The following is a 1,153,433-nucleotide window of genomic DNA, read 5'->3' on the forward strand; positions in this document are numbered from 1 at the left end:
GGATACAAGAGGAAGCTTTTTTTTTTGTCTTTTCAAACTCTATGGGTATTGAGATGTCCACTAACAATTTTTTTTTTTTTTAAATTTCCTTTAATTTAATTTAAGGCTTCTGGACCATGACATAGGACTTGAGCAAAAACCTTATTCGGTGTCATCAAACTTCAGCTAACATTACACTTTCTCTCCATGATACTACAGATAAACACAAGGGTATTGTATCAGGCATAAGAAACACTAAACATTACAAAAATGCATAATAGTGAACAGAAAATAACAAAGAATATTCCTTCCCTCTAGTACTGAAACTAAATACATGCAATGGCAATGGGCTATGTGATTTGATATTACTTCTGAAAAAGGTCAATCGTATCTTCACATTTCAGACAGGTTTTTCAGCATGACAAGACCCTGGATTTTGTATGCAAGTTTTCCACTTACATATTTTTAGTCTTCACCAAAGATTTTCACCGCTTCCATTTCCATTGAAATTCAACATGATTTTCCCAAAGAAATATGGTCCTCTTTTTTTTGACTGACACTTTTTTTTTTAATTAGTCTCTTTCCTGACTGAATGTTCTTGCTCTCTACGTTACTTAGACATTACATTGCAAAAGGTTGCATTCAAAACTACTTGTGAACTCTATGAGTTCTCTCTTTCCAGGATCTAGGCTATTGAAACATCTCATGACTGCATAACTCTGATTGTTCATTCAAATCCTTCTTTGGTTTTGGCCTAACACACAGCTCATGCTAAGACCTGATGTGTGTCGGGTACAGCGCCATTAGGTCAAAGTCAGAGCAACACACTGGCCACATGCAATGGACAGGAGAGGGTAGAGGTGACTATGCAGCTGTTATCACTAGCAGCTTCCTGTCTCCTGCAGATATCACCTCCTGCATTCTTGCATAGTAATTGTCTCAAAGTTTCTTCAGAATCCACTAACTAATGTATATGGTATAGACCAAACTTCCAAGCTGGAAGCTATAAATACATCAGCTTACCCAAAAAAACTTTTGAAGCAGATCCAACAGCAGCCACACTAGTGAGGCTTTCATGCTTCCTGGAACAATGCAGGGGAGGAGGAGGAAGGATGAGCACTCTCACCATCAGCTAGGGAGCCATTTTGCTCATTGACGTGTGAGTTAGGAATTAGAGAACTTGTAAGAGAATTAATGAATTAAAGAAATAATGAATTAGTGAAATCATGTGTACAAAGCCTATACAAAGAGAATTGAGACACTGCTTGTCTAATTTGGTTTTATTTTTGCTAATGAGTTAATAAAATAAAGCTTAATTTACAGAGTACACTGTCCTGTAAATTTGAGATATTCAAACAGACCATGACAATAATGATCTGTAAAATTGAACCTCACATTCCTCTAGTGCATAGATGGTATTGTGTTTAGAACAAATAATAATACTATGAATGTTCATATTAACTTTATTATTAGTTATCATTAGTAGCAAGAGCCATGGGGTCAGTAAGGTTGTTAATGATTGCTGCATTCATAGACCAGGTGGAAAGGCAAGATAAGGAGCCCTTGGAACAGCTGCATCCAGGCTGGTATTGCACAAATTTGAGCAAAGGTTGGCATATCATGTCTGAGATGGTTCCCAAGCAGCCTGTTAAACATGCTTATAATGCACCATGCTCTCTACCGCCTGTAAATAAATCTGTCCTTGGCCTAGCGGGCAATTTATTTTTTACTTTTCCTGTTCATTTACTCAGCCTTAATCCCTGCAAACAGAGATGACAATCCCTTGCAGCCTTAGACCTTCCCCCAGCAGTCCCTGCCCTTACTTCAGAAACTGGTTAATCGTCAATAGGCTCATCTCCCCTGTCAGGTTTGGGAAGGTCAGTTTTGAAGATTAACTCTCAAATGAGACCTTCCAAAAGTCATCAGCATTTCTGTTCCATAATGCTGTGAGCTGTCCTGAAAAAGGAGTGAGCAAATCACACCTCCTCCACCTTTCACAATCTGTTTTCAGTCAAGACTAGCAGCTCAGAGTGAATTTGATGTTTTTAGTCTGGACCTGAGATATGTATTATTTATAGATATCTTAGCCAAGAATTTCTAAAGTGGTTAAGCTTAAAAATAATGCTAGAGCCCCCCCCCCACCACCACCACCTCCCCAGTACACAGGTTACTAATGGAATTTCAGAAAAGATCATGACCTCTCATCATACCAATATTTGATCAGGCAATAAATGCGGCTTGCTCAGACACTCAAGGTTGGCAGAATTCTCAGTGGTTATGTTCTGTATGTTAAAATGACAGCAGACCATTTTAGTGTGTACTGGTGATACAACAGAAGCTACACTGTTCTCTTAGCCCTTAAACATTCTTCATATAGAACATAATACTGAATATCTCAGGGCACCTTTGATTTAAATCTTGTACCTCTGAACAGTTATATTTATCTCTTTCTAGCCTTCCCTGTGATTCTGGAAGAGGTACCTATTACTGGGAGTGCTTATTAGTGTTAACCGTCACCTATATTACTGTAGTTTTTTGCATCTTTAATTATGGGCCAAGATCCCATTTGTAGTAAATATTGTGCAAATACAGAAAGAGCTCCTAAGCTACGCAAAGCTTCAGGCTAAGTATAAGACTGTCAATAATGACTGACATAGGAAAATGAAGAGAAATGAGACATTTTGGTCTGTTTAATACATGTTGATGGCAACACACTAAGATCTTAATACTTCTAAACAAACGGATTTGTTTGCAGATTTGGGCATCAAAGAGTAAGTCTGCAGAAGGTGTAGAAACAGATATTAGGAGTTGATAGTCTAGTGAGTAAGCATCACAGAGATTTTTCAAGGAAAAAAAAAAGCTGAAAAATATCTGAAGCCCAGAAAAATACATAAAACTGTTCAGGCATTTTTTTTAACAGTCCAGGATTATTCTCCATTTTCAGCAGTGAACTTAATAGAGATTAATAGCATAAACAAAGAACTCCCATGATACCAGAACTTACTCTCTGTGAGAAATGAATCAGGGAGAATAACCCTTGAAGTGATGCATTATTTAAGCACTGACCTGTGCAGTGGTAACCAGCAGTTTGACAAATAAAGAAATAACATAGATTTCTGGGTCACACTTTGCAGGGAGGATATTCTGAAATACTGTGCTGCACAGTAAGATTATGGGACCAATAGTGAATTTTTCTGCATTCTTTCCTGAGTCATCTTTGTCTAACAAATGAATCTGAAATTACCATTCCTGCAGATTCAGCTAGGAATCAGACTGTCTGGACAGCATATTCTTGGATCAGTCCCAATAACTATATTTCTACATGTATGTGCAATTGCACTTAAGCAATCCCATCCGATTCAACTTTACTTTCAGCTAGGGGCACAGAAGGTTAATTAATCATGGAAGGTTAATTCTGCAAGATATACTGGGCAGCTGAAATGCTTATTGGTCTTCGGCTTCCCTGTCTTAGCTTTTGCAAAAATATTCTAATCAAATTTATACCACTCCCTTCTCAAAATAAAATGATATCTGGATCAAAATCACTTCCGCTTTGGAACCTTTTGGAACATATTTTGTAGACTGGAAACAAAATTTGATGGGCTTGACCTAACTAAAAAAAAGCGTACAGTATGGGAAAAATTCAGACAGTAGGAAGGTAATTACACTTATTGTGTTAGGAATTGTACTAAGATAAAGGACATTCAAGGTCAAAGAAATGAACAGATTCAGAAAGTACTGACTTGAGGTCATTCATCAGTTTTTCATAACTACTTCTTCAGAGCAGAACATAACCTTGTGGTAAGTAGGAACAGAAAAGGTAGTAAAACAGACAAATATGCACAGTGGGGAGGAAAGAAAGCATGTTTAGAGTGACTTGGCAAAACATAATAAGCATAGAAAACAGGAATGGAAGAAAGAGAATAGGGAAAGGAAGACAAGGAAAACTTTTTCTGATAATAAGGAGGCCTTGAGGAGTTGTCCATCTCTTGTTTCATTGCAACTAATAGCAGAAGGCTCACAAAAATTTCAGGCCAGCAATTCCAGAACAGTGGTACAAATACCACTGATGGTACAAGACCCCTCAAAATAATTTATGACTCCCCACCAGAGCCTGATTTTGTCACTGTGGGTACTAACACTGACCAAAAATATCATGAAGCTGAACTGCAATTGTTTCTCAAGTTGAAAAAATCATAGTTTTAATTAATTTCTGTATGTGGACTCACACTATGAAAATATTCAAAGTAATACTCAGGTATTTTGAAAGATGTGAAGGAGGATTTACAAGAGTTTCTGCACAGTTACCTTTTAAAAAGCATATTCCATTCTACTTGCAGATTTCCCTCTACTTGAGAGGAAAATTTTTCCTCTTAAATTTTACAAAATCCTCATCCTTTCTTTTATTCTCATTGTAGTTTATTAAGACAGTATTAGACTCAATAACAGAACATACACAAAGAAATTACAGCTTTCTTATTTAAGCAGTTTCCTCAGAGAATACCACCTTAGTTTGGGAAATTGGCTTCTATACACCATTATTTTAGCTAGATAACCCAGACCTTCAGAAGTTCATGGTTTTAAAATCCAGTGAACTATCCTTGGGCAAAGGAATATTTCCTCTAGTGATTTCAACAAATACAGAAGCAGTATGTTCTCTATTAATATCATAGGACAGTGTGCTGGTTTTGTCTGGGATAGAGTTAAGTTTCATCATAGTAGCTGGTATGGGGCTATGATTTGGATTTGTGCTGAGAACAGTGTTGATAACACAGGGATGTTTTAGCTATTGCCGAGCAGTGTTTACAGAGTCGAGGCCTTTTCTGCTTCTCACACCACCCCACCAGTGAGTGCACTGGGAGAGGACATGGCCGGGACAGCTGACCCCAACTGACCAAAGGGATATCCCATACCATATGGCGTCATGCTCAGCATATAAAGCTGGGGGAAGGAGAAGGAAGGGGGGGATGTTAAGAGTGATGGTATTTGTCTTCCCAAGTCACCGTTAATGTGTGATGGAGCCCTGCTCTCCTGGAGATGGCTGAACACCTGCCTGCCCATGGGAAGGGGTGAATGAATTCCTTGTTTTACTTTGCTTGCGCATGTGGCTTTTGCTTTACCTATTAAACTGTCTTTATCTCAAACCACGAGTTTTTTCACTTTTATCCTTCTGATTCTCTCCTCCATCCCACTGTTGGGGAGTAAACGAGCATCTGGGTGGTGCTTAGTTGCTGGCTGGGGTTAAACCACAACAGACAGTCTTTGAAATAAAATATATCACAGCTAAGTTATTTTAGTGGGAGAACAAACTCTAGTATATTTGTACCATTAACTTTCCATAATCTGTTAAAAATCGATTATCAACTGCTTAAAGATCTAAATCATAAATTTATCTGTCAGTCAATTCCAGCAGAAAGGGGAAGATTAGCTGAGAGAAAGGTTCCTCTATTTGCTTGCAATGTAAATGATTAAGTGATATCAAAAGTAAATTGCTGAATTTAATTTAATTTTTTTTAACTATTTTTTTCCAACAGTATCAAAGAAATTAAATGGCACAAAAATATTAATTTCATCCTGTGGATGGCACTCCTGGACTGTCAGAGAACTAGTGGCTTCTGAGAACTATGCCTTTGATGAAATTTTAAAGGAAAATTCAGATTTGTTTGTTGCATACCCACAATATATTCAGAAGGCAAGACTTGAATAGCCAAGATACTCTTAAAATGACTGCGAATGCCCTTTATTAAGTGCAGGTAAGGAGTTTTTATAACCTCAGCACCCAGTCAAACAGTCACAGGTAAGTTCAACAAATTCAGTATTTCATCTGATGAATGAGAAACTAAATCTGCTAGGGAGGAAGCAGAGAGATATTATAATTCCAGAATGGTTTATGTTGTATATGATTAAAGCAAGAGTCCGGCTCCTGTTCGAGCAGACAAAGTGAATGCATTTTCCTATTGGAAGGTGAAGGTTTGACCATGTCTCTTGTTTTCTCTCCCTGGACATCCTGAGACAATTCTCTCAGTCTCTGGGGTGGGGAGGATGATGATGAAATAAAGCCTTGGGGTTAATGTGCAGTGATGCATCTTTAATGATGGAGAAGGGAAAGACAAGGAATACAAGAAAGAATACATGTGGATAGACCTATACTTGCCCTTTTGCCTAGTCTAGAATTAAATGCCCTCTTCCTTGTGGGTGGCCAGAGTCCCTAGCCTCTCCTTGGATGCTGGAGAAGGAGCACTTAAGGCCAAACAAAATGAAAAGAAGAAAGAGACATTTCCACACACTAAAATAAGCAATGAATTTGTGGAAGAGTAAATATAGAGGTTACAGAGAGAAAACTGTTTGAACAGAACTGTTTGATATTGACCAGCAGGCAAGAAGTAGTGACTTCATCCCTGCCTATATTGCTCAGGAGGATTCATAGAGTAAGGAGTGCAGAAAATACTGGCCACCGAGGAAAACTCAACATATACTTCATGTGACCATAACTTTCAAGCCTCCTGTGCTTGTAAACTCCTGGCAAAACACAGCTAGAGTTAAAAGAAATCACATTTGAAGACTGGACTTCATGTCTTTCTTCACATATACTCACAATTCCTCTTTCTCATTTTTCTATCACAAGCAACATCATATTAAACAGCTACTGGATATTACTGCTGTTTCCACAACTGTTCAGGGCAGGCAAAAATAGGTAGTTGTGTTCTGTTAAAAACTTTTGCTATGGAAAGCAGGCAGCATTCAGAAGTTGCATCCCCCCAGCTCAATCTAACTGCTGTGACAAATGGGATCATTTACAGGACAGTAAACGACCACACACTTGTAGCTATTTGCTGTATCTAAGTGATAAATTTTAATGCCCTAAATAGAGACAGTCTATAATCTATATAAGTAACCTGTAAATCAAGATAATAAGTAGCCAAATAAAATTGCTAATCCTTCGGTGAAAAATATCTTGGGAATAAGGAATGCAGAGAAATTAATGAGTAAGTGTCATCTCTGCAAGGAATAGTATAAAACAATTTAATAATTAAGACTTCAAGGTCATGCTGGCAGTAATTGATCAAGAGTTATATTTTTGTGAGAGCACTGTGAAGGAGTATGCTAAACTTCCTTGCTGCACAAGTCAAATGGAGCTCTTGCTAAAAGAGTACAAGCTCAAAATGGTATGCATCCTAGATGTTACTCCAGGGAAATCCACGTTCAGATTCATGGTAAGTACTAGCTAAATGTACAGAGCAGTGACTGTTTACTCGCTTTAGATAAGTATCAGTTCATAAGGATTACCAGGTTCATTGTAGGTATAACTCTATTTCCTCCGAATAAGGAGATGCGGTCGAGTTAAAATACCTTTGCCATACTGCATATTCATACTCCAAATATAACTAAACTTTAAATGTTTATTAAGTCTCACATCTTCAGCAAAACATATTTCTTACTTTTAGAAACTCAATTAAGTCAAGTATGCTGAGGGAGATCTCAACAAGCAAGAGCTTCATGAAGAATAAAAACTAACATTTTCTTCAAGGAGATATTTTTTCTTCACAGCTAGCCTAGCAACCAATTTAAATATATATAGCTCAGCAGGAACTGCTTTACTTAAACACCAAACTCCATTGCACAAGACATTAATGACATCATATATGACAGTTTCTATCAATACCTCTGACAGAAATTTTCAACATATTTCCATATTTGTGCCTGTTTCAAACAGATCTTTACTAAAACATTTAAGGTACCCTCACAGGTGTACCAGAAGTATGAGTTCCTTGCAAGAAATTTTTACTAAAGCCCTATTCTCTTCAATGTCTCAGCCTACTGTCAGTCATTTCAGATCAGAAGATTCATCACTTGTCCTTTGAATGTACGATACCGAATATCTTTTTGAGTGCCAGACTCCCATTCTGAGCATAGCACTAGTAAAAGGGCCAAAGCCAAACTGGCTTAAATAATTTTTTCTAGGACAGTTCTTCAGAGAATTACAGTGGGTATTTGGTTGTCACTCTGTAGAAGCCACAAGGCACTCTGGCACAAATGGTAGACATATCCATTTGGCAGTATCTGTTCAACAAATATTATCTATTAATTTGCATTTGAAGTACAGTGCTTGCAAGATATCAGACTCTGGGTGAGACTCAGATGCTTCAAGATAATAACGCATCTAGAGACACTGTATAAAACACTGTACGCCTTTTTCTTCATCAGGCAGGGGTCTGTCTATTGTTAAACATCAGCACCCTCAGGGGTAATGCAAACTCTCTTGTAACTATTTCTTACACAGCACGAAAACAGCACATAGCAGTCCACACAATATACTTTTTTTTTCTTTGAAAGGTCTTCCTCCACACTGAGCTCATCGGATGAGGTGGTCCCTCTGTCCGTGCTGAGGGAAGGGCAGTCCAGCACTTTTGTGCTTTCTCAGGACTGACAGAAGCAGCTGCCTTTGCCAGGGTTATTGTCCATAGCCCACGGTTATCATAGCCAACTCACACCAAGAAAAAGGTGGATCCTGTTAATGCCTTAAGAAAGCGTGTGAGTTATGAGGAGATCTCTTAGGAAAAGAAGACTGTTTGAGGTAGAGAATATCACTGCCATTACTGTGAATATGGAGCTCATATTTGCCAGCCTTCAGTTAGAAAACCCCTGCTCTCACTTCGAAAGTGACTTAACAGATATGTTCTTTACAGCTTGTGCAGTCCAGTGCCAGTAAAAAGAAAATAGATCCACAGAAACTGGAGATTATCTCTTACTGAGAAAGAAAGGAAAAAAACAGTACATCCAGCTAACAGTGCAGGGGACATGGCAAGTGAAAGCAGCCAGGTGTATGATACCCAGCAGCAAGTTCTGAGCTTCAACAGAGACAGGGAATTTACTTCTGTGTGATGAACTGTAAGTATCTTAATCCATTAAAGGTTTAAGGCTGTTTGAGAGGGAGTACCAAATAGGTCTGTGATACATTACAGCAGTAATGGGAGTTACTGAGACTTTTATGGAATTGTATGAAAAGCAAGTGCTTACTCTTTTTCCAGGAAGATAAATATGATTTTCCCAGAACAGTACAGGCAACACAAATTTGGAGGAGAAAGCTAATGACCTTCAAAAATGAATGTGTTTCCTCAGCGAACAATGTTACTACTTTTATTCAGACCAAGCTGTGCTGACTGTCAGTCGGATGACAAACTGGTATTTTGTGATACCCATATGGCTAGGGCATTTTTATTGATGCTATCTGAGAACACCGAGCTGTTAAGGGAGAATGGTGGTGCTATGCTGTTGAGCTTAATTTCTCTTAAACTGACTAATATTACCGGCTGCCCACAGTATGCTATGTCATGACCAATCAGATGCAACAGTGAATTGCCATGCTTAATCTTCCTAAAATCAAGATTTTTCCTCCTTCATTGTTTCATCCATTTGAAGTGGATTCCTTTCTTTGCTCACTTTTCTATATTTTGAGCAACTGTTTCTACTTCTATTTCTAGTGTAAGCCTTCCCTCAACTGATTAAATTGAGATTAGTGAGGAATTCAGAAAGTGTGGCCTAAATCTGGTCGCTTTACAATTTATTCTGACGTTGCTTTTGTAACTACTACTGGATGGAAACCTACTTTTGCACCAGATATCTTCTGAATTTTGAATGGAATAAACCATTCAAACAAAAAGGCAGATAAAGAAATTCCACACTCAGATGGGTCAAAGTTAATTTTGGGATTAGAGAATGGAGTTCATCCTATTCCATACACTATTTTAGTCCTACAATTGCAGAGTGGAAATTCTGCATTCTGAATCAAACCTGGTGGCTGGATCCTAAGTGAAAGACACAGGAGATTTTCAGAGAGCATAGGAGACCAAAAGAGTGCTCTGTGCATATGTGACAGAGAGAAAAGAAAATAAATGAAAGTGACTAACAACATGTGACCTTTTCAAACATATGCTATTTTGTTGTGTTTGGCAGTTACTGAAAACGAGTCCATAGCTAACCAGAGGAAAGTCTGGAGCTGTAAGAAAATATAAAAATACAGGCCAACTCACAACTCTATTTCTAAGGTAAATTCTCACTTTAAGCAGCAATTCTGTAGTGTTGTGGATGCAAAATTATGGGCTATGGAAAAAGAAAAATGGAGTATTTTACTTAAGAGTTTCTAGTAAAGCAGTCGAAGCTGGATAAGTGATGTTGTATTTAGGCTGTGTCAAGCCTCAGTGATGTTTATATTGTAAGAGCTGAATTAACAGAAATTATTAGTAAAACTGCATAGTCGGAACAGGCCACTGAGCAAGCAGCGATTAGGCAAAGGGCAACAAGGAACAACTGGCAGAGTAGGGAATGGCTAACCAAACATGACAGAAGTGTGAGAAGTAAGGAATAGGTGACAGAAGAGAAACAGCTCACAGTGTAGGATCAACTGCAGCTTAGATAAGGGCTTGCTACCAGGCAAAACCTTGAGAAGAGCAAACTATGAATGAGATGAATGCTCCATGTTAGAAAGAAGCAACTATCTGATTTAAGAGTTTCCACATAATCTCATTAGAGAAGTGACGTGTGGAATAGTTATAGCTTTAGTGTATAAGATAGTTATCTCATTTGTCTACTTTGGGATGTTTTTTCCTTTTCTGTTTGATAAAATAGAGAAAGTTAAATCAACTGATTGCTATTAGTAAGCAGAGAAAATCAGTTTAGTGGACCCAAAAAGTGTAATTAAGTTTTCCTGAAGTTTCAAGATGAGGCCTGAGCTGTCATTTTATTAACTATGACTTAAACCAGCATCCTTGTCTGATTTTCTGCATATGAGCCTTGACAGGCTGGGCTTGCTTACAGTTGACAAGTGACTGAGTGATTGGGATGATAGAAATGTGATATTTTTTAGGGAAAGTTTAAACTGCAATAAATGTTCTCTAGCACTGTAGGAATAGAAACAGCAAGAGAACTAGAACAAAACAGAGCAATTGCATCCAGTCTTTCTAGCTATGCAGTATACACAGCCTTCAGGATCAGAAGTATATATGTTATGGGCCTGGTTCACCTGTACAAATTAAACTATACTGTACAAGCACAGCAATAAATACCATGTTCTCCCAGAAACAAACTGTCTTAGTGCATATATGCTACAAAAATCCCTGTGGAAAGAAGGCAGCTAGGAGTAGGCTCTGACTAACAGAACAACTACTTTAGCCCACTCTTGGTCACCTTTTTTCCTTTAGACATCTCAGGAAATGATGAGAGGAATGAAAGATGAATGAACAGTTTTAGTGATTACAGCTGGTGTTTAGTTGTCATCCTTCCAAATGGTCCAGTAGCCTCTCAGTTATATGACCAGGTGTTCTCAGCGTGACAGAAGAGGGACTGCCAAGCATCTAGAAAGGATAGCAGCTGTGAGCAACTATCATCTTTGGGAAAAAAATAGCTGTTAGCAGAGCATAAGGTATCTTTGAATAGTCAGAAAGCGAGATCAATTGTCCTGATGACATGACAGTCAGCCTATGGAGACCACAGGCTAGGCACCCAAAAGTAAAGTAGGCAGGCTGAAAGCAAGCTTTTTTCCACTTCACTTTTCAGTAACTTTACAGCCATTCACAGCCCTGGTTTGAAATATGTTACTGGAAAAAGAGGGTGAATCCAGTCGTTTCCTGAAAATTCTCTGTTGCAGAAATGAAGTCAGAAGTGTATCTTGAAGGTTGTTTCCATACTTGGTTAATGACCATTTGTGCTTTCTTAAGTATCATAGTCCAAGTTTCAAGAGTCAGTATGAACACTGCTGGTATTCTGATACGTAAGTCTACAGCTATGAAACTCTTCCCCCACCCACCATATGGTGTTCCACTTGTCAGTGTTCTTCAGTCTTTCACATGGAGAAACACTTGACATGGCATTCCTTACTATGTTGTTCTTGTTCTGCTTGAATTAAGGAGGGTTTGAATCACTTGCTTTGGAAATGCAATGCTGTTTATCTCTCCTCTCATGAGGAGAGTTTAGCTTTGTATTTGAGAATTTTATAATGAAAGGTTGCAATCTGAGGACACACTTATGCCTGAAATATGTGAAATTTTAAGTTCATCCATGAACATGTCCATAACAATTCCACCTACTTGTTCATATAATTCTAGTGATTTAGGACTTTAGTTCACATTATGTCAAACATGGCAAAGCTAAGTTCTTCGGGTTTATTAAGGCTTACAGGGCCAAATGCCACCTTTTATACACAAATCACTTTAGTGGATCACTAAACCCAAGTAGAACCTCTACAACTGCTGAGTAATCTGCTATGGCTTTCACAGTGGATCCATGATGGCGCTCTGACATGGCTCATCCAGAGAGGCTGCAAAAAATGAACTCTCTTTTCTTGGCTGTCTTAATCCCTTGTAGTCCATGTGCCAACTTTTTCCAAAGTTAAAGATCAACCATGCAGAATCAACTTAAGATGACATTTGTTTCAGAGTGTAGAAGGATGCCATGAGAAATCAGAAAGAGGATATCTCAGAGAGGAAAACATGATATATCTCTTCTGTGTGTGTGTCTCTGTTACCATCATGGGTGTAATTTCATGGGTCACTGTCACAGACAGACATGAGGGAGATATTCCCACAATTGCATTGTTGGTTCATGGTGGAAGAGAAATGTAAATGAAAGCTCTCTCTTTAAAGCATGGCAAATCTACTGCTCTGACTGTTCTCAAAATTGCTAGAGCCCTGGGGGTTCCTCATGGCAGCATATATTATGCAGTTATATATGCAAAGACAAACAAGAAGAGCAAAACACAAACCTAGAGCATTCAAAATAATTTCATTGCCATTAGTTCCAAATGCATGATCAATCTGGTTGATTCTGAACTTACTACTCTTTAATAAAGATTGTATTGAAATATATTTAGACATTTACTTTTTTTTATCCAAGTAAAAATAATTTTGAAATTGTATAGTATTCACTCTCATGCCCAAACTATTGTCCTTTTTTTATAGCATGAAAACTTCTAATTTACTAGACCTTGACTCAGAAGTGTCATTCATTTCTACCAAGGAACATCACTACTGCAGTGCTTTGGAACCACAGTGAGAAGTTGTTGTTCATGCTTTGGCCTCCTAAATCTCTAGGAAACACCTAGAAATACCCATTAGGCAGACTGCATTTAAGCACCACTATGTCTGTTTTCAGACAACTGTTTGGCCAAATAGGATAACACTCTCATGATGAAACCACTGAGCTATCAAAATTATTTTTACATTTAGTTTAATTGCTTGACTAGCCTCAGATTCTCATCAGCAAATGAAAATAACTGAGTGTGGATAGCTAAAGTAATGGCATTTCAGCCATGACCTTTCATGCCTAGCAACAGCCACTGCACTATAATACAATGTGAAACAGAAGAGGAGTCTAGAGTCTGATCTGAAGCATTTAAACCTAGGACACCTCTGTTAACAATGACTGTTAGTAGATGAAAGTCAGTTATGGGCATAGGAAAAGAGTTAAGTGGCAGGCCGTAAAAACGGGACAGTCTATTGTTTGTATTATCTATGTAAAGATATATGTTTGGCACTGGTTTCCAAACAAACTGCAGTTAGTCAGGCCCTCCTTTACCTGACTCTTGCACTTAGTTTACTTCTGAATCCTTCATACTCATTGAAGAAAGAGGACACAAAAGGGAAACTCCTTTCGGAAAAGGAAAAAAAAAAAGAAAAAAAAAAGATTGCCTGTTCTTTACAAGAAAAAGTTGTCCCCATTCACAAGTTCAGACAATATAGACATTGTTAATTATGCTTTAGCATCATGTTTTCTACTTTTATTCTTTGTTACTTAACTTAAACCTCAACAGTGTTGTAAGGAAAAATATCTTTTGTGAATGATTTGAAAGACACTGCCAATGTAACCTTAAAATGAGAGAAAAAAAAAAAATCAGTTACCAAACCAGGAGATTATTCAGAAATCTGGTAACACTGATGTATTTTCATTATGAGAAATGAAAAGAGGGCAGGACAACAATCATATCAAAATGGTCTCAACGAGCTCAGGAAGCTTTACATTCAGATGGGAGCCAGAAAAATAAACCAGCTGCTCATTTCTTCTTCCTTTGCTAATCTGAGGAAGAGGATGGATTTTTTTCTCAGGAGTACTCCATATGCAATTGGAGGCACTAACAGTGACAGAAAGTAAACATAAAATTTGGGTCTGAAGCTATTACTTCTCCCAGTGGTTTTGTGTTTTGTTGTTATTTTGTTTGTTTTGTTTGGTTTTAGGAGAAAATGGTAATTTGTCCTGTTTTCTAATGAAACTCAGCCTTATCCAGTTGAAATGGGAATAGCATTTTAATGAAAAATCAGGTTAAATGGCAAGAATCCAGTCCAATGAAAATCCCAATTTTATACCATTGTACTGAGCATGCAACTGTCCAAGGACTATGCCTATTACTACAATGGTCAAAGTATGGGGAAGAACTAGAGGGTATAAGCCAATTGAACAACAGAGAGAAAAGTTGCTATTCTTCAATTACAAGAGAGTTATTCTGACAGAATAATGTACTGAAAACTCATAGATGGCAGAGTCAGAGATAACTTTGCAGAATTTAGCCTATAATTTGCAAATACCTTGATAATTTCAGTCTAAAACTGTCTCTGGACTGAAGTCTGCTCAAAGTATCCCATGAAGACACTGTGCAATGCAAAAGAGCCATTGAAGTTTTGTGGGTTTTTTTAAACACCTGAAAGTGTGATTTATTCCCACTACAAAAACAAAAATGAAAACACAGGACTTGCAAATAAACAAATATTTTAAATTAAGACAGATATTCCCACAGCATTACAAACTAAATTAAGAAATAAATAAATTCTCACTCCATGAATACCTTCATTTCATCTCTGTGTCTATAAAGACAGGTCTATTTATTTCCATGGATACTCAGCACTCCTTGGAAGTCATCACTTAATTACCACTACAAATCTTCAGCAAAATAAACAGTGAGGTGGTAGTCACAAACAACTCATAATCCACCCTGTTTTCACCTAAATTGAAAACTGCATTCTTCTGAATTTAAACCTTGTCTCTCTCTTGGGTTTCACTTCTCTTTGAGCTGTTAAGATATTTACTCTTCTAATAGCTATATGACTGCAGTGGATAGACATGCCTTCTTTTTATTAATCTATATTTAAACATTGTAAAGTAATGACAGAGACCTGACAAGAAAAGAAGATTAAGATTTAAGGCTGATACTCAGATATAGCTTTTATTTCAAGCTTTACGCTGATTAAGGGAAATATCTGGGAAAAAGTACATTACCTTTTGTTTGGCATATGAATCAGACAACAGTGACAGTGGGGCAGCATTGTTTTTATTGCATTTGAGAGAAGTAACTGTCACTTTGCTTCTTTTTGATACTTCAAAATGTTTACTAGAGCATAGTCTAGTTTTTGCATAAAAGAATAAGAGATAATACAGAAGTTCAAACTTTCTTAGCAGAAACTGTTTCCTCCAGACACATTACAGTCTGTGAGTTAAACAGATGCCATGTCTTTACATCTATTTACCTGTAAAAACTTTGAGTCGTACATTTAAAAAATTGCTGTGATGATCTGCATGTTGTAAAATACATATGTGCAAACAAAAGCTGAGGGGACGTTTAAACCAGCCCTCTCAGCCTCTTCTGAACCTCAAAAATATCTCATAAAGCTTGGAGGACAGGAAAGATCCTCCCCGTCTTCTAACAGTTCCTCCAACAGATAGGAGCCTCTTTATTTAACATCTTTTGGCTCTTTCTCCTGTTAACTTCACTCTCCCCTTTCTGGAGAAGCCCTCCTCTACACCCTCATAGGGTAACATTTTTGCAGTTTGTAACATCAGCTAGAGGAGGTATGATTGCTTTCAACAAAAATATGTCAGTCAAAGATTTTCCTGAAATAGGAATAATTTATTCTGTAAGAAATTGCCTATAAAAATATATGATTACAGAAATCTTAAGAAAAGTAAACATTTCTTATCTAATCAACTATAGCGAACATCAGGGTCTGCTTACAGTTTCAGCCTATGAGTAGCCGGCCTAGTACACCATCATGGTTTAAAGCCTGAAAGTCCTTCAGCCACTCTCAGTTGTTGCAGGATCAGGTCCTTTACACACAATGTGCAGTGTGTGTTGAAAGCCCTCAATGAGTTGTTCTTTAATACAGATCTCTGTGAATATGATCTGTTCTGGACACTTCAAACGTGGCTCAGAAAAAAAAAAAAAACCAAAAAAAAAGTGAGTATTTTTGGTTCCATTTAGGGATAATCTAGTTTTTCCCTTAATTTCCCTAACCATGCAGGGACTTTCCTTTATATTCTGCATTTCACATTTCAGACAGACATTCAGGCTGCTTACAATCTCAATTTAAAAAGTTTTATTTTGGTGGTTGAAAGCATTTAATCTGCCTGATGTTCAAGCTTGCTGTCTATTCAAAATGAGTGGTAGATGACTGTGGTAATCAATACAGATTTCCTTGTGCAGGCAGATGCCCGCGAGAATGAAATGAGAGCCATCCGAGACATAAATCTCTTAAGCTCTCTTTTTAACAAATTGTTAATTTTTGGGGTGGGAGACAGGCAGAGGCTCACATTATTCATAAGGGAAATTAATCTGTTACTGTCTTTAATGCTGTACAAGGTATTGTTAAGAAATTATTTGTAAGTTTCTTTATGCTTCCTTTAAGTCATATGCCATATGCCTAGCGAAGAAAGAAAAACATCTTCCTTTTTGTCAGCAGATTTCTTGATGGCCTGGGAGGAAGCAAAATCAAAAAGAAACAGTAAAGCATAAACTTGTTATTTAGCTAACAAAAAAAAGATCTAATGGGCCAGCATAGCTCATTCATTATTTTTATTGGCCTTGGAGTTGCTTAGATTTTTTTCCTTTATGTATTTTCATAGAAATAGCTCCACTTGCCTTTTAGAGCACTAGCTGCTAATGTACTTCTACTCCCTTCAGCCTTGAGATAAAATACCCAACAACACAAATAACATTTGTATCAGCAAGACAAAGGCTGCACTGTTCCCCAAATCTGCAGTATCTGACTCAGACTGCAAAACTGAAAGTGAAGGAATTCACTAGCACTAGTGGACAAACGGATATATTTCTTAGGAGAATGTATAATTTGCTTGCCTGTGGCATTTCTCTAGACTCTGTTCCTGCATAAGGGTTTTCCTACTGAAAGCATACTCCATTTTTATTTCTTTCCCCCAAGAGATGCTATGACTGTTTTACTACTTTCATTTACAATGCTAGAGCTGTCACTGTAGTGCCACGTGAACCTCAGTATATTTGATCATAGGAGGCATTTATACTTAAGCTTTTGTATCACATTGCTCTAGGCTCTCTTCTTTTTGTTTCCTCAGTTCTTGAGCTTTCATGAAGTCTCGACACCATTTGAACAAAATGATTGTACATATATGAATGAGAATCTTCACTAACGCAGACTATGCTAGGCAGCATCCTATGTCATATTATCCCTACATCACATGATCCTCACCCATGCATATGGAGATGAGTTAAGTCATATGAACACTGTAACTCAGATTCAAAAAAACTACAAGAAGACAGGAAAAATCTATTCAACTGACAGATGCTGTGATGTTTTTCTTAGATTTCAGACAGAAAATGCATGCACACACTGTGGAGCTCATCTATAATAAATCCAGTGCTTCTAGACATGCTCCACATGTCTTGGACAGTAGATCTGCATGCACATTACAAAGATACCCAAAAATATCATAGTGATGTCAAGATGAACTGCACAGTAACTATCATATGGTTGGACCTCCCATATGCATTTTTCTTTCAGAAAGTAATTTGAGGGCTATTGTGGTGGTTTGACCTTGGCTAAATGCCAGGTACCCACCAAGTCGCTCTATCACTTCCCCCCCCTTCCCTTTTTCTCAACAGGGCAAAGAGGAGAAAGAAAACAAGATAGGAAAAAAAACCCAACAACCCTTGTGGGTAAAACAAAAGCAGTTTTAAAATAAGCAAAGCAAAGCAAAGGTCCGCACGCAGAAACAAAAAAAAAAGAAAACAGATTTATTCTCTACTTCCCATTAACAGGCGATGTCGGGCCTTCTCAGGAAGCAGGGCTCCGATATGCGTAGTGGTTGCCTCGGAGAACTAAGGGTGACCCCACCCACTTCCTCCTTTCTTCCAGCTTTATACTGAGCAGACATCATATGGTATGGAATATCCCTTTGGTCAGTTCGGGGCAGCTGTCCTGATTGTGTCCCCTCCCAAGATCTTGCCCATCCCGTCCCACTGTGTGTGGGGGGAAATGTCAGAAAGAGCCTTGGTGCTGTGTAAGCACTACTCAGCAGTAGCCACAACACCAGTGTGCTATCAACACCCTGCCAGCTCCCAACATAAAACACAGCACCATGAGGGCTGCTACAGGGGAAAACCAATTCTGGCTCAGCCAGACCCAGTACAGTCTCCACCCCTTATTCCATACCATTTACGTCATGCCCAGGTCCCACATAATACTCATTTATCCATTCCATAAGCTTTCTTCACTCCTCCAGATGTTCAGTGACTTGGCTCCCATCTGTCAAGATGGATGTTCAGGACAGAGCAGTATGTTTGACTGTTGGACTCCAGCACCGGCTAGGTTTGGGTCATCATTGCACGTATCTGGTTCACTCTTCGTCGTTCCTACTTCCTCCATCACTTCCTGCAACATACAACTCACCCCACAGATTATTTTCCCCCCAAGGATAAATGTCCTTGAGGCACACACTGAGTAGCCCCATCCTCCCACATTACCCACCAAGTACATCCAGGTCCCTGAGCAAAAACAATCCCACGAGTGGGCTTGCCTTTTCCCAAGGGAGGAGCAATCCATACTGCCTTCCCCAGCCATTTCCCTGTGTGTACTACAGGGACCTTATCTCCTCCCACAGTATGAAGGGGAAGGGGTTTGGTTTGGGCAGGACCAGGACGGTTAACAGATCCTCTGGTGTTAATTAGCCAAGTGGCTTCTGCTAAATTTATATCCCAGTGCTTCCATCCCCCATTGTCCAATGCTCTCAACATAGTCTTCAACAGTCCATTTATCCTTCAATCTTTCCAGACGCTTGTGGGTAATAAGGGATGTGATACACCCACTCAATGCCATGTTTCTTTGCCCAGGAGTTTATAAGATTATTTCGAAAATGGGTCCCATTGTCTGATTCAATTCTTTCAGGAGTACCATGTCACCATAAAATTTGCCTTTCAAGACCTAAGATGGTATTTCGGGCAGTGGCATGATTTACAAGGTACGTTTTGAGCCAACCAGTAGTTGCTTCCACCATGGTGAGTATGTAGCGCTTGCCTTGGCGTGTTCGTGGCAATGGTCCAATATAGTCAATTTGCCAGGCCTCACCATATCGAAAACTCAGCCATCGCCCTCTGTTCCAGGGAGACTTTACTCGTGTGGCTTGCTTGATTGCAGCACATGTTTCACATTCATGAATCACCTGTGAGATGGCCTCCATGGTCAGGTCCACCTCCTGATCACAAGCCCATTTGTACGTTGTATCTCTCCCGAGATGCCTGGATGTTTCATGGGCCCATTGAGCTACAAATAGCTCACCCTTGCACTCCCAGTCCAGGTCCAGCCGAGCTGCTTCAATTTTAGCAGCCTTGTCTACTTGCTCATTGTTTTGATGTTCTTCGGTGGCACGGCTTTTGGGCACATGAGCATCTACATGACGTACCTTTAGAGCCATGTTTTCCACTCGGGCAGCGATGTCCTGCCACAGTGCAGCAGCCCAGATGGGTTTACCTCTGCGCTGCCAATTGGTCTTCTTCCACTCCTGTAGCCACCCCCACAGGGCGTTAGCCACCATCCAGGAGTCAGTGTAGAGATACAGTACTGGCCACTTTTCTCGTTCAGCAATCTTTAGGACTAGTTGGATTGCTTTTACTTCTGCAAACTGACTTGACTTGCTCTCTCCTTCAGTGGCCTCAATGACTTGTCTTGTGGGACTCCACACAGCAGCTTTCCACTTCCGATGGTTTCCTACCACACGACAGGATCCATCAGTAAACAGAGCATAACACCTTTCATCTTCTGGTAACTCGTTATATGGCGGTGCCTCTTGGGCATGAGCCACCTCCTCAGGCAATGCTCCAAAATCTCTACCTTCTGGCCAGTCCATGATCTCTTCCAGGATCCCTGGACAGTTGGGTTTTCCCAGTCGAGCTTGTTGTGTGATTAACGCTACCCATTTACTCCAGGTAGCACTGGTTGCATGGTGCGTAGAAGGGATGTTTCCTTTGAACATCCAATGTAATACAGGCAATTGCGGTGCCAAGAGGAGCTGTGCTTCTGTACCAACAACTTATGAAGCAGCTCAAATCCCCTCATATGCTGCTAGTATCTCCTTTTCAGTCGGAGGGTAGTGGGCTTCTGATCCTCAATATTGCCGGCTCCAAAATCCTAATGGTCGGCCTCGAGATTCACCTGGTATCTTCTGCCAGAGGCTCCATGTGAGGCCATGCTCCCCAGTTGATGTGTAAAGTACATTTTGCACATCTGGTCCTGTCCGAACAGGCCCAAGAGCTACCGCTTGAGCTATCTCCTGTTTGATGTGCTCAAAGGCTTGTTGTGGCTCAAAACCCCACTCAAAATGGTTCTTCTTTCGGGTTACTTGATAGAGAGGGCTCACAAGCTGACTGTAACCTGGAATATGCATTCTCCAAAATCCCACAAGTCCTAAGAAAGCTTGTGTTTCCTTCCTGTTGGTTGGTGGAGACATAGTGGTGACAACATCCATAGGCACATGATGGCATCCATCTTGCCATTTTATTCCCAAGAACTGAATCTCTTGTGCTGGTCCCTTGACCTTGCTTTTCTTTATGGCAAACCCAGCTCTCAGAAGAATCTCTATTACTCTTTGTCCTTTCTTGAACACTTCTTCTGCCTCATCGCCCCACACAATGATGTCATCGATGTATTGTAAATGTTCAGGGGCATCACCCTTTTCCAGTGCAGTTTGAATTAGTCCATGACAAATAGTGGGGCTGTGCTTCCACCCCTGGGGCAGTCGATTCCAGGTATACTGGACACCCCTCCACGTGAAAGCAAACTGTGGCCTGCACTCTTCTGCCAAAGGAATTGAAAAGAATGCATTGGCAATGTCGATTGTGGCGTACCAGTTGGCTGCCTTTGACTCCAGTTCATATTGGAGCTCTAACATATCTGGTACAGCAACACTCAGTGGTGGCGTCACTTCGTTCAGGCCACGATAGTCTACTGTTAACTTCCACCCTCTGTCAGACTTTCGCACTGGCCATATTGGGCTATTAAAATGCGAATGTGTCTTACTGGTGACACCTTGGCTCTCCAGCCGATGAATCAGTTCTTGGATGGGAGCCAGAGAGCCTCGGTTTGTGTCATCGGTGCACAGTCCTCATAGCAATTGGCACCTGTTGTTCTTCAACTCACAACAGTACCACAACAAAAGGATCTTCTGAGAGGCCAGGCAGATTAGACAACTGTTTGACCTTCTCTGTGTTCACACTGGCCACACCAAAAGCCCATCAGTATCCTTTCGGGTCTTTGAAGTACCCCCTCTTGAGGTAGTCAATGACCAAGATACAAGGGGCTTCTGGGCCAGTTACAATGGGATGTTTTTCCCACTTGTCCCCAGTCAAGCTAACCTCAGCCTCCAGTACTGACAGTTCTTGACATCCGCCTGCCACTCCTGAGATCCAGATAGGTTCTGCCCCTCTATAACTTGATGGCATTAATGTACACTGTGCCCCGGTGTTGATTAAAGCCTGGTACTTCTGTGGATTTGATGTGCCAGGCCATCGAATCCACACTGTCCAATACACCCGATCATCCCTTTCCTCCTCCTGGCTGGAGACAGGGGCCCTCTATTCCTGTTCTTGGTCAGAGTATTCACTGTCTGACCCTTGCGGTGCCAGGCCGGAAACTCCTTCATCAGGGCCAAGGGAGGTGGTCTCAGTCTTCCTGTATCTGGGAGATCATTGATTACTTTCTTGTGGTTTCACACCAGCTACATTAACAACCTTCTTGGATGTCTTCTTCTTGGTAGGGGTCTTTCCTCGCATTTCATGTACATGAGCTTCCAACCTGAAGGTGGATTGACCATCCCACTTCCTCATGTCCTCCCCCTGGTCATGCAGGAAGAACCAAAGTTCACCACGTGTCACGTGCCTGGGGTTTCCTTTCCCTCTGACTGGGGTGGAAGAGAACTGATTTCTTGCGGTGCTCCTGACATCCAGGGCACTCGCCTATAGAGATGAGGAGGTACCAAGACTCTCTTCAAAGTTCTGAAGCCAGGAAGAGACTGCCTCCACAGTTGGTGTACATCTTAGTCCTCCCACATCCATTTCTGGATAGTACATTGCGGCCAAGCTGGCAGAATACGAGGATGGTGCACCTTTAATCACCTTCCTCCACATGGGCCGTGTGCACAGGACATCCTCTGGATTTTTAGGGGCTTCATCATTATCTGGATCACCACAGATGACTTCCAGCACTGCTAATTCTCTCAGGTACTGGACCTTCATCTGCAGTAGTTCACTTCCAGGGGAGTTGTCCATAAGATCTTCCTTGAAAGGATATCTTGCTTTAACACTTCAAAGGAGCCATCTCTACAGACTGCAAATTGCTGTCTCTTTTCCAATTCCCCTTTCAATTCCTTGATCTCTAGCAAGGGAACCCAGCTGTTGGGCTTCCTTACCTTCCAGCTGTTGAGCATCAGCCCCATTATCCCAGCATCGAAGCAGCCAGGCTGCAATCCGCTCACCTGGCTGGTGGCTATAGTCTTTCCACAGATCTCGCTGTTCTGATGACGTCAGGGACTGGGTAGTTTCTGCCTCCTGTTTGAGTTCTGTTATTCCCTCTTCCAATCACTTTGCTGAAGGACCAGCTTCTTGATCAAGGTTTTCCTCTTCTTTCTCCTCCCTTATTAATTGAGGGCATGGGCCTGTTTTTCTTCTTGTCCGCTGTTTCTTTTTTACTACTGGGGCAATCTCTGCTGTTGTTGTTATTGTTTGAGTTCCCATCTCAACAACAGTCCCTTGAGAGCACTGAACTGCAGCTCGATAAGCATAGGCCAGGCCCCAGTACAGCTCTAGGAGTTGCTGATTTTCATCAGGATAGACAAGGCACCCTTCTATCAGGTGTTGCGTCAATTTTGTGGGGTTGCTTGCCTGTTCAGGGGTAAGATCCCAGGCTACGGGAGGTGATAACCGTCCTAGGAATCTGCCCAAATCCTTCCACTCCCCCTGCCACCCAGGGACAGGCCGCCTCAGGGCACATTTTGGTATTGATTCACCGAAAATTTGCCTTCTCTTACACCAAAAACATACCGAGCTCCACACAGCCCACATTAGGCGAACAGCATTAATGAACAGTATCAAAGAGCTAACATATGGATGAATAAGTACCTTGGGAGCCTGCAGAATAAAACTACTCATGATGTTCCAAATTTCTTCCAGCATGTTCCCGAGCTTAGAAAAATACAGATAAGCAGCGCAATCAACAAACCCGTGACCAGCACAAGAGCTTGTCGCTTAATAACTGCTATAGCTATAGCACACAATATAAAACTGCTGTTGTCTTGCTCCATGTTGGGCGCCAAAAAAGACTGTGGTGGTTTGACCTTGGCTAAATGCCAGGTACCCACCAAGTCGCTCTATCCCTTCCCCCCCCACTTCCCCTTCTTTCTCAACAGGGCAAAGAGGAGAAAGAAAACAAGATAGGAAAAAAAACCACTCAACCCTTGTGGGTAAAACAAAAGCAGTTTTAAAATAAGCAAAGTGAAGCAAAGGTCCGCATGCGGAAGCAAAAAAAAAAGAAAAGAGATTTATTCTCTACTTCCCATGAACAGGTGATGTCGGGCCTTCTCAGGAAGCAGGGCTCTGATACGCGTAGTGGTTGCCTCGGAGGACCAAGGGTGACCCCACCCACTTCCTCCTTTCTCCCAGCTTTATACTTGAGCAGACGTCATATGGTATGGAATATCCCTTTGGTCAGTTCGGGGCAGCTGTCCTGATTGTGTCCCCTCCCAAGATCTTGCCCATCCCGTCCCACTGTGTGTGGGGGGAAATGTCAGAAAGAGCCTTGGTGCTGTGTAAGCACTACTCAGCAGTAGCCACAACACCAGTGTGCTATCAACACCCTGCCAGCTCCCAACATAAAACACAGCACCATGAGGGCTGCTACAGGGGAAAACCAATTCCGGCTCAGCCAGGTCCAGTACAGCTATAAACAAATTGGAAGCCTGTGACACCTATAAATTATAAATAGGGTTGTAATTAATATTACTTTGCACTGAATTAAAATATAAACATACTAAAACAGTGTAAGAGGTAACAGCATCTAAGTTTTGTGTAAGCATTTTACCTATGTGAGCAATGTGACCACTAAAGAACCAAAAAGACAGTCATAGTTACATGTCAGACATCTAAGTTAAAAAAAAAAAAAAAAAATTGTCAGAAGAAGGACAAGTTAAGCATAAAGGACTATAAACAGGCAGAACTTAGCCCCAAATACACCAGAAGAATGACTAGCAAAGCCAAAACCAAGGTAAACAGTACAGGGAGGAAAGGAGACAGCACCTTTTTGGAAGTGGAATAATAGAATAAAAACATGAGGCAAAAGTAAGGAAAATCAGAGAATAAAAGAGAGGAACTCGCTTTGGTTTCAACTTCGTTTAGCCAAATCTTACAACAAAAGCAAATTTGAAAGGCCTTTCATGTTATCATAAAAACGTACTTAATGTAAAGATTTTAACATGCACCAAAATAAGTCTGCAGCTTCAACTTGAGCTAAATGTTCTGCTCGATGCTGAGACATTTTGAAATTTCTTTTTATTTTGATTAATTATATTTTTCAAAAATTTCTCATCATTTTAATTGGGCTTTATATTCATTCTCTGACATAACAGGTAGCATCGTCCTGTATTATTCAAAATTTACTTAATGTTATAAATTACAAACAGCTGTATTTTGAAATAGGAAATGCAGAGAATTTCTGAGTAGCTGATAATATCTACAAGGAAATGCAAAATGTCCCATTTAGAGATGCTATCATCATTACTGTTTGTTACATTCACTGCATTGGTGAACAGGCTGCTCCAGTCACTGCTGAATCACATGGGTGCAATTCTATTTCATGACAGACTATATTTAAACACTTTGCTTAGTGATATGGCCTCACCTTAACATAAATTCAGTGCTTGCTATACCAAACTAGACACAGGGTCTGCCTGTGGGGAAAATGTAAAATTGGACTCTAAATCCATTGAACAGAAAATCAAGGAAATATAAACTCGGAGTGTGCCAAAATATTTTGTCCCTTGAAGGTAGTGAATGATTTATGCAAACCAATTTACTCTTTGTGTTGTAGGCATTAAGCAAAGCCAGGGCTCACTAATGAGTTATCAGAAGAATGGGAGAACAAGCTAAATGGGGAATCCTTTTAGTGCTGTCAGTGGTAAATTAGGTCTATCAGAATCACAATAAGAATACACAGAGTAGTCAGTATTAGGTTAATTACCTTTGTTGACTTGAAAGGTTGGAATTTAGCTGGAAACAAAATAAGGAAAGCTTTTGAGTCTCATTCATTTCTGTATTTCGAGGCAGCTATCACATATTTAAAGTACAGGATGTCTTTTCATTCCACTGGAAGAAAGAGGAGCCAAAAGGAAGAGTAATATTACTGCCTATATTATCATGGCATTTGATAATTATTCTCATGTTGAATATAAGGATGAGCATGGAAGGGGGAAGTTCCATCTACAATCTTTCCTCAGTTTAATTTAGGTTATATTAGTTAAAGTAAATTCTTCTTAATACTTGGAAATATTTTCATTATCCTATCCCTCAAACTGAAGACTTACAAGTAGGCTGGTTCAAAAGTCACCTTTTGTGGCTGATTGTGGTGTTTTTGGAAAGTAAAACCATTAGTAATCTTCCAGCCAAAAAAAAGAGTCAAGGACCAATTTTCCTATATTAACCTTCCTAATAAATCCATGATTCACATATGACAAAGACCCAAAGACCTAAGAAAAGATTTAGAAATATCCAGTATATGATAATTTTTTTTTGGCTTGGAAGTTTGGTCAGTGGTAGTGTCTTTATTTTATTCGAGTTTATTATGCATCTCTTACAGCACTAGCATAACCAAACAATCTTATGGTAGGAGTTTTAGTAAACTGCTAATGTAAATATACAGGAGCCAATCCTCAGCTTTGAAATTTTATAATATAGTTTTACTCACTCCTGAGACCTTTAATTACATTGCACAGCTGAGTCAGATCTGGCAGCCATCTTTTTGTTGAGCAGGGAATGTCTCAATCTGTTATGTAAAAGCCAGATGGCTACTTTTTGCAACTGCTTTCCAGCTTGAAAAGGGAAAAGTCAGGAGTCTATGACAATGATTCAGTGCTTCAAGTCCATGGGTTAGGGTTAGAGTTGTGCAAATGCACTAACAGGGGCCTGGGGAACAGGATATGTTTCCCATAGCTTATTTGTTGCCTATAATTTAAAATACTCAGAGAAGATAATGGCTGGGGGATCATTAGGGTAAAAAAAATGATACTAATCTAACAAACAACAGATGACTGCCTGAAAATATATGAAGGCATGTTTTTGTGTACTGTGTGGGAAATAATCTTGTTTACAATCACACCACCACAAATTTAGTATGTGTCAATGCAATGTTATATAAAATAATAATTTAAAATTTTATCTTGCTTTCAGTGGTTGCTACCACATCAATTGCTAAAAATGATGTGCATGCTTCAAGGTAATTTTTTTTAAAACATCTGTGCATGTGTGATATCAGCAGTGACTTTGCTGCTAGTTCCAATCACCCTTGAATAAACTCCTGTAAAATATTTTCTCCACCCCCACAGAACCAAGAGTGAATTTTGCTGAAGCATTTAGTTGTCAGGAGTGAACAGAAAATACATTTGGCAAGCCACAGAAAAGGCTCAAACTCTGTAGAGCTTTCTGGAAATTTATCTTAAGTGGTGCCCAAAATAGAATTCAAAAAAGCTGTTTAGTATGTCCAATTCTTCATTTAATCTACATATGTTTGCACAATTAATGCTATAATAAATAAAAAAAAAGATACAATGAAATACTGTTGGTGGTCACCACTGACAGCTGGAGGTCAGAGAGTAAAAAGGTTTTAGAAGTTCTATTAAGAAGCAAAACCAATGAATGTATAAATACTGTCAGGAAATAACTTATCACTGAGCTGCTACACTGTGCTGACATCTTTGCAATGCAATTTCAGTTCAGGTCACTTCCTATTCATGCTTTTTTTACTGTTTACTTTTCTAAAATGTAATCATTTATCAGATGTGATTTCAAGTGTAACTTTACAGACACAGTGAAGAAAATATTATATTGAACTATTTTACCTGCAGCCCACATCCTACACACTGTGACAGAATCATAGTTGCAGCTATTGTGTGTTATCTGCCATGCAGGGCAGTATCAGCTCTCATGCTTTTGGCATAACCCAGGAGACTGGAGGAATGTGAGCTTTCAATTAAAACCAACACTTTCTAATGTGAACTCAGCTGAGAAGGATTAAAGATTTAGAAATGAGAGGTTATGGAAAGAAATGTTGCCCTTGTCATTCCAAATTAACTGATATAAAATGTAAAGGTATTAAAGAATTTTTTTTCTTTTTTGATGATGAACTCATTATTTTTTGATCTGTTAAACCATATCACAAGCTATACCACATCAGGTTCAATCCTGTACGCTGTGCTAGCAGAGAAACCTTGTTAAAGGAAGTCACTTCAAGAGCTGTTCTTTGCGAGGGAAGACATCTTTTGGAGAGCTCAAAAATGATCAAACAGCAGACAGTGAAGTTGTTCACATTAACCAATAAAACATTCTCCTTACCTGCAAGAAAGATGCAAAATATACTATGTCTTCAATCATTCCTTGTTTGCCCTCATTTACTGTTATAATACTGATCACAGTCCAAACCAAAGAGAAATTTTAATGAGGCTGGAGCTGGATCCTCATTAATTAACTCCTGCAAGAGAGAATTGAATCTGCAGAGAATGAACTGCACTTTCTCAAGTGAAAGCCTTATCCAAACAGTTTTTCTTTTCAGAATGACAGACTTTCATGCTCTCGGAGTAATACAGTAGTCCTCCTCAGTAATGGACTCAGACTTGTTCTGATTTTCATCAACACTGCAATACAAGTCTGTGTGGTACAGGGAGGAGGAAAGTTTAAGATACTGGCCTTGGGTCAAAGACTCGTGTTCAGGGGAGAAGGAAACAGTTTTGATTGTCAGGTTTCTGGTGTCATGGATAGCTATCATGATTTCTCAACCAAAGTTTAAACATCAGAATAGCTTTATCCTTCACAGGATATTAAGTTAATATACAGCCCTCTAAGAGCAACACTTTTACAACCATGACAATGGATATTAATGCAGTCTAATGTAAGGAGGCACTGTTCTGAGCATCCTAATAGAATATCTTTATTTTTTTATTCAGCTATACAAGAGGTGAAGTGTGCTACAGAGCCCATCCAGCTACTAAAATCAAGACAGATATTCATCTCAATGGTCCTACACAACTGAAGGACATGATAACTCTATAAACAAAACATTTAAAGAAACAAAGTTCCAAGTACAGTGTAGAAGATTTCTTATTCACAAATCCATTCTCCTTTATTCTATTAGAATGGAACTGTATTGCAAATACCCCTCAGCATCTTGACAAATAAGTTTTAAATCAGAAAAATGTCCTTGGATTATTCATTAATAATGATTAATACTTGTCCTCAGATTATATCATTAATAGTCATCCTCAGATTATTCATTAAAACATGTTAAATAATATTGACCAACAAAGAAAAGCTAAGCAAACCTCCAGAAATTTTGCCTCCTAGTGTACATCCTCCAGTACAGGTGAAAAAAAAATTTACAGTAGTCAGTTTATCAGATTCGGTATGCTCAGATTTCATCTTTTTCTTATTCCTTTGGCTTTATATACATAGGTCACTACAGAAGATCCCATGGATCTTTTGAAGCTAAACATCTTTTACATTGTTGCTTGTAGTTTGTAGTTGTGACACTTTCCTAGAATACCTGCACAGATCCATCCAAATTTGTATCTGTTTCGATTAAATCACCAATTCAGAAAATTAAAGAAATGTAACAAACTGAAGTATGAAAGTCAGTAAAAGTATGAAAGGAAATAAATAAAAAATTCTTCAGGATTTGAATCTTTCAGAAATGAGAAGCCAGCATCCTTAGTCTTTCTCCTATTGCAGATTACACAGATGTACCTCAGATTAGCTGCAATTTGATAACAGGAGGCACAGAATTTATCTTCAGATATGTTAAACTTATTATAAATACTGAAAATATCCAACTGAACATAAACAATTATTTAAAATGTGCTTTGAATAAGACCGGTCTGGTTTATAGGATAACTTAAGTTCAGAACAATGAGATTTGACCTTGGTATCACTCATTTTATACTTTCATAAAGCATGGTAGCCCTTATCAGCTACAGTTTCAAGGTCCAATTCTAACAACAATTAATTTATGCTAGTCTACAAAAACTTATTCAAGTTTTCCAATTCTTACATCACTGTTGTATAAATTTATTCCCACAGAATGACTTTGCACTTGCCAGTGCAGGGCCAAGTTTGGCCTGCACATATTAAGTTATCTAGCTCAATATTCACAACAAAACAAAAGCAATTTCCTTTTCCAAGATAAAAATATTGGCATGGCCCTTACCATCTATATGCTCCAAATATCTACTAGAACAGTTTAAGAAGGAGGCTTCTATCTTCATGTTCCTCTGATATGCTGAAGAAAGAAGGCATCTAAATTTCAAAGTTCCACCTTAAAATGTTAAACTTAACCAAGGAAGTCTAGTGTGAATGGCACCAGAGTGACAGCTTGGTGGCCTGAATTATACTCACAGCTTTATCAGTGATACACTTGGTGAATTAAGACACCATCTCATTTTGCTACTTTTTTTTAGTTGCCAACTCTCACGCACTGTTGCCATGAATCTGATTTGCAGATATTTATGGGCTGAGACAGCTGGGGTTCAGCCTGGAGAAGAGAAGGCTCCAGGGAGACCTTACAGTGGCCTTCCAGTACTTAAAGGGGGCCTTGAGGAAAGATGGGGAGGGACTCTTTATCAGGGAGTGTAGTGATAGGATGAAGGGTAACAGTTTTAAACTGAGAGTAGATTTGGATTAGAGGTACAGAAGACATTCTTTACTGTGAGGGTGGCGAGGCACTGGAACAGGTTGCCCAGAGAAGCTGTGGCTGCCCCCTCCCTGGCAGTGTTCAAGGCCAGGTTGGATGGGGCTTTGAGCAACCTGGTCTAGTGGAAGGTGTCCCTGCCCATGGCAGGGGGGTTGGAGCTAGATGATCTTTAAGGTCCCTTCCAACCCAAACCATTTTATGATTCTATGATATAAACTTCACATGATTCAAATTCCAGCTTTGTTATTTCAAAGATTCTTATCAACGTTACAAAAAGAGTCTGAAAGTGTGATTTCTAAGATAATCAAAAGCAGATAATAAAAGATCTTCAAATGTATTTAAAATATTTCATAATTTGTCAATGATCCATTTATTTTTCTAGTATATTTTAAGTATTTAAATTTACAAACAGGGACTTTTTAAGCTCTTCAAACCATGCCACCTAACTTGTTCTATTTGAATAGCACTTTTCACAGTGGTGCTCTAACTTTAGTCAAGGCTTCCAGACATTTAATTTAGTAATTGAAAAAAGTGATGTCTAAAATCAGAGCTACTCTTTCTTACAAAAACAATGTAAATGGCCTTTCAATCTAGCACATCCTCAAAGTGTGTTTATCTGTAGCTGACTCAAGGCTAGGTGTATTCAAAAAGATAAAAAGCATATTTTGTTGTCATTGATCTACTTTAAAGTAAGCAGATGTTTTTTCAGTATCCTTACAATGTTTATACAAGCTTTGAAATGTTCATAAGCAATTGCTCAATTCATGTTCACCAACCGAGTTTTCTATATTTTCCTTTTTTTTTTTTTTTTTTTAAATCAAGGCTCTCTAAAATTATTTATTCATATTAAAAATGAAAAATAACTACAACTATACCATGGATGTGATTGGCTTCTATTCAAAGATATTTAGCAATAATTAGGGCACCAAGACAGCTGTTAACATTGGAAAAAGATAGTTGCAGTTATTATTAATTCAATAAAACTCGATTGATAGAAATAAGCTCTTGGTCTCAAATGTATTTGGGAAAAAGAATCTCAGATTAACATAGAAACTAATACTATAGTAACTATAACTGACTATAAGTGTGACTCAAGTATGATTTTTTCCCTCTAATTCTTAATAGTTCACGTGTTTCCACTGTTACACCTAAGCAGATAAAGAATAATGCTTCTGATTGACAACAAAACCACAGCAAAACTGTGATAATTGAAAAACCAAGCTTTTTGTTTACAAGAGTGCTATTGCACTCACAGATAATGATTTCTGTTGATTCTATAATGAATATTACTTGAAAATTACAAGCTGAAGGAACTAAGAAGTACTTAAGGCTTTCACGCTTATCTGCATAACAGTATGTCAGATAAGTGCCCTCAATTTTCCGTATTCCACTTGTCTCACTTTCCAGCCTGGTCTTCCTGGAAAATTAAAAAAAACCAAGAGCCTTAGCTATCCAACTTCTACAGCTGGCTGCCTGGAGTTTCAGAGTTGCTAATATGGGTCAAAACCTAATACTCTGAAAGTAGCAAACTCAATGAGAAATTTATCTAGTGTGTACTGTATATCTTATTTACACTCAAACGCACATTTTTTATAGCAGTAAAATCAAAAAAATTCAAGCAATCCCTATGAACATACATGATCCCAGATGTTGATTGGTAAAGATTGTTATCTAAACCTCTTTATATTAAAAACATAACATTAAGAAATTAACATTGATTTTTTTTTTACTTACCAAAGACTGCATCAAGTCCATCTTCTGAGCAAGAGTGAAGAAAAGAAACTCTTTAATCTTTTTTGTATCAACACTGTTGACTGTTAAATAGGCAAGTTATGTTTAGTCCATATTTTTCCTTTTATTTGTATTAACGTTTCCTATGTATCACTATCATAAAATAAATTTGATGTAGTGGTGAGAGCTTACCTCCCCCTTCTTCTCCCTCACAAAAAGTTACTTTCTCCCCCATTCCCTCACTCAGATTCATATTCCCTAGGCTACTCCTCAGGCACTATTGGCTCCTGTGCAAACCATATGGTGAGTCAGGTCAGGGAACTAGTCTGCCCCAGACTAACAGCAACTGCAATTTGCCCTGGCTCATCTCCCTGAACAGACCTACTGCTAATGCCACAAACATCAGTACTAGAGCATGTGTGCTCCTGAGACCTGCACTTCCCATGTTCATACACAGAGTTACATAGTGCAGGTGTATTCGTGCAGACAAAATAAAATGGCCTTGAACACACTGAAAGTTATCTTATGGCTACAATTTCAGCAATTATTCAGAAGAGGTGTTTTGAAACGATTACAGTCAAAGCACAGGAACCGTCAAGGAAAACGGTTGGTCAAAACAACACTAAAAAGACAAAGATTGATAGTGGTGAATGTTATCGTTGTATTGATTATTGTATTTTGAACAGGTGTTTAACATCCAAAGAGCTTTGCAACCTTGGAAGCCTGATGAAATACAGGATATAAACATTGAGTGGTGCTTTTATCAAAGTTATCTGGTAATGGAAAGAGATTTTATATAGTTACTGATGAAATGTCTCACTTTTATACCATCGGTGTGGAACTGTTGGCAGATAGGTAGTATTAGGGGAGTTTTTTCTGGAGAAGCAGGAGTCTTTCCTATCTCTTTTTATTCTACACAAGAGATTGCTAACCCATCTTTAAACAGCTTCATACTTTTCTTTATTCCTTTTGAGGAGAATCAAGTACACTGCTTTCCACTGACACTGAAAAGTAGGCAACGAGAAGGACAGTAAAAGTCTATTTTACCTTCATCAAAAAGGAGTACTTCAGTTACACTACTATTAAAAAACTTTGTAAAGTCCCTTTACAGTCTCAGGGAAGTCCCAGATTGAATTAATGTCACAAGGGGGGAGCAAAGAACGAACATAGCAGTAGTTTAGTATCTGCTATGTCCTCTGCTGGGCGAATGTATGCTGCCCTGGCAAGAGAATGGAATTTTATGATCTAGTAATGGTCCTTTTCTACCTCTAATTACTACCTCACAGGGGCACAGTGAAGATTATTTAGTTAATGTTTGCACAGCTCTCTGACCATGTAAAGTACTGTTAAAGTGCTAAGCATTAGTATTATCATCCAATTATATAATCAATCCAAATTTGAGTAGCACTAAAGTAAGTTCCAGTTCCAATTATGCTAATGAAACTGCAAAGGGACTGTACATCCAGAAGCTCCTACAATAGCCAGTGCTGTTGCAGTACCTTTGAGAATCCTCATTACAGCGACTTTCCCCAGCATCCATTAAACACATATTTACTTGGGGCCTGACTGTGAACTTCAGTTATGCACCTGTACAGGAACAATGCTGACCTGTATAGCCCTGAAAGATGGTGAATACTGAGATGCTAGACATATATTTACGCTACGATCTGCAATACCAAGGCATATATTCAAAATGAACACAAAGTCCACGTTAATTAATCTCCTGTTTAGACAGGTAAAGCCCTCATCCAAGACTCAGGAGAGCCCTGGGACAGAGTTTGGGTGGTGGGAAAGCCTTGCCCCTATTTGGAATTTAAAAAGTATTTAGGTGACAGAAAGGGGTCATCAAGCTTTCCCATCTGCCTTTCACTGTTAGCTGTGGAAGTTCAGCAGCAAAAAAAATGGAAGGAGAAGTTAAATCTCTTCTCTGAGGTACTGGGTTCCAGCATCACCTTGAATGGCAAAAGTCTGAAAGCAGATAAGTAAAGAGGAGTAATGTTTCTAACCCTTCATTTCTGGGCTCCAGTTTTACTCTAGGATCACCTGTGTAACTGATAACTCTAATAGCAACTGATAACTCTAATAGCAACAGGAGCAATTAATAGCTCCTGTGCCAATTAGTAGAAAAGACTAAGATGATCCTGCAGATACTACTTGTGAAGCTAGACCCCATAGTCTGTAACAGCAACAGTGTCTGAGATCAAAGATTGGGCTCACAAGCTGTGTGGACTAAAGAAATCCAGAGCCCCTACCCAAAGCAACTATTCCCACTACAGCTAAGTATAAAACCAAACCAAAACCAAAACCAAACCAAACCCACCCTCCCCCAGCAATATCAGCAGAAGCTTCTCTCTTCAACATGGGAGCAAAAGCTCTGGAAGGAAGGAAGGAAGGAAGGAAGGAAGGAAGGAAGGAAGGAAGGAAGGAAGGAAGGAAGGAAGGAAGGAAGGAAGGAAGGAAGGAAGGAAGGAAGGAAGGAAGGAAGGAAGGAAGGAAGGAAGGAAGGAAGGAAGGAAGGAAGGAAGGAAGGAAGGAGCTTTCCCCTCTCTAACATCATTCATAGATCATGGAAAGATGAACTCTTTCAACCTGCCCCTTTACTATCTTAGCTGGTGATTAAAGATCAGGATAGGATTTCTCTCCATGTTAGTTTGGAAAAGACTGTTGGTGTTTTATTTTTGGGTTCCCCTCCACCCCTTTCTTTGAGGCATAGTTGGTGGCCCGCTTCCTAAGATTATTATCACTACCCAATAAATCTCCTGACTCAGCAGGCATCTGGTACACTGGATACTGGTCTTGGTTTTTCCTGGTGCTTTCCTTTGTTTAGTGTAGTAGTAGATTATATCCTTGACTAAGGAGTTTTCATGTATTAGAGGGTCCTGGAAGATAAATGCAGTACATATTCCAGGAACTCTTCAGAGATAAGAGCCTGATACATGATTGTGGGCAGTGTGGCAATTCAGGTGAAGTTTTCAGTCCCGTGTTTGCAGTATCACTGTTAATAAGCAAGCAAACGAGGTACCGAGCTGTCTGTGTCTTCCCTCTAGCTGTTATTTACTACATTCCTTCAACAATCTCTTTCCACTTACAAACACTCTTTTTCATATCTCTTTAAACCTCCCATGAAAGATTTAAAAAGAAAAGAAGATGGGGGAAATGATGTATTCAAACCATTGTCTCACTGCTCAACTTGTATGTTGCACAGTCTTCTCTTTCACACACAAAGAGTATCTCCTGGTCTATGGAGATTTTAAACACAGCCTCAAAGTCAATAGCAAACTCAAATACACAATTCCACCTACACTCTTACACTCTCCCTTACAGACACGAGAGAAGGAAGATGTGACTGGGGTTATGATCAGCTGTTAACAGCCTCAGAACGAACCAACATTTTGACACATATCCCTCAGTTATCCATCCGAAAATGCATGTATCACTTTAAGACTCTTAGTATATCTGTACCATAAAAGCAAATCTTTTTTATTTTATTATTACCAATATTTTTATCTGACTCTTTCAGAAACTTCAAAGCCTTATCCATACCTAAGAAATCTTAGGCTACTTAGTTCTGTATCTATATTTTTAATACATAAAAATCTCAATTTATTAAACTCATACAAGTCAAAACTGCTTCCCTTATACATAGTCCTAGCAATCATGTGAAGGCGGTGCAAGTACAATGGGAAAAATAAATGAAGGGATTATTTTTTCCTCATAAAAACATGATTCTCCAAAACATAAGTATTCAAGACTACAAAATACCACAACTTATTACAAAACAACTTCAAAAAGTGATACCATATAATGCTGTGTCTAACAGAGAAAACTGAATCTGAACAGAATCTTTGGACACCTGGGTAGAGATGTGAAGATACATATATCCTGAAAATGTAATAGCATATAATGAGAGCATTATCTTTACAAATTGGGTCCCAATCATGAGTCTGTATAAACAAAAGGAGTTTGTCAGTGAAATGAAATAGAGAGAAACCTCTTGGAACTGATCCAAGTATTATGTTTTGATAGATATGAGTGTGATTTTGTTTTATTTCTGGATGCTTACAGGTAAGGCAGGTAATGATTTTGTTTATGTACAAATGGCAGTAACTGACCAAAAAAAACCCAACCCCAAACCAGACATTCTGTTTCTAGGATACAAAAATTCTTACACCCTGAAAACTGTGGCAGTGCCTTCCACGACCAGACAAAATATAAGAAATAATATGGCCACTATTTCATGAAACTACATGTGCTTGTTGAGAAACTGATATTGCAGAGCATTATTATGAAAATCTTCCAGCATTATCACTCAAAATCTTCCATAAATTTATAGCAAGTGCTCTGAAACATGGATTGTCAGAGGTTTTCTTGTACAGTATGGAAGTTTTTGAGCACATTGTAAAATACTGTGCAAGCACAGCAAAAAGTACTGTGCACATGTATTGGTCTTCATTATAATTTTGTTTAAATTTATTTAACAACAAAGCTAGCTTTATTTTTATTATCAAAACACCTCTTTCAAAATTCCTTTGTCCTTAACTTGACAACAACTTTAACCTTATAATTTAATGCATGGAACATGTGGGTTTCAAATTACTGGTTGGTATCACTGTTTGTAGCCATCTCCAAAAAGAGCAGGCTAGTGCTCTGTGCAATTGGAGAAACTAGTAGAAACTTGGCAATTAATAAGAAACAAAAAGAACAAATCCTAAAATATTCACTGTAGTATATTATAAATAGATTGTGTACCCGCATATGAAATTAAAACTGAACTGGTAAAAAACAACAGGCAGTTATATAGCCCTCAAATTCTCTCTCTCAAAAGGCATGATAAAACTAGAAAAGGCCCAGAAAAGGATAGTGAGATTCAGGAGAAGCTTCCGTACAATGAAGACCAAAATACACTGAGATTCTCGAGCTTAGGAAAGACATGAAAGAGGGTATGAGGAAAATAAACAATAAAAGGTGGAAAAGTAGCAATTATTCACTATTTCTCATAACACAGAGGCTAGCGGAAATTCCAGCAAGTTTAAAATGCCAAGTTACAGTCGTGCAAATGTGATTAGACTGATATTGCTACTACTATTATTGTCTACTTATGTTAAATTATCCTAAAGGTTTCAAGGTCCTGATGTGATTTTCTATCAGTACTGTGAAACATTGTTTTCAGGAGAATTTAATATTCAACTGCTTTTTAAATCAGTCTTATTTTTTCTCATATCTTAGGGAATATGGAAATGCAAATGTTTTTGTATTTATTTGTAAAGTAATCAAATTATTTATTTCAATACGTAAACTTCACAATAAATGAAGTATATTTGGTTTTAGATGTTATTTGAAACAACAAATGAGCATTTTTAGAAAAAAATCAGCATACAACATTTTAACAATTTCAAGCACAATTCCAATTAGGAAAGTCATTTAAGCAAGCATTTTTCTGCCATAATTTTAATTGAGCTGAACTAACATTCTCCAGTAAGACATATTTATCAGAAAATGTCTGGTAATGACAGCTTGCCACTAGTGTCACTGCCTGCTAGAATAATATCTATATCCTTAACTAGAAAGTTTACTAAACACATACCTTTTGCATACAGAAAAAAAAAATAACATTTTGATAGCCTTAATATTTTGTAAATCTCAAAAAGTTAATCTTTGAGATAACTAAAGTTAGGAAGTGCAACTATTCTTCAACTTTCATTTTTATTGAAACAAAATTATATGCATTAATTTAATTTAAATATGTAATAATATGATTAGCCAATCAAACATAGTTACTCTTGTGGTGGCACTGTGTTGACCCAAGAGCATATTACCTTCCTTGAAGAAAAACACAGGATATATTAAATCTGTACTTCACTGCTTATATTTCTGCAATATTTTGATGTTCAAAATATTTTTATTTCTGTTTATGTGTTCATGTGCTTATCTATATGTATCTATTGTGGTTTGGTTTTGGGAAGAGATTAACTGGGGTTTTTTTGGTTTTTTTTTTTTTTTTTACTTTTAAAAGAAAAACACATGTCTATGCTGTTTTCTTGTACAGCCTGATAAAATGTAATGCAAATTTCAATATGAAAAAGTGTGATGCAAAGTTCTTAATGATTTCTATCAGAAATATGTACTATTAATATTAATAATAACAGCAACTACTATTACAGAATCTGCATCTATGTCTCGACTGGAAAGGTTATATGCCCCTCTGCAGAGCATAGTAACTGAGTTCATCCCAGATCAAGTCAGAATTATACACTTTATCTTGTGGTAGGTTGACCTTGGTTGGCTGCCAGGAGCCCACCCAGCTGCTCTCTCACTCCCCTGCCTCGACAGGGCAGGAAATAAGATGAAAAGCTCCTGGGTGAGCCTCACCCCAAGCACCTCTCCTCCTCACCTTGTTATTGCCACAGGTTACACTCAGTCCCTCCAGTGCAGGAAGGGGGTTGCGGTCAGTACACAGCCGTTTCTCTCTGCTGTTCCTTTCTTCTCACTTGTTTATTCTGCTCCACCATGGGGCATTCTCCTCCTCCAGGGGCTGCAGGGGATCCCTGCTGGGGTGCCTGGATCACCTCCTCCCCTCTTCCCCTCGGGACTCACTGGGCTGTTTCTCACACTTTTCCCCTCACCCCTGGCTGCGGGGCAGCGTTTTGCCCTTCCTTACCCAGGCTTTCCCTGAGGCACCATCATTGTGGCTGTGGGGCTCAGCCATGCCCTGTGGTGGGTCTGTCTTGGTTTCCAGCACAAGAAAGCCTGCAACATGGGGTTGCATCTTATTACAAATCAGAGACCCCCTCTCAGGACATGTTGCAAATGCCTTAGCTGTGGGAAAAGCTTGATCACAGTTCCTACCTTATTAGGCACTTGAAAATTCAAAGTATTTTCTGCTCTGTCAGCTGATCTCTTCATCTCCAGATAACTCAGTTCCTCCCTGTGTCACTGTAGGAACTGTAAGAGAGTTCCTAGGACATAAAGTCCCAGGACACCCCTTCTCCACCACAGACATCTTAGATACTCTGGGTATCTCCTTGACCTCTGACAAGGCAAACCAGCTGTCAAAAATAGCTGTTACAAAGGATCATTGCATTTGCACTGTCTCTGGCCACTGAAGATGAATTTGTAGAGGTGAAGCCTTCCTGCTGAGCCAGCTCAATGGGGGTTAGCCAAATGAGAGGCACCACAGAGAAGATATGCGAGTTGAGGCTATGCTATTGCATCTGCATGTTTGACTAGCGGGGAATCTTATGTTCTCTCACACATAACAAATCCAATCTCCAGCTGGGATGGTTGCAATTTCAATTCACTCCTGCTCTTACAGACCCAAACCCTCAAGATAAACATTCAGAAAAGTGGAGAATTATACCAAACAAGCTTCTAAATCTCCTTCTGTACTGTCATGAAACATGCATAAGAGAATCTCTCCATACACAGATGGTGCATGTGTGTGAGGAGAAGAACATAGTTCAGGTCAAAGTTTCTGATCAATCTGCCCTTTCTTTGTTTCACTTCTCAATTTTCTTTTCCTATCTCCTGACATATCCTCACATTAGAACTATAGCTCATGGCAGGAAGCGTCAGCCAACAGTATTGGCAAGCAGAGAGCTCTGAGGCAATGTAAATCAACAGAAACACAGCTTTGTCCCAGGGCAGATGTTAGGAATAAACCGGAAAGTCTGGAGATGCAACAGAAAAGAGAAAAGAACATTGTTGGGCCTGGAAAAATTCATCATCTCCAATATGTTAGGTTCAGTGCCACATTTTCTGCTGTCTCTCATTTATTGCCCGCAGCTCTGCCAAATTCTTATGAGAAATACTGATTTAAGAAGTTACATTTTCTCAGTTGTTTATTTTCTTTCTGGTTTTAACAGGACTTTGCCTTCTGGTTCAGGAACCTCTGTGGTGTTTTTAAAAAATCCACTAGAAAAAAAAGATTTCTGACAATTTTTCATAGACTCTCCAGCTAAAAAATGGGACTGATTCCAGATTACACATTTGACTTCTTTCAAATTAAGAAGAACGCTGCTTCTCTTATTAATTAAAAAGATTTCTCCACACTCAAATCTCAATCATTTCATACAATTTTGTCAAGACTTCCTGTTAACATCTTGTTTTAATGTTCACAAACCTATCTTATTCTTAGACAATTTATCTTTTAACAAATTGAGAGATGGCAGCCATCCCCAATGAGACATTGTCAGAGCTTATTGATTAGTGCAAAGTCACAATGGATTGATGAATCAATAAAAAATTTTTGTAAACAAAATGACATATTTTCTACTTTTGTGCATTTTATGTTTAAGCAATTATAGTCAGTGAAAGAAAGAAATCTGAAAGTATTATTCTAACATCTTATTTAAAGAAAGTTTTTCAAGCACTTTGCAAATTTATCAAAGTATTTTTTTCTTTTATTTTTCTGAGATCCTTCATATGTGTTTGTATGTTATAGTTACTACATGGGTTGGTAAGACACCATGTAATTAATCTGACTGGTCTAGTGATTTAAACACGTGCAAAATAGACTTCAAGCTCTCTATGTATACTCAGGTTTGGAAGATAATTTGAGGCAGAAGAAATGAATCCTTGCATTTATATATATGTTAAAGGATTTCTAATAAAATTGGCATTTGTCAACTATTGTTTTAAACCATCTATGACCACCTCTATATGGCTTATATATATATATAACACTATATATAAAAAATTTCAATGTGAATTAAGGATATGAATGATTGAGCCAACTTTATGGACAGGAACAGCTACATGTACAAATATATGACTTCATGAAGTACTAAGAAGTCCTCTCTCCCCCAAAATAAACCAAGCTATGCTGTGCAGAAACAGCTAAAAATCAAGTTGCATTTTGTCTGTTCCAAAGTTTTTCCTGCACTATCAATAAATTTACCTTATTTGTTGCCTCTCTGGTAAAATTGCTTTGAAACCTTTGCTTATATCTCAAAAATCAAGAGCTCATCTTTCAATTTTCAGGCTACTGACTGAAGTTAAAACCCCTTTGAAACTTCATTTCTAGGCATACCTAAGAAAAACACACACTCAGAATCATTTCTTGGACTTTGTATTAAGTCAATGGATAGAACAAAATAACACTACCCACACTTTCAGAGAAAGCAAAGCAGAGGTCCTTGAAAGTTGTGGGATTTTTTTGATCCACCAAATTATTTAGCTATTGCTTATAGTTTTTTTCCTGAAATTTCAGAGATCTTTTGCTAAAAAAAACCATCCCAAAAGCAAAACAAGTCTCCTCCCTAAGTGTTCAGCAGTTTGTGTCAAATGGTGCCAAACTCTGACTTTTCTCTATTGATATTGTTCTGGGTTTAAGAAACTACAACAAACGTAATAGTTTCCCATTCATGTAAATAACTACAAAGATACAGAAACATATAGAATTTCTCAACTTAACAGTAAAATAAAAGTAATAAAAAACATTAAGCGTAAGAAATTATATTGAAGTTAATAAATCCTGCCTATTCATAGGGAAAAAAGCCACCAAAAGAAAACAAAAATATAATAATAAGTTCTGCTAGATTTAGAAAAGTCATGGCTGCCATTCTTGCTAGAGGAATCTCCTAAGGTTTCTTTCTTCAGATACGCTGAAGCAAAACATATATGCATGCAGTGGGGTTCATTAAACTCACAAAAATATCAGTATATCATTGTCTTTAGATGAATGAGTTTCAATTAAATACAAATGATGGATTAAATTGAATATGTATTTATTTAAAGAAAGTGATTTCAAAAGGTATCAGAAATACTACTGAATTATCACCACCACCTGAAAATTTTCCCTACAACTAACCAAAATTTGTTTAGGAGATTTCAGTGCTAAATGCTATCTGTATTCTTTTGCTAGTTCCATAGCCCCAGTTTTAAGGTGCAGATGGTGAAACTGACTATAACAGTGGTTTACTACTCATGGTCTCTCTAGAGTTTTAAGTTCAAATTGCACCAATAAAAAGGGGTAATTAGTCCTTTCTGGTTTATTGCTGTTAGGGGAAAGGAAGCAGTTTGAGTTAACTACCAACTAGACACCACTCCAGATTAAATATCCTAGATTCAGTACCTTATACTGGCTTTCAAATACCAAACTGAGAGTTCAAAGAAAGTAGGAAATGTCACCTTCCCAAACATTATGGACTATTAATTATGTCTTTCCAGTGAACTTTCTCAGTGCAATTAGTCTACAGACATGAAGATCATTCTTTATAAAAGACTATGGGCTGGAACAAGGTTAATTCCAATTTAAATTGTGTTAATAACAAGAGTGACTGCATTCAGACAGCTGAACAATTACCTGATAAGCAAAATATGTGTAATGAAGCAGATAAAATTGATTAATTTTAAAACAAGCATGGGTATGCAACAATGTATATGGCTTTCTTTTCTAACGTACACACTTGTTTTCCTATACCACCCTTTAACTATCTAGCTCTCTATGTAGAAGGGATTCATAAACAGTCAATCACATTTAGATATAAGTAAATATGTAGCTGCATTTGACATAAATTTGACAGCAGCTTTGAAATGTGTATCTTCTGGAGTCACTTAATAAAAAACTGCACAGAAGATTCCTGTACCTTTGCTTTGACACCACTCTACTCATCAATAAAGCTGAGCGCCAATTGCCCTCATGGTGGATGGTAACTGAAGGTGAGCAGGAGCTCCCAGGGTGGAATTTCATGTCACAGATTCTTTGGGGGCAAATCTCGTTTAAAAGATTTCTGACCACTTTTTTTCTAGACCTTGCCTTTTCCCAGTAAGTTTATCACACACTAGATAATACTCTGTAAAATGAATAAGTGTCAAGTTTCTGTGCAGAAGGTGCCACAGAGAGAGCTACACTGATTCAGCTGAAGGGGATATATATTTCTGCAAGAAGGGGAAAGCTAGAAAGTGAAAAACCTCTTAAACTGCTCTTGGTAGTGATGAAAGCATACCTTAGAACAGTATCTTCAAGTATAATCAACAACTAGAGAGACCCACCCCAGTATTTTAGAAACATAGGGCTGGTCATTTACATTTAAGCATCTTTTAAGAGAAATAAAAAAATAAGTAAATAAAAATAAATATAAATAAATATATAATAAACACATATATTTATATAAAATATATAAATATATATTTATTATATATAAATATATAATAAATAAATAAACATAATTCTTATTAATGGTGTGATAGGGACCCTGGAGTAAGGTCATGATGTGTTCCCAAATTTTGTAATTCTATACTTGGGATACAAATAAATACTAAAAAGACTGTTCAGTTTCACAGCACTGTATTTACTTTCCTAATGGTATGCATTTGATCCTGCATGGACACAAGGTTGTATTTCTATTGTATTGGTCAAAATCTGACAGAGTTCTTAGGTTGACAATGTATGACGGACAATGATCATTTGACCTGAGTTAAGATTCAGGACATAGTGGTGATGGTTGTGTCTCTACTAACAGTCGTTTGCATGAACACAGTTCAGAGGCAGGACAAAAAAGATTGGCAAAATTCACTAAATTATCATCTTAAAAAACCACATAAAGAGTATGACTTAAGGCTTATCATTCCCCCTGTCTTTTTGCTCCTTTTTCACCAAATTTTAAAACTTTCTCCCAGGATTTTCAAACTTGCCTTCCTTCCCTTTGAAAGTTTCTCCTACATGCTAGCCTTTTGTTTATAAACTTTAATTCCTTTTCAAGTTCTGTACTCTATAGGGTAAGTCAGAATGCTCCTTCTCTGACCATCACTATTGCATTTGCATACAAATGACTTCCCTGATCAAAGACAGTCAGAGGCCATAGTTACCTCTCAGTTTAAATATTTCTTCCAAGTTCACTACTTCCTTTCTTTCAAAAAAATAGGCAGCTATTATAGTGCTAGTTAATAATAATAATGATGATAATAATAATAATAAAATACTATTTATATAGCCAGTAGAAATGCACTTTTAAAGTATTGTCCACATTGACCTCTTCTAAATACTTACTTTAGAGTGAACTACATTGAAGAGTAGCTTCAGAGGGAGTTCATACAGGAAGCTCAAGGTGGATATTCGGTCTGGCAAATTTCATCCTAGGTTTAATCTCATAAACCTAACTACTCCAGGTTTGATTTATTTAGGATTTTATTCAAATAATCTATTAGTTCTTCTGTCTTCAGCCATTTCATTTCTATAGATAGCATGACAATTATGGGCATGTTTCTAGTAAATCTGTGAATTACTGTGCAATGTAATAATGATTAATTTGTATCATGCACATGAATTGAGAAATGCGCTAAGCTTTAAACTGACTGAATGACCCAGGACACAGATATTAGTAGAGTAGTATCTGTTGACATGCAAAAAGAATATTATTTGCACGCCAGAATCAAAAGTATTTCCTTTTTTTCAAAGTGGAGGAAAAAAAAAGGAAATGCATAGCCGTCTTCACAAAAAATGCTGCACTTGGCCTCTTTCATTCCATTTCACACATCTCAGTAAGCAGGAGCCATGTCAATTGGTTTTTCTACGTTTTTATATTGTTTCCTTAGTTTTTATATGGTGTGAGTCCTGACTTCTAGTGAAGCCCATCGGTGACTACTTGCAGGCATCAGTGACTACTTGCACATGGGACTTGTAATGCTGCCCCTGTTGGCCCAGATGTTCCCCCAGTCATTGTGGATGGGGTTGGTTTTCCTCCTGTGTGATAGTTCTGTCTATCTATCTAGATGTTTACTCTGCAGTTTAGAAGTCTCACACATACATTGTTCTCACGTTTTAACTCTCTCAAAAAAATACCGGATTTGTGAATCATAGTAATGGATCTGCAATTTTCTAATTCCTAATTAAATAACATGTTCCTAATCCTTAATTTTAATTCAGTATTTTGTACAGAAGAGGAATGCTGATGTGTATGGTGAAATTTGTAAGGCAGTCTTGGTTGGAGTCTTTTCTCATCCAAGTGAAAGGGAATTCAATGGCACATCACAGTGGATTCCTTTCCTTGCCTAACTGTTTCAGACTGCTAGGCAGTAGTTTTCTTATCTGTCAGCTAATTATTTACTAGTGCAATGTGTTATTTTCATCGTGACTGACCTCCTCATTCTTTAGTACTGAGGTGAGTTAGAGATCGGTGGCATTTTTATCTGCAGTAGAAATAAAGAAATGCAACCAAAGAAATTATGCAAACAAAACTCTGCATTAAAGTTGAACAGCCAAACACTCCATAACAATGAAGTCAGATTGTTCTGTTCTTACCAACCTTAACTGCACTCCCTCGTGCATAGGCAATATGATGTTTTGGTTAACTACACAGTCCCTGCACTGCCCTGCCTTTGCTTCGTATAGTGAAGATCATCCACTTTGGGCCTGTAACTGAAATTATTTTTTTTCCCTGTCATTTTGTCTTAAGCCCCAGGACATGTGTGCCCTGGTCAGATCTGATTTTGCTTGCTTCCCTCATGACAACAGATAAGCCCATGCACGTATAGCAAGTGGCTTCTTCCCCTACACCCAGGGAGGCCGCAGCAGAGCAATGAATTGTGCTTCTGGGGACCTAGGTGTGTACTTTTGCCACCACGGCTCACAGCAGGATCTCCCTGCAGAATGTACATTTGGTATTTCTTGGTATCGCCCTGATCGTGCAAGTGGTGAACTGCCACTCCTGACTGCTCTGTCTGTACAACATGACAACAGGTAAGCCCTCCTTTTGGGAAGCTGATCTCTGTGGTGTGCAGAGTGCTTCATCAGCCACCTAAAAAAAATTTCATCTTTTTCCCCCCTGAAGTATTTCTACTCCAGCTGAGCAGGCCAAATTGCTTTGTGTGGTCTGATTTCTATCTTCTGCACTCATGGTTGGCTTGTTTCCTCTGCTATAGTTCCAGTGCTTAATGACATTGTGTTTGATATGAGTTTTGAATCCCTTTGATATAAATGGACCCTCATTATCACTCAATAATTACTTCTAGAAGTTTCTGTGTTGTAAATATATGTTTAGGGCACCCGTGACCACTGTATCCCTAGCAGCTGGCAGTATGTCTGCAGTTTTTTGTTGTGGTATTTACAGCACAATATGAATTCTGTCCTGACCTTGTTAAAATTTATTTTTCTGCTGCATGTCTCTAAGCAGTTATTTAGTTTTCCTTGTTTCCTGTCAGATTCTAGGAAGGTTTCGTTCTCTATGCCATAATGAAAACGTCTTGTCCCTGTAAAGACAGATTTACTTGTTATTCACAACATTAAGAGGTGGTATTTCTGTCATTTTCAAAAAGCTTGTTAATAAATCTAACAGTGCTCCTGTAAATGCTGACTCCAACTGATAGACTCTGCTGCTTTTTCAAGTTAGCTTGCCCTCTCACATTTCCCTTCTTTGTCAGATGACACTTGCCCCGAGTCTTGGATGTTACTACTCATGTCACAGCTGATGCTCTAGAATTATGCTATCTGTAGTTAGTATTTGAGATTTACACAGCTCTCTTTGTAATATTTTATATTTTGTAAATACATTTCAGTAAAATTATCCTAAATCACAAAAATGCTGATTTTGTTTTTAACCCTGCACAAAATGTTGTGCTAAAATGCAGTAAAATAGGATGGAAATTACACAAGTAAAATGCATCACACTATAGCTGTCTTTCTAATATTTACAAAACACATAGAATACAGATGCTTATTAAAAAAAAATTGAAAATGGAATGTATTTTTCTCCACAAAAGGCACAAGCTTTCTGTTAAATCCATTGCAGAAACACCCCTGTGTATCACATTTACATTGCTGCTGCTGCATCAGTGACAGATATTCAGAAAGCAGATGGCTCACCTTCAGAATGACATTATTCATGTTTCCATAATAACATTCTAAAGACCATAATGCTGCACCTGTTCTAAATTCTTCCTTTTTAAGGACAGAGTACTGTCAGCTTTCAAATGTTCAGCTCTAGATGCAGGACTAACTGTGATTTTAATGGAAGAAAAGTGATCATGTAATAACACTTTTTTTTTTTTTAATGCGATTGTCAGGTCTGGAAATAGTCATTTATTACAGTTAAAGAATAAATTTTCTTTTTCTTCTTCTCCCAGTCACTTCTGTGTTTGCAGAACAGCCTCTGTCCAGCCTAATGATTGGAGTTACTTTTCCTTAGAGCAGGTCCCTCAAGCTATTCTGCCATGGTTCTGTAATCTGAACATGCAGAAAAGATGCTTAATTGTTACCCTGCAGTAATCTCATTAATTATATAGCATGCTTTCAGACCAGGCTATAATCTGCCAGTGAGTCTGACTCATTGTAAGGGTCACAGTGAGCCACCTTGATTCCTTAGGGAAGAGTTAGGAATATGTAATTACTGTACTGCATCAAAGTCAGGGTTCACTGAACCCTGTATCCTGTGTATGATGCTGAGAGTAGTTTAAGTGCTTCAGAAGTCTGTATATGACCCCCATGGGAAACATGGATTCATCTTCCATCTTAAATCTTGAAGTGAAACGATAGCCTGAATACCCATATAAATTTCTAGTTTCTTTCAGATCCTCATTAAAATCTTGGCTTCAAAATGAAGCCTGTGACATGAGGACTAGTGTGTTCTACCCCTTCCGGTGTCAGGTCTCGTACCACCAAACCAGAGGTCAAACCACAGCTGTAGCTCTCTTCCTGCAGGGAAAGAAGGATGAATGGGACCCAGTGGGAGTGATCTGCTCCCAGCTGTCTGTACAAACTGCAGCCACAGGACGCCCAGCAGAGCTATCCTCTTCAGCACAAAGTCTGTGACTCCCTCAGCTGTAGGGTAGTTCAAACATTTTTCTTTAAGAAAAAGCCTGATGACTTCTTAAATTTTTATTAAATGCTATTTTACTCTGCAAAGTTTATTTTCACATGGAAGTATTTTATTTAGCATTTTTCCTGGCTAAGCAGCCACCACCACTGTAGCCCCATGGACCTAAACCATATGGAGCAATGTGGAAGGTTTCACCACCTGCAATCTGCTTTTGGTAACCCTTGGAATGTCTTTTCTCTCATTCTTTGCCTGTGTGGATTCAGTGGCTCAGTTCTCCTGAGTCGACCCTGTGACAGTGGCAAAATAGTGTGTCCAAAGCTGAACTTAATTTTCTTACCTAAGTTGTCAGATGTGGGCTGAGAGTTTTGATAGACTTACCTGGATGGCATTAAAGTTTCTGGGGAATTTAATAATTTGCTTGTGTAGCTAAAATAAAGACTAACCAAGGAGGATTGCAGGGAAAATAGACAAAATCAGATGTTCATTAGCTACTCCTATATTTATTATAAAATTATCTAATTTTTATAGGTTGTTTAAACTTTCATGTGAACCTCTGTAGGCAAAGATACAGTTGTGTATTTCATAAACATAAAAAACATAACTGTGTATAGAAAACATAACTTAAAGAACATAGTACCTTGTAAGGATAAAAATAAATAGGGCAGAACACATCCTTGAGTCTTCATAAACTGTCTCATGAGATGTTTTCCTGTGACTTTATGTGCTGTTAATAATTACTGTGGTAAGTACTAGATTGAAAATTCAGTCTCCTAACTAGACCATGTTTAGTAAATTCAGACCAAATCAGAACCATATGTTAGCTAAAATTTATACAATTATGAGCTAAAACCCACACATTGTAGGTATGGGTTGTGAATCTGCTTAACATATATATGGGTTTGAGTGTAATCAGTCAGACAAGACTGAATTCAAATTCTATTTCTGTAAGGAGGGAGATATTTTTAATTTGATTTTTTTAAACTTTCTGCTCCCTTGGATGCTTATATGTCTACTGGAAAATAAGTACCACATCAAAGACAGCATGAATTGTCGTATCTTGGCCCTCCAGACAAAGAGGAATGGAACAAAGGCTGCCAATTATTTCCACTGCCACAGCATCATTTGGAGGTTCAACTGTGGTCTGAGTCTTGAGAAAACTTACCAATTTTTGCTAGTAGGTAGGAAGGATTTTGATATAGTATGTTTTTTGAATAAAGCTGGGAAGCCTAAAGGAAGTCAGATGATGACAACTGCATAATTATTTGAGAGAAATATTGCTTTTAAATTAAATATATATAAATATATATAAAACCCATATATTTAAAACACATTGTTCAACTGTCTTGAACATTCAAAAAACCACTTTTTTATGTAAAAGTAAATGGAAAACTGTCATCAGTCAATAATACAGAGTTAAAATAAAAGAAGTGTAACCTGAAGTAAAGTCTCCTAGTTATTCTGTGGGTGATGTGACATCATCTGACATCCAAAATAATTCAGGTACATTTATGAGACTATGCATGACATTAGAGTGAAAAATACAGTTTTGTAAGGTATGAAGAAGTAGCATCACACAGTATGATATCCTTCTAATTTTTTTCTTAACAATTTTGCTCTGTTGCTTATATAACAGGTGCCTTTACTACCATGACACCTTCATCAAGTGTTGGATTTTTTTGTTTGCTTTACTTTTTTCTCTTTTTAAATGAAAACACAATGGTCGGCTCAGAAGTATATTTATGATCAAGGAATATGAACAAATAAGTAATCTAGATTCACAAAATATTGGTCACTTTGAAAAATAAGTGGTGTGCATGCTTCTGCTTTGTAAAGGCTTTATCTTCATATGTTAAACAGTATGACTAGAAGTTCACTCCCCAGTTTGAACCAAGTTATGTTTTTGATTTTACTTTGTCTATACATCTAATTCTATTTTTTCTTTTATTCTCCTCTAGACAATGGCTTTTCTCCTTGACAATGCTTTCAGTGATACTGAGAACATATGTTTAAATAGGAGTATATTTTGCTCAAAAATACTGCTCTTACTAGTAATTTTAGTAAATACTGATAGTGTTCAGACTATCATAGAGGAAGTACAAATTGATGGAAATCATGAACACTCTCAAGGGAAATGGGCAAACTCTCACTTCTTTCGTCATGAAAATTTTTTATTTCTCACAACATTAACTCATCAATTTATGAACATTTCTAATTTTCCAAATCAGCAAAATGAATACAGTTAGGTGTCTAACTGCTTGGTGACATATATTTGCCAACAGAATATGATATTTGGAGTTCCTATCTGGCAAGTACTGCATTGCAAGGTTAGTTTAGATTCGGTGATGGGAAACTCATTTACACACAAAGCACAGAGGAACAATGGCAGGAGGAGTAACTTGATTAATAACCTGCCTCAGCTGCTCCCAGGCCCATCACAGGAGCAACACCAGCTCATCAAAGGCCCATTGCCACAAACCCAGACAAGCACAGAGGCACAATGGCAGGTGGTAACCCAAAGTGTAGATTCTGGAGGAACAAACACCGTGTCTGGGCCCCTCCCAGGGCTGTCCCAGCAGAAACTCATCATCCCCATGGGATGCAGGGGAAGAGCATTTTGGGATTGCATATAATTTCTGGAATATTTCAGGTAGGAACCAAAGTGGGGAAAGGGATGGACTCAGGTAATTTGAGGAGGTACAAGTGCTGGGAAACAAAGGGGTAAGGGGATAAAAAGGGTGGTCATGTGTAAGTAGTTTGCTGGTCATGTCCTGCACCTGATCAACACAGTCTGTCCTGTTTTCTTATGAAACTACACCTTCAGCTGTTTTCCAGAGAGAGGATCTTTGCTTCTGTGTGTATGGGGGTCTGTGGTGCTAGTAACTGGAGTGAGTGTGGGTGTGCAAGTGAGTGTGTGATGACTAGCAAAGATCAAGTCAGAGGAGCTGGCAAGCAGGTGTAGTGGTCTGGAAGCCCAGGGGATATAGGGTTCTCCATTGACAGCTGTGAGTTGTGAGAGTGCCTGTGTATCGCTACAGACAAGAGTACAGGCAGTCAGATATTGGGACTAGTGGAGGCCTGGTACATGTGTGTGAGAGGGAGGAGGCAGGTGGGGGTGTCTGTACCAGCAACTGCAGTGGGGCTGTGGCTGCAGCTGTTTGTATGTCCAGGTGCAAGCAACTGGAGAGACTGGGGTCCAGGGGCCAGTGACAGGGCAGACTAGTGTCTGAGCCCCGCTGCTGGAAGGATCCCCCTTCTACATATATATGCATATATATATATATATATATTTACTTGTAGAAATCCATCCTGACCAGTCAGAGAGGGAAGCATGAGGAGACAGTTGGTGCTGTCTCTGTTCCTGTGAGTGCTCTGTGTGTCTTATCTGTGTGGCTGTCTGTGTATGTACGTGTATGTATATTGTATATACCCTACATTTCCTGTCTGTACTCAGCCTTGCTATTGGAGAGACCTGGGACTGAGCTGGACCAGGAGGAACCCAGGCCCTAGAAACCACCATGGGACGTCCAGGAGACAAGGAGAGATCTTCTAGGTTCCCAAACCTATCTGATAGGGTAATCTCAACAGTCAAAATGAAAGGGATGATAAGAATGATGAAAAAAACCACACAAGCGATTCACTACAGACATCTTCTCTAGACTGTAATTGCTCTTACAGCATCATAACCATATGAGATGCAAGAGAGGATGTGACTAGGTCACAGTGCCTATAAACAAAGTTTTCATCAGTAATCTTTAGAGATTCCAGAGGCTGCTCTAAATTGTGTCATCAATCAAAACCGGATGCCCACAGATATCCCTGAGGATTAATTGATAAAGGAAATGTTTCTCTCAAGATTAGAAGATAATGGAAGTAGGTCAGGTTAAAGCAGCAACCTAGTTAATCATTATCTCTAGTACAGATTTATCCCAATTAAGTTAAAGCGTTAAGTTAGAAGCTAGTTGTTCTGGTTTCACTCTCTATGGAGAAAAAAAATCTCCAGGGAGTGATTCAGCTGATCAGAAAATAAAGAGATTTTGTATTTTTTTCTTACTTTGAGGGTGGAATGGTACAAGTTATACAAGTTAAGTCTGGGTCAGAGCTTTAATTTCTAGGCCTAGTCTATTCAAACAGTTAAAACACTAAATTACTTTCAAAATAGATGAGGGGGTGTGGGGAATGCACTTGCAAATTTAGCATAGTTGAAAACAATTGAAGTTTGAGTTTCTTACTATTTTCCTGCTTCTCTCAACACCAGGAATGTATTTTTACATTTCCATCCAGTCTGATGGACAATTGGATGTGCATCTCAGTCACCAAGACATACAGAATTGTAGAGTCATACTTTCCATTTCAAGGGTAGATTTGGAATAAGATAGCCTCTGTCTGTCTCTAAAATCTGATCTGTTCAGGCGGTAGTATGAAGCACTCCTCTCAAAGGTTAGGGTATGACTTAGGAATCCCTGCCAGCGTTCATCTTAATAAAAGAAATTCTGAAGTGCATAGCTGAGCATAAGACACAGCTGAGTGCAGAACTGCTGATACATTTACTTACACATTTAGTGTACTATCAGTATTTAATTTAGAGCTTTATGAAGTGCTCTGTAATACTTTCAAGATAAAAAGTGAGGTATCAAGGTAAAATATTCCATATTCAATTCAAGCAATCAGCCACATCTAAAGTAGAAAGGTCAGGAAAACGAATTTCAAAAGCATAACATGAATCTTCTAGGGCTTTTGGTATCCCTTTAGGAGCTCAGAAAATTTTTACCCTGTACAGAGATCTCCAAAAACAGCTTGTTTGTTGAGTTTTCTCTGTAGGCATCTCTGCAATTCATCACCACGGTTCCATACATCTCAAGGGTCACTGACAAAGAGCATAAGATAACTCCCTTGATTTTTGTGGTTCTAAATCACAACAAAGTCGGATTCCCTTGTAAAAAAAAAAAAAAAAAAACAAAAAAAACCCCAAACTAAAGCAAAACAAAAAAACTCACTTTGCTGCTTCTGAACCACTGCCCATAAAGGCAGAATCTTTAAGATTCTCTAAAGATTTTTAAGAGAAGTAGATCAATATCTGCAATATCAGAAGAACACGATGAACAGAGATGACAAAATAGAATACTGAAAATGTCATTCTAGATAGTTAGTTGTGTGTTTTTAGAAAGTCAGTCAATAAAGAACCAACAACCCCCTGGTACTATATTCATGTGATTGAGTGAGAAGTAAGGCAGAAGGAAAAATATGTTAATACAACAATCAACTTGTTACAGGTAACTATTGTAGGAGTTTGTACGTGACTTCTGTTTTCAAACAACATACATACAGAGACATTTAGGTTGGAAGGGATCTTTGTTAGGCCTCTATTCCATCCTTCTGTTCAAGGCAGGGCCACCTTTGAATTCAGACCAGGTTGCTCAGTGCCTTGTCAAGCTGAGTCTTGAAAGTCTCCATTGAGGGAGATCCACTTTGGTGCAGCCTGCTCCAAGTGTTTGTCATTATGGGGCAAAGTTTTGTCCTTATATTCACTCTGAATCTTCCCTGTTTCAGTTTATGCCCTTCATTCTCCCACCATGCACTGCTGTGAGGAGCGTGGGTCCATCTTCTCCATGACCATGATATTGCCAGGCAACTGTTATGTTACACTCATGCACCACCCCCCTCCATACACATCCAGAGCAGCAAGTTCTGGTTCCTCAGCCTGTCTTCACAGGGCAAGTGCTCCAGCCCTGACCTTGATCCAGTTTGTTTGGTGTCTGTCTTGTACTAGGGAGGGGGGCGACAGGGAGGCAAAACTGTACTCAGTAATACCAATACAGTTTAACAAGAACTGAATAAGGGAAATAATCACTTCCCTCAATCTGGCAGCCATGCTCCTGTTGATATTGCCCAGGATGCTCTCAGAGTGCACTGATTCCTGCTCAGTTGACCATCCACCATGACCTTCAGGTTTCAGCTTGTAGCTAGAGCAGCTTCCCAGCCAGTCACACTCCCATCTTATCCTGCTGGAGGGGTTAGTCCACCCTGGGTGCAGAACTCTGCCTTTGAAGCACATAGAACATACCAAGCTGGAAATACCCTATTTTTTGTATAGCTTTTAAAGTTGAAGAAGGATAGCTTTAAACAATAAATGGAAGAGTTGAGGGTCCTATACACAATTTCCAAATGTTGAGCAAAATTAAAATATTTTTTTGCTTCATCAGTTCCAGACTTCTGTAATTTTGGTATTATGTAGCAATGAAAGGAAAAATCTTTTTCTGATACATGCATTGGTCACTGCAGACTGCAGGTGACTTTTGGTCTACAACAAAAATAAAAAAGAAATCTCAAGAAAAATTGTTTTCCAAAATTGAGTAGAATTAAGTGGTATAATGTAAATAATAACAGATTGGTGAGGTACTGTATGTGTGTAAAAACAAATGTCTAACAAGTTACCTCATTAATAACAAAGTAAAACTCATACTAGATGGGTTAAAAACATGCTTCTACTTTCATTACAGGACTTTCCAAAAAGATTTAAATAGGTATGCTCAGCTAGAGACTTAAGGGTAAAATACAAAAGCCTAAGCATTTATTTACTTCGCATAGTTCACATAATTCAGGCAAAGGATCAACTGGCTTTTTGTTACATCTGACTTCCTTAGTATCATATTTTAAAAGAAAATGCACATTTCAGAATTTAGACATGTTATGCTTTCATACAAAAGGAAAAGGAAATACAGTACCATGTGCAACACAAAGATTCCTGACTACAATGTCAGGATGTACTGATATTAAAGCATTGGTTTTAGCCGGGCTTAGCCAACACATCTCATTCAAGGCCTGCTGTTAAGACATCTGGTACTTATTATTCTATTGCTAAACAGTCGCTTGGGAGAAAAAGTTGAAGAAACCCAGAAGAACCAGATTAGTCATTCAATTACAGATTAAGCGTAATTTACAATAGTAGCATTGCAATAGTTTATGCTTTAGAACCAAGATAATTTGATTTGAATACACTGTTTCTGAGGAGAAAACCAAACAAAACAACAATGACAGTACCTAAAATTAACTTCGTTCATTATAACTTGTAGTAATTACCATTTTGTCAGCTTACACAAATGACATGCCATCAAGTTTAATCAAATTGTCCCTAGATTTATACTGTGCTGAGATCTGAATCAGGTCTATCAAAACCATATACGTCTTCCTTGGCCAGTTGCTAAACAGTGTATAGAAAACATTCAGTGCAGAAATATTCAGTAAAAATATTTACGAAGTAACTCAGGCTTCCAGTAGTAGCCTATTGAATGGAAAAAAAAAAACCACCACAACCTTTTTTTTTTTCATTCACTGATTTTATTTTAAGTTGTGGTGTACTTCTAATTTGCATTAATTTTGTTGGAGAAAGTAAAGAATATGATAGTAGAGACCCTAAAAAATTAACTCTTTTGCACAAAGTAGCTCAGAGTGGTTTGCTTGTATCTGCAAAGAAGTCAGACTGATAAAACAAGTTGACAATTAGTTTAGAGAGAGCAAAAACTTTTCAGTGATGATTGATTTGTCTGATCGGCTTTCAGTTGTAGGAGATATTCTGAAAATGGTTTCAGTTCTGTAAGCTATAGACACTCTTGGGCCAAACTATTTTCCAATGTGTGAGTTTTGAGTCAACTGAAATTGATAGAGTGATATACAGAAATAAAAGCTAAATAGATGCCTTCAGTTTAACTAGAGCTCAGTGTAACATTCTGAAATATTTGATGCTGAAAAATCAAAAAGCAAAGTTGCCATGGGGCTCTAAGAAGTTCTTTTTAAATATTCAATGTATACAGTGAAAGGATTTAAGCTTTCCTGGATCCAGTCTATGCCATGCTTTGAACAGGTGAATTATCCATTCTACCCAGTATTTGACATGACTGATTGTTAGGTGGATGTGATTAGTGTTTACTACATTTGAGTTAATATGCTAATAAACTCATATAAATGCTAGGTATATTTACTTCAGCTTCATGTCATGCCTTTTCATCAGCTTGGATCATGAAAAGAGTAGTCCTGTGTACAGCTAACAGAAGTTTATGCAAATATTTTCTAGAAAGTTCTTAATCAATGGTAGTCTTAGCCCAGAAAGGAAATTTAAAAACATACTAGGTACATGCAGTTTTTTTTAAAATAGGAATTGTATGAATAAATAGATTAGTCATTAAAATGTATCACACACCTGACTAAAGTAAATTCCCTATTTGTTAAAATTAGAGAGTAATCTCAGCTTCACTGTTGTAAATCTAGAGCAAACCAACATTTAAATTTCTGTTAATCTCAGGCAATTCCATCATCTCAGTAGGATTGTTCCAGATTTGTATAACTATGTGAAATACCGCAATCTCTCCTAAATTTTATTGTTGCTATGATATCATAACAATTCATTATCAACAATTCTTATTGATTCCACAAATGCAAAAAAGAGGCAGGAGTCTCTATCAGAACACATATAAGCAACTCGTCAAGGAAACCACATGCTTAGAAAAGGCTTGCTAGCAAACTGAAACACTATCCAAGAAAATGCATGTAAAAAAATGAAGTGACTGATACCACAAACTCAGCCAATGTGAGAATCAGCATCCCCACAATACACATCAAATAGCTCAGCTGTGAGTCAGTCCACTATTTGGAAAATTTAAAAGGTTTCAGGTCCAGTCACCTGTCTTGGCAGAAAACTTTGCAGCTGGGAACAACTGAGGTCAGGCTTTCCTGAGCTGTTTTGATTGTACTCCAGCCCTCTCTCCTTTCCAGTAGCAGCTTAGCTCAGAGCACCATGGGGTTTCCGCAGCCCAGCATCATGCTGCCAGCTCTGGGGAGGATGGAGATGCACCTAGGAGAAAGCAGTGTCCTGATGAGTGCAGGCCTGCTCCCGGGCTGCTGGGCAGGACACCACAGCAGCAACAGGAGGTGCTGCCCGGGTCAGGGTGAGAGTTTCCTGTAGCAAAAAGGCCCCACACTTCAGGGGGTCTTCAAAGGGTGGCTGCGAGGGGATGGGCATGCAGGGAGAAACCTTCCTGGGGCCATTTGCCAGCCCAGGCCTTGGGCCTGGCCCCACCGCAGCCCTGCCCAGCCCTGGGCACCACCCTGACCCTGACTCCATCCCATCCCGCACTGCCCTGGTGGCCCTGGGCTTTGTTCCCACAGCCCCCAGGAGATACCAGGGGGATGTTTTGAATGGGATCCTCCCTACTTTACAGCCTTCACCCTGTAAGCCAGACCCCATGTCCTTACCCCGGTATGCTAGGGAACCGCTAGGCTTTTCCTCTGAATCTGGGTTAGTAATTTTGAAAGGAGAGAATTCATTTAGCCTGAGCCCCATCACCTGAGATTAGATGTACACTAGTAGAGCGCTGCGATGGCAGCAGAGATTTGTCATGCCTACAGCATTAAAGATTCCCTGGCTTCAAACTGGGCATGAGGCGTTTCAACAAAGTATTTGAATCCTTTCATTTCTTTACACTTGTTTTCTCAGCTGAAGTTGCTGGTCCCCGAGGTAAATAGAAAGGTCTTATTCTGTGTACTCCATGGTGTCAAAAGAATACATCTACACAGGATGAGATGTAATTTGTAAGCAGGTCGTGTTTCCTACATGGCCCTGGTACCTGCTGATAGCTTATCTAAGACAACTTTGAATAAAAGTGATGTGAGATGATAGCAAGCAGAAGGGAAAATAAGTAAAGAAATCTGCAAACCAAGGCAAACTGCATCTGCTGTTGCCAAGAATATAGAGCTTCAGACTCCACTAGTGAATACTTATGAAAAGGGTAAGACTAAATCATCTTGAATACATATCAAAAAACACCTGAACATTATTTCTGAAGAAAAACTGCTTTCCAAACTTGAATGAAATATCCCTTTACAGAAAAGTATTAGGTGACCCAGTATCCAAAAGTCCCTCTTTGCATTTCTGTATTATTATTCAGTCTTTGCAAAAGGACATACATGGACAAATCTGATGGTCAGGGACTTAGAATGACACCTAACTGCTTCCAGCAGACTATTAAGCCTGTCAAGTGACCAAGCTTCAGCAGCACAAGAACCATTAATACCCTTTTAGTAATAGATCTTGGAAAATGAATCTTGCTGTGACTCAAAAGAGCTGAAATACTTGGCTGGCTTTAATACTCCTCAAATTATTCTAATTAGATCCCCAGGTATATGATTTCTGATGGTACTTTCTTACAGGGAATTTGTACCAGTAACTCCAAATTTAATCTAGTCTAGAATACCAAGAGGGAAGAGGGGGGTTCTGAGGACAAAACAAACCAAGTCACATAGACTTGAAAAAGAAAAGGAAAGAATGAAAAGAAACAGAACTGTGATTTGATAAAATGAATGCTCCTAGGAGCTGTATCTCTGGATTTAAATGAGCCATCTCAGCCCTTTCGAACAATGTAAGAGAGTATCAATGTTGACTCTATCAGCATTTTACAGAAATCCACTAACAGCTAAAGTATGTAAAGCATAATACATTAAATGTGAACAGTGCTAGTTTCTGAGCTGGTGTTACAATATCAGTCAACTCAGATGGTGATGCACGTGCAATACAATGACGGCATATCAGTGCCAGACAAGCTAGAGAGTTTTAAACTGAAATGGATTTTCATGATCATAGGCTTCGTCTCTTGTGTAGCGCTGAACCTGAAGTTTCAGTCAGCAACTTTAACAGTAGAGGAAATCATCCCTGAATCATGTACAAGTGAACATTTTTAGAAAATTTGCTTGTGAGTTTTGAGGGGAACATATGCACATGTACATAGTCATATACCGTTAGTTGCTGTTGCTGCACAGTTGAATAAAAAAGAAATTATACTCCTGTTGTGTTTGCTTTAATTTGTAATATAAAAGAAAATGTTAGAAGGTTATCTTTTTTCTTTTTTCATGCAATTTCACTCTACTGAGACTACCTTAGCTATGGATAGTTTGCTATTAGTTCAGGTGGGAGAAACAAGATTTCAAGCACTGACTCTAATATCAGATCTATGCTATTGGGAATATTCTGCAGTAGACTAGAATTACAAGATAAGAGATAGTTCAGCAAACAGATTTATTTTATCACCTTGTTCATAAAACTTTCCTGCTGCCTTATAAATGTTCCAGGACTCTGACTTACATTGCAAACTTTTTTATAGACTATTTAACATGAATAATCCCTGACCAGTTGGAATTCATCTGATAAGGTACAGAGTGCTACAGACCATGACACGGGCAGAAAGGCTACTATGTGCTGAATGTAACTTAGAATTGCATATAAGCATATATTCAAAATATCTACTTTCAAGATATAATTCAGAACCAGAAAATGCTGGATGTGTCTGAGCACCTCTGAAGCCTAATCAGACGCTGCATCTACATGTAAATAAATTCAGTGAACAGCTAAAGCAACTAAGTTTGCATGGTTTTGTGTCATTTGCATAGAGTTGTTAGTCTCATTTTATGATGCTGAAGCTATAAAAGATTTATGAAATATAAAGAGTGAGAGTTTTGTCCTTGTTTGATAGTATATCTATATTGTGAAAAATTCTAGACCTGCAAAACATGCATGCTTTGCACTGTCAGTCATACTGGGTTTCTTATACAACCTTTCTGAAAAACATGTGACTAGCCAGAGTCCCTTATTCTGAGCTTCATATAAAACCAAACAAAACCTTTGAACATCTGGAGAAAGTCACAAAAAGAAGGCTCCAAACTCCCAGGTGAGGAAGAAGTTCCCCAAGTGGGAACTCCAGGCCAGTAGACAACAAAGGCTCCAGCATCCAGACAAAGCAAGATGGGGCTGAGCTTGGTCTCAAGACAACCTAGTAAAGTCATCTGTATGGTAGTACAGATGTAATTCTTTGATCAATAACTGGTAATTGAGATTGCCCAGAAAACCTTCCACTGCAGTCCCATTGCTGGTGATATGCATGAACCTCAGTTTAAGATTGCATTTGAATATCCTTGGAGCCACAATCTGGTGGCTGTAGAATCAAACATTATACTATGTTAATTAGTTTATCAGCAGCTCAAATATGAGAAAGTGCTGGTTTTAATGTGACTTGTACTGCCAATGATGTGTGTTCTGATCATTATTCTGGTAAGATTGTAATGGAAACTGAGGCCTTAATTATAAATATAGTTTGTCAGAAAAGTAAAAAGAGATGAGGCTATACATCATTGACACCATTAACGGCAACTAATATGCACACATTAACACAGCCAGCTGTTAGTGACCTTCTCTAGAACAATGGCTTCCAAAGCAATAAATAATAGATCTATGTAATGCAACTTGTTAGAAGATTTTATCAGCAGGATGCATACTTGATACTGTAGTACATAGTTTATTGAAAAATTCCTCTTGCAATGTTTATTAGTATTCTGCAGCTGAGTTTCAAACCAATAAATAGGAGAAAAATCACAGCTACAGGATTTCAATTTTCATCTTTTTGTTTAAAGGAGTTCTAGAACAGGCTTTTCCAAAGCTGATTCTGGTCAACGGCTGGCTAAAAGGGGAATGTTCTTCAGGTATGCATATTTATTTCCTGCTAAACATCAAGTTTACTTAATTCATATTGAGAATCCTAATAGAGGAGTGATCTGTTAGGAAAATCCTGGCAGTAATGTTTTAAAGAACCACTGTGCTTGTACAGCTTGGATTGGGAATCACATTCTCTGTGAATGCCTCCTGTTCTCAGGTTTGCTTCAGCCATGAATCAAAGCAGAAACTGAAGCAGCAAGTTTCACATAATGAAAACCCACAATATTTCTTATCAAAAGCAAGTGTTTCTGCATTCTTTGATTAAAGTACTAGCTTCATGTCAATCTTTGTTCATCTAAACTGCCACTGTCTCCCACACGTGTGACTGTCCATATACGTCAGACATTGCAGCCTGTGCTGATATACTTGAGCTCAGCTATCTCTGATGGATGTCCATCAAGACCTGCTTACGAGACTGATGAGCCCAAATCAGGGAAGACTGCAGATGAGAGAAAGTATTTGAGTTCCAGTGTAATCTTATTGTATGTGACACTGGGATATGCCATAGTTACATATAATTCTCATAATGTACCACACAGATTCAAATGGCTGGAAAAGAGACAGGAGTCATGAGGTACTCCATCCAGCAATCATGAAAATAAAAATGTGATACATTCGCCATTCCTCTTTGGACCACAGAAACAGCTTCAGAAGAACTGAAATATTGAAACAAGCCATGGTACATATTTTCATTCAGTTTACTCAGACTTCTATTTTTTGAGTTACACAGAAGTTCATAATGGTTCAGAGAAGATGTTTGCATCTACAGTGTCTTTCTTTCTTCTCTCTCCTATGTTTCTTGCTCCAGGCTGTTTTTTAATCCATGAAACATTTTGGTAATTTTTTTTTTTTTTAAATAGATCTGATAAGCCGTTACTGTCTGTTTACCTGTGCTTCTCTGAAGTTAATAGGTTTACCCCAGAAATATCTGAATCAAAGCTTTAATCTGAAGCTTGTAATTCTTAGTTTTACAATACCGCAGTATTGATTGCATCATTGTGAACTTTTGTTTTTTTCCAATTAAAGTGTCTCTGTGGCTGACCAGTGCATTTGTAATGTATCAGCTAAACAAAGTAAAACAAATATCAGAAGAAACTATGGAAGATACTGACTCAGCAAATATCAAAGAGTATGCATAACAGAAGTTTAACATGTGACCAAGAAAGGAAAAAAAAAAGTGTATTACACAAGTTTACAGCCATAATGCTAGATTATGTTTGCAACTTTCTTAGTAATTAGAAATTGTTTGCTGTCTGGTCCATCATTAATGAAAACAATTTGATTAATATTTTAAAGCCTAGCTATTGCAGAAAACATGACCCAGAGACTGTTCTTAGCATTTTGGATGACTATTTATTCCCTAAGGAAAAAGAATGACATAAAGAGCAGGTGCAATGCATCTCTGACAATTTCATTGATTAGCATAACAAGCATTAACTGTTTATTTTAGAGAAGCCACGTACTTCTAGAATATTATAATCTACTTCTGAAGAAAAAAACAAACCAACCAACAAAACCAAACAACCCCTCTATAATCACGATAGATGTCTTGGAGCAGTGTTCTACTGAGTAATTAGTCATTTTCTGAATATTTTTATATTGAGCATAATTCTCTTCTGCTATAGGGATTTTCCCCATTCCTTTGTTCTAGTGCATCACTAGTATCTATTTTCTGCAGTTCTATTCACAAAGTTCTCAATCTAGATTGGCGTGTTCTATTAACAATTTAAAGTAAAGTAAAGATTTTAGGGTTTGGATTCTGAATATTTAAAAGTAATTAAGGTATTTCTAAGAATGGATATGAAAAATTTAAAAAAAAATTCTTCCTTAATATTTTCATATACCTCAATAACATTCTGCTGGTTGCAAAATTTCCACACTTTTCTGTAAAAATGTGTTTATTTTGAATACTCGGTGTTTTCAAACTGGACAGAGATCTACCTGAAATTTTCAGCCATCTTTGCTTCTTCTACTGAAAAATAACAAGCCTATGACTGAAGACTATGATTTCTTGAAATAAAAGCACAATTACATAAATGTAAATGAGTCAACAGTAAAGCATACAGTTTAAGATAAAGGTTCACAAAAATACTTCCTCTGCATTAGCACAGCAGTAACTATTTTTATGTGTTACAAGTGGGTCTCTCATCTTCTTTTTGCTTAACACACTCTTCACTGTGGACAAGGTGGAGAATAACCAAGTTCCTTATTCACTGGGTTACAGGTTCAGAAATGGGAAAAGAGCTATCTGCTATTCAAGCTCCAAGTCTCACCACTAAAAAGACTTCTAGTGAAGCAGAATTTAAAGCACAAGTTTAAGTTACTTTTTTTTTTTTTTCTTCACAGAGGAAACAGAACTGTGGAGCAGATGGCAATGCAAAATCAGCTTTAAATAGTCCTGGCCTTGTAACAGGAGTAGCCTTCTCCTGCCTTTATATATGCATTTTCATAACATTTCTGAAGTTAGTAGGGCTCATAATCTGTGTCCTTCCCAAAAGTGTTGCAAAACACTTTGAAAATGTCATGACCGAAACAAAGGAGGGTTTCTATTTCAAAGCCACTAGAAAGGTACTAGATTTACATCAGTATGCTGGTCAGCTCTTCTCTCACACTGTGTAAAGTGTAGATCATCTTGACAGATACTTTGACTGAGCGGAAAAGTCCCTACCTGACCTCAAATCACAGAGAGGTAATGGCCAATGGGTACCATGGGAAAAACTTACTTCTTTGTCTTCATTCCAGCCCCACTGCCAGCTACCTTCAAAGTCACTCCTGCATCTGCAGCCGCACAATAAAGGAGCCTCTGACTATCAAAACAGGTGGCTAAGTCTCTAGGTACTTACTTTACAATAGCTAGGGTTTTTAATGTTTTTAAATGAGATTTTTTTTTAAAGGATGTGGATTTTGAAAACATACATGAAAATTTCACTGTAAAAACAAATAACAACAACTTTAAAATTAAAGACGGTTTAAGATATGAAGATCTACAAAAGTAATTATTGTGTTCTGTGTAACTGTTGTTACAGTAAAAATTAATGAGCAGTCATAGAATAGCCCTATGTCATGATTTCTGCTTTATTACTGTAATGTATTTCTCTGTCTCTGGAGTCAGAATACACAGCAGCACAGCCTTTCTCTCAGAGGTATTCCTCCTCATTTTTTTCTGTATTTAGTTAACTTGCTCATATTTTTTATTCCACCCTATCCTTTATGAATATTATTAAACACCTAAACTCACCATTTGAGATCCAGAAGCAAGGCTGCTACCAGGACATTTGCTGCTTGGTATTGCTTCTCTGCTCACCTCATCAGAAGCCTTGGTGGTACTGCCTCTTCTCATGGATAGAGTAAAACAAAGGTTTAACCTAAAGTTAAACCCAGACTCCGTGTACTGAGTACAGGTGCCCAGAGGCTGGCAGGGGCCTGTGGGACGGCTGCTGTGAGGGGATGCCAGGGCTGCCCCGTGCCGGACACAATTTTGCATATCAATTCAATCAATTCAGCGGCACGGCTGAGCCCCGCAGACACGATGGCGGCGCCTCAGGGAAAGCCTGGGTAAGGAAGGGCAAAACGCTGCCCAGCAGCCAGGGGTGAGGGGAAAAGAAACAGCCCAGTGAGCCCTGAGGGGAGAGGGGGAGGAGGTGATCCAGGCACCCCAGCAGGGATCCCCTGCAGCCCCTGGACACACCATGCTAGAGCAGGTTTATCCTGAAGGACTGAAGCCCATGGAGAGGACCCCACACAGGAGAAAGGGAAAAGCAAGAAGGAAGGAGCGGCAGAGAGGATCGGTGAGATGGCTGACCATAACCTTCAATTCCCCATTTGCCCTTGGTACAGAGTAGGTAGAGGAGTTGGGAATGAAGGAGAGAAATTGAGCCTGGAAGAAAGTGTTTGGGGGGAAGTATTGTTTTCTTTGTTTGGTTTTTTTTTTTTTTTTTTTCTTTTCTTTGTCTCTCACAACCCAAATCTATTTAGTTGGCAATAAATTTAATTTTCCACAAGGTGAGTCTGTTTTGCCCATAACAGTAACTGGTATGAAAAGGAAGAAAAGGATCTGGGGATTCTAATTGACGAGCAGCTGAACATGAGCTGACAGTGTGCCCAGGTGGCCAAGAAAGCCAACAGCATCCTGGCTTGTATTAGAAATAGTGTGACCAGCAGAAGTAGGGAGGTGATAGTCCCCCTGTACTCTGCACTGGTGAGGCCACATCTGGAGTATTGTGTCCAGTTTTGGGCACCTCAATACGAGAGGGATATCGAGGTGCTGGAGTGAGTGCAGAGGAGGGCAACGAAGCTGGTGAAGGGCCTGGAGAACAAATCCTATGAGGAGATATTGAAGGAGCTGGGACTGTTCAGTTTGAGGAAGAGAAGGCTGAGGGGAGACCTCATCACTCTCTACAGCTAACTGAAAGGACATTGTAGAGAGGTTGGTGCTGGTCTCTTCTCACAGGTGATTAGTGACAAAACAAGAGGGAATGGCTTTAAACTGCAACAGGGGAGGTTTAGACTGGACATTAGGAAAAAAATTTTCACAGAAAGAGTGGTCAGACAGTGGAATAGGCTGCCCAGGGAGGTGGTGGAGTCACCATCCCTGGATGTGTTTAAGGGTCGTTTAGATGAGATGTTGGGGGATATGGTGTGGGGGAGAACTTTGTAGAGCAGGGCTGATGGTTGGACTCGATGATCCCAAGGGTCTTTTCCAACCTGAATGATTCTGTGATTCTGTGGTAAGTGGTCTCCCTGTCTTTAACTCATGAGCTTTTCCATCCTATTTTCTCCCCCTGTCCTGTTTGAGTGAGCAGCTGGTTGGGCTTCTGGCTGCTGGCCAAGGCTAACCCACCACACCTCTGTGTCTTACTAGTCTCCTCTCCACTTCATCTCCTAATGTATTTGTTTTTGCCAGATTCAGAAGCAGTGAGACTCACAGGCATCCCTCGACACATCCATGTGCCTTTATTGGGGATGTTGACAGAAAGTAATCCCTGAACGTTTACAAAGCTCTGTTTCTAATAAGCACACGTAATCTCTATGCAAGGCACCTTAACTAATATATGTTCCCACACAGCTATGCATCCCACTCCTTAAACTAGGAATAATTACCTGGAGATAACAGTCAAATACATTCTTCAGTTGGATAAGAGAGTTCTTTTCTCGCAGTGTTTTTTATGATTTATAAATTAAGATGTTTCATCAAAAAGGGACACCAAAATATGAATTTTAACAGTTTGAACCTCTCCATGCACATTTACCCAGATTTCATTTCATCAGTATTTCTAATGTGTAATCCTACCTGTTGTCTATCTGTTGACCAAGTTTTCAGGTACGTTTCAGGTGCCTCCATTTCCTGATCTCACTTATTCTCTTCTTTCTATTAAATTGACCTCTATGTTCTGCTCTCCAAACATTCTTTATACATCATGAGAAAAAAGAAGCATGTGCTCTATATTCTCTCTTTGCTGATCTTTACAGCTATATAGCACTTTCCTATGCTGCTTTGAATGTCAGAAGACATTCAAAGTTAAGAAGAATAAAAAAAAATCACATCAGAGTTAAGGAGAATAAAAAAAAAAGAAGCAGCTGAAAAAACATATTCGATTTAACAGAATGAAACAGCCAATAAACATTCAAAATAGATAGTCAAATAATTAGATTCTAGCAGAAAATCACAGAATTGCCATTGCTAGAAATATTCAGAGGCTATGCAGACTGGTTATGAACATCCATCACAGATGATTTAGAAATAATGAAATGAAACAGCTATGGACAGAAGATAGCCTAGGTAACAGAGCAGTGTATTCTCTAGTTCAATAGTAATTTTTGTGACATTCTCTGGAAAATAAGCAACCCATTGTAGCTGGCAAAAAGTCTGACCTACGAAGTTTTCCTACAAACACTAAATTTAATTCTCTGTCACAACTAGCTTGGATATTATCCCTATTAGTTTTGTCAGCAACTCCCTTTAAGACTGAATGTATTAACCCAGATTCGCTCTTCCCTCTTCTGTTAGACCGGGAACAGATGAGCCTGTGTCAACTACTACCATCATGAACAATGCCTCTAAAGTCCATATGCAATTTTAGAGCCACATGAAAACTACACTTACAGTAGATGCACAATTTTCAGATTAACCTTTTTTCTTAATTCTTATTCCACAATATACTGTTTTCAGCTGAGGAGAATTTGAAAATTATGTAAAATTTAACAGCATACACATTCCATCATCGCTGATTAATGCTAGGATTTTAACAAGGAAGAAATATAATCTTTTGCAAAACAAGATATCAGGACACTTCTGCAAACATAATTTAATTTTAAATTTGATCATCATTCATTCCTGATTGCAATTACAGTTTAACTTATTAAATACCGTCTGTTTTCTAAACATCAAAGAGTAGACTGAAAAGATCTCTCTAAAGGAAGAAAAACCTCACAAAAAACCCAAAAAAACCTTGTGCCAGCTTGTTTATCATTGCTTTGTATATGGGATTTTTAACCTTGTAACAAAGAAAAAAAAAGTTGACCAATAAAATAATAAATGAATATGTTAAAGAGATGAGAATGCAACTAATAATAAACTTTTCCAGAAACACCTGAGCTTACACATACTTCCCCTTTACTTACATTTACCTCTAAGTAGACTAGGGAAATCTAGAGAAGAATACAGTTTAAAACAATCTTTTTGAATTTAATTTCCTTTTTTTTTTTTTTTTTTTTTTTAAATAAATCTATTAATTGTACTATAAAATTCTTCTTAAAAGAATACAATCTGTGGACAAAAGCCTTATGGTGCCATCAAGTCCCAGAACAGTCAGTGGAACTCCAGCAGTCACGGGTGTTACTCAAGCTGAACTGATTGCATTACAGGAGCCTGGGGGGAGTACAGCAGTTCATGGAAGAAGGAGATGGAGAAGATCCCATTGCAGAAACACATACCAATTCCGTATAAAATCACAGAGTTTAAGGTCAGATGAGACCAGTAGATCATACAGTCTGATATCCTGTTTATTATTGCTACATTTTATGGAATCATCTCTGTAGTGAACCAATTAACTTCAGTTTAATTAATTTACACATTGCATTTGATGAAACTAAGTCTTCTGGAAAGGCGTACTGTTGTGAAATGAAAACACTGAAGAGGTGGAAGACCCACTATTTGTCTTGGAAATTTGTTTGCAAAGTAATTCTTTCCATTAATTTGTGTCTAGGAAACTGATAACATTCCATTTCTTATGCTCAAAGTCTTGTTATAGGCAAAAATGAGACAACTTAAACATAAAGCCAAGGATTTGTTGTTAGTATAATTGTGACCTTAACAATATAATCACAGAATTAGTTCAGATTTTCTGTGTAATTACTATTACACAGAAAAAGAAGTAAGAAACAAAATATCACAATAATATAGTTAAAATTACTGTACAAAAACTTCCTGTCATCTGCCCCTTCCTCAGATTTTACACTTACTCTTCCACTGCACCCCTGGGTCCCAAAGACAATGACTTCGGTCTATGGATGGGTGTGGTGAGATGTCAGCATCTTGAGTCTTCCCCTGGGAGGAATATGATGTTTAAGTTAATGCTTTCATATCCCAGAGTGAGGAAGAAGCTTTGGGTCATTTTAATGTTTGATAACATGCTTTTCACCATGATCTTTTTTCTGTGTTCTGCAACTCCATGTAACATAAATTTACCACATATAGGGTGTTTTCACTCATGCTAAACACTTCATTTTTGTTCTTTTTGTTCCCTGAAACTAGCTTTTCCCAGCTCCAGGTCTGTGTTTCTTTAACTGGTCATTGGAGGGCCATTTATAGCCACATGTCCTTCAGTGCCAGTCTCTGCCCCATCTCTTACAATCCCATGCCTCTACTCCTTTACACTGCATCCTGTGCCTCCACTTTTGAGAACTGTCATACCAAACCTGTACTCCTCTATCCTATATCATTAAGGTAGAGATTTGCATAACTTTGTTAAATGCTTAATTCTTCAAAGAATAACTATATTCACTTGTCTTCTTGGACCAGAGGGGTTTTTTTGTGGTAAACATGCATCAATTGATTAATTCTACTGCAGTTGTAAAGATTCACACAGCCTGTGGGTCTGTTTTGGGAGAAAGAAAAGTCTTTGAATTCATGTTAGAAATTCTTATTTCCTACAGTTCTTTTCTATTTTTTCCTCTTCCTTTCCCTATATTTGCTTTTCTTTATATGCACAAAAAGATTTAATATCAATTTTGCATCTAAAATAGTAAATTATCCTTTCTCCTTTACTTTGCAACAGCTGATCTAGCTGATAATATTTTTAGCTTGCTGTGGGAGCAGTTAGAATAATCTGAAGCAGTACCTTTCAACACTGTTCTACAACTTACTGGAAAAAAGCAATTTGGTTCTTCTCAAATGCCTATCCAGTCAGAACTTGATAAGTTAGTTTTTACAAGTGTTTGAGTTATAGCAGAGATTTGATCAAGAAAAAAAAAAGCAATCCTGTGTATGTGTGAAACTAGGAAAATCCAAGTTTCAGAGATGATTGATTGCATTTACTAGGCAGTAAACTTGAATCCCTAATATTTCTGACCATTGCATTCTAATCCTCCTATCCTCACCTGTAGTTTTCCCAGAGACTCAGTATTACACTATGGCATATATAACCAGGTTGTGTTCACCACCCTATCAGTTGGGCAAAGGATGTGATATCTCTGCTGATGCACAAAGAATATGCAAGTATTATTTGCAATTCAGAGAAATTGTTTTGCCATTAACAATGCCGATGTTTCCACATCAATCTGGCCCTAGCTTCATGAAATATATTTATCAAAACTTGATGGATAGGTACATATAGTAAAATAATAACAGAAAAGAAGTAATCATGTTAGTATTTTAATTAATTTGATATTTCAATCATGTAAGTGTTTAAGTATTTCAATTATCTAGTACATTAATTGCTTCAAAAATTCAACTAGACTGGAGCTTTCTGAAACTGTAATCCAAGGGGGAAGACACAAGGACAAATTAAAGGGAGAATGAGGGCAGCATCTATAGAAAAAGATGATGAAGGATGGTCAGGATCGACTGATTGGGAGGCTCAGGTAGGATTTGGAAAAGAGAAAGACAGTAAGGTGAAAGCAGAGAGTTATTTAAAACAGTAGTCACTTAATGAAACATGAAGAAAAATCATGGGTAGGTGATTTTTACAGAATGGAGAAAGCCACATATTGAGTTACCTTAAGAGACAAAATCATCTTTTTTCTTTGTACAGTACCTGACACAATGATGTCCTGTCATCGGACTCAGTGACACAGGGGTAACAAATAAAAAATATGGGACATGAAACCATGAACTACCTTGCTTGTCTCTCTAGTTTGATAGACATAGAAGTGTTAGACTGCAGTTTGACAACAGATCTGGCTCTAAGGCTTCTTTAAAAACCTGGCAGAATGCTTCCTTCTTATACAATCATCTTGCATCTTAAAGATGTCAGTGGTACTTTGATGCCATTCTTTTACCATCAAGCACCATAAAAAAAACCCCAAACCAGTCACCTGGTCTTCTGCAAGAGGTGTAGAACTAGAAAAAAACACCAGAAATCTAGCATAAACTCTGAAGTGCACTCTGAATTATTAGGGTTAACCGATAAAAATGGATTTGCATGTCTGTGTCTGATTCCAATCAGATGCTTGTTAGTGGGAGATCCTATGGCACACAGACCTGGTACTGCTGACATGGAGGCCATAGCCTGATTATGGGACAGAAGCTGAATTCTGTTTTGGATTAAGTCTCTACCTTTACATTTCAAAGAACAACTCAACCTTTGGAAATTTGGAAAAAAAAAAATCAAAAGCAACCACATTAACAAAACACCTCAACACCTGAGGCCAGAAAATAAAGAGCATTAAGAGGTTTATTAACATTCTTCAATCATTTCAAAGTGAGAATGGTTTGACCATTCCACTTGTATTTCAGGTAAAGAACATTTTCAAAGAATATTTGCTCTTTGATTGTAAAGTAGTATAGCGTATATGTGAGTGTGCATGAGTGTGTAAGCAGGTGAGTGTGAGAGCAGGTGTGCAGGAGAGGAACCAAAAGAGATTATGAAACTCAAATTCTGATACAAGGTCTCAGAATATTGGGCTACTCTGTGACTTTTTCAGATTCTGTGGCTTGACACAAGATATTTGCAAAGTTATTATGCAGGATAATTATATCTGCAGTTAGAAGGGCTTTTCTGACAATAAAAGATTATTTTATTTGAAGTTTATTTCTAAAAGGTCTTATGGTAGTACTTTTTCACAACATTACTAATGACACTCCTTGCTTGAATCCTGATGACTAGACATTGAGAACTGACTGAGGAAGAAAAGAAACTGCAGAAAGTGTTCCGATAAAAGTATATTGTATCATTTTTATCCTAAATGCAAATGCTAAAAGTAGCTAAGATACCTCTGTGAAATCAGTACCTAATGCCAAACTCTGCTCTTAGTTTCACCAATAAGTCTTCTTTTGTGCTGAATGACAAAATACATTGAAAATATGTAAGAGACATGTATTTCAAAAGTGAGAGCAAAAAGAGATAACAGGAGGTTTCTATGCTTGCACACTATTTTTACAATGCAACCTGCTTATTAGATAGGTATGGTCATGCTAAATCAGGGAAGTTAAATCAGGAACATATGAGGACTCATTTTTGTGGGAATTAAACATATTAATAATAATTTAGAATAATCTAGGACACTTTTCTTAGTAGTCAACTGTTTTTCTTTCAAGTTCTGAATATTTACTTCCAAGATGAAGTTTTACTGAAGCATAACCTCGTGTCCTGAAATATACAACAGCATTTCAGTCTCCAGAATTTCACCAGAAGTAGCCTTTTGATCCCATGAACAATATCCAAGGCACCAGAAAGGACTTGTGCTTTTCACTGGTCACCTGTGAGTAAGGGTGAGGAACTGGGTTTAGATTTTTTCTTAGGAGTTGTCAAAAATATTCCCACTGGACTGACTCTGAGGGATAAATATTCCTATCAATTGCTGAGTGTTTCCAGTAGAATAAGAATCAGCTGTCTTCTTCAACCTGGCCAAAAGGAAGAAAATCCTTTTAGATACTGTGTTTTTTATTATAAACTAGTGGTTAACAATTTAGTTAACACAGCTCTAAATTTGAGCAAAGGTATTACACAAGCACTTGGTCTACAAAATGCACTTCAGTCCTTATTACATTCAGCTTTGTAAAATGCATTTTTAGCAAATTTTTGTACCATACTGAAACAGACATCTGTGAACTAGCTAATGAATTAAAATGTGTATAAAACATCATGGAAAAAAGGGTACTCTGGGCTTTGTATATAGCCTGTCTGTTAACTAAGCTTAATTCTTAGATGTCATGACTTAGGTTACAGCCTGCCTTGCTAAAACTACTGAAGTTGTGTGCTGACATTAGGTGAAACTTCTAAACTGTAACACCGATATATTTTCAAAGCTAATTTAACTGGAGTGTAAAAGGAACAAGCTTTAGAAAACTCTTTTCTCTTAGGATATTATTAATAGCAGGAATAATTAATAAATAGATATTGTTTTATAGAGCACAGGTGCTCTAGGAACAATACTAACAGTTCAATGCAGTGTGCACAGGTGCTCTAGGAACAATACTGAAGATAAGTAACCATGATGACTGAAGACTGCATCAGTGAACAGTGGTGTCCGAAGAGGAGTTAGAACGGAACGATAAGAACTAGCCGAAACTGTGGAATACAACGGGCTTTTGAAATGGATGATGAATTAAGAGCTGAAAGTTCCTGGAAAATCACCAAAGACTCTTTGTATTGTATGTTATATCTTATATATAGAGGGCGCTTTTTGTTAGCTGTTGCCACTCACTCAGGTGATGGCCCAACTCTGAGTTGTTAATAAAGCAAGTCTAGAGATACCCACAGTCTGGTAAAATCCTTTAACGGGAGTGTCACATTTTCTCCACCTACCTTAAAAATCTTAGAAGTGATATCTGAACATCTGTTTTCTCTGCTGTCCTTCTTTTGTATACAACAGCAAGGCACTCTGGGACCAATCTGGCTTACACCTGGATTCACTACTTCTTTGTTTTCATGTTACAGTTTCCCCCTGACACCCCCCCCCCCCCCCCCCCCATTTTCACAATGCATCAGATGGGGAATGTTCTGTTTCGTTTTAGTGGTTTAGCAGAGAAGGGAAAAAAAAAAAAAGAACGGTGTCTTAAGGCCATCTGATATCAAGTAAGGAATGATAAAAGAAAACCCATAGGAATTGGAAACACTTGGTTTCATTCATATCAAATGTAGGTTTTTACAATGACACTGATCAAATAATAGGTACAAGAAAATCCTGTGAAAACCAGCAGTAATTCAATTATACAACAAAATTTTCAAACAGGTAAACAATTATAATTTCTTGAAATATTTGATGTAATTTACATAATATTAAAGTTATAAGCAATGCTGACTTTAAAGAGTTGAGTCTGAATCATTAAATGCACAGGTTTTTAAATAAAACAACAGCCATATCATTTATTTAACTTGTCCTATTCCCTCTTCCCTCATTAGCTGTTTTTGGCATGGATTTCATCTATTCTCCTGAAAAAAGTTTTGTAAATATTTTCTATTGATGTGCTAGTGTATACTAGCCAAGAAACAAAGCTGTCAACCTGTTCTGCGCCTCCAGCATTAAAACCAGCTTTAAATTACTTACGATAAGAGGCAAATTTCCTAATTTTACAACTATTTCGGAATAGTACTCATCTTATTAACAGAAAAATAATTGGTGTTATATAAAATGCAGTTAAATTGTCCTGTATTTATTTTCAAACATAATTATTTGGGCATTAATCCAACACACCCAGTAAAAAGCTACTATATATCTTTTAGTCACACAAACAATGTATATATTATACATGGAAACTCAGCATCCATATTTTGTTCATTTTCTACAGCTCTCTCCAGGTGATATTTTATTGTCTTACTTCATAATTTCATTTGAAGGGCAGTTAATAATGACTGTGCCTGACAGATACTGATTAGGTACTGGAGTCTTACCATCAACAATGCAAAAGCTTAGCAGAAAATCATCATGTAACCCCAGATCATCCATGTGAAATAGATCATCAATGAAAATGAATGATCTGTTTTTATCGTATGAGAGTGGCTGATGTTAGCTGTATATGATGTATAATACAGCTATATGTATATCACATTTTATTTTTATTTATAGTATTTAGGTATATCTTTCTATTAATATGCAATTTGGAAATCTTGTATGGGTTTAGTTATTTTTTCAGGCAAAGTCATTCTTTTCTAGAGCCTTCTCAAATTTCTTTCATGAAAGCGAAAGCTAAGAAATCGAAGAGTTATATCATTTTGTGCTGAAAAATATATGGATACTGTAGGGAACTTTTTTTGTTCCCTTCACTTTTTGAGGCTTTTTTTTTCCCCTGGTTGCTTCTAACAGGGTACAAAGAGTGAAATAGCTTTTACCATTTCTTTGAGTACCTTCAGCTAGCCCTCAGGACACATGGAACCACCCCATCAGATACTTCTGACATATGCTGCAAAGTTGACCAAAAGATGAACCATAGGAAAAAATACAAAGGACATGAAAAAATGTAATTTTTAGAGTATCATCTACATTATTTCATGGCTTAGAAACATTCAAGTATTTTGATAGATATTCATTTTGTTGATATTTATTAAATTAGTAGCACAAATATGAACTACTTTCTGAGATGAAGGAAAAAAGCTAACAAATTTCAATGTCCTATGGTAGTTTGTGGATAAATTCTATTCCAATTTTTCTTTATGGCTTTCAGTTACAGATGACTTGCAACACATTAGCAAGCAGATTTTGCTGAGTTTGTAAGAAATTATTCAGTGACTAACACAACTGTACCTTTCTTTGTGGTGATGTACATAAAGTTAACATAGGCCTTAGAACAGATGAGTCCTGAATAGATAGGTTTTATTACCTATTCCATAGTGAGGCTATTACTGAAATTTAGCATCTTTTTCTGATGGACACAATACAAAACACTTCAGTAAGGTACTCAGACTTTAAAAGTGATTGTATAACAGTGACTTGAATTTTTAAAACCTGCCTATAGTTACAAACCTTAGCTCAATCTATATTTAAAATATGCAAGGAAAAGTAATCTGAGTTGATCTTAGCCTACAAGTATTTATACATGAAAAAAGATTAATAGGTGGATTTTTACTCCAGCAGGTAAAGGCAAGCTAATACTCAAAACTAGATACACTAATAACAAGGACAATTCAACTATTCCACTAGCTGCCAAGGAATAGGTTCTTTCCCTGTTAAGTGTCAAAAGCAAGATTACATGACTTCCAGAAGGTTCTGTAGCACAGGTTCCTGAAGGAGAGCAGAAGTTCAGTATGGCAGATCACATCTGTGCCACACAGGACAGCCCAGTCCCATCCCTAAGCTCCATCTGATGTAAAAATAAAAGGTGAATGCTACAGAGAGAGAGAGAAAATTACTTGACCGCAATAATTTTCCCCCAAGCGTGGTGTCTGTCTGTCTGTCAGCCACCCCTGCCCCACAGGCCAGTGGGGGTGAATGACTACCCCTGCAAAACCTTGTGGACCAGTGGTGCCTTCCTCACCTTGTGCCTATCCTTCCCCGCTCTTCCTCACACACTCTGCCAGTGTTGGTGCTTCCCTGCGGCAGCCTTTCCCCTTGGAGGTCGGCATCCCTGAAGCACTGCCAGCTGCTATCCCCTGCCACTGGCAAGGGATATGGAAAGGCATCTGAGAGACTCCAGGGGTCCATTAGCAGTGGCAGCCACTAGCAGGACCGTGACTGATGTAGGAAAGGCAGGCTGATGCCTCCAGCCAGAGCTGCAAAACAGGACAGGTAAGGGGGTCTGGTCGGGTATCCAGCCCCTTCTCCAGGCACCAGCAGGAGAGGCAGCTGCCTGAGAGCAGGATGTCAGACGTGTTCTGAGGACTTGGTGTAGCAGGAAGCCATGGAGGAAATAGGAAAGAATGGCTCTGAGGAACATGCAGACTCAAGGGCCAACTCCTTCAACCTTTTCGCTATGTTACCTTCTTACACTTCTCTGAAAAAGAGTAAAGGAGTGACAGAACCTTTATGCAAGTGAGGCAGACCTAATTCAACATCCACAATATAATTTCAACCTTGATTAACTCTATTTAATCTTTGCTTCTTCTTCGTAGTATTTTTTCTTTTCATCTTACTTAGTTCCAAAAAGCTGCCTATTTCCCTTATTCTCACATAAGATAAACAATAAAATGGACAAAAGATAAACAATGAAAAAGAACAAATTACCCAGTGCTGTCAAAATGTTCTCCTTAGGAAAAATTCCCACTGATTGCAAGAGACAAGAGATTTCAATTGGAGCTTTGCCTGAAGAAATAACAGAGAATTAAACCCAAATAAGATAATCATATAATACAAGTTCTCACAAGTGGAGAAATTAAATTCTATTTCTGTTCTCACATGGACAGTGAAGTATTTGTCCCACTGATGGGCAATAGGAGTTTTACCATTGATTTTCAATGAAGCCAAGATATCACTTCACGGTATTTTTGCTCATATCCTATTTATTATCCCTTTACTTTAACACATCACATAGGTATCAGCTAATACTTACAGCCTAATGAATAATCATGTACTCCAAAACCAGATATTACCTTCCATTGTAGGCTTGTATATATAATGCAGTTATTATTTCTAGAGGAATTATGACATTTGGAAGAGGGAAAAAATACCCCAAAACAGCTGAATTCTGGCATTGAAATTAAAGGGAACAAATACTGACTGTCAAGTGCTCTCCAAGAAAAGAAACCACTGTATATGGTCAGCTGCTGACTCTTGTCGTTTCCCAAGTTTTCCACTGTACTGCCTTTTGAGAGAGAATAAATATGCATCTAGTTGACAAATTACGAGCTAAATTAATCCAAATAGTTTATTGCAGTATGGTATTCATCTAATGCATGTAAAAATTATGGAGCTTTAGAAACATGTCACAACTGATGAATTGCAGTTTTAAAGAAAGTGTCATAGACTTCAGGGTTTATTATAGTAGTAACAAGTCAGTACTTCCTTGCTGCATTTAAGAATACTTGTCAAAAAGCTATGCTTCTATTCACCAACAATGTCTTGAAGAAGGTAGTAAAACTGAACATTTTTGGGAAATACTGCCTGATTCTCAGAAGAAAGCAATTTCTGAATAGTTTTGCAGTGTATTTTTCTGTACCACAGATGGCTGAAAAGCTGTTAGTAAGTTCTTATACTGTAAGAAGAGAGCAGCTGCAAACTTCTAGCTACAAGCTAAGATGAAATATTTTAAGATCTGCAGATGTGTCCTGGGAAACTCAGTTTCCATAACAACAATTTTTGGTGCCATGATTATGAGGCTGTCTGCACCTATTGATTTCTGTAGCCATTTACTTGTGGTTGCCAGTATAATACTGTTATTTTGTCTGGCAGTTAATGATTTGCTTGTACTTATACATTTGCACTTCCAGAGTATTACTGGTGATTTTAGAAGACAAAAAACTTAGTCACTAATGTACCGTAAAGTTTTGGTATAGTTATACAAGAAGGAGGATTCTGCTTTAATATTTCATTGGATAATAAAGTTGGAACACTCCTGTGCCACTGAGATATTATAATAGAATAAATATTTATGTGCTTAAAATATCAAGCAACCAGGAACTAAACATGGAATTCAGAAAACAAAAGCTTTTCTTCTAGGGTTATTATTCAAATCAGGCCTAAGAACTCAGCTATTGGAGGAACAGACTTGAAATACAGAAGTGAGATGTATAAGATAATACAAAGTTCTAAACTGTTCAGACCACAAAGGTAAAGGCAACTTAGACTCAAAGCTTTCTCTTAGCAAGACAGACCCCAGGCAATGCCTGTGAGCATTTCCCTTTTGCATGCCAACTCCCGCAGGCACAGACCTTGTAATGTTTTAAGTAGAAAAATTAAAGTCTTTATAGCTGTTTTTTAATAGCAATACATGACCCATGTGAGAGAATAACACTAGTATCTCTACTAGAACACAGTGATTCCCTTGCGCTGCTTCTCAGGGCAAAAGTATGCCCTGCCCAAAGTACAACTGTTAACTGATGATGTTATTTCAATTTGGAGGATTTAATCTAGTCTGGCCACTTTCTTTGCCAGTCTTCCTGTTAAATGTGTTCCAGTGAAGCTACCTGACTAAATCTGCAATGGGTTTCTCCAGCTGCTGTTTGTCTTTTTTTTCTGTGGACTTCATGTATTACTCCTTTTTTTCTTTCCTATTTTCTCCTTGTTGGTCCATCTTCTGTTTTTATCTTCCATTTCTCCAAGTATCACATCATTTTGCATATATTTATTTCTCCACTATTCTTTTCTACTTTCATCTTTAGTCATTATCCAGTTTGCCATCTTGTCTTCTTATATGTCACTCTTTTTCTAGTTCCTTATACTGTTTAATGTCTCTCATTACCAGGATAAATAAAACCAATAAACAGCAAAATTTTTGGCAAAGTAGGTACTGGAGACTACATCAGGAGAATATTATTTGGGACTTACTTCCTGCAACAGGTTTGTGTGTCTGTGACTGTGCTAAAAGAGGGAACTGACCCTTGACAGCAAAAACTGGGGAACTACATGGTCAGGGCTCACATTTAAAGAACCTCAGCTTAGAGTTGAAGGAAATACAGTCAGTTTGCAACAGAGTAGTTGAATTTCTTGACAAACTTAATTGTTAGTATCAAAGACTAAGTTTTTTAAAAAAGAAGGATCTCCCTGTGGTTTCCCCCACCTATGCAATATTAGATGAACTTCAGACTAGAAAAGCATACAGTTATCCGAGTATAATGCTTGTATACTCTTTAAAATTGCTAGCAAGTAGATGTATTTGTGGGAAAGACCTATTAAAATCAACCAATCAGAATTATGAAAGAAAACAAGAACTGGATTTTAATAGAAAATGGCCTTCGGAAATGTTATCTGAATCATTTAATTCACTCTTGGGGGCCCAGAGGCACTAACATAGTATATTTGATGCAAGATTTCAAAACAAAGCATAACAAAACTGAACAGAGAAAATGTAATTTTGCCAGCCTTGAGCTAAGGGTAATGGAAAGGAAATGGATGCAATGGAACAGGGAGCAGTGATGGGTGTGAGATGAAGGTTAACCATTTCTGCTATTTTTCCATTTCTAACATTCTGCTACTCAAATGCAAATACTTTACTTCAGCCTTGAGCCCACAATCTGATAATCTGATCTATCATTAATCTAATGTATCATTAAGGTCAAAGTTATGTTTCTGAAAAGAATGAGACGTTAATGGGCTTTGTACATATTTCCTTGGCTGTGGAAGGCCTGTTTTGTGTTTACATCGAAGTAAAGATAATTTTTTGGCCATTTAGGTCCAAGATAATTTTTTTTAAAATAAAGATTTTAAGTGAAAAATATCTTTTTATTCAAAGATAAAAGAACATTTTATATTCTGAGTTTCAGCTGTTACAAAACTGAGGTCTGACAGCTGAATTAAGAATGGAACAGAATGGACTTGGACAATGTCGGTGTCCTCAAGAACACCATTTCCACACTGGAGGATATCTGGGAGCTGAACACACTTCATGTTCTACATGATTAAAAGAAAAAGTTACTTAACATCTCCAGCGATACTGAATACAATAGAGCCAATGACAAGTAAATTTTTATGATTTGGGCAGCTACGTAAGAGGTAGATTTAGGACAAAAGAACTAAATTTGGGCAAAATTATTATTATTGTCTGTTTTCAGCTAATCATCCAGAGGTAAAATTACTCTTCATCCCCTTGTCAATACTTTGGACCAAACAGTTCCCATTCAGATTCAATTTTAACAGTTAACAAACAAAAAATAATCTTATAATTATTTTCTCAATTATTAGAAATAAGTTTTAAGGAAATATTCTTATATTAGATGCCTTCTTATTTCTGTCCCATATCATTAATTATAGAATAGTAGGATATTACAAATGTTAATAAAACCTTTCAGAAATAAAACCTGCAGAAAGTGCAAACTCTTTTCAACAGTGGCTAGGATGAAAGGAGAGCTGTTTTCAGAAGTCCTAGCTATCAGTTTGCAAATGTGCAATTAAAATTCTGGCTCCTCTCTAATTATGGAACACTTAAGTTAAATGGTCTTAATAGACATATAATGATGGCTTTATAAACCTACAGTTACTTATAATCTAAAGTAATTTCTACTTCACTTTAAAAAGCATCCATTAAATGCCTATTATGATCTTTATGTAATTTAGCAAGACATTTAATGAATGCTTTATAAAACTAAACAGCAATTATTACCAAAGACAAGTGTTAACCATATAGATTAACATGCTATTAATGTGAACTAGCTTTTTCAGATTAAATAGTGAAACTTGTACTTAAAGCCTAGTGGGATGAATGTAGATTAAAATGTTATACATGTTTGTAATGGAAATTTTAGGGATGCCTAAAAGGAGAAAAAGGTGCTTAATGAAATTTTTCATTAGGGTATCTATTTATTGAAACCCTGATCAAGCTGCAGTCAAGTTAGAAAGCTAACTCTATAATAAAACTCCTTATTTTTCTAAAAATAATTCTGTCATGGTTATGAACTGTGGTCCTCAACTCTATGAATATACTGGATGTTCCCAGATAATTATAGAATTCTGGGCTACTGAGATTTCATTGCGTTATATTACAATTTGTAATGTTTTCAAGACTATGTAACTATTTTAAAGTTAGTGTAAATGTCCACGTAAAGGGAACTTACAGCTCTTCATCTGAATCAGTATTAGCTATGTCAATGATAAAAGATTACAGAAATTAAAAAGCAGAATGTAGTGTCCAGAATACTGTCTTGAGAGTTTCTGTCATGTGTGTCATCATCCCTGCCTGCTCCCCCCCCCCCCCCCCCAACAAAAAATCATGTTTAAATAACTGTGTTTCCTTTTAAAAATGTCTGGGAAGAACTAGGCTATTTTATTCCAGATATCCCTAGAACCAGGATGTTTTTATTTAAGATGTGTCAGTAAAATTTGAACTGCTGGAAATACATGAACAAGAAATTTTCCCTTGGAAACCACATTTTCCAGTGAAATAAACTAAGAATAATATCAGCATATCTAGTACATTATCCATGGAACACATGTTGAAACAGAATATTTTGACAACAATTTTGGTTAGGTCATTTTGTAATAATCTAGGTATCATAGGGAAATGAAATTTGGTTATTTTGATATTTGCATTGTTATTATACATAAGTTGTTTTCCTTCTGAAAGTTCTGAAAGGGCAACTATCTTCATTTATAGGAAATTTGAAAGTGTTTAAATTTGCCATGAGATAGAAATTTTGTTTAAAAAGTCCTGCCTATACCACTCTGATTCATTTTTAATAATACAGCATGAGAAAAGCCTGAAGTCAAATAATCTCTGCTTATTATCACCAAGCTTACCTGGTTAACTTCTGCTTTAGTAAAAAAGAATATCTAAAACTCTGAATTCTATTTCAGCCTTTATCTTACGTTTTGGAGAAAGTCCTTTCTATATCCATCCTGAGTTGTGAGCATCTGATTTATCACAAGGAAAGAAAGAGCTCATACTTTATAAATTTTAAGAATGTTTGACATATGTATTTTAAAATAATTTGGCCACAAACCAGTGATAGGTGATGATGTCTGACCTATTGTAAGATCAAATACCATGGATCAAGATTCATGTTTGCTTTATGTCATAACCAAATTTATGATAGGACTGGATCTGATGACCTGACTTGGAAACTTTTACTGCCATCTATTTTGGAGAAACTGTGAAAAACAAGATGAAAACCAAATTACATGGAGAATAGAGTATTTGTGTGTTTGAGGGGAGAAAACAGAGATGGAGAAACTGGGAGTGACAGATAAAAGGTAATGAACATTTAAGATAAATAATACCTTCTATAGGAGGTACTTTCTACCTATTGAAGCTTCTACCTTACAAAACATTCTGACCATGATTTTTGATAGAAAAAAGTAACACTTAGCACTAAAACACTACATCATACTACAAAAACCAACTCTAATTAAACCGTATTACACTATTCAATAGCATACATAACATCATTAAACAAATGAGCCTACAGAAAAATCAATTTCTCTTATTATTCCTTTTTATAAGGGAAGAAGGAAAGAAGACCAGATCATATCCTTACAACACTTTTTTTTTCCTTGGTTACAAGTATATTTTTATTACTTTTTCTTTTCTTTTTCTATTGAACATTGAGAAAGGAATAATTGTTTCCTTTAAGAGGTAAAAACATTGATGACCTCAAAACAGCTGACAAAATATATGTTGTGAGCCTTCTAATGCCAGTAAATTAGCTTAGCCATAACTTAACATGGAGCCACATTCTATCTGACTGCTCTATTCCAACAGGTAATTTGATTGTTGTAATTTTTTTAGCTAACAAAACCTAAATTGCCATGGGGAACTATATTAACAAGATGCCATTGCACACTTAAGGACATCACAAACAACAAAGCACTTAAGTATGAGGATGTCCACAGTTCCTAATAAACTTGTGCCGAGTCAGAATTAGGATTGTGGTCTATAAGAAATGAAGATGACCAGGCTTCCAGGACAGACTATCAATGTGCTCTTAACATAGTTGACAGTTCTGGTATCCTGAAGGAAGTTCAGGGCAATATGTTATCACTGAGTTTTATTTGTAGCATTAGATTTTCCCTTCCTCCACATATTCTCAGTGTTGGTAGGAGAAAGGAAGGCAAAGACTGACCCAGTTCTGAACTATCTTCTGGGTACCATAACATCCTTGCCACCCATTGACTAAATGTCATTCTGACATTGACTCTTGAGTGAAGATGATTTTTTGTTGCTTTATTTGAACTATTTTTTTATCTTGTTCCAGAAAGGTGTATACTATGGTTCTTGGCTAACAATTTCTCTGACAAGGAGATTACATTTGGACATTCAAAGACTTTCTCCAATTTCATCTACTTGGCACTAATGAAAAAGTGTTTGCAGGGTCCTCTTGCATGAGGTAATTAGAATTTTTTGAATGAGGTAATTAGACATGATGACTGCAGGGCAATTGTTCTTGCTCTCTAGACAAATAAATAAATAAATGCATAGAGGGATGCCTTTTTTTAGATAAGTGGTTTTTCTCATTTATACTATATATATATAAATGTCATGGAACGCTGAAACTGATCAGTTGCAGTATTTAAGCAAAAAGAAATGTATATCATTTTTTGTGATGAAGTAGGCCCACAAACCCCAGTAAGAAAATGTATTCTATTTGGAGGAAGAGGAAAGAATGAACACTCCCACTTATCAGATTGGGAAAACCTTATAATCACCAGTTAGGTTTTCAAAATTGTTCAGTAATGAAACATAAAGTTATATGTTACTTTTAAGCGAAATTGAATAGTCCTGCCACAAATATAACCTGAATAATTATTTCTCATTTACAAACCAGCATTTCTGAAGATGCTGGCTACACCCATTAAGCATTTTGATTATCAAAATCTCCTGATTGAGCTTCATTTAATTTCATTATGTATTTTGATTTTATCAGTGCTTTTTCAGTACTAACGGCTCTATTTTACAATGCTTCCCTGTAAAAACTATATTTCATTGTAATCTCATGTATGCTAAGAATGGCTACTGCATTATTGAACTGAAATAAACTCTTAACTATAGCTAATAATTTTTTGTGACCACTAAAAATTAGGGAATCATTATTCATTTATTAAGAGAAACTTAGTTTTGCATAATAATTACATTTTGATGGTAATGTTTTTTAAGACTTTTTTATAAGCCAATTTTATCTTGTAATGAAATATAATGAAATGTGAAAGCATAACCAACATTATTATTGAGTTATATGCTAAGTACAATCTGATTCATAAAATTTACATAGCTGGGCTTCATGGGTTTTTAGCTGCATTGAGAACCTGGTTTGGTTAAAATGCTTTTACTGGAATTCCTAAAACATTATGCAGTTTTGACATAAAGAAATTAGTGAAATATTCAGAACAGATATTGGTGCCTTTTTTTAAAAAATTTTTTTTATTTTTCCAGCAAGATCATTTTTCCTTAAACCTGTGAAGGAACTAATAGTCCACTTATCGACACATAAAATTTTGAAACAAACACCCGATCTAAGGATAGAAAAGCAGAGAGACAGAGTATAAGCACACTACTATGCAGAAGTCCAATAGGCACTAAATATACTCTGTGGTTTCAGTATTTTAAAACAGTGTATATTAGCAATACATGTGGATATTTTGGATGTAGAACTTCCATTTATTAATTTCATTAATTTTATATTATTATTATTTCACTATTTAATTTTTATGTCACTTTATTTTTCTAAAAATATTTGACTAGTTTGGGTGCCTAACTATTGATGCTTCAAGTAAGAAGTAAATTTTTTAATGTAGGAGATAAGAATCTATTTTAAATACCTTTAAATACCTTTTAAAATATTTTTTAAAGCCCCCTTTCCTACTAGACAGCTTTTTTTTTGGCCCCCTTTAAGAGACATGTTTATATGAAATACAAAAAAAAAGTGAAACTTGGTGAGTTCAGACATAATGATATCTTGGATCATTTTGGATCATCACACATTTGAATCTGCCTCATGGCTTACAGTGCAAAAGATGATCTCTGTGGAACTATAGAGTAATTACCTTTTAAAATTTGATGGACATACATGACAAACTGGTAGAAGTCAATCCTTATTTAAGAGCCAACAGTGTACCCTTCTGACAGCTTATGTAAGGAATTTAAACCTGTTCTAGAATATTGAAGTACAAAAAAATACAGGACTTCTTGTTCATCCCATGTACTTCTTAGCAAAATACTCAGCTGTCTGTTAATCTTAAGTTTACTCCAAAAGAATTTAAGAACATGAGAAGACCTCTATATCAACAATTTTAGTTGACCTCATCTGCTAATGGCCAAATAGATGCTACAAAAACAGCTGTCACATGGACAATTTTGCTGTCCTTGCATTTGAAAACGTGTTAGTACCTCTGGTAAGAAGAGAAAGAACAAAAGTAGTAAGACCAATCAAGAACGTACCAAGCTGTTAACTAGGTTTTGTAACCAGGTGTAAAGGGGTTGAATATCATTCAACAAAATCTACTGATTCTTTTGATTTTTTACTGCAAGTCCTTAGATTACCATAAAAAATTTTGAATATGTCCACAGACAAATTAAAATCCCTCCTCCACTTATTTCCAAAGCAAGCTAATTTTAAGTTAGACAGTCTCTGCAACACATGTAAAATTAAAAAAATAACAGTTTTGAACTTTGGCAGTAGTGAAAAACAAACATATTCACCAGAAAAGTCTTCAATATGTTGTGTTATCATATACTAAATTTTTTGGGGGCTGCCTGCATTGCAGTGGAGCACAGACATCACTGTGTAGCAAGGAGACACACCTACATGGCCTGAATCGCCATCTTCCTTAGAAATTGTCTGAGGAATCTTAAACTCCCCTATTCTGGCAAGGAAGCCATTTCTAACAATGCATTTGCATTTAAAAGTGTATTTATATATGTATTGCAAGAATGAATAAATGAATCCTTATGACACTGGAAGAGATGTTGACCTCAGTGAAAGAATAAACATATTCTCTGCATTAAGGAGAGAAAAGCAACAAGGATCTGCTTCATATCCAGAGGTTCTGGGGGGATAATTCATAACTAAGTGTGCCCTGCATATATTAGGTACCAACCTTTTTGTTTTATGCAACTAAGATGTTAAAAATATTTAGATATTTTGACAGTATAATGAGTGATAACGTTGAAGATGCATTCCCACTTACTTTCTCTACTAAGCTTGAGAAAAGATACAACTTTTGTTTTATGTCTCAAATACATATGTTTTGGCTTCTTCATTTGGAAAAGTATCACCTCTTTAAGGACATCCTACCTAAACTATATTTTTTTAAAAAATGTAATATAGGAAGGAAAAATTACTGTAAAGCTTCTGATTTTTTTGATGTGATATACTGGCATGAACAAATGCTTGCAACAGGTAAAATCTTAGACACTGATAGGAGAAAAATGATGACCGGTCAGTGCAATAGAAAGTGCAGTCAACAATAAAGTAAATAACCTTATATATGAATAAATAAATTCTGCACTTCTATCATTTGCATGATGGTATAGAAACAATCAGCTTTTAAACTCTCCTTGACAGCAGGTTGAATTTACACTACTTTTAATATCAATATTAATTAAATTATATATTTAGGATTTTTAACCACAGCAATTTGAAACAACGCACACACAGTATGTTTCTGGGTCAAGAATGACAAGATTAATTAGCAAAGTATTCAAATAGCTTCTTTCATGTCAAAAGATATAATTAAGGTGGCACAGAACAATATAATTTATTACTTGAGATATACCAAATTACTCTGATCTGCATAATTTAAATATAACATTAGGCAATATCTTGTGCTGCTAATATGAGATTGTAGCTGGTATTACCTATTAATGTATTTTCATTAAACGCTTATTCATAATTTATAGTTCTGTTGGCTTGGGAAAACGTTTACTAAATGAAAAATGCGTTGTGGCCCCATAGTTAATGGTTAGGTTGATAGCATTAGGACCCTTCAATAATGGCTGAAAAAAAAGTGTCTTAATCAATAGACTTACTGAAATAAAAAGTTTTGTTTTTTGTTTGTTTGTTTTTTTTTTTTTTTGTGTGGTTTTAGAACACTATTACTCTTTCTCAGCAAAGTTAGCAACAATAACAGAGCTCTTGTTCTATTCAGCATTAGTCAGAAGGACCCATCAAATTAAATTCTGGGAATTCATGCTTTGAAAGCAGAGCCTGAAAAACACATGGCTTCCCAAAGGAAGGGAATGAAGCACCCAAATAGATACAGTTCCTCTCTTCCACATTCTGCTATTCCTACCCTTATAAAACACAGGAAACATACTGATGACAGAAATCAACACTACATGACTTTTTCACAATACAGATTCTCCAAGAGGAAATGTAAGCATCTTTAAAGAACATTTGGCCACATGGAAATTTAATTAAGAATAGAGTTTGCATGTGTTTTCCATGAGTAGCACATGTGCCAGGGTAAGAGGAGTTGGCTTTCAATTATGCTGATTCCAAGACTAATGCTCACTTCTTTTCCAGCAGTGATTAGGCTTTATGCAAAAAACGCAGGGCTTCCAAGCTGACATGGCTATGGAGCAGAGATTATACATTTTGCAATTCAATTTCTCAGCACTTTCTTAAATTTACCCACTATTTTAGGAGTAATGACTGTGTTTAAGAACTGTGAAGTTAGCAAGCCTGTCTTTCTCAGGATCACTAAACTGCTAATGTGTCATGTAGAGTGGATTTAGAGGTACATTTTCTCCCTTTGAAATTGTAGGGTTTTGTCACTTTAACTATGGCAAGACTGCTGTGGAATCTTTTCTTTTAAAAATGCATTAAGTTACTAAATAAGCTACTTATTGCTTCTTTAGCAATAAGAAACACTTATTAAGCATGTTGACTATAACTGTACATGAGGAATACAGAAAAAATTATTTTCTTTAAAGATACTTAAAGGTAGTCAAGAAATCATTTAATCTAACTTATTTTGTAAAATAATGTTTAAGTAACATAGGGATACATTGGCAAGTCATAAACCTTCTCATTAAACATACATCATTGTATTGCAAATGTCACTGCCTCAAGCATTTCTTCAAATCAATATCTTTTACTCCCTGCTAGCCTGTCTGATAAGATACAGTTTGCATATGCAGTATTGGCTCCAATTCTATTAGAAGATAATAATGCCACTGAAATCCTTTAGATATCTCTTGTATAATGAAAACTCTCAATGTGAATGAGCCACAAGGTTATTCCGACAGGTCAAAGAATCATACAGAAAATGTGTAGATACTGTTTTGTGTGATTTCTCATTACTGTAATGAAGTGAGATTTCTTCCTAGATATCCATTCTCACACGTACAAAAGGTTATATTTGCATATATGTAAAGTACAAAAAAGTTCTTTTCTCAAGATCTTCTCAACTGACATTTTTAAAACACATTTTTACTAGAGGCTATATAGAGGAAATAAAGACGCAATAGTGTTTCTTATTAAACTTAGCAAAGTACTACCTTGAGCAAGCCATTAAAAATAAACTATCAACTAGATGCTTTGTTTTCTTCTTTAAGCTTTCTAATAACTATCTAATTGTTTTCAGGAAAAGGTTTCCAGAATGAATTACATACTCTACTGAGGAAATATTAAATATTCAATATTTGAAACATATCGTAATACATAAGTGATCTGCATGAATAAAACATTTTCCTTTAAGCATAGTTTAGTACAATAAATAAAAAGAGCCAACTGTTTAAAAACCTAGAGAGATCTAACTTCTTATATAGGTTTTTACTTTCATTTAGAAGTTTTAATAGCTTTAAAAGTGAATGCACTGAAGTGAGAAGATAGAATTCAGTTTAGAATCAGAGTTTCTTTGAAAACAGGTAGTTCTGTGGAGATGTAATGCATGTGACAAATGCAGACGTGGTTTTGATTCACATTTGTTGCTTACATTAGTTTTCTTGGGCCTCCAGCAAAAGCCCTCTTCAAATCTATGTTCCAGCTGTCTGGTGGGTGGATTCAGGCAAGTGATTAAAGATCAAATCTCCAAACACATAGCCACAGCGCTGGCTACTGCAGGTAATCTCACAGAAGCAACTCAATGGGAATACACAGTAAGGCAGGTATGTATTATTTTCATTCCAGTAGCACTGAGAGCCCCCGGCTAAGAACAAGCTGAGCAGGTACTGAGCTGAGAGACAATAAAGATCTTCAAGACAGTGACTATCACAAGAAAAGCATAGAAACAGAAGATACTTTCACTTCAGTATGGCATGAGCCATTCTGATGTCTATATTGCCCCATCCCAGTCTCATTTCCTATCCATCTTGGGGAACAGCTTGGAAGTGTCATTAGATCTCCACTGGTAAATAAATAGAGTCTTAGATCCATGTGTTCTTTGGAATTGGTCAGGGTTGTGGAAAAAAGTTCAAACACAGAATGCTAGGATTTTTGAAGCCGTTTTTTGCACCCTTTGATTACATGGCTCCCAGTTCTGGAGAGGTATCAAGGAAAAAGTGGAGGAGTTTGGCTGTACAGCTTTTTGAAGCTCTCTTGCCTGAATCATAACTTGTTTCTGATTGTGAGGAAGAGCATAAAAAGGACTAAGATCTGGCTACTGAACTACCACTATCAATTCCATGCCAAGAGTCTAGACATTCACTATCATTCTGACATCTCTTGGTTTTTAAAATCTGGCATTTTCCTGCAGCTTCCTCAAACCATTATTTTTTAAACATTCAACAGCTGGCCCTTCCCAACTCCTCTCCAGCTTCCTTGCAACACACACTGGCAGCACAAAAATGGAAGGATGAGAAATGCTACCAAGTTTACAGCTGCTGAAAGCAAACAAAATGCTTCAGACAAGAGAAGCACTTTATCTAGCTGTTCAGCTGTAAGAACTTCATATGAGGTCTCCTTGGACTTGTTTTATCAGTACAAACAGAAAAAAAAGTGTAAAGGGAAGAGTCAAAAGGTGTCAAAACATGTACATAGTCAGGAGTTATTAGCACAAAATTAAGCTGTAGATAGGCTATGTAGTAGAGACCAGGCACTCTCAAAGACTGTGCCTAGTGGGTACCATAACCAAAAGAAGTCAGAGGTCAGCACAGCAGCAGAACTGGTCCAAAAGTCTGCAGTGTCAAAGTGTGCACTAAAAAACAAGGAGAATGGGGGGGAGGGGGAGGAGTGTTCTTCTGTAAGTGTTGTGTCAATATTCTCTAGCTATGCTAGAGAGAGTACCTTTGCTAGGAGAAAAAAATGAGCCAAAGGTCTGTATATGCTTATCACACTGAGAGCAAACTGCACAGTGAGGGGGCAGGGGGAAGGAACAACAGGAAACCCTCAAAAAAATGTAAGAATTTTTCTGAGCATATTAAGAAACAGAAGACTGAGGTATAGTTATTTAAAAAGACAACTCTACTACCTCAAAAAAACCCATACATCCCTTTTCACCTCAATATGTTTTTCAGTCTCAAGGCTCTTATAGAGACAATTACCTGTATTAGCTTGCTCGTTTCTTACACAGATATTGAGACTGAAGTTTGGTCAAATTAGTATTTTGCTTGTTATTCTTACACCACAAATACAGAAAAAGTAAATTAGTTATGGAACAAGCATGTGCATAATTTTGGCACCTCTGTAATTTCTTCTATGTTAGCACCACTATGTACTGAGATCCTCATGAGAGCCCTGTGAGATACCGTGATGTGACTTTCTGTTACCCAGGTGGAAACAGAGGAATGAAGGATATTCCTGTAGTACTTTTGGTAGCTATAGCCAGGTCAGTCAGCAGCACCAGGATACTGCCTCAGGAGCCACCTGCAGCTTTTATACCATGAAGCAGCAGCAGCTGGAAGTTGACTGATCCTTAATGGTCTCAAGATGTTGCTTAGCAGCCTGTCCCCATGTTCCTAGTAATTTCTGTGCCCCCCACTACTGTTACACACAGAGTAGCATGGGAGCTGCCTGGGGAATAATTACCCTGCAGGCTGGTGGCCACAGGGTGTTTGGTTTTGTTTCTTTGTTTTTATTTTCGTTTCAGGAGATGAGAGAACATGCGTCAAGTGATGCCACTTACACCTACCATCAACTGAAACAACACATCTGGCCACGTACCAATTTTTATATGACCTTTCAAGTAATTCATTACAGAGACAGATGATTTGTAAGTACGCATTAGAAAATAAATATTGTTTGTTGGTCTGTTTTATACAAATGATGGTAAGTGATAGTTATTCACATATTTATTCTAACAAAATAAAATGGAACCTCCTTACATTTTACTCTAAAAATATTAGTTGACTTTCTAGTTTTGGAAGTAAATGAAAAGTAGAAATCTAAAATAAATATAAATTTTAGCCTCTGATAGCTAATATCTATTGTGCAGATAGTATCTATGTATATATTTCTGTTAAGCAGAAATCCATGAACATGCATGTTCCAGCTGAAACTCATTTGCAGCTCACTGTTGTAATTTTTATTGAAATTGCCCAATGTCTTTCACAAGTCACACACAGACACCTCCCATTGTGGACTGGTATTTCTGCTACTACTGATGCATCCTCCTTCCTTCCAGTAGTTAAATATTCTGCAGAGATCCTGTCTAAAGGTGATTGTCCTCAAGGTTTACAGCTGATTAGCTTTGAATCTTGTGCTCCCATGATATTTAAAACCCAATCTTGTCAACATGGAATGAAAGTAAACTGCCTATAAGCTAAAAACATTACTGCCCTGAGACCCAATTAGGTGTTAATAAGTACAAAATAGATCCAGTCAATAGGACATAGAAAAGAGCTGGTTTGCATCACTAGTTAATCAATATACATGGGTCTACAATGTTCACTGGCAGGAAAAGCAACAACACCATTTATGTTAGATGTTCTGTGGGGTTAGTCAAGTACATTATCTTACCATTTACAGGTAAAGACTTCACCTCTCCCCTTTCCTCTAGCACTCAAAGCATGAATAGTTTTTTAAAAGTAGAGAGAAAAATGCATGATAAGATTAATGGGCAATCACTACATATCATGTTTAAGAGAACAGCAAATTTCCAAAGACTAAACAGTGTTCCCTTCTGAATAAATATCTCTGATCCTTATTTGCTGTGGTAGAGCAGCTATAAAAAAACATGATTAGGTCTAAGGCTCTGTTGATGTATTGCAGACTGAAGGAAAGTTAATGGTATAGTTAGCCTGAGCCTGGCTGCCTTTCTTTTCTCATTTTCTAAGCTGCAGTGTGGCATAGCCTTTAGCCAATATAGCAACTCCCGACTGAGAATGCATTAAACTGAACAGATGAATGGCAGCATTTTAAAGTGAACCTGATAACCTAGACATGCTTGTGGGTTTTAAAGACTCCACGTCAGATAAAAAGAACTGCTGGACACTTGAGAGCTGACATATTCTTCTAAAGAGAGAGGATGCTAAGAATTCAATTGGGCCATAGAGAATATTCTAAAAAAAAAGATCAAAAAGGGCAAATGCAGGTTTTAGATCACCAAAAAGAAAAGAACAGAGATATACAAAATCATGCCACTCAAGAAATACATTCAACTGAAAAGACCCTTGCAAATATTTGTATGGTGCTACTTAACACAGAAATAAATAATTCATTACAGCTTTTCCATAATTAATAACTAATGACTTTTACATACATCTTAGAGATGCAAAGGGAAATTAAGTTTCAGTCCTTTATGAGTAAAATTAGTGCATTGCAGATTTTTACTAAATTGAGGAAAACTAACTCAAATTTCATCTTCATATTGAATGCACACACTTTTACCCCAGACGGAGTAAAAGGAAGGCTTTTTATGAATTTATTGTAAAGTAGCAAATACAGTTAATGTTGTATATTCATGTTGTGATTTCTAAGCTAAAAAAGTAGTGTTGTCCTTTAGCCAGGCATTTTATCAAAGACCTCTGTTCCTTGGATCCAGTGCATCTAAACATTCTTCTTATATACAATTACCTGAAACCCAATGTTTAATGAAAATTTTGCAGACTGCACAATTTTGTTTTCTACAGTTAAACACACCATAGCTATTTAACTGTTCCTACACTAGAGAAAAAAATCAAGGCATTCAGAAAAATGATGTGGCCTGAGTTTAGCGTTTGAGTCAGCTACTACAGGCACACACACACATTTTTGTTGAAAGATATCAAGTTGACATGAATGGCATTATTCTACATTTGATTTGGAGGCATGAGCGTTAGTCTGGATAATCCAGTTGTAAATTTAAAACACATCAACACATGTTACTGTAATACAAAAGGTACCAGAATCAACAACAATGTCTTCCTATTGCAAGATGCATTCTCAAGAGTGAAAGTGCTTCTAGCCAAAGTCTGGTAGAAAAAAGAAACACAAATTGAAGTGCTTTCTGTATCCATAGGAATACCGAAGCTCCACATGCCTCAGGTCAAAAACCCAGACCTCTCATGACTAAAATCAGTGAAGAGCTACTAGCAGCTCTGACTACTGTAACTTATGGATGGATTTGTATCTCTTTTCCACATTTCTTAGTTTACAGTTAATTACCTCTGGGTTCAGAGGACAAATGAGGCTGAGAACATGCTATGCCCAAGGATGCTGCCTTTCAGTTGCAGCCTTAGGAAGATGGAGAACTTCCTGTGAGACATGGGGGATCCCTGACCTAAAGCTCATTCACACCACTTTAGAGAAGGGAATCTCTCATGCAGAAGTTTCTAGTGTTTTTCTTGTATAGCAAAAGGTTTCTAAATTTCACACACACCCTTTTGTTTTCCACATTCCACAGCACTGATGTAGTGTCCGTTTCTAGGGCTGGGATCCTGTTATCCAACTACATCAATATTAATAAAACTTAAACACAACTGCTTCATAGCATATGTACTTTCATAACTGTTAATATCTCAATGAACTGATGATGGGAAAGGGAGAGAAAAAATTATGGAAAAGCCCCTTACAATCAAGTGATAGTAATTTTTCTTGATTCTATCTTATCAATTTAAAAAAAATGTTTGTTAAGCCGGTTGTTGACATTAGAAAGCACCAACATAGCAGAACCAGACAATGCAAGTCTCAAGAAATTGAATAGAATCTTTTCCTATTTACTTTGATTATTGTAAATAATTTTATTAGCTGCTCCATAGTTAAATATTCATAGAACCTTGTATCTATAAAGTCTGATGGTCATGACAAGTCATATTCTCAAACTGAATATTGAGATGATTGCGCGAACAAAAGAATATTTTATTTGTAACTGATTTCCATAGCAGCAGCAGTCCAACATAAAACTCTTCTCATCTTTCCCCAATTTAAAATATTGCTATCTAGAATTTCAGGAATTTAAATGATCTCTCTCTTAAAACATCTCTTTCACAGAATCACAGAATGGTTTGGGTTGGAAGGGACCTTAAAGATCATCTAGTTCCAACTCCCCTGCCATGGGCAGGGACACCTTCCACTAGATCAGGTTGCACAAATCCCCATCCAACCTTGAACAGCATCCACAGCTTCTCTGAGTAATCTGTTCCACTGTCTCACCATCTTCACAGTAAAGAATTTCTTCCTTATGTCTAGTCTAAATCTACCCTCTTTCAGTTTAAAACCATTACCCCTCATCCTATCACTACCTGATAAAGAGTCCCTCCCCACCTTTCCTGTAGGCCCCCTTTAAGTACTGGAAGGCCGCTGTAAGGTCTCCCTGGAACCTTCTCTTCTCCAAGCTGAACAACCCCAACTCTCTCAGCCTGTCCTCATAGGGGAGGTGCTCCAGCCCCTGATCATCTTCATGTCTCTCCTCTGGACCCACTCAAGCAGGTCCATGTCTTTCTTATGTTGGGGACACCAGAGCTGAGCACAGGACTCCAGATGGGGTCTCAGAGGAGCAGAGTAGAGGGGGAGGATCATGTCCCTCGACATGTTGGCCACACTTCTCTTGATGCAGTCCAGGATACTGTTGGCTTTCCGGGCTGCAAGTGCACATTGCTGGCTCATAGTCAGTTATTCACCAATATTCCCAAGTTCTTCTCCACAGGGCTGTTCTGAATCCACTCTTCTCCCAGCCTGTATTTGTGCATGGGTTTGCATCTACCCATGTGCAGCACCTTGCACTTGGTCTTGTTCAGCTTCATGAGATCTGCACGGGCACACCTTTAAAGCCTGTCAAGATCCCTCTGGAGGGCATCTCTTCCCTCCAGTATGTTGACCACACCACACAGCTTGGTGTTGTTGGCAAACTTGCTGAGGGTGCATTTAATCCCACTGTTCATGTCACCAACGAAGATGTTAAACAACGCTGGTCCCAGTACAGACCTGTGAGGAACACCACTCATCACTGCTTTTCACTTGGATATTGAGCTGTTGACCACAACTCTTTGAGTGCAACGATCCAGCCAAATCCTTATCCACCAAGTGGTCCATCCATTAAATCCATGTCTCTCCAATTTAGAGTCAAGAATGTCATGTGGGACAGTGTCAAATGCTTTGCACAAGTCCAGGTAGATGACATCAGTTGCTCTTCCCTTATCTACCAAACATGTAAGCCCATCACAGAAGGCTACAAAATTTGTCAAGCATGATTTGCCCTTAGTGAAGCCTTGTTGGCTGTCACCAATCATCTCCTTGTTTTCCATAGCTTCCTTGTTTTGCATAGCTTCCAGGAGGATCCGCTCCATGATCTTGCCATGCACAGAGGTGAGACTGACTGGCCTGTAGTTCCCCAAGTCTTCTCTTTTTTCCCTTTTTAAAAATGGGGGACATGTTTTCCCTTTTCCTGTCAGTAGAAACTTCACTGGACTGCCATGACTTCTCCAATATGATGGACAGTGGTTTAGTCACTTCATTCACCAGTTCCCTCAGGACCCAAAAATGCATCTCATCAGGCCCCATGGACTTGTGCACCTTCAAGTTCCTTAGGTGGCCTCAAACCTGATCTTCTCCTACCGTGGATGCTTATTCATTCTCCCAGTCCCTGCCTTTGCTTTCTGGTGTTTGGGTGATGTGGCTGGAGCACTTGTCAGTGAAGACTGAGGCAAAAAAGTCATTGAGTACCTCAGTCTACTTCATATCCAGGGTAACCAGGTCTCCTGTTTCCTTCTAGAGAGGGCTGACATTTTTCTAGTCTTCCTTTTATCATCGATATACCTATAGAAGTTTTTCTTATTGCCTTTGACATCCTTGGCCAGATTTAATTCTCTCAGGGTTTTAGCTTTCCTAACATGATCCCTGGCTGCTCGAACAGTTTCTCTGTATTCCTCCCAGGATACTTGTCCTTGCTTCCACCCTCTGTAGGCTTCCTTTTTGTGTTTGAGTTTGTCCAGGACCAACTTGTTTATCCATGAAGGTCTCCTTGCGTTCTTACCTGACTTCCTCTTTGTCAGGATGCATTGCTCCTGAGCTTGAAGGAGGTGACCTTTGACTACCAACCAGCTTTCTGGGGCCCCTGTTCCCTTCAGGGCTTTATCCCATGCTACTCTGTCAAGAAGATCCCTGAAGAGGCCAAAGTCTGCTCTCCTGAAGTCCAGGGTAGTGAAAGTGCTGCACAGCCTCCTCACTGCCCTAAAGATCTTGAACTCCACAATTTCATGGTCACTGAAGCCAAGGCTGCTCTTGAATTTCACGCTCCTTGCCAACCCCTCCTTGTTGGTGAGAATAAGGTCCAGCATAGCACCTCTTCTCATTGTCTCCTCTATCACTTGGAGAAGGGATTTATCATCAATGAATTCCAGGAAACTCCTGGATTGCTCATGCCCTACTGTGTTGTCCCTCCAACAGATATCAGGGTGGTTGAAGTCCCCCATGAGGACCAGGGCTTGTGAATGTGAGGCTGCTCCTATCTGTCTACAGAGGGCCTCATCGTCTTGGTCTTCCTGGTTGTGTGGCCTGTAGCAGACCCCAGTATAATGACTCCTGTCCCTGCTCTCCCTTTAATCCTCACCCATAAGCTCTCAGCTGTTTCCTCATCCATCCCCAGACAGGGCTCCATGCACTCCAGCTGGTCATTGACACAGGAGGTGACACCCTCTCCTCGTCTCCCCTGCCTGTCCTTTCTAAAGAGCCTGTATCCTTCTATTCCAGCACTCTAGTCATAGGAGACATCCCATGTCTCCGTGATGCCAATACGATCATAGCCCTGCAGAAGTGTGCACATCTCTAACCCCTCTTGTTCATTCCCCATGCTATGTGTGTTTGCATAGAGACATTTAAGTTGGTCCCCTGATGAAACTGACTTACTGGCTGGAGTGGCTGGAATTCCTTTGTGCTGCTCTTCAGGTGCTCTCCTGCTGACCTGTGATCCCTCTCCAAGTTCTGGTCATCAAACTGGTAGGAGTGGGATGGACTGAGTTTCCCCTCCCCTGGCAACTTTAGTTTAAAGTCCTCTTCAATGTTTCAATGTTCTTAAACATATTTCCATCAAATACGAACAAAAATTTAAATACTGGATGAGCTGCATACTAACACCTGACCTTAAGCAACCATCCTAGAAAATATTTGAGAGCTCATATGCAGAAGCAGAACTAAAGCAATCACTCTTTTGCAAAGACTGATAGTTTAACAGCTGTTTTAAATGCTTGTAAGAGTGATGTTAGAATGCAATAAAGCTGAGCATCATCAACTTGGAAATGCTGGGATATTTTTGAACGGTTATTACCTGGGTAACACTAGCAAATACTGACAAGTCGTAGCCCTCAAATACCCATCAATAAGTACTTTCAAGGACTTTCGCCTCTGTAGAGAAATGCATAATTTTTAATGCTATTCAACAATTCTTAAAAACATTATGAGATATGACATACAAGCTGGATCATGTGGGAATTATTTTCAATGGAATTTTATCTTTTTTGTTCTTCTTTCCTGTCCCTGTTTTCTTTAACTCTCTATCTGCATTCATTCTTCTGTTCCATTATCCCAATAGTCTATTCAAAATGCTTTCAATAGATTTGCCTAATTAGTGAATTTTGTCTGGAAGTCTTTGAACTTTCCATTAAAACAAAAGGAAAATAAGGCCTTCCATGCTGTGATAAAAATACATTCTAGTCTGTCTGTTTACTGTACTGAAGTCTTAAGTCTTAAAGGGATATGCTGTTTCTGAAGATGAGAAAGAAGAAGCATGGCTCATTTTAATTCAATTTTAATGGTTGTAGAATCAGAGTTTGGTTATTCGTGATATCTAATCACCACATCTTTATATACATTTCATTTATATATATTTCATTTTAGGAGAAAGAGTATATAGTCGATGTCAAGGTATTCTGACACTGGATGTTTAATCATCTCTTTCACAGAATGAAAAGAAACAAAAATTCTTTGGGGTTAAAGAACATTGATCTTTTGAAACAGAAAAAAAAATGTAATTTGCAGAACAAGAAATGTATTTCAACACTTCTGTAAAACTACTCTGTCGTATACCTTACTTGGCTGAAGACATGGTTAAGAGATCTAATAGCAGACTTCCAAGATCTAGAAACCAAGCATCAGAAAATACCAGTTTAGCTTCTATTAGTAGCCCACCTATATATTATTCTTGTAGAGACAAGCATAGTTACATACAAGATTCAGTGGCTGTATGAGTTAAAAAATAAATGGGGAAGTTGAAAAGCCAAAAGAAAACAAAAAAACCCCACAGCTGCGCAAAGGTTCAGGCATAACTGTGTGCAACACTAGAAAGGAAATTAACTCTAAAAAAAAAGTCAGTGAGGTAATGTGACAGGTGCACCCATTCCAACGAAGATGGGGCTTCCTGGCTGTTGAGACATAGTGGCTGCTGATTCTTTTTTCACACCCTTGCTCTCAGGTCTTTACAGTAATTGGGACCCTCAGCCAGTAAGAGCTGACATTGACCACAGGTCAGATTCAGCTCGGGTATAAGCAGAGTCCCGTTGGGAGCCATTTTAAACCAGTCCTCTCTGGAGCAGGATGGGTGTGGTTGAGGACTCTCCCCTTGGGTTGAGACACTGCCCAAGGAAATTCCTCATGGTTGAGAGCCCTAACTTTTAGGTGTGTGATTGTGTATTTTCGATTGACATTAAATCCTAGGAATTCCTTGAACTGACTGTGTGGTAATAGTTTTCCTCTAATGGATATTTGAATCTGTAGTTTATTAATGACTACTGGAGTGCCAATTGATTGTACTGAAAATAAATTTTATTTTTAAGGCTTTGTCCGGTTTATTTTGAGAGCCTCTGCAACAGGTAAGACAATCACTAGTGGCAACCCTAAATATAAAAGACACTTTTCTAAAAATCCTAAACTAATTGCAATAACTTTTCCATTTAGTGTTGGGATTTGTTTAGTTTTGGTGGGTTTTTTTAATCTTTATGGAATTTAAGATTTTTGTGCTTATGTCTATATTTTTGTAATATGCCATAAATACTATGATTCATGTATATACCACATATACATTTCAGTTTTTCATTCCTGAACTATAAGAAACTACACTTGCCCCTTTTTCAGAGTCCTGATTTTGTCCAAGGTATTAAGAAATCATGCTATCATTCACATATGTTCTTTAAGAGAATTTTGCAATGTAATTCAACCATGAAAAAACTTAATCATATTAAGGTGAACAACAGTTTTCAAATAAATCTAATGCAGCCAGAAGTTTACCAAGCAAGTTTTTGGAGTTCTACACACCCTTCTTTAAGTATAACTTCAAAACCAAGAAAAAGGTGGAAATATGTTCAGTTATTTTCAGTGCAGTTTCTCCGGTAAAATGATATAAGTGGAAACAAAAGGGAAAATTTGTATTTGCATAGGAAACATCTTAATTTATAAAAAAAACTTCTCATTGTAAGTATCAGTTTTACCCAAATACATATATTCAAACTAAAATTCAATCTAACTATGAAAAGAAATACTTAGTCATCTTCATGAAAAGTATAAAACATTTCTTCTGAAAGGAATTGCAACTTCAGGATTAATTTCAGATCTGCACGTTTCCAAAGGGACTACGTCAACCTTTCAACCAATCTTTCTCCATGGTACAATTCTTTGTATACTTGATACTAGAAAGTGAAGGAAAAAACAAACCCACAAAAACCCAAACCAACCAAAAACTTTGTTTCATTAATTTAAGACGTTCTCAATGGAAATAATGAGGATACTGTACATTTTTTTAACTTGTTAATAACACCTAAATGATCATGAAATTATCAGCTTGGTCTGCAAACAAAATATTCAGAACAAAAATGGACCAAATTATACTTCTAATGTACATATACATTCAAAAAGGCAGAAGCATTTTTAGTAATGTCACTGAATAGCAAAGGGAGACATACTTACAGTATTAAAAAAAAGTAATCATCATAGTTTTAGTAGTTAAACAAGATGATAATTATTTTCAATTTCATGCAGATTAGTTCTTTCTACCAACAAGAATTAACCTTGCAATCTAATCAATCATCTCACTGTGTTCCCACATAGCAAATATTACGTTTGATGCTGACAAAGGGAAGTTTTATTTTACCTATCCACACTTTCCAAAAGTGCATGTTCTTTCAGATATATTAATATTAAACCCTGGCTCCTGAGTGGAAATTTTGCCTTTGAAATAAAATCCTCTCAAAAACCCAAGTCAGAACAAACCTTTGTGACTCATACAGCTATAAACTTGCTCAGCTCCAAAATGGCTCCATAAAACCAGTTCTTCACCTAAGCACTTGTGCAATCTACTATTCCTCAAAACTGTTTTTCTACATGATCTCAGATAGGCAAACAAATCCATTCATGTCATTAGATCCTGCATTCTGCCCAGGTTTACCAGCCTGGACACAGCCATGAGCTCACCCATGCAGTTCCCAGACTAGATCTGGATTTTACATCACCAGTTCTACATATATTCTAGTACTTATATTTTACTGTAGGAACTGACTGCTCACATACCCTGTTGACTGTACTTAGTGTGCTGCAGCTAGAGCAAAGATGAAGCTGTCTCATCCCAATTATTCGGGTAAGTTCTGCTTAGCAACAGCTCCTGGAGCTATCAATCAACTATCATTATATACGAGCTCATGTAACACATAAATTAAGAATTCTATTTCCTATATCCTTTAACAAAATTCTCCCTCTTAATGCAAAACTTAGAAAAAAAAGGCCATTATTTTGGAGACTGCACTAAGTCATATGAAGACTTAAGGCAAAGAGTTTATCAGTCACCCAAAATTCTTATTGAAATGTTGTGGAGTTCCTGAACGCAAGAAAGAGAAGTTCTGTGTTATGGATTGTTGAGGTCAAAGTGAATATGATTCCTATAGACATTTTCTTTTAGATGTATTCATAGATATGTTTAGACCAAACCTTGGGCTATGTTTAAATAGAAAACACATTTTAAGATCTTCAGGAGCTGTTATGGTTAGATAGTTTTTCTGATCTATTGCTGCATTTAGACCAGGATAGTTTATTACTCTTCATTTTTCACTGAGAGCTGACATATTGCAAATTTTTTTTTCATCTTCCTTATTACAAGCATCAGCTTAAATGGTGCAAGTGTTGACATGAAGAGATTTTTCAGATAATATCACTTCTTGAGACTGCACAATATTGATACTAATAATAGTACAATGAAATGATACAATACACTGTTCTTCATTGTATAGCGTAATGACTGTGTTCTTGTCAAATTTCTTTACTTGGAAAGGTATAGATGCTACAAGCTCATCACTTAACTGTTCTACACAGAGGAAAAATCTGGTCTAGCAGAATATGACCCAATATAAGTGTTACAGTTTATTTTGAAAGAACATAGTAAAGTTGAAACTAAAAATATATGTTCTCTTACATATTCAAGGTCCCTCAGCAACTTATATCAGTCAAAACTGACAAGTATAGGAAGCTGACACTTTAAAAATATGATGTATGCATACACTCCGTGCAACTTAGACAATTAAGTTTTTCTATGATTCCAGACAGTTTTATTTTCAAGTTCTCTTCATTCCATAGTGTTAATTCTCAAAGTATGTTAATTTTAAAGTAACTTCTCTCCAGTGGAAGTTATATTGACCTTTTTGAGCTGCTGTGCCTTGTAACTGTACTAAAAAACCCTCAACCACTTACCTTATTTCAACCACAAGGGTAACATGCTGATTCCTGTCTTTCTGGATTTGGATTTTAAATACAGAAGAATCAAGGAGGAAAGGGGCTTAAAATAAATATTTGTTAGAAGAAAGTGCCACTGCAGAGGAGATGACATGTAAATGATTGTAAGTCCTTAGCTAGTGCTCTATCTGCATTGCCATTACAAGGACACAGCCACTTGAAACTGGAACAATTACCCAAGCGTTTGCAGCCATGCATACACAGTAGAAGTAAAGTTAGTCACAAAACCATACTTTTTGACTTAAATTTTTGTCATAGTTCCCAACAGCACTTTTAGTACAGTTTTATTTGAATACTTCATTCCACTGATTCAGCAATATTTTCTTTTATTCTCTCCTTCTTAAGAAGCTTTTAATTAACAATATTGACCATTTGTCTCAAATTCACTCAAAAAACCACACAAGTAGTTCATGAAAGAGAAAGTACATCTAAGCATCAAAATCATGACTATAGGACCATTTCATATTTTCTTTATTCACATTAATTCTTCCATAAATAAGAAAATTTGCTGATAATTCTTGAAAATGGTTAATAAAATAGACCATTTTTGATTGAGAAATATGGAAACTGTTAACTTTAAGACTGAGGGAAACATTAGAAGAATGAACACAGGGACAGATAAGAGAAAGGAAATTATTTTTATTTATATATCAAAATATTTTATATAATAAGTTTGTATAATTGATGAGGCTTTTCTGTATTAATTAATTCCAACTTTAGATTGCTAAAGCATTCATTGAACTAACAATGACTTTGTAGCTCCAAACATATGCACAATATTTTCTCTTTTGCCCAGAACAAGATTATGATTGTGGATCATGTTTTCTGGGAACCTCAACCAAATACTAGCCTGAGAGCTTTAGAACTGACAAGAAATTTTAACCTCAGGTACCTGAGAACAAAACAGTGCTCTCTGTAGAAATGCTATAAAAAGAGGTTGAATTTTTCCCTTTTGAACTTTGCACGCCTTCATTGCCTTGTAATTTGTCAACCTACAGTTAGAAAAGTAGTAACAGAAAAAAATGAGGTAGCTTGGCTTTGTCTGAGCAAAATAATGATCAGTGATGATGAATAAAGTCAGTCACCAGAAGTCATCTCCATACTACCTGGGGTAGCTGAGCCAATTTTTTGAAGTTGCTTACAATAAGATGGAAGCTAGTGCAACAGCACAGAAAATGTGAATGGGCAGGTTTTTTTTTAAAAAAAAAGATGAAACTAATATCACACAATAATGCATACATTGATGTTAGCATAAAGCACAGACCAATTGGGCCAGATCTATTATAGCAACACACGTGTTGCTGGGGATCCTAAACTCAAACAGTTGGTGTCTAGGGGCAACTTCAGATGAATTAAGAGTCTGGTCTCATGGTCTTAATGCCCCTTGGCAGCTGAAGTGCTTTAGGTGCATTTTTATGTCCAGTTTAATCTGAAAGGGGTCCTGATCATGCACCTTGAGCATGCTATGCAAGGCAAGCCAAAGCACTTGCAAGGAGGGGGCAACTGGGATTTATAGACTCACCACAGGAGAACAGCATCTACAGGCTATGCAGAACAGTTATATAAGCCTCAGATTTGGAGAGAAGGCTAACGGAGTTTAAAATGGTAGTAATAAGGATCTAAATGAGAGCAGGTGGGGAAGAAATGGAGGTAGAACTAAAAAAACCCAAAACCAACCAACCAAGCAAGCAACCAACCAAACCCCCAAAAAATAAACACCCAGAAAAACCAAGCAGCCTTGGATAAGTGTTTGAGTGTTTGGAACAAGGGAGAAAGGATTAAACCAGTTGCAGTGATTGATGCAGCTTGTGTTAAGATTGTTAGACAACATTGACATGGCGATTGCTGATAAATGTAAGAGAATTTGAAGTATTAATCCACACCATAGCTGCCAACTTTACTAAATTGTAAGCCTATATGAATAGGTGCAGCCATACAAAAGAATTTCTTCATTCTTTGTCTGTTAACTTTACTAACTAATATCAGTACTTCTACCTTGAAACAGAACTGAATGTTTCTAATTCTTTCTAAAACCAAAGTAGTCTGCCTTTTGTCGGACTACTAAGAGCAAAATGCTGCAGAGAAAACAGAGGATCTTAAAAAGACACATTAGGTTTTTATCATAGAATCTCCAGTATTATCCAAGAGATGCCCGCCAACAACATTGCTGGAGAGAATTTTCCTCTGTACCCCATAAGCAGTCATTTCAGTTCCTTTTGCTTTCCGAGTTCAGCCCGCAGTTGAAGGGCGACTAGGAAATGTAGGTATCATCTATTGCTTAACTGCCTCAACATTAATAGGTAGTTGAGTTGCCAAACAATAGAAATAATAAAAAAAATAATCCCTGTAAGAAACACGCTGCCATCAGTAACATTAATATGGGCCAGTGCTAGACCTGTTCTTGTTTGCAGGCAGAAGAATTACTGGTGTAGTCTAAAATAAAATGGAGATACAGACAGATTGCTGGAGATTGTCATCTTGTCTTCTGTCTCTGAAGCAATCATCACCCTACCCAAGCTGCTTGCTGAGAGCTGGTCTAACAGAAACTTTCTTTTGGATTTAAGGATAGCATAGGAAGGATGAAATTATCCAAAGACAAGGCTGCTGTGAAATCCAAAGTATTTTGATGAGCTACTCAGAAGACCCTCTCTGTGGTTGTATTTGTTTGTAGCTATATGCCTCTGTTTTGGTGTGTTTGAAGTGCTTTTCTTATACAGATATATGCACCATATTTTGTAACTATTACCAGAAATGAAAAAGACATCACAGCTGAACTAATTAGGTTTCAAGAAGAATTTAATTATACTTTTCGGCTTAGCTTTGCCACAGTTTAAGTGGAATTGGTACAGCAATAGAAAGAAGAGGAAAAAAACACTGAGGTAGCTTACTCAGTACAATATATTAATGCACTTTTTATTACAGACATAACTCCTTATGAGAATAATCCTACATTAGCAGATCCATGAGTAAAGCGTGATGGAATGCAGCTAATATAAATCTAAAATAAAAAATTAAAATCTGTTTATAAATAGCTATTAAATTTGCTTTCCAGACTGTTTAATCCTTATTCATCAAATAACTCATTGATTTCAAATGAAATTATAATAGAGAATAATTACAGGATTTCACCTAAATCCTTAAAAATACTGTTGTTTTCTAGGAAGGTTTTTTAATTTTTTTAAAGGGAAGATTTGCATACATCCTTCTACTTTCTAGCTGCTCCTGATTGAGAGATTTCTGATTATAGGACAAGGGAGAAATTGAAGCAAGAAGGATACACCTCAGAGGCCTTGAACAGGACTGGCTAAGCCTTAGCAGGAGGAATATAAGGAGGAAGTATTTAATAAGTGAAATGATTCTTTGCTTAAAGGTAGGAGAGCTGTAGCTCTGAAACCTGATGGTTTCCTGGCAGTTCATCCTTGGATAGTTGCAAGTATCTCTATACAAGATGGAATATGCATTCAGTATTCAAACTCACTTGTCATTTACATACCACCCAAAATACATATGTATACAAATATACACAAAAAAACTATTTTAATATATCAATGTACTGGTATCAAGACCTCCTTATCCTTTAGCCACTTCTTCAAAACAGCATATGAAATCCAGTAAATAGAATTTCACTGTTGTTGATAAGAGGTTACAGACTTTGAATTGGTCTGATCTTGGCCTGAGCAGGGCTGAGCTGGGTTTACCAGGCACCCCATGGCCAGGTGCCCATTACCCAGCCTGTCTGATCTCCAGCTCAGTGACTGTCACTGGGGAGGGGACTCACAGCCCCAGGCAGTTCATGCTGGACAAATGGCCCTGGAGAGTATTAGGGGGCTGCAGGGCAGCTTTCAGTCCTTCCCTGGGAGCAGGGGGAAGGGAGCAGGCAGGGATGGGAAGAAATCATAATAGCTCTAAGGAGACATAAAATTCAGGAGAAAGAAAGCATCCACATCGTTTTTCTCCTGCCACTCTCACCTTGAGAGCATTCTCCTTGTCCTCATAGTGAAAGCCTCAGGATGCCAAAGAGCTTATTTTAACTTTCTCCCTGCTTTTGCCCAGGGAAGACTGTGGTATGTATGACCTTTAGAGCCCAGGGGAACATTAAAAGATTAATTAGAACATCAGAATAAAAGGGTATGTACTAGGTATATTTTTTAATACAATGATTTTAAACATAATTCATGAGGTTTTTCTGTACTTATTCAGTTTGGACTATTAGACTTGTTAAAGTTCATTGGACTAACAGTAAATTTTTAAACTCTACCTGTGTTCCCTGTTATCGCTATCCCAGTTCAGTGTAACAAGAGTTCTAAAAAATAAAATAGTAGTTTTATAATTATAAATCCAAGTTTTTCTTTCTTACAGAGTGCAAACTGCAGCAAGTGTTATCAGATTTAATGATGCCAAGGTTCTTACATGAAATGAGGCTCTATATGCAGAGCTCCAATGAAAGCTCTGAGGACTGCTTACAGCACTGAAACTTTTGGAAGGATAGATGCTGTTTCTCTGTGTACAAGTTCTTTTTGGCCCATTAAAATAGGTGTGAAAATTATAGTCAGAAAAAATAAAATAAAAAAATCAAAGCAGCCTTCCAGCTACGGTTATGAGCCCAGCGCTTTGGTGCTGAAGAAAAAAGGTTAGTGTTACCACAAATCAAAGGTACTTCATTAGTTGCTACTTTTTATGAGGTTGCTGAGGCAAATTTTACAATACAGTTTTAAACATCATTAACTTCGTGACCTTACCATTAATGTGTTGATATACAATTCAGATTGCATTAGTGAGCTGAGTAGCTCCTACTGTGGAAATATATCTTCTCTCACCCTTCCCCCCAAGTCATTATAATAAGAACACACAAAGGCGAATAGGGTTCATGCAAAAATAAGTTTACCTCATTTTTAATGTTTCCTTTATGCCATAAAAAAACATTTGATACAAATTGGTTCAGGCTTGTGTTTCTGAAACGTAACAGTACATCTAAAGAGGAGATAATGCAGCCATGGGGAATTCCCTTTCATTTATGAGCATAAACTCTCAAGCATACAGGTACTATATTCAAAGTGCTTCAAAGGAAAGCATTAGGTAGCAGCGTGCACTTTGATTGCAATATTCTGGCAGAAGTACTAGTTTTACAATCTAAATGACCTACCAACAGCACTGCAAGGAAAAAATAATGATAAGAAAGAATTATTGTAATAATGATAGACCTGCACCTGTTATTTTACACTGCCAGCCAACTGTGGTTTCATTAAAACAAAACAAAAGTAGCACCAGTGGAGAATGAGATGCAAGTAAAGGTGGTGTGTTGATGACTTGAGGCTTGGTGATCCATTTATAGATTTTTAGTTTATCATGGAAGGGAATGAGTAATTTGTCTAATGCATGGAGGATTTCATCATGTCATTTACAACTGCTCATGTGCTTTGAATAACTATGTGTCAAACAAATGTTGTTTCTTAGTAATTTTTGGCCAAGGCTTATAGTTTGCATGATTGTTTTCCAATATTTTGAAAAATTTATTCCAGCTTCCATACAGGACCTTTCTCTTGAGAAATGAATAGTACAAAGTTGGCAAGTCAAAACCTTCTGTATACCTTGACATGTGATTGGGAAAGGTTAAGAAAAAAAAATAAATCAAAAGAACAGAAACATATAAAGACACAATTTGAAGTCTGCCTTTATTACTTCAATATGTAAATTGAGAAGGAAGACATAGGTCATGTTCCTGAAAATTGGCTTAATTGTTAATCAGTTAGGTTTGTTTTTGCAAGACAGAGGACATTAAAATCTGTATTAAGGGGGAAAAAAACTCATACAAGTAGAAGCTGTTTCCATTTTGTAAAAATATGACAAAAAGGACACATTTGTTTTTGTCTTCACCTTACCAGTATACTATTTTTTGCCTAATCCATTTTAGTGTATCATTAATCTTTAAAGGTATTTGAAAAGTTGTTGTAGTATAAGATTTTTGTACTTAAAACATAAATATTTAAATACTACTGTGGTAAAAGTACTAAAACCAGCATAGATGCAAATGTAAACAAGTCAAAGCAAAGCCCAAGTAATACAACAGAATGCACTAAGATGAGACTTTCAGCTACTCGATAGCAGCTGTGATGCACTTTGGTGGGCTGTGATTTTTCCTCTCGTATATGACTACACTCTCATTAGGAACCATTCCCTGAATTAATAATTTCTCTAGTTAAAAGGAAGGGGTTGTCATGTATATCACCAGAGATTAAATGCAATCACAGTGTTCAGATCAAAGCCTATTAGAGTGCTCTCTAACTGTTTTTTAAAAACTCTTTTCAATGCACATTGGCTAAAGCTTAATGATATGATCTCTAATATGATGGAAACAGCTAAAAATCATAACAGTATAATTTTAATGTTATGTAATAGAGGAGAAAAAAGGATGACGATCATTATAGAATAAAACAGTCTTCTCCATAATCCACTGTTAAATGTCCATAAGCATACCAGTTCTCATAGATCACTTGATGGAAATCTGTGTTCAAAGAAAACCAGACAAATTCTGAGAAATGGTTAGATTAACAGGTGTGACTTGCTCCCTACTGAAGGAACAGTGTTATACAGAACCCATATATCAGCCTGAAATGGTTTTCAAACACAAATTGACAACTTTGCAGCCGTAGACTCAGGATACTAATAAGATTTCATGTCTTCAGTTATCATACCTACTACTTGATTTGCTAATCTGAAACCAATCACTTAAGGTTTATAAACAAGCATTCAGCTCTTCTGAGCACTCACCACCTGAGCCTGGGATTTTACTTCTGGCTGAGCCAAGCGATTTTCTCCACCCTGCTTCTCTGCCATCTGACATTTTATCATAGGAAAGTTTCCATGGCAGCCAGCATAAGGTACAATTGAGCCTTGGCATTAAACTTGAGCCTTTTTTTTTTTTTCTTTAGAGCTTCAATCCAGACTGCAATGTCATTTGTCAGGAAACTAACCAAGAGATCAAAAACTGTTTTGGGAATTTGGAATAGGTTTTGTGCTTTAGCTGTCCTCCTCAAGCAAAAGGAGAAAACTTAAAAAAACGCAAACAAACAAAACAGAGCACAAAAACAAAAAACAAAACCAAAAAACCCCAAGCAAGCACTGAACTAGGTGTTAGTTATATGTGGCTATAAAATCCTTATTTGAAAATAAAACACCAGTATATTATATTTTTCTGAGCTTTGAGTGTTTCAGAAAAATTTTATTATGTCATTCCAAGGCTTGGAAGTGATAAACTTAAGATGCTTAACAATCTTTACAAGCCCATAGTTGCCTAAGTGAAGAAGAATAAAAAAATTAAAAAAAAAAAAAAAGTAACACATCTAAAATATAACCCCTCTGGAAAGTATTGAGAGGAGGTAGCGTGATGGTCCAGTGAAACCATAGTTAATGTCTCAACCATCTGATAAAAAACTTTGGCAAAGGAAAAGTTTTCTATGGAAATGCCAGGGTTGTGCAGGTAATGGCAGGGAGGTGCAGCAAGAGAAGGGGGTCCTGTGGAGGTGGAATCACACTTTTCAGAGGTTGAACCTCTCTGTCTTGAATGACTCTGTGGAGAGTCAATAGAGAAGCCATTTTCACGATGCATGTGCCAAAAGGAAAGGTCAGATAATGGTCACACCTGCAGGGAGGGGGAAGTAACTCCCTAACAACCCCTAACCCCACCAACTCATTTCTAGAAGAATCTGAAGGTACAAATTGCATGTGTACCAAAAGCAGGGAGAATTCCAGAAGCACAAACTGCGTATGATGCCTAAATAGCCTAATGAGTCCAAGTGCCCACCTAGAAGAGGTGGGAAGGAATTATAAAAGGACAAGAGTCAGAGCCCCAGGTGGCTGCACCCCTAGCGCTGGACCCCTAGGCTGGCTGGACCAATGCTGGAACCAGGACTGGTGAAATATTCCTTTTTGTCTTTCTCTCTCATTCTCTTTTTCTCTCTTTCTCCCCTTTTCTCTCCCATTCTTATGCTGTATCCCTGCATATAAGGCAAGGCTTGTTTGGGCATGCTTAAGGCTTATCAGGGTATGTTAAAAGATCTGCCATTAGTCCGTGTAAGTTTAATGTCTGTTGCAGAGGTTGCAAAGATTACTGACAAAGTTTCATGCCAATTATCTGCTGTGAGCAAATAAAAATTGAGTTCTGTGAACTGAAGAATCCTTGGTGTCATTTCACCTTAATCCTGACCTGGGAATCGTCAAATCTGAGTCATCATCCCAAGAAATTGGGACGTGACAGGTAGCTCCTGCCGTGTTAAGCCCCGCCTCCCAAAAAAGCAAAACACTGCCCCCCTCACCCAAACAAACCCCACACAAACCAATCTGCCACTCACTAAAACCCAGCCCTAGCTAGTCAACATCTCCTTGTGCATGGAGATAGAGATTTGCTTAGAATAATGAGGTCCTTAACAAGTAATTAATTCTGTAAAAGTTTTGATATCTGGCTGGTTTTGTCATTCTGTTAATTTGCAGAATGTTCTTTGTATCACTGGATATATATATCAGAACAGCCATAAGCTGCTTTCCCCTCTCCCACATAGCAGCCGAACAACAGACTTTTCTTTAAAGCACACAAGAACAGCTGAAAAATCCAGCAGCCCACAGCTTGATCTGAAAAGTTGGCAAAGCAGAGAAGATGGACGTGAAAAACTGGACTCCATGAAAATAGCACTGCTATAAAGATGAGACTTCCATCCTCATCTGCATGTATTTTTTCCACCTAGTCTCATGAGAGCATTTTGTCTGTCCACAGATCACCCTCAACATTATTACCCATATAAAGAGTTTTCTTATTGATCATCTCAGCAATTCATTTGCTGGGATGAACATACCAAATTAAAATATAACAAGTGATGAGTTTTATGCTACAGGAATTGAATTTACTCAAGAATTATATTGCCCTGAAGCAATATACAGATCTCCTATGGAATTAATCTGTGCACATTCTCTGCAAGCTACAAAGACTACACCAGTATTTGAGGTTTAGGCCAGAGAAGAAAATTAAGCTGACACCATTGCCTTCAGCATTTTCTCTTGTTTGAATACCAATGAGTACACTCCTAGAGTCTCATTATTCCCTTGGCAGGGCTTCCACTACCATTTACACATGAGTAATTTCTTTTTATGGACCTAATATCGTTTTGTTCAAAACACATTTATCATTACAAAGTGTGATACAGTAGGAGCAAACAGCAAGTGCTTCTCATCAGCATTGTCTTTGCGAAACAACTGCACATGAAAAACAGCTAGTATATGAACCTGAAAATGCTTGTTTTACAATATCCTGCAGTTGCCAGCAGCTTGTCCATAATGAACTTAGTTGCTCACACAGTTGATTATTGCATGCAGTCTTATACAGCACATACTGAAGGTTCAGGGTGAACTAAAATCTGTAACTGAGATAATTTTATCACCAATATCTCTTTACTATGTGTAGTACAACACTCATCACTTAAAAGATCTTATTAACTCAGAGACAAAGTATTCTCTTTCATAAATCAGACTTTTGGGGTGATTTGTAAACTATTCCCTAATTGCATGTGCACACTTTTGCAGACACATGCATATTTATAGTTTAGCACAAATTTTGACAAGGCACAGTTGAAGGACACAACCCTTCAATTGGAACTAAGTCAGTCTGTCTTGAGCCTCACTTACACTGGTGCAATTCCCCCAAGTGGATAAAAGCAAAATAAATAAAAGTGGTAGGAAGGTCACAAAGGAACAGACACAGATATTTCACCCCCACACACCCCTGCATGCAACAGTTTGTTCACTGTTTTCTGATGAAAAAAAACCATATTAAAACCCTGTAGAAAGTTAGGTGAACAAGGTAACCACAACCCCACTGCACACTGTGTCCTATAAGCACCCTTAGAAATGCTTTATCAGCCAGAAGAGCCACTGTCAGTCCTCAGTTGGCCTGTGGCATGTGAAAGCTCAGTGGTTCTTTGGACTTGGCCCCACTGTGAGCTCAGGAACAGGGTCAGTGCCGTCTCACCTGCCAAGAGCGGAAGGCGTCATTCTGCAGAAATGCTCTTCTGTGGCTTGGGCTAGGAGAACGTGCTGCACCTGGCACTGCCACCTGGAGACCTACAGGCTTCTCAGCCCCCCCAGCCCCAGCTGGCTGTTGTTCAAATCTTGAACAAGAAATGATGATTAAGTTATTCTTATATCAAAGTCCTTACATGCCAGCAAGACCTGTTTTCACTCTGCTCTTCTTTATCAATTATCAACCAAGGTGGAGTAATCAAAGATACTTAGGAAGCACAGAAACAGCAGACAGGAGGAAAAAAAAGAAGGGAAGTGACAAAGAAGCTACATGCACAAAGGACCTACAAAGCACTTGTTCTCAGGGTGCAATTGTCCCAGAACTCTGATTTCCTAGAAGACAACTGCTTATTGCTTAAATTTACTTGGTTATCAGGAATCATTAGTGGTCAAAAGGTTTCAAAATTTTCCAGTTCTTGGCATCAGGTGTCAGCAGTCATACGCAGAGCTGCCATTATGCTTCCTACATTGAACTATCTTTTCTCCAAAGGTGACAAAAGCTTCCAACAGTGAGGCACTAATCATTGTAGAGTAACCATAGCACTTAGAAACCATCACATCCAAAACCTATTAAGCCTAAGTGATGTTCTAGCAATGCCCAGAATAAGTAGTCTGTGTCTGAGAGAAAGAACTTGAGTGACTGTGATCTAGCCCAATACTTAAAGAAACATGGGTTTTTAGGTTAGGCCCCTAACATAAGCCAAAGGAACGGGTTGCCCAAGACCACTGTGGTTTGTAAATTGTGACAGTTACATACTTTTATGGGAATAGCATCTATATAAAGAAACTGGCAGTTTGGAGGGGAGAGAATAGGACAACATTGCCAGTTTGCATTAAGAGTGTTTTCCAAAAACTTATTTCTCATTTTTTCTGTTTGTATTTCGCCCAGATATGTTCATCCTGACTTGCACTTCATGAACTTTAGTTCATGCAGTCAAAAGCTTGTCTTCTTAAACACTTGTTTCTGCAGCATTCATACATACCAATGGATCTTTGCAAACAGCTTTAGGCAGTTCAAGTCTACTGAAATGTTAACACACAGGCTCTCTGTGCCAGAGAGGCCTTTATGTCAGGAGTCATACAGAAGTGAACACCCAGGTTGTGAATCATGTAAGAGTCAGATTTACTTAAACTGGAGTGGAGTTGGGGGAACAGTATATCCCTGGGGTTCTTTGAATACAGCTATTCAAGTTCTAGATAATTAAAGTATCTCATTTCAAAGTTCAATAATGTATTCTCAATACCAATGTAATTTAATACACTACATAAAACCAAAATCCAATTACAATGTTGCAAAACAAGGTGGAAAACAGTTTATAGAAATTCCATCCAGAAATCAGTTTGGAATTGCTGTCACAGTAACTCCTCCCTTCCCAGTAAGGTTAAAGCTGGGAATCCCCTATGCCTTAATTGCTGAGAAAAAATAAGTTATAGTCTCTCCTCACTAATAGATGTTTACACCTAGGACTTGAACATCTAAGCAGTTACTTCAGCACATGCTCAACTATCCAGTTTCAACATAGCAAACAGCATTTCTTGTTTAAGCTCAGTATAGTCTCAATCGCTTGCTGTAGCACACTGTTGTCAGTAAATTGTCTGTAGAGAACATGCATAAATGCTCTTCCAATAATAGGCCTGCTTACTGGGGAAAGAGTGAAATTTTGAGAGCCCCAAACATTTGTTCCTTCATCCAGTGACAAGTATTTTCAGATCAAAAACTTCCAATGTAATTTTTTTTTTAAGGGTAACATTTTGTTTTGAAAAATAAGTACTATAAAAAGGGAACCAACATTAAGAAAATTAGAACTACAATCTCCAAATAAAAACCATCTTCTTATACTGATTGAATATTTTTGTTTCTCATTTTGTTGAGAAAACCAGATTTCATTTGTAGTTCAGCCCACAGAAGTTACAGTATGTATGTATTTTCATAACTATTGTGCCAGACTGGAAATGGGTCATTTGATATGATCTAGAATCAACCTTGTCTTTCTGGGAGGTCTGCTAATAGATGTTAAATGTAGAATTTTAGGAAAATAAGTATGAGAATTCAGTAACAACAGCTATATTTACTGATGCAAATTTGTGTTCACTGTATTAATTAACTACGGTTATTATTATTAACTGGGGTTGAAGTGCTGTGCAACATATCCCTATTTGTCTGCCCTTTATCAGCCTGCTGTTTGACAAAACCATTTTTGCTGTAAGGTTCTAAATCCATTCATCATCTCAACTACCTTACAAAGTGGTGAACTGATTGTTTACAATCTAATATTTGGTTAGTCCTTTAAGAATGGATAACAATATTTGCATAGAAACATGGTTTTGAAGCCCAGACTAGTGAGAGAAACAACAGCTTGGTGACTTCTGGAATTAGGTGGGATGCAATATCTGCACACAAATTCAATACACCATCTCTGCATCAACAAAGACTTATCTGGACAGTCCATGCTGCAGATTTTTACCTGAACTTTATGTGGGTTATCCAATTTCCCCCAGACTTTTCAGCTAGCCATGGCTTTTTATCACTTGCCAAACCACTGATGTCCCAAACTGGAAGGACTGACAGAATAATCTTCTTGTAGCCTGCAGTTCTTCAGCATTACCAAGCAATACAGAGTACTCTTGATTCAATAGGTATATTTTCCTATTAGCTGTGCACGTTGACTTAAGATTCACAGGTAGTGCATACAGGAGACAAGATGAGTATTTTAATTAAGTTAATCCTTTCTGTTAAATTGATGGTACAATGATAACTCAAAGAGGAATTGGAACCTCTGGAATATCCATAAAATATTCACTGATGCACTAATGAACAATAGCGTATTGAAAAAAAATTATGGATTATCTGACACATTTAACTATTTGTGGTGGTTTAGCACCCGCCGGGGTCTGAGACCACGCGGCCGCTACCCCTCCCCCACAAAGGGAGTGAAATACAAAGGCCCAAGACTGAAATAAGGAAAGGTTTAATACAACAATGCAATAGCAACACAACCAACAACAACAATAACAATAACAGTAATAGTGATAGCAATGAACAGAGCAAAATAGCTACCAAATACAGCAGTTTGAAGCACGATGTACAAAACCACGAGTGCACCGCGCTCCCGCGCCAGGAAAATGTGACCTGCCAGGATGTGACGTCCACATGGTATCTGAATAACCCGGCTAGAGCTCCCCCCCACTGCTGGGGAAACTTAACCCTATCCTGGTTAAACCAGGATACTATTCTAAGATGATTTAATGAAAAAAAGCCTACGTTGCATAGTATTTCCTCATGCTGAACAAAGATCTTAATGCAAATAATTTAGAAGGTCAACAGAAATAGCATGCACTTAAAAAAAATTGAGTTCTTCTTAGAAGGGTAATAAGTGAGGGGAAAAAACCCATCACTATCAATGTTTAGTCATGAAATGAAATATTCTTTTTTATTATTTTTGAAAGTTTCTATTGAAGATAGGTATCTCTAATAGACACCTCTTTCTGTTGAGAATATTTACTGTAAGTCACCTTTTCTTTTACTCCTAGAAGTACAAGGTTACTTAAAGACTAAAGTGTTCAAAAATATTTAAGCTATCTGATGGAATGAACAAGTGTTACATTTTACTTTAATTACCTAGAAATCAAAATTCTGAACTGCAATAATATTATATGGTCAGCTAAATTAAATTACTTAATCTAATAAACATATATACTGAGCTGTTTATTAGATTAGGTTTTAAAGGTTTCTTTAACAATCTAGCATTTATGATGACATTTTTATTAGCTAGTAATACAAAAATTAATGACATTCTGCAAGGAATATGTTAGGTTGTTTTAACTGAATTTACCACATTTTTGTTGTTCTGATTAAGTAATTGCTCTTACCTTAATTTTAAATACGTACCAATGTGATTACGCATTGTAGTAACAGGTAAACTTTTTGTTGTATTTGTTGTTAACTTCAACCAAGAAGGAATAAACTTTAGCAAAAGCAAGATTAAAATTAGAAAGGCAATATATCACTAAGATTTATTTCCTAGCTTTTTTATTATTATTACTTTTTTGAAAAAAAGCTTCAGGTAGGCAACTGAATGAAGCAACTAAACACACCACTGAATTAAGCAGTTCTTTCCTTACTCCCCCTTGTAGTTCTCTGTACTGACAGTGCACCTTTCTGGGAAAAATGCTATGTAACCAGAAGAATGTTATAAAAACCAAAACAAACTCATAAAGGATTAGTTACAAAGCACATTTTATTTCTGAATTAAAAAAAAAAAAAAAGCATCTGTAGAATCAGTCATGCATTTAGTCTTCCTGAAATTAAATATTTCATATTACAGTGGAGTTAAAACAACAGCATATTAAACCTATTCCTGTGCTGAATTTGTATTCAATTCTTCAGTACTCAGACACAGCCATAGAACACACACAATAATGTTTTTATAGTTCTGGAAATCACCGAGTGGAAATCAGAAGCAAAATAAATTACATTATTTCTTCTGTGATCTTTTCAGTATGACATTTAGAAAATGTGATGCATATATGCAAGATAAATCAGAAACAGCAAAGCCATGTGAATAGTGTCAAGTCATCTTTTTGTTCATCTATGCTTCAGGAACCATTTGTTTCTCATTTCAGTCTTTGCTGAATAGGTATTACCACCAGATATTGTTAATATCAAATTAACAACAACATGAATGGTAAAAATGCATATTGCTTTTTAATAAGGAAAACATATTCTGACCATATAGGAACAATGATCACCCGTGACTGATGGCACTAGTATTTGGTTCTCCTCTTTCTATGACAAAAGCTGAAAAATCTCAGAGTAATTCAGATGGAAGGTGCTACAGATTCAGTGCAAGTAAATACTAGTCACTCCAGATATACTGCTACCTAGTTTCTCTATTATTTCTCATGTTTTATCATGGGGAACTCAGTCCTTGAAAAACTGCTTTCGATGAGCCTAGTACACACTTAAGCAGCAGTGAATAAAGGTCACTGAAAGCTAGTTCCACTGATGTCGCAGCTATAAATACTGATGAAATCAGCTATAACATTTCCAAAGTCTTGCCACAGGCCTATTTGGGCTAACATAGGCTTGCACCTAGTATGAGCTCATACATAGACTTTATCATCACCAGGTATTGTGTTGATAGCTGCAGCTGTGGAGAATCTTTTGCTTATAAATAATTTCTATAATACAGAAACTCTCTGTAAGTATACTATTAGGTTGTTGAAATAAAACTACTATTTATATGAAAAACACAGAACTAGGATGAACCAGGAATTATATAGGTAGCAGAGCACTAACACTAAAAGTCACTAGCCAGCTGAAACAGCTAGAGAGAGACACAGACACACAGAGAGCTGAATCACCCATGTTAGTATCCTGTGGTGCTTCTCCCTTGTTAATGAGGAACGTGAACATCTGCAGAGGAGCACAGTGGAAGGAAGACAATTGGGGCTTCCAGCTGAACTTGCACTTCACACTGAGTGAACATGATCTGAATCAGAAAAACAAACACTCACACAGTCAATTAGAAATGGGAAGCTTACTGAGAAACAGCTGCCTCTTACTGCTAACCAGCTCTCAGCAGAGTTCGATGTAGCACATACCAGAAGACCAGACACAGATACAAATTTGACATGTTTGAGGTAAGCCAGGATTGAGCTCTAGATCAAAGAAGAAAAAAAACACCTCCTAACCACATATATAAGAACTACAGCCTCAGCAACCTGGGAAGAAAAGGAGGCATGGGGTTTGGGATGGGGAAAGTTTTCCATCAGTAAAGGAACGGGAATTATCGTGGTCAAGTGCAATTATACCCTCAAAGAAGAGTGTGATTTTTCTTCTAAGTAGCAGCCCAAATAGTTGAAATACTTTTCCTTAGCTAGAGGCATCTCCTTTCTCTACTACTTTGTAACATTAACTACCATTTTACATGAACTATACATCGCTAAATTAAACACAAGCGAAGAAGTAGCTGGCAGCCACAAACAAATTCAAGGCACTGGAATAAACTCTGGAGAAAAATAATGGCTTTGAAATGTTTGAAAGAAAATCCACACAGTGGGAAATCTTATCATCATATGACTAACATCACCATCCTCAGAAACAGCTCCTGAAGAATCATACAGAAAGACATGGATATATTTAAGAGTGGGTACAATTTCGGTCGATTGGGGCAACAATTCTTTTATACTCCTGAGGAAAGTGGCAAGTCAGATCCCACCCCTTTCACTTGCTGGAATCTCAACTGAGTGTTTCTTGACAGATTAATCACAGTCCTGCTGGGTACTGGAAAAGAGACAGATTTGTGGGAGAGGAGAAATCTGAGTGTGAATGAAGGATTATCTTGAAGAGGATAGTGCGAAGGACTCAAGCAAAAATTAAATACCTTTTCCAAGAATGTCAACAACTGCAACTCTGGAACAACAGACATGGGGCAAAGGAGAGGGGAGAAGAAAAAAAAAAAAAAAAGAAAAAAAAGAGGCAGTACACTATGTGACATACCACAAAAAAATATTTTCTTCTATTGGAAGGATTGTTTCAACCACCACAGGATGACCTGAGTGGTCAGTCTCCATCAGTACTCCCAAAACAAGAAAGCCATGGCATTATTGTTCTACTGAGTTACTAAACCCATCTTTAGTATTAAAAAAAAAAAAAAATAGAAAAAGTGATAAGGCAGTTGGGAAAAATATAAGTTGAGTCTGTGCATTAAAGCACATTTTAGTGAATGATACAATACTACTCCTGGCATTCAGTCATTCACTGATCAATATCAAATAGTTGTCAGAGTCTTTCAATAAAACATTTAAAGAGCTTGAGAAAAAAAAGTGTCAGCTTTTAGAGACAAATGCTGCTGATATCACTATGGCAACCAAAGTAATCTTTCATGCATGATGCTGAGGAACATTACTGACTATTACATGAAGGCTGTTGTCATTGCATTAGATCACAGTTTTGGTCTTTATTTGTCAAAGAATAGTCAGATGCACCAGAAGGATGCACCTAAGTAGTACAATAAAGCTAAGAATGACAACAGTGAACAATAACTACTTACATCAGCACAGTGGCAGGTCATTTCTTAGTTGGAAGTGTTAACAAGAAGTCAGTAATTCTACAGTAAATAATGCTGCCTAGTAACATTAACTAAATGAATGACAATGCAGCATACCTGACAGCAGCAAATCTTTAAATGCAAAGGGTAGGAATGTAGAGGGAGCAAGGGGTGGGGGGGGGAAGTTATTTCCAGCTTCACTGTTTACTGTGACGGTATTTGTCACAGGCATTATGAAGACTGCATTTTACTTCCTGTAAATTTTTCCAATAAAATTGTGACAAGAGACAAATACTCCTTGAAGTACACTGCCTGTCACCGCACACTTTTAAACAGCAAGGACAATTTCTCCTCCTCTAAAAGTATTTTTTACCTGCAGTGTAACAAAATGGCTTATAGACAAAAAACAGTACCTGGGCAGGTCACAAATGGAAGTGGTTAAGGACTATCTACTTGTAACAGAGTCTATTTGGCTGCAGTTTTAAATATTAGAAGTTATCATTACCTTAAGGGAAATTATACTGGAAGTATAAGTTAAGGGAGAGAAACATGTTGACTGTGGCAACATGTTTCCTGATATACTGAAGCGTCTGACTAAATTTCTTGCCCAGTTTAAATTAAACAAGTCAGTCACACCGCAGAGAGACATGAAGAATTTTTTTTTTTTTAAAGTTATTTGGGTGGACATACTTGATCCATCTAAAATACGTATCTAAGACACTGGAAGCTATCAGTTTTGAGGCAGCAGTTATCACATTGCCTAGATGCTCAAAGAGAGCTGAACAGCTAATTTTCAAGAACTCTACATTTTTAGTCCAAGCTGTGATATCACTAATATTATATAAACTGCTAGTAATTTTGAGCCATAAAAACTACATACATATATTTATTAAGAGACAAACAACATGTTTGGTGAAATAAGCCGTCACATATAACTCCAACCTTGGATAGCTCAAATCTGTTTAAGTATTCAGTGCTTCCCTGAGCCATTCCCCCACTCCCTCCTAAACAGCAAAAGCAAATCCGCTTGGTTCATTTGTAAGTTTTGTTTTTTTGTTTTTTTTTTTTTTTTTAAAAAAAGTTTAAAACCCAGGCTTCTCAGAGGCTAAACTATCACATGCTGTTGCATTAATTAAGGGACACACTTCAAACGCTTCTCCAATTCTGGGTGACTTGGAAGCACAAAAGGCCCTTCAGGCAGCTTTTCCAACAGTTATCTCACTTTCTCACCATGCCAGTATCTTCTCTATCACACAAATGCTCCTTTTCCTCTCTGTAGTGGATTAAAAATTTATCTCTGTTGAACAATGGTACAAGATCACTTAAACAGCCTAGTATCTGTTCCCACTCCCCTCCACCAGCCACAAAGACAGAAAAACATTTGTTGCTATGGATTTAGAGGGAATGGATAGAGATTTATCTGATCATGATTTACTAACCCAGAAAACGATTGTAAAGTTTGGGACCTAAAGCAAGCAGAAAAAACCCCAAGTGCATAAGGTAGCTGACACCGTGGACACTTTCAGAGCTGGAGAGAGAAAAGGCAGTGCAAGATCAGTATGCAGCGCCAACAACTGAGGTGGAAAAGTGAACACTTTGCTTTAGACTTCTGAAGTGCTAAGGCTTGGACAACAGGCCCAAGCCAGAGTTGACCTATAGATGAATCCTGAATATTTTATAACTGATAACCATTGTGCTAGCAGGTATTGTATTAAGTTATAGCAACCTATTTATGCTGGTGTAAAAAGTGCTAAAGCATTGAAATACTGCAGCCTGAACAACAGGCCCCAAGCTGAAGCTGCTAACTTAGTATGTAGTCATTAGTAAAATATGTAAACTCGCTAGTGAAAGACAAAATATAATCAGTAGAAGGGAGAGGAGGTATCCAACTTTCCTTTCGCAGCCTTGTTCAAGGCTGAGAACCCAAGTATTTGGCCTTGTTAGAAACTCCCTTGGTTCCCCCCCTGAGCCCTAGCCAGGCTTCGGGTGGAATCCAACAGGAGAATGAAACCGGAAACTTTCCGCTCAAAACAAAGGTGCCAGCTATTCTGGCCTGTCGATCTCTGGTATATAAGGCTGGGCCCATTTGCAGCGCTTTGGATGCCTCACCTATGGGTGGACACACCACGTAGGATTTCCCACTTGCCGGGACAGGTTCTCCAAATCCTCGCTGTAACCGGGGCTCCCCAGCGTCTGCGGATCTGGATGATGATGATAATATATGCAAGTGGTGATGTATTTTCTTAATCACTATTCTCTCTCTCGTGTAGTAATGATTTGATGCATTACCCTGTATTTTCCTGTTTGTTGCTTTAAGTGCACTACTCTGCTTCTTACGCTGTTACATTACTTGGTTATCACTAGTAAAGTACGCCTACTCTTTTCACTCTGGTGTCCGAGTTTAATTGGTATCCTTAATCAGCAAAACAACTTCCATTGTTATTGGGGTTCCAGTCGGAATCTCAAAGTTGTGCCTATTTTCCCTGACATTTGTATAAGGTGAAAAAACCCAGGTTTTCTCCATATTTGTCTTCAAAAGTAATCAACCAACCTGCTTTCTCACTATTTTAAGATTTTAAATTTAAACTATGGATTTTGAGGTATTTAAGAATAACATTTCTTTTTCACAGTAATTTCATAATATTCACTAGCTGTATCTTCACTACCCAAGAGGACTCTCATTTGTGAATGTTTTCACTCAGGGGAATAGTCCTACCTATTTTTAGGCTGCTTTTTCCTTTAGATCTAAACACAGAGAGTTCCTTTTTGCATCTTGGGGAAATATTTGTTTAAAAATTTAGAAATTGTACAATACACCTTTAAAGAAAAAAATCTTCTCAGCTTCATGAGAGGACTGTTTTATAAAACAAAATACAGAACTGCAAGACCTGAATGTTTTTTCTTCAGTCATTTTAATAGAAAAGAGTTTCAAATCACATTCGGTCTAAGATAAAACAAGCCTTTGCATACCAGAGACATTTTAAGACTGGCATGAAAAAAGAAACCTACTGTTATTTGCACTTTCCTATAGAGGCACAGAAAAGATCTATTTATCTTCTTTACTTTCATATCAAGAAAAAAATACAGTATAATTTCCTAATTTAGATCCCATCACAAAGGCAATCCTATTCTTTTCAGTGACAACCAAGGCAGTTGTCATATAGGATGAAATTCTTTGCCTCTTTTTCCACTATTTAGTGTATCATGATACTGTCTATGGAAAAGCAATAGGCAGAGACTTAATTCTATCAAACTGGAAATAAACACCTATTATGAAACTCTTCACTGCAACTCCTAAAGGACAGAGTCAGTATTAATCACTACATCAAACAGTAAAGCATAGCTCTAATTCAAAACACTTTCACTCTAAGAAATAAACCAAAACTGAGATTAGCAAGCAAAGCTAAAAATGTAGTTGCTTGTATGTGGAAGGATAATCTCAAAGTCATCTAGGGTTTAACATCCTCCATACCTGCATACTCCTCATACTTTCTCCAGTTACACTATAAGCCAAAATTGCAAACAGGCAGCAGGTACAAACTTATCTGCCTCCTAAGGCAGAGCTTTATTAGCACACCAGGACTACTTAACCCTCAGTTCCTCTGCACAGGGAGATACTCTCCACTGCAGTTACATTCAGGGTAGGCTAACGAGCCGAACCTGCCAAAGCCGTCAGTGTGAATCAATTAACATCTGCCTCTAGATTTGCAGCACCTGCTAACAGGCTGGATTACTGGAGGAAGCCAGCTATGCTCTCCCAGGGTTCTCAGAAGTGTCAGAGTACATTAGAGTTTTAAAGCTAGTTTCAGCAGTAGGTGCAGGTGGGAAAGTGGGTTGTGTAGCTCTCCTGGCAAGTGTGTGGGAATGTACATTATTTTCTGTAATAAAATATCATGACAGAAAAAAAGGAGCTAATTAATGTGCTGCTTTTTTTCATCAAACAGCAGGATAACTGGCACTATTTCTCTCACCTCTCTGTCTATAAGCTTTTAGATGCTCTGTGCAAGCTGAATTACCTTCTGAGGTTTTACAAAGCCAGTCAGAGGCAGTGGACTTCCTCTGTTTTTGCAAATGTATGTGTGTTAGGGCAGGTGCTAAAAATACGGGAGTTTCTGTTCGTCTCTTGATCAACCTGCTAGTCGGTATCATAAAGCAGACTGTTTTGCCAGACATGTTATCATTAGGAACAGGAGGAAATGGGCACGTACACAATGGAATAGGCATATCAGACATGCTGCAGATTATCATGAAGATCAAGTGATCTACAAGCTGACCCTGTGTAAGTGGAGGACACAACATTATTTCTGTTGCATTTCCTTTCTGGTAAATGCAGTCCCAGATAATTAGACAGATACATAAAAAATCAAAAATATTATGTCATTTCCTTCCTTACTAATTCATTCTTAAAAATTATTGTGCTTGTACGGTCTTCCCTTCTTCAAAGTTTGCCCTTTATTTTTAACTTTCATTTTATTTCTTCCGCTCTCCTATGTCCACGTTTCATGTGGCTGGTGTACTGATGTGAGACTCCTTATCAGTCTAGGGGTAATTCTATCAGACTTTTCTTCTAGCTAGCACTGAAGTCTGGTCACCTGCTGCTCTGGGGAAGTTTTGTAGTTCCCCATACCCCCAAACTCAGACACATGCTGAAATGACACCTATTAGTTGTAAATTCTGGGGCTTGACTCTAGGCAATACTTTTGATAAGATTGCTACTGATACATAGTGAAACTGAAAATGGCTTAAAATTGCTGGGTATGTTATACAGGGTCAAATTCTCATGTTGAAGTAAATTAATTGGAAATATAAAAGTTTTTTTCTGATTTCCTGTGATCTTTCTTTGCAATATCATCAGGAGTCATAAATCCTCTGTACTGATGCCCTAGGACAGGTATATTCCCTCAGACAAATAGTAAACATCATCTTGATATTTTTTAATATATATTTGTGTGTGTGTAATGTGAGACCTATGAGAACAAATAAAATTAATTCTATTTGTTTAAAAGATTCATTCCTAGTCTCATGCTCAGTTGGTGCTGCTTCTAAATTAGATGGTCATGCCTACAGTTTTCCTATCTCTGAAATATATCTCTTCAAAGAAGGCACACAGAATTCAGAGGAAGAAAAATGGCTTAAAGTCATTCAATCAGTCATGGAATGTGTTTCTGTAACATTAAATTTATGAATTTTTTAGGAAAGAGAAAAATAAAAATCTAAGTTAGTTGTGCTTCTTTGTCTGGATGTTGCTTTTTTAAAAGTTTATATGGAATATCACATCCTCAAAGGAAAGACTTGTGTCCATGGCTATAAGTCACAGGGTTTTTCAACTCTAAGGTGCAAATACCAGCTCTCACCTTTACTGACTCCATATCAATAGGAAAGCCTTGATTCAGTTTCCTCAGCGGTGAGAGTTATAATTTTCCTGCCATGTGTACTGATGACATATTGCCTTTTACTGCAAATCATGAAGTGTCCTATCAACTACACGGAAAATAAATGGGGTACTTGTGCTTGACATTGCAGTATAGGGCCAGCTGCTGCTTAGCCCTTACCTGGAAGCCCAGCAGGAAAAGAAATGGAAGTCCTGTACCTGTGTCTGTGAGAGTGAAGAGAATACCCTGCCTCTACACACACTTGATTTTCCCCTGTAGTTGTTTGTAGGGTTTGTCTCTCATCAACTGGAGCCAGCAAGCTACACTGCATGAAGGGATGCACCAGTATGCATACTTACTCTGCCTTCTGAGACACAGTTTTAAATTATTTTTTTAATGATTGTGGCTTTCTGTAATCCTAAAGGAAATGAATGAGTTGAATACATAATATAGTTGCATTTCGTCTAACAAATCTAGGTGTTTCATTCAGAAGAAATGAACCATTTTAATTATTCTGGGTGTCAAACCTATCAGCAATGAATCATTTATAGGAATCCCAAACAAATGGAAGTACTATACTGAAATTAACTTCAGAAAATACATCCATTAAACACCTTGCTTAAAGAAAAGAATAATCATATTTTGAAAAATAGGTTTATTGTCAATGTTTAAAAGTAACTTTTATTTTAATTAACATTGAAACCATGCATTCTAAATTCTATTACTGTTTATTTAAGACAGAAATCCAGCTATCATGTAAGTGTATACCTACAGGCACACAAAATAGGTGAGCTCTTGACAATGGGGTTTTTTATTTATATTTTTAAATTATCCATATGGAAAGGATAACATGGCTGCAAAAATAGTTGCTAGATATATATGTACAAGGAAACAAAGGTTGGGAGAAAGAAGTGCTGACAACAATAAACAAAACATGAAAATATGAGACTACCATGATTTTTTGTGTGGCAGCTTGCCAGATTCTCTCAAATTCTTGCACCATCTTTTAATTAATTCCCTTCTTTCATTCAAGTCTTCACCAAATCCTCTATTTTTTTATACCAGTATTGGCTACCTTTGAGACTGTCTTCACATGTTCCGGATAATGCTGGTCATGTGCCTTGAACTGCCCACCCTTGGTCAGCTACTGACACACATGTTTTTCTTCACATTAGTACTGCTATTATGCCACCAGATAGCATATACAACTTTTGAGTAAATTGCACTAGGAGTCACGCTAGGTTTTGCATGCTGGAGAAAAGGTTTGGCAGGCATGAAAGGTTTCATCCAAAGCTTGCTGAAGTCAAAGGGAGCTTTGCACTGACTAATGGGCATTGGATATAGGGAGGTTGAAATGTGTAAGTCTCTCATGTCAGCCATATTTGCTACTTTTTTACAGAAAAGATTAATTCCAGACCTACACTGCTTAATGTCACTAACATTTGGTTATATCTCTTTGTTCTCTAAATGCAATTTCTCTTTTCAAACCTATTCTGGTATTTTTTTATTCTAAGTGTATTCTAAACTCTCAGATTTGGCATTTCATCACTGAATTCTTTCCAAACCTTTGTAAACATACAGTTGCTTCTCCATTCTGTGCTATTTCTGATGTCTCAGTGACATATGAAAGTCATAAGTTTTAATTTCATTTCAGAAGACCTGTTTATGTTCAAGAGTTTTGTTTTTATGTCAGATGTACATGCTCTAGGCTATGCATTTCTTCCAGACTTTCTCTCCTTAGAGAGAAATGAACTTAGAATAATAATGTCTACCTGTATTTTACATTAACCTTTGCAGGAGTGCCTTAGCACAGAAGAGGATCCTTGATGTCTCATCAGCCAGGTTTGGGATATATTAGAGCTACTGTCCCTTCCTATTCAGCCTACACACCTGTTTTCCTCTTCTGAAAATTAGGTTTTGGGAACAAATGTCAGAACTGAGCATTACTCAGATCTTGTCCCTTATGGAAACATATCTTTGGATACAAAAATTTGACATAATTAATGGATCTGATAGCAGAAACATGATTTTTGTTCATTTATAAAATTTATGCTTCAGTGCTGATCATAAGTGCTAGCAATTGCAGAGCTTGGTGTATCAGTATTAGGGACAAAGTTCTACAATGTCTACTGCTCTTTCACCACACAACAGAAAGGTTTTACTACAGGGGAACAAACAGCATCCCCTTTGTGCAGAAGGTGGCTGTTAGGTTGCAAGGCTGTATTAGGGTAATCTTCCTTCATATCAAAATCAGCTGACATCAAGGGGGAGAAAAAGACCTATTAACAAGATCATTGCAGCTTCTAGGTTTTGTGTCATGTAGAAGCAATTTTTCTGTGTCTAAGTTTTGTTTGTTACTAGTGGGTTTGCTTCCCTCCCTCCTTGCAGTCACTGCAGTCCCCTATACAACCCTTGATTGCTCAGACAAAGAATCCACTCTTTGGCTGAAAATGCTTAAAGTCTTTGATATCAAGCCAGCCAAGAAAACTAATGCCTAACTGAATCAATCGCTCAGCTGCAAAATGGAAAGCATACTAGATTAGAATGGAAAATAAGAGTAGAGGTGACTTTAGAGCCATGATTTTTTTTTCCCTGCTTGTGCCAGTGGAAAAACCATAATTTCCCTTTATGTTTTCCAATGACAAAACATGATTTATGGCCAATTTTTTTAAAGTGTATTTATAGTTGTGCTCATGAACAGTGCCATAGTGACAGCTTGCTAGCCTCCACTATTCTATTAAAATACATTTAGAGCAGAGGCAATGGTGAGAGCCCTTTTTTTTCTTTTCTTTTTGCCTGCTTCCCCACTCTCTGCTCTAATACCTGTTCAGTGTTGCACAATGCCCCCTCATTCTAGGCTAAATAGTTACTTAATAAGAGTCAAAGGACTTACAGGAAGAGACTATAATCATAATCCTGATGTCATTGCAAGTTTTCTCTGCATGCATGTTCATGCTTTATTGTATAAGGTAGAGGCAATGGTGTCTCATGGAAGAAAACGGCAAGATTATCTGTGGTGCAGGGAGAAATGGTTAAACTCTGCAGCATTTACTGCTGTTACTGGAATAACAATTTCTGTGTTCTGAATGTTCCTAACAGTCAATATATTCAACTATTAATGCTTAAAGAAAGGAATCTGAATGCATATATTGACTACAAAAGCGTGTCAAAGCCTGTAGATGTACACATTTGGCCCTCATTCTTAAGACGAAACAGAACTTCTTTCCCTCGTTTTGTTACTTAGGGACTAAATTTTCTCATGTTACATAGGCATTTAGAAGAAACAAAGCAAATGACTGTAAATTACCTAAGTGATTACAACAAGTATGTGTCCTTAAACAAATGCTTTCCACGCTATCTCTTGTAGTTGTGTGATTGCACAACTCTATAATGTCTCTATTTGCATACTTGGTAGTGTTGAACAAACTACACTCAAAGAAATTCCTTCCATAATTTTGAAGCTGTGGGCACCAAAATATTTCTGCTATTCCAACCACAGGAAATTCTAGTATTTTCCTTTCTTTAAGCTAACTTTTGAAATTGTAGAAATAAACTAGACAGCCCAATTTAGTATTGCTATACCACTGGCAAAAAATATAAAAGCTTTTGAAAATCTGTAATGCTAAAACCAGATGGGTTTAGAGAAAAGAGGAAGAAGTCTCACAGCTTTAGAGCTTATTTGAATGCGTTTCAAGCTAAAATCCTACAAGTTTCAGATGCTACACTTGCCTCTCAAAGTAGGGACAATAGGATGCTATTTATAGTTACCTGACTTCAGCCATGTGAAATGCATAGTAAAGTGGCGCCGTTTTCAGAAGAATGAATTCATGTTAGGAATTTTATAAATAATGAACATTAATATGACTCATGAATGCCAATTTCTGTGTGAGAAGATTGCAGGTGTGAAAACCAGAAATATCTTACATTGTCGGTTAGAAAGTGTCCTTCTAATCCAGTTTTCCCCAACAAGACTCTTTACCCAGTTTTCTTTTCTCTGAAAAAAAGAACAGAAGACTGTGGTAGAATTTATATGATATAGGAAAAAGTAATCTACAAATTGATATTTAGAAGAAATTTTTTTAAAAAACAAACCTACAGAGATTATAATAACTAAGATGGCATTTTTTCTGTGCTGTATAAAAATACAGATAATACTCTGTGAATAACAGACTGCCCCCCAAAACCTGCATTTATAAACATGAAGAGACATGATTTCTGATACCCACAGTGCAAGTTCTTGCAAAGGTCTGAGGAGTTCTACCTCTGGCAAAGTACACAGTGAAATGCACAGATACTTTTACCTTCTGCTTCTGTAAGAGCAGAAGGGATAGTTAAGCTGTGCCTGAAGGAACTTGGCTCAGGTTAAACAACATGTGGGTATAATAGCTGTTAAATGTAAAAAAAGTTTTTGCATAATATACTATGCTGTAAACATTTATGATATGTTCTATATCAAAAGTGGTATACTTAATGAAAGTACTGGAGTGATTTAAAGTCACAGGTAATTAATCTAGAAAGACACAGAGAGAAAATTTATAAAATTTTAATTATCACAGATGGATTAAAGTGTAAGATATTTATGTATCTAGCTGACTATAACATTAATGATGATAGTTAACAAGAAGGGTATCTTTGCGGCATTTCCGAGGAATGAGAAAAAATTATTTTAGTTACCAGTTTCTTCACTAGAGACGACAGCCATTTTGCCTATAAGGAATAAAGTGGCAGCAACACATGAAGGTAATAATGTAGCAATTATTTGGAAAATAATTCTAATCGATATATTTGCTACTTTCTTGAAAAGAAGCTTAAAAAGCACAACAAAGCAGGAATAAGTATAATGATATAAAGATCATATATATATCACTGAAGTTCCCATACAGAGAAGGAACAACTTCACTGAAACATTATTCTGTTGAACACTGATTCTGGTCTTATATTGCTAAGTGTTAATTTGGCAGAATTCAGCTCAGTGTCACTTCCATAATGAAGGTTAAGAAGTCAGAACCGTTTCCCCTTTTGGTGCTAGCACATGATCTGAACTGAGGTCTGTCTAATTAACTGTAAGCGAAAATAAGATTTGCAGTAAGATTAGTGGCAGGGGTCCCAATATATCAGAAATGTATAGGTTGGCATATAAAGGGTGATATGTTTTGCATGGTACTAGCCACTCAGCCATATGCATGCTCTCTCAGGGCATATCTCTGTAGATGTCAGTTTGATGGAAAGCTGTAGAGTCTTGGGGTCTGACTGGCTTTTGATTGTCACTTAAAAGACCATGGAAAATCAGGAAAGAGTTAACATACATGCAGATGCCAAAACCAATTATTTTTAAAACTATGAGTTACAGCTGACTCCTAGTTACAGCTTATCCTACAAAAGATAAAAGGCTTACAGTGCATTAGATGCAGGGAAAGAATCAGATGGATTCCTCTGTGTTTCTCTGGGTTTAACAGAAAAATTCAACATCAGATGTGACGTGCTGCAGCTTGCAGATGAAATAACGTTCTACCTACATTTTAGTGGATTTGGTCACTGTAGTTAATCCTTTGGCTCCTCTGCAGTATGTTGTAAAAATACGGAGAGCAAAGTCACCCAACAAACAAATCTATTACTGTACAATCAATTTGTCCCTACAATACCACCTGAAATTAAAAGTCTCATATGAAGCCATAAAGGCAAAAGAAACGTTAGCAAAAAATGATAGAAGCAGCATGCAGTTTGATAGCTATCATACCTTCACTAAAGCTATCTTTTCTGATTATGGATTCAGATCCATAGTGGCCAATTCATAAATACTTCCTGCTTTTGTTAAGATTTATTCATTGTCAACATAAAAAATAAGTACATCTTGCTTTAATAGCACCACATGATACTAAAAGATTCAAAAATATTTAGCCTATGTTTTGTCAGAGCTTAGTTATTAAAAATTCAACAGGACTTATTATTTTCTAAGCACCATAGCAAATATTGAGATAACATTTCAGTATCTGAAACAAAATAATTAAATTCAATCTCTATGGCAATAATATTGTTACGATCTTTCAAAAACTTTCTCTTTTATTTTGCACTCAGGAGGGAAGACTTTCGCTGCAAACTGAGGGCCTGACTCACATCATGTAATTAATTACTGATTTTCAACCATCAGTATGTACCACACTGTCACATGGTCAAAACACTGCAGCTATCCAATCAATGACACTGCTGATGAACACTGCAGTCAAATTCTGTCTGTTATTTTAGCTTTCCAGAAGATTTTGTGTAATTAAACTAGCTGAATAACTAAAAATATTTCTCAGGACCCTCATGATTACCTTTTAACCATCTTCGTTACGTCTTTTATCATGATGCACCTGTGTACAAACTTACAAGTAATGGCAAAATTAAAAGGATCACAAACACAGGCAAAGAAAAGGGATGTTAAAAAAATAACCTGGATGTGGGTAGGCCATGGTCAATAAAAATAAAGATAGTGCCAGTAACTATTGCTGTTTTATTCAAAAAGGGAACATAACTGGTCTACAATCAAGTATACTCAGCTTCAGCATGAAGCTGAATTTATATTAAATCAGTTCTCACTTCAAGATACAATGCCACTGTTAGTAGAATAACCAAGCACCATATTTACTTAAAATACAGTCTGGAAGAAGGATGCTGTGGGACTCCACACAGCAGCTTTCCACTTCCGATGGTTTCCTACCACACGACAGGATCCATCAGTAAACAGAGCATAACACCTTTCATCTTCTGGTAACTCGTTATATGGCGGTGCCTCTTGGGCACGAGCCACCTCCTCAGGCAATGCTCCAAAATCTCTACCTTCTGGCCAGTCCATGATCTCTTCCAGTATCCCTGGACAGTTGTGTTTTCCCAGTCGAGCTTGTTGTGTGATTAACGCTACCCATTTACTCCAGGTAGCACTGGTTGCATGGTGCATTGTTTCAAAGGAAACATCCAATGTAATGCAGGCAATTGCGGTGCCAAGGGGAGCTGTGCTTCTGTACCAACAACTTCTGAAGTGGCTCGAATCCCCTCATATGCTGCTAGTATCTCCTTTTCAGTTGGAGTGTAGTGGGCTTCTGATCCTTGATATCCCCAGCTTCAAAATCCTAATGGTCGACCTCAAGTTTCACCTGGTATCTTCTGCCAGAGGCTCCATGTGAGAGGAATGATAAATTGTCTGCAGTATGAAGGAATCTGAGAATGACTTCCATGAATGATTTCTTAGAACAGTTTAGTAACAACAAAATGTTAGTTTGTTAAGGCTTTTTGTGTGGCTGTTCATTGTGTTAGGAGGATATACTAATCTCTGGCATACTTTACAAGGAACCGATCAGAGTTCCCAGAGATCCAAAGATTAAAAAGACCAGAAGGCAATACCAGCATCATCCTAGTCCAATCTTCTGTGTGATAGAGTAGGTAGAACTGCTCTGATTTTGTATGTTCCAAACCACATTTCTTTCTTACAAATTATACCCCTAAATGTAAAGAGAGTATGACCAGAGTCCATGAGAGCTAGTGAAATAGAAGACATTCAAGAAGATTGTGCCAGGGTAGCAAAAGATTCCTTAGTCTTTTCTGCAGTGGAAGATGAAAGCATCATGTTGTTTCAGCTCGTAAAGATCAGTCTCTTAACAAGTAAGATATGGTCTTCACACAACAATGTGAACTCTACTCTGGCAACTGAATTCTTATTTGTAGGTTGTTCAGGAATTTCTATTGGTCACTGTAGAAGATTGATCAGCTATCAAAAAAATTGAAGTGATTTTACTTCTTTTGACTATTCCTAGTACCTCACTCTATAACTCCAAGTGAAAGACTTGAGGATCCTATGGAAAAATTGCTGCAGTCCTTGCCAAGAACACTTAAGACGTTGCAGTCTGTGACAAACTGATTGGTTCTGTTAAGGGAATAGCTCTCTCTTTGTCCCATGTTAACAAGTACTTTGGTATTTTATTAATTGTTTTTCACTCTCATCTATTCATTTTCCATGTTTGAACATTTACATATTACTGATAAAGCTTTTTGCCCTAATTTGTATATATAAAATACAAAGACAATAGTATTTTTTCTCTTTTCAAGTGAAGAGCACTTGATAAGCCTGATTTGATTTGTATGGTTTTATCAGTTGGAGTAATCAGTATGAGTAGTCTCTTATCTATTAGACCACATGTTCTTTTTTTGTTGTGGAGTACAATTTCTCTGTTAGGACTGCAGGCTTGGGAAGGCATTTGTGCTTTTTGTCAAAGACAATTATGTTCATTGATTTCTTTATTTGGTGTTGTCTGCACTACAGAAAACATTGTGTTATTTTATATTTCAGGGAAACATCTTATGTACATGAAAACTTAAACCAGTCTGAAGGTGGCACTTTCAGAAATGTTTTGGTATTGCCAAGAGATTTAGCAATTAAGTTTTTGACCTTTTTTTAGTCCTGCTGGAAACTTGGGCTAATTTTGTCAGAAAACCAAGGTTGTTAGTAGCTCCTACCATCACATATACTCATTTTGGTTTATTTATTAATAAAAATTAGATTAATGAATCCATTTATTAATGCATAACAGCTATTCCTGAATAACATTTTATGTTGATTCTTGTTCTGAAATAAGTCCTGTGCACGGATTTAATGTAATCCAGCTGTATTAAATTGAGCTGTAGGATGATGTTCCCATTCTAACAAGAGTAGTTCATTAAGAATTACTAATCTTGTTTTACTTGAAAATTTAAAAAAAAATTTCAAATGATCATAAATTCGCTAAGGAAACCTGGTAAAATGGATTAGGTAGAATTTTTTGGTTTTCTGGCTGGAAATGTATACTTTAAATGAGGTCACCAATATAAATATATATGGCAATAATGTTAGATTTATATTTACCAATAGTTTCACATTGTACTTTCTTATGTCATACCTGTCAAAAAACTAATTCAAAACAATGTTCATAAAAATGCATACAACATAAGTGTTGCTCACAGTAAATGCAACACTTTAAAACAAATTTGTAAATTATTTTGTTAAATGCTCAGGTAAGAGCACTAATATAGGCTCCAATTACCCTTAAAGTAAGAAGAAACATAAACACTTAACATGACTAATGTACGATTAATATTTTAAAGTGAATATCTTATTAAGATTTTTTTTTTTTAACTTCTAGAGACATAATTATGGACTAAACTATTCTAGATGTTCAACAATGTGATGCATCATATATTTAAAAGTTCTGCTTAAATTTCTAGTAAAATATGTGGGTTCAAAAAGGTAATTTTTATAAAGAAGAAAACAAAAATTGTGGTAGTTCAGCTACCTATTGTAGAGCAACTGGGAAATTAGAGATAGTTTAGCAAAACTACTAAATCTAAAAATGCTTGCTGACATTCAAGCAAAAGCTAATGATCAAAGGTTCTTTTCTTCAGGCTAATATGAACATATACAAGAAGGACAAAGGTACAGTGATGTTTTATATTACATATGGATAAGAGTATAGAAAGTGTTCTGAGTTTGACTGATATCTCATGACCATTGAGAATACTATACAGTTCCTACATTTTTCCCTAATAGGAAAAAATTTAAAATCTGTAATATCTACAGCACCTCTTTCATCTGAAAAAAAAAAAAAAATCATCCAGTTATTCACAACAGAAGCAAAATCACTAAATTATCTTCCTCAATAAGAATAAATGATATCTTGCAGTCCTCAGTGGTAAAATGTCCTCTATTAATGATAATCCTTATGGCTATTTAGCTTATCTAAGGTAAAAAAAACATACAGAGGAGCTGTTGTCAAATTAGTTATCATCACAGCAAAGGCCCTGTGGCACAATGGCAGTAGTTTATTTTGCAAAATAAAGAACTAAAATAAGGACTGTAATGCAAATTTAAATTGCTAAAGACATTCTAAGGGTGCAGTGCACTTTGGGATTCCAATTTTGATACTTTACTTTCAAGGATAAATCAAATATTGATAAACTTGGAAAAGAGAGAAGGGCTTGTATACAAGACACATGATATATGGACTTAATAGGCTGATTACAGAGCTAATAAACAGGCTTTTTTGCCTTTTTCTTTTTTTGTTTTTTTTTTTTTTTTTTTTTTGAAGTTCCACAGCTCTGCAATGATAAAAGAAATAAGGACATAAACAACTCCCTAGGGCAGACCAACTACCCATCATCATGCACATGCTCTCTCCGACAGTGGAAAGAGAAGAAGAGGTTAATTCAGGAGATGACAGGAGCCTGGCCAATACGGAGTTAGGGATCAGCAGTTAGTTTCCACAGTTGTTAGTGTGAAGATGCTGTCTATGAATTTATCTAAGCGCTTTCTGACCCTGCTGCTACAGCTCCCTCCACAGCCTCCTGTATCAGCAAGTCCTAAGAGTTGCAATCATCTGCTGCATAAGGTACTTTCTTTTATGAAAGGCAACAGCTTTAATATTGGTGGAGTTTCTCTACAACACAGGAGTCTAGTGTATTAGTAAAATCCTTTTCTTTAGAGACATTAGCCAAACCCAGCATTAAAAGGGAAAAGATCTTAATGTCCCCCAGAGAAAAAAAGTGCTGGGAAATTTCCAAGGAGCATCAGAGGAATACGTGCTCAAATATATGGCACTGGACTGCAGCTCCTGCTTTCACGGGACACTTTTTTCTCAGAATCTGCTCTTTGATCTCTGCAATAAGGGGACGTTGCCGATAATGATAAAGCCTTAGCAAACACCAGCAAATCTAAGGTCATAAGCAGTAGAGGAAACACCTATGCTAATTCTCACCTCAGCTGGTACATCTCTCTATTTGTGGGGAGCCATACAGAAATGTTACCTTGTGTCCTAGGGCAGAATAGCTACATTAACACAGTGATATGCCTGTACTAAATAGGTTTGCCTCTCAACAGGATTTATTTCAAGCACAGCACTACTATGCTTAACACAGTTATCCTGGTTTTTGTTCCAGAGCTAGCCTGGCTGCTGCTAGAGCTCAGCCAACCTCTTGCTAATTCATATACAGTGCTACCAATTTTGGAGGGGTCAAGGTTCCGCCCAAGTTGACAGTGAAGCACAGGTCATCTCACTGAGTATTTACATTGGTACTCTATCAGCAAATAAGTACATATAGAGGATTTGAATCAAATTTCTATGAAGCATCAAATAGTGAAGTATTCATAACAAAAAATGATTATGCAACATATGCTCAGATGTCACAAAGTCATCTAAGTGATAATGACACCCATAACAGCTTACATGTATAAAATGCTTACATAAATAAAATAATTGAGTTGTTATTGATCTGATAGTATCAAAGTATGAATACTGCTCTGAAATAATTTATTGTAATAGAGATAGGATTTGCAAATTTGCTGACATAGAAATTACATTTATTTCCAGCTATTTCATAGAGTTCTTTTATTCTGCCTCTCCTACTGCTTCATTTTTTTTTCCCAAAAATTTGCTAATTTTCCCTCTTTTTCCATTTCTCTTTCCTTCTCTGGTCTGTTTTGTTTGGTTGGTTGGTTGGTTTGGTTTGGTTTTTTTTTCCCCCACTATATATTTATCCAAGGCAATTTTCCTTTTATCACTCTCTGCCATTTCACTATCTATTGATAAGACAGATAATAAACAATCAGAGAGATGGGTTGGAAAGGTAAAGAAGCAGCAGGGAACAGGGCATGTCATGAACACACAGACAGAGAGAGGGACACCAAAGTTTATGTTTCTGGGAGTTTATAAGTTTATTAATTTATGTTTCTGGGAGTGCTCAGAGTGATTAATGGGAAGGTTATTAATGGGAAATTTCCATCACCTCCTTGGTCACGTGCTGTTCTGAAATCTCTCTGTCTGCCTCTCTCTCATTTAAATCAGAAATTTACACATTTAGGATAACAGTGAGGATCAAAATTTAGTTGAACCTCTCAGTGAAAGTGTCAAGTTTTGTTGAACTTTCCACAATGAAAGCTGTTAGTCAAAAATTCCTCAGCACCTTGACTGCAAATGTTCAAGTTGTTGCACTTCATATTTGATAAAGAATGTAGCAAATTATTTAGGAGAAGAGATGGAGGACAAAAAGGTTAATGACAGACTTGCTTTTGAAGATGAACTAGGAATTAATGGATTCAGTTCAGATATTGTTGGTCACGGTCCAATTGTAATTCATTTATAAAGACAGTTATCTCATCATCAGCTTTAAACATGAGAAGATCAGGAGATGGCTTCTTTAAATTAAAACTTGGAAGCATTGCATTAAGATTAAATTATTGTTTAAAAGGCATCATAACCTTAATAAAAGTATTGCAGGAGACATTATGCAAATGCAGACTATCACAAGCAAAGACTACAGCACACTTTCTGATGCTTTCATTTTTTGCATTCTGCGTTAGTCGCAAAAGCCATTTTTACATCATGTTGTTCAAGAAGCCTAATCACAGAGGGGAAAAAGGACATCTTATCAGCAGTAGATAAAAATCCTAAACAAACCCCAAAGAGCAGCTATGTGCTATATTTAACTTTACTAAGTTAGCATGTTGAATCCGGATGTCTGTATCCAGATTACTACTCACAGTAGGTTTCCCATCCATGTCTCTATTTTATTGTATCATGGTAAAATAAAAATAGAGATAAAATGGGAAAAAAATAAGATGGGGGGGGGGGGGGAGAAAAAAAGACAGAATCCATAAAAGAGACTGTCTGTTAAAGGCAAATATGACAATTTTCTGAAATGCATGGTGATGAACTCAAATGTACACAGCAAAGGAAAAAAAAATAATGAAAAATCAGTTCGCACATTCTGTAACATTTTAATCTCCTTTTCTGTGTTTTATTTGCCCTGTCAACCATAAGAATTACTTCTGTTCCCAATAACTGACTCCTGCTGGAGGGTTTCTCATGACGAGATATCTCTCCAGTGCTGCATGCCACCACCCTGCCCTCACTCCCAGCAATATTTTTTGGCAGAGTAGTCCTTGGGAAGAAGGACATGTATTGTCTTGAGTGTGGTTCCTGATGAGAGCTTATTTCCACTGTCAGGCCCTCCTCCTCATGGCGAAAGGGAAACCATTTACTATGGGAGAACTACATGTGAGGAGTGGGCTCCTCACCGTCAGCTGCTGCTTTTGAGCCTCTACACAAACTCCAGCTGTTGCACATCTGACATGTTCACTGAGTAAGACATAAATTTGGCAGAAATACTCATATTTCTCTGATTCTGTAATTAAAGTGCACGTGCTAACGATTACACAGGAAATTCAGCTTTTTAAAAATTCTGCATACTAGGCTTTGTAAATGAAATAACAGTCTTTCACTCAGAGTTCTGTAATTTGATTTAGAGGTCTGACTGCAAGAACATATTAGGCTTGTTGTCTTGGGGAACAAGGGAAAGGCTGTTGTTGTGCCACAAAGGCCAGCAGCTCCCCATGGGCTGTGGCCTCCCCATGGGGGTGGCAGGACAGGGCCTGGCAGCCAGGGCCTGTCCCAGCACCCCATCCAGGAGCAGGGCAGCAGGGGGGCACTGGGGAAGCCAGTGGTTCCTGATGCCTGGGGATGATGGCCCTGGGGGGAATGAAATGGGGTCCTGTGCCATGGGCAGAGCGGGAGAGCTCTGGTGTGGATGGAGAGCACCACGCAGGGCTGACAGTACCCTCAGGGCCCTGACAAAGGGGGCAAGAAGGTTCCAAAAATGTATTTGGAGGTAGTAAGTGATACTCTGGTAAAAGTGCTGTCCTCTTCCACCCTCCAAGTCTTGTCCTATGCCATTATGCATCATTATAAAGAGGCAAAAGTTTTCTGGTCTTCCCTGAGCACTCAGCAGAGCCACATTTTTCCTGGTGGTGGCAGCCTGGTCCTCATGTCTTAGTTATTGTTTAGGCAGGATGCCACAGTTTCCTTAGAGAAGAAAAGTGTGTAAAAGGAGTAGCAGCATTTAAGGGAGCATGTGTCAGCAGCAGAGTTCAGCAAGGCAGGGGGACAAGGCAGCACTTCTGCAGCGAGAGGCTGAGCAACCCACGAATGTCAGCTGAGGCTGCAAATAAAGAAGATGTCACCGAAAGAATGATTTTGCCCAAGAGAAAGTTAGAGGAATCTTTCATAATACAAGCTCATAGGTAATTTGCTAATGATATCTTTCAGCTACACACTGACGGGCCACAAGTTTTACTTCATTCTTTTCCCGACAGTGTCAGTGACAAGCCTTTGGTAACTGCAGGACCATATTCCGTATTTTACTTTGGAGTTATGATTACATAATTTATTTTCTTAAATGCTAGTAAACTGTGCTGCCCCTCTCTGACAACAGTTTTTCAGTATGGGATCCATGTAACATTATCAGCAGGAAACATATTTGGACTGGCAAAACCCCTGAAAAACACATGAGTTTAACATTTATTTTTTTTTTACAAAGTTTTGCTAAGCAATTTCCAGTAACTCATGCCAGAGACATTTCTTTAAAATATTAGAAGCATAGCTAATCTGTTACAACATGTCAAGTACCATATTAATCTTGAAACGCATGTATTACCTAATACTTAAACACTGTAAATTAAGGTTCAATTCAGTTGATATAAAACTACGACTCTACCAAAAAAATGTAAGTATATTGATATTTATTATTTTTTGGAGACTAAAACTTTCTTAATTATCTGACAAGATTTATACAGAATTCTACAATCAACAGAATTGAATTAAATAAGAAACTCATCTATTGACAGAGCGACTAAACCTACCCACAGCCTGTGATAAACACTTAGAGTTGCCTCTGATTTGCCTCTTGGGGAAAATGCACAAGCAATAAAACTAGATTCAAATGTAAGTTGTTATAACAACCTAATGCAGTGGCCAAATTCTGTATGTGCTAAAAGAAATGCATGCATTTGATGGCACATTTACTAAAGTTGCAACAATTTATACTGCTCTCTGTAACTAGGAACTGCAGTCAAAACATAAATTAATAAAAACAACACTGTTTAGACCTTCTTAAAGCAGAACTGTAAACACGTGTATATGTATGTCATTTAGAGCTTTCCAAGGAGGTTGCTAAACAGGAAGGGATATATCACTGTAGATCTGGGCCATATATGAAAGGGTGATAACCTTGTGTGTAAAAGACCCCAGGAATTCTTCACATATGGTGATAGTCTACTTCAGCACAGAAAATAGTGGCAACACTCTGCCTACCTAGATGTAGCACTAACTGTGTGTTACTAAACTTTAAAGGGCCAAGGAAAAACAAAGGAATGCGCCAATCATGATTTTTCACTTTAGTTTTAGAAATGGAACTGAACCAATGACATCAGCCATCTACAAACAAATTAGGAAACGTATCTCAGCTGCTGAAACATAGGTGTTTAAGAACTTTTTGGACATTGTGGGGAATCTGCTTTGGCATTCATCCCACATCGTGTTTTATATGGATGTTTTTCCTTTTATAAGGAAATGCACCTTTGAAAACAAATCCAGTGTTATATCTCTCTGGTTCTTATGGAAGGAATAACATTTCAAGGTGTACTAAGCACTTATATTTAAACACCCGAACAGTGCCCCAGTTGCCACCTCCTGAGTGAATCAATCAAAACCAATAAGCATTTATCTTATCCAAGAGCAAATACCAAAATAACCCTATACCTTAGAAATGCTTGTTTTTCTGCATGGACTATAAAGATATGAAAGCAAATTCCCTGCAGAGCTAAAGAACTAAATCCCATCCCAGGTAATGATATAAATTGCACCCCAAACCGACAGAAATTTTTTTTTGAAATTTTAATTTTAAAATTTAAATTAATCTAACAGCTGAGCAAACAGATTAAATGACTCCAGCTCTCCTCCCCTTTTACCATCCATTTTTAATAAACCAGAAACAATTACCTAAATAGAAATCCCCTTGAAGGATGTGGTAGAGTCTGAGTATGAATGCAACACACTGAGAGACCTATCTGTGTTTAGTCATTCTGACCAAGCTGTGGTTTGGAGTCATGTCCCATATCAGGAGAACAGGCTTTTCGAGCATGGGGTCTCCGACAGGGAGGAAGCCACAACATGTGACATCCATGACTGTCAGCATTTATACCCTCTTCCAGCTCCTGCACAGTGCCAGAGCCACCACACAGTGCTCCAGCGTCATCAGACGCCACACATCAGGGTCAGTGGGTTTGAGGCACGTTGCCTGTGCCCGGGTTGAGGGCCCTGAGGTGCTATTCAGACAAGGCATGACATTTAGCGCTAGGCATGTATCTTATAGCTAAAGTGGCAATGAAATCACAGAAAACTCCAGCTAATATCATATGCACTGAACAGAGCTTTTTGGAGTCAGACACACATTCATAATAGCAATAATAAGAAAATGGCTTTTTAACATCTTAATGTTTTCAGACTTCAGTCTTTTAAAATGTATTTTATATTCCAAATAATAATTGAGATACTGAAAAGGAAGTAGTAAAACATGCAAGTATTCAGATTTTCTCTCTTTTTTTTTTTCTTTTAATATAAATGGCAGATCAAATTTTTAGGATGAATGGTAACAAATCCATTTTTTGACAACAGCTCTCTAGTTCAAATTTCATTTTTTACAGCATTTGCTGAGACACTTGGTTCCCTTACCACCATATCTTAACTGTATCACCAAACAAATTAACATCATGGCAGGATAGCATGTCATGTAATGATTTTAATAACATTTATTCATTAGATTGTTACTCCTCCTAGCTTCTGCCTTAGGGTCTGCTAGAACACTGTGTAGTTCATTAGCAGACAGACTCAGAAGTCAATGAGGCAGATACAATGTGTAGATTAAAAAAATCAACATTAAGTTTAACTCTTCTGTAACCTTTTAAAAACATTTAAAGGCTTATTTAATATTAAAGTTCAATAATGGTGCATACTGTTTCAGATCATATTTAATTAGAAACAATGAAATATAAACAAATTCTGTATGATATGAGGTAATTCTGGGACTGGGACATTTAGCAAAGAAGAAAAACCAACAACAACCAAAGCCAAAGAAGGAGAAAAAAAAGAAAAATATGAGGTTAACTTCCACAGAAAATTTCTTAAAATGTTTCATCAAGTATTGTGTAAATATTAATATAAAAATGTACAGATAAATATTTATCCAGAACAATTATATCATATTTTGTAAGAAGTTGTGTTAACATATTTCCAACTATCTTTATATATTGATGTGTATATTTTGTTAAAAGGTAACACGGGTAGCAAAAGAGAAAAGAAAAGAAAAGAAAAGAAAAGAAAAGAAAAGAAAAGAAAAGAAAAGAAAAGAAAAGAAAAGAAAAGAAAAGAAAAGAAAAGAAAAGAAAAGAAAAGAAAAGAAAAGAAAAGAAAAGAAAAGAAAAGAAAAGAAAAGAAAAGAAAAGAAAAGAAAAGAAAAGAAAAGAAAAGAAAAAGAAAAGAAAAGAAAAAGAAAAGAAAAGAAAAGAAAAGAAAAGAAAAGAAAAGAAAAGAAAAGAAAAGAAAAGAAAAGAAAAGAAAAGAAAAGAAAAGAAAAGAAAAGAAAAGAAAAGAAAAGAAAAGAAAAGAAAAGAAAAGGGGAAAAAAAAAGTGGAATTGTATTCTCTTGTATTCTTTACTTCAGCCATAGAGAGATATGTATTTATCTGTAAGAATGTCCTTCTTCTGTGTAAGGAAGATAAAATTACAGTTTACAGGCATAACGGACCTGTCCCATACATACCTATATGTGGTAAGTGTATATATTTATATACACCTTATGCATATATTACCATAAATACTATTTTACTGATTAATGTATTTTCCAAACTAGAGCAAGGAACTATGTCTAAGAAAAGGGCCAAAATTATATGAACATTTGACTACATCTTCATGACAAAACTCTCAGAGGGTAAAGCTATGGTTCTATATCAGTACGTCTGATATGGTCAAAGGATTTTTTTTGACAAGAAGGTATGCAAGGGAACCTTCATACATTTACAAACATACCGTTCAGTTTTCACCTCTTGGAAGAATTGATCTGCCTAATCAATTTTTCAAGTTTTTTGGGAAGTAGATCAGAAACAAAACCAAACCAAACTCCACACTTCTCTGTCAACACAGTTCCTTCATCAAGCTTGAGACAGATTAATTGCCCAGGTTTTAAATGATTATTTAACCATGTTTTCTGTTTCAGAAGGTTATGCACCTCCTTCTGTAGCAGGTTAGACAATTGTTCATAGAACTCTAATTTTTTTTCAGCTTTTATCAAAATCATTTTTTCCATGCATGTTTTTTCCCTTATACTTGGCTTAGATTAGGTTAAACTTGTCAGAACTTCATTTTCAGAAATTGGAAACAAAGGATTCCTATGTTTCTGTTCATGAGAAAAGCAAAGGGATCTGCTTTTGGCATTCCCTAATGAAAAAAAGATCTGATCCACCACCTCAGGGAATGGTCCATGGAAGGTTATTTCTGAACAGGCTAGATGCTACAGGCTAGATGCTAGAGGAACATTCAGATTCTCCCACTCTGAAGGCTGAAAAGTCTGTTAGGCAATGCTTGGATGTGGGAGATGCAAGCTGATGCCACCTGTTGTTATATAATTTTATGGTGACCTAATCTATTTAAATGAAGAGCATCATGTTGCTGTACGAGCCGTTCTATGAACAAGGCTGATGTCAAATACAAAACACATATAGCAGTTGGTACCCTCAGCCATATTAGAATTATTTAAGTAAAGACAACAAAATCTAAAATGAGAATAAACCAAGCCACCAGAAAGGGGCTCCAGCATTGGATGAAGCTTTAGTTTCAAAGCTTTCAAGTGCCAAAAGCTGAATTAGTCAAATCTATGAACAACAATGTAAACGAAATCACCTAACATTTGGCAAATACAATTTAGGCTTTGAGTTGGCCTAGAAAGCAGAGGCAAAATACAAACACAGAGAACAAAGAGTGAAGTAGAGCCAGTGTGGCATCTGCCAAAGTACCACTTTAACTCTTATGGTTAACATACACTGTTACTGTGCTTTAGTGGAAACTAGCTGGAACACTTTGGACTGCAATGTAGTGGTAGAAATGGGTAACCAAACACATGTTAAGATATTTGTGAGATACTTTGCAATGAGCTGTGTATAACATGATACGCATCCACTTGAGGAAACTGTGTTCTGTCTTGCCTTTGGCTAAAAAGAACCAACAATCCTGCTGATGGTATCTCACAAACATTCTTCAGAAAAAACGTAGATTTACAGATCAAAGAAATTAGGCATTTTGAATTAATAATTAAGAAAAACATTCTATTTGTCCTAAACTCATCCACATGAGCTAGATGGAAGATCTGAATTTGTTAAATCAAATTTATTTTGTTGATTCTGACTATAACGTTACATTTTCCTACAGGTCAATAGTAGATAAAAAAAAAAAATAATCAAACCTTTCCCCCAATATTTTCAAATTAATACAATACTTAAGTATTTCAAAGCCACTGGCTCACATAAACACTCCTATGTGTCAGTGTCATATCTGTGCTTCATTTGGTTTGGATTTGTACTGAACAAATTCAAACCCCCTGTATTTCTTCATATAGTTGTCATACTCTAGAATGCACAATGAGAGGAAGAAAAAAGTATTAGTATCATGTGTTATCCTAAGAAGGTTAGATGCAGTCATCGATAACATCAAGAGCTCCTCTTCCTGAGCACAGCAATAAATATATAAATAAAAGTTGCCAGTGTTTTCTTCTATTACCCAGAATTCAAGAAAAACAGTGAAGAGCCAAAGTATCCAGGATTCATCCAAATCTTGAAGCTTTTCATCCCAGGAAACTTCAGAACTAACATCAAGTGTTTTTCTGAGAAACCACAAACTTTCCCTTCCACTTTCTACAAAGCCAGATGATTACTCTAAAAATTGCCTCCTACCCATCTGTTCATTCAGCTGGTATGTGGCATCCTTCTCCCCATTTTTTTGTCTTTTTATATAAGATGCAAATTTTCAAGTCAGGAACCTGCAATATTTAGAATAAAAAACCCTTAAGCTTGACAAAAGTATTGACTCTCACCAAAGAAGTGTTCTTCATTTAGGTGCCCAAAGATATAAGCAGAGTAAGTTAATATGCCATCCATGATGGATTACTGAAAACATCAGCAAAGAGCAATTACTGTATGTCTGATCTTAATTTGGCTTCAAGTTAGAAATATGATACCTTATGTAAGCTACCTCAGGGAACATATGCCATCAAAGAGCAATGAAAAATGTTAAATATTCTGTGGATAGAATTCACTGCTGTAGCAGCTTCCCAAGAGAGCAGATGCAAGTTTTCAGGCATTTTCTGAACATTAAGAACTTGGCAGTATTTTCAAATCCCACCATGAGAATGCTTATCTTACCCATCATTAGTTTAACATCATGTTAGATTGCAGTGCCCATCTCCACAGAATGGAGAAGTCTGGCTGCTTCCTTGGACTAAAATAACTGTTGTTTTACTGTGCATCCTACATATTGTATGGAAGGGATATTTCTTCGACTGAGCCATTAAAAACATACTTAAAAGATTCATAACTGCAGCAAAACAGGCAGCAGAGAATGTGATAAAAATATGCAGTTTTCTTGAGTTGTGAAGGTGACTGTTTTGGAAAATGTTTGGCTATGAGTGTACTACTGGACAAAGTGAAAACATTTCTTCAAGTCAGTAGACCTTCTGAGCTCTATAATTTTCCCTTCACTTTATTTTTTCTTGCATATATGTTGGGTTTGTGTGTGGTGAGGTTTTGGTAGCAGAGGAGGGGTTACAGGGCAGGTTCCTGTGAGAAGCTGCTAGAAGTTCCCCCGCCTCCAAGTCAGACCCACCTCTGGCCAAGGCTGAGCCAATTAGCTATGGGAGCTGTGCTTCTGTGATAACACATTTAAGAAGGGGAACCTGAGAGGGGGAGGACTTGTGCAGGAAATACCGCTGCAAACAGTGAGGTCAGTGGAAGAAAGGAGGAGGCAGGGGAAGGTGCACTGGAGCACTGAAACACTGACAGGGAGGAGGTAGAGAAATGAAGAGCAAAGTTGAACCTAGGAGGAAGGGAGGGATGGGGGGAAGGTGTTTTTAAGATGTGGTTGTATTTCTCACTGTCCTACTCTGATTTGATTGGTAAATTAAATGGTGGTAGTGTTCAAATTAAATTGATATTCTTTTTCTTCCCCAATCGAGTCTGTCTTTTGCCCATGGCCATAATTGGTGAATCATCCCTCCCTATCCTTTTCTCGATCACAGAGCCTTTTGTTATATTTTCTCTTCTCCATTTCTCCGGTGGAGAGGAGTGGGTGAACAGTTGTGTGGTGCTCAGTTGCCCTCTGGGCTTAAAGCACAGCAGTAAGGTACATTTTTAACACTGGTGACCACCCTTCACTTGTGTGATTTGGACAGATAATAAGAAAGAAGGTAGAAGGACCCTCAAGTTAGTCTTGTCAGTCTGAGTCTTGATAATTTTTTAAAAGCTTCAGTTTTTCAGAAAAAAAGACTAGATTTATCTCGCAGTAACAGACGTTTGGCCAAAGGCTGCAATGGTTTTGAAAGAGTGAGCATTCAGTGCTTTCCAATGTATCGTAAACTGTATTTACAAATTAAAAGGAAATAAATTCTATATTCTCTATCGTATTGCTACTTCCTTTTCTTCTGTCAAGAACATAATTAGAAAAACATCCCACTTTTGTCTTCATGAAACAATTCATCTTTCTAGATCTTCCCTACACTAAAACAGATCAAACAAAATATGAACATAACAAAGTACGTAGTGTTGTGAGGGCTGGCATTGGGTTCTGATGTTGGCAAATTACAGCGGATACATTTGGTGTTCCGCTTCAAAGGCATGTTTGGTCATGGTCTGTGTGCTGGGTAATTGTATGCTGTGTTGCACATAATAATGTTTTTTAATTGGGCTTGCTCTGCATAACATAGATTCAATTATTATATAATTCCTACCTCTTCAAGTTAGTATATTTCTATTTTATGGTTGATTTAGGAGAAAAACTTCATACAAGTTGCACAGGAAATTTGGGATAGCTGGAGTATCAATTCCTGTCTCATGTATTACTCAGGCATCTGGAATATCTGCTTTCCCTACACCTACAGATGCAGAAACCAAGTTCCTGAAGTTTGCTATACAACTTCTCCCAGAGACCTCCCTGTAAGTAAGAACTGGAAGTAGATATTGGATTGGTCACCCTTTCTAATGAAGAGGTTGATTGTTTGACTGTTGTCTAAAATTCCCATTTCTTTTTGTTTTTTGGTTTCTCCCTTGCCTCCCACCTCACTGCAGTTGGATCAAAACTGGAAAAATTTAAGTAGGTTAGTAGTATTGTTTCTAAGACCTTTTAAAATAAATTTTGTAAACTAGAGATATTTAGAGAAGCTTTCTACTAATATACTGCAAAACTAACAGTCTGCCCCCCTCCAACATACACATGCAGTCAACTACAAAACTCCTGTACATTTATCATGCCATTAAGGAACCATTTTGTACTATTGCCAGTCTCTTTCATTTTAATGCTGTATTTCTGGTAGAATACAGTTCAGCGGAAGAACAGTGAGAGCTTACCAGAATATCTCTCTCTTACATTGCAAACTCCAAATATGTTTTCCTCTTATTTTAAAAATCTCATTCAGACAAAAAAGCCCCTTTTAGTTCTCAAAAGATATAATCTAGACCTAATATTTCCTCAGAAATTTCAACTGAACAATCTGATAATAGACTGTACTAACTGTGCATCATTCAAGAGTTACCTGATTTCCTTGGAAAAAAAGGATGTTCATGTGAAAAATTATGGAGAAAAAGGAGTTCAACCCAATTAGTAAATGATGGTTGAATAAAATGTCTGTAGCTACACATCTTCTGTTATTAGGGTTTTCTGGATTAACACAATGCATTTTCCCTACAAAGTATTTATTAATCTGTTAAGTCTTTATTTCACAGAAAGCAGATAAACATTTTTATATAGCTTAGAAAATGGAAAGACAAACCTATTGTTCATAAAAGCTGAAAAGAATGAGATGTGCAAGAAAGAAGCATTTATCATTATAGGGTGAGGATATAATTTAATAATAAATGCTTTGACCCTTTTAATGGTATTGGAGATAAATACGGTTGCTATAGAACAGATTTTGGCAATCAAGATGAATATTTCACTTAGTACAATCATGCTCCACTAGACAAATGTATCAAGATGAAATTAAATAGATCCACTTGTCTGCTTAAAATGAGTCACTGAAAATCATCATGGCTAAACATATTAGATAGGAAGCATTAAAAAAAATAAAATTTACAAGATTACATGAATTTATTTAAATAAGCAGAACATATGCCACATACAAGTCTTGTTGCTGCCATTTATATTTGAAAGTTCAGCATTTTAAGCTGTGCACGTGGGAAATAACAGAAAGGTTAAAACAACAGTCCTGGAAGGGAAGAAAAGTCAGACAAATCATTTAACAACAAATGCTATTTCTAAAAGAATCTGTCAAGAAATAAAATGCCATGCCTGACAGTTTAATTGATATATTAAGTGCTCAGGGCTTGTGTTAAGAGTCCAAATTCAAGATCAAATACCTCAGGAGGAAAAACTTACTTTCACCATGAAAATAAAATATAATCAATTCAGATATCTCGTATGTGCTTTTAACTTTAAAAAAAAAAAAAAGGTTGACTTAATGGAATTTGGCAAATGGAACTAATTTTAACAAGGTCGAGTTCTCTATGATTAGGTTATGGTGGTTAATTAGAATATACTGAACTGGGAAATCCACTTGTAGATGAAATGTTCCCCAAAGATCTGATTATACGCAGCAATTTTTAAGAGCAGTGGCTGGTGCTCAGAGAAGCTGGGAGCTGGCAGAGCTAAAATCTGCTAGAAGATCAAATGGAGATCCTCAAAGATGCAGAGTTACATTAGGAACAAAATAGAACTGAATCAGTGGAAGACTCCACCACAAAGTTCATAAAGTGGAGTTTTAGTTTCAAGAAACTCTTCTAATATCCCTACATACTTATAAGAGTATAAAGATGTACAGAGTTCTTTCATTATTTCCTGTTGATTTACTTTCTAGGCTAGCTTCATGTACCACATACTATGATGGTATGTTGCAGCCTTCCATTGGGCAAATAACTAATAGAAGACAGTATCTCCTCCTCTGAACTGGGCTGGGCGTGTCAAGCACAACTTTAGAGAGAAGATGTTAATATTCAATTAACAGCATAATTAATATTAAAAAGTTCTGAGCAGGAATTTTGGGTAATTAAAATGAAAAACAAAGAAAACTCTACAGTATTTAAAAGAAAATAAGCCATTTAAGAAAAAATATAGCCTAGGAAATCAATACCGATGTAGGATATCAGCTGACCTTTTCAGTATTCCTGCTGTCCAAAACCCAGGCTCACTTAAAAGATTCAAACAAGAGTAATGCCTCTAAAAGTTGTGACTTTTTAAGCTGTAGTGTTGACAGGAGATGGAAAATGTTTCTTAATTTTATTATTTCGTTGTTGGAATGTTGCAATTATATTCATGTCAGAGACTTGCATACGTGAATTTGGCTTTATGAAACAAGTGAGGTAGATTTTCTGATTTCTGCAAGGTAGAGCTTTGACAAAAATAGATGATGGGTTACATGTTAAAGATGTACATTGTGTTTTAAAATTGGGGGAGTTACACATGCATATGTGTAAAACGTTAAAAGTTATTAATATATAGACATATAATTTACATAATGGAAAAGTAATTAAAATATGAAATAGATTATTAAATACTCATTTTATACTTCCTGTAAGTTTATGGTACTTTCTGTAGTGGCTTTGCCAGTTGAAATGCCAGTAATGAAACCTTTCCTTCTTTATAACCCAAACTGAGATGGAGATGAATAAATTACATAACATGGGCATAGACAGAGCAAAAGTGACATCTCTTCCTTCTCTCGCATATTATGGATTTCCAGCCATGGCTTGCAAGATGATCTATTATTTGCATGAAGGCAGAAAGAATTCAAATGAAGCAATTATTAGACAGGAATACTTGATAAATGGTAGCAATATGCTCAGCAAACTGGCATTTTTACTCAGAGTTATTTCTAGACAACTACCACAATAGTCTTGAAAATTTATTGCTATGAGAGTTTAAGACACAGCAATGCCTTCATTTTAAGCAAAGAAGAGTAAAGTGGCAGCAATTATTTTTTTAAATACTCAGTAGTAGATATTTAATCAGAGACAAAGATATGGTGTAGGTACTCATCTGAGTATCCCTGTTCCCCTTGAAATCATTTACGTCACCTGAAGATAGGGCTCTGCGTTTGCATTCATACCCTTATAAATGTAATAGCTAAAAGACATGTATATGCCTTGACATATTGTGTTACCATTTAATTTAAAAAAATAATATGGATATTTTAGTGCCTATGACCTGCTTTTCTACAATTTGTGAGTCAAGCCAGCTCTTTACAGGATGGGCAATTCTGCTGCTCTCAGAGCAGTACTGACAGTGAAAAATAAATAAATAAATAATAAAAAAGTCAGCTATTCAAACACCAGCTAGGGAAATCCAACTAATTAGTTTTCATTGATTTCCCAGTGGCACATCTGTGGTTTAGGTGGGTGTGTATGCACACCTCCTGCTGTTTTGGGAAGCCCACCCTTGCTTCCACCCCAGCCAAAAGAACAGACTCCATTATCACTAGTGATGAAGACCATCTGCCCTAGACAAGTTGCTGTAAATTCTCATCCTTTCTTGTCAAGGCAGTGGAGGTAATAATCACAGAAGTTTCTTGATTTCCTAGAACTTTCCTTAATCTCACCAGCTGAAAAAAACTGCAACTACTTAAATCTGTTAACCTTGTTGGTGGTTCCTCATAGATGCTAAGGAGTTATTGTGTTATGAGTCTAAGTAAAAAAGGGAAGAACATTGGGAGGAGAGACAAAAATCACAAGGTAATATACGTCTTTTGTCAACCAGCTAAATGTTACAACATAAGTTCTTCCTTAGGTCCCTGCTTGATGAAATCAACCTACACTTTCCACTTCCTAAGGAAGGGATGCACAAGTGTACATGTTAATAACACAAAACATAGTATCATTATAAAGAAAAAGAGGGAATTGCATAGTTTATCTAGCAAAACCGTTCCAATTTTTAATTGGTTTGATCCCAAACAGTTTTTTTCCAGTTCAACAGCCAAACAAATAAATGGAAAGATTAATACAGATCTAATTATCACAACACTTTTCAGAAGAGGGTGCAGAATATTTAACTTCTCTATTAAAAAACTATCCATTACTGCCATAGATGGCAGAATATTTTCCATCCTTTTTTTTTTTCTTTTTTTAAAAAAAGTAAAATCTGTGATATCATGCCAGTAATTCTTGCTTCTGTCCAAAGTAGGAGCTAATTCTTCAGTTTTCAGATTCAGCTGGCACAGTGCCTCAGCCCCAACAATGCAGATTTCTTTTTATCCTCAAGTATTGGAAAGGAATGTGGCAAGCCACCTCTTCCAGAGACAGAATTAATAAATTTATCAAGCCAATGAGCATTGTGCCATCTGCCCCTTATACAGGGGCAGCATTAATCACAGCAGACTTTCCAGCTGGGTCCATCTCCTATCTGTAACCAGATCCATGAATCAATTGGGGGAAAAAAAAGATTGGACTGGACCAGTGGTACAAGTTCGCTAGTGTTTACCGGGGGAGTACATCAGAGAAGAAGGTAAACTCTTCCTGCTTGTTTCATTAGTGCAATTTATACTATGAGTTTAAATGCTCCATTTTGAACAGACTTGCAGCAGGAGGCAATGCTACTCAGTAACACAAATTGACCCTAACAGAGAATGAGGACCATCTACATACTCATGATAAAGCTTGGGCAATAAACTGCAGTTTCTTTTAGTCATTTTCACTATATCATTCAGTTTCCAGACAGGAATTCATGAGTAAACCCATCCACAAATAGACATAAAATGGATATGAGGGACTTATGAAAATGTTCCATAGCATGTGCTATTTTTTTTTTTCAACAGATTAAGAAACAGGTCTGGTTTTATTGTTTTGTCACTTCATCATCATCCTATCTCTTACCTCAAGCTAGTCACTCACATAATGCTTCTAGCTCTCCCTCTCCCCTTAAAAATCTGTGTGAGACTAAAAAAGTCTAATGAAAGACAATAATCTCAGTCCTCTAAGGCAAATAAGAGGTATATTTCAACTGAAATATCACTAAAACCCTCTTTCTTCAGTTCCTTCTCTGTGAAAACACATGACTCTATCCCTTGGTAGTTTAAGTGCCACAGGATAAGACAGAGAAAAAATCATGGGATAATGGTAGGGCTTATCAGATAATTAGTATGCAAAAGCAGGAAATTCATAAAGAATATTGTTGACAAAATCAAAGTAATTTAATGTTTCACGCTGATAAAGTTTGCTTTGAGAAATAAAAATACTTCATTTTAACTTTATCACTTTGTTGGTCTTTAGATTACATCAAAATGATTTATAGACTGGACTTCAAACCTCTGTTCTTGAACCTCAGTAAAATTGTTTTGGAAGGCTCCTGTGGATCATACGGCTTGATACCTTTTCCTGTTTCCCTTTTTTTTTTTTTTTAAGCATCTGGCAATCTGATATAAACATCGCGGTACTTGCATGTCTCTACTTTTCTCTGGTTTCTGGGCTATTTCTGTCCAACTGATCACACTTAGTCTACTGCTAGGGAAATATTTTAATATGAATGTTTAGAGTTTTCAGAGTAACATTGCAGCATTTTAGCATTTCAAATTTTCAAATGAGAGTTTTAAATTTTGCTGAGTTACAACATGAGAATTTCAAGGGTATTATAAATCAAAACGTATTAGCTAAAAGTATGCAGCAAGGCAGAGAAAATAGATGCTCAATGAAACATAAATTCTGCCTGATGTTCAGTGACAATGGAAAACAGAGATACAGAGAATTTCATTTCCCTTTCTTCTTGACCACAGCTGGTGATCATTGCATTCTCTCATGCACTATGGCAACCAATAACACCTAATATTTTTCTGCATATTCTTTGTTTATTGTCTATGCAGTTCTCATTCATATGCAGTCGATAAAACTTCTCATATTCTTGCTCAGCTATTTGCGTCAATAATGTCATTTAACAGTAAATTTCACAGTCTAATTATTTCTTACATTAAAAAACATTTCCTTTTATTAATTTTAAACTGTTTGCCTGATAATTTTAACAAATGCCATTGTGCTCATTTTATGAGCCAGCCTGATTTGCATTCTCTAGAACAGTAATTTTAATTATTTTCCCTTTTCCCCCTAAGACGAAACAGAACAATCTGAAGTTCCTGATCTACTCTCCTACTAGCTTAGGATAAGCAGATGCTTGACTTCAATGGGAACTAGCCACATGGCTGCATTTGTAAGATTAGAGTCTTAATGAATGATAGCTGTCATTTTTACAGTGAAGGTTCTGTACATGTAACATGCAAAGTCTGCACAGAATTAACTGATAGAAGGAGGCTTCTGCTTTTGAAACTTTTGCCCTTAGGTGTCAGATGATAAAGGTCACCAATATTTTGTTCACATTGTTATATATTATTAATTTTCACATGGTCCATCAGTGATTTTTGCTTATTTCATTAACAAGTAATTTTTATTGGAAAACTAATTAGGTCATAACCCAGCTTTTCCCTTCTGTATTACAATCCAAACTGAAAGAAACTTCTGCTTTTTGAAGACACTTGGTAATAGACTATTCCTTTTCATGCTCTGCAAAAATTTTACTGCTGCTGCTCAATACCTATTTTGCTCATGTCAGGTGTGGAGCTCTGTGGCTGGGACTTGAGGAAGGCAAGGGGCTGATGTCCTCCCAGCATCTCAGGGGCTGGCACCTACAGCCTCAACCGGGCTGGAAGGGGCTGTGGGAAGCTTGGCCCTGTCAGCTGGTGTCCAGTAATATACCCAATGACACCAGCATTCAGACTTTCTCTCTGTCTTTATTTTGGGAGCGTTTTCTTGGTATAAAGGTGAGATAAGTTAAGATCCCTCTACTTTCTTTCATGCAATTTCAGTCTGGATTGGAGCAATACAGAAGTTATAACTCTTTAGGGAACAAGGCAGGTACATCTTGTATAAAGCTAGGGCAGCAGTCTACTTCCCAAATACCTCTCAATGTCTCTTCTCTCCCTCTTTCTTTTTTTAAAAAATGTGGCATACATTTGTGTTTTGCTGTCTCTAAGCAGTGACAAGAGCTGACAACTGATCTGAATAGTTGAGATCAATTGGTTATTTCAGGCCACTAATTTAGTGGCTAGATCAATTACATTTGTTAAGTAAATATTATTTTCTTCTCCTTATAGTACTGCAAAAGAGAAAGGTTGTTAAACGGAAGACAAGTAAGAAGAACCTTCAAATAGTTCACAAGGATGCCGGTACATCAATCCCAGAGAGCTTTCAAGCATAGATCAAATATAATGAAATACCTGCATGCTAACACAAGAAGCATGAAGGACAAACAAGGAGAAATTTGAAGCTGTGGCTAACACAGAAAAATGATATAGGAGTGTTTACAGAAACATGGTGGAAGTACGACCTCACTAGATCGTAAACATGGTGAGTTAAAGTTCAGCAATAATAGCTGAGGATGAAATACAAATGTATAAATTTGCACAATCAGGAAAATTAGAGTTGTGACATGATAAAAAAAGGAGAATTTCAAAGGATTTGTAGGAATCCACTCTAAAAATCTTTACATTTATTATGAGTAGATCTAGCTGTGATGGATCCCAGTGCTGCTGTTGAAAAGTAGTATTCAATTTTAAGACCAATTTTTAAAAACCTAAATGAGAAGGGATGAAATTATAAGTAAACAAGAATGGATAGATGTGCAACCAAAATTGATCATCAACCTGAAACAATCACTGTGGTTCAAAGAGGAGGAGAAAAAAAAAATAAATCTGCATATAAAGTTACATATTTACATTAACTCCTCTGTAATATTTACAGATAAAGTATTCTAGAAGAATTTTAATCACTGGCACAGCTTGCCTATGGAAAATTACCACACAACTATCCTGTTAAGTACCTCTGTCACTTGCATTCTTATTTAGCGTTGGGTGAGAAACCACTTAACAGTTAAACCAGGGTAAAAACATGCCCAAACCCCCAACTGAATTTGGGCAGTATATATAGCAAATAGTAGTAGATATACTCATTGCTATGAGTTTATCTTGTTTTTCTTCAGTAAAATTAACAAAGATGAGTCAAAAAGTAATTTTCCAAAGACAGTAGTAGTGAATAATGTAGGTAATATATATATAAAATTCATTGTCAGATAATGATGCAACAATTTTAACAGAAAATTCTGATTTTTAATGGAAAACCATTATCATGAGCTCAAAGTTTTGGCAAAAAACTTTAAAATCAGATGCCTACGGAGAAAATCTATTAACAAAAACACAACTTGCATAACTTCTTTAACTCTGTAACTACAGTAATATATTTTTGCAGTTGTAATATTTCCTGGTTTAATTTTTATTTCAGATATTTAGCAGGATTTTATCATTTTTTTTCCTTCAGTTTTGTTTAGCTGCCACTTAATGTGCTATGAGCAAATTTTGAAACGGTAGAGCAGGAAAAGGAAAAAAATAAGAAAAAAAATATTCCCAATTTAAAATATTTAGGAACTTGAAAAAGATAAATAAAATGCTTTTTTACTCAAGTGACAGAAAGTAAAATGATGAAAACTCAAAATCTGAAAATTAAAAAAGAACAAATCAAAATTAATATCTATCTTCAAAAAAATGCCCAGAGAAAAAAAATATAAATATATTTGAAACTGTTTCTCAAGGAGGTACATGTTTTCACCAGATCTGAGAATATTTCATAACCTTTTTCTAAAGGAAAAATTTTAAAATAAGATAATTTTGAAATGAACCTATCATTGATACATCATTCAGGGGACTGAGAAACTCCACATTATGCTACTACTAGAACAGAAGAGCATTTTTAATGTGTTATTGAACTACGTGTCGCACTATATCTAGGCCAGATTGAGGTAATAATCAGCACAAATGATGATTATATATCTGTTAAAAATCTAGAGCCAAGAATATTCTACATCTATATGTTCCTTTTAGATGTGTCATGTATATTAACATGCAGATTAGAAGAAAATAGTCCAGTGGGGAAAATGGAGTTTTGGGACAATGAATTGTGAGTTAGCCAGGCAAACACAAGTGATGGTATCTTGTAAAGAAATATTTGCACATCAGTAAGTGAAAAATTAAAATGTTGCTTCAGTTAAGAAAAATAGCTACACACTATCTTCTGGATAAGGATATAATACAGTAAACTTCCAGGGGAAATATTAAATCTGCCTGATTGCTTGAAAGTCTTGAAAAGAGAACTGTCTATTAAATCTAACATACTCCACTGAAGGGAAAAGAAGGTACAGCCTCAAATGTAGGCTCAGTGTGTGTGATCTCTCCCTGCTAGGGGGAGAAAGCAGCAATGAGTGATGAAGGGACAGCAAATCACTGAGACAAGAGACACTTTTCTAATTTAACTAGTGAAGTCATACACAAAACTAACCTCTCCTAGCTCACCACAGGGATCCTGCTCTCCCTTCCTTCCTTCCCTCCCTCCCTCACTGGTGCTCACATGGGAAGGGGATGCAGGCAGTTGAGTCACTTCACCTGTGCCGTCAGGCACGAAGTTGATCTCAAGAACAAGGCAAGTAAAAGCAGCAGGAACTGCTCTTTAGATGTAATGCAGCCTTGGACTATGGATGATCCTATGGAGCATGTCTTAACCTTTTGGCTTTGCCACACAGCACCTGGGACTCAAAATTGTTGTGGAGTGGTAACTGCACTTTATCGCATCCTTTTGCCTGATAAATCTACCTACTGTTACACAGTTTACACTCCTCTATCATTAAAAGCATGACACATCATGCAATCAGACTGCAAATTCAAGTACATCTTCATTAGCGGCAATAAGTTTTGTTTTGACTGAACTGACTCACAAAAAAAAAGTGAAAAATAAAAAACCCCACACCATTAGGGATTTTTCAGGAAAACTAATAGGCATAGACCTGTCTGGTTTAAATTATCACGTGAATTAATCCTAGCTAATTCACAACAATAAGAAAGAACATTAAACAATTACTGAAGCAGTAGCATAAGTAGTAGCAAGCTATTACTAAGATTACAAACCAAATGAGCAAGGGGATAACATCCACAGAAAAGACAGACAATATAAGATAATAAAAAGCTTAATAGCACCTGCTTAATAGCACCTTTCAACCCATTGTATCTAAGCAAATCTACTCACAATCTGGCCCTGGTGAGGTGTGAGGCATGGAATGAAATCAAAATATGCTATGAAAACTTAAGTTTTTAATCCATTATTTTGAGATATTACATACAGCATTTTCATAAGTGTTTTTTGGAATGGAACAGAGCTCATTTCCTCAAGATTTTGCATGTGTAAACAGGTCTAAAATTGTAAGCATTGTACTATATTGTTCCAAAAAAAGGTTTCATGAAGGACTGCAATAGTACAAAACTTTCTTTTTTTTGGTTCATTAGGAAAACTAATCATAAGAAGATTTTAAAATAAGTGAATGGAGATCTGAATCCAAGACAGATTGCCTTCTGACCTATTCTTTATTAAATACCTATAGTTCTCATGTAGACATCATCTGGATCTGGAAAGTGGTAAGTACTAGCCCAATTGGTAGTAGACTAGAACAATGATTTAACAGGAAATCAAGAACATTTTGTGCTATGATACGATCTTCACAAAAAAAATAATTAGAAATTTATGCTACCCTCACAAAAATGTTTTTCTTGACCAAATTCTTTTGCAGAAAGCAGAATATTTTAATGGTTTGGGTGGTTGTCTTTTTTTTTTTTAATTATGTTTTTAATTAGGAAAAAAAAAATTTCTGATATGTCAGCTTAGGTGGACATCACCCCACCCCCCAAATACAACGCAAACAACATCTGACTTGAATTACCAAGTAAGATTATATATTGCCTGTAACTAAACCTTCCTTATGTTTTTGAGAAATAACCTTTATCTCACTTTTCACAGCTACATTCTGCTTTTAATGCATATAATTACATATCCTAGTTATTTGTCAAATGCCACATTAAAATGGATGCTGATTTCCATACTGAGAGACAAAATACTTTCCTACATTTTACTAATAATTGGTCTTTAAAAAATAAAAAAAAGTTTTATGAAATCTTTCTGTTCTTTAATATACTTTTTTTTTTTTTTTTTCTAAATGATAATAGGAAGAAAATCAACAGTTGTAAATCTGATACCAGAAAATACATCTATTTGGATATCAGGTTGTAGAATTCAGTGTACTTGATGTCTTGTGGCAAGAAGATTCCTGAAACCAAGAGAAGGTGAAGAGTTATACTAAAATAAAGGATATATTGAACTCAGTCATCAATAGACCGGAATTATGGGATCAATTCCCCTAAAATATCCTGTAAGCCTTTTCAGTAGTCATCTTCTCAATCACCTGTTTCTGTTCAAACACTGCAGGAAGATATTGGACTATGGGAATTAGTAGTCTGATAAAGTATAAGACTTTTCTGTTCATTAAAATAAAACTAAGTGGACTTTCTGTTTCAATATATTACAATGCATACTTAGAGAGAGGATAGAGTGTGGATATATACTTTATGTTAATTGTCTGCTTGTTTTCTTTTTTGCCAGTAGGAGCACTGTTCCTTAAATGAAACCTGCTTTTTCTCTTCCTTGAGAAAATTGCACTGGCTATATTAAAATTATTCTTTGCTATTGTTCCCTTGTCAACAAAAAACAATAAAAATACACAAAGCAACCATACACAATAACTTCAGCTGAGAGAGCTGTGATGTTTAATGATATTTTTTCTCATCTAGATGAAGAATCAGGTTTTTTACAGCAGTTACAATGGCATATATCATAATCCCACTGACTAACACCAAAATATGCCATATAATCTCTTTTCCGATCTAACCATGAAGTAAATTACAGATGCGGCTGGAATCAGTCCAGCTGGAGAATGTAATTGGAAGGAAAAAAAAAAAGGTAATCAGCTTACTGAAGTACAGCATGGACCAATATGCCACCAGAGGGAAACACCATTTATGGGTGATTTGAGCCATGGCAGAACAATTTAAATACAGTGAAATGTCTGTATTCACAAATTCATATTCATGTTATTTGGGTTAAAAGTTCTGAAGCAAACCATTTCACCAGTTCTGAAACAAAGTGCTGTAGATCTCTCAATGTAAAGTACTAGATACTTAAATTTTAAACAAAAGCAAGTCTAGGAAGTGCAGGAAATTCAGATTTCAATTTGCTGTAAGTACAACCTAACTTCTGCAGGGAAAAAAAAGGTATGTCTTGATCCTTATTTTTTAGTTGAAAGACATCTTAGGCTATTTCTCTATGGAAGTGTGGTGCATGTCATAAATTTTATGTATATACATATAAATGCTTCTGTCTTTCATTCCTTTTTAATTTCTGAAGTTACCACTAATCTACATCACACAGATTCAACAGAGAATATCATTCCTATAAATTTCATGGAAATAAGCTACTGAAGAGAGCAGAAAATGTCTTCTTTATTTCATGACTAAACAAAAGACAATACTATGAGACTGTTCCTTTTTTAGCATCACAGAACTTTCTGCAAAATATGAATTTCTCAGCTGGGTAGGAGTTTATTGAGACCAGTCATAACATTTCCTTCCAACATGAATTTTCAGAAGACTTGGTATAATTCTATCAAAAAGGTAGTTAAGCACAAGATACTGAAAGAAATATTAAGAGACAGTAAGGCATGTGATGTGAAGTTGTGTGATGATAAGCAGACTCTATCCATTAAAAATATATGCTCTCAACATCCTGTGGCGTACAGACAAAATCCGTACTGGTCCTTTATGTTCCTTTGGCACTTCACATAATCTCTACCCGCAAGCAATGCTAAATACAAAATATATTAACATAATTATTTTGAAAATAAAATGTAAAAGTGGTAACCATGACCGACCATCTAATGATCTTCTGTTCATAGTCTTTATCATTCTCAATCACCTGTTCTTCCTGTTAATCAGCTCTTTTCTCCATTCTGCTTTATAAAATCTTGCATCCCCTCCTTCACCTAATTTCTGATCACCCAGCACAGCTAATTATATGACTACCATTCACATGTAGCACAATTTTTCTACATTAGATTGAAACGAAGTCAGAAGAAGACTGAGTATTTATTTTCTTTTTGACAGCTCAAATAATTTCACCTCTTCTAGAGAAATACCCACCACTTTCACATTCACACAGTTTGGAGTTCTAAAAGAAATTTTGTAACTTACTAAAAAAAAGAGGAAAACAGGTTCTGGACATTAGTCTTCCACTCCAAAGTCCTTAAACCAGGTTTTCTTCAGAGCATTCACATCCACCTGCGGACAGCACATCTTTGTCTTGTGAAATCTCAGTGGGGATGCAGCTGCAGACAATCATTTCTAAAAGTTAGTGTTTGACTCTGCTTCTTCCATGACTATTAACCTTCTGCCTAAGACTTCTTCTAATGAGCTAGCAAAGTCTAATAACACAAACAAAGGAAGCCAAGGGTATTGTACAAAAACAAAAGGGCAAAACCATTTATGATATATAACATGTAGGATGTTTTTGTGGGATGGGTCTTTTCTTAATAAGCAGCTCGCTCAGTCAGGGTCCACGTGGCCTACCTGGCCTTCATCTACTCCTACCTAGCAATATCTACAGCTATCTTTCTCAATGCATTACTGGTCAGCGTGCATTTTAAAACTGTTTTCCAAAGATTAAATCACATCTAAAGCTTAATGGTAAAATTTATTCTTAAGGTGCTTTATTCCAGAAAAACTTTTTTATTCTTTCACTTAAAGTGCTCCCCTAGAAAAAAAGTATTCTCTAATTTTTCACCAGACCATATAAGCAGCTTTAGTATGTTGGTCACTATTATCTCAAAGATCAGTAATCACAGGATTTGATGCAATTATTTACACCTTTTGTTTCAATACATCCAAAATAAATTGTATAATGCTTAATACCAACACTATTACAAGCACATGAAACAAGTAGTGACCTGGTTATGTTCTTTTTTGGCAGCAGTGGATAGTATAGCAATTCCCTAACAGTTGTACAACGTGTAAAACACACAGAAATAGCCCTTTTGCTTGCTGTCAAAGAGCTTGACAGACTAAAACTTTATTTCTGAGGAAAATAGTTGAAGTTCTACAGGAAAATAGCACTCTAGCACTTCTGTTTTCCACTGGTCTTTGATGGGTAGGTAACCTTCTTTAGCCTTAAGAGATACTGAAGTCCCTTATTATATATTACCTTATAATGAAACATACATGTAGAAAATAAAGCTTTAAAAATTACTATAAGTAAAGAGAAATTGTATCTAGCTGTAATCCATGGTAAACCCAAATGAAGTCAGATAACATAAAATAAACTGAAGATTAAAATATGAACTACTTTAAATAACCTCAGAAGTTTGCAATACCATATAAGAATCCCACTTAAATATATTTTCAAATATATTTCAGTCTGTTTCCAAATAGAGTTTCCTAAATGACTGAATTTGTTTAGAAATACTGAGGTATTAACTGTTAGACTGGTGGTGGTCATCTGACTTTAACAATTGCCTGACTGAGGTGACATCGTGTATGTGAGGTCAGTCAGTACTTCCTGATACAATATGGATTTGTTCTTGAATCTGTAGTTTCAAAAAAAAAAAAAGATTTAATTTTTGTCTTATTTTTGGAGAACTGGAAAAGTTTTTTCTTTTGTTATTTCATTTAAATAAATCTAGTTTATATTAGTCAGAAGCAAGAAGATTATTATATGAATTTGTTTTACTTTCTAATTTTTTCCTTGTGTTTTGCTGTTATGACTTTAGGTTTCTGTTTGGTTTTGTCTATGTATCTTTGTTGAATCACCACCATCTTATGTTTCTGCTGATTATCATAACCTTTATACTTTCTGCAATATATTTTTTAATACTTCCTTTCTCAAAGGGATTTCTATTCTGACCATGTGTTTTGATCTTCTGCTCTACTGATGTGTATCTTTTCAGTTTGGCAAGCCTTTATTTGTGAAATAATGAGTTAGTCTTGTTAAATTTTCCATGGTAGAATAAAGCTATATAATATATTATTGATAACATTCATAAGCCTACTTATATAAAAAGAGAAAAGAAATGTTGTGAGAGAAGAATGAGCACTTGAAATTGAAAGATGAGTCCAAAAGGAAAGCAAATGAAAGGAAGGATAATAGAAATAAGTAGCCTGAGGATAAAGATGAACATATTTGAATTCTGGTGGGGTTTCATGCTCACATACAATCCACTTGTCAAGATAGTAGTTGATTTGCATTGCATTTTACTGTTGTGTAAGAGATTTCTAGACCTATATTCTCCATCTCTTTATTTTTAACATTTTTTTCTCATTTTCTGCGCTCAGGTATGTTGTTAAAGATGCTTTTTATGTAATTATTTTAAACTCCCTGTAAATATTCTCAATTATTTCTTTGCATTAGTACATAGCTAATTAGTTTTTACTGCTGCACCACAGATGAGCTTTGCACTTTTCAGATATACAATAGTTATGAATAATAATGAGGGCAATGAAAATTTTAAGAGGTAGACATTGCATATGAAAGAATAGCTTTTGTTTAATAGTACAAAATGAGGAGAAAGGACTTTAAATGTATATAAAATCAAACTACAGTATACACAAAAAGTTATTAATCAATTTTTCTGCTTAGAATTTGATATTTATGTGGAAAGTTCCTGCAGATTTGTACATACAAGAAGTCTTTAATTTTGATTTGTTCTCACATGCAATATTGAAAAGATATCCTGCTGAAATATGTCATTCAGTGAAAGAAAAATGTCAAGCCTTGATTTTCCTTCTGAGAGAACTGTGAGAGGTTGACTGCATACTCAGTGGTAACTCGTCTGTACATGGCTGTTAATTTATTTGTTGACAAGTGAAGGTAAGAAATTGACAGTCTAAATCATCATATATTGTTCATAAATCATCATATATTGTTCATTGGTTTGTTTTGTTTCTGTTTTCAAGTTACTTGACTCATCAAAAAAAAATCCTAAAATTACTCATACTTAAGTAGGGAAATACTGCATTTTAAACATCTGGGGTTTGTAATCAGATTCATTCTCCCTTCTCCCCCATAATACCACAACCCTATGCAAACTGAAACCAGTGCAAAAGTTGAGACACCCCAAAATAAAAAAAAATCCCAGAAAATGACACCAATGTACTAAGCTCAAATGGCTAAGAATCTCAAAGATCCTAACTTATAAGCAGAATGATTGCTTTTGAGAGCTAAAAAATGCTCTTTGAATGCTCTTGCATAGAGTTTCTTTGGGCCTCACTAAAATAAGAAAAAGAAAAGAAAAAAACCCCAGCCTTTAAAATGCTTGTTTGAGAGGAGGTTCTTATTTTCCTTTAGACAGCAATCATAACTTAAGGATCCTAGAAACATGTAAACAATACAGTGTCCTGGATCCCATTCAACTCAATGAGTGTATGAATAATAGGGAACAGTGTTAAATACTTTGAAAAAAACCTGCTTAGTAATGTTGTGTAGTAATGCCAGCAAGTACAGAACAAAACCAGTAAAAAATGCAATCCAATAACTTTAAAACTAGACCTGATATTTATAATTTAAAAGATCAGCTATTTACACAATGACTTATTCAAATAGATATGCACATATAAAGTTTTACACATAGAGGTTCTCATGCCACTCTCTAAATCTACACAGGTAGAAGAAACAGGACTAGCTTTGAAAATACATGTGAAATACTTCAATAAGACCCAGCATAAATACCCAGTTATGTATTCCCCTATACCAATTGTAGCATCTGCTTTGCTTTTAATATTCCTATGACATAGGAGGGTGCTTTGTCATGGAAAGGTCAAGGATGTAATTTATCAAGCAGTATCTATTTGGGAGACAACAGAGTTGTAAAAGCCAAATGGAGCAAACTGACTGTACCTTTCAGATGATGATTGTTCTACAAAGTGTGAGAGGACGTCCAATGTATTTGTTCTTACAAGAGCTTGTAAGGGAAGACTTCTATACTGCATCCATTTTCCAAGACAGCTATAGCAGGTATAGCCCTTACAAACCTGAAGTCAAATCTCATATTTAATTCAAGACCACAGTCACTCGAACATTACAGCTGTGTTTTTGTGACATTATCTATTATTTGTGACAAGAATAACAATAGGAAGTCCTGGATCCCTGTTACGGAGGCTTCCAAATGAGCAACCCACCACCAATTTTAAAAGAATAAATACATTTATTTTTTAATAAAACAACCAACCAGCTCTCCATAAGTTACAGATTCGGATGTCCGCAAGAGGAGAACAGAATAACTTTCTGGGGTTTAACAACAACACAAAACACTTTACAAAGCCCCACTCCCCAGGGATTTAACAGTAACCCCAAATGCAAACTTCACTTCCTGGGGTTTAACGGGAACCCGAAACGTTAAACAAAGCCTCACACCCCAGGGGTTTAACGGCAACCCCAAACACAAACAAAACTTCACTACCTAGGGTTTAACGACAACCCAAAATGCTCTACACTCACCTGATAAGTGAGGGCTCTCAACCTCGAGAACCTGCTCAGGGCAGCATCCCAGCCCCAGGCACCTCGAGGAGTTTCCTTGGACGGTGTCCCGAACCCAAGGGGAGAGTCCTGACCGCAGCGTGCAGCTCCAGGGGGACCAGCTCAAAATGGCTCCCCCAGGGGACTCCATTTATACCCAGGCCGAATCTGACCTGTAGTCAATAGCGGCTCCCATTGGTCAAAGGTCTCAACTACCACGAGACCCTGAAAACAAAGACAGACAGAAGGTGCCACGCTTCAGCAGCCAAGAAGCTGTGCTTTCACTGGGCAGATGCACCTGCCACAATCCCTCCTCCTCAAATGCAGCTCTTATATAGAAAAGTAATCAGAACTCTACCTTCAGTTGGCCTGTTGGCTTTTCCCATAAACAATCGAGAGTCATTGCAATAACAATTATAATATTTGTGATTATATTTGAGTATACTACAATCATCACAAAGTAAATACAGGTGCAACTAAGTCTAATAGATTCATTTGACCAGACAGTCGTGAATACAAGTCAGCCAAGTACCGATTTGCCTTTTGAGACAAAAAGAAGTGGCATATGATTGCCTGATTTTGTATTTCATCACACTTCCCTTGTGTATTTCCTCACCTTCAAAGGCAAACTTTGTTTTTATTGTAAGAATCTCCAAACTTTGTAAGAAATGAGATGAAGGCAATAGGAGGAATTACCATTTATGAAGAATGGAAAGCATTATCTTGCTACTGTTACCATAACTCTTTTCCTGTGTGCTTTGCCATCACTCTCATCACCATCTCGGCAAGCTTGGCACTGATTTTTCCTTTTTGCCTTAGTTTCCAGTCACTAATCTTATGATTAAATGCTTTATGTATTCAAATGACTCCTTGCCTATTCACCATTACTTGCCACTTCCCAATTTAAAGTCTGTCTCAACTGCTTCTTTTTTTCTTTTCTTCTTTTTCCTATATTGAAATTTCTTCTTTAATCTTTTTTCAAGAGAAAGTTTTTCATGATTGTCAGCTTTTCTTTCACAACAAAAAAGTCTGAGAAGACTAATTATGGCAATGCCAGATGATGGTTCAACTTATCTATAAGAAGAATTAGGTCCTCAGATACATACGATCTCAATGCTAAAACTGGTGTAGTTCTTAAACCTTATGCAACTCTGCATCTCCCAGGAGCAGTATTTGTTCTTCCTTCTCTGTGAAGCATGTACAAAGAATTAGTGTGCCATGAGAAGAAGGGAAATGTGACTGTGGAAAGCACTTCTGACAATTTCTTTACTAACAGTTACTTTGTAGCCTTACCTTCTCAGGGCTCAGGTTTTTTCAAAGCCCTTTTCACATGGTCTGACATACAGGTCTGGTTTTGTTTCTCAGGTACAAAGTGATGCCTGGAGTACTGCCTGAAGAGATCCTCTCATATTAAACTCAAATTTTGACTCTACCTTAGAATATCTAGGGGAGAGGATTTGTCTACCATTGCTCCAAAGTTATTAAAATTCATTACTCCTCTCCATTAAATTAATGAAGATTTCTTTCAAAGTTCCTCAGGAGACAGTGCTGCACAAGAAATACTAATGTAATAATACTGCTTTACTGTTTTTGACTGCATTTTTCTCTCCTTTTTGAAGGGGGTGTCCTGACTCCTACACTGACTGAGGAGGAAATTGTGCTGGGTGAGAACCCCAGGGAGGAAGGACATCATACTCAGGGCTTGATCACTACGTTGACTGATAGACACCATCAGGAGAAATCTAGCACCTACTCTGTCACAGAGCTGTAGCAAATACCTCCCCATTAAAAGAATACTCACACGTTACTATAATAGTAAATATTAAAAATATATTTGGAAAGACACAATCTACATGACATTAGAAGTACAAACATTTCATTGCATGACAATTTTTAAATTTGTTTTTACCTCTGTAGTTTCTAAAAATGATGAAATAAGGAGAATTTATACTAGTAATTGATTTGCTGATATGAAGACTATTCAGAAGATAATGCAGTCATTTTACTGATGACAGATTTGTGTCTGTATTGTTATTTATGAGTCACTGGCAAGAGCTGAAATCCAGCAGCTGTTTCAGGTTTTTTTCTTGGATACTAGTCAGTTTTATTGATGTGTCTGAACTTGATATATTACCTCACAGAGACGACAGAAAATGGAGCTCTTTTAAATATGCAATTTGTTATAAAAGAATACTGTTTACACAAGTATCTGCTGTGTAGTAGAAAAGTCATTATTAACCATGTTTACATCTTCTAAAATTTTAAAAAAATTACCTGTAAATTTGTATTACCTCTGTGATATTTCAGAGCTTCTTCTCTAATTAACCTGGAGTAGCTTCTGATTGGACATCGGTTTGATGTCTAGTCTTACTAATACATGGAAACTGAAATTTTCTTTTTTCTGGTTGTCTGAAAACCATTGATGTACCATTGATTTATGGTAATGGTTGTATAATTGCAACGTATTTTATGACCATGTTGGGAAGGGTTCTTTTTTTCTGCAGATATCTGCACACATTGAGACCACAGACATTCTCAAGTGTTTAACACTTTGCTTTCATTAATATTTTCAAGACTATCCACTGCTGACAGAGATCTTTTTGTGGCCTTGAGCAAATTATTGTACATTTTATCACACATTTTAATATCATTTCCATTCTGTGAAGTGTTGAAAATTGTTATTTTTTTTAAACAGATTAGATCTACTAAATCTTCTAAATTTTGTAAGTGGGAAGAAGTTATAAACAGAAGATGCATAATAATTTTTTTCTCTTTTGTAGAAATAATTTTCTTTTGTTTCTTAAAATTTCAAACAATGGAAATACTAGATAAGCCAACATAAGAAATTAATTTTTCAAATGTAGAAGCCTAAACTCATTAAAAAGCTGAACCATTTTCTTTTGTCCAAAGAAACAACAAAAATAGAACTTATGCTCCTTATTTTTTCACCACTGCTGAGAACAGATATTTGGCAGAGTTTGGTGAAAACACAGGAGAGAAAAACCTTTGCCTATGCCAGAGGAGGTGGTGATAGACTAGTCCAACTCCTACTAATTTCCTACATAACCTTCTGTTCCTGCTAAAGAGGCTGCAGGAGTTTCTCTTCAGCAGCTGTTCAGTCCCTGCAGTGAAGTTCTTCTCTTTCCACCCTAGTCCTCTTCTTGCTGCTTAAGAACCAGGACCTGGCCTGTTCCTCATCATCCTTGTCTTTCCCAGTAGCCAGAAACAAGGATAAAATAGGATTAATAAGGAAAATGTGAGTAGGGGGAAAGGGGAGCATCGTTTACTTCAGTATGAAGTAATAGGACTGTGAGAGACTGAAATGACAAATGACTGTCTCAAACCTTGCTTGTGTCTGTGCAAACCTCGAGGACAAGCTGCTGTGGCCTTTGGATTACAAGAATGTCACCCAAGGAAGCAGGAGTGTATTGAAGGATGCACCCCCCACTCCCTTGGAGTTGCATTGTCAGACTCAGATAAGCCTCAAAGGGGGAGACATGGACTGAGTAAAACCAAATGTTTATCAGTGGCTCCATCTTGTAGCCATTTGTGGCTCTATTGTGTACGCCAGACACCATGCAAGCATTGCTAATGAACTGATAAGAGGGGAGCATTTCTGCCCCAGAAGCAGGATGATTGCTCAAGAAGCATGAAGTCAGCAAAAACCTATGGGAACAGAGGAAAAACTAAAGGTGGGCAGATATGTTAATCAGCTGAAACTATGAACTTAAAGGCAACAGAAGACTTTGCTCCGTGTGCACCCACCACCAAAGAATTGAAGACTGAGGACCAATGGGACGCAGCTGGATCCATGGTGGTGAGTATTCTTGTGACTTTATTCCACATGCTTGCTTGATTTCTGTCTTTTCCTTCCATTCTGTCCTATCGCTACCCCTCTTCACTTTTAATAATAAAAACTGTTTTGGGTGTATGGCCTTTGACCTCATTTGTGTCTCAATCTCACTCTTGGGATCATATTGAAACCTCCCCCAACACTGGATCAGGACAAGGAATGAGCTGCATCAGAAAAGGAAGGTTGTTCAGCTCCTGGGCCTCTGGGAATGGAAAAGAAGGGAAAGCAAGACACCAAGCTTCACTGCTACTCACTTCCTTCAGGCAGAGTGCCCAAAAGAATCATATTCCCTCAGTCTCACTCACCCATGCAGCTTTTCCCCAATTCCCCAGGACTTTTCTGTGACTCCTGGAAGCCAGTGGGTTGCTTCTCCCAAACTCATGCAGAAAGGAGTTCTCCTCTTCCTCATCCCAGGCTGGCACAGCATCTGTCTTTTGGCCATCACAGATTTAATTCTTTTTACACAATAAAGCTGGCTGTATTACTACTTGATTAAGAAAATAAATGGATTGATTATTTTGGAAAAAACAAATTTGGATCTGTACCTAGCTATATTATTTTTTATCAGAACAGTACTTTTTTAAACAAAATTCAAAAAGTCAGAATGACAAAGAAACCAGGACAGCAGTTAACTGCTTTTAATGTTTATACATGATTTTACTATAACTTTTTTCTGTATACATTTGTAAAAGAGCTATTGAAAAGAAATTCTAAGCCAACATATGCTGATTACTACAATCTTTATCTCTGTAAAGGTGAAAAAAGCTGTGACCCCAAGAAAGAACCCCACTTTTGGAACCACCTGGAAAAATAATGCAACCGACATGTATATTTGCATCCCCCATTACCTACTCTTGACGTGATCATCCCTTAGAAGATTATTCCTGTTCTTGAAGATATCTGTCCAACTCCACGCGTAGAACATTCACAATTCTATTGAAGCCATCAGGGCTGTACCTACTGCTTTGAGCAAAGAGTTTGGTCCAATATAAACAGATTAATAGCTATTGTAATTAGTCCATCACATTTTATACACACATGTGTTTATACCTCATTACATCATTTTCTGTCCTTGAATAGAAGCAACGAGCTTTCTTCTTTTAAAGTAACAGCAACATAAACTAAACTATGTTATTGCTGATGTTTCTAGAGATGCCTAAGACTTTTCTTTTTCTTTAAAATTGAGTATTTTATAAATGAGACTTTCTTTTTTTAATAATAGTGATTTAAGATCATTCATCAGCTAGGGCTTGGTTGCAAAGAACTGAGTCAATATGTAAGAAGGTATTTAGCTTCTGTTTGTCTTCCTTGTCATTGTAGTTTCATATTTACCTTTTTCTCTGATATTACTCATATGTGTTTAGACAAGGCGTTTATGTTCTAATCTCAGAAAGAAGGAATGAATCCCTTACAGTTTTCTAACCTGTTCTGGTGCTATAAAGCTGAACCATTTAATATTTTCTGCTAAAGGAAAAAGTATTAAAGACATCTAGACTGAACACCCAAAAGTGTAAGTAAGCTTATAAAGTCTGAATATATTCTGCTTGCTGTAAACCCATTATCATGAACTGATTTTTACATAGTGCAAATTTTGTCCTCCATAATTGACACGAACACATTTTAATTGGGTAAATATATTTATATATACTTAAATATATACATACCTCAGCTAAAAGGTTGCTGTATGTATTTCAACATATTTAACTTAAAAAAAGAAGTAACAGCTAGCTGTATAATTTTAGCTCTTATTAATAACCAAAATGATACTTTTATAAATGCACATAAAAGTAACACTAACTCTCTTGCCGTGGCCCCCAAAATATTGGGACATCACTGTTCCTCTGTAAAATTAAACTCAGCCTCCATGTTAACACATTCCAGAAGCTCTTCAGAGCACTTAGACTGCTAATTGTGTCAAAGTACATGCAGTAAATGGTTATGATATGCTATTTTGTTTTTATTGAAGACTAAGTGGAGTTTAAATTACCCCTCAGACAGATAGCTTCAGGTCCTTTGTTATGCTTTATTATCTTGTTACATAAATCTTAGTAATTTTGTTTCTAAGGTGAAGATACAGCAACTCTTATCTGTTTAGAAAGGTACAAAGAAACTAATTGCTGTATATATATAAATGACAGTAGATGAGGCATTACAAAATCTCAGCAAAAACCCAAGAGATTGGAGATCTTGAGTAAAACTGAGCTGGAAATTATATTCGTACCCTTTGGTTTTTGAAAGATGAAGATGGACAAGAAAGATGGACACTTCCAAAACTGTGGTTGGGACAGTCACCTGAAAAACATAACACCTGTGTGAAAGCCCATTTCTCTTCCTGTTTCAGCTCAGCACTTGAACCCTCACTAGTGCTTACGTCGGGTGACTGCCCAGCCTATAGTTCTTCTGAGATGGGTCCCTTCCAGTCTCTTGTCTTGAAGTTATTTGCCTATATTACCAGCATTAAAGAGTTGTCCTCCAGTCTTCTGTTGCTCAGGAGAATCCCTGAAATATTGAGCTTAAGAGCAAAGAAACTGTTTATCCTTTCTTCCTTACCTAGCTGCTCAGAAGGGAACAGCTTTAAGGATGATATGGAAAGAAAGGTGTCTATGCTGTAACCAAATAGGCACCTGAAGTGGAGCACTGTACTTGGTCTCTTACAAGCTGCTGACCTTCACAGGGCCTCTCTGTGTTCATGTGACTGTGCTCCAGGGCTCATGTGCTGTGCTGAAAACAATCAATAACTGAAAATAATCGACAACATGTTTCCATCTGCATGACGAGAGATGGCTCAGGGACCTTCTCCTGGTACTGCCCCATAGTGACATCCTTCAGCTGTGAACACAGTCACAGGATGCCGCTTTACCACCTCTGGCATCATGCCGGTGGAGCTGGGCTCAGCTGGTACAGCAGCTTGCTGCTATTGAAAGGGAGAGGTCTCCCCTTTACCTCTCTCTGTGTTTTCTGACAGTTCTTTTGTGCTGACCCTAGCACTCAAATGATCAGATGGAAAATTCCTTTCAATTACTAAATGGCAAGAATACTGAGTTGGACAGAAAACTAAAAAAAGTATTTGTTGCCATGTTAGCAAACTGAATTAGACAAACAAATAATCATCAAACCTGGAACATGGGAAGGGAAGGGATAGCATGGCTTCTCCAGTCATGGAGAAAAAAGGAGAAAGGAAATGAGTCTTTCCCCTTTTCCTCAGTAGTAGGTTATTAGTTTGCTTTGAGTTGTAGCTTGATTTAGCCATAACATGAAATAACACAGTTTACTTTTACCTTCTCTAACATTGTTGGGTTGCTCTCCACAAAGGAAATTTAGAAGGATCCAAGCTTCCAATATTCACTTGCATTTTAGGCAAAGACTGATTCATTATAGATTCCTTTTGCAGAGATTTTACAAATCTATTAAAGAACCTAAAGTTTCAGTCAAAGGCTGCATCCTACAATGAACTGCTTTATATTTAAAGAGCTTTTAAATATATTTCTGACTAAATCCTGCATCATTTAGTCAATGGTGTCCAAAATCAACAGTCCTTAACAGAAGCTAACTCATCAGTTTATTTCTGATAGCTTTATGTCTAAACACAAAATTGAGGTTTTTTTTCTCCTTTCATGCTCTTTTCTTTTGACTCTGAAACTTTCTAAGGTCTGCCTTGCAGCTATCTTAAAATGAGATGCTTTGCAAAAAAAAAAAAAAAAATCTGAAAAAATAATATATTTCAGGCAAGATAAAAAGAAAGTGAAAAGTTGCTTCAAAATCAGAGACTGAATCTTCTGTACTATCCACAAGTGCAATCAAACACCATCATTTAAGATCTGCAGGAACAGACTACTAAAAGAATTTCATCCTTCATTCTTTGAAGAGTAGATTAAAAACTGTTTTTCATTTTACTTATATCATTGTCAGCACCAGATAGGAGGTAAATCAACCATAGATGAAATAATAAACAATGCTGATAGGTAATATATTGTGAATTTCTGGTTAATTTCTTTTGTTGTGTTTTATGAATTAATTTTATGGAAAAGGTAATTGATCTCAGAAATGTCTACACTGTTTTGTTTTGTTTTCTAATCATAACAATTTTTCATTTTTTATGAACATGGAGACAAGTACATTAGGTTATGAAGTTGTCTACCTCCTCAGTTGGTACCATAGCTATAACCTAGAAAATAGATATGAAGCAGCTTAAACATCTCAAACCATTTTTACAGAGGTAAGTGACATCACAAGAAAATTCCTTTACTGTATAGACCTGAAAAAACAATCATGTATCTATACAAGTTCTTTATGGATTATGCATATGTATGAAGTGTGTAGTTCAAAATAAGGAATTTGTAGATTAAAACATTTTATTGTCAGAAATACACAAACTCTTCTTAACTTAAAAAAATTACTAAATTTAATATGTTTGTTTTAAAAAAATCACTCCTTCCAAAGACAAATGGGTATTATGCACCCCATAGAATGCCAGTTGAAAAATCATCCTTAAATTGCATAGAGGTTTTCAGGGACTGAGAAATCATCTTCTTGACTCTCCTCTGGTACCCTAGTTTGTTGTAGACATAGCAAAAACCATCATGAGATAACTGAGCTCCTCTGGGTCTCAGGGGATAAAATGTGTGTGTAATTAACGTAGTTACCTTCTGTCACAGTTTAACACCAGACAGCAACTAAACACCACCCAGCTGCTCGCTCACTCCCCTCCGGTTGAATGGGGAGAAAATCAGAAGGGTAATAGCAAGAAAACTCATGGGTTTAATAGGTAAAGCAAAAGCTGCGTGCGCAAGCAAAACAAAACAAGAAATTCATTCACCCCTTCCTATTGGCAGACAGATGTTCAGCCATCTCCAGGAAAGCAGGGCTCCATCACACATAATGGGTACTTAGGAATACAAATGCCATCACTCCAAACATCCCTCCCTTCCTCCTTGCTCTGTCCCCAGCTTTATATGCTGAGCATGACACCATATGATATGGGATATCCCTTTGGTCAGTTGGGGTCAGTTGTCCCGGCTGTGTCCACTCCCAGCTTCTTGTGCACCCTCAGCCTCCTGGCTGGTGGGGTGTGGTGATAAGCAGAAAAGGCCTTGACTGTGTGTAAGCACTGCTCAGCAGTAATGAAAATCTCCCTGTGTTATCAACACTGTTGCCAGTACAAATCCAAAACATAGCCCCATAGTAGCTACTATAAAGAAAATTAATTCTATCCCAGCCAAAACCAGCACACCTTCTCTGAAAGGTAAGTTAAGGGTTGGAATCAGGAAAACCCATCATATAGCTGGATTGTATAGATGGTCAATTAACATATTTCTTGTCTCTTCAGTCAACTAAAAAAAGGTGGAAGTGGACAGTTGCCATCCCAGAAGAGGGTGAGTGTGTGTGTGTGTACATGTACACATGTGGTTGTGTGTTTCTGGAGAAAGTAAGCTGAGAAGGCATGATCCTCCTGAGAAGGCATGATCCTCAAGAAGAATCACCCCCATAGATTTTCTGTAGCTATGTGGTCAATTACACAGGGACACTGTTTCCCCCTGTCTGATCAGTAGTCTGGGAACAATGTTTGGAAAGGCATATTGATGCTGAAAGCATTTGCACTGGCCTACAAATAATACCTCCTTACAAGCTTTTCCCACATGCATTTCAACAACCAATATCTCATGAACACTGGAGTGAAAGGTTATTGTTTTATGTTACCTGAAAGGTGAAATTCCAAGCTTACTTGTGCCATTAAAATGGACTTGTCTAGCTCTAGGACTTCTTAATGTAATGCACCTCCAGTCTGTGTTGGTTTTCTAAGTCTATCTGGTTTCTACTGTTGGTTTTTGAATCAGCTTATTCCCAAATCATATCCAAAAAATAAGAGAAAAGTTAATAAATGTGATAGCAATCATAATACAATTATCTTAAGGTCTAATCTCAAGCCCTCTGACATTAAAAAATATGTTTAAAGTTGAGAATTTCATCCTCACAGGGTAAAAAAAAAAAAAAGCATTTCTTGTAGTTTGCAGGATATTAGATCAGTACAAATAATAACTTTGTGGTTTATCAGTACTTAATTGCCCTTGTAACAGAAGTAAATACAGCATGAACTGGTCTTTGACACCTATGTATTTGTCCCATTCCAGCAACAAAGAAATAAAAGAGAAATAAAAGTACTTTCTATTGTAAACTATCACTCAGCTTCTGTCTGAAATGCTATGCCTCCTGCAGACTGGCTGGCAGTGACTAGGGCAGGTGTGCAGGTCCGTAACCCTTAGTAAGCGTGCAGAGGAGCTTGTGCACAAGCAGCCCCCAACCCCACCTCTCACAGGGGCAAATGGGGACATCAGGGATGGGGTGGGCACGATGACTTGCTTGCTGGCAAGTGGTGAGATCCCATCCTGGCTCAGTACAAGAGGCTAATAAGGCAATTTATAAGTTGTCATTTTTCATTGCTTTTGGTAGTATCTTCCAAAAACAAAGTGACACTTCTTGTTTATCTGTGTATTAGACAGGTAAATGCAGCAATATTGGATTCTTCCAGCAAGAGGGGATGTGCTGCTTTGCAAACATTAATGGCACGACAGATGTCTCGAAATGAGGACTGAAAAATGTTATATAGACATGGAATTCTTCTTCATCTATTTTTTTCCTCACCATTAGGGTAACCAGACTGGCTCAAACAACTTCCAAATTTTTGTCAAATTCACTGACTAATTTCATTGAAGGATGAGGAGAACATTAAAATAAAAGTCATTAAAATAAAAGTTTCAGATCTTTCATGTTGAAATATTCTACTTCAGGTTTTACTGACATTTGAAGTAAAAGAAATAATAATAGTAAAAAAAGAAAATGTCATAGAGGATGAAACAGATCATTTTCTTTGGCATGAAATATTTTTATGTAGGCTCTTAAGTGATCATTTTGACAAGATAAAGAAATCATTCAATATTAATACCAAGCTTTCTTTTTTTCCTCCCCCTCCTCTTCCAAAATATTCTTTTGAGGCTTTAAAACAGAAGGAACAGGGTAGAGACAGAAACCAATGATGTAAGTCATTCACATAGCCCTCATCCTGGCTCACTTCCACCTCAGAGGGCCATGACAACCTGTACAGTTTGGGATGTGTAGGCACTTCAGGTTTCCTGTCTGCTGCTTCTTCCCCAACATAGTTGTAAAATTTAATGGTGCAGGTGTATTTGCCGGTAGGGCTTTCATACATAACTAAATTTTACCTGTAATGAATGCTTTCTGTGTGAGGGGTCAGGAGGGAAAAGCATATGCCTTGGAGAAACCAGTTCATGTAGATAACCTCCCTAGGATCCCTGGGGGAAGATAGGCACCTCGAGCAGCATGGCACTATAGGAACATCATTGTACATTCTCCCTAGAGGGTCCATCTCTTTGTGCAACCTATAAAAGAAAGCCAGGGAGGATATTCTGCTTATGCTGCATCTACCACTTATAACTTCCCAAAGTTTTCACTTTCCCACCTGGAAAGTATATTTATGCATCATAAATGTTTAAATACTTTTCATATTTTCCAATTCAAAAGATTTTTTTAAAAAGGCAAAACTCAAGAAACAAAAATTGTATCCACTGTGGAGACTTACACTAAGAGCAGAAGTGTCCTTTACCAAGGAACATATTCATGAGAAGAGATAGGCTGTGCATGTGAAATGACATTGTACATAATTCTTTCCTTCACCTTCTAGCTTGCATCCTGTCCCCCTTTTTATTGTCAATCCTATGGTTGGTTCCATCTGGAAGTGTGGCTATGTGTCAAGTCGGTGTGAGCATGAAAGGATTTTATTCGAGTCCTTCACTGACTCACAGTCCTTCATAACCTTGGCAAGAAATGGACACAGGAACATTTAATAAATCTCAAGGCAGAGATTTGGAACTGATGATCCAGGCACCCAGTGAGTTGCAGTAGTCGCTGAAGGTCCAAATTCTCTTAAATACCAGTTGTCCCACCATAGTTTGTTCGAACCAGGATGAAGGAGTGGCACTGTAGGATTACTTTCAAGTTCCTGCTTGGCTGTCTGCACACTGCTAGCTCTGGTGCGAACAGTCTTCACACAGCAGAGGCCCTCCTGAAGCAGTTTCCTCCCTCCCTTTAGTTGCAGGAGACCTGGCAGCAGCACTTGCTGATATCACCTGCTGCCCTTTCAGGGCCAGGCCAATGTCATATGAATTCCCTCAACTTCACAAATGGATCTGATGAAAACTCCAAGCTCAAGAAAACTCTGTTGATAATTTTTCTGCCCTTGCCTAGGTTTTAAGACTCTCAGTTTCCTCGAGACACCAATATCAGTAACAATGATGCACTTAAGAAAGGCACAAGCAGGACAGTGCTCTGCATGCATTAACCCAAAGAGTGCTTGATTAATGTCAATGAGACTTACTTGAGTCTGTTCCAGCTCACATTGAGCAAGGTGGAATATTGCTTAATCCAAGGTTAAACTTAAGGACACTTGTGCCTTCAACAATGATTATGGGTGATTTGTATTTGTCATTTAATGCACAGAAATAATGAAAAATAACACCTGTGTCTGCCTCTACATTAGATGACTTGCAAAGGTCAGTTTCTTCTCAGTGGTCATTAGCTAACTTGAAACAAAATGGACAAATTTTGCCGGGTAATGAGTCTCTTAAATCTGTATTTTCTTATTCTTTAATAGCTCAGTGAAGCCTTAGTTATAGACAAGGCTATGCAAATTTCTCATCTTTATTTTCTCATGTGACTTAGAGCTATGTTCTTGAAATGAATGTTTGTGTTGGATTCATTGCTGCAGCTCTCAGCACTTCTTACTGCTATCTCCTGGTGACAATGTGGCATTCAATCAGTTCCATGACCCTCGGCCGATCTAACTACATGAGCGTCCCTTATGTGCTGCAGATGTCCCATTGATTCCATTAATTCACTGAACCAGTTCCATCTGCCTCACAAGGCAACCTACAAAAATATCAAAACAAGCCCCACAAAGGCCCCAAGTGCTTTCATATCCCCAGACATTTTTCTCCTTCTGAAACTTTCACACAGAAAAGGACCATCACAAAGCCATGAGCATGGTTGCATTTCTAAATTTGGTAAGATCATGTATGTAGTGCCATAGGCATTAAAACAGAATTTTCCTAAGTTTCTTTCTTAAAACACATTAATAACACTAAACTTCATAAAGGGCTCTATACAGCAAACAATAAAAGAATCATGTTTTTTAAAATTTTTTAGGTTATAGCTTTCCACACTAACTAATCAATTAGGGTGATGGGAAACATCCTGTCACTGATCTGGCAGAGAGATAGCAATAAAATCATATATTGTAATGAAAATATCTTCCTGGAATATGTGAAACAGTTATTTATTATCCTTAATGATTGTGTTTAGGAAGATGTAAGTGGAAAAATAAGGAAAGTGTGATGAAATATGCTGCTACAGATATCTCTATGACAAATCACCCAACAGTCCAAAGTTTCAGAGGTCAGAGCCTCAGCTGAGGAAAACAGTCATAACTCATAACAGATGAATACATTCATCTCATCAGGCAAAGTTTCCTGCTAATTGCAGCTTTGCTTCTCTTCTTAATATTATACCTCTGTATTTTTCTTCAGTAGTGTGTAGTACACAGCTTTTGAAAAAAAAGGTGACTAGATAAAGATTTCTGGTTTTGTTGTTTTACATCATGTCTTATGTAAATGTTAGGGTAATTTTTCTCTCCTTGAATAGTTTTGCTGAACTTTACTATGAAACGAGTAAAGCAACAGTGCATAGAACATGATAATTATTTTCTTATAAAGTGTCAGAAGAAAGGAATAGCATTCTTCCTGGGTTTGTAATTTAATATCTTTCATTAATATTAATTGTAAATATATTAAATTATTACCTTTTCTGATCTTAGTTTTGTTCAGTATGGTAATTGATAGTTTGCTACCTGCAGTGCAGAAGTTTCTATTTCTATTGAAGACGAGCTGTCAAGGCATCTTACTTCAGCATACTATTTAAAAATTGTTTACTGAAAAGACAAAGATAATATATATCCATATGCTTTCCCCATTGCATATCAAAATATGCTTTTTGCATAGTGACAAGTGCTCTTAGGTGAAAATATACCACGCGTCCAAGGCTCTTTTTCTCCCTTATGCTAGTAACACAATGACTTTTTTTACAATTTTTGTTTAAAGGAAGTGCCTAAGTAGGCACTCAATGATGGTAACAATCATAAACCACAAAAAGTTAATCTTCTTCTTTATCTGCTTCATCTCCTGTGATCTGAACTCTTCCCCCTGTGGTTGTTCTGCATTTCAAAAGGGTCATTGAAGACTGTGGGTTTGCCTGTCTTACTGTAACTGTGGGACACACACCTACCTTATGTCTTCTGATAGACCTGAATGTTTCTTATTTGAAATATGCTATTGCTCTCTCTCTATCAAGTAGATTGGCCCCTTCTCCCCATGCCAACCCTCATCTAACAACCGTTGAAGAGAAATAAATAATGCTTACTGTAGTTCTAGTGGCTAAAAAGTCTGTACCTTCATGCCATAAATCCAGGATCAGATCCTGATGATAAGTATTGGAAGAGCCCCTTTTAATCGTGATTCTATAGGTTTGTTTTTTTTTTTTTTTTTAAGATTTCATTGAACATACCTAGTGAGAAAGTTTATTTTGAAAAGTGATACTGTGATTATAAAGCATTAAAACCCATCAGCTATAGCAAAAAATTACATCAGTAGCAGCTGTTCCACATTTTGGTTATGTGTCACTCATCCTGCTTCCTTCAGTCACATTCTGTCAGATGAAAACACTGAGAGTTATGCTCAGGCCATGAGGACTGAGTATATTAAAGCACAGAAGAAGAGAGAAAACATTCAGGAATATGACTACTTTAAATGTTATTCCAGGCATGAGAATAAGGAAGACCACACATTTTCTTGCAAAACTCATAGAAAACTGCACTACTGCACAGAGCATGAGAAGATAAATTCTCCACTAAACTAGTTAGAAAAAAATTAGTGGAACTATAAGAGTTTTTCAGGAAATGGTATTTCTATTCAAACATAACAAAAATAGGGGAAACTTTATTTATATTATTTAATTTAAAGGGTTTTTTAATAAACGATTCAAGTCCTTGAATGTATTTATGATTTTAAAAAAGAAAATTTTCATTTTTAAAAATAATGGAAAATATCTTACAAATACTAAGTTGCATGTAGATTTAATTTATATATAAACAATGGCCAGGGAATGCACAGAAAAGTTTTCAGCAGGCATATATAAAGGGTAAGAGGTAGCTACAGCAAAAAAATGCTTGTAATACTTCCCTTTGTTCTTTGTAGTTTTTGCTGGTTGATAAAAGAGGGTGTCTTTTGCCAGCTGCATGGCAGCAAGAGGGACAGAGGCCTTTCAGTGTGCAGTGCTGTAAGAGTTTACTCAGGGAGTGTTTTTGCTGCCTATATTTTGCAAGTAGCTGTCTTGTGTTACAGTAAAGACCAGCGGGGAAATGATTCATTCCATATATGCTTTAATACCTGCTTACATCTGAAATGGGGCCTTTACTAACAAACACTCCTAGCTCCTCTTACATTCCTTTATCAGTCACCAGCCATGCCCCACCTTTCCTGGGAGCTCTGACAAATACTCATTGTCAGGACAAACTTACATGACCACACTGCTGTGTTGCACTCAGCTCTTCAGACCTGCAGCAGTAGTGCTATAATGCCCTCTTGAACTGAGCCTTCTTTCTCCTCCCGTTAGATAATACCCGAAAGCTGAAGGCAGACATGAGGGTTCATGTCTGCACTCAGGTCTCCTGGCTTGATACATGGAGTAGGAAATCCCTAAGTCTTACTTGTAAAAGAGGTTGAAATGGCAGTACAGAGAGCATATACTATCATTAAGATGCGAAACATGTTTTCACAGTAGTGCACCAAACATGATTTGCATTGGCAAGTTAAACATGTTGAAGCCTGTGTTAGGAAACAAATTGAAAACAGCTTTCAAGCACGGTTCTTGCTCTCTTTGCCAACAGATTCTGGCAGCTGTGGTCAGCAAATTACACACATGGTGACTAGTGATTCTGGGACGACTCACAACCCTGGGCTTTTGAGGTTATAATCCGTCATCCTGGGCTTTTGGTACTTTGTTTTTAAATTGTTCTCTAAGACTAACCCTTGGTTATGAAGATAGAGTAATTATTTTATTACACTGTAGTATTGGATATACAAAGGGTTGACATAATCATTTAACAGATGAATTGATGGCAACCATTTAGTTAAAACTCATTAATAGTTTAAAGCAATACTAGATATCCATTTAATGTTATGAAGGAACAAAAGTGATTTTCTGTTCTGAAAAGGGCCTGATTTTGTTTCTTTTCTTGCTAACAGCTTAGTTTTTATGCAATTTCAAAGTATTTCACATCTTTGCAGTATATTCCATCCCAGGTACTTTATGAAAAAAATAAAAACCACACAAAACCCTACAGGTTCATATTCCTGAAAAGTAGGGTGTAATCTTAAGGGAAAAAAAAAAAAAAATCAGATAGTTTTATATGTTTCAAATGTTGGGGTCAAATGAGGGGAATAAAAGAAAAAGGAAAAGTGAAGGACTTTTTAGTAGAGCCAACATTCACTGAAAAGTTTTGTCTATATAATGAAAGACACCACAAGATCCTGTCAAAAAAAGCCACAAAAGATAATTAAATTTCTCCCATGCCATAAAGAAAATATTATTAAAAGTTTGACAAGGAATTGGTCAGCTGCTAGCTAATATAGAATTCAAATAAATATAATTTTCTTCAGTTTTATTATGGGTGGTTGGGAGCTTCTAATTATAATGGAAAGAATTGACCTAAAATATTTTTCTGATTTTGATAACATAAGGAAATACGTCAGGGGATATCGCTGAAGAAACCTAGGAAAAAAATGTCCATTCTGAAAATTGTTGTCATCTATACAAACTCATTTTTCTCATGGTATTTAGTGATGTTTTCTTCTAGAGATCAGATATCATGCTATGTTATCTATTGAAAAATGACAATTACTATGCATTTCCTTGACAGAATATTGTGTAGAGCTAGTTGTTTACTCTTTTCTATTGTTACGTTATTGACTGATGTTTATCTTCACTTTTATCTTCCTTTTCTGAAGATATAGGACATGACACATTCAACTTGGTAAGATGTAAAGAATTAATGTTCACACTACAGAATTATATATAGCGTTAGATTGTTTATAGGGTCCTAGTAAAAGGCGTAACATACATGTCAGTTGCTATCATCTGCTGTCTGAAACAAAAACCTTTTGGCTGCTTATGCTAGAAATAAGAAGCATGCTTCCCGTTTTCCCTCGGTCTTTGTAGTTTAGTTATAATATTCCAGTTAAACTGTGCAGCATATCGTTTAGATGTTTCACCAGAAAATAAGGTTAAATATCTGCCACCGCAGCATCACCAGTCATAAAGGTTTGGTCACAGCCTAGTCTGAGGAAGATCAAAAAACATTTCAACCACCAAAAGGAAGTTCAGAACTCTTTCAGGAAGTGTATTTCCCTGAGAACAAAGAAAGACAACTACCATTTAAAGAGGTATTTTTTTTATGCAATTCATAGAATCATAGAATGGTTTGTGTTGGAAGCAACCTTAAAGATCATCTAGTTCCAACTCCCTTGCCATGGGCAGGGACACCTTCCACTAGACCAGGTTGCTCAATGCCCTGTCCAACCTGGCCTTGAACACTTTCAGGGAGGGGACATCCACAGCTTCTCTGGAAGTTCCATTATCTCACCACCCTCACAGTGAAGAATTTCTTCCTTATAGCTAATCTAAATCTACCCTCTTTCAGTTTAAAGCCATTACCCTTTGTCCTATCACTATATGCCCTTGTAAAAAGTCCCTCTCCAGCTTTCTTGTAGTCCCCCTTTTGATACTGGAAGGCCACTATAAGGTCTTCCCGGAGCCTTCTCTTCTCCAGGCTAAACAACCTTAACTCTCTCAGCCTGTTCTCATAAGGGAGGTTCTCCAGTCCCCTGACCATCTTCATGGCCTCCTCTGGACCCACTCAAGCAGATCCATGTCCTTCTTATGCTGGGGGCCCCAGAGCTGGACATGGCACTCCAGGTGGGGTCTCAGAAGAGTGTAGAGGAGGAGGATCACCTTCCTTGATCTCTGGTCACACTTCTCTTGATGCAGACAGGATATGGTTGGCTTTCTGGGCTGCAAGTGCACATTGCTAGCTCATGTTGAGCTTCTTGTCAACCTACACCCCTAAGTCCTCCTCTGCAGGGCTGCTCTCAATCCACTCATTGCCCAGCCTGTAATTTTGCTTGGGATTGCCCTGTCCCATGTGCAGGACCATGCACTTGGCCTTGTTCAACTTCACGAGGATTGCACAGGCCCACCTCTCAAGCCTGTCAAGGTCCCTCTGGATGGCATCCCTCCCCTCCAGCATCTCAACTGCACCACACAGTTAGGTGTTGTCATAAAACTTGCTGAGGGTGCACTTTAATTAAGGTAAAGGCTCAAATAGCACTGTGATGTTAATTTGGCTTTTGGAAGTGCTATGTGCAAGACCAATGAGACACTGTGGGGTAAGATTTGACTATTCATTTCCAATCTGAGAGCACATATGCACTCGATGGCTGTGGTCCACTTGACATAGACCACACATCCGTGACTTATCTGGCGTGCAATGCGAAGTGGAGACAAATGGAGGGGTAAATTGTGAGTCTGCTGAGAATCTGAAAGGGTAGCATTTGCTGACAATAAAGCAGAGACAGACATTGTAAGATCCAGGGGCCAAAAAATTCGTTCTGACTTTTCAGAGAAGTTTTTTAGCATGGTAGAAGAGAGAAGTTTTACCAGATGAGAGAGTTTCTGTTATCCACCTGAGAAAATCTTTAATGCGAATTATAACAACAGATATTTTAGATTACAAAAAGGAGCAAAGAGCTACCGAAAAGAGAAAAAATTGCACGGTTGCACAAAGGCAGATATGATTTATGAAAACAGATGCCAATTGAATGGTCACTAATAACAAGCAGTTTTTCTTCTCTAACTTGTCCTTCAGCTTGAGCAATACATAACATTGCTATTGTCTTCAGCTAGATCACTTGAGAAATAAAGATAAATTCGTGTGATTTATCTTTTATTGACATAGATTGTGTAATCAACAGACCTATATTAAGGAATTGTTTTCAACATTACATTTATATATAAATAAAATTAGAGCAATTAAAACAAAACCAAGCAAATAAAATATTAATTCTGTCACTGGAATGCCAAAATAGACCAACCTTCTTTGTAAAATTGCAGCTGTAGGTGATATTTGAATAGAATTAAAGGAACAATTTGACAAAATAATTTTGCTTTGTCTCAAGAAACAAAAACATCTTACATATTCTTACTTCCATTTTCCACTGCATATCTGGAGGCTGTCTTTAAAAAAAAAAAAAGAAAAAATACTCCATTGTTTAACTGTTTTTATTGCAGAGTTGGAAGGGGAGAGTGTGTTGCAAATTAAAGATGTATATATTAATGTGTTTTTTTTTGTCTAAAGCCACAAACATCACAAATTTCTGGTTTTTTTCCTCAAAATAAAATGCAATCTGATGCAATGAAATTTATGTTTATTATAATTAATATCAAAGTTTTTAAAATCCAGAGCAATTTTTTTCTCCTAGGTTGAAAAATAAGTTTTGCACAAATGGGCTTTCTGACTCCGAAATATAAGTGTGTGAGAATAAGGGATAGTATTGGGAAATAGAAGAAAAGTAACACTGTCTGCAATATTATTTGCAAGCACAAAAATAAGCAGTGCCTTGTACTATGTTTGAGTGTTTGGAAAACATTTTATTGTGACTAATCTAAGCAAAAAGGAAACATTAAAAAATTTCTGCAGTCTTTTAATCTCTTTAAATCTACTTTGTACATTAATGGGTATAAAACTGTACCATTTTCTAACGTGCATACTGGTTTTGGATGCACTTATTTGTTCAATATAATTAAACACAACTTCATATTAGTTTTAATTGCTGAATACAAATATTATGGCTAAATATCTGTGCTTCTGGAAGCAGGGCTGTGAGACCAATCGTTGCAGTTCCTATGTCTGGCATATTTCAGCTCTCATATGTCAACTCTGTAAATCTTAGAACAGTTTCTTTTTCCTTCTTTTTCCTCTATAAAGCAAGAATATAATTGCCATTTTTATTCCCTGCTCCATAATAGCTGTCATTGGATAATGGAAGAATCAATCAAACATCTTTACTTCATGTCCCTGCAGCAACAGAACTTTATTATTTTTTACTCCACTGACACTGAGAAGCCTGAATCAATATTGACAAATCATCAAATCTTTTTGAAAAGTATAGCTACGATGTTTCTCAAAACGTAACCATTTCACATCTGTCATAAATACAAAGGGTGAGGTACCAATCTTGCTTTCAGGCATACGAGTCAATGTAATTCACATCCTGGAAAGTTATCTACAGTGACAACGTGGTGATGAGACAATACTAAGATTTCAGTGTATTGCACTCATTAATAATTGAGTTATTAAGTGTGCTTATGGTCTCTCTTTCCCCTGTCCTCTTCTCACCCCACCCCCAGCTGTGTCACTACTGTAACAATGCCCATACCTACACGTATCATACTGGGGAGACTGAAAGAAGGAATGCTTGTTTACATTCAGAATTTTCAAGATTAAGTGCTTTTTTAACACCTTCTTGTAGAATTCCTCTAGTATCCATCTACTGTGAAGTTGCTTTCAAAAGTATATTTCACACTCCTTAGGAAGAAGTGGCATGAAAATATCCACACACAAATCTGCCAGTGTGTTGGATATGAATAGCCCTTAAAAGGGGTCTTATGCCTCTGCAGTATTCTTACAAACTTGGAGCTCGTTCTACAAGTCAGGAGTAATGACAAGGGAGATCCACTGCACCTGAGCCCCTGAAACATCATCTCTTTGTAACAATAAGGTGACTATGCTCTGCCCTGTGGGCTGCAGGTGACCTTCAGTACAACCCATCCTGTCTATGCTGCATTACCTGGTGCTCTTCATAAGAAACATTGTTATTTTTAGGGAAGTAGTAGTAAGTCAGATTATTTTTTCTGGTGATTGACTTGACCAATCTTTACCTGAAAAGCCCCCCACAAGCGCCTCCTGTTTAACTTGACAAAGTCTAAAACAACCAGGCAGGCAAGTGCAGTCTTCCATGACATGGGAAAAGCACATATATGATCACAGGACAGGAACACTCATGCATGTGCACAAACATATATATCCAAATATTTAATTGGTTGTGCGTTCATCACACAATGAAAGAAGAACATATGTGTGGTAGATGCAGATACAGACATTAAAATGTGTATATATGACCACCAGGCATAGTGAAAACATATGTGCTCCTACTGTATAACAAGGAGCTGACCCACCTTGTGGTAGCAGTGTATACAGATGGTCAAAAAACATATACATATAATTAATGACATTTTCCACCCTCATTGTTTTTTCCTGAATGGAAGGAATAGCAGGAACTGAAGTCTCCTTGTATGACTCCTGGAATGATGGACCTTTTGTTCATATCTTTATTGGGACTGGTACAAAATATCACTTGTCAAAGCTCCCAGGCACGTCTGGTTTGTATGAAATAAGTGACAAAGCCAGCAGAGAATTACACGTTCAGGATGCTTGCAAACTGCAATGCCTTAGCTCACACATGTACATTTGCAAAGTTTACCCAATATATTTTCAGTCAACATTTATAGATAGAAGACTCCAGATATTTTAAAAATCACTGATGATCTGCATTATTGTACATATTTTTGCAAGTGTATAACATTTCAATATCTACTACTGTATCCTTAAAGTTTTTTCATACCCACTGACTGGTAACATCAGTCAGTAAAAAGCTACTGTCTTTCCCTAGATTAGGACTATCTAAACAACGGATGTCCTCAAAACAGAATGGCATACTATTTCAGGTATGTGTAAATGTACATGTTGTAAATTAGCATTCAAGGGAAAATAGTGATCTTTCCATGGAAGATTATCCTGTCTCCTTTTGCTAGGCACAGTGTGCTGACAGTTCCCTCTTTTACTTGCAATATAGAACAAAAGCTGGCCTTACTTCACTGATGCCACCAAAGTTTTATCTAGTATCCAGTTCTCTAGAACAACTCCCAAGTGTTTTGAAGGACTGTGTCCTGAACCTGTCAAACCCCTGCACTTCTGGCAAATATGTTCTGAATCTGTCCTGTTTCAGTCTCAAAGGGTAAATAGTATCTATAAGGCTGGAATTCACTTATTAAAGTGAACGTTACAAAGGCAGCTTAGTAACCTGTGAATAATGTTTACTTTTTTAGACTGCGCAGCACACAAATGTGCTTTTAACTATTCTTTAAATTGCTTTCTCAGGTAGTATTGACTGCTGTGTATCATAGCTGTTCTTGGTTGAGGTGATTTCATCCATTGCTGGTCAATTTTCTCTTCTGATTGCTATCAAACTTATATTTACTGTGTTAATATAAAGGTACTGACATAATTACACTTGCTTAAAATGCAGCATCATACATTATGAGTTAGTAAGCGGTACCTTCTCCTTTTCCCCTTTACCTTAGTGTGTGACCAAAACCAGTATGAAAATTCACAAATGACTAGCTCTGCCCCAACACCACCAATTTGAGAAATTATTTTAAATCCGCACAAAACACATCTGTTCTTAGTCATGTTGATGATTTTAAATAAATATGTAAACCTTTCCTCTGTGAAGGAAGGTATAGAAATTTTTAAAATAACACTGAGAGTAACTGAAATTGTTGTAGTGATATTTATCATACATTTACAAATCATGAAAGAGCACTGACAAGTATGACTTTATTCAGAAATAGAAAAATTTACCTTGTACTCTATAAGCTACAACAAAATTTATGAACCTCCTTATCATTGAGATAATGGAGCTCATGTAGTTGTTTGTGTTGCCTACACATATATAGTATATATGTATATACACAGTAAACTTGCAAAATCTTATTAGTTAATATGTTTCTAAACATTGTTCGATAGGTGACATGGATTAAGACATATGGCTTAAAACATTTGATTTGACAAGACTGTTTGATTCTACATAGGCATGCTGAGCACCAGCATACAAAGAAATGGACAAGAGAGTTAGACAGCACTCTGCTTGAAAGTCTTATTCTAGAGTCACACAACACATTTCATGCATTTGATGAGGCCACAAGTTTTTTCATGGTAAAGTCAACAAGTCACATATTACAGGTAAGGCATTCAAAACCAAAGGGTGATCCAGATAAATCAGTGAAGTGGCACTCAGGAGAGCCAATACTGTCACACCCTTAATACATGACCTTGGGGAAGTCACTTGGTAGGTTTCTGCTCTAGTTTTCCATCTTCAGAATGAAGGAGGAAAAGAAATCGACTTTATTTCTTCCATCCTTGTCTGCATTCTTGGGTAGAGATTGTATTTAATTAATATTTGCAGAAGAACAAACAAGAAGATTGTGTCCCTGGCTGTATCCCACCAATGCTACAATAATCTAATTACCACTCAAGAAAAGAAGTATAAAGCCACCTATTTTTTAAAGTAACAGGTTAAAGCTGCTGTTACAAGCACCAGTTAAAGATATGCTACAATTTGCACTAATGTTTCTGCCTGAAAGGTCAGTCATTAGAAAGGAAGCTCTTAAAAGGCATAGCAAATCATGCAATTCACAAGTAATTAACAATAATGGTGATGTAGATAAGACTCCCTACAATAAATGCAACTATAACATGAAAAGGAGTTTTGAAAAACAATAAAAAAGATTAAACCAAGCAGAGATATAAATAAAGAGCATGTAAAAAGAGATACCACAATTAACAGATTTTGATGCCATTATGCTTGTGTGTCTGAAAACATAAATTGTTTCATAAATGGAGAAAGTAGCATGATTTAAGCACTTTTGAAGCAGAAAACTCATTTAGCTATTTTATGAGGTAAAGACACTTACTGTAAATCATTTCTACACTTGTAGGAGGGCAATATAAATTGCCTTGATAAGATACGACTGATTTAAAATACACTTCTTTAATGGCACTGGCTGAATATAAAGCACCTTATAACTGGATGTGGTCTGAATTCTGAAACTGGGGGTTCATCAGCATGTACAAGCATTTGAAATTTTTTTATTAGTGAGAGCAAGAGGGAGAAATAGTGAAACACATTTCTACAATGTTTACCTCGTTTATGTTACTGTAATTATTGGACAAAATTACAGAAAGTAATTTCAAATAAGTCTAAAAGCATCAAAAAGGATTCTTCAGTATGGTGTTTAAATGTAGTGTACCTCTTTACAGCATATATGTATCCAAAAAAGAGGCCTTTGACACCTATAAATTAAAAATATACTCATCAGGAAAGCTTGCTTTGAAACCAAATATAAATGTACTGAGGAAATATAACAAACCACAGTATATATGTATTTTGTACCACTGTGATGGCATAGCCAAATATAGCATGGCAATGTTTATGAGTATGTGTTACATAAGCATGTGAGAAGCATCACCACCAAAGGGGCAAAGAAAAATGGGTGCAGTGACACGTATGAGGTATCCAAGTAACTGGAAGTTGCAAGATAAAGAAGAACATAAGCACAAGGGACTGTAAATAGGCAAGGCCATGCTAATGAAAGTAAAGGATGACTGGCAACATAAAAGAATAGATGGACAATGAGGGGAGCAGATGACATCCCCTCTTTTGATAGTATAAAAAAATCAGATATCAGCAAGGAAAATCAGAGAGAAAAAACCCACCAGGTTCACTGAGGAGCTCTTGAGCCCAAAAAACTCAGCCTTGTCAACTAAGAACCACCAAGGACTCCAGCCATCCGTGCTAACCATATGGAATCATGGTGGTGTGTCCTCACAGCGAATTTAAGATGTGTTAAAGGCAAACAATTTTGTATAGATCTTGGTGATGACTAATAACATGAAGAATTGACAACTAGCAAGAAAAGTGCTGTTAACAAATGAATTTAATGAAGTTTTACAGTTTAAAATTTTCCAGTTTTGGTGGTCTTCAAAACATTCCAATCACAGCATTTTCAAATTCCCTGATATATATGTATATGTACATTCAGATGCAACACATGCAAAAGAATGTGTCTCCCTGCTAGGAACAATTTAATTTTTAACACTTTTTTTTTTTTTTTTTTTTTTTTTTAATCCATGAGATCCACATCTTTGATAAAGGCTGTAGGAATAAAATATTTGTTTCTCTTTTCACATGAAGTATAACAATAAGAAGTGGGGGGCAAGTGAGGTCTGATAGTGTTAATGTTTGGTTGTACTTCACAGTAGATTTATCCTTCAACCACCCTCTTGTGTGACTCCAGTGTTTTGTTTCATATTCTGATGCCTTGAGTCTTACCCTTATCACAGAATCACAGAATTGTCTAGGTTGGAAAAGACCTTGAAGATCATCCAGTCCAACCATTGACCTAACATTGACAGTTCCCAACTATACCATATCCCTCAGCGTTATGTCAATCCTACTCTTAAACACCTCCAGGGATGGGGACTCTACCTGTCCCTGCTGGCCACGCTATTTCGATACAAGTCAGCATGCCACTGACCTTCTTGGCCACCTGGGCACATTGCTGGCTCATGTTCAGCCGGCTGCCAATCAACACCCCCAGGTCCCTCTCTGACTGGCAGCTCTCCAGCCACTCCTCCCCAAGCCTGTAGCGCTGCTGGGGGTTGTTGTGGCCGAAGTGCAGCACCCGGCATTTGGCCTTATTGAAACTCCTACAGTTGGCCTTAGCCCATCGCTCCAGCCTGTCTCTGGACAGGCTGACCCTAGTCACAGTTACTATAAACTCATGTACTTTAACTGACTTTGGTAGAACTACACTCATTTATCTCATCTAAAAAACTGGGTTATTTTTTCTGATAAGAACAATAAGCTATTCAGTTAAACTTCTGAACATTCATTATCAGTCTTCACTATAGAAATCATTTAAGATATAGTCCCTTCAGCATTAACACAAGTTTGAAGTTCGAAGAGCTCTTCAAAAATCAGGTTTATTAGTGTGCTGGTTTTGTCTGGGATAGAGTTAATTTTCTTTATAGTAGCTACTATGGGGCTATATTTTGGATTTGTGCTGAAAACAGTGTTGAGAATGTAGAGATGTTTTCGTTATTGCTGAGCAGTGCTTACACAGAGTCAAGACCTTTTCTACTTATCACCCCACCCCACCAGTGAGGAGGCTGGGGGTGCACAAAAAATTTGGAGGAGACACGGCCAGGACAGCTGATCCCAATTGACCAAAGGGATATCCCATAACATACAGCGTCATGCTCAGCATATGAATCTGAGGGAAGAAGAAGGAAGGGGGGACATTTGGAGTGATGGCATTTGTCTTCCCAGGTTACAAGTGATGGAGCCCTGCTTTCCTGGAGATGGCTGAAACACCTGCCCGCCGGTGGGAAGGGACGAATTAATTTCTTGTTTTGCTTTGCTTGCATGCGCAGCTTTTGCTTTACCTATTAAACTGTCTTTATCTCAACCCATGAGTTTTCTTGCTATCACCCTTCTGATTCTCTCCCCATCCCACCTGAGGTGAGTGAGCAAGTGGCTGGGTGGTGCTTAGTTTCCAGCTGGGGTTAAACCATGTCAATTAGTTAAAATGTCATATGAATATGGGGATTACATTCCAGGTCATTGTATAGTATTGAACACAATAAAATAAAACTTCTGAAGAACAGTAAGGCTAGGTTCAATAAGATGGGTAACAGCAGAAAGAGAAAAAATAGATCATAAGGACTTTTTAAAACAAACAAATAAATATTATGTAAAAGGTCTATTTCAACCCTTTCATATGTACTTTGTTAGCTGGAAGGACATTGGCTTCATTAAATAGTTGATATTTATAGTATGCCTCCCCAGATACATACAAATATGATTGTTATCATTTTGGAGAATGGAAGGTACCCAAAGAAAAAGTTATGCTTAAAGAGAAAATTAAGTGCCCTTAAGTGAGAAAGTTGACATGCCCTTAAGTGATAAAGAGCACAGCCCAATTTTTAAGAACTCTTAGCAAATTTTATCCCCTTTTACAAGCTATTTGTCTACTTGTCCATTCATAACTACCCTCTTCACAGAGGAATTGCTCTTTGTAATTAGGTGAGATTTTCAGGCCTGTTTCTATCTGTTTCTGCAGGTTTTGTAAAAAGCCAGACTTTGCCACACACAGAATCGGCAGCTGTTTGAATGGAATGAGAACATACTATATGTGTCATGTCTTCCTTCTGATCAAATATGATGTGACAATACAAAACTTTTCCTATATTCGCTTGTCAGTTCTGGTTTGGGATACTGCTGGAAATGAGAAAATAAGACCTGAATAAAAATGAGGTAGTAGCGAAGAAATATTCAAACCATTTGTTGAAAAAGTATAGTTTGGATTGGGTTTGAAATTTTGTAATGAGAAACAGACTTTTATTCTATTGTATGTGTAATTAGTGATGAGCACTGAGAAACAAAGTGATGAGAGCATTACACTTTTTACACTGTAAAACAGGTATAATCTGTGGTCTGCTGTGTAGTTCTCCATCACATGTGCATACCCTTGTTTTGTCATTTTCATCTATGTAGGTAGGCAGAGAGCTGTGCTGTGCTCAAAAATGTATCCCCTGGTCTGGAACAACCAGGGGCTACACCTACTGTGAGCACTGGGGTTCATTTGCTTGGCGGCATTGACTTCGTCTAAAAGGATCTGGATAGGTTAGGCTGAAATATTATGGTTATTGGTTTAAGGTTTCATATGACATAGTACACAAATAACAGTAAGAAGACTTTTGAAGAAAGTACAATACTCCAAAGCAATCAGGTTATTACTGTACTTGTAATGAAAAAAAAGGATGGGATAAGTGTAGGTTCTGTTTTGGTGTAAACTCACTGTGAAAAATTGCTTGTATTTGACACTTTTGTGAGTTAATCAATGCATTCCAACTAAACTTTTTAAGGAAAAGCATGTGCTGTTGAAAACATGCGATATTTCTCCTACCTAAGAAATCAAAATCACAGTATTTTCATTAGAAACAACTATAAACAATAATAATTTAAAAAATATCAAAGGTGAATATATTCGTCAAGGACCAGCTACCAAAAACTAGACAAACACTTCTTATCTAGGGAGTCCTGAACCACTTATTTTGTTTTGGGTATTATACAAGAGATAGTCTCAGAGTTTTGGGATATTTTATTTACAGTAACAGACCCTCAACTTTAAAATGGATATTTATTTAATTTTAGAAACATAACATTCCTATGTACAAACCACGTACAAACCCCCAAAGGTATTATATGTTTCATCTTCACACCTTCATTTCTCAAAGTTATTTTTAAAAATCCTTGCTGGATCATCTGGTTCTGATAATTTTGCTCAATGTCCCATGAGAAAGTCTACTATGTAAGGCTTCTACTCACCTTCCTGAACCTACCTACTTCTGTCATACTGACTTACTTTGAACTGTGAAACCCCAATTGTATTTGATGTCCTATGCAAAATAAATTTATATACTTGACTGCACTCTATATAAAAATCTCGTAGAAAACTTATCAAATATAGAGTGACCTATCCATTAAATTAAAAAGAGAAAGAATAAAAGTATATGCCTCTTTATAGAGGTCTATAGTGCATTTAGTGCAGCTTGTATCTGATTTGTGCCATTGATTTTGACTGCTTTTGTCAAGATCACATTTTCCATTGTATGGTGTAGAGCACTGAGCACTTTACAAACACAGAGATTGTTTTAAAGTCAATGCTTTGGGAGAAGCTAGGGAATGCTTCCATAAATATAAAACAATTCTTACGTTATATTTAGATTAGCAGGTATTATTTGAGACAGAAGATAAAACAAAAGAATAATTTGAATATCATTCTTATCATGTCTTGCCTAAATTTTACTTGTGGCCTAAAAAGACCCTTGCACTTCTGGATGTGGTGACAAGGAATTAAGGAAACCTTTCAATTTCTTCAGACATGAACATGAAATAATGAAAATACTGCTAAAGATATTAAGATATATATTTATGTATGCATATATGTGTGCATATATATATATACACACAGAGCAAAAAGGATACAAGCTTTATATATACCCAAATCCATACACAAACAGAAGACTAAAGCATACATTTGGAGTGCTTTATACAATCGTATAATCAATCTCCCTGGGAATCCTCTGACAGAAGACAAATCAATTATTTTTTTCTTTCTTTTAATGTAGAAAGTATAAAATTTAGAGCAACAGATATTCTGGTCAACTATTTAATAGATAGGATACAACACTCTACTTTCTGTCTCTGCATGATAAGACCATTTTGGATACACTAATCCATACTCTATCCACAGAATTATTAAGGCAAAATTTGAATCCCAGCTTTATTTCCCAGACAACTCCATGACAGAAAACTAATGTTCTTCTGTAGCTGTTTTTGGTGTTACTATAATATACACAATGCTGTAAGGGGGACAAAACATAGCTGCATTTATTTGTGGGTAGAAGATTATGGAATGTGATAAAGCATCAATATAACACAAATATTACCCTGATGTACTAACAGGCCTTATTATATTGCAGTTCTAATTTAAAGAAGATCACACACCTTATAAATAACTAACTTACTTTACTAGGTTTGTTTCATTTTGTTTTGTTTTGGTCTTTTCTGAATTTGATGGAAGTACAGCATATCCAAGATTTTTTTTTTATTTATTTATATAAAGAAATTAGCTTTATATCGTATCTGAAACCTAAAATTCTGTAAAAAGTAAGTAGTGCAGCAGGGTGTATTTAGTTGGAAAAATTACCCATCTAGAAATCAAAGGGACTATTAAACTAAGTCAAAAAGCTGTCATCACTCATTTTCTTTATGGAACTGGCAGATTAAATGAATCAGCATAGCTGCATCTTCTTATGTATAACCTGGGTTTAGTCCATAGGCTGACATAAATTATTCTATTTTCTTTTAGGCCTCTGTTAAAGTCTGTGGAGTCCTCTCTAGAAAAAGAAATAAAAGAGATGGTGAAATTAGATGAAAATGAGAAAGATGAATCCTTGCTCAGTGGTCTTGAAAACCAGAAGATAGGATTCAGATAACTATTGCAAAGATTTTTCAGATTATTGTATCATAAGTGTACATTAATCAGAATATTATAAAAGCAGTCAAAGATAAACTTTTTCTTATTTATTTCATGGCAGATAAGGTTATTTTATCTGTACAGTCTATTTTTTTATTACATGGGGGTAAAGATTTTCAAGCTTACATATTTCCATAACATTCTCTCTAAGTCATGTCATATTTTAACTTCTCTTTTGAATTATGTTTTTGATCATACAGTGTGTACTGAGTGTAATTTAAATGAATTCTCTTTATCTGGGCCTGTTCTAGTTCAATTAGTATTTTTCAAAACCTACTGCCTAGTTTTGAATCTTGATTTATTTAATGACTGTTCAAAGATTTTATAAACAGAAACACTATGTGACAGCTGATTTTTTTTTTAGAATCTGTATTTAATGGATTCTTAGTTCAACTATCTTTAAGACATTTTAGTATATGATAAATAAACCTCTTTTTTAAAAAAAGTGTATCTGCCATATTAAAATAAAGAAAGCAAATGAGAAGAGAGAATGTGCCTGCTTTTTTTCTAATCCATATTTTATAATGCCTTGAGGGCAGTGCATGCTGGGGCACCTCTGAACTGGGGAAGTGCCAGAGCAAGGAAGAAGTTAATAGAACAACTTGCAAGAGACACTGCTAATATATCATTGGTGAGAGCAGGCCATTGGGAATGAGGAAGAGCAGATCCAGGTTCATGAGACAAAAGGACAACATAAAGGAAAAGCATCAGAACCTGCAAAGAGGAAAAATGGAGAACTAAATAACAAGACATCAGATCACAAACTTCCTGGATAAGAATCTTAAGTTTCAAAACTGTGACTGAATTTAATTTAACTGTTAAAGACATTAAAAAGAGCTAAATATGTCATTCTAAAGAAATACCATACTGTTGAGATTTTTTATTACCTGTCTTGATTCAGCAATTGATGCTTTATGTTTTATTGATGTTGTATTCTATTTTCTGTTTTCACATGAGAAAATACTGAAGGGCCTTTAAAATAAATGATAAGTAAACATCACACAACATTTGTCACCATTTCAGAAGAAAAGCATGAAAGGCCGTAAGATGACAAAGTCCTGACTTTTATAAGTGGGATCTTTCAACTTAATTCAGTTTAATTTTTCAAGTCATTTTATGAGGGCAACACTTGTGCTTCTATTGTGTTTTGTTTGGAAACTACCTCAAGGGAATGTTAAACAGATTTTCATTCACTAGAAAATTAAAAAACACAGTGTAAAAACAGTTGACTTTTTATGAAAAGAAGCACAAAATGGCTGAAGTGTATTGAGAAACCAAATAAGAGTATTTTAAGTTTCCTTATTTGAAGGATACTGGGGTTTTTTTGGTAATTAAATAACCATATTTTACTTATACATATTTTATACGTATGTGTCCATGGCATCAGCATTTGTCTTCTTGTCCCACGAACATCACCTGACTTATAATATCTGTCTTCTATAAACTACACTGGGGTTGATAAGAGAAGTCACAGACCAATGCTTCTTTCATACCTGAATGGGTCACAAGTAGTGTGGCTTCTCCCTGTTGAGGATGTATATCTATTGCAAACCAAAAAATATCAGGAGAAGGTTCTTTAAGAAGTATTTCAAAATAAAATGCACACCAGCTTGTTACTGCATTCAGACTTGTCTTCTTTTTGACTACATCTCATTTCCACCAGGAGGTTAGGGAGGAATTGTGAGAGACCCTTCTGGAGCGTTCTTTCCCCAGAACCTGTTCTCTAGGTTTTACCATGAGTAAGTCTGATCCTATAGTACATTTTTTTATGTTAATGATACAGCACTCCCTCTTTCGTGGGCTTCAGCATAAATATTTTAAAATAATATTGATATGAAGGTGCATTTTCATCACTAGCAGAAGTACAGAACTCTAATCACAGTGGCTTAAACTCTTAATGTTTAGTGGGCAAGATCTGAACTCTTCACCCTCTTAAAACGATCTCTCTCATAGTTTAATATAGAAAGGGTATGAAGAGAGACTGAGTGTTCATAACCCTTGCTCAGTATTAACACTCATGGAACATCCCTTTCTCCCTCTTCACAACCCAAATTTTACAGACTGTAATTAAGAATATTCTCACCCAAATCTGTAAGAATTCAATTTAACTGAAACCCACAAAATTTAGAATTTGAAGTGTTCATTCCTTTTTTCATGTGCTTGAGCCAAATCTTGATGTGCAGTTTAAAGAATGTCATTGATATATATTTACAACAGACTTGCTACAATGACTTAGTGGAATGGAAAGGTGCAAATAAATTGGAGAACTATATTTTCAACTATATTTCTTGGCAAAATAATAAAAAAAGGAAATTCCTCATACTGAACATTTTGCTTTTCTTTAGTTATTTTGGCAGTTAAATAAATATTCCAGTATTAAATTTTAATTGTAACGTATTATAACTGCTGATGTACTTTCAGCATCCAGACTCTTGGTGTACTTTTTTCTTTTTTTCAAATAAAAAGAAAGAAATCAAGAAAAAAACTACTCTGTAACATTTCATGGAACTCTTCAAAACAGAGCACACTAGCAAAGATATGCATTTATCATTGTCAATTGATATATGCATATGCATTGATCACAATTCCTCACATTTATCCCACTCTCACTTCCATGTGCTATAATCTGAACAGTTTTAGAAGTCTTAGCTGTGGCATCAGACTAAAGTTTTAACAGCTGAAATGCAGTGTGTCACTGAAACAGGGCTGAAGCCACTGAAAAATTGTCTACAGGTGTCTGCTAGCACAGTGAACAACTGGAAAAAAATGATAGGGAAGTAGAAAAATTGCTAACAGGAGGGGGAAAGACATACACTTCAGCACAGTTTCATGACTACTGTTAGACTGATAGCATGGCCCTGGGTCAGAGACCGCTAGTCTCATGAACCATGCCAAGGCAGGTGTGGGAGACAGCATTGGCCAGGCTCGTTCCTGATGGACAGTTCATATGTCACAAACCTGTTTTGCAGAGCGACAGAATTTACCCTTGTAAATAGAGGCCATGTAATAGCAGTGAGTTTTGGGACTGAAAGCAAACCCTGTACTATTTTGTTACTAGTATATTAAGGTCACAGTAGTATAGTGTAGTGTAACATAGCACAGCACAGTACAGGACAGTATAGAAGGGTTTCCTTCCCTTTCTAGCCTCTCCTCGTATAAGAAAACTTTAAAATTGTTATTTGCCAACTAAATAATTTCAAACTGCAAATAAAATATCTATCAGTGTGAATTGGTCATAAATCTTCACTTTTTGCACACACACACAAAATTCTAACTCACCCTCAAAGCTCAGCTCGGAAACTTTCACCTTTCTGCCTGATCCCTTCTGCCCAGCAACTTCTGTTTCTTTTAAGGCTGTGAAAAAGGTGAAGCAGAAGCACAGGGGAGGGATGCAGCAATTAGGGGGGCAGCAGAACATGTCAGTGAACATTGCACCCCCTGTTGACAAGCTAAACATAATTGAATGGCAGCTAGGTTTGGATTAAGGGTAAGAACAATTTGCCAAAAGGTAATTCTAGATATTTGATTATACCAGTAGAATTTGGTGCTCAGATTTAAAAGAGGGTATTTCAGTCCTTCAGAATTATTGACATCTACTGAGGAAGCAGAAGGGTAACTAGGGCCTTGATGTCATCTTTGCTGACATGCTAACTACCTCTTAAGACAGAGTCCCCCTTTTAGGAACAGCAGAACTCCATGTTTCTGTCAGATCTGGAGAGGTTCTCATGCCAGTGATGCTGCAAAACAAGCAGGCTTGGAGACCATTTTGTGGTATGCACCAGTTCGTAGCTTGCATTCCTCCTAGACAAATAGCAAATATCCCTTGATCTTCCTCTACATTCTCAACCATCAGTTATTAATTAATATGAACAGGATATCCTAGTGGCTCTAGAGATTAGAAGGAAAGAAGGACTTTACAGAACAGCCAGAATATCATCCTGTCTGTCAATTTATGCCAGACACTGATTCAAAATCTCTTGAAGACCTCTTCAATACACTGTTGGTAATGCACGTATAAATGCACGTCTGCTTCTCACTTGATTTTTCACTACATAGCCTAAGCTAACCAGCTAGGTTCTTTCTGCAATTAAAAAGGAGACAGATCTGGGAAAGAGATAGTTTTCAAGATCTTGAACTTGGAGTAATTAAAAAGTTTTGAATATAAACTGAATTAATCCTTCCATGCAATTCTTTAATGTAGACATATTTTACGATATATCTAAGCAAATTAATCCAACAAGTTAATGGGGAACATGGAAAGTAGAGTGAGAAAAGGGAAAGGGTCTGGAAGGCTGAAATTGTAGATATAATTGAGGAAATTGCTGACATATTTGAAATCATCCATTCACTTACAGTTACTCTATTTTTGAGAAAAACAAAACTTTCTACCTAAAAGTCTGCATCTCTATATAGATACATATTACTGTCAGGTGAATTAAAGTTTTTATTTTGCATCTGTTACCCTTTGTGGGAAAATAACTTGATTTTGGAAGGAAGCAGTAGATGCTGATTTTTTAAATAATCTGAGCTATCATCTTTAAAAAATATTAAACACCTGGTGTGAGATTTATTATTAGAAAATTAATGTTGAAAGCTTTTAATTTAAAATGTGATTTCACTCCAGAGGGAATATAGGTATACTTCAAAGAAGGTCTACTTTTGTTATCAATGAGCTAGACTAAAAAGTTTAGATTATATATGGTATATATTAATACAACACTACCATGTTACGGTTGAAGTATTAAGAACAGGAAAAACTCCAGAAGAGGAGGACGAAAATGAATTTTTACATCATCATTAATGACTAATGTAAGGCCATAAGAAGAAAGAGACATATTTTATAAGGGAAAAAGGGAAAAAATATATACTAAAATATTCAAGATCAAATAGGCATTATTACAATTATTTAATTTTTATACTTAAGTTTCTCATTCCGTTCAGCTTTTATAATGAAGACAAGCATGTATGTAAAGTGAAAGGAATTAATGACAGGGTGAGATCTAGGCATTGAATTGAAGTAAATTTGCAGAGCTAATAGCAGATGAAAGAGAAACTAAAAACTCTAATTTTTTTCCTGGAGATCTTCTCCACATGCTGGATCATGCCCATAGGTCAGAAGATGAGGACAATGAGAAAGAAACAAAGTCTTTACTGACCTTGTTCTGAAATGGAGAAATGGTATGGTGAGCCTAGGAAGGTAGTTTTACCAAGTATTGAAATGAATTGCCACAGAACTGACAATTCAGCCAATATTTATGTGCTATCTATGTCCTATCTTTCTGATGATCATCCTGTTATTTTTCCTCTTGATCCAGCCTCCTCAAGCACCCCTCAGTAGTACTGAACTTTTTTCTAAGATCCACTTGTTCTTTGTAGCCCATACTCTTCAGTCAGGGCTGACTTCAGAAATAGATGCTCATTTGTCTCAGAAATTAGCAAGAACCCTGTAGGCAAGCATCAAAGATTCATCCACTTACTCAGTTTTCAAAGGCTCATTTCATTCCTTTAAAGCTCCCCTCAGGAAAGTCTTTACAATCAGAATGGGTTCTGTGTTCTTTTCAGTCACCAGTGTTATCATACAGGATCTTATTCTTGTTAAGAAAGGTAGTATTGAAAGCCCATCAAATAGCATACCTAGGGGGATTTTGTGGTATATGTCATGATTTAGTCTGGACTGGTATCTTAATCTTCCTAAAACTTCTCACCAGAAAACTACTTTAAAATATGTTAAAGAGCTAGTTTCAAGGAGTTGGAATTAAATTAGTATATAAATAGTAATTACTGAGATTCATTCAGAGAGTGATAATTCCTATTTTGCAGGAAGCTGTTTAAAAATTTGACTTTAAAGTTGAATAATAACATTGACACAGAATATATAGCTGAAAACTAGAACAGATTAAAGAAAGACTTTTTTCCTGAGGCAAGTTTTGTATGGAGGCTGTTTTCTGCTGTGATCTCTAAGCATTAGTTATGAAGAAAACCCTACTATATTTTAATATATTGTTATTTCCAAGGTTATCTTATGCTTTCAGTAGGTTGGAAAACTTGGTTGTTTGTGGGGTTTTTTTAGGTTTATATTACTGTGAATGAACTATGTCTTTCCTTTGCTTCTGGACTTTACAAACAGAATAGCATGGGGAATTTCATCCTCTCATTTTGTTTTCATTGCATTTCAATTTAAAAACCTCCTGTGTTTTTCTGTTAGCCTCTTATTCAAAGTGAATTCAGATCAATCCACTGGTTTTACCAATGTTTATTTTTATTTTATAGACTTCCAAAACTCTTTTTCATGGTTATGAGATTTTAAAAATGTTCCTGAAGTCTAGGGCAAATGAACATTACATCATGTTATGTTGTTATCTATCTTCTATGTCATTTTTTTGATTACATCTCACTTTGGTACAAATAACAAGAAATGTGGAGTGGGCAATTCTGAAAAATTAGAAAATTCTGATTTTTGTGTCATTGGAAGTATAATTCATTATTAAGAGACTGAAAATGTATTACCACAACAGTACTTCTAAGATCATCACAGAAAAAATTCAAAATACTGGCAGATAATTGAAGTTAATTATTTTAGACATTGATTATTCTATAGTGAATTTTAAAAAAATTAATTCTTAAGCCTGAGGAAAATAAATATGAATAAATGATTGCATTGAGATAGAATTATAACTATTTTAGGGGAGCATTTTATTTACTTTCTGCTAAAATAGTGAGGTACGTGTTTTTTTCAAATCTGATGGAAAAGCTTAGCTATATTTCTTGAGGATGCTGTAGATTTTGTAGATTTTGTGCTAGAAACCTTATATCATGATAAATGGTTTGTTTATCTACTTCCATATTTGACATCATACACAGTCATTGTTTAAATAGATGTTGGTACTTACAACCTCTCTCCAGACTTCAAATGTTAGCACTTTACCAAAACAGACTGAATCATCTTTTACTAACTTGCCATAAGAAATACAGGAAATCTGATGAGATTTGATTAAGAAAAAAGGAAGAAACACACCTTTCCAGAGCATCTCAGTAGTTTTTGCTCTGACAGCGACAGAGCTTGGAAGCACGTACCCTGTCTGGTGAAACCACTTGTGCAGATACTAATAGCAACTAGATGCCTGATGGTGATCAACTTCTGTTTCTTCCAAAGAAAAACACATTCAATGAAAACATTTCACAAGAAATTGAATGTTGTCAAGCTGTAATGAGTTCCCTGACATTTGAGGAATTTGCCAAATTGCATGTGATCTTATTATAGTAGTCCCAGTGGGTGGTAATACAGCTATTAGATCATAAAAACCACATCTTGCATAAGTCAGGTTTGAAAACCCAAACCTTTACTGCCCCAGAAGTCAAAACTGCTTAGCTAGTGTACTGAGGTTTTCCTTAGTTTTCCTATAAATTTAGTTTCTGATATAATAAAGCTCTTCTGTTTGGCTCTTACTGCTAGTGTTTAAACACTGTCAAGTTCTGTTGTCATAGTATTCATGTGTTTTATTCCCTGTCTATAAATCAGACAAGAGAAAAACTTTATGTGCAAACTGAATAACATCTCCCCCTCCGCCCCCAATAATCTTCCCCACTCTTACCCCACCCCCCAAAATACATTCAGTATTTGGGAAACAAGTGAAAAAGGAGAGAGAGAAGGATACTAGGAAGTATTAGGAAGTATTTCTTTACAGAACAGGTTGTTAGGTGTTGGAATGGGCTGCTCAGGGAAGCCGTGGAGTCCCCATCCCTGGAGGTTTTTAAGAGTTGGGTTGACATAGAGCTTAGGGATATGGTGTGGTTGAGAACGGTCAGTGTTAGGTTAATGGTTGCAATAGGTGATCTTCAAGGTCTTTTCCAACCTAGATGATTCTTTGATTTGGTGATTCTGTGAAAAAAAATAAAAAACCTGAGTGGATAATGTGTGAAAGTCATACAGTTCTATATAGACTGTGAGTCCTTGGGACAGGAGATATTTTTTTGCTCTGGTTTTATACTACACCTAATACAAAATTAATGATTAGAGCACCAAAATACTACTATCATCAAAGAGTAAATCAATAAATTAATAAGCTTTCAAGAAGAGCAGCAGATAGGGATGAATGACAGAAAATGACATAAAATCATAAAATGGTAAATTTATTCAAGCCACCTGTCACTAATATGAAATCTTATATAAATAGTAGGAACATATACACAGTATAAAGTGATTTTGCAAATTTATCTTTTATTAGAGAAAAACAACTATTCAAACAAAAGACATGTAGAAATATACAAGCATTTATTTTCTTGAGTTGCCAAAAACCAAAACCAAAGATCACCAAAGAGTCATAATGGTTCCTCAAATACCAATAGAAGTTCCAGTAGTTAATCTAACACTTTCAAACCTAAACATATGTGGTATAGGAACATATATTTTAGCTAGTTTTTTTATACAAAATACTTCTGGCTTAATAAAGAAAAAGCTGCTCTTTTTCATCCTATAAAAGACTCTTTCATTTAGGTTAAAATGATTTTTTTTTTCCTAGACTTAAAATAATTTTTATTTTTACTTTAGAGATTCTTATTTATATTACCTTGTGCAACTATTATACTGTTATAAATGATCCCTAAGTCTTCATATATTTAGAATAAATTACACCATTTTTCAGAAACTTTATGGATGTCTCAGTCCAGAAGGAGTGCTATTAGAGTGTTTTTTCAGTTTGGGGTTTTTGTTTGTTTGTTTCTTTTTTTTGTTTCTTTTTTTGTTGTTGTTGTTTCTTTTTCCTATAGAATTTAGCCTATTTGGGGGGAGCATGGGATAACTGATGTGAGTCTACTGTAACGTCCTTATTTTTATTAACTATTAATCTGTCATTCCCATCATTTATTATTTCTACCCAAATGAGGAAATATAAATATGCTTTACATCCCATTTTTCCACAGAATTACTTTCCATTTGCCTGGAAGATTTTCAGTTTGAATTCTGTCCTCTGATGGGTTTACATCTTATCCTGTCTTGACATTATGAAAACATAAATATTCAGATTAAAAATAAATACATTAAATTGTAATCATAGACAGGCTAGAATGCAGAATAAAATCACACAATAGTTCTTCTAGCTTCACTGCAAGCAATGGAGAATAAACTACACTCCAAAACCACACCGCTAATCAGTTGAACAGCTGCTTACTAGTCTATACAAAAACAAAAATACCATTTCCTTTTTTTAATTTTATCTAATTTGAAATTATTTACTAAAATTGGTCCAAACTCATAAATAGTTATCCTTTTAATACTGGATCTTCCATGAATAAATAAATATTTCAAAGACAAATAAGTATGTTTACAATGGCAATTCAGTCTACTGAATGAAACATTAGTTGTCACTTATTCATCTGTTATAAACATGAAAATTCAATATTTCTTCCTTGCCTCTTTTGTTAGTGTGAAAAATTATTTTTATTTATCTGGGTGCTTTAATATAAAATGCCTGTGAAAACTGCCTTTTGTAAACACAAATGTGTGTCATTTATGCATAAAACATTAGCTATTAAAATATAGGAATTTACAGAGTTACATGTTATCATAATAGAGACCAAAATATACCTTAAGTAAATATTTTAAGTATCTGATCCTGTTAAAATGACCAAATTAGCCTTTCATCTTCTTTCTCCAAAAATATTACTTCAGATCTGATACCAAATAAATATTTTATTATATCAAATTGCAGTGAACCATCATTACTACATATTAGGAAATCAATCCAGAAATATTTATCACAAGGAGAAACATTGTTACAAATAAATTAAAACCTGTGTTAATAAAAATATGTAAATACAAATTATAAGAACAAAGCATTGTAGATATATGAATAATAATGATTGAAGCATTAAGTGATTAAACTATCTTTTGAGGTAAATTAACTTTTCCATGATAGTCAGAAACAATAAAAAGTCAGATTACAGAGCAACTGAGATTAGAGAACTCTAGTTCTAGGTGCAAAGGAGGAGATCTAAAGAAGTTTTAGGGGGAAAATAGACCAGTTTATGTGTGAAAGGCTCTTTCCTAATGAGAGACAGAAGCTCATAAAGAAATGAAATAAAACTCCAGTAGGAGGAAAAAACAAATTTAGTACTCCTGGAAGATAAAGTAATTTACTGAGTTTATTATAGTGATGGAAATGCTAAAAACAGTTGAAAACATAATTTGAGCCAAACAGGATATTCACAATTTCTGAGTTCCTATTTCTTGGAAAAAAATCTTTCCTAGAATTTCATTTATTGTTGTTTTTTTAGTTCACAAGTAAAGGCTTCCAAATGTTTTATTTGCTCTTCAAGGTTTATTTTCTGAGGATATCAGATTCGATTTTTTATGAAATTTGGGCAAAGCCACTTCGATCTTAGCTCCAGAGTAATGTATTATTTCAATTTGAGATACCTTTATTTTGAAGATTTTTCTAAAATCTATTGGTTATGATTATTCCTTCTCTCCAATGACTGAGTAGTTTTATTAAGAAACCATGTTTCAACAGTGAATAGATTTCAGGGTCCCAGGAAAACAGTTTAAAATTCTCTACATGACACCTGATTAAGTTTGGTTATAAAAATATGAGGTAGCCACTTCATTGGCTCTTATTTTGTATGACCTGAATAAGTCAGTCACCATGTAATCACATGAGAAGGGAGATTAAAATATGCTGTTAAAATGTAATGTCTTCCAATGCCAGCACACTCTCTTGATACATTTAATCTTCAGTTTTTGTGATTTTTGACTAGAGAGGCTCTGATGAATTCCATCTGAGCATTTTGGTTAGATTTTGGAAACCAGTTGTAATATTTGTGTCTGAGTTAAGAACTCAAGAAAAAACTTCACACTCTTTCTATTTTACTCTTTTTTGGAACAGGTTAGGAGGACTTAAATGCCCTCTTACAACCAAGAAGCTGCTACCACTGGAGCTATTATTTAATTTTGATTCCTAGATACAGTAGCTGAAATTAATTAGGAGGCCTTATGTATTATTGCCTCCTGGAGCAATGAATGATTTGGACACTAAGTTTCATATTGGATTAGCATGAAGCAAATGCTCTGATCCGGTCCTATTCTACTTCTGCTCATCTTCTATCAATCAGAGCCACAAATTGCACTGCCAAAACTTGGGTGGAAGGCACCTAGGGGAACCCTGGAAGTTGTAAAGCTTTGGTAGACTTTGGTGACAGCTCTGATTCTTCAGAGCAGGCTGTGAGGGAAGGTTTTAGGTGAAGGAACTAAACCTGGTTGTACATGAAATCAAAACATTGCTCCTGCAGATCAAGGTGTAGGAAATGAATGTGTTTTAAATTATCATGAAATCAAAACCAAATCTGCATTGTGCACTAAAAATGGATTTTTCTTGTGTTGTTGCTTCTTCATTGATTTATAATAAAAGGTCTAGTATTGGGGAAAGAAAATACCTTGCATTTAATGTACCTATTTTATTGTTATACTGTTTTATTGTTTTACCCCATTTCAGGGAGTAGACTGCTAGAATGGTAATTTCCTATACTAATCAAACGTCAATTTACTTTGAACCATCTCTAGTATGTTGTTATATATTTCTTCTTCTAATATTATTATAACCCTCTCACCGGTTAATTTTGTAAAACCAAAAACATAATTCAGAATGTTTTTTGTTTACTTATACTTTCTTACATGAACAACAGCTTCTGTTTGAAATCGGTACCAGCTGGTAGAAAATCACAATTTGTTTTGTTAAAGGAACAGAGTAATTTGTGCGTGTCTATGTACTTTGGTAAATATCATGAAGAAGCATAATTACATTTGGTCTTGAATATTTTCATAATGGCCATACAGATCCTGTCAGATTAACTAAATCCTAAATTTTGATGACTCCCTAAAGTGAAGATTAAAAATGTCATATTCTTAATATATTATGAAGCATTGAACAGATTTACATTGCTACAGGGCTTTGAAATAACCTGAGAAAAATTAATCTGAAAATTGGCTCATCACTCTTATCAACATAAGACTATAAATCACAGAATGCTTTGTCAAATTCATTAATACACTTATTGCACATATTTATTTAGACTAAGTTCCTGTGTTTCCTAACACATGGAGCCATGGTACTGAAGTTTTGCAGTTTAACACTAGTTGAAGAATACTATGCTGACCTTCTAATATCTCTCAACTGCAGATATCCCAAATTTATTTTTAAGATCATGCATAAATTAACTAATTTGTTTAGAAGTCAGATATCAATAGAGAATAATTCTTTGGCTACACAAATTTGTAAAATATCTGGTTAAAAGCTTCATGTTAATAAATGATGTGCTGAGGTCCATGGCATTAGAAAGTAAAGCATCTGTACATTATTTAAATTACCTCTATGGAAAGCATCTATATGAATATCATAGGAAAAATTCTATAAGGATGACCAGCAGTAAGGCAGTCATAGTTTAAACCAAAAAAAAGGAACTTGAAATGTTGCCAAGATTAAATTAAGGGCTTTGGTGACCAAGTATTTCAATAACTTTATCTATAAGTAATTTAGAAAAAAAAAAAAAATCCCAGGTTTGATTCAGATATTTCAGTGATTTCTATTGCGTTAGATGAATTTAAGCTTCTAAACTACTCTAAAAAACTTAATAATATTTTTTTCAAAACAAATAAGTTGGTCAGATAACAGTCAGTTTGAGGACTTATATTTTCTACCAGTTGTAGGTCTGACTTACTAAGCAACTACTCTTTATGAAATTATTTATTGACTCTGCAAATCTTTCCATTAGTATCAAATTAGTGATTGAATAATTTGAATAATGATGGGCTGATTCAGGTGAATATGTGTCTATTTAACTATGATTTGACTGTCAAGACTTTCTGATTTAGGCTACAGTGGAAGTATTACAAGAACCTTTTGTCTTACATAGGTCTCAGGATGAGTCTTGGTGCTATAATATTTTAAGGTAAATTGCATGACTAAAACCTAGCTGATTGATTTTGGGTTCAATGGCAATACTATGCCTGAAAGCTCCCTTCTCACATCATTGATCTGACTTCAGCCAAAACTTTCAAAATTCTTAATTTCTCATTTTTTTTAGCAATACATAAAAACTCATTTCATAGCCAGAAGAGGTTAGAAGCATCATGACTGCAGTGACTTTAAAGTCACAGCTAAATTTGAATATTCAAAATTGCCTGTTACAGATGTTTTCCAGAACAGTGCATATTTGCTTGAGATTGTCCAAATAGAAAAGAATTCTATTAAAGCTCCCAGATCATACATGAACATACAGATATTTTGACAAACAAGTGCAAATTATGCACATTTCTGTAAGAACTTGTACATGTTTTTAGTATTGTTCACACTGTAAGGTCTACAATACTTGCAGCATTCATAAGGTATGAAAGACATGTTATCCTTACACATACATCTGAAAATACCAATAAAGAATTACATCTAAAACTTGTCTGTGGTTTCTTCATAACAGGCAACAACATTTTGCTGCAATATATTATTCCTATGACTGCTTCTCTCTGGGTGGTCTGTAAAGTGAAATACAGTAAACGTAAAAAAAAAAAAACACCTGAAAGTTTCACTTTCGATATTTCAGTCACAAGGCATAATCCAGAAAGATGGAGTTTTGGTGCCTGAAAAAAAGAAGAATAAAAAGACAGACAGCTAACTTAGAGGGAATGACAGGGTCACAGCTCTGGCAGAGGATAACTACCCCAAAGCTGAATTGATGAACAATCCCTAATCAGAACATGGCTTAAGTGCGTTCTTTATTTTAAACATATGCTTTGAGACCATTGCCATCAAACTCATATGGCTCTGAACAGAAACTTGATGGCCTAATATAATTGCAGGTCAGGAAAGGACATGGTAAAAGCTTAGGCTTTACATCAGCAGCAGATTAAAACATGGCAAAACAGAATTTATCAGTAACACAAGAACAGAAGCATAATAAATTTAGAAAAAAAACAAATTCTAACTAACTTTCCAAAAGATTGTATTTAAAGAAGGTAGAATTATACTTCAAATTCTGTTCTAAAAGCTAACAGGAATTTACTCAGAGCCCTGGTGACATGAAAATGTTGAGTACTATGGCAGAAACTCTATCTTTGGTAATCCAACATGGTTCCCTAAGCAAGCAATTTTTATGGCTATTTTTGTTTGCTTTTGTTTGCTTCATTATAGGCTTGACAGTTGCAGAAGTTACTCCAGACAACTCAGATCTGGGATATGCTCATTCTACTTTTGTTGTCAGTGTTATGAAAACTCTAGTGTTTAATTTAGATTTTCCAATACTAAATTTATAGGTATATGAAATTGCATTTCTGGGAAAAAAAAAAAAGAAAACCAAAGAAAATTGTCTATTTCCTTTCAAAGAACAACGTATTTTAACTTCACATTCTATTTTTATTGTATCCATGAAATTAAAAGTTATTTTTTTCAGACACAAAACTGACATAACACAGAAAATATATCATTTTATGCTCATTCTGGGAATATGTTTTTTAAATTGTACCCAAAACGGCTAGTGTTATAGTCTCACAAACACTATCATCATCATCATCACCATCAATCACTTCTATTCTTATACACCAATTATTTGAATTTAGAGTTTTATTTTTGTTATTCAGTTTTTAATTTACTTATCACTTTTATATGAAAGATACAATACATTTAAATAACCGTTACTATAAACGAAAAAACCCCACATTCGTTATGAGAAACAATTTACTTTTCAAGTCACCAGAGGAAAGATTGCATCAAGCTAACAATTAGATTTAGGAAATTTAGTTAAACACTGTTACTGGAAAGCTCAAGAAACATGATAACGTAACAGGTGATAGCAGGGATATTACCATTGTAAATAAGTCTTCTGTTAACACCTAATATAAAGGCCTATTTTGACAAAATATATAAGAGCTTATAAGTCTGCAAAGAGAACTTTAATAACTTCTCAGTTTCCCACATGAAGTTTGTTGGTGTGATATTATCAAAAGTACGCTTTTGCTCAGTGCATGTGGTTGGTGTCAGCAACAGTTTCCACATCATGTTCAGAATCAGGAGTTGCTGTTCAAGTCCTTTCTGTTATCCTCTGTTGGTCATCTAAATTGTGTCTTAATCATGCTTCTTTTTTTCCTTCAATGTTTGTGAGATATTCCTTTCCCTAACTCTCCCAAGTTATTATCAGCGCTTGTATCAAACATGTTTCCTAGTTATTTTGTAACTGCATCCTTCTTCTTGCTTCTTATTTTGTAACTGAATCCTTCTTCTGTCCATTCACATCAGAGTTTCTTTCCATCAAAGTTTCCATCAAAGTTAACTTTCTATCCATGCCATTGTGAACCCATTCTACTTCATTAGCTTTCCTGTTTAGATGTGTCTTTCTTGTTTATTGTCTTCACATCCAAATCCCTTCCAGTGCTATCACTCGCATGCATCTGCCCATCTCTCATTGTATTGTCCTCATAGGAAATGGTGTCTGCTCCGTTCCTCTCCTTAGTGTAATAGAGGGGGAACAGGAGAGTTAAACAGGTTGCTTTACACCATTGTTGCAGAAAAGCAAGAAACATTTGCACAAAAAGTCATCTGTTGCAGAGCAGAGTCAGTGATGTTAGATATATTTCCGTTGGTATGAGGCCCTTTGAGAAAGTGCTCCTCTGTCAGGAGGTGTAAAGTCCAACAGATAGGTTTAAACTACATGTAGTAAGAGCTGAGGCATTGGTTTTTACACCAGAATGAACTAGAATAGATAGTGGGAAGCAGTAGCTGACAGTAATACATGATATATTGCTGTCCCATTTTACAAAGACATCAACTGTATTCAACATGGAGTCAGCTTTTCAGGCTAGATATTTCTGCCTTGAAATCATTTGCTTGGTGTACCAGCACCAGGGCACAGAAAGCTTAGTTCATGAAAAAACAGTGCATTGTGATGCAAACCCTGATAAAATAAATGAATAACCAAAAATAGTGCTAGAGGACATTACAACTGTGAAAAGGGATTCCATCCAGACCTTATCCAGAACAATACCAAAATACATATTTTTACAGAGAGAGATGATAAATTTCCTATTCCATGAACTATGAGCCTGTTTTTAATGTAGCTGTCAATTATATTTAAATGCACTGAATATTTACATGGGTCATGCTGTACTGGATCGATGCAAAAAAACCCACCCAAAACCCTCACTTTAACAATAGTTCAATTAAAATGAGATTAAACAAAATGAATCTTTTACTTAATGAAACACAGTACACTAATGATCATTCTAATCAACACCAAAAAGCCCATTTCTTTTACAGAAAGGAGAGGGATTAGTTATATTAGAGACTTGCAAAATATTTTTGTACTAATTAATGGTATTTCTATGTGCTTCCATACAGGGTGATCATCTTGTTAGATGGAATGAAAAAATGTGCTGATTACATCCTGGATGTATACAGTTGATCTAATATCTGTAGAATTTGTACCTTCTGTAGACTTACCAGTCCAAAACAATTAATATATACATATACATGTTTATATATGGCACAGAGATTAAACATGTCTTAAAAGAATCTGTTGTGAATGATTCTTTACACAGAATGAGAGAGAACATTTCCTGGAGAGCTAAAATATGAAAGAAGCATGATAGAACAATAGACAATGGAGAAGAGAGATTTAACAGCAGATGAGAAGAGGCTAGTAGAGAAGGAAGTGTTTACAGGTGAAATGTTAAGAAGATGTAAGTTTTGGAGAAAGAACTGATGCACAGCTCGAGAAGATAGAGCAAAATATTCCATATTTCTAGAAATGTTAACATGGAGGCTAAGAGAGGCAAATTTGAAGCTAGCATGAGGTATGAACAACTTGGTTGAGAAAGCAGTAAGTGAAGAGTGCTTAGATATAAGCTGGTCTGACAACATGAACAACATGGCTATAGTCAAAATAGCATAACCATGATTATAAAAGCAATACACACCTGAAAATGTATTGGGAGACAATAATAATTAATGCTAGAAAAGAGATCCTAGCTTTATTAGCACACAAGAAGAGAGGAGAGTAGAGGTTACGGAGCAGGTAATAAGTGAAGGCACTAAGTGTCCAAAAAAAGATATGAGTCTAAATGAGAAGGGAACATGAGAAGAACTAATGCCAGCTGCACAGAGTGTTGGCATGGAAATTACCTGGAAAATGCTCCATGAATTAAATGAGTCAGTGAGCTAATCAGCAACTTCAGCATTGACTGAAGTGGTGAGAGAATCATATAGAATCATAGAAGGGTTTGGGTTGGAAAGAACCTTAAAGATCACACGCTTTGCTGGGTAAAAAACTGGCTGGATGGCCAGGCCCAGAGAGTTGTGGTGAATGGAGTTAAATCCAGTTGGTGGCCAGTCATGAGTGGTGTCCCCCAGGGCTTGGTTTTGGGGCCACTCCTGTTTAACATCTTTATTGATGATCTAGATGAGGGGATTGAGTGCACCCTCAGTAAGTTTTCAGAGTACACCAAGTTGGGTGGGAGTGTTGATCTGCTCGAGAGTAGGGAGGCTCTGCAGAGAGATCTGGACAGGCTGGAGCGATGGGCTAAGGCCAACTGTAGGAGTTTCAGTAAGGCCAAATGCCGGGTTCTGCACTTGGGCCACAACAACCCCCAGCAGCGCTACAGGCTTGGGGAGGAGTGGCTGGAGAGCTGCCAGTCAGAGAGGGACCTGGGGGTGTTGATTGACAGCCAGCTGAACATGAGCCAGCAGTGTGCCCAGGTGGCCAAGAAGGCCAATGGCATCCTGGCTTGTATCAGAAATAGCGTGGCCAGCAGGGACAGGGAAGTGACCTTACCCCTGTACTCGGCACTGGTGAGGCCGCACCTCGATGACTGTGTTCTGTTTTGGGCCCCTCACTACAAAAAGGACATTGAATTACTCGAGCGTGTCCAGAGAAGGGCAACGAAGCTGGTGAAGGGTCTGGAGCACATGTCGTATGAAGAGCGGCTGAGGGAACTGCGGTTGTTTAGTCTGGAGAAGAGGAGGCTGAGGGTAGAACTCGTTGCCCTCTACAACTACCTGAAAGAAGGTTGCAGAGAGCTGGGGATGAGTCTTTTTAACCAAGTAATAAGCGATAGAACAAGAGAGAATGGCCTCAAGTTGCACCAGGGAACGTTTAGACTGGATATGAAGAAGCATTTCTTTACAGAACGGCTTGTTAGGCGTTGGAATGGGCTGCCCAGGGAGGTGGTGGAGTCCCCATCCCTGGAGGTGTTTAAGAGTAGGGTCGACACAGAGCTGAGGGATATGGTGTAGTTGCCAATGCTAGGTTAAAGGTTGGACTAGATGATCTTCAAGGTCCTTTCCACCCTAGATGATCCTGTGATTCTGTGATTCTGTGATCATCTAGTTCCAACTCCACTGCCATGGGCAGGGACACCTTCCACTAAATCAGGTTGCTCAAAGCCCCGTCCAAGCTGCACTTGAACACTTCCAGGGAGGGGGTAACCACAGCTTCTCTGGGCAACCTGTTCCAGTGTCTCACCACTCTCACAGTAAAGAATTTCTTCCTTATATCTTTTCTAAATCTACCATTTTTCAGTTTACAACCATTACCTGTCATCCTATCACTAGAGTCCCTGATAAAGAATCTCTTCCCATCTTTTCTGTAGGCCCCCTTTAAGTACTGGAAGGCCACTATAAGGTCTCCCTGGAGCCTGCTCTTCTCCAGGCTGAACAACCCCAACTCTCTCGACCTGTCCTCATAAGGGAAGTGCTCCAGCGCCCTGATCATCCTTGTGGCCTCCTCTGGACCCACTCGAGCAGGCCCATGTCCTTCTTATGTTGGGGCCCCAGAGCTGGACGCAGCACTCCAGGTGGGTTCTCGTGAGAATAGAGTAGAGGGGGAGAATCACCTCCCTCAACCTGCTGCTCACACTGCTCTTGATTCAGCCATGGTTGGCTTTCTGGGCTGTGAGAGCACATTGCTGGCTCATAGTCAGTTATCCATTTACTAATGCACCCAAGTCCTTCTCCGCATGGCTGCTCTCAATCCACTCATTGCCCAGCATGTATTTGTGCATGGGATTGCCTCATCCCATGTGCAGGACCTTGTCACATCCCACTCAGACAAGGGAGACAAGTGACAGATTCATAAATCCCCAGTGGAGTGGACAACAGTGAGACAAGCCTCAAAGTCCAGACATTTATTAACTTCCCACAATGTACTAATTGGATACACGATAATTGGCTAAGTATGTAACAAGTTATGGCAAGCGATATATTATGCCTTGCATTAGTTAATGGTAGTGAAGGAAAAGGGGAAAAAGGAAAGGAGGGAGATAGAGAGAATAGCGAGACAGAGATCACCAGTCCGTGTTCCTGCGTCAGTCCCATTCAAGTTAGTCAGGGATGCATCTGTCTTCTTCACTTCTTCTTGTCTTTTTTCTTTTCTCACCCCCAATCCTCTCCCCGCCTTCAATTTATTTTCCTTGGGTCCATCCCCTAGGTCGACCCACATACCTACATATCCCATGTATGGGGAGATGTAAGGTGCTTCATGGGATGATGTATTTAGGATGATCTTATTAATCTTTATTAGCATATTCAGGGGTGTCATCTTTAATATGCATTTTGTGGATAATGAAGCAAAGGTCATTCACTGGACAGATGGTCCTTGAATCTTTACAAGATGCACCAGAACAGAACCGTCCTGCCTTCACAGGGCTCCCTCCTCCAGCTGCATCCTCTGCTGTCCAGGCAGCCTTATCAGCTCCAAACTCCACACTGTCCACTCCATGACTATACTTTTGCTACTTGCAAGTGTTTGAGACATTCTTCGGCTTGGAGGGCCTTCACTCCCCCCCATCCCTTATCTCTCTCAGGCTGTTTTTTCTCACAGGCCTGTTTCTCTCAGGCCCTGTTTTTGGGGAGTTACAAGTTGTCTCTCACAGATCTTGCACTTGATCTTGCTGAACTTTATGAGGTTTGCATGGGCCCAACTTTCCAGCCTGTCAAGATCCCTCTGAATGACATCCCTTCCCTCCAGCGTGTCAACTGAGTCACACAGCTTGGTGTTGATAAGCTTGCTGAGGGTGCACTCAATCCCACTGTCCATGTCATCAACAAAGATGTTAAATGGCATCAGTCCTAATACCGACCCTTGAGGAGCGCCCCTCATCACTGCTCTCCACTTGCACTTTGAGCTGTTGAGTGCAGGTCTTTGAGTGTGACCATCCAACAATTCCTTATCCACCGAGTGACCCATCCATCAAATCCATGTCTCTTCAATTTAGAGACAAGGATGTCACGAGGCACAGTGTCAAATGCTTTGCACAAGACCAGGTAGATGACATCAGCTGCTCTTCCCTTCTCCACCATCACTGTAACCCTGTCATAGAAGGCCATCAAATTTGTCAAACACAATTTGTCCTTAGTGAAGCCATGTTGATTGTCACCAATCACCTCCTCATTTTCCATGTGCCCTAGCACAGTTTCCAAGAGGATCTGCTCCATGATCTTGCCAGGCACGGAGGTAAGACTGACTGACCTGTAGTTCCCCAGGTCTTCCTTTTTTCCCTTTTTAAAAAGGGAATGAATCAAGGTGGCAAACAAAACACAGAACTGCCTGCTGAGTGGGAATGAACACTCTGGGGTAGATACCATTGGGGCTGCAGCCCCTGGCTGTGCAGCAGAGCAGATAAGAAAAGAAAAGAACAAGAGGGGGTTTTTTTGTTTGTTTTGTGGGTTTGCAAATTTTTTATTGGAAAGAACTAATTTGTAAAAAACAAAATTAAAAATTTCTTGAAAAAGTTCTAGTTTAGCTGGAAGTTTTTTCAAAGCTAGCACAGCTTTACCAGGAAAGGAGGGAGCTTACCTCAGAGTAGCTAGTAGCCTTGAGGTGAGGCCAGTAAGAAAACATTAGGATATGAGTCTATCCAAAACACCAGTCTATTCTGCTCATCTGAAAAGGAAGATATAGGTGGAAAAAAGGAGCAAGTTTCTTCCTGAAGCAAACTTTTGTCTTCACTTCTTTCACCCTGTGAGCAGTAGGAGCCAATGGTGAGCAATTTAGCTAAGCTTACTTGTTAAAAATGAGTAAAGACTGAGAAAATTTACTTAGAGTACTAACCATGTTCTAGTAGAATCTCACATAATCTATTTGGTTCTAGTTTGCTTCTTCTAACTCTGTACACACATAAAGAAATGAGTTTTGCTTAAAAATATTTGTACAATTTGAATATTTGGTCTGTCACTAAGATTTAGATAACCACAAGAAAACAGCAATTCTTATCAAGCTACAAAGTGCATTTTTGATAATCAAGGAGAGAAAGTAATATCATATCATCAAGGCAGTATCCAAGAATAAAGTCCTATATTCCACTGAGACCCTCAAATCAAGACCTATCGGGCACAATAAAAGAACTAATCAATGATGTTTTGTTGTCTGTAGTATACAGATGATCAGAGTAGACCACTCTGGTTTTTCTCACCTACATCAGTGGAATAATGTCATGTTATTTCATTAGGTAGTAAGAGAGCTTAAGCCTGGGAATAAATAAAAAAGATTTTACTTTTTTTTTTTTTCATTAAATATTGGAACCATTTTAAATAGAGAATAAACTAGACATTATTGTACATTTTTCAGTGTTTATTTGAACATTGAAGGGTTAAGCAATAAAAATCCACTGGTTATATTTTTTCTCTTGCAACACATTCTCTAACCATTTGCTTTATTCAGCATAGAAAATTTAGTACATAATGATGGTGAGATTTTAATTTAAAATGTCCTCTGCATATTAAAGACAAGCTTTAGCAGGAAAGGCATTACAGCTACATATGCTACAAGTGGGTAAATAGAATTACTGGAAAACTGTGAGCTTAATTCAGTTTATACAGAGTATATCAGATATAATGCTATTTATTCAACAGAACTGGTGATGGTAGAACAGATGTGTAAATAGAAGTTAACTTATTGTTTACAACTAAGATGTGTTTTGTCACTTGTTAGCCAGTAAGCAGGCAACAATAATAAAATTACCTTGAAATCATTAATTCAAAGTCAGAATTATGCTGTGATTTTTACACCAATTTTGCAATTCACAGCTGGCATAACCTATGTAGTTGAGCTATGAAAGAGCTCAAAATAGACATATCAATGAATTAAATTCATCATACCTAGTCTGATAATTTACAACTGTTATTATTTATTTGCACAGCAGTTCCATTCTGTTGATGTTAAGGTCTATAAATATTCTCCTGTAGCATTCTATACTACTTTTTTTATTCAGTATATTACTGTTTTCCTGCCTTAAAGGTCTGATCAAGAATTAAGTCTTTTAAATGGGTGACAACATTTTAAAGTTGATTCCTGAAAGCTATGCTGGTACATTCAGCTATTGCTGCCAAAGGGATGCTAGAGTACAAACACAGCAGCACTAATGGCTGGTTATGTATTCAACAACAACAAAAGACAGATTAGCAGTTGCATACCAACTGTAAAAATAAATTCTAAGAAAAATCAAGTGTTTTATCCTCTCCTCTTCATTCCTTCTCTCCTTTCTTCCTTGCCTGCCTAGGAAGAAAAAGACAAGAAAAAGGAAAAGAAAAAAAAAAAATAAGGGTAGATCGCCCGGTATGAGTTTCAACAAATGGAGACTATTTAGCTGGCTCTATCCATTTCGCTGGCTCTATCCATTTCGCAACAGTTTAAGGCAATGTGCACTCAGAAAGGGACTTCTTCACCAGCACTAAATAAATGAAAAAGGGGCAGTCAATCTCCAGAGCCAGAGTGAAAGTGTATCAGAGAATAGCCTACTAGAAAGAAGTGGGGGTGAAAATTCAGTTTAGTGGGTCAAAAGGTAGGAAGAAACAACTCTTAGGTCTACTGAGCTTTCAAACAAAACTGAAGAAGTATCAGTAGCAAAGTTTTTAAACAAAAAACAAGTATCCAAAACAAAGAGAAAACATGAAAGGCCAGAAAGTAGCCAGAACATGAGAATGAAAGTTCAAAGTAGTAGAAAAACAAAACTAGCTTAAGACTTTAGCATCTGCAAACCCAGTGGGCCCAGACTGCAAGTCTGTTTACACATAACACCTCTATTGTAAATCTCATGCCTGAATAAAAATTTTTACAAGATTTAAATTCTTCTTTACCTTGCAAAAACCTCTTAAAAGTCTCCAATCACCATTAACTTTTATTATGCGACGTCAGTGGGACATAGCCTTTATATTAAATTCTTTGCTATCTTATCCAGATGACATAATTAAAACAAGAAATTAAACCACACACACAGTCCCAGTAAAAACATACTATCACTGGGAAACTGCTGCAGGAACAGAATTGTTATTAGAGGGCCAAAAAGGCAATATCTTTCAACATTTGTTCAGTCATTAAGCATTCATCAATGGCAAGTTGTAATATCTACTATATGCTTTTATCTTACATGAAATTATGACAACTCAATACATTCTTTCTATAGCTGTAGCACATACTATTTGTCCTTTATCTTTATTTTTTCTTCCAGTTACATTAAGTATGCACTCTCTGAATCAGTCCACAGAACAAGTTACACTTACTAGTATGCTACAAGATACACCTCAAGCAAAGTTTTGACCTCAACCATATTCTTTGCCTCGCTGATAATACATGCTGTTCTATTCAATAATAGAAATTAAAGAAATAACAGAAAAGTTAAAGCCAAATACCTGTATTGCTGGGCACAGCTAGCGTACCTGTCTGCATTACTCGAAATGGTACATTCCAAATAAAGATATTCTTTGGGTCTTAATTTTATTAAACAGGAAAGGTCCTAATCCTTTTTGGCTATGATCACTTTGACAGTTTGGGAAATGGTAGTGCCTACCTGCTGAAATCAAGGTCCTTCTCTTCATAACAACTTTATATATAAAAGTTTTCCTTCATGGTTTATTAAATATGAATTGACTTTGAAAGCCTGTGAAATTTTTGGAATCCAAGAAAAGCAGAAATAACCTGAGCAGAGAAAAAAAGTGATTCTCAACCAAAATGAATTAAGGTCATTTGTTCCATGGGGAAATACTCAGTGTCATTTTTCATTATCTCACCCAAAAAGTAGCTAATCTGAGTCACCACTGGGAACAAGTGTAAGCTATAAAATCTAAAAAGCTGCTTTCATTTTTATTATTATTTGTTATTTTATTACAGTGCTTTGCACAAGACAATATTAAGCAATTCTGTTTGATAACATTGCCCTGACTCTTCCACAATAGTGCTAAACTGAATCTACTGGGACCTTTGAAAAGATGATCTTAGTAGGTCAGCAGAACTCCGGCTCACATCAATAATACTGCTGCATGGCAATTCACAATTAACATCTAAACCTTACTATATCCACTCACAAAGTAGGACGATTTAACAGAACCAAGATGAATACTTTTCATGTTCTTAGTCATGTTTTTAATAAAGAAAACATTATCACGGAATTACATATTATATACTAATTTGCCTATCTGCCAAGCAATCAATAATGCACCTTCTTCATATTTTCTGTACATTAAAAAGGTCAGTTGTGCACTTATTGGACCTCTAGTAAAAATAAGTATATATATAATCATAATATATATATATAATCATAAAAGGAGAATAGCCTATTTTTTCCAACATACAATGAAGATGAAGGCCATTATTGTCTTTGTGTTTTCTCAGACACATATGTGCCTGAGTTGCTATAAATGGCAAGATAGGTGAGTACTGCATTAGATCTCAAAGGAATCAAACTTATTTAAGTATTTTATGTTTTCAAAAAACACAATTAAAGAATATTCTGTGTTAGAATAAAACTGAAGATGATTTACAATCTGTGGGAAAAAAATTATTTAGCTAGGTACTATAGAAGGCTTAGCAGCTGGCCTATCAAAAGACCTTTGAGTTGCATGAGGGACAATATGACTTATAGCAAGGCAGTGAAGAGAATATGGAATGTAGAAATCAATATACAAAGTTGAAGACCTGTTGCTTATCTTAACTGATTACAGTATGGGAGACAGAAGTTGAGGAACACATAGATCTGTTTCTCAGCTCAGCAGACAGTAAGTCTGTGTCAGAATTTCTCTTGTACCCTTGCTCAGCAGCTGTAATAGGAGAAAATATATCCTCTTGTAACAGACTGTAATGCTAGAACGCATTCAGTTTTATAAAGTGCTGATGAAATGTGGTATATCTAGACTTTTTATGTGTTCTGATACAAATATCACGTGCTTTGTAATGTTAGACTTGAAGCCATAATTTAGTTCTTCAAGTATTTCATGCTGTAAAATATAGCATTACTTAAAAATGAAAGTAATATTTGTTCAATAGACAAGAGAATGAACATTGTGTGGCTCCTCATCTATAGTTCTCACTTTCTATAGAATCTCACTGGGTGAAAAAGTACAAGAAAATAACTTAATGACATTTGTATATAATTAACATGTATAATGTTAATTTGATTTTCCTTATACATTTAGTATGTACATGTGACTTATCAAACAGTGTTTGTTTTGATCAGAGAGTAGCAGTGGCTTTTATGCTGGCTCAGTGGGATCCATTCAGAACTTTATGTCCTTCAATAAAGTTCCTCTGAGTGTTATATTCTTCTTGTACTAAATGTATACAGTGCACAAGCCTACCACCACAGCATAAGGGAACAAGTAGTACAGTAGTACAGCAGTACAGCAGTACAGAAGAAGTACATAGGAATACAATTCTTGCACACTAGCCCTCAGTGGGGATATTGCTTTTTATTCCTAATCCTGCAGAGATGGGCATGGAGTAACTAGGGCTGACTGCACATAGGAGAATATTCTGCATACATATGTAGCCAAACATATATCTCTGTATGCTATTGTGTATGTTTTCATTAGCCTCCCATAGTGCTCTAATTTGGCAAAAGTTGAGTCATAATTTGCCATAATTTAAGCCAACTCTGTTAATTATCTGAGGTTGAATATTTTATGTTGCAAAGCTTGAGTACTACTACTTTCCTGACTGGCATAGCAAAACCACTCTGCTATAATCAAAGTATGCTTTACTGACAATACCTGAGGTGATAGCCCACACTGCACTGGAATAATTATGCTGCACTGTTATTTGAGAATACAGTCTCAAACTGCCACATCAAATACTACAATACAAATCAGTGTTATACACCAATTAATTTCATAGTGAATTGTTATATAGCAATTAGTCTCCCACTCAGTTCCTGTGCAAGCATTAAGTCTCCCTCCACAATCTTCTACTGATTGCAGATGGGAAGAGGAGGGTGTTTTCATTTTCCCTATTTATAATTATTTTTCTTCCTCCCAGACCCTCACACCTCTCACTGCACAGATCACCTTGATTCACGTGGACTATTCCCATCATTGGATCTTTTTCTGTTGTGCTACTGGAGTGAAGAGGGCAGTAAACAAACCTGAAAGACCAATTCGTGCCTACCTTGCCTCTAGTCATTTGTGCTGAAATGAAAAATACTTCCAAATAAGAACATCTTGTGCTGCAGTATAAGGACAAAACAATCTTTTGTGGGCCCTGTATGTGCAATTTGTGATGGTGTCTCTAGAAACTGCGTAGGACCATTGCTGCACAAGTGAAAATAATTTTATCTTGTGCAGCATAAAACTTGCATATTTTTGTTAAAAAAACACAATTTTAACTTGCAAACAGTAATATTCTTCATTTTTTCTTTAGAACAGTACCTGTTTGAAAAAAAAATTCATATCAGAGAATGTCTGGAGTTATGTCTAGAGAATATCTATTCCCAACTTTAGACAATGTCCACCCACCTTGTCCCTTCTAGCTTGCTCACTAAACAGTTAAATATAAACTAAAAAAAAAAGGAAATCTATAACAGTAGAACATTTATTATTTAGGACCTTTGTTGGCAATAACTGTTATTGTCAACAACTTTTCAGAAGCTAAGATTCAAGAAATATCCTATGTTTTTTATGCTAAAGAACAGTATGCCTGTTTTTTCTAACATAATTCCTTTAGGACAAAACATTTGGAATATAAATAGACTGGAGGACTTCTCAAAACTTGTTAACCTTCTTTGTCCCCTTTCACCACCAAAAACTAATTAAATAGGAATATAATAATGATTTAAGTTTTAACAAGATTGCTTAAAGAACACAATATCACATAGTTATATGTAACAAAACTTGGACCACAATGGTATTGATTTCATGAGGAAATTGTTAGACGTGATGTCATGGATGCCAATCTAAGAAATTCCAATTGCTGGTTAAGCAATGACATTTCTCTAGGGTTCCTTTCATTGCCTTTATGATGAACCAACATAAACACAGCTGCATAGAGTAGACATGTGTTGCTGTGTGCATAATAGTTTGGTGGTGCAGAATGGCAGAAAAAGTGCTGAAATGCCTGAAAATAATCCAGGAGGCCTATATATCATAAACAACTTCCCAGTATGTCTTGAAAGCCAAACGTCATGACTTGCATATATCCAGTTTCTGATTTTGCACTGTGCTGTATTTAGAAATGAAAACAGCAATCTTATATTTTTTATTATTTCAGGATTTAACTATTTAGCAGTATAGATGTATAAGAATCTATCAGCAAGACACATATGCTGAAGAGAGAGAAATTTAAAGGAGTAAAACATAATGAGAAACAAATATCCCACCACAAGAAGGGTGAAGAGAAGAAGAAAGATGAGAAAAAACAGATGTATATTAGTGTTTTTGCACTCTGTAAAAAGTTGAAAACAACACCTAATTCTCCACAATTTCCTATTATTCTATTTTCCTGTCTGAACTAAAATATTATCTCCAGTGAAATCCTCCACGGCAGATTATTCTTAATTCATTTTGAAAATATTAAATTCCATAGCTCCAATATAATCTTTAAATTATTGTAAATCCATTTGAACAAGTGTATAGTATCTCCTAACATACTCCTTTTTTACTGGAAGTTTGCTGATACTCAGTTCTCACAAGGACGTAATAAAATAAAAAGCTAAGAGAACACATAGACACGAAGTCAAAACTTCAGAAAACACTATCCAAAAATTGCAAGCACTGAACTATTAGACTTGCAGTTTTTTAATAGTGATTACTGGTTGATGTCCAAGCACATTAGCTTTAAACTGACAATTTCTGTCAAGTGAATGAAGAAAGAGGAAAGCAAGGTACAGAAGATGGTATTTCCATTTTTTCTTACGATTCTACAGGCAGGTTCAGGAGCGAATAATTCTGGATGATCTTGCATGCTCTAAATCTACACGGTACCAAGCGATAACAGAAAAATAGATATTTTAAGTAATTTACTTATAAAACTGCAGGAAACTGTTTAGAAAATTCATTGCAACTACATGTCTTCACCTATTCTTTAAATTAATATGCCCGATGTGTTGTCACTTTAATACATCCTGGTAATCATTTTTCAAAAACACATTCAGTGTTCCTTATGGAGAGTTCAGAGGCTTTTGAGGGGAAAGGTCCACAAAACTAAATAGTTCCCCCCCGACCCCAACACTTAAAATGTGATATGCAGGATCAAATCATTCTCTGTTCACTGCCTGTAGGATTTGTCCAGTAAAGTGGCAGCAGTGTCTCTCTCCCACTAGGATAGTCAGATTTTCTGTTCCAGTTGTGAATGTGTCCTATAAAGGTGGAAGGAACAGACTAATATGTCTGGAATTCAGACCCTTACAGAGCTCTTTTGGGCCGTATTTTCTCCCTATCAACACTGTACAGTGTAAATGATAAGGAATTTGCCCCTTTTTTCAGTTCTTTGCTCCCTCTACATGTTTTGGCAGAACAAGGGACTACATAGATCTTTGTCTCTTAATCTCCTGGTTTCAAAAATGAGGGTAAGTGATAGTCTACAAAACAGTGACCTAATACTCATGTAAATTCCATAAAAAGTACTTACTAAATATTAATATATATTAAGACTGTTATACCAAATGGAGAGCAGAGGGAAACAATTCATAGGACAATTACTTCAGCTTCAGCCCTCTTAACCTGAAAGTTAATAAACTCACCATCAGAAGTAGAGCTGAAAGAATGATTCTGAGAGCACACATATACCTCCTGCTGTTATATGATTTTGAATGTATTATTTTTCCACGGTTTTTGTCAGGATCTGGAGTAAATTTATTTACCACCTCCAATTCAAAATCTAAAATACCCAAACTTTTGTTCTATATACAAAGATCATATTATATTTTCTTCATAAACTAAGTAATTATTTTTAGCTTGGTGCAAATTAAGATAATTTGTGAACATATATAAAAAACATACATGCTGTATAGAATTTTATTGAGGAAAAATATCTATTCATCAAGGTGTCAAAAGATATATTTTAAGTTAAGCATATGTTCAAGAGTTTTAACTAAATGATTTAAGATCACTGTTACATGCCTTGTTGTATTAAAAGAGTCTGTGGAAGCTATTAAGAGAGATTAACAATCTCTTTTTACTGCATATGCCTAACAATATATAGTGCACATTTTCTTTAATCCAGTTCATACATATCAGCAGAAGATCCATAAATAGTTTCTGAGGATTCTGGAGAAATCATTATATGTTTTGATTTGTTATACAAATATTATATTGCTAGGAGGACTTTTTTTATATAACACATTTGTCTCGATGTTTACTAATTACTACTAAGAAATCAATTTTTTCTCATTACATACTGTAGCATAAACTGTTAATTGATAATGATTTATGATTTACTATTTTTGGCTTTAAGCAGATTCCAGATGAGGATATTTATATGTTGTAAGTCAAGACAAAACAACCTTAATTAGAACTGTCCACTAGAGTAAGTGATATAATTAAAAGGAAAGTACAAGGAAATCCTGGGAAAACAAAGAAAATTCTGGAATAAATTAACAGCCCTACAGGTTTGATGCATTCACTAAAAACAATATCAGTCCTACTTTCAAAACTCTGTCATTGATTCACCTCATGGATTTAGTTCAGTCACAAAACATCTTAGCTGACTATCACCTGAGTAACAAGAATAATAATAACTGCCTTAAAAGTTCCTCAAAAGAATAAAGAATACTAATAATGTTAAACATTTATTTTAACAGAGATGTTTTGTAGAATTGTTATTTCTGCAAATGAGCAGGATCTTGAAGTATGAATTGTTAATTAACAAAATGAAAAAAAGAGGTAATATTGAAGTAAAGCAATTATTAAGCTAAGTAATACTAGACTGGAAAAAAAAAATCAAACCAAAGATAACCTCCTAGGTAGAAATATAATGTAAAAATATTTAAAAAGCAAAAATGTGAAGTTTTCCTGTCCTTAATGTTTCTAAATCTTATCAGATAAACAGATTGATGCAGATGTAGTAGTCACAAAAGCAATGACTCTTAAAAATACCAAGTTACTCTTTGTACTGGAGCCTGATTTTCAGTCAATATTGCACAGACCAGCTATTATTTATCTCCTGTTTACATACCAACACGGCAAAAGTTCAAATACAGTTACCGTGTCAGCTAAGAAAACCTCAACCAACCAGAGAGATTCCTAAAGATACAATGTTTGTATATGTCAACATTGGATCTGTAGTGGTTTATCTTTAGTTTGGTTAAGAACTGCATGGTGCTGAACCATACCCTGATCTATTTTTTTTAGGGTTCATGTCCTCATAAATCACTTCCTTAAGTTACTCCCCCTATCCAAAATTTTATCTTTTGGGACTATCAGAGAAATAAAATTGAAACATAATTTTCAAACTGATAATCTGTTTGGCTTCACTAATAAACTTGTATTTAAGAATTTCACAGGGGCTATCAAGACTTGTCCCTAGTGGATAGCCATCTTCCCTTTTACATTCTTGCTAGTAACGAAGGCCTAAAGTTCCTGAGATATGCAAGACAATGTAAACTAAGAGATTTTTGGAAATTACAGAGTGAAGGAGAGATATTTATGTATTGTTTTTCTAAACTGAATAATAATTTTTTAGCTTAATTCAATCATTTTTGCTTCTTCAGCTGCCTCATACATCTAAAATTTTGAGACACCAGTACAGGCTGAGATTTTAAAAAGGAAAAATATTATAGGAAATCATAAAGAGTGAATATATAAAGTTCATAGCATCCCACAAAGATACTGAAAAGAAATTATTCTACAACTGTATTTACTGTGAATTGCACAATCGTGACTAAAAAAATTTAAAAAGTCATTAGATTTTACAAGATCAATATTTTACAGGACAGGATAAGGCAATATTCTGATTAGGTTTTTCATTCCTCGGTAATTTTTCACTTTCTGCCTACATCCTAAAGTGTTCCCAGCCCATTTTACATATTGTTCTCAAGCATTTCAGATAATTTCCTTAGGATAGTCTGTTTATAGAAATAAATATAACCACCAAGTTACAAAACCAATATTATATATTCAGAGGAACACCAATACCGTTTAAACAGAAAATCTCTGGAGATTTTAAAAAAAGTAAAATTAATAAGGTTTTCCTTAAAATCTTATGAAATGTAAGAAAAAAAAAAATCCATTTTATCCAATTTAATCATCACTTTGTAAACACATTGTGGCCAGAAGAAAGGACAAGTCTTGCATAAATTGTTCTTAATTAAGAGATCAACCATTATGACGGAAGTTTCCAGGTGTGGTATTGAAAAAGAACTAGCAAAAATCTTCAGATTTAAAATATTTTCATTTTAGTTTTGATTTTTAAATTAAATCTGCCAAACAGGGCTATTAATAAAAATCAGCCCCTAGCTTTCCTCTGACACATGCGTCTATTCGCTCTTCTTCCTGGCCCTGTTGTTTCAATAGCAGCCTTTTGATTTATTTACAATTTATTAAATACATCTGTATAATGAGGGTAGGGAAAGAACAGCAACACCTGAATTTTGTCAACATAATATATTTTAGGAAACTGGTAAAATATATTAAACAGAAAAAGATCTGTGGCTTATGTTCAGTTGTCTAGATTCTTTAAAAATTGCAGGTTAGACAGTTTACCATCCTACTCATTTGGTTATTCCCAGTCATACTTTTCAGGATTAGCCTGAAGTGTTAGCTTAAACATCTTAATTTGTGACAAAATGTTATTTAGCAATCTTTTAGTAAAGGACATCAGGGAAATTCATTGCAGTACAGATGCATGTTCACTGTCAACAGGGAAGATACCTGTGATATTGCTTCTCCGATGCTTCAGTCCATTCACCATATCAATATATATTTGGTGTATTCAACACCAAGATGTTTAAGAAAACACATGGAAGCTGTAGGAAATATCAGTCTAAGTTGTTTGACCTGCATCCCAAGTTTATGTCTTAAAATTCCCCAAATTTTTACAAGCTTGCATGTGCAATTGTCTCTTTTAAAACATTCTATTGTTCTCATACTCTCTTCACTCTCCAAAGCCATCTCAGTCATGCTAGGGTTGCAGACTAATTATGTCCGAAAGCATACCCATACACCCAGTTTCATACATTTCTTCAGTGGACAGTTTCAAACTGAATCTGTTTGGTTACCTATGGCAGGATTCTTTTAATCTCTTTTTGAATTGGACCCACCATGTAAACCTTTATGTCTAAACTGGTCACTTTTTTCTTTAGTGGGAAGAAATCGCCATTTTAAAGGCATGAGTCTTCAGACCTTTTTTCATGAGGAAATACTGGATATAATGAGTTATGCTCTAAACTTGCTTAGTTTCCTCCAGTGAAATAAAGGATATCCCAACAACTAGCCCAGATGCAAAGGTACTCTATAGATGAGCACAATGATCAGGTGAATTGCACTCCCAATGGCTGTATCACTTGTTGAAAATTAATTAATTTCAAGAGGTTCTAAGTAGTAAGGTCTGATATACCACTATGTTCACTTTAAAAAGTGACCTAAATTCTTTGTGATCTAGTGAAAATGAATTAGTATTTGTAATCAATTTTGTGATATATACAGATATTACTTTAGGGACAGTATTGATATTATAGCTGTTTAAGGTATGGTAGAAAAGACAAGTAGAAAAGAATTACTATGACATGAGATCCACTGCCAGACCAGTGTAAGTTACATCTTCTCATTCATAATCCTTTTAATATTTGAATACATTTTCATTATTTCCCTTGGGAGAAAAACACAGCTGAGAAAACCAGGAAGCAATATTGACAGAGAGATGGAATGGTACCATGAGGGTAAAACTACTCAGTATAGAAAAAAATTCTTAGATTAAGAGTTTAGGCACTAATTTTATAGAAAATTAGGAGTTAGGTGAGATGTATAGTAGAAACAGAGTTAAACTAGAATAAATCTCTGAATTTTGAGACATCAACAAAACAGATACTGATTTAAACCAGAATTAAGTATGACAAACTGACGTGAAACCTTCAAAGCAACGTGGCATGTTGACATACATACCTCTTGGTATCCATTAACACAATATGAATAGCAGATGTTTTTTCCAGAGAAACATCTTGGAAAAGAACGAGATGACTCATAACAGGGCTTGAGGCACTCTTTATAGTGACATCTCCACATACTGTCATTCATAACTGTTTCTGATATAGTAAACTGGTGCCACTGGGAGACTTTTCATACTGCTTGTGTTAATCTATATCTCCTGTATAATGAAGCAAAACCACAACTGAGATATGAAACATGTGTTCATGTACTCCTTCTCCTCTCCCTCTTCCCATGTTTTTTTACTCCTTAGGCAATGGAACTTCTGGTAGTAGTCATAAGTTTTTAAGAGCTTTTGTTAGCCAGAAAGATTAATGGACAGCAGAATAATAATAAGATTTCATTTATATTTTCTCTTTAGATATGCAAATGTGAGTTTATTATCATAAGGTCATAATATCACAGTATCAGAGAATGGTTGAGGTTGGAAGTGAGTTCTGGAGGTCGCCTGGTTCATGCCCTCTGCTCAAGCAGGGCCACCTGCCAGTTGTCCAGGACCATGTCCAGATGGCTTTTGGATATCTCCAAGGAGGGAGAGTCCACATCCTCTCCGGGCAATCTATGCCAGTGCTCAGTCACCTTCACGGTTAGGAAGTTTCTCCTTATGTTCAGACTGAGCTTCCTGTGTTTCAGTTTGTGCCCATTTATTCTTGTCCTGTCACTGGACACTGCTGAAAAGATCCTGTCTGAGTCTTTTTTGAACTCTCCTTTTAGATATTTATACACACTGATAAGATCGCCCCTGGGCCTTCTCTTTAGTCTAAACAGTCCCAGCTCTCTTAGCCGTTCCTCATAAATGAGCTGCTCCAGTCCCTTAACCATCTTAGTGGCCCTTCACTGGACTCTCTCCAGTATGTCCATGTCTCTCTTGCACTGAAGCACCTGGAACTGGACATAGCACTCCAAGTGTGTCCTCACCAGGGTTGAACAGAGGGGAAGGATCACCTCCCTTGACCTGATGGCAACACTCCTCTTCTTAAGCAGTCCAAGAAGGACACTATTATTCTTCTTTGCCACAACGACATGTTGCTGGCTTGTGTCCACCAGGACCACCAAGACTTTTTCTACAAAGATGATAAAAGAATAAATTAGATTTTTGATAAATTAACATGTATAATGATGGGGAAGTATTGACAAATGGTGACAACATGTTTTAGAAATGAATTACCTTATACCTTCTTTTCTTGGTGGGCCTAATCCACAATGTATTTATGTGCCTAAATGTGGGATGTTACTCTGACTCATGCCATAAAAGATCTTTTCCTTCTTCATGGATTTTGGTGAGTTTTTTTGCAGATTATCTTCTCAAGGCCTACGGGTCTGGTTTTAGGGATTAATTCAATTGCACCTCGGTATGTTTCTGATGTGCTGTTGGTCCCTACTGGACTACATATAGGGCTACTGAAAAATTGAGAATAGAGAAAAGGCTTTCAATAATTTTTTTTATTTTCTCCTTTGGTTCTAACTGGCTTTTTGATTCTACTGCTTTTAGCAAAACAATAAAAGCCTCTATTAGTCCTAAAGAATAGCCTCCACTAGATTTAATTAAGATGTGAGTCTGTATTTCAGAAACATTTCCAGATGTTTAGAGAATTACATTTTACTGACTTAGACTAGAAGGTAACTTCCAAGTCTTTGTTTGCACAGTACTTGTTCAGAAGAAACACAAATTGTTTAAAGCAAATGATTCCACACAATATGCAAGGTGAACATGCCAATATATATCAGAGCTCAACTTTTAGTAAAAATGTTTTTCCTAATCTTATCTTAGACTGTTTAGTCTTTTAAGACTGCAGGCAGTCCCTAAAGTATTATGCTACTTAGGACCCTGCAAAGTAATGCTGTTAACCATTAGTTTTTTCAATAATTTACTGCTTTCATTGGTGCAAAAAATCAGCAGTCATCTTCAGAGTTTTGGTGGTGACCACCTGCTGAAGAAACAGGAAGAAACCAACCAGGACTATGATACCATTATGTTTTTGCAGTAGGAAAAGATAAATAACAGACCCAAATTAAAACCAAAATGGGTATGCAGGGTGGTTGGGTGTGATTGACAGTCATATGAAACAAAAAGAAAGAATGAAGCTGTAAAAAGGAAAAAAGGAAGAACCATGTTTGGTGAGGTAGTAAATCTGTAAGGTTGTCTATGCGGTATAATGCATGCCAGTGTAGAGAGAAATATGCAAAAATTTGTATGTCAAAACAGTCACACCATATATATAATTGAATGCCAGGTCTCAGAAGTAGTAATACTGAGTTATTCCATGTGGACTAATTAGCACTGCTTCCCTACAAGGCTAATTAGCATACATGCGCTCAGGAGTTCATGTGTTGCTGTGGTACCTCAAAGCCTATATAGTTATTTTGTTTCCAAACCTACAGCTAATCCATTCAGAGACAGATAGAGTATCACTGCAGAGCCCTGTAACTATTTCCAAAGCCTTTTTAGCTGGTTGTGTACCAGAGAAAAAGATTGCTGGACAAGTCTGTGGTTTCAAAAGTCACATTAGAGTAGTAAGGGCCAAGATGCACAAAGATGAGCAGATGGAAAGAGCAGAAGCTGGTGATGTCTCTTGAGAAGTACATCAGAATTTTCTCCACAACAAATGATCATCTTATGTTTCTTGGTCTTGTAACGCAATTTAATGGCCTTTGAAGTTTTTAACAGATTTGTCTTCTAACCCTTCACAGAACTTTACTTATAAGTATTTATAATTTTTTTCACAGGTTAAAAGCAAAGAAAATGGTGTGGAAGGATATGTTGTTTACTTTTTCAGAGATACATTTTATAACTATAATTTCATAATCATGAACCATGAATAGCAACTAAATGCATTTATATTTAATTACAATATATTGCAAAGTCTTCCCCACTGAGAAAAATCCCCCTTCAAAGCAAGTAAGTGGCATAATCTGCAAAATTTGTAAAAATATTTTATACACAAAGAGAAATCTTGCAGGAATGTTATTAGCATCTCAGTATGATGCCCATTATACTAATATGTGCATCATTCAGAAAGCCTAAATAAAGGAAAAAATTACTTTCCATAGATTGGACAGCCTAAGTACACATGGAGCATGCAATTAATTCAAAGATGAGAGGGTATACTTATTAAGTGCTTTGGTTTTTTGTTTGTTTGGGTTTGTTGGGGTTTTTTTCACTCTAATAATCAAGATTATGCTTAATTAGGGTTATTGGATGAATAATTACTTTTTAGATATACTGTGTTATACATTTAGAGCCAATAACATTCAGAAACTGTTCTAAATGTATTATATTAGGTAAATAAGTAAGTTGACAGTGGAACAAAATCTTCAGTTAATAGAAAGAATAACCAGTTTTAAAAAGTCAAAATGTAGTGAAATATGCTTGAAGCAGGAGGCATCTAATACAATATATCTCTTTCACTCTTCCACATTTTTTCTACAAACGAAAAAATATTTTTTCCAAGTGCATCTCTTGAGCAAAATAAATTAAATGGTTTTGGCTATGTGATGAAAGCAGAAAATTAATTCCTATCTAAAACGTCTGAATATGTGCATGCAGGTCAATAGCCTGTATAGCTCTTAAATAAAAATCCAGTAGAATATCTATCAATCCCAAGCATGCAGAGAGATGATCATCTGTAGATTTAACACTAATATGTGGTACAAGATCTTCAAGATAAATGTGATCCCATCCCTCTGTAATCCCCAGAGATATAAGTTTTAAGTAGACAAATCTAGTAAAAAATTCACTGCTGAAATTAGTAATGATTCTTAGATGAGAAAATTTTGAAAGTTATAAACACAAAATGGTTCAAACAAGTTAACTGTGTAGACAAACGGCAGTCTAAAGGAGTGCTGAAAAATCAAACCTACAGTGAGGTAACAAGAAGTGAAGAGAAACAATCACTGATGTATGTATACCTGTCTTTCTACCTACTTCTACACTACCTACCAATATGAAGAATGCTGTCTCTTAAAGCAGCCTAAGACATGCCCACAAAATGAACAGTAGAGAGAGGATTAATCTAGAATTCCTCTTAAACCAAATAAACCCATTCATGTTCAGACTGCAAATTCATACAGTTTACTAAAATCTCACTGCAGAGATTACACTAATACAAAAAGGCAAGGACTGGATCACTAGGGAGCTTCTTACCCTTTAGCCAACCTGCTAGTTGAATGTTACATCTTAAAGAGTTTAAAGCTCAGTATGAAAAACTTGCTTATGCTGAGCAGCAAGAGAAGTACCTAGGTAGTCATGAGGGAAAGGGAATTACTGTGATCCACATAATTAATAATCCCAATTCTTTTTACCTCAATCTTAAAACCCATATGTAATTGGTATCCTCAAGGAACATCTGTTCTTTCTCTCTTCCACAGCATTGATTAAATAAAGGCTGAAATCAATACACAGTAAACAACATTCTTAATCAGAAGGCATTATCCATCAGGTAAATATCATCATACCATCATCAGGCTTTGTTCAGAGACTATTTCTCTGTTTGAGATCCATGTAGTGATAATGCAGAGTCAATTTTGTCTATATTTAGCTTTACTCCTCAAAGTCTTTTGTGATAGTCTCTACTTGCACTTTTTTTTTCCTGTTTTGCCTCTATATTGACAGACAGTATTCTTATTGTTTTAATGATTAGGAACAAAGCTTTGGGGGTTTTGGGTGTTGGGTATTTTTTCCTCTTCAAAATTTTATATTTAGGAGGACAGCACACAAAACTTTAAAAAAACAAAAACAAAAACAAAAACAAAAAAACACCCAAGACAAACAATAGGCAAGATAAAAACCAGACATTTTGACGAAGTGGTGTGTGTATTTCTGACTAAGACTGCAGGAGAGATACCAAAAAACCTCTCTCTTATCAGTTATACAACTTCCTATTTTCTTTATCAGACACTATAAATGACACACTAGATACTTCCCACAGTAGATGAAGTTACCAAACACAAACCAAAGCTGTAATCATCTCCAGGATGTCAAGCGGCTGAGGCGTACTTATATACACATTTTCTGTAAAGTACTACTAAAATCTTAAGTTCCTCTATCTTCAGAGTATTGGTTCCTGCTTCACTAAAAATGATGCATTAAAGCTGATTGAATGTCTCAATAATTGGGACTAGCTCAGGCATATCCAAAGCTGCTAAAGGAGCTGGCTGATGCCAGCAAGGAAAATTCCAATTAGATGCAAGGAAGAAAAATGTCACCATGTGAATATTATAAACCAGGAGCAGGTTTCCCAGAGAAGCTGTGAAATCTCCATCTTTGGAGATACACAGCACTTGACTGGACATGACCGTGACGAACCTGCTCTAATGTCAAAGCTGACCCTGCTCTCAGATGGGAGTTGTACCAGACAACATCCTGAGGTTCCTTCCAACTCAAATGTTTCTGTGATTCTAAAATGTTTCCACCACATCTATTAGCCTTGTCACCTGCCTGTGTACAAAACTGTGGAGTTTTGCAGACAATTAGATGGTTCAAGAGACCAGATCTGGTTACAGGACAGGACCATGTGGCAGGGATGTTTGGTTCTTTCTATGTGAATTCCACCCATGGGGCCCTGTAGTCTTCCATCCTTCTCCTCTTCCTCCTCTCTGTCTTCAGAGCATATACGGATTAATCAAACCAAACCAGAAAGTCATTACAATTCCTGTAAACTCACATTGGAATGCCTTGCTCATTCTATTCTCTGCATCAAGATTTGTCTCACTTGTGCTGCAAGGCATAATAGAGCAGAATAAAAACTTCTGCTAAATTTAGGTTTAATGTAAATAATTTGAAAATTTAGTCTTCCAAATAACTAGTGTGTAAGTTCTATGACAAAGTAACCTTCTCAGCTGATTTGGGGTGAGTGGTTGTGGCAGGTGCATCTGCCCAATGAAAGCAGAGCTTCTTGGCTGCTGAAGTGCAGTAGCTCCTGACTGCCTTTGTTCCCAGGGCTTCGCGGTAGTTGGGGCCTTTGGCCAATAGAAGCCGCTATTGACTACAGGTCAGATTCGGCCTGGGTATAAATGGAGTCCCCTGGGGGAGCCATTTTGAGCTCGTCCCCTGGAGCTGCATGCTGCAGTCAAGGACTCTCCCCTTGGGTCAGGACGCTGCCCAAGGAAACTCCTCGAGGTGCCTTGGGTCGGAACGCTGCCCTGAGCAGGTCCTCGAGGTTGAGAGCCCTCACTTGTCAGGTGAGTGATAGAGTGTTTTGGGTTGTCGTTAATCCCTAGGGAGTGGGGCTTTGTTCTGCGTTTTGGGTTGCCATTAAACCCCATAGAGTTCTTTGTTATGCGTTTTGGGTTGCCGTTAAACCCTAGAAAGTTGTTCTGTTCTCCTCTCACAGACATTCGAACCTGTAATTTACGGAGATCTAGTTAACTGTGTTAATAATTAATTTTTTATTTTTGGTGGTTGGTTGCTCATTTGGGAGCCTCCGTAACAGTGGTGGACATTGTCTACTTGGATTTCTCCAAGGTTTTTGATTTTTTCCACAGCCTCCTCCTAGAGAAACTGATGTGTTACAGTCTAGACAAGTGGTCTGTGTGGTGTGTGTGGAACAGGCTGCACCCAGAGGGTGGTGGTAAATAGCTCCTTTTCAAACTGACAACCTGTCACAAGTGGGGTCCCCCAGGGATCGATACTGGCCCAACACTGTTTAATATCTTCATCAGTGATCTAGATGATGGGATCAAGTGTACCCTGATGAAGTTTGATGATGATACCAAACTGAGTAGGGATGTGGACACTTCAGAAGAGAGAGCCACCCTGCAGGAAGACCTGGATAGGCTGAAAGAGTGGGCTAACAAGAACCTCATGAAGTTCAACAAGGACAAATGTAGGGTTTTGCACCTGAGAAAACATAATCCAGTTCAGCACAGGTTGGGATCTACCTGGCTGGGGAGCAGCTGTGTGGAAAGAGACCAGGGGCTCCTGGTGAACAGCAAGCTCAATATGAGTGAACAGTGTGCTGCTGCGGCAAAGAAAGCCAACAGGGTGCTGTGTTGCATCAACAAGGGCATCACCAGCAGAGAGAAAGTCATTATCCCCGCTCTACTCAGTGCTTGTCAGGCCACACCTGGAATACTGTGTTTGGTTTTGGTCCCTGCTATACAAAAAAGATATGGACAGGGTGGAGTCAGTCCAGAGAAGGGCCACAAATATGGTTAGGGGACTGGGAAGCCTGGCACATGAAGAAAGGCTGAGAATTGGATTTGTTCAGCCTTGAGAAAAGAAGGCTTAGGGGAGACCTTATCACCATGTTCCACTCTTCAAAGGGTAGCTACAAAGAAGATGGAGACTCCCTTTTTACAAGGAGTCACATGGAGAAGACAAGGGGTAAAGGGTACAAGTTACTCCTGGGAAGATTCTGATAGGACACAAGAGGAAAATTTTGCACAGTGAGAACAATCAGCCATTGAAATAATCTCCCCAGGGAAGTGGTGGATTTCCCAACACTGGGCACTTTTAAGATTCAGCTGGACAGGGTGCTGGGCCATCTTGTCTAGACTGTTCTTTTGCCAAGAAAGGTTGGACCAGGTGATCCTTGAGGTCCATTCCAACCTGAGATTCTATGATGATTCTATGATGATTCCATAATAATTGCTTTAAGCTATTTCATTTTTTAAATTTTAAATTTTTATATAGAAATTAAAACAAAAAAACAATTTATATGAAAAACTTCAGCATACACTTAACTAACAGCCTGTATCATCACTTATAATTTTGACATCCCTATCAGTGATCTCTGAACTATGAAATGTTAATTTTAGACTTTTGTATCATTATAGAAAATAACACTGAAATTATAAAATAATTTGCTGAATTACAAACAAATGTTACTCTGAGAACTTTATCCTGTCTTCCATAATAAATTGATCTCAAGAAAATGGGAAACCATTTCCTAAGATAATGTTTAGTGTGTCACTTAGGCAAATAATTGTCTAATATCATTTGGTTTTCGTTAACTTATAAATCAGTGTGAAATTATAACATACAATTATAAGAGAACTTTATATGCAAATAAATTTACTGTGCTCAGTTTTTATCCTGTCTCTGCACAACAAAAGCTGCCATTTTTGACATAGTCGAGAAATCATGTTAGCTCTGGGAGTTCATATTTAAATATGCTCTTCACATCTACTGATGGAAAAATGCTCACATTTCAAATACTTTTGATAGAATACTTCATAAGTGAAGCACGTACTCCCCGAGGGATTATGCCATTATTTCCATTTAATTAAATTGATTAAATTAAAGTAAATGGTGGTCTAACCTCAAAAGAAAAATGCATTTCATTTATGAAAAATGTTGTCATTCATTCTGCTATATTGCATGTACAGCACATAATGTCTTAAATATGGATTCCAGTTTTTCTAACAAGTTATTTGTTATACAAGATTTAAGGTGATCTTGAACATTTGAAAAACTTCAGTATGTCTGAATGTATTACTGTAAAATACCAGAGTCGCATGCTCCTACCCTCTGGTTGCAGTCATAGATAAAAGTTGAAGATGGGATAGTGGGCATGTAAAGATATCTTTCAAAAATGCTATAATTCGGTATAGTTGCTATGTATGTGTTTAGCCAAGGAAAAAACAGTTGTCAGAATTCCTCTGTTACTCTTATGACCAACAAGAATATTATCTGGGGAAGCACTACAGCATCCCTCAAGGGATATAATGTAAACAAATTAAATATGATACATCTAGGTCACACACTAAGATAAAAGAAAAATATTTGAATACATCCGGTCTAGATATTATAGCCCGTGTATCCTTTCCTCTGTTCTGGAAAGGCTTGGTTTGCCTGTATTTCATGCAATAGTCGCTTTGAAATAGCTACAAGTACAGGAAGTTGTTTGTTTGGTTGTTTTTTTTTAATGTCACTGTGACTTTTACCCGGAGAAAAATATACAAAGTTAATACCAGAGTATGAGCTAATGAATCAAAGAATACAGAATCATTGAGGCTGGAAGGTATCTCTTGATATCATCTAGTCTGATCTCCTGTTCAAGCAGGGTCAGCCAAAGCAGATTACTTAGGACAGTGTCCAGTCAGGTTTTGAATATCTCCATAGATGGAAACTCCATAGGCTCTCTGAGCAACCTGTTCTGGGGTTTGATCACCCTTGCAAGAAAAAAAGTATTTTCTTGCATTCACATGGAATTTCATGTGTTTGTATTTGTAGCTATTGCCTTTTTACCTGTTACTGTATATTGCTGAGAAGAGTATGGCTCCTTCTTCTTCATTGCTTCCCATCAGGTATTTATATACATAGGAAAGATCACCATGAACCTTCACTGCTTCAGGCTGTAATCCTATCTATCTCAATCTCTCCTCATATGAAAGGTGTTACGATCCCTTAATAACTCTAATGACACTGTGCTGAACTCATTCTAGTTGCCCAGAGAAGTTGTTGATGCCCCATCCCTGGAAGTGTTCAAGGCCAGGTTGGATGAGGCTTTGAGCAACCTGATCTAGTGGAAGGTGTCCCTGTCCATGACAGCAAGGTTGGAACTAGATGATTTTTAAGGTCCCTTCCAACCCAAATCATTCTATGATTCTATGGTTCTATGATTCTAGTAAGTTCATGTCTCTCTTGTACTGGGGAGCCCAGAACTAGACACAATGTTCCAGATGTGACCTTACCAGTACTGAGCAGAGAAGGTTCACCTCCCTCTATGTTCTGTCAACACTCTGCCTAATGCAGCCCAGGAGGTTTTTGGCCTTCTTTGCTGCAAGGACACGTTGCTGGCTCATGGTCCACTTTGATCCCAAGGTCCTTCTCTGCAGAGCTGTTTTCCAGCCAATCAGCCCTCAGAGTGTATTAGGGCCTGAGGTTATTTGGCCACTAGTACAGGACATTTACCCTGGTTGAACATAATGAGATTCCTCTCTGACAGTTCTCCAGTTTGTCCAGGTCTGTCTGAAAGGCAACACAACCCTCTGGCATATCAGCCACACCTCCCAATTTTGTAACATCTGCAAACTTGCTGAGGCTTCACTCTGTTTCAGCATCCAAGTCATTAATGAAGACATTAGATAGTATTGTTTCTAGTATTGACCCCAGAATACACCACTAGAGACTTCCCTCCAAGTGGACTTTGTGCCACTGATCACAGACCTTTGGACCTGACCACTCAGCTGATTCTCAGTCCATATTATTTTCCACTTATTAAACAGTTTGTGAACTTATCTATGAGGTTTTTATGGGAAAAGGTGGCAAATGTATTACTAAAGTTGAGGTGAACAACATCCATTGCTCTCCTTTAATCCATCAAGCTACTCACCTCATTGCAAGCTGATGTCCAGCAGCTCTCCTGGAGGAAGGAAGAGGTACTCTGAGTCTCAGCATACATGGATGTCCAATCTCAAAAGAAGAAAGGATTTAAAGCTCTCCTAGCAGACAGTATTAGTGGCAAAGGCTTTTAGTGCAAAGGCATTCAAAATTTGCTTCCATTCTGAGGAAGTCATGGGGTAGAAATGGCTGAAAACAAGCTATACAAGATGTTCTAGCAGTGACAACAGCAGCAATGTGGATGGAGCTAATATAAGCAGCCAGGATCTGTATGTATAGGTATGTGTATCTATTTAAGAGATTCAATTGTATTGAGTAAAGGGATTAAGGAGTATTACCTTGCACGAAAACAAGTTCTGTGATGCATTCTGGATCATGTGGAAAAGCTGGAGACTCCTGCTTTCAGGTTTCCTAGCTACATATAGTTGTACTTTTGCTCCTCTCCCTTTGGTTCCGGGGCAGAAGTTCAGGAACTTCATGACTGAGGTAAATCTATGTGTTGAAATTTAAGCATTATGCAGAAGAACCTTTGCTATTAGGATTTTTTTTCAAAGTCTATTCAATGTACTTGCACTCCCCAGAGGTAATAAGTTTCTGTGTCTTATAAAACTTGTTATTAAACATGACTAGTAAATACCTTATTACACTTGAAAGGGAGTTGGAAATATATAGTTTAAGAACTGTTCACTGAACTTTAGTATATTTCATCTCTATGAGACATAATCCTTACATATGATAAGCATCTTGAAAATGCTAGCTAGTAAATATAATATTGTAATCGAATCTTTGTGATTATGAGCCTTTTAAATAGGGTTCCTATTTATTATACAGCTTGTTGTCTCACAGATAGCTTGTATTTGCTTTCCTCTCCATCCTGGGATCCTAACATAGAATGTGCAGTGCAGCAAAATACGTATCTCACTGTCCTCAAGAGCTATTGGCTAATGAGATTTGACTCTTTTGGGAAAGCCTATCTCCAACAGTCTTTGAATGGAATTTTGGGTACTTTTGACATCAGAGGAATATATTTGTGTATGTGGAGATTTAAGTTAACATGTTAATCTAATATAACTGGTTGATTATTTTTCTTAAAAGCCTTTGAGCAGAGAATATTTTCTCTTGGTATCAGTGAATGATTTCTTGTTATTAATATGAAGACAAAGTTAGAAATGATAATAAATTTTAATTCCCAAATAACTATTTCACTATGTTCCATTTTCTTTAGGAATGACATATCCATTTTCTATGTACGCATATGAAATCTAGTCAGAATATGTCTGGAAGATTTTTTGCTTTGATTAACTGGAAAAATTAAGTCTAAAGTAAACTAAAACTATATGGGAATTTTGGTCAAATATGTTAATCATTCAGTCCAATTTTTTTTCCTTTTCAAAAAAGTTATAATTAATGGACTAAGGTTGTACCAAGTGAAATGTTTAGGAAGAAATAAGATTTTCCTAAGACTTGGGATGACATATGGCAGAAGAACCTATACGTAGGAGAACAGTTGCAAGGGAAAGTGAGAGCTCCTATAGCAAAGGTATAAAGGTGAGGACAAAGAATTGTGGAATTTCCTTTCTTTTTTTGTGTTTGGTTCTTCCCTGCTTTCTAGTAGCGAGGAGCCTCAGAAGTTCTGTATATAATATATTATTGAATACATTTCCCCACTTTCCTATGGCACTTCAAAAACACCAAGTACGTCTGATCCATGTTGAAATTCTGGGAATGCTATATCACAAAGAAAAGCTGCATCAGGATTTTGCTCCAGAGATTTTTGTCTAATTGGTCCCTGAGATGGCCATGCATATAAAATGGTTGCTAATATAATGTAATACCAGTAGTTTATTTCAAAATACTAAAAATGATCCTCTCCCCTCTCCTTCCCATCAGCAATGGTGAACTTGTTAAAGAATCACAGAGCTTCTGAAAGACTGAGGTGAGAGTGCAAGAGGTCCTTCCTCACTCTTGCACTCTTTCTCCTAGCCCATGTAATTTAATAACTACCTTAATCAAATCCTGTTTCAGTGATTTAACCTCATGGTGCAAAACTGCAACAAAAAGTATTGGGAGGCCATCCATACTCCAGTACCAGTGGTTGTAGAGACCCATCCTGTCCCCAGTAGCTCTCAGGAACAGCAGCACTGGTTCAGACCAAGGGCCCATGTAGCACAGCAACCTCCCTCCTGCAGCAGCCACAAGCAGGTATGTAAGGAAGAGAGAAAATAGATTAAGCGATACTTTCAAATGATACTTCCCCCCACAAGTTCTGCTTGCCTCCAACTGTTTTCAGCTTTGGAGGTTTGCTGAACCTGCTGTGCTTTTTCTACTTAAGCCCTCAATGACTTATTATTGAGTGCTTGTCCAGTCTTTCATCAAATCCATGTGAACTGTCAGTATGCACACTACTCTCACTCAGCAGGGATTTACACAGATCTCTTGCTGTGTGAAAAGCTGTCTTATCTTACTGTTTTCAGCCTTGCTTTTCCCACTTTTATTTTCTCACTAGTAGGTTTAGAGTGCTTGTGACAGAGGATGTGATAAATGATTGGGACTTCTCTGTGCTTTGGAATATTGCAGCTCTCTCATATACCAGACCAAAATATCTGTTTTCTAATTAGTCATTATTAAAAAATTAATACTTCTTTTTTCTAATTTTTTTAATACATTCCAAGTCAGGATAGTCAGTGCTTCAAAGAAAAGTGAACCATGAACTTGCATGGTGGTGTAATGTTTTTTTCAGAGGTGTTTTTCTTGTTTCTTAGTACCTTCTAACAATAGATTTATTTTGTTAACTAAAGAGTTTTGCGGTCATGTTTTCATAAAACTGTCACAGCCTCTAGATATCACTTATGTTTGGTGATGGTCCACAAAAAGCATGATATTGCATGAATAAACCTAGGTTTCCTCCTTTATGAATTATAAAGATTGAGAAGTATTACTTATACATTTTTCAGTTATGTCTATAAAAAAATTTGTTAGTTGTTTTGCTGTCACTTAGGATCAAAACTTCCTTTTGGAGTTTAATACTTTCTGTTGTCCTCATTGTCATCAGTAATTTGCTATGATTAAAAACTTTCCTTCTTACAAAATGTTCTATACAATTTTTTATTTTGATAACTGAGTATATACTACCACCAGTTTCCCAGTCTTTTTTAAGGAACTATTTATATGTATCATAACATTTTTCTCATCCTGTGATTGCTTGGTTTCTTTAAAGCTTATAATAAACCCTTTTGGTGAAAGCCATCTAAAAGGCTTTAACCTTGCAAAAAACTTCAAAAGGTTTGTAAGGAGGGTTTTTTCAACAACGCAATATGTATAGACTTCAAGATTGTCAGAACTTGAGATTCATTATTTATTATGTTTTTCTTTTTTATACATATTTGATTTATGAGCCTCCAGTAACCCTGGCCTTCAGGAGAACAGAATTTGGCCTCTTCAGGGATGTACTTGGCAGAGTAGCATGGGATAGAGCCCTGGAGGGAAGAGGGGCCTCAGAAACCTGTTTGATAGTCAAGGGTCACTTCCTCCAGGCTCAGGCGTGACGCATCCTGACAAAGAAGAAGTCAGGTAAGAATGCCGGGAAGCCTGCATGGGTAGACAAGTTGCTTCTGGACAAACTCAAACACAAACAGGAAGCCCACAGAGGGTGGAAACAAGGACAGGTAGCCTGGGAGGAATACAGAGAAACTGTCTGAGCAGCCAGGTATTGGGTTAGGAAGGCCAAAGCCCTGAGAGAATTAAATCTGGCCAGGGACATCAGGGGGAAAAAGAGAAGCTTCTATAGGCACATCAGTGGTAAAAGGAAGACGAGGGAAAATGTCAGTCCTCTCTGGAAGGAAAGAGGAGGCCTGGTTACCCAGGATATGGAGAAGGCTGAGGTACTCAATGACTTTTTTGCCTCAGTCTTCACTGGCAAGTGCTCCAGCCACACCGCCCAAGTTGCAGAAGACAAAGGCAGGGACTGGAAGAATGAATAACCACCCACTGTAGAAGAAGATCAGGTTTGAGACCACCTAAGAAACCTGATGGTGCACAAGTCCATGGGACCTGATGAGATGCATCTGTGGGTCCTGAGGGAACTGGCAGATGAAGTGGCTAAGCCACTGTCCATCACATTGGAGAAGCTGCGGCAGTCCAGTAAAGTTCCTGCTGACTAGAAAAGGGAAAACATTTTTAAAAAGGGTAAAAAAGAAGACCCAGGGAACAACAGGCCAGTCAGTCTCACCTCTGCGCCCAGCAAGATCATGGAACGGATCCTCCTGGAAGCTATGCTAGGGCACATGGAAAACAAGGAGGTGATTGGTGACAGCCAACATGGCTTCACAAAGGGCAAATTGTGCCTGACAAATTTGGTGGCCTTCTATGAGGGCGTTGCAGCACTGCTGGATAAGGGAAGGGGAACTGATGTCATCTACCTGGGCTTGTGCTGGACAGTGTCAAGTGCTTGGCATGACATCCTTGTCTCTAAATTGGAGAGACATCGATTTGATAGGTGCACCATTCGGTGGATTAGGAATTGCCTGGATGGTCACCTCAAAGACTTGCGGTCAACAGCTCGATGTCCAAGTGGAGAGCAGTGATGAGTGGTGTTCCTCAAAGGTCAGTGTTGGGACGGCGCTGTTTAACATCTTTGTTGGCGACATGAACAGCGGAATTGAGTGCACCCTCAGCAAGTTTGTCAACAACACCAAGCTGTGTGGTTCAGCTGACACGTTGGAGGGAAGGGAAGACATTCAGAGAGACCTTGACAGGCTTGAGAGGTGGGCCCGTGCAAACCTCATGAAGTTGAACAAGGTCAAGTGCAAGGTCCTGCACATGGGTTGGGGCAATCCAAGCACAAACACAGGCTGGGCAAAGAGTGGATTGAGAGCAACTCTACAGAGAAGAACTTGGGGGTTTTGGTGGATGGAAAACTGATCATGTGCCAGCAATGTGTGCTCACAGCCCAGAAAGCCAACCATATCCTGGGCTGCAACAAGAGGAGTGTGGCCAGCAGGTCGAGGGAGGTGATTCTCCCTCTCTACTCCACTCTCGTGAGACCCCACCTGAAGTACTGTGTCCAGCTCTGGGGCCCCCGACATGAGAAACGCATGGACCTGTTGGAATGACTCCAGATGAAGGCCACAAGGATGATCTGGGAGGTGGCTACAGCACCTCCCTTATGAGGACAGGCTGAGAGAGTTGGGGTTGTTCAGCCTAGAGAAGAGAAAGACAGACGGGGAGAGACTCTTTATCAGGGAGTGTAGTGATAGGGCGAGAGGTAACAGTTTTAAACTGAAAGGGGGTAGATTTAGATTAGGTGTGAGGAAGAAATTCTTTACTGTGAGGGTGGTGAGGCACTGGAACAGGTTGCCCGGAGAAGTGGCTGCCCCCTCCCTGGAAGTGTTCAAGTCCAGGCTGGACGGGGCTTTGAGCGACCTGTTCTAGTGGAAGGTGTCCCTGCCCATGGCAGGAGGGTTGGAACTAGAGGATCTTTAATGTCCATTCCAACCGAAATCTTTCTGATAAAAAGGAAGTTGTTTTAATGAATTCTGGCCTTTTACTTCTTACTAAAAACAACTAATATTAAAATGCACATAAAGTGTGGCTTATGAGGTACCATCAACATCAATAATAAGATGCATGCTGATCATTTAGCATTTCTAAAGGACTGTAAGTATTTGCTTTTGACAAGTCCAACTGCATATCTGCAATTTTGTAATTCTTACTTCTAGTAATGATGTTCAAAATTCTATTGTTATGCACTGGAAATTCAAGTAAAATTCACAATGCTTTTTAAAGAAGTTGATCCAGTTGTATTACTACACATCTCATTGCCAAGGTATTATAAATAACAATTTAGGTATTATTGTAAGACCATACTCAAAAATAACTTCTCCCCATTTTGTTTCAGGCAAGAGCAAGAATTAGTGTTCACACAGTCAGAGGCAATCTTTTATATTTAAAACATTTGAATTAAGCTGTAAATAGTATTAGATTACAAAATAAAGATTGTAAAAAATAGAACTTCTGTGGCATCATTTTTCCAGGCAACATAATACCTGTAACAAAAGTGACTTCTTTCGTTATACTTGATATTTGTGTCTTCTTCTGAACCTTTGTGTTTCACAAAGTCAGTCAGGCAGTAGATTACAGTAACAATTTAAGAATCTGACATAAGCTTGTTAAGAGCATGAGTATAAATTAACAAGGTTAATAATCTATTCATTAGGCAGTAACCGAAAAAAAAATAAAACAGAAGACATTAATTTACCAGTTAGACTTGCTTTGAAAAAAATTTATTTGCATCAGAAACATTGCTAGTTCAGTCATTTTTTCTACAAGAAAGAGTAGTTCATTTGGATGCAGTTTGCACTCAGAATTATGAAAATGAATGATTTTGTTCTCTTTGTTTTAGAAAACTGAATTTGCAAGGAACAAATGGTGAAATTATTTATGAACACAAGTCTGTTATAACTATATGCTCATTAAGGAATCGTTAAGAGACAAATAATGTAGGGAAAGTTAATTAACTCGTCTGTTATTTGTGTAATTCAAAAAAACAATTTCTACAGGACCAGGTGTATTTCATCAAAATATTACCTAGTAACTTTTGAATGGTTGAACTGTCTTTCTTTTGTGTAACTCTTTTTTTTTTCTTTTGTAATGTGAATACAACAAAGAAAGCAATAGGATCTTTGTATGTTAAGATAATGAGAGGATACCATAAAATTAGACCCAGATTTTCTGCAGAATCATGCAACTGGAGTTTCTACTGAGATGAATTTAATTTGATACAGAATAGATTTTTTTATTATTATTTAATTTAAGTCATTATTGCAGGTTGGGTTTTTTTTGAGTTCTCCTATCTATATTTTGCCATTAAGCAAGGAAACTTGAACTGAACTCCCTTTGAGGCTAGCTATGAAATTCACTCACCAGCAACTAAATGAGTTTCCTAAGATCTTTTGCTTCTTCATTAGAAAATGAAGTTATATTATATATTAATTTTCTGTCACATTCTTACAGTATCTTAGTGACTCTAGTGTGTCTAAAAACCATAGATAGCATTTGGGGAACTGCTCACCATACAGTCCTAGGTTACAAAAAGAAAAGTGATCCTGCCAAGTGCATGCTACTTTGTTGCAACAGCATGCAGGTTGCCCTTAGGACATTACCTTCACACCCAGCTATAAACCTGGCGGATTCTTCAGACCTGCCTGTGCTCATTGCAAACATGATTCTTTTTTAATTGCAGTATTACATCTTCTCACATATCCATATTTCATTATGAAACCTCTTGTTCTCCCAAATAATGCTTTGCAACTACACCTATCTATATTCTACACAGCTCATGGACGGTTTCTGTGGCCACATTGTAAGTGCCCAATCCCTCCCATCTTAGATTTTCATTGCTTTTAAAGTTCCTCAAGTGCTGAGCTACCTTTGAGCCAGAAAACGTTCAATACATCGTTTCATTCATGAGAGATGCATGCTTGGTTTTTTAGTTTTGTACCTATCTGTGAGGTGTTTGCAGAGGATTTGTACATAAAATCCCCTGACATAATTGTAGGATGACCTGTACGTTCAATCCAGGAGTTTGGAGGTTGCGTATGTGCATACCAGCTCTTGATCAGGGAAGTGTAACACAAACTGTGCCTACATTTAATTGCTGCACAGACTCCTGGAACTGTGAGCAGCCAAAAAACCAAACCAACAACCCAAACCCACAAAACCACAGATGTAATAAGAAAGCACGTGGCAAATGCAAACTTAGAGTAAAGGAGATTTTGATCTGTTTTACACCTTCACATAAATTTATTAGTTGATAAAAGAATTTCCAACACTTAGCATCCCTTCTGATATAGTTTAATACAGTCTAAAGCATCATGTTGAATAAATACTTTGCTATGGAAAGTATAGTTAGTGAAAGTAACATATGATGGTTTAATTAATAGATATCTTAAAACTAAGTCTTTGCTGCTTCTGTGTTATGGATGTAGAAAGCACAATTTGTAATTGTACCATAAAAAGCAAGATACAAGTTTTAAATTTGTGATCTTTTTAAAAAATTTTGGTTTATATTTTTTTCTCATTACAAGAAATAAACAGCTTCAGTGATAGCCTTATGGTAAACATGAATGCTTTTAATAAGGAAAAAACAAAACAAAACAAAACTAAACAAAAACCCCCAAAACTCCTACTTGTGAAGTTTCATCAGTGTGGAGAGTGCTGTTGTCAGGAGAAGGGAAAGTCAAAGATTCCAGTTATTGAAAACACAGTAAACTCAGAAGTCATGTTCTGTGGGGTGGTTTGTGGGGTTTTGGTCTTTGGTTGTTTGGGGTTTATTACTTTTTTTTGGTTGAGGATTTTTTCCTCCCCCACTCACCTCCCCCCCATTTGAATGTTGAGAGAGACTTTCTATAATATTGGCTATGACTATACAATGTTATCTGATAGCTTTAGAGGAAACTGGACTCTTGTCCAACTAACCCCCTCCTCTGGATTTGCAGAGCTATGACGGAACAAGTCTTATACTGAGACAACAAAAATGGTTCTAGTTTTCATCTTTATTTGCTCTTCTTCCTCTTTGTTTAAGAAAATGAAAAACATAAAGTTCTGTGTGTTCTGGATATGGAAAAAAAAATAAAAGAGACAAAATACAAATTCTGGTAAGTATTATAGAGGTATAAGCATAGACAACTTCATCAGAACTCAGACAATCACAACATCTCTGTTCCCAGAGAGATGTCAATCCTGGGATGTTTTGGCATCCTTAAGCACATACTGAGGAAGATGGCCAGATGCTCAGATGTTGTGAATCAAAACTGAGTTTCTCTAAAGTAGCTACACAAATTTCCTCAGCTGACATTGCCCACCCATAGTGTCAAGTAATTAAAGTTCTTAGTCCCCAGGGTATTTCCCCCCACCCCTGGATTTTTTTCTTGATGAAAGAAGCCACGCTGAATATGGATTAACACCATGAGAACAGTAAATGCCACAAAACAAATAATCTGTAAGATCATCAGGAATGTTATTTGCAGTGAGATATTTTAATTACAACAGGTTCAACTTGTCACAGAGTTCAAAAAAACCCTCTTAGGAAAACAAAGAGAGTAGTCATCATACATGATGTTACTGGAGGATCTTGGCATGTTTCAGCTAATAAAGCAGAGACTGAAGGAATATGTGATTCATTCTCTAAATACAAAACAAAACCCCAAAGATACAGGTGAAAATAGAAAGGTAAAAAGACTGCTGGCACAGGACAAATGTCAGACCAGAAATAAGAGTAAGAATGTCCACTGTGTGAACAAGATTCAAACTCATATTCATCAAGATGTGTTTTAACATTAATCATGGATTACATGACACAGCTGCTTTGATAACAAAGACTCCAAACTGGTGACTCAGTCCTTCTAAACCTATATTTTTTATCGATCAAGAAAAAGCAATGGCAAGGAAAAACAGAAAAACAAGTATTACAAAAAGCATTACTACCTTGAAGAACAAATCTTTGACTAATATAGTATCTTATTGGGGATCAAAGAAATCCACTTAGAATCTTCATGCAAACTCATAATGATCTAAACACACTCCCTCTTGGTATACTAACTGTCCTACTCTAATCTAAAAACTTTATTTCCCTTTGGACTTTAAAGAGCCACTTGTGTGAAACTGCAATTTACATGTTAATAGAGGTCTGCTTCAAGCAACGTGTGACCTAGAACAACCAGTCATAAATATAGCAAGTTCATGACTATATTTCAAAATATTCCAACAAAAATGTAATGAAAAAAATATTAATGCTTCAGAGGTAAAGAAAAGGTGCCATGCAAGTGGAAGCAGAATACAAAACATCTTTATACAATGTTCTTATATATTCTTTGTTTTGAGCTAGGCAAAACCAGATAGGGAACAGTGGGAAAGTAACATTTATAAAAGAAAACAGCAACTGAATATCCATCTGTGTAAGCAGTTTATCAGAGAAAATGGTAATCACAGTTTTCTACTGATTGCCTGTTTAGATAATACAATTTTAATACATACAATAGATAGAATATTTTCAAGTGACTAGAATAAAGGCATTCATAAGGGTACTTTTCTTGAAGCTGATGATTATTTAAGGCTGATGGTCCAGCTCTGATTATACGCCCATCTCTAGAGGGCTGAGTGACCAATCTGATTGTTACAGTTAAATAAATGCATGACTTTAAAGTTTTCTTAAAAACCTCTCTCTTCTTCAAATGTTATTGCTACATCCAAATTGCATCAAAATAAAAATACTGATTGTTCTATCAAACTGAAAATTGGTTGCCATTTCAAAATTGAGCCTGTATCATTTTAGTTGTCACCCACCTGTAACTAGTCAAATATATATTCCACTTAAGTTGATTGGATATAGACAATGTTGTGGCAAAAACTATATAACAGCAATCTTACAAGAAGTAATTTGACAAGAAATCCCATCAGAGAAACCTCAAGTCCATAGTTATCTTCTCTCAGACATGTGACAGTAAGGTCAGGAAACCAACAGTGATGGCTCACACAGCCTGGGAAACTGGGCAGTGTGCTGACTGTCAATACACCCTCACTTTTTAGATGGCTGTACCTACTGGTGTAGGTATCAAGGTGTTGACAGTGGGGGCTACAAGGTGGCCTCCATCAGGAAAGAGGATCAGAAACCACTTGTTATGGACTGAACAAAACCATTCTCCATCCCCATCTGTGTCACAAGGTGAGGAGTGTGCAGGTGGCAAGAGGCAAGAGGGGAAGGTAGAAAAGTTGGTGATGAAGGAGTGAAGTTGATCCTGGGAAAGATGCAGGGGAAGGAGTAGTTGTTTTTATTTTTCTTTGTTTCTCACTATCCAAACCTATTTCTAGTTAAATTAGTTCTCCTTAAGTTTAGTCAGTTTTACCAGTGATGGTATTTCGTAAGCTATCGCCATGCATTTATCTCATCCTGTGAGGTTTTCCATCTTATTTTCTCTTCCTGTCCATTTGAGGTAGAAGAGTGAGAGCAGCTGGGCAGGCATCTGGCAGTCAGCCATCAACCCACCACAGTGATTAACTCTGCCTTGAACCACAGCTCTGCATCATTGTGAGCTTGCTCAATTGTCAATTTGTGCTAGATTTGTGGTTCTTTTACTAATCACCTTTGTTTTTCATGTAAGTCTTTACATAACTCAGTACCAAAATGCAGAACAATTGCATGTGATCTCATAAATGCTGGTCTAGTGATAAGAAAATCAGGAATAAAGTTTTGTTCACTATGCAAATCTGGCATAAACTACATTGCCAAAATTGTATAACAATGGTTTAATCAGTTTTATTCGCATCAGAACTAATGGAAGACAGTTTTAAATACCTTTCTTTCCCTATCTCTTGATAGTACTTCCAAGAAACTTTATGAACATTTCAAACGTGATAAATATGACGTATACACACAGAGTGGTAGACATCAAACTTGCATCTGATCAGAGAGACTAAAAGTGTCAAGAGAGAACAGCAATGGCTTTACAGGCCTAGGTCTCTAGCTTCTGGCAAGCTCAGACAGACAAGGGTCAAAAATAATCAGCATCTAGTGGCAGCTCAAAGACTTGAATAAATACGTTGGTAGATTGGAAGCACTTCTAAGCAGACCAGCTACCTGGTAAATTATTTCACATGCTTTGATTTCCTGAGACAAGGTAGTGTAGTCTGTGTGGTGGAACAAGAGGAGGCTGGAGAGCAGAGGCAAGGTTGCTTCTTTCTCACTCACCACATCAACATTCATAGAGCAAAACTGCAGAAGAGGCTTTAGGAACTCTCTACTGTCATCAGCTGCTATGGATCTGCTCAGCAGATCCAATACAGGACTTTCTGCAAAGTTTTGAATCTACATTTTACATTTAAAAATCCTTAAATACAAAACATTGCATTTTATTTATCAGTGGAAGCATTGCTTAGCTGATGAAAAACAACTTTTTATGTTCTGTGATTTATCTTGCAGCTGTCCCAGGAGACACATTAGGTCTTACTTTTCACTGACAATCAACAAGCACTATCATCTTCAGCAAGATATGGTAGGTGCTTGGTAGTTTTCAAGTCATAAAAGTTATGCTTCATATGATATCACCTGATAAATTATTAATGTACTCATAGTATGTATAAATACACTATTTCAAATTATCTTAATTTGTCTAGTAACAATCTAAATGCATAAAAGAACTAAGTAAACTTAAGAATCATATATGTGCACAGATTTTTTTAGCTACTCGGTAAAAAAAACCCCAAAAAATCTAGAGTTGAGTGTTTTCACTTTCAACCAAGAAGTACTCTTATGATCGGCTATGCATTTCCATACGATGTTAACTTTATTTGTAGTCTGAATAAAGTTAACAATAATAAATAATTTAATTATGTGTACTGTTATGTTTAGAGCTAAATATATTTGCTTTGGAGATACATCAGGAACACTAAGATACCAAGATATTACCTCCCAGACTTCACAGAAAAACTTGCCAAACATACAAAACAAAAAAGATCACTATTAAGAGAGAGTTTCATGCAGATAATGAGAAATGATACATGGAAATCTGTTGCCCTTTATTAGAGCTTTAATACTCTCATCCTCTTTCAGACATGTTTTTTACTCTCAATGTATTTATGGGTTACCTTCTACCCTTTACAATCAGACACAAATGGGTATATTGATCCACTGACATGAAAGTATTTTAAAATAGTCTTTAGGAATAATACTAATCATCTCTTAGCTCACATTTTCTATGACAGAGAAAATGATGTTAAAATTGAATGGGTCAAAGATGTAATGAGTAATAAATATAGGTGAAGGTCCATATCCAGACAAACAATATATAGAAATATTTACCACTATATTTTGTTTTAAAATACTCAATACTGAAGGCCCAACATTTCCGAGCATATTACTTGTAAAAGTTTCCACGGTTCCCTCTGTGAATCAAGTGCACATCTTTGGTGTTTTAATATACATATTATACATTTCAAATACACATATCTCGTAGAATGAGGTTTTATGCTTTTCCTTTCTTTTAGAGAAATATTTGAGATACTAAAATTGCTCATAGCTAAATTAGATTTAACTGTTTCTGTTAGGATTACTGTTTTAGATCAAAATAATATTCAGAAACTCACCCACAGCACTACCACTACTGGACAGTGCAATTTACTTGACTTCCAAACAGGCTAATGTCTGAACTAAGTGAGGACACACATATACAAAAACACCCATTCAGATATCTTTCATTTATGAAACCAGAGATACTAGAATTTGCGGAATCAGGGTTTTTTCTTTGTCTCTTTCCTATGGATCAAAAATAAAGGGCCTGTTTTAGATTTCTGAACCTCTGACTTCCTCTTTATCATAGAATGGTTTGGTTTTGAAGACACCTAAACGTCATCTAGTTCCAACTCCACTGCCATGGGCAGGGACACCTTCCATTAGACCAGGTTGCTCAAAGCCCCGTCCAGCCTGGACTTGAACACTTCCAGGGAGGGGGCAGCCACAACTTCTCCGGGCAACCTGTTCCAGTGCCTCACCACCCTCACAGTAAAGAATTTCTTCCTCACACCTAATCTAAATCTACCCCCTTTCAGTTTAAAACTGTTACCTCTCGCCCTATCACTACACTCCCTGATAAAGAGTCTCTCCCCGTCTGTCTTTCTCTTCTCTAGGCTGAACAACCCCAACTCTCTCAGCCTGTCCTCATAAGGGAGGTGCTGTAGCCACCTCCCAGATCATCCTTGTGGCCTTCATCTGGATTCATTCCAACAGGTCCATGTGTTTCTCATGTCGGGGGCCCCAGAGCTGGACACAGTACTTCAGGTGGGGTCTCACGAGAGTGGAGTAGAGAGGGAGAATCACCTCCCTCGACCTGCTGGCCACACTCCTCTTGTTGCAGCCCAGGATATGGTTGGCTTTCTGGGCTGTGAGCACACATTGCTGGCTCATAATCAGTTTTCCATCCACCAAAACCCCCAAGTTCTTCTCTGTAGAGTTGCTCTCAATCCACTCTTTGCCCAGCCTGTGTTTGTGCTTGGATTGCCCCAACCCATGTGCAGGACCTTGCACTTGACCTTGTTCAACTTCATGAGGTTTGCACAGGCCCACCTCTCAAGCCTGTCAAGGTCTCTCTGAATGTCTTCCCTTCCCTCCAACGTGTCAGCTGAACCACACAGCTTGGTGTTGTTGACAAACTTACTGAGGGTGCACTCAATTCCGCTGTTCATGTCGCCAACAAAGATGTTAAACAGCGCCGTCCCAACACTGACCTTTGAGGAACACCACTCATCACTGCTCTCCACTTGGACATCGAGCTGTTGACCGCAAGTCTTTGAGGTGACCATCCAGGCAATTCCTAATCCACCGAATGGTGCACCTATCAAATCGATGTCTCTCCAATTTAGAGACAAGGATGTCATGCCAAGCACTTGACACTGTCCAGCACAAGCCCAGGTAGATGACATCAGTTCCCCTTCCCTTATCCAGCAGTGCTGCAACGCCCTCATAGAAGGCCACCAAATTTGTCAGGCACAATTTGCCCTTTGTGAAGCCATGTTGGCTGTCACCAATCACCTCCTTGTTTTCCATGTGCCCTAGCATAGCTTCCAGGAGGATCCGTTCCATGATCTTGCTGGGCGCAGAGGTGAGACTGACTGGCCTGTTGTTCCCTGGGTCTTCTTTTTTACCCTTTTTAAAAATGGGGGACATGTTTTCCCTTTTCTAGTCAGCAGGAACTTCACTGGACTGCTGCAGCTTCTCCAATGTGATGGACAGTGGCTTAGCCACTTCATCTGCCAGTTCCCTCAGGACCCACAGATGCATCTCATCAGGTCCCATGGACTTGTGCACCATCAGGTTTCTTAGGTGGTCTCAAACCTGATCTTCTTCTACAGTGGGTGGTTATTCATTCTTCCAGTCCCTGCCTTTGTCTTCTGCAACTTGGGCGGTGTGGCTGGAGCACTTGCCAGTGAAGACTGAGGCAAAAAAGTCATTGAGTACCTCAGCCTTCTCCATATCCTGGGTAACCAGGCCTCCTCTTTCCTTCCAGAGAGGACTGACATTTTCCCTTGTCTTCCTTTTACCACTGATGTGCCTATAGAAGCTTCTCTTTTTCCCCTGATGTCCCTGGCCAGATTTAATTCTCTCAGGGCTTTGGCCTTCCTAACCCAATACCTGGCTGCTCAGACAGTTTCTCTGTATTCCTCCCAGGCTACCTGTCCTTGTTTCCACCCTCTGTGGGCTTCCTGTTTGTGTTTGAGTTTGTCCAGAAGCAACTTGTCTACCCATGCAGGCCTCCCAGCATTCTTACCTGACTTCTTTTTTGTCGGGATGCGTCACGCCTGAGCCTGGAGGAAGTGACCCTTGACTATCAAACAGGTTTCTGAGGCCCCTCTTCCCTCCAGGGCTCTATCCCATGCTACTCTGCCAAGTACATCCCTGAAGAGACCAAAGTCTGCTCTCCTGAAGTCCAAGGTAGTGATCTTGCTGCACACCCTCCTTGCTGCCCTAAGGATCTTGAACTCCATAATTTTGTTGTCACTGCAGCCAAGGCTGCCCTTGAGCTTCACATTTCCCACCAGCCCCTCCTTGTCAGTGACAAGAAGGTGCATCAAAGCACCTCACTTTTTTAGCTCTCCTCATTATCCTGATGTCACAAGCAGTTTCAAGCTCCTTCACTGAAAGAATATTTCTCTGACTGTGTGTGCCAACAGATGAATTCCATAAACTTCTGGGTAGTGTCCATGGCTGCTTCTAGCTGAGGTCTTCCCACAGGCAACAGTGCATCTCTGTGGTTCAGATGACAAAAACCTATAAATACAGAACTGTCATGAACTCCTGTCAAATAAAGCAGTCTTGTTGTGTCAACTTTAATTTTCTTTCTTTCTGTCTTTGTTTAGTGCAGTAGTGAAACAGGATACACCTTTTCAAAAGCGAGATTTTAATATCAAATTCACTGTCTTGGTACTCAAATCACCTTGTTATTATTACTTGCAGAGGGTGGTTTAAAATATATTTATACCTTGTATCTACAGTTTTAAAGGAGGCAGAATCATTTCCATATTTGAAGATCAGTACTGAATTAGATATATCCTCTGATTTAATTTTTTTCTTTTCTTGCAAATAGTGCCAGATTTTTATTTACAGTAAGATGATCACCACAAACTATATTACTGAGCCACTGGCTAAAAGCAAATTATTTCTATGTGTAAAAAAATTACCTTGTTCTTGGGTATGGTGTATTGAACTCCAGATAAGATCATCACAAAGATCAATACTTAATTGCTATTAAAAAAATGTCATCTTACCCCAAATTCTTTATTTCCAGAATAAACTTACCCCTATCAATAAAGAGCTCAGCTCTAACAAGGAGATAGGATGTTTCAAAAAGCAAATAGAAGTTTTCATTTCAAGTATGGATTTTTTCATTTCTCAGAATAAGATTTTGGTTTATAAACGCTAGTAAAAACCTTGTGGTATGACTACATTCATTTCACTTTCTTTTTTCCATATCCAAAAGCAGCAGTTATGTTAGAATCAGAAAATTCTCAGCTATACACATAAATCTATTTGCCTGTTAAACCACTTTAAATAACAAGTGTTATAAAGGTACCACTACGCATTGATCAGTTTTAACTCTTAAATACTCTTAAATACTTGGAAGCTTATCAGTAAATGAAGAAGTAGGGAAAAAATGCTTATTATTTTGGAGACAATAAATGTACTTATGAAGTAATACTGTTCTTGCTCTTCTTTTTCACTCTGAGTAATTATGCTATGTTTTTGGATTTCAGATCCATAAAACTAGATGTTTGGTTTATTTTCTGTTATTTCAAGCACTAATTTAAAATGCCTTTTAACTATTCTTCCTTAGTGAAGCATAAATTCTTTGGATAGCTCAATTTGAGAAAATTTGACCTATAGCAGTTTAATTCTTTGATATGAGATTTTTGACAGTTTTTATCCCCTAAGAAATGGATGGGAACAGCTATTCAGAAAACAGTGGATTTTTTGCTATCAGAAATATTGACACTTCTTCATGAAATACTACTCAAGAATTTTGTGCCTACAGAGGAATACGTGTGGACCTATTCTAGATCTGAAACATGCCATAAATTCAGTTCAGATACAAATCTAAACACTATTTCCTTGGCTACATTTTTCATTATGTTGTCTTAAGATTCTCTTGAATATATGTAATTGAGATTGTCACCTCTGATTTTCTTATGACCTGAAAGGAAAACAAAATTGAAGCCAGTGTATGGAAAACAGTATGATATGTGCCTGCCTTATTTGCAGTTAGATGTATTCACTCAGCCTTTTGCTATTTCAGAAAACTCTCAAGCATCTTGGTCAAGCAGAAACCCCTTGCATCAGCTATTGTGAGAAGTTATCTTCCTTAGCCAGACAGTCTACTCATCCAGACTGCACTGACAGCATTTTTTACTCTTGATGTAGTGGCTACTACAAGGACATTGTCCTGCACTTTAATGTCACTTTTACCATTTTAAGTACCGTGTTATCATATAGACAGATTGTAATGAGTCCTTCATGGAAACTCTGACTCCTAAACGCATGCCATGTTGTTATATTTTGAGGATAATTATAAGACCTGGGAGTTAATCTTGGAACTGACAAGATTTAAATGTTCTTCCTTCTAAAGTTCTAGAAGAGCTTTGCTGGTAGACCTGCAGAAATGTAGATAGTGCCAAATAGATAATTCGTCTCAGTAGTTCGGTAAGTAGCTGCAAAAAGTCAAAATGAACCCCTAGTTTGAGTTACAGATTAAGTTCTAAAATCAGTACGTAGAAAGCAAATATTAACATCAGTGAGCCTCCGTGCATAAAATGATTAAATTTGCCAATGAGTGCTGTAATTTTATGTTGCCTAATAACCAAAGCTGAATATAGCTACTTTATATGTTGGTTTGGATTAGACATGAAACTGGAGCTTGAATTAGAGTTGTTTCTGAATGCATAAAACTGAAAAATACAGCTTGTTTATAAGTTTTCTGCAATTTTATCTCTAAATAATATATATGCCAGTTCTACTGCACACAAATATCATGGTGTCAGACCTAAACATATATACATATTTAATATTAGACTTCTAAAAATTAATATATTCTAAGAGAAAGAGCCAAGGACATTGTATAAATATTTTGAAAATAGCAATTCCTTCTATTTTTAAGCTTAAACTTTTTAATATTAATTGTTTACATTATTTATAATTGAAGAAAAGTGAAAAACACCAACAACCAAGTATGATCATTCCTCACGCTTCTTCAATGCTTTTGTTTTCTTTTTTCCTTCCAATGCCTTTTCTTGGAAGGTCACGTTTGTATATTTTTCTAGAAATGGAAGACAAATTTATTCTAAACTGATCCTTTTCTGTCAGATGCTTTAGCTAATCAGTATCACTCATTACTGCTCTTGTCTTCTGATGCTGAACTACTCAAGGGCTCAGATATTGCAGTTTGGCAACTCAGGTGTGTAATAATAAGACTATTTGCTCCATTTCTAAAAATGACTTTGAATCTCCAGCCTATGGCATGAATCAGTCTCAGTAATTTAAAACGTTTTTACCTTTTTTTTCCCACACTGAGATTGTATATTTAGGCTTATCAGTATTCACTTCTGTTTTATGGGGCAAACTCTTGTTAGGCCAAGCAAGACTAACTGATAAATTGCTATTATAAATGAAATTTCTTCAGAGGGTTTGTGAGAATTCAGTGTTTATTTAATAATTCAATCTGCAGTTGCCTTTCTTTAAGCCATTAAGAGAGTTAGGGCGTGTACTAGTATTTTGGGGAAAAAAATTAAAGAACGTGTTAGAAAAATCATCTTTGTTTGAAATTAGGAATCTTTCCAAAGCTACAAGTTCTGGCCAGCCCACAGTGCTATCACCAGCAGTAATGGAGTTCCACAAAGAGTACTGTTGTAAAAGACAAAACTACAGTGATTTTATAAAGGTAGATTTCTGCTTGTTCTGTATAAAAAAAAAAATATCGTTTTACTCCTAATAAGAAAGATCAGCTGTATGTCAAGTATCTTTCCTTCTATGCTCATCAAATTCATATTAAATTGTAACACAGACTCACTTTATTACACAAATAGAAATATATAGCTTTATCCTAAATCCTGTTGCATGTAAATAGCTGAATTCTAAATAACCAGTATATTTTAGTTAATATATAGGTTTAGGAACCAACATTAATTGATAACATATTGTGCTGATTAAATTAGATGTATACTGTTTAAAATTTGGTAGATTGACTGTAAAGGTTATCCTCATCTGAATACAGTGAAGTTGTCTCAGCTGATTTAATGATGAATGACTATGGCTTAGACTCAGGAATGCATATTCTTGGCTTTACTCACTCTTTCATTATAAATTAATACATACAGGCCTTTTAGAAAATCACCTTTTTCTTAGTAGGTAGCATATCAATTTCAACACATCTTAAGATATATTGATTAACATCTGGAACTGTATTCCATGTGATCTTTTCTATTCAGTATAGTATTTGGGATCTGAATACATAAAAATATGTATTCCAAAGTGTGGATAAGGTCAACTAACCAAGTGTATTCATATTGATATACCTCATTCTTTCAAAGTATGGAGAGATTAATCTTGGATATGTTATCATTATGGAAATTCATGAGCAATCACTTAAACCTATTCTGAAGCAGCTTGTTCCAGTTGTTCTTCACTGTATGATTTATGTTTTTCAGCTGTTAAAATATCTATATCTGATTTTCTTCTATGAAGTATACATCTTGTCCTTGAGATGCTGCGATCTTATAGTACAACATTTACTGTGCATTATTAAGGTTGTTTCCTATGGTGCATGTATCATTAGCTGTGGCTTAGTCATCCTGAAAGACTGATTATTTCAGATGAAACCAGGACAGAAAAAACTAAACAGGTCCAGTATTGGTTTTCTATGATAATGATGCTAATGATATTTGAAATATATCTCAGCATTTGATTTTCACATTATGAAGAATGGATGCTTTTATATAATTTTATATATAATTTATAGTATAATTTATATATTATTAAATTAAAAATACTTTTTTAGTTTGCATTTGTACTTCATACTTTTATATTAACTTGGGTCTGATTTTCAATTCAGAATGTAAAAGTGGTTAAGCTTGACTTCAGGAAGCATTTAATATATCTACGCTTAAAAAAATCTTATGTAATAAAACTAGTTAGGTTTAGCGCTGGCATGTATGTTTTTTCAGTCAAGGTAGATAGTATTTTTTGAAGTTAAACCTTTTTACTGAAATTGGATATAAAAGATTATTTTTAGAGAAGTCTTAATACAGAATTTTGCCAGAACATTCCATGTCAGTTGTGTATCAAGTCTCTTCTGTTCCTGTTCTCATCTATGGAAGAAGCTCTGTGTGTGAACTCTTTCCTATCAGGTTTCACTTTCTTTTCTTTTAGAAACAAAATATGAAGAGATGTCTTGAATTTACTCTCATAATCCAGAGGTTTATGCCACTTTCCTGTAAGGTATTTTTCCAATCAGACATTACTAAGGATACACGACAATGCTCTTTTATTTTATCATATTTTTACTTTCAGGGGAAACTTCTTATTTTTAATACATTTATTGTTGCATAAATAATTTATTGTAGAAAACAAAGTTTTTTCATTCAGAAAATTTTTTAATTGAAAATGTTATTTTCTTTCACTGGAAACAGTTGACTTCAAGAAGCAATAATTTCAAATACAATATAATTATACTGTAGGTGTTTTTAATGTGTGGTCTTTATAGAATATTTCAGTACACCTCAAATTTTTACTAGCATTGTATTTCTGATCTTGTAAACAAGAAGCTCAATAATCCCCGAGAACTGCACTTCTGTTAGTAGTAGTAGTGGAACTTGTAAGAGCTCTTTGGTTTGCAGTCCTGCATCAAGAATTTTACTTTTAAGAGTGTGAAACTACTGTGACTCGAACTAACGACACTTTCTGAAAGTGAAGGGATAATTTTGACACTACGCATTTTTTAACACTATAATAAATGATTAATGAATAGATGTTTTAATAATGATAGCTTTTTAAAAAATATATCAAGACATGTATTAAGATTGTTATAACTTAGTGTCATCTGACACTACAAAGATTCATGCATCCTTATCACCAGTCACTTAGCCTATGTGTGTCCTTCAGAGTTCTAAAATATTTTCCTTATTTTTATAAATGTCTTTTTACAGCGCATCATTTGTCTTTGATTCCAAATTCCTGGTGTTTCTTCAAGCAATTTTTCTTTCACAACAGCCTTCTCTCTAGTTATTTGAAAGTAAATTCTTGTCTGTGGTTTCATGGCTCCTTCTCATTCTCTTCAAGGCTTACAGTCTTGTATAGTCTTTTTTTTGTTGTTGTTATTTTTTTTTACCACAGTATTGTTTATACTTTGTCTAACTTCTGGCAAATCTGTCTGACATTGGTTCCATGTCATTCATGTGTCATGAGGTTATGACTATTATTAGGGAAAAATGTCAGAAAGCCCATGGTAGGAAAATATCTGTACTGTCTCTGAGATAGAAAGAGTGACTGGTCCTGCCACAACCTCAGTGAACATGACCTCAGTGAATCACTATTCATCAGAAAAGCTAGCATGCAGAGAGGCAATATTTAATCTTCCTGTTATCATATAATAAAATATATGCCATATTCCACTTAATTAGACTAGGTGCTTTATTGGGATGTCTCCCAGGGATATCTGCTGACTTAGTCCAGTGAGTGATAGCAAATAGCAGTAGCTGAGGCTTAATTGGAACACTATTACCATAAATCTCTCACTCCCATTTTATTTTTAGCAGGGACCACTATGACTAATACCACCTGATTAAACAATGTTTAATTAAGTGTTAAAAATTATGATGATTTTATATCTGATACCGTAGGTGCCAAATAGTAATGATAAGAAGAACCTTTATCAAGCAAAGAGCTTGCAACTGGTGGGAACAACTTGTGTTCATGATATTTTAATTACAGCAATCTTCTCCTTGGAATTAAAAGTTCTGAGTAGGTGTTGGATGTGACAATATTAAAGATTAGTAGGTGAAGCTTCAGGTTCATGTTTTGAGCTAACAGAATCAGTGTACAGAAAGTACCTGTTATTCTTTTTCTTCCTCTGTGTGGTGCAGAAGACAGGATAACTAAGAAGTTTCAGTGTATTTCAGATTGACCAGAATATATTTATTGGGTTAAATCTTGTAAACTAATTTTTGTGAAAACTGGACGTTGTATACCAGACCTGAGAGTAATGTTTACAACTGATCATTGCTATGATTGGACCTAGAAAGCAACAGAGGTGAAATAATTTTGAGTATTGAAAAAAAAGAAAGATTATTTTCCTCATGTCCTCTTAAGTATTTGTATGAAAAGCTGGCTGTGGTTTTCTGGTTTTGTTTTTTTTTTTTTTAAACTGTTAACAAAATACTTCATATCGTTTTGTCAAAATGAAAAGTACACTAGAAAATTGAGATTAGGACTGGTACTGAAATGAATGCAAAGACTCAAAATAACAGCACCTATAGTTCCTGAAATCTTTGTATCATTCCTCATATTCATAGTTTACTGTAAACAGTCATAAATGGTTTACTTGCTCATAATTTATTTTTGATAGCTTTCTTATTTTTAAGTGTAATATTGTAAAAATACCAGAAAACAATAATACAGTTTTACTTTAGATGTTGCTACAAAGCAGGGGAAATTATTTTTGCTTCTTAATAGATGAATGATTGTTAGCAGTAATTTAGGAGGTAAATATTGCAAAGATTACTCCAGGTGTAATTTCTTCGCTTGCTGTGGCAGATTTATAATCCCTCGTTAGGACCACTGGTACTTCTGAAGTGATGAAGTTCACTTTTAACCCTAAAAAAAAGTCAGAAATTCACTACAGAAGAAGAAATCACAGGTTTGGATCAAGATTTTCATGCATTGGAAAGTAATACAGTATCATGTTGTAACTCCTTACAGTAACGGAAGAAAAGAAAGGCTTTACACCTTGAGCTTTCTTAAAGCAACAGAGCCATAACAAAGCAAATGAAAGACTTAAAAATACATGTATTTTCAGTGTTATTCATTATGATATTATGGAGCTGCAGTTTTACTATGTCAAGCCACGGTTTAACACTGCTGCTAAATTAGTTTTTGAGAATTTATGTCAATTAGTTTGTAATAAAGTAAAACCTAACTGCAGTGAAGTAGACTGAATTCTGCTATATGCTGATTACATCAGCTGTGGGTTATAATGCATGGCATGAACATACTGTCCCACCACCGGGTACTGAGTTAACCATCATCCAGTCAACACAAACTTCTGTATCTCTCAGTGTAATCAGAGAAGGGAACTAAAGAAATTATGAGACATAGGACACAAGATGCCTCTTACCAGAAAAGTGCTTGGTGACAATGTGATAAACAGAGGCACTCTGCCACAGTGGATTTGTGAAGAAAGTTTGTATGAGGAGACTGGTAGTAGACAGATTTAAAGGAGGGCAGTTTGGGTGAGATATTTATGTCACTGCTAAGGAAAGTTATTATTTATTGCATGAAACCAAGACAGTATATACCCTGTTGTCCTACTGTGGTCCTTATCTGGTTCCTGGGGGCTGAAACTGTGGATAACCTTTGGGTTGTAATTCAGCAATGGCATCGATAGCTTTTCTGGCTTAAAAGAAAGTAAATTCTAAGCTAAATAAGAAAACACATGTTGATTATCAATGTGTAAATCCTCTCTTACAACATCATTTTGGAAGTTGATAGGAGTAAAAATAAAAAAAAATCTTTCAGATGTTTTTGCTATGTTGCTTGTCACAGAAAATCTCAGTATAAATGCTGTTAAGAGACTGGTTAGACTGGCATTGTGCTAAGCTAGAGCTGTCTCAATGAAGTGGGGGCATGTGACTCCAAAAGTTGTAAGAGTCTCATTAATTTATGTATGCATGCATATGTATGCTAGTCATACTTTTGCACACATGATCATTTTAAAGAGTCAGTGTATGCAACAGATTATGAAGCATTCAAACAACATTTTGTGGTAAAGTCCAAAAATGTTTGATGTTAGCTTGAAATGGATCTCTTTGTCCATCATTGTCTTTGGTGCACCTAGATATGTTATAGAATGCAGTTTTAGCTCTGTGGACTGTGTGATTTTTAAATACACATCATATTTTAGATGACATTAATAAAGAGAGCATTTCCTGTTAAATTTGTAAATGGATATAAACTATAACATTTGTAAATTACTATAAACTCTTCAAAAGGGATAGTCAAGGAAGGACAGGTAATGAGGTAGCCTGTATGTTAGGGAGTGTTTTGACTGTCTAGAGGTTGGGGATGATGATGACAATAGGGTTAGAGTCTTTATGAGTAAGAATCAGGGGGAAGGCCAACAAGGCAAATATCATGGTGGGAATCTGTTATAGACCACCCAATCAGGATGAAGAGGCAGACGAAATATTCTAAAAGCTGCTGAGAGAAGTCTCATAATCATTAACCCTTGTTCTCATGGGGGACTTTAACTTACCAGATGTCTGCTGGAAATACAGTACAGCAAAGAGGAAACAGTCCAGGATGTTCCTGGAGTGTGTGTAAGATAATTTCCTGACACAGCTGGTGAGTAAGCCAACTAGGAAAGGCACCTTGCTGGACCTGTCATTTGCCAACAGAGAAGGACTTCTGGGTGATGTGATGGTTGGAGGCCATCTTGGGCACAGTGATCATGAAATGATAGAGTTTTTGATTGTCAGAGAAGTAAGGGGGGGTGTCAGCAGAACTGCTACCTTGGACTTCTGAAGGGCAGACTTTGGCCTGTTTAGGGGCCTGATTGACAGAGTCCCTTGGGAGACAGTCCTGAAGGGCAAAGGAGTCCAGAAATCTCGACATCTCCAAGAAGGAAATCTTAAAGGCACAGGAGCAGGCCTTCCCCATGTGCCAAAAAATGAGCCAGTGGAGAAGAAGACAAGTCTGGCTGAACAGAGAGCTTTGACTGGAACTCAAGGAAGAAAAGAGAGTTTCTGGCCTTTCGAGGAAGGGGCAGGCAACTCAGGAGGACTACAAAGATGTCGTTAGGTTATAAAGGGAGAAAATTAGAAGGACCAAAGCCCACCTAGAACTTAATATGGTTACTGCCATAAGAGACAGTAAAAAATATTTCTATATTAGCAACAAAAGGAGGGCTAAGGAGAATCTCCACCCTTTATTGGATGCAGGGGAAAACATAGTGACAAAGGATGAAGAAAAGTCTGAGGCACTTAATGCTTTCTTTGTCTCAGTCTTTAATAGTAAGACCAGTTGTTCTCCAGTACCCAGTCCCCTGACCTGGAAGACAGGGATGGGGAGCAGATTGAAGCCCCCATAATCTAACAGGAAAGTGTTAGTGACCTGCTACACCACTTAGACAAAGACAAGTTTATGGGGCTGGCCAGGATCCAACCAAGGGAGCTGGTGGAAGTGCTCTCCAAGCCACTTTCAACCATTTCTCACCAGTCTTGGCTAACTGGGGAGGTGCCAGTTGACTGGAGGTTAGAAAATGTGACACCCATCTACAAGGGCTGGAAGGAGGATCTGGAGAACTACAGGCCTGTCAGTCTGACCTTGGTGCCAGGGAACGTTATGGAACATATTATCTTGAGTGCCACCACATTACATGTACAGGACAACCGAGTGCTCAGGTCCAGTCAGCATGGGTTTATGAAAGGCAGGTCCTTCTTGACTAACCTGATGTCCTTCTATGACAAGGTGACCTTAGTGGATGAGGGAAAGGCTGTGGATGTTGTCTACGTGACTTTAGTAAAGCCATTGACACCATTTCCCACAACATTCTCCTGGAGAAACTGGCTGCTCATGGCTTGGATGAGCATGCTCTTCACTGGGTAAAAAAAATGTCTGAATGCTCAGGCTCAAAGAGTTGTGGTGTATGGAGTAAAATCCAGTTGGCAGCTGGTGACAAGTGGTGTTCCCCAGGTCTCAGTATTGGGGCCAGTTCTGTTTAATATCTTTATCAATGATTTGGACAAGGGGATCGAGTGTACCTTCAGTAAGTTTGCAGACAACACCAAGCTGGGCAGGAGTGTTGATGTGCTTGAGGGCAGGAAGGGTCTACAGAAGGCTCTGGATAGGCTGGATTGATGGGCTGAGGCCAGTTGCATGAGATTCACCAAGGCCAAGTGCTGGGTCCTCCACTTGGACCACAACAACCCCACACAATGCTACAGGCTTGGGGAAGAGTGGCTGGAAAGCTGTCTGGCAGAAAAGGACCTGGGGGTTATGGTCAACAGACAGCTGAATATGAGCTGGCAGTGTGCCCAGTTGGCCAAGAAGGCCAATAGCATCCTGGCTTGTATCAGAAATAGCGTGGCCAGCAGGACTAAGGAAGTGATCGTCCCCCTGTAATCGGCACTGGTGAGGCCGCACCTTGAACACTGTGTTCAGTTTTGGGCCCCTCACTACAAGAAAGACATTGAGGTGCTGGAGCGTGTCCAAACAAGAGCAACAAAGCTGATGAAGGGTCTGGAGCACAAGTCTTATGAGGATTGGCTGAGGGAACTGCGGTTGTTTAACGTGGAGAAAAGGAGGCTGAGGGGAGACCTTATTGCTTTCTACAACTACCTGAAAGAAAGTTGTAGGGATGTGGGTGTCAGTCTCTTCTCCCAAGTAACAACCACTGGGACAAGAGGAAATGACCTCAAGTTGCACCAGGGGAGGTTTAAATATGATATTAGGAAAAATTTCTTCATTGAAAGGGTTGTCAAACATTGGAACAGGCTGCCCATGGAAGTGGTTGAGTCACCACCCCTGGCAGTATTTAAAAGATATGTAGATGTGGCACTTAGGGACATGGTTTAGTGGTGGAGTTGGCAGTTCTAGGTTAACGGTTGGACTCAATCTTAAAGGTCTTTTCCAACCTAAATGATTCTATAATTATATGATTCTATAAATTTGTATTCAGTTTTTCTAACTTACTGTGTTCTATAAGTAAAAGATAACCTCTGAACTTTTTGGAATTAATCTGAAAATGTGTTATATAATAAGTTAGGTAATGCCTTTTTTCTTTTCCATTTTTGAAAGTTGCAAATTTAGGTTGCATTGAGAGAAATCCTGAAAGCTCTTGATAAATTTGGCAAATAGGTATCTGTATACTCCTAACTTTATTTTTTCTTTGACTAGTAAGTAGATGAGAAAAATGATTCCTAGACCTGTTTCATTTTTTTTTAAAACAAAACCCAAATGTAGTTTAATACGAGGATAATTACACATTATTTCTGTGTAATATAACACATCTTGGAGATATAAATTTTAATCCTTCAGCAGAACCCTAAGAAGGAAGCAATTTAAAATTATTTTGAAGGAGGGGAGAAAAATGCAATATTTTGAAACCAGTATTTTAAAGGGATGGTGGAAGAACCCCTAAAAATCTCCCTGATTTAAGGTAGAAAAAAACTTTTTATTTTGGTTGTGAATTTTGCTTCTTCTCCAATAAATCTATTTTTCCCTACTTTTCACCACAAAAGATGAAAATAATTCATTTTAAAAATAAAAATCAGAAGGAGAACAGAATTTTGAAGAAACAGCTTACTGTTTTTCAATGAGGGAAAAGAAGGTGGTTGTTATAATCTCTAGTTATTTCAGAGTTGGACTAGAGGATCTTGTAAAAACAAACAAACCCCGGTATTGTTTTTTGACTTTGTAAAGAGCTCATGGAGTAGCAGGACTCTAGCTTTTTTCTAGTTAATACCCTTTACCAAAATTAGAATTCTACAACCAACAGGTTTCCTTCCTATGTCTGTATTTATATACTTTGTGCATTTACAGTGGTGTGGTAATAACATGCATTAAGCTATTAAGACTTAAGATATGCAGCACTTTGGTATAAGGATAGTGCTATGTACTCATGTATTTTAAGAAGGCTTTATCTGAATGGAAGAGGAAAATAAGTGGAGGGATTGCACTGGATTCTCTTTTCATTAAATGGAGGTTCCATCCTGTAATCTGAAATAAAAAGCAGTGACTCTATAAAATACTGGGCTCTTTATTTTCTTAGAGTTGTTGATGTAACTGGAGATCTGGTCTTCCATCTCTCTGAACCACCATCTCTGTCCCATTGTGAGCTTAAATTGAGAATTTTAATTAATAATTTAGTAAAAATGATAATCTTGTACAGCTATATAAAAGGCATATATGTGTACCTTTTTCTAAGTGAGCTTTAAAATGTGAGAGGCATTTACTCAGGAAACACAGGTCTGGAAAAAAAATGGAAATTAAATTAAATTAATAGATGAAATATAATGCTACCGGCTGTATCAAAGATTAGCCTTAGATTGCAAAGTATGGAATTAAGGTTTATTGTCAAAGTAGAATATTTAGTATTTTAATTTGCTAGGTAAAGGGTAAGCAAAACATCTTTGTTGAGGTACAAAGTAAAGTAGAGGTGCATAGCTAAACTTTGATGCTTTCATTCTATATATTCTTCACTGTTACTCTGAAGGATTTCTGGCAATCACATGCAAACTTTTGCATGACTGTTAAGAGAGTGTTCTTGTGAAATTTTCATCTTTCAATTTAAAGATATTCAACTGTCTACATACAAAAAACATAGCTACCCCTTTATGAGAAAAATGCATTAATTTCTGAAATCTGGGACCTCTTTGTGATTTAGTTGGGTATTACCATGCACAGCATAAAAAACTGTAATGAGGTCTTTTAGACTGTCCATTTAGTTTTATTTTACCTTTAGATTACTCTGTTGGCATGATCTTGAAGTTATCTCCAGAAGCGGTGCTAACAGATCTAGAAAGGCATTTGGGAATGTGGGAACAGGAACAAGTGGCTGTAGAACTGAAAAAGTGTCAGAAATTCTGGCTGCCAGCATGACAACCACCCCCCTGTTGTGAAACTCTGCCCTGAGGATTAGTGGCAGTTGCTGTTACATTGAATTAATGGTTCTGTTAGAAGTGTAGGGTTCATGATATTCTGGGCTTAGATGACTCCAGTTGCTTTTAATATTGCTGTTTTTTCAGAGACTGAAGGATGAAAGCAAATTGGGAAAGGAGAAGCACAACTCTCCCACACTTTTTGATGAGAACTGTAATGAGGAGGAGTATTGTCCCAATCCAAAATCGGGGGAGGTTTCAATATGATCCCAAGAGGAAGATTAAGACACAAATGAGGTCAAATGCTGTACACCCAAAAGAGTTTTTATTATTAAAATTGAAGAGTGGTAGTGGTAGGACAGAATGGAAGGAAAAGACAGAAATCAAACAAGCATGCGGAATAGAGTCGCAAGAATAGTCACCACCATGGATCCAGCAGCGTTCCGTTAGTCCTCAGTCTTCAGTTCTTCGGTGGTGGGTTCACACACAGCAAAATTTTCTGTTGCCTTTTAAGTTCATTGTATCAGCTGATTAGCATACTAGATGAGAAGGGGCAAGTATTCCACAAACTCATTTCCATGAGAGATGAGGAAAAAGGTGGAGCATGGGTTCTTGGTGGTCGTACTCACCCTGCCCACCTTTAGTTTTTTCTCTGTTCCCACAGGTTTTTGCTGACTTCAAGCTTCTTGAGCAATCATCTGGTGTCTGGGGCAGAAATGCTCACCTCTTATCAGTTCAATGGCAAAGGCTCAAAGTCATTAGCAAGGCATCCATGGTGTCCAGTGTACACAATAGAGCCACAAAGTATCAGGCTTACACAATGGAGCCAGTGATAAACATTTGGTTTCACTCAGTCAATGTCTCCCCCTTTCAGGCTTGTCCGTGAGATTTGCACAGACACAAGCAAGCTTTGAGACAATCATTTGACATTTCAGTCTCTCACAAGTATAAAGTATCTCTGTTAACTATTATTACATGGGTTTAAAATTTTTATTGTTAAGTTAATGATATTTCAATTTAAGTGTAGTAAACCCTGTGACTTCTGTTATTTTAAGGCTGGAAAACTATTATGTTTAACTACCTATAGTTGCCCCATTAAAAAAACAATTGGCCAGATCCTCAGAGGTGAGATTAACAGTAATGTTCTGCTCATGAGGCTCTGTCACAGTGACTTTACTGAGCAAAAGTATGAATCTTAACAATTACTGATGTGGAAATATAGCAACCCGGTGAACCACCTAATTTCTAGTTTGACTTGAGCTCTTTACTTTTTTGTTTAGAAGTACAGACATTCATAAAGACTTCAGTTCAACCTGGAGATTGCTATTTCATGTTTAATAAGGAGAGAGTCTTATTGCATGAGACACAACTGAGCCCACACCATCTCTTCCTTTCTGTGTACTGGGTGACATTTTGAATACCACACAGTGATGACTAATTTCCCTGTGACTGGGCACTTTTACTGCTCTAGCCAGGTTTTTGGCTGCTGCCATTGCTGCACAACGACCTCTTCATTATCTCTGGCAGTATGGGGAGAAGCATATGCCATGTAATGGAAAAACTGATAAGAGAGCTACTGAGGAATGTGGTACATTTAACTGTGCTCAGTTTTGTTCCACTGAGACTTTTAGTTTTGTCACCATGGTAGTCATTTTAGCATCTGTATGCTACAGTCCCAATTCAACACCTTTTCAGGAAGACGTTATCTCAGGCAGGTGGGAAGTAAATCACAATGACTGCTGTCTTCCTCAGTAAAAATGGGTCTTATAATGGGCCATTGGAGATAGAAAAAAAAGTGCAGGGATGCTAGATATTGTTCTAGGAATGCTGTGGTGGAGCTCAAGATGGAGCTTTGTCAAATGTATTAGATCATTTGAAACATAACAAGAACTCAAATTTATGATTTTGGGGGTACCCCAGGTTCAGAAGTTTATCTGTTTAGTCATTATGAAGAGTTTTTGCATATTTCCAAGAACCAAGAAGTCTGTGAACAGTAGTCTCAGACATTTGGGACTAGCACAGCTTCCTGGGTTCAACATGGTTTCAGCCACATCAGACCCAGGCTAATTGCTAGAAACAACTGAGTGTATATCCATCATACTTTTCCATCCTTGAGTTCCTGGGACAGGGTAAGTTATAGCACTGGACTATAACTAAGTTTACACATAGAGACCAAAATCTAATGCCTTTTCTCATGAAGAAACACCCTTAAGGCAATTTTAACTTGATTCTATACTGGTCTCATATCCCCAGTTGGATTGATAAATGCTCAAACTCAATTTGTAGTTGTTTGGTGAATAGATATTTCAATAGAAATCATGAAATGAAGCACCATGTTCTAAGAAGCTGCAGGGACATCTAATTTCCAGTACTGGAAGTTGGCCACTCTACTTCATGAACAATATGCTCTGCACTTTGTAAAAATTTGCTGAACTGGTCCACCTCAAAGTTTTGGTCTCTGACTTGGCTTTTTTTACTGAAAAAATTCTTACCAGATCTACTCAAAGCTAGTTCAACAATGTCTCTAGTATGCCTGGTATCTAAACTTTTGTATACTCATCCAAATACTCCTCAAACACCTCTGCATTAAGAATATAGACACACTTAAATAATGATAAATCTCAACCTCACAAAAATTGCTTTCTTAATATGATTTCTTTCTCTAATATGATTTTAATATAATTACTGAAAATACTAGAACTTGAAAACTACTTAAAAACATGTTAACATAAGATTAATAGTTTGTACTGTGCAAAGGTATTTGCACTTATTTAAATGAACGCTTATTCTTAAGGATTATTTACTTTTCTACTAAGCCTACAGCCTTTTTTCTTTTTTAAAGAAAATAAGATCAGACAAATACAGGTCCAATTTTCATCATTGGAAAAATAATACAGATTTCAGAAAGTGCATGTCAGATTAGTGCATAACAAAAAAATTAAACCTTATATTATCATTGTAATACATAGGAAATGCCACAGCAAATGTGGGGTTTAAAAGGTAATACCATATAATTTATTCATCCTTGGCTGTTCATTAGCTATTGTTTTGATCCTTCTACCTTCTCTACTTTTTGCTGTTGCAAAAATTCTCCCAACAAAGCTTTTTTTTTTTTTTTTTTCTGTTTTAATATTAGTGTGTCATGGTTTGAGCTCAGAGAGCAACTGAGCACCACACAGCCACTCAGTCCCCCCTTCCCCCCCAGCACTGGAAAGAAGAAAATAAAGCAAAAGGCTTAGGAATCAAGAACAGGACAGGAAGGGGTGACACACCCATTACAGTCAAAAGCAAAAGACACACTTGTTAGGGGAAGAAAAAAGAACATATATTTAATCCAGACACTAACAACAACAACACTTAACAGAGAGAGTAGGACCGTGAGAAGCATCACCACATCTTGAAAACACCTTCCCCCACCCCTCCCTTCTTCCTGGGCTCAGCTTCGCTCTCAATATCTCTACCTCATCTCCCCCAGAGGTACAGGGGGCAGGGAATGGGGGGTGTGGTCAGTCTTGTTGCTTCTTCCACCTTGGGGAGGGAACTTCTGGCATTTTTCCCCTGATCCAGTGTGGTTCCCCTCTCATGGGACACAGCCCTCCACAAACTTTCTCCAACATGAGTTCCTCCCGCACGCTGCAGCATTTCCCTAGCTGCTTTGGCGTGGGTCACTCTCGCCTGCTGCAGTCTTCCCAGTGCCTAACTACAACAGCAGGGGGTTCTTCTCCCCATAGAATCCCAACCTCCCTTAGGAGCAGTCACCTGCTCCGGTATGGGGTCCTTCACAGGCTGCAGGTGGGCATCTGCTCCACCGTAGACATCCATGGACTGCAGGGAAGGAGGCCTTGCCATCTTACCACGGGCTGCAGGGGATCTCTGCACCTCCTCCACTCCTTTCTTCCACTGACACTGGTGTTCTCACAGATGTCACAACTCCTTGTCACAACTCCAACCCCTCCTCTCAGGTTCCCGTTCTTAAATGCATTGTCACAGAGATGCAGCTAGTTGGCCCAGCCTTGCTGCAAAGGCGGGTCTACTTGGAGCTGGGGGAGCTTCGAGAAGCTTCTCACAAGGGGCCACCACTGTAGCACCCTCCCTCACTACCAAAAAGCCACACCACACACACAAACCCAAGACATAGTGTTTCTGCACTGATAGATTCTTTTTGAAGGAAAGTCATTTTATCAAGAGATTTGACTGAAAATAAGGAAAGATAGTTTGGATAGGAAAACATACACAATGTTGAGCTTGAGAAAAGGTTTTAAAAATAAGTTGGTGAACTAAGGAAAGGAGAAAGCATGCAGCTGGAAAATAACTATACATCTCAGCACCAAGATGAGTGGTGCAGTTGATATGGTACAGGGAAGAGATACCATCCAGATGGACTTTGACAGGCTTGAGGAGTGGGCCCATGCAAACTTCAAAAAGTTCAACAAGGTCAAGTGCAAGGTTCTGCACTTGCATTGGGGCAATTACCTGTGTCAGTACACATTGGACGATGAATGGATTGAGAGCAGCCCTGAAGAGAAGGACTTGGGAATACTGGTGGTCAAAAATCTGGACATGAGCCAGAAATGTGTGCTTGCAACCTAGAAAGCCAATTGTATCCTGGGCTGAATAAAAAAAAGTGGCCAGCTGGTCAAGGGAAATGACTCTCTCCCTCTACTCCACTCTCACGAGACCCCACCTGCGGTACTGATTCCAACTCTGGGGTCTCCAGCACAAGAAAGGAATGGACCTGTTACAGCAGGTCCAGAGGAGGGCCACAAAAATGATCAGAGGGATGGAACACATCTCATATGACAAAAGTTTGAGAGAGCTTAGGTTGTTTAGCCTAGAGAAGAGAAGGCTCTGGGGAGACCTCACTGTGGCTTTTCAATATATAAAGGGAACTTATAAGAAAGATGGAGAGAGACTTTTTATGAAGGGCTGTGCTGGTAGGACAAAGGGTAACAGTTTTAAGTGAAAAGAAGTTGGATTTGCATTAGACATAAGGAAGAAATTTTTTTTTTTTTCTATGATGAGGGTGGTGAGACACTGGAAGAATTTGCCCAGAGAAACTGTGGATGCCCTATCACTGGAAGTGTTCAAAGCCAGGTTAGACAGGTCTCTGAGCAACCTGGTCTAGTGGAAGATCAGGCATGGCAGGGGACTGGATTGGATGATCTTTAAAGATCACTTCAAACCCAAAGTATTCTGTGATCTCCATTAGGATTTGAATCTGAAGTTAAAAAATCTTTCTGAAAATCTTTATCTAATTCCTAAGAGAATGAAGTATGAGGATAGAAAAAAGTGAAGGAGAATTCAGGGGGAAGCAAGGTTTTTGAATAATGCTTACCACTTAATTAATAATAATGACTTTCATATCAATTTTTTAAAAGCCAGTCCCACCACTGTCACTTTAGCTCAGAACTTTTAAAGGGTGCCTTAACACACTTCAACAATGTGAGTACAGCCCTAGGCAAGCAGGCTATTCATGTCAGTCCCAAGCCCCAGAAGGACAATGCAGAGACAAAGTCCTGATTTGTTAGCTCCCATATAATGTTCATGTAGCAGTAATGAATAATAGTAGTGTGAACATGTAGTTGCAAGTCTGCTTAGATCAGATGGACTTACTGCCCATTATCATCAGCCTGGAGCTCTCTGTCCTGTGTTCAGTGCATAGAATGGAGATGCTCTTGGTGTCTTTTTCAAGGAAAGCATTAGTAGGAAGTCCTAAATCAATGAAAAGAGATTTCAGGAACTTGGGAAAACTGGTTAAGGGGTCAGGGGCACAAATAGTCCTTTCAATTTCAGGGATGGATGAGGAAGCTTACAGGAGAGCTCAACAGATGAACTTGTGGCTCTGAGACTGGTGTTACCATCAGGGCTTTGGATTTTTCAGTCACGGGTTAGTATACATGATGCCAGACCTTTTGGCATCAGATGGGATCCACCTGTCCCAGTAGGGGGAAAAGGATCTTGGGGCAGGAGTTAACTGGGCTCATTGAGAGAGCTTTAAACTACATTTGAAGGGGGAACGGGACAAAAATGGCACTCCCAGACATAAGCCCCAGGGTCCATTAGCAAAGTTTGTGGGCTGTTGTGCCAGTGATGACCCTCACCCTGTCATCTCAGTGGAGGCAAGGGATGGATACATGCAGCACAACAAAGATGCAGGGATATTGATGGATCAGTAACCATGGTAACACCTGTGAAGGCTCAGGCTGGACTTAAAACCTCTAAATGCAAAAAGGTGCTGGGGACATCAACCCTTCTGAAGTGCATGTACACCAATGCACACAGCATGGGTAACAGAGAGAAGGAGCTTGAAGCCATGATGCAAAAGGAAAATTATGATGTAGTGGCTATCACAGAAACATGGTGGGATGTCTCCCATGACTGGAGTGCATTAGTTGATGGCTACAAGCTCTTTAGAAGGGATAGAAAAGGAAGGAGAGGCAGTGGGGTGGCGCTGTATGTTAGGGACTGTTCTGATTGCTTCAAGCACGAGTATAGTGAAGACAGGGTGGAGTGTCTTTGCGTTAGAGTCAGGGGGAAGGCCAACAGGGCAGATGTTGTAGTGGGAGTCTACTTTAGGCCACCCACCCAGGACAGAGAGGTGGATGAAATATTCTATAGGCATTCAGGAGAAATCTCACGATCACTTGCCCTTGTTCTTGTGGGAGACTTTAACTTCACAGACATCTGCGGGAAATACAACACAGCAGAGCAGGACCAGTCCCAGAGATTCCTGGAATGTGTGGGAGATAACTTCTTGACACAGCTGGTGAGTGAACCGACCAGAGAAGGTGCCCTGCTGGATCTCCTCTTTGTGAACAGAGAAGGACTGGTGGATGATGTGGCGGTTGGAGGCCGACTAGGGCACAGCAATCATGAAATAATAGAGTTCTCTATTCTTAGAGAGGCCAGGAGAGGGGGAAGCAGAACTGACATCCTGGACTTCCAAAGAGCTGACTGTCTTGTTTGGGCACCTGCTTGAAAGGATCCCTTGGGAGATGGTCCTGAAGGGTATAGGGGTCCAGGAAGGCTGGGCACTCTTTAAGAAGGAAGTCTTAATGGCTCAGGAGCAGGCTGTCCCCAGGTGCTGTAAGAGAAGCTGGTGACAGAGAAGACCACCCTGGCTGAACAGGGAGCTTTGGCTGCAACTCAGGGAGAAAAGGAGAGTTTATGGCCTTTGGAAGAAGGGGCCAGCAACTCACAATGATTACAAAAATGCTGTGAGGCTATGCAAGGTAGAAATCAGGAAGTCTAAAGCCCAGCTAGAAATTAATCTGGCTTCAGCAATCAAGGACAACAAGAAATGTTTCTATAAGTATGTCAGCAACAAAAGAAAGAAAAGAAAGGGAGAGCTTCCATCCCCTGTTAGACTCAGGAGGAAACATGGCAATGAGTGATGAGGAAAAGGCTGAGGTGCTTAATGCCTTCTTTGCCACAACAAGACTAGTTGTGTTGAGTGAATCCAGCCTCCTCAGCCAGAAGAAAGAGACTGGGAGAACGACCCCCCTGCAATCCAGGAGGAGTTAGTCAGTGACCTACTGTATCACATAGACACACACAAGTCTATGGGACTGGATGGGATACACCCAAGGGTGCTGAAGGAGCTGGCTGGGGTGCTCGCCAAGCTGCTTTCCATCATTTACCAGCAGTTCTGGCTGACCGGGAAGGTCGCAACAGATTGGAAATCAAAATGACTTCCATATATAAGAAGGGTTGGAAGGATGATCTGGGAAATTACAGGCTTGTCAGCTTGACTTCGGTGCCCAGGAAGCTGATGAAGCAGCTCATCCTGAGTACCATCACACAACACGTGTGGGACAATCAGATGATCAGGCCCAGTCAGCATGGGTTTATGAAAGGCAGGTCCTGCTTGACAAACCAGATCTCCTTCTACAACAGGGCGACCTGTTTATTGGATGAGGGAGAGGCTGTGGATGTTGTCTACCTTGACTTTAGCAAGGCCTTTGACACCATTTCTCACAACATTCTCCCGGCGAAGCTGACTGCTTGTGCCTTGGACGGGCACACGCTTAGCTGGGTAAAAAACTGGCTGGATGGCCGGGCCCAAAGAGTTGTGGTGAATGGAGTTAAATCCAGTTGGCAGCCGGTCAGGAGTGGTGTCCCCCAGGGCTCGGTTTTGGGGCCACTCCTGTTTAACATCTTTATTGATGATCTAGACGAGGGGATCGAGCACCTTCAGGAAGTTTGCAGATGACACCAAGCTGGGTGGCAGTGTTGATCTGCTCAAGGGTAGGGAGGCTCTGCAGAGGGATCTGGACAGGCTGGAGCAATGGGCTAAGGCCAACTGTAGGAGTTTCAATAAGGCCAAATGCCGGGTTCTGCACTTGGGCCACAACAACCCCCAGCAGCGCTACAGGCTTGGGGAGGAGTGGCTGGAGAGCTGCCAGTCAGAGAGGGACCTGGGGGTGTTGATTGACAGCCGGCTGAACATGAGCCAGCAGTGTGCCCAGGTGGCCAAGAAGGCCAATGGCATCCTGGCTTGTATCAGCAATAGCGTGGCCAGCAGGGACAGGGAAGTGATCTTACCCCTGTACTTGGCACTGGTGAGGCTGCACCTCTATTACTGTGTTCGGTTTTGGGCCCCTCACTACAAAAACGACATTGAATTACTCGAGTGCATCCAAAGAAGAGCAACAAAGCTGGTGAAAGGTCTGAAGCACATGTCATACGAGGAGCAGCTGAGGGAACTGGGGTTGTTTAATCTGGAGAAGTCTGAGCGTAGACCTCGTTGCCCTCTACAACTACCTGAAAGGAGCTTGCAGGGAGATGAGGCTGAGTCTCTTTAACCAAGTAACAAGCGATAGAACAAGAGGGAATGGCCTCAAGTTGCATCATGGAAGGTTTAGACTGAATATTAGGAAGTATTTCTTCCCAGAATGGGTTGTTAGGCATTGGAATGTGCTGCCCAGTGCAGTGGTGGAGTCCCTATCCGTGGAGGTGTTTAAGAGTTGCGTTGACATAGCGCTTAGGGATATGGTGTAGTTGAGAACTGTCAGTTTTTGGTTAATGGTTGGACTAGATGATCTTCAAGGTCTTTTAAAGCCTAGATGATTCTGTGATTCTGTGAATTCTTCTTTTTTTTATGGATGCAGATACTTAAGCTTCCATAGGAGCCAAACTGTGTAATCATGCTTGTCCATTTAGGAGTTCCTATTTTCTCCCATAAGTCACTTCTCTTCTTACTGTATTGACTGTTGCAAACCTGACTTTGAAGCACTTAATTGCATCTATCTGTTGTGCCACATGGGCAGGGTTTTTATTCAAGGACCAAGGCATTTAGAAGTCCAGTTTTGAATTGCTCAAATGCTGTTCTGGATCCTGCTTTCAATCCCTTTTACAAAATAAGGCTTTTAGCTCCAGGAGCTTTAAACATTTCTGTGTTGTGAGTGTCCTAGAAAAGCCCAATATCACAATAATTCTATATTCAGCAAAGCTGTACAGAATCTTGGAAGGTCAAATATACTAGGATGAGATGTCTTCCACACTGAAGTAGGATCTTTAAACTTCATGACTGAATAGGTGTAGACCAGAATATTCACCAAAGAAACCTTTAATTTTCAGTGTCTTTCAACATTCTCCTTCACTTCTGGAAGATTCATTATCCCCAAGATCTTATGGAGATGTTTGGCAACATTGATCTTTCAGTCAAAAACACTGTGATCTTATATTGCTTGAAATGAATTCAAATTATATTTATGCAACTGTAATAAAAATAATTAAAACCTTAATGTATAATAAAAAAGACATATTAAAAGTTAAAAACTAGTTTTGGTGTAACCTGAAGATATACAGCATAGGAATATGTACTATTGTAATATGAATTTTAAAAAAATATATTTGATACAGTTGTATATTGCATTTGGTAGGATCTAATGAATACATACAGTTGAATAAATAGCATGTTATAGATCTATTCTGCTTTCTAATTTAATGAGAATTCCATTTTAAAGTGCAATAACCCAAAGGTCAGCCACAGAGAATAACTGTGTTAGTAGCAATTGCACCAAATTATTAACTCAAATTTACTATGGCTTTTAAAGTTTGTCTTAATGTCAGGCATAGAGCTGGAGAACTAATAATACTAATTGAATTATGGTTCTAAAGTAATTAGAATTTCAGGATAAACAACATTATTTTGTGTATGTATGACTGTGTTGCTGGAGATGGTAAGCTCTACTTCATTAATTAATAAAGAACCCATATGTTCTGTTTTTGCTGGTGCTGGAAGCTGCAGTATTTTGTTTATCAAGGGATAAATCTTTTATAATGGTTTAACTCTGAAACAGATGAAGGATATGCATCACTTTTGTGACTTCCTTCATCCACAAGACATTTTTAATTATAATTTCATATCAGCATTTGTATGTAATGTCTAATACAAAACGTGAATGGAAAGTAGATTAAGCTATTTTACCAAACCGAGTCATTCAGTAATATTTGGGGTGATTCTTGAATGAAATTAAAACGTTGAGGTCAAATTGTCAGTCAACAATTTAAATTGATTTTCCATCACTATAAGATTGTATACTGTGTGATTCAGATTAACTGTACTTGGAGAGGGAAGAGACAGAACTAATAACTATAAACTCCCCCTCTTCATACTATTTTTGTTGTCACTTAAATATGTGTCTGAATCTGTCTGAAAGTTTTGATGAAGATCCTTTCAGATACCTATCAGCTCCTGATAAATGACATCATAAGCATGTATTATCTCCCGATTAGTTGCTTTTTTTTTAATCTTCAGATAAATCTTACACTCTAATACACACACACAGAGGTCTACTTGTCCTTACTACTACAAAAGTTGAGAATGATGATAAACAGGTTTTCTAACACTAGAAATAGACTGCTGTGATCCTCTTTCCCAGCTGTGTCAGAACATGCAATTCTCTCTCTCCCAGTGCAGTAAGAGTCATAAAGAGGAATAACAATAATTTTGAAAAATATAACTTCAGAACAAAAATCATAAAAATGCAGCTACCCTCAGTGTACAGAAGACATCTTCCTTCTGATTGCTCCTTCTTTTGGCTAAGTGTCTCTGCACATCTCCTCAGACATCATGCTTACCAGCTCTCCTTTGGAAGCTTCTGGCAACTCACCTTCTTCTCAGTACCCTCGTTTTTACTTTGTACTATAGTCCCAGATTATCTGTAAACACCTGATACTAGCTAAAGAATTGAAGCATAGTAGATCCATGTAGATCTCTGTATCCAACAGCTTGAGCTGTTGTGTTTTATATAGGAAACACATAGTGTTTATCTGGAAAGTGATTGTGAAATTTCCATGTTCCACTTTTATCTGCTATTGAATTCATATATTATGGAGTATGGCAATACTCTGTGATCTCATTTTTGGTTGCATTGTCTAATTCCACACAGAAAGAGACTGTATATCACTAATTTGGTATACGTACCTACTCACTTCTGATCTAATCCTAATCTAATAACAGTTATTAATACAGATCACCTTAACTTTCGTCATACCCTTGTTTCCTGAAACTGCATCATTTTTGTTAGTGGAAGGATTGTCTAGTAATAAAAGTGCTTTAAATAGCAATGATATAAACATTTTCATACTTTTTTAGAGCATTTTGTAGGTCTTTTTTTCCTGGATTTACTAAAATTAGAAGCATTGGGCATAAACAGTGAGTTTTCTTTGCAATGACAACTAAACTTGTATCTCTTCACACTAAACTTACTAAGATATGTTAAAAATAACACGAATCTCCCTTTTCTTTGCATGTGTAGACTCATCCATCCATTTCTTATCACTAGCTAATCTTTTCTTATAATTTTTGAAAGAATGATACATGTAAATCATTACACTACAGATCACCATAAAAATATCCTGAGATCCTTGCTTGTTTCAAGTCAAATGCTTGTCTGGTATCATCAGACTTTTGCATATGTGTTCCCAAGTACTACAGTCATTCCATTTATGAAAAGCTATGTACTAATACGTGTGGTTTGGATTCATCAATTACAGATTAAAATGGAGGTCTCAAGAATGGCCTCTGACACAGACATATACTGGCAGAGGATGAACAGAACGGTAGACAGTATTATGCACTGGGAGTTCTTTAACAAAACGTATATAAGTGAAGCAGTTGGAAAACTACTGCAATAACTCATATTAAGATTTAGAATTTAAGTAGGATTTCAGTAATAAGATAAATATTCCAGCCGCAAGATACATATAGACTTTTACCATTCCTTTATTTAGTGAAATTGAATAAACAGAAGGTAGGCACTGCCATTTTTGTAATTATTAGATTATTTTTAGGCAATGCACTGTTCACTGAGTGTGGAAACAATGCTGAATGCTAACATAAATCTCAGCTGAATCATTGCAAGCTCCAGATATAGTGAAAATGACTTTGATCTGTATAACTACTATGTATGTTTGGACAGATTATGTTGCTCATATTCTACTATCTGTACACTCTCTTTGTTCATATGGAATGATTGCATTATTAGCAGTGATATTTATGTATTATTTATTTCTTCACATGAAGAGAAATTTCATGTTCATAAAATGTTGCAGGTGTACTTTTTCATTTGGAATTAATGAATAGCTCTTGGAACTGTGGGGAAAGCAAAACAGCGAAAAAACTGCAAAACACACAATTCCTTAACACATGGTGCCCAGAACAAACACAGGACAGGATGGAGATCCAGTGATTTGTGTTGCCATGGCACCAAGGAGGAATGCGCAGCGAGGTGGAGGCCACACATTCCCATTCTTCCACTTTTCTCAAGGAACATTTGACACGACTATGCAGATTTATCTCCCGCTCTTCCTCTTCTCTCAAGGACTGTTTTGCAGTACTCTGCAGACCTTATCTCTCTTCTTTCCTCTTTTCCCACAAAACCAGTGTACACCTTGCACCAAGGAGTGTGCTGTGTCATCATTCAAGAAACAAAGACTTGACCACAGTCCCACCCACTCAAACATATGTACTTAGATAAATACTACCCCGAGTTTGTACCTAACTCGGAGGGACAATAATCCAATACCGAATCAGAGGACAGATTGGCAGGTTTGTGCTCCTAGTCCCCCCCAAGAAGGGACACCTGTTGGTAACATTTGGGCCCTTGGCTACGCTGAGTGATTACCCAGGAATTAAGTGTGTGTGATCGCAATCATTTTTTGTGTGTAGTGCTGTATAGCCAAGCTGCAGTTTGTGCATTTATCATAGGCAATCTCAAAGAATCTGTAGATGTTGCATAAGAATAAATGGTACTATTCGTGAACCTGACTGCTTCTCTTGAATGCAATTAGACCTACAGCATATGGGCTGTTCGTGCATCTGGTGTCAGGCCTATAGTTATGGCCATAGTTGGCATACATATTAAGAGATAAGTCCAGCTGCCCCTAGCCCCGCTAATCTCTGAGGACCGGCTAGAACGCAAGGGGATTCATCTCTTACCAAATTAATTCATTACCTTAAATACAACAATACCCACGCTGGAATGTAGGTGACACTCATTTTTAAACCCAATTCAGTCTTAACGTGGTTTGAGAGTCTTAACAAACAACTTTACACAGCTGTGTTTCTACATTTAGATAATGGGTTATCCTTCAGAAGTGCTGTCTGTTGTAGCCTAGGACATATGTAGGAGGTTATTGCCACAGCAGTTCAAGCACTTAAAGTTTTGGTGAATCAGATGTTATCAGTTTTTTCTTGTCTTCTGTTTGGTTCCAGTCTGTCTATTTCTTCTAATATAGCAAAATGTCTTTTGGGCAAGATTTTTTTTGTTTTGCTTTCCCCTTAATTCCTCAAGTTTTTCTAGAAAAAAAATCACACTGCCTTAAATGTATGTGGTGTTTTCTTCCTAATTCTATAATTTTCTTCTTGTTGCTAATCTTATTTAACAATATAGTATTCAAGGTAATTGCATGCCAGCTATTTCCTGTAACACCTGGTCAATTTTTTTATTGCCAGATGGTTGTGACGATGCAGAACAGAACACTGGGATGTTGCACTAAATATATTTGGGCGATATTATTAGCAAAGTGTTTTGTTCGCTCTTTCTTGACTTGAAGCTACAAAGAACCACCTCTGAGACATATTAGCCAGTTGTGGTCACACTATATCTTCCTGAAAGATGATAATCTTGGATTATCATTGATACTTTGTCACCTTTTTCAAGGTTTTTATAGCAGTCACTGGAAATAAGAGTCATCTCAAATTTCTCTGAAGTCAAATTTCACAGTTTATGCATTAAAAAATGACAGCAATAAAATGTTTCCCTCTACCCTTTGCCCACTGCTGCATGCAGCCTATTAATGTAGAAGAAACTTATCTCACTCTAAGAGACTTTTGTGAATAATTACCTTTCAGGCCAAGCTTGCCCTTTATAATCTTGGGGTTTTTTTGTTGTGGGTTTTTTTTGTTTGTTTGTTTTTTTACTTTGTTTGGAAAATTATTCTGAAATTACTTTTGAAGCTGATTTTGTTACTTCTGGGCACTTCTGTAAATAGGAGTTGCATGGATCAAAGAGGCTTGACATCAAACTAGTTGAGCTCACTATCAAATAACTAATCTTGGCACAGCAAATAACATATTCCCTGATGTGATGGAAAAGGCTTGTACGCACTGCTGTTGTAAAATGTATTTTTATTACAAGTATATATTTAAAGTATAGCAATCTGCTGCATTTTATAGAGTTTTAAAATTGTCATAATAAAGCGAGGCATCAGGGATTCTCTGTCATTTATCACCTGTTCTTTGAGCATTTTTTTTCAAATATAGACATGACATGGGGGACTTAGGCTGAGCTAGACACAAGGACAGAGCTGTATCACTCAGAGACATAATGTTTTTAACGTAGTTATGAAGAGGGATGCGTACACCGGGTAGACTGGGATTTCTATTTTGCAGCATGCTCGCATGTCCTGTATTGAGTATACACTCACACTAGTGTGGTCCAGCTGTGACTTATGCTGTGGAGTCAATGAAAGGGGGCACTTGCTGATGCCTCTTGGTGTGCCAGTCCCTGCCTGGTGGCCCAGTCCCTACACACTGAGATCCCTCCAAAGGCTCAGGCTCCTGTACCATGTCAGGCTCCTGGGCATGGATGTTCCCCCCACAGTGCTGTCATCATTATATTACTTTCTAACTTAGATGGTTGATATTACTGGTCACATCACCCTAGACTAATCTGTTTGACTTGCTCCATATCTAAAGCCAATTAGTAGTTATCACCTGGGGTACTATTACCTCCTGGTCCCCCCCCTTGTCCCCCAAATGTGTCACAAGGATGAGAAACCTGTTAAGAGTTCAGCTGTGCTTCTCTGTTTCTTTTCTGTGTGCACCTAATGTCTTAGAGCAGGGTAGATGTCGGCCAGAGCTTTTGTGTACGCTTTCCCCAAAACAATAATTCGTGCTTGGTTTGTTTTCTCAGCACATACCACCATCCTCTACTAAATCAGAGCTGAGCAGACATAGTCAAAGTCTCACCTGCACAGTACTTCACCACAGGATGAGATGAACCCTGTTTTCTTCATGATGCTGTTCATATCACAAGGTCAGCCTTAAAGTAATGTGAGTAATTTCAGGTACAAAAACATGGAGTTTCAGGCTTTGAATTTTATACAGAGATGATTTATGTTTTGTCCGACATCCACTTGAAAAGGTGCTGGAGCAGAGAAGCACATACAAAAGAAGAAATTTTCTGTTATACACCATCTGTTCTGAGCTACCTGTCTGCTAGAGAAGTTGTATACCTGACTGCTTAACACAGGTTTACAGCTTTACATTCCTGCATCATTTGTAAAGTGTCTGGGATAGTGTGGTTAATAAAGTCGATGTATTTGTTTTATAGAAATAAACCTCTTAGAATTGGCCTATGTAGCAGGCTATTATTTTCCTGAAAATACATGTCAAAGACAATACAAATAAACCATAAACTTTGCATCAAGGCCCCTTCTGCTCTGTCACATTGTAGCTCTCAAGGTTGCAGGTAGGCTGCATGCCTACTTCATGACAGCAAGGGCTCCTGTCTGAATCTGGAAGACAGCAGGCCTTTCTCTCATATTTTCTTAGCAACAATAATCTCAGAGATAATGCTAGTCAGTTCTATTTGTAGTAGCATACATTCAGTTCAGTAAGGTTTGGGCATAAAAATGAATGCATGTAGTTTGTGTCTTACTCATTTTTTACTTGCTTGTTGTTTTTACTACAATATTCTTCTGCCTTTGCAATGCAAATCTGTGATCCCCTCTTATTTTTCTGTCCCCCCACCCCATTCATCATATCTTCCCTTTGATGATAGTTTTGATCCTACACAGTTCTCTCTGCCTCATGTTTGCTGTTCTGCTGTTTAAACAAAACATCGTCTTTCTTCTCATTCAAATAGATTTTATCTTCTGCCCAACTCAGTAATCTTCATTTCAGTTATGCCTCCCTTCTCCTTCCCACCTTCTTCTCTTTCATAAACACCATTTTGTTGTTCCACTCATGTCATGATTCTATCTTTATCACCATATTCAATTTCTCCCCTTCATCCCTCTCCCCTGAATCTGGTTCCCAATGCTTTCTACTTCTTCCAGAATGCTCAATGTCATCTTTTAAAAGATCAATAAATCTTAATCACATTCTTTTCAGCTCCTGTCTTTTGAAGTGCAAAGAAAGAGAAAAAAATATTAGCAGCAGAAGGTGAAGCTTAAGTATGAAGAACAGAAACATTTGCATGAGAGGAGGTTTCCAATGGTGTAAACTGAAATGTCACGCACACTGAAAATGTCACTTAGATATCCTTATTTCAGAAGGTGTTCTAACATCTATATTCTTCTCTGTTGATTATCCAGACTGTTAAATCCAGATTAATGAATAATTCCATAATTAGAATTAACCCATAATATATCCCTTCTCTTAGGTCAGTGCAAGTTTTCTACCATCTCTCTATATAAATATAATATTTTGTTGCATTTTCTGTTCTTTGTGCTGCAATGAAAAAGGAAAAAAAAAATAAGCTCTGTTTTGTGAGTATAGTATTCCTAAGAGGGTCTAGGTTGACTTCTGCTCTCTTTTTGCTCATTTTGACTCAGAAATAGAGTTTTCTTTTTACCATTTAAACTGCAGGACACAAAGATATGCAGCAAATTTACATTTTCAGTGTCTTCTTAAATTGCCCCTTTCAAAAGTGTGAGAGAGAAAATACTTTTCCACTTCTATGGATACTTTGTTGGTCGAAATGTCTGTATGTTGAGATCAAAAAGGCAAGTTTATTCTGACCCGCAGATATACTAAAAAGTACCAGTATTCTGTCAGTTTCCTCCTGTTGAAATAAAGTGAATCTTGGGTTACATATTTCAGTATATCGTTGCTACTACAGAAGAGATTTAGTTTTTGATTTAGGAATAGTCCACAGAAAAAGAGGTATTTGGAATATAAAATGAGTATTTTGAACTGTTCCTAGAAAGATGGTAGAAGCTAGTGAAGACCCTGGAGACCAGGGATGATATGGTCACTGTGAAAGCATGGATGGAAGTAGGGGAGAGGTTGCTGAAGTTCTTAACCAGCAGGTATTATACAATTCTTTAGTGGAGGTTTCTATGTAATAAAAGGCATTTTAAAACATAGGTGGTAAGCTGAAGCCTGTATAATACCTTTTATTCACTGCGCACTCTGTCAAAGATTTGAAAAATAGATATCGAAACTGTGGCAGTCAAATGAGGTGAAGTAATTTTAAGAACTTTCTTTTTCAATGAAACCCTGAAAATCTGAAACCTTTTACATTTTTTGTGTTTTCCATTTTAATTATATCAGGTAATGAAGATAAAAATGACAGGCTTGACATTTGAGTCTGAAGTAAGCTAGAATCTCATTTGGAAAGCCATCAAAATTATAAGGTAAAGCTTATCAATGAAGTGATGCTTTCTATGAATTTAAAGATATTCTGCACAACTTCTCAAACTACTTACAACCACTGACAATGTTTTGTTAGCAGGATCTTGAATAACGTTTCTGGCACTGCTGTTGTCTAATGTAATACATTCAAAATGGGCATTAACATTAAATTCCTTGTAACCATGTATAGAAAATACCAAAAGAAAGAGAAAGAATATAAAATAATGAAATGCAAATTGTAGTTTTGAGCCGATGTGAGGACTTAATTAGTGTCAGTGTTTGAGACCAATAAACATACCCCCTGCACACCCTGCCTCTCCCATATTTTTTGGCTATTTTGAGCAATGCTTTGCTGGTAAAGGATTGAGCTGGCATCAAAAGTTGGCAATACTATTTTCTTTCTGTAGTGGCAAGTCCAACAGTCTTTTTGTGTACCTGTGGCAGTCATCATCATCTTTCTGCAGCCTTAACCTACCACTTCCAGTACCCTTTGCTCACAGATGAAGTTGTATCAGTTGCCACCTACCTTTCATCTTTCTGGTAGCTTGTCCTCTGCATCGGACAAAGCAAAAACTTTGATGAGACATTTTAAATACCTCAGAACCCAAAATCATCCAAAATTTCTTACTAAGACACTTCAATATTTTTTTGACTGACTGGCAGAAGGCAGGGTGAGGGCAGATTTAACATATCTATACAAATTTCAGTATAATGCTCTATTATATCTTTGTTATACTTTGGTTTTCTTCATGGACATTTTAATTAATTCTTTTGACAGTTGTTTATCTGGTATTTTCTTCCTACATAGTGATTACTACTGATTCTACACTATTAATTATGGTAGGGGTTTATTGAGAATAATTTTTTTTTTTTGATCAAACAAGACTAGAGATTAGGTAACCCAGATAAAATACATACAATTTCCTGTGAAAAGTCTTGTGCTTTTGAAATGTAATCTTTTCTCATATTTACATTTTTTTTTCTCCTGCAAATGTCTTTTCAGTTATTTAAGAAAAAAAATTAGAACAATTCACCTTTAAAATGCCAAAATTAAATGTTTCACCTCTCATTTGTCTTTCTGAAAATCCCTTGTTGCCATGTTTGCCCCAAATTTTTGGATATGAAGTTTGTATTTTTCTGCAAATAAATTGCTATTTAAAAATATCCCACAGTTATCTCAATATATACAGGGGGTTTTGGCACATTTTACAAAGCTCAGGTGGGCTGTGGATTGAGCATGGAAAACATCTGTTTACAGATTTGTGGCAGTCTGCATTCTTTACTTGATGATTTTTAGACTTTTTTTTTTTGTGAAATGTAGAACTTCTTGTAATGAAAGCACCCTTTACTTGCTCTGTCAATTACATGTAACCTCTTTTAATCTTAGCTGTTTGTTTAGCAGAAATGTTAGGGTTTGTTTTTTCTCTGTAAAAGCTTTCTTGGGAAGAACAATCTGCTCTGGCAGACCTTCAAAGACGGTTATCTTCCTCATTCGCATCTTATTTAAGCCCTGGAATGCCATTTCCCCTCCATATGTTTTGCACCGTGAAAACTTCACACTATGTAGACAGCTTATAAAATGCAAACTTAGTTACTGTAAGAAACAGAGAAATGGGGGAAAGGTGTTTTTAAGATGTGGTTGTATTTCTCACTGTCTACTCTGATTTGATTGGTAAATTAATGGTGGCAGTGGTGGTGTTCAAGTTAAATTGATGTTTTTTCTTTCCAAGTTCAGTCTGTCTTATGCCTGTGACCATAACTGGGAAATCATCCCTCCCTGTCCTTGTCTTGATCTTCGAGACTATTTTCTCTCCCTCTATCCCTCTGGTGGGGAAGAGTGAGCAAGCTGCTGCGTGGTGCTCAGTTGCCCTCTGGGCTTAAACCACAACTGTGTGCTTATGTTCTAAGGGTGTCTGAATTGATTCATTGAAGGTACAACATTCTCATAAACCATGGTTATGAAACAAGCTCGGAGTAAAAAAAAATAATTTTCAGAATCTAACATATTCCCAAGTGGTTTCTATCCAGAAGAATAAGAGCTAATACACCTAATATTTTTTCTTTGTTATAACCTTGAATATTCCTATAATCCTTTTATTAGTTATTTGTATTTAATGTGCCCTCTTGGATTTTAAATTTTATTGACCATCAATTTTTAATATAATTTTGTTAAATACTGTTTTTGCTAGATTCTGCTCACATGTATAGACAATTTTTCAGAAAATTATTTATAGCCCATTTATTCAAAACAAATATTAGTCCACACTTAAATAGCTTTGAAGCACCAGTATTGTAGTCTGTGTACCTGCTTGATTTGAAAATTTCACTTTATTTCTGGACTGATTTAATAATTATTATTACCAAAATTAGCCAGAAGAAATGTTTCTATTCACATACTGAACTGATGTGGCAGTAATGATATGCCTGTCTGATTTGGTTATAATGTTTGAATGTTCACATCTCTCTGAAAAGACAAAAGAGCAAAGATAGGTAAGTTGAAAGAACTGACTGTGTAGCTTCCCTAAGAGAAGGTCATGAAAAGTTGCAACACATTTTGTAGTCCATGCATTACTTACTTAATTCTTTCTAATTTTCTGAATATAGTTGCTTAGTACTTTTAACAGTAAGAAGCTGCTGCTATTTCCAAATTTTGTTCTGTTCTGTTGTGAGAATTTCTGTATTGTCACATCTGACCAGATGGGTGGGAGCTTGTGAGTTGACAACGTTACTAGTGGCTGCCTTTTTAAGCAATTACCTAACAGACAGGAAGTAGGCTGAAGCTGACTGAGGCAAAAGAGAATTTTTAAGTCAAGCGAATAGCGAAATTTTGTATTGTTATGTATTTCCTATAAACATACAAAAGATTACTTGTGATACCAGATAATTGACATTTTATTTCATATATTCAATAGTTTGCCAGTAAATTAGGCAAAAGCCCACATCTTTCTATTCTATTTGTCAACCATCAGAGGATTTGATCCTTCTTTTTCAGACTTCATATCACTTGGTGTAATACACAGGCAACCACTGCTGGAAGGCTTTCTCTGTCTACCTACAAGCAGGGTCTTCCTCTTAGGAGTTAACAGCTATTTCAGGATTTTCATTATTATCTTCATTAGACTACCCTTTGTCAATCACATTTAATAACCGTTCAACTACATACTGAAATGTGGGCAAAAAGAATTGAGACAGCTTGATAGCTCTCTGTCAATGTAATCTTAGACTTGGGAGTGGTTACGTGAAGTCAAAACCTGGAAAGTGAGCAACTACTTAGGATGTAGGAAATATTAGTTAAGGGTGCGTGCCTGTGTCTCTGTATGTCTCTATAGATGTAATATCTATAAATCACAAAAAGTTTCAATTTCTCTTTTGACAGACTGTCACTTTGGTTTACAGCCAAAAAGTGACAGATACGTTGTGGTTAGACAGTGATGTTTCCTGCTATTTCAGAAATCTAGGACTTCAGGATGAGCTTCACCTCCTTTGAAAATGATGGAGATGTGGCTTTTATTGTGGATTTTAAGGTCAGTTTAAATCGTGTTACAGGGTGCTGGGAAGTAATTGTGACGTGGTGAGTTTAGGTGTGGAGTAGATGTTCCTTGAAAAATACTTGCTATCTATCTGTGAAGTTCTTCCCTTCATAGTTTGCTCTCAGGCTAAAATGAGCCATGTGTTGGTCATCTCTAAGCTTTGACTATTTCAATTCATATTTCAGAGTGAATTTCCTGAAAATGGTCTAGACAAAAAAAGATATCTCTTCTGTGCCCAAGGTCAGTTCTTCTATACAGAAACCTCTAGGATGCCTCATTAATTGAACAAAAGGAGGCGCATTTCACCAGGCATATGGCTGGAACAAAAATTCCAGAGGTAACAAGAAATTTTTTGTATTCCAAGTATTTAGTATTTATCCTCTCCTTTTCTAATTTTTCTTTTTCTGTGCCATTTAGGAAAACAAAAGGTATTTAAGAGATGATTCATATAAAATATATCCTTATTAATGCATCTTGAAGATTTACTCAACAAGAAATCAAGCATTGCAGACTCATTAATTTTTTCTCACTTCCACTTGTTTTAAGGTTGCCATTAAATTTTCCTGTTCAAGCTGTGTATTTGTTAGCCAGTGGTCCTCTGTTATGCTGGTTGCATACGCCCCTAACTTATCTCTGTATTTGAAATTCACCCAGCAAGAATTGCTTTCCATTGCTTTCTATTTTTAGCCCAATTTTCCATCTGCCCTGTCAAGCTGAGTGCTTGTATAAACAATGATATGTTTTCCCAGCTTGGCTTTGATTCTCAATTAAAACACAAATACAAGGCAAAAAGCATACTAACTCATTTTTATGTATCCTGAATGTTCATACACTCAAAGTATAAATTTTCTATACAGTTTCCTACAAGTAGGCAAATATAAAATATCAGTTCCTGTAGTTTCTGAAGTAGCATAACTTCATAAATCTGAAATTTGTTTGTAGAGTGAAGATGTGGATAATGGTTGGCAGAACTAGCCAAGCAATATAGATATGCTTTTTTTCCCCCCATCCAAATCTTTCTACAGGAAGGAAGAACCACGGGAGTGGTGGATTTGCTAAAACCTGCAATAGATTGGCTTCTTCATACATTTCAGTTTTTTGTTTTACCCAGTGCGTTCTACTAAAAGGGAAAGATTTTTAAGAGAAGTATACATATTAACTATCTTTTTGCCACTTTTCCTACTGTCCTTGGCTGTTTGAAAATATGAAGCAAAATCCAAATGAAAGAAGAAGAATTCAAGCATGAAGGTGTGACTCCTATTTCTGTTTGGCAAGTTAAGGCAAAACATCATTATCTCCTTGGTTGTTTTTGAATATTGCACTTATTCTTGATAGTTCATGAGTCACAAAATTTCCAGCTTTTGATCTGCTATTCACTTTGGGAGTCTTAGCTGGAAATCACTTGAGAACACCCAGCTTCAGAGTCAGTAGGAAATGTGGTGCTGTCAGGACCACACACAGTAATTGAAATGGCTGGTTGAAAGAGGTGCTCTTTGGGCAATAAGCAGTCTACCTGTCACTCAGCATGACCATGGCTGCCAGGAGGGCCAGAGAACTCATTATAAATGGACTTGCTGTCAATCAGAGATGTGCTGGAGCTCTTCAAAGCAGGCTGGTTGCGTGCAGAGCCTGTTACAGGTAGTGTAACAGCCCAGTTGGGGCAGATAGTAAGGATAATTACTGAAAAAATGGTAGGGTACTGAGGCTAGTATGGAGACCAGTGGTGATTAGATACTGCTGGATCCCACAATACAGGAGGAAGCTAATCCTTCAAACCTCTGTAAGTGTATTAGCCCATGCTGGTTGGGGGTCAAATCAGTAATATATTTACTCTTTACATTGTTGCTTTAACAGAGATAAGACATTTTCCTAAAAATACAGGAAGAAAAAAAAAAGCTCTTGTCCGCCATATGCTGATCTGAGTAATCATTCCACTACGAAGAAATGCAACTGCAGTCACTATCTGAAGAAAGTGTCTGCAAAATACATTTTTCAACTAATTCAGTGCAGAAGGAGAATTAGGGATGTTTAGTTTGTACAATTTTTTCTCTGCAGTTTAATCTCACAAGTAGATTACACCATGTTCCAAAAGAACTGAGATCAATCAGGAACTTTTCCTTGAACAGAAAAATTAGTAATGAACTTTGTTCACACAAAGCTGATAGAGTTAATTTGATTTGGTATGGATGAGATTTGTACTACAGGCATGGCACAAACATCTAGTTGCTAAGTGAGCAATTTGTGGTGTAAGTACCTAAATAAGCTTCTTGTAAAGATCAGTTGAGTGAATAACCACTGTTTCTGTTGAATAAAACACTGAATGATGTTTGACTTTCAGTCACTGAGAGTTTAGATTTTTTGCTTTTCTTAGAATCAGCTTGCTTAATGCATTTAGTAGTTTTTGTGTTGAAATGGTAGAAAAAAGTTCATAATTTCTTTCATTCCAATTTCCTGCAAGGTCTCTGTGACAACCTCAGAAAGAGAGGTGCCAAAAGTATTTCAGGAAACTTCACCAAAGGCTAAAGTTTTTGGGATTTTTGTTGAAGTTAGGAAACAATTCTTTCAAGCCAAAGTTACTATTACACATTACTGTGTCTGTAACATCTTATATTGTTTTCAGATACTGACTTTTAATTTTTCACATTTTCTATCACTGGTATAGCATCAGCAATGAGTACAGTGGTGAGAACATGTAGAGGTAAGGAATCAACTTCAGAAAGAAGCAAATTACCAAGAAGAAGAAGAACTTTTTTGTTGTTGTTTAAGGTCTTTTGGGGTGGTGGATGTTATATAATTGTCTTTTCCACGTACTTCACCAATAAATTAAGCAATGTCAGAGTTTATTTTATTATTTTTAAACCACCATTATTCTAAAGAGATTTGTAAACATTCTGATGAAGATTTAGATAGCTTGAGGAAAGAAAATATTTTATGGAGAAATCCAACAAAAAGCACAAGTCCCTCTGAATAAGAACTCATTTCCTTCCAGGAAAAAATTAGTTCTGATTTTGCATCTAAGTAATAATTCTAAGAAACAATTATTCTAAGAAATAATTGGTATTTTCATTTTATCTGCTTTCTTTTCTCTACATTTTTTCTTTTACTAAATTTTTCCTTTCTGAATTCCATCAGATCGACTAATACATGTGTGTTCACAGAGAATGTAATGTTTCACATATGCCAATACTATTTGCATCTGAAGTCACTAGAATGTCATCTGTGTAATACTTCATAGTTTTATTGTTTAAAAACCCCAAAATCTAAAAATACTAAAATCCTCTACAAAACAAAATTTTCCTTTTCCTGTCTAGCTTCAGGCATTATGCCAGACTCCTGCTACTACTAAAAGTGGTAGTCACAGTAAAAACTTCAGAGAAAATTAAAACTGGCAGATATTTCCTGCATGACAACTTAGATGTTAGAGGGAAAAAGGGGCAGATGGCAGCAACTGAACAGATAAATCTTCATTCTGCAGTGATCAGTTTTTCCGTAAAGAAAAAATGTTCATTGAAGGTGGGAGATTAGTGCCAATCTTTCCCCTTTCCTCTTAGACCTTTTGCAATGCCACCCATGGATCTCAGAGGAAAATGGGGAATCTGGTCAGGAGCACTTAGTACTCCAAAGTAATTTAGTGAAAATGATACATATATTATAGTCAGTTTTCAGTTCCTATGCGAGGTGTAAGAAGAGCAGATTTATTGAGTTCCTACCTTTTTTTTTTATTATTAACTGAGGTAATATACTATTTTCACTTGATTTATAACCTCTGAAGATATGGAAGTTCAAAATACATCCCAGGATTAAAAAGTTGAATCTAAAATTTGAATGTTGAAAACAGAAAAATCAACCAAGACAACTATTTAGAGTACATAGCTGTAGTAGTAAGAGTAGCTGGATTTTGCACATATCAGACATATTTATTCCATGCTGAAGTTCCAACAGTGAATATTCAGGTTGGCCCAGCTGATTTCCATGGAGCTGAAGATACACTGCCATTTGCTAACAAACTCATTAGATAAGATCTACCTTCAGATAACTACACAATCAAAGTCACACCTTTGACTGCTACATAGTGGCACTTTGATTTTTAGATTACTAGAAATGTTATTTTGAGCAAGTAATTAATAGTTTTATTCAGATCACCTTTAAAAAGTTCTCTTTGGCAAATTGAAGGAGTTGCTAGAACATGTTCAGGTTATATTTTCTTCTTTCTGAGAATTTGTATTACTAATTATATAGGAGCAGAAAAAGAGACAAAATAAAAATAAGTTTGAATGAAACAGTATTAACTAACATTTTCATTTGTTCTGGTTTTATTTCTTGCATTTTTTATTTTATTATATCTATCGTGAATTTCATTTAATCTACTATTATACGTATCTGTTCTGAAGGAGTGTAGTAAGTTTCATGCATGTGTTATTTGTATCTGAAGTCATAACATTTCTATTGTTTAAAAAAATCTCCTGTGTCATAAAAGCATAGTATGGATCACATCAACCAGTAGAGAAGAAGTCTTTAAAAGCTTGCATATTTATAAAGAAAAGGGGTAAAATGCAATAGAAAATAAATAAAGTTATTTTTTATGCTGTTCAATGAAAAACAATCAGTATTTGGATTACAGATATGAAAGACAACAAAATCAATAACAATTAGAACCCCTGAGATCTTGAAAGTGAAAATGACATCCCTTGTATTGTTTTCATTTGGTATAGGTAAATAATGCATTACAAAAAATTGAATATATGTAAGATTCTCCATAATGGGCTTAAAAAACAGTGTTTAAAATAAATTTAAAATCTTGTTAGATGAGGACTTGCTTGTGGATTAGTTAAAAAGATATGTAAAATTCAAAAGCTTAATTTCAAACAAACTTTGTCAGCTCAACCTTCATTTTAGGCTTCAGAACTAATGGGATGTCAATAAAGGATTCCTACAATGTTTAATGTAGAAGAAATTTATGGTTTTCCCAAACCATGTCATGTAAAACAATGGCCTACTGCCTTAAAAAGAAAGTAAATGAACCTTACAGGTCAATATTTATACCAAACTGTTGATTTATGTTACAGGGACATGTAGTAAAGCAGAAAGATGTAAATATATGAACATTCACTTATTTCCTGTATTTGCTTAATATACACCACCAGAAAAATCTAATTTTTCATTTCCTTTTTGAAAACAGCCTTTCAAGTACTGTGTGTACATCCCATGTTGCAATTTACTGTTTCTTCATCTCTGATACATTATAGGGAATTTATCTCCACTTGTCACAGAAGAAACTATTTTAAAACTCCGTTAGAGAATTATATTATACCATTTGTGAAGACTTTTCAGAGTATTTTATATACAAAAGAATGTAACTTGAACAGTCTGCTTGATCATCACTTCACTGAAGAGATTTTTGATAACCAGAGAGTAACAAAAAAATTTTTAAGAGCTATGGAGCAGAAATAGACATAATTCTTGGCCATGTGGTTTTCTCTTTGATCTTCATGTCTGTCACAAGCAAATGTAAGTTTTTCTTTGATTTCAATATCCTACTTGGTTTTTCAGAAATTTGTGGGGTCTCTTAATAACAGTATGCTGCAACAAAGTGAGTTTTTAAAGGCAAAATAGATGGGTATCATTCTACTGTTGAAACACTAGACAGTGTCTTTCATGCAGCTCTGAATAATCTTGAATCATTACTAAGATTATTAATAAAATCATAGTTCTAATTATGATTAACCTCCTTGCTCTGTTGAGGACCTCAATTTATTGAGTTGACTTCTTTTACCTTGTACAAGAAACTAAGATTTATATATCCTACTTCCAGAGAACCACTTAATCTTAAGGTGGGCTTGTGTTAGCTCCCTGGTGGCAAAGGTCTCATGATGATGCTCTGTCAGAAACTGTTATAGTTGTCCCACTCATGTTGCAGGTAAAAGCAAAAATCTTCTGAAAAGAGACAGGATTTAAGATTTTTTAAGTACCTGTACTTAAAATATATAATACGATACAATAATATACATATAATACCATAAATATATAATACCATACAATAATGTACAGTTTTACCCAAACTGTCATATCTCTTAATTCCACTATTTGCAACTTCCATATGTACTAAAATTTTTAGTAATTTATTTTTAAAAATTGCTGGCTTTACTGGCGTCAAACTCTTCAAAGGATACAGAAAAGGTGTAAAGTAAACAGGCTGAATTGAAGCTGTTTGAAAAAGTTGTTTTCTATTTTCTATCTCTCTGGTTTATTAAACTAAAATACATGCAGTAATTCTTAAAAAAATAAAATAAACAAGACTTTTTGATAACAATTGTTGCATTTTTTGGAATTTGATCATTCACTTGCTCAATTTTCACATTTAAATCTGAACTAAATCTGCCAACTATTCTCCAGTTTCTTGTAACTGATGACAAATTTCTATGTTGGTAAAATGCAGACTAGAACTGATTTTTACTAAAATGCAGACTAAAAATGATGATTACTAAGTGCATTTATTTAAAGAAGAAGATCTAATTGTTAACATATCAGAAAACATTTTTTAACGCATTCCCTTCCTTTGGTACATCAGCTTTCATTCTACTAGAACAAGAAATTAATTTTATTTCATAGAATAGCCATGATCTAGTAGACAAATAGGTGTATCCAGTCTGACTAGATGTGCAGAATAAAAATTAATCCATCTGAGGCCTTGAAATAAATTATTTTAGGCTCTGTATAGACTGGTATCATTGTGGTGTTTCTCAAACTAGTCAGGCAAAACTTAAAACTTTCCACAGTGAACTCTGTCACACTGGAAGAAATTGAGGAAGTAAGCGATCACCAACAATAAACAGGTGGTTCTGATTGTCCATAGCTAGGGTCCTCCTGTGTGCTCTCATAAAAGAATGTTACCTAGGTAGAGGGAGAAAGGAAAAGTTTCAGTGTCTTTCAGTGACAGAAAAAATTTTGATTTGTCAGATAATTCTGGGGTTTAATGCTGTTCAGGTTTTCTGTTTCCTCACATGCTATCTTCCTCACAACTCCATTTTACTTCTCATATGTGGATAATAGTATACTGAAAGCAACATTTAGACTTGTAACTGCTCTATAGGTCTTTGTGCCTTGGTTTTTGTTTCAAATTCTTATTTTATTATTATAAAAGTCCATTTCATAATAGATTTAAGTGAATGACTGCAATTTTCTTGTGCCAAAATTTGAAGGAAATAAAATGGTATCGTAAGTTACAACTGTAATGGAAAGTCTTTGTCACCTGCAAATATGGGCATTAGAGTGATATTATAATTAATGAAATTATCCTTGAAAGAATAAGATAAGCAAAAACTGGATGATAAAATTGACTTAATATCAAATCCTCTGTCACTGGTCTACTTATAGAAGTAGGAATCTTTATTGATTATGCATACAAAGGCACAGTGATCTTGATTTTGAATAAGCTATATTTGATGAAAAATCTGAAGACGTTCTCTCCTAGAAAGTGACATTACTTTGAAAGTACCTTTCTTCTCTCATTTATTATAGATTATTTTTTTTAATTTATTGGTGATTTATAAAAAATAATCCAACAAATACTCTCATTCTGACTCTGATAAAACTGACCATGCACTGAGATCTATTTCAAGATTCTGAGATTTCCTATAACTACTGAGACTTATCATCTTGCTAAAGTGAAACAGCAGAATAAGATCAACAGTGCAATCAATAATATGGTTGTTACTGGGAAGTTACTATAATAATTTTTTAAATGTGTTCGACAACTTCAGTATTACACCTTCCAGTAAAGTCCATACCACTGTCAACCGTCTTGTGGGCCATCAGCAGAGTTTTTAATGTTCCCAGTAGACTGGGATCCAAACCAGCATGTCTCCATGGGCTGCGAAAGTCACCACTGAAGAACATTATTTGCCATAGCAGAATTACTTGCTATGATATGCTCACTAAATGGGCAGTTCTTAAATTCTCCAGAACTGAAAGATAAGCAACAGTGAGCACATATGCAAGAAAGTTGTAGTGCCCAGTGTAAAATGCAAACCTAGATATGAATTTTTAAAGAATAAAATGTCACTCAGTGAAATAATATATAATTTTCTTGTGGAACAGAATTGAGGAATTATTTTCAAATTTAGATTTTATGTTACTCTGTCCAAGTCCATAAAAGGTGGCTCTTTGCAGCCTACTGTGGTTACAGTATTAGCTATTTGGTAGAAATTTCCCCTGGCAGGATGTAGAAATAAAGAAGAAATAAAAAGCATCTGTGCTTTCTCTCCACTTTCAGTATGAAGAGCATGCCGGTAGCTGCAAAGATGGAAAAATAATAAAATTAATCCTTTAATGGTAGATATGAATTTCTTGTGCCAACAACATGATGCAGAGAATCTGTGAGAGCGGGGTTGGTGCAGACTGGCTCACAAGAGGGAGGTCTGTTACACACCCAGGTGACAGACAGTTTGACCAAACCTTAATGATATGTTTTGCTTATCAGATTTTAAGTAAAAATGTGGTTTTACAGCAGTAAAAAAGAAGTTTTATGCCATGAACTCTCCAATTAAATGCTTATTTTAGATAAATATTTGCCACGGGACTAATATTTTGTGTTGCTGATGTTTTTTATTATGTTAGTCTAAAATATGCCTTGCTTTATCAGACAAATTAATCAGATAATGAGTTATAAGAGCTTGTATAGCAATTTTGAGAATGTGTGCCAAAGGAGTATACTGATAAAACGTGTTTCTAACTTTTTATTGTGAAGTCATATTACCAATAAAATATGTATTCCAAGATCTAGGACAGATTCAGAGTATTTGTGCTGACATACAACAGCTAAGGTCCTGAAGGCATTTGAGGCCAGGTGAGTACACATAATCCTCAGTAAGCACTCATAGATTAAGTTTTTAAATAGAGCTAGTTCATTTTTTAAAATTAGTTTATTTGTTAAGAAATTTTTCTCTGATGAATCATCTGACCTTGGAGAAAAACAGCTGTTGATTTTCCCAAACAAAATTATTTTACTGCAACAGCTAAATCGCTGACCCAGTTTTGAGGGTGGACAATTCTGAGTAAGAGCATGTCTGTAAATGGAATATGAAAGAGCGTATTTTCTTGTCTCTCATGAATTTATTTCTTCAAGCTAAATAACCTTCCTCCCACAAGCATATACATACAAACATGCACCTGATTTTTCTCAGTATCTGATCATAGGTAAAAGACATTGCTGGTTCCCATGGCAACTGCAGTTCAATATATTCATTGACCTTTTTCTCATCAGTATTTGCCTTATTATTCAGCACAAAAAAACTTCTTGTCATATCAATAAGAACTCTAATATTTATAGAACTTAATGCTTTTCCTCTGTCCAATCTAAGAAATATTACTTTTCAGAAGTCTAGTCTATCACTAGAAAACTTAATTTAAATGTAAGAATTCTTAGGGCTGTTCTTGAATGTTATTTATGTATCCTGCATCTATTATTTGAACACACAGCGAAAGATGTTTTTCTATCTATTTTGACAGGCTCAGCTCTTCAGAGAATTTATTTTATCTCTAATGTAAGAAGCTGATTCCACTGGCACTTCTGGCACAAACTTAAAACTCAAAACACAAAAGAGCCAGCATGTCTATTCTTGTCTCAGAGAGATAAAATTTATTGTAGAGAGAGGAAAGAGCTACAGATATTCTACTTTAATTTTTTTAAACTTTTCTAATGGAAAAGGGACCAATAACACAAGCGGCAATCCTTCCCCGTATCACTGTGTAAGGTCTGAACTTGAACTTCAAAATATATTGGCCTTTCATATGTCTTTATTCTGCTATTTATAGAGCAAAGGTAGGCCTTTTTGTTTTCCTGGCTTAATCCAATTTAAGTTTTAAAGCCTTAGGTGTCTATGATTTCATTACCATAGCAAGAGACTATTACAGGCTTTGAATGCTTTTTTTCCATAGTATTTATCTGTATACATATATTCTCTGTGTGTGTGTATAAATATATATATAGGGAAGTAATTTTATATAGCTTTTTGTGCCTATCCATAAACTACTGATAACTCAAGCATATGAAGTCAGAAGTGATCAGGAGTAAAACGAAAAAATACGTCTGCATTTGTATTTAAAAATGTTGTAAATGGAAGAACACATTTTATGAAACAGTTCTAGCATTTGATATGACAGGTAATTCTGTTTAAAATGTAGTCCAGACCACCAGGGCACACAATAAAAAGTGACGCTACTGTTTAAAATACAGGCAATGAAGGATTTTTCTGGCTTTTTCTGTAACTTTGCACTTCAGTGGTCTTTTTCATAGATCTGACAGACAATTGATCTATGTTTTTTGTCTCTGTCTATATTATTTACACAAATGACTAAGAAGTTGTTCACAAAATCATGCGCTTTTAAAAAAAATGTCAGGGCAGCTCAGAGGTTTATAGATTGGGGAGTTTTTGAGAGATTCAAATCATATTAAACTTTCATCTTGTAAAGAGAAAAGTGAAAATCTTGTTTGAGATTTTAATTACTGTAATTATAGTTTTAAAAGAAGGATAACTGATGTTCATGTCATTCAGAAATTTCATGGATATGAATTAGACAATAGACATGCAGACAACCATAAGCACATTGTGAATGATTGTGTTTTCTGTTTGCTGAAGTTTAAAGCTTTCGAACACTTTCAGGCACTTTTCTCAAAAGATCTTCCAACCACTCTATGAAATCACTACTATGGGGCTGGAAATGTCTATGCTACAACTCCCTATAAATTGAATATACTTACTCTACCCAATGAATAAATTTTCCTCTCAAACTTTTCCCTTTCTCAGTACACAATATTCTACTAAATGATTAAACCTAATTCCTTTATGTGTTCATATTAGCCTGTGCTGTCATTACATATAAAGCAAAGTGTCTTGAGAAACGTGCATTTGTTGTTATCCTAGTTGAAAAGGCAACTTATACTTAGTAAATTCCTGAGCAACTTTCCATTCTTTCATAAATTCTTGTAGCTTCTATCCTCTTTTTTTTTTTTCTTCCCCCTGTTATGATAAGTGGAATACTAATACCTTACTGAGGAAACATTTCCTTCCAAATATTACTGAAGTTTCAAAAAACTAACTCCAATATAGCCTTTGTCACCTTTGGGACTAAAAAGTTAAAATCAAAATAAACCTGAACACATTTATGAATTTAAGTAATCAACAGTCTCACGGGAGGAGGAGAAGGAAAATGAATAGGAGACTAACTTTTAAATTCAGAATATGTGCTATATATTTACACAACACTCTCTTTAGTGGTCATCCACTAGAGAAAATAGTAATTGCACTCTTTGGGTAGTTTACAGATTTACTGGTATTCTAGGGAGGCTGAGGTACTGTTTACTCTGATTGTGTCCTGAGCAGGATAACCTTTCAGGATCTCTGACCCAGTAAATCTGTTCTCCTCTGTACTCAGTAGCTGCCTGCTTTTGGTTGCCAGTCCTCTCTCCTCCATCCTGCAATGCATTACTGACCTCAGTCTTATCACTGCAAACCTCTGCATGTGCTGTTCCGATAGGTTTGATTACCAGCTCTCTCCTATCTCAGCCTGCTTGGTAGAAGTTATTATGTGAATAAATACCTTCTACATTTCCACATTTTTTTATAATGTGCATCAGTTGTCAGGAGTGTAAAAGACATGTTAAGTGAATTTGAAATCAGTATAGTCACTCTTATGCACAGTAGTAGATTAAAAAAAAATTACACTTTGTTATGAAAATGTAAAGCATGTAAAAATTTTCTATTTAAATGAAAAACACTATTTAGTTATTTTAAAGCTCTCATCCCGCATAGTTTTTCTTGAAGGAAATACTTTTCTATGAATGTTTTTACCTCATGATAGAAGAAGTTTATTCCTTATATCTAATCATAATTTCCCATACTCCAGCTCGGTTTTGTTGCCTCTCATCCACTGTGCACCTCTGAAGAGGCTCTGGCTCTATCTTCTCTATATCCTCTGATTAGGCAGTTGTAGACAGTGATAAGGTTTCCCTGAGCTTTCTCCTCTCAAGGCTGAAGAGCCCCAGCTTCCTCAGCCTGGGATGATCCAGGTCAAACAAATTATTCAAAAAATACTTCTGAGATGTGGACTTGGAGATCTTTCAACCATACGCTGTTGTATCACATATCTCTTAGATCATATCCTTTATGCTATTCTGAATAATTCAATGGAGAAAAAACCGAACATGTTCAAGAGGGCCAAATGAGGAACAAAACAATGACAGTTATTGAGCTCAGTTTACTGAATACTAGGGATCCTAGAGGAAACACTGAGTGGACAATATACCTCATGTATCTCTAGTTTAGCAAAGTTTATTCTTCTAGGTGTCAGTGTAGGATCAAAATTTACAGCTCTGGACCTATTTCAAGTAAAATTGAAATTGTTAACTTGGTTTCAAAATGCAGATTGCCATTCAAAAATACAGTCAAATAACTGTTGGGCTCCAGATGTCCACATCTTGAAATATGTGCCTGTCATGGTTTAACCCCAGCCAGCAACTAAGCACCTGGCCACTTGCTCACCACAGTGGGATGGGGGAGGGAGTTGGAAGGGTAAATGTGAGAAAACTCATGGGTTGAGATAAAGACAGTTTAATGGGTAAAGCAAAAGCTGCACACACAAGCAAAACAAAACAAGGAATTAATTCACCACTTCCCACTTGCAGGCAGGTATTCAGCCATCTCCAGGAAAGCAGGGCTCTGTCATGCTGACTTGGGAAGACAAACACCATCATTCCAAATGTCCCTCCCTTCCTTCTTCTTCCCCCAACTTTATATGCTGATCATGACATCATATGTTATGGAATATCCCTTTGGTCAGTTGGGGTCAACTGTGCCAGCTGTGTCCCCTTCCAGCTTCTTGTGCACCCGCAGCCTCCTCACTGGTGGGGTGGGGTGAGAAGCAGAAAAGGCCTTGGCTCTGTGTAAGGACAGTTCAGCAATAGCTAAAACATCCTTGCACTATCAACACTGTTTTCAACACAAATCCAAAACATAGCCCCATACTAGTCTCTGTGAAGAAAATTAACTCTTTCCCAGTCAAAACCAGCACAGTGACAGAAATCAAGCTTGTCACTTGAATGGTTATGCATATGGGAAATAATTTGTCAAATAGCTGCTTTGTGTGATTTTTACCTTTACTGATCAATAGCTATTTCTTTATGATCTTGTTTCGTTTCCTTTTAAATTGTTCAAAATCAGTGATCTTTGGAATCACTCCCGGAGGTAAATTAATATAAGGAGAATTGTTTGTCTTCTAAGTATGACAACCAAAGGTCATTTCAGATCAACAGAAATAGCTTAAAATACATGTTCATAGAGGGTTGCTATCCTCTGTAGCACAGGTGAAACACATAGAAACAAAGGTTTTTTCCATTCTTTCTTTCTTCATCTTTTTCTTTTCTTCTTATGCATGTCATAACTTGGTAATTGGAGCAGCTTTTCTTTGTTTGCCCCTGCCCTAAAGATTTGTATATCCAGGAAAAGAAGTGTTATGGAAGCAAACTCCTAACTCTAGTCAATGATCATCTTACTGTTTAATGTCTTTTGTGTCTGAATTTCCTTAGATTTCTTTGTGACATAATTTTTTCATGAAGTTTTAAGTCTTATGTTCAACTACATCAAAGTTTGTTTCATGGGGGAAGTTTGCTTTATAAGTATTATTTTCTTTACTGCTTCTCACACTTCTAGCTTTTCTTTGAATATTTTGCTTGCTATATGTATATATATTCAGCATATAGAGCAGAATAGAATAGAATAGAATAGAATAGAATAGAATAGAATAGAATAGAATAGAATAGAATAGAATAGAATAGAATAGAATAGAATAATTCTAGAATAGAAGTTTAGAATAGAATTTAGAATAGAATTTAGAATTTTAGAATAGAATTTTCAGTTGGAAAGGACCTACAAGAATCACCAGTCCGCCTGCCTGACCATTTCAGGTCTGACAAAAAGTTAAATCATGTCATTTAGGACATTGTCCAAATGCCTTTTAAACACTGCCAGGTTTGTGGCATCAATCACCTCTTGAGGAAGCCTATTCCAGGGTTTGACCACCCTCTTGGTAAACAAAAGTTTTCTCATATCAAGTCTGAATCTCCCCTGATGCATCTTTAAACCATTCCCACATGTCCTATTGCTGGATACCTGGGAGAAGAGCTCAACACCTCCCTCTCCACTTCCCCTCCTGAGGAAGCTGTATAGAGCAATTAAGTTGCGCCTCAAACTTCTTCTCTCCCAACTAGACAAACCTGGAGTTCTCAGCAGCTCCTCACAGGACATGTTCCATCCCTTTCACCAGCTTTGTTGCCCTCCTCTGGACATCTTCAAGGACCTTCACATCCGTCTTAGATTTTGGGGTCCAGAACTGCACATGGTACTCAAGGTGAGGTCATACCAATGCTCAATATAATATTTTATTTTGGCATAAAATTTTGGACAGGAGAAGAACCCCAAAGTCCCAGCTTAAGCAAATATAGAAAAACTGATTTTTAACAAACATTTATATTATTTGATTTGCCTTCAATTTAATAATATTATAAATCATCATTTTCTGATGTATTGCTTGAAAGAATGTATAAAGACTGGTCTATTAACTAAGAATTATTTTTTAAGGGAAACTTCATACTGATTTTCAGATGCTCTTTAAAATATATTCTAACTGTAATCTCATTTTAAAGCTGTTTTTAAAGAAAACTTTTCCTGTTAAGATAACTCTTCATTTTTTTTCTTTACAAATGTGCACATTTGTTTTAAATGTAAGATACGCTTTTTATTATTATTCATGGTTTTGATGTTGCGAAGGCAAACCAATAAAAAAGTCACCTTGATTTTTTTTTTTTTTTTTTTTTTTATATACAGCTGAAGCCTGAAACTGAAGAATTAAGGTTATATTCTTCCTCACTGTGAAGTCTGCTAACTATCTTTACAGTGATAGGGTGCTGAAGGGACTCGCAGTGTTACATACAGACTGTGAGAGCACAGAAATTCATCAATAATATTTTCCTTTCAAAATTTCTTGAGTATGTCTTTGGGTGGTTTTTTTGTGTTTTTTTTTGTTTTTTGTTTTTTTTGTGTTTGTTTTTTTTTTTTTAGTTTAGTAATCCTTGAAGACAAGAAAAGAAACTTAGGGAGGGTTATTCTTGATGGACAAAAGGAAAGAGGGAATAATAATAAAAAAAAGAATCTTTTCACCTTCCTGACTGCTGAGTATTGGAGTGAAAGATGTTTCTGTGTTGGAGGTAATCTGTGTGACAAAGGGTTCTGTTTTTCAAAAAACAATTTTAAGATAAGGAAAATTTTAAAGAAATATCAAAATTCTACTGCAGTTATGCTGATTCTCTTGTTAATAGATGAATGCTGCAATAAAACAACAACAAAAATGCTGTAAAGTTATAAAATGTAAACCTATCCAGAACTTTGTCCTCTGACAAGATAGTGAAATCCACATAGCAGAAACACTAAACAGGGACACATGTAGAACCACAGCCCCAGGTTTCATGAGAGCAGATTCAACCTTTTGAGAGATCTACTTGGAAGAATCCCAAGGTATATGACCCTGGAGAGACGAGGGGTCCAGGAAAACAGGCTGATATTCAAAGATCACTTCTTCCAGGTTCAAGAAAGTTCCATCCCAATGAGCAGAAAATCAAACAAAGGTAGGAGGTGGCCTGCATGGATGAGGAAGGAGCTCCTAACTCAAATCAGACATAAAATTAAGTGTACAAAGGGAGGAAGCAGGGGCAGGTCAGCCAGGAGGGATATAAAAATGTTTTTCAGTCTTTCAGGGATCAGGTTAGGAAAGCCAAGGCAAGCTTGGAGTTGAATCTGTCAATGGTTGTGAAAGGCAAGGGAAAATGTGGGTCTGCTGCTGAATGGGGCAGGGGACTGCTGACAAATGAAATGGAAGCCAATGTACTCAGTGCCTTCTTTGACTCAATCTTCATGAACAAAACCATTCTTCAGGAATGCCAGGTCTCTGAGACCGAAAGGAAAGTCTGAAGCAAGGAGGACTTACCCTGATGGAAAAGAATCAAGTCAGAAAACATTTAAACAAGTTGGATGTACTCAAGTCCAAGGGAACTGGCTGTTGTCACTTCAAGGCCATCCTCAATTATCTTTGGAAGGTCATGGCAACTGGGGGAGATTCCTGAAGACTGGAAGAGAGAAAATGTCACTCCTATCCTCAAGATGAGCAAGAGGAAGATTCAGGGAACTACAGGTTGGTCAGCCTCCCCTCAATCCCTAGGAAGGTGATGGAGGAAATCCTCCAGAAAAGCATTTCCAAACATAGGAAGCATAGGAAGGTGATTGGGAGTAGTCAGCAGGGATTTATAAAAGGGAAATCCTGCCTGACCAACCTGATAGTCACTGTTGAAAGCAAAACTTACAGGTGTTTATAAAATGTTACCCATAATAGACTCACAAAATAAAATATTTGTTGTGAAACATAAATTATTTCTGTGTATATTAAACATTCATGCTTGTTTGTCTTATGTGCTAATACTTCTGACGATTAATTTAACATATTTTTCACAAGATTTCAAAACAGCCTACAATACAATCTATTTTATTTTTCTCTACTTTTTCATTAGTGGAGTTATTGATATATATATAGTTACTGAATATATCCTTATTTCTTGCCTTCTTAAAAAGAATGTCTGTCAGTATCAACACGGTTTGGACTTTGTCATCTGTATGTTGCTAAAATGTTAATCATTATGAATTTTTAAAAGACATGCACAGAGCATTTTCTCACTTCTCTCTATCCCACTCTTTCTCTCATCATGTTAATAGAAACTGTTGGGTAGCAAACATTGGGACAAACAAGACCATAACAGGTAATAAAACAAACTCACTCACCATGCATGTTCTAGTTCCCCAGACCTCAGTTAATGAAGGGCATCTAAATCTCATAGGTTTCAGACAATATTTAGCTCTTTTTTCCCTTTTTTTTTTTTTTTTTTTTTAATTAGGTTTACTAGTGGCAGTGCATATCTTGAAGAAAGAGAAAACAATATTTCATAAACATGGAACACCTAAAGAAATCTTAAATATTGTGAGTGTTGTACTCATATTAAACAATATGACTTTGAAGAGTTGACTCAACTTTCTATGGTGGCAATCCACCCTTTGTAGCAGGTCACAGTCCTGAAATTATATACAAGACTTTAAATTGCCTTGTGTCACCAAGTTCTCTCTGATTCCCTGCTCTACTTTTTGAATAACTTTACCTAGTAAGCTACTGTGAGCTAATAATGGTTAACTTGTTTACTAAAGTATACTTTATAAAAAAAATGCAACAGTACTAAAATCTGACAGTAAAATGTGATTCATAAAGAGTGTCCAGAGAGAACTATGGGTCACAGACTGCAGTGCCTGGGCAGGAGATGGAGTGCAGAAGCTGTCTGATCACCAGCTCTTCCAGGTTAAATCTTGAAGAGTCCAGACAAGCAGAAGAAGAAATATTTATTTCATAAGAGGAATAAGCCAAGTACTCCATACAGTAATCCTAAAAAGGAGTGTATGGGCCTCAGACTACTAGGGGTCTATAACCTCCATGTAAAACTGAGATTAAAGCTAGGGATTAAATCCAGGAGCTACAAAAAGAACCTTACTCAAAAGGTGTGACCAAACTAAATGTAGAGTAGGAACAGAAATTTCCAGTGAGGTATAATTACCTTCAAGATTCACAGGAGTTACTAGCCTTAGTGTCAGGTCAGGGACAGAGTTTAGTGTGTGAAAAAGATAGGACTAGCAACAACATTGCGGTGGGTACATAGTGAGGAGTCAAAGGAAATAAGTGCTGCAAACTGTCCTCTCCCAGGAGTTACAAGTGGGTTGAGCATGGCAGAGGTCTCTGGCAACTATGTCAAGTTCAGGTTAGATTGAAGTTTGGTTTAAGATAAAAAAAATTGGACAAGGAAGAAGCACAGTAAAATTGGAGCCCATAAGAAGCAACAAAGTATATTGAGGTTTGGTGCCAGGTATCAGATATGTCTTATGCTTAGACAGGGGTCTGCAGTTCTTGTGCCAAATTAGGTTTAAATACAGGCTTAGAGTTTGAGTTCACAGAAAAATAAAATTTATGAGGAGCAGCCAAAGGAACTGAGAGTGGGCAAATGAAATCTTTAATGAATTATACTCTAGCCTCAAATCTTTAGATCTTCTCTCAGGCTAGAGTCAAGGTTAGAAGAGATATTGGGTTACAGTGAGAATAGGATCCCTAAGAAACACCAAAAAAAAAGAACCAAACCCAAAGTTATTAACAAACATCTTCAATGAATTATACATGAAACTTTAAAGGTCAAGGTTAGGGTAAGGTTTGGGAGAATGAGAAACAGAAGAGGTTTTATAAGGAGTATCCAAAGTGAAATGATGATGAGTTATGAATTCTTCAATGAATGTTATTACAGTTTGGATACAGCAGGTTTCTGGTTGCCAAATCCTTATAAATCAAAGGCCAGTGACAAGCATCTCTGGCGATTCACAGACAACATTAAGACATATAGAGCTTTTACACCTTTGTGTACAACTGAAGTTAGGGCTAGGATATAGATTAGAAGAAGACAAAGTAGTAGTACATTCTAATGGACTGTATATGAAATGGTTTGATGTGAATGTCAACAAGAAGTTGTACAGGAGTCTATATTGCATGTGGGTTTCTGACATCCAGTCTCTGCCACTACCAGTGAATAAAAAAGGCTGTGAAAGACAGGCTCTCATCTCTCCTGCACAATAAATGAGAAGGATGATGCTTATTATCTCAGCCTGACAGATTCTTCCCAGCAGCAACTGTTGAGTAGTAAGTCAGGGAGCAGGTGTATGTAGGAGATGAGACCAGATCAACTCCAGAGGACACATGCAGCAACGTCTATGTGAGGCAGTGCTCCCTTCTCCAGAGCATGCAGTGCTTTATTCCACTGGAAGAAGGATCCTGTGTGAGTGGACAAAAAATGTTATGAATGTGAACTTGAGGGTTTGCTTCATCAGCAGAGTCCTAAACCTACATTCCTCAGTACCTGAGGCAATGCGCAATCTCATGATGATTTCATCGTGAACCATCATGAGGTTGTAGTCAACAGGTCAGGCCTATGCTCAGCTGCCTCTGCCCCACCCAGGCAGCCTATCCCATTCACAGGTCATCGCCCAGCAGTACAATCCCCTCCAGAAACCCTCTCGTCTCCTTTCCCAGAGCACAGAACAACCCACTTTCTGTGAGGGTGAACCAGAGCATCTGAGCTGATTATATCTCTTGTTAAAGTACCTTCCAAAACTGGAAAGTACAGTCCCAAATTTACTAGTACTAAGACCTTGCAACTTGACAGAGTAGTGTAAGGAAGTCCACAATTCCTCTTTCTTTCTTCTTAGTGTCATTGAAAATATTTTGAAATAAGAAATAGATATCTACACAGTTTTTTACAAATCTCTTCATTTGTGTTTGTGCATAATTTTTACTCGCATAGTCAGCACCTGAACAATGGAAATAAATAAATAGTTTGAATAGCCGGTTGCATTCAAAACATTATATCAGAGGGGTTTTATATTTCTGATTTTACAAATGTGACTGGAACATTTAAATTTTGATGTTTAGTCAAAAACCACAAACAGAAAATAATAATAAGTATTAAGAGTTTTTTCTGTCCTCGAGCTTACCCAAAAGAAGATACGAATTTTGTGCTACTTATATATTCAGCTTCAAGAAGTCAGGTATGTTCAGAGATAGTCACAGGTTTTGAAGTTTAGCAGTATTTTGTGTAGCTAAGGCTGAATTTCAAGTCTATATTTAAAATTGAAAAAAGGCAAAAAAAGTAATTCGATGTGTTATCGAACACATTTTGTAGAATCCAATTTATATTAGCTCGATTGGTACTGAGAAAATGGGAATTTCCACAGAAACATTAAAGGAATAAATGAACCATAAACAAGACCCCCTAGAAGAGGATGTGTAGCAAGGATGTGTCTGCTGTGAATCTTGATACACACAGTGTTGACCCTTTTTGTCGCCTGCTTTTTTGCAGAAGGTTTCTAAACTGCAGAAGTAACGACTGTTACTTTTGTATATTAAAATTGCTATATCTGATGAGAGATTAAAGAGGGGGTTAAAGAGAGAACAGTGCATAGACTTTCTCTATTAATCTTTCAAAGAGAAGTATATCATAGGAAAGATCCATAACTGAAGTCAAAAGGTCAGTACCTTCGCTAAGTGTAAATGCAAGAAAGTGCTCCTGGCTGCTATTTCAGTTCGGGTATTTTAAATCAGTTGAACACCCAAATTGCTTTTTCTTTTCACTACATTCTCTTTCCTTTCCATTTTTACTACCGCTATTACAGCAGCTCCCCTTGGCACCACTCTAGTTTATGTGCAGAGAGTGGTACTATTATACACCACTCTTCCTAGCACTTTAAAACTGGTCCAAGAATATTTTTCTTTCATGTGAATTGTGTCACATGAAACTTTTTTCTCTATTAAATTAAAAAATAATATAGCTTATAATAAAAAGAAGTCTAGTTTTAGCTTTGGAACAACTTTGAGTAGACACTGATTCTCTAAAGACAAACAGTTATGTTGAATTATAACAAGAAATCAAAATTTTATTATGTTATTTTAACAAAATAAAAAATCCCCTTTCTTTTTACTAGTAATATAGAAACAAAACCCCCAAACATTTCAAGTTACATATTGCATTGCAACAGCTTTCAGTTTAGTTGTTCTAACTATTAATATTTTATTGTCAATAGGTCCAAACTAGGGATACAAAAGTCTTTTCCCTTTTTCCAAAAAAATTTTTGCAGATTGCCATTTTTCCTAATTCTTGATATTGCTTTCTACAGTTTGAGAGTTATATATCCTCTTAGATACATGAAAGTAAGATTACTGGCAAAAGAGATTCTGGACCCTTTCTGGATTGACAGGATAGGTATTTACCACAACTTTTTCCATTACTTCTTTGTGCTTTGTTTTTCATCTTATTCAGAATTTGAAGCAACTTGGGATATGATTTTTGCATTCATTGTGTTTTATATAATTTGTGGTTAGGCAGCAGCTCATGAGGGGCCCTGTGAAAACTGCTTCAATATGAAGTTACCTTCCGTGGTAAATGATGTTAACATTTGTCGTAAATTACATCTATAAGTGTTCTTAGTCATTTTATTTATTTATCTGAAATATACACTCACGAAGTTTAAAACTTTTGAACAGGTTGTGAGAAATTGTTGACTGAATACCAAGCTGTCCCATGGCAATAACTGGTGAAGTAAATCAGCTATTGCCCTAGTAATGTATTTAATCTGCATGATGTGGTAGAATTTGGTTACCAACAAAAGCCAGTCCATTTCCCCTTGCAGATACACTGGGAATCTCTCTCATGTACAACCTCTCAATAAGCCTGTTACTTATGTTTCTTCTCTGTACAATGATGATACATCACTTTCTGAAGGATAATTTACCATGAAAAAAAGAAAGAGACTGATGCCCAGAACAGACAGTTCCTCTGTTTACTACTTCTAATAAACTTGATGATACATCTTGCACAGCAAGCTTCATTTTTTTTAATGATGGCAACATAAAATGATCTATTGAAGAAAAACCTCTGGCCATTACTTATTTAGATTTAAATATTGAAGCACCTGTATTGTTAATAATTTTTATGTGACTGTTATGTGAACAGAATCTCATGATAAGACCTTGGCTGAGTGACTAAACATGGGGATCAAAGCAAAATGACCATTGGCAGGTAAGTCTTTAATGGCTGCAAATGTAAATCTTCTAGGTCTTATCATGTCTTCATTAAATGACACTATGCAAAAAGAGATGCAACATGACAAAAATTTTTTTCAGGTACATTGGTTTCAAGAAACAAAATAATATAGTGAAAAACTAAGAAATATAACAAAAACCAAAAAATGCATGTAGTCTCCTAAACAGAATATAATATTAGATTTTCAAATAAGAAGTAGGGAGAGAAACTAAGAATTGTTGGCGTAAGGCCAATTAAATTAATTGTCTGTATTTTATATATATATAAAATGTTTTTAAAACCTGATATCACCATGTTTTGTTACATGGAGAAGAGAGCTAAGAACCAACTATATATATTAAACCAAGTCCAATTAAATAAACAAGAAACTTCCTTTTGTTCATTGGGAGATGGATGAACTAGTAAATGGCTAGTGACCACATCTGTGTTTAGTTCAGAAGATTTCATTGTCTAATAGTTACAGAAACATATGAAAGGCACAGCAATCTTGAAATAATAGAGTTCTCTATTCTTAGAGAGGTCAGGAGAGGGGGAAGCAGAACCGACATCCTGGACTTCCAAAGGACTGACTTTGTCTTGTTTGGGCACCTGCTTGACAGGATCCCTTGGGAGATGGTCCTGAAGGGTATAGGGGTCCAGGAAGGCTGGGCACTCTTTAAAAGGAAGTCTTAATGGCTCAGGAGCAGGCGGTCCCCAGGTGCTATAAGAGAAGCCGGCGACAGAGAAGACCACCCTGGCTGAACAGGGAGCTTTGGCTGCAACTCAGGGAGAAAAGGAGTTTACAGCCTTTGGAAGAAGGGGCTAGCCACTCACAATGATTACAAAGATGTTGTGAGGCTATGGAGGGCGGAAATCAGGAAGTCTAAAGCCCAGCTGGAAATTAATCTGGCTTCAGCAATCAAGGACAACAAGAAATGTTTCTATAAGTATGTCAGCAACAAAAGAAAGACCTTTTGGTGGGAGGGAGAGCCTCCATCTCCTGTTAGACACAGGAGAAAACATGGTAACAAGTGATGAGGAAAAGGCTGAGGTGCTGAATGCCTTCTTTGCCTCCATCTTTAATAACGAGACTAGTTGTATTGAGGGAATCCAGCCTCCTCAGCCAGAAGACAGAGACTGGGAGAACGACCCCCCCTGTAATCCAGGAGGAGATCGTCAGTGACCTACTGCATCACATAGACACACACAAGTCTATGGGACTGGATGGGATACACCCGAGAGTGCTGAAGGAGCTGGCTGGGGTGCTCGCCAAGCTGCTTTCAATCATTTACCAGCAGTCCTAGCTGACCGGGGAGGTCGCAACAGATTAGAAATCAGCCAATGTGACACCCATATATAAGAAGGGTGTGAAGGATGATATGGGAAATTACAGGCCTGTCAGCTTGACTTCAGTGCCCAGGAAGCTGATGGAGCCGCTCATCCTGAGTACCATCATACAACACGTGTGGGACAACCAGATGATCAGGCCCAGTCAGCATGGGTTTATGAAAGGCAGGCCCTGCTTGACAAACCTGATCTTCTTCTACAACAGGGCAACCTGTTTATTGGATGAGGGAGAGGCTGTGGATGTTGTCTACCTTGACTTCAGTAAGGCCTTTGACACCGTTTCCCACAACATTCTCCTGGCAAAACTGGCTGGTCATGGCTTGGATGGGCACACGCTTTGTTGTGTAAAAAACTGGTTGAATGGCCGGGTCCAAATAGTTGTGTGAATGAAATTAAATCTGGTTGGTGGCTGATCACAAGTGGTGACCGCCAGGGCTCGGTTTTGGGGCCACTCCTGTTTAACATCTTTATTGATGATCTAGATGAGGGGATCGAGCACCTTCAGTAAGTTTGCAGATGACACCAAGTTGTGTGGGAGTGTTGATCTGCTCGAGGGTAGGGAGGCTCTGCAGAGGGATCTGGACAGGCTGGAGCAATGGGCTAAGGCCAACTGTAGGAGTTTCAATAAGGCCAGATGCTGGATTCTGCACTTGGGCCACAACAACCCCCAGCAGCGCTACAGGCTTGGGGAGCAGTGGCTGGAGAGCTGCCAGTCAGAGAGGGACCTGGGGGTGTTGATTGACAGCTGGCTGAACATGAGCCAGCAGTGTGCCCAGGTGGACAAGAAGGCCAATGGCATCCTGGCTTGTATCAGCAATAGCATGGCCAGCAGGGACAGGGAAGTGATCTTACCCCTGTACTCGGCACTGGTGAGGCCGCACCTCAATTACTGTGTTCAGTTTTGGGCCCCTCACTACAAAAAGGACACTGAATTACTCGAGCGTGTCCAGAGAAGGGCAATGAAGCTGGTGAAGGGTCTGGAGCACATGTCGTACAAGGAGCAGCTGAGGGAACTGGGGTTGTTTAGTCTGGAGAAGAGGATGCTGAGGGGAGACCTCGTTGCCCTCTACAACTACCTGAAAGGAGGTTGCAGAGAGCTGGGGATGAGTCTCTTTAACCAAGTAACAAGTGATAGGACAAGAGGGAATGGCCTCAAGTTGCGCCAGGGAAGGTTTAGACTGGATATTAGGAAGCATTTCTTTACAGAACGGGTTGTTAGGCATTGGAATGGGCTGTTCAGGGAGGTGGTGGAGTCCCCATCCCTGGAGGTGTTTAAGAGTAGGGTTGACTTAGCACTTGGGCATATGGTGTAATTGGGAACTGTCAATGTTAGGTCAATGGTTGGACTAGATGATCTTCAGGTCTTTTCCAACCTAGATGATTCTGTGATTCTGTGAAAGCGAGAACAGTACAAAACATTATTTAGGAGGTTGGAGGGCCTGACTCACAGAGAAAGATCAAGAGAACTATCTAAGCACACAGGTACCTGGTTAAATGTCCAAGGACACATTCAGCAAGAAGTCTAAGAGGAAACACTGAGAAGGAAGGAAGTTATAAAAGAAGTATACAAGAATTACCTGAAATAATGAAAAAAAACCAAACCAAACCAAAACAACAACCTCAAAACCTTTACAATGGATATTCAACAAATATTAAAGTTGCCCAACAGTAACTGTTATGAAACCACAGAATGATTTTTCTCGAAAAACTCACAGAAAAGCCATTCAGTTGCCATTAGAGAAAAAATGTTATTCACAGTTTATGACAGAGAAAAATCTGGCACTGAAAAAAAGCAGACTAGCTTCACTAGGGTAAGTTTTCATTTTTATCACTGATATAGAAGTGGTTCTATCTATAATTCTGTTCCACTCAAAACATCCTTTTCAAAAGCAGGAAGAATACAGAAGGTTTAATTAAATGAGACCTGTGTGTGGAGATTCAGTAAACATACCCAAGTAGTTTCACCCTTCATTATAGTTTTGCCTTTCCTTCACTTGTTGTTAAGTTGTAGATGGCAAAGCACTGTAAAATTTCACCTCTGAGATTTTTTATTGTTTTATTAGATATATTCTTTTACCTTTCTCTGAAGCATTATATGTTACAGCAGCTAGAAATCAACTGCTTTTGTGCACTAGTGCTATTGAAGTCTTTCAGTTATTGGTTTAGTGGGCTTTGCTCACCTTCTGGAGATAAATTAATTTACTAGTAGGACAGGGCCAGGAGGGAATTTTCCTTCCATTGAGGATGGATGTAATTGCTGGTTTGTTCTGCTTCTTTGTTTTGGCTGTCTTACTTGGACCCCATTGCATAAAGTGTACATTTCTTAGCTAACAAATAGGAATTTAAGTTTCCTTTTGGTTCCTAGCAAAGAATGGCTCTTCCTTGGTCCTTCCTGATTTCAGCTAGTGGCACACTGAAGTTGTGTTGTTCAATTTTGTGTTTTTTTTTCTAAAATCTTCAAAAATACATCTTAAGTTTTTTCTAGGATACTGAGTGGTTTTCTGTAGCACACAGAGGACAGCATAGAGGACTCTTCTGAGTTCATATTTCAACTTCCTTCAGGTCTCTGGGAAAAGCAGAGGACTAGAGCCATGATTCTCTCTCATTTTCTTTTCATGTCTCCTTAAAATAGAGCCAATGAACTACAGCAGCAGTGTAGACTATCTGGATTTAGCAAAGCTTCCCAAGCAGATTGTTCTGGATTTCTGCTTATTCTGACAACTCATTTCTCCCAGAAGAATGAAATGCTTTGGAAGTGAAAAGTTATGTACACAAGGGAACTGACATATGTATACATAGCACCCTGGATTGTTTTAGAGTTCAGCATACTTGGAGATAGCATTAATTTGGTGTATAGCTCTTGTATTGATGATACATTTGCATCTTAATTTTGACTGGGGTAAGCATGCAGATGTATTCCCTAACATGATATTTTGTTTCCCATGGCAATGCCCAGACACAGAAGATCTGATAGAGAACTGCAAGATTTAAAAGACTAAAGCAGCATATCTAGTGATGTGGCAGAATGCAGAAATTAATCACGTCAAAACAGTGTCCCACATTAAGGAACAGTCTAAAGAAGAGAATTGTACTGTAAAGTGTATACCATTCCCATGTTCACTGTACAATATCTACATATATGTACAACTGTACCATTAGCTATGCTGCAGCTATACCATTAATTTCTCATCAGTAGATTTAATCTAAAAAAGAAAAAGTTGTAAATCATAAGTCAACAGTAACAAAATAGTATTAATGTTAAAAGTTACCAAATCTGATAATGCAAACATTTCTGCTTTAGAAAGGGTCAACAGACATCATAGCTTTTTGAGAGGATTCCAGTTCTGTTCCCATCTTGCATTTCTGAATCACAGTAACTTTGATTTTCAAAAAGGTTAACTAAAACCACTGAGGATTAGAGATTATTTTCCACGTCTGCTAAACTGTATTTGGCAGAATATATCTGCTTAACATGAATCAGAAACTCCCCAACTGTCTTTCAAACTGGTCACAACAGACAAAGAAAATAACATTTTTATTTTATTAGAGTCATGTTATATTTCAAAGTTACGGGGGCTCTTAGAATTCCTATGGATAGACCTAGAAATCTCAGTTATGTAGAGCTTGACGTAAAACCCACTGAGGTTACTGGACACTTTCCACCAGTTCAAGTTTATTTAAAATGTCCATTTCAATTAATTTTTGCAGGTCACCAGGGGAATGAAATGTAGCTTCTCAAAGAACGCCTTGGAACTTGCAATATTTTTTTTATCTTCTCTCTATACTACAGTTTGGTTTGCCTGTTATTCTACCTACACATGACTAAAGGGATGTTTCAATAAGATGCAGCCTTCAGTAGGGGAACTCAACCTACTACTTGCACCAGTGAAGGTTTAGACCGGATATTAGGAAGTATTTCTTTACAGAACGCGTTGTTAGGCGTTGGAATGGGCTGCCCAGAGAAGTGGTGGAGTCCCCATCCCTGGAGGTGTTTAAGAGTTGGGTTGACATAGAGCTTAGGGATATGGTGTAGTTGAGAACTGTCAGTTTTTGGTTAATGGTTGGACTAGGTGATCTTCAAGGTCTTTTTCAATCTAGATGATTCTGTGATTCTATTAAGGATACTGTAAGACTGCTCAAAAATATTCTCTAACTGAAATGTTTGGGTCTTATTCACATTAATGAAAATAGAAATATCTTGGCAAGTGAGTGCTTACTAAAACATCACAAGCTCTTAAAAAAGTACTTGCATAAACAACTCACATAAAAGCAACAAAGGACAAAACATTAAGTAAAAGCCACTGTGATGAGAGTTTAGGAGATCAGAATTAGGAATACTGGCTTTTACTGATTTTTTGTTCTTCCAAGAGTTATTAGTTTTAATCCTGATTAGTATACATCTTTAACTAACAAATTTTTAATACTGGAAATATGCAAAATTTAGCATTTAAACTACTCTGTGGGAGATCTCCGAGTACAACACCAGAATCTGCTCCATTAGTCAGAAACTTAAATTTTGAATGGAGGAAAGGAGGTCTTATATCCCAGAAGGGCTAAAGAATCTAGTGTCTGATCAAATAGTTTTATTATTAATATATCAGTATATAGGCTAGAATCAAGACAAAAGCATCAAACTTTTAGCATCGTGGAAACTGCTAGTGCTCATTTGTAAATAGTTTAGTTTTAACACTTCGTGAATGTACTACTGGAGAGACAATTTTACTTCACTTTTGATTTATTTTTTCATGTATCACAGCTCCTTCCTCCACTCATACTTTAGGTTACATTTTTAATGTATTTATAAGAAAATAGCTTGATGTACCATTCTTTGTCATATCATATGAGTTATGCACATTAAAAACCTCTGCAGCTTAGAGAGTAAAAATGAAAATAACAGAGTAAGTCACATAACTAAGGCCTTTGCTCATATATTGAAATAAAACGAATTTGAGTTATATGTAATTCTTGAGCATATCTCATTCATTTATTTGGCTGTGGATCTCCTTTGTGCATTGCTGTTTTTCATAAAGAACATTTTGTCCATTTATATATTTATTATTTGAGAAAGAGTTCTTTGTATTTGAAAAGTCTTATGAACATATATTTTCTTCTCCTCCTCACATCTGTTATGGAAACAAACAAAACAAAACCTCAGCTTTTTGGATTAGTTTACCATATAAAAATAAGTGTGAAGCATAGAAAAAAAATTCCCATCAATAAAATACAAATAAGACATTATGAAATGCTGTGAATGACCTGTCAGATATTATGCTCAATGACACTGTCATGGTTTAAGCCCAGAGGGCAACTGAGCACCACACAGACACTTGCTCACTCTTTCTCCCTCAGGGATGGGGAGGAGAAAATATAACAAAAGGCTCAGAGATCAAGACAAAAACAAGGAAGGGTGACTTACCATTATGGTCGTGGGCAAAAGACAGACTTGATTGGGGAAGACAAAAACCCATCAATTTACTTTGAACACCACCACCACCACTTAACTTACCAATCCTATCAGAGTAGGACAGCAAGAAATACAACCACATCTTAAAAACACCTTCCTCCCACCCCTCTTTTCTTCCCAGGCTCAGCTTTGCTCCCAGTTTCTCTACCTCGTCCCCACTAGTGGCACAGAGGGGCAAGAGATGGGGGTTGCCATCAGTTCATCACCTCTTGTTTCTGCTGCTCCTTCCTCCTCAGGGGGAGGACTCCTCACACTCTTCTCCTGCTCCAGTGTGGGGTCCCTCCCACAGGAGACAGTCATCCACATATTTCTCTGACATGGGTCCTTCCCACAGGCTGCAGCTCTTCATGAACTGCTCCAGCACGGATCCCTCCCATGGGCTGCAGTCCTCCCAGCAACAGACTGCTCCAGCACAGGCTTCCCTCAGAGTCCTGGCCTTCTTTGGGAGCAGCCACCTGCTCTGGCATGAGGTCCTCCACGGGCTGCAGGTGGGCATCTGCTCCACCGGTGACCTCCATGGGCTGCAGGGGCACAGCCTGCCCTCTCACCACGGGCTGCAGGGGGTCTCTGCTCTGGTGCACCTCTCCTCTTTTCTTCAACTGACCTCAGTGTTTGCGTAAGTATTTCCCTCACTCCTTCCCCTCTTCCTCTGCTTGTTCCCCTTCTTAAATATGTTATCACAGAGGTACAGACACCATCGCTAACTGTCTCGTCCTTGGCCAGAGGCGAGTCCAACTTGGAGCAGGGGGAGCTTCAAGCAGATTCTGACAGGAGTCGCCTCTATAGCCCCCTTCCCCGCTACCAAAACCCAGTGACACACAAACCATACACAGATATTTAGGTTACCAGAGTCATCCGTTTCAGCAAAGGACTTGGGATCAGTGTTATGCTGGGAACTGGGATCTGTGGAAGGCTAGTGTATGTTTGTGGAAGGCTTGTGTATAAAGGCAGGAAGGGCTGAGGCACAAGCTTGGGAAATGAAGTCATGTAAGGAGAGGAAGAAGACTCATCTCCTTTCCTGCATGCATGTGCAAGTATTTGTACACAGAGCTTGTCTTGAAGCAAAGAAGTTCTGGCATATTACCCATGGGCTCACCCAAGTTGGTGCTGGTGCCCAAATGAACGCAGCGGCTCTTGCCTGTAGCTGAAATGGGTACTGGATATTGAAGGCAAGGTCTTACAGATGTACAAGGAGGAGCAGAAGATGTTTTGTTCCATCTTCAGCTCTGCTGCACACCAAGCCCATGTACTAAAGCTCCAGGGCTGTCATTTTAGCAGTGCACTTTAGCCTATGGAGGATTTGTATGCAATTTTCACAGGGGCAGTGAAGTGTTCTTATTCCTTGTTCCTAGGGCTCATGTAGGAAAAAATGATCTGACAGTGGTTTTTTTTTCCCTGCTCATCATTGTCACATTTGTGATACATCACTTAGACCTGTGATAAAATGGCACATTATTTCCTTCTTCTAGCAACCCCTTTGTGTAACTGACTGTTATTGCACTCTGCTTAAATAGAACAGAGCTAAATGACTGTCATTTAGCATAAACATTATTTTATCTTAGATTTTGCTTCTGATTTGATGTACAGCAACAAACTCAAAACAGTTAATAGAAATCAGTGTTCAATGAACAGCTGAATCAAAATATTTGAAGAAAAACTTCACTATCGTGTTGGTTTTTGATATTTTGTTTTATAGATTTTTATCCATTGTTCTTCCAACATTTATATCTTACCTGGTAATACACCAGTTTAGTTAAGTACTTTTGCTTTGGTTTTAATTCCATCATTATTATCAGTAACCTTTTCTTTTAACTTTAGCTCTTTCACATCTGAAAGAAAGATGACACATCAGTAATATACATAACAGAATTATGACATTTTTATTATGTAGAGATATGAAAAGAGATTTTTAACATTGCTTTTACTGTTCAAATACTTGAGTCAAAATTTCAGAGGTAACTAGCCACTTTGGAAGCTACAGAGTCTCTGAAGAAATTAGGCCATTTAAAATTGCTTTACACAACAAATCTGGAAAGAAGTCAAATTCTTTACATTTACAGAAAGAGGATTACATCTTGGATTTTAAAAAAGGTGGTTAGTGATAAAGTATTTCTCTCTGTGATTCACAGCTGTGAAGACATGTGTCCATCGCACAGAAGTAGTAATCTTGTATTCCAAGTCAATTAAAAAGATCTTGCATTTCAATCTCCAGGTCAGCTGATTGCTCTAGTCTGACATAAGTACAAACCAATACAGAGATGAGATTTTTATTGGTCTGAGGACTGTAAGTTTTCTATTAGCACTGCCCAGTGCGACAAACATGCTCCATGTGTCAGCCATGGCTGCAGCAGCCTTCCACTGTGCCCTTCACCTGCCCACAGCTGTGTCCAGTTTTGAGACTTGGAGGGGTCTCTCTGCAAGGTGTGTGCTGGACAGGTCTGAGTTGAGCACCTCATCCTTTCTTGACTGTTCTCCTCTACTTCCATTACTGCAGGCTTTGCAAGAGGGGCTCAGAATCGCCTTGGCCACGACATCTCACTTGCAATGAAGAAAGACCCAGCTACCTTCAAAACTTGGATCACTACACTTTGATTACATACAGATACTGCACTTCTTCAGCTTTCTTCTTTGATTTCTACTGGATTATCAAATTTCTACTAGAGTATCCATTTTCCTTGGTCTTGTCCCCATACGCCAACAGAGTATTGCTTTATTAAAGATTTTCTTTTTGCACTTATTCTCAAATCTTAAACCTACCTTGAAAAACATATATCTCCTCTCTAAACACTTTCCCTTCTATTAATTTCTTCGTGTGTATAATTCTGAGTTTATTAATTTTCTCAGATCCTCTTGCACTGTTGACTAAAAACCAGCGTTTTCAGCAAGTTAGGTTGTTGAGTTATTATGACTGTTTTCTGGCAAACAGTGCATCAGGTCACACAAAAATAGAGAGACTTTTTGATTTATACAACAGCATGCCAAGAAGTCTGTAGACATTATCAAAAGATAAATTGAAGTATATCTTGAGATGAAAAGAAAAGAAGCAACACAAAACCCAATTAATTTCCAAAATAGTTAAGGAATTAAACCAGTTGAAAAACATCAATAATGAAGAACGGTAATTTTATTTGGTAGAAAACTTTAATAAGAACTTGGCCATTTGGTCTACTACTGCCATAGAATTACCTATTAAAATTGTTTATTTAAGTGCAAAAATCAAAATAATTTTTGTTCTTGGACATTTGTTAAACTGATTGTTCTGTCCAAATCAATTTCAGGTTGTGTTTTTAAATTTATGATATTCTTTACACATATAAGAGATGATAGTCTCTGTTCTACTTCTCTGTTGGTATATTTATTTTTCAGGAAAAATTTCACATTTGGTTTTCATATATCTATATATTTCAGCCAGTAGTTAAGGGGCTTTTTGTCTGTGTGATTTTTTTTAAAAAAAGCTTTATTTGAAAATTTGCTGCTGTCCCCCAGCTCTGATTAGTTCTCTGATTAGTTAACTGTTTCATCATTTCCTCACTGATCTTTTCTATTCTATTTCTAAAACATTTCTTAGCACCTCCTCTGTAATTCCCATTTGCCCTTTCATTTTTCCATTCTGCTACATCCTCAGTTCACTGGAGAATGTTTACAGTTCCCCTGAATCATAGCTCTCAAGAACAGATGGATAGGGATAAACCATTGAATAATTAAACTAGGCTTGTTTACACTGATTACTTTGTACTCTCTATGACCTTAGTTTTTTAAAATAGAGAATTCCCTCAATGTCTTATTCTGAAAAACAAACTCAATATAAAAGGCCATCCTGAACAGATTGTGTGATCAAGGGTCCTGGAAGATGTGGGCTAAGAAAAATATCTAGCTGATTTCCATCTCCATAACTTCAGTCTTTAAAAGAGAATATAAAATTATTTATTGTTACATTCTTAAAGTTTCAGAGCTACCCTCTTTCAGCTACTGAAGCTTCCATATAAATGTAAAAAAAATCTGAGAAATCAGAATACTCACTATAGGTTGCCATGAAATATTACTAAAACAAGTAATTTTCTGACCTACTATTAAAATAATGTAACAAAAAGTGAGTTAAAGAAGAGAGGCCACAATTTCTGTGTAGCCATTCTGTTGTATAGATCTTGTTATGCTATTCTAGTGAAACTCAAGCTGTAATAAATCATGGCATCTCACAATGACAGTTTCAAATGAACATGTTTATTGGGACAGACAAGTACATCACTAAGAGTGTTATTTACCTCAGGTGCTGACATACAGTACCAGCTGTTGGATTTAAACACTGACTCAGTCATTGAAGCTGAAAACTATGGGAATTTTTCAAATAATACATGAATATGAGCAAAAACATTGGCACCATAGCATAACATAAATAATACAGATTTTTTTTTCCAACAGCACAGAAACCACAAAGTTTGTGAGAAAAAAACTCAACAAAATCAGGCAAAAATTCCACTCTAATCTGTGATAACACACCCCTCCCCACACACACCCACCCATTTAAATTAAGTGTTAATATTGTGACTATAGTTTTTAAAGAAGTTTAAAAAACTTTTTCATTGGGAAACCAGTGGCTGACCTTTAGCTACTTGTTGAATTTCATGACTTTCTGCAGGTATATACCCAAACCTCTGCAGGTATATACTCAAACCACCTCTAACCACCATTTTTCACAAGCAGGTGTTTGCCAGCAGGCCAAATGTGAATGCAAGATGGGTTTTCTTGTGTTAAGCAGTCTAGAAAGAAAGCACACCCAGCACTGCTGAGAGTTTCTGCTGTACCACCAAACATGGGGACCTAGCTCATGAAGAGATCTAGGGAATCAGACTGAAAGAAACAAAGTTTGTGTTGCCAGTAGGATAAAAAAAACCAACCCTGACCCCTCCAACCCATAATAAAACAAGCAACCAACTAAAAAAACCACCAAACAGAAACCCAAACCAAAACACACACAGGTGATTGGCACACAGTATGAAATGTACTTTGAGGTGGAATACTTGAGGAACATGGTATACCTGTTCAGGTTGTGGTAGCTCCAATGTCTAGAATTGTGAGGATTTAACCAAATAGGTTTATGCAGCATGGAAAAATAGAGCTGCTTCAAGAAGGTATTAGTAGCATTGTGAGAGGAAAACACTTGTTCTACAGGAAGGAAAGCAGGTGACAGCTACCTCATACATAAGAGAACTGTTCGGGAGCATCATCCAAGTCACCTGTCTTTCAAGGTTAAGGACTGTTGTGTGCTGCTGAGACCAAAAGAAAAAAAATGACCATAATAACCAGATGAGAGAGACTATATGTCTCAATACTAAGAGGATTTTTGCAGTTATTCCAACACTGATAAATGAAGAGTGAGATAGCTAAAGGTCCCCTTCTGAGGAAGTGAAACCTATCTGACAACCAGTCCAGGAAGTATTAAGCCCAACTGGAACCAAGTCAAAGATATTAAAGATATATTGCCAATACTAATGTTGCCTTTTGGCCATATCTTATTTAATCTTCAGTATAGGCTACTTTACTAATTACTCTGGACAGTCATGTATCTTCCTTATAGAAGACTGATGTGCTGACAGTCCTCTACTAGTGTAAGTCAAGGAGATGAGCATACAGCTGGTATTATTAGTCCTTCAGCTTAAGCATACAAGCTTTGGCAGTGATTTAGAAATACTGCAAGATTAATGTGTAAGTCCATAAATGGTTGATATAAAACCCAAAGTTAAAACTTTGATTTCTTTTCATAGATGACATTCCATGAAACAACACCACTGACAAGACATGAAGTTCCAACAAAAAAAAAAAATCCCAAACCAAAAATCCCTACAGTCTCGTTCTGTTGTGGTGAGTTAACCTGACCTGGCTGCCAGGTGCCCACTAAGACACTCTCTGACTCCCCTACTCAGCAGGACAGGGAGAGAAAATATGATGAAAAGCTCATGGGCTGAGATAAAGACAGGGTGATCTCTCACTAATTACAATGACTCTCATGGGCAAAACAGATTTGACTTGGGGAAATTAATTTAATGTATTGCAAATTAATAAAACAGTAGGATAGTAATAAATAAAACAAAAGTAAAAGCACCATTCCTCCACCCTTCTCTTCTTCTCAGGCTCAACTTCACTCCCAAAGCTTCTGCCTCATTCCCCCCCAGGGTGTCACAGGGGGGTTGGGCAATGGGGGTTGCATCCAGTCCATAACACTTTCTCCTGCTCCAGCATGGGGTGTCTCCCACAGGATACAGTCCTTCATGATCTTCTCCACCATGAGTCCTTCCCACTAGCTGCAGTTCAAGAACTGTTCCAGCATGGTTTCTTTCCATGGAGTACAGTCCTTCAGGAACAGACTGCTTGAGCATGGGTCCCCCATGGGGGTCACAGGTCCTGCCAGCAAACCTGCTCCTGCATGGGCCCCTCTCTGTAGGCCACAGATCCTCCCAGGAGCTTGCTATAGCATGGGCTCTTCATGAGCTGCAGCTGCCTTCAGGGCACATCCACCTGCTCTTGCATAGGGTCCTCCACAGTCTACAGTGTGGATATCTGCTCCACTATGGTTCTCTATGGGCTACAGGGGGACAATCTGTGTCACCATGGTCTTCACCATGGGCTGCTGGGGAATCTCTGCTCCGGTGACTGGAGCACCTCCTTCCCCTCCTTCTCTCAACTTGGTGTCCACATAGTTGTTTATCTCACATTTTATCACTCCTCTCTCTGCAGCTGCACAGCGTTTTCACCCTTACTTAAATATGTTATCACAGAGGTGCCACCAGTGTCACTAACTGGCTCAGCTTTGGCCAGCAGTGGGTCCATTAGAGCTGCCTGAAAGTGTCTCTGTTGGACATGGAGTAGCTCCTGGTGTCTTCTCACAGAAGCCACCCCTGCAGCCCCCTGCTACCAAAACCTTGCCATGTAAACCAAATGCATCTATCCTGGAATTAGAGAAGAGGGATTTAACAAATTTTGCATAAATCCACCTGAAAGTAATTATTATTTACCTGAAAGTAAATATTATTTATCTTATGAAATGCTGAAAATATAAAGAGAGTGGAAAGAATACTAGAGGAGAAAATTACAATAGAGTCTGGAAAAGCAAGACCTTAAAGAGAAGTGAAGCCTTTTATGCTGAGAAACAGAAGCATGCAAAGGTTATTAACAGTTACTAAAAACAAACATTTCAGTTAACCCAGTACCAAGCTATAGAAATTACTGGAATATACTGGGGTACACTTTATCTTTCAAACTATCTCCCACATTTAAAATCTCATGTAGTGCTTCATGGTACTCAAATGTAGAATAATAGCTCTGTGGTAATAACTTCTGTGGTTTCTAAAATAAAACAGGTGAAAATTGTACGGAAGCAGCTGTACAACTATATTATTTATTATTCTAGGGCAAAGGACAGCAGAGTAAGGACCGCAACTTTCACAAAAGCAGACCATAATTTGAAGGGGGTGGGTGAGAGAGCAATCTATAAGTGTGTTTTATATATCTGAAAGTATATTTTATATCTATTAAGTTGTTCTACAGGAGAACTGGCAGATATTGAAAGTGACAGTATTAAAAGGACAGCAATCAGACTACTAATTCAAATGAAAGATAGTTAATTCAATAAACTAGCAATCTAATCAGAAATGCATTAATTTTAAGGCAAAAAAATGGGAAAAAATTACAAGCTGACAAAAATAACGCTACCAAAGGGTAAGTATGAAGGAATGACAGAAAAATAAAGGCATGAAAATAACCAGAAAGGCTAGCTATAAAATAAGATACAGGTTTTATAAACATAATAGAAAATTAAATCAAAAGGAAGAAGGATCTTATTCAACAAGAAAGGAGAACAAAAAAAAGATTATGCACAACAGACTAAATTCAATAGCTTCTTTGATTTTTTCATTAAAAAAAGAAAGAAAGAAAAAGGTAATTTTGACCAGATACTTCACACAGTGAGTTTTATTACAAGAATAAGTATGTCAGGGAGAATTTGAAAAGAGCAGGGTAAAGAAAATTTAGATAAATGAGCTGAATTTAAGTCATAATATCCTGATAAATTTATCTTTAACTGCTTAAAAAAAAAATCTAACCAAAGAGACTGATAAAACATTAGTGGTTTTCTTCAAGGGATCATAGAAGACAAGTGGTTAGAAAAGAGAAGAATGTGAATTTCTGTATCAACTATTAAGAAGTGAGAGGTGGAGCAGTGGGAAGCAATGTAAAAGATCATGGCACCTACCTTAAGAAACTAGGACAGAATTATCAATCTATTTATATTGAGAGAGAATAAAATGAAAAAGACAGTGTAGTTTTGTCAAAGTTCAGATAGTGCTAAAGCAGTCTTATTTTCTCAAAGATGGAACCTATACCAGGGTACAGCAGAATATGTAACTGGCTTCAATAAGGCTTCTCCTATTGCCCTATGGGACATTCTCAAAAGCAAACTAAAGAACCACAATCTATATTAGAAAAAAGAGTGAGTACTCTCTGCTTTATAAACTGCACTCCAAATAGTTATCAGTTGTTCCTTCACAGTGAGAGGACATTTCATGAATACAGCACCTAGAGTAAAAGCAGAACATGATAATAGGTGTCAATGATATAAAATTTAATGTTTCTGGGAAAGAGCTCATGGTGGAATAGCAAAAAGGTTCCATGGGAAAAAGCAAGCCTGAATGGTTAAAATGAAAGGCATATGGAAATACAGACTAGAAAAGAAGAAAGGAAAAATTACTCTAGATATATGGATAATGCACAGTCTCTACACAGGTAATGGAAGAGGTCATAGACACAAATATTGTGCTTTGAACTTGACTAAATATGTCAGTTTGATACCTTATCCAATAAATTGTGGAGACTGTGATTTTCAGATGTTTATTGTCTGTATATCTAATTGCCTAAATTTGGTGAGGGAACACTGCACCACAAGCTTCATATGTAGCCTGTTAACAGTGCTGCTGCTAATATTACATATTCTGTTCTTCATCTCTGCAATCATTTTCTTACATCTCTTTCAGCTTCATCTGGAAGTGGACTGCTTAAATGTAAAGTGATATAAAGTGTTTCCCAGCAACTACTGCATCACTTCCAGTGACCTTCAAATTACATTTAACATTTGTCTTGGACAAAACCATAAGGCTGCTCAGTGTTGTGGACAGGAAGATTCATCTGGTAATATTAACCTGATCAGTAGTGAAATAAAAAGTCAGCTGAGCTTACATTTTTACAATCCCAGGAGAAAGCTAAAAAACATGTTAGTTGGTTTAACAAAATGATAGCAGACAGAGAATCTGTATCCAAATTTGTAAATGTTAGTAGCTTAGTAAGCCCTGTACATCATATACAGTCATAAATAACTCACACTGTATTAGTTTAAGGACAATCTCACTTTTGTTTTCTTTTTTCTCAAGAGTTCCTTTGTTTTTTCTCCCAGAAAGAAAACAAACAAATGAGGTTGCAGGGGTCAAAAGCATACAAATTATTATGGATTTCAGAAAAAGAAAAGGTATCATGTGTGGGGAAATTAATTCTATAAGCTTTAATTATCTAAGACTATTGTCCATTAGAAAGCTGTTTGGTGCAACAGGACTAGATCAGTAGACTGAAACAGATGGTGTTAAAGCTCCTAAGCCTTCTTTCTGTTCCTCCCTATGCTCTTTTCAGGAAAAAATGATGCCTGATATTTAACCTTGCTTTTTAATCCATGTTTGGATAACATCCACTGTATGACATCACCCCCAGTGATGATGTAGTAAAGTCAGTCCAGTGGATAAACAGCTTTTCTGGCAAAAAGTGTTGAAGTTAGAGGACTTCAAACAGTTTTGTTATGTTTTGAAGAGCTTTTCAAGTGAGAGATTAAAGGAGCAGTCAGAGGATCCAAAGTTTTCTCCAAAGATTGGGAAGAAACTTGATGGAGATGGTGCTACATTTTTTTCTGAAAAAGAGGATGGAGAGCAATTGGTTCTCTTCCAAGACAGTCCAACAAGCAGGAGAGATGACAATTGGTATTATTCATACGCAAGCAGATAATTACTGTCAGTGTCAACCAAGACCACTTTTCTGATACAAAACTGAAGATACGATAGTATAGCTAAAGCTGCTTAGATTAGTGTAAATCAGTCTGAAAGGAAGAGGAGGTATGACCCATAGCATGGAATTTTTCATACCTGTAAGATGGTATAAAGATGGTTTTCTCTGAGATCCTTGTCTCCATCCTCTAGCCTGGTGTCATGGTGTGCCTTTGGGGAGATGTAAAAGAGATTTTTCTCTAGATATTTATCTGTGAAGCCTTCTTCATGTCATTAATCTGGAATGCTTTTAGGGAGGATTTCTGAGTTTATTTAGAACAATTTGGTAGCCTTCAAGTGTTATTTAACCACAAGCAAACGGGATGTAAAAAGCCTGACTAGTAATTTGAAGTTTTCTATCCTGATTATCATGTCTAATTCAAGGCATTATTAGCAGTTTCAACAACACTAAGATAGCATTAAAGCTCTGAGTGGCTGTTACAACTCTATTTTTTTATGTAGAAAACAGTATGAGTAACAGCAACAGAACTATTTTAGCATCACGCACAGTGATAGTACACAATTTAAATGTGGCATTCTTAGAGGAGAGCAGAAATGACACTGTCCTGGTACATAGCTACCAACATACACAATGTGAAGCTGCAAATAATCAAAGGAAAAATCAGATAGTCACCATTAGTAGCTGCTAAACTGGAAAGGATGCTGTTAAAACAGATAATCTAATTACACAAAAAAAGATGTAGTGAAGATTCAGTAACAATCCTGATGACACTACCTAAATGTTTCCTAAATTTTCTTAATCATAAATTATGTTGACTGGTTCCACAATCATTGTGAAAGGCAGACTGTCTTTCTGGGAACCCTTTAATAACACAGTTTATTATATTTAGATATCTGTGAATTAGTCAAATATTTTTTAGGTACAGGAAAGATGTTTTGCCTTGTTTTCTCTCCAGAAAATGTTTCTCATAAATAAAAATATTTATCACAAATGCATTTTCTCTTATACAGTGGTGAAATGGAAAAAACTCCTTAAAACTCCTGAGACATTTTTTTCCTCAACATTTGGATGAATAAGGCAAGGAGTGCAGGAATCTGCATATGTCCTTGGATTTGAATACTTCACTAAAAGTGTGCCATTAAAGCTAGGACTATAACTTTTGGATCTGCTTCAGAGTTTTATTGCCTTCATTAGCTAAGAGAGATGATCAAGTTTCAGAATAAGTGGAACTGGTAAAAAGATACTGGATAGTATTGTGCAATGTAAACATTTTCTGGTAAAGAAACTGATCTTTAGCTGCCAGCATAGAATACTTTTTCCTTCTCTTCCATGTGTGCTTAACTGGATAGCTGAGTTGAATTCTGTAAAGCTTTTGGCTCTTGGCCTCATGTTGAACAGCACAGCTAGCAGTGAAATTCAAATTCACTTAGGAGCACTTTTTGTTCTAGTCTGAATGATTGGCTCCATTCTGTTTTGAGTATAGTTTTGGTACTCATGGGAAGAAACCTTCTTTCCTACACTCTTTTAACAAATATGCTAATTAGCTAAGCCAGGATGTTTCTGACTGATCAGAACAAAGCTGAATATTGTGCATATTCTCCTCTCTTTGGCTGTGCAACAAGATATTGTAATTCTTTATTGTAAATTTTCTGATCACAAAGCAGTTCTTTCTGAAACTCTGCCAAAGTATCCAGAAGTGATTTAGTGATTTTTATGAGTTATCAGTTATATGCCCAACAAATGATTCTTCAGCAGAATTTAGTTAACTGTTTCTTTAACATCAGTTCTACCTAGTTAAAAATAAGCTTTGGATAAGTGCAACCACTTCTTTATGAGCTCACCATCAAATCAAATACCTAAACAAAAATATATTTATTATTATGATCTTAGATATCTATTAACTTTATGCTTTATGTATATGTCACAAAAACATATACTTAAAATTTTATCACCATAAAAATGTATTTAAAAAAGTCCAAGTGAGAGTTTCTTGGTCATCAGTGCTTACAACTTCAGCTACTTACATGCGGTTCTAAATATGCTCTAGGCAATGTAATTTCAGTTTTGGCTTAAAAACAACGTTGTATTTTCACATTTAATTATATTGCTGGATATTAATTCCTGATACAGCTTTTAAATTTTGTTTAATTTACATATTTGAATGTCCCGCTATGATTTAATATAATGTTTTTGGAAACTGATATATTTGAAAAGAGAGTTTAAAATTACATACCTTCATTTGTCACACTCTTGGTGCATTTCCCACACTGACATAAGTAGGGAATTGTCTATATTTTCTCGTTCGTAATAAAACTAGCATGATTTATTTGTAATGAGTTTTTCTCCACCTTTTTTTTTCTTTTTTTCTTTTTTTCTTTTTTTCTTTTTTTCTTTTTCCACTCCACTATTTCATTGCAGGGTATTCCTCAAGAGATCTGTAGCAATAGTGGAAGTTTTTAGAAGACATGAAAGGTCATCACATTTAGTTTTTTCTCTTTTATTTTCTCTCAAAAGAAAAGTATTTCCTTCCTTGTAATCCACACTGCACCTCCCCAAAATTATAATAAGCAGCCTATTGTGAGGAATATTCTATCACATACATTCTTTGTCAAGGGTCATTTACACAGCTGAGGTAATGTATCAAAGGCAATCTATGCTTCAGAGAATATATATTTGGATTACAATTCTGGGTTTACTGCATGCTAGATGATATCCGAGTGTTTAAAATTCACAGAATTATTATATCTTATCTATCCCTTTCCTCACAGAAATAAATAGAAGCTTAGAACAAAATAAAAAAATTGTTGTTTTTATTTTTTTTAATACTGTGAGAGATGGAAATTGCTTTTAGTTTGCCTTGAATGTGGAAAAAATTGCTCAGCATCTTTATCTGTTCATAAATAATGAAGTAATAATTAATTTAGTCAGAATTTAATACAACTTTCCTTCAAATAATTGGAGGTACAAACTTCTGTAGATTCTTACCATTACAACATTTCACTTTCACAGATGAATACAGTTTTAAACATCCAGGTTTTAAAAGCTGATGAGAAGTTATGACCTATCTGCTGAGCTGCCATGAATGACAGCATAGTTGCTGTTAGACCTGTTCAGCTGTTAGGTAGAATTCATTAAAATGCTTTTATGGCTATTTAAACTGAAATGTTCTGCCTCAGTTATGGTGACCTAACAGTATATACATAGTTATGGTAGCTCTGTCACCAGGAAATAACTTAAGTCTGCTGCAACTTGATTGTTTTACATTATGTTTCCATATTCTTATATTACCACTACTGTAAAAAATTTTTGGCTGTTCTTTTCTTCATATCCAATAAAAGTATTGCTTTCAAATAATTTCTAGTACTAAGACATGATATGTCACCAAAACAATAAGGCATGCATCTTGATGCTTGTTACATGTGTCATGAATTATTTTAATCAGTAAAAGTCACATTAAGCAACTAAAGTATGTGTCATGGTCAAATCTGTGTGATAAATAAAGTAGGTTCACTTCTAATTAATATAGTAATAAATTGACTGGTCTAAATAGACATGCATCTAAAAAAAAAGTATAAACACAGTGCATTAAAATAACAGTGTTAAGCTGTTGAAACAGACATTTCATCTGACTTCTGTGCAGCATCATAATTTCCCATCACATTTAGTGGGATTAAAGCAAATGTGGTGATTCTGGCCTCTCTCTGCACATAACTACAAGTTCCTGGTCTCCCTCTGTGGTAGCTGTGGTATTTGAAGATTTTTTTTTTTGTTCTTGGTATTCCTTTGGGTTTTTTGTTTTGTTTTGTTTTGGTTTTTTTCCAGGTAGATTAAGAAATTAATCCACCTGAAAAATAATTTAACTTCCCATATGGCACCATAAATATTAGTGCTAGCATAAATTAATAAACGAGAGCAATAGAAATATAGAGATTATGTATGGGGGACTGAAATATTCTCTTGATGACCTTTAGGTTTGCTTAAAGAGGTTGCAAAATCAGAGTCTTTCAATAATCCTACAATTACTGTAGACACACCCACTTAAATTCTACATACATTTTTCAGCAATACGAATAATATAATTTATTCAATTTTCTGTCAGAAACCTTGGGATAAACCTCAAGGTTTCGCATAATGTTACTCTATTGCTCCTCATCTGCTTTTCTTGTTTAGCAAAAGCAGTTTTCAGAGCCCATCAGTCCACTGCTGTGATATCCAAAACGGCTCCATAATCAGGTGTGGCCTCTTAATTTCAGAGTCTGTTAACTTCTCTTCAGTAAAGGGATGCAAAAGAGGAATGGAAATCTATTTTGCCTTTTAAATATTTACATGAAGCTAGCAGCAGTTAACAGATGTAAAATATTCTACCTTCTTCACTGCAGTAAATGATTACCTCGAATAAAAAACAAGTTGTCACTGTGTCCAAATCAGTGCCATTTTTATTTTTGAGCAAGCAAAGACCATAAGACAAGTAAATGAATGAATCAGCTTTCCCTGGGACTTGCCTCATTTCAACTCCTGTCAGTCAAAACACATAGTTATTTTCAAAGAGAGGAAGAGTGGAAGTATAAACAGGCCCAGAGGTAAACAGGGCCTTAGCAGGAATAAAAGCAACTGTCCAATGCCATTCAGAAAGTTAGGCTTAAAGAAGTGTGATCATGCTGAATGAATTATATTTTTATTGTATATGAAGAGATTGTGGAAAGAGTCATTGTCCTCACTGTAAGAAAGGAAAAGTTGTAAATTTTGCATCCATCTAACTGAATAACACAATTGAAAAATGAGGGAATGCCTGAATCTGCCATTTTCTATCATGTGCAGCATTCCCTATATCTGGTATATTCCAGTTAAAAAGTGAAAGCATTCTCGCATTTGAGAACAGGGACAGAAAGACTGGTAGAGTTTAAATTGCAACAGTATAAGTGGACGCCATGTGCAAGCTTTCCCAGCACCTGCCCGTCTAGTGAAACACTTAGCCCACTGAAATTATTGCAGATCAGCTAAATATCTGTAAGTGAAACCTCTAGGAAACTAACACTTGGGAAAGTCAAACCTCCAAGAAATTAGATTCAATTAATTAATTTGCAAGCTTTGTCCCCACTTTGCAATACATTATACTTGAATATACATCTTATTTGATCATTCTTAGGGGATGCAGAAATATCATTATCTCTATTGTAAAAATAAGAGAGATATTTACAGATAAAAGAAGACCCATTTAAGAAGTTTGTGGTAAAGTTTAGGTGAGAAGTAAGATCTGAAACTTACTATATGCTACCATACAGTCTTAGGAGATGTCTCTTTTCAACCTTCCTTTTTATTTTTTTTGCCTTTTTTATTTAAAAAAAACCCAAACAAAACAACAACAAAACAAAAACCCCGGATTGTTTTGTCTACATGATGTCATCTGCAGTGAGACTGCTGTTGTTTACTCAATTCTGCAAAGGCACACATGAAATTTAATCAGTTCATATAGTGGAAATATTTTAGAGAAACTGAATCTAACAGAGTCAAAATGAGGTTTGGATTGTTTTTTGACAATACATGAAAAATAAATTAGAAATGTAATAAAATCACATGAAAGAATGAAACCTCACTTCTCTCACAAATATTTAAAACATATAATGATGCAACATATGATTTCAAGAAGAAGGAATACAAAATGCCTCTAAATATGAATAATTTGTACTCAGATCTTTTATTCTTTCTTACATCCATTCAACTTTTTATGTTTTTTTAAGCACCCCTCTAAACATCCCACTGTTTGTTGCTATCTTTCCAGTGCTCAGGTGTCTGGAACTTTACTTAATATTCCATTTGTGCTTACACTAAAGCCAGAGAGAAAGATTAGTTTTTTTCTGCATGACAAGACCTGCACATATCAGAATTGTTCTGGAGTTTTATAAGCTATACTACCTTGTAAATGAGTCCAAATTGTGCACCACTATCTTTCTCCAATCCGATTTAACATTATTGTTTTTTGGTAGCTTGCATCTTTTCATATTAAAACTCTGTTGCCTCTTTTCCGTCTCTATTCCCAGACTGTCTTTCTGCACTTTTTTTGAACTGTCTACAACTTATTCACCATACAGTCCATCAAGTTTAGAATTGTTTGAAAGCATTAGTAACATTAGCATTATTTTCTCTGGCAGATTACTGAAAGAAATAAAAATAAAATCAGCCAAGAAGACACCACTTCTGCAGTACTGCCTGGGTTCTTTTCTTCATCTTTGTATAATGTTATTTATCATCATCTTTCTTTGGCAGATGAGCACTTCCCCTTCACAGCAGGCAAGGCTTTGTATATATCTGATCCTTTCTGTGATGCCTCCCATCTCTACTTAATGCTAAACACTTATTCTTCTGCCAAAGGGCTTTTCTCCTTTATTGAAGCTCTATTTGCCATGAGTATCCTGTTTCTGTGATATACACTTTCTGCCTAAAAGAATCCTGAATCAGTAGTAATCTCCATACATAATTTTGAAGGATTGCTGGCTGGCACCCTTGCCTAGACTAGTTCATTGCCTAACTACATCAAGATAATCTTCCTGTATTTGCCTACTAGTAGCACATCTCTTATTCGGCTTCACCGAAGGCTTTATATGTTATCTCAACTTGCAGAAGAAAGATTAACATTCTGCCCAAATGGGAATAAAATGATGTCTTGGAAGAGAGCCGAAGGTGTAGCATAAACAGGCAGAAAAATCTCAGGAGCTTCTGGGAAATACTGACTTTAAGAAGTGGTATTGCAGTTGGAATCAGTGGTCAAAGGTGTACCACAAACATGCAGAGTGGAAACTGCTGTCATATAGAGGAGCACAAAGTCCCCACCAGCTGTCAGTGTCAGCATGTGGCAATGAAGGGCAACATCCCAAGCAAAAGTCTGAAGACCAGCAATAGAGAACTGTTTTATGACTGCTGATGGCAGTCCTCAGTCCGATTAAATCCTTCAAGAGAGGAATTTTAGATCATACTTTGCAAAATAGTGATGAATATGTCTCAGAGTTAATTGCTGTGTTACAGATGAGTAAAGCCAGATATGTTGCCTTTTGGGTGTCTTTCTGCTCATGTCAGTCAAGCTAAGAGCTACTAAACCACATTCTCAAGAATGAAAGGTGTATTAATATATTTGATCTTCCACTGGATGGTTTACCATTCATAATGTCTTAGTGACTACAGAGAACTACTTTTTTGTGAGTTGGGAATTCAAGAATGACGTGTTTTCTGCAGCATTCTGTGTAAGGTGCTCAATTTCTGTAATTGTCTTATTCAAAGATGAGTAGCTGCCCTAAGTATAACCTAAATAACCTACTAGATATTTTATATATATTTTCTTAAGGATGACACAACATTTAAAATCTAAAGGAACTGTTACCAACCCTTTTTATGAAGAGCACTGGACTTGTGAGACAAAAACCTAATTTTAGAGTGAAAATTAACATAGCAAACACTACCTCTGACTTTTAATAATGTGTTTATTTGCTTGGAAGTTCACGCTTATAGAATTAAAAAAGAAAATAAAAAGGTTGATTTTTTAATCTATTTCAGGAGAAATGACAGATCATTTCAGATATATATTATTTGGTGTAACCTGCATTTATAAACAAAGAAAAAAGAATCGTTCAGTGCTTACTCCACTGAAATGCAACACATCAGCTATTTGGGTGCTGTTTTATAACTCCAGAGGAGTTATTAAAAAGGCATAAAGAAATATCTAATACTAAGCTTTAAGGACTGATACTTTCTTCCTAGTCCAGCCAAGTCAGGGACTTTAGCGGGATCTGGACTTTTTGATATGACAAAAAGACTCCCTGCCTAGGTCAGGTCCAAGTTGCTACTCTTCCTAGTACGCAGCAATTCCTCACTGAATTACATGAGTGGAGTGAAAGTATAGAGGTGCACCACTTCGTTCCCACAGAACGCCGAGGGGACCAGCTCCAGTGTAGGTAAGCCCACACTGGGGGGGAATCGCGGCAAAACGGACCGGCAAGGAGCTTTTTGGGGGTGTTTTGACTCTTTTGGAGCCAAGAAGGCGGCTAGCCGGCTCTAAGGAGGCTGGCAGGCCGCTGGGCGGGCAGCTGAGGCGGCGGGGCGGAGGGCGGAGCCAAGGGCCGGTGGCGCCTGTTCTGAACGAGCTGTAACCGCCCCGGCGGTCACTGCCGAGGAGCCCAGCTCACACCCGCCCTCGGTAACGAGCGGGGTGGGCTCTGCCGGGATGGCAGGGGCGGAACCAGCACCACCCACCCTTGGTCAGGGGATAGGAACCCTGTGGGAGGGCAGCGACTGCCCGCAGAGCTCAGGGTGGGCGGATAGTGCTGGACTGTGAGTGCCCCGAGGCAGCTTGTAGGGCAGGGCTGAGTCTCTGCCACTGCACAAGGGACGTTCGGTCCCTGCAAGCCATTGTCCAGTGCCGGAGAGAGGGGAGGGAAGGAGCAGCACTGCAGGGACGTGAGAGCACAGCGTGTGGGAAACAGCACCCAGGGACTGGTTCCCTCCCGGCCAGAGAGAAGACCGTGGTCACAACACGGCCAAGAGGCAGAGTGATGAGGAATGTGGGAACCCAGACAGAGGTCCAGCACAATCAGGCGGCTGTGCAGGTCTCTGTCTGCCGAGAGTGCCTGAGCCTGGCACTTGAACTGGAGGGATCAGAGACACCGTTTGTGTGCGGGGTGATCAAGTAAACCATCTGCTCAGGCAGGTGGTTGAACTGAGGGAGGAGGTAGAAAGGTTGAGAAAGATCAGAGAAAATGAGATTGACTGGTGGAGCCCCACTCTGAGACAAAGGCAGCAGGTAGAGGCTGCACAAGAAATACATGACTCCCTCCACTCCTCTCACCAGGCAGAAGGAGGGCATGTGGGGGACAGGGGGGAATGGAGTCACGTCCTTCCTCGGAAAGGCAAGTGAAAACCTTCTCAGCCCCTCTCACCTTCCCAGTTGTCATTATACAATAGGTATGAGGCTTTGGAACTAGACGGCCAGCCGAATGAAGATGGAAATGAGGACCCATCTGGTGAGCCATCCACAGCTCGTCCCTCAGCCCCACAACTTGCGACTTCTTCAATTAAGAAGAAAAGGAGGGTGACTCTGTTCTGAGGGGTATGGAGGGGCCCATATGTCAACCAGACCCATACCATAGAGAGGTCTGCTGCCTCCCTGGGTCTCGGGTTAGAGATATTAAAAGGAAGGTCACTGCTCTGGTGCAGCCCTCTGATTACTACCCCTTGATGGTTATCCAGGTAGGTAACGATGAGGTGGTAGAGAGAAGTCTTAAGTCACTCAAAAAGGATTTCAAGGCACTGGGGTGGCTAATTGAAAGCTCAGGAGCTCAGGTCATGTTTTCATCAATCCCTCAAGTGGAAGGGAAAAGCACTGAGAGAGGGTAGAAAATATATCTGATTAACACGTGGCTCAGAGAATGGTGCCACTGTCAGAATTTTGGGTTCTTTGATCATGGCGAGGTTTATAAGGCACCTGGTCTGCTGGTGACAAATGAGACAGGTGGGATGCAGCTGTCCCAGAGGGGAAAAGGATTCTGGGGCGGGTGTTAGCAGGGCTTATTGACAGGGCTTTAAACTAGATATGAGGGGGGAGGGGGAGATAACTGGGCCTGTTAGGAGCAAGCTCAAGGGAAGCATGCCAAAGCTTGAAGGATGGTGGACTGGTGAGGGCTCTCCCTCTGCCATTTCATTTGAGAGAAAGGATAGATGTTTAGAAATCATGGAAGCACCTGAGAAGGGTCTGATAGGAAATGGGGCCCACACTCACAAAAAGGTATTGGATTCAATAGCTCATCTCAAGTGTATCTATACCAATGCACACAGTAGGAGCAAGAAACGGGGAGCTTGAAGCCATGATGCAGCACGAGAACTATGACATAGTAGCTATAACAGAAACGTGGTGGGATGCCTCATACGACTGGAGTGCTGCAGTCGATGGCTACAAGCTCTTCAGGAGGGACAGACAGGGAAGGAGAGGTGGTGGAGTGGCCCTGTATGTTAGAGAATGATATGACAGCTCAGAAATCCAGTATAGTGATAACGGGGTTGAGAGTGTTTGGATTAGGTTAAGAGCCAATAAAGCAGATCTTGCTGTGGGAGTCTGCTATAGACCTCCCAACCAAAGCAGTGAGGTGGATGAAGCTTTCTATAAACAGTTGGGAGAAATCTTGCCGTCTCTTGCCATTGTTCTTGTGGGGCACTTTAACATCCTGGGTATCTGCTGGGATCACAGCACAGCAGAGAGGGAACAATCCAGGAGGTTCCTGGAATGTGTGGAGGATAACTTCCTCACACAGCTGGTGAGTGAGCTGACCAGGGAAGGTGCCCTCCTGGACATGCTTCTTGTGAACAGGGAAGAGCTTGTGGGGGAAGTAAAGGTTGGAGGCCGTCTAGGGTGCAGTGATCATGAGATGATTGAGTTTTCAATCCTTGGAGTAACAAAGAGAGGGGTTAGTAAAACTGTCATCTTAGACTTCCAGAGGGCAAACTTTGACCTGTTCAAAGACTGATTAACAAAATCCCTTGGGAGGCTGCCTTGAAGGATATGGGAGTCCAGGAAAGCTGGACATACTTCAAAAGACAAGTCTTAAAGGCACAAGAGCAGGCTGTTCCCGTGTGCCGAAAAACAAGCAGGCGGGGAAGGAGACCGGCCTGGCTAAACAGGGACCTTTGGCTGGATCTCAAGAACAAAAGGAGAATCTATTGCCTTTGGAAGAGGGGCCAGGTCTCTCATGAAGACTATAAAGATGTAGTGAAATTATGCAGGGAGAACATTAGGAGAGCCAAAGCACAGCTAGAGCTTAACTTGGCTACAGCTGTTAAGGATAATAAAAAATGTTTCTGTAAATTCGTGAACAGCAAAAGGAGGATTAGGGAAAGTCTCCCTCCCCTACTGGATGCAGAGGGAAACATGGTAACTAAGGATGAGGAAAAGGCTGAGGTGCTCAACGCCTACTTTGCCTCAGTCTTTAGCAGTGGAACTGGCTGTTCCCTGGACACCCAGCCTCATGAGCTGGGAGATGGGGAGGGGAAGCAGATTGAGGTCAGCACAGTTGAAGAGGAGGTGGTCAGAGACCTGCTACACCACTTGGATGTACACAAGTGTGTGGAACCAGATGGGTGACACCCGAGGGTGCTGAAAGAGTTGGCAGATGCGCTGGCCAAGCCACTTTCCGTTATTTACCTGAAATCATGGCTGACTGGGGAGGTCCCATTGGACTGGAGGGTGGCAAATGTGACACCCATCTACAAGAAAGGCAGAAAGGATGATCCAGGAAACTATAGACCTGTCAGTCTGACCTCGGTGCCAGGGAAGGTCATGGAGCAGGTCATCAAGAGTGCCATTAAAAGTCATATAATGGACAACCAGGGGATCAGGCCTAGTCAGCATGGGTTTATGAAAGGCAGGTCCTGCTTGACAAACCTGATCTCCTTCTACAACAGGTCAACCTGCTTATTGGATGAGGGAGAGGCTGTGGATGTTGTCTACCTTGACTTCAGTAAGGCCTTTGACACCATTTCCCACAGCATTCTCCTGGCGAAACTGGCTGCTTGCGGCTTGGATGGGCACACGTTTTGCTGGGTAAAAAAATGGCTGGATGGCTGGGCCCAAAGAGTTGTGAAGAGAGTTAAATCCAGTTGGCGGCCGGTCACAAGTGGTGTCCCCCAGGGCTCGGTTTTGGGGCCGCTCCTGTTTAACATCTTTATTGATGACCTAGACAAGGGGATCGAGTGCACCCTCAGTAAGTTTGCAGATGACACCAAGCTGGGTGGGAGTGTTGATCTGCTTGAGGGTAGGGAGGCTCTGCAGAGAGATCTGGACAGGCTGGAGCAATGGGCTAAGGCCAGCTGTAGGAGTTTCAATAAGGCCAAATGCCGGGTGCTGCACTTCGGCCACAACAACCCCCAGCAGCGCTACAGGCTTGGGGAGGAGTGGCTGGAGAGCTGCCAGTCAGAGAGGGACCTGGGGGTGTTGATTGACAGCCGGCTGAACATGAGCCAGCAGTGTGCCCAGGTGGACAAGAAGGCCAGTGGTATCCTGGCTTGCATCAGAAATAGGGTGGCCAGCAGGGACAAGGAAGTGATCTTACCCCTGTACTCAGCACTGGTGAGGCTGCACCTCAATTACTGTGTTCAGTTTTGGGCCCCTCACTTCAAAAAGGACATTGAATTACTCGAGCGTGTCCAGAGAAGGGCAATGAAGCTGGTGAAGGGTCTGGAGAACATGTTGTATGAGGAGCAGCTGAGGGAACTGGGGTTGTTTAGTCTGGAGAAAAGGAGGCTGAGGGGAGACCTCGTTGCCCTCTACAACTACATTAAAGGAGGTTGCAGAGAGCTGGGGATGGGTCTCTTTAACCAAGTAATAAGCGATAGAACAAGAGGGGATGGCCTCAAGTTGCACCAGGGAAGGTTTAGACTGGATATGAGGAAGCATTTCTTTACAGAACGGGTAGTTAGGCTTTGGAATGGGCTGCCCAGGGAGGTGGTGGAGTCCCCATCCCTGGAGGTGTTTCAGTAGAGTCGACTTAGTGCTGAGGGATATGGTGTAGTTGGGAACTGTTAATGTTAGGTTAATGGTTGGACTAGATGATCTTCAAGGTCTTTTCCAACCCTGTGAAACTGAGAGATGCAATAGTATAATGCCACGAACATTAAAGACAAATAAGCTGGCTGAATAAGCCCAAGAGGCAATGAAATAGGCCTAGTCTATAGTAAATGTCAGTTTCATTATTGAAACATAAAACAGGACTCTTCAAAAATCACGATCAGGAAAAATAACAATAAGCATCTGCCTAAATTGTGGCAACATCAAGGAAGAGAGACATAAATGTATGTCAACAGCTACAGGAATCAGATACAGAAACAAGTGAAAAGCTTTGACATAGCTGCTAAGAATTTCTCCAAAGACAGAATCTCTAAAAGACTTTTTTGAGTCATAAACCATGACATCATAACGAAGTCATCTGCATCCCTATTGTGCTTTGAGCACAACTGTGCCAACTTTCATGTACAGATAGGCAAGAGGAATTAGGAAAGGCATGGGAATTACAAAAACATATCCTGGAGGTCTGGCTCTTGCTTAAATTGTTATCCATGCATTTGGAAGATGTTCATTTCAGTGGCTGCTGGTAGTCTATAAAGAAATCATCACAGTCCTGGACTTTGACCCTTGAAACACAGAATGATTTGGCACCAAATGAAGACCAAAACAGCTCTCTCAATACTTAAAGGGGGCTTATAAGAAAGATGAGGACAGACTTTTTAGAAGGGCCTGTTGTGATAGAACAATGTGTAATGGTTTTAAAATAAAAGGGGGTAGATTTAGACTAAGGTGAATCTACCCAAGAAAAAGAAATCTACCCTAGAAAAGAGGGTGGTGAAACACTGGAAGAGGTTGTCCAGAGGGGTTGTAGATGCCCCATCCTTGGAAACATTCAGGGGTTGAACAGAGCTCTGAGCTACCTGACCTAGTCGAAGATGTTCCTGGTCATTGCAGAGGGTTGGACTAGATTAACTTTAAGTTCCCTTCCAACCCAAAGTATTCTGTGATTCTCTCAGGTATCAAAAGGGCTTTAGGTCACTGTAGCAAATAAAAATACGTATCCAAGTAATATGCACACATGAGATTTGTAGACACTTTGTTTTCTACTCTTTATAGTTTCGTTCTTTTTCATCCTTGTACTGCTTTTTTTCCTATGCAAAGTACCTCTTTCTCTCCATCCAAGCTGCTTTCTGTACTCCCTGCTTCAGAAAACTCTTCTCCTTCTAGGAATTAAAAGAGTTTTCAATGTTCTTAGCATAATGGTGCTGGGGCTTAAACTAATGAAAACATAGAAGCCATGAAGAAGGTAGCTAGTGTCATCAAATGCAATAAATGTAGGATTGCTACTCAGAGTGGAGCAGTCAAAGACATGAGTTTAAACCAGAAAGAACCTTTCTTAGAGTGAAGTTTGAAAACAGAGAGAGTTAGGTCTGTGGGTAGGCAACAGCAGGCTTCAGTAAATACTGAGGACATACTGTAGAGAGTACTTGGTAGGGCTGGAGATGTGCTAAATTTGCATTAATCTGTGATTCTTTTTCTCTCTAGGCTAGCTTTTAACTTCATGACACAGTCAGACTAGCTTCCCCAGTTAAACACTTTCCTCTATTATTTGGATCTGAATCTCAGATTCCTACATCATAACTATTGTAAATAAGTATCAAACTCATCAGCATCAATGAGTATTGTCTTATCCAAGAGTTTGTTAACAAAGAAGATAAAAAGCTACTATGAGCAATTTCAGTTGATCAAGAAATAGGTACAAGGATCTACCAGCTCTGATGTCCTTTTTGATGCAAATGAACAAATATGATGCTATGCTGCTTGATTGAATTTGTTAAAACAAGTACACACACACACCCCTTTCTATGAACATTTTTTTCCAGTTTTCTAAATGTAATTCTTCAAAGGCAAACACAAATCTTACTTTAAGCAAGTTGTGGTTTAAGCCTAGAGGGCAACTGAGCACCATGCAGAGACTCATTCCCACTTAGGGATGAGGAGGAGAGAATATAACAAAAGGATCAGGGATTGAGACAAGGACAAGGAGGGATCACTCACCCATTATGGTTATGGACAAGAGACAGACTTCTTTGGGGAAGACAAAAACCCATCAATTTACTTTGAACACCGCCACCACTTAATTTACAAATCAAATCAGAGTAGGACAGTGAGAAATACAACCACATCTTAAAAACACCTTGCTCCCACCCCTCCCTTCTTCCTGGACTTAGCTTTTCTCCCGATTTCTCTACCTTCTCCCTCCCAGAGGTGCAGGGAGAGAGGAGATGGGGGTTGCCATCAGTTCATCACCCATTGTCACACTCTTCCCCTGCTCCAGCGTGGGGTCCCCCCACAGGAGACAGTGCTTCATGAACTTCCTCCAATGTGAGTCCTTCCAATGGACTGCAGCTCTTCACAAACTGCTCCAGCATGTATCCCTCCCATGGGCTGCAGTTCTCCCAGCAACAGACTGCTCCAGTATGGGCTTCCCTCGGAGTCCCGGCCTTCTTTGGGCACAGGCACCTGCTCTGGTGTGGGGTCCTCCACGGGCTGCAGGTGGGCATCTGCTCCACCGGAGACCTCCATGGGCTGCAGGGGCACAGCCTGCCCTCTCACCACGGGCTGCAGGGGACTCTCTGTGCCAGCACACCTCCCCCCCCTCCTCCTCCTTTCCTCAGCTGACTTTAGTGTTTGCATAGGTATTTCCCTCACTCCTTCCCCTCCTCCTCTGCTGGTTCCCCTTCTTAAATATGTTATCACAGAGGAACAGACACCATCACTAACTGTCTCGGCCTTGGCCAGCAGTGGGTCTGACTTGGAGCCAGGGGAGCTTCTAGCAGCTTCTCACAGGAGCCACTCCTGTAGCCCCTTCTACGCTACCAAAACCCCGCCACGCACAAACCTGCCACGAAGCACCTTGGATAAATGTCCAATAGCATTTCTATATGGCAAGCTTTATGCATAGATAGCATTAATATTCCCTAATTATTACAATCTAGTCTTTGCTAATTTTATTTAGTGTTCTCTATAAATATGTATCCCACCTACTGTAACACACATTTCTACTATTTTTAATCCTCTCGTTTTTCTTAGTTACTTAAAGAATATAAGACCACTATAAACCACTTCATGGTAAAAAAAAAAAAAAAAAAGAAGTATTCTGAGCACTTTTTATGCAAATGCAATAATTTTGTGGGCTTATTAAATGATGTAACTTGTAAAAGTCTCTGTGAAATCATCCTATCTGAGGCAAACCAGGTTTAAAACAGCTGAGAACTGAGCTCTGCAAATGTCAACTTATTTCTGAAGAAATTAACCTGGTTTAAACAATAGGATTAAATCTCAAGCTACACAAATAATGACACCAAATCTGACATTCTTATATTAAGTAGATCAAACCCAGAGAAAAATTTTGTCCTATTTAATCTAATCTAGTTTATTGTTTTAGTGTTACAGGAGCTCCACATCTCTTTAAACATATTTAAAAGAGATTATGAGAAAAGGAGATTTAACACATTAATAGGATTGAAGCAGATGGGAAAAAACCCTATTTGTTCTCATGAACTGATGCAGGGTGGGGAATAAAAGAATGTACTACCAAGAAATATATTTTTAAGTCTATTTCTAACCTTCCAGAACTCAAAGTTTAAAACTGCAGATTGATAAACATACAGCCAGGTTTCTTTGGTAAGTGGCTCAGAATACCATAGAAAAGACTGCAACATTTGAAGAAATTAACACAGTCTCTCTTTCTTCCCTCCAGTCAATCTTGTTTTTCTGACAGCATATGAGAAATTGAGGCCACTTTAAATGCCTTTTACAATGATTATTCTAAAGCAAAAATGATACACCTTTTATTAGCAAACCTACTTTAAACTAGTCTAGAAAATTACATGGAAGCTACTTTCCACCAAAGTTCTGATTTTGTGGGCTTTGATGGAGTGCAAAGGAAGAATGAGGATAAGCTGTGGGACTCTGCAAGAGTGAAGGAGACTGTAGCTTCTCACTTTGGAAGGAGAGTGCAAAGGTGAGAGCAAAGCACAGGTTCTGCATCGCTACCTGAATCCAGAGACAGAAGACATACCCCAGAGTACACTGTCTTTTTTTCCAGGCTGCTTCCATCTATGTACTCCTGTTCAATTCACCACTACAAACCTCCTCCTGAAAAATAGCATCATCAAAGGCACATTCGTCTCCTGTTTGGGGAGTCACATTAGTCTGCTCTCTCTCACAAGACCTGCCTATATCTGATTTTCTTGTTTGTTTGTTTCAGTTTTGCTAGATCACATGACAAGGTTGGAATGAACCTCAGGAGATCACCTACTCCATTATCTTGCCTAAAACAGGGTCACCTATAACATCATACCAGCTTTTCCAGGGCTTTATCCAGACAGGTCTAGAAAACATCCAAGGGTGAAGACTGCATCCATGCAAGTTTTTCATTATAACCTCTCTCTCTTTTGTTTCTGTCCATTGTCTCTCATTCTCCCACTATGCAACTCTGACGCTGGCCCTATCATCTCAGTGACCCATCCTGTCAGTACAGACAGGCAGCCCCCCTCTGAAGCTGTCTGTTCTCCAGACTGAACAACCCTCAGGTCCTTCATTTTCAACCACCTCTGTCCCCTGACCTCACTCCAGTTGATCAACATCTTTCATGTATTGGGGTACCCAAGCTGTCCCCAGTATTTAGATGTGGTCTAACAAGCATCAGGCAGTGATGGATAATCCCATCCCTTAATCTATTGTCTGTGCTCTTGTTGGTACAGCACTGAATGTTGCTGGCTGTCTCTGCTGCCAGGGCAGGCTGCTGGCTCACGCTTAGTTCACTCTCAGCCCAAAACCCCAGTCCTGTTGACAGAGCTGCTGCCCAGTCTATCTTGTCAGATGCACTTCCTGCCTGCAGACAGCACTGTAGAAACATTTTGCTGTTCCTCACAAATAAGGCAATTTGGTCTCCGTTGCACCTGACCTGCAATCTGAATGCTCTGGGTGCAACTTATATATTTATGGTTTTAATTTTGAATAGGAGGGTGCATTTGGAATAAGTTTCTTGACCTTCAATACCTACTGAATTTTGGCTCACATTGCAGAGCAGCCTCCTAGTGTGCCAACAGGATTCTTTTTGGATGAAAACCAGTGGATAGGTGAACTTCAGGAGCTTGCTAAGTGCACTCTAGCTGCTTATGGATATTTACACCACAAGACCACACTAGAGTTTGCCTGAAGTCCAAATTCCAAAATGCAGCATCAATTTTCTCCTTGAGAAAACTGTTCCTAGAAAGCCTGAGCACTGACTAATATATACATATTGTTTCCTTTAATGCTTGGTATTTACCATAACAAATGGGAAAGAATCTAAAAATCAAGAGACTGGGGTATATTTGGAGCATGAAAATTCTTTGGTATCACAGTGACAGAAATTCATGGTCTGATGAATATGACCTTTTATTTCTGTAGTCAAAAAAAGTAATTGAAAAATAGTTATTTCTCTACAATTTTTTCCCCTTCTGTAGGCAGAAACAATCAAATGTAGTAAAGCAGTATTATTGCTCTATTGGTGCAAATCCTAGAAAACTGAGTTATCTATGTGAAATATAACACTGTTAATACATGTTGAAAGGAATAATGCAGAATGAAATGTAAAGCCCAGCAATGATGTTTTACAGCTACTGTTTTAAGCTGCTCCATTTTCCCCAAAAACCATCACAACTCAAGGAGGTGCAGATTTGACCTGTTATGAACTTTTTCCTATTGCCATCCCTCTGCTCTGGGGGAAGAAAGATGTTTTCCTTAAGTCAACTATAGAACTTCAGAGAAGAGTAAATTATTTTAACTATGTTAGTGTTTGGAAAAAGACACAAATCTGGCATAACTCTGTCTACATAAAACATATCTTATAAGTGAAGATTAAAGGAGTTACATTTATTTAGCTTAAAAAGGTGACAGGGAGGAATATGATAACTCTACATAAATAGTTAAAGGGCAATAATATGAGAGAAAGGAAGAGCTAGTCACACTGAACATTAGTCATAAAACAAGGAGTAATGGGCTGAGCTAGAAGAATAAATTTACCTTTGTTATTACAAGAACTTCCTTAGAAAAAGGACAATCAGAGTATAGAAAGACTTCTCTTGTGAAATAGTTATTGCGCAATCTTTGGAGACATTAAAGGTAAGATTAAAAAGCTATCTGTAAATTGTGAATTTTCAGAGACTGAACTGGATGACCAATATCATCCTTTCAAATGTACCTATAGGTGGTTGACCTTAGCTGGATGACAGATGCCCACCCAGGCACTCTATTACTTCTCCTCAACAGGATGGGAGGAGAAAATACAACAAAAAGCTCGTGGGTGGAGACAAGGACTCAGAGACCCCTCACCAATTACCACTACAGGCGAAACAGATTCAACCTGGGGAAATTAGTTTAGTTTATTGAAATTCATAACAGAACAAATCTGAAAACACCTTCCCCCCACCCCTCCCTTCTTCCCAGGCTCAGCTTCGCTCCTGACTCTTCTACCTTGAGCAGCACAGGGGGACCGCAATGGGGGTTGCGGTGAGTTCATAATGTTTTATCTCTGCCAATCCTTCCTCCTCATGCTCTTCCCCTGCCCCACCATGGGATACCACCCATGGCAGACAGTCCTTTATGACCTTCTTCAATGTGGGCCCTTCCCACAAGCTGTAGTTCTTCAAGAATTACTCTGGTGTGGGTTCTTTCCACAGGTTACAGTCCTTCAGGAATGGACTACTCCAGTGTGGATCCTTCATGGGGTCACAGGTCCTGCCAGAAAACCTACTCCAGCATGGGCTCCTCTCCACAGGACACAGACCCCTCCAGGAGCCTGCTCCTGAATGGCTTCTCCATGGGCTGCAGCTGCCTTCAGGAGATATCCACCTGCTCCAGCGTGGGGTCCTTCATCACTGCAGGGGGACAACCCGCATCACCATGGTCTTCTCCACTGTAATCAAGCTGTTCTAATAAGGGGAAGGGGAAATGCTACTCAAAATGCAATATGCCCTCTGACGATTTAATTTGTAGTCTGCTCTAGGTATGTTTAAAACTGTATTGACCGAATTCTAAGATACTTGAATCTAAATCTACTGCACTAAGCAAATTTTTCTACTAAAGAAAAGTGAAGTCAGACAAGCCACAGGTTCAGAATCCCCACTGACCCTCTGCTCACCCCTTGTGTTTGAGGGAGAAAAAAGTTGAATAAGGCACATTAAGACAGTTCTGTATTCAGCAGAAAGACAGAAGATTTACCCATACCTTCTTTCCTCACTTTTAGATTTTCTCTGGCAGATAGTCAAGACATTCCTGGACATTTCTGGTAGTAGGGATGCATACAAGCCTCTGTGAACCTACAAGCTGGAACTACATCTTAACAAATAACACAGAAATAAGTGGAATTTCCTAGGAGTAAACATGTAAATACAGCACCTACCATTTTCTTCAGCCTACAGCTTTGGTCTATGAAAGAAAAATAAAGTTCTAGTCATGAAGTGAATAAAGTGAGGATATAATTTCACGTATTAACAGATGGTTGACCCCCCAGTCAAATATATGTACAAGGTCCTAGTCTCTGAGACAATAAGCAACTGTCTGGCCACATAATATGAAGGTGCCAAAAAAAAAAGTCTGCCTTTGAGTTTGGCTTTGTTGAGATTACAGGTGCTAAAGATTAAGCTTCATGGTTGTAACGGATTAGCAAATTTTCTTCTCCAGTTCACAATCTCTCACAGCTGCCCAGGGAACTATATATTAGCTTGACAAGCTGTGATTGACACAGGGTCATGCAGCCAGAGTGACCATAATGATATAGATCCTTCAGGCGCAAGAAGATTCATAAGAAAGGAACAAGGCAAAATTCAAATGGTTTTAGTTTCACAATCAGAGTGAGAGGTTTACATGCACTTCAGCTACTTTGGCCATCAGTAATAGTGATATAACACTTAGACTGGGAATGGCTGAGGACCCAGCTTTGCAAGTTCAGAATTAGAGTTCTTGTTATTTGTTCATTACAGTTTGTATTGGGTTTACGTGGCAATATTCTGGCAGCAGGGGTCTGCAGGGGTGGTCCCTATGAGAAGAGGCCAGGGCCTGTCCCATGCTTAACACAGACAGTTCCAGCCACCTCTAGCGAACCCACCCCTGGCCAAGGCTGAACTCATCATGCAAGCTGGACAGAGATGAGGGGGAAAGTGTGAGAAACAACCCTCTGACACCAAGGTAAGAGAAGGAGGGGCAGGAGGAGGGGAAGGAGGAGCAGAGATTCCCCTGCAGCCCCTGAAGGAGACCGAAGTGAATCATGCATTTCCCTGCAATGACAGTAGAGAGCAGGGTGGAGCAGATGGATATTTCCTGAAGGAACCACAGAGAGCCTACACTGGAGCAGGTTTTCCTGAAAGACTGCAGCCCATAGAAAGGACCCATGCTGAAGCAGGGGAAAAGTGTGAGGAGGAAGCAGCAGAGAGGAGCTGTTATAGACTGATCACAACCCCTCATTCCCCATCTCCCTGTGTCACTTTGGGGGGCAGGAAGTAGAGGAATTGGAGATGAAGGAGTGAAGGTGAACCTGAAAAAAAGGGAGGTTGGGAAAGGTGTTTTGGCTTTTGTCTTTGTTTCTCACTGCCCAAATCTGTTTTAATTGACAATAAACTAAATTAACTTTCCCCAAGTTTAGTCTGTTTTGCCCATTATGGTAATCAGTAAGTGATCTCCCCGTCTTTATCTTGACTCATGAGATATTTGATCTTATTTTCTCTCCTCATCCTGTTGCGGAGAGGGAATGAGAGAGTGGGAGGCTCGGTATCTGGCAGGCAGGCAAGGTAAACCACAATTAAACTTATGATAAGCATAATTAACTAATACTATGGTATATAATAGAGCTAAAATGTATTATCCGCATTCAGATGAATTCATTACATTAATTTTTTTTACTGTTGCCAGTAATCCAGTAGCAAAACTTTAATCTGTCATACTTTCTCTTCTGGTTTTGAAGACTTTTAATTTTCCTATACTTCCTTTCTGTATACCTGTTTCATTGTAGTGTCAACTGTTCTCTCTGCCTTGTCCTCAGAGCATAGGGTACATCCAAAAGTGCTATACAGTTTACTCAGCAGAAGCAAGATGAGTGCAAACAATATTTCTCCTCAATTACTGTTTCATTGCATTAACCAAAGCTCCAGATTATATAATTCAGTAAGATCATCAGTTTTCCACCATCAACAATGACTGCCAGGATGACCACTAGGTAATAAATTATGTAAGTCTTATTAAAATTCCACATATTTTTTGTTACATTTATATTGCTTTTTTGTATTCTGGTGTGAGGATCAGAAAGCTACTCTTTGTTCTGCTTTACATAACCTTCTCAAGTGAACTAATAAAGTCCAAAAACAAACATGCTGTGCAAATAAAAAAATTGAGTCAGTTAAACTCAAGATTCAGTTTTTTAAACTGATTGTTAAATCAATCATAGGCTGTATAGATGTCCCAGATCCAAATTAGGCCTTAAGTACATTTAATGAAGATAAAAAGAAAAAAAAATCAGGAACATACTACACAATGATTTTACATATTTTAACTGATATATCTACTAGACTACACTAAAGTCCAAAGAAGTAGAAATAACGTTACTATCATTTGCTAATTTTTCAGGATTTGCTTGAATTATTGTGCTTGAATATTGTATTAATATTGTATTTCTACTGAGCATAGTTTTTCAGATCCATTTTATATGCTGAAGCACAACGCTTATCTAGTGTAATTCACAGTTGTCTTGTTTTCCTTCACGTGACTGGATCAGGTAGACCCTCTTCAAGGAAAAGGGAGATCATTCTTGCCCGGGGAAACGACAGAGCCTGCCTAGGCAAAACATTTCAGAGACTGTAGAGAGCAGGGAGACTGAAGTAAAGAGCAGACTACAGACTGTCAGACTTCATACATGAAGAAGGAGCTTCCTATGACCAGAGGGGACTACTAGTCCGGGACTGTTGTAATTCAAACTCTGCAATTTGGATAAAAGTAAGTTTGGAAAGTAAAATGATTGCTCTTAGGCTGTGAAATAAGAGGTTTATGAATCTCTTCCACAACCATTCTTCTTGTACTTTAAGTTTTCTTTTTGCAAATATTGGTTATCTATTTATTTTTCTGTAAATCATGGCTTTTCTGAGCTGAAAATCTATTCAGTTCTCTGTGAGGAGCATTGATCACATAACCACCACCTCAAAGTTGTGAAGAGTTGGGTTCTTTGTTTGACAAAGCAATGGAAAAGACCCTACATATTTTGAAAGAATTTATACTCTTAACTTTTATAAAAATTAATTGAAAACTTTGGCATATTAGCATAAACTATGCTGATACTAACTTATGCTTTTGGAGTCTTCCTGGGACACTTCATGACTTCATTATTTTCACAAAACAAGCACTATTTTACTTACACACACTCCCCTGTTCACAACTTTCTTATGGTTTTTGTTCCAGGAAACTGGCCTATGTGACATTATCAACAAAGGTGATCATATCTCAAGCAAGGGAGATATTAAGTGTTTGGAGAGAAAAAAAACCAAGAAGTTTGTCAAGTCATTGAAGCCATGAAATAAGAAGGTGAATCAAGACAGTTTTCAGAAGGGAAGATCATCCAAGTAGCCTTAGAGATTGCTGAACAAGAAAAGTGACCAGTACTCTATCTCTATACTGACTCCCGGATGGTGGCTAATGACCTATGGGGATGGCTACAGCAGTGGAAGAAGACCAATTGGCAGCACAGGGGTAAACCCATCTGGGCTGCTGCATTGTGGCAGGACATCACTTCCTGGGTAGAAAACATTGCTCTAAAGGTACATTGTGTAGTTGCATCTGTCCCTACATGTCCTGATATTTTGTGGGCCCATCGAGCTACAAGTAGCTCACCCTTATGTTCCCAGACCAGGTCCACCTGAGCTACCTGAATTTCAACAGCCTTCTCTACCTGTTCATTGTTTTGATATTCTTCAGTGGCATGACTTTTTGGCATGTGAGCATCTACATGATGGGTTTACCCCTGTTCCTCCCATGGGAAAAGGCAAACTCATTCATGGGATTATCTTTGCTCAAGGACCTGGGTGTACTTGGTGGGCAATGCAGAAGGATGGGGAGAACCAGTGTGTGCATCAAGGATATTTAATATTGGGAGAAAAATAATCTGTGATGTGAGTTGTATGTTGTAGGAAGTAATGTAGCAGGAACAACCCTAACTGATGAAGAGTGAGTTTCACAATAACTGAGTGAAGGTAACAATGACCCAAACCAAGCCAGTCCTGGCACCCAACAACTGAACACACTGCTTCTCCTGTCCTAAACACCCATCTTCACAGATGAGGCCCAAGTCATAGCCTGTTCTTATAAACATTTGAAGGAGTGGAGGAGGCCCATGGAATGGGAGAATAATATATGTCTGTTAAAGTACAAGAGACAGTACTTATTGAGAATGTATTAACCTGTATGCTGGGTATAAAGATGTCATAAATTGTTAAGTGTTGGTAAGAACCGATTTCAGTAATGAAAATTAAATACAATGGGATAGTGAGACAAAATAGAAATGTATTAAATTATGTGGGACCTGAACATGATGTGAATCATAGGGAGTAAGGGGTGGAGGTTGTTTTGGGTGTGGCTGGGATAGAGTTCACTTACCCCATAGCAGCCCTCATAGTGCTGTGCTTTGTAGTTGTAGCTAGAAAGGTGTTGATAACACACCAGTGTTTTGGCTGCTGCTGAGCAGTGCTCCCACAGCATCAAGGTCATCTCTTCAAACTGCCCCCCTACTCCCTGCCCCAAAAGGACAGTAGGCCAGGGGTGGGCAAGAGCTTGGGAGGAGACATAGGACAGCTGACCCAGGCTGACCAAAGGGATATTGCATGCAATATGATGTTTTCTCAGCAATAGAAACTAAGAGAAAGGAAGAGGGGAGGGGACATTCATCATTAAGGTGTTTGTCTTCCAGAGCAACCACTATGTGTACTGAGGCCCTATTTCCCAGGACATTGTCTGCTGATGTGAAGTAGAGAATAAATCTTTTTGGTTTCCTTTGCTTCTGCACATGGCCTTTGATTTTTCTTTATTAAGCTGCCTTTATCTTGTCCCATGAGTTCTTTTTCATCTTATTTTCTTCACCTCTGTCCCACTGAGGAGGGGGAGTGATAGAGCAGCACCTGGCAGCCAGTCAAAGTCAACCCACCGCAATGGCCATACTGCCCCACCCTTCCATTTGTGCGGGAGGGCCAGAACATCTCATATAAGGCTGCACTCACTCACCCCTGGCCTGCAGCAGACACTATCTCTGCTCCTGCATGGAGAAGGCAGTCAGCAGCTGACATGGGGTGACTGTTGGCAGCAGCGTTTGGTGGCCGACGGCCCACTCCCCATGCCTTCAGCCATGAGGCGGGATGGTGTGGGCTGGGGGCCTGCAGCATGAAGCTGCCTCTCGCCCCACTGGGCCTAGCGCAGGTCCCCGGATGCCCTGTGCAGGATAAGGAGCACCGGAGGGAGCTGGAGAAGCTGCGGGCTGAGCTCCCACAATCTGGGCTGCTGGGCCCGGCCTGAAGGCCCTCCCTGGGCACCAGGGCCATCAGGAGATGCAGAGCTCTTACTCCCGCGATGGAAACAGGCCCTGGGCCCTGGCAGTGGCCAGCTGTCAGATCGAGCCTCCGTCTTTCTGACTGGCACTACAGGAGAGACGCCCAAAAAGCCACAGTGCTGGGCAGCGGACAACATGCCAAGCTGTGGTGGATGCTCTGCTCCAGGTGCCAGAGCCTGCAGGGAAGACTTGGTGCTTCCTGACAGCACATGCAGCTGGCTGCTGGAGCAGAAGGCCTCCCTGCAGTGTGCCCTGGAAGGCCTGGAGAGGCAACATGGTGCCCTGGAGATGGAGAACCACCTCCTGAGAAAGGGAAGCTCTCCGGAAGGGTGCAAGGAGGCAGAGAGGCTCCAGCAGAAAAGTGCTAAGCCATCTGTCCTCACCAAGCAGCTGAAAGAAAGTTGCAGGCATCTGTGGGAGACCATCGAGCACCTGACAAATCCTACAGTGCCACTGCTCATGCAAAGCACCACTAAGGAACTGGGCATGAAATCCTTGCCTCAGCAGAGGTCTGGAGAAACAAGAGAGCCTGCCAGAGCTCTGGACAAGCAGAATGAAGCCTCACAGAAGGTGACTGAGGAGCTTCAGGCCCAACTGGCTGCAGACAAAGAGGGCTCATATTATGCAAGCACCCTCAGACAAAGGTGTGAGGAGTTAGAGCTGCAACTTACGGAGATGATGGGTGAAAACACCAGGCTGGTGGGCAGATGCACTGGGCAGAAGAGGTTCAAGCTGAAAATGCTGACCTGAAGGGGCAAATAATGCGAGTGGCAGGGAGCAAAATTCTGCCATCTAAGCCATTAGCTGTCTTCAAACCTGACTGGAAAAAGCTAAATGCAAACTGAAAGCCATGAGAGAAGTGGCAGAAAGAAAGCAACAGCTGGAGAAAGCAGGCAAGGAGACAAAGTCAGTGCTGCAAAAGAAAGAAAAGGAAGACAAGGTTTTGCAATGTACTCAGAAGGAAAAAGGGAATACTCAGAATCCATTCAATTGTTTCGAGCCCATGTGAGTGAGCTGGAGAATTGGTTTCAGAGCCCCTCAGAGTCAGCTTGAACAAAAACAGTCCTGGGTCCTGCCTTCCTACAGAGGAGGACCCCACAAGTGAGACAGGGGAACTGGTAGCAGACAAACTGTCATCCTGCAGGCTCTGGGATCACAACCAGGAAAGCTGTGAACATTCACAGCTTGGTACAACTATGATCCTTTTGATGGCCCCAGTCAGCCTGAACTAGAGCTTCCTCTAACTGCTGGACATTGTGTTTAAACCTTTGGACAGATGGACAAAGATGGCTGGTATGTGGGAGAGATGTCAGACAGCAGAAGAGGATTCATTCCCTCCAACTCTGTCAAAGAAGTTTCAGATGACGACCTGGAAAACAAGAACTGGAATGATCTTCATTCTTTTCAGTCTCTCACCTATTTTGGAGGACGATGAAGATCTAGATGTGGGTGTTGGGGGTTAAAAAGAACAGAAACAATGTATTGTATAAATGTAGCCTATACAACCCTCCAGAATATCTGCAGAAGTGAATTTAGACTTAAAAAGGATTTGGTTTAGATTTTTAGATTTTTTATAATGTGAAGGGCAGCAGGGGCCTCCAATGGGCCCCAGCAAAGACCAGATATGGCTTCGGGACACTCTAGAGGGAATTAGGGCCCTGCAATGGTCCCTGCAAAGCCCAGCTATGGTTCCAGGGCACTCTAGAGGGTAATTAGGGCCCTGCATGGACCCCTGCAGAGCCCAGCAAGGCCCCTGGGGCTTTCCAGAGGGCAACTCTGCCATGTCAGAGTACCACTGCTGTTGGCAGCAATGGAGACCCTCATGTCAGGGTCAGTTTCTGTGCCTGTCCTTGCTGTGGGGAGCAGAGAGTGTAGAGAAGCGAAAAAACGAGTGGCTCTGCCCAAGGGACTGTCCGCACTTGCATCAGAGGCCAGGAAAGGATGTTTGCAGGGCACCTTGAGCCCACTGCTGCCTCTGCATTTGCAGCCTGGAAGTATACTGAATGATTGGGCTGGGCTTGGCCGGGGCTTTCCAGAGTGTTCCCATGACCTTTCCCCAGCCCGAACCAGCCCTGCAGGTCTTTTGTCTCCTGAGATGCTTCTGCTGGCTTCCCACAAGTGTTGCTCATTAAAGCATTTCTTAGCATGCTGCCTGATGCCTGGGCGCATGACTGCTAATGGAGCACACATCATGATGTGATAGTAGCCCAGGTAAAAATCACTAGTTGGCTTTATATGTGGAGCAACATATTGAGAGATTGGCCTGGGTTCATGTGACCAGTGAGGTCACTGGTGACTTATACAAACCACCTTATTTAGAAAGCAGGTAATAGTGAACACAAAAGCCTCTTGGGGTGAGCATCCTTATCCAGAGCCTTGGTGTAGGAGTCTGAGCTCATGGTGAAACTGTGACGTGTAGGTGCTACACTGTCAGCTAGATCCACACATGACAAAGTATTGGAAGTGAGTGTACTTTGGCCCTGTCTCACAACTGGGCTGTGGGGGCCTGTTTGTGTTCTGTACACTGTGTGAGAGTGTGTCATATATTAGAAGCCTTGCAATAGAAACTGCAACCTCCTTGCTGTACACACCTTGCTTAATTAATTTTCAAATTTTATGTCACTGAGTGGTGTAGTTCTGCTCTTGAGACTCTCCACCTCTGAATTCCCCTGTGACAGCTATAAACTCCAGATATGGTAGTATTTTTCCAGTACTTTGCTGGTAATGATATTTTGCCAATCTTTTTTCTAAAAAATGTCTCATAGTTCATATAATCCTCTTCAGCCTTCAATAATCTTAGTGGCATATTTTAGCACCCCAGTATGATGTTCTTTACAAGTATTCTCAGAAGCCATGTATTTGCTCACACACTCCATCTGCTCTGTATGCATTTCTATGGTGCTTCTTTACACTTCAGCTGATTTCATTAGTATTCTCTGCTATAATAGTCAGTTTTGGCACAAAGTGTTTTAATTCTTTCATTGGATTTACTCATCTTCTGTTTTTTCCTAGTTGCTCACTGGTATCAATCCCTTTGAGTTTTAGCTTCACAGTTTAATTCCTGGAGTACATTATGACTTCTGATGTAGAGGCAAGAAAGGGGTTTTCCATTTACATTTGTTTTGGTGGGGTTTTTTTGATAAAGATATATACTTATTATTTTATTAGAAGTTGAAGATTAGTTGAGAACTAACCTCAAATTTGAAAATGAAATAAGTTTGTATACATGGAGGCAAATATACAGTTTTATAGCATGCTAATTTCTGGTACATACTCTTGCTAAAGACTTTATAATTCAACATCATTGAGCATTTTGTACTAGAACTTTGTTAAAATAACCCAACTTTACATCTGTTCATACAGTTTCACATTAGATCCGTACTAGAACTTTGATAAAAATGAACCTTTGTATTACATGATATAGCTGCAAGCAGTTTGTTGGGAGAGAAAATTCACTTTTTAATGATAGATAAAACTAAGGTCAATTTCACACTTAGTTTGTGAATAAACTTTGAATTGATACATGGGTCACCTCAGTTGCTTATATGTGGACTCATACGGATCATTCCTCATTGTCTGCCTGAGCTGAAGCCCATATGGAATCCCTTAATGTATTAGTTTGACCTTTAATCATATAATTTCCCAAGCATTTTTGCATAATTGTCCCATCTGAGTTTATAAATTGGATGATTGGTGTCTTGCCATGTTACCAACCATCTGATAAGTAGCTGACCAATTCACAGCTGAACTTGTAATACTGCAGCCTCTCAAGCTAAGAGGTTGAAATTGCTTTTTTTTTTTTTTTTTTTTTTAACTAACACTGATGATGCTTTGCTTTTGAAATATGAGAGAGATTAAAAATGTGAAAGTGGATGAAACTGTGATCTGTACAACGTGTTTATTCCCATTTCTTTCTTCAGCACTGCTGTTTTCATAGATAATACACTGTTTTCTGGATGTTCAATGATTTCCTTTTCTCTCTATATCTCTTTTGTGAATGAGAAGTCACAAATTCAGTGCATTTGATGTAAGTAGTTGCTATTTGTGCACACTTCTTAAAAAGTCATAGATCCATGTGTTTCAGGTTAACCTGTGACAGGACCCCAGGTTGAGTCTTCCGGCCAAATGTGAATCTCTCAGCACTTTTTCCTTAAAGGCCACACCTCAAAGCATTTTGAATCTAGAAATCTATCTGATCAGAAACCATGTATGTACTTATTAAAATAAAGAATATTATTAATGAAAATGAATAGAAATAAAAGAGATTATAAACAAATATTCGCTACAACTGTTTCTTTTCCACCAGCCTTCCACTGTTAGCAATGCAATGATTTTCTGTGTTGAAGAAACTTTCAAAGACTGTCTGTCGTGGTTTAACCCCAGATGGCAACTAAGCACTCCCCCCTGGTGTGGTGGGGGAGAGAATCAGAAGGATAAAAGTGAGAAAACTTGTGGGTTGAGATAAAGACTATTTAATAAGTAAAGCAAAAGCCAAGCACGCAAGCAAAGCAAAACAAGGAATTCGTTCACCACTTCCCACTGGCAGGCAGGTGTTCAGCCATCTCCAGGAAAACAGGGCTCCATCACATGTAACGGTTACTTGGGAAGACAAACATAATTACTCCAAAATGACCCCTTCCTTCTTCTTCTTCCCCCAGCTTTATGTGCTGAACATGATGTTATATGGTATGGAATATCCCTTTGGTCAGTTGGGGTCAGCTGTCCCAGCTCTGTCCCCTCCCAACTTCTTGTGCACCCGCAGCTTCCTCAGTGGTGGGTGGGGTGAGAAGCAAAAAAAAAGGCCTTGACTCTATGTATGTACTGCTCAGCAATAGCTAAAACATCCCTGTGTTATCAACACTGTTTTCAGCAGAAATCCAAAACATATCCCCATACTAGCTTCTATTAAGAAAATTAACTATCTCAGTCAAAACGAGCACAATAGTGAACTTCTTTATATTTTTCTGCCTAAACCCTAGTTGTGTGTCTGCTCCCTGCTATCATACCCGTTGTCAGGCCAGTGTTCTGTCCCTTCTATTTAATTTTGTACAGAGACCATAGTTTGGCACATTTTTCAGAATAACTCTGTTTTACCCACCCTTTCATTATACCTGCTACCTGCTGGAGGTTTTTCTATAAATTTTACAGAACACTGCAGTTTATTTTTTTAAATTAAGATCAATGTTTGATAGTACAAGCCAATTGTGGTCTGAAAAAAATTAATGAATTTCCCATAACTAGCTCCATGACCAGAAAAAAATCATGCCATGATTTGGAATAATTCCAGATTTATGGTAAAGAAAGAATCAATCATGTAAGGAGAATTCTGCTTTTTATGTTGAGAACTGGTATTTGAATTCCAGCATAACAACTCTGATAATATTTTCTTTAAAAAAATATTTAATAGCAAATTTTAATTTATTTCATCAAATAATTTTTTTTTTTTTTTTTAATTGTATTCTACACCTCTTCGGCTCTTGCATCCGCAATCTACTGAGAAAGACTCAGAGCTGTTCCTATCATTGTTTACATATAGCACAGCCTGGGGTTTAGGAAAAATCCATTCGTATGTCACACTGTCCTGTTTAAGACTTTAATGGGTCATGTAACAGTATATCTTAACGGATCAAGTTAGGGCTGTTCAGTGGCTGATGAACTTTAAAGTCTTTTTTTCTTGGGAGTTTAACATAAGTCACTTTCAGGATTTTAATTTGATACATTTTGTTGTTTGTTTATGTGCAACAATTTTATTTAGCCCCATGTTGTACTTTGAGGATATTTCTGGTTTAGGAATGCTTACCATAGAGTACATGAAAGTAATGCATGTGGTTCTACTATCTCTTTTAATTGGGCTATAGTTTTGGTTGTACTCTGTGTGTTTAGGCATTCCCCACCTTTCTTTCAAGTCAAGGCACCAGAACACTAGGATGTATGCATCTCTCAATTACCTAAACACTGCCCTTTCTGAACTGTAATCAATAGTGTCATAGTAGCAATGGATTTAGCCTAGTGTGCTTTCCATCTAGTCATGCAATGTGGACTTTTTTTATTGACTATTTACAAAGTGATATACCATGCAGCTCACAAATTACAGCGCTACAACTGATATCATATAGTTTATTAACTGGCTTATTATCTAGTTTAACACATTTCAGAAAAGAAACAACTATTGGATCTTTTAACACTTTAAGGTCCTTTGCTTAAATACTTTTACTGCACAAGGTGGCTGTGTCACAGTTATGAACAGATCCCATTCAATACAAATGTTATAATGATTGTCATAGTGTAGATAATTGTACCAGGGACCTGAGCACATCCCACCTCCTGAAGGTTTAGCTGCCTGGGATCATGTCATCTTAGAGAGAGCACAATTGGTGACCTTGAAAGAAAGAGCTAGAAAAAGCCTGAGCAAAGGAAGCCCTTCCTTCCCCTATTAGGTCCCATTAGGTTAATGCTCTTGCACTCTATCCGTATCACTACCCTTTCCTTGCAGAGGAGACTGCTCTTGTTGCTCCCCGGCAAACTGTGAGGCTTATCGATATAGCAGCAGCATCTTAGAGCAGATGCTATCTTGGACAGGAGACAGCGAACTAAGAATGTGGCTGTTGCTTCTGCATGTTAGGAGAAGGGACTGAAGTCTGTGAAACTTAAGAGTATCTCAGCACCTTCTACCATGCTGCTGTGGCCCAAGATGGCCTGACGGATTTCAATTCAGACTCGGTCAGATTCAGTGTGGTCTAAATACATTGGCACAGATGTTAGCTTATCTTCTTCCTCAATTCTCTATCAAGTAGCACAGGATGGACTGCAAAATCACCTTTGTTTATTTAAAACAGTCAATGGCCTTTATTCTAGCCACCTTACTGTTACCTTACTAAGTCTACTGCTTTACTTCCACCTCCTCTTGAGACATGTTGCTGTTGCTGCCTTACAATTTAGATATGAAAACATGGGACAGAACATTTAGAATTTTAGTATGTGGACTGCGGTCTGTGTGAAATATAATAGATCTTGCCATTATTTGAAAATAAATCCTGTTTTCATAGATGTATAGTTAATATTTACCTGTGATTGTCTTTTTAATATGCTAAAAAAGTAAACTAAAACAGTACCAACAAATATTCTGTGACTAGAACAAAGACAATTAATAAAAATGCTGGATTAGAGGACATTGTTTTAAGAACAGCATTATCCTTAATCTCCTATATACTTTAAATAAAAAATGTGGAATAGAGCTAGCAGGTTGGTGAAGGATAAAATTATTCCTAAAAATTCAGAGTGCTTTATGAACCCTTCTCTAGAATGTACTGAAACCCTAAAAAAGATATATTGTTTACTGGAAGTTCAGGATTACTAAATCGTCAAGATAGGTGAGTAATTACAGAAAATTTATAACAGACAACATATTGCTGTAGAGACACTGGCATTTCTTTTCCTTTAAAATTAACTCACGTAGAGTAACTTCGATTGCTCTGTTAGTAAGACATCAGTTTCAAAATACAAACGTGATTTTAGCCATTCACTCATTTTTACGGGTGAGCTTTAACGCCTGGTGCTGTATAACCACGTGGTGGCACTGTTGATTAAATTTGGATTCTGACAACGTTGTGTCAGAACTCTGCATTAAAGCTGCTGCACTCCTGTTATCTCTATGTGAATCTGCCTGCTACCATTTATTTGGGGATAATGAGGGGGCCTGAGTGCAGAGGCAGATGTTGACAGTTACTTCAGAAACAGGTTCAGAGACAGAGAAACTCATGATAAATGTAGTCCAGACCAATTTAACAATCCAGAATACAGCTATCAAGTGTACACAGTATGATGTTGTCATTGATGATTTTACTTGGTTTTTTTTTCCCCCTACAACTCGTTCTTATAGCAAGTAATATTGCCTCTCTCTTCAAAGTACATTAATTAAGTTTTGAATGGAGATCAACAAAATAACACCCTTGACAGAGAAGTATGTTCATTATCTAGCATGACAAGAATGGAATGTAGCTCAGTAGGAGAAATATTTTTGATACTCTATTCATTTAGGATGGCTCAAATATTTTTCCTATTACTATTTCACCATTTAAATTACTACTTAGATTTGTCATGTGCCTGGTTTATGTTTAAAGCTAGCTACTTCTGGGGGACTGCAAGGAAACCTGAAGCGCCCACAAGACATTCACAACTTGCTGAATAATGATTGAATCTTTGAGCCTCTGAGATCGCATGTACTTTAGGAGAGATGAGTGAGTAATAGCAATGCAGCCATCTGGCTGATGGTGGAAGCTTCAAGAGTCTCTATGGATTTGCACGACTTGTGTCTATTCTTCGTAGTAATAAAAGGTAATATCAGAATCAGTTTGCATAGTCTGTCTCTTTTCAGTGTATTGGTTTGATGTATATTTGTGAGATAGAACATGCAAGAATTCTCATAAAACAGTCAAAGGAGGCAAAGCTTGAAATTTATGTGTAAACACAGCGTGGTGTGAAATTACCAATGGACTGCTATGCCTGCAGACAGAAATCTTTGTCTTGGATCAGTAAAAACTAAAATCCTCATGTCCATTTGTCTTCTGCCAGAGCAAATGCCTCTGGATGAGACATTTGGTATACTGCTGCAGACAAAGACTTTTTTCTTAATTTCAAAATCATAGTAATATATTTTCAATGCATTTATATTAAACCAATAATATTTCTATTAATTTTACTTGTTTTCTGCTTTTATATTTACAGAATCACAGAATCACAGAATTGTCTAGGTTGGAAAAGACCTTGAAGATCATCCAGTCCAACCATCAACCCAACATTAACAGTCCCCAACTACACCATATCCCTCAGCACTAAGTCGACTCTACTCTTAAACACCTCCAGGGATGGGGACTCCACCACCTCCCTGAACAGCCCATTCCAACGCCTAACAACCCGTTCTGTAAAGAAATGCTTCCTCATATCCAGTCTAAATGTTCCCTGGCGCAACTTGAGGCCATTCTCTCTTGTTCTATCGCTTATTACTTGGTTAAATAGACTCATCCCCAGCTCTCTGCAACCTCCTTTCAGGTAGTTGTAGAGGGCAATGAGGTCTCCCCTCAGCCTCCTTTTCTCCAGACTAAACAACCCCAGTTCCCTCAGCCACTCCTCATACGACATGTGCTCCAGACCCTTCACCAGCTTTGTTGCCCTTCTCTGGACACGCTCGAGTAATTCAATGTCCTTTTTGTAGTGAGGGGCCCAAAACAGAACACAGTAATCAAGGTGTGGCCTCACCAGTGCTGAGTACAGGGGTAAGATCACTTCCCTGTCCCTGCTGGCCACCCTATTTCTGATGCAAGCCAGGATACCACTGGCCTTCTTGTCCACCTGGGCACACTGCTGGCTCATGTTCAACCGGCTGTCAATCAACACCCCCAGGTCCCTCTCTGACTGGCAGCTCTCCAGCCACTCCTCCCCAAGCCTGTAGCGCTGCTGGGGGTTGTTGTGGCTGAAGTGCAGCACCCGGCATTTGGCCTTATTGAAACTCCTACAGTTGGCCTTAGCCCATTGCTCCAGCCTATCCAGATCCCTCTGCAGAGCCTCCCTACCCTTGAACAGACCAACACTCCCACCCAACTTGGTGTCATCTGCAAACATACAGAGGGTGCACTTGATCCCCTCATCTAGATCATCAATAAAGATGTTAAACAGGTGTGGCGCCAAAACTGAGCCCTGGGGGACACCATTCCTGACTGGCCGCTGGATTTAACTCCATTCACCACAACTCTTTGGCCACAACCATCCAGCCAGTTTTTTACCCAGCAAAGCATGCGATCATCCAAGCCACGAGCAGCCAGTTTCGCCAGGAGAATGCTGTGGGAAACGGTGTCAAAGGCCTTACTAAAGTCAAGGTAGACAACATCCACAGCCTTTCCCTCACCCAATAAGCATGTTGCCCTGTCATAGAAGGAGATCAGGTTTGTCAAGCAGGACCTGCCTTTCATAAACCCATGCTGACTGGGCCTGATCATCTGGTTGTCCCACACGTGTTGTATGATGGTACTCAGGATGAGCTGCTCCATCAGCTTCCTGGGCACCGAAGTCAAGCTGACAGGCCTGTAATTTCACATATCAGAGTTTAGATTTTGCACAAATTTGCAAATTCAAAGATTAGCTATGCTTATGTTAGAGAGTTCTGACAGTACAATTAATAACGGATGAAGTTACCACTTCACATGATAACTAAGTTAGTATCAGATACTATGCACATACAAAAACACAATTACTGACCCTTTAAACTTTATATTCACTGTTAGTAGCAGAGCTAAACTCTTTTAACTGATCTTGCTGGTATACTTTGGCCCTCATCCTGATATCAAATCAGTGTGACTCCATTTGTTTCTCTGGTATTGTATCGGGTTTATGTTAACATAACATGAGCTGATTTACCCTATTTATCGTTGTACAACAATGGACAGCTAATTTATTAGGAGTTCAAGACAAAATGCCCAAAACAAACTCATTTCTAGGAACTGGAATGCCCTTGCATTCTTTTACATGTCATTTCATTCCCCTAAAGAAACCTAATTTATTTTCCTATCAATAGTTTTACTACTGTGAAAGGATTTAAAGTCTTTTAAGGGAATAAAGCCACATACAGGTAAGCAATGCAAATACATATTACATGCAGAATGAACTTTGATACATGCTAGTTGAAAGGTGGTATACAAAGGAATTTACGTCCCAAACCAGTTTATAGCCTAAAACCAGTGCAGTTCATAGCCCAGTAAATATTGTTTTGCCACTGCTGGGGACAGGCATCAGTCTGTGGCAGGTCCCAGGGGATGCCTGGGCTGCCCTTGGCCTGAGCGGGGCTGAGCTGGGTTTACCAGGTGCCCCATGGCCAAGTGCCCATTGCCCAGCCTGTCTGAGCTCCAGCTCGGTGAATGCCACTGGGAAAGGGGCTGACAGCCCCAGGGAGTCAGACAAACAGTCCCTGGGGGTAGTGGGGGCCTGCAGAGAAGCTTTCACCCCCTTCCTGGGAGCTGAGGGAAGGGAGCAGGTGATAATGGGAAAATGTATGGAAAGAAATCCAATGAGACCCCTGTCCCGATCCAATATCGGTGAGGGTTCTTAAATGATCCCAAGAGAGAGATTAAGACACGAACAAGGTCAGATGCCATATAACCTTGTAAGCTTTATTTCCCATAACAACTGATAAAAACGATAGGACAGAGAGAAGAAGAAAGAAAATTCAGAACACCTAAGCAAGCAAATGGTAGAGATGCAGCAAGATTACTTACCACCACCATGAATCCAGCAACATCCCATTGGCTCATTCTCAGGGCAGGTGATGGGGTCTTTGCTCCAAGCTCTGCCAAGAAATGATGTCAAAATCCCAGCTCTGAGGGCCAAGAGAGGATCATGCAGTCCTTTTAGTGTCCCAGTCCCCACAAATTCTCCGAAGAGTCCGCCCATTTCCATGGAGCTCATTGTCATATGTGCCGCCCCATGTTTCTCCATGCGCGCATGCCCAGGTGTTCACGGTGGTCGTTCCGGGGCGGGTTGACCTGTGGCGTCTTCAGCCTCCACATGTCTTCCTCACCCTGATTTCCTCTCCACCTGGCTTGTGTGGAAGCGCAGCTCGGTAGGCATTGAAAGGATGTTGTTCTAGCTTCGGGAAGATATGGTGGTTTCTTCAGGGACATTTCATCTCCTTCAGAGTGTACTCCTCCATGGCGACAGAATGTTGAGTCCAGGAAGTGGTAGTGGTGCAGCAGCAATGTCGAGAGAAACACAGTCCAACACAGTCTCTTACAACCCCCAGGACTGAGGAGGAAGGGAGACAACCACCAGCATTAGCTCCTTCTGATGAAGACCTCAGGGTGCTGGTGACTTGTTTTCTCCAAACTCTCCTGCTCCCATTCTTCTTGAGGAGGGTTTCGGTGTTGACTACAAGATCCAGAGGGGTGCTGAAAGAGTGACCGTAACATCAGAGGTAGATACTAGAATGGGAGTTGGGTTTTTTGGTGTAACAATTTAAGCTATATTATTAATTAGACTTTTCTCTATTCAGATAATTTGGATTATTAAAGTAGTAACACATTAGTTGTGTTAGCAATATATTCTTGATTCTATATACATGGTCTGTTACCTTTTGGCTGTAACAGAACTTTATTATAACAAGTTGAACCAAAATTGAAATTTACCGCAGTTATAAAGAATCATAAATTTTTCCTCTCATGACAGAGTGCTTCAAAATTTTGATATGCAACCATCTCCCTGAGACTGTGGTACCTCCCTGGTGAAGTTTCAAGATGAACTACTTTCAGGCCAGACTGAAGAACTTAATTTCCCATACAGTTATAATCCAAACAGGTCCTTAAAAGTAACACCAGAAATATGCAAATAATTTTTTTTCAATAATTTTTCATTCAGTTACTATTTCTGTAGAAGTGTACAGGTGCTACCTAATGACCAGATCCTGTAAAACACAGAGCGTGGTCATGAGAGTCAAAATGCAGGTCTTTCACATGAGTGTTTAACAAGTAGGCTACATATCTGTGTACTCACTTGTGATGTCTTTCAGACCTTACACAAAAAAATAATTTCCTTCATGGTGGCATATCTGCAACAGCAAGGAACTGGAGTGAGCGTCCTTCTTAGCCTTCTAGACTATTGAGCAACGTATCTTCACTGGTGATATTTGAATATGGATTGTTTGGGACGAGACAATTTCACTTAGAGGGTTTCTCATTGGTGCACACATAAAGCACACATATACAGATGGCTGGCCACACAAATCACCACAGACAGAAAACACAACACTCAGCACAAGCACAAACTGCACCGATGGTCTCATCTTGTTTCTCTCTCTGTCTGATCAAGATGAAGTTCTATTTGTGGGAACTATATCTGTATGTAGAATGCAGATCCCTCCTGTAGCTCAACTTAGACATGTGTTTCATCCAGTAGCTGACTCCTGGATCCTTGCTCTCCCCAGTAGGTGCCACCAGAACGTACAAGCCCCAGGGTCTGCAGCCCTACTCCAGCAGCTGGTGCAGACATTTTTTACACACCAACAGACACAGACACTGTGAATTCCTCCAGTGCTTCAGCTTAGACACTCAGTCTACCCAGTGACTGGCCCTTGAATCCTTTTGTGTCCAGTTGCTTCCTGCACAGAGAGGCACATGCATAGAATTGGTCTCCCAGTCAACCCCCAGACTCGGTAGTCTCTCTTGCAGAGAGCGTGGACCATCTGGTCCCTCTAGTAGCTCATTCCTTCAGCCACCTCACTCCCAAAGAGACACATATATCTGTGTTCCAAACCACTTCACTTTTGCCCCAACTAGCCTGGCCTGATCCTGGATGGTAAAGACATGAATACCTTCACTCGTACCAGTTGCTGGCACCACACACATATGGGACCCTCTGACCCACAGTCCAGTTACTGGTACCCAGACTGCTGTGCACACACAGAATAGAAAGCTCCTCACTCAGTGAAATAATTAGAAATGGAGTTTAATGCCAAGATAGGAGAGACTGAACTGGTCAGGAACAGGGTATAGCCAGAAATGTGAATCAACCAAGAACCCGTTTACTCACATCCAGTTCCTTTTATCACCTAATCTATCTTTTTTCCTATGCTCGTTCCTCCCTGAATTAACTTGATCCATCCCTTGGTCTGCTTTTGGTTTCTCTACCAAACACAGAATCATAGAGTGGTTTGGGTTGGAATGGACCTTTAAAGATCATCTGTCCCAACCATCCTGCTGTGGGTTTTTCCAGCACAACTGAAACAAAAGGGTTTATTCTAAGTGACATTGTTATCCATTCTTATTCAGAATGGCATTGTCTTCTGCAGTGTAAGGTAAGGCTGATTCCCTAGGATATTCCTGAGCAATAGAAGAAAAGCGAAGAACCTACTTTAAGCATTGATGAGGCTGTTGTGAATTTCTGTCTTCAGGTATAAATTTCTTTTTCCAAATATATACTACTCCTTACACTTTGTGTAAACCAAGAAAACCGAAAAAATTTGTTAGGCTCAGAGCTTTATTACTTTATCTGTTGGTTTGGTTTTTGGTTTTTTTTAAGGCTTGAAAAGTCAATGTCAAAACTGCAAATTAATTTCTCATTTAATTAGATATGTAATTAAACATCAGTATTATTACTTTGATTTGTTCATTTTTGAATTGTCTTGCCAGTATTCCATGAAAAACACAACTCTTAAAGGAGCAAAAATGAAGTTGGTAACAACACATAACATCTGCAAAGCAATATAGCAAATGGGGGTGAAAGAGAGAGGCTGGAGATGAGACCAGCTGTTCTGTGATTTGCATTTTTAGATAAATTGCACACTGAAATGGGAGACTTGTCTCTTTAAATGACCATGATAAAACTCAGCACCCGTGTGTCTCTCTGTGATCATTGCTGAGACGCAAAATATGAACAGGTTAAATGAAATTCTGAGAGCCATAATAGAAGGCTGGAGAGGCATGGTTCATGAAGAAAAATAAAAAAATAAAATGTGGCTGTTTAACTTGGAATGAGGTGGAAAGAAAGAGAAAAGTTAAATTGTGTCAGCTAGCCATTTAGTTGTGAACTTAATGGAGAGTTTCAGTAAGTAATTGATAAGTAAGAACATCTGAAGACAATACTAGATGCAGGAAAATAAAATCACTTATGACAGATCACAACCCTTTAAAATGATGATCATACCTCCTGTCATCCTGACTGATATATCAGTATCATAGGAAATGTGGTGCTTGACAACCACCACATAGTTTGAGAAAGATCAGCAAAGGTTTTTCATTAATTTCTATTCATAGGTTAACATTTAGCAAGAAACAAATTGATGACAGAAACAGACTGAGCCATTTCAGCCTACTATCAAAAGATCCTCCAAATTTCCTGTGTCTGTCAAGCTTTCCAGATACTTTCCTTTTCTCACAAATATCTTCCTCAAATACTTCCTGGACATGTCTTTCTATGTCCTGTCACTCGCACAAATCCAAATATTCATGGTCCTTTTCTCAACTAGCAGGTGCAGCCATTTATGAGGTCTACATTTGGTTCAGAGGAGTCATATGCTCTACCCAGTTGCATGTGTAGTTTCTATTGCCTACTGTCTATACTGGACAGCATGTACTTGTGTTAGAACAACATACAGTCACAATGAATAGATGAATGGATGAAGTGAATTTGATCCAGACCATGTTATTTTCACCAAGTTTAACATTTCTTACTTAGTCTATCTTCTCAGAAGTTGTACTAATTTTTTCCTACTTGATTTCCTCTTCTTTTAAATGAAATATATTTTTTTGTCTCAATAGTCATGTATCGAACAATATCCAGTGAAGATACCTATGGCAGCACCAGTTTTCTCCTGTAGTTTAAATTAATTTTGATCATTTTTCATGGTGTTTTTATGATTTTTTTTTGTTGTTGTCTATGATTAACAAAAATGTACTGTTTTTTGTTAGATTTCATATAATAGCTTAGTTTTATTATGAACGCTTATTTTGAAGACCTTTCTCTTTCCATGTTTTTTCCTTATAGTATACAAGTCTGATTTAAGTGGGTCTCACCTTTACTTTTCTATCTTTTATTTAAATTCTCAGTCCACAATGGGAGTCTTTCCATTAGTTTCAGTTGTCTTTAGACTGAATAGTAATAGTAATGCTAACAGGTAGGGAAGGGAGGGTTTGGGTTGGTGTTCTTTTTGTTGTTGTTAATAGAAATTTAGTAACCTTTTCTATTTAAGATTATCCATTTTGCATTGCAGGCATTCTGTAAGATCTAAAAAGAAATTGATGGTAAAGGAAAAGTAAACATGGAAGTGTTTAGAACAGGAGCAGTGAGTTCACATGTGGCATCTCTCTCTTGTCTTCCACAGTCAGACATCAAAACCAGTTCCAGTTCAACATTTACACAGCAATTTTAAGTATTCTCTGAGGACATAGGTGCCTTCTGCACTTCTCCCTTCATGACAGGGATTGGCCAAGAATAACATATATTCTAGATTAAAAGAGCTGAATTCACCAATGACCATTTCCCTCTCAGAGGAAATTGACCATATCAGGTACACTCAGCTAAACATAACAAATTAATTTTCCGATGTTATAGAAGAATGCAATATATTTTATAGCAATATAAAAAGATATTTTATGTAGAATATGTTTTTTCTAACTTTATTTTTTCCTGTCTTCATATGTCTGCAAGCTAGTCTCCATGTTGTTGTTCTGTATGTCAGGGTACATGACCAAGGGTTCTAAATCCTTCTCATACTGGGTAACACCTTTAATTTTCCTTAGGGGCAAAGAAGATTTTAAATCAGAATTTATTTTTATGTTGTTGCTGCCTGTTGATAAAAATTACAATTAGTAATAAAACAATTTTTATGTCAGTTTTAATAAGAATCTGATTTCTATGCCTTTTACAAATGTGGGGCACAACACACAAAGTAATTTTAAAGAAGTCCAGGCAAGCACGCTTCTTGTTATAAAGCAGATCAAAACAAAAATTGTCAGAACAATGTAACAGATAGTAGTCTAAAAAATCAAGGATGAAAGAAAACTGGCAGCTGATCAATTTGAGATAGTTATGATATATAAATAATATGAAATTTATTGTAGGAATTTTTAGAACTGTTTAGAATCATCTTTCTGAGTTCAAGAGGACAAAATTTGTTTGACAGTGAATAACTTCTAAATGACAACTATGAGGAACAGTATAAAACAGTTTATTTTTTTAATGCTAGTTTTGTAAAGACTGCACACACATAATTTTGCAAAACACAGCAACACATTTACATTATTAGGGATTAACTCTGAAGAGATTCTGTACACCCTTTGCTCCCACAAAGTTGCAAGTCATAATAAATATTTGACATCAGATAAATCTGTGTCCTCAAAATATAAGTAGGCTACATATTGACATCTGCACTTCTAAATAGCATTTCATTCCAAAACATAGGTCATAGTGAGTATGAATAAGGTCAGCAGATCTAGTTCATATTAATCAACCTATTCCAACTGTAAAGACTTTTCCATGTAATGCTCTACAAGTATGCAGAAAAAGAAATGAACAGAACTGACAGGGTGATTATGCTGAAATATAGGCTCGACCAAGTAAGTCATAATCGAATGCATGACAGTTTCTGTAAAATTCTCTGACATGTCAAATCAATAAAAAAATGGCATAGGGTGGAAATTAGCAACCAGAAACTGGAAGTATTTTTACTACCCAAGACATGAAGCTTTACACAAACCTAGGGGAAGCTGCTGGAAGGTTCTTTCACAAATCAGCAGTTTATTCCAGCAGTTTTATCTCTGCTGGAGTTTGCTTATTTGATCAAGACAAGGTATTCTGTGGATGTAATCATTATCATAAGATTATGTGAGTCTATTTCCACTTCAATAGTGAAGATACCCTAATTCTCTTACATACTTTGAAAATTCCTGCAGCTGAACCCTAGCCTGTATTGATCTGTATATATATACACACTCACACACACACACACAAACCTACTAGTTTCCATCTTTCTTTTAAATATGCAGAAAGCAATATTATAAGTATTTATAATACTTACAGCTCCTGGAAATATGATGGAAGGATAAAATAGCTGTAGAAAACAGTGGTAAATTTTTCTGGGTAAATAATACTGTGAGTGATCCTCAGTCATTCAATGGAGATTTACAGTACAGTTATCTTTCTCTCCTTGCTCATTAGCTAACTTGCCATTGGACTCATTTCTATTGTTGTGTTTTCCACTGTAAATATGTCAGAACAGACAGTTCATTTTCTTCTTTTTGAGTATCTTTTTAAGTTTTATCATATTATATCATTTGTTGATAGCAATTTGTATAACCTAAGACTCTTTTACTTATTTTCCCCTTTTCTGTATACATACAAGAAAAAGGAAACTTTTTGTCTTCATATTCTAATATCACTGGATTTCCTGTCAGTTTTTACTATACTGTTTATGCTCCTCATCAAAACCAAATCTCTTGAATTTTCAGTAAAATAAAACTTTTATTTATTTTCACCTTGGCCTTTTTTCTATCTTCTAGATAATTTTTTTTTTTTTTTTTTCCTTCAGATTTCACGTGGATGTCTCCCTTCTATTTCACAAGTCTGAGTTTCTATGTTGATCTTTTGGTATATCATAAATAACATTCATTATACCAAACATCTTGTTCAAAGATCCAAAAAGGCATTAGTGGAACCTTGAAGACACCATGCATCTCATCAATGAACTAGGTCAGGCAGAAGTGACTATGCACCAACAAGGGCAAATGAACAAAGATTATCAAGATTGGTGTTAGCACTAACTCTTAATGACTGTCTTTTTACCAATAGTTCTAGTATCACTATTCATTACAGTAATTTCTTTGAATCTATGTTTGCCTAAAACTGGTTATTTCCAATATATTCCTCAAGGTGCCCTTTAATGGCAGGGGTTTTATTTTGCATCTAAAATAGCTGGCAGCAGGCTCATCTCCTAGGAAACTTTATTTTTCCCAATATGTAGACAAACTTTTCTGGTTTTAATGGAAGGACAATAGATTCAAAACCTGCTCCTCTGAGAATGATTACTCTAAGATCACTTTTCAGTATCTTCTGTGAAACAACAGGAAAATAAGTAACAATAATCACAATCTTTCTTTAGTTTGTAAAGGTTAATAGGTGTTTATGTATCCAATTTTCCATTCCAGAGGACAACTAATAGAAAGTATGCAAAAACTTAAATAAACCTGTCAAAAGAAGGATCCACTTGCTCAGAAATTATAGTTTATGGGCAAGAACAAAAGCCTGAGTATGTCCTTACAAGAAACTCTTACTCACTGTAAACACATGTCATTTTTTTTGCTAGACACAAAATACCAGTCTCCAAATACAGTTAGTATTATGAAGGCTACAAAGAAAGGTCTTCCTGCAATAGGAGAATAGCTGTGAAACAATAGCACTGAAATTATGTATTGAGCCTAAACAGTGGACATTTTCCTTTCTTTGTACACAAAATATTTTTCTTTGCATTGTCGTGCTCTGACCTCTAGCTGATATATATAGTATTTCACTAAATAACCAATTATGCTGATAAGATAAATGTTAAACTGAAGTTTTTAAGGAAATCACTGGGATAGGCTTGTAGTACAAAGTCACATACCCACCAAAACTCCTTTCTCTCCTTCAGTTAAATGAAGCCTTCATTTTATATTAGTTCTCTCACATCTTTTCTGTAAACTCTTAAAATAATTAATCTTGTAATCCCTTATTTTTGAGATTCAGTATACAGTGATGATCTTTATGCATATTGAATTATGAAGAATATCTAATTTTTATCATTAACAAACTAATTCTTTTCTAAACAGTCCAATTCTGATTAATACATCTATACAAAAATCTAATCAACACTCAAGTGATTATATAGACAAAACAAGCAAATTATCTTTGTTATATAGTAAGCTCATTTATTACTCTATTTGTTTTTCAGATGTTCTTATTTTTCAGAAATCAGAAGGATAACTGCTGCTGTGACATTACTATGCTTATTGTCTATGTGACTATCAGGTGCTCACTAAATTCATGTAGGCCTACAAAGCTTTCAGTAATTTTGTCTATTTGCCTCTACATCTAAAGTCTGCTATTCAAAGGTTATGTGCCTGTACAAGTCTCATAAGAGTTACATGTTCAAGACCTTTGAATATCAGTGTATTGGTGTCTCATACTGCAAATAAAGGAAATAGGGTCTAGACAAATTTCTATTACTCTCCCTATTCAACTTATGGTTAGTAAGTTCCAAACTGCAGCAAAGACCTGCAAAAATCTCTCATGTTTTTCAACTGGTAGTATGACTGTTCTTAATAAATCATTAATGTTCCTGGGTACTTCCGGTCTGGAGTGCCCAAGCATCAAAACAATGATGTACAGTAGGTAGAACATGCTCTTGGTCTTTAAAATATAAGAGGCACTAGAAATTGAAAATCTCTTAATCACTGATTGATCTGGAAAGTTAAGAAAATTTTAGTTCTCCATCTCAGTACAGAATAATACAATCGCACAACATTAGAGTTATTTAAGTCCTCTTAGAGGTAAAAAATACTTATCCTGACAATTGCTAGATCTAATTAAGCCATCAGATGCTGCAATAATGAATTTTCTGTGGAATGTAGCTAACAAATTCAATAGATTTGCATTTATGAATATATGAATTGTGACTTATTCCATGTGTTTTGAATTGGATTACATTTCTATTAAGTCTTTTATATTAAAGCACTGCATACAAAAATGTTTGAAAAATATGAGGCACTGACAGAAAAAGGATATAAATCCCAGACACTATATGTAAGCAAACACTCTAATAAAGGCTTTTAAGAAAGAAAAATAAATTATTTATTTAGTAAAATTTAAAGAAATATAGCAGCACACTTTTCTATGAGTTCCATCCATCACATCATCATGGGGGATTTATGGTTGGACAGCAGAAATATAATACAGTTTATTCTTTGCATATCAGAGCTTTAGAGAAGCATAAAAGTATCATCTGCACCATGCTCATAAAAGTAATTGCATTGACTGCATAAAAATCTCCACATGAGTAAAGTAGGCATAAAGGATGTTCCCTATTGTAGAGAAGTTTGGTGGTGGACAGGTGGGATGATCAAGAACAAAGACCTTGTAGAGAGAAATTTGGTTTTAAAATTGATTGATTGAGACTATACATGTGTGTGTGTTTGTGTGAGTGTGTGAATATGTGTGTATAGATATACATCCATAAACAATATTTAATAAAGGTGTGTTAGTTTCAACTTACATCATCTGGAAACAGATCACAAAATAAGTGAAGATGACAGAGATATATTCCCAAGACAAGAATTCTTTTGTCTTGTTGCAATGAAGTTCAAGAGGAATTGAAATAAGTATCCCTCCATCCTGAGCATATTTTTAGTCATTTTTTGTTGACTACACATCCATCTATGTAATGAGTGATATTGTAAGCTTGATAGGATATTACAGTTCACTTTTACTTACATTCTTGGGCTAAATTTAGTAATGATTGCACTAGTGTAATTAAAGGAAATTAGGTCTGATATTTTGAAAAGTCCCTGATTGGTTTTAAATAATTTTACATTGCATTAAGAGAGAACAGGCATGAAAAAATAAGACTTAAAAATCTCTGAAAGTGCTTTAAAAACTATTCAGTGTTAAGACACTTACAGATAGTCTTTTTGGGTGACCTACTGAATTCACAGAAGAGCACAGCATCAGTAGAAAATCAACCAATAACATAAAAGTTGATTTCAATTTCCATTTTATGGTCTCATTGGTTAAAACATTGAGTGATATAAAAGTTATTTGGATTTATCTCCCACTTTAGAAAGCCATATGCTACATGAATCTCATACTGTGAATTACTTTTTTAAGACCTCATAATCTGAAACATGCTGGTTCTTCAGCATGTTCTCATTGAAGTGAAATCAAGTCATATGTTGGATCTATGCAAGTATCTACATAACACAAAGCTATATCCAAGAATATTCAAATAATTGGTTAAGGATTGTAAAATTAAGAAATGAAGTGATAAAGGAAGAAAATAATTGTCAGGCCCTTAAGTGCTCTACTAAGCCTTAATGACCCTGACCAGCCTCAACTGGGGCCTCCACACTCCTCTATGGACAAGGAGGGCTATTTAGGTTAGGTTCAGGGGTATTTGGTTTTGTCTGAGCTGTTAGAGGACAGCTGATGTCCATCTCAGCTACAGATGTGATTATGTCATCATGGAGCCCCTTGATCTGCAGCCTGGCTTTACCTCAGCCCTTCTTCATCACTGTGGATGTACCCAGCAATGACTGGATTGACTTTTAACCTCTCATCATCATGATATCACCTTTTGATCCAGACTCTTGGTTGGTTCTGGCTATCATCTGTGGGTATGTCCTGCTGGCCTCTCTCCAGTTCTCCAGGATATGGTATGGCCCCTGCTCTGCTGACTGTGTGCTCTCCTTAGCCCCTGGGCTGCTCTATGACAGTAACAGTAAAGATGAGTAAGAGAATTGTTGCTTAGGTATTTAATTACCCAAGACCTTTTAAAGAACACTCACAGATAGTTCAGAAACAACTTTTGTAGTCACAGGAAATGGATAAAAAAGCCTGATAGTATTGTTTTCGCATCTATATTAGACACAAAATAAACTTCTAAATTATTTTAAGGGCGCTGAGTTTCATGCCTCCTGGGGAGTCTGGCTGTTTGGAAGTTTGATCAGGGTCTGTTTAGAGATAGGACAGCTGAGAGCAGTCCCCTTCCTCTAGTGACTGTGGGGTAGCCTCTGTACTTTCTATTGAGAGAAATATCTAGTACCTAAACTAGGGACTTTGGAACTAGTAACACAGCAAATATACTTTAGAAAGGAGAATTTATTCAGACAATTCAGTCTCCTCAGAACTTGAGTATGTTTTTTATGGTAGGACCATTGGATTTTTTAGTTTATAAAATTATAATGTCTGATCTATATGATGGTTATAGTGATAATAAGCTTAGCTCTGTAAAGGTTTACATAATTTCTCTGTAGTTACTGATCTTATAGTGTTTTTTCAAGTTTAGTTAGTTTGTGAAGAATACTTTTAACCATATTTAGCTGGGTATGTGTTCTCTTTTTTACATTCTTTCTGAAACAGAATTTTTTTTGTGAAGCTAACCCTCTGACTTTGACAGTCCCTATTGCCTTTTTTACAGACCTTTGGTATTGGATTTTAGGGCCTTTACGGACAGGAAAAGAGGACTTTTATGAAAATCACAATGGGGTACATCTTACAGCCTTTCCGAATGGTGATAGATGTCTATAAAATTATGAGCATTAGGGGTTTTTGACAAAGTCCATCAAAAAATTTTCCTGACAATATGATAAAATTTTTTGGAAGTCTTTCATGTCAGGCAGAGGTTATTCTATTAATATTCTTTATCTATGAATTTATCAATTAATTATCAGATCCATCATCATAGTTCACCCAGTTTGAAATCTTATTTTTCTTTAAGTCATAATTCTGTGAAAATGCAGGTTCTTAGCAGTTCATTCTCTGAACTAATACATGTCTGTTCTGTAGTTAAAAAGTTACTTCGTCAATATCCAAAGTGGTCCTCTCAGAATTTCCACCATTTCTCTGGAAATTCAAATTTCAGTATAGACTCAATTCCAAGCTAAGTCTTTAATGAGCAACAGCATTTTCTTTCTTTTCTAACCAGTTTAGGCACCCAACCTCAATAACCTATCTCTGCCATCTGCAGTCATCTCAGAAAATAAGTACCATTGGCAGGTGCATATAAGTAATACTCCTTCTTTGTATTGATCATTACAGATATAATATCTCACATTAGAGGAGGATTGGTAAGGCCATTTTAATAAAATAAAGCAATGCCAACTTGTTTTGGCCCCTGAAGTTGGAAGAAACAATATAACCCATTTAAAGTGTGAACTGAGTCCTATCTTTCCTATCACCGACTTCCACCCTTGATTAAACTGTAATTCATTATTATTGAGACAGTAACATTATTTGAAAATCATTTCAAGGAGACTTTTTAAAAGTCAAAGAAAATCAAACCCTTTCTAGCAGCACTGTTTCTGTTTTCAATTCAGCAGAATTGTTTAAAGAAAAGGATTTATCTCATTTGTGCTTAGCTTAGATAAAAATATGCTCTTCAAAGATAGATATTTAGTCAATATTTGAGACTGAGCAAGAGCGTATTATGAACTTAATTTTGCTTTAATGTAACTGAGAAACCTTAGAAATATAGCCTGTAAAGGCTAATTGTTCTATATTTAGAAAAAAATAGTATGAGCAGACTTAGGAAATACTTGTGTTGGAAATTTTGTTGAAAAAGACTAATTTCTGATGGAAAAACTAGCAATCTCAGCAAAGTTGGACTTGGGGTAATTTATGAACATGCAATCTGGAGGAGAACGTAAAGGCTTCATTTAGTATATTTCAATAGAGACAATTAGAGCTATACAGTAGTAGTTCAAAATAATGGTTTTGATTTATACTAGGATTTGTGCCAAATTCTCTCATTACAGACCTACTGGCAGAAGGAGTTCATATGGTCAGTGAGCTTGTGCTTCTTACCATGCCAGATGCCAGCTGTGGCTGCTGAAAAAGAAGTGGCAGTAGTTCAGACATGTCCCAGGAAAGAGAATATTTCTTGCAGGCAAATTTGACTAGCAGATATTATCAATACTTTATAGTTATTAAGGAGTTCTGCAAACAACATTTGCCCTCCTCCAAAGCTGCATATCTTCTAGTGTTGGAGCTAGTGCTGGGATCAGAGAAGGAGACTCCAGCAGAGGAGCTGTTATGTAGATAAGCAGGCAGCCTTAACTGTGCTACTCTCACATTATTATGCTTGGGCTCTGAATAAAACCTGCCAGAGTCTGACAGAAACTTCTGAGACGTACTTTGCTATGGGAGAGACAGGAAAATATATTTGAAAACGTTTTATAAAAGTGTCAGGATCAAACTAACACAACTTACTTTTGAATCAGTTTATTATTATTAATAATGAAGCATCATCAATTAATTTAAAATTCTACTCTGATTGAGGAAACAACTTAGATTACTTCTCAGGAGGATTTTTGCCATTTGCTGTATCAAGTAAAGCTATTAGAATGATAAATCTCCAAACTGTTGCTTTAGAATTACCATTATCTGATACTTAATCCGTAGCGCAGATGTGCAGCCAAAGTATAAAGACCTATCCTGTTGAGATAGAATCAATAATATTTTGAAATACTTTTAAATGTATTTGACTCATGTGTTTCCTGAGGATTCTAATCCTTTGAATACCAAAAATTAGATTTTTTTTTTTCCCTGCTTCTAGTTTAAAGTTCCTACCAAGCTTTCATGACTTTCCTACCAGGGATCATGGCTAACCTAATTATGAGTTGCACTTATCAAATGTTTTGATAAAATATCCACAACAAAGCATATGAAAATAATCAGACAGCTAAACAACTTTTTAAAAGTTTCTTCAGGTTTATACAACCACACTAGTGGTCTTTTTCCATTCAGAAAAAAAGGTAATGTTTTCTCCTATACATCCTACTGAGTGAGACTTGCTTACATCTAAAACTTGTAAAAAACTTACCCAAGCAGATAAACAAAAAGCAGAATTTTGTTTAGGAATAATAAACAAGTCCCTTAAAACAAACAAACTGAAATGCCAAATTGACATACTATGTTGCTCTTCTGAAAAAAAAGAATGTACATAGAAGTGTGTCTTATAGAAAAAAAAGTTAAGTCCTAAAGAACACAGTAAAAATCTGGAGCTGATAGAGGACACAAACAAATTTGATTTAAGAATTCCACCACATAGAGAGCAGAGAATTATGAAAAAGTTTAACGTAAACTCAGTCTCTTCCAAAAGCCTAATCATTTTATGGCTGATATATTTTTGAAAAATGCAGGTTGTATCTTCTTTTTTTAAAGAAAATGTATTTCATGCAACTCAGGTTTAATGACCTATGTATGGTTTTACTCTTTGAATCCAACAAGAACTCAATATCTTACAAAGCAAGTTTCATATGTTTATTATGAATAATTTTAAAAAGAAAAAAAGCAAACTTTTTGTTATTTAAAATAATTGTTACTCTCTGACTCAACTTGTTTAATCAGGAAAACAGGTTAGAAGGTGTCTGTTTCACTAAACCCAAACTTTTTGCAAGTCACTTTATTGTTTTACATGAAATGTCGTTTTTAATTTGGCTTAGTGAGGAAGAAACTGAAAGTACATTTGTACATCTTTATTTTTAAAAATTAATTCTCTGTGCTACTTGAACTGACTTAGAGGAACATATAAAAAGAGAATCGAAACCCCACAGTGCAAACAGAACTTTCCTTTTGAATATGTGCTTTCAGAGTCTTCATGCCAAATGCATCCCTGGGGTAAATCAATTTCAGTTGCATTACACCAGGAAAGAATTCAGATTTTCCTCTCCATGCCAGTGACCCACTGGTAATATCAATCTATCTGCCATGCTACTTTCAATTTTGTTTCGCTCACATTTACAGAATTAGTTATAATTTATGGCCAAAAGTAGTAAGACAGCTTTTTTTTTTTCCCCAGTAACTTCAGGAGTGAATGTAGTGTGAGTGAATTGCACCTTTTATTTATTATTTTTCTCAAGATAGATGGAACAGATATAAAGGAATTAATGAAGCAACTATCAAATTGCAAGGGTCATTGATGTTCAGAAAGCTATAAATTAACTTGTTCTTATGGGAAATTACCTCCTACCTTTAAGGTGTTGCCATTTATAAATTGTTAAACTCCTGGGAAATCGCAGTTTGAAAGTTCAGAAAAGAAAATGTTGGAATCCTTTTTTATTTGTAGATTTTTCAGAAAAAAATGTCTGAAAGAGCTTGCAATATAATACAAACATTCAATAGAAGCTACATAACCCTAAATTTCTTTTCGCATTTAGAAAAGTTGCCTGAAGTATGCATACTAAAATCCATTTTGTATAAACAGACTAAATCTATGATCATTGGAGACCAGTTTGCTATCTGAAGTATGTAAATCTGCCAAATCATAATAGTTTTTGTGAGAAACTTTCTTACTCCCTTTAAACAGGTAGCTACAAAGATTTTTTATATAGGTAGAATAGAGGACCATGAAAATTTTAACTATATATCTGTTACATAATTCTTCAGGATTTTGTTAAGGAACAATGATGGCATGTATACATTTACAAGAAAAACTGTAGCTCTGCTACTTTATTATATGGCAAACCCAGAATGCTAAGAATAAGCTCCTAAAAAGCAATAAAATGTGTTAACAGTAGTGTACTGGTATCTTTTGGTAACTGACCTGAGAACCATCACAGTATTCTTGGAGCTGAAAGAGTAGTTTCAGCTTGTATGATCTGATATGTCAAAAGGAGTCTCATAAATATGAAAGTTTGAAACAGAATCCTCAAGAACTCTCTTTATTCTATTACTATCCTTAAGCAGATCTTCAGTTGATGGGTAGTTGATTAAAAAAATCTTTTCCATAAATAATTTTAAAATGCATAATTTTAAGCATTTACCTTAGTCTTTTTTTTTCTGAAATAGACACTTGACATAACACTATTACAATAGAAAAACATGAAATTATAAAGAGGAGGAAAATGGACATTCTGTATTTCAACAGTCAAAAGGAGGTTTGAGATGATTTTTCCTATCCTTTATTATCAAATTCAATCAAGCCAGAGAATGTATTTAATATATTTTGCAAAATTCAATTATTGGGGGGGGGAGCAGTTTGTAAATTCTTGCCCCATTTCTACTTTCAAAGAATCTGCCAGAGCCTTCTTCCTTGGTAGCTGGAAGCTTCTTTCGAATTTCGAATTAATTCAAGCCAGTTTTTAGCCATTCTTTCTTGCCCTTTGGTTTAACAAGCTTTTTCTTCTCTAGTGTTATCTCTTCATTGCTTCCAAAATTGTATTTGCATTCCTTCTCTGGCACTGTATGGCTGTGTTCAAGAACTCAAATTCTTCTACTGTGTAGTAAGGTAGAATGCCCTTTCTTCTCATCATATAATTTTTGCAGTTAGCTGCAAAAGCTCAGGTCTGGGGCAATTCATCCTGAATGTGGATGATCAGAAATACATATATCCTATCATTTTGTAGAGGTCTTGTTTAACTATGAACACCCTTCCCTTTCTTAGAAGTGTCTTACTATAAAATATATATATACAAAAATTCCAGTGCTGCATTTACAAGTAGTTCATGATTGCACCATACTGATAATGCAATGTCAAACTGTGTTCAGTACGCAAGCCTTACTCCTCTTCCTATAATTTCTGTTGAGATTTTTAGCATGAATTCAGAGATCTTATTAAAGTCTGTAATATGGTACTTTGTACTACTAAATTTAATCAAATCTATTTTATTCCCATCCTTGAAGTCTTCAGGTTCGTCTAGCATGACATTCTAATCTTCTTTTGCATTGATGCTCCTGACTTTTTACCTTCAACAGATTTCATTAACAAGCTGTTTCTTTTTCCCTTGTCAATAAAATCAATTATGTTCCCTAAGCCTGATTTTTAGTTAACTGATTTATCAAATGTAGATCTATGGTTCTATCCCCTTTTATCCCATTTTCTGTTTATCTCCTTGCCTAATTTATGAGACATCTAAGAAATACTCATTTAGAATATCATCTAAAGCCATGGGCATTATCATGGCATTTCAGTGTAGGCTGCAATAGATAGTATCTTATCTGTAGTCACCAGTACTCCTAAATGGATATTCCTTTGATTGCTGTGCTGTCACTTTAACAATTCTGAAAGAACAGTATGGCAGGCAATATATTTTGTAATCACACCAAATACAATATTCTTTAAAGAGAGTAAGTTGCACAGAAATATCTTCCATCAGCTCAAGAAAGAAAGGGGATATGGATGTTGATTGTCATTAGATGTTCATATTTCTGCATCGAGCAGGGTCCCCGTAAGTGTATCCTGAGGGATTAGGCAATGAAGAACATGCTGTTAAGCAGTCTGATTTTCATCAAATATGTGGAACATACATCATGCAATATTATTAAATTAACTAGCTTGCAGATGAATATAAATATATACATGTTCATATACCTTTTTAAGTGGACTGAATATAGCTTTGCATTTTCTCTTTTGCAGTTCTCTGATTAGTGGATTTCTCATCCAATTTCTCTTGTCACCTCCATTCTCATATGTTCTGTTCAAAATGCCAAATATGTCATAGATAGTCATACCATGCATCATATAACTTTGCAAATAAAGATGATAGATGCCAGCATTATGTTGTTACATCTATTCTTAATAATTTACTGAGATTTTTCACTGTGACATAGCAATAAGTATAGGAAAAGTGGATAACATGGTCTTCTGTTAATGTTATTTACTATGTTAATTATGATCTTGGTATGTTAAATTCAGTGAAAAATTATCATTCCTACATAGGGTTTGATGCATAATCTAACAAAGTGTATGAGGTACCTCAGTGAGACCTTCTTCTAGATCAGGCCTGTATCATGCTTTATTCTTGATAACTATTAAGAAAGTTTTTTAGTGGAATGGGTCAGATGAATAAGATTTGGAATTCTTACAAAGAGTTTCACTTCCCTAGCATACTAAAAATCTTCCTTATGCATGGGGGGCTCTGAGTTGGATATTTATTCAACTGTTATGTATCTTCAGCTATCATTTCTTTGTCTTGAGATATTGCAGTGAGAATGTTACTTTTTTTCCAAAAATAAGTCCTCCACAAATCAATGCCCTCCAACATAGTAGCAATATTTTGCCCAAGAACTCAAATGCATGTCATGATACATACATTATTTTAGCAAACTCATTAGAGCAATGTAATGCCTAAAGACAGACATAGCAACATAGGTTGCTAGAATATGACTTCAGGCACTGGCCTGAGCAGGAGGTGATACATAATTGCATTGCTCCAGAAGTTCTTCACTCACTGTCGCTATTCCCTTCACTGTTCTTTCCACAATTTGTTCATTCCCCATGGAAACAGTAAATTACTGATGGGATAACAAAATAAATCTTCCAAAGTGATTATTAATAAAGTCAAGAAATTGACTATTTTCCACTTACAATGGGGAGAAAGTAAGCAAGCAATCAGGTTCAGTAATCTGTGAGCATCCAGATGCAAGGGTCAAAGTAGGCCAGGTGAATTTAAAAAGGTTTCTTCCCTTATTGTGCTGGTATACACTGAAAGTCACAAAGTAAATTCAGTTTACAATTTACAGGTCTGTGTGTGTATGAAGGTAGCCACTCAGATATCCTACCTTTCTCTGATTTGAAACAAAATTACTGTAAATCTTGGACACGTTTCTAATATTTGAGACAAATTATGAAATGGATAATTCATCAGAAGCTGGTCATCTTCTGGCACTCACCGTAACTCTTGTTATGCAGTAGGCCACCTCTAGAGAAACAGCCTGGTAAATTGTTAATGAACTGTCTTTGTCTGGAATTAAAATGGCTCCTTTTTAGTGTATTACTCTCACAATCCCAGTAAGTCAATGTGAACTGAGCTTCTGTCAAAACGAAGAATACGTTCCAAGGAGAATCTTTGTAAATTTTAAAATGGGCTCCACAAATTAAAATTTTATTTCACACTGGTCTTTTTTTATCTGAATTTATATGCATTCATTTCCACATCAAACTTATTTCTGGTGTTTGGCATTCACAGAGCTAAATTCTTCATAACCCACTAGCTGATACGTAGCTGGAGGGCAATTAGACTTTTCAGGGTTATTACTAGAGTATGTCATCTTTGACTGTAGCAGTCCAAGCCATATTTTGTGGTAGCAGATATGGTTTTCATGTTTTTATCTAGTCTCAAATTAAATCCATTACTAATACAATAAAACTTGAAAAATTACTCAAAATTTAAATTGATGAAGGCCAATAATCCTTATGTGCTGTTCAAATGTATCTTAAAAAAAGAGCATCAAGAAAACATACTGAAAATGAAAACATTAACTACAAGCAAACATTTAAGTAATATCTAACTATACATTTTTATGTGGTTTTACCACTCTGTGATGTGGTAGGAGTTTTGAAAATACTGAACTTATTCTGACACTTTGATAACTGTAAAAGTGGCATTAACTGAATGGGTAGTAGAACATGAATACACTTCAAAACTTAGGATATTAATGAGCATCTACAGTGATTAAGAGTTTTTGTCCATATTTGGAAATACCTCACTGCCTCTGCTTTTGTGGAAAGAAATACACGTAAGTATTGAAGATGTTTGATCTTTTTCAAACATCTTAAAAACATCTACCCACAAAAAAGTAGCATTTCTAAGAATATAAATTATCGTTAAGGAAAACAATGGTTTTCACCTGGTGTATCACACAGATTATCCCTTTCACTTCCTAGAGTCAGGATTTGGAGATTTTGAACACTGAGAATCTGCAAGCAAAGCAACTGCCTGTTCCCTAAGGAAACTCTTTAACTTGCACTGTGAAAAATTTACATATCATGAACCTCCAAAATGCATTTCTAATCTATAACAAATAGAAAGAGTTGTATGCTCATGACTGGTCTGCAGGTAGTGTTGATTCTCTTCAAGATCCTTCTCCAGCTTCTCAAGAAGCACCTAGTACAGAAAGTACTTGTTGAACATTTCCTCTTTGCTTCCTGTGCTTACCTTCAAGAATTTAAAAGTGTAATGTCTGGATTTAGATTGTTCCCAGAGTTAAAATGTGACCCTAACAAGCTGTTCAAATATTACTGCAAAACTTTGTAAGTCTTCAAAGAACAATTTCTTTTTTTCTTTTGACAGGTGACTTTCAAAATGATTGCATATGGACCCAATCTCACAGGCGTGCATACACATATGTAGCAAGATTTTATAGTTTGATGTAAAAAAAATGATAACAGAAGGAATATATTTATCTTCTGTTTTATTGGGATTTAGTGCATTCTTGATTCAGCTTCTATTCCATTTCTTCAATGACAGAAGTCTCATGATGCAGAATCTTTTTTTCAGATATCTAGACATTCAGTATGTTTAGAAATTGCTTCTTATCAGGACAAACAAGACTGAAAGATGCATAGACGGTGAGTTAAAAGGCTCTTGAGTTAAAAAATATTAGAGATTTTTCACAGTTCTTGATAAGAGTTTTGGATCTTGTTTAGGGTTATAGTTTCACCAAATTTGTTTTAATGCTAAATCACATTGTACTTGCAATGAAAGGAAACTGAAAATATAATACTAGTATAAACTGTTGTGTAGGGATGTTTTGCTAAGAAGCTATTGTTTACACTGAGTCCATTCCTTTGTTCAGCAAGTAAAAACTGCCAAATAAAATTCACTTACTGTGCTGGTCTTTGAATGTTAAAAATAACATTGGTTAATAAGGAGTGATTAATCCTTGAACTATGCTTATTGCTTCTGGATTCACTCATAATAGATACTTGATTGTAAAAGTAGAATATATTCTGTTCAGTACTGCCCTGTTTAGTTGAGGTTATTTTCTAAGAAAGAGAGTTTGATTGGCACCATTTTTTATGGTTCTGTTAACAAAACACAGAGAAATAGATATTGTCAAGTGTCATTATGACAATCAAACTTTTCCATTGAAGAAAGTAGTTTTTGAGTTGCATGACTTTGTAAATCTAGTTGTTTCTGAAGCTGTTTTGGGAACAGTGACTAACAGGGCAGAAAATGAAATGCAGAGCAGGAACAATATGAGCTTCATATGTTACTTATCTTTGAGAGAGATACACAGCACATCAGTGATGCCAGAGAAGCTCAGCAGTTGTGCATGTTCTAGGGTTAAATTCTGTTCTCAGTAAAAAAGAATATAATCAAAAAAGTACAATCAGCAATCAGAATGTGGGAGGTGTATTTGGCCTATGCAAGTAGGGCACAAATGTCAGTTAACAGTTATTTTTCCTTTTTGTTTCCTAGTAACTAAATATGCATCTAAAATGTACAATACATACCTGCCTCCTTATATTGCACTGCTGCCTTTTGCTGCATGTAAGTGTAACTGCATGCAAGGACTGTCACTTATTAGGTTTTTAGAACTTACTGAATGTACAAAACTTTTATTTATAGAAATTCTTGACATAACTTTAACTAGATTTTTTTTTTTATTTTACAGCAAGGAAAGCAGACAACTTCAAATAATAAATGGCCTAGGATAAAGAGGGTATTTAGAGTGTGGTTACATCTAAAGAGGGTATTTAGAGTGTGGTTACATCTACATTAGTACTGTAGTTCAGATGAAGAATAAGGTTTTGAACTGAATGTCCCAATCATCCATTAACTGCACTTTGGCTGAGGCAGCATAACGATCTTAGATTAGGTAAAGTGAATTCCTTTCAAACAGAAGTAAACTGAAATGATGCTCCTGATGTCCTCCTGGACATTCAGATTACAGGTCAAGAAGACAGTCCAAATCCTGCCAAGACTTGTAACATGTACATTGTGAATGTAAGTTCATCAGATTCAATTACTTTGTCTACAGATTCAAACCTATTGCACTTCATTGCCTGCTATTCATAATGTAGGACATTGCCTATTTGTTGGTATTGACACAGCCTTTTAAAACCATAGGAAAGATAATAGGGTTCTACAATATTACAGAAAAGCATACTTAGGTCATACCTTAAAAAAAGTGGGAGAACAGGTACCTATTGTTCAGTAATGTAGCTCTTTCAAAAACATAGAAACAACCACATTTTCTGTGAGCGTCTAGGAGATAAGAAGATGAATAACAGATGCTTTGGATTTGTCAAGTTATGTCAAATCAGCTGAACTACCTTCTATGACTGAACAGATATGTGAGCAGCGAGGAACATTGGATCTTTAAGGTTTTTGTCTCATGACATGTTCTAATAAGGAAGCTGAAAAAAGCAACATTAAAATATTGTTAGGTGGCTTCATAACTGCTTAGAAAGCTGAATCCATAGATAATGTTATCTATGAATCTTTTGTTACCTTAAGTAAAGTAGAAAACTCAGAGTGGAAAGATGGAGACAGACCCTATCTAGAGGCAACAAGTATTGACCGGTCACATGAAACTGGTTCAAGCTAATGTTCTGAAACTGGTGAGTAACAATTGAAAATTATATATTCTGCATCGTGGTTAAGGAATCTAAAAACCAGTCAAATTTCATTTTGATTTCTTGACATATACTACACCTCCTAAGGAAAATGTTATACCAACATATTAAGGTTAGATCAACATTAAACATTATGTTTTAGATTTATTGTAAGTTGATTGGGAGTGTTTTCCTTTTGCTCACCCTTCAAATTCAACCTTAAAATCTGAAAATCAAGCCAAGATTTTCCTTAAACAAATCACTGCCAAGATAATAAGATTCAGCAGGACTTCTTCTGGCTTCATTTATACCCATATGATAAGATTGCTTTCAGATTATCTACTCTGACTTTTGTATGATCCTTTTGCGTTGGTAAGATTTCATAGATGCATCTAATTAGGAGTTTGTAAAAAAACCTCTTGAGATTCCACAAGATACAATACAATCTAGAGACAACTTTGTTCTATTAGTAAAACAAGTAGATAACATAGTGAGTATATTTAAAGAGCAGTGAAAGCTGAGTAAGTGTTCATTTTTCACTTAGTCACTGTTAAGAATATATTGTCTCTCTAGGACCCTGTCAGAACTTGTTCAAATCCTGCTCTTTCAGAATTAAGAGCCATCTGTCCCACTGTAATAGCTGTTCCTCTCAGCTTTGTGCATACCATATTTTTATCATGTGCGATCTGTCTTTTAAGTAGGTGACTCTGAATGCCTGAATAAAGCTGCCGAGTCACAAATAATAACATGAATCCTATCAAGGGTATTGTAATCAGACCAGATTGTTTTATAGTTATGCATTTGCTGGTTTGAATACCTTCTTGAATACCAAAGTGCAAACTTGTGCATTTAAAATATTGCTGCAATGTAACACTAGGTTTCAAAGGATATAGAATATGTAAGAATACAACAAGTCCAAACAATGAATACTTTTGTCATATTAAATCATTATCTTAAGATGATTTTCAAGGTAGAAATACTATTACAGATTTGCATGTAGATATTATTATGTGTGAACTGAATATGAGAATCAGAATAAGTAAATACCTCAAGTGTACTTTAAGAAACATTGTAATGTGTAAAATGAATCTATCAATGAACTCAGAATTAAGGAACTGAACTTTACATCATGGTCTTTGAAGTTGTAACAAATATTTTTATCCTAAATTCACATCTCAAATGTACATATTTTATTATTATTTATATGTTGTATTTTCTTCCCCAATACAAAATTTTCAGTGTTATTTACAAAAAAATCTTTGAAATGCCAGAACAGTAGCATACTGTTTAAAGAATGGTACCCTGGCTGTTTCTCAGCTGTGGTAGGAGATCTTCACAACAGTGGCTGAGCATTTTTCCATTCTTCCCTTAAATGAAAATGAAGTGTTATCAAGAAAGTGGTATTGCCTAGTTTACAGACTCAAGATATGTCCTGCAAAAGAGAATTTTAAGAGTCTTCTTAATGTTTTTACAGATATTAACTATGAAAATGTGGCATTTTCTTAATAGAAATTCTAATCAAATCAATCAAAAAATCAAATTCTAATGCTCAGGTTATAATGAGATTTGAGTTTAAACAGTAGATAATGAAATTTTATGAAACAGATTCAATAAAAAATTTTTAAAATTAAAAATAATATTTGAAGAATGTCATATGCTAATGAAATGTGATTTTAATTTTTTCATTATAGGACTATTACATTTTTTATTAGTGGCTATTTATGTAAGAATTTACTACCATTTTTCATTCTTTATATTTTTTTTCTTTTCAAAAATTCAGTGTTATCTGATTTAATTTAAAGGATGTTTTTTCCCCTCTCTCTCTTTCTCTCTTTTCTTTTTCTTTAGGGCCACTGTATGTGAGACTTTACAGAAAAGGACCAAATGGAGCAGAGAGACCTGTTCAATGTCCCTGGGAATAATGCAAATCTTCCCCTGGCTGTGATGCTGGAGGACAAGTCATGATCAGAGAAGGGCTGCGGACTACCCATTCATGGCCTGGCTCCTGGGTCTAGGAAAGGTGCAAGAGGGATTGCCTGAACGTGAGCAGCACTGACTTCCCTTCAACCTTGAACCAAGTTCTGAGGGGACGTTCAGTTCTGAATAACATAGGCAAAACAGAAGTCTTCAAGTTAAATCAAACATCTTTGATCTAATGTTAGCAATTCTGAAACTTCTAAGTTTATATCCTGAGCAAAAGAAGTGTGGGAAGTCCATAGAATGATCAAAAACATGTCTAGTCCCAAAATCTTTCAGGATATGCCATTCATGTTATTTTATAGGTAAAAAAAACCCCAAAAACCAAAAAATCCAGCCAAACCTCTGCCTCTTAAATTCACTGAAGAGCTCTTTGCAAAACAATATGATTCATCTTTTTCTTTTTCTCAAGACACTCATCTGTTAGAACTTGCAATCTAGATTATTTGTGGTTTGAGCAGAATCAAACTTGGTGATCACTGGCAATAATCAATGTTTTATCTGACTGCATGGTACTTTTCTTTTTTTTCCTGAAGGTTATTTCTATTTTTTCTAACATCTAAACATTTGGTTGAGTAATGTGCTTGTCCCATTTCTCATAGTAGAAATTGTCCCTTCTTTCCCTTCTGAGCAATTTGCAGCAGCTAGTGCCTCTATAGACTTGCAGGTAAGAGCCCCAAAAGCAGTAACTGCTAAAAGAAAAGACTATGTTTGCCTCTCTACTCTTTTAGCAAATACCTATGAGGGAAAAACAGTGGGTCTGGAATAGAGTACCTCAATATCAAATGATCTAGAATTTAACTCTTCTCCTTCCGGTAGACAGACAATATTATTTCTCTGGAACCATGATGCTTTACAAACCCCATCACAATGGATTTCTGGTCTTTGTACAAAAGATGACAGGAACATTTATTTGTATATACCTGAAAGGTTCTTTTGTTTGAGAACGAGGTTCAAACAAATGAGAAACAAAGGATCATCCATGGTGAAAATGATGATTCACATCTGCAGTTGTTCTGCTAAAGAAAATAGTCTACTTTTATTTATATCATTGTTATCAAAGATTTTATTAAAAAGAAGTAAATATGACTGACTCTGAAAGTTCTGCTTATTAGATGTAACTTCAATTTGAAGTATGCTCCCAAATGTGTTCTTAGGAGAATCTTTATAGGAAGCTTTGTCTCACAGAAGCATGTGAATAGACATGCATTTATGGGCATCTGGAGGTGCAAGGCACAGACCAAAACTGAAATCCCAACATCCACCATCTTGTGGTCAAAGTGAACAGCAATTCAGTCAGATAAGGAGGAGAGACACTTTCCAGGTTTTACCTTAGAATAAATAAATAGTGTGCTTCATTTCACATTTATCTTCTGTCATTTTGTTCATTATCAACATTATAATTATTTTTTATCTGCATATTTCTTTGATCCAGCTTAAGTGTGATTTCAAGGTACCAGGATAATAACAAAGCATTTCTTACTGAAATACACAGCAAGGTTTACAAGGTATATTAACAAATACCCAGGTTTCATAGCATATTTCTCATACAGCCAAAGGCTAAGAGTGGGGGTATCTGTTTCAGATGCCTGAGACAGAGGGAAATATTGCACTGCAGAGGTCAGCAGAAACAAAGTGCCAGATTATAAACAAGGTTGCTGTCTGGAGTGCTGGATGTGTCCTTCTGTTAAGGTTAATATGGAGGATATCTCAGCATCTTTTCTGGATTCTGTGATCCTAAAGCATCTAGATTTGGAGGATCATATATTCCAAGCATATCCTCACTAGAGATTGAAAGATGTCTTTTTGAATTTATGACATATTTGCTTAATCATGCAGTTTGGGATGGGCCAAAAGTATTTGCGCATTCACGGTGGATTCTACTTTCAGCAATAAAATGTGATATACTCTGTAATTTTTAATAATTTTAACTTTTTATTTTGAAATAAAATTAAAATATTTATCAAAGAGATAAAAATTACGTAAATAAAAATTAAAGAAACCCTAAGTGTTTCATATTAAACATACAGCTCTTGTTTAGGTTGTTTGAGTTTTTTTCTATTCATTGCCAACAGTTTCAAATTCAAGCAGAGAGTCAGACATTTCAGATAAAATAGTTTTTATCCTGAAGAAAAACTAGTAAATGAAGACAATCAGCATAGCATACTTACTTCATTCTATTCAAATACAAAAGGCCAAATATTTCTGCAGCCTAAAGACTAAGGTAGTCCCTGAGGCTGTAGCAGAGCGTTTAAATAGAGTTCAGGAAACTAATCTCTGCAGACGAATATTTGGTGAAATTGAAGACCTTCATATACATAAATACACATTTGTGAATCTCAGTCCCTTGAAGCAACTCAAGATATCCTCTGTCAGCTTTTGAATCACAATTTCAGGATGAGCTGTCCTCAGATAAGCTATTTATATCCTCCTGATGTTAACACAAATTGGGCTGAGGACTTATCCCTTGCTACAAAAAAAGCTTGATACTCCAGGATGGCAAGATACAATCATTGCTACTTCACTGTTAAAGTCCTAACTTCCATGACAAACAATAAACTGTGCAGCTGGTGATAACAGCAGTACAACACATCTTCAGTTTCTTTTTTTTTCCCATTTTGTTAATTTTCAAGGGAACAAAACTCGTATTCAGGCTTGTACAAAAGCAGTTTTGTACCATTCATAATTTACAATTTTTGCTCTTCAGCTTTAACTGTGATTAAAAGTTTCCTATGCCCTTTATGTTGTCTCTTCACTTCATGGATATTTTCTTAAATCAGCACTCTTATACAGATGAAATTTTCTAGAAGTTAACATTTCAAAAAACACACACAACCCTGTGAGATAGAATCACAGTGGTAAATAGGCCTTCATTTTTTCAAGGATCTCTGTGCTTTTTTCTTATGCTTGTATGTATCTTTGCAAAACATAGTTTGGAACAACTGTAGCTCCAATCCGCTGTTTAATATTATTATTCAGTAGTATTTAGTATAAAATAAAACTTTGTTCATTCACTGTAATTTTAGTTATTTCTGAGTATGGCCTTTATATCTTTACTCTTTTTTGGTATTGGATTTTGCTATTCACACATACTGATATTGTTTAATACCATATCCTGCAAGTACTATTGGTAATGGAATTATTTCAGAATAGGGCACAATTTCCTGTTTTAAGATATAAATGGAATTAAAAATCTCGGGTTACCTTAAGTTTTCTAAGCCCTTGAGCAGCATGTGATTTATGAGACACACATTGATATTCTATAATGTATTGATAATTATGTGGTCGTATAGCTGTAATTTCCCCTGTAGTGGGCTGAAAGAGAAACTATAGAAATATTAAATATGTTATATGACAAAATAGGGCTTTGTAGGAGAAATACATTATTGTGCTTGACTGCAAAGGACTTTTTTTCTGCATTTACTTGAGACAAGTTATTTTTTTTCAGATCATGATGCCTCTGACACAAACATGGAAAAAGATTGGATACTATTTCAAAGATGTATTTTTCTTTTTAGAAAAAAATATCATATTGGCATGGAGGATTTTTTCTAACAAATCTTTTCATTAGGTGATAAGAATCTCTTAATTTAATGTGAAATATTACTTAATTATTGCGGCTCTCCCTCTCTGAAATTTTTTGCATCCAAATCCTGGTATTTTTATACAAAATTACTTAATTAAAGCATCTAAAGGTGTTTTGGACTGTGGTGTAGCAATGGGGCCTTTCACATACCAAAGTAACATAGCTGCACTATTTTACAGAGAATTATACGCTGCATCACAGAGCAAGTAATTGTTAGCCTGTTTCTCTCTTGATTTATGAAAAAGGAGAGGAGCATTTTGTGGATGGTTCAAGGTACTATTTTCTTTAAAAGAGGCACTGAAATAAGAAAAAATAATATTTTTAATTGATGAGCAGAATGTGTAATAAAGTCATACTGAGATTTCCTTTTCATTAACAGAAATGTAAGAAAACTTTAAATAGTAAGAGAGTATTTCTTTGTGAATAAGATAGCATTTGGGGTTTTTGTTTGTTTTCTAGTAGCTCAGGAAAACATGTGCAGCTTTGTGACACCTTCAGTGTTTATGGCACAAAGTATGTGCTAAACATGACCATTCTCCTGACTAATACGTTGATCTAGCTATTTCATACCCAAATTCTGAGCACATGTTTATGTTTCTGCCTTATATAAAATGATGGACTCACAAATAAATAAAAAGAGGATTGTTTAATATGATCAACAAAATCAAAAGCAGAATACAATTAAGAGTGAAGTTTGAGAATGGACTTGAAATGAGAAAAATCAGAATATGATTCAAACCAGGGTTTTTGGGGGGGGAAATCAAGTACCTATTTACCACATTAGTCTACAATCTAGAAGTTCCTATACATATTATGTATGCACAAATTTTCTAAAAAGTTCATCAAAATTATATGTAGAAAATATTCTCTCAGATTTGTCATGGGAACTACCCTGCCAGGAAAGCACAGGTTTTCTTACCACAGTCCTGTTGTCACAGCCTACAGCATGCTTTATTTGCTGAACAGCTTTGGCTCCTGAAAGGTCAAGTTTATCATGACTTCCTGTTGCAGGGATCCTTAATGATCCTTAATGAATCTTAGATTATTCTATGCTTTAAATTTAAAGTCTCTACAGTTAGTATGCTACTTATTGCCAATGTCTATATCTTTTTAATCTTCCTTCTGTTGGGTGAAATTAAAAGAGAAAGAAGAGGCAGTTAAAGATGTTTTCAGCTTTTGGCAATATGCGTCTATACTGTTTAGGAAGTGACATCCTTACTGCCTGCAGAGAAGTTTTTTATTAACTCTACACTTATTTGGATCTGTGGAATACCAATTACGTGTTTTTTAGGAAAAAAAAAAAAAAAAAAAGCCAAAACCACAGTTCCAATACCAGGTGAAGAATATCCATTCCTTCACTTTAGACTAACAAGAAAGTACCTAAATTCCTGAACACTATTTGTTTTTCAGTACAGATATTTAAAGAACCTTTCCCACTTTAAGCTCAGCTTTCCATAAAATACATGTGTTCAAATTTTCTGGCTAATTTTGTTCAATGGTATGTGTTGTGTTTTGTCAGTCAAGGCAAGGTGACTGAAGCAAAGTGATGTGACTCATTAACTACTAGAGATTTCAGCAGCTAACATCAAAACCCAAATCTTGCTGGCTTCTTAAAAGTTATTGCTTTTTATTCTTGGAAATAGTGTTTTCCAACCTGTTTTTATAAAAGCAGATTGTTTTTGAATGATCTTGGCACAGGATATGGGATGGCTCTGGCTTGTTTTTGTTTTGAAATTCTCAGCACATCTCTAATTGCACAAAAAACATTATTTAAATGTTTGGCTCTGCAACTTTATTTTATTTTGGCATAAAGTACAGTAGACGCTTTAGTAGCTTGTGATGGTGGAAAAGAAATTTAAAAGTAAATGTTTCTATGTTAATAAGGAAGAACAGCTTCTCATCTCAAACTGTGACTGCAAAAGTATTTTTTAACTAGAAGCATGATCAGAAGAAAGAGAAGAGAAAGCAGCAGAAATAATGAACCTCGATCATAACATCTTTTTTACTTAGCACTAAACTGGGGAATAAATTCCAGAAGAACAAATTGCTTTAAAATTATTCATTGTTCAGAAAGATGTCAGTGTTATTAAAACCTAGATATAATTAATATAGTGTACATATAGTGTTTTAATATAGCATACAAAATTAAGTAGTTTGGCTTTTTGGTTAATACTCTAATCTAGGACTCAGGAAATCTTAGTTCATCAGATTTCTTCTTTTATTACAGATGCAGTCATGTTTTTTTCTAGGTGCAACTGAGCCTGTAGAAGAGGTTGTTCTTAGGTACTCAGCACTGAAGGCTGAAAGTTACCTTCCCGGTTCTCAGCCTTCAAGTGTAGACATTCCTATTTCATTTCTGTTAAAATAATTTGATGCAACTTTTAGTGATAGCATGTTCAAATGACTCTTTCTGATGAACCTGGGTTAGCATTGCCCATATTTATATATAAACTCTTACAGTTGAGAAGGTAGCAAATTCTGGTGTGGTAAGATTAGTTGAAAGTGCTCTTTCCCACCTCAACTGTGTTTTCTGAGGTATCCTATTGACTTTGGTTTGTCAGTTTAGAGTACAAGCTCTTGACACAGAGTACAATTCTCTTGGGAGAATTTAGTCTATTCTGTGACCGTGAAGCACCTAGTAGGACCTTGCTATTGTTTGGAGATCATCTTCATTTTTGTGATATGTATAATAAATTCACAGCAAATTAACATAAATTGAACAAAACCCTGCTCTGTGATATCTTACCACTTAAAATTAAATTATTACTTGTTTTTGCTCTATCAGAGCAGTTATATCACACCTTTCCTGTCAGAAGCTTGATTCCTTTTTCTTTGTTCCAACAGCCTTAACACTGGTCATTATATCATTTATGCAATTTTTTTGTGCTCCAAATAAGGTAGATTGAACAAGAGCACTTGCAATAGTAAGTACTCTCAATCTGTTATTGTAATTGAAAGCTGTGCAGATATACTTGAACTCTGCTATTTTTCATTGAAATTGTGATTTTAAAAAAGGAGGACTAAATTAACTAACTCCTTGAGTAGACACTGAAGACAAGATCTAAAGAATTTTACTTTTTTTTAAGTCTCAAAATAAAGACAAGAATTATTTTTGTTCCAGAATATATTTTTCTATAACAGCAAAAAGAAGACAACTTGAAAGAGCAGAAAGTAGGAACAGTTATGTATATTGTAAAATACCAGGCTTTGAAGAAAAAACTCAGACCTGGGAAGAACATGAGAAGGCCTAATGTTGGATTGCCAACATATTCAGGGCAAAAGAAAACATCATTTTTATTTTCTTGTATAACACATATGTTTCTTACATTGAAAGTGAGAAAAATTAAGCCTATCTTGAACACCTAAATATTATTTCATAAAACTAGATTTAAAGTTTCGTTCTGCTTTCTACTAATTAAGTGGGAGGTGAAGTTGACTGGAGATGTATTGTAGTATGCCTGTTTCAGTACTTATATTAGCTCTTCTAGCTTACTTCAAATATTTAAAAAAAAAAAAAAAAAGTGGTTTTTTTGTCTGAAGCTTTTATTTTTACACTCATTCTTGGCTGCTTGGCAACTAAGAGAATATCACAGTGTAACAGACTGCATGAGATCACTGCATAATTGTACCTAAGGGAAATTTCTTTGCTATAGTTGTTTTAAATTAAAAAATGCTATGGACTCGACTTATCAAGACATTGAAGACATTCTAGTCTTCTGAGTAGTCTTGCTGACCTCAGCTGACACCTTTATCTCACTGCCATCATTTCCCACAGCGGAACGCTCTTCTGTGTAAAGAACTTTAAGTTATAATGGCATGTAACACTCGAAATCTTCTTAGATATGTCTCTGGAACATTATGTAGTGATTTTTCCTTCCCATTGAAAACAGACAAGTCTATTGTGTAAATATGGAGTCTCAGTCTTGCACTTTTATATGTGCATTTAAGGAAGACACATATGAAAATGAAATATTGCAAAGCTGAGTTAAAGGATAAAATCTTAGCACTGTTGCAAAAACCTAAGGCTCATTATGCAGAGCATTATAAATTCATTGGTGATTCAGTAAGCTTAGCTTTTTCAGTAATGCATATTTTTCTCATCAGGGAATGATCATGATTTGGACTGTGTCCCTTCTATTTTAAAATTTATGTTATTAAGTTGTTCTCTAAACCACATCCACCTCATTAACTTAAGCAGGTCTTCACTGTGATGTCAAAATAAGAAGGATATTGATAAAATAGTCTTATAAATGTTGAAATAGAAATTTTCTGTGGAGGGGTTACTATATGAAAGATAGCAAATATCCAAAAGCACATGTTTTCTATGATACATAATTATACCTACTCATATCCTATATAAATATTTTAAAGAACAAAATGAAGAATCTTGTGTAACACCAAAAAAGTCAGAAACTGTTCAAGACTTCAAAGCATATTCTGCTGCACAAAATAAATGGTGAAAAGAGCAGATTTAGGATCTAATATTGTTTTTCCATCTACTGTCTTGACTTCAGTTTTGCATGCTTTTATGTTTAAGGTAACCCCTAAACTTAAAATAAGCTTGTGCTGTTTCATGATAACCACCTAGAAATTTCTCCGTGGTGGGACTACGTCTAGATATGGCTGCCATCCTGGTTTTAAGTTTGTGGAATACAATACTGTGTGTATCTAAATAGGTCTACAAAATTAGTATGATCCCTGCCTCCCCCACTGCACCATCACAAGATGCATATGTGGTGAGACTTTATTATGGCCTGATGGCTTGATGAGTCAGAAACTCTTTCCTAGGGCTTCACAGCCAATCTCCAACACTCATGCATTCATGTTGAACATTTCTATAGATGTTTGTGTGAAGTTCTGCATTGCATGGGTGGACTGCAATTTCTAAAGTATTTCTTCATCCCAAACCTTTCGGGCTCAGAAATACTGCCACATGTGTCCATGTGCCCAAGAAATCAAGTGCAGAAAGATAATGTCGAATTAATCATGGTATATCTGAGGTGTAATTCTGAGATGGGGTAAAACACAGTGCAGGATTTGTATTCAGATTGATACCTCCTATTGTAAAGAGAGAGCAAGTAATTTCAAAATTACTTACACCTGAAAACTGTAAGGGTGGCTATGCCAGAAGCTGGCCACTAGGAGACCCATGAGCATGGATATCACAGATGCCAGCACCTCTGGACATAGGTGTTTCTAGAAATGAGACCTGGGGAAAGTCCCATTGTTCCTTCTTCATGCAGAGTGCCTGCATGCTGAAAAGTGAGATATGTGATGACCTACAGAAGGTATCATGTGAAAAACATTCCAGGAGAAAAAAAAGTAAGTTTCAATATAGTTGATAAAGGCACATTAATATCTTCAGATCATACATTCACACATCCCATCCCAGTCCCTCAAGGAGAGTTTTTAAAAGACATTCTCTTCCACCTTCCTGAGTACCTCTCAGCCAAACTTGATAACTGCAGAAGGTCACTACCATCCCATCACTGATCTAAGGAAAAAAAAAAAAAAAAAAGCAGCAGCAGCAGCTTTATTTTTTATTGCAGAATATTAGACAGACACAAACCTGCCTACTGCTGTAATAGGAATGAAATTCCTCTATGCCTTAATTGGCAAAAGATTTCTTAAAAAAAAAAAAAAAAAAGCAGTACACAAGATGGATCACTTTGCTAGGTTGAAATGTGATTTTTCATTACTAGTGACAGGAAGACACAAGGACATAAGTAAGAAACCAGAACAGCAAGAACTGCTTAAGTTAGCAATGTCAGTGGCAGAAATGTATGTAGGCTTGCAAGCTTCAGTGTCAATAGCACTTATAAAATTCTAGAGACTTGCCCCTTGCTGTGTTTCTCTGTTGGGCTAAATCATTCTGGGCCCTCATGGAAGAGTAGCGCACATAGCCATCATAGATCTAAGACCTCAGGTAGACTACCCAAAACTTTCTTGTAGGCACTGTGTATGTTTGTGGAGAGTAGGGTCAAGGACGTTTTTTCCAATCTTTAGACATACCTTTTTCAGATGCTCTGTAGGCAGGAGGATGGGCTACCTCTGGCACAGGTTACACAGTCAGTTTGATAGATAACTGTTTTTTGAAAAATAAGCATTAAGTGTATCCTTGATGTCTTGGAGGTTCTGTAAATTGCTAATAGTTACAGACTTTCTTTCCTTTTTTAGTCATTTAGATTCAGATGTAAAAAAAATGAAAGTATTCAAGGTTTTAAACCAGAAAATAACATAGTATTTTACCTGTCTTTAAAGGTCTTAAAAATGAAGTGTTCCTAAACTGTGTTGAGCTTAAATAATTCAAGAGTCATTTATACACAATTCTTGTAACGTCCAGCCGTATGAACATAGGAATAGTCTCTGCAGTGACAAATAAAAAACCTTGATCTGAGGAAGAAGAGCATATTTTCTAAAACAATCTAATAGCTGAAGGAAACATAAAGTTTTTAAGCCTGGATATGCCATGAGATGCCAAAGGTAAAAAAGAACTTTCATCTGCCTCTTAAAAGAGAAAATGATTACAGGCAAGTAGTGAGCAAACACAGGTACTACAGTGGTGTCAGTTGTTTAATGGATTATACTAAACAGGACTGTAGGACACAGAATAGAAAAATTCCTGTCATGATTCCTCACTTCTTTTCCCCTGTACAATGTAGCTCTAATGAAGCGCAGTAAACAGTTCTGACTGAAGGACTATGATTCCAATTTGTCATTCTATTGTTGTGAAGGTAACAGAAATTTGAATCTGAATATGTTCTTGATGATAATAATGATTAAAATGGATAATAATTGAAATAGATAACAAAAAAATAGACATGGAATCCATTTAATCAGTTCTCATAAAAGCAGAGATTTTAATCACATACTACTTTAATGACTTTATAGATTGTCTGAAACACAGTGACATCTACAGCTCTTAAAAACTTTATACATCTAAACACCCTTCTTATCTTTTTTGTTGTAAGCAATGTGCAACACATTTAAGCATAAAATGTTTGTTAACAATATGTTTAAGGCCAAATTATTGAGATTTAAGTTATGAGGTACATCCACCTCATTGTCACACATATCTTATGTGCGCAAGGGGCAGCTACTTCTTAAATGATGATCCTTAAATAGACAAACTCATCTATTTTAAATGGTTTAAAATAAAGCCGCAAACAAAGCCAAAAAAATTTACCAGTTAAAAAAAGTAATTTGATCAGAGTAACACTTCCACTATCTTAAATATTTATGAAAGAAGTATGCTGCTGGCATGACTTTCCTGTTCTGTTTAATATCTTTATCCAGTTCTGTTTAATATCTTTATCAATTTTCTGGATGAGGGGATCAAGTGCTCCTTCAGTAAGTTGGCAGCTGACACCATGCTGGGTAGGGTGTTGATCTGCCTAAGGGTACGAAGGCTCTACAGAGGAATCTAGACAGGCTGGAACAGTGGCTAAAGTCAATTGTATGAGGTTCAACAAGAACAAAAGCAGGGTCCTGCACTTGGGTCACAACAACCCCAAGCAACTCTACAGGCTTGGGAACGAGTGGCTGGAAAGCTGCCTGGTGGAAAAGAATCTGGGGGTGTTTTTCGACAACCAACTGGATATAAGCCAGCAGTGTACCCAGGTGGTCAAGAAGGCCAATGGCATCCTGGCTTGTATCAGAAATAATGTGGCCAGCAGGACTAGGGGAGTGATCATCCCCCTGTACTCGGCACTGGTGATGCTGCACCTTGAACACTGTGTTCAGTTTTTGACTCCTCACTACGAGAAAGACATTGAGGTGCTGGAGCGTGTCCAATACAAGAGCAATGAAGCTGGTGAAGGGACTGGAGAACAAGTCTTATGAGGAGCAGCTGAGGGAACTGGGGTTGTTTAGCCTGGAGAAAAGGAGCCTAAGGGGACACCAACTTGCCATAACATATTGGTTAGAAGACACTACAAAGAGCTTCATATTTCTCAGGAAAGGTCTCTTTTCCCCCATTTCCTTTAAGACTTGTCTTTAAAAACACTCCTTGTGTTTCTTAGGACTTTCCCCCTTTTACACTCTGCCTGCAGTTTTCCTGGAAGTTGTCTTTCTCTCATCCCCTCTGCCTCACATGTCTAGAAGCTTTTATACACTGAGTAATCCCTAAAGAAGGAAAAATCTTCCCTCTGTTTAGAGGGTTCCAAGATAAATAAGAGGTTTTTCTCTGCTGTTTAACCTCACTGTTTTGAATAGGTTACTATGTACCATATACATACAGTGTTCTATGAGTTTCACAATGGTGAAACAAATGTTTTTACCATCTCTTAGAGTCCATAGCAGGAAAACTGTAAGGGACTGAAATTGTAAGGGACCATTTGTACCAGTTGAATGCTCATAAGTACATCATGCCTGATGAATTTCACCCCAGATTACTGAAGGAGATAGCAGATGTTACAGCAGGACCCCTCTCAATCATCTACCAAAAGTCTTGGGAGTCTGGGAAGGTCCCTGCTGACTGGAAGCTTGTCAATGTTGTTCCAATTTACAAGAAGGGTGTGAGAGAAGTCACAGAAAGCTAAAGAGCTGTTAGTCTAATCTCGGTACCTGGAAAAAATATGGATAAAATCATACTGGGTGCTGTTGCAAGACATTTAAACAACAATACAATCATCAGGCACAGTCAACATGGGGTTACCCACCTAGTGTATGATGGGAAGGTGGCAGATGTAGTTTATCTGAACTTTAGTAAGGCTTTTGATACTGTCCATCACAGCATCCTTCTGAACAAGTCGTCCAACTGGGAGATGAACAGGTACATGGTGCACTGGCTGAAGAACTGGCTGAACAACAGGGCTGAAAGGGCTGTAATGAATGAGGCTACATCTGGCTGGTGACTGGTCACCAGCAGTGTTCCTCAGGGCTCAATTCTAGGGCAAATATTTTTATCAATTATTTCAATGCAGGAGTTGAATGCACCATTAGCAACCAAACTAGGAGGTGCTGTTGACTCTCTTGAGGGATGAGAGGCCTTGCAGAGGGATCTGGATAGATAGAAGCACTGGGCAATGATTAATGGGATGAAATTTAACATGGATTCTGGATTCTGGATTCTGAAATTTAAGATGGATTCTGCACCTGGGATGGAGTAACACTGCACACAAACATAAATTGGAGGAGGAATGGCTGAAGAGAAGCTCTGCAAAAAGGGATCTGGGGATGCTGGTCGACAGCAGACTCAGTATGAGTCAGCAGTGTGTGCCCTGACAGTCAAGAGAGCAAACCACATCCTGAGGTGTGCCAAACACAGCAAAACCAGCCAGTCAAAAGAGGTGATTATCCCACTGTATTGGTGCGGCCTCACCTTGAGTATTGTGTGCAGTTTTGGGCCCCATAATTTAAGAAGGATGTTAAGGTACTTGAATGCATCCAGAGGAGGGCAACAAAGCTGATCAAAGGGTTGGAAAGAATGTCCTATAAGGAGCTGCTAAGGACTCTGGGTTTGTCTGGTTTGGAGAAAAGGAGGCTGAGGGGTGACCTCATTGCTCTCTACAGCTTCCTGAGGACAGGAAGTAGAGAGGGAGGAGCTGACCTCTTCTCCCTGGGATCCAGTGATAGGACACGTGGGAATGGCTCAAAGCTGTGCCAAGGGAGGTTCAGATTAGATATTAAGGAACATTTCTTTACTGAGAGAGTGATCGAACACTGGAACAGGCTTCCTAGTTACGTGGTCGATGCCCCATGACTGTTAGTGTTTAAGAGGATGCCCCATGACTGTTAGTGTTTAAGAGGCATTTGAACAATGCCCTTAACATGCTTGAACTTCTGGTCAGCCCTGAAGTGGTCTTCCCTTGCCTTGCCTTGCCTTGCCTTGCCTTGCCTTGCCTTGCCTTGCCTTGCCTTGCCTTGCCTTGCCTTGCCTTGCCTTGCCTTGCCTTGCCTTGCCTTGCCTTGCCTTGCCTTCCCTTGCCTTGCCTTGCCTTGCCTTGCCTTGCCTTGCCTTGCCTTGCCTTGCCTTGCCTTGCCTTGCCTTGCCTTGCCTTGCCTTGCCTTGCCTTGCCTTGCCTTGCCTTGCCTTGCCTTGCCTTGCCTTGCCTTCCCTTCCCTTCCCTTCCCTTCCCTTCCCTTCCCTTCCCTTCCCTTCCCTTCCCTTCCCTTCCCTTCCCTTCCCTTCCCTTCCCTTCCCTTCCCTTCCCTTCCCCTCCCCTCCCCTCCCCTCCCCTCCCCTCCCCTCCCCTCCCCTCCCCTCTCCTCTCCTCTCCTCTCCTCTCCTCTCCTCTCCTCTCCTCTCCTCTCCTCTCCTCTCCTCTCCTCTCCTCTCCTCTCCTCTCCTCTCCTCTCCTCTCCTCTCCTCTCCTCTCCTCTCCTCTCCTCTCTCTGCTATTCTAAAATTGTTTATGAGTCATAGGAGAGGCAGAGAAGATCAATGAATCTATTTTGAAACCATAGCCCAGAGGAGAGTGTATCCAGGCTTCAGACAGTGGTCAGATGGAAGCTGTAGAACAAAAAATGCTTAAACACCACTGTCTTCATTGCCCAATTACTCAGTAAGCCAACTTTCGAAACAGATTTCAAAAAATCTAGAAGAAACACCCTCCAGAGATTTGTCATTACAACAGGAAGGAAATGAAAAGCATTTCTAAACTGTGAAAGAATTTGTGATGCTGCATAAGGCTTTGTAATCCATTTTAATAGCCTGATATGGAACATCTAAAGTAAAGGTCTTAATTTTTACTGCTTTCAACAACAACATAGTGTTTACTGCTTTCAGTAACAGTGTAATGATGTCTTCTGTGACTGTACTTACCTGGGTGGTCCTCATTAAAGTCACAGCTGACTCCTGTGATTGCTGTCTTTCCCAAGGTGATAGTCATCCTTTTGTCCAATGGGAATAGATTATTTTCTGACATCCCTCAGTGATGTGGTACAAAAAAAGAACCTTTGTTTACACAGAATTTTTACACCTCTGAGAAGTCATCCCATGTATATGAACTAGTCACTGCTTGCAAGCAACCTCTGAAAATGATTGCTTGAACATGGTTCCAGGAGTTCAATTAAAGGACAGGATCTTGTCATTGGATTTCATGTCCATAAAAATCTAATTACACTGGAAGATCGCTGTGTGATAGAAAACTTGCAAATACTCCTCTTCCAACTTGTCAGCTATGTGATTTCCGTTCAGAAGTGTCAGTGCATTTAGGGGTCTCTAGTAAGGGAAAGTAAAAGTACATTTTAATTGATAACTAGAAATGAGGTTTGTTCCCTCTTGTGTTTTTGGAAAGTCTCCTGACTCAAAGCACATTTATATTAATATATATGTCTACACACAGGTGTACACAATAAGTAACATATGGTAAAGTCTGCAGAGACACAGCTGCAAATTCACAGTGTTAGAACTACATTTCACTTACACCATAGTTGTTACATGTAAGACACTAATTTTCATCTGTTTGCAAGAGAAAAAGCTTATCTGTTTATTAATCAAAAAAAAAATATTTCTTAAACTGGAGAGTAAAGAGGAATACCTATTACCTTTGATTAACTTTTTGAAACCCTTGTATGTTTATCCAAGTACCAACTGAAATATAGGATTCAGTTCATAATATTTTCCCAGCTCTTTCTACTCTCCTTAATTCTTTCACCCATTCTAATTCATGTCTATAATCTAAAGTTCAACTTAGAGTCATTTGCAGTTTTCAACCAATTTTGAGTTCTACCAATTCGTCTCAGATAATGTCTGGACTTCTGTGTATGAGTGTTAACAAGAGTCAGAATCAAGGCTTTCCTCCTTACTTCTTTAAATACTGTTTAACATATTCTTAAAGAAATGTCAGATAAAATAATTTCTAGTATGTCTTCTTGCCAAATTAAATCTGGTTGGGCATCAGTGTAACCCTTCAGTTGTTAGCTTTGAAATTACATCTACATGACAAAACTACATTGATTTTGCCATTCATTCATGAGTTAACAGGGTTGTATAGAAAATGTGATTAAAATGGTTGCTCATATTCATGACAAATGATGACAAGATTTCCTAAGGTTTTTGACAATGTTGATTTCCCTTGAAATAGGTTTTGTTATGGACATAATTTTAATACACCTTTACTCACAGTGTCTCAGCAGCGCTTGTTAGCTCAGACACAGTACTTCACCGGTATGGTTATAAAAATCTGGTCTACATCCCATCCTACATCAGATACAGACAGAATTCACCTATATCAGGGGCTGCATTACTAGTTTTAAGATGTCTTGGAGTGAAATTCTAAACTGAATGAGGAGATTAGTGGTCTCATTCAGTTCCCAAGGAAAATTAAGGATCTCAGAATAAAGATACTAGAACTCTGCACAGTGAGATGAAAAATGCTGGAGTCATGATGGAAATCTTCTAAAAAATGTATGCCTAGCTCTTCATCTTGAAAGATTTTCCCCTTCTTTTATCATTTTTGTCATTTGTCAGTACCTTAATCATGCAAGGTCAGAGTGACTTGCAGGAGTGGTTTTAAGCAACAACAGCAAAAAACCCAAGTTCCTAACTGTCTTCAATTTGGGAAGGTCACTACTTTATGCAACTTTTTCGACTGATTCTGTAGGTAGACATTCTACAAACTTGGAGAATTATTATCTAATAAAGAACTACTTTTTCCCTCTTTCTAAGGGGATAAGTGTAAAAATCTCCTACAGTACTGAATTTCCTCACCTATCTGGTTGTTTCATCAGCAGCATTTTAAAAAGTTTTTTGGGTATTAAGGAAAAACAGAGTCTATACTACTTTATTTTTAATTTTGAACTTTCTTTGCATGTGAAGGAAATACATGGTACAAAACATTAAGTCCTACTGAGTTAGCTTTAGGTCTAATTGCAAGACTGACTACAACTTCAGCAGTGACATCTCTATACTGTATTTAATACCTCTCTTCTGTGCTCACTTGATCAAGATGCCCTCTTCATCCCCTGCCTCTGCTCTAGTTTCACTTAGGAACTGAAACCATCCTTTGGAATTAAACTCTCAAATTTTTTTAAAGCTGTTTTCCTTTGGAACCATTTAAGTTGATACTTACATGTCAGACATGGTTAGCCCTTGCACTTTTAATAATGGGATTTTAGTTGAGGAGGTCAGATGTGCATACCACACCATTCAGTTACATTCAGCCACAGGCTGTTGCATCAACAGCAGTGCCATTAACTGGATGGAATAGGCCAGTCTGCTAAACAAGAGGGAATCCAGTGTACTGACAGTGTTAAGACATTCAATAAAATGCATTCTAAAACAAAACAAACTTGGTGTTTAGGTTAAGCAAAAACAGAAAAGCACCAAAGCGATTTTAAAGAACTGCTAAATGAGACACATTATATTCATTGTAATCATTCAGTTCCTAGAGTGTATCATAGATCAAAAGTTAAAAAAAAAGATAAATAAAATATTTTTATAAAAAGAAAGTATATATTTACTATTTTCACATAATTTATCATATATTTAGGTTACTTGTTATGAGTGTTAGATTTGTTCAAAATACTTAACCATCGGTACTGTACGCGTTGAATAGAATAATATAGATAAATTTCAAAATATGACTTAAGTAGAGATTAGTTGGTTAATTGGTTAATGGCATTTTTTCAAGTGGGATCCTGCAGTTATATCCAATAGGTTTAAGTTTGAAGGTGCGAGGTGTGATATACAACAGAAGTACTTTGTTTCTTTTAAAAAGATAAGACCATCACTCTTTTATTATTGAGGAATAATTTTTATCTTAATATCAAGCATTAGAATAGCAAATACCAGTTATTGTGATTTATTACACAAAATAAGCTGCATCACTTAGGAATTTGCACATAGTCAAACATTCAGTTTTTTAAGAACACTATTACAAGGGGAAAAAAAAGGGTCTGTACCTTAAGGATGCAGAGAAATCATATTACATGTTTGGCTGCTAACTTCACAGCACAGATTAATTTTCTCTCTCATTTAGTACATATTGTCAAAACAGTAGCATTGAATGGACTCTCTGTAGGTTTATTTACAAGTATATATTAATTACATAGGGGGAAGTGAGATGAGCTATGAGGCTATGATATGCATGTGTTCCACTTTTTTAAACAGGGAAGAAAGAAAAACTAAAATATCCAGACAACAAAATGGTGTAAAATTTAGAAAACTCTCTTCATGTAGTGAGACTTCAAGGGCTGACTCATTTTAACCCTTTCAAAATTAAACAGTGCTTGATCATGGTCTAAAACTGCCTGCAGCAGTAAAGAAATACCTTATACTAGGGAGCTCTTTAATGTCTCAGACAAAAGCATAAAAAAATGCTGGAAGCTAAAGCCTCTGAAAATCCAGACTCTTACAAGTTATTTTACTATTAACCATTAAAGCTACTTATTAAGGGCTGTGCAATTTAATTGAGAGATTTCTTGGCTACAGCCAAGAACACCCCTAACACTTACCCACTCACATAACCCGCTCTCATACTAGCCCATGCATTCAGGCAGGAAAAATCCTGTGCTTTCCAGATATTCTGGAAAAGTCTTTCAGTGGAGGAAGCGTGCCCCACAACTTGACTTATAAAGATTTGGTCATAGGCAGCAGACACAACTGTCAGAAAAGGAAAATATATGATAAAGTGCCTCTCTTAAAAACTTCCTTTATATATTCATCTCAGGGTGTAGGTGACTCTTATCCTGGGTGATAGCAGACTTGGTCTCCTTTTGAATGTCTTAGTTGTCTGGCTTGCAATTAAAGGAAATGCATCCTTTAGGGGATGTTAGGATAACTTCTGTACTCTGGTTCCATTCTCGGTGTCCTCAGTTTTTATTCATTTTTCTCTCCCAGGCCTTCCCTCCAACCTGCAGTAATGCAGGAATTGCAGTGATTTATTAACTTACTCAGTAAGCATTTTCAATATTCTTCCCCTGTATTATTGACTTCTTTTTTACTTCTTTGGAACTGCTGCTCCTCTGGCATATAATCTCTTTTACTTTGATTAAAATCTTAGTGAAATATTAACCTACTGGAGAAAAATGTTGTTCTCCCTTTCCTGGGAAGCAATGTGTATATCTAAGGATAGAACTTTTTAATACATTGAACTTGTATTTTATATCCTATGGCTATGTAAAATAGCAGCTTGATGTAAACAGTTTGCTAAACAATCTGTTCTATCGCATTGCACTAATAGGTCTCTACTGACACCAGGGATGTGGTAATGAACCAAGAGTTCTAAGAGTCGTTCCTATACTATTTGGAAGTCTTAAGTTTAGGACCTTAATTTACCTTAAAATCCCTTCTAATTTTTCTCTATTTTAAATTGAATGAAGTTATTTAACTGTGTTTCAGGTTGCCAGTACAGCTAACTTCATAGAAGGAAATCAGCCTGATAAAATAGCCCTGTCTGGCTTAATTGAATAGTTCCTTTAACATCAGTGAGAGGGTTGGCTTATTATCTCTATGTTCTACTTCTCTTAGTTGAAGAACAAAGCCAGTTAATTACTATAGATTTGATTGAGATAAAAGTAACATTTGATAATAATCGTATTTGTTATTGCTTTAAGGGGAAGTAAAGAACCGTTTTATAAGTATGTTTGATCAAAGTCAGTCATGGGTTTTGCACCAGTCACTTTTTTTTTTTTTTTTTTTTTCAATATATTTCATAAGGAGAACAATAGGTTCACTTAGAGGAAAGAGAAGAAAGAAAATTACTTAGACTTACAATGTAATACAGCTGCAACAGAAAGACAAGAACATGAGAAATATATCCTTATAATAATACACACAGAGGTCATTTTCAGAATAATTTTTCATTACTTATGTATCGTAAACAAATATGGTATAAATCCAACAATCACTGAGCAATTATGCAATTATAATATTAGCTTGCATGATTAGTGTTTATAATAATATAAGTTAATAGCCTTTCAAAGCTCTTGCAAGATCTTAGTGAAATAGTACAAATGGCCTGGTAATAAAAACAAATTTTATGTTTTAAACTAAAACAAAACTAATCAAACTCATAAATGTGAAAAATGTAATAAACTGGAATATAACAATATATTTTTAGTATACCATGAGATAATAAATATGTTATATCCTGACAACCTCAACTCAGATATTTAGGAGACACAATATCTAATTAAGAATTCTGAGTAAATAGCTACTTTTCAACAAGAAATGGTAACATTTCAACAAAACTGAATTAATTTATTGTGAGAATGTAGCTTTCTAGTTGGACTTGAATAGATTTACGTAGAGTTGGCCACTGTAAGCCTATACAGGTCAAGATTTTAGCATTAATCCTCGACTGCTGTCAATTGGAGCCCAGGAATATTTGGAACATCTTATTCGAGCCATACTTTTTTTGACCATTACCTTGATCCAACTGCTTTTTTTTGTCATGTTTTGTTCTTTTTCTTTCTTTTTTTTTTTTTAAATAAGATAATAATATCTCTTACCTTTACATTTTTACATTCTTTCTTTCAAATTCTAAAACATCCTCGTGTGCTTAAACTGATAAAATTATAATCTATGATTACTTTTAATTGAGGCCTTACAATGTTCCTGTTGTTCTGTTAAATATCTATTTAATAAAGGACAAAGAGGTATTGGAAAAATTGCATCTAAACTAAAAAATTGGTAATAAAATCTCGTTAGCCACATGCTGTATCAAGGGAGAATAATTAAACATAGAGATCAATTCACAAATTAAATATTGTAACAGATCCATGAATATTGACGAACTACATGGTTGTCACTGTTTTCCACAGGGCAGCCTTTCATAAATTTATCTCAAAAACTTTTGTCTTCATTACTCATTACTTTTTTCTGAGCAAAATTGTGTTCCTGAATGTGTTTTTTCAATCAGACCTTTTTCAGCGAATGTGGCAAGCAATAAAATTTGATCTAAAGAGTTAAAAACTGTTTTCCTTCTGTACATTCAGCTCATTATTTTCACTGTAATAATTCAATTATTCAGTAATCACTCAGAGTGTGGGAGTTGACAGAGGTCTACTTCACTCATTTTGTGATTGCTCATATCATACTTCACTATGCAAAAGAGCCCATTTCAGGTTATTCTTATGAGATACTGCTAAAAGTGTAGCTTCTCCAACCAAATGTAACACAAATAATACCTAAGCAATCGATTTTGATGTAATAAAGAGTTGTAAATACTTATAACACAATTACTGAAAATCTTCCTTTTTGACTGAGACACTGTCTCCTGTTATGTGGTCTTGCAGTTATCCTTCCAACTCATAATATGCAGGTGTCAGTAATTCTATCAGTTCTGATAGCAACAAATGCTAGGGCTCAGACTTAGATTGCTGTGATTTTTGAATGTCTGTGAGCTTTTCTGGCAAAAAAAGTTTTATTAGTGCCTTTCTTAACTCACTTCCTCCTAGGGTTTAAAGGAAATGCTATGATTCTCTTCAGGATATACATTTAGTTGATCTGAAAAAATGATGTTATTCCAAATTAGCCATTTGTGGTGATGGAACTGGATGTGATCATGATTTCCCATTAAGACACAGAGTGTCATTTTCTGTTTGCTGCTAATGTCCAGTATTCAGGTTTATAATGAGAATTTTCTGTTTCTTATAAAACCCACAATAGCTGGTGTGAATAAAACCAATACAATTGCATCTGTAATATTGTTTAACAAAATGTTAAAAGTTGACAAGGTAGAGGTTATTGGTATTGTTCTTGCATTTAAAAGAAGTACATATGGAAGAAATTCTGATATCAATGTCCTGTTTTCAGGACATAATAATTTCTCTATCACCAATTTATTGCTTAGGATAATGTTCAGAGAGTAAAGACTACAGAAGGGATTCAGCTTGCTTAGTATTAGGCACTACATTTGAGTTACTTACCTTAGACTCAAAGCACAGATAAGAAAGCAAATAGCCACTTCTAGGGAACAATTCATCTGAAAATTTAGGGAGTACATTATGATGTTATCTTGTATTAGGAACTTCTCTAAATTTCTATTTCTTTCCATTGACAGTATCTTATTTTATAAATGTCTCTTACTCCCCATTTCTGCCTTACTTCAGTCTGGGCCAAGCGAATTTACTCTCAGATTTTCTTCTGGAGATAGTCAAATAATTCCCTTAGGAAGAGAGCCAGGAAATTTTTCATCTAGCTTCAGGCAGACACTATGGATGTATAACAAACATGGATGTCTTCATCTAACATAATTCTACAGCACTGTCTAGGGAGGTCACTGGCTCTCAAATACCCGCAGCTTCATGCATCCTCACAGTATGAGGTCACAAAGTTATTTTTGGTGGGCTGCGAAATTTCCTTCTGTAATTTCAGGCTCTTTCAACTGAAAACAACATTACAAATAAGTATTTGTGTGTCATGCTTACAAGGATACCTCTTGGATCTAGCAGAAGACTGTTATGCTACAAAACAATGGCTGAGGAGAAGGCTAGCCTGCTCCTGAGGATAATTTTGCACAAATTACCTCACCATCCAGTAATATATCCCAGGTGTAATTCACGAAAAAAAGTATAAATGAAACATATAGTAACTTACTCAGATGAAAATACCTATTATGTAGACCATTACATTTGACAAGATGAATCCCAGACTGTATTTCTGAATTGTACAGAAACTATTTTACAATGCCACCTACTCAGCTGTGGTCTATTGCCATCTTGGATGTAGCATGTAACAAAAATTGAGTTGTTATGCATAAATGACAATCTTTTTCCACCAGTACCTTTTGGGATTATTTTAGAAGATTGTACTCTCCTTAGAGCTGTCTTTAGACAACCTAATTCTTTTCTTGCTTTGAAATAAAGGAGCCTTTACTATTAGTGATGTTAACATCAAAAAGTTTGAAACCTATGTCTGTTGGACTCGATTGTTTTTTGGCTGCTGATAGGAGCTGCTAGATCAGGCTATGATTATGTGAAAATTATGGAGTTTAACTCTATTGTACTTCTTTAGTTCTTACCATGATTTCCAAAACCTTTTAACATTTATTATTCTATTGTTGTTCACTAGTTCACTATCTATAAAGATAACTGATGTTATCTTCATTATGGATAGAATTTTAGGGAAGGAAAAGAGAATAAAAATGAGAATAAAAATATATAAAATCAAGCTGTATCTCTGTCTTGAATGTCGAGTGTAACTTTGGTTCTCTCATCTCAAAAGACAAAGCCTGGAAATCACTCATGAGAGAGTGACAAGGATGATCAAAGGTTGGAAAGGTTTCTGTATGAGACATGACAAAATAGGCTACTAAACTAAGCTTGAAAAAGAAATAGCCAAAATAAGATTAGATAGAGATCTCAAAAATTATCACTGGTAAATAGAAAGAAAAGGAGGATCAACTAATTACATTCTCTTCTAGCAGAAGATTCAGCTAGTAGTTGAAAAATGCAAAATGCCCCACCAAAGACTGTACTTATATAATATAACAAAATGTGGAGTTCCCTAGGATGCTGTGGACATTACATTTCTCTTGGATTCAAAAGGAGACAAGTTGATACAGAAAATCCACTGAGGCTCATTATAAAAATGCCATTTCTGACTCAGAAAGCCTCAAGCTGTTGAAGGCTGGGAGAGCACTGTGTGTGAGCATTACCATACGGTTTCTGTGTTCCTGTACTCTTCCACAGTCATCTGCTTTTGCCCACTGCTGGAAATATTATACTGAGCAAAGTGCACTTTCCAGCCTAACTCATTATGATTGTTGCTGTGTAAAAATGTATCAGACCGTTTGACAGCAGGCAGCTTGTCAAGAACTAAACTGCTTCTTACACTCCTTTCCCAATTTATATTTTGTTTGCAGGTTTATTTTTGTTTTGGTTCTTTTTCCCCAATAAACTAAGCTGTAATTAGTTCTTAAATCAGCGATTTCTATCATTCCAGAATTTGTACAACATATTTTTCAGCCTTAGTTCCATTAGTTCCATAGTTTTCACTTCTTTCTGCTATCTCTTGTTTAAAAGTATAAAAATTATATACTTTATATTTACATGGCATGCGGTGTTCTTCAGTGCAGCTTCATTCTTGAGATTCCTTCGGTTGGAATAACTGAAACCTATTGAAGCAAGTTTCATGAGGTATTTCAGAATTAGTTACTGTCAAAATAAGGATTAAGTTCTTGTCTGTTGTTTGGTAAGGCAAAATCATCTATGGTTTATATTTCCCCTATGGGAACTTTAATCGCTTTTACAGGAATTTATCTGCTCTACTGTCCCATTCAAGATATTTTTTTAATTTACTTAATCTCACAATCAAGCACTGTTTAAAATCAGTTTGAAATATGAAGCCCAAACAGGTCTGTTTTGGAGCACAGCCTTTGCATAACACAAGGGGTTCCAGCACCTGCAGAGCACTGCTCCCCGTAAGCACATGGGACAGTCTGCTATCAATTGACTGATTATGCTAACATTAATAAAGAAGTATGTGGCATTACTGAATATTTACTTATCTGAGGAGAGAGATGATATCACAGGTATAATAAAACATACATACAATTTAGGACAAGAGGAACAGGATAATTTAATATTATGATATTCTACGTTTCTTTTTGCAAAGTCTGCTCAAAATCTCATTGTTTAAGCACCATTACAAGAACAACTAAGCACTTGTGAACATTATACAATAGTCAGAGATTAGTTTAATCTTTTCATACGTGTATGTTTATACACCCACAGGCATACTCATCTTCCATTCCTTCCCGATCATTCTTCTCTTCTTTACAGTTCTTCATACTCTGTAGATTATTTTAGACTTCATTACAACACTGACGATAAGAAATGCTTGTTCTTTGGTAGGAACTGTTATTCTTTTTATGTGAAACTAATAATAATGTGACACTCCTCTCCTGCTATTACATGATCACCCAAGAACTGAGAACTCACTGATAAGACATACATATATACATATATTAACCAAGGTAACACATCAGAAAACAACGATAAGAAAGCAATTCAAGCGAATCTGTACACATACAGACAACTGTGGGAAATTAAATCTGGATTAACAGAAGTAGAATATTCTCATAAAGATTCCCTTTGAAAAGGCACAGTAGCATAGTATCACATAAAGATGTTACTTCTTACAAGGGACAGCATTTCAACAGCAAAGTTCATGGATTTCTTTAGACATTTTAGGTGGAAAAAAATGAAGTGAGAAAAACTCAGGAGTGAGTGATCTTTTTGTCAAAGAAACAAACAAAAAAATCAATGCTCTTTACTCTTACTAGGTCTGCTTGTTCATTCTTTTTAAAATTAGAAATATAATTTTTTCTAATGACATCAAATGACAAACAAGAAGTTCCCATTCATAGATTTGGTTGAATAAACTGACTTGCTGAAAGCAGTCTACTTTGCTGCAATTTCAAAGCTTTGTTTTATGTTTCAAGGTTTAATGAAGACCAATAACTCTTCTGAAGTTTAGAGAGCTGGTGATATATGGCAGTTTACTCTTTTCATGCCTTCCCTCATGCTGGTTGTTGCTTAAGTATTTTTTTTTTTTATCATGACTGCCACTAAATCTAACTATCTTTAACAAAAAAAAGTTTTTTCCCCTTCTCACAGTTATTCTTGCATCTCTTTCAGAATATGTTCTTGTATCTCAATAAAGTAAGCTTTCCTGAAGGAGATTTAATCTTGTAATTTGTATGTACTGTGTTATATCCTGGGGTTATAGGAGGATTTAGAGATTCAGAAGCTTGGAAAATATGATTTCACTATAATTTTATTCTTTGAAGTAGACTTTCTCAGAAAATTCTGACTTTAAAAGACCATACCGTTAAAAAAAGAAGAATGTTTATTTCTAATAATATATTGTCTAAAACCATATTTATGCTATTTCAATTATAGCTTTTTCTACAGATACATTGCCTTAAAAATTATCGTCTCCATTGGATTGAAGACTTTATAGTTCTGGAGTGTAGGAAAATACTGACACCTTGATGTATATTTTCAGAACTGGGTTATATTTTGCGATGTGTCTATATCTGATATTTTTTTCAGATATGGTATAAGTCTATATTTTTCAATTAAAGAATATTTTATTTTCAAGTGGAATGTTGAGGACATTAGAATTCTCAGCATTTTATACTTGTATTTGTCAAATAAAGATCTCAAAACTTTTTGAACATTGAAAATGCAGAAAAACTCTTTTACACTCAAATGAATATATAAGACTTCTTAAGACAGTAAGAGCATGTAGGAAGAATGGCAGTGGGTCACTGATTGACTAGAAGCAATACAACATGTCAGAGAAAGTCTAAGATACAGAGTCACACAGAAGCTAGAACTAGAGTTTCTTTAATTCACTCTACAGTGATTTCAATAGAGTGGAATTTTTGTTAAATAAGCAAGGACATTTTTTTCTTAAATTAATACTTTTCTTCCAAAAAGGTCAATACTGAATGTTTCACTTGTATTTTCTTTTAGTCCATCACAGTTATGAAGCACTGGATCATATTAGTGACTGGTGCTGAGAAAGTTGGGGGTTTTTTGTGTGTGTGTGTGTGTGTGTAATGCTAAGAACACAAAAAGAATTAGGCCCCCAAAAAGCTCACTGCTAGGGAAAAGTCAGTAGTAAGCCTGGCACAGAGTCAGTGAGACATGGTAAATTATGCTATGCTGGATATCAGACTGATTGCCCTGTGTGACAGGCAGAGAAGGGTATTCTCAGGCCAAGCTACAGTTTACAGAAAAAGTCCATGACTCTATCCCACTTGTGTAGGATATCATCTACAGAATTAAGTATTTCTGCCCCTACAATACATGATGACAATAGCTGCAGAAGAGATCTTTCCCTTAATTCTAGGGATTTTTATCATTTAGGAGACAGAAAAAGCCTCAAATGTTCCTATGTAGACCCCAAATCCTGAGAGCCTAATATTCCTGAAGAATATGTTTTCTTTGGTTATTTTTATAGCTCACAGGTCTTAGTTTACATTTTCAACTTAGTAGGTCTGTGTTTAAGTGACTGACAATCAATTACATGGGGTTTATTTTATAATTTTAGAAGGCAGCACTTTATTATTTTTAAAATTATGCATTTTTAAACTATGTTGCTTGAGATGTTTTAGATGTTTTGTGGTTTTGGTTTTTTTTTTTTTTTTTTTTTTTTTTAATGCAGAAGAGTGCATATTTTGAAGGGAACTTTGCTAATGAGAAAGGATGTAAATTACATGCTTCTATTTTATTTCCCATAAACAATGATACTGTAACTTTTGCCACCATCAGTATACTAAGTTATGTCTACTTTTTGTGAGTTATGGTTTGTATAGACTTTGAGGTTTGATACATGGTAGGAATGTTAGCATTTTCTTTCAGAACAGTCAAGATAGGCAGTTGAATAAGGAACTCTTTCTTTTTTATACATAATTGATATATTCTTCTCCAACTATTGAACACACTTCATAGACATTAAAAGAAATAAGTAATTGTTATTAACATCTCATTTCAATCCCCCAGCTGATATTAAGAAAATAATTCCCAACAAATAATTAATCATGTGCATTTTGTTTGTTTACCAAACAGTCACAGAGGTGGAACACAGAAATTTGAAATGTATTTGTCATTCAGAATTGTCCTTAATATTTTTGAGTAGTTCTTCACCCATAAGTTGTTGCTTTTGACCTTCAAGATGTAATGTAAATATAAGCCACCACTTATTATTCATTGATGGTTTAAAATATATAACTGCTTACTGTATCTGTCTTATCAGTGACAGCCTTGATTGTTTTCATAAATAAGAGAATCAAAACAATTTCAAAACTTTCAGTTTAATTTTCCATAACTGTAATCTCAAACTGAAATTTTAGGCACTGAAGGAGTCATGGAGCACTATTATTGTTTTCATATAGGATAAGATTTGTAACTGTATACCTGATAAAAATTTATATTCAACAGCATGAACAGTGTGTTTCAATGACTGTATGTATAATTGACATATATTTTTGAAATATCAATAATAATAATAACAAAAATATTAGAATTATTGATTATTCATTGGAGGGATACAGGAAAAATCAGTGTAGCCTGCCTTTAAAGTCTGAATGAATATTTAGTATCAGTATTTAACATCAATAACATTCCTCACTGAGTTTCACACAGAATACTAAACATAGTTATCTAGGGGGTTTTTAGGTATTAAATGACTTGACAGTGTTACTTTTCAGATAACTCGTTACTAAGAATCTGTGGCGATTTTGAATCTCTAGTGTGCCAGAAACCTATTAACCACAGATTTAGATATACATCTACATACAGTTTCACTAAAATTAAAATTGCAAATAAAAGGATATGAGTAATCTCCACTTTTCTATATAAGATTTTGTTCCCTGTATAAATGTAACCTTCATATGGCACATGGATTATCTATATAACAGTCCTATCCTCTTATCTACTAACCTCTCAGATTGTCAGTGATGATGAAATAATAACTGCAATAGGAAAAAACCCACAACAGTTAAATAGATACTTGCTAGCTTGATTTATTTAGTCTCCAAGTACATATAATTTTAGTATTGCCTGACTTTGGGGATCACCAAGAAAATAGGTAAGGGCAGCTTTGATCGAAATTAAGAGCTTTGACATCAGTAGTGTTTTTTCCATAATTTGATACCTGGTATCAAACCTTTAAGATACCTGTCTATGAGTAGAGCTTACTGTGCTCTGTTTTAGAGCCTTAGTGTATATAATTCCCACTGCTAAACTGCATAATGTGTCTGTATTCTTTGAAGATTTTTTACTGTATATACACTTGAATACACTTGTTCTAAGAGAAAAAGACAGTTTATAAGTGTGCTTTTCTGTACTTCAGCCTTATATCTCAGTTGTTTAAGCTCAATTTAGCTTTCACTTCCTGTATGAATTCATCAATTTTTTCCATTCCTCTTGAAGTGAGCCACTTCTTCCTTTTCTAAATAGGGATAGAATACTATCTCTTACCTTTTATATTCATCACATAGACAAAATATAACCTTTTGGATATGGAATGTTATCAGAGTGTTGACGTTTAAAAGTAAAAACCTGATCATAGATGGGACATTTGTCAATAATAAAGTAATATAATTGGTATGGTTGATGCTGTAGTATTATTATTATTATTGTAGTTGATATTTGCTTTTATAACCATCATTTTTACTGCATTTATTTATAATAATATTAGTAAGTATTGTTAAATTTAGAAAAGTGAACTCTTGACTGTTAAAACTGATTTGGGGGATTCACTAGGAAGACATTAATATAATGATATGTAACAGAGTTAAATATATTTTTTGTTCAGAAAACTTTTATCTCATACAGAACAGCTAGTCCAAACCAAAACAACCTATTCCATAGCTTCCAGGCCAACTTATCTTTGTTAATTAATTAATCAATTGTAAATAAAGTATAAATATTTTAGTAGTTGTAATACTTCATATTAATTCTGAAGAGAACAAAACATATCAGCAAGCAAAATAATTGAGGAGAAGGTATGATGAATGATAAGTTGTCTTTCAAGGTATTGAATGCATTCTTCCTTTGCTTCAGTCATTAAATTCAGGTATCTACATGGAAAATGACTTGTTTTCATTTTAAATCTAAAAATAGGACTATTTTGTCAGGGCCCATAATTACAAGTTCTTTCCCATCTATTAAACAGCAGAACTCGGCAGATTTATGAATAGAAGCTTATATTGCAAAACCAGAGTTATTATGAACTCTGGTTATGTTCAATGCATGTGATCATATAACTCAGATCAGTTCTGTGAAGCCACATAAATATGTACAACTGAAAGTTTACAAATGCATAACCTACTGTTCAAGATGTAATGAGCTCCTTTTTATCAGTAACAGAGTGGCAATTTTCTTTGTTTTGGATATGATTTTAATACACTTAAATATAATCTTATTTCTTATTCTCCTCAAAGTCTCAAAAGATATCAAAAAAGATCCTGGATAATTAAATTCTTGTCTTTCTCTTCCTTTCTGAAAAAAAGATCTAAGTCGAATCATTAGCTTGATTTTTTTACTTATGATTCCAGAGTTTTTGGAGTATCTGGAAGTTGATTTTTTTTCTTTTTTGAGTAAAACTTGGTGGATTATTCTCACACTCTGAAATCTGGAAAACATTTGAAGAGCAGTTTTGAAGGTTTAGCATACATTTCCAGAGAGAAAGACCCTCTTCTGTTATCTTGCTGCTTTCTCAAGTCCTTCCCAGAACAGTGAGAAATCTAGTTTGTGTCATCCACATTTTTTATCTGGGCAAATTTAGTGTAGCATCTTTTCATTCAGTAGAAAAATCAATATAATCTTCCATTCCTTGTTCCTTTAGTTAGATTTTATATCTGCTATGCACAGTAACATCACACAACCACCCCAACATTCCCCCAAACTGTAACACTGTGTTTGAAATCTCTGAATTTTCTAAATTTCTGAGTGCCCTCATTTGCCTCTTGGCTTTACAATAGCAAAGTTTTAGGATGTTATAAGATTCACATTAAACCATGAGGTCAGACTGATTTTATCTCATGAACAATTGCACCAGCATCCTCAGATGGATTATGTACACTACTACAATATAAATAAATTTAAATTTAAACATATCTTCATTTTAGCTATTTCCTATCTTAAACCAACATTTAGGTGTTTATAAAAAGCACAGGAAGAAATGAAGCTCCATCTGTCTGAACATTTCACAGAATGTCTTGTAGCTTACTAGTTTCTTACATAGCTGACTTTGTTAGGTGATTTTTGTTTGTTTTCTCAGGTATGGTGATCTATCAGAGTAATATAATTCACCATTCTTCTCTAGTAAAAGGATTGTCCATCTTGTTCTCATCCTATTTTTTTATCACTTTTATTTTGTTTTATTTTTTGTGTCCAGGATATTTATGAAACCAGGAAGGAGTGGGATAAAGGATGGAATATGCTTGGTTTTTAACATATCTCTTAAAGCAATAGTAATATAGTGTATATTCTGAAATATATCTTCTTGATATCAAAAGAATCTTATGTAGCGATAAAAGTCCAAGAAGTATTTTGTACTGAAAGGCAGGTACTGACATCTTAGTACAAAATTAGGATGTAACTAGCTTTCTTTCCCAATCAAAATTTCCTGAGCTGCTGTTTTTTGAATTTGAATTGAACACCTCCATTATATGGCCATTTTATCACCTCTACCCATTTCATATCTGGGTAGCTGAGCAACCCCTTCATTGAAAAGGGATCCAGAAGCTCATTTTCACTAGCAATACTTTTCCAAAATCTGTACAGTAAGATGGAAAATTAAATTAGTACTGTAGCTCTAGGTATTAGCAATAAGACTATTAAAATAACAGTCCAATATTTCACATTTACAGCTACAGGCTAAAGCTCCTTTACAAGTACTTTATCATTGTGAGAACTATTAAAAAGATACAATTCATGTACCTCCTAAACTTGTATTCAGCTCACTGATATGAATGAAAGTATCATACCAGTACATAAGTTCTGACAACTACAAGAGCACCAGAAAATTTAAAATTTAAGTTATTCATAAAAATATTTACCTCTGAATGAAGTGCCAATCAGTGAGGCAATCTTTCCCTATAACAGTCATATAATTTCACAATAAAAGAACACCCTGAAGGACTTGTCTTCTAGACAGCCTCACATAACAAAAAGTCCTGCTTTACTGTTATTTTTTTTCCACTTCAAATTTAGAGAAATGAGTCATATCTAGTCTCACATAACTGCAGTGGAAAAAGCCTTTATCTTCTGAAAGTTCTTCCTCTGTGTGAAGAACCTTGAATTCAGGTGTTATTGATGTCATTTTGTTAGATAAGATCTTGCTATTTTATCCCCAAGAAATGAACTCACAATATGTTTTTCCACAGAATGTATCAGAGTATCTATCACCCATTGGTGGAGTTTGCTGATTTAGGCAGTTATCACATTTCATGGTATAATATGTCTAATGCCTTCATATTAAACCACTGAGAGATGTCATTGCCTTTGGATGTCCTTTGGTTCACTTAGTTTTCTCTTGAAACAAAACAAAAGACCTCAGACAGGCTTACTTTTTTCAACAATCCGTGTTTTGCAGCAAAGTGAAGTTGAAGCAGTAAAGTTTCTACAGAGTGACTTGATAAGATTTAGGGTTAAATGATGCATACAGCACTGGTTTACTTTTAACCACTTCATATAAAACCAGATGATAAACAACTGGGATCATACTTTCACATAATCTTTCCTTGTTTTACGACCTATTCTGTTTCAACAATGTTCAGAATATTACCACTTTTTTTTCACTCAAGTCTTCAGGCTGCCTGAGGATTTTGTTCTGTTTTAGTTTTGTTTCCTAGGCTAAAACTTACCCTAGTAATATGTGTCAGCTTCACTAACCTCCCCTTGTTCCAGTCTTCCTTTTATAACATCCTGCTTTTCACAGGTTACAAGTCCTCAACCCCAAATCAATCCACTCTAAAATGTTATGTCTTCACATACAGAAGGTGTTACATATACCTCATTTTTGCATGAGTGCTTTCTGACTTTATGATGCAGTATCAGTCACCCTTTTTGTGGGAAGTTTGGAGCAGGAAACAGACACAAACACACATTTCTCTCTAAATCTCTAATTTATTTAAATCAGTTACAAGGTAAAAAATGTACTTTATATACTGCCAATTCTGTAATAATTAAAAATTATGAGTAGGAAAGGAAAAATTAGTGTTCTTTCTCAACCACAGAGGTGCTGCTGGTTTTATTTAGTAACAGAGTTGATCAGGAATGACATCCATAGCTGTGATACATATATATAAAGTGCTAAGTCTTGGACAATAGGCCCAAGCCAGAGTTGATCTATAGATGAATCCCGTATATTATATAACTGATAACCATTGTGCTAATAGGTATTATACTAAGTTATAACAAACCACCTATTCTGATGTAAAAAGTGGAAGTGTTGAAGCCTGAAAAACAGGCCCTGAGCCGAAGCTGCTAACTCAGTGTGTAATCATTAGTGAAATATGTATGGAAGATGTAGCAATCTTGAATGTATATTTATCTTTCTTTGTGTGTGGGCAAGATAAGAGGGTCATGGAGACCGTTGTCTGTCACTGTGGCCTATGTGAGACCTTGCTCATAATCCAATTAGATAAGCAGGGAAACTCCCTCAGCTTCTCCCTTGAGCCCTGGCCAGGCTCTGGGGGAATCTAATGTGAGATTGAAAACAGGTATTTCCGCTTAAAACAAAGGTGCCAGCTATTCTGGCTTGCTGATTTTTGGGTATATAAGGCTGGACCCACTCACAGCAACTTTGGAAGCCTCACCTATGGGTGGATGCACCGTGTAGGATTTCCCACTTGCCGGGACAGGCTCTCCAAATCCTTGCTGTAACCGGGGCTCCCCAGCATCTGCGGGTCAGGATGATGGTAAAGTATGCAAGTGGTGATGTATCTTTCTTAATCACTATTGTCTCTCTCAGGTAGTAATGATTTGATCCATTACCCTGTATTTTCCTTTTGTTTGCTTTAAGTGCACTAATCTGTCTTTTCTTACTGCATGTTTTCTGTATTACTCTGTTACATTATTCAGTTATGCCCAGTAAAATATGCCTACTCTTTTCACTCTGGTGTCTGAGTTTAATTGGTATCCTTAATCAGCAAAACAACATATATTCCTGTTATCTCCTTTGTCACATATGGCATATTTTACTTATGTTATATACTATACTTTGCTCTCTTCACTGTGCCCAGAGTCAGTTTCTTCCTAGTGTTCAAGGTTTTTTCTGTGTATTGACCCATAGCTGACCTTTTATAGCTTCCACTACTAGTCTTTGGGGCTTTTGCTATCACCCTGTGGAACCTCTGCTATATCACCAGATTCATGTTTCCCACCCAAAATTAAGAGTCAGGAGTGCATAGGCATAGATGTGTGTTGGCCTCAGTTTAATACATCTACATGATGTCTCTGCCTATGAAAACATGAACATACATGGCAGCACATTTGAGCTTCAACTCTGTGAGTACTGTCAGGAGGAAGGGGCTGACAGCCTCAGGCCATCCCTGTGGGATAAAGAGACACCTGGGGTCATGGGTGCTGTGGGAAGATTTCACCCCTTCCTTGAGAGCAGGGGGAAAAGAGCAGGTTGTGATTGGAAAATGTGTAAGAATAGCCTCAAGATGAGCCAATGCAGAGAAGGAAAAGAACCCACCTACTGAAAATCTGAGGGACACTGATGGTCGACTAAAACATTCCCCTAACCCTCTGTTCCTGGGGAAAACTGAAACTGCAATGGATTATTTTTTAAATGATTTTTTCTTAAACAACATGTGCTGTGATTGTTAATCCTCTTTAATTTAGCCTGGTTCCCTTGTGTTTGCTGCTACTTTCTGCCTAACCTCAGCAGTAGTCCAAGGAACTGAAATCATACTGATGGCTCAGCCTGTCCACCCATGTTTACACCCACACTTGGTTTGGACATGGTCTTTGTTTTGTCCACAAGTGTAACATTCCTGGCATGATTCCATTTTTTGGTTTTTCCTTCACAAGGGTCAAGAATAGTTGTTTAGATTTGCTATATTTCCTACATAAATCACTTTAAAAGTACTGGATCTTTCTTGGGTACATGGAATAAACTGGTTGAAAAGCTTTCTTGTGACATTGGAGGTCAAATTCTGCCTTCTTAGAGAAAAAATTCCGAGAAAATAATTTCATGCTACTTTAATACAGATCCATATGTGTAATAATAAAGAAATCTCTCTGTAACTTTTCATATGTCTTTAAAAAGGATATTCTTTTTAAGTAAGATTAATTTGGCAAAGGTAAATTTAATCAAGAAAACAAATAAAAAATCACCAAAGAAGATTGCCTCTATTTGCCTTTTACACACCATTCAAATGCTAAAGTTTCATCTATATGTACTATATTGTTGAAATTGTAGGGTGCATCTGGTTTATATATTAAATAATGTACAAATACACATTCATTATCATTGACCTGATACATATGACTTTGAATGAGATGCTACGAACTAAGATTAAATACTTTAAGTGACCACCAAACAAAAGACAAAAATGCCAAATAAAAAAACAGCATCATAATTTAAATCACACTGATATGATTGTTCTGTACTTTCCAGATAAGAAAGGTGGCTTTGTGTTTGGGTTTTTTGTGGCTTTGTTTTTTTTATACAGTTCATACCTCTTATATTCAAAATATGAAGACATTCTTTGGAAGTTATTCTTAAAAGAATAGTACTGGAATTTATAGCATATGTTCTGCACAGCTCATTCCATCTTAATGCTAGAAAATAAATACATGTGTAGATGAGGTTTTCAGACACCATAGCATAGCTCATTCTGACAGTGGCATAGTATGGTTCTTTTTTAAGCTAATGAACATACATACAGTTATAGAAAAATCATTGGAGCTTTAAAATTCCACCTGCCTGAAAGCAAATGTTACTTTGTTGTGAGAAAACAGTGTTATTCAATAGAATTTGTTTTCTCCATCAGGAAATTTTAACACTTCATTATAACATATATTAAAATCAGTGGTGTATTTACATATTCATGTGTATCTACACACAGAGAACGTGTTAGACAATTTAAATGTCTTCTAGCTTGCTACAACTTTCTTAAAGAAACATTTTTGCTTTGACATCTGGGATTATTCAAGAGAGTTTTAGACATGGCAGAAGGAAGATCATATTAGGCAATGAACCCCTTTTTAGAAAGAGAAATAATAGGAATAAGTGAGACTGTTGGAGGTAGTTGCAAAGGAAAAAAACCAAAAAAGTATTTGAAGTAACTAAATATCCATCTCAATTATTCAACATTCAAAACACTTGGGTTTTTTTGCATTTGACTCTTGTTTCTATATCTCTAGGGTTTGGGATATGATTAAAATTAACAATGCTTTCTTTATGGTTTGGTAAGAACCTGGAAATAGCAACTTGGAAAGGACCACAAGCTAAATCCCAAAGCATGGAAGAAACATTCTGATATATTAGGACAGAGCAACAATTTTGGGGAAGTGGCTTGTTTAAAGGAATATAAATAGAAAGTAAAGGGAATATATTGTTAAATTGTACACCCACAATAATGGATGTGGAGTTTCAGAAAAAAACAATTAGGAGAAAATTATAAAAAATAATTCAATAGAGTTGTGAAGGTTTTATCATATGACTTAGACACAACAAAGGGGTAGTATTAGTCACTGCTCCCAAACCTGGCCTTGAAGTAGGGGGTGGAAAGCACCATAAAACCTTGAATCAGTGTCTGCTTGAGGAATTGAAGCTAGAAGTGTGAGGAGTATGCCAGAGTTATTGCTGAAGAACAGGGTGAAAAAGTATTGTTTTTTCATGAGCTACTTTCTTTGCCATAAAATAGATAACAAATTTTTTCAGTCACTGTAAATCCAGTAAGCATATATAGACACTAAAGGGAATCTCCTTTTATAAACCTACATTTACAATTAACCAGCTTACATACCTATGGATAGCTAATAGATTGCTACAGATAAGTAATTAATTTAGACAGTAGTTTAGGCTTGTAATTGTTTTTGTCCGTGTTCTAACTGTCTCCTGTATGATGACATAACATTCAGCTGCAAAAGAAGTTGCACTGACCACAGAGTTTGTGGCTCTTGCACTTGGATATCACTTGAATGCCCATGTGTGCACTGCACTTGGTGAGAAACCTGCAATTACTCCAGTAAGTAAGAGAAAGTAAATACAAATTCTCACAAGTTCAGAAAGAGAGGAGGATACTAGCAGCCATGATTCAGAGCATTGAGTGGATTTAAGTGGTGGTGGAAAGGAAAGTCCATACACTGTACATGTCAGGGAGCAACAAGGGCTGGCTTGCCCCTTAAGTATGGTGAGCCAGGAACCTGAGGGTGCTCCCCATGGCAAGGTGACAGGGTAGGGTCTGGCATTCAGGGCCTGTCTGGCACTGCAGCCAGGACTGGGCAGCCAGGAGGCACCAAGGCAGCCCCAGGCATTGGGCACCTCCATGGGGACAGACCAAGGCGGGGCTGGGATGTGGGCCTGTGGGTGGGCCTGGTTCAGCTAGGTCCATGGCCAGGCAGGGCTGTGGAGAGCTGGAGACTGCCCTTGCTGTGACATAGCTAGAGCAGGGTCTGATGGCCCTAGGGGGCTGACATGAGGTCCTGGGCTGTGGACAGGGTGGGGGGAGTTCTGGGGGGTGGAAATGAGGTGCTTGGCCATGGGCAAGTGGGGGATGTCTCAGGGGGATGGGCAGAGACAGTCAGGGTTAGTGGTGTCTTCAAGGCCTGACAATGAGACTGCAAATACTGATGCATTTCGTTCATTCTAATCAAATCTCTCTTCAAAGATGATAGCAATATTTTTTGTAAGTAAACTTGGAAGTGTGCAATTGGGCACTTAGGATTTAAGCTAAGATTTAAGTGCTGATATATTTTGCAATACAATGTTAGGTCTTGAAGGAGTTCTGTGTGTTTTTTTTCTACCAAATCACTCATTAACAAGCAATCTGGAATTACTCAAGTCTCCTATTGATGATTCCTAGCATAAAGCAGGAGCAATGACGCATGTCAGATCCAAATAATTTTGTTACTTCTCTAAAGAGCTGTTTATACAGTAGTTTACCTTTCCAGTATGTCTGCTTGTATACATGATGCTTTTTATACATGCTGTTATTAATCACTTAATCAAGAACACTATTTGCACCTGCCAGATTTCATATAACTTTTTAGTGAGGTGGGGAGGAATATACATAACTTCAACTGAAAGATTCTTCTTGTTACTGTCCTCAAGGAGAAAGAGCATACCAGACAATACAAGGAAGCAAGTATTCTGGGCCAGGGCTTCACCTGGAACAAACTGGCAGAGATTAATTCTATGCCCAGCTGTCTCTAATCCCTCCGGGCCACCTTGGCAGCTAGTCACTGGTATAGCACAGAGATGTTTCTGTCATTAATTGCTAAGCACAGAAGATGAAGAAAGAAGTGTTTGGATCATGGAAGCAACACATTTTTTGAAAATGTAGCATCAGATTTTCATGACTCATTTGCTATAAGTGGTTTTTTGGTTGGAGGTTTTTTGCGTTTTTTTGGTTATTGAGGTTTTTTGCCTGGCACAAGAGCTAAAATGTGTAGCCCCATACATATTCATGGCATGTATCTCTAGCTTTTGTTGCCTTGATTTCTAAATATGCACACACTGATGTACGGAACAAAAAAACCTGCTATGGTGTTTGGGATTTTTTTAGTGAAAACTTGCCTATACATTGCTTTGCATGTAACTGGTTAAGTCAGTCATAACTTCAGAAAAGGACAAGATCACAGCAAAGGAAGTGACAAACTGGGAACCAGGTGTTACTACTACAAATTTAATTTTAAAGCTGGGTGGACAACATCATTTTCAAAAATAAAGCTGGTGCTGTAAGGAAGTGTAATTTAGAAGTAGGAGGAGAGCTAACAAAATAGGATTATACTCTGCAACTACTGAAATCTCATTCACTATAAATGAACTGATTTGCTCCCCATCGTCTTTCAGGGTGACTTTGCCTAGATAGCAAAAATGTGTTTGGGGACTGGTGAGCATTAATTTACTGCTTTGGGTTTTGTTATTGTACAAAATTAAATATATGCTCTAACCCAAATTGATTCTCTGAGGGTTTTGTTCCAAAATATTTTCATAATCATTGTTGTGGGATTTTTGAAATCTTCACTATAGTTTATTCCCTATATAACGCTTCTCAAGCAATGAGTCCTTCATTAGCCCTATTTAACAAATCCCAAAGTGTCAAACCATTTTAACCGTATCAGCAACACTAATTCTTATAATAGGTGCAGCTCCTAGGATTCTAATAGAATTAAATCCATTAGGTATTCTGTCATCCTGGAAGTTTTTTCAATTATTTACATGTAACTGTTTCTTGGTACTTGTGTTGCTGTCAGTAAATTTTTAAAGTCAATAAAGTTTTAGAAAATCAGAGCAAAATACTGATTTACTTTATAATCTGAATAAAAAAAGCTAAAAAAGCTGTGATGTCATATGCTAAAGGTTATTTTTCAAAGTTATTTTTTCAAAACATTTTATTTCAATTTATGTATTGTCTCATTTTTGTGAGGGGAAAATGTTTACACTGAGATTTGACTTCTTTTAATCCTATTATTCTTTTTATTATATACCTTCCTTCTCAAAATTTTTTTCAAAGTTTGTATTTTGTTTTCTTTAAAACTTAGAAAAATTTAGCAAAACAAAGTTTTATCTGCTTTTTTCTTTTTCTTTTTTTTTTTTTTTCTCATTCATCCAGATGTTTATGTCTATTCTCTCACATGCATTTCTTACAGAGGTAGCCCATCTTTCTTCCTCCATCATTAATGCCTCCTCACCTCAAGCCACTTTTGTTCAAGCAGTTTTTAAACACAGTCCTTCTTTAGTAGGAAAAAAATGCAGACAGCAGAACAAAGCTGTGAAAATGTCAGTGGGATTTTTTAGTTAATCAGAAATATATATGTTGCTTCATCTATAACATATTTACTATTTTTAAATTTTAAAACCACTATACTGATTGAAGAAAAGGGGGCTATAATAAAGTCCGACATGAAATGAAAGAATGATCCAAAGGGATGACATAACCAAATTGCCCAGTACAGGCTAAGACCTGTGTGGCTAGGGACCAGACTTGCTGAAAGCGACCTGGCGATCTTGGTAGACGGCAAGCTGAAGATAAGTCAGCAGTACATCGCTGAAGCAACAAAGGCAAATTGGATCCTGGGCTGAATCTGCAGAGGCACTAACAACAGAGATAGAGATGTGATCAACCCACTCTACTCAGCACTCGTCAGGCTGTGCCTGAAACACTGTGTTCAGTTCTGGTCGCCACAGTTCAAAAAAGACAAGGACAGACTGGAGATGGTCCAAAGGAGGGCCACGAAGATGATCAAAGGGCTGAAGAACCTGCTGTATGAGGTAAGACTGAAGGCACTATGTCTTTTCTCGCTGGAGAAGAGAGGACTCAGGGGGGACCTCATCACAGTATTCCAGTACTTCAAGGGTGGCTGCAAAGAGCATGAAGGCTCTCTTTTCACAAGGCGCCACATGGAGAAGACAAGGGGCAATGGGTACAAGTGGTACTGGGAGAGGTTTCATCTTGGTATAAGAAAGAAATTCTTTACAGTGAGAACAGTTGCTGAAACAATCTCTTCGGGGATGTGGTAGAATCCCCATCACTGGAGGCTTTCAAGATGCAACAGGACAAGGTGCTAGATAATCTCATTTAGGCTCCATTTCCCATGAAAGGTTGGACCAGAGGATCTTTCAAGTTCTATTCCAACCAGGGCTATTCTATGATTCTATGAAATAAATGGTTTAGTTGTTTTTCTTACTTATTGTCTCCCAGTTCTTCCTTTCTGCTCTTTTTCTCAACTTCCCAATGAGTGAAAAATAAATCTTGATTTAAAGAAGCTTCCTTTTTGTAAACCTTCTTGTCTTTACAAAAATTATTTCAGGTTCTACAACAGGAGGTTTTTAAGAAATATAACTTTATTTAAAATTTCATTTGACCTGGTGAATAATGCATAAGAGCAAATACTTATCCAGCTGAAGACTAAGTTGACCAGTCCACTGTGTTATATAAACGATGATCATCTAACCATGCAGGTAATGCTCAACCCCCTGTAGACAGTGTGATGCAGGCTACTTGCACACCTACGTGCTATCTCCCATATTAAGAGGCAATAGGATCATTATTTGAAGGACACGTTTCCTGCTCAAATCACTTGCTTTTCATAATTTTATAGGTAGGGACATAATAATTTTTAAATCTAATTTCTTTTGCAAACATAATATTTTCAAATATGTGCTTTCAAAGAAAATAAAAGCTTTTGAAACCCTTCATTAAATGAATCAGTTATAGGCAAAAATGAAGCCTCAGTTATATTAACAAAGTGAAATTTGGAGAGTATCCTTAATATCCACATTGGCAAGTTAACTGTGAGTTATCTATGATAATTACCTATATGGTAACATAATTGCATGGAACTAAAACTTTAAAAACTTATTGTAAAGGCTAAAATAAAGAACTTTGAATGAAGGAGGAAAAGTTTTATTATTGTCCATATAACCTACATTTCCCTCCCTCCTTGTACGTAAGCTATAAGCTATTGACAGGGTACTGGCAGCACCCTTGTCTCATTCGTTGCAGAAGACATGAGAAAACAAATGGAAAGAACTTTATTATACATGCAAATAGGGATAGGATAGCAAAAAGGATGCTTGTTACAAAGAATTCAAGAACAAAGAACAAGCAAGGTCTTCATTCATCAGAAAAAAATCTATCTTGAAAAACTTAGGTGTCTTCCCTTACCTTAGTTTCTGAGTATTTATCTTCATGCTAATCCTCTGAGGCAGAGAAATGCTATTATCCCCACTTCTGTACATGCAAATCTTGAGGCTTATATTATCAAAGCAAATAAGGTTCCTAAACCAAAATTAGGCCTTAGGGAAAGACAGTGCCTTAGGTCTTCAGACATTCATTGTCTGTGTTATTCATAACTGAGCTAGAGCAGGGTGTTGTGGCTTCTTACCAAGATTTTAACCCTTGAATCCTACCTCTTTTTCCCTGTCAGTCAGGACATTTGCGTTACATCTCTGACTTAGCTGAATATAGAGTAGACATTGTTGATTTTCCTAATGAGGCATAAAGACTCAACTCTCACTTAGTAATTCTTTAGTACATTCTCAATTATATTGGTTGTGCTTTATTGATTGCACTAATGTTCTTCATCTATGACTTCATAGTGGCCTTCCAGTACCTGAAGGGTGCCTACAAGAAGGCTGGGGAGGGACTTTTTACAAGGGACTGTAATGATAGGATGAGGGGTAATGGGTGGAAGCTGAGGGAGGGGAGGTTTAGATTAAATATAAGGAAGAAGTTTTTTACTGTGAGGGTGGTGAGGCACTGGAACAGGTTGCCCAAGGAGGTTGTGGATGCTCAATCTCTGGAAGTGTTCAGAGCCAGGTTGGATGGAGCCTTGAGCAACCTGATCTAGTGGGAGATGTCCCTGCCATAGCAGGGGGGTTGGAACTAGACGATCTTTAAGGTCCCTTCCAACCCAAACCATTCTATGATTCTATGATCTATATACACCAAAATATCAAGGAGGAAGAGTTAAAAGTATTTAAAGATACCTAAACAGGGACATACAACTAGACGTTCTGTGTGATTTTCAGATATATCTTAGCAACTAATTAAAGTCAACAATGATTTTGAGCTTTTGATAAAGAATGGTGGTTAGTGGGGGATCCTGGCCGAGCCTTGCAATTTTCATGTAAGAAAATGTTGGGGCTGTCTTCTACTAAGGAATTGCATTTCTCACAGTAGCAGGAGATGTGGAGCACAAGAAGAAGATGCTGTTTATTCAATTAGTCATCCCCTGAAGCATTCCTTCATCCAACCTCAAAAGTTTCTTTTCCCTATCATTAAAAATGTACTGACAACAGGGCAGATCTCAAAACAAGCAAAAATAATACTGTTCCCAAAACAAGCAGGTTATATTACTTTTCTTCTGAGGTGTTAATAGTGGCAGACTAGAGTCAATTATTTTTTAAAAGCAGCACGGCTTTCATTAAACTTCATAGAGGTTGGAAAATGTAGTTTCTCAGTGGAAAAAAGATTATGGAGGGCCTTGAACATCAGTCAAACTTTTGAAAGGTGGATAATCAAAATGGTTACTCTTTAATGTCACTTTTGCTGTCAGAAAGTCCAAATTTCAAAACAGTAGGAAATTTTTCTTTGACTTCAAAATAGTCAACATTTCAAAAAGTTCTGAATCTGTCCTGTCAGACAACTCTAACTGTGAGAAATTTAATAATTTGTTTCTCCACTGAAGGAAAAAAAATAAAATCCCAAGCTGAGTTCCAGCTGGGCTTTCTAACAAAAGCTGTTCCTCCTAATTAAGAAAGATGGATAATAGAATGCCATTAACATTGGCAGTGTTATCCAGACATCATTGTTCCACTGAGGTTTTAACAGACTGCAATTTATTTATAGTATTCCAAGATATTGGTCAGTTTTGAAAAAATCATCTTAAATCTTCAAAAGTTTTCATTCAAATTTAAAAGTATAATAGCTAGGGAAGTTATTTTAATCATATACACATGAACAATTTGTTGAGAAAATCTTGCTGGTTAATGATCTTATTCAGTGAGTATCTGCTGATTACTATGAAAAAAACAGATGACCACAGACCTCTATCTTGAGTCTTGTGACAGAAAATAAAATTAAGTTCAGATCAGAAATCTCAAGAAAGTCTGTTTAAATTATGTTGGAAGATGATTCTAATATGAGAAAAAGGCAAAATGTAGCATCTACTAAGAAGTAAGAGGATTTTGTTATTTTCTGGATATGCCATAAGCATATAGAAGCAATACACCCTTCATGGCCAGAGATTGCACTTTGTAAGAGATGTTTTTCACTTTTGCACCTTCAGTGCAAAAACTCAGGTGTGAACTATATATGTGATACCAGTTTTAAATAAAACATGAAAAATGGAGGAAGGATACTGGTATGTGAGCATTTGAAACTTACATTTAAAACGTAAAATTTAACTTACTAAATTTGGAACTTGCATTTAAAGTGAATGAAGTACCAAAAAGATTAGAACATGTACGTAGCTCATATTAAATAATTCATAGATCTAAGGGCACTACTGACCATGCTTGCAACTTTATTTTGAAAGAAAAAAGTAAACATTATTATTTTTTTTCAGTCAGAATAATGATTAAAAAGAGACAACTGTGAGATCAACAAAAATCACAGCTATGAAAATACCCGACATTACCTGACTGAACCTCTTTGTTTGAAGTAGAGAAGCTAGCTGGGCTTAAATATTGCTTCATGGATATCTTTTCAATTAGAAAGCTCCATTTATCATAAAATAGTTTTATTCTAACCCTGGTTCTTCTCTATTTTCATGTCCAGATTCTGTTTAGTTCAGATTGCTTAAGTAATTTCTAATAAAATTGTAATTGGTCTCTTTCAGAATCCTAAGCATTCTTTAAATAGCAGTCTTGCAGAGTTACATGTGTAAATATGTTCTGTTGTAATTGAAATTACAATTTTCCAAATGTTGGAAATGTGCTCTGAACAGTAAACAGTTTTAAAAGATCTTCTTTGTAATTTAGATGTTAGCTCTAAGGTTACTGGACCTGTGCTGACTAAGCAATTTTGCAACTGAAAAGGGAGCTCTAAGGAATGCTAAAACTAAAAGAGGCTTGAAAAATCATTTTTCCTTCCCATGGAATTTTCTAGGACCTCAACTTGTCTTGTTCATCAGAGTGAAATGATGAAAATGTTCACCAAAAAAAGTGTGTGAATGAAAGACTGAGAAACACCCCCAGACAATCCCTCCTCAGAGCAGGCAGTCAGGTAGGCAGAACACATAGCGGGAAAGTGATTTGAACTCTGGCATTGAACACTTTGATTTCTCCTTTTTGAAATTGTATATGCTAGTATGATAGTTCTGTAGTTAGTTCACTTATCTTGGCTGAAGAGAAATTCCCTTTCATATTCCAAATTAGGCAGTCTTTTGTACCAAATTGTGTGGGATAAAAATTTCTTTCTTACCTAACGTTGTATCTATGTTTATGAAAGTTTTCCTGATTACAAGTTTAATTAAAATATGTATTTCTCAACAAAAAAGAAAGGAAAGTGGAAGTTCTGAGGAAAAGAAGTAAAAGACAAAATTGAATTATGATCAGTAACTATAATTAGATTCAAATTTCTAAACTGCTGTTGTAGAAGTACCCCTTCGTAAAGGTTCATCATGATTAATATTTTGAATAACCATTTGCTTTCCTGTGCCTTGAATATTCTTCAGAATTTTCCTGAAAAAAGTAATTGGACTGGTTTTGGTTTTTGGTGGTTTTTTTTTGTTTTTTTTTGTTTTTTTTTTTTTTTTTAAGCTACAGATTTACTTTCAGAAATGAAAGGAGATTCATTATCAATATTCTTCAAGAAGAAAAAAATTCCACAAGGTTGTCCTGGTTTAACCAGGATAGGGTTAAGTTTCCCCAGCAGTGGGGGGGAGCTCTAGCTGGGTTATTCAGATACCATGGGGACGTCACATCCTGGCAGGTCACATTTTCCTGGCGCGGGAGCGCGGTGCACTCGTGGTTTTGTACATCGTGCTTCAAACTGCTGTATTTGGTGGCTATTTTGCTCTGTTCATTGCTATCACTATTACTGTTATTGTTATTGTTATTGTTTGTTGTGTTGCTGTTGCTCTGTTGTATTAAACCTTTCCTTATTTCAGTCTTGAGGCTTTGTATTTCACTCCCTTTGTGGGGGAGGGGTAGCGGCCGCGTGGTCTCAGACCCCGGCAGGGGCTAAACCACCACAAAGGTAAAGAAAAGAATATTGGTAGTTCTTTGACTTATTACCTTTCAATTTTCCTTCTGGGGTTTTTTGTTTTTTTGTTTTTGTTTGTTTGTTTGTTTTTTTTAAATTTCTTTTTATTTTTCCCCCTCCCCTTTTGTGTATATGGAGAATGCTTTAAACGGTGTCTGTAGTTTTTAAGGCATGGCTCAGATACAGCCTTCAAGAATAAAATTAATAAATTATTCTAACATTCAAATACATGAAATACATTTGTTTTTAACACACATGCTAATCAAATCTTCAATGTCCATTCATATTCCATGCATATGTGATCATTAATCTCTGTTCTCATATCTGGTAATATAAACAGTGGTGAAATAAAATAGAAATGCTATTTCTGCTGACTTTGTGTAATCCATCTTTCATTTTAGGACTTTGTTCCTTCATTAAGTTCCATCAATACATAGAGCATTCTTCAAGGCTGGGTTTTGCATTTAGAGGTCTGGTTTAGCAGAAAGTTGTACAGTTTTTTTGCACGGTTGGCAGGCTGTATTGGGTTCGCATGGCAAGGTTTTGGCAGTGGGCTACAGGGGTGGCTTCTGTGAGAAGCTACTAGAAGCTTCCCCTGTGTCCAACAGAGCCAAGGACAGCTGGGTCCAAGATGGACCCTCCGCTGGTCAAGGTCGAGCCCATCAGCAATGGTGGTACTGCTTCTGGGATAACTTATTTAAGAAGGGGGAAAAACAACTGCACAACAGCAATTACAGAAGGAGATGGGAGTGATAATATGTGAGAGAAACCACTCTGAAGGCACGAAGGTCAGTGAATATGGTGGGGGAGGAGGCGCTCCAGGCATCAGAGCAGAGATTCCCCTGCAGCCCGTGGTGCAGCCCATGGTGAGGCAGCTGTGCCCTGCACCCATGGAGGGGAACGGTGGAGCAGATCTCCACCTGCAGCCCAGGGAGGACCCCACACCAGAGCAGGTGGATGCCCAAAGGAAGTTGTGACCCCGTGGGAAGCACACGCTAGAGCAGGCTCCTGGCAGGACCTGTGGCCCTGTGGAGAGAGGAGCTCACTCTGGATCAGGTTTGCCGGCAGGACTTGTGACCCTCTGGAGGATCCATGCTGGAGCAGTCTGTTCCTGAAAGATGGCACCCCATGAAGGGACCCATACTGGAGCAGTTTGTGAAGAACTGTACCCTGTGGTAAGAACTCGTGTTGGAGAAGTTCGTGGAGGACTGCCACAGGCATTTCAAAAGAGATAAATGACTTAAGTTTTGCACATTCTGTTGGCTTCATTCCTTCCTTTTCCATTCAAACTAATTTCCCCTCTAAACTGCCACATACACACATGATGCAGATCCTGAAGATCTTTGCACAGAATGTTATTAGTTATTTTAATTTTTTTTATTCGCCTCTCCAGCAGGAAGATATGCTGGCTGACTGACAGGTGGGACCTATCAGCCTAGCTATAGTGCCATGCTAACCCTTCTAGAGACAAGCTAGTGCCAGCTGAGGGATGCTTCAAATGCACTTAATTTTGCCTAGAGAATGGAATTTAGTAGAAACTTTTTAAAAGATGAATCTTGTTATACTCAGCTTAAAATTATTTTATTCTTATTGATACGGGTTCTGGATATATATAAAGCTTATATTGCTGCAATGTTATAGTGCAAGAATGTGTAATTTACATAGTTAGAATAAAGAAGCCTTGCTATCATAATATGAATAAACAGTCTATATGCTTCTCCACCAAGACATATAAATTCTGTCCTAAGACAAGCTATTAAAAAAAAAAAAAAAAAAAAAAAATCAGTTAAGGTGGAGTACCTGTGTTTTTTCTTCACTTCTCTAAATATTTGATGAAAATTCATTGAAACTTAGAGTCTTTTAAAGAAAACATTTTCTGGGGGGAAGAATCAATATATCTGAAAAAGAAACAAAAGATGTTTTTATTTGTTTTAAAATGTAAGTATTTCTTACCTTCTAAGTCCTACCTCTACTTTCCTTCCAGACAGTTGTAGTTGTGGTCAGGAACTTACCAATTTTCAGTGATGAAATTGAATGCTTGGAGTGGAAGCAGTTTGCCAAGTCAGGCAAACAGGATTCTCACTGTTTCAAGTTGTTTGTTAAATTACGACTCTCAAAAAATGTGCTTCTATCCTCCTGTCTCTTTCTTTTTTGTATCATTCCTTCCCTGTCCCTCATTATTGCATATACACTATAAGCACAATATGCTTACTTAACTAGGATATTGTTGTTGTTGTTGTTATTTCTGTGTGACTTGATATCTTTAACCCAGTCAGATGATTGCTCCATTTAGGTGGAATTTGTGTCTAATTCCTAATTGTCACCTCAGACATGTGCATTGTAACAACTATGACTAAATCTTTGAACCAGTACTCCCTTAACTTCCATCTCTGCCACTTAACAGTGTTCATATATTTCTGTTCTACTTAAGGATTATTAGATATCCTTATTAGATTAGGATAATTTTATCAAGATCTTTGTCTTGCAATATTCTGTCACTCCTTTATGTCCTACTATCTTGTTCATTTTTCTAACTTGTTCATGGCACTCTTCTTAGGAAGTGCCTCTACTCTTTTTTGCATGAAGTCTCCCAAAAGAATCTGATCTAATTCTTTTGCACACAAGGCCTTAAAATAACCTAGTTTAGAGGTTTAAGCATTCAAAGTAGACAATCTTTAAATTTAGAAAATTGAAAGCATTGTCAGACTGAAAGGAGTCCATGATAACCTTTGTCTCACATGTTTTTGAATTACTTGGTTTGTTCTGCCAGCAAATGTGTGGTTTAGTGGTAGGAAAAGAAGCAATAGTTACCATAGTAACTGTCATACAATCCAGTGTGATGCTTATGTTACTGTACCTCTGAGACAATACAAAGCTGCCTTCTTAATCCCTTTAGTGTTCCTGGTTGAATGGTGTATGCCTAGTAAAGTGGCACTTGTAGGTCCCTTGGCTGTACATTCTATTTCCATCTCCTCCTCAGTAAAGTAATAGGCCTTCTATAAGTAGTATGAGATAAAAATACAAACCCAACATTGAAAGACAGAAAGGTAGTGCTCTGCTTGAAGAACACACAACTTTCCCCCAGACTATAATGATTGTGATTTTATGAGCTTTTTTCACATCCTCCTAAAATCTTTAAACACTAACTGGTGTCAATAGAAATACAATGAACCTTGTTCAAAACACAGAAGATGCCTCAGTACAGTTTAATTTTTCCTAAGATAATTTTGTTTGTTGCTTGGTAGAGCCAGTGAATGTTGGGGACAAAATAAGACAAACTTCATAAAATTAAGGTGTAGCTGATTGTTTAGTAGTAGATTTTGACACATTTAACATCTGCTAGATTTCATCTAACACCATGGAATGAAAGTTGCGGTCCCAGTGGGGTGGACAGCTTCAGATGAATACAATATTTTGTAAGAAACAGCTTTGTCATCATTTTTTTTATGTCAATGCTATTTCATGAGTGCTTTCTATATTATCATTTGAATTTTCACTAGAGTGGAGACTGGGATCTGTACTGTAGGGCATACTCCAAGAATTCAGGTGTATGGAATTCTGTGAAAGAGTTTACTGTCTTTTCTTATTGCATATTGGATAACACATTTAAATATTTATTCAGAAAGAAGATAGATTAAAAATTTAATTAAGCCTTGAAATTATGACACTTGCCTGAAGTGTGGGGCAAGGGAATATTTGCTGTACTGAAAATTCAGTTGATCTCTAGGAAGTGAAACAATATTAACTGTAAATGCTTCCATGTTTTAAATGTTCTCGTGAGATGTATTGGTTCAAAACAGTTACATCTTTTGACTACATTTTTTTTAAGGCTTCTGGGAAAAAAAAATATTATTTCAGGAATCTTCATTTTACTCCTGTGTCTGAATCATGATGTGTATGTTACTTTCTCAACTGCCTTGTCTCTCAGGCTTTCTTTTCTTTTTAGTTTGCTTGCATCTTAATTTAGGAAGGTACTGTAGCATAAACACAAATTCTCTTGAATGACTTAAATTGCAACTTGATCCTGAAAAGTTTCAGTTTCCAGCAGTCTAAACTGCGAATTTTCTCCTCTTGCCCAAACGCCTCTGTAGTGCTAAACAGTTGTAGATCATATCTGACTTGTATGAAAATGCTTCTGCAAAACCTAGATTGATGCATCTCTAAGCAGTAGTACAAGTGAAGTCATACTGGTAGTATTTCAATTTTACGAGTGTAAGTTATAAATAATACCTTAACAATTCTAGATCCTACAAACTATAATGATTTAAAATTTTGAACTTCCATATTTGCATACACAACATGAGTTTTAAAGGTAAAATGTAGTATTTGTGCCTCATCAACAACGCCTCAAAAACAGGTCCAACAAATACTTGCTTTGTTCTTGTACAGCTTTCAGCATCTCCTTTTGTTTATGAGTGTGTGATCATTGCTTTGACTTACATAGAAAACAAAACATTTGAATGAATTCATGGAAGTGTATTAGAAACTATACATAACTTCCAAAGTTAATAGGGAAAAAAGTATGAGAGATATATATTACACTTTTATACATTTTTAGTTCAGTACTATAGTTTCCATGACTGTTCTTTATGAAATTTATTGTGAGAATGAAGGGAGGGAAGCGCCTTCCCCCAGGCCAGGGCTGCTGTGCTCCTCTCAGCCAGCGAGCAGGGCAGGCCTCAGGGCAACAGCTGCTGTGGCTGGGCTGAAATGGGGTCCTGGGTCAAAGGCAGGGGTGGGGAGAAGCCCTGGGAGCTGGGCAGGTACAGTCAAGCCCATTATTGCCCTCAGGGACATGATATTTATGTCAATTTAATGTGCAGATATGAAGAACATTGCTCACTAAACACATCTATTTTCATTGGTATTGTTAGTATGATTAGTTAATGATGCAAAGCTGACATTTTAAATAAGCAATTTTAATAGCATTAATTCTGAATTTGAAATATTATTTTATTCACATGGAATTCATGGACACCAAAACATAAGTTTGTATATTTCTCAAAAGACGTAATTATTTTTCTTTTTTTCCTTTTAATAAATCATAAAGTAAATACATGTAATACCTTAATTATTAGTTTGTCAATATGAAATTGTAAGCATAACATTTTATCAGAATACCTTAAGTGAATTTACTTTGAGATCATCTGTGATGTTCAAGCACAAACTAGTAACTGTTTTAAATATACAATGATATAACAGTTTTTATTCATGAGCATAGCCTATTTGTATGTGTATTTTTACAATGGAAAAAGCCAATTAAATGCATAATGTACATCCCACAATAGTTATAAACTTTTGTTATCAAAGGTCTTCTGTTCATCTACCTAAGTTAATAAAAGTCAAGAAGGAATCTGAGCTGTTGATTTATTTCTTTCTTCCTCAAAGCTGGCTGACCAGAGAAGTGATGGATTTGTTGGTATAGAGACACTAGCATATGGCTATTATTGTACTATATCATCGTAAAAGCTCTATGTGCCACTCTACTATGAAAGGATTGTAGCTTCTTCAGCTATGGCAAAGATTTTGACATACCCAGGATTTTTAAAAGTAATATAAGAGAAGAAATGTGTGTGAGCACAAATAGTGAGAATTCTCCACTACTGTAACACAGCACTTCTGAGAGGATAAACACAAGTATTAACAGCACACAGAACACCATAAAGGTCTTTCAGCCAGGAAGATTATCTTGTTTTATAACCTGGAGACTTTTAATGAATAATATGAAAGCAGAATGGATTTGAATTTGAAAGAAGATAACTTTTTTATCATTCTTTAAAAACCTCCCTAACATTAGCATTAGCAGTGGGATTTAAATTTTAGGTCTCATCGGAAAGAGTGTATCTGCAAGAGAGTAATGCCACTACCATGATGTTGGTTTTCATGAGCACTAGCCCAATGGAAAAAATTCCAACTTTTCCTTAACTATACACCTTACTGCAACATCTGGTGTTTCTCTGAAAGTATTTTATATTGGTGGGACCTGACCTCCTATTTTCATCATTTTAAAAGGCTTATTAATATATTGTTAGTCAAAATATAATGATTCACTTTAATTTTCTGCATTATTACTGAAATTTTATAACCCTGAAATAAAATAAATTTAATTTATATAGGGCTAATCATAGAAACTGGGAAAAACTTCATAGATGAATGATCTTGAAGATTTATATTTTATCCAAGAAAATGAATTTATTTGAACAACTGCTGATAGAATTCTCTTTATCCCTACTTTGGCTTACTTAGAAAGCAGAATATTTGAAATGATGCCATGGAAGTCTAATTAATCTTTTGTAAAAATAGGTTTTGATATATCACCAAATAATATGATATATATTGTTATTTTATACCTCCTGTATCATAGCTTGCATGAGTATGGGGTTTTTTTAACTCTCTGTAGAGTTTTTATGCTTCTTCTTTCTGGGGGAGTACTTGTGCACAATTAGTAGCATTTCAAATTTTGATAAACTGTTTAAAATTCCCCAAACATATTTTTCTGCATAATAAAGCAAAAATGAATGACATCTAACAGCAAAAAGAGTTAAATGAGCTGTTTGAAAATTTATGTTTCGTAGAATTTTAGGTACTCACAGATTTTCTTGAAACCATTCACTTAAATAGAGAAGAAAAAGTTGGAAGAAGCAGAAAATCTTTAAATGTTACAAATATATAAAAGAAATAAAGGCTTGTGATTCTCAACAGGATATGAAACTTCCTAACAATGTTCCCTTCCTTTCTCTTAAAGAATGATTTCCATGGTATAATGCCTTTCTAAAGTTTTTTACATATTAGTTTGCATTGCCATGTTCATTTTCTGCTTAGACTGTAATTTTTAATAGCTTCTTATTAATAATAAATTTTGTTGATAAGGCTCTAAATTAGTAATAGCATTATGCTAGCAGAATCTATAAGATACAAATAGCAAGTGAGTCAATAGTAAAATTACTGAAATTAATGTAATTACATTAAATAAAAGTTGTGTGAGACTATAATAAGCTATTTCTCTGTTATGGGCTTAGTTGTTTCAGTTAGTAATATTTCATGAAGTTGTTTTGATTGTGTTTCATTCTGCCTTCAAATTGATGTAATTTTTAGAAAATGTCATCTCTTTATATCTCCTTAGATGAAAATTTCAATTATAATATACTAAAATTATAACCATAATTGCTGTTGCAATAAAGGAGACATAATGCAAGACACAGATATTTTGAGTTCGTCCTTTAAGAAGGATGCCTTTTTAAATATTTAATATAATTATAAAACCAATAAAAATGGGAAAAAATATTATTTTATTAAAAAATTAAAATACAAAAATGCCTTCACTGCAGTTTTAATTAATTTCATGTTTTTTCACAATGAAATAAGCTAGTATTTTTACTTTTTGCCAATCATATTCAATATTAAGATTCCATGTAAATTAGAAAAATTATTCGGTCCTTCAGCACTTAATAGTCACAGATGTAACTAGAAGCAGCCATTTTCCCCTATTCCTCTTTGTTAATAACCTTAAATAAAAAGTTAATGTAGATTTGGAACTTGAAAGATACCTGTGCTTATTTCTTAAGTTCTTCTGGGTAGAATGCTCTCAAGCATTTAAGTAATGAGCTAACAAGTGGTGTGGAAGTATATCAAATGACAAGACTATTAACTTCTCAAAGAAACATTCAGACAATTTGACAGTGTTAGCACAAGTTTATAGTTGAGTGCAGTTTGCAACCAATCTCAAAGATGTCTGAAGACAATAGTGACTTTAATAGAAGTTGTAAACAGTGCAGCATTTAACCTTAATACGCCTTGTTAGAAGAAGAAATCAAACCCTGGGGCTAATTGCCGTGGGCAGTAGGTTCCCAAAAACCAAGCACCAGTGACAGATACTCTAACAGCTCAAATATCTACTCTCTTGGGAAGTTCTTTGTGCATTTAGCTAGGTCAATTTGGGACATACTTGCCTTACTCTTTAGTCTTTCACAAATAATTAACCCACAAGAGAACAAAATAGTTTTCCCTCAGACAAGTCTGTACAAGATTGCAAACAAATAAAATATTAGTTTAATTCCCAGTAAAATATGAAATGTATTGTATTATTAAGGAGAAGAAATGGGAAAATAATTCACAAAATAAAGATAAAATTATAGATAAGCCATGTGGCCATGAGGAATTAGGGAAAAATAAAGTTTGTGAACCACTGTCATGGAAAATTGCAAGAATGGAACTAGTATAAATCAGACCAGTTCATCTGCAGAGCCATATTTTATCTGGAAAATTAACTGTTTAAGGGTCCAGATGGCACTTTTTCTTTTGATTTTGAAACTTAAATAACTCAGATTAGAAAATGTTAAAAATATGTTCTTTCAAATACTTTAATTATCACATATTTATATATGTTATGCATTTCTACCCATATAATAATTATTTGCAATAAAATGCAAAGTTAACATGTTCATTTCAGCTTTGGTTACCCGGGTTCAAGGTCAGCTCTAACACTGTGCAACCATAAAACCTTGTATCAGACTTCTGTGTAAACAATGAAGTTATGAAAGTAAGCTGTGTGAGGACCCAGCTGGGTGCCCATCCCGCACGCTTCAGCCAGTGGAATCTCGGAATAAAACTTATCAACACCAATTTGATGCAGATAAGCAGACACTTCTTTATTGACGGCCGGGTGTGCGGGTGAATGCTTTCACCAACAACGCACACCATGCACCAAAATCATGCATCTTATATAGAACTTATTCATACATATTTATTAAGTATTCATGCATAAACATAACAATTCCTGGAAATCATTATCATACTCTCCTCTTATTTTCGATTCTGCACAGTAGAGTCCAGAATGGGTCTGGGGTGTAATGTGAGTTGGTGGTTAATGAGTCGGTGGTTGTGATCTCCCCCTGTCGGAATTACCTGTTGCTTGAGGACATTGTTTCTTGGCTTAAACTTACATGTTACTTCAGCCAATTTCCCCATTTTCCCATTAATCTGGATTCTGACATTTCTCTGCATCCTTTCAGGTTATTAAATACCTTAGAAGTAAATGCTATATCCAAATTATCTTGAATCTTAAGCCTGTTATCTATAGTTCTAAATGTTCCTACTAGGTGATTCTGACCAATTCTTTCGACCTTGGTACAGGGCTATACAGGGGAGTTCGTAGTAGCCTCGGTTCCTATATAGAGTGCAAATGCAGCACATGATTTCTACTAAATATCTCTTATAATTCTATATTCTTATTAAAATTAAACAAATTAATACTAATCTATATTAAATCAATAACATATCATATCAGTAACAAAGGTATTTCTTTAAAGACTTTTTTTTTTTTTTCAGTACCTTGATATAGCTGCCTGTTTTGGAAGGTCTCTCATAATTCTGTGAACACAATCACGGAATCACAGAATCATCTATGTTGGAAAAGACCTTGAAGATCATCTAGTCCAACCATTAACCTAACACCGACCGTTCTCAACTACACCATATCCCTCTTCTTTCAGGAGAGTACATTCATGTGTTTAATTTAGGGAATTAAATTATGTATATAATCATATTACTTTACATGTCAGTCATTAGATCATGGACATTACTAGTGATGAGGGATGGTTTTTTTATTTGCAAGTAATGAGCTATATGTTCTTAATCAAAGTGTTATTTTAAACAGGTCCTAAATCCAATAATTTGAATAGATTAATTTATTTAATGCCACTTGCCTTGTTTTTATTTTGTTTAATAGCTTTTAGTTTTCCAGTAAGTAGTAACAATAACTTTTATAGCCTTTCTCAGTAGAGTAACAGGCACCCCGTATGTTTTCTTTTTCTTTTTTTTTTTTTCCTTTATTGAATAGAGGACAGCATTGCATACATGCTTTTATCATTCACAGAAATCCTGTGACTGAGTACAAGAAATTTAGTACTATCGTCTCCCAGATAACTTAGAGAAGTCAGCATTTAGTTGTTAAGAAAATGAGAATAGCCATATTGATTTTGTATGGCTAAAAACTTACTCCATTATCCTGTCTCCCATGATGAATCTAGATGGATGCACACTGATGGATACTTGTATTAGAGCAAGAACATGACAAGCATATGTAATATTCCTTCCTAACCTTCTCTCAGTCTACATCTATTTTGAATTATTTTCTGGGCCTGTTGAGGTTTGTATATTTGTAAAGTCCTTGAATCTCTCTGCCAATTATTCATCAAAGTGGCCCATTAAAGCACATAAGATTCTTGCATCAAAAATGTCCTTTAGCAATGATGGCTGTAGGAGTACTTCCTGTTGAAAGAACAACCATCTTTTTTTTATTTATTTATCTTCCCTCTGAATGTGGCTCCTGTAAGTACAGTCAAATACTTAGGTGCTTTGTTTGAGCATTTTCTCAAAATGTCCACCTCCACTTTAGCAAATGTTTAATTGCTTCTGGCCTTTTAGTTTTAGGATTCAATTTTCTGTCACTGAAAAAGTAGGGACTTTATAGTAAATTGAGCAATAGTAGTGTAGTAAATTGAGTAGATAAGGGTCTGAGATAATCTTATACAACAAAAAGAAAAGCTAAGTGTGAGCTGAAATATATTCCCTCCAGTAAAATAAGTGTTCTTATTGAATCATAGAATCATTTAGGTTGGCAAAGACCTCTAAGATCATTGAGTCCAACCGTAAACCTAATACTGCCAAGTCCACCACTAAATCATGTCTTTAAGGACCACATCTACAAGTCTTTTAAATACCTCCAGGGACTGTGACTCAACCACTTCACTGGGCAGCCTGTTCCAATGCCTGATAGCACTTTCACTGAAGAAATTTTTCTTAATATCCAATCTAAACGTCCCCTGATGCAACTTGAGGTATCGAGGCACTTTCTTAATGTAAAATAACATCTCACAGTTAATAATACTTATTTAAGATGGTCCATGCCCAGAACAACTTCATTTTTAATATTTAGAGCTAACATGACCTTGACAGGAACTGTGTTTTTAGTACATGTGAAAGGTGTAAGTACTACCTTGCCCTATGCACACAGTGAGGATTAATGTCCTACTGGTCCCTTAGCTCAGAGGGCCAATGTTGTGCCACCAGTGTCAGACAGAAACTAGGATTTGGAGCTGAATTTCCAGTCTGGGACAAATTTTACCTATCGAGCAAAATACAGTGTGTGGCAAAGACATGCATCCTCATGAATTTTAGGGATGATGATGTATGGGGTGGTGGTTGAAGTATTCACTCTGCTGAGTGAGGCAGATGCAAACCATCCCCACTCCAAACCTTTCCAGGTGTCTGAGTGTGGCAACATGGCTGGTCAAATGAGTTACTTTCCTCACTGACAAAGATTTCAGACATTGAGTTTCAATATTAATATAACTATCACTCATTAAACCATGTCTATTATGTCCTGTCATTCATTAAGAAGGAATATGCTGTCCATCAGAGATATGGAGGAAATTCTAGGAAGTGGTGTGATATATACACTACATCATACTGTACAAAGGTTGCAATTTCTATGATCATGATGTCCCAGTTGGCCATCCTACCAAAATTTACAGATTCACTTTTACAAATTCAAACAAACACTATGTTCTTAGAGGAACCAGGGTAAGAGATGTCAGGGGTAGGATTAGCCAAGTACAGAAAGATTGTTCTGATTTCTACAGTTGCAAAAACATACATTGGGTCACTCTGAAGGCCAAAACTCCCTGTGGGCTGGCGCACTGTGGGGGTCCCTATGGGGGTGGCAGGACAGGCTTTGGAAGCCAGAGCCCATCACAGTGCCCCAGCCAGGAACAGGGCAGCCAGAGGGCACTGAGGCAGCCCTAGTCATTGGGCACCTCCTTGGCAGTGGGGATCACCAGACCAGGATGTAGACCTGTGGGTGGGCCTGGTTCAGCAGGATCCATGGTGTGGCTGGGCAAGGCTGTAGGGAGCTGGAGACCATCCCTGCTGCAGCATCGTTGAGGCTGGGTTGGATAGCTCTGGAGGGCTGACATGGTGTCCTGGGCTGTGGGCAGGTGGGGGGAGCCCCAGGAGGGGCTGTGGACAGAGACAATCAGGGCTAACAGTGTGCTAATAGGCCTGACAACATACACATCTATATATTTGACATGTAACTCTGAGGCCTTCTGTAGATGTTTTTTATCCATACCAATCTTTGTTTCCTACCTGCTGTCTGGAATAAAGCAGGGCCTGCAAAGTGCTGACATGGCTGAGTTAGAGGGACAGCTCTCTGCTTTTTAGCTTTTCACACTTGAGTAAGTAATCTAGACCTTAATTTTTTGTTTCCTTTTAGAAATTTAGATGGTTGGGGTTTGTTTGGGTTTTTTTGGTTTTTTGTTTGTTTGTTTGTTTTATGAGCTTGAAGTAACCAAAAGGAAGAAATGATCTCTGTAACATGAAAACAAAATGATGTCTCAGTGTTTTACTGCTGGCAAGTTTCAGTATCATCATTGTTTAGCACAACCTACTGCAACAGGAGATTTTTACTGTTTAAAAAATTTGCCAGTTATTAGATTAGTGTCAGATCTGTGGCATTCCCAATGATTGGCTCAAAATAGAGCTGTTCAAAAAAGCTGGTATCTAATAAATATTTATAGGGGTTTTCTTCTTCATTCTTTTCTTCCTCAGTGAACAAATGACTGAGAAGAGAATATTATTTGCCTGTTGCCCTTGAGTTAAGCTATAGTAGTACGACTTAATTAAAGAAGACTTTTGGCAGTAGGACTGATTTACATAAGGGTTAGATAGGTTGGAAAGCCAGAAATAACAGCTAATAAAGAGTAGAAAATGAGCTGGCTTATAAAGAAAATGTACACCATTACAGAATATGCCAGTATTACATTACGTAATATATATTATTAAAATAAAAGTACTGGTCTATACACTGCAATAAAAGAGGGTCTTTGTTAAATAAGTAGGAAGGATCCTCACACTTTCTTAGCAACAGGGTGGTTACTATTGTTAAATAATCTGAAAGTGATAACAATATTGCTATTCACAACCTTTAAAAACAACTAAAAATTTTAGAATAAAGTTTCCAAGCTATTTTCCCTGCTCATTCCATAATACTACAATGTATTTATACTTAGAAGATATCTCATTGATGTGCATTTATTTTTAATCCCACTCCCCCTGAAACCTTCTTGGATAACATATCTCCTTTCTAATGCAACCAGAAGTCTTGCATCAAGCTCAGAATCAACAAAAATAGGAACTAAGTGATACTATTTACATTCTGTCTGTAGGCATAGGTTTGACAGTGTGTTCTCAACACTTGGAGAGCCTCTGTGTAACTTGTATTGTTCAAAGGAAGAAATGTGGCCTGTATCACTCTATTGTTGAATGTCCTTGAGTTGCTTATGGAGGAGATAAAAATCTTATAGGTATTTAGAGATTACTCTCTTAGGCTTAAATGTGCAGTTTTGGAATAAGGAAAAAATCCTAACATAAATAAGTAAGGAGCATTTTAAATATCAGCTTCTAAACTTGCCGGTCAAAACTCAAAGGGAACTGGATAGGTTCATTAATTCAAAAGATTCTAGCACAGAAGTGATGATAAAAGCTTTTCATTTTTTACAAAATATACCCAAAACATAGAAAGTTTATCAAAGACAAAAAAAATCCCAATAAAAATCCAAATGCTCAAGTTTAAAGTGAATAAAAAAACCCCAAAGCCCATTTCTGTAGCTAGGCATCATACAAGGCGGAGTGTTAGAATGACTGTTTGTCTGGAAGCAAATTGGCCCTACAGTGAGACAGAAAAGACTGAAATAGCAAAATGTGCTTGTGGTGTTATGATTGGAAATTGTAATAAAGTCTGCAGAAATAGTACTATAGCCCATCATCGTTAAAAATGAGAGGACACCGCAATGCTATAAAGCTTTTAAGGCTGTATTGACAATGTTTGCAAGCTTAAATCTCAAAGTCAGTCTTAGTCTGATATTTGGAACTTCTTCCTGTCAAGGAAGACATTGATAAACTCTAAACATAATCTGAAAGAGAGACAGTTTAAAAAGTTTATTTTAATACAGTGATGAAAACCACAGAAGTGTTGTAAATAGGAAGCACAAAGAAAACCTTCCATTCTTTTCAGCTACAGGGATTTCCAAGGGGACTTACCAGCCAAAGATGAATACTGTGCTGAAGTGACAGAGATTCCAAAGTGAGTCTGGGAAGAGCAAGCTCTGGTATGTCTGTAATTGTCTGCACAGATATAGCTACAATAGAGACCTATGACATTACTTCTAGAAGGCTCACTATATCATACACAAAAGACTGTACAACTAGATTGCTGTACTGATGTATATGGATAGCACTAGACTAAGAAAAAACAACTATAAATGTAATAAGCCACACTTTCTAAAAGTAGATATGATTAAGGATCACACTTAAATCCCTTGCTTTTTTATAATTCTGATCAGCACTATAATTCAGGGTTCTAATGAAAAGAATCCTTGATTTTCCTGAAAACATTATATTGTGCTGCAAAGACAATCTGCAGAGAATTACATAGCCAGAACTCAAATACTGAGGAGCACTGTCTCCTCATTATGCCATTCACATAAAAGCCACCTTGGAAGATTAACTTGCCCAGCCTAATTAGTGACCTAAATTTCTCCTTGCTTTTCCATCTTCCCTGGTTTATATCTATTTCTGACCCTTCTTCCCTTGGCAACAATTTCTTCTTGAGCAGCTCACAGAAAGTAGAAATTAAAATGTAGTAGTTATGTCATATACACAAACCATTTTTTTTACCATGGCTAGATATGTAACACTTGAGATGGTAAATAGCAGCTTATAGTTTTCTGTCACTGAGGTGATGGATAAATCTACTTATAATGCCCACAGAAACTAGACATATACAACCCTGTGTTGTACTTGTTGTTTGTCTACTGTGCTCTCTGATATCATTGTATCACTAGTGATTACTGCCCACAAAAAAGAAATCTAATCCACATAGCAGCAAAATACAGCTTATGAAAATTTAATCAGAAAGTACTCAGAATTAATTGAACAGATAGGAAATCAAGCAGCATATAGTAATCATGAAGACCTTTTCTCTGCTACCCAGCAGAGATAGCACTGATTGGTTATATGTAGCATAACATAGGAAATGTCAATGAGATAGAGAATTACTACCAGCATTAGAAAATTTTCTAATCTGCAGACAGCTTCAGTAAAATAAATTGTAAGGTATAGACGTAAATTTTCGCATTGTCTATATAGAAATACATATGTTTGATTACACTTGAATTGTGAGCTCAAGTACTGCACATTAGCATAAAGGATCTTCAGATGACAGGTGACAGTCTAGTTTATCTCTCTGTTTCCTGTTTTTTTTCTATTGGTATGGTAAATTCTTGACAAGTAGTTGGGATGGCCTAGGACCTGGTTGATATATAAAATTTGTTTTAAAAAATAACAAGCTCTCAAGCTTCATAGTAATTTTGCAAGCATAATTGTTATGAAAGTGTGGTATTTAACAGTTCCACGTTGAGGATGATGAAGGGTGAAGATGAAATATTACAGAGGAAAATCAAAGAAATGTGGGAACTGCAAAAGCTAATAAATAGCATACCACTGTCAGTCCACTTCTAGTTGATTTTTTGATGAACATGTCTCCTCTGCTTAATCAGTGTATTGTCAATACTTTAAAATTCTTGCAGTTTGTGTCTACCTCATGACTTCTTGTCTGTGACAGACATAATTAATAGTAGGAGAAATAAAAGGGCTCAAACCAATGAATTTATGATTAAGACTAAACTGTGATGCATGAAAGTTTTGCTTGTGTTTATTTTCCAAGGACTCCTCAACTGTTTTCCCTAGGTCTCTTTGTCTAGACAAAAGTAAAAGCTTCCTATATAACTCACTGATAGCAGCCTCAAAGCCTTCAATGGGCTCTTGGGCAAACTAAAGGGGAACTTTAACAAAAGGACACAGAGATACAATTGAGGGAGGATGATCTCGCCTCAGGAAGAAGACACCTGGACTTTACCTCACAGCACATGCTCTGGAAAGAGCGGACACCATGAAGAAGACATATTCTCAGACATACTTCTTCCCTCGACCACCGAAGACCCTCACTCTACTTTTACTACACATGCTCAGACTATGTAAATGAATTCTGGGAACTCATTATCATAAGACACCCCTTTCTAGGAAATCTAATGAATATGTATGATTTGTGTGTATGTCAACTGATGTCCCATGCTAGTTCTTGGGAGGTCTTATGGTGGAGAATCCCCAGGGCGACCCCAGCGCTGCTAATAAATAATACTTGCTTAACAGTTATATTGGATTCTGACTGTTGAGTTAATTTCTTTGTTTCAGAAAAGAGGGTGTAAAAATGAGAGGAAAGGACAAAGCAGATGACTTAAAGACAAGCTGTTCTTTAGAAGCAGATCTTTAGAAGTTTTGATGAAAATTTAGACTATGAAAAGAGTTGCAACATGCTTGTATCACTATGTGTAAAAAGACAACCTCAGTGCAATGATATGGATTAGTACAATTTATCAAGAGGCCTTCATGATTTCCTGCAGAACTGAATTTAAACTATTTCAGGACATGGCTACAAATTTGTAAATATTCTTTTCTGTTTCAATCAGTCATATATGAAAGACAGAATTGCAGCACCAGGGTTGGATAACCAAAACACTGATATAAATAAGAGGGGGAAAAGGTTAGACAGACCTGTGGAAGTCTTAAAATGGGGAAATAAGTGAAAAGTTTTGAGGTGCAAAAAAGCATAGGTATCAATTTTTGAAAAAAAAATGCAGTTTAAAAAAATATTCAGTCATGATTAAGCAGCTTAACCATACACCTAACACTGTTCCAAACTCTAATTTTTTTTTGTTTGGGAGACTGATGTTTGGAAACGGTTTTTTTTGACAATTACTTTTTTCTTAAGTGTTACATATAGCTTGTTCACCGCTTTTGTAAATAATATGAATACTGATAACCTGACAAACCAGACTTTTCAAAATGTGTTTTCCCAGTCATACTTTGTCTGAGAAATGTCACTGAATTTTCCTATTCCTGTAAAATATTGAAAGAAAAAAAGTTGAAAAGTTCTGCCTGTATCTAGATATAGTTATTTTCATATTAAAGTTTTTCAGGTTATGTTTTCTTTGCATCAAACTTAAATAAAGCTAGACATTGAATTTTGGAGGTGTGAATCTGCTGCATTAAAGTATCTACTCTCACAGTTTGAATCTTGAGATTCATTGCCTTCATTTACTGTTTTTCCATACCATACATACTATTTTGCTTGTCACATTTAAAAAAGAAGTTCTGTTTGCTGAATAAATCTTCTAACTAGTCTTCTAACTATTCTAAGACCAAATGTCACAAAATTTTTAAGTCATACGGAAGCTTTACAGACTAGTTAGGACATATAACTCTCCTTTACATCATTCTTCAGCGCTTACCACTCCATATAGACAAATACAGCCAGCAAAAAACTCACCAAGAAAATTATATTGCATTTTGAAGCTCACTTTCTTTTAATTTTTTTTTTTTTTTTATATTTTTTGTGATGACATTGTTTCACTGTCTGAAAGAACAATGTTTGAATGGTCAGTAGGTTATATGAGTGTATAAGTAAACAGAATTTCCTTTGAAAAGGGAAAATGTGCTAGACTTTTTAGTAAAGCATTCACATTTAAAGATTTAGCAATGGAGTGCTTGTGTTGTCTGACTTTGTGTTCAATTCACTAACCTAGTGATTTCTTGCATGCATTGTTTAGTGAGGATAAAAGCGACACATACTGGACCTGAAATTAAAGACATGTATTTTGATTTATCCCTGAAGTTATATTCCACTTGGTGACGTAAATTCCTTTCCTCTACACTGAGATATAAAACCAGAATGTCCATATGATTTCATACTAGAAAGCTGGGAATCTCACAATATTTCAATTCTTTGGTTATGCATCTCTTCTACATAACAAAACCACACTAATGTTACTATGCCGTTTTACACTTAATGATCAGTTTATCATGTTTAGCTCAAGGAAAAGAGATAGTTTGAAGGGAATCATCCCTCACAATGCTTCCCATTTAAATAGCTGTTAGAGGAAAACTATGTTTAAAACATCTGTTCTTCCAGTGTGTAACAATTCTAAGGTTGTCACATGACTGATCCTTCATTGTCTTCAACAGGAAAGGATTAGGAGGACACAAGTATGGTTTGACAGTAAGAATTGAGCTTCTGGAAATACCTTGTCTTTCTTCACCATTGCCTATAGAAATCATAGTAAAGCATTGCTTTTTCTGAATATTCCTGAAAACAAACTGGTTATATGTTTACCTGTAATTGATAATCCTCCCTCCAATTAATGTCAGTTGAATACAAGCCAAGGAACCAGCTATGCTGTCCCAAAGTTTCAATCAAAAACATTGTTCCAGAGATCTCTGGGAGTCCCTCTCACAGGTGAAGAGCAGAGGACAAAGTTTGGACACAGTATCACAGGGCATTCCTGTATCACGAATTCTGCTGAAGTTTAATTCTTTTTCAAGCTTGCTGCACAAAATTGCCAAAAAGACAGAAGACACCTTTGTGAAATGATTGCTTATGCTTTGTAGATATCATTACTAGCTTTCCTGAAGATTTTATTTGAAACTGTAGACTCCTTAGGACTTTGCAGATGTACAACCAACTTTTTATATGTGAATAAAGGAGTTTGAATTAAATTTTATTTTTAATATTAATTACCATACTAAGTAAGGATCATCTTCTGTTATCCAACCTGAAATTTCCTTCAGTTTGTAGCATTTAATTGGCTCTTCTTCCAGAGATTAATAGAATATGAAATAAAGTGTTGGAGGAGTCATGATATTGCAACTGAATTTATTTTTCTGTCTGTCTATTTATCCATCTGTCAGAGATTACTGTGATAGGACTGTGTCATGGTTTGAGCTCAAAGGGCAACTGGGCACCATGCAGCTGCTCACACACTCCTTTCCCCCCAGTGCTGGGAAGAAGAAAATAAAGCAAAAGGCTCAGGGATCAAGACAAAGATAGCCACTATGGCTATAGACAAAAGACAAACTCGTTAGGGGATGAAAAATACCCCATAAATTTAATACAGACAGTAACAACAACAACATTTAACAGAGTAGTCTGTGAGAAGCATTACCACATCTTAAAAACACCTTCCCCCACCCGTCCCTTCTTCCCAGGCTCAGCTTTTCTCCTGGTATCTCTACCTCCTCCCAGTCAGCAGTGCAAGGGGCAGGGAATGGGGGGTGTGGTCAGTTTTGCTGCTTCTTCCACCTTGGGGAGGGGGAACTCCTGGCATTCTTCTGCTTCAGTGTGGTTCCCCTCTCACAAGAGACAGTCCTCTACAAACCACTCCAACTTGGGCTCCCTCCCACAGGCTGCAGTGTTTCCCTAGCTGCTCCAGTGTGGGTCACCCCTGTGTGTTGCAATCCTCCTAGTGTTGAACTACAACAGCGGGATTTCTGCCCCCCACCCAGTCCTGACCCCCTTCGGGTACAGTCACCTGCTCCAGCGTGGTGTCCTCCATGGCCTGCAGGTGGACATGTGCTGCACCATAGACCTCCACAGACTGCAGGGGGGCTTTGCACCAGCACACCTCCCTCCTGCTTCTCCTCCTTTCTTCCACTGATCTCAGTGTTTGCACAGATGTTGCAACTCCTCCTCACAACTCCAACTTCTCCTCCCAGATTCCCCTTCTTAAATACGTTATCACAGAGGTGCAGCTAGTTGACCCAGCCTTGGTGAAGATGTGGGTCCAACTTGGAGCCAGAGGAGCTTCAAGAAGATTCTCACAGTGGCCACCACTTGTAGCACCCTCCCCTGCTAACAAAAAACCCTGCCTCTCACACAAAGCTGGCACAGACTATTTAAAAGACTGACTAAACAGAACAGTTTTAAACTTTAAAATTCAACTTCCTAAATTAATTTAATAAAATAATTTCTTCTTGCTAGGGTTTAATGCCATCATCACTACTTATACAAAACTGTTAATATTTGACAATCATTTTCTAAATTAGCCATGAGTATCATGGGGATGATTCTGTACAGTCAACACTGATGGCTGGGGTCCTTAATTGTTCTTAGTCACCAAGATCATGGTGATTAGGCTTAAGCGCTCCTCAATGAGATGTCAAGCAAAATGGGCTTGTCTTCCAATTTTCTGCACTGATGCCTGATGTTTTTATGTTATTGCCCTGCTCCTCCCAAAAAAGACGGATCTCCTCTGCTTCCCTTACTCCTTATCTTGTTACGTTAGTGCCTTGGAGGTGTAACTGTACTTCTCCCCTCTGGGGTGATGGCATTGCTCAGATACTAATGTAAAATTTTGTCTGTCTATGCCATCACAGTATTGTAAAATGTTAACATACTGTTGTTAGCTACACTAGTTAGCACACTTACTTTCAGGTTCAAGACAAGTTGATATATTAAGTATATCTTAATTAGTACATTTATAATTGATGTGTCACTGACCTCTGCATTGGCTACAATGACAAGGTCCATCAATTGTTATAGATTAAAAGCACAGTTTGCATTTAGAGTGTCAATGTAAATAACTTTTGGCAAGGAGACAATTCAGTTTTGAGAAGTTTATGGAGTCCTCCTATGTTAATATCCAGCACAGAATGCGAAATAGAATTCTTTCATGGCTTTGAGTGCTGCTTGTCCTTCTTTCTTTCCTGACTGATGTGCTAGATCTTGATATCTTGTATTGGGCTAAACATTTCTCTTAAGAAAAACTGCTTCCTTTAGTGAAGGAATTCTGTCTGCCTTGGTGAGGTAACTTACATGTGTTTCTCTGCTCTTTTGTCTGGATACTGTTTTCTTTTTCTTCTGAATGCCAGCATTTTTTTTACTCTATGCATAACCCTTATAATATTTCCAAGAGGTTGTTCGGAAGTGGTTTGCTAAATTCATTCTTGTCATTGATTTTCTAAGTCTTCTGGTTCACTAGTCTTCCCTTTCCCTACTCAGCAGCTTCTGTTGCAGAAGATTTCTCAAGGGAAGGACTTTTACAGTTTTTTAACAACCTTTCACCCAAAGTTCTTTACAAGTAAATTTTAAAGGACCCCCTACCATATTCCTCTATTTTTCAAAGTCCTCAAGAAAGTAACACAAATAAAATAGAGAAGTACTGATTTTTAAAGATAACCATAGTATAACTTTTCTTTATACTACCATAACCCTTAGAGAATTCATTAAGAAACTTTCAGTTTCTGAGAAACTATGCTGTCTGGTTTAATGTTGTGCTCCTATATATCTGAGTAAGAAATTGTTAATGGAATACAATGGTGTCTCCTAATGCTTAACTGTTAATGGAAAGCAAAGAATAAAAATCTATATTTTCAGATTGCTAAAAAAAAGAAGCTAAAACATAAATTATTAAAATGCTTTCAAAAAATTGTTTTATGCCTGCATGGGAAGAAATATTTTGCATGCATAAAGTGGTCTGCAAATAAGCATAGGCAATGGTGTTGATAACTAAAATAGATTCTTGTATAGTACTCTGAAGATCAAAGGGTATTTTCATAGTATAATGATAGAGTCTGTCAGCTGACAGCTGCAGTGGTGTGTGTAGCAACCAGTGTGCAGCCAGAAGAACCCAGGAGTTAAAGTTACTTTTCCCAGATGAACTATTTGATTTTGATTTGCTCTGTCATTAATACCTCTACTATTATCATTAAAGATAACCTTCAAATGTTTTATAAAATTATGAACTTCACTCAAAAATCATCCAATCATTTTACATTTCAAGATATAAAATTTAAATTGTTGCTTAGCTTCCCAAGATTTGCATCCTCTACCTGTCCAGGTAGTCCCTCCTTATAGAGGCTTTGTTTTGTTTTCTGTGTGTCTTTGCACTCAGGTGCAGGAAGTTTCTAAAGAAGCAATAGCAAAGAGAAACAAAATTAAAAAAAACCTAGCCTTGAGACATAACAGGTAAAAGAATTGGTACTGCCTTTGGGACTGAAGTTAATCAAAATGTTATAAAAAATTTTGCAAAATCTTCCAAGTTTCAGATATTTCAGCAGTACTCTACTTGTGAAATGTCACCTATCTTATCCAATCAGATTAATTCACTTTTGTCCTGGTTTTGTCTGGGATAGAGTTAATTTTCTTCCTACTAGCTGGTACAGTGCCGTGTTTTGGATTTAGTATGAAAATAATGTTGATAACACACTGATGCTTTAGTTGTTGCTAAGTAGCACTTAACCCAAGTCAATGATATTTCAGTTTCCCATGATTTTGCTCTGCCAGCAAGTAGGTGCACAAGAAGCTGGGAGCATGTCCAGGACAGCTGACCCGAACTACTGAAAGGGATATTCCATACCATAGAATGTCATGCTCAGTATATAAACTAGGGGGAGTTGGCTGGGCGGTGGGTTACTGCTCAGACATCAGTCAGCGGTGGTGAGTAATTGCACTGTGCATAATTTGGCTTTGTGTCGGGGTCACCATTAGCCGGGGTCCTTATTTCTCCATGCGGGAACAGAAACGACGCAACACCAATGTGATGATCAGGTCGTCCATCTTTTTTATTATTATATTATTATCGTATTCTATTCCTTTTCTGGTTACATTTATACTCTACTAAGTTCCGTACACGCACTCATCTATCTTCTAATAGGCTACAGGTCATCTACACGCGCTGTTCAAGTGCCTCTACAAGCATTTGCATTGGTTAGTTGCAATTAGCACGTAAAGCCCAAAACTTGCCAAAACTCCCTTATCTCATACCCTGTTTTGCTCAGACTTGTGTGCTCTTGCTGACCACAGGTGTTTCTCACTTATCTGCTATCTTGTGTGTTTTTGCCAGCCTTATTTTGCTGGCCTTGTCTTCGTCCTTGCATTCTTCTGTCTGCACTAACTTTCTCCCAGCGCGGCCCAGACTCCTACAGCTTTGACTGAGTTTTCTTTCTCTCTCTCTCTTTTTTATTATATTCCTTTTCATTATAATTATTATTATATTTTTGTAATTATTTTTGTAATTATTGTTATTATTATTTTATTTTATTTATTGAACTGTTCTTATCTCAACCCATGAGTTTTACTTTTTTTTTTTGATTCTCCTTTCCATCCCACTGGGAGCGGGGAGGAATGATCTGTGTGGTGCTTAGTTGCTACCTGAGGTTAAACCATGACAACTTTGTGAGTAAATCTACCAGAAAAGTTTGAAGTTGGAGATATTTTTCAATCCTGGAGTATTAAAAGAAAACTACAAATTAGTCAGGGAACTAGTCTTCTGAAATCAGTAAACAGATTTTAAAAGTACATTTAATTGAGAGCAATTTTTATACAATGTCCAGTATTTAATCAAGATTTGAAATGAAAGACCAAAAAAAAGCTATTAAAAATCTTGAAATTCTTTTCAGAACCTCACAGAATGCCAGATTCAAGAGATGCTTTATTCTGATTCTGGACATGGCTGACTCTTGCTATCCAGCTCTTAGTTTACAGACAGACTGTTGAAATCAGCTCAGGAATATCTTTGCTTAGTCAAAGAGAATTTTAGTTGTTTTGTGAGGTTATGAAGTAGCTGAAAATTATATTAGTGGTGCTGGGAACAGATTTGCAAAATGAGTGTATTTTTGGTATTTTATACTATATTAAAACGTGGTTTCAAACCACAGTGAAACAGTCACAGTCACAGTCACAGAATGTGAGTTCATACTCAGGAACAGAAATAATGACTTAAAATTAGAGATGATGCAGCAGAACAAGTTACAATAAGTCCATAATAAAGTCAGTTATTTCTGGATCAGTTCCAGTTTTCAGAGGCATTTTTTTCACGTCTAAAAAGGATAATGCTCAAATTGATTAGGTGGGTTAATATTTTGTGTTCCGGGAAGATATGTGGCATGGCTAGATGAAGGATAATATGACAAAAGGAAGTTAAAGCATTTTTATGTTCTCCTTATTCTTTGTTCATTTGAAGACCAACGCAGTCCTTGGTATAAAAGAGTCTGTCTGCAGTCTGCATTCCCTATAACCCTAGTCTAGCACAGAAACAGCAGGTCTGACACTCTTGAGTTTTTCAGTCTCCCATAATTCACACCCAGCTCTATTCCTACATTTATTTCACCTACCTATATCTGACCCACACAGCCAACTCTGGGAAGAGACTGATGTGAGACTATACTTGGAGAAATGCTGAAGCCTCACCCAGACTGCTATAGTAAGACATAATTCATAAAACATATATAAATCTTTCTAAAAATAAATGCTTTTCTTGCCCAGAAAAAGGAAGAGAGATTTCTGACAGAAAAAAGGAAAAGAGGAATAGTTCCTTCTGAGGAACTAGTTGCAAATGGTTTGACATTTTCTGAATGCAAGTGTAGGTCATCCACTGTATTCTGTTACTATAACAGAAGTGCCATTTTGCTGCTGAAGCAATGACAAGGTTTGTGTTGCATTCCTCAGTACTGTTATAGTAAGAATAATTTATTTTATTTCTTATGTTTTGTATCTTCAAAAAATTATATTCACTCATTCACTAGAAATTCAAGTCCTGGACTATTTCAGATTCCAAGTAATTTACTTTCTTGTAAGTAAAATAAATAAAATAGTCTAACCTCATGTTCTTTAAATTAGTTAAGGGTTATTAAGGTTGTTTAAAGGTAGTACACTACCTAACAATTCATTACTTGGGAACAATGCTCCTGACAGTATGTCTCATTATGAGCAGGACAAGATATGCAACCAGTATCCGAAAGAAATCTGTATTTCAGTGTATATAACTTGTTTAATCATATTTATACTTTCTGGTTTTGTTCTTGTATCTGTGATTCATATTTAGCCATACTCAGAGACCAAATTTATTTCAGTCCCATCAGTATTTTATTTCTTTAGAATGAGGAAAACTCTCTCAGCAAATGAATCCTCATCCTGTGAAATTAAGGTTTGCATGTAGAGCATGGTTTCTTTTGCTAGAGCATCTGAGTTCAACATACTATGTTACTGTTTGTATTAAATAATAGTACATGAATAAATGTTCATAATTTTTTATAAATTTTCATATATTATCTCCATAGACTTCAGACAGCATAAAAGTAGCAAAAGTAAAGGAAAAATACTTAAAACACAAGCAAAAATACTTAAAACACAAGCAAAATCTCAGTAAGACATATTGGACGAAGACTGTTTGTCCTCAGCATCCCTCTGGAATCCGGATTAATCCCAAAATACTCCTCTGAGAGTTGAGGAACCACATTACAAGTAATTTACCAGCCAAACTTACTTATTAGTCAGGTGAGTACTAAGGGGTATTTTATATGTGAAAATGGATGCTTAATAACTGATGTTTTTCTTCTTCCTCTCTTTTGTCAAAAAGTGTCTGACTTTTGGTTTAGAGCAGCAGTGCTACAAATGTTTTATTATCTCTGTGGGATCTTCAGATTCAATGTTACAGACAAGTGAATTTTTTCGCTTTTCACATATTTCTCCTTTTCAAAAGTTATGTATATAAAAGTGTTGCAAGATATAAGTTATCTTAGAAAAGTTACTTAAGTATGTAAAAGCATTTTTAATGCTCAAAGTACTTGGGCAATGTATGGTGCCAACATATGGTTAAAATCCTTTAGACCTACAGACACAAGGTGGTAGTATCAGCCTTTAGTAATAATTGTTTGGGGTGGCATTGCTTTTAGTTAATAGCATTTATTCCTTTTCTCTCCAAACAGAGCTAGAGAAAAATCTCATCATTTGATTTTGGTCCTGCTAACATATAGTGTACATCTAGAAGTACTCAAGTATCAGTCAAGTAGTAAACTGCTAAATTACAGAAATGTAAATGAAATCAAAGTAAGGACCTTCATCTCTCAGCAAACTAGAGAAATTTTATATTTTTCTGGTTTATCACATTTCTTCATAAATTCTGAGACTATTAAAGAGTGAAGAAATAAAAAAGAAAAAAAAAAGGGTAAGGTAGAGTTTCAGACAAACAGAATGTCTTAAAGATATTATGTTTACCATAAAATATGAATCCCATATCTCTAGAATTCTGACACATTATCAAGTCCTGGATAACTTGTTAGGAATCTGCATGCATTTTACTCTATAGAAATCTCACAAAGAACAGTGATCTTGACTGTTAACCCCCCCTCTTTTGCTAACCATCCTCTTAAGCAGAAAAAAATATTTTTTATGCATTCAGTAGTCATAGCAGCATTAAGAAAAATAAAGTTTTAAATCTAGCATTTGTCCTTTTCTTCAGGAAGCAAATTAGCATGCTTCTAAAATAATTCTCAAATACTTTATGCCTTTATACTCTATTTCTGAGTAAGATTTTATGTCAAGGCATAGTCTTGACATTTAACTTGTTGCTCTGGGAGATTGTAGTATGGTATCCATCATCGTATTCATATAGTCACACCAAATTGTGGCAACTCATCCCAGTGATCACTTCATACTCTTGTACTACCTCTAAGAAACTCCAGAACTACAGAATACTGATATTTTATTTACCAGTTTGTTGTGGTCATTGTTCTTTCATCTCCAGTCATCACCTTCTGCTATTACAGAAAGTTCAATTCATTCCTTTTAAGCTGCAACCTGTAGAAGAGGAAATGGTCATGTCTGTGTTATAATAGTATGATGGTGAAATGGTCAGCTGCAGCAGGTTTCCTAGGGCTATGTCAAGTCAGGTTTTGTTTGTCTCTAAAGAAGGAGACTCCACAACCTCTGTGGGCAGACCTGTTCCAGTATTTGACCATGTTCTCAGAAAAAAAAAAAAAACAAAATTCTTCCTTACTTATTAAATTATATTTCCTGTATTTTGATTTGTGCTTAATGCTTCTTAACCTGTCATTTGGCACCACTGAGAGGGAAGAGTCTGTCTCCCTTGTCTTTATTCCCACCATCAGTCATTTATACACATGGATAAAATTACAAAAAGGCTTCTCTGGTCTGAGCTGAACAGTTCCAGCTCTCCTAGCCTCTTCATCAGACAGATGCTCCAAGCCCTTAATCTTCTCTGTGACACTTCATGGGACTTGCTGCAATGCACACACTTGTCTGTCTTTTCCTGCTGCTGACACTGGACCCAGCATCCAGGTGTGTTTCTCCATGGCTAAACAGAGAACAGTCACCTTCCTTGACCAGCCCAAGATGATGTTGGCTCTTTGCCACAAGGGCACATTACTGGCTCATGATCAACCTGCTGGGACTTGCCCTGAGTCCTTTCCTGCAAACCTGCTTTCCAGTCAGTCAACCCTCAGCCTGGAAGTTTTGTGCCTCGGGTTATTTACCCCAGGTGTAAGACTTTGCATTTTGAACTTCTTGAGGTTCTTATTTCTCTAGCCTGTCAATGACCGTCTAAAGGTCAGCACAACCATCATGGTCTATCAAACACTGCTTGTTTATCCATGCAGTGCTCCTGCTGCCTTTGCTTGATATCCTGAGATGAACCATCCTTGAACTCAAAGCAGGTGATCTTTGAAAATCAACCAGATCTTCTTGTTCTCTCTTCTCCCCAGGGCCATATCCTGTGGGGTTCTTCCAAGCAGGTCCCTGAACAGGCCTGCTCTCCTGAAGTCCAGGACTGAAATGCTCCTACTTGCCTTATTTAATCCTCTCAGATGCTGTTTTATATCATCACTGCAGCCAAGGCTGCTCTTAGCCTTCACATCCTCAGCCAGTTCTTCCTTGTTGATAAGGATCGGGTCCAACAAAGCCCTTGCTCTTGTTGGCTCCCTGATCACTTGTGTTAGGAAGTTGTTGTCAATGCACTCCAGAAACCTCCTTCTCACTTTTTTTAAGGCTCCATCTCTTTTAGATGTCTATGTATCTAGCCCATCTGTGCTATACTATTGTGTAGCATTCCTGATATTGAACCTCACACATAAGGAAAGAATATCTGGTTTTCAGTGGACAGTATTAGCTTTTTGCTTTGAAATACTAGGACTGCAAGATACAACTTGAGAGCAAATGATGTATATGAAAATTAATCTTTGGTTATAGAGAAAGTCTTTCATCATAAGCTTATCTTTCAGTATTGAACTCACCCTTCTAACAATCTGACTCTATATGAAGACACATAATCTACTAAATACAATACAAAATAAAGGTTATCTTGTTTGTATTTAAATTATCTTAAAAAATCTTGTTTGTCCATAAATTGATGATACAGGTAATGCTTAGCCAGCCATTCACTGTGTGTGTATGTGTAGCATATGATACTATGGTCTAATTACTTTACTGGCATGAGTTTAGAATTCCGTCATTACTCATATAACAAGGTTACAAATCAGAAGTGCCAGGTTCTCCCAAATGAATGCCAATAAAAACCTGTTATGAGTCTCAAGGATGGATTATTTATGACAGGATGATTGAGCAATAGCCAGAGAATGGCTGAATAAGAATAGCTCCTGGAAAATCAGCCCATCAGTTTGATGACTGAATTTTAATTAGGAAGTCTGCGTGTTTTCTCAAGGACTTTGTTTGAACTATGTATAACTTGTATGACTTTATTCAATTACATGAGAATTATGAATTTTTTTTATTTTTCTCTGGGTTAATTTTAGTTTGATAGAGATGAATTATGAGTATTATAATGGTAAATATTATCAAATGTAGGCTCTCTATTGATACAGAGTCTGAAGAAGGACTTGGATTTTAAGATTATAATATTTCAGTAGTTTTCATGAAAGTTTATTTCTTAAGCAGGAAAAATTCTGCTATCAGACTTTTTCCTGCATTCCCACCATGTGGGTCAAAACTGAATTTTAAGATGCTTCCAAAATAAATTTCTGTTCATTGTGAAACACAGCAAGAACAAGAAATTCCAGAAAGCTGTGCAGATGTGGAGATGAAGGTCTGAAGCCAAGCTTCTTGAAATCCAGATCCAAGTCTTTCGATTTAAACGATCTCTGAGCAAAGCAAAGTAACAACAGCTTTAACTCACAGCACTAGTAATGTGAGATGAAAGAAATGCTAAAATTATAGACAGGCATTATTCCTCACCATTCAGGCTTCACTGGATCAATACTGCTTTCTTAAATTACATTTTCACTATAAGAGAGAGACTGCCACTTCTCATCAGTTGCATTAATACTAAGTGCACCCAAATTTCAGAATGAAATAATTGTATTAAACTAATGTGTGATCAAAAATAGTTACAGTTATATTGATTTACGCTGTAGCTCTGAGAACAGAATTTGCAAGTTTGGCAGGTTTGTAGAATAGAACCTTTTAATAAATCTAGAAATATTAGTTACTCTATAAAGCAGAGCATTTAACTATTCCATACTGCATTTAGTTATTAGAGAAACAGAAGCACTGGCAGTTTAAAAATGCTCTGAATTCATAAAGATATATTTTTTTCTTTTGCAGTTTATATCCTCTATATGCAGGAATATATTTCTAGGATAAAATTAGAAACAGTTAAGCAATTTAAGTTAGATCTGTATGTAGCAACTAGATTAAATGTAAGAAAAATTAAATAATGAATCCTGGAAAATGTGTGCCAGTCTGAGTAGATTGCATGTGGACATAGAAGGGTGGGACCACATCTGGATTTTACTTTCCAAAACCAATTTAAGTTCTCATGTAAGAGATGCTTTTGAAATATAAAATTTAACTGAAAGAGCTTTTTTTTCTTCACCTTCCCTCATCTTCTTCCTTTCTTACAACATGGTCTCAAAAGTCTTAAGGTCTAGGGTTTCAGTTTTTTTCTGGTTGTGTTTTTGTTTTATTTTCCATTAAAATTTACTGTGGATCTCAGAGTACAGTTGCTCAACTTCTGTTTCATAATTTGGTTATCCCACAGTGTAAGATGTAGAATAAATCTGGGATCAAGACTTTCCAGTACTGACATTTCAACTGATTAGGGAGATAATAAGTCTCCAGTCTCAGATTCATATAAATCTGAGAGACATCTCTTGTATCATTGAATTATATAAATTTATTATGCTCCCCTATAAAAACAATTGTTCAGTGTGGTTCTTGTTTCTCATAACTGTTATTTATTCTTTAGCTTCACATATAACCACAGCTTCATGTATAAAATCCTTTGTGCTGTCCACAAAAGGGAGATTTGTTTGTGGAAGGTTTTCATATCATGATAATCCTAGGGGCCTGGTCTGATGGTTTCAAACTCAATAAAGAGAAAGACTTCTAATATTAAAATTCAGAGATCAGAGAAGTAAATTTATGCATTGTAAAATAAAGTGTATAGCTGTTCAACATCACACTTAGGGTTTTAAGGACAAAAAAGCAGTATTTATTTGTTCAAAATAAATACCTCCAAATCAGATATACCATTTTTATAGAGGAATAGTCAAAGTATTTATATCTTTGCTTTTTCCTATAGCTTTACCTCTCAATTTTCCAGCTCATACTTAATAAGTGAGGGAAGCAGTAGAATACTTTTTTTTTTACTGAATTACATTGACTAGAGACAGATTATTTCTCTTTCATTGTTAAGGCAAGAAAGGATCCTAACCTTAGGTAATAAAAGGTTAGGTTTTTTTAAAGAGACAAAATCATGATTTTTTGTAACCTCTCCAAAACTCCAAGCAATTCTTCCCTACTAATTGTGTTAAGTCATGGAAATGTGGCATGAAGTTATCTTGTCTTATGGTTTTATTCAGAGATAAAATTTGTATTTCTTCTTTATTAAAAGTGCAGCTGGATGGAAATTTAAATGGAGGAATAGTTCTCCATTTGACTTGCATTTTTTCTCCCCATTTAAAATACTTCTAATAGTTATAATAAATACTGAACAATTTAAATTATATTAAATGTACAAATAATGACACACCTGTTTTTCATAAGAACAAACAAGTAGTTTTAAACAAATGCCAGTCATACTCCTGGTTGTCAATAATGCCAAGCCATAGCAGAGAACATCCCTGGAACAGGTAAGAGAGAATAAGAAATTAACAGCACATTCCTTTATTTGCTGTCTTGTAGCATTGGACCGATGCAAAACTATTCGGAAATCACAGGAAAAAATATTATTCTAGATGGCTTTTCCATTTGATGTTTTCTATTTGTCTCCATTGTCTTACACCTAAGGAAAAAGTCAGGTCCTCTGCATATAGACAGAGATTCTGTGCTTGGTACTGTTTTGTCCAACATGTATGAACAGGAGGTAAATATGATCCATTATACTTACTTACACGGTCCAGTACTGTACAATTTAACAACCTAACCTGAATATTGAAAAAGTCCTATCTGGATATATCAAGTAGTACATGAAGTATTAGAAAGATAAATGTGCAGACCTTGGAATAGATCAGAACAGAACAAATACATGACATCAACAGAGTATTGGAAAAAAACCTGTGCTGACAAAGTGAGATTTGAATGGAGATTTCCATGATACCCATGACCATCTAAGCTTAATTCCCATGTATCTTTTATAATAATGGCATCTAGAAACCACATCCAGAGCTCTTACATGTATTTATTTCCCTAGAGAGGCAGCCTAAATATTACTCCTCTGTCAAAAGATTGGCAGAACAACAGTCTCTATTGCATGTTATTTTTTATCCAACCAAGAAATCCTGTGTTCTAAAAAAACCCCAACCTTGTCAGCCCTGTTTAACCTCCATTAGAGATTTCAGCAATTTGCAATCTTCTCTGAAGCCTAAAAACTGTTACTTGGTTGTTATAAACGGGATTGGCCGATGGCTGTAGCTATTGCAGTGGATAAAGGCTGGAACTGAGAGGTAAGGAGAATTTAAAAAAACCTTGCTGCTTGCTTTGTGTGTGCTGTATCTAAGACTATACTGTAGATGAAGTCTATGCTTTTGCATACAGAGTCATCATTCTGTCAATTTTCACATATATGCCTTTAAACCATTTAAGAAAGGAAGGCTGATTAAAAAAAATCAGTTGCCGTTATTCAAAACATCAAGTACATTACTATTAAAAATATATAATTAAAATTTCCCTCTATTTTACAGAAGAAAGTGTTTAAATTATCCATTTTTTTAAGGAAAAGAATGTTATGAAAAACACACAGTAACTTGCTGAAAAGTGCTACAACAATAAAGAATTTAAGTGATTTCAGTGAACTCAAGTGAACTGGTTCTAATTACATGCATTCAGTTTGAATTTCAAATGTGGAAAACTACAGGAAATCAGGAGTATATTTTGGAATGTATTTGGTACATTAGAGAACAGTGAGAACAAAAACCTCTCTGAGGTAAATGTAGGCTACTAAATATTAACCAGAGTGAGAAGTATAAAACTGTCAGGCAAAGAAATTCTCTCTCTCCCACCATTCTGCTAGAGGTCTGTTTTAAAAAATCATTATACCAGAAATTATATGCTTAAAAGAAATAATTCTAAACATTTTAAATTTGGTTTAATCTGATGCTAACATAAAGGTAGAAGGAAGGAAAAAGAAAATTTTACTTGAACATTTGATTTTAGGAATGTAATAGCAAAACTTGCTAAAAATTGTTTTGAAATATGATAGGAAAATGCTCAGCCTCATCTTGGTACCCAAAGAAGGAATTTATTGTTTCATTTCCCCATTTTGTATCAGGAAAAGTGTGGTCAGCAAGACTAGGAAAGTGATTGTTCCCCTGTACGCGGCACTGGTGAGGCTGCACCTCTAATACTGTGTTCAGTTTTGGGCCCCTCACTACAAGAGAGACATTGAGGTGCTGGAGAATGTCAAAAGAAGAGCAACGAAGTTGGTGAAGGGTCTTACGAGCAGTGGCTGAGGAAACTGAGGTTGTTTATCTTGGAGAAAAGGAGGCTCAGGGGAGACCTTATCGCTCTCTATAAGTACCTGAAAGGAGGTTGTAGCAAGGTGGTGTCGGTCTCTTCTGCAAAGTAGTGAGTGATAGATTGAAAGGAAATGGGCTCAAGTTGCACCAAGGGAGGTTTAGATTGGATATTAGGAAAAATTTCTCACTGAAAGGGCTGTCAAGCATTGGAACAGGCTGCCCAGGGAAGTGGTTGAGTCACCATCCCTGGAGGTATTTAAAAGGCATGTAGATGTGGCACTTAGGGAGGTGGTTTACTGGTTTTCCTGGTTTAAGTGAGTAGCAGGGATTTTTTGGTAGCAGGTGAGGGGGCTACAGTGGTGGCCCCTGTGAGAAGCTTCTCAGAGCTCCCCCGGCTCCTAGTCAGACCTGCTTTGCACTAAGGCCAGGCCAATTAACTGTGCCTCTGTGATAATGTATTTAAGAAGGGGAACCTGGGAGGAGTTGGAGGAGTTGTGAGGAGGAGTTGCAAGGAGAACATCTGTGCGAACAGCGAGGTCAGTGGAAAAAAAGAGGAGAAGGGTGGGGGAGGTGTGCCGAAGCAGAGACAACATTGTATCCTGTGGTGAGACAGCAGGGCTGCCACTGATGGAGGTCTACGGTGGAGCAGATACTGATTTGCGGCCTGTGGGGGGCTACAAGCCATGCCAGGTGACTGCGCCCCAAGAAGGCTGGGACCCTACGGGAAGAGGGCCCCTGCTGTTGTATTTTGGCACTGGGAGGACTGCAACATGCAGGGGAGACCCACGCACCCATGGGAATGACTCATGTCAGGGAAAGTTTGTGGAGGACTGTCTCCCATGAGAGGGGACCGCGCTGGAACAGGGGAAGAATGTCAGAAGTTCTTGCCCCTGAGGTGGAAGAAGCAACAGGACTGATGGCACTGCCCATTCCCTGTCCCCTCTGCCTCTGGGGGAAAGGAGGTAAAGATATCGGGAGCAAAGCTGAGCCTGGGAAAAAGGGAGGGATGGAGGAAGGGGTTTTCAAGATGTGGTAATGCTTCTCATGGTCCTACTCTGTCTGTTGTTGTTAGTGTCTGTATTAAACTTATGTTGTTTTTAATTCCCCTTGTGAGTCTGGTTTTTGCCTGCCTTAAAGGATGAGGTCATCCCTCCCTGTCCTTCTCTCAATTTTCTGGGTCCTTTGTTTTCCTCCTTCTCAGCGCTGGCAGGGGAAGGAGAGAGTGAGCGGCATTTTTGCTTATTTTCCCCTTCTCAGCCCTGGGAGGGAAGTGGGGAATCAGCAGCTGTGTGGTGCTCAGTTGCCCTCTGAGCTCAAACCATGACACTGGTGGACATGGCAGTGATAGGTTAACGGTTAGACTCAATAAGATTAAAAGTTTTTTCCAACCTAACCAATTCTATGTTTCTATGATTTCAAAGGGAAATCTTTTTCACTCCTAGCTGCTGTGCCCTTCAAGGTATTTAATGTTCTTCTTTTATGTCTCCATCCAGGAGAGAAAGGGAACATTGTACTTATTTTATTCACTAGTTGGAAGGCCCCAGCTCTCACTTTCTCAACAGCAAATGAGGTGCAAAGCTCTACCCTGCCGTGCAGAGCAAACTCTTTTTCTATTTAAGCCAAGCACCCTGGTCTAATTAGTTTCCTGTCTATCTGGAATCAAGAACAGAGTGAAACAACAGTCATTCCTCTTGTGTGCACTCTTGTTTTCTCTTTTAATGGCATACACACATACACAGACAGTTATCTTGCAGTGCCATGGAAAAATGTGGTGCTCTAAAACCCTTTAAATTGAATGCTGTTCTTTCCAATATGTTCTCCATGCCATGCACCACCGCAAAGTGAGGTACATCACTGTGTACAATTCCAGGGCTGTAGCAGTACATACTCGCAGAACAGAAGTATTCACTAGATGCCCCACAATCTTTAACTTTCAAAATAGGTTATGGGACCAGATGATAAAAGATAAATCAGGACTGTCAGTGGTCCAAACTGTTTTGAAACAACCATTTTTCAAGGATTTCTTAGTTTTCACATTCACAGATCTTTCTAATACTGGGAAAAGAGATAGAAGAAGGAAAGGTTTACGCCTGTTTTGACACTATTGTAGTCTCATGTAACTACTGAAAAATGTCTGTATTCCAATACGGGATTAAAGCAATTTTGGTATCTCAAAATTCCATTATCCAGATAGTTCTGATCCGGTCCCCTCAGGAATAGATAGAAGGAAGAATAATATCTGGTTTTGTTTTTAAAACACATCTTATTTTGAAACAAATAAATGAATTCTCATAGCCATTTCAGGTTTAGGAACTGGAGAGAGTTATAGTCTAAGTAAAATCTAAATTAACAGCTCAGCAGTAGCACTCATGCTCCCATTTCAGATGTGGTTGTTTTCTTTTGCTATTATTTACATTCTCTGCAGCTACTTTAAAAGTGGGTAGTTGATGAGAGCAGTATTAATCACTTTTACTTCTTTGAAGCTGCTCACTGGGGAGTAGGAAATAAGAAAACCTTACTGGGAGTTTTTAAAGGAAATATATCCTCTGTAGTAAATGGCTATCTTGCTTTTGTTGTTCCCTCTTCTCCCAGTACATTAAAGTTGAGCTCTAAAAAACTTAGTAAAGCAAGTGTTTATGCTTTAACAAAGAAGCACTAAATTTATTGAATAACAGAACAATGGCAGTTTGTCCTTGATACATCTTTATATAGGATCTTTGTTAACTTATAAACTGGAAAAAAAATTATCTTTTATTTCCAATAATATAGCATTTTACTGTCTCAATAGAAAAATTTCAGACCTTTTATGAAAGAGAATATATGCCAGATTATATATATAAATGTTATTATGTCACTATTAAGTGTTCAAGAGTTTTCCTTTCATTTTTTTAATCAAAATAATGTGACTTAAACCCAAAATAATGTACAGAAGCCATTCTTCTGCTAACATATAGATATTATGTGCAATTAACTAATTGCTAACTCATAACCATGCTGAGAATTTCCTTTCACTGCCAGTTTAAAGGATCTTTTGTGGGGCATCTTGTCTTTCAACTTACGTGTACTACGATTATAAAAATGTTCATTTTGATATAGCCTTTCTTCTTGGTGGGTCTCAAGAATTCCAATTATGAGATGTTACATTAAGATACAGAATTCCAATTCCGCATATGGTGTTAATCCAAATTAATAAAATGCAGCTGAGTGAAACCACTGGCTAAATATAGGAATCTATATAATTGGAGATACGTTAATAAAGATAATTTTTAAATGTAGCTATGGGAATTTGGAAATGAAATGAATGTACCTCAAGTACAGTAAATGGAAAACTTCTGGAAGGTTATGCATCAAAGCCGGTCCTGATTAAAGGGTTTTTTTCAAATGCACTTAGCTGCCTCAAATGTTAGCATAAGTAGTGCTAGTAAATTTTCCCTTTTGGACTTCTCATGATGTTGTAGCAATGTAAGTTTTGCATATAACCACAGGTTAAAAAACCAAACTAAAACTAACCAACCAACCAAAAAACAAACTGCAGCCTGTACTAATATAAGCCAGTCTGTTTGTTTTAATTGTGTTAGTATGGATTTACTCTCCATTCAGAGATGCTGTGCTGGGGGTCCATATAAACCAGGTATGCTGGTTATGCACGGAAACGTTGTTCACATGCAGAGGAAACAATTCTCTCCTTGGACTAGAGTAATAAACTGTAACAGTGACAAAATAGAAAATACCAAATGAAAAAACATGAACTTGTGACTGTCCAGAGTCATAGTAGAGATGGAGTTCATTCAAAGCATGGAAGACCAAGCCAGAAGACTAACACTGATTTCAGTGAAGTTTAGGAAAAGGCTTCTACTGTGAGGATGTTGTCTTGGATCATTTGGAGGGAAGAAAATTATTGTCATAGAAGACTGCTGCACCTTACAGTCATAGAGACAAAATGCATTTACTTTACTCACTGGAGACTCTATTCAAGATATTGACACATTCAGAGAATATTTGATGAAAGTATCATTAAAGATAAAATTTGATAAAATATACATTATTAGTAATGAAGACAAATGTGTGAGAGTATGAAGATTAGAAAACTCAAGTGAGTTGTCAGCTAGTGTAATATGTGCTTGGCAGCTGTTTTAACTGATGTAAGCTACAATTTTAACCACAGTACGCGTTTGAAGACAGCTAAAGACATAATTCAAAATGACAGCACTAAACAAACTTTTTTGATTTATGAAGTTTCTTGAATACAGCAAAAATATAATGTGAGGTCTACTTCTAGACCAGTTTTTGGGTAATAAGATTCCATCACTATTAATTAAATTAATGAAATTACATTGATTTTTCTTTTTATTTTCCTAGTCATAAGAAAATATTTTTAAGATTTTGAGTTACAACATGATTTACATCACCAACACTTACAATTAGTATGAAATCACTGATTGCTCTTCATTGTTTTCAGGAAAAACTCCATAAATTGATATTATGACATTATTTCTTAGTTCTTATGACACTTAATGCACAGTGTAAATACATCTCTTTGCAGATCATTATTTACCAGTTGCAAAATGATGGTTGCTATCCCTGATCCTGAGTCAATCATGTTATACACAAGTTTCTTGAAAAATGCAAAACTAAGTATTGATCTTCTTACAACTACAGATCTAAGCACTACATATAAGCAGTCTGTGGCAAATAAGGAATTAAGAATGTCACGTTAATATATATAATGTATATATATATGTATAAATGTATAAATGCTAATTTTAACAGCCATAGTTTGATTAGGAGAGAATGATGATGATCAATACCTTGCATTAGAAATTTTATTATTGCTTCTTGTTTTTATTTATTTATTAGTCAATAAGCTATCACAGCTTCACATTTGGTATAAGGGACAGACTCAATGAACTCGGGCTGAAATGCTGACTCAAATGGTGGTTGAAAAATGTAAAAATTCAAGTTTTCCAAAAATCTTGACTTTTTACCACAAATTTTCTATACTGCGCACACATGGCCCATGGGAGCATACAGCTGGCAAGAAGGTTGAAACTTACAGCTGGGGGAAGCGTTTAACCTCAGACATCAGCTTACAACATGCTGATCTTGTTAAGAATAATACACACATTATTTATTAGAAAAAAATACAAGAAACAAACACTTTTCTATATCTGACAGATATGAGAGAATTTGCTGAATACCATGTTTCATAGTTACTACCAGTTACAATGCAACTTGTAAAACAGGAAAATGCATTCATGACTCATCTATGGAAATTTCATTTGGTATCTGAGATCAGTGGTGTACTTAATGCATCTAGAACCATAGATAATATCATTTTAATCAAAAATGTTAGCAGAATAATTACTTTTTAATCATATGGCAACAGATAAGAAAATTGAATTACACTTGAATTGGGTTTGTAAGAAAATGAATTTGCATTAAAAAGTAGCTATTAGCCATTTCAGTGGCAATGTGGGAGATCAAGGCTATGGACCTTTGCTCCTTAGATTGGGAAACCTGTTTTATGAGAGGTGATATATTTGGGCTTTAAGGCACATGGGGTCTCAGTGATTTTTCTCATCTTAGTTTCAGTTTAATTAGTGTCATCACACAGCATTTTCTTCTTTTTTGGAGTAGCAGACAAAGGCCCCTTCTAAAATGACAAGAAGATTGACGTGGTTCTGTAACAAAAGCAAGTGGACAGTCAAGATTGGAGGTGGACTGTTTAATTTGTTTTCTGCAATTTTTTAAAAAATTGCAATATTAATTCAGTTAAAGTTTCAGTATAGCAAGGTGTGAAGGAGTATAAAATGACCAAGAAAGCACAGGCAACTCTTCCTGATGTCACATTACAACCTTTCTGATTTAAGACATCTTTTTTTCTAAGTGAGAGCTAGCCTGTTAATATCCTTTAAAAGTGCTTTGATTAATTTTTGCTATGTTCAAAAATAAATTATTCAATTTATTTTATTAATTCTTTGCTTATGTATAAATTTTCAAAGCAAGTGTATAAAGATAAATTCTTATGAGGACATGTATTGGGTTTGTTTGTGCTGGAGTTCTGGTAGTGGGGAAGAGGGCTACAGTGCTGGCTCCTGTGGGAATCTGCTAGAAGCTTCCCTGGCTCCAAGTCGGATCCGCCTCTGGGCAAGGCTGAGCCACTTAGCTATGGTGGTTGCACCTCTGTGATAACATATTTAAGAAGGGGAACCTGAGAGGAGGAGGAGAAGTGAGGGAAATACCTATGCAAATACTGAGGTCAGTGGAAGGAAAAAGGAGGAAGAGCGGGAGGTGTGCCAGAGCAGAGACTCCCCTGCAGCCCGTGGTGAGAGGGCAGGCTGTGCCCCTGCAGCCCATGGAGGTCTTCAGTGGAGCAGATGCCCACCTGCAGCCTGTGGAGGACCCCACACCAGAGCAGGTGGCTGTGCCCGAAGAAGGCCAGGACTCTGAGGGAAGCCCGTGCTGGAGCAGTCTGTTGCTGGGAGGACTGCAGCCTGCAGAAGGGACCCACGTTGGAGCAGTTTGTGAAGAGCTGCAGCATGTGGGAAGGACCCACAATGGAGGAGTTTGTGGAGGACTGTCTCCCATGGGAAGGACCCTATGCTGCAGCAGGGGAAGAGTGTGAGGAGCCCTCCCCCTGAGGATGAAGGAGTGGCAGAATCAACGGGTAAAGAATGGACCGCAACCCCCATCCCCTGCTCCCATGCACCACTGAGGGGAAGGAGGTAGAGAAATCGTGAGCAAAGCTGATCCCAGGAAGAAGGGAGAGGTAGGGGGAAGGTGTTTTGAAAATGTGGTTGCATTTTCTCACTATCTTACTCTTATTTGATTGGTAAATTAGTGGTAGTAGTGGTGTTCAAATTAAATTGATGTGTTTTGTCCAAGTCGAGTCTGTCTTTTTCCCATGACCATAGTCCCTGTCCTTGTCTCGATCCCTGAGCCTTTTGTTATATTTTCTTTTCGCCATCCCACCAGGCGGTGGTGGTGGGGAAGGAGTGAGTGAGCAGCCTCTGGCCTTAAACCATGACAGGGCACCAGCGTGAAAATGGGATGTTACTTTTCAAAAAATAGAAATTTCTATTTATTTCTACTTTCAGGAATTACTTTTTAATATAAAATCTGCTAACAATAGTAAGTGAGTGGAGACTGGAAGTGTTTATTGTCTGCCAAAATTTTTTTTTCTTGGTAGCTTTTCTCTGCAGTAAATTATTTAAAAGTCTGAATTATTCCGAAGAATGTTTTCCAGCATGATTTCTGGGCTCACTTTAGTTCATATGTACATATTGCATGCTAAGTCCTTGTACCCTTTGGCAATGAGAAATAATGCTGTCACTGTCCATTTCAAAAAAAAAAAAAAAAAAAAAAAAAAAGCCAGCTTTTAAAAATTAGCAAAATATCCAAGTTCTATGTATGGATGAAGAGTACTTACCTAAAAGATGAATTTTGGACATTATCAAGCCTTTGACATGCTCATTTCACTGGACTTTGATTTACTGGAAAGTATTCCCATGTGCAAGATTATTCAAAGCTTGTATGACAGCTGAACATCCCAGTTGGAAGACTAAGTTGTCAGGTGACATAAATATGAATGTTTCAATATTTTTTTTTTGTGGTAATTGGGCCACTGACATGTTAAGCTCCAAGATTTTTAGCTACAAGACTGTTCTTGGAGGAATAGTGAAAGCTATGTCAAAATTAGAACTGAGTAATACAGAACAAAACAAGATACATTGCAGGAAAAGAGGCAAGAGAATTAAGACACTGGAAGAAAACAAGCAATATTCTGGTATAAAATTACAGATCTAGTGACAACTGGATGTATCTAGAATGTTCCTGTAAACCTGTAGAGCCCAAAAGATGCTCCTAAAGTGCTGGCAGATTTGACTTGTGTTATGAATGTAGCTGAGGGGACAATAACCATTTTACTGGCAAATTTAAATGCCTGTATATGTTTCACTATCTTCTTACTACCAGATAGGAAAAAAACCCCAACAAATAAAACAACCAAACAAAAACTTATTGCATATGCTTAATTGCATATTGCTTCTTTGAATTGTTAGTAACCAGTTACAAGAATCTATGAATAAGATTACATGAGGGTTTTTTTCTTTTTTTTTAACTTTTTTTTTTTTTCCCTAAGCAACTTGTGTCAATTACCACAAGTACTTTAAGCTTCTTGTAAACTTCTTCTCTCTCTTTTTATCTTTTTAGCTTCTTACTTTTTGCTCAAATTTGCTTTGCAAATTTCACCATGAATATCCATAGATGTTTATTATTGTTGAGATTGCTTTCACTAATGAGTAATGACACCCCTAGTGTCATCCCAATAGGCCTAGGCATTATTCTGTTGCTTACCAGCAAATTTGCATTTTGTTTCCTACCAAATTGAAAGTTAATTATGTGGAGCATCAGTCAATAAAACATACAATAGATCTAATGGCTGCTGGCCCATGAGGGATCTGCATGTCTTCTTGTCTATGTTCTTGTATTTTTAGCTGCAGATTCCCAGGCAAATTTGTTTGGTTTAGCTTCACTGAAATCCTGAAACTGCACTGTGCACAGTTTGCTTCCTGGAAGTGTTGATTTGCTCTTTTAACACAGAATCAGTGTCATAAAAGTTGAAAGAGACCTCTTTTCCAGAGGTCCTCCTGTCCAGCCTCCTGCTGAGAGAAGGTTAATTAGCACAGGTTGCTCAGGACCATGTCTAGGAAAGTTCTGAATATTGCCAAGGATGGAAACTCAATAACTTCTATAAACAACACGAAGGTCTCTCCAGACCCATCTCGTCTTAAGGCTGAAAAACTGAAATTCTCTGAAACGCTCCCCTTTCATCATGTGATCCAGTCCCTGACCACTGGACTTGTTCCAGTAAGTACCTGTCTATCATGAACTGAAGAGATCAGAAGTGGACAAAGTACTTTAGACACTTTAGTCCTTTAGTATTTTAACCCCTCACAAGGACTGAATAGGGTGGAAGAATAATTTCGCTGGACCTGCTGGCTATATTTGTGCTAGTATTAGCAGAAGTAGTCCAGTATGCCCTTGGCCTTCCTTCCACAAAAGCATGCTGCTGACTTAGGTTCAACTTGTCCACTAGGACCCTGGGCCTTCTGCAAAACTTCCTTCTATACAGCTGACATCCAGCCTGTATGGTTGCATTGGGATAGCCCATTACAGATGCAGGATTTAACATTGCCCTACCTCACTGAACTTCACAGGGTTCCTGTCAACCCATTTCTTCAGTCTGTCAAGGTCCCAAAGTGTAACAGCCCTGCCCTTAAAACCCCAGTTTGATACTGTCATCTAGAGAACATGCTCTGGACATCTCTAACAACTGTCTGCCAGTTGGGTTTTTTTTTACTACTGATTGCAACTTTTTGAGGCTGGAAGTCCAGGTAAATTCATATATTGTCTAGCTACCCAGTTAATATCTGTCCATTTGGATTATAATGGTACTACAGGAGCCAGTGTTAATGTCTTGCTTCTGTAAACAACATTCACAGAATTATAGAATTTTTTTAGGTTGGAAAAGGCCTTTAAGATCATCGTTCACTGTTCTCTGTCTTCATCATAGAAAACCATCACACTGGTAAAGCATGCTTTGCATCTTAAACTAGATGTTTTGTGTCTTAAACTGGATGCCTTGTTTTTCCTTAGATCAAGGATTTGGAATTTCTTTTACCTAGTTGATATAACTGTAATGAGTAACTACAGATAAATATCCAAACATGTTCTGAGACTTCTCAGCAGGGGATCCTCCTTGAAATGTTCCTCTATGGAAAAAAGGGTTTCCTTTGCAACGCTGAAGTGCTAAGGCTTGGACAATAGGCCCAAGCCAGAGTTGATCTATAGATGAATCCTGTATATTTTATAACTGATAACCATTGTGCTAATAGGTATTATACTAAGTTATAACAAACCACCTATTCTGATGTAAAAAGTGGAAGTGTTGAAGCCTGAACAACAGGCCCTGAGCCGAAGCTGCTAACTCAGTGTGTAATCATTAGTGAAATATGTATGGAAGATGTAGCAAACTTGAATGTATATTTATCTTTCTTTGTGTGTGGGCAAGATAAGAGGGTCCTGGAGACCGTTGTCTGTCACTGTGGCCTGATGTGAGACCTTGCGCATAATCCAATTAGATAAGCAGGGAAACTCCCTCAGCTTCTCCCTTGAGCCCTGGCCAGGCTCTGGGGGAATCTAATGTGAGATTGAAAACACGTATTTCCACTCAAAACAAAGGTGCCAGCTATTCTGGCTTGCTGATTTTTGGGTATATAAGGCTGGACCCACTCACAGCAACTTTGGAAGCCTCACCTATGGGTGGACGCACCGCGTAGGATTTCCCACTTGCCGGGACAGGCTCTCCAAATCCTCGCTGTAACCGGGGCTCCCCAGCGACTGCGGATCTGGATGATCTTGATTTTCTTAATCACTATTGTCTCTCTCATGTAGCAATGATTTGATCCATTACCCTGTATTTTCCTTTTGTCTGCTTTAAGTGCAGTATTCTGTCTTTTCTTACTGTATCTTTTCTGTATTATTCTGTTATATTATTTAGTTATTTCTAGTAAAATACACCTGCTCTTTTCACTCTGGTGTCTGAGTTTAATTGATATCCCTAATCAGCAAAACAAACACACACATAAGACCTTATCTCAGGTTAATGCAAGCACTTCAGGTATTATTTCAGACTCAGCTTCTGTACTTAGGTGAAAAATCTCAACTGAGCATAGATGTATTTAAAACAAGTTTAAAAACATGGTCATCATGCCTCATATACCATGACATGAATGTTCAGAGCTGCTACTGTAATTGCTCCACATGGCTCAAGCATCCTCCCTTCCCAATTGACAAATTCAAAAGGAACCCAGCATTGCACAAAATACAGGTTTAGTCACTTAGGGTAAAACTGATGATAGGTCTAGCAGCTTACAAAAAAACCAAGCAATAAGCATGCCTTTTTGCCTATACAAAACAGCAAATCATGACAAGTGGAAGGTATTAAATTGCCCTTTGGGGAAGATTTCACTTCTCTTTTGAGTGAATTATTCACTCACATTTCACAGAATACCAGCTCAGCACTCTTCTGTGCAATCATGCTGCATAATGGTTTTTACTTTAATGGGAGAAATAATAGATGGTCTAATCCCTAAGTATTGTTTTTTTGTTAGCGTTGCCCTCTTTTCATGTATTTTTATCACAGATAGAAGAATGCAGCTGTAGTAGGAAGCTCTATTCAAGGATCCCTTTCTTCTTATATTTCTTCATCCCCTTTCTTTTTTCTCCTTTTTAGTTGCAAATGTAAAATATTCTACCCTTCAGATAGCTGAGTCTCATGTTATACCATGAAATTATGACTGAATGCTATTAAACATCCCAAAATAGCCATCTCTTGATTGAATTAGTCAATGGTGCAGATTATTTCTATAAAAGAAAAGACAAGACGGTTTTAGTATATATGTGTGGATTGTTTTGTTTGTTTTTGGAGGAAGGTGTTATATCTGTAATAAATTTGTTGTTCTAGTAGTGTTCCTTCTTTTCTAATCTCCTTCCTGTAGAAAGTTCCATCTATGTTCATCTTTCTTAGCTGAAAGTACACCTATCTCATTAAAAGTATGTATTTTAAATCACATCATTATAGAAAATGCTGTAAGGCATTAGGGGTATGTCATAAACGGTACTGTTGAAAAATGTGAAACTTTGGAAGGAGCATTATTGAATAAGCAATTTTTTTGTTTAAATTTTTATACTTAGATTTAAATTTAACACAGTAAATTAGAAGTTTTGATATTGGCTGTTGCATCTGCTTGTAATATTTTTGAGCCTAAAATAAAGTAAGAGATTAGGGCATAAAAGAGTTTTAAAAAATGAATATACAAAGATCTGTCATTTCATTTCCATATCAAGTGCAGTGAGAATTATATACAGAATATTTTAGACAAAAGACAAAACTCTAAATTACGATGTAGCTTTTTTTAAAATTAATTCCGTAGCTCAAGCATAAGGCTAGATAGATCTGCTACCGGTTTTGGAAATTCAGAACTATTCTTTTGCTGACAGCTGTAAATTTGGCTTTATTGTTTGAAGCACAGTTTTCTAAGCCTGAAATAGACAAGGACATAGATATTTACATGTGTTGGAAATCAACTTTTTATTTTTTTGCTAAAGTATTTCACAGTAATTACAACTATAGAGAGCTTTTAATAACAGTCTAGAAAAGATATAAGTTGTTAGTAGGTAAAGTATGACTGGATATCAAAGAGCAATTAATATCAAATATCAGTGATTAAAGACTTTCTAAAGACTAAAATAAGGCTTTCTAAGTGGCACTTGTAGGTGATTTATTGACTAGAAACTAAATAAGCTTTCTAGACCATGATTCCTGAAGGTTGATCTCTTGCTGAAGGAAACCATTAAGTTGAAGTTCAAAACATCTTCTTCCAAGAAGGATGCCAAACCTGTTGGTTTAAACATTAAACTTCCAAGATAGAGTGCAGGTCAGGTATAGAGTAAGCATAAGATCTGAAGCAGTCTTGCATGTTATGCTCTGAAGGGTTTAGTTTGTTTTCTTTCCAGATAAAAAATCAAAATTTTTTCAGCAGGAGCTACATTGACTAGAGTATGTTTGTTATCAAGAGACACTACAAAACAATACATTTAAGATCTTATTTTTTTGTAAACTAAATTTATTTGCAGGGACTAGGGAATTAACCAATAAAATTTCCAAGAATAAAGATAATCTATCATTATATTCTCCTTCCCCAAAGTGATGTTAACCCATTGATTGCTCTGTTCTCCCTAACAGTCTGGTCTCTTATCAGTGATTCTTACCACTACAGGAAAGGTGGATCTTTTTAGCCTGGAAAAATAATTTTGTGTATGTTTCAGTGATTAGTAATGCTGCACTTGTTTTCCTATAGGACCCTATCCAGAGTTTTGCTCAGAGATGGAGCCTCTGAGAGAGATGCTTGCAGACAGGATTTTAAGGCAGGGGCAAGAAAAAAGACAGGTCCTTTTCATCAGATATCTTTCAAGCTTATCTCAAATCTCAGGAGTTAAGTGGAGTAATTCTAGAATTATTGAGTGAGGGGGAAAAACTGCACTCTTTTATGTGAAAGAAGGTATGCTGGGTATAGTTCCCTATTTTCTCTTAGAAGCTGCTAGTAAATTTTTGTGGGAGAAGACACGACTTGCCCCTCTGTTATTGTGCCAACTTTTTTCTGCAGTCAATTGGCATAATTTTCACCTCATGTCTTCTCTAATTTTCTGCAGATTATGTTTCTTTGTTCAGTAGAAAGAGAAAATCCCTTAACTGTAAAAATCACTTTAGCTTTATTGACTTCCATGGATTTGTTTTAATATTTAGCAGCTGTATTTTTGGTCAATAATATACATACATTGACATATATTCCTGGACTTTTAAAAAATAAATTTAACTGAACATTAAATTAATAGGATTTTAAATTATGCTTTCTGAATATTTTGCAAAACACTATCAAAATAATTCTTCCCATTCTTCTCTTTAGCATTTTCTGTCTTTCAAACAGTAACTACAGTTAACTAAACTTGTTACAAATTCTCTCTGAAAAGTTTCACACAATTTATTTGGTGATTTTAATAAAAAAAATAGAGCAAGGCAGTACTTGGAATTTCTCTAATGTGCAATCACATTCACTGCCCAGAGCAATCATTTTGTAGTTTTTACACTAGGGAAAATATCTAATCATTAGTTTCTTTAGCTAATTCAGAGACATTTAGCATTTCCTAAAATATAATTATTAAGTAGGTTAAGATTTCTCTCATTAAAATATCTACTTTTTCTTTTATATGCTATATTTTTAAAAGTAGGATGCTTGCTTTAAACATTTTTTTTCAGCCACTGTCACCTCATTCTTTTTATCAGTTATTATTTGACCAGTATCCTTGGTGATTTAGTTGAGTTTTGAGTCAGAGGTTATAGTTGCTGAGGAGAGGGGCTCCGAAGAGGAGGATAGCAGCGGGGGACCCTTCTGATAGCATCAAAAAACCGCAACAAAACCGCAACCCAAGAAGTCAGAAGCCCAGGGAAGAGGGATTGCGTCAAACCGCCTCCCCTCTGAGCGAGAAGACTGAGCCGGGAACGAGGGCAGCGGTGACTCAGAGTGGGTGGAGACTGGAGCGATGACACCCAACGCCCCTCACATACAAGAGCAGCCCCGAGGGAGCCCGGCGAACACGGCGGGCAAACAGGGCATGGTGCATCAGAAGGATGTGGCGCGTTGGAAGGGTGTGGCATGGCAGTTCACGCAGTAGTTCTTGCAGGCAAGGCCAAATGGACAGGGCATAGTCCGTCTCCTGGGTCTAGAGCTTATCTGAGCTAATTGTCATCTTATCGTCCTCCATGAGCAGACTGAACTATGGTCTCCACTTGGGTCAAAACCACCACCAGAAAGAACATGGTGACCCAGACGGAGCTGCCACGCAAACATGCAGCAGTGCAGGTCCCTGGGTGCAGGGAGTGCCTGAGCCCTTCAATCCTGTCTGAGGGCAGCAGTGACAGCACCTGTGTGCGCTGTGATCAGCTGGATGACCTGCTCAGCTGAAGTGCTAAGGCTTGGACAATAGGCCCAAGCCAGAGTTGATCTATAGATGAATCCTGTATATTTTATAACTGATAACCATTGTGCTAATAGGTATTATACTAAGTTATAACAAACCACCTATTCTGATGTAAAAAGTGGAAGTATTGAAGCCTGAAAAACAGGCCCTGAGCCGAAGCTGCTAACTCAGTGTGTAATCATTAGTGAAATATGTATGGAAGATGTAGCTATCTTGAATGTATATTTATCTTTCTTTGTGTGTGGGCAAGATAAGAGGGTCCTGGAGACCGTTGTCTGTCACTGTGGCCTGATGTGAGACCTTGCGCATAATCCAATTAGATAAGCAGGGAAACTCCCTCAGCTTCTCCCTTGAGCCCTGGCCAGGCTCTGGGGGAATCTAATGTGAGATTGAAAACAGGTATTTCCGCTTAAAACAAAGGTGCCAGCTATTCTGGTTTGCTGATTTTTGGGTATATAAGGCTGGACCCACTCACAGCAACTTTGGAAGCCTCACCTGTGGGTGGATGCACCGCGTAGGATTTCCCACTTGCCAGGACAGGCTCTCCAAATCCTCGCTGTAACCGGGGCTCCCCAGCAACTGCGGATCTGGATGATGGTAAAGTATGCAAGTGGTGATGTATCTTTCTTAATCACTATTGTCTCTCTCATGTAGTAATGATTTGATCCATTACCCTGTATTTTCCTATTTGTTTGAGTGCAGTATTCTGTCTTTTCTTACTATATGTTTTCTGTATTATTCTATTATTTAGTTATTTCTAGTAAAATACGCCTGCTCTTTTCACTCTGCTGTCTGAGTTTAATTGGTATCGCTGATCAGCAAAACATCAGCCTGGTGGCGGAACTCAAAGAAGAGGTTGAAATATTAAGAAGAATTAGGGAGTGTGAAAGGGAATTTGATTGATGGAGTAACACTTTAGCACCTCTGAAGCAAAAGGAGCAAATAGAGGCTCCAAAAGAGGCAAGCGATCCCTCACCCTCTTGCTACTGAGCAGAAGGAGAGGACCTAAGAGATGGGGAAGATTGGAAACAGGTCCCTGCTCAAAGAGGCAGGAAAAGCCTCTCCTGACCACCCTCACCCTCCATGGTGTCCCTTCACAATAGATACAGGGCCCTGGAACTTTTGAATGAAGTAGAGAAAGATGAAGAAAATGAGTCAAACAAGGAGGAAGATCAAGGTCCACCAAGGCCGGGTCGCTCTACACCAGGTATTAAAAAGAACCCTAGAAGGGTCATTGTACTGGGTAACTCCATTCTGAGGGATGTCGAAGGCCCAATATGCAGACCGGACCTGCTTCATAGGGAAGTCTGCTGCCTCCCTGGGGCCCGGGTGAAGGACCTCACAGCAAAACTCCCCACTCTAGAGAGAACCAAGGACTACTACCCTCTCATGGTTTTTCAGGTAGGTAGTGACAATATTACCAGGAGAACCTAAATCAATGAAGAGAGATTTCAGGGTCTCGGGGAAACAGATTAAGGGGTTGGGGGCACAAGTTGTGTTCTCCTCCATCCCTTCAGTTGGGGGGATGGATGAAGAAGATTACAGGAGAACTCAAAAGATGAACTTGTGGCTCTGAGACTGGTGTTACCAGAAGGGTTCTGGATTTTCCTATCATGGGTTAGTATACAGGATGCCAGACCTTTTGGCATCAGATGGGATGCACCTGTCCCAGTAGGGGGAAAAGGATCTTGGGGCAGGAGTTAACTGGGCTCATTGAGAGAGCTTTAAACTAGATTTGAAGGGGGAACGGGACAAAAATGGCACTCCCAGACATAAGCCCCAGGGTCCATTAGCAAAGTTTGTGGGCTGTTGTGCCAGCGATGACCCTCACCCTGTCATCTCAGTGGAGGCAAGGGATGGATACATGCAGCACAACAAAGATGTAGGGACATTGATGGATCAGTAACCATGGTAACACCTGTGAAAGCTCAGGCTGGAGTTAGGACCTCTAAATGCGAAAAGGTGCTGGAGACATCAGCTCAACTGAAGTGTATGTATACCAATGCACACAGCATGGGTAACAAAGAGGAGGAGCTTGAAACCGTGATGCAAAAGGAAAATTCTGATGTAGTGGCTATCACAGAAACATGGTGGGATGTCTCCCATGACTGGAGTGCATTAGTTGATGGCTACAAGCCCTTTAGAAGGGATAGACAAGGAAGGAGAGGTCATGGGGTGGAGTTGTATGTTAGGGACTGTTATGACTGCTTCGAGCACGAGTATAGTGAAGACAGGTGGAGTGTCTTTGCATTAGAATCAGGGGGAAGGCCAACAGGGCAGATGTTGTAGTGGTAGTCCTCTATAGGCCACTCAACCAGGACAGAGAGGTGGAGGAAATATTCTATAGGCATTTAGGAGAAATCTCACAATCACTTGCCCGTGTGCTTGTGGGAGACTTTAACTTCCCAGACATCTGCTGGAAATACAACACAGCAGAGCGGGACCAGTCCTGGAGATTCCTGGAATGTGTGGGAGATAACTTCCTGACGCAGCTGCTGAGTGAACCAACCAGAGAAGGTGCCCTGCTGGACATCCTCTTTGTGAACAGAGAAGGACTGGTGGATGATGTGGCAATTTGACGCTGACTAGGGCACAGTGATCATGAAATAATAGAATTCTTTATTCTTAGAGAGGCCAGGAGAGGGGGAAGCAGAACTGACATCCTGGACTTCCAAAGGGCTAACTATCTTGTTTAGACACTTGCTTGACAGGATCTCTTGGGAGATGGTCCTGAAGGGTATAGGGGTCCAGGAAGGCTGGGCACTCTTTTAAGAAGAAAGTCTTAGTACACAGGAAGAGGTGGTCCCCAAGTGCTGTAAGAGAAGCCGGCGTCAGAGAAGACCACCCTGGCTAAACAGGGAGCTTTGGCTGCAACTCAGGGAGAAAAGGAGAGTTTACAGCCGTTGGAAGAAGGAGCTAACCACTCACAATGATTACAAAAATGCTGTGAGGCTATGCAGGGTGGAAATCAGGAGGTCTAAAGCCCAGCTAGAAATTAATCTGGCTTCAGCAATCAAGGACAACAAGAAATGTTTCTATAAGTACGTCAACAGCAAAAGAAAGATCAGGGAGAGCCTCCATTCCCTGCTAGACACAGGAGGAAACATGGTAACAAGTGATGAGGAAAAGGTTGAAGTGCTTAATGCCTTCTCTGCCTCAGTCTTTAATATCAAGTCTAATTGTATTGAGGGAATCCAGTCTCCTCAGCTAGAAGACAGAGACTGGGAGAACGACCTCCCTGCAATCTAGGAGGAGATAGTCAGTGACCTACTGCATTACATAGACACACACAAGTCTATGGGACTGGATGGGATACACCCGAGGGTGCTGAAGGAGCTGGCTGGGGTGCTCGCCAAGCCGCTTTCCATCATTTACCAGCAGTCCTGGCTGACCGGGGAGGTCCCCACAGATTGGAAATTGGCCAATGTGACGCCCATATATAGGAAGAGTTGGAAGAATGATCCGGGAAATTACTGGCTTGTCAACTTGACTTCAGTGCCCAGGAAGCTGATGGAGCAGCTCATCCTGAGTACCATCATACAACACGTGTGGGACAATCAGATGATCAGGCCCAGGCAGCATGGGTTTATGAAAGGCAGGTCCTGCTTGACAAACCTGATCTCCTTCTATGACAGGGCGACCAGCTTATTCGATGAGGGAGAGGCTGTGGATGTTGTCTACCTTGACTTCAGTAAGACCTTTGACACCGTTTCCCACAGCATTCTCCTGGCAAAACTGGCTTATCATGGCTTGGATAGGAACACGCTTTGCTGGGTAAAAAACTGGCTGGGTGGCCGGGCCCAAAGAGTTGTGGTGAATGGAGTTAAATCCAGTTGGTGGCTGGTCATGAGTGGTGTCCCCAGGGCTCGGTTTTGGGGCCACTCCTGTTTAACATCTTTATTGATGATCCAGACAAGGGGATTAAGTGCACCCTTAGCAAATTTGCAGACGACACCAAGTTGGGTGGGAGTGTTGATCTGCTCGAGGGTAGGGAGGCTCTGCAGAGGGATCTGGACAGGCTGGGGCGATGGGCTAAGGCCAACTGTAGGAGTTTCAATAAGGCCAAATGCCGGGTGCTGCACTTGGGCCACAACAACCCCCAGCAGCGCTACAGGCTTGGGGAGGAGTGGCTGGAGAGCTGCCAGTCAGAGAGGGACCTGGGGGTGTTGATTAACAGCTGGCTGAACATGAGCCAGCAGTGTGCCCAGGTGACCAAGAAGGCCAATGGCATCCTGGCTTGCATCAGAAACAGCGTGGCCAGCAGGAACAGGGAAGTGATCTTACCCCTGTACTCGGCACTGGTGAGGCTGCACCTCGATTACTGTGCTCAGTTTTGGGCCCCTCACTACAAAAAGGACATTGAATTACTCGAGCGTGTCCAGAGAAGGGCAACAAAGCTGGTGAAGGGTCTGGAGCACATGTCGTATGAGGAGCAGCTGAGGGAACTGGGTTTGTTTAGTCTGCAGAAGAGGAGGCTGAGGGGAGACCTCATCGCCCTCTACAGCTACCTGAAAGGAGGTTGCAGAGAGCTGGGGATGAGTCTCTTTAACCAAGTAACAAGTGATAGGACAAGAGGGAATGGCCTCAAGTTGCGCTAGGGAAGGTTTAGACTAGATGTCAGGAAGTATTTCTTTACAGAACGGGTTATTAGGCAGTGGAATGGATTGCCCAGGAAGGTGGTGGAGTCCCCATCCCTGGAGGTGTTTAAGAGTAGGGTCGACACAGCGCTGAGAGATATGGTGTAGATGGGAACTGGCAGTGTTAGGTTAATGGTTGGACTGGATGATCTTCAAGGTCTTTTCCAACCTTGATGATTCTGTGATAGCTGAATTTAATGACCTTGGTCTTAAATTTCATATTTTAATATTCAGGTGTTCAACTTATTTTTTTAATAAGGTAAGCCTTGGTAGATATTCTCCTTTCTCCATGTTCCATCAGAACTTTCCTCAAGTGTTACCATAAGTAAGTGTAAGGTTTAACAGTTCCAAAAGAACTTGGTCTGGAAAGCTGTGAACTCCAGAGAATTTATCAGTAGACATAAGCATAATGTGGTTGTTTTCTCTATAATGTTTTCTTGCAGAAAGTTGTGGGAAGTTATTAGTTTATTGATTTGAGTTTTGTAATTAAGTTGGTAGACCATGTTAAAGACAAGCCTTTAATTACTTTTTTTTTTTTTTTTTTTTTTTACTTCTGTTTTGCTCTGCTAGAATTTTCCTCAATCTTTCTTTTTGTCAGTGTAGAATTTCTGTCTGGTCTTGAAAATGTCAAAAGGTGTTATATTTAATAGCAGGGTTTGTTGGTTTATAGAAGTGTTTTTATTACAATTTTGTTAATGAGATAGTTAATACTTTCAATTTCTAGGAATTTTGTTTCTTTGTTAGTCATTGCACAAATTAGCCTCTTTTGCTGACGGAATGTGACTTTATATGTCTTGTCTGTAGTCTATGTATTTGCAGTTTTTCTTTCTTGACTTGCAGTCAAACATTACTAATGTTTTAATGTCTCTTACTGTGTGCCACAGTGCACTTGGACAATATAAATCACAGGCAATAGTCAGCCTTTTGGCTTTGTTTTGTGTCTAACAGACACACTGATTAACTAAGATTTTCAGTGATTATATGAATCTCTAAAAAGTAAATTTTACTGTGTTATCTATCATATCAATTAGATATAGTTGTTCTTATCTTTCAGCTTCATCTGACCACTATTTGACACTTTTACTAGAATCATAGAATCATAGAATAGTTTGTGTTAGAAGGGACCTTTAAAAGTTGTCTTGTCCAACCCCCCCTGCAATGAGCAGGGACATCTTCAACTAGATCAGGTTGCTCAGAGACCCATCCAACCTGACCTTGAATGTTTCCAGGGATGGGACATCATCACCTCTCTGGGCAACGTGTTCCAGTGTTTCACCACCCTTCTAAAAAAAAATTTACCTTATCTCTAGTCTAAATGTAACTTCTTTTAGGTTAAAACCATTACCCTTTGTCCTATTGCAACAGGCACTACTAAAAAGTCTGTACCCACCTTTCTTAGAAGCCCCCTCTAAGTACTGAAAGGCCTCCATAAGGTCTCCCTGGAGCCTTCTCTTCTCAGGCTGAACAACTCCAACTCTCTCAGTCTTTTCTCATAGGAGAGGTATTCCATCCCTCTGATCATTTTTGTGGCCTTCCTCTGGAGCTGCTCCACCAGGTTCATATATTTCCTATGCTGAGGACTCCAGAACTGAACACAGGATTACAGGTGGGGTCTCACCAGAGAGGAACAGAATGACCTCCCTTGACCTGCTAGCCATGCTTCTTTTTATGCTGTTCAGGATACAGTTGGTTTTCTGGGCTGCGAGCACACGATGTCAGCTCACGTCAAGCTTTCCATCCACAGGTACCCCGAAGTCCCTCTCTGCAAGGCAGCTCTCAATCCCTTCATCTCCCAGCCTGTATTGATACCAGGGGTTGCCCCAACCCATGTTCAAAACCTTGCACTTGGCCTGGTTGAACCTCATGATGTTCACATGGTCCTACTTCTTGAACTTGTCCAGGTCCCTCTGGATGACATCAGGCATGTCAACAACACCACTCAGCATAGTGCCATCTATAAACTTGCTGAGGTTGCCCTTGATCATCACTGCCTATGTCAGTGATGATGATATTAAATAGTACTGGTCCCAGTATGGAACCCTGAGGGCTACCACTTGTCACTGATCCCCATCTGGACATTGAGTCGTTGACCTCTATCCTCTAGATGTGACTATCCAACCAAGTTTAATTGATTTAATTACTAACCTGATATCCTATTACAAGGTGACCCTCTTAGTGGATGATGGAAAGGCAGTGGATGTTGTCTAACTAGATTTCAGTAAAGCCTTTGACATTATTTTCCACAGTATTCTCCTAGAGAAACTGACTGCTCATGGCTTGGATGAGAATATTCTTCGCTTGGTAAAAATCTGGTTAGATGGCTGGGACCAAAGAGATGTGGTGAATGGAGTTAATCCAGTTGGCAGCCGATCACAAGTGGTGTTCCCCAGGGCTCTGTACTGGGGCCAGTTCTGTTTAATATCTTTATCAATGAATTGGATGGGGGGATTGAGTACACTGTCAGGAATTTTGCAGATGACACCAAGTTGCGGGGGAGTGTTGATCTGCCTAAGGGTAGGAAGGCTCTACAGAGGGATTCAGACAGCCTGGATCGATGGACCAAGGCCAATTGTATGAGGTTCAACAAGGCGAAGTGCTGGGTCCTGCACTTGGGTCACAACAACCCCATGCAACACTACAGGCTTGGGGAAGAGTGGATGGAAAGCTGCCCAGTGGAAAAGGACCTGGAGGTGTTGGTTGACAGCTGGCTGAACATGAGCCAGCAGTGTGCCCAGGTGGACAAGAAGGCCAATGGTATCCTGGCTTGTATAAGAAATGGTGTGGGCAGCAGGACAAAGGAAGTGATTGTCCCCCTGTACTCAGCACTGGTGAGGCTGGCACCCTGAATGTGTTCAGTTTTGGGACCCTCTGTCACATCCCAATTTCTCAGGATGATAACTCAGATTCACCGATTCCCAGGTCAGGAATAAGGTGAAATAACATCAGTTCACAAAACTCAATTTTTGTTTACTCACAACAGATAATTGACATGAAACTTTGTCAGTAATCTTGCAACAGGCATTGAATTTACACCAACTAGTGGCAGATCTTATACCATACACCGATAAGCCTTAAACATGCTCCGACAAGCCTTGCCTTATATGTGGGCATACAGAATAAGAATGGGAGATAAAAGGGGAGAAAGAGAGTGAGAGAGAAAGACAAAAAAGGAATATTTCACCAGTCCTGGTTCCATCGTTGGTCCAGGCAGCCTAGGGGTCCATTTCCGGAGGGGTGCAGCCACCCGGGGCTTTGACACATATCCTTTTGTAATTCCTTGCCCCTCCACCGTGTGGGCACTTGGACTCATTAGGTTAACTAGGCATCATGCGCAGTTTATGCCTCTAGAATTCTCCTTACTTTTGTTACATGCACAGTTTGTACCTTCAGATTCTTCTGGAAATGAGTTGGTAGACTTGGGGCTCATTGGGCAGTTACTCCCCCCTCCCTGGAGGTGTGACCATTGTTTGACCTTTCCTTTTGGCACTTGCATCGTGAAAACAGCTTCTCTATTGGCTCTTCACAGTCACTCAAGAAAGGGAGGTTCAGCCTCCAAAAAGTGTTGTCCCAGCTCTGCAGGACCACCTCCTCTTGCTGCGCCTGCCTGCCATTACTTGCACAGCCCCGGCATTTCCATAGAAACAATTTCCTTTGCCAAAGTTCTTTACCAAATGTTTGAGACATTAGCTATGGTTTCATTGGACCGTCACACCCTCACTACAAGAAAGACATTCAGGTGCTGGAGCATACCCAAAGAAGAGTAACGAAACTGGTGAAAGGTCTAAAACACAAGTCTTATGAGGAGCAGCTGAGGGAACTGGGGTTGTTTAGCCTGACGAAAAGGAGACTGAGGGGAAACCTTATTGCTCTCTAAAACTACCTGAAAAGTAGTTAGATGTGTGTCTGTCTCTTTTCCCAAGAAACAAGCAATAGGACAAGCGGAGTCAGCCTCAAGTTACACCAAGGGAGACTTAAATTGGATATTAGGAAAAATTTCTTCACTGAAAGGGTCTTCAAGTATTGGAACAGGCTGCTCAGGGAAGTGGTTAAGTCACCATCCCTGGAGGTATTTAAAAGATGTGTAGTTGTGGCATTTAGGAACTTGCTTTAGTGGTGGACTTGGCAGTATTACATTTATGGTTGGCTCAATGGTTTTAAAGGTCTTTTCCAAACTAAATGACTCTACGATTCTATGATTCTATTATTCTAATTTCTTATCCACTGAACAGTCCATCCATTGAATCCATATCTCTCCAATTTAGAGAGAAGGATGTTGTCAAAGGCCTTACAGAAATCCAGATAGATGACATCCATAGCTCTTCCCTTGTCCACTGATGTAGTCACTCCATCATAGAAGACTGCTGTGTTGGTCAGGCAAGACTTGCCCTTCATGAAGTCATGCTGGCTGTCTTGAATCACCTCCGTGTGCCTTAGCATAACTTCTAGGATGATCTGTTCCATGATCTTCCCAGGCACAGAGGGGAGGCTGGCAGATTGGTAGTTCCTAGGGTCTTCAGTTCTATCCTTTTTAAGAATTGGTGCAATTTTTCCCTTTTTCCAGTCACCAGGGACTTCACTTAACTGCCATGAGTTTTCAAATGTCATAGAGAGTGGCTTGGCACCTACATAAGCCAGTTCCCTCAGGACTCTGGGATGCATCTCCTCAGATCCCATAGACTTATGTATGTTCAGGTTCCTCAGGTGGTCATGAACCTGATTGTCTCTTACAGTGGGAGGGACTTTGCTCCCCCAGTCCTTACCTCGAGGTCCATCAACTCGAGAGGTTCAGGAAGAGGGTTTACCAGTGAAGATGGAGGCAAAAATTTTTTTGAGTGCCTCAGCCTTCTCCTTATCTGTTGTTACCAGTTTGCCAGTCTTGTTCATCAAGGGGTTACACTTTCTTTGTGCTTCCTTTTCCAGCTGTCATACCTGTAGAAACCCTTCTCATTATTCTTTCCATCCCTTGTCAAGTTCAGCTTTAGCTGTACCTTGGCTTTCCTGACCCCATCCCTACACAACCGAGCAGAGTCCCTATACTCTTCCCAGGATACCTGTCCCTGCTTCCACAGCCTGTGCATTTCCTTCTTGCCCTTTAGTCTGACCACCAGGTCTCGACTCATCCATGCCAGTCTCTTGCCTTCCTTTCCTGATTTCTTGCACCTGGAGATCGAGAGCTCTTGGACTCTATGAAAAACATCCATAAAGATCTGCCTGCTCTTTTCTGCTCCCTTGTCCCTGAGGGCAGTTTCCCAGGAGGTCCTATTGACTAACTTCTTGAGCAGCTGGAATTTTGTTTTCCTAAAATTCAGGGTCCTGATTTTACTCTTTGCCTGACTGAGTTCTCTCAGGACTGCAAACTCCACCAGTCATGATCATTGCAGCTCAGGCTGCTTCCAGTCTTGACGTCACTAATTAGCTCACTTGTGTTGGTGATCATCAGGTCCAGTATTGCAACCTCTCTGGTAGGGCTGTCTATTACCTGACTTAAGAAGTTATCCTTGATGCACTTCAGGAGTCTTCTGGATTGCCTACAGCTCACCATATTGCTGCTATTCCAGCAGATGTCAGGGTGGTTGAAGTCCCCCAGAATTATGAGAGCCTGCAAACAGGATGCTTCCTGTAGTGGACTAAGAAGGCTTTGTCAATAGGCTCCCCTTGATTGGGCTGCCTGTAGTAAACACCAACCACAAGGTTCCCACACCAACCACAGGGTTACTACATGGCTCCTAAAAGAATGTTTTAAAATGAAAAGGACATTGTGGTTTGTTGTTGGTTTGTTTTTTGGTGGTTTTTTTTTGTTTGTTGGTTTGTTTTTTGTTTTGGGTTTTTTTTTTTTTTTTTTTAATTTAATTAAATTAAATTTAATTTAAATTACTTTTATTTTATTTTACTCTATTTCTCCAGAGTGTCTGAGAGCTGAAGAAATAATGTGAGACCCAGTTACTGGGTAACTACTGAAACAAACCGTAACTTAACTGTTTTGGCAAAAGAGAGAAGCTGTGAGGGTGTGGCTGATCATATATCTTGGTTGTTCCCGTATCTATCATAAACAGATAGGAGACCCTTTGGTACAAACATATATTTTAAAAAGGTGTATATCAGTGGGGAATAGTGAATATACCATTCACTTAACAAGACTGCTTGTCGTGCCCTTTTAAGGATCTTGGAGTGTTGCCTGGAGACTTTGGATCTTGCCAGTGTGCTAAAAGGGCCCAGTACAAAACCCATTAATGTCAGTGGAACAATCCCCATAGACTTAAATGAACTTTAAATCAGGATAAGCAAGTGCTCATGCCAGTATTTTATCTGAGTCATATACAGGCCCACAAAGTGGGGGGAGAGGTTTGAAAGCTAGAATAAAACACTTTCAGGTCCCAGAAGTAAAACTCACTACATATGATTTCACAGTCCTAAAATGGCATTGGGCATTGTTTTATACTGGCATTAATGAACAATATGAACTGATAACTTGCAGCAGACATGCAGGAGAAGTTCGTGTGGACAGAAAGAACCCTGTCTATCAAAATAAAGTAACTTTCAGGAGTTGCAAAAACTGTGTTTCCTTTCTAGCAGCTTTATTGTTTTCCTACTTTTAGAAACCCTCCTATATCAGAATTTTGTCCTGTTCTGTATTTGAGGCATATTTTACTAATTCCTTTTCACAGATGCAAATTCTAATGGTGAGAAACATGGATGAATCCATATTTTCAGATGGTAACAAACATTACTTTTCAGATACAATTACAAACATTTTAAGTCTCTGGCTAGATCTCGAATTTTTATTTTAGCATAATTCAGTGGTGTGGTGATAAATAAATAGGATAACCTATCATTTTGAAGAGGGGAAGTTACATCATTGAGAACAGATGTGTTAGACTTAATTTACTTGTGTTTACCCTTGCCCACATTGTAGATATGGCTGAAACAGCAGTAGTGGTGTGTGGTTTCTTTTTAAACCAAGCAAATATGAACATTTTATTTTGGGAAATACCACTGTAAATGTAGACATAAAAATTCCTGGGGACTAAAGAAGCTTAGTGGGCACTCAGAAAACATTCACCATGGGTCAGTAACAAGAACAGTTTGTGTTCAAGCGGTAGCAACCTCTTGCCTGCTAGCAAAATTCACATATTTCTGAGAAGGAGATAAATATACAACTGAACAGACAATGCAAGCTGCAGCTCATTTTGACAGATTGCTCTTAGTGATTCAGAAAGGATACGTATCTACGTTGACTTGATACTATCTTTTCCTCTGGTCTTCTTATTATCCAGCCCTCATTTGTATAGATTTTGAAACCTTTGAAGGTAGGCCTTAGATATAGCTGGGAATTTAGCTTTCAGAGCAGCTGTCCTGCAGCAGAAGCTGCTGACATATAAGAAGTCCCATCAAATGTGCAGTTTTTCAGTGTAGGGTGAAGGGGAGGAAGAAGGAGAGAGGTCATGGGAAACAGTGTATGTCTTTGATTTACTGATTGATTTAGTATTGAAACTATTTTTTTGTATTGAAGACTGGAAGTTTATTGACAGTTTAGCCTATAATCCCTTGTTTTTTCCAAACATTTTCTGAAAAATTAAATTCGGAACAGATAAATATCCTTAACAAAATCACAGTGAGTGTGTGAAATGGAATTTTAAGATGCTCACAAACCAGAATATTATTGTTTTACAGAAGATCTCCAAAACTGAATTGATACTTATGGTCTAATCTGATACATGATTAGCTCAGTTTTAAGACTAATTGCACATCACATTGCATTGCCAGATCTGCTAGTGTCCATCATGTTTGTGCATTATTACAGACAAAAGAGGTGCCAAAGAATGAATAATGTCCCTTACATTGGCATAAGTAATTAGGTTTGCTTACAGGAGATCAGAACACTTTTCAACATCAAAAAGATTAATTCAAGAGCTAAAACATGCAGTGAGATCAAGAACAACTGTGGAATAAATTTATACCTCTTCTACCTATTTAGAGTGAGATGTGAAATTTAACAGTGGGTGCCATGTAATAGGAGCTGATGTCTTCCATGTCCCAGATGAACTTTGCTGTCACCATCTGAGGTGAAGATTCATTCTCTTTTATTGCAAATGTTCCATTTTGGAGTGCTCCTTCATTATACAGTGAGCTGGAGGAAAAGTGCATTTACATTGGAAACAAGTACCAAAAAGACCGGGTTATGACTGGTCAGTTTGCTCCCAGCAAACTTACCCAACCTTAAGATATTAAAAAAACCTAACTAACCAGACAAAAAAACGCACAAAAAGCAACAACAGAAAAAAAAAAAAAAAAAAAAAAAAAAAAGGAATAGGAAGGGTTTTCCTTGACCATCAAATTCAATTATCTGCTAGTGCAGGTTACTTATGACATAATCTTGTTCATATGCTCACATCTCCCTTTATTAGGGTTAGTTCATGTCTGCAAGGTTTTTTTTTTTTTATTCTTCCTTTTAGGTGCTGCTTCACAGCTTCATTTTCTCACGGTTAGAAATCATCTTCTAATTTACAGTGTAATTTTCAGGCCAAATTAAATACCTTTGTTCTAGCACTGATATTGTCTTTTAGCTTTAATAGCCCTTCCCTCTCCCTTGTGTTTGTTCCCAGATGTATTTACAGAGAGCAATCGTCTACCCTCTTGTCTTATGTTTTGCTATGCTAAACAAGCTAAGCTCTTTCAGTCAGTTCCTGTAAGATCAGCTTTGTTTGCTATGCACTAATTCTCTTTCAAAAAATAATCAGAAAACACACTTATTGGAAAATAAAGTTTCAGTGTATGCTGCAGAGCATTCAGAAATCCTTCCAAACTTGTTTCAGACATAAGCCTAAAAGTTTGCACAAGAAACTGTTTTTAAGCTACAGATAATTAAATCTGTGAGTCAAATTTGCAGGTAATCTAAGTTCAGTAATAATAATGCTGCTCTGTCTACAGAAATTTCTGGAAGATTAGACCAGTCCAACTAACTGTGCAGTACAAGCTAAGCCAGGAAGACTTCATTTTCATTGTAGAACAGGAAAGGAACTGAAGTTAGAAAAACTAAACCCAAGAATATATCATTACCTCAATAAAAAAACCAAGTGTCTACTTTTCTTTTCCTACAAAAAGCCCTATTGAAATGAAATCTAACATATACACTTGTGTCTAAGGTTTTACACTGGGACCATGTATTGGGCATATCTGGCAATGTTTGGGTGGCGGGGGGCTGTACGTGAGCTGTCAATGACTAACCAAAGGGATCAGGAGAGACTGCGTGTAACCCTCGGCAAAAACAAGGGAAGATTAGCCTAGAAAGGAGGAAGGAGAAATACTGAACTGGAGTGGAGCCTGGGAAAGGGGAAGTGTTTGTTTAATTATTTGTTGTCTTTTTTTTTTTCCTGTCAATAGCCACATCAGTAATTAAAAGTTTAATTTGATTGGTCATTAAGAAAATAGTTTTAAATTTCCTGTGTTGAGACTGCTTTGTCTATGACAGTCCAACAAATTCCTGAGGCTGGTATTTGGGAATAAATTCCCAATTTAAATAAGAAAGTATTATATTCAGATCCTGAGATTCTAAGCTTAGCTGTCATCCTGCAGTGACCTAAAATCAGCTGCCATCTAAGTTTCTTACAGTATATAAACCTCCTGGCTTCTGAAGGGCACATCCATGAAGACCTTGATTCAGACAGGCCCACCTTGTATGTGAGTCTCAGTGACTGCAGCAGTTACAAAGAATATAAAACCATAATTCAGTTCTCTTTTCTGAACGTAATTCGAAGAAAATTTGAGCTAGTTTCATTCATCTGTTAATTCATCTCCTTATCTTTAAAGCTCTGCTTCTGTGTGTCTTATCTTAGTTCAGCCAATGAAGAGAACTATGTGTTTCTGGATAACAGACCGTTCACAGCCTATTTAGGCTTTTGTTGTAAGAAGGCGCTTTGTTCTTATTTGTTAATATTAATAGTGATGAGGTGAGCAGAGCCAGAGGTAGAAATTTATATCTTAAATTTTACTTCTGAAGTATGCTAAGGATAAAACCCAGTGTATTCAGCCACATGTTATAATGCTTATACAGAACTTTGTGATAACTACTAGTAGTAGTTCCTACATTTTAAAAGTGTTTTTCATGACTGCAAGACACCATACTCTTACGTATGTTCTTTGTGACAGTTCTTAATCCATCTGTGTATGTATATACTTACTAGTACTGTTTTACCTCAAAATTTTATCATGTCTTACAATATTTGATGATACTTTTTTATTTAGCACAAAAAGACCTGAGCTGAAACCAGTGAAGTCATGATAACTTATTGTAACCGAGGATCCTAAAATCCAAATCACTGAGACACATAGTTATATGAGAGTCTCTTTTTTTAGTGTTATTGTACATTACTAGCTATCAGTGATTTTGATTATGAGGACAAACTTTTCTCTTTTTTTTTTCTTTAAATTCTAATGAAATCAACTTGCTAACAAAATGTAGCCAAGAGTCTAAATTATGTATTTGATTTCACAAAGTGATTATACCATTATCAAAGTCAGAAAAGAGTTTTAGTCACATCTCGGCTAAATCATAAATTTTCTGCAACATGCATCATTTTTATATATGTATATTTACACACATATATATATACACACAGCTTTTACTCCAAACACATAAGTTGAAAATAGAACTGTCTTCTAATAGTCTCCCTTTTATGTTGGATTAAGCCACTCATTTTGTGTAGCTAAATGGGAGAAATTCTGGACTAATGACAAAATTTTCATTACTAAAATGAGATACCTGCAGGTGCCTCTGTAAAGTTTTTTATAGATTTCATATCCCTTAATGTATCTTATTAAAGATCCTGAGATGTTATGCTTTTTTTATATCATATTTATCTCAAATAATGGATTCATAGTTTACCTCTGTACTAATATTTAGTTCAATTTCAAATACCTAACAGTTCTGAGTAGGTTAGGCCCCTTAATTGTCTAAAGTCTTGTATTTCTTTTTATCATCAAATCTCAAGTGAGGAACAGAATAAAGCAAAAAATGAAAGAAGAATCAGTAAATGAAGATAAAAGGAAAATATATATTAAAAGTTTTAAAACCACTTAAAATTTAAACAACTATGATTCTAAAATAAATTTAATCAAATATACACAACTGCCATCTGAATGGTATCTTTAAAAGCCAAACAACAACAATAAAACCAACCAAAAAACTATTAATATAATGTTATAAACAAAACTTTTAACTAAACATTGATAACAACCCTCTATGTAAGCTATTGAAACCTACCTAGTGTTCACTGTTGTCAGTATTTGTCCAGTCAGAGGGCAAACTCTGTACTACAGAGGTGATGCCTCACTCAGTATACCCTGATATTGAACTAGAAAACAAGCTATCCAGGGAAAGGTGCAGGGTTAAGAGCTAAACTTTTTTTTTTTTTTTTTTTAATAGTCTAGCAAGAAGATATACAGTACTGAAGGTTCAATCCAGCATTGCCAGCCAAAACTGCCAGCAACCAGTCTCACTTGATTTTTTCCTTTTTTTGTTTCTAGCCCAGTACCTAGTTGAAGTCAGGTCACCTGAAGCCACAAATCAGTTGACTACTTCAATAGTAAATGTAATACAGGGATTGTCTTGATCCTATAGAAACAAAGCATAGCACTACATAATTTTGCCTCTCCTTTCTTCTTTGGTGCTCTCAACACACAGGGCAGTTGGTACATGAGGCAATTAGGTTATCCCCCTCACCACCACAGCCTTCATTCTCAATGGTAAGACAAAGAGGGGGAGCCAGTATTGACCTTGCAAACAGTTTGGCATCTTCCTTCTTCACTGAACAAGAGAACTTTTCAGTCTACAGTCAGTGTATTACTTTGTATGATGTTAAACGTATATAACTTTGTATGCCTTAATTTCTTTTACTTTATGCTTTCGCCAGAGGAAGTCCAGCAAGAATCAGAATGTAAAAAGAGGCTAAATCTGAATGAAGAGTTGAAAGATCACAGAATCACAGAATCATTCACGTTGGAAAAGACCCTTGGGATCATCGAGTCCAGCCATCAGCCCTACTCTACAAAGTTCTCCCCTACACCATATCCCCCAGCATCTCATCTAAACAACCCTTAAACACATCCAGGGATGGTGACTCCACCACCTCCCTGGGCAGCCTATTCCACTGTCTGACCACTTTCTGTAAAAAATTTTTTCCTAATGTCCAGTCTAAACCTGCCCTGTTGGAGTTTAAAGCCATTCCCTCTTGTTCTGTCAATAATCACCTGTGAGAAGAGACCAGCACCAACCTCTCTACAATGTCCTTTCAGGTAGTTGTAGAGAGTGATGAGGTCTCCCCTCAGCCTTCTCTTCCTCAAGCTAAACAGTCTCAGCTCCTTCAATCGCTCCTCATAGGATTTGTTCTCCAGGCCCTTCACCAGCTTCGTTGCCCTCCTCTGCACTCGCTCCAGCACCTCAATATCTCTCCTGTATTGATGTGCCCAAAACTGGACACAATACTCCAGGTGTGGCCTCACCAGTGCAGAGTACAGGGGGACTATCACCTCCCTACTTCTGCTGGTCACACTATTCCTAATACAAGCCAGGATGCCGTTGGCTTTCTTGGCCACCTGGGCACACTGCTGGCTCATGTTCAGTTGCTTGTCAATTAGAACCCCCAGATCCTTTTCTTCCACACAGCTCTCCAGCCACACCTCCCCAAGCCTGTAGCGATGCATGGGGTTGTTGTGGCCCAAGTGCAGGACCTGGCACTTGGCCTTGTTGAAGCTCATCCCGTTGACGTTGGCCCACCAATCCAACCTATCCAAGTCCCTCTGTAGTGCCTCCCTATCTTCATGCAGATTGACACTCCCGCTTAACTTGGTGTCATCTGCGAATTTACTGATGATACACTCTATGTCCTTATCAAGATCATCAATAAACATGTTGAACAGAAATGGTCCCAACACCGACCCCTGAGGAACACCACTTGTGACCAGCCGCCAGCTGGATTTAGCTCCATTGACCACCACTCTCTGGGACCGTCCATCCAGCCAGTCCTTGACCCAGCAGACCGTTTGCTCATCGAGGCCATGGGCAGCCAGTTTTTCTCTGAGAATTCTATGGGGAACTGTGTCGAATGCTTTTCAAAAATCCAGCTAGATAATATCCACAGCTTTTCCCTCGTCCAATAGTCAGGTCATTTTGTCATAGAAGGAGATCAGGTTTTTCATGCAGGACCTGCCTTTCATAAACCCATGCTGACTAGGCCTGATCCCCTGGTTGTCCATTATATGACTTTTAATGGCGCTTGAGATGATCTGCTCCATGACCTTCACTGGCACCAAGGTCAGACTGACAGGTCTATGAGATCAATGAGGCTAGATTGCAACTGATTCATCCTCCCTTTCCTACTGCAGCCAAGCTGATATCCCCTACCTTGACAAAATTAAATTTAAGATCAACTTGACTTACCAGAATTACTTGCATTTTATCACCTACTGGTGATGAGTGACTGGTAATAAAGCTTCAGACTTTGTATCTCAGTAGAATGCATGCTCCTGGGGTTGCTACTGCTTGATTAAACCAGGTCTAGGCATTCAGACATCAATCTATGTAACTGGATTTTACTTCTAGGTAAAAAAATTAAGGAGGGTGACCCAGATACTATGTTAATATTGAATAAACTCTTGAGTTGGATTGTATTGATAAAATACACTGGAAAATATCAACAGAAAATGTATATAGAGAATATTGATTTTTTAAAAAAAAACAAAATATATTTACAAATTGTTTCCAATCTGCTCAAATAGTTAGTCAATCTTCATAAAAACAATAATGAGTGAGTCTGGAAATTATGTACTATCTTACATTTTGCATGTGGTAGGATCATTGGTGGGCACTTTGTGTGATAAAGAAGGTGCAGTAGACATCTAAACTGATCTGCTTGTTACTTTCTTCACGAATAGAAAAAATATCAGCTTAAAACACTTCTGAACGGTATTTTCAAAATATCTGAAAATTCTCCTACAGGTTATGTATATAAAAGTAATATGAAGACTCCTGAAAATTCCTGCTAAAGCAAAGAATAAAATTGTTTAGGATTCCCAGTTAAAATGTTTACTCCCTTACTAAAAATGTCACATTTTGACAAAAAGAGTTTTTTTAAAGTTGTTTAAGAACTTTAATGATTTTCAAACTAAAAATGTAAGACACTGAAGAAAATGGAGGGGGTTTTTTGTTTCTTTCTTTCTGGGTCTTATTTTAGGAAAGCATACTCAAATTGCAATCTAAAGATACTTTAAAAAAATGTTATAGCCAAAGAAAGATATTTTAGGGACAGAAAGGGGTTTTTTATTTTTATAACTGGTAGTTGTACATAGTGAAATTCAATTAAATTCTTAAAGTTAAACGTATGATAAACTTTGCTGAAACTTACAGGGTGGCCATAAAGGGAAAGGCAGATGCAGGAATTGAAATCACTCACTGAGGTAGGAAGTGGAAAAATAAGTGATATTAAATCTTAGATGATGTCATAAAAATTATATAGTAACACAAATTTAAAGAGAAATTGTAGTAAGAGGTGCACAATGGAATTCTTTATACACAGAATTTGACAAATCATGTTGGCTTAATTTGGTAAGCAAAACATTCATGAGATTGAGGACAAGTTCGAAAATGTCTAAATTAATATCAGAAGTAACTTTGCCGATGTAAAGAACACTGTGAAAGGCTTGTTAGAGAAAAATGCTACAAGAGAAACATTTAATTATGAGCAAGGACAAATAGGAGAAACAAATATGACTGGCTAAGTATATATTTCTTTTAAGGGACCTAAATTTATACAGCAGAAAAGAAAAACAAGAAAAAGAATGTAATGCAAAATCAAAACAAAACAAGACAAAAACAACAAAAAGATCCACAAGAAATCCTGAGATATAACAAGACATTAGCTATTTCTGTAGGTTTAAATCTATTCAGGGAATCTGTAAAAGCAAACTGTGAGGAATTTTGATCAGTGTCAATAAACAGGAACTGAAGAAGCTTCTGCTGAAGTCTTTCATCACCTCTGAAGTGGAACTATCTTTAAAGCAATGAACAGGTCTTTTTCTAATGAAGCAGTTATTGATGATATAAAGGTTAGCTGTATGAAGCAAATAGACAAATTTTGCACTGTAAAATGTACCTATACTTCTGTAGACTGATAGATAATTGAAAGTGACATGAGTTAGATTAGATGTGAAGATCCATTTAATAAAAACATCATGCTCATCAGGGTAAGAATTTGCGCCCAATTACAGGACAGCTTAATGCTCTCATTATCTTCTAACAAACAGAGATAATAGGAACCAACTTTTGTCACCTTGTGCAAAGGAATATTTTAGTCAATGTATTAAGGACAAAAAAAATAAATGTTAATATTAATGTGCTCAAATATATGTCTGACACATTCATGTAGTCTCCCTTTGTCGGGTGGGAAGGGAAGAGGGTAGAGGGAAAGGTATTTTAGGGGCATGGTACCTTACATCTTAAGGTAATTTAAGTAGGGCAGATTAATGACATTTGTGAGTGGGTGCTGGATCACTGACTGAAGTGTTCATGGGGTCTTCTCTTACAAACAACATTAGGTGCAATCAGCAGTGACTCTAGTGCCCTGTCACTTGCTGAGATAACACCCCTTCCTGAAGGCTGCAGTACAGGTACTATTTAATCCTGGTTCTGGTCTGGACCGTTCTGGTGTGCTGCAGGGCCAGGATTAGCACGTATATGCCGCTGCACTTAGCACAGGGGGGATGCAAGACTCAGAGTCAGAATGCTATAAAGTTCTGACAGAGATAGACTTCATTGTCCTCAGTGTAAAAGTTGCCATGGATGAGATTAAACTCATCCCAGTGATATGACAGCTGGTTGTCCAGAATGAGGACTAGGGCTGAACATAAGGCTATTTTAAGGAACTTCTTCTTAACATTTAGGGGTTATACTTCTGGAAGCTTGAAAATGGCAGCAGTTAGTGAAGTCAGAGTAAACAAAGATTACAACTTTGTGCATATGAGAAGAACGTAACTGCAGTATTTACTTCAGCTCTTTTTTCTTTCTAAATAAAAATATCAATATCATGCATATCTTATTCTTTGAAGAAAATTAAATGTCCTAAAAAAAGCGCTTCAGGATTAAAGAGAATTATTTTAAAAATCAGACTAATTGAGAAATTAAATACAAACAAGCATGTACAACAGTCGTTTGGGATTTTTATTTTTTTTTTAATATTGTTCTTGTTGCATAAGATGCAAGTTCAGAGCTTGCCTTGATACAGAAAATGTAGGAGGTGTTGCATTTAGTCCAAGAGTGAGTCAGCATGTACTCTAGCAGATTTTCCAAAAATAGTTCCACCAACAGCTTCTGCACAATGCTGCAGGAAAAAAAAAAAAAAAAAAAAAAAAAAGTCTGATGATTCACCATTGTCAAATAAATGGGAAGTAGCTTAACAGACAACAGATTGATGGAGAGTAGGCAATATTAGAAAAAGAAAAAAATGCTCCTATCTCAGAGTTGCATTTCATCATTTCCCCAAGTGTGTGTTAGGTGTCTATTAAACACATTGGATCTTCTGTACTATACATTGCACATGTCTGTGAGTGTATGTATAAATATAGAAATAAGAAAAGTTTCTAAAACTTCTAATTGCTCTATCTTTTCAATTAAGTACCAAATGCAGTTGGCTAGAGGGAATTTTTTTCTTGGTTTTGTCCTGTTAATGTGTTAACTTCACTGTTACAAAAAAGTTGACAACTGAGAAACAGGAGAGGCTGAAGGGCAAGGGAGAGAAAAACACTGATTTTGTGGAAAAACCCTGCTTTTTTTCCTTCTTCTTGCTTGCCTCCCAGTCACATGTGTGTTTACTCCATCTCCTTTTATCTAGGTGTGGCACTTGGGCAGTTACAGTGTGTCAATTGACATATATTTTTCCAGCATGTTTGGGATCTGGAATTAATGACTGCATAGCCAGTGTGACAGCTAACAAGCTTGCTACACAGATGTGTTCAAGTCTGAGGGAATAGGAAATTACGGCAAATGAAATTAATCTTCAAAGTCCCCCGTTTTGAAAAGAAATCAATATTGATTGCACACTGAAAGTTAAGAGATGTGTTTTGTGTGGTACCAGTGAACTGCTACTATTCAAAAAGCACATTAGAAGAAATGTAATCCTGTTTGGCTAAAATTTTTTTTTATATAGTCAAATATAAAGTCAAATTATATTAAGAGCATTCAGACACAATTGAAGTTATCCCTTTATTTGAACAATGTGATAATGCCTGTGTTTTTTTATTTACACAGTCAGAAATTATATAGTTTAAATTCCAATTAAAAACAAAATAATTAACCCCAAGGTTTAGAAAAATCAGTCAGTTGAAATCAAAAAAGATAATTCATACTTATTTGATTGTTTATATAATACTTTGTGTCTGAAGCATAATGCATTAAGGAAATTTGATCTTAATAAAAACATCTACATGAAAGCAGTTAAATGAACAGACCTTAATGCAATTTCAGAGCCACTCAGAATTTTTTGCCATATATAGTCTTGAAGGTGGACTCCCTACACTTTTATGTATTAAACTTACTTTCTTAAATAAAGACTAGATGCACAAGTAGGGCCTGTGATAATTTGGGATAAATAATATGTCTGACAGATAGCTAAAATACTATTAGATTTTATAGATGGACTTGGGCTTTGATTTTGCAGATTTTGTTTTACTGTATATACTGTATCAGTAAGGACTTCTCACTAGTGAAATTTTGGAATATGCATAGTATTAGGACTGCATAGGAAAAATAAAAAACTTTTTGTCTCTGTATATTCTGTACCCACTTGAGTCAGACTCTGTACAACATCCTAATTGCTTCCATGCAGCAACTACTTTAGATGGGACCAAAAGACTTTCTTTTCCTTACATTGTGCTTTCTTTGCATCTGTCCTCTCTCAACATGTAGAAAGGCTGGCACAAACTTAGAGTGCATACAGAAAAGGGGAATATATTAACTATTCCCTTACACACTCACACCAGATGATAGCTCAATTATTGTAACTTTTGATCATTTTCCATAACCACTTAACCACGTGCAAATATTTTTTGTCAGATGGTATTGCCAGTTAATGGGAGCAAAAATAGATTAACTTATTTGTGGTAGACTTGCCATTCACACAAACATAAAGTTTCCAGCAGATTGTTTGGTACTTTATCATTAAAAATGGATATAAAAATAAGTTTGGGTTGGTTAAAAGACATGTTCTGTTACTTTGCTTAACATAAAAGTTGTGAAAATTCCTAACAGTAGCATGAAATATAGTTGCAAAGTAGATTTACAAAAGAGCAAGTGTTCTGAATGAGGTCCTTTCGATAAACAGTGTAATAGAGAAGTTTGATAGAAAATGGATAAACTGGCTTAAAGGGATTGCAGATTTTTTCTTTTTGAATTGGAATGTATGGTCTTCAAACTATGCCAGGCCTTCCTGGGATTCAATCTGTAATCGCTTCCAAGTGAACACAAAATTTCTTATCATTTTTTCACATCTTACTAATTTTGCAAGCAAGCTACTTATGCAATGTTACATCATGCCTGCTTTCAAAGCCTGGATTGTACATTCAAGTTTCTGTGTAGGATGTTATAAAATGAGAGAAGGCAAGACTGAAAGGGATTACAAGAATGCATATAGCCACCTGCGTTGTCCAAAAACATGACCAGCTGTGTTCATTCTTAGCTGGTGTTTCTCTAATCTGTTCTTAAAAGTCCTCCAGTGACAAAGGCCCTATCCAGTCTCCAACCAATCTACTCCACAGTTTCGCTTGCTCTCTAATGCCTAGCTTGACTCTTCCTTGCTGAAATTGAAAACTCTTACTAGTCAGGACAAGAAAACAGAGACAATGTTTTTTCAATTTACAGATGACATCAAGGTGAGAAGGGTTGAAAATACACTGAAGCAGGGGATTCGAATTCAAAACAGCTGGTGAAATGGCTTGGAAAAAAAAATGGAATGAAATATTGTAAGGAGAAAAGTATAGTAGCACAATGAACTACAAGCAATAATATTGTGGCACTATTCAATACTTTACAGTCATGCCACAGTATTTTCATCATAAGTGTGTTCCCTACGTTGTTCCTGACAATATTATGCAAGTCTTCCTCTTCTAGGAATTTTCAAAACCTGCAGTCACCTTCTGGGAAAGGCAGGTACCTATACATAGAATCACAGGTAATGGTGTTGACTACGAGGAGTCTGAGATGCCCCAAAGGAAGTAGGAATTCTGCTGTAGGTTCTAAAGACTGACTACACCATCATTTCTGATAGTAGGAATAATGAAACATTACATAAATATCCATTGAATCTCAGTACATTGTTCACTGTAAGAAAAATTGAATTCGTGAAAAGAAAATTGTCAATAACAACACAACTTTATGTGCAGTTATGGGAATTATGCTCATGAGGTAAAAATCAAACTTATTTTTTATTAGGACAAATGAGAAACTCACTCATTCTGTGGATCTATGGTTCTATTGTAACACAGAAGGCTAACAAATTTACCACCTTTGTGAGCGCCTGTAGTGCAAGGCTGCTGTGTAGGAGAATGCAATCTCCAGTGTTTACACTCTTTTCTACTTGTTTTTAAGTGTTCTGTTAAAATAGTTCACTTAATTTCTGTGAATTGATATTATATACATACAAACGTTGCACTATGGCAAGGTCTGAGGTTTGATGTTTTTATCTGAAACCAGTGAGCCTGAGACCACTGTCATACTTAAAAGTAGTCTGTGATTATACACGCATCATATTTATCATATAACTGCCACAGGCTTAATCATTTGACATCATATTCTAATCATGTCATTAGTAAATGTGCATAACTTTTATTTTTATATTTTATATGTGTAGAAAGAACAGAGATCAGTTGTCACTGTCAAACTTCTTATTTTCTTAGATCTGTGTACTTCAGGTTTCATTTGTTACAGCTTCTAAGATAATATCCAAAGTACTGTCCTAGAAAGTGTTTGTTCTCAGAGATAATGCTTTCTTGAATATGATAAAAGAGAAGATGCAAATGCATTTTTCAGTACTGTTATTAATTTTTAAAAGGAAAACCTCTGGCTTACATTAAGATAATGATTCATGAAATTAATGATATATGTTAATATATCAGTTAATGAAATGTGAAATTTTGCATTATCTTACAGACCTTTTAGCTCCCACTCATCTTTACCCTAAATTTTTCAGGGTCTCACTGGAAAATTGTGGATGAAATTATCTTTCTGTCAAGAGAAGTGAATAGAATTTTTCCCCTGGTAGAACCTGTAAGGTTAATTAATAGGATAATGAAAGGAATATCTTCATATTGACAAGACATTGAACATCACTTTTTATTAGTTTTAGACACCAACATATTACAAAAGAATCTTCTTTTAGCTACAAATAGATAAAAGGTTGAAAAAAAGATTGAAAATAGATAAGTAGGATAAAATATGTCTGAATGCATATTAAAATAAAATGTACAATTTAACTAAATTTACAGTAAATAAATATATAAAGAAATTAGTGTCTGCCTTACATATCATGCAGTGAAAAAGCCCAGCAATTGATGTGCAGTTCTCATTGGTTTTCTGAGAGAGTTTTTATTATTATTAGGTCAAAAGTTGTTACAGAGTACAGTATGACATCTAAAGGCTTATTTATGAAAACAGTTAGAAAGTCAAAAAGTAGGGGACTAGATATAATTAAAATGACAAATTTTTTACTCTATTTATGTAATTGTAATAAAGAAAGATTAAGTTCAACAGTTCACCGCTTGCCACTTGGAATCTAATGGAAAACCATTATATTAAAATCTATAAATTCCTTGGCTTTTTTCACAAAAGATACTTCATATATGAAATATCTATTGAATGAAAGCAGCCACAATAATAGTAGCCTTTTGAAAAAAACTTGTTTAATATGTTTGCAAATCTTCTGGTTTGATAGCCTTTTGTTAATAGCCTTAGACTTCTCTGAAGTCACTGAAGGAAATGTCAGTCAAAATAGGAGTCTATCAGTGCTTAATTCTCTCTAAGCTTGTATTTTATTTTTACCCCACAAAACAAAAAAGAATTTCCTTTTCAAAATACAAGATGAAAATGAGAAATTCTAGCATCAAAGAAAGAATTGTGTGTGTGAAGTGCAGGGAATTGCCAACTAGAATGCACAACATGGTTAAGTAGAAGGCATTCACACTGTAATCTGTAATGGTTGTTTTAAATGTCGTAGTAGATGGGAACACACTGATAATCTCCAAGTCATTCTGGAATCATTAGGGAGTTTGTGTTGAAAAATACAGTTAAATAATGGTTCATCTGTTATAAGAAATTGTTGAAATGGTTCATTTTTTTTTTTTTCCTCCATCTAAACAAGTCTCATGAAAAGTTTTGTAGTTTTTAACCACAGATATGAACTGTATAGAGGAATGAATTTAAATATTAAATCCTATTGCAAAAGCCAAACTGGAGTTACATTGGTACTAGATACTTGACAAATTGCTGGGGAAAAACTGGTTGAACATTTACAATGGACTAAAACTGCTGAACATTTACAACGAAAGAGAATACATATAGACAAAAAGGGGGAATAAGTGAGCTGGACATGGACTCAGTTTGGAACAATAGTATTCATGATACTCATCTGTGGAAAAGGGGTTTTGTCATGAATCACCGATTTAATTTGATAAAGTATATTTCAAAATCAGCTGAATTATGTTTTTAGGTTTAGATTTCAAGTACTGATTATTTTCTTTAAAAGAATAATTTTGACCTATTTTGTTGACTTCTATAAAGAGATTTTTAGACTAGTGTACTTTATATAAACTACATGGACAAAAGCAATTGATTTCTTATTGTGTGAAGGGATGAAAAGGATGCTTTAATATTTCAGTGAAATCACATTATAGAGAAAACCACAAACTAAGCCATGTGCTTATCTTTACTGATGTGGGTGGTGTCTGTGGCACTCACTCAAATGCTTAAGTTTAATCATAATATTACAAGGGAAGATACTTTCATTGAAAAATGTGATATAAGTTTTTCTACATGATATAGACTAAATTCTTATTGTATCCAGATCAAACACATAAAATACTCCAATATAAACTCATTCTGGTGTGATATGTGCATACTGATTTATGCAGCATGTCTGGATCTGGGTGTCACACAACCAGAGCATGAGCTGCTTACAAATACAAGTGTGTCTTTCCAGAAACTGTTAGTGGAACACATTTGTTTGCCTGATATTATGATATTTGGGCTACAAAGGCCACATTTCCTCAGTGACTCTTGAGTCATGATTCACACAATTTTGAAGCCAAAAGTGTAGTGGTTTATTTTTCCAGGGAAATTTCAATCTGTGTACTGTAATGAAGTCTTAAGACATTCCCTAGAAGACTTTACTTTGAAGCCCACATATCTCTAATGTTTTCTTAATGATTGTGACTTGACTACTCTAAGTTGTGTTTTATTGTTTTTTAGCTTTGAGCTACAAAATCATTCAGCTGGATATTATTTGGTTTTCATCAATATATTAAAACAGTATTGCATGATTGTCCCCTGAAATTGATATGAATCTGATCGCCAAAAAATATGTTTTTCTAATTCGCTAACTGTTATGTATAAAAACAGTACAATGGACTCGATGCTGCCAGGATGGATGTGTTAGCTTGACAGTCCTTAGCAGAAATTTTTCCGCTGGCTCAAATTACACTTCAACTCTTGAATAACACAGATTATTTCTCTCAGATCTTATTAAACCCACCAACAGCTAACATATTCAGTGTAGGTTCAATCTGAAGCTAATTTTCTACCATCTCAAGCATGAATTTTTCACTGAAACATTAATGGGGGAAAGTAGCTTCATAAATATAAATCCATAACAATATAATTCATGCAAGTAACCCTACCTATGTTTTATTATGGTGTCTGTCATTGTTACAGTCTCTTAAAAGAACTGTAAGAAAGGTTAAAAAACTCAAGAAAACATTCATCCATTATATGTAATTTTTCAGCACACTACTATGAAATTAAAGGTTGTCTCTTCCTTTCTAAACTTTACAACGATATTTTCACTTATCTGGCTGAAAATCTTATCAGGGAACAATTTTTAATCTCTTCTATATTTTATAATATTATTAGAAATTAAAAAATATAATTTATTATAATTGTTATTATAATAAATTTATTGTAATATTTATTTAAATTAAATATTTGTTCATATGCTCTAGATCCAGATGGAAATTAAATTGCACGTTACATCTCTTTTTCTGAACAATACACAATCCAGACTAGCAGTTATGCATATATGCAAGATTACAGGCATCGAAAGAACTGTTGAAATATGTATAGTACTGCTTCTTTACACTGAGATCCAAGAAGTCCCACTCTACTTAGAACAAGGTTTCCCTTTTGTTTCATACCAGTTATTTGCATCACACACCTGGAAAAGCCTTTATACTACTTCTTAGGAACTTGAGAGTAGGATATTGATGTATGCCTTCAGTATGTGAGATTTTGATCTGGAAGACTTCATTGTTGAGAGAGAAACAGGAAGAAGATTTTGATTCCATGCATTTTATTTCCTGTCAGTATATTGCTGTTTACAGTATTGATATAATTGACAGTGAATAGAAAGGAAGTTTTAAACTTAGTAAAGCTTTTGGGAAAAGTAAATTTTATGCAGAATCTTTTTTAAATTTTGGAGAGAATATCTGTGTGATCTCCTGAGCTCTATCTTATGATGACATTTTCTCAGGTTGTTAAAGTCACATTGCACTATCTTCTCTAATACTGCTTGGCAGAGTACAAAGAACACAACTTGATTTGAGTTGTCACAGTGCAATGTGTTCTCAAGACAACTTTGAAAACAAAAGAACAAAGTACCATAAAACAGACTTGCTTTCCAGTGGGAAATAGGAGTTTAGGTTGGGGTTTTTTTCTTAATAAGCAATGGAAAGCATAATTTGGAACAAGTTCTCCTCACTGTCTTCCTATTTTTTTTTTTTTTACAGTAAACAGTGGCAGATCCCTTCAACTTCAATGAAATAGAAACAACACAGCCTAAAGGAGTATATGTAGTTCACAAAATATCCTTGGGCAACCTCTTAAAATGGAGGAAAAAAAGAAACTTCAGCATGTGAATTTTTTTCTGTTTTTCATTAGCTACAGAGTAGTGAGTACATGGAGGTTTTGAAAGAGCTTAGGTGCTGCTGACAGTCAATGGCAGTTGGGTGCCATATTCCCTACATGCCTTTTGAAATTTTAATTTATAATGATTATGGAAGCTATGAAACTAAGAAACTGAGAAAATGTCAAATGCTAGTCAGTAGCACTGCAGAAAATTAACTTCCATCCATAGTTTAAAATTAAAATTGGAAAATGGATAAATGTCAGGTGCAGACAATGAAATGTCACTGCTTTTTTAAACCTTAATATTTGAATTTACAACTTATTGGTGAAGAAAATCACTATCTTTCAGGATCAAGGAGGATAGATCATTAAACAGTAGAGACATTTTCATCACTAGTGCTTTTACTATGGGTCTATGAAGGTACTTAATGTTGTAGACTCACTGGTCTAATACTTTCTGTTTCCATTGAATTTGCTATAATTTTTATAAAAAATAAAGTTTGTTCCAAACCCAACATTTTAGTCACTGTTCATAATAGAAATTGTATTTTCTACTTTTAAAGATCCTTTTCCCTTCCAAGTGACATTTTTTTAAATTCCTTGTCACATGACATATGTTATACTTACTTCCTCTTCTCAAATCACTTTGCCTCCTAAAGAATCACAATTAGGCTTAGTGCTAGGAAAAAAGCCTTTCAGTCTAAAGGATGACTACATGACTCTCAGGTAATAAAAAATCAACATCCTTCTGTCTTTTCTCAGTCAATGTTCATATTCTGCAGATGCTTTAGTTTCTTTAAGTTACTCACTAAGGGGTCAGTCTCTGACGGTTGATGGTTCTGATGAGTAGTTATTAAATTATGCAGTAATTTTATTTCAGTACTGAAACTGTTTAGTTCCATATTCCAGAAATAAACACATTCCAAGAAGAAAGTTATTTTGCATGATCAGGCATTTTTCATGCTTGATAAACTTCAATACATAATATTATTAGGAAAAGAAAAAAATATCATAAATATTTTTCCCATTTCTTTGGTTTATTTTTCCTTTCTGCAAATTATGGTATAAGTTAACTAAATGGAATTTAACAAGAAACTTGGTTGGAAATAGATTCTGTTCAGCAAATTGCATTTTAAGAAAATGCCAACTCTATCATATATATAAGGACAGAGTTGCTGATCAGAAAAAAATGTGTACTGAATTTGATGTCTTTTCTTTCAATACAAGATTTTATGTACTAATCTTTCTACTCTTGACAGTCAGGAAAAAAAAAAAGTCAGCTTGTTTTGTGTGGAGCTAGTAATATTTTTTTTTTACTGTCAGTTTTATATTTCTCTTGTTATTTGTTTCTAAGGAGACATATCCCTAACGAGATGTCCAAATGCTTCAAGAGACAATAGACTAAAGCTTATCTGTCAAAGAAGAGTCTTATTTAACAGAAGTAATGAATTATATTTATTCAGCAATACTTCAAATATCCTAAGCAGTTACCCTATTGATCAGCAGTTGTCTAGGTCTCACTGGTATGTCCATCTTTGGGAACATATTTCCTGCCTGACAGTTTTTTTCTGCCCTTCTGGCAAAACCAACCTCATTGTATGATTTCACTGTGTGCTTACTGATCATTAAATTTGCTAACTTGGACATAAATAATGATTAGGCATAAAATGTCATTACTATTTCAAGAAGTTAAAATACTTTCAAAAGTTTCAAATAACTGGCCCCATCTTATAACACAGACTCTTCCATGTTCAAGGCCAGACCCTCAGTTACCTTTGTGGGGCATTGAGAAAAGGTCAGGAGTGAATGATCCCCTTCTGCTACTCCATGGTTAGGGGTATGTGTTGCTCTTTAGTAAAGGTAAGAGGCAAGAGTCTTGGTTTTGTTAATTTAGAAATAGTTATTTGTCATGAAGATCCGCCCTACTGAAATGAGTATAAAAATGAGGGTAAGATTGCTATTAGACCGCTTTTTGGTGGCCTGGTATTGTAAAACTGCCAACACAGTCATGGAGCACAAACTCTATCAGTCTATTGCAGCTTACCTGAAGAAAATATTTCACTGCAATGGAACGATGTCTCTTACAAGTCTGGGCTTGAAACTATAACAATATCAACAAGAATGAAATCTGTTTAGGCACACTCACATTTTATGAAAGGAAGGGGTCACTTTCATATAGGGTAGCCTTGTGTTTTTTTTTTTTTTTTTTCCTTAGGGCAAACTGCTTTAAAAGCATGTGTTGAAGGGTATACAACTTTGGATATGATGAGATATCTACAAGACAGAAATGATTTAGATGAGAAAACAGGAAATATCATAAAAGCTAAAATTAACCTTTCTAATTGTTAGGTTGGAACTGCCACTAGAAGTTTTTCTTACAGACAAAAGTAAAATTTGATTTTAAGATGAAAAATAAATGTTTTAAGTCACCATCCTGAAATCTTTCCAAAACAGTTTGAACAAATAACTTATCTTTTTAATTGCTTCATCTACAAGGGCTCTATTTTATTCTTATCATGGAAATACAGGCCAAATTATCTCACAGTTTGATTGAGCGTTTCCCAATTGCATTTTGGATGAGATAACAAGAGCATGCACATGAGGTGATAAAATATGGTGGATAAGGGAAACAAATACTTCTTTCCTAAAAGTGGAGGAAGTGCCTCCTATGTCTGTCTGACTTAAACAAAACAACAAAAACCAAAAAGCCCCAAACAGAATAGACTTTCCATAGCTCCTTCTCTTTGGCTGACATAATGGGATTTCTTCTATTTCAACATATTCTGACCACTGCAGTCAATCCTTTGGAAATTCTTTCTAACCTGAAAGGAAATCCCACAGTGCTGAAAACAATGGTCAAGTGAGGAACTTCTGCTGTTCTTGTTGAAGTTCTTGGAGATGTTTAAAAAATGATGTATGACTATATTTTGTTTCCCATGGAACAAAACAAAAACCTGGTGAAATATAAAAATAAATATATATAAACATACGTGTGTGTGTGTGTGTGTGTGTGTGTGTATAACAATATCTGGGACAATGATGGAAGCTGGGAAACTTTACAGCCTTGACATTTTTACTAGAAGGAGAAACAAGTCTTTAAAATTGCATAACTAGAACTGTGACAGCCTGTCTTTGCTCATTTGTATAAAACTAGTGGAGCACAATTAACTACCATTTTAATCTGATAATCAGGTAGGAATCACATGATTTGTCAGAACTACTCTACAAGCAACATTCTTTTTCCTTCATCAGTGTTAACTTCATTGAAAAAATAATTTAAGCAATCATACTTTTATTTTTTAATATTTTCACTAAACCTGAAAATTTTAGAGGACAAAAATATTGCAGGAATTTTCATAGGATTTATTCAGTATCTCTTTTAGGAAAAAGAATTACCTTGAATTTTTTAAAAGTTCTTTTAGAGAAGAACTGCATTTTTTTTTTGTCTTGAAACCATCCCATGTTTATCCATTTCTTTTATCACTAAACAAAATTATTTGTTTATGCACAGTCTGTTTTTCTGTTAGTGTCATGTTTTTATTTATATCTAGATAATGGATTTAGATTTTTAAAAAATTTATAGTTTTATAATTTTTATTTTTTTCTTTGGGCAATTAAAAGTTGATGTCAATTATTCTGATTAACTCATCAAAAAATTGGATTAAAAATAAAATATATAGACATGGGACAATATAAAACATAAATTAACTGGGAGAGTCCAAAACTTTGCAGAGATACCATTTATAAATCAACTGAAAATACAGAGTTTTTATCTCAGATGTAACATATTTCTGTTCTTCAGGTATATACAGTAATATTTAAATAGTTATTTAAAATTTACAAGTAAATGAGTTAATTTGTGAAATTAATTTTCCTTTAGTTGTTTTCAATTAATTGTTGGAATCTTACTTTGGTGGCAATGGGTAATCCTCAAACTAGGTAAGATTTTAATCTTGTGAAATTCATTATTTCCCCTCTCAAATAATAACTCACACTCAAAAAGAAGTATCAATTGTATAAAATAATTTTTAAAGGTTTTCTTCTCCTTTCCAACCTCATTGCTCTGTTTTGAAAACTGGCAGTTATTATCATACTGTTTCTGAAAGAATGAACAAGGATCTTACTTATTACCAATATTATTAAGAGTACTTTCTCTTTTACTAACAGCATTCACCAAATAGAGTTTAATCCTAGTTAAAATCGACAAGAAAAAAGGGAGAAAAAGGCAGTCTCTAAATGACTGAAGTTGACAACTCCATTTCAGGAATGCACCCCTGTTCAGGGATTGTGCTGAAGCCTTTGTAATTTAAATATTTGCTAAGAGTTAAGCAATTGCCAAAGTGTTTTTCCCTACTCGGGAATAGATCCACATCCAAAAAAATTAATAGAAAGAGTGCTGATATCAAGCTGAGTCTTTCACAGATTTCAAATGCTTGTCTCACAAGCCTGCAGTCAGAGGTTTCAAGCTGCTTTCTTAAAGCTTTGCTACTCAGGTGCCTACATGTTACGTTTTATAATTTAGAGGCCTAATGATCTAAAATAATTGTAGCTATATTATTGTTTCACATAGACTGAAACGTTCAACAAGCCTTATCCATTCAAAAAATCAGACCCCTAACAGTATTTCACTTACAGATTAATTGCCCCTTAAAATATGTCTTGTGTCAAAACTTGACGCATTAGAATTACTTCAGAGACTTTTTCCCAGAAAAATAATCTTCATCTGTTTTCTCTCAAATTTCCTCAGAATTTTAATTCACAACCAGTGAATCTCTACATGGATAATCAGGCAAAACCTCTTTTCCCACTGTTTTTTTAGGAAAGATTTAAAACTGTGAAATGAGACCCTTCCATTTCCTCATGGATTGTTGATATCAGAGCTGTTAATTACCAGACTGATGTCAGTTATGTATATTTATACTATTTTTTTTCAATTTTAATCATAAGTTCATTACTGCCAATTCTAAATTCACAGAACGTGTTAAGAACACAAAGAAAAATAATTCTAAAGTGCATAAAAACAATAGTTACAGATTTACATTACTATTAATGAGATTATAACTGTAGCTTCCATCATTTTTGAGCAAAACACGTTTAGAAAACTAAATGGTTTTCAGGCTGTGACTCAAGAATGGAAATAGGTGAAAAGCGCAATTCTGAGATGCTTGACTCAAAACTAAAATCAGTAGGATTGGATCAGCAACACAATTTATGCCACTAGCTTCTGTGGTTTTAAGCCCTGTGGGAGAACAGTTTTTGAATTGTGGTGAGGAGTAATGAGGGGATGTAAATGCCAGAGATTAATTAAGACCCTTTTTATTCTTTGATTACAGAACAAAACCAACAACAACTTCTGGACTGTTGTGATTCTTTTTCAGAGTCTATTTGCCTATAGTAGTTACTATGCTATAAATAAAACCTGTATAGTCCTTTTACACCATTGAAAATATTTACATAAATTTTTTGAAAGAACTGCATTGACTTCACTTTGTTTCCATTGCAAATCTATAGAAGGTTTTTCTTCTTTTTTTTCCCATTGAATTCAAAGGGAGCAGGTAGTGAATATATCTAGGAGTTGCATCCCTTAAATTATAACTAAAGGACATTTTGGAGTAATGTATCTAATCCTTTGAATAGTCCTTATTTATATATAAACACAACCAAAAAGAAAAAATTATCTCTGTTTTAAACACCTTCGGCTACTTCAAACTTTGCCCCAGGCAATCCATTCAGAATAATTTTCTTTCCTGTTTTTTCAGTTTGTGAGTTGCTTTCTTTTTTTAATTTCCCGTATCATAAATGATTTAGCAGGTGGTGTATGTTCTGTTTTGTTTCTCAAAAAGAATAAATTTAATAGAACCAGGTCCCATATTTTCTAAGAGGTTTCATGAACAGCAGCATTTTTCAGAGTCAGACTTTTTCAATAACAGTTGGATTTCTTTCTTAAAATTTCTCTTGAAATAGTCTGAGAATTTATGAATTAAGTGAAAAAACACAGTCCTAATAATGAGCACGATTTTACAAGGTTTTATATTGCTTTTCAAAAATCTTATGAGGAACTGCAAACTCATATTGAAAAAATCTCTGGAGGAGTGTTCAGAGAACATTACAGAGAAGCAATGTACCCTTTGTAAGTTTTTGGTTTTGTAGATGCCTGAGATACAAACACAAATAAAAAATAATGGTTTCACTCTCTGTAAGTTAGGAAACAATCTTTCTAAGGCATAACTAGAAGGTGGGAAATAACTTATAATTTTGTTAATTAATAGTAACTCCATTGCAATTAGTAGGAGAAGAAAATTGAGATCTTAGTGTCTCTGACCTTTATCTTTACCTACAAGGCTGAGAAGCATTGGCAATGTGAGTTAAACTGTTCACTTTCTTTAACTGTAATGTCTGGAGGAGAGTTGAAGTGCACTTGCAAGACATAATAATACATTCAAACTTTTCTTCTTTCTCTTGACATTTGAAATATCAAGAGTACTACATAATCATTTCAGTCTCCTTTTCCTAGAGGTTCTTGACATATCTCCGAAGTATGAAAGGTGATAGTGTATGCAGTTGAAGACTGAAACTGAAACAACCCTATTCCACTCCATGACAGCTGAGTAAAAGATGGTTGCAGTTTGAACTATAGTCCTTTGCAATATCATATTTTATTTTCTCTGGAGTTTTTATGATTTTGCAGTAAAATGAAGGAGTTGAAAATGTATTTTGTTTGAATTATTAAATATAGAAGAATACAATAAAAATTTCAGAGTCTTTGTCATGATACTAGCTGTTACTGCAAAAAATCTACATACAGGACTAAATGTTTACTCAAATGACTTCCATGTTAATGTTCATGATTTCAATAATGGACAGCATCCTGGCTTGCCTAAGCTCTAAGTTAATTTTCAGTGTGCTTAAAGATAATAGAATTCTCAAATGCTGTCTTGAAAGAAACCTATGAAAGCACACACTTTTTTGAATTCTCTTCTGGGTTGAATTAAATGCTCTGGAGAAGTGATTGCTTCTTGCTTTTCAATTTCTACTACTTTTAACTTTCTCTCTGCCCATGTTGGTGATTAAAACTCACAAAACTTTAATGATTGGTACATAGGGTGAAGTGTGCCAGATGGCAACATCAACTTGATTCAGGGATAAAAACAACTTTTGGGGTGTGTCAGGAGAAGGGTGAAAGAGTGTTCTGAAATAATTGCAAAGTATTTTCTGGGGTAGACCATAAATATTCCTTCTGTTCAGAAACATACATAGATAGGGAACAAACAGGACTGAGGATTCCCAGGGCACACACCTTGAAAATAAAATGGGTTTATCTCAAGAGAATTGTGCAATTTGTTTCAAAATGTTAAAGCACTGAATATGAAACAATCCTGATCATTACAATGTTTCTTTTGAACTATTTTCTCTGCTTTCTCTTTTTGAACTACTAAGCATATGGAATTTTCAGCTGAAATGTTTTGATCATATTCAGTGTTTGAGATGGTTGTCTCAACTTGTTAGATATGTGCTGTAGACATATGATCATTTCTCTTAGTTTTTATTGAGCCATCACCAAAATTTTAAAAATCACCCTACAGCTCTGCAGAGCTGTGTGAAATTGTGAAGTCACTCTCACACTGCTTTAAATGAATAGCGAGTGGTGTGAGTGACAAGAAATCCAAAATCTCCTCCAAAAACAACTGTTCTTTTCTTACTCTGATCTAGATATCCACAAATATTGAGACTTAATACTTACAAACTATTTAAAGAAACAAAACAAAAAACTATGGTCTATGTAATGGCTTTCATAACAGTAGCCACAGTTCTGATGGGTGTAAAGGTCAGTTCCCTTTGTGTATAACAAAAGGGAAAACACCTGGAAAAAAAAAAAATCATAAAATTAATAACCTGGAGTAGAAGGATTGAAATGAAGGTGGATTTGTAAAATAGTTTTGAGATTGTAATTTGTGATGGGATATCGTGTGAGCAGCTTCCATTTTGATTGTTCAAAATTCAGATAGATGAAAAGACTATTAAGTAATTATTAATATCATGTACATAAATTAAAAGATTAAAATCTCAAGTCATTTGTTTCAGAAGGCAATAATGTTTTTTGTGACTTTGGACTAGATGTAAAAATGGCTTTGGAAGTGTCTGGATGCAGTATCTCAAAAAATATCTTTCAGAAGATGCATGATTCAGAGTGAAATTAGTGTCCAGTTCTGGGCAAGAGAGAGACATGGACATACTGGAGACAGTACAATGAAGGGCCAAAAAGATGATTAAGGTATTGGAAGGGCTGAGACAGCTGGGACTGTTTAGCTTAGAGAAGAGAAGGCTCAGGGAGATCTTAGTAATGTGTATAAATACCTGAAAGGACAGTGCAAAGAGAATGGAGCCAGGTTCTTTTCAGTGGTGCCCAGTGACAGGACAAGAGGCAATGGGCACAAAATGAAACACAGGAGACTCCATCTGAACATCAGGAAACACTTTTTTACTGTGAGGGTGACTGTGCTGGAACAGGTTGCCCAGAGAGTTTGTGCTCTCCATCCTTGGTGATATTCCAAATCTGTCTGAACACAATCTTGAGCAACTGGCTATAAGTGGCCCTGCTTGAGCAGGGAGGTTGGACCAGATGACCTTCAAAAGCCCCTTCCAACAACCATTCTCTGATTCTGCAACTCTCTGAATCGAGTTCAGATGCAGTATAGTATTTACACAATAAATCACTATAATAAAAAAAAGTTTCATTTTGAAGCAAAAATTTTTGTATTTAAAAATATACAACAGAAAACCATGGAAATATACATTGTTTATATACATTTACTTTGTGTCCTCTAAACCAGGCACCTACTCAGAACTTGCCACTCTAACACCAGTTTTCTATTGGACACACTTCTGTGCTCAAGAGTTAGAGACTGAAGTCCATTCATGATGCAAATTAATACCCAGCCTGTATAATTTAATCTGCAATATATCGCAATGAAGGCTGCCAACTGGCAGAATGGTTAAATAAAATAAAGCTGACAATATATTATTTATATGCATAGAAATGATTGAGATAAAGACAACAATATATTTGTCTTCTGATAACACACAATAATGAAGATGGGTTCGTAACTGTTGATAATACATTTTCTTAACTGTGCTCAAAAGGCAGATTGCTATGCACATTCTTACAATATTCTGAAATTCCAATGAGTGTTACTGTAACTTCATAAAAAACATGAAAACTACTTTCAATTAAATTAGTTTTTCAAATATGATGACTAAAAGAAACTTTCAAAAGTATAACTTCAAGAAATTCAAGCTCACCTTCATCACCACTCCTAAAATTTACAAGAGTCTTTTGTCAGCTGTAAGAAAACATCAGATCACATCTATAAACATTAGATATCTAAACAAATAGAAAAGACATGAGAGACAATATATCATGAATAAGATACCACTGTTCAATATTTTATATCAGCACCAACGAACACAATTACCTGCCTTACCCATACTTCCTCCTTGTTTTTTTACATAAAGAGAAAACAATACAACTATGTGAAATTATATTGTTACAATGTATTGAGACTGCCTACGATTTCAGTCTACTTTTATCATTCTTATGGTACTACTGGTTTGAATGTGCTTGCTTGATTTTCTTCTTTTTGTGAGGAGTATCAATTGAATTAAGACAGAAACTGGTGAGTTTAAAAGTTTTCCCAAAATCTGGAGAGAAACCTTTTTGAAGACAGATATTAATATTAATAATATCTTTTTCTTACTTCTCCTGTAGATCATTTTATTGTGAAATATAAGTAGTGAATAACTTCATTAAATTAGTAGATTTCTATTGTTGTAGCTTATCCATCCTCTTGTTCAGGAACCTCAGGAAGCTTTGCCTTTCTGGTTTCTCTAGAGGTAACATTTTAGTATTAAATGTAAGTACAGTGAATGCAAGTTATACTGATTTGTAACTATTGATTATATGTAGCAAAGAGGAGCTAAACGAAATTATTAGTTTAATATAACAACAAACTATATTGAGGACTTAATGTAGCATGAGAGAAAAGACAGACATGAGTAAAGAGGATACTTTGCTTTCTTTTGAAACTGGGTTTCTGGAACTGGCTTTCAAAATCTAATGATTCTTCCGGGCTTTTGGTTGTTGTTCTTTGGCTGGATTTGCTGCACACTCTCAGTACATTTTAGCTAACATTAAAAAAAAAATCATAAGATGACTACTTGTATAATTTAAGTTGCATTCATTTTATGATTTTTATTTCTTGTAAGTGATTATCTACATGTGGCAAATATATTTGATGTTGTGTTTGATTTTCTTCCTATTTTAACAATGAAATTACTGTTTATAGATACTGATTCACTATGAATTCATTATGAAACACCTGGAAAAAACTAAGAAGAATTTAATAAAAAGGCAAATTGAACCTTTTTATCTTAATTTTTGTGGTAACATTAATATTTGCTGCTGAAGTCATATATCTGAATCTGAGTATTGGTTGTGTTTTAGTTATGTAGCATTCATGGCAGTATTCATGGCATATACTGTGGTATCCTTAGTGGAAAAGCCTACCTAAAAGGCAAGTCTTTAGGTCATAATTCCTCACTGGAAGAAAGCAACACCTCCTCCTGAAGAGGACCTGATTTCTGCTTCAACTATCTTCTCATTCAGTCTAATTTGAATTTTTCTATCAGAGTACTGCAAATATTTGTTATAAAGTCTAAAAATCTATAGAATTTGCTACAAATTCTATGTTCTATATAGATGTCTCAAAACTGATTCTGCAGTTCCAACAGTACAGAATTTAAGGGAAATTATCTTCCCCACTCTGTGCAGCACTGGTGAGACTGCACTGGGGATGCTGCATACAGCTGGACACATCTTGTTCGGGAGAGTCCAACTAACGGCTACAAGATGGTCAGGTACTTAGAACGCACCAGGCTTGAGAAGAGGTGAAGGGATCTGGACTTGTTTCCTCTGACAAACAGCCTTACAATCCTTTGAGGGAGAATTTAAAGATGATGGAGCCAAACTCTTCTCAGTAACAAAAGACTTAGACGTAACAAGGAGGGTAGGGGGCATGAACTATGGCTTGGAAACTTCAAGACAGAAAAAATCTTGTCACCAGAAGAGCAGTGCAGAGCTGATTAGGTTGCCCACAGAAGTCATGGCTCCTCCACCTTTGGAGATTTTCAGGACTTGGCTAGAAAAACACCAAGATGACCTATCTAATACAGGTCACAGTCCCACTTTGCCTGCAAAGTTGAGCTAGATGACCACAGTGATCACCCTTCCAAACAACATTTTATGATGTTACGATTCACTGATAAATAATATTGACTAATGGAAACAAAACTGAACACGTCTGTGACTGAAATAAATTTTAAACAGGTATCAAAAGGGCTTTCACTTCCCAAATTTTTTATGATATACATGTGCAGCTTTTAGCTGCTGTTGTTTTCTTTGTATGTTCTGGGGTGGTTTTATAAGTCAAACTGAAAGCAGTTTAAAACAGTTGTGAATAACTGTGAAATTATATTAAAAAAAAAAAAAATCCCCCAAATCATGAAAACATACATACAAAGGTTTTTTAGAAATATGCTTACTGAGACTTAAAATTCCTGGTGTAGTTCCCAGGACAACATGTCCTATTACCCTATGTTCTGTGACTTGTAACAGTATTGTTAAGCACTAGAAGGGCCAGGAGAGAGAAGAAAGATAACTCTCCCCTGGGGTGAATGCAGTTGTACACAATGTATTGGCAGATGTAAAATCAAGGAAGACTAATTAAGCCCTGTGTTCTCAGAAGTAGTGAGTGACTAATGCAAAGCAGAATTTTGGAAAATGGGATATCTGCCTTCTTATTGTGTGGGATTTCTATGAGGTCTGTCTGTTAGCATGTGAATACGAGGTGTGAAATAATCTAAAGTTTATCACAGAGACATGCTATCTGTTCATCAATTTAACTCTGCTCTAAAGAGCTGTAAAGAGCTCTAAAGAACCTTTCCCTAATGGAAGCAAATAAGAGAATATGTTACCATTCCTTGCCAACTTTCTGAGGATGCATTTTTCATTATTTCATTATCTCTTTGATGCAAATGTTGATCCAATTATAACTTTTAATAAGAAAAAGAGAGAAAGTATAATATTAAAAACATCAACATAGTCTGAAAATCATAGGGGGAAAAAGGAAAAAGAACAGATGAGAGTCTTGTTTTGGGAGAGAAGGTTAAAGAAATGTGAAGAACAAAAAGTTAAACAACAAGGGCATAAGTGTGACATGGAAAGTGAAAAATTTAACAACTATTTAGCTAAAACAAAATTTAGTTGTTGGCTTCTAACTAATTAAATTTTAATCACTGCTTATTTTCTGAGTTTATTTGCTGTAACAGAATCAGAAATGGAAGTTATTGACATTATGTGCTATTACAGACTCATGGAGATAAACGCTATGAATTTGTCTTTGTAGAGCTGTTCATTCAGATTATCATATGGTTTGAAATAGAAGTGCAGTTAGATGTGCAATACTTTATTAGCTTCAGCTATGGTCACTTTCTTTCTTAAATGAAACACTCATTACTTTATCTGATATTCTGTGAACTCAGACTCCCCCCGAATCTGTAAATAGTTTGTATACCTATGTCTCTGATTCAAAGTAAATCACTCTCATTTCAAAGTGGAATAAAATAACTGAAAAGAAACCATCTCAGCTCAGAGTCAGGCTTTGTATGAAGAACTGATCCAGGTTAGCCTCTTCTAGCCCTAAGTCAACTATTGCATAAACTATTGTCATTTGATCTGGCTTATATCACACAAATATTGGCTGCATAGGCTAATACCCAGAGAAGAAAAACCACATTTCTTGAATATCTATATTTTCATTCAAGGCTCACCTTTCATCTGTTTGTGTGGTTTGTTCGTTTGTTTGTTTGCTTTTTTGAGGAAAGGAGACCTTGCTTACAAAAATTCTGTCCCTGCTTAATGTTCACACATATTATAAACTTGATTGAAAATTGGCACAAATTATCAAGTAAAGGTAAAAAAGTATTTATTAAAAAAGTTATGATCCATTATAGTTCTTTAAAAATGCACTTGTATCTTGACATAGAAAATGTAGACAGCTGCTTTCCTATACCTGGAAAGAAAATGTGAGCAAGTAAAGACAAGTGTTTACTGGTTTTCAAAGAAGATTCTCAGCAAATATGTGACATTGGCTAGCTGGAAACTTTCACAGAAGTAATATGGAAGCTTGGTTCATTAATATTGTGAAGGCTGTATGATGCTAAACCTCATAAGTGTATTTCAAAATATTATTTACATTTCTTTCTTTCTGTTTTAATCATTATTTCAGACTAAATTATGTAATTGGCTATTGATATAATTTACACTATTAAAATTTCTCATTCTCTAGTCACTTTCAAGTATCTGTCTACATTTTCTAGTAGAAGCCCATCATGTGACTTCTTTTAATAAAAATTAAGCACTTTATCTCATCACTTGTATTCAATAATGACTTAAAATATATGAAAAAGACAAAGGTTATAATTGTGGGGAAAACTTGACGCTTTTTTCCTCTCATTAAAGCTCTAACTCTCTGTCACCAACTAGAGATGATGCATTATGATGTAATAGTTGGGAATCTTGCTTTTAATAGGATTCTCTGTGCTATAAAAACAAAAGAAAGGACAGATACTTATCTTTAGTGCAATATGCTTAAGAAGATATCTTCTTCTTTCCTTTGATCTGCCAGTACTGATAATGTCCCTGGGAGCAAAATGGCTAAGAGGTACTACCCCTTGCTCTGCAGACATGAGCCTTCATTTTTTACACAACACTCTCAGAGGGTGATGGCTAAGATTTCCATTTACTTTCAATAGAATAAAGACTTTTAGACAGGTTTTAGGAGGAGGAAATAATTATGTTATCAGAATTGATTCTGGTTGCCTCCTCATGCAGGAAGAGCTAAAGTTTTAGAATACTCTGAGAAGGTTTCATTCTGGCCATCTGCTTAACACATCTGATATATTTAAATATTTTCTGAGAGAAAGAGAGAGTGACAATTTAGCCTTGTGGTTAGGACATACTCAGCTAGTCTGAATGTGCAATCACAGATGCAAAGTGAACAGAGTTAAGATGAGAATCTAAGGTGGAATCAAATTTGCCCTTGAAAGTAAGCTGAGACTATACCATTCTACATTTAATTAGCACTCCCTTGGCAAGATTATAACTGATTTTTTCCTGTGCAAGGTAAACTGAAGTTTACTTAATGTAAAAGGTTTTATTTTTCCCTGATTTGGATCAAATCTATTCATGTCTTAACTGAGGAATGTTTACTTTTGGCGAACTCTCACACAAGGGCATAGCCATGTGAACCCTGAAAATACTTTCCCAGAATATTCTGTACTGAGCTAATTAGGTAAGAAATGGTATTTCATATCCTCTTAATCTGAGAAATATTTTAAAGCAAGTTTTAAATTGTTGATTAAATAAAAATAACTGTGACACCATCTTCAACAGAAAGTGTTATTTGCTTGGGGGAGGGTGTTTTTGTATCCAGGTGCTCTTTCTCTACAAACTTTACTTATTGTAGCTACTTTTGTACTAGTTTTGTAACTGAGCTGAGCTTTTGGATACTACATTCTTAACCAGAAAAATTCTTCCACTTCTGATGAACCTGTCACTAGTAGAGAAGCTGTGCATGGAAGAATTACATTGTTATCCAGCATATGTGTTATACAATGAAATGGTTAGCATTCACTCAGTGTTTTCTCTTTTCCAGGATCTTCAGATGTCAATTAAATAATCTTCCCAAATTTCCTAAGAAGAGAGTAAATGTTTTTATGCCACTTTATATATTGAAAGAGTAAAGAAGATTGTATGGCAAACCACAAAGCCTGTGCAATCATAGCTAAGACGTATATTCAGGAAAAAAAAAAAAAAAAAAGAGCAATTACAAATCTGTATTTTTTATTTGCTAAAATGTGTTACTTTATAAGAATTACTTCCTTTATTATCTTAGCTCTATGTGTCTTTTTAAAATTTTGCTTGAACCTGAACTGGTTTGGAATTTCACATTATAAACATTTGACAGTTTGATTTTAAGATTTTACCAATTTTACGGCAGATGAGATACTGTAAAAGTATACCTCAATATAATATTATTTAAATGTAGAAGACTGGATATTAGGAAGCATTTCTTTACAGAACGGGTTGTTAGGCGTTGGAATGGGCTGCCCAGGGAGGTGGTGGAGTCCCCATTCCTGGAGGTGTTTAAGAGTAGAGTCAACATAGTGCTGAGGGATATGGTGTAGTTGGGAACTGTCAGTGTTAGGTTAATGGTTGGACTAGATGATCTTCAAGGTCTTTTCCAACCTAGATGATTCTGTCATTCTGTGTCTGTGAACACTTCCTATACTTATATAGTAGGTCCATCTTTCTCTTCAGTGGCTATAAATAGGCTTGGAAAAAGAGCATATGATCTCCAGTATCGTTGTATGCCACTGAAGCAATATTTCCTGTCACAATGTGAAACTTTGCCTGCAGGTATTGAGCAACATGTTTGAATGAATTACTCTCCCTATTCAAATTTCTATTTATTAACTAGTAAGACCTACTGATTAAGATTACCTTGTGAACATGTCCCACGCAGAAACCTTTTAATAGTTTGATAGTTTGGTACACAGTGATTGAGTATTTTTTCAAGTAGTGCACTTATTCTCCCTTCACCTTGTTCACTAGGTCGGTATTTGAGATATTTGAGGAAATCGTACCTGGTGTCTAAAAAAAGCATCACATTTGTGCCCTTGCCTTGTTAAGTCATGTCTGGTGCCATGCCATGGAGAAAGAAACAGCATGAAGCTGTTTTCTAATAATATAGAATTCTCTTTGTGATAAATAGCTATTTCATGTACAAAGGTTTGTTCTAAGCCTAGAAACAAAATATTAGCAAGCCATTATAGAGAATACACTATGTTTAGGAATGAAAGGAGGAGCAAACACAAATGTGACCTAATATACACAGAACCAGGGGGTTAAAAAGTACACAACCCTGCTTTGCTGGGAACTATTTAGCTTTGTAGTGTCAGTTTAAGCCTGAGATAGGGCAATTATGGATAGATTTCATAACAAAGTCAGGTTTTACTATTCAGAAAGTTATTTATATATTGCTCCTTTTAGTTATCCTTAAGTGTTCTCATTTGAATTATGATTAAAACAGATGCTTTTATGTCTATTTAAGATGAACATTATTTATTGAGAATAATTATAAGAAATTACATTGAAAATTTATATGATTGTAATACAGAATGCTGCAATCAAAAATAGATGTAACTAAAAAGCCTAGAGGATCAGCTTTTACACTGGAGTAAAAATAATGCATAAGTGTCCAGCTTCGTAATAATAAGCAGCAATAAAAAAAAATAACAAACTTTATCATAACTTGAGAAAAGATATTGGACTTCTTATCAATGCCATGAAATGAACTCCCCGTTATTGACATCTGATAACCTGTCCATATGCAATGAACCAGTTTTCTCGTTAACTCTAAGACAGCATCTCTCAAAATAATCCAACAGAGTGAATGGGAACTAATAGGCACACAAACAGAACTACTTCATAACTCCACATATCCTGAAAACAAACCCTCTGAATGTGAAAACAAAATATCATATCAGCATGTATTTTGAATTATTATGTTCAATATTAAATATCAGAGTAGTCAGGCAGTCAGTTCATCCATATTTTAAGTCCTTGTTCTCAAAGAACAGAAGTGATAAAATCCTATTATTTATGTATTTAAATATATATGTATTAATAGCTTTCAATTACTTGTCTGAGATGACACAAAAGTAAGTAATCAGGCATATCTGAACCCCTTAATTTTTTAGAGCTTCTTTCAATTTTGTTAATTTTGAGATGTATTTGACTATTATAGTTTCTATTATGTCTGATACTTACCAAACCATAGTTGAATCTGATGCTTAAGAGCTAGAGAATATGTATATAAAATCAAGGATCTACAGACACCTTGGAAAAGAATGAATATCAGGTTATCTGACAAACTGTTTTTAACAATAGTACTCTTGAAGTTTTAGCAATATACTCACAAATTTGGTAGATTTTTGTAAACTATTATGAAGTTGCTAAACCATCTTCTTTAGTCAATATATTTCTTCTGACTGAATATACAGTTAGCACTTTGAATACTAAGAGTCTACTAAATGGACCCTTAAACTGTTATATGGTGATTTTTTTTCATCTCTTGTCTTTCCTCTCTGTACTGTCTTTTTTCTCATTTTTGTACCAATATTTATGCACTACAGTCTACCTAGTCTTCACAAATGTATATGCCTAAGTTTCTCAGAAGCAGGCTGTGATTTGAGTGCTTGTTTTTTTCAGTGCCTTGCCTTAGAGTTTATGTATCTGCACAGAAATGGATCTTCCTAAAAAAATTAAGAAAAGGAGTTGAGGAACTGCTTAACTTTTTGCCAAAGTTCCTAAGCAAGCATTGTTTAACAATGGATTCTTGAACAGATTGTTTAATACTAAGGTTGTCTTTATGAGATTAAGAACTTTTTCTTTATAAGGTCTAAAACTAATGATAGCTCATTCACTCAGGAAAAGAATAATTAAAATCTTTTCTTGTCTTTCTCGGTATTTAAGTTACATGGTTAATCTTTCATATCAGTTTTTATCATAATTTTTTAATATTTTCCAATTTTTCAGTATATTATTTGGCAATATGGAACAACAACAAATAAGACCATTATAAACAGTGGAAGTGTTCTGTGAGAATTCAGTGATACAGTAAATATTAGATCTTTTATTGTTCTTTTCCCAGTTCATTTTCTACAGCTCTTAATTTAGCCTTTTCATTAACTGATCTACTTATCATGAAATTCATTTTTAGCAGCTGTAGAATTCCCTAGAAGGGAATCACAATAATCACTAGATTACCTGAAAATACATAAGATGGCCTAATTAATATAATGTAGAGTACTGATGTTGTTTTTCCTACTTTAATTCAATCAAATATGTTAAAAAATGTTTTCTCTTTTTAAAGTATCCAACTTTATATTCTCTATAACATTAGTAATTAGAATATCGAGCATTAAAACCTAATCTGTAACTATTCAAGTGAAAATGGGTTGAGTTAGAAGAGCAATAGACTATATGACTTCATATCTCGGTAAGTGTCTGACAGAAAAATTAATTAGAAAGATATCTGTAAATGAAGGTTAGAATTTATAGAATGCAGAAAAATGCTTTAAAAAAAAATTAAAGAGTTCACTGGTTTTGTTTTTAAATAACCAGGTGATACTATGCTGAAAACAGCTCTGCTGCTGAGATTACCTTACAATACGAAAACGATATTTGTAGGATACAGTATTGGATTGGTTTTCATTACATTCAAGAGCCTTTTGAAAGCAAATGGGTATTTACAGAAGTTTTCAAAACTCAGTGTAAGGTTTTTATGAATCTGAATAAAGGTTTTATTTTTCTGAGAGATTGGATGGTCTTGTTTGCAAGAAAATTATTTTTTTAAACAATGGAAATGGTTGCTCTTCACTGATGTTCACCTACATCACCTGCATTAGCTGGGATCTCCTCATCACAAGCTATCATGAATATACTGAAGTGCCTCTATATGTAGGGTAAATAATGCCAAACAATCCAGTTAAGAACATTTCATACTGAAAGAATTCTTTTGCTTTCTATACTGATCAGAACAACCTGGGAATTCCATTTTCTTATTATTATTTTTATATCTGCTGACTTAAAAAAAAAAAAAAAAAGCAGATATAATGTTCTGATTGGGTTCAATTGGGTTGTTAAAGGAGTTGGGAGACTGAACATAAATGGAAAGGTGTTTAAAGGGATTTAAACATCAGCTGTCAGAGTTTTTCTCTTTTTCTTTATAAAATATATATAAGGTTATGATATATAGCAGTGCATTATTATAAAAAACTCAGCTTTAGTCACTTTATAATCCAACCATCTAAAAATCTTAATCATTTTGTCATGCCAACATAAAGACTAACTTTGTTATCTATTATATAAAAAAAATATGGAAATTTAATTCTTCTGCAGCTGGCTTGATTTTCATGCAGTAATATTAAATATTAAGGTAAATGTGGATTTCACTGGTAATTGTACTATAGACATCACACAGAATTTTTAAAGCTGGAGTCCCACACCTGTGGGAATATTTGCTTGGGATTTCTGTAAATCTGAATTTTAAGAAATAGTTTGCTAAAGTCAGTAACACTAAAGTTTCAGTCCTACACCTCATCTTACTCAAGAAACAAATCATAATAAATGTTACTTTCCTTCTTCTAGGGACTATTTCAACCTATATATCATTAAAAAATTACAATTGCACATATCTTTTTTAAAAAAGCTGTTATATTCTGAATAGCAACTGTTTTAAATATCTCACAAATTTTATGCAAATAAAAACCAACAAAACCAAGTAATATTCTTCAAGGCTAAAACTAAAAATAGATAAATAAAGTTTTTATCTGGCCTTTGTAGTGTTTTAAAGTAGAAAAAAAAAAAAAGCACAAAAATTAGTATTTTAACTAGTAATACTGATAATATTATTAACTCTTCTCTTTTAAAATGTTGTTACAGTTACCACCACCACAGTGTCTTGTACACATTTCATTAAGGACTGTTTCTGTACTTGATATTATTCACTAAAGTTTTATAAAGGTCTTTGAAATTGAAACTGGAACCAAGGTCTCCTTCCTTCTAAGTGATTGGTATGATCTCTTTTGTAGTCTGTTTGTCCTTTCTGGTTCAATGAACCATTAACTCCTTTATGCAAAGGGAATTAGGACAGGAGTAATGATACCTTGTTATAAGATTTTATAATCTGTTGGCTGGGACATCTGTACTGGATAGGCAGTTTTCAATAATCTCCTCAGGTAGCAGTGGTGAAGAGGGAGGAATAAAAATCCTTCGTGTGTATTCAGCAATTGATTTGTCAAATAAGATGGGACTGAGGGGATGATAAAGAGTAAAAGGGAAGGTAGTACAACTTCTTTTCCTAGTGCTGTACTTTAAGGCAAGGGGTTACTCCCTGCTCCTTTTTTTTTTTTTTTTTTTTTTTTTTTTTTTTTGTGGTGGGGTTAGAAATGCAAATGTGTGTGTGCATATACATATGTTTTTGGTTACTAAAAGAAATTTGAGAAGTTTGTAAATGTTCAATATTTGTATTTTCAACACTGAGTTGCAATTACAGAGGGAAGAATTTGTTAGAAGGGAAGAAAAAGGAGAAAGACTGTAGGGAAGGAGAATGGTCTATAATCTGGTTCATTCAGATTGTTCATGACACAATTCCATTAAAACCTGTTGTATCCTAGGGATTTCAGGGGTGCTGTATTTTGGACAAGACCCTAGCAAAAATTGGAAATGTTTAGTTCAGAAGAGGATTCTGGGATCTTTATATGGAGGAAAGAAGGGATGCCCTGTGTGAACACGGCTTGTAGAAAAATAAATCTTTTCCTGTTCCTCTAATTTAAGGTACATAATTCCCTTTATTGAGTAGTGTAGGCTTGTTCACTCAGAATGCTGGCTTTTGTGACTTGTTTACCAAGACACTTAATCCTCAACAGTTGTCCTACACATAGTCCAGTGTTTATCTCAGGACTGTTGATTCTTCTAGAGATCAAGTTTTTAGCAATATAGGAGTTGTCATGCATCCACTGTTGCAGTCAGTAGTTTCTTGTGCAGATATGAGACTTAATCATCCTTACCGAAAGTTATGCAAGACTGACAATCTGGCACCTATCCCAACTGTTGTTTGTATTTTACAACTGTAGTTGTACATTTACAACAACCTACTGAATGCAGTTCTGTGTTTTCCATCTCACTAAGAAGGCCCATATCATGACAATGCAGTTAGACAATAACTGATTATTATAGTGGCAATATGGTTTTTAGTTAACGGTGTTATTATTGCATATTACATTGTTACACCATTGCCTTTTTAAAAACAGGATTTTAAAGTATTAATAAAAAAGGCAATTGTCTCAGCCTGTGACGAAGTAGTCTTAATTACTTGTATTGGGCAGGAGCCACAGGGATGACTCCTGTGAGAAGCTTCTCAAAGCTCCCCCGGCTCCAAGTCAGACCCACCTCTGGTCAAGGCTGAGCCAATTAGCAATGGTGGCTGCACCTCTGTGATAATATATTTAAGAAGGTGAATCTGAGAGGAGGAGGAGGAGTTGTGAAAGAAATACCTGTGCAAACACTGAGGTGAGTGGAAGAAAAGAAGGGGGGAGGTGCACTCTTCCACTCACCTCTTAAGAGTGCACTTGTTGAGAGGGCAGGTTGTGCCCCTGCAGCCCATGGAGGTCACCGGTGGAGCAGATGCCCACCTGCAGCCCGTGAAGGACCTCACGCTGGAGCAGGTGGCTGCACCCAAAGAAGGCCGGGACTCTGAGGCAAGAAGCCCCCACTGGAGCAGTCTGTTCATGGGTAGAGCTGCAGCCTGTGGGAGGGTTCCACACTGGAGCAGTTTGGGAAGAGCTGCAGCCTGTGGGAAGGACTCACACTGGAGGAAGTTCATGGAGGACTGTCTCCCATGTGAGGGACCCCGTGCCAGAGCAGAGGAAGAGTGTGAGGAGTCCTCCCCTGAGGATGAGGAGAGGCAGAAACAATGGGTGATGAACTGACCGCAATCCCCACTGCCTGCTCCCCTGCACCACTAGGCAGGAGAAGGTAGAGAAATCAGGAGCAAAGCTCAGCCCAGGTAAAAGGGAGGGGTGGGGGGAAGGTGTTTTTAAGATGTGGTTGTATTTCTCACTGTTCTGCTCTGTTTGATCAGTAAATTAAGTGGTAGCGGTGGTGGTGCTCAAATTAAATCAATAATTTTTTTCTTCCCCAATCAAGTCTGCCTTTCGTTCAAATTAAATTGTTGAGTTTTTTTGTCTGAGTCTGTCTTTTGCTTGTGACCATAATTGATGGTCATCTCTCTCTGTCCTTGTCTTGATTCCTGAGGCTTTTGTTTTATTTTTTCCTCCCCATCCCTGAGGGGGGAGGAGTGTGTGAGCAGCTGCATGGTGCTCAGTTGCCCTCTGAGCTTAAGCCACGACATTACTAAAGTAATTTAAATTTTAAACTTGCAGAAGTATTGATAGCATGTGTCTGGTAACATATCTCCTTTTTTTCCCCTTCTTTCTGATAGCCCCAGTACTTGAGTTGAGGTTCGCAGATGTTTTAAACCAGTGCTGCTTCAGAAAGACTCCATGTTTGTCCCATCACTATGCCAGCCTAGGCTGCTGCTCGGTGAAGTTTCATAAAGAAATGGATGAGGAAGATGATCCATCTTAAAATAAGTTTATTCTTTTTCATGCTCTAGTTTGACTTATGCAAGTCTTCAGAAACCTATAATGGCAAAAAGGGGAAGGACAGAGAAGAGAAAAAGTATCTAGGAATGGGAAGAGAGCAGAGGATTTTTTTGTTTCTTTCTTTTTAATAACAGTATTGGTTTGTGCCATTACAAATTGTTTGTTAATCTATGGTTCATGATACCAACACTTAGGAATTAAACAAAACAGATATTTACAATATAAGTAAGTGTTTGATTTCCTCCAATATATTATTTGCTTTTACTTCACCTATTTCTTATGTAAGAAAGATAATTTTATCTGCTGAAATTCAGAAGTAATGCTAAACCTCCTTCATAGCTCATAAACTCAGAAAAACCTATGCAATTTAAACATACCCAGCGCTAGCACCATCCAGGCAAGAGGATAGCCATGTAAAAGTAAAAACTATGACACTGCTTTTGAACAATAGCTTTGGATTTATAGCTGATATTCCAAAAGTGGGAAACTTGAATATTAGACCTACTTAAGCCTCTGTGAAGCACTGCCTGGGACCGCCTTCTTCCCCTGGGATTGACCATAGTTTAGACAAAAGTGGGAGACTCATGGGGCTTGAAAAAGAAAATAAACAAAGGAAACCTGACTCTGAAAGTGGAGGCAAAACAGTGAAAGAATACCAGCTTCTGATTCCTTCTTCAGGGTATGTTATTTATTGTGCTTTTAAGAATTACTGAATAGAATAGCAAGGGAATTAAGACAATCATATTTTACACCATTCTTAGAGCTATATTTTTCCCCTTAAGCAAAATATTATTTTTTTAATAAAGGGAAATTATTTTTATTAACCATGGAAGAAACGTGTTTAAACAAAATGTTCAAATTTTTGATTCAGACTTGTACTTTGGAATTTTCAGATAACATTTATTATCTAATACACAAATAACTAATGAGTCTACTTTCAAAATATAGAATGAATTACTTATTGTTCTTCCAAAGCTTATTTAGTTTTATTATTGATATGATCTTTAAGACAATCCTCAAAACAGTTAACAAGGAATAGCTTTGTTGTGAAGATCTTAAACATGTTTCTTAGCCCTGAACTTCTAACACATTTTCTTAGTTGGTTTGTTTTTTTTTTTTTTCTTAAGTTCAGAAAGTTTGGTACAAAATGACAATGAAATGAAAATAAAATCATGGTTCCAGCATCCAGTCAGCTGACAGTTAAGAAATTCTAAAATTGGACATTGATGAAAATAAATCAAACTTTTATTTTATATTCTGCATTTCATTCCCTTTCTGCTTATTTCCTCCTGAAATGTGTTTTGTCATAAGGACCAGATATAAAATTTTTTAAACTCAAAATAATGACAACTTTTTTTCCTTTTTCCTTTTCTACCACCCCTTTTAATTTTTTTTCTCCCTGTAGAAATGCATAATCCCAAAGAAAATAAAATCTCTTGTAGATGCAATCCACTGAAATTATTTGAAAAGGTCATCTCTGGAAAGTGGTGAATATATTATTGAAAAACCCAAAGCTTAAATATGTTAACATGTATTTTTTTGTGTGTGTATGCAATTCTACTGCATCAGAGACTTTGTCAGTATATATTAGACGAAGAAAACAAAAATTAATTAGAACTATTTTTCCCTAGAGTCAATGTTATCATCTCATATTTTTCTCTGTAAGTATTGTTTTTTCATGACCATTATCTTCCTCTCTGTCTAACAAAAAATAAAATACAGTTAAGATATTGATGTAGAAACTTTTTTTTATTATCCTACACGCTGAAGAATTTCCAGCATCTTAGGGTTTTTATTGTGTCTCCAATCTATATGCATGTATGGCAAGCTTTTTATTATACTTTTCCTTCTACTGCATCTGCTCTGGGTGTCATCAGACATATTTTTCAATCAGACTGATCAAAGTCTGTTCAGAATATAAGTGTATTTCTTTACAAATTGAAGGTGACTCTTTCTGTTTATATAAAATATGGAACAATATATACATTTTTCTTTCAATACATCTGCTTCCTGCCTAACTTCATTTTCATCCTGCTGACTAAAAGAAAGCAGTAATTTTTTTTTTCTTCAGACTTTTTTTTTTTCCTACTTCGAAGTTATAGAATGTGCATAGGTACAGGTTACTAGAAAACTGGATCTTTACTACATATGCAAAACCTCTAGAAGTCTGATATAGTAAATGGAGCTTTATCAAGGATGACATGGAAAACAGACCAAGACTTAAACTGCAGCCAGCCCAGCTACTGTAGGTCAGTACTTGAAACTTTGTAAGTCATAAAAAACTTCTGATATATATTTTGAAATTAATTACAGGTAATTTCACAAATTATCAGTCTAGTAAAAAACATTAAAGATCCCCCTTTCTTCACTTATTTATTTGCTAAAGTGTAAAAGCATATCAGAATAGGTAGATGCATCTAAAAAAGCAGTAATATTTTTAAACCAGTAATGGTGTTTCCAATTTACAGATGAAGGAGCTATGCCAAGTTATTTCCTGCCCAAATGGAAGGTTTTCATATATTGGAATGGTTTTCAACTTTCAAATGGATACTCCACATAAGCTAATTTTTCTTCATAGCTAATATGTATAGCAAAGTCTCTGTTATAAACATCAGTGACTTATTGGCAGTATAAAATAACTGAAATTATCAACAGACAGAATTAACAGAAAGGGATTACATGACAGAATTATGTGCCAGCAGTTTTGCAAAGTAAATTACTGAGGCATAATAGCATAGCTCTGTATTCTAAAGTTCAAGAAACTTAAATGTTATTGAATTATGCATGCATTCACAGAATTGTGCGTGTCAAAGACAAATTTGCAGAAAACACAAAAACAGCATAAAGAAGGTGAAGGAGGAGAAAAAGTAAAGCAGAGGTAGAAATTAACCTGAACTCAAAGGAACTCCTTCAAATCATCCCTCCATGCAAGAACAGACATATGAAAAAATAAAAGCAGTATAGAATCATATAGAAGCGTATAATGGTGCTTTAAGTTTTTGAAATATAAATTGTCACAATCTCTCCCAGATACTCTGTATATTCTAATAAATTCACTCAACAAATGATGAGTAGTGTATTTCTAGCTCTGGTGGTCTTTTTTTTTTTTTTTTTTCCTTTCTTTCTTTCCTTGATTGCTTATCTGCTGGGAACTGGACTTCCCACTTAACTCATTTCTGAAAGGTCACAGCTCATTCTGACATGAAAATTAGTTTGTTCTATTTAAGTGGCATAATTTTGGTAGTAATTTCTCTGTGAAATTTAATGTTATTTTGACGAATTTAAGCTTCAATGTTAAAATTTGATCTTAACTATAAAACATTTACATCCTTCTGAAGTCTGTTGGTGTTGAGGTCATTTTTTAAAGGTAGAAATTCTGTTTGATTTCATTGTCGTCTTCTTGCTTCCACAGATTCTTCTTATTGTAAAGGTTATTCTTAGAGAGACTTGATGAAATTATACGTGCTCTGACTTATTTTATTTCAAAAAGTTTATTGTGAATTTTGTTGGATTGATTTTAAGTGAGACCTATGGATTAAGGCATAAAGCTTCTAAAAGCATTACTTGCAGTTTGAATATTTGCAGTATGTGGATTTGGAGGTGGAAAGACAGAAGTAAAAGTATAGTTACATTTTCAAAAAAATCTTAGCTTTTGAGCCTTCTCTGCACTTCCATGGACTGCAAATAATGATTTTAAATAATAAAATTTAAAAAGCCCATTTGTAACATTGCTATTTTTCTGAATTTCATAACAATTTCATTATCTTTTGTATTTGTTCATCCAGTTTTTTCAATCCATACTTTGGTTTACAACTGGGTAAATTTATGAAGTAAACTAATAATTTAGAATCTAAGAGCTCAAATCCCTAAAAGTCCTTTAGGAGACCAGGAGTGGACCAGCTACAAATAGATGCTTCAGTCAACCAGTTTGATGGCTACTATTGAACACAGTATAAAATACTGTGAAGGTCTAAGGGCAATAAGGTCAAAATGAGTTGATAAGTGAAAGAATGTTCAATTAATATTTCTGTGTTTTGCTCTGTACTCAGTTATCCTTGGGAAAAAAAAAAAAAAAAGAAAAAAATTAGCACATAAATGGAAAAGAGGTTTATAGGTTTGTTGTTAAAATGGAAGGAGTAATGTAAAAAACTGACTTGTACAGGATTATTTATTGTACATTAAAATGCTAATTATACTAAGTCTGTGTTAATGATGATGCCAGAAGGGCATGAGTTGGAATTAAACTAATTAAATATAACCTAAAGGAAGGAAGGAAAAAGAAATTGAGCTTCTCTAAAGCTGTATACATATAATTACAATGAGAAGTAATGATAGAATGTAAATACAATATTATACAGATCTATAATGGGGAGATTGTTCTGTAAGACATTTAAGGTTTTAGATTTATATTTTAGAAGGTATAATAATCCATTATATAATGCTCAGAGCACATAAATTTACATAATTTCATAACTAAGTACAAAACCATCAGTGAACATTGCTAATATAGAAAGTAAATATAACTACATTGCACAAAATTTTATAAAAGTGGTCCTTTTCCTTCTCTTCTACCCTGTTGTGATACCCCCAGCAATAATCCTTTGGATCCTCATTGTGGACAAAGCAAAGCTGATCTCAGCTTAGACAAAACTCTCTATAATATCCAATAAACTGTACTCTTGCAAAAGGAACTTGGACTAATTCCTTACAATAAATGTGTGTAGATGATAAGACAGAGGGAAGAAATAGTATGGCTGTCACAAAGTTACAATACAGAATATATTAAAATAAAGATTTATTTTACCTTCTAGCATTGTATATGGTATATAATATTTGTGGAAGTAAGCTTATTAACTGAGTCAATAGTTGTGATCAAAAAATTCATGACTTCTAATTAATGCAAGTCAGATATCATTAATGGTCTTGTTTTCAGCTAGTTTGTTAATTTGCAGAACTTTGCAATGGAGCCAAAGTTTGCTTCTTCTCAAAATACATGAAATGAAACACCAAACAAACTGAGTAAAAATTTAACTGGGAGATGTTGAAAGAAACCCACCTGACAACAGCGTGAGGAAAATAAAATTCATGACTAACAAAGGAAGAAAACAGAGCTCACTTTGAGTTTTGACAGCATTTGTGCTTCATTATTTCACAAATGAAGATCTAGATACTTCTGCTAACTGGGATTTGCTAATGTGCTCTAACTGGGGAAGAAATAATCCGAAAGCAAAAACTCTCTTTGGGGACCTATGGATTTAACATGAATTTAGTATTTGATGCTGTCTGTGCTTGCAAGTTACTATATACCACAAGGGGCCTGAAGTGGCTGTGTTATGATGTGGACAAGTTAAACTCAAGGATCAGACAGAAATGTTTAAGGGAGATTTATCCTCTTTTTTTTAAATATTGCAGATCCAGGTGTTGTATCAACTGTGTGCAGCTAAGTCAAATTTACTTGTGTTCTCCATGGCACTCTTAAAAGAATGTTACATTGTTATGCATTGTTCTGTGACTGCATTTGTATGCTTGCTTCAGTGTTTTGAAGTTGAGTTTGACAGTTTCCTTTGGAAGAAACTACAGTTTGGTTCTTAAAAGTTTTATATAGTATTTGTGGGGCACTATGTGAAGTGAAGTAGCAAGGCAGAGAAGAGGAAAACATAATCGTACCACCGGAGAATGCAAAATTTTATTTTTCAGTTTCACAGACAGTTTTTGTATTCAAGGAAAAAACAAAAAATATATCTATTTTATACAGTTTCCAGCAACTCAGAATGACTAAAATTTGAATGTAAGACATTAGTTGGAAGAGAACATGAGACGGAGTTTAGATTCAGTTTGAAAAATAGATATGAGGAATTTTGCAAAGAACATGTGTTATTTTTATTCCAAGCAAATTTGCAGCTAGACTTCTGGACCCCTCAAGTGATTATAAATCTGCGAATTCACCATGAAGCAATATTCTGTTGTAATAATTTTTTACATTTAGGGTGAAAAATTAATGGATAGCCTAATTTCTTAAAAAAATAAAGGAAAACACACCAGGACATGTAGAAAGGATAGAATAACTTTTTAAATAATCTTTCAAAAATTTGCATAATAATGTATGCAACTTGTTTATAAATGCCATACTAAGTTTTAAAGTTTTGGAATCAGGGTAGACTATCAGAATTTGCTGTCCTTTCTATGCATATTTTATTGTCCTTGGCTGGCTTGTGATAGTCACGATGATACATTATCTGCAAAGAGGAACATTTGTCTTATTACTGAAGATTTAAGTGTTTCCACTTGCTTAACATCTGTGAAACATTTTCTGTAGAGGAATCAACAGCAGGGTGGAGGCCATAAAAAGGGTTCCTAGGTTTTTGTACATGTACCCTCAGGATATCTTATCTTTAATATTTACTTAAAAGATTTCTTCTACTTCTAGACCCTATTTATAGAATGTGACACTATTCTGAAAAAAAAAAAAAAAAAAAAGGCTATTATAAACTATGCTTGAAATTAAACACTCCAACAAGAGTAAAGAACTCCACTAATATTTCTAAAGGTTACATATTCACTGTTTCTGCACATGTCCCTGCCATTTTAAGCAAAATAAGTGCAGTGCCCTGTCAGATATATGAGATACAGCCCATTTACACTTCTTTAGGAAAAGGGTTTAGACCAGAAGATTAGGAGCAGAGACTAGGGGAGAGAGAGAGAACTGAAACTGAAGCAGTAGAAAATAAATATCAAGCGAGTCTGCCTGGAGGAAACTGTAATGATGTAATAAAAAATCCTTACAGGATTATAAGGTTCCTTAAGAAGTCTCACAGCAGTAGGAAAGATAATTTTGGGGTAGAGTGGAGAAGTGATTCTTGAAGATGGGTTGCAGGAAGCTGAATTTTTTTATATAATATTAACTTAGTGACCATCTCCTCCTGGAGAGCCTGAACTTGAAGGGACAGCAGAGTGACATCATCATTTGGCAACAGACAGATGAGAAATGGGAAGAAATGATCCAAAGCAGCATTTGGTTACAGAGAAGAAATGAAAAGGGACAGTGGGAGGACTGAAGAGTCTGTCCTGGATTAGTCAGCAGGGGAAGGACTAGTGCATGGGGCAGCCCATTAGTTAAATCCTTCCTTTCGCTCTCCCTCCATGGATTATTCTAAATTTTAAAAGGATGCGTAAGTGGCAGAGACTGTTCAAACAAATTTTTCTGCTTAAAACTGAAAGAGGTAAATGGGTTCCACAGTTATTAAGAAGTTGACTGTCTGCCACTGGCAGAAACAAAAATCACACATCTGTGCATGAATCCACTGATCATAGCTACTATGGAAAAGCTAAGAATATCTCCTTGTTGCATATCCCCAGTTCTGAGTGCCATGCAAGCCTAGGTGCATGTTGGTGTATGGTACTGAAGAGAGGAAGACATGACAATCTGACGGTCTTACTCCACAAACAGTTGCAACAGGGTACCTTTCAGGAAAAATACTTTCTCAGAATGTTAATATATAGTCCTAGAAATGTTGAATCTTGGATGACCTTGACCAGTGTATGTCAGTTTCTGCCAACTGAAGTGCATATTTGTATACCTTACAGCTGTTTTCAGCCTTAGAACATTGCAAATCTAGGCAGAAGGACTTACTAAACACTGCCTCCATACCCAATTCCACCAAGTAGCGAAGCCCAGCCCAGGCAGTAATGTCAATTTCAGAGGTTGTTTGCAGCAAGAGTATGAGGCTGTTGTACTCAAATCTTGTTGTGGGCAAGGGGGAGCACACTATCTATATGAAGCTAGGAATTTTATTTTTAACCAAATTAATGTTTTAGCAGTCCCATAGGCCAAATTATTAGTCCAATTAAAGTAATACTAGCACTCACAATTGACATTAACACAGGAAAACCTCATTAATACCTTTGAAAGTGTTATACAAAATAATTTATTAATCCCCGTTCCCTTTTCTCTGGTGTTATATTCACTCTTCTGGTGAATATAACAGTTCATCAAAATCCCAAAGCTGGCAGATTCAGGCTTCCTCAACAAGAAAGAGGGAGTGGTGAAATAAGATGTGTTGGTAGCATCCTGAGGTCTTTGCCAACAGGATCCAGGGGTTCATGGTGGGAATTGCTTTCTATTCTTACTTGCATTCTTTTATATACATTTTCCTGTTCTTACCCACGCCTTTTCCTCTGTCCCCAGGGAAGGGGTGAAAGCTGCTTCACCACCCCCATGTGCCCAGCAGCAGACATGGAGCTCAGGCAGGCTGGGCAATGGGCACTTGGCCACGGGGTGCCTCGTAAACCCAGCTCAGCCCTTCTCGGGCCAAGGATGGCTCGGTCACCCCCTGGGACCTGACACAGCCTGCCACCTGTTCTCAGTAATGGAGATTATACTGAAATTTACTGGTCTGCAAGATAATGAGGTATGTACAGTTGTGTGTGGGGATGATAATGTCAGTTGTCTGGTGGATCCTGCCATGGATCCTCTTATTTTTCCTCTTCAGGAAGAAAAGTGTGGGTTTTTTCAAGGTTGTCATGGCATAAGTAGTCATCTGTACCACACAGTTAATGTGATGCAGGGATCACAAGAACTTGCTTGGCCTCTAGCAAGGTGTATGGGATAACACATTCCTGTCGTGCCTACACTGCAACTTCAGAGAGGCACTCCAAGATTATTGCCCAAGGATCTGCAGTGTGGATACCAATGGGGTTGTCAAGGTTTGAATAATAGTATGGGGTTTTTCCAACAAGGGGATAAGTGCTCAGTAATTGTGAATGTAACTATATCCTTGTTCTTATAAATTTTCAGGATAAAGATATTGGATAAAATAAGACCCCAAGGGCATTTGTGGGGAACAGTGCTGGACATTATTTCTTCATCTAGATGGAGGTACTATTTATAATTACCCTCTCCTGAGTTAGACAGACATCTTTTGATTCATTTAATTGTATTTCTCTCCAAACCAATTTGATTTAATTTCCCCATAGGATATGCTGAGACATAGCATCAAATACATTTTGAGAAATCCAGATAGATCTCCTGCATGCCTTTCTCATAGTTCTGCAATTGTATCAGTACCAGAAAAATCGAGATGGCTTGGCACATTTAGTCTCTATGATTTATGATTCTATTTTGTTACTGATTCCACTCTTTTCCAAATGTCAGCTCAATTCATTAATACATGATGTTGTTAGGTGTTAACATCATTTTCTCTTTCACATTTTTAAATTTTAAGATTGCAATTTATTAGCGCTAAAGGCTCAGAAAGATATTCCTGTGGTTCCTTCCCTGTTCACATTCATCAGGTATAACATAAACAAGTCTTGATCATAGTTAACCTTTGTGGAAAGTTTTTGGTTGCTTGTTTTTAATCTAAATTGTGCTTTGTTCACTTCTGATTTAGTTTTATACCTAATAATTTAGCCTCAGATTTTAGAATACTCAAGTGACCTCCTTGTAGTCTGGTTTTACCACTTAAGATTTTCCTTAACTGCAAGATGTACTCCCCAATTATCTTGCCCTTGGATATCTTGATATATGGGGTTGTTAGTTTTTTGGCTTCTGACATGTAACCCAGTTACAATAATCTTTTTTTTTCCTTTATTGTTTTTCCTGTATTCTTCCTCCAGCCTTTAACACCATCTAACAGCGACACTGAGAACATAAAAAATAATTCTTACATTAGCTCAAACTAGAGATTCATCTTGACTAGTCAACTCTCTCTGACAGAGGCCAATATCGAAAACTTCAAAGAAAAAATGCAAAATCATGGACCAAATTCTGTTTCCAGGAAAGCAAAATTTGAAGGATTATAAAACCAGCAGAAACAAATAATCCTTCATAATATGTTTCAACTATTTGTCTCTCTTCATGAAAAAAGATGACACCATCTTATGATTTAGAACAATTAATTTTTAAGTGCTAGTTCTTTTTAATAATTCACCATACCAGGCAGACGCACCCTTGGATTCTTAAATGACCTTTCCAAGACATTCAGCTGTTAATTTCTGAAGAGACAAAGGTTTAAAAAGGCACATAATTTATCTCCTGAAAAAGGTATGGGCCTAGATGTATCCAACATATCACAGAATCTTCAGGTTTAAGCTTAAAAATATTTAAGCTTATTAAAAAAAATGTATATTTTATCTAAGGTTTCCAGTAGTTTGTCAGATTTTGAAACTTTTAAACATTTTTTTCTAACGTTTATATGCAGGTTTAAACTGCTCTTTTTGTACAGAAGATGCCTAGTTTCTAATATCTTCTTTTTAAAAATAATGAAAACACTAACAGCATTTAAAATTTTTGCTGTTTAGCAAAATTTTAGAGAATCATAGATGGTTATGTATGTAAGATTAACTTTTCATGCAACAGACATCAAATGTTTGTTTATTGCCTATTATTTCGATAAAAAACTAAAATATTTCGTATAGCTTATATCATTGCTATCTATTACAGAGATACAAGTTCCTTTTTTGTTAAATTTAAACAATGTAAGATTTGTAATTACTTATTCAATAAGATAATGAAATGATGGCTTTTCTATTTTCTCAACAACAAGCTGTACCCACCAAGGAGCATGAATAATACTAATGTATCTTTTTTCAGCTCTTCATCTAGAACTTAGAAACAAAATAATTTTGTTTTACAAAACACTGTTTATAGCAACCAGTAATGACCATTGTGCTGGGAGCAGCATATGTGTTCCTGTAAACAATATCTTGTGTTGCAGGGTTAAGGAATAGCTAGTAAAACATCAGAGTTTTAATCTTTATTTTATGATTTTTCTGTTCTGTAGCATAAACATAGAAATCTAGTATTGGTCAAGGCTCTATTCTAGGATTAAGGCTTTTCATCAATGTATGTAATTGTTCAAATGCGTTCTTGTTAATTGTTCAAAGTTTTTTCTTTAGATCAATCAGGAACACACACAAAAAATTCTTAAAAAAAAAAAAAAAAACAAAAAAACAAACCCCCAAAATTGTTCTGAGGTAAATAAAATATTTCGCTTGATACACACTTCTGCTTTCAGACACTTGCAGTAGAAAGCAACAAAGTATTTCAGCAGAGGCATAGATTCTAACTTTCATGAGTTTAGTCATAGACTAGTGGTATTATGTTTAGCCTTTTGAGTGTTCAGCATCTGGTATATCTAGAAATTATATCGGCTGCATGTGACTGAATTAATTAGATCGTAAAACTAATCATTCACAGAGGTCTATTTGCTAGATTATGTTCCTGTCCTGGTTTGATCCCAGAGGGTAATTGAGCACCACGCAGCCATTCACTCACCCCTTCCCCCCGCAGTGCTGGGAAGGTGAAAATGAATCAAAAGGCTCATAAATCGAGATAAGGACAGGGAGAAGTATCTCACCCATTATGGTCACAGGCAAAAGACAGCCTCGTTAGGGGAAGAAACAGGTCATCACTTTAATTCAAACACTAACAACGACACTTAACAGGTAGAATGGGACAGTGAGAAGAGTTACCATATCCTAAAAAAACCCCACCTCCCCCTATGTCTCCTTTCTTCCTAGGCTCAGTTTTGTTCCCAATATCTCTACCTCCTTCTCCAGTGGTGCAGGGTCAGGGAACGGGGGGTACAGTCAACCCACCATTTCTTCCTGCAAGGTGGGATGGAACCAGTCTTCTGCATTCTTCCCCCTGCTTCACATGGCTCCCTTCTCATGGGAGACAGTCCTCCACAAACTTTCTTCATAGTGAGTTCTCTTCTCGTGTTGCATTATTCTTGAGATGCTCTGGCATGGGTCACTTCCACATGTTGCAGTCCTCTGTCACAGATTAAAATATTACATGATTACATATTTAGCAGCAAATCAAGATTTATTAATGACTAGCAGCACTTAATCATTAGCCAGTTCAAAGATTTTAAAAATAACTCAGTCCCAACACCGAGCCCTGAGGAACACCACTTGTGACTGGCTGCCAGCTGGATTTAGCTCCATTAACCACCACTCTCTGGGACCATCCATCCAGCCAGTGCTTGACCCCGTTCGCTCATCCAGGCCATGGGCAGCCAGTTTTTCTATGAGAATTCTATGGGGAACTGTGTCGAATGCTTTTCGAAAATCCAGGTAGACAATATCCACAGCTTTTCCCGCGTCCAGCAATCGGGTCATCTTGTCGTAGAAGGAGATCAGGTTTGTCAGGCAGGACGTGCCTTTCATAAACCCATGCTGGCTAGGTCTGATCCCCTGGTTGTCCATTATATGACTTTTAATGGCACCCGAGATGACCTGCTCCATGACCTTGTCTGGCACCGAGGTCAGACTGACAGGTCTATAGTTTCCTGGATCATCCTTTCTGCCTCTCTTGTAGATGGGTGTTGCATTTTCTACCCTCCATTCCAATGGGACCTCCCCAGTCAGCCATGATTTCAGGTAAATCATGGAAAGTGGCTTGGCAAGCACATCTGCCAACTCTTTCAGCACCCTTGGGTGTAACCCATCCAGTCCCACAGACTTGTGTGCATCCAAGTGGTGTAGCAGGTCTCTGACCACCTCCTCTTCAACTGTGCTGACCTCAATCTGCTTCCCCTCCCCATCTCCCAGCTCATGAGGCTGGGTGTCCAGGGAACAGCCAGTTCCACTGCTAAAGACTGAGGCAAAGTAGACGTTGAGCACCTCAGCCTTTTCCTCATCCTTAGTTACCGTGTTTCCCTCTGCATCCAGTAAAGGAGGGAGATTTTCCCTAATCCTCCTTTTGCTGTTAACAAATTTATAGAAACATTTTTTATTATCCTTAACAGCTGTAGCCAAGTTGAGCTCTAGCTGTGCTTTGGCTCTCCTAATGTTCTCCCTGCATAACTTCACTACATCTTTACAGTCTTCATGAGAGACCTGGCCCCTCTTTCAAAGGCAATAGATTCTCTTTTTGTTCTTGAGATCCAACCAAAGGTCCCTGTTTAGCCAGGCCGGTCTCCTTCCCCGCCTGCTTGTTTTTCGGCACACGGAACAGCCTGCTCCTGTGCCTTTAAGACTTCTCTCTTGAAGTATGTCCAGCCTTCCTGGACTCCCATATCCTTCAAGACAGCCTCCCAAGGGATTTTGTTAATCAGTATTTTGAACAGATCAACGTTTGCCCTCCAGAAGTCTAAGATGGCAGTTTTACTAACCCCTCTCTTTGTTTCTCCAAGGACCGAAAACTCAATCATCTCATGATCACTGCACCCTAGACGGCCTCCAACCTTTACTTCCCCCACAAGCTCTTCCCTGTTCACAAGAAGCAGGTCCAGGAGGGCACCTTCCCTGGTCGGCTCACTCACCAGCTGTGTGAGGAAGTTATCCTCCACACATTCCAGGAACCTCCTGGATTGTTCCCTCTCTGCTGTGCTGTGATCCCAGCAGATACCCGGGAGGTTAAAGTCCCCCACAAGAACAATGGCAAGTGACCACGAGATTTCTCCCAACTGTTTATAGAAAGCTTCATCCACCTCACTGCTTTGGTTGGGAGGTCTATAGCAGACTCCCACAGCAAGATCTGCTTTATTGGCTCTTAACCTAATCCAAACACTCTCAACCCCGTTATCACTATACTGGATTTCTGAGCTGTCATATCATTCTCTAACATACAGGGCCACTCCACCACCTCTCCTTCCCTGTCTGTCCCTCCTGAAGAGCTTGTAGCCATCAATTGCAGCACTCCAGTCGTATGAGGCGTCCCACCGCGTTTCTGTTATAGCTACTATGTCATAGTTCTCGTGCTGCATCATGGCTTCAAGCTCTCCCTCTTTGTTGCTCCTACTGCATGCATTGGTATAGATGCACTTGAGATGAGCTATTGAATCCAACACCTTTTTGTGAGTGTGGGCCCCATTTCCTATCAGACCCTTCTCAGGTGCTTCCATGATTTCTAAACATCTATCCTTTCTCTCAAATGAAATGGCAGAGGGAGAGCCCTCACCAGTCCACCATCCTTCAAACTTTGGCATGCTTCCCTTGAGCTTGCTCCTAACAGGCCCAGTTATCTCCCCCTCCCCTCTCATATCTAGTTTTAAGCCCTGCTAACTCCTGCCCCAGAATCCTTTTCCCCCCTATGTCTTCCACCAGTTGCACAAGAACTTGACTGGTGTGCAACTGTGCTGCTGTTCTCAATTGATAAGAAGAGCAGAAGCCAGGCTCATCAAAGGAGAGCCTTAAGGCTTGGGTTTACTGCCATTAGCATTTCTTATGTCCCCAGGTTGGTATGTGGCCCAGGAGAGGGTTAGAATCACACCAAGCACTGAGCAGCCCAGCAAGAAGAGAGGAGGGGGAGAGGAGCTGCACCACCACATCCTCCCAGCGCTGAACTTCAACAGTGGAGGCTGCTTTTTCCCACAGAGTCCCCGGGGGCCCTCCACAGGCTGCAGGCGAATCTCTGCTCCTTTGGTGACTTCCATGGGTTGCAGGGGGGTGGCCCTGCCATCTCACCACAGGATACCGGGGGCTTTCTGCTCTGGTGCACCTCCTCCTCTATCTTCTTCTTCCTTCCACTGACCTCAGTGTTCACATAGGTGTCCTTCTTGTAACTCCTCCTCAAAGTCCCAACCCCATCTCAGGTTCCCCTTCTTAAATACGTTATCGCAAAAGTGCAGCCACCATTGATAATTGGCTCGGCCTTGGCCAGAGGTGGGTTTGACTTGGCTTCTCACAGGGGGCCACTGCTGTAGCTCCCTCCCCCACTCCCAAATACCCCACCACACAAACCCAACACAGCTCCTAGTTAGATTAGTTTAACCACAGGTGTTTTAAAAAGTTTAATTTTGAATTATATTAATGTAGTCAGTGGCAAGCCCTACAAATGCTACGTGAAGTTTGAAAAAAAATTTTGCTTGCCCCGCAATCTGTATCCAGTAAGTCTTCATATTTAAGATTTTCTGTATAAAAAAATCTTCAAAAATTTTTTGATGACCAGAATAGGAAAAAGACTTTACATGATGGAATATTTACACATTCAATTAAACAATTAAGGTCATTTTATCCCGTTTCCCTAGGAATTTAAATTATGTTTGATTATGTATATATAAGGTGATAATCAATAATTCCACTATTTAATAATGACATTCTAAAGCGTTTAATATTAATAATTTACATTTCACATATTTTTAATATTAAATGTTGGGGAGGTTGTTGTGTGTTTACATCCAAATAGTATTATCTGGTCAACGTCTTACAGGTGTATGAAAAGTAAGACAAGTCTAATGGAAGTTCATTTCAGTACTGAAGGGCAGTTCTGAGTGGCTAATAATAGTTGTAATCATTTCAGTACAAAAGATAAGGACAACTTTACAACTATTTTGCCATTTTTTTTCAATTCTGAAATTATGTGTTCAGTTTCTTAGTGCAAGATGCAGAAAGATGACCTCTTCTCCTCCACAAAGAGAACAGTATTTTCCAGAAGCACTTTAAATGAATTTGTACCATATCATTATCATTCCTGTACGAAAAGTACCTTAAGAGGAAAAAAAAAAACGAGGGCATGTATGCATGGTAAAGCTTTCTTTTGAGGGGGGTAAGACTTTGTGAAGAATAGAGGAGATAATAAATCCTAAACTAAACAAAAAAACCCAAAAATATATGTAGTCGTTTATGTATGAGGAAGATGTGAGAGTTGGAAAAGAATGACTATTTTCACATTTTTAGTTTGAAGAATGGAAATGCAATTGTGGGGATACTTGTAATGAAAGCTAAGACAAGAGAATTAGATTAAAAAATATATGAAGTATTAGATCTAAATATAATAAGTCTTGGGGTTCAATTATAAGGAAAAAAATACTAATGACATATTAAAAATAGCTTCATAACCATAACATTATTTTGGCCATAAATTGAGTGACTGTTGACATGCATACTGATAGTGGCCAGTACTTATTGTCATTCATACTTAGGTGCAAATATCCTTTTTACATAGTTTAGGGAGTTAGTGGCATTGTTTGTTTGTTTGCTCATTTGTTTTTGGTGTGGCTTTTTTTGCTGCTTTTGCACTTTTTCATTTGTTTTTATGACATCTTCCCATTGCTTTAGGCTGTTACATAAACTGGTACTAAACTGGTAAAACAGAAAACTTTCACCTTACAAAGCTACTGTTCCCAAGATCGAACCTAGTGTAAACTGAAACAAACAAATAAACAAACAAAAAAGCAGAACCGAAGGCTTCTGGAGAAGGCTTAGAAATTGGCAGAGAGAACTGACTTGCTGAAGGGGCTGCTGAATACAAAAAAAAAAAAAAAAAAACAAAACAAAAAAACCCCCCAAAAATCTAGGTGAGGCCAGAAGAAGCGAGAACCAACTACATGAGAGAGCTTGTGTGAACCAGTTTTGTAATCTTCTTAAATAATAAAGTATAACTCAGTATCAGGGTAAAGTACAAACTCTTTTGTAAGGACACTAGAAAGTTTTGACTTTGGGACTAACAATGTGATTTTATGCTAATGGATTTGGAAGCAGAAGTTAATAGGTGGGAATTGCAATTATTTTTCTGAAACAATCTGAGTTAGTTAAATATAGTTGGTGACAGCAGGGAGATAATGTTTAAATCCCAAGACTAGAATACAATAATTCTTGTATATCCAAAGCATTACCTGGTGAAAAGCAAGAACAATAAATATTTACCATTTGTTTAATGGAATAAGGATATAAACAAATAACTATTTCAAATGACCCATGTGTAACTTGTTACTTAGGAAATGAATAAAGGAAACTAATCAGTAAAGAAATTAAAAGGAGAAAAATAAATAAATATGAAGCTCTTTTTCAAAATAAGACAATTTATAATCTCCCGTGTGAGTAGGTGATTAATCCACACTTGTCAAGTCCCTCACTGTGTTGCAATCTTGCTAAGTTTGATAATGATACTGTGAAATGACTTAAAGCTCTAGCTGACAAACAAGTGTTATTGTTGTAAGTGACTTTGTGATTTTTTTTAGACAGTTTGCAAAATAGCTGCAAAATAGAGAATTTGGATATATTATTGCTTCTCACCATCACTCTTCAGAAAAAATTTTTATAGCTATGATTGACTTCAGCTGGACAGTGGCTTCAACGAATTCATTGATTTCAGCTGAGCTGTTCACTTTTTAGTTATGTCCTGGGACAACATGGCATACTAAACATACTGCCTTTTCTCAGGGGAAGAATATTAACATTTTTTAATTCTGCTGAAGCCCTCTCGTCTTTTAATTTTAACCTTTCCTTGCAAGTAAAATATATGTGGAATTGTATGCACATCTGTTTTAAGACTAGAGATTTCTCCTTGACTTTTGTCTGTTTTCTGTTATGTCAAAATTCAGTGTCTTACATCTTCTTGGGCATTTTTTCTGTTAAACCATGATATAAGAAGAGACAGAACAGAGCATATGTTCAGAATTAACTCCTTCTGAGGACGAAATCTCTCATTTCTGACAAACTATGTTTCTTAATCTATATATTTTTCTAGTTAGACTTACAAGCAACTGTTTCTTCCAAGCCTGAACTCTATTATCTTGAATATCAGAGCTGCAGATGTTAAAAAATATAAAAAGGTTGTATTGCTTGTAATAACTGAAGTAATTAATTTTTCTGAGTGATCATATTTTGACATACCTCCATAAAATTATCCAAACACCTTTTCTACAATGGAAAAATGAATGTTTGATTATTTATTTATTTGTTTATTTTTCCATGTAAAATGCCTTCAGGAGGGGTTTTGGCCTTGCTGGGAAAAAATATTCTGGAAATTACAGATGGAAAAGTTTTTCCAGTTTGACTTTCACTTAAATTTATAAACAAGAAGAACTTGTTGAGTTATTGCATTTGACTTTATTCTAATATTTTAAACAAATTAAATTTAAATGTTCTTGGGTAAATTTAGTTGCTTTGAATGACCCAGAAAAATCACTTTTGCATCACACCTCCTGCAAAATCAATAACACTTATGAATACCTTGAGAAACATTCATCAAAACAATTACATTTTTACACAGTACATGAAAAATATGGATAGGACTGCTCCCATTAAATTATGATGGACTACTCTATAAGAGCACAGTAAATTAGAGGTTTCCATTTTATTTAGTTATGACATTAATAAGTTTGACCTTATTCCAGTCAGTCACCACTAGAAATATTTTTAGGATCATAGTAGTGTTTTTAAGATAACATTGTATATTTTAGTATTTTAGATACAGGAACATAGTTTTCATTTACTTTAACAGCTGCATGAAGACATCTAACACTTTTACTGCACAAGATTAATGTCTTTAACAAGGAATCTTATTAAAGAACAAAACTGTTCTGTTAGTAAAATATGGATTTTCCCTTGTGCCAGTTATAAACTCAACAAAATAATTCCCAATTCTGAAAACTGTTCAGATTGTATGGAGTAACTTTATTACAAAATAAAAATTTCACTAACACAGGTTCATTAATGAACCCTATAATAGTTCAAAACACAATAGTAATTTTGAAACTGTTCCATGACTGAGGTTTCTGCAACAAATTTATGTTCATTAATCTCATAGTTCAGGTAGCCTGCTGTCTGTTTTCAGGGACCAGAAAAGAATAATTCCAGTCAAGTGGAAAAATAACTTGTATGATATCCTTTTATATGCTTCTGAATAGAAATTAACCATACCTGGACATAAGAGGTAGAGCAAATTGCACTCCTATTTTTATTGTTAAGAAAAGAAAAATGAAGTTGGTGATTCTTGTTCTACTGCTGGTAGGATTTGAAGGTGAGACTTAAATAAGGTGTAAATTGCCTCTGTCTTGAGAGTATCTTGGATTGATTTATTTTTCTTCCTCTGTCATGTGCAGAGATATCTGTTCTGTCTGCTATTTGGACATGAGGACGTAACAAAGCAGAGGAAAAATGTGGTGCAGGAAGAGAGAAAATTCAATCTTATGTTCTAATTTTTCATAGGTTACACCTATTTATAGGGTTTTGATCTTTCCTATAGTACTATATTTTTTTCCATAAGGTATTCAAAAATTAGTTTTGCTTTATATGGTGAATGAAATAGGCATTGAAGTAGGTGTCCTAGAAACCTTTCAAGATGACATATTTTGAGTTGTTGGAGATGCTGTGTGTCTATATTTAATTGCTCAAGGTTACTAAATCTGGACCTGGGCTTTTTGTCAGCCTGGAGAAGGCTTGGAGGGACTTAGTTTGCGGCCTTTCACTAACAGATGAATAGAGGAGATGGTGTCAGACCTTTCTTAGAAGTGAACAGTGAGAGGGTATAATGCAACAGTCACAAGTGGTTGCAAGGGAAACACAAAGACAACAAAATCCTATATCAAGGGTCATTAAGCACTGGAACAGACTGTTTGGAGATGTTGGGGAATATCTGTTCTTGGAGTTTTCAGAACTTAAATGGACATAGCCCTGAGCAAGACAACCTAACTTCTGGTTAGCCTAACTTCCAGATACTTTAAGAAGGAGGATGGATGGGGTGACTTCCAGAAATCCCCTCCAAAAAAAATTATTCTTTGAAACTATGTAAAGAAATACTTAGTGAGATATACAGACTCTGCTGGAGGTTTGTTCAAGTATTTTTTTCTTTTCTACAAAAAATGTACTACTGTGAAATACATTGCCTGCATGTACTGTTCAAACTGATTTTTTTCTTATTATGGTCACACAAAAGTGCATTATAGTTCCAATCACATTGGATTCACTCAGAAATGTCTGGCTCAGTTAATTACCTCTTTATTAGGGCTCTGATGAATAGTTACAGTCACAGTGTGTTAGTAAGTAAGTGCAAAAAAATTGTCACATATCTTGTACTTCTTTTGTTGTGACCACTGCAGCTAACATGTGTTGACTAGTATTCATGTTTGCATCCCAGCAGCAGGGTGAGCAATTTGATCTGCGTTCAGATCACAAAATCCATTTTGTTCCAAGCCATGCGGAAGGCATCCATTGATGCTGAATCTGTTTCTTACATAGGTGCTTGTTCCATTACAGACAAGTGCGCAATTTCAAATGCAAATATTGTTGTATTTGTGTTTAATGCTTATTTTCTGCATGTATTCGTGTAAAACAAGCTTCCAACGGCAGCAGCAAGTGTGAACTCAGTCAGTTGAGCACTATACATTTTGCAATTTTTTTGACACCTTTTATTTGTACCTTTGTCTAGAATCTTTTAACTGCTGCTGATAGCAAATGAAAAGAAGACCTCTCTAATCATATTTTCTGTGTGGTTTTCTTTTCATTTGCCATCAGCAGTAGTGGTCTGGTGTATGAGCATTCTGACACTTAAAAGCATAGTCTGGAACTGTGGTGCTGAGGGAGATAAAAAAGGGATTCAGCAGAAATGAGCTATAAATTGGCTCACTTAAAGTGTAGTCATTATCTCACAAGTCTTATGGAACTGGTTTATTGAAATTCCCAGCTATTGCCACCGTTAGCAGAGAAAACTTTTCCAATGCAAGTATTGTACCAACTCTCCAGTTTTCACCAAGGTTGTATTTTGACAACTGGATTTAATTCTAGCAACTGATTAAACCAAAAGAAGATGCAAGGAATCCTTATTTTGGTATGATTTTCTAGCTTTAAGATGCCACCACTATTCTCTGTTTTCAAAGTAGGGAATAAACTAAAAGCTCTGTTTTAAGATGTAATTCATCTACAAATAAAATGAAGGATTAAAACAACTGACAAATTTTAAACCTCCTTTTCATACCCTCTCATAAATGTATTTTGAACGTTGTCCTACAGGTGGATTATAAATTCAATTATCTCGGGACCATTTTGCATAGTATTTTTAGTAATAAGCTGCAAGCTTACATGTTTGGTATTTTTTTATTTTGGCGTCGGCTGGGGAGGGTTGTTGGGTTTGGGGTTGGTTTTTTGTTCGTTTTTTTTTTAATGTGAATTGCACATGGCAAGCAAAGAAACTATTAAATGTTAGTATTTTATATGCCATGTTCCAGTTATCTAACATCAGCCTGTCAGGAGTAATCTTAACTCTGGGCTTTTGTCTGAACATTGTGCTCCATAGTCTGCCAGTTAAGTTTGATTCAGATTTATTCTCCTCCTGTTCTCAGTATTAACTGAATTACTGACAGAAATCTTTGATGGTTGTTTTCTAACATCATATTTCTGTTAACGCTCTCTTGTCTTCTTGCAAGCAGACTGATAATACATAGATCAGAAAGCCTTCAAATATAACCTCCTAGTTCTCAAATCCCATATTCCTTTATGTACTTCCCAATTACAGTGAAATAAATCCCACTGTATTAATTTATTCAATTTTTAAATTGGTCTTAGAATAGGTAGCAGCCTACTGTTTAAATATTTTATGCTTATGCACTTTCCAGAACCACTGAAGAGAAATGAATGTCATGTATGGCACCAGACAAAACAGAAAACAAGAAGAGGTGTTATAAGCACTTTTCCTTTGTAGAATGTGACTGGTCAGAATTGTTTAAATTTATGCCTTTTGTAAGCTTTTAAATGTCAATTGTTTGTGAATTTTGCATGACATATTTTGATGGGAATATTCTTTCCCTTTACCTTCAAAATTTGCAAGCTGACAATATCAGACAGTTAACATTATCAGATGAATGGCACACTTACTCCAGTCACTCATTTCCAGTGGTGCTTGATGCCAACCAGAGCAGACTCAAAGCTTCACAACAGAGTAAGTAAAACTCAGTTTTATGTTCACTGGATTTTGGGAAGATAAGAGGAAAAAAGCTAAGGAGATGTGAGCTTTACTTTTGAAAGGCCAGAAGATTGGGGTAGGTGTAACTTCAGCTCTGAGCAGGAGAGGGAGGTTGTGAGCCTCAGTGGGACATATGCCATTCTCTTCTTTAACTGAAATGATTGTAGGTATTGTATCTTAATTTTGTTGAAGCACTGCTCTATTTTTAGTCTCTGCTGCCTTTGGGTTTGTTGTTGGACTGGACAGGGAGGTGAGGTAGTAGAAGAGAACAGTGACAGCAACTGATCCTGGGAAGGACAACCTCCTTTCTGCAGCAGGAATGAGGCTGTCACTCTAAAAGGAGTCCAGGCAAGACTGAGATTAACTGTTTTGGTAACAGCATGGGGTTTTTTCTTCTTCTTTTTTTTTTTTTTTTTTTTCCCCCTTTTTTCTCCTCTTTTTATTTTAAATTTTTCCTTTATAAAATTGATTTTATTTTTTTTCCCCTGGGGTGAGTTGAGGTCAGAAAATGTTTGCTTTCCCTTTTAAACTCCCATGGATTTTAATAATCTATGGAACCTGACATTTATTAATCTATTTCTTTGCTGGGGATATCCACAGAATAGGGACATGGAAAAAGGAGTTTAATTAGTCTGCAGGTTTCCAAATGTCTATACAGTATCTACTTCCCCATTCCAGCATTATTGAGAGTTAAAATCCCAAAGATCAGCTTTTTGTACAGTTTCCTTAACTGTGTTAGAACTATAATATTTTACCTATTTTCTGAACCCATATTTGCTCTTCTGTTATCTGAACACATTTTTTCCAAATCCTTTATTTCCTATTTTGCCCACCTGTGAGGAACTGAAAGAGTTAATGCCTCAAACATTCATCCACAGGGAAAGCCTCAAGGACAAGTAGTGGCCTTTGTGGTTAGACTAAGGAATGAATTATCTGCCTAGGGAAGTTCAGGGTGTATCAAGCTGTGCGCAGCTCCACTCCCTTGCAGTTAGGTAGCCAAATTCCCTTGATAAGCCTCGAAGGGAAGAGAGTAGATTGAGTAAAACCGAAGGGTTAATGCCTACACTTTAGTTTATTACTGTAGTCTTGAAGAGCTAAAAGATTGATAAGAGAGAAAAAACACCTGGCACCAGATGGAGCTAGAGGCTAGATAATTGACCAAAAAACAAAAACTGAGGAAAAGGTAAAGGTGGTAGGGGGGGATGACGACACTGACTCAATTGGACAAAAGCGTTAATGCACCCCATTCCCCCTCAACTCACAGTGCCCATCCTCCACCTTTTCCTTGTCTCTCATGCAAATGAGTTCATGGAATACCTGCCTCTCTTCGTCTAGTATGCAAATCAGCTGATAGATAAACTTAAAAAGGCAAGAGAAATCTTTGCTCTGGGTGCATCCACCACCCAAGACTGCCAGACCTGAGACAATGGAACCTGGGTGGTGATTCAGATTCTTTGACTCTCTTTTTTCTCTTCCTCTTCTTTTCTTACCTTTGTTTTCTTTCTTATAGATTTATCAATAAGACACCATATAGCTTACTATCCTTTTCCAAGTTTAAGTTGCTTCTACCACAAGTAAAACATTTTAACTGGTTGTTTGGTGTCATTTCACCTTAATTTAAACTGAGGGGATCACAAAACTATGACTCCCTGGACTCCCAGTCCAGGTTGTAAAACCATCCTCCTAACGTGTGTCTTACACATATATGTATCACTGATGACAGAAACAAGCTCTGTACAGAGCAAGGTCCTGGAAATAGTTGAATTTCTGGAGAAATGACTAAATGAAACACTGTGGAACAGACATAGACATGCGTCAGCTGACAAGTGGTAGCTTGCTCCCGTGCAAGGCAAACATTTTTGTACTTATTTGCTTTTATGTGCATGTACCTCGAAGTTGAACTCAGAACAGGATTTTTGTGGGCCTAAATCTCTATAGCTGGTAAGTCATCTGAACTGTCTGTGAGTTACGACTTGGCTACCTGTGCACACGTTTTTTTGGGGAAATCGTCCAACATTTTCATGATCATCTGAAACAAACCCTTTTGTTTCTTCACCATCATTTGTGCAGCTCTTCCCACCAGCTGAGCAACCCTCCCTAAATTAAACTGGGCTAATAGTCTTTTTTCTCCTTTTCCTTTTCCTTTTCCTTTTCCTTTTCCTTTTCCTTTTCCTTTTCCTTTTCCTTTTCCTTTTCCTTTTCCTTTTCCTTTTCCTTTTCTTTTCTTTTTCCCTTTTGAAATCAGTATTAGAAATCAAAGCATTCACTTTGTCATTAAACACAGCAAAGTTTTTTGCAAGACCTCTTCAGGCTGTTCTCTGAGAGACTCACTGGCCAGCTGAGATAGTATTAAGTCTATGAACCCACACAACATGGACAATGAAAGTGGAACTGATGCTAATCATTGATGTACTTATTTTAAATTTATGAATTTCATTAAAGGAGTTTCATTAGGTGACTGTCAGTGTGCATGTTTGTGTACAAAATAAATTCTTATTTGTATATGAGAATTTTGAATTAATCATTCAAAACAATAGAATAGGAAAAGAAATACATTGTGGAAACTTTTATTACTTCATAGCAGCAGCTTCGTTGCACACATGCACATGCAAACAAGGCTGCTACTTTTATGACCTTTTCAACAGACTGGGGGCTAATTTATTCTTAAGGAATAGTTACCTGACCATAGTTAAGGCAAACTGTCTTTTCTTGTACCTCAGACTGACTTGTGATATTATGAAGCACTGCATCTGGTTCTCAATAGTCATGTCATACTGTATTAAGTCATACAGTAGTATCCTGAAAAGACTGATGCAATGATTTTATGGCATGTCATATCTTGATGTGTCAGCCAAGGAAGCAGAGCATATACAGATAGATCTCATCTGTAAATGGCTAGTATATGTGGAATTTTAAGAAAAATAAAAATACATTTAATGTATTTTTCAAAAAGCACAGAGCATGAGAGCATGAGAAAAGCTACTTTTATACTAAGCTATAATGTTTAGAATTATTTGTTAGACTGCCATATCTTAGACACTTCAGAACTGTGAACACTCGTAAACTTGTGTAAAAAAGGGTAGTGGGTTACATATGACAAATAAAGAATTCTTGCTGTAGAAAGAACTATTAGGGATCCATTTTGAGCTATGTACAACAGCAGATCTTCTTCATAGTAATGTTTGAGGTCCTAATGAAGTTTAACATCTTAAAATTAAAAAAATAAATATAGTTAATGGTGTGGAAAATTCAAACTAAAACTGCATTTTGGTATATTTCTTCTTCTGTAGTATTCCTGGTGTCAATGTCAAAAAATATTCACTGATACAGATAGAAAATGAGATCAAAATGTGAAAGTATTCTTCTAAAATATCATCTGTAAGATTATCATCAGGCAAAGTTATCCAGGCACAAATCAATTATATCCCACCTGTTAGGTACTAGCTACATTAAATGTACAAAAACTCATTTCTGTTAATAGATCATAAATTTTTAAGCCCATTTATATGGTTAAGGAACTGTTTCTTCAATATGCCTAAGTATGTAAGTAACAAACACTGAGGGCATTGTAGGTAAGGCTATTTGGCATTTGATTGATTTGTCTTTTGCTCCTGAGCTGAAACATTTTATAGAAAGTAATTATTCAGTCATACAGGTTGTGTATAGTGTTTGATGGTGTCCATCACCTCCAGCTCCCTCAAGAGCTTTTGAGGCCAGAAGAAACATTAACTGCTTAATGCAAATATCTAAAATTGTATTTTTAAAAAGAATGGCTATAAGATGGTAAAGCTACAATTAAGTACTAACTTTAACACTATGTCCTAGATTTTTGAAGGACATTGTTCAGAATAAATACTTATTTCCATGTTCTAGTACAATTTACTCTAGTTATACTTTAGGTTTTCTGTCATATTACAGTACTTCTTAGAGAATTAAAATATCTGGTTGTGTTCAAGCTAAAAATGTTCTCAATTGTATGTTTTCTTAGAAGATACTCTGAAGAGACTAATGGCTGAAGGTAGTGAGGTTGACGGATCTCCTGGTTAATGTGTCATTCTTCTAATTAATTTAACTAAAACACAGTAATTTACAAGGACCTGGTTATAAAAATCTTACACTACAGATAAAATTCCTGGAATTAAGAAGAGGAGACTCTAAGGAGGATTTTAGTTCTTTCTAAGAAAGCAAACTGTCCTTGATGATTAGAGGGAAATTTGCACGTAGTAGTGTTAATTTTTATGTACCTCTATAGAAGTAATATGGTAATACTACATTTTTAATATTTTCTGTCCTATCTATTATCCTGCCTTGGATATTATGGTATCACACAATTTGAAGATTATCCTTGTTTCCACATTCTAGTTTTACATCAAATGGTGATCCATTTTTTTTACTGAAAGAAACATTAGAAACAATGTTTTAGAACATCTTGGCTATAGTAAGGAATGTGCTTTTGAAATACCTCGACCTTTTTTGATTCATTCATAATAAGTAAAAGTCACTGCAGTTGATTTCTTGAAGAAAAAGCACATCCTTTTCCTGTCCTTTACATCTATAGGTTTTAAATTTTCTCAGTCTACTAAGGTCAGAAAATACTGAACAGATAAACATAATGTTTAATTTAAAAATCAGCAATTGTTATGATTAATTGAACTGATATCTTCCTGTGGCAATTACAGAGTTAGATGTACATTTGCCCTATATTAAGATGTCCTTTTCAGGATGACCATTGCATAGAGGTTTTTTGAATGCCCTAAAGTCAAGATGCCTTCAAGAAAGACAGTGGTCAGTAGATAATAATGAGACCAAAGACCTAACAAATTAATAAATACTAAATTAAACTAACACTAACCCAAATAAGTGAAAGTATTGTCCATATTTACTCAGTTTTTCAGAAAAAAATAGCAGGGAGGCCCCAATGTAGGAAGAAAATAGCCTTCCCTGTATCTTTCTTCTCCCTCCATCTCCCCCTCTCAAAAAAAAAGAGCTTTTCCTCTGACAACTGTTGAAGAACAAAACCCTTTGTGCTGTTGTATTTGTTCACCTGTTCATAAACTTATGAAGTTTCACATCAGTTTTCATTAGTGAGATGATTTGCAGTTATAATTCTACACTGTCTAGAGGGTCTGGTTTTTAATTATGTTTTTACCGCTGAAATATTTGATATATTTATATGTACTTTTCCCCAATTTTATGGAAGTATTGTTTAATTTTTCTCGAACAGCATGTTTCATACATTCTTCCAAATTTAAATCACCTAGGAAATGCAAGACCTGATCTTGAAAATGTATCTCGGACCAACTATCCTTGTACTTGTAAGTCACACGGACTTCAATTTTCCTTTGGAAAGGACCTACAGAATGTGTACAAGCTGATGTGCAGGCTTAAAGAAATGGTTTTATTTGTAGTAAATACTCTCATTGTCATTTGGACACTGCAATATCAAAGGTGATGATGGTACTTGAATGCATACCAGTCTAAAACTGGTGATAATATCACAACCCCATAGTAGGTCACTTTTCATATTTCCCCATGTCACGCTGGCAGTGTTATTCAGATCACTTCCAGAAACTAAGATCGCTACAATATGTAGGCTTTACAGGCTAACACAGAGAGTACCTGTTTACAGTAATTTTATCCTATGAAATATTCATTATGGCATTAACTTTTCTTTTCCCAGAATATGCTTGTATGGCATGGTTACACATGGCTAGCGCATGTCACAGTGGAGATAGTGAAGGGATTTCCTTGAGAATATAAACTGGATTCTGTTCGAAATCTCTCCCTTTTTTTGTTTGTTTGTTTGGGTTTTTTTGTTCTTCCTAAGTCTTCTTCTTCAAAAAAGGCAGTACTCACTAAGAATGTAATGATGTACTTTCTTTCTATGAGAGATCATACTTACCAAAGAATATTTTTCTCTACATTAATACAATTTTTGATGGTATATTAAAGTTCATTACTAAGAAAAAATACAGGTAACAGAACAGCTTGAAAAATTTAGATAACAATTGGGATTTTAAAACTAAGATGAGTGGAAACTATAGAATTACACTAAAAAGGCCTTTTGAAATATTTATTTTTAAAATTTTTCAAATGGTTAACTCATTGGACTGAATATCTCTGGCTTGTTACACTACTCCATGTGAGGTTAAATTTCAGGTGTTACTATTAGAACAGATTTCTTATTAAGTGGCTCTGTACATGTTTCTTTTTTATTTCAAGACATGCAGGCTTGAAAATTATGAATTTTAGGCTAAAATTAATTTGGGATCTTACAAAATATAGGTCTCACCCATTCCATGAAAACAGATTTAGTGGTCAAGTCTGTTGAAAAATCCTGGAGACTCTGGGATCTACCTGCACAAATATGAACATAATAAACTTTCATTGATTTGTTAATCTTGTTCAGCGTCAGAATGAGTATATTAAAAATTAAGTAACTTCTCAAATTTGCCTAAAAGCCTTACTTCTCTGTTCTGGCTTTCTTGATAATGGGCTTTTATGTTTTCACAGAGTAAGCTTGTAAATCTCAACAATTTTTTTACCACATACTGTTGCACATCAAGTTTGTAATAAAATCCTAAAGCAGGTTATCTTTATGTGATTTAATGTTTCCCTTTGTCTATTTGATATGGTTTTGATAATGGAGTTTATGAACTTCATTGTCTCTTGAGATTCCTAGGAGGATAAGTCTTACTGTTATTTAGATAAAATTTATGTTCTACCTACCTTACAAACTATTACATGATCTAGTATATTTTTTTAAAGGAAGATCTCCAAAAAACTTGACTTTGTAATTTCATTAACACTGAGTTATACTTTCCTGCCTTTACCTCAAAATATGTAATGTTTCATAGCTGCCTCTGTTAACCTTATCTGGCTTTGTACTGAAATAAGAATGTATCACAGAAGCAGACAGCAACTAATAATCATCTGTGAATTTTAGACCTGGTTTGGGTTGGGTTGAGTTGGGCTGGGGTTTTTTTCCTGTAGCAGATTTAATTCCATTTCAGTCCCCCTTTTGATGACAGAGAAGCCAATACTGTCATGTGTGGAAAGCTGATGTTTCATAGCTTGTGGAAAATTGCTATACTTCATTTGTTACTTCTCTGAAGACCTTCAGTCTCTTTGGAGATTCTGCAATTTGAAACTACAAGAGAAAAACTAGAAGACAACAAACACTTCAGTGACTTCCACTGCTGTTCTGGGAAAACATAGGTGCTTACTCCTGGTTATCTCAGTGAAGCTAAAAGAGTCCACATACTTGCAGAATTGCACTTTGGGTACAAAACTGAACCTTCAGCAGCTGTGTGTCTCCCAGCAACTTATGTCATCATCTAGATATTCATAATTGATTAAAATAAACCAAAACACCCAAACCAGGAAGCTACAATGAATAAGGTTTTTAAGAGGAGAGCCCTGTGACAGGATTCTCTCAAGAAGAGAGTCAGCATGGATGGTGGAGAACTGAAAAAATGTTAGCTATAGTGTGAAAACAACAGCTCAACTTAAACTCAGATTTAGTGTGAAAACCAAACAAGGTTGTACTGAGATGTTTATGTTTGTTGTTGTCATAACAAAGTTTAGCAATTAATACTATCAAGAGAAAGGAAAGTTATTTTCTTCATTTCTTTTATTAAGTAGATCAGATTCAAGAACAGTGATATGATATCTAACTTTATGTGTGGAAAGAGGAATAGTATACAAAGGCAAGGGATGTAGCAAGTTGGTCATAAAGACCTTAGAAGCTTGTTGCCTCCAATCAAATTAGCTGAACTCAGAACAATATTGCCCAACTAACAAAAAATGTGTAAACATTAGAAAATTGCGTGCACTGTAGGTGAGCTTCACAATTTAAGTTGTATGGTTATGGGTGCAAATGTAATATACTTGGAAAATAAGTACAGGCTTAACCTTTACAGAATGTCCAGACACTGTAGCTCATTAATGCAAAGTAGTCTTAAGTTTAACGTTTGATGATTATGTGGAAGGTACTACCTTGAGGTTTGCTTGATTACAATGGAAATATTTTGGAAAGAAGGGAGTATCATGATATATTAGGCCAATTAAAGTCTTACATAACTACTTTCAGTGAGTAGATAGTTGAAGTTAAGAGCAGAATTTGACCCTGTAACTGGCACTTAAATATGCTTTCATTCTGTACAGTTCAGAGTCTCTAATCCCTGAAAATACCTGCTGTGCAGAGAGTTGCAATCCTTTTATTAAGCCTAGCAGATTAATTTATCCTATTCAAAGACAAATACATCACAATATTAAGCTTCCTCACCTCTCTGTCATCAGCAGTTGAATCAGCTGGTTATTGTGTTTTTGCCTGAAGCTGCTGTTGGTGCCTTTGCAAAAAAAGTGCAGCACACTATCTGCTGCTTACAAGTTCAAAGTATTTGCCATTGTAATATCTGGAATATTAGCGCTTTTTTTTTTTTTTTTTCCCAAGTTTGCAAAGCAGAATTAAATTAAGATAAATACAAATCTCTAACAATTATAATTCTGTTGTGAAATTGTTTTGAATAGCCTATGAATTCAGAAGAACAATTGTTGGTCTCTGACTCTCTAAAGTAGAAAAATCTACCTAATAGTCATATATATGTGACCACACTTACATATGATACGTAGGCTTATATTCTACCTCTGAACATTTTTAACTCCAGAAGTAACTAGACTGTCATTGTAAAGCATGAGGTTTTAGTCCTTTTTTTTTTTTAAATTTCATTACAGAAATAAACCCTGTCTCTACCTTAAGTAACCTATTCATAGATCAATTTATCAGATATTTCATTGTAAATTTGCAACATGCTTGTACTTTGAAAGTCAATGATTTGCTGTGTCACTTATTAAAAGTTTGTATAGTATTTGAAGTAGGAAAATCACAGAATTACAGAATCATCTAGGTTGGAAAAGACCTTGAAGATCATCCAGTCCAACCATCAACCCAACATTAACAGTTCCCAACTACACCATATCCCTCAGCGCTATGTCGACTCTACTCTTAAACACCTCCAGGGATGGGGATTCCACCACCTCCCTGGGCAGCCCATTCCAACGCCTAACAACCTGTTCTGTAAAGAAATGCTTCCTCATACCCAGTCTAAACCTTCCCTGGCGCAACTTGAGGCCATTACCTCTTGTCCTATCGCTTATTACTTGGTTAAAGAGACTCATCCCCAGCTCTCTGCAACCTCCTTTCAGGTAACTGTAGAGGGTGATGAGGTCTCCCCTCAGCCTCCTCTTCTCCAGACTAAACAACCCCAGTTCCCTCAGCCGATCCTCGTACGACATGTGCTCCAGACCCTTCACCAGCTTCGTTGCCCTTCTCTGGACATGCTCGAGTAATTCAATGTCCTTTTTGTAGTGAGGGGCCCAAAACTGAACACAGTAATCGAGGTGCGGCCTCACCAGTGCCAAGTACAGGGGTAAGATCACTTCCCTGTCCCTGCTGGCCACGCTATTTCTGATACAAGCCAGGATGCCATTGGCCTTCTTGTCCACCTGGGCACACTGCTGGCTCATGTTCAGTCGGCTGTCAATCAACACCCCCAGGTCCCTCTCTGACTGGCAGCTCTCCAGCTACTCCTCCCTAAGCCTGTAGCGCTGCTGGGGGTTGTTGTGGTCGAAGTGCGGCACCCAGCATTTGGCCTTATTGAAACTCCTACAGTTGGCCTTAGACCATTGCTCCAGCCTGTCCAGGTCTCTCTGTAGAACCTCCCTACCCTCGAACAGATCAACACTCCCACCCAACTTGGTGTCATCTGCAAACTTACTGAGGGTGCACTCGATCCCCTCGTCTAGATCATCAATAAAGATGTTAAACAGGAGTGGCCCCAAAACCGAGCTCTGGGGGACACCACTCATGACCGGCCGCCAACTGGATTTAACTCTGTTCACCACAACTCTTTGGGCCTGGCCATCCAGCCAGTTTTTTACCCAGCGAAACGTGTGCCCATCCAACCCACGACCAGACAGTTTTTCCAGGAGAATGCTGTGGGAAACGGTGTCAAAGGTGTTACTGAAGTCAAGGTAGACAACATCCACAGCCTCTGCCTCATCCAGTAAGCTGATCGCCCTGTCGTAGAAGGAGATCTGGTTTGTCAAGCAGGACCTGTCTTTCATAAACCCATACATGACTTCTTGAAAATTTTCTACATTATATCTATTTAAAAAACCCTAAACTTCCAAAACTTTTATAACATATTTTTCTTTTGTTTCCAAAGGGAGCAAGTAGCCAAAATTGCCAGCAATACTGCTTCTTTTTTAAAGACAGGAAGGGTCACCCAGTTACATTTTGAATGTTCTTCTGAAAGATCAAGCAGAATAGGTTTGTGAAGCATTTGTAATGAAATGAAGGAATTCCGAATACTCTCATTTTTTTCTATTAATCTTACCATCTAATTAACTCTTAGCCATAGAAGCCCAAATCCATCTTGATTTTTATGTAATATGAATGTCAGATTAAGGAAATAAGCAATTGCATGTTAGCTCCTAATTCTCACAACATTTTTTTTTAGGAAACATACTCAAGGAATGAAAGAAAGGGCAACAAGTAGGTGAAGATACACAAGAATTGCCTGCAGGCTTCCAATATGCTTATATTCTTACATTTTTAATGTGATCTGACTAAAATACTAACCAGCTTGTCTCCTGTGTTGTGTTAAATTTAGCCTGAAACCTTTCTGGTAAGATCTTGAAGCCATATGGTCTTCCTAGTATTTAAATAAGAGACTTCCCAAGAAAACTCAGATGCTACTGAGTAAGGCTGTTTCAGCTTCCTTCCCTTCTGTTTTTCTCAAATTAATCCTTCTTTTGAACAAAGGTACTGGCAGTACTTCAATAATATTCCAATGGACTTTCAAACCATTTGAGATTTAGACCTGCAGTAGAGTAGTTTGTAACCTTAATGTTATTCCTTTCTCTTCCTGAAATCGGACTGGTTTTAATAGAATGGTGTCATTTTCTTAATTCTGTGAGTTTTCCTTTGTTTGCTAGAGACCTTAAATCCATATTGATAATTGCTATATATAGGTGTTGATGAAGGGTTTAACTTTTCTGAGATACTTAAAGTTCTTCAGCAAAATGTTTGTCTGAACATGGAGCAGAGGAGACAATAGATGGAGGAAAAACTTGTATGAATTGTGTAGAAATTATTGAAATAATTTTCTATATAATTAGGTAAAATTTTGTGGTCCATCTTTGGTAAAAGATTAATAATTTCCTATTAATCTTTAAAAGATAGAAGCTGGCCTTAACAAAATCCTGATTCTCAACAAATGCTATATTTAGTAACATAGATTTTAGTACTTTTTAGAACTCTGTGATAAAATGAACAAGCCATATAAAAGCAGACCATAAAGTATTGGGGAGGGAGTTGGAAAAGGAGGCAGTTGTACATGTAAAATCTTTATCCATTTCACTCTTATTAATGTTTACTGATGAAAGACTGGTTTGGATGACACTTGGCTTTGAGGATTTGAGATATGGCTTCAGCTGTGGCACTTTTTGGCCTGATCATCACTGGTGATACCCCAAAAGAAACTGAACACCTGCTCAGAGTAAAGCTGCCAAGCCCCTTAGCTTCTGTAGGTTTAAGATTCCTTTGAAATGTAGCTGAGGATCTTGCTTTTTCTATATATATACAGGTATTCAAAGAACTGAGTTGGTTTGTTTGTTTTTAAGTCTGGCAAAAATGATCTAACTATTAGTGGAAAAATTATAAATGCTCAAAGAAATACTAGGCTTACATAAGGGTTTAATCTTTTGCATTTTAGATACCATTAACGATTTCAATCAAACAGTAATGATTTCAGAGCATAGAAAGAAAGTTGAAGGAGGTGTTTTGAGCCTCCAGTTTAAAGATTTCAGATTCTTGTGTGCTGATGATATTAAATATCTTAATCCTGTCTTAAAATAGAAATGTATTTTTTAATCACATTATAATTAGATTAACTGAGACTGCTTTGTTTTCTCTGCCAATTTCTAATGAAAAAAACATGGTATTAACTGTGATCTCTAAGATTTATACTGAATATTTAACAAACTGAAAAATCACTGGACTTCTAAGAGATCCATTTAAACAAGTAAGTGATTCAACTTCTGGACTAGGTAAAAAGTTTAATATTTTTTCCAAAAGTCGAACTTTCAAACAATCAGTCTCACTTTTATTGCCTATATGGGGTCAGACTATTCTATACTGAATGCATTGAACAGAAGTTACAAATGAATAAAAACATTCTATATGTTTGTTGGTTTTGTTTGTTTGTTTGTTTATTACAGATACTATTTGCTACCTATTTACTAATAGCCACAATTATTTAATTTATTGAAGGTATTTTTAAAAAGGCTTGAAAGGGAAGAGGGTAGTGTCCTTTTGATTCCTTAGAAGGAATAAATGACAGAAAGAAAGGACAGTAGCTGGAGGCAGTACCAACACAGGTAGCAGAGGTGAGAAATGACAGAAGTAGGAACTGTGTTCTGACTACAGAGTGTGGTGGGTTGACCTTGGCCAGCTGCCAGATGTACACCCACCTGCTCTCTCGTTCTCCACCCTCAGCAGAACAGGAGCAGAAAATAAGATGGAAAAGCCTGTGGGATGAGATAAAAGAGAGGATCACTTACCAATTACCACCATGGGCAAACCAGGCTCAACTTGGGGAAAATTAGTTTAATTTATTGCCAGTTAAAACGGATTTGGATGGTGAAAAACAAAGGCAACACCTAAATACCTTTCCCTTACTCCCTCTTTTTTCCCAGGCTCCACTTCAGTCCCTCATTCCCAACTTCTCTTCCTCCTTCCCTTGAGCAGTGCAGGGGGATGGGGAATGGAGGTTGTGGCCAGGCCATAACAGTTCTTCTCTGCCATGCCTTCCTCTTCACACTTTTGCCCTGCTCTAGCATGGGTCCTTCCAATGGGGTGCAGTTTTCCTCAGGAAATATCCACCTGCTACGGTGTTGTGTCCTCCATAGTGTGAGAGACTGAGATGTCAAATGACTGTCTCAAAGCTTGTTTGTGTCTGTGCAAACCTCAAGGACAAGCTGCTGCCTCTGGATTACAAGAATGTCACCCAAGGAAGCAGGAGCGTATTGAAGGATACACCCCCCCCACTCCCTTGTAGTTGCATTGTCAAACTCCTTAGATAAGCCTCAAAGAGGCAGACAGAGACTGAACGAAACCAAATGTTTACTACTGACTCCATCCTGTAGCCATTTGTGGCTCTGGTGTGTACACCAGACACCATGCAAGCATTGCTAATGAACTGATAAGAGGTGAGTGTTTCTGCCCCAGAAGCTGGATGATTGCTCAAGAAGCATGAAGTCAGCAAAAACCTGTAGGACCAGAGGGAAAACTAAAGGTGGGCAGATACTCTAATCAGCTGATGCGATGAACTTAAAAAAAGGCAACAGAAAACTTTGCTCCTTGTGCACCCACCACCACTGCTAGATCCAGGTGCACCCACCACCGAAGAACTGAAGACTGAGGACTGACGGGACACTGCTGGATCCATAGTGGTGACTATTCTTGTGACTCTTCTGGGTGCTTGCTTTATTTCTGTCTTTTCTTTCCATTCTGTCCTATCGCTACCCCTCTTCACTTTTAATAATAAAAACTGCTTTGAGTGTATGACATTTGACCTTGTTTGTGTCTTAATCCCACCCTTGGGATCATATCGAAACCTCCCACGACATTTGATTGGGATACATGGGCTGCAGTGTAGATATCCGCTCCAGCATTTTCCTCTCCATGGGCTGCAAGGCAATATCTGCTCCTCCTTGGTTTCTCCATGGGCTGTAGAGGGATCTCTGCTTGGGCAACTGGAGCACCTCCTTCCCCTCCTCCTCCTCTCACCTTATTTTTTACAATGAGCAAATAATTTCATTAGTTTCTTTCACTGATTTCATGATAAGTTAGGGGAAACAGGCATATCATGAAATTTATTTCCTTATCAGGAAATCAGAAATTCTGGAATCTTTCCAACGATATAGATGTATGGTCTTGTATATGGAAGGGTATAATGCATAAAATCATAAAAATAATAATAACAACATCAAATGTAAAATAAATTATTAATTTACAATTTCTTTATAGTGGTCATTTACTTAGGGATCCAGATATTTTTGGCACCAGTGTTTGCTATCTAAACAGATTTCCAGAAATTATTTTGCTGACAGAGCTCTGGCAGGTGAAAAAGTGAAGCCCTGTCTATCAAATATGACATTTCATGTGATTACCCTTTTAAATGCCATCTTTCCATAAAAAGCATTTCCCAATTTCTATTTGTGCTGTGTCTACATTGTTGGTGAAAGGCATCCTCTGATCTTGTCTACTTTTTGCAAGGGTGATTGGCAGGGAGACCAGGATATGCCTTCAGTGGTCACTGACCTCCATGTGACTGATAAGGATTGGCAAGTCAGCATGCTGCCAGCAGACAGTTGGCTTGGAAGAAATGTGAACAAGTTATGAAGCATACTTTGAACTTTCTAGTCTTAATTTCTTCTTTTTGGAACACAAGCACCAATTTAGTGGCAGTGTTTTGGTTTATTAGGGTCTCTTCTGTCCTCCCTTGGCCCCTCCCAAGGGAAAGATGTTGGCACTATCTCTCCAGTTGACTCATGGAGTCTGCCAAATGCAGTGCAAATTTCCTGAAGCTTTTACAATTTTCTGAGGTGTTTACTCTTTCTACTCTTTCTCAAAACTGCCATGTAAGTAAGAAATCTAACCCAGTGTTTATTTCCCTCAGTCATGTGCATGAGGTACATTTTCTATTTGATTAGCATTTTTCCAGTTCTGAGGAGTTTGAATTGTAAGTCTGTTTAAGCAACAAGGTTTGTCAAATTCTTTTACCTTCTCACCAATCATTATTAAAAACAAAACAAATACCCCTTAAAAGTCAGGGTGACTAAATTGCTATATCACAGTTTCTGATGTTTACTCAAGTACTGCCTCTAATATTGACAGTCTCTTAAAACTAGTTTATATATCTAAAATGGTAGAAAATGCTAGTGTGTCTGCCATTAATTTATATCTTTCTAAATAAATGAGTACTCTAAAGAAATTTTAAATTAATAATATATTTTTCATTTGGTGGTGTTATTATTTTTATGAATGTAATCTTGAAACACTTTAATTATGTTTCTCTTTAAATATTAAAGTGAATAAGAATAAACAAAAATAATAAACAGTGAAAAATCACTATAGGATCATGGAAAAATGAAACAATAAGTATAATAATCTCTGATTCTCTATCTGAAAAATAAAAAGCACAGTATACCTTAAAAAAATATGCACAAAGAACTTGAGATGATTTTAAGCTTCAAATTGAGCTTTTTAGCAGCCATAGATCCTTTACCCATTTCCTAATGTCAGCCTCTGTCTGCCGCTGGATCTCTGAATGATATTCTACAATTCATCCCTTTTTCAGCTATGTCTGCAAGTGACAATAGTACTCGTTAGCAAACTGTATCATATCTTCACATCCAAAGCTGTTTGGCTACCTTTATAGGTTTCCCATTCGTAGTATATGAGGTGTTAAAATTGTGGTGACTTGTGAGATCCTCTTCCAAACAAAATACTTACCTGTCAAAACATAAATACAGAGGAAAACTGATAAAACAAGATACCATCAATCAAAAAAGTGTGTGTGTTTTTCTTACTTTGCTCTTCCTAGTCTTCCACAACAGTGAACTTACTTATATCTAAACTTACTGTTTTTTTTCCTCTTCCTAACTATATCTGTTTTAAGTCTCTTCACACTTGGTTTATTCTACAGGACATGTTATATTACCCTCTCTTGAGTAGCACAGGCCTGGACCCAATTATTTAATTTACTTTTGGCACTTTTTCTGAGTTGTCAGAGTTAAGTTCCTCTGCCTCTCTATCAGGTACACACGAGAGGCTTAAATGGCTCTGTTGTCAGCTAATAATTCTGAGACATGAGGCTTGTTATTTTAAATAATACATTTGTTCTCCAATTTTGAAATAATAAAGAAAAAGAACAGTACAATTAGTGTCAAAAACATATGTAGGAGAACATTTTGGAAATGTGAGGCAAGCCAGATTTTGATTTTCTGTTGAAACATAAAGTATGGTTCAGGTTGTCCTTTTCTGTCAAACAGGCTAAGTGCTAAATTTCCACAAAGACACCAGCTTCAACATTGTCAGAGCGCTGCCCGTTACACTGCAGTTACAGTCATTTTGAGTAGTGTGGCTTTATGCTTGTTTATTTTGCATTTCAGTGTAGGACCCATCCTGGCCTTCACTAAAAGATGGCTTATTGACTTTGATATCAGGGCTACTGAAGCTACTTACTGTGTTGCAATCCTGCTGCCATGCTCTCAGTGTATGCTGGAATACCTGGCATGAGAATAGGAAAAAGTTCCCCAAAATGTGTTTTCCATTAAAACTGTGGAACAAATCACATGCTTGGCTACAGGTGCCCAAGGTGATTCAAATCACTGAGATGCTAAAATGACATGCATGATAATGGGTGAAATTACCATAACGTGTTTGTTGGAAACTAGTAGGAAGGAATCAAATCAAAGAAATATCTGGTCACACTGACACTTTATTCCTAAAATAGTTTTGTATATTACATGGCAAAAGGACAGAGCAAATTATATTCTTATCATTAACCAAATATATTCATTATATATATATAAAAGTTTTTCAATCCTAAACATAAGGTTTGGGGTTTTTTTAATACTGATGACTAATTCTGGTAAAGTTTATTAAGTAACATTGAAGGGTAGGGGCATTTTCTGTTTGTAGTAGAAAATGGGACAAGATTCATATCCTAAACAGAAACAAGCCATAATTTTTTTGGAAAAAACATGCACTGTATGTCAACATTCAAAATAAATGTGCACAGCTTCCAATTCTGTGGCAAATACTTTTAGAATATTAGCTTCCAACTTCCCACAGCCTGATTCATTGCCTTAATTTTAGCTTTAAACTGAATGCTGAAAATGTTCAGATCCTTTTCTCACAGGAGTTTTCAAAAGAATTAATTAAAATATAATTAAATAAAGTGAGCGGTTGAATGGGTTTCTGAACTAGTTTCATTTTTACTATGGAGAGAAGCCTGGCAGGGTGTGCACGGTGCATTCCAGGGGACCAGCCACAATGTAGGAGAGCTCTGCGGATGGTGCTAATTCATTTAGCTCCAGGAAGCTGTACATCAGAGGTTATACTGCTGAAGAAATTTGCTGAAATGCTGATTGCTTCTTTTGAGACAAGAGAATCAAAACAACTTCACAGACTTCTCACAAGAAATTTAGTACTATGGTGTTTAAAACCAGGAGCCCCCATTCTGGGCTGTGATATCTTGTCCCCTGTGGTGCAGAGGGAGAGCCCCACCACTTGGGGCCTCTTATCCTGTTCCAAAGCAACCCTCCCTCTGCCTCCAGTTCGAGATCCCAAAGGATCACATGTGTTACAGAATGCAGAATGTGTTATTGGATATATACTCTAACTATAGCTGAGTGACCTGAAAAATTAGGTTTAAGGAAGTTGAATAACAATTTTCCAACCTACTACAGGTTCAGAACTGCTAGTTCAGCATGGCAGTATGTCTTGGTTTCACATGAAATAGTGGAAATTTTAGATATTTAATGTCAGGGTCATGAAGGCACTGAGACCTGCATCATTGAACTGAGCAGCTCCACCTGGGACACGGCCCTGCACCGCTCCTCCCTGACCAGGAGACAAATTTCAGTTCTGGTCTCATCAGCAACCCTGCTCTTGCTGCTCCCTGGCATTTAAAGCTTTGAAAAAATATCAGTTTTCTTCTCCTGAATCATGATTTTAGGACGCCCAAAGCTATCAGGAGTTTTACTTCTCCAAGAGACTATGTATTCTCTGTTTTATATTGGCATATTTCTATGGAAAACAGGAGAATTATGCTTTATTTAACCCAAGCAAGGGTCTGGTCTGCTATTGTAGGCCGTGTTCAATTAACTTCTTTTTTCAGAAGTTATATTAACAAAAAGTTACGTTCCTCAGATCAGAAGTTTAAAATATCTTAGATAACTGGTTGAAATATAACATATGGAAAGCTATACCACATTAATGTTAAGATCAAGGTACCTCATTATCCTGTTTCTGGGTATGCATTGTAGTGGATACTTAAGAAAAGGAGCCAGCATATATTGGTTTGTTTCTGGGTTATTTTCTTTGCAAATCATTCCAATTCCTGACAAGACTCAGTGTCAAGACTCTATCATCAACATACATCTCAGAAAAATCAAAATAAAAATAATAGAAGTCCATATTTTCTGGTTTTAATGAAAGAGTATAGAAAAGGGCAAAGCTGACAGGGTTTACAGAAACTTATGGAACAGTCCTTAATAGATTTGTCTTGTCCTTTTTGAACCTATTTATGCTTCTAGCTTTCACATCCTATAATAAGCTCCCCAGTTTACCGATGTGGTGACTGGGGAAAAGTGTTCTTGCTGTTACTTTTGAATTACTGCCTGACTATTTAACTGAGTGTTCTCCCTCTTTGCATTGGGAGCCAATTCATTAGGAGCAATTCCTCATAGTTCTTCAAGGCTTTTGTGATTCTCTCTGCAGAGAAGATATTTTGGACATGTACTGAAATACATTTTGTATGTTTTTGTTTTTTTCTTTGATGTTCTACCTAGTTTTCAGTTCCTTCTGTGTTACTAAGTTTTAAACTGCTGTTTTGAGAACTGTCCCTAAACTGTTTTTTCAAAAGAACCTCGTAAAATGTGACTTTTCTCTGAGAAGTCTAAGTATCTACCTCTTTTTCGAATTGGTTTAAATTTTGCTGTTGTTCCTTTCAGGCTGAGAAGATGTGCCTGTCTCCATTCTTGTTTGGAAAACTCACTGATGGTATACCTTGGAATATTCAGATATCTTGAAAAAAAAATACATGAGTATATGATACATTAAGGTGGATTCTTTTATGGTATCTCTTAATTTTCCTCCTTTTATATTTTATGCCCTGGCATTAGTGGAATATCCTAGTGATTTCTGCCTCTAACTGTTCTAAAACATGAGAATGTTGTTATAGTTCTGGTATATTTTGGATTAAGCTCTGAAGAAAAACTAGAGGTCTTTCAGGAAGGTTGTCTCTTTGTTCAGGTAACAAAAAAGTGCTCAAAAAACATTCCCTATATATACAGATGTATTTAAACTACCAAATTGTCTGTTTGGTAAGTTTTTGTTGTTGTGTTTTGTTTTATTTTTTACTTTGAAGATACCAAGTTTCACCTCAACTCAGGATTAGATTCTGAATACAAGAATAGCACTTTTCAACTAAGAAGTAAGGTGTCTATACAAGTTCACACAGCCAGAGGATAATCTTAGATCTTCTTTTCAGTACCTTTTATTTTTTTTCTTATTTGCTACATAGAAAACTTACTGTGATCTGAGCTATTCTTTTGTCTTTGAGTTGTTTTTAAAAATCCTTAACAAAGGAATATCATTGTGTTCCAATTGTTTTTCAACTGTACCACTTACAGTACATTTTCTTTAAAAAATAAATTTAATCCATATAATTTATTAATTCACTCTGCTTTCTCTCTTAAAACTTCTATTAGTTTCTTTCTGAAGCTTAGATTTACTTAAGATAAACAGTCTTCTAACATTCTAGAGCAATAGAGACCAACTTATAAAAATATTCAACATTTTGTCTTGATTTTCTTCTAACAGTTTCAAAAGGAAACAATATATAACCTGGAGTAGTTATCCACGTGCTGAATTACTTCATGAGATTGTCTTTTATCACTTAAAATACTCAATGAATTTTACTTCATGTTGCAGTTAAAAACTATAGCACAGAATCCTGAGTCACCTTTGAAGATAATTTCTTGTTTCCTATCTCATGAGAAGAGGAATGGCTGTTTCTTTTTCTTCTACCCTTAGTTTATGTTTTAAAGTGTGATCATAGTAGAGTTTTCAGAGAGTATTATTTATTTATTTGTTTTCAAATGGACAAGTAACAATGTCAGTAGGGATATCCAAAATAACAGGTGCTTTCATAATATACATTTTATTGCAGTAAGGCAAATGTAAATTACCAAAATGGAAATACCTTATTTCAGGGAAAGCACAGTGTGGAAGAAATCACACTTACAACAATGGAATGATTTTTCTTCCTGTCTTACCTATCTTTAACCTGACAGCATTGATAGATACCTTTGTCATCTAACTTCTTTGATGGTTTGTTTTAATTCACACAAGACTTTTATTTTTAGTGAACTGAGATTAGTCATTCACTCTTTCATCTTCTTGTCTTTGTTTTTACACTTTCCCCTCCCCCACCATATCTTTTTATTTTCAGAAAAAAAAAATCCATCAGCAATAGAGTACACTTCTACCTCTCCAGTAGAAATTGCTTGTCTGAAACACACCTTTGGTAGACAATGCCATCTTTAACTGATTTGTACATTACTATTTGCTCCCACATGGCTTCCTGCAACTATTTGTACATCCCAAAAAGCTTTTCTTTGTTTTCTTATTGTTGTGGGTGAAAACAGCCTATGTGTGACATAAGAAAAGTACAGCAGGAGGAAATCAATTCAGGCCTTTCTGATTACTGGAGAAAAATCAGAGAAGCTGTGCTGGTTTTGGCTGGGGTAGAGTTAATTTTCTTCATAGTAGCTAGTACAGGGCTATGTTTTATATTTGTGCTGAAAGCTGTGCTGATAACACAGGGGTGTTTTAGTTATTGCTGAGCGGTGTTTACACAGAGCCAAGGCCTTTTCTGCTTCACACACCTCCCCACTGGTGAGTGGGCTGGGGGTGCACAAGAAGTTAGGAGGGGACACAGCCAGGACAGCTGATCCAACTGACCAAAGAGATATTCCTTATCATATGACATCATGCTTAGCAATAAAACTAAGGGGAAGGTTGGCAGGGGGACTGCTACTCAGGGACTGGCTGGGCATCAGTTGATTGGTTTTGTGTGCATCACTTGTCTTTCTTGGTTTCTCTCTTTGTTATTTTTCTTTTCATTACATTATTATTATTATTGTTATTGTTATTGTTATTATTAAATTACTAAACTCTTCTTATCTCAACCCACAAGTTTTCTCACATTTACCCTTACAATTGTCTTCCCCCCCATCCCTCTGTGGGGGGGAGTGAGCAGGCAGCTGTGGTTACTTGCCAGCTGGGGTTAAACCATGACAGAAGCCATAGATCATGACCAGCTTTTCCTTGGAAAGGGAAGATTCAGTTTCAAGAATGGAAATAAATTCTGGGTAGAAGATGAGAATGCAAGCGATGCATGAGGTGATAAAGTAGGGTACAGCAGAGATTAGCAGGTTTAGTTTTCTTCTACAGACATCAAATTCTTAAAATATCTGCTTTTCTGGCCAAAAAACTGCCAAACTCCTAGCAGTCTTTTTCAGTTGGTACCATTAATTATTCTCATCAATGTGTTTAAAAAATTTTAAATAGGAAAGGAAATAAAGAAGAAGTTTAGAAAGAAAGATTCATTCTGCCAAAAACCTTCTGTAGTATGTGTCTTCACAATTTAATGATTATTTCTTCTGTTTATTCCTTCCTCTCACACTCACAAAAATGTAGCTGTTTTGACAGTTATTAGTTACCGTTGATGTAAGGTCACAACACATTTCCAATATTTTTTCTCATTTTGATCATCAAAAGTGGGCATTTGTAAAAACAGCTGTAACAGATACAGCTGCTCTAAGACTTCACCAGAGTATTCTGAAGCAAAAGCTAACAGTGCCATACTCAGGAACAGGTTATAGAATGTGTAATGTTATAATGTTAACATAGAAAATATAATGCTTAACACTTACCTGTGATTCCATCATACTCAGTAAACAGAAATATTCTCATGGAAAATATCAGGTAAATTTGATAATGTTGCCGTGTCAAGACTGATGATTCAGCAGAGATGGGAGGAAGGGCTGAGGGAGGCGTGGGTTACCCTCAGAAGACAGATGTTCAGTGTGCTGGAAGCAGGATGGTCCAGAGTTCTCAGTCTGTGCTGGAACAGCTAGCAAAGAACAAGAGTTTCCCGGTTATATGCAGAGTGATAATTTAAATATTTTTAAAGTAGCTTTAGGCTGCTGATTTGTAAATCCTCAAATAAAGATAATGAAGCCCAGAAAGAAAAGCAGCACCTGCAAAGCAACCCTCAGAATACTGCAGTGTTTTCTTTCAAAGCATTCTATGTGGTGACCAAGTCAAGCTCTCTTTAGTTCACAATTTGAAAGGATTCAGTGTAAAACAGTATAGCTGTGGACAGCACACCACACAAGAAGACTATTCTAGACAGAATCTGATTTTCTAATAATATAGACCATGCTTGTTTATGTGTTTTAGGAAGCCTATGTTTTTCTGTAATAAAGTTGACTATTGCACTCAAAATACACTTTAATTGTTTGAGAAATAGTCTGATTAATGTAATAGCTAAGGCTTAATGATATGTATAAGATGCACAGTTGTTTCCATGATGCCTGCAAAATCTTTGCAGCCAAAATATTATCATATGCTTTTCTTTCCTTTCCTATTTTTATGAATAAGCTTGTGCTGTTGCAATACATCTGTGCCTCTTGGATGTTATCCAAAGGCTGTCCATGCTCCATTGCCAGTACCTATATGTTCTATCATAGGATAAAATAAGTGGACACATACAGATACTGATTATATGTGGCATGTTTCCATTAAAAATTATGTATTAGAGAGATTATTCATCAAAAACTTACAAGGCATGGTTTCTAAAAAAAACCCGAAACAACACACTAAACGAATTTATGCTTCTTTAAGGTATGAAAAAGAAACAGTGCAGCACTTTCTAGAAAGATATTAAAAAGGCTGATTTTGTTACAATTTGTCAAATTTGTATTGTCAAAAATAGATGAGGACTTGTGACCAAATCCTAATTAAGAGTGATTAATTAATTAGCATTTAATTGTAGATTGAGAATTTAGTTGCTGATTGGATTATTTGACTTTCTGAACCTCAATATCCATCATGAATTCTGCATGCTGAATGTTAAATATGTGATAAATCATTTGCTCCTCTCTACCGCAAAAAGGTGAAAATTATTATTTTTAATTTGTATGTCACCATTAGTGTGAAAGAAATGTGTGTCTTTGATCATAATTGCTACTAGTTAACATCTCTTAACTGGCTACATTTTTTTTCAGCGTTATCTTCAGGCACAGGAAGGACAAGAAGGTGACTGAGTACAGACAGCTGGATTTATCAAAGGCAAATTGTGTCTGGCCAATCCAGTTGCCTGTTTTAGTGAGATGACTAGTTCTGTGGACAGGGACAGAGCAGTGGGTGTTAAATGTCTTGATTTTAACAAGACCATCAACAAGGTCTCCTATGATATTCTTATATGCAAACTAGAGGTACTGGATAAGTGAACAATAAGGTGGGTGGAAACGTGTCTGAACCATCAGATTTAAAGGGTTAGATCAGTGGTACAAAGTCCAACTGGCAGTTTGTGACAAGCAGTGTCCTTCAGGTATTAATATAGGAGGCAATCCTGTTTAATACCCTTATTAATGACCTAGATGATGGGACATAGTATCCACTCAGCAAGTGTGTGAACTATGCCAAATAAAGGAGGAGGACTTCTGTTCAGAGCGTGTTCAAGAAGCTGGAGAAATGGGCTGATGAAAACCACAGGGAGCTGCACAAAGCAAAGGTGAAGTCTTGCAGCTGAGATGGACAAAACTCATGTAACAGTGCAAGCAGGGTGCCAACACAGCACTGTGTCCTGTGTCCAGAAAGACAGGGACATATGGAACAAATCATTTGGAAGACTCTTAAGATTGTCAGAGGGCTGGAGCATATGACATATGTCGAGAGGTTAAAATAGTTGAGTTTGTTCATTCTCAAGTGAAGATGAAGGGTAGGGAGGCCCTAATTGCTCTGTTCAGGTTACCTAATGGGAAGATAGAAGATTAATTCAGACTTTTACTAGAAATTTAAATTAAAAATAAGTAAAAACCTGGTCACCATGAGGATGTCTGGAATGAGTTGTCTAGAGAGATTATGAAATCCCTGGTTTTCAAGATTTTCAAAATCTGACTGGTGACTGGACCAGATAACTCCTGGAACACCCCTTTAGGCCCATTTAGGCCTATTATTTAGGCCTCTTTAGCCCATTTAGGCCCATTATTCTGTGATTGTACCATTCTAGAAGACAGAATCCAGAAAAATATGAAAACTTTTTTCCTCTATTTTAAATTCATTAACAATATAAAATAGATTAGACACCAAAAATTCTTAATGTCAAACAATGTCTGGGTTCGTCACTCTGCTGACCTCAAAAAGTCTTACTACCTGGTACAGATTTAAGAGGCATGGCTCATTTACTCTATTGCAATACTTGTTACTGCAACACTAAAAGATAAGAAACTGTGCTTTACTTCACAAATGCTAAAATACCTTCTGTTTTCTATTTTTTTTGGTAAAGTTTATATCTCAACATCTCATAATTTCTGTAGATGTCATTCAAATTTGGTATTCATACATTCCATCTCTTACATGCAATAGTCCTCAAATCTTTATTCTTTAATCCTTTGTTATATCCAGTCTGACTTTTTTTTGGTATTAAGAATCCCTGTTTTGGAGGCCACACTAATTAACACTTAGCAGTTTAGCAAGAGCAGTTTGTGGTATGTACTGCTGTTAAGTGGCCAATGATAATTCAAAATCAGGATTTAAGTTGTGCTATAAAGCCTAAACATTTGCAATGTGTACATATTTAATCTTGTATTTTTCTTACAACTAACTGACAATATTATACTTTCTAGTCTATAAATTCAATTTATTTAAAGACAAATTTGTTCCAACTGTGAAGAAAGGGACACTGCAAAATAAACAAAGTGATCTTGTATTGTTTGAAAATGTCTGCATTCTAACAAATAACTGGAAAAGTTGTCAAAGATCTATTAAAATGAACAGGATTTTTCTAATGACCTTTTGTTCATTTAAAATCCAGATTAGACTTGATTCTGGAGATATTATAAAAGAAAGGAAAATATCATAATGTCATTTTTCTGTAATGGTTGAAATGAATTTATTACATGGCTTTTACTTTGATTAAACTTTTTATAGGATTTATTTTATTTCTTATAATAACAGTTAAATTATAAGCAAAAATAAACACAGAAAAGCAAATGAACAACTTCTAAAGATGAGACCATTAGAATAAAAACAAGTAGTTTTAACTACAGTAGTTAATATCAATTTGAAAGAAAACAAAGCTGAAAGAAAATTGTCTAAGTGAAAAGGTCTTACCCAATTACTTAATAAGAGTTTCAGGATAATTTGGTCTTTGGCTCCTGTACTACCTCCAGGATTTAGACAATGAATTCTTTATTTACTGTTGACTTTTACAAGCCAGAGATAATCTCCTACTTTACATTAAAATGAGAAAACTCTGTTCAGCAAAACTAATGACAAATTCATCATTATGTATTGAAATATTTTCCTCATGTCACAGCAGATTTTAAAATTATGAAGGAACTTAAAGACATACTCTGTAAAAGAAGTTATTTTTCCCAACATGGGAAAAACAGAAGCAGAAATTAAACAGAACAGCAAACTTAAGACCCCAAAATAGTAGAGAGAAGAAACGTGGTTATGTAGTACATTTATGAATTGGTATCAGAAGTTTCCGTCCTTTTCAGTCCTGAGAGGGTATGAGTTATTATACACTCCAGTGTTATAAAGGCAGAATAAGTACATCTGAACATACTACTAAATTTAAGGGACCTCAGTTTTTATCCCTCTGGATTCAAATATTCAATTTTATTTCAGCGGCTGGAAGGAGGAGTCACACAACTGGCCAGCTGATCTGAGAGTCCTCATTTAGAATAATTAAAAAATGTTTTCATTTAAATTAATGACCTCTACTTATTCAAGTTTACCTATTCTTGAACGCTTGTTGATCCTAAGGTTCTGTCTTGGTTTGGGTCAGTGACGGGGTCTTTTGGTGGTAGGGGAGGGGGCTACAGCAGTGGCATCCAGTGAGAAGCTTCTTGAAGCTTCCCTGGCTCCAAGTCGGACCTGCTTTTGCGTCAAGGCTGGGCCAATTAGCTGCGCCTCTGTGATAATGTATTTAAGAAGGCAACCTGGGAGGAGTTGGGAGAGTTGCAAGAAGTTGTGAGGGGAAGTTGCGAGGAGAACATCTGTGCCAACACCGAGGTTAGTGGAAGAAAGAAGAAGGGGGGAGGTGCGCTGGAGCAGAGACTCCTGTGGTAAGCCATAGAGGTCACTGGTGGAGTAGATACCAATTTGCGGCCTGTGGGGGGCCGCATGCCATGCCAGGTGACTGCATCCAAAGAAGGCTGGGACCCTATGGGAAGAAGCCCCCACTGTTGTAGTTCGGTGCTGGGTAGATTGTAACACACAGGGGTGACCCACACGCCTGTGGGAGTGACTCATGTTGGAGCTCGTTTGTAGAAGACAGTTTCCTGTGAGAGGGGTACTGTGCTGGAACAGGCGAAGAATGCCAGAATTCCTCCCCACCCTGAGGTGGAAGAAGCAGCAGGACTAACTGCACGCCCCATTCCCTGCCCTCTGCGTCACTGTGGGGGAGTAGGTAGAGATGTCAGGAAGAAAGCTGAGCCCAGGAAGAAGGGAGGGATGGGGGAGGGTGTTTTCAAGATGTGGTAATGCTTCTCACGGTCCTACTCTGTTAAGTGTTGTTGTTATTAGTGTCTGTATTAAATTTATGTTATTTATTTTCTTCCCCTCATGAGTCTGTCTTTTGCTTGTGACTTAAAGGAATAGATCATCCTTCCTTATCTTAAGTTCCTGGGTCTTTTGCTTCCCTCCTTCTCAGTGCTGGGGGGGAAGGGTGGGCTAAGCAGCTACATGGTGCTCAGTTGCTCTCTGAGCCAAACCATGACAGCTTATAAGAATTTCCTGTAGGAATGCTTTCTCTGTTGGTTGGCTTTAACAAATGAAAAATACCTTTGTAACTACAAGGAGAACCACGTCATGGGCTAAGTAGGAACAACTTACAAAGAACTGATATTTTTAAAGCAAAAGAAAGGTTCTTTAAGACAGATCTTTCTTTTTATTTTGTTAATGTTAAAAAAACCCCTAATTCCATTTTCTTACCATATCCATATCAATGTCTTCTTCTCCCTTATGAAGGTTTCATAATAAAACTGAGAGTTTGGAGCCTTTCTGTCAAATAGTTTAGTTGAAAAGTTCCTAGGGTTATAGTTTTGAATTGCCTCACAAAAAACTCTGAATTAAATCAATTTCTTGAATAGGTTTAACTGGTGTGTATATACATATGTATATCCATATATAGGCACACAGGCATTTATAGCTGCATGTTACTCTGATGCTGAGATGGACTTCTGTATGTATAGTAGGATGGTGAACAGTACATGACCTCGGTTCCCCTTCCATGCAGATGATGTTGCTTGTTCTTAATTCTGTTGTGGAAATGGTCAGACACTTCAATTTATATAGGCATACAATGGAAGACTTAACCTCAACAATTTATTTTTTGCCTAATTAGATATTAATTAAGTCAAGAGAGCCTTTCCCATTAACTTAAATGGGTGCTGGACTTCGAGCCCTGAAGAAAGCTTTATATTTGATATAGGATTTATGCCACTATAAATTTGGAAAAAGAAAGTGAATGTATACCATATGCATTCAAATAATACCTTCAAATAAAGCTTGAAGCATTACTTTATTTATTGCTGCTGATAAAGTATTTGAGCAAGAAACTGGCATTTATTTGCATGTTTCTTAGCAACATGAACAAATTCCAAAATTATGGATTAAAATTCAAGTCAACCTGTATTCATGCATTTCAAAAGGTTGAGGGGAAAACATATTCAAATTTGACTAGACTAGGTCAAGTACTGAACTAAGTGTGTATAATGTCATTTGCAATGCGCAGTGATAAATAGTTGTTGGAAGTTGAAAAAACTCTTGAGTTCGTTATGTCTGCAAAATTTGTATTAGCATTTCTGATTAAAAATTGTCCATATTTACCAGGGTTTAAAATGGGAAAAAATTAACATTATGCCAGAAAGGATCTTGTAATCACCTAGTTTGAATCTTCATTAATTTAATCTGAAGGACTATTTGATTTCTGTAATAAAATGTCTTACAAGAGCACTAACTTCTTAATAATTATGATGAGAGACAGTAGGTGACTTCTGTAACAATAATGTAAATGCATGTGGGATCATTTACTGAAGCTGAGGGCTACTGAACTCTCTCTAGTCTGGGTTACTATAGTTGCTGTTGCCCAGAATAAGTTGAGTGTCCCAGCTGCAAGTCCTGGCCTTATCAAAGAAAACTTCCTACAAGCCTTTTCATCTTCTCAGCTATGTACCTCAGGCACTGTAGACACATCATGATCCTCTCATCTGTCCTATGAAGGGCATATATTTGTGGCTGTAGTTGCTTTATAAAGGGCTTCAGCTCCACACAACTTCAGACTGTAGTACTGGTCACTTTCCAGTCACCATGTCTATCACATTTGTCCTCCTGCACTGCATCTTAGGATGCTCAGGCTTGTGGGGGTCTTACCATTTCTGCTCATGTCCACGCTGTGACACTTCTCAGGCAACGTGAGGTTCATTCCATTTCCCCAGCTTGACGCTACCAGACTGATGCTCAGCACCATGATTGAAACTGTATTTTTCTGATGGGAAGACATCGCACTATAAATGTGTCATCCCATGGGAGCTGGTGCTGAACATCAAGTACAAGAAAGCCCTCTCCCTGGGCACTGCTTCTATGAACTCTTACTTATGAAGATGGGAGTTGCCATTGTTCTCTTGAGCTTTGCTATCTCTGACTCTCAGTAGTCAGTGGGTAACTGGTTTTGGGTCTTCAGATCTATGATAGGAGGACAATGGTGGCAGACGGAAGTGATAAGATCATTGACCCATGATTAGTGACAGCAATATTTCTTAGACCTTTAGTCTTCTTTGCCTATTGTAACCCCCCTAATGGAGTAAGGACATTTGCTGTAATTTGAATTACTTGTGCAAAGACACTGGTGAGCAATTTCAAAGTGATGAATCACAGCACAATTGGTTCTTGTATTCCTTTTTGCCAGGCTGTCCTTGCAGCTATGAGGATGCAAACATGGGGATGTCCGTTCTTATCTGGATTGGGGTTAGTTGCAGCTCAGTCCTTATGGATATGGTAGCAGAAACCTAAAAAGGCTTTTCAGAGTTCCAGTAATGATTTTTTAAAAAGCCACAAACAAACAAACAAAATCCCAAACTGACTTCTCTCCCTCTAAACTTCTCAGAGACAGAGTCTTTGCCAATTCCCTAGATACCTCTTGCTCTGTCTGGGCTCTCTTAAGAGCTTCACACAGACAGCCTGTTTCTAGACATGGATTATAACCTTTTGTCTTTTAGTAACAGGTCTCTCAGTTGAAACTTTCAAAGTGCTTATAGGTCTCTGTTCCTTCTCCTGATTCTCTGCCATCTCCTTTCTTCATCTCTGTAATTTAAACAGATAGGAAATGTCACAAAATGCCTAATGTCTTGTGTAACGCTTTGTTTAACATTCCCCCCTAGTCAAATCAATTCTTCCTGAAAGACCTTGCTCATTCTGACCTCCTTCCCTGCTACCCACCACCACCTCTGTAGCAGAAATATTCCTAGGGTATACACACACATGTAAGTCCTCTGCCTGACTAAACAACAACTTTTAAATTTTCCCTGACAAAGGCCAATAAAAAAATGTGAAACACTGTGGTCCTGGGTGAGTTGCTGCTGCTTCTGTTTTGTTATAAAATTAGTCTTGGAGAAAAAAACAATGCCTGGGAGTTCACAGGTATCATTCATATCTTCTCTGTGTTCTTCTTCAACTTTCCAGTGAAATGCTTGAGTACTGCTTAATTTAACAATACAGATACAGTTTGCAATACCTCCTGAATTTGAATGTGAATTGCTTTGTCATCAAGAGAGCCTACAGAGATAGTTGGGACCAAGTTGTTCTCATTTCTAAGTAGAGCTCTTGTTGATTGAAACTCATAATTCAGGTATTTCAAGCATGTCTCAAAAATAATGTAAGAATATCCTCTCTAACTTACAAACCTCAAAATTTTAATTTTTATTGATTTAAAAAAAACATCACAGGGATACACTGAGAGGGAAAGCTGCATGTCCATTTCCAGTAGAATTCTATTCTAGTACATTTCTAAAATTATCAAATAGGTAGGATCAAACCTTTATTTTTTTTTTTACGTGACTACTGAATCAGGCAATGATTCTAGCAATGATGTATCTTAAAGCATATGAGGAATTTATCTCCATTTCTATTCGATATTGTCTTTCATATTCTTGCAAAGATTGAGTTATTCCTCTTTAGTAGTGTTAGTAAAAGAAATGTTCTTTATTATGAGTCACTCATATCAGCATTCAGAGTTTGCATTCAGCTTGGTCTCTAGGTCCTTTTCAGGATCATTTCATTTGAGAGTACTGACTTTTATCTCCTAAGTGGTTTGTACATTCTTTGTTCCTATATATGATCTGCATTTAACTGTATTAAAGTGTATATTGAAGCCTTTTATTTGAAACAATGTATTTTCAAAAATGCTTCACTTGGAACAATTGTTATAGGCTTGATGAAGAAACCGGATTAGGTTATTGGACATTAAATTAGATTTTTCACATGGTACTTTTTGGCAAAGTATACTCATTGTCATAACTGCACTTTTTCCCCCTAAGAAATGTAGTATTTCAACGATTTTTTAAAATCTTTTAACACAAAATTCACAAACAAATTAATTTCTTAGTTATTTTAGCTATAAAATATATTCACAATTTAAAAATTGTAACAGTCTGTCCTGGTTTCAGCTGGAATAAAGTTAATTTTCTTCCTAGCAGCTGGTATAGTGCTGTGTTTTGGATTTAGGATAATAACGTTGATAATCCACAGATGTTTTAGTTGTTTCTAAGCAGTGTTTATACTACGTCAAGGACTTTTCAACTTCATGTTGTCCTGCCAGCAGAGGCTGGGAGTGCACAAAAAGCTGGGAGGGGACACAGCAAGGACATCTGACCCAAATGAGCTGAAGGGGTTTTCCATACCATACGACATCATGCCCAGTATATATAGCTGAGGTCAGTTATCTGGGGGGCACCATGGCTCGGGGTTGGTCATCAATAGATGGTGAAGAATTGTATTGTTCATCACTTGGTTTGTATATTCTATTAGTTTATTACTTTACCACCCTTTTCTGTACTATTTAACTGTCTTTATCTCAACCCATGAGTTTTCGGGTTTTTTTCTGATTCTTTCTCCCACCGTACTGGCAGGGGGGGAGTGAGCAAGCGGCAGTGTGGTGCTTAATTGCAGGTTGGGGTTAAACCATGACACAGTCATTAGACCAGACTGTTCCTTCTATCATTACTTTTATTTTAATTTAAAATACTTGGGTTTGGAGTAGGGAATTCTATATATTTATATCTCCACAACAGTCCTTTTAAAAATTATTTTCCTCTAGACATTAATCATCATAAATTTTCACTTTCATGAAATAGAAATGGAAATACACATTTTCCATTTTTTACCATGAACCCGTTTTTTTTTTAGTATCCTAACTTCTCCAAATCTGTGAGAAAATATCCCAAACTGGTATGTTTAAAGAAGACTGAAACATGGACAGGAGCTTATTAACTGTGCCTTATTCTTTTGGTTTGGGTAGAGGAAAAAGAATGAAAAAACATAGCATGAAATTCTCATATTTTTTAATTACAGTGGAAAAGTATTTAACATATATATTCCATAAAATCATTACATTACTGGAGTAATATATTTTAAAAATGCAGTATGAATTGTGAAGTTAGAAAAAATATTTTTCCTATTCATTTGTCATTTTATTTCTTGTGAGATCTTCAAACAAAAAATAGTAAAATTCTGACTTTGAAACCTAATTTTCAGTTACTTATTGCTGTCATACAGGAGAAACAGAAAAAAAAAGTTACTGAAGGTCTTTTATCAATGCAATATTCTATATTTTCTTATAAAAATATTCTGAAACAAACCAAAATCTTTTATCAATGCAATATGATGGAAAATTAAATAGACTGACATTGATGTTCACTGTAGCCTGGCAGAACCTTTTTTTTTCACTGAATTAGACTTTCCAGCTTTCTTTATATTTGTCAGAATTAATTCATTTCTGAGCAATCTTTTATTTAAAATAAATGGTCCTAATATTTTCCTATTATGTGAGACATTTTCAGTGTTTTCTAAGGTTAAATCTTACAAAAGCAGCTATTTGGTCCTTGTCTATGTATTTAAATACATAAAACACTTTACGATACTTGAGAAGTTAAATGGCCAGTCCTGTTCTGGCTAAGCTATGTGACCAGAAAAGCAGAGGAGTACCTCATCCTAGCCTTTGTCATCACTTTACATATTATAATCACTTTTAGGAAATTATCACCTTAAATCACTGTACTTTTAGCAAGTTGCATTTCCTTATGTGTTTATAATGTGTACAATTTTTAAAAGGCCTCAGTGCCAACTGCAATTTAAAATTAATATTAGAAACCTATAGGAAAGTGTTAACAATGAGCAGGAATAGAGAAGAATTTGGAAGGTTTAAAAAGAAAAATAATCCAATTTTACTGTGGGACACTTCATAAAAAGCTACTCTTGGCAGCAAAACTATTCAATTAAACTAAAAAAAGACCTAATCGATTTTTCTTCTCAGATCTAAAAGAAAATTTATATCTCTGTGTTCTACAAATTTCCATTGAAATGGCTGGGAAAAGAAAATATCAAACTTTTGTTTAAAATAGCTGTTAATAATAACAGATATAGAATTGTAAAGGAACCATAAAGAAAATAGACATCTGACAGTGATCCAATTGTTAATAGTTTTTGGTCTGTGTGAATCTATTCTTCATGGAGGGTGAATTTTATAGCAAAATCATGCATCTTTCACTCCTGATCACAGAAAATAGTGTTTTGAAATGAAGTTGACAATTTCAATAGGCAGCTGCTAAATTCATAACATAAAGTATCAAGTAGCTTTTTTCTTTTTCTTAAACGATATTTCTTATGTGTATTTACAAGTCATTAAACTAATAAAATATGCCAAATAAATCAAAGCAGATATTTATGTTTAACTGTAAGATGAAAAACTACACAGCCAGTCTTTATGGGAGGATTTCAACTTCTGAAGCTGTAGTAAGGAGTATTTTAAAATGCATTCTTGATTAATTTTTAAAATTTGGACAATTAAAAGTAGATAAATATTGACTTCCCAGAAATTCACATATTCTGAAAAAAAAGAAGATAGGAAATCACTTCAAAAGTAATCAGCAAAGAGACAGGCCAAATTTGGCCAGTTTACATGACAGAGACAGAATGAAGCCCTGGATTAATAAAATATGTATATACTGGTATTAGCTTATATTCAAGAAATATGTAGCTGGCTGAAAATTTTCCAGTGGCATATGGAAATTTTTAAGCATTGTTTTTCAAAAAATGTAAACTTACCCTGTGAACATGTACCTTCTGAAAGATCTGAATATGAAAAATGTTTCAAAATTATTAAATTTTTGGCTTGTTCAGTACTAATATGTTCAGAATTCCACTTCTCCCACAATCGCCCCAAGAACTCCGTTCATTACTTTTTTATTTATTGACAGTTAAAAATATAAAAGTTTGTTAGCATTATTTTGGTTTTTTGTTGGATTTTTGTTTTAGATAAAACAAATCCAAAAGTGTTTACATATTTTGATTCTATAGAAGTATTCATGTAAATTTTATGTTCTGAAAAAAAGGTTTGGTTTGAGAAAAATGTGTATATATATCTATATGAGCAATATATATCTATAATTCTATGTGTGTGTTTTGAAAAAGAACACATACATTTCTATGCAGATTAAGATGGGGGAAAGTTTCCCTCAACAGATGAGGTTTCTTCCTGAAGCTTTAAGAATTTGTGATTTTCATTTATCTCTTCATCTGAGAAGATACATATGCCCTGCTGTAAGTCCCATGTGAGAGATCAGGGGTGCACTGTTCTCAGCTTTTCACCATTTTATTTTGTACTGTGCTGAACTATTCACAAAAGTAGGGGTAGGGACACTGTTTTTTCCTAGCCATCAGCCTAAACTGACCACAGATGCAGCTTCCCACCCAGAGCTCTGGTGGGAACACGCTGCCACACAGGTGCCAGGCTGCAGTGTAGGCCCTACTCTACACCAGGACCAGACCGCAGAGGTGAGCACATCTGTGGGAGGTGAGCCCAGGAAGGGGAGCTCCTTCACTCAGCAACAGATCTCTGGGAGGTGAGGGGATTGAGGAGTACCAAGGCAGTCCAAAGAGAGATAGACTACTGAAATCGCACCCTACCTTCCCTGGGATGGGCCTGACAGGCAGATGGGAGTCATGATATGGAGGATTCCCTATCCTCTCTCCACCTGGCTGAACATGGTGACTTCAGGGATAGAAGGAAATGCTGACAAGTTCCTGCCCGGCTCAGCATGCATGTCTCCTCTGTGACTATCCTGCCCTCCCAGGTACCCTTGCATAATAGGTACAAGGCTCCACAAGTGGAACCAAATAATAATGAGGTTGATGGTTCATCTAGTTTGAAGGTATCGCTGAAGTTAAGTCAGACTACACGCTGTGTCAAAATGCTTCCATAAAGAAAAAAAAGATGAGTCATTGTCATAGGAGACTCTCTCCTGGGGGGAACAGAAGGACTAATATGCAGACTGGACCCACTCCTTAGGGAAGTCCGCTGCCTCCCTGGAGCCTGGGTTAAAGATGTGAAGAAAAAGCTTCTTACCCTCATACAGCCCTCAGATTATTGCCTGTTATTGATTTTTCAGGTAGGCAGTGATGAAGTTGCAAGAAGTATGAGGGCAATCAAGAGAGACTTCAAGGTCTTGGAACAACTGGTTAAGGGATCAGGAGCACAAGTAGTGTTCTTCTCTATCCTTCTAGTTGCAGGGAATGGTGAGGAAAGAGCCAGCAGATCAATACCTGGCTCCGAGCCTGGCGTCACTGGCAGAATTTGGGGTTTTTTGATCATGGGTCAGTCTACACAACACCAGGCCTGCTGGTAACAGATGAGGTACACCTGTTTCAAAGGGGGAAAAGGATCTTTGCACAGGAGTTAGCAGGGCTCATTGAAAGAGCTTTAAACTAGATTTGAAGGGGCAAAGGAATAAAATCAGGCTCTCCAGAGAGAAGCCTGGAGCAGCACACTGAAGTTTGAGGGACAGTGTACTAGTGAGATCCTTGATCTGCTGTCTCAGAGGAAGTAAGCAATGGAGATCCATGTGGCAGCAAAGACGCAAGGATTATTGATCTGTTAGAAACCACAGAAGCACATGAGAATGGTCGTGTAAAAATTAAGGCTTCTCCCTGCAAAGAGGTGGTGGGACCAATAGACCAACTGATGTGCATGTACACCAATGCCCAGAGCATGGGCAACAAACAGGAGAAGCTGGAAGCCATTGTGCAGCAGGAAAACTGTGATGTAGTTGCCATGGTAGAAACATGGTAGGATTAATCGCACAACTGGAGTGCTGCAATGTATGGTTATAAACTCTTCAGAAGGGATAGGCAAGGAAGGAGAGGCAGTGGGGTAACCCTGTATGCTAGGGAGTGTTTTGACTGTCTAAAGCTTGATGATGGTGACAATAGGGTTGAGTGTTTATGGGTAAGAATCAGGGGGAAGGCCCACAAGGCAGATATCATGGTGGGAGTCTGTTATAGACCACCCAACCAGGATGAGGAGGCAGTCAAAATATTCTATAAGTAGCTGGGAGAAGTCTCACAATCACTAACCCCTGTTCTCACGGGGGACTTGAACTTACCAGATGTCTGCTGGAAATACAATACAACAAAGAGGAAACAGTCTAGGAGGTTCTTGGAGTGTGTGGAAGATAAATTCCTGACACAGCTGCTGAGTGAGCCAACTAGGGAAGGCACCTCGCTGGACCTGTCATTTGCGAACAGAGGACTCATGGGTGATGTGATGGTTGCAGACCATCTTGGGCACAGCGATCATGACATGATAGTTTTCCATTGTCAGAGAAGTAAGGAGGGGGGTCAGCAGAACTGCTACCTTGGACTTCTGGAGGGCAGACTTTGACCTGTTTAGGGGCCTGATTGACAGTGTTCCTTGAGAGGCAGTCCTGAAAGGCAAAGGAGTCCAGAAAATCTGGACATCCTTCAAGAATGAAATCTTCAAGGTGCAGAAGCAGGCCATCCCCGTGTGCCAAAAGGCGAGCCAGTGGGGAAGACCAGCCTGGCTGAACAGAGAGAAAATCAGGGGGAAAAAAAGGAGAATTTATGACCTTTGAAAGAAGGGGCAGGCAACTTGAGAGGATTGCAAGGATGTCATGAGGTTACACAGGGAGAAAATTAGAAGGGCAAAGCCCACCTAGAACTTAATCTGACTACTGCCATAAAAGACAATAAAAAATGCTTCTATAAATCTCTTAGCAACAAAAGAAGGGCTATGGAGAATCTCCATCCTTTATTGGATGCAGGTGGAAGCATAGTGACAAAGGATGTGGAAAAGGCTGAGGTACTTAATGCCTTCTTTACCTCAGTCTTTAATAGTAAGACCAGTTTTTCTCCAGTACCCAGCCCCCTGAGCTGGAAGGCAGGGATGGGGAGCAGAATGAAGCCCGCATAATCCCAAAGGGAAATGTTTAGTGACAGTGCTGCACACACAAGTCTATGGGGCTGGATGGGATCCACTCAAGGGTACTGAGGGACTCGGTGGAAGTGCTCACCAAGACACTTTCAACCATTTTTCAGCCGTCTTGGCTAACTGGGGAGGTGCCAGTTGACTGGAGGTTAGCAAATGTGACACCCATCTACAAGAAGGGCTGGAAGGAGTATCTGGAGAACTACATGCCTGTCAGTCTGACCTTGGTGCCAGGGAACGTTATGGGGCAGATAATCCTCAGCATCTTCACACAGCATGTATAGGACAACTAGGTGATGAGGCCCAGTCAGCATGGGTTTATGAAAGGCAGGTCCTGCTTGACTAACCTGATGTCCTTCTATGACAAGGTGACTCACAAGTGTATGAGGGAAAGGCTGTGGATGTTGTCTACCTAGACTTTAGTAAAACCTTTGATGCTGTTTCTCACAACATTCTCCTGGAGAAACTGGCTGCTCATGGATTGAATTGGCGTACTCTTTGCTGGGTAAAAAACTGGCTGGATGGCTGGGACCAAAGAGTTGTGGTGAATGGAGATAAATCCACCTGGCAGTCGGTCACAAGTGGTGTTCCCCAGGGCTCACTACTGGGACCAGTTCTGTTTAGCATCTTTGTCAATGATCTGGATGAGGGGACCAAGGACACCCTCAGGAATTTTGCAGATGACACCAAGCTGGATGAGAGTGTTGATGTGCTTGAGGGTAGGAAGGTTCTATAGAGGGACTGGGACAGGCTGGATCAATGGGCCGAGGCCAATTGTATGAGGTTCAACAAGGCCAACTGCTGCGTCCTGTACTTGGGTCACAACAAACCCACGCAATGCTACAGGCTTGGGGAAGAGTGGCTGGAAAACTTCCGGGTGGAAAAGGACCTTGGGGTGTTTGTCGACAGCCAGCTGAATATGAGCCAGCAGTGTGCCCAGGTGGACAAGAAGACCAATAGCATCCTGGCTTGTATCAGAAATAGCGTGGCCAGCAGGACTAGGGAAGTGATTGTTCCCCTGTACTCAGAAGTGGTGAGGCTGCACCTCTAACACTGTGTTCAGTTTTGGGTCCCTTACTACAGGAAAGATATTGAGGTGCTGGAGCGTGTCCAAGGAAGGGCAACAAAGCTGGTGAAGGGTCTAGAGCACAAGTCTTATGAGGAGCAGCTGACGGAACTGGGGTTGTTTAGCCTGAAGAAAAGGAGGCTGAGAGGAGACCTTATCATTCTCTATAACTACCTGAAAGGACATTGAAACGAGGTGCATGTTTGTCTCTTCCCCAAGTAACAAGTCATAGGACAAGAGGAAATGGCCTCAAGTTTCACCAGGGGAAGTACAGGCTTCTCAGGGAAGTGGTTGAGTCACCAACCCTGTATGCATTTAAAAGACATGTAGATGTGGCATTTATAGACATGGTTTAGTGGCGAACTTAGCAGCGCTAGTTTAACAGTTGGACTTGATGATTTTAAAGGTCTTTTCCAACCTAAATTATTCTATGATTCTGTGATTTCAAATTATCTGCTCTGAGATCAGTCTGTGAATGCCAAAGTTCGTAAAGTAATTTGTTTTCCTGTTCTGCTTTCCCACAGACCCCATTCTCCAATCACTATTTGCATTTTTTAAAAGAAGTGCATCTATAATTGTATATTGTTTATGTAATACTTGTGTGAAGTATTTGTCACTGCAGTCTTTCACTTCAGTGCTTGTCATGCCAAATCAGTGTTGCATCTTGTGACATTTGGTCTAGCAATAGTAAATGCTTTATGTTGTTTAGATTATTTGGTTTTCAGGAGCTCCATAAAATGCTTCCAAAGATGGATTATGTTGTTGTTAATAATAATAATAAATAATAATAATAATAATAAATTCCAAATGTTATTTTTCTTCCAAGCATTTTTTTAGTGGTTTGTTACTAGAAAGAGATTTTCCTTTTCTGTTACGTGATCTCTTTGTCACACATTCAACTAAACCATAATTCTATATAGCTTTATTTCCTTCATTTTGTTATCCAACTCCATTGCATCCCTTATTAGGCCAGTAAAAAATTCCCATCAAAAGTGGAAATAGAATTCCAACAGAAAATGTTGGTTTTAATGTAATGAAAAGTTTTAATGAGTAATACTTTTTGTCTTCAGAGAACAACTTCTTGTTGGTGTTGCAAAGAAGAGTCATCTTCAAAGTAAAATATTTTGTCAGAATAAATGCATTTTGAATTACACAGACTTTCATCAGAATTGGAATTCAATTGCCTTTATGTACTTGTTTTTCTTGGGCTAGCTTCCCAATGTGGACAACTCTTCCTATAGTGTACTATCCTGATAATTCACCATAACCTTTCCAGGAGAAAATACGAGAGCACCCTTTAGGAAATAGAATAAAATCTGAGAATATGGCCTGAAAAGGAGTGTGAGAGCAAAGCTAATCAAACTGCAATCCTAATAAAGTATAGCAGGATCTTTTTGTTCTTTTTTAATAATTAATAATTAATTCTGTAATTTGCATTTAGCCAAAAATAATAGGGCTTTCTGGGGAGAAAATAGACAAAAACATAATTTAGTTTTAATAAAAAATATTTCTATTTGTCTGCTGACACTAACTTTTTTCAAGGAAACAAGGTATAGTAGTTACAATGGCACAGTGAATCCTAATCCAGTTGCTTTGTAAAGCTCAGAGAAAGGGCTGAAAAGTACCTTTTTGTTCCAGATCTGTGAAAAAAAAAAAAACCAAAAAAAACCAAAAACAAACAAACAAACAAACAGAAAAAGTGAAACATTCCTGTTATCTACCTAAGCTTCCCTTGGTGAATGATGCAAGGAGGACTTATGTCAATTAGAAGCATTCCCAGAGGGTTATGTGAGGCAGCAAAAAATCTGCTCGGCTAACTCGTGGGAGTTTCTGGGCCGCAAGAGTACTTGATGCCTTCCAGGTTTTCCAATACACTAGGCTATCAGATATTTAAATAAATAAATTTAGATTAAACTTCTTTAAATAATTATTTCATTGGTTTTAGTGACTTATTTGCTGTCTTTGAAGAACAAAAAGCAGTTAAAAATACTTTTTTTTTCTTTTTCTTTTTTTCCTAGTTAACAGTTTTCTTTCAAATCGAATGAAGATGTATTTTTGTGTCAGTTGGTATTAAAATATCAGAAAAGAAAAAAAAAATATTTTGATGATTATATTTACCAGAATGGTTTGAATTTGAGATGTAATCTTTCTGTGAAATACAGAGTACCCTGTTGTAAGAATCCTACTAGTATATGGGGATTAGGTTTAGTCAGTCACAAATGCCAACTTCAGTGTCAAAAAATGTTATCACCATTTTTTCCATAGGAAAGGAAAGCTATCACAGATTATTTTAATGAGGTGGATTCCACTGTGTTCTGTTGTGCAACTTTTTGCTCTGTGTTACAGTTTAGTTAGCTGCTCCTGAGCCAAAGGACCAAAGGTAGCACATTGGTCCAGATGTAAGTTCAGCCTTACACCTGGGCTGCTAGTGGTGACAAATGAGAAGGAAAGACCACAGCTGGACACAGACTGACTTGTATTTAAACTTCCTGATTTTTTTTCTGTTCTTGATATTTAAGACAGGGAAAAACGTTAGTATTCAACTCTACCACGGCATTAAAAAAAAAAAAATGTTTTTTCAAACCAGAAACATAATATGTTTGTAAACTTAGGTAATTTTTTATTAGACTGCAAATGGTATTCCATTTTAAATAGGGATAAAAGTGCTACCTCTCTGTTTGAGATAACCTACCTTACCAATTCTATCTCATACCTTACTGATTTCTCTAAAGAAATACAAATGTGAGGTAAGAGCAGTGATGAGTGGCATTCCTCGGGGGTCAGTATTGGGACCAGCGCTGTTTAACATCTTTGTCGGCAACACGGACAGTGGGACTCAGTGTACCCTCGGCAAGTTTGCTGACAACACGAAGCTGTGTCATGTGGTCAACACACTGGAGGGAAGGGATGCCATCCAGAGGGACCTTGACAGGCTTGGGAGGTGGGCCCATGCAAACCTCATGGAGTTCAACAAGGCCAAGTGCAAGGTCCTGCACATGGGTCAAGGCAATCTCAAACACAAATACAGGCTGGGCGATGAGTGGATTGAGAGCAGCCCTGTGGACAAGGACTTGGGGGTGTTGATTGATGAGAAGCATAACATCACCCAGCAATGTGCACTTGCAGCCCAGAAAGCCAACTGTATCCTGGACTGCATCAAGAGAAGCATGACCAGCAGGTCAATGGAGGTGACTTCCCCCTTCTACTCTGCCCTCATGAGACCCCCAGCCAGAGTACTGTGTCCAGCTCTGGGCCCCTGTGAGATGCTGAAGGAAGGCTTATTCTGTCTCAACATCATTGCTACACCACTTCCTGGACTTTGCTAAAGGCTTATTCTGTCTCAACATGGTTACTATACCATTTCCTGGACTTTGCTTATCTGAAATGGCTGCAGTGGAGACAGTACCAAGTTTAAACAAAAACGTCCCTGATGAAAACCACAGTATCCACCCGAAGCTGGAAGGGAAACTTGTCTCATCTACCTATCTGTGCTTGCATGTGAAGCCAGGTCAAGAGGAGGTTAGGGTGAGGAAGGTGTGTGGTGGCTGAAGGTGTCATAGGTTGACCCCCCGGCACGACCACCGTAAAGGCCTGGACATGGGCATATGGAGGAACACGGGGTGGCAATTATGACAATGAGGTCCGTGGAAGTGGGTGGACCTTTCCAAGAAAAGGTGGGGACTAGGATGATAAAAGGACTGTGGTCTTCTCTCAGTGAATTCCCCATCACCACCACCTGACCAAGCCAATAGGATGCCACTGGATTCGTGGTGGTGGTAACTGATCTTGCTGATCTATTTAGTCTGCTTTTTTATTTATTCTGACCTTTTCTTCTTCCCCCTGTCCTATCACTATCACCTCATATTATAGGAATAAATGCTGAAAACATTTGTATGGCATCTGACCTCATTTGTGTCTTAATTTCACTCCTGGGATCATATAAGAACCCACCCTGATGTTGGATCAGGACAGGTCCCCAACATAAGAAGGACATGGACCTGTTGGAGGGAGTCCATAGGAAGAGCACGAAGATGAGCAGGGGTCTAGAGCACCTCTGCTATGAGGACAGGCTGAGATAGTTGGGGTTGTTCAGCCTGGAGAAGAGAAGGCTCCGGGGAGACCTTATAGTGGCCTTCCAGTACCTAAAAAGGGCCTACAGGAAAGGTGGGGAGGGCATGTAGTGATAGGACAAGGCATAATGGCTTTAAACTGAAAAAGAGTAGGTTTAGATTAGATATAAGGAAGAAATTCTTTAATGTGAGGGTGGTGAGACACTGGAACAGGTTGCCCATGGAAGTTGTGGCTGCCCCCTCCCTGGAAGTGTTCAGGCCAGGTTAGATGGGGCTTTGAGCAACCTGATCCATTGGAAGTTGTCCCTGCCCATGGCAGGGGGGCTGGAACTAGATGATCTTTAAGGTCCCTTCCAATTCAAACCATTCTATGATTCTATGACTTAATGAGTCACTGTCTGTGTTACTATACTTCTTCCATGAGCTTACATTTAATAGAAGCAAATGAGGAAAGAAGGTAAACATGGTAACTGACATCTCAGTAAAAATTAAATCTATCTATGCAATTTTTCAGCTAGTTTTCAGAAACGAGGTGCTATTCTGTATAAATGTGTGTGTTCTCAAGTACCTGTGAATTATTTAAGTATATATCTCAATATTTTGCTTAAACACATTTCAATGAACCTTTATCAGTGGTTCACAGATTTTTTTACAGGATTGCTTTTGAGCAATGGTACTTTCACCACTCTGTGTCATACCAGTTTCTTTTCCTTCCTTAGTTTTACAATGCAAGTTGTATAAATTGGAGGATATGCACATAGAAATGTTTTCATTTAGAAAGCGTTAGGATTAATAACGAGCTGTGGTATATTGGGACTTTCTTGAGGAGGAAACATTTTGCGTCACCAGAGTGGATGATGCTGCTCCATTGTCCTCTGTGCTCTGTTTGGACTGGTAAAGCAGGCTCTTAAAATGATCCAAGTGAGTGCAGAAGATATCACCTAAATAAATGTTTTGACACAGGATTACCTAGAATCCCAGAAAGCATTTGATTTTATTAAGTGTGTTCTGTTATCTAAAAGTAATGTTTGGGGGGTTTTAGGAAACTGAGAAACTTCCAATTATCCTATTTTTTAGAGAAAAACAGGATTGAGATCTTTCACAGGGAGATATCATCTACAGAGAAAATAATCAGGACATCACAAGAAAACTCTTCTTATGCACTTACAAAGTATGCATTATGTACAGTTTTAGTCAAGGGGCTCCTAATCTTTACTAAAACATGTACATATAATAAAAAATGCAGAGTTCATTTACTAAATTTATAGTAATAATGCAAAATTCGAACAAAGTAATAAGCTTTAGAGAACACACTTTGTCTCCAAAATTATTTTTTATTGTGTGATTTCCACAGAGCAGGCCTCAATAATAAATCTTTTTGAATTTCTCATTTAAAAAGTGGGGGATTGTTTGGATTTTGCTTTTGGTTTTGTGTCATTTTAACTTTGTTCTTTGTACAATTCCATATCTGCATCCATGCATTTAAACTCTGTAGAATTATAACAGCCATACTACCAATTTGTTTGTTTTCCCTTAATGTCACTTACTTGAGCTGTTGTGCTTGCAAGCAAAAGATCAGATATCTTTGAAGCTATACTGGTATTGGTTTAGGAGATATTATTGTTTCTACCATATGATAGAATTTTAATACAAAAACAACAACAATAATAACGACAACAACAACTTTGTGTGATTTGTTATAAAACATGGTTCTTAAAAATAAAACGTATCATGAAGATATACTAATATAATAATTTGGAATCAAATGTTCCTTAGGGGGAGAATTTTTTTTTTTTCCTTTTTTGCCTTTAAGATCATTAGGATGCTAATAGTAAGTCTCCTATTCTTTCTCTTATTTACATATTTATCAATATTGACCAAAATCATTATGCGAGGAAGTGTGACCTAGAAATAAGAACTTTTCCTGGAGCTGGTTTAGAAATATCAACATCTGTTTTCTTTCAGTACCGAAAAAAATTAGTAAGTGTTATTTAGTGATTTTGGGGGAGGGGTGTTCAGAAAAATACCCTAGTTCTTATAACATTTCATTGACAAAAATAAAAAATTGTTTGATAATGAAATGGTCAGCATTGGACTTTTCAAGATAAAAACAGTATTTCCATATTGAAGTGTTTGCTTTATGTAGTTGATACTTCAATATAAAAAGTATTTCTGAACTGGTACAAGGTAAATTTCATTTTTAAAAGTGTTGAGGCTTTTAATAAAAATATGTTTGGTTTAAGATCTGTTTTAAGAACATTTTACTTTGGTTTTCTCCATATTTCTTAAAAAATATTCAGAATTTACTGAAAATTATTTCTTAGTCAGGTTTTACACAGCAATAGAAGAGGGCTGATAATAGCTACTTTTCCTTTTAAAATCTTACCACCTTTTAATGAATCTGTCCAGAAATCGTTCTGAGTTTTAAAAGCAGTAATTCTGAACTGAAATGAAAAGACAATAATGCAGAAAACTTATCCAACAAAAAATGTTTTGAAACTCAGGTCGTGAGTCAAATGTTGATACTTTTATTCTTTAGATACCATTTCAAATTGAAAAAGCTATGCAAGGGGAAAAATAGATTGTTTACTAATCTTTTTCTAAATTAAAATATGTTGGAATTGTTATTTCTGAATTTCATAAGTTTTAGACAAAAGGGTATTTCCATATGGAAAATTTTCTTGATCATTTTTCAACCGCTTATAGCCAGTTGCACACTCTACCCTCTAAGTTCTTCTTAACCTATGTTAGGTTGAAATGCTTTTGCTATTACTACAATTAAAAAAAAATTAATCCTTGCTTCTTTTTTACAGCTTTGATTGTTTCTTTGACTTCTCAGTCCCCACACTTTAAGTCATTTCTGTCCAAAGATATGCTACTTGCTTTTTAGGTTAAAAAGATTACCTAACTGTTTGTTTCCGTGAGTGAGCAGAGAACTTTAAACCACTTCCCACCCTGATAAATTCAATAGGGAATACATGAATAACAAACTCATGATAAATTGAGGTATATTTGCTGAGCTATCTTGACTCTGCAAGACAGCCAAATGTTTGCTGAGACCAAGATTTTTCACATTATTTCGATAGATTATGCCTTTCTTATACTGTCTCCATTCACAGTGCTAGAAGACAAATAAGCAGGTGATAAAAATATGGTAATGCTGGTAGATGACTGTTACCTGATCTTGTGAGCTGACCTAATACCTGACATCCTCAACTGAATTCAAACACAGATTAAAAAACATAAAGAACTTTTACTCGGTCACTTTTCATGGAGAGAAAGAATGGGCCAATAATTAGAGCACTAGTCATGAATTTAAGAAAATGGGATTCAATTAAATATGTTACCATTCGTATATGACCTTAGATAAATTACTTAGGTTAAATTTTCAACAGTATTTGGTAGCCAATGTGGAATTCATCTCACTTAAATTTAACTGTCAAAAATGAAAGCATTTAACCTAAGTAGTTGTATCAGATCTCTTTATAGGCAATGAAGTAGAAAGATATGTCCCTCTAGAGCAAATGTCATCCCACTTATCTCTTTCTGCCTTAGAGAGAACCTATATAATTAGCTTAAACTAAATGCTTTGGTCTTATAACTTTATCCAAAATGAACTGATGATTTCTGTGACTAAGTTCTCTAGTGAGTGGTACTTTTCCTATGCCAGCGATAACCTGAGGATAACTGTATTATGTGAGATAAGCCAATAACTTGGTAACAGATGACATGGTTGTCTAAAATAAAACTGCATTCTTAACATTCAAGTATGTGAGACACCTACTGCATTTTGAAACTGGGTGAGAGGTCACTTAAAATACACAAAGTCTCCTTTGAGAACAGATCGTTATGTATGTAAAGTGTGTATGGAAACATGTGTGTCCACATACACACTTACACACAAGAATGCAGACTAATACAACTAATACATATGCATTGATTTTCCTCTTGAACACCTGCTGCATTTGACTTCATCTTTGCCACTGCAAGAGAAAGACATCACAGGACGTTTTTCCTTAAGGATATAGCAAGACAGTCTGAATGTTGAGTCTAAACATGTGCTTCAACACAAATATTTTAGATATTCAACATGGACACAATAGAACTAATAACTAAGTCAGGGGAAGAGGAAGAATGGGGTTTACAGAACCTTATATAACATAATGTGGCACTTGATAAATCATATGCCAAGTACTTAATTATGCAAATAGAAACTCTGCAAGAATATGATCACAAGATTCCCCAGAGTGTACATTAGAAAATGAATAAAAGGGCAATTACAAATGCAATATATATACCGCTTACTATCAGAAATGGATCTCTTTTCTCAGACATTTGATCATATTTTGTGTTTTACAGTCAGTAAAATTATTTTTATTAACATATTTCAAGTTAGTATTATGCAATTATTGATCTGCAAGTCCTACTTCTGTATTGACATGCCAATTCCCCCTTTGTATTCCGCTTCTTTCTTCTGTTTGTTTGTTTGCTTCATAACTAATTTTGGTTCAGTCTTTCCGGCCTAATTAAACAGTGGAAAATTTAAATCTAACAGAAAAAAAAAAAATTGTTTGGGTTTTTTTACAAAACCTTTTAGATTATTTTTATTATTTTGAACTCCATTTTATTTTGGCAAGTAGACTTTTTCATCTTTTATTTGAGCATGAACATATGCTCAAATGCATATGTGCAAAACGTGTCTTTCTAAAAAGATCACCAATACCTTATATGAATAGGTGTTTACAATGCAGTTCAGCTTTCAGTTTACAATGTAGCTCAGCTTTTTTTGAGATTCTCACCTCTGAAAGTCCCTTAGTGAAAGTCTGAAAACATGCCTATGAGACGCAATTTCTTTATTTCCTTCATTTCTTCATCTATTCAGTGGGGAAAATATCAATCAAATAGTGGCAAGGATCTCTGATTCTTTTTAGTCATTTTGAGATTTTTGAGGTCTATAGAGCTGCATATATATATGATCTGAAACTTAGTTAAATCTGTTGCAGCAATGAAACAGCATGTCTTTACCCTTTTCCCTTAAAGTGCAAGGAGGATGAAGAGGCAGAGAGTGTTTGAACTAATCAAACAGCAGGATGAGATACAAATTATAGAATTCCCAAATGTTAATGCTCAGTTCTTCATTTCAGCAGGTGAAAGTGGATAAAAAGAGGAAGTCAAGATGAGCCTTAAGCAACTTCCAGATGTGTAGTAACTGAGTAAATATGATTCTCCAATTGCTCTTGGTAGGCTGTGTCGGGTCCCAGGGGGTGTCTGGGCTGCCCTGGGCCTGTGTGGCTGAGCTGGGTCTACCAGGTGCCCCGTGGCCAAGTGCCCATTGCCCAGCCTGTCTGAGCTCCAATTCAGTGAGTGCCTCTGGGAAGGGATTGACAGCACCAGGCAGTCCCTGCTGGGGAGCTGCAGGGAAGATTTTACCCCTTCCCTGAGAGCAGGGGGAAGGGAGCAAGCTGTGGTGTGAAGATGTGTAAAAATATCCCCAAACAGACCCATGACTGAGGATCATTCATTCTCCCTCCATGAATATCATGCTCATCCTGGCAAAGACGGAGGGGTACTGAACACCAGTGCCTTGCTCTTCTTGAGGAAGACTGAAACTGTCAACGGAAAGCATCCAAGAGGTGTGCTGGAAGGTTAAGCATAAAAATAGTGAAAATAGGAAGATAATAGGAATGCTTTTTCTGTAAAAATTTTTTAGCTATCGATAAGTCCACTGTCAATGAGGTTTTTTCTGATTTAATTAGGTGATTTTGACTATAAGTCTATTAAAACGTTAGTTGGACTGACAGTAAATTCATGGCTCTGTGGCATACTCTCACTTTTCCATAATAAGACCTCAAGTAAAATAATATTCAAATACAAGTTCCAAAGCAAGTGATTTTGCTATATAGTACAACATTGGTTGCACTTATTATTATTTCTCTTTCTGCTTTTACTCAGCACTTCACTGTTGGTAGAAAATGCACATTCTTGTAGTAAAATCCAAATTAAACAGCATCCCAGTGTCACAGATTCAAGATATAGCTCTAAAAATTATTCATGCAATAGCTGGGTTTTCCTGTGTTGGTGCTCACTTTGCAACAAAAATTAAAACAAGGTAAACACATATCATATGTTAAAATGTACCATTGTGCACATGCTCCAAATGCTGCATTCAGACAACAGTGCAATGAAGCTGATTATTACCCATGTGTTGATAACATGTTTTTAATATCAAGTAAGTACTTTGGGTATAAATAAGACATTAAGATTTCCTCTACCATAAAATTTTACTCAATTTCCAAGTTCAAAATTTCACCAGAAAAAATTTATTTTCAATGGTGAGTCCTGCAGGTCCTGAATTAAAATACATTTGGGTTTTAGTATCTTTGAATTCAACACATATTGACATATTTATAAAATAAATGCTACCTGTAATTAGTGTATTGGGTGAGTTTCACTGTAAATGATTCAGTTACAGTTTGCTGAAATACAGAAGACAAATTTGGATCTTCCCTCTTCTTAATAACCTCTGCAGACATAAGAAAAGTTCAAATGTTTTGGTGTTAGTTAGGTGATATGCTAGATGTGAAGGATCTAGAGCACAAGACTTATGAGGAGTGGCTGAGGGAACTGGGGTTGTTTAGCCTGAAGAAAAGGAGGCTCAAGGGAGACATCGCTCTCTACAACTAGCTGAAAGGAGGTTGTAGCGAGGTGCATGTTGGTCTCTTCTCCCAAGTAACAAGTGACAGGATGAGAGGAAATGGCCTCAAGTTATGCTAGGGAAGGTTTAGATTGGATATTAGGAAAAATTTCTTCACCAAAAGGTGATTGGCATTGGAACAGACTGCCCATAGAAGTGTCTGAGTCACTACCCCTGGAGGTATGTAAAAGACATGTAGATGTGGTTCTTATGGACATGGTTCAGTGGTGGACTTGGCAGTGTTAGGTTAACAGTTGGACTTGATCTTAAAGGTCTTTTCCAACCTAAATGATTCTATGTGTAGGGTTTGGGTTTTTTTTCCCTTCAATATTTAAAATACTGAATATTTTGAAGTGTAAGAAAAGAGCATCCAAAGACTGCAATACTTCAGGTAATACTTTCAAAGAAATAGGATTTCAAGAAGTATAGTACAATGCTTGTTGGCCTAAGTGCTTTTCAAAGTTCACCTGTAATTCTTATGGCTGTTATTTATTATTCCTATCTTTAAGGATCTAAGTACTCATTAACTTTGTGATTGAAGCAGCAAAGTTTTAAGATATATCATTAAAAATTAAAAAGAAATATCTGTATTTTTGACACATGCTGTTTCATTTGATAGAACTGCAAGATTTTTTTATCATTATTAGCTAAAATTCAGTTATTAAACAACAGGCTTCAGTTCAGTGACTAAAATAGTATATTTTTATCTTTTATTTATTAGTGTGCCTATTATTATAACTCACACTGGGTTAATGAGTGTCACAGCAATAGGCACAAGATGATGTACTGAAAAATCTTTGAGATTGCTTTGAATTTAACTCCATAGGAAAAATACAAAAGATTTATAGTTGCAGCTTTTTACAGAGATTGCAGCAAGTCTTTTATTGTGTGATTTATGTAGGAGTGTATGTATATAGACACTATCTTTCCAGTGACTGACAACACACCCCCACAATAGAAGAAAGCTCAGAGAAGAGCGCAAGTGATCTGTCCATGAAGTTCAGGGAACAACACATGGAGTGGCCACAGCTGTTGTAAAGGAAGCTGAATTTATCTCAACCCAAAAGGGACAAGGGAGTGGCTCTATCAGTTGAGTGGATCAACTGGTTGTGTAAACAGCCTTCCCTGAGTTAATCAGAAAGGTGCGAATAGCTTCTTGATCTAGAGAAACCAGCTGATCATTCTTCTTCATTCTATGACAGAGTTAAAGTGTAATCTTTCAAGATCACTATGTTAACATGCATTAAACTACAGAGGGTGGGCAAATTATCAAGAATGCTAAAGGGAACAGAAATAGATAATGTTTAGTCCCAAGTATTCCACTATCTTGACATGTGTCTATGAGCAAATTTGTTTTTATCTCAGTTTTCACTAGACAAAATTTCCCATTTTGGAAAGTTCTTTGAATTCCTGAGTCAGCTGATGCAACTTTATTTTGTCTCTGTTATTTCATTTAGCTGTCTATATCTTGAGGTGAAAAGTAGATGCAATCTGGGGCAGAGAGTGCTGCCATACCCAACCATGTGAGTAGTGCTGAGTGGGTCTGTAAAGAGACAGAGAGGATACAATGCAGTTCTCCCTCAAAGAAATTTCTGTGTTCTCCTACTTCTCCCACTTGAATCATATATGCTTCACACTGGACAGGATATTGTCACTTAGTTTATTTATTCATTTTTAAAATTCAGTAGGAAAGTGTCCTGGTCTCTAAGAGTCTTTGGGCAATGCTGTAATCATAATAAGAGCTATTTTATGTGGTCAAATTCTTATTAGTTAATTTCAACATGCACAGTTCTTTGTGACTATTGACTTGCAGAAAACAGACTCTACAACTCGAATAGAGTTATAAAGCAGGTATGTTTACTCCAGCACCGGGGTGCAAGGGGATTTCTCCACAAAGCTTGCACACCCACAGCACATTTTACCAAAAACTTATAGAGTGTGAACATACATATTCATTGGATTACATAATACAAATATCCATATGCATGAGTAAGGCTGGGTTAGTTTGAAAGGCTGGTGTCAGCAGTTTATGTTCTCTTTTCACCTGCGCATTGCCTCCTGGTGGGTGTCTTCGGGGGTCTTTGGGAGGAAGGCTCGTAGTCTTTCTCACTAGTATCACTATCAAAGGGATTAAAGTGGCAGCTTTACACATATATATGACTAAATTGACAGTTATACATTAATGTCTCTAATTTGTCCCTTTTTTGCTTTCCTTTCACCTAATTTACGTGCGTGACTGCCTTCAGTCATGCAATCTCTGTTATGCTGTTGTTTTTAAACACCCCGTTTCTTGCAAGAACTAGAGAAAATATTTTTTTTAAAATTTAATTAATTTTATCTTCCTTCAATTAGGATAATCAAATATTGTTTAATATTGTTACTGATTTGTTATTAATTTGAGCTGATTTTAATGATTTTTGAAGATTTGGATTTAAATAAGGAATGTTTTAGAGTAACTATACTGATACAGAGAAATGATTACTTGTTTTGAGACTTATTTACTTATAGCAAACTGCTTAGCAACTTATTTACTTACTTATAGCAACTTATAGTATTACTTATAGTATTTTTGAATATTGCGAAGAATCCTGCTTGACCAGACTGTTCTGTGGAATTTTACCAAGGACTACTGTGTTCATCAAAACAAAGCAGTTTACTGTGAAAATCTACCAAGAACTGCAGGGTTCAGCAAAATATCATGTTTTTGTCCTTGAGGAACAGGTGTGCTCTAACTAGTTGGGTCTTGGTAATGAGTAAAGATACCCATATACGGATGGTAGAAGTTCCATTGTTTCTCTTAGATAAGTTAGAATGAATAAACCAGCTGAAAAACACTCTTGTTATTCCAGAAATTGGCCAAGAGAATCTGCGCATGCTCCAGGGAAAAGAACAAGGTGAGAAAGACTACGAGCCTTCCTCCCAAAGACCCCCGAAGACCACCACCAGGAGGCAATGCGCAGGTGCAAAGAGAACATAAACTGGACTGACACCAGCCTTTTGAACTAACCCAGCCTTACTCATGCATATGTATGTTTGTGTTATGTAATCCAATGAATATGTATATCCACACTCTATAAGTTTTTGGTAAAATGTGCTGTGGGTGTGCAAGCTTTGTGGAGAAATCCCCTTGAACCCTGGTGCTGGAGTAAACATACCTGCTTTATAACTCTATTCGAGTTGTAGAGTCTGTTTTCTGCAAGTCAATACAACCAGTTATGCTGCTACAAAGTTCTTTTTAAAGTCCTAGGCTAAGGTCATGTAGACTAGTGATAATCATTAACTAGATTTCTATACGAAGAATAAGACTCATGATGAGGTACCAATGTTAGACTGTTTGGTAAGGATGATTTATTGCCATGCAGACCAGGTTTTCTAAAAGTTACATTGTGAAAGGGCATCAAAGCATGTTAAAATCACAATGTGAGCCAAAAATCTTTGGGTCAAGGGCATTGGAGGGTCTTTCTCTTAGGTCAGTAGTCCATGGTGGTTGCAAAAGCAGCCCCCCCCCAACTCATTTCAGGACTCAAGTACACATGACCAGAAAGAGGTGGGAATAAGAAAATGAGTTATGGGAATTAACATGTTTATGTATGAGAACTTGATTAATATGTGTTCCTGTATCCAATATAATCAGCATGCTACACGAGTTAGGGGTGCACTGTTGGTGAGACGACTCTCCTACACACCCGGCTGTTAATAAAGGAGTGTCTGCTTATCTACATCACATTGGTGTCGATAACTTTTTTTATCTCGTTTTGGTGACAATATGATCCTGCAACTAGCAAATCAACTATATGATATATAGATAACTTGTTCTCCTATCCTTTATGTAAGATTATGAATTGATTTTCTGTTTATAACTGTCTTAATCAGATTAAGATCAGTGCTTTTATTATTGCAAGGATGCACTGATGGAAACACTAAAGAAAACTTAGCACAGATCTCTTTGAGTCTGATTGCCTGGTAAAACTATTCATAATTCACATTGGTATGTGTCATGAAAAGTTAGTGACTAGAGTATGACTAAAGTATCTATTCTTTAAATGTTATTAAATAATGTTCTTGCGTAAAAAGTTTTAGAATAACCCTCTGATATTTTGTTTTTCATGAATGGTTTGCCAGATTGCATTTGGTGATGTTCCTAATAAATAATATGCTCTTGCAGTTTTATTGGTGCATTCTGCTGAAATCGCTGAAATTGTACTAAAATAATGACAATGGCAAACTGTGTCCATAACTGTAATGTGATAAACTTACAGTCAAATAGTGTGTTTATTATCTTTCTGATTACATTTATAATACATCAGTACTGAAGACTAGGATTACTCAAAATGGTTTAGGGATTCTTGCTGCTTTCTTCGGATATCAGAATCTTAGAAAATAATGCTTATTTTCTTCAAAAATTCTGAGATTTTTGATAAATACATTAGAATAGTGGAAAGATCCTGAAGAGGAAGATAACTTGATGAATAACTATACAAGTACAAAAATACAAGACATTGAAATCTGTGTTGTTTGTAAAATATGCCTCATGTCCTAGGAAAAGAGCTGTTTATGTTTTTAACAACTAAACTATTCAGGTGTATACACTTTGGAGAAGACATGTAGATTTCATGGGAGGAAACAGGAGAGAAAAATTATCCAGGTGTTTTCAATACAATTTATCATTCTGTCTTTTCCGGTTTTGCTCACAGCTGGCAGCCCACGGGATTTTAAAGTGTAAAGGTAATTAGGAACAAATTTAACAAGTTTGTTGTAAAATTGACTTTTAGTATTTGGAATCCTTAAATATTTTTCAAATCATTGATGACTGGCATGGTTTAACACAAGTCAGCAACTAAGCACCACACTGTCACTTGCTCAGTCCCCTCCACTGGGATGGGAGAGAGAATCAGAGGGGCAAAAGTAAGAAAACACGTGCATTGAGATAAAGACAGTTTAATAGGTAAAGCAAAAGCTGTGCATGCAAGCAAAGCAAAACAAGGAATTCATTCACCCCTTCCCATTGGCAGGCAGGTGTTTAACCATCTCCAGGAAGCAGGGCTTCATCACACATAATGGTTTCTTGGGAAGACAAACGCCATCACTCTGAATATCCCCCCTTCCTTCTTCTTCCCCCAGCTTTTATTGCTGACTATGATGCCGTATGGTATGGGATATCCCTTAGGTCAGTTGTGTTCATCTGTCCTGGCTGTGTCCCCTCCCAACTTCTTGTGTGTCCCCAAGCACAAAAGGCCTTGACTCTGTGTAAGCACTGCTCAGCAATAACTGAAACATCCCTGCATTGTCAAGACTGTTTTCAACACAAATCCAAAACATAGCCCCATAGTAGCTACTATGAAGGAAATTAACTGCCCGAGCCAAAACTAGCACATTCTTCACCCCTTATTCCATACTATTAACATCATGCTCAGGTCAGACTAAAAGAAGAAATGACAGAACATATAATGTAATTTAGAGTATTTAAGTCACCTGATGCTAAGAAGCACATAAATATAAAATTAGCTGAAATAAAATTAAAGTACTATTTAAAAAATTGTTTTGAATTATGTTGAAATGTTTCTTTCTGCAAAAAATCCTAATGTAAATGTTTTCTGTAGAATGAAACATTGCTCAGAACAGTGAATTTTTCAATTTTATGGGTTTTTGTTGTTTTCTTTTTAATGAAAATCCAATTTTTCCAAGAGAGGAAGATCATTCTTACTCCTGGCCAGTTATGCCATCTGTGTACAAAACTAAACATTGTGACAGTTATTGGTAGTGCAAGTTAGTCATATATTATAAGAAGTCACACAAAGGAGAATATGTTTTATTCTATTGCTTGGTTTGGTATTGTGGGTTTTTTCTAGTTTAATTAAGTGTCACTGATGTCTTTGAAAGAAAATCCTTTGCTAGTTGAGATTAACTCAGGGAAAACAAAACAAGATTCTTTACAAAACAAAAATTGAAATCCAATTATATACATATACAAACTTGTATTTCCTTGTATTATGTGGCAATTGTTTTTAATGCCTCTCTGTGAACAGTTTTGAAAGTTGATGTTTTCAGCATCTCTTGAAAGTACCAAAGAACAGCAGCCTCCTTGCTCCTTCCCCTTCAACATTCATTTACTCTCTGTCTCTGAACATGGGATTCAGCTCATCTGTTATCCTCAGCAATAGCTAAAGTTATTTTAGGCTCTACCTGTCAGCTGGGGACTCACAAGGCAAGCAGACTAGTCCAGGCTTTCTTTATAAAGGGATTCCTAATTTATATGTGGACCTCATGCTTCCTGACCTATTTTTGCAAATACTTCCTTCTGAGTTAATGCTCAAATGATAATTTTTATATCCTGTGAATTTACATTATGTATAATACTTCTATGCAATAAATGCTTTAGCTAATAGAATTTCTCTGTGAAATTCTATGTCAATATGACCATCTAACAATGGTAATAGTAGTAGATGGGTCAATCATAAATATAAATTAGTTTGCAGGATCAGTTTTTACATGATTATTTTAAATGCTTAACTTTGATATTGGCATTGTTCTCTGTTTAACTTACTTCCACATGTGTGTTGTAATGCTTATAAAATGAATATTCATAAAGTTTAGTGGTTTTACAAAGGTATTGAAATAGTTGCAGCAATAGCTATATGTTTAGGGTTAAATTAGTTGAAAAAAAAATAAGTGGCAAGCACTAATTAAAAACAAAAGTAGAAATAAATACTTTTAGATGAAATCATGATTAGTTCATTGGCAAAGATTAATAATAGTGCTATAATTATATATCTAATAGAGTTTTATTGTGTTACAAGTTACCTTGTGATTCAAAATATCTGTAGTTAGATCCTGGAAAAAACTTTCACAGCTAGGCCAGATCTTGAGTTTAACTTTTATCTGAGGCCTGTGCTGATCATCATCTTATTCAAATAGATCTGTTTGTTCTCACAACCAACAGGAAGCTAGACAACCATTTTGTCTCCATTTTTGTCATGAAGTTTAGGGAAGCAGGCTTCTCAAAAAAAATGCCCAAACAAAAAATAAACAACCCAAAATGCAACCTCAACCCCAAACAAACATAAAAACCCATTCTAAAAACACCTGTGGGAAAAAAGGACAAGGGCTTTGAAGAAATGATGGGAACACCACCACTGTTTATCTGTTGCTGTCTTAATCCCTGGGTGACTTTTTCTGACTTACCCAACGTAATAGGTTTTTGAACGACTACCGTGAAGTTTAATCAAGATGACCTCCTATAATTTTCTGATGCTTAGAAGATTGATTCACTTCTTACTCGCAGTGCTATGTATAATAATGGAGAGTACATCTTCAGCAAAACACACACACACACAAAAAGCATAGCTCTCATTGCAAGTATCACAGGGATTTCTAGTCAACATGGGTGGAGAGCTCCAATTCAAGATTTTTATTTCTGATTTCCACATTTATAGAGGATAGTGATCAGCTATCTTGGGAAATGTTCCATTTTTTTCACATCTCAGCAGGAAGGGATACTTATTTGGGGAGTATTTTTGTTAGTGGAAACTCTCGTGGTGACTCATGTAGAGATCTTACCATTGGGATGATTCAGAGTCTTGACAACTGTGAAGCAACATACAAAAGCTATCCCCAATATTTTTGCAACCATGGAAGCCGCAGACTCTGACTAAAGGAAAACAAGTTCCGACTGAGTAGTCCCTTGCTCAGGTAAAAGAAAGCAGAAAAAGGTTATGTTTTTCCTGTTGCTTAGTAGTACAATGTACAGATATTTTGTGTATTGACACCTTTTAAATACTTGAATGAATGACTGTTTCTTGAAAAAAAAGCCTGCATGTGTCAATAAATAATTTATTTAATTATTTGATAAAATAGAAGGTATTTTGCTACCAGTTCTTCTGTGTGGGAGTGGGAACAACAACTGTAGGAGAAGATGAGCATGAAGTAATACGATGGTTCTTCTCTGCACAATATCTTCTGCAGTTCAAGTTGAAAAATGCTACTGCCACTGCCAACAGTGATAACAGATTCAATACACTGCAAAACTAAATTAAAATAAATGTTACATTTTTCCAATCAGTATAGTGAGGTAATGAGACTGAGATGTAGAGTCATGACTTACTCTACCCCTTTTATTATTGCAGTTCACCTTCCCTCTATCCTTCAGAAATAAGAAAAAAAAAGTATTCTTTGAATAGGATATTTGCTTAGTTATAACTCTACACAGATAAAAATCCCAGCAGTTTGAAATGCAGAAAATCATTGCTAATTTATCATGTAAAATAAGTTTATTTTCCTAAGAGATGTAACAAGGTTTAAAAGATAAAAGTTGGGTAGCCATCTTGGTTTCCCTGCCTGTTTTTGTAGCCTATATTCCAAGACTGTTAAAATTTCATTATCAATTTGAAATTATTTAAAATTAAATTAGAAACAACATGAATAATTATATTGTGCACACTGTTCTAATTACTAAATTTCTGATAGGGGGTAAATTAATTGACTATTTCAATATTATTCAAAGTTACATTTTTCACTAAATTAGCACCAGAAGGGCATTATGCCTATAATAATTGGTGTCATTGCAGCTAGCAGGAAAATGGCTGGTTTGAGACTTAGGTGGAAGGTTGTGAACTTCTTGGCTAATTTCCTCCCTGCTGTTCATTTTATAAAAGAGTGGGAGGAAAGAGGATGGAAAATATTCTCTTCACTCTAATGTCCGTTGGTGTCAAAGTCTTGAGCCCATAATAAAGAGGTAATATAATCCACTAGGTTCCCAGGCAGGATGCAATAGTTACTCCCTGGAATTATCATCAAAACTGCTTCATTAGTATTAGTATTGCTATTGAATGATATCCAAAAATTCAAACAAAAAAATCACAGAGACAACACACAAAAAAGGCAAGGAAAAAGAGAATAAAATGTTTGTTAGCTTTCTCCTCTTCTTGCTGCATTTTCATGTTTATCGTAACCTGACAGTATAGACAAACATGCCTTTCTGCTGTCTATCAGTCCATCACATAGGTGTCACCAGTTCAGCAAAAGATAGATATAAAAAGTCCTGTAGATATACAAAGCGTGTCATATATGTATGACACATAGCCCATAATCATGCATCTTCATTGCTCAGTAATGGATTTTGACAAATTATTGCCTTGAAGGAAGATATGTGAGGAGGATGAGGATTGAGGGCAGATTAGATACCACTGTTTTCATATTTGATCATGAGTGCATGCTAACACTAAACATCTACTGTATTTTCTTCCCCAATAAAAGATAGTTTAATTACAACAAAACATTATTTTCAAGTAACAGATGTTGCAATGTAAACAGCCATCTAAACAACTGATAACAGTATCTGTAAAGGGTTGGTCAGAACTTCCAGTTTAGATAAGGCATGCTGAACTGTTTTCTTTTGTTTTGTTGGGATTTTTCCCCCCATCATTTTCAGGGCAGTGAGCAAGTCTTCTCTTTTCAAATTATTATAGATTGGAAAAAAATGCCAAAGACTTCATTTTTAGAACATGAATGTTTTCATTAAGAGTTTAAAAAAAGCCCTCCAATTTTTTTTGAGGAATTTCTTTTATTCTGTAAGTAAATTTTTGTGTGACACACACTAGTATGTTTGTCAGTTGTAAAAGAAGAGAGTGATGCATAAATTTCATGCACTGAATTTAAGATGTTTTGGATCTTTTCACAACCATCATAAGCTCAAATCCATTTTAGAAACACTGTCAAGGACAAACACCTGACTCTATCTAGCAAGTGGGTTTCCTGTCACTACTGATTAGGATTGTTGTACTTCTCCTCAAACCCGTAACAGTGTGTGAAGAGAACATTTCTCCTTAGTGGAAGGCAAATGGGCATAAACCAAGTCTTAAAAGTTGCCTGTTTGTTTTCCTGATTGTTACTGTTTCTAATTTATTGTTCTGAAATAGGTTCAAAAATAAATAGAAAGACTGCTTCTATTTGTATTTTCAACAAAGTCTCTAGATTTTGGATAACAGTGGGAATGATAACTGTATCAAGGCAGACACCAGTGGAAACCTTATGTTTGAAGGCACACTTTTCTGCTCTTTTGTTTCACTGCTTATTCATTTACTTTATTGACCTTTTTGCTTGAGAAAACGGATTTATTGCAGCTGTTACTTATGTCCACGTGGGGTCAGAGTTCTACATCTGTCATGATTAGTTAATGTTGTATAATTTAAAAGGTAGCCACCTGCTCTTCTAAGTTGTCATGCATTGCACATAGCTCTAAGTGGGTCAAGTTGAATTTTGCCAGAAATCAGAAAAATAGTAACACTGTTGTAATAACACAATTAGTGAAGCAGTCTTGATTTACTTCTCTGTGTCAAAAAATTCAAACCCCAGTCAGGAATATATTCAGCTCTATTTAGAAGTAGAATAAGGAAAATAATCAAAACAGGGATGTATATATGCAGATCAGCAGTTGTCTTCATTATTACAAAATTAAGAAAAGCTCACATCTAGTTCTGTATCTTTTTTTTCTGATGGTGGCCTATAGTAGATGTTCAGGTAACGAATAAAAGAATAAATAATTACATCCCTGCCCTGGCAGTCTTCTGGTTGTAATAATTTTCAGCATATCATTACTTGAGATGGAAGTTTTATTCACACGTGTCTTCTGTGAATTTTTATTATTTTTAACCAATTTGTAGGTTCCCTGTCCAAAGTATCCTGTTACAAGAAGCTCAAACTTGTACATTGTGTACAATAAAACAAACTCCCCTTGACTGTCTCTTAATTATTAATAGCCTCTAGTTTTTCTATTATAAATAATAATAAAGACTGATTTTCTATTAATAGTTTTCTGCAACTTAATTTCTGTTATGGACCTTTCCAGTTACCAGGTCTTTAAACTAAAAAATCCTGGTTTCTTTACATAACACCATAAGGAATCTAATGATTTTTACATGCTCTTCTTTGCACTTTTTCATTTCCACAATATGCTTTAGAGATGAGGACGATAGATACACTGTGCAGTTTTCAAGAAAACAGGCTATAATTTCTAGGATGATTATGCTTTTAGTGTTGTTCTTATTCCTCAGTTCCCAGCATTTCTAGTTATCTTTTTCATCATTTGTACAAATTGAGAAAGAATCATCCTCAGTCACTTTCTTTTTTTTTTTTTGTTAAATTGTGTTATTTAACGAAGTGGTGTAGAGTGCATCTTTTTTTTTTTTTTTTTTTTTTTTTTCCCCCAAGATTATGCCTTTTTTATTGCTGCTGTATTGTTTTGTTTTTCCTTCAGGAGATGGAAAACAGTTTCATATTCAACATCATTATTTTATTTGTATCCCATTTATCTTTAATGTAATATATGAAATATGAATGACTTTTAGTTTAGTAATTTTTTCATGAAAAATAAGTTCTTTTTCCTTGATTTTGAACTCTGAATTCTTGTTTGTATAAAAGATTTATTTTATTATTTTTAATTAGTATTTCTGTTGGTGGTTGAACTTTTGGATTGGCAATGAATCCAGGCAGAAGAATGATCATTGTTTGCACATTTCAGAGTTTACCTGCTTCCAGGAAAATGGTAGAGAAAAATCAAGCTGGCTTTATGCAAAACTCACTAAAGTTCATCATAGCTTGATGCATTTTTCATCCGTTGTTTTTGTCTTTTAGGAAATAAGCCAATATAAGCATGACATGTAATCATATAAAAACAGCAGAGGAAAAAAAAATCTGGTATTTTACCTTGCCACAAAGAAGGACTAATTCAGTATATGCCCTGTATTTCAGATATTCATTTAGCCTGTTCTTAATCCATTTACACTGATGTAACTCCAAAACCTCCAAAGTTGTCTTCTCCACTCCAGTCTTCTCTTCTTCTAACCTCAAAAATTTTAACCTATAGCTCATGGCTTCTTTTATGCAGACCTCAGATCATTCTTGTTCATCTGTAGACTTTCACTGCCAAAATTGATTGTTGTTCAGCTTATCTCTGTGCCAAGCAGAACAAAATTATATTCCTTCCATGTCATATTCCTTTACTTGCTCATTGATAGGACTGTTCACCCAATACCACATACAATGGTATGGTGATTTCCAAGAAGCCTGGAAAATTTCTGAAGGAATTTATCCCATCTAGTATTTAAGCATCTGATTACTGTTACCTAAGTCCTAATGGAACTCCATACTATTTTCTGGCCTATTTCTTTTACAGTTTATAAAGGTAAATACTAATTTCAGTCCCGTTCTCCATAATATTTGCATCTCCTTATTTTGTGTCGATGTCCTGATCCAATGTCAGGGGAGGTTTTGATATAATCCTAAGAGCGAGATTAAGACACAAACGAGACCAAATGCCGTACACCCAAAACAGGTTTTTATTATTAAAAAGTGAAGAGGGGTAGCAATAGGACAGAATGGAAGGCAAAGACAGAAATCAAGCAAGCATGCAGGATAGAGTCGCAAGAATAGTCACCACCATGGATCCAGCGACATCCCGTTGGTCCTCAGTCTTCAGTTCTTCGGTGGTGGGAGCACACGGAGCAAAGTTTTCTGTTGCCTTTAAGTTCATGGTATCAGCTGATTAGCATATCTGCCCACTTTTAGGTTTTTTTCCTCTGGTCCCACAGGTTTTTGCTGCATCTGGCTTCTGGGGCAGAAATGCTCACCTCTTATCAGTTCATTAGCAATGCATGCATGGTGTCTGGCGTACACAATAGAGTCACAAATGGCTACAGGAGGGAGTCAGTGATAAACATTTGGTTTCACTCAGTCCATGTCTCCCCCTTTGAGGCTTATCTAAGGAGTTTGACAATGCAACTGCAAAGGAGTGGGGGGTGCATCCTTTAATACACTCCTGCTTCCTTGGGTGACATTCCTTAGAGTAATCCAAAGGCTGCAGCAGCTTGTCCTTGAGGTTTGCACAGACACAAGAAAACTTTGAGACAGTCATTTGACATTTCAGTCTCTCACAGCCGACCAAACTCAAATCCACATTTTCCACAAAATGCTACTTTCTGTTGTCCAGATTGCTAAGAAAAAAACTATATAGTACTAGAGCCAGGATAGATCTTTGGAGAACCTCACTCAATATGTTTTGCTACTGATTCATTGATAGCTGTTTTCTGGCTACAGTTCTCTCATTAGGTTTTTGGCTACCTACCAGATGGGTAATCTTGAGTATATTTCTCTTACCACTTATGAGAATGTCATGCAAGACACTACAGGAAGTAAACCAAAGGCAAGAGAGACTATGTCTATTACTTACTTTCTACCCCCAAAGTTGTTATTCTGTTGTGGAAGTAAATTATGACTGATTTGACACAAATTTTTCATGACAAGCCCACCTTGATTAGTACTGTACTTCTTGTTTTCTCCTAAATATTAATTTCATTGATTACTTATTTCACAGATTTTCTGGTGAGGGGTGTTAAACCAGGTGCATCTCTTACTGTTGTTCTCTATTCTCCTCTGAAAGATGCATATATGCCTTACAGTGCTGTTATATTCCACCTATCACTTACGATTCCTCAAAATTTACTGAGAACTATTCTGAGAATAAACATTGGACCTAGGAAAAAGGGGCTTTATAAGTTCTTAAACAGTTGTATTTTTCTAGCTTTTATTTTTTTAAGGGAAAAACTTGAAAATCTGATCTAAGTGTATCTCAAAAACTTAAAAGGAAAAAGGAGCAACAAAAAGGAAAAGACAAAGCTTGTCAAAGCCTGTTTACAAGATGAAATCTCATAAATTATTTGGCTGTTCTTAGGACTATTTTTGGTTTGGTGTTGACAGTCTTAATTTTCTCTTTCCCTTTTCTTTTTGCATCACACGTTGTCAACTCCCTATCTTACCTAATTTGTGTCGATTGAGTTTTAAAGTCTCTTTGTTAGAAACTTTATTTTTAAATAAAGTTCTATCATTCTTTAATGGAAAATTTTAAGTGATAGGCCTGCTATTATATTTTAATTAAATATTATTTATTTATATTTATAAATATAATGAAATAAATTTAATTAAATAAAACTATAGGTAAAAAAGGATTTATTGAAATGTTGTATTGTAAATGTTCTATTATTGAAATAATAGAAGAGACTAAAATATCCTTTGGTTTTTTGGAAAATGTTAATTTTCAGTGTTTGATGCTTAATATTCACTGCTAAACACTGTCACTTCTAGAGTCCAGTTAAACAGACTTATTTTAAATTAATGAGTAAAGCAGGGGAAAAGGGTAGAGACTGTAGATGACTTTGTAAAGAACTGAAAGTATGAAAATATTTCTATATCTAGTTTTGGAAAGTTGTTTTTACTAAAACTGGAATCCATCACAAAATCAATCTCTTCTTTGTCCGTCCGTCCGTCCCCCCCCAATTTTAAATCTACTACAAATCAAAAGTGGATTTTTTTTTTTTCCAAATCGGTTCCTCAATACTTAGATTATTTTCTTAACTTACAGTGGCTGGTTTTCCAGTCTTTCAGTACAGAATATGTTAATCTGTTTTTACTATAAAGAGATTTCAAAATTTTTGTACTTTGCAGAATCAAACTTAATATCAGATAGCTTGCTTTCTTTTTAAAGATTTTGCTTTATGTTTTAATTGGTTAAATCTTGACAATGAATAACTACAGCTTTCAAAGTAACAAGATAAACAATCAAGTCTCATTGGAGATACAGCATAAACATTCTTCAAGTAGGATGTTTGACAAATGCAGAATTTCATCATTCCTACCTTGTATGAATTAAATACAATGACATTTATATTTAGCCTTTCCTTTTCCTTAAAATTTACTTTTTTTCTATCTCTAGACTGTCTGATTAAAGAAATTTCAGGAGTAAAATATTTCCTCACTAAAAAAATTCTCAGCAGTAAATTAAGATAATTTTGATAGAACCAAGTGTGTAGCTGCTCATCATTTATCTATTGACTGCCATTAAAAACACTAAAGGAAGGTTTTCTATATATCCAGTACTGATTTCTTTTCAAAAGGTTTTATACAGTGTGCACTCACATAGAATAACAAAACCCCTTCATGAAAAAACTTTATTTTTAAACTTCACATATTTCAGCTACCTGTATAGGTTGTGTAAATAACGCTTCCCCACGTATTTATACAAATAGTCTATGGCTTAAAAATTGTTACTAATGAAGATATAGAGATATAGTCTAAATGAGCGATGGTTAGTCATGAAAATAATGGTTTATAGGATGACAACTGTAAAGGTGTAGATGTCCAACTACAATTGACTTTATGAGTCACCATTTACTTTGTAGGACATTCAGATAAAGACTAATGAAATATTTGTTATAGTCACTTTTTTTTGTGTATTAGCTGGAAAATGTAAGGCCAACTATCTTTTTTATGAATCTCTTAATTTGTTGCATACTTTTATTTCCATTGTCTTTTTGTCACTGTGGACATAATTCTGTCTTTCACTGAATCCCAGTCAGGTCTTAATGTGAATTATATTTTTCTTCCTAGGTGTATAACTGAAATAATAACTGTGTAATGACTAGAAATTACTAGTCTTCATTGAAGAAATATCTGGTTTATGAATCCTAAAGATCTGATTTTTTGAGAAGTATGATATACATTAGGATGACTTACTGCTCACTGAATATGAAAGATTGAGGTAGACCAGAATAGAGTATTTATTCTGAGGTATTTTTCCAGTGTTTTGGTGCTGGCAGTATAAGAAATTGGAACTATTTAGGCATCTGATTTAAGTAGCATTTTGCATTTGTGGATTTTTTTTTTTTTTCTAGAAGAAAGACTCTCATCGTTGTGTGGAAGATTATGAGCAATATGAGTATGAGATAGCTAGCTGTTTCATATTCTGCTTTTCTGGTTTGTTTTCTTTCCTACTTTTATCAGGTGTCTATGGTGTACAAAGAGAAGAAAAATGAAAGGAAGCCTTTCATGTGGTGGGAAATGAAGCTTTTGGATTCCACTGTAATGGAGAATTGTCAACCAAGATAATGTAGGCAAAGATCATTTATAGAAGAGAACTGAAACTTGACTGCTGAAAAAGTGTCTGTTGGAATTGTAATACACATATGGCATCAGGCAGCAGGAGGCTGAAGAACAAAGTCATAATACATTTCTTCAAAATCAAAATATGTACATGTTAACAGTAGAAGAAATTTCCATTGATAAAATGGCGCTTTATATTCCCAGTATGAAGCACTAAGGAACCTGCTAAAGAACTGTGAACAGTATTTTCCTGTCTGCATTATTCACAAATAGAGTAGTATAAATGTGGGTAACTGTTCATGTCAATCAGCAGAGGTTTTTTTAATAGCTTTAAATTATGAAGCAATATTCTTCAAAAGTCTTGTGAAATGTTTAATCCATTGTCTTTTTAAACATAGATCAGATAATGTTTGTTGAAAGATTTCAGAAAAAAAAAAGACATGATATTTTTCTCTGGCCAAAATTATTATTAAGAAAAATACCTTTACAAATTAAAAGAGGTTAAGATAAAATACTAGTTACCAACTACCAAAATCCTTAATTCTATTGATACATATAACCAGAAAATCCCACCTAATTCTTTAGATGTAGAAGATGATGACAGCTCAGTAAATTTAACTTCAGCAGATATTTTTTAAGGTCCAGAAAACAGTTAATTATTAGTACTTCACTCAGTTATAGTGGCAGAAAATTGTGAGATTTACCTCTAGATACAGGTATCAATTAAGTTAATGATACAGTGGTAGACTTGGCAGGGTTAGGTTTATGGTTGGACTCAATGATCTTAAGAGTTTTTTCCAATGTAAATGATTCTATGGTGGTTTAGTGATATTGTTGTTGTGGTTTTTGTTTGTTTGGTTGGTTGGTTTTTTAATTAAGAAAGGAGGGTGAGAGCTGAGGGTGGGAATAAGTAAAGGTATTGTAGAAAATACATAATGAGTTACAGAAATACCCACTCACTATTAAGCAGTTTCTGAAGAACAAGTCCTAAAGTATGAAGTTTATGAAGACACTTAAAAATTGAAAAAATGTTTTTATTTATGTAGGGAATCCATGTTGTTACCTAATACATTTGAATTAAAAAGAAACCCAAAAAATAGCTATTACAAAATCATGCAAGTAAAATGATTGTGCAAAGTTGCAAACATGAGACTAAGAGGAGTTACTCATATGTTAGCCTGTAAATGTGTCTATAAATACACCTTTGTATCCGCAATATTGTATTTACAAATCTCAAGATAAAGCAAGTTAAAAAGATTGTGAAGTAATCTATAATACTAATTCCAGCATGAAGTAATTATGTTTAAACAAAATCCTTTTAGGTTACTAATAAATCCTATTTTTCTTCTTGAAATTCTTCATGTCAGGCCTGCAGACACACATTTATAGATATTATTAAACTGAATTTTTCACTTATTGCAGAAGATAAATTCCTATGAATAATAGAGTTTATTCACTCCAACCATATAAGTTGTTGTTATTTTTTATATATTTAGTATTTCTAAGCATCTATGTGTTGGGTTTGCATGGCAAGATTTTGGTAGTGGGGGAGCTACAGGGGTGGCTTCTGTGAGAAGCTGCTAGAAGCTTCCCCTATGTCTGATAGAGCCAATGCCAGCAGGATCCAAGATGGACCCGCTGCTGGCCAAGGCCAAGCCCATCAGCGATGGTGGTAGCACCTCTGGGATAATGTATTTAAGAAGGGGGGGAAAAAAAGCTGTACAAAAGCAACGGCAGTTGGAGATAAGAGTGGGAATATGTGAGAGAAAGAACTCTGCAGACACCAAGATCAGTGAAGAAGGAAGGGGAGGAGGTGCTTCAGGAGCAGATATTCCCCTGCAACCTGTGGTGAAGACCACAGTGAGGCAGCTGTGCCCCTGCAGCCCATGGAGGTTAACAGTGGAGCAGATATCCATCTGCAGCCCATGGAGGACCCCACACCAGAGCAGGTGGATGTTCAAAGGAGGCTGTGATCCCGTGGGAAGCCCACACTGGAGCAGGCTCCTGGCAGGACCTGTGGACCCATGGAGAGAGGAACCCACACTGAGGCAGGTTTGCTGTCAGGACTTGTGACCCCATGGGGGACCCACACTGGAGCAGTCTGTTCCTGAAGGACTGTCTCCCATGGGAGAGACCCCACACTGGTGTTGGGAAAGAGTGTGAGGAGTCCTCCCCTTGAGGAGAAAGGAGGAGCAGAAACAAGGGTGAACTGACCACAACCCCCATCCCCTGCCCCCCTGTGCCACTCAGGAGGAGCAGGTAAAGAAAATTGGGAGTGAAGATAAGCCCAGGAAGAAGGGAGGGGTGGGTGGAAGTTGTTTTATGATTTCTTTTTTATTTCTCATTATATTACTCTAATTTTATTGGTAATAAATAAAACTAATTTCCCCAAATTGAGACTGTTTTTCCTGTGACAGTAATTACTGAGTGATCGCCCTGTTCTTATCTTGACCCATGACCTTTTTGTTATATTTTCTCTCTGCCATCCAGCTGAGGAGGGGGAATGATAGAGTGGCTATGGTGGACACCCGGCATCCAGTCAGGGTCAACCCACCACAATCTACAAGTAAATCTTCTGCTGACTTTGAAGTAAAATCAATTTATAAAATGGTTCCTATACTGGATTTTGTGTTGGTTGGGTTTTTTTCCTTTCTTTTTACCCACATGCTACTTAATGTAAACTGAGAATCTTTTTAATGGTACCCATAGTAGTATAGATTTGAAAAAAAAAAAATCAGCTACTTAAAGTATTTATTATAAATTAACAGATGTTAAAGTAGAGCCTCTACAGCACTAAACACTAACATCAGAGGTATCTGATTGTGCTTCGTTTCTATCTAGCTACCTCACTTTCTACAATTTTTGGTTGAAATGAATCCACTGAATAAGGAAAGCACTATATATATAGCAAGAGTGTTCTTCCTTGTAAGCCTACAAAATTTGGGTCATCTAGATTTTGTAAGTTTTACCAGACATATAGAAGGGCAGCTACTGGAACTTGACTGAAATTTATAAATAGTTTAGATATCCTCAGTTATCATTGACTGTCCTTCCAAACAGTATGTATTTGAAAGTTTTAATTTTTTTCTTTTCCGTATACTAAATCTCTTCCTCCACTCACTATTGCTCACAGGTTTACGTGTACTCACAAATGGAAGACATATAATTTCTTTCCCACATCTCTCTTCTTGTACCTCTGTTCAATAAGCAAATATAATTTTCCACAGAAAATACTTTCCTTCCACTCCAGATACATTGTTGTCCTTGTTCTTCTCAATACTTTCATTAATGATACCTGTCATTCCCAGACTGGTTCATTATTCCACTGATCCTTACTGGTCTTAAAGAATCTAAAGGCTGAATCACAAAAAGTGAAAACAGTTTAGTCAATTTGAACTTTACTTACAGTAAAGCAGTATTTGTCTTGTTATTGGAAAAGATATTTTAGCTCACATAACAAGGATAATAAATTTCATGGGACTATTTAAAAAAAAAAAAAGTAATACTAAAACTTCGTCCATTACAATTAGGTCCTCATTTGGGGGAGTGGAATTCAAAATATAATTCACTTTAACATCTGCTGAACAGTAAATACTGTAAGTTGGGTCCTGAAGAATATGGTTCACATCTGATAGACACATTGACTGAGGTGATATTTAAATTAACCAGCAGGAGACCCTGAAAAGAAATGTGCATTTGAAATGCTGCTCTCTCTCTTTTTCTTTTTAATTCCCTCTCTAAATCACATCCTTAGCCTTTCAGTCAGTTATACAAGTTAGTCACAGATATTGCAAACGCCCTTGTAGTTATTTCAGTAGCAAATTTCAAGTATGCTGTTATTTAGATTCCTTTGTCCTGTTCCAGATATGCATGCACCATCAATCTTATTTCCCTCCCCTCAAGTTTTAGGGTTACAGTTGATAAGAAAGTTGTTAAAGAATTGCTAAAGAGTTGATAAAGATGCTATTTAGGACCTGAAGTAGTCTTTAGCTCTTTTGAGTATCTGTTCCAGAGCGTGTCTTTTTATCCTGTAAGAGACGTTTATTGTGCTAGAGAAGGCAGCTCTTGATTATGGTCTTCAATCCAGTGATTTAGGCCTAAGAATACCTTAATTTTCATAGTTCTTACTTGCTGCTTAGATGGTCAGGCTGACTTTATGGCTTTCTTTTCCTACCGTAGTCATTGTAACAAGAACATGATTGTTAAAGATGGCCAAGTGAAGGGTTTGATAACCTTTCCCCATACTCTATGATCTCAGTGAGAAAATTTTGTCCATTATGACCAGAGAATGCTGTAGGAATAGAAGGCAGTTAATGAAAACTGAGGCTATGGCAGTAATATAAAATAACTATTTAATGTCAGAGAAATGCTTCACTAGAAGTTTCTACAGGTTGCTGATGTTTCGTTTCTAATGAGATAATGAGATACGGCAAATCATTATTTTTATAAGAAAGTTATGACAGATGAAGAACTGAATTTTATCCTCCTTGAGGCTTACATCAAGAGCAATTTTACTGAGGATCTGGGGAGAGGATGTACCCAATGGCATTTATGCCCATGTCATAGAACTAAAGAGCAGAGAATTTAAAAGCTTAATAAATAGAGGACATGGGTGCTATTCTATTCAGTAATTAGGGAGCGAAGGGTGAGAATGAACATGAAAATGATGATGTGGCTGCACTTCATGCTTATTAGAATGTCCTTCCAATGATCTCTGCCTTGATAAGGTGTGGAAGTAACTCCATCAAATATGATGATACTGCAGAGAACATCTTCCACACTGAAGGCATGAGGAAGTACTGTACAATGATAAAAGAATGTCATGCAAACAAGGCAAAAACTATGTTCTTTGCATGTGTTTTATTTTCTGTAAAGTTTATGAATATATGTCTTAAAATACTGAGTAATTTCTGAACTCTTTTGTCGAGGATTTCCTCAAAGTTTAGTGTGCTGAAGAAAGGACTAGGAAGCCACTAGGAAGTGTCTTTGAATGCATAAAGTACTTTTTCACTGTGTTCAAAATACTGAAATCTATTGAAGTCAATAGCAAGCCTCTAACAGATCGAGATGTGCTTTCGATAAAATGTGAATAAATTTTCTTTCACTCATCACCCTGTTGTTCTGAATTTATCTGGTTCAGGTGGATTAGTCTGGATAGAACTGTGGATGGAAAGGGGGTGGCTTGTCCTGTGGCCACTGATCAACTTCCTCTCCAGCAACCTAGACCTTACTGACATACAAACTCTCAGGTTCTATTTTTAACACTGTAAAGCAGCTTGGAGCTTGGCAAAAGTAGCATAAAACATGGGAAAATACACATTATCCTTCAGATTTTCAACAGCTATCAGCTTAAGAACCCTCTAGGTCATTACATTTACTCTCTGTTTCTTTTTCTAAACATATTTTGAACTCATGTATTCTTGTTAGTTCGGAAAGTTGGCTGAAAGGTTTTAATTGTGTATGCAAAAAAGGACTTTTCTGTTTCTAGACTCTAACCCCAAGTGTTTGGGGTGTTATGAAAAACGAACAATAATCCCCTACTTATATTCTGTCTTCTTTCTGTGATTTAGGATACCTCCTCTCTCCTCAGTGTGTCTTAAACAAATTACTCTTTATAGATGTAAAAGTGCTAGTGAAGGTGAATGACACAACAGAACTGTTTAAAGAAACACTTTAGATCAACAGTCATGGCAGCAGTTTTCAGGGAGGTTTTTATTTTATACCCATTATTATCATCAAGTGTCCAAGAACTGTGTCAAACTAAAATGTGCTAATTACTGGAATTAGTAAGTTAACTTTCCTATAGCACTTTGTCCGTGACAGGTCTGAGACTTGTCCCTCTCTGTTTTCACACCTGCCTCTCCAAGAGGAGCCGTGAGTTTTCCTGTCTGTGACCCCTATTATCAGGAGTCCTCAATGCACAGACCAGTGGATACCTCATGGTGCTGTGTAAAGCACCTGTTCAAAAATTTGTGAGTCTTGTCCATCTTTGCATATGCCATGGCCAGTCATGACTGGTCTTCCTGACCAATTGTTTGGGCTCCAAATAGAAAGTTTCCTTACTCAGACTATAAAAACTCTTCTATTATCTACATCTTGAAGCAGCTTTATACTGTTTTGTAAAGAGGTCATCATGTATTGGGAAGGTAGAAACATTCCCTCACCACCAGACTGACTCTCACTAGATGAAAACTTTTCTGCTTTCATCACAATTTCTGATACAGTTCTGGTAAACTATTTTTGACTCAGATTTTGAAAATTTAGCATATTTCTTTCATCAATTTTCAACCTGAACATTGTAATTAAAAAAAACCCAACTTTGTCCTCAAATTTCCAGCCAGCTGATTTTGTGATTGATGAAGGGAATAGAGGAAGAAGAAATATTCATTTCTAGCTCATCTAAATTGTCAGTAGTTTGACTGGACCTTAATGAATTGCATTGGTAACAGAGTATATTTATGGTATTTGTCAAAATTTCCCAGAGTACTGCATAAGGTTTTTTAGTATCAGAATAAAACTGTAATGTTCAGGTGCTATATCAATATATTGGAAACATTTCCTTGCCTCACAGATCTAATCAATACTGTAATTTTAGTCAAGTGAATGTGACAAACAATGAGAATGAACGGAAGTGATTGATTAAAAAATACAATACTGGCAAATAGGAACAATAAATAAAAGTCTCATCAAAAACATGAAAGATGATCAACCTATATTTTCGATCATTGAAACAGAAGTACATGTGAGGAATAATGATAGTATCATGCAGAACACTGGGTATAATTCCCTTTCAGAATATCTCTAAGGCTTCCAATGGAAAAAAGGAAGCACTTAAAACCTGGGTTTAATTACTAGTCTTGTCTCCCCGTTCATCTTCTTATCATTGCAGAATAATTTCCTGAGCTTTCCAAGACACAACATTGCTCCAAATTAGAATCATCACAGGGCCAAGGACCTTTCCATGCCTGTAAGGACACAGGTTTTTCAGAGGCAGAAATTCACCCTTTCCTCATTCTACAATAACTCCACTGAAGTCCATGGAAGCCAATGATAAACCAGCTTGATACATTGGAGTGTTTTAAGCTGAATGGCCTACATGCTCATTATTCCATAGCCTAATGTAATACAATCCAATATTCATAGACAGTGAGCAATTCTGCTTAAAGACCCCCAAGTTCATAACAGATACTAAGCAGTTTTTTCTACCGGCCAAATTATTTGTAAATCTAGGGAAGTTGCTAAATTACACGCTTGTGCCACTTTGGTGTCATGTCCATAATATATACAACAGTATGTAATTTCTTGTTGTGTCACCAAGGACTCTATTTCATCTATGATATTATTCTGCTTTCATAACCCCAGTACCATTTAAATTATTTTGGCTTGCTTTATCTGAACTGCACTGGTACTTTGAAATGGAAAACCTCATAAATTAATCCAATTCCTACTTTACCCAGTTATTTTGATTTCTCTGTAGTAGGTATATTACAATATAGGTGGTTGGATTTTTAAGTAAAATAAGTAATCTCCAAAGCATTTACATGCAAAGATATTTTACTGCATCTGTGACATAGTACAGAAAGTTGTAATATATCTGATTTGGGTCCTATTTCTTCAACTTCCATGTATATCTGCATCTAGACAAGCACTAAACCTCTTTCCCTATTAAAACCATTTTACAATGACGAGCTGCAAAGATGCCCTGCCTATTAAGATCTTATTGCAGCAGTACAGGCTGTATTATTGCTCACAGCAATTTCCACTTCTTATCATTTCAGTGTTAAGGTGCTTTGCCTCTCCAAATGCTTTCCTTGCAGAGAAAAGTCCCCAAGGCATTCAGCCTCAGCTTTCTTACTGTAGCTAAGTGACAATGGAAAGTATTTAGTCTGAGAATTGAAGGGGAAAAATTTAACAGAAAATTCTTGTGATTTCCGTTTCTGGAAGAGGTCAGATGGCAGAATGATGGAGAGGGGAAGGGAAGGGGAGGGGAGGGGAGGGGAGGGGAGGGGAGGGGAGGGGAGGGGAGGGGAGGGGAGGGGAGGGGAGGGGAGGGAAGGGAAGGGAAGGGAAGGGAAGGGAAGGGAAGGGAAGGGAAGGGAAGGGAAGGGAAGGGAAGGGAAGGGAAGGGAAGGGAAGGGAAGGGAAGGGAAGGGAAGGGAAGGGAAGGGAAGGGAAGGGAAGGGAAGGGAAGGGAAGGGAAGGGAAGGGAAGGGAAGGGAAGGGAAGGGAAGGGAAGGGAAGGGAAGGGAAGGGAAGGGAAGGGAAGGGAAGGGAAGGGAAGGGAAGGGAAGGGAAGGGAAGGGAAGGGAAGGAATTTCAAAGTATCTGGTAATTTTTATCAATCAACATTAATGTAATATGCAGGCCACTTTTATAGTCAGCCACATTTCTTTGCACAATAAAGGACAGGTTTTGTCATGTATTGCACGCCTGGGAAGAGAATAGGGAAAGGCATTCTTTTGTATTCTTCAGATGTTAGAAACTATACTTCTGAATCCACATTGATAATTGTATGTTCAGCTCCAAGGGAGCGGTTGCCTATTTGTGAAAAATATTGGACGTCTTTTTGACATTATTTCACAACTAGTGTACTAGCCACACAAAGCAGAATTGAATGAACACAAGAAATATGTAGCAGTAATAAAATGCAGCCACAAAGAATATCAACATTTTTTTTTCACACAGTGAGGATATAGATGAAGAAATACCGCTGTTCATTGGTGCTTCTTGTAGTTACACCCACAATCAGAGTTAAGTGTCCTTTTTTCAGAGAAATTAGATTACATGGTAAGTTCACACTTCACACCAGGGATCATCATACAGGCAATATCATCTTTGCATTTGTGATTTAAAGGAGACATAAGCAGCAAATGAACTCAAGGATACTTAGTTCATGGTATAGATTGCCTCATCTTGCTCTCATCAGGTGTCAACATGATCACATGTGTCATTTCATACCTAGTGTATGAAGGTCACTGCAGGGAAAGATACCATGGCCTGGTCAAGTCTTCAAGCCTATTTTCCTCAGTACAGTTTCACTAAAAAATAGATAAAATGAAGATATGCAATGATGTTATTAGAAGCCTTGTTTTTTTCTTTGATTTAATTAATTTTTATGCAGACTCATACATTACAGCTTTGCATAATACATTTAGCTCAGTAATAGCTCATATTATTGTACTTCATTACATATACTAATATGTGTATTTATGTGAAATGAACAAGCAGCCTTTGTATGACAATCAAATAAAAGTATGTATGAGTAAGGAGTTATTATTACCTGTAGAAAAATATATGTGACCTGGTGGTAGGGAAGATCATAGTGTTTAACTATTCATTATAATTTTAATGGTCATTTATTAAACTAAGCTGGATGGGTTTCTCATGCTTTTCTGAATTTCCTTCCAATTTATCTTTCAATAGGAAAATGCATTTAACCTGAAATCTCATCTTTTAACTCCAGTATCAGCAGAATGACCAACTGAAATTTCAACCATCTATTTTTTATATCCAAATAATAGCCAAAAAATAGTGACTAAATAAAATCTTTTAAGAAGAAAAGCATACTTGTTTTATATATGGATGTTGTAAAAATTGTGATGTGAATTTGAAGAAATCTGTCAGATTTCATATTTCTACCTGGTTTTCATAGTTAATAGTACAGTAACTATATATTTTTTATTTTTCCATCTGAGAACCAAATCTAATGGTATAAGTTGAGCCCAAGTAACCTATATCAGAAAAATTTCTATGTGTTTTGTTATACATTTGTCCTGGTTTAACCAGGATAGGGTTAAGTTTCCCCAGCAGTGGGGGGGCAGCTCTAGCCAGGTTATTCAGATACCATGCGGACGTCACATCCTGGCGCGTCACATTTCCTGGCACGGGAGCGCGGTGCACGCGTGGTTTTGTACGTCTGCTCCTCTCACTGCTGTATTTGGTAGATATTTTGCTCTGTTCATTGCTATCACTATTACTGTTATTGTTGTTGTTGGTTGTGTTGCTATTGCACTGTTGTATTAAACCTTTCCTTATTTCAGTCTTGGGGCTTTGTATTTCACTCCCTTTGTGGGGGAGGGGCAGCGGCCGCGTGGTCTCAGACCCCGGCAGGGGCTAAACCATTACAACATTAAAAACATTAGCTTAAAAAGGAAAAGGAGAAAATAAATAAATAAAAAAAAACAAAACACCAATTGTCTAAAAAGACATGATTGGCCTCTTCAAATATGAAGAAACATCACATAGAAAATCATCAGAAATATAGCTAAACTAAAATAAATACAATAAATACAATATGCATAATGTTTTCAAGGGGATTAAGACAAAACACAAAAGGTAATTTTTACATCCCAGAACTATGTTGGTAATCAAACTGCTTACTAATCAACTGTTGACAGATATACAGTGAACTGACAGATATATAATAGACTCCTTCATGATCTTATGCTGTATTATCTATTGAAATAAATGGAGTACATGATGTTTTTATGCTGAAAGGTATTTGACAAATTCCTGTGCAACATTAAGACCCAGGATACACATCAATATCACAATTTAATAAGAATGAAATATGCTTTTCAGTTATCCAGAAACATGTGTAGAATAAAGAAAAAAACTAAAGAATACCTTATATCCTATCATACTGTTATCAAGGCAGTGAGTATTGTTTCAGTTTACATTAATTCAGAGAAAAACCCCATCATGTATCACACTCAGAAGGGGCAATTATAATATGTAGTAGTTGAGAAGAAAGACATATATGGCACATGTACTGAAAAGGTGGAATAATATTTTTGACCAGTTATCTTAAAATACTAGTTTTTTCTTGCTCTTACAAATATTGTACCAAGACCAGGATTGTTTGGTATCGAGATTAGAAACTAAATAGGAGAACAAGAGGTAATATTATTTGGTTGTGTAATTCTAAGTGAAATGATGTTATCAAAGTAATTAGATCAAGTAGTCATTTGACAGATATTAATTCTATTGTACAGTTTTAGAAATTTGAAAATATATTTGCAATAGAGCCACATCAATCAGCTCACCAGAGATTAAGACTTGGTCAAATAAATTTTTATGGGCTTGTCCTAAAAATCTGAACTTAATTACAATTTGATTCAAAATTTAGTTTTTGGCCTGGGTAGACTAGATTAGATAGACTAAGACTAGGCTGGATTTTCTGTCTTCTGTGTTTCTTCAGATGTAAAAGCATATAATAGATAAAAAAAATGCATATGCAGCTGTGTTAAACTAAGAAAAATATTCTGGAAATACATAAGACTAGAAAAATGTGAACACAACTTAGATGACAACTGCATCACCAGATGCTTCAGAAGATAAATACAATGGAATGGTAATTAACTCTGTTTTTCTTTTTCAGAACCATAAACCAAAATAACATCTTCCAATCTAATCATGCTTAGTTAATATAGGGTAGAATAAAGGAATGGAGGAATAGATGGGTGGGAGGTGGAGGGGAGATGTAGACATTGAGAAGAACTATTGCTTGAATGTCATAAAGAATCTCTATGAAAGTTGTACACCTTGGGGAAATAAACAAGATAAGCTAAAGAATACAAGAAATGCAATGAACTTGAGGTACCTATTTCAATGCCAAATCATCTACAGTTCACAGAGTTTGAATATAGAGGCTGATGAAAGATATTTTGAACAAACAGAAATATAAATATCTACTGCATATGAGTAAATTACAAAATTTTAGTGAAAATGTCCTAATCTGTTTCCTACAGGGATCCACCAAGATGCATAGAACAGATAATATGCTTTGTGCTCAGAATTTCAACTGGTTCCAGCAAATGTGTTTAAATGAGTCTGAACTAAAGTTATTAAGTCTCAAGTTAAAACTCCACACAGTGGTACCAAGGTTATTTTCCTATCCTGATAGAAATATCCATGTCACCCATGATCAGAGTGCAATTAGGAAAGCCAGCAATATTATAAAGTAGAAAGAAATGAAATTTCGAATACCTAGTACCACCTAGTAGTGAAGACACAACCTACTAGTGTCTTCATATGGAATACTGTCAGATCCTATCACCTTATTTCTGAAAAGTCAACACACTGCATTAGGATAGAAGCCAAGATGGATCCAAAAAGGGTTGGAAATCAATTTATTAAAGTGATAAATGGCATAAAAAATTAAACTGTGTATATCTTCTTTCTTCTATATACATATATTCTTTCTTCTATGACAAGGAAAGTAATGGAGACAACAGTGAAATTAAAAAATAATAAATCAACAGTTTAGAAATGAACAGGTAGATTCAGGGACAGAATATACTCCTGAGGTCAAAGAACAGCAGCTTTTAAAATATAATTCAAAGTCTCTGTGACCAGTAACAGAGTTCATAGCTAAATATGATGATGACTTAGCTTGAAGTAAACATTTGTACATTTTCTTAACAGGAATTAATCCTTGACAAATTTTAAGAGGAAACTTCTGATATGGAAGCCATCTAAGTTCTTTTTGTTGTCTTCTGAAGCAGCTGGTTCTTGTCATTACGGAAGTCTGAACACCTGACAAATTGTTGGCAGCTCTGATCAAGTCTAACAATTCCTATTACTTTGTATTACTGTCAAAGATGTTTTCAAGAACCCACAGCTGAGTTATCACAAGAGGGTACTGTAGGAATGCCTGCTAAAGAGTACTGAAACATTCATCTGAGCATATTGGCTACTTTTTCCTTTTTCATTTTCTTCTTCCATAGAAGTGGAATAAACAGTAAAAATTCCAAGAGGATTACTTAAGCGGGAGTGTCGAACTGCATAAATATAGGGAGGCTCTACAGAGAGACTTGGATAGATTGGATCAGTGGGCCAATGTTAACGGGACGAGCTTCAACAAGGCCACAGATGACACCAAGTGGGGTGGGAGTGTTGATCTGCTCTAGCGTAGGGAGGCTCTGCAGAGAGATCTGGACAGGCTGGAGCGATGGGCTAAGGCCAACTGTAGGAGTTTCAATAAGGCCAAATGCCGGGTGCTGCACTTGGGCCACAACAACCACCAGCAGCACTACAGGCTTGGGGAGGAGTGGCTGGAGAGCTGCCAGTCAGAGAGGGACCTGGGGGTGTTGATTGACAGCCGACTGAACATGAGCCAGCAGTGTGCCCAGGTGGCCAAGAAGGCCAATGGCATCCTGGCTTGTATCAGAAATAGCGTGGCCAGCAGGGACAGGGAAGTGATCTTACCCCTGCACTTGGCACTGGTGAGGCCGCATCTCGATTACTGTGTTCAGTTTTGGGCCCCTCACTACAAAAAGGACATTGAATTACTCGAGCGTGTCCAGAGAAGGGCAACAAAGCTGGTGAAGGGTCTTGAGAACATGTCATACGAGGAACGGCTGAGGGAACTGGCGTTGTTTAGTCTGGAGAAGAGGAGGCTGAGGGGAGACCTCATCGGCCTCTACAATTACCTGAAAGGAGATTGCAGAGAGCTGGGGATGAGTCTCTTTAACCAAGTAATAAGCGATAGGACAAGAGGTAATGGCCTCAAGTTGTGCCAGGGCAGGTTTAGACTAGATATGAGGAAACATTTCTTTACAGAACAGGTTGTTAGGTATTGGAATGGGCTGCCCAGGGAAGTGGTGGAGCTCCCATCCCTGGAGGTGTTTAAGAGTAGGGTCAACATAGCGCTGAGGGATATGGTGTAGTTGGGAACTGTCAATGTTAGGTTAACGGTTGGACTAGATGATCTTCAAGGTCCTTTCCAACCTAGATGATTCTGTGATTCTGTGATTCTGTGAAGGCCAAGTGCCAGGTCCTGCACTTGGGCCACAACAACCCCATGCATCGTTACAGGCTTGGGGAGGTGTGGCTGGAGAGCTGTCTGGAAGAAAAGGATCTGGGGGTTCTCACTGACAAGCAACTGAACATGAGCCAGCAGTGTGCCCAGGTGGCCAAGAAAGCCAACGGCATCCTGGCTTGTATTAGAAATAGTGTGACCAGCAGAAGTAGGGAGGTGATAGTCCCCCTGTACTCTGCACTGGTGAGGCCACACCTGCAGTATTATGTCTAGTTTTGGGCACCTCAATACAGAAGAGATATTGAGGTGCTGGAACGAGCAGAGGAGGGCAATGAGGCTGGTGAAGGGCCTGGAGAACAAATCCTATGAGGAGCGATTGAAGGAGCTGGGACTGTTTAGTTTGAGGAGGAGAAGGCTGAGTGGAGACCTCATCACTCTCTACAGCTACATGAAAGGACATTGTAGAGAGGTTGGTGCTGGTCTCTTCTCACAGGTGATTAGTGACAGAACAAGAGGGAATGGCTTTAAACTGCAACAGGGGAGGTTTAGATTGGACATTAAGAAAAAATTTTTCACAGAGAAAGTGGTCAGACAGTGGAATAGGCTGCCCAGGGAGGTGGTGGAGTCACCATCCCTGGATATGTTTAAGGGTCGTTTAGATGAGATGTTGGGGGATATGGTGTAGGGGAGAACTTTGTAGAGTAGGGCTGATGGCTGGACTCCATGACCCCAAGGGTCTTTTCCAACCTGAATGATTCTGTGATTCTGTGATTACCAATATCTCACAGCTTGTTAATGAAATCTAATATTCCTCTGGTGAAGATGTTCAAGAATTTCTACAATAGTCAAAACATTGTTATCAAATTATTAATAGTGACCATCCCTTACAGGTCCAGTTCTCTGTTCTAAAACATTTCTTCCACCCCTATCTTGACCATACTATCTTTTTCACGACCAAGTGTTCTTTTCATATGTTTAATAGTACAATCAGTAGCCCAGCTGCAATGCCTATATACCAATACACGCAGCAATAAGTAAAAAGCTGAAGGAGGTGAAAGCCACTGTGCAGATAGAAATCTATGATCTAATCACTATTGCTGAAACGTGGTGGGATGAATCACTCAATTGGAGTGCTGCAATTGATAGCAATAAACTGTTCAGAAGGGCATGCAGTATGGAGAGGTAGAGCATGGGGGTTGCCCTCTATGTAAAAGAATGGGTTAACTTCACAGAGCTGTCTTTGAAAAACTGATGAAGAGGTTGAGAGTTTATGGGTTAAAATTAGGCACAAAGCCAACAAAGGAAAACTCATGGGTGGTGTTTAGTACAGGCAGCCCAACCAAGAGGAGTCTGTTGATGAAGCGTTCTTACTTCAACTACAGGAAGCATAATGCTCACAGGCTCTGATCCTGCTGGGTGACTTCAATCACCCTGACATCTGCTGGAAAAGCAGCACAGCAAGCTGTAAGCAGTCCAGGAGACTCTTGGACTGCATTGAGGATAATTTTTTAATCCAGGTAATAAACAGCCCAACCAGAGGAGAAGTGTTACTAGACCTGTTGCTTACCAACATGGATGAACTAATTAGAGATGTAAAGATTGGTGACAGCCTGGGCTGGAGTGATCATGCCTTGGTAGAATTCACAATATTGAGGGATATGCGCCAGCTGAGTAGTGTCAGGACACTGAACAAACTTTCAGTTACTTAAGGAAATAGTGGATGGGACCCCTCTGGGAAACTGCCCTCAGGAACAAAGAAGCCGAACAGAGCTGACAACTTTTCTTAGAACACAAGTGCTCTTGATTCCTACATGTAAGGAACCAGACAAGGATGGCAGGAGACCAGCACGGCCCAGTAAGGAGCTCCTGATCAAACTAAAGTGTAAGAGGGAAATGCATAGGCAGTGGAACCAGGAATATGTGTTCTGGGAAGAATAGAAGTATGCTGCCCAGGTGTGTAGGGATGGAATAAGGAAAGCTAAGACAGATTTGGAGCTGCATTTGGCAAGGGATGCAAAGAATAACAAGAACTTCTACATTTACATTGGTCAGAAAAGGAAGACTAAAGAAAATGTACCCAGCCTGACAGGAGAACTGGTGACAACCAACATGGAGAAGGTTGAGGTGCTCAACAAAATTTTTGCCTCATTTTTCTGTGGTAATCTCTCTTTTCATATCTCTCAAGCTCCTGAACCTCAAGGCAAGAACTGGTGAACAAAGTTCCTCCCATTGTAGGAGAATATCATGAGGAACCTGAACATACACAAGTCCATGGAACACAACAAGATGCATCTGTAAGGAACTGTGTTATCTGTCTCAAACATTGCTGTCGCACCACCACCATTTCCTGGCCTCAGCATCCTGTCAACGTGGAGGAATATGCTCTGAGACAAATTGTTCCCAATGGGACCACGACATCCGCCCGAAGTTAAATCGGGGTGAGGAAGACGTGCAGGCTGGCACGGGACCACAGGGCGGCACGTATTACAATGAGCTCTGTGGAAATGGGTGGACTCTTCAGAGAGATTGTGGGAACTGGGACAATAAAAGGACTGTGTACTCCTCTTTCGTGAGCGCTATTCACTCTTGTCATCTCATCCTTCCTCGGAGCTGAGACTTTGGCGGAGCTTGGAGCACCATCACCTGCACCAAGACCGAGCCAACGGTACATCGCTGGATTCATGGTGGTGGTAATTAGTCTCGTTTGCTTGCTTAGGGATTCTGACTTTTTCCTTTCCTTTCTCTCTGTCCTATTGCTATTACCAGTTATGTGTACAATAAAGTTTACAAGGTTGTACGGCATCTGACCTTGTTTGTGTCTTAATCTTGCTCTTGGGATCGTTTAAGAACCCTCCCCCATATCAGATCGGGACAGCATCCCAGGGTCCTGAAGGAATTGATTGGTGTAGTTGCCAAGCTGCCACTCTCTATCATGTTTGAAAAGTCATGGCAGTCAAGTGAAGTCCTCAGTGACTGGAAAAACAGAAACTTTGCATCCATTTTTAAAAAGAGTAAAAAGGAGGACACTGGGAACTACTGACCAGTCAACCTCATCTCTGTTATTGGTAAAATCATGGAGCAGATACTCCTGGAAGGTATGTTGAGACTATGGAAGACAGGGAGATGATTAGAGGCAGTCAACAGGGCTTCACCAAGGGAAAATAGTGCCTGACTAACCTAGTGTTTTTCTACGACGGAGTGACTGAATCAGTGGAAAAGGGAAGAGCTATGGATGTCATCTACCCAGACTTCTGTAAGGCCATCGATACAGTCCCCCACAACATTCTTACCTCTAATTTGGCGAAATATGTGTTTGATGGTTGATCTGTTAAATGTATAAGAAATTGGGTGGATAACTGAGTACAAAGTTTTATAATCAATGGCTCAATGTCCAGTGGAAACCAGTAATGAGTGATGTCCCTCAAAGGTCTGTACTGGAACCAATACTATTTAATAATGTCATCAATAACTTTGTGGGATTGAGTGCACCCTCAGCAAGTTTGTAGATGACACCAAGCTGTTCAGTGCATTGACACGCTGGAGGGAAGGGATGCCATCCAGAGGGACCTTGACAGTCTTGAGGAGTGGGCCCATGTAAACTCATGAAGTTCAACAAGACTAAGTGCAAGCTCCTGCTCATGGGTTGGGGCAATTCCCAATATCAGTACAGACTGGAGGATGAATGAATTGAGAGCAGCCCTGTGGAGAAGGAGTTGGAGATACGGGTGGATGAAAAATTGGACATGTACCAGCATTGTGTGTTTTCAGCTCAGAAAACCAGTCATATCCTGGGCTGAAATAAAAAAAGTGTGGCAGCAGATCAAGGAAAATGATTCTCCCCCTCTATTCTGTACTCGTGAGACCACACCTGGAGTACTGTGTCCTGATCTGGGGTCCCCAAAAAGACATGGACCTGTCAGAGTAGGTCCGAAGAGGGCCACAAAAATGATCAGGGGGATGGAGCACCTCTCCTATGAAGAAAGGCTGAGAGAATTAGGGCTGTTCAGCCTGGAGAAGAGAAGGCTCCAGGGAGACTTCATTGCGGCCTTTCAATATATAAAGGGTGCTTATAAGAAAGACAGAGAGAAACTTTTTACCCAGGCATGTAGTGACAGGACAAGGGGCAATGGTTTTAAACTGAGAGTAGATTTAGACTGAACATAAGAAAGAAATATTTTTTGTGATCATGGTGGTGAGACACTGGAAGAGGTTACCTAGAGAAGTTGTGGATGTCCATCATTGGCAACGTTCAAGGTCAGATTGGGTGGGACTTTGAGCAACCACAGCAGGGGGATTGGACTATATGAACTTTAAAGGTCCCTTCCAACTCAAGACATTCTATGAATAACAGTATCTCTGAAGCTTCATATTTTGGTTATTAACAAGTGTTTCGAAGTGATGAATTCAAGGTGGAGTTCAAGTCTCGGCGGTGATGTGTTCCTGGCACAAACAAGAAAAAGGTTTCTATTTTATCACATTGTTAGAAAAAATTAAATTTTTTTTTACTTTTAATTGCAGCTAAATCACAATTTTTATTAGATGTCTCTGATCCAGGACAGGAGAAAAATTCATTATTGCCTTTTAAAAGAAAACAGACAACTACAGAACTGACACCACAAATTATGGTAATTGGAAGATTTGTTGGAAGGTCAGCCTACATACATTTTTTCATTTCCTGTAAAGAGTTTTTCTTCAACCCCAACTTTTTGAGTAAAGAAGTGGAGACAGTAATAATAATCTTAGTATCCACAAAGCTAACTGATGAAAGCTTTGTAATCTTCAGAAAAAAATTCCTAACAATCTTATCCCTCTATCAGGTTCCGCTCATGGGGATTCCTGTTGGCGAAGACCTCACTTTTCCAGGGAAAAGACCGTGCCTTTGAAGGTACGCTTTGCAATAAGTAATGTAATTCTGTGAGTAATCACACTATGTGGAAACCCTTTTTTTAAAGGGTTATCTTCATAAAACAGACTAGAGAAGGTATAGGACCTGCTTTAGTGAATGAGCAAAGTTATGTTTTTGTTCTAAATTTTGGTTGGCTGACTGATTTTTAGTAACAGCATATAGGCATCATCTTTTTTTCCAGTTATATATACTCTATCTTTCTCAAAATAAACTGTAAATTGCATCTTGAAAATAAACTATATACATACATGTATGTTTTTATGTCAGTACTCAGACACAAGAAACCTTGGTAAAGGGGACAGCCAAAATTTAGATTACTTTTTTTTCCAAAATGTAGATTAAATCTCCTGATCAACAATCTTCTCATGAAATCATGTATTTTGAAACTGTAATTCTTCACTTTTTTTACTTCATTTCACAGCTCCAATATCTTTGCTATAATAATATCATTAGTGTTACAAACACAATAAAGTCAAAATGAAAAATTCTGGTTTCATAAATATATATTTTTTTGAATTTTATCATGTATTTTGATTCCAACAAATTGACATTTTTAAAGAGGAAATATTTTGCATCAGATATATGTTAACTGGTGTTGATTACTAACATAACCCCACTAAAATAATCCTGTGAAATACAAGTTTTTTGGGGGGATTTGCTTTTGCCTTTATGTCACCTTACAGACTATCTGCATGACAGCTTTTATTTTCTGTGGATGAGCTGATGGCTTCTGGCTACTTTTTGTTGTACAAGAAACACAGTCTATATCCCTGTGTTCTAGATATCACAAGAATTCAGGCATTTTACCAATATGAACTAGCTAAAAAAGACAGAATTGCCATTTTGTGAGCATAAACTAAAATTTAATCTGGCTTCAGACTTACAAGTCCTTTTCTGTATATCTTCAGTTTGTACCTTCAGGGCTTCTTCACAGTTAAGGGAAACCGAGACTTTGTAACTGATTAATATTATTCTCTTAAAAAACTAGATGTAAAACAGATCTGTATGTCGCTTTGATACCATACAAAATTACAAAGAACTATGGTTCAGATTAGGCGTATCAATACGTTATTTTAAGACGACTTCACAATTTTTCAAAATGAGCTAATTGAAGATAGGTTTTAAAATGCAGCACAGTTCTGGTAAGCTTCTTAAGAATAGTAAAGTAAAGCTAGATTTAAGAAACTGCTGGAAATTCACATCATAAAAATAATCTTTTGAAGGCAAGGAAACAGCAAGCCTGTGATTTCAAAATAGAATAAAAGTCAAATTTCCCAGTAGTACATATTCATGAACTATCTTTTTGTTTTTCTGTCAGCTGCAACAGATGCGTAATATACATTGTCTATGCACATATTATCTTGCTAGATCAGTGGTTAAAAAATGGCTTGTATTGTACTAAAATTCATCATATTTCAAATGTGCATTTGTCTTCTAACTATGAAGAGCCATATTATAAATCCTTCGATCAAATTGTGGCTCCAGCAAGTTTTGTTTCTTACATGGGTCCTTTGATTGCAAAAGGTCTTCTGCCAAACTTTGTTTGCTGTGTCAGGATTTTGGAATGTGTGTTCCTCTCAAGCCATAGGCAATTTTGCAAGTGGGCACATGCAATAATTAAAAAGTTTGTGTTACTACCGGGGAAATCTTGATCAGAGTAATGGATAAAACTCTAGATTTGCAAATACTCTGAGTCATTTACCAAAGTGGAATTGACACGAAAACTGGGCACTATCCTTTCAATTCTTTACAAATGTTCACACACAAATATTTGATATCCTGGGAGTTCAAATTGATTTCTTCCTTTTCAATCCATTTAAGAGGACTTGCCATCTAAGCATTAACTGAATGTTAGACTAGTGGTTGCTATAGTATCTTTCTAGCTGTCTCCATTCTCGTATTGAACTACTGTTTCAGCCACTGAGGTCTTTTCACTTCCAGTTCAGCTCTCAATGGTCTCCTCACATCACTCTGACATGGAAATTCCTTCTTGGTAAGAACTTTTCTTTCACAAACATGGTATCTTTTCTGAAGTTAAAGATGGAAAAAAAGCAGCACAAAGTCTGATAGATTACTGTAAAATATACTTGATAATCTTGTACACTGAAAGCCAACTCTTTTTCCCACTATCAGAGACAGAAATATGCTGTAGTTCCTGAGACATGTAAAATGTGTTACAGGTGAGAAAATTCAAGTTGAAAATTCCTCTCAAGTACTAACAGAAATTCTCTAATGAAGAAAAACAAAACGGACTGTTTAGAAGACCATGGAGGAAAATTCTGGTTATTACGTTGAATGTCCTAGTGTGGACTATTTTAATAGTAACAGTGTTTTTACAGTAAATTTTTCAAAGGATAAGACATGCAGAAAAGGTTGATACTACACACATATTGAGGTAAGCAAAATATATCCTCTAAACATGCTGCAGCTTTTCCTTGTAAATATTTTACTCACTGAACTATGATAATGTTTGAAATGCTACTACATCTTTCAGAAATACTACAACAGTCTAGTAACCCCACAAAATTTTAAAAGTGGGAGTTGAGTAACAAAGACAGTGTTTTTACACATTGGGTTTATGAATTTTAATGTATGTGCAGAAAAAAAATATGTAAGGGATATTAACCAGAATTTAATTCCTAGCCTCTGGATTTCCTGCTCTGGCAGTAAAGAAGATAACAAATAAGAACATAAGTTTTATAAAACTTATGGTTGATAGCTTTATGTACTGGAATGTACTAGAATATATATACATATATTATTAGACACGTTCAAAAATAATTTAATGACCTTGAAAACATCATTGAAGTTTGGAATAACCATGGGCATATAATATTACTTACTTGAAGAAACTGTTAGACTCTCTTGGCAAGGCTGTCTGCAAGCTTGAAGGCAGTATGAAACCTGGCAATACTGGTACAACACTGCACTAATAAATAGCATGGGAAATTTGTATAAATCAACCAGTTGGCACAGTGCTTACTTTTCTTTCTGCAAGGAATTTGAACATTTTTTTCCTCTGCTGCAAAAAAAATAATGCTCTGCTATATTTTATTGTAACAGATATTTGAGGTTAAAGAGGTGTACAACATATTACTGAGATTATGTTTCTCAATATATACTGCTACCTGCTGATTTTACACTAGTTCCTAACTTTCTTAAACTTTAACCTTCTGGGCTTAATTTTTCTGTCAGATGTTTTAGTAAAGACTACTACTATTATCTAAAGTTTATTTTCAAGAAGTCAGTCTCCACCCTCCAACTCCCCAGTCCCAAATCTTGAAATCATTTGAAATAACCTTGCATCCTTATAATTGGGAGTAGAGCCTTAACATTTGATTTTAAATAGCTTGCAGATGCTCAGTACCAAGTTTTTAGAGCTTTGTTACTTAATTCCTCAAAGATTTCTTTTGCACTGGCCATACTCTAAGAATATTTTCCTTCCAGTTACTGATCTTTTGTGTTGAAGCAGTGTTAGCCTGAGCTCCAGAGCTGGCTGGTAGAAAAAAGTCTGTGTGACTTGTCCACTCTGTGCTCCCCATTCTCTCTTTTCCACACTTTCCAATGAAGGAAGAATGAAGAGACAGAATAAATTTTTTGTCCTGAATAAAATTTTTGTCCACCAAGTTATGGATGACATAATGGGGCATTAAAAGGAGATATTTGGGCCAGAGTGCAGGAAAATGGGTAAAAAAAGGGGAACTGGAAAATGGGCTTACAGTGGCTTTGAAGGCTGATGTTGGCTGGGAAAATAAATTAGTTTGGTGAAAGGAGACTTTGACAGACCTGGCAAGGCAAAAGAACTAACAATATGTGGTGAGTGTGGATGGCATGATTACAGCATCATATGGTGTTGCCAGCAAAATAGTCTCAAGTAGGGTAATTTTCTTTGACTTAATTCCTTGCCAGTGGACACAAACTTTTGATCCCTGAATCAGTGAAAAAAAGAATAACAAACAATTAAAGAAGTACTTATCTAACATCTATCCTCCTCCCTCCATAGCCTTTATTTTCCATATGTTCACTGTTACATTCTCTCCACCAAAATTCTTTCAAGGAGGCATTGGATGGCATAGGAGGGCGAGGTGATCTGCATAACCACATTTTGATTTTTTTTGCATGAGATGGTGCTTGGCTACTCTGGGTGTAATGGTTCCTTTCTTCCACCCTACACTTAATAGTTTCCTGCCACCTTGTTCTTTTGTAGCTCTGCTCTGGTCTAGATTTCCCATAGGCTGTGGTGCCTCAGGTCTGTTCTCTCCCTGGGATGGGTTGCTCAGAGGCTGAAGTTCTTCAGGGGTTTCCCTGCTCAGGCAGGGCTCATCCACAAGTACATCATGGGCATCCATGCTCTGGTGTGGGTCACCCATGGACTGCAGTCCTTCACTGTTCACTGCCACAGCTTTGGCGTAGGTGACCCACAGAGATGTCCCTGCTCTAGCATGTGTCACCCTTTGTGACCAGCTGTGGTGGTTTAGGCCCTGCCGGGACCCGAGACCACGTTGCCGCTGGCACTCCCCCACCCTCCGACCGGATGGGGCACAGAGTGAAATACAAACCCCGGGGTTGAGATAAGGAGAGTTTTAATACAACAGCGTAACAACAACAAACCAAACAACAACAATAACAATAACAATAACAGTAATAACAACAAACAGAACAAGGCATATACCAATACAGCAGTGAGGAGAGAGACCACACACTATGCGTTTACCGATCTTCCCGCGCTTGGGCTCCCGGACATGACATCAGCATGGTATTGAATAACCTGGCTAGAGCTCCCTCCCCACTGCTGGGGAAACTTAACCCTATCCTAGCTGAACCAGGACACCAGCACATTGCGGTTCATGGCCTTTTCCCACACAGAGTACCACTGTAACCCCCTCCTACTTACACCTTGTCACTTCTGGCCATTACAAAGAGGTGCTGCAAATGGGAAGACTGTCCGAGTGACAGGGAGTTGTCTGGCCACCAGACTGAAACCACAGAAATGAACACTGAGATGGGATTAGGATCAGAAAGGTAAGACTGAAGCCTGGGACTGTGTCAGTCAAGATGCCAGAATAAGAGGAGAAGGACATCAGAAAAATTTCAGTGTTTTACCAGTGGGGACAACTGCAAGAGGCTGGGTGAACAGTTTGCTAAGGACAGGATGAAGGAGGCTGAGGCTGTGGTGGTGACTCCAAAGGTGTTAAATTAAAAACTGCCAGGAAAGAAGGCACTGTTTTTCACCAACACATAGCATGTGTTCCAGAAAAGCTATTCAGTCATTCAAAATTCCGTGTGTGCTTGGATCCTCCTTTGCCAGCCTCAGAAAATCTCTGTATCACCCATATTTTCCTTCATATGTTATAAAGAACATCTGCTTTTTACCAGCCTGGTGCACAAGTGCATTGAGGTGTCTGTGTAAATGTAAAAGTATGTGCAAAGATGTTTCCCCAGCCTTACAGGTGAATGAGGCACACTATCCCTGGAATATCCCTAGAGCAAACAGGGACACTTTCATAGCGTGACTTCCTATTGTGAGCTGGACACAGAGAATAACGTCTACTCAAGCTACTGAGAGAGATTCAGGTGGCATAGGATACTTCAGGATGGATATTTCTTCCTCTGTTGGGTTTCTACTTCCTTTCATCCTTTCTCAGCAGCAGCAGCAGCAGCAGCAGGAGGAATAAGAAGATGAAGAAGAAGAATAAGAAGAAAAAGAAGAAATAGCAACTGTCTGGAGATATTTGTCCATATGTGGTACTCTTTTTTGTTTTCACTTTAGTATATTCCATGTTGTTAAAAACAATGGTAAAGCTTGGTCTGTTCCTGTGTTCCTCTGAACCTTTGGGAAAAGTTCTCATTCAGATACAAATTCTACCGGTTCAATCTTACAGATCAAGGTGCATTCTGCTGTAATTAAATCAGACAAAAAAACCCCAGCCAAACAAGAACCAACAGATGGTATGTATCATACTACAATCTGTAGGAGTCACTTTGAAGTAATGTTCTTTGTAATAAGCCCTGTCACAATACAGCATAGTAACACTTCCTGATTTTTACTTTTCAAAAGCGTTTTGTATAACGCATTGAAGCAACACATAAATATTTGTCCGCATTTTTCATCTAATCATTTATATTTAATATTGATCAGGGAACCACCATTCACATCAAGAACTGAATGCACAGAGCAAGCTGAAAATCTGGATAAAAGTATTGTTGAGGCTAGACCACATGGAAATATTCTGAAATCTATTTTCAGGTGTTTTCTAGACTACAGGATCTAAGCTCAGAAAGAATCAGATAGTAGATTTTTTTTTCATTAAAAAGGAAGTTATTAATCTATGTCCTGGTTTCATACAGGATAGGGTTAACTTTCCTTGGGCTGAGAGGGAGCACAGCTAAAGGGCTGGACCTCGATCGATCATTGAATCATTCCATATCATGTGACATCATGCTCAGCATATAGGTGAATGCATGCTCTCTCACATCCCGTTTCGGTTTCCAGGTCGGCACAGTGGGATTTCTGGTACAGTCGCGATCGCTGCTGGGGGGCAGCGGGCTGCATACCAATTACTGCTCGGTAAGCCGCTGCTGCATTTTACCCGTTTTGGACTTACTATTGTTACTGTTGTTTTGTTACCATTGCTAACTTTTTTTTATTCAGTCTACAAATTTCTTCTTTTGTCCCGCCCCTCTTCCACTGGGGAGAGGAGGAAGGCAGGGGCGGGGGGGTGGGGTGGGGGGGTGGGTAGTAAACAACTGGCCACGTGGTGATTGGCTACCGGCTAAGTTCAAACCACGACAGTTTTTTGGCACCCAACGTGGGGCCTGAGGTTTGAGATAACGACAGAACAGGTAATAATGTTGACTCCTTGGCTCCTTTAGATTTTATCACCTTATTTGCAATATGTATTTCCCATACTGTTGCTCACCGTCTGTGAGAGCTGGGTTAAGATTTTGTTTTTGCTGTACTATGTGGTGGTCATCTGTGATGGGATGCAGTCATCGGCCCTGGGGCTATTTACAATTGTGTTTGAGAAATTCAGGAATTTCAAATATCTTTGGAATGTTGACATTAACATGGTCATCTTACTACTAGGAGCTAGTGTGTTCCTGCATGTGGTTCAGGTTTTGTTCAGGGTTAAGCAACTATTTAAGAGTACCACCTGGAAACCTATCCCAAGACTGGAGAATTATGAGTGGCTGGAGGTGTGGAGTAGCATGGGCAAGTACCTAGATTAGTGGGCACCTCCGGTGTATTGGAACTTCACTCCTGCACAGGTGCAGAATCCTGAAGAACTAGTAAAATATTTGGAAAAATTATGTTGTCACCCGGGTAATTCCAGAGAGGCACAGCTCACTGCTGGGGCCTAGCCCATGCTTATCAAATGCTATTAAACACTGTTCAGCACCCTCAAGAGGAAGAGAAGGGCTCTGCACCTGGTAACCAAGTAACAGAAACTTCAGCCACTAGAACCCCGAGGACAGGCACTGCAGCTGAACCAGAGAACCAACCCATGACGGTGTCAGTTGCTCCCATACATAAGAAGAAATGCACAAGAAAATCCCCTCGCAGCGTACAGGGTGATGATGAACCAGGCCCATCACAAGAACAGGAGGAGGAGGCAGAGTCAGTGGTAGTCACCCAATCTTTATCCCTGAGTGAGTTGTGAGACATGCAAAAAGATTTCAGATGCCATACAGGTGAGCAACTCATTACCTGGCTGCTCGGATGCTGGGATAGCGGGGCCAGCAGCGTGGAATTAGAGGGTAGGGAGGCCAGGCAGCTAGGATCCCTGTCTAGGGAAGGGGGCATTGACAAAGCCATTGGAAAGAAGACACAAAATCTCAGTCTCTGGAGGGCGACTCCTGTCAAGTGTGAGGGAGAGGTATCCCTTCAATGAAGATTTTGTATGTCATCCAAGTAAGTGGACAACTATAGAGAGAGGTATTCAATACTTGAGGGAGCTAGCCATGTGGAAGATGGTTTACTATGACCCAGATAATGCACAGGTACCCACAGATCCAGATGAGGCCCAATGCACCCGGCCCATGTGGCGGAAGTTTGTACGGAGCACACCATCATCATATGCCAATGCATTAGCAGTAATGAACTGGAGAGACGAAGAGGGACCAACAGTGGATGAATTGGCTCACTGACTACGACAATATGAAGAAAGTCTCTCTTCCTCCCTCATTGCAGCTGTGGAGAAATTACTTCAAGCATTCCAGCAATTTAAAGAGGACATGTCCTACTCCCCACCTTCACAGACTAGAATCTCAGCTATTAGGAGCAATTGTTTCTCTACTCGAGAGAACCGGTATACACCATGGGGGAAGCTGTGGCATCGCCTGCGTGACTATGGAGAAGACATGAAGAAATGGGATGGAAAACCTTCTAGAAGAGCGGGTATGTGAGTTGGAAGGAAGAACAAGTACAAAATGGGGTTCTTTTAGGAGAAATGCCACTCCGGTTTCCAGTAATCAAGTGCCCAAACAGAGCAGAAAGGTTGACTTTGCTCACTATTCTATGAGAAGAACTTCTGATTTGTGTTCACAAGAAGTAAGAGATCAAGATGAGACTAAAACCCGTGCACACCACACTAACCCATTTGTTGTTAGCGGGTATTATGACCAACATTAGAGGGGCCCTGCCTCCAGCCGGGTGGAGGACAGGGACAGTCGAGTTTATGGGCCCATGTGGGTTCGATGGCCTGGCACATCTGACCCCCATCAGTATAAGGCTTTAGTGGACACTGCTGCTCAATGCACCCTAATGCTGTCAAATTTTAAAGGAGCAGAACCCGATTGTATTTCAGGAGTGTCAGGGGGGTCTCAACAGCTGACTGTATTGGAGCCCAAGGTGAGCCTAAGTGGAAAAGAGTGGGAAAACCACCTCATTGTGACTGGCCCAGAAGCTCCATGTATTCGTGGCATAGATTATCTCAGGAGAGGGTATTTTAAGGACCCAAAAGGGTATCGGTGGGCTTTTGGTATAGCTGCCTTGGAAACAGAAGAAATTAAACAGCTGTCTGTGTTACCTGGTCTCTCAGAGGATCCTTCTGTTGTGGGATTGCTGAGGGTCAAAGAACAATGGGTGCCAACTGCCATTACCACAGGGCACGGATGTCAATATCTCACCAATCGAGACTCTGTAATCCCTATCCATAAACTGATCCATCAACTAGAGAGTCAAGGAGTCATCAGCAAGACACGCTCCCCCTTTAACAGCCTCATATGGGCAGTGAGAAAGTCTAATGGAGAGTGGAGATTGACAGTAGACTATCGTGGCCTGAATGAAGCCATGCCACCGCTGAGTGCTGCCATGCCAGACATGCTAGAACTTCAGTATGAACTGGAGTCCAAGGCAGCCAAGCGGTACACCACAATTGATACTGCCAACGCATTTTTCTCCATCCCTCTGGCAGCAGAGTGCAGGCCACAGTTTGCTTTTACCTGGAGTGGTGTCCAATACACCTGGAATCGACTGCCCCAGGGGTGGAAACACAGCCCCACTATTTGCCATGGACTGATCCAGACTGCACTGGAACAGGGTGAAGCCCCAGAACATTTACAGTACATTGATGATATCATTATATGGGGTAATACAGCAGAAGAAGTTTTTGAGAAAGAGGAGAAAATAATCCAAATCCTTCTGTGAGCCGGGCTTGCCGTAAAGCGTGGTAAGGTCAAGGGACCTGCACAAGAGATCCAGTTTTTAGGAGTAAAATGGCAAGATGGATGTCGTCAGATTCCGATGGAGGTGATTAATAAAATAACAGCTATGTCCCCACCGACTAACAGAAAGGAAACGCAAGCTTTCTTAGGTGTTGTGGGTTTCTGGAGACTGAACATTTGAAGTTACAGATTGTCAGCCTTCTCTATCAAGTGACCTGGAAAAAGAATGATTTTATATGGGGCCCGGAGCAATGACAAGCTTTTGAGCAAATTAATCGGGAAATAATTATTCAGCCTACAAATTTCTTCTTTTGTCCCTCCCTTATTTCACTGGGGGGGGGGGGGGGGGGGGGGGGGGGAAGTAGGCGAGTGGCCACGTGGTGATTGGCTACCGACTGAGTTCAAACCACAACAATCCATTTAACTACTCTATGATGAATAACACATCAAAATAAAAGTTTTTTCAGAGAAATATTATGGCTTTTGTGTTAGTAAACAGTAAGTGAGAGTGCAGGAGATTCCCTTCTAGGCTTGTATATGTCTTGACATCCCCATTACTTATTTCTGACAACTAACACCCACTTCTCATGCAAAACTTGCCTTGAACTTTTTGCTCCAAGGAAAATCTTACATTTCTAATACCATATTGTAATTCTATTTGTCATTCTTGTCATATTGCTTAAATGTCACTCTAGAGAAAATAATATAGTAATTAGCAGTGATTTGTTCAGAATGTTTGCTCCAGGTCTCGTCCTTCAGAACAGCATTCCTCTAACTTTTGTACTGGGGGATTACACTTCTTGCTTCCTATAATAGTCTATGCTCTCTTTTGGCTCTTCACCACAGAGATAGGTACATGCAGATTTGTCTGTGTGTGCACAGTCTTAGACACATATATATGCATGCACAATCGCTTTTCTGGTCTGCTGCAAGCTCTCACCTGTCCATTTCCAGTACCCCATTGAGTGTAACAAAATACCACCTCAGTGAAAAAATTCTAGCTCTCAGGAGTCCGTTTGCTTTGTCTAGTCTACTCAGGGTAATACAGGGATTTTCTGCACTGTCTCAAATTTAAATAATCCTAGTCCTGTTTTCTTTTCAAAATCCTCACATTCTAGAGGTTACTGTGAACCACTCCCTTCCTTTTTGATTAAGAATGCCTTCTCTAGGAGTTAAATTTATTCTGTACAATATTTTAAAATGTCTTACTCTGAACAGGAACTACCTACTGTGGTGGTTGCTTTTAACAAAGTTAAAGATTCTGATTTAAGGAATGAATTTTAAGCAGTGATGTGTCCTCAGTAGAGCTGTTCGACCTTTAAGAACAGAGACAATGAAATAGAATAAAATCAGGTATAGTTGCATTTTGTTACAAGACAATAGTTGCAGTTGATAGCTTATTCATTGAAGATAATTAAAATAATTATCCTGAAATTCTAGATATGACTGAATGAAATCCAGATGATTTAAAACCAACAAAATACTGCAATCACTGAGATTAAAAAAAAAAAAAAATTAAATATCTCCATCCAAGGTTTTACAGGCCATTTTTTTATTGTTATATGAATTAGATGTGAAATAAGACTACTACAACCTATAATACAAGGTGTTCCCAATGAAGTTTAGCTTCTATATTTTTTCAGATAAGACTAGTAAATACATGGTTTTTTATTCCGACTTCAGAAAAGGTTTCGAGGCTGTAAAGCTGTAGATATAATGGTTGGTGACAGAATCAATCACATTTTTGTAATTTTGAATTTGTGTACCACAAATGCATTAGCAAAGTATTTCAGTGAAGGAAAGTCTTTTGGTGGATTTTTGTATTTCAGAGTTTCAAAAGGCAACCAGAATGTAAGCTTCCTAGTATTTTAAGGATTAAAATCATATTTTATAGAATATGAAAAAATAAACAGAAAGCAACATAATATAATTCAAGATGATAGCTATGTCAAATGAAAGATTCCTTTCATCAATATGAGTGAATATATTTTGCTGTATTTTCAAATGACATGTTTCTTCATTTTCTGTGGTATGGCATCATATATAATAATTCTATTACTAATTTTTATTTTCCTATTTCATGGACCTAGTTATGAAGTGAAATAGTTGATATTAATAGCTGACTGCAGTTTCTTTTTTTTTTTCCCCATCAAAATACAGTGCTCTTGTCCTTCATTTCTCTAATCTGTTTTTGCAGCTCAGTTCTTTCCTCACATTTTTTCAAGAATGTACATGGAAAATTTAATGAAAACCCTGTAATATCGTATTATACGCAATACTTTCTGCATTGTAAATGTCTGACTCAGGATGAAAATTAAGCAAATGTCTATTTCAGTGTGTCTTTTTGCTACTATGCTTAGTTACACTTTCCTTTATAATCCCTCAACACTGTTCTATTTATAATAATTTTTCTTATACACTAGGATCTCTTTTTAAGGTTTAATGGTTCCCATGATTTGGAAAAAGGGACTTGATTTCTGTCAGGTACTAACAGCTTTAGATTCCTGCACTGTTTCTTAAGACCATTTTAGATATTTTACTTCATTTTTATGCTGCAAGGGCAATTTCTATAGGGATTTCTTCACCGCATATTATTTCTGTTCTTCATTGAGCCATTGTAATTTGATAACATGCTCTGCCTTTTCAGTTTCTTGCCTTGTTCTGTCTAATAAACTTCTGCTTTAAGAAACTGATTTGACTCAAATAGGCTGAGAGCTCACAATGTCCTGAGTTTTCTTTCTAAACTACTCCAGAAGTTGGAGCTTGTTGGATTTTGAGTTTTTTACATATTTTCCACTGAACTCACAAGATACCAAAGCCATGGATGTTGGTGCATTAGCTCTTACCACCTTTCTGTAGAACCAAGATGAGCTGGCACTGCTGCAGTGACTGTAATCCTTGGGTGTAGAACTGACTGAGGCTGTAACACAGAAAGGACTTCACTATCACCCTGCAACATCTACTTGCAGCAGATTTTATGCAGAAATGTTGATGCAGCACTGAATAAATTCAAATACAACCATATCTATGTAAAGAAAAGCAGTCTGCTAAGGAATCATAAGAAAAAGCTAAAGCATTAGTATTCCACAACAGTCTTAAAGCTTTTAAATGTAAAGTGTTTGTCTTTACTACATCCATAAAGTTCACCAGAAAACCATCAGTGTGCCCTTCAAATTTTGTTTTGAAAAAGTATTGTTTGAATGTCAGAAAATTTTAATTTTTTGGCTGAGGTATTATGGAGCACACTTCGACCATAAAATGGGGTATGATCTTATACTTTCAGCTGTACAGGAATATCATAGGAATGAAAGAATCTCAATCTTTTGGCTGCTATCTATACAGATATCCCTAGCTCTAAAAGTGGAAAAGCAATGCATTTTTTCAGTTTAATAGTAGAGACAAAAACTCTGGAGAGAGGAAAGAGAATGACAATTTGTTTGAGATGAAATTAAACAGAGTGCTTTTGATGAAACCAGAAAATATTATCTTCTCAAAGTTTGTCCTTCTTTCTCCTTTTTTGGATGAAAACTCTTTGTCAAATTCAACCTTATTTTGCAGATAGTTTTGCTTCCTCTTCATCTAAGTTAATTTCTCATATGTAAAACAAAAGAAAGAAAAAAAAGAAGAAAAAAGTATACAAGCCAAGAGATGAAATACAACTGACGGCAGGATCTTAGGCTTTTTTACTGCCTGAGGTCAAAACTCAAGGCATACAGTCTTCAGCATTCTTCTGTGCAGTAGATTATTGTGCAGAGCCATCAGTGCATTGGAGCAGAGCTTCAAGTCAGTTTTTTGTGAGGACAGCTGAGAGGGTGACAAACAGGTTACTCTACTGTCTCAGAGAGTCCGAGTCAAAATATGGTTGATTTTTGGAAAATGAATTTTCTTTAAATAAGATTGCTGCCACTCCCAGAGCTTCAAGGCAAATAATACATCCTTCCATTCTACTAATCCAAATATTATATTTTGGCTGAAGGAATGTAATTAACAGTGGCTTACAATCAGTTGTTGACATTAGTAAGCTTTAAAAACATTTCTTATTCAAATAATTTTTCATGCTGTTAATATAAAGCATCTCAATGTGATATCAGCATAAAAATTTTCATACAGAGGGAAGGGGATGTTAATGGATAAGCTTTTGATTCTGTATGCCTTTACTGCACCTGATGACCACAGTTTTTACATACAAACAACAGCTAACACCATTTTTGTAATAACTCTTGAAATGACTTAGGCTTCAGTACATTCAAAGATGATCTTGGTAATTCCTTTGTCCTATCAAAGTATCTCAACATCCGGGTTTGGTTTCTAGGTCCAACGATAACTGTACATTTTCTTTAAAATATCACACAGTTCAGAAGCCAAAACCAGTTATCTAAGGCATTAAATAATTTGCATATGAATCAAAATCATTGCACATACATACACAAATATGCATGCTTTTATGGCAAAGCTGGTGTAAATTCATGGAGTTCCACTGACATGTATGTACTCATTGTAACACTAGTACATACTGCGATGAACATACATTCTCTCTCTCTCCCCACATATGCATATATGCATATATGTTTAAATATGCTTATTTATTATAAGTTCACAAACTGAATATGGATGTTTTTCTCCCTTCTCTCCTCCTCCTCACGCAATATTGGAAGATAGAAGTGGAAACCCAGAATTTCTGTTTACTCTCAGGGTGCAGTTACTTATATTCTAGCAAGGAGGAGGCTGCATGTTGTGGTATCTTCTGGTTCCTGGGGTGAGCTCAGACTGATTTTGGTAAACCATTTCTGTTGGATGATGTTATGGTACTAGTCATTATGACAATACTTTGTCTTAATCAATACAGTTAAATACCGCTTTATCCAAACACAGCATGTGTTCCCTCCATTGAATAACTAGGATGTTTATATCATATCATAATTGATAAATCAAGGACAGGTTTTTTTAAATGGGGGAAATAGAAGATGAAAAAGTAATATTATTTTTCTAAGAGTTAGACACAGTCGAAAGAAGATGAAATTTTGACCTGTGGAAATTTCATAGGTTGTAAGTATGCATAGATGTATGTTCAAAGTCTAGATGTTCTCAGATGGGCCTTTATTCCTTAATTTCTAAAATTCTTTAGATGGACAAAAAGTGATATTTCATAATCATAAAAAGTCATTGGAAATATTAAAGAATTGAGAAAAAGGATCTGGCATTGATCTGTATAGAAGAATCTCCTGGTCAAAAAGGCAAATAAGAAAACAAAAAGTAAGAACTAAAAAATCCTTGAGTCTCACTAAGAGCTTATGCTAATTACTAAAATAACTTCTTTGAATTCAACCATATAAGACAACATATAATTAATGGTATATTTTATTAGGAGCCAAACCTTTTTTTTTTTTTTTTATTTTTTATTAACTTTTTCCTTAAACTCTAGCAGTCAAAATATATATTTTGATGGAGTTACATCAGGCTGGTGACCAGTCACTAGTGGAGTTGCCCAGGGATCAATTTTAGGGCCAGTGAGTGAAGCCTGTCAGAGTCCAAGTTCAAGGAGAGGCTGGACAATGCTCTTAATCATATGGTTTAGTTTTAGGTAAACCTATGAGGAACAGGGATTTGAACTCGATGATCCTTATGTGTCCCTTCTAATTCAAGATATTCTATGACTAAAAATAGGACAGACAGTACCTGAATTCACCTACAGTTCTGAGGAATTTGATCTGTAGATGCATTTGAAATGCCAGTTAAAATCCTTTACTTAAAGAATTTTGTCACAAAACACAAAACTCCTGCAACCGGGGAAAGATTCAAACTGAATAATAGACACAATTTAGATGAGGTGTAAGTAAGAGCTTACCATTCAGATACTTATAATCAAACAGTCAAAAAATTCAACATCTGCACACTTCAGTTAAGTATGCCAAATTTTCATTTGTTTGCATTAGATCAAGATTATACTTTATGCATAATAGATTATATAATGTAATTGCACTGGCATTTTTTACTAGAAGTTATTGTGCAACAATAATCAAATATTCATTGTTTATAGAAAAATGTCAATAATACTGTGTTATTTTCCAAATATATTTAATTAATTTATTTGTATAGGAGATATGTCACAGAGTGAAAATAGAAAGGCAAGCAAGGTGCAAATATTTCATTCTTTCCTTAGCCATCAGTATTAATTCTAAGTTCATTTCTCTTGGTTCAATTTTATACATTTAAATTAATCTGCACAAAATTATTATTTAATTTCAGAATTTTGAGTTCCCTTCCTCCTTCTGTGAATCTATTGATTGAAGATGTAGATATTCTCCTTCTTTATAGTATAATTAGCAAAGGTATTGCTGCTTCCGTTTAAGATTTCTAACTGTTTTCTCCAGATTAAGAACATTTTAGGAGTTGTTTGTATAATGTAATTGTTGTTGTGTAAAGTTTCCAAGTTAAATCTGGCTTTTTTCTAAAAAAAAAAAAAGATTTAATTTGCTTTAATATGGTTACTGATAATTCTGCTGTTTGTGAGAAATAGCCTGGCATAAACAGCTTTTTAGTTATATTAAAGTAGTCTCATTTTGTGGTTTTATAACAGACAATTGAATATGATGGAGGATGAAAGAGGTGAGGCTTTACCTCAAGGCAAGGAGGTGTGTTTGCTTCAAACTTTTAAAATATCCCTACTAATGTATATTTTCAGAATCTTGTTGTTTAACAGGTAAACTTCTGCCTGTGCACATCTGTTCCACCCTGTCCACCCATCTGTCAGAAATGCTCCATATCATGAAGGCAGGGATGCTTCTGTATCATCCTCAAAGTGTAACAGCTCTAACTCTTACCAGCAACTGAAGAGATTAGAGTTTGCATGTGATTACACCTCCTAACTGCTGATGCAGCAGCACTAGAACGAAAGACCAAAGAACTTCTGCAGCCCATGTTTTCCATAAACAGTCATAGTTTTGTCACACTTTATCTTTTGACTAGTAGTTCCTTGTGTGTTTCCCACCTTCCTTTTGTAGAAAACATTTTTAAAAGAAATTACTATCTTACTCCTTTTCTTTAGGATTCTGGCAGTATTCTGTTTAAATTTAGCTAATGAATAAATCACTAACTTCTATATCATAGAATCATAGTTTGGGTTGGAAGGGACCTCCAAAGAACATCTAGTCCAACCCCACCCTGCAATGAGCAGGGACTTATTCAACTAGATCAGGTTGCTCAGAGCCTCATCCAGCCCGACCTTGAACATTTCCAGGGATGGGGCATCTACCTGCCCTCTGGGCAACAAGTTCCAGTGTTTCACCACCCTCCTTGTAAAAAATTTCTTCCTTATATCTAGTCTAAATCTACCCTTTTTTAGTTTAAAACTATTACCGCTTCCACTATTGCTACAGGCCCCACTAAAAAGTCTGTCCCCATATTTCTTACAAGCCCCCTTTAAGTACTGGAAGGCTGATATAAGGTCTCCCTGGAGCCTTCTCTTCTCCAGGCTGAACAACTCCAACATTCTCAGCCTGTCCTCATAGGAAAGGTGCTCCATCCCTCTGATCATTTTTGTGGTCCTCCTCTGGACATGCTCTGAGAGGTTCATGTCCTTCTTGTGCTAAGGACTCCAGAGCTGGACACAGTACTCAACACATAGGACAGATCTAGCTAATTGATATGCATTTTCATTCAGTTCTCTGTAAAGCTAAAAATCTGATAAAGTGTCAAGGAAAGAAGAGTCTGCAATGCTAATGTCCCTTTGCTCATGTGTACAGAAGAGATTTAGTATAAAAGCCTAATAATACACTTGTACTTTCAGTACCAAATTAATATTCTTGTTATAAATTAATACTTTCCTGTAGTGTTTGTATATACACACAACATTCATGCATATATATAGCAATCCTGTTTGTATTTGTTTAGAATTCTAGTACACCAATTAATAATTTATTAAAATTGAATTAGTGTGTATAGGGATAATCTTTGCAGGAAAAAATAATATCCCCTTAACCAATTTAACTTCATTCTGCCTTTGGGGAAGGAACAGCAGATGATGCCAACACCTACATGTCAGTGCAAAGATGCATGAAGGCTGTAAGGGTTGAATTCTGTTATTAAGGAAAAGGTATCTTGTTCAAACTGCATTAAACTGATTATGGAAGGAATATCCTGAGTACAAAATGCTGTCCCAGTAAATGCAGCCCTTTTATGGGGCAGCTGCTTTCCTAGATCTTATGTGATCACATAGGTTAAATCACAAGTAATCCCTGAAGGTACTGAAGAAGCTCACAAAATCTGTCATCAGCTTTTCATCTCCTATCTCCTAATTCATCTTACATATTGACATGAATAAAAAGAAAGAAGTGTGAGTTTTGTTTTGCAGTTAAATGTCTGGACTCTTCACCTATTGCATAATCTCCATGCAATCACTTAGAGCCATATCTGTTCACCTGTGGTTTTTGTATCTTCAGTACAAAAAATATCCTCCAGTTTGAAAGGCTTTAATTCTCTTGTTCTCTGGAAGGATAAAGATACAGTCTTGATTCTTCTTCTCAGCCAGTGACTAAATAACTGTACTTAATGTATTTGATCACACCTCTGCCCCCAAACACCTCCACTGACCATATCAGGGTTTTATGATTTCAAATTTCTCAGCTTTGTAAGGCATTTCTGCCTTCAGTGCTAAAGAGACTGTCCTTCTTAAACTGCTAAGAGGTCTGACATGAGAGGGGAAAATCCTATCTATCGTTTATATTGAGTAACAACTTTAAATCTTTTAAATAATTTTAATTTGTTTCCTCGGTAAGTGCTTGTTCCTTTTAAAAATTAGATGTTCTAGAAATGTAATTAAGATAGTATTTTTTCCATTCCATAAGAAGTACTACTATAAAAGAGAAACATCAGTTTTCAAGCAATGCAGTAATCTGGAATCTGCATCTTAATTGAACACAAGCTTTTCTATTGTTCTTGCTTAGTCAGTTTTATAACTCCAGCTTTGATGTACATCTTTCATAATAAGACGAAAGGAACAATTTGAAAGAAAATCTGCATATGGCATAGTACAGTGGAATCTTAAAAAAAGGGTAGTTTACATAACAGGAAGAGCACCCAAGGTGACAGAAAACACTACATAAAATATATTGATTCTTGTGGGGTGAGAATGCCTCATCTGAGCATATACAAAGTATATGGGTTTTTTTTCCCAGGATAAGAAGGAATCCAACTATACTGTAGCTTCACCTGCTATATGCCCAAATATGCAGTGAGAACACAAACCTGTCGTAAGTTTATACTGCTGAAAATTAGACTGGAAAGCCCAATCTAATGCTTGACATCTGTCTTACAATAGTTCAGTGAAGTCTTATCAAAATACAGTATATCATTGCAAAGCTGTAACTACTGTCTTGGGTTTTTCTTCCCCTTCTCTGTCTTTTCCATGCTACATCAATATTTTAATTTATTTTGCAGCAATACCTTCACTTCTCCTTGAAAAGTTTCATTATTACCTTTTGCTCATTCCTTGCTATAGAAAAATAGAGAACACTCATTTCCTTATGTGGAACTAAATGAAAATCAGAGAGAGAGCTTACTCCTTCTTTTCTTCTTTCTAAAAATGAATGTGATTTTTTTCATTTCCCTGTGCCTCTGTCATGGTTTAACCTCAGCCAGCAACTAAGCACTACCCAACCACTTGCTTACTCCCCCCACCTGTGGGATGAGGGAGAGAATCGGGAAGGCAAAAGTGAGAAAACTCGTGGGTTGAGATAAAGACAGTTTAATGATTAAAACAAAAGCCATAGGCGCAAGCAAAACAAAACAAGGAATTCATTCACCGCTTCCCATCAGCAGGCAGGTGTTCAGCCATCTCCAGGAAGGCAGGCCTCCATCATGCATAATGGTTACTTGGGTAGACAAACACCATCACTCTGAACGTTCCCCCTTTCCTTCTTTTTCTTCCCCCAGCTTTATATGCTGAGCATGACACCATATGATATGGGATAGCCCTTTGGTCAGTTGGGGTCAGCTGTCCTGGCTGTGCCCCTCCCAGCTTCTTGTGCACCCCTAGCCTCTGTGCTGGTTAGGTGGTGTGAGAAGCAGAAAAGGCCTTTGCACTGTGTAAACACTGGTCGGCAATAGCGAAAACCTCCCTGTATTATCAACACTGTTTCTAGCAGAAATACAAAACATAGCCCCATGCTAGCTTCTATGAAGAAAACTAACTGTACCCCAGTGAAAACCAGCACAGCCTCCTAGATCCCAGAAGCCTCTGCTGCTTCTCACCAAACTCTTGTGTCTCCTGAGAGCTACACTCTCCACTCATGACCTGCCATCAAGTTATGTCTTGCAGGCTCAAAGCAAGAAATACCCTCTCCCAACACCAAATTGATATTAGTTTGGCAATATTTCCCTGGCTGCATATTATTTTCAAAGTTGTCTAGTCCCAGGAAAAATGTTCCCTTTGATAGTGCCTTGTTTCTTGAAATCTCATATATGCACCTTCTCTGCAAAACAGTTTGTGACTATCATATCCTCTTGCTTCAAGTTGCTTCCAAAGATGCTTTTCTGAGAAGTCTACTTATTCTAATCCTGATTAATTTATCACCGTTTTGGGGAGAATATTTAGAATAATGACTGAAGGCATCTCCATTTGAATGTCTGTAAGCATATGAATAGAAAAAGGATTTCTCTCTACTATTTATAGCATAAAAACTTCTTTGCAGTAAAATATTTCTGTTATGTCCAGTTAAATAAACCTATTGAAAAGAGAAGTGTAAAGTTTTAAAGAAAATCAAAGCAAATAGTTTCATTACTAGTTACTAAATGTAAAGGTATAGATATGAATCTGTCTTACTTGGTTGATAGATAACCAATTGTGGAAAGGAGTAGAGTATCCCAGGGGAATAATACTCAGAGATCCTGAGAGAGAGAGTCCAGCACCATCTCCCTGAATATAACTGTTCAACCGCACAGGAAATAACTATACCTGTTAACAGGTACAAAAGGTAAACATCTTTTTTACTTTGGCTTTAAGCAACCATATCCCGCTGAAGTTAAGCGGGTACCATTGTAGACACAATTGTCTTTGAATGGATATGAAAGATGAATGAATGAATATAAAAATGTATATGGATAGACAACATGCAAAGTTAGCTGCTACATCAAGACACAAAGGAAAAAGAAAGGGAAATTAAAAATGTTATCAATGGTTGCTGGGATGCTTTTATAATGTATTTCCAATGACTGTCTAACTTTCTGTTCATTCTTTGAATTGTTTATTTTCATAAAATAATAAAAATATTCAAATATCTGTGCAAAATCTTAGATCTTCTATTCCCAAAACATCCTTTGATGTTTTCTCCAGTTCCAATGAACTGTTTTACCCCAAGCTTTGACTTTACAAATTTTTGCCCAGAGAGTTTGAATTAGAATTTGCCTAATTCCTACCAATGATCTAGATACATGTTTATTACTTCAAGCCAGTCTCTGCTCAAGCAGTGACAAACCACCTGTGGGAATATATCAGGCAAACATAAATCCCAGCCAGCTGTAACTACAGTTGGTTCATTGGAATAGTTTACCTTTATTTATTTATTCCTGTCCTGGTTTCAGCTGGGATAGAGTTAATTTTCTTCCTAGTAGCTTGTACAGTGGTGTCTTTTGGATTTATTGTGAGAATAATGCTGATAACACACTGATGTTTTAATTGTTGCTAAGTAGCGCTTATTCTAAATTAAGGATTTTTCAGTTTTCCATGTTCTGCCAGTCAGCAGGTGTACAAGAAGCTGAGAGAGAGCATAGCCAGGACAGCTGACCTGAACTTGCCAAAGGGATATTCCATACCATAGAACGTCATGCTCAGTGTATAAACTGGGGGGAGTTGGCTGGGAGGGTCAGATTGCTGCTTAGGCATTGGTCAGCAAGTAGTGAGCAATTCCTTTGTACATCACTTGGGTTTTATTTCTCTCTCTCTTTTTGTTATCTTCCTTTTCATTATTATTATATTTTATTATTTTTATTTTAGTTATTAAACTGTTCTTATTTCAACCCACAATTTTACTTTTTTTAAATTCTCTTCCTCATGCCACTGGGAAGGGGGAGAAGTGAGTGAGCAGTTGCATGGGGCTTAGTTTCTGGCTGGGGTTAAACCATGACAATTCCTAATTATAATACAAGGATTTTAGAAAATGAAATTATAGATGTTATCTGCAAGGCCAACCTTTTCATCAGAATGTGTTCAAACTGTATAGAAATTATTTTTTTAAAAAAAACCGGTATGTCTCAAAATTAACCTTAATCTGTGCAGATTGGCAATAAAATTTTATTTAGAATTGTAATCCAAGAAGTATAAAAGGGCAAAAAAATCCCTGGAGAAGGGAATGTTCAGACTTCTACCTTTTAAAATAAATGATCCAGACAGGAGAGAGACTTTTGAATGCAAGCTTAATGTACATTATATTAAATGAAGTCTTGCTATATACAATCTCGTGGATGAAAGGTTTATTTGAATAGTTTTATTCAATATGAAATAGGCCATTGTAACATTTTAACATTGTAAAAATGGGCTTTTAAAGTGTTTAATAAGTGTAAAATCAATTGGGTCTTCAACATCTGTTCTGAAATATTTACAAAATTCCCCTATTAAATTTTAACATTGTGCTCTGAAGTATTCTACACAGTGTAATCAAAAATCCTGGTATATTTTGTTTCATTCAAATCTTAGATCTCTATAGAGAGCTTTCAGATGAAAACCCCTTTTAGGTCATTTTGCTGAAGATAAAAAATACTGTATTCAGCTTTATATAAAACAATTGTACTGAAAATCTCTAGTTGCATATAAATAAAGGTTACTTCATCTGCTGTGACAGATATTCAAGTTACAGGAACAAAAGAAAAGAAAAAATATGAAAGAACTACCAATACCTTATAGAACAATTTGAAAACTTTATGAATCAAAATTTTTTACCCAGTTTTTCTTTCCCAAAATACATACATGTTTTGTTCTTGGTTCTGGTTTGGTTTTGTTTTGGTTTTTTTAATAAAAAGGCTAACTAGGAAAGGCTCAATCCTGCAATCAGAACAGTATTTTTTTGGTTATTATGCATGACTGCATAATAAATTATACTCTCAGTTCCATCATATTTTATTAAGATTTTAAGTCAGAACCACTAAGCAGTCTCCACCTCATTGTTTCAACCTCTGAAACTGGGATGATAATGAGATCGAGATCCAACTTTTTTGTCTCCCTGTTTGATAACATAATTTTGTACTGGTAGAGTGTATTAACTGAAACTGCAGTACCTCATGACAACATTATAGTTTAGCCAAGAAAATCTTGATTACAGGTAAAAAAATGCTATTACAGCATAAGAAAGAACAACAGAACAGTTAGCAAGTTGATGTGTAGAGCCCTATCTGATCTGTTAGAGGCCTGAGTTGCCTAGAGTAATTAACACATCTGCTGCCCTTTCTATACATAGATACTGAAAGAAATTCACAAACAAGAAGAATCTACAGTCAGTCTAATTAGAGAGAAGAGTTAGAGAAGACCTAAATTCCTTGTACAGACCTTAAAGTTACTTGTGGAAATAGAAAATAAGTTTGAAGAGCAGAATTCTATTATTTTTCTTAATTGTTAATGTTTTTCCTATCAGAGTTCTGCAAGTTCCTTTCAGTTATTACCAAAAATCACATTTCATTAAACAGGGTTTGTTTAGCTGGTATTGTTTTAACTCTACTTCAGTACAAATTAAATCAAGACCATGAACCACTTACTGGATTTCTTTTTATATTTGGGTTTTATTTTAATTTACAACACTGTTAAGAAAAAATTGGAGAAGGAGGAATAAATTATTACTTTAAGACTGTGAAGCACATTGAATTCTTAAATGATTGTCCCTAAATGTTCTGTAAATCTGTAGCAGTTCCACTGTCATGAACATTGGCTTAATATCCAATCAGTTCTTATCAGTGCTAGTGACTAGATGCTAAAGAAATTATATTTCTGCACTGTTGTGATGATTACAGACTGTTTTAGCAATGAACAAACAAAAGGAATTTCAATCTCTACAGATAGGAAGCTGTTATTTAACTATCTTATTTTAAATAGTAAGACTTCTGACATACTCAGTGATTTGTTTTATTGGTTTGATTAGCTGTTTCTGCAATGAATTCATTCTTTTCATTAACAACAAAAATAAACCAACGTTGACATGTAGGCTGAAGAAAATTTCTGATGCAAATTCAGTTTAACTTATTTTTCAGTTTAAAGATAATATTTCTGCAAATTGTTCATTTGTTGCCTTGGGCATTACATCAACACATATGCTAACAAAAAATGTTAGAGTTATTAATTGAAGAATATAGAAACTGAACTTTGAAAAAAAATTAGACTTTTCAACAACAATAGAAAAAGAATGCTAGAAGTAATATATTAATAGACATGGTCAGCAATGACTATGTGTGTTTTGGTAATGAATTCAAAATATTCCAGAATTTACCACAGAGAATTAACTCGTCTAGGACAGCAGATATCTTAAAAAATATATGATCAGTTCTTACAGTCAGCTGGTGCTGGAAATCTTTGCTTCATTCTTCCTGGTATAAAGTAAGTAATAAAGAAATACTGTACTTTGTGCTTTTGGTTTAAAAAAACCCTGGTGTACTGAATATTGGGAGGGTATTCAAAGTGTAAGTATATGCTTTCCCTCTTCATGACCAGAAATCTCTGATTTGCTTATTACATCTTGAATGTTATTTGCAGTTTAATTTCCTGGATATACTACAACTGAGAAGTATTTGCACTAATACACACTTACCTTGACAACTGCTGTTGTCACTAGCCTCTGTGGAGTTTCAACAGTCATTCAAATCTGTAATAGGTACTTTTCCTTGACATATGTTAACTTTAAAAAATAAATAAATTAAGTATTACTGAATGCAGCAGCAGATTTTGGCCAGCCTCACTTGGGACACACACCCACATGCTCTGATGCCCCAGAAAGCCCATCTCAGCTCAGACTCATGTACCCAGTCTTGCTCTGAGCTGTGTTGTAGATAGCCTGTGTTCAGCATTGCTCCTTGCTTGCTCTGTCCTCTTTGCTGGCTTCCCAGATTGTTCTTGTGCCTGATGTGAGGCCTTGTATTTGGCTAATGGTCAATAGACAGTTGACAGAACCTGTTGCTGCTATAGGACCTGCTCTGCCCACCCTGCTCAGGTGCTGTGGGACTGTGCCTGGGTCAGGGGGCACTCTCCTGTCTGTGCTAGGGTTGTCTTGAGCTCCCAGGCTGTCTTTGCTTATGGAGCAGCCCTGCTGTTCCTGCTCCTGGGACATGTACTCCTTCTAGCTTTGATTGGCAATTCATAGTTTTAGAAACCCTCTTCTCCCTGTTTTCTTTCCTGCTCTTCAAAGGGTGAGAGGGGTTTGGTTTGTTTTATTTTTCAGATCTTTAGATATTTTAACAGGATCTTCACAGAAAGGGAAACACTGGATATAAGTAGAACCCTTATGATTTTTCAGGTACAACCAGTAAGCAATGAAAATCAAGAAAAATAATTTCTCTTTTATTTCCACTCTTTCTTCTCTTGCCCTTTTCTAATTAAGCATTGGTTTTTAGGAAGACTACCATTGTAGGTGGCAACCAGAATGAAATGGGAATTCTTTTGATTTTGATGCTGATGCTGAAGAGTAAGTAATATGTAAAACCTAAATAGTTTGTTGACTACACTAGAGAGGGCATGGACTTTTCCTACTCTGGAAAACTATGGTAAATGTCATATCAAAAAAATAGTTTATTTTAAGTTCTGGGCCAAGAAAAATAGAAAAAAAAAAAAAAAAAAAAAAGGAGGTAAAAATGGACCACAGCATCACTGGATTTAAGCCTGTATGAAGCAAAGAATTTGTATACAAGACCTGTGGAAATTAATAGTCTACACTACACAGTATTGATACTGACAGCGAGGGTCCAGTTGGGAGTTATTTGCAGAATCAAGTTGAATAAGGTAGTCTGATCTCAAGTGAAGTATTAAGTCCTGATTTAAGATGACACTGTAGTTATTTTCCCAGGAGAGGGTAAATGTGTAAGAGGAAACTAGTAACTGCAATAGCAAGTGCACAGAAAAGTGACAAACATTATCACCTCCTTATTGATCTCTTTGTAGATATATACTAATTTAGTTGACACCCCAGTAAGTCTTTCCAAATTATTTTGGTCCCAATCAGCCCACCTGTCATATAGAGTAACAGTTGATCTTTGGGAAAAGATATTGAGGAACACAATGGTGGGCACTTGCCTCAGAGTTAAAACCAGTGTTTCTACATAGAAAACCCCTGAGGAGGCTCACAGCCTAGAGAAACTGATACGTTATGGTCTACACAAATGGTCTGTGTGGTAGGAGGGGAACGCATGGACAGGCCACACCCAGGGGGTGGTGGTAAATACCTCTTTTTCAAACTGGCAACCTGTCACAAGTGGGGTCCTCCAGGGATTGATACTGGGCCCAACACTGTTTAATATTTTCATCAGTGATCTGGATGATGGGATCAAGTGTACTCTGGTGGGTTTGCTGATGATACGAAATTGAGTGGGGAAGTGGACACTTCAGAAGAGAAAGCCACCCTGCAGAAAGACCTGGATAGGCTAGAAGAGCAGGCCAACAACAGTGTGATGAAGTTCAGCAAGGACAAGTGTAAGGTCTTGCACCTGGGAAAACATAATCCAGGAGTGCAGCACAGGCTGGGACCTACCTGGCTGGGAAGCAGCTCTGTGGAAAGGGACCTGGGGGTCCTGGTGGACAACAAGCTCAATATGAGTGAACAGAGTGCTGCTGCGGCAAAGAAAGCCAACAGGGTGCTGGGTTGCATCAACAAGGGCATCACCAGCAGAGAGAAAGAAGTCATTATCCCCACGCTACTCAGTGCTTGTCAGACCACACCTGGAATACTGTGTTCAGTTTTAGTCCCCGCCATAAAAAAAAGATGTGGACAGGCTGGAGAGGGTCCAGAGAAGGGCCACAAATATGATCAGGGGACTGGGAAGCCTGGCACATGAGGGAAGGCTGAGAATTGGGTTTGTTCAGCCTTGAGAAGAGAATGCTTAGGGAAGACCTTATCACCACATTCCAGTGTTTAAAGGGTGGCTACAAAGAAGATGGAGACTCTCTTTTTACAAGGAGTCACATGGAAAAGATAAGGGGTAAAGGGTACAAGCTACTCCTGGGGAGATTCCGACTGGACACAAGAGGAAAAATTATCACAGTGAGAGCAATCACCCATTGGAATAAGCTCCCCAGGGAAGTGGTGGATTCCCCAACATTGGGCACTTTTAAGATTCAGCTGGACAGGGTGCTGGGCCATCTTGTCTAGACCATGCTTTTGCCAAGAAAGGTTGGACCAGGTGATCCTTGAGGTCCCTTCCAACCTGGGATTCTATGATTGTATGAACACAGTAAAATATGCAATGGCTTGTGAAGACATGAGTATAACTCTGTCTTCTAGCACTGAAGGAACTAGCTCTGCATTACAAATATCAAACTGGAACTAAACAAAACTCAATTATTATTTTAAGCAAATTTTGGGTATATTCTTCTATGTTCAAGAAGCCCTACAGAATGTTGTATCTAAAATCAAGAGAAAATCTATCTTAACATTTGCATTTGATGGCTGAATTATAATCATATCCACAAGTTAAAATAACAGAGGTTGTACCGGGTCTGGCTGAGCCAGAATTGGTTTTCCCCTGTAGCAGCCCTCATGGTGCTGTGTTTTATGTTGGGAGCTGGCAGGGTGTTGATAGCACACTGGTGTTGTGGCTACTGCTGAGTAGTGCTTACACACCACCAAGGCTCTTTCTGACATTTCCCCCCCCACAGTGGGACGGGGTGGGCAAGATCTTGGGAGGGGACACAACCAGGACAGCTGACCCGAACTGACCAAAGGGATATTCCAGACCATATGACGTCTGCTCAGTATAAAGCTGGGAGAAAGGAGGAAGGGGGTGTGGTCACCCTTGGTCCTCCGAGGCAACCACTACGCGTATCAGAGCCCTGCTTCCTGAGAAGGCCCGACATCGCCTGTTCATGGGAAGTAGAGAATAAATCTGTTTTCTTTTTTTTGCTTCCGCACGCGGACCTTTGCTTCGCTTTGCTTATATTAAAACTGCTGTTGTTTTACCCACAAGGGTTGTTTTGTTTTCCTATCTTATTTTCTTTCCCTTCTTTGCCCTATTGAGAAAAAAAGGGGAAAGGGGGGGAAGTGATAGGGTGACTTGGTGGGTACCTGGCATTTAGCCAAGGTCAAACCACCACAGAGGTGATTAATAATTCTGCAGATAAATTATATGAATTTTTTTCTTGGTATGTTAAAAAATCTATTGAGAGTGTTTATTCTTGGTCATTTCATAGCTTGGATTTGACCAAAGACAGTATTCTTTTATATATATATTTATTTATTTTGCAGTTGAGATTTGTATGTTTTATTTTGATTTCACTGGGAACTAACTACTTTATTATTTTTAGTTACCTTATTTAGAGACATCTACTGTACTCTTCTAAATGCTTTGAAAATGTACTGTAGCTTTTTAATGGGTTATTCCTTTATATGGATTTAATTCACTTTGTTGCTTCTAAGTCTCTGTCACTGGGTGTTTAATTTCTACTCTCCCGTTAAGTCTGACATTGTGCAATCTGATGTTCTTTTGTTTTCATTGTTATAATTGGAAATGTGCTAAATAACAGGTGCATAATTCTGCATGGGAGCTCTTACACAAAGTAGGAATCTGAAGAATATCTAAAGAAAGGAAAAGCTGATATGAAAATTTTTAAGAGTGTGTATCCAGTAACTAATGCTATTGATTTTCAGTTTTATGTTGTATTTGTGCATATTTTAGTCATACCTGCATCAGATTTTGCTTCTTAAATAATTTAGGTCCTCTAGTGTTGACTGGAAAAAAAGACAAAGAATGTTTTCTAATTACATGAAGAAACCCAAAATCAATTTTTCAGGAGCTAATTAAACCACAATATAAAACTTAGAACAACAGAACAAACTTCTGTGGCTTCAGCTTATGTTTAACTAAATAAACAATACTAGCATCAAGTAATACATGATTTTGTGTCTGCAAATTTAAGGTTCATTGTGATTATAGAATTTGTGTTGAGGACCATTTCTTTATGGGAAAATTAATTTGAACCAATTCATTCCAATATGTGCTATAAAAAGAATGTTTATAGATATATTTGATATTTATATGACCAATAAATCTATCCAGAGTTGTCATGGTAAAATTTCATTGTGAGAAACCTACGGATTCACACTGTAACAGTGATTCTACTTATATAGCTTTACTTTTACTGGGACAAAATACCCAACTATTTTAAGGTATCATTATGAAATAACAATTGAGTTCGCAGTCCACGTATCAACACAAGCTGTAGCAAAAGTCTTATTTTGAATGATTCCTTGTGTTCTGTTTGTTCATTTATATATTTGAGACTTCTTACAATCTAATCCCCTTGACTTGAAAAATTACCTTTTCCAATTTTATTATTATTTTATTGAGAGCAATATTTTCCTTTTTCCTTGTATATTAAACAGTATATTCTTCCTGTTTTCTTTTTTTTTTTTTTTTTCACATTCATACTTATTATTTCTTGCCATTTTCTGAAAGTCATGATAAATTTGATATTGAACTGATATTTCCCTGAAGTAAGTTTCTAATTGTTTTGGTTTTTTTTCCTAAACTTCACTACAAACTAGACTGTTTCATATCATCATTCTTCCACAGACCTTCTCTTTCAGTTTTTCCTTTTAGAAGATAAAGATTTCAGTCTTAAATCTAATTCCATCCATACAGTGAACTACCCTACAGTTGTTTTATTATCCATAATGACAAGTGTTTGTATGCTAAATTTTTTTTTTTTTTTTTTCAGAAATAGTTGTATTGGACATGTTTCAAAGGTTATAGAATAAATGGAAAGTAAACAGTAGAATTAATAGTGTTTAATTAATAAAATTAAGAATCACACTATTATATTATGAAAGGTCCTTGTTAATAAATTATGATACACAAAAAGTCCTAGACAAAACATGGAACAAAACCCAATTATGTGTACTTTCCAATCTGTTTCAGGCTATGATAGCACAAGAAAGATACTACTTCATTCCTTCATGAAAACAACTACAGAAACAGTTATCCTATTTAGGTAGGGGAGGAGAGAGTTTTTTTCCTTCTACCCAGAACTCATCAAGTCATAAATGTTGACGTGTACCTAGAAATCTATTTTTTCTATACCTACATGAAAGGTGAAATGAGCCTCAGACATACTGCTTTGACTAAACACACACAAAAAAAAGGGGGATGGTTGAGAAAGAGTGCCCAAAACCCTTGTTCCACTATAAAAAAAGTAAGGTTTAATGAGTGGTAAACACTTTATGTAGTAAATGTTTTCTGCTTAACACAGTCTTATTTAAGAAGTTTTGCAGCTATAAAATTTTATCAAAGTCTTCTATACTGCAGTACATTGACTTAAGGAGTGTGAATATAGCCTAAAGTGATTTAGGTATTAGGTTATGTTGAAGTATCAATAAAAAGACAAAGAAAACTTTTCCTTTAGGCCTTTGTGTCTGTATGTGTACAGGAGTGTATGTGTATTTCAGACATATTTTTATTATTATTATTTATTAGCTGGAATTACTTTATGCAGCTTTCAATTAAAGTGGCCTTTGACATCTATAGTTTGAGGCTTTAATTTAATATCAATAAATTCCAGGGTGTCATTAGTATTGTTAACTACTTTCATAGTGTCATTGTGCTTGTAATCAGGTTTGCTGCTGTGGTGGAAGTTGTAGCTGCACTGAACCATAAACCTGTCTTACTCTTATGTCTGATCAGGACTGAGAGCATAACAAAAAGGCTCCTGTTAAGTTAGATATGGTCAACAGGAGACCTAAAAGTTGAATGATACCCTGTCACATCCCAATTTCTTGGGACAACGACTCAGATTCACCAATTCCCAGGTCAAGATTAAGGTGAAACGACACCAAGGATTCTTCAATTCACAAAACTCAATTTTTATTTGCTCAAAGAGATAATTGGCATGAAACTTTGTCAGTAATCTTTGCAACCCCCGCAACAGGCATTAAATTTACACCAACTAGTGGCAGATCTTATAAAATGCCCCAATAAGCCTTAAACATGTCTTAATAAGCCTTGCCTTATATGCAGGCATACAGAATAAGAATGGGAGATAAAAGGGGAGAAAGAGAGTGAGAAAGACAAAAAAGGAATATTTCACCAGTCCTGGTTCCATCGTTGGTCCAGGCAGCCTAGGGGTCCAGTTCCAGTGGGGTGCAGCCACCCGGGGCTTTGACACTTGTCCTTTTATAATTCCTTGCCCCTCCTCTGGGTGGGCACTTGGACTCATTAGGCTAATTAGGCATCATACACAGTTTATGTCTCTAGAATTCTCCCTGCTTTTGGTACACATGCAGTTTATACCTTCAGATTCTTCTGGAAATGGGTTGGTGGGTTTGAGGGTCGTTGGGGAGTTACTCCCCCCTCCCTGGAGGTGTGGTCATTGTTTGACCTTTCCTTTTGGCACATGCGATGTGAAAACAGCTTCCCTATTAGCTCTTCACAGTCACTCAAGAGAGGGAGGTTCAGCCTCCGAAAAGTGTGGTCTCACCTCTGCAGGACTCCCTCCTCTTGCCATGCCTTCCTGCCATTACTTGCACAGCCCTGGCATTTCCATAGAAACCATTTCCTTTGCCAAACTTCTTTATTGGATGGTTTCATCGGATTGTCACATACCCTGCAGGGTGATGTACACAGCCTGATAACCTCTTGTAGCTTTTTTCCTTTTCCAAGGCCTTTGAGGAATAAATGGTAGGTCAGATAAATTGTTCTGATGTTTACAGTATTCTCACATCCACTACCTTCCTTCAGGGCCTGGTAACTCTCCCTTGTCACCCCATGGTAATAACCTTAGTAACATCACTGAATATCCCATATGCAATAACCCTTCAGCTTCCTCCAGGTGTCCAAGATAATGCTCATAGTTAATATAATTGACATTTGTATGTGAAGCAAATCTAGTGCTTCAAGAATGCGGGAAAATATACATGAGCATAGCACATGACATGAGACTCTGACATGTGACTTAGGACCCAGATTCTTTTTATATCTTTGACAGAAATGAAAAGATTGGTGTTCTTGATTTAGCCTATGAATAAAAGGACCTTTTGAATAAGCTGCTGTATCCTACCTGGCTCTTCATCAGAAGATTCTTCTTCTGAATGACATATTTCAAGATGTAGACTATTCCTTTAGTTTAATGAACAATATGCAGTACTTATTATTGACACTATTTTTTAAAAAAAAGGTAATATTTTATACCTTTAAACTTAACTAACACCATTAAATTTTCCATAAAAAAACTGTATGATAATACCGTTTTATAAAGCTCTTAAAATGTACTCAATGGGAAAATTCTCTGAAATCTGGTTAATAGTTCCCCAGTTAAATCTGGAGGAAAAAAAAAAAAAAAAGACAATGTGTCTAGGTACTTAAATCTCATACGTCTTTATGAAATGGTAGCTAATTTATCCTCATAAACAGTTTTCTGACTTCAGCAAGGCACCTCTACTTTTCTTCAGATATATAAAATGTTATCTTAAATCTGTCAGTAATTGAATGAGGGTACGTTTAACACTGGTTTAATAATTGAGAAAAAAAAAATGACATGGGAAATTTAGTGTATTGTGACATTTGGAAAAAGAACACCAAATACTAAAAGACTACAAAAACACTGTTTGAATTACAGAACACATATCATACCTTCCATTAAAATCAGTTACAGATTCATAGCATTCCTACAAATTAAGTGAATGATTTCTTCTGCATCATTAAAATGTTTCCTGTTGCTTACAGGTAAGTATTCTGGAAGAAAAAACATACATGCATATAGAAATAAATAAAAGACCAGGCAATTGTCAAAGCTCTAACTTCTTATTGAAGCAGTGAGACGTGGACTAAATATCCTGAGTCTGAGAGAACACCTGTTGGAACTATTGAGCTAGTAAAAAAGTTCCCTGAAAAATATCAGCAGGAGAAATAAAGGTTTTCAAATATGACTGAATTGAAATGATTAAAGTATGTATTTTGCTGAGAAAATCATCATAATAGGAAGAAATAGTTTGCTTTTCAAAAGAAAGATTAGCTATTAAGAAAGCCCATATACTTTCCAGAAAATATCTCTTATTTAGTGTAAGATATGACTTACATAAAAACCTGTAAAAGAATCCCAAAAACTGTTGTAGTAAATAAATAAAATATTGCGGAAAGCTTATAATGAGAGAAGAGATTTTTTTCTTTAAAAAATGCAAACAAGTCAAAAGGATGAAAGAATGTAATTTTTATTAGGTATTGTTACCATAGAATTTTCTGCAACATCAGAAGCTGCCTTTAATCATTCGGTATCTTGGAGGCCATGTATCTTTCTTAGTTCAACTATTTAAAAATTATTTTAATTCAGATTTGTATAGCTTGTCTTCATAAAAATATATAGAATTATATTGTTATTTTCCATTAAACTAACAAGGAGTTTAAATCTTCTGTCTATATATTTACTCTAATACTTTACTTTGTTTCTTTCGCATCTTGGTAGCGCTCTCAGCTGCTGTGCAAGTGAACTTGAGAATATACAGATGTCTGACTGTGGTTGAAAATGCCTCAGTTTACCTCAAACTTTATTCCTGTAATGATCAAACCAACATTCACCTTCACATGACTACTTTGAGAAAAGATATGAACAGGACTTCCCTGCTATGTTCTGGTCCCCCAAGGTTTAAAATAATCCACTGAAGACTTCTCTCTTGCACAGAGTCTTTGACTTTGCACCATTCTCAGAGATGACATGGTTCTGTGGCAATAGGTCACATGGGTTCCATACTTCCACGTTTCCATGAGAAAGCAGTGAAAAAACGTACTGCCACAATGCTTTTGTTTATCCTTAGGAATATTTTTTTTTCCTCCCTGTGCAAAATATCTTGTAGGAGTCAGATCTGCTACCCTGCTAAGCATGGAAAAGAAAGACTTTATGAGGGCTGTTCCCAAGACCTCTGAAACCAGTCAGAAGGTGGAATTCTGTATACCAGCTTTATATCATCTGCTACAGGTGCTATAGGTCTAAAGTTTTTGGACTCTTCTGTAGAGAGTCACAGCCATATCCTGTATAAATACTTCATTAGTGATGCATGTCTAAATTTTACTGATTGTTGTTGTTGTTATTATTACTATTGTGCATTTAATATGGTTACCAGACCAACTGTATAAGCATTTTTTTAAAATTTTAACTTTTACAGTTTTAATAAAAATTATATTGCTATGTCTTTTTTAAAGATGAGCACTGAGCATAACTGAAATTTGCACTTTTTTCTCCCTGGCAGCTGTCAGACCACTAATCCAGCATTTTTTCAAGTTGCACTTGTCTTTATGTGCATCTTCTTCACCCTTAAATTTTAAGTATTGAATATTGTATTTAAATGCACAGAACCCATTAGGAATATTTACTTTAAATCTAAGATAACCCCAAGGAACTCTGAAGATAGGAAACTCAGTTGTGCTGAGTGATAAGCTATAGAGTATATTTAAGAATATTCACTGTTCCATGTTGGCTGCAATCTTTATATAAAAAATTCATAAACAATAGAATCCTATATACATTCACTGTGTGTATGTGGGATAGTGAAAGACAAGTCTGGTAACATATAAATTATTACATATAGGAAAGGATACGTTTTACTCCTGTAAGTCTGCATCCTTCAATATTACAGAAATATTCCAAAATGTTATGATACAGCTGTCTCACAATAGCTGCAAGAGCCCCGGACTGCAAAATTAATTTGTATTGTTGTCTTCAGCTTACCAATATTATATAGATAACATCTGTTCCTTTAATGAATAATTGCATGCTTCCTTGTAAAGAAGTACATGATATTGTGTGCCATAACTTTTTGTCATATATTTGAATATGTTGTACATGCTGTACTCTGTGAATGCAAAAATCTCTTCCAAGCAAATCCCATGTATTTCCCCTACTATTCATCAGACTGCTTGTAATGTTCTTAAGAAGAAGCAAGACTAGGAACACAGGAAATCAGAATATAAGATTTACTATCTTTCTTCACTTATTATGTAGACTTTTGATCTTAAAATCAGTTAGAACATCTGTCTGTCCTACCTTACTCATGAGGTAGTCAGGATGATCATGTAGCAGAAAAAGAAGTACTTCGATATATATTCCCAAAGACAGATTTTTCAATGAACCTTCAAAAGACATTGCCTGTCCTTCCCCTTTCATAAAGAATATTTTCAGGCTGAGGAGTTAGCTTAGGTGTCGGGAAGCTCCCTTTGCAGAGTTGTTAGTCCCTACCCTAATGGAAAATCAGGCCTTTAGAAGGGAGGAGGCTTCAAAAGTTAATGTGAGTTGGTATCTGTATGGACCAAAGTTGTAAAAAAGGTGGAATTGGCATGGGAGAGGAGGGCATTAAAAAATTTAACTTACTAACGTTGGGTGGCACCTCATTTCTTTCTAGCTTCAATATCATCAGCTCTTCATCCTTATGTAACCACCTTTATTCTTATTTTTCCTCATTGTCCTATCATACATGACAGTGCCTGAAAAACAGCACTTGCTGCAACTCAGCTGCCAAAGTTCATCACTTATATTATGAATCTATCTGAACAAGCAAAAAAATTATTTTGCTTATTCTGCCAATTTGCTGAATACGCAGATATCGGTTTTTTACCAAAAAGTAACTGTTGCCCATTCTATTTGAGAAAAAACAGTCTGGAATCAATTTATAGGAAATTGTAGAGTTGAATTCATAGAGGCAAAATTGTTGAGGTGAGTTTTGGTAATGGAGAACAAGGTTTTTTAGGTGTTTCTAACTTCATCATCTCATTAATTCATACAAATTATTTTTATACAAGTATAAATGCACACTGTTATTTGTTTCATTCCTAATTAACCATTGAACTGCTCACTCTTTTTGTCTTCCTGCTTACCCCCCCAATTATCTGTCTAACTGGTATATATCACAGTCTATCCTTAATAAAATGAGGTAGTAGTTCACAATTTTCTTCTGATGATCATAAAGCAACAGAAGTGTTTTTTAAATCAGTAGGAGCCCTTGAAACACATTTACAACACCATCACACAAATAAAGCTATCAAGTTAGAAAGTGACAAGTAACCTTAAAAATCAAAGATAATAGTATATCTAACTTACACTGGTCTGGATATTTCTTTAATCATTTATATCCTTAAAATCATCATGAGGCAGGCACTACCTCTACCTGTTGATTGATTAATTTATGGTTGATTCACATTCTGGGCAGAGAATCTGGCCATGCAAGGGACTCATTGAGCTAAGTTATGCTGTAGATGAAGAAAGTGATCAAACTGAACATAGGTAATTTTAAGTAGTTTGTGTAAACTGTTCCCACAACTGCAGAAATGGTGGTGGAGGATAATCTTTTGCACATAGTTAAGATAGCTAAAAGGGTTTCAGTACGTGGTTTAAGACAATCCATAGCAATGGCCATGCATGTGCTAGAGTGATCATGTGGGACCATACAGAAGCTGGACTATAAAAATATAGCAGGACAGTTTGGGTAATCTCACCTGATGTGGCCATTTGTACGCAGTTGCAAAGACTCTTTCAACAGAGATTCATGTCAGAATCTGGACAGCAGCTGACAATTCTGTTTGAGAGACTAAATTTCCTATGTATTACCTTTTGCAAAAGATTCTACAATTTATTTTTTTTAAACACTCTAAAGACAAACATCTATGCAACACCCCCTATGTTAAAACCACCAACATAAAGACAACAGTAATTCTTGTTCCTGTGAAACCCTGATCACTGTTCAGAGTCATTCTACTTTTTTGCCTCTGCTCTTCAGAGTCCCAGTTCGTACTGGTGATATGTTAATACTATAAAAGATCTTTTATCTTGTTAAAAGTCAGAACACACTACATAGAACACAGAGATTTAATTCAATTCACCTCAGACACAGCACCTTTTCCTATGTTCTTTTACAAAAATTTCCCTGGGATGTACTTGTTAACTCCTTAAATCTTAAGACTGGGTTAGAGAAGACTCAAAAGACTCAAAATTTTCTTTTGCTGTTGTTCTGCAATATGAATCAAAATTTTATCTTTTTGGAAGCTTGAAGCTACAGGCTCTCCTTTTTCTTTTTCTTTTTCTTTTTTTTTTTTTTTTTGAGATTTCATCACCTAATTGGTTAGTCATTCATTTATAAGGCTTAGATAGCATTGTGTGCCCAGAAGTTACAGGGGACAGAGGAACACAGCCTATCCAAGGAGATGGATAAGATGTTTGTGAAGTTACCCAACAATGGTCTCCACATAGAATGTTCTTCTTTATCTGCATATGATTCTATTTTTTTATTACATATTTTTACAGATTTGCTGAAATATTTTTTGAAACTTTCAGATGTTCACACTAATATAGCAAATATTGTCATCTTTGTATTTCATAATACATAATAAATGTGATTTCTAGCACTACAACTAGACTAGTTATAACTAGCACTTAGTTTTTAAATAGCTTTTTGGTTTATTCCTTGGCAAGTAATTTCCTTAGAGAATAAAAAGACAGTAGTATAGAAAGTCAGCTAAGCAACATTGTATGTAGGTGTTCCAATGTATTGGTATCTAGTTATTCAAAATAATTGATTGAAAACACCTCTTACTATATTTTGTTCAATTTTTGTTGTAAAGAGTAATAATAGAAGTCAAATACAGTGAGTAGAGCTGATACTTTATTTTAGTAATAGTATTCACAATCATCTAAATCTGTGCTATGTCTTATTTCTTAAACTAACCTGAGTTTGGAAAAAGAAAAAAAGAAGAAACAAATGGAAATGTAGGGTTAAAAAGTTTTGGAGAATCTGGAACAGCACTGAATTTTGCTTCAAATTCATATTCTAATATGGAACGTTTTAAGAATATTAGCAAGTTTGGTATGTCAGATACATAGTAGTTAAGTCAATAATACAATTCATTACTAATGTGTATTTTATTTAAAAATTATGTGACCTTTGACTTGGAAGGATTATAAAAAAATTCTATGTGATCTCAGATTGAGAGAAAGAGAGAAAGAGAGAAAGAATGAGACAAAGTAACCAATTACTTGCTAGCCTGGGTTTTGTTTGGCATTGTTTTAAGTTACTATTTTCCTTATGAAGTCATTTGCAAAAAAAAAAAAAAATTAAGTCTTCTGAGACACTCTGACCTGTATATTTATCCTATTTTTTAACAAAAAGCTGTCAGGGAAAATATACATCACTCCTGACTACATTAGACTTCACTGAGAAATAATAGAAGATAATCTTCTCAAGCAGAAACTGTCAATACTGGGAATGAGAAAGCAGAGTATATGTAAAAGGGGGACATTTTCTTTCACAAATGTAGAAATTCAAATTTATACTTGTCTATATTTGTATGACAGATCCACTCATTGTAGCTCAAAAGGCTAATATAGGTGGTGGCATTTGTGACATCTTTTCCCATGAAAACCATGAATTTTACAGAAAACCATGATAACATTTTTCCCCCTGTATTGGGAAAACTGACTCAGTCACAGCACTCTGCATGTGTGTTCAACAGTCTATTATTTCTCTTGTAAACCATTGTTCTGTTAAGAATTTTGTATAACTACAATACTAATATAAATATGTTCAAAATAGTTTCGATTTCCATAGTACTTGACTAAAAGAGGTTGTTGAAATCTCCTGAGGGAGAGGAGAACTGGTCAAATGGATCTGGGCTCAGACTGAAAGACATTTGAAAGTTCTCAGCATTCCAGTTCCCAAAAGAGTTAATGAAAACATCTTCAGTATTTGGTATCCCAAGCACAGTTAGTTGTGTCAGCATTTCTATTAGAACATGTTTCTGTAGAATAAGGTTTCTTTCTTTTTTTTTCCTTTTTTTGGAACAGTAGGGAATAATTTCTAACAAAGTCTTACTGACTCAGGAGAAAATAATTTTATAGAACTAAAGATAAAAATCAGTCCTGTTTTATTTAATCTACCTGAATTTGTGTGTGTGTGTGTGTGTGTGTGTGTGTGTGTGTGTGTGTGTGTAATTTGAGAATATTCTACATCTAAGATAAACATTAAAAAGCAGTTAAGGCTTTTAAATGTAAAAGCAGCTGCCACATCTAAGTATGGATAGTTTTCAGGAGAAAGATTTTCTGAGCATGAGCACAGAGGTAATTCAAAGAAATTTTTAATTCTTAAAGAGAGGCAGCCAAACAAAACTTTTGTTTACTTTTACAATTTATAAATTGATTATATACTTCGGTGGAATTTCATATGAAGGTTTTCAGAACTGAACTAAGGATCAAATCTTCTGCTGAGAAAAAAAAGAGGTTGGAGTCCTCTGAGGAAGCAGCAGCTCATACTGTGCCCTATCCATTGTCACTTCTGTTGCCTAGAGAGTTTAGGACAGTCTTTTGCTCTCCTAGGTAAAGACAACTAGAATTTATTATAATTTGTTGCTATTTCATTTTGTGAACTCCTAGTGAGCTCAGCTGCTCACATGCTAGGCCAGTAGTTGCTTCTGCTGCTCTGTGCATTTTGAAATTAGCCTTCTGTCCTCAGGTACATTAAGAGCTTTCTCAGCTCATACCTCGTAAGGTGCCACACAGCAGTAAGCCAAATTCAAAGACAAAGAGCAGCACCGGATTCCCTTGCTAGCACCAACCGTCACACCAAAATGCAACCACTTTTTACTACTGCCTTTACCACTCTTCAACATCACCTCTTAAACAGATCTGAAGATGTAAATTTTGCATGTTTTCCAGCTAGATCTGTGTGTCAGTGGGATATTCCTACGTGCCTAAGGGTTTTAGCAAAGATATATTTTAAATCCTGTTTTTTTCTGAACATTTCTATGTAGGTCAGTTGCATCTTTTGTGTTTTATAAAACCATGAATTCTAATACAATTTATAACATCTGATAAGGTACAATATAGTTACAGTAAAACATACAAATGATTTATAAACAAACATGGTTTTACTCAGGGCATGATGATAATGTTTTACTACTTTAAATACCCATGAAAGCAAAACAAAACAAAAGGGCACCTCATGACACCAGCATGAATTCAGCTTCGTAAAACAATTAATTTAAACCATGAGCAGTTGATGGTGTGCCTTTTTGGATTTGTTTTTACTTTTCATGAAGCACATTTTGATCATTTTACTTTGAAAACTGCATCCTTGAAGAATTTAAAAATCTTTCTCAGTGATAAATTTGTCTGCTAATAGTCTCACTAAGGACGTCTGCTCATAACCTTACTAGTTTTTTGGAAGATCTTAACAATACATACACACAGCAAAGTAACTTTTGGCTGTCCTAACATTTTTTGTATGAAAAAACCCACATTCATTTGGAATAAGATTTAACCTGAATAATTGACATTTGACAGGGCTGGTGATGTTTTTGAATAAGAACAAAGTTCCCTAATGATAAATAGCTTTGATGCATATTCAGATTCTTGGATTTTCTGCATTTGTTAATTGTCCCTTAGGGGGAAAATTTTTCTGGAAAGCCAGGTATTACCATCTGTATTTGTGAGATAGTCCACTTGGACATCTTCAACACATTTTGTTGGTATATGAATTACATCTGTAGCAGTGCATTTATAATTGTATGTTCTGTTATCAGCAAAATACAAGTCCACCTGTCTAGTATATGCTGAGCTCAAAGCTTTTTTTAGACGCACATAAGTCAGGCATAGAAGCATCTTGTAGCAAGCCACCACACAATTGCAAAGTAATCAGCCAACAGTGCTCAGCTCTAACATATAAATTACTTCTATTTTGCAGGGGAAAAAAAAAAAAAAAAAAAAAGCATGTCCATGCACAATGCATACATGCAGGGTTTGCAGGTTCTGCATCAATCCTTTATTATGTCAGTTGTCTGCTATAGAATTGACTTCCCTACAGAAAATTAAAATCTTTTTTGTTTTGTTTATTTTTTATTAATAGCACATATATGATCTACATTTAATGCCATAGTAACATATGGAATAAAAAAAAATTTGCAATAATTTCTTGCAGAAGGTCTTAGATAAGCTAATAATTGAACCATGAGGAAAAGGGTCAGTGGGTTAGTAGAAATCTGTCATGAATGGAAATATAAGGAATGTATGTTTTATATAACACAGCTTGCTATTAAGGACACAAAAAAGTTTATATTGTCTTTTATAGTACAGTACTATGTCATTTTGTCCATTTTTCAGGCTAGGCTTTTAGTACATACCTATGAAATTTGACGCAATAAAAACATAAGTAATTATGATATCAGAATTATTATTTTATGGCCTCTGAAAATTCAGAGAGAACAGCTAGCTATAATAGACTACTAGTTATGTACCATCTTATTTTACAACAAATACTTGTTACTGTTAGTTACTATTTTGTTATTGTAGAATTTACAGGTAACAATCAAGACAGGTTTTGCTGAATAGGTGTTGATGAAATAAAAACCATGTGAGAAGAAGTATTTTTATTTTAAAAGATAGCAGAGTTGAGCATTGGAAAAGCTTGTAGAGGGCCTGCAAACCATATCTCTGAACATCAGTTTATAAGTTATAAATTTACAATGAAAATCTTATTTCGAAGGAAGGAGATTTTATAGGGTTTACCTATTGTGTCCTGAGTCCTGTGGGCTCATTGGTTATTCATAGATGATTGTATCAATAATGTTATTAGTATTTTTATATCCCTGAATCATTCAATATATTTTCTGGGGAATCATTATATACAACAGGTAAATAATTCTCATTCCCAATCCTCTCTTTCAGATTTTATCCCTGAGGAAATAGAATTGATTTTTATTTGTTTGGAGGACATGGTGAAGTAAACACCTTGCATATCACAGTATGGCAAAGCCCCTTAAACGCAATAAGAGAATTTCTGATAAGGGACATGCTTGCATCCATTTGGATCCTATTCTCAAACAGAGGTTGGAAAACAAAGTAGGAAGGTGAAGGAAAGCGAAGGAAGCTAAAGCTCTTCTACTAGCTTTCACAACTATTTTCACTTTATCCTCGCATCTCGTCCTATATTGTCCCCTTTCTCCTTCCATTCCTTGATTATGATTGAACATATATAAATATAATTAATTGGTTTGAGAGAGGTTTTCCCCTGGAATATTTTTGCCATTCATTTGTATTGTAATTTATGAAGACGAACAGTGGTTAACTATGTTATTGAATCTGTTAATTTTATAAGTATTATGCCCTGTTAATATTATATTTTATTTATATTTATAGCTCTGCTATTATCTCCATTTAGAAAGGGCTGAACTTTATACAGCAGGGATGGTTTTGCTGAACTGCAAAGGGTCTGAAACCCCAAAAAATGGTGCTGATGAAGACCTGTGTAAGCTTCAATCCCAAGGAGAATGCCTGTTAAAAGATTCAAATGTGGTGCCATAAGGGAAAACATGACACAACTGAGCTACCAAGCACACATTACCAGAAGTAGTACTAGGCACCTTTCTTCCTAAGTGGACTGAATATTGACCAGGGGCTGCTGACTGTTTCTTTCTTTCCATTTAATATCTGATTGCCATGGTGACAGATGCTGCTCTGTGAAGATTGTCATGATCTGTCATGGTTTGAGCCCAGAGGGCAACTGAGCACCACACACCCACTCTCTCACTCCTTCCCCCTCAGGTGGGATGGGGAGGAGAAAATAAAACAACAGGCTCAGGGATCGAGACAAGGACAGGGAGGGATGACTCACTGATTATGGTCATGGGCAAAAGACAGACTTGTTAGGGGAAGAAAAATAACTTTAATTTAATTTGAACACCACCACCACTTAATTTTCCAATCGAGTAGGACAGTGAGAAATACAACCACATCTTAAAGACACCTTCCCCCCATCCCTCCCTTCTTCCTGGGCTCAGCTTTGCTCCCAATTTCTCTACTTCCTCGCCTTGCAGCAGCACAGTGGTGCAAGGAATGGGGTTTGCAGTCACTTTATCACGTGTTATTTCTGACACTCTTTCCTCCTGAGGGGGAGGACTCCTCACACTCTTCCCCTGCTTCAGCATGGGATTTCTCCCATGAGAGACAGTCCTCCACGATCTTTCTCAAATGGGAGTCCTTCCCATGGGCTGCAGCTTTTCCCAAACTGCTCCAGCGTGGGTCCCTTCTGAGGGCTGCAGTCCTCCCAGCAACAGACTGCTCCACCATGGGCCTCCCTCAGCATCCTGGCTTTCTTTGGGCACAGTCACCTGCTCTGGTGTGGGGTCCTCCACAAGATGCAGGTGGGCATCTGCTCCAGCAGTGACCTCCATGGGCTGTAGGGGCACAGCCTGCCCTCTCACCACGGGCTGCAGGAGGGTTTCTGCTTCAGTGCACCTCTTCCCCTCCTCCTTTCTTCAACTGACCTTGGTGTTTGCATAGGTATCTCCCTCACTACTTCCCTTCCTCTCAGGTTCCCTTTCTTAAATATGTTATCACAGAGGCACAGCCACCATTGTTAATTGCCTCGGCTGTGGCCAGAGGTGGGTCTGACTTGGAGCCAGGGGAGGTTCTAGCAGCTTCTCACATGGGCCACTGCTGTAGCCCCCTGCCCTGCCACCAAAACCCCACCACACACACAAATGCGACATGTGTTAATATTCTAATTACCCAGGAAGCCAGCAGGTTTTCTCTTCCCCACCAAAATATTAATCTTCTCTATTCTTCCCAAGGAACTCTGCCAAATTAATGTATGTACAGATATTTCAATTTAGCAATAAATTCTTCCAAGTTTTTATCTCATGTTGTGAAGTAGGCATACTGGAGGCTTTTGATAGTGTTTTCTTACTCTAATATATACTTCTAATGGAAATGTGGGAAAGCCGTACTGTTTTGTGTGCTCCTAGCATTTAATGTGATTGTTTAAAAAAGCTAAATAATAAATGTTTTCTTCCCCAGCTTGGGTACCATAGAAAAGTACTTGTAATTGTATAATAGATGCTTTTATCTTCTACAGATAGGGAAGAAAAATAGCTGTATTTTATTTAAAGTTGAGTCTGCTAAATGTAAATGTTAAATACAAAGTATGTGTATGCATGTGTATATATGTATGTATGTATATGTATAAATATATATTCAGTCAAGACTTTGTTAGTGTAATACTGTAATAGTCTAATCAAATAAGGGGTTTTATAGACAGTTATAACAACACCAATATTTGAATTACAGATCTATACACACAGATGTCAATGATAATGGCCTTCAATCTTTTATACAAGAAAACTTATTAATATCTGTCCTCTTTTTTTCTGGTGCTACACTCATGCTTCTGAAGCCCCTCTGTGTCCAGTGCTGGACAGTTTCAGCCCTCCCCAAGCAAAGAGACTGGGGATGTTGCAGTGAGCCACCAATGTCCTCAGATCTCTCTGGGAGGAGTGTGATGCTGGTGTTGGTGTACCTCCTCAGTCCTGGGGCTTTCTTCTAATACATTTTCTCATTCATTCTTTCTCCCTTCTCCTGTTTCCAAGGAAGGGGTGAAAGATGAACTGAGGATCCCAGGGGCTGGTTGCCCAGCAGGGACTGGCTAGGGCTGCCAGTCTTTTCCCAGCAGCAGCACTCATAGAGCCGAAGTTGAGACAGGTTGGTAAACAGGGACTTGACCATGGAGTGCCTAATACACTATGTTATCTGTCCTACATTTTTTTTTTAAAGCTTATCAGTTAGTTGTCATGATCATTTGAAAAAAAAAAAAAAATACTTTTTCAGAATTGAAGAATATTGATTTTTTTTTTTTTTTTCCAAGGAAAACAACATTCCCAGGAAATCTCTATGCAGTCGGGTATGAGCTCTCATGTCACCAAAAAGAGAAACAGAGGGAGAAAGGGAGAAGGAGAGGGACAAAAGTAAGGAGATGACAATTTGATCTTTCAGACCAATTGTTTTACAGAGTCTTGTAAAGTAAAAATACCTTCAAAGCACTACAATAGTTTAATGAGACATATCAGTCCCACCTGAAATCAAAATAAGTATTATTTAATCAACCAGACTTCTCATTTCCAGAATATGCTCCTCTTCTTTAAAATTATTCAGAAGATGTCTTGTGTGACAAGTGACATGTCCTTGTGATTGAATATAAACATCGATTGACTATTGCTCAAAACTGACATTTGGTTTCTAAACCATTGTTGCATCCCTCCAGATGACTCGTTCCCCAAAAGAAATCCTTCTGCTTTTAAAAGCAATTCCTACAGAAACCAAGACTTGCCTACATAAGAAAGGGGACACTTGAATTTTTTAGAGAGGCATCCATCTTTCTTCACAGCTTTGGCACAGACCAATCCACATGGCCTTAGGCTTTCTGTTTTTTTCTGATTTGTTCAAGGTAGAGGAGCACCAATGAAGAGCTATAAGAGGTAGAAATTTTTGAATGCATTACACAGGAGCTGGATGATTACAAATTACCTTATAACAATATATGATTAGAAAGATGAAATTTCAGCTGAAATCTTAGAAACTGGTTGATAATCACTAATATTCCAGATTGGAGTGTCACCCTCCAAATTTCTAAAAAAAAAAAGTTAATTGTAATTTGACATTTAGAACTGAAATAGAACAGTAGGTATATTCTTAGCTATGCAATGCCTAGTTAACTCTGGGTTTGGCACCCTAACTAACTTGTCAGTTTTATTAAGATTTTAATTATATAACTGTATATATATATAATTTTGACCTCCATCAAGAATTTTTAGAAATATTGCAAATATAAACCTTGGCATATAGTTCTAGTATGTAGTGTTAACTGCCAATACCCAGTTAGCTTGCAACCTTAAATAGTGATTATAACTTTTTTTCTAAATATTGTTGCCTAAGTACTACATAAATGTGCACGTCTTGAAAGACAAATTTTGTAAACAGACTAAAATATAATTAGTGGAGCAGTTAGTATGTTGGAAAAAGCAAAATGGCTAATCTAATTAGTTACAACCTCTACCCACAAACTGCATCCTTAAGAGTACCACCACTGCAATAACAATGCCACTATGGTAAAACTAATGTTGTAGACAACAGAAACTAATACTGTACTGAATGTTGAATTAATTAAATATAAAACAAACAAACAAAACAAAAACTCTTACACAAGCAAATCTGTAAGCTTTTGTGTTCACAGGCTAGTAAAATGAATGCTGTCAAAGAAGGTAGTTCTCACTTCTGTAACTGTGACAGCAAGTGAACATATAACTTAAACAAAAAAGCATATTAAAGAACCAGAGGACTTCTATTTCGAAATATCATGCTAAGTATCATAATAACTAATAATAGCTTGGTTTATTCTTTCTGCATAGACATTTTGGAGCTAGATTTTTCAGCTCAAGTTGCTGCCACTGTTTGTTTTATACATCAGTTGTTAGTGGATTCCCCTTTGGCCCACTTTGCATGACTCTGTTATCTGGCTGTTAGCCAACCGTTGGAAGTGTGGGAAAAGCAAAACAGCAAAAAAATCTGCAAAACACACATTTCCTTAACACATGGTACCCAGAACAAACACAGGACGGGATGGAGATCCAGTGATTTGTGTTGCCGTGGCACCAAGGAAGAATGCGAAGCAAGGTGGAGGCCGCGCAGTCCCGTTCTTCCACTTTTCTCAAGGAACATTTGACCTGACTATGCAGATTTATCTCCTGCTCTTCCCCTTCTCTCAAGGACTGTTTTGCAGTAGTCTGCAAACCTTATCTCTCACTCTTCCTCTTTTCCCACAAAAAACAGTGCACACCTTGCACCAAGGAATGTGCTGTGTCGTTACTCAGGAAACAATGGCTTGACCACAGTCCCACCCACTCACACATACGTACTTAGATAAATACTACCCCGAGTTTGTATTTAACTCGGAGGGACGAAAATTTGATACCAAATCAGAAGGATAGATCAACGGGTTTGTGCTCCTCGCCAATCCCCAGAAGAGATGCCTTTTGGTAAGATTTGGGTCCTCGGCTACATCAAGTGATTACCTGGGAATTAAGTGTGTGTGATTGCAATTGTTCTTTTATGTGTAGTGCTATATAGCCAACCTACAGTTTGTGCATTTATTGCAGGCAATCTTCAAGAATCTGTAGATATTGCATAAGAATAAATTATTCATGAACCTGAGTGGTTCTCTTGAATGCAACCAGACCTACAGCACACGGGCTGTTCGTGCACCTGGTGTCAGGTCTATAGTTACAGCCATAATTGGCATATCTATTAAGAGATAAGTCCAGCTGCCCCTAGCCCCTCTGATCTCTGAAGATCGGCTAGAACGCAAGGTGATTCATCTCTTACCAAATTATTTCATTACCTTAAATGCAACACCAACTTTCCCCCCCTTCCCTCCCTTCCCTTCCCTTCCCTTCCCTTCCCTTCCCTTCCCTTCCCTTCCCTTCCCTTCCCTTCCCTTCCCTTCCCTTCCCTTCCCTTCCCTTCCCTTCCCTTCCCTTCCCTTCCCTTCCCTTCCCTTCCCTTCCCTTCCCTTCCCTTCCCTTCCCTTCCCTTCCCTTCCCTTCCCTTCCCTTCCCTTCCCTTCCCTTCCCTTCCCTTCCCTTCCCTTCCCTTCCCTTCCCTTCCCTTCCCTTCCCTTCCCTTCCCTTCCCTTCCCTTCCCTTCCCTTCCCTTCCCTTCCCTTCCCTTCCCTTCCCTTCCCTTCCCTTCCCTTCCCTCACCTCCACCTCCACCTCCACCTCCCCCTTCCCCTTCCCCTTCCCCTTCCCCTTCCCCTTCCCCTTCCCCTTCCCCCTTTAGATCCCTTTCTTTCTATATGGTTTCAAACTTCTGTAGCATTTCAAACTCTGTATACCTAAATGTTTCCTTCAGTACTTTAAGACAGACTTTTTTTTCTCCTGTAAACAGCGAGTAGTACTAGCTACTATATATCATTCTATCTTGGTCTTTCTCATCGATACGACATTGCTAAGAAAGGACTATGTGGCCCTAGGTTATTTTACTTACCAAGTACAAAACAACTTGTTAAACAGTATACTAATAATATTTCTCCTTCCTCCAGCTATTCTCAAATTCTTCCAAAAGTCCATGCAGAATCTAGTTTTATTGAATTGTCAGGTTTTTACAAGCCTCTAATCTTTTCACAATCATTTTCAAAGTTACCTTCTGGCTTCCTAATTCATCATTTTTGTCTCTTGGTATTTGATTCCTGAATTATGCAGATATCATTCTTTTCATCTGAATAAATATCTGAACAGGACAGCTTAATACGATTGTTATTTCCTTATTTCTGTAAATTCTGGTAGATTTCCTAGGAGGGATGCTCTTTCTCTTCCCTTTAACATTTGTCTATTCTGTTCATGCTTACATGCTTTTTCTTTTTTCTTTTATACTTCATATTTTTTGATGATTTTCATTTTCACTCAAGATTTTCTCAAGAGGACAGCCATGTGTTGAGGCACATGCTGTAGCTATAGAACTTGTTAAAACTGAGGTTCACAAAAGCAAATAAAATTGAAAATAAAATTAGATGGCAAAAGTCAGAAGCCATTCAGTGCTATCTGAATCAGCAACCACTTTAGAGTGGGAAACTAAGAGAGGAACTTCTGGCAGCAAATGGTTACATGAACAGACTACCATTAATTGTTGGCAGCAATGTAGTTTCACCAGTAAAGTGGAGTGAGAATAAACATCTGCATTTAGTAATTACAGTGTATTCTCACTTCAGGGCCTTAGAAGGAAATACATAGTATTCCTACAGAAAATGTGAGTTGCTGCCAGCTTAGTGTCACGTGGTGGATGAGGATGAGAGTGTCAATATTTTAAAAAACTATGATTTACATGTACCTTTGCAATTAATGTCAAGCTCATCAGACTACTATGGTGTTAGAAAAAAATGTTCTAGAAATCTCTTGGATTTAATAAGCATCCAAGGACAGAAGTGTATTTATCCCATACTTCCTGCAGGAAATGTGTTTTCTGTAGATGAAGATGGCATTTGTACAGAATTCGGATGAAGACTGAAAGTGATCTTGCCCAAGGACATCGTGATCTGCCTCAAGATGGCAATAAGATATTTTATTGCCCCTAGTCTTTGTGAGTTAAGAGGTTTGGCTGGAACTGGGTTTGGAAGAAAGAGACAGAATCCACTGATGCTATTCACAGCACACACACATGTCAACTAGACTTCACTTACAGTTTAGATCAAGATATGACTTCCTTAGAACAGACCTTCAGGTAGCCACTCTTCTGTATTCTTGACCTGCAAGCCCAGCTGAACCACCAAAGGGGTGTGATAATGGCTGCTGTTAAATTAATTTCACCTGAGTCAGTCTTTGATTTTTTACTTCAGCCTTCTGAAGCTTAATCTGTCCATTTTTTCCTATTATTTATCAAACATTTTTTCCTTTCATGAAATAATGGATATGCTACTGAGGGAAACACAGGAATCAGGGATAAGATGGAAGTTTACATACAGTCAGTAAGCTAACATGACTTTCTATTGCTGCTGGAGTGGATTTCCAATAGAACAGTTTAATTAAAATGAAACATAATAATTCATGAGAAGATATTTTATTTTAAGGAATACTGAATTCCTAGAATATGAAAGAACTGTCAGGAAATCAAAGAATAGGACACGTAACAGAGAAAAATAAGTTATAGAGATTGCCATCTACAGTTTTTCCTTTCTTTCCAATTCAAAGAAAGAAACAATGAGTGATTCTCTTAGGACACTGTCTTTAGATACACAGACTATAGGGATAGACAGATGAAGCTGTTCCATGCTCTCAGAGGAAGAAGAATGCAGGTCAGCTACAGCAGAAGGAAAGAGAATCATTTCAATAGCGGTAAACGAAAGCAAATCTGCAAATTAAATACAAAAACAATCTTTTAATGTATGCTCACAGATGAATTCGTTCTCCTTTCCACATTTGCCAACAAGACTTTAAAAGAGGATGAACTGACATTTCTCCCTTTGTAAATATTCAATTACTCTGTTTCATTGGCTTATATTTTAATTAATCTATTGGGAAGATGATATTCTAATTAAGTAGCCTATATGTAGGCCTTCTTATTCCTTTATGGACATAAAAATTTCCTAAGCAAATTTCCTAGCCTTAGTTTTGTCATCAATATTGCTTCGCAGTCCAGCAAAAAATTAAAAATAGATATTATAAACAAAATGGTCCAAGCAGCCTTTATTCCTTCAGTATATTGAAAGATGTGTCATCTTTCCTATCATTGTTATAAAGTGTGCCCATGAGACATAGAATCATAGACTCATAGAATCATTTAGGATGGTAAAGACCTTGAAGATCATCGAGCCCAACTGTTAACTGCCAAGTCCAATACCAAGTCCCTGAGTGCCACATCTACATGTCCTTCAAATGCCTCCAGAGATGGTGACTCAACCACTTCCCTGGGTAGCCTGGACTAATGTTTGAAAACCCTTTTTGTGAAGAGATTTTTCCTAATATCCAACCTAAACTTCCCCTAGCACAACTTGATGCTATTTCTTCTTGTCCTATCTCTTGTTATGTGGGAGAAGAGACTGACAGCCACCTAGCTGCAAACTCCTTTCAGGTCGTTGTAGACAGCAATAAGGTCTCCCCTCAGCCTCCTTTTCTACAAGCTAAACAACCTCAGTTTACTCAGCTGCTCCTCATAAGACTTGTGCTCTAGACCCTTCACCAGCTTTGTTGCCCTTCCTTGGACACGCTCCAGCACCTCAATATCTTTCCTGTAGTAAGGGACCCAAAACTGAACACAGTGTTAGAGGTGCAGCCTCACCACTTCTGAGTACAGGGGGACAATCGCTTCCCTAGTCCTGCTGGCCACGCTATTTCTGATACAAGCCAGGATGCTATTGGTCTTCTTGTCCACCTGGGCACACTGCTGGCTCATATTCAGCTGGCTGTCAATAAACACCCCAAGGTCCTTTTCCACCCGGTAGCTTTTGAGCCACTCTTCCCCAAGCCTGTAGCATTGTGTGGGGTTATTGTGACCCAAGTACAGGACCCAGCAGTTGGCCTTGTTGAACCTCATACAATTGGCCTCGGCCCATTGATCCAGCCTGTCCCAGTCCCTCTATAGAACCTTCCTACCCTCAAGCACATCAACACTCTCATCCAGCTTGGTGTCATCTGCAAAATTCCTGAGGGTGTCCTTGGTCCCTCATCCAGATCATTGACAAAGATGCTAAACAGAACTGGTCCCAGTAGTGAGCCCTGGGGAACACCACTTGTGACCGACTGCCAAGTGGATTTATCTCCATTCACCACAACTCTTTGGTCCCAGCCATCCAGTTTTTTACCCAGCAAAGAGTATGCCAGTTCAATCCATGAGCAGCCAGTTTCTCCAGGAGAATGCTGTGAGAAACAGCATCAAAGGCTTTACTAAAGTCTAGGTAGACAACATCCACAGCCTTTCCCTCATACACTTGTGAGTCACCTTGTCATAGAAGGACATCAGGTTAGTCAAGCAGGACCTGCCTTTCATAAACCCATGCTGACTGGGCCTCATCACCTGGTTGTCCTTATACATGCTGTGTGACAGTGCTGAGGATGATCTGCCCCATAACGTTCCCTGGCACCAAGGTCAGACTGACAGGCCTGTATTTCTCCGGATCCTCCTTCCAGCCCTTCTTGTAGATGGGTGTCACATTTGCTAACCTCCAGTCAACTGGCACCTCCCCAGCTAGCCAAGACTGCTGAGAAATGGTTGAAAGTGTCTTGGTGAGCACTTCCACTGAGTCCCTCAGTACCCTTGAGTGGATCCCATCCAGCCCCATAGACTTGTGTGTGTAGCACTGTCACTAAACATTTCCCTTTGGGATTATGCGGGCTTCATTCTGCTCCCCATCCCTGCCTTCCAGCTCAGGGGGCTGGGTACTGGAGAAAAACTGGTCTTATTATTAAAGACTGAGGTAAAGAAGGCATTAAGTACCTCAGCCTTTTCCACATCCTTTGTCACTATGCTTCCACCTGCATCCAATAAAGGATGGAGATTCTCCTTAGCCCTCCTTTTGTTGCTAAGAGATTTATAGAAACATTTTTTATTGTCTTTTATGGCAGTAGTCAGATTAAGTTCTAGGTGGGCTTTGGCCCTTCTAATTTTCTCCCTGTGTAACCTCACGACATCCTTGCGATCCTCTCAAGTTGCCTGCCCCTTCTTTCAAAGGTCATAAATTCTCCTTTTTTTTCCCCCTGATTTCCTCTCTGTTCAGCCAGGCTGGTCTTCCCCACTGGCTCGCCTTTTGGCACACGGGGATGGCCTGCTTCTGCACCTTGAAGATTTCATTCTCGAAGGATGTCCAGATTTTCTGGACTCCTTTGCCTTTCAGGACTGCCTCTCAAGGAACACTGTCGATCAGGCCCCTAAACAGGTCAAAGTCTGCCCTCCAGAAGTCCAAGGTAGCAGTTCTGCTGACCCCCCTCCTTACTTCTCTGACAATGGAAAACTCTGTCATTTCATGATCACTGTGCCCAAGATGGTCTGCAACCATCACATCACCCATGAGTCCTCTGTTCGCAAATGACAGGTCCAGCGAGGTGCCTTCCCTAGTTGGCTCACTCAGCAGCTGTGTCAGGAATTTATCTTCCACACACTCCAAGAACCTCCTAGACTGTTTCCTCTTTGTTGTATTGTATTTCCAGCAGACATCTGGTAAGTTCAAGTCCCCCATGAGAACAGGGGCTAGTGATTGTGAGACTTCTCCCAGCTACTTATAGAATATTTTGACTGCCTCCTCATCCTGGTTGGGTGGTCTATAACAGACTCCCACCATGATACCTGCCTTGTGGGCCTTCCCCCTGATTCTTACCCGTAAACACTCAACCCTATTGTCACCATCATCAAGCTTTAGACAGTCAAAACACTCCCTAGCATACAGGGTTACCCCACTGCCTCTTCTTCCTTGCCTATCCCTTCTGAAGAGTTTATAGCCATACATTGCAGCACTCCAGTTGTGCGATTAATCCTACCATGTTTCTACCATGGCAACTACATCACAGTTTTCCTGCTGCACAATGGCTTCCAGCTTCTCCTGTTTGTTGCCCATGCTCTGGGCATTGGTGTACATGCACATCAGTTGGTCTATTGGTCCCACCACCTCTTTGCAGGGAGAAGACTTAATTTTTACGCGACCATTCTCATGTGCTTCCGTGGTTTCTAACACATCAATAACCCTTGCGTCTTTGCTGCCACATGGATCTCCATTGCTTACTTCCTCTGAGACAGCAGATCAAGGATCTCACTAGTACACTGTCCCTCAAACTTCAGTGTGCTGCTCCAGGCTTCTCTCTGGAGAGCCTGATTTTATTCCTTTGCCCCTTCAAATCTAGTTTAAAGCTCTTTCAATGAGCCCTGCTAACTCCTGTGCAAAGATCCTTTTCCCCCTTTGAAACAGGTGTACCTCATCTGTCACCAGCAGGCCTGGTGTTGTGTAGACTGACCCATGATCAAAAAACCCCAAATTCTGCCAGTGACGCCAGGCTCGGAGCCAGGTATCGATCTGCTGGCTCTTTCCTCACCATTCCCTGCAACTAGAAGGATAGAGAAGAACACTACTTGTGCTCCTGATCCCTTAACCAGTTGTTCCAAGACCTTGAAGTCTCTCTTGATTGCCCTCGTACTTCTTTCAACTTCATCACTGCCTACCTGAAAAATCAATAACAGGTAATAATCTGAGGGCTGTATGAGGGTAGGAAGCTTTTTCTTCACATCTTTAACCCAGGCTCCAGGGAGGCAGCAGACTTCCCTAAGAAGTGGGTCCAGTCTGCATATTAGTCCTTCTGTTCCCCTCAGGAGAGAGTCTCCTATGACAATGACTCATCTTTTTTCCTTATGGAAGCAGTTTTGACACAGCGTGTAGTCTGACTTAACCTCAGCCCTACCTCCAAACTAGATGAACCATCAACCTTGTTATTATTTGATTCCGCTTGCGGAGCCTTGTACCTATTATGCAAGGGTACCTGGGAGGGCGGGATAGTCACAGAGGAGACGCATCTGTGTGAGAGACTGAAATGTCAAATTATTGTCTCAAAGCTTGCTTCTGTGTGTGCATTGAGTTACTGGGTGGTGTCACTAACGCCTCGACCATTCATCAAGGACCAGCAGTGGGCTTTGTAATTAATGTAAGAAATGTCACCCAAGGAAGCAGGAGTGTATCAAAGGATGCACCCCCCACTCTCTTGCAAAAGTCCTTAGATAAGCCTCAAAGAGGTGGACTGAGTGAAACCAGGTGTTTCTCATCAAGCACAAGGACCACTGATCACCGGTCATTGTATAAGCTGGATACTTTGTGGCTCTATTGTGTACGCCAGACACCATATATGCATTGCTAATTAATTTGTACCTTTGCCATTGAACTGATAAGAGGTGAGTGTTTCTGCCCCAGAAGCAGGATGATTGCTCAAGAAGCATGAAGTCAAGAAAAACCTGTGGGACCAGAGGAAAAACTAATGGTGGGCAGATATGCTAAGTAGCTGATACGATGAACTTAAAAAGGCAATAGAAACCTTTGCTGTGTGTGCACCCACCATCGAAGGTAGATCCCTGTGAACCCACCATTGAAGAACTGAAGACTGAGGATTGACAGGATGCTGCTGGATCCATGGTGGTGACTATTCATGCAACTCTGTTCTAGATGCTTGTTTGATTTCTGTCTTTTCCTTCCATTCTGTTCTATCACTACCACTCTTCACTTTTATAATAAAAACTGTTTGGGTGTACAGCATTTGACATCGTTTCTGTCTTAATCTCACTCTTGCGACCATATCAAAACCTCCCCTCACATTGGATCAGGACACATGTGCTGCACCAGGCAGGAACTTGTCGCCATTCCCCGCTATCCCTTAAGTCACCGTGTTCAGCCAGGTGGAGAGAGGATAGGGAATCCTCCATATCATGACTCCCATCTGCCTGTCGGGCCCATCCCAGGGAAGGTAGGGTGCGATTTCAGTAGTCTATCTCTCTTTGGACTGCCTTGGTACTCCTCAATCCCCTCACCTCCCGAAGCTCTGTTACTGAGCGAAGGAGCTCCTCTTCCTGGGCGCACCTCCCACAGATGTGCTCACCTGTGCCGTCTGGTCCTGGTGTAGAGCAGGGCCTACCCTGCAGCCTGGCACCTGGGTGGCAGCGTGTTCTCATCAGAGATCTGTCTGGGAAGCTGTGTCAGTCATGGTGGGTGCAGAGCTTGAAGAGGCCATGGCTTTCTGCTGGGTGGATACCAATTGTCACCAGTAGCGCTGGCAGAGCTTCAGCGCCCCTCCTGCACACCCTTCCATGTGAACTGCCATGCAAACACCCTTGCTGATGGACCACGGGCTGTTTGTGCACCCTGTTTGGAGCACTCCTGGTTGCTAGCACTTCCTTGGGGCTTCTTTTATACATGTGGGGGGGGGCTTGGCTGCCATTGCTCCGGGACCTCCCCAGGTCCCATCAACCACTGTCGCACGAGCTGCGGGCTCCTGGCATGTCTCTCACCTCCCCTTGAGGTTTCCCCAGTTCAGGAAACTCCTCTGTGCACCGTGCTAGAATGCTCCACTGCGGATCATGCCGGCACCAGAGCTGCTCGCCTCTGCGACTGAGTACTAGCTTCGGTTACACATAAATTATGTACATAAATTGCATTTTCTTTAAGATTTTTTTTTCTATATCTCCTTATTTCCAGAACTATAATCTGAATAGGTGCTTGGGTGTGGTTCAGTTATGCTTTTCAATACTTCAGAATCACAATAGATCAGCATCATCTGTAACCATTGTCTCTGTTCAGATTATATGTATTGCACACTTATGATACCCTCAAGAAAACTTTCCAAATCTCATTTTTTTCTAGCCTTGTTGTAAGGTGTGAATGATTATGCTACTTACTGAACATTTTATGTGAAGGAAAAAAATTCTAATTAGTCTCTTTTTTTATTAATCACATGGATAGCTTATTATATTGGTTTATAGTTTTGTTTTGTTGCTTTTCCTACTGAGATTTTTAGAGGGTTTCCTTTAAAGATACTTTCATATTTCTAAAACAATCATAAAGATCATGAGGAACTAGATATCTGTTTTTACATCAGGGACTCCAAGTCTATCAATAGCTTCCTGAATAGGTTCACAGTCCTGTTAATATTGTATCACTACATTTCATGTTAGGATTTTTTTTTTTATTTTCTGGTCAAGGTCATAAACACCACAAAGACAGACATACAACACACTGGGGAATAATAAAATGAAATCTTTCCTCATAGAATCGATGATAAAAACTAGCAAATTACACTACAAGTAGACTATTCCAATCACACTCCTCCTTGATCATTGTGGTGGTGTTCCCTCGCCCCTCTCCCCACCCCTTTCTGCTTAAGCAATAGCCACCAGTGGTAGTTGTGATGGCTGCATCTGGCTTAAGTTGCACTCTGGGAAGACAGATAACAACAATATGGCTAAGGGCCATAAATCTTGCTCAACAGCTGAGGGCTAGTTGAGTGTGTGCCAACTGAAATATGGTTGGTATGCAAATATGATTATAAGTCAATCATCTTACTCCATAAATAATGGACAGCCCAGGGCCCATCAAGTTCTCCTGCATGCAATGGGCTTCATGCCAGGATCTCCCCTTGAGTAGGGACACCTCTCAAGGTTACTCCTCAAGGTTGAGAGAATCTATTGCATCAAGATACTCAGTAAGTGAATTGGGAACAAGAGTGCTGATACTTTGAAATCTTAGTTAAGTGATATAAAGGATTGATTGTGCATATATAATCCTTTGGAAATAAACCATTCACCAAGTCTGGGACTAAGTCTGGATCTGGCCACACCTAGTCTGCTCTCTGGGAAAGAGTTTAGAAACTCCTAACTCAATGGGAGGGTCCCTCTGACAGTTTTGTCTGACTCTGTCCTCTATGCAGTAAATGATCGTGTACCTTGCCAAACAGTCTTGTTAAACCACTATCCCATTTACTATCAAACTTTGTTAAATTGTTGTTTTATATCAATAGACATACTTTGGCTTCTCTCTTATGAATGAAGTGCATGACTGCATCCATGACAATCATACAAAGATAGACACATCAAAATAGAGATGATTTTTCATATTAAGATCTATAACTTCTGTTAAAAACTCACACTATGTTCAGAATTTTAGAATATAGGAATAAATGGCCACTCATATGATCTATACTGTGTTGACTTGTCAGACTTTATTGTCAGGTTATAGCTGTATTTGTTGTTAAAAAGCATTTAATAAGGATATAGGCTATGGTTTACAGTTTTAAGTACTAATATTTCATTAAAATCTTGGGTTTGCTTATCCTGTGAATCCTGGTTCTAAGTATCACATATTTGAAAGCCAATACTGAAATGTATTCATGAATGGAGTTAATAAAAATTAAAGACAAAATGTGAAATTCTGGACCTTGTTAAAATCCATGTCAGCTTCATCAGTGACTTTAACAGGAGTTTACCCTAGATATAAAACATGTATGGATCTCTGCCTTTTGACACCTACTTGTATATAGGAGTCTATCCTGGAGAATATGTATGTTATATAGGGCTTTTTTCCCATGAAATTTTGTGTTCAGAGTCAGTAACTGAATTTTTCATTGTTTTGCTGTTGCTTTTACTCTAACTTTTCTTTTAAGTCATGTGATAGCATTACAAAACTTCCAGTTCACATTCCTGTGTTTTTCTCTCCTTTGTAGTAGCAAGTAGCATCAGTAAAATCTGAACCATGACACATTTATGTCAAAATAAACCCCAAACCAGAGTACAATTTAATAAGATGGCTAAATGTGTCTGTAGATCAGAGACCACTGGAAAACCTCAGCAGTTGTCAAGGAAGTTCTACACACCATGGAAATTCATCAGCAATACCTCAGCTGAAAACACTACACAAGATGTACAATTGCAACACACATCGCTCTAACTGTGCAGAGACAACAGTCAGGATAGGCATATTAATCAAATTACCTTGCCTTTGTTGAATTAAGTTGGATTCTTAACATTATTTAAAGTAATTTATAGTAGTTTAATAGCTGTAACTCAATCTATTCAAGGCACATTTTCTGGTTTCTTATGAAAAAAACATTTGGATTAATTCTGGTCATTTCATTTTACATTATAGTTCAACCATGGCTAACTTTAATTAGAAATGTCATACATACGATATACAAGACCAGATACATTTTAATTCTCAGAATAAAAATTGTGAACTGGCTCTACCTTTTGTTACTTTTACTAGAGTGGAAAATAGGAAAGGTTTGTCTTAAAAATATAATTTCCTCTCACTGTGTTTCCCTTAGCTTTGCTGAAAACTAGCAAGACATCACTATAGTTGTAATACAAACACCAAACACTTCTAAAACAAAAAAGGGATGAATTCTGCTGTAAATTCCATGACATTTCAGTAGGGTTACAAATGATGGAAGTCTGAGAAAAATCAGTTGTATTTCACATACTTAAAATGAGAGTTTAAGGTGGAAAATTGCTCTTATCTGCTTTTGTGTGCCTAGTTATTTTAGTTCTTCTCACACCAAACTTCTGTTTCTAAACAGACCAAGCTCACTGAAGACTCTAGGAGTTTTGAATAGCATGAATACCTAAAGGTCATGCCCCTGTGGTGTGCTGTATGAGATTTTGCACTGCTGGGACAACACTTCTAAAAAGCTATGAAAACATAAATCAATAATTTAAAAGCCACCTAGGACTTTACTCCCTAAAAAATAAAATAAATAAATAAGAAATCCCATATTTACTACTTCAGATTCATTAGGTTAATCCATGTGGAACTTCTTTAAACTCATGTTATTTGCTCCTCTGGAGCTTTTACAGTTTTAAAAATCAATATTAAGGTATGCTTGACCCACCAGACAGTAAAAGCTCCTTTGAACCTATTGCAATCTATTCCACCAATGAGTATCAAGAGGCTTTTAAAGCTCTTGGTTATATGTCTTCTGAGAATACTCACAATGATGGAGAGTTTGGAATTTCAATGAAATATTTACTGAAAAACAGTGCGGGGTTTTTTGCAATATTTTTCTAAATTAAATAAGTTAACTTTATGATTCTTCCCTCTCACAAACATATATAAACATTTACCCACAGTGCAAACCACAGATTGCAGTTCAGCTCCATCCAGCTATGCCAACAGTTTCCAGTAGAAAACTTCTGTTACAAGAATGGAATCGGGTGGCAGTACAGAGCTCATGTTCTATAGTGTTCTGTTTTCCAGCTATTTCTCTGTGGAATAAATTTCTGTTTTCTAACTTGATGGATCCTTCCTCGTCTAATTTCAAGATTTCACACTCAACCCAGAAAAAAGAATCAGGAGAAGCAAAAGATAATCTCCACTGTGTCTTACTGCAATTTGCTGCAGTTGTTCTGGTATATTTATGTAATGTCTTTTTTATCATGGAAATTTGCAAAAATACCTATTTCTTGTTCACTGTAGAAACATACAGTTGTGCAGAAGTACAATGTGTGTTTGGAGTAACTGGATCCAACCCTTGTTGACCAATCTTTGCAGAAAATTAATTTCATTATGACTACTAGGATTCATGTATTTTTGGCATCCTTAACAATATAATTTCATCTGGTCCTCCACAAGAAGAAAAATATATTGTCAATTATAGTTTAATTTTTATTTGTAAGTTTAAACATTAATACATATTTTCCTAAGAAGATACCACTGAATCCTCTAGATATCAAATCAATGTTCAAGAAGCACCATTTTCACTATTAATCTGTTGCTACTATCCTGCTACAATGCCATTTTTGTTCATCCAATTTGAGATACAATATCAGAATGAAAAACAGTCTCTACGTACATCTTAAGAGATCCATTTCTGAAATCAGAAAATTGATTCCAAACTTGCTTTCCCCTATGAGACTGTCTCTGCTTCTGATTCATAATATTTAAAGATGAAAAGAGAGGATAGTTAATGCAATGCATCAAAATTATTTTCAATATTGCATAACAACCAAACACAATGGATAATGGTCAATTGTATTTCATGATTTTTCTGCTGTAAAGACTATTCAAAGTCCTTCTATTTTAACATGTGATCTGGTTGTGCTTGTTAAGTTACCTAAAAATTTTTTCATTTTCTAGATTTTGATTCACAAGCCCTGGAAATTTTTTGTAGTTTCACTTCAACAAAATAAGGTAAATATCACATAAGCCCATTATTTCTTTGACAAAGTCTAGTTTTTTCTACCAGGTATCATATTTGTAACTCTAGATATAGAAACAAATTTTATGCAGTAGGTGGGTGATGACAGTAAATTATTTCAATTTGTATGACCAATGAAGAGCTTCAAATACAACAATTTCCCTATAAAAGTAGCTGCATTAGTGAAACATTGGATTGGGGTTTAGTGGACAGAAGAATACTGTTTGTTGTGTTACTAGATTGTTAAGAAATCAAGTCTTCCTTTCTTTCTACTTATTTGTCATTGTTCTTTCTTACTCTTCCTCTCATTCTTGTAATTTATATCTATGGACGGAAAATGCCATTTAAACATAAGGGACTATTATTCTCAGTGGCACTACTATAACCTGCCATAATTGCCATAAAACATGTTGTTCTTTTTCATTTCACAAACTTTTTTCATATAAAACAATAATGTGTTCCAAAAGTAGATAGAAGTTATGTGTACTACTCAGTCAATACTACTATAAGGATTTAATTGCCTTGATTCATATATCCTCTGTGAAAAGGTTAAAAAAAAAAAATTCTTCATGAAAATATGTACTTTGACATTTTATTCTCTTTAACGGCCTCCTTTCCTTAAAATTTCATCTGAAAAAAAATAGACCAGCAGTGATTCTTATGTAGTTGTCCCAGTCCAATGTTGGGGGAGGTTTTGATATGATCCCAAGAGCAAGATTAAGACACAAACGAGGTCAAATAACGAGGTCAAATGCTGTACAACCTCTCAAACTTTATTCCCGTGGAAAGAGGTAATAGTGATAGGACAGAGGGAAGAAGAAAAGGTCAGAACAACTAAGCAAGCAAACACAAGAGATGCAGCAAGCTCAGTTACCATCACCACGAATCCAGTGGCATCCTGTTGGTTCAGTTTTGGTGCAGGTGATGGGGGATCCACCGAGAGAAGTGTACGCAGTCCTTTTAACATACCAGTCCCCATGATTAGTCTGCCCATTTCCACAGAGCTCATTATCATATTCGCCGCCCCGTGTTCCTCCATGCGTGTATGCCCAGGTGTTCACGGTGGTTGTACCGGGGGCGGGGGGGGGTGGGGGTTGGGGGGGGTGGGTGTTGTCAACTGGTGATGCCTTTAGCCTCTGCACGTTCTCCTCGTCCTGACTTCTTCCCCCGGCCCTGTGCACAAGTGCAGCTTGGTAGGTGTTATGAAAGATGCAGTTGTTCCAGCTGCAGGCAGACACTGTTCTTTTTTCAGGGATATTTTTGTCCTCTTCAGGGCATACTTCTTCACAGCAATGGGATGTTGAGGCCCAGTTTAGGCAGTGGTGCAGCGTCGGAACAGGCAGCTGACACAGTCCAACAGTCTTACACCACCCCGTAGCTCAGGAGATGGTAATGATGCAACAGCAACGCTGAGACAAAACAGCTGACACAGTCCCTTACAGTAGCAAATACCTTTGCTGCCTCTTCATGACTGGCCAATAAAAGTTAAAGAACAATTATCCAATTTTGATTGTGAATAGACACTAGTTGTTATAATAACTTTCTCCTCCAGATTAAAAATACTTCACCATTTTCAGTTTATTTTACATCAAAGTTCTTAAGCCTGTAATCAAGTCAATAGTCAATATTCTTTTCGATAAATACACTGAAAATATTTAACATACTCAATATATTTAAATCTGCTGCTCTAAAACACCTTTAGAAGACAATTATGTGCATTTGTTTTATATTATCTCCAATTTTTAGAATGTTCCTCTTTTCAATAAGAAAACTAGAATTGTATTCAGTGACCAGTTCTAATCTTATGACCTTTGCATATAGAGGTAAACTCATCTCCTTACTTTGTTTATTCTGTTAAAAGTATTAAAAGAGTCAAAGAACTACGATGCACTAAAATGAAGTAGCTATGCAAGGAGATAAATGATAGCTATATATTAAATTATAATTCTTCAGGGATAACTTACAGCGATTTGATTAAGTTAATGGAGCCTGTGAGAAAAAAGTGAAAGAACCTCGATTCACAGAATTGATGTTTTGCCAGTGTTAGGAATAGAGTAAACTTTCTGACTGCCATCTTTAATCCATGGCAGTTCTATAGTATCTATTGGACTCAACTCTTTTCAGAGAATGAACTGTCTTATTCAAGGTCTACATAAAGCTATTTGTATATTTGTAGTACTGTGTGAAGACTTAAAATCACACAGGTGCAGCTTCTCTTTAATGACAGTCTGTTAAAATTAGATTTCTTATTAAGAATATGAGAACTAAATTACTTTGAATTTCATACATACATGATTCTGAAGAGGGAAGATGAAATTTTCAATCACAATTTTAATGGCACTATTAATAAAGTGGTTTCATTCTAAAGGACTATAGGTCTTAAAATGTGGATGGAACTTATTAGGATATGTGTCATAAACACTCAGTGAGGAGGGCACAGCAACTGAGTTTATGAATGTAGGCATAAGCTACATAATTTAGTCAAGGTGTTTATATGGAATTCCCAGAATCTCTAAAACACTACAAGTGCTTTTCTCTGATGTGTCTATGTTACACCTCATATCTTTGATTACAGTTTTAATATTCTGAGTTTTGTCTGTGAGCCAGGAAATATAAAGAAACTCCATTTGAAAGAGTGTTTACCATGTAGAATTGAAAGCATATTGGATATTTTGTGGGCAGACCATGTTATATAATTGGCATAAATGTAAGGTTTTTTCTCAAGATTATAGTTTTCCTTCCACTATATTATGTCTGAATGCAAAACCATTAATGTGGTATTGAACGTAGGCATGAAAGCAGATTTAAAAATATGGTAAACAGACCTTAGTGTCTCCATGCACTCTTATACCAAAAGAATGAAAAGATTTTATTTTCATTCCTCATAATTTTTTTGAAGTTTATTTTTTGCATCCACAACATAAACCAACATGTTTAGTTTTATACTTTCATTCCAGTGTTATTATTAGCTAAGAGAGGACATAAAAATAGCAGGACCAGCTTCATCTAGAGTATAATAATACAAAATATACATTTTAAAAAGCATGTCCTTTAGATTTAAAAAGTACTCAGCAAATAAACAATGGCCATTAAAATGAAGGAATTATGGCTGTCACTCATGCAGTGTTGTATTTGGCAATTACTTCATATGGTACTTCTTTTCCTCATAAACGTTTCTTATCAAACTCATTGCAGTAGACAGGGATTGCTGTAGTAAAACTGTATGATAGTGCACACGAGCAGGGACATATTGCATCTGTGAAAAAGGCAGACGTGATGACAGAGTATATAGGTGTTAGTTCTTTATATATACAAAACCACACCTTTTTTCAAGGAACTACTGAGTCTTTGTGTAGAATATTGGTTTAAATTTAGTCTACCTATTTTCAAGATAGATAAGTTTGAGACAGAAGAGGCACAGAGAATGATTAGGGGAATGTGGAATCTTTTTATGAGAAATGATTGAAAATGATTGACTTGTTTAGGCTAGCACACTGCAATCTCGTGAAGGATATGATTTTGCTCTATAAATATATGGGAGAAAAGTTGAATATAGAACAAAGGAAAATTGTTCTGGGTTGATAGGTGTTTTAGGTACAAAACCAAAACAGTGTAAAATCATGCTTAATACAGGATTCAGAAGTGTTACACTTCATGGTTTTCTCTTATAGAGACAATGCTTAATAAATTAAATTGTCTCTCCAACCTTATGGCTTTCAAGTTTTTATTAAAAAAAAAAAAAAGTATAGGCATAAATTTTCCTTAGTTTTTGACCTCTATTACCCTAATTCACATCCACTGTCTTCTCTTCTAAACAATCTTTTGCCCCAGTTCCTGTCATCTTGAGGTACATGCCCTTCCCCTTCGATTTTTTTCCTTCTCTACTCTGCATGTATCAAATGCCCATTTTAGGGTCTGGTCCCTCTCTGTATCAGTCCACCCATCAGTGCTTCCTACTGATTCTCCAGTCTCCTTCTCCCTTCTCCTCCCCATTTCCTATTTCCTGCTTCTCTCTCTCCTGTTTCCTTGCACTATCTGGCTTGTTTCATAGGTCTCTTCACGTTCCCACTGTTCAACTTCCAGCTTTCTATATTGCAGAGTTTCTGTTTAGTCCTTTTTGTTCCTTAATTCCCTTGCAACTCGTCACCAAACATAGGTGAAGGATCACTGCTGAGAACAAAAGAGAGAATGTCTTTTTGATTTTCCATGTGCTCAGTGCCATAACCAGCAAGAACAAATCTCATCTATGTGTTTCAGCTCTGAAAGGCCTAGTTCAGAAGAATTCTCTAGATGATTTAGCTTCTAAACTTTAAATTATGATGAACATGTATGAAGTTCTCTCTTTTTTTTCTGGATTTTTTTGATGCTTATATTTTGGATAGCGCTAACGAAAAGTTTCACTGTTATGAACAAAATGACATCCCTGATCCCAAGGATCCTTTCCCAAATTCACACCATTGCCTAAAGAATACAAGTCAGCATTTCTTCAGAGAAACTTCCTCCCCTCCCTGCCCCAACCTTTTTTAAATATCACAAAGGCATTTTTTTCACCTCATCTTGTTCCAGACATAGCCAAATAATTTTAAAGAAACTTTTGTAAAATTACCCTTGAGCCAGACAACCTAACTGGTAAACAGCTGAACAGCTGCAATCTGGTAAACATGTTGGTGTTTTTAGTGTAGAACACAAGGTCATGAAGGACCAGGAAGTTTCAGACAATCTGAAGTACAAGCACTGTTACAGCAACTTACATAGCAACAACAACAATTATAACAGTATATCAAATGTAGACTGCTTAAAGTGATTAATACATTTTAAATGGCTCTCAAAATTATAAAGCTATATGAAGTGTCAGCAGTGCTGGTTTTTGTTTTGTTTTTCGTTTTTTCTAGTGGATGTTGCTAACATAGGTCAACAGTTTAGACTGAAAGGTTTCCTTTCAGAACCTGTAGGAGGGGAAAATGTGTTAAAGTATATTAAGCATTACCAAAAGTCAGTGTCTTGAATGAACACAATGTAGATGAATACAAAAGATACGTACTGTATGGCACTAAAATGTAAGTCACAGTACATAAGAGTACTTCCATTTATGAATTTTTATAGTCAAAGAAACTCTTAATTTACACAACATTTCAGTGGAAGAAAAGAAGGTAAATCAATAATCAATTTATCTTTGAAAGAATTCTAATGTTAATTATATATAAATTCACTCCAATAATTGTGCAAAGTCACAAGTACTTTGATAGTTACAGTATATGAGCTATAAGAAAATATCCGCAGTTCTTCAAGTGAAAGATACTTTAATCATTCTAACAGGCACAAAACTCTGCCTTAAAATGAAAATTCTAGTCTTGACCTCAGCAGGAAGATACAACTCACATTGATTATGTGGAAACCTATAGGAAGCAACAGTAATTACACTGATTTGCATACTTAAATTAACATAATTGTTTTTAAATACTAACGGTTTAAAATCCCAAGCGAGTTTTGGACTGTAATTGTAATGAGTGTGGGTTACAGGAAAAGGCAACAGTTCAGCTTCCCCAGTGATCCATCTTACTAAGGATATAATTTTAATTTTGCACTTAATTACTGTTTAAAGGATATGCCACACACATGTCATTGTACATCTCTATTTCTCTGAGGAGTAAGGATATTTTATATCATTGGAAAGACTATCTAAATCTTTGCTTACCAGCTTTTTGAAACACAACAGTTTATGTTTACAAGGAGTACATGATGCATCTCAATGTTATAGCACTTAGCGCTTAGGGATATGGTGTAGTTGGGAACTGTCAGTGCTAGGTTAATGGTTAGACTAGATGATCTTCAAGGTCCTTTCCAACCTAGATGATTCTGTGATTCTGTATCCTTTGAGCGGTTGAGAGATTGTGGCAAGAGTGTTTGAAATATGTGTGATGCTATTGATTGGAGTCACCTCACCTAATTTCAAACATCTGCATCCAATCTAGCTCCCCTCAGCTAGAGGGCTGCAAATTTCATAACATTTGCCAGAAAATGCCTGTCAAATACTTCAGGTGTGTCTATATTTCTCCATTAAGGGAGCCTCAAGACTGAATCCTACCCTATATTCCCAAACGCTGTCCATCATATTTGAATGCTATGTATTCTGTGCTTCCTTTCTAAGCAAATCTTGTCTGGCATCCAAAGCTGAGTGAATGCGGAGAAAGTACTTACAAAATACTTACAAACCGGATGTGTGTATACATGCATATTAGCAGGCAGTATAGAAGCAGATGGTACTCAAGTACTATGCATGTTAAATGTCACTTTTTCTACACACTGCTACAGAGATTCAGTCTAGATACTACAGGTTGTCTACAGTCATTAGTGCCTAATGTTAGTGGTCTGTTCATGGGTGTTGTGGTTAGTTGACCTTGGGTGAACGCCAGGTACCCACCAAGCCACTCTATCACTCTCCTCCTCAGCAAGACAGGGGGAGAAAATAAGATGGAAAAAAACTTAACGGGTCAAGAAAAAGTCTATTTAATAAAGCAAAAGCAAAGGCCATATGCAAATGCAAAGGAAAATAAAAGATTTATTCTGTACTTCCCACCAGCAGGAGAATTCCAGACACTTCCTGGGAAGCAGGACCTCAGTGCGTGTAGCAGTTGCTCCGGAAGACAAATGTGGTAATAACAAATGACTCCCTGTTCCTCCTTTCTCTTAGCTTTTATTGCTGAATATCCCCACCACCACCCCTACTGGTGAAGAGGGGATATTGGAGAGACAGCCTTGATACTGTGCGAGCGCTGCTCAGCAGTAGACAAGAGACTGGTGTGTTACCAGCACCTGTCTAGCTGCCAGTACAAAGCTCAGCACTATGAAGGCTGCTATGGGCAAAATTAACTCCATCTCAGCCAGACTCAATGCAGCTGTTGATGACTGCATTTCACTGTGGATACTTGTTCTTAGCCAAGAAAATATGAGAAATTATTTGAAGTTGCTACATCTTTTTAACTGAAAAAAACAAATAATTTTAGTTCTATAAAATAATACACACATCTTTGATGTTTTTTAGGGGAATTTTTCAAGATATTTTTACTAAGGTGTTGGGTACGACGGTGGGTCCAATGAAAAATCTCCCGAATCATTGTCAAAAAGACACTTTCAGTTCTCTGCAATTATGACAATAAGATACAAGTCATTATTACAATAGTAGTATAAAATGTCAGGAGATGACTTACAAAAATATCCTCATCATGGTACCAGTTTGTACAAACTAGAAGCATTATATTTTGATATCTAAAATCATGATTAAGTAGACTAAGCATATCAGAAAACTGCAGATAAAAAAACCTCTGGATTCTGGTCTCTAAACCTGTTTACTCAGTCCCTCATTAAATTTGCACAGAACAGATTATTTTTTTCTTCAGTCACCCTCATCTTTATTCATCAATGCAGATATATTTTTTATTATTAAAAATTCTGTGACTTATTAAAAGGCACTTACAGTTTAATGAATATTTACAGCTATCTACAAACAGCTTTATTCCTTCGATCTTATTTTCTCATTAAGTACAGATGTATAGGTTTTTACATATCCACAGAGGAATCCACTGCAGTTTGTCACCACTCCATGCATATTGTGCTCAGCACTGCAGTATTTTTCTGCCTTCTCCAAGTTTGTAAAACATCTTAGATTAGAAGTTAATTATATTAAAATACTTTAATAAAATAGTGTATCTGCTCTCACAGTTAGAAAAGAGGAATTATTTTCCTTGTCTGTTAAGAGTCTGGGGGGAATATATGTTTAAAGGAGTCTATACAACCATTAAGAAAATGGGACATAATCTGTCCTAGGAAATGTATGTTTAGTAGAAATCAGTAATGACGTTTTATTTTGGTTTTGTTTTACTTAAATTCACTACTATTTCATGTTAATTCAAAACACCTTTTATACTTATATAATGTACTAAAAATCCCTGAATGCTGAATCCCTTTCCTGCTTTTGGTGAAGTCCAAGCTTCTCAGAGCACAGTATTACAGTGCAGTGTAATGAAAGTCAGTGCTTATTGGTTAGTAAGTCTTGCTGCCAGCAAGGGCTTATTTAAGGAAACAAAAGGCAAAATCTTCATATGTCAATGGCTAAATAGTATTAATAGTTAAATAGTAACTGAATATAGTCACAGAATCATAGAATCATTCAGGGTGGAAAAGACCCTTGGGATCATCGAGTCCAATCATCAGCCCAACTCTACAAAGTTCTCCCCTACACCATATCCCCCAACATCTCATCTAAATGACCCTTAAACACATCCAGGGATGGTGACTCCACCACCTCCCTGGGCAGCCTATTCCACTGTCTGACCACTCTTGCTGTGAATTTTTTTTTCCTAATGTCCAGTCTAAACCTCCCCTGTTGCAGTTTAAAGCCATTCCCTCTTGTTCTGTCACTAATCACCTGTGAGAAGAGACCAGCACCAACCTCTCTACAATGTCCTTTCATGTAGCTGTAGGGAGTGATGAGGTCTCCCCTCAGCCTTCTCTTCCTCAAACTGAACAGTCCCAGCTCCTCCAATCTCTCCTCACAGGATTTGTTCTCCAGGCCCTTCACCAGCTTCGTTGCCCTCCTCTGCACTCGTTCCAACACCTCGATATCCCTCTCTTATTGAGGTGCCCAAAACTGGACACAATACTCAAGGTGTGGCTTCACCAGTGCAGAGTACAGGGGGACTATCACCTCCCTACTTCTGCTGGTCACACTATTTCTAATACAAGCCAGGATGCCGTTGGCAATACTCAAACCCACCAAAAACCTCAAAAGTTCTTTCATTTATAGTGTTTGTTTATTTTACATTTTGAAACCATTTGTGACACAAAAAAGATCTCAGAGATATTCAAATGAAAAGTATTAGAAAGTATAGTTTCCCCATATTAACACTCACAGATCCTTATCCAAGGCTATATTCAAGGTAGAAATTATACGGACAGAAAGAGGCCAAGGACTATAACTCTTTTTCACTGTGTTGTACTGGGCATGTCTGAAGGAAGAAGATCCACTGAGATGTGTGATTTCTGACTGCTTACATAAGATTCTGTTCATGAGGAGTCAGAGAAAATCATCTGAGGCCCATCTACATCCGAGTCATATGAAGTATAGAGACGGGCAGCAAGAGCCTCTTGACCAGTGCAGCTCCACTGAACATGATAGCAATGTTCAGTTAAGTACAGGTACACTCAAGTCTTTAGTGTATCAGTAGTCTGCAAGGTAGTTTATCACTCTTCCAAAAAGAAGACATCGCCACATTAAATATGTCTTTATGTTTTCATCTTTATCTGGAAAGTGAGCATGAGAGTAGCTTACATCCAGAAGATATAACAGACTTTTTCTTGATGTGTGCTAATAGAATTATGCTAAGTTGTCTTTAGAGTGAAGAATTTGTGTGACAAAGTGACTTTACATGAAAAAGACTGTGCCATATATCTGTCTTTCTTTCATCTTCTTGCTTTAGTTAGTTCATGATAGAGTTTGACCTTTACTGACTAGAGTATTTCTAAATAGTTGTTAGCTGTCACCATTAGTTTGCTTTGTCTGCAGAACCTTTCGTGTTAAGGTATGCATCCATATTTAAAATATTCACTGTAAATACCATGCATAGAGAATTTAAGATAACAGTTTGATTCTCAATTATTAGAAGATTTTAACTGTAATAAGACATTTTATCTTTATACCATGAAAGGTGGCTTTGACAAGCTTGAAAACCTTTTTGCAGTTTAGTATCAAAAGTCTATCACAAAGAAAATCAGAGCTCAATTCTGTACTTGATGCAGTAGACAGGAATTTTGCCATAGGCTTTAGTAATATAGAAAAAGTCCCCAGTTCTTAGATTTAAATAATATTAAAACTATTGTATAGATGTTAAATATTTCTGGAAGCTGTTTTTAAATACTTTAAAAATATTTCATTGCCAAATGCATGCTATTTTAATAGAAAGTGTTTCAGCAAATAAAAATTTCCCTTTCCTCTCCATAAAATTTCCTAGGTTGACTTCATCTTTTGAACTTCCAGCTGACAAAACTGCTGATGATTTTGTAAATGAGAAAAAATCAAATTGATGGATTAAAAAGTCCTTTAAGATTAAAAGCAAAGATTGCACATAACTCTCTCCTTTGATGAAGACATCACATGAAGATAAAACACACGGGCAGTCCAAAGACAGGAAGCTTTTCAGCCATAAAATGTTTAGAGTACTCCAGAGGAAAAGTTTGTTGAATCTACAGAGAAATATCTCAGCAAATTGGAATACCCATAATATTTTACAGATAGCTTCTCTTCCTGAACTGACTTCCAGACTTCTAAAATTGCCATGAACAGAGTAAATGTGTGAGTGGGATATGTTAGGAACTAGAAGTTGAACTTGAAAAATGGAAAAGTTATCTATTTATAAGAACTGTTTGATCCTCTCCAGATATTTTTCCCTGCTTTCTCTATTCCATTGTAGGAAGCTAAGTCTTTATGTTTTGAAGAGCTGCTTGATTTCTTAGTTATGATTAAAAAATTTCTATAATCTTCCTGGTAATAGGAATTGTAAGAGAACTGCAAAATGCTTCAAACATATAATAATAAAGAAAAAGCTTATTCCTGGTTTTACTTAACTATTTTTTCAAGGTTCTGTGACATGCATTTAATGCTTCAGTGAAATTTCCTGAAAAAAAATCTAATTTAAAGGATGAGCAAAAGGAGTAAGTTGCTGTGTGCTTTCCCTGACCTCTATGATAATTCTGAAAGAACGAAGGAAAAAAACAATTCACTACACCTGACTAATTAACCTCTAACAGAATGATTTTAGGTAATTTTTAAAAAAATTCTGTTACTCTTAGATTTCTGCAACATAATAGGATAGTAGATAAATTACAAGACTGCAATATATTTTCTTCAGTTCTAAACCCCACTTTAGGCCAAGTAAACATTGCTGTAATTTGCATATTTCAAACACTGACTTAATTTGAAAGATGTTACAATTCAGCAGAAGAATGAACTACTAATTACGGCTTGTTCTCCTTTATCCCTTTTGTCTTTTGTTCAATCATCTAACCTCTTTCTATGGACTGCAGTATATTGTATCAAATTGCATCCTGCTAGTGACAACAGACTAATCATTTTAATTCCTCTCTTTGGTTAATAACTGTTTGATTCATAAACATCTGTTATACTTTATTCTCTATTTCTTCTTTCTCAAAAAGATTTTTCTTATTTTCTTCGATAGCTGGAGAGCTTTATCTATCCAATTTGTTCTGAGCTTGAATTTCATGTCATGTCTGTCTCAGAGTAAATGTCTTCTATGTTGCTGATGACAGCTGGGAAAAAACTTTATGGATTCTTTTAATGTATCTTTTTTCTTCTATTCCTTGTTGTCTCACAAATTTTTTGCTTTTAAAAATAATCTTGTAGATTTTCAGTCAACATCCAACTGCTGCAGCCAATGTAAAAGAAAGGATTTTTATTGCTGACATTGAAGTTTTTCACTTATGTAGCAAAAGAAAATGAGAATGATTCAGACCAGTCTTATATCCTGAATGAATATGAATTTCCCAAAGAAATCAGGAAATGCACAACTGACTAATGCTTTCATATACTAATATCTTAATGGAAGAATAGTTGCAAAGTTCAGTGAAAAACATAAAGTTTTCATGCTCACTTGAAGAAAAGAAGATAATTTTCTGTAAGAATGAGCCAATGCAGTAGAATGAACTGTAACATCTAGAAAAAATGTGTACAATGTCTATTTTATTACATAGCATCCACTGGAAGCCAGTTGAGTTAAATTCATGAGAGGTTTTCTTTACAAATCCTGATCACAATAATCTGATAAATTACAGAAGCATTCACAACCTGTTCCCTGCAAAAATGTATTTTTGAGAAGAAGAATCCTTTAGTATTTTGAAAAAGTGTATGCGATGCTAGGAATTTTGTTCTCAAGCATTTTAAATATTTATCTTTTTATTAATTAGACTAAAAGGAAAATAAGTCTCTGGGTTCAGGCAGTTTTAGGTTGCCAGCATGTTTTTCTAATTTTGGCAATTGAAAATGAGTAAGTCACAGATTTTTGGTGGGGCAGTATGCTTGAGGAAAAAAAAAGTAAATGTGTGATTGAAATTTACTGGCAATGTTCTCTAGCATTTGCACCAAGGAGAGGGCAAAACATAAAAAATAACTTCAAGGCCTCTTTAGATTGTTATCGTAGTCCAAAGTGTTCTCCTAAATCTTTAACTTAGAAAAATGGATATGACTATTTGTTCAGTTGTGAAAGTACCATCATTACAACCTAAAGAGATACATGCGTTGATGCTCTCAGTGGGAATCCTTCTCCTCCTAACTTTTCACTTAATCTGAAAAAGGGATGCCAAAGTCTAAGAGTAAAAGCAGGTACCACTCATTTGCACTAAGAAAAATGACTTTCCCCACCACTAGTCAGTAATAGAAGGTCTGCAAGGCAAAGCCGTCTCAAAGTTACTTTCTCTCCAGAGTCTTAATTTATAAGGCAGATATGCACTGCTCCTTCAGACCACCAGGTAGAGAAATCAGCTTGATCTTTTAATGAAAGTGTAACCTTTCTATACAGTGGGTCTCTTTCTGTCAAAGTCACTGTCAGCAAGCTAAATGTTCACAGAAGTATTGCTAATGTGACAAAACTGTAAAATCCATCAATATACAGACCACACTAGCATTACCTATGACAGTTATCCACTGGAACTCCAAAGTGATATAAATTTTATTTTTAACATAATGTTCATAAGCCAGAAAGTATTCAGTGATAGAAATCGTATCTATTAATTTGAATTCAGAGCCCTATGACTCGGATGGCCAACTCTCAGGTTGCAATATATCCCCTCCTTTTGCTTATAAATCTTAACAGGCTCTGATCAAGGGAAAATAATTCCAAGTAAATTGGAGGTTTTCTCTACTTTTTGGCCAGATGTTGAAGTATTTTCAGTGGACCATCATTGGTTTACAACATCTGAGTAGCAGAGCCATTGAGAGGGTCATATATAGATTATCTGAATTCCTTCTCTGTTATGAATAATTCTTACAGGGTGTGTGGATATTTTTCTTTTCTTTTTTTTCTTGCATTTAGAAGCATATATCTTTGTTATGTGTACTATTTAAAGTGTTCTAATAATACCATAAGATTAGATATAATAAAACAATAAATTTATTATGGGGAGCAATGCAAACCACAGAATTTCATAACTGGTACAGTATATATCTTCAGTGACATTTAAAAGAGGTCTTAAATCTGGGAGATATTAAAAAGTGTCATAAAAAGCAGAACAAAATAAACATGAACTAAACAAGGTAATACATATTTAAGTACTGTTAATGTCTTCTTATTAGACTGCTGGTAAAGACTGATTATAGGAGGAAACAGTTATAATAATGTAACAGGTAGGCCTTCATCTTTTTATGACTTTTTTCACAAGAATCTAACAATCTTTTCTCTACTGCTATAAGCAGTTTAAGTTCTCAGTTTGGTCATGAAGGAAATATAGTCAACTATCAAAACCAATAGACTACATTTAGCTCTTGGAAGGGAAAGCCACCCTTCAGGAAGACCTGGATAGGCTGGAAGGGTGGGCTAACAAGAACCTTACGAAGTTCAGCAAGGGCAAATGTAAGGTCTTGCACCTGGGAAAACATAATCCAGGAGTGCAGCACAGGCTGGGATCTACCTGGCTGGGAAGCAGCTCTGTGGAAAGGGACCTGGGGGTCCTGGTGGACAACAAGCTCAATATGAGTGAACAGAGTGCTGCTGCGGCAAAGAAAGCCAACAGGGTGCTGGGTTGCATCAACAAGGGCATCACCAGCAGAGAGAAAGAAGTCATTATCCCCACTCCACTCAGTGCTTGTCAGACCACACCTGGAATACTGTGTTCAGTTTTAGTCCCCGCCATACAAAAAAGATGTGGACAGGCTGGAGAGGGTCCAGAGAAGGGCCACAAATATGATCAGGGGACTGGGAAGCCTGGCACATGAGGGAAGGCTGAGAATTGGGTTTGTTCAGCCTTGAGAAGAGAATGCTTAGGGAAGACCTTATCACCACATTCCAGTGTTTAAAGGGTGGCTACAAAGAAGATGGAGACTCTCTTTTTACAAGGAGTCACATGGAAAAGATGAGGGGTAAAGGGTACAAGCTACTCCTGGGGAGATTCCGACTGGACACAAGAGGAAAATTTTGCACAGTGAGAACAATCAGCCATTGAAATAATCTCCCCAGGGAAGTGGTGGATTCCCCAACACTGGGCACTTTTAAGATTCAGCTGGACAGGGTGCCGGGCCATCTTGTCTAGACCATGCTTTTGCCAAGACAGGTTGGACCAGGTGATCCTTGAGGTCCCTTCCAACCTGGGATTCTATGATTGTATGATCATTATGATCATACATTTACATTATCTGGCACAAAATGCTATTGTTGAATGTGTGATATTTCCTCCTTCCCAATTACAACAGCCTCAGGAGAAAGTAATTACGTATGATGCTAACTATTTTTTCCCTGCTTGGATAAAATTAACCATTTAAAAATATGTTTGATTATTATTTCTGATCGACAGAAAAATAATCAAATAATAATGTTGCTAACACATAAAATCTGGGCTGAAATTTCTAATGCCAAATATTCTTTGAGATTCATGAGTAACCTGGAATAGAGAAATATCAGCATAATAAAAACTATTTCAAAATGTTTTAAAAAAATATTATGGCTATGGTTTAGGGCCAGTTTCAGTTAGGGCAGTTAAAATGTCAATAACAATACAGAAAATTGGAGTTAATCAAATATATATGTTTCTTTTAATGTAGAGAAGTTTCACTATTTTTATTTCCTTTCTACTGTTTTTTTCCCTAATTGACCTACGAAGAGTGAGATTTTGCACCTACTCAGTACAGTTCTGTGTCGTTACACAGAATATTTCTCTAAAAGCAATAGAAACAAATGGTAACAGGCTGTAGTCTGCTCAGAAATTTCATTTGATTTCCAGTAACTTCCCCTACATTTTCCAAAATTCCTGTCTTTCATACAGACAGACAGCTGCTGAAGAATGACACAACTGTCATTGTGCTTGTAATCAGTCAGAAAGAAAACCTTTCAGGAGATTTATTTCACGATCAACTTTAACATTATCACTCTCCTCCTGAGCTACGTCTTTACAGTCTGTTTCCAACTACTGCAAAATATAATGCAACTAAACACTCATTTTCTCCAATTAGCCTCAAACAAAAGCCTGTTTAATGACAGCTCTTAGTGTTTTATTGTGAAAACAAATTAATTTGTACCTATCTATAAACATATTAAACAGTAACTTAATGATCAAATTTAAGAACTCCTCGCATCTTGGCCTGAATCAATTTTTAAAACTGGCGTAGAAGCACTCTGTGACACAGATTGCATCTCTAGATATGTTTAAAAACCATTGGAAAGACTCCAACAGTGTAGAATTTAATCCTCATATTTCAAAGTAAATGTGAGATGACTTAGGTAACATTTGAGCTAGTTAGCATGACAGAAATCGTGGACAAAGTTGGTAAGGGACATAATTGGTAAAGTATTAAAAGATTGTAACTTAATTAATGGTAATGAAAATAGCCTTATGGAAATTAGTTCTTTTAAGACAAAACTCATATATTATTTTAGGAGATTATAACTTGGTTACCATGGAACCCTAGTAAACTTAAGACTTTTGAAAGACAATTTATTTCATACTGTATGCTGTGATTAGAAGTTAGACTACAAAAAACAAAGTACTTTGTGTTCAGAGGTGGTCAACTAGTCAGAGAAAGAAAATTAAAATAACAATTCCTTCACTAATAAAGTGTGTACTGTTTTACTCCATTTTGATATAAAAATATGATTACCTGCTTTATTACAATGTATTAAGTGAAATGATGTAAGTGGACCATCATATTTACTTTGACTAACAGGACATTAAGATTAACTATGATCTTCAGGTTCCCACTCATATCAATTAAAGTTGAAAACACTTAGTTCTAGCACAGAAAATGCATCAGAGAAGATCCAAATGACTAGAAGATAGGAAAAGATGAATTCAAAACCCACTTTCTCAGCTAGACAAGTAATCATCTGTTCTAGCAACTTAGTTGGGGACATAATGCCATTTTAGTCTATTCTAAAATCTTTCAAAGCAGCTATTTCATTCAAGAATTGCTGGTGAGGATTATATTGTTTCAGCTACTTAACACAAAACATAAAAAATGGCCAATATGGGGTACCATATGTTTAAAACATTATAGAATAATAAAGATTGTTTCTTTTCTTGTTAAAAAAGAAAAAAGAAGCTTTTTGTTTTTCTTGTCTCATGTTCTCTTTCATCTCACTCTGTTGCTTCCTCTTCATTTTTCACACCTTAGAAAGTTAAAGAATAAAAACCTCTGGCTTTTTACCTCTTTTTCCAATTATGACCACAAATAAGTAACTCTTCAATGATCTTGTGGTCATTAAAAACTCCATCAAACTATTCAAAGGAATAGCAACGTTAGCATTCCAGTGTGCTGCTTAGATACGAATTCAAGCAATTATATTTTGCCTACTTAAATCTCCCCTGGAGTTTCATTTGGAATACTATGTTCTTCATTTCCTATGCTAAACAGGATCCTGATTATGAAAACACTGGTTCATGTCAGCAACGCAATTGATCTCAGGGGAACCGCCTGTATGTTTGCAGCAGTGTGTTCCTGACTTGTTCTCTGTCTCTTTCCCAGGTTCAGTGGTACTTTGGGTTGAGATGCGGGGCTGGTAACAGTAGCTACACCTGACAGCTCATAGCAAGGTGTTTCTCCTGTTTCTGTGGAAAGTGACTGGAATATCAGGTCACGTGGAAACGTTAGAGGATATCTTTTGCAATGAGCCACAGAAAGGAAGAAGCTCCGCCACAGGACTGAAGTTGTTAGATGTCCAAGAATGGCATCATTAAAGGTGGCAACTGTAGCAGTGGCTTTCTAAGCATAGAACCTGCCTAAAATTGCCCTAGTAATTAAAAGATGCAGATGTAAGATGATTTCTATTCAACCCCCATTTTCTTGGTAGCTACCTTGAGGCATATTCTTTAAATCTTGGGTTCCATCTGCTAGAAAAACACAGCAAAAGTACAGACTAGTATTAAAAAATAATTTTAAAGAACTGCATTTATCAAGCATTTATTTATTTGTACACATTTATTTATCTGTATTTATTTTCTCTTACAAAAGAATTAAGTACAAAGTGAACCATTTGTTTCTTGTTTTTGTAACAGAAAGCTAAGAATCTCATTATTTAGGGAATCAGATATTCACAGAGACAAGAAACGTAGGTCATTTGTTGAAAATTATGTAAAAGTCATCTATATATAATATTTTAAAAAGCACCTCCTTTCCTTTATATTCTTTCCCTACACTGGGTACAAAATAAATATTTTTAATTAAACAAGAGATACTGAGAAAGCATTACAATTTAGAAATAGAACACCTGTCATCTATATTTTTAATAGTGAATTTGCTGACTACCTTGTTTCTCTATTATATTGAGTCTGTTCTTCCATTGTTAAAATTGGACTTGTCATAATGACAGATTTGAACTCTTATTAGACACTAGGCCCATAAGAATGGTTCCCAGCTAAAAAGAGTAAGATTCTTGAGGGCAGTTCTGTGATATATACCACGACCCTCAAAATGCTTCTGAGTTTTATAATTCTCTTTAACATTTTCACTGCTAAAGACAAGTTAAGTATCATTTGTTGGTATTCGAGTCAGCAGTAAGGACTCTAAAAATTGCCAGTATCTACAGAGATAAGAGCCTACAAGCTCAATCTAGAAAAAAATCATGTAACTTTTCCATTAATTATAAACTCTTCTGCATCCAGACCTTAGAGAGATATTTAAAAAACATGTGGCCATGTTTATGACTGTAATCTAGAAAAATTCTTCCCAGTTGTTATCAGGAGGCACTTCACTTTTTTTAAAAAAATGTATCCATAGATTAAAGTTTTCCCCCTAGAAACACATCAAAACAACTGAGTCTTGCTAAGACTGATCATACAAAGTATTTGCTGCCTAAATCTGACTATCAAAGATGCAGAACTGAGCTGAAAAGAGATGGAAGTTACAGCTGCTGTTTTCTTTTTAGAAGAATTAGTGGTGATTCTGCAGCTTTCCACCTTGCTGTTACTGACCCCAACATGAAACATCTAGGCAGGTGTCTTTCAAAGGATTAAAAGCAGTTGGGTTTAATCCTCCCTCTGCCTATGGAAGAATATTATTTCCCTTTCAGAAGAGAGCTCTCACCACCTTTCTCACAGATTTGAGAGAGTACAGATCATAGGATTTGGTGTCATATCACCACAAACAGAAAGCATACATCGCAGATCACAGAATTCTGTTATAACTCAAAGTACATCAGTTTAGATTATGATTTCTTCTTGTTGCTTTGAGTGGTGCCTGGAGCTTGGAACATCCTCTGCTGCATGAGGGGGGACATGGTCGATCATTTCCCTTCCACAGGGGCTCATGGCTTTAAGGCTGTGTTGTGTATTGCGTTTAACATTTCAAGGTGTTGGCAGCAGGGGCTGCAGTTGGCCGGCTCCATCCGACCCCACCGCAGGTCACGGCTGAGCCCCGCAGACACGATGGCGGCGCCTCGGGGAAAGCCTGGGTAAGGAAGGGCAAAACGCTGCCCCACAGCCAGGGGTGAGGGGGAAGGTGTGAGAAACAGCCCTGAGAGCCCCGAGGAGAGAGGGGAGGAGGTGATCCAGGCGCCCCAGCAGGGATTCCCATGCAACCTGTGGAGAGACCATGCTGGAGCAGCCCATGGAGGACCACAGTGGAGCAGAGATCCACACCGCAACCTGTGGAGAACCCCACACAGGAGCAGGTGATACAGAGAAATGATTACTTGTTTTGAGACTTATTTACTTATAGCAAACTGCTTAGCAACTTATTTACTTAACTTCTAGCAAGTTATAGTATTACTTATAATATTTTTGAATATTGCTAAGAATCTTGCTTGACCAGACTGTTCTGTGGAATTTTACCAAGGACTACTGTGTTCATCAAAGCAAAGCAGTTTACTGTGAAATTCTACCAAGAACTGCAGTGTTCAGCAAAATATCATGTTTTTGTCCTTGAGGAACAGGTGTGCTCTAACTAGTTGGATCTTGGTAATGAGTAAAGATACCCATATACGGATGGTAGAAGTTCCATTGTTTCTCTTAGATAAGATAGAATGAGTAAACCAGCTGAAAACACTCTGGTTATTCAAGAAATTGGCCAAGAGAATCTGCGCATGCTCCAGGGAAAAGAACAAGGTGAGAAAGACTACGAGCCTTCCTCCCAAAGACCCCCGAAGACAACCACCAGGAGGCAATGCGCAGGTGCAAAGAGAACATAAACTGCTGACACCAGCCTTTCAAACTAACCCAGCCTTACTCATGCATATGTATGTTTGTGTTATGTAATCCAATGAATATGTATATCCACACTCTATATGTTTTTGGTAAAATGTGCTGTGGGGGTGCAAGCTTTGTGGAGAAATCCCCTTGCACCCCGGCGCTGGAGTAAACATACCTGCTTTATAACTCTCTCTGAGTTGTAGAGTCTGTTCTCCACAAGTCACAGGCTCCTGGCAGGAACTATGACCACTGGATAGGTGCCTAGGCAGGAGCAGGGTTTCTGGCAGGATATGTGGCCCATGGAGTACCCACACTGAAGTAGTCCATTCCTGAAGGACTGCACCCCGTGGAAAGGTCCCATGCTGGAGCAGTTTGTGAAGAACTGTGGCCTGGTGGAAGGACTACATTGGAGCAGGTTGTGAAGGACTGTTTCCTGTGAGAAGGACACCAAGTTGGGGCAGGGGAAGAGCATGAGGAAGAAGGAGTGACAGACGAAGTATTATGAATTAAGCACAGCCCCCACTCCCCATCCCCCTGTGCTGCTGAGGGGTGAGAATGTAGAAGAGTTAGGGGTGGAATTTAGCCTGGGAAGAAGGAGGGATAAGGGGAAGGTGGTTTTAGTTTTGTTTTTATTTCTCACTATTCTACTCTGTTATTAACCAGAAATAAGTGAAATTATTTTCCCCAACTGGAGTCTGTTTTGCCTCTGAGGGTAATTGTTAAGTCATCTCCTGTCCTTATCTCAACCCCTGAGCTTTTCCATCATATTTTCTCCCCTTGTCCCGCTGAGAAGGGGGTGAGAGAGTGTCTGGGTGGGCATCCAGCAGCCAGCTAAATTCAACCCACCAGAACTGAGAAACATCATGATCTGATTACAATGAATGACATTTCTGGAGACATCCAATCTTTTAGTTATTTGAAAAATTACACCGATGAGTACAAAGTGTCTGAAAACTGAGTGAGACATCTTAGATGAATTTGAGAATTGCTACTCAAAGTTGCAAATCAGAAGATGTCATGGAAAAGGATTTTAAAAAATGGGTTGTGAGCTTAGACTTTCTTCCTGTTTGCAAAGGGGGAAAACTAAATAAACATTTCAAATTCACTGATTACTACTTTAGAATAAGTTTCAATTTGAAGAGTGTTTAACTGTGGGAACTTTGCATGTCTGCTACACTGGCTAGGTGACTTTTAATTGGAAAGGAAATCCTATAGAATATCTGTCATTCAGTTCAGGGAGTGTAAGTACAGCAGGTGTAAATATACCACACCTCTGAATGAAGGAGTATGTGACTGTAGATTTTGATGGTCGAAATTCCTCAGCTTTCCATGTGTGTCATTACTCTTTAAAATACAAGTTTTACGTGTTTATATTTAATGGTAAGATTTTCTATATTCTGGGTTTGCAAAGAATTTCTTTACGCTATTAAGTCAAGAGTAATTTACAATTAATTCAGCAAGAAATGTGCAAGCATCCTCAGGGTTTCAAGGTTCTTTCCCCCAGCATGGAGAAGGATACTGTCCCAAACAAAAGCCGTATGACTGGAGTCAAGGCTAAGCAATGAGGGACAGCAGAGCTGTGTCTGTTTTGACAGGAGATTACTGTTTAATGCTGCTGGAGCTGCCCGCTGAAGCCCCGTGTGGTGCCACTGACCGGGGCAATGTGCCGCCGGGGCTCTCCGGACAAGCACCAGCGGTGGGGAGCTGCCATGGGCCTGGTGCACACCAGCAGCCAGGATGATGCAGCTGTGCTGTATTCTTTGCACACTGTGTTCTTTTTATAACAACCTATTTAATCTCCCTTTTGGTTGTTCATGATGCTCTTAGTGCTGACTGGAGTATGGTGATCAGGTGCAAATAGTGTACATTGGTTGTTAAGCTCCAATAATGTGCACTATTGAAAAATAATGATTAAATAATTATAATTATTATAATTTTAAAAACAAATTGAAAATGTTTTATAATTAATAAAATTATAATGAATTACATTTTAATTCAGTTAATAAAATAATGGATTAAAAATCATAATGACATAATCACAAATTAGTATAAAATAATTATAAAATAAATAATTACTAAATAACTACCCTGTTGTACAATGCGGTTGATTTTTGCCAACATAAATTAAGATGTACAAAACAACGTAATGAGGTGGAGAAAAGAAGGTTTTGTCTCTCTTGTTCCCCTCAGCCCACACCCCCATACAGTTGTTACTTCCCATGAAAACTTCCTGTAACAGCACTGTTGGGGTTTAGAGGCACAAGGCCATGAGAACAACAGTATGAAAGCTTTGGGAATCACTGCCTCAGCAGCTTCAGAGAAGGGTTATAACTATGCTAAGTGCTTGCTATTTTGCAGCTGTAAGGTACCCAAATAACTGTGCAGCACAAGTACTAGAGGCATCAAATCAGTTGATAAAATTATGGAAGAGCTGGTCAGGGATCTTAACAGAGACCATGACATAGTGGGAGCTCAGGACCCTTAGGGACATGGAGTAGGCAACAGCAGAACTGTTTGTCCCCTGGCTGGCCAGAGAAAAAGGGCTCTGGCTGGCTGGCCAGGGAGAGAGGGCACTGCCTGGCTGGCTGGTGAAATGGTCTCTGGCTGGCCACCCAAGAGAGAGGGTTCTGGCTGGCCATCATGGGGAGAGAGGTCTCTGGCTGGCTGGCCAGTGGAGGGTACTCTGTCTGGTCAGCTGGGGGATTTGGGCCCTGGTTGGCTGGCAAGGGAATTGGGTCCCAGCTTGCCAGCCAGGGAAAAAGAGGTCTGGCTGACCAGCTGGGGAAATGTGCTCTGCCTGGCTGGCCAGGGGACAGAGTACCCTGGCTGGCCGGCCTAAGAGAGAGGGCTCTGGCTGGCTGGCCAAGTAAATTGGGCCCTTGCTGTCTGGCCAGGGATTTGGGCCCTGGCAGGCCTGTCAGAGGAAAAAAAGCTGTGGCTGGGTGACCAGAGGAAAATGGGCTCTGGCTGACCAGCCAGGGAGAGAGAGCTCTGACTGGTCAGTTGGGGAAAGAGGACTCTGGCTGGCTAGCCAGTACAAAGAGTGTCCTGGCTTGCTGACTGGGGGAATTCAGCTCTGACTGGCCAGTCAGGGAACTGGGCCCTGGCTAGCCGGCCAAGGAAAAAAAGTGCTGGGTGGCTGGCCAGGGGAAAAAAGGTTCTGGCTGGCCAGCTGGAGGAATTAGGCCCTGGCTGCCTGGCAGGGGAATTGGGCCATGGCTAGCTGGCCAGGTAAAGAGGGCTCAGGCTGGCCAGCCAGTGTAAAGAGGGCTGTGGCTGGCTGACCAGGGGAAATGGGCTATGGCTGACCAGGCAGGGAAAAGAGCTCTGACTGGCTGGCCATCTTGATGGGTGAAAAGAGGGCTCTGGCTGGCCAGCTGCAGAAAGAGGGCTTTGGCTGGCTGGCTGGGGAATTGGTCCCTGGCTGGCCAGCTGGAAAAAGAGGCTCTGGCTGGTCATCATGGTTAGAGACTGTGGCTGAACAGCTGGGGAGAGAGGGTCTGTCTCACCATCCCGGCAGAGTGACTCTGGCTCATCAGCTGTGGGAAAGAGGCTCCAGCTGGCCAGCTGGGGTATAGGCTTGGGTGTCAGGTTGATCAGTTCTGTCTGGCCAGCTGGAGATATGTGCTCTGTCTAGACAGCTGTGGGAATGGCTGGCTGGCAAAATGCAGTGTGGCTGGCCAGCCAGGAGAATGAGGTTCTGTCTCTCTGGCCATGGAAACAGGTTCTGGCTGGCTGGCTGGCTGTGGGGAGCGGCTCTGGATTTCCATAACCAAGTGTTTGCTGTTGGGTGGCTGCAGGGTTGCCTCTGTGAGAAGATGCTAGGGCTGCCCCATGTCAGAAACAACCAGTCACAACTTGCTCCAGAAGACTCACCACAGGACACAGCTGAGCCTCTCAGCCAAGGTGGTAGTGCGTCAGGGAAAATGTGTGTAAGAAAAGGTGAAAAGCTGCAGAGGAGTGAGGGAAGAAGTGCAAGAAACAACCCTGCAAGCATTGAGGTGAGAGGAGGAAGAGGAGGAGGTGCTCCAGGCACCAGAGCAGATTTCTTCACAGCCCCTGGGAGAGACTGTGGTGGAGCAGGTATTTCCCTGCAGCCTCTGGAGAGACTATGGTGGAGCAGATATCCACACTGCATGTGTGGAGTACTCCATGCCAGAACAGGATATGCTCTGATGGAACTGCAGCCTGTGGGAAGGACCCACACTGGAGCAAGTTCATCTTGAAGGACTGCAGCCTTTGAAGACCCTATGCTGGAGCAGGAGGAATGTGTGAGGAGGAAGAAGCAGAGAGCAGCAGTTATTGGACCAACCACAACCCCCTATTCCTCATCCCCTTGCACTGCTTGGACAGTGAAGGAGTGAAGTGTAGCCTGTGAACAATCAGGGGTAGGAGGAAAGAGGTTTAGCTTTATCTTTGTTTATCACCATTCAAATCTGTTATAATTGGCAATAGATTAAGTTAACGTATCCCAAGTACAGTCTGTTTTGCCCCTGATGGTAAGTGATCTCCCCGTCTTTATCCTGACCCGTGAGCTTTTTCTTTCTATTTTCTCCCTGTGTACTGTTTTGAGGGAAAATGAAAAAGCAGCTGAGTGAGCATCTGGCAGCCAGCCAAGGTCAACTCACCACATGGCTTCAGGGTGAGGAAAACCTGAGCTGAAGTCCTAGAGACAGAAAATAAATGTAATACAGTTCTCTCACCAGATGAATTCTCTCTAGTCAGTCCTCTAAGATCTCACTGCTGCCTAGAGATTGAAACAGAAATTGTCCAGTTCCTCTTCCAACTAGATCTTTAAAGAAAAAACATCCCTTTTCAGTTTTTGAGAGAAAAGCTGCATTTTTGGGAGAGGCCTACAACAAAATGAAGAAGATCTAGATCTCTGTTGATTAGTCCTCTCTATAGAAAGAAAGCGGCTTTCTTATATCCCATGCTATTTATTCTATTTAACTGTCCCCACATTCAGGGTCCTAATTCTGTTTTAGAAGCCGCATTGATGGGAGTAAATAACAGTATCAAATTCCCCAGGTGAATGGAAGACACAGTGTAAATACTTGGTAATTAATAAATCCAGAATTAGTGTTTACAATGGGCATCAAGAGGTGTGCTAGCTAATGAAAATTTTATAACACACCCTGATTTTTCCTTTTAGTTAAAAAGCAGTATTTTCCTTTCTAAAAAAATATTATTTATCTGCCTGTGTTTTTGTACTGTAACATAGACTTAGAATTCCATATATTTCGACAAAACTCTCCAATTCGCAATCTGAAGATTTAAACAGAACACAAAATTATTTTCAGATGCATTATAAGATTAAATTCACCTATATCTTCAGTAATACACTGGTACTTTATAATCACCTTGGGATGAAGCAGTATATTAAATCTTCTTCATCTGTCGTTTCTACATGATGAGTACTCATCATAGATCAGAAATTCTTATTAGTTCCAGTGCATAAATACATGCCCTTGTACTTTACACGTTATTCCATTGCTGTTACTCCAGGATTCAAGGTTGTCTTACCTTCTTGTACTTTGATGCTGCTGTGTATTGATGATGCTTCCTGCTGGCACATTTTACCACTCTGTGTGCAGCGGGTGGGGTGAGGGTTGGAGAAAGCAAGCAGACACGCAACACAGGCACACACCCCCTGCATATACTTATATTTTAGGTCAAGGACACTAATGAAAATATCAGATAAGTCAGGGTAGCTTCCTGGGAAATTGTACTAACAATCTCCATCTTCTGTGATAGTTCTTTCAACTTGCTGGAACTTTTTGCTAGCAGCTTCTCTAACTTCCTCTCAGTTTTTGTTTTCTCCAGTTTGCCTAATAATATACTATGTAGCGTAATATTATATGAATTCCTGACTTTTAGATTGGTTAGATAAACAGAATTTTCTATTTCTAGAAAAAGGTAGTTGTTTAAAAAAGGTTTTACAATGGTCTGGCATGCTAAATTTTGTTTAACTTTTCTAAAAATTTGTTGCATTTTTTTATAATTTCCTACGCTTTTGCTTAATTTTTCTGGGTTTTATTTTCCTTGTCTGAACTTGTTCAAAATCTCATGCATGCCTAAGGTTAAGCTAATGTGGCTTTAATTTCTTCCCCATCTTCAGTTCTACACTCCTTTCATTTCCAAAAAATGAGAAATTAATTTTGCAATATTATGTCTCAGTTCTTCTTTTGCTGCATTACACATTTCTTCAGCATGCCAAAATTTAGTTGTCTTGAGTTTTGTTTCCAATGCAAACGTGTTAATTCTGGGCATTCATTTAGTATCTATGCCAAGTCTTGTTATCTTTAATGTTTTCCAACCTCACATGTAGAAGGTCTGTAGCATTTTTTTTACATTATTTTTATTTGAAAAAAACTAAACTTGTACTGGTTTGTTTACAATATTTTCACATTTCATGACATAGTTTTGTGTTGTTTTCTTCTTGTTTTATTTTTTTAATTTCTACATAAGATTTTTAAACGAATCAGGGGCCCAGAGTAAGAAAAACAACCACTATCATTTCTGATTTTTTTTATTAAAGAATATAAACTATCTATAGTTCTATAGTTATTATAGTATCTATAGTAACAAGAATGAATACTTAACAAGTAACAAGAATGAATACTTAAACACATTTTCTTTCCGAAGTAGCTTTCTATACTGCATATGCTAAGTGATGTTTTGCAAAGCTGGACATCTAGCACACTGTTCATAAGAAGTCATTCTGCTGGTGGTTTATCTGAAGATATTTACCCAACACAGGATCTCCAAAAGTTATTTAAAAACTAAACTGTTTTCAGAATCTGTTTGGTGTTAATACATGCAACAAGCAAATCTGTCACGCTGAGAGAGAACATAGCTGCAGAATGCCAAAGCTGGCACAATGTGCCATTTGCCACCTGAATTCAAATTCCAGCTGCAGATTAGCAGGAATGAGTAAAATAGTTATATATAAACCTAAATTTATGAATGGCTTAATTATGAATTATCTCACTTCTGTAGTGAGTAGTACAAAGTCTATGTACCGATTAAGTCCTATTCAGTAGCATAACTACAGTTTGCTAAAAAAAGACATCTTTGAAGGTCTTGTTGGGGTTTTTTGTTTGTTTGTTTCTTTGTGGCAGATGTTCTTGTGATTTCAATCATGACAGAGCTCATTCCTCTGATCACTTGCACAATTGCATTGAAGTCATGCACGCAATTATAACTCGCCTGTCAAATACTGTTTGTGTTCAACTTGTCTGTTTTCCATAGCTTATAATTTATCCCTCTTCTTTAATTTTGGTAAGTGTTGTGACCTATTGTTCAACATCTTTGGCTTTTGCCAATTAAATTGTTTTGTCCTTATAACCACTAGCTCAGTTAACACAAAGTGGGTGGGAGCCCAGCACAGGCAGAAGGTTGATGTGACCACTAAATCCCAGAAAGCTTTTCTTTACTTTTAAATGTATTTTTTCTTCTAATGTTTGAGAACATTGCTAATAGAAGTGATATTAATTCAGACTAAAAGTTGACATGAAACTGGTTTATGCCTGCAGCCTGCTCTGCTTTACCTGCCATGTAAAGCTGTTTCAAAATATATTGAAGGTCAAGCATGAATGTAACCATCAAACAAAACAGCGAACAATTCTGCTAAAAATGGTAACATTTGGTTTGCCGAGTTAGACAAGATTTGGATTTGTCTCAGTGATGATAAAGTTGCTTTTTTCTACACTAAAAATCTACCTGTAATCACTGGGAAAAAAGTATTTAGATGGATGGAATTACACAGACCAAAATTAGAAACAGTATCTGTGGTTTTTTTCAATCCTGTGGTATAGATGTGAGCTAATCAAATGTCCACTAAACAGATGTCCTTTTTTTGAAGTGGTGCTTTGGCAGGATTTCCCAAATGCCTTACTCAAATACAGTGGAATCCATCTCCATCTGTGAAAGAGAGAATGCTGGGAATGTCAGTAACAACTGGGATCATCAGCATCCTGAAGCATTGAGAGGGTGCATAGTGGAAATATGCATAAATATGGGCATGTAGGCTCTTCAGTTTTTGTGTGGTTTTTTTTTTTTTTTGCCAAACGGGTTAAAAATGGAAATCCATTAATTCTTTGTATGACCCACAATAAAACATGATGCCCACAAGTAATTATCTTCCTCTCTCTCTCTCCTTCTCCTGCTCTCTCTTTTGCTTTTTCACTCCGCAACTCACTATCATAGAGCTATCATTCACAATGTCTGGTAGGGGCCATGGGTTATGTAGTGAAAAAAAGGTACTTTAGCTTTCCTTAAACTAAATATAGGGCTTCCATTAACACTTCTGTCAGGCTGTAGTAATAGAATAAGGGGATATTGCTGGTTAAATTTCTAAGTCTACTACCACCCAAATTGTTTTAAGAGTTGGTAACATTTTTGTTTATGTCACCAATAAATAACACTTGCACTGGAATTGAAAGCACCTAGTCTAAAAAGTGACATACTGTGTTCAAAAAAATCCAAACAAAATTACACATTTTAGAAAGCACATCTATTTGTTTGTGTAATTATTTGGTTCCTGACAATCATGTACATGAGAAAACAATAGTTTCCACTTCTGGTCAATGACAATTTATTCTAGAAATTTCAACCTTGGGGGTTTTGACACTGTATAAACAGGCTGCTACTGCATTATCATGGAATGGAAGAGATAAAGCAGTCATTGAAATGGAGACCAGTTAGAAAGGATGGAAACTGTTTTAATGTGTTCTCGACAAGCAATAGAAGGTTTTAATTTTTATCTTCCCAAAATATGAATATAGACTATAATATGGATCCTATTTATTCTTTTCATTTGCAAGGGGTTATAATCATTATATAATTATATATTTCTCTTGGCTCTATTTGCCAAGAGAAATAGTATCATTTCAGTTAATTGTTTTAAAAAGTATTTGAAATAGTGTTATTAGAAATATTGACAAGTGGTTGAGGGGATTTTAAAACTCCTGTTTTTTGATATAAACAGTGAAATCTATCCAAGGACATTTTTATTAAACTATTTATTAGGACAGTCCATAAGTAATTTCCATACAAATACCTGACCTATGTCAACTGTCGGTATGTATACTTTGGTTATTACTTTATAATATAAATAGTTGGCGACTTCCTACCACCTATGGCAAGAGATGTACTTCTATATTACAGTCTTTGGCTGGAAATGAAGAATCAGATTTAAATCAACAAAATGAGGTTTCAGTCTGTTCCAAAAATTAAATTGCAACATTAAAAAATTTTAAGCAAGAGGCTTGCAGAACAGCTAATTTTTAAGCTAATATTTACATTGAAAATCAATATGTAATAAACTATTAACATTTAGTAACTAACATCTGGCTCTCAGGGAGTAGCAAATGCACATCCTTTCAAAATTACATTGGTTTGACTGCTATTGCACTGGATTACTGTCTGTATTTATTTGGGTCTATCAGATTCTGAATTCAGTTCGTGGTTTGGAGAAACATATGGCTGAATTTAATAATTATTGAAAGAAAAAAACCCCAACACGCTGTTCTGCTGAGTTAGTAAGTTTATGGTAAATACAATGTAGAATATCTGATTAATTCCTATAATTTGCTTTGGGTAAAAAGGAAGAGAGTTTTGTACCATTTTTAATTTTTTTGGCTATATAAAATATCATGTAACTGTGATATTAATTACAGTCCCTGGTTCAGGAAAGACTAAAGCAGGAAAGCCCTCCACTCAGGAAAGTACTTAGGTTGATGCTCTTGATTGATGCTCTTGAGACCTAAAGGCCTTGATGCCTTCATGAGAAGTCACTTTCTGTTGGTGAGGTTTTTTTGCTTCCCAAATAAAATAAAAAGAAAGATGAGGAGGAACAACATGTGACACTGTATTCTCTATTTCTCATTGTTTCCTTCAGTAGTGGAGAGATATAACACCCATGGAGAGCATGATCTGGCCACCATGAGTGACAAGAGAGGTGCAGGGGATGAGAGCAGGGAGGAGTTATGATCAGTCAATAGAGATTAAAGACAGAACCTGTCCATGAAGGAAGCCGATAATGTAAGTTCTGAAAGACATACAGGGAGTAATACTTGGAGGAAAAAAAGTAAATCTTAAAGTTCCAGAGAAGTTTCTTTGTCACACTACAGTTTAACTACAGCAGTCTTAAACATCTGGTCATGAAATGATATGCTCTTGATCAGGAGCACGCTTCACTTAAAAAGATTGCTACAAGTATGTGTAACTTGATCATATCTGATGAAGTGTTAACATAACTTATGTTAACATATTATATTGACATAAAGTGTTTGTTGATATAAACATATATGTATTGATTTAAAATACTAATTTAAAGTACTTATTGATATACATTTTATTTATTGATTTAAAGTCTTCAAACAAGCTCAAACCCCGAATCCTCATCATAAAAGCATGTGCAACTCCAGCATATAGAATATGGGGATAATATACTGAAGGGTTTTCCCAAATATGGTCCCAAGGAGCTCTCAACTGCAATAGTAAAAATAACCTTTCCAGAGGTCCAAGTCCTTTTCACAACCAGAAATGAATCTGAAGAGGAACTGAAAATTCTTAGGATATTGCCTCCTGCAGGACTTCTGTCTTCAGACTTGTTCTGTGTAATCAAGTTTGGAAGACAAGTATTAAAACCCAATCAAATAACCCCACAGTTCTCTCCCACTAAAATTTACAAAACAGAAAGAAAAGACTGCAAATATTCTTCTCCATACTATAACATAATATGTGCTGCATGTGTTTTCATCTATCAGATGTTAACAAGCAAGCTTCTTACTGAAGATATCAGCATTCTCCACAGTGGTATTTTTGTGAGTGATATGTATGCTGAGGCTTTCTTACTGCTAACATTACAGTGTTAGCAATGCAAGTGCTACTCTTAGTTTTGAGTGAAAGCAAGCAAGCCATGGTAAATTAAATAGCATATAGATAGTTAGATTGCCATGAAATGTCCTTGAAGAACTGTATAGAGCTATCTTTCTGAAAAGTACTACAGGGATGGCAGCACTGAGACATTAACTTATAATGACCAGTAACCACAGAGGTGAGAAGAGTTTGGATTTTTTGTAGTACAGAAATCAAACAATCTCCTGAGGTTTACTGTATGTTGGTCCTGTTATTCTTGCTGTTATAAACTGTGTCTTATGATATTGATCAAATAAGTATAATAACTCTGAATGCTGTAAACTAGTTCTGGATTAGTTTACTAACCCAACTAATAACTGGATTGCTTGGCTGGAAATTTTTAAGATGGGCTTCTAGATTCTCTTAATTTCATTCCTCTCCTTTAAAATGAAGTCTCTCTCTGTATGGAGTCAAGTTACTCTAGATTCACTTCTGGAATGGAAGAGAAAATTATGTTGACATCCAAAGTCCCTGTCTTGGAAATAAAAATGCCACCAAATTTGCCTGTATAAAAATGTTAAGGTTAATTTAGAAGTATATTCAATGACATCGAATTGAGGCTGACTCTTTAGCAAAGCCTATGACAATGAAACTATTTTTAATCTAGGATCTATATATGACATACTGCCAGGGAATGACAGCACAAGCTCAAGGAATGATTTCCAAGACATGTAGTGACCTGTAGCAATGAATAGTCACAGTATCCACACTTTATTTTTTGACTGTGCTTTTTTCTGTAGCATTATTATAGCTTAAGGAGAGAAGCCAAACAAAGGAAAAGCTTTCTAATAAAATCTGTCTTTAATTAGAGGTTGGATGAAACTGTGATAAAAAAATTGAGAATATTTTCAATTGCTTTACGTAAGAAAATAAAATTTCCTAGGTGTCCATATTTTAAATTTATTATATGTGGTTTTCCTTTTTTTTCTTAAATTATTCAGTCTTTCATTATATTTGAAGATGAAACCATAAATCATATGTGTAAAACATTAGCAGCAACCTTTATGTATAAATAGTCTGTATAAGTAGAAATAAATCTTTTCTACATTCTTTATAAAATGTTGATCAATAATTTATATGTCCTTTAAGCACAGTATAGATATGCATATTACACAAGATAGAATATAAGCATATGTACAGAAGGTGATGCAGGAAGTTATAGAGCTAAAATTTAACCTCTACATTGATCTAAAGTATGAATAATTACTATATGACAGAAAATGGTAAGTAATCTATATAATCTTTATAATCTATAAACAAGACATTGCTAGAAGTACAGTTCCTCTAAATCAAAAGCTGGATGGACTACATTATCTTAATCTATTGGTTAGTTATTTCAAATAAATTATCATAACCAAGGCAAATTAAAAACTAAGGGCAAGAAGCAAGGGAAACTGAAACACAAATGTTGATCACGCTAGACTTGATTTGACCTTTTTCAAAATTAAAATGCATTTAGCATATACAATCTCAATCTGATCACTCTTTTTATGAATGACTCAAGTGGAGTTAATGATGTTGTGCCAGTACATGTGAAGCCATATGCCATGTTGTTCCATAAAAACACTTGCTGCTTTTTGCATTGAAAACCGCAATATCTGTTGTTGACCAGCTGGTTAGTTGGTTGGTTATTTCACTAATTTTCTAATAATCTTTCTTGCTTACACAAGAGGAGAGCACACAAACATCTTCACTGTATCTAAACAATTGTGGGTTATATTTTACCATCAGTTGCTTATGTCAGAACTCTTCTAAGCCTTCAGTTACAGGTTTTCACTGGGGCATAGTGTGGCTTTTATTTCGATAGCATTTAACTGTCCCAGTCACAGGTAAGGCACGCTATACCTAGAGTGTGCACAAATTAAGGGATTTTTTTTTTTCTTTCATTGTGGAATTCACAGTACAAGTAATGAAATATTAGGTATTCATGCTAAAATGGTAACTCCATTTGAAATCAATATAGGTTCTGTAGTGCAAAGGGTAGAATTTAACATCTGAAGTTTGTGTCCAGGATTTTCATGAAACCTTGCCAGTTATAAACAGAACTTTCTCCAAAATATTAAACTCATGAGGTTGTAGCTTCAAATTTAAAGTCTTTAAATGATGCTTTAAAGCTTTTTAACTCCACCACTTGTATATAATTGCAATGCTACAGCAAGACACAAAGAATATATTCTTCAGGGTTTTCATATTATTATTTATACTTTGGGGTGATATTTATTTTTAGTGTAATTTTACTTTAGTTGGTCATTAGTCATAATAGTAAACCAACAAATAATTATATTTAATGTCTAACTCCTACGTACAGGCTTAAATCTCTTGAAATCTATACAATGGGGACACATAAATACTTTCTTTCAGACATCCCCAACACACACTTGTGACACAGGACAAGATTCCTGAAGCTTTTTTAATAAGTGTCATTAAATTTTATGTGAGTTTGGAAACAGCAGACAGTTTCTTGGGGAAAAAAAAAAAAAAAAAAAAAAGACTCTCAAGCTACTGAGAAAGAAATGATGTATGCCTGAGGAAAAAGGAGACCAATAGCTGATAAATTTACCAGTCATGAAATCCACACAATTACTGAATTTGGCAAGAAATGCAGATGTTAACATGCTTAACCAAAGAAACACAGAAGTAAGATTTTTTTTCTTCGTGTTCAACAGAAAATATTTTACTTTAAAGGATTTTTTTTTGTTTGTTTTTTACCTAGAGATACCTGGTTTTCAAATTATTATTACCTAGAAATATCTGGCTTTCAAATTATGTAGTTCATGAACCTCTGAAATTCTCACTACAACTTTTACATCTAAGCTGTTAACAAGTTACCACATGGAAAAATCAATTCCAAATATAGAAAACTTTTTTTTTTTTTTTCCTTTTCTGGGTTTTTTTGAAGTGGGGACAGATGAATACTTATTAGTGGTTAACAGATAATATTCTCCGTTCTGTTTAGCTAAATACTGAAATTACTCCCATTGGTGTAGTACCTCAAAAGCTCTCCACTTTTATCAAAATAGAAATAACAATATATTTTTTTCCCCAGTTTTCAAAAGAGCCAAACTGACATTTTTATAACACATTTGTTAGTCTAAGAAAAACACTGATGGCAAGGTAAACTGTGGAAACTAGTTTTGGTTTTAGTTACTACTGCTTGGAGCTGTGACCTGAGGTCCATAGTTTCTGTTTACAACAGTAATAAAATTTACCAATCTAAAATTTCCAGAGGAATATTATTATCACAGGTTGCACATCGAGAAACCCTGTCTTCTCGTTGTTCTTTTTTGGGTCAAACAAATACAGGTATTGTTAAGGATGTTGGTTTTAAGGTAACCTTTATATTCAGGAATTCTGGCTAGTACAACTGTAGGTGCAATTAATTCATGAAAAATTGAATGCTGTGTTTATTTATGGATTTATGAAAATATTAGTCTTGGTGCCAGCTGCATAGGACTATTGCCTCTACATGGGAATCATCAGTATTATCAGTAGTTTAATGAAATAAAGAAAAAAAATGCATCTTGATGAAATCCACAAGTATCAACCTATGAGAAACGCTCCCAATACTGATTTCAGTGGTTCCGTTTCAAAAGAATCCCCCTGAATTTCAGAGTACTTCTACTCACATTTTTGGCTTCTTGGAGTTAGAAGTATTTGTTTATACTGTCAAATGCTTGTTTCTAACAGACTGACTAATGCTGAATTTATTTTGTTACATTGAGAAAAAAGGCACATTTTACAATAAGTTAACAAACCATTTTCATTTCTATATCTTATCACTCTTCAGTTACTTCTTAAATATTTTTTTTTAATGGCAGTTTTCCTAGGAGTGAAAACTTCTTCAGCAATACTGAAAATGTTAACTGGGAAGAGATGAAGAAAGTATATTCACAAGCTGCTGACTGTAGTTTAATCTGCTAGTTTTGACTCAAATGTCATAAGTTCATCATCACTGCATTATACTGTTAATAGTTATATCTGTCTAAAACATTAAATTTCAGTAGATAATTATCGAGGCTTCCCTGTTTACCAAAGAGTTTTGATGGAGAAATTAAATGTGTTTAAAAAAGCCCACAACACCTGATTGAAAAGATTTATTACTGTGTCACACATGCCTTTATCGTGCTCCAGTGAAGATTCAATGAATATTGCCAGTAATAGCTTCTTCCTTTCTGATATTCATAACACCAGAAAAAACATTGACAATGTTAGAGTGAATTTAGAAAAGAACAACAAAAATGATTAATGACTTATGAGACTGACAGAGAAAAATTAAAGAAGTTCATTATGAAAAGCTTGGGTAAACAGTTACTGTGTACAGGAAACAGTTCTTCAGATGTTTTGGGGGTATGAACACTGAGTCAACTGTAAATTCTCCTTTTACTACCAGGAATCTTACTATTTTATTGATGTAGCATATGGTTGAAGGAAAAGTAGTGTCCCACTGCTTCTTTCATTTTCAAGTAGATGTAATGAAGATATATAAATGCAAACTGGGCAACTTTAGATTATTACCTTTTGTCTGTATAATATTTAAGGATTGTTTTATCTATTTTAGTATTGCTTATGGCCTGGAAAAAAAGCCCGAAAACAGACATGATCATCCTGTAGGGGATGTAGGCAATGATTTTATGTTTATATCTTATTTTGCCCAGATAATCAGCATAATCGCAACCAGTTAATCAGGGGTAGGAGGGTGGGAAGGGCGTTATTTGTTTGTTGTTTCTGCTAAATTTATCATTACAGATGTAGCAACAGGCAATCTAGAATAAATAAGGATTCTAAACATCCAAAATAAAGTACTCTAAAGAGCAACACTTCATGCATTAGATGATTTTATTAATTGAAAATATAATTTTCATTTGAACTCAGACTACTCAGGTGTGGAACCTTGTGGAAGTTCTCAGAAATAGAAATTATAGACTCTGAAATATTTTGCCGTTTGATAAATCCTATGATTCTATGCTAACTTTGGAATATAAGAGATTATATAAATAAGCTTGTTTACTTTTTCATTAGATCTGACAGTTTTATTTGTGAATGACTATTCAGGAGAAAAAAAGATCAAAACTGGCACCTCAAATGCAGATCAATCAATTAGTATACTCGGAGAAAAAAAATCCAACCTTTTTAGTTATCACTATGTTTTCTTACTAACTTGTTTTGTTTTGTAGCAGGGAATAGGGTCATACACTAAAAATTTGTTCTGAGTTCTGCAACGATCCTGTTTTTGTAATGCTATCTGAAAATAAAAATTTTATGACTCTTAGATGTATTTATTGTCGTAAATTCTGTTAAATTATATTTCTCTAGTTTAATTCTCTCTGGTTCACATACTGCGAGTTTCATTTTGACTTCAATATTCTATCTTCCTCAGTTCCTAAGTAAGCATGTTGAAGACAATGGGACATCCCCAAAATTTGATTTTTTTCCCAGCTTTTCTTTGTTATGCTCTGCAGTGAGTTTAAGTAGCTACCTACTGGCAGCTGACCAAAAATATACTGACTGTAGGTTAGTGATAGTTTTTTCAGATCTGCTTTTAGAAAATTGCCTCATGATGTTATGTGTCCTTCCTTCATTTGCAGACTAACATGATTTTCCTGTCTTGCCCCAATGGATATGTAAAATGCCCTTTCTCATGTTCTAATTTAGCAAAGTAGAGTTTACTTACTCTTAAAAATGCAACAAAAGTAGAGTTTTTAAACTAATGATGTGCAAAGATCTTCAGTACCTGTAATGTTGTTCTTTGCACTGGTGTCACTTTGGCTCCTTTGAAACACAGTTGTTCAATACCTTTAACAACCCCATAGGTACTATGCCTCCACAAATACCTGAGATGATAGCAAAACCCTCCTTCTGGGTTGAAGGAAATAGCAATTGGTCTTTATTCAATCTATCAAATTTATCAAAGCATATTTTTTTCATCTTACTCTCAATATTGCAGAATGAGAAATTAAAGGAGACTTATTCAATGAAAAGTTCAGGAGTTCCAATAATAAATTTTCTTTCATTGAATATACTTATTTTGAATTGTGATGTCTTCTTTTTTTTCTGGCCATTTCAGACTGATATAATAGAGTTCTCAAAGGCTTTAATATAAAATCTAATTTCTTTTTCTCAAAATGTACACTATATTTCTATGACCCTAAAATAAAAATATTTATGAAATTTATTTTCTGTTCAAATAGGAACACAAAACTGCACACAGAAAGACATATAATATAAGGATCTCAACTCACTTAACTCCCTTTATATTCATCTGTAACTATAGTATCATCACAATCCTGGTGACAGAATTAAAAAAACCCACATATTTTAAAAAAAGGGTGAAAGTTTTGATAGCGTTTTCATTTGCTTTTAGTCTTGCAAAGCTCCATATCTGTGAGGTAAAGTGCTGGCTGTAATATTTATAAAATTGACGTTACAGCAAAATGCAATACAAAGAGCATTACTGTTGGAACACAGTTTTGTAGATGATAGGACTTCAGCTGCCTGAGTCTTCCAATGAACACTCCAGTGTGCTCTAAGTGGTACGATCATCTTCATTTTTTTGTAGGCCAACAACAGCACAATAAAAAGCCACTCCAAAGTTGTGTATCAATATTACCCATGAGATCTGATGGAAATCATATGGACAATCATGCTGATAATAGTCAGTCATTCAGTGACACTTGACACTACTATTGATTTTCATTTCATTAACATGTAGCTGGAGAGTCTCAATATTGCTCACCTTTCTAACTTAGCACACAAAATGCTGGTGGGTCATTTTCTGTTTACAGAGCATCCCACTTTACTGGATGGCAATAAAAAAAAAAAAAAAAAAAAAAGAGGACAGACTTGGATGTGAGTTGTTTTGGATTTTTTTGCTTGGTTTTACTGTTATGAGTAGTCAAGGAATAGTCCAAGTAAATATGAACAGACAAGATGACTAGAAAATGTGGATGACTGAGTGCTAAGATGTTAGGAGGGCAGAAAACACGATGATTTTTTTCATTATCTACAAATCAAGAAGTAATCACTGGTGATTGTGCCACTTGACATTAGTGACCACAACTGTTCATGCCTTTTGAGTGAATTTCACAACATAAAATTAATTTTTATTTAAAGGCTACAAGGAATGACGAGCCTATGCAATGCCAAGGTAAAATATTTCAAATGATTTATCATGATAGTAATCAGGATCCAGCTATTAGAATATTAGAGCTTCCTTTCTTTTCTCTCTCTCCCCCCCCTCCCCTCTCCCCCTCCCCTCCCCTCCCCCCCTCCCCCCCTCCCCCCTTCCCCCCTCCCCCCTTCCCCTCCCCTTCCCCTTCCCCTTCCCCTTCCCCTTCCCCTTCCCCTTCCCCTTCCCCTCCCCTCCCCTCCCCTCCCCTCCCCTCCCCTCCCCTCCCCTCCCCTCCCCTTCCCTCCCCTTCCCTTCCCTTCCCTTCCCTTCCCTTCCCTTCCCTTCCCTTCCCTTCCCTTCCCTTCCCTTCCCTTCCCTTCCCTTCCCTTCCCTTCCCTTCCCTTCCCTTCCCTTCCCTTCCCTTCCCTTCCCTTCCCTTCCCTTCCCTTCCCTTCCCTTCCCTTCCCTTCCCTTCCCTTCCCTTCCCTTCCCTTCCCTTCCCTTCCCTTCCCTTTCTTTCTCTTTCCCCCTTATGTTGAAGTGACTTTAAATATTTTATAAAAGCCATTTCCTTTTTTAGGTGACTTTCTTCAAATATTTTGGAGTGTGTTTGCTGAACAAAGAAACGTGTAAAATAATGTTTCAGCTCAAGCATTGTACCCAATATGAAAAAAACACATTTGGTAACTTTAAAGCTTTTGCAAATAATATTATTTTAAATTATATATTCATGTTGTTATTTTTCAAGTAAAGTAATTGATTATGTATTTATTTATTTTATTTTGCTACACTTGTAAATATCTTTCTTTGTTCCCAGAAATCTGCATCATTCTAAATGTAACTAGTTTCAGAGTACCATAACAGTTGCTTCATAAAGTACTCTTGAAGAAATAAGACTGATCTACTCTATTTTTTCACAGCAGGTAGATTTTCTAGACCTCAGATCTCTCTTTCAGTCATATATCTGAATCATTTTAATATTTGAATATCTTTTAAGGTGTGTGAATACCATTCTGCTATTTCAATGATTTCTTTATGATCTTACACAAGCATAAGGACCAGGGGGAATAACTTTATGAGGAGATATAAAAGAATACATATTATATACATACTCTTTTGTTATCAAAATAATTTTTATGTTGTTTTCCCTTATGACATGGCTTTTTCAATCTTTTTTTTTGTGTGGTATCAATACAACTGACAAATGAAACTGATAGTTTTATGGCCATGCTCCCTCAAAAATCTAAAGCTTTGCAGACCATTTTGAAATTTCCAACATTTGACTCTGTTTCAGTATGAAAATGAAGTAGAAACATGCAAAACCTTGGAAAATGAACATTTTGATTCAGTAGCTATTCTCTGTATCTGATGTTGCAAGCCCAAAGAGCACACAGATTATGATGGCAGAGGTCCTGTTGGGGGATGCAGGCAGCCCTGCCTTGTCCTCATGACCCTTCTGGTTCTCCCTGCCCAGGCTTCAGTTACCCCACCTCAGATCTGGACTCATCAGCAGCCTGTGCCCAGATCTGTCCCTGACCTCAGCCCCAGTCCAGCCCCTCATTGCTCCTGGGGCCAACTGAGGGGCCTGCTGGCTGCCCTTGGCCTTGCCCACCATGTCCAGGGGCTGGAGGGAGAGGGCAGGGCCTTGCCTGTGCCCAGTTTGCCCTGGCTCCTGGTCCTATTCACATCCGCAGGGCAGCCCCCATCTTTTCATGCTCAAAATGCTCGTAACACCATGCCCTAAAGCTCCAAACAAGGAAAGGAGACTCACTGGGTTCCCACCACTGCTGCTGTACTGCCCTGGTACATCAGTACTCCCTTTTCTCCTCCTTCTTCTTCCTCTGTGAGTCATCATCATCCACCTCACAGAGCTCCTGGATGTGAAGGTATGCAGGTGGATGACCAAGTCCTGGGCCAAGGTCTCAGCTCCTGTAACACACAGGGATCACTCTGTTACAAAGAGTGAGAGGCTGACATGTTACAGCAGTGCCATGAGGAGTGGCTGGATTTACAGGAGTTTAAGCTGTAGCTATGCAACAACAAGCAGAACTTCAGGGGCAATTGCAGGGGAGTCTTGGAGACCTTCTGGAGAACACCACCATGCAAGGCCAGCAGTGCCCTAGTAACTTTATCAGTTTCACCATGGGCCAAGATTGCCCAGGTGATGGTATCAAAAGTAACAAAGTGGAGTCCAGCTGGAGCAGAATGGGGTCCAGTGGGGCAAGTTGTTTATTTGGAAGAAGGCAAGGCCTGAGAAAACAAGGTATCAAGTTGGGTAGGGGAAGAATAAGGACACAACAGTAGAGAGAATGAGGTATAGACATGGACAGTTGCAATTAAACAAGCTGCTGGGTAGTATGCCTCTCTGACTGAGCCCTGTGCCTGATCACCACTGTTTATCCCATCTTCTTATTAAACTGCATTATTAAATATTTTAGTGGGATCTCGCTCTGTATTCAGGACATGTCGGGAGACTTACACATGAATCCATTAGCTAATGGACTTTGAAGTAGACAAGCTGGTGAGTAGGAGGACACCTGCACCTCAAAAGAGTAGAGATCTGGCCTGGTGACTGGGTAAGGGTCATGCAATCTAGGCAGAGGTATTACATAGACATAAAGCCAATGATAATATTTAAGGGATCCATGGATGTGGGTTTTTTTGTGAATCAAGAGAGTGAAGGTGTATGCATATGTCACCAGTGAATTTCCAGTCTGATCAGTTGGAAAAGATGTACAGGGCTGGGCTGTGTCTTGTTATTCCATGTTCATGTGAGTGAGGCTTGTGTTTATTTGGATGTCAGTAAAGGCACTGGACTCTCTCTGTGTTGATCTGTGTGGCTGGCTGTGTCTTCACTGTTCCCTGAAAATGGGAAAAAAAGCAGCTGCATTTATTGGACTGGGATTGGAGGAGTCACTTGGGACTCTAAGGCCATCAAATTTGGCTTTCTTCAAGTATCATCATTCCTTTCTGGCAAGTCACATGGTGTTTTGCACCTGTGTTATCTTCTCCTCTTCCCAGACTGTATATTGCATAAGGAGAGACACAGGCACCATGATGCTGCTCAGTGAAAGAGAAAACAGGAATAATGTACCTGCAGCCTAAACTATGGGGTTTGTTTTTCTCCCTCTCCCATTCAGCCCGGCAGAAGGGGCTCCAGACAGAAGAGGCAATGGTCAATGAGAAGGGATACTCCTTCAGCTGGCAATAAAATCGTGTACCACTCTGACCTAGCTTGCCTTTAGAAGTTTTATTTTCAGCATCTGGACTGAAACATTTTAAGTAATAAGTTCTAGATAAAGATTTGAGAACTTAATTGCTCTGAAGTACTATTTCCCTATTGAAAATCATGGAAGTGAGAAATTACTTTGTTTCCTAGGTTTTTTAAGATCATATTAAGGTTTATAGCTTTTGTTCCTGAAATTAGTTTTCAAGTTTTGCTGGCTCTGCTGGACGTTATGTAATTATGTTAAGAGTTCCTGTGGTTCTCATTATTCTTTCTTGCTTGCTGTTGGTGCATATAAATAAATTTCACTCTTCCCTTGTGGCCTGCACTGTTTACAGCCAATACAGTCTTGGCACGACTATATTAGGAAGGATACAATGAGTCCTGTTCTAGTGAGGCCATGCAGAAGGCAGCTGTATTCTACTGGATGTTCTCAAGGGATGGCAAAAGGTATGCTGGGCACAGCCGTTAATTTCTGTGACTTCAGTGAGGCTGCAGGTGGGCATGGCATAACTACAATCTTGGCTTTCTGTAGTTGGGATCCCAGAGTGGTATTTCACCAAGACAATAACAAAAAAACATTGTAAAAGTTATATATTAAAATTACTTTTGTTGGCACAATGTGCTTCTCATGGTCTTAGTGACATTAAGAATACTAATCATTGTGTCTCTGCTCGTACAGTTCAAAACAAGGTTTGTCTCTTCACAAAACACTCCACAGTACATAACTTAACCATTTGCTGTTATGAACAGCAAGAAGGAAATATGATGCCTAGCTGGAAATCCCCCTTGAAATCCTAATACAACTAACCATATGGAATAGAGGGTTTGAACTTGTGTCTCAAACTAAGAAGAGGGATCAGGGTTTTTTTATTATTGTTTTTCTTTCTCATGCACCTGGAAATCTAAGACAAAAAAAAGAGCACACTGAAGGGGCTTAACTTCTTTCAATGAATAGAGAAAGCTGCATCTAGCAGTAAATGGATTTCTTTAGGAGACATCTCTAGCCAAGCATTTTAATCTTTTTTTTGGAATGACTGCATAACCAAGTGAGAAATGTAAAGGACAGCAGAAACAGCCTCAAACATGCAAGTGAATGGAAGAAAAAGAGACAAATGCCCTTTAAGCAACCTGAAATAACCATGACCTTACCTAGAAATCTGACAAGTCACTGGCAAGATTTTGGTGAAGTATATAAAAAGATTATGTCACTTATCTCTACCATGTTAACGTTACTTATAAAATAGATAGAAGAGGAAATGAAGGGCAGAAAGATCTGTGCTAAAAACTAATGCACTGACTCAGTAGAATGTTGTGCTGGATTGTATTACGTATTAAACCTGACAACATTTTTATGGTATGAGAGTGTTAGAGGATTTTTGGAATATATTGCTGCTCATATATGGCTCAGTATGCAAACAATTGTAAGTAGCTTAGTACAAGTTGTACTCATTATATGTGTGATTATTCATGTTTGTAGCGATAACAACAAGGTTATAATCATAAAAATAATGAAAGAAGTAACATTTTAAATAATATTTTTAGTATGGAATCTTGCACTGGTTTTGGCTGGAATAGAGTTAACTTTTTTCATAGTAGCTTGTATGGGGTTATATTTTGGATTTGTGCTGAAAACAGTGTTGATAACACAGGGATGTTTTAGCCATCACTGAACAGTGCTTACACAGTATCAAGGCCTTCTCTGTTTCTCACACTGTCCCACCAGTGATTGCACAAGAACTTGGGAGGGGACACAGTCGGGACAGCTGACCCCAACTGACCAAAGGGATATTGAAGTGCTAAGGCTTGGACAACAGGCCCAAGCCAGAGTTGACCTATAGATGAATCCTGTATATTTTATAACTGATAACCATTGTGCTAGTAGGTATTGTACTAACAAACCACTTATGCTGATGTAGAAAGTGCTAAAGCATTGAAATACTGAAGCCTGAACAACAGGCCCCAAGCTGAAGCTGCTAACTTAGTATGTAATCATTAACAAAGTATGTAAGCTCACCAGTGAAAGATGCAACTTAGATTATAATCAGTAGTGAGAACGAAATGCTGGAGCAAAAGTTGTTTAGCCTTGTTCAAGGCTGAGAACCCAAGTATTTGGCCTTCTTAGAAACTCCCTTGGTTTCCTCCCCGGAGCCCTGGCCAGGCTTTGGGTGGAATCCAACAGGAGAATGAAACCAGAAATTTTCCACTCAAAACAAAGGTGTCAGCTGTTCTGGCTTGTCGATCTCTGGTATATAAGGCTGGACCTGCTCACAACGACTTTGGATGCCTCACCTATGGGTGAACGCACCGCGTAGGATTTCCCACTTGCCGGGACAGGCTCTCCAAATCCTCGCTGTAACCGGGGCTCCCCAGCGTCTGCGGGTCTGGATGATGGTAAAGTATGCAAGTGGTGATGTATTTTTCGTAATCACTATTCTCTCTCATGTAGTAATGATTTGATGCATTACCCTGAATTTTCCTATTTGTTGCGTTAGGTGCATTATTCTGCCTTTTCTTACTGCATGTTTTCTGTATTGCTCTCTTACATTATTTGGTTATCACCAGTAAAATACGCCTTCTCTTTTCACTCTGGTGTCCGAGTTTAATTGGTATCCTTAATCAGCAAAACAGATATTCCATACCGTATGGTGTCATGCTCAGCAATAAAAGCTGGGGAAAGAAGGAGGAAGGGAAGGACACTGGGAGTGATGGATTTTGTCTTCCTAATTGTTATGTATGATGGAGCCCTGCTTTCCTGGAGATGGCTGAACATCTGCCTGCTTATGAGAAGTGGTGAATAAATTCCTTGTTTTGCTTTGTTTGCACATGCAGCTTTTGCTTTACCTATGAAGCTGTCTTTGTCTCAACTCACGAGTTTTCACACTTTTACTCTTCCGATTCTTCCTCCAGTCCCATAAGTGTGTGGCTGGGTGGGGCTCAGCTGCCTACAGGGCTTAAACCACAACAAATCTAAAGAGCAACATAGTTTACAATATCTTCAACATTTTTTTTTTTTAGCAAGAGACATTCTGCTAGAACTCTAGTACTTTGGAATAAATTTGACTTATGAGCATAAATTCACCATTTATTTTTCCAAATTATATTAATTTTCACCTTTAGAGATTAGTAGGGAAGGTACATTACTATATACTCCTAAATAATTAAAAATTGACAGCATATGTTCTTTAATTAAAATGTTACCATTTTTTTAATGTGAAACTGAAGTTGCTGATAAAGATAATGCAGGCAAGAATGCCTATCAATAAAGCAGCAGAGTTGATTTTATTGTCACTGAACTTGCTTACTCTTCTTCCTCTTCCAAAATTGCTCATTCTTGTCAAGTTACTTTGCAAAAACTTTTCTTTACCACTGCTCTCCATATAGCACTGGGGCTTTCAACCTTTTTGTTTAAAAAAACCCTAACAAAAAACAAACACAAAATAGAGCACAATACATTGTAGTATTGTATAATCCCAATTTATCTCCATACAATTATAATACAAACTCATAAATGAAATACATTTTTCTATTGTTGTTAGTCATTTAAGTGATAATTAAACAGGCTTAGACAAGAATTACTGTAGTCTTGAAATGAATCCAGATCACATAAGACTAATGCAATACCTGTCAAATTTTACATTTGTTTTTCAGTACAAACAGAACTAAGACATTTTGTGGGGAAATGTCTTCATAGCATTTCCAGTCTACTGCCAAAAACTTAATGAGTGGGCTTATATCCAGTTCAATTTCCTAGACAAGGATGCTGATGTAATTTGTTAAATGTCCTTCTCCACTTTGATTGATTATCCAGAACAAACAAACTTCTACTTCTTTCCATCATTTCCTTAAGAATATGAAGATAACTTCAAACAGATTTTCATGGCGGGGAAAAGATGAAATACTGAGGAAGATATTTCAGGCCTGTTTTGGTTCAGAACTGATCAGGTTATGAGGGCAGGAATTACAAATTAGCAATCAGTGATTTATTATTTGAATACTTTGGCATGTATAGTAATTTTCTTTGCTGCTCAGGCAACAATTTTTTCCTATAGGTAGACATAATGTTTCTGGGATGATGAGTCCCATCTTTGGTGATTAGGCATGTTGTTTCACAAAGCTGTTAAATATGTCTTTAGCTGGTAAATATAAAATTATGAGGGAAGTGGTCAAGCTTCGACTAGAGATAGGCAGGATTCTTACTTCAGACTCTTTTGGTGTTAGGAAACTAAACCATGCAAATCTTTCCTTACATTTATTCATCAAAGTACTCTTATGATACTGCAAAATTCCAGGTGCTTCATGATTAAGGTCCTATCCTTTGAGATGTTCAAGCAAGGTTGAAGTTCACATGGACTACAATCTCCAGCAGGACCAAGTGGACCCAAATTCACATCATGAAAACCAGCATACAATAATAATATCAGGGACTAACATATTAGAGATATTTCAAATTGCATTGCTACAGGGAATTTTACAATATTAAGTGGTTCTTCACCATTTCATTGGACCATGTTGTTCAGTTTTTTCTTGTTTACATGTCCTTTTATTTTTCACCTATATTCTCTTTGAGCTGAATCAGATACAGAAAAAGGCAATTTTATGGTTTGCCTCCAATCACGTCATTTTTGTGAACTTGTTCTCCCTCTGAGAAGTAAAATATGTTTAAAGTGCTGAACAGAAACTATGCAGGAAAGAAAACCATAGGAGAAATCTTATTTTCTTTAAATCTTAAACCCTTAGAACTATTTGGTAGAAATTATACTTTGAAGGAATTTCCTGTAAATTTCTACCTTTATTTGTATTACTGCAACATTCTAATTCAATCCAGTAATGTCAGAATAATCTAATAATTCCAAAAACCATAACATACTTGCTTTACAATTCTAATGTGTAGATGTTGCTCCCCACAGATACAAAAAAAGACAAAGCAGCAATATCTTAGTAGCTGAGAAAGAAAGATAATATTTTTAAATCTGTAATATATCAGGCTGTGCCTTGTACCTATAACCTTATATTTGGTGCCATCCTCCTCTTTCTGGACATATTTTACTCCTTCATTGGACAAAAAAACCCTTAACTTTCTTTTCTTCTTAACTCTCTCTGTCCTTTTATTTCCTTACACGTATTGTTTTAACAAATACCGGAGACATGTTTCCAGATGTTTTTCTGAAAAAGAAATGTTACTTAAGAGTTGTTATTAATGGGAAACTTCAAGATGGAACTCATTATAGTCCTCACACAATTTCTATTTTCTACTTTCAAAGTGCTCACTAGACTAAAGATTTCTAGTTTCATGTGTTTCCATCCTCATTCTAAGGCCAGCATATATGGAATTTCCTCTAGAAACACCAAATTCCAATGAAAGACAAAGGTGTCAATCGAATAATACACCAAAATCAGTCATGCTTAAAACCAAACATGAACATAACAGGAACCTGTCACTGCTCACATTTATTTACACATCTAAAAATTTATAAGTGTTAATTAATTATTGCTGTAGTTATGATTAAAAAATGATATCTGTGCAATCAAAACAAAAATACAAAATGCTAATCATGATTAATGTAGAACTGAAGCCTAATGAGCTTATGAAAGGTAAACTGATTAATTTAAACATAAGTGAATAAATTACTTTGTTAATAATGAATTTATTGTAAAATGTATTGTATTTTGAAAAATGCCATAACTTGAGAATGATAATGTGTTGCTAATCTTCTGGGTATATATTATAATTTAAAAAGGAAAATGAAAAACTGATTTACTCTTGGGGAAGCCTTATTTTTTTGCTTTTCTAGAAATAAGACACTTTCTTCTTAAAAGAATCTTCTATTGTAGCAACAAGAGAATGTGCTTTCCTGAAATATTAATTTCACATTAATTTTAAAAAGCAAAAATTACAAAGATGTGCAAAGACTTCTGTGTATGTGTGATGACCCAGGAATTGGTAGGAATAAATTTGCCAATACACGCATTTTTTTATTCCACTGGGCCCTCAAAGTAGCCATAACCACATGCTCTAGATACTTTATTGTCCACACTGAATAGCTAGCTACCTGTGCTTTTCAGTCCCTATTTAAATGATGTTTCTCATGAGACCCCACCTGGAGCACTGTGTCTAGTTCTGGGACCCCCAATATAAGGAGGACATAGACCTGCTCAAACAGGTCCAGAGGAGGTCACAAAGATGATCAGGGGGCTGGAGCACCTCCCTTATGAGGACAGGCTGAGAGAGTTGGGGTTGTTCAACCTGGAGAAGAGAAGGCTCCGGGGAGACCTTATAGTGGCCTTCCAGTACTTAAAGGGGCCTACAGGAAAGATGGGGAGGGACTCTTTATCAGGGAGGGTTGTGATAGGATGAGGGATAATGGTTTTAAATGGTAAGGTGGTATATTTAGATTAGATATTATGAAGAAATTCTTTACTGTGAAGATGGTGAGGCACTGGAACAGGTTGCCCAGAGAAGCTGTGGCTGCCCCCTCCCTGGCAGTGTTCAAGGCCAGGTTGGACGGGGCTTTGAGCAACCTGGTCTAGTGGAAGGTGTCCCTGCCCATGGCAGGGGGGTTGGAATTAGATGATCTTTAAGGTCCCTTCCAACCCAAACCATTCTATGATTCTATATGATTCTATGATATGTTGGGGGTCTGATATTAAAGCTACCACATTTGAAATTTGATCTCTTTTCACAACTTTCCAAGCACCTTGTCTGTCAGCAAAGTTCTTTATGTCTTGTTTTCTCTATTGTAATATTTGATTATATAAGTGTAAAATGACACTTGTAAAATTCTTGTAAAAATAAGAATTATTGCAGAGATTTGATTATTAATTGCAATATGGTTTATGATTATATCTTATTTTTATCTGAGTAATGAATTTGCTGAACTCGTGCTAGATATTTTCAAAGGTATTTATTTTCCAGACATTGTCCTGATACTGGCGCAAACATAAGAACACCTTCTTTGTCATTTTGCTTGAACTGCTTAGGATGTTATTTTTGGAACTTGTCTGACCACCTGAATCACTTAATTATTATGGTACTACTGTGAATTACTAACATTTAAAAGGGACTGGAAGTAAACTGGTGATAGGAATCTATGAACAGCAAATTATATTTCCACATATTAATATTATATTTTGGGGAATAATTACTATGTTCATTAATATCCAAAGATATCAGGTTCTTTCATATGGCAAACCCAAGCAATAATTATTTTATTGTTTGTATTTCTCCAAAATCATTTATGTATCTGAATTTTAGATATGTTTTTAACTGCTCCAAATTATTCTTAATTTTGTCTTAATTTTACATTAAAACCTATCTTCACTGATACCTAAGCCAGGCCTTGACCTTGTAAATCTGGATTAAGGGTTGTGTCCCTAAACTGGGAGGGAGTTCAGTTTTGGTTTTAAGATTTGTCTTCCAATTGAGAACTACATATTTAAACGATTACTTCTCAGGAAAAAATAAACTCACAAATTTTTGCAGGTCACTGTTACCTCGTTTACATTAGCTGTGTATGATCCAAAAAATTTAAAATATTTGAACTGAATTCTAAACCACCATGGAACTTGCCAAGTTTGTTTAATAAGCAATTGTTCTTATGTTCTCATGATTACACATATATCTAAAATCCGGACTATTTGCAAAATAAATACCTGAAAGATTTCTCAGTGTGAGAGACAACTTGTAACTCCCCAAAACAAGGCCTGAGAAAAACAGGCCTGAGAGAAAAAACAGCCTGAGAGACATAAGGGATGGGGGGGAGTGGAGGCCCGCTGAGACGAGGAATGTCTCAAACACTTGCAAGTAGCGAAAATATAGTCACAGGTTAGATAGTGTGGAGTTTGGAGCTGATAAGGCTGCCTGGACAGCAGAGGATGCAGCTGGAGGAGGCAGCCCTGTGAAGGCAGGACGGTTCTGTTCTAGTGTATCTTGTAAAGTTTCAAGGGCCATCTGTCCAGTGAATGACCTTTGCTTCATTATCCATGAAATGCATATTAAAGTAGACATCCCTGAATATGCTAATAAAGATTAATAAGATCATGTTAATTACATCATCCCATGAAACACCTTACCCCTCCCCATACATGGAATACATAGGTATGTGGGTCGACCTAGGGACGGACCCAAGGAAAATGTGTATAAATTGCAGGGGGGTGGAGGTGGGGGGGGGGGTGGGGGTGGAGGGGAGGAGTGAAAGGGAGAAAGAAGTGAAGAAGATGGGTGCACCCATGATGAACTTGGACAGGACCAATGCAGGAATCCAGATCAGTGATCTCTATTTCTCTGTTCTTTCCATGTCCCTCCTTTTCTTTGTCCCCTTTCCCTCACTACCATTAAGTAACACAGGGCATACTATATCACTTGCCCTAACTTGTTATATACTTAGTCAGTTATCATGTATCCAATTAGTACACTGTGGGAAGTTAATAAATGTCTGGACTTTGAGACTTGCTCGCCGTTGTCCATTCTGGTGGGGATTTACACATCTAAGTCACTTGTCTCCCTCGTCTGAGAGGGATGTGACACTTGGGACTACACTTGAGTAGAAAGGAAACCTGAAATAATTTACTATTGTACTTCAATGCTTTGCCAGCACTGACCCAAATTTATTTTTAGCCACTCACAACTTCTTTGTATACTGAACTACTTAAAGAAACCCTAAACTAGCTACATTTTAAAGTGCGATGGAAACCTGAAATACTTATTTTTCAGATCATCTAAATATATGTTCACCTTGCACACACATATATAAAGGATTATGTGAGAGAGTTTGAGTATTTGGGGATAGAACTTGGGGCAGGCAAGAGATCATAAATGGAAACTTAAGGAAGGTAAGAGAACTTCAGAATTTTTGATAGTGGGATTCACAAGTACTATTGAGTAAGGATTATTGTAGTTGAAAGTACGTAGAGGATATTGTTGGCATACCTTTGTTTCTGTCAGTGTTACCGTATTTTTCTTTTCCATTTTATGACTACAGTTTTAATGTTCAGCCTTCCTTAGTTCTACTGCTTATAAAATAAATTCTTTGTTTTTTGTTATTCTTTGCTTTGTAAAAGTCACTTAATAATTCCTTCTAGAATGACTGACAGCTGCAGTAGTCCTCCAAAAGAAATCATTTAATCCCATAACTATTTTACAGCAAAACACCTATACCTTAACTTTTGAACTAGAGTGCAGTCTTTATCAGATACACAATTTCACATTATCAAGCTACTGTGAATTTTGGCTTTCTTCTTATCCTCAGAGACTTGTTCTTTCCTGCAAGACTTGAAAAGAAAGGAAGTCAGACATCCTTTATCAGATATATTGTCATATGAAGTCACATTAGCATTAGAAGTGGTATTTTTATTAGAAGATAATAAGTAGAAATATCACCTTCTCTCTAATCATGTAGCATACAAGTATACACATCTCGCACTGACTTCAATTAATTCTTGAGCCTACACTTCATTTTTCACTACAGTTGTGTCACATCCCAATTTCTCAAAACGACGACTCAGATTCACCAATTCCCAGGACAGGATTAATGTGAAATGACACCAGGGATTCTTCAATTTTTATTTGTTCTCAATACATATTGACATGAAACTTTGTCAGTAAGCCTTGCAACCTCTGCAACAAGTGGTAAACCTCATAACATACACCAACAAACCTTACAACATAAACCAACCAGCAGCAGATCTTATAACATGCCCCGACAAGCCTTGTCTTATAAGCAGGATACAGAATGAGAATGGGGGAGAGAAGGAGAGAAAAAGAGAATAAGAGAGAAAGACAAAAAGGAAGATTTCACCAGTCCTGGTTCAAGCGTCGGTCCAGCCAGCCTAGGGGTCCAGTTCCGGAAGGGCACTGCCACCCAGGGCTTTGACTCTTGTCCTTTTACAATTCCTTGCCCCTCCTCCAGGTGGGCACTTAGACTCATTAGGTTAATTAGGCATCATGCGCGGTATATGTTTCTTGAATTCTCCTTCCTTTGGTGCATGCGTAATTTGTACCTTTCAGATTCTTCTGGAAATGTGTCAGTGGGCTTGGGGGTCATTGGGGAGTTACTCCCTGTTCCCTGCAAGTGTGACCGTTGTTTGACCTTTCCTTTTGGCACATGCATCATGAAAACAGATTCTCTATTTCCACAGAAACCATTTCCTTTACCGAAATGGTTATTTATCGAATGTTTAAGACATTTACTATGGTTTCATCAGACTGTCACAAATTGATAACATATGATATGAATCCTTTTGTTGGCATGTTACACTCATGCTTCTGAAAAGTCAGACAAAATCCTACACTGGTTGTTGAACCAGGCCTGGTATTTATAAGTATGACAAAAATATTGAATAAGTATTCTGGATGTAGGAGAGCCATGAACTTTATTGTAGATGTTTGGAATGAAAGCAATCACATATTCTCATAATTTATTGATGCTTAGTTTCTGTCATGCCACCACACTTTTATTTTCCACTTCTTGTATAGAATTTCAGTGGGGGAAGGTGTTGCTCTGCTTTTATAGAACTTCACCTGGAGCATCAGAAATCTGTACTCTTCTATCACACACTCATGATCTTGCAAAAGTCTCATTAAAATCTGTCATTCAGTTATGTGCATGAAAGTATTAACTTTCTTGTCATTTATAAATGCAATATCTTCAATGAACTGTACATTAAAAAGCACTAGATACTTTGTCAACCGCTTTAAGAAGAAAATTTTAGAGCTGCTGCTTGCAATATGGTGCTAGAATACATCACATGGCTGTTAAACCCACTTAATCTTACTTGTATTAAGAGACAGTTCACATTAATATAACTGAATCCTCAAAGTCTGGACATCTGCAATTAACTCTGATACTCAGGAACTTGTGCTATTATTGCAATCCTTTGACTATCACTGAGTATTCACCCTGACCTCTTCCTTTTTGACTGCACAATCTATGTAATGGTGCAAAGAGATTTTGAATGTCTGTTTTTAATTAAAAATAAACAAGGGGTTTTTTTAATTAAAAAACCCTGTTAATTTTACAACTTTACTGTTAGTTTTGCAACTTTGATTCCTATAAAACCATTAGAAATCCTTTTTCATTTTTTGCTTCTTTGCTAGAAAAGAGGAGGGAAGAAAGGGATATGGACTCTTTCCTTCTGGAAGAGTCACTGTAGCCCATTCACCTAATTTTGAAAATTTCAGAGCATAACAAGTGACTGCACAGTCTTGGAAGCTACTGTATAAATTAAAATATTATGCCTGTAGCCTTAGTTTATGTGAATAAATCTTACACAAATAATCCCACTGAGAAACAGTTACAAGGAAATTCTTCATAATTATAGCAAGGTAAGATGATCACCACACTTTCAAATAACTGTTTATGAGACATTAGTTGAATGTAAGGACACTTTGACCACATTGCAGTTCAAGTTCCAGCATGCTTCATGCTTGGTCATTGCCAGAGGGTTGGGCTTTTCACTGTAGCAGCTTTTGAGCATTTAAGAATTTTTTTTCCAACAAATGTCTTCAGAGCCAGATCTTGTGGAGGAAGGTCTGCTTTACATGATAAAACCACCTTCTTATGGTTTTTTTTCCACTTGACAGTATTTTCTTCCATGTTCATTATGTTTACCAGACGTTAACTTTGACTCTAACCTTAGTTTCCGGATATGCTGTGAAGTCTGGAAGTTCTTTACAAGATGTTTCAGCCTGCACAACCACCATCCAGTGTGATTTCCATGCTGAGCAGAGCATAGTTTTCCTTGTTCAACTACATCAGATGTAGCTCAAAGGCATAGTTCCTGAAAACTTCAAAATCAGCAAAGGACAATTAGGTCAATGTATCTAGTATCAAACCCAACTATAAATTTCAATTCAAATGCAGATTGTGTATATACAGACATATACAAACATATATATAATATAGGTTCCTTAATTTGTCAACAACAACAGAAAAATAAAGCTTTCAATCCCAGGAGCTAGAAAGCACAAGAAAAAGGGCAAGAAAAAGATTTTTTTCTTTATAAAAGATACTAACTTTCTGTGCCTATGGAAAAAATTTAAAGCAGTGCACAGCATGAAAAACAGCTAGATACTAAGAAAAAATATCTATTGTGGGTTGCAGATTTCTTTCTTAGTCTTTTTTGTGCTATAGAGGAAGTCTTCTTCAAAAATATGAATGCTATTTCTTCAGAAGAGTACCCTCCTTTGGCCCTTGCCCTGTTGGTTTTGCAGTGACTCCGTATCACTTGACAAGTTCTATGTTGAATTCATGTAGTTCAGAAGTCAAAAGGTGGAACAGAATCAATGGAGACACTTGGACACTGGCAAAAATTTTAAAATGACTACATAAAGATTAAAGAAAGTTTTGTACAACAGTCACTGTGAGTTAGTACAACTTTCAGTTTCCTGTAGCACTGTTAGGATCTTGAATTAAGAGTATTGTATGATTTTGAAAATGTATATCAATTGATCATTATTATAGATTGCTAAAGTATTGCAGACTTTTACATAATAGACAGATACAACAGAAAATTTGTTGTTAATCTATAATTTATGCTATTTTTGTACAAGTTCCTATATGTTTATCTTTTACAAGTAAGTTGAAAGTTTTACAGCTAAGTGATGTTTCCTTTATTGTCTAAAAATGGTTACTAGCTAGAGCTTTTTTTCTGTATTTTTTTAGTGAAAACAGAGAATAGGAAGAAAAGAAAAAAAAAAAAGGTGAGTGTTTTATTTAGAAAAATTGTCCATAACACTGAACTAGTTACATTAAGCAAAGTAACATTCAACTAAATAAGAACCTTAAAGTTAATTTCACATGATAAACACCAGAAAGAGATTAAATATATCTTATTAACAGATTTTGAGAATAGAGCATTCAGCAGACCATAAAGTAGAGGTTTTATTAGTTAATAAAAATGTGGAAGTATTCAGTTTAAGTATATTAAAATAAAATATATTAGTTTCCAACACTATAACCACGGGATGATATAATAAGAAACAATATATCATATGAAGCATTCCAAATATTTTTAAGAATACCTTGAAGTAGGATGTTTTATGCAATTAATGCATAATAAAACAGAATCAGGGAATCAGTTTTTAATTTAAGGTATATGCTCTGAAGGGCATATATTAGTCTGTTCATTAAATAAAATTAATTTCAGCAAACAGTAAGTATGACATTCATTCAGACACTGAGAGTGCTAAAGATTTCAGTCAAGCCATATGCAGTGTCGGCCTCATCACTGTTCAGGAACAAGCACAATATTCTCAGAGCCTACACTCAGCAAGAGTACCAGGTAAGTCAGTAAAAGACATTATTGATACTATCTGTGTGGGAAACTCAACATAGTATTTCAGATAATATGGGCAAAACTCAAGTTTTGTATGAAGTGTGTTTATTGACTGAATTCTGAGTGAGTTATTGAAAGCTGGATAAGCTTCTTAAAAAAGACAACTGAGTGCCTTTGTACCAACTCTTCACAGTATCATCAGTTCACTCAGCTAAGCCCTCTTTGCTCTAAAGAAAACAGCAGAGCACACAAAATAAAAACCTCTTGAGGAAGGGGGAAAAAATGATGATATGAAGGATGTTCCCAGAGGCCTAGCTAGCAGAGTTTCAAAATGCATGATGCTGGTAACTTAGCTGAGTAGGAAAGCTATGAGTTATTTAGTGCTGCTTAGATCTTCCTTATCATTTTACATATATTATGCTGGGTTCTATGGGTTAATTATCTCACATCTGACTCAGGAGGAAGGCTTGGGCCAATTTCTGATGAAATGAGAGCTTTATCCAGTGATTTCTCCACTCAGTTTTATTGAAACGGTTCAATAACTATCAGGTTAGATTAACATTTTAAAGTCAAAGTGAAGTGTCTCACTAATGTTGACAGGTTTAGAATCAAGTATGTGGTGGTGTCTTTTCCAGGTACCATTTATATGTTTATAAATGATCATAGAATAATTCAGGTTGGAAGGGACCTTGAGAAATCTCCCATCCAAACTTCTGCTCAAAGCAGGATCAACTCTGGGACCAGACCAGGTTGCTCAGGGCTTTACCCTGTTGGATCTTGAAAACCTCCAAGGACAGATATTGCACAATCTTAGACAACCTGCTCCACTGCTTTCCTGTCTTCATAGGGAAAAAATATTTTACTTATGTCCAGGTTGAACCTCTCTTGTTTCAACTTACACAAATTTGACAAGTATGCACTCTGTCACCTATTCCAGATAATGATCTTAAACAAGACAGGTGCCAGATTAGATCTATTCAATACTGCCTTCCAGCAGAGTATGACCCACCAGCCACCAACTGTGCAATCAGTTTTTTACCCATCTAGTTTGTCTGTGCATCGAGACTGTAATGTCTTACCTTGTTAACAAGAATATATGAGGAGATAGTATCAAAAGACTTTCAAAACACAATGTAATGCACAACTGGAGACCTCTGCTAGCTCATACTGAACCTTTCCATATCACGCCCCAATATGTATTACTGACACAAGCAGGAGGGACTAGGAAAATTTCTTTGTTTTGTCCTTTAGATAGGAATGTTCTTATAACATAAAGACGAAAGAATCATTCATTTAGCAATCAAACATAATAAATCTCAGTTACTGGAAATATTTGTTGATTATTTATTCACACACTTACATACAGAGAAAATAAAAGATGACCAGAAGACCATTACTCTTTTCTGCAGTAACTTCTAAGATTTTGGATTAATTCTCCATGAAGTAGGTAACAATGTTTGCTTGACTCTAGCATGAAAAAAATGTTGATAAGCAGTTTCCCAAAAATGTTTCAAAATACCAATTTCAGATTAAAAACTAGTTCAGTAAATACTTGAGGGTCTTAAATATTCCTGTCAGAGCAGATGTAAACATCACAACATAGTGATTAACATACTGAGATGGTTATTCAGAAAACATGCTGAAACCTGAGAAGCTTACACAAAGTAAAATTGCTACACTACCTGCAGGAGTCTCTCTATGAAGAACAGTGAAATCACCTAATATTCATCCTCTGCAGTATAAATCATGCAGATCCACTGTCTTAATTCATTTTCCATTTCCATATCTGAATGTGAGTTATCCTTCCCTAGATAAAATATTCCAGCATCCATTTCATTGCTGGTTCTGCTCACTTGCTTAATGTTAAACATGTGATTAAATGTTATGCTAATAAGGGCCTTGTTGCATTTAGAAAATAAGAAAACCTATTCCTTATTCTTCTGTGCTAAAGAGTATATCACCTTACCCAGCTGTATTTTTGCAACACATAAAGTGAAAATGGATTCTGTCAGCGTAGGCTGAATAAACTCAGTTAACTTTAAATTGTTACTGGTTTTAGAATTCTGTCTTTTCTTACAATTGTTGTTAAAATGTTCAAGTAAAATATGATAGCAGCTCAGCTGTTCTGGCTTTAGTTTTACTGTGAACAAAAGACATAGTGGATAATATTACAGATAGGCTACCATACAGCAAAGCTGACCAGACTTCTGTCTCTGCAGGAAGTGTTTCTGTTGGTGCTCATGATGTAATCATGACATTGGTGATGTTTTCAGATTCCTACAGTGCTGCTTTTTTCTCACCTTCCTTTCTGTGATTTCCCCTGAGGAGACCTTGTTCTGGCTGAAAAGCTATGTCATTAATCTTTTTTTTTTTCTCCATGACCACTCATCATTTCTATATTACCTGTTCTTCTGACAATCATACCACCACAGATGTCATCTCACCACATTTCTTTAGGGATATGCTGGGCTTTTAGACTGAAATCCCCCCAGCAGCACTACAGGCTTGGGGAGGAGTGGCTGGAGAGCTGCCAGTCAGAGAGGGACCTGGGGGTGTTGATTGACAGCCGGCTGAACATGAGCCAGCAGTGTGCCCAGGTGGACAAGAAGGCCAGTGGTATCCTGGCTTGTATCAGAAATAGCGTGGCCAGCAGGGACAGGGAAGTGATCTTACCCCTGTACTCGGCACTGGTGAGGCCGCACCTCGATTACTGTGTTCAGTTTTGGGCCCCTCACTACAAAAAGGACACTGAATTACTCAAGCATGTCCAAAGAAGGGCAACGAAGCTGGTGAAGGGTCTGGAGCACATGTCATACGAGGAGCGGCTGAGGGAACTGGTGTTGTTTAGTCTGCAGAAGAGGAGGCTGAGGGGAGACCTCATCGCCCTCTACAACTACCTGAAAGGAGGTTGCAGAGAGCTGGGGATGAGTCTCTTTAACTAAGTAATAAGTGATAGAACAAGAGGCAATGGCCTCAAGTTGCGCCAGGGAAGGTTTAGACTAGATATTAGGAAGCATTTCTTTACAGAATGAGTTGTTAGGCGTTGGAATGGGCTGCCCAGGGAAGTGGTGGAGTCCCCATCCCTGGAGATGTTTAAGAATAGAGTCAACATAGCGCTTAGGGATATGGTGTAGTTGGGAACTGTTAATGTTGGGTTGATGGTTGGACTGGATGATCTTCAAGGTCTTTTCCAACCTAGACAATTCTGTGATTCTGTGAAATGATGGTCACCATCAGTTTGACTTAAGATCCAGCAAAATGGAGGAGGATAAGGAAGTCATCATATACTGCATCTCACACATTAAAGTGGAAAATAGGCTCATTACATTAACATTTCATGACATTACAAATATGCACACCTACAACTCTGTGATGTGTAGTATCGAATCAGAACTAAAATACAGATAAAGGAAAGAAAGCTCTTCAGAGAAATAGGAAGGAATTGCTGAGTCTGAAAGTGGGTTTTAAGACTGTTTCAAAATGGCTACTAAATCAAACATTATAATATGGTACTTTTGAAATTCAAACTCTGAAATTGGCACAGAATCAATCATCACAAGTCCAGGTCTATCTTGTATGTTAACTCTGCCCAGATGTCAGGCAATATTTCCTGTCTTCCTACCTCCATAATCAATTGCTGATATGTCTTCCTGATATCTTTTTAAAGCAAATCAAATGCCACATGTAACTTTGCTGCAGGCCATGACAACTGAACATGAAAGTTTTCTGCTCTGCAAACAGTTTTGTATCCTCTCCCTGAAGAATGGATAAACTTATTCTCAGTGCTTTTTAGAGAAGAAAGGGAGTTTTCTGCAAACATGTAAACTCACTGTGTAAACTAAAAAAGCAGTGCGTCTCTGGAGATGACACCAACTCTTGTTCAGGGCCAAAGCAAGCACAGAGCCCCAGATTTGCTGTTGCCCTGGAGAGGTTGCAAAGCACTGGGGAAAGCCAGGGAGAGAATTCCCTGCTAGCACTTTCTCTGTGCCTGGGAAGGAGAAGTGTTCACATTGTTTCGCAGAATTTCGTTTGCGTCACTGAAGATGACATCAACTCTTGTTCAGGGCCAAAGCAAGCACAGAGCCCCAGTAAGTTCAGTTGACGACAGTAAGTTCAATACAATACAGTCCAGCTCAAGACATGTTTATTTTCACTTAAATTCCAAAATATGCAGTACCAAAAGTTTGACCCTAATCATTGTCTCCAGGATTCTTGGAAAGTCTACATTAGGACTCTGATCTCCTGATTTAAGAAAATTAGAGAGTTTTATGATACAAAAGCAAAATAACTTACATCATTTTTAGGAGTCTGATGGTGTAAACTGATTGTGTAGACATAGATTATTTGATAATCTAACCAGGAGGAAGTCATACTCACTTACTTTCCTGTGACTTTATTCAGTAGAAATTTGTCAATTGGAAAAAAAAAAAAAAATTACCTGTAACACTCACAGCACCTTTTCTATTAGTGAGCAGTATTTTTCCAAGTTGATGAAACTGTAGGTTAGTCCTGGCACACAAGTTTGCTAGTACATTTCCTTGCCCAAGGATGCATCCAGGAAAAGCTTCACTTAATTGTGCTGATGTGCCTGAAGTTGGAAGTGATTCAGCTGAAAGAACCTAGAAGAAGTAGACGTACATATTTAAAGATATCTAAAGAAAAGGCCAAAACAGCATTTTGGCCAAATTCTGTTAAAATCCATGAACCAGATTTAAAAATCCTAGAGTCTCAGGCTCCTCTCTTGTATGAATGTCATAAACCAACTTATTTTTCTGACTTAAGACCCATCACGTTTAACAGCACTTTGTACCACACTGTTCAACATAGTTTCCTGTTACACATCGGAAGTAAGATGACTAGATTTAGCTCTCTGCAAGAAACTCAAGGAGCTCCTACTGCTACAGAAAGAAGAGAAATCACTGAAAAGGAAAGTAATTTAAAAACAACTGACAAAGTATAGTTTTATAAAGACACTGAGTTTTAAACTTTTCCAAATGAGAGACTATTTGTAGCAATGAGAGCAACATGGGCATATAAAGTTTAACTTTACATATTTGTAATGAAAATTTATCAGATTGTTAAATTACACTTCTTTATTAATAGATTTATACAACTGATTCAAAACCAATAAAATAGTGCATTATATGAAGCAGGACAAGCCCAAGTGTGTGAACCAGTAAAGACGCAATTTATGTTTCTCTAACAGCTGTTTTCACGGGATTTTATAAGGGTAGGTCTGCAGGCTCCTGTGTGTGCTAAAGCCCAGCCAAATCCATGAAATGAAAACAAAGTTAAACAACTTCTCAAAAGACAGAAATAGCCTTTTAAAGATTCACAGGAGTACTTTTTCTGTGTCTAATCTAAGCAGCCATCACAATGAGATTGATGGGCACTGGCAGAGATGCATTTCATGAGGTGGCTGTCTGCTCTATGGTATGAGAATGGAGCTATCTGTCTTCATTGTGCTCCATTAACATGCCCCTCAGATCTATCAGGAAAATGTCTACAGTCCTATTTTATAAATTATTACCTCTGACAGTTAAATATTTTAGACCATATTTAGGAATATTGCTCACTGATAGTTCTTCATTTGCCTACATATTTTTACAGTTTAATTTCCATGCATACTTAAAAATACCAAAAAAAAAGTTTAGGGTTTTTTCCTAATGTAAGGGTATGTCTAGTCTGTATGTCATAAAAATGATTATCCACTTACTTGACTTCACCAGTGCAATGTATAGAAACATGTTCCATGTCAGAAGAAGATAGTTGTTCACCAACCAGGATACATCTTCTTTAAAGATAGATTTGCCTGCAACAATTCATTTAAAGGTGAACAATTAATATATGTAAATTATGTTTATGATTGCTTTCAGTGCTGAACATAAAGCAGACATTTGATTAAGTCATTTTGTTATCGTTTGCTCAGCTTTCTGTGGTCTTCAATTCTGTTTTCTATTAATCAAATTTGAAAATTACTGTCATATGCCAGCCTTCAAAGAGAAGAAAGATTTTAAAGAAGTCATGGTATTCTAATTTGTTATCTTTGCCCTGAAGACCAGAAAGGATTTAATAACATGAAATGTTATTCATTTTATGTTTACTTCAATGTCCTCTCAAGCTGTATAGCCAGCAGTTTGCAGTGCATTTTTGAAGGGAGAAAAGAGAAGCAGAAAAGGGTGCTCAGTGTTTAATAATGATCAGGCTAATTAATTTGCTATCTAGGCTAAGTAAGTTTTAGTCTGAAATGTTTTAGTCTGGCTTACTAAATAAATAAATCCTCTGTTAAATATTTTTTTCTCTTAAAGTCCCTCAGGGAGAGGCTTTCCTGTATGGAGTTAAAGGAGTGTGTCTAACAGCAAAACAGTCCTTTCTTTTCTGAACAGTGATGAATAACAAATATATAGCAATGTTTGGTAAGGTAGAGCAGAAATTCAATGTCCCAGAAGCTTTCAGAAAGAGACTGCTAACTGTCATTGTGCTACTCCTTCTGTATGACAATGTCAGTGGTCCAGGTGGGACTTCAAAAAGAGCCCCAAATGCTCACATATATACAGGTGTTTCCTTAGAAGTCTCACTTAGATAACCTAGTTCCCTTTTTTTTTTTTTTTTTTTTTAATGCTGCTTTCTAGCCTATTTCATGAAGCATGAAAGAAATAGGAAAAAGATGAATGATATAGACAAGTTCCAAACCAGAAGGTTATCAACTTAACTGCACTGATAAGATACACAAGGGACAGTAGCTAGGAAAAGGATATCTAATAAGTAAAAGGGTTTAAAAAATGAGAAGTATACATGGAAAAAATATAACTTGATAATTTAGGGAGCTTTAACCAAAGAGTTTAGTTCTAGTGCAGCTGAACAAAGAAAGAAAATGTAGAAAATTAATTACAGAAACACTACTAAGACAATATGAACAGACATCTGTGAGAGGTTCTTGCAGGAGAAAACCTAACCTAACTTAACCTGAATGACTGATTTTAGAACACCAGGTGACTAGCTGTTTCTACTCTAAGCTATATACCATATAGATTGCAGCTGAGGAAAGCTAATAGGTTGAAAACGTGAGAAGAATGTGGTACTTAGATGAGGGAGTGTGTTAAAATCTTGTATGTATACCACCAACACATCTTGCTAGTCACTTTTATTTGTTCCTGCACCTAAGAAGGGTATAAATTAAAGAAACTTTCCTCACGTTGAGTTTTAAAGTTTTGAAGCCATGATCAACTTCCCTTTGATTACATTTCCGAACAAACATATTCTATTGGTATATGTAATGCTAATGCACATGGAAGACATGAAGGTGATTCAAGACAGCCAGCATGACTTCACCAAGGGCAAGTCTTGCCTGACCAACATAGCGGCCTTCTGTGATGGAGTGACTACATCAGTGCACAAAGGAAGAGCTACAGATGTCACCTATCTGGACTTCTGTAAAGCCTTTGACACGGTCCCCCACAACATTCTTCTCTCTAAATTGGAGAGATATGGATTTGATGGGTAGATTGTTTGGTGGATGAGGAATTGTTTGGATGGTCTCATCCAGATGGTAGTGGTCAACAGCTCAATGTCCAGATGGATATCAGTGATGAGTGGTGTCCCTCAGGGATCCAGTACTGGGGCCAGTACTATTTAATATCTTCATCAATTACATAGACAGTGGGATCGAGTGCACCCTCTAGAATGGTTGTAGGTGGGACCAAGCTGAATGGTGTGGTTGACATGCCTAAGGGACAGGATGCTGTTCAGAGGGACCTGGACAAGCTCAAGGAGTGGGCCCATGTGAACTTCATGAGGTTCAACAAGGTCAAGGGCAAGGTCCTGTACATGCATCAGGGCAACCCCTGGTATCAATACAGGCTGGGGGATGAAGTGGTGGAGAGCAACACTGCAGAGAAGGACTTGGGGGTGCTAGTGCATGAGCCAGCAATGTGCACTCACAGAAGGCCAACCATATCCTGGGCTGCATCATAAGAAGCGTAACCAGCAGGTCAAGGGAGGTGATTCTGCCCCTTGACTCTGCTCCGGTGAGACTCCACCTGGAGTGCTATGTCCAGCTCTGGAGCCCTCAGCTCTAGAAAGTCATGGACCTCTTGGAGTGGTCCAGAGAAGAGCCACAAAAATGATCACAGCAATGCAACACCCTCCTATGAGAAAAAGCTGAGAGAGTTGTAGCTGTTAATCCTGGAGAAGAGAAGGCTCCAGGGAGACCTTACTGAAGCCTTTCAGTACTTAAAAGAAGCCTATAAGAAAGACAGGGTCAAACTTTTAGCAGGGTCTGTACCAATAGGACAAGGTGTAATGGTTTTACACTAAAAGAGTTTAAAAGATTTAGCCTAGATATAAGGAAGAAATTTTTTACAATGAGGGTGGTGAAACACTGGTTTCACCAGTAACAAAACTACCAGAGAGGTAGTAGATGCCCCATTGTTGGAAACATTCAAGGTGAGGTTGGATGGGTCTCTGCGTAATCTGATCTAGTTGAAGATGTCCCTGATTATTGAAGGGGGGTTGGACTAGATGACCTTTAAAGGTCCCTTCCCACCAAAACTATTCTATTATTCTGTGATTTTATGAATTCTTATAATTCATTAGTATACAGTTTAGATAGGTGGTACTGAATGTTAAGCATTTTGAAAGCCTTAACTTTTTAATGTGAGACTTCAGCTTATAAATGCACTGTAACACTAAGGTAAAAAACACCAAATACTTTCTTCCTTCAATATACTGTATGTTAAATCTGAATTTAGTTCCTTAAGAAAAAGTTTTTTACTTCTGGAATAGCACTGCTTGTAACATTAAGCATATATAGCATTTAGAAAAGGACTCACAGAAGTAGGTGCCTTCGTTTTACCAATCATCATTATGTAAACTCACATAGGCCAATGAAGATGATAAAATGCATAAACATAAGCTTGCTTAATCTTGAGAATGTAGCTGGCAAAAAGGAATTGGTAGATGACCTTGTTACCTTTTCACAGAAAAGCCTGTTGTTAATATTTTAAAATCATTTTTTCTTCAGACTAATTTTGAAGATGTTTTTAAAATAACAATTTCAAGATGAGTAGGTGAATTTCATGACACAAAAAGGAAGAGTTCCAAATGAGCACAGATGATATATTTTGATTATCAAACTGAAAAAAATCTAGATCAAATCAAAGGAATGACAATTTCTTGTTATTTTATTGTGTTGTTTAAAAAATAGCTCTACAAACAAAATTTAAAAAATCACTGGGATTGATTAGTTATTAGCAACTCGTTTGGGACAGCAGATATTTCACTCTTTGTATCAAGTCCATAATTAACCTTGAATGTTAAACCATAGGAAATAGGAAAAGTACAACCTGCATAGGCCTATCTTCAATAGCTATTTCAACTCTATTTTCAACTCTGTTTCAACAGCTATTCACTATTTGCTTCAGTGGAAAGCTAGAAGCTGTATTTTGTTGAAACTGGATCTACATGTTCTGAATCTTTCCAGTTTATTAAAAGGGTGTAATCCAAACTCTTTGCCACTCTGGGCTTCACAACTTCTTTTCTTGCCACAGCAAGCTGCTTGAAAAGGTACATGGGGGAGTACAGTTGATCTATGTAAGAACTTAACATTGGCTACGCCACAAGAGTTTACACACAGGTCATCAGCATCTTGTTTTAGAAAACACACAATACTAACACCAAGGGTTTATTATACATTACTGAGCATGAAAGAAGGCCAAGCACTTCCATAGAAATCTCACCTTGCTCCCAGTCACATATCACAAAGCTGATGTGTTCTTACTGTGTGAAATATAATTGGGATATAAAAAACAAACCCTTTATGGTTTTTTCCCTCATGTTGCTTAAAGAGAGTCTTCACAAATGACTGTGACAACAAGAGTAATCCATTTAGCTTGTGTCTGAGGGACCTTGGAGTGTGACGGTAGTAAGGGCTGGGCTGTGGACAGGTGGTGTTACCATAAATTTGGTTGCAAAAAAACCTCTAAGACTTAGTTTGAAGTTTTAGAAGGCAGGCACTCTTTATTAGAGCACTGGATGCATGGGGGATCGCTCCGCCCAACGTGCATGTCGCAAGTCGCAACACACAGACCTTATATTGCACAAAAATTTACATATGCATTAGATTTTCCAGAATAGTTATATATATTCATTCTTTTTCCTGGAACTAATTATAATATTCACATCCTAATTATGCATGTGCTTTAAGTCTCTTAGGGTCTTTCGTGGGGGTCTTTGGTGGTCTTCAGGGGTGTCTTTTAGTTGAACTCTGCTCTAGGGCATGTACAGTGTGGGTTAGCCTACACACTTGTTTTTCTTCTATACGGTTGGCTGGTTTTGGCCAGTTCTGACTGCAAGACTCCGGGTTCTTTGAGACCAGTGGCTGCTTGTTCTGAAGGTTTAATTCAAGTTAAGCAAACACTGACCAATCATATCAGGGTGACCTTAAAAGGTGTAACAGAACGTTTCTTTCTACTTGTTGCTCAAGGCATCAGTGGATTGTCCTCCTGGATCACAGGGCAACCTTTTGTCAAAAAAAAATCTTCATGTCTAATTAGCCACCTGATACAAAAGATCTAATTCAATTTAATCCCACACTGGCAGAAGAAGAGGATATTGAGCAATGTTTGTGAATGGAGTGTTAGGCTTGTGAAAATCAGTGAGAATTTAGGAGCCTAAAAAAGCGGTGTAGGTGTTTGAACACTTTAAACTATGCCTTGATAAGCAACTTTAAGGAAAATAGTGTTCACATTTCATGCATTGTGTTCTACAAGGTCTACAAGTCTTTAATAAATTGAGGCTAATTGTATGTCATATTTGCTGAAACAGATGAGCCTATTAAGCAACCATGAGAAGACACTTTGATGTTTCAACAAGTCAGTGAAATTATTAAATTCCTAGCATTTGTCCTAGTTTCAAAAAAAAAAAAAACAAAAAACCACCCAACTTTGCCTCAGGTGGCTTGCAATATGGATTGTAGAGAATATACAATGAGAGACTATAGAACTCCAGATAAACTAAGGCAATAATTTAGCTACATGAAGATAACTTCCAGTCTTTGAAACTTAAGGTAACTAATAAATTAGAGGTGACATCTGTCAATTCTAGTGAATATGACTATTGCTAATCTGTATTAGCTGAAGTAGGGGAAGTAGTTTTGAGGTTTGGAAGGAGAGTGTGGGTTTTCATATATTCTGATTCCACATTTTACATTCATGGAAATCACTAATACCTAAGGTGGCTGAAAATACCTTCCTGAGTAAATCCCAGTGTTACATACTCTGGAATACCAGAGGCATACTACATTTTTTTTGAGGATGTAGGTAAAACAAGGCATTAAGCTGTCAAGAGAACATGACTAATTGGGAAATCAAGATGAGATAATGATAGGCAAATACTTCAACTTAGATGTTCAAAAGCAGACTAACAGGCAGAAGTCACAGGGATTGCTTTGCAATTACAAGATAAGCAGATGCAGAAATGTAAAATAAAAAATGAGACTGGGGTAAATACGGTTAGGAAAACTGTTCTAATTGCATATGCACCTACAGTGTCACTGACTAACTATTATAGGTACTTCTATTTTTAGACCCCTATTCATATACTCTGGGGAAGGCATGTAAGTACTTAGATATTAAATTGTTGAGATACTGTGAATGATAACATGACCCCATGAATTACTGCCAACCAAACTTTGCTCTGTTATAGAAATGTTGAGTGTGTGTTTTCCTGTTCAGCCAGCCCCAAATTCTTCGTCCCACTCTTCTGGTTGTTAGGGAAAGATGACCATATTTTATTAAATACAAGTGTTGCCCAATCATGTAACTCAATGAAAAATCTCTGTAACTACCAGGATGCTTCAGAACTGCAATATGAACAAATACAGAATAATCTTTCACAGGCAGGATTCCTCCCTCTGGATTATGGCATATATTACTTTTCAGGGAGCAGAAAGATCAAGTAAATACAAATTTGTGATAACTTGTGCAGGACAAATGTGTATTAATGCTTCCTAAAGCTGATGCTGCAGACTTGAACACTTATGTACAAATCTAAAGGGAAAATGCAAAGGAAGAAAAAAGTCTTTAAAAATGAGGTTAAAAATTGAGAAAATTATTATCCATTTTGAACAGCTGTAGGTATATATTTTCTGCCTGAAGACAGAATGGGAGAAGATGATTTATTATTTTCTAGTAGTGTACTGCTATGTACTTTTCTTGATCTGGTATTTGCACACATCTATACTGCATATATCATATATGCAAGCTTATTAAAATGCAAACATATGCATGCATACTTTATTGTGATGCTAAAAAGACTCTGGACTAGTGAAAATCTATGTTATTGGTTACTTACTGGAATGTAAATGTTGCCTGCAGTTTTGATATTAAATGAGGACTAGTACTTGGAGGTTCACCTCATTCTAAAGTAGTATTATTGAGACACTACTCCTAATGTCTGTGTAATTAAGCATGAGAAACGTGGAAGAAAAGTGTGTCATGTGAACTGTGTTATATTGCAGAAATGTATTGGGTTTACATGGTAAGCAAGGCTTAAGATTATCACCATCTGACCGTTGTGCAGTCACACACATTGTGTGAAATGATTTGGTGAAGTCTGATGAACATAAATAACAGCAAACAACTCATTACCATATTGTTCTATGGACACTAATGTATACGGTGTATGTGTGCATGAGGTGCGGGTGCCCCGGGGCTGGCCGGGGGCTGCAGTTGGGCGGCTGTGAGGGGAGGCCGGGGCTGCCCTGTGCCGGACACAGCTGGTTCCAGCCGGCTCCAACCGACCCCACCGCAGGGCACGGCTGAGCCCCGCAGACACGATGGCAGCGCCTTGGGGAAAGCCTGGGTAAGGAAGGGCAAAACGCTGCCCCGCAGCCAGGGGTGAGGGGAAAAGTGTGAGAAACAGCCCTGAGAGCCCCAAGGGGAGAGGGGAGGAGGTGATCGAGGTGCAGGAGCAGAAATTCCCCTGCACCCTGAGGAAAGACTAAGCTGGAGCAGATATTCACACCACAGCCCCTGGAGGACTTTAGGGCAGAGCAGGTTTATTCTGAAAGACTGCAACCATGATGAAGCAGGGGAAGAGTGCGTGGAGGAAGGAGTGACAGAGAGTTGTTATGGACTGACCACAACCCCCAATTCCCCATCTCCCTGTGCGCTCAGGGAGGGGAGAGGAGACAGAGGAATCAGGAATGAAGGAGAGTAGTTGAGCCTGGGAAAAGTTGTGGGGCTGAGGGAAAGATGTTTTAGCTTTTGTCTCACTCACCACCCAAGCTGATTTCAACTGGCAATAAATTAAATTAATTTTCCTCTAGTCAAGTCTGCTTTACCTGTGATGGTAATGGGTAAATGATGTCCATGTCTCAAGGTTGACCCATGAGCGTTTCTATCTTATTTTCTCACCCTGTCCTGTTGAAGAGCAGGGTGAGAGAGTGGCTGGGTGGGCAGCTGGCAGCTGGTCAAAGGCAACCTGTAAAAACAAACTCTTAGAAGTCAATGACTGTAGACCTGTAGGGTGACTACAGAGTGTCATATACAGAAAAGACAGTGAAATTTAGACCTTAGACCCTGAAAACACTTTGCTTTGAGCATCCACAGCAAAAGGTGTCCTGAACATCTGGGAAGTTGTGTAGATTATTAACCTTTAGAATATATCAGCTTTATAGAATTAATGTTTTCCAGAAATTGACCAAGAATAAATGTAGCAAAAAGAAATGCTCTGCATATTTAAGTTTCAAAAACAGGTATTCCAGCCAATTATTTCATTTTGATAAGTTTTGTTTCATATTAAAAGACCTCCTCATTGCAAATTATCTCCTTTCTCAAGAGAAGAACTCTTCCCTACTACTAGTGGTAAAGTAGAAATAATGCCTCATCTTTGGATGTATGGAGGGAGATAAAGATTCTGAAGATGCTACTCGCAATTTTTTTTATATGTAAGACTAAACAGCAAAGTGCCAAAAGCAAGTACTTAAGCAATTCATCTTCTCCAAAGGATGAAAAAACAAAACTTCACATCTATACTTCCAAAAAAGGATTCAGGGAAAGGAAGAGCAAATGTTCACTTGATTCCTTTTCTTCTAGGAATGTTTTCAGTCTTTTTGTTACAGTTCTGCTGCCCTATTCTACTGTTACATCCTGTGGTGGTTTAGTCCCTGCTGGGGTCTGAGACCACGTGGCCGCTGCCCCTCCCCCACAAAGGGAGTGAAATACAAAACCCCGGGGCTGAGATAAGGAGACGTTTAATACAACAGTGCAACAGCAACACAACAAACAGCAACAATAACAATAACAGTAATAACAATGAACAGAGCAAGATATGTACCGATACAGCAGTGAGAGCAGAGAGATCGCATAACACACGCGGTCACCGACTCTCCTGCACTCCCGTGCTTGGGCGCCAGGAGGTGACGTCAACATGGTATTGAATAACCCGGCTAGAGCTTCCCCCCACTGCTGGGGAAACTTAACCCTATCCTAGCTAAACCAGGACACATCCAAAGAACTGTAATATTTAGAATTAAATCTTCTTATCTTTATGTCACTTCTGGTTATATCAGAGGTGCCCACTCACATTTTTTGAATATATATTTTTAAAACTGAAAGATCCCATTTATGAAGGGAAAGGTCTGGGCTGGTTCACATTAAGGCAGTTAAGGAAAACTGTTTTCTTAGGTATGCCCAAAAATATGGAAAGTTGAAATCTTTATTTACATTCTCAGTACTAAACTTCAACAAACATAACAAACATCCTTGCATATGGAGCTTGTTTAAATCCTATTTATTATCAATATGTAATTTTAATGACAGGTTTTGCTGGGAAGTTTTATATTTTGCAGCCAGTCTAAGGAAAAGTGGATTAGCAGACAGACGTTTGTTGTTTCAAATAAGGAGTATTCATGTATAAAATAAAGTGTAGGCAGGGAAAACAAAGTATGAAAAAGAGAGTTGGTCCTAAAGATTTCATTTTTCCCCAGCAGTGGGAAATGACCTGCTAGAATACCTAGAAATCAATTGTTCTACTGATGGATAGACAATCTTTCTAAATAGACTTCTTGTTTTATATCAATTCTGGTTTTATAGACTTCTGGTCTATATCATACATAAAAGTTATAGTTTAAGCTGGAATCACCAACTGTAATTGAAAGTCTGGATGCTTAATTCACATTTAAATAATGGCAATTGGTATCTACATTTCCATGACATGATTTGAGGATATCAATGTTACAGAAAACCTTCAGTGTCAGTTTGATTACTACAGCATTACTTATGATTGGTATCTCAAGGACTACTCTTTCTCTCAGAAAACTGAGTGTGTTAAACCTCAAAGGTGAAAGTTCTAGTGGTTCAATGAGACTGATATATGTCAATTCTCAGTTCTGCCATTTCCTATTTTAAGAATACACTTATATAATTATAACTCACAAAATTTTATTGAAATTAATAATTATTTTAGGAGTAATGTTTTTAGAGTTGTTTTCTACTTTTTTAATACATTGAGGGGTTTGAGTGTTGGTTTTTTTTCTTTTCTTTACTGACCTCCAAACTTCCTATGCTACCAAACTCATCACATTCTTATCACAAAAAAACCAGGAATGTAAAGCCGTATGGATTATTTCCAGTGCTTTATGTTTGTACATAGTGCTTCAGAGATACAACTATGATGAAAACTAATTGAAAATTCTCTGGAGTTCCTTATGTATCTTTGAGTGCTTGAGGTTCTGTGCAGAAATTTCTTTCTGTTAGTCCCCTTGGGAAAACTAAAACACACAAGTATTGCAAACTATTTTTCCTAGCAAGCAAGCCGACTTTTAAGCATGGCCAAAAAATTACTTATTATGATTCTATATTCATTGCATAATCTTGAATATTCCACAGGAATTACTGTAGTAACTATTGACAACTTTGTTTATGTAAGCAATGTATTTGCACTTGCTATTATTTTAGTTAAAGCATTCCCCTTATACATATTCTTAATGGAAAAGAAATAGCACAAGTAAAACAGAACACTCATAAAATCTATACTTGTTAGAAAGTACCAGGTATGCAAACTCGTGGGCAAAATAATCTTTCCAACATTCAAGGTTTTCTCTTTTACCATTCTATCCCTTAAATGGACCTGTGGACAGGAACGGATGACATTGTATTAGATAAAGACAACAGAAGAATAGCCTGATGGCAATTTATGCTCATAATACACTTCCCCCTTCACTTTCCTCCTCTTTCTTTCTGAATGTTTGTTACAGATAATTAAACAGGTGATAGATGAACCCTTGGTTCTTGGATTTTACTGCAAACTATACAAAGTTTGAAAACACCGATATGTAATATGAATTATGAGCCCTTACTGACTAGTTTGCATTTCAATTGGCCTTGAAGATTATTACATGTTTGAGAAATAAACAATCCACAGTAATGATTGCATCTGAAGAAAATAAAAATCTTTTATCAATGGGCTAAAAATAGGAGGTTACACCAACCCTTAGGCTATTTTTCTTTTGGAATATCCAAATACTCTGTGGTATTTTCTGCATGTATCACTGGAAGGCAGAATGGCAAAACATTATATGTAGGTCAATTCAAAACTGTTGCTACTGTGTTAAGGAACAGAACACTCCCATAAGATGACAAATATTGCAGATAAGTTTGTCATTTAAAGTGTATGCTTTCTTTATTATGAGGTGCACAGCCATAATGGTATGTCTGTGTTGCAGTGGGTGCACTGACTTGATTCACATCTGCATTAAATATCTCTTACCATTCTTGAAATTGCACCACTTTCTGATGATAGGATAAAAGAAGTTGATGAGTGTTTGCTGTTCTTTATGTCACCACAGGAAACACAGGAAAACAGATTTCACATATGTAAGAGAGAAGCTGGAGTTTTATTTGTTTCTTTTTAATTCCATGCTTTAGGGGAGTAAACCAAACTAAAATACAAACACCATAAAATTTGATGGGTAGTTAATTTTCTTGACTAAACTAAGAAGATTAAGACTCTGTCTTCAGATTTCTCAGGAAACCCTTTTACAAACCCTTAGTTAGTCTATTCCAACCCATATCAAGAATCCCTGAAGAAACAGTCCTTCTAAAAGGAAATCATAGTTTTATTGAAGATGGTTTTCCACTAAAAGACACAGGGCCAAAATTCCTCTGTTCCATGCCTCTGGGATTTGTGAACTCACAGTATAACCAGGCTGTTATTTGAATTTTAATAGTTTAGGCTTTTAATTTAACTTTTAAACTAATTCCATTCCTAATATATTGAGGCTTACTTCAGTTTACTCTGTTCTTAATGGTACTTAAGAATAAGTAGAAATTACAAAATAAATTCTTTCAAAGGTGTGAAAAAATAAAAGCATTTCATTGTTCTTTACCACTCATGAGTTATGTTAATGACTTGCAAATAAATCCATAAAATAAGACAAATATTTCTTTACTACTAAGTTCCTGCTAGCAACTGTGCTATATGAATACTTTTTGTAACATTTATCTGTTCTTGCTAGTAAAGCATAGCAGTGGGATATAATGTAATGCTTTAATATACTTCAGAATGTCAATTTATATTCTTTAAAACTTAATTTCTGATTTTTTTTTATATTCATTCATTTTTTAAATGCCCTGCAAAATTATAATGTAAGTAGGATCTATAGTAGAGCACAAAATAATTGTTAGTACTTATTTTATGTAAATATATCCAAAGAGTAATTCTTCCAAGTGCTCTGGTTGCTTTAAAGATTCTGTATTATAAACTATTTTTCTTAAATGAATGAAACAATTAATTAGCATTATAAATTAATCTCCTAATAAATGTGAAAACTAAACACAGTCAAAAACTCTACCAAAGTCTTAATATTGCAGCAATGAAATATTTTTTAAAAGAAAACATGTTCCTATTTTAAAACATAAAACAGCAAAAATGTCTCTTCATGGTATAGATAAATATCTAAAAACAGGTGCCAGTTGGTTATTAAATTCTTCTGTAATGTCATTAAACTGAAACATGGGGCAGAATCTTGGCCCCATGAGAGACAAAGAGGCTTCCCTGATTGCTCAGTGGAATCGTGGTTTAAGCCTCCAAGTATCCCATGTAACACATATGGAAATTCTGCCTCATAGTCAAAGGGGAACTCAGTGTGAAGTGTGATTCTAGCATGGTCTTTTCTCTGTGAAGAAGTATTAATCATGTTCATCTTTGCTCTAATAAGATGCTAAACACTGTCATTTAGTACTACAGAGGTATAAGATTAAACCTCTCTATACACTGTTATGTAAATGCTACATTTCATAATGGCAGAAGACTGGGCCCATTCACTCCCATTGATAAGAATACTTTTGCCCATGATGCTAATAATTTTATTTTTATGGATACAGTCCTCTGTGTAATCAAATTTAGAGCCTGATCCTTTGTTTATTGCAGGATTGGAACCAAAGAATATAGCTGTCTATTCTTAGATTTCATCCTGGTGCAATTATTTTGGTTAAGGGTACAGTTTTCTGCAGAAACTGTTCATTTTCCAGTAAAACAAATAATATAAAATAATTTCTAGAATTTGTCACATAGCAGTGCCTAAAGAAACACCTCTACTGGCTTATATGTATAGCAGAACAGCTGTTCCAATTTGAAGGAACTGTAGTGTGTTGACTATATCCATGTAATGATATTGGCATCATTTTTGTATGAGAATATGGCTTAAAAGACCTAACAGTTTGGCATAAGGAAACGTTTATCAAGCTTCAAAGGAAAAAGCTAATGGAGTGTGTCTGGAATACACAAAGAGAAAAATTAGCAGGAAATCAATTACAGTACTAGTAAGAATATTAGTGATGACAGAAAGTTTAAAGAGTGTTTTTAGAAAGGAAAAACAAATAAATAACCCAAACCAACCAAACAAAACAGACGTTGAAACTTGAGTCTACATTTTCGTTACAAGGATTTGTGACCCAGGTATATGAGAAAATTCACTGACATAAGTAAAGCTTGCAGATAAGTTAGAGGTACAGAACTGAAATCTACATTTGTAAGAATATAATTTTTCATGAGATTAGTAATATTCAAAATTACTTTAAAAGGAAGTAATTGACTTTTTCATTGTGATGTTGTAGATGTGAGATCATATACCTCTGTTCATCCTTCACATGACATATCAATTCTGTCATAAGCAGTGATTTCTTTGCAGTAAAACTTCATCAGAATTATATGAAAATTCTTTTATATATATATATGTATAATAGCGATACATCATATGTTGAGTTGCATCTCCAAGTATGGTTTCTGCTGACCTGTTTCACCACATCAGGCTGTATCGGGTCTGGCTGAGCCAGAATTGGTTTTCCCCTGTAGCAGCCCTCATGGTGCTGTGTTTTATGCTGGGAGCTGGCAGGGTGTTGATAGCACACTGGTGTTGTGGCTACTGCTGAGTAGTGCTTACACAGCACCAAGGCTCTTTCTGACATTTCCCCCCCCCCACAGTGGGACGGGGTGGGCAAGATCTTGGGAGGGGACACAACCAGGACAGCTGACCCGAACTGACCAAAGGGATATTCCATACCATATGACGTCTGCTCAGTATAAAGCTGGGAGAAAGGAGGAAGGGGGTGGGGTCACCCTTGGTCCTCCGAGGCAACCGCTACGCGTATCAGAGCCCTGCTTCCTGAGAAGGCCCGACATCGCCTGTTAATGGGAAGTAGAGAATAAATCTGTTTTCTTTTTTTGCTTCCGCGCGCGGACCTTTGCTTCGCTTTGCTTATATTAAAACTGCTGTTGTTTTACCCACAAGGGTTGTTTTGTTTTCCTATCTTATTTTCTTTCCCTTCTTTGCCCTATTGAGAAAAAAAGGGGAAAGGGGGGGGAAGTGATAGAGCGACTTGGTGGGTACCTGGCATTTAGCCAAGGTCAAACCACCACACAGGCTATTTTTGAAATTTAATGTAAAAGAATCTGAAAGGAACTAGGTCTTCTTAGAAAAAGAACTGCTGCAGGAATAAGTCAATAAGTCAACCAAATAAGTCAATATTAAGCTTGTTGATGCAGTATGACACTTCCACAGGCAACTGAAAGCATAGCAGAATCTTTTTTTGCAGTTATGAAATGCATACAAATACGTGAACATGTCCGTATGTGAATATGCATGCATGCACACTAAATGGATTGTCTTTTTCCATTATAACAATTTTGTATGTCTTAAATCCAAAACATTAGAAAAATGGATCATTTCTTGCATTCAGACTGGTTCGGTCTATGAAGAGTCAAAGTAAATAGCATTCCCACTAGTATGTGGCACAAGAGAGAATATTTTGAACTGCATGCCACGAATGCAGTTGATGGATTAAACAAAACTCACTCAAAATGTTCATTGCATATATCCCAAGTAAGACATCACCAGTGCAGGTATATTTTGTAAAAAAGATGTATGTAAGGGGAAACAGCTGAGGGGCAAGGTCCTGACCCATTATGTGTGTGTTACATAAAGCTTCATTTCTTATAAAAACTGTATTATAATGGAAGGTCTTTAGGAAACATTACACAAAAAGAACAAGTGGAAAACATTGGTATGACAAATATTATTATAAGCAAAAAGATAACACACCCTATATGTTGTCAGGGATTGATTTTTAGTGTGATTAACATTTTAACAGCATAATCAAAATATAAAAATGTTACTATTACTAGTCTAGTTATAAGGATGTTAACATTGGATGCTCAAAAACCAAATCATCTAATTATTACAGAAAAATCCCCATTACACACTTAAACGCCCCATAACAGTCTTAATGTTGTTATACATTAACTTTGTGGTGTCTTTATCTCCTCTTGGGTGTTATGTTAATCCTTCTGATATACCTCCAGGTCCTAAGATTGACATAGCTAGTTTTGCTCAATAAGTTGGAAGAGAACAAGAGTTGAAAGCAGTTTACAGTGAGTCATCAAACACCTGAGTATTTTGCTAAAAGTATCATGCTAATAATCTGAGGTCAACATGAGTCTATTTTTATATGTCTTCTTTTATGTATCATAATACTCTTATGCCTATCATTTTCTTAAATTTTTGATTTACACTTTCTTTATTGGTTTCTAATTCTATGTTTTGCATGTTTTTTCTGTTCTCTCTCTAATCTCTAAAGCTGTTTTTACCTGACACACAAGGTTAGACTCCTTTCGTAACCAGTAACCCTGATTTTGTTTACAATCTGGGGCTTCTGTCATCATCTTTTAGCTATGCATTTTTACACCACAGAAGAGAGCATAAAACATAAAATTATCTGCTAAATCTCAGCCAGGTTGAACTACTGTATAAACAGGCCCTGCATCCTTTTATAATCATGATTTAAATACATTTAGATTGAGCAACATGGTCTCTAGTAGTTCAATACCTAGCTGGCTGGTTCTGAGTAGAAGCAGAATTGTAGTAATTGCACTTCTGATATATCACTATTTGGAATTGCTAAACCTAAAGGAAAAAAAAAATAATAGTTTTAATGATAATTTTCAACTAAAAAACGTTATTAAAACTTAAATTTGAGTATAAACAAGGTCAGATTATCTCAAAGTTGCAACTGCACTGTTATTTATAATAATTAGAAAACCCAAAAAACTGAAGAAAACAGAAGGCAGATTCAATTTATTCAGAAGTTGAATCCATCTAAAATAAATGCTGGCTTGACTATCTGAAGATGCTGGTTTTCCTGGAGTTACAACAAAAAGACAAATATTTGTTCTTGTGTTTCCAGTGCACAATTTATCTCCATAACCCTGGAGAGTTCTACTATTGGTATTCATCTATAACTCAATCTTTCTGACAAAGAATATTCTGTAGAAATCAATAATGTTGAATGTATTGAAGATGCATTGCAATTGTTTTATGAGCTCTACAGTTTCAAAGAGCTCTAAAAGTCCACAGAACCTCTCATTTTGCAAATGGAAACATTTGTTTTGCACATTTTTATGGCAATACTTAACCAGGAGCTAAGAGAAAAAAAAAAAAAATTTTCTTTGTACATTCCTTTCAGAAAATGAATTCTTCTCCAAAAAGCGTACACTTATTTTTTACAAAGATGCTTGTGGACTTATCATTTTGGTGTTGTTAAAAGCAAGACTAGGTTTTAACCCAGCAAATGAATGTACACAATGGCTCTGATCCAGCACAGCAATTACTTACATTGACTTTTTTTATATATATATATATATGTTATTATTCATCTTTTACATATATATTCACATGCTTTGATGGCCTAGAAAAAAAGAAAAAAAAAAAGTAAAGTCTCAGAAGGAACTTCTAGCTTCTAGAAGTACTGTCAAGCAGCACTGTCAGTTTGATAATTTCTATCAGTCTAAAGAAGAATCAGAGCTCCAGGCAGGGCAAAAAGAAAAGTACAGAGGAATAAGGAGGTTTTTACAGTTCTTTTAAGGAACAATATTGCATTTCCTTTTCTCTTGATGTTGTTGTCATTGTTGAATTTGTATATCATTATAATTATCTAAACAGACACAGGAATAATACAGCTGCTCTTACTTGTGTGCCTGACTGCAGATTTGCCCTTCCCATCCTCACAGATAACATTGAACTGTGTCTCCTGTTGCAACTGGTATTAAAATATCATCTTCTACATCAATGGAAATGAAGAAGTAGTTAATATTTTGTAATAGTAATTTGACATTCCTTTTCTTAAAGTTTCATATTCTAAACAAAGGTACTAAAAGGTATTTGGTCATTTCTCGATAGCCAGTCAAGAAGGCTATACTTGAAGTATTTACAATTGTGTCTGTTTGCAGCTGGGAATAATCACAGATACTACCAGTTTTTGGGTGCGTGCAGAAGGGTTCCAGTGATATGATAGAAAACAATTAGAATTGATAGATTCACATTTCACTCTGGCCCTTCCATAAAATTTTATACTCAATTGTCTATCCCAGAATTTAATGTTAATAGTTATGTTGATGTATTTGTTAGAAGAATGAATAATTATTAAGTTTTCCACTATGTCTTCAGTTAAGTTTCCTCAGCTAAATCCAGCATATTTTTAAAATTTGTGTTAAATTTTGGAAACAAAGCACGAAACAACATTATCTTCTGCTTCTGTATTAAAAACCCTTAAAAAAATAAAAGCTTAATGAACTATTTTAAGGGTTTGATTTTTTGTTTTGCCATGCACAAAGATAGGGCTTCATTTCACTACCACACATGAGTACGATTAATGATACACTAACTTGTTTATCAGGTTGGACAATCAGTCTGACATTAAGTGGAACAGTATAAAGCTGTCTTCTTTAAATAGCCAGGTATAATGTAATGTACTGATACCTGACAACTAAATAAATATTCCTTCAAACATGTTTTGTATAAGCATCTCAGGACCTTCAATTCTATCTGCAATGACAGAAGGGTACACTTGGAAACCTGCCATATCACTCCTGGTAAGCTTGATTAATTTATTCTTAACAAGTATATTTATTCAAAAATGCTACAGTAAGGAGTGACCAAAGGCTCACATCTTTCTAAAATGTTATCTGTTGTTTGGGGTTTTTTTTTTTCCAAAGTACTAAATTGAGGGGTACCCTGTAAATAACATTAGCAAACATTTCACATTTTCATAAGTATAAACCACAAAGAGTAACAAAGTGACCAAACCCGTAGGAGAGATATCATGAAGTTGCACTATGTTAATGAATTGCTTTATAGACTTTGATGTGGTAATTTCACTTCATGTCACCTCTCACTATAAGTCTGTAGCTAGTCAAGTCATCTAAGCTTCTTGTGTACATAGGAGGATATCTGCAAAGGATATTCTGTTCCACCTACAGTAGGCTGCTAAATTAAAAAAGGTAGCTCTCCCCACTGACCATAGAGGATGCCTTAGACTGGTTACTAGTTAACCTAATAGCTAGCTTTGATCATGAGTCTTAAATAGCTAAGATTAGGTAATCTCCTTTCTACCTTCTGTTTACATTAAAAATAGATTGCTTTTCAATCAGATTCCATTTTCATTTCAGAGATGGAGTGTTTTTCTCTTCTTAGTATTAGTATTTATGAAATAAATGAAATGACAGAAATGTTTTTCTCTGCAAGTTCTTTATACAATTCTTGTTATAAGACCAGAATGATAAGCAGCTTTTCTGTTCTCATATTTCCTCTTGATTCTGACAATATATAGGAGAAAGAAACCACACGAGGCACAGAAACCTTTAAATATTCTCTTTGATAAAAAGAAGTTTAAAAATATTGGGACAGACTGAGAAATGGTGAAGCAAAGTTAATTTGACAATTTTTATAGATTTCAAGATATTGGAATTCACTTAGAAGTATATCAGGCAGTAGAAATGTTTTTGCAAATGACTAGGCATCTTAAATTGATTTCCAATGGTCGTTTCTCACATGTTTGACAAAACATTGTGTTTTGCACTTGTTTGTAGGTCATTTTCATAATCTGAAAACAAAAGAAATGAAACCCCTGCACTTTAAAACCAACCAAACAGAAAGCAATCTACACAACATTTGGGTCCCTGAATCAATTTATTTCAATAGTTATTTTCTTACCTCATAATTTTTAACAGCTACCACTTTTTTTATATATGGCTTTTTATGAAAGCAAAGAATCTAGAGTAAAGAAAAAGCTCTCCTGGATTTATTGTTGAATTATAATTCCTTGGATTTATAGTTAGTTTATAATTCAGTTCAGATGACATAATGAAGTTAGACAAAAATCAGAGGTTGTTCGAGTGAAAGGACATGTAAACACCTTGGGGTTACAGTCATTTTGGATGTGATTTTGAATTGGCACTTGGGGAACAAGGGCAGGAGGCAAGACATGGAGTATCACTGATGAAAGAACTTGGCTCAGGAGGAGTGGACAGCCACGGGACAATATGATAAGCAGTTCAGCAAGTAACCTAAGGGAAGAACTGTGAAGATGTACATGCCAGGCACAGCTGAAGGTTATCTGCCAAGCAGTGAAGCACATGGGTGGTTTTAAAGGTGATCTGAAGAAAAAGGGTAAAAGCTGAAGCTGATGACTGTAAAGAAGCAACTCTGTGAAAAGAAAAAAAACAGCAAAACCCAAAACCTTTATATACATGGAATACTTTCATCTGCAAGAGAATATTTATGCTCTAGACAGAAATGATTTGACATGAGGGAGAGGTATAGGGTATTGTATGTGAAATTTTTCAAGACATGTTTTTTCTGTTTGTGTTGATCTAGATTTTCAAAAAGACATTTCTAATTTCAGCAACTGCAGTTGACGTTATATGAGATGAAGTGAATTTCCTTTCTGACAAGAAGGATTTTCTAACCCAGATATTGTAGGGTTTTTCTCTCCCTTTTTTTCTATTTAAATAGATTTCTAGATTAAATTCACAAAAAAAAAAAAAAAAATCAAACACTTTCAGAATTATAGTATAATTATAATTGTGTCTAAATTTAAGATGCAGGTAAGGTGTTTTCGTGTTGAAAGAAAATGACCATTTTCCTCTAAATATACAACAAATCTTTGATTCATTAAACGTTACATTGTGAATTATATGTTATATATGCAATATATTTTGGTCTATACTTCCAAGGCTACATTCCCTTGTCATTAAGATGTCTGACACTGAAAGAAAATAATATATTAGCCAAAGCATACATCACTGCAGTGTATACTTTAGACATGACAGGAGGTGCTACTAATGCTGTGTATAATTAACCATACAGTTAACAAACAAAGCCAAATTCATGCTAGCAGTTAATCCACAAATGACAATGTATTTGAACGCTCATATGAGCATTCCCACCCACCTTGCCTGTCAATGCTTGTGGTGCACAAAAGACTTTCGAGTGATACTTAGCCTGACACAGAGCCAGGGTCTGAAGTTGGTGACGGTGGTATTTTCCACTGCATGCTGCTACTACCAAAGATGGTAAACTGTTGAATAATAACAATGAAAATAAAATTGTGAACTCTGCAGCATGGGGCACATTTTTACTAAGAGCAATTTGAGGGAATTCAGCTTGTTCTATAATAAAGTATATGACATTTTTTGATTGCAGAAAGTTGCAGTGGTGGACAGAGAAAGGATCTAGTTCCTGGAGGGGGATAATGAGAGCATTTTTGTTTGGAACAACAGATATGTGAATAAGAATGAGCTGCCTTTGAGGCAAAAGACTGATTGTTTTATTATTATTATTTTCACAGTGGGCAATAAACTTTGAAATGTGTGTAATTGGGGGATTGGAATATATTTAGACAAATGATAGTGAGTATATTTTGGCTTTGTGTAATAAGAACACCTTGAAAAGACACCCATGAAAATGCAATATTTTAACCACAAAGATTTTGATGTGATATAAATATGTTATTATTGTAGACATTATCACAGGATCACAGAATTGTCTAGGTTGGAAAAGACCTTGCAGATCATCCAGTCCAACCATTAACCTAACATTGACAGTTCCCAAATACACCATATCCCTAAGCGCTAAGTCAACTTTACTCTTAAACACCTCCAGGGATGGGGACTCCACCACCTCACTGGGCAGCCCATTCCAACACCTAACAACCCATTCTGTAAAAAAATGCTTCCTCATATCCAGTCTAAACCTTCCCTGGTGCAATTTGAGGCCATTACCTCTTGTCCTATCGCTTGTTACTTGGTTAAAGAGACTCATCCCCAGCTCTCTGCAACCTCCTTTCAGGTAGCTGTAGAGGGCGATGAGGTCTCCCCTCAGCCGCTCCTCATAAGACATGTGCTCCAGGCCCTTCACCAGCTTCGTTGCCCTTCTTTGGACATGCTTGAGTAATTCAGTGTCCTTTTTGTAGTGAGAGGCCCAAAACTGAACACAGTAATGGAGGTGCGGCCTCACCAGTGTCGAGTACAGGGGTAAGATCACTTCCCTGTCCCTGCTGGCCATGCTATTTCTGATGCAAGCCAGGATAACATTGGCCTTCTTGGCCACCTGGGCACACTGCTGGCTCATGTTCAGCTGGCTGTCAATCAACACCCCCAGGTCCCTCTCTGACTGGCAGCTCTCCAGCCACTCCTCCCCAAGCCTGTAGTGCTGCTGGGGGTTGCTGTGGCTGAAATGCAGCACCCGGCATTTGGTCTTACTGAAACTCATACAGTTGTCCTTAGCCCATCGCTCCAGCCAGTCCAGCTCCTCTCTCTGCAGAGCCTCCCTACCCTCGAACAGATCAACACTCCCACCCAACTTGGTGTCATCTGCAAACTTACTGAGGGTGCATTCGACCCCCTCATCTAGATCATCAATAAAGATGTTAAACAGGAGTGCCCCCAAAACCGAGCCCTGGGGGACACCACTCATGACTGGCCGCCAACTGGATTTAACTCCATTCACCACAACTCTTTGGGCCCGGTCATCCAAACAGTTTTTCACCCAGTGAAGCATGTGCCCATCCAAGCCGCGAGTAGTCAGTTTCACCAGGAGAATGCTGTGGGAAACGGTGTCAAAGGCCTTACTAAAGTCAAGGTAGACAACATCCACAGCCTCTGCCTCATCCAGTAAGCTGATCGCCCTGTCGTAGAAGGAGATCAGGTTTGTCAGGCAAGACCTGCCTTTCATAAACCCATGCTGACTAAGCCTGATCCCCTGGTTGTCCATTATATGACTTTTAATGGCACTCGAGATGACCTGCTCCATGACCTTCCCTGGCACCGAGGTCAGACTGACAGGTCTATAGTTTCCTGGATCCTCCTTTCTGCCTTTCTTGTAGATGGGTGTCACATTTGCCACCCTCCAGTCCAATGGGACCTCCCCAGTCAGCCATGATTTCAGGTAAATCATGGACAGCGGCTTGGCGAGCACATCTGCCAACTCCCTCACACCCTTGGGTGTAACCCATCTGGTCCCACAGACTTGTGTGCATCCAAGTAGTGTAGCAGGTCTCTGACCACCTCCTCTTCAACTGTGCTGACCTCAGTCTGCTTCCCCTCCCCATCTCCCAGCTCATGAGGCTGGGTGTCCAGGGAACAGCCAGTTCCATTGCTAAAGACTGAGGCAAAGTAGGCATTGAGCACCTCAGCCTTTTCCTCATCCTTAGTTACCGTGTTTCCCTCTGCATCCAGTAAAGGCGGGAGATTTTCTCTAATCCTCCTCTTGCTGTTATCGAATTTATAGAAAGATTTTTTGTTATCCTTAACAGCTGCAGCCAAGTTGATCTCTAGCTGTGCTTTAGCTCTCCTAATGTTCTCCCTGCATAACTTCACTACATCTTTATAGTCTTCATGAGAGACCTGGCCCCTCTTCCAAAGGCAATAGATTCTCCTTTTGTTCTTGAGATCCAGCCAAAGGTCCCTGTTCAGCCAGGCCGGTCTCCTTCCCTGCCTGCTTGTTTTTCGGCACACGGGAACAGCCTGCTCTTGTGCCTTTAAGACTTCTCTCTTGAAGTATGTCCAGCCTTCCTGGACTCCCATTTCCTTCAAGGCAGTCTCCCAAGGGATTTTGTTAATCAGTCTTTTGAACAGGTCAAAGTTAGCCCTCCAGAAGTCTAACGTTGCAGTTTTACTAACCCGTCTCTGTTTCTCGAAGGATCAAAAATTCGATCATCTCATGATCACTGCACCCTAGACAGCCTCCAACCTTTACTTCCCCCACAAGCTCTTCCCTGTTCACAAGAAGCAGGTCCAGGAGGGCACCTTCCCTGGTCGGCTCACTCACCAGCTGTGTGAGGAAGTTATCCTCCACACATTCCAGGAACCTCCTGGATTGTTCTCTCTCTGCTGTGCTGTGATCCCAGCAGATACCCGGGAGGTTAAAGTCCCCCACAAGAACAACAGCAAGTGACTGTGAGATTTCTCCCAACTGTTTATAGAAAGCTTCATCCACCTCACTGCTTTGGTTGGGAGGTCTATAGCAGACTCCCACAGCAAGATCTGCTTTATTGGCTCTTGACCTAATCCAAACACTCTCAACCCCGTTATCACTATACTTGATTTCTGAGCTCTCATAGCATTCTCTTACATATAAGGCCGCTCCACCACCTCTCCTTCCCCGTCTATCCCTCCTGAAGAGCTTGTAGCCACCAATTGCTGTGCTCCAGTCATGTGAGGCATCCCACCACGTTTCTGTTATCTACTATTATATAAGTATCCAAAAGAATATGATGCATATACATCCTAGGATACATGTTTAATGTGGGTTAATATATGAATTAGATGGCTTGGGCTGTAAAAATGATTTCTGAAATGAAGCAATTTTTGAATTTTTGATTTTGTCAAGACTTTCCCCAGACCAGGATCTGTTGTTCATTTTGTTCTGTCAGAACTTGAAGAATGTGGATACATAAAGGTTAACAAATTCTTCATAAAGTTTCATTGTGTACAAGTAATTCCTTGGTGCAAAAGGAATAAAACATATTAATTTCACCTTTTGATTTTATTCAAGGTAAAAAGAAGTCAGAGCTGAATCTTACTAATGACTTAATTATTACTTGGCCCCTGTTTAATTTCAGTTTTCTGATTTATTATTTAGTTGAAAGTTTAGATTTGTGAGTCGTTAACATGTATATAATGAGTTCTTTAGATCCATTAAAGTATACATTGAAATCTATTCAATCAGGTAACTCTACTTTAAAAAAAAAAAAAAAAAATTAAATGGAAATTTTATAAATACTGCTGATAGGCAATGGCCAGAAGTTTCAAAGACAGTCTAGAGTTTAGAAAAGATGTGTATCTAAACTCTACAGTCATGTATCAAGACTGTATTGTACTTCCCACTCATTTCAGTAAGCACATGCCTGATATTAACTGTTTTCCTAAGTAACGATGTTAAGTGAAACTTTCACCTCTAAAACCAGTATCGGCTTGAAATTCTTGAAATACATAAAAATAGGTGAAGTGGGGGGTGTAACAGGGATAAATAAAAATCTATATAGTTAAAACATTGAAAGACAAAAGAGTGATTCATATTTTGTTGGCAGGTGATGCTTTTTCTTCTCTTACGTAAAGAAGCTCATATATATCTTCAAGTATATTTGTTTCAATTTATATTTCTATGTGTCAGTAGTTTTACAGTTTCACTTCATAAGAAAGTATTACTATTTCATAAAGATAATTTCCTAGGCGTTTATTTCTATACTCCAAAACATGGTGTAGGTTAAAATAAAAATCTTTGAACTCTTCAGGGACCCTCCCTCTTTCCATCTTCATAAAATTCATTCTCTTACAAGTCAGGCTTTATGCCTTAACCTCACTGAAGTACCAGACACTTTGCACCAATGAATCTTATGCAGCAAGTTAAAATGAGATTGTTGCAGCTTTTTTCCCCCCAGAAATCAATGACTTTTTTGTAGCTCTGCATCAAAAAATAGTTTAACTTTATAAAAAAAAAAATTAAAATATAAAGATTTTAAAACAAATAAGTCTATATGTAGGTTTATTTTAGCTACAAGGTTATCAATCCTAATGTCAGCAAGCCTTACTTCTGAAGACATGGTCACTAGGTTTTCTTCTTTGTCTGTTTTTAAAAATACATGTATTTATTCTTCAAATGTTCCTTTTGAAACTTGACAGAGTTCTTTATGTTTCTGTGTACCACAATTATTCCCTGTCCTGTCATTGTGTCTGATCAAAAAATCAAAGTTTTAATTAGCATACTATTAGCTGGCTTTTCCATTTTTTCATTTTTAATTTTTGTTTTATTTATCTACCACTAATTAAAGAAACTTAGTCAGAGTTTAAGCAGATCCAGATTTATCAGAACACATTCAAGCCACATGATGGTCTGGTGGTAACTTCTAAGATAAACTGCTTAAGGATAAGTTCTTTTTTTATCTGCCAGGGTTTTTTTTTGTAGTTTTTTTGCATTTACTACAGAGTATTAACACTTCTATCTGTCAAAAAAAGGGAGAACCTCACATGACAATCATCTTGTTAAATAGTTGGAATATATTAGCAGTCAGACAAACAACAAAACAGCAATATTGGTCCCCACCTTTTCTCAATGAACTGCTGAATGCTGCGCCTTAAGCAGACTTCTGTCTATGAGCATTACCTTCCTATGCTCTAGGAATACGTGGTTTTAAAATCTTGTGCAAATTTTTGAATTGTGTAAAATTATATGAATTTTTGTGAGCACATGTCAGCTCTCCCCCTCTTCAGAGGTTTTTCCTTCAAGCTAACACAAGCTGTAAAAATTAACTGTTCAAACTGCTGGCCAAACCATGTTCAATGCCATAGGAAGAAATTAGTGCTTATACTTTATAATCAGTGATCACAGATTATAACAGTAATAAGTATTTTCTGAGAAAGATTTCTAGCTCTTCTCCCAAATGAGCTGATGAGTCTATTCTTGTGATCAAAGCAAGTTCAATAAAGCTAAATATGGATCGTAACTGTCATGGCTGGCTTTCTGAAGAATGTTGTCGGCAGTATAATGCTGGCTGCACTACTTCTCAGTACTTTGTGAATATCTGTAGAATGTGGATCCTGTATAAAATTATCACTTCTTGAAAAACTATCATGGAAGACTATGCTGGCATATTTAGGTCATCTCATACATTTCTTCAGTATTTTATATTTGCAGCACCTTGTTTCCTTTTGTCAGTTATTGTGATGCTTCTTGTACCTTGTATCTTGATTATTTTTCAAAGTTCTTCAAAATTTCTGCAGTGTTAGGACAGCAATCCTTGTCAGACTGAAACAAATCTGAAACAACTGCTTGTGATTGTGCTTTGGTAGAAGTTGATCACAGGATCTTTTGACAGAACATTTAAGTATGAGAAGCAAGTTATTAATTTGGAAACCTCTGCAGTCTGCTTTTGACCACAATAAAAAATATTCTTCATTTTTTCTTCCCCAACCTCTCTCCAATTTTTTTGTTTAACTTATCCCATCTAATTGGAGAGGAGATTGACTATGCTTGTGTCTTTCTAAACTTCGTTATTTAGTACTTCTTTTATTTTCAAGTCTAGTTAATACACATTGAAGCCAGTACACTGGGCTGTGTTTCTTATCAAACCTGGAATATTGGTCAAGGTTATCTTGAAACAATCAACTAAAGAAATTGATTCCATTTCATATATGTGTACTTAAAAGCAGATCTTGAACCGTATCCTGTATACATGAAATATTTTCTTTAAATTTCTTGATTCAAATAATTCTAACAAATAGCATATTAAAATTATTCTGTATACTCCTTTAGTGTCTAGAAGCTTGATGATAGATAATTGAAGTCCAGTAATGTTTGACCCTTTTGTAAAATCACAATTCCTGAAGTTCTTGTGCTAGAGATTTTACAGTAGAAAATTATGGAAGGGACAAAATTTTCTTTGAAAATGTTGATTTGTGAAAACATATTTCAGGGTTAATTTTGATGAAATTGTAAAGGTTTTTTGAAATTTTGAAATTGTTACAGATTTGTTAATTTTAAATGTTCTTTTATAAACATTGTTCTTGTTTAAAATTCAGAGTTTGGAACAGTTGTGGTTTTATCCACAAAATACATTCTTTACATTAATCTGAGATTTATTCGATAGCATATACTGAAGAAAAAAGTTTCTAATATTTTTCATTTAAAAAACACTTTTCCTTCAGAATTACAGCATTCTCCAGAGGAAAAAAAAAAATATTATGTACATTTACATTAGTGCATTTTGCCTTCAAAAGTTTTTTTGCTTTTCTTTTCTGGTTTCAGAACATAGACTGGTCCCTTAGTCCTTTCATTTCTTTCTTTCTGATCTCTGGTAAAACTTAACTTTCACTTGTAGTGACGTGTGTCTATATCTCCACTTTTTCTATGCATTTTTTTCCATTCCAATTTAGACATTCTTATTTAATTTAGAAAGATGGCTCTGTGAATGTGTGCTTTTTGTTCCATTATGTGCTCCAGTTGAATGTAATAATCTTTCCTCTGAGAAACAATCTTAATCCTTCTTTATGCATCTATCATATTTTAGAAAAATAATCATACTTGTGAAACAGACTTTTATGTATTACATGCACACTATTCCTGATTCTTTCATATTACACTTGTAGCCATAATAATGCTTTCATTGTTGAGTATCTGCTTCAATATTTGTTATGCTTTTGTGTGCACATTTTCTGTTTCTCTACAGGTAAGTCTCGGGTTAACTTAAATTAAATAAATCTCATTGCCTAAAGCTTGAAGTTCTCAAATATTTTATTATAATTCATCTATCTCTACCTCTTTTCTTAATTATAATTTTATAGATGCCGTGGCCTCAAGACTCTCCTATATAACAGTGTATTGGATGATACTGTGATGAACTGACAACAACCCCCATTCCCCATCCCCCTGTTCTATAGAGGGGAGGAGGTAGAGAAATTGGGAGTAAAATTGAGCCCAGGAAGAAGGCAGGGGTGGGGGGAAGAAGTTTTACAATTTAGTTTTTATTTCTCTTTAACCTACTGTAATTTGATTGGTAATAAATTAAACTAATTTCCCAGGTTGAGTCTGTTTTTCCCATGACTGTAACCGCTGAGTGATCTCTCCTGCCCTTATCCTGACCCATGAGCCTTTTGTTGTATTCTCTCTTCCCTGTCCAGCTGAGGAGGGGAAGTGGTAAAGCAGCTTTGGTGGGCACATTGTGTCCAGTCAGGGTCAACCCACCACAATCAGTCAGTAGTCTTTAAATAATGTCAGGGTGGGGAAATAACTTGAACAACAATCATTTACCTCAAAGAATACCACCTGAAATCATAGCAATAATGCACTTCAGGTAAAATACCTTTAAATCCACATAAACAGAGACATAAAATAGTTCTATTGCAAAGCACAAAATTATTCTGCTGTATGTGTTAGGATGGCTCCCATGGGCACCCTTATGACAGAATTTACATCTGAACATAATTAGTCTAACTTAATGGCAGCTTTGTGTATAATTAATTATATTATCAATCTGTCTCTTTAATGTTGGTTTGGATTTACAAGTTTTTATGATATTAGGTGAAGGAAGAGGAATATAAAACCTGTGGATTCTTACCTTGGATTTTAAAATATCCAGTAGGTTTGGACTCATGGGGAGAACACACAAGCAGGGAAGACTGCAGCTAAATGTAATTAGGAAACATATTTAATTTCTTCCAAAAAGTTTATTTCAGAAATATTGTTTCTTTTTTATACTTGTGTTGGCTATCTTCTTAATTACTGTGATCTTTAACAAAAAGAAATTTTTTTCATGTTAGGAAAAGCTTTGAGAAAAATGTTAGCATAAATGTGGTAAAAATATTACTTTGGTTTGTGTTTTTTGTTCATTTTGCTTTTACAGTGCAGACAGCCTCATATATATTATGGTTTCATGTATGGCTTACTCAGTCCTCTACCTTAGCTGCTGTATCTACAAGCTGTGCATCCTGTTTCTTACTCTAAATTTATACTTTTAGCTTTTGAATAGAGAGGCCTTATCTCTGATTGGAATGAATGCATTTGTGAAAGTGCTGGATTAAAACAGTCTGATGCTCTTCAGTTGTCATCTATGCTGGTTTAAGAGTCAAAACCCTAAATTGTATTTTGGACTCTAGTTTCATGTACCTTGAACTGTGACATAAAGTGAGAGAGCACCCACGGTGATGGGTTGGAGCACAGCAGCCATATTCAGGGGCCACTGTTAAAAATGCTTCCTCAGTACACGGAATTCATATCAGGAATTACAGGAATCTATTGTTCAGCTAGCTACCTCTGCCTCCATTTAAGGTCTGCGGGTAGAAAAAGACAATCATAACCTAAAACAGAAGCCTAAAATATATCAGAATATAAAGGGAACTATAGGCTGAGATGTAGCTAGCTGCCCATGTTTGACCTTCAGTGAGATGAATTCCTAATCAAGCTATCCTCAACATCACGCCAGTTTTATCTTACGACAGATTTTGAGCATGCTCTAACCATCCAATTAATTAAAAAATACTTTTTGTAGTACAAAGATCTCAGACTGTAGTACCTAGACTGTCACAAAGGTGAATGTCTATCCATTCCCCCAAAAGCATGAGGAGACTGTGCACCAGAAAACAGCTGTATACAACCACTCGTGCACATCACTACTTTCACCTGCTTTCTTTATTTACCCCTCTGGGATTGCCACTGCCATCTCTTTCTTACACCTCTTAGGGCTTCTGCGGTGGCTGCTCACTTCACGTGGAGATATTTTGGCTCAGACACCTGTGTCCTTTCTCCTTTCTTTGCAGGCTGATCCCCAAAGGACTAGGTGCAGAGAGGGAGCTACAGCACAACCCTGTTGCCTCTGCTGGTAGAACTCGAACAAGCTTCCTTTAGGAAGCGTTACTGTAACAAGAAAAGGATCTTTGCATGGTGTGAACATTACCCAGAGAAAGTACAACAAAGCAACTAAGCCAAGAGAGTTCTGCTAGGATACTGATTCAACAGTGTTTGACTGTTCCACCGCGTTTTGTCAGTAATTAAGACATGGAGAGGTGCACTGACTGCCTAAGGTCATCCAGGAGTAATAAGAGGACTAGATTACAGATCTCCTGAGTCATCACTCAGTCATTTGTGCAATAAACCATTATGCTTCTCTGAAACAAAATAATTAAAGACTGTGGCATGACATGTGCTTTAAAAAAATCCCAATGAACTAAGACAAATTATTTTTTTTTTCATTTAATTTAATTTATTACCAGGATACACATTCACAACTTAGCATTATCCTCTGAAAGCTTTTCCTAAAAATCTTCAGTAATTTCAGCACACAGAAGTTAAAAGAAAATCCACTACTCTGCGATGAAGAATTTACAAACTAAGTGAGGAATAGAATAGGTATTTCAAGTTAGGATGTTTACTGTTACATCCTGTAATTTTTAAGAGGCTTCTAAAGATAAACATCCATTTTAAAATAGCACCACCATCCCCATTTATATTGTATAAGGATATATAACACAAAAACCTAATTCTATTAGTATGTATCAATAAAATATTGAAAAATCTTCTGAAGTTAATTGAAACTAGTACATTGGTTCCCCTAAGATATCATATTGTTCTTACTGGTAGAATTGTAACTTTGATACCTGCAAGTTTGTCATGTAACTGTGTAAATATGTATATTCTTATGCATAATTTCATATGCATGTAAAATATCTCAAAGATTTATTTTTCCAAAATTTGAGGATACCCATGATTTTAACATTTGATTACACAGTTAGAAGGGAAAATTCATGCTAATTTTTTTAAATGATAAAACTATTTTCTCAGTGAACCAGATTCCACTGGGACAGCAGTTATGCTATAAGTATGCTATATGTTATGCTATATAGTATATATGCTGTATGCATACGCTTAAAACACTTATTCTGGGAAAAAAATGTGATCATTCATTAGCATTTTTAACAAGTACTCTGACTGTCAGATTTTAGCAAGAAATGTATTTGCAGGCATAAGATTTCTAACTTATCATCACTTTCACTTCAGTTATTAGGTGAAATAACGGTAGACACGAAACAAGTGTACATGCTGTGCAAAACTGATGAATCTACGTGTATGCTGTTGTTCTCTAGCCAAAGAAAGGTGGATAATGCAAAGTGAAAAGGAATTGTCTCACTTCATCTAGAAGAACACTTGAAAAGCAGCCTTAGGCAATTCAAAATGTTTAATATTAAAGCATAAAAAAAGATATATTAAGCACTTTACATCTCTCTTTAAAAATACAGAAGATTAAATTAATAATATTTTTCCCAGTTATTTGTTAAAGGGTTTACATTTTTCTCTTGTTGCCCAAAAGCCTGTAGGATAGAATCCAGCAGCAACAGCATGCATTACTATCTGTCAGATTTTCTCCTGTAAAATTATCCCGATTTTCTAACTTGGTATAAATCATCTCACATATATCAAACAGAAGCACAAGAGTGTCTATTGACAGGAAAGGAAAAGAAATTTAAGGCTGAAATCTAAACTATGTCCTTTGTGCAAGAAGACAAACTATTCTATTCCTATCTAGACTGACTTTACAGGATAGAGGACAACAGCAATATTTCCTAGGGTGTCCAGGTTAGTGTGCTTGGTCACAGCCTTATACTGTGGCACACAATGATCATTGCTATTTTGCTGCTCTCACACAGCTGTAGTTTCCATCAGCCTCATGTGACTTTTTTGCCAAATGAAGCCAAAGTTCATATTTCTCCTTGATTTTAAGCCTCCCAGTACTTTTGTTCTTTCTTCTTATCACTTCTGACTTACCATGTTTTGTGACAGGATGAGCCTATGTCATCGAGGATTCTTTTTTTTCTTTTTTTTTTTTTTTCTTTTTTAATCTTAGTGAGAAAGAACCTTCCTATCAATCAGTCATGTATTAGTACCTTCTTTTCATATTCCTTATCTCTCCAGAATAGATTTTTTTTCACCCTCCCCCTTTGAAGAGTAATGTGAGTTAAGAGCAACACAGTTGAGGAGACATAAGCCTTTCTTTCCTAGCCTGTTATGCAGAAGAGAGCTTCAGCTATCATATTAGGAATTTGAGAGTCATGCACATTTCATAATAGACTTATTTCATAGTTATATGTGTCTATGTATTTAGATATCTATGTGTATACAATTACTTCTATATAGACAAGGATATATTCCCAAAAACATACAGTTTACATACATATATAAAGTTAGAATCACAATGAAAGACAAAAATTGTGTGCTCTGTAATTAAAAAATGGGTTATTAATATATCATTGCCTATTGTCATATAATTGTTAGGGAATCTTTTTTTCTGTACATTTTTTAAAAATAAAAATTAAAAATCCTTTTCTTCCCCTCTCCCAAAGAATATTTATGCTTCAGTTATACTCTTAAGGGATAAATAGTAGTTAGGTGAACTCTTACTGAATTTCAATGCAAGTTAGGCACATCTGTGCCTTTGCAAATTTTTACCATATAGAAACTTAGCTTTTTAACTATAGCACTTGCTTTCCTTTAGTAGCATTAGGGAGCACTATTATAATTAGAAACTTGCAATGAAATCTTAATGAGAAACATGAGACAATATATCATAATCTAATGTAATGATACCTATTAGAATGTTAGAGCTCAACTCATCAGTAGTATACTTATGAATACTTATCTTCATTTTTATGGAGTTTTTTTAATTTAATGGATGGATGTAATCACTGAGAAGACTGAAAGAAATACCTGATTGCAGACTGACCCTGGAGCGAATTGTGATATAATTCATGTTTCAGGCAGGACAGGACAAGTTTACAGAGGGAGAGTAAAACTTTTTCATTTTACTACTTACAGCTGTGTAGTGAGAAAGTACAGCAATTCTTGCAATCCTTGTTATTTTATCATAACAACAGAAGTAAAAATAGGCAGAGTATGTCCTTTATTGGCAGGAATTTGGACAGAATGACTTGTTCAATATTCTCTACCTTCACATTTTCATGTCTGATAACAATAATGGACACCTGGTAGCTGAAATTTTCAGCACTGATTTAGAAATACATTGCATATATGCTAATCAAAGGATTTTTCTTTTTGAATTATAGATCAGGGACAATAGAATGATAAATAATACAAGAACAAGGTTGTTCTGAAGGAAGTTTCAGAAAAGGGTTCCATAAGCACAACAGGATATGCTTTCACATCTGTCTGAAATATATTTTTATGGAATTCCTGGAGATGAATCTTTTTAGAGCACTCACTTATTTGTATGATTACTATGAAGAGTCATTTGTCAGAATTCATAAGGCTCAGTCAATTGCAGATAGCTGCAATGAGGCTTTTTATGCATTAATAATCTTCTGTACTGCAAAATATTCAGAGAATGTGATTTTAGTAACCTACAGTGAATGAAGGAATGACATAGCAGTATAGCAGTCAACAACTAAAAATGTAAAAACTTTCGTTTTTAACATTGTTTCTTGAAATACATAATTTTCTCCTATTGCCTATTTCTTTTTCTACTTTTCTGCTACTGCTCCTTATCTCTTTTCCCTTTCATCCCTTTCTTCTTTTGCCTTTCTTAATTATTCTTCCTCTTTCTTCTTGACACTCTCATTACATATATTTTTATAAAGTCTCTTTGGAAGGGAGAGAACACTATTAGCAGTCCTGAGATTTTTGTACTTACAGATTTCCAGTAATAAATGTCTTTTATATAATGATTTTATATTAAAGAAAATAAGCTGAAACATGAAAGCATGGCTTAGGCCAAATGCTAATTTCCCTTTTAAAGCTGCTGTTTCATTCTCAGTTGTGTTAGGGGAATGGACACAATTTTCTCCTGCCTGCTGTCAGTACTGCCTCAGATCCCTCTCTACTTCCGTGTTCAGTAACCCTCCTTCCTGCTTTTTCTCTGGTTCACTTAGGTCAGGAGATTTGTAAATATACATACAGTGTGAAAGTGCCTCATAATTATTGGCTAATACATACACAGTAGTAGATAACTTGGACTAAGAAGCTACTACGCAAAACTACCACGTAAACCATCACTGGCCCTGATGGAAGACTTGATGACTGTTTGTTGACAGGTCAGCCATCGATCAATCATCAGCCTCTGTTGCTACTGGGAGATCCTTGATGTTGCTGAATTACTATCTTCTGATTCCTTGTTTTCAAAATGCTACCCCAAGGGTTTTATAACTTTTCATGTCAGTATTTTCCCTTTTGAAAGTCTGAGCTGCTTGCAATGTTCCAGCAATGACACTTCTGGGTTTTTACTTTTCTTATTTTATATGGCTTTAGCTCACATACTTTCTCATGCCTTAAAACCAGTTTCCCAGTAACACTGAGCCAAGGCCACAGGGCCATAATGCACCAAACCCAGCCTGGGGACACAGACAGCTGAGTCCTCGGGTGGAAGGTTGGTCCCATCTTCAGCCCTCAACACCTGCCAGCAACTCCCTTCCTCTAGCAGTGTCTGGAGAAGGGAGTGTTTCTTTCTCACACCCAGCCACTCCTTCTGTTCTAGAAACAGTTGCCATCCTTCCTCTGGAGCTTCTGAAGTCACAGCAGCCACAGTTAATTCTTGTACAATTTAAGCCCCTTAAGCAGGATAATTTCAGCTATTCTTAGATTATATATCTTATTTCTGCAAGCCTGTATTGTTCTCTTGAGCCTGAAAATTTCTGCTGAAGAGGTCTCCTCCTCTGCAGCACTTCACTCTATCTCTGTTGATTACATGTGTGTTTTTTACACTTTATTTGGAAATTACCTAACAGGAAAAATGTATAAAATTCTTCTGGTTTAGGAAAGTGTTGGATTTAGTGGTTTTAGATAGCCTCTCTTGTTGGCTTTCTAATCTAAAATCCCTGTGTTAATGCTATAGGAACAGAAAAAAACAGTTGCATAAGTCTTTTCATTCCACATACTTCTAGCAGCAGATCCTCTCTGTCACACAACTTATTTCACCAAAGTATCAATGTTTAAAGAAATAGCAAAATGGAACAGAATAAAAAGAAAGAGGCACTAATTCAAATGGCCTCGTGTTTGAGAAAACAGTAAAAATCTTTTGGGGAATGAAAATTATGCCATGAAGGGTTTGTTTGTTTGCTTGTTTAAAGAACCTGGGGTTCAGGCTGCCAAAAGTAAGAACAGTATTTTTTTTTCTCATTTCCATTGTTAAAAACTATTTCATTTCCTAAACAAATGCTGACTAAAAGAGAGAAAAGGCAGTTCAAATACCAAGCTATTGGCCAGGATTCTAGGAATGCTTACTCTAACATTGGGCACTGACATGGGACATAGTTATTGTGACTTATGCTATGCCTAAACACTAGTGCAGTGCCCAGGGGCATTTTGTACCTGGCCATGGATGAGCTAGCTTGTGCCCTAGGTTCAGTAAAACTGTGTGAACTTCTGTGTGCATTTGTGCATGTGCATGTGATCCACCATGATCAGAAACTATGAGGCCACGTTAATCTGTTCCAAAAGCAAGTTAATGCACCCTGTTTTTCTGTAGGCTCATTTAACTTCTGTGTAGTTCTGCATGTATGTTTCTGTTTACCTCCTGGTCCTGGTATAAACTCAGGAGTAATGAGCAGCACTATTTGTTCAATATACTCAAGAGCATACAGTGGCACAGCAGTGAAAAGCACGTTTTCAGCCAGAGCAGAGGTCCCAAAGGTACCTCTAGATATCTGGCTCAGTTATTGATAATTATGTAGCCATTGCTGCATGAAGTTCAGCATTTCAGACGAGTTCACTTCGCGCCTCTGCTCTGAGCTATTTTTTTTCTATAGTTACGTGGGTACTTTGATGCTCTGAGTGAAATTTTCACAGTATGTTTCCTCTTCTATACTGGTCTATAAGACTGAGATTAAACAGATGCCTAACTCTCTAAGTCATAACACCCATCAACAGTGAGTCCTAAACGTACTGACAAGATTTTCACACTAATTATTTGTATTTAATGACAGTTATATAATGCAATGAATCAAGAAAATCCTAAGAATGAAAAACTTTATCTTATCAGTAAGAATTCTTAAAAAGCTTTATTGATCCTTATTGTCTTAGAACTTTATAATCCACTGTTGTGAATCTACCCTCCATTTCATCACTCTTCAAAAGGACTTTTGACCCAAATCATAAAGAATGCTTTTGATTACGTTAACAACAGGCACCAACACAGTAAGCTGTCCAAAGGGAGACAAAGGGGAAGTAAATTTTGGCCAAATGTAATAAAATACTCTTAAAAAAGGTGTGATTAGAACTCAAAACAACACGGTTTCTTAAGATTTTCTTTGACAGACTGCAAACATAGCCAAAAAGAAACCTATGAAGCAGTATTAAGAAATTATTATTCTAACAGGTAAGAAAAAGTCATGTCATCTTTAAAAGGTATATTTCTAACAGGGAAAATAGGGTGACTTCAGTTTTCTCAAACTGTGATAATCTAGTTTTTTAGAGTGATACTGTGATTTTTTCACAAAAATATACTTGGGTAGGCTTTCCTTTTTCTTTCCCCCCACCCTTTTGTTTTTACTGCACATTGAGTAAACCCATTTTTTGAGAAGCATTATCATTTAATATGTAATGACTTATACAAATGCTCAAATGTACCTCTGTATGAAATATAAGAAAAATACTGATTTATCTTGGAGATTTGATTAGTCATAAAGCTGCATGAACAATTCACGATGAACCATTTAATTAGTAATCTTTTCCATTATCCTGCTTTGCAAAATTTTCATGACTACATTGTGGTCTTCAATATGCATATCGGCTAAAGAGAAACTCTGTTTCGAGGAAGGTGAGTCTCCCCCTCTGCTCCACCCTGATGAGACCCCACCTGGAGTGCTGCATCCAGTTCTGAAACCCTCAGCACCGGAAAAACATGGACCTGTTGGAGCAGGTCCAGAGGGGGCGCCCAAAATGATCAGAGGGATGGAATACCTCTCCTGTGAGGACAGGCTGAGAGAGTTGAGGGTTGTTTAGCCTGGAGAAGAGAAGGCTCTGGGGATACCTTATTGCAGCCTTTCAATACTTAAATGTGGCTTATAGGAAAGATGGGGACAGACATTTTAGTAAGGCCTGTAGTGATAGGACAAGGGGTAATGGTTTTAAAGTGAAAGAGGGTAGACTTAGATTGAACATAAGGGAGAAATTCTTTATGATGAGAGTGGTGAAACGCTGGAACAATTGCCCAGAGAGGCGGTAGATGCCTCATGCCTGGAGACATTCAAGGTCAGGTTGGATGGGGGTCTGAGCAATCTGATTGAATTGAAGATGTCCCTGCTCATTACAGGGGTGGTTGGACTAGATGTCCTCTAGAGGTTCCTTCCAACCCAAACGATTCTATGATTCTATGACTTTGTTTCTAAATGTGAAAGCCTTTAAGAGCAAGATTCAATCAAAAAACAACAACCTGTCCCCCCGCCAAAAAACCAAACCCAAAATCCCAAACCAACACCGCAGTCTTAATGAAAGTTCTTACTAGGTATTTGTCAACATGCTAGGAAAAAATGTGCAGCTTAAACCATTATTGTTATTCTGGTTATTCAGAAGTCATTTATTCACTAGCATACAGTATTCACAGCTAGCTCCAGACCTAATTATTTTTTATTAGTTACATATATCAAAAATAGTTACGTTCTTCAGTTTTCTGATTGTGAAGAGATAAATATTCTCACTCAAAAGTTCCGGTTCCTAATTAGGGTTTTGTAACGTCTATATTATGGGAACTCCTTTTCAAGTATGTTTCCTGGTATGCTTGTTTATCAGAGTATTCCTGTTGCTACTTATCCAGACTCAGTCATAACCTACCTTTTCCTAGGAAGTTGTCCTAACTGACTTTCACTACAAAAACAGCTCAGGATGAAAACTAAATGATTTTGTTGAACTTCATTATCCAAAGAATTACTGACAAGACTGAGGCCCTGACCCTCATCAACACTGATGTATGTTCATCTCTTCAGTCAGTAAACAATTCTTTTGAAATCTCAGAAAAAAATCAAGTCTTTAAAGACACATATATGTGTATTTTGATAGTGGATATTAGACTGTTATTTAGATCAAGACTTATTCTGCTACCTTCTTGTTCTAATTCTCATTATTTCTATGCTATTTCAATAAAAATAAGTAAAAATATGACAAACACAGACAAAGAACAGATAGAGCAAAATTAGGGGTTTTTTTATTATTACTATTAAATAACCATCCAAAATATGTAATATTTGCCCTATCTGAATTATACAGTCACTTATAACCTCAAGTGTCCAAGTTCTTGACTGTCTTCTGTGGTTTTACATTATTGTAGTCCCTGGTTCATCTTTGAGGATGTATTAAGAATATTTTTCCACATTTAGTTAATAATTATGGTAGTAACACTCCAGAATGCGCACATCCCCCACAAAGAACAGGCCTTCTTTTTTTCATTTACATTGTATATCTCAAAAATTAGCTGGATTAATCTTTGAACATTTGTAATAAAACAGATTCATTGACAGATGTAGCTCTCATGGGCTTCACAGTCCAATACTGACAGGTGTGTTTCTTTTACTTCCAATGAAATTTCTCTGCAAAAATAGAATTGCTAGATTAAAACTTGACAAGAAATGAAAGCAATGTGAGACTGGTTATGTGTGCATATGTATATCCATATATGTGTATGGATAAATATATATATTTAAGAGAGGAGCTGAGAGATGTGTGGAAGTGAAGGACAATAAGGAAGACTTTAGTCATATTTTCCTACTCAGTCTCCGAGCTGTTGGGTGAATTACCTCAAGCCAATACAAACAATACTCAATAAATTCCAGTGTTGCTTAATGGTAGGGAGGTTTAATCCTATAAATAATGTTTTAAGGTGTCTCTGAAATCCCTATCCTTTCTTTTTATGAGGTAAGGTTTTCTTGGAAAAAAATCCAGATTTCTGTATTTTTATTAATAAACTTTTGCAATATACCTGTCTTGACATTGAAGTTAAATTGAGTTAGATACCTTAGGGATTTCTGGCCAGTTTCCAAACATGTGAAATAAATACAGAAAACAGGTAGGAGTTAAACTGCAAACTCTTCCTTTTCCCTGGTGATGCGCAGACTGAAATCATAAGGGTCATCAAGGTAAATACTCAAGTGAACATTTGTGCAAATATTTAGTCACAACTGTTTCTTCTGCAAACATTTTTGCAAACAAAAATTTACTTGTATAAATGTTTGCAGAAATGAACAAAAGAATCCTGCAAGTAGTCTGACAAACTCTATTCTCCTAGAAAGCTTTGGGATTTTCAGTATCCATAGAAACTATATAAAATATAACTATCTGTGAAAAATTTTAAGAGCAATAGTCAATTTGAAGATAGTAATACGGTCTTAAAAATAAAAGTCTCTAGATCTGTTGCTTGTAGGTCTTCGAGATTCGAGACAGACTGGATTTATGAACCTCCCACAGCTAATCAGTGGTTGGGAGGCCAGGAAAGGCACAAAGCAGTGGATCAACTGCTTTGTGGTTGGGAATATAGTAAGTCCCTGTAGGAAGCCAAGTTCCCAGCTCCTCTGAACAAGATTGTACATTCTGAAACTCTAGAAAGGATCTAAATTGGTACTTTTTGGTCTGTGGCCTTAGAGGTCTAGGGATATTTCTAAGTGTGAAAAAGGTCACTAACAAAATCCTTTCTTATTTTGATGATTGCTCACGTTTCCTCTTCACAGGTCCTAACATCCTCTGAAAACATTAGGTAACATCAGATTATGATTGCTATTTCCAATCTGTAATCATATCCCATCTGTCCTCATTGTACAGGAACTAATTTGCTTGAAAGAACAAATAAAGAGGAAGCTTCAAACACCACTACTTAGGATGAAATCACAGATATGTTAACTTTAAAACAAGCAAACAAAAAAGGACAAAACTCTGTGGGGATGAAAAAAATTGTACACCCAAATATATCATCTTTAATTGAAGACTTCCAGGCCTAGAAAATTGGACCACATGTCATAGGACTTTTGTTCAGATAATTCCTGTTCATTTTGTCTGATTTTTTTCATCTTTCTCAAGAATACTACAAATTCTTAATAACGTTATTATCTGCTAACAGCTGCTTCCTACAGCAGGATGTCTTATTTCTGTTTGTCTGTTACAAACTTTCTTAGCCACAATTCTTCCCACTGTCATGAGTGATCTGCCTGTTCCCAATTAGGGAAATATGGAGAGTTCTTGAATGAACAAGAAACACTGACTACTTGTTTTCCGGTACAGTGTACCTTAGAAATTTTTTCTTTAAAATTTTAGAACATAATTTGCATAATGTACATTCTCAGATATTCCTCAGTCAGCCACAGGGACAATGCTTTTAAAAAGTATAATTTCAGCTGTACAATTTAGAAATGAGCATTTTATTTACAGAAGATTCAAGGTATTGAAAACATTTTCAAATTGACAAGTGGTTTTGATCGGGGGAAAAGAGACACTTTGTTCTGTTTTGAATTCTTTGATTGAAACATTTCAGTTTTTCAATTCTAAGCCAGTATTTTTACGAGTTTATGTCTTTGTGTCTTGAGTATCAACATCTGTGCTTATCTTTAGAAATGTCATTCATTATTCTAGTGTGCACAAATGCTCATTAGAAAAACTGAAGATACCAGAGGAAAGTCTAAATAAAGGAAGTGGGGTTGAAAAATCTCAATTCAAAATAACAAAAGTTCATGAGATTTTCTTTGTCTCTTTTGCTCTTCCTATGGAAAGTAGACTAAAAGCTCTGTTGCCTTAGATAAAGGTTAATGATAGCTATTAAATATAATCAAGGTATGAATTAAGTATTACAATATCTATATACTTTGAAAACAGGAAAATTGATAAATTATACTTAATTCTTCCATTGTTTGACAAGTGTTAAAAACTTTATTGCTACTTCATCTAAAATCACAAATGTCTAAACTAAGAAACTGAGATCTTGGAAAATACAACGAAGTATGTCAGATACTATACTTAATGTCAACTCATAGAGGCCAATTCGAATATTAAATCCTTAAGTCCTAATTCTTGTTGAGTAGGGCTTGTAAACTAAATAGCTTCTTTTCATATTGCGTCCTTTTAAGTCTAAATAGGTTCAGTTCTATTACTAATAAGCATATTTCATGGATCTACTCACATTTTACTAATTGTAGGATCATATGAAACTTTATTACCAATCTGGAAGGAATCTTTGCCTTTTGAGGATGGCAAAGTGATGTAAATGAATAGAAATCAGGATCTTACTTTGCTGACTGTGGTGAAGGAATAATGAGGTGGAATTGCAGCACATATCACCCACTAGAGCACCTGACTCATGCTCAGCTCTTCAATTTCTCATTTGAGGGATCAGAAGTCTTCACCAGTGTGAGAATTCTGTCAGTCCTTAGCATGCTAGGCAGAGGAAAACAGCCCTTTTTGTTTTCCCTTCTTTTCATCTTCTATTTAACAAAGTATTGGTGATAATTGAAGAGAGAAAATAAACATGTAAACAATACATTAAAATATTGCTTAGTTGTAGAGATATTTTGTTTCCCTAAACCTTCATTTACACAGAATAAGAAAGAGATAAAAAGGAAATTCTTAACTTTTTTTTTATGTGATAGTAAGAGTCAACAAATACTTTACTTGAACAGAACAAAAATCACACCCAGTAAAGAGCATGTGCAACGAAATTCTGCTGATGTTCTATTACTTTGTCTCTGGGAGAGGACATTAGCTAGGATGATATACTGCACTGTACTTTACAGTAATAAGCACATTCTCAAGCACTATGTGACCTAATTTTTCTCAGTGTTAGTAAAATGGAAGAAATACAGAACAAAATAGTTAAAGCTGCATATCCTTTTATACTCAGACACCTTTTAAAAAGTATTCTTGACTATCTATCTGTTTTACCCTTTTGTTAGCACTCCCCAGAATGGTGATTGGAAGGTTTCTATTTGCTATAAATCTTCAAACTTTAACAAATAATCAGGTTTTAACTATGACAAAGTTACACATTTCTCATTATGAAAATACTGTTTCTCTGGATAACTTTGCAGGGGTAAAATCAGAGGCTGGGAAATGCTCATTTGACATGAGAACAGCCTTTAATAAAGGAAAATTAATTTTAAAATAAAATCCAAGTTGCCAAAATTATTAATATTTGTAAAACTGTTCTGTTCCACAGCATAATAGATATTACAAAGATTTTTTTAAACTGTGGTTTTAGCCACCTAAAACTACACTTGTGAAGAAACAAACATGACACTACTCTTCTGTTGATCCATAGTAAGAGAATGCAAATTCTTAGACCAAAACAAGTAAAATATGAAAGATGTCTACCTATGGTTTGTGATATTTTACACCTAGCAGTTAAGCTCCATTTTAATCTCATCTATTAATTCAGAAGTAACTAGAATCTCTAGACTGTGTTTTTCACAAGCCTTTTAGTATTATCAGCTGAGATTTTGGAGCTTCTTGATAGTGTCTGGTTCAGATTTGTGCAGAGCAAAATTCAAATTCCAATATGATGATAAAGTTTCAATGGTTTTTAGTAAAGACAAGAGTTTCCTTAGACATTATAGACTTTTTTCACCAATGACAGGAAATAGGTGAGAAAACAAATCAAAGTATGTGAGTAGAAACTGAAATAGAGGAAGTGCTTAGAAAATCCTCAGAGAAATTACATTTTAAAATACTTTTATTGTGGAAAGGAATTTTCAGGAGAGTTTCTGTTTTTCTTGTACAACATCAGGTAGCAATGCCAAAAACAATGCTCCTGAGCAGATACAATGAATGCCCAAGAATGTCAGCTGTTAAAAGGTTAAGTAGCAAATCAGTAATTAGTCTATATTCCAGGTTTCATTAGCACATTTATGACTAAATGGGAGTATTCAAGTTAAATATTCAGCTAAACTGCATTCCCTAAAAAAAGAAATATATAGTTAATGCATGTACTATTCCTTCACTTTAATTCATGCATTTTAAAATCCATGTAGCCTTGAAGTTAACCTCAAAAGCATGTTGTATGTACTTCAGTAAGCTTCCTCTGAAGTCTTCTGCTTCTAAACTATGTTGACTATGCCTGACCGGTCTTTCATCCTAGCTTCAGTCACCAAACTTCCAAGTAATTTTTGTTGTCTTCTGCTGCACATCTTTTAATCTCTCTTTTGAATGTCCTTTCATTAATGTTGTGACCTAAACCATGTATAGTGTTTCAGGTAAAAACTTATCATTGTGTTACTCAGTCCCTAAAAACCATCTGTTATTCACATTCTGCTTTTAAAAGGCAAATTTCTTCTCTGCAAATGATAACTAAAATTTAGGAAAGCCATATGAAGAATACACACCCCTTGTATCAAGTACAAATTGGATATAGGGATCCTCAATATGGCAATATTCAAATGTGTTAAATGCTTTTTGTTAAAGAAGTCTTTCTGCAATGTGCAGAGGAGAAAAACTGCAAGAATTATCCCAACTACGGTTTATTGTTTCTTCATGTTATTGTGTTTGGGAGAGGGGATATCTCACTATATCTTTTATCAAACTTCATAGCATCATTGTTTATATTTCAAGCTAAACACTTGGGATTTCAGGTTGACTTCATATTAAAAAAAAAGAGGCTGTCAATGTGGTGGCCAAGTTTTTGTGCCTTCAGTACAAATCATGATAGATTAATCCACACTGAAATATTAAGCAGAAATAGTAACATTTAGATATTTAACTTCCTTCTGCTTATACACCACAACTGTCAAGAGACAGAATGTGTGTTCAATGTCTTTCAACTTGTAAAATTTGTCTACTCCTTCATTTTTTTCTTCTCTTCCACTGTTTCATCAAGCTTTTTTTTTTTTTTACTCTAGAAAGCTAAGAAAATTTATTTCAATTTCACACTCCATGCTGAACTCTTTTGAAAGTAGGGAGGTGATAGTCCCCCTGTACTCTGCACTGGTGAGGCCACACCTTGAATATTGTGTCCAGTTTTGGGCACCTCAATACGAGAGAGATATCGAGGTGCTGGAGCGAGTGCAGAGGAGGGCAACGAAGCTGGTGAAGGGCCTGGAGAACAAATCCTATGAGGAGAGATTGAGGGAGCTGGGACTGTTCAGTTTGAGGAAGAGAAGGTTGAGGGGAGACCTCATCACTCTCTACTGAAAGGACATTGTAGAGAGGTTGGTGCTGGTCTCTTCTCACAGGTGATTAGTGACAGAACAAGAGGGAATGGCTTTAAACTGCAACAGGGGAGGTTCAGACTGGATATTAGGAAAAAATTTTTCACAGCAAGAGTGGTCAGACAGTGGAATAGGCTGCCCAGGGAGGTGGTGGAGTCACCATCCCTGGATGTGTTTAAGGGTCGTTTAGATGAGATGTTGGGGGATATGGTGTAGGGAAGAACTTTGTAGAGTTGGGCTGATGGCTGGACTCCATGATCCCAAGGGTCTTTTCCAACCTGAATGATTCTGTGATTCTATGAAAGAAATATTTAAAGGACCTTTTTATTTAAGGTGCTTTAATTTATATAAACTTATAAATATAAAAAATTATAAATATAAAAATTTATAACTATAAATATTTTATAAAATATAAACTTTATAAATATAAATTTATATAAAATATATATAACTTTTTTATTTATATCATTAAAGATTAATGATAATATTACTAACAAATAATGTACTGTATTAGTATCTCAAGGTCCTAGCTTACCATTGCTTTAATCATTGCATATAGTCACAATAAGTGGAAGTCGTTCCTAAGATTGTTTACAAGACAAATGGACAACATGCTATTATCTTATTCTTACACAGGGAACACTGAGAAACAACCCAGGTTAAGCGATAAGATTCAGAAAGAAGAATGAAAACAAGTTTCCCAAAGAGAATTCACTATTTCCCGAAACTTTTAATTGATTTAGACCCTTTTTATCTTATCGGGTTGTCTGTCCACAAGGCGTAAAGATTTCCTCCAGAACATGTATAGGCTTACTCTTTTCTGTGTATATCATCTTCAGTATATTGTCTGTATATAGTTCATCATAAGCTTTCAAAATTATTACCTAAATTACATAGAATCATAGAATCATTCAGGTTGGAAAAGACCCTTGGGATCATTGAGTCCAACCATCAGCTCTACTCTACAAAAGTTCTCACCTACACCATATCCACTAACATATCATCTAAACAACCTTTAATCACAACGTCTGGTAAATTGCAAGCTGTAAGTCACTTGACTTGATTCTAATTTGATGAACAACACTCAGAAGTTTCACTGAAACCATCTTTATGTCTCAGATTAAAAGTGCAAAATACATATTTATAAAATAAAAATTGCCATTCAGCAATACTCTTGCAGTTACATTTCCCATTGGTATCCACTGAGAGTATTATAATCATATATTCATTATATGATGCATTGGTTGAGAATATTAATAAGAATCCCAGTATACTTTTAATATTCAGTGTTCATAGCAAATTAATGAAAGTGAACACAATAAATTAGAGAATGCACATTAAAGTGGATATCTTTTATTATTTGAAAAAATATTTGTGAAATTGTTCTGAAGACATTTGTACATTTCAGAGGAGGGCCAGTCTCACATAAATTTTCATACCATATTGATGTGAATATATGAAAGAAGACTGAAGGGAGAAGAATAAAACACAATATGCATCTTCTTTGAGCATTGACATGCAGACTTCCTAAACAGAAGATGAAGTTAAATCAATGAAAGGCTCTCCTTTAAGTAAAATTTATGCTTAGCCTGGAAGGCTTCAACATCAGTGCACTCTGTCTCACCAGGTGTGTCCAGGAGCTGACTGTAGCCAAAGGATTAGAGCTAGCAGTGTGGAATTACTTTCCTTCAGCAGCTCCACAAGGAGCTTCTTTATCAGCTCCTTAAGGTGAGAGGCTAAGTCAAACAAAATTGTCTAGAACTGATGCAATTACAAAAATTACATCTGAAAAATATCCCATAACACAGAAAGGGCTAAATAAGTTGTTTAATATGGACCATTTTTTCCAGAGAAAATAGAGTATTGCAGCTCTAGGAATTATTGTAATGTGATATATCATATATTGATTCTTCTTCAGCTTTTCTCTTACTCACTGTATATATGTACATATGCACACAGATGCATACATAAAGAATACATGACTTTTAAAAATAATTAAGTGGAAGCACCTCTGAAGTAATATTATTGGATTGCTAGGGTTTGTTTAATTTTGTTTTGTTTTACCAAGATTTTTAACTGAGTAAATTGTTAATCCTGATATCTAACCTTACCACTTCATATATTGAGGGTGTAAAAAAAAAAAATAATTTGTTTTTCACAGCTAATTTTTTATTTCATATATATAGCTTCTAAAAATTTTAATAAAAATTAGACATCTAATCTATTTTGAATATATCTTTCATTTCTTTTCCTCTAGCTAAATTCTTGAGTGAAGCTTCAGTGAGAGATTTAACCATGAATCTTGAAGAAACCTGTATGCAACTGAATTCAGAAGGATTAATTTTTCCTCAGAAAGGATAACTGATATAACTGCCTACATTTAAGAATGGCAGTTGCCTTAAAGTATTAAATTTCATTTTAAAGTATGTAGAATTTTTGACTAAGGAAAGGCTGATAAATGAGGGCATGCTTTATCATAGGTAGGTTTACTACAATACCTTTCAGTGTTTGTTTCTTTTGTTACTCAATACAGTCCAAGTTGGACAGTATTGTTAAACTGCCAAGTAATTTTAGCTCATGAACTTTCTCACTGACCTCAGTATTTGCAGAAATGGAACCTAAGTCTGCAAATATGATCCTGTAACAGCTAAAGTTGCAAGGATTAAACATGCAGGCTTACTACTTTAATATTTTAATTATCAAATGAAATGTATTATAGGACAGGCTGAGAAGGATAGATTGCCAAAGCCAGAAAATTTTGAATTAAAATATCCACAATTTTTAAGCTTCTCTGTATAAATATGTTGAAACCATATGCAGCAACTTTGAGTACAGTGCAAATTTAGCTAAACTCAAATAGGAATTTTACATAAAAGCTAGAATGAAGTGCTAAGTGATACTGGTCTTAGCAGCCCTATAGTAGTGATAGCTACTGTGTTACTGTTGCTCTTCCATTGTGTGATAAACCATTTTAGGGAGTTGCTCACTCTCTTCCCTTAGACAATGAATTAACAAGCAGGAAGACTGCAGAGCCCTTGAATCGTGCTTCTCCATGTTTCAGAATTGTGACAGGGCTATAATGTCTGAACTCAAGAGCAGGCAAACTGCACCTGAAATTAATGACAAATAGTTGTCAAAAGTGTGGAGTGGGCTTGTCTTTGAGAGCAGAAAACCAACGTATATATTTCTTCCATGTGTGAGTGTCAAATCCATTAGTATTAAAGTAGCCTATGTAATGAGCTGCTAAGAATTTCACCAGTGTAGACAAATTGGGTGGATCAATATGTTATCATATTGTCAGTACAAACTGGCTTTGAGTTTAGGTAATAGCTGACAAAATTATTCAACATGAGCATGTAGAGGAAATAATTGCACCTTCCATTAGAGAAAGTCCCCTGCTTTAATCAGATGATGCCACAGAAGGCTATAACTGCTGCTAGTCTGCTGAGCTGGTAAAAAAAGCAGTGAAAGCAGGAGGTCGAGGTACATGAAGCACTCTTCTCCCTCTGCAATCACATTTAGAGGAGGTTCTAAAGATGTCAAATACAGTGAGTCAGAAATTCAGCATACTGAGTGTGCACATCCTCACAGATTTTTCATCCCAAAGAGTTATGAAATATATAGAAGATAACTGCAGTTATCTGACAGAAGTAGTTCAGCAGAGACATTGCATAAAGGTCAGATATTTTGCTCAACCATGTCATAATGCCCAGTTCAGGTAACAATTATATGTAGTTACCATGCCAGGGATTGCAGCTGAGTGTAATAGTGGCAAACACTTTGTGGATATTCTATCCCTTGCACATTAATGTTCTTGCTGCACTGTTGATGTTTATGAACTCAGCACTGTACACAGCTCAGCAGTTTCTGTTTGGGAAGAACCTCTGTATTTATGTTGCTTGGAAGAGCACTGCCTCATCTCTAAAGAGGTACCTGACTGAGCCTATTCCTATCCCAGGTTATTTGCCTATAAGCGTATCTCAATACACATTTGAAAACCCGTCCTAGTCTATCAATATATATACAATCACATGATAGGTCAAAGGACTGGTACACCACCACCAAATGGTACTTCAAGGCAAATTCTTGCTTCAGCCAAAGCTCTCCCTGTGGCATCACCTCCACAGCCAGGTGTTGATCCATGGTATATATCCAATTCTTTCTCCCTTCACTGGCAGGACTGAGTCCCTTGTCCCTCAGTCCCTTGACCCTCTATTCCAGAGCTCCATAGTCGATCTCCCTTGACATGTTTGGGGTTGACCCAGCAGTATCATTGGTGTCCAGATGTAAGAACAGCACAGCTTAATAGCCCAAGGGTAAGGTAAGACTTGATATTCTCTACATGACAACACAGATTTGGGTGTGTATTGGGTTTACATGGCAAGGTTTTGGTAGTGGGCAGGACTGCAGGCATGAATTCTGTGAGAAGAGACCAGGAGCATGTCAGGGAGAGACAGTTCCAGCAGGCTCTAAAACAGATACACTGCTGTCCAAAGATTATTTTATCAGCAGTGCTGGTGGTGCCTCTGTGATAAGAGATTTAAGAAAGGGTAAAAAAAGCTGTGCAGCAGCTGTAAGAAAGACTAATAAAAAAAAATGTGAGAGAAACAACTATGTAGACAGCAAGGTCAGAGAAGGATGATGAGGAGATGCTCCAGGTGCCAGAGATGAGATTCCCCTGCAGCCCATAGAGAAGACCATGGTGAAGCAGATTGTCCCTCAGCAGCCAATGGAGGACCACATTGGAGGACATATCCACTGTGCAGGCCCTGGAAGACCCCAGGCTGGAGCAGGCTTATTCTGAAGTACTGCAGCCTGTGGGAAGGACCCATGCTGGACCAAGGGAAACGTGTGAGGAGAAAGGAGGAACAGAGAGGAAGTGTCTGAAACTCCCATTCCCCATCCCCTGCACTGCTTGGTGGGGAGGAGATAGAGGGGTCAGGAGTGAGGTCGAGCCTGGGAAGAAATGGGGAGAGTGAGAGACAAGGTGTTTTCAGTTTTGTTTTTGTTTCTCACTATCCTACTCTGTTATTAATTGGCAAAATATTACAATATCTTCCCCAGGTCATCTGTTTTGCCCATGACAGTAATTCCAGAGTGATCTCCCTGTCCTTACCTTTACCCACAAAATTTTTCGTCTTGTTTTCTCCCCTGTCTTCCTGAGGTAGGCAGACAAGATTAACCCACAAAAGGGTACCCCGCAAGAAACAAGCCTCCTGAGACATGCAAGTTAGAGCCCATCAGGTGGGTATTTCCATCCTTGCAGGGAGAAATCTCCAACAGCTATCACCCACCTTTTCCTCCTCACACAGACACTTGGTTCTGGCTCCCCAGGCCACTATACCTCCTCTGAAGCTACAGATCTGCGCAACTTTCTAGCCTTTCTTTTTGTGGGAATTTCCATCCACTGCACATCTGAGGTTATTTTCTAGATCTTTCCTTAAACCATGGGTCTCAGGCTCTTGGCTCTACACAGTTTCTCCAAAGACAATGGCAATCTTGCTCAGGTACCCTGATGATGCAAAATCAGTTTGCCTCTTTCTGCAGCTTCTTCACCTAATGACACCATTCTACTAACCTGTACCAGTACCTGATCTCATTTTGTACACTGCCTTACTCTCTCTAGGACAGAAAAAAATGACCAGACCTCTGCTGTTGAAATATGAATTTAATACATTTTGTCTAGGTGAGATATTCACAACTCATATAACATATAGTATTCAATTCTACCAGCACCATTGATTACAATATTCAGTGAACATCAGTAAGGTGTATGTGACTATGTCTGCATGCATGAACACAAAGCTGTTGTTCTCCTGATGTGACTATATTAGCAAATTATATACAGGACCTTAAACAAATAACAAATAGTAGCAAAATGTCATTTGTAATCTGTCTGGGGTAATACAGCTTGACTGCAGAAAGATACTATCTTACATAAAATCACAAATATTTTATGATGTAAAAATCAGATGTTTTCTTTTTAGAATAAACAAATGGAAATAAATGTAAAGAGCATGCTAAGCTACTTTTTTAATGGAAGTTTATATATAGATATGCAAGAGCTGCTGATATATGAATTGGTAAAATGGTAATGTTGCATATTTCATGATATATTGTAATTATGTTTTAATACCTTGCTTTCTTTTCTCATAATAATATAAGAATTTGCATTTCTTTGATTGTTATTAAACAATGTGTTTATTACTATTTTTATGAAAATTGAATAAATATTAGACGAACATGAACCTTTGAAAAATAAATTATCAGCCTTTATATCTTTTAATCATGAAGTGATAGAGGCCTCTTCTGATCCAGGTTAAATTAATGCAATTTTTGCTTGTGACTTCTCAAAATGCTGCAAATAATTATACTGTGTTTCTAAGAGAGAAAGAAAGGTTGGAAATATGACTTAATCTTCTGTACTGTGTAAACAAGATAGTTCATAATCATTACTACTGGGGATGATAAATCTTACCATTACCAGGCTAAATCGGTCAATTTACAAATAACTCATACACTTAACTATGGCATTCTGGTCTTGTTATACTCTGTTTAAATGCCTGGCTGTAACACAGGGGAGGATCTTGTCTTACAGTCAGTAAAAAGTATCTCACTCACTCAGATCTATATACATATTTACATACATATTACTCAAGTCTTAACTCTTGAGTTAGTACTTTGGATGGACCTTTTCCTATAATGCAACCATGCATACATTTTCTTTTGTTATATTATAGAAGGCTAGATAGATGTAAGCACTTAGATATATTTCTGGGATGCTTCATTGTGCTAGACAGACATCATGTATTTTATTTGCTATCTCTTTATGTTATGTTCCATTAAGGGAGTGGAGCAGTGTGAAACCTGTGTGTGCTATGAAATCATAAACATAATCTGCTGAAAATATGTCAGTATGTTTGCTAAGTGTCAGGTGTGAATATGCTAAATTACTGGATAAATTTTTTTCTACAAATATGATGCAATATCATGGTGTATGGACAGTCTGATAAAAAAGTAATGTTTTTTTCATAGCATGCTGGAAGTCATGTTTCTCACATGAGTGAAAATGTGCTTTCCTCAGGGAGCTACTTGTCATGCTCAGGGGAGACAAGATTTCACAGAATGTAAGATATACCAGGCAGAAGAGCCAGTAAAATTCTGGGGCAGCTGAGAGGATCAGGATACTCAGCTGAGAAAAGGAGAGAGCAGCTGGCCAGGAATTGGAGATAATAGCAATATTGTTTCCACTGTGTCTGACTAGTCATTTTTACTTGGGTCTACTTTAAAAAATGAAGTTTTGATGGTATCTAATCTGATAGAACCTGTCCTTTTTATTGTGTGGGATTTTGGGTTGTGTTGGGTTGGGGGTTTTAGGCAGAGGGGGGGAGGTACTTAAAAAGTCACCTTCGTTCTTATTTGGGGAATTTAGAATAGGAGACAGGCGAGGCAGATCTACCTCAAAGCTCTGGCTAACTCCAGGTCTCTTCGAAGACCTTAGGGCACACAGGGTGAAAGTATGCTTCCAGATGAAGACAAAACTACCGTTTTTCCCAGAGGAGACATGAAAATTTACAAACTGCATCAACTTTCGCATTATTTAAACTATTTATTCAGACTTATGTTTACACATGAGTAAATCAGTGTCCAATGTCTTCTCTATCCTTTTTGAAGTGATTAGTGCCTCTGGGATTTCTAGGAGGAAATGTGTTTCCTATTCTCTCATGAGGCCACTGTTTAAGAACTGCCAAATTCTTTGTCCTTTGCAAAGGATCTGTAATTGGCAGAACATAAATTTACACAACTTGTATATTCTATCAGGAGCATCCACAGTAGTGTCATACAAACTATAGCTTATAATATCACAAATTGTTAACAGTCTGATTTTGCAAAAAGATATCAGTTGTCTGCTATGGATAACTTCTAATAGTTTAAGAGAAAACTGCAACATTCTGTGGCATACCCTGTCTCCTGTATAATGTTACCCATATTCAAAATACTTATTCTGTTTGAAGTTCAGTGGGAAATGAATTCCCCAAGCTACAATGGGCACTTGGGGCATGCAACCCTAAGTCCAGCCTACAGCTTTTCTTGGTAAAATTATTAATGCTGGTTTAGTCCAATTTTCTTCCTAAGGGTGTTTTTTTTTTTGTTGGTTTTTGTTTTGTTTGGTTTTTCTTTTAAATCTGGATAAATCATGATTCAAATTAATGCTCAGGTTATTTGAAATAATTTAAAAATCCTCATTTCCTCTGGGTTACCTTTACCGATTATGACCGCTTTAGAGAAAAAAAGCAAGGATTTCATCTGTAACGGCAAGGGAGTAAAACAAAACTGTTTCAGAGGTTTTAAACCTAACTGCTTCATTTCCTGTCATGAAAGTTAGAATTGCATGTTCTAGAGTCTTTTAGCAGAGGATCTCAAAATCATTTTCTGAGGTGATATGTAATGTTGCATTGGGTATACTATCAATCACTTCACTTCTTCGTTTAAAGTGGATCACTTCATTGGTAACTGAACTAAGTCTATCTTGTTCACATAGAGAGTCTACCTTTCTGTTGTTAAATATCACATAAACTCCAATTAAACTATTAGAAAATAATTACACTCCATAACTGAGACCATTCTGTCTCTAAAGCAGAGATAATGCACTAATACTATGATACTTCCATATACAGAAGTTCTGACTGTTTATCTTAAACTGGAACCAATACAATTTTTGTTGTTTCCAATGCAAAATAAGATGTATTACACCCTGTCAAGCAAGACCAAGAGTCACAAAAGCATCCTTATCTTTCCTGTTTAGCCTTCTACATGGCAATGATACCTACATCTAAGAACTACACATGTCAATACTGAAACAACAAAGAAGTACAATGGAAATTTGTACAACAGATCTGCTTCTATTTATTTTCTATACTAGTGAAAAAGCCTTGACAATGTTGATGTGAGAGGACTTTTTTTCAGATTCTGATTTGCAATAGAGATGTAAACGGTTCCCTTTCAGCTTCAGTACAGTCAGCTTTTGGCTTGGCTTTATAATAGTAGTTACTGTATCTAAGTTATCATTCTGTCACAAAACTTTAGGTGTATATTGTTTAGTGCTTTCCTTTAACTTACAAGATAACAGGTTTGCATGGATGTAAGTGAAAGGATAATTTCCCTCCTCATTGATACAGATATGATATGAATGTCATGGCACCATAGAAGATACATGATCAGACTACAGTAATGGACTTAAAATACTTAATCACATAATTCTCAAGAGAAGTTACACTGTAATCAATGGAATTAAACTTACTTTAAATTTTGTGTGTGATGGAAGCCCTTACCCCCCCCCCCCCCCCAAATGTTAATGTATTTTTTACACCTTTCATTTCAGGAACCCAAAGTACTGTGCTATGCATTATAAAAATAGTATTTGCTATACTGAATAAAAGTCTATCTTCTGAATTATCTGTCCTATCTCCAAGTGTAACCGATAGTAACCAAATATTTTACATAAAAGGAAAGAATCGTGCAGCAAGTGGATGTGAGGTAATTTATCATACATAAATGTCTCATCTTAATCTTGCATATTTAGAGATTTAAATAATGAATTATGAATTTTTATCAACCTTGCAAGCCATTTCAAGATATTAAATATTATAGCCTGATATTGTCAGCATATACAACTCCTATATCTGGCTGAGAACAAATAATAACCTTGCAAAGTTGACGTTTACCTTCTTTTCAGCCATAGCACATAGAAGCTAAGGGAACAAGTTTTCCTCTGCTCTGTATGGCAGCCTCTTATTTTGACACCACATAGACACTGGTGCAAACTTCTTCCATTTGTAATTTCTTGCAATTACAAACCAGATAAGAATTCAGGTTTAAAGCTCTTTTTTTTTTTTTTTTTCCTATTTTTTTTCTCTCCAATGTCATCCTCTATCAAATTTCCACTTAAACTAGAATTAATTTCTATCATGTAGTTGTATGGTGACTGACTAATACTGTGTGAGCATCCCAAAGTTATGGAGCTACTCAGTAGAAAGGCTGGGGTATTTGATCTCTTTTAGTATTACACAGTAAATAAGGGTTCTTTCCATGCAGTTGAGGATTTGTCAGTATTTGCCATATGACAAAACAACAAATAGTATACAAATCAGGTAGCTTGTTTCATCAGCTTCTTCCACGTTTTAGTCATTCCTGTAACTAAGAGAGTACAGTTTAGAGCATGCCAAGAAAGTAAGACTGTGAGAAGCTAAGGTGACAGATGGGATATAAAAATATGAATAAAAAGCTGGTACCAGTTCCAGGTGGGCACCAAGGGCTGCAGAGGAGGAAAGATGATGTTAGGGATCCAGTGACATCAGTGATGAGCTGATTCTCACTCTTTGTGATCCTATGCTATGGCATAAGGGGGAAAAACATAGAAAGTTCACAGCCTCCTAAAATCAAGCATAACTGCTCTGGAGTGTACAAACAGTCCAAAAATGGTGTCATGTATTCCCAAATGACAGTCAACGTTGATACTGTGCGTCGAGGTGCATGAATACAGAACTACACAGTACATAGCTAAGCACAAAATATTGTTTTCAAAGGCAGTAGGTGAAATTGTTTCCATTGTTCCTGTGGCATGATGGGCTTTACAGGAAAAGATACAGAAAATGTTATAGGGAGGAAATAAAAAAAAAAGATTATATGATTTATGATAATGAAATGTAACCTTGAGCAAAATCATTACACTTTTCGGGAAGATGTTGCTATAGATGGAAACATTTTTTTTAAGGGATGATCCATTAAAATTGGAGTGGAGGAAGAGAGACATTGTTTTAGTATAAGTAAAAATTAGTTTATCATGGGAAGAAAGTGTAATTTTGGAATAAAAGGGGCCTCAGTTCATAATGTTGGTGCCATGCCTTCCCCTTTGCATTGTCTTGGGCAAACCATTCCACTTGTTCACCTCTGCATCATCAACATGAAATCAAGTTGACAATGTTTTTTCACTTCATTCACAAACAGGCTGAGAAGGATTAATTACTTAACCTTGGTACTGTCTTTTGAACATGAAATGTGTATTATAAAGGTTAAGTAGTATTATTATGGTAATCAGTAATAAAAAGAGCTGTATTTTTAATACAAAGGCAGATCAGTAATTTTATTTAATCTTCATGATATTCAGAAGAAAGAAAATATATTTTCAAAAAAATAATGTCTATCCAATTAACCTAAAACTCCTTCAAGTATCTTTGTAGTCTTGGAAATAAATTAAATAGCTTACTAATTAGGTATCAAAAATATTAAGATAATTTTATTTGTAAATAGTGATGAATCCATTCAGTTATTAACAAAAAAAGAATTTTAGCAGTTTTAGAAAATTAAGATACAAAACCTGTGTATCTCTAAGGTTTTAAGTGGGTTATTACAGAATTAGTTGAAAGAACTGATCAATATTTCATAGAGTTTCACCACTGTATGTAGTTGTTTAAGGCACTTTGATCAAATTGAATTATGGGTCTTTTATCTCACTGTGGCAGTCAGCATTTCCGATAGATAGCTGTTGACAACAGTGATTCTGTGTCTCTAATTATATTGCCCACAAAAAAAAAGACAGCTTTTTTAATAACAGCTAAGAGAGTCATGACCTGGCACTACAAAAATAGCCAAATTTATGGACATTAAATGCAAGGAAAGAACTGAGTCACTGGGAAATGTGCAAGAAATAATAAAAATGTTAAGGGACCAAACAGCTGTCCAGTGTTATTTCACCAAGGTTTTAAATAGTTCAGAAAAGACACAGAGATAACAGCACCATTTAGACAATTTTCAGACACCAAGGAAAGAGCAATCTGGTATTGTAGCTACCCCATCTGTACGTATGTCAAGGCTCCCTGGATATAATAGTACAATGTGTTAAAGGAGACAGCCTAAGTAGGTGCAAAAGACTAAATAAAACAAAATCTGATGAAAGGTTGGATTAACTTTAATTTTGTTGATGCATATGTAAGTCAAATATGTATTACAGTATTTGTTTTCATATGAAACTCTCTTTGCTTAATGTGCTGAATGAAATGTTATTGCAGGAAATATGAGTTAGAAATTAGTAGAAAAGAAAATGATATTTTACCAGTTAAAGCTAAGATTTCTGAAGATAAAGAAGTTGAGAGAAAAGCTGATGAAGTTTATGATTGCATTGGGTTTGCATGACAAGATTTTGGTGGTGGGGGAGCTGCAGGGGTGGCTTCTGTGAGAAGCTGCCGGAAGCTTCCTCCATGTCCAACACAGCCAGTGCCAGCCGGCTCTAAGATGGACCCACCGCTGGCCAAGGCCACACCAGTGACGGTGGTAGAACCATTGTGATAACATATTCAAGAAGGGGGAAAAGAAAACTGTGCTACAGCCAGAGAGAGGAGTGAGAATATGTGAGAGAAACAGCCCCACAGACACCAAGGTCAGTGAAGAAGGAGGGGGAGGACGTCCTTAAGGTGCTACAGCAGAGATTCCCCAGCAGCCTGTGGTGAAGACCACAGTGAGGCAGCTGTGCCTGCACTGGAGCACTGGAGCAGCCTGTTCCTGAAGGACTGCACCCCACAGAAGGACCCACGCTGGAGCAGTTCATGAAGAGCTGCAGCCCATGGGAAGGACTCATGTTGAAATATGTGGAGGACTGTCTCCCATGGAGGGACCCCACTCTGGAACAAGGGGAGAGTGTGAGGAGTCTTTCCCCTGAGGAGAAAGTTGTGGCAGAAACAATGGGTGATGAACTGACTGCAACCCCCATCCCCTGCCTCCCCCTGCGCCACTGGTGGGGGGGAAGTAGAGAAATTGTGAGTGAAATTGAGCCCAGGTAGAAGTGAGGAGTGGGGGGGAAGGTGTTTTAAGATTTGTTTTATTTTTCATTACCCTACTCTGATTTGATTGGTTTGCCCGTGACAGTAACTGGTGAGTGATCTCCCCCTGTCCTTATCTCGACCGACAAGCCTTTTGTTTTATTCTCTCTTCTCTGTCCAGCTGAGGAAGGGGAGTCATAGAGTGGCTTTGGTGGGCACCTGGCATCCAGGCAGGGTCAACCCACCACGATGATATTAGTGCATTGCTTGAAAGTAACTGTTACTGAAGTAGAAATCAATTATGATAAAGAAATATTTGCTACTTTTAAAGCCTCTTTGGACAAGTGCAAAAGGACATTCCCTTATCATTGACTGAAAAACATCTTTGAAGAAGGTCTCTGATGTTGCAGACAGACCTTATACTGATCTATAAATTGGCAAGTTATACTCCATTCCTTTGCAGACTCTGACTTCAGGAGAACTTTATTTAAATTTTAAAGAATTCCATCATATTACATACTTTTTAACTAGCTTTGGATACTAATTCTTCATTAAATATATGTCTTTTTTCCCTCATTTCATTCACTATGTGCCTACATAAATGTAGGATATGCATTTTGCTGTGTTTTCTAAGGTATTGAAGAAAGGTTTTTGTAAAAAAAGCTATAAAGGTTAATACCAATATAAGAACCAAGGTCAGACTGTGATTTGCTAAATATTCAAAACCAATTTAGAAAATTACATCCTTTGCCTAACTTCTGATAAGAAGTTTGTATTATTATTTCTCAGAAAATAATAATTATTGGGAAACACTGTGAGCTTGATTGCTGGGTTTAGGAAACCCTAGCCTAATCAATTGTGTCCCAAAAGCAAATGGCTATATCCATAAATACTAACAGTGAATAGAGTATCCAAAGTCTACTCAGATGAAATAACCAGTGGTAGAAGAAGGTCTTGTAAAGAAAAGCTAACCAAGTTTTAGTTTATAATTATCCAGTGTATCTTGTTTCCTCTCAGTCTTTCTAGTTCCTTTGTTCTATACATTATTTTCTTTTGCTGCTATATCTACTATAAAAATTCTTCTTTAAATACTTTTCTGATTGCATAGTGATCAAAAATAGATGTGAGACTGAGTCGCACTGTGATTTCTGGGGCTCTTAATTGAGATCCAGTCAAGATCTTGGTCAAAATTGAACATAACAATCCCATGTACCTACATGCATTACTTATGATTGCCCCTATACTTATTAATATAAAATGAAAAATTCAGAGAATAATTTTACGCTGAGAGTCTCCCATCATCTTTGTGGTTTCACTTTTCAGTAAGCAGTCAATTCAGTAATAGTTTAACAAGTCCACTAGATAGCACACAATCATCGTTAGGGTTGTTAGGGTTTACAAAACCAAGAGGACATTTGTGTTGTGCCTGGAGGAATGTAAGAGTCCAGAATTCAAGAATACTAATTTTGGAGCAGATAAGGGAGGAAGAGTCACATGGAACCCTTTGGAAACTGCTAAATACGATGTGTATGCTGACTGTGACAGGAAAGATTTTCTTTTCTCTAACAGCTATCACACAGGGCATGGAACAGAATTGAGTCTCTGAACGTGGAATCAGATATATATAGTATGCCAAACAGCTACTGAGAAAAAAAAAACATGTTTTGCTTTCATTATACTACATGTTGCAAAGAAGGATGCTGCTTTATTTTCTTTGCGTAGTTTATATTGAATTTTGCAATTAAGGGCTGTTACTTGCTGACATAAACTGAAGAAATAGGAGAAGGATTTTAAATGCTTAGGGGAGAGGTAAATCTCATTACTGGGTTTTGAACCACCCACAGAATCCCAGTCTATCTTTTTCAATGTTAGCAAAGACATATCTAAGTGCATGTTTGACCATCATATATGACTGGAAATCTTTGAGTAACAAATTTCTTTTTTCACTTAAGTAACAAAAAATAATTGCATTTATACAGAACACAGTCATATCATTCCAGAAGAATAAATGTACTTACCTCACTTACTTTAGCCAGTTCATTTAGGAGTACAGTTTTGATTTTTGAGGTGATTTTTCTGAATGACATGCGACAAGTCTTTCTTTTTTTTCCTGTTTTATTATCATTGCAAATTATTTCTCAAGTAACCTGTACAGATTTCATGAGGAAACCTAAACGTATTATATGATTATGTAATTAGATCCTATATCGTAATGAACATGTCATGGAAAAGAATGAATTAAAGTCCCAGAGAATAAATTTAGCTCTGACATTTCCTACTTTGTAGTGCTTGTTTTTGCAGGACTAGTATTTTATTAATAGCTTTGTTTGTATAAATGTGTAGATGTGGCATGCCACTATGGCTTTTTCCTTTCACTTGTAAACTCCAGAAGGAGTTGATTTCAGCCACTTCAAAAGTAGTGTGGGGGTCCATAGGAAAACATTGGTTTTGCTTAGCTAAAGATGCTTAAAACAATGACAGGAAATTCAGTAGAATTAACACCTACAGGTGAGCTACTTCTGCCCATGTACGCTTTACAACACAGAAAGTGGTGACTAGAGTACTCTGCTGGGATGATATCAGAAAAATCTGGGAAGATGTTTATGGAACACAGATTCACCAATGAATTTGTATCTTAAGCATAACTGTAAACAAAACTCAACTTTTAGATCTTGAATGTCTTTAGGCTTCTGTTATCTGCATATCTTACTGTTACAAGGCAGAGAAGCATAAATTTAGCACTTGAATTACTTTTAAGAGAAAAGAATTGAGGTGGTTTGAGCACTGTAACCTTTAGATGGTTTAGACGGCTTTAGACGGCTGCTGACTAAAGTTTTGGTATAAGATACTCAAAATACAGTTACATCACTCTAAGTCTCCAACTATGTTGTGGTTTGCTTGTTTTTTTTTTTTAAATTCTGTGATTCATATAATGAAACAAGGTCTATCAAATAAATTATTTTCAGTTTGGGATACAAAAATCTAGGGATTGACCAGATACTATGAAGGACTTTATTTCATTAAATAAGAAAATTTTCTCATGTCCTTTTTTTTTTTCTTCTTCAAAACAAGGTTATTTTCTTGGCTTAAAGCCAGGTTTATGTCTCAGTTACTTTAGGTTCCAGAAGCAGCATTCTTGTTTGTCTGACTCTCTTTTTTTGTATGTAAATGGACTATATTTTAGCAATAGGTAGCATTCAGGTTTGCATCCTAATTGGTGACTTAGAATACCCAGCATTATCCTTCAGCAAAGTCAGCCTTTCATATTGAAATTCTAGAGTGTCAGAATGAGTGAGAATAGATGGAGAACTATTAATTATGTTTATTTTAAACTGTCCCAGAGTTTCAATAAGTCTCCCCAGGGGAGCTGAGAAGCATAACATTTATGTACTTGAATAGATGTGATTTTATATTAATGGTGTTAAATGTCCTACTTTGTAATATTAAAAAAGAGACTGTGTGACCTCTTAGATTTACATTTGCTTTTTAAAATATTTTGATTGTTTACTGATATTTCTCTCCCTTTTGGGGTCACTGTAATTGATTGTCTTTCAGCTGAGCAGAAAGAGTCTTTGCAAGTAGAGTATCAATAGATATGTACATACATATATGTTTATATATGTGCATACACAAGCACACACACACAAATAAATAAAGGTATAAGGCAATTGTGTAGTGGCTAATACACACACAAGATCACAAAGATTTAAGAAACTGCTAGGCTAAGCAGAAGTGAGCTCAGCAGCCCAGTAAGACATCTGAAGAGCCTTTGCTGGCCAGTCAGGCATCAATCAGGCAGGAAAGAGTCCTCAGTGTTGGCAGTTTGCTGTCTTGCAAATTCTCTGACATTAACTCTTTTCTCCATGTTTCCTTTAGGGTTTTAAACCTATCCATTTCATTGGTTTTCCACCTTGAAGTTTTGAGGTACTAATAATCTCTATCTCTGTAGTTCTATTTCTGTCTACTTTTCTTGTCTTGCATGGCCCCACTACCCAGACTTTCTCACTGCTCTTTCTTAAAATGTAAGCAAATTTTTCTGATCTCTGAGCCACAGTATCAGTGCTGGGCCTTGGATCCTTGAAAGACAGATGCAGAATTCCCTGTTTGGGGTGAGAAGAAATTACAGTGATTCAGGAAGGAAAGGACTATACAGGCATCCTCACCATAAAATTCATTATAGTTAAATCGGTTAACTTTATCAAAAAACCATTAAAAGTTTCCATTAAAAAGAAAATATAGTATGGATAGAACAAGCAAATAGGTCTTTCGCTTATCATAAGGAATGTTAAAATAGTCCAATAATTTTTGAAGTTTACAAGAGGTAACTACTGTGAAGTGGTTTATTAGACTTGGCACTAGACAAAAAAAGACTAGCCTTGGCACACAAGACTTGATCAAATCCCATCATTCTCTGCTTTCCATTTCTCTTGCATCTGAGCTTAAGTAGCAACATCTCAGAAAGCTGGCAAATGTCTGGCAGCAACATATGTAGAACTAGAGTATGGCAATGTTAAGTGCAATACATACAGAAACATCTTTTCCTTCATGTAAGCATGTGATTTTCTATATATAGCACATCTAGCACAATAATACAGCCTACTTTTAAATATTCTGTTCTTAAGACTTTTTTTAGGAGAAGCAACACTGTTATTCTCAGCTTACAGATGGGGAAACTAAAATCACAGAGCCAGAATAACTTATCAAAAGTCATAGAGGAAATGAAGCACAGAGGCTGCAGGGAAGCTCATACTTCAATGCACAATTACCTACACTTAAGGCCTCTATAGTATTCTAAAGTATATGATAAAAATCTGATGCATGCAAGTCAGACAACTGAGTAACTTCATATCATTAACCATGATAAGTTCTATTGTTTGAGAAGATACTTCATTCTTAAATTAATTCACTAAGGCTGTTTAAATAAAAACAGATTCTAAAATGGCATTTCAATAGGGTTATTGGTGAGGTTCAGTGTTTTTCTTTAACCATCTATAAAGTTCTTGGTCGAAATGCAGGAGGATTTAGAAATTAAAATCTTTGCCCTTCTTTCAGCTTTGGTACCAGATTAGGAGACATCCTTCACTTTCCTTGCTTGCAAAAGGAGGATACAAATAAGGTATTTTCAGATGACTTGAAATGTGGACCAAAGTTATGATGGTTTTCAGATGTGAATTAAAAACAGGCCTGCTCCAATAGTTTCTGATATTTAGAACCTGCATAATACTTTTTTTTTGGTGGGAAGGGGAAGGAGGTCAGAGAGTTGAACATTAGATGTATAGGATAAAGAACAAGGAGAGTGAAACTGATATGATATCCTTTACATGTGTCTTCATAATGTCCCCATACCTCTTAAAGTGTAAGAAGAGACACTGTTCTGATATATGGTGCAGAAATAATTGCCTTCTGTGTTCTTCTAGAACATAATGTAAAATAAAAGGGTATCTAATATTTTATACTCTTTCACCACACATATCGCAGAAGGCCTTTAAAAGATTTGTGAAAGATCCTGTAATGTGATTTATTTTTTTGGCAGCAGTGGGGTCATTGAAGTACCTCGAACTGTCTTCTGAAGGTTAATTAATTTTATGCTAAGAAGGTAGTCTTTCAGAAGCAGCCATCTCATGGAAATAGAAAAGTCTTTAATTAACAAACATCAGATCTCATACTCAGTAGAGTTAGATGAAGACACACAAACCTGCAGTCTTTATATTATCTTACCATATAATTATTTCTCCATATCCTCCACTACCCCTGTTTTTCATCAAAAAAACCCAAAACCTTTGTGCTTCTTCAAATTATATTTTGCTTTTTATTAAACTGCTGCCAATACTAGAAGAATACTTTAGAATATAGAATTAGTAGGAAAATTCTTTCTTTGGAATTTCATATAAAATAATGAATATTAAACTCTTTGCTTTCAAAGTAAGACTTTTATATCTGTATTCTTAATTCCAAACATTAAAAAGAAATATTCTAAGAAACTATTGATCTATTTTTTAAGTAAATCTCAGGAGAAATGCAAAAATACTTTGTTGTCTCTATCCAAAAATGATATTAATACATTACACAGCAGGGGTTGTGTAGATCATGAATCACTACAATTTGAGATAAATATTTATTACAGTTAAGCTTTTAGATACTGTCTTAAATTACGGCTTCCTTCTGCTAAGCATTTAAAATGTATGGGATAGTTCTCTCTTAGTCTATAGTTTTAATAAGTGAGACAGATTATGAGCAGGGGAGGGCATAGGAGCAAAAGACCAAGAGAAATTAATTGATCTTCCCCCACATCAGGCAGTGTCCAGTACCTGGTAGTACTCAGAGGTTCTGCCCAGGTCCCTGGAGAAGTTCAATTTACTTCTCCACACCTTGCATTATGTTTTCTCAAATTAAAAAATAAATAAATCTGAGAATGGAAAGATAGGTAAAGTAAACAATGAAACACTCTGTGGTCTTTCCAGAACATATTAAAAATATTTGCTCAATGGTAGAATAGTACTTGCTGGTAGTGGTGTGGGAGGGTGTTTTGTTGTGTTTTTAACAAAAATTTACCACTCAGTAATTATAACTGAAAAAATGTAAAATAAGTCAGTGAACTCCTTCATTTTATACACATCAGAAAAATGAAAGAAAATCAGTAATACAAACCAAAAAAAATACAGAGCAGAGGATCAGCCAGGGTATGCTATTTTAGTTCTGTACATTCCCTCTCTAAATATTGACAGAAGTGATTATTTTAACCTCAGATGTTGATTAGGAAAAGCATTTAGGCTTCTGTAGGTTCCTTTAGTGATGTAGATAACACTTTTCACTGCATGGACCCTTGGGGACAGAGTGTTTGTTAAAAAGATAGATCAATTTGTTGAGATCTTAGCATAGGATAATGCTCACATGGGGAGTCTAGTCTGAACAGGATGGTCACTCACTGTTCAGTAGAGATGGGTGTCTCCTTTGATGACAACAGCATCTTTAGCTCGATTGCCTAAGACTCTCCAAACTGCTGTTTTCCTCTTTTCTTATTCTCCAGCAGAGCATGGTCCTATTAGGCACCGCAGCACACGTACTATCCATCTCTTAATTATCTTACATTTAAAATATCTCTTAAGTATCTCAACTGCACATGTACGACTATTATCTGCAACCATTTCTGCATCTACATGAATCATTCCCACTGTTTATTGTGCCACACGTCTGCACAGCTGCTCTCTCACTCCCCCTCCTCAACAGGACGGGATGGGGTGAAAACAAGATGAAAAAGCGCATGGGTTGAGGTAAGGACAGGGAGATCACCTACCAATTATTGTCATGGGCAAACAGACTTGACTTGAAAAAAATTAATTTAATTTATTGCCAATTAGAATGGTGTTGGATGGTGAGAAACAAAGACAAAAATTAAAAGACAGAAAACTCCCTTGTCCCAGGTTCAACTTCACTCCTCTACCTTGCCTCTCCCTGCTAAGTGGGGCAGGGAGATGGGGAACAGGGGTTACATTCAGCCCATAACAGCTTCTCTCCACCACTCCTCCATTCTCAGACTTTTCCCCTGCTCCAGCATGAGTCCTCCCACAGGCTGCAGTCCTTCAGGATAAACCTGCTCCAGTGTGGTTTCTCCACAGGCTGAAGCTTCCTTCAGGGCAGATCCACAGGCTGCAGTGTGCATATCTGCTGCACTGTGCTCTCTCCAGAGTATCCCTGCTGGGGGGCCTGGAGCATCTTCTGCCATCCCTCTTCCACCTTGGTGCTCGCTGGGATGGTTTTTTTCTCACCCCTGGCTGCGGGGCAGCGTTTTGCCCTTCCTTACCCAGGCTTTCCCCAAGGCGTTGCCATCGTGTCTGCGGGGCTCAGCCGTGCCCTGTGGTGGGTTGGTTGGAGCCGGCTGGAACCGGCTGTGTCCGGCACGGGGCAGCCCCGGCCTCCCCTCACAGCCGCCCAACTGCAGCCCCCGGCCAGCCCCGGGGCACCTGATATAAATATCTTATCTATGTACAATTTTAACATTTCCACAACAAGAACTGTCTAGAACTCTCCAGCTCACTCCACCAAGGACGTTGACCAGCACATTTAAGGTGCTGGAAGCTCGTTCTATCATGCAGTTTAAAGTCGGTCCTCTCTTTCAAACCAGGCCTGTTATGTTGCCTGTGCATACAAGTAGCTGGGGAGTTGCTTGTTCACTCAGAGGGTTAACCACAGCTTAAGAGCAATGGGTGTGCACACAGGCCCAAAGAGTCAGTTAAACCACAAACGCTAGAAGAAACCCAAGTGTCATCCTTATATCTCACTTAGCTCTTGGGTACACTCTACATGCTCACTGGGAGCGAGATTCACCATTTCATGTGTAATGCTGCCTCCCAACATGAGGTGGTGAGCCTTCTAGCAGGACAGGGCACCTCCGCCTCTCAGTACCCCTGGTTCTACATGGCAGGTTTCTTGCCCAGCTGAGGGGATCACTGGAAGGCATGCTATTAGTGTACACCAGCATCCCATGGTAGTTTATGAAAGCAGTCCTGAGTCAAGCCCATTTTCTTAGCTAGCACCTGAGAAGACTGTCTGTGTTGAAGTCTGTTCCCATTTTAGTTACTCAAATGCATGCCTTCAAGTCTGTTTTACAGATCTGGTTGAAAGGCTAATATTTTTAATGTAATTATTCGGTTTAAGAATCTTTCAACAGATAATGTTATCTAAGTCTCCTCATCATGTCTATCTCATATCAAATTATTTCAGGACTTGACTTTTAAGTTTCTACAGCACTTCCATTTTACTTTTAAATCATTAGAGTATGAAGACAGTCATATGTCTTGATTCGGATTTAATATTAGAAATTTGAAGGGTGGATAAAAGAGGAATACATTAAAAATTCACGAATTTAAGTATTTAAAACAGGTGACCTCTGTTTCACCTAAATTAACTATGACTTTCCTGTAGGAAGTATTTTATTCTGGGTCAGGCCAGAAGAAACATTTAATTACTTATTTCACATCTTAATTACCTATCTCCCAGATAACACTCCTTTTTTATCTCAGCCAAATTCATCTTGAACTTCCAAGATAATTGTTCTTAGTTTTAATTTGGACTCTATCCCTGATCTCATCCAAGTTAAAATAAATGCCATACGTCCCTGGAAGAAAGCTGTTTGAAGTTGTTTTCCCAGTCTCAGAAAAAAATTGGGCATTCTTAGGCAGAAATATTCTATATATCATCATTGTTATCAATGATTGTCAAGATTAAATCTTGGAAAAATTTTAAAGGTATTTTTTGGGGAATAGGTTGTCATTTACTTGTATGCAGTTGATTTAAGTTCATAAGAATAACTGTAGGCATGCACTGTGGTGTTTTTGCATTGTGTATTCTTGCCAGTGCTCTGTCATTCTCTTTGCAGAGCAGCAGAAGTCAACATTTCTAAGGACAGACATCTTATAGTCCATCCTCACCCTGGCCTTGCTGGTGTTGAGAAAAATTCCAGTTTGTTGACAGTGGCTAATGATTCGTTTGTCAGGGAAAGAATTTCTAATCTGGGCAAGAGCTATCACGTATGGGATAACTTTGTTCTCAGAGACAGACAATTTGTATTGTGTTGCAGGACTTCCCGGGGTACAGGAATAGTTTTATTGATTCCATACAGACAGGGAACACAGCTTAACTAGTATCTTGTCTTTGATTGTTGTCAGAGATATGTGTTTAAAGCTGAGTGCATGTTCCAGTGGCTGAAATGGTATTAATTGGAATTAAATAAAACAAAATAATGATGTGATTCACATGCTTCTGTCCAAAACTATAATTGGCTCTGAAAGTTTCTTTATTGGCACAGAATAAAAATGGTGGGTTTTTACTGTGTTTCTTCCTCTTTTGTTTCTTTTTTAAGGAGATGATACTTCAACAGAAAAAGATCAGTGCATTTCTACAGAATTTTAAAAAATAGCAAGATTTACAGTGTAAAAAATTAAAGTAGTCTGAACACTGTATTCAGACAGCAAGTTGTTTCACTCAGTGTGTTAATTCTGAGATGTTATTAAAAGTATAAAAGACTCAGAAAAACACATTTTCTAGGTATATGCTTTAGAATCATCAAAGGTAGAGATTTTTTTTTTCTTTTTTCTTTTTCTTAATATGTATTTGCCAACCTTCAATATGATTTCCCAGGAAAGAGTCCCGAAAAAACAAAGCATAAATATTTCTGGGGACATTGTTAGACTTTTGAAATAAGCAGCAGGGACTTCCTAGATTTGGTATGTATGATTGTTGTGGATGGAAATATTAACCTCAGAGGTATCCCAGCTCAGGGAAGATGCTGGTCACAGGCCCACTGTGATCCAGGAGAGCTCAAAGGGTCTCACATGGAGTTGCTATGTACAGGGTCCAAGATAACTTGACTTTTGTCAGGTACTTTTCACTCTCGAACAATAAAGTATTCTGGTATATTCCACGAGTTGTTCGAGAACTTGATGGATGTGCAATTCTGTTATTGTTCTCCCTGGACCACATCCCCAGGTACAAGTGTGCCAGGCTGTTAGGAGGTGATGGGCTGTTACAACCGTTTCCAAGCGATAGAGAGGGGAGAGCCAGGCTCGTCAAAGGGGTGCCTTAAAGCTCTGTTTACTGCCATTAGCAGTACTTACCTCTGCAGGTTGGTATGTGGCCCAGGATGGGGCTGGAATCAGGCTAATCACCAAGAGGCCCAGGAGGCGGGGAGGAATTGCACCACAATAATGACTGTAAAAGGAAACAATAAGGTTGGAGCATCTAAAGGTAGACACTGATGTTTAGGTTTCCATTCTGCACCACTGAGATTTAAATGATTAAGTGTAAGAATACTTGCAGCACAATTCTTTGGTTTGTGATAATTCTTCTCATTAATGGCACAGCTGGAATCTTGCAAAAATGAATAATAAAGACCAACAACTTCCTTTTCTGTTATTCATGAAATTTTCAAGGTTCAGAAGCTTAGTAACTTCTGGACAAAATTCAAACAGCTACAAAATACTACTAATCCAGCTGTAGAAGCAACAGTGAAATGTATCTAATAATTTGTATTTGAACCTCCTGCCATGTTAGTGGTTTCAATATCTTGTTCTCAGACAATTTTATTGACAATACCAGTGAAAGCATCACAATACAATTCAGTAAAATGAATCCTCAAGTTAGTATAGGTTTTGTCCACTGCATCTACACACACTTTTAAGCAAGATCCTCCTGTGGATTTCTGTTGGATATGTAGAATGACAAGGAATCTTGGGATTACTTTTTTCCCCAGCATGGGATGGATGGCATGAAGGAAAGTCTCCATGAACAGTCTGCATCTCTCCATACTTGCAAGGGTACGGCAATCTCAAGTTTTATTCTAAATGTAGTGAAATTTAATGGATTATAGCACAAATGCTGGTATCTGAAAATGAGAATTCATGGAGTGAATCAATGTCTAGCAGCTCATGCCCACTTTTACATGAGGAATAATGCTTATTTCATTTTCACCAGGAGCATGAAATTCTAATGTAATACTAAGGTAAGACTTCATAACTGTGCTGAAGGCCAACACAATGTCTAGGTTCACTGCAAGTACCTTTTAAATTTGAGAGCCAAAACTAATGCAAGGCCATTTCCTGGATCCTCTGTGAGGGATAAATTTTGTTCAGAGTGCAAGAAGAAGAGCTGCTCTATATACTTCAAATATTTAGTAATCCATGCCAGCTTGATTGTTAGCATGATTTTGACTCAGCTGACTAACTAATATTGTGCATGGTAACTAAGTTGTGAAGAACAGGGTGGCAACTGTTCATAAGGACAAGTATGAGGAAGAGAGAATATTTAAGGAATGTGAAAAAGCAGCACCTACAATTAACACAGAGAGGGAACAGAAATCAAAATAGATTTCCAGATTCCCTGTGTTTTCAAGTTCACAGCTCCTTGCTATCCCCTTTTCACCAGTACAAATATAATGAGAAATGGTGAAAGGCACAATGAACATAAGTGAAACAAAGAAATTGACTCAACAGTAAAGTTTTTTTTACTGTTAAGCAAGTATTTTTTATTAGCAGTGCTGGGGTCACCCTGGGGTTTCCAAGAACTAACAAGGGACATCAGTTTACATACACGCAGATCATACATATCCATTAGATTTCCTGGAAAGGGGTGTTTTATGATAATAAGTTCCTGGAATTCATTTACATAGTCTGAGCATGTGTAGTAAAAATAGAGTGAGGGTCTTCGGTGGTTGAGGGAAGAAGTAAGCAGTCTTCTTCACAGTGTTCGCTAGTTGACTTTCTTTCCAGAGCATGGCTGTGAAGTAAAGTCCAGGTGCCTTCTTCCTAAAGCAGAAAAATCATACTCCCTAGGTAGGATCTCTGTGTCCTTTTGTTCAAGTCCCCCTTATCTTAGTTTGCCCAGTCTAGTAGTTGCCCAAGTGCCCATTGAAGGCTTTGAGGCTGCTATCAGTGATTTACATAGGGAGCGTTTTACTCTTGTCTAAACAGACAAAGAGGCCTAGGGAAGCAGTTAAGGAGTCCTTGGGAAACAAACAAAACAAAACACAAGCAAATCTTGCATGCACCACAGTTTAGTCTTAATCAGTGATTGTCAGAAATTCATTTGTTTGAGCCCTTTCATAAGCTTACAGTCTTGCTAGCCTGTAGGCTTCATGCATCCAAGCTGTCAAATTGGATGACACATTCTCCAGCATGAAGTCTATCCTTCTGCTTAAGGTGAGCATATGCAAATTACTAAATTATGCAAATTGTTTCCTGAAAGAATTTACATAAATGCCAGACATGGAGGTGTGCAAAATGTGGTAGTTACATAAGACAACCAAGCTCTCAACAGGTTAATTTGTTTTAAATATGTTTCTCATTTCTATGTCCTGTTCCATAAGTTATTTAAGCATATGTAGGATTTTTCAGTCTTGTAATTATAAAATGAATTCCATTCTGTTTCAGTTCTTACTGTCACCAAAAGTAAGAACTTGCTATTCTCTGTGTGAAGATTCACTACAGAAGTAGATCAAAACTCCACTGGGGTCAGTGGGGCTCTGGGAAATCAAGTGGCCTTTTCTTGCCCACTCTATTCAGTCTCCACTTATATCCACTCATTCATCACTCACCACTGCTGTTCAGTCACCAGATCCAAAAGAAACAATCTAGCTGTTAAGATGAAGAGTCCATTCCATCTTTACATGTATGCATTTATCAATATAATGAATACCAATATACTTAACTCGTAGATGAGTACACAATGATAGCTCAAAAAAGCTGAATGAGGTCTTGAAATACTTACTGCTATTAACATTATCCTTTCTTTTCTTTCTTTCACAAAGCACAAGAACAGCAGCTAAAACAGCTCAGGATTTGCCTGGATTTTATATCTTTTTTTTGAGGCAGGGGAAATTACTTTTTTTTTCCCTCTCTTCCTTAGTAAAGAATTTCTGAAAAAAATAATTCATACTTTTCAGTCACTATAAGAAATGTGTCACCTTAAAATGCTACAAACCTCTGAGGCCAGATCCTCTCACCTTGCAGTATTAGTAACCAATGAAGTAGGCATATAGCCTTTGTGATAGGTTTCCTTCACTAAAGACACTTTGTGGTTTGATTTGGAAAAAAAGTGACAGAAGAGGGTGAAGTAGATCAGAAATTAATTTCACCATTTGAGTTAAGTGGGGAGGTGTGAGGAGCACCTGTTCACTTTCTGGTTAGTACAAGTCAATGCTTCAAGTCTCCCCATTGACCAAGTAACTATAATTACTTCCTGAGTAACACATAGGCACAAAAAATGCTTTACAGGACAGAGACCTCATAGGTTCAAAGAAAGAATTGATATGCTGAACTTGTATGTCATTTTAGGTTTTAATAAGTTTGATAAATATTGATAATTTTGTATTAACCATTTTTGAACTGAAGTTCTTGGAAGGCCTATGTTCCTTATTTCTGTGAATCAAATGTGTTAGTGAACAGCTGTGACACAGCTCTACATTATCAACCTACTACAAGCTACCGAATGCTCTCACAATGGCAGCTTTTCAGTTTCTAAAATGTCCTTGAACATCTAAAGTTCTGAACAGATGCAACTACATCCAAACTGCGGTACTAAGTAATGTGCAAGTGCCATAAATATTTCAAGGTTTTTAAATATTGTCCCTAAATTCAAAAAATGACACAATGAATACTGTTTGGCACTACTCCAAAGACATAAGTATGGCTTCAAGGGAGAAATTTGGATAATGGCTGAGCCAAAGATGGCGAGACAATGGCACAAAGCCTGGCTGCTGTTTAAAAGGTTTAAATAACTCTACTGAGGCTGGATAAAAGGACGAGTTTAAACAATGGAACCTGCCTGACATGACCCCCATTAAGGTAGAAAACATACTGGTAAGTTTGGAGTTGGTTCTGAGTGTTTTTAGTCCACCTTTAAACAAGTGGAACTCCAGTGACTTCAGTAGTAGTAGTTCTGATTTATGCTAGTATAAATGAGAGAAGAATCTACCCATATGTCTTCCTGCATGCCTGTAATAAATCCTGCAGGCTATTGGTGCTATATAAATAATATGTTATGTTAGGGATAAATTGCCAGACAGAGGGTTACATATAAATATTGTCAGAAATGGGGTTTATAAGGTGATTTTTGTGGCATAGCTTACAAATAATGTCATTACATGCAACTTTTTCACAGAATATTCAGGAACAGGATGAAATAGCAGAAATTCCAATTCTACCACAAAGGCAAGAGAATTTGGTGTTCAGATTAAATTTCTAAGTACTCTGTGGGCAGATGGAGAAGATTTATTTCCAAATTGTGATTTCTGTATATATCTCACTATCTACCTTTTGTTCGTTTTCTTGTAATACTGGTTATAATGATTAAAAAAAGACAACTGTCCCATGCAGCCTTCAGTTAAGAACATTTCTACTGGATCAGTCAAAGATTCTTTATAAATACTGGACCCAGAGACATCTAGATTTCAATCACAGGTTGAGAGTTTGAGTTTATTTGCTTTTGTCCCCTTCCATCACTATCACCAACACCACCCCTGCTTAATTTTGTGCTTAGCTGCAAGATGTCAGTGCCATTTACAGAGCATTTATCTGTGAAGATAAAACCACTACTTTTCAGTATATCCCCAAAAGGCTGCAGTGAGAGCTTTTCATTTAGTAGCTTGCTAAATTGCAAATAAATAGACAAAGATATGATGAACTTCAAGAGCTGTTATCAAATTTATACCTCTCTTTTTATTAATATTCTAGGCCAGTTTGCCTGATTTTTTTTTTTTTTTTATATGTGAATGCATTTAAGAACCATAAGTTTGAGAAAAATTGCTTTTCCCTGGTAATCTCTTAAGTACTGGAATGGAAAAAGAGTATCTGCTTTATTTGATCCATATTCACCTCATTCACTGAGGTCCTACTGGCTGATGTAAGGACAAGTGCATATATGTTTTTCTGATTTAAGGTGGGGGGTTTTTTTTAGGTGATTTCAAATCCCATTGAGAATTGTAAATTCTTAAAAATTCAATCAAACCAGAGCAGTCTTAAAACATACTCCACTGTAGCGAATGAAATAGCATTATCACATGCCTGAGCCTATAGAATCCATTCTAACACAGATCAGAATGTTCAGCTATTACTGAAAAGAAGCAAAGTGTAGGGATGTATAAAGCCTTGAGGTTGTCGTAAAGAGGGAAATTACTTCAGAAGATACAATACTTAGGAAAGAATACCCAAAAAATAGAATCACAGTGCTGGCTGTTTTTTGAGGCTTTATTATATTTTTCCAGACATTTGGGTTTGGCTTTGGGGTTTTTTTTGGAGGGATAGTTGATGTAGAGGTATTTGAGAGGTTTAAGAAGAAATGAAACAATGTTTTCCGAGAGAGGAAAAACTATATATTTCCTTCTCATGACCCACTAAGAAGAAAACCCCTATGTTTCCAGTGACTTACTTTAGTTAAGGAAATTCTAGGACATATTTGCGGGGACATCACATGCTGGGAGAATTTTACAGTGTGCCAGAGGAAAGGAGTGAATAAGACACTAATCTTGGGAGAAATCTTAATACTTAAATCTGAGGAGGCTAAGTGAATATAGAACTTTACATTATTTAGAGTTCATTTCAACCCTAAGAGGCTGGTTTGTAGAAGAAATGAGTAACCTGTTAAGAAGGAAAAATGGCTGTGTCTGCAGTCAGTTGGTCTATGTCTTCACATAGCTCTGAATTTAATAGAAAATGCAAACTTTCAGTGCTTCTTGAAAACTGAGTCAGTGATATGTTTTCAAGCAGACAACAAAAGACATTTTGAATTTTGGGCCTTCTCTCTAAGTCACCACTAACCAACTTCTAGATCACAAGTCTTAGCCCTCATAGTTACATGAAACTGAGCAAGACGGTAAGTTTGGTCCTTAGTATTATTTTGTGACCCACTGCAGATCTAAACTTTTATGAATTGCCCATGGTCCACATGTGTCTCACAAGTTCATTTAATTTTTATTTGCTTTATTATCTCAAAGTTTATATTCATCCTTATTATTATTTTTGAACTGTTTTTAATGTGTGAATGTTAGGGTGGCTTTAGTTTTCTCACTTTTTTATGTTATGATTGTTAATAAATGATTGCAGTTAAGATGAAGTTTGTAATAAATTGGCTCATTTTACTGTCTGTACATTTTACTAATACACTTATGTTTTGCTCCAAGCTTTCTGGCATAAGACACTATGTATTTTTTTGGTATGTCTGCAGAACCTCCATTAAGCCTAGAATGATTTACATATGCACAGTAAAAGGCATATACTGTGGCTACTTTTAATCCCCCTCTGCTAAGTAAACTGACTCCTAGGAATCTGTAGAAGTAGAGATAGAATAAATTCAAGAGAAGTATAAATTTCTTGGGTGGTTATCATGAAGACTGTTCTTTTGGGATGTAAATTATTTTAACACTACATTCAATACAGTTTTGTATTGCTGTTTCTTTTTATAGTTATACCCTATCATTTTGCACAAGTTCTCAATGACACATCTGTTAAAGGATGCAGAAGTCCTGTGGAATATTCATGTGACTGATGGATTGGATCCCTGCTTTCATTCACTTTCTGAAGATCCAAGCTAAACTCCCGCTATATGCAAAGCCCACAAATAAGTTTTGTGGTCTTGTCTTGTGTCCTATCAAGGAAAAGTTAATATTGGTTCACAATTTATCAGAATAAATAAAACTGAATATTTAGCAAGAGATATCTTGATAAACTTTGTATCTTACTCAAGATTAAACATAGCTGAAAATTTTAAAATTTGAGGCATTTATGTAAGGATAACATCCTACCCAGCTCAGATTGTCTACTTTTATTCCTCCAGACTTTAATTTAAATTCATTTCTACATTTTGAGACTGAGCAAACTCTATCTTGTTAATACATATTCTCTCACTTGATGATAGAGGCTGTGATCCTTCACAAGCTGCCAACCCTGCTCCAAATATGAAGGGATGGAAATGGATGCAATCAGCTAAGTGCGGTCTTTATGCTGCCTGGCATCAGCACAATCAGATATGGCCATGGGACTGAAGGAAAGAAAAGCATGTATTTCAGACTAGAAACTGAAAAAAATGTGTTTTGCTATAGTGACCAGGGAAAAGAACAATTACTGGGAGTAAGCCTGGAAAGAACACTGTCATGATTTGAACTCAGCCAGTAGCCAATCACCACGTGGCCAGTCGTTTGCTTTCACCCCTCTGCCCCCTCCCTGGTGAAACAGGGGAGGGACAAAAAAAATAAATTCATATGTTGAATAAAAAAAATCTAGTAATAGTAACAAAACAACAGTAACAATAGTAAGTCCAAACGGGTAATATACAGTAGTTTCTCACCGACCAGCGACCAGTACGCAGCCCACCCCCAGCAGCTATCCCGACCACACCAGAAATGCCACCACATCAATGGAAAAATGGAAATGAGAGAGCACGAGTCCTTATATACTGAGCATGACATCACATGATATGGAATACTCCAATTACCAATAGGGTCCAGCCCTCTAGCTGTGCTCCCTCTCAGCCCAAGGAAAGTTAACTCTATCCTGGCCGAAACCAGGACAAGCACATGTCCTGGCTTTGAGTGAGTGGTGGGCCTACAATAAGCTGGGACAGAAATCCCAAAGATAAAATTTAGATGTGGTCAAATACAGAAGAAAATATTATGGTTGCTTTGGAGGCTTCAGAACAAGTTGAGCTGGAACACAGTTGTCTTACAGTTTGTTTATGTGTTAAAAACCCATATAATTTTCTAGAAAACATATTTTAACTTGAAATTTCTCTTTCTATGAGAGCTGCTTAAATGGGAAGTCAGAAATCAGCACCTCTTCAGATATCCCTAAGGAGAAAAAGTGTGGTGATTCTGTGAGGATGTTCTATTACTGTGTGACAGGTTTGAAAGGTAGTCTTTTAAATGCAAGCAATCCATCAAATTAATTTTTCAAGTGATTATTGATCATAATGCAAGGGAAGGGTATGATCTCAGTTCATCTTAGCTCTATAGTAAGTCTTAGACATCTGGTTTCAGACACAAACTGACTGAGTTTATTCTGAGCCATGATATGTTTCTTTCTTTGCTATTCAAGATGGGGAGGATTTCCTCTGGCTTTCATTTGTTGTTTTCCCCTCTACTTATTCCATTATTCCCTGCAAGCCCTATTAAGAAAAGGTGAGAGAGGCAACAGTCTTGGTCTTGACTGTGAAGTTCTTTTACAATAAGGAAAAAACTAAAGAAATAAGGAAAGAAAAAAGGAAAAGAATAAGGAAGGAACAAGGTAAAAAGGAAAACAATAAGGAAAGAAATAAGGAAAATAAGGATGAAGGGAAAATATGTAATGTTCAGGAAATAATATAGGAGACCTCTTCTGATAATTCTTGAAAGAAGAAAGGAAAGCATTCTAATGGGACTCCTCACTTCTTCTGAAATTTCAGATTTTATGGATAATAACTTTAATGTATTAGGCACAAAGTCAGTTAAAAATTTAAGAATTTAAAACAGATTCAGAAGTTAAAAGCAGTTTTGTACAGCTGAAAAGTAATAGCTTCCAAAGAAACTGAACTGTCTTGAAAGGTTTTTTGCAGGGCATACATTTTTTTTTTCTTTTTTACTGTGAAGCGTGACTCCTTAATTTATTTAGTCTTGTCAGTATACTCCCATTTGTATTCATTATGCAGATTCCTAACAGTTTTTCTTTTTAAGTTTATTATGCATCAGGTGGTTTCCTCAGTGATTACTAAGTTCTAATTCCTTATAGTTCAACCTGTTTATTAATTTATATTTATTACTATAAATGTTCATGTGTGTGTGCCATTAAGAATCTTTAATCTAAAGCAGAGGTAGCTGAAAGAAATTTCAGCAAGAGAAACTTCCAGCAAGGAAGACTATGTGTGTTTCTTTTATGAGGAAGAAAGTCCATTTGCAATAGCCCTGCTTTATTCAAAAATCAGCAGTAAACAATACACAAACTAAAGGTATTTATCTTCAGAAAATACAAGGTCATGGAAAAAAATGAAGAAAAGCAGTTTTAATTTTATACTCTTATCAAACAGTGTATGTGTTTATGTTAGTCTTCTCTGTCTCCCACATAGAATACAAGTATAGGAAAGTGAAGGAGGATCTTGAAATTTTAATTCATGACCTGAAATATAAATTGGTACGTTGAAGGCAGAACAGGATAATTCAAAAATGGAATATTAATTTGAAGAGGAATATCTTGCTCAGGCAGAAGAGGGAGGAATAACGAAATTGTTGCTTCAGAGACGTATACACTTCTTCTCAGGTACTATAAGATGGATGGGGCTTTTCACACACAAATGCAGTCATCAGAGCACAGGCTTCAACATAAAAGTAAATCAAAACATCTGTTTGGAGGGAGATGTTGTGGGACCCAGGGTAGAATTCAGTGCCACTGAATTTAGCATTTTAGGTGCTATATAGAAGGATCTCTTGCTGCCCCTCTAAAAGGATGAGAACAGTCCTCAAAACTTTTAGGACAATAAGGAGAATGAAAAAAAAGTAAAATAATGGATTTAGGAAAAATTACTTCACTTGCCTTGGAAAACTGGCTGATGAGCTCTTCTGGGAAGCTGCTTCAAGACAAAATAATAGTGAAGATGATGATGATGATAATGACAACGATGTTTCTTTAAGGAAATCCCAGTTCCAGAAGGTTCAAATGCAATTAATTCAATAAGACAGAAAGATAGAAAGAATAGCAAGAGATCAACTTGGCTAATGCATAAATTATCTTCATTTTCTTCATATAAAACAAGGGAGATTAGGAAGGATGAGGACAGAAATTCAGCATAAGTTTACATTAACAAAATCAAGAAAGTCAAGGCACTCTGTTCAAGATGGCGTCATCAAAAGATGTCAAGAATATGTAATAAAATATTGTCAGTGTGTATTGTAGACAGAGAAGCAATAAATAGAAGATCATGTTTCTTCTTCCCAAGGAAGGAAAATTATTGCTTAATGGTAATGAGAAAGCTGAAGTATTTAATGACATTTTGCATTAGTTTTCACTAAAATGCTCAACTGTTGCTGTCAGATGGTTGAAATAATTAGAAATGGTGATGTAAGAATAAAACCACAGACCACAGTAGTTAAAGAACAGATAGTGTACTTACATGAGTTAGATGTTTTCAAATCATCTGGCGTGATAAACTGGATGGCTAATGAGATCCTCAAGTCATTAGCAATTACCTTACAGAACTCATGTAAGATATATGCAGACCTACATATGTCCAATAAAAAAGGGAGATAATTGAAATTATTTTATTTCCGTTATAACTTCAGAATTCACTTCTTCCTCTCAGGTTGTTCTTCTCCGTTCCTTTCTCCCAGATCATCAGTTGCCCCTCTGCTCTGTGTGTTGGGCATTAATATGAATCTAAATGGATCTTAATTAACCAAAAAAAGTAAAGGTTTAAGACCTGGTTGTGTCCAAGTGTACAGAAATATGCTCATGTCTCAACCCTCACCAAAAATTTCATCTGTTCCAGGTTATAATCACAATTTAAAGAAGGAATAGAGGCATAAAAATTACATCTACAATAGAGAAAGAACAGCGTATTCACATTTTATTTGTTCTGTTCCCCAGGCTCAAGTCTCAATCTGAGCAGCCAGCTAATGAGTGGGAGCAGTAAAGCATGGTGACACACAACCTCTGCACACTTCTACAGAAGGTTAATCTGTGGGTGGGCAGAGAGTTGGGCACAATTTTGTCTTAAATTGCTGATGCCAGAGCTCATCTGCCAGAGTCTGAAATGACTTCCCCCAAGGTGCAAAGCAATGTATTATCAGCTTTTGGAATGATTCATTTTTCTGAATTCATTTAAACATGAATCCGAGTGTAAAGGAGGGCTGATTAGTCAGTTCCTCCCTGCACCAAGTTCAGTCTTTTGCCCACAGTTCAGTACAGACAGGGAAGTGACTAACGTCATTTTTCTTTTACAGACAGCTGCTGGGGTATAATTGGTGAGGGAGAAAATGAACAGCCATCTATAATTTGTAAAGTCTTGAAGCTGGCAAAAAAAAGGGGGACAAATCAACTGAGGGAAAGCAGGAGAAACTGCAAGGCAATGGAAAACGGGGGAGAATTGGAAAATTATCACTTTAAAAAGAAAAGAAGAAACAAAGTTGTGGAGAAATGCGAAAAGAACAAATGCAAGGGAAACAAGGTGATATTTACTAAAATGTGCTATCATTGCTCTTTAAAGGTAAGTAATTGAGAAGAAAAGTCTTTGGGTACATATATACACAAAAGTAGAGACACAGCAGAACTAGCTAGAAGCTCACCTGGGAGTTCACCTGGGAGTACATGAATATTGTTTTAGGACCAGGTTACAACAATTTGCCTCTCAGTAAGGATTTTTGGCTCAGGTACAGTGTTGTACAGTGGCAGTTGCCTACATTATTGCTTGCATCTCACCAATTAGTTCACACAAATGAGAGCTTGGGTATCGTTGCTTTCTTGGAACATCTTTGCAATAGCATCTTGTTATCCTTATTACAGCCTTTGAGAGAAATATTCAGTGAGGCTCCTGATGACTACTGCAGCATCATGTAGACAGACTGTCATAAAGCAGGTAATTGAATGTAATTTGCCACATCCTTGGCCAGGTAAGATCTTGCTGAAACATTTTCTTTTCTTTTAGGGCTGAAAGAGGATAAGATTTGATTACAATAGTAATTACAACAGTACCTACACATACTTGCACATGTACCATACACTGTACTGTTGTGGGTCAACCCCCATAGGCAGCTCAGCCCCACTCAGCTGCTCACTCTCCCCACAGGGAGATGGGGGAGAGAATTGGAAGGGTAAAAGTGAGAAAACTCAGGGGTTCAGATAAAGACAGTTTAATAGGTAAAGCAAAAGTTGCATGTGCAAGCAAAGCAAGAAGAGGAATTCATTCACTATTTCCCATCGGCAGGCAAGTGTTCAGCCATCTCCAGGAAAGCAGGGCTCCATCACATGTAACGGTAACTTGGGAACACAAATGCCATCACTCTGAATGTGTCGCTCCACCCTTCCCTTTTTCCCCCAGCTTTTATTCCTGAGCACAACAGCATATGGTATGGGATATCCCTTTGGTCAGTTGGGGTCAACTGTCCCAGCTGTGTCCACTGGCGACTTCTTGTGCACCACCCAGTAACCACTGGGTGGTGTGAGAAGCGAAAAAGACTTGACACTGTGTAAGCACTGCCCAGCAATAGAGACAGCCTGGTGTGTTATCGAACCTGTTTTCATCACACGTCCAAAACATAATGCCGTATGAGCTACTATGAAGAAAATTAACTGTATGCTAACCAAAATCAGTACAAGTACCTATAAATAGTATCCAATGGCATCCTGGCTTGTATCAGAAATAACATGGCCAGCAGGGACAGGGAAGTGATCTTACCCCTGTACTCGGCACTGGTGAGGCCGCACCTCGATTACTGTGTTCAGTTTTGGGCCCCTCACTACAAAAAGGACATTGAATTACTCGAGCGTGTCCAGAGAAGGGCAACGAAGCTGGTGAAGGGTCTGGAGCACAGGTGTTATGAGGAGCAGCTGAGGGCACTGGGGTTTAGTGTGGAGAAGAGGAGGCTGAGGGGACACCTCATCGCCCTCTACAACTACCTGAAAGGAGGTTGCAGAGAACTGGGGATGAGTCTATTTAACCAAGTAGCAAGTGACAGGACAAGAGGGAATGGCCTCAAGTTGCACCAGGGAAGGTTTAGACTAGATATGAGGAAGCATTACTTTACAGAACGGATTGTTAGATGATGGAATGGGCTGCCCAGGGCAGTGGTGGAGTCCCCATCCCTGGAGACGTTTAAGAGTCGCATTGACATAGAGCTTAGGGATATGGTGTAGTTGAGAACTGTCAGTGTTAGGTTAATGGTTGGACTAGATGATCTTCAAGGTCTTTTCCAACCTAGATGATTCTGTGATTCAGATAGTCTTCAGGAGAAATATATATTCATACATTCATAATACTTATCCATTTAGGATGTTCAGAAAAAATAACCCCTATATGTGACGGTGATGATCCATAATCAATTTCTAATTGAGATTTTATCATATTTGCACAACTGGACACAGTCCTGGACAACCTGCTCTGGCTGACCCTGCATAAGCAAGTGTTTTGGACTAAGCGGTCTCCAGAGGTCCCTTTCTGCCTCAGAGATTTTGTTATTATAACTAGATATGAGTTCCAGCTGTAACAAGTACTATCTAATTTAAAAGGATGCAAAAACCCCATAACTCACTCTTTGCTCTTTTACTTTATTCCCACCCCTTCTAAAGTCTCCCTCTCCTGTGTCTCCTGGCCATCCTCTCCCTTTGCAGCTCAGTAATAATGTGCTTTTTAAAGAACGTCTCTCTACCCATTACTTTTAATTCCTTCAAACTGGGATGAAGCACACACTGTGACATAAATCTAAGAGTTTAAATATGTATAAAAACTTTCTTGAAGTTAAGGCATATTTGAATCTAGGCTTTTAACAGATATTTTGGAGGAAGAGATCTGGAGGCTAGAGTCAAGCAAGCAAAAAGACAAGGAATGGACACACTGAAGACGAACTACTACTGTGTTCTTTTGTAAAGGCAAAAGAAAATCTCTTCAATGTTTTTAGCAATGCCTGGACACAGGAGTTGAGTGCACAGTAAAGACATTTGCCAATGATACTAAATTAAGAGGAGCCGTTGATTCCTTCAAGGCCAGAGAGTCCTTACAGAGAGATTTTGATAAATTAGAGAGCAGGGCAGTCACCAACTGTATGAAATTTAACAAGAACAAATGCTGGATTTTGCATGCAGGATGGTGTAATCCTGGATGTACAGCAAGAGTGGGAAAAAAGAGGCTGGAGTGCAGCCCTGCAGAAAGGGATCTGGGAGTTTTGGTTGATGGTAAGCTCAATATGAGTCAACAATGTGTCCTGGTGGCCAAAAGGGCCAAGCATATCCTGAGGTGCATTAAGCACTGTGTAGCTAAACAGTTGAAAGAAGTGATTGTCCCATTATAGTCAATATTGGTGCAGCCTCACCTTGAGTACTGTCTGCAGTCTGGGGCTCACAAATATAAAAATATAAAGGATATAAGAGATATCAAAATATTAGAATAAAGAAGGGCAACAACAATAGATATGAGGTTTAACTTTAGATATATGGTTTCATTTTTTGGTTGTCCTGCATGAAGTCAAGAGTTGGATGTGATGATCATCATAGGTCTCTTCCAACTCAGAATATTCTATGGTTCTATGAAAAATGTTACACATTTTTAGGTTTTAGCATATTTTGGAAGTAGACTGGTCTTCAGTCTGATATTTGTGAGCTTTCATCTTCAGACCTTCATTATTTGAGGTGTAGTGGCATAAGCCAAAGTTATCAAGTCATTATCTTCCAGCTGAGCCATCTTGACTAAGAATATATGTACTTATGAAACACTCCACTTTCAAAATAGTATGTATTGATCTGTTATAATACTGACTTTGTATGGCTGATATATTTCAAAAACTGAATATCCATTAATAAATATTAACATTTTAAGTTGCAGTGGCCACCTAGTGAGATTTGGATCATTTTAGACTGCATCAGAATACCTCAAAATATGATAAGATATCAAATCTCCTTAATTTCTTTTTTTTTTTTTTTTTTAAAAAAAAAAAGAAGATAAATATAATTCAGCGATTTTCCTCATGAAGAAAAATAGACTTAGACAGTTACTGGAATTAGAAGCTTTCAACTTTTCCTATGATTATTCATGGTTTCCACAGAGTCAGCTGGGTTGTCTTTGTGGTTGAGAAAAAAGACAGAAAACAATTATTATAGTCACATATCTAATTCAGTTTACAGTAGAGATTTCTGTATTTTCTACCTCTGTGTCTACCTGAGGCTTTTATCGTGCTGATCCAGAAGTGATGACAGTACACCAGCATGGGCTCACAAAATTAAATAAGTGTCTTTGAGCTGAAATTAATTCCTTCATCTACCAATTACTTCTAGGCTTTATCATATGCAGATTGTCAAATGCTTTCAGTTTGGCTAAAATTAGACTGCAACCTTAGTAAGTTCTGAGCACAAGATCAACTTACAAAATCTGGGTTCCTCAGTACTTAGCTTTTCCACATATATAATTGCAAATGTTGCCCTTAGAATTCACGAATGTCATGAAATCAGTGATCATCTATGTTTCTGTCTAGATACAGTTTTGCAAAGGAGAACCTAATATGCTCCATCTACACTTTAAAGAAAAGCAAGTCTGCTCTGTCTCTGAGACAAACTGAAGGCTTGTGAACATAACTAGTAAAGTGCTAGTCCAAGCTAATAATCCCCCTTGGGACCTTTAGGACTGAATTCTGTAACATGTTCAAAGGAAGAGTGGTATTTTGTGAATAGCAAATTGTGTACTACAGTGGAGGTAAGACATAATTAAATATTGTATCAAAATTACTTCTGTGTTCACAGATCTGCTGCTCTGTGTACATCAGTAGCAAGACTACCTCGTCCAATGCTAAGCCATGGCAATATCATCAGTACCTGTTTTTATGGTTCTGATCTTAACATTTGACTGATAGTTACAAGATAACTTATTGTGACAAATTGAAGCTGCAAACATATTGTTAGATATAGTATTTTATTTATCATGAAAGTAATCTATCCATATAAACACTTTTTCCTTTCTGAAATTAATCAAAAGTTATTCAGTAATTTATTATTTCTATTGTGGTGGTTTAGTCCCTGCCAGAGTCTGAGACCACGCGGCCGCTGCCCCTCCCCCACAAAGGGAGTGAAATACAAAACCCCGGGGCTGAGATAAGGAGACGTTTAATACAACAGTGCAACAGCAACACAACAAACAGCAACAATAACAATAACAGTAATAACAATGAACAGAGCAAGATATGTACCGATACAGCAGTGAGAGCAGAGAGATTGCATAACCCACACGCTCACCGATTCTCCCGCTCCTGCGCTTGGGCACCAGGAGGTGACGTCAGCATGGTATTGAATAACCCAGCTAGAGCTTCCCCCCACTGCTGGGGAAACTTAACCCTATCCTAGCTAAACCAGGACAGCTATAAAAACTGCAAAAGCATAACAATGATTTAGGGAACTATTCATAATGTAGATAGGACATTCTGCTTAGCTTCATACCATAGTTAATAGAGAGGATCTCCTCCAAGGAGTGATTTTCAACCAGAGTCTTAGTTAAGGTATTTTGCCTTGCCTCTTAGAGAAACTTGACTTTGTCCAAGGACTATGAAAGTGCTTCCTTTCCATGTCAAAGACAGCCTATCTTATGCTAATCACCCAGCTAAAGACAATGAAGCTGGTTATCCCTACACTGTGCCAGAGTCTCCTCAAAAGGGTATTTGAAGCCTGCTTACCATATATTTGAGAAAGTTCACAATAAGTGTATACCAGTTCAGTAAGTGAGGTTTTTCTGAGACCATCCTTAGTATCTATGTGCTTCAACATTTAACTTCCTTAGTGGAATTTAACGTCTGAATGCTTTCAAGGTCAGGGTCTGAGTGCCTGTTGATCTATAAATACATCTCAGAAGTCAGATACCTCAGATTCTCAGCAGGTAACATGTAACCACAAGGTTGAAGGTTAGACAGCCTCAGACACATTTGAAAGTATAATAACTAAAAGGAGTTCAAATCTACTAGAAACATTTTAATGTTGAAGCTGCTATTAGTAAGAACTAAAGTAAGTCTTGAACAGTAACCCTCCTTTAACTGTGTAAAAGCACAAGGATAAACAGCTTTATAGGGGAAAAAAATTGAAAAACAGTCTAAAGTAAAGAAAACTTACCTCTGGATTTGATAATTCCTTCCAAGAATAGGGTCATTTCCAGCAAGAATGTAACAATAAAGATCATATTTTGCACACAAAGACAACTTGCCTGTGGCTATTACTTTATGAAAGTACTTTTTATAAAAGATAAATGCCATGGTTAGAATCCTAAGAGATTGAGAAACCTGCAAGTAACCCTCCATTCAATCTTGCCTAGAAAGTCATCCCTTTAAGCAGAGTTGGCAGAAAACGAGTCAATAAAATCTTAGTAGGTGACATTTAATCCCTGGCATAGACCACAATATTGAGATCACTTACAACTCTTTCTTACTGATGAGTTACTAGAATAGCTTTGCAGAAATGTCATCTTACTTCTGTTGTACCGGGAAAGGTAATTCTGTGCAAACTTCACATGGGCTGATATCATGGTATATCTCTAAAGATATCAGAGACTTGTTGTATAGCAGCTCTTTAGCTACTTACCACTTCAGAATGATTGGTTATGCTGGATTTCAAGTGATTCAGCAATAAACCACATGTTGTAATTCCAGTTATATTTTTTTGCAGCAGTTTTTACAAGTTTGTGAAAATTTGATTATTTTCAAACATTAAAAGTATTTTCTGTGAGACTTGGGCATTTTATATTCCAGTGGGAAGAGATGTTTTGCTTCACAGTGAAGAACCTGATATGACTTTGCCAAGCAGGAAGATAACTACTGTCTGTTTGAGTAATTTCAAAGAGACATCAGCATACCCAAACCAGAATAGTGCAAACAAAGGTGCAGTGTCAGGAAGGACTAACTAGGTTGTTTGTATAAATAAATAGTAATTAATGTGGTGAAGAGGTTACTGAATCTGATTGATCACACAGATGAATTTGGGCCACAATGGGACTAAGGTCTCCCTAGGTTAATTGTCTATTCCAAAAACACATCAGTCTTCAACTAAGAGTGCTCTGGAGAGAGGCCTGGTCTGTCAGCTGAATTGGGTAGATGAAAAAAATTCAAGCTGATGTTGCACATAGACTATCTGTTATACTGCAAGCATGGTCTTTGTTTTCAATTATTTTATATTAGCCTTGCTAAAACCTTGAAGAATAGGCTACTGGAAGTTCTTATAAATAGTTCCCATACTTGTAAATTGCAAGATATGCTGTTAACATGTTAAAATCTTCCCAGTGTGGTTTTAGCCCGTGTCATCCAGAAGCCTCTCAGACAAGTTGTAGGTACTTTCCAGGCATCAGTGCATCAGCAAAGAATGTTTTGTCAGTAGGCATTTTGACTCAAACATTCTATTTCAAAAGTTAGGGAGTTTAATTGTATAGAGACAGGACTCTGAGCTTTGTCTGACTCAGCGCTTCAAAGAACAAACCAAAAATTTATTTTATAAGTAAAGATGTAGCCATAGAGACTGCCTCAAATAAGTATTTGTCTATGTATTTAAAGATTTACAAGATGTTTTTCCACCTATCCTTGTGAGCCATTTTGATAGCTGCTAACGTAAGTCTCGGTAAGGGTAAAGTGAACATAAGCATGGAAAGCTCTGCGACCTATGGCAAAGCAGTAGGGGAGTAACCTGTAACCTGTTACTCCTAGAGTCTGAAAACCCATGTCACAGTGGCATAATAGAGCAGCATTTGTTCCTATTAGTCAGTTAATGTGCTTTACAGTTTATTCCCAGTGACATGAAGCATTTGAAAGTTTTAGGGGAGGATTTATGAAAAGTTCTACCCACAACCCACAGGTCAGAGAGAGGTGTTTCACTTCCATACATTTATTTATCTAATCCAACACACAACTAAGCTGCTTAATCTGCCACCCTTTGTCACTCTTTCCCTCTTGTTACTGTAAGTAAAGGAAAACTCAAATCACATAATAAAATATCTGTTAAATCTTAAAAATATACACACAAAAATTTGATTGTACAGGTGCGCTCTTAATTCAAAGAGTATACGTCCCTCATTCAAGATCTATTTCTCCAAATTCTTCATGCTAAAAACTCTCACCACATGTTTGTATTTCAAAACTCAGTAAAGAGACTGGAAGCTGGACTGGGCCCAAAGACAGCTTTCCAAATTATCATTATGTATTTTAGTTCATTGGTTTATTGGGGTTTTTTTAGAACAGTCAAATTCCAACCAGTGAGGGATCTTGGTGTTGTGGCGTTGCACTCACAGGATATAGTATTAGCTGTTTTTCCATTGCAGTACCCTTTGTCCGTGAATACTTTTTAGACCTACTTTTAAATTGCAGTCTGTCTTGGCCATACCTGAGGATAACATAAAGCCTAGAACATTTGACAAATATGCATACTATATCCATTAATTTGTATAACTTCAGAACACTCCCATGGAAAGCAAAAGAGCTCCATATGTATCCTTTTTGAGGTAGTCAGAGTGTCACTAGAAATAACATAATGATGTTAATTTTCTAATCACTGTGGCGTATATATAAGGCATAGCAATTGATATTGTCAGCCATTTCAGTGGAAATATATGTCAATTAAATTCACTGGGTATATATGAGAAACTGCCATTCATGTTATAGCTCTTGGAAACATTTACTGTCAGTTTAATTGCACTGGTGAATTTGAAAAATGTAATCTGTAAGATCTGTAGATAAAATTGATAAAATTTATTTAACTCTTCAGCAGATTTTTTTTTTTTAAGATTACTTTTAGGTAAAAAGTATCATTTAAAAAAAAATCTTCCTACACCTACTCAAAGGTAACAAAGCTCCAATATCACAAAACATTTAGGTTCTAGAGTGCTTCACCGGTGCTGCATTTGACAGGCAAAAGAGTTTTATGTCACTACAGAGGCTCTTGAATTGCATTTTACCATTGCAAAAGATAATATTTCTCGGAATTTCCCTCTACAGAGACAGGCATTTCTCCACTGTAGAAGGGGAAGCTCTTTTTAAAAATTGGTTGAATCAGTCAGTTCAGGAAAACTGTGATGGTCAAACACCAGTTGAAGGAAAATGCTTAATGTGCCTTCTGTTGTTACGGTTACTTGAATGAAAATGAAGCAAAATTTAAGTAACAAAAAGATACAGAAAAGAGTACTTCTGACATTTCTTTTGTTGATTTAAAACCAGAAATGGCAGGATAAGAGGATCAGAAAGACCAATGTGTTACAAAGATTAGTTTTGCAGAATATTGTGCAGAATATTGTCTACAGTGTGAAATTAAGAACTAAGAGACAAATCCTATTTGTCTCGCTCAGAGCAGTTGCTTTTAAATCAATGAAGTCACATTAGTGTACAGACTTTCAGGATCACGTATTCACCTTACACTGCTGAGCAGCTGAAATGAATAGCCTGAAATGCCAACCGAGCATTCACAACCCTTATTGGCTTCACATTGAGTTTTAAGTGCTTGTCATTTCCCAGAATCAGATCTTTCATGCACAAAGCTCCCAGTAAAATCAATGCACTCTACATGTCTGGCCCATCAGGAACTTCATCCTACTATGTTTGATTTCTATCCATAGATATTCATGTCTTTACTATATAGAAGGCAATTTTTACTCATGCCCCACAGTCCCAGATTTTTCAGTCCAGGTAACCTCATGAAAAACACTGTCGCTCTTTCCTGTCTGCTCAACTGGCTTTAAATCCTGTGTAAAGACGGGATGAGCATTGGTTAGCGCAGACTCTAAGACAAAGAATCTGAATAACGTCCCTTTGTCTTTCACTATAGACACTTCCAGTGACACAAGCCACATTAAGAGCTGCTCAAAATAAAAAAAAAAAAAAAAAAAAAAACCACAAAAAAACCCAAACCATGATATCAGGGCTTTTAGACAGTCTAAGTGTCCAAATAAAGAATACAGTTCCTAGGCCATTAAGTTTGTTTTTCCATGTTATTTGGCACAGTCCCATGGTTGCTCATACACTACAGCACTCCAACGCAGAACCTCTTCAGCGTCAAACAGGACAGGCTGTTCAAGTCACAAGTCCTGATGTTACTGCAGAGACTGATAACGCTTCATTTCTCAGTTAAGAGGAAGTTATAGAAGAGATGGGACTCCATTACTTTTAAAACTGTGAAAAGTACATCACTATGATTTCACCCTCTCCACCCCTCAAGGGTAAAGGAGCAGAAAGGAGGCACTTCAGGCCACATTCTTGATGTGCAGCTTATTGCACGTCTTTGAGAAAGCACCCACCTTTGTGTAATGGAAGGGAGCTCTTTAAAGTAAAATATATTTCACTGTTTCCAGTGCAAATGAAACTTCATTATTATCTATTTTATTCCATATCTACTTAGCAAAACATTCTGAGCACACAGCCAAATCTTAAGTTGCAAAAGAAATCAGATCTGTGGGGCTTCATGTAGGCAAAATGCTTTTTGAATAAAGCAGTCCTTGACTCCCCATCCAAGATCAGTACACATAGCATTTATTTTAAAATAAAGCAAAATTACAGTATTAAAAAGACAAAAAAATACCACAGAGCTGTGGTTTGGAAAAACAGAGAACTCCTGCAGAGAACATAGTTTCACATCAGAGCAGTGTGAGTTAACAGGGAACATAATTATGAACATAACCAAAAGCATCTGAAAGTGAATCCCATTTTGGCAATGACTGTTTCTAATAGGAAACAGAGGACTGAGAAAGACAACCCTTATTAAGCAGCCTAATGTCTTAATACTTTGGCCTATTAGTTTTCTGACATCTACCCACTGCAGTTGTATTCTACCTTATGTAAAATACAGATTTTTGCTTAAGGTGCTGAATTTGTGTTGTATAATTTAAGTTGCCATATGTAGAATTCACCTGATCCTCTGTTGTCACAGAGTTCAGTGGGCTGGTATTTCCATGCCACACAAGAAGCATTGTGCAAAACTTCTTTATTTTTGAAGTTCCTCATTTACTGTCAGAATAAGTTTGTGTAACTGAAGTGCTAAGGCTTGGACCATAGGCCCAAGCCAGAGTTGACCTATAGATGAATCCTGTATATTTTATAACTGATAACCATTGTGCTAACAGGTGTTATACTAAATTATAACAAACCACCTACTCTGATGTAAAAGGTGGAAGTGTTGAAGCCTGAGCAACAGGCCCTGCACCGAAACTGTTAACTCAGTATGTAATCCCTAATGAAATATGCATGGAGGATGCAGCTACCTTGAATGTATCTTTCCGTTCCTTGTATGTGATTAGAACAACAGAGTCACGGAAGCAGGTGTCTGTCTCCGAGACCTGATGTGATGAATGTATCTTTCCCTTCCTTGTCATATGAATAGAGTAACAAAGTCATGGAGGCAGGTGTCTGTCTCCAAGACCTGATGTGATGAATGTTATCTTGCCCTTCCTTTGTATATGAATAGGGTAACAGAGTCATGGAGGCAGGTGCCTGTCCTCGAGGCCTTGTGCATAATCCGATCAGATAAGCAGAGAAATTCCCTTAGTTTCTTCCTTGAGCCCTGGCCAGGCTCTGGGGGGAACCTAATGTGAAATTTAAACCAGATATTTCTGCTTAAAACAAAGGTGCCAGCTATTCTGGCTTGTCGATCTCTGGTATATAAGGCTGGGCCCATTTGCAGCAACTTTGGAAGCCTCACCTATGGGTGGACACACCACGTAGGATTTCCCACTTGCTGGGACAGGCTCTCCAAATCCTCGCTGTAACCGGGGCTCCCCAGCGACTGTGGGTCTGGATGATGGTAACGTATGCAAGTGGTGATGTATCTTTCTTAATCACTATTCTCTCTCTCAGGTAGTAATGATTTGATGCATTACCCTGTATTTTCCTATTTGTTTGAGTGCACTATTCTGTCTTTTCTTACTGTATGTTTTTTGTATTATTCTGTTATATTATTTTGTTATTTCTAGTAAAATACACCTGCTCTTTTCACTCTGGTGTCTGAGTTTGATATCCCTGATCAGCAAAACAGTAACAGACAGATACAGATTGATTGTAGAGTTGAAATGTCATGTCTATATTACTACACTTCTTAGATTTTGGTATTCTATTACTACATATCATTACAAAAAATGTAATTTTTTTCATTTATAATAGCAACATGAATTATTTTTGATTAAGAAAATTTTATTTATGAAGTGAAAAACTATAATGAAAGCTTTACTCACCTGAAGAAATTCTCTTGTTCCCTGACATAAGCCAGTGCTTTATCATGCTGGACTTGAAGGTGGACATTTCTGAAGGAATCTGTCAGACTTTGTTTTTCTGTCACAGTAATTTTGGCAAGTCTGGAATAATGCTTAGGAATAATAACATTTGCAAAGTGAAAACTGGACTTTCTGTTTCCTTTTCATTAGATTTCATTTGTTTTCACTAGTCTTGTCTCAAAAATATTCTGATAAAATGAGTATTTGTAGTATACAGGGTGTTAGTTAGAACAACCTATTAAAATGATACTGTTAAAACTACAGTGCAATATTTCTAACTACTGAAAAAAAGGAAAGAAGAAAATGTTCCCTTATTATAACAAACAAAAAGAGAGGTTCCTTAGAACTATCTGGATAAAAATATTTTAAATTGTGAAAATCCTTATGATCTTACTACAGTAAATATACTTTTAATCCAAAGCTATTTTTTTCAAAAATCAGTTGATAAACATTTAGTCAAATTAGGGGCAAGAACTGGGGAAGTTTATTGCTATTTCAAAATACTACTGAACTTTGCTTAGTTTCACATTTAACCCCACATAACTTGACCCAGATTTGTGGTTTAAGCCCAGAGGGAAACTGAACACCATGCAACCACTCGCTCACTCCTCCCCATCGGTGGGGTGAGGAGGACAAAATAAAACAAAAGTCTCCAGGATAGAGACAAGGACAGAGAGGTATGACTCACTAATTAGGGTAATGGGCAAAAGACAGACTCAACTGGGGAAGAAAAAGAACACCACCACCATCACCAGTTAATTTACCAATCAGAGTAGGACAGTGAGAAGTGTTGCCACATCTTTAAAACACCTTAGCCCCACCTCTCCCTTCTTCCTGGGCTCAGCTTTGCTCCTGATTTCTCTACCTCCCCCCGCCCCCGCCAGCAGTGCAGGGGGACAGGGGATGGGGGTTGTTGTCAGTTCATCACGTGTTGTTTCTGCTGCTCCTCCCTCCTCAGGGAGAGAACTCCTCACGCTCTTCCCCTGCTCCAGCATGAGGTGACTCCAATGGGAGACAGTTCTCCATGAACTTCCTCTGACGTGAGTCCCTACCACAGGCTACAGCTCTTCACAAACTACTACAACGTGGGTCCCTCAGTCCTCCCAGCAACAGACTGCTCCGGTGTGGGCCTCCCTCAGAGTCCCAGTTTTTTTTGGCATGGGTCCCTCCATCGGCTGCAGGTGGACATCTGCTCCACCAGTGACGTCCATGGGCTGCAAGGGACACAGCCTGCCCTCTCACCACGGGCTGCAGGGGGGTCTCTGCTCTGATACACCTCTCTCTCCTCCTCCTTTCTTCAGCTGACCTCGATGTTTTCAGAGGTATTTCCCTCACCAGAGGTGGGTCTGACTTGGAGCTGGGTGAGCTTCTAAAAGCTTCTCACAGGAGTCACCTCTGTAGCCACTGTCCTGCTACCAAAACCCTGCCACACACAAACCCAACACACCCAGCTTCTTCCAGTGCTTCGTTATGGAAGTTATTGATTTAAAAATTAAATCTCTTAAAAATATATCCACCTGTCTGTAACCCAGAAAACAAGTTCTTTTTATCATCAGATGTATATCACAATGATCCTTGTTCTGTGCTGTAACAAATATGCAGTAGGCGTTTAGATTATTGTTGTTTCATAACCCATATTTTTCATGTTAAAAACTCTAATATCTTAATTCAGAAAGTATGGATTACCCTTTAATTGGTTAAAGTATGAGGTACTAAGAAATCAAACTTTAGGAATTACTGTGGTCTTTGTCTCCATAGAGTCAGATTGTTGAGAACAGATTGCTTGATCTCTATAACCCTTTTGTGTTTTGAAATTATAAGTACAGGAGGAATTGTACCAAGCCTGATTGGTACTCCAGTTTCTCTCTTCTGAACCGACTCATGTTTTGCTATTAGACTCTCATGCTGAGCAGCCAATGGGGCACTCAGGGTGTAATGCAACATTGCTCTCTGAATTGCAAAGGGAGATACTGGGTGGATTCCCATTAATCAGGTTCCAAACCAGCACTTTTCCTTTCTCTACTGGTGTGCTTTCCTGTCATCTTGTAACTTATTTTCCTGCATCTTCATTGTTGATCAATTACCCAGAATGGAATGGTATATCAAATGCTTCAAAAAAATGCAGGGTTTCAGTCTTTCTATGGATTTCTACTCATATGAAATAATGTGCCTGAGCCTGCATTATTGTGCAGGGGTAAGTATGTGTATTGCTACAGAGAAGTTTTTATGTAATTTTTTGTTTTGTTTCTGAATTGTGCAAAAGGGTTTCAAGCAGAAATTGAGGATGGTCTCATTAAAATAATGAACTGTGGTGTAATTCTGATACTTATAATAAAGACAAAGCTGTCAGTCTGATCTCTAATCCAATTTACACCAGAACAGTTTCAAAGTTGAGTTTTTAACCAAAGCACTTCAGAACGCTTTCAAAGTTATCTCCCCCTGAAAATATTAGCTGTAGTTAAATCTGTCCAAAGAATCTGAATAGACTTTTTCTTGTGTGTTTTAAAACAGCTTTATGATGCCTATCTCCTTAGCCTTTGTTGACATATACCATATACCAACAGTGATAGTGTTTTCCAAGCACCAAGCTGCACAGACAGCCTCAGAAGCTGTGTGAGCATTCATAATTAGCTCTCACCTTGGAAGCATTATGAATTCTAACTTCTAGTGCTGAATTTGATCATGCAGTAGCAATTACTCAACAGTTTGGCCAGACTCAAATGCTAAACTGTTCAAACGTATGAACTCCTAAACATCACATTTAAATCTAGCACATTAGCTCCTGATAAAAAAACAACAAACAAACAAGCAAATAACAAAAAAAAAAAAACAAAACAAAAAACCAAAACTACCCTAACCCTAGCTCAAAGTCTAATCAAAACTCAGAAGCCATTGCTACTCCATGGCAGTCATTTAATCAGGTTACTCAGGCTGATGCCAGCCAAAAAAAAACCTGTTTCTTGTTCATATCAGGTGGCAACTCTAATCATCCATCTCTGCCAGAGGGAACCTCTTAAGTCTACATTTAGAATGAGCTTCTGCTTACTGCCTCTTTCTGTACATTAACATGAATGTATGTGCCTATGGAGTGAGATGGAGGAATTGAAAGAGAGATGACTTTTGGGATCACGTCAAGTACAGGTGATGGGGTGATTTGAAAGAAAGTGATTATTAAATTTAAAATGTCTTCAGGCCATACTTCAGCTTTGTGCAGGTGGATATGTTACTAATTCGTATTATCAGACAGCAGAAAAAGTGCTTTTTATAAAGGTTAAGGTGAGCCCAGAAAGATTGATGAAAATCATGTTCTGTATATCTGGAAGGTCAGTTTGGAAAGCGCAACAAGATAACTCTGTCCTGTAAAGTTAGAGCTATAATAAAACACTGTCTGTATCTAAAAATCCACTTTATAACCTCTGCAGACTGGCATAAAGTTTCCACTAGTGATTCTGAGCTTAAGGCTCCACTGTCCTTGTCTCTTGCTTCATTAGTGCACTTTGCAGCTGGACTACAAAATAGTCACCCTCTCACCAGAACTAGGACAGGTTGCTGAAATCAGAGCAGCTCTCTGTTGCTGTGGGTCATCTTGTGGCTCAGCCTGAGCAGCAGTGCCGATGTGGAGCTGCATTTTTGTAAAAATGAAACTTGGGTTTGATCTTTTTTTCCTTGAAAGATATGCTGTGGAATTCTATAAAAATTCATTAAAATATTTTGGTATGGTTAGGAAGTAGGATGACATGAGTTGCCCTCATCTCTCTTCCGATACTAAATTTCTCTGCCTTATATACGTACACATAGTTTTTACATACATCTTCAGATAAATCTTCCTTTACTTCCCTAATTTGCTGTTAGACAACTGAGTTACTGTCATGTAAATTATTCTCTTCAGCAAGAACTTAATGAAAGATGGAGAGGCTGGGCATCTATATTCTATTATTATTCATTTGAATGATCTTTCTGTTATAAAAATATGAAACTAATATTCTTAATTTATACATGCATATATATTTCTGTTGAGCTAATGGTGAATATTTCAAATAAGATTAGGAAAGTAAAGCAGCTTTTTAAAGCAGCTCATGTCAATAGCTTCTTCAAGGCATTTCCAAACTGTGTACAGAAGAATTAGGTAAACACTTAAAAATTTGAAACCGACTGAAGTGCGTCTAGCATTGCTCTATCCATGGGACTTTGATAGATATTCTTTGACAATGTATTCTCTGTCATGTGGTTTGGAAAGCTGTTGAATCAAAATAATGAAAAGGTGCCCAGCTGGAACTAAACATCTGCATATGGTGAATGTTTCATGTTGATCAATGTCTGGTAATTTACTGGAAAATATATTGGCATAAAACCCCATACATTTAAACAACAACGAAAAAAACCCTCAGATATTTTAACCTTTTCAACATAGTTTGTTTGCTTTAATAAAATTAATTACTTATAGCAGGTGGAACTTGGAATTGCTATTGAAGTGAACAGGGAGTGGCAAAAAAACATGGGTTATATTGAAACTAGACTGTGTGTACTTATGGAAGTGACTTTTCAGAAGTGATAAAAGCCAGTGCTGAGTACTTTTGAAAATTCCAACCGACCAGAACACATCTTGTGTACTGATAAAATATGCATAACAAAAAGACTCAAAACATAAATTTACAAAATTTCACAGAATCATGTAGGTTAGAAAGGACCGTGAAGATCATCTAGTCCAACCGTTAAATCTAGCATTGACAGTTTCCAACTACACCATATGCCTCAGCGCTATGTCGACCCTACTCTGAACACCTCCAGGGATGGGGACTCCACCACCTCCCTGGGCAGCCCATTCCAACGCCTAACAACCCGTTCTGTAAAGCAATGCTTCCTAATATCTAGTCTAAACCTTCCCTGGTGCAACTTGAGGCCATTCCCTATTGTCCTATCACTTATTACTTGGTTAAAGAGACTCATCCCCAGCTCTCTGCAACCTCCTTTCAGGTAGCTGTAGAGGGCGATGAGGTCTCCCCTCAGCCTCCTCTTCTCCACACTAAACAACCCCAGTTCCCTCAGCCGCTCCTCGTACGATATGTGCTCCAGACCCTTCACCAGCTTCGTTGCCCTTCTCTGGACACGCTCGAGTAATTCAATGTCCTTTTTGTAGTGAGGGGCCCAAAACTGAACACAGTAATCGAGGTGCGGCCTCACCAGTGCCGAGTACAGGGGTAAGATCACTTCCCTGTCCCTGCTGGCCACGCTATTTCTGATACAAGCCAGGATGCCATTGGCCTTCTTGGCCACCTGGGCACACTGCTGGCTCATGTTCAGCCAGCTGTCAATCAACCCTCCCAGGTCCCTCTCTGACTGGCAGCTCTCCAGCCACTCCTCCCCAAGCCTGTAGTGCTGCTGGGGGTTGTTGTGGCCGAAGTGCAGCACCCGGCATTTGGCGTTATTGAAACTCATCCAGTTGACCTTAGCCCATCGCTCCAGCCTGTCCAGAACTCTCTGCAGAGCCTCCCTACCCTCAAGCAGATCAACACTCCCACCCAACTTGGTGTCATCTGCAAACTTACTGAGGGTGCACTCGATGCCCTCATCTAGATCATCAATAAAGATGTTAAACAGGAGTGCCCCCAAAACCGAGCCCTGGGGGACACCACTCATGACCGGCCACCAAGTGGACTTAACTCCGTTCACCACAACTCTTTGGGCCTGGACATCCAGCCAGTTTTTTACCCAGTGAAGCGTGCGATCATCCAAACCTCGAGCAGCCAGTTTTGCCAGGAGAATACTGTTGGAAACGGTGTCAAAGGTCTTACTTGAAGTCAAGGTAGACTACATCCACAGCCTTTTCCTCATCCAATAAGCAGGTCACCCTGTCGTAGAAGGAGATCAGGTTTGTCAAGCAGGACCCACCTTTCATAAACTCATGCTGACTGGGCCTGATCATCTGGTTGTCCTGCATGCGTTGTGTGATGGTACTCAGGATGAGCTGCTCCATCAGCTTCCCGGGCACCGACGTCAAGCTGACAGGCCTGTAATTTCCTGGATCATCCTTCCGACCCTTCTTATAGATGGGAATCACATTGGCCAATTTCCATTCTGTCGGGACCTCCCCAGTCAGCGAGGACTGCTGGTAAATTATGCAAAGCAGCTTGGAAAGCACCCCAGCAAGCTCCTTCAGCATCCTCAGGTGTATCCCATCTGGTCCCTGTGGTGGTTTAGTCCCTGACAGGGTCTGAGACCACGCGGCCGCTGCCCCTCCCCCACAAAAGGAGTGAAATACAAAGCCCCAGGCTGAGATAAGGAGAGGTTTAATACAACAGTGCAACTGCAACGCAACAAACAGCAACAATAACAATAAGAATAACAGTAATAACAATGAACAGAGCAAAATATCTACCAATACAGCAGTGAGAACAGAGCAAATCCCACAGTACATGGGGTAACCAACTGTCCCGCTTCGGTGCCAGGATGTGACCTCTGCATGGTATCTGAATAACCCGGCTAGAGCTTCCTCCCCCACTGCTGGGGAAACTTAACCCTATCCTGGCTAAACCAGGACAGTCCCATAGACCTGTGTGTGTCTATGTGATGCAGTAGGTCACTGACTATCTCCTCCTGGATTGTGGGGGGGGTCATTCTCCCAGTCTCTGTCCTCTGGCTGAGGAGGCTGGATTCCCTCAATACAGCTAGTCATGTTAGTAAAGACTGAGGCAAAGAAGGCATTAAGCACCTCAACCTTTTCCTCATCACTTGTTACCATGTTTCCTCCTGCATCTAGCAGGGGATAGATACTCTGCCTGGTCTTTCTTTTGCTACTGACATAGAAACATTTCTTTTGTCCTTGACTGCTGAAGCCAGAGTAATTTCTAGCTGGGCTTTAGACCTCCTGATTTCCACCCTGCATAGCCTCACAGCATCTTTGTAATCACTGTGAGTAGCTAACCACTTCTTCCAAAGACTGTAAAATTTCCTTTTCTCCCTGAGCTGCAGCCAAAGCTCCCTGTTTAGCCAGGGTGGTCTTCTCAGTCGCCGGCTTCTCTTACAGCACCTGCGGACTGCCTGTTCCTGAGCCATTAAGACTTCCTTTTAAAGAGTGCCCAGCCTTCCTGGACCCCTATACCCTTCAGGATCATCTCCCAAGGGATCCTTTCAAGCAGGTGCCTAAACAAGACAAAGTCAGCCCTTTTGAAGTCCTGGATGTCAGTTCTGCTTAGCCCTCTCCTGGCATCTCTAAGAATAGAGAAATCTATTATTTCATGATCGTTGTGCCCTAGTCGTCCTCTGACTGCCACATCATCCACCAGTCCTTCTCTGTTCACAAAGAGGAGATCCAGCAGGGCATCTTCTCTGGTCGGTTCACTCACCAGCAGTGTCAGGCAGTTGTCTCTCATACATTCCAGGAATCTCTGGGACTGGTCCCGCTCTGCTGTGTTGTATTTCCAGCAGATGTCTGGGAAGTTGAAGTCTCCCACAAGAACAAGGGCAAGCAATCGTGAGATTTCTCCTAAATGCCTATAGAATATTTCATCCACCTCTCTGTCCTGGGTGGGTGGCCTATAGTAGACTCCCACTACAACATCTGCCCTGTTGGCCTTCCCCCTGATTCTAACGCAAAGACACTCCACCCTGTCTTCATTATACTTGTACTCAAAGCAATCATAACAGTCTCTAACATACAGCGCCACCTCACCACCTCTCCTTCCTTGTCTGTCCCTCCTAAAGAGCTTGTAGCCATCAACTGGTGCACTCCAGTCATGGGGGACATCCCATCATGTTTCTGTAATAGCCAAACCATCATAATTTTCCTGTTTCATCAGGGCTACAAGCTCCTCCTGTTTGTTACCCATGCTGTGTGCATTGGTATACATGCACTTCAGATGGGCTGATGTTTTGTCCCCTTCCCCCTTCAAATCTAATTTAAAGCTCTGTCAATGAGCCCAGCTAACTCCTGCCCCAAGATCCTCTTCCTTCTCTGGGACAGGTGCATTCCATCTAATGCTAAAAGGTCTGGTGCCCTGTATACCAACCCATGATTTAAAAATCCAAAGCCCTGACTGTAACACCAGTCTTGGATCCACAAGTTCATCTGTTGAGTTCTCCGGTATTCCTCTTCATCCATCCGCCTAACTGAAGGTATGGAGGAGAACACAGTTTGTGCCCCCGACCCCTTAATCACTTTCCCCAAGGACCTGAAATCTCTCTTCATTGCTTTAGGATTTCTCCTGGTAATGTCGTCACTACCTACCTGAAAAGCCAGGAGAGGGTAGTAGTCGTTGGGTCTCACTAGAGCGGGGAGTTTTGCCTTGAGGTCCTTGACGCGGTCCTCAGGGAGGCAGCAGACTTCCCTGTGAAGCAGGTCCGGTCTGCATATGGGGCCTTCGATACCCCTCAGAGTAGAGTCACCCACTACAATGACTCTTCTGGGGTTCTTTTTAGAACTAGTTTTAATACCTGGTCTAGAATGACCCTGCCTTGGTGGACCTTGGTCTTCCTCCTTGTTTGTCTCATTTCCTTCCTCCTTCTCTTCTTCACTCAAAAGTTCCAGGGTCCCCAATCTATTGCGAAGGGATACCATGGAGGCTGAGGGAGGTCGGGAGAGGATTTTCCTGCCACTTTGAGTGGGGACCTGTTTCCAGCCTCCCCCATCTCTTAGGTCCCCTCTTTCTGCTTGGTAGCAAGAGGATGAGGGATTACCTACCTCGGTTGGAGCCTCCATTTGCTCCTGTTGCTTTAGGGGTGCTAGGGTGTTACTCCACCAACCGATTTCCCTTTCACACTCCCTAATACTTCTTAATCTCTCGACCTCTTCTTTGAGTTCCACCACCAGGCTGAGCAGGTCATCCATCTGATCGCAGCGCACACAGGTGTTATCACTGGTGCCTTCTGACAGGACTGACAGGCTCAGGCACTCCCTGCAGCCTAGGACCTGGACCGCTACATGTTTGTGTGGCAGCTCCGTCTGGGTCACCACGTTCTTTCTGGTGGTGGTTTTGACCTGAGTGAAGACCATGGTTCAGTCTGCTCGTGGAGGGCAATAAGTTGAAACTAGCTCAGATAAGATCTAGACCCCAGAGAGGGACTGCGCCCTGTCCGCTCACCCTGCTTGCGTGAAAAATGTTAGTGTAGTGTGAAATATATAAGCCTCAAACTGCATATTTTATTTTGCCTGGCATCCTGAAGCAGAGACAATGCAAAGGTTAATTTGCTGTAAAAATCCCAAGAGGAAGAAAATTTTTTAAAATATTCTCTCTTTCCCCCCTCTTCCTTCAATTTTGAATGAAAATGTGGCCATTCTATGATCCTAGAGAACAGAATTAGTACACATAATTATCAACAACTGAGAGCTACCATTAAGGTCCTGGATTCTTCAGTACTTTTCTAAAAAATATTTTCGGAATGTGTTTTTTTAACTTGTGAGTAATGGATCTCTGTAAATAGCTGTTTAATTCATTTCTGGTATCATTTACTAGAGAAGTTTTGGAACTAATTTTTGACACAAAGTTGTCATTTCAAAATGAAAGGTTAAAATCCTTAGTTATAAAAAGAAAAATCCTCAGAAAATAAATACCCTGGGGGTTGATTTATGTTTTCTAAACAGAGCATTTTCTTTAAAACGTATAAATGAACTCACCCATCCTCATTTGCAGATATCTTTCCTCTTTTGCTTCCCCCTCCAAAATCAACCATGATAAAACATGCCAGTTAAATTAGACTTCACACTACAGCTTTAGTTGTGAATGCCAAAATATGACTAAAACTTTTTAAAATAATCTGATTTTGTCTCTTCTTATATTGAATTTTCATCTAACTTGTTTGCAAAACATTTTATTCACTACTTTGCTACATAAAAAATGTTGAATTAAATTAACTTTGACATTCAAATAGTAGGTCACGTTGTTTTCTGAATGTAATAACACTAAAAGGCCTGAGAAAGGTCAGTATGTACTGCATTTCTGGGAGAACAGTAAGATACAGTTTCTACTAATACTTTTATTACAGCAAACAGAGAAGAGAAAGAAATATATTACTTTCATTCTATAAGGGAGGAATCGATGCTCTGGGAAATTATGATTTACTGAAGTTAGGTAAAAAAAGGTCTTTGTCAAACCAACAAATGGTATTCTATGTCCCAATCTAGTGTGTAAAATACAGTAAAAGCTTTCATTTCTGATGTATCTGTGCTTTTGTCAAGTTACCTTTAGCTCAGCAAATATTTGAGGACCATTTCACTAGGGTAGTTAAGGCAGATGCTATGTGAAAAGTAGTGTGTCAGCATATCTTTCATATTATGTAAAAACTAAGAGGGAAGAACAGATGGAGTAAAAGACTTACAGTGGTTATAGTGCAGAAAATGTAATTTATATTTAAACAATTAAACATTTTGAATGGACTGCTTTAATTAACTTCCAGTGCAAAACATTAAGTACTATAGGTGGAGCTATCAGTAATTTCACATGATTTATGAGCTATGCATGAAAATGTAATATTTATACAGTGCTATGTAACTCAGACTGCATTGCAATATCTATGTATGTGTCTGAGGATAACACTGGATACACTTCAGAAGAATGAGTAAAAATGATCTATTAATTCTTGGAGACAGCTTCTTGTTCTTGTTGCATAATTTAATTAAACTACATCCAAATATAATAGATATCTTGCTAATTGGCTCTAGGAACTTGCTGAGCAAGACTCACACCCTTTTGTTAGCATTTGGGTTTTTTCCTTTGCATATTTTTCTGAGTACGGGATCTACAGGGCAGTTGCATCTGGATTTCTTTATGGATTTCTTAACCAGAATTTCTTGTTAATGTACAAAGAGTAAAGTCCTGCATTTCAAGGGTATAGATATTTTACCTCCACAAGCATTATTCTTCTTAACACTTTATTTTAGACACAGCTTTTACAATAATATACATCCACAGTTACAAACCTCAGAGACTAAACATGTATCTTTAGTAAAATAGCGTGCCAGATGTTTTATATTCCTTGTCCACTGCTTCCATCCTGTGCTACACTGAGACAGTCACCTTTCCTGTCTTCTTAAACATGTCTGCTGGTAGTGTCTGGATGGCTCAGCTATCGGCTTTGCTGTAATAACTGTTTCATCTAATCCTCTATAAGACTCCCTGCACTAAACATTTCTGAATAACACTCTTTCAGCTGTTCCATCTAATCCTTTTCCTCCGAAAGGGTGCTTCTCATTGCTTAACTGATGTGTTTCATCTTGAGACAACATCCTTCTGACACCTCAGCACTTCAAATGCCACCGGACCCAACCCCTTTCAGTCTCAGTCCCTGGTTTAGCATTCACAGGCTGTGCTGCACATCCTCCCCTCTGAATGGCCCCATGAACACCCTAGTCCAAGGGGCAAGTCTGGACTCTGCCTGGAAAAAGTGGTGAATCACACCTGTGGTGATAGTGCAGAGGCAAGAGACTTAGGGATAAAGAAGAAAAGTCAGACTTTCCCAAGTCAGCTGGGGAAAATTGCAAGTACAAAATGTGCTACAGCCCAAGCTTGAACCTTGTCCAGGCAATTCACACTGATTTAACAGATGCTACCTCCTTCTTAGAGTTCTTGGAAAGAACTGAGAAAAATTTCAGGCCAGAAAGAGTGAAAAACAGATTTGGGAAAAGGAGAAGAAATGGAGAACAAGGCAATAAAGATTTTCACTGAAGTCTTGGGTGCTCAGTGGGGTATAGGCAATGATGTCTTGTAATTCTCCTTCCTTCTTTTCCCCTCTACAGTAGTCTGGAAACCTGTGGCACCCAGGATATATATATGCACGGATATGTGTATGTGTATGTTATACATTTCAATTATAACCAAATCTCAAGGGTGGTATGCCAGAACAAACTCAATGAACACTGGGTCAAACACAAGCAGTGGGAGGATATATTCCTTTAATGACAATAAAATACATGTACATATGTATATATATCTCAGGATACCTAAAGATCTGAAGAGTGATCTGTCTCACATACCCAGATCTGAAATATGTTGTCTGAGCTTCTCTGTGTTTTCATTGTGGTCTTGTATATCTCTCCTGTCTATCACATACGATTCTATGAACATTAAATTAATACTCTAAAATTGGTTCTATCAAGCTGTCAAGGTTGTATTCCTATAGTGATCAGTAGTGAACTTTAATGATCAATAAACTTTTAGTGATTTGTGTTTATGACATTGGGGTCACTGGTGTCATTCTGTACTTAGACTTTCAAGACCCCAGTTGTGCCTGTACTTCTGGAAGTGCCAGTTAAAATTGCCTGTTCACATTCAACAGCCTTCAAGCTGCAGTTACCTGGTAACAAACATTTTATTAGAACAACCTACTAATGCCCACACTTGTGTTGTAGGTACCTGGAGCATTTCACTGAACAAAACCATTAGAAGATGTATATGTAGTTATTTATTTGTATTAATATATTTTAGTTATGACATTTTCATTGATACATTATCAAAATTGCTTCAGAACAATCTTTTCTTCCACAATAACCTGTTCACATTATTCTCATGTTGAATCCAGTCAATCAAACTGCACACTCCTGAACCTGCCTCATCTCATCATCACCACTAGCCTCTTGATAAAGCAGTGTATTTTGAAATGCTCTGGGCTTGTGTCGTCAGGTATCACTTTTTCAATTATTAGTCACAGGTAATCTTGCTGCAATATATAAATATGTTTCCATAAATAACAAAACCTCTTTAAATTGATGATATCACTATTTGCCTTATCCATGATAATTGCATAGAATATTACATATAATACAGTTCTTAAGAGTCTCAGCTTCTGATTTCTCAAAATCCAACCCAACACCTATATTTGCCTTTACATATTCTGCAGTGGTGATGAGAATCCTGATTTTCCATTTATATAATTCCTATTTATATGGTTTGTTCATTTGTTATAGGCATCCTTGAGTTTTCCAGCAATGCTTTCCAGGAGCCAGTGGAAAATGAATATCATACTACCTCTTGTTCAGCCATCAACTGACAGCAAGAGTTTGTGTTGGAAGCCTTTCCACCGACTGGATCAATGTGTTCTGCTTTAAACTTCATGGGGAGAGCAGGAAAATGGATCATAAAGGGTAATCAGTTTCTCTGTGTAAGTATATATTCAATTACACAGTCAACTATTACCAACATAGAAATGCCTGATAAAACTCAGAGGTTTCTAAGCTGCAGAATCCCTGCCTGGATGCTCTTCCTTTTATTGTGGTGTGGAACATCCCATGCCTTTTTCAATAGTTTTCTTGTCCACTGATTATGTGTTTGATTGATGAAAGTAAGAGTTTCTTTTTTTTTTTTAATTTTTTTTTTTTTTTTAATAAATGACATTATATAACCAGAATGGCTGGCAGTTAGCACATATAGCTTTCAATTGGTTTACAGCTTTTTTTCTTTCTTTTTACCTGTGGGAATTTCTAATTACAGCATCCTCAAAATACGGTTTATACACAACACGTGCATTCACTCCCAAACATTCTCAAATGTTCAAAAGCACCACTTCCCTGTTTTTATAGTCTTTACCCTTGCTCTCTATAAAATCCTGCATTATTTTTAAGAATTTATGCTCTAATTTAAAGACATTCTGCTGTGGACATTTTCCAATATATTTCTTGGATCTTTTAAATCTGTATGTGCATGACCATTCTTAAGGGCAGTATTTATATGGTTATTTAGTTTATGATATAATTGAAAGTATTTTGGTGTTATGTCATTAAGCAACTGAGGTTGTTGACTGAGGAAAATCTATTTCAATTTTATTTGAGATAAACAGTTTGTCTGAACAATTAGGTCTATAGAAATCTGAATTATATGGTGATTTTAAGAGCTTTAAAAAACTGTATTATAATAAAACCTATGGCCTTTGGATAAAAAAGTTAGTAGAAAAGGTTTGTGGTTATTCTGCTCTGGCTACAGGGCATGAACAGCAGAGTGCTGCTGAAGTGTCTAGGGATGAGACATAGAGAATTTTTCAGATAAACACACACTGTTTCCAAAGTTTAGTGTTATACTAGTTTACACAGCTTGAAGGCATACATAGTCCATCCATCTCACAAGTCACTTGAGTACTTTCCACTTCAGTGAAAATTGTTGTGCATGTGAAGAAAGCATAACTACAAAAAAACCTAAACTAAAACAACAACAAAAAAGTCTAGTTCTGTAGGGCTCTTTGTAGCTAAATAAATGTAATTGCAGTATGAAACTTTTAGACAGACTTGGATTTCCTTGAAGGCCATTCCTGAAATCCATCCATATTTCTTGATGTACGCATTATGTAAGTTCTTATCTGTTATTTGAATGTTTCAGGGATATAAAATTGGTTTCTTAGATGTTGTAAAGAACAGAACACCAGCCTGCAGCATACCTAAATGCTATACAGTCCATTGATGAAGTTGCAATAAAACTAAACATCAAAATAAAACTTATATAAAAGTTAATAAGCTTAGCTTGCAAGACACTTTCAAGCATTTGGAGAAATTGCATTACCAGAAGTCATGATCATTATAAAGCTAGTATCCTCTTTACAGAATGGAGGAGGATACAAGTTTTTCCAAGCAGGTTTCCTAGTTATATTTCTTAGAGTGTGTCCAAGTAGCTTAAACATTTTCCTTATTACAGAAAAGCAGTGAAAACTTTAAAGTTAACATTTGATACTACCATGAATTTACATGGTACCAGGAGATTACTTGGAGTGAAAGATCAGTGACCTGAATCAGGAAATGCATTGGCGCTCTCAGGCTTTTGTAGATTCGGGAGTGTCATGGGCAGATGTAAGCAATTCATCATTCATTTTCTTTTAAAACCTGACATTGTGTACTGTGTCTGGCTGGGTTGGAGTTAACTTTCTTCACGGCATCCTGTATGGTGCTGTGTTTTGTATTTGTGGATAAAACAGTCTTGCTAACTCACTAAAATTTTGGCTATTTCTGAGCAGTGCTTGCATAGCATCAAGGCTTTCTCTTTTTCCCACTCTGTCCCTGCAGCAAGTCAGCTGGGGATGGGCAAGAGACTGGTAGGGGAGACAGCTGGGACAGCTGGCCCAAAGTGACCAAAGGGTTATCCCACAGCATTTGACATTGTGCACATCTAGGGGAAGGAAAAGGAAAGGGGGATATTCTTGTTTATGGTGTTTGTCTAAAATCTGAGGCCATGATTTCCAGGAAGTGGCTGGACATCTGCCTGCTGATGGAAAAGAGCAAAAATTCCACTTTTTGCTTGTGCGTGTGGCTTTTGTTTCATTTATTAAACTTTCTTTATCTTGACTGACAAGTCTCCTTGTCTTCTTTCCACTTTGCCTTGTACTGCAGGAGAGGGGAGTGAGTGAGCAACTGTGTGGGTGTTCAGCTGTTGGCCAGGGTCAACACACAACACACTGTCACCATTTAGAGGTTAATTACAATGGAAGCGGTTTGGTAGAGCCGCACGGATCAACACTGATGAGGTTGATGAATTCTCCTGAAGAGAACAAAACCACTTTATTAATGGCTGATGGGTAAGTAGGTCTTTCCAGGGTGGCCATGGGTCTGGTTACATTTGTTACTGGGATACACTAGCAGCATCTCTAAACTTTGGTTAGTCAGCAGTTGAAGTTTCTGGCTGTTACTCCAAACTCTTGCCTGATAATTTGTTTTGTGTTACCAAATCTTTGACACCCAGCCGTGCTCTGGATGTTGGCCTCTTCCTCTCACAGTTCTTCAGCCTCTTATTTGATAATAACGACAAAAGAAAGCAAAAGAATAAGAAATGTTAACTTTTAGCCAAACGTTAAATTGTGGAGGTTTTTCTGAAAAGAATTATTGAGACTGAATTTGTAACAGTAAATGGTGCAGACTCTCTAATGTCAGAAGAATTGATACAAGAAAACAGACAACCATGCTATGCTCTGAATACTCAAAATAACATCAGGGCCAAAAGAGAGCAAACCATACATGTGAAGCCACGAGTTTGTTTTAGTCCAGTGAATGTTGTTAACAGTCTAATAGTGAAACTATTAGCCAATTTACAATAATATTAACACTTACAATTCAAATTAATACAGAAAACCTCCATTAGCAATACCCTTAAAATCATTATAAATTTAAACATACTAAAATCTACTCCTTTTCTCTGGTATTCTTCCTACTCTTCCAGTGTCCCTCTGGGTCCTGAGGTTGAACCTTCTGCCTTCCTCAGGAAGACCAGGGGGAAACTCAGATGTAGCTAACACACCTGATACAGCCAGTGGAAAAAGAGGCAATGTGATGAGCAGTTCTGCTCTGAGGAGATGAGGTGAGATGAGAGAGGGAAGAGGCTGGGCTGCAGCCCCAGACAGCTGAATGGTCCAAGGGTCACTGAAATACCCAAAAGGGCAGTCGTTATGATCCAGTTTGCAGATCAGAAGCAAAGTAAAACTGGTTCCAAGACTTTTTTTTTTTTTTTTTTTTTTTTTGTAATTCAAGTATAAATTGATGCCAAAGTTTGTGATAATGACTTTGGGCTTAAGACTGATTAGTAACTGGTCCTAACAAAGCAAAAAATCTTGATTCAGCAAAGCATAGTCATTTAAAAAAAAATTCAAGAACAAGTTTATTTTGATTGCTCTGATAAACTGAAATCCCATCGAATAGGCTCACTCTATCTTTGCAGCTATCTTAGAGAAAACATACAGGGAAAATCGACATAAAACCAGCTGCTATTACTCTAAATCTGGTTTTAGTTAATCTGGAATGATTCCATAGGTATTTCCATATGGTAAGTCCATCTGAATGAAAGTTACCTCATATCTCATATTTCCTCTGGTGTAGCAAAGTAAAAATTTTCCTTTTTATTCTGACATTAAAACAACATTTCAAAACAAAGCATTATTTATTCAGTGCTCAAAGGCACAAACTATTTAGGAATATGGGTTAAAAAAATGAAAAGTGTAGGTGTAGGGTATTGGCTACACCTCTGGAAATCTTTCATGCTAACTTCATCTATCTGCCAGAGAAAAGAAACAAATCAGTCAAAAAAAAAAAATTGCAGAACAACTTGCTGCCCTTTTATCTTTCCCTCTCTCTGTATATGTGCCTGTTCGACAGTTTTGTACAGACACAAAGTGGGCAGGGTCCTCCTGCTCCTTCAAACCATTTCTCTAGTCTGAGGTAGGAGAATTTTTAGATTTCTTTTGATCCCACTCTAACCTGAATGAAACCAGTAAACTAAGGTTCATCCCCACTGATGACGGAGGCATTATTGTCTTTGCTGGTTTGAACAGCTACATTATGAAAGATTGACTTTTTTTCATTTCCTCTAGATTATCCCACTTGTAGTCTTATTTGAATAGAATAGCTAAATCACTGTACCTAACTCTAAGAGATCCTTACCACATACATAAAATATAAAACAAGCGTTTCAGAGTTTACCATAAAAGATTAAATTTGTTGTTTACTGTTGTTGGTCAATAATATAAAAGTACTGTGAAATCATTTTGGTTTTGTGTTCTTTTCATTCTGTCTCCGGCAAGAAATCTGTAGCATACTTATGCAACTGCACAGAGATATGCTTGACTATACTTAGTGTTTTAAACTTTAAAACAAAACCTTCTCCAGAGGATTATGGGGTATAAACAGACAACTAGACTAAGCCTTTAGAAGAGAAGCATTTACTATTGCATTTGATCTCTGTCCCACCATTGCTTTAAAATGTAGTATTTTATTGAATATAGATCCACTTGTAACTATTTGGGGATTACTACGTGAATAGGATTTTTGATAAATGGATGTTTTAGTCCCTCTGCAACCTAATTTATTGCTGAAATTGGAAGATTTAGAGTTTCCAGATATCCAGACAGTAATGAATTCTCCCAGGTTACCTCAGTTTCTCAGATGAGAAGTACATTTAATATTTGACTTACAGACAGCAAAAAGGTTGAATCAGAAGAGATCAGACACACAATCTTTAAAAATATTACAGGTTGATTCAAGATAATGCTCATCTCTTGAACCCTCTGAAGCAGAACTTCTTCCTTTGGAAAACTGATGACTTTATACAACCTCAAACTAGAGAGCTCCTTTTTATCTGACATCCTATAGTTTCCTTACATCTTTGTCACAAAATATAAAGTGCCAGACCTTTGATTGGGAAGCCATGCAGAACTGTTGCCACCTTCAATACTGTAACAAAACTGTTTTATAAAGATTAAAAGAATCTAAAGTCTCTGAACTCCCTCTATGTCATACACAGAAGTCTGTTTGTTTGCTTGCTCAGACATGGTCAGAAACTGGATGACATCTACCAAATGTAAAGTCAGGTTGTCTGTTTTTAAGGGTATTATATCTGGAATTTTTCTCATTGTAGGCAAGGGTAATTCTGTTTTCTTCCACAGTGAATTTTGCTTTTAACCACTGTATATTTTTGTGACATGTAACAGAACAGATGAAAAAGAGGAAGTTATAGGGTTTATCACCCTATTACTCTAAATTACCCTATTACCCTATATTACCTCAGTTTCCTAAGTTGTTACTGTGAAGCAATCCAGCGATCCTTTTACAGTAATAACATAAAGATGCAGAGTGACCATGGGTCTTCAGTACTGAATGTCTCTTCCCTCTATGATATATTGGTCTCCTGTTCTCAGTTGTCCATCCTGTTTGGATGAAATCTAGTAGATCTCATATATGGGAAACTAGCTCAGAGAATAAATTTTAAAAGGGAAATACTGCTGACATAAAAGAAAGGAAATTAAAAACCCACATGAAAGGATGATGTAATGTCTTTAAGCATCAAATCAGGGATTCACAGAAAGTGGAAGATCAAACTAGAAACATAATGTTCAGAAGATTTTAATACATTGTGTTTCCTAGATCAGTAATTCTCCAATATTTTTCTCATTAAAATGAATTATTATGTACATAAGGAATTCCTTTGTTAAATGATTTTACTTGTCTTTTCACTGAAGGGCTAACCAGAAAGCTAGAATTCATATAGATGGTTTTAAGACAATATGCCCAAACAATGAAGCTTACTGTTTGAGAGTGCGACATAGGAGTTTTGTATTGATTTAAGAAGGTAAATTGTAAGGTAGGCATAGCTCCACAGCATTAAACAAATAACCTCAAAGAGAGAGTTATACTTTAACCTGCCTTAGAATAACTGGAATTATTATTATTGGAGAGCCTATTGACTATAGAAGATAAGCAACAGGCTGAACACCTTACTTTAGACAGCTAAAATGAAAATAGATTAATTTGACTTTGAATAACAAAGGCAACCTACAAGGGAGCACTGAGCGAGGGCAAAGGGCTCTTTTCTCCTTTACATTCTCCAGGATTTTGAGGGATGGCAATGTACATACCCTGTTCATAATGAGCCCTGATTCATTGACACAAAAAGAATAAAATAGTACTTTAATATTCAGAACAAGGCTAACATAGCAATATTGTAAAAACAAAATAGTACTTTTCCTTTATGAAGATGAAATAATAAAACTGAAACCATTTGTCTTGGTGTTTTCACCTACATAATGTCAATTTGACACGTTCCTATGAAACATGCTGATTTTAACCAAATTGTGTTTTCAGATGACAAATCTTATGACCTCTTATGTACATTTTAATTATGATTTCAACTTATCTTTTCTATATTTTCTAGAACAGCTCTTCTGAATGTCTAGAATTTAATATATGTTATCTGAGTTTTCTGTAATTTACAATCTAAAGTATGGTGTGTGCCATTAGTTAAAGGGGGTACATTTCCGTCTTTCTCCTCCCCCCCAACATTCTAGAATTTATTTTTTAAAAGATTAGGTAGAGGAAAAGAAATATTTCACTGTCATTGAGTCCTTATTGGACTAGGCATCATTATCTAAGTTCTTCTGTATGCAAGTTTGAGACCAAAGTAAAACTAATAAATCTGTCCAGAAATATGCAATCCTTTACCTTTCAACCTGTTATTCATGGCTTTTCTGTAATCTTCAGCACCCTTACAATGAAAGTCATTCTCCTCTGTCTATAATCAGCCTCACAAATGGGTCCACCCCATAGTTGTCTCACCAGTGTTGCCTCTTGCTAGGAAGGCACTAAATTTCCTTCCACCACAGAAAATTCTCCTCTTTACCTGGCATTAAGCTGTATCAGCCCCTATCGTGTTGCAATGTAGGGGGAAACACCTCCTAATTTGTTTTTCACTGCATGTGCATCTGCAAGTACATCTAGGTTGTTAACTTACAACACTCATTTATATCAGCTTTACTTCTCCAGATAAGTTCAAAGATAAAACAGTACTTCTTATACTTGCAAAACAATAAAGGTAAGCACATGATAATAACACCAGAAACATGATTACAAAATAAGAACACTAGATAAGTTAATGGAAATTTGAAATATATCTTCCAATAATCTCAAAACTTAGTTCTTCATGTGAGGTTTTTTTCAAGGACATTTTTCTTGATTGTGACATCTATAACAAGTGTAGGTCTGCTCATCTCAGATGGTTTTGTCACTGTCTTCAAGCACAATAAAATATATGTCCTCATATTTGCAGTTATGTGGATACACAAAGAACTTCAGAGCAGGGGCTGGATCTTTCCACACTTTTCTCCTTGCTAGTTAATTTTATTGTACCTTATTTATTGATATTTGATGTCTCCACAAATGTAAATGAAGCTTTTTTGCTTAGTAAGCTCTGTCTTGTAATTCTGTGATGACCTAGCTCTGTTTTCTTGATTCTTCCTATGGATCTCATCTTTATCTGATCAGTTTGTTTCTTTTGTCTTCCTTTAGACATGGGAGGGATTTTTTTAATTCCAAGGTACAAGCCATTGCATAAGATTAGGGGGGCTCATAAACCAGGCTTTTAGGCTTTTGCATTTTGTGCAATTGTATAATATTCTGCACTTCATCATCACTCTCTGAATTTAGAAGTCCTCCCAAATACAGTGCAACAGAAGTTGTAAACTGAGTATGTATAATGGTCTTTTTCATTCAGATCTTTTTTCCTCTCCAACAGATACCAATACAATTCACCTGTTGAAGGGAAACAAGCTGGAAAAGAAGAAACGAGAAAACTGTGGAGAAGCCATTTACCCATAGTATTGCAATGACACATCAAAGAAAACTTTACACAGGAGGAAGAATGGTCTCAAATGACATATGTAAAAATATTTTGGTTTGGAGGGAGGAAGTTATTTTTACATCTGTTTTCATCCTTGTGGCATTAAACATTAAAGAAAAATACATCTTTTTTTGACAGAGTGATTATTTCTATGATTCTTATTCCTCAGCTCTCAAAAACTGTAGTTTCATTGCTTAGTGTATTGTCCTCCTTTTGATATCCTTTTGCTCCACCTATATAATGGCCTGGTTTTCCATTGTGCAGTGTCACATAGCTGTTTCAATTTGCTCAAATATGGTCCATCCCTTTCTCTGCAACTTCAAGAGTTTAAATATGAGTGTATTCAAATCTAAACATTGTTGCTTTCTAGATTTGTATCAAGTTTTCACACAAGAGGTGTGATGGCTGTATTATGAAGTGCTGTCTATGATGATGTTTGTGTTCATTTGGAATTGGTTATGGCTGCACTCCACCTTATACATATTTTGTTTATCTCTAAATTTATGTAGTCAAGGTCTTCTTAAAGAAGAGGTGTTTAGCTGCTATCTATTTCAATGCTCAGTAACCCTGTAATAGAGGAATGAAATTTTGAGTCTTTCACAGATGGTGTAATAATTCCTAAGTGAAGTAAAGTTTGTAGGTAAAGAGCGTGTATCAGCTTCCATGAACTAAAGTAGCTGGAAAATAAAAGTTCAGCTCTCAAGCAGAGATGCTCTTGAGATTATAATGCATATAATCATACATTTACATAACTGCATAGGAACAGAGAGATCTGTCGACACCCAGCAAAAGGCACAATGAATTAGTAATATCTGTACACTTCCTTCCCTGCAGGATATGGCTTCAATGTAGTTAAGAACAACAGCACACCATAATTTCATCTAAGCTTCCTCCCAGATGTTCTTCTTCCAAGAATTGCCCTGTAGGACTGTTTCCCAACTTCTCTTTTCTTTCCTAGTTGAAATTAACTGGAGGTATAAAGACTCCATAGTAATTGTCATAACGTTTATATGTATCAGTGATCTTTTTAATGCAGAAGTGATATATTAACGCAGACAGGAAACTTACACAAGTTGCTTGGCTTTTATGACAAATGTTTGTGGAGATAACAGTTTTGCATCTCAGAATCATGACTGAGTGAAGATCCGCTGGTTTAAGAATCCCCACCCATTCCTTGGTTTAGGTTGTGTTGACACAAGCAGGTACCTGTAACTTCCTGACAGGTTTGAATTTTGTCACAAGTAATTTATTTGAACTTCAGTTACATCCATCCCTAAAAGTAGTAGGGAAGTGAAATAAGTTACTTCAAAAGAAAAGTTGTGGTTTTGCACTATAAGTTACTCACTTTTAAAATGACAGCCTCAGTGCCTTGGCTCTATTTTGACTTTGAATATATTAAAGTTGTTCATTTGGACTGCTCCTACCCTTTCTGGCTGAATACACCCCATTCTCTGTGATCAGCTAGCCAACATGTTAATGGAATGTAATTTGAGTTGCACATAATTATCTGGATGGAAGACTACCATGCTTGTGTACTCTAACGGATAGCTGGATTATGTAGCTTTATTATTCAAAGCAAATGGGAACATGAGTTACATGCTGTGTAAGTGAAATGAGTAGGGCCCATAGGTTCAGTGTGATGCTTATTAAAGTGTCCTGGCTTAGTTATTCACTTGTAAAATAGGATTTATAATGGAAACATTTAAAGTGGGAACAGCAGCTTACCCCCATCTACCAGTAGCTATGAAAATATTATCATATGGCATCACGTTAAAACAGAAAACAAGTTCAGCTGCATATGTTGCAGTAGAGATTCTTTGCCTAATGCAAAGAATGTTTAATAAGTAATTCATGAATTTTATAGTATTTCTTGATAGGGCAAGTCTAAGAACGTACCCTCACTTTTGCTGATCTCTCAATTAATAAGTTTTGTACATAATCAATCTTTGAAGGAGTGTCTTGAAATAAACAGTCTCAAAATGAAAACTGTGTCAGACTGTATTTGTTTTCCTTTGATAATTTCATTAGATGACATGATGATCATATATATGTCTTTATTTGGTATACAGACACTCACAGACTAAAGTAAAAGTGGTGCTGGAGGAAGATGTGCGGATGGAAAAGTGGGCATGGAAAGAAGGCCTTGTTACTTTGGTCCTGATTTCTGCAAAACTACATTTTGGGTTTTTTTAGACTTCTCTACATTTTCAGAGTCAGGCCCTAATCATATGTATCTTAAATAAATGTAACTAGTAATATAAAGTGACCATCAGCATGGGAAGTTTCACTCCTGAAACTCTATGTTGTGTGATACCAGAAAAGACATTTCCAGACTGGCTTTTTGGGTCAGTAACTCAGTCAGTGCTGAAAGTCCCATGAAATCTGAAGGGACAATTCACGCCATTTGGTGCTGTATGGAGAGGGATGTTACATGGAGGGCGGAGTTTTTTTAGACCTCTGTATTTTTTTCAGACAGTGACATGGCTTCTCATTAAGCTGGTCAAGGTATTAGGCCTTCAGAATGCCTTTACGAGGGCCTTGAGGCTGAAATGAGGAATACATAATCTCGTGAGACCCCACCTGGAGTATTGCATTCGGACTGGGGGCCTCCAGCACAAAAAGGACCTGGACCTGTTAGAGGGGGTCCAGAGGAGGGCCACAGAAATGATCAGAGACATGGATCACCTCTCCTATGAAGAAAGGCTGAGACAGTTAGTGTTGTTCAGCATGCAGAAGAGAAGTCTCTAGGGAGACCTTATAGTGGCCTTTCACTGTACAAAGGGGTCTTAAAAGAAAGATTCAGAGAGGCTTTTACCAGGGCCTGTAGTTATAGGGTAATGGTTTTAAACTGAAAGAGGGTAAATTTAGATTAGATATAAGAAATAAATTCTTCACTATGAAGGTGGTGAGACACTGAAACAAGTTGCCCAGAGAAGTTGTGGATGTTCCATCATTGGAAGTGCTCAAAGTCAGGTTGGATGGGAGTTTGAGCAACCTGATCTGAAAGATGTCCCTGCCCATGGCAGGGGAGTTGGACTAGATGAACTTGGTATGTCCCTTCCAACCCAAACCATTCTATGATTCTATGAAAGAAGAATGAAAGAGAGAAAAGCAAATATAGAAATGAGGTAAAGATAGAGAAGGTTTTCAAAATGGACTGAATTGGTGTAGTAAGGAAGTCAGGGGAAAGAGGTTTAAAAGAAGTGGAAAAAAACAGTCAGTAGGAAAATATAAGTGTGAAAAGTAGTGGGAAAGGAAAAAAACCACAACTGTGCAATTGATGTTTCATAATTGTTTGCCTCTTATTTGAAATATTCTGTATTTTTCTAAATTTGAAATCAAAAGACAAAATCTGAAAAAAGCATATTATACCAACACTGTTAGTATTCTACAATCCAAAGTAGAATGCATTTTTGTCTGGCAAGAGAGAGCCAGAACATAACTTACGGGTCACCAGAATGTGCTAAACCCCTCAAAAAATGGATACCAAACAACACTCAGACACTTGGCTCATATGAAAGCATGGCTCTTGTTTTTCCTTTTAAATGTTAATAGCCATTCAGAGTCCTTCGTATAAACAGCTGGGTTCCACTTTTCACTTGAGATGATGGTGGTGATGATGCTAAAATGTGTAGGATCCAATGAAATATTTTCATGACTTTCACCCAAAGTGTTAAGATCTGTCTGCTTAACACAGAGAAAACCTCAAAAAGAAAGGTAATGAGTTGAAAAGACTATTTTGTAGACCAACTCTATAATTAAAAAATTACTTCTAGAAATATGGCAATATAAGAAGGATTTGGTTTGTAGTTGTCTAACATCAATCTAGCAATATGTTTATACCATAATTATAGCTATTTTGGCATTTTAGTCAATAAGCAAATTGTTCTTTTTCTAGTTCTTCCAAGAGATAAACATTTCCCTCCTCTTGCATGGTATACAAGCATCTGCGCTGTAAACAATGACTTTCCATATACAGGATTAAACACTGAGAAATGTATTGGAACTGCAAATGCTTTTATTAATTATGGTAGATGTCAACTGCAGAGTTTGTTATAAATGAATATAATGACATTTTTGGAGCATTCATTTTTACTGCTAATGTTGAGAACCTAGTATATGGATTCATCATATAATAGCTGACTCTATCACAAATATGAGTATTGAATGCTGAATTTATATCAGTCCTTTCCAGGCAGGAGTTGTGCCATAATTGCATCACAGAATATATATGCTAACCTGGAAGAAGGCAAATTAAATTTATGTTGTATTTTGTGAAGAGATGAAATATCTATTTGTTTATTTTATTAAAATGTGATTAGAAATCACATTTTTATGTGTTGTTACAAGTTTTCTTTCTGTCTGGTGTTTAACAGGTATAGATATTCACTTTTGACAGACACAATAAAGAGTAGGTACTTTAGAGCCACACATGTTTTCCTGTTAATATTCATATTTTACACAGAGAAGTCACAGGTGGTTTTATGTGCCATTTAATATAATTATATTGATAAATAAACAGTTCCTACAGTTATTCAGATGTCTGTTCCCAAACATATAAAGTGTTTGTGTGTGTGTGTTTGTGCGCACGCACACACTTGTGCCCAAAATAGGAAAAAGAGAGTGAAATATATTACATGACACTTGCCGTAAAAGAAAATATGCTTCCTTTCTTTAGCTGAGGTATAGGTACACTAATTTTTCTGCAGTTAATGGAGCTATCCATGATATCTGTGACCTAAACCCTGGTGGTTTTCCTTTAGACTGTGTACCCATGTTACTACTGAAATTTTGGGTAGAGGCAGGCAAAATCCGTGAAACTAGGTTTTGCAATGACAAAGGTGATAAGACATGCAATAAATTTAATTACAGAAGACATTGAATTTTTAGTTTTTGGCTAAAATCTTGCCCCATTAAAGTTTGTCTGCATTTTGCAATTTACTTTGTTCAGATTAGCAATTAATTTCACCCTTATTTTCTGTGCTACCTCAACAGTATGATTCTTCTAACTCTGTGCTAGCATACTGAGGCAATATTGACTCAAGAGGAAACATGTCACTAGTTGATTCTACCATGTCATTTACTGCAGCTTCATTGATTCTCCTAAGGGATTCATTATATTGCATGAAATATTTTTTTTCATAAGATTAGGCATACAAACCACTCTTTCTGTTTCTAAGATACTACATATGATACATAATTTTCTGTCAAAGTTTTAATAACCTTAAATTTACCTTTTTTTGCAATGCTGATTTAAAACTACCTCACGTTTTAAAATTCTTTTAATGGAAACAGCTGTGAAGACACAAGTCCAGCCTTTTGTAAAGTTCAAATTTCAGCACTACAGCTTAAATCCATTGAAATCCATTTTTTGATCAAAAAGAGTGCTTGAGTAGGACGAGATAGGATTAGAATGAGATCTTGTGGAAACTACTAAAACAAACAGCTACCAACTTGCAAAGCAACAGAACAGAATTGTGCAATGTAAAGAGCAGGAGATAACAAGGCAGGAGTTTTAAGAAAAAAATTTTGAGATAGAATACTTCAAATTTCAGTGCCAAAACCACTTCTGCTGATTGGGGTTACATGGAGTCAAGATTACTACTATTGAATAGTATCTCCTACATCTGAAAAAACTTCTGTGTGACTTAACATGCTGAGAAGCTGGAGTTTTTGGGTTTTACTTTTTTTTCAGTCAAGAAACTGAGACACAGTATACTGAAAAAATATTTATACTGAATTTAAAAACGTGGGGATTTTTAAAATCTTGTTCTATATGTTGTCTGTAAGATTTTGGTAACTGAAGAAAGCAGTTTCTTGAATGATCTAACAAGTATAATTTGCAATTTATACCTAAATAGCAGCAAATTGCTTTTAATCAATATCTAATGGTGCTAGCAGTCCTGATAATCTCAAAAAAGAACCTTACAAAAATAATTTCATGAGGTGAGTCAGTTTAAATCATACTAGAAAATACTAATCTTAAAATGCCTTCTAGATGCAAACAGCAACTGCTGCTTGCATGTTAATAAACAGAAATCACAATTGTTGTTAAATAACATGTGATTAAGACTGTGTCCCTGTACCTGAAAGCAGATGATATTCTCCATTCATGGATTCTCTTATTCATGATGTTCCATTTAGGACCTGGACAATTTTTTTGGCAATATAGCATAATGATTAAGATATCCATAAAAGCTCCGAGTAAAGTGTTTTTTCCCTTATTACAGTCATAAAGATTTTCTGCAAATGAGTAGAGCAGATTATGGCTCTACTGCATGTTCCTGTAGCCTCCAATAAGGTGTCCATTCCCCTTCAGGCAGCACCTGCTGTGGTAATTAGAGCTACAAGGGAGGATGCTTTAGGCCAGCTCTAACATAGTTTGATACAGAGGGTGTCACCGCACACTTTCTGGGGCCATGAAGAGCAAAACTATTCACAGGAATTCAAGAACCAAGTACATCCTAGACATCTTCAGTGGCATAATGACATTACCTGTCACATTTATAATAGTTTTACCATTTTATTTGCTTTCCTAATTTCTGTGGAGCCAACATTTTCATAGATTTATCTGTTGTGATTGCAATATATCTTTTCTTAAAGGTAGTAGCCATTATAACACACGTATTTAAAATCAGAATTTTTTTTCTTCACAAATTTTTGTGCAGCACATTTCTCCGTATTAAATATCAAACATATTATCAACTAATCATTATTTATTGTAAGTTCCACCTTCACACATGGTATTCTTTTTATCACCTTGATATCATAGCACTGTCAGAAAATACTGTACTTTTAGCAATAGTTGATACTTGGGTGGAAAAAAGAGCTCCATGTCTGTTATCATGGTGACACAAGAGCTGTATTCTTTGGTTGTTTTTTTCTCGTTTCTTCTCTACCACCTTATTGTCAGATAACAAACTATGTGGAACTCTTTATGTCACATGCAGAGCACATGGAGAAGCTCTGTACGATACTTTCAGTGTTTAGCATGGGGCAGAGATCCTGGTTAATTGGTTTTCTGAGTACCATAGCTTTACTGTCATAAGATGCAAAACTGTGCATCTCCTGTCAGCACTTTATGAAGCTGTTCCTTTCTTCTGATACCACATCCTAAAGGTTCCTTGTAGTGAAAAATTATGTGCCTATTTGGTTTTTATGCAAAAAATTAACAGTTGCAATTATACTGACGGAGTGACTGTGCTCCGAAGACAGAAAAAAAAGGGGGTGGGAAGAGACAGAATTGTGTATATCTCACTAACATATAGGTGAATATGAAGGAAAAGAGTCACTTGAAGTGAAGGTCCACTCTATCCAACTCTATCCATCTAGACTGATGCACCCTGAGGCTGTTGGATGGCAACACAGTCAGAATCACAGGTCACAAGAAGCATTTACTAGTGTTAGTGCAGCTGAACCTCAGCCCATCTATTCTTTCCAAATACAATCAAATAATGTTATTCCAAATTTTCTTGGGTCTGTTAAGCATTTTCAGCAACACAAATAATGTTCATTCTTAATAGTACACTTAAATATAGGAATTTTCTATAGATGTAATTTTTTTCAGATGGAAAACAACATAAAGCACTATGCTGGGAAATGGAGATACAAATAAAATGTTATAGATTGCATTTCTTTAAATCAGGAAAAATTGTAAACTCAAAATTAATTGCCCAAGATTACTTCATCTTCCCTGTTGTACTACACTGACATTAATTTCTATTAATGTTACTGTTTTTTTCTGGGAGCACAGCATTATCTATTAAAGGGTTTCCAATGTTTAAGTTATTCCTTCCCCTAGTTCTTGATCTTTGAAAATTTACAAGGTTCCTGCTACATAACACAATTATAGGACTGTGCCATATGCTTTATGCACATAGCAAGCATTTTGAAGAAGCTCTCAGTGTTGTGTTCTGCAGATCTGTGCAGAAAGTGCTACTCTGAGATTTGTGCAAATTGTTATAGCTGGAAAAAGATCATTTAATTATAAAACAATAATGGACTTGGGTTGGACTACTTAAGGGAAACCTGACACAGATGCTTGTGTAATGGAACCCAGTTATTAATTTACAGAATTAGCCCTGCCCTGCAAGCTGCTCCCAGCATGTGAACCCCATTGGCTTCAGCAGGACTCTGCAAGGGCACAAGTGCCTTCCAGCCAGATGGACCACTTTGCAGGGTCAGAGATTAACTGTACCATTTGAGTTAGATAAAAATTGACACAAACAGCTAATTCAGGCTTCCAGTCTTCAATGTAGCTATGATATTATCTCACTTTTTTACTGGTTATTTTGCATTGTTATAATGTACAAACTGCTGTATGTGTCCATAATTTGGTGGAATTTTATTCAGGAAGTTAAGAGCCAGAATCTCCACTAGTAATTGTTCCCATGACGTGAAATGAAACATAACTAGCTTTCAAATTCTCACTGCAAGACAGAATGAATTTGGGATTATGACCTGTATCTCTCTTTCATGTTGTAAGAAACAGTGGCACAGCAGTTGGATGGTCAACTCAGTGTCTGCTAAGGGTTCTTCTCTAAAAGCAGATTACGTATCCTATGAACTATGAAGAAAGACAGAGTAGACAGTCTGCAGATCTCTGAACTGTCAGAAATACTCACTGCAGAATCAAGAACCTCTTGTTTATATGCAAGGCCAGGCTAGTACTCTGTATGGTGAGATCCCCTGATCTCAATATAAGGGAGACTATGCAAAGTAGTTTTCAGTTTGAGTTCCAAATGAGAGAACAGCACAGTATTGGACCTATATGTTCATGCCCATATTGCAGTAATCCAACATGCAAACCACGCTGTGCAGATTGGCAATTTTATTGCTGAAGTACACAGGAAACAGAAACCAGAAAATTCAGCTGTCTTAAAACACGTACATTTTTCTTAAAAGTATTACATAAAAGAAACTTCAAAAATAAACAACACAAACCAACCAAACCAGAAACTTAATTAAAAAAAAAAAAAAAAAAATATAGTAAGAGAAAGTTACCTCTTAAGTCCCTCAATTTTCTTGTTATTTCCTTCTCAGTTCTTCAGGGGATGTATCTGAGACACTTGCTTTTCAAAAGCCAGAATTTCACAACTGAATCTCATACTTACAGACTGTATCTGAGTTCTGACTTACTTTAAAGCTAAACTGGGTTTCCTTTATGTTAAAAAAATGATCAGATAAAAACTTCGATATGTGATTTTTTTGTTTTGTTTTGTTTTACAAAGAATAGGTAACTGTTATGTCATATCTCAGCGACCATTAAAACAGTCATACAGAACAATGTTTCAAATACCTTCGCAAGTGTAAACATTGTTGCTTCAACAACTTATAATACATTGATTTTGATGCTTGGTATGAATATGGAGATGGATGAACAAGAATACAGGAGAACTCAAGAGATGAACTTGTGGAACCAAGATGGTGTTACCGTCAGGGCTTCAGATTTTTCAATTATGAGTTGGTATACAGGCCACCAGAGCTTTTGGCATTAGATGGGATGCACTTGTCCCAGATGGGGAGAGGATCTTGGGGCAGGAATTAGCTGGGCTCATTGACAGAGCTTTAAACTAGATTTGAAGGGGGAAGCGGGCAAAACATCAGCCCATCTGAAATGCATGTATACCAATGCACACAGCATGGGTAACAAACAGGAGGAGCTTGAAGCCATGATGAAACAGGAAAATTATGATGTCATGCTATTACAGAAACATGGTGGGATGTCTCCCATGACTGGAGTGTGCCAATTGATGGCTACAAGCTCTTTAGGAGGGATAGACAAGGAAGGAGAGGTGGTGAGGTGGCGCTGTATGTTAGAGACTGTTATGATTGCTTTGAGTACAAGTATAATGAAGACAGGGTGGAGTGTCTTTGCGTTAGAATCAGGGGGAAGGCCAACAGGGCAGATGTTGTAGTGGGAGTCTACTATAGGCCACCCACCCAGGACAGAGAGGTGGATGAAATATTCTATAGGCATTTAGGAGAAATCTCACGATTGCTTGCCCTTGTTCTTGTGGGAGACTTCAACTTCCCAGACATCTGCTGGAAATACAACACAGCAGAGCGGGACCAGTCCCAGAGATTCCTGGAATGTATGAGAGACAACTGCCTGACACTGCTGGTGAGTGAACCGACCAGAGAAGGTGCCCTGCTGGATCTCTTCTTTGTGAACAGGGAAGGACTGGTGGATGATGTGGCGGTTGGGGGCCAACTAGGGCAGAGCGATCATGAAACAAAAGAGTTCTCTATTCTTAGAGAGGCCAGGAGAGGGCTAAGCAGAACTGACATCTTGGACTTCAGAAGGGCTGACTTTGTCTTGTTTAGGCACCTGCTTGAAAGGATCCCTTGGGAGATGATCCTGAAGGGTATAGGGGTCCAGGAAGGCTGGGCACTCTTTAAAAGGAAGTCTTAACGGCTCAGGAACAGGCTGTCCCCAGGTGCTGTAAGAGAAGCCGGCGACAGAGAAGACCACCCTGGCTAAACAGGGAGCTTTGGCTGCAGCTCAGGGAGAAAAGGAAATTTTACAGTCTTTGGAAGAAGTGGTTAGCTACTCACAGTGATTACAAAGATGCTGTGAGGCTATGCAGGGTGGAAATCAGGAGGTCTAAAGCCCAGCTAGAAATTACTCTGGCTTCAGCAATCAGGGACAAAAGAAATGTTTCTATGTCAGTAGCAAAAGAAAGACCAGGCAGAGTATCCATCCCCTGCTAGATGCAGGAGGAAACATGGTAACAAGTGATGAGGAAAAGGTTGAGGTGCTTAATGCCTTCTTTGCCTCAGTCTTTAATAACATGACTGGTTGTACTGAGGGAATCCAGCCTCCTCAGCCAGAAGACAGAGACTGGGAGAACGACCCACCCCGCAATCCAGGAGGAGATAGTCAGTGACCTACTGCATCACATAGACACACACAAGTCTATGGGACCGGACGGGATACACCCGAGTGTGCTGAAGGATCTGGCTGGGGTGCTAGCCAAGCTGCTTTGCATAATTTACCAGCAGTCCTCACTGACTGGGGAGGTCCCAACAGATTGTAAATTGGCCAATGTGACGCCCATCTATAAGAAGGGTCAGAAGGATGATCCAGGAAATTACAGGCCTGTCAACTTGACGTCGGTGCCCGGGAAGCTGATGGAGCAGCTCATCCAGAGTACCATCATACAACACATGCGGGACAACCAGATGATCAGGCCCAGTCAGCATGAGTTTATGAAAGGCAGGTCCTGCTTGAAAAACCTCATCACCTTCTACGACAGGGTGACCTGCTTATTGGATGAGGGAAAGGCTGTGGATGTAGTTTACCTTGACTTCAAGTAAGACCTTTGACACCGTTTCCAACAGCATTCTCCTGGCAAAACTGACTGCTCAAGGCTAGGATGGGCACACGCTTCACTGAATAAAAAACTGTTTGGATGTCCAGGCCCAAAGAGTTGTGGTGAACGGAGTTAAGTCCACTTGGTGGCCGGTCATGAGTGGTGTCCCCCAGTGTGGCTCGGTTTTGGGGCCACTCCTGTTTAACATCTTTATTGATGATCTAGATGAGGGGATCGAGTGCACCCTCAGTAAGTTTGCAGATGACCCCAAGTTGGGTGGGAGTGTTGATCTGTTCGAGGGTAGGGAGGCTCTGCAGAGAGACCTGGACAGACTGGAGCGATGGGCTAAGGCCAACTGGATGAGTTTCAATAACGCCAAATCCTGGGTGCTACACTTCGGCCACAACAACCCCCAGCAGTGCTACAGGTTTGGGGAGGAGTGGCTGGAGAGCTGCCAGTCAGAGAGGGACCTGGGAGTGTTGATTGACAGCTGGCTGAACATGAGCCATCAGTGTGCCCAGGTGGCCAAGAAGGCCAATGACATCCTGGCTTGCATCAGAAATAGTGTGGCCAGCAGGGACAGGGAAGTGATCTTACCCCTGTACTCGACACTGGTGAGGCCACACCTCGATTCCTGTGTTCAGTTTTGGGCCCCTCACTACAAAAAGGACATTGAATTACTTGAGCGTGTCCAAAGGAGGACAACGAAGCTGGTGAAGGGTCTGGAGCACATATCGTACGAGGAGCGGCTGAGGGCACTGGGGTTGTTTAGTCTGGAGAAGAGGAGGCTGAGGGGAGACCTCATCACCCTCTACAGCTACCTGAAAGGAGGTTGCAGAGAGCTGGGGATGAGTCTCTTTTACCAAGTAATAAGTGATAAGACAAGAGGGAATGTCCTCAAGTTGCGCCAGGGAAGGTTTAGACTTGGTATTATGAAGCATTTCTTTACAGAATCGGTTGTTAGGCATTGGAATGGGCTGCCCAGGGAGGTGGTGGAGTCCCCATCCCTGGAGGTGTTTAAGAGTCGGGTTGACATAGAGCTTAGCAATACGGTGTAGTTGGGAACTGTTAGTATTCGGTCAATGGCTGGACTGGATGATCTTCAAGGTCTTTTCCAGCCTAGATGATTCTGTGATTCTGTGATTCTGTGAATTATTTGTTTTCTATCCATTGCAGATGATTCTACAGTATAACAGGATTTTCTATTACAGAATGCATTAAAAAAGTCCCAAATCAAACAAAAAACCACAGTCCATTATCATCCCATATTTATGTGAACTACTCTTGACTTTATATTAGTATTTTGTTTCTGTAAGGTAGAACCTAAAACAGTAGACAAAATAGACATCTCAAAAATGCCTCAGAAAGATAAGGTGAAACAATTAAATGTAAAATATCAGTTAACCATAAAGGAAGTATATTAGATATTTCTGTACAGGCTATTATTCAGGTATTAAACAGCCATCGATCTATTTCAGTCAAAAATACATTTCTAATTATGACTTTTAGTTTCACAAAACCTAAATGATCTTCATCTACTTCTTGAGGTCTTGATATCATTGAACTTCACATTTATAAGAATAATAGTCATATAATCATAGAATAGTTTGGGTTAGAAGGGATCTTCAAAGACCTAGTCCAACCCCCCTGCAACGAGCAGAGACCTCTTCAACTAGATCAGGTTGCTCAGACCCCCATCCAACCTGAAGTTCAATGTTTCCAGGGATGGGGCAGCTACCACCTCTCTAGGCAACCTTATCCATTGTTTCACCACCTGCATTGTAAAAAATTTCTTCCTTATATCCAGTCTAAATCTAGCTTCTTTCAGTTTAAAAACATTACCCCTTGTTCTATTGCTATAGGCCCTGCTAGAAAGTTTGTCCCCATCTTTCTCACAAGCTCCCTTTAGGTATTGAAAGGCTGCAATTGGTTGTCCCTGGAGTCTTCTCTTCTGTAAGCCGAACAATCCCAGCTCTCACAGTCTGTCCTCATAGGAGGGTGTTTCATCCCTTTGATCATTTTTGTGACCCTCCTCTGGACCTGCTCCAACAGGTCCATGTCTATCCTGTACTGAGGGGTCCAGAGCTGGATGCAGTACTCTAGGTGGGGGTCTCATCAGGGCAGAGTAGAGGGGGAGAATGACCTCTCTTGACCTGCTGGCCACTCTTCTTTTTATGCAGCCCCAGATACGGCTGAGTGCACATTGCTGACACATCCAGCTTTTCATGTGCCAGAACCCCCAAGTCCTTTTCTGCAGGGCTGCTCTCCATCACTTCATCACCCAGATTATTCTGATACCAGGGGTTGCCTGACCCAGGTGCAGGACCTTGCACTTGACCTTGCTGAACCTCATAAGGTTCACATGGGCCCACTTCTAAAGTCTGTCCAGGTCCCTCTGGATGGCATCTCGTCCCTCAGGTGTGTCAACTGCACCACTCAGCTTGGTGTTGTCTACAAACTTGCTGAGGGTGCACTCATTCTCACTATGTCATCAATGAAGATAATAAACAGTACTGTTCCAAATACAGACCCCTGAGGGACACCACTTGTCACTGATCTCCATCTCGACATTGAGCTGTTGACCACTACTCTCTGGATGACACCATCCAGCCATTTCCTTATCCACCAAACACTCCACCCATCAAAACCCTATCTCTCCAATTTAGAGAGAAGGACGTTGTGGAGGACCATGTCAAAGGCCTTACAGAAGTCCAGATAGGTGATATCTGTAGCTCTTCCCTTGTCCACTGTTGTAGTCACTTCATCACCGAAGGCCACTATGTTTGTCAGGCACGACTTGCCCTTCATGAAGCCATGTTGGCTGTCTTGAATCACCTCCATGTGCCATAGTATATCTTCTGGAAGGATCTGTTCCATCATCTTCCTAGGCACAGAGGTGAGGCTGGCAGTTAGGTTGTTCCCAGGGTCCTCTTTTCTACTCTTTTTAAAAATTGGTGCAATTTTTCCCTTTTTCCAGTCACCAGGGACTTCACCTGACTGTCATGAGTTTTCAAATGTCAGGGACAGTGTCTTGGCAACTACATCAGCCAGTTCCCTCAGGATTCTGAGATGCATCTCCTCAGTTCCCATAGACTTATGTATGTTCAGGTTCCTCAGGTGGTCCCAAATCTGATCTCTTATAGTGGGAGAGACTTTACTCCCCCAGTGCTTACCTTGAGGTCCATCCACTTGAGAGGTGTGGGAATAGAGGTTGCCAGTGAAGACCGAGGTAAATGTTTTTGAGAACTTCAGCCCTCTCCTTATCCACTGTTACCAATTTGCCAGTCGTGTTTACCAGGTGGGGTATGGTTTCTTTGACCTTCCTTTTCTGGCTGACATAGCTATAGAAGCCCTTATTCTTTGTGTCCCTTGCCAAGTTCAGCTCCACCTGCACCTTGGTCTTCTTGACCCCATCCCTACACAACTGGGCAACATCCCTACACTCTTCCCAGGATACCTGTCCCTGCTTCCACTGCCTGTGCATTTCCTTCTTGCCTTTTAATTTGACCAGCAGGTATTGACTCATTCATGCCAGCCTCTTGCCTTTCTTTTCTGATTTCTTGCACCTGGGGATCAAGAGCTCTTGCACTCTGTGGAAAACATCCTTAAAGATCCGCCAGCTCTGTTCTGCTCCCTTGTCCCCGAGGGCAGTTTGCCAGAAGGTCCTATTGACTAACTCTTTGAGCAGCTGGAATTTCGCTTTCCTAAAATTCAGGGTCCTGAATTTACTCTTTGCCTGACCCATATCCCTCAGGACTGCAAACTCCACCAGTGCATGATCACTAATTAGCTCACTTGTGTTGGTGATCATCAGGTCCAGTATTGCAACCCCTCTGGTAGGGCTGTCTATTACCTGACTTAAGAAGTTATCTTTGATGCACTTCAGGACTCTCCTGGATTGCCTACAGCTTGCCGTGTTGCTTTTCCAGCAGATGTTGGGGTGCTTAATTCCTCTGAGGTATTTCACCGGTGTTCCCCTGTTGGCTTCTGTTACCTCAGAAGCCCCTGGCTCATCTCTGTAAGACTTCATGTGTGTTGCAGTCTATCCAGCACATCTCAGAACAACAGGCTGAGGGTCCTTGCTAGAACCCCATCCCTCTAGCCTTGGCATGTCGTCCCACAGCTTGTGACAGGTAAGCCTGATATTATCCCCCTCCCCCTTCAAGTCTATGAACCCCACTAGCCCATGAGCAAAGACCCTCTTCCCTCTTTGAGAAAGGCAAATCTCATCTGACACAAGCAGGCCTGGTGCCATGTAGACCACCCCATTATTGAAAAACCCAAAACTGTGGCAGTGACACCAGAGCTATGTATTAATATACTCGATCCGTCTGTTTTTTCCAGTGTTGCTGCCCACAACTGGAAGAATAGAGGAAAAAATTATCTGTGCTCCAGATTCCCTTACCAACTGTTCCAAGGCCCTGAAGTCTCTTTTGATTGCCCTTTGGATTATAAGTTGCAGCTTCACCACCAAGGGCTGTACCAGGCTAGGGAGTTTCCTAGTGGTGTCCTTAACCTGGGCCCCAGGGAGGTAGCGGACTTCCCTAAGAGGAGGGTCTGTCCAGCATATTGGAACCTCTGTTCCCTTAAAAAGGGAGTCACCTATAACTATTATCCTTTTCTTCCTCATGGAGGTGGTTGCCGTATGGGGGGGTAGGCCTTTCTGACCTTGGTAACCCCTCTGGTGTAGATGGACCATCACCCACATCATCCATTGACTGGCCTTCTACATCCAGAGCCTCATACCTGTTTTACAGAGGCAGCTGGGAAGGCAAGGTGGACAAGGAGGGAATTCATCTGCTGCCTGAGTGTGGACTTTCCTCCATTCACCCCTTTCCTTTAAGCTACTGCCTTTTGCCAGTCTCAGGGAGGGCAGAGCATGGTTCCACTAGTTTCTCTTCCTCAGGTTCCCTTATGCTCCTTAACCTTTCTAATTCCTCTCATAGATCTGCCACCAGAGCAAATCCTTAATTTATTCTTATGTTTTCTCTGCAAAACAGAAACATTTTGGGGAAGAAATTGGTCCACCCATTGCAGTAACATATATTTCACTCAGTACTACAAGATTTTATATTTTTTATTACATGTTTGCCTATAACAACTTGGTCTCTGTAAAATTTTCCAGTATTATTAGTTCTACTTCAGTACACTTACTTGTTGGTTGTATTGACAGGTTTCATGAGAAATCTTGATTTGCATGTCTGGTGATTCTTTTTAACCAGACAACATAATGGATAAGAAGCTAGGGAAATCATCCACTCTAAGACAGTCAATGCCACTACATCTTTTTTTTTGGAGTAATATTTGAAGCCAATAGTTGTAAATTGCTTTCCACTGAGATATTAATGATTCTGAGGTAGAACTCAGAGGTTTCTATCAATTTAGGCATACTGACATTTTGCTGAAGTAAGATATCTAGAAAGCAAAGACAGTAATTCTTAACGTGTAAAATTACTGCTCTTACTCCATATGATTAACTTCCATAAGCTTACTTTATAGGCAGATGATATCTTGCAGACTTTAAGGATTCTCTTATGTGACAAAAGTTTTTATGTGAACCTCCAGGACATCTACACATTGCATAAGACTTTATTCAGTGGAAGCAATAGTGATATGTTGGACAAGACACTAATAACTCACAGTTCCCAGGGATGTTTGTAATTATGATGCACATTGAGCTTCTGGGGTGCCTCAGCATTTTGCTGTGACTTTTTGCAGATATTTGTATTGAGTCAGGATGCGATAATGATAATTTTTTTTCACAGCAGCCTGTATAGTGTTGTGTTTTAGACCTCTGATGAAAACAATGTTAGCATTGTGTTGTTAGCACACTGATGTTTTGACTGTTGCTGAGCATTCATTGCACAGCCCCTAGGCACTTCTGTTTTTCCCACTCTGTCCCCCACCAAGTAGTCTGGAGGTGTGCAAGAAGTTGAAGAGAAACACAGCCAGGACAGCTGACCCAAACTGATCAAAGGGATCATGCTCAGCAATAGAGCTCAAGGAAAGAAGGAAGAAGGAAGTACATTCGTGGTTATGGCATTTGTTTTCCCAAGTAACCCTTAGGCATGCTAAGGCCCTGCTTTCCAGGAAGTGGTTAAAACATCTGCCTGCTGATGGGAAGCAGTGAATGAATCCTTTCTTTGCTTTGCTTGCATGTACAGTTTTACTTCACCTATTAATCTGTCTTTATCTTGGTCCATGAGTTTTCATACCTTCCTTTTATTTTCTCACTCTTCTTGTTCTCTCCCCCCATCCTGCTGTGGGTGGAGAGTGAACTAGCAGCTGTGCAGGTATTTAGCTGCTGGCCAAGGTCAAACTGGCACAATAGTCTTTGTTAATATAGAATAATCAAATAATTCAGGTTGGAAGGAATCTCAAGAGGTAATCTTTCCCAACCTCCTGCCCAAAGCAGGGCCAGGTCTGGGATCAGACCAGGTCATTCAGGGCTTTACCCAGAGGGGTCCTGAAAGGTTCCAAAGATAGAGACTGCACAACCTGTCTAGCAACCTTCTCCTCTGCTTGACTCCTCAAAAGGAAAAAGGTTTTTGTTGTATTCAGACTAAATGTCTTTTACTCAATTCACGCTCACTGTGTCTGATCCATGTGACATATTACTCAGTGAAGAGCCTGTTTTTGCCTTCTCTATGACCTCCCCACAGGCAGCTGTTAGGTCCCCCTAAAGGTGTCTCTCACCCAGGCTGAACAAGCCCATCTCCCCCAGCATCTTCTTGTAGGGCATGTTCTTCACCCCGGCCAGCTTGGTGGCCCTCCGCTGAACTTGCCCAAGTTTGTCAGTATCTTTCTTGTACTGAGGAAGGCCTGAACTGGACACAGGAATTCATATGTGGTCTGACGAGTGCTGTACAAAGAAGAAAAATAATTTCCTTTGATCTATCAGCTGTGGCCCTGTTCATATAGCCCAGGACACTGTTGACCATCTTTTGCTGCCAGGACCCACTGCTAACTTACACTCAGCTTACTCTCAGCCTTTTTCATCACAGCTTCCACCCACCCATTCAGACTCCAGCCTGTATTGTTGTGGGGTCGAGTTCATCCCAGGTGTGGGAATTTTCAAGAGGTTCCTGTCAGTCTGTTTCCTACCCAGGTTCCTCTCAAAGGCAGCCCTGGCCTGGGTTATCCCCGTTTTGGTGTTATCCATAAACCAAATGAGAGTTTACCTCCTCTAAGCAAAGATATTAAATAAGATAGGTCCCAGTGCATATCCTAATGATCAGGGTGACATAGCACTTAGGGATATGGTGTAGTTGAGCGTTGTCAGTGTTAGGTTAATGGTTGGACTAGATGATCTTCAAGGTCTTTTCCAACCTAGATGATTCTGTGAAACTCCACCTGTAACTGGCCTTGACCCAGAGGAAGAATCACTAACATTATCCTTTGAGACTGACCATCCAACTTGTTTCTTATCTATCTAGTAGATTACCCGTCTAGAGCACAATGTGCCAGTCTGCATAAAAAATGGATGTGCAGGAGACCATGTCAAAAGACTTTCTAAGTAAAAGCAGGCAACACTCACTGCTCTGTCCTCATCCACAGGTCTTGATATTTCATCTTAGAAAGCAAACAGTCAAGTCTACTATCTTTCACCCTTGAAGATCATACACAGAAAGCATGGAATATAAGTCTAATATTTCCTTTTTGTTCTAAGCAAGTGCTCTACTGGGAACTTGCGAATACTGTAGAAAGGACTTTTGGGATGTTCTCATGGCTTGCTTTGTTGCCAGCTCTCGTAACTACATTATTCAATTGAAAGTAAATATCAGGAGCTCAATTTACTGCCTATATAATGCCTTCTAAAAAACAGTGGGTTGACTACAGTAGGCTAAGGCCAGACTTAGCTTAAGCTTCTGGAAAGATATTAATTAGGCAAATATTTCCTACATTTTAGGCAAGAGATACAGCTCCAGTTGCAATACTAGGTTATTAATAATTGTGAATCACATGTGATACACAGCAGGGTTCTTTGGCTCTGTCTTTGCATTATATATTATATTTGTGATAATAAGCCCTAGGAAATCAGTACTTCACTGAGCTTTTCTGCAGCTTTAACCTTTTAAGAGATAATGTTGCTACGTAATCACTAAAAGCAGAAGGCTCTGCATTAAATTCCTTTTGAAGTAATTTTGGCCTCTGAAGAAAAATTCAAATAATAAATTAATTTTTTCTTCTTAAAAGTTAATATATGGAGAGAATTTTCTAATATTATTAATTTAAGCCTTTATATGCAACCTGTGTCAGAAGTTTGGCATTATTTTCTTTTTTAGCATGAGAATTATCATGCTAAAATCTTTTCTGATACACCTGTTTCCCTTCATCCAACATTTGTCCTTGAGTAACCAATGGTAAGTTACAAGGGCTTTTCATTGCTGTGAAAAGCCTCATTGTAAGTGCTCCCCATTTTGTTGTTTTTTCTTGAATTTGAAATTGACTGAAAAGTTTTCATCATGCCATTGTAATTTTTTGACAAGTTTATTTGCAGCATCCACAGAAAAGACAAAGTACATTGTATGTGCCTAACTCAAAGCAATCTAAGAAGCAGCTTAAGCCACTACTTTTGAATTAGTTCATTTTATGTGTTACATAATAAGCAATCACTTGATGCATCAGACTCTTCACTTTGACAATACTTCATCTGTTTGTTTCATTATATATAGCATTTAAGAGATTTTTCTTTTTCTTTTTCTTTTTTTTTTTTCTATAGGAACATTCTGCAGCCACACAAATCTTTAATAGTAGGTGATTTTGTAGAATTTCTTCAATCTCAGCAAATCTTTTATTAGTTGGTTTAACCAGAAAGTACCTCTAGGATGTGGCAATAGTTAGGTTTCAGCCCATATTATATTTATTGAAACTTACATCTTGTTCCCATCACTGAAGTCATCAGCTATTATGGACTGTTTGAGGTTTTGATAGAGATGAGCAATGAGTCAACAACTGAGCTATCAAATATCTATTTTTTAAAGCATTTAGACATCTCAAACTTCCTTTTTTCTACTTTGGTAAGTTACTTACAATCTGTCCATTAGGAACTGTAGATTTAGGCCAGGTCTTTACAGCTTGCTGCAGGTTCTTCTGTGCCCCTTTGCCTGCACTGTAAAATAATGAACAGCTATATTTAGCTGTATAGCCCTGCTAGTAGAGTGTTGAGCTCAGTGTCATGCTGACATGTTACATGGCCTCAGAACTACAGCTAGATCATGTCTACCCAGGTCATGTAGCACATGTACATGTAGCAGATGTAGCAGGTGCAAGGGTGACTTCCGCTATATAAAATTCAATTCAAATATATTATTGGGTTTGGTTCTTATCCTCACTGCAGACTGCAGCTTCAAAATCTAAACCTCCAAATGCAATCAAATAATTATTTCTTTTAACTGTGTTTTCTAAGTGCATTGGGTTTTATTTTTTTACATTCAGGTACCTTTTTGCAAGATGAATTTGAGGAGCCCAAACTAAAAAGATGGTACAAATATATTCCTGTGGAAACAAGGTAACTGAAAATTCAAACCACTTCTTATATGCTATAAATAATAAAACAGATACATGTCACCCTATACTTGGGAATATTTTTTCAGCAAGACATGATCTGCAACACTATTTCAACAAGAGAATAGAATAAATATTACACAGTTTTATCAATTGATTCTGCTTCTATTAAAATTTCTCCACACTATAGAATCATTAGAAATTTTCATTTGAAGTATTAAGAGATGTCGTTGAGTTGGGTTTTATTTGTTTAGAAAATCTGTGGTATTTACAACTCACTGAATCATAAATGTTTTCTTTTGTATTGATTGCTTTACGCTTCTTAATGGTGATAATAGAAATTCATCAGTAGAAGTATGTGCACTGTTTATATGTACAGAAGAAAGAACTTAGTGGGTTTGATGACAGCTGAGTACTATATAATTACTCTCGCTCTGCCTTTTTCAGCCTAAATTTGGTTGAAGATAGTACAAATATGTTCTTAAATATATAAAAATAGAAAAGTAAAAAAAAATCCAGCAGTTTTACAGTAGTGTATTTTTAAATGGACTGCAGTAATTAACATTCCAAATTTAAACAGTACATTAAAGGAAAAACAATATAGTAACATACTTTGTTCATTTGATAGAAACTGATGTTATTATAAGATATTTAGGTGACAAGCTGTTACAGTAGCTTATCTTTCTTGTGAGAGAAGAGAGGAAATCTTCAGAATAGAAATGAACCATTGATTTACAGGCGTTGCTCTAGCATAAAAATGGAGTATAACATATATCAGGACCACAGACAGAATGAATAATGGAAAGCAATGAAAATAAATGAAGAGGTTGAGTGGGATTCATTTTTGGAGCATATAGGTGGGATACATAGTCTTCAGGCAGAACATGAAAAGGTTTGAGCAATCTCTCCATGTTAGAGAAGAGAAGAAAGGGTGGGGATAGGTATGATTTCATTATAAATACATTTGTATCTACTAAGCAGCATCCACATAACTGAAAGAACAGAACAAAGTGAAGAAAAACTGAAACAAGAATGCTGCTGAGCCTAAAAACTAAAAGTAATGTAGAGTGAATTAGGTTATTAATCAGCCTCTTTTTTTCTTTGTAAAATATATTTTTGATAGATATTGGTAAAATATTTTAATTCTTGCTTCTGCAAACTCAGCCCACATTTGCCTTTTCCTTTCATAGCCAACTTTATCCCCAGTATTCAAAAGTGATGAGGTTATTTATTTCAGCAATAGTTAAATCCTCATTCAGAGTGTAATACACACCAAAATGTTTCATTCAGTCTTAGCAGGCAATTTCTTATCACTAAACAGAGGCAACAAAACACAATTTACGTAATTCAGTTTCTGCACGGTTTGCTTTGTTTCACAAGTTGAGGAAACAGTTGGTATTCCTGCATTTCTTTTACTATAGAGACAACACTAAATTATACACAATGTTATAGCAAATTTTTCATATGAGTAATTAACACATAACCTCACAGAAGCCCTTGGACAGTGATTTCCTTCCAATTCAAATATTAAAAACATAGTGAGAAGTAACTAGCAGTTCATGATATCGAGTCACTAGACCAATGGAAAAGTAAGATTTACTGTTAGAGTATAATAATGAAGGAAGCAAAAGAATGAAAATTGCTGCGGAATTCTTTAGAAAACAATTACTTGATAGATTAATTGATATGTTTTTATTTCTCTTAGATAAGTGATGAAAAGAAATCAATTATAAAAATGAGCAAAAGAAAGAGATATGTATTATGGAACTTACCTTCCAAGTTGACTAGACCTTGCTTCTCCCTAAAATGGAAAAAAAAAAAAAAAAAACCCCAAAAAGATTGTTCACTGAATTTTAGGAAATGTAGATGTTTTCCCAATTGTAAGTTTTAGGAAATTCTTCGTACAGGAAGAGTTTAAAGATGTCCATTTCTACAAAGGAAGATTTTTTCTTCTTTATCAGTGACTCAGAGAGATAAAAATAACAGGAGGCTCCATCAGAAAATTGGCATATATTAAGGCATAATATTGTGGATAAGAAATGTATGTCTTTAATATTTAGGATAGGTGCTTATTCCAGCACTTGCTCTTTCACAGCAATCCAAAAAACTGAGGAAAATCAGTTGCTCTCCTTGCTCAAAAGGTTTTGTTTTTTCTTTTTCTAGTATTTATAAAAAGCTTTACAGCCCTCAGATGAAAAAAACTCTGTAAGTGATGATACTTAAATACTGAGGGGATGAACATTGGAAATATTTGAAACAAATTCCCAGACTTCCTCAGGGCAGACAAAGTTAGAAACAGATTTAATTGTGGACATCTGTTGAGTGTAAGGGGAAGAGATGATGTCTTCTTATACTTACCCTTAGAGGTCTACATTAAGAGGTTTGCTTAATTGTATTACAGAATCACTTATTTCTGCACAAAAAAATGTCCAAATCTAACATAAAAACACCCTTTCAGATGGCTTTTTTAAGCAATGGAGATTTTTTTTTTTTTTTTTCCCACCTGTGACCTTCAAGAAGCTTAAAGCCTTCAAGCATCTTCTATGCAAGGTAGTCAAGAGAATTCAACCTACTGTTTATAGGATTAAAGTTTGTTATACAGAAATCTGCAAGAGGACTAGCAGTATACATTATTCCATGTACTCCATACACTTCTGAGAGGAGGTATTTGTAGCAACTGTGAGATGAAAGTGGGAAAGTTGAGTTTTTAATGCTTCAACATGCATTCATACAGGAAAATGTTTCTTATATATAGTCTAATGTTAGTAGAACACTTCCTATAAATCTTCTGAGGAACTGAAAACAATTCCCACTGGAGCTCTGGAAACTGTGCCTCTTCATCATCGCTGAAGTGTTGCCTTCTGGAAGGTCTGAGTAATTAAGAAAGTGCTTGCCAGTTCAGCGTGGTGTGTCAGCAGCTGTCTGTTCACTCAGGTGAAAGAATTGAATTCTGGAGAGATCTCGATTCACTTTCCCTGGCTTGTTTTTAAAAGGGAAGGTCTATGCTTCATGATCTTCCCTTGCTTTTCCATTGCTGCCCGACACAAAGCTTCAACCCAGAGAGTTGTGCTAATCTTTTCCTTCTTTGCTATAGACATTAGGTTGTCGTAATATTAAAATTTATAAATAAAAGGAGTCAAAAGGGATCAGAGCAAGCTGCTGGATATATTCTGGTAGTTCAAAGACAGAATGGGTATTCCAGCCCCTCTTTCTGGCCTTATTTTGATAAGGTAAACAGAATATTTTATTACTGCCCAATATCTAAACAAGTAAAAGAAAGAAAACATGGAAAGTAAAGGAGTGAGGCACAAGTGCGCATGAAAGAGAATATATTCAGTTGCTAGCAGCAAAATATTTCAGTTTCAGCTTTGTAGGAGGCTCTTAGCATATAGAAAACATGAATTTAAAAGCTAGTTTCTGACTGGGGAAGGAATTTTATTGAAATTTGAACCCTTGCAGACATCATAAACTCAGACATTAGAAGTGAAAAAAGCATGTTACTATGGAATTGCCTGCAGGAGTTTGAAGTCAAGTACCTGGTTTCATATCTTTCTTTCTCTGTTTTTTTTTTTTTTTTTTTTTTTAGGTTTGGGGGTTTTTTTGTTACTACTAACTCTCTGATTCTATCTTTTACCATTTTCTGTCCTTTCTCTTTTACTTATGCCTCTAAAGCATATTTGCAATCACTTCAATTTCAACCCCAAATTCCTTCATCATATACAAAACCTAAAGCAGACCCAGGAGCAAATTTGGCTTATGTTTTTCAAAGCACAGCTTGACACTCCATTTCCTAAAAAATCTCTTCCATTTTGACTGAAAATCATTTCCACTGAAGGAAGTCAGTGTCCTCACTAGAGATGATACTAAAAGAGCTTTAAAAAAGGAATAAATTCTACATGCCAGCTGTATTCTGGCATTGTCCCCATATGGTTACATCACCTTGTGGTACTGGAAGACATAGGCAAGGATGGTAAAAAATGGGTGGTTGATTTACTTCCAAAAATATAATTTTACAATATGCAAACAATAATTAAAGAAAAAATACTGTGTGTGGAAGGTTAGAAACATTTAATAGCCACAGGACCAAGGGAGTAAAAATGAGTTTTTGACTCAGGCAGCACATGCTCTTTTTTGTTCTAATGTAAATTGTACATTTACATACCACATTTGTACTTTCCACATTTACCTCCAAACTACTGTTTCATGAATTAAATTGTTGGTGAAGCAATGTTTAAAATATTTTTTTTGCCTTTGTATCCAACATATTTCCCTGTTTGCAAACCAAACAATACATCTTCAAAGCCAATGTAGAATCTATCCAATTTTTTCTATATCCACTGTTTGACCACTGTCCAAAAGGACTTCCAGTCAACACAAACAAAAGCGACTGAAGAGCAAATATTTTTCATTTTTACATTTGAATCAGCCATCAGCCCCTATTTTCTGTCTAGTTCACTTTTGGTGCCTTAATGAGGAACCTCTTTATAAATAAACCATAAAGTTTGAGGTTTTATGTGGAAAAAGTGAGATACATGGTTACAGTTCACACAAAATTTATCCTTGAAAATCATAGAGCTTGCCTGCTTGTGTTTACATTGTTGACCAGTGTGCTTGTCTGCAAGCCTTTCCTTTTTCTTACATTTGGCATTAAGTGGAAGTGGCCTTTTCATACTAGTTTGCTAAATAGCATTGATATTAATGTTGACTATGATCACTTACTGAAGGGGTAGGTAATTAAACTTTAAAAACCATTCCCAAAGCATCATTCTCATCATTAAAAGTTGCCCAAGAAAACATCTTTCAATATCTTACTGCTATTACATTGTTTACCCAAAGAAGCATATAATGACTGCATGCAATGTCTTGTAAAAAAACTAGCAATTTTCCTCTTCCATCTGCTTCCTTCCTCATTATATATCCATTCTCTTATTTCTGCCTTTTCCTTCTACTATTTTCATATTTTCCCTCCCATCATCTATTCCTTCTCTTTTCTATTTTAAAAAAGAAAAAAACAGGACAGAGAGGAATGAAATTGTCAGAAGGAAATGGATTTTGTGAAATAGCTGTTTTACAGGTCAGCAATGTTAAACAGAGACTGACTGTGTTGTACAGGAAATTTTAAGAACATCATTAATCTGAAATAGCTGCGTTTGACTAAAGGGTATTGAACAATAATGCTCAGTACCTAAAATCCATTTGGTCCTATTCTTTTTTCTTTCTAGTTTCATCCCTCCAGTGCAATCATACTTCTCAGTTATGACAACTTTTTTCATTGAAAACTTTCTTCATGGTTCAGAGACATCCAGCTAAGGGTCAAGAATATTTTTGAAAAGATCCTGAAAGAGTTAGTCCAAAAACAATCTTGAAACAAAAGCATGGATACTACTGTGGTAATAACGGTAAAGAACAGTTAAGAAAGACTTTCCCTGTCTGTAAGTGAGTTTGGCACTTCACATTTTTGTAAGCATTTAAAGTGGAAGAATTCATTTTTGTCACTATTGCCTGCAGGATATCTGATTACTTAATTACCTATGAAGCCCTTTTTAGCCCAGCAGAACTTTGGCTATCTGTGAGTTTTTGACAGCTAATGATAATGTAATTGTAAGGACAAGTATCTTAAAAATTTTTACTATATTGCTGTTGACAAAAAAAAAAAAAACAAAAACAAGACAAATACAAAAAAAAACCAACCCAAAAACAAACAAACCACTGAAAATGTTGCTGAACAGTTTGCTTGAGAAAACATGTGCACATAAATACATATACAGGTTTAAGTCTGTCAAATAGAAATGCCTGAAGCTGGACAGAGTGGTCAAGGATGGAATTAACACTGTAGTGACTGGGTTTTTCACATGCTGGCACTGATCAAATTTACCATCCCTGAATTCCTCTTTCACCCCCTACTCACTGTCATAGGAGCCCCTCTGAACAGGATTAACAGAAGTTTTCACCTCACTGAGCAAAATGTTTCTTTAACAAAGGCACACCTTAAACAAAATCTCTCTGTCTCCTTGTCCTCAGTCACTTAGAGATCAATTCAAATACATATCACCATGCAGGCATCACAGTCAGAAAGCCAATCATGGACAAAACAATATATGTCAGTCTCAGGAAAGAAAATAGAGGGGAAAAAAAAAAAAAAAAAAAAAAAAAGAAAAAACAACAACCATCCAACAAAAACCATTTTGTTTCCCTTATCCAACACTATAGTAGAGGTATAGGAACTAAAATCTACCAAATTCAGACCAGAAGCCTTTTTTTCACCACAGGTAAGTACACAACTACAGCAATATTGAAGTATCAATATCTTTGTTTATGAGTACAAACTGGAACACTTCACCAGCCATGACTGAGCATGCTGCATGTCAGGATACCTGATGCAAGATGTTAAGGTGCTCTACTAAGCCAGGGAAGAGCACAGATTAAGTCTTTGATCTGAATCAAAGAAGAAACTGGATCTAAGCATGGCACAGCTGAGTTTTCCACCCAGGAGTGAGGCATAAATAGCTGTGCTGGACTATTTCTCTTTTATCTAGGACTGGGGTTTCAACAAGCTTATCTACTGGACCAAGCACTGCAAGGAAGACAGGCAGGGGACAAGAGCTACTTGTAAGTACCAGTGTGAGAGTTTCATGTTGCCCAAGTTTTATTATGAAGTTTGGTTAGGTGAAAAATGCGTATCACCCTAAATCTGCAGAAATGTGTATTAATGTTGACAATCTACAACGCTTATGTGGCAAAAAACTTTAAAAATACTTCATAAATAAAGATATTTGATAAGTTTGGGGATTTTAAATATGATTTTACTTACAAATATTTAGCTTAGACATTTATTTCAATTGTATTCTAAAACTGGCAAAAGACATAACATTTTGCTTGACTTTTAAACTTGTTTGTTTCTTTCTTCTTCAAGCTTTAGATTCACTCAGTGTTTTGAATACAAGTAAAAGCATATTTTTGGTCTGAGCGAAACTGAAATTTTAAGGGGTTTTCCTTTCTAAATAAATAAATAAATAAAAAAGGTTATTTAGTTAAGATCAAGGACTTATTTAAGAATATGAATAATATTGTAGTAAATTAACGGTAAAAAATGCCATTTTAAAAAACTCCAGTTTGTGGGGCATTTTTTTCTACTGTAAATAAATTGATAAAATAATATACAACTTTTTTTTTTTTTTTTTTTTTTTTTAAACAAGTGTTTTTGGTATTTATTCAGCTATCTATTTTCCAAATATGTTTTTATGATATTTTACAGGCTCATGAAAGGCTGATAAAACAGTGTGGAAAGGATTCCTCCAATAGTTTTTGATGAATGTTACCTTTAACAGCCATTAACTCTTCATGAAGATCTCTGCAATAAATGGGACCTCATTCTCTTACACAGTCATTGCTGGGGCCTTACAGAATTCTGTGACGTATATTTATAACTACCATTAAATTAAATATATACAATTCCCATTCCAAAATTCCTATTAAACTAGCAGGAAAAAATTTGCTCCTCAGTCAGTATGTTCATTGGGTTGTCCTTTGTATAATTTCAACCTGTAAATATCAGTTTACATTCAATTCCTTTGATCCTGTTTTGAAAGACTGTAGGTGAAACACGCAGTGCCACTTAGCCCTAGGCAATGATGTCACAACATGTGGGAACCAACTATAGCTAATTACAGTTTGACTAACCTTCTGTGCCATTAAAATTCTTGAAGAGCTACCACAGCTCCTGCTCTATGATAATTTTTTTTTTTTTAAGAAGGTATCTGGTTTGGGAAAATTTGTTGGGTTTGTTGGGTTTTTTTTTAAACTTGGGATATCATATCAACTAGAAGAAAATAGAGATTTAGGAAATGAAGGAGAGTCAAAAACAGATACATTAGTAACAGTCTACTAGTGACCCAATAGCAATAGTCAAGTATGTTAACCAATTTGAAGATATTAATATTTAATTTTTAGTTTAGTGGCTTATTTTCTTTAAGTGAAAGTCAAACCCACAGAAATAAAATCTTCAACGCTGTGAGAAGGTTCTGGAGTCATAGTAATACTGACTTGGAGTGACTCTGATCACTTGTGTGATACTAAACACAGCACAGCTGGGGTCCCCTGTCAACTAATGGGAAAGAAATTTTTTCCAGGAAAAAATTGGTGAACACATCCTAGGAATCTACTAGGAACTGTTACAAAAGCAATTAGATGAGGAGGGTGCTGCAAGTTTCAATTATTGGCAACTAGGAAGTGTTTGGGAATATGGTAGTGGAAAGGAATTTAGGACAGTCTATGTATGAAAGAAAACCAAGAAAAAATACAGGGAAGAAAGGAAGAAAGGAAGAAAGTAAAGGAGGAGGGAAGGAAGGGTGGGAGGGAGAGAGGGAAAAAGGGAGTAAGGAATTAAGGAGAGAAGAAAGGAAATGAAGAAAGGAAAGGAAAGAGGGAGGGAAGGAGGAAAGAAGGGAGGAAGAAAGAAAAGACAGAAATGAAGGCAACATTTTCAAAAAAGGCATTAATGAGCTCAGAAGAATTGGTAAGTAGACTACAAAAATGGAGTTCAGGGAATCGTAATGGCAAAAGTGCAGATTATTTCAATGCAAAAAGAAAAAAAAAGCAAGGAAAACAAGAAACTATCTCGTCATGATAAGGCCATAATAAGATAAATCATGATAAGAAATAATCTTGATTATGAGTATTGAATTCCCTCAAAATCAAGAAAGACACACATAAACTTAAAATACTAGGTTTATGATGCAGAATATTAACACAAACCTGTAGGGACAAAAATCAGTGTACTCAAAGCACAAAGAATGATTGTGGTGGTTTGACCTTGGCTAAATGCCAGGTACCCACCAAGTCGCTCTATCACTTCCCCCCCTTTCCCCTTTTTTTCTCAATAGGGCAAAGAAGGGAAAGAAAATAAGATAGGAAAACAAAACAACCCTTGTGGGTAAAACAACAGCAGTTTTAATATAAGCAAAGCGAAGCAAAGGTCCGTGCGCGGAAGCAAAAAAAAGAAAACAGATTTATTCTCTACTTCCCATTAACAGGTGATGTCGGGCCTTCTCAGGAAGCAGGGCTCCGATATGCGTAGTGGTTGCCTCGGAGGACCAAGGGTGACCCCACCCCCTTCCTCCTTTCTCCCAGCTTTATACTGAGCAGACGTCATATGGTATGGAATATCCCCTTGGTCAGTTCGGGTCAGCTGTCCTGGTTGTGTCCCCTCCCAAGATCTTGCCCACCCCGTCCCACTGTGGGGGGGGAAATGTCAGAAAGAGCCTTGGTGCTGTGTAAGCACTACTCAGCAGTAGCCACAACACCAGTGTGCTATCAACACCCTGCCAGCTCCCAACATAAAACACAGCACCATGAGGGCTGCTACAGGGGAAAACCAATTCTGGCTCAGCCAGACCCAGTACAATGATACAAGGAGAAAGAAATATGAAACATTCTGTGTGGGATACATCTTACCTAAATTTAGCTATCAGGGATGAAAAAGTGTAATCAGAGCTAGATGAAAATGGCTAAGGAAGAACACCTCCAGAAAACAACTCTGCTCAGCTTTCTTATGAAATGATAATTATTCTTTTCTCCTAGCTTCAGAGGGAGTCCAGATGACCAAAATCTATAAACATTTATGTTTTAAGTATCTATGAATAGTATAAATTAGGTGTTATTAAAACCACTGTCTGTAATTACTTAACTAATAAAAGAAAGATTTATGAAAGGAAGACAAAAAACTTCATCTCCTGCTCATTGATGAAAGTTGTTGATCCCAAGGAGACAGAACTGATTAAAGCCTTTTTTTGCTTCTAGGTTCATTGTCATCAGACACTTAAAACAATGTATCACAATGACAAAGACTAAGATTTTTCTTTCAATAGAAATAGAATGTATTAAAGGGTAGGTAAGACATGTTTTCAAGTTGGCTGGGTGTGATGAAGTTCACTATATCACAGTCTGAGAATTGGCTGGAATAATCTTACAACCATTTGCACTTGTCATTGAGAATTTATAGTAAATGGGAAAATCCAGAAGTGTAAAGATAGTGCCCACTATCAAAGTGGGAGGGCAAGAAGAGGGAAAGAAGGAAGAAAAAGGAAATTATTGTCCAGTCAGCTTCACTTCTATTCCCAGAAAATTGTTGGAACAAACCAATCGCTTCGTAACCACGTGAAAGATAACAAGGAGATAGTACAGACCAGTATGGATTTATCATGATCTAGGCTCAAGAAGGTAGTTTAATTGTTTCTACAACAAGGAAGCTGGCCTTGGGGGTTGCAGAGAATTTGTAAATACCTTGACATTACCAAAATTTCTAATGTTGTCTCAGGTAACAATCTTAAGGAAACATGGTCAAGACAGAATGTCTGCTGCATGCCTAACTGATAGGAAAAAGATACTTGAAGAGTGATTATTTTTTCCCTGTCAAATGAAAATCTGTGTGAATGCAGTTCTATACTGAGTCTGGTTTTAAATATATTTTTTTTATTTTTATTATTTATAATTTTGATAAAAAATGAAGCATGAGAAGGCAAAGTTGCAATTGATACCAGGCTGGGATTATTTACAAGCATGACAGAGGCCAGGCTTAGAATTGACATGATCACAGCCAATTAGAGAAACAATCTGGAGAGCAAAAATGCACTTCAATAAACACAAATGACAAGCTATGCACTCAACAGAAATAATCAACTGCCATAAATACAAGATGAGAAACAAATGATTAGACATCATCACTGTTGAAAAGAACCCAGGCATTTAATGGATCACAAACTGAACATGAATCAAGTGTCACATAATGACCGTAAAGGGAAACACATTCTGGAATACATAACCCAGATTATTGTCCATGAGACATTGACATGCTGTTTTATTCTATTCAGCACTGGCATGAACTCTGCCAAGCAGAATTTGCCACAACTAAGAAGGATGCAACCCAGGTGGACAGGGTTCAGTGAAGAATAATTAAAATTATTAGACTTGTGAAAAACTGATCTAGAACAACAAGTTAAAGAGGATGCAGAGAGAACATACAATAATAGTTAAATATATAATAAAAGTGTCATAAAAACACAGTGGAAAGAAAATCTTCCCTTTGTAAACTTTTGAGTAGAACACCCTGTGTAAGCATCACACCTAGAGCTGTTTGCTTTACATTATCAGTGCAAGCTTTCTACAGTATTGAAGCACAGGAATATATGTTGGTGGAAATTATAGAAACTCCCCTATTGGAAGCTGAAGAAATAACTGTCAGGAATGGCAGAATTATAATTGATCTTGCTTTGCAATAGTAGGTGATTTCTTATGTTGACATATTTCCTTTAATTTTTGTTATGAGGCTTGCAAAAGAATCTCAATTTATTTCTATGTTTGCTTTCTGTTAATCCAAAGGCATATCTTCATTTCCCTATCATTTGTTTTGGTGGTTTACTTGGAGAATTCTTTATGATACACAGTAGAAATTTTCGTAGATAATTGTTCCTTTTATTCAAGAACTATAGATCTAAGACAATATTTGTAAGGGTTTTATGAAAAAGGGTGAAGAAAAACTGATATATGCTACACAATCATATGCATATATGGCATTTTTAAACTGTGTTTTCAGAGTCTACATTACAGAAGTTTGGATGTGACTATATTATACTTTAAATACATATCTTCAAGTATTATAGTGTCTTGTCTTAGGGATCTTGATTCATTGATTACAACTGGTGAACAATAAAACAGAACAACACTGTTTGAAATAGCAGTCATGAACTTCAGATGTATATAGTGACAATAACTGTTCCAATTTGGCCTCATATTGTTTAATAAACCTCTATCTTCAAACCTCTACCAGTCCACATGCAGATTTTTTATTCAGCTGTAGAAATCTGTTTATTTTCTCTGCAGGTAACTCAAATTCCTGTAAAAGGAAATACATCCACTGTTTCAAAGACGTTTTTATGGAAGCCCAGGAAAAAATTCCTTCATTAGGAAAAAAAAAAAACCAAACATGTCTGTGTTATTACTGCCAAGTATTCTTTCAATGTATAAATTTAATAAAGAGTCAGAAGATGGAGGTATTTCAATATTTTGAACATTTTGAAGTCATGGGTGTACTTAAAGACTACTTTTTCAGCTAAACTTTATCTTGGCATGTTTTTTTTCATGGTGATTATTGATAAAGAGAAAATGTCACTATTCAGATATAGAAATTGTTTTATTGTTGAAAATACAAACTGTACCTGATTTGCTGAAAATTATTTAGTGTCAATAATGTCAGTAGATAACAACTCAAAATGAAATTCTTTATTGCCATGAACTTTGTTTATAACAAAACAAGCAGTTTGACCATGTTCGGATTTTTTTTCTACAGTTTTATTCTATTAATACTTTTTCTTAAGAATCTCCTTTTTGTCAATTAAATTCAATCAGTCTACCTTGTCATCATCTGGGAAAAGCAAACAACAGAAAAAAAGGAAATATTAATCCAGAAAAAAAATCTTTCAATATAAACAAAAAAAGCAAATTCATCCATGACTGGAACTAGTGTGAGGTGTTCTTCACAACCATCAGCAATAATACACAATTCCCAAGACTTAATAAACATCTTTTACAGTTAAACTGCAACAGTTCTCAGAAAGGTATTGAAAACCATCATTCCTCTTTTATAAATGGGAAAACAGTGAAAAGGATAGCCCAAAGAGAGACAGAGATCAGCAGCAAGGCAAGTATATAATTCCTTAAAGTATTCTAAAATTCTATGATTGCAATAAATTATTTTCCTATATGCATTTCACTTCAGTTTAGATCACTTCATAATCTTGCAAGCTCATGTTCAGTCACTGAACAAGTGCTAATTGTAATCTGGAAGTATGCTATAAATACGCAACCGTCCTCTCTGAAGGACCAGGGAAAAATAGTATGTTGTTTCTTCTGCAGATGAATATGATGTGTTCTTATTATTTGATTTAGAAATGTATGGGCGTTGTTTGTTCTAAAAAAGTTTATTTGAGAACTGTGGTTTAGTTTCTCTATAATAGTTTTCAATTTAGCTTCCCAATGTCAAGTACAAATCATTTGTATGTTTAGCAAAGTGAAAAAAATGTACTGTGTCAGTAAACTAAAGCAAAAAAATTCAGTTCTGTTTATGCCTGAACAGTAGGAAGTTTCACTAGATATATGATTAATTCAGCTCCAACTTCCTTGGAGAACTCTGACCCCTCAATTCAGACTTGCCTACTCCTGATGGGTCAGTGCTGAACAGACATCGCTTGTCTCTGACTCATGCACCTATTAAAAAAAGAAAACAGCACCACCTCAACAGGACTCCTTCCAAATAAAATCTCTGCAGACTGTAGGGTGGTGAGATGAACATGTTTCCCCACTGCTTCACAGAATCTGAAATGATTGCAGTTAGTACAAGTAATGTCTGCAGGGTTTTTTCAGAGAGTATTTTAAAATCAAAACTTGTGCCTACTGGGTGACTTATAAAAAAGAAACATTCTATTTCAGGGAAGGGGCAAACTGCTGTGTGTTCCCCACTGGCTAATCTTTGAAATGAGCTTTTGATATTCTTTTGCATTTAAAATGAATGACAGTCATTCATCTGTTTGTTTAGTCCAAGTTTCACATTCAGAGAAGTGATAAATGTCATTTGAATAAAATGCTCCAAAAAGGGCCCTTAAAGAGCCTCTAGGCATGTAAAATCTTCCAAATTTTGGATCTTTTAAGCACACTTTGGTCTACGACTCTAGGAGATTTATATAAAGCTTAATTTTAAAAGATTTGGGGCGTGAGTCCCTATTGCAGAATATTATAGTTTATACAGTGAGTTTGTCAAGTCAATTTTCAGAACATAAACTTTAGTACTAAGCTGTCTCCTATATTCTTAAAGTGACTATAATAGCCCAGATGTTTATGTACTCAAAAATTTAGCATGTGTGTTGTGGGACAGGTATGTTAACATGTTGCAACAACATTGTATAGTTAGGTTTTCTCCCTACAAAACGCTTTTGAAAGAGAACCTACTTGTTTGTACTTTGCATATGGAGTTATAGGATGGGATGAAAACTTATTCTGAATGTCTACAACTGCTTGAATTAAATCTGGATTTGAATACGGAGATAATCTCCTACTACTACTAGTGAAAAGGAAATGAATAATGAGAAATTTCTGATATGAATCATGAGAAGGACATTCAGAGTATCACCAAGGAACACTAAAGAGTTCATTACTAGAAATGTACACTACATACGTAGCTCAATGATATTTTTAATAGGAGATATTTCTAAGCTTTTTAGCTGACTTTGAATCCTGAGCAGACCAAACTTTTTCACTTTATCTTATACTTTGGCTGCCATTTGCAATAATCACAATTAAATGTATCACTGTAGAAAAGTCTTTGAAAGAGATTTTGTTGCTGGTCAAATATCTCACCACTCAGAAGCTGCATTCACCAATTAGTAAAATGAAATTGCATTGATAAAATTATGTAAATGACTTCTTAAAATTAAGGATTAAAAAATATCATGATCATACAGCATGTTAATATTTCTGGTTACTTAAGCATAACAATTCATACAACAATGGTTCCTGGGGTGGGAATAGGGCAAGTTTTCAGAGATAAAATTATGTTTTTCCTGAAGCAACAGCAATATAATTTAAGTGTTCTATCACTAGTAATTTGATTTGCTGTTCATTATAATAACAGTAATAATAACAAATTCAATTGCTATTAATGGAAATGTCATATGCACTTTCATAGAGGTTTTATTGTAATTCAGTATTAATCAGTGTATCATTAAAATAAAGTGTTATCATCTAATTTGTATTTATTCAAGCATAAAGGCAAAAAAGTCTATTATGATGTACTGTACCATTATGCAATCAGTTCTTTTAATAAAACAATTTTGCTATAAAACTGTGTTTTTTTCTTACATTATAGTGGAGCAACAGCGTACCAGAATGTCCTAATTCACATCATATGCACCCAATGTTCTCTTGTAATAGTAAGGTTAAATTTACTCAGTGCTTTCCTAGCAAAAGCATCTCTGCAAAATCTTCAAGGTTAAAGCATATTGAAATAGTTTTCAGGACTACGGTTCATCCCATCCATAACACAAGAATATTTTTATTTGAACAAGTTATCTTTATTAACACAGATAGTTGACTAAAATATAGGTTGATATAACAGCTTCTAACCTGTACGAGGGGCAGATTTCTCTATTTTCATAATTAAAAATATAAGTTGACTTTTTAATTCATATTTTACATTCTCAGCTATGGTTACGTAGAATGGACAAAATTACATCAAAAATCCTTTAAAATTGCACAAAGAACACTAATTTCACTGACTTTTCTCATTTTTGTAAAGTAATCATTGGGCCTGTATGGTGAACCATTTTTGGGAAAAAATCCCCAAGTAATTTCAAACCTATAAATTATATCATTCATTCATTCATTCATTGAAGATTGAATTAAAGCTCAACAGTTATATTCACAAATTACTTCCACGATGTTACAAAACTCAGGGTTATATAGACTTCTGGATTATTTTGGATTTTTGAGGAGTCTGGCTTCTGTAGCAGCTCCAGATTTTGGGGTTAAGCTATTCCCATCAATGTAAGGTCTGGGTAGAGCTGAGCTCTCTGAAATGGAATAGAGAGAAACTAAAACAAAGAACAAGCAGATATCTAGAACCAGCAAAAGAAAACAATGAAGAGATATGTCTAAAAAGACAATAAAAAAGCACATTTGTGCACTAATTAAGGCTATTACTTTAGACTATTCTAAGTTTTCCCAGCCCTTGTCACAGAAAAGCTTTTGCTAATCATGTTTTCTAATGCTAATTTAATATGCAAAAGGACCTCTTGACAAACAGGTGGGTCTCACATCTCCTTATAAATTATTCTGATCCCATCTATGGGCCGATAAAGCTTTAATACTTGCCTGAAAACTTATTCACTTTCAAAATGATTGATGAAATGTTGCTTCAGATCAGCCAGAAACCAAGATTATTGCCTGGATAGTGAAAATTCTGAAACCCTTCAAGCCATAAATTCTTTTCAGTTATGTCTCCTATGTTAAATTTGCCAGATTTTTGTAAAAGGAGAAAGCATCTTCAAGGAGAATCATTCAGCAGAAGTAAGAATAAAGGATGATGTCTTGAAATCATTGAGTAATTTAGGTTGGAAGGGACCTCTGAAGGTCACCTGCTACTACCTTCTGGTCAAAGCAGGGTCAACTACAGACTCAGAGCAGGTTGCTCTAGGTCATCTTGTCCAGCTGAATTCTGAATATTCAGTGAGAGACCTCACAATGTCTCAGAACACCCTGTGCCTCGTAGTGAAAAAATGTTTCCTCATACCTGTCTAGAATTTCCCATGTTCAGCTTGTGCCTCTCAGCTTTTGTGAACCTCTGGGAGGTGTCTGGCTTCATCTTTGCTGTAACAATCCACAATCCACTAGGCAGATAAGGCAGCAGCAAGGTCCCTCTCAGCCATCTCTTCCTTGGTCTGAACAAGTCCAGCTCTCCCAGAGTTCCTTTGAATACCATGTACTCCATACCCCAGGCATCTCTGTGGCCCTTCACTGGACATGCTCCAGTTTGTCATCCTCTCTCCTGCACTGAGGAGGCCTGAACTGGACATAGTACTTGGGATGCAATATCATAAGTGCCAAGTAGAGGGGATTACTAATTTTCCTTGAAATTTCAGTCATTTTCTTAGTAACGCAGTTATAAAGGGCAAACTCCTGTCTCATATTCACCTTGCCATACATCAAGACACCCAGGCCCTTTTTTGCAAAACTGCCTGCTATTCAGTTGCTCTTCAACATTTACTGGTGCATGGGGTTATTCCAGAGTGCACTGGATCCCATCATCCAGATCAACAACAATAGTGACCAGTGTATTAAATCCTGAAAAATGTTATTCTTAACTGGTTACCAATGGGACTTCAAATTGCTGACCAGACAATTGAGCCCAATGGTCTGGCCAGTTTTCCAACTAACTTACAACCCATTCATCCAGTCCTTACCTGCCCAACTTGGCTACAAAAATGCTATGGAAGATGGTGTCAAACACCTTGCTGAAGTCAGGCAAAATGATACCCAATACTTTTTTCTACGTAACTACTCATTTCATTACAGGTGGTTATCATGTTGGTCATGCGTGATTTGTCTTTGATAAATTCATGGTGATTTATGCCACTTCTTTTCAAAGATGGCAGAGGAAGGCCTTACAGCATTGTTGGCGAGCTCCCTCTGCACCCTTCAATACATCCCATCCAGTCCCCTATCCCCAGTTTGCTTGTGTGGTCTCTAATGAATCTCCTTATAGCCTGAGTAGTGCTTCATTCCCCAAGGCTCTCCTACTAAGCACAGGGACCAGGGTACCTGAGAGCAAACCCTGACTGTAAAGAAAGAGGAAAGAAAAAGACACCTTAACCTTTTTTTTGTCCTCATTCTTCAGTACACTCACACATTTGCTGCCAAAATATCCAAAGAAACCTCTTTTGCTGATATGTATTTTTTTCACCAGTATCATGCCCAGCTGAGCTGTGGTTTTCACAGTCCCATAGCTGCATGCCCAGGCAATATGTCTGTATTCTTTCTGGATAGCTTCTCCTGTCTTTCATTTTTTCTATACTTCCTTTTTATGTTTAAGCACAGTCAGGAGGTTCATGGTGAGTCAAGGCAGGTTTTTGCCAGGCCTGTTGGGTTTCCTGCCCATTAGAGCAGACCATTCCCTGTCCTGGGGAGGCTCTCCATGAAGGAAGATGCTGTCCCTATTCACATACCTGAAAAAAGGGCCCTGGATGCATACCTGCTGTGAGATTTCCATGTCACCAGTCTGTACAGTAAATGGGTCAGGTCTGTATAGTCAAGCAACATCTTGTTTTCAACTTGGAGCTCTGAGGAGAAGGGGAGAGTCGTGTTCTCCAGCTGTACCATTTTCTAGGACACTGATATCAGAGTTATTTGCAGATGTGAATTAGAGATAGTTACAGGCTGGACTTCTTTCTTTGAGACAAATTCTGCTTCTTCATGCTAGTAATCCCCATCTGTTCAGTTACTTTCTTCACAGTAAGTAATCAGGAACTGTTAGTAATAAACGATCATCTTCAGATCATAGATTGGAATTGGAATAAGTGTTTTTAAGACTATTTTTTTTCTCATGGTGCAGTACTAGGTTATATAACCATCGTCTTTAGTTCTACTGCCTCCTTATTGATTTAAAATGTGGATTTCAAACATATATATATATATATACGTATATATACAATGATATATTTCAGCTGGTGTGTTGCTTCATTCCAGTCACTAACACCAAAGGGAGTTTTTGAATTAATGTGGACCATTAGTAAATCAAAAAAGCAATTCAATACAACACAACAGGGAGAAGTTGCAATATCCACAATACTGGAAAAATATTTTAAGAAGGGAACTTGTTTGTTAAGAACTAGGGAATTCAGAAAGACAATTTAACAGAATGGTCTAATAAAGATCAGAGTTGTGCTGAACAATAATAAAAACCAGAATTGAACAAAACAAATTCAGCAAATATCTCTAAAAACCTATAAAGTAAAATGACATGTTCTCCCAACCCGGGAAGTTGATTATAGCCTTCGTCAGGAACAGATATCAGAATTTTATGCTGCTCTGTACCTTGAACCTCAAGGTACACCTACAGAAGTACCTAAGCACTGTAGCATACAGCTTTTAGCCAGCTAACTTGGAAGTACATGCTCCCAGAGCCTTGGTTAGACACTTAGTTATCATTATGGTATATATGGAAAAAACTCTTGTCTTGATATTTATACAGCATTTCCAACATACTGCATAGATAGCCAGTGAAAGGCAGAAGAAATACTAAAGGAGGTTACTTTTAAATCCTGCATTTTAAAAATTGGCCAAATGCCAGGTGCTGCACTTCGGCCACAACAACCCCCAGCAGCACTACAGGCTTGGGGAGGAGTGGCTGGAGAGCTGCCAGTCAGAGAGGGACCTGGGGGTGTTGATTGACAGCCGGCTGAACATGAGCCAGCAGTGTGCCCAGGTGGCCAAGAAGGCCAATGGCATCCTGGCCTGTATCAGAAATAACGTGGCCAGCAGGGACAGGGAAGTGATCTTACCCCTGTACTGGGCACTGGTGAGGCAGCACCTCGATTACTGTGTTCAGTTTTGGGCCCATCACTACAAAAAGGACATTGAATCACTTGAGCGTGTCCAAAGAAGGGCAACAAAGCTGGTGAAGGGTCTGGAGCACAGGTCGCGGCTGAGGGCACTGGGGTTGTTTAGTGTGGAGAAGAGGAGGCTGAGGGGAGACCTCATCGCCCTCTACAACTACCTGAAAGGAGGTTGCAGAGAGCTGGGGATGAGTCTCTTTAACGAAGCAGAAGTGATAGGACAAGAGGGAATGTCCTCAACTTGCACCAGGGAAGGTTTTGACTAGATATTAGGAAGCATTTCTTTACAGAACGGGTTGTTAGGCATTGGAATGGGCTGCCCAGGTCAGTGGTGGAGTCCCCATCCCTGGAGGTGTTTAAGAGTAGGGTCAACATAGTGCTGAGGGATATGGTGTAGTTGGGAACTGTCAGTGTTATATTAACAGTTGGACTGGATGATCTTCAAGGTCTTTTCCAACCTACATGATTCTGTGATTCTGTGACTCACAGAAACAAGTCTGAAAGACTTTCAACATAATCTCTCTTCATGGCACAGGTTGTAGGTTAGGTCATACAGTGGGGTATTCTACTCTGCTTCTATTTTTTGATTTAGCAGGCTTGCAAACTGAGATGATTATAAACCTTGACAAGAACTATGGACCTCTTCTGGGTACAGCACTCTATACCTTTGAGGGACAGCATATAAACTATGATTCTCAGCATTGATGGTGCCCCACTTTTCTTGCTGTTCTTGGTGAATTCCAGCCCATCTGACGTGCAACTGGAGCCTACACTCTCAAAGTGGTACCATTGCTACAAAGCAGTAAGGTGCTAAATATCACTTTGTGAAGCCTGATGACTGTTTCTGCTTGTCTGCTACTCTACCAGTTCTTCCAATTTTCTTTCTCTCCTCTTTTTTAGGAGAAAATAATCTGCACTTTTAAATAGAAAATATTTTCCCCTAGGCAGCCAGCATACCAGAAGACAAAAAGTAAAATCACCATCCTTGGGACTTCACTTTATATTGTTTTTACTTTTTTTTAGTTACCATTATCAGCTCATGATAGAAGAGTTAGCAGGCAAATAAACTAACAGGTTTCTGACATTTCTGTCAATTTCTACCCAAAAGCTTTTTCCACTTGACCGACTGATTCATTTTAGCTGGAAATGCATTTTTGCTGCTCTGCTTGAAAACTTACAAAATGTATAAATATGTTTGTGTTTTATATCCCTCTCATTGTTTCAGTTCAAGGAATGCAAACACCAAAAGAGGAGACTGCTCTCAGATTACCTAGGGATCTTTCTAACCTGTATTAGACGAAAACAAGGGACAGTCTTTTTTGTTTTGTTTTTCTAATTTCCCCCCACCGCCCCCACCCCCCCACTTCCTTGCTATGAGGAAATTGACACACTGTCTGTTAAAAAACTATGTTTACACTTTTCCAAGTTCAGGTCTGGATAGTGTACCCTGTTGATTTCATGTGATAGGAACTCCTGGCCACAATACTGGGAAGGTTTCCACACATGTTTAACTGACCCTCAGTAACAACCATGATAATGAATGTGGCACATATCTTACTCAAAAGATACTACAGAATTCATGCACAAAATGTCTATGTATGGTACATATTATCTCATACTCATTGATTTCAGCAGGCTGGGGACTAAGTCCTTGTCTCCAAGCCAGTCCCAAGAGTTCTTTCATCTGCTGTAGAGCCCAAATTAATTAGATCACAGAATCACAGAATACCAGGTTCGAAGGGATATCAAAGATGATCTGGTCAGAACTTTCTTGGCAAAAGCACAGTCTAGACAAGATGGCCCAGCACCCTGTCCAGCTCAATCTTAAAAGTGATAACATGAATCTTAAAATTAGGTAATAATGAAAAGGTTAGTCCCCACTTTGAATTAAGTTCCCTGAAACAAAATATATACTAATCAGAAAAAAAAAAAAAAAAAAAAAAAAAAAAGTAGAAAAACTATCTGGTTAATTTTAATGTCTACATGAAGCTTTCAAAAGTGACCAATATGAATCTTCCCTCTTTTTCTTGCAGTTGTTTCACTGCCTTTACATGGAGAAATTCTTACCTGTCAGGAAGTCAATTATCAGATAGTACACTGGGAAAGAAGCTAATTTTTTATCTTTTTCTGGGCAAGTCAGCTCCTTTTATTTCTTTATATCTTCATCAGTTTGGGATTTTTATACTGGAAGTGTATATCTAGACTGAAGGAATCTCAGTCCCTAATTCCAAGAGAGTGCACTTAAGAAGTGGGTGACTACTTAGACTGGGGCCAGCAATGTTCTGGATATGGACTATTCTGTTATGTACTTATTCATCAGTGCAGCGAGTTCCCAATTTTGGTTCAGATCTTTAGGCATTACTGCAATAATAAAAGTAATTTTAAATTTAGATCTACATGGTATATATGTCATATTATGATATATTTTTATGCAATGTTTTCAGAAATAATCTGCTACAGAAAGATGTTTTCCTTCACCAAAGAATGGTATAGACTTCCTGAGACAACTGACACATCTTATAAATGTATGTTAATTTTTTATCCCTTAAAGACCTAATTCCCACATCACATTGTTTAATAGGATGCAAACAATGGGCTTTAGGATGTGTCACAAAGAAAATGCAAAGAATCATTGAAAGAATAACCTATTAGTTGTCAGTCCCTCTTTGATACACCAAATTATTTACTACCAATTACAGTGTGTCTTCTGCCATATATCATGTTTAAATAATTAAATAGGATTTTAAGTAGAACTGTTTCATAACTCCTGATATATAAAATTCTTTACTTCACTGTAACATTAACAAGTTCTCTAATAGGCAAAACCTTCCAGCAAGAGTTGCAGATCAGCTCCAAGTTATTTGCTGCTATTTAATAATATTTTAGAGGTTTTAAAGTTAAGCAAAATATTAAGCCATCCTTACCTGAAATTATAGAAATAGCTCTGTTTTATCTCACCCTCTTAGAAGGTGCTAGATCTAAGAGTACACCATTGTAGAAATATAGCACAAAAGGCAGAGTATCTATCTCTTTTTGTTTGGTTTTTTTTTTTTTGGCATAGGCACTTTACATTGTTTTTCAGTAGAGAATTAAGAATTCCAAAGACAATATTAAAGATGCTTTGAGAACTCATCTGTCTTATAAATGCCCTAGGTCCCTGTTCACATCTCCAGTTAAATATTTTGTGATGGATAAAGAACACTAAATCAAATAGATTCTCTCTTTACATTCTCTGAGTTGCTAGCTGCTTGATTTTCAAGTCTTTCCCTCTTTTTCCCAAGGAACCTTATCTGTGTAAGAAAGGTGAGCAGAAGTTTTTTGTTTAAGGAAGAAATTTTATTTCCTGTAAAACAAAAAATATAGTAGCCAGAGTCACTCATTCCTTTTACATTTATGCAAGTAGCACATACATGCTGCGAAGGAGAGATCACACAGATCTTCAAGTTAAAAATTACATAATTAAAAAAAAATTACACTTGTAAAAAGAAAAGGAAAGGACTATTTGAATCTGTACATCTTAGGGTTTTTGCAATCAAGGTGAGTAACTGTCTCAATTTCTCCACAGTAATTGTAACATAGGAAAAAAGATATTTCCGAAAACCATATTGCATAGACAGACTAACTTGTCTCAAAATTGAGAGAATCTTTAACTTTCATTTCAAACCATTTTCTTCTAATGCTTTCACACTAAATCATTTAGTCCTTTTTTTACAAAGTTGAAAAAACAGACTGACTCCCAAGACTATCAGTATTACTGATATTCCTATTGAGCTAGAAATCGCCATTCTCAACATCGTCTCTCCTTTAATTTTAAGATGATGGAACATTTTTGACCAGGGTCAATAAAGTAAAATCATTAGGTGTAAATTGGGTAAGATCATTTGATCCAAATCCTGCTGTAGTCAAAAAAAATATTGTCACTCCCGAGGAAACAGAAACCAGTCTATGAAATCTGCCAAAAAATAATGGGCATTTACTATAAGTGAAGTGTTAAATTTTGATTATACAGGGGGGAAAAAAGACAAGGTTTTGCATAGATGTAGGCTTGTATTTGCATTTTCCTAACTATGAAAATAAAACTAATCATATTTTGTTTTGACAGGGTCTCTTTAAATCTGAATCTTCTTTTTCTTGATTATACTTCCTGTATAGTATTTAATTTCTTGATAACCACTATTTAAAGTAAATGGATTAACTATGGGATAAATTACTAATTGTTATGAATAAGAATGGAAAAAATTAAGTCCTTTGAAGGTATTGTCTCTTTAGTAACTTCGTTCTGGTCTTATCATTTTTTTAAAATCTACAAATAAAAGAAATATGAAGTAAAAGATATAAACAGGCTGACAAGTGCATGACGATTAATAAGAGATACTGAACATTACATTCCTTTTTACTGTATTTCTAAATAACACTATCAATCAAAAATTCTTTTATGCAAGACTGATGTCAAATCCACATATAATAACAGATTTGACAGGTACGTTTTTCATACACTGCTACCTCTTTTTCATGCACAGTCTGGTTTTTCATGTCATTACTGTCAGATTCTATTATTTATCCACTTATTTGGGCCATGAACCACTGCAAAGGATTAATTTTGGCACTCAGTCCAGTCTTCAAATATGCAACCCAGATTCTGATTCTGTTATCTCTTTGTTTATTTAGAAATTTAATACAAAACTGACCTTAAATTCATGGGTATTGCTTTTTTTTTAACTTGAGCATATTTTTCTGCCAGCAAATATGACAGTTTCTTATACATTAGAATTAAGGGTCAGTGGTTAATTGCAGTAAGATATCCACAGAAAATCTGAGACTGATTAATTTCCCTGAATGCATCTTAAGTCTCTTTTGTCTCTATGGTGTGTATAAGTATATCGTGTTCTGGCAGCACACCCTCTCTTGATGTATGACCCCATGTGCCAGAAACAGCTGGTGTTTTTATTTTGCATAAGAGGTCCCAATTTGAGAGAAGGATGGGGGTGTGAGGCAGGAGAGAGAGACTAAACATGTTGCACTGTGACACGTGAGAAGGAATCAACTGGGCTCTGCACTGGAAAGAGCTTCTCTAGATGAAACAACAATGTTGCAGCACTGTACCCTAGATTTTGTGTAATGAAACTCACAGTCATTGGACAATGTGGTGCGTGTACACATGGTACTGTCATGTAGCCTGACAGACAGTCCCTGTGCAACATGATACAGCACGTGAGTTCTTCTACAGAAGGGTATTGGAAAGTTGGCATGCCTGTTAAAGGACCAAGAAGATTTCACCTTTTCCCACAGGTCACCCCTCCATGTGTTTAGTAAGGTAAGAAACAGATCAACCAACAGAGGAGCAAGTTGGAGAGAAGCTAGTAGTCCAGTTGGTCCTAGGAGGACTCAGCTTTTTTTAGTAAATTAATCAATAAATTGTAACATGGGATAAAGAGGTAGATGGGAAGACTTTTTAGCAGTATTATGTATATTAGCTAAACCAGCTAAACAGATAAAATTATGAAACATTAAAACAGGACTTCTTAACTGATGAATTAATCAATAGCCACAAACAGTACCCAAAGGAAACACTGACATTGTGACACATTTTGGAAGGACTAATTTTAACCTATTTGCTGACTTTGAGAGATGGTGGCTGAACTGTAATCTCAAAGGAAAAAAATACCCGAATCACATATGGTTGAGAATGGGTACCTTCCACGGAGGCTTAAACTTTAGAAGTTTGATATATTCAAGTTAGGAGAATTTTCAGTCATTAAACAAATATGAAAGTAAACACGCAAGATCAGTGCTGAAGTTATAGTTAATGAGACCCAAAAACTTTTCTATAAATGAAAGTTATTTGGAGAATGGCCTGTCATCAGCAGGGAACAATGGCAGGTTTCTGGGGTTGTGTGCGAAAAAAGGTCAAGGCAAAGGACAGAGGGAGGGCTGCATTATGCCAAACGCTTGCTCAGGTGTCAGGAAGAACAAAGAAACACAAGGTGGTGAAGGCATGGACTGGATTTCCAAATGCCTGGAACATTTTAATCAGGTTTACATAGGAAGTTAGGCTCTACAGTGCTTATCTGAGCTGAACAGAACTGCTGAACTTTCTCTCCTGAGCCTTTAGTTAAACTGTGAAGCTTTGAAAACCACAAGCAGGTTTCCTCGGTACAAAATCTGAATGAAGGCAAAGCCACATCAGGGAAAAGATATTGAATTTTTCTTTTGTATTTAAATATTATATTCCTTTTGTGGAAAACACTCTCGGCTAAGTATGGTGACATAATACTTGGTTTAGGTCAAAAACCGTCTCCACATAGTTTTTCTTTTAGTAATGAACTCTGTATTCCTCTTTTCAACTATTCCCTCCCCAAATTCCATTCACAGCAGACATCTGAGGAAGAAAATCAGAGCATATAAGGCTTCTGCTACTCTTACTACCTGCCCCTGCACCGAAACCCAGAGAGTTTCACAGGAGGAGTTGGTAATAGAGAATCTCATAATTCATCCACACCAAAACCAAGTGAGTTTCCATCATGGTAGATGTTCAGCATATGAACAGGAACAAGCTGAAGCAGGTATGATACTGTTTCCGGGTCAGTTGAAGAGAGAGCAGAGGCTGTTATGTCTGTACTCTGTGGTCCTAACCACCAAAGGGGAGCCAGTGTCACTCTGGAAGCCCTGAAGCAACATTCCTGGGTCATTGTGCTTAATCTTAAATAGGCACACCAGGGCCTATTAGCTTACTCACAGCAGTGCCGTAAGATGGCTATATTCCCTCTTCAGCACTCAAAGTAGGGCTATCTAAAAGGCTGTATGTTAATAACTCATCTGAGGCTAAAATGCACTTACAGAAAATCACTGCTCATGCTGAATTTTTTCTATTTATTTGTTAGGTTTGTTTTTTATTGTGAACTTTTTAGCTTTGGAAACTGCAGCTCATTAGGCTGTTATTCAGTCTTGCTATGTTCCCAGGTACTCCACCCCTCCACTGAACTTTAGGAACCTTGTTTTCCCCAGATTACAGAATCACAGAATCATCAAGGTTGGAAAAGACCTTGAAGATCATCCAGTCCAACCATTAGCCTAACAGTGACCATTCTCAGCTACACCATGTCACTAAGCGACCCTACTCTTAAACACCTCCAGGGATGGGGACTCCACCACTGCCCTGGGCAGCTCATTCCAATGCCTAACAACCCGTTCTGTAAAGAAATGCTTCCTAATATTCAGTCTAAACCTTCCCCAGTGCAACCTGAGGCCATTCCCTCTTGTCCTATTGCTTATTACTTCGTTAAAGAGACTCATCCCCAGCTCTCTGCAACGTCCTTTCAGGTAGTTGTAGAGGGCGATGAGGTCTCCCCTCAGCCTCCTCTTCTCCAGACTAAACAACCCCAGTTCCCTCAGCCGATCCTCGTACCACATGTGCTCCAGACCCTTCACCAGCTTCGTTGCCCTTCTCTGGACTCGCTCAAGTAATTCAATGTCCTTTTTGTAGTGAGGGGCCCAAAACTGAACACAGGAATCGAGGTGTGGCCTCACCAGTGCCGAGTACAGGGGTAAGATCACTTCCCTGTCCCTGCTGGCCACACTATTTCTGATACAAGCCAAGATGCCATTGGCCTTCTTGGCCACCTGGGCACACTGCTGGCTCATGTTCAGCCGGCTGCAAATCAACACCCCCAGGTCCCTCTCTGACTGGCAGCTCTCCAGCCACTCCTCCCCAAGCCTGTAGCGCTGCTGGGGGTTGTTGTGGCCGAAGTGTAGCACCCGGCTTTTGGCCTTATTGAAACTCATCCAGTTGGCCTTAGCCCATCGCTCCAGCCTGTCCAGATCTCTCTGCAGAGCCTCCCTACCCTCGAGCAGATCAACACTCCCACCCAACTTGGTGTCATCTGCAAACTTACTGAGGGTGCACTCGATCCCCTCATCTAGATCATCAATAAAGATGTCAAACAGGAGTGGCCCCAAAACCGAGCCCTGGGTGACACCACTTATGACCAGTCATCAACTGGATTTAACTCCGTTCACCACAACTCTTTGGGCCCGGCCATCCAGCCATTTTTTTTACCCAACAAAAAGTGCGATCATCCAAGCCATGAGCAGCCAATTTCGCCAGGAGAATGCTGTGGGAAATGGTGTCAAAGCCTTACTAAAGTCAAGGTAGACAACATCCACAGCCTTTCCCTCATCCAATAAGTGGGTTGCCCTGTTGTAGAAGGAGATCAGATTTGTCAAGTAGGACCTGCCTGACATATTGCTTATGTGTATTACACTAATTTGAAAATACCAGAAATAATTCTAGGAACTAGCAACCTGAGAAAGCAACAGAAGATCTCCTAAGTCTTTCCCCTAATCCTTAAGTAGTTTAATTAGTGGGCTGAAGTGAGAAATGGTTCTTTAGCTCATTCGTTATCTAGACCCTTTGTCTAAACTCCAGCACAACTAGCTACCTTTGATCACAGCATAGGAAGTGTTTCCATTCATCATTTTCTTCCCCTTTCCACCCAGTCATTGCCTCCTGTTTAAACCATTGTCCTAGGAATCTGTGGAACAAAGCAGAGCCAGGAACCTGGTTTTCTTCTCACTGGTTTTGGGTGGGTGCTCCAGTCCAGACTTCCTGACAAAATGCAGGGGCTAAGCACTCTTTCCTTAGACAGCTCAACTTGGGAAGCAGGGTCTGGACAGCAGTTGCACAGATGAGCCAAGCTATGGCTCCAGTTAGGTGCCTGAGACCAGGCAGCATCACCTTTCTCTTCCTTGGTGGTTTGTTGGTTTTTGCCCTTTATGTTGATATGGTACACTACTTTCTCAAGCAACTGACCTTTGCTCACTCTATAGAAAGTGGAAGTACCTAATTTATCACTGGGAATTCGATTTCGGGGCATGTATGCTTAATTTTGTTTGTGCTATGTTAAGTAAAAAAGTATTTAAGTTTATTTTTGGTTCTGACCTTCATTCACCAAGGAGTAGTACTGAATAACTCCCCAAATTCAGCACACACTTCCAGTAACTCCCCAAATTCAGCACGCACTTCAGTTATCCACCTCCACACTGGAATGCAACTTTCTTTAACTATTTTGTTAAAAAAATTAGGTTCCAAACAAGTAATTTTTTCTGTTTCTTTGGATATGCAAAGATAAATTTTACTGTTCGTATTTATATGCAAGTCCTTAAGCTGAATTTACTTATCAGAACTTACACTCTCTATATCTTGTTCTGTATTTAGACCAACTGCCTGAAGCTACAGAAGTAAATATCACTCACATATGACTGGTTTAATTTATGATTCCTGTCTGTTAATACAATGCCATTATGTTTGGTGTCACAATACTGCAAAGTAAAGGTTAAATTAAGATAAAACAAACAAAGTTTGATTCATTGACATTTAAAAGGAGTTATGAACAAACTTCTCGTCAAATCAAACCATGCAGGGCTCACTAAATCTCTACTATAAAACTCCAAATTTCATATAAAGCAGTTTCTCCTAGGAAAATGTAGAAGAAACAGAAGTCTGTGGCACCCATAAAGTTTCAAACCAAGTAAGGTATAGTAAGCATGTTTGTCTTGAACCCAGACATAAACACACTAAAGCAGGGTAATCTGTGACTGTATATAAGAATTCTATAACGTTGTAAGAGTGCTAATAGAATTTTGTAACACAACTAAACATAGATGTATAAACACTACATAGCCACAAATAGGCAAATGGAGATTTGTAGTATAACTGCAAAAATATGGTTCAGGAAAATGTGTTCAAGCAGTAAAATCTGCAAGGTAATAGCTAAGGATTTACAGTAGGCAAGAAAGATGTGTGATGATGCCAAAATAATCCTGCAGACAAGCAGGACAGATGTCTGATGGAACCAGAATGATCCTGCAGAATAAGGAAGAAAGATATCTGGCAAAACAAGAGCAAGCTCTGGTCCCAAAAATAAGATGCATTATGTAAAGGGTAGATGAGCTCATCCCCTTTTCTTCTGGGGAGGGGTCAAGAAATGTATAGCATCAGCAATGAGAGAAGATCATTGGCTAAGGCTACAGTGACCATCAACACTAACTACTCTGTGTCAGCTCCCTGGTATTGTATAATTGCAGCTAATTCAGGTTATAAGTGTTAAGTGCTGACTGTTTTGAATATTGGTAGCAATTGAAAGTGATTAAGAACTAACCATTAGCAATGTGACATTAATGACTGTCAATCAAGTGTTGATCTGTTGAAAGTGGCCTGATTCATTAATCTTTCAAACACTCCATAACAGCAATTTCCTAAATGATACATAGATATATGTATGTATATGTATTAAACATATACATATGTGTATATACATAATATTTGTAAATGCATATATATAATTTTCTTATATTAATGTGTATATATATATACACCCACACATATATTCAGTAACAACAAAACCATCTGGAGATATGGCCTCTCAGATATCCCTGTCAGGGTATCTCAGACATCTCAGGGATATGTAATTTCATTCCAGCTTCCAAAACACACTGTATAAGGGCAGGTAGCTATGCTATAGCCCCCTGCTGCCAGAATTAAGAGGATCTTTGATTGAACTGCTTGGAAGAAATTGTCTGGCTCATCCAAACAGAAAGAAGTTGCCTGGCAGCTGCTGAAGAACTTAATATACTTCCCTTGGTTGTATTGCACTTTCAAGAACTCCTCTTTCTCCTGGCACTGTACTTCAGCCTGCAGGATGCATCTCTACTTATAGCAATCACCTTGAACATTTTCTTCACTTCAGATCACAGGGTCCTAGTTTCAATTTTTGCCACATAAGGAAGACAGCAACCTGACAACCAGAATACAGCAGCTCAAGCTGAATATCCTACAACATTATCTGCAAACATTACAAATCTGCTGGTGACTTTCAGGGGCTGCTGTCAGGTCTAGTTTGCCCAAAAGGAAGGTTTCAACAGAGTAATTGCATAATGCATCATTTTATAAACTTTAGAAATCAAACCTGAGGGATATGTAATCACAGACTATGCAGGACTTTTAACACAGAAATTCCAAAATTACATTCACTAAGTTAAGAATTGTCCAGAACTGTAGTTGTGCAAAACAGTGTTTTCTTACCTTGAGTCTCACCAGCAAAAAACCTGCAGTATGTAGTAGCAAGGGTCTCTGACTGAACATTGTCAGTTTATTATGATGACAAAAACATAAGCTCTGCACACCATGAGAAAGTGGTTGGAGATGAATATACTTCTATTACAGAATGCACTAAATTTATATTAGATATTATTTATTCTGGTATTTTCCCAGTCTTAGATTAATTAAATTAAATAATAACCACAGCAGGACTGGATCCATCTCAAATTAATCAATAATGTAATAGTTTCTATTTATTTTTCAAGCCCCCATCACAATATAAGCATGTCTGCCTTTGCTTTGTTTCCTAGTATCCCTGACTATATTGTACTTACAGGATGAACACATGTGATGAAACCTTTTAAAACTCACTCTAGGCAAAATTCAAATCTGAGAAAATCTCTTGCTCTGCAATTTATGGATCGTTTTAAGTCTAGCCACAATTTGGATGCAGTCAAATTCAATTTTAAATACAAAAACAGGACATATGCTGAAGTGCCCTTGATTTTTGAAATAGTTTGTTAGGTTGTATTTTCACTGAATTGCTTCACAAATGAAGCAACTTGCAAATTTTAAATTTCTAATATATTTCAGTGGCTCAGCAGAGTTCATAGTGATTGATAATGGCAAAAAGTGCCATTAAGATGAAGAAATCCCTATCATAGAGACAGATCACAGTAGTATAGATTATTTTTATTGCTTCCTAGAAATTCAAGGAATACTTGAAAATATGCCTGCTAAAGTAAATCAGTCTGATTAAAAACACAGAAAAAGTCAAAGCCAGTGAGGTAACAGACTGCATGCTGTTGATGCTAGCCCATTCACTAGATACTCTGAGGTAAAATACCTGTAGGCTTAAGTCTGATCTTGTTGGAAGCCCAGAGTAGAGAAAAGAACTGAGGTAAAAGCTCTTAGAAAATATCTTTTAAAAGATAACTTATTGGTTGAGCTATTTGGACTACAACTCTGTCTGTTTTATTTTTACAAACTTATTTAAATATTACAGAAAGTTCCTCTTACCCATAGTAGCAGGTAGTAGCTTCATTTATACCTGTAAAAATTTCCCCAGAGACCAATGTTTGTATTTATTCTATAATTTTTGTAAACATAACAGTTTTCTGATTTATTTCTATCTCTTGAAGAGAAAATAGGCATTGCATGTAACCTCAAAGCAGAAATGAGAAATACTGATAACTCATAGGTTTTCTAAAAAAATTCCATTTGTGCACTAGAAGAAAATGTGCATTAGAGAGAAGAAGAGAAATTAAAGCTTCAGCAGGTGTTTCTCAAGAAAAAGCTGGGTTTTGGTGGAAGGTTGATAGATATAGATAAGGAAATTCAAAAAAGTTGTTTCTTGTAACAGACATCATCTAGGTTTAAACTGCCAGTTTTTGTATCTGGGCTGATATTCAGGACACAACAGCCTCTGTACATCAGTTAACATGCAAAAATGTACAGATGTGCAGGCTGACAGGCAGTTTTAGGCTTCAGTGACATCCCAGTCAAACAAGTGAGGGACAAGGTCTTCATCACTTTCTGTGAGCTATGTTTGCCCCACAGTGTAGGTATTGCCCCTGAGTTCATCAGATAGCAAGAAGTCACCCTTTACAGGTGAGTATCGAGGCCAGGAGAACAGAGAGGAAGGAGAAATATTACTCCAAAAGATTCCTGAATCTTCCTCTCTCCCAGTCACCATGTCTTTGTTCCAGATCTCCCGCCAGGTAATTAACTGAATGGATGTAATCAGAAAGAGTTTTAGAAGAGACCATAGGGCCAGGATGTAAAGAGAATTTCAGTTGTGGAATGTATTGAATGAGTCCTTGTTATTTTAGTATGCTGTATCTTATAGTGGTATAGTAACTTTTAGTTAGTTGGTTTATGCTGTAGGCAAGAGAGAGTATATCTTTCTTTTGTGTCAGTTACAGTTAGCCAGATAATTTGTAATTTCTTTTATAGACAGGGCTAGTAAATGCTATAAATTATATGTAACTATGGATTAGGACTTAGACCTCATCTTGCACTTCTCTACACCCTTACTATAAGCAAAGAAGGAAGCATAAATTTAGAATTCAAACTGACAGAGAGAAATAGAGTAATGAAAATACCTTCATTCTAGTCTTTCACTTTACAGTCACAGAACAGAAAAAGGACCATTAAAAAACCAAACCAAACCAAAAATACCCAACAAAACAAAACAAAAATGCCATTGCATGGTGACCTTGATTCATAGGGCTGAATAAACTCTCCAGAAATGGAGGATGGTCTTTTAAATGTTCCAAAACAGAAAATAAAGGTCTACCAAATCAAAAACATATGTTAAAATAGTTTTTTTAAAAAAGATATGTAGATAATACATGATTTTGCTCATTACAATAAGAATTTGCTACATTAAGTTTCATCTTTATATTTCAGTTCTAGTACCTATTTCAATTGTATTTTACAAAGAATGACAAACATGCTTACACATTTATTTATTTTAGATTTAATGTCAGGTAAATGCCTAAATATGTTAACGGTTAGTGTTGACTATTTGACTTCTAGATGGCATCCTCAAACATGCCAAAGTAAAGAGGAATGAAGATACCACACATGTCAATAAAAACAACTTATAAAATATATGTATAATGAACTATACAAATATAGACTATTTAAAAAACTGTATAAGTGAACAAATATCAGTTTGGATCAAAACCAAGAAGTGGAAAGTTCATGATATAAGGAGACTGAGGGGAAGGTGGTGTTTAAATTTGCTAAAAAAACCATGAACTGCAACAGAAGTAGTGTAATTCCAAAAGCAGCGTCAGTCACGAATAAGAGTCTGGAACCTGGTACAGAAATAAAGTGCCTGACCCTGGAGTTGAAACTTGCAGAAAATAATTTTTTAATCTATGTTATACTTCCTGTACTGTTCAGTTATAGTTTAGATACAGCTACAGCTTCATCTGTTTCAAAACTTAATTTCATAAAGTTCATTTTAGGTAGGATGCTAAATTTACTACTGAATCTATTGCTTTGAACTTTATCAATTTTATTCACTACTCCAGTCCTCAATGGAGTCATTTAGATTCATTTTCTGTCACCTTCAAAAATAATTATCAATTTCCCTTTCATGTCTTGCCTTTTTTTACCTGTGAGTCTCATTTTACAATATGGTCTTGCAAATATATGTAACTAAAAAGTTGAATTTCCTTATCTTAAATTTTCCATGTCTTAATCTCTTTTTCTTGGCTACTGGTATCATTTCACACTGTCATCTACACAGCATAAGAGAAAGCTGCTTGCTATAGGAGTAAAACTGTAATTTAAATTTGATCTACAAGATATTTTGGAGCAGATATGTTTTATTGTGTGCCTCCTTGGCCTGAATCTGAATGAATCACTGAGGCATGCAACTACTGGGATGTTTGCTGTAATTGCTGCTTGATTTTCTTTTGGACATTTGAGGCTGAAAGTACTTTTGATTTCTTTATTATACATTAGAGGAAGGTCACTGATTTGATTTGTGATAGTGTTCAATTCTTCTGTTAATGATTATGTCAAACATAGTGCAAATGTCTGGTTTAGTATGTCTACAAGACTCCTTATAATTGACATTTAAATTGTAATCAGTGCATTTATCTCAAATTGAGGGTTCTCAAAATGAAATAGTTTTATCCAGTGAAATAGAGAAGTATTTATAAAATGTGATAGTCTTAATTCTCATTTTAACAGTTTTAGAAACCAAGAGGACAAAGTACATTTCGGCAAGATAATAGTGCAATATTTTGTCTGAGAATAATAATATACAATGTTCAGTATTAATTTTTGGATCAGGCACAGAATGTTTATACTGATTGCTTTATGACAAAAAACATAATCTGAGGACTATAAATCAGTTTTTTTCTTCCCTGTTGTGGGAAATAGAAACCCTGAGACAGTACTGTCCAAATCCTGCTCTGCTACATAGTTCTGCTGCAATTCCCCACATGAAAATACAAGTCAGTTCTTAAGAGGCCCATGTCACACAGATATTGCATGTCTTTGGCCAGCTCTGTCCTGTCAAAAATAAATTCTACCATAAGATTTTCCTTCTAAGTAACCACTACTTAATGTTGCAACAATACAATAATAAACACTCTACTGCTTCATAATATGCTTCCTGGGTTTGTCCATGTTCAGTTTTGCAATAAATTACACTCTGTTTCCTTTAAAATAACATGCATATTAATGTATTATTGATTAAAATCTCCTAGCTTTTTACCTGGTGGCTGCCCAGCAGCTCAGCATCTTTTTCTCTGAATACTTCAGTACCTACTGTTTGATAGCATACTGTCCACTCTGAGACATGAGCACTGCTCCCTCATTATGGCCTCTTCATGCTGAAGCAATATTGTCTTATTGACATTGGTCTTACAAATATATGCTCCAATCTGGGCCAGCTGTGCCAATCTGACAAATGTGAAGGACATTGATTAGGATGGGTAGGGATTCTGATTTTTCTTCATTAGTGTCCCAAATATTTCACAGCAGAAATGGTACTGCTAGCTGACAAGGCAAAAATTACCAAGCTGTAGACTACCTCCATGATACACACTTACTTTGACCCTAGACTCCTTGGAACCTTAAAGCTCAAGCAAACATGGTAAAAGAGGATGCAGCCTTTCTCATACTGCTTATTATCTGGGTTTCTCTTAGACCATCTATTTCATCATCTTCTGGTACGCTAGCAGGACACTGTTTTCACTGCTGAAACTGGGGAGACTGGTTTTCAGTGTCACACTTTCAGCAATTGCCAATGACAGCAAGTGCAGACGGAGTCTTCACTGGAGATTCTTTTCTAAAATAAATAGAAAACACTCCTGTTTTTAGAAAAGTATTTTTTCTCTCTAATCCATTTCACAGACATTCCTTCCTGTTTTCAAAAAAACCTCAGTCTTTGGGAACACCCTACTATGCTTTAGCTGGAATGGAAAGTAGGAAACAAATTAGCATATCAATTTTGGTAAACACTGGTGAGGGTTGCTCAGATGACTGTTTGAAAAGGATAGTCTATTCCATAAGTGTGTATGTGCATATGTACACATGTGCATTGTGGTTGCAGAAATTATTAACTCTGGGCAACCTCAACAGTTTGCCTGTATTAGTTTAAACAGAAGATCTCTTGGAGTTGTCTATTTAGACTGAAGTGAATAAAGGAGTGCTCATACAGTTTAGGAACTGTATGTGCAGCTAGCCGAGTTGACAATTATGTTATTTTTTGTGTAGTTCACCTGTAGCCAGAGGCTGCAAGCCCTCATGTCTTGTTACGAAGTCATTTCTGTGACACAGTAATTCAAAAGAATCCCTGATGTAAAGTCATGTTTTCACTGCCACAAAGGTTAGACTCAACCACATGAACATAGAGCAAAACAGAAGGGACTCTTTGACAGAGTCCTTGCTCCCTAGAAGAAAGAGTTTGTCTCTAAGTCCCTTTTTTTTTTTTATAACTTTGATTTCCTTCCCCAAATCAATGCAGACTGTAAAGTAAGCATGACTCATGTACTCCACAGCACAATCCTGGCATCTTTTCATGAATACAGTTACAATCATAATCTGTTGTCATATATATAATGGAAACATAGAAAAATACTAGTGAAAGCATCCAAAAAATATTCAGAAATATGGATAAATGTAAATCCATGCAAATACAGCTGTCCTGAATTAACTTCTCCCCTCTGCTACCTAGAAAAAAGAGATTATTCCATATATGTCTGGTTGTCAGCTCAGCATCTTAGTGAAAATACCTCTCACCTCACATTCCCTTTTAGAAAAGTTCCCAAACAAGTACCTCTGATGCTAAGAAATGCATTACTTTAGTCAGCTGTGTACACTTTCATGCTAATTAATTAAATGTTTCTTCGTTTGGCAAAAGCCTTCTATCATGTGTGGGTCAGATGCCCCTTATTTACCAAAGTTAATAAAATTTGCGTGGAACGTAAGTTTAAGATTCTTTAGAATGAAACCAGCAGAAAAACTCTGGTCTAGAACTTGCCCTCTTTATAAATACGAAATAGCAAGAGTTTTATTAAGTAACCAGTGCACCACATTTAGTTAAGTCAGGGATATGTGTCCAAATGGATTGATCCATGGACTGAAAATAGGATTGGGAGACTGAATTATCACTGTATGCAAGGTTATTGGCTGTCTTATTCTACTTGCCACAGATTTTTAGCACCCTCTTGAAGGAATTTTGAAGAATGTGAGTAAGAGATGACTAGCTGTGCCAAGTACCACAGACAAAGAGTAGAAATGTTAGACAAAAAATGAAACCCTGAAGGAATACATTTTCTGCACATTAAACTGTATGTTGCAAAATACTGCACCATAAGCATCTTAAAATTAACCAATGAAAGAAAACTAAGAACGATGCTTCTGCATGGCACATGTTTTCATACAACTGGGGAAAAAGGATGAAAACTGTCATTTTGTAGGAAAAAGAATGTTATTTTTTCCCCACTTTAACAATCAAATCTGTAAGAGAAGGGAATTAAACCATTTAAAAAAAGACCCTCAGATATATGTCTTTCAAACCATGTAAAGGCTGGTGAAGAAAGGTGAGAAATTGAATCAAAGATGGTTTTGGTTCTTGCTTGAATAATCTAATCTCTCTAAGCAGATTTAAAACAGTTGTTGCTATAACATCAAAGCAAAGTGCATCTTAGAATGACCAAAGTCTAGAACTATAACATGAAAATACTTTACATATGTGTGGAGGAAAGGTATGACTTGCGGAAAACAGACTCTACAACTCAGAGAGAGTTATAAAGCAGGTATATTTACTCCGGCGCCGGGGTGCAAGGGAATTTCTCCACAAAGCTTGCACACCCACCGCACATTTTACCAAAAACTTATAGACTGTGAACATACATATTCATTGGATTACATAACACAAACATACATATGCATGAGTAAGGCTGGGTTAGTTCAAAAGGCTGATGTCAACAGTTTATGTTCTCTTTGCACCTGTGCATTGCCTCCTGGTGGGCGTCTTCGGGGGTCTTTGGGAGGAAGGCTCGTAGTCTTTCTCACCTTGTTCTTTTCCCTGGAGAATGCACAGATTCTCTTGGCCAATTTCTTGAATAACCAGAGTGTTTTCAGCCGGTTTACTCATTCTATCTTATCTAAGAGAGCCAATGGAACTTCTACTGTCCGTATATGGGTATCTTTACTCATTACCAAGACCCAACTAGTTAGAGCACACCTGTTCCTCAAGGACAAAAACATGATATTTTGCTGAACACTGCAGTTCTTGGTAGAATTTCACAGTAAAATGCTTTGTTTTGATGAACACAGTAGTCCTTGGTAAAATTCCACAGAACAGTCTGGGCAAGCAGGATTCTTAGCAATATTCAAAAATACTATAAGTAATACTATAAGTTGCTATAAGTAAGTAAATAAGTTGCTAAGCAGTTTGCTATAAGTAAATAAGTAAATAAGTCTCAAAACAAGTAATCATTTCTCTGTATCAGGTAACAGTGCTCTGCTAATTTGTGAACCTTTAAATGGATTTGTCTTAAAGAGATAGGTGATGTCAAAATATATACAAGTTACATGTAATAAGTATGCTAATTAATATTATTTAGGACTCTTAACATGAACCTACACTGAGCTTTTGGACATTTATAAAAACATTCACTAAGGAGTTATAGGGAGACTGACAAGTTTCATGAGTGAATTCTAGCTAGTCAGTGAGTTTGTGGAGGTTGTCTCTTTTTAAGACAAACTGCCATTGAATCCATTTAAATCATGTATCTAAAAGTATAGTGAGAGTAATGTGCAAGGTTTATATAGTATTCTTTATTCACAGGTCTCAGATATTTGGATGAGTTTATGAACTGTAGATAGATTTCTCATCAAGAGATGAATGGAACATAACTTTTTCCCAGGTTTCAGATGCAAAATAACTGGTTTAGAGAAAATTTGCAAATATAGATAGGTATAATTTAGGAACTCTAGCTTCATGGTTTCATTTCATAGGATACAAAAGTATGAAGACCTATCACAAGTTCTTTGTGAGTTTAGACCCATTATAACGTATATCAACTAAATGTGAAAAACACATTCCAGAATTAGGCAAGACAAAATTTAAGTTACTCTTCACAATTCATGACAAGTGCCAATATTTTAGAGCCACTCACTATGTTGCTCGGAGGAAAACATGTTGTGGAAGCATGAATCTCCTTTCCTCTTCTCTGGGTAATGCTGCACTTACAATTTAGCTGTAAAAGCAGTTTTGTTTTTCTATCAGAATTCAACTGCATCTCCCAAATCATCTGGTTTATCTCCTCTATGATCACTGACAAAGGCAAAACAACTCAAAGCCAATAACAGAAGTAGCTCTAATCATATGGTTTTTAATCCAAGTAAAGTGATTCTTCTCCTACGGCACCACCTAACACATCTTGTTGCTGTTCTGTACAGCAGTACTAGTGTATCTGGAGCTTCTTTGACCAGTAATGTGTCTCAGTGTGTGGGATAATATGAGGTCTGCTCACACTTGCACCTCAAGAACAGGCCCCTTACTAGGTAAGAGAGGAATAATCTGCTACCACAGAAGCAACAGTGAATACTGGCTTTAAACAGCTGGGACAAGTGATTGTCCTTGACTTAAGAGAGCTTCTCAAAACACCCTTATTACACTAAAATTAGTAAATTATATTTTGCATTCCATGAAAACAGAGAACCATGCAAACTCAGTTACAGTGAATCATCGGCCAAGTAGTTATTACATAACTTGGTGTGTCTGTGCATGAGTGTATGACTGTGTGCATGTGTGTGTGTGTGTGTGTGTGTGTGAGAGAGAGAGAGAGAGAGAGAGAGAGAGAAAGGTTGTTTCCAGACATCTGTAGGAAGCTACTGAATGTTATTCACAGCATTTTTGAAATCTTGATCAGAATGAATGCCTGCCAATGCCTTTGATAAAAGACAGGAAACTTCCATTCATCACCCAGCCAGCTGCTGTTGTTACCAGCTCATTTGCTGCTTCCTCCCTCCCCTTCAGGAGACAGCTTCTTGGGAGCAGAGTGCACCATTACTCTGTATGAGAAACAATAGATTGAAACAGAGCAAAAGACAATCTAAGCATAAGACTGGTTTTGTTGTTCGATTAATTAAAAATAAGAAGAGGGAAAATGCTAGAAATCATACTGTATTTTATTGTGCATTATTTCTGCCAAACACTTATTCCACTGTTTCAGCTGCTAGTACAAGTATGCTCCCATCATTCCTCTTGAGCCTGGCACAGGCAGGGCTACAGGAGATGTTATCTTCTACAGGGAAAGGGCACATGTTAATCTTACACTTACAAAACCCTTTGGAAATATTTTTTTTTTTTTTTTAAAAAGCAACACTTGTCATCTCCAGGACTGAAGAGACCATCTAATTTCTTCCATCATGAATTTTTAAGAAGAAAACTTGAGGAATGAAAACATAATTAAAGACAAGGTGACATTTTCACTGAGGCAAGTAAATAGAAAATAACAAAAATAATTTATGTGATTACCTTTGTCTCATTAAATTGCAGGAAGGTACTTCATGGAGATCACTTACAACTAAAGACCAAATAAGGGAGAATGAACAGTCACAATGCACTCTTCTCACTCAGAGCACTCCCACATTAGATAATCAGTTCATTTAAACATTCTGACAAGATGATTTTCAGTATGTTGACTGATTACTGTGATAAAAATGTGATTATGTAAAGTATCTCTTTGTGACTAGTAACCTGGCCATTTTCTTAAGTGTGCATTGTTATAAGAAAAGAAAAGCAAATTGTAGCACCACATATATACACATTCCTCATAGTTCTGGAATACTGATTATTTCCAAGAATCAGAATTTAAAAATCAATCTATAAATTATTTGCTAAGAAAATTGCTGACAGGGAATGTACCGATGGAGCAGATTGTGCCACAATAACTTCTTTAACAGTTTATGCTGGTTTTCTTCTTATTTAAGGCAAGATCCCTGTCACTGGACTCAAGATAATGAAAAGATATACACCTGGTTTAAACCAGTCAACTAAGTACCCATATAACCAACGAAGAAGCAAAGGGGAGTGTTGTCTGTCTGAAAAGTGTCCAAGACAGTTTGGATTAATTAGCTTCAACAAAAGTCTAATTCTCGTCGTAGCCTATAGAGAGAAATGGGGTGACTAATATAGAAAAAGCCACAGCCAATGTTTGGGCAGCTTTGATAGTTAATGGCTTTTAAGGAGTGGCAGGGGAAAAATCTGTATATATTTGTGCCTAACAAAGAAATGAGCTGTGTTCTGGATATGTGGTTTAGACCGGTATTGATGGAAGCAACATGAATTCATTGAGGTATAACATGTAGAAGATATTTCATGTTGGCTGACAGATCCTAAAGGCAAACTGAAGGAGAATAAAATTTGTTTGGGGATAGGTTTTTCCAGGACCAACAAGCATCAGTCATTTAAGCAGATGGAGGTGACTAGAATATGGCACTGTCCAACACAAAAAAACCATATGAAGCTGTCTGTATGCATATATGTCAGGACAAACACTGTCTTGGAACAAAGAAGGATAAACCTGTGACTTAGCACAGTAATGCATGGCAATTTAATCCTAGGAATGTCATTTAGATGAATGCAGTGAAAGAAAAGGGACAAACTGTTATCCCTACCATTTTTCAGAGGCACTAAAGAAAATCATGTTATGCAGAGTGAATATTTCTAATGATTTAAGGATTTCCAAAGTTAAGTTAGTGTGCCAGCATATGCTTCTGTTTTCTCTTGTTAAAATGTTATTATGGTTAGTTACCAAATGCATAGATGTGAACAAACTTAGAAAGTCATGAGATAATTGCACAATAGTATTACACAAAATCAGGATTTCCATGCTATAAAAAGTGAGATCATCATTAATTATTTATGGTTCATTTTATAGAACTATCCAGCTGTTCATTTTTAAGGTAATGATGGACAGCACAGCAGCATTTTGTAACATTTGACTTAAAAAGAATTCTAGCTTGACTCAAATATTTTCAACTTTGTCAGTGTCAGTGGTGTTAGAGTTTGCTTCTGTCCCCATTGCTAAACATCCCAATTGCCATCCACACTTCAAAATCACAAACTATTTCTCACAACTTCCTTCACGCCAGAATCTCCATTTCCCATTTCAACCAGCTGCAGAGATATCTGGTGCCTCAAAATAAAAGTGTTTTGATGTTAAAAACACTGTTGAGTAGAGCTGAACAAGGGATATTTCCAATGCTGAGTACAATTCAGTGCTGCGGTAATTTAGAGATCACTGGAAGAGCACTAGCAATGAATCAAGCCTGTCACAGCATAGTGATATCTTTTTCTTTTTAATAAGTTCATTGCATTTGAAAATAACATGGCGTGTGTTGACACAAGTCTTGACACATTAACCAGGAGCTGTTACAGTCCTGTGTATGCCTTGTGTGACTTGACATAACATTTCAATAGTGAGACACGATATGCTCTCAGGAATTTTTCAGTCATCCTGGGGTATACTAGTTTTGCGTTATTGTACCAAAGTATTTCTGACCTTTTGAAATTGCTGAGTTTATATCACTGTCTAGCTCTTTATATATCCACACACATATGTATGTATATGTGTGTAAAAACCTGTGATAGGTGCTTGAAGTGTAATGTCTACTATTTAAAAAGTTAGAATTTAGAATATAGGCAAAATTCCTGATATTAGCTGTGTTGGCTTAACTTCGGCAGGCCACCAGGTGCCCACCAAGCCACTATCTCACTTTGCCTCCTCAGCAGAACTGGAGCAGAAAATACAATGAAAAAGCTCACGGGTAAGATAAGAAGGAGGACATCAGTTACCAGTTACTGTCACGGGCAAAACAGACTTGACTTGTGGAAATTAGTTTAGTTTAATGCCAACTGGAAACAGAGTAGCATAGCTAGAAACAAAACCAAAACTAAGCCCACTTTCCCACAATCCCCTCTTCTTTCCAGGTCTACCTCTTCCTATTCCCCTGAGCAGCACAGAGGGATGGAAAATGGAGGTTACAGTCAATCACTCCTCTCTCACAGCTGCTGCAAAGTGCTTGTTTAAATATATTACCACAGAGGGGCCACTAGCTTCACTGATGGGCTCAGCTTTGTCCAGTGGTGGGTCTGTCTTGGAGCCAGTTGGAACTGCTTTGTCTGACATGGGGGAGCCCCTGGTGCCTTCTCAGAGAAGCCATCCCTGTAGCCTCCCCACTACCAAAGCCTTGTCCTGTAAACCCAATAGACTAGATCTGCCATATTTAATTGATTTTGACATGGAGAAAGCAACTGTAAGAAGAAAAAGTTTAGGCATTGAAATTATCCATTCAGTCTTTAATTTCTTCACTAAAATACCAAACAAATACATGGCTGAACTTTTGGTACCCGGGCAATACCATATACAATAAACCATCACATTGTCATCAAACAGTGATGAAGTTCAGGTCTTAGTTATATTAAATGGGTTTATATTGTACAATTAATATTGTACATTCAGTCACCTAGGCAAAGATGCATGCTGTGTATGTGAATGTTTAGCCACTCTGAAATTCAAACATCTTAATTTTATTAGTCAAGGAAGTTACCTTGGGCAGGAACATGTCTTAAACAAGACATAATAAATAAAACAACTTATCTTAAATAACCTTAGATATAACATCTCATCTATCTTCTGAGCTATCTTAGTGTTATTGTATCTTTTCTTCGATGGTCATTAATTTGGGCAGTAATGTTTAAACAAGCTCTGCCCTAATATTGCAGAAAATCCTGGCCATCCTAGTGAAATTTGTACTGTACTTACCTGTCCTGGTAAATTCATTTAAGACAAGTTCTTTACCTAATCATTCCATATGACTGTTTATCATCCTTAGTGCAAAAATCTTTGAGGAAAAACAAGAACAAAAGAGTTCTTAAGCTAGATTTAATCAGCTGTACGAAGGAGCAAATGGTAGCAGTTTTGGTTCACAAATACTGAGTAGCAATGAGAAATCATTTCAGAAAAAAATGTTCTTTCATTTTTATGAACTTAGGTGCTTATCAACACTTCATGGACTTTAAGAATGAATTTTTATGGTCAGCTGCATGAGTACAATTCCTAAGAGAACTCTGATAATACTTGTAAAAGGCATTCAGAGCATGTAAGCTGACCTGACACCTAGGGAGAGCACCACAAGGCAGAAGGGTCTGGATAATAGCATCAGATAACAGTACGGTATTTATATGGTGATCTCTCCATTCTCTTCCTCCTATGCAGAGAGAGATTGTTCTCCTGTGGCTTCAATGATAGACTAACAGTGCCTCTGCAATCAAGTGCTTTTATTTAAACAGACTCTCCTCTCCTAAGCTTTGCTGAGTGTGTCTTAATTTCACCGTTCTGTCGACAGTCAGTCAAAGACTATCTACCCTTTACTAACACACCTCTTGAAGACCTTTGGCCTAAAGGAGTCTGCAATGGGTCCTGCATGATTGTCTCTATAAATATTTAGTTTATGTTCAAAAGAGCAGATGACCAAAAAAGAAAAGGACAAAGTACCTGCCAAGTGACAGTCCAAAAATTTAGGTGTTCAGGCAAAGCACTTCCTTACCTCCAAGAATACTCTTTAGTTTGAGTGATTCTAATCAATGTTAATTATATCTCAAATGTGTTGCTGAACTAGTGTCTTAATAGAGTACTCTGCTACTTTACTGGAAGTTTACTGGAGAGCAACAGAATGAAATGACTGAAAATTACAAAAATGAGAAAATTACTGTTATTTGGCTTGCTGACAAAGTCACCTTAGCTACTTTGATGTGGTTTCAGTTTAAGTGGGTGGACAACTTCCACTGTTTTCTTAATGGACTGCATTATAAAAGTTTGTTGTGTCAGGTCACCACACTCATGCTGGAAGATACAACACCACTACAGAGGGAGAAATGCGTTGAGGTCTTTCAGGATCAGACCAGCTGATCATGCAGCAAACTCACAGCCAGTCGCAGGACTCTGTGAGGCTGTGCATCCTACCAGGTAAGCCTGTCTGAGGTGCCTTGAAACAGCCTGAGAGATGGCCCTGTAGACAGTCTGTGTATTAGGTCAGACAGACTGCACACAGCCTGATGCAATTTCAGCTGCTCTCATGCCTGTCCATGAGCTGATGTGTTGACGTGGATGAAGAAATCAGTAGTCTGGGTGAAAACAATAAATACTCAAAGTAAGAACTACATGAGAGCAATAAGCTGCTGTATGTACATTATTGTCTTTTTAATATAAATGGTGTAAAAGACAGGGTACTACCCCAAAAATCTATTGTCAAGTTGTAAAACTCATTTAAAACGTGTTCGATATAGTTGCTAAGGGTATGTTTTAAATCAGCTTTATACTATCCTATCCTTAAACAGTACAGATGCAACTGACATAGTCAAGGTGTTACGTGAAGATATTGCAGCTGTGAATGTTGTTAGTTGTAGATTATATATGTTTGAAGTAAGTATCAGTTGATTTATATTTTGATCACTTTCCCTGATTTCCTTGTTGGACCATGGAGATGTTATCAAAGGCTCTTTTCCACATATAGCTTTAGTCATTTAAGAAATTAACATCCCTGACAGCTTATTACTTCTCCTAGATAGATGATTCTGCCACCACAGTTGATATGTCATAAAGTTAGTGTAAAATAGATCACCTCTGTTTAAACTGAGAATAGGTAGAGCTACTGAATATACAACTGCCCGCTAAGCATTACCCCGCTGATGCTCAATATCAGTAGTTCATAGAAAAGGTTCTTGTTTGTGCAGCATGACCCACTTCTTTTCAAAATCAGCTGGGTGTACTCTTCCCTGGGTTAAAAACTGGCTGGATGGCTGAGCCCAAAGAGTGGCAATGAATAGAGTTATATCCATCTGGAGGCTGGTCACAAGTGATGTTTCCCAGGGGTCAGTATCGGTGTCTGTTTAACATCTTTATCAATGATCTGGATGAGGGGATTGAGTACACCCTCAGCAAGTTTGCAGAAAACACCGAGTTGAGAGGGAGTTGATCTGCTTAAGGGTAGGAAGGATCTACAGAGAGATCTGGACAGGCTGGATCAATGGACCAAGGCCAACTGTATGAAGTTCAACAAGGCCAAGTGCCAGGTCCTGTACTTGTGTCAAAACAACCCCAGGTAATGCTACATGCCTGGGGAAGAGCAGATGGAAAGCTGCCCAGTGGAAAAGGACTTGGGGGTGTTGGTTGACAGTTGGTTGAATGTGAGCCGCCGGTGTGCCCAGGTGGCCAAGAAGGCAAATAACATCCTGATCTGTATCAGAAACAGTGTGGCCAGCAAGACTAGAGAAGTAATCGTTCTCTGTACTTGGCACTGATGAGGCCGCACCTCAAATAATGTGTTTTGGGCCCCTCACTACAAGAAAGACATTGAGGTGCTGGAGCATTTCCAAAGAAGAGCAACGAAGCTGGTGAAAGGTCTAGAGCACAAGTCTTATGAGGACCAGCTGAGGGAATTGGGATTGTTTAACCTGAAGAAAAGAAGGCTGAGAGGAGACCTCATCGCCCTCTACAGCTATCTGAAGAGTCTCTTCTCTCAAGTAACAAGCACTAGGACAAGAGGAAATGGCCTCAACTTGCAACATGGGACGTTTAGATTGGATACTGCAGAATCACAGAATCATCTAGGTTGGAAAAGACCTTGAAGATCATCTAGTCCAACTATTAACCCAAAACTGACCATTCTCAACTAGACCATATCCTTAAGCCCTATGTCAACCTGACTCTTAAACACCTCCAGGGATGGGGACTCCACCTCCCTGGGCAGCCCATTCCAACGTCTAACAAACAATTCTGTAAAGAAATGCTTCCTAATATCCAGTCTAAACGTTCCCTGGCACAACCGGAGGCCATTCCCTCTTGTCCTATTGCTTGTTACTTCGTTAAAGAGACTCATCCCCAGCTCTCTGCAACGTCCTTTCAGGTAGTTGTAGAGGGCGATGAGGTCTCCCCTCAGCCTCCTCTTCTCCAGACTAAACAACCCCAGTTACCTCAGCCAATCCTCGTACGACATGTGCTCCAGACCCTTCACCAGCTTCGTTGCCCTTCTCTGGACACGCTCGAGTAATTCAATGTCCTTTTTGTAGTGAGGGGCCCAAAACTGAACACAGTAATCGAGGTGCGGCCTCACCAGTGCCGAGTACAGGGGTAAGATCACTTCCCTGTCCCTGCTGGCCACGCTATTTCTGATACAAGCCAAGATGCCATTGGCCTTCTTGGCCACCTGGGCACACTGATGGCTCATGTTCAGCCGGCTGTCAATCAACACCCCCAGGTCCCTCTCTGACTGGCAGCTCTCCAGCCACTCCTCCCCAAGCCTGTAGAGCTGCTGGGGGTTGTTGTGGCCGAAGTGCAGCACCCAGCATTTGGCCTTATTGAAACTCCTACAGTTTGCCTTAGCCCATCGCTCCAGCCTGTCCAGATCTCTCTGCAGAGCCTCCCTACCCTCAAACAGATCAACACTCCCACCCAACTTGGTGTCATCTGCAAACTTACTGAGGGTGCACTCGATCCCCTCATCTAGATCATCAATAAAGATGTTAAACAGGAGTGCCCCCAAAACCGAGCCCTGGGTGATGCCACCCGTGACCGGCCACCAAGTGGACTTAACTCCATTCACCACAACTCTTTGGGCCTGGATATCCAAACAGTTTTTTATCCAGTGAAGCGTGTGCCCATCCAAGCCATGAGCAGCCAGTTTTGCCAGGAGAATGCTGTGGAAAACATTGTCAAAGGCCTTACTAAAGTCAAGGTAGACAACATCCACAGCCTTTCCCTCATCCAATAAGCAGGTCACCCTGTCATAATAGGAGATCAGGTTTGTCAAGCAGGACCTGCCTTTCATAAACCCGTGCTGACTGGGCCTGATCATCTGTTTGTCCCCACATGTGTTGTGTGATGGTACTCAGGATGAGCTGCTCCATCAGCTTCTCGGGCACTGAAGTCAAGTTGACAGGCCTGTAATTTCCGGGATCATCCTTCTGACCCTTCTTTTAGATGGGCGTCACATTGGCCGATATCCAATTTGTCAGGACCTACCCAGTAGGGGAGGAAAAATTTCTTTATTAGGAAATATTTCTTCACTGAAAGGGTTGTCAAGCATTGGAACAGGCTGCCCAGGGAAGTGGTTGAGACACCATCCCTGGAGGTATTTAAAATACATGTAAGTCTGGTGCTTAGGGACATGGTTTAGTGGTAGACTTGGCAGTGCTACGTTAACAGTTAAACTCAATGATCTTGAGGTCTTTTCCAACCTAAACGATTCTATGACTCCATGATTCTATGATGAATGGAAACCCTTCTGAAACGAGGAGCTCAGAAACTGCAAATCCAAAGGAGGCAAAATGAAACACAGCATTCTTTCTTCAAAAGTGGCACCTTGATGCAGAAAGATATTTAAAGTTCTCCAAGCCGCTAAAAAAAGGGCACAAAAAGGGATATGACTCTTAGTTCTATTCCTAGGGTTTTTTATTTTACACTGAGTTTTCATTGGATGAAACACTTCAGCATGACTCAGAGCTCTCTTAGGTCAGTGCTGCAATTTGCAATAAAGTTCCCTTTTCATTCTTTCTTTGTTTACCATTTGTCATGTACATTTCCAGGAGCATGACAGATTCAACAATATACACACAGAGCACACACACACACACAAAATGTAAACTGGGATTAACGTTCTGTATAGGAGAACAGACTGAATCATATCATCCTCAGTCAGTACTGAGTAATGCTAAACAGGGAAAAAAAAGACTAAGATGTCCTGTGTCTTAAGTTGCCCATCAATTGTATTAGCAGTAATAATATATTATTAACAATGCACATTTTAACAATGTTGAGATGTCATTGCATAATAATATATTTGTGGCAAATAGGTGGATTCTTACAGGTATCCCACAGATTTTGAAAACTGGAGAATAGTATTTTCAATAAGCAACTGCCCTGTTCTCTGACCTCACCTTTGTTCTGGGTTCTGGTTACCTGTTTTCTTGACAAGACATTACTAGCTATTGTACAGAGAGGAAGTATAAACACCATGTCTGAAAAGAAAGCAACCCACTACTCATTTTATGTGGCAAGGCATCCCCTCCAACTTCTAGTGATGTGTGGCAAGACCATGCCCTGAACCTGCTGACTGGATCAGCTCCCACAGGGGATGTAGACTGAAGATACTTGATTTATGGAGTCTGATTCAGAGATTTACAGCAAGTGCCTTAGACCTGACAATACAGATGTAGCTCCAAATATTAATAGTGCAGTTTTAGTTATTTCTGGAGCAATAAACAAAAAGAGCCAAGGCCTCCACAGGATCTGGGTAGATTCACAATTAGGTGGCATATGAAGAGTAGGATCAGAAGTTTATATCTGGGTATTTTTCCTAAATTCCTTTTTAGATAAATAATATTTATTTACAGACATATTTTTACAGAGACAATACAGACATATCTTCTGAAAGGTTTGCTTTATTGTGTTTTTTTAAAAAATTCTAAACTGCTAGGATGCTTACTCAGTGACACGGTTTCTAGGAAAGCAAACAAACAATTGAAAAACCAAAACAAATATTTGTTGCTTCTTGACCTAAGCCCAAAATGGAGATTTTTCTAAGAATACATTTTTTTTCAAGTGCATATACATACAAAAGAGTACAGTATCCCAGGAAACTGTTCATGTGGAATACTACCACATAGTATTTTTTTTTCTTTTAAAAAGAAGCATAAAAGTATATTTAATCGATCTTTTCAGTTAAATGATATGATATTAGAAGCATCAGCACATATACAAAACACATATATTCTGGCATTTCTATCACAGAGTTTCTGATTTACTGTTGTTCAGGTTTAGTTACCTGATGTGACAAATGAGCTTTGACTTTGACACATGGAAAGTTAATGCTAAATATATATTTTCAAAAATCAAAGTATTCAAACATAATAAACAATTTTCACAGAGCTGCAAAGGATATTAATGAAAGCTACATGGAGAGATTAAGGAATATTCTGTGGATGGTTTTTTAGACTTAGCTTCAGTAACTGGAAGTATATTATTTCAACGCTATGGGATCAGACCCACATTGGGCCTAAACTGGCACAGTGCCACTAACTCCAGCAAAGATAAGCATGTTTATTTATACTTCTTGAGACTCTGGACAGCTACTCTTTATACATTGATTTCCAGGGACAGGATTTTATTTTCTTCCCATTCCTCTGATGCACAACATTGTGATGCAAACACAGGATGCCTAGAGTGTGATCTCTTATGAAGAGGATCTTTTCTTTAGCTTTATTAATCTTTCTGAGGAATGTGTACCTGGAGAGAAGAAATGCTTTTCTTCAGTCTCAGATACATAAGTCTTTGAAATTCAGTCTTTAGAGAAAACCCTTTTTGTATTGTACAGAGTCATACTGTGAGCAACAAAGTCCATAAATAAAAGAGTGCCACATAGCTCACAGGTTATCTGTTTAACGACGACAGCTTTGTTCTTCTTTCTAATTTAACACATTTCAGTATGCTAAGGTTCTGCGATTTAATCATTCTTAACAATTGACTAAACCGATTCCCACTGAGATTTGAAAAGCAAGAGCAACCAGAACACAGATCTAAATCAATGTGTGCCCTGCAAGTGGGTTGAAAATTAGAAAAGGTTGGATCCTTTATTTTATTATGTTAAAAAAAAAAAAAAAAAGGGGGCAGGAAGGTTTTTAATTATATAGGCATGCTTAAGTCTCTAACTTCTAGGTGTTTCCTGGAATACATTTATAAAATAAAGGTCTAAAGTCTTGGTTCTATTGGCAGCAATGAGATTTTAGGTGTTGAGTTAGATTAAATTATTCTTCATGGAAACTTTAAAATGAAAGAAAAATATATTCCTTTAACTGAGTAAGATAAGGTTCTTCATTGGTTTTATTTAAAGCTTTGGCTTTAGTACACACTTCAGTTATATGATTATTAAGTTAATTTATCAGTGGAATTAAATAATTTTAGGGAAATCTATGAATTCTCTGTATATTCCTTCATCAAGCTGTAAAATTTAATTTGAATTTGTGTTTTTAGTTCTAACTAAAAAGTCTAGCAGGTGTTAAGCATTTATCTAAGCATTTTACTAAAGGAACACTTTTAGTAGTTCTAAACACTTTGCTGATTCCTATCCTGAAAACATGGTTTTCCATGGAAACAGCTTAGGGAAACACCTGTTGGAAGGCTGTGATCGCTTACTGTTGACAGATGAAACAGCGAAGTTTTAAAACAGCAAAGGAGCTATTGCCAATCATTCAGCAGCTCAAGACAAGCAGAACGAAAAGCTTTGTAAGGCAGGAGGGAGATTTGTCAGTTCTCTCGTTTTCTCTATGAGATTTACTTAGCAGACCCCTGCTTGGCACTTGCTTTCTGGAGCAGCATTTGTTCCTAGAGGGCTATTGCTATACCTCTTCAGTTCTTGGATCTCATATCAAAGACATGGATCAATGGCTATTGTTTTTGCCAAAAGAAAAGCTATCTCATAATATAAAACAGACAGATATTTGGTCAAAGCATGACCCTCTCTCCTGATGTTGATGTTCCTGACATGAGGGTGGGGAAGTCCTGCAGCCCAGCACAAGAAATGCAGTGAATTGGGCAAGCACCGACTTCAGAGCTTTAGACATGTGAGCCTCCTTACCCTGAATGCTTGTGAAACCCCAAAGGAAGGAGTGAATGTTCAAAAATTGTTCAGGGAGGAACATGGTCTTGAAAAACACCACTGGCAACATCTCTTAGAGTTTTGGAGCAATATCCATAAAAGAATGATTTTTCTTTTAAAAAAGTTGTCAATGACATTTCACTTTTATATATTTTTTAAATTATTTTATAGTATGTTTTAATGTTACTGTGGCATGATGTCAAAATCATAGGATAATAAACACAGAAATATAGTGTTTAGTCCAACCTATTATTTCGTGTTATAATATACTCTTAATGACTCATGTCATGAAGGATGTGTGAAATACTAGGAGTAACACAACAAAAAGAAACAAAATGAAATATTTTTAATACAATATTTGTAATTCTTATTCAAGAAATTATCCCAATTCTATATGTCTATTTTATTTTTCTTTGAATTCATGAGAATATAGACTAGTTGAACTTGTTCTAATTAGAATAAAAATCTCATAGGAAAAAGACAATTCAGTTATGAACAGAACAATCTATATTTTGAATACCTCCAACCTGAACTTCTATAACTATACAAAGTACTAAAATTGCAATATTGCTGTAACTATTTCACTAGAGTATTGTGCAAGACAATGTATGCTTTAAGATACTGAAACCTATTTTACCATGAAGTTCAATAAAACTGATGTTCGCTTGCTGTGTTCAGTTGGAAATATAAGAGTTTTATTTACAAAACAAGTGTTCTATAGCAGTTTTTAATAATTTATAAAAGCAAATGAAAGTGCTTCATTGGCTTTAATACATTTTGCATAAGAGTTTGAGCAGTCGTGATTCACTAATGGGGTGTATAGATGAGTATAAACCTTCTGCTCTGCTCATGTTGATTCAAAGAAGACAGGTCAACTAAAAAGAGCTCAGGTGATTGTGATCAGAAAAGTCAGAGATTTGCCAAATTTGATCTATAAAGAAAAATTAATGAATAGTGATTGCTTAATCTAATTAAAAAGAGAGCAAAGAAGGAGATAACAATCTTCATATACATAAAAGGCTGTTGGAAAGAGAGGAAAAATAATCTATTTTCCATATTCATGGAGAATAGAACCAAAATTAAATTATGTAGGATCTGCAAAGTTAGACTTGGTGCAATTTTTCAATTGAGGCCCTAGAGCACTTGGCTGAAGGCAGTTATGGGCTTTCAATAAACAGAGGTTCTTTGAGGACATCAGAATAATACAGTTACAGAAGAGCTGCTCTGCAGAAATTGGGGATGGTTTCCTCTGGTCTCTTTGAAACAGGGATATTATGTTCATAATGAAAAGAATGAGGATGATTTTGCTCTGCAATAAATGTGAAAAACACAAAAAATCTATAAGATTATTTAAAATGTTTGACTAAATAAAACCAGACACAGATAAAACCAGAGATCTTAATTCCCACTTGTTAAATATAGAAAGGGACTGATCTCATATTTGTTACCAAAACCAATCCCACAGAACTCTGTGAACCTGCAAAAGGGCTGTGGAGTAAAAAACCTGTTCATTATGGTATGTATAATGAATGACTTGGAGCTTAGTTTACATGTTTGTTAAGGTATTCTGGTTCCTTTTAATTAATATATCAAACTGTTACGTTTTGGCCTCTAATTTCTGAATAAAAGCCTTTGCAACATACAAGTATAAGAAATCGACTGAAAACCAATGCAAATTATTCTAATGTACTTACAAATACTTTTTAAATATCAAAGAAAAGATTTTTACTTTTTAAAATTAAATTGATGTTGATTACATGTAGGTAGTTTAATCTCATTACCTTTTCAAAACTGGTTCAGTTTACAGATCTCAGGGATATGAATGTAAATTGGAGAGGAAGTGAAAGTAGTGGGTAGGTAACTGTGGTGATGGTTCATTTCTGCTGACACTAGGGACAGTAAGACATCAATTATGGGTAAACTGTACTTGACATTACTGATAAAACAGAATATGACAAAAATTTCCAAAATCTTTTTCATTTATTTAATAGATTCATGGACTTTTCAGGCCAGAGGGGGGACCATTATGATCATATCATCTGACTGCTTCTATTACATAGGCCATACAACTTTCTTGAATTAACTTCTGTGGCTGAACTGGAATATAAATTGTTCTAATATTTTTAAATGTGAATTATTTCTAATCGGAATATGTCTATCTACAACTTCCATATGCTATAATTCATTATGCAATTTCCTGCTAGATTTGAGAATCCTCTCAATACAGTTTTATTCCTTATATTATTTCCTATCACCTGCAATCAAATCACACTTAACAAGTGGGGGAATCAATGTGGAGTTCATTAATTTTTTTTTTTTTGCAGTGGAATCCTTACATATGGGCAAATTTTACATCACTATTGGGTTTTTCTGCTTTTCTCTACTAACTTTATGCCTCAGTTTTGAGGAGAAATTCTGAGAGGATATGTCACAGAACTAAAACAAACAAATTAGGAAAACATTATTTTAAAATGCAAACAAACTAATGGAGCAGAAACTAAGAGGAATCTATCTGTTCAACCATCAAATTAACAACTGATCAACTAGTCTAAAACGTCTATTGATCTCATCAGTCAGTCAGTTTCAGGAAATGTTTCTTTTTAAATTTTGGATTCTCAGTGTGGATATGTCCCATCCCCACATACACTGTTGGAAGGACAGCCTGCTTGACAACACCACGTGACTGAATGTGACAAAATTGTCTCATTATTTAAATAACACTGGGGAAAAGCCAACAAGCATCTACCCAGAAAAAGCACCCAAAGATTAGCCAGATTGACTCCAGTTGTCTGAGACAATCCAGAGAAGCAGAGACAGCATGAAAGAATGTGCAGGGATGCCCCAGGACAGAGTAGCAGCAGCAGCACCCAAGAGCATTGGGTTGGCACAGGGAGCTCTTGTGGGACACCAGACTTTCAAAGGGCCCCACAGGAATCCCACAGAGTAGCCTGCTGGGCCAAACAGCGGGCAATGGTACACGAGAAAAATGAGGAATCCCATCTATGACAGAGCCAATATGTGTAGGTGTGTATTTGGTTTTGTGTTTGGGGGTGGCTGCACCTACAACATCAACAAACACTTGCACTGCTCTGTGATCCTGCCATACCTCCATTGTCCTTGACTGGTTTTGCTAGAGGGAATTAAAGGCTGTGTGCATCAAAAGTTTAAAGGTATTTCCAGAGTTTGCATTTCCGTCCCTGAAACACTCCCAATCACTCCCAGACAGCAAACATGAGCAAGAAGAAGTACAGCTCTGGTGTACTGAAATAGAAGAGAATGAGCAGAAGTACACCACACACAGTCAAAAGACATGAAGAACCAGACAGCACATTTTAGAATAGACATACTATGTTCAAAAGAGACTCTAGGTACACTGGCCAACTCCCAGTGAGCTCTGAAACAGGTGAGAAAACAAAAAAAGACCCATGACTTTTAATGTTTTGACAAGAACTGATATTCTGTGTAGTAACTAAAGCCAAATTACGTGCCCAAAACCTCTGCAAGCCTGTGCGCAACATATTTTGATTATTACAGACCTACGCAGACAGCATGTGTGGATTACAAGGAAAGGTATAGCTAAGGTTGTCAGTGATGATCCTGGAACCAAGGGCAGCTCAGTTATGAGGTGCCACATCCAGAAAGGAACACCAGTGCCTGTAACAGGTATTTTAGAAAGGACAGAGATTTAGCAAGACATCCTTTCAAAGAGCAAGAAAAGCTTGAGAGCACAAAAGTGTACTCTGATGAGCATCCAGCTGTGAAGAGCTATGAATGTTATAGATACAGTTCTTAATCTTTCATTTGCTAAATTTATAGTTTGAGCTCCCTGAGTCCCTCACAGTCCTTTAATAATTCTCCTGGCTTTCACTTAATCCTCTCCAATTTATCAATGCCCTTTCTGAATTGTGGATTTCAGAACTGAAAGCAAGAGCCACACAGGGAGAAGCACAGAAGTAGCATAATTAATTTCTACTCAATATTCTCATGTTTATGTCTCACATTTGTCTTTTCAATGTGGAATTATATTGAGTGTTCATGCTTGGTGTGACTTCTTGTACCTTTTTAAGAGTGGCTGCTCTTCAAGACAGCATTTGTAGCCTCAAAGCATGGTTTCTATTCAAACTTCACTAGACCAAAATGTGATTTGGTTATGATGAATTGAAAATTGTATATTTACACTATACTTACCAACAACCTACATTTCCCTGCTAAATACTACTTCTCTGATATTCCTTTATGTGTCTGTGTGTGCATATGCTATAGATTCACTCAATAACAGTTTTGTTTTCTCCAAGTCATTGATAACAATTTTAAATAGCAAAAGGTCAAGAACTGGTACTTAAAGACCTCACAAACATCAGTAAGAAAGGCAGTGTTTAATCAAGATGAACTCTTCTATTGATTTTGTATCATCTGGCTTCTTAATCAAAATATCATGCTGTAGTAAACCAAACAATTTACAGAAGTGGAAGTAGTAAATTGCACTGTTGCTGTTATCAATGAAACTTCCATTTAAAAGAAAATTTAATATCCATGTAGACCTCATAAACCCAGGCTGCCTAGTATTGTTATCACTCAACTTTTCATTATTTTGATAATTATATATTTATTGTAAAAATGTCAAACCACCTAGCTGCTAAGCATTCAGGAGTTCACATGCAAGACTCAGCACGGCATTAACCTTCAATCATCATTAGCACTTTCAGGCAAACAGCAGAAGACATAGACATTGGTCATCTTATAGTGACTCGGAATTATTACACTTTCCCCTGTCAGTCTTCAGTTAGGTAGTGATGAACACAGAAAGAATTAACCTGAATTTAGAAAAAAAAAAGGAAGATAAAACTACTACAGTTAATGTAACCAATTTTTTTGGTATCTGATAACTCACAGCAGGAACAAAAAATAGAGAAAAGAACATTCAAGGGGGATCCTCTCAATGTATATGGATACCTAAAGGGAGAGTGCAAAGAGGATGGGGCCACGCTTTTTTCAGTAGTGCTCTGTGGCAAGACAAGAGGCAACAGACACAGACTGAAATGCAACAGGTTCCCTCTGAACACCAGGAAATTCTTTTACTGTGAGCTTGACTAAGTACTGGAATAAGTTGACCTGAGAGTTTTTGGAGTGTCCCTCTTTAGAGATATTCAAATACTGTCGGACACTCTCCTGGGCAACTGGCTTTAGGTGATCCTGCTTGAACAGTGGGGTTCGACCAGATGACCTCCAGAGGTCCTTTCAACCTCAACCATTCTGTGATTCTGTGATATACCTTTAAGGAGACACAGCTGGTCATCACTTTCATCACTGATTCTTATTGCACCCTGGGAAAATGCCATCACATCTATGATTACATATTGTTTAATGATTATATATTGTTTGGACCATGACAATGTAAATACTGAAGCAAAATGAATTATTCCTTGACATAGTTTACCTAGCCAGACCAGAAGTACCTCAGAGAGTGCGTGCATTTCTTAGTGGAGGGAAATGTTATTTTTTACTATAGCAACCTTTGCACTATCAGATTTCTTGTTCCCAACTGTTCTCGGGTATATTCTCTTTCCTCTAGTTGACATAGTAAAGTGGGGGCAATTCTCAGCTAACCAAGTTTCTACTTGATAAACAAACCTATTTTGTCTATTGCATTTTAAACAAAATCACTTATTTTGTAAGATTGTTCACATGAGATTTTTCATGCCAGAGGTGGCTTCCACAGTTCAGCATAACTTTGGTCTGTGGTGAATTGATCAAACCAGAAGCGTTTCAGAAACAATCTTAAAAATCACTAAGTTAGAAGGAAAAAATACAAAATGGGAGAGACTATATATATTCCTTCATAAATATTCCTATGGTAAGGGCCATATAAGGATTTAAGAGAAATAAAGCAAGAGGAACAGATATTAAAATGCAAAAATACACTGGGAAAGAGTAAGACCTGTCTCACAATAATCTAGAAAGCTAGATAATGTAACACCATAGAGCCTATCAGCTTTTAAATGACTGCATGATATTAACACAATCTGATGCTAAACTCTGTATGTGTGAAATAAAATTAAAATTAATTTCTGTGCAAATTGGAACTGCTGAAATTAGCAACCACAGTATAGAATATGTCAAGAAAATGAAAATAATAAGGTTATGGACCTAAATAAGATCCACTTTCTTCTTAAAAATATGCTCATCTGTATCTGATAATATCATTTTACTTGAGCAAAATTAAACAAAACCAAACCTAGTTTGATCTACTAGATGATATACTTAATTTGTTCATATACAAATTTCTCCATATGGTGAATGATAAAGGAAATCATGTCCATCATTTCTTTATGTTCCTCATAACTGAAAATATATTTTATTACTTTTTATATGTTAATGTGACAAAACTCAGCCTAGCTCAGCTCCTAAAGGTGAACAAATTCCACCACCCACAAGAAAGACTAATCTAAATCTGTGAACAGACATTAAGACGTTTTCAAGACTGATTTTTGTGCTTACTAGGGAAAAGAGAGAGAGCAACATACAAGCTTCAAATGCATCCCTTGATGAATTAACTAAAGTAACATGATGTTCAAGAAACAGTATTTTCTTTCCTTTCAGGTAGAAACATATTCCTCATAGGTAAGCTTTATACTTCACAGGGCCAGTCATCTCACAAATGACCTAGGGAGTAACATTCCTGGAGGCTCTAGTCCAGCGTTCACCATGATGAAACTGGAAAGCTATGTGCTATAGCAGGAGGAGGAAGACCACAAATGATACAAAACAAGTTTGCAATTAATTCAGTTTCAAAGCTAGGTTTTACAAGCTGTTTAAGTTGTGATACACATATCTAAAGCACTACTTGTCACTCACATTTCACTTCTTAAACTTTGTTTAAATGTTAAAATTCTAAAATTGTGTTTAGGATGAGCACTAGCATTCAGCAGCTGCAAGCTGTTAACATATGATCTCTTCCTGCTGTAAAAACAGCAATCCTACAGAAATGCTTACAAAATGCATAGAGCAAATCATTTAAACAAAGCATTCAAATACATTTCTTCAAACATTAGGGGAAAAATACGTTCAAGAAATGGTAAGATTACTTCTATATATATTTTATTGCTAAAAGTATTCCCCAAAGCACTTCTGTAAATTGCTCACAAGCGGTTCTTTGAAAATATCCATTGCTACTGGCATTGGTTAATTTTGATCAAATATCTCTTCAGTTACCCAGCGGGAGGATATGGAAAAGATGGTGCCAGACTTTTCTCAGAGATAGATATTGAAAGGAAGAAAGGCAATGGGCACAACTTTCAACGCAGACAATTCCGATTAAACATAGGAATTTTTTCACAGTGAGGGTAATTCAACACTGAACAGTGAGTCAACTGTGCAGTGACACTGGGTGGTAATGTTAGCAGGAAATATCCATCCAAGTTAACTAGGCACAGTGAAATAACTGGAAATGACAGAGAAGAGTGAAGCAATGTTACTGTAGCATGAGAAAAATGGTGAGGGAAGAGAAGATACTTTGAATGATGGGGTTGCAGAAAGATGTATCATCAAAGATACAAGATTAAGATTAAAAGGAAAGTTTAGACAGTTGCAAACAAATGAAAAATATAACAAATGAAGGTAATACTGAGTGTTAACTAATTCAGGTGGGAATTAGAACTAATCAAAACAATTACAGTGTTTTGTTAAAGATGAGATCTCGTATCAGGTGCAATGTGACCTGGTGATCATTAAAATGATAGGTATATTGATTAAGTCTTCAGAATGGAACAGAGACATGTTTGCAAAAGTCTGTCTACTTTAAAATTGACTTTAAAATTAAAAAAATAATTTTTATTAAAATTAAATTTTAATTTAATTTATTAAAATAAAGAAATTTAATTTCTTTAAAGAATTAAGTAAATTAAATTATTGATTTAAAAAACTGAAAATATCAATTATATACCCCATTTAAATGGAGTTATCAAGTTGAAAGAAAAGCTGAAATATGAAAGTTTGTTCCTGTTTTTATATATGACAATAAAAGACATCTGTCTGATTTAAAGAAAGAAGAATATATTTCCAAGTGTCCATTTGCAAGTCCTTTTCAATAAAATTGTCTGTAAGGGCCAAAGTCTTGCCCTACTACTGTCAATGGAGTTCTTGAAAATTTCTTTTAATATATAAAAGCAAAGTCCTTGCTCTGCAAAATGAGCTCTCTGTAACATCATTTCAAAAGATCCTTGCATTTGGGCAAATGTGGAGTCCTGCATAATTTCCATCAGTTATTGTGCAGACTTAGGCATGTTAGAAAATTACACTGCCACTTTCCTTGTTATTTCCTAAGTGATTTACTGTCAATACTACTCAGAGAGGACCAGTAATAGTTCTTACACTGTAATATAGCCGTAAATAAAGCTAACTAAATATTTACATAGTTGATCTATTTCATTTCCACATATTTTTTAGCTCAGACACCACTCCAAGTGTGTAAAATATATACTTCAAAAAAAAAGTGTTGTTAGATTTTCTTTTTTTTTTTTATAAATTCCAGATGCCACGCTCCTGACAAGGCAAAGCTATTATTCATTTCAGTAATGGCAAAAAAAAATGCACCCGTGGAAAACAGCTCAAGTCTTTTGGGAATAGAGATTTCTTGAATTCCCAAGCAAATTTACTATTAGATGATTATGTTGGTTCACCAGAATTTTGTTCTATTTAATTAGTCCAATATCTTTATAACTGTTTTTTTTCCTATAAAGAATTGATAAGAATTTAAATTACAGATGATTCAGGGCTCAATTCTGCTATCATGAGTTCCCTATGGTAGCTACTAAAAGCTTCATAGATGTAAAGGAGTTCATATGGTACCCATATGTCCTTACCCTTGTAACCAATTACTGTCTATTGTATGATGGAGAACTTTTTTTCCTACTTTGCTTCCCTGCTTTTACTAAATCACAAAGCCACACGTTCACCAAAATACGTTCTTCCTCTATGTGGATCTTGACCTTACTCTAAGCTTAAATCAATAGCTACTTAGCCTCTGCAGTCACACTAGGATTGGGCCCATAACTCCTTCTCAGTTCTGTTGCAATATGAAAACTCTTTTTTAGTGAATCACTCATCCTTTGTTAGCAGTTTCTGTCTCCTGGATGAAAAAAACCTCCTCACTTCAGCTGCTCCTGAGGCTCTTTGTTGAAACATCCTTTCTTCTGCTGAAATGCCTCCTTCTGTGAAACTTCCTTCTCCCACACAGATGTATATGTCCTTTTCCATCATGAAATATAAGCCTACTTAAACTCCCATGAAGAGAAATGTTATGACACAATGTATTCCTTAAATTCATGGTTCATGCTAAAAGGGCTGTAAAAATTAGTTCAAATCTTTAGTTTTAGCATAATGCAAACAAAGTTATCTTCATATGACCCAGCACTAACTTATATTTTATTGTTCTTTTTCAGGGTAACCACTGGACTAAAGATTGTGAGAATGAACAGTAATGGGTCTGCTGCAATTCATTTCCCTTGAACTAGGAATTTCAGACACTTCTAGTGCCCCGTGTTTTGAATGTCTTTCTTGTGTGCTCTTCCGAACTCTACCTACCTAAAATAAGGGGACAAGAAATTTATTACATGTATAGTGCACCCTGAGCTAATTCACCCTGAGCACAATCACACTATTGTCATGGTATGAGTAAGGAAAACTTGACCATTTAGGCAGAGGTTTCACTTATAAGTATTTTTCTTTAACTTAACTGCTGAAATCATAGATCTTTGAAAGAGAGGGAGAGAGGGAAGGAGGGAGGAAATAAAACCCACTGTAGACATACTGTGAGATCAGAGAGAAGTACAAGAAATATTTCTGTCTCGTATTTTAGTTTTCTTCAGTTGAAGATGCATAAAAGTGGGCCTTAAGTCATCAGGAACCAAAATCCAGTGAGAAAGTATATTTTTCTTTACTTGCAATTTTTATGTCAAATGTACTATTAGACCACAGTGAAAGGAAGAAGCACAGAACTATATCAAAAAACTTCATAGGGGTTTGTAATTTCTTTATAACCTTTTATGCCATTGTTTAAAGGAACAAGTTTTCTTATGATCTTTGCCTCATATCTCACTGCAAGATAATTTAAGGTTTCAAGATCAATAGCTTCACAGAATCACTCCTCATTTCAAATTAAAAAAAAACCCTAAAAAATCACAGCTGTTATCAATCAAGAAAACAGAAGATTTGTCTACAAGTTAATCTGCTATAATATTGAATGCTACTAAATAAGGTTTCTTCCTTTCCAATCTTAAATACATCAAATAGATGCTCTTTTGAAGAGGACATTTTTTTCTCCTTATTCTGACAGATCATCCGCGGATTTAAAATAATACAGAAATAAAACTTTCTTGCAGTTCAGAAATTCTCTCATCTCTGTTTGAAATTACGTAACTGTCTCAATCAAAAACCCTCTGGAAAATACCTAGAGATTTGTGTGTTTGCAGTTTTGTTGAATAGATCAAATGTGCCACACTCTGTACGTTTCTTAAATCTTTCTTACAGGGGAAGTCACAGAATTGATAATACTTTTTTACTGTGAACTAGAAAAAATAGAACCTCTCTAAACAACCTCTGTAATCAACAGTCCCTATACACTGAAAAACACAAACTAGTTTGAATTGGGCCAATTCATGGTTGTTTTTTATTATTTGTTCCTTTCTTTTTCCTCCTCTACATTCACCTTAATGATTCTAAGTCATCATTGATTGCTGCTGTGAGAACTAGAGAAAGCTAATGAAACTAACAACATTCACCTGAAAAATATCCAGATAAAATTACAACTGTTATTTACCTAGTATTGGGTCTTGCTGAAGACAGTTGTTGCTTATTCAGAAAATCAGTCTGCTGTTAAAGCAGTCACAATCCAGGAGGAACTTCTGATCCAAAGATATTATTCAATATGCTGCAACCTGCTTTATTATTCATGGCCACTACCTCGCTTGCTTAGGCTTGATTTGTGGCTGTGCTCCAAGCTCAGAAAAAGCATCCAAGAATGGAGCGTGAGAGGAAACAGTCTATGAAGGCATCAGGCAGGAGAGGAGAGTCTGTAACTGATACAAGGCATACTCAAGGAGTAGAAATGCACTTCAGCAGAAGCGTTCAATGGAAGTGGTGCCAGAGTGTAAACAAAGGCAGCCAGGAGAGTCTCCAAGAAGGAGAGAAGCCAGACCATCAGGAGTCTTATTTCAGCAATAGGAAGAGGAAAGGAAAACCTGAAAATTTAGAAATTAAAACAATGACATAGCCTCGGTTGAAAGAGTGACTCTTTGATTTGTCTTAAACCTGCTGAGCTTCCTATATGGAAATTTAGTTTATCTATCAAATCCTATTCTCAATTTAGTTAACTGCAAACTTGTGCCTGGATTAGAGCAGGTCAGTGGGTCTTTGAGGTGATGAACACACTATGTATTTGAGCAGCAACTGGCAAAACAAAGTCCCAGCCCTATATAGAATTGTTAGTTATTATATCCTTCTCCATCGTCTTAAACTCAACACTATACACCTCTGCATCACAAAGCATACCTGGATATGACACATAGTCACTTTCAAATATCAAGACTTCTGTATTTCCTTACTAACAAGAGTGATTGCAAGTTCCTTGATGCGTTTCCCATCCAGATGGTAGCAGTTGCTAAAATTTTATTATTTCCTTTCTCATTCATACTATGTGCTGCACATTGCTGATTCTGTTACTTTTCCTTTTCTTCCACTGCAGTACAGAAGATATTTAGTGATCCAGCCAAGACAAACTGAAGAATTTTAGAGATTAATTATCTCACTGAATGACAGTATGAAGTCTTTAGCAAGTCCTTCCTTTCCCCACTCACTTATCTCCCTCAAAAATATAATAAAATGTTTTAATCACCTAGGCAGAGTGAAGCAAAGAGGAAAAGCTTTACTGAAAACATCTAAATAACATCTATTATTCTATGAGAATAAGGCTCAAGAAATAGGTGTCATATTTATACCCAAAGTACTCATCTTAATAGGAAGTAGGTCATGGCTAACATAAAAGTAAATGCTTCAGAATAATCATTTTAAGAGGGTGTGACAGTCTAAGAAATTAAAATATATCAATTCTAAGCAGTTATAAAAATCTACTTATAACCAAATATGTTCCAATAAGCTGCTTGTACTTAATATTTTATTTAAAGGTTAGCATTCTCAATATCTACCATAATTTAGTTTTCTAAGAATAAAACAGAGCTGCATATAGAACAGTTGGGGGGATTTGTTTTTCATGACTGTCAATAGATAACTTAAGTATGCAGTCTTTTCCTGAGCATAGACAGTAGGGGAGATCTTGTTATTTCTACTTTCAAAAGCTTGTCTAAATCTATGTTCTTTTACAAAGGATTACAGAATGAATATGAAGAGGAATATTTTCAGAAGTACAATTTTTAAAGAAGGGGGTTGCTAGATTAAAGTTTGAAAGCACTACCTCACTGAACAAGATGAGCAAAAAGCCAAATGAACATCTTACAGAAATGAGTCAATTGAGTCTCTCTGATCTTTATTCCTAAATTTTAACTAGATTCAGGTAACATTTGTAACAATGGTAAAGCAATAGTTTTACGTTTTGTTTTTTTTTTTCCAGGAATGCTCAATATTAAAAGTTACCAAGATTCCTAGGCAAATATTTAAAAAATAATAAAAATCTCCAAATAAGGCAACACTATTCCTCATTTTTCATTTAGATATTTCTATCCTGTTTCCATATGTTCAGGAAAATTCTATTAGTATAAACATATATCAGAGAAAGGATTGGCTGTTACAATTATTAAAAACAAATAAAATTCAGTCAAAAGCTTGCCCCATGTTCACAAAACGCGAGTGCATGAATATTGTGTTGAAGCTATATTTGTTATGCCTGATTAATGAGCACTTGCAGAGTCTCTTCATTTTACAGTTTTCACATAGAAATATCAAATTGACAAACCTTTAGCAGATTTTGCAAACTATACCCAGCATGTTTGTCATATCTTCTTAACCGTGACTGGGATATAATTCACTATTACCTTGTTGACAAGGTTATGATTCATTTCACACATCACTGTTCATTAAAATAACATGTACCTGTGCTCTGGTTTGTACCACTTCAAAGCTCAACTACCAACAAATTCATGGTCAATTAGTTTAACTGGATGCATAACAGTTGGAAAACTACATAGGTTTCTCACCTTTTTGTATTTTGTGTTTACATGAAATTAGGACCTCATAAATCAGTCACAATACAGTGAGTTAGTTGTAGTTCTCCATTTCCTTCATTTAGTGGAAAAAGATATGTTATTTTCCTTTAACCTGGATGTGAAAAAAATCTCTCAAATAATTAATTTCTTTCTGTGGGCTGGTAAATGTTGAAGAAACTCAGAATTAAATCTCCTAATGAGACTTCACTTAAGTATATTTCTCCAGGACTTGAAGAAGTGAGGAACTGGAGACTCTTTACTGTGTAAAGCCTACACTCAAAAGACTGATCCCTCATGCTCATGTTGTTGGCCTTTCCCTCCATGGGTGTAGTCTTTTTTCTAGTAAAAAATATAAAAGATATTAAAATTAAGAAAAATATTTAATTTCTTATTCCTTAGAGATATAGTCTTCTGAAATATTGACCTGAAAAACAATCTTGTATATCACTCATCTTTACTTGTGTCTTTTGATTAACTTGAATGTTTCATACAGAACTAGTGTAGTACTTTTTAGTATGTGCAGGTGGAGTTAGTGTTAATTTGCTTCATATTTCAGAGCAAGTATAGTTCTGCAATTGGGAATGGTTGCAGATACAAACAAATACTGTACTCAGGAGGGACCTTAGCGTCCAAGACATCTGTTGAGCAACAGATACGCATAAACACTGATCAGTTAAGAGAATCTTAAGTCACACAGAGGGCAATGGATGATCCAGAAAGTAAACAACCTGGGTAACAAAACAAGTCAAACTCATCCTCTCTTTTGAATTCAGCAATGCACTTTCTCAGGGGAATGTTTGGCCAGGACAAAATGTATATCTTTAAAAGGTACACCATAGTCATTTGTGATCTTACATTATAAGTCTTCATATAGCTCCTTCTGTAAAAATTGTAGGTTTTAGAACAAATTTCAGAGGCACTTTACTTGAGGAAGGATACGTTAACACAGGAGGATCCATCCAGACATCTTTATTCAAGTGAAAAATGTTAAGTAGCTATTCTTTTTCTTTAAGCCCTGTTCTTCACCATCTGCATCTTTTACTCTTCTAACATATAACAGTCTTCAAGAGACTTTGTTCAAAATGTTTACATTCATATATCGAAACTAGGCTTAGTTTTTGGGTTGGTGATACAGACAAATACAAATGTAGAAAAAAACAAAAACATACAAAGACACCCTACAAAATCACAGCCATAGTGTTTTAGTTGAACTTCAAATATGTCAAAGTGGTTTTGACAAGATTTTAAAGACAGATTCCCTTTAGTAGGCCCATTACTGGTAATAATTCCTATTTTTTTCTACCTTTGTGTTAGCAGACCAGGTTCCTGAAGGGATTTCAATAATCTCTGTAAACTCCCATTAGCTATGCACAGATGTCATTAGAAACCCAGATTCTTCAGAAGACCTTGTGCTTTAATTTTTCAGCTAGTGCCTAGAGCAAGACAGCAGAGACAAGCCAAGCATTTAAAAGGCTATTGTTTTGGGTTTGGGTTTGGGTTTTTTTTTTCTACTATATTTATGATTTAAGTTAAACAAAACCAGGAAAAAAATAGGGCAGAAATACCATCTCAGAAACTTTAACTAGAATTATGTTCTGAACTAGTTTAACATTCAATTGCTTGATATTACACCACAACAAAGTTTGGGCAATTTGAATGTCTGTTGTTCATGAGTAATTTTTCTACGATGCAGGCAGTATCATAAGATGCACTGCTATATCTCACAGTTTGTGAAAGAAGAGAACAAACTGTCACCTTACAATATATAAATAAATAAATAATGTGGCTATATAGCTTGGACCCTAAAGGAAACACTGCTATCCCATGAATATTTTCCATAAATCATGGTGGCCAGGATTTTAATTAAAGCCAAACTACTCTTGAAGTGAAAGATGTTTAGGTATTTCATTAGACCAGTCCATTTTCCTCAAATAAGTATCATGGAAGCATCACTTCTTTCATGGAAAAAACAATGTGCTTTAGAGGCCTTTGGAGGGTGCCTGAATAAGGATTGTGAGGCTAGAATAAGACTGAAGAATAGTGTTAATAAAACAGATTTTCTGTTTTTGTTAAGAGGACACATCAGAAGAGTCACAAGACAACAAGACTCGCTAAAGAAAGACTAGGATTCAAGATATAAAATTTAATTATGGCAATGTTAGTTACTTATTTATCAGACTTGTAAAGAGTTGTGCCATATATCAATTTGTACACGCATTTGAGAAGACATGATTTTAAAGTAATCATTTAAAATAAAATAATTGCATGTACCTTCATCTGTGCTTGCAGGCTGGCAATGATGTTTTGACGATGACTGCACATGCTCTTGAGACTGGGAGCTTTGGAAAATGTGACACAAAGGTTACTGAAGTCATCACCTTGCTTACCTCTTTCTGCTGTCTTAGGTATGTCCTACTACAGAATTCAGTGAGGTAGTCAAACAGTTGCAGAAAAGGAAGAAATAAGCAAAACCAAAACTTAAACCTTAGATGCACAGAAATGGTTGTCTAGCTGTATCTTGGTCTCTTAAACAAATATCCAGATAATTTTTCCTCTGTTTGTCTCCAGAAGGAGAGTCAACTGTTCTTCGGCCGAATGTCTCTAATCATAGTCGATTATTAGCACAAACTACGAAGACATTAATTATTTTTGTAGCACTTATGTATGCCCTGCATATCAACAAAAGCTAAAAAAGCTTAAAAAAAAAAAGGCATGTATTTTAGGTTGCATCTAACTCAGAAACAGAATGACTAATAGCCATAAAACGTCTTCCTAAAAAAAAAAAAAAATCTAAAACCCTGAAGCAATAATATAATGGGAAATGTTCTTACAGACGCATGGGTTTCTGGGAGGAGGAAGTAAAGCTTCTTAAATATTTCAGGGTGATTTCTCAAGGGAAATACCTTGTAATTCTTTGATCTCCAGGGCAAAACAAAAACAAAGAACTTACAGAAAAAAAATAAATTAAAGGCTGGTTTGTTTGTGCCAAAAAAAACAGATGATGGGTGTTTATAAACCTAGCCCAAAGAGACCTCTAATCTTGGATAGGGCATCTGGTGACTTAAATATGAATTTAAAGCTTAAATTTAAACGTACCAGATTTGATTGGCTTGCTGGCTTCAGACAAAAAAGCTTAATTTTCCCATGTCCACAGAAGCTACTGGGTCCAGGCTAGGACACCCTGCCAGGTATGACTACAGGTATGACTTTGACTATCATTGTTTCAGGTCCCGCTCTTTCATATAGATTACACTAAGAAAATCCAGCTTTGGCAATGTTCAAGATCTAAGAGGGATTAGATTTTCAGATAGCTTCACTGACAGCATCTTCTGCAGTGTTACGGGGAAGTGGTGGGCTCTTGCAAAGAGTTTCACAAGCTGCCGATGCTTTTTGTACTCCTCAGTGTCATTTCTCATGAACCCAAATCATAGCTGTCACTGCTTCCTCACCTACTGTTCCTTACTTGGTACTGAGCCCTGCAGCTTTTACTCTGGTTCTGCCATGAAAGGTGATGGATAATCCCCAATCTCACACCCCCTATGAGGAGATTCACTTTGAGGAGAGATGGCAACTGACACAGATGTGTCATGAGGAGAAAGGGTGGTGAAAGGGGATGTCTGCTGAATAAACAGCCAAAAAGCAAGACAACTGGGTCTCTGGAGACTTGCAGCACTACAGGGCACTATGCTAGATATTCTAGTCCCATGCATTATAATAGAAGTAAATAGCAGTTCTATACTTACAGAAAGTCAGGTTTTGGAAACAAAAAAATTAAGGCAGAATGCTTACAATCTTACAAATATCATTGCATGTCCCTACAACAACTGTGATGGGGAAGTAATGTCATTCCCAAAGCCATTATTTGTTACATCTCTATGCTTTGTTTAGTTCTTGTGAATGTGAGTCACCAGCATGTGTTTGTAGTGTTAAGATGACAGGTATCATTTTTTTCCTAAGGTATTGTTTATTAAATACATTAACTTGCGGAAAAGAGTTACCTGACCTAGAGAGATTGGGCAGCAATGTGCACAACTAAGGCAGAGAGATTCAACCATTCCCTAAGAACAAGAGAAAATCTTTCACTTCCCATTTATATTTATTAGTGTTAAATGAACTAGAACTCTGAAGACTAAAAGGCAAATCTGAGCTTTGAAATGTCTTTTTCATACTTTCCTATTCTCATACAACTTTTACGATATTTTATAAGCATGTCCTAAAGACCAGTATTTCTTTTCATGTTCACTTCGCAAAGAAACCTGATATACAATATATTTTGATGAAAACATTTTTTCATAAGAATGATGAAGTGACCCAGAAAAAAAATTGCTGCTATACTCACCAGGTACCTCAAGAGTATAAATGAGAGTTTACATGCAGAGCAGAGGCAGTGTCTCAGGCTTTTCTCTCTAGGGAGGATGACTATAAGACATTCAACACGAAGACAGCAACAACTTGAGATTCTCCAGTAACACCTGATGACAGAGACAAGCTTCAGGACACTACTGACAATACATTTTTTTGCTTTTTGTACCTCAGTTTACAAAATGCTTAATCAAATGTTTACTCTGAGAGAATAAACTAGACTCATCCTTTGTTTTAAAGTCATATAATTATCCTGGTCCCAAACTGATTAGAGAAAGACTAGAGATGATGTTTCTACAAGAGCAATTGATGGTGAGTTATAATGGTTACTACTAAAAATAGGATTCAGAGATGGAGTATATACTTTCCACCAAGCCGCAAGAACTAGTTTAAAGGCAGATACCACAACACTGGAAATAGTTCTCCTTTGGCAGGCACAAGCTTTTTGGGAAGGATCACAAAAGGTGTGAAGCCAGTTCGTTACTCAGAACATTCATGCAAATTACAGAAACCTACTTAGAAATTTTCAGAAAATTTGGATTCCTTACTATTCAAAGAGGATGATGAGACAAACAGTATCCAAATACTTTAAAAACTGATGAAAAGAGGAAAAGTGTAATCTTTATCCAAGTCTTAGAAGATAGAACAAGAAGTTCTGGCTGTGAAAATATCAAGAGAGATTTAGGTTGAATGTTACTCTGAAACTGATGATACCAAATACATCCGTTACAAGTGTAAGGTAGACTCTTCATTGCTGAGAGATCTTTAAAAACAGGTTGAATGACAGAGCTGCAGGTGATGCTGCCATGCTAAATATTGCTTAATCTTAGGATTTTATGGGTGCTTTGTCTGAACATGCAATATCATTTTAATACCTATTTACATCATAAGCTGTATTTTCCTTTTTTCCTACACAGTATAAGTTTTACAGAACAAAGTTCCTCAAATAACAATACCATTATATTACATTATCATCTGAAGATGATGACTAGATGATGTCACTTAATGATGAGCAGTATAAAAGTTAATAATACGTACAGCATGTTTGACCACTGTCCCAACTCCAAAGAGCTTACTACCTAATAAGGAACTGGAACAAGTTTACAATTAAAATACAAAAATATAAAATTAAATAGAAAGCAATTTTGAAATTAAATTGTGCTATGGTACTTCCACAAAACAGCAATTAGTTTGCATCATAGCACTGGTCTAGCTTTAAAAAAATAACTTTTTGTTGTGCTAAACTTTTCCATACTGATCATGAGCTTTTTTGCACTTGAAAACAATAAAGAATTGACAGCAAACATCACTGAGTTTTTTTTTCCAGCATGTTCAGGACTGAGATCTTAATATCCATTTTAAGTTTTATGCCTTAATTCTGCCAGTGTTTATTTATGTGATACCACCATTATCAATGGAACAATAATGTTAACATCAAACATCTTCAACTAGAAGCATCCTTCTTAAAAATCAGCGCTGAAGTTTCAAGAACTTTATTTTGCTGAAAATGTACTATATACTGTTTCTAAACAGTTATAAAATTGTATTTAAAGGATAGCATCTATGCTTACCATAGTGCCTCAAAATATACACAGGGACAGAAAATGTTCAATATCACTGCTGGGATGATACAGCAGTTAGAATACAGTTATTCTTTTCTTCATTTTTTCACATAGTTTATATCAGCAGTTCTACACTTTTTAATGGTTACCTAACTGCTAGGGGAAAAAAAATAAAAAGAAACCCATGCCATCTCTTATCCCCTTTTTTGGTCACTGTGTGTCAGGAGAGATACAGAAATAACATACAAACCAGCAGAAGTACTGGCGTGATTGTACCTACACTAAATTTATTTTAATTAATGACTCACCTCCATCATGCCTAGGAGTCCATGTGACTGTCAGCAAAAGCATAACTAAATTAGAGCAAACGTGTCTGCGAGAGTGAGCAGAGGGAACAACTTCCTGATTATCAGGCTTGCAGGAACTCAGTCCCGTCTGTGACTGCATGGAGGTGTACAGCAGGAGGGTAATGAAGCAGGTCCGGATACCAACTCTCTGTCAAGAACAGGAGGAGAGGTAGAAGGCTGCATATTAGGATTACTGGTAGCAAACATATTTTCAATTTTGATAGAATACTTTGCACCAGTGTTGCCAATTCTTATTTATAAATAGCTTTATTTCTTGCAACTAATATTTCAAAATATTTTAAAGGGTAAATTTTTAATAAAACTCTGTAAATCCTATATAGAACAAATCTGTCACAATCTCAGCTTTTCTAGTGACTAATGAATAATCATGAGTTAAGGCATTTATTGTAGAAAAGCATAGAATCTTATCTTAAAGAATAGAAGTGACCGCCATCCCTACAAATGCTTTTGGTCATTTCTTATGTTCACTGTTAATAATATATGTACTTTTTCCAGTCTTAATTTATATAGCTGTCCTGGTTTAGCTAGGATAGGGTTAAGTTTCCCCAGCAGTGGGGGGAAGCTCTAGTCGGGTTATTCAATACCATGCTGACATCACATCCTGGCGCTCACTGCTGTATTGGTACATATCTTGCTCTGTTCATTATTATTACCGTTATTGTTATTGTTTGTTGTGTTGCTGTTGCACTGTTGTATTAAACCTCTCCTTATCTCAGCCCCGAGGCTTTGTATTTCACTCCCTTTGTGGAGGAGGGGCAGTGGCCGTGGGGTCTCAGACCCCACCAGGGACTCAACCACCACAATAGGTTTGAATTTCAGCCATTGATCATTATATTTCTTTGGTCTGGTTAATTCAAGTGTCCCGCTCTATTAGAAATCTTTTCAATTACTGATAACTCTGCTAAATAACCTTTTTAACCTTCTTTTGGATAAACTAACAGAACAGTAAATGTTAAGAACACATGGAGATCGACCAGATGTCTTAAGGGAGATATAACTCCATCTTCATGTCTCTCATTAGCTCTACTCCGTAAAATGTAAATTTTCCTAATCAGATGGAAGTGGTCCAGAATTGTATAGTCCTCCCATTCAGACACTACCTAAATGCATGCAGCTCAGAATAATTTAATGTATCTAATGCATTTTATCTAAAATGCTGTATAATTTAAATAGCTTTTTCAGTATCTCTGAAGTTCTCTTCAAAAGATTTTGAAATTAAACCAATTTAAACCCAAGATTATTTCATTTAGTGTCATTTTGTCTATCATGGTGTCTGGCAATCAACTTTTCCCTTGATCAATGGCCAGTAGTCTACCATAGGAAGTCAAAGTAAAATCAGTGATACAGTTATCATAATATACATAGAGGTTTGTTTTTTTTTTTTAACTGTAGATTGTAATTCTGGTATGTGCTCCATCCTGCTCATGACAGTTTGATATCCAGACTCCTGTATGACTACCTCTTAAAGAACAACCTTGCCTTAATGTTGTTTTGTCTGACTGACTCAACAGTTTTTCAGAAGGAGAATGTTATTTTAGTAGATAATATTAAGTAATTAACATTGTTGAACTGAGGTAAGGACATGCATCTTAACCTTAAGAAACAAGAAATGACTTGCCTTTTCCTCACACTCCATGGTCAGTTTTCTTGGTTCAATGGGGATTACCAATTTTTTGAGAAACAAAGGGAGTTTATCATCTACCCAGAAAAACCTGGAAATTGCAGCTCTGAGGAACCCAAGTGCACTGGCAATTAATCTTATTGTTGAAACATGTCTGAGTCATGCATAAGTAGCTTATATTTAAAGTACTGTGAGTAGATATGGGTGGAATGGTTAAAAAGCATGTAGGTATTACTACTAATGGTCTTTAAATTAGAAATTCCTAAAGTATATGACATAAGTGCTGAGTACAGGAAATACACTTATGTATATTTCAGCTTACTGGAAAAAGTTAAATTCCTCTGTTCAATTAGGAACATATTGTGTTTTTCTTATGAAAAGGTCTTATGTATCTTCTTTTGTTTGTTTTTACTCCACAGTCCATCCTTATTTTTATTTTGTAGAGGGTAGGACATAAAAAGACAGTTATTATTCATTACTATATGAATTGTTATTATTATTATACAAACCTCATGAAGTTCAACAAGGCCAAGTGCAAGGTCCTGCACATGATCAGGACAATCCCAAGATCAAATACAGGCTGGGCAATGAGTGGACTGAGGGCAGCCTTGCAGAGAAGGACTCGGGGGCAGTAGTGGATGGAAAATTGGCTATGAGCCAGCACTGTGCACTCGCAGCTCTGAAAGCCAACCACATCTGGGCTGCATCAAAAAAAAAGGTGGCCAGCGGGTTGAGGAAGGTGATTCTCTCCCTCTACTCTGCTCTTGTGAGACTCCACCTGGAGTACTGTGTCCAGCTCTGGGGCCCCCAACATAAGAAGGACATGGACCTGTTGGAGCAGGTCTGGAGGAAGTCCACAAAGATAATCAGATGACTGAAGCACCTCTTCTATGAGGACAGGTTGAGAGAGTGGGGGTTGTTCAGCCTGGAGAAGAGAAGGCTCTGGGGATACTTTATAGCAGCCTTCCAGTACTTAAAGGGGACCTACAGGAAAGATGGTGAGGGACTATCACAGAATCATCTAGGTTGGAAAAGACCTTGAAGATCATCTAGTCCAACCATTAACCTAACACCTAACCTATCAGGGAGTGTTGTGATAGGATGAGGGGTAACAGTTTTAAACTGAAATAGAGTAGATTTAGATTAGATGTAAGGAAGAAATTCTTTACTGTGAAGGTGGCGAGACACTGGAACAGGTTGCCCAGAGAAGCTGTGGTTGCCCCCTCCCTGGAAGTGTTCAAGGCCAGGTCAGATGGGGCTTGAAGCAACCTGATCTAGTGGAAGGTGTCCCTGCCCATGGCAGGGGGGTTGGAACTAGATGACTTTTAAGATCCTTTCCAACCCAAACCATTTTATGATTCTATATGACTAATAATAGCACGGGGTGGGGGGGGGTGGGGAGAAAAAAAGGGTGGGTCAGTGATCTCTAGTTCCTAACCAAAAGTTATCTGGTCTGGACTGGACTTTTCTGAAAAGCTTTGTCAAGAGATACTGCATCATGAATGACTCATTTTATCAGCTGTATTAATTCCATTACAATGGTAACACATCCCTAGGGACTGAGACTCAATTCTCCTTCTGTCTACTAGCATTGCAGGGAAATCTAAAGGAGAGACTGAAAATGGCCCTACCATTCATCACATTTTGTTTAGCACATTCAGAAGAGCACATTATTTATACATGAAGATTAAATATGCATTTATTTGTCACAGGCAAGTATAAAATGACTAATATGACTTCTGAAAACCAAAAAGACCTTACAAAGGAAACAACGAATCCATAATTGCAAAATTACAATCAACTTTTCAGGGTTAAAATAACAGGTAATTTTACTGAGTAACTGAAGAGTTGGTAGTAGTTTTGCATCACAGAGTCTCTTCAGATGAGAGTGTGATATTGAATTAAGACATTATATCAGGTAAGAAGCCTCAAGAAATATGACCACATAGGTGTTGCTACGTCTTACATTAGTAATGAAATTCTTTTTATCCATGTATATTTTAAAAAATAATATTTGTATTCAACAGCACCTGCAGTTTGCAAGGCAGGAAGACACCTATTTCAGTGATCTGAAAAAAAGCTAATGATTTCATAACAAGTAAGGATGAGTCATCACTTGTACAAATAGTCCTAAAGGAAGTAACTGCTTACTAAAATGTCTGTGGAGATCAGACAGTGTGGAACAAGAGAAAACGACGTGGTTGAGACTGGAAGTAAGAAGCATCAGTTAAGGTGTGGATATTTTCAGGATTTGAAAGAATATATTCTATAATCCAGCTGCATTTCTGTTGAGCTATCAGTTATGAAAAAACAGGCCAAGAAAATGAACTTTTGGAGAGTAGAGGCAGCTGCAGGCAAAAACCTGGAAGAAGGTATGAAGAAGCAGTGAGATAAACAACTAAGTGTGAAGGTACTGCTGAATGATGACCAGCTCAGGACTGCCATTCTTCCTGCAGCAGAGGGCTGAAGAATAAGGGAAAATAGATGACATGATGTAAGCTGCATGGCAGTGCCCTCCACTGCAGATTTTATGCCTAAGCCACTGGGAGCCACTTTGTTTCTCCCGCTTGGAGTACCACGGGTGAATACTGCCACTTCCCCGCACCAGTGGGGCCGATATACCAGGTTAAACAAAACAAATCACTGATAATTATTTTTATGACTTATATTTGATTGATACTATTTCTTTGTCTCTCTCCGTACAAAACAAGTCCTATTTCACAAGATAAAACTAGCAATACCGACTTGAGGTACAAGTCGGAATAGTAACAGCAGGTTTTAAAACTCATGAAATGTTTCATTTATTTTCTTTAAGCCCAGCTTTAAGTTTAGTACAAGAACATGAGTTTAAGCATATAAATTTAACATATTGATTTAAGCACAAGATAGGTTGCAGAACAAAGCACTGTGCTGAGCGCAGGTGCCCCGGGGTTGACCAGGGGCTGCAGTTGGGCGGCTGCTGTGAGGGGAGGCCGGGGCTGCCCCGTGCCAGACACAGCCGGTTCCAGCCGGCTCCAACCGACCCACCGCAGGGCATGGCTGAGCCCCGCCCTCAAGCCAAGCTGGTGGCTTGGTGATTGAGTCCTCTCTTTGCTCATTCCACACAGCTTGGCATGCTGAGGGAAAGGGACTGTTATTTCCACACTGGGGCTCTACCACACATGTCTAAAGAAAGGAAATTTAGACACTAAAATATAATCACCAAAATTCAGGACTTCAGGAGAGATGTGAGAAGCTAGCAATGTTAAGAATTCAGATTTGGAGCTCTAACACCTAAAGTCTGCCTAAATTCTTCTTAAGGCACTGGAGAACAATAGCAGCCATGCAAAATGTAGTAATGAGGGGCATGCTTCCATCCTTTATATTAAGGAAAGATCTGCAGTGCTACCTTAATTTATCCTCTAAACTGTAGATTCCCTGAAGTGCAAGTATCTTGCCCTCTTGGGCAGTATTCTTCTAAGTGGAAATCTCTCAGAATAGATCTCTCTGAAGTCCCTCTGAGAATCTGAGCCACAGATACCTTCTGCAAATTTGACACTATTAATCCTAGAGATATTGGCAGAGTAAGACAATGTTATGGAATCTTTCTCACAGCATAGCTGAACTCCTATGGTAATAACATAAGGAGAGGAAGGAAAAATGAAGCAAAGATTTCAGTGTGCTATCACTGTGATATGGAGAACACTACTTCTGCAGAAAAAATCTTTCCTGCCTCTTAGGTCCTCATGTATTTCTATCCTCAGTTAGACGAACTGCATAATTCAAAAATATGGCTGTACATACACTTAATTCTCAAAACTGCTGAGAATTACAAGCATAAAGAGCACAGAACCATAGACATAAAATCCAAGGAAAATGAAGCGTTTCCTAGACCTAGTAACTTGTCTAAATATAATTCATTCAGTATAGTTCATCAGCTTTAACTTTATCTACTTGTTCACATTATGAAGGTCAAATACAAGAATGGATTTGAACTTCAGGCATTTATATATTTCTAGCTACTAAACCCATATATCAATGGCTCATATAGTGAAAAAAATAAACACTTCACTAACTTGATAGTCTGTGGAAGAGATAGGCTGAAAAAGATGCAAATAATTAGTGACACACCATATAAGAGAGACCTGGAAGAAGTTCAAGAAACCACACCGTAAGACTCAGACATACATTTAACACAAGAGCTCTCTCTAGGTTATCACGGTTGCATCGTTTTATTAGTGTTGTTAAGGGGAGAAACTATATGACTTGATAAAGCAAAGCATGGGGGCATATTTTGTTTTCACTGCCTGAGAATTCATTTCAAAGGCTTAAATGCAGAAAGGAGTTTATTCTTCAAACATAAGACAACTCAACATAGAATCAATGTACAGTGGGATAGAGATCCAACATTTTAGGATAACCCTGGAGGATGATTCTTGTCATTTGTTGTAATGGCAATTTGGTAGAATAGTCAATAGAACATTTATTTTTAATGGTACTGCTAGGTTCTGAAATTATGCTCAGCAGGTTGGGTGATCCTGCAGAGATTTCAAAAACAATAATGCAAATTGTGCAACTGATGGCAATTGATACAATAAAGTATGTTACTTTAATCCCTGTATTAAGGACAGACTGTCTTTTCAGATAAACTAAGAACCTTTGCAGACTTTCTCCCAGATAAATGTATGGGCCAACCTAAGCCTGTTTTGCAGGTTTAGCAAAAATTGACTTGGAAGCCATCAGCAAATACAGCAGACACAACTCAAACTTTAACATAATGTACTTCTGGTCCAAAAATAACTGAGGAAAAGGTTCATTCAATAAGTTATGACCTTGATCATCTTGATGTTTTTGTACATACTTAACTCATGCCAATGGATAATACTCTAGACCACAACAGCATTATTCATAAAGTTAGCAAGTATTGGAATAAAGGGTTCAGTCCTACTTTATTAGTAATGGTTATTGATTACGTTATGGTGTTTGCTGTTTATTGAAACTTTTAGAAATATGTTTTTTAAATATAAATTATGGAAACCTACTGCAATTTTGATTTCCCTGATTAAAATCTTTTCACTTTCGTATAACTGATGCATCAGAGTACTTGGTGTATGGGATGCATCAGCACTTGGAAATTCACATGTAAAATCTTGCATTGGCATAAGAGTAGGCATGTTATTTTTTAGTAACAAGGTAACAAAAACATTTATCCTTGTAAGACATTCATGTATTGGGTTTGGAATACTTATAAAATATATAGTAGAAGGTTTCGACTATCAGTTATTAGATGTTTCATCATCAAGTTCAGTTGTCAGTGAAGTTAGGCTGTCCTTTTCATGATATTGCAAAGTTAATGACTGATGTAACTATGGTGATTCTGCAATATAAGATTGATAGAAGTGCAACATTATATCAGCAGGATAAGTTATTTGAACAATGCTATTGAAATTATTTTGGATATAATGTACAAATGTGTATGATGGACATCTTAGGGCCACAAATAATACATTGTAGGTTGTTGTTTGTTTGCTTTATGAGGAGGAGCTATTCTCTTCTTTATGAGGATTCTGATGTATGACTTTTTTCTTGTTCTTGCCAAGGCAGAGAAGGTGTAGAGATTATAATAAATGCTACCATTTGTTTTAGAAGCCTATATGCTTAAAATACTTTACAAACTTGCTTCATAACAAAATGTGTTATGCTTGTGACTAATTTCTGAAGAACAGTTATACACTATTCCTCATTATAGCATCAGTGAGACTAAAGAGATAGACTAATAGACAAAGATAGACCAATCTCAGTGAAAGATGGGAATTTCATAGTCAAATTTGCACAATGAAAAGAAAAAATTGGAGGAATTTTTCATGCAAATGATCATCTTTTTTCATATTCTGTAATGATGCAAAGTAATAACATGATATCATTACAGAGTATCATTAGAGAATGATCCTGAGGAGTACAGCCACTGCTTGTTGTACAGTTCACTAGAGCTCACGCTATTAATATACTCTTATTACTTCCACAGCCTTTTAAAAATGTGGTATAACTAACTCTGTTTTAAGAGCATTTTATAATTTGTTCTGAACAAAGCAGTGTGCTTCATACTCTGGCATCTCTCCTCATATTCTCTAGAATGAAAGGCCAGCACAAGGGCAGCCCACCGAAGGAAATCATGAAAATGGTGCCTTAGGGGTAGCGCTTTCCGGTAGCTTTCTGACAAAATTAATTCTGTAAATGCAAATTAGGCATGCTGAACTTTCACCAATATGCGCCATGCTGTTTTTCTCACCAGTGGCTGAGGAGACATATCACCTCATCTTAAGAGTTATCATACAAAAATCTGCATCTGAGAGACTCTTTTAGGCTGCCTTTATAGTCAGTGGGAGAAAAACAGTCACTTCTATAGTTCCATTAATCTTATCATAAAGCATGTAACACAGACAGATGAATTGCGTGTAAAACATATCTAACTCTCTCCATTGACCGTATAAGAATCTAGATGATCCCTAATGGCATTGTGGACATAATGGCATTGTGGACATTTAAAGAAGGATTTTATGAGTCACTTTTTCCAAGCAAGAGAAATCTCATAACTAGACATTCCATGTCTTTTATTTATAAAGGCCTATTTTCCTATGCATCAGCTACATGAGCTGTAGGTGTACAACTATTTTTTTTTAAATATTTGTTTCAATAACTTAGTTCCAAAATCCTCTTCTTTTTTCCCTGAAACCGGAAAGCCCTTATTTAATGGAAATTTTTATTACTTAAATTTTATTCTATTCAGTTCTGTCCATGTCGGAAATTTTGAAGATCTCAGAAATTATAATAAAAAAAAAAAATACATGCATTACTTCAAAGGGATCACAACACATGATTCCATGCACTCAAAACATGCTTCATTTCTATAACAAAAATGAAAAGCAACCAAGGGTTTTCTAGACCCATTACATTACTCACACCTGAATTTTTAGCTTAATTTTGTGAGTTCTGGTTTACTCAGAGTTTTCACAAATGTTTCAGGAAGTCCTAACAGTGTCAGACCTCCTGCAGTCCATCCTAGTCAGTCTACCATCTCAGAATGAACCAGCTGCAGAGTAAACCATAACGGCAGTTGAAAAGAACAGAGAAAAGAAAACTAGCTGTCCATATAAATATGGAAACAGGGTTGCCCCAGCCTAGAACAGGTATGAGAATTAGCCCCTTATTAATGTTGGAAATGAACAAATTGGACTTCAACAAAAGCACCAGATAAATGAAAAAATAGGATAATAAATAACAGAAAGTAATGAAGGATGAGAGGGTACAGAGAAACAAAAACCAAAACAGGATTCCATTAAATAGGATTCAAAGCAAGAATGAGAAATAAAGAATAAAGTAAGATATATTAAGGGATAAATAATACAAAATAAAGCTTAGTAAACATATATAGAACAATAAACTTAACTGTAGTCACCAGTGGTTAGGGAAATTAGATCAGGAGAAAATGAAAGTATGACCAATTTCCCAGCTGAAAACTGGTCACTGTAGTGACTTGCCTACCCCAATAACATCAAAGTTTTTACTTATGGCCTTTTGTCGATTTCATGAAAGGCCTTTCTTTGAAGACTATACTTTTAGAAATGACATAGTATGTAACTCTACTATTTTGCTGACACCAAGATGTCATTCTCAGAAATAACACCTATTTATGGTGTTGCTTCCAGAGTGAATACACACGGGTTGAGAGAATGGTTAGCACATAGGCTGTGACATTAAACTGTCTTAATACTGTACTGACTTAGTGCAGTTTTAGCAGAGTAACAAGTTACAGATAACACCTGTACACATACACCTTTAATTTAGAGTTCAAGAACTACATGAAATGAGTTTTGTGACCGCTATCCAATTGCCAGAAACCAAGTGTCCACATCGGTAAAACCACAGCCTCAGCTGAGACTAATTAATGCACTAGCAGACAATGTCAGTGCACTTGCCAAGTACTGAATGGTCAAAAAGCTAGACCTCTTCTATCTCTTTTCAAAAACATGCCATGGGATGAGGAATTTTTACTGCCATTCCTCGTGTTGAACTTGTATTTTGGACTAACCAGAAGGAAGAGGTCTTCAGGGATATATATCAAACATTTTTCTGGGAAATTAGATCTTTACAAATAATTAAGCATAATCTCTTACTGAGACCAATTTTAAATGGAGTTATTGTCACAATAAGCAGAATAGCATATTTTTGTTTCTGAATTCCCACATCACTCTCAGAAGGAAAGATCTGCTTCTTAATATATGCATTTTCATTTTGCCTTTCTTAATACAAATCTGATTATCTAATTATCCTCTATCTTTCAACATTTTGCTCAATTTATGTGTAGACTATCCAAACAAATGCACTAAATTGTGGCACTTAATGAAACCTTTGGTCACACTGTTTACTTATGAAATCATAAATATTCCCTGGACCAAATTAGCAATAGCAGAAGCCTTTTCAAGCACACACTTGATAATATTGAACAACTGAAGAAATGCATTAAGATTTAACATCTTATCTGCAAACGTACTTACTATTTGCTTCTTCCTAGTATCCTCTGTCCTCAAAAGTGTTTGGACTGTAAGGTTCTGTAAGCAGGTGAACAAAGACTACTTCTACCTTACTGAATAGGGCAGAGCAGCAAGGCCCTAAGTAGCATTAAGCCTGGCCAGCCTCACCTGGGACCTACACCCACACCAGTGGAACTAGGAGCTCTATTTAAGCTCAGTCTGGGACTTTCATCTTTCCACCTGAAGTATGTTGAAGTAGTGCTAGATGCTGGGCTGGAAGCAAGCTGAACATGAGCCAGTAGCCTGCCATGTCAGCAGAGATGACCAGCAGTATCTTGGGTTATTATGTACAGAGGCATAGACAGTAGGCTCAGAGAAGTGAGTATCCCTTCTTTCTTCTATTCTCTTTATGTCACATCTAGATGCTGTGTCCAGTTTAGACCACCCACTACAAGACAGACATCTACAAACTGAAGTAAGGTAAGAAGAGGGATATCGAGTCAATCAATGGTGTAACACTTGCCACATGAGCAGAGGCTGAGGGAGCTGGACTTGCTCATCCTGGAGAAAAGATGGCTGCATGGAGGAGGGTGGGACAAAAAGAGCAGGTATAAATAGAAGCAAAATGCTTAAGGCTGGATATAAGAATAAGGTTTGCCCTCACAAGAGCAGTCAAGCAAGTAGTTCAGTGAGGCTTTTCAAAGACCTGTTTGGAGAAAGCCCTAAGCAGCCTAGTCTGACCCTTGCTGGTTTGGGCAGGAGGTTTGACTACAGATCTCCCAAAGTTCCTTCCTACCTGTGTGACTCTGATATTGTGGTTATAAGGTGGGAATGACTAGGAGATTCACTTCAAAAGTACATCAATAGTGCTACAGAGCTAATGTCAATGTATTCAAGCTGTTACAGTGGCTGTTTTGTACCAGTACTGCCATAGTACTATTCCTGACTCTAATTTCTCTTCACTTTGGAAGAGGATTCCTAGCCTTGAGAAAAAGTAATCCCAAGAGAGAAACAAACCATATAGATTGTCTGATTCCTGACTGTCCATCTGCTAATCATGTCTCCTTTTACTAAGGTAAGCTTCTGGTATGAGGAAATGGGTGATGTAGATAAGAGCTAGCCTTAGCAGCTAGTTCTGCATCTAAGTGTTTCTGCCAGGATCTATATGTGTTTACTCTGTTATACCCAAAATCTTATTATGGGTGAAAGGAACGTCTCCTATTCACAAAGCTGAGAGTATATTAGTACAATTAATGCAGTAGTGCTCTAATAGTCCAAAACATGCAAGTAAAACAGAAAAGCCTTATTAATAAAATATTAAAGTTATTATGTGAGTGCTTCTAATATCTGCTCCTGTTCTTTGAAGTTATGCTCACCATTTCAAGGCTCTAGACATGTTCCAAAGTTGACAGTTTCAGTCTTTTGAAGAAGACTGAGGATCTTTATGGTGAGTTATGAGTATCTTGAGGTCTTCACTGGGACGACTATGGTGTTGATGATATCATATTTTTCCTCATCATTCTGGGGTCCCATTCCTACCTACTCTCTTCTTCCTGCTCCAAGGCAAGGGTTGAAAGCTGCCCCACAGCTCCCAATACCCCCAGGGGCTGTTTGTCTGGCAGGGACTGCCTGGGGCTGTCAGCCCCTTCCCCAGTGGCACTCACCGAGCTGGAGCTCAGACAGGCTGGGCAATGAGCACTTGGCCACGGGGCACCTGGTAAACCCAGCTCAGCCCTGCTCAGGGCAAGGGCAGCCCAGCCACACCTGGGACCTGTCACAGCCTGATGTTTGCCCCCAACAGTCACAAAACTGTACTTACTGGGCTAGAGCTCACCTGTGCTTTATGCAGAAAACAGCATAGATTATAGGCTCTGATATGGTATGTATCTGCTAGTAAAAAAGCTAACTGAAAACTGCTTAAAATTTGTGTACTAAAATGAACATTTTGTTTCTCTTAGGATGTAATTTCTTGGAATATGTTTACTTGTCCGTAATGTGAAGATGAGACTTTGGTGCCATGCAGATGGAAGACAAGAGAGAATGAATGCTCTACCAGGTGAAGTTTCTAATAATTACCTGTTTTAATTATGTCGAAAGGGAAAGCAGATATATTATTTGAAGCATCATGGTGAACACCGAAAATTTTTTGAACTTTGAGTCAGATTTCAGAACCTTTTCCCTGAAGAGACAAATTAGGTGGAGAATATTATTGAGAGCTTTTCCGAACATAGATTATATGTGCACTGAGGTTGAGAATGTACTCACCTGAAAATTGTTCAAAGCCATATGTACCAGGAAGGTGTAAAGGTGACAATATTTCTGTCTGTAGACCATGGATCTTATTGTATAGTGACCGCAATGCTGACCTGCTGGAATTCTTTCTTCTACTGGAGGCTATTAAAACTCCATGACAGACTAGTAATAAAATTTGAGAGCAGAGGTGGAGATCATGCCCATGCTGATAAATTAGGTGTGGATTTGTGATCTAGACTTCTTCCTCAGTGGATGATTGAACACAGAATCAAAGAAGAGATGAAAGTTAGTGTTTTACCCCCTGAGCTGCCCTGCTTTTTCATTTCTCTTTTTGTTTTCCCAATATTCTGTTCATCAGCTGCTATTTTGCAAAATTCAGGCATGGATGAACATTTTGAACTATGTTGTGTTAATTACATTTCAACTTCTGAACTATTAACTAACCAAGCATCTTTTGTGAGTCACTGATTCTTAACTGAAGGTTAACTTAATTTTCAGCATTAAATTTTTACCTAATTGCATTTATTTGACAATGTATGAGAAGCAAACTTGCAGAATAAAATACACAGGAATGTCTTTAAAGCTAACCAGTGATAGGTTTTAGTGATAATTTGTTTTTGATAACTCAGTAGGAATCTTGTCAAAATGCAGGCCAACTAAACATTTCTTTTCATCGTTATGGTTTATGAAAGCATCTCTAATAATGGATAAACTCTCCCTAGAAAAAAAGGTGGAGTTAACCTAATTTTAAAGAGAAATATCTTTATATATGTGAGGATGACATAAGAGTGAAATACTTTTGTGCCAAGTAAAGGTGATCAGTGCATAGTCTTGCAGGGACTTTGAATTAATTTGAATAAGCACAATTTAGATACATTTTTCTTAAAAAAAGATTATCAGGTTTGTTGTATTAAGTACTATATCTATTTAGAGAGCTTTCAAAATATATATCTTTGACCTATAGACATTAATGAGCTCATTATAGATAACACATCTATCCTTGAGCATCTGTCTAAGCAGGTTAAACTGTGTGATCATTTGTTGCCACCAAATCCTCTGAGCTGGTGTCTAGAAAATGTTCTTACCTGTTCTCTTTATTAACTAACATGGGGAAAAAAAAGTGTCTTTTTTTGCAATTTGAATAGGGAAAAATTTCTCAGCCAAGCAGATGAAAAGATTCTGAGCTTCCATATTTTCATTCATAGATCAGAAATGATTTGTTCAACCTTCTGTCTAGATTTCCTCGAGTCATGTCCACAGTGGTCCAGACTTCCTCCCACTGGGTAAGCTTGAATCAGGACCAGAGTAGCATTCACAGACTGCTGTTGCCACTAATTTTTCTTTATCAAGACTTGAAACATTCTTTTAGAAGTACACGATTTCAGCAGAGAAGTAGTTCTTTCTGGTTCCTTGTGTTATAGCAGATTGAACCTCCACAAAGAATCAGGGGTAAGGGTTAAGTTTCAAACTTTGTCACAGTTTTCTAGGTGAATCTGAACAGGTCTCTCATTCATTCTCTTTGCATTTTCCTATCTGGAAAAAAAAAAAAAAAGGAAGAAAAGAGGATTTGCAACTTTATAAAGTCCTTTAACATGTATAAATGATAAATTTCTATAAAAGCTAAGTATTACAACTGTCTCTTGTAATTATTCTACTGAAAAATGACTCAGTAAAACACAATTTAGGATATACTTAACACTTATAATCTATCTAGGTTTATATTCAAAATTGGCAAATGTTTGTTTAGGTTGTTTTTAAAATAAAAATTAATTTTTTTTTCTTGAAGAAACAGAATTTAAAATCTTTAACCAGAATAAATTCAATATTCTAACAAATCTGCTGGTTATGTGTCAGGCTCTGTTGTTTACTAATGACAGCTGCAGTGTTTGTCACTGAAGAGTTCAAGCAAAGCGACTCCACTCCAAAACTACCTTTCTTTTGAATTGCTTGAACAACTGACATCCACGGATGTCCATAGATTGTCTACATATAAGCAAACATTTTTATGTTGTCTTTCACAAAGTGTTTATATTTCTGAAAGACTTATGCTAATGTTCCTTAAAATATCATAGGATTTCCTCTTAGTCATTCTAAGAAGTTTATTACCTGTTTATAGGTTTACGATGACACAGAAGGACTTAAAGCCCTCATTGCCCCCTACAACTACCTGAAAGCTCTCTGCAGAGAGCTGGGGATGAGCCTCTTTAACCAAGTAATAAGCTATAGGACAAGAGGGAATGGCCTCAAGTTGCACCAGGGAAGGTTTAGACTAGATGTCAGGAAGTATTTCTTTACAGAACGGGTTATTAGGCAGTGGAATGGGCTGCCCAGGGAGGTGGTGGAGTCCCCATCCCTGGAGGTGTTTAAGAGTCGGGTTGACATAGTGCTGAGAGATATGGTGTAGATGGGAACTGGCAGTGTTAGGTTAATGGTTGGACTAGATGATCTTCAAGGTCCTTTCCAACCTAGTTGATTCTGTGATTCTGTGGAAAAGCTACCAAGAAGTGTCTTGCCTGATTGGGTCTGAGCTTGCATACTATTATTTTTTCCTACAGTCTGCTGACTTTTAAGAAAATTTTTATTTAAACATTTAACACACAACCTCTTACTTTTAAATAGTTCTACTGGTAGTTAATCTGTTTCTTAAGCAAGATGTTCCAAACTTACCCCACCTAAAATCCACTGAAGTTAATTGATAATCTACCATCAATGCAGAAGTAAAGTTTAAACTTGTGGTGTTAGATATTTTTCACTTTTAAAAATGGATACATATAATAACTATTTCTCTTTCTGAATTTGTGCTGAACTTATAGTCAGAAAAAAAAACTTAGCAGATATATAAAAATATTATATTTGCCATTTATTTATTGTAAGGTATGTTATTCAATTTACATATGAATCTATCCATGTAATACTGGAATTTATTTTCATTCATCTGAGGTTTTCAAATGAGATACAGTGGAGCCAAACTAATTTAATTATTTTACCAAACTGCCTGGCTTCAATAATTCTTGTTCTTTTCTTAGAAAAAAGCCTGAAAATCATAATTATATTTAATATATAAATAACTATTGAATTCTTCTTGAATAATCATGGTTTGATAGAATTTAAATAACTATTAACATATTTCTAGCTTTTTCTTTATAGTAAGTTAGACCTGACAAGTCTTCAGAAAATCTTCATTTAAGATGGCTGTAACATTTTAATTAGTCTTTTTAATGAACTGTTAGATGTTTTGCTTTCCCTTTTATTCCTTAGAAATCTCTCTTTAGTATTTCTTCGTATGTTGCAGTTCATCAGCTAAAGTTCATGGGTTTGGACATTAAATATACACAAACAGATATACATTTAATACATCTATAGAAACTTAATATACTTTAAATCCAATTGTCTGTTCTCATAAACAAAGTTCTCCGGCATATTGCAGTATATAATACCATGGGCTTATGTGTTTAAGAAAGCATCAGAATGTGGTCTGAAGAGATAAGTCACGTAGCTCAAAATTTGTCCAAATCCAACAGTATACAAGAAGAAGGTAATAAAGGTAGGAAAGAGATGGGTAATTAATAATCAAAATAATAACATGAGAGGAAAAGAAGCACACTTTGATTAATCAACTTCTCATGTCTCATCCAGTTGCTAAAATTACAGGAAACAGACTACATGCCTCATTACGGTGAATTCATAGCTAAAGGACTCTGACATGCTTTTGACTGCATACTTTGCTTATTTGTTATTTTTAACTCTATAGGTAGTTGAGCAAGTAACTGCACCTAACTAACTCTAGCCTAACTGCACTCTAGCTAACTACCTGGTGAGGCCTAATATTTAGAGACAAAGAATTATAGCATTTTCTCCTCTGGTTTATAACCACATATATTATTACCATATTCCTATATATTTTTTTTTTAGTATAAAGATTTAAAATTGATTTGAAACTGTTTGGGGGGGGGGGGGGGGGGGGGGGAAGGTATCATATTGTGATCTCCTAGTCCCCTCTGAAAAATTCACTTCAGAAGCATGAAAACGGGTGTTGCAACTTCTATCTTAATTTTCTTACATATATTGTGAAATCAAAACAAACCATTTATTACCTCAGAAAGCATTTTCATTCTAAAGACATCAAATGGATGATTTTAGTAATTTCAAAGATCTCTTCCCTGTTTGAAAAATCAAGCTGCAAAAGCTGTCAAAATCAACTAAATATCTGAAACAGTTTCAATAGTTCTGTTAAAAGATGACACAAATAGAAGTTATGGTGAAAGTCATATCTATTATTTCTGTTCTTCCTCTCAAAACCCATCCTTGATGAGTGAAGCCTTCATTCAACTTCTCTTATATTGTTTCTGAAATTAACCTCCAATCTTGCAGTATCCACTAAAAGAGCAGGTTTCCACACAGACATTCTAGTAATTTTGATGATACCTACTTCCTAATGTTTGAGTCTTGCTGAACTGAAAGCACTGCAGAACAGAGAGCTTAGACTCTATTAGTTAGATACACAGAGAATATTAAATGTTCCTTTAAGAACGATGGTTTTGTTTGGGTTTGGGATTTTGTAATTTGTCTAATGATTGCTTAAAGTGACACACACAAAAAACTTTTGTGCAGAAAATAGAAACCTGATCTCCTCACTTCAAAACTCAGACAAAAGACAGTTGTTCTACAGTTGCTCTTCTTACCCTTCCTACCTGTCCCTACTTATGTTTCCTATATTTTTCCCTCTTTCCAAAGCAGCAGTTTCAACAGGAATCATAAAAACTTTTAGCTATTTGGAAAAGAAAATATGTACTTTCATTTGTATTAAGATCATACAAATCTGATGGTGATATTCCATGGTATTCCAAAAAGTTAAGATATTTTTACAGTGGAATCCTAGATCTGAATTCATATAAACTAGTTTTCTTACCAAAGTATTTGAATGTTCCCTTTCAAGAAGGTCACACAGTAATTTTTAGAGCTTTAGCTAAGCTTTAAATTTTGTCAGTGGGTGAATAAACTTGTAGTTGCACAATTTTGATTTTTGTTTTCTTTTCAAAACTTATAATACTACAGTACACATTTTATTCTAAGAAAAAAACAAAACCAAACCTTGCAGTTTTCAGATAATTTAGGTTGTAAGTCATCTTTCAAATATCAAAACATAATACTAGTCCACTGTATAATGCAATATCTGCAAGATCAATATGGCATGACTGATTTGATACTTACCGTGGTGAGTCACTGGCATTAGTAAGGACAAAGAGAGACACAAGTCACTGACAGTGTACATACTCACTTTACAGAAAAGATACTTTAAAAAACTGAGAAAAAAATAATGATGAAATTAGAATCTTTCAAAAGCATTAAAAATAAAAACCACAGCAGAAAAATAATTCATATTTTGAAGACTGCTTAGCCACCCACAAAAACATGTTAAAAATATTGCCTTTTTCTGCTTGTGTAATGCAGAGTTCTTAGAACATCATGTACTATTATATAATCAGTGTATGCTACCAAATCTTCTACTAGCAAGGTCAGCACCTCCATATTAAATTGGTGTTAATAGAATTTAACAGTGCTTAAACAGTACCACTCAGATGTTCAACATCATAAAAAGCACAACTGAGGATGACTAGAACATGTTCACTTAAATAAGCTGTTGTTGATAAATATATATGTATGTCTACACATAATCTATAGATATTCTTTTGCCAAACCCGAAACTACTTCACAGAAAAGTTTTCTGGTAAGGTATTAATTAAAAATGCTTTGAAAATGTAAAATATTTCTGCATATTGTATTTTAAATTTCTTTTACTCCTAAATGTAGGTTCATTATAGCACTTTTAAAAAGATTAAGTGGCTGGATAAAGTTTTTCCCAGCTGCTCATTTTCAATTTACAAAATAAAAATTTAGTCTGCTATTATCCATTAATGTTTTTCTATAGTCTCCTATGAATAAGTATATATGTACTATGTAATATATAATATATAAATATACTCCTATATTTAAATAGATTTTTAAAGGGATATAAACCACTTTTTCACTCTTTGGAAAAACAAATCAGAGGACATACAACTTACCCTTGTGCTGGTTTTGTCTGGGATAATTTTCTTTAAAGTAGCTGGTATGGGGCCGTGTTTCAGATTTATGCCGAGAACTGCGTTGGTAACACCGGCATGCTTTCATTATTGCCAAGCAGTGTTTGCACAGAGTCAAGGCCTTTTCTGCTTCTCACCCCACCCCACCAGTGAGGAGGCTGGGGGTGCACAAAAAGTCAGGAGGGGACACAGCTGGGACAGCTGACCCCAACTGACCAGAAGGTTATCCCATACCATATGATGTCATGCTCAGCATATAAAGCTGAGGGAAGAAGAAGGAAGGGGGGGACATTCAGGGTGATAGCATTTGTCTTCCCAAGTCACTGTTATGCATGATGAAGCCCTGCTTTCCTGGAGATGGCTGAGCATCCTCCTGCAGATGAGAACCAGTGAACAAATTCCTTGCTTTGTTTTGCTTGCATGAGTGGCTTTTGCTTTACCTATTAAACTGTCTTTATCTCAACCCACGAGTTATCTCACCTTCACCCTTCCAATTCTCCCCCATCCCACCAAGGGGGGCTGAGATGTGCTTAGTTGCTGGCTGGGGTTAAACTACGACACACCTGTGTTTCTGAAAAAGAGATATTTTTTTTTCATAAATAAGTTCACCTATGTGGTCTAAGCCTGACATTTTTTAATTATTTTTACATACTTGTAGGTAGTTTAATTATAAATCAGAGCAAGAACATAGAAATAACATTCTCAAGGAATTATTACCACAATTCCCTAATAATATTGCTTTGCAGTTTCCAACTGATAAATTACATTAATACTTCAAAAGAAGCATTGATTAGAGAAAGAGTACATGGGTTTCTTTTGGGTAAAGTGCTGAATCTCTGTGTGTGAGCTAAAATGACACTAGCACAACATATTAATTATCATCAAGGTAATATTTTCTTGCAGCAGGCCTGTTGTGTTTTATATTGATTGCAAAACAAGTTCCAAGCATTCTAGTCTTGCAGGCAAGTCATTCTCAATTTCTAAATTCTCATTTAATGAGCAACTTTTTCTGAAGAAAAGAGGATAAAGCTCACACACACATACAGTACAGCTGATTTTTAGCAACAAGTCTCAAGTCACATGGCATAAAAACTGTCACACAATATGATCTATGTGGTCAAAAAAACTATTTTAAGTGTTAAAACTAAAATATAGAAATATTCTTTGTCTCAATTACTGTTTTGGGTAACTTTCTGCTTCTGCTGCCATGCTTCTAAATGCTTTTTCAAACTGAGAAACTCACAGAATCACAGAATCATCTAGGTTGGAAAAGACCTTGAAAATCATCCAGTCCAACCATTGACCTAACATTGACAGTTCTCAACTACACCATATCCCTCAGCGCTATGTTAACCTGACTCTTAAACACCTCCAGGGATGGGGACTCCACCACCTCCCTGGGCAGCCCATTCCAACGCCTAACAACCCCTTCTGTAAAGAAATGCTTCCTAATATCCAGTCTAAACCTTCACTGGAGCAACTTGAGGCCTTTACCTCTTGTCCTATCACTCATTACTTGGTTGAAGAGACTCATCCCCAGCTCTCTGCAACCTCCTTTCAGGTAGTTGTAGAAGGCGATGAGGTCTCCCCTCAGCCTCCTCTTCTCCAGACTAAACAACCCCAGTTCCCTCAGCCAATCCTCGTACGACATGTGCTCCAGACCCTTCACCAGCTTCGTTGTCCTCTTTTGGACATGCTCGAGTAATTCAATGTCCTTTTTGTAGTGAGGGGCCCAAAACTGAACACAGTCATCGAGGTGCGGCCTTACCAGTGCCCAGTACAGGGGTAAGATCACTTCCCTGTCCCTGCTGGCCACACTATTTCTGATGCAAGCCAGGATGCCATTGGCCTTCTTGGCCACCTGGGCACACTGCTGGCTCATGTTCAGCCGGCTGTCAATCAACACCCCCAGGTCCCTCTCTGACTGGCAGCTCTCCAGCCACTCCTCCCCAAGCCTGTAGCGCTGCTGGGGGTTGTTGTGGCCCAAGTGCAGCACCCGGCATTTGGCCTTATTGAAACTCATCCAGTTGACCTTAGCCCATCGCTCCAGCCTGTCCAGATCTCTCTTCAGAGCCTCCCTACCCTCAAGCAGATCAACACTCCCACCCAGCTTGATGTCGTCTCCAAACTTGCTGAGGGTGCACTCGATGCCCTCATCTAGATCATCAATAAAGATGTTAAACAGGAGTGGCCCCAAAACCGAGCCCTGGGGGACACCACTCGTGACCGGCTGCCAACTGGATTTAACTCTGTTCACTACAACTCTTTGGGCCTGGACATCCAGCCTGTTTTTAACCCAGCAAAGCGTGCAATCATCCAAACCTTGAGCAGCCAGTTTTGCCAGGAGAATGCTGTGGGAAACGGTGTCAAAGGCCTTACTGAAGTCAAGGTAAACTACATCCACAGCCTTTCCCTCATCCAATAAGCAGGTCGCCCTGTCATAGAAGGAGATCAGATTTGTCAAGCAGGATCTGCCTTTCATAAACCCATGTTGACTGGGCCCGATCATCTGTTTGTCCCACATGTGTTGTGTGATGGTACTCAGGATGAGCTGCTCCATCAGCTTCCCAGGCACTGATGTCAAGCTGACAGGCCTGTAATTTCCTGGGTCATCCCTCCAACCCTTCTTATAGATAGGCGTCACATTGGCCAGGTTCCAATCTGTCGGGACCTCCCCGGTCAGCCAGGACTGCTCGTAAATGATGGAAAGTGACTTGGTGAACTCCCCGGCCAGCTCCTTCAGCACCCTCGGGTGTATTCCATCAGGTCCCATAGACTTGTGTGTGTCTATGTGATGCAGTAGGTCACTGACTGTCTCCTGGATTGCGGGGGGGGTCGTTCTCCCAGTCTCTGTCCTCTGGCTGAGGAGGCTGGATTCCTTCGATATAAAGTTTAGGAATTCTAAGGTTTAGATGGACTAAAATGCAAATGATAATCTTGTACCAATAAAAGAAGTAAAGATTCAAGGTTATAACAGAATTTAAAAAGAGTCTATTTCTAATTTAGAAGAGTCTTAATGGAAGACAAAAATAGCCAATCCAGTCAAAGTCATTACATGTTTAACTAATCACCATTATTTATAATTTAGGCACTAGTTTGATTTTCAGGATTATGGCTACCTGTAATGTAAATATTAGGAGTGATAATTGACACTGGTCTATTCTAGCACACCTTCAGAGGGCTTCAAATTTCTTTCTAATTTTAAATATATCATCAAATATATAAAATGGAAAGATATCACTTTTCTCTACAAAATGCTTCAGAATGTGTAACTTTTTTAAAAAATAAAAAAAAAAAAAAGTGAAAAAAACATAATAATCTCATAAGTATCCTGTACTGATACAAGGTAATCCTGCTTTATGTTTACAGATAACTACCTATTGCATTTATATTTTGCAAATATTTGGGGTTTATATTTATAGCTTTTATTAAAATTCTTTCCTCCATCCTTTCCCCTTCACCAAGTCAAATAAGCAATTGGTATCATTAGGTCAGTTCAAATAATTATGTAATTTTCATGTTCCAGCATGAATCAGGAGTCTTTCATAGTTGCAGCTATGAAAGGGACTCTCAGCAGAAATCTTCCCCAGCTAGGGAGTCCTACAACATGCTGTACATTTTCTATGCAACAAGGAGGAAGATGTCTCACGCAAAAATTTTGGCTAAAATCTCTCCCACATGCCAAGGAGTTTCTGTTGACCTTTGTAGGCCAGATTCCTTGGGTCCTGGTTTGGTCCAATTCTGCTTCTGAAGTGTGGGATTTTCTTATTTGCCTTTTCATCTTCTGTGATTTGATTAGCTCTGTTAGGCCACTCCCACCCTCCCGCCCTTCATTATTCTCTACATGCCCTGTAGAAAATCCAATCCCATCTCAGCAGGAGATCTTACAAATATAGCTGAAGTCTCTTCTCATGAGGGGTCTGCAGGGCCCAAGCATCCTTGTTGGGCTGTCTGATCTGTCTCTCTGATTGCCGATAGGCTACAAATAATTTCTTGAATAAAATACTATGGTAGTTCTCTCTTAAAGATAGAAAAATGCACTGCTTATTCCTATACACTCTTTCTTCTGAAATAAAATTTAAATAAGGGAGAAAGAGAAAAATAAATTATGGTATGTAAATTAGGGTATGGTATCCATAGGAAAATGGATGGCAGATACAAGGTCCAGTATTCCAGTACATAAGAAGATGGACCATCTAAAACCGTGTAAAATGACTGTAGTGCATATTAGACATTTGTAAATGTTTTCAACCTGCAGGTAGAGGCATCTGGCCAATCTATAAGTTGTGGGAATTTGGAAGGAGTCCTTGCAAGAAAATGGACGTGTGAGCAATCCTGCATATGAGCAAGACTGGTAAAGCCTCAGCATCGGCAAGGATATGATGAGGAAATGACCCTGAAAGAATGAGGAAGAACCCAGGAAGTTAAACAACTTCATGGTGTGGGTTTGGGCGGAGAAGGAAGTTTGTACAATGTCAATGTGGCAGTTTTCATCCAATCAGAAGAGAGAGCTTATGGAGCATGTGCAAACCTAACTGTCCAATCAGAAAGAATTATACCATGTGATTATATCATGTGATTCTCACCTGCATTATAAAAGGCTTGCTTCACCACAATAAAATTGGCATTGCTTAATCACACTGATAGTCTGCGCTGCCCGTATCTCCTGCAATAAGTAAAGACCATTTCAATCTCAGTATATGACAATGCCTTGTGTAGGTTGACCTAATTCTTTTTCCATTTCAGTAGTAAGCTTTATCTGTCCCATCTAAAGCTGTGAAGAAGCACAAGTTCTGTGCACACATCAGGCCATACTGTTATGTGAATAAAAGCAGGTAAATATGCTACCAATGTTAATAAAATTACAATACATGAATATATGTGTTTTCTTGAATTTCTCTAACAGTGCAGCTTCAGTATTCTCCTAAAGAAGGTGTTCTTATAATTATTAGATACACTTATATTCAGTATATGCAAGTGTGTATATGTATAAATTTATGGTAAATTATTCTCTACAAGTATTACACAGATTTGATAGGTAGAATATTGAAATAATTATTCCAATATTCCTAAATTTTACTTTTATAATTATGGAACAAAGGTTTTGTATTTTTGCATAGTCATCTAATCAGATTATTCTAATTTGGATTTATCTACAAAAATATGGGGTTTGTATTTTGCATAGTCATCTAATAGGATTATTCTAATTTGAATTTGTCTACAAAAATATTTTTTAATTTGAAGGAAGACGTAACAACAAGATAAAATAAAATCAGTCTGGACTCCAAATTCAAAATTACTTTGAGGACAAAAAAAAAGCTGACTGAAAACAGTAGCTCAATTTAAGAATAAATTATAAGAGATTTTAACTATCCTCTTTCATTTTTATTGCATTCTTTTTTGTTCATTTGTTTTGGTTTGTTGGGTTTTATTCCCTAGCTAGTAAATCAGAAATGATGCTTCCTTCAGCAATTTTTCATTGACCCTGTGGGCTTATTAAGGTCAAATAGCAAATGTCATTGTTTACATTTTTCACCAGCATTATCTACTTGACAATATTTATTACTTGGTAAGCAATATGGATTTCTGACCTGTACTGAAATCAATTACTTAAAAGATGAAGGATGTTATTGCTCCTACAGACCTAGACTTAAGAAAACAAAAAAGTAAGAAAAATAAAAGAGAATCTGTCCACTTATCCAGTCATGCTATATGTAGTGATATTATAGACAGTATATGAATTGCTTGGGACATGAAACAGGAGATCAAACCCTGCCCAGAGGATTAGTTCATTTCTTGGTTATGCTGCTCCCATGGACACAGTAACAGCTGGATTACCTCGTTGTCCCTTCGCGCTGCAATTACATTCTCTGTTGTCAATGTGCAGAACATAGTGCAGCTACGCTGGGGTCCTGACACAAGAGGATTTGTGGGTATTTACCTTAGCTTGACACCTGAAAGAGTTAAGTACCTATTTAATATTTAGGACACAGATATTCTATTCACTCTCCTCATTTTGAATGAGACAACACAAATGTCAAATTTTTTTCTTTCGTATAAGAGTTTTTGAAGTCTTTCTAATTAACAATGAATTTATATCCAACAGGATTCTAATACCTATTGCCATACTGCTTCTTATGCTCAGAAGTTTTTGGTTTTCTTCTTTGAAACATGTACATCCTGAATACTTAATGGATAAAGTAGGAAAAGCAGTAGTAATTGAAAGAGATAGTATCAAGGGGACAAGATACCCTCCTTGTCCTGATAATTACTGGCCCATAAACTCTGGACATAACAAGATGTGTTGAAGGGACTGAATATTCTGACAACTGAAAAGGAAAGCAGCTTTGTTGCTTTCAGCTCATTGTAGTCTGGCAAATCATTGCCTATTTCACAGGTTCTGACAATAGTTACTGGGGCTAAAAATGCATAACTAGGTGAGAAGAATAAATGTAAAGTCACTTTGTCATCTTTTTTAAGTCTTATGAACAATCTGTGAAATCAGACTTTTATGAATTTTCAGCTGAGATGGAATGTCTTATCCTTAACTCTGGAACTTATTAGCATTAACGTCATAAAAATCTAAATCAAATAAAAACCACCAACAAGTATTTGAAATTATGCACCAGATCTATTCAGGTTAACTCAGGTCTAATCCTTCCATGCAGAGCCTCTCACTGAAACAAGGATGCCATTTTCCATGAGTTTATTCTATTAACACAATTTATCTCATGTATGCATTTTTTTAATTGGATAAATATATGAAAAATAAGTAGATATTCAGACCGTATTTTTCAGTAGGGCAAACAGATGAACTCATTATGATGGGAGCTGTGTTTCTTTGTATTAAATACAGTCTGGTTTTGATGATAGGTGAAGTGAATATATCGTTCTGATCTTTTTTATTTTTTCTACTGTACATCTTTTACCCCTGAGACTATATCTTGAAAAGTGGTACCAATCTTTTAGTATTAATAATGCAATGAAATAACATGAACTGGTTTATAATGGTATGTTCCGAATGATCAGGGATACAGCTAAAAACACAGCTTCAGATTATCATAAACACTTTTCACACCTGTGCTTTCATGCAAATGTTTAAAAAAGTATCTCCAAAACCTATCATTTCTGTTTTAAAGATCCTAACAACCTTTCTCACTGCATCTGAAGCTATATTTAGAAGCCGTCTATTCCAAGCACAATTACCTTCAAGGTTTTTTTTGTTAATGATATCAAGCCCTATCTCAAGTAAGTGTTCTGAGGTTACAACTATTAAAAATTTATATACCTTAGTATATACTCAGAGATGTTGGAAATATTCCTCACTTACCTTTTTGTCAGGGAGAAATTCATGTACACTCTTTGCAGTCAATTAACAGTTAAACCTACCTGGTTCTTTCAAGATAGGAATGAATTTTCTGATGATGGCAAGTGGTTGAAACTGTGACTGCAGCAGTGTAGTGCAGGAGACAAGAGATAATGCCCTATCAAATCACTTTCAGTATGGGAGATTATAGGAACACCCAGGGCTGAACTTCCATTCAGCAAAAGTCATCCAAGAAAAAAGGATATAATGAGAGACTTCATCTTAGAGCAGTATACTTCTCAGCAAGAAAAGACTGAAATTTATCTAACAGACTGCTGCTTATTTCCTGGGAGATGTTTGAATTGACTTTAGAGATAGGTGACTTGTTAGTCCACTAGCAGAGAACACAGAAAATGTATTGAAACCAATAGAATGAGAGTTAAAGGAGAAGGAATACTGGTTTTCTTCTTTGTCTGCCTCAAAAGAAAGAAATTGTGGTGTTTTTTTGTTTTTTTTTTTTTTTTTTTCTTTTCCCCAATCTTTGTATTTTATTAAAATAAATTTATTTTATTTTACTTAAAATTTCACCGTAGTGCTGTCAGACTGTCAATCACCAAACAGTCCGGCGCTGAAAACAGGGAATGGATTCTCAGTTGTGGAAATCTGCATCTCTTGGTCTGTATCTACTAGGATGCATGGATATGATTGCTAGGTTTGACAACACAAGGTGCTGGACAAAGAGGTGAGTGTACCCCTGACCAGTATAAACTGGACTGTTTTTGAGACTGTATGCATCATCTGTGTGTGCATCACCTGTACCTTAACAGGAAAGGATATCATGAGAGTGGCAAAAAAAAAAACTTTCCAGAAACATGGGAACTAAGAATACATGTAGAGGAAATTCAGTAATACTTATACAAACCATACCAACAATGCCAAAATGTTAATAATCGAAATTGAAATAATAATGGCAGTTGATGGTCCTATGAGCAAGGAAGGTAACCCAAAGGCTTACACAACCACCAAAAAGTTAGTTAATTCTTACATCCATTTGCAGAGAGAGTTGCTTAATCTCCCCAGGATTCTGGAAATGTAGTCTGGCTGGTGTCAGTGATCAGATGATGTTGCTGTAAGAAATCGGGGACCCAGCTGCCAATGACAGTGTGACTCGTGACATGAGCTGGGATAAACCTCTCACACAGGAGATCATTATAATATTGCATGATAGCTATGTTGAATTGAATATACTTTATGCAGACCCCTGAACCTGAGAAAGCTGGATAACAAAGTGGTTATTGTGAGATTTCTTCCAGTCTTCTCAGGAGTTCACTACCAACACACAATGGAGTGAGTTGCAGCAAACGTGCTGACTTGTGAAACAAATCCATCTGTGGCATCCTACTCCTGCTCTGTTTGCTATGATTTCCTGCTGGCTTTGGATGTCTGTTGGGTCCTTTTGGTCCCTACCCAACTGAGCTTACCGTACCAAGCCCACATGTCTATATCCTCCCTTAACCTAACATTAAGGCTGGTAAGAACACACTCTAACGGTCTTTCACAAAATCTTTAACTGTATATTAGCGCAAGGGTAAAGACAAGTATCTGTGGTGTCCTTGTTTTTGTACTGTTACTAAACCTTCAGTGACAATTCTGCAGGGCTGGCTCTGACCACCCACTACACCTAATCTTGATTCATGCTTAACTAGAAGGACTTTCTAGACAGTCTGATAGTATACCTCCAGAGAGAGGGACCACACTGTCAGTGTGACAGCTGCCTGCGAAGGGAGGGGAAGGAGGAAAAAAGTGAGCAATGGATCCTGAATATGAGATATAGAGATGGAACATGAGATGGAATGGACACATCTATATCAGGAGTTAAATGTTGAGAAGTGTGGTGGTTTGACCTTGGCTAAATGCCAGGTACCCACCAACTCACTCTATCACTTCCCCCCCTTTCCCCTTTTTTTCTCAACAGGGCAAAGAGGGGAAAGAAAATAAGATAGGAAAAAACCCAACCCTTGTGGGTAAAACAAAAGCAGTTTTAATGTAAGCAAAGCAAAGCAAAGGTCCACGCGCGGAAGCAAAAAAAAGAAAATAGATTTATTCTCTACTTCTCATGAACAGGCGTTGTCGGGCCTTCTCAGGAAGCAGGGCTCCAACACATGTAGTGGTTGCCTTGGAGGACCAAGGGTGACCCCACCCCCTTCCTCCTTTCTCTCAGCTTTATACTGAGCAGATGTCATATGGTATGGAATATCCCTTTGGTCAGTTCGGGTCAGCTGTCCTGGTTGTGTCCCCTCCCAAGATCTTGCCCACCCCGTCCCACTGTGTGGGGGGGGAAATGTCAGAAAGAGCCTTGGTGCTGTGTAAGCACTACTCAGCAGTAGCCACAACACCAGTGTGCTATCAACACCCTGCCAGCTCCCAACATAAAACACAGCACCATGAGGGCTGCTACAGGGGAAAACCAATTCTGGCTCAGCCAGACCCAGTACAAGAAGGTATCACTATAAGCTGCAACAGAGCTGCCTAGAAGAAAAAAGAAGAGGCTAATAGGGCGAGTATATCAGCAGACAACGGGACTACATACTCCAGGAGATTTCGTTCACACTATGCTATGGAAAAAAGCTGACAAATTCACTTTAACGTTTCTGCACATAATTTATTTTTTTCCCATGCTTTTTCAGGGTATGGTAGTAAATTTTTTTTTTCTTCCAGAATTTTTCTACAGCTTTGGTTTTGGCAGGGATTACAATCCTCTCTTGATTAACATTTTTATTTGAACTACTATTTAAATAAATTGAATATTGTAAGTAGCATTCTGAAACATATTTGCATATCATAAGTTGAAGTCAACTAAATAAATATTTCAGAGTGTCATAAAAAGATCAGGATTTCAGTTTAAGGAGAAATAATGTAGGGATTTTCTATTATTATTATTTTGACACTCTTGCTCTGTCCAAGAAACCATTAAGTGAAAATAAAAGCTTGAACAGCTACTTTATTAGTCTCTGCCTGTTACTGAGTAGAGATGTACTGAGCTATACCAGTATAATTCATAGAAATAACTGTTCAGGAAGAATGTTGATACCTTGTTATTTCTGCTTCCATTGTTTTATTTGCTTTAGGCTGCTTAATAATCCTTGTCATGTTATTTTTCATTATTTATAAATGTGATAGAGCAGGCAACATATTCTATTCTATGGGGTCCAGCTTTCACATGGAACAGTAAGCCAGAGAGGAAAAAAACAGATCATGCACATCTATAAAACTAGAAACTGTTAGAAAATTGGACTGCTTAAGTTTCATTCTTGTCTCTCAGTTCTATTTTTAGCTGAAGGATAGATTCATGTCATTACATTTTCTTTCCTTGTTTCATCAGTTATTTTTTAAGGTTATGTAATTTCTGGATTCACTTTTTTTTTCTTTTTAGAGTGGTGTATCAAAACAGGATGTCAAAGCTACTAGTTCCTGAAACATAACATCAGCCACCCTGCTGCATTCACTGGTCAACCTATAGTGACTATCATGGTTCAAAGCAAAGGGAACAGAATGACCAGTAAATCAGTTCAATATTACTGATAGTTTTACTCTATTGGGTAAATACTCATACAGTGATAGTATGTCTTCAATAATTTAAAATGCAAAGTTTGTATGGGTTTTCTTGTCTAAAAATCCAAGTACAATGGAGTATTAAATACATGTGCACAGCCCATACATTCATGTATACCTATCATGTCAATATGAAAAATTTTGTAACTGATGTGAATACCAAACTAGGTCACTCAGTTTGCTCATGTGAACTTCTTATATAACCTAAAATTGGTAGAGAAATTGAGACCTTTTAAAAGTATTTGTTAAAAAAAGACATGCAGATAAACTTTACTGTTTTTCATTATATCAAAATTTGCTAGTGTTCATCACTATCAGGGGACTTGCCTACTTTTAAATGCATCTGCACAGTTTGAAATATATATTAAAGTTTTCTGCTTTCCTATTCCCGGTACTACTGTGACTGAAATATAAGAGGCAAATCCTGACAGTGACAATGTTCACAAAACCAAGAACTTGTTAATCTCCTTCTTTTGGTTACATATTTGGGAAAGGGGACCCTGTTGGAAGAAGCAGAGAAACAGAAATATTCAATCCATTTGTTACAAGTAGGGTATTAGAAACAATTGATGAAGTAAAATATTAGTAAATGGATAGTTGCTGGCTTGGAGAGGTTTACTATAAGTATTTTTTAGTACTGTTGTACCACTGTTTCAGGTGAATGCACACCAAAAACAAGAGGAGAAAGTGCCTAACCCATCGGTATGTTGGGAGATAAGAACATAAAGTCCAGAAAGGAGGACTTATAGGGGCTTTCAGCACTGCTTTCCATTAGTATAGGTTTGCATAGCAGGAACATCCACAGTTGCACTGCTGCACTGCTGTACAGTCTTGTCAGTGAGACTGATGATGTATTTTCCCCACTCCAATGCAGGAGTTAGATTAATTTTGATAAAAGTAATTAACTCTGCATTAATGTAAGGTTTAGCATGAAGGATAGACAAAGCTTCAAATCATCTCTTGCATGTCTTAGACTCATCAGACTAGCCCAGTTTTAGCAACTGAAGTGATGATTGATTCTTATGAGAGCAAAATATGTGCTCTCTCAACATGGCTGAGGCTGAAAGGTACTTCTGAAGACCATCTAGTCCAATCTTGTCCTCAAAGCAGGGTCAGACAGAGCAGGTTGCTCCAGTTGGGTTTTCAATATCTCCAAGGATAAAGACTCCACAATCTCTCTGAACAACCTGCTGCACTGTTTGATCACCCTCACAGTTAAAAAGTGTTTTCCTGTATTTCAGTGTGTGCCCATTGCTTCTTGTCCTGTCACAGGGCACCATGGAGAAGAGTCTGGCGCTTTCTTCTTTACTTTCCCATCAGGTATTTATATATATTGGTAAAACCCTCCCTAAGCCTTCTGTGCTTCTTACGTGCCATGTGCTCCAAGTCCTTAATCATCTTTGTAGCCACTTACTAGGCTCAATCCAGTATCTCCCTGTCTCTTGTACAAGGCAGCCCAGCACTGGACCCAACACACCAGATGTGTCTCACCAGGGCTGAGTAGAGAAGAATCATCTCCCTCAACCTACTGGCAATACTCTGCCTAAGGGAGCCCAGGAGGCTGTTGATGTTATTTGTCACTGCTGGATCACAGTCAACTTGGTGTCCATGAGGAGTCCATGTACAGGACTTTGCATTTCCCTTTGTTGAACTTCATGAGATTCCTGTCAGACATTTCTCCAGCCTGTCAATGTTCCTATGAAGAGCAGCACATCCTTCCAGTCTATCAACTGCTTCTTGCAGTTTTCTGCAAACCTGCTGAGGGTGGACTCTGTCTCATCATCCAGGTCATTAATTGAGATGTTAAACAATACTGGCCACAGCCTCAGTCTGTGAGATACACCACTAGGAACTTTAGTTTTCCTAGCCCCATCCCTGCATGGTTGGACAGTGTCTCTATAATCTTTCTGGATCACCTGTCCCTGCTTCAACTTATTGTATGCTTCCTTTCTATGTTTGATTTTTGTCAGGAGCAACTTGATCATCTATGCAGGCTGCCTTCCACTTTTGTTTGGCTTCTTGCACATGGGGATGGATGTTCTTGAGCTAGGAGGAGGTGACCCTGGAAAAACAACAAGCTGTAATTACGAGTATTAAGTGTCTAATAGCCCAGTCTAAAGACATTCTTAAAATTATCTTTGCATGGTCTATGTTTTAAACAGTGAGGAAAGAAATAGGTTAGATTATTTTTTCCATCCATTGATATAAATTGGCACAATAATTGTCTACATTGTTTCCTAGTATTTTTTCATTAAAATCCCCACTCTCCTGGGAGAAAAATCTGGTAATTTTATTAACCAATAATTAACATATCTCACCTTTGAGATGTTTCTTCATACTAAATGTAACACCTCTGGGTTTTAAAGGGATTGAACAGGTTAACTGAATCCTTTTGTGCTTACCTTTGGCCTTGTGAGTTCTCAAAAAAAAATCATTTTTATATATTCCTTCTGGATGTCATTCAGTATTAAAATAAATGTATTCAATTCACTGAAATGGAATTTTGAATTTTTCAACAATTTGCTTTCAAAAGCAAAAATCTTAGGTTTGCAAATAAGATTGTTGTAAACAATGTTTTGACAAGATTAGACAAAGATTAACCTATTGCATATTTTTTGGCATGTGATTGCCAAAAACATATAGTTTCATTGTTTTTTGACTAAAGGAATGAAACTCATGAATGAAAAGAACAGTAAATGATGAATAACAAACCTATAAAATTGTTCATGAATGCTGGGGTTTTTGCTTGCAAAACTAAATATTCATACATAGAACAGTAATTTCCTAAATATTCATGTTGAACAAAAACTTCTCTGCATGAGTGTTTGCTAGCAATGAATATTAAGGAGCAGGAACATGATCTGCAGAAACAGCTGTGCAGAACTGAAACAAATGTTCACTTAACCCTATTTTTGTAGTAGCTGTACAGCTCAATTTATCAGGAATCTTTCACTCCTTACTTATCGCTTCATCAAGATGCACATATACATAGAGAGAGCTCTTCTATTCCTTCTACACAGTTCTGCCAGTTACTGCCATAGATCAATGTTTTATCTCTTTGTCACATCCCCACCCTGGTTTTACACAGGACTTAAGCTCTCAAGAAAACAAGCACAGAAGGTAACTAATTTTATTTCCAAACAGCTTGGTTGGAATTAGGTGAAGCACTTTATAACATCACATGCCTTTCACTTTCTTGTCACAATTATTAAGGGCAAGGTCCCCAGTGCACTATTACTAATTTACAATATTGAAACATGTCATTCTTTTTGAGTTTGAATTTGTAAAGGGAAGTCCAACTCTTGGTATTACAGAGTAAAGGATTAATGCTGTCAAGCTAGGTGCATTATAACATTGATCCTCCAAACAGCTTGATAGAGCTATATTTGATTAGATTGAGTGACTTCAGCAATTTAACATGGAACGTGACCTTACAAAAAGAAAAAAGCAGCAGGTGAATAAATGCATTGCCCATATAGTAAATTTGAAGCAAACCGAAGGAGGAGTAGATAATTGAAAGGATAATTGTCCCTTCTTACTAGTGAAATAGTTGGTGGTCATGAATAAAGCGTGCCCCCCCCCCCCCCCCCCCCCCCCCAATTGTAAAAGCTTTTTTTATGACTTTGGAAAAGTATCCTAATGCTTCTGCCTTAGCAATCCAATACACAGACTTTTTTTAAAAAAAGTGGCCTCTGCCACAGGCTTATTGATTTGATATATGATTGCATGCATTTTTTTTCAGTGGGCTCTTGGATAAAACAAAGTCTTGGGAATAGTCAAGGTTTTCAGTCAGCTAGTAGGATAGCTTAAGTGAAAAGTAATATCTTAAATTACATATAGTTCCATTCTGCATGTAGTTTGATTTTAAACAGTTTCAATGATCACTAAAAATTACTATCACCAGCTTACAGTCTGCATGAAATATGTTGGTTACATCTGTATGCTGGTTTTGGCTGGGGTAGAGTTAACTTTTTTCATAGTAGCTAATAAGGGGCTATGTTTTGGATTTGTGCTGGATTTGTGTGTGTAGCAGGGGTTTTTGGTAGTGGGGGAGGGCACTACAATGGTGGCACCCTGTAAGAAGCTTCTTAAAATTCCCCCAGCTCCAAGTCAGACCTGCCTCTGGCCAAGGCCAAGCCAATTAGGGATGGTGGCCATGCCTCTGTGATGGCATATTTAAGAATTGGAATCTGGAAAGAGGAGGGGGAGTTGTGAGGAGAAGTTGCAAGGAGGACACCTAGACAAACACCAAAGTCAGTTGAAGAAAGGAGGAGAAGCTGGGGAGGTGCTCCAGAGCAGACAGTCCTCTGTATTCTGTGGTTGTTATCAGAAAAGTGGATGGTGAGACGGCAGGGCCGCCCCCTCGCCACCCATGAAGGTCCACGGTGGAGCAGAAGTCCATGGAGGACCCTGTGCCAGAGAAGGTGGCTGCACCCAAAGAAGGCTGGGACTCTGTAAGAAGAAGCCACTGCTGTTGTAGTTTGGTGCTGGGAGGATTGCAACGCATGGGAGGGACCCACAGAAGCAGCTCGAGAAATGCTGTGGCTCTTGGGAAGGACTCACATCAGAGAAAGTTCGTGGAGGGCTGTCTCCCATGAGAGGGACCCCACGCTGGAGCAGGGAAGAACGTGACGAGTCCTCCCCTGAGGAGGAAGGAGTGGCAGACTGACTGCACCCCCCCATTCTCTGACCTACTGCGCTGTTGAGGGGGAAGAAGTTAGAGAAATCAGGAGAAAAGCTGAGCCCAGGAAGGAGGGAGCGGTGAGAGAAGGTGTTTTCAAGATGTGGTAATGCTTCTCATAGTCTTACTCTGTCTGTTAAGTGTTGTTAGTGTTTGAATTAAATTGATGTTCTTTTTCTTCCTCTAATGAGTCTGTATTTTGCTCTTGACTGTAATGGGTGAGTCATCCCTCCCTATCCTTCAATTCCTCAGCCTTTTGTTTTATTTTTTCCTTTTCATTCCTGAGGGGGAAGGGGTGAGCGAGTGGGCTGCATGGTGCTCAGTTGCCCTCTGGGCTCAAACCACGACAACAGTGTTGGTAACACGGGGATGTTTTTGTTATTGCTGAGCAGTGCTTACATAGAGTCAAGGTCTTTTCTGCTTCTCATCCCACCCCATCAGTGAGTGGGCTGGGGATATACAAGAAACTGGGAGGGGACACAGCTGGGACAGCTGACCCCAACTGACCAAGGGGATATTCCATAGCATATAATGTCATGCTCAGACTCTAAAGCTGGGGGAGGAAGAAGGAAGCAGGGGGACATTCAGAGTGATGGTGTTTTGTCTTCCCAAGTAACTGTTACGTATGATGGAGCCCTGCTCTCCTGGAGATGGCTGAACACCTGCCTGCCAAAGGGAAGTGATGAATGAATTCCTTGTTTTGCTTTGCTTGGGCATGCAGCTTTTGCTTCACCCATTAAACTGTCTTTATCTCAACCCAGGAGTTTTCTCACTTTTACCCTTCCAATATTATCCATCGCACCACGGGGTAGTGAGTGAGCACCTGGGTGGTGTTAAATTGCCAGCTGGGGTTAAACCACGACAATCTGTAATTTTTAAATGTTCAAATGTCCATTGTGCTATCAATTTACTGCTACAGCTATTGGTCAAAGTCAGTAGCAGAAAAGTCATAAAGCAAATGTGATACTTTCAGACTAGAAATGAGAAGTGTTGTGGTGGGAAGGTTCCTGCTGGATCCCTACAGGAGATGAATAGAGAACTGTGGTTTCTGGGATCCAGCCTAGTTAATTTCCCTAATCAGTCTACCAATTTCACTATTTTTACAGGTAATTAGCTAGGACACTTCTAGAAGGAAACACTCTTAAGATAGAGATTTTACAAGGACTTTGATTTTTAAAAAAATGAAGCATAATCTGTAGGTACACTGACAATAATCTTAATACTTCTCATAGATTTCAAACATGAACAAATAATTTTAAAATATTCCTTGTATTAAGTGGAATCAAAGATTACCTTACTTCAGATTCTGAAGTGGTCAAAATTTTTGAAAAAAAAAAAAAAGATGATTCAACTGACTTTTTTATTCTACTTTGACACAAACACTTCAAAAGATGCATTGTGAAATATGAAAAATTTTCCACAAAGGTTTCCCTTTGTAACATGTTTATTTAACTAATTTGCTGAGAACAGTCAGTTTTCTTGCCTGGAGAAGGTCTATTTCACCTTGTAAATCTAATTTTATATACACAAACACCTGACTTCAAATAAAGGAGATAAAGGTAGAAAAAAGTTAGAAATACACTGCAAAATGACAGAAAAAGAGTGAAAAGAGGGGTTTTTCATGTCTTCCGCTTTTGTGAATACATTTTTAATACTTTATTCTCTCTACAATTTGTTAAAATACTACTGAATGATACAATAAAATTGCTTTTCAATCACATTTCAGTTACTATTTCAGATTGTCCCCTATACATAAAACTCGTAATTATTTCTTTTATACTTTTACTTGCAGCAGATTTTGTTAAAATTGTAATGGCCTTTTATAGTATGAAAGAACATTTGCATTTCATAGTTTGAGTAGCTCTGAGAATTTTCTTCACTTTACCAAATTATTTTTTCATGGTCTTGGATGGATAATCCAAAATTTTCAAATAACTGTTTTAAAGCATGTGACTACAAAAATCTGTTTAAGAAAACCAAACTTCTTACAATACAGGACAACTTCCTATGATTCTCTTAGTGTATATTTAAAATTAGTGATAAGAATTGAGGGCTATGTCAGGTTACTTTTTAGACGATGCAGATCAAACCTTCTAGAAACATATTTACACTAATAAGAATGAAAGTAGTTAAATATTTGACTTACTATTTATCTTCTGAAAATACCAAGAAGATCTATTAAGCTACTACAAATATAGATTTCATCATATTTTTAAACAGTGTACTCTCAGCCAGGAGACTGTTGTTAGCTCTTTGCCAATAAAAAAAAGCTAGACAAAAATTTTCACTAAGATGTGTCCATGACATCCTTTATAGAGATAAATATAATATTCATTATAGAAAATGCTTAAAAGTTTAATGTAAAATAGATAGGAAATATTGTGCTTTAAAGATAAGTCAATATTTTTATTTAACTGGAACTCTGGTTTTCAACACTACCTAGCAGTATTAGACTTATGAAAGGGTAAGCTTTGATTTTACAAACTTCCTGTGGTATCTGATCTAATCTGTGCTTTCCTTTAGCTATAAACAGCCTCATTAAAATATTGACAGTTAGAGGATTTGGAAAAAAAAAAAACAACAAACAACCAAAACTGATGGAGAGGAAAGAATATCAGCTAAACAGACAAGTTGAGTGGGTTCATTTTAAAGATTTTGCATACATGTTCTGACACTACTAGCTTCTTTTGTAATTCATTGTGAAGAGTCAATGATAGAAAAGAAAATTTAGTTTCTCCTTGCTTAGGTGGTGTTTGCATTAAATTATTTTTAGCACAGAATAAAAAGGTACTTTGTGCCAAGCCACAAACTCTAAACAAGGCAATTGCTGGGAAAATTTAAAAGGCAGCATGAAATACAAGAGGAGAGGTCAATCTATTTAATCATGCCTAAGGGTTGTAAAGTCACCCTACAGACTGAATGATTGTTTACAAATAGATTTTGACAGGTAATTTCACTGAGCACTCCACCCACATTTTAACTTTATGGGTCAAGCCCTAAATCCAATGAAATCAACTGGCAGTTTGCTGTTGATTAGCACAAGAATGTGATTCACCTGCTTCTGAGAGCAGGGGAAAGTAAGCAGATTTAGGGGCATTTTAAGATGCTGAGTATCCCAGACAAGCTGTGGGGATATCAGTCCTTGTTCCTGCCAGTTTGGCTCCAGCTGATGTGGAGTGCAAAGTGGATTTGGAAACACTGCTTTAGACTGTCCACATGTAAATTAAATTTCTAGACCAGAAGAAAAATAAAAAAAAAAATAAAATTAAAGGCCACGGGAAACCTGTTGGAGGTGTATCCATACAGCAGCAGCAATAAAACAATGAAAATGGCAGGACAAAATGTATTTTAAAAAAACATCAGAGGCAAGAATCACATCCTCTGTCTTCCATTTCCTGGCCTCTGGGCTGTGTCATGTCTGCCTCCTCCTCACCTAGTTTCAAGGATGATTTGATGGACTTTTACATTTCCAATTGTACCCTGTTACAGGCCAGTTGTGCTGAATTACATAGTGGTGGCAGGGAGGCATTGGTCTCTTTCTGCCACAAGGGAGACCTTGATGCTCAGCACCAGACACACCAGTCCTCACACTTCTGCTGCAGTATGCGAAAGAGTAATTCAAATGTTTATGAATGTGTTGTTAGTACTTGCTCTCTCCTCTTCAGCTATGTAAGAACTAAGCCACAGGTTTTGGTCTGAAGTGCGGCTTTTATCTAGAAAATTTCAAAAGGAGAGGAAAAAAAAAGTAATTAAAAGAGTCTAGAACTTTTCAAGAGGGAGAAAAATATTCTGAATTTTTAAAAATTTTAATATTTTCTTTTAAGTCCTCTAATTAACAATGAAACTTATTCTGCACTCATAGCCCAACCAAAATTCTATTGGACTCTATATTTAGTGGCTGTTAAATTACATCTATAATTAATATAGAAAATGTGAATAAGATCGAAAATATCTATTTATTTGAAGTGGCAGAAAATTTAACATACATTTAAAATTACATTCTTATTGTTTTATTCCAAAGCTGTTTTATTAAAATATATCTTGAGGTTCTATTGAGACAGATATCTGATTTTTGCCAGTTTTAACACCAGAGCCTGTCTTAAGATTGAAGAGCAAACACTGACTGACTTATTTCTAAAGGATTTACAGTTTTCAACAAAGAGTCAGTTGCCTTCTAAATAATTGGGGGATGGGAGGATACTATGGTTTATTTACTGAGCATGCATAATGAGACTACAGCCCCTAGGTGGAATGGTATGTAGATTCCCCCTACCCCCTCAAATGAATAAAGTAAGATTTCAGGTTTAATTTTTTAAAGCAGAAGAGAAAATATGTTAGTTCACTATTTCCATTGATGGAATAGCTTTTTGTGCTGCTTTACTGTAGAACTACATTGACACCAGTATCCCCTACAATCATTTGATTACATGAAATTCTTGCAATGTCCAGTAACAGACTCTAATGTTGATTATTTACTGTAAACCAAAAAAAAAAAAAATCTAATCATAGTAGTAGGAATTAACAGAGGAAGAGGTGGCTTCCCTCCCTTGCTGGGATTATCATTACTGGATGAAAAAATTGTGTATGTTCAAAGTAACTTGCTGCATAACCTTATAAATTCCCTTAACATTAATCACTAATAATTATTAATAACATTAATTGCTGATAATTATCCCATGTTTTCTGCTAAAATAAAACCCCTGAAATTATATCCAAAACTCAGTGAAGTCCATGGAAATTTTTCCGTGAATGGATAATGACTCAGATGTTAGGTTAAACAACAGGTTTCCTTTAGTGGTAAACAGGTATTGTGACTTTTTCTCTTAGTCTCTAAAACAACAGGGTAAAACAGAAGCATCACTGCTTTTCAGTTCTGCAGGTAATACACAGATCTAACAAGTATTTAGGGATTTTGTTCACTTCAGGTGACATTTTGATATCTAATGAAATTGCTCTTTAGAGAAAGAACATCATAAAGCTGGCTTCAGAAGACCATGAACATTATCAGTTAAGTACTTGCTCTTTAAAAAGTGCATATTTTATGACACAAAAGTGTTGGGGGGTACACTTTGAGTACAAATGAATTTCTGATATGAATTTGCCAAACCGCTCAAAAGGCTGCAGACAGTAGCTCATACACTATATCTAGTTTGTTTTCAGAGTGTCTTATTTCAGAACAAATAGCCGTCATAGCAATGTCATTTTCCTGATTAAATATTATTTCTAATTAACGATATTGTACAGTATCTTCACCTCATTACATTTCATTCTTATATTCTTTTTTGTTATATAAGAGAATCCTATTAAGTCTGTTTAAATAATCTATAAAATCCAGCAGAATGTTGATTTTCCATTTATTCACCCAGAGGAGTTCAGGCAACAAAAAAGCTTTGTTTGCTCAAAAACTGTCAAAAAGAAAAGTATTCAGTTCAAAGAGATATAAAAGATGAGGCACCAAGGGAAAGATTACAGTACTGTCTCTAATTCATTGGCCTTCCACCTCTGACACTAGCTTTTGTTAAACATGCAATCCAAATTAAGAGAGAAATATGCTACTTTTTATATTATCAGACAAAGCAATCACTCCTTAACTTTCTCACAAGTCTTGCATTTTCAGACTTATCAGGTATTTCAACAAAATCAGAACACAGTATTCACTTTCCATACCCTTCGAACTCATAGTGTTTCTCTTTTTTTTTTTTTTTTTTTCAGTCAATACATTTTTTAATGGGAAAAGAACCATTTATTACATTCTGAGTGTTTTATTTCAGTGTTCACCTGAAAGGTTCTTGTGGGACATCCAAAGCATTTTGTTTCTACTATAGCAAGCACTTGCTACTGAAAAAAAAGATTACTTTCTCATTTTCTGTCTTGTTTTCTCCACACTAAATCCAAAATGGTAAATACAGGTCAGTCTCTTATATTTTAGATACAAAGAAAGTTCAAATCTATAGATAAATTCAGATTCTTGATTTAAATGCAGATTTAGATCTAGGTTTTATTTTGTGGCATAAACTCATCACAAAGATGGTTCAAGGTCAGATTGGATGGGGCTCTGAGAAACCTGATCTAGCTGAAGAGATGTTCCTGCTCATTACAGGCAGGGTTGAACTAAAAAATGTTTAAAGGTCTCTTCCAACCCAAATTATTCTATGATTCAATTGATTCTATTTTCCAAGATTTCTAATATTTTAGGTGCCTTCTGACCTCTACTGTACTGTTTTTTTTCTTTTATTTTTTTCCTTTCAGAAAACATATATCAAATACCTAGCTTCTGGTAGAGTCAGTAATAGATCAGAGCAATCTTCCTTCATTTTCTCATGTGATAATCCTAATGCAGCGCATCTGAATAAATGTCTCTTCATTCATTTTAATCCCTGAATGTTACTCTGTGATACAACTACCTAGACAACTTCTCTCTTCTACCTTTGTGCATTTGACACTAACCTATCCCTTAAACCATCTCACTTTCTTCTGCATGTCTGGTCATTTTTCAGAATTCAATCCATTTATCTAACAAGATTGTGCTGATTGTAGATCCTATCTTCCAAAACAGCTGTGATCCTGCTTAGCCTGCTGATGAAAATGAAAATCCAAATGTTGCAGAATGAGGTTTAAGATTTTGCTAAGACCTAATGTTTTGATTTTTTAAATTATTATTTGGAGTTTTTTGTTTCTGTTTAGTTTGGGGTTTGGGTTTTGGAATGTTTCTCCTGATTATTAAAATCAATTGAAATAAGTTACATCTATGGATAAAATATTTTTTGGGGTAGGATTCATTCTAATAAAGTTTTGTTCAGGTTGTCTCAAAGTGCACAAAATTACTTTTCCTCTATTACACTCATGCAATGACATTGCTGGTGAAAGATCTTACAACATGCGTAAATCACAGTCAGGTGCTCACTGAAAAATAAAAATGTTATTTGTCGCAGAGACTATTTTTATTTATTCAGAAACACCATAATCAGAAAGAAAATTGCAGCAAACAATTCTGCCTTTTCCTAAGCCTTCATGTCTACAGAGTTCACTTCAGTGAAGTAACTTCACCCTAGTTTTGTCAGCTAAGTGCACATTTTGGAGTGACTTTTGTCCATTTTTGGAATAGACATATAGGCTCAAAAGTCTAATCCCATGGTCAGTAATACATACTAAAAGAGTGTAAGCAAGAGAAAGCATTTAAGACAGTAAGCTGTGTCTTTAACCACCCTGAGGCTTAGACACTTCCTGAGTCAGGTGAGTTACCTTTGTGTTTAATAGCCTTCAATGGGTTCTACATCCATGAATTTCTCTATTTGTTTTTTTCTGAGCTCAGCTGTAAATTTTTTGTATGCTGTAGCTGCAAGTTCCACAATGATCAAACAGGGCTGAAAAGAAGATAATACACAACAAGAAGCAAATATACAGGGTTAAAAAGAATAGCTAGGTTCATCATTGGGCCATTAATAGATCTTATTTCACTAATCTTCATCATACTTGGCTGGCAGTATCAGAAAAAAAAAACAATGTAATGCAACAGTTTGCAGTTTAATTCTGATATTTTAACTAGGGAGAGCATGTTTTTATATGCAAATTCATATTACCTAATCAACAGGAAAATAAAAAGTAGAAGATGTAGGAATACCGTCATAAAGTAAGACTAACACTTAAATGTCAACAGATTTCAAATCTAAATGCTAGTGCTAAAGCAGAAGTTGAATTTTATTTTGAGAAAAATATATAACTTCAAATCCTCAAAAACCCCAAACATCAAAACAGTCTCAAGACTGTAAACGAAATACTGGCTCATTCATCTTGTTTGAGTCATTCTGCCCCCTTAATTATATTTTGGAGGTATTCCCTCTGAGTGCCATTTCTCTTCACATTTTCTGCTATCTCCATCTGGAGTTTGTTTACCAGAACTTGCTCCACTTCTCCCAGGCTTGAGATTCCACTAAAATGGATTACTGACATTCATTACAATGTATTATATTTGCAGCCTTTACCTTCTCCTGTGCATTTATCAGAGAGATAATATTGCAGAACCTTTCCTCAGAGTTCCTTTCAGTCTGTTCTTTCAGGTGCAAAGGAAACCAGTCACAAACCATTGTAAAAAAAGGAAGTGTAAGCAGATTTTGCAAAAACAATCTCCATTACTTCATTTTAAAATATTTTTAATGACATATCTAAAACATACACATATACACAAAAATATCTGTACTGTTAGTCTTTGACTTACTGCTTGAAGCAGTCTATCAGGTATAAAGAGAATATATCATTATTTCTGTGTAACATTTCTACAGTAAAAACAATTTTTTCCAAGCCCGGAGCTTAAGACAAGATACCTTTTTTGTTGCTTCCACTTTCTTGCTGAAAAAATAAGGGTCTCACAGCAGTCTAAATAAATCCAAACTACTGCAGAGATTGATGAGACAAACACTCTTTCTCTTGTAAATTTTTTTTATCTTATTGATCTGCTGAGTTATAGCAGAGTTTACTTGCTTACTGTTTATTCTAACTGTGGAATTTTTCCATAATGTATTTTCCATTACTTTTGGATTCTAAAGAACATGTGTTTGATCACCATGTCCATATGAGTAATGTGGGGATATGGGAGAGGGAAAAGGGAAGAGAAAGTGTAAGAAGAAGAAAGAAATAGGCAAAGACTCTCTGAACTGTATCTTTAAAAGCCTAAAAAGCCGAATCTCCATTAGAAAATTCAGGAATGGATGAAAAGCTGGGAGAAGAAAACTATCGCAAGAGTTGACTGAATATCAGACTTTTCCCAGCATTAACTAATTTATTTAATATTACTATCTGAACTCAGATATCTCCATAAACACAAACCTTTTTTATACACATATGAACATGTAATGGAGAAAGGAAGACCAATTTTCATGAGCTCTTCAATTCTATTTTCACAGAAATCTATTGTTCTATCCGACAATTGTGTTTTGTCATTTTGTGGGTACCTTTTTAAAACAAATTTTCAGTAAAGAATTATCGTAAAATTGTAAACATGTCATTTTTAGATGCAAGTCAAACTGTTAGGAAAAGTAAATATGCCATTGTGTTATGATCTTACCATGCGACTCTCCATGATAAATTGCAAATACATGCCACAGTCAAGTCAGTAATGATATACTTTAACTCACAATATGCATCAGTTCCCACAGCCTCCTGCACTTTTGGAACTTACGGAGGTATTAATTTTCTTCTCGAACATGTAGTTCTAGAATAAATGAATAAGCATTATCATGCTGCATGACGTATCAGTAGTCATAAAGTGGCTCTTTCATCAGGAATCAACACTGGGTTGTTTGCTGAATAGTATATCTGGCTGCTAGGGCTATAAGTCTTTATATGGCATATATGACTGTGGTCATTAAAAAGTCCTTTGGGCAGTTTCAGTTTTCAAAGAAATTGTACACCAGCTACGTACTAATGGTTGATTCTACACTTTCTTCGTATCTTTTCTACCAGGTAAATCATACTTCTCACTGCTTACAGACCTTTTGAGTAACATTTTAACACATGACAACTACCTAGCTCCACAGTAAAACACAGTGCAATTTGCCAATATGAAGAATTTTTTCTATACATCAGGAACTTAAACCTACAGATTATGTGTACTACAGATTATGTTCCATCACTGAAAGAAAAGAATTGCACTTGCCTGAGGACTAGAGAGCTAGAAGCATGCAAAATCAAGGATGTTACGCTGGAAATGTTGACACTTATGGTGCTTTTCCTTTAACTCACTAAGGTTCTATATTTTAAGTGAAGAAAGTCTCCAGGGTCTCAGCTGTGCCATGTTTTATCAGCATGAAGGAATTTTTACAGGCCAAAATCAATGAAGCTTCTTAGAATAATGAGTGCTCTCTGGAAAGTGGCACAAAATGGCCCTCAGCAAAGCAGAGTTACTCAAGAAATAATAGATTGAATTCCAAACTAGCTGAACGCCAAATGAAAGAATGCAGAACATGCTACCTGCAAAATATGAACGTAAGAAATGTCCTGCTCTCTCAGAAGCATGGGCCATCTATTTTGTCTGTTCAGCTGGCATTAGGACATACTATTTAGAAATATGCAGAGCATGCAAACCCAATCATCTTCTGCTGTCTATTCTTCTTATACTCCCTGGACAGTCATGATTGTGATAGGGTTGTTAGTATGTTTCTGCCTAGTCCTGTTAGTATTCATTTCTGGACCTGCTGTCCAGGGATTTATCTAATCCCTTGAACCTACTGATGCTGTCTCCCCCCACAATTTCCTGTGGCACCAAGTCACACAAGTTTATTGCCTACTGTGTATACTATCTGTCTCAAATCAATCTCACTAAAGTGCTTTGTCATTTTTGTATTGTGGGTATTGAAATTCCATGATTTACGTGAAGTCATGGCTAACTGGGGAGGTCCCATTGGACTGGAGGGTGGCAAATGTGACACCCATCTACAAGAAAGGAAGGAAGGAGGATCCAGGTAACTATAGACCTGTCAGTCTGACCTCGGTGCCAGGGAAGGTCATGGAGCAGGTCATCTCGAGTGCCATTAAAAGTCATATAATGGACAACCAAGGGATCAGGCCTAGTCAGCATGGGTTTATGAAAGGCAGGTCCTGCCTGACAAACCTGATCTCCTTCTATGACAGGGCGACCCGCTTATTGGATGAGGGAAAGGCTGTGGATGTTGTCTACCTTGACTTTAGTAAGGCCTTTGACACCGTTTCCCACAGCATTCTCCTGGCAAAACTGACTACTCGCGGCTTGGATGGGCACACGCTTCGCTGGCTTAAAAACTGGCTGGATGGCCGGGCCCAAAGAGTTGTGGTGAATGGAGTTAAATCTGGCTGGTGGCCGGTCACGAGTGGTGTCCCCCAGGGCTCGGTTTTGGGGCCACTCCTGTTTAACATCTTTATTGATGATCTAGATGAGGGCATTGAGTGCACCCTCAGTAAGTTTGCAGACGACACCAAGTTTGGTGGGAGTGTTGATCTGCTCAAGGGTAGGGAGGCTCTGCAGAAGGATTTGGACAGGCTGGAGCGATGGGCTAAGGCCAACTGTAGGAGTTTTAATAAGGCCAGATGCCGAGTACTGCACTTGGGCCACAACAACCCCCAGCAGCGCTACAGGCTTGGGGAGGAGTGGCTGGAGAGCTGCCAGTCAGAGAGGGACCTGGGGGTGTTGATTGACAGCCAGCTGAACATGAGCCAGCAGTGTGCCCAGGTGGCCAAGAAGGCCAATGGCATCCTGGCTTGCATCAGAAATAGTGTGGCCAGCAGGGACAGGGAAGTGATCTTGCCCCTGTACTCGGCACTGGTAAGGCCGCACCTCGATGACTGTGTTCAGTTTTGGGCCCCTCACTACAAAAAGGACATTGAATTACTCAAGCATGTCCAAAGAAGGGCAACGAAGCTGGTGAAGGGTCTGGAGCACATGTCTTATGAGGAGTGGCTGAGGGAACTGGGGTTGTTTAGTGTGGAGAAGAGGAGGCTGAGGGGAGACCTCATCGCCCTCTACAGCTACCTGAAAGGAGGTTGCAGAGAGCTGGGGATGAGTCTCTTTAACCAAGTAACAAGTGATAGAACAAGAGGTAATGGCCTCAAATTGTGCCAGAGAAGGTTTAGACTGGATATTAGGAAGCATTTCTTTACAGAAGGGGTTGTTAGGTGTTGGAATGGGCTGCCCAGGGAGGTGGTGGAGTCCCCATCCCTGGAGGTGTTTAAGAGTAAAGTTGGCTTAGCGCTTAGAGATATGCTGTAGTTGGGAACTGTCAGTGTTAGGTCAATGGTTGGACTGGATGATCTTCAAGGTCTTTTCCAACCTAGACGATTCTGTGATTCTGTGAAATATATATGCTGCATTGTGACTTTACAAACACCTATAACTTGCAAATTTGGAGATTTCACTTTGCCTGACCTGTCACGATTTTTGCAGGCTGAGCCAGTATTTCCCTTTAGAGAAGCCATATTTTCACTTTTCCAACAGACTCTTTCTGCATGCACTCAATCTTCTTATTTCACACAACGGACTCTGCCATCTTAGCTGTGACAGAAGTGAGGCTCTCTGTTCTGTGGTTCTCAGGACCCTCTCTAGAGCTCAGGAGTGGCAAGGCACACACAAAGAGCCTCTTAAGCCTATATCAACAAAAGAATATTATATTGACTGCCAAAAAGTCTTAATATCACAACGTAAACACAGATCTCCCACTACATTCAACATGACCTAAACATAAACTCTTATGTGCTTCATTGAATAGGATTGAATAGAACATGTGTTAATATTCTCTTGGCACAACAACCAAACACCAAGCTCCAGCAGTAACTATAATGAGAGTTACACCCACAGCAGTGCCCTAAAATAGCTTGTTATTTACTGCCCCTTAAAATTCTTGCAGAATAAGTCATTACAAGCAAATGTTGGAGTGTTTCTGTTTCTGAAAAGTATACTGACTGAGGTTGAAGCCTCTGAGAACCTAGCATCACAACAACTAGTTTACACAGACTGCTCATTGGGAGGAATGGTCAGACACGTGTTGGTTTTTGTCTAGAACATGAAAACAGAGAGGAAAACATCTGTAAATAATTAGCTGGTGTCCTCTACTCTGTGTATGGTACATATACAGACAAAACTCACCACTTTTGATCTTCAGGGGGACACATGCACAGAGATCAGAAGTTCTTGGTATGTGGTGACATATCTCATTAATTCTTAATGTTTTTGATTTTAATAATAATTTCAAAAAGTATTTCAAGAAACAATGCCAATTCAACTGAGCTAGGAAATCTGATTTGAAAAACCCTTCCTAAGAATCAGAATGAAATTTTGCCCATGGACTGTTAACTTGCATTCTAACAGCAGTGCTAACTTGATATAAAGCGGTTTGCTGTGAATCAAATACCAAATTAAGTAAATATGGGAACTTCCAAAAACTTTTTAAAGTAGGTTTTGTATCATCAGAAAAAGTTAGTGTTTTAATCCACAACCCCTGACTGGTCTACTACTAATGAAAGATTCCCTAAATTATCTTCATAAAGGTCAAAATGCTAATTAGGAAATTCTCTTCAGTGATAAATCAGAGATGTGGAACAAATTATTAGATCAGCTTTTTCTAGAGTTCAATTACCCTTCTCTTCATTTTAAGAAAATTCAAAATAAGAGTTGAATTTTGTATCATTAAATATTTCTTCTTTTTTAATTGGATAGAAAATTATCTTGGAAGGTTTGAGTTTACATAAATTACATTTTAGTTAATTTTATGTACATTTTTACATGTATTATTAGTATTTACTTATTAACAGGAATACAATCAATGGCTATAAAATAATTTAAGAGATATCCTTGAAGTTAATAAGTGTTCTAATATTCTAAACTATATGTATTTAAATAAAATGCATGTTTCTAAACTACATAGAGTTAAAATACAGCAATATATAAAGATCAAGCAAAGATATAAAGTCATTTAAATCACAAAATATTCTTTTCCTGACAATCACTTTTAGAAATGAAGGATCTACCAAGAATTTACAGATATAATGATCCATCTATTTTTCTGAAACAAACAATAATTAAGAAAACACTTGTAATACCTCAGCAAACTGAAATCCTAGCATTTCTAATTCTTATTTGCAACATTACTGTAAGTGTAATATTTGTCATATATATTGAAGATGTGTACTATTGGACAAAAATTAATACTCTTGAATTCCAAAACTGCAGGACATTCATAGTAAACACTATAAACACCTTTGGCTTATTTACACCCCCATTTAATACAAACATTTATTATAACAGCATTTTCAGTAAAATGGCAGGGAAGCAGAAGCAAGTTCTTATATTGATAAATCCCAAATAACCTTAAGGATCAAAACCGAACTATTTATGCCTACTGGAAAACTGCCACAAGCGATAAGGATGTTGTATGCTTAGCTAATGTGCTTCTGATGACAGACAGTATGAAAAAAACATTCCCAAAAAGTTTTTATACATAGTATGGGATTAAATTGTCCAGCCATGTTACAGAAAAAAAAAATGTACCCAACTCTTGAAGTCAAAATAGAATGTAGCCTGGACTCTGAAGTCATATGCTTATCTACCATCAGCTGAGAATTTACTCAAGTACTCATTTTTCAATTCTCTCAAGTATGGTGAGATGTTCAGATATTAACTGAGCTGATAATGAAGGATGATTAATTCATATTTCGTTAATACTTGCAAGATACAGAGTCAAAAGCCATCCATACAGTCTTCACAGGTTTAGTCTTTATGTAGATATAGAAAACATGCAAATTTTTATAGCAATTTTATTGAACAAATACATGCTTTCCCTAACTTCTAAGACAAAGGACAAATTAAAAAACTTAATTACATCACCTTGTAATTTTTTTTCTTGATGGAATTGTGTTGGTTAATTTCTATTTGGGACTATTAATTAATTAAATGTGAGTGTTTAGCTAATATATTCCTCAGCTAGTTTTAGAATCATAGAATTATACAATCTTTTAGGTTGGAAAAGACCTTGAAGATCAAGTCCAATCCTGAAACTAACATTGCCAAGTCCAACACTAAACCATGTCCCCAAGCACCACATCCACACATCTTTTAAACACCTCCAGGGATACCACTTCCCTGGGCAGCTGGTTCCAATGTTTGATAATCCTTTCAGTCAAGAAATTTTTTCTAATATCCAATCTAAACCTCCCCTGGCACAAGTTGAGGTCATTTCCTTTCGTCCTATCACTTGTTACTTGGGAGAAGAGACCAACACCCACCTCGTTATAACCTTCTTTCAAGTAGTTGTAGAGAGCAGTAAGTTCTCCCCTCAGCCTCCTTTTCTTCAGGTTAAACAACCCCAGTTCCCTCAGCTGATCCTCACAAGACTTTTTCTTCCAGACCCTTCACCAGTTTCATTGCCCTTCCCTGGACATTCTAGTACCTCAATGTCTCTCTTGTAGTGAGGGGCCCAAAACTGAACACAGTATTTGAGGTGCAGCCTCACCAGTGTCAAGTACAGGGGAACGATCACTTCCTTAGTCTCTCTGAACACACTGTTTCTGATGCAAACCAGGATATCATTGGCCTTCTTGGCCACCTGGGCACACTGCCATCTCATATTCAGCTGGCTGTTGACCAACACCCCCAGGTCCTTTTCGTCCAGGCAACTTTCCATCCACTCTTCCCCTGTAGAGTTGACTGGGGTTGTTGTGACCTAAGTGCAGGACCCAGTAACCTCATACGGTTGGCCTTGGTCCATTGATCCAGCCTGTTCAGATCCCTCTGTAGAACCTGTAAAGGTTTAGCCCCTGCCGGGGTCAGAGACCACGTGGCCGCTGCCCCTCCCCCACAAAGGGAGTGAAATACAAAGCCCCAAAACTGAGATAAGGAAAGGTTTAATACAACAGAGCAACAGCAACACAACAAACAGCAACAATAAGAATAACAGTGATAACAATGAACAGAGCAAAGTATATCTACCAATACAGGAGTGAGAGGAGCGGATGTATAAAACCACCTGCCCAGCGCTCCCGCGCCAGGATGTGACGCGCCAGGATGTGACGCATGCTATCTGAATAACCCGGCTAGAGCTCCCCTCCCCACTGCTGGGGAAACTTAACCCTATCCTGGTTAAACCAGGACAAACCTTCCTACCCTCAAGCACATCAACACTCCCACACAGCTTGGTGTCAGCTGGAAAGTTAGTGATGGGGGTGCACTCGATCCCCTTGTCCAGATCATTGATGAAGATACTAAACAGAGCTGGCCCCAGTACTGAGACCTGGGGAACACCACTTGTCACCAGCTGCTAACTGGATTTAACTCCATTCACCACAACTCCTTGGGCCTGGCCATCCAGGTATTTTTTTTTACCCAGCAAAGAGCATGCCCGTCCAATCCATGAGCAGCCAGTTTCTCCAGGAGAATGCTGTGAGAAACAGTGTCAAAGGCTTTCCTAAAGTCTAGGTAGACAACATCCACAGCCTTTCCCTCACCCATTGAGTGGGTCACTTTGTCATAGAAGGACATCAGGTTAGTCAAGCAGGACCTGCCTTTCATAAACCCATGCCGACTGGGCCTGATCACCTGGTTGTCCTGTATATGCCATGCAGTGGCACTCAGGATGATCTGCTCCATAATCTTCCCTGGCACCAAGGTCAGACTGACAGGCCTGTGTTACCCCTGATCCTCCTTCCAGCCTTTCTTGTAGATGAGCGTCACATTTGTTAACCTCCAGTCAACTGGCACCTCCCCAGTTAGCCAGGACTGCTGATAAATGGTTGAAAGTGGCTTGATGAGTACTTCCACAGAGTCCCTCAGTACCCTTGGGTGGATCCCATTCAGTCCCATAGACTTGTCTGTGTCTAGGTGGTATAGCAGGTTGCTAGCCATTTCCCTTTGGATTACTGGGGCTTCATTCTGCTCCCCATCCCTGTCTTCCAGCTCAGGGGCTGGGTACTGGAGAACAACTGGTCTTACTATTAAAGACTGAGGCAAAGAAGGCATTAGGTACCGCAGCCTTTTCCTCATCTTTTGTCACTGTCACCAAAACAGGATAAAAGAACCTATCGACACTAATTTGATGTAGATAAGCAGACACTCCTTTATTAACAACCAGGTGCATAGGGGAGTTGTCTCACCAACAATGCACACCTAACCCATGTAGCATGATGATTATATAAGATACAGTAATATGTAATAAACAAGTTCTCATTCATAAACATAATAATTCCCGTAACTCATTTTCTTATTCCCACCTCTTTCCGGTCATGCGCACTTGAGTTCTGAAATGAGTCGGGGGCTGCTTTTGCAACCACCACAGACTACTGACTCAAAAGAAAGAGCCTCCAGTGTCCTTGACTCAAAGACTTTGGCTCACATTGCAATTTTATCATGCTTCGAGTCCCTTTCACAAAGTAACTTTTAGAGCATCCTGGTCTACAGGGCAATAAATCGTCCTCACTGAACAGTCTAACAATAGTACCTCATCATGAGTCTTATTTTTTGAATAGAAATCTGGTTAATGATTATTACAAGCCTATATGGCCTTAGCCTGGGACTTTACAAAGGACTTTGTAGCAGCATAACTAGTTGTATGATTATTTTAAACTAAATACAGTATTTCTATGACTACTTAAAACATTATACAACTATCTTTTATAAAACCGATATTCCTGTGAAATTCCATTTAATTGATTAGGCCCAATCATTTCTTATCAAAATCACCAGAAATCATCAACTCAAATTAATAACAAATCAGTAACAATCAGTAACAACTATGTTCCCCCTCCCCAATCCAATAAAGGATGGAGATTCTCCTTAGCCCTCCTTTTGTTGTAAATGTATTTATAGAAACATTTTTTATTGTCTTTTATGGCAGTAACCAGATTAAGTTCTAGTTGGGCTTTGGCCCTTCTAATTTTCTCCCTGCATAACCTCATAATATCTTTGTAGTCCTCTTGAGTTTTCTGCCCCTTCTTCCAATGGTCATAAATTCTCTTTTTTCTTTCCTGAGTTCCAGCCAAAGCTCTCTGTTCAGCCAGGCTGGTCTTCTTCCTCAACCTGTTTTGGCCCAGCCAAAATGGTGAAATGGTACCTGAGCATTCCACCAAAGAACAAAAAAAAAGATGTGAAGAGCAGCACATTACCTTTTGAAAGAGTAAGAAATCAAGAGAAAAAAAATCTGAGGAAACAATTTAGTTTTTACTGATGCTATTCAGAGATGGGGATCTACCTGAAACATGGAGAAAAGCCTAGACCTACTTGACAGCACAGGGAGACAGTTTTGCAAGGACTGACTCTGAGTTAAGCTACACTTAGCTACATTAACTAAAGAATCTTGTAAGCAAAGATTTCTACCTTATTCTGAAAACACACTGTCCTCAGTGATTTAAAATCACTTCTTGTTTGCATATCACCAATAAAGAGATATGATCCTTAATCAAGAAAATGTAATAGTCCAACAGCCCAGTCACAGAGGAAAATGTCTACACTCAGCACTTAATATAGTGAGAATACATGTCTGGTTTTAGTGTATTTTAGTATGCATGATGCATTTTATTTAAGCTGTATGTAAGTTGTAGAGTTAATTCAAAAAGCTTACTATTACAGCTGTACCCAAAAAGAAGTCTACATGTTTACCCCATGCCCAGGATTAGACATTGCCCAGCTGCCTGTGAGCCAAGACACAGCTTTGTGAAGCAGTACTGTGTGACTTTGGCCCAGCTGATTGAAAAAAAAAAAATGCTGTCAAGCTGTGAGAAATTATAGAAACTAAAGATAAGACTGCAATAGTCAAGGACTCCAGGGAAAAATGAAAAGTCCCAATAAAAGTGCAGGAAATTGGAAGACGGCAACTCAGCATGACTGAGGATCAGTCAAGGTGCTACAGAGATCATCTGCCCCACCCAACTCCCACCAACTACATGTAGTGACTCATCAGGTGCCTGCATGACAATTAACATACATAAAAGTGCTCAGCCTGTTATATTAGCCCAGGCAATAGTAGCCTAGAAATAATTGCTGTGTTAACATAATTTTCATATACTCCTCCTTCTATACAGTAAAAGGTTCCCAAGCCAAAGTTAGCTAATAAAGAAATACTATGGGACCTCTGTCTATAGCAAGGAGTAAGAGCATTTTGAAAGGATTATATGTCAAGCTGTTATTTAAGCTCTTAATCTGTGCAGACAAAATAGGGTCAAATTTAACTAATTTCAAAAATGTAGCAGAATCTCTACATGCCTTAAAATGTGTACAGTCCTTTTATAGATGCTCTGTGTAGTCTGAAACATAAAACTGATAGCAAGACTTAAACTCCCAGGTATTATATCACCAGCCCTACAGAAGCAGTTTTATGAACTGAACATTGAGCAGAAGCGTGTCACAGGTGTGCCAAATAAATGATCTCTGAGAAGATTTACAAATGTTGGAGTAGAAATGCTAAACATAAAAATAGACAGGCAAACATTCTTGATGAGACAGGTTCTCCTAACTCCTCATATTTGTCATAGCTACTCATGTGTTTTCTAAGCCAAATGTGAGGTGCCTCCAGTGTAATAGAACTTTTCTCAATAACTCATGTTTCTATAACTTAAATCAATTCTCTCCCCACATTCTGTCAAAATGAATATCTTGAGGCCTAGAAATTCAGTATTTAATGACTAATGCTGTCAGACATTGATAGCAAATATCTGCTAGGTGGATGGAAAACATCAATATGATTTCATTGGAACCAATCAAGAAAAAAACAGAATTTGGTTTTAATGGTCCTGAAGATTCCTAGATGTCTGTTGGAAAAGAAAACAGAGATCAAAGCTGTGCACTGATAGTGCAGCAGGTGTATGACAGGGCACCTCCTGATATCTTCTTTTACTGACCTTTTAATCCATATGCCCAAGATTTCCTTCCCTTGGAAACCAAAACACCTTGGAAAATTCTGTACGCATACAGAGTCACGATGCAACTACAGTTTTCAGAAAGTGTTCTACTATCAGCAATACTCCCAGGCCCCACAGATACGAGAGACAGAGAAATAATATCCCCTTCAGGCTAAGGTATGTTCCACAGTGTTTAGTCAGCTTAGCTTTGATTGTCTAAATCCTGTTAAACCTAGATGCCTTGAATAGCCTAAACATTACATGTAACCACCAGAGACCTCCTCATTACATTTTTGGGAACTGAGGAAAGGTTTGCAGCCAACAAGTACCTAAAAATGCCTGTCTACCAGGCTGAACTCAAAATTCGAGGATGGCACAAACTATGAAACAATACACTTCAACATTCTTAAGAGAAGCTTAAGAAAGACAGATAAGGGGTCTATCCATTCCCATGTGTTTCCCCAGTAATACCTAACAACGGATGCCAAGAGAAGAACAAGAGTAGGCAGGGATACGTGATGTTTCTGATAAAAAAGTTTTTTACCTCCAAATGTTTTCATTTTAGTAAGTTCCCCCAGAACAGGAGTAGTCTTACTCATTTAGCAAGTCTCTGTGGATTACTCTTACACGTATTTCTCCAGTTGTATTGGGTTTGTGTGTGGTGGTGTTTTGGTAGTGGGGAAGGGGTTACAGAGGTGGCTCCAGTGAGAAGCTGCTAGAAGCTCCCCCAGCTCTAAGTCAGACCCACCTCCCCAACAAGGCTGAGTCAATTAGCGATGGTGGCTGTGCCTCTGAGATGACATACTTAAGAAGGGGAACCTGGGAAGAAGGGGATGTTGTGTGCGGGGAATACCTATGCAAACCATGAGTCCAGTTGGAGAAAGCATGAGGAAGGGGTGGGAGGTGCCCTGGAGCAGAGACCACCCCTGCAGCCCGTGGTGAGAGGGCAGGCTGTGCCCCTGCAGCCCATGGAAGTCACCGGTGGAGCAGATGCCCACCTGCAGCCTGTGGAGGACCCCACACCAGAACAGGTGGCTGCGCCTGAAGAAGGCCGGGACTCTGAGGAAGCCTGTGCTGGAGCAGTCTGTTCCTGAAGGACTGCAGCCCATGGGAGGGACCCATGTTGGGGTAATTCATGAAGAGCTGCAGCCCATGGGAAGGACTCAGATTGAAGAAAGCTCATGGAACGCTGAAGACTGTGTCTTGTGGGAGAGACCCCATGCTGGAGCAGGGGAAGAGTGTGAGTAGCCCTCCCTCTGAGGAGAATGGAGCAGCAAAAACAACAGGTGATGAACTGACCTCAACCTCCATCCCCTGCCCCCCCTGCACTTCTGCAGGGGAGGAGTTAGAGAAATCAGGAGCAAAGGTGAGCCTAGGAAGAAAGGAGGGGTGGGGGGAAGGTGTTTTTAAGATGTGGTTGTATTTCTCACTGTCTTACTCTGATTTGATTAGTAAATTGGTGGTGGTGGTGGTGTTCAAATTAAATTGATGCTTTTTCTTCTGAACATGCATCTGTCTTTTGCCTCTGACCATAATTGGTAAGTCAGCCCTCCCTGTCCTTATACCAGTCCCTGAACCTTTTGTTGTATTTTCTCGTGGCTTAAACCACGACACCAATCTTGCCTGCAATAATTTAATCATCAATGTCACGCTGTTGTAATGAGTTGCACAGATCTGTTCTCTGCTATGTGAAGAACCACTTCTTGTATATTTTGAATCAGCTCTGACTCGTTTATTTTGAATATCACTGCTTGCATCGGAAGGGAATGTGAACAACTAATCCCTATTTCCTAATGCCACTTATGACTTTGTAGACTTTTAGCTTATCCTCTGTAATACCAAGTCATCTCCTTCACAGCCCTAGCTTATTCAGTCTTTCTTCATATAGAATACATTCTATATCTTTATAGATATCTTTATATCTATATCATGTATCTTTATCAGTTTTCTCTGAACATTTTCCAGTTCAATTATTTTCTTTTAGAGATGAAGGAGTCGTGATAAGGAGAATTCCCATACTTCCATATGCAAGGTATGGGCAAACTAGGAATTCTAGAGTGTATTGATAAACTTCTCTATATTTTTCTTTATGAAGCCTTGGTAAGTCATAATATTTGATTTTCTTTTTTGTCTGCTACTATGCATTAAGTTGGTATTTTCATAGATTTTTATTCCATAACATCAAGATCTTGCTTCTGAGTAGTAACAGTCAGCTTAGAGCTTTACTTATCATTCATATGTAAAATTTGTACTGGTTTTCCCCATGTGTATCACATTTATACACACTGAATTCCATCTGCCATTTATTGTCCATCAACTCAGTATTATAAGATGTCTTGACAATTTCTCATAGTCAGCATTTGTCCTCAATATAATGACTCCTCAATAACTTAATATCATCAGCAAATTTTGTCACTTTATTGTTCACCTCTTTCCCTGACTATTTATGAATGTGTTCTACCACAAACCCCTTTGGAGCCCTGAGAGTGATATTTCTCCATTATGAGATCTGCCCTTTATTCCTACTCTCTCTTTCTGGTACGTTAAACTTGCTTAACCAATCAAGTGAAGAAAGAGAAAGAAGAATAATAGCAATATGTATGGAAAGAAATAGTTAAGTAAACATAAAGAACATGACTTATGTTTCCATGGGAAGTATTATTTTTGTTTCTATGGGTGTGACTGAACATATGAAAAGATTTATTTAAAGTCATGAATTCCTAGTGCTAGAAAGACTTCCGAAATACTTGTCAACATAGAAACTTCGTGTTGTTTCGGTAGTACTGGAAACATCAGAAATCTTTAGTATAGTCAGTACTTAAGCAATCTGATCTATTTCAGATGAGTGCTGTAAAACTATGAGGGCTTTTTGTATGAATCTGATGTCACTATTACACAGCTGTATATAGAAAATTTATAACTCTTCTTATCTCTACATAATGTATCATAAAAAAATGTCCCAAAGCAGAAGTAAATTAGTAGCTATTGATGTTGCCATAAACAGAGATGCTTACAACTGATTAAATGAAATTAACTGTTTAACTGAATGCATTTACCTGGTTGAGTAAAACAATAATTGTGTCAGTTTTTTTTATTTGTATTAGTTTCTGCCTTTGGTTCACTGCCCTTTGTTGGGTTAACTGTAGCTGATGTAATGATTAATTTTGTTGTTCGCGAAGCTATGATAACAAACAGGTGATTTGACTTATACATTGTCTTCCATATTGATTAAGAAGTAAAATGGGTCTCCTTCTTTCCTTTCAACCTCAAAGTTGGAACTAACCTATTAAAAATTGACATTGTCATCCTGCAATACCTGCGGGTGTAAGAATAGTAAGGAAATGCTACGCAGGTTGTAGAATATTATTCACTCATTTTCAAGAGCTTAGAAGACTTACTCTTAGAGATCAGTAGAAGACATTTTCTAATTCTACAGAACATCCTGAATTTATTTTTCTTTTCTTCAGTTTCCATTGGGATGAAATCAAGGGCTCTTAAAAAATTCTCCTAAAAAAGATGTTGGGGGAGGGGAGAATGACACTTTATACAACTTGTTCTGTTTGTTCTATCAGAGTCCTGATGAAACAGACTGGAAATTAAACCTTTCATCTTCACACCAGGAACTAACCTGCATTTTTTCTCATATCTTCAGTAAGTGTCTTATAAGGAATAAGTACTACCTTAACCACTGGATATTGGACTAATCTGCAGAGAGAAAGAAGAGATTTTTTTTATGTCTCCCATTGAAAAGAGTCCCACTCAGAAAATTTAATTAGTGAGATTTTATATATTTAATGAAGTACTTATTAATTAAGACAAACATTTTTACTCCATAGTCCAGAGATATGAATAGCTACATCAGAGTCATAATATCGAAGTTCAGCTTCCTCTTCCTATGCTTATTTAATTAGCATACATAGAGGCAGATTTGTTTGTTGCACCCTAGGAGAGCTTCCCACTGTTGCCATCTTTGAAAAGACTAGCTGACCTTTCTCTTTCTCTTGCCTTGACCAGAAGTTCTCTCTAAATTTCTGTTTGCAAAAATTGCATATACGATGCACAAAAAAAAAAGTTTTTTCATAAGTTATCATATCTAATGAAAATGCTTTATGTGAGAAAATCTCAGACCAGTTCTCCTTTCTTTTTATCCGTGTCAAGTAATAGGGTTGTCATTCAGAACAGCTTCTCATGTCTTTGTGGAACAAAATAAGATAATATCCATATAGAAAGCCTTTGCCACCATACCTTCCTCACAAAAGCCAGCTAAAGCAGTTACTGCACACCATTAGCTAAATGCTGTTTCTGAATCAAAACCCAGATGAGCCAGTCAATAGTTAGACTGCAAGTGTAGACACACATAATTGTTGAAGATAGGTAGCTTGTTCTTAACAGTTCATGTTTATTAATAAAAGATTTACTTGTTTGTATTTCACTTTTTTGCTGTGGAAAATTGAATGTTTTTTAATATATATGTCAATATATGTTGCTCTGTTTGTAAACTGCGATTTCTGTAATATTCTTTCTACGCCTACTGATTATGTTGCCTCCCACATTGGTGATGGAATTGATATACATTCATTACACTGAGATTTTTCTGGCACATAATGTTCTAAATAAATAAGCAAAGTCAATAACTCATGCCACTGCTGAAAATGTACTATTAAAAATGAGCCAGTTCCCTGACTCAATCTACAATACAGAACAAATGAAAAATGATTAAAATTATCCCCAGAGCAATGTCTATTACTTGTTCACCATGTGACAATGAAATCCTGTTTAAAATTTGAGGTTTTTAATGAAATGCATTAGCAATTCAGCTGTAAGCGCTTCTCTGCACTATTTCTGCTGTTCTCCTTTCCCTTTGTGACACAGCTCAGGACCCAAAACAGGGAGACACATGGGTGTCAAGAGACAAAGCACTTTTTCTTGGTGAAACACCACCTTTTGCTTATTTATTTATTTGCTTGTCGAAATTCAGAATACTGAGCAAAAAAACTAGCAGGTATTTCTCACTCCCTGCAAAACCAGAAGAAAAAAAAACAAACAAAAACCAACCCACAAACACGACTACTTCTGTAATGTTCCTAGTTTATCTTATTGCCCACGTCTCAGCTCTTCTCCAGGTGATTGCACATAAAATAAACAAATCATTTTTTTATATTTTTCTGTTTTCTTATATGGTTTTCAGATTCCCAAGCCTTCCTACTGAAATATTTATATATGATTTTTTTTCTTCTCCCTTTCAATCTAGTGAGATAGCGACTTATTTTTAAATAATTTTTGCAGGGACCATGCACAACTCTTTTAAGCTCAAGTAACATGTATGTTCTGAAAATCAGAGGCATTTCAGCTCCTTGTGTTATATATACAAAGACTAAGACAAGTATAAGATGCTGAAAAGGACCAAATACTGCAGGAAAATCTTGTCTAGGCAAATTTACAAAGTGCTCAGTGTAAGACAAAAAGGGACGGTAAGACCATTCAAACATCTGTAATAAATGCAACATATATTTTTATCCTATCTTAAAATTTTTCAAACTTATTTTCTCCAAAGAATTTGGACTTGTTTTTTCAAATTTGTTTCCCTTGTTCCAAATGTATAAAAAATTCTATCTTTCTGTACATGGCTGTTCCAAGTAGTGGAGTGCAATGATGGTTTTGTATTTCTACTATATAGGAAGAATAAAGATGTGATGAGTCCATGAAAAAAGATTCCAGAAAGTCATATTAAAAAGATGTAAGTATATATATACATACATATATAAGTAAATTGTTGCATTCCCTGAGTCTTCACTTATGACTTAATTTCTCCTTTATTCCTCATCAATAAGAGGAGGCTTAATTATTGCAAATATTGCATTCTTCTCTTTGATTCTGTGTGGGGAAGTCAGTTCTAACCCTGAAAACCAGAGAAGTTGCCTCTCTCAAAAATAAAAAAGGCATCTTTTTTCAATATATTTTCCCCTTTATTTGTTCTTCATTCCTGCCTTATTTCTCTCATCCTTGAGGGTAAGAATCTTGCCTAAAATCTTCATTTTTGATAGTTCTTGATCATCATTACCAGCACCAGAATTTTTCTGCTCCAGTGATACCACCTCAGCTGGAGGCTGTCATTACAGTGAACATGACTAGCTTGTCTGAGATGGATTTTACATTTTATTCAAAGTATCTGCAATTTTACATTGCTGGCTCCATCAGGATGAGAAGACAGGCTGAGACATGTCTGAGAGTCACAGAAATTCCAAAATAACATATGGACAAATACTAGCTTCCTCAAAGCCAGGAGTAACTGTTAATACAGTTAAGCTACTGAAATCCTTTAGAAAGTAGCTCATTCTGTACACCTTTCTGTCCATGCCAGCAATCCTGAATAAAAATATAGATCCTCTGACTTTACAGGAAAAGCAATACATTTTCTCAGTTACATCTTCCCAGCATTTAAGACAAGGATCCATAATTTCTTTGTACAGCTTTTTTTTCCCATTTTACCATTACTACGTGGCCTTGATTTTGTTAACTGTTACCTTAATTGTTCTTTTAATACTTGTCTTTTGTCCTTGCAAATGTCCACCATGTAAACTGCCATCATCTCCTTCTACTGATCCCTCACAGCCTTAAAATCAGTTTATAGTATGTTTTGGTTTTGTAAAGTTAGTTAAATTTAAACATGACATATTTGTTAAGGATACTGTTAGTTATATGTTTATTAACTGAAAACTTATACATTGGTTAAGGGTGTTATTAGTTATATGCTGGCTGGAAATATTGTTTGTTACCATGTTGCACGCTATTTCTGCCCTCTCTCTCTCTCTTTCTACCTCTATCTTTTGTGTCACCATGAAGACAGCAATGTTGAAGGTCAATCTAAGGTCATTCTAAAATTTTACTTTAAGAGGTGATATACCTCTTCAGATTAAATCCAGCTAAATCTTAAATAGAAACTTAGCTGAATTTCAGTGGCTGAAAGCATTCATGCATTTGACATGACCTTTTCTGCCATGGATTTGGAATTTACTTACACATTGCAAATTCTCAGGTCTTTATTACATATTAGTAGAGTCAAACCTGGAAATCATGCCACATGGATTTTTTATGTTCTGTAGTAGAGCAGAGCACGGAAAAAGCAATATTAGTATGGAATCAGACAATTGTCAGAACTGTTGGTAAAGGGGGAAAAAAAAAAAAAAAAAGAAGTATTAGTTGATTAAGCTTCAAACAATGTTGTATGTTCTTTTGGATTATTCATCCTTTTCTTGTACTCTTAATGCAATTCACTTTTTTTTTGTGGTTTAAAAAGAGGTCCTTTCAAAAGAAAAAAGTGAAATGTTTAATTTCCAGATGCCTAAGTAAAGATTTAATCACATATTAAATAGCATATTTTTCTGTGAAAACATCAGAACAAAGTATTTCAGAACAGGGGAATTCTATGTTTCAAAACACACCATCATCCTCTTATTTATTCCAGCTAAAAGAAAGTGTGGGATTTGATCTAATTTTGAGACTCTAGATAGTTTTAAACATCCTGCAACTCAGTTTCCACATATTTTGCTATTTATTGGAAGAAAAAGGAACCTGAAAAATGACAAAAAATTCCAACAACAAACCAAAAACGAATCCTCCTTTAGCTCTTTACCTAAATTTTCAGTGCACATCTAAAGAAAGTAATCCAAAATCCTCAGATTGGTTCTCTGGACAGAGGTGAATGGTACACTTTTGCTTTTCTTGTCTACCATTAAAGCTGGTAATAGCAAGTAAGCTCTGTAAAGAGCCTGTCAAATTTGTCAGATTTATAATGGTACTGTTTAGCTTCAGGCTCTGCCAGACTTTAAAACAGAGGAAGCTAAGGTGCCTTCAGAAATCAGGGTTGCAGGTTTTTTCATCATACACAGACACACCACCAACAAAGATTGTACAATATTTTTATTATTCTTTTTTTCTTTTAAAGCAGAATTTATAGCTCCTGGAATGGAGCTTCATGCCTTATTCTCTTACAAAAAAAAAAAAAAAAAAAAAAAAAAAAAAAAAAAAAAAAAAAAAGCTCTCCAGAGCAGGCAGTTCCTGCTTGTTTTCAAAACAGGTTACACTTTCAATTTAGCATGCTGTCCCTTCCTTCTTTTCCAAGTAAACCTTGAGATCTTTCCCATATTGTTGTAGTACTAGCCCATCATGATTAGAGCAATGCTAGGGACACAAGACAGATAACTTTTGTAATACAATGTAGTATCTTTTTTAAGATCAGCTGGAGGAAAATCAAACAAATTTCTGAGCACAAAGGTAATTTTCAGCTTTCCAAGTGAAATTTTTCCTGTGAACATTTTCTTAAGATTTTGAGGGCCCTTACTGAGCTATCTGGATCTTCTACATTAAACAGAGATTTAAGGATATCTGTGCCAGACATCTACTCTCAGATTGTTGTATGTTATGTTTGGTTTTGGATCAAGGAATTTTTTAAATAGAGAAGAACAAACAGATTATCATATCCTATATATTGAATCCTATGAATGTATCAGATCTTGTTTGACTTTTATTCTTCCTTCTCTAGGTCTCATAGCCTCATTTCATGCCCTATAATATGTAAAAAGGTTATTTGTGATGTAACAATACCTTAACATCTTCTACTGAGAGTTCTGTGTTTTCTTCAGATGTTGCCTGTGAACTTCTCACTTCCTTCATGGAATCAGTCTCCAGAGACTAGTCCCTTCCTTGCCTTCTTCTCCTTCTTCACCCAGTACTTCAGACTAAAATAATGATACTGTAAAAATTATGAGATCAATAGCTTTCTGTAGCAATCTCTCTAAGTTGTTTGGAGTTAGAAGGTTTTGGCTCAGTCATTCTTCACAGTGAAATCTAGCCCCAGCTTTCCAAATTAATAAACTAAATTCTTATGTGTATATATTATCTATTATCTAATTAGGATTATCTAAGTATCCAAAATGACCCCAGTATCTCCCTTAGTTCTATCTGGAAAAAATATTTTCAGTAATTTATCTTCATAATATAAATCTATAGTAATCTTAATTATAGATGAGTATCACTTCTCACAATACACAGGATGAGAATGGGCTGACAGATTACTGACAATTAAGATCTTACTATCAATTCACATTACTCAGACAAAGACCTCAGTTTGAGGCTTACACCCTGTAATAAGCTATTTGTCACATAAAAATAGATTAATAACTCAATATTAATCATCATCCTATGTTTTGTATTTTCTGATTTATTAAATCATAGTGCACAGTCCTAAAATAGACGTTCATTGAAATTCCCTTTAGGTTTTTGTTGTTAGGTAAAGTATTGAAATATTTAATATCAATATCAATATCTTGTTCTAAAAAATAAGATGGCATAGCAGCAATGTGTAATTGTTGTAATAAAAAGAAACTTTATGGACATTTGCTATGAGTCAAGCAGGAGTTCAGGTCATTATTTGTGGATTAAACCTGAAGCAACTGTGGAGACAAATGTGCTGGTCCAGATATTGGACTGTAAGCACGTAAAGGTTTTAGATGAGAACATTCACAATTCCTATCTGTAATGTCACTTTATGCTGCATTCTTCTGTTACTATTATTACTGTTTTATTTTGTAACACTAGTAAGTAAAACGATGAGTTGCTCATGACAACTGTAGTCAAGGTTCCTCTGAATGTTGTTACTGATCTTTTTAATTACATTAGTTGCAAACACAAGTACTCATCCTAGACGTGTTATTCATGTATCACTCAAGGAAGGCTCAAAATTATTAATGTATATTCAGAGATGTTATCTGTGAGGTGTTCAGAAGAAACACTGCTGGGATCCACCAAGGTAGAAACATCCCTACTGGGCAGCAGGGTCATTTTCTGATAGTCATCTGATGTCAAAGCTTTAAGACTGTTCTGAGATGCTGCCAGACAAAAAAATTTAATGGGTTTACTCTGCTCTTCTAAGAATCCTGCAAACTAGCTCAATATGCTGGAGGAAGGAAGTCAGAAAAAGTTCAGGACTAAAATACTACTAGGCAGATGAATAAATTCATACACAGCTATTAAAAACACAAATTTTCCTGAGGGAAGTCAGCAGGAAAAGAAAGCACAGGACACAGGAACCCATGGGATCATGCACAAAATTCTAAGCCTGTCAGGTTCACTCTTATGATCATAATACATCAAATATGGTAGAGACATATAAATATTGATATTTTAAAATCCTCCTTTCTCTGTTGTTTTGTTTTGGGGTTGGTTTTTTTTTTTTTCCTACTGTTAAATAAATTATATTGTCAGGACAGCTGTCAGTCATTATGTCAGCAGTCACAGTTATCTCAAGGGATGAAGCACAGATTCCTAAAATACTCAGACCCTTGAGGACATAAACAATTGGTTCAGATGGGCAGGTGTTCATGAATTTCAGCATGAAGGGATGAACTGCAAGATTTCACTCCAGTGAAAGGACAAAAGTACTGTTAAGGCCATAAAAGCAACAAGAAAAATACTGGAATGAAAACTAAAAAATACAATTGGATTTCGTTGGTGTTCTTACAATTATTGAAAAATCAATTACTGAAAAAAAATGCACTTAATTTACAGATCAATAGTAAATTTATGTTCCTTTAGAATTTAGTACTACACTGTTTTACTGGGTTTGACTGGGAAAGAGGTTATTATGTGGCCGTGTTTTGGATTTGTGCTGGAAACAGTGTTGATAACACAGAGAAGTATTAGTTACTGCTGAGCAGTGCTTTCACAGCGCCACTTCTCACACCACCCCACTGGTGAGGAAGCTGAGGGTGCACAAGAAGTTGGGAGGAGACACAGCCGGGACAGCTGATCCCAACTGGCCAAAGGGATATCCCATACCATATGACATCATGTTCAGCACATAAAGCTGGGGGAAGAAGAAGGAAGGGTAGGATGTTCAGAGTGATGGTGCTTGTATTCCCAAGTCACCATTACACGTGACGGAGCCGTGCTTTCCCGGAGATGGCTGAACACCTGCCTGTCGATGAGAAATGGTGAACGAATTCTTTATATTTCTTTGCTTGTGTGCGTGGCTTTTGCTTTACCTATTAAACTGTCTTCATTTCAACCCACAAATTTTTGCACTTTTAACCTTCTATTTCTCTTCCCCGTCCCACTGGGGGAGGAAGTGGCTGGGTGGGATTAGCTTCCTGATGAGTTTGGACCATGACAACTGCACTTTAAAGCAATGATACTAAAAACTGAGGTCACATTTTAGTCAGGATGGCAATCTGAGAGCCAGAGAGAATGATATAGTTAGGGTTTCTCTCTTTTTCAAAATTGTCTATAAAGCCTTGTAATGAGAAAATAAGCAGCTGGGAGACATATCTAGAGACCCAAGTGTTCACTCTTTCAAGAACAGCTTGTGTACAAGCAAATTAGAAAGAATGGAAGAAAATGTAAATTTTTATGTACTTTACCATTCCCTAATCCAGAAACATTTAATATTCGGTCTGTCAAGCTCCTGTGGGACTATAGTACTTATTATATGCCTGCAAACTCAAGGAAACACTTGAACATAGTTTGTTTCTATCCCTTGCAGCATCTCAAATAACACAGGAGTCAAAACCACCCCTTTTTCTTTCCTGATTTTTTGGGAGAATGAGAAAGGACTGGTTTTGCACTCTGGGACCTAAAGAGGGTGGGATGCAATTACCTTTCAGAAACTCTGCAAATACCTCATCCAATGTTGCAATACACTGTCTTTCTGAAGAGGGGCACATTTCAGAGGCAGGAGGTCAGCTTAAAGAGGAAGCAGTAGAATAGAATCAATTTCTCGACCATATAGAATTGTTTAGCTAAAAAGCAGAAAAGCTGTTTCACAAGTATACATTTGGAAGCAGCAAGATAATATATGTCTGTATTGATTTTAAGAGACTAGATGTGTGCAGAATCAAAGGACGTATCTATAAAAAATTATTAAAGGCAGACTCAGCCACCCTTTGACCATGGCTGTTGCTGCAACCTCAAAACCATATGGATATGTAACTGCACAGTGATGAAACTAGTACGCCCTGACTGAGATCACAGTGTTGTTCTCACACAGCAATATTGTTACCAGGTAAGAGCTGTCTGACTTCTAGACAGCTTAGACCACAGATGGCATATTATGGATCTTTCTGCACCCATCAGACCATCAGCAGAGCTTATGTCATTCTGTCTTTGTAGAATATAACTTATTCAAACATTCGGAACACATCAAGGTTTGGAAAATATCAGTTACAATTTACAAAACAAAAAGAATAGAATAACAAAAATGAAAAATAAATTAAAAGTAATTCTGAAATTATTCAAAAGGAAAAACAATATCTGTTAATATCATCCCTTTATTGCAAAAAAGAAGTTGAAAACAAAAAAAATATGACATTAAAGTCATTCTGTTTACCAGTCTTCATCTTCAGGTATACTAGATCTTCAAGATGGAACACGCACTGGGTGTCCTATAAAATGAAGTATTACCTTCTTTGTTTTCATCTGTCATGAGTCTTCTGAACTGTGAAACATCTCTCTGAATTTATCATCACTGTCATTTAGAGATGACAACTTTGAATTTCTAAACTTCAGAAATATCATAACTGTGAGTGAAAGGACCATCCCTATCCCTGGCATATCCATTTCACAAAACTTTGATTTAATAATTTTTAATTTATCAGTTTTTCCTATAACTCATCCAAAATAACCTCATTTTTCCTGCATCCAAATAGGATATGCCACTGACCAATTCTTTAAGAAATTAGTCTTATAGAAACAGATTTCGAGCTCACAAGGACCAAAAATTGATTTCTTTTCCAGAGGGAAAAAATCCTGAAGCTCAGTAAATAAGGATATCTGCAGTAATAACACAGGCACTACTTACCTTTTGATATCTTAAAGATGGCATCTCATTAAATTGATCTTAATAGATTTTGACACACTTTGCATCCATATATAACATTTTGTATATGGAGATTCATATCTAGTCAATGTATTCCCTTCACCAACTTAGATCTTTTTCACTGAAAGTCTTCTATGTGACTCTTCCTGCTTTATATGATTAGGAAAAATATTCCTGTCTTCCAACATCAATAAACCTTGCTGCAGAGAAACAGTGTCTTTCAGAAACCAAAATAATAAAAATTATTTTGTTTACCTCTGCACAGACAAGCCTTATGTGCCATTGGTATTATTCTCACATTACAGGATCTATCTATTCTGATTGTTTAAAGACACTTTTCTGTCAGTGATCTTCCCTTCTGATCCTACTGCATGATTCATGTATAGCTCCCTGATGTGCTTGCTAACACTTCCTAGTCCAAGGATGAATGTGGTTTTATAATTTTTCTCCAACTGATGTGACATATGTTGCCCGCTCGGAAGTACTTTCAAGAGTTAAACAATACAGTGCTGCAAATAGAAAGTACATTTGTATTCTGCACTTCAGTCAATAGATCGCTCTTGTTCAAGCATTATTTTCTTCAATTTTTGACTCCATTTGTCTGTGAGGTGACATTTTTTTTTGAGACAGAGCTGGGCAGATTACAGAGCATTGCCTTTTGTTATTGCAGAACTTGATTATGCAACTCAATTGTATTTCACTGCGTTTAAGTCCTTCTAATGAGAATAACTGATATTTGTTTCACTTCTTCTTTGATGAACTGGTTTAGTATTTTCAACCTGAGGTTATCTCATCTTTCTGATCACATTCTGCCTTGGCTGAAACTGTTATGATATTTCATCAACTGCTATATGGACACCTATAATATCCAAAAACATCCTTGGTATGAAACATTTCTCTTAATGAATTTGTACTGCCTGGGAAGCGTAGTGAGTGAAAATCTCAGATAATTCCTAATCTAATCTAATTTGCTGATTTCTGCCTTTCCTAAAGGGAACAGTTAACTTGATCTTACCTGAAAATGAGGTGGAGAATCTGCTTGGAATACAGTACTGCTGTCTCAGAACATCCTTGTGACAGTGTCTGGGATTCAGATAAAAAAACCCTCTGTCATCTCTCTTTGCAGTTATTTCTGAGCTGTTGACTCTTGGAATAGACATCATTGCTTCAGAGATAACCCTTCTTCTGTTCTTGCTGTACATCTCCAAGTCCAGCAAATAATATGCAATGACTTGGTAGTACTATACTTAGGATTTCTCTTGAAATTCTGTTTGCCCTTGATGATGTCTAATCAATGCTCAGCTTGCTACTATACAGTCCTGTGTGCAAAGGTATATGCCATGGATAAACTGCCATAAATCTTAGCTGAGTAAGCCAGTAGAGATACTTGCAAACTACTATTGTGAGTGGAAGTTTTTAAACAGAAGATGTGGACAAAAATTTGAAAACGTAGAACCTATGTATAATCTAAGTCTGAAGAATTGATCTTGCCATAAACAAGTTGGAAAAGGATAGAAGATGGAATAATGAAAAATTCAAATTCAGACTCAGTTTTTGATCAGTTTGAGTACTATTAAATGAGGTATACGTTGGAACTTTCTGAGGGTAAGATATAAGTAAGGTATAATTGGCAGTTATATTTCTAGAAAAATATCTTAAGGGCCTTATTGTTTTGTAAATACAAATGCTACAGTAAAATAGTAATTATACCTGTAAAGAAGGAATAAAATGGGATACTGAGTAAACTCTTTGGCTGAAATGATTCTTAACAGACAAATACGCTAAGATGAGAGCCAAATAAAGAATTAATGAATAAAAGTGCTGTTCTGATTGGTAAAAAATTTCAAGGCTGTGCAACAGCACAGGTTATCTCAGAAACAAAACATAGTGAATTACTGTATTTATGCTGGTTACATAGACACATACACACACACAAACATTCAAATGAACAAGAATAATATGCTGGGTACAAATTTCACTACGGTGAGGGTGATTAATCACTGTAACAAACCAGAAGGAAGTTGTGAATGCTCTCCTTCGATGTCTCAAATATACAATAAGCAAACTACATCTCCCAGAAGAGTACTCAAACATTGGTCATCTTTTAATCTGCCAGTTAACTAAATTAAATGAGATAAAGTATAATTATCTATGATTTGATGTGAGTTCCTATCAGAAACTAATCTAGCTTCTACATCCTCCTCCCACTCTTTAGAAATGTAGATTTGGGACAATCCAAACTGTGTAATTCAAGCCAGTACAAAATATTTTGGTTTTTGTAAACCCTTCATCTTTTTCCTTCTGTTCTTACCTTAATTAAGGATTTTTCAGTTTTGAAATTAAAAGTCTAAATATTTTCTTTTAAAAATATTTATAATGAACATTTTATCTTTGTAAAAAATGATAATTTAAAAACAAATACGTCTGCACCTATTTCCTAGCTTTGAAAATGTATTGGCTTCCTTGAATTTCATTTTTCATACAAAATTACTGTTTGTGGAATAGGATCACAGGAGGTCAGAGAAGATAATTTAACAGTCCCTCTGGCCTCATAAATGCTCTGATTCTAAGACCTAGAGTTGAGAATTGAGTAGGAAACCTATTCATAAACACAGAGACCAAAGTGTTTTGCAGACTATCAAGTTTGACCCTCCACAGCTGATGAAAAGACCTGTATATTAACTTCATCACATTTATTTCGAAGAGTACTTGTGGCATTTTGATAAGAGCATGACAGTTTCTGATGAAAATCAGAATTAGAGAAGGAATATCTCAACTGAGACAGATGATCCAGGTGGTCTTAACCAGTGCTGATAAGTACCACAAGTTGTGCTGGTGGACTGATGATTTACTCTTTCGGGATGCAGAGGTGGAAAAGGAAAACTATCAGAAGTGATTGAAGCAACTGACACAAAGGAAAAGAGGTTAATAAATAACATATTAGATGTCTTTCACTCAATCATTATTCTCCTGAATTATCTCATAGTACTTGAATCTGATAAAATGAAGAGAAATGAAGAGGTAGACGTTAAAGAAACACTGTCTAAAGCTAGTTAGAAATTAAGAAGGTAAGAGGAGAGAAAGATTAAAAATGTTATTTCAAGAAAACCATAAGTAGATTGTAAACTCAGTTTTCATGCTTTGAAATCTCACACCAAATCTGGCTGCTAGAGACATATGTCTTGTCATGAAATGTGTATACTTCAAGCTTGTTTTATGCTTAGCATTCAATGATGAGTGATATCATAAAACTGGGCAGTATTTTCATATTTAAAAAACTGGTAAAAATTCTGCAATGTATTATGACTGTGCACCCACTGTGGGGTAATAGCACTCATTTATGGATTGAATGTAACTAACTTTTGATTTGCCTTGCCATCAAGTGGTAGCCCTTCCCAAGTTTATTACTGTATCATCAAAATGTTATGTACAGAATTACAAGATTCTTGGCTGTAAATTAGAGAAGGGTCTGGGGCTACCACATGAAGGATCATGATTTCATCCTTTTCTTCACTATCTCAAAGTTCTGGATGTTTCAAATAGCTCACTTTAATATATACCTACATTCCTGTCAAGCACCACTGTGATAGGAGTGCTCCTGAATGAGCTGAATGTCCTTGTTTGTTCCAGCAAGGAAAAATCTTTGTTGCTTTTTTCTTTTTCTTTTTTTTTTTTTTTTTTTTTTTTTAAATTAAGCTCCACTGTTGTAATCTCAGCTGAATTTATTATTCAAAATAAGAAAGTCAGTTTGGGACACTACTGATAGGAAAGAAATGTACCTATCACAGGAACACAAATATTTCTTGAGCAATTTGATCAAAATACAGGCAGTGCAATTTTAGGACCTGTAATAGAAAACCCCTCCACACTGTGGCCATTTTGTCTATAGAGCATGAAAAGTGAATGGCCATTAAATACTCATTGAAAAGAATTGCTAAAGGAAAGAAAATGTCAGCAGGATTTGAATAAGATATTAACACTTGTTTCCTTCTTGTCTTCGTCTTTGTAATTCTGTTTCACTACCTCTTTACATTTTTACTTTTTTTGCCTATTACCTTTGATTTATGAACTCCTTAAACGTCAAATAATGGAACTTAAGATCCAGAAGCATATACTGTAAGCTTTCCAGAGTTTGTCCTTGTCCTATAGCATTACCAGAATGAATATATTATTATTTGTCCCCTCAAGACCACATCTGTCCCGCTTCTGTGTATTAGAAATGAGACATTTGGGCTTATGATCACTAAAATGTCCCAAACTGTTGGCACAAAAAACCTTAAAATGAGTGGCTCTCTAAGTCTGCTAACAATATCATGTTTTGGTTATGATTGTGATTCCATCACAGACAAATCTTTGGTAATTGGTATTAGGAGATAAACATTCATTTTTCCATTTAATTCTACTCTAATTATTTGGGATGTAATATTAAATATGAAAATGTTTGGGTTTGTGAGATCCAGAAGTTTTTGTTTTCTAGATGCCTATATTGGTATGCATCTGCATCTATATTTCATATTCCAAATTTAGTATTCAATGTTTATGGAAGGGGTAAAAATGATTACTTGAGTGGTGCTAATTAAACAGTTTAAAGAGGACAGATTGTAGCTGTCATGTAAAGAATAAGAGAGACTAGAGAATAGACACTAGGGAACAGTTGGCACAGAGATATAAGGCTCTCACTAGATAGTCACTATCTAAAGACGTAGGAGGAAAAAATATGTGGAGCAAGTGGGGGGAGAAAAAAAGCACAATATAGACAAAAATAAGGAATGCAGTATGCAGTTTCTGTGTGGTTTCTGTTCCGGTTTTGCAAGAGTCACAGCTGGAAATCAGTTCTCTTTTCTCTTTTATGCTATTGTTCAAGTGTTTGAAAATTGAAGATCTCTTCATTTGGGGAATTTAACACCCTCAGCCTCCCCTTAGAATCCTGACTGCTATATCCTTTAAGGTAGATGGACTTTAGGGAAAATCTCATACCCCTTTGAAGAATTTACACATCTTTATGTCATACACCACTTAATATCCTCAGCTTCTTATTTAACACTAAAACCGTTCCTTGACCTTTATTCCTGACAGTGTCATGGGAATACATAATCTAGTTCTTCCCATTCGTTTGCACTTTAGGCCTTATTATCACTTACTATCATTGCTGTGATGCTTAATATACTTTTACAAATTCATATTAAATTAAGAAAATTATATCTGTTAAGTATGACTTCCTTTCTCCTGTTCCAGCCCAGAAAGCCATATATTTGTCTTTATGTGTGTGTTTTTTAATGGGGAATGCTAAGGTTAATGAGAAAGCAAAGCTGACTTCATATTAAAATTGAGTTAAAACCTGATAACTCAGCCCCCTCAGCACTTAAGAAAGGACTGGTTCTGAAGGCTTGTTCTAACATGAAACTGCTACCTTCCTCATGCATAAATCCAGACCCTGAGACATGCCTGTTGACAGCTTACTCGAAAACAGCAATTGAAAAATGATGATAAACAGAAGTCAGTCTCTTAATTGCCATTAAAATGAGTGGAGCATCCTCCTCCTGCATGGCTTAGAAATATTCAGTGGTCATAAATACAAAAAAATGCACACTTATATTGAATCATATAATGCAAACCATTTAATTGTAAGCGCTGTCAGAGAACAGCAAGAGCATGGTGTTACCTAATGGAAGGCAAGTTTGGACCCGATGGCAACCACGATGGTAATTCCCTCACTGACAGGGCACAGTCCCACACCAGAGGCAGGCCAACAGAGTATGGGAAGGACTGCAATGGGTCCTAACACCAGTCCAGCAAGCATCATGCAAAGTCAAAATAACAAGCCAAATCCAAGGTCAATCCAGGAAACACAGAAATTTCAGGAACAGGGCAGGGGCCAAGCCTGCCTACAATGTAGCCCAGGCAAGAACATGAGTAGGGTGGAAGTGATTGTGGCTGGGTAAAAAACTGGCTGGATGGCCAGGCCCAAAGAGTTGTGGTGAACGGAGTTAAATACAGTTGGCGGCCGGTCACGAGTGGTGTCCCCCAGGGCTCGGTTTTGGGGCCACTCCTGTTTGATATCTTTATTGATGATCCAGACAAGGGGATTAAGTGCACCCTCAGTAAGTTTGCAGATGACACCAAGTTGGGTGGGAGCGTTGATCTGCTCAAGGGTAGGGAGGTTCTGCAGAGAGATCTGGGCAGGCTGGAGCGATGGGCTAAGGCCAACTGTAGGAGTTTCAATAAGGCCAGATGCCGAGTACTGCACTTGGGCCACAACAACCCCAGCAGCGCTACAGGCTTGGGGAGGAGTGGCTGGAGAGCTGCCAGTCAGAGAGGGATCTGGGGGTGTTGATTGACAGCTGGCTGAACATGAGCCAGCAGTGTGCCCAGGTGGCCAAGAAGGCCAATGGCATCCTGGCTTGTATCAGAAATAGCGTGGCCAGCAGGGACAGGGAAGTGATCTTACCCCTGTACTTGGTACTGGTGAGGCTGCATCTCGATTACTGTGTTCAGTTTTGGGCCCCTCACTACAAAAAGGACATTGAATTACTCGAGCGTGTCCAAAGGAGGACAACAAAGCTGGTGAAGGGTCTGGAGCACATGTCGTACGAGGGGCGGCTGAGGGAACTGGGGTTGTTTAGTGTGGAGAAGAGGAGGCTGAGGGGAGACCCCATCGCCCTCTACAACTACCTGAAAGGAGGTTGCAGAGAACTGGGGATGAGTCTCTTTAACCAAGTAATAAGCGATAGGACAAGAGGGAATGGCCTCCAGTTGCACCAGGGAAGGTTTAGACAAGATATTAGGAAGCATTTCTTTACAGAAGGGGTTGTTAGGTGTTGGAATGGGCTACCCAGGGAGGTGGTGGAGTCCCCACTCCTGGAGGTGTTTAAGAGTAGAGTCGACATAGCGCTGAGGGATATGGTGTAGTTGGGAACTGTTAATGTTGGGTTAATGGTTGGACCGGATGATCTTCAAGGTCTGTTCCAACCTAGACAATTCTGTGATTCTGTGATTGTTTCTCAGAGACTGCCACTGAAATTACCTGTCAGCATTTTAACACAAAGTGCTTTCTTATGCAGTGTGTAATTCAACTGCAGAAAATACTGTCACTACATTTAATGGAGGCCAAAGGAATACGTATGCTCAGAACAGATTTAGGTGAACTCATAGATTTTAAGTCTATCAGTAGCTATTATAATTGTGACAGTTGGATCACCTGGTCCTTAATTCCCAAACTGCTGATTGCTAAGTTGAAATACTGGAGAAAAGATCAGTCTACCTAGTCTTTCTGAAAACATTTACTAGTCACTATTAGGGTCATGATGCCTTGGTTTGATCCTTCATTTTCTTACAACAGCCTTTGCATTCTTTCAACAGAAATGATCTATGTCATAACCATAATATTAAGGATATGAAAGACCTTATTGCAAAATTAAGGCATAGAGAATTAATATGTATAGACAACAAAGTCAAGAAAGCAGAAGATGTCCAAAACAACCAATTTTAGAACTATCTATCAAATCCTCAAAAACTTTTTAAGCAACCTAGACAACTAATCTTTGTGTGAGAGGATTAAGCAGGACTTACGCTAAAAATTCATGAGAATAAACTAAAAAGATGGTAACAGCATTTCCAAAAGAGTCTGCATAGAATAAAACCTAGGGTTAAACCTAGATACCTATAGAAAAGCCCAGAACTTCCCTAATTACCTATGACTTTCCACTAAACAGGAAACAATTAAAGCTGGTAAAAAAATATACAGGAATCTGCATGGCCAAGGCAAAATAATAGGCAGAATCTGACTGCAGAATCTGAAAAAAATGACCAAGCATCTGCAATAATGCAATGAATACAGAAACATAACCTTAATTGTCACAGTGCCACAGAAAAAAGATGAGCCAAAATGTATTAAGCAGCTCAGGAGAACATTATTGTCACTTCCAGGAAATATTCATAGCAGATTGATATTACAGCAAAGGAAACACAAAAAAGAAGGTAAGAAAAGAATCTACATATATACTGAATAAATACAGTGTTTAGAAGAGTCCTAGGAAGATACATTGAAATGCAAAATGCTAAACACTGTTAACCTGTGTCATTCTGAAAAATCTTGTTATTCTTGAAGAAAATGCACAGAGGATAATGACTGGCTGTGGAACACAAGTTAATGAGCATGGTGGGTTAACCTTAGCTAGCAGCTAAATGTCCATCCAGACACTCGCTCACTTTCCCCCTCAGTGGGATCTGGGGAGAAAATAGGAAGACTGAGAATGTCCGTGGGCAGAGATAAAGACAGGGAGATCACTTACCAATTACCATAACAGACAAAGCAGAATTAACTTGTGGAAAATTAACTTAATTTATTGCCAATTAAAATAAATATTTTGTTACTGATTTGGGTTGTGGGAAACTACCAACACCTTGCCACCTACACTCAATACAGCAAGAAAAAAGTCTATGTTAAACCAGCATATTTTGTCCATTCTCAAGCCAAACTGAATGTATTATTTATTGACAAGAATAGAAAACAAACCATGCAATTGTTCTTACTTGTTGACTACATTGTGAGAACAAGACTTGAAGGAAAAAATATGGAATGCTTTGGACTGTGAGTCAGAAATGTAAAGATCTAGACATTGAAGGCAAATATTGAATAAACTTTCTCCCAGTTTCTGCACTTTTAAAAAGCACAAAAGGTAGCTCTAAGGAGTCAAAACTAAAGATTCAAATATTACAATCATTCATTCAGTAATCAGTGTTTTTAACAGGAAACCAAGAATTCCCATTAAGTAAGCACTAGGCATTTTGTTATCTACAGAACTGGATAACAATGGACAATAATTCAAAAGCAGAAAGAGTAAGAATTGGTAGAGTATCTCTAATGAACAAGTTACATAACATCTGGATTACAGACACCTATCCAACAGTAAAAATTCTTGAGGCAAATAAGCATGTTTTTACTAAATAACTGTGGAGATCAAAAAATGTTCAATGGATAGACCAGGTTATAAAACTGGACAAATATAAAAAAATTAGGAACACATCAACTGCTAAATTTCTATTATGGAAAAGATGGATAAAATGGCTTGGAAATGTCTGAAGAATAGAAACACAAGTAGTCCTTACTTCTCCAAACACCACAACAGTGAACCTTTAGTAGAATCACAGAACGGTTGAGATTGAAAGGGAGCTCTGAAGATCAACTGGTACAACGCCTTGCTCAAACACAGCTACCTAGACCCAATTTCCCAGACCATGTCTAGATGGCTTTTGAATGTCTCTAAGGATGGAGATTCCACAACATCTCTGGGCAACCTGAAAGACAGATAGAAAGCAAGATAGAAAGTTGAGTCAGGAATAAAATAGAAAGATATCTAAAATATCTGAAGGATTAATTTATTTTTTAAAAAGACTATATTTGCCTTTTTTTCACAGAATTCAAGAATAAATAACAAAATACAGACTTACAATATTAAGGTTAAATTTTGTAATTAAGTAGTTAAAAATTACAATATCATGTTATCATTAAAATGTTTGTATGTCCAACTATATGCAGAGAATACAAGACATTGAATTATTACCTATCAAACTACAATTACGCAGCATGATAGAATCTCGCTGATTTTAAGACACTTTTACATATTAAAAATCATCTATTAAAAAATATAAACATTTTATGGAGATCTGATATATTTTTAGATCAAATAGAAAAGGAGATAAAATTAACAGACTTCAAAGGTGGAATTTTTAATCCTTTATTTTAAAGCATTGTCACTAAATGGAAAGAATATTATAATTAGAAGGTAGTTTTATTATTATAGGGAAAAATGTTGACTGTATCTGTCGTTATAAAAGTGAGCAAGATGCAAAGTACAAAATAGGTTTCCCTAAAACTGTCAAGCTTCTTCAGTTTCTTTCTGTCTCCTAGAGACACATATTCTAGTTAACCTAAAGTGAAAGTTAATATTTCTCTGGCTTTATGACATGTCTGTGGTACTATGGAAGGCAAATGCAGTTGCTCAGGGAAAGTTATGGGTGCTTTAGATCCTCCACTAATAGCACCAAGCACACCATTTTATGTGTTCTTTATTACATGATACAGTTCTTGTCACAGAGCTGTGAACCCTTACCCAGACATTTAGCTTTTATACTCCACACAAAGCTTTCTATTTACATTGGCGATTCCTATCTCCTTAGGATATTCTGGGAATTTACAGCCCTTACATACCCCAGAAAAGAATGAAAACAAGGCAACCTACAGAAGTGAAATACCACTTAAATTACAGAGACATGCATTTAGATTTTCTGGTCTTACATTAAGTGAACACTAATTTTGCTTAGCCAAATAACCAGTTCCTTAAATGATGAAATAGCCAGCTCCTTCATGCTTCATTAAGTCTATTTTTGAGTCCTCTTTACTAAGTCATAGCTTGCCAGGAAAGAATATTGCAGTTTTAGTAGGAAGGTATCAATGTCTTCTCAATTTATTAAAAAAACTTTAGAGTCTCAATGAATTAAACTATACTATATGCATTAAAAAGGCAGTAATTCTTTCCATTAACACCAAATCAAAACTTCAGATTTGTATTCCAAAAAGAGGATGAGAAACTTGTAAAGATTTCAGAAATGTGAAAAAGCTTAAAACTCTAAGGAGTTAAAAATTGAGTTGAATGAAGTTAAAAGGATTCTTGCCCATGGAACAAATTACATTAAGTGTTGCTGGCATATATTGTTTGAGAAATCCTATCTTTTAGATGTACCTGCATTTACACAAAGAAGCCATCAACTAGTGCAGGACCGTGAGAGATAAAATGGCCTCGATGCCAGGACTGGCCCAGAAAACTGATCCTTCCCACAATGTAGCACAAAAGCATATATTTTCTGGAGATAAAAGATGGAAAAACTGACAGATTAAAAAGCTCATATGAAATCTAACCTTCATATTGCCAAAAGCATCTTTATTTCTGTATAAGGAGCAGTAAACAGCATATTTGAAATTGTAAGTTCCTTGGGGCAGAGAAAACTTTTGGTTTGTGTGCATGTTATTTACTTTCACAGGCTACCCTCCAGCCAACAGCAGGGCCTTGTGGGATCTGGTATGCTATAAAGTAAGAGAATCTCCTACAGTGTCCCACCAACTTGCGACTGCAAACTGAGGTGTACCTCTCCACTGTTAACACTGGTGTTCCTGTGTGTAAACTGAGATCATAAGCGCCATGAGTTTGCGAGGAGAGATTCACCATGGGAGGCCATGCACTTGGTGCCCTCTGCTTCCCTTCTCACCCAGCCTTCCAATTTCTGTTGCAAGGAAACAGCCTTCACAGTGACATCTGCACTGAAGTACGTGGGAGGGAGTTTAATGCGCTCTCAAATGAACTTATCTTACAGAGACAACAGCTACAGGCCCAGAATGGAGGATTGTTTTAATAGGCAGGAAAGATGAATGTGAGGAGTATGTGTGGCAGGTGAGCATGCATTTGGGGACCTGGTCTACAGATACAGTTCAGGATAAGAATAGGAAAGTAGAGGTACAGATCTGGATTTGGCTGCGCTATTGGAGAAAGACACAGGGCAAATGAGAAATTGCTTTAAGAACAAATTCAGGGTCTTGCATCTGAATCTTGCCTGGTACTCTATATTATGTAAGGCTGGTTCTGATCACATAATCATAGAATGGTTTGGGTTGGAAGTGACCTTAAAGATCATCAAGTTCAACCCCCCCTGCCATGGGCAGGGACAGCTTCCACTAGAACAAGTTGCTCAAAATCCCATCCAACCTGGCCTTGAACACTTCCAGGGAGGGGGCACCCACAGCTACTCTGGGCAACCTGTTCCAATGTCTCACCACCCTCACCATAAATAGAGCAATTTGGACTGAAAAAGACCACTAGAGTCATCTGGTCCAAACGCTCAGAGCAGGGCCAGCTTAGAGCAGGGGCAGCTTGATCATCAACAAATGAAACAGATATCAAAGATATTGCTGTAGTGCAGCAATGCATGTCCTTTCCTTGTGATTTGTTTTATAACATAGTCTTCTTATTTCTTTCTGTAAGAACATTTATCTTTTATCATTTTCTGTAAGACTAAAGGGATGTGGTAAGAATGTTTAAATAAAGACAAATATCTGAAAAATATTAGAAATAGTTCGTAACAACACATCTTTCTGTCTTGAATTTCTGGAGCAAGAGCTACAAAGCATCAAAAGCCCTGTGTAGTTAAGAATAACCACAATTAGAGATAAACCTCCGACAAAATGTCATCTGGTCCCACAATAGCACAGAGATGAGTAACGAATAAGGTCTAACTTCTTCATTATTATTATTAGATATTTAAACTTATATTTCAGACTATTAAAAGATATGTTCTCAATAGAGAGCAAACAGGACACATCTGGACTTCAGTGGACGATTTGGACATTGTCTATTAACAAGCTGTCCCATGGACAATGATATTTTATGTATTTTTTCAGACACAATCTCAAATGAAATCAAGAATAGCAGTCACGCACCTGGGATAAGATGCATTTCTATTAGAAGACTGGGATAATGAGTTCTCATCATCTATGAAAAGCTCCATTATCTGGTGACTAAACAGCACATTATCAGTGAAATAAAAAAATTATCAAAACGAACTCATCTTAATTTAGCCTGAAAAGGTTATCATCAAGTGTATTTCCAGATGGGAAGACCTTTTAAAAAGTTTATAAAAGAAAATAAATTCACTTGTGAAACATTATAGGGATCTAGTGTAACAAAGTATAAAAGCTCTAAACAAGGTGTCAGAAATATTTCACACTACTGAAAATCACTCTATACAAACTGGACATCGGAGGGAAGATTGAAAGTGGTTATGTTCCTAAGAAACATGTTAAACCCCCATTATGTTAGCAAAGAATATTATTTGCTTGATTTCACTGCTCTGTTACTTCACTGTCCTCAGAATACCGCTCCTCCCTACAATAGGATTGCCATTGCAAGGACACAAGGATTAAAAACCAAGTCATTCCCTTGAGTAGGAAAAATAGTCCATTATCTCCATCCATTCTACAACTTTACTAATAATGCTTATGTAGTAATAATTTCCTTTATAGTCTGAAAAATATAACTTTCTGTTTTGCTGATCTCGGACACCAGAGTGAAAAGAGTAGGCGTATTTTACTGGGCATAGCTAAATAATGTAACAGAGTAATACAGAAAACATACAGTAAGAAAAGACAAAAGAGTGCACTTAAAGAAAACAAAAGGAAAATACGGGGTAATGGATCAAATCATTACTACATGAGAGAGAGAATAGTGGTTAAGAAAGATAAGATCAGATAAGAAAGATTAAGAAAGATACATCACCACTTGCATACTTTACCATCATCCAGACCCGCAGATGCTGGGGAGCCCCGGTTACAGTGAGGATTTGGAGAGCCTGTCCCGGCAAGTGGGAAATCCTACGCGGTGCGTCCACCCATAGGTGAGGCATCCAAAGTCGCTGCAAATGGGCCCAGCCTTATATACCAGAGATCGACAGGCCAGCATAACTGGCACCTTTGTTTTGAGTGGAAATACCTGTTTTCAATCTCACATTAGATTCCCCCAGAGCCTGGCCAGGGCTCAAGGGAGAAGCTGAGGGAGTTTCCCTGCTTATCTGATTGGATTATGAGCAAGATCACACATCAGGTCACAGGGTCAGACAACTGTCTCTGTGGCCCTGTTATCTTATCCACACACAAAGAAAGATAAAGATATATTCGAGATAGCTACATCTTCCATACATATTTCACTAATGATTACACACTGAGTTAGCAGTTTCGACTCGGGGCCTGTTGCTCAGGCTTCAACACTTCCACTTTTTACATCACAATAGGTGGTTTGTTATAACTTAGTATAATACCTATTAGCACAATGGTTATCAGTTATAAAATATACAGGATTCATCTAAAGGTCAACTCTGTCTTGGGCCTATTGTCCAAGCCTTAGCACTTCACTTATTTTCTGAAATATTAAAATTATAACCAGAAAGCTATAATGTAAGTGGAATTAGAAGGGGTAAAACCCTATCTTTATCTATGTAATATGAAAATATTATTGTAGCAATGACAGAAAATCTGGGAAGGTTAATATTATTCTGCAAACATACTTATCTCCCAGGTTTTCTGAGATATTTTACCTGCACAAATCATGATACGAATGAAATTAAATTTATGTTTACTACCTTGTATGCTGTTATTTCAAGCATATTTTATAGATCAACAGTGTTCATCTTGGTGTGAGGACATGCACCGCAAAGAGCCACAGAATCCCAGAACAGGAAGACACCTCTGGATCATCAGGAACATCATCTAGTCCAACCCCCTGCTCAGAACATGGTCAGACAGAGAAGGCTGCTTGGGACAGTGTCCAGTCAGGTTTTGGATATCTCCAATAACGGACACTCCACAAATTCTTGGAGCAACACATAACATTGCAGTCATGATCATATTAAAAAAAAATAAATCTTCTGTTTAAATGAAATTTTCTATATTTCAATGTGTGCTCATTGCCCTTGTCCTGTCATTGGATACCACTGAGAGGAGCCTAGTAACTCCTTCTTCTTCCCTGTCCCGATCCAATATCAGGGATGGTTCTTAAACGATCCCAAGAGCGAGATTAAGATGCAAATGAGGTCAGATGCTGCACAAACCTTGTAAGATTTATTTCACTAAATAATGGATAATAACGATAGGACAGAAGGAAGAAGAAAGGAACAGTCAGAATACCTAAGCAAGCAAACAAAAGAGATGCAGCAATACTAGTTACCACCACCACGAGTCTAGTGGCATTCTGTTGATCCAGTTCTGGTGCAGGTGATGGGGCAGGGGGAGATCCTGCAGGCGATGGGGAATGTTGCCACCACAAGTCTAGCAGTGTTCCGTTGGTCCGGTCCCGGTGCAGGCGATAGGGGGAATCCCACAGGCAATGGAGAATCTTCTGTAGGCAATGGGGGGAATCCCTGGTAGGCGATGGGGAGGAAGCTCGGCAGGCGATGGAGAAAGAGCAAGCTGCCCAGGGAGGAGCACGCAGTCCCTTTTATACAGTCCCCACCATCAGTTCGCACATTGTTACAGAGCTCATTTGGATATTTGTCGCCCATGTTCCCCCATGTGCGTATGCCCACATGTCCACAGTGGTCGTACCAGGGGGAAGTCGGCCATCGATGCCTTCAGCCTCCGCATGTCCCCCTCGTACCCTGGCCCTGTGCGCACATGCAGCTTGATGGGTGTTGTTCTAGCTCCAGGTAGATTTCGTCCTCACAGCAACAGGACATTGAGGCCTGACCTATGAAATAGCGTGGTGCTGAAACAGACAGCTGACATAGTCTGACAGTCTTACACCACGCCGCGGCTCGGGGAGGGGGGTAATGGCGTAACAGCAATGCCGAGACAAAATGGGTGACACAGTCCCTTACATTCCCCCATCAGATATTTATACACATTGATAAGATCCCCTTCAGCCTTCTCTGCTCCAGAATGAACAGTTCCAGCTCTCTCAGCCTCTCCTCATATGACATGATCCAAGCCCTTAATCAACTTTTGTGACCCTTTATTAGACACATCCCAATATATCCCTGTCTCTCTTGTGCTGGGACCCAGCACTCCAGATGTGTCTCATCAAGGCTGAACAGAGAGGACGGATCACCTCTCTCGATCTGCTGGCAACATTCTTCCTAATGCAGTCCCAGACACAGTTTCCCTCTTTGCACTGCTGGCTCATGGTCAAGTACAGGTCCACTAGGACTCCCAGGACTTCCTCTGCAAAGTTGCCTTCCAGCCATTTGTCATGTCCCAATTTCTCAGGATGATGACTCAGATTCGCCGATTCCCAGGTGAAACGACACCAGGGATTCTTCAATTCACAAAACTCAATTTTTATTTGCTCACAACAGATATTAGCATGAAACTTTGTCAGTACGCCTTGCAACCTCTGCAACAAGAGGTAAACTTCATAACATACACCAGCAAACCTTACAACATGCACTGACTAGCGGCAGATTTTATAACATGCCCCGACAAGCCTCAAACATGCCCCAACAAGCCTTTCCTTATACACAGGGATACAGGGATAGAGAATGGGAGGAAAAAGGACAGAACAATAGAAAAAAAAGAGGGAGAGAAAAAGAAAGACAAACAAACAAGAAAGATTTGGTCCAGTCAGCCTAGGGGACAAGTTCCAGAGGGGCTTTGACTCATGTCCTCTTATAATTCCTCACCCCTCCTCTAGGTGGGCACTTGGAATCAATTGGATACAATTAAGAAACTTATGCTAATTATGTTCATGTAGCAAGTAAGACAGTTCAAGTAACATTTTACTTGTAACAAGTTTGGGTTGGTGGGTTTTTTGTTTTGTTTTTAGTTGGAAGCTGTCCCTACATGTATATGGCACTGGATACAATTCCTGCCTGACCAGTTGTTTATAAAAATATAAAGAACTACATAAAACTTACCACAGAGCTTTAAAATGCAGTAGTGTTACTCCCTATAAAAATTGGATGAAAAATGAAGCATTCTCTGTGAGACAAAACAGTAGCAATTCACAATTATTGGTTAGATGTCAAAAGTGCTTACAAAACATACAACAGAACATTATGTTGGTTCTGAGAATTGCTCCCCACTACAGCAAAATACCCAGAGATTTGAGCTTTGATAAGAGAGTTACTTGGTCATAGACATTTAGTGACACTACTTCATCATAAGTAGGAGGAATACACACAAACCAGAGAACAGTTAAAAAATACTTCACCTGACAATGTTACTTTCCATAGTTAATTTTCATTTTATAAGATGGATCTTGTGCACAATTTTATACCACAGTTAGCCTGTGAATTGGATTCACTTAGGAATGTCACAGCCTTTCTTGTCTGTGAGGACGTGAGGACATGTGAGGACAGTAGGGAGATTTGTAAAGAGTTGGACATCATTACCTCTGATACAATTTCTTTCTTGTTTTGTCAGTGGTAATTTTGGTCTGGTGAGGCCTTTTCTAGACATTGTTATTTCACCCCTTTCTTGATATTCCTTGTTGTTGATAGTGTGCACTGAGTCTGTCCAGTTTCTGCAGGTCTATTAATGATATTCTTATTGACAAAATAGCTGAAAATTCAAATATATTGTTTTGTGCTTGAGAGAAAAGAAAACTAAAATGAAGGATATAGTGTACAATCCCCCTGGAAATTTGTATCTTGCACAAAGGAAATATACTAGTCATCAACTAATGAGCCATAACTTGGTGTTTCACCCATGGAAAGACTGCTGCTCCTACTCCATTCCTGAACAAACATCCTCAACAATAAAAAAGCTCATAGCCCTGCTCCTGTGTAAGACATGGCTCCCCCAACTCCTACTAAGTTCACAAGTCATTAGGACTCCTTCCTGAAGGGAGATATTTTATGCAAGTGTCTCATGGGTCTCTCCCATTATGTAATGGGAGATTCTGATTTGCAAGAAAAAGACACATTAGACTAATGTCTCTGGTAAGGAAGCAGTTCCTGCAGAGTTTTGCACTCAGGACAGCCAAGAGAAGCTATCTCTCACAGACGCAAGCACTGGTCAGACAGCTGCTCCTGGCCTTGCTACTGTTTTCAGCTCCAATCGAGTTGCTTCAAGCAGTGTGGTTGACCTAGGAGTCATTTTTTCAGAGATGAAGTTACTAACCACAGTACAGGACAGTCTGAAGTCAACGGGATCAGGAGTTACTGCCTCACAAAAAGCAGCATATTTGTGCAAGACAGACATTTCTGGTTCTGTCCAAGTTCTCGCAGCTGTCCAGGATCTGTCTTTTGCTTGAAAAATATCAGGATGGTGTATCAACTCACACCTGCAACTTAAATAGTCCTCATCTCAAAAATGAGGAACACAGAGTCCAATATGAACTCTCTCACACACAAAAAGATATTTGTCACGAATAATACTAATTCCATCAGTAAGCAAAAAGGACAATATACCAACAGCATATCTAAGGTTTTGCTTCACATTCCCCCATTTTGTCTAAATAAGAAATATAGAACAGGACTGTCTTATTAACATGTTTCTACCCACCATTCACGTATATTATACATGATGTAATTAATATTTGGTAATTAATATACATGTAATAGTCATCACCATACATGAAGTAACATACATTGAGTATGTTACGCTAATACTTCAAGAAAGCCTTTGGTCTTCACAACTAGTAGAGGAAAGACACTATGAACTGCAGCTATATAACTGAACCACAGCTTTTAAATGTGTCTTAATTTCTACATACATTTAATGGTAAGTTATGTTCCAAATTTCTGGCATGCTAGACTTAAACGAACAGCAAATTGGTACTTTCCAATTATTCTGCCACATCTTCAGATACTATTTAAAAGCATTCTAAGCAGAGAGAAATAGTATCTAATAATTTTCATTATTTTCAAATTCATTGATTTTTAAACAGACTGATATATTTGATATTAAACCTGTCAAGACTGAGATTTTTTGTTGTTTTTAACAGATCTCATTCTGTGCAAAAATTTGTAATGCTCACATTTCAGTGATATGTAAGCCATGCTTGGCAAACGTTTCTTAGTTTCATAACTCTGATACCTAGAGACCATTTTTCTGTTTCCATAAGTGCTTCTACAGGTAAATATTCCAAATTGCTTTTAAGTAAATTTAGATAGAAAAAACCCTAGTTTTTCCATTTACACTCTATCTCCCAGTTCATTCAGAAACTGGTATCATTAGGAGGATTGCTGAATTTTAACAGAAAATAACACTGGATGGGAGCTTAATAGTTCTGCATGCAGTTAAATAGTTTTGTGTTCATTGGTTATCTAAAACCTGTTTTATTTATTGGAGGATAACTCAATAACTGGGTTAGAAGCAGATTTTAAAGTCTCGTGTGTCTGGATGGAATGTTTAGTCCAGATGATTTCTAATGAATATAGAGGGAGAAGAGGTTAACAAAATCCCAAACTAAACAAAACAAAATACAAAAACATACACACAAGATAAAGAACAACAGCAAAACCAACAAAAAATTCCTTCTAATTTAATGTCAAGTGCTATTGTAATGAAATCATACAAGTTTCTGTGAAATGGCAATGACATTCAGAAATTAAAAAAAAAAGCATAAAAGAATCTGCTTTCTCAAAATGTAAGAGCAATCTCAGCTTTTCTTCACATTCTTCTTTATATCATATCTCATCTGCAATGAATGGAAGGACACACAAAGATATTTATAAACTGGATTTTTTACTGGGATTTTTGTTTACTTTTTTTTTTCAGTTTTAATAATGGATACCTGTCCTTCCGAAAATTGTAAACTTCCTAATTAACAGATTGCTGGAGACAAAAGGATATTCTATACTACCTCAGTCCTCCATTCTCATATATCCTCTGAGTCATCCACCTCTGGCCACTATCAAAGACAAAACAGTTGGTAAAGATGCTGCTTAACACAGACTGTCCTTTTGTGCACAGGATCAAAGAGTTAATTTAATACCTTGGTCTCCTGATGTGTTAAGAACTGTCATGACAATGGTCAGTCATCATCAACATGTCCAGTTTTTAAGATAATAAATAAAGCGCCATTGGGTCTCTAGCTATTATAACTTGCAACTGATAAAGATTAAACAAATCTGGTTTTAGGAATGCTCTCAGCTGATTAGTCATTTGAGAACCTACATTAAAAATACATAAATATGAAAAAATTTAATGGTAATGTATGAGACTACCAGGCAAAAAAGTGGGATTTTTTTTTTTACTTGAAGGTGCAATGTTGTTATGCCTTGCAAATTAGACATGGTCAATCATGTTAATTGACTAGGGAAGAAATCTATAGTTCCTTCAGATGTGAAGGTTTATTCTGTTTACTGGTGAGAAAGTGGGCATTAATTGTTGTTGTGTTTTCATCACTAACATTGGTGACTGAAAGGAAAAAGAGAGGTGCTGGGATAGTTTTTAAGGTTTCATATCTGCATGCTAATCAGACCACTGCAGAAACTAAAATTCCTAATTTCATTGGACATTATGTGAACTGTCTTCATCCAAAACCAGGACATGGTACACTCTTTCAGTATCAAATGAAGGGGAAACATTGATGACATAAAGGACTGAGCCTTCAAACTGGACCTGTGTCTAGGTTTACCAGGACAGCCCAGTTAACCACCCTGGTTTTTAGCTGATAGAAAATTGTCTTGCATTTTTTCAGGTGAATTTTCTTGACATTTAGATTATAAAGTGAGATCCTTACTATAAGATTAAGGGAAAAGATAAGTTGTTTTAAAACAATGCATAATTATAAAATTAATCTCATCCTAATTACAGAAAAATATTTGCTGAAATACTCACTTTTTTCATAACATTTTTATTAACATTTCAGTTTAGCTTCTTTTTAAAAGCTATATACAAACTAATGTATCCAGGGGACTAAATGACATGCAAAGTTCATGATGCTTTTTTAAACAATATAAAAAGCCTTGTCTTTAAAAAAAATGTTACATAACAAATTACTTTAAAAAATATTGGTATCATGAATCCTTTCCAAACTTAATTTTGGCTTTCTTAATTTAGTCAGCTAAATTTCATGTTACACACAGAATTAGGAACTAATTATATTCATTTACTGTCTTTATTATAAGAAATAGCAATCTCCTCTTAAATAATCTATTTTTTAAAGCCAAACTCTGACAGATAACTGTGACAAATAATAGCCAATTATTCATGAAGTGTGTTTTCACAGCTAGTAAAATAGAACAATCACAATACCATGTTTTCAAATACCTCTTTCTCTCACAACATTCCGACTCAGTTTTAGAGTTTAAACATTTTCTGAACATCAATACCAAATAATCTATGAACAATGCATGCATATTGTTAATTTTAAGAATTATGTGAAGTATTCTAGACTTATAGAACAGTTGCTAAAAGGAGAGAAAGCTCACATACTTTCGATGTCATTATTCTCATATATTTCAATTAAATCAAATGATAAAAATTCTTTTTTTTTTAGGGTTTCTCTTGCTTTTAATTTTTAAGAACCTTAATCATCATAGTTTTTAGAATGTAATAAAATGGTTACTCTGTAAAAAGACCATCATGACAATCAACAATTGTCAAAATTCTATTGTTTGAACAATAATTCAGTAGCATGAGTGATTTTAAGGAGTAATCAGATTTTGCTAAGCAAAGGTCTGTTTAAAAGTCTACCCTCAACTTTTTCTTCTCTTACAAATGGGAGAAGTTTAATTTTAAAAAGCTGGAAATTACTGTAAGACTTTATAGTTTTGTACTACTTTTCAGCAACATGTATCAAGAATCCCTCTACCAAAATCACACTAGTTTTACATCAGTGTAAGTGTTAAGTGAAATCAGGGTTAAGCTCCACAGGTTTTTTTAAGTGATTCTGTTATATTGCATTTTCTGATTGACAGTATTGAGAAAAAGGAAATAAGAAAGGAAAGATTTTTTTGTCATTTGCATTATATGGAGAAGATGCTGACTGCTATCCTTAAGGAGGGGGTGGGAGGGGTTTAAGTGTTCAATACTGTTTTTTGAGGGAGGGGGGATTAAGCTCACGAGAATAGTTTCTTTTGTACAAAACTATCCTCTTACCTGATTGCGCTATTCTTCTATGCTATCAAGTCTGAATCATACTTTTTAGAAGGCCATGCTTTAATAAATAAATAAAGCATACCCAATGTCATAGGTTGCAATCATGCTCTGAAACAATAATACCAACTCCTGATATCCTTCTTTCTCTGTATAACAAATAATTCATGATAATACACCTGGAAAACTTGCCATCTTGTCACGTGACAGGAAAATAGTCATCCCTGAATACTGTGTGCAGATTGCAAAACTTGTCGCAACATTTACTGTGTTACTTGCAACTAGTTTCAGGTTACATTGGTCATTTAGTTTCCACCATCATGAATCATAGTTTTAGTTCACTTTAAGGATAATCGCCAGCTATGATGAACATAAAAGTCAAAAGCTGGTCTAGAAAAGCATTTGCCTTTTATTTATATCAGATTGATTTTGCCAGAGTAGTTCAAACACTGAAATTGTCTTGTTTAATCTGTTTAGTCAATGGCCTGAAGGCAATCCATGCTGCCTTTCAAACTCTTTGCTAACCAACATATAATTTTTGTATGAGGTTAAAAAGAAAGTCTCTCTACCTAACCAGAGAACAATAAGGGGAAAACCACCTTGTTTTCCTGAGAAGAGCTGACCAAGTACTTTGTGAGATTATTTCCTGATGCTCAAGTAGGGCTATGCAGTCTGGCTCCTGAAAAAAACTTGCTTCTGCTATCAATACCACATGAACGTCTGAGCCTTCAACTGCTTGTGTGAATGCAGTTATTATCAAATATGCAAAAGAAGGAGAAGGAGTAAAGGGAGGAAGAGAAAGAATCAACATCTTCCTTATTACTCTGGCATCCTTAACACTCTTACTAGTCTGCATCCTCACATCTCTTCAATTTACCAATCTGACTCAGCATCCTTTCCACTCCAGCTACTTAATGGGTAGATATTTTAACATTGTGTCTAATTATTTTATCTTTTTTTTCTTACTCCAGAATTCTTCTTGAGTTTTCCCCTTCTTGGTCCATCTGTTTCCCCCAGGTTTTATCAGGGTATTTTTACCTTTACTACTACCTATACCTCTGCCTACTGTAGGCTGGCTGCCTCCTCATCTGTACCTCATCTGCATCTGCTTAAAACTTCACTCTTATAATATGACCATGCTTACCACCTTACCAAGCCTGCGCACACACAGCACATGCTTACCTTACCACCTTATGCAGACCAGCCAAAGGAGTATCTCTCCTTCTCTGATGAGAAATGAATCTCCTCTCCATTCATTCTTTTTTAGTGAACACATATTTTGTTTAGCAAAACATCAACACTGAACATTCATGCAAAGCTTAATATCAATTAAAGTTAAAATAAAATTTAGAAAATGTTTTGTTAGATCTGATATATAATGTAATAGTGTGACATAATACAGATAATTATACTGGTCACATCTCAAGTGTGACCCAAATTAAACCACCGAAATTTCTTTAGGCTTTATCTTCAAATAGTCCTTTGGCAACATAAATGTGAAGCTTTCTAAGCTTATGTGTGAATCTTAAGTGCTTCTGACAATATATGTAAGAAATAATCTATTAAGGGATGTAAGTAATAACCTTTGATTTTAAACCTCTTTTTCTTGAGAGCTAACTGATTTATGAAAACTATGTAGTGGTTTTAATAAAAATTATAATGTTCTTGTTGATGATTAACTAAGTCAGATACATCAGTCATTAGAGCTAAAGACTGTTTCACTTGACTCAGAGACAACAGTTATGGAGTATTTTATCAATTCATTACACATATCCCAATTTACTTTTTTCTTTTTAGCTTATAACCCAGAATCTCTCCTAGTATTTGTACATTAAAATATTGTACTAATTGGCAAATTAGCAGGAAGAAAGAAATTGAAGAATTTTTCCTGAGCAATGCACAATGGATACTAAGACAGGAAAAGGATCCAGGTGGCCTAACCTAGCATTATAAATATTATTTCATTACCATTCAAGACTAACTAGTAGTCACTAGAACTGAGAAGGCAATCCACTCTGATAGTTGTACTGATATATTTCCATCTTCTTTGGATAACATATTCTCTGTCAACAGAACATATTAGTAGTGGTCCTAACAGGAAGACTCTTGTACATAGAGGATTTAAGGAGTGAGGAGTGAATTTGCACTTACAACCTGCACTTTGGGAGCAGATAAAAAAATATACAGAAAGACTGGAACAGGACTATCCAGGAAAAAAATTTCAATATATGAATCACAACAGTGAACTTTTATGTTACTCGGTTATATTAAGGCAACCTACTAAAATCGCTGATGGTAGTTACAGTCAGTGCATGATCCAAATCAATTTGTCAGGGCACCATGAAGCAGGAGTGTCTGTCTGATAGTACATCTATAGCATAGAAAGGCTTGAAATGTGGCATTGACATGTTTAAAAGGGCACTTAGAATCACAGAATCACAGAAAGATTAGGGTTGGTAGGGACCTTAAAGGGACATCTTCCACTAGATTGGGTTGCTCCAAGCCCTGTCCAACCTGACCTTGAACATTTCCAGGGAGGGGACAGCCACAGCTTCTCTGGGCAACCTGTTCCAGTGTGTCTCCACCCTCACAGTAAAGAATTTCTTCCTTATATCTAATCTAAATCTGTCTTCTTTCAGTTGAAAACCATTGCCCCTCATCCTATCATTACACTCTCTTAAAAGAGTCCCACCTTTCCTCTAGGCCCCCTTTAAGTACTGGAAGGCCGCTATAAGGTCTCCCTGGAGCCTTCTCTTCTCCAGGATGAACAACTCCTACCCTCCCAGCCTGTCTTCATAGGTGAGGTGCTCCAGACCCCTGATCATCTTTATGGCCTCCTCTGGACCTGATCCAACAAGTCCATGTCCTCCTTATACTGGGGGCCCCAGAGCTGGACACAGTACTTCAGGTGGGGTCTTGTAAGAGCAGAGTAGAGGGGGAGAATCACCTTCCTCGAGCTGCTGGTTACACTTTTCTTGATGCAGCCCAGGATACAGTTGGCTTTCCGGGTTGTGAGGTCACATTTCTCTCTGAGTCAATGCCCATGGGGCTCAGGGATCGTCAGTAGTTAGAAACACACCCTCACCCCAATATCCTTCTGCTTCTTTCTCTGACAACAAAATTCCATCCCCTCTTGACAAAAACACTCTCCACACATACTATGTCTCCAATTCCTTTGCAGTCCTTGCAAAATCTTTTCTCAACTTTGCTAATTCAGTTGCTGTAAATGGGACTTCTTTGGTGACGGTTATTGCTATTGTCCCCATACACATACGCTGTTTTAACTAGCAGATACATATGTGGGAGGCTTTCTATTGTTTCTTTTGCCTTCTACAAATCTCCTTGGGGATAAATTTGCCATATCCCCTTCTCTGAAAACTTCACTTCTACCTCCGCCAATGTATCTGCCTCCCTCAAAAGTTGATTCCTCAATTCGTCTTTTAATATTATATTTTGGTTCCTTTCCTCCAGCAATTGTTTACTTTCTTTCAATTGTTCCTGCAGGGCCTGTATGACCATCTGCAGGGAGTCTATTACAGTATCAGTTTGACAAGACTTCTGCTTTCTCTCTTCCACCGCAGCTGCCAAACTCTCTTCAACACTGCACAAATTATAGCTTTTCCTTTCCCCCTCCTAAGCTCCTTAGCTTCCTTCTGCAATACTCTTATCCTATCCACCACACTCTGTGGTTGAAACCAGTGGTTTTTCGCCCAATCTTGTCCCTGGAGTGAGGGGTGAGATCGGTGTGCCTCCAAAAGATCATATAATTTAGCTATTCCTTCAATCCCTGAGGACACATAGTCACAAGCATCGGTTGCCTTCTGGGCGGCCATTCCTTTCCTTTTACCTAACACAAAGGGGTTATTGTCCTGACAGGGTCACACCTTAATGTCCAATTTTCCCCTTTTCCCTCCCAGGAGGCCACACCTTAATCTAACACAAAAGTAATTCAAAGGGTTTTTCCATCCTGAGAGGGCCACACCTTGATATCCTGTTTTCCCCTTTTGTCTCTCAGGAGGTCACACCTTAACCTAAAACAAATGTATAATATTACTATCCACTCTTCCCCCTATTCACTCTCAGGAGGTCACACCTTAATGTAGCACAAAGGGGGCTATTTCATCCTGAGAGGGTTGCATTGAACACAATAAGGTAGTGCAGCACTCTCCTCTCTAGGGATCCTGTCCGTGATGCCAATTTAAAATGTCCCAATCCAATATCGGGGAGGGTTCTTAAACGATCCCAAGAGCAAGATTAAGACACAAATGTGGTCAGATGCCGTACAACCTTGTAAGCTTTATTTCCATAACAATGGGGTAATAGCAATAGGTCAGAGAGAAGAAAGAAAAAGTCAGAATACCTAAGCAAGTAAACGGTAGAGGTGCAACAAGATTAGTTACCACCACCACAAGTCCAGCAATGTCCTGTTGGCTCGGTCTCGGTGCAGGTGAGGGGGTCTTTGCTCCAAGCTCCGAGCTCCAGGCTCCACAGAGAGATGATGTCAAAATTCCAGCTCCGAGCCCTGAGAGAGGAGCATGCAGTCCTTTTACTGTCCCAGTTCCCAAGATTTCTTCGAAGACTCCACCCATTTCCACGGAGCTCATTGTCATACGTGCTGCCCCATGTTCCTCCATGCGCGCATGCCCAGGTGTTCACCGTCCTTGTGCCAGTGGCAGCCAACCTGCAGCATCTTCAGCCTCCGCACGTCTTCCTCACCCTGATTTCCTCTCCACCTGGCTCATGCACAAGCGCAGCTCGGTAGGCACTGCCAGTGAGGTTGTTGCTCTGGCTTCAGGTGGATATGGTGGTTTCTTTGGGGACATTTTGTCTCCTTCAGAGCATACTTCTCCACGGTGACAGGATGTTGAGGCCAGGAAGTGGTAGCAGCAGCAATGTGGAGACAAACACAGTCCAATACAGTCTCTTACAATGGTGTACTCAATCCCACTGTCCATGTCGCCAACAAAGATGTTAAACAGCACTGGTTCCAACACTGACCCCTGAGGAACACCACTTGTCACTGTTCTCTACTTGGACATCGAGCCATTGACCGCAACTCTTTGAGTGCGACCATCCAGCCAATTCCTTATGCACCGACTGGCCCATCTGTCAAATCCATGTGTCTCCAATTTAGATACAAGGATATCATGCGGGACAGTGTCAAATGTTTTGCAAAAGTCCAGGTAGATGACATCAGTTGCTATTCCCTTGTCCATCAGCATGGTAACCCTGTTGTAGAAGGCCAGCAAATTGTCAGGCATGATTTGCCTTTAGTGAAACCATGCTGGCTGTTACCAATCACCTCTTTATTTTATATGTGCCCTAACATAGTTTCCAGGAGGATCTGCTCCATGATCTTGTCTGGCACAGAGGTGAGTCTGACCTGTAGATCCCTGGGTCTTCTTTTTTTCCCTTTCTAAAAATGGGGGTTATGTTTCCCCTTTTTCAGTTAGCCGGAACTTCACCAGACCACCGTGACTTCTCCAATACAATGGATAGTGGCTTAGCCACTTCATCCACCAGTTCCCTCTGGACCCGCACATGCATCTCATGAGGTACCTCTGCTTTTTTTTCCCTCAGTACTGTACTATTATATTGTTTCTTCTTTTGTGCAAGTAAAAACATTAATCAGACAACTGAATGAGGATAAACTATGTCAGAAAATCAGTTTAAGTTGAATTTAGAGATTTAGTTTTTAAAAGATAAGATTCAACTCCAGTCAATTCTGCAAGGTAATTCTCTTAGCAGAACCACAAGCAACTAAAGTAGTGTAAAAGAGAGAAAAGTGTAAATCTCTGTTGATGATATTGATACATGAAAGAGATCACTGAACTACAGCTTAAATAATTCTAGTGAAATCACAAAATTTGAATCATGTTTTGGTTAAGAAAAGCTGAAAAACACTGAAGTGTCTTCCCAAGAAACATGGCATGACACTGTAGACACACCAACAGATGCTTTAAGCTGTAATAGTTCTACACTTTAAGGTCACTCAGTTAAAATCTACTCCAAGTAGAAGTAATCCTTACATAGATTTTGTTGTTTTCAGTATTCACACAAAAGAAATATTTGTCCTTTCCCTATGAGGTATGCTATGGCTGGTTTTAACTGGCTTCATAGGGATAGATCCTAAACAGAAGGGAAAAAATTCTAATCTAGAAAATAAATAAGGCAATAAATAAATCCGTAACATACAACTGCAACATGATCAGAGAGAAATACATGAAAGAAACAACATGAAAATAATCACGGAGAGTAAGGATTTGAAATTAACTTAGGATCAAGAAAGAACTATATGTAAATCTAAATAACCCAAGCAAACAGAAAGTCACATATCCTGCTTGAGATATCACTGCACAAGACATTTCACAACAAACATCAACGCAATGTATTAAAAAAAAAAAAAAAAAAAGTGGGGAGAGACAGACAGATTAAAAGGAATCTACAATAAAGCAAGCAAGCAAACTCATATCAAAGAGCACTGCCAAATCATCTACTGGGATTATCCCAATTTATATCTCTGAAAAAAAAGCTGAAGTGCAGTGAGGGAAAAAAGATAAAATAAAAACATTACTCTATCACAAAAGTGAATTGTAATGAGTTTTGTTTCATTTATGGGCATGAGGTGTCTTCTTTCTTTTAGGTATTTGAAAATTCATTATGGGGATTGGAGGTTGAACATAAAATTAACCATCTTTATGTTACAATTTTTGAAAAACATAGAAAACCTGAAATGTAGAAAAATGTAGAAATGTAGATTATTTCTACATATGACAATACAGTTTCTGAGTATGTCTACATCTACTCTGTAGATCCATTCAAGACAATGAAAAGATAAAAGAGAAGAGTAACTCTTTTACACTGGTTTCTCATAGAGGCATTCCCATGATTTGTAGCCACACAAGGATGTTACAGAAAGATTGGAAGGATTTAATGTCAAGCACATGGGCTCTTTCACAATAACTTTCCCATTAGAAACATATTCTGCACTAAGCAGGTTTATTAGTCAGAGTAACCTATATCTAAACTATTCCAAACTAAACCATCACATTTAGTGGGAAAAAAACATCTAGATAGCCATGGTGAGATAGATCTTTCCATTGATGTCTTTCCCGAGCTTTATTTTTGTTTGTGTTTGTTCGTTTTTTGCAGCTGCTCCCTGATATAGCTACATCCTTGGCTGATATTCAGTTCACTGGGAACTACATCCAGAGGAAAGCACACTTCCTCACTAGAAAAGCTCAAAGACTTGAATAATCAAGCAAAGTGTTACCTGATTGTTACTTTTAGATGACCAAAAATTATTTATTATTTTAATGTTCAACACTGTAAAGAAAACATTGAAAACGAGAGCTACAAATAATGAATGGCTTTAATTTGTGGAGATCCAAAAAAAAAAAAATCATGAAAAAAAGTCTTTTATTTCAATGGATGTTAATTCCAAACATATTTATGAGATTTAAAGTAACAGCTCATCACTTTTTATCAGAGTAAAAATGGAGGCAGGAAAAAATGTGTTTACATATTAGGACATACATGCCCCTGTACTCGGCACTGGTGAGGCTGCATCTCGATTACTGTGTTCAGTTTTGGGCCCCTCACTACAAAAAGGACATTGAATTACTCGAGCGTGTCCAAAGAAGGGCACCGAAGCTGGTGAAGGGTCTGGAGCACATGTCGTACGAGGAGCGGCTGAGGGAACTGGGGTTGTTTAGTCTGCAGAAGAGGAGGCTGAGGGGAGACCTCATCGCCCTCTACAGCTACCTGAAAGGAGGTTGCAGAGAACTGGGGATGAGTCTCTTTAACCAAGTAACAAGCGATAGGACAAGAGGGAATGGCCTCAAGTTGCACCAGGGAAGGTTTAGACAAGATATTAGGAAGCATTTCTTTACAGAAGGGGTTGTTAGGTGTTGGAATGGGCTACCCAGGGAGGTGGTGGAGTCCCCACTCCTGGAGGTGTTTAAGAGTAGAGTCGACATAGCGCTGAGGGATATGGTGTAGTTGGGAACTGTTAATGTTGGGTTAATGGTTGGACCGGATGATCTTCAAGGTCTGTTCCAACCTAGACAATTCTGTGATTCTGTGATAGGAATATGGGCATCATTGTAATGAAATAACCTGATTTTCCATTCAGTCTCAGGACCTGATTATTATAGTGAAAAATACCTTGCAAGAGGCAGAGAATAATGTGACTTTCTCTACAAAGTACACTTCAATGTTCTGATAGTTGAGGATCAGCTTAAAATTTACAACATTTTTTGTATACCCTTTACACGACTTTTCTCAGACTTTGTTATTATAGGTCTAGATTATAATTTCAATTGTTTCACTGCTTTCAGAAAACTTACAAAAGCTTACTTTTGAGGGTAGCTTAAACTCATTTTAGACTATGTCCTCATACTGGACTAATTGCAACATCACTGAGAATGCATGGATTCAGCTGGGAGAATCAATAGGGATGAAAGTTGTCAACTCCAACTTTCTCTCCAACTACAGAGGAACACAGACATACAATCAAAGTAAATATTAAAAGATTGCACAATGCAGTGCCCCATCCTAAACCCTTAATTACTCTATTAGTTCCATTATTGAGTGTCTGTAGAGGCATTAACAGGTATTTCTCTCATCTGGATACCAAAACATCTTTCTCTTGGCACCAGCTGATACAATGCTTATGCTATATGCTTGGCTATTTGAAAAGAAATTTTCAGATGGGTAGTTGTTCTTGACAGGCCAAGTATACACAATCAAGTAATTTTTTAATGTATGGACATGATATAACAGTGATCTCAGCACAAATAGGGTGAGTTATACACTGCCAAGGCCATACTACTCAATTTACTGGATATTACTCAAGTATGAACACCTCAGAACCAAAAATAGTCACCAAGGCCAAACCTATGTGAAAAGGGGTTCATTCAACTTTTCAGCAGGATTTGGAGTGAACAGGATTCCTGAAAAGAGAGAAGGGAAAAGAAACCCACAAGCCAACAAACATCAACAGACATTACCACTGGGTCTAAGTCTGCAAAAAAACTTCAGATGAGTGTTCACAAGGACACAGGAAGGGAAATGAACAGGTATGTTTTCTAAGCAGACCAGTCAAGGAACAAATAAACAGCAAATACCAAACATGTTGAAGAAAAGCTATGTCCCCAAATCAGTGAGACAAAAAGACATCAAGGGTATAATGTATGTAAAGGGATGCCTTGTTTTTTTAGGGTATTTCTTTAGCCAGCTGAAGTGCAGTGTTGCTGGGTGTCAGAAAGTTATAAAATTCTTATTATTCCTGCTTCAAATACTGTGTGTCATTAAAAATACAACAAGACAAGGTGTCAGAGAGCCTCACAGAAAGCATGTGAGGAGAAAATGCAGGACTGCATGGCACCCAGAGTTCCAATCAAGACAGGCTGTCTATGGAACAGCAGGCATGCACCTTTCTGGGTTCAGTGTGTATGAGCTGGAGCTGAAAAGAGCACTGCAAATGTGGTCTGTAAAAATGAAAACAGTTTGAAAGAGAAGGAATAACAATGCATTAAAATAGCAACTGATGTGTGCAGGATGAAAAAGAAGATGGAACAGTTTGTATGATGTACTGCAAAAGAGAATGTTAGTCTGATGGAAAGGATTAGTATTCAAGGAACATATGTATTCTTATCTCAAGGCCAGACATGTTATTTCACATCCACGATGTAAGCCAATTGCACCATTTATACTAGAAATGTTGCCCTCCTTCTTGCAAGAAAAAAAAGTAGTGCTGGGCATAAATGACAGTGTTTATTACCTCTAATAAAATTCCAAATGACAAAAATGTGTTTGTTATCCGAGTTTGTCGATGCACAAAATGGCTGTCTAATTGTATTTTCTGCAGCACCAATAATGCTTCTTTACCAAGAAATAAAAATCTCCCCATCTTAAAAATAATACAGTAAACAAAGTGCTTTTGTTTTAATATTAATGAGCAAAAAGTAAAAGTTGTAAGTATGTTATAAGTATAAAACAGTGATTCAGAGCAAAACTGTGCCTGCAGGTGGGAAATTCATTAGCTATCAGTTCTTACTTCCAATGAACATTTTATAAATCCTCAGCCCTGCTTTTACCAATAAAGCTGCAACAGCATCCTCTTCCTCATGCTGTCATACACAACAGTCCTGCTTCAAGCAGGACTTTGTAACACTATGATTGTAACAGTGCAGTTTTAACTACATGGTGACATGCAATGCACCTGACCTTTCATGCCTTTGTTTTAAGTCCAGATGCTTTAAAAGCTTTTCAGTATCGTTACATTAATAAAATGTATCTAGAAACTACATTTATTAACAAACACAGAATACAACAAAAACCTATGCAAATATTAACTTACAGAATGAATGCTTTAACGGTTTGGCTTCTGAGAACTAACAAATACTTTCAGAGTTTGAAACACTGTCAAAATGTTAGTAGCATTTAAGGAAAAAAATGCTTTTTGAAGTGGTGAGACGTATTTACATGTATTCCCCACTGTGGTTTGTGCTGCATATCTGCACCCTAGTGGCTAGGTTTTGGCAGACAATTTCAAAGAAATCACTTAGGAACACTAAAAGCCAAATGAAACCTGCACAAATTGCTGTGCATAGATTCCAGCCTGTTGCCCTTTTTTCTCTTTAGAAATACTCTGAAATTATAATTTCTGAGATTTATCTTAGCTAATATCCATTCCAAATTATGCACAACAGGCTGTACAATATTGATTTGACTGTTCACATTTATTAAGAAGAACCACTCTTATAATCCACAGTGGGAAATTTATACCATTCTGAACATGTCCCACATATGAATATAATATTTTAAGTTTACTATAGGTGTTAGTTTAATTCAACCTGTGGAGACTCATTTCTCTGCTCCTAATATCATGTTAGTCATCATAGATATCCCTGAACACATGTTTCTGTAACTGATATTCAGCTCAGCAGTTAGAATAAGGTCAAGCAGAAATATGAAAGAAGGTGATAAACTGCATTATTTAAACACTGTTTTGTTGCCAGGTAAGAAGAAAAAGCTACGTTTCTAACCTGGTTCTTTAAGGTCTCATCATTAGCAGTCTATAGCAAATTCTTATTCCTAGCAAATGCTTATTTGTGAAATACTTTGATGGTTAAGTTTGTTTCAGTGTTTGCTGAAATGACTCTTTATTGTATTGAGAGAACATTGAAACAACTTTCAGAACAACAATAATTTTAAATATCTCTTGTCTTTATGCCCTAAATATGTAAAAAATGTTTGTCAAAATGAAATTTTGACATAATTTAAAAGACTATCTGAATGGCAAGCTGTCATTCAACATAAAAGATTGGTCTAAGAGAAGAAAAAAATAACAGAAACTCTTTCTAAACATTATACAATGTGTATGTGAACACATTCAGCTAGAAACCCAACTATCCAGTTTATCCTGAAAAGCTGACTCTTGTATATGATGTCCTAACTACATGGTTGAATGCAGGGAAATACCTGCCTCCAGAGCAATCAGCAAAAAAACTGTTAGGAAAAAAAAAAACAAAACAAAACAAAACAAAAAAAAAAATGCTCTAATCAATATCAATAAAGGTAACTAAACCCAAGATACTTCATTTTTATTGTTTTATTTTACAGCCACAGCAATATTAACAACCAAGTTATCTCAGGCTATGTTTGTGAGATGGTATGTGTCTAAAGATATCTTCCAGGAATCAATCAGATGGACACAAGTTCAGGTGTTGAACACTAACAGTTCCCTACTGACTTTAATGGGAGACATATGCACTCTACAGTCCTGTAAATAGGTCACCTTTTCAGTACTTAGGCAAGAATTAGATTCCTTGCTTTAGCTATTTAATGTAATAGCAAGAACAGACTACCAAATAGAGCATAAATCCCTTTAACTGTGAGATCTTGTTTCTAAGACATGAAAAAAAATTTCAAATACCAAATACAGTATTTCAGGGTTAATACCTACTTTTCATCAGAAAAAAATCATGGCTGTATGTACTACAGAAGGTCACAAATCTTGGCTGCAAACCAGCTAATCTATTTATCCCCAAAAGCAAACGCTTAGGTATGATGTTCCAATTCAGCTGAATGCAGAAGAAGCCTGTGTGAATGAGTCTATCCACCCTAATCATTTCTCTATCTATCTGATTCATGAGGCCATAAGCGTTCAGATTCCTCAAAATATAACCTCCTAAATGACAGCCGAAAGCAGATAACGAGTCAGCACTGCTGTGTAACCACCCAGCAAGAGGGTGGCTTCCCCCGGCACCTTTAGAATATGACTTTTTTTTAGAGGTTTGAGGCAGATCTTAGAGGTCATAATTGTATAAGTAATGCAGTGATTCTATTGACTGAGAAGGGAAGCTAAATAAAAGCAAATTTATTTATACAAAATGGAAAAGCTTCAAGACCAGCAAAGCAAAAAATAATTTCAGAGTACAATGTCAACCTAATTATGAGTATACAGTGAAACTGAATATTGCAAGTTGGGTGTTGAAATACCCTTAGAAAGAAATAGGATGTAGACTTCTCCCACTCTGGATGGTCGCTCTTCTGCCAAACTAAAGAAAGTATAGATGCAGCGTTTTTTCCAAAGGTAGACCATTTTTTCTTTTTCTTTTGTTGGAGAGTAGACATTTTAGCTTTTATCTTTTTTTTTTCTTCCAAAATGAATCCACTTTTAGGTGCAATTTAGAAGGAAAGAAGTATTTTATTCTAATTAATTTTGTTCCCCACCCCTATGTTTAGCTTGTGAGTAAGTAAACCAAATGTAAAATGTTATTAAAACACTTATTCAGCAGGCATTTCATTAAAGTTGCAGGCATTTGCTTCCTATTAGAAAACTTCTTGTTAGATCCACAGCTGCAGTTAGAATAAGGGGGCTATTGTAATTTTCATGGGAAAATATTCTGGACAATATTTGTTTTAGAGTTATTTTGATTTATTCTTTTTTAATTTGTATTAGTTTGAGGGGGGTTTTTTGCATCAGACTCTTGAGGAACACTGAAGAGTACTAGAGGGAAGGTAGTTATATTATTTTTAATTTTGACCTCTATTATTCCTAATTAAACAGCTAAGGTCAAGAGAGCTGCTTTATAATATAAAGTTCCCGGATACCTGGAGTCTCACATGTACACACACATATATATGGGTTTTTTTCCCCACATCCCATCATGCAATCCCTACAAAACATTTAGCCAACCAGGGAAAGGAAAATTCATTTCATGTCCACTCTACAGGGGGAAACATATCCTGAAGTATATAAATATAGGAGGGCATTGACATTGCATAGTGGGTCAACAGTTTTGACTACAGTGTTATTTTATACTGTGTTTGTGATCTTTAAACACTCCCCAGCCTACCCTCTAGGTGTCAAGTTGCAGCCATCTTCCAACTCTACCTACAGTGTTGGCAATCAAGCAGATTGGGATCGTTGTTTCTTTAGTGCCTCACCTTAACCTCAGTAAAACAAGAGCTAAACATTCAGTGCAGACCTGGAAGTAACATCTTCTAGCAATATCTCTTTTTTTTTTCTTCTGTAATTCCTTTGAAGGTCCATTCTCAATTGTTTGAACTGCTTGATTTTGGTTGCTGTTTCCACCAATCAATAGTTCAGTTTATCTCTTTGAGTATAAGTAAACAAAAGTCTTTTTTCGTACTTACTTACTTATTGAACAGATATTCATAAGAAGTAATACAAATTATTTTCCAGTTCATCATAAGCATTTAGAGTGGATAAAATAGCAGAAGAGTAAAAGATGTATACAACTGAAATGGGTGAATATATATTAAATAAGCAACTAAACAATTATTCATTATCCCAGTGAATTTTACCTGATGTCAATCAACCTGCAGCTGTTCCAAGACCACAGTCTCCACAATTCATTTCAGGTGCCATCAGCCTTTCAGGAGCAGTGGATTAACCTGTTTTTATTCTTGCCTAGACTAGAAGCTATCTGTGCTAAAAAAACCCAAATGTGAACTGAGAGACGTTGCCACTTAACAAAAGGCAAGATGGTGTGCATGAAGCAATGTGTCTATTATTTCAACGCAGGATAATGGTTCCCAGTTCCTGATGACTTCACAACATAAAGGAAGCAGAAATCTCTGTTGCTCTTAGCTTTCTTAACACATCCTAGCTCTCAGATTTTAGCTCTACCTATACCTGACTGCTGGTCAAATTTTGCTGACAAAATGTGTTCAAGACTTGCAGCATAAGATGATGGCTGCAGTATCATGACACCATTAGCTTTTTTGATAACACTTAGGAACAATATCTAAGAAATATATCATCAAGAAGAGTGCAAGCTACTCAATTACACTACCTCTTTTTACAATATGACAGCATTCATTCAAATTTAATCATTGTGGATCTTCTTACTGTCACTGACGATGTTTGCCCTATTGAAAACAAATGAAAAGCACAGCTGAATGAACTACAGAGATTTCTTGCTGAGAAATATGGCCTGATTTTTATTTTGTGTAAAGATACTTAACAAAAGGAAAAAATTAAAGTCAAGGAGGCAACCTTAAAAGATTCACGAAACATCTTAATTTTGTGCAGCAGAATAAGAACACAGAAAGTCTGAAAGATTGTCTCTATGTGTCCCAGCCTTCAAAACTGTGTGGAAGGAACCCTCAAGGGTTTCATCTATTTTATTCTGCTGTCAGACTCTTCAGTAGCCTTTGCTTGGACTGTTTTGCTCTTTTATGTCAAGTTTCTTTCTTTATGCTTCTCTTTCTACACCTTCCCTGAAGTTTCTCTTCTAGGGTAGACAAACAGCATTTCTTATGAGCAAAGGTGCTTCACAAACTCTTGGGCCACTTTTGGCTACCTTAGACATCAACTTCATGACTTCCAGATTTATACCTATATGTGATGAACATGCAGATCAAGGTTAAATCTAAAAAATACCAGAAGCATATTCAGACTGAATATGACAGCACATTTCACTTCTATAAATGAAATATATTAATGATTCTTTAAAAATTAATAACACTATAAATAAAGCAAAAGACTAATGTACAAGTGCCATCAGTGCTTTGTGGGTGTTAGCAAAGCCACCCAACCTCCTGTCAATTGCTCTCAATTCTAACTTTTATCACATCTTTGTTCTCTTCTTTTATTTTCACTCCTGAGCCAGTGATGATTATATGAATTGAATTATTTTCCCCATGGAGCACTTGTTTGTGAGCAGCTGTCCTGCTCAGGAAGCAAAGTGCTTTCCGTTGCCTTGCCTACCAGAAGTCTTTCCATTTATCAATAGCCATAGCTTAGATCAAGCACAGTTGCACACAGCTCTGAATTCATTGTCTGCAGTTTGTGAGAGGTGTGACATCCATATCTTCAGCTTCTACATATCCAGCACTGAGTAACTTACCCTTGGTGCTTTCAATAGCTACCTGGATAATGTTTGTTTTGTTTTGGTTTTTTTTTAATAAAAAAAGCAAAAGCTATTTGTAGTTGTACAGTTACAATGATGTTTGGATTCAAAAGCTGCAGCAGAAATGTCTGACTTCTGTAAGCTTTATTACAGAAAGAATAAAGAGGGTTTCTGTGCACAGCATGTAGAACCACAGCAGAGTTTAAGGTCCAGGTCCAGGCCTAGAAATTTAGCTATAAGAGTGAAACACAGGTTAGAATTCTGACATATACTTGTCATGAAAAATAAATAGAATCAGATAGCTATTCTACAAAACTCAATTCTATTCTACTATGATTATCTACAACACAAAGCTAATTACCTGCTATGGCCTCTCCTTCATTTGTCACAGAATAAAGTGCATCTGATGCTTCAGGAGGTAGAGGTAGTCAACTCTACTCTTTTTGCCCTAAAGATTTTTTAAATGATACTTACTTGCTCATTGAGCACATATTAGGAATTGTCAGTTTGGGAGTGGATTATAGTTGTTTTAAGCAGCTTTAGGTCATCATGATTTGACCATATTTAACTTTGTTTCACACTACTGGGGTGAAGAAAAGAAGGCCAAAACATGACCATACTCTTAAGTAGTTGTTGACATTGCATCTCTTTTTTTAAAATTTCTTCAAAATAAATGAATTGGTTTAGATTTTAACAGTTTCTGGTCTATGACTTTCTATTAGAAATTGTAAGAAGCTGGTGTTTATTCACATCACTTATACTGACTTAGAATAGACAGCCTGTAAAGTTCATTTTCCTATTAAAAATGTAATGCTGCCTTCAGCAGCAGTCTTTATCCCTATCAGAGAATATTGCTAAGCCCTGTAATATCTCTAAAATTAAAATAATTTTGTGCAGGATAGATAAAAGCATTTTGAAAAGAAAGAATAAAAACACAATAAATAATAAATAAAAAAGAATGAATAAACAATTAAATATCAACCAATTTGGTTAAATGTTCAAAGACTAGTGATTACATCTATGAAAACTGATAAAAATTCTTTTAAAATGACAACTTCTGACAAGACAGTAAGCTCATCCAGCTAAAAAGCAAATAAGACAAAATATCTCCCTACATACTGTTGCCCACACATTACAATACAGTTATAGGTAACGAGTTACAATACAGATATAAGTAACAAATCTATACATTAAAGAGATCTGTACCATCCACATAGTTACAATAAATATAGCTACAAATAAAATATATTTTGCCTTCTCATGCTCATCTAATTATATTTCCAATATATTTAAGTAAACTTAAAGTAGTTACACTGAGAGTAAAACTGGTTAAGACATCAAAGTGTTCACAACGGTTAAATCACGTGACTTCAGAAACAGTTTTCTGTCTTTCCATCATAAAGAATGTGTCTCTTTCATGTCTTCATGCATTTCTTTCCATCATAAAGAAAACTACTGAAATTGCTTCCCTGTTTGGCAGCTCAGTGAATCTGAGTTACCTCTGCTCAGATACTGTGTTGAATGTTTCTTCTGCAAAAAGATTACCACATAAGTCTCAAACAAAACTGACTGCACTAGGGCCAAATTGGCTGCTGTTGCGGAGACTGTTCAAGGCAGGAAAGCCAGGTACATCTGTTCTTGTCACAGAAATTCCATTTGTTCAAGTTTCAGAATTAATTGAAAAGTTTCTGAGTTCTCAGAAAATTTGATGCATCATTCCCCTTTTTGAGACGATGGGGGCAAAAACCCAAAGAACAACCCTGCAAAATCCAGTTGTAGGAGTTCCCTCAAGTGAAGCAGGATGCCAAGATACTTTAAGGAAACTAGAGAACATATTCTGCCAGAAAAGAAGTAGTCAAAGTCAGAGTTACTGGGAATTTTATACAGTATTGTCAAAAAATAGGAGTTCATGTAAATAATAAACACTCACACATACTTTAAAAGATCAGATACAAAAGCATGTGGTCGTAATACTGTCTATTGATGGTTTTCACAAGTTTGCAACACAAACCCTCCATATACTGGGTCCATCCAATGCTGAAAGCATTATTATTATTATTGTTGTTGTTGTTATTAAAAACACTAGTTAACTTCAGTATTAAAAAAAATAGTATTCCCAAATGACATAATTCATGTTATTTTCTTGGTTACTAGTGATTTGGCTTTCCTCCTTATGTTGTAGCACTTCTCTTTAAACAGTTCCAGGTTGTGTCAGGGTTTTTAGTGTAAATGACAGTTTTCATTAGGAAAGATTTTAATGAAAGGGAATCTCAGATTCTCTCTTCATTGTTTTTTGTACAATGAAATCTATCAGCCATCATGGTACTCTCCCAAACCATTGTAGACAAAATACCTCATCATGAATTCAAATCAAAATGTCAGTAGTTCATTCTGTCAGTACTTTTGACCTGAACTTCAAATCCCAGAAGAAAAAGTGAGATTAATATCAGGTCTTCTGAAATGACTGTCTACACATAATTCCATTGCTAGGTGGAGATAACCTAGGAGAACAGATTTATGAGAACCCGTATTTCAAGAAAAGAAACCCATGTATTTAAAGGCATACCGGTATGAAAGTGAGTGCTTTACTTTTCCCATGGAACACTCCTCATCACTCCATACAGTGTGGCAAACTTAAACAAGAGTAACAATTTTATAGGTATTAATATTTCTCTATAAAAAGAGGGCTGAAAAGCACTTTATTGATAATCCATTGTTCCATAGAACCCAGTAGTGATTAGAAAAAAGTTGTTATAAACTGACCCAAATTATTTCAATGAACTTATTGTATATGAATATACTCCAAAAACTAAGAATTTAGCTATAATTATTAGCCACTGGAACCACAGCCTTAGTCAGCAGAAGCCTAATTGTCAGGCACTCTCCTATTTATATATTCCAGACACATAATTTGAAGTGGTTTTGTCCATTTGAGCAAGTTTTGTCATGTAAGAATGTCATGCACTCTCTGAAATGGTAGATACCAAAACAAGAATGGATGGCTACCTAGAAATACCCATCCAATATACCTATGTTTGGCTATGACCTGGGTCACAGTGAAGCACCTTATTGCCATGGAGAACGTTAGCACTGTCTTGTCCTTGGGAAATTCTACACAGTAGCTATTTGTAAGGCTCTCAAGCCCAACTAAACACAAATCTTCACGCTATGAAACAGGAATCTTTCCCCCTTATCATTCTTCACTCTAACAAATATTTCCCTCCCAAAATAAGAAGTTGCCTTCAATTTACAGCATTGAGTGCTGCAACGCATGGAAATTTGAACACCGTGTGAATTTGAGCCATACAGAAAATAAAATGTAATTAAGATTTGGTTCAGAGGCAGATTACTGTCAGAAAAAAAAAAAAAAAAACAAAAAAAACCAAAAAAACAAAAACAAAAACCTAGCTTTACTCAAGGTATAATCTGTAAGCAAACTTTACTTCTTAAAATTCACAGTTGGAGTTAACGTAGGTTGATGTTAAAATCAGTAGTCTACTCAGTAATCTTTACACCAATCATAAAGTATTGAAGAATGTGGAAAAGGGTCTTATTTTTAGATGAAGATATACATGGCAAAAGTATTTGTGTTTGCCAAGCATACCCTCAAATGCTAAGAAACATCACATAAGGTCATGCTGTTTCCAGTTGGCTAAGGGGTTCTTTCCACTGATTGCCAGTTTTTCTGGACCACAGCAAGAATGAGGCAGAAGTTTCATTAAAAAAGCATGCAGCTGTTTAATTTAAGACTCCATTGTAATGCTTACATACAAAGAGACAATATTAAGTTTTAAGGATATTAAGTGCTTAAACTTAAACAGTGAACCATACTGTAAATCAAAATGGACATCCAAAACCAGAGGTACCCCCACAGATTTTTGAAGATTTTCACTAACCTTCTTGGATTATGTAATTATGAATATGCCACTACAGTATAATGACTGTAATTAGAGCTAGCAAGAAACAAAATTATGATTAATAGCACAGTGTAATTCTGTGTATATTATACATTGGGTCTACTCCAACAGTCCTTACTCATGTAGGAGTTCAAATAAAGATCTATGGAATCAGATGAAAAGATAGCAAAATTTAACATTCATCTCAATAGTATGAGTGTCTTTTAAATCTGCACAGCAAGTGCTTCTATTTATACACTGTGTAGAACAACTGTAGGTTTACAGCAACTATAGGCTTACAGAAAAAATGAAAATTTAATATCTAGAAATTAAATACCTAAAATGAAAGAACAGAAGAATAATATTTGCTCCCAGAATAACTCAAATTTTAAAGTTTAAAGGCATACATAAATCATATAAAATAATATTTTTTCCAGAAGAAACTTGGTTGAACATTGAAATATAGAAAAAACATTTATCTTTCATAGCTCTACATTTTCTAGATCTAGAATTCAGCAAAATGAATATCCAGGTAGTGTATTTGCACCATATGAATTTTCAGAAGAGATGTTTTAAAATAGCTCCAAGAAAATTAAACAGAATTATAACATAAGCTAGTTTCTTAAAACTTGATTTTTTTGGATGTTTTTAATCAGCATTCAGTACTGAAAGAAAAAAACAAAAAACAACAACTAAACCAAAAGAAACTATCCAGATAAATAATCTGAATTACAATGGCAGAGCAGTGGAAAGTTCTAAGGCATTTAAAGAACTACTTCTTTTTTTTGAGTCAAAAAGTTCATGTCAGAACCACAGATGAGATTTTAATATGACAGGGATTGCCCTAAAAAAGATAATTTCTACTGAGAAATTAACAATATAACACATATATATGACTGTTTTATAATTCTATTTATAACTGTATTTTTATAAATATAAAAATTGTTATATAACATAATAGTTTCTTAAAAGAGTGCATGCCAGACAGAATTGATGAGATTTTAGTTAGTTTATACACTGCTAGTGGTTTTAGTAAGTGGTGTAGTTTCTATGTCAGCATGCATTTTTGATTATTTTGACAAATTTATCATCATATATGCATGCCAGTCCTACATTTTGATTTTATCTTATCAAAAGAGTTTACATGCGTGATTTTCTGCTGTAAGGTTTGGTATCTTAAAAGCAACTGCAGAAAACCTGTTTCTTGCCACCCATGTTAAAGAAAAGTTTATAGCAGCAGGCACATTGATCAAGAATGTGTTGAGATACATGTACACAGTTTAAAAAAAAAAGGAAAAAGGTGTTTTTGCTGAAATTGTCCTCTGTTGCATTTTAAAGAATGGAAGAGCCTAAAAAAAAAAAAAAATCAGGATAAAGGTATTATGTTAAGATATATTTGAATTTTAGGTTACCAGTTCCACAAACCTACTGACAGACATTGGGAGAAAGTTCCAACATGGGAGAAAAGTAGAAGATTTTATTTCTACAGCAACATTCAGGGAAAAAAATAAAGCTAGTTGTGAAGGACTAAAAAGGATTTTTGGACACATCTAAATTAAATTGAAATAGACAATCTTAACAATTGTGTCTATTTACAAGAATAATTAAACTCCCCTTCTCTTCTACAACCATTTCGGGGTTATTTTCCTAGCCCAGTATTCTGACTGTGTTACACCTCTCTCTACTTTTACCTCTGGTTCTGCCTCTATTTTATTTAATAGAGATACTTATCTTTATTTTAATGACATTTCTAGTTTACCAGGGAAGAAAAGCCAACAGGGGAAGTCTAGATAATTTGCTGCCAGAATGGAGATAGCACAAGGCCACTATCTACAGAATCAGTCACTACAGTGGCCTATCTCTCTAGCAGTTGCCAAGCAAAGAGGTGCTATATCAACTTCTGTGCATCTTTAAGGAAATGTATACAGAAGGGAACAAAGTTTCATTGACTAGAGACAGGTTAAAGAGTGGTCCTGGAACCAGGTCTTAAAATGTATCTGAGGAGGCAGGTAAGAAAGAACTGCTAACATGGAAGAGAAATTCAAAAGACTGGTGTTTGCCCTAGGTACATTGTAATAACTCCAAATCCATAATTAAGGTATGTATATTCGTTATAATCATGCTTAAGAAGAACTGTTTTAAGTCAGAGGTAAACACACTGCCACAATAACAAAGCTAGCTGGGTGGCCTTAAACCCTGCTGTTACTTGCAAATCTTCTGACTCCTGTGGATGCACATCCACCGTGAAGCCACGTACTCTGCCAACCATGATAGGGTGCTATTCTGTCTATAGCTACATACTGTTGAAACAAAATTCTTAAATGAATTCCCTTTTCTGATGAAGCGTCATGGAGGGCACCTTGAACTTAATGGCAGTTTGGTTGTGCTTGCGAAGTGTGAAGAAAGTGCAAGTCTCTGAGCTAATATAGCTCAAAGATTAATTTCTAGCCTTAATGATTTTGTGAAACAGCCTTTTGAAATCATTACAATCATACCAATTAACTTTAAAGTCCTTCTAACAATGTGCTTCCTCTTTCACAAAATACTTCTCAAGCTGCAATGAGGACTTATTTTTATTAATGTATATTCTGGTAAGTGAATCAATAAATTCTTTGTTAATAGTATATTTGTGTCAATTTTACCAGACTGCAGCATTTCCAAGAGACTAAATTTAACAGTAATACAGTGTCTAAGGGCTTGAAACATCATTCAAAAAAAAAAAAAAAAAAGTGCTGAACTATTCAAACACATCCCTTCCATCTTTCTTTTCTGGTGTAAGGGGGTAAAAAATAGATTCAGCATATATTTAGCTTTAAGAAAAGATACATAAGATGCTGGAAATGTAGAAATAGATTATTAAAAAAAAGAAAAATTAACAGATACATATGGCGATACTTGTATTGACTGTGAATGTAGAGAACTACTACTGTATACATTGCCTACAAGTATGAATTTATTTTCATATTTTAGAAGATACATATGTATTCCAGAATAATACATTTTATTACACTTTTTACTTTTAGAATCATACTGGGTCATTCAGAGGGTTTTAGCTTGGTTTTGCTACCTTTAAATGTTTTCATTACTTCTACAATGCATAAAGGTTAGTAACACAAACACTTATTTGTTTGTGTACACATGCACCCACAATAAATGAAACACAGCATCTGGACATATTTAATTCAGAAATCACTGAACCAAAGGAATCGGAAATCAAAGCCAAGAGAACAGGCGACAGTAACTGTCATGCTCTGACGGGGATAGTATCAACAACATACGCTGAACTCCCCCTAAGGCACAGTTAGACAAGGACAAAATCTTAACAGCATTTGGTAGGGGAGTACGCTTTGGGAACAGAAGGGTCCTCAGACCCAGTTTGGAAAAACTGGTAGCTACCACATAACTGACATCTTCCCTTATACAATGGCTCTTGTTTCGGAGGGCACTGATTAGATGAGTCCTGCAAAACATAACTAGAGAACACCCTTAACAGAGGTATGGTACACGATACTAGTTACAGCCTCAGTAATGCCTGGACCAAGCTGCTAATGGGTATCTACAAGATTAGAACACAATACTCAGGAATTTTTATTTATACCCATTCCACTGAGTTTATCCTTAAAGTTATCCTTGAATTCTTAGTAAAAAGTCTGTGATATCCCTCCCTCTTCTCTACTGGTGACAGTTTTTGCTCGGTGTCTTGCCTGATGGCTTTTGGCAAAGATCAGCTGAAATTACTTTTCCAGGTGAAAGATTAGGCTATTCCTGCCTTAGATAAAAGTACTTTGGAATAGCTGGGAGTTGAACAGAACTTGTCCTCAAGTAGGAAAACCTAAAAGAATATTAGTCAAGAAAAATATAAGGAGAGCTTAAACTATGCTTCCATTGCTATGCATGTGAAGAACTGTACATAGCATGTGTGTGCCTATATATAAACACCTATGTATATGTATATATAAGAAATCTTAAATACATAATATTTGCAACAGAGTTACTTTTGTTAACTATATCTACTTTTAGGACTCACGCATGCATTAGTGAAGTGTCTGAACAAAGATTAATCTGAAATCATTCAAATGTCACAATACAACAATCCACAAAACAGTGGATTACAGACACTCTTTATGATGAATCACAGTTGCACTGGGTATGACTGGGATGGAGTTCATTTTCTTTGTAGCAGCTTGCTTGGTGCTGTGTTTAAATCTGTGACCAAAACAATGCTGATAATACACTAATGTTGTAGCTACTGCTGAACAGTATTTCCACAGCATCAAGTCCTATGTTTCTCCCTCTGTACCCCCAGTGAACAGACTGAGAGTGTGTAAGAGGTGTGTAAGGGAGGGGATACAACCAAGCAGGTGACCTGAATTAACTGAAGAGATATAATGTCATGATCAGCAATAGAAAGGGAAAAGAAAGGGTTTAGGGACGTTAGCCATCTTTTGCTTGGGAACTGGCTGGAGATTGGTCTGCCCATGGGACATGTTAGTAATTGCCTTTGCGTCACTTCTGGGTTTTTTTCTTTCTCTCTTATTCTACTTTTCCTATGCTTATTAAGCCATTTTATCTTGACCCACAAGTGTTCTTGCTTTTACTGTCCCTTTCCTCTTCCCCATCCCACCGGGCAGAAGGAAGAGTGAGAGAGCAGCTGTGTGGTGCTTAGCTACCTGCCAGGATTAACCCGCAGCAACAGTCTAATTCAAAATAATTCTATTTTGCAGCAAGTCACATTATCAAAATTGTATGCCCACTGGTTTAACCGAACTACAGCACCTATTTTCTGCTGCAAAGTTGAGGTTTGCAAATGATCTAGCTAGGCTCCCTTTATTCCACCTCCTCACACGAAGGCTGTGAAAGAAGTGTACAGAAGAGTTCTGCTATCATTGAAAAACAAAACAAAACAAAACAAAAACAAGCCACAGGATGAGATGGCATTCAGTAACCTGAAAATAGGAAGACATGCAAATTAAGGTTGGGGAAATGAACTGGAAGTGAACTGAGAAATTCAGTCTATTCATCCAGTTGCTGTTAACTGTGTATGGAGTTACAGAGTAACAAGGCCAATGCAACTCCCAAAGCTGGCTTCTGCAGACCCTCAGAGTCACTCTGGGCTAGACAGACCACACTGATCCTCAGGGTCTGTGAGACCGCCCAGCCCTGCCAGTCCTGCACTGCATCCCCCTCTACCCCTGCACAAGTGCTGACGCTGCACCACCAGTAGCAATGATGGAATAAAAGGCTTAATTTCAAGTGCACGTTGTACAGCAACTCCCAGTGAAAGTCTTCCCCATTCGAACAGAAACTGACCGTCTCCCAGTATCCATCATATATTTCAAAACAAAAAAGGCAGGTGTGCAACAAGGAAGATGAAGGCTAAACATGTTTTCAGTTAGAGAAAGAATTGCTGCCACTACATTAGCTGTACTTACCCAACATGAGAGGTTTGAACATGACAGGGTGGATCTATGATGAGAGATATAACAAGGAGGTTGTAGATGAGGCCCACAGCCTTCATTTGCACTTGTGTCCTATACATGCATTTTTCAGAAGTTCATGTAGTTGTGTGTGTTTAAGTACTAAATACATTTCTATAATACATACTTTATGCACCTTAAAAACCATACACAATCATGGAGAAAGCAATTGGGAAATGAACAGCTTCAAATTTTCAGAACCCTGGCTGCTGTCTAAAGCACATTTCATTGACAGCAAATTTGTCTGAATCAAGCATCTTTGACACTGCAAATCTTTTACTGTAGAGATGTATGGATTACTTTAGCTCTCTGAACTTGGGTCTTCTTCAGACATTGTCTCTGGCTTCAAGTGTACAAACCTACATCGGGTTTCTACCATAAATCTGTTCAGACTTGCAGGAAAAGAATGTAGCTAAGTTTATTTGTTCTTAAACTTCTTTGTCAGTAGTAATAGTGAAATGGTTTGTGTCCACAGACACTACAGAATATTCTCCTGTGGATTTCCACTATTTTTACTTACACAAGCTGGTTTGAAAGAGAGTTTGAGTGAAGGGTATATAGACCAAACCTATTTATCTATTATTTTGAATTGAATTTTCATTTAATATTTTTTGTTATTTTAATCCCTCTAATAGTGTTAATTTGCTTATTTTTTAAAGAAACTGCTATATTGCCATTTTGTTATGGTCTTGATATATTTATATCAATATATATATAATATTGATATAATTTATATAATATATATATTTTAAGTTATGGACTTGGTATATTTAGACAAAAATCTGTTTCACTTAGGCCAGTTGAAAGCAAATTACAAAGGAACCAGTGTGAATATTTAACACCCCCACACACTGTGTCTTGTGTCTAGGATGTTTGTGTAACCCAGCTGTGAAACATGACTTTAGACTTTGAAGTGTGCAACCTTACAGTAACTTTGAAGATACTGAATAAGAAGTAACAAAGTCCAAATGCTATGAATTAATAGGCTAGATTAATACTTTGTATGACCATTGCATCATGCCTCAACGAAAACCAGTTTTTTTCTTGTTCTACTGTTATTTATACCTCACATGACTTTATTGTGTTTTATATGCTAAGAAATTAAGTTTACAGATTATTCATCTGTCAGATTCTGTTGGTCAGCATTTCAGAAATCAAGGGATGCCATTGCTTCATTCTGTCATTAGAAGAACTCTCTACTAAGTTTACTGTTGTTCAACTTTCTTCTTAAAATCTTATTTTGGGAATACCAAGACACTCTGGTTTTCTTTAAAAAATTATGAATAAATTTCAGACTATGTGCCAAAACATATTATAAGAGGATAAACATGAGCAAAGGTTTATTCAAAATTTCTTTCTATAATTCACAAGATCTAAGTAAACTTAGAAACTTCGTGCCAATTCCAGAGAAAAACATGGAAGTCAGTTCAAAGGAAAACTCACCATCAGTTTTAGCATACACACCTTAAAATGTCTGCAGCTTTTATGTTTTCACTATCAACTACCCTGTTACATTACGTATTATGATATCATGACTAGAGTTCATCAAAATCAAATTCTATGTATAGTAAATACTGTTGTTTTGACTATATGAGATTTGCTTTTCTTTTTTTTTTTTTTTTTTTTTTAAATTGAAATACTCTAGACTCTCCTCCTGAAAGGTTTTCAGTCAAAGTTTTTTTGAAATTTTGATTTTATCTTGCACACCAAACACTTATTCAAGAGGGAATTTTACATTCAGCACTGCTTACAGCTAACATTCCAAAACTCACAATGGACTCATGAATTTAGAATTCAGCAGACCAAAAGACTTCCAACACTGCAGTGCATGCACATTCAGGTACATACTCCTGGAAATATAAAAGTATGCTCATATAACAAAATAAAAAGCTCCCATATACACCACTAAGCACGTTAACTCCAGAATGGCAAGTAGTATAGCTGCATTAGCACAGAGCTTGAATTATGAGCCTATTTACAGCTTTATAAGATTCTCTTAAGAATTGACCTCCACACTGTGCTACATGGTGCCATGTGTTATACACCTTTGATAGAACACTTCATCTGATGTTATATGCAAAGCATTATCTCGAGGAATAGGCATGATAAGAAGAATCCCACATATCCCAGAAAATAAGCAGTTTGGTGAAGTTGTTATTATTAACATTCCGTAGAGACTGGACCTCGTCCTTTTTATATGCAACCCAGAGAAAGAGGCACAGCCTTTTATTTAAGTGTTTTTGCTGGAAGACTGACATTCAATTTAAATTCTTTATGTAGCTCATGCAATTTAAATACATCTTCCACTGTGTAGAAAATAATTCAAACTTGAATAGAGATGAGAGGAAAGGATGTATCTGACTCTGATCCACTTGTGTGATGTTGGTTTGGATGAAGGAGGTTGAGGGTTTTCATCCGTCATCCAAGAACCATTTATGTATTTTTCCCAGTGACTAATATTGGACATCATACAATCACAATCTGAAAATTTATAATTCATCTCAGCTTTGTTAAATATGACTATTTATTTCTGTAGTTTCAAACAAAAACCTTAAAAACTATTAACTCATACAATGCACAACCAAAAGTCAGAAGGCTTGAGTTTTTCAGGTTCCCCTCTGTAAGGCTAATAACACAGATAAAGGTCCTGTTGAAAACCAAAAAAAAAGGAACAATAGATAGGCATGCATTTTAGTGACATGCTCAGACCTCAACCATGTGGTACTTTCCACCTTTTCTAGACAATTGTAGCTATTCTCATCTCACACAGCCATATTCTGTTCTTACTCAGGAAGCCACTTTTGGCTAATATTTGGAGATACAATATGAGCTACAGAAATGAACATCTCTGCACTTTTCCCTGGCCTGACCAAGATCAACTGTCAAGTTGCTCACAAGCGCTCTCTAACCTGTTATTTATTTGAGATGGCAGATTACTTAGACTTTGACTATCATATTTTTGCTAAAGAACCAGCAGCAGCATGACAATTTCACATCAAATTATGTCAATTGAACTCCATAAGAAGTAATTATTTTCTCCTGCGATGTATCTGTCTCTTCACCAGCTGTGTTATGGGCATAAACAAAAGATTCTTTAAACACTTTTGGCACTTTAGCAAGTGACATTAGCTAAAACTCAAAGGTGGTGGAGTTATTTCTTCCAACCCTATACGTATCTGTCTCTCTGAACCAAATCTGTATAAAAGTTACTGAATCCTTAGACAAGTCCCTTATGTCAGAAATATTAGATATAAAGCTGACCTATTGTGATAACAGATGAGAGGACTTAAAAAGCAGTGATGGTCAAAGATATTTTAAAAAAGGAAGTCAGAGAAGATTTAGACTTCTGGCTATATGTTATCAGTGAAACTGCTTTGGGACTACTGGTGCCTTTAGCTGAATCAGTGAAGCTGATGCTCTGTCTCACTGGAACAAAAGCCAGCCTGTGAGCCCTCAGCTGTACTTTCAGTCAATGTCATCTTGTTCATATTGGTCAAGCTTTAACCTTTAATGATTTTCTGACTAGACATGTGCTTGCTGAGTCACTGCTTTGGATAAATACTGAAGAAACATCTAGTGGAAACAGTATAATACCACTGAGATCATATCTGTCCTTTGGCTTCTTGTAACCCTTCCCCAACCTACTATTGTCTGTAGTGTTTAGTGATTTGTAGCCCAGCAATAGTCAAGTTTTCATTTACTTCATGAATATGCACTAAATTAAGCTATTTCCCTCCCACCCATATGGTGGGCTGATATGCGCAGATGTTATTACATAGTTCTGTGCCACATAAAATCCCAGCTGTAAACTAAAGAAAAAATAAAAAGCTCTTTTACTCATCTTCCATAAAAGCAAAACAATAGAAAATAAGCCCATAAGGAACTGGATAAACATAAACAGACCAATACAACATCTGACATAGACACAGATCAGGGATTGAAGATGGAAGGCAAAAGAAAAGAAGGATTAGTATTAAATAATTTCAGGCAGTGATAGTAATTAATTAAAAAATGCTAATCTCTACAAAATAGCAGTCGACAAAATACTTTTGACAGTCCTTTGAAACACAAGCAAGCTCTTAATTTCTGAGGTTTCTCAAAATCCTGGGCTACAGCATTTTTTAAACTGGAGAGAAGGAGTGCAAATATCACAAAATATGATTCTATTGCACTAGTGACTAATTGGGAAAAATATCTCCAAACACTTTTGTAAGTCTTTTCACTATTTCGCAACTAACAGGTGCCTTCCCCTTTTTCAGCAAACATCCATGCTCCTATAATGCTCAGAATAAGTCTAAAACCACAGCTGAAACTTCAATCCTAAACCTGAGTTCATCACAGAGGAAATTAATTTTCTCTTCAAAACTGATTTTAATTTTGTTACCTTGATATTTCCATCAAAGCTTGAAAATCACTGCCTAGTTTCTGATAGCCTTAAGGATCACATAACACCCATGCTAGATTCTCAGGTTTTACACTAGTTATCAACATAATTTTGTGCCTAAGTGCCAATTGTGCCAGTAGGTCATGTGGGGTTTTTTTGTTTGTTTCTTTGACTGTTTGTTTCTTTGATTTCTTTAAACTATAGCCCTAAATTTCAAAGTGTTCATTGCTTCGTAATTGAAATTCTAATTATTGGATGATTATAACTTCAACTGGTAAGTGGCTACTGGAGATCTAGTCCATAAAAACAAAAATTATACAACTGTTAAACAATATCTTAATTGACAAATTAGAATTTATTGGAAAATGAGCTTTTATTGGAGCACATAGAAAAATGGTTTGCAATAACATTTCATATTCTGAAAGCACAGGAGACAAAAAGTGAAGTTTTAAAAGCAAGGTAACCTCTGATCACTTATGAATCTACTACTGAAAAGATTAATTTAAGACAAGCAGGCTGTACATGGGAGTTTTATTACAGCCCACCCTTGGCAAAATGGCCTGGATAACAACTGCTGCTAAGGGAGGAGGAACATCTGTGTCAACAACATGGGCGAATCAAATAACCAGAATTGTCTGGGACAGTGTCTGCCCAAAGCTGACCATATTGAAGAGGAAGACCATCAGGCAGATTAAAGAGTAACCAAGGAACTACAATGAGACTCTTGCAACAATGAAGGAGTTGGCCTGAAAAGACATCAAAAAGAAGTAGGCAAATTTATAAGTGAAGAAAGAGGCCTGGGAGTGGAAGTCGAGCTCCACCTTGACACTGACAGAAGTCACACACACAGAAACACACAGAGATATCCCACTGACTTTGGGGACCTCTGTCTTGGCCAGACTTTGCAGCTGAGCACTGAATGCAATGACCAGCCTCTGCACTCCAGTTGGGGGGTGACACAGGTAATACCTACACCTCAGGCATGCATGTGCAGACTCTTGGGGTGGTTTTTCAATGGGTTATGCATTAGCAGGTTTTAGAGAACAGCACAAGTACACACAAAGCTGGATCACCCACATATACTGCAGTCCCAGAAAGGAGGTATGTGCTTGTCATCCACATTGCTCAGGGGGTGGGGATGCCCCTAATTGTCTGTGTGCACATCCATGTATGTGTATATGTGTGTGTGTGTGCCTGTGGGTGAGAGAGACGGAACTCTTTGGGATTTGGGGGTTTGCTAACACTTTGTAAGCATCCAGAATTGCAGTTTATTCGTTTTGTTACTCATATTGATCCTGAAGGTATAGTTCACTGTTTGCCAGCTAATTGCATGTCATTAGTAAATCGATAAAACCACTTTCATCGTGATTTGCTTTAATTACATAAAATGAGCAGCTTTTCCCTGTGACAGTAAGCTAACGTATCTTAAACTCACATATACGAAGATTAGATAAGAAGTTCTAAACAAAGATAAGGTGGGAATTCAAACTGAGGCAAAAAATCTAGACTAAGTATTTTGGGCACCTTCATCACTGGTCTCTAAATAGATATTCTCATTTTTACCAGAGATGTTTCACTGCCTGATACTGGAGTTCAGTGTTCTTGTTGCAGAGTCATAGAAGTCAGTGACCTAAACCAGAAGCTTACTCTATAGTTGAGGAAAAAAAAAAGGTAAATTCTTTTGAATCAATTAAAGGACAAATATGGGGTCCTAATCTTGAAAATGCCAGTCTTACTCGAAGTTAGAAAATGACTGAATCCAAAAAAAAGCAACAAAAATAACAAAACAAACAAACAAACTAAATTAAACAGAAGCTATAAATCTTAAAAACAATGGTTTCTAGTATCATGATTTTTAAACTTCATAGCACTGTAAGGAATTAGATTCCTGAACCAAAGGTTACATAGAACAAGGGATGACAAAACAAAGTCAGAGGTTTGGACCTGCAGAAGGTCCAACCACAGTTCTACTCCATCTTCCACCCCCAGGAGAAGGATGAACTGTTTCAGCTGAACCCAAGCTAAGGAAAATCAAAGATGAAAAATATTGCTGTATCATTATCCCCTTTTTCCCCAAAATAACTGTCCCTTGTAGTAAATTGCTAAAATTTATAAGATATAGACACATATAAATATATTTGTTTTTAACTATTCATTGTTTGCTTTATGGGCTCAAAAAATATATGGCTGCATTACCTTGTAAGAGAGTTCTACTCAATTGAAATCATCTGAGGAATGTTCAGATGAAACTTAGACATGTACAGTTTCTTTGTTACTATTATATAATGTTTACATAGAGAAAAAGCAATTCATACAGTTTGTGTACCAAAATGTGTATAAAAAAAGACCTTTGCTCCAGAGATTCTATAACACAAGCTATTGTAAAAAGTAAACTAAACCGATTTGCAAGTCAGAACAAATAAATATAACACGTTTCCTCAGATTGCAACAGATTTTTGTTTTTCACTATCAAAACCAAAGAGCACAGATTCAACACTCTTCACTGAGCTCCTTTAGTTTTATAACCTGTGTGTTTGGGACTGCAAAGAGATACAGAGCATCTGAACTCCAGAAGCAACATTTGCATCTTCAAAGAGGTGCGAAGGTCTATGAGTTATTGAGAGGAATAAACTACCTCACAAGTAAACAGGGGAAGATTAGGGTTTGGAGAATCCAGGAATCCAAGAAGGAAATATGCTGTTACATTGCATCATTAAGATCTCCAGTGAAAGCAACTGACCTCTGTCAAAGCACACAGGCCAAGATAAACACTTGTTTTTCTTATTAAATGTTAATGCAAATTAATATAGTAAGTTCTCTTTCTACTTCTTCACCAATCTGATTTAGACAAAGGTTCATCCCTCAAAACCTCTGCATAATTTTAAGATGTTCTATACCTAAAGACATGATGCTTCATATAACAGGACCCTTGGTCACTCTTGTAGAATCTACTCCCCCAGCATGTTTGTCCTAGAAATCCTACATTAACAAAAAGTGTTACTCCTACAGGGGATGCACAGGTTGGTTCAATATGTGGAATTTCAAAAGTCTTAAAGTAAGTAGCAATAACAAGAAAATTGCTATCTCTGGCAAGGGTAATGGAGGAACCTAAAACTACAGGATACTAGGGAAGCTTATGGGCTTTATGAAGACAGAAGGAAAGAAATAAATCTTTCTTAGCAAAAGTGACAGACAACATTATCTTCAAGACAGTACACACACCCCTTTGGTCACCATGTGACTTACTTGCTTACTTGCTTTAGACACTGAAGTAACTGGGATACTTTGTGAACAAGTTTTCTTACCTTGGTGTTTCACATTGATTACGAATTAGATTTATGCTGTTGAAAGCCATCCCTTCACCTTCATTTTCTTGTACATAGAAAAATTTCCTCACGGGAACAAAAGTTGATCTCTGTCATGACTACTGTTCATTTTATAGTTTTTATACAATGTTTGTTCATATTTCTGGCTTTCTGAATACACTTGACATTTTCTATTTCCAATGAGACAATGGGAATACAGGGGGCAAAAGTCCACCATGGTTTCCCTTCCTCTTTTTACCACTGTGGTGGTTTGACCTTGGCTAAATGCCAGGTACCCACCAAGTAGCTCTATCTTCCTTCTATCTTCCCCCTTTTTTATCAACAGGGCAAACAGGGGGAAAGAAAATAAGATAGGAAAAAAACCCAACCCTTGTGGGTAAAACAAAAGCAGTTTTAATGTAAGCAAAGCAAAGCAAAATTCCACACGCAGAAGCAAAAAGAAAACAGATTTATTCTCTACTTCCCATGAACAGGCGATGTCAGGCCTTCTCAGGAAGCAGGGCTCCGATACGCATAGTGGTTGCCTCAGAGGACCAAGGGTGACCCCACCCCCTTCCTCCTTTCTCCCAGCTTTATACTGAGCAGACATCATATGGTATGGAATATCCCTTTGGTCAGTTCGGGTCAGCTGTCCTGGTTGTGTCCCCCCCCAAGATCTTGCCCACCCCGTCCCACTGTGGGGGGGGAAATGTTGGAAAGAGCCTTGGTGCTGTATAAGCACTACTCAGCAGTAGCCACACCACCAGTGTGCTATCAACACCCTGCCAGCTCCCAACATAAAACACAGCACCATGAGGGCTGCTACAGGGGAAAACCAATTCCGGCTCAGCCAGACCCAGTACACCACATAGTCTAGCTGCCTAATATCCCACTAACTGCATAGTAGAGGGATTTCATTGTCCAAAAACTGTAAGGAATGTAGAACTTATTCCTGCAACTTGGTACCATTTTTGAGAAGCCAGCTAGGAAGATGAAGGGGAAAGCAAAGACCGGATGTTGTCCAGTTCCTTCTTGAAATAACTCTGGATGGGACCAAAGTGTCCACTGTGTTCACACTGAGCATGAACTGTCCAGCTCTAATAAATCCTAAATACTCTGTTCCACGTATCATCAATAACAGGAAGTCTGGGAAGTTATTCTTCACAACTTCAGTAACAGAACATTAAAAAAGTATTCAAAATATCATAGTATGTGGTATAGGACAAGGAAAACCAAAACCATAACACAAGAGCCTGAAAAGGCAAACAAACCAAGCCATAGTTTCATCCCCTTCCTTCACATCATGACTTTGAACTGAATTAAAAGAATTCCACCTTAAGCATACTCAGTATATATATAAATGAGTGAACAAACTAGAAGAGCTTAAATGTTTTCATAAAACCAGTTTTAAGGAAAAAGGAAGAATAGAAAGATGTCATCACTAAATTTATTTTCATAAGAATTTACTATAGAGAAATATTTTTCTGGAAGACAAATTAAATGATCACCAAGAGACAGAACTTCATCACATATACATTCCACTCAGAAAAGAGAATTGATGTCTTCTTAAGGAGAATAAAATATGAAAAAACTAATGCAAAATATAAAATTATTTAGCTGAATCAGGTGCTTCTCATAATACCTTAAAACAAATTCAGAGACAGCAAACATAGCTATATGGTTATCTATTTCTGATCCTTTCGGTCTCACTTCTGTTTAAATACAAAACACAAAATGAAAATTATAAGCCCAGCACTCCAGTTGTATTATCAGAGCATTTCAAGATATTTAAAATTTAAAGAGATATCTTCAATCTCTTCTACAAATAATACTTTCAATCTTTTGAAAGAAATGCTGAAACCCAGACAAAAGAAATTAAAAAAGACCAGAGGAAGGTAAGAAAATTAATCTGATGAGAACATGGAAGACAGCAAACACAGCCTGGACCAGTCAATGGGATCAGTGAGGTGAAAGAAAATCTCATTATAAATCCTTAGTCCACTATAAGGATTTATGTCAGATTTGGGCAGGTTGCTTAAATAAGTTATGCCTCACTTCCCAACTCCTTAAATGAGAAAATAAATGCCTCTGTTTTAGGGATTTAAAAAGTTAGGATAATATAATTAATACTGTCAAAGTACTTGGAAGGTACAGAGTAACACAAAGTGTTACTGTCTTTAACCATGCTATAGCTAGCAACCCATCAGAATGTAGTACAAATTACTTACTGAGAGAACAGTTGAATCAGAAATAAGAAGACAAAAATGGGGACAAACAGTTATGGGGAAAAATATGACTAAATCAGATAAATAAATAAATTTAAAAAAAGTAGTCTAAATCAGTAAGCAAAGTGAGCAGGGATCATTTAGAAATACATTTAAAAAATGAATACTACTCATGTCTTCCTTCCCCCTCCCTCCAAAATTGTCCTAAAGCACCAAATGACATTTCCAGTCACAAAGCAGACTCCCTGTATCTCAAGACAACAACCTACTTATGTAAATAAAAGCAAATAGCTGTACTTCACTTATTGGCATAGTACTTTAAGATTAAAAGGCACTCAGATTTTTCAGAGAAGGACTGCATCTTCCATAAATCACAGAAAGCAAAAGTAGAATCATATCTGTGCACGTTGGCTTTTTTGTGCCACCCAGTGGTTTAGGCTAATACACCTTTCAGTCCAGCTGCAAAACCAGTTGTTGATAAATGATAAACAATTTGGGGTCTATTTTAAATAAATAAATAAATTAAAAAAACTGAGAGACATAGTACCAGGTAGCCTTGGGGCTGGAGGAGAGTTTAAGGCACATTGTATAAATGTCTTATGCTGTGTTATTTCAGAAACAAAGGACAAGCCCACATATCATCTCCCATCTGACTTCTAAGACCCTGTTCTATTCCATATTTACTCAATTTGGGGGAACATAGTATGTCAAGAAAGAAAAATATATTACAGATGCCTTACATGCAGCACTTTCCACAGGCAGGTTTAGACTGCCTCTGAGAAGTACAGACCTAGTGAAGATGATAAAAACTAACAGTTATGTTCCAAAAAAATATCATAGTTTGTTAGTGTACATCATACTGCAAAGATTAATGCAGCTATGGTTTAACAGTGAGTGTCAGATTTCACATAATGCTTTGGCCTACTTTCTAAAGAACTTTATCTGGACATAGACACACTGTGAGATTTAGCTGTCTTGAAAATATGACTGAATATGATTGCTTTTAGAGAGGAAAACATAAACAGAATTAGCTTATTTACAGTCTGAAACAAACTGCAATCAAATGCAAAGATCCACTCATTATATCTGAGCTGCATTCACTTTCATTATATCTGAATTTACCTAATTGCTTGTATAATTCCATTGTTCAAAGATAAGTAGATTTAAAAGTTTGAAATATAAATATTAAGAAAAACAAAGACTTTTATGTTATTAATAAGAAAAATTCAATAGAGGGCTACATAAGACTCAATTTTTCATATCACATTTAAAAATGATTTTCAGCTGTTTGAAAAAAAATATAAGCTGATGGGTTAGTTTGCTAATTATTGTTAGGAAATAGAATAGGAGAAGGTTTTTCTGCTTTTCAATTATCATCGTTATAGTCAAAAACATATTTCCTTAGGCAATATTGTATGTGTACCAGGGCAAATGAAAAGCACAGAATACCTCTCGCTATCTTTGCTATCTGAAGTACGACTACCTTAATAAACTCCAGTCACAGTCTCAAGAAATGGTTGAAGTAGTTGCTTCTTTATTTATGTTTTGTGGAAGTCAATCAACTGATAAAGATACCAGGCCTGAAGAAAGAAAAGGTACAACATTAGACTAACTATTTACGTATTTACACTCCAGAGAGTTTTTTATTTTGAAATTAGAAGGGAAATACAATATTCTGTATTGTTGGTTTGGGATTTTTAGGGGGGGGCAGGGGGGCACTTTGTTTTTGTCAAATCAGTAAGTTGCGACTAGAGAACTGTGACAGCAGCATCACTGAAAGGCTAAAAAACAAAGCAGTAGACCAGCAAAAGGAGGAATCATGACTAAGTCTTCCAATAGCATTTAACATATCTCATGTGGTTATTTTATGCAGAGGAGTAACTGCAGTGGCAGTAGAAGAGAGGAGTCAGCTGACAGAGTGACAGCATAAGTAGAAATACAAAATTAGATGTTACTAATATTCTGTTGTTTGCAATGAACTAATTTGGATTTTTGACAGAAATCCTGTTATAATAGACCCTATTTTTCATCAACAGTAAGTCTGGCCCCAGCACTGGAGTTTTTCTAGCTTTGAATGTAACCTGTTCTCGGTGTTAATTATATAGAATTATAGAATCATAGACCGGTTTGGATTGGAAGGGACCTTAAAGTTCATTGAGTTCCAACCCCCCCTGCCATGGGCAGGGACACCTTCCACTAGACCAGGTTGCTCAATGCCCCGTCCAACCTGGCCTTGAACACTTCCAGGGAGGGGGCAGCCACAGCTGGTTCCAGTGTGTCACCACCCTCACAATAAAGAATTTCTTCCTTACATCTAACCTAAATCTACCCTCTTTCAGTTTAAAACTGTTACCCCTCATTCTATTACTACATTCCCTGATAAAGAGTCCCTCCCCATCTTTCCTGTAGGCCCCCTTTAAGTACTGGAAGGCCACTGTAAGATCTCTCTGGAGCCTCCTCTTCTCCAGGCTGAACAACCCCAACTCTCTCAGCCTGTCCTCATAAGGGAGGTGCTCCAGCCCCCCCAATCATCTTCATGGCCTCCTGTGGATCCACTTGAGCAGGTCCATGTCCTTCTTATGCTGGTGCCCCCAGATCTGGACACAGCACTGCAGGTGAAGTCTCACAAGAGCAGAGTAGAAGGGGAGAATCACCTCCCCCAACCTGCTGGCCACAATTCTCCCAATGCAGCCCAGGACAAGGTTGGCTTTACCCTTCCTGTATTTGTGCATGGGATTGCCCTGTAAGCACTTGGCCTTGTTGGACTTCATGAGATTTGCACGGACCCACCTCTCAAGCCTGTCAAGGTCCCTCTGGATGACATCCCTTCCCTCCAGAGTGTCAACCGCACCACACAGCTTGGTGTTGTTGGCAAACTTGCCAAGGGTGCACTCAATCCCACTGTCCACGTCGCCAACAAAGATGTTAAACAACACTAGTCTCAACATTGACCCCTGAGGAACACCACACATCACTGGTCTCCACTTGGACATCAAGCTGTTGACCCCAACTCTTTGAGTGAGCCCATCCAGACAATTCCTTATCCACTGAGTGGTCCATCCATCAAATCCTTGGGTCTCTAATACAGAGACAAATAAGTCTCCAATTTAGAGACATGTCAAATGCTTTGCAGAAGTCCAGCTAGATGACATCAGTTGCTCATATATATACCCTATCCTTCTGCTAAAGAAAGGGTGGGTGAAGACACGAGTAGTCTTTTCACAATTTAATTGAAGTAAATTCTTAATTCAAGTACTTTGACACAGCTGCACTAATTAACCTCAGAGAAACACAAGAAAAAGTGGAAAAAATAATTTGGTGGTAGGAAGCTAAACAAAAACTAAGTTTTCTCTGCTTTTCCTTTAATCCCTGTTCGTCTCTCTCCCCTCCACTGTCTTTGCATCCCCTTGCACCCACTCTTGTTGGGTACCCCAAAGGGATTTTACAGTCCAGCTCTTTGTCTGCAGGACTAGGAACAGTCATATTAACTTGTTAGCACTAGTATTCACAGGTTTCTCCTTCACTCACTTGTTTAATTAATCAAACAGCAATACTGATTGAGGCCAGATGTATCTCAGTTTCTTTTTCAGTTAGTCCTAGTGGACAGTTAAAGCAGAGAAGGAGTGATAGGAGAGATGTTGATTTTAAAATGTGGAAAAGTCTCAGGGATTATGCAGTTACGGTTTACCATTGTCCCATTAAAAAAAATGTTGTGTCAAAACTGAAAATAAAACAGACTCCATGAGTTACTACCTCTGAATATAATTACATTTCTGTTAAGCTAACCTCTACTGGTATGATGTAGGCTGTGCACCAGAATAATTTCAGCTCAGGGAATTTTTTCCTCTTTGCCAAAGTATCTACCATCAAGTAAATTTTAATATTTTAAATTTGTCTCACAGCCTCTTACACACTTACTTGTGTTACTATAATCTGTGCTACCTTTCATTGTTATATTCATCTCAGGAGTAGTTATTTATTATGTGTAAGTAAGTTTATATAAGCACATTGCTGTGATAAGTGTAACGGGATAGGTGGTATCAGTCAGAGCCACTAGGCCTGGTTGTGACTGATTTCCATTCAACTTTTCTATTCTTTGTAGTTTGTTTATCATAGTCTACTGAGTTCTGTTTATCTCTTGTCAAAAGCTGTGATATATAAAATTGAATTCTATAGTTTATAACTATAACTAGCTTCTAGTCAGGTTAAGCCCTACAGTCTTCTTTCACTTTTAAAGTTAAGATATAATAAACAGCCTCAATGAAATACATGCAATTGCCTTTATAAACCTAGTTCCTTATTAGTGAGAACTGAAGCCTCAGGCAAAGCATGCACTTGTCTGTTCTTAATCAAAACTACATTTCAAATGCCTTAAACAGTAAATGGGACAAATGTAACAAAAGCCAGGAAAACCTCATTCACACAAACTGATTTGAAACCTTGTGCTGAGATCTACTGTGTCCTAAGGTCTTTCTACAGAACAGCATAATTAATAGAAATTAATAGATCACAATGATTTCTTCCTAAGAGCTTATGGACTTGTATTAGCAGAAATTCTGTAAATAGGCTCCGTTACATACTGTCTCTTTCACAAGTTGATTAACTTTTTCTCCTCTTCACTACACAAAACCCTGACTTGAATTTCTTATTTTTCCCTTTCTGATTCTTGCAGTGCCAGAAATAGCCATTTCCTCCATTACTGAAGGTTAAAATATTATTTCTAAAACTTGTTAACACAGTAAATTGGCTTTTCACATGGCAAAAGGCCAGACTTCCTGGAATTGAAGCTTTTTGGTTTTGTCTTTTACTTTCCAGGAAGGTGAGTCATTACACCGTGTAGACATCCGGTACGTTCACAGATTCCTTGCTCTCACACATTAGCAACGTTCTCTCCTAAATGAAGGTACAAAATCTCAATGCTGGAAATTTCTACAAAGTAGACTCTTATAGTCCAGCAAGGGTGGGCTCTTGCCTATCACTTCTGGGGGCAGGCATCGGGCTGTGTCAGGTCCAAGGGGGTGGTTAGGCTGTCCTTGGTCTGAGCAGGGCTGAGCTGGGTTTACCAAGTGTCTCATAGCCAAGTGCCCATTGCCCAGCCTGTCTGAGCTCCAGTTCAGTGAGTGCTGCTAGACCCAGGCAGTCCCTGATGGACAAACGGCCCCAGGCATACTAGAGGACTGTGGGGCAGCAAACCCTCACTGTGTCTGGGTTTTTGGTACCTGTCACTGTCACCAATCCATCCCCACATGGGGCTGCACTCTGTGGGGAGAGGTCCTGGCTCAGCCTGCACCAGGTCACCCCGGGGAGCAGCCCTGCTTTTGCTGCTCCATGATGGTCTCCTCCCTGCCCAGGCATTTATCTGCTTTGTCCCTTTCACACCCTCAGTGCCCAGAGAAAACAATGTACTGTTCAAAGGCTGCTACACAGAGATTAAAAGTATTTTACAAGTCCCAGCTGTGGAGCCAGGCTCTTAGTTCAAGCTGTAGGGCAGCACTTCCCAAGCTGGAGGTCGTGGCAGCGGCAAGTAGAGTCACCAGCCTGGCAGAAATTCAATGGTTTATGTCGGCATTTCAGATTGCAGAGCTGATGAGAGTAGCAGGCATAATAGGAAAGGATAGAAATGGTTTCTGTGGAGCACTCTGGAGAGCCTTTGTTCAAACTTGAATCACAAGAAGAATGGTTGCTATTTTCACAAATACGTGAAACAGGGTATTTCAGCCTTTAACTTACCTCCTCTCCACTGTTTGGCTACCACTCCTGCCCTTAAGAGAAACTGAACTCCCCCATACAAGTGAAACTTTATTCCACTTGGAATAAGGGTCACACTCACTGGTCCTTATTAAGTGAACCTATTAAATGAACCACTTCCTTTCACAGTACCAGTGTTTTCTGTTACTCCTGGTTCAGCTTTCTAACTTCATGAGTTTTATGTCACGACCAGTAGCTCATATTGCTATTTCCTCTGGGAGCATGACTGTCTGTGTCCCTTCACAGGCACCGCACTACCACACACCACGCTCTGCCCAAGGAGAGAAATAATACTTAGAAAGGTCTGTTGTGTTGAACTTCTTAGCTATAAATCTGCCACATTGTCACTGTGGGGTTTGAGTCTTTGGTTTAGGAGCTCTTGGGAGCTTGCTATGCCTTTCACAGAGACTGCCTTGGAGAGCACTGCCAGTTAAAATCATCATTCTGTAAGCGCTATCAGGCAACCTGACTAAGCAACTGGTGCAAGATCCTTTTTCTTTAATTCATCTAGAGCCATTGCCATTCACATGCTAGCACAGACCTACATCAGTCACAGACTAATGGACTTACAAAAGCCATGAAGATGTGACACAGGTACTGCTGGAGAACTAGAGGAAGGACCTAACACTGATCCTAGAAGAAACTTCATAATCTGATCAAATGAACAGTTATGTATGCCTAATTCAGATGTCTTCAGAGAAAGGCAGCCTTATCCAGCACAGTCATCTAGTATTTTAAGTTATTCACCTCAGATTTAAAAGAACACCAGAACAGGGACCCAAGCCTTGATTACCCCTACAAAAGACCTGACCAAGCTATTTATTATTTTAGGTCTTCCTTATTCCCACAAAAGTTACGAAAGTTTGGAAAAAAATGGTGTTTGAAAACATGTAATGAATTCTTCCATTTAGTATAAATAATTCCTGTCTAACTCTGCTGGATACAATCTGAACAAACCGTTGAGATTCATAACGGAGGTGACAGAAGAATGCTTAATGGGAAGATGCTAAACTGCTGAGGAGCTAAACAGGACCAATGTTTCAGCAACTGGACCCCCCTACTATTTAAAAAAATACACTGTTCATGTCAAATGTTATCCCAATAATTCTTCAGTTCATTTAGCAATCAAGTTGTCAAAACCACCTGAGTAGAAAATGCAGCCCAACTGAGATAATTCAGTGCCTTAGATTCAACACTCCATTAAGACTCATGAGAATTGGAATTTCACCCAATATCTGCCCAAACCTATCTCTTTCTAGACCAGCATATACTGCTTGTTCAGTGTGCACTGCTCCCTCTCCAAAGAGACTGGATGTTTATTTGATGTTGAGCACACGCCTTTTCTTCTTAAATGGTAATGAATAATTGCCCGTGAGACAGACATTATTCAAGAAATGGAATTTAGTACAGAAAATGTAATGAGAGTCTACACTGTCCCAGGATGTTTGCAGAAAATGTTCGTATAGCTAATTCTCTAAGCAAACCTCTTAGTTTATAAATTTAAAACATTCCCATTTCCTCAGAACGTGCATACATCAATTTCTTTAGAGAACATGCTATTACTACAACATGTATTCCATATGAGTTTTTAATTGAAAATGTAATAGAAGTTTCACTATTATGAATGCATAAAAATCTCAGCATTAAAATGCGATCAGTGACACTTATAAGCCTCTGGCCAAAGTACTGTAGTCACATCCCTTCCTATCTTCTTTTCCTTTCATTTCTTTTCTTTCTCTTACAATGTAATGTAAAGATAAGCTAATATTAATTTACAAAGGAACATTTCTGTATTAGAGATTATTTGCATTCATTTGCTTGCCCTGATTTGTGTTCATGTCTTCTCGCACTCTACACCAATAGCCCTTTTGGATTGTAGCTACATTAAAGAAATGCATACAGTACCAAAGTCATAGGTTTCTGGCACATTAAAGACAAAGTTATTCCTCTTGCTGTATCTATGGATCAAAGACAAATAGGAAAAAGAGAGCTACATACAATTAGATGGGAGTTGGACAGAGGCTGGTTAGAAGTAACTGCAAAATTTTGCCACAGGGGGTGAAACTTAATCCTTAAACTATCATTAAGTAATTCTTTTCAAGCTAATCCTACTGTATACTTAACAGTATGAACACAGAAACAAGTGTATGCTTAATTATGTCTGTCGTCTTTCTTTAGGTCAACTAGTTGTTAACGGTGTCCTTAACATTTCCAGTAATTCTACTGCACCCTCCTTTTTCAGGCTACATATGTTATAGATTTTCTCCTTGTTAAAGTTTAAAAGTTCAGCAACAATTGCCTGCTTAATTAATTTAATTATTACCTTATGTTTCCTAGTTTTATGAAGTATTGACTTTCAATTAGAAGTTCAATTACAATATAATTCTATGACATATTATGAAGTGGAAAAAGAAGGTTAAAATAGGATCCTTTTCTAGGAATTTACAAACTCATTTATATTCACAGGTTTGCACCTTCCTATTTTTCACCTTAAGCAGAAGATATTTTGCTATTCACTGCTGAAAGAATGTCAATGTTAGAGACAAAGTAATTGAACCTCTCAATGAGGGCGAAGCACAGCAGCAGCAATAAAAAATTATCTTAGCAGAAGGAAAGTTGAGTGTCCGTAGGACATCAGGCACCTGAATGCCTTTGAGAGCTAGTTGGTATCAGTGCCAGACAAGCTCATTAAGATTTGGCTGTGGCACTTCAAGTTGCTCCTGCACCAGATTGTCTTCTCTGTTCCTGGTCAGAGACTACTCTCCATCACCCAGCTGCGCCAGCTTAAGTCTCATGATTAAGCTTAAAAGCTCTTGGCACTGTTTTGCCTCTTGTGGAAGAGGGCAGAAATGTAGTAAATTAAGAGAGGGGCAGGCATATCTGCCATGAAACCCTCAGTCCTCAAGTTCACTCCTGGTGCTCTCTGCCTGCCACAAGATTTCTGCCTGGCACTTTCTCATGATACTCCGCCTGATTCATGACTTGGCTTCCATGGTTTGCCTCTCTGAGTGAGTCCCTTGAAGTTTAGTGAGGAGAAAACCTGCAGGGCTTGTTAATCACCAACACCGTGTTGGGTAAAAGGCACACTTTCATTAATTTTAGATATGTTTTTGTTATGTCCATCATATCCCATGGAGTGGGATATCAATATTTGTTAGATTAACTTAAATTAATTCGTACTTCCAAACAAGATCTGGATAGAGCATAGGATACGTTTCAGCCTGTTAAAATGTAAAATCAAGTAACTAATTACCAGACTTAGAATAAAAAAAAAAAAAAAAAAAGAAAAATTATATGCTTTGTCTTTTTGAACTGATTTCCAGCATGTCTTCTGTATTTTATTGAGCTAAGGACTGACAAGGACAGTTCCATATTCTTAGAGTTACATGTCATTTTTTCAGAGCAGTGACTTCTGTAGTATAATTCCCAAATGGGAATCTCTAATTTGGAGAAACTTCCTTATGAACTCCTTCATACAGTGAGAATTCCACCATGCATAAAGCACCCTGGGGACTGCCTGTAACTTATTCGTAATTCTTTTAACTAGAATATTAACTTATGGTCCTTTTATGAATGCAAAGCTGTCTGACATGGCATAGATTTTGCAGAGCAGAGAGCTTTCTGAAATGCCATCTTAATCTTGGAGGTCAAATATTGTTAGCACCCAACTAATTAGACATCCACTCAGACATGAAAATGAATCTTTTTTTGATAAATGTGTTAGTAAAGAACTGTATCATATCTGACTTCATCCAAGTTCAAGGCTTATTTCTTTACTATTTAACTTTAGAACCAATCAAAGATAAGTGGAAAGACAGCTTTTTGTTTACTGGTGTTTGACTAAATACAGCAGGTAACAAGATAAGCCTGTACAGAACCAGAATCAGCGCTGTGGCCTGTGGTGTTAGAACACCTCTCTCACAGTAGGCATGTCTCAATTTAAACACTGGAAAAATACATTTAAGGGATCACTATCACTGAGCTAAATCAAAGCACAGGCAAGCCCTAGAAAGATTTTACCAAGTACCTGACTATTAGCACTGCCAGTAATCCAACTCTAGACCTCCCCTGAGCAAAGGCTGATTACCAGCTAAATGGTGTCAATGTCTGTGGGGGTTTGTGTTGTAGATTAATCGAATTCAGAGTGTTACAATCAAAATCACTTTCACTTCAGTTGTTATCAGTACCACTGAAAGGCCAAGTCACTTTCTTCATTGTGTTACATACTCCCTGCTCTCACAAGATAATTTTTACTCTCTATAGCAAAAGACAAAATGATGAAAAGCTAGATCTTTAATACTATAGATAAAATATCTGTACTTCAGGTTACAAACAAACTAGACAAGACACACACTTTTCCTTACAGACCATTTGAATTGCAGACACATAGATCAGGTTGTAATCAGCAGCTCTTTGATATATTTTTTCAAGATTTTTTAATTCGCCATGCAAACCCATCATTTCCCCACAAAATAAGCAAGGTCTGTGCATTAAGGTGAAAATTAAATAGCATACATTTCTGAGAATAATTTTTACTTTATGAGATCAAATGATGTGTCAGTCAAAAGTGGTGTTCATGTAGGCTTCCTAAAGTGCCTTGTTAAGGTGCAATTGTTCCAGACGTTCCTTAAGTACATTCATGTTTACTGATGAATGCATATATTTTTTGACTACAACAGAATACAGAATGCGTTTTCCTTTTGACTTGAACTTAGTATATTAGACTAACACACAATCCACTCAGAAGTCCCTGATTTCCCTGCATAAGAAACACATATGTCAGGCAACATTGATATTTATGATTCTGTAGATCATGCTAGATAGCATTAATACAATGCTCAACAGCTTTGAAAACATAAAATCTATAATTGTAACAAGGTGTTAAAAAACACGAGTAGTTTAAATCATATGTGAAAAAACACCTCAGAAACCTGAAACAATGAAAAACAGCTTAGGAGTGTAAAGAAATATGGAAATGCTGCTATAACAACTTGTAATCATAATGTGAGCCAAAAGGAAATTATTTTTATTTCTCATTTGTTGATAGATACTGTTCACACTGAAAATATGTTATTAAGCAAAATATTAGCAAGTTATTTTTCTTTACAGGCTGTCATGGTTTAAGCCCAGAGCACAACTGAGAACCGTGAAGCTGCTCCCTCACACCTTCACCCTCAGGGATGGGGAAGAAAAAAATATAACAAAAGGTTCTAGGATAAAGACAAGGACAGAGAGGGATGACTCACCAATTACCATCACTGGCAAAAGACAGACTCAACTGAGGAAGGAAAAACATCAATTTAATTTGAACACCACCACAAACAACACTTAATTTACCAATCAAACAGAGTAGGACAGTGAGAAATACAAACACATCTTAAAAACACCTTCCTCCAACATCTCCCTTCTTCCCAGGCTCATCTTTGCTCCCAATTTCTCTACCTCCTACCTTCTAATGGCGCAGGGGCACAGGGGATGGGGGGTTGTGGTCAGTTCATAACCTGTTGTTTCTGCTGCTCCTTCCTCCTCAGGTGGAGAACTCCTCACACTCTTCCCTTGCTCCAGTGTGGGATCTCTCCTGTGGGAGACAGTCCTCCATGAACTTTCTCTAATGTAAGTCCTTCCCACAGGCTGCAGCATTTCATGAACTGCTCCAGCATGGGTCCCTCCCATGGGCTGCAGTCCTCCCAGTAACAGATTGCTCCAACACGGGCTTCCCTCAGAGTCCCGGCCTTCTTTGTGTGCAGCCACCTGCTCTGGTGTGGGGTCCTCCACGGGCTGCAGGTGGGCATCTGCTCCACTGGTGACCTCCATGGGCTGCAGGGGCACAGCCTGCCCTCTCACCACGGGCTGCAGTGGGGGGTCTCTGCCCCAGTGCACATCCCCCTCCTTTCTTCAGCTGACCTTGGTGTTTGCATAGATACTTCTTTCACTCCTCCTCTCAAGTTCCCCTTCTTAAATGTGCAGCCACCATCTCTAATTGGGTCGGCCTTGGCCAGAGGAGGGTCTGACTTGGAGCCGGGGAAGCTTCTAGCAGCTTCTCACACAGGCACCACCTTCATAGTCCCTCCCCTGCTGCCAAAACCCTGCCACACACAAACCCAGCACACAGGCATAACATTGAAATCAGCTCCTGGAAACAGAGAAGCAAACTGTCCTGGGGAGAAAGCACATCTGTTCACTCTCTGCAAGGTAGACTAAGAGAGCTGTAAGATGTCTAACACAGCTATTGCAAACAGGACTAAGTCATCACAAGCACACAAGTGCATTGCTTAGAATGACTGAAGGTGGAATATAGGAAGAGCATGTTTTTTGTTAAGAATGCTGTAGAGGAAATAGTGTGACATACATAGGGAGGTAAGGAGGACAATAAGCCGTGGAGAGCAATTCTGCAACTATTCGGCCATTGCCCTGGCAATGTAACAGTGAAAACTCACAGAAGAGTATATATTTGTTGCCTTCAAAATAAGAAGAAATTGCCACAATAGGGACAAAAGAGACAAAATAGCGATCAATTTAGTTAATACACACAAAATATGATTGAAATTCAGGGAAACCATTTAAATCAACAGTCTGCCAATTGTAGCAACCTTCCAAAATGCAAAAGAAGATTAGAAGACTTTAGTGTAATTCTTTGCAAACAGCAGTGCCCCACACCCACAAATAACTACAGAAAATAGAAAAGATGTGAATGTTGGGTTAAAGCTTACATTCTCAGGAAACATATAAAATGGTAAGTAGTGCTGTATATGGGAAGCTTTTGACTCTCTACAGGCAATCACATCATCCAAAAAGGATCAGACGAGAATTTACGAAAGTAACATCACATTCATACACACATACAATTACTTGGTGAAAATGATACATGAGTGAATGCAAAGTCTGCCGGACAGCCAGTGAATCAACATCTTTCAGAATGACTGTGAAAGGAACACAAGTATAATTAAATCTAAGATCATCCCACAGTACTTACCCAAAATCTCATTTTTGTCTTAAGGCAGGAAGATGAAGATTTTGAAATGTCTTTATGTCCCTTATGCCCTTAAATCTCCAGCTCCTTTTCTTCCCTCCATCCACTTTACATGAAAACTCAGAATACCCTTTTGTTTACCAAGTTTCTGTTCTCTGATAACAGCCTAGAAAGAATTCTGTACATCTGGCAAAGCAGAAAACCACTGAGTATTTCAGAAATGGTTTTGGCAACATTTTCTTCATACAAAAAATGCATTATCCCAACAGAAGTAAACTGAAAATAAATTTTTGGTATTATAGACTCTCTGGAAAGTAATGTACAACACAGGCAAAAGCACAGCATTTTTTGAACATGTTATTTTTTTCAAAGTGTTCACTCAGCATTAATTAGAACTCAAGCTGTTGGCTTCCAATCTTGAGTTCAGACTCCTGCTCCCCCTTTGCCACCTACTGGGGCCTGTTATTCCCATTATAAACACCCATAAATCTCACCAACTCTAATGGGCTTATTGCAGTCCTGCATATGCATCAAGAGAAGGATAAATATCTCTACTTGTGCCTTCTGATACCCATAATTGTTTAGGAACTTAATGAGATAATGTTTCTAAAACAGCAAAAATCAGTGGGTGTTTTTCTATGCCCTTTAACATGATTTAGTGAGTTTTTCAGCTGAAATAATTCTGAATTTCAAATGCGGTTAGTAGGGTTTGCAGACAATCTAAAGGCCAAATTCTACCTGAAGATAGTAGAGGTAGGAAGTAAGGGAAAGTATATAAGAACTTTCTCCCTATTCTGCTGCCTAAAGACAATGAAAAAAATGCTCTGTCACTGTTAAAGTGAGTGTATAAATGGATCACTGATTCTGAAGAGGAAAAGGTACAGCAAAGGATGATCCACAAAAGATTTTTTTCTCACGAAATATGAACAAAAGAGCTTGTTTCATTAGACCAGAAAAGCAAAGGATGAGGAATAGGATTGCTGTCTTTAGACACAACAAGGAAATGAACACAAAGGAGAGAAAATAACCACTTGAGCTAAAGGAGGACACTGGCATGAGAACAAATGGACATAAGCTGAACATGAATAAATTTAGATTTAATTTAGAAACAGGCTCTGAGCCTTCCTACCTATCAGATTTTGAAAGAGTCTTTCCTGAAAATAATGGAGTCAAAAAGAACCTAAATGCTTATAAGAAAACTCAGTAAGTTTTTTAAGCAGTTAAATAGTACGGTGACTGCAAGGGATTGATTTCAGAACCTAGAAGCTTCCTCCCTACCTTCTTTGTGTTCCCATTTCTTCCCCTTTCTCTCCCCACCATGGAGAACACACAAACTGAAGGTATAAACACAGTAAAGAAAAAAAAATCCCATTCAATAAGCAGAATTTAGTGACACACACAGAGTTATGAGGGATAATGGCACCTCATGTTTGTTATGAAGATGCTACGAAATAATAACACTTTGATTTGACCTGAATATATCTCTGAAATAAAATAGCATTTTAAAAATTTTTATGTCTTAGTACTCCTCTTGGTATGAATTTTCACTGTCTCATTCTCAGGCCATGACAAACATTGTCCTGCTAACAGAAATATTTAAGGGTCAATAAGATCTGTCTCAGTGCTATTAAAACAGCAGATGTATCTCTTTATACATTTATAAGCAGATCAAAATAAGCAGGGTGTTTTGGTGGCAGTAGTTCCACTTGCTGGATGTCATCAAACTGCTGATATTTACCATTTGAAAGAAATGAAATTAATGACAGGAGTTAAAAGTGTTCTTTAAGTACTTAATGTTAGCTTTATGCTATAGCTGCTTGAAAAGACATAAATACCATTAAAAACCACTGATTGATCCTTTATAAATTACAGCTGAATATAAAACAATTCTCTAAGTTAATTGACTTTGCATTTTCAGCAAGCACTTTGCCAAGTAATTATTATTTATCTAACAATGGTTTCAGTGCAAATTGATGGTGCATATTTGCTATTAGTCTGAAGTCACTGCAAAATACAAACAATTACTTTCTGAAATTACCACAGAAAACAAAGAGAAAATAATTGTGACAGTGGTTTATACATTTAATTTATAAAAAAGAAACAAATGAAAAAACCCTAAATATTACTGTTTGTTCTCCCTCACTGGCAAATAGTTATGTTAAAAAATAACAAATCAAAACCAACGAAGACAAAACTATAATGTGTGCACCTTCCCACCCAAACAGATGCATCAAAGATCCATATGTGCTACAGTATTTTAGTAATTCCTCATGTTTCTCAGGAATAATCCTGGGAAAGCTGCTGGATCTTAAAGAGTGTTGTGCTTCCCAGCCAAGAGGACCACCAGACCATGGAATGCCAAACCTTGGCATTGTACAACTACATTTAGATTATTAATTGCTTCTCTCCAGGGGATTGCATTTGAAATATCTAGGGGAAGATTTAAAATATTATTGGAAATGATTGGTTCAAATTGCTAAAACATTTGCTGGGAGAGTATACCCTATAATCAGCACCTCTCATTGGATATAATCTTTTGATATTAATAAAGCTGAAATATAGAGAAGGATCACTTTGTCCATGCCCTTTGAGCTACTCAACTTTTGTCAGGTACACTGACCACCACCAAAACTCAGTTGTGATACATGCTAGCAAAGAATCAAGTATGAGTCAGAATTTAGATGGGGAGAGAATAATTACCTGGAATTCAAAATTAACAGTAGGGAGAGAAACCTCATTCTTAAAAGAATGGTACAGGTTAATAGTTGCACACAGTAAACGACTCACTATATTGAGATGCTGGTTATATAAGGCCACCCCTAAAATAAGAAGACAACACATTCTGTAACATTTTTAACAGATCAGTGACCTAAACAGAATGTCTTGCAACTTCTTTTTGGTCCAGCCTAGGATACGGGAGCAGGAGGGTCAACCATCAAATTCACACTGCTGTAAACATAGAGATAGCGACTCAGAGGAAAGCAATACTGAAAGATTCACCTACACTCAGTATTATGGGAGTATCCCTTCAGGGCTGTGATGCTACCATCACTTTAGGTTGGTATGTGTACCTGTTCATGATGAAAAGAACAGTGCCATACTGACCCATTCATCTCCAGGATTCTCTTTCAGTCAGGCCAGCAACCATGTCTTGAGATAATTCAGGGAAGTACTGAAGCTGAAAAGCTGTTTTCTTATTATTTATTTATTTTCTGTATAGCCATTGGCTGGCTTCCCTCTTGGTTTGCCTGCTCTGACCTTGCTCACCTCATAGATACACTAGATAGTACAAACCTTCTTGCATACTACAAGTTAAAATTCAGTCTTACTCTTTCTGGGGATCATTTTTTAAACACCTTATTTTGCCACTTCTGATCATTTGTTATGTTTGAATGATTTAGAACTTCCCTTAAACCTTCTAGAGAAAAAGAAAAAACCTATCTCATTTTTGCAATTCCAGTTGTCTGATCAAATAGCTACTTTTAAAATTCACTGTAGTAAACTGTGTGATATCTTCATGTCACCTAGTCAGCAAAGTCATAGATTCATTTTGCAATGCAGCAATCATCTCCAAAACAACACCTGAAATGTTAAACTATTGAGGGACAGATATCTCAAGATATAGCAAAATCTAGAGATTTCAGTCTACCAGATAAATCTCTGCAAGAAGAAAAAAAAATGTGCACCAAAGTCTTGAATTGTCATTTATGTCTTTCAATATATATATAGTGCAATATGTATTTGTGGTGCAATTCCTCCCTGACATTGTGTAGTTGAAGTAGATGTGAATTTTACCTCATCCAGCCAACTATACAGAAATCAGACTGGATTTACCATTCCATACAAAATAAATAATTAGCACTTAGAATAGGTATAGAAACCGAAACATCTTTTCTGAGATAAACCAGACATATTCAGAGACAGGAAACAAAAACTCCAGGTGAGTGGGTATTCCAAGTACTGCCCTGTTGGGTATGAGAAGATACATGCTACTATCATTGGTTACATTGCTTTGCCAGATGAAATCTAACCATTCTCTGAAAAACACAAACAGAACACAGAGCATTATATGCAAGCCAGAAATGTAATATAGCAATTCTATTAGAATTTTAGTTAGCCTTGCAGACAAGTTGTTTATTAAACTCCAGGCTTAATGAAGCAACAATTGGAGGTATCTCAGTATTGGTACTTCATTAACATTTCTGATGAGGTGGATAATTGAACAACAGCAAGAGGGGACAAGAGAATGTTTCCCTCCTTTTCTCTTGTATCTATACAAGCAGGGTTGGATGTGGGCTGAGAAAATTCTGTTTGAAAGAATGCTTCTGCAAAGTGGAAATAATTTCTCCTTTCTTGGCCTTTAATGCCAAGTTATTTAGTACTAATAATTTCATCCTAGAAAAACAAAGTTACTCTCAACTGGAAATTTTCAGACATTCATGCCAAACTTACTGCATGAAAAGCTTGGAAGAGAAGCTTGTTTTCTTCTGCAAGTTTTCTTTTTTCCTTAATAGTTACTCAGATGCATGGTACTAAACACACAGTGCTGGACAATCTCAATGACATTAATACATACAGTATCCACTTATCATTAAAATATTCAGTCCAGATTAACTTCTACTGTGCAGAGTCTGGATATATTTTGGTACTGTGGAAGGAATATTGATGTACATTGTGGCCCATTAGAGTTGTAGGTGTTATGAATTACATCCTACCAAAGAAACAAGCAATTTTTTTTTCCTGCTACTAAAGGATGAATGTAACTTCTTCTGCACTGAAACTAACTTTGTGTCATAGAATATCACATTAAAATTTTTAGAAATAAGATGGCATTATATATTAAAAATATATAATGATTTAAGCATTGTCTAGATCTGCTTAATCTTGAAAAATCAGTTATACACTCATAGTATTGGGATTTGACTCAGCCTGTGCTGTAACAAGGACTGAGTTTTAATCGTAATATAATTGGTGCTATGTTGCTGGGGTACTTCATCAGGTGATGATTTAGTTCAATGGCAGCATTATGGGGAGAGATTTTATTTGGAGATTGAATTTTTTCAGGCTGCTCTTAGGAAGGTCTACAAGACTGAAGACAAAAAGAAATGAGATTGTCTATCTGAATCTATGCTTGCATTCTGTTTGGTTCTCTTACACCATTTCTTACATATCTGCCTAAAGAGCACAATAGTGTAATGCTGTAGCAGCCTGCTGAGGCAATATTATGTATAACTCCTGTTATGCTTTTCTTTCAGCTGTTCATCTTAACTCTGCTGAAGTGCAGACCAGATTTCTGATTTGTTAAAAGCATTGTACAGAATTAAACCATGGGAATTTTATCTGTAAAACTTAGGTGCTCAGATGTGCTTCTAAACTTTCATAAACAGACTACCTTTCAATTTCTTAGTAATGGTGTGCCACTTCACAGTTGCGCTTGAAACAATCCCTATAATACATATAATATAAATAGTATATCTTGCCTGAGCTTGTGATGAGCTGATTGATCATCAGTTGTTTGTAAAACAGAAATATCTTGACAGTACCTAATGTAAGACAAAATGTGTGACTCGCTTCTAGCAGCAAATTTTTCATTCAGATATTACTTTTAAAATCTGGGGATCTGACATTAAATCTTATATTTGCAAGTAGAGCTGATTTTATGCTACAATAATCTGAAATTCCATTAGGTGATTATCCTTGAGTTTGTTTGTTTGTTTGCTTTTTTTTCTGTGTCCATTTCTTACAAAAGAGATTCCAAAAAAGGATTCTTGTCTTCTGTCCCTCTGGAAAATACCTAAGAGCAGATAAACAAAGCCAGAAGTTCATCAAACTTGGGACCTGTTGGACCTGCAGGAGGAATGAATGAAGGAAAACTAAAGAACCATCCTGCTTACAGGCAACATCTAGGCTACAGGCATAAGTGCCCTTGCTGAGCTTAGCTGTCATGATGCTACATGATAGCTTTCAATATAACAAACATTTTTCTGAAAGGCAAGGTGATCGTTTCTGTATCAAAATCAAGCTGCTTTGCAGGTACAGATCTCATGATGTATTCTCATCAGGCCAAGTGGACCAACTCTAAATGATTTTTACCAGCATGAAGAAAGACTGCAGACTCAAGAAGGTTAATTTGTTCATCAGAAAGTCACTCCACAAAGCAGATGCTCTGACAACCTAAACATCTTCAGCTGTTAAGAGTATTTCATGAAGGTTTAAATTACAATGACACTATTTGTATTGCTTTTGACTTCCTATACATCTGCATCATGGCAAGTGATGTACCTGTAATAATTCTAATTCAAACTGTCACATAGCTGCTTAACTTCATTCTGGGTATTGTATCCTGCACATCAAAGGAATGATCTCAGTCTCTGGGATTCAAAAGAGAAAATCAGATTCACCTGGTTTGTGATCCTTTGTAACACAGTATCCATGGAAGCTTAGAAATGAACCAGAATGGTGTTCAATCTTCAGTCTTGTTTTATTCTACTTTGTGAACAGTTTTTTCTTCGAGTTTTGAGTGATATATGAAAGCCCATAAAATTGGACAGAAGATACACGTAAGTGGCATTCAGGATTCATTCCTAAATGGGGACTTTGCCCTTCTGTGAATCTGACAAATGTACCTCTCTGTCTGCCAGCCATTTCCTCTGGTAAAGCTTTTAAAAGGGCTTTTACCAATCACTGCTGGCGTTCCTAGAAAAAAAGTTCTGTGCAGCATGAAGGAAAGCACCTGAATGTTTCAGTGGCATCTGCCTGAAGGGATATGTCAAAGAAGAAATGTTCGAACAACAAGATTTATTAAAGAAAATGTCCAATTTCTACCACAGAAAGCTTGACATCCCTTAACCACAAACCATCCGGGAATATTCCCTTATTCTCTTTCTCACTCTTTTCTAAATCTGGATTTATATTTAGAGAGAAGGCATGATGACTGAGGTCTGATATGACATTTATCTTCACAAGTGAGGAGACTAATAAATCATCAATGACATTACCACAAGTGAGTTCTAAGGTCTCCTCACAAGTGAAGATAAATGACATATCAGACCTAAGCCAGCATATATTACATGAAATACCTAATAAGTCTCACTCTCAACATAGCTGGATTTCATGGAGACTACTGAATTTACGTTACATCTCAAATTCAACACTCAGAGAAAAAGAAATTAAATTTGCCAGCCAAAAAAAAAAATCACTCACCACTGAAACGACCTGAGTACATTTCAGCCTTTAGCCATGTTAGTGCTCTGCAAATCTACAAATAGCAACGTGATAATAAAAGTCAATTAAAAATGTCCTTATGAATCAGAGTATCATTAACTGACTTTTCAGTGCAGGAAACATATGTGACTTTCATGCCTTGGGCAATATCAGATGCTTATAAAGCTTTACATATCCATGTCTGTATGTACATTTTCATGTACCTGAAATATATATAGCTAGCTTTTATTTTAAACATTACAGAGGACTACAAGTTTTCACAACAGCTTGTGGTCTTCTGTAAGGTCATTAGTGGCAGCTTTGTTGAAAAGCTGAAAGTTTTTAGAATTTCTAATTAGTTTAGGAGTACAATATTCTTTCTAGAATGTGAGATCTGCAACTAAGATACATCAAAAGCACGTCTGAATCAAGGGCTGGCAGGAGATGTTTAGGGAAAGTGTATAATAATATGCTGGGCATAGAGACTAATACTTCCTCTGCTTTTTCAGTAATTCATGGGTGAGAGACTTCCTGAGCTGGACATAGCATCTGGACCATTGTGTCAAGGAGGCAGATGTTTAATCTATATTATGGCATTTGAAACCTAAAGTCTAATGCTAATCCTACCTTATTTTGGTGATCCTGTCAAAATTCTGCAGTGGAAAGAAAGAAATTCATCTGAAGCCAAATTCTGTCTTGTGTGTGGAATTTGTTGGGATTGGAGCTAGTTTCAGAAAATTTGAAAATAACGTCGTAGGTCCATGAACAAAAACATTGCATAAACGTACATCTTGAGTCTTGTCCAGGTGCATAAATCATCATGCTTTTACCCTTTCTAAAACAGTCCTATCCCATTTACAGATATCAAAATATTTCCACGTTATTCTCAGGTTTTAATCTAAAAATCTCCTGGGGTAACGCTCCACTTAGAAACAATTTCTCTGCAATAATATTGTATTTCACAATAATTTAGTGTACTTGTAATCATGTCCCCTCAAGGTAGAAGATAGTCTGAGTGCTATAGCAACTAAAAAAATTGTGGTTTTCATATTTTTCAAGATGTATTACATTTTGACCATGTGCAAAAATTACAAGAATCCAGGTAAGTGCTAATCAAGGCATCCAACAGCCTGCAAGGCTAAGAACAACAGAAATTAAGTAGTCTTACACAGTGACAGGGCACAACACAGTCAAGGGTGGCCCAGGGTGGCAGGGGCCATGGGGCCATCAGGGTGGTACAGTGTCCTCCCTCCCCAGCCAGCCCCATTCTGCAGCTCCCAAATAACAGGTGGTGCAGAGAGTGCCTGACCCACGGGGGGTTTCAATGGGGCTGCAACAACAGCATTTTACAAACAGCCGTGCTTTTTTAACATAGCCTTGTCTAAGCATCATTTTAATTTTATTGGTGAGAAAGTGAAAGGAGGTAACACAGTCAAATGATTTATCTAATATTAGAGAGACCATTCATTGTTCTTAAAACTAATTCTTAGCTCTCAAGCAAATCACTCCTTTAGTCATACTGACTTGCTTTCACCTATACTCATCTTCCTATATGTAACGCATATAAAAGAATGGACATCTGCAGATTTACAAGTCTAGAATTTAGCTTTTGCAAAGGTAATCAGAAACTAAGATTAATGAAAACATTTCTCATTTGTTTTCCCAAAGTGCTTGCAAAGACCTGAGTAAAAGAGGTAGAAAACTGAAACAAACTTTAAACTAATTGCAAACAACATTAAAAAAGATTTATCTGTTTTCATTATTGAAGTTAAGAGACAGGAATCTAGCTGGGAAACAAGAAACTAGGTGAGACTTTAAAGGAATAATTTTTATTAATATTCCTGATTTCTAATAGAACTAAGAATTTTTAAAGTAAACTTTTCCTTCTGATATCATTTGAATAGTAGTACAGAAGATTTCCCCCAAAGGAAGGGGAGAACCAGGTTGTTTGTACCCAGTTAAAACTGGTTTGTGAAAGCCTATGTGGCTAATGCTAATCCTTAAAAATAAACAAGATCAATCAATAATAACACTTATGGAAAAATATATTTTCTCTTTTTCTTTAGTAGTTTTTAAGGCATTAAACTGTGTTCAGGTTCTGTCTTCAAATTTGATTTTTTTTAATAAGTTTGACAGTAAGACATGTATCTGGGAATCAAATCTTTGAAAGACAAGGAATATCAAGAGAATTCTTGATTAAACATCAACAGTGAACAACATTCAAAATTTAACTGGAAAATTGCTAAATTTCTTCAGCTGAGATTGTCTCTGTATAAAGATCTGAATTAGCACTTATTAGCATATATTACTCTTTCTGCTTTTGAAATTTTTTTTTTAATCTTTCTATTTCTGTTATGAAAACATTATCTAGTTGATAAATAGTGCTTAGGATTTCTCTGGGAGAAAAGAGAGGGTGCTCTGGAAATTGCAGTTATTTTGAATGATAAAAGAAAGGGACCTATGAGAATTTTTAATATTATTTAAATAATAGTTTACTACATCTTCTGGTAAAAGCTTAAAGGTGCCACTAAATTCTTTCCCATCCTTCCTCAATTGTGAGAGTGAGACTAGGGCTTGTAGCATCCACGGAATTCACAATGTAATTATGACTTTTTTTAAAAAAAATATATATAGTTTTTCTGATATGTTTAACTAAGTCATTAAGAAGAAGAACTTATTAATACCCATGTAACAAGTCAATAGACTGCCCTTGGGATTGAAGTTCAGAGTTTCCAGAGAATATGAAATATAATCTTTACTCTTAATACAGAGATATTTTCCTGGGAAGTCTTCAATTTTCATAAAAATCCTTTATTTGGCTTTTGACTCTGCCAATAGTTAGGCTTCCCAGAAAAAAAAAAAACACCAACCAAAAAAAAAAAAAAACCACAAAAAAACCAAAACAAAACAAAACCCACAAAAAACAAAACAAACAAATAAAAAAAAAAACACAAACCACTTCTGTTTTGCTTTCAATGATTTGAACAGTTGTCTAGAAGATCTGGATGGAGATTTCTTCTTTTATATAGCTGTAAAATATATGCATTTTATTCATTAATTTTATCTTGAACTTCTCTAGGGACATTTCATTCACATTACACTATTTTTTACTCCCCATTCCATTATACTTTGTCTTATAGCTTTCTTTTGTGGTACAATGTTTTGATAAACATGTTTTTGTTTAAGCCAAACTTCAGCTAATTACTCATCTAAATAATGTTTACTAAATGGAGAATGGCAAAACAAAATAAATTTAAAAAAAAAAACCCAACAGAATCCTTTGAGAAAACTGAACTTAAATTAATTTCCTGCAGGACTGTTTATTTGCCAATTCATTCTTTCATCACGCACATATACCTGCTTTGTTACTGGAGGACTACGGGTATGGACCAATGTTTGATTTTTTTTTTCCCCCTCCTGTTTCTGAGCTTGAAACTTTTTCATGCATTTTATTGTTTAATCAAGAATAATTTCAGTTGGAAAACCATTCTAGTGAGTCATCTAGTCCAGCTCAGCACAGCAGAAGGATTGATTTGATGGCTTACACACATTCCTGGTGCATGGTGTCTCGTCTAGCACTGAACAATCCACTGTTGACAACTGTAAAACATGCCTTGGCAGGCTGTCTAACTGCCTAACTATATTCACAGTCAAAGGCTCTTTTTCCCTCCTACTACTAAACTTAAATTTTCGCATCCTGAAAGGAAACTCTTTACATACATTCGATAAGATGATAAAATCTAATACTGGATTAATACCATCAAGTAATTCCTTACATGGCATTTTATAGACATGAAGCCTTTTTTTTTTTCTTCAAACTAATGATTCATAATAAAGCAACTGAACAATTAAGCAGTATACATGTATTACACCTGTACTTTTAAGAGGTATATTTTTACTATTTAGGCAATGGTTTTGATCAGTATATTCTCATAATTAAATAGCTCAGCTCTAACTCTCCTTCTCTGGGTCACTTTTAATAGGTGGAGGAAACTTTTACCATGTAAACACTTCACAAGAAAGATATACAATTTAGAGCACAAAACATTATTTTCCATTCATAACCCAAGCTATCTGCTGTCTGTGTAACAACCTAAGCATTAATGGACTCACCATCACCAGTGAGACATCTGGTAAGCCTCTACTGCTCAGGCTGATTTTGGTCAAGTGAGCAAGGGTCAGCCTCCCCTGTCTCTTGCAAAGGGCTGGCTCTTGATGCTGCTACGTACTACTTCCCTGCATTTCTTTTTCTTAGTGTTTTATAAGTGTTTTTTAAATAAGCTTTCATGTTAGTTTTTCTTCCTTTCAAACCATTGAGCTGCTAACTGTTGTCTTCTCAATTGTCTGTGTAGGTTTTAACTTGCCTTATGTTGTGTGGCTCTGACATACCTATCTTTCAACAACAATTTCTCAGTAAAACTGCACCAAGGTCACAAAGATGTGCTGCAACAAATTAAATCCTGTATAACAGGCTACTCAGTCCCTGGGCTGAAGGTTATATAGTTGTCAGCCTTTTAAAGCAGGTTGTTTCAGCCTAACTCATTCCCTTACATTTACCATATATAAAAAATAACATGTCAGCACTTGTCATATCATGTACTGTCACTATTATAATAAATGTTACAAGTTATGATTAACTTTTTGTCTAGTGATTTCCCTTCTGTGAAAAAATCACATGACGCTTTTCTCTTTTGATACGACACATATCACTGTGAGTCCGACTTTTACTTCACCAGATTATTGTTACATCCACTGCTGCAGGTCATACCCCATAACTGGGAAAACATTGCCTGCTGCCGAAACAGTCCATACTGTCATAAATCCTGTTAAGACAGAAAAAAGACTAGACAAGATCAGGTCCTCTGAGTGCTCAGAACAAATTAGATGTTAAATCTGTACAAGTAGTAGAAATTCAATAAGCAAGCAGATCTTTTCAAAGACTCCTTGAAATTAAGCCATGAGCATGGAAGTTATGCACTAATTGGGGCTTGAAGAAAAGGTAGAGACATGTTCATACCTAACCCATATAACTCTCACTTGTAGCTAAGTGCTCAATTGAATTTCTTATTAACAGTCTCTAGAAATCAATGAATTAACATCCAAAGTAACTTTATTGTCTAGAACAACTTCATTCCAATGCTCTCCTCCTCTTCTGAAACAAAATATCCAACTGGTCTTAAAAACCCTCCATACTTTTTGCAAGCTCTCTTATACCTTTAAACAAATTCTGCTCAGCATTTGAAATGTGCTCCTTGTAAACCAAAAAGGAAAAACTATCTTGGTCTCTGCAAACAGATGTAGAGTCCTAAGAGTTATTTGATATCATTGCTACATATCTATTGATATTTTGGTACTTTCTTCAGACACATATTTTTTTTTCTTGCTGGATATCATGGTCCTACAAGCGTGTCAGAAATTTTCACACAAAAGAGTTTAGCAATTTCAAAGAAAAGAAGAGCATGCTCTTTCTTTCACCTGTTCATACCTTCTGCAGCAGCTATACCTCCCACACGTTTCATAAATTTGGCATAACAATTCCCAGGCTGTCAAGACTCCCACTTCAGCATTTGACCCGTGTTTCAACACTCGCTACTTCTGTGCCATTGCTGAAGCACTGTGCAGCTCCTCATCCCATGAGCAGGTGTATCACACCTTGTCCCCAGGGCAAATCACACACAGAGACAGATTAGGACCAGGAGTTGGTGAGGTCAGAGGGAGGGAGAGAAACTGGGAAGTTGGCTGGGACAGAAAACACAGGCTGAACTTCAACATTAATCTTTCCCTTTATCTGTAGTCCTCTGGCTTTTTTAGTTACAAAAATAGTAACTGGAAATAATTTCAACATTTCTAAATTTGCTTTAGTACTAAATTATGAAGAATAGTCACGATCTCACTAATGTGTAGAGTGAAATATTCAGAAGTATTTAGACTCAAAACCATAACTATAACATGGAAATGTAATGCAAACTAATAGCATACTGTATTCACCTGAGTATATGCAAGTCAAGTAGGAACAAAGTAAAACATTTTAATATTGCTGGAACTGCATTTTCAAATGAAAATTGTTGTTGAACTGTTTGAATATGTCCCTATACAGAGGATTAAAATCTTCTTTTTACAAATGGTTCTCAAGTCTGCTGTCTCCAGTCTATTGTACTTAATATAGCCTCTGGCTTCTTTCACTCAGGTTAAAAAGTCCTTCCTCTAGCAGAATTTCCTATTCATATGCTAGAAGGCTTTTTGCCAGCTGGATGTTAACAGAGCATACAGAAAGGAACCAGCCAATTCCTTACAATATTTGCTCTAATCTTTATTTTCTCTTTCATATTATTTCTCTTCCTTCTGTTCTGTGCCTCCACAGAATTCTAAATCTTCATATAGGTCTCACTGTACTGATAATGTGAAGTTATTATAAAGCATAAAAACCCCTTTCCCTAGCCTCATTCTCCAAATGAAAAGATTGACTTAAAAACCCCTACACCTAAAAAACAACAAAAAAGCAAACAACAACACCACCACCCCACCACCACCCCCAACCTACCAAATGCATAAAAACTAGAGCTTGGGGTGGGGTTTTTTTTTGTTAGTCTGGATACATTTTTCCTGAAAATTTGTTTTCAAAGCTTTTAAGTCAGTTTCAAATTATTAGCAGTACCTGGAGACTTCAGAAATTACTTCCTCTCTTCTTACTCTCAGTTCATAACTCAGGTTGTGAAGAACTGTAGCTTGGGGGGGAAACAACAGCATTGAACACTTTAAATCATGAAAATGTCCAACAAAAACTCACAAAATTGATTTGTGTGCTGTGTTTCATTTTCTGCAAATGCCTATTTTTGTTGCTGTTGTCACTATCAAATATTTAGCACTTAAGTAGTGTCTTGCAAGCACTAGGAAGATAAGTAATATTAGCATATTTTAAATAATAGGAGTGGTTCAGAAGACAGCCAGCTGAATATGAGCCAGCAGTGTGCCCAGGTGGCCAAGAAGACCAATGGTGTCCTGGCTTGTACCAGAAATAGCGTGGCCAGCAGGACTAGGGAAGTGATTGTCCCCCTGTACTCGGCACTGGTGAGGCCGCACCTCAAATACTGTGTTCAGTTTTGGGCCCCTCACTACAAGAAAGACATTGAGATGCTGGAACGCATCCAAAGAAAAACAAAGAAGTCAGTGAAGGGTCTAGAGCACAAGTCTTATGAAGAACAGCTGAGGGAATTGGGGTTGTTTAGCCTGGAGAAAAGGAAGCTGAGGGGAGACTTACCAGTCTCTACAACTACCTGAAAGGACATTGAAACGAGGTGCATGTCAATCTCTTTTCCCAAATAACAAGCGACAGGACAAAAGTAAATGGCCTTAAGTTGCACCAGGGGAGGTTTAGACTGGATATTAGGAAAAATTTTCTCACCAAATGGTTGTCAAACATTAGAATAGGCTACCCAAGGAAGTGGTGAGTCACCACCCCTGGAGGTATTTAAGACACATAGATGTGGTGCTTAGGGACATGGTTTAGCAGTGGACCTGGCATTGCTAGGTTAACGGTTGGACTTTATGATCTTAATGGTCTTTTAGAAGCTAAATGACTCCATGATTCTATCTATGATTGTAAGAGCTAGTTATGTATGAGGACTGCAGCTGGGATCAGTATTGCTGGCAGAACTAGAAGAGTTACTCGCTGCCTGCTTAGCCTCACTGTCCTTGTTAGAGGGATGCAGCGTACCCTTATAACAGGTCTGTCTCCAACTCTGAGCCTACCCTTGCAGGCTGTAAATCCAACACCAGGCAGACCTATCCACCACTCCAGAATAAGTACCCCAGATGTGCACAGGGAAGGGTAGACTTACCACATGTAATCCATAGAGCCCAGTCTTTCTACACCTGTGATAAAGACTGTTTCTGAAGACACACAGTAAACCTGCCTTATCCCCCTTGCACACATAAAACAGGGCTTTTAACTTTCAACGTCCTCCCCTAACACTGGTACGAAGTAATAATCCCTTGAGGATAGAACTCACAGCCTGCAATGGTAGAAGCACCTACATCACAGGCAGCATTTCCAAATGAACTCAGATGGATCTGAAGTGCTAAGGCTTGGACAATAAGCCCAAGCCAGAGTTGACCTATAGATGAATCCTGTACATTTTATAACTGATAACCATTGTGCTAATAGGTATTATACTAAGTTATAGCAAACCAACTGTTCTGATGTAAAAGGTGGGAATACTGAAGCCTGAGCAACAGGCCCTGAACTGAAACTGCTAACCCAGTGTGTAGTCATTAGTGAAATATGCATAGAAAATGTAGCTTAAACATCATAAAACATGTCTATCCTGAATGTATCCTTATATTTCTTTATGTGTGAGCAAGATAACAAGGCCACAGAAACAGTTGTCTGGCCTTGTGACCTTGCTCATAAATTAACTAGATAAGCAGGGAAACTCCCTTAGCTTCTCCCTTAAGCCCTGGCCAGGCTCTGGGGGGAACCTAACGTGAGGTGAAAACCAGACATTTCCGCTTAAAACAAAGGTGTCAGCTATTCTGGCTTACTGATTTTTAGGTATATAAGGCTGGGCCCGCTCACAGCGACTTTGGAAGCCTCACCTACGGGTGGACGCACCACGTAGGATTTCCCACTTGCAGGGAAAGGTTCTCCAAATCCTCGCTGTAACCGGGGCTCCCCAGCGACTGCGGATCTGGATGATGGTAAAGTATGCAAGTGGTGATGTATCTTTCTTAATCACTATTCTCTCTCTCGTAGTAATGATTTGATGCATTACCCTGTATTTTCCTATTTGTTTAAGTGCACTATTCTGTCTTTTCTTACTGTATGTTTTCTGTATTATTCTGTTATATTATTTAGTTATTTCTAGTAAAATATGCCTGCTCTTTTCACTCTGGTGTCTGAGTTTAATTGGTATCCCTAATCAGCAAAACAGGATCCACCTGAAAGTTTAGCCCTAGCACCTGTTGCTTTCCCAGCAGGATATAAGAAGAGTTTGAATAGTTACTACCATACCTGGTTCTTGATTTATGGCTGAAAGACACTGGGACTTTTCAAGGTTAATAAATCATAGTATGTGCTTTTAGTAGTTGAGGGTGGGAAAAGAGGGGGGTAGTGAATAATTTCATGGGGTACTGTATAGATAAGGTCTGCTAACTACTTGGATGAGCATATCAGAGGATAATCATCTTTTTATTAAGTTGTTGGGGTTTTTTTAAATAAGAGTGTTACAAGAGATTTTAAGTCTTTCAAACATTTTTTTTTCTTTGTTTTGAAAAAGATATAACTGGTAGTATGCAGCTGCTGTAAGTAGGTTCTCATGTTTTTTTCTGAACTCTGTATAAGGTAGGGGAAAAAAAACCTTGTGGGTTTTCTGATTTGTTTTTAGAATTTTGAGTGTCAATGTTTTATGATGTAGAAGCTATTCTGTGTCACTTATTTAAGGTTATGAGAGAAGCCTTTGTCAGTTTTAGTTTTTTATATTAAGTACTGCTCTTCTCATGTTATTTTATCTGGCTATTCTTCAGGAAAAAGAAAGAGGGTATAAAAATTAAAAACTATTACCCAAAACTTCCAGAACAATAATGCTGCTCTGTGTTCATCTATTTTTGAGTTCTTGATTATCTTTAAGTGTAAATTCCATTAAAAGTGGGAAATTATTTTTTTTTTGCTGTATGTAATGTTTTAAAGAGTAATTCTGCCTCTTTTTTTCATTTTTTCAATGTACCCTTTCAAGCCTCCAGATGCTAGTTATTGTAAGTTATGAAATCATTAGGACAGTTCTAGTTGTAAAAGGAACATTCTATAATATCTGAATTGAAGATTATGTAGACAGTATATAAATAGACAAGCAAATTGAGAGTGGGGAAAAAGAAGGTGATGAGAGAAGGTTTAGAAAGATGCATTTACTAAAGCTAGTCACAAATGGCCATTACTGTAAACAGTCCCATCTGGCAGAGATTTGTAGGTATCACAGGAGAGGTAGATTTTAAGGAAAGATTTAAAAGAGGATAAAGTGGTATGATCTCCTGGATTATTGGTGACAGATGAAATAGGCAAGGATTTAAATTGAAAGGAAAATTTTTAAGTACTCTGTACCTTTAAGTTCAGGATTTACACTGTGAGATGACTAGTTTGGTCTTCTTTAATAGTTTGGAGGGGTTTGCATGGGTAGTAGCCTGGTGGTTTGGTGATGTTCTGGAGATTTATGTGGATAGTTTATCTGTATAGTAGTCTCCTGTTTAGGTGAAAAATAAAACAACTGACCCTTAATAGTACAAGTTCAAGGCACATATTTGTGAGGCAAGCTCCCACCTGAGTGTGTGGGATAGGGAGAAAGCTATCTTCGTCAATTTGTGCAAGAGCTCCTCTCTTGTTGAATGGTGTATTTATCTGTTAAACTGTTATTTTGTTATAAATGTTATGAAGTATGATATCAAGTATTTTGACAAAGGAATGTTTCAATGCTCTGTTCAACCTCCTTTGACTTTTTCTTTCTATTTCTTGTGGTTTAACCCTCGCTGGCATATAAGCACCGCCCAGCCACTTGCTCACTCCCTCTGGTGGGATGGGAGAGAATTGGAAGGGTATAAGTGAGAAAACTTGTGGGTTGAGATAAAAACAGTTTAACGGGTAAAAAATCCCAAGGAATTAATTCACCACTTCCCATTGGCAGGCAGGTGTTCAGCCACCTTCAGGACAGCAGGGCTCCATCATATGTGACAGTGCCTTAGGAAGACAAATTCCATCACTCTGAATGTGTCCACCACCTTCTTTCTTCTTCCCTCAGCTTTGTGTTGCTGAGCATGATGTCATATGGTATGGAATATCCTTGTGGTGAGTTGGGGTCAGCCGTCCTGACCTCCCAGCTTCTTGTGCCCTGCTAGCCTTCTCACTGGCAGGGTAGTGTGAGAAGAAGAAAAGGCTTTGATTCTGTGTAAGCACTGCTCAGCGGTAACAAAAACATCCCTGTGTTATCTGTACTGTCTTTATTACAAATCCAAAACATAGCCCCATTGTAGCTACTATGAAAAAAAAAATCTCAGCAAAAACCAGCACTCTACTCAATTCTTCAGCCTCTTGTTTGGAGTTTTAACGAATTAATCATAGAGAAGGTGGATCTGTAGAAAGATGTTTATGGCATAGAACATGTCAGAAAACCCCATATGTCTGGATGCTCATCCAGTAGACAGCTGTCTTTGTGCTCTATTTCAAAATATCTGCTATTTAGGCATAGACTTTAAAAGTGGTGTGTTGGGTTTTTTCTCTCTCTTTTTTTTTTTTTTTTTTCCCTTTGCCCTCCCCTCTTGCTGAGAAGACAACTCTTGTGGTCCTTTGTTAAGTATCTTGTAGAGTTTAGCTTTCTCCAGAGTTTGTTGCAGAATACTGCTTTTGGAAGTAGTTTCTACAGAAATGGATTTTTGGATTTTAAAAAAGTGCAACAAAAGCATTCCTCAGAACAGACTAGAGAATTGAATGATGTGCTTGAGGTAAGTGATACCATGAAAAAGTCCAGCATGCTAAGGAGATTTTGGAAACTGCTTAAGGTGAAAATGTCTGCAGTGAAAACCTGGCTAATCCAAAAAATATTCTGCTTTCTCCCTTTATACATATGAACTGCAATAATTTGTTTGCTCTGGGCAATTTATATGCAGAAGAAAAGGAAACTGCTTAACAAGACCTGCTGAAAGTGTTAGGGGGAGGGGTGGGTGGGGGAAGGTAGGCAAGAGAGCAATTTTAAAAAGAAAATTAATGTTCTCAAATGGTGGAGCTCTACCTGCCAGCATAGTGTTCACTGCTATTCCCTTCAGTTTCCTTTTCTTACTGGTTTTATATCTCTAGACCTGTGGTGCCGCTCTTCTGAAATTCTGCTATTTTACCCTTTAAACATCATTCTTGAAAGAAATTTCTGCAATGATTGTATAATTGTGACCACAAAACACAGGTTAAATACAAGAGAAACAGCAGGTAACATATACCTGGAACCTATCTGAAATAAAGAATATCACAGCTGGGAAAGTGTAATCATAAGTGTCTGAGATGCACAAAATATTTCCATGTAGGAATTGTGAACTATCCTTTGGTTTCTACTCTAATCAAAGAAACTACACTCTGCAGACTGTTACAACAGCTTTTGGAATTCCACATCTTTTCAGTGAATTTCATGTAGATTATGTATGCTTAATCAAGGCAAAACAGTGAATAAAGTTAAATGTTAGCAACCTTTCACTGTATATGCTATTGAGTAAAACTTGTACTATCTGTAGTTATATAACACTCGTGTGAATATATATACATATACCCATGTATGGGTGTGTTGTAAATATGTCCATTAAGCATGTTAAACTAAGGTATGCTTTTACTAGTTGGAGAGACAAGGCTTGGTCATTAATGGGCCTTGACACTCACAGCAACAGTTGGAGTAGTTTACTAACTGGGATCATAGAATACCTTGAACTGGAAGGGACCTCAAAACATCATCTGGACCAACCTTTTGTGGGAAAGGGAGCCTAGATTAAATTATCTAGCACCCTATTCAGTCACATCTTCAAAATATCCAGTGATGGGACTCTACCACATCCAGATTAGTAATCTTACAAAGTTTTGTAGATATATTTATGTTAAAAAAAAAAAAAAAGGACAATATGCAAATTTTTTGACTTAGCTTTCTGCATGATAGCATTCAGTGAACTTTGGCACTCTTTCTCAATAGATTCTTCATATTTCAATGTGCCCTGCACCTCTGAGCTCTTGACATGACAAAAATCATGTCATGTCCCAGTATCTCATAATTCTGAATTAAATTCATATTTTAAAATAATAATATAAAATAAAGAGAAAAAAGCCTACATTTCAAGTCTTTATGCTCTGGGTGAGTTTTGACAACAAAAATAATACTTGTTTCCAGTTTTTTAAGTAATTGCAATATTTCTTTCTATCATGTGTCTTTCATTTGCATGTTTAGTACTAAGGAGGTAAGTGGAGAAAGTGATGCAGCTCACATTAAGCACCCGAATGGTCATCTGCACTGAAGGCAATAGTTAGCCTTAGAGTTTCACACCTGTAAATTGTGAGCAATATCAACAATGCTGGGTGTTGGTTTCTTTGGGGTTTGTTTTTTATAAACATGGCTATAATGTTGTTGTGGACCCTACACACTTGTGTGGTGTGTGTGTTTGGGGTTTTCTTTATTAAGTAGCATGCTATGCCTCTTGGAGTAGAGACATGCAAATAGGCAGCCTTCCTTTGAAGGAAGAAGGGTCTGTTCCTGCCCTCCTGTTCCAGTTGAGCCTGCTCAGGCAGGACAGAAAACTTCAAATGTTTGTAGGGCAGCCTGAAAGAGTCAAAGAGATGGGGTCCTTTCAGCTTGGACAGCCTGAAAAACAGCTGAGAAAGGCAGAGATCAGAACAGAGGGCAGACCAGGCCTCAGGTATAAGGGAAAGAAAAGTTTCCTAGGGTTTGAATGGGATATTGCACTGTGTCTCACCACAGCTGAACACTGATGAATTGGCTGATGTCAAGCTGGGATCAAGAACCTGCCTTTGAGGATAGAATAGGCAGAGCAAAGGAGCATGTATTTAAACTATGTATTTCTTTTCTTTCTGGCCTAGTCACCTTAAACTGTCCATCTTCTTCAAACATCTGTCCTGTTCATAGCTTAACAGAACTTGGTTTTAACTTTAAAAGCATTTTGTCATTTGGATAAGACACCTATAGGAGGTAGTCTAAACAGAATTGTTTCATGTTTCTTGCTAATTTTGGGGTGCAGCTATGATGGGAAAGGTTGAGGAGAAAAAAAAATTCTGTGGCTGTAATGTACTTATCCAATTATATGAGTAAATCGGTAACTATTTTAGAACAAGCTGTAATTTTTTTTAAAGCATATAGAATAAGATGGTATGAACTTTCAAAAGGAAATAAAAGAAGCTCTAGAGAAAGTTATTGCAAGGACAGTCCAAAATGGTGCAAAGTCCTGTGACTGGCTTTAAAGACAAATGTTTAAAAAAAACGCTAATATGAGGGAGGAAGAATCTCTTTACAAACCTACTGGCTTCCGAGCCTTTAAGATATATTTGGTGCACACTTTCAAACTCTTTTCTGCAACAAGGAAAGCTTGAGTTCCTTTTAAAAAGGAAGATTAAAATTCTTTGGGAGCTTGAACTTTAATGAAAAGCTTAAATATCCACAGACCACCAAAATCATGGTAGTTGGGGGTAATTCAGAGTGATGCATCTGGTTTGTGTTTTGCTTTTCTGTTGGTTTGTTTTTTCTTTTAACAAAAGTAAACCAAACTCCTGAACTAATTGGTGGGTTCACTTGACAATCATGGAAGGGATCATTTTTAGCACAGATTCAGTGCTAAAGTGCCACGTACAGAAATTCATGCATTAGGGAATACAGTATTAGGACAAAGCCTCAAATATCATGATAAGACAAAATCCTGAAGAATTTTAAAATACCAACTTTAGTGGGAGTTCATGCTTACTTTTAGACTCTTGAACCTTTATAGTTGATGTTGTCAAGCTTGTTTACACACAGGGTATGACTGAAATTTCCTCTCTTGAAAAAGAGGTTCTGGGTTATTCGTATGACAGCAGAAACTTGTGCTTTAAGAAATATCAAATGAGTAATGATTACATTACAGATTGGGAAAACACTGGAGATGCAGTATAAGATATAATAGGAAAAGTCTGAACTTCAATCTTGGAAGACCAGACTTGGTTTGTATTAACGCAGTACTAGTATAACTTTATAGAATCTCCTATATTGTCTGTATGGTGTCTTATTTCTTTTAAATGTACCATTCTGAAGTTTTTCAAAGTATTGAACTTCTTGCATGAAGAAGATAAATCTTGAACTGTAGTTCTTTCTGTGAAAAGATTTAACAAGGTGTAAAGTCTTGTCAGATGGACAAGAGTTTCTCAAGCTTCTGACTATCAGCAGCCCTGAAGCTCCAAGTATCAACAACATTCCTGTCATCCTAACAGCTTTAATTTTTTAGCCTGATTTCCTTGCAAAAAGAAGTCTATAATCAAACTGTGTCTGTCTTTCTGGCTGCAAATAAGTCTTAAACTGCTTTTGACTGAGTTAGCAAATGCCAAGAGAATTTGACAGGAGAATGGAAGCATCAAGTACTCTCCTCTGAGTTTCCTGAAAACAGGTGGGCAGGTGGTAGAGACTACCAAGGAGGGAAAAGCTATGACCTAAAGTGGGGTCAACAGGGTTAGTTTAAACTGGTTTCCAGTTGCTTATCTTGACACTGGCATCTTCTCAGGCACTTGTCTTGCGTTTTTAGGTCCCTGATATCAGGGATGTACTCAGGGAATTTACCAGACTGTCCAATGCCTGTTTTATCTTCACTAGGCAAGGAGTTACAGGTTTCAAGACATTTTTACCAGTGGATAAGACTACAGAGGGTAGCTAGAAAAAGAGTATAAATGAAATTATATGCATTGCAGTAAAATACAGGAAAAAGAAAAGCTAGTAAAATATAAATGATTATTAATGTTGAAACTAAAAGTCCTACTTTACTGGTTTCTATACATTAACAAGGTCAGGAGGTCTTGTAATTTCAAGTATACTTGCAGCAACTTCGCTTCAATATATTACTGTGAAAGCATGGTTGCATCTTCTGCAAAGCAGCACACTCATCACATTCTAGTAGAGAAGTGGTGGGCAGGTTTTCCCACTTTGCTTATCTCTGGTAAATTGTGCAAAATAAGACGAAGCATTATGCTCAAAGGCAGGTGTTTTATGCAGTCCTACTCTTCTAGTTGCCCTATCTCAGGGTACTGTTGTAGCATACAGCACGGCTTCAGCTAACTTTGAAGGAAATCAAATCACATTAGGAAAGGTGGACATCTAGATCTTGAGTGATGCATACTTGGGTGCTCTTCCAAACCAAACTTGTTTACCTGTCTTGTAACGCAAACAGAGTCAAAATGTGCCTGCAATATTGATAGTTAAGTGAAATTACACTTTACCTTTTGAGACAAATAACCTAGATACCTAAAAAATAGATGCCTGTTCCAAGTTGTGATTTTCCCTTAAATTTCCCCTACAGTCAATGAGGGAAGATAATCAGCTCAAGACACACTAGATAACCTGCTTCAAGTAAATCGTTTGCTCTAACTATCCAATTAACTTTGACAGCTAATTTCAGGAGATTTAAGTCTCTTCCTGTTTGTCTGACAATTGTACTGAGGGTTTAGCAGGTCCTTTATAAACCTCTGAAAATCTAGTTACTCTTTCAAGGGGACTGCTACAATGGAATATATCTGAAATGTATGGGGTTTGTGGGCTATTCCTCCGAGTTGTGCAGTCATACTTGAAGTGTTACCCGAGACTGTGCTTAAACTGCATGGCTGGGGTGGTGGTCTGAAAGGTGATGAGGTGAGAAGTTGACTTTTTGTTCTCTACTGCTCTGCTCATTATCAGTCTCCAAATTCTTTGAAAAGAGATAACACAGGTACAGAGAGTTTATGTGCAGTGCCTATGTATTGTGGAAAGTAGTGTTTGGTATCCAGTTTCTGCATTATCAGCAGCAGGCTGCTGTAGTGAATGTTTGTACTAGTAACTGCCTAGTGAAATACTTGAGCTGCAAAGGTGAGGAAGTGTACAGTGGTCATTCCTTTGTGGCATAAACCCTTACTCTCGAATACTTTCTAAACTCATTTTTCTTTGACAAAATGCATTTAAAACTGAAAAAAACCCATGTTTGAATTCTACTGTATCCTTTCCTGTCTTTGGATAGGAACACCAGCATGTCTATCAGGGCTAGTAGAAGTGTGTGATCATCATGGTTTTTCCCTCTTCAGAAGCAGTTTGCTTCTTATTTTACTCATAGGATCTAAAGCTGGCAACAGTACCAAGCCAAATAATGTTTCTAACTTCAGGGACTTCTCATGCAAGGCACTAGGACTATATAGGAGCACTGTGCTTCTGAGGGTTTTCTGCTTTGAAATGCTCTGTCCTTGGTTCCACATGAGGATTCACTGTGGATCTGAACTGTTCCTGGCATCTTTTCCTAAAGCTCCTTATGTGGGGTAGGGAGTCTGTCTATGTACTTTGTCACTATAGTATAGTTTGTTGCTTTTTCACAGAACCAAAGGCAAAGATAGAGGTGAAGAAAGCTGCAGAATCCTCATGTCTGCTGAAAACTCGCTGTTATTATCAGTAGGTGAAATAGCAGGTGATCCCTTGAAAGCAACATCTCTCTATGCCCTGCTGCTGATCTGGTCTTTTATGTAGTGGAGGAAAAAAAACAGTAGCTAACAAGTATAGATGTGAGGTCTAAAGTAGCAACCTGCAACGCTTCATCCTCAGTTCTGCATTCCCACAGCACTCAGCTATCATCAACAGATGCTTTTCACCAGCATGCAGCTTCTTGTTGGGTAGGGAAACTGATAGTTGACAGAGGTGAGTGAGGAAATCTGAAGAAAATGAATAAAAGCCATGCCTCTGTACTCTGCTAAAGAAGGGAAGAGAGAATAAATTGAAAATGTATTAATTGAAAAAGACAAAGAGGCTAGGAAGGAAAAGTGAGAAAACTGCTACCCTTTAGCCACACATGGAATAAAGTTCAAAGGCCTCAAGAGAGGTCCAGAGTGAAGAACCATTCTTGCCAAAAAGCAATGAACTACAATGTTAGTACTTGTGATAAGGGTGGTCCAAGCTCTGTAAATTTTAATAATCCTTACATATAGGAATGATATCTATGGTCACTTGCATAATGTCAGCAAGGATTCTGGAATAAGGCCTTAAACACAAGTATCTAGGTTTGAGGAAACTTTAAGTATTTGCAGCCACAGTGTACCAGTATTAGCAGCAATACTTGCATCTGGGTTTTTTGTTACTGTAGTTTTAATAGTTTTGTTTTTATATTGCCAACATTCTCTCTGTTACCTGCCCCAAGCCCTGCATATCATTGCCTCTTTCCACTATGTCAGAGTCCTAACATAGAATTTTTTTATTTCCAGAATAAGGAGTTAAAGGAACAGGAATAATCTGCACACTCACCAGCAACCTAATGAAGTATTTAGCAGTGGAAACGGCAAAAGACCTGTAGGAGTAAAACTACATAAAAGGACCTCAAATTTACCTTAAAGCACACTTCACTGGGGTGTGGATTTTTGGAAGAATATAAAATTAGCCTGTACAGTTGACTTCTGGAGAAGACTGCTTAGCTACAGAGCTCAATTCTAATGCACAGTAGAGAGGAGGGGAAGAGGACAAAGACCTCAAGCAGAGGGCCAGAAGAAGGGTAAGCTGATGAGAGAATATTGCTTTGAAGAAGTAGGTTAGCAAAAGGACATTGTCAACCTTTCAGTATACCACAGTTTTGCAGCATTTCACACACTGCATGCAGATTGTGCTAAAGCCCTTACAGAAATAGAAGTACGCAGCACGTCCGTATCCTGCACCCTTACTCTTCTGAGAGAAAAGAGTGACTGGGGGTCATAGTCCTTGCTGGCATCGGCAGGTACAGCTTGCCTGGAGCCAGTGAGGCTGAACACCCACTCCTGGCAGCAGTAGCTTGTCCTTGTAGACTTTTTTTTTATAGCCAAACAACAACATTTCAAGGTGTTACTATTGAGAATATACATTCAATAAAGATGATAATACAGTATGTAACAATCTGGATATGTTATCTACTTATCTCTGCATAGATTATGTTTATCACCGGAGAAAGAATAATGTACTTAAGGCAAGGAAAACCATACTTTTTTCTCTCATAAAATAATTTTCTAAATGTACTGGAAGAAGAGGCCTGCTTTCCTTCCGGGTAGAATAAACTTTTTTTGTCCAAATGAATCATTTTCATCTTCCCATTACTATTTCAGCTCTGCAGAAGCATGAGTCCTGTGGATGGCAACAGGGACTATCTAGTGATTATTGCATAGACATTCATGCATAGAATATTTCAACACTATTATATCAAGTGCAGGTGCTGCAGGAGCACAACTTCTTGTCTTTTTTCCCCTTCTCCCTTTCCTTTCTTCCAAGTTATTGTCTGTGTTGGGCTTACTGGTGACTATATTGAATGTTGGTTGGGGGATGTGGAATAGCCACAGAGATTAAAATCATAAAGTAACTAAGAGACAATAATTTCAGATATCTAATGTTGTCTGGCCCAAGCCTTTGAAGACTGTACCCCCGGTGGTAAACATGGCTGATTCTGGAACATTTAGGGGTGTCTTCGGTTTGGGATATAGATGTATGGATTTTTGTTTTTTCCTTGGGGAGAGCGGGAGTGGGTGTTTTTGTTTGGTTGGGTGCTTTTTTGACTGGTCTCCCTTCTTTCAGCAAAGATGTGGTTAGATACCTGGTCAGAGCATGACCTGAAGATCTGGAGCAGGAAGGAGAGGCTTTTGCAGCAAGGTACAAGAGGGAAGTATTGCCTGGAAAATGGCCCCTCTGAGCTTGCTCACACTCTCTTCCATGCTGTTGTTCTGAATAAATATTACAATGTTTATTGAAAGATGCGTGGCACTATCTTAACCTTGGTCTCAGGGGTGCTGCTGGCCAAAGACTTCTTGGCAGTACAGGCAATGCTGGTATGTCTCAAGGATAGAACAAAATTTAATTTTATAGAAACAAAAAATAGGTTCTGTGTGGGAGTGTCAGCTCTGTGCAGCTGAGGGAGATTCAATATGTTAAGAGTCAAATCATGTGTTACTGGTAAATGATTAAGAGGCAAGTCGGCTTTGACCTGTCAGCTCTGTGCAGCTGTGGGAGATTCAAAGAGCCAAATTGACATCAGCAAAGGAGCTCTGTTTGGTGAGCTCAGCGAAGGTGGAGAGCTCTGCTCAGGGAAGCTCTGCTCAGGAGTTCTGTTTTGTGCAGGTTCAGAGAAGACTTGGTTGGTCCTGTGCTGGCTCGGAGAAGCACCAGCTCTGCTCTGTACAGGCTGGGAGAAGCAGCAAGGCTTTGAGGAGAAACAGGCCTTGGAAGAGAGATAAGAAACTGCCAGGCTGTGCTAAGGTGGATGGAACTGTTTGTGGGAGAGCGGGTTGATGACTGTTTAGATGCTGATTTGCTTATTATGAAGTAAGAGCCTGAATGAGAGTATAAGTATGTATTATTGTATGAGTATGTATTAATGTAAGAAGAAAAACAGAATTTAAAGAAGATAAACAGCCCCTGCCCTACAGAAAGAAAGAAGAACGTTGTGATGTGTGAATTATTTTGGCCACTACAACTCATTACAACTTAATTACAACTTAATACAGCTTAGTATAATTTAATACAAGTTATTAAAATTTAATACAGTTCTGGGATCAGGAAGGAGGGTGGGACAGGGTCATTGGGCACAAGGAAGAACAGGGTTAGGAGGAATTGTAAGACATGAGCAGCTGGAGTTATGGAGGCTGTAGACTGAGAATAAAGCAGGAAGGGGTTAGTGGAGATATCACTTTGTAGATGGAAAAAGGGTGGAGAGGGATGAGTGAAGCCTGAAAATGGGAAACAGACTTTAAGGAAGAGAAGTGAGCAGCCCTGGCTGCACAGTCTTTGGAGGAGCAGGCAGCTGTTTTTCTTCCTCATTTTGGGCAACTGCCTGCTCATCCTGGGTCCTGTTCTACGAGCGTATAGGCACTGAGATAAACCTCTGGTACAAGATGTGCAAATGATCATAATGAACTGTAGATGTCTTGGAAATACTACAAGAAGCTTTGAGAGTGACTGAAGCATCTGGAATTTAGGATAAGCAATGGAGTTCAGAAAATAAAAACCCTGCTCAAAGGGAATTCATCAATAGATGCTGTAGCCTAGGATAGGTAACATACAAGACTTATGTACCAAGAAGAGTCAGGAAAATACTTATAAGACTATCAAGAGGAAAAAAAAATGAGATATAGTATGGGTGGGTTCAATGAGCTAAGAAAGGAAAATAACTCAATCATTTTCTTGCTTTTTCTGCTATCTAGAGACTTCAAGTTTTTTCTAGTAGAGAAGATGGGGTGTAAATAAAAGGGCTGAATAAAATGATGTGCAGCTAGAAATGGAACACAAATTCAAATCATCAAAATATATATTTCAGTAAAATCAAAAGTTCTGTTGGAGATCCAGTGATAGCAAACACTTATTATGCTAACATTCATTTAAATGTCTGAATTCATCAAATGCTTACTTTCTTGTCTACCAGGATAATTAAAATATTTGGTGTATACAAAATATACTTTTTGTACTCTTTTACCTTGCATTTTTGACAAAGCAGTCATTTTCCAAGAGGTAAAAATTATGGACAGTCTTCATGTTGTGGTGACTCTTACTGCAGTAGCATGAAATATCTTTCATCAAATGATAAATACACAATGTGTTCAGATTACAAAAATTCTACTGTACTGTCTTTTTAATTGTGTTGGGCAAGCCAATAAAATTCTGAGCAAATTCAGATCAGGTAAGCTGGTGGAAACAATTAACTTACATCTGCATCAGAGTGAGGTCTGACAGAGATAGGCAGGTGACTTAGAATTGGAAAAAGAGCCTGAAACTCCTATGCCATGCTGCCAAGTCTCAGATTAAGCTGTAGCTCCTCTTAGCAATATAACTTCTGGGAATGTGGAGGGAAGGAGGGCAGGATTTGTTCCATCCTACTTTGCTATAGCATTATGCAATACATGTGTGGGTGGGCCATGCTGGGTTCCTGTTATGGTCAATGAATAGGTCTTCAAGATGAGGCTCATCTCAGTCTATTCTAGCATTCTCATTTGAAATGATGTGAATCATGCCCATGATACCTGTGTTTCTCTTCCTTAGTTATATACCCTGTATGATTACATTATAGATCTCTATGAGTTAATGAATTCTCAGGCAGGTGACTCCCAAACTATCATGGTCTAACTGGGAACAGAAACTTATTTACCTGAGATTGGGCATCACATCAAAGCTGGAATAAAGGTTGATACTCCTAGACTTAGGTTAAGGTGTTTCTTGTCTGCAAGTTATGGTGGATAAATCCCACAATGAAATGAGCATGGGCAAATTCTCACCGTTTTGCATGAAATTTATCTGATGCGTGAGTAGCACCTTCTATGTGCCACTACAAAAGCAATACTTTTTTTGTGTTGTCACATAATAGTCACAGGTTTATAATGAATGGACTTGTTTTAAAAACAAAACAAAAACAACCAACAAACAAAAAAAAACCAAACCCACAATAGTCCTTCCTGAACCAATAACAAAGTGCAGAAATTGCCACACCAGATAAAATAAACTAGATTTTCAAACTTATGTTGATGGAATTGCAAGTGTCCTTAATGTGCAAGTGATTTGCATATATACAGTAAAAACTGGCATTTGTAAATTAAACTTCCATAAATACCAATACAATATTTGAATATCTAGAAGAAATCAGTTTTGGGTGTTTTTTTTTTTTTTAAAGAATCAGTTTAGGAAGATGGGGGAAACATCCTCTTAAATTCTAACACAAATTATTCTGGATTGGTGATCTGTATTAGAACTGTCTGAAAAAGTAAATAGTGGGTTCAAGTACCTCTACTGAAGTGGAAAAAATTGTCAAGTGTTCTCCAGCGTATTGATCCCAAGCTATGTAAATCAGAGTTAAGATTCTTATTTACTTTAGTAGGATAGAATTAGCGATTTGCATATCATCAATATTGCTTTGGAGGTGGGAGGGGGATATAGTGTTAATGACATTCACAGCTTGTCATAGATTGAGAAGAGTGGGTAGTGCTAACTGAGAAGACGATAAAGCAACTAACAGAAATGCAAGCCAAGTGACTTAAATGTAAACTAAAATGTACAAAGGAGGCAGGAGATGAAAAATATGCTGTAATAGAGATGCAGACTGGTGGTGGATAATAAAGCTGGCTGAATACTGAAAATACTAATTCTTAAATAATTATCCCCTGAGGAAATGTCAGCACTTGCTGGTAACTATTTGGATAGTTCAAACAAGTAACAGATTAGAAATGCATTTGTCTTATGTTGTAGCCACAAAAAATGGACTAAGTTTCAATATGCAGACTGCAGGTATCTATCATAGAAGCTGTCTGTCTTTCCAGAGCTCTGATGTACTAGGCACTGTAATACTTATTAATTAATTATTACTTAATGAATAATTAATAATTATTAATTAATTAACGATTAATTAAATGAAGATTAATGAATTATTAATTAATTAAAGATTTGGATAGAAATTATTAAAAATCCTTGTTGATTTGGGGGAATTTCTCAAAAAGGTTTGAGTCATAAGACCCAATTCAGCTGAAGTCTTTTGAGATCAGTAGCTCCCAGCAATTTACTAAAAAGTAGTGCAACAGTTTCCAACTTCCCAAAGAGATTGCTGTGGTTCACTGTCCAGCTCATACAAGGGACGCTTCTGTAATTAGCCTTAGCTGATGCAGCAGCAAAAGTCATGGCTTGCCAACCTGTGGTAAAGATTATGGCAATTGCTTCAGGTGAGAGCTCTTGGCCTGACCATCCAAGAAAACTATATGTATCTAATGTGACAAATGAAGAAAAAGAACAATGGAGAATATGGGAAGCAGTAGAAGATGAAGGTGAAATATAGACAATAGGGGGAAAACCTGTCTCACTGAAAGAATACCTGATGACTATAACCAGATGGTTCCATGATAAAGTTCATGGGGGAGTGGAAACAGTGGCTAACCAACTACAGCAAGTATGAGCGGCACTGGGTATCTATGCAATCGCTAAAAAAATTATTAATGCTTGTCCTACCTGTCAAGTTTTCAAATATAAAACCTGCCTGTGAATTGGGAAGTTGAACACGGGCTTTTTCATGTTCCAAAAACTGCAAGTAGATTATGCTGATATGCCTGCAGTATGTGGATATAAATGTTTACTTAATCATAGTAGACCAATTATGAGGATGGGTGGAGGTTTTCCCAACAAGAAAAACAGACACGTGAGGAGTAATAAGAACTGTTCTTAAAGAAATTATTCCTAGGTATGGAGTACCAGAACCTATTGAATCAGACAGAGGGTCGCATTTCACAGCAGAAACAATCATCTGACTTCATAAAAGTTTAGGAATAGAAAGAAGATTGCATGCTCCTTATCACCCTCAAGCATCCAGGCAGGTAGAAAGGATGAGTTGAACTATTAAGGAGCTAATAGCTAAAATTTATGTACATACAGGGTTAAAATGGACAGAGGCATTAAATTTAGCCTTCTGGGACATCCAAAATGCCCCAAGACAACCCTTAGGACTATTGCCTTCTGAAGTCTTTTTCTGGGAGACATTTAGCTATACCAGGGACTTAGACAAAACCAATTTCTTGAATGGAGATGAGTGTTTAACACAGTATGTTCTAAATTTACAAGAAAGTTTCCAAATTGAAAGGGATCATGCTCAGTGGTACCAACCTACCCTTCTGGAGATACAGCTACATGATTAGCAGCCTGGGGCTAGAGTTTTAATAAAACTATTTTCCTGAAAATCTAAATTGGAACCCAGGTGGGAGGGACCATATGCTGTCTGATTAAGTTCTTTCTTTGTTGTAAAAGTTACAGGAAAGGAAGCTTGGGTCCACCACTCACATGTTAAATGGTTGCCAGAAGATCATTCAGTGGATGAATGATCCACTGGAGGCAGAATCTACCTTGGCTACTGTTACAGAAACTGAAACTATTTGAATTTTTTCCAGAGCTACTTGGACATGAGATTTCCAAGTGCCTGAGGAAATTTTGGAAATTCTACAGGTAAAGTTACTAACCTTTGCTATGCTTATTACACAGCTAGAGGGAGTATCTAAATCTATACAGCCTCATTATGAGTGGAGGGAAAAATCTCTGCTTTAACCTATCACAAACCATAGTCCAAATAACTAATAAAACTAACTTTTGGATATGTACTCACCTTCCAAGCCATTCAGCTTCCCTGTTAGGAATCCCTATACCAAATAACATATCGTGGACTACTTTATGGACAAATACTACTTTCCATTGAGACCACATTGACTCACAACTATGGTAATCCCAGAAACAAAGAACAAATATGCAACATGCGTAAAACATCATGTTCTCCCCAGTCAACTTAAGCTCCTGCGGGCAACTTTAATGATTGTAACCAAACAGTGAAAGTACAAATAGCAGAAATACTTGGAGACTTTTCCAAGACACTGTGACCTGTACCTGAAGGGAAAGGGTAGTTTTAGATATGTGGTAAGAGAGCTTGGAAAATATTGCCAGGACATTGGTTGGGAACTAGTACCTTAGGGGCTGTTACTCCTAATATTTCTGTGTTCTCAAATTTAACTATGGAATCAGCATTTTAGTTACAAACATTGTTCATAGGACCAAATGTAATAACCCACTAGCAGAAAGGCCGACTACATTCCACTCCTTCACTAGATGGTTTCTTCCCTGGTTGTGAGTGAATTAGAAAAAGCTGTAGTTAACATTTCAGCAGGAATAGAAATTCTTGGTGATAATACTGCTGATGCAATTACGGCATTACAAAAAGAGGTTTCACACATCTGCAAAATTGCACTGCAAAATAGAATACATTAGATACTTTGTTAACCTCCCAAAGGGTGGTATTTACAATAGTTAATACCAGTTCTTGCATGTTCACCAGAGAGGGAAGATTTCAGGAGATGTCTGAAAGTGGTGTGAACAAGTAAAATTAATGAATAATGTACAATTGGAAAATATTTCAGCAGTATTCCAAGACATATGGTCTTGGCTCACCTTCCTGATACCAGATTTAGGAGCCTGGGAAAAATGAATTCTTTGTGTTATTGATTTTTATAATAATCTTTGTAACACTGTTTGTATTCAGTGTTGTAACACTTGCTGTACTCAGCTGTGCTCATATCTTAGAGGCTGTAAATATTCTGCTTCCATAAAACAAATAACAGGAATGTTAATAAAAACAATGTCAGGCCTATTCTGGAAGGGACCATTATATAGTTAAAGCTTAGCAATAGAAGTTTAACATTAGTAAACAGAGCTTATAGGCCATGGTATCTGAATTGTAACAACCATATTACAACATGCTAAAGAGCTAACCACAGAACCTGTTGAAACCAACCTAAGAGGAAATGAAGCAGGATATAGAACCACTGTATATTACATAAAAAGATAACAAAACAGCAGACAAATCAAACTAATAAGAAGCAAGGAGACTCCAGACCTTAGTATTACTATTGGTCTGAACTATCGCATGAGGGGTGGGAAACATTTATCACAGAATGATCAAGGTTGGAAAAGACCTTGAAGATCATCTAGTCCAACCATTGACCTAACACTGACGGTTCCCAACTACGGCATATCCCTCAGCGCTATGTCAATGCGACTCTTAAACACCTCCAGGGGTGGGGACTCCACCACTGACCTGGGCAGCCCATTCCAACGCCTAACAACCCCTTCTGTAAAGAAATGCTTCCTAATATCTAGTCTAAACCTTCCCTGGCGCAACTTGAAGCCATTGCTTCTTGTCCTATCCCTTGTCACTTGGTTAAAGAGACTCATCCCCAGCTCTCTGCAACCTCCTTTCAGGTAGTTGTAGAGGGTGATGAGGTCTCCCCTCAGCCTCCTCTTCTCCAGACTAAACAACCCCAGTTCCCTCAGCCACTCCTCATACGACATGTGCTCCAGACCCTTCACCAGCTTCGTTGCCCTTCTCTGGACACGCTCGAGTAATTCAATGTCCTTTTTGTAGTGAGGGGCCCAAAACTGAACACAGTAATCGAGGTGCGGCCTCACCAGTGCCGAGTACAGGGGTAAGATCACTTCCCTGTCCATGCTGGCCACGCTATTTCTGATACAGGCCAGGATGCCATTGGCCTTCTTGGCCACCTGGGCACACTGCTGGCTCATGTTCAGCCGGCTGTCAATCAACACCCCCAGGTCCCTCTCTGACTGACAGCTCTCCAGCCACTCCTCCCCTGTAGGGAGTGGCGTTCGGAAGATCTCGCAATATACGGAAGGAATAGCTGTAGCCCTCCCTTGTTACGAGGTAAGGTGATGGATAGGCTTGTAATGTTAAGGGCACACCCACGAAGGAGGTACTTGGTGAGTGTATATAGGTAAGATACACAGTTTAATAAACGGACATTTTGTATCCATCATATTGGTGTTTGTACTGATGTCCCGGTGAAGGTCTTAACCTCCTGCAGCATTAGTCTGCAATCTGAGCGCCACTGATATGTGGATTGGCAGGTTTAAAGAGGCAGGCTAATTGAGGTGTTGCAGTATTAGTCTCTGCAACCTGAGCGCCACTGACACGTGGAGAGGCAGGTTCAAAGAGGCAGAGCTAACTGCAACACTCCCCAAGCCTGTAGCGCTGCTGGGGGTTGTTGTGGCCGAAGTGCAGTACTCGGCATTTGGCCTTATTGAAACTCCTACAGTTGGCCTTGGCCCATCGCTCCAGCCTGTCCAGATCTCTCTGCAGAGCCTCCCTTCCCTCGAGCCGATCAACACTCCCACCCAACTTGGTGTCATCTGCAAACTTACTGAGGGTGCACTCAATCCCCTCGTCTAGGTCATCAATAAAGATGTTGTTGCCAATGAAAGTATTAACACGGTAATGATTTAACAGGAAATCTAGATTTATTAATAACTAACAGCAATTGATCATTACAAAATAATTCAGAAAATGTTAAAAAAAGTGACTTATTTACAGATTCTAAAATTACAAGATTCACACTAATTTACTTTATGGTATCTTAATTTATACATATGTACATGCGCATACACGAACACAAAACGTACAAAGACACACAGAGACAAAGTATTCGGATCCAGTAGAATAAACAGAAAACGTACAAACACACACACACAGACAAAAGTATTTGGATGCAGTAGAATGATGTACGTACCCACACACCAGTCAGCAGAGAAATAGCAGGTGAAAGAGAAGCTAGCTAAAAGTAAAATTTCCCTCCTCTTGAGTTTAGAGTAAATACTCACAATGCCTTGGTGTTCCTCAACGGGCGATAATTGAGACTCGAGCGGGTTGACTTCACCCTGGCCTTCCATCAGCTCTGGCAGCAGACGACACCTTAAGGGTTTTGATACCTGAGAGGTGTCCCAGCTCAGGGGAGATGTTGGTCACAGGCCCACTGCAATCCAGGAGAGCTCAAAGGGTCTCTCTTGTGGTTGCAATTTATAGGGTCCAAGATAATTGACTTGTCAGATACCTTTTGCTCACGCCCAGCTCGAACAACGAAGTATTCTGGTGCCTTTCAGCAGTTGCACAAGAACTTGATGAATGTGCAACTCCATTATTGTTCCCATTTGACTGCATCCCAGGCACAGGTGTGTCAGGCCATTAGGAGATGATGGGCTGTTATAACAGTTTTGAAGCAATCGGGAGGGGCAGGAGCCAGGCTCGTTAAGGGGGCACCTTAACGTTAGCAGTCCTTATCTCCACAGATTGGAGTATAGCTTGGGGGAGATGGGTGGAATCGCACCTAGCCCCAAGCAATCCAACAAGGAGGGGTGGGGAGGGGTGAGAATTGCACCACCACAGATGTTAAACAGGAGTGACCCCAAAAACGAGCGCTGGGGGATACCACTCGTGACCAGTCACCAACCATTTTTAACTCCATTCACCACAACTCTTTGGGCCCGGCCATCCAGCCAGTTTTTTACCCAGCAAAGCGTGTGCCCATCCAAGCCACGAGCAGCCAGTTTCACCAAGAGAATGCTGTAAGGGTATAACTGTCCAGGGATTTCTTTGTTTGGGGCCCCTCTTCAGAGGCACCCAGATCAAGCTGTAGCACTATTAATGAAGAGAACTTTATAGAAGAATCTCTCTTTTGACTTCATGACTCGGTGGAATCCCAGAATTGAAACCTGTTTATGGTGGCTGGTATGTAAAATTTCCATAACACTAAGCAAGCCTCATAATGTTTGGTGGGCATGTAGACAGGTCAAGTGTCAAAAGGGTTATACAAGCACAAGTAATGGAATTGAGAAAGGACAACCTTTAAACTGCTTTTTTTTTTTTTTTTTTTTTTTTTAATGTGTACTTAAATGGAAGAAAAACTCAAGGATAATCCCAAAGTACTTAAATTCAAGAAGCTCTACTTTTCATTTCGCTTGTTAATCATACTCTAGAAAAGAGAACTCTCCACTGAGAACGAGGTCAAAACCCACATACCTCAAATCCATATACTATTCCATGTTTTTAGTTATGTATTTAAGCACGTCAGATCCTGATTACAGATTTAATTGATAACTAGATAGTACAATTATTAGAAAGCTTAATTTCCTGCACTTTCAACATGGGGAATTAGGCTTTCTTGTTTTAGTTTCTATGTTTTAGTAACAAGTTTCTTGCTTGCTGTTTGGTGGCTGGGTTTTTTTGGGATATTTTTATTTTTGGAACTCCCTAGTTGAACTGTCTTTGCTGTTATAGTACACACTGTTGGCATTTGAAGACAGTTAACTGAATCAAGCTGTCCAACAGACCATGGCTTTGTAATTCTAAATCTGAAAAAAAAAGTAATGATTTGTGTGAACGCATCATTATTTTTAAAAAAAAAAAAAAAAAAAAAAAAAAGTAGCAACATTGCTATGGTATATCTTCAGGAATTTTTTTTTTAATCGGAAAAACATGCATATAAGTTTAAGATAGATTGTAGACATCACATTACATAAGCACTTACACTCAAGGATTGTTTAAAGAACCTGTGAATCTACATGTGTAGAAAACACATCTGTACAAATACAAATGAAAGGCAGAACATTAGCATGCAGTCTCTAATCCACTATGTAGCCCTATTTGACTAAGGGTCAGATTTCCCTGATCACTTGAAGGAAGTAGTGTTCATTTCCCAGGCTGCTATTCTTCAGTGAACTTTAGTAGCTGCATGTTCTGTATCCAGGCTGATCCCTGATCTTGGACCTCAGGTGTTATTCCCCAGTAGAGTGGTGGGGTGGTAGTAATCCATAATTTGCCTATTAGCACTTTTATTCTAAATCCACTCAGTGCTACACGTCCTATATCCACAAGAGACATTCTATGCATTAATGAAGTGAACAGCTAAGCAAAAGATTTTCCATAATGCATGCCATATTTTTTTCCCCTTCCACAGAGCTCTGCTGAAACTTCCCTGCCTATATGACTTTTAAGAACATCAGTTCATAGAGGGAGGTCAATTGATGAGAAAGCACATCAGACATAACATTGATATTGCGTATGGACACAGTCTGAGGTGACAGGGTTGGTTTTTTTTTTTAATAGTAGCGAGTGATCTGGGAAGGAAGCACTTACATATTGTCTACGTGTACATGCATCCTTTATATTTGCAACAAAGAACATGAATTTTCCACAGCCAGAAATATTATCTTCTGTGCAGTTCACGAATGTCCTGAAGCAGTACACACATTCAGTGTCAGATACTAACCCTAACTATTCAAAGTTTCTCTCAAGGATAATGTACAGGCTGCTGTAGGCAGCAAGGTGAGGTGTTTAACACAACTTGCAGTATCTATTAGTTCTAATGTCAAGATAAATCCAAAAAGAAATCTGAGGAATGTATATTGATCTACTAAGGGTGAACAAAATAAACTGACTTAAAGCCAGGAACTACACTGGAAGTGTTTCATGTCCTTACACACTGCTTGAATTTTGCACTTAACAGTCAACAAGCTGAATTTTACAGGCCATTAGTCTATATGTGAATTATTGCCCTTGGGTATTGCAGAAATGAAAAACAGTGTTTCATTTTAGAAATGCTCTTTTCTATGCAATTAAAATTTCATAATGATATTTAGGCACATCAGTTCAGGACATGTGCCTAGTAACTGGATCAGCATTAAAGACTTTAATATTGCTTTGGAACAGTTGGTCTCTGGATTTACACTCTACAAAATGAAAAAAAATCAACAAAGTGTAGGAGCTACTATTGTCCATAGTACTAAATGCTTTTATGTAATTGGTAAGTTTAGCAAAATACATAAATATACTCAAGAGCCCTGAAGATAGTTTAAATCATATGTTGCAATACTCATGTTAACCAGCTAAATTGTAAACCTTTAAAAAATCCTCAGTATGAATTCAACTATTGTGAATCATTTATCTGTCTGTCATCCAGGGAGGCTAGAATGGCTGCCACTGAATGTTTGTTTCACAACCTTTTGAAACTGTGTAAAGTACATTTTATATATTAATGTTGGACAAAAGAGAAAAGCCACACTTGGAGCATACAAACAAGGCAAACCACAAAAGCCAGAGCTTTCAAATTTAAGTATGTAATTTAAAAGATGCTCTTGCTTTTGAATTTCCAGGGTTTTGTCAGCGTATATGTGAGCCATAATGCTATTTAAATGCAGGTTTTTGTCTACATTGGGTTTCTGATTGAAACAAGATAAAAAGCTGTTTGAATTCATTGTTCATGTGCGTTTGTAGAGCAAAAAGCTATCCCACATAAGTGTCAAACTAGATTTTTTTTTTTACCTTCTATTTGATTCATAAGACACAGGGACTGTGGTTTGTTTTACTTTTAAGACAGACAGAAAATTCTTTCATCTGAAAATGACATTGTGAAGATATCTCTTTCCTAGCAGTTACTTAATAGCATGTTTTTGACTTTTCTTTCAGAATATAAAGTTCTTTCTAGAAAGAATATTAAAGTATAGTAGAACTAATTTGTACCTTTAACAAAATTATATGATGAAATGTCCTTATGTAAGCATATAAACTTTAGTCAGAAAAGTCTTCTAAAGAGGTCTGAGGCTTATCCAGCAGGTATGCTTGTATTTCTGCTTGTTACATATATCAGTGCTGAAGAATTATTAAAAGTAGTGAAATCTAATTTGAAAATCTTATCTCTAAATCCAGTTGCTTCTTTGAGTCAATGATTTCTCACTACCATTTCAGACTGCCTCACAAACTGTGCAAACATGGTCTATGTTTCCCATCTTCAAAACACACTTGTTTGCTGTTGCAAAATTTTTTATTGTCTCTTTTGTCCTTTAAATACCATGCTTAAAGCATTTGCTTGAAACTTCTTTTCAGTCTCCATTCAACTTAACTGCTCTTATACCCATTACAAAACACTTTCTAAGAGGTTTTTCCCAAAGCATATGCTATGTTATATCCATACCTTTTCTGTTTGTGCAATTCTTGATGGCAGATACCTTAAACCTATACGGTTAGCTCTTTCTGATTTTTTAAAAATTTCTGTCTACTCCTCTTCAACTTCCCTAATAAATTCTTTTTTCTGTGTAGGTTTTTGTAAACTGTTAGGTTTCAGGTTCATGCTTCTTCTGTAATAATCTTTGTGGGAAATCTCATGTCCAGATGTGGTATTGCTTACTAAATACCTGTCAGTAATTTAGTGCTCTACTTCTGACCTCTGTCTCTGTTTCTTCAGTCTCATATCTCCTATATCCTGTTGTTAGTCCTGCATAACCGACTGTCAGGCTTAACTCATCAAAGGTAAACCAAATGCATATACCTTTCTGAGGCTGTTCAGTTCTTTACTTGTTCCGATTTCCTCATACACTGGGAAATAATGGGTGTTTCAGAGGTGTGTGGAGGGGTTGTGCATTGGTTGTGTGGGTTTTTTTGTTTTTTTCAAGCAATGACATGGGCTACTTGAGAGCAGGGAAGAGCACTTCCTATCTTTTGTCTAAATACACAGATATATTTCTCAAGTAAACTACTTATTTTACAATAAAGTGCAAAATCAAGCTGTGTTCTCGTTTAACTAAAACCTTGTGAAAGAATATTTCTTTCTTCTTCTGCCCTGTTCTGCTTTAGGAACAGGAGCTTGAACCCTATAAGGGCCTTTTATATTTAGTTACTGCTCAGTGAGGTGCATTAAACTAGAGTCTTATGAGAGTTATGTGTACATTTGATCCAAGAAATCTCAAGAGCAACCAAGATGGGAGAGAAGACTTAGGCTGGTCTTTGTATCATGTTGCCTTTTTTTAATAAAGGGAACTATTGCCACTTTGAAGAGTCATGAGGATTGTTTAATGTCGATTCCACCAAATTACTTTCCGAAAACCAAAAGTGTAGCAGTAAACATGGCACTTCTTTAGAATGAGTTGTATCTGCAGATCCTTACTATCTCTGATGGACTTCCAATCACCACAGTCTTTAAAGTGCTGTATTGAATGGCGCCTTCTAGATTAATTAAAGATAATAAATAATACACATGGGATGACTAAAGTGAGGGAAAAAGGACTTTTTTTCCTTTTTTTTCCTTTGGTTCTTGGTTTTGGGGGTTAGACAGGTAGTTGCTAGATAGAGAGCGGAACATACTGCTTGGTTAGGGAGAACAAAGGAGTACCTGATATCCAGTTTGTCCTGAATGGTTTGTTCTGTGGTAAAGTAAATTTAGGTTCATTTTCTTTGTTTGCTTTGCTTTTCTTTGTGTTACCAGAGCAATCGTATTAAAAGTCTCTCATCTTAACTTGCTTAGGACAATAGTCAATGCCCAACTCCCAAACCTGGATTTTTCCTTACTAACTTTGTTGATCAGAGGCAGAAACCTCTTTTTTCCCCTTTGAGTAAGAAGAGATTATGCTTTAAAGCCTTAGAAATTCTAGAGGAAAATGTTATAAGAAGCCCTATTTTGCTACCAGTTGCAATTATTCAAAACTTCTTAACAGAGGGAAAGGCATACATTTGAAGAGTATTGAACATGACATACTTGTGTAGGTCTTAGGCTATTGCTATATCCATCCAGTATCTTCTTGCTAAAAACTGACACCAGAACTAAGGGAGACAAATGTAATGTGTAGTCTGACAAGAGATATGGTGTTCCATATTCCCATGGCTTCCAACCCCCATGGGTCCCAATTGCCATTCCCCATGGCTCCTGCATCACTCAGGGATGGGGAGGACACGTAGAGGAGTTGGGGATGAAGGAGTGAAGTTGACCCTGGGAAGCAGGGCAGAAAATGTTTTAGTTTTTTGTCTTTGTTTCTTGCTAACCAACTCTATTTTTACTTGGCAATCAATTAAATTAATTTTCCCCAGGTTGAGCCTGTTTTGCTCGTGGTGGTGACTGGTAACTGCTCCCTGTCTTTATCTCAGTCCATGAGCTCTTCTATATTATTTTCTCCACTTCTTGCCCTGTTGAGGATGTGGAGTGAGAGTGGCTGGATGGAGGTTTGGCAACCAGCCAAGGTCAACCCACCGCAGTGTGAAAGCATTGCTCAGTGATGTTGAGGGAGATCAACATAAAGGGTACATCAGTAGCCATGAAAGAGGTATAACTAGGACACCTGTTCTAATAAATTAAACTTTTTCCTAGGCACTTTCACACTCTCTTTTCTTAAGATGTCAGTCACAGATGTGTCTCTTCTATCTCTCCTCCCCCTGGGATAAAGGACAAATATAGCAGCAATATTACGTTGCTCCCTGTGTAGCTGAAAGCGTCCTCAATAGCCGAGGGAGGAAGGGAGAGCTTGTGTAAGAAAACAGAATGACTTCCAGAACTTTAGATAGCATTATCAGGCGCGATATTTGAACATCATCAGCGACATTAAACTGTTAGAATATAGTGATGGTACTCTATATGCAGTTATATCATGATGTTCCAGAAATACGTAGCAGCTATACCTGTCATTGCACTGGTCTTTATCGGTTAGCTTCCTTGTCTACTAGCCTGCTGAGCTATCAAGCAAGCTTGTGGTATGAAGATTCTGAAATGATACACTTTTGACAATAGAAGAACACTTTATTCCCATTACATGTAGCCTTAAGTATACACATTACTCATACCAATGCTGTCATTTATTGACAGTGTTGAACTGTCAGTGATCTAGTTAGCACAGTTAGGTGCTGCAGCTTCAGTTGCTAGACAGAATGACATTTTGCTCATGGAGCTTGTTATTACATTTTGATTTTATACACTGGATTAAAGCCAAAACACAGGCTGGCTTACAAGAAAAAAATAAAAATCAAACCAGGAATGGTTCACTGTTTGCATAGTGTTTCACAGAATTTGGAGATAGATCAGAGCTTGTACCAAACTGGGGAGTTGAATTCTGTGGGTGGGGTTTTTTGTTCTTTTAGAGAGGCTTACATCTATAAATGTGAACTGTTGAATATTAATGAACTTCAACCTAATAGAAATATTGGCTTCAAATTAGATCATTTAATGGCCCTGCGCTAGAATGGAATGCAAGAGATTCATAAGATTATTCATACTGAATTCAGAGGTAATTCTGTAGAGATTTGTAAAAAATATGAAGAATCGGTATGAATGCAATACGAATGGGAATGTGCAAATATGTGTTTAACGGGTTAAGAATGGCTTGTGTTGGTAGTGGAGAATACCATTTTCAGAACACTGCTCCCAGGATGCTGTGCCTAGTTGTAAAATGGAAAAATGTTGCCTGTATCAAGGTGAGAAAGTCTGCACCATGGTAGGACTATACTATATGCTATTTATCAGCAGTTAAGAGGAACTCAGGAAACATGGTGAGGACCTGAGAGCTGTCATCTTTTTTTTTTCCTTCTGTGTGAACCTGGCCAGACCTTTCAGATGCATTTACTGGTGCTTGTAAGTGCAGAAAGTCATCTTGATTAAATATTTAAAAACAAAAAATGCTTTCCATTTTATAAGACCTTACATTAAATTTTGTTACACAATTTTCTTGCAATTCCAAACTTCTAGGATCTTGATGTTCCAGAAAGGCATATTTGCTGACTGACTTTAATAAAATTCCTAGATTTTAGAAACTCCAAGAAAAGCAGACTTGACTTTTAACATACTTTAGGTGTTTTGGCCCTGTTGTGGTTAGATTAAGGCGAACAACTAAGTATTTTCAGTCTTTAGGACTCTAGTCCTACAGTAATTTACCGATGTAGTGTTCTGAATGTATATTTCATGAAAAATGGGAGGAATGCCTTCTAAACTTAATCCTGACCTAAAACCCAACATCAGTACACTGCATTCAACATTTATGCTGAGTCTAGGCAATTCAATTTATACTGAAGACTTGTGCCACTGGCCTATGTAGTACTGGTTAAAAAAAAAAAAAAAAAAGCATTTTTCCCCCCCTCAAAAGTTAAAAAAATTTTGTCATGTCTCTAATGCTACACTTGCTTTTTAAAAACAGGGCTCACCGTTTTAGTTGTCGGTTCACAGTCTTTAGGATATATTTGGATCATGATTTTGTCAGATCTATTAGACCGCTAGTTAGCAAAGTGCAATGTACTTTTTTTGATCTGAAATACAAGCTCTTAAGGGAAACACCAAATGTTGGAAGACAAATTGCACTTTCATGTAGGAGTGTAAAGCACAGATGCTTCTAAGTGATATAGAAGAGTCACTTTGAGCTTCTTGTTGCATTACTGAGACTTGTGGCTTAGTCCATGAATAGAAGTTGAAGACAATGGTAATCACTGTTTAAATTTAGAAAAATCTACATTTAAGTCTCTTTTCCTACCCTACCTTTTCAATAAATATAGACAAGTTAGAATAGTGCAGCTGTTGTTTTCCACAATGCCCCTGGAATTCCGTTGAGTGGGGCACATCCAAGACTTATCCTAACTGTTTGGTGGGAAGTGACCTGAGCACACACAATCCTCTCACATGTTGACACATTTGAACAAGAAGGAATTCCCATCATGTTTGTCACAGCCAATTATAAAGGCTAAATTTACTTGCCCTTTTTCCACTGCACTCCAAGAAATAGCATAGGTGCAAAGGGCAAAGAATTTACAAGTATTTACATAAGTGCAATGAGAAGCCTGTATAGTCTAATAAATACATCTTCATATCAGATGTCCTTCTTTATACATGTCCTATTTCTTCAGTGAGGATCACACATAATTTAGGAGCAGACACATCAAGTGGGATGCCGAACCAGTGCTGACTCAGCCTGTTCTTGGTACCACTTGTGCAGCCGTCTGTCTTCCAGACACTGCCTTTTCAGCAGAGAAGAGAGAGTCTCTCACCACAGACAGTATTGCTTTAGCTGTGCAAGGATGGGAATAGATAGATTTCAGATCTTTATTTAGCGGGGAGTACGTTGGTTCTCCACTACTTTTAGCCATAAGGCATACAGCAGTTCTTTGCCTAGAGTGGAACAGCTAACTCATTTGCTCTTTCTCTTCTTAAAACTGGCTTTGTCCTCCACTATCAATAATATACATCAAAAAAAAATAGTCAAAAACCCCACAAAAAAAGTACTTTCTGAAAATGTGAGAAACTAGATAGCAAAAAGTAAATAAGTGAGTGGAGGGAGTGGAACTACGGAATTGGACAGGGTAACAATTTGTAAATTTTAAGATCCACTCAAGCCATGTCATTTAATATTCTTTTACTCTATTTCCATGCAGATAATGCTCACTGTATACTATCAGGACCTTTAAAGCTATAAGAAATGGTAAGAGATTGAGAAGCACAACAGACTATTTTTGTCAGGTTGTAATGTCATAATGTCCTTGGACATCACACATTTCTGTTCCTTTCAATTTTATAATGCATTAGGGGATTTGTGCAAACTGTATCTGTTCTATAAAGCTACAACATATCTAATGGCAAAACCCTCATATTTTTCCTAAGTCTGTTTCCTGTGTTAAGAGTGGGTTTTGCAGTTAGGAAAGAATGTTCTAACAGCATAGTCAACTTTTATAGGAATGCTTTCTGGCATGCATTTCCATCAGCTGCCCATTTAAACATGGCAAAGTTAAGAAATTGCAGCCATAAATTAGCCATCTGGTAGCTGATGATTCATCTCTGTCCCTTAGAGACAGCAATTTTGCTTTGTTTTTTCTTAAAACCTGGGTTCGCATGTGCTCACAAGAGAATACATTTTCAGGGGATTCATTGAGTTCAGGACTACTGTCCTCCTTGACATACTGTCTCTTTTGCAAAAGCACTGGTAGTGATAGGGGTTTCTATGGCCAAATTGTTTCCATGTGTGAGTGAAGCGATTGTGGGTTTAGGGAGCCATGGATTTCAAAGCATCTAGTCCTGGTCTCCTTGACATTAGAGTTATTAAATTAATGCAAAAAGTTCCCGTACCTGCCTGTACACACTTTCAAACACCCCCGCTTATGGATAATGATGCTAACTCCTCCAGTTTCTCTTAGCATTTTTTAATCAATAGGGGAAAATCTTAAAACATTGCTGGAAAGGGTTTCACTCAGTTAGACTCTGCCCTGTTCTGCCTGGTAGTCTTTGAGAAAATTATATGTGAACGAGGGATGACTGGGAAAAGATCATTCTTCAATCTCTAGAAGTCTTTATTTCACAGGAAAAATCCCTTGTTATTTCATCACTGTTAGCACACCTGCAAACAAAAAGAAAAAATATCCTATGTGTTCTAGTTCCACATTTATAGAGGAACCTGATATTTGTATACTAAAAGGTGATAACTACGGAAGTTATAATTAGAAAGTTTGGGAAAAGGGGGGAAATGGTATAGTAATTAAAGTTCAGTTGTCCTTTAAATTCATCTCCATAACATTTAAATGCATTCATTAACTCAATATATAATTGGGAGGCATGCCATTAATGCAACAGTTCTGAATGTTTATCAAATTACTTCCAATCATCGGTGTATCTTGATGACGCCTGGCAATCCGGTGTATGGACATCAATAAAATACTAATTATGAAATACTAATTGTAATCACTCTATAAGGTCTAAAAAAAAGCATCACTGTTTAAATTAAATTAAGTTAATTTTATTGACTTAATTATTGAAGGATGAGCTGTTCCAAGCTGTAAATTTCTGAACTGACATTTCAGATTACTTCCATACTTATAATTAATGCCAATTCTTCCAAAAGCAAAGACCAAAAACAAATAGATAGATGTTGGAGATAATAGGTCATGCAAATTAACACATGCTTGCTCACCAACTGTTGAAAAATAATTTGTTTAAAAATATGTTATACAATACTTCTTTGCTTTTTAGTAGAGAAAAAGACAGAAGACCTATAATCTCAACCTGTTTTTTAAGGAGGCTTGCTTTGTTTGTCATGTAGTCAGATAAACTACAATTGCAATAGGAAATGTTCGTTAACTGTAAGGGAAAATATGTAGGTAACTCACAACCTGATCTGATTTATTTAACTATTTATTTCTCCTTCACTCTCTGCAATCTAATTTCCCTAAGTCTGGGCTCAAAGCAAACCCTAAGGCAATATACTTGATCATTAATCTTTTCATTCATAAAGTCTAGAGTATTAATAATGCAACAAATAGTCTGAGCTGAAGGAAATGTTGGGACCCAAAGTTTATAGATAATTAAATAATCCTAGATTTGTTTTCCACTTCATTCAGAGGTATTTAACCCATGTTTAGCATCCTCTTGTAACAATGAATTAATTAATTATATGTATGCTTATAAACTTTATCGGGATTTGTTCACAGTGAACTGATCAGTTTGTAAAATGATTATGCAAGTAAATACAGTTTTACATTCAGAGCTTTGTTTTGTGCAACAAAGAATAACAAGGCTGTTTGGAGGGGATACAGTGGTGTGCTGGTTTTGGCTGGGATAGAGCTAATTTTCTTCATAGTAGCTGATATGGGGCTATGTTTTGGATGTGTGCTGAAAACAGTGTTGCTAACACAGGGATGTTTTTGTTACTACTGAGCAGTGCTTACACAGAGCCTATTCCGCTTCTCACCCCACCCCACCAGCGAGGAGGCTGGGGGTGCACAAAAAGTTGGGACGGGACACAGCTGGAACAGCTGACCCCAACTGACCAAAGGGGTATTCCAGACCATATGATGTCATGCTCATCAATATAAAACTGGGGGAAGAAGAAGAAAGGGAGTGACATTTGGAGTAATGACGTTTGTCTTCCCAAGTCACTGTTACACGTGATGGAGCCCTGATTTTCTGGAGATGGCTGAACACGTGCCTGCCGATGGGAAGGGGTGAATGAATTCTTTGTTTTGCTTTGCTTGTGTGCGTGGCTTTTGCTTTACCTGATAAACTGTTTTACCTCAACCCCTGATTTTTCTCACTTTTACCCTTCTGATTCCCTCCCCCATCCCAGTGGTGGGGAGTGAGTGAGTGGCTACGTGGGGTTAAACCATGACAGGTGGATATGGGAGACACAGATAGATAGATATGTTGGGGCTGTGGCAAGGTTTTGGTGCCTCACAAAAGAAGTAAGGGCTGTTTGCTGGCTGTAGGCTATTTAAAAGGCAGATTGCTGGATTTCTTTATGTTGCTAGAGATATTGCATCTGTGCATATGAGGATAATGTGACTGTTTTCCAGGTCAGGTCTTCTTTAGCACATAACTGAAAGATAAGCTTTATTCTTAAATACATCTTAACTGGGACAAATGGGACAGAGCTAAGCTATTTTAGGCAAGCTAAGATCTAGGTTTTGGCATAATGTGTGCTGAGATTAACTAAAACTGTATATGTTCTGGAGTATTTGAGATTTAAACTCCTATGAATGTATAGCTTGAATCAGATATCTCCAAATAGTCTCAGACATCTTTAAATCTGTATCAAATGTATTTCAAGTTTTCCAGGTTTTCACCTATAAATATTAATAATTTATATTTAGGAATGTGAATGAGTTTCCATTTCTTTGAAATAATGAGGTGAAATTATATTATAAGATTTTTTTCCAGGTAAGGTGCAATCCATAACTGAGGTGAAAGCAAGGTCTATCTTAACTCTTGGAGAGGATGATTTTGAACTATGGAAGACCATAAGTTTTTCATAGCCCCTGATAAAATAACAAAAGCTTCAAAATCCTCTATTTTTGAAGTGAGGTTAGTTAATTATATTTATTGTAAAAGCTGTTCTGGTAGGAGCATACTCTTATGCAGAACCAGACGTGTACAGGTTCAAGGAGTCAGCATTAAATTTTTACAGCCTTGTAATGAAATTAGAAACTGCTTTAGGACAGGATCAAAAAGCTAGGTCAATGTCTGTTGACCTCAGCAAACTCTCAGCAAGGCCTTAACTTACAGAGATCTAATATCTGAAAGGATAACTGCAAAAAAAAGAGACATCAATAAAGCAAAATTTTTATTTCTGCCTTACTATTGGTGGTAGTCTATCAGAGTTGATGAAAAATTTTGCTTTTCTAGGTTTACAAGAAATTTCTTGGGGCAATATCGTGTGAGGTGTTGGCCTTTAGATTTCTCTTGTATCATAATTACATATGTTTCTGTAATATTTTGTTACATAAAATATATGTTACATAATTATTGTTGTTGTATCATAATTACAAATGTTTCTGTAAATATCTAGCAACACTTACTTCATGCAAGTAATTGTTTAACATTGTTGTCACAACCCAAGCTCATTTTTACAGGTATTTTTTACTAGCGTTAGTAAGTTATGCTTCTTTCTTTTTATTCCCTCCCCCCCCCCCCCCCCAAAAAAAAAAAGGCACACTACCTGATATACTGCATTTCTGTTGGATTATTTACAGTCCAAGACTTAATGGTTTAGACTGGGATGTTTCAGATGCTGGGATCTAGTCTAGGAATTTTAAAACCTTTTTTCTTTTTCTTTTTCTTTTTTTTTTGTGTAATTTCAATCATTTATCTGTGTTAGCAATATTTTTAAACTGCCATTGAGCTCTTCCAACAGTATTCATGGAGCAGGGTTAGAATCACAGTGGCGATAGTCACCTTCTAATTGAACTGAGCACAAAATGGTTTTTGCAAAACATTTCATCTTTGACAATTTGGTCTAGGTTAACTCAATTACTTTATTAGAAAATTTCTGTTCAGATCTATGTAGAAGGCAGTGGACATCTTGGCCAGCCACCATGCCATGCAGAACCCAATAACAGAGTAAAAAGTATAAGCATTCATTCTTGCTTTCATGCTGCTATGCTGCTGGTGATGTGTGCATGTACTATCTTCAGCCTTCTTACGCCGCTAATATGCTTAGAGTACTTAACATGGTTTGAGACCTCACTACTTAATGACTTCAGTGTCCTCTGTCTTCCTAAAATATCTGCTACTGGGTTGTTTGATTCTTCAGTTGTTTTCTAGATGTGCAGAATAATTATTTTCCTCTGTCTACACAGGTATCTCTATGCTTGCCTTCATTTGAAGTCTGAGGAATCTTGTCTGTAGAGATCCTTCTCCCTATGAGAGATTTTGCAATTTTTTCACACTCTGATAAATAGATTTTCTTTTTTAAATGTTCCAATGCATTGTTTCAGAAGGCACTCCTCCCAGGCTGGTATCACCTAGGCTGTAGGTAGTCTCTACTCCATCATCCAGATTATCAGTGATGAACTCTGGACAGTTTCAAGATCTTCACTGATGCTTTCTATCAGACTGACTACAAAATGTGTGCAGATAACTTAAAGTAAACTTATACAAACATTTGTGTATCTACTAAATATAAATTTCATCTTGTCTGTGGATGACTGAATCACCACAGCAGGGTGAAAAATTTTTTTTTTCTATTGACACTTTTAGAAAGTGACTTTTGCTACCCTAGAATTCTGCACATCAGCAGGTCTCATCAACATCAACCAGATACTCCGAGCTCAAAAGTGAAACAACAAAACCATAAAACCATAGTATAATAGTTCATCTAGGCTAGTTTTTCAGTATCCCTCCTCCCTCTCCATGCTTTGTTAATTAAAACTGATTGGTGACATCAGTTAGTTTCCTTTTACAGAGGACCTTACAGTAACTAGGTGAGCAGTGTCATCTAACTCTGGAAAAAACAGCTATTTAGACTAAAGCTTAGAGAGCAGGCATTTATCATTTTAGTGCCTCCTGGTTGTTCCAGTAGGAGTAATCAAGGTAGTTGGGCTGCTGATCTCTACAGGGAAGCCTGGCTCCTTAGAGACAGGGAAAAATGATGTGGCATGTGTAAATAATTGTATGAATCAAGTGGGAATGGGGAAGACAGGTGTAATCATGCAGAAAGCAGCACTGCATAAAAGGATCTTGGGGCTATCAGGAATTACAGGCTGCATATGTTGGGGTGGGGATGGAGTCAGTAGCAAGAAGTCATTTAGCTGCATTGACAGAAATGCCTAGGAAGGTATTTATGCTGCTCTGCTTAGGGTGTACAGGTGGGATTAGAGTGGTGTAGGAGTGTGTTTTTGATACTGTCCTTGAAGAAATTTGAGGATAGACCAAGTCTTAAGGATCACAACAAAAGCATGAGAATCAAAAGAATGTCTTCAGGTATTTATTGGTAACTTTATAAGTTCATAATTATTGGATTATAGTGAGAACACATTTGGGAACTTGTATGACAATTATCTAGTTTTGTAGTTCTGTGAAACTTATTTCTTCAGCATACCTCAAGGCTACATTGTTTACTATGGATTCACTACTGTCACAGATTCACTAACACTAATATAATATGGACTAAAGGAAAATCTTATGTGGAGGGTTTTCAGAAACTAACAGCTGGTTTTGCTAATGAAAAGTCTGAACTTAGTGTTCAGTGGTTTCTGAATACAAGGGTTACTGAGCTTAGTCCTGTTCTTCTGTCTGATCTAGTTTTTCTTGGTTTCCTTGATTAATAAAATCCTTTATTGAACATTTGGATAGATGAAAGGCCTATTTTACTATAGCCAAAGCACCTCTAAAATGACAGTGGACTATATCTGGAAGACTGAGAGGGAAATGGAAATATCTAATGGTCATGAAAATGCCGAGCAATGTTTAGGTTGTGGTATAAGAACTTACTGTATTTTGTATGGTGTAGCATATTATACTGCATATTAGCTGCAGAGATCGTGTCATGTTAAACTTTTCCTCTTAAAACACTATGTAATTTCAACTACTACTTCTTTAATTCTCTATGACATGTGAAAAATTTCTAATGAAACTTCATTCGCCTCTTAAGAAAGCTACCATTTTAGAAAACAGTGGAGATTCTAATGATATTAGAAGCACAAACTGTTAGTCAGAACAAGAAACGGCAAAGCAAGACAAACTTTGGATTGACACACTATAAACAAACAAAGCTGTTCAAATTTTATAGCAGTGAGAGGCACACATACAAGATTATGTCTTGAACAACAAGAAGGTGAAGACTTACACCTACAGTAATTATCTGTGCCTGGTGGAAATGTCGTGCCTGAAGAAGAGGGTGGGAGTTGCAGAACTCATCCTCCTCATCCTGGGTTGTGAACCAGGCTTCTGGGGAAAAAGCTGTGGGGGGAGCTGTTGCTTTCAGAAAGCAGAGTTCACTGTGGGATGAAGGATATAGCTGGGTTCTGATAATATTGGTAACTGTCATGCTTTTAAAAATATTTCTTTAGCACAATTTCCAGCAGAATGATTGTCTTGGGCCTGCTTTTGCATATTCCCTGTCCTTCTCTTTATCATTTGTCTATCTCTTCCCTCACAACAAGGATCCTCCTTTCTTCTTAGGCATAGACTGGGAGGTTTACCACTGAGGCTGACTGAACACTATTCTGATTAGCCCAGGAGGTTTTGGCCTTGGCTGTTAGCAGGATTCAACTTTATGTTCTTAGGAAAGTTGATGAAATTTAAAAAGTTGTTATGGCACCTATTTCAGTTTCCATGGGAACACTGATAAAACGTTTTACTTCTTCCATAATCTCTTCTCATTATCTTCCAGAAGATAAGTCATCTGCTACTTAATTTTCTGGGCATCTAAGTACTTACTTCAAGTAATGCCTTTTTTTTTTTTTTCCTTTATTAGAGAAGATTTGGAAGCTGATTTTGTGCCACACTCATCACAACTGACTTTATGTCACTGTTTAGAACAAAGGATGGATAGAAATCATAGTTTGTGGGTAGAAGTTGTAAGATGAGGAAAAATGGGTGTTGTGGTTTAACCCCAGCCAACAACTAAGCCCCACACAGCCACTTGCTCACTCCCCCACACTGGAATGGGGGAGGGAATCGGAAGGGCAAAAGTGAAAAAACTCGTGGGTTGAGATAAAGACAGTTTAATAGGTAAAGCAAAAGCCATGCATACAAGCAAAGCAAAACAAAAAATTCATTCACCACTTCCCATGGGCAGGCAGGTGTTCAGCCATCTCCATGAGAGCAGTGCTCCATCTCATGTAACGGTAACTTAGGAAGACAAAATCCATCACTCCCCGTGTCCCTCCCTTCCTTCTTCTTCCCCCAGCTCTATATGCTGAGCATGACATCATATGGTATGGAATATCCTTTGGTCATTTGGGATCAGCTGTCCCACCTGTGTTGCTTCCAAGATTCTTGTGCACCCCCAGCTTTCTCGTTGGTGGGGTAGTGTGAGAAGCAGAAAAGGCCTTGACTGTGTAAGCACTGCTCGGTAGTAATTAAAACATTCCTGTGTTATCAGCACTGTTTTCAGCACAAATCCAAAACATAGCCCCATACTAGCTCCTGTGAAGGAAATTAACCCTGTATCAACAAAAGCAGCACAGTGGGACAGAATTAGGAAATAGAATCATAGAATCATTTATGTTGGAAAAGACCTTTAATAGGTTGGTGTTCATTCTGCACTGGACTGGGAAGCATTTCCATCAGAGATGTGGTATAAGGAACTGAAAGGAGGGGGTTATTCATGCATTCAAAGACAGTTGTAACCAACTAAACACAGGTTTGACACAGGTGTATTGGGTTTACATGGTGTGTTGGGTCTGACTGAGATGGAGTTAATTTTCCCCATAGCAACCCTCATAGCACTGTGCCTTGCATTGGCAGATAGAAAGGTGTTGGTAACACACCAGTGTTTTGGCTACTGCTGAGCAGTGCTTGAACAGCGTCAAGGCTGTCTCTCCAACTTCCCCCCCTCATCCCCTCCCCACCAGTAAGCTGAGGGGAGGGCAAAATCTTGGGATGGAACACAGCCAGGACAGCTGACTCAAACTGACCAAAGGGTTATTCCATACCTTATGACATCTGCTTGGCAATAAAAGCTAAGAGAAAGGAGGAGGAGGGCGGGCATTTGTTATTATGATGTTTGTCTTCTGGAGCAAATGCTACTTGTACCGAACCCCTACTTCCTGGGAAGTGGTTGGACATCGTCTGCTGATGGGAAGTAGAGAATAAATCTTCTGTTTTCCTTTGTTTCCGCACATGGCCTTTGCTTTTGCTTTATTAAACTGCCTTTATTTTGACCCACAATTTTTTTCCATCTTATTTTGTACCCCACCTGTTTTGCTGAGGAGGGGAGTGATAGACTGGGTTGGTGGGCACCTGGTATCCAGCCAAGGTCAACCCACCACAGTCCTCTTTTGGCACCCAATGAGGAGCATGAGTAATTTGAGATAAGTGTAGTAATTGGAAGAGGTAATGGACGAAACATGGACTGAACAATGTTAGAGAGCAGAATGATCATGGGGAATTTTCTGTTGTTGCAATTATGATGAAGGGACAAGGGGTGGACTGTGTGTAAATTGTCCAGTTTCTTTCAGTGCCGTGATGATGTTATTTTGATTTTGGTGTGGGGAATTATTTTGTTGTTCATGTGAGTGAAGTTTGTGATGATTGTGTGATGAATGTGGAGTTTAATGATAATTCTTAAATATGTGATTCACAGAGTGGGGGGTGGAATGTATTGGGTTTGTGTGGAAAAGTTTTGATAGGGGTGGGGCTACAGAGGTGGTTCCTGTGAGAAGCTGCTAGAAGCTTCCCCTATGTCCAACAGAGACAATGCCAGCTGGCTCCAAGATGGACCTGTCACTGGCCAAGGCTGAGCCCATCAGTGATGGTTGTAGCACCTCTGTGATAACATATTTGAAAAGGGGGAAAATATACTGCACAGCAGCTGGAAGAGAGGAGTGAGAACGTGTGAGAGAGCAACCCTGCAGACACCAAGGTCAGTGAAGGAGGAGGTGCTCCAGGCGCCAGAGCAGAGAATCCCCTATAGCCTGTGGAGAAGACCATGGTGAAATAAGTATTTCCCTACTGGAAATGTTCTCCCATACTGGAGCATTTCTTAAAGAACTGCAGCTTTTGGGAAGGACCTGCATTGGAGAGGTTTGTGAAAGGAGTGTATCCTGTGGTAAGGACCCCATGCTGGAGCAGGGTAAAAGCGTGAGGAGGAAGGATTGACAGAGATGAAGTGTTATGAACTGATCACAGCTCCCATTCCCCAACTCCCTGCGCCACTCAGGAGGGAGGAGTAGAAGAGTATGGAGTGCAGTTGAGCCTGGGAAGATGGGAGTGGAGTGAGAAGAAGGTGGTTTTAGTTTTGTTTCTATTTCTCACCATCCTACTCTGTTGTTAATTCACAATACATTAAATTAATTTCCCCAAAGTCAAGTCTATGGCCACCACCTGGTAGCCAGCCAAGTTCAACACACTACAATGGGGCAGAAATTGATATACTGGGAGTGGACCTGCTGAACAGTACCAGACTGTCAAAAGCTCAGGATGCTCTGTTCTGCACTAGGACTAACATCCCTTAGCATGATTGTCATTTTCAGCATATAGAAAAATGCTTCAGAGTTTGAGGTCTTAGTCTCCAGATACCCCTCATGTCATATCTATATATATAGCTTACAAATGCCTTAATTTTATCTGTAATTAAATATCAATAAAGCAAACACATTTCCAGCTAACTTTCGCATAACAAAGGGCTATAGTCATCTTGGCTATTTGCTAACAGTCTCCCAGGTGCCACCCTAGGCAATGGTGAATGAAAGATCTGCCTAAGACACTGGGCCATGCTGGCATCCCCTCTAAATGCTATTTTGCAGAAAGTAAAGTTCACTGATGGCCTCTGGAAAAATAATGTTATATCCAGTTCCTCCCTATAGTGCAGCTATCTGGAGTGCTGTCAGAGTAAAATAAGAGAAAAAAACCAGGACATAAGTCTGACTGAGATTGTCGCTTTTGCTACATTGAGTATGGTCTAGAGAATGTACTTTTTTCCAGATTTGCTGTCATAGACTTTTCTACTGTAGTGGCTGTTGTTATGCAAGCGTGTACTTTTCTCTTTCCAGTGCACATTATGTTATTGAGATATGTGTCTCCTGGAAGATACAAAGGCCAATGGTCCACAATCAGCTTTGTCCAGTCAACTCCTGAGCAGAAGAATTATATTGTAAAATGCTGGCATAATATAGACAATGCAGGAAAGTAATTGGATGACTGCCAACCTAGTACAAAAGCTGTGCCTGAACCTTACTTATACTGAAATAACAGAAAGAACTTAATTCATTTTAAAAGCCCATTTGAGAATTTGTTACAACTGGCCAGTTAACTCAAAGTAGGGATTGTGCTATATGATCACAGGGTATTATAATATGGAGAAAAAAAAGAGTTGATGAAAAATTAAATCTCTATCTAGATAAGATCTTAAACATCTGTGACCTTCCAAACCTTGTCTTGACTTTGTAAGGGAAATATTGATAAATTAAATATAGAATAGGACATGTATTTTTTTTATTAATGATAATATTCAACTCTGAAAGCATATCTGAATATTTAAAAGCACAGACTCTTTTACTATTCCTATCCTCATTTATTTTTCTTTTTGTCATTAATCTTGAACAATTGTTTCTATTATCTCTTAAAAGATTATTCATGCAAATGATCTATGGTATGGTATTACAGCTGCATGCAACCAAATATATCATATAACTCATATGTATATATATTTGCATTTTGTTTGCTTTCTTATACTCAGATTTATAACTCCCCTATTGCCTGCTATTCCCTCTACTTTCATCTTTTCCCCCCACTTTTTCCTTGTTTATAGCTCCATCTACATGTGCAGAACTTCACAATGTTCACAAGTCCAGACAATTCATCCTTTGTCCCATGCTTCAAAAACATTAGCATTGGTAAATGCTGTGTTCCCTCCCTATGAGTCTTATCTGGAAGGAATTCCTAGAGCACTTTTAGGCAATATTCACATCGTGTAGTTTCAGAAGGCCAGATTAGGTGCTCTGGATCTGGGAACATCTACTTCTCTCTATTGACTACTTTAAAAAAAAAGTCATAATAATAGAACAATACCCACCTTTCACTCTGAAGTGTATATATGATATATTTAACTGCAGAAAGTGAGTGTCATGAATAGAACTGTGATTTCCACTGTATGGATATGCAGTCAAGGGATTGTGCCCTTGTTTTAGTCCATAAAATTCTACAAGTTAGATCAGTCACATAAGACCTGGAACCAATTCACACAGCTTCTCTCTTTTTTGAGAGCTCAAATCCAGTCCTCTCTGAGAAGTAGTTGGATGCATGTTAGGCTTCATATTACCCTGGAGTGAGGTCTACCTCAGTCACATCTATCACAGTTGTTACATCTGGAAGGGTAGGTAGTCACTGAGCCAGAAAGAGTGCACAAAGGATTCAATGAAACTCCCTGTGCAGATTTTAAGTGTTGTCTAATCCATGGTTTGTGGTACATATTTCTGTTGCTCACAGCCATAAGAAAATAATAAATTGAAACTGGTAGATGGGCTGAGTGATGTGTGATACTGCCTGCAGCACAGGAGTTGTTCATTATTGCTGCCGGTGGACCGGCAAAGATAGGGGTACATTTTATTGACCTTAGTCCCTCTGAAAGGTATCATTATGGTAATGGAGATCACATAAGCACCTTAACTGCACTTACCTTTCAACTTCTTGTTATTTAAGGAAGTATAGGAAGTTATTTACAATTTCTGTTAGCATGTAGAAGTGCAAGTCTATTTTTTTTAATATAACTGAATTTCTATATTCTTATATCACAGATTATATCCACTATATCATCCCTTTTGATTAATGGCAGCCTTTACTGTTATATTGTTAAATCAGAACTCCAATTAAGCCCTATATCTCAAGCATTTCATAGTTCTTTGTAACAAAAAAAGCCTCCTGGCTTTGGAAGGGGAGGATTACTAGTCAGAAGAAAGGGCTGGATTTTTAGTTTCTTTTGTAGTGTCTGTACTGGACAACAATAAATTAATCCATGGAGCTAAAGTTTGGAGGTAGGTGTTATTTATTTATTTTTAAATCTTCAGGCATACCAGTAAAATCTTGCAAGTTGAGGAAAAAATAACTTCTACTACTAAGTGCTACCCTTAACCTTTGGATAAAAACTAAAGGCTTGCTCTTGTTGTTTCTGTTTTCTCCAAAAATAGTTTTCATTTTGCCATCCTAATCCAGCTGCAGATAAAATATCTACATATGCTGTTACCTATAGAGATTCTTGTGAATCGTGGTTTAAGACAAACAGGAATTATATCGAGCAGGAGATAATTCTGTGTTTCAGTAGTGCAACATCAGAAAATGTTAAGCCATTCCCTGTCTGATGCATACAATTTGTGTCAGTTTTTATGCGTGAAAACCCACAGGAGAGCTAGCCCTGGCCTTCCATCAATGAAAAGCAGGCCCCCTCAAGTGTCACCTCCCTTCCAAAGCACATGGGAGATGTGGGGCTCACATACGAGTTGCTCTCACAGCTTCCACAAGACAAGAGACCCACTCATTCAGAGCCATTATGCCCTTGTGTGGAGTGAGACCAACACTGTTTTGATCAAAACCATCACTGCTTGATACCTGTAGGTGGTGCTCCTCATGCTTGGGGTGGAGGTGATAGTAATTTAGCCAATCTTTTATGGATGTTGTTCCACAGAGACCAGAAAAGTCAGTGATCATCCTGTACCGAAGACATGCAAGATCCCAAATGATGCAAATTCCCTTTGTCTTTTGTGAGATATGTCATAATGTGTACAGAGAGCTGAACACTTTTGTTCTATCATATACAATAAAACCAGGGCAGGGGGGTTAGATAGCATGTTGAGTATGTAATGATTATTAACCCTAACATCATTCACTTCCAGTGTTGAAATATATTTTATGTATGTTTTTCTATTGGTTGAATGATAAAGTGGCAGTGAAATATTTCTATTTCAGCTGAGGAGCAAAATATCTGTGCCCAAAACAATTTATGGAACACAAAACACTATCCACTATGACTTTATGCAAACAGCAAGACTGATCTTTCTGGGTAAATGTGCTACTTTGTGTTCTTTGAGTGTACATATTACTCTGTTATTACGGGCTATTGATGCTGGAATGTTTTCAGAAGCTACTGCTGTTTAGAAACAGGCTGTAATACGGGGTCAAAGATTTATAAATCTAACAGGAAATGTGAAAATAAACTAATACAATTTTAAACAGCAAACAGTTATCTGCAATGTAGACATTGTTTCAAAATTGATACAGAAAATATTTTGCAAAGGTATTGAAGCTTAACTATCAAACACTAGATGCAACTACATATGCAGGGAAGATTTTTTTACTTACGCTATGTAGCTTAACCTAAAGTCCAGAAGCTGCATATAGATCAGTCCTCTAAATTGCAACCAATTTCTTCTTGGCACGTCTTCAGGGGTCTTATAGACATTGGCAGTCTTTAGGATATATTGACCCCATGAGTTTTAGTTGTCTTTCCTGAGGGTTTGACGCATAGCTGGATGAATCCTCCCCAGGCAATTGATAGAGATTTATCTCTGTCTTATGACTAGAATGTCAGTTCACATGAAATACATATGTATGCTATATGCTTGATTCAGTGGTGGGAAGTGCCTGAGCTGGCTTGGCCTAAGCCCCACAGCTGCATCATGGGGAAGAAATGAGGGATTGCAGTGGGAAACTCCCTGCTGTGGGGAATGGATGTCACTGTCTGCTGACCCAACCTGCTGTCCAGAAAGGTTTGCTGCTTGCCAGGGTCTCATGGAGAGGCTGCTGAAACTCGTTTGGCCCTTAGACGGTCCTCATGGGTATTTTGAAAAGTTGCAAAGATGATTAAGGGACTATAGAATCTCCCACATGAGGAAAGGCTGAAAAATCTGGGATATAATCTATATAAATACCCAAAGGGAGGGTGTAAAGAGGACAGGGCCAGGATGATTTCATTGCTGCCCAGTGGAAATGGTCACAAAACAAAACACAGGAGGCTCCATATGAGCATCAGGAAACACTTTTTACTCTGGGGGTGACTGAGCAGTGGAACAGGTTGCCCAGTGAGGTTGTGGAGTGTCCATCCTTGGTGATATTCAAAAGCCATCTGGACACCATCCTGGGTAACTGGCTGTAGGTGGTCCTCCTTGAGCAGGGAGGCTGGACGAGATGACCTCCAGAGGTCCCTTTCAACCTCAACCATTTTGTGATTCTGTGAGTCTACAACATGTCTTAACTAGTATAGTCAAGTAGATTCATTGTATATAAGGCATCAATGCTATGGTCATGCAACTGAGACAATGTCTGAATAACAATACTTTGCTTTTTGTTTTTAAGTGTAAAAATAACTTTAATCTCAGTTTTTGGAGATGAAATATGCATTTTTATCTTCTAGCCTTCCCTCATGAATTTTAAAAAAAAAAAAAATCATTCTAACAGAAGTGCTTGCATTTTGACAAAGGGCAGATTTGGTAAGGCATTCTTGGTAGATCACTTAAGCAAATGAAAAATTTTAAAGAAGTATGATAGCTATATGCTTTGAATGTTCTCAGACAAGTGACAGAAAATGAATGCTTGGGGAAGTTGTAGGCATATAAAAATGCATAACTTTGCATTCAAGAGCATGACAGGAGTATACCTCTATGGAAATTTATCCCATTTGTACTGATAGTGAACCTGGACATAGAAATACATTCAGAAAAATACAGATTTTCTGTTCTTTTTTAAAATAATGGCTTTAAAAAAAAGTTAGAGATAGAAAGATACTAGGGTAGCAGTTTCTTCAAATTAAAGGGGTAGTTCTGACAAGATTCAGATATTGTTCTGAAAATTTGGCTTAGTTGAAAGATTTTTTTTTTTTCCTTTGCTACTGGTGATATTCTTAAAGTAGTCCTATAATGTATCATATGTCATGAAATTTTCTTTATATAATTATCCATGGACACTGTACAATCATGAAATTTCAGGGATGTAGTTCATCATTCTCAGCTCGGAAGAATAGCAGACGGTGTTTGCTGTTGGATTACCGTAGAGAACTCTTTTTTTTTTGTATTTGAATTTATATAAATTCATTATTCAATTTATACTAGAGAGGAAGAGAGATATAAGCATGCAAAGCTTAAAAGTAATAATAACATTGACCTGTAAATTACATGTCACTTTAATAACTTTATATACTGTTATTCCAATTGAGATGTCCCCTATCAAAAGTGAAGAGTAGTGGTAAGGTACAGAGTTAGGGGGGCAATTAAGAGAAAAAGAACTTTTTGTCAGAGGGTTGGAAACAAAACTGAAAACACAACCAAGGAAATTGAAAGTACGTTTTGGAGGCCAGATTGAAAGTGCTCCTAGGGGAAATATGGAGGTAGTGCCTCTCTGTTCTGTCTGTCCCTCACTCTGGCAGCACAGCAGGGACTAATGTCAGTACAGGCACCTGAAAGAGAGGCTCCATTTCTATATTAATTGACTATCTCTACATACGTATGGACCTCGTGATGATTATTTTTAGGGAAAAAATGGTGTGTTCTAGATCAAAGAGTGGCTAATGTTTCAGGAGATGTCAACTCTTGTCCCAGTATAAGGTTAATCCTGGAAAAAAAACAAATTCTGAAAATAGGAAGACAAACATCTCCGTGTAGCTAGCTCTGAGTTCTGCGTACAATACATTATGATGGAAATGGATGACACCACAAATTCCTCTAGTGTAGTCATGTTTAAAAGAAAGGTGTAAGACAGGTATCCAAACTGAAAGGAAAAATAATAGTCTGTGCTGAAGGGCAGAAACCAGTTTGGGATCTGAATTCTAGTTTTACACATGTCTGAGAGAGCAGAAGGGTTCCTCTTCTTGGCATTTCCGATTTGCCAGTTTAATTCTCCACTGGTCAGTTATTTATCTAGTAGCCTTTTTTCTTTTTTTTTGGACCTGGGGGTTTTTTGGGTGTTTCCTGCTGGCTGTTCTCTCCAAGAAATGAGGTAACGAAGCTAAATTGGCTATGCTTAAGACTGCTATGAGTATGTGTGTATCTAGGCTAAAAAACTTTCTTAAAAATTAGAGAGTACAAGACTGGTATTTACTAGATTGTTTAGCCTATTGTCATTTAGTTGACACTGACTTTTGGTTTTGCTGATTATGAATGAAAATAAGATATATCTTAGAGACAAAAGGCTATCTCTCAAGTCCATCAAATCAACTATACTGAATTAGTTAGAAAAATATACTAGTTGAAGCATCTAAGAATGTACCTTTTTCGAGAACCAATCAAAATTGTAAATATACTCCTATTTATCTGATAGTATACACAAACACAGATGTGGACACTGGGATTTGAAAGGTCATTTTTGGCAGTGGACATTTGAATATGTTGATATAAAATAGAAGCTCCAACACAGCTGTTGGGATGAGGTCATGGTTTCCTCATTTTGGTCATCACCAATCCAAAATTCACTTCATGGGGAGTGGGTGTGGAAAGAGAGGGGAAAACATTCTTCTTTCTATTTCTGACTATAAACCTGTTTCACTCATTTCATAGCTCCACCAGTTTCCCTCAGAATGACCTTTGTGACCAGAATCAAGTCTGCAATAAAACAACATGACCCTGTGCACAGTCTGTCTTGGCTATAGCTAATTCTCATCTGTTATATTTCAACATTCTTACAAATTTATATTGAAAACAGTTGTTTCTTGCATTCACATTTCGTTGAAACAAAACTCTGGTGTTTGTATGTTACTTTTGTATGTTACACATACAAGGGAAAACATGTCTAAAAATCGTATAATACCATAAAAGCTTCTGAAGAACTGTAAACAGAATTATCAACAAGAAGCACAGTGACCCATTAAAGTGACTGCATATAATAAATAAGGGGCTAAAGTTGAAAGAAAGAAAATCACAGCTAGATTATGCTTTAGAAGTAGAATTTATCAGAGGAAAGGAAGGGAAAGTTGTGTTAAGGCTGACCAGTACCAGGTCCATGCAGTCTTGCCATGGCAGCACACAGCACAATGA

The sequence above is a fragment of the Strix uralensis genome, chromosome 2 (assembly GCF_047716275.1).
Source record: "Strix uralensis isolate ZFMK-TIS-50842 chromosome 2, bStrUra1, whole genome shotgun sequence".
NCBI lineage: Eukaryota > Metazoa > Chordata > Aves > Strigiformes > Strigidae > Strix > Strix uralensis.